We start from the raw sequence: 974,796 nt of genomic DNA, 5'->3' as shown, positions 1-974,796 counted from the left end.
TTCACTTTTTTGGGTTGCTATGATGTTTTCTTTCCTTTTTTGTTTACCTTCATTATCTACCGTAATCTGGACGTGTTGAGTTGGTTTTTAAAAAAAATTCTTCTAATTAATGTGTGTGGATATTTCCAATTTCCCTTTCTAATTATTTGGAATATAATGTTCAAAATCTTAATAATGAAAGGAATGGGGCCAATATTCAGTCTACAGTGGTCAGTGTTTTTTTTAAATGCCAGCTGCTGCAGTGACATTACATCAGATGCTCAGCACATGTCCAGGTGCTGGCTGGGGCTGAATGTTTGGTTTCAGAGCACACTGCAGTGCTATCCAGTTAGCGGCGATTTTCAGGCTGCTAATAGCCAACTGGATACATTTAAGATGGTCTCTTTGCTGTCATAACTTTATCTGGTTATTTATCTTGTTAGTGGTCTGAATATTGCCACTAATCAGATAACCTCTGGTTCCACCGAAGCCTCACTCATGGACCATCATGACAGAGGCGTAGCTAGGTGGGGCCATGGGGGCATGGGCCCCCACAGATTTAGCCCTGGCCCCTCTGCTTTCACCTCCCTGCCGCCGACCCTCCCCCGCCACATTTGACCTCCCCCTCCCACCCCGCCACTAACCCTCTCCCGCCATCAGGTACCTTTGCTGGCGGGGGACCCCAACCCCCCACCAGCCGAAGTTCTCTTCATCACCGGTCTCCGGGACATTGCCGACCTGGATACTGTTTCTGACATGAGTCTTGATGTCCTGCACATGTGTAGGATGTCAGGACTCACATCAGAAACAGAATCCAGATCAGCGAATGTGCCGGACTCAAAGACCGGCACTGAAGGGGACTTCGGCTGATGGGGGTTAGGGACCCCCACCAGCAAAGGTACTTGGCAGTGGCGGGGGAGGGTTGGCGGTGGCGGTGGGACGGGTGTTGAAAGGGACGGGGAGGGGCGGCGGCGCCTGGTGGGGGGCTAAAATGTGCCCATTCACCTCTGGCTCTGGACCCCCCTCCCGCCGAAGTCTGGCTACGCCCCTGATCATGAGTACTGTTCCCACTAAGCTGAGCAGGAGTCCTCTAACTGCATTGCTGCCAGTGGGGGGAGGTGCTTCAATATAATATTTTCAGTCACTGATGGGCAGCAGGTTCCTTGGAGTCCTCTACGTAGAGACCCAAATCCTCCTGGGCAGATATACGCTTTTCGACTTGCTGTATGCAAACTGCCTGACCGGCCACAGCATCCTTTAGTTCTTCCATCGCAGTATGCAGCTTGGCCAGTTTATCATCAAGTGCTGCATGGAGACCTGCACGTTGTCCTTGTGCATGGGTGTCACAGACACGTCTGGTTATTGAGCTGCCATCTTGCGCACCATTTTCGCGGCCTTCTCCTTGCTGAAGTGATCTGATCTGACCAGCATACTAGGCACTAGGGAAACTCTGCACCTCCTCTCCAGTTCCAAAATGAGCCCCGAGAAAACAGAGTGTAAGTTCAGATAGATTTAGGGATCTATACCATTGCAAAGGTCTGCAATATAGGTTTTTTTTTCCAGCCAAGGGAGCAGAACTGGACTTACAGGCAGTGGCGTAGCTACGTGGGGCCACGGGGGCCTGGGCCCCCTTAGATTTGGCCCTGGACCCCCCTGTGCTGACAACCCTCTCGACCCCCCCTCCCGCCGCCAACCTGCCTTCGCCTACCTTTGCTGGCGGGGGACCCCAACCCCCACCAGCCGAGGTCCTCTTCTTCAGGCGCAGGGCTTCGTTCAGTTTTTGAGTCTGACGTCCTGCACGTACAACATGCAAGATGCCAGACTCAGAAACAGAACGAAGCCTTGCGCCGGAAGAAGAGGACCTCGGCAGGTAGGCAACGGCAGGTTGGTGGCGGGAGGGGGGGTCGAGAGGGTCGTTGGCACGGGGGGTCAAAGTTGTTGGTGGTGGTGGCGGCGGCGGCGGGGGAGGTCAGCAATGGTGGGGGGAGGGGCTAAAATGTGCCCCATCACCTCAGGCTCTGGACCCCCCTCCCGCCGATGTCTGGCTACGCCCCTGCTTACAGGCATCTGCTCAAGCTGCTACAATCATGTGACCCTCCCTCCCCCCAGTTCCCTGGAGTCCTACAGAGCTTGCCTGTCCCTCACTATTGAAAATGTGATAGTGAAACATCACCCCACCACTGGCAGGACTGTAGGTGGTGCACAGAGGGAACAGTGATCATTATACTGTCTGGATAATGCTGCAGCAGTCACAGGACATTGTTATTGGCAACTGAAGTAAATGGAAAAGATATAGTTTTGTTCCAATTTGATATATCTGCCGCCTTTGTACAGTTAAAACATTACAAATTAATTGACATGTTATCTGACTTAGGTTTTACGGTTCCGGTGCTCCGGTGGTTTCCTTCATTTTTATTAAATAGACGGTACTCGGTTATAAAGGATGGAGTGTGTTCAAGTTCGTGGAGTTATGCCGGGTTCACCTATATCTCCGCTTTTGTATAACTTATATATGAGTTCACCTGATAGTGTTAAACATGAGGATGGACTGAAACTATTATCGTAGGCAGATGGTGTCTTCATATTGGTTTCAAATGGATTATCTCAAGATAGTTTGTTTACTAAAATCAATTATTGTATGGAGGAAATTAAGTGCTGATCTCTGACTGTTAAGCTCAAACTAAACGCAGACAAGACAAAGATTTTATGGTTTAGTGTAAATGAGACTAATATTTCAAATTATGTCCCATGTATGGATGGATCCCAGTTGACTGTAGATCGTAAATCCCAAGTGTTAGGGGTTAACCTAGACTCTATGGATGCTCAGATTAAAAATCTGTCACAAAAGGTCTTTAAACTGAAACAGCTACGGCTGGTCCATTCTTATTTTTTCCTAAGCCATTTTGATCTTGTCACAACTGGACTACTGCAGTTCTCTGTATGTAGAAATTACAGAAAAACAACTGCAGAGGTTACAACTGATCCAGATTACAGTTGCTAGGCTTATTTTTCACAAAGCTAGGTATGACCATGTATCTCCTTTGCTGGGTGAACTGCATTGGCTACTGATAAGAATATTTTTAAAATATGTTGCTTTGTTTTCAAAGTTGAGCTTGTGCCCATCCGATTTAACTTCATTAGTCACACTATTGTATGATGGTAGAGCACAACGTACTTATGCTGTGAGTTCCTTCGTTTAGAGGCATCAAACTTCAAAGTTTTCAGGAAACGTCTGCAGTATTTTGATTGACTAAATATTGAATGCACTTCCTGTAGATATTAGGGCATCTTCACCCTATTTTTGTTTCCGGAAACAATTGAAGTCTCATTTATTTTTTAAAGTTATGAACTGTAGGAACTCCTGTCGTAATGTAGTTATTAGATAATTATTATATTTACCTATTATAGTTTTCTTTTGTTAACCCACTCTGAACCCAGTTTTAGAGAGAGTAGCGAGTTATGAGTGCCCATCATCTTCAACATCATATTCAGTGGCACAATCCGTCAAGTGTTGCTGGATATCCATCTTGCTGGCAGTTATCTGTTTAGCACTACCTGCCAAGCGGATTAGTGCATTTGACTATCGGCCCCAATATGTTTTCTCCTGCTTAGGTCCCGATGCACAAAGGCAGCCATATTCGTTAAAATTTAGCAAACCGCTAACAGCCAGAAATACACAAAGGGGATCGCATGAAAATCAGCTGCACGGATCCCCCTTTGTGCATCCTCGCTGCTTGCAAGTTCGAGCTATCAAATGGATTTGACACCATATAAGGAGTTTTTCCTTATATGGTGCCCCATCCAGTGCATCCCAGAATGCACTGTCAGGGCCTGGGCACCACCATTTTGTTCTGGGCTGGCCCGGGACAGGAGGGAGGAGTTGTTGTTCCTGCCCTCTTGCCTCCACCTTGTTGTAAAGGTACAGGGAGGGGTAGGGTGGGGGTCGGGCACGGAAGGGTGTGTGTGTGCATGCGCAGGGGAAGAAGTTCGATCTACTGGACCACCAGGGAAAATGTTTTTAAAAGGTTCTGGGTTTGGGGGTCATGGGGGGGGGGGGGGTGTGGTCCACTGAGGGAAATTTTTTAAAGGTTAGGGGGTCATGGGAGGGGAGGGGGCATGGTCCACAATCAATACTCCAAGGTCTCCTAAAGTACATGGGTGCAAAAAATTTGATAGCCTAGGAAATATTATCTGGGAGCAGACGTGATAATTCAGACCTAGGAAGTGCAGCAATCATTTCCTCCAAGGCACTGCAAATGGGGTAAAGCAGTACCACAACAGTGGAATGAAGACCCTAGGTACCAGAAGAGGTGAAAAGCAGACAGATTAGGAAGATTAGCATCTACTCACAAAGACACTAATTGCAGAGCAAGGCAGTAGGAAAGCAATTTATTTTATTTTATATATGTACATATTTATGTAGCACACCATCTAAAATGTGGCTATAAAGCTCATCTTTTATTCAAAATTTTGATCACGTGACTGCCCTGCTCCTCTTTATCAAGTTTCAAAATGGTTACTTGAAAGCGACTTTTATTTTCACATGCCTGTTGATTCAGGAGGTCTGTAATGTTGTGACATGGGTTCTTGGGCTTGGAACTGAATGCAGGTCGCCCCGCTCTTAATCTTCCTGTCCTTCCTTCTTCATTCTGGTCTTGTTTACATACTTGAAATTGCAATTATTGGTTACTATTGTATTGCATTGTATTTCCTGAGTAGTAATTTTTGATTGTAAGCCACTCTGATGTCCTGCTAACGGTGGTATATAAAGTTCATAATAAGCATAAATATGAATGCCCTCTGTGGATCACAGTTTCTACACATAATGAAATGAGTAGAGGAGCAGCCTAATGATTACAGCAGTGGGCTGAGAACCAGAGAAGCCAAGGTTCAAATCCCACTGCAACTCCTTGTGACCTTAGGCAAGTCACTTAACCCTCCATTGCTGTAAGTGCAAACATAAATTCTACAAAGAGGCACCTAAATATAGGCATGACAAAGAAGTAACTATATAATGGCATTGAGGCGTGCCTAAGCTGTAATAGAATAGTAATGCAAAGCCTTAGTCACAATGGTTTATGCCAGGTCAATGGCAGACATAAGCTGGCATACCTAAGGGGCAGCAGTGTAGCAAGGGTGGGGGGGGGTGGGGCGGTCCACCCCGGGTGCACACCGCTGGAGGGGTGCAGAGAGCAGCAGCCCGCCTGTCGGCTCCGCTGGTTCCCTGCTCCCTCTGCCCCAGAACAGGTTACTTCCTCTTCTGGGGCAGAGGGAGCAGGGAGCCAGCGGAGCCGAGATCCGCGCAGCTGCTCCCAGCAGCCAAGAATGCACTTTGGGGGTGTGTGTGTGTGGGGGGGGGGGGGGGGTGATGCGCTGGGGGGGTGTCATTGCGGCAGAAGGGGGGTCATGCTGTACCCTGGGGGGCTGCGCATCAGCAATCCACCCTGGGTGGCAGCCAACCTAGGATCGTCACTGCTAAGGGGCCCTTTTAAAAAGCAGCGGTAGAGCTACCCAAATCAACACCACTGCCCAGTTAGCGTGCCCACCCAGCAGTCATTTCAAAGTTGGTGTGCGCTGTTTCCTGTGGTAGAAAATATTTTTCTATTTTCTATCGCAGGGGGCATTCCCAGCAGTAATCAGCACCGCAACCACATTGGCGCTCGCTGCATGAGTATCGCACATGTAGTGCATGAGCCCATGCCCTATGCTGTCTATTAAAATGTTCATAAGTACATAAGTACATAAGTAGTGCCATACTGGGAAAGACCAAAGGTCCATCTAGCCCAGCATCCTGTCACCGACAGTGGCCAATCCAGGTCAAGGGCACCTGGCACGCTCCCCAAACGTAAAAACATTCCAGACAAGTTATACCTAAAAATGCGGAATTTTTCCAAGTCCATTTAATAGCGGTCTATGGACTTGTCCTTTAGGAATCTATCTAACCCCTTTTTAAACTCCGTCAAGCTAACCGCCCGTACCACGTTCTCTGGCAACGAATTCCAGAGTCTAATTACACGTTGGGTGAAGAAATATTTTCTCCGATTCGTTTTAAATTTACCACACTGTAGCTTCAACTCATGCCCTCTAGTCCTAGTATTTTTGGATAGCGTGAACAGTCGCTTCACATCCACCCGATCCATTCCACTCATTATTTTATACACTTCTATCATATCTCCCCTCAGCCGTCTCTTCTCCAAGCTGAAAAGCCCTAGCCTTCCATTACGTATTGTGCTGACATTGTAAGTAGTATATTATGCCATACTTTGCACTGTTATTTGAATATTTTTTCTGCTGTAATTGGCTATTGCTTATGTTTGATTTATTCCTACTGTGCATCGCCTTGAGTGAATTCTTTCAAAAAGACAGTAAATAAATCCTAATAAATAAATAAATAAATAGGTCAATGGGTCAGTAAGGGCTCAGGAAGTAAATAGCCATGCGCTGCTTTTCATTTTAGCGCATGGCCATTTACTGCCCCCATTAAAAAAAAGTCTTTTTTTTCCCAGCCAAGGTAAAAAAAATCACCCAGTCCGTACCAAAAACACGTCCACACTACCGCAGATCACTTTTTACTGTGGTTTAGTAAAAGGACTCCTAAGTGTGCTTCGCAATGCGGACATCTGATAGTATTGCTAGGTGGAACAGTCATGATCCGCCCACTGGCACAACCTATTTGCTCTTACACACCATGGGACTAGTACGCCAATTTTATAGAATGCGCCTAGCACATATGTGCGAGGAAACCAATTTGTGATGTCATTCTTGCACGTAAGTGCATATGTTCTATAAATTAGTATATGCAATTAGTGCCTAAAAATAGGTGCCCTGTACAGAATTGCCATTCACAGTGTGAGCTTCCAGGAAAAGGGAATATTCAGCGCTATTTAACCAGCCAAGAATGGCTCCTGGCTGGCTAAATAGTTCTTAACCGGCTAAATGCTAATATTTAGTACGCGATAGCCGGTTATATCCACTGAATATTGGCGCTTATCAGCTGTATTGTGCAATATACTCAGCTAGTCACAAATATTCAGCACTTTGCCGGCTAAGTTTAGCTGCCAAATCGGACCACCTAAATACGCAGTCCTATATTTGGCCGCTATAAACAACCAGCCAGTGCTGAATATTAACTTAGCTGGTTAAGTTTAAGTCGGCCAAAAAAAACACACCGATATTCAATGCTGGTCACCAGAAACAGTCCAGCATTAAATATCTGGCTCAGCGCCGATTGTGACGCTTAACCAGCCTACCTCCCGCTGGTTGAATATTGGCTAGCTAGTGTACTGAAAGTAACTCACCTTGAGCTACAACTGAAAAAGGTGTAAGCCAGATCCTAATGAATAAAAAATAAATAATTGCATATAATGCGAAGAAAAATTGAAACCAGACGCCCCAGTCCATCTTCTTTAATACCTAATAATCTCTTCTTTTAAATGGGTTCCCTGTTTTCAAACACGTGATATCGCTTTCGTCTTTAAGGGGTCCTTTTACTAAGCTGTGGTAAGCACTAACACGTGCTTTACCACAGGAAAAAAGGCCTTATCCCAGGATGTGCTCAGGCGTCCTGCAGTAATTTTGTGATTGGCATGTGCCTCCCATGCACTAAAAAGCTAGATTTTATGTTTTAGCGCTGGGGGTTGAAGAGTAGGTGTGTTCTGCGCTAATCGGTTAGCACAGCTACAATTGCCACATGATTAAAACATGGACGCTTATGGCCTAGAAAGCAGGTGGTGGTGGGGGCTCATGCGCTAATGGCCACAGGCTAATGGAAAAATTAATGCGTGACCTTTAATTCAAAAATAGAAAATGCGGCCATTTTACCCTTGCAGTAAATATGGCCTTACTACGTAGGAATGACCTGCATAAGGATGCTAGGGCTACCTTTTACTGCAGTTTGATAAAAGGGACCCTAAGGAGCCTGTGACCCACCATTCCCAACACTAGGACCGATCTCAGCAAAGGTCTATACATTAGCTGACCCCCAACATCATTTCCCACCAGAAACATGTCTGAAACTTCATGAACTTACCTCAACCTACATTACCCCAATTGCAAAGGACTCAAGAACAAAACCTATTATGGATCCAGCTTCTCCTTCATAGGCAGCCAACTCTGGAATGCCCTCCCCAGACCCATCCGATCAATCAGCGACTATCTACCCTTCCGGAAATCACTAAAAGCACATCTGTTCAAGCAAGCCTACCCAAATGAACCAATCTAATCCTAGGATCCCTTCTACCCTACATATATCTAGAAGACAATGACAATGACTCAGACTATGTCTCCCACCTAATTTCCCTATACATTTCCCTTGTCCCATCCCCCTCCCGCCCCCTATACCCCTCCTCCAATGCTCATCTCCCCTTGCTCATACCTCTCCTACTCCCTTCCCCCTTCCCCATCTTTACCTACCTATCTCTTTTATTATTCTGCTATAATTAACCTATATTTTCTCTATCAATACTCTGTAGTTCATATTATTATGTAAGCCGCATTGAACCTGCTTTAAGTGGGAAAGCGCGGGGTACAAATGCAATAATACATAAATAAATAAATGTCCAAAGGCACAGGGGTCATCAACAACTGCAGATTAGAGGACCACAGCAAATAAATGTTACTAAAGTTTTAAATAGAAAGGGACATCCTCATCGATAATCCAGTATATCAACATTGACACCTTAAATTGTATTGGGGTGTTTTTACTAAGCTGCGGGTAAAATGGCCCTCTGGTAGCAGCGGGGGCCATTATTCTCACGCACTAGGGTCTTTTTTATCATAGCGGGTAAAATGCCCCCCCCCCCAAATGGCCACACAGTAAGATAACCCTTACCGCATGGCCATGTGGCGGGCAGCACTTACCGCCACCCATTGAGGTGGCGGTAAAGGCTCCTGCTGTATCCCAATGATAACTGGGCCGGGCCCGGTGATACCTGATTACTATCAGGTTAGTGCTGTGAGGCACAAACAAAATTTCTGGACTGCTGGAAATGGCGTACGCTCCAGCCATAACTAATGTCAGCGGCTGCGTTGGGCTGTCAGTAGTTCCAGATTAGGAGCGGTAAGCCCACATTGAGCTTACCGCCGCTTCCCCCACAGTTCATGCAGCCAGCAAGCAGTCAAGTCATACTACAGAATTTGAATCATTTGGAAGACTTGCAGAAGACCTATTTAGACTAGTAGAAAGATAATCAAGGTTGCCCAAATCATCAAGGGTAACAAACCACATTTCATCATCATGGTTAGGAATCGTAGGATCATTCTTGTGAACAGGATATGAAGTTCAAAGAAAGAGTCGGAGGGAATAAAAGCATTAGGAGTAAAGGAGTATGCAGGCCCCTGCAAACACCCATAATATTTAAACAAATAGCGTGGTTGGTTGGACTGGGATGGCAGATCACCTGGGTCGTGTATAACCAAAGCTAGAAAGAGGCAGCAAAGACAAAGAATGGAGAAGGGTGTGCAGCAAAAGCTTTATTCTAGAGAAATCTCTAGGAATATCGGCATGGCAGTTTAAAAACCTGTTCTCCATGTATAAGCCAAAGCGTATCTAAATTTGTTTCTTGTTCCTTGGAAAATCCTGCCAGAAAGGCCTTGCTCTGCTCTTGAGACTTTACTGTAACCAGTCCCAAGTCGTGGTTCTCCTTGCCCACTGAGCACCAACTTGAAACCGATTTTTTGTCTTCTCATGTAGGCTAATTGTGCCGTTTCTGGGTATTATTTTTTTTGCTGCTAGTGAGTTGTTTTTATGTTTTTGTTTGGTTTTTAATGTTTAAATTGTTAGATAATGCTTATTTTGGTTTGAGTGTAAGTAATTTATTGTTTCATGGGTTAGTTGCAATTTACACAGAATTCATCATAGGAGGAATACAATGATTTTAATAAAGGTTATGTCCTCCCCTTCTTCTCTCAGGTTTAGCCTTATCCATAGTGGGAGGCATGGAAAGAGGGACCTCCTCCTCCTCCATGTAAACTTCTTTACTCCACCTATGCTCTGCCCAGTCTCCTCCTCTAAACATGTGAACACCTGGGCTGAATACAAGTATATACCAGGCACATAGCCAGACCTCAAATTTTGGGGGGAACCAGAGCACAAGGTGGGGGGGGGGGGGGAATGATGACAAATATTTGCCTCACTCTGCTACTGCTCTTTGTCCCCCTGCGACCCCCATATACCTGAACTGGTGAGGGTCCCTAACCCTGCCAGCAGAAGCGCGCCTCCTACTTGCATGTGCTACCTCTGTGCCAAGCCTTCCACCCCAGCGCATGCTCAGTTTCTGTCCCTGGTATATTGACTTATCAGTGCATACATGCGAGTGGGAGGTAATTTTATGAGGCATTTTAATGCCTGTATCTGCATATTCAGATGAAAAAAAATCAAAATCCTTTATAAAATTACCCCTCCCCATCATTTCTCCATGACATCCCCTTCAAATCATTCAAATCAATGATTCCCACTGCAGGCACAGGCAGCTCCTTGTGACTCTGGGCAAGTCACTTAACCCTCCATTGCCCCAGGTACAAATAAGTACCTAAGCCGCATTGAGCCTGCCATGAGTGGGAAAGCACGGGGTACAAAAAAAAAATCACTTTTTAAGTTCTGAAAGATTTACAGGAGCATCACTCATGTGATGTTTAATAGCTTGCATAGGTAAATGAAGAATTCTTTCTACATGTGAGTATTAGAAGTCAGTACTCTAAAGCTCTGAGCCTGAATTTGAGAGAGAGACTTGTGAGTAGGTAGGTAAAGGTAAAGGACACTTGCTAAAACTAAGGGCCACTTTTATCGAGCCACAATAGCGGCTCCCGGTGTGGTAATGCCAACAAAGCCCATCCACTTTGAATGGGCTCTATCGGCATTGCTGCACAAGAACGACTAGTGCAGCTTGATAAGAGGCCCTACATGCAATACTGATAAATTGGCATTCTTAAGTTATTCTTAACTGGTAATTCTGGCATTTATGTTGTAATCATATGAAGAAAACTGCGTCATGTAGGCCTCTTCCTGAGAGTTATTTAACTCAAAGCCTGTTATAAGAGCTTTAGCACTACATGTGCTAAAAACTTGCTGAAGCTTAGGTTCATAGGCAGTGCGTGTGTGAGAGACAGTGTATGTGGAAATATTGATTTAATCACCTGTAGTGAGGGTAAAATGAATAACCATTATTTTCAATAGGTAGGGGCAGTGCTTGGAGTGTAACAGGAATGTAAATAGCATCCAGATCAACATGAGACAGAACTAAGAAGTTTTGGAGACCATCACATTGCTATGAGCGTTAAGTGTGCTCACTGACACAAAACATACACCCTGGCCAGTGGTAGTTTTTAACCCATAAAAACTTCACAGTTTTGCACAATAAAACTCGCAGATACAGTTTAAGGAGCAGTGATTTTAACTAGACTGTGTGTTAATGTATTTTAACCAAGGTATAGAATTTAGTATTTTAGCTACAGGTCTTAAAATTTTAAAAGAAACAGGTGTGTCGGAAGTGAAGAATAACAGAGTTGGATATTTTTTTTTTCTAAAATGGAAAGCATTAATTACAATACTCACCTTAAGAGGTTCCAGAGGGCAAGCTGTAAAATACAGGGAAACAAGAAACAATGGGCCCAAGATTTAGTCCATGATGGTCAACGGTTTTAAACTGCTGACAACTACATGCAGAATTAAGCCCGGATATTGAATGCCGGGCCATGTCTGGCTCCTGACCCAGAGGTTGTGTAGGTGCTGGTCCATCTTCGACACCAGCATAGCTAAGCGGGCAAAAATAAGACTGCCTTTTTTGCAGTCCTAACTTCCTGCTTAAGTACTACTACTACTTATCATTTCTATAGCTCTACTAGACGTACGCAGCGCTGTACACTTGAACATGAAGAGACAGTCCCTCCTCGACAGAGCTTACAATCTAATGTATCAGCGTACCTGCCGTCTCTTCCCCTCCTCTGCCCACAGACCATCCTGGCACTAACTGCAGAGTGGTCAAAGGGAATATTCAGTGGCCCTGTGTGGTTAAGTGCCTCTGATTATGGGGGGAACAGAAGTGGGCGGGAGCCTCTTCTGCCCACTTAAGCCCTATTCAATATCAACCTCAATATATTTAAGGATAATAGAAATGTTTTTGTAAAATAAATTGAAAAGTGAATATTTGCAAACATATGTATCTGAAAAATATTTTCCTCTCATTGTTTGAAAGAAAACTAGATTTGTTGTCGTTGTCTGGAAATTGTTGTCATATAGTTGCAAGTGGCCAATTTTAAGAAGAGGGTTTAACTTACCTGAAAGACAAATTTGAATTGCATTACACTTATTCCACATTGTGATGATTTGCTAAGTATTAATATCTGCCCGCTTTGACAACATTTTTTCATCACCTTAATAAAGCTGTCTGAAGTTTTAAGAGAATATATGCTTATTTCTTTTAGTTACAAATTAGACTTGATATTTGAAATTCTAATTGTTTTCTCCCCACTTTTCCTCCCTACCTCTGGCCCGTGTAAGTAAAGGAACACAGTTGGGAAAAGGGCAAATGTGGATTATGAGTATCATCTGGGAAATGTAAGTACGGTACATTTGACCCTTTGGGACACTCATGGTTACTGGCAGGGGCGTTTCCTGCAGACGTTCTACATTAAGAGGTCCTTTTACAAAGGTGTGCTGAAAAATGGCTTGCGGTAGTGTAGGTGCGGGTTTTAGATGCGCTGATCCATTTTTTAGCGCGCCTGTAAAAAAGACCTTTTTTTGCCGAAAATGGACGTGCAGCAAAATCAAAATTGCCGCGTGTCTATTTTGGGTCTGAGACCTTACCACCAGCCATTGACCTAGCGGTAAAGAATCCAGGCGGTATTGACCTACAAGCATCAAATGCCACTTGGCGCTCATCTGTTATGCGCGCCAGAAAATAAAAAATATTTTTCAGACGCGCATAGTGGACGCATGTCAAAATTGAAATTACCGCAAGGACCACACGGTAACCAGGCGGTAACTCCAATTTGGCACGCATTTGGCACGCATAGGCGCCTACGCAGCTTAGTAAAAGGGCCCCTTAAAGCTTAAACCCTTTGAAAATTGACTCGCTAGCTTCCAATAAATGAGATGCGCTACTTGCGCCTTTTTGTGTACAGTGCTTCAGACATCAGCACATCACGCCCAGCAATAGGATGTCTGATCTTTTCCATTTCTCTGCTTAAAAAAAACAAATCTACATTTTGTTCCTTTGCCAGGTTTTCTCTGTTGGCTTTCAACCATTTTGTCCATGGCCCACTATTCTGTGCTGTAATTATCAATTGCTCATGTTTTGGTTTTATGTCAAACCCCCACCCCCCACTCCTTAATGATTCATGTCAGGTTTTGATCTACTTGTGGTTTCTGAAGTAACTCTCTAAAGGGCCCATGTACTAAGCTGCAATAAAAGGGGCCAGCCATTTTTGTCGGCCGCTGAGGCCCTTTTTAACACAGCAGTTAAATAGGCAGTAGGGAGTAGCGAGCCTAGAGATCTCCTCTGCTTTATTTAACAGATTGACGATAAATTTCCTTGAAAAAGCGTTACAAAGTGAAATGTGGCTCCACGTCGGGAATTATGATAAAGTTTTAGGTTTTAACCACGATGCACTAAATTACGGGTGATATGGAGGCATCACAGTCCGCGCATCTCGCCAATTGAGATAATCTAAGATAAGTAAACCACCAGTGAATATTTTCGATTATAGCACTTTGAGTCAGTCTCTTTAGGTGCGAATTTTGGAAGGAAGGAAGGGCGAGTGCTATGATGTTTGGCGGCTGTGTACCCTATCCAGAATATTTGGTTTAAAGGGCACAACAGTGTTACTGAGCACAGCAGATTAAAAAATAAAAAAATTGTATTAAAATAAGATTTGATCAGGTCATCTGGTGCAATAGAAAATTAGAAAATTACCAACACCAGTTCTACTTTTGGTACCCTTACAGAATTACTGAAAATCAAAAAAAGAAATAGCCACATGGTAAGATTGTACTTACCGTGTGGCCATGCGGGGTAGCACTTACTGCCACCCATTGAGGTGGTGGTATGGGCTCTCACATAACCTGACGGTACGCGGCCAGCGCATGGTGCTGCCCAATTACCACTTATATAAAGTACTCCTTACACCTTTAATATCTTAAACTTGTTTTTTATTTTATTACTTGTGCCTAATACCTCTACCCTCAAAACTCACATTCTCACATTGCGTTCACACATATCTCACAGTGTCTTTACATGTTCCCTTGTTAATTAATTAACCATTTAAGTTCTATATTCACTTTTCAATACAATACATTTACTATACAGCAGTTTCTCTGCCTTATTTCAGAACATTTTCAAATCAATGTCTTCCGATGTACTTCTGATATTCTTCTTAAGTCCCAGTTCAAATGTCTATCAATGTTTATACTGATTTACTCCGTTCAATTCCTTAAATGCAAAGCCCAAGTGTCTTTGTATTTCCAAATGGCTATGCTGGAATGCAATTAAACCTGTGATCCATGAGGAACCCCGCTGGGTGAGAAAGGCTAGTGAGGGACGCTAACCACCAACATTCACTCCTCATTGAAAAGACCTTTTCAAAGTCTTAAAGCCAGCTGATATTCTCCTTTTCTCCAGTTTCTCGTTTCTCTATGCGAGACCGCATTTAAATATGCAAGTCCACATTTCGGAAGTGTCCTTCATCAGGAGGAACTAGCACCCGATATCATCGGGATTTCTATCCAAGTCAGGGTATGTCTCCCTGCTTCAAAAAATGCTGTATACTGAAGCTCACCAAGTCGGAAGTTTCCCAAATACCACCAGGCAACACCCTGCAGAAATGCCGCCTGCCGGGGTGGAATTACCACTAGTGCCCACATTGAGCCAGCAGTAGTTCCAGATTACCACTGCTTTGTAAAAGGGCCCCTGTATCTGTGTGGTGGATTCTTGTTTACTCCTTCCATTCACTAGAATGCTTACCCAGTGGGGGCAGGAGCGAAGCCCACTCACGGCTGCTGCTGCTGCTGCTAACAGTTTTCTTTCCAAAATGGCTGCTGTGACGTTTTGCGGCAGCTTTGTGGTACAACCAAATGAAGGGCATCTGCATATTATTTTTGTTTGTTTTATGGGTGCCAGCCATATTTATCCAGCACCAGCATAGCTGAGCAGGCCGAGCAGACAAATATAGGACTGCTCAAAAACAGTCCTAAATGCATCCGTTTAGCTGTGTGGGTGCCAGCACGGAATATTTCCAGCATGTGCATAACTGCCGGCTCTTCCACAATCTCCCCCTTGTACTGCCCCTGATCTGCCAATTTTTGTAATGGTCGGTCAGAGCCAATATTAAGTGCTGTTGAATATTGGGGGTTGGGTGGCCATGAGTGATTTAAGCAGGCAGGATCCTCTCCTGCCTGCTTAAATCACTTTGAATATCGGGCAGAGTGTTGGATTAGAATACGTAGGGTGTAGTTTGTGTGGTTGTTGCATTGCATATCCCCACAACCTAGTTATTGTTGGTTTGGGTACATAAGAGTTCAGCAAGGTCTTCGACACAGTTCCACATGCATGACTTAACTGAGTGCCCTTGGTAAGAAACTAGTTAAGTAGGATATAGTAAAGAGCTGCACTAAATGTTCTACATTCAGAGGATAAGAGCATTAACAGTGGTGTGCCACAGGGAGCTGTCCTTGGTCCAGTTCTTTTTGACATTATTGTATGAGATGTTGAGAAAGGTTTGCCTCTGTGTGGATAATACTAAACAGGGCAGCTGAAAGACTGAAACGGGCCGGAGCAGGGCTGCTGCTGCCCCAACAATCATCGCCGCTGCCGCCCCCCCCCCCCCCCACGATCATCATTGCTGCCACCTCCTCACAATCGTCGCTGCATGCCACTACCCCCCCATAATCGTCGTCCGCTGCCACCCTCCTCCTGGATTACTGCCGCAACTCAAAATTTCAAATACCTTATCTAGTGGGGATCCTGAGGCCCCGCCAGCAGAAGGCTTCTTCCTCCAGCGCTGACTCTTCACTCTGCTGATTGCCTGCCGCTGAGGCTGCTTTTTCTCTCAGGGCATGCTTGGTTTCAACCAAGCATGTGTGCCTGAGAGGAAAAGCATCTGCTCAGCAAGCAATGGGCAGAAGAACAGCGCTGGAGGAAGTCCTGTAGTGTCTGCTCCTCCAGATCCTTCCTAGTCTCCAAGGGGGGGCCCGTTACCGGAGTTTTCTCTCTCTCCTGCTCCTGTCATTATCAGTACTAATTTGATGAAGCCTTTTCTTCTTCTTCTTTTTTTTAAGTAATAATAATAATAAAACTGTCAATAGCATTTTTCTACATGTTTTCCTGATCTTTCTAGTTTTTCATCATTGCTTTCTTTGATGAATATTGTCATTAGCCAGATAATTTCCAGGAATACCTATGCCCCGCCCACCTCACTCCAGCACTGTGCGGATAGTGCTAATCTGATCTGGAAGGATTTCAGCAGCACTGTCTGCATAGTGTGGATGAAAATCCATGGATAATGTCTACTAGCATAAATATCCAAATAACAGGCTGTTACATGTATAAGATACACCAGTTTTCAAAGCAAAACTTATGTATGTTTGCTTAGAAAATTACTTCAATAAATCTAATCACATGTAATAATTACGCCTGATATTTGCTGCAGGTTGTTTTGTCATGATAATACACATATATATGTTTTAAGATCTAAGGGCCCTGTTTACAAACATATGCTAGCGTTTTTAGTGCACGCTGAAAATTAGCATGCGCTAACCGTTTAGACGCCAATAGGAATATTATGGGCATCTTCATGGTTAGCACACACTAAAAACGCTAGCGTGCCTTTGTAAACAGGGCCCTAAATATATTGCATGGATGAAAACTACCTAAACTCTCTTCTCTGAATTGCCTTTCACAAATGCAAGGCATCCTTATTTTTTTTAGAACTGGTTTGTGAGGTCGGAGCTGGGAGGCTGCTTAGTACAGCAGTCCACTCGCTAAGGGGCCCTTTTACAAAGCCGTGGGAGGGCTAACGCACAGGTAGCGTGCACCAAATCAGCACTCCTGCCGGGGTAGCGCGTGCAGTGGCGTAGGAAGGGCGGGGCGGTGGGGGCGGTCCGTCCCAGGTGCACGCTGCTGGAGGGTGCAGAGAGCAGCCATGTGCCTGTTGGCTCTGCTGGTTCCCTGCTCCTTCTGCCCCAGAACAGGTTACTTCCTGTTCCGGGGCAGAGGGAGCAGGGAGCCAGTGGAGCCGACAGGCGCGCAGGTGCTCTCTGCACCCTCCAGCAGCCAAGAATGCACCCGGGGGGAGGGGGGGGGCTTGATGCGCTGGGGGGAGTGTCGTGCTGCACCCTGAGGGGACGGACGCTGCTGCACCTGGGGGTGGGGGGTGCGCAGCAGCAATCTGCCCCAGGTGGCAGCCGATCTAGGATCGCCACTGAGCACGTGCACCCAGCGGTACTTCTGAGTTTGGCATGCGCTGAATCCCACAGTAGAAAATATTTTTCTATTTTCTACCATTGGGGGCATTCCTGGTGGTAATGGTCAGCACAGCCATGTTGGCACACTGCATGATTACCGTGCAGATAGTGCGTGAGCACTTACCACTAAGTCAGGCGGTAAGGGTTCAAGCCATAAATAGGTACATGCTAGTTTTCATTTTTGCACACGCCCGTTGGCATTTTCCCAGCCACAGCGTGCCCAAAAGATGTGCCTACACTACTGCAGGCCACTTTTTACTGTAGCTTTGTAAAAGCGCTTTCCTTTTAATACAATAAATTAATCCAGGCAATTCTGACTCAAAAGGTTAAACTCAGATGATGCAGGAAAAACAACATGGGACAAGTGCTCAATAACTACATACATTCAGTAGTAGAATATGATAGTTCAATCACCTACAATCTCTTCTAGGTTTCCATAGGAACACTCTGCCTTGGTAGAGGTTCTCTGCATAACTCCTTTACAACTTTTCTCTCTCTCTGTACCCCACTCCCAGAGAGGAGCTACTTTTATAGTAAATCTCTTTCAGGAAGTTGGACTTTTTGAGCCTTCAGGTAAAAAGTCCTTAGTAGAGTGGTCTTTTCCCCAGTGGGAACGACACTACTGGAGATCTCTGCTTTGGCAATTCCTCTGGATTGGTGTTTCCACTGCTTCTTTACCTCTTTTGTGTTGGTGGACTGGTCTCCACCCCAGTTCCTCCTGGAACCAGTGCATCAGCTTTAAGAGGCTCTGTTGTTTCCATACTCCATATATCCAATGATTGTACTGGACAATGACAATACTATTCCCTTCAACCCTCAGGACGCTTGACTCATGCATGCCTCATTGACCACAATACAACCTTGTATTTGTTATCAACCGAATTGGCAAACGCCTTTACGGTACTATGTAAGCCACAATGAGCCTGCAAAGAGGTGGGAAAATGTGGGGTACAAATGTAACAAATAAATAAAATAAATAAATACTCCTTCTATTCTTCTGTGCACTGACTGGGCTAGCCAGTCACTTTCTCCTTTTACATTTAGTGGTGCAGTGGCCAGGGAGCAGAAGCCAAAGACAAGGCTACTCCTACTGGGTTTGGTATCTGTACAAACACAGTTTCTCTCCAAAGGATGCCTCCTCCTACCATTGTCAGTTACAGGGTAGAAGCAATGAGATATTTCCAAGTCAAAAGTTCAGCAGATTCTATCCCTGGTAGAGTCACTGGAGGTCTCTGCTCTTCAATAAACTTCATCCTTGAGAACTTATTGTACGTGTGATTGAGTGTTGGAAGACTCATCCATTTGCCTTGATTATGAAACACCTTCATCTACATGTGTGCATGTACATTTACTCTAGCTCTTGAACACGTGTAAGTGATTACTATATTCGAGGCATGCTCTTTTTTATGTGCACTAGTATTTTATAAGCACATTTCCTGACATAAAGGGAATTGTCGATACTAGTTGTTTAGCTCACTTAAAAATAAAAAAAGATTTGAACACGTTTCTGAAGCTCAGGTTTATTAACAATTACTAACCTTGTACACTTAGAGATCACCACCTCTTACTCCTTGAGAAACATGAAGTAGATTTCCCAACTAAGATCAGCTGGATGCTTCTAAATGACCTGGATGGGCCAATTTTGGAGACAGGATAGACCATTGGTTGACCCAGCATGGTACATTCCATGGGTTAGAATGACCAAATTTTGCAACCTGATAATCTATTGAAAGCCACTGACTGCAAAAAAATGTATGACTACTGTAGGTACCTGAGAATCCGATTTGGCAGTTCTTAAGGATCAGAGTTTGCTTGCTTCTCCCCAACAAAAAAATACCCCACAAAATAAATTTATCTATTTATTTAAATTCTTATACACTGCCTATATGGCTCATTATAATCGCTTGAAACAACTCACAATAACAGAATAATTAATTTAATAAGAGCTCATTTTATCCCACTCATCTTGTATCCTCCTTAATCGCAAAAACATCCAGCCCAACCCACAAAAAACAATAATATGACACTGCCAGAAGATGTGGTAACAGTGATTAGCATATCTGGGTTTTAAAAAGGTTTGGACCAGTTCCTGGAGGAAAACTCCATAGTTTGTTATTGAGATGGACATGGGGGAAGCCACTGCTTGCCCTTGGATTGGTAGCATGGAATATTGCTAATATTTGGGTTTCTGCCAGGCACTTGTGACCTGTTGGAAACAGGACACTGGACTGGATGGACCATTGGTCTGATGCAGTGTGGCTGTTCTCATGTTCTTATGATGGAGCAAAGAAATATGAAGTTGTGTTGTTTTCCATTCTGCATGTTTCCACTGGCTCTTGTCAGATTATCTGCAGCTATTTGTCAGCATATTTAATTTATGTAATGCTTCTTGAATGTAGTTTGGTTTGTTGTTGATTACTAAGGCAATAGTGCCTTTATTTGAAATGCCTCTTTAAATATGGATATGCCATCAATATTTATGTGTTGAAAAACAGTCATGTCCTACATCAAACTTTATGAACTATTGAATAAGTTGTACCTTTCAATATTAATTGTTTTTAAAAAATATAAATTATATATTGATTTAAATGTCCTGCAGCGGCTAAGAAAGCAAATAGAATGTTAGGTATCATTAGCAAGGGAATGGAAAACAAAAATGAGGACGTTATTATGCACCTTGAATATTGTGTTCAATTCTGGTCACCGCATCTCAAAAAAGAAATAGTGGAATTAGAAAAGGTGCCGAGAAGGGCGACAAAAATGATAAAGGAGATGGGATGACTTCCTTATGAGGAAAGGCTAAAGCGGCTGGGGCTCTTCAGCTTGGAGAAAAGATGGCTGAGGGGAGATATGATAGAGGTCTATAAAATAATGAGTGGAATGGAATGGGTAGACGTGAAGCGTCTGTTTACTCTTTGCAAGAATACTAGGAGTAGGGGGCATGCAATGAAGCTATAAAGTAGTAAGTTTAAAACAAATTGGAGAAAAAGTTTCTTCACTCAATGTGTATTTAGACTCTGGAATTTGTTGCCAGAGAATGTGGTAAAGGTGGTTAGATTAGCAGGGTTTAAAAAGGTTTGGATGGCTTCCTAAAGGAAAAGTCCATAGATTTGGGGAAAATCCACTGCTTATTTCTGGGATAAGCAGCAAAAGATGTTTTGTATTTTTGGGGGGGTTCTTGCCAAGTATTTGTGACCTGGATTGACCACTGTTGGAAACAGGATGCTGGGCTTGATGGCCTTTGGTCTGTCCTAATATGGCAATACTTTTTCATAAGATTTCAGCCCCTATTTACTAGCACTTAGCATGTGATGGCATTCTCATACATTATCTGCTGCAAACCCCATTTTATGATGCCATGAGCTTCTTGGCTGATAAACAAGTGATAGCACCATTAGTAAATAGGGGTCTTCATCTTTTTGTTGGAAAATGAAAGAAGATGTACTTTTCTTGCCATCAATATCTTTACTATCTAAAGATTGTATTCGTTTCTGCAAATTAAACAGGTAAGACTGACTTTTTTCATTGTTTTGATCAGGTACTTAAAAAGAAAGGTTCTGTTGTGAGCTGTCAGCATACATACAGAGTCCTACGTATCTTTATAATTGGAAAAAGTGGGATTTATGGTCAGTATAAATTAAGCACCAATTGTAACAGCAGCTCTTCAGGGTTTTTTTCTAATGAACCAGCTGTTCACCTTGCCATGTCAACCTTAGGTAAAATCTTACATTGCAGCCATTTGTAGCTCTGCATGATCAGATTTCACAAGTATGCAAACAGTGCCAGGGACTGTAATGTATCAATGTTTATAAGTAATCTCTGAAAAAAAATAAATAATAAGCCATGGTAAAAGACTGGAATTAAAATAACCAGCTTCATTGAAAAGCCTCATTTCTAGAAACAGTGTCCGTGGGGATGTATCCAAACTGTGACATTTGATAAACATCAGAACACATGTGTATCCAATTCCTCTATATCTATATTATTTCTTTATAATTTACTTTATAATTTACTTTTAATTTATGGGTTGCTTTTCTGATAATAGCTCCAGGTGCGGTACAAAATATTTTTTCCAGTGGGTATTGTCTTCATACCTAGCAGCCCTGAGTCTTGGCTTTCTCTGTCATATTTTTTTTAACCATTATTATTATGTTTATAACATTTTTCATCATTGGAACAAGGCGTGTGTATGTGTGGGGTAGGGATTTTTTTTTTGTTGTTGCTGCAAGAAAGAATATCTTCGGTTTCAGTTCTATGAAATGTCATTCCCAGCACTATCTGTTAAAAAGGAAAGTGAATTCTATAGACAGGGAAAGCAGTGGCGTAGCCAAGGGTGGGCCTGGGTGGGCCCAGGTCCACCCACTTTGGGCTCAGGCCCACCCAGTAGCAGCACACCTATGATGTGGGTGGCAGAGATCCCCAAGCCCCACCAGTCGAAAACTCCCAACAACTGTCTCTCCTGCATATCTTGCAGATCTTTGTCTGCAGCAAGTAGCGACTGATACATACTGCTCACACTGGCCCCACAGTCTTCCCTCTCATGCATTCCCACTTTCCCACTTATGCGGAAACAGGAAGTTCCATCAGAAGGAAAGCTGTGGAGACAACATGAGCAGTGTGTATTAGTTGCTGCCGGTGAAAATCTGGTATTTAAGTGGGTATGCGAGGGAGGGGGGATGTTTGAAAGACCATATGCATGCAGGCGAGAGAGGGAGAGACCAAATCACTTGTGGGACAAGGCGGAGTTCTTCTGCCCACCCATCTTGGGCCCAGGCCCACCCAAAATTGGGTGTCTGGCTACGCCCCCGAGGGAAAGATGCACTAGTCATGTCCACCACGGAAAAAAATGGAAGATCCACTTTAATTCATCTGGCTTATATTGTAGAACAGAGCTTCTTGAGCTACATTCTGGAGTATGTATAGCCTGTCAGTCTAGTTTTCATGCTATCTATAATGAATATGCATGAGAAAGATTTACAAGAATGAGATTGTATCAGATGCACATTTAATTCTTGTATATTTATTGCAGATATTGTGAAAACCAAATGGGTGGGGGTGGGGCTCCAGGACACTGCTGTACATTATCCCAAACTATTTTGTGTACATGTGAAAAGCAAGGTCACCTTTGCCACTGATGGTGCTGTACTTGATTGGGAACGATATTGCAATTGTACATATGTCAACTCGGTGAAATTTTCACTGTGTCTCTGCTAAATCTAGTGTGGTTCCATAATCCTTCAGGTTAGATTTTGCCAACCTAAATTTGTGCCATCATGAGAGTTTATAGTATATTGCACTTGCTACTAATAAAACAGGAATGAATTAACATGACACGAAGCTGAGTTGGCAGCACTAAGGACTTGGTCATAGTCCAAGGTCATCTAAGGAACGGTGTATAAACAGAAACAATTTTCTCTGTTTTAACTTGTTAAATTTCTGTTCCAAAGCATTTTGGTTTATATAATCAGATTACTTTCAATAAAAAAAAAATATCTGGACCAAAAATCCAAGAATTCTGTGAGATGAGAGTTCTGAAAGTTTCTAAACAGGATGTGATAGAAATATTTCTGCATTACTGGAGTTACCTGATTATTCTCTTTTCTGGGGCTATGCTTAAATTAGCAAGAGATAAGGAAATCCTTCCAGTCTTTCACTACAGAGCCTTTTTACTAAGCTGCAGTGTGGGTTTTACTGCTCATTAAATGTTAGTGTGGACCCACAGTAATATCCAAAGTGCATTAAACAGCTGCATGGTAAAAAGCCTACAGTAACTGCTTAATGCAGGAATAGGCAGTACATTGGTGTGACTTGGGCAATGCAGAGAAGTGGCTTGCTATGACAACTGGTGTGCAGGTCATTACCATGCACTAGCTGACGTGACTGCCGATACCGTGGTTACACTTACCACCACCTCAAGAAAAGGCGGTAGGTGCAGTTGTGCTATCAGCAGTCTAATAGCATGGCTGCTGTCATAAGAAGTTTCACATTGTGTGATTCCTACAACACCCAATAACACCCCCCCCCCAAAAAAAAAAAATCTCCAGTGCTTTTTCTGCCATCCCCAATGGCCCTGTGTCACCCCCTGGTACAAAAGCCCACCTCCCCAGGTTGAAACCCTAACTCCTGTCTAAAACCCTACACCTAAGCATGAGACTCCCCTCCAAAGCCCACGTCTCCCCCATCCTCAGTCTTCATTGGTATCTCAGTGGTGCCCTGGAGGGCTGTCCCCCTCCATTCCCATCCCATCGGCTCCAGGATGCAAAATGCTCACCATGGCCAGTAGCAATAGTCGTGCGATACTGGCACTAGGGGGTATCTTTTCATATAAGGAGAAACTATCCTTCTTTAGAAGGATGCCACTTAGCGGTAACACTGCAAGACCATTTTAGGGGTCATTGGTGCCATTTTGGAATTGAAGGGGCAGGAGCTGAGGGGTACCACGCCTGCTCTGTTCTACTAGAAGACTAGAGATTCCCCGGGGTTATGTCTTGGAGGATCTAAGAGCACTGGGAGGGTGGGGGGAAATTTGGCTTGGGGAAATGTGGGAGGAACTTTGTGCCAGGGGAGAAGTGTAAGAGGGATCAGATCAAGAGGGATGGTTTGGGGAGAATAGGATTGGGTCTGGGGGTTGGAATTGGCTCAAGGGGCCAGGTGGAATTCTGATCTTAAGGGGGGATTGAATCTGCAAGTGGCGATTGTCAAGGGGGGAGGGGGAACAGTAGAACCACTGTGAGTGTTAGTTGTAGTTACAAGTTTGTGTGTGGCACACGTTAATGACTGAATGCCCCCTCTCTATATACCCCTATGTATCTATGGGGTTAAGTAACATGGAATCTTGCCACTTTTTAGGACTCTGCCGAGTATTTGCGACCTGGATTGGTCACTGTTGGAAACAGGATACAGGGCTGGATGGACCCTTGGTCTGACCCAATACAACAATTCTTCTGTTCTTTTTTTTTTTATTCTTTATTTTCAATAAAGTCAATACAAAGCAACTCATGGCGCACTGTTATTTCTTCAGTGCTCACAAATGGCATCACATACAACATATAGAAATAGTTTTTCCCTGGAAAATATCCCCTTCCCTCCCAATACCAAATCTCTCTCTATATAAAAGGCAAAACCAACGTTCTATGAAGCCTCCAGCCGGAAGTGTGAAGGGGGCGAGATATTCGGTTTCCCTATGAGTGTCTGCCCCGCCCTCTCTGTAACACAGTCAGTGAAGGAAAACAGCAGAGCACGAAATCAAATCGCTGGCTCTGTAACAGTGAAGGACTCAGAGGGGGGAGGGGAGAGAGGCCAGAGGGCAGGGACACACACACTCCCACATGCACACAGAAGAAAACATTGCTAGCACCCGTTTCATTTGCATCAGAAACGGGGCTTTTTTACTGGTGTTTCTATAAAGCAAGCAAAATTAACACCTGATCTCAAAGTCTAGTCATCTCCAGACCAAGTAATCCAAGGCTGTCAAACTTTCTCAAACGTGGGTAGTTTTTTTTTTTTAATATATATATTTCAGGGCTGTGAGTTTAGATATACAGTAAACATACCACGATGTATATTATTAACACAACCAGTTTGCAGATCCTCAGCTTCTTTCCAAAGTGCTGCTAATGCTACTCTCACTGCAGTGCATGTATAAGTCACTAGATTATCATACTGGGGTAGATTTTAGGGGGACAATTAGCAAACTCAATTCCACTGTGCAGCCCAATATGTCATGTAAATCAGAACCTACCCTGTCCCAATAGATCTGTACCTTTGGCCACTCCCATCAAAGATGGTGGAATGAACCCAACATATTAAAATCCCTCCAGCATTCAGCACAAATATTTGGGCACATCTTATGTAATGTATCAGGGGTAAGATACCAGTGATAGAGTGATTTATAACCATTTTCCACCAATGAGGAAGCTATAGATATTTTCCTTATCCTCTCATATATCTTTTGCCGCTGATGCTCTATCAGTTGGAATCCCAAGTCTTTTCCCCAGTCCTTAATGTAAGTTGGCTTCTCTGATTATAGGGGCTAGCAATTTATACAGCTTTAATATCCTCCCCTTTAGCAATTTCTTTCTGGAGAGCGACCTCCAGAACAGTCATATTATTCTCAAGATCATTGTTAAACCGCTTCTGGCTTAAGAAATGTCAAATTTGAAGATACAAGTAAAAAGCTCTATGAGCAATCTGATAAATAAACTCCCCAAAGGAGAGTATCTGAGTATCTTCCCCCCTCCCCCCCCCCCCCCGTTCCAAACCTGACTCATTATAATATCCAAACGGAGGTCTGGATTCTGATACAAAATGAGTGCTTGTTAACTTTTATCACCTAAACCTGCCTTCAGGTACACTAAAAGCCCACTGTTCAGAACACAAGCTTTAATGATCGACGCACAAACTGATAGCAGACTTCAGGTGATTTGGCCCCTTATTATGGTTTAGGCCAACTCATTGGGGTCCTATCCAGCAATAAGAACTAGGTAGCAAAATGTGTCTTCCATCTCTTACACAAATCCTGATACAGATGCAGCAAACTGCCAGCATGTTTGTATATCATTTAAGAGACGAGCATAAACATTGAAATGTTTCATTCCGAGAAATCCTGTGAGGAAGCATCCTAGAGTTAAGAACCTTTTCTTATAGCTTTGCCTCTGAAGTGCTTTTTAAGGCTGCTGTGTATTTGCTATTCATATTTTAAATAAATATGGGACAAACAGATCTGGATCTAAAAGATTTATTGTAAAGGTAGTGAGAGCATGGATTGAGGTTCCTTTCTCAGCTGATATCCTTACACTAAGGGAAAGGGGACTTGATATAACAACTACATTCAAAGCGGTTTACATATATTCAGGTACTTATTTTGTACCAGGGGCAATGGAGGGTTAAGTGACTTGCCCAGAGTCACAAAGAGCTGCAGTGTGAATTGAACTCAGCTCCCCAGAATCAAAGTCCACTGCACTAACCACTAGGCTGCTTCTCCACTATACTATCTGTGTTCTCTTTTGTGTTAGTAAAGAGGCCCCATGGAGAATGCATTAAGGGGCCCTTTTACTAAAATGCACTAAAAGAAGGGCTTAGCATGTTTTAACGCGGGACATTTCCATGCACTAAGCCCATTTTTAATGTGGCAGTAAAATAAGGCTTTTTTTTTTTTCTTGCAGATCCTGCACAAATTTTCCCATTAGCGTGAAAGACCTGCAAAAATATGTAGGAGGTGCAAAGTGCTCCCACATTAACTCTGCATTAACCAGTTAGTGTGCGCTAATTGAAATGCAGTACCTGATTAACACAGACACGCCCATTCCCCACGCATGACACACAACCTTCCCAAAAATAATAGAAAAAATTGTGTGCAGAAAATGCAAAATGACTGCAAAACATTTTCACGTGTTTTGCGATAAGCATTTTCCTGTGCACTAACCCCCAAATTCTATACATGGTGCCTTATGTTTTGGCCGCATGGCCAAATTGCACACACAACTTAATTGATTTAACAAGCTAATCAGCGCTGATAATTGGTACTCAACAACCAATTAGCAGCACTAATTGGCTTTAATTAGAATTTACATGCATAACTTTCTAGGAGTATTCTATAACATGGTGCCTGTAAATTCTAATGTGCACAGTTGAAAAGGGGGTATGGCCATGGATGTGGAGTGGGCAGGTCATGGATGTTTCAAAAAACTATGTGCACAATAATAGAATACACCCAATCTGCGCCTAACTTAGGTGCAGGTATTTAGGCCTGGTTTTAGGTTAGCTTAAATGAGTGCTCCTAAATCTTAGGCACAAGAACGGCACGTGAGCATATTCTATAAACTATGCCTAACTTTAGGAGTAGTTTATAGAATCACGCTAACCATGTGGTTTTACAGTGCAAATTTTTAAGGCACCATTTATTGAACTTCTCCTTAAGCACATGTTAGGGCTTAACACCCTTTAGTAAAAGGGCCCCTAAACTGCCCTAGCACAGTAATGCATGTTAGTAAATCTAGCCCTTAGACTGTAAGCCCTCTTGGGCAGGAAAATAACTATAACACCTAAATTGTAACTTCCCTTGATTTCAGATGGGACAGTTGCTACCAATATTATATGCTCCAAATTACAGCACAAATGTGGTAGGGATGTCTGACTGCCTGATCATCAAAAAATGACACATTTCACGTGCTTCAAAGCACAGGAATGCACAGACAGACACTGAAAGAGTCTATTTATTAAGCTGCATTAGCTGTTCATGTGGCAGTTAGTGTGTACTAACAGGTGGCCAGAACATTTCCTGTTAACTTGGCACTGTGCATGGAATGGATAGAGAATGGGCAGGGATTACAGTTAATATGTAGATAAATACAGTGCATTAACTGTTAACGTGGCTAATAACACAACACAGTGAATGCCACCTGCATGACGCTATCCGCAATGCAGCTGATGCACAGTAAAAACATTTGCTCTGCATTCACTGTGAGTTAGTTTTGGCAATTAGTGGTGGCAACTGCAAAATGTTACTGCAGTTTAGGCCCCAAAATACACCAGGGGTATGCGTTCATTTTTCTTTCTTTCCTCTGTGCATGTGGAAAATGCATTTATGCAGATAGAGGAATGAAACGGAACTGAAACAAAGAAGTAGCCCAACCCCATTCCAGCGTGTGCATCTCTAAAGTACACCAGAAGAACGGATAGTCCATTTCTTACTGTATTTCTATGGGAAAATACAAAGAGGTTTGCAGCAATAAATGCCACTGATTACAAACGAAGCCTGTAGGTTGCCCCTGTGTGATTTAACTCAAGAGTTTTCTCAATTCTAGTCCTTATGACTACCAAATGGGTCCAATTTCAGGGTTTTCGCAACCTTCAAATTAAGCTAGCTTTTATAACAAATGTGTGTGGATATACTGTAGGTGGATTAATTGAAAGTCACACCCATTTGGAGGCCAGTGTAACTGGTTGGAGTCACAGTCGAGATAGCATTTATGAGCACCTCCTGGAATTCATATTAGCAGCAAATAAGACAATCATTGTGTAGTGATATCAGCAGCTGAGCCCGGCATGCAAACCAATCTTCTCATTTCTGTATAGTAGTGAGGTAGCTATAATGGGATTTTTAACCAATGAACTGCAGCGAGATTTTTGGAAAGCAGAAGAGCAGCAGTTTATATTCAAGAGCAGGCCTGGGCCTGGGTCAGAGTGCAGATCCTACGTGGATATCTGCCACTGACTGCGGCCATCATTGATTTTCAGCAATACTATCTGGATACTGCTGCTGAAAATCATTACAGACCGCCTCGGCACTATCTGGATAGTACTGGGCGGAGTAAAGAGGGAGCATGAAATTATCTAGGTAGTGGCACTGTTCAGCACTGTTATCAGGTAACAAAGGACTGAAAAATTGCCAGGCTATCCTGATGGCAGTCCGTGATTTATCCGAACATTCAGTGCAGCACCCAACACTGAATATGCGGGAATATTTTTAAATACTGTAGCTGGTGTTTAAATGATTTGCTGTCTGTGGAGATTAAATGTGACTTGTTGAGTGGAAAGGTACCAAAAATGAGGTTCCAAATAACAGAGATAAAGGCTATAAAAGTTTGGAGGGAAAACTTTCATTTTTGAAAGTTTTGTGCATTACAGGGTCAGTAGAATGGGACTATGTTTTTTTTCACAACTTTGATGTTTTCATGCTCTACAGCCTAAAATTTGCAGGTACCTACAATGGGGTATGCGATTTCTGGGGTTAATTACCTTTTTATTGATAAACGCTTCTCATTCTTTAAAGACGTAATTAGTCCGTACCTAAGGTTGAAATTTGGCAGGATTATGCAGCTGATATCTCTCTATCTTATGGTATAAATAAATCACATACCCCACTTTTGGTACCTTTTCGCTCAGCAAGCCACAATATTGACCTGTAAGGTTCTCCCCTCTAATAGATACAATGGAGGGGGGGGGGGGGGGTGGTGAAGGACAGAACTCTGAACAAAACAGATCCAATGTATTTTATAACTCTCTTGTGTTCCGCTATACAACAGGGGCTAAATTAGGATCATCTTGACAATTCGCAGGCTAGTAAATAGACATCAAGATCTGTGCTTCAAGACTTAGTCAATCCTTGAATAACTATATTCACAGTTGTACCACAGTTTTTCAAACAGAGGCTTTCTCCCAATTTTGCTTTAAGATTTTTGCTGCCTCCTATTTCCCTACATGGAAAATAAATCGTGTCTTTATGCTCACTTTCTTATTCATGAATGTCAGCTCAGCACAGAGTTTATAGGGATTATTTTGGTGAATATAGGCCTATTTTGAAACTGTGAGGCTCTCGCCCTAAGGTTCAGTAAATTGAGCATTGATTTTTAGGTGGCTCCATTTTCTGGTGCACTTCTCAGTCTACCCATCCCGTATAAAATGACCCTCCCAACAAACCACTAGAGTAACTAATTGCTACTGTTGCATGAATCAATGTCCCAATTCCCATTTAAAGAAAACCGGTGCCCTAGTCCTTCACTCCAGCCCATAGCATTCTTTTGAACTGTTGAGGGGTCGGGAGGGAAAGGTTCAGCTGCTGAGATGATCTTTTGTGTATGAAATGATGGTTCTATGAGATCAAATGGTCTTTTTTTGTACTGTTTGTGAATCTTTTCGCTCTGGTGTAAGAATGATATACGTCAGGTTCCTTTAGAGCAGTAGTTTGTAAGAACAACCATTCTTGTTTCCATTTCTAGCACCAAACAGCACCAGACTTTAAAGAATATTAAAAAAAAAAAAAAGATTAGTAAAGGACTGCATTTCAAGTTCTGAATTATGTTTGAAAAAAAATCAAAAAGGAAAAAAGGCACTCAAGATTTCAAAAACACTGTGTATGAATAAATCCTATATGTACTGTATGTGGTCGAAAATAAAAATGGAAGCTTTGAAATCAAGAGCAGAATTCAGTGTTTTTTTAAATTAAAACCTTGCTTTTCGCTTATTATTAAATGAGGTCTAATGCAGTAAGGAGGGCTCTTTTTACAAAGCAATGCTCCGATTAGCATTGAATGGGTTTCTTCCTATTCAGCACATGCCTTTCATAAAAGGAGTCCTTAGGTTGTTGAATATGGCTATTTCAACTAATGCATTTCCATAGGTGGCCATCTTGCTGCTATACAGGGTAAGGCAAAAAATAAAAAGGGTAACCCCCTAGAGGTTTTTTTGCTGTTTTCTCAACAAACACTTGGAATTTCAATGTGAAATTTTACAGCTTTATTTGTTGTTACTATCTACATTTATGTGTGAGTGGAATGAGATTATCTTTTAACATGGTGAAGTTATAGACTTTTAAGTTTTACCACCCAATGCATGTTCAAAAATGTTTGCAGTATAAAACTATCATTATTTGAAGAAGAAAAAAAAACACAGGGTACTAGCTTACTGTTAATGATGTCACAGTGATATAGACTTTTGTAAACAATAATTTGAATTTGATAATATGATAATTTACAGATCATTTTTTAAAAGCCTTTCAGATTGGAATAGCAATCATGGGCGAGGTGTCGGTAGCAGACAAACTGAGAATCCAGACACAGAGCAAAGGTAATAGTGGCAGCTTTTCATCTCAAGAACTGGAAGCTCAGCACTATGAAGAAAATTTGTCAGGGTGACTGCAAAATTCTGACACATTGTTAATTATATTGTTTGAAGATGCTATTTTACTATGTTTTAGCTTGAACATTTTTAATGCAGAAAAATCATTAGGTAGTAATGCTAAGATGTCAGTGACATGAACATAGTTTAAGATAATTAAATGTTGTTTAATAGTAATACATATGGGGCCTTATTCTATAAAGGTTATGCTCCTAAATTTATGTTCCTAAATTAGGAGCATAATCTATTTAGGAGAATAACCTTTATAGAATAAGGCCCCTGATGACTAAATAAGTATGTGAAATTTCTCAGTAAAATTCAAAGCGGTTGCAGAGAAAACTGCAAAAAACTATAAGGGGTTACTTTTTTTTGCCTCACCCTGTAGAATAATTTTGGTGGCACAGTTTGGTAACAAAGCTTCGTTTATGGTATACACTTTGGCAGAGTAAGACAACAATGAATGCCTTTACAAGTGAAGTACGTTCGGCTTGAATTCCATTTGGCTTGAAATCCTGGCTCACTCAGTAAGAGACTGCATCACATCAAGTAAAAAAAGAAGTTGTTCATTCGCCTTCCAGAAAGAAAATAAAAGCACAATATCTGTCTTCTCACTGAATAATCACGAGGCAGCCTCATTGCAAAACTGCATACTTACAGACAAATGCTTTAATAGTTGTAGTCAAGCATATGCTATGAACAAATAGTTGTTTATATCTCTAGTTACAGAATCTAGTGTTGCAGTGACTCTATAATGAGAATACTCATAACTGGGGGCATTCAGAGAGTGCAATGTATCCCTTGCAAGTTTCACTTTCAGGGGAGAGGGAGAAGACTGAAAACTGCAACGTTTATAATTATGCAATATGGAGCTCTTTGTCAGGTGTCATGGTGATAATGTGTTGTCTGTGACTTTTTCACGATGTCTGTGATTTAGCTGTCACTTGCAGTGAACCCCAAAGAGATTCTTGAAAGATTATAAGGGCAATTCTATAAAAGGTGTCACAAATTGGCATTTAGGTGCATTTATGCTAGGCCAGTGGTTCCAAAACTGTGTACCATGGCACCCTGGTGTGCCACAGTGAACTCACAGGGAGTTGTGGCTGGAGCTGGAGCTCAGGCTTTGGGCACTGGATCTCTTTAGCTGGTGGGGCTTGGGCATCCCAGCAAAGGTAGGACTTAACGCCATTGGGGATGAGGGGTGGGGGGAGACCTGAGAGGAAATGTGTAGCCTAGGGAGCATAGTTAACTGATAAAATTTGGGAACCACTGTACTAGGCATTAGTCTATAAAATTGGCAGTTACTACTACTACTACTTATCATTTCTATAGCGCTACTAGATGTACGCAGCACTGTACACTTGAACATAAAGAGACAGTCCCTGCTCGACAGAGCTTACAATATAATTAGGACAGACAAACAGGACAAACAAGAGATAAGGGAATATTAAGGTGAGGATGATAAAATAAGGGTTCTGAACAAGTTAGTCACATGGAGCCAGATTATATATATGGTACCCAAAAAATCCACACGGTAAAGATTTATTCCTAAACATATTCTATAAGCGGCACCTAGATTTAGGTGCGGCATATAGCATACGCTTAGGTAGAAATGCTAGTACCTAAAACTACGCGCATCCATTTAGGCCAATGAAAACGTGACCTAAATCCCTGTACATAGATTTACGCGCACTGGGCCATATTCTATAACTGCATGTGTAAATTTTGGAACACCCATGGAATGCTCATTTCCCCACCCATAGCCATGCCCCTTTTTCAACTGCACGCATTAGAAATTAGGTGCAGTTCATTACAGAATACGCTTAGCGAGTTGTGCATGTAAATTCTAATTATTGCCAATTGGTGCTCACTATTGCTTGTTAAGTGCTATCAATGCTGATTAGCTTGTTAAGCCAATTAAATTATGTACATTGTTATAGAGTATGCATCAGGGGCATAGCCAGACAACAGATTTTGGGTGGGCCTAGGCAAGAAGTGGGTGGGCATAGAGTCCTCCTCCCCCCACCACCAAAAAAATATCTCAGCTGGTGGGAAAACGCTTCTTTCCACCTTGGCAGTCTGAAGCAGGCATGCGCCGGAACTGAGCATGTGCAGGTGCTGGTATCGTGGAGAGTAGCGTTTTCGGTACCATCAGGGAAAAGTCTTTCGGAGCTTGGGATCCCCACCAGCTACCGCTAAACATGTTCTACTGTTGGGTGGGCTTCAACCGTAAGTGGGTGGGCCCTGGCTCACCCAGGCCCACCTGTAGCTACACCACTGGTACACATGGATTTTGGCTCGGATCTCTAGTTGCGAGATATAGAATCCGGTGAAAACTGCAAATGGGCTGTACCAGTGGGCAGAGCACAGACGTGTCATAGGTGTTCCATCTAGCAATGTGCACATGCTATAGAAAAGAATAAGATGTGTGCTTTGCAAGGCCACACTTATGAGCACTAACTATGCCTGCCATTGACACCATGGAGCCGGCTTTGTGGGTGCTGTGGGTGCTCGAGCACCCCCAATATTGAGAGAAATTCTGGTATGTGCCCGGGGGAGGGGTTACTGCCATTGGGCTTAGCACCCCCAATTATTCTGGGAAGTTGGATCCTAAGTTTCAAGACACTAAGGGCATCTTTTACAAATCTGTTCTACCGATTCTCGGTGTGGCAAATGAGAGGAAGCCCATTCAATTCCTATGGGCTTTCTCTCATTTGCCACATGGGAATCGCTAGTGCAGTTTTGTAAAACAAGCCCTAAAGCGGCTCTGTTATTGCTGATCTAATTAGGAGCACCTTAATGCCATTATAGTGCTAATTGCGCCTCTCTGTCTCACATACATTTAGGTGCCACCTTATAGAATTGTCCCCTATGTAAATACCCTCAAATGATGACTGAAAAATAAAATAAAGAGTACCTTTGTCAATATATAACAGTGATTTAGGTGCATATAATACAACCAGGCCCATTTTTTTTGTGATGGCTCAGAGTGCAATATGATGTATCAGTGTGTTTCACCTCTCTAGGATACTGTAATCATAGGTAAAATGACAGTCCTGCATTTTGAGCAGAATTCATTGCAAAAAGTTTTGAGAAGTTTTCCAGATCATTTTGAAACACCTGCAGCCTTGGTACAGTAGGTGAATATTAGATCAGAAAACCAGATTGTTCGGTTGTGCACACACCCTGCATTATAGGTTACTAGCCGTTGAGCCCGTAAAAACGGGCTAGTATAGGAAGGGGGGGGGGGTTGAAAGTCCCTTCCCGTCACCGCTGAAAGGTCCCCCCCGCCGCTGAGCTTGCCCCCTCCCCCCCGCCGCTGAGCTCGCCCCCTCCCCCCCGAGTCGCCGCCACCCCTCCATCCGGCCCGGGCCCTCGCTCCGCTATTGAAACAGCGAGGGAACGCAGCACACAGCTCTGCTCTGCTGAGCTGCTGTCGGCCTTTCTTCTTCTCTGCCTGTGTCCCGCGACTCCCGCCCTCGTGTGATGTAACGTCGTCGAGGGCGGGACACAGGCAGAGAAGAAGGAAGGACGGCAGCTCAGCAGAGCTGTGTGCTGCGTTCCCTCGCTGTTTCAATAGCGGAGCGAGGGCCCGGCCGGGTGGAGGGTGGGGGGAGCGTTAGCGACGGCAGTTTCGTCCCTCGCAAATGCGCTGTACAGACCCTCTCTGTTCCGCTCCCATCATCACGTATTGATGCGGGGATGGGGCAGAGAGGGTCTCTACTGCGCATTTGCAAGTGAGTACGACACTCGCCATTTATATGTTTGATGATATCTTTCATTACACAAGCATAAAAATAACCTCATGGCTATCGCAGTATGAGAATCCAAGGCATGTATGCCTCAAAACCTCATCTACTACAACATTTTTGCATTCTTTTTTTCTTAATTTAACATACACACTAGAATCACATTTTCACCAGAACCAATCTAGCTAATCAAACTCATGAATGAAAACGATGCTGTCAGTTTGAGTGCCCGTGGAAGGTTTAATCTAAACTGGCAGAAAAAAAGAAGCCAAACAGAGAGGGTAACCAGCATACATAGAAAGTATACACACAAAAAGGAGCAACACTGGGCCTTCAAGACTGAGACAACAGGAGTATTTTATTGATAAATGACCCGACACGAGCCGTGTTTCGTCGTTAAAGAACGCCTGCCTCAGGGGTCAGAGATTGGATGTAAATAATGTAAACAATGTATGAATCCAATACCTGTCAGCAACAGATTCGGCTTCCTTAGCATCATGCCGAAACACGGCTCGGGTCGGGTCATTTATCAATAAAATACTCCTGTTGTCTCAGCCTTGAAGGCCCAGTGTTGCTTCTTTTTGTTTGTAGAAAAAAGAATCTAAAATTCTACACAAAAGAGGGGCAGAAATCATGATGGATGAAGTGCCACCGCTTCCCTGTACAGCTCCATGAGTGTGCTGCAACTCCCTAATCACCTCTCCAGCAAGACAAAATCTAGTTTCCATGCTTTTTAAAATTATCTTTCTACTAAGGCTGAGATGGCATCTTGATGAAGCCCACAAATTCATTTGTATCTGGTTGTCTTCACCATCTCGGTCCATGCTAGCACTGTTCGGCTTCGAGTCTTGGGACAGAGAAGAACCAGCAGGATGGTGGGGAGCCACCTAGATATGTCTTCCTTTGTCATCAGGTAAATAGGGGAATGAAAGTCAGTCTATAGAGGCCTTTTGCTTTGGGGGCGGGGTGGGAGGGTGGTATACCTCAGGTCTAGCAAAATGCTGTAGGGGCTAATGGTGATGTGTTTCTGGAGGCAATGCTCTTTTAACAGAAGTCAGTATTTAACATAGTGTTTTCCAGGAGACAACTATCACGTTAAAACTATCCAGTAATGCATATTAAATGGGTAATATTAGTGCTTTTTGGCCTCTTAGTAAGTCATCTGTCCAGTGTTTCTGCAACAGAGCTATGGACTTCTGTCTGAAATGGACTAAAGTCCATACAAAGTGCAGCCAGCTTTACGCACCTGATGTTCTCAAGGACAAATTGGTAGCAGATGGCAACTCACATTGCTGTTCCTTGGAAGACTTGAGCTTAAGAGTGCCAAGTGCAAGCCTTTGCTGTTTGCGTGAAGATAACATTGAACGTGAGCACTGCCATTCAGTAGATATGCAAAGCTTGTAATACAGAGGTCTCAAAATGCTCTTGTCATGCTGCTGCCTGTTCTCAGGATCCATGATAGGGATGTGCACAAGGGAAAAAGAAATTCAGTTCATTTTCTGTTCATTTGGCCTTATTGAATTTTGCATATTGTTTCTGTTTGTTTCACAGAGAAATTAAAAAAAACGTTTTAAACATATGCTAAAATATTTTAACCTGTGCTAATCAATTAATGGGCACTAATTCGTTCATTGACACATGCTAATTTGATTTAGAACACTTATATTTAAGGAACACACTAATGAAGCAAATGTGCATTACCAAATTCACATCTCTAATTCATGATTTGGCTTTAGAGACTTTTTTCTGTTATGTTTTCAGGATTGTGTTTTTATTTGTGTTGCAAAAAATTAGTAAATCACTATGAAAATACTGTTGGCCCAATATTTAAGGGAAAGGGAAAAGGATTTGATTTACTGCCTTTCTGTGGTACAATCAAAGTGCTTTACATATATTATATTAATTTAACCGGGCAGGAAAGATTTCTGCCTGCTTAAATCACAGTGACCTGGCCAAACCCAGATATTCAAACAGCACTTACCTGGATAGTGCTGCTGCTGAATGTCTTGACAGATCATCATGGTACTATCTGGATAGGACCAGGGCAGTCCAGGAAGGGATGCTGGACGGAGCTCCGAATTTACCTGGGTTAACAGCAGTCCTAACTTTATCTGGGGGAGTTATTTGGGTAACTAGCACAATAACTTCCGGGAGCTGTGGAGTGCTGGGTTAGGCCTGGCATTGAATATCCGGGTCAAAGTCATTCCGCAGTAGTCAGCATCTCTAAAATCGCTAACCACCATTGGATGAATACCAGGGGTATGTTATTTTGCTCTCCCTTTTCAAATTGTTCCTAGCAAGGGATGGAAGGAAAGGTTATTAGCCTGGGGGTTGGAGGGAAAGGTGATGATCCTAGGAAGAGAGAGGAAGGTAGATGATGATGCCCAGGGCTTAGGAGCAGGAGCAAAGAAAAGATGATGGTATGATACAACAATGTGAATCCAATGCTAGGTTTGCTATGACAGATAAAAGGTGGGGAACTACTATCTTGGATAGCCAATTGCAGGTCAGCTTTACTTGGGGACAAACCAACTGAAGGTAGTTGGAATTCTCTGAGGAAAAGCAAGATACATTCATTTTCACATATGGGTGACAACAGCTGAAGGAGCCTAGCATGGGAATAGCTCTCCAGCTTTACAAAAACTTTTAAGTGTTCTACTCTGCATGCCTGCCCCTTCCTGCCTGCTGCTTTCATGCAGGACTTTACCCAATTTGCCATTTTCCCTTGGAACTGAAAGGATGCATTTTCCTCAGTGCTCTCCTCAGAACTCACAATTTGATCTCTTTTTTCTCCTTAGTTTCAAGATTTTTGCTGTGCGAGTCCGGTCACCATGTTGCGGTGTCTCGTTCCTCATTAACCGCCTTAGGTTTTTCAGGCATTTTTAAAGTTTATTTTCTTTTTGAGTGTCAACTCAGTTAAGGCCAAGGTAGGTCATGAACACCTGGTTGGGTTTATTTTTCAAAACTGAGTCATTTGATTTTGTTGCAGCTCAGTCGCATGGTCAAGACTGAATGAGCCCCAAGTGGAAAAATTAAGATGGGCTTATTATAACACCATCTCTGTCCAGCATCTCCTATCTGTGTCTCTCTCCCTCCCTGTGTCCAGCTTCTTCCCTCTTTTTTTCACCTTCCTCCTGCATCCTAACCCAGTGGTCAGCTTCTCTCCCTTTCACAGCCCTGCCATTCCACCCCATGACCAGCATCTCACCCTCTTCTACCCTGACCCCATCCTCCATGGTCTGGTATCTTTCCCTCCATTGGTTCAGCATCGCTCATCCTCTCTCCACACTGGTCTAGTCTCTCTGTCTCTCTTCCTCCACTCCCCCCCAGATCCAGAATCACCCCCCTCTCTCCCCCCCCCCCCCATTTAATCTCCCTCTTCCCAGGTCCAGCACCTCTCCCTCTCTTCCCTTCCATCCACATGGGTCTGACATCTTTCACTTCCTCTTCTCATCGTGGGTCCAACATCTCTGTGCCCCCCCAAACCCATATCAGCACTGGCAGCAGTGAAAGCAGGTAAACTTTGGCTGTTTTCATGGTTATATCTATATCTATCTATCTATCTATCTATCTATCTATCTATCTATCTATCTATCTATCTATCTATCTATCTATATACCTGCAATGCCTGGGGCCTGACCATGATTTCAATCATTGTAATCTGTGTTCACAGATGTCAAGGCTGCACTGGACACTGGGGACAAATTGACAGCAAAACTGTCTCAGCCACCCATGACTTTTAGCATCAATAGGGACCATTGAGATCAGTCATTATTTGATCCCCACCGAGGGACAAAAATGCCAGATGTCAGTTAGAGGCCAGGTTACACTGACATCGAGCCCCTACAGATTATGCTTCTTAGAACACCAAGGAACTAAGATCATTGGGGTCCTTGAAGGACCACTCCTCCTTCATGCTATCAGAGGGGGCATGACAGCTCTGTGGAGCTGAGACCTCACTTCTGATACACCCTAAGTGACTCAGGATGATGTGGCCACCCACCTTTGCAATGGCAGACTTTGAAGAGCAGCTCATTAGATCACATGGAGTGCTTCTTTTCACAATGAGAAGCTCAAGCTTCAATGGCATCAATGACGAGGTTCAAGGTAGTCCAGCTGATACTCAAGACCTATTCTTGCTTGATGGATACATATAAAGACCAGGGTTCAGAATCAGACAACCAAACTGATCTCCATCTCTAGTCCTTTAGGAGAAGAAACTTTCCCAATGTACCAAAAAGCCCCGGTGTCTCAACACCATTGACCCAGGCCTGAGCAGGAGATCAGTGATTTGAGACAGGCAGAGACTCAAATGTCTCCTGTTGAGAATTCTATCTCAGAGTACTCATGGTCTAAACAATCTATGATATTTTCAGTACACCATCAAGAACCTCTACATTGGAGATTGGCACCCACACACCTGCTTGACTACTAGCCTCAGACCTCAAGCGAAAAGTACAGAAGCCTACTGACATGCCATGCTGTGGAGAAACTCTCTTTGGAGACAAAGTGCAGGAGGCTGATACTTTCATCAGTAGGACGCTTTTAAGACTCTCCCCAGGGCCACTTCTGACCCAGTTTTCTCTTTTAAGAGGTTTTACAGTGGAGGGTAGCAAAGGTCCTCCTACTCCCACACCCTCCTGTTCCTCCCATACAAGACAGGGATCTTACTCCAGAACCAGGCAGCTGAGGGCCCAGAAGTCCCAGCCAGCTCCACAATCAAAACCAGGGATGGGGTTTTGATTGTCTCCAGCAGACCATAATTTCAATCCCTCTAGCCACCCTGGACAACCTTCTGATAGGAGATAGGCTGAATTTTTTTGCAGCAAGATGGCCCCTTATAATCTCAGGTCAGTGGGTTCTCAAATAGTTCAGGAGGGTTACCATCTGCAATTAGAGACCATTTCTCCAAATTGCTCATGAGAGCATCAAAATTAAGCTCTCAGCATCAGGAATTGCTTACCGATGAGCTCTCTTCCCTCTTGCAAGCACTGTTTCTTCTAAGCTGAGTGGGAGTCCTAACAGTGGGGTGGGGTGTGGAAGGGGTGCTGTTTCACTATCACATTTTCCATAGAGAGTTACAGGCAAGCTCTGAGCATTTTAGGGAACCTGCCTATCCTTAGCAATTGAAAATACAATTATTTTTAAAAAGTTTACTTGGGATTTTGCTCACACCTTTTTCAGTAGTAGTTCAAGGTGAGATACATTCAGGTACACTAGGTAGTCTGAAGCACTACCCCCCACTGGCAGTAATGCAGTTCCTGCTCAGCTTAGAGAAAACAATGCTGGCAAGCCAACATGTACAGTTCATTCCACCATAGGAAAGAGGGCACTACCAGTACTACATACTACCCTTTGATCTTGCATCAGCACCAAGAGTATTCAAAGTGTCTAATAGCCATTGCAGCACCTCTAGGAGTGCCCTTCTTGGAGGAAAGGCTGGTCAAAAGCCCATCAAAGAAAGGAGCAAAAGAATCAATGTATATGATCAGTTGGGTGCAGGAGCTGCTTCTCAGATTCTGTTGGCTTCCAGAAGAGTTTCCACTAGAAGGTCTTATGGATTTAAATGGAGGAGGTTTGCTGTCTCATGTGAGGGCAAAGCTGTTGACCTTTTTTCCAATCTTACACAGAAAGTGCTTGAATGCCTTCTACATCATTCAGAGTCAGGTCTCAAGACCACCTCTATTAGGGTTCATCTTAGTGCGATCAGTGCTTATCATCATGTAGAAGGTAAACTCATTTCTTCTCAGCTTTTAGTTGCTCACTTTATGAGAGGCTTGCCTCTACTGATGCCTCCCTTCAAGCTTCCTACAGACCTTGATGTTGTTTTAACCCAGCTGAGGAAAGCTCTTTTTGAGCCATATACCTGCCACCTGAAGTACCTGACCTAGAAGATCCTGTTATTGGTGGTGTTCAGGGCCGTGCCAACACAGTAAGCGGGGTAAGCACCACAGGTGGGCGCCGACATCTGGAGGGCGCCGCTGCGGTGCTTACCCTCGCCACTTACCCAGCTCCACGCCGCCATGGGGGCTTTAAATCTGTTATCTAAATTTACCGACATCGCAGCAGCTGAGCAGCGTCTGTGAAAGCGCTGCCGACGTCTTCAGCCTTCCCTTCGTGCTCGTTCGTTCCCTCAGTGTCCTGCTGGAGGTAAATTTAAATGAAAGATGGACATGGATGGGAGGTCCCAGGGAGAGGAGAAATTGCTGGAAATGGAGGGGAGGGAAGAGAGGAGAATTGCTGGATATGGATGGAGGAGGGAAGGGCAGAGAGGGACAAGGATGGACATGGATGGGAGGACAGGGCCCAGGGAGAGAGGAGAAATTGGAAATGGAGGGGAGGGGAGAGAGAAGAATTGCTGGATATGGATAGAGGAGGGAAGGGCAGAGGAGGAGATGCACATGGATTTAGGGGAGATGAGAAATTCTGGACACGGATGGAGGGGAGAGAGCTGAAATGCTGGACATGGATGGAGGGGAGGGAAGAGAGAGGAAGCACAGGAGATGCATATTTCGTGAACATGAAAGCACGAAAAGCTAAGTGGTTGTAAACCCTCTATTTCTTCAGCAATCCCACAAAGATGCACTCCATCTTTCAGCTCCTATTTCCTTTGCATCTTGTGCCACACGGGGGGGGGGGGGGGGCAACTGATAGTCTGCAGGGGGGCATCAGGGACCCTAGGCACGGCCCTGGTGGTGTTACTTCAGTCCACAGGGTCACCAAGCTCCAGACCCTAGTAGCTGATCCACCTTACATAAAATTTTCCAGCAACAGAGTGGTCTTATGCATGCATCCTAAGTAATTCCTAAGGTAGCATCAGATTGCCAGTCAATTGTTCTGCCAACATTTTCTCCAAAATTCATGACCACAAGGGTGAAAGCACAGTGCACACTTTGGATTGCATCTGGATCAGACTAAAGCCCATAGAAAGACTACCCAGCTTTATGTTTCTTTTGACCCAAATAGGATGAAGGCTGCCAATTGGCAAACACACTCTTTCAAACTGGCTTGCAACAGCATTTACTTTGCTTATGTCTGGCTCATAAAGTCAGAGCTATGGCAGCATTGGTAGCCCACTTGGGATCAGTTTCCAAGGAGAAAATCTGCAGAGACGCATGAGGGTGTCTGTCTACAATGTCACAACCCTTCATTGTTTAGAGCAGGACTCCTAACACTACAGTTGGTCTGGCCAGTCCATCCTTCAGAATAGAATCCAAGTTCATCCCTTATGCCTGATTAGCACATGGCCATTCATGGAAAAAAAAATAGAAAAAAAGGGCATTTTTAAGGCTATGGTAAAAATGGCCTTAGTGTGCAGAAAAGACCAATGAAGGGTGTGCAAAAGCCACTTTGAACTGCAGCTTAGTATAAGGATCCTTTTCTTTTGCTACAGAACACTTACAGTGGAGATTGGAAAGGGATTGAAAGGTGAAACTTATGCCTTTACTCCCAAAGGGGATTACAGTGTCTTTCTTGTGGTGTAACATGGGGAAGGAAGTAGTAAAAAAGAATATGGGGTTACCCCAGGATTACTCAAATTAATGCTATGGAATTAAGTTGTGCATCCTGTAGAGCTGAACAGGATAGGAGAGCTCAGGCTGAAAGAAGATATCCATTATACAGGGGACTGAATTTCCATACTCCACTACATAGTGTTTCATTCAGGTTGGGATTGTAGTGCTAATCACGATGCTGAACTTCAGTGAAAGGAGAAATATGGCTACTGTGTTAGACCAGTTACAGATCTAGAAATAAAGGTTAACAAACAAGATGTAGGTAACACCATTTATTGGACCAAGATCATACATTTGTGACCAGCTTTAGAAAGTTATACTCCCTGTTGTGAATGACCTTTTGAACAACTATAATTTTTACACTTCAGAAAAGAGAAATTGCTTACTGATAACAGTTTTTTCTTAGAGCATAGCATCTCAGGGAAGACATACAATCCTCCCCCTCCCCTTTTCGAGATGTGTTCTTTCATTATCTTGACTATATAAGAAACTACGTGATATAGCTATCAATGTGGGCTACCGTTAAGATGTGTTATTTTAGTACTCGCTCATGCTACTTGAGCACGACCAGTAAAAACTACTGGGATTACCAGTAAAATAACATGCCTTAAGGGTAGCCCACTTTGATAACTACGCCCTTAAGAATGGTTGGTCCAGCGGCCCTCTGCTATGTGCATGCAAATATGTGGCTAGAAATCTCTTGCTAATCCTCAGATAATATTTGATAATTCACAAGACCCATATGTGTGTTTCCACTGAGCTGCTATCCTCAGAGAGTAGATATTGCAGGTGAAGAATCTCCCTCAAACATAATGTCTAATTTCTGGTTCTTCACACTGAATATGCATGAGAAATTGCTACATACATCTGGTCTAGGAACCAGGTTAGTTTGCATACATTGGTTAATGGAAAATCAAACCAGTTAGGGGGGACAGATGCACACGAGTTGAAAATTACTCTGCTAAAGATCCTCATTAGCAATGGCAACAAAGCTGAAGAATGGAAGGATATTCGTAATGCGAGGAGAGGAAGAAAGGAGGAATGTGTAGAGGTCATGAAGAAAAAAAGCAGATGTGTTAAACAAATACTTATCTTCCATGTGCATGAGGAAGGGACTAGAGAAGACTACAGTAGCTGGAAGAGTATATATGATAGTTGGGGGATGCCAAACCATTCCTGAAAGAAAGGATTTGTATTGGAACTTGCAAAACTGAAAGGGACAAAGCCATAAGGCTATTAGAGGTCCATCCTACAAGTCTAAAATAGTTCAGAGAGGTTTTGAGGGTCTGCCAATAAATCTGTTTAACTGATCTTTAGAGACAGCAGTGGCTCCACAGGACTAGAAAAAGATGGATGCCATCTCTCATCAAAATGGTAACACAGATTATGGTTGGAAGCTATAGGCCACTTAGTCTAACCTCAATGATGGGAAAATTCATAGGGACTCCACAAAAATAATTTAAAAAAAGAATATTGAGATTTCTTAAATCCAGCAGGTCACAGAATCTGAGACGGCATGGCTTGAGCCAAAAGGGCAACGCATAAGTCTTAGGGGTCTTTTTATTAAAGTTTGCACTAATTGTCACGTGGCTAATAGGTATCAAATATGGTGTGCAGATAACTGTAGCAGATAATGAAGTGGGAAGATTAGATGAGTCTTAAGAACTGTCACTGCCATGAGATTCTATATTTCAACATTAAAGAAGCATTTCACTGTTCAAGATATAAAGAGAATTATGCAAAACTATCCTCGCTTTTCACTACCATAAATTACATCCACGGTTTCATTAGTGAGAAACAAGGAACGGTTTTGCTTAATTCTTTTCATATCTGAATACTGTCGAGGAAAAGCAGCACATGCTTCTTTTTTTTCCCATTGCAGAAGTCTATGCAAGCAAGTTCATAAAAATCACATTGATCATAATGCCCCATATTTTAAAGAAAAAGATCCCAAATTGTCTGATAGCGCCACATTGTTTTTTCTTAAATAAAATTATATACATTGGTTTTGGTCATGAGCAAGTCCATGGGCAAAGATAGCACAGCCACAAGTAATCCAAGTTTTTGTTTTAAAGAACTAATGAATTTTTTTTTTAATATTTGTTTTATCTTCATTCCCCAGCAAGAGATAATAAAATCTATTCGATATACAAAATAAGCTGATGGCAACACAATGCAAAAACAAAAATATCTTAATATGGTAAGTGCAAGAAAAACAGCTTTGAGAAAAAGCTTGATTGCAATAAACTACAGTATTCATTTATCATATGAAATACACGACTTGCATTAAAGTGTGCCTTCTGTTACATTTCTTGCTTTGCTTTTCATAGATGAGACACTTTGAACTATGTACATATATATCCAGTTTTAACACTTACAATGGAATAAAGGAGCATTCATGAATACGACAGAATTTGTTAGGTACAAGCTGTACTGCAGTACCGGCAATTAACGTGTCTGCTTTTGTTCTCCTTCAAGGGTTCACACATTTGGTATTGAGTACTAGCCTCATTTAGGTGACCAGCCACCTGATATGTGTCAACCAAGTTCCAAATACCCTTCCCCAATGACTTCTCACTGGATCCATATAGTATTGCCTCTCTCTGGCCTACGTGGCTCAACTGTCAGTTCGCCAAATGTCGAGAAAAACTGCTCCATCTCCTTCTGCAACATGTCGTTTCTCTTCTCTGCATCTTCTTTAGCCCGCTCTGCGTTCCTCATCTTGATTTCAACCATAGTAAATTTCTTCTTCTCTTGGTCCAGTTCCTCGTGTAGGGTCACCACTTCGGTCTCCAGAGCCAGGTTTCTCTGTTCTAAGCTATAGGGTTATTAAAAACACCAGCTCAGTAAACGGCAAATGAAAAGAAACTGTTCACGTGTCTTCATCATCATCTTTAAACAAATGCTTCTGACTTATTCTCATTTTTGAGCAAATAAGTTGCAATTTTATTTCCTCCTCACAATAACGCCAAGATTATTAAAATGGTGATGTTAAGGAAGGCATTATTCCTATCCTAAGGCCCATACATTTTAAAGGATGGGCAGGAATATTCACTTCACAGTAGAGAAATACAGTTGAGTTTACTTTATCAGAACTGAAAAATGTGTTGCCTCTTGGGTTATTCCTACAGGGAGAGAAATAAAATAACCCTCCCTGCTATGGTGGCCTATTTATTTATTAAAAATATTTGGAATCTACACCATTTACAATTCTGGGTGGAGAACAGAAACAAATATAAAACATAAAACAAATAGATAAATAGACAATCTTAACTTGGAAAAATCCACTGCTTTTTTCTAGGATAAGCAGCACAAAATCTATTTTACTCTTTTGCAAACTTGCCAGGTACTTGTGACCTGTATTGGCCACTGTTGCAATCAGGATACTGGGCTTGATGGACCTTGGGTCTGTCCCAGTATGGCAACGCTTATGTTCTTATGTTTTTAGGGGAGCGGGAGAGAGGTCTGATGCAGATTGGGGGGCAGGAAGTGCTACCAATGCGGTTCAGGAGAATGTGTGGCATAGGCTTATGTGGGTCCATGCTGATATTCTGAATATTGGTCAGGACCCACATAAATCCCAGAGGCTATCTTCAGTCTGGTCAGACCCCAATATTCAATGCAGGTTACCTGGACAGGGTCCAGCACTGAATATCTGGGGCTAATTTAGCTGGCGACATTCAACATTTAATCATTCAGTGGTAAGAATTCAGACGCTGATATTTTGCAGCATTATCCATATAAGTACTGGTCACTGAGGCCAGCCATAGATTTTCAGTGGCATAATCTGGATAATGATGTTGAAAATTATAATGACCACTCATGGCTATCTGGAGAGTGCTGGTGTGGTCCTGGGGCAGAGCTGGGAGAACCCAGTTAGCATTGCAATTTAGTCCACTAGGTAACTATCTGAATAAAGTTTTTATCTAGGTACTAATCCAGATACCCATTTGAATATCACCTGTAGAAGTGCCAGCAGTTGCTTTGTACCCACAAATTCACTGCTTGTATCTGGGCACACTTGGTGCTGAATATCTGAGCATAAAAATCCCACAGTGGCCGGCATTAGAAAAAAACAAAAAATTGATTGCTGTGGCTAATTATCAGGGGATCACTTACTAATGGGGTAATTCTATAATAGAGAGCCTACATTAAAGCACCAGATATACGCATACATCTTTAGAATACTGGCACATATACACATATATACCAATACACTGCCTAAGTGCTAATATATAACTAGGTGCACATTTCCAATACTGCATCATTTGTGTTACACGTCAGCAGTGTGTGTGGGCAGAGCATAAGTGGGGCTACAAAGTTATGTGTGTAAATTATAGAATTCTGAAAAGTACACACATATCTCTGTAATATAAGCACACACACTCTTTTGTAAGCTCTATCACTGGCAGAAGTGCTTGCCCCAGACAAATATGGGTATATATATATATAAAGGCTACAAGTTAATCACAATTAACGATGTGATTAATGCATTAAGCATTAAGAGTGGTTAAAAACAAAACAAAAAGCCTCCAAATGTATCTTCTGCTCTCTTCCACTCCCGAGTCCTGTCCTCAGCATGATCTATCATCTTTCCCTCCTATCAGGTTTCAACATCACCCCCTGCACATCAGCCTACCTTAAAAATGGTCTTCTGTTGGCCCCCAGCAGCGGCAGTGGTGCACATATACTGCCTGCGGTCTGCTCCAAAGCTTTCCCTCTGACCCATTCTGCCTCCTCTGATATCACTTCCTGTTTTTGCATGGGCAGGATGTGTCAGAGGGAAAGCTTCGGACCTGGACACAGGCAGTCACTGCGAGGGACCAACAGAAGACCACTTTGAAGGAAGACTGGGGGGAGAGGGGTATTGAGAGGGGGCAAATGCCAAACCCTGAGTGGGGGGAGTGGAGTGAGCTGCAGACTTGCAAGCAGAACTGGAGGGGTCAACAGTGGAAGCTATTGCAAAGCAGTAAGCTACAGCAGCCACGAAAAGAACCTTGTGTTGCTACTCATAAGGGTGAAGGGGAGGAGGGTGAGGTGCTGAACAATAGGTGAGAGGGAGAGAGAAAGAGACAATGGACCCAGGGAAAGAGGAAAGGGAAGGAAGGAAGAGAAAGGGAGATATGTTGGAATGGGGGGGGGGGGGGGGTTAGGAAGTGAGATTATCAGTCCTTTAGGGAAGGGAAGGGGGATGGGATTTGATATACCGCCTTTCTGCAGTTGCAGTCAAAGCGGTTTACATATTATATACAGGTTCTTATTTTGTACCTGGGGCAATGGAGGTTTAAGTGATTTGCCTAGAGTCACAAGGAGCTGCAGCGGGAAATCAATACATAGATAAATAAACAAATTTTAATTAGCGATTAATCGCAATTTAAAACTTTCAGCGGAATGCTGTCCAAATATATATATATATAGGGGCACAATTCTAGAATTACCCTATAAGAGGGTCATTCTATATAGGGGAACCTACCTTTTGGCACTTACAACATATTTATTTGGAACCCATTCCAAGGCCAGTCTTAGGCAGGGGTGAAAGGAGTGGTCACACAGGGCCCTGCGCCTCCAGGGGCCCTGTGGTGCTCCCTCCCGTTCCCCACCGTCGCCACAATCTGACTACTTGCATCCCCTCCCCCGAGCCGCACCTCCCGGCACCTACCCGAAACCACCCTAGTGGTCTAGAGGTGTCTTCGGGGTAGCAAAAATCCCATCTTTCCTGCCTGCTGCCGGTGCTGACCCCTCTGTAGCCGCATCACTCTTTAAAAATGGCTGCCAAGACTTCCAGCAGTGGCCTCACGAGACTTCCACTGAAGTCTTGTGAGGCCACTAGTGGAAGTCTCGGCAGCCATTTTAATGAAGATGCGGCAGTTACAGGATCCGCGCCAGCAGCGGGCAGGAAAGACTGGGGATCTTTCCTGCCCCAAAGACTCCACTAGACCACCAGAGTGGCTTTAGGTAGGTGCCGGAAGGTCACCCTGCGACTCAGAGCTGTGGGGAGGAGGTCCGGAACAGGTAGGTGGGTGGGGAGCATATTGTAAAAAAAAGAAAAATCAAGGTAATATCTGTTTGTAGGGGCTGGTTAAAGGGACAGGGGGGGAGGATACTGTAAAAAAAAAAAAATCAAGGTAATATCTGTGTCATTTGGAGTGGCTGGTTAAAGGGACACCCTAGTATTATTATATTCATGCAGAGATTTTTTTTAACCTGGTAAAGGACCACTAAACAGACATCATGTTATGAGAATTAGATGCTCAACATTCAGAGTTTCTATCTTTCTATTTACTTATTTATGGCACTTTATCCCACATTAAACATGAATTAGATTGAAACATGGGAGCATTTAAAATCTTTTTTTTTCTTGTGCCTACATCAAAAGTAAAAAAGGATGGCATGTGGGAACTTGCTCCTTTTGCTTTGTGGAATGCAGTGGTATATTATAAAAATGCACTTGTCTTTTTTAATTATTATTATTATTATTACTATTTCACAGAGAAGGTATTGATTAATGAGGGAAGGGTTTCCTTCATGCAGAACTGTCCAGAGTCAGTCTAAGGGCCCTGTTTACTAAGGCGTGTTAGTGTTTTTAATGCACCTACAATTAGTGTGCATGTAACCATGTAAGTGCCTAAAGGGATATTGTAGGCGCGAACACAGTTAACACGCGTTAAAAATGCTAACACGCCTATAACGCGGCTTCGTAAATAGGGCCCTAAATGTGCCAACATTGTCCAGTTCAGCAAGCTATTAGCAGCCAAGTTCATACAAAGTTAATTATGTTCACTGGAAAATAAATCTTTTGGCTCAGGCTGCTGGCTATCTGAATATTCAATCACTGTTTCATTATTGCTACCAAGTATTATATATTAAAGGGATTTGTTTTAATTCATTTATCCAGTCCTTACATGCACATGGTTTTGCTTTTTAAACCCAAAGGCTACCTAGGATAGCATTTTACATATTTGAAGTAGTTGTTCTGTACAAGTTTTGCTTGATTTGTCTTTATTTGAAATTTAAAAAATGTTTAAAACTAATCTTGTCAACAAGGGGTGGGGCTAGGTGGGACCGCCCACCGAACTGGTTTTCCTAGGGCCCCGCAATTGCTAAGACTGGCCCTCGCCCATTCTATAAAGAAAAGTATGCACCTACATTTCTTTATATAATACCCACCCATATTTATTTATTACGATTTATTTACCACCTTTTTGAAGGAATGCATTCAAAGCAGTGAACAGCAAGAATAAGTCAAACATAAGCAACAGAGAATTACAACAGTAAAAATATTCAAACAACAATACAAAGTTTGGCATAGTACACTACTTACAATGTCTAAACAATACACAATGAAACATTTTAATAGACAGCCTAGGGTATAAGCAAAGATGGAACATATAGATAGATAAGACAGAGTAACAGGAGAAGGGAATTAATTTAAGAAATTTGCACATGAGGTCAGAAAAGTGGTTGAATATTATCTTAGCTAGGGTAGGAGTAGATAAACGTGTCCTGCTGCAGTATGTGCAACCTGTGTCACTCCTTGTGTGTATGCGACTAGCAAGTTAGTTACTTCTTCCATTAAAGGTCTGGTAGAAGATCCAAGTTGTCACCTGCTTCCTGAAGTAGAGATACTACTAGAAGCAGTAGTGCAAGACTACCACTAGGGGTGCCATTTTGAAGGTGGTACTGGACAAGGCAGGAGCGACTGGGCATCGCTGCTGCCCGAAGAGCCCTTTGGACCATGAAGATCCCTTAAAGGACCCCCAGACCCTGGAAATCCCCCAGACCCTGGAAGACCCTCTGGAAGACCCCTCTAGATCCCGGAAGACCCCCACCCTGGACCACCAATGCAACCTTTCAGGTGGGGGAGTGGGAGTGGGGGGGGGGGGTTCAACTCTGGGGGGATGCTTGAGTGAGAGGGGGGCTGGAAGACTGTGAGGGACCCTCAGCTAGTGGCCCAGGTGCATTCAGCCACTATTTTGCAGCCTGATGCTCTCAGATGGTAAAAGAACTCTATTAGGATATTTGCATAGTAATGAGATGCAAAACATGCATTTTCATATTTTGCATCTCATTACTAACTAAGACATGACGACTTAAATATAGTCGCAGAATTTTTAGAAAAATAGTGTTAACCGCTGTTTAAGTCATGTTAAGGGCCAATTAATGCGACTTAAAGCCCTAATGCAGCTTGATGAATCCACCCTTACATATTTATGGGTCAACACAAGTATCAGTGACTAGAATACCAGTGTGCATGTTCTTTCTGCCAGCTTTAGGTGGCTCCTTATAGAAATACTTCCTAGATGCAGGCCACAGGCAGTCACATTCAAGAAGCCACAGAAATGGTCAGTAATGTGAGTTTCACCAAAAGCGTAATTTTCCCCATTTTTCTGTGCGGCATTTACTTATGTATAAACATGCAGTCTGTTATCTATTTTCCATAGATTTTGTATTGCATGTCGCAAAAGCGAGATCATACATGAGAAAGGCACATATCACAGGTAAACTTTTGCAAAAGGAATAGCACTCATAATTTAGCGTTTGTTGCATGTTACAGCTCTCTTGAAGCTTGATGCACCGCAGCACATCAGCTGTCACAGCCCCTCTTTTCTATTAATACCTCCTTGACTTTCTTTAAAATATCTATTTAATGTTCATCAGTCTCTTCTAATTGAAACATTTTAATTTACTGTAATTTAAAATGACATTGTATTCCACTTGCACCACATTAGTTCAAAGGTAGATAATTTAGAACCCCCCCCCCCCCCACACACACACACACACATACGATTGCAAGAGTTCATTATTAAAAATCATCCTTCTAAAACAATTAGAAATAATAAATAATGTAAGCCTCGAAATAAGTATAATGCAAAAACCAAGGTCAAATCCTTTTGCCTTTTCCTTTCAGTTCTTTCCATTCTGTGTTCTTGCTCATTCGCAGTGCTCAGGCAGCTGCTCAGTCTGAATGCTTGGCCAACAGCTGTGTTAAGCGGCAGAAGGAGATCGATCATTACAAAACCTTCTGCGCAAAGTGCACTGAAAATGATTTGATCCAAGCTTGTGATTTTCATACTCAATTACCAGTGGTCCCTTTTAGATTATTCAAACCTTCTGGATTCAAGGTGGTTCTACTGCTCTGTCAAACCTTCCCCGTTGTGAAAAACATCCACCATAATCTTATCCATGGCTTTTTTTTCAGCCAATACTACATAAGTACATAAGTATTGTCATACTGGGACAGACCAAAGGTCCATCAAGCCCAGCATCCTGTTTCCAACGGTGGTCAATCCAGGTCACAAATACCTGGCAAGATCCCCAAAAGGTACAAAACATTTTATACTGCTTATCCCGGAAATAGTGGATTTTCCCCAAGTTCAATTTAATAATGGTCTATGGACTTTTCCTTTAGGAAGCCGTCTTTTTTAAATTCTGCTAAGCTAACTGCCTTTACCACATTCTCTGGCAACAAATTCCAGAGTTTAATTACACGTTGAGTGAAGAAAAAGTTTCTCCGATTCATTTTAAATTTACTACTTTATAGCTTCATCGCATGTCCCCTTGTCCTACTATTTTTGGAAAGTGTAGACGCTTCACGTCTACCCGTTTAACTCCACTCATTATTTTATGGACCTCTTTCATACTATCAGGCTTATTTTTGAAAGAGAAGAACGCCCATCTTTCGACACAAATCGGGAGATGGGCCTCCTTCTCCCAGGGTCGCCCAAATCGGCATAATTGAAAGCCGATTTTGGGCGTCAACTGTTTTTCTTTGCGGGGATGACCAAAGTTCCTGGGGGCATGTCGGAGGCATAGCAAAAGCGGGACTGGGGCATGCTTAACAGATGGGTGTCCTCGGCCGATAATGGAAAAAGAAGGGCGTCCCTGACGAGCACTTGGCAGACTTTACTTGGTCCATTTTTTTTCACGACCAAGCCTCAAAAAGGTGCCCAAACTGACCAGATGACCACCGGAGGGAATTGGGGATCACCTCCGCTTACTCCCCCAGTGGTCACCAACCCCCTCCCAATCCTAAAAAAATTTTGCCAGCCTCTATGCCAGCCTCAAATGTCATAGCCAGCTCCGTGACAGCAGTACGCAGGTCCCTGGAGCAGTTTTAGTGGGTGCAGTGCACTTCAGCCACACACCCCCACCTGTTACACTTGTGGTGGTAAATGGGAACCCTTCAAAACCCACCCGAAACCCACTGTACCCACATGTAGATGCCCCCCTTCACCCCTTAGGGCTATGGTAGTGGTGTACAGTTGTGGGGAGTGGGATTTTTTTTGGGGGGTGGGGAGCAATTTGTGAAGTCCACTGCAGTGCACCCTAAGGTGCCCAGTTGGTGTCCTGGCATGTCAGGGGGACCAGTGCAGTACGAATGCTGACTCCTCCCATGATCAAATGGCTTGGATTTGGTCATTTCTGAGGTGGGTGTCCGTCTTTAAGGACGACCTAAGGACGACCATCTCTAAGGTTGACCTAAATGTTGGGATTTGGGCGTCCCCGACCGTATTATCGAAACAAAAGATGGACGCCCATCTTGTTTCGATAATACGGGTTTCCCTGCCCCTTCCCAAGGACGTCCTTAGAGATGGGCGCCCTTAGAGATGGTCGTCCCCGTTTGATTATGTCCCTCTATGGCACCTTTTTAAACTAATTCCAAAAAAATTCAACCTAGTCAATTAGATATCTCACTGTAAGGCCCAAATCAGTTATATAAAAGCCAGTCTGAACCTATGACCTTCCAGGTAGAGCTATTCTGGTTCACAGTGGCTGTGTGTAAACAGTACTACACTTCCTTAAAACGGTATAGGGCAGTGGTTCCCAAACCTAGCCCTGGATGCACCCCAGCCAGTTATGTTTTCAGTATATGCACAATGAATATTCATGAGGTAGATCTGCATGCAGTAGAGGAAGTGCATGCAAATCTCTCTCATGAATATTCATTGTGGGTATCCTGAAAACCTGACTGGCTGGGGTGCCACTGGGGATTTTTTCAAGATGGCATTTACCAGTCTCTGCTCAATAGGCTACAAACGCGTGTTGTGCATCTGGAAGATTTCGTCAATCCTGGCTCCAGGACCGGTTTGGGAACCACTGAGCTACCAGACAGCTCCTGGTCATCAGGGACAATCTGAACCAGTCCTGGTTTTACTTCCACTGCATGCAATGAGGGTAAAACCAAGACTGGCTCAGCCTGTCTCTGAACAGGCCTGTGTGTTTGTGTGTGGGGAGGGGGGGTTGGCGGTCCTGTCCCGGGCCTGGCCGTGTCTCTCGGTGGCCCTGCATCAGAGATACATTGACAATATTCGTAGGATGAGGATCACACCTATTTTGGTGATCTTTTAAACAGTGGCATTCCTAGCCTGGATGACACCCGGGGCGGATCGCTGATGCACCCCCCCCCCCCCGGGTGCAGTGCGCCCCCCCCTGCGAAATGACCCCCCCCCCCGGGTGCACGCCGCTGGGGGGGGGGGGGGGGTGCCGCGGCACGTGCCTGTCGGCTCCGAGTTCGCTAACTTCGTTCGTTCGCTGCAGCTCCCTCTGCCCCGGAACAGGAAGTAACCTGTTCCGGCGCAGAGGGAGCTGCGGCAAACGAGCGAAGTTAGCGAACTCGGAGCTGACAGGCGCGCGCCGCGGCACCCCCCAGCGGCGGGCACCCGGGGCGGACCACCCCCCCCTGGTACGCCACTGCTTTTAAAGGAGCTCTTAGTAGGCAGCCTTTGGAGTATTAAGCAGGCTCTGAGAAGGTGTGATCCTTGTCCTACGAATATTGTTACTGTGCCCCCGATACAGGCATTACACTTGCTGAAACTTGGTCGGGTGTACTGTTTTTAAGATCTGAACGATTGGACACTTTGACCCACACCATTACACAAAGGTTGCTTTTCAAATGAAAGTAGATTTTAACCGTGGCCACTAGTTGCTGTTCTGCTGCTCTTGCTTTCTGGTCTTGACTCCTGTTGTTGCCACCTGCTGCCTGGTGACAGATATCATACTCTGGTCTTCTTGAGTACTTAACAGAAGAGCCACTGATACTCTGCTAGCTATGCTAATATTTTATACATCAGATAATGCTTCTGATGACCATCATTTAAGTACTGAGTTAACTGCTTCCATACAGTGCTGTGTAATTTACTATACCTCTTTATCCTGGTCTCATACTCCATTTTTTGTTTTGCCATTTCCTGCTTCAGACTTGACACAAGGCTATGCAAGGCACTATGGCTGCTTGTGGCACTCACAACGAATGTATCACTGTTATCGCTGCTGCTTGTAGCTCGGCTACTGCGGCCTCCAGCACTTCTCCGATCATATTTACTCTCGTAGTCTCCGTGATGAGAAAGTTCCTCGTGAAGCGGCCCATCTAACATAGGGTCTTCAAAATTTCCCCCATAAAAGTCCTGTTCAGGGCAGGTTGTTGTAGAGGATCGGCAAGAGTTGGAATTCTCAGGGAGGGATATTTCACAAGAGGACGTGGACCAGGTTGCACTATCCACACTCTGCTTGTCATCAGAGTTCATCATGGAATACTGCTGGTGGACGTTGTCGTAAGTGGACAACCTCTGCTGTTGCTGGGATGAATCACCCGCCAAGTCCTTTTGTTTGCAGTCCCTCAATGTGACATACCCATTGGGCATCCAGCCCATATTTCGACCATTCAAAGTGGTGCTGAGTGCCTCGGTATTCATAGTGCCCATTCGTACAGCTCCATTTTGCACACTCTGAGTTCCCATCTTGGTTCCTGATCCCTTCATGGATGACGTTCTCCTGGCCTGCAGGGTTCCATTTGATAGTGGCTGGTTCTTTTCATGGCCATCAACAGAACTGCTAAAGGAGCCATTTGTGACAATGCCACTTCCCTTATTGAAGGCTGGATTCTTTTTCACCATGAGTGGAGGGCTCCTGGTAGCATCAAGTCTATGAATGCTGTTTCTTGGACTACTTGTTTTGCTTCCAATCATGCTGGTGGGGGAACCATTGTCCATGCTGCTCCTTTGAGGAGATTCAGGCTTTTCCCAAGAGCAACGTCTCACAGATGTCTCCTTGCTATTGTTGTTTTCTTTGTTCTGTAACTGGCCTATAATGAGTTTCTTCTGTATTTCAATGTTATTGTTGCAGGACTCCTGTCCATTTGGAAGTGGAATCTCTATGTCTTTGGGAAACAGTCTTCCATGTTCGCTGATCATCACGGACATTAACTGTTGGACCACTACTGTACCTACAAGATAAAAAAAAAATTAACTTGGTTAATGCTTTTTCCATGATCCAACTGTGTCTCTGCAGAACAGCCAAGTGATCTTAGATTCTATATAGCGCACCTAGAGATCTGCGCTGAAATCCAAGCAGATTCTATAACAACGCGCATAACTTAACAAGCTTAATAAGCTAATGAGCACTGATAACAGCTCTTTACAAGCAATAATGAGCAGTAATTGGCAATAATTCGCATTTACGCACACTGCTCACTAAGCATATTCTGTAACAAAGTGTGCCAAACTTCTAAGATGCGAAGGCAAAAAGGGACGTAATTATTGGAGGGGAAATGGGCGTGCTGAAATTTTTGTGTGAAGTTATAGAATATGGCCAGTGTGCGTAAATCTACATGATGGGATTTGTGCCATGTTTTCATTGGTGTAAATAGATGCACGTAGTTTTAGGCACTGAGATATCAACTCAGCGTGTTCTATATACCAATCCTAAATCTAGGTGCCGCTTACAGAATACACTTGGCATTGATTTTCACGCCATTTTTTTAGGCGCCATAAATAGAATCTCCCCCTATACGTTGCATATCCTATTTGATACCTATGGGCCACATGGCACTTAGGGAGGAGTTCTATAAATAGTGCTGAAAAAAAATTGGCGCTGAAAGCCCCCCACTTAAGCAGTATTCTATCGGCGCTTAAGCAGAGAGGTCACACGTAAATTTAGGCACCACCATTTGCACCACATTTTCGTTGGTGCAAATGCCCGTGCCTAGATTTACATGTGATGCACCCAAGCTCTGTAATTACGCATAGAACTCAAAATCACACCCCCTATCTGCCCTGAAATGCCCATGACCCTCCCATTTCTGCACCCCATTTTTGGACCGTTCCTAAATTTTAGGCATGGATCCTGTGCCTAAATTTACACGTGTTAGTCCCCAGTAAATCTAATTAGTGCCACTAATTGCTTGTTAAAAAGCCAATTATTGGCACTAATTGGCTCATTATTCAATTAAATTCACAAATTGGGAGTGCGCCCAAAATTACAAGGGGACGTTTTGGTGGCTTTTATAGAATCAGAAGTAAGTGCACACTAATGTCCATTAGTTCACTCTAACCTTTAGTAAAAGGGCACCTTAGAGAACTGTAATTTCTAGCTATGCTTTTAATGAATGCTGTAATGGTGCTCAGAATTATCACTATTATTTAAAAGCCTTAGAGGAAATAATTGTCTCCATAGCCAATAATCACTAGCCAATTTTCAAGCCACTAGGACAAATTCAGTACAGCATCTAATCAATGTGCCATTGGTTCATTTCAAAAGCAGCTGCTTAAATTCAAGTGTGTATTGCATCTCAAAAGTATGTTTTTCTGAACATTAATGATATATATATATATTTTTTAATTTCACTGAAATAGCTTCTCTTGCCCTACAATCAAAACATATTTTTTTTTGGTTTGTGCATTAGGAAGTCAGACTGAGATTATGCCATTTCCCACAGAGAAAATGTGGAATATATATTTTTTATTTGACATAAATAAATAATATGCACTTCAAATATATTTCAATTGCTTTTCATGTCCATTCCTTGAATTGTACTTATTATTTGTAACGATTCAGAAGTATGCCTGTAAGGACAAGCCTTTATAACTCGCCCAACTTCTCTTTCATTTTTTAAAAATGTAATTACTATTGGGTATATTTTCAGTAGAATATTGCATGCCAAATATGCATTTTATTCAACATCTTATTTAACGTTTAGGCCTACAATGATACCCAAACACACCTATAAGGTATGTTGCAAAACTAAGAGGCCCTTTTACTACAATGCACAATTAATGCATTGAAACAGCTAGACTGTGGTAGCACTGTTCCCTCTAAACTGAGCAGGTGTCCTCCTACTACATTGCTACCAGCTGGGGTTTTTGCTTCAATATTGTGTTTTCAATCTCTAGGGAAGGGCAGGTTCCCTGGAGTCCTGCAGAACGTGTCTGTCCATCACTATTGAAAATGTGATAGTAAAACAGCACCCCCCACTGGCAGGACTGTAAATGGAAGACTCCAGCTCAGCTTAGAGGGAAAAGTGTGCAATAGCCATTACTGTACTAACATAAAAATGTGTGCTAGTTCACATGCCAAATGCATAAGAGACAATTCTATAAGGGGACGCCTCCTTTTAGGTACCCAAATGCCATGTGGCAATACTTATGTACTTTTCTATACCAGCTTCTGGGCTCCCAGATTCCATTACAGAATAGTAGCAGAGGCTGGAACTGGCATGTCTAATGGCAAGGGCATGTGCAAGCTATTGAATTCTATAAACTGCACACCAAAGTAGCAGCCCCGCCCATGTCCCTCTCATACTCCACTCATGTGAACGTCCCTTTGCTTCAGTGCCTAGTGTTTTGCTTCTAGCACTGCGTGCCTAAGGTTAGCTGCAAACAGTTACTCCAGGTCAATGGCAGATGTAAATGTTCCTGCCTACGTGTTCCATCATATGCCTGTAACTTAAAGCAGTCTACACATGTTAAGGTGAGACACGCCCATGCCCCTCCCAGGCCCCACTCACATAAAGGCCCCCTTGCATCTACACGCTAATGCACGCATGCACTATTTTAAAGAATAAAGCATATTACCAAAGCGGGTAAGTGCTAATAATCTGAGCAACTACATGCAATGGCGTAGCAAGGGCGGGGAGGTAGGGGCGGTCCGCCCCAGGTGCATGCTGCTGGGGGGGGGAGGGGTGTCGGCTCCACTGGTTTCCTGCTCCCTCGGCCCGGAACAGGTTACTTTCTGTTCTGGGGCAGAGATAGCAGGGAACCAGCGGAACCAACACCCCCCCAGTGGCGTGCACACGGCAGGCAAGAATGCACTCGGGGGGGGGGGGGGGGGGCTTTGGGTGATGCGCCAAGGGGGGGGGGTTGATGCGCCGAGGTGGGATGTCATGCTGCATCGGGGGGGGGGGGGGGGGGGGGGTGCAGCGGCGAACTGCCCCGGGTGGCAGCCGCCCTCGCTACGCCACTGACTACATGTACACAGCTATAGAATGGTTCTTTTTTGTCAATAATGACCTGAAGTCAGACATCTGTTTCCCACTTATATTGGACAGAAAGGTTTTCATTGAGTCTCTGATATAATCATCATTTAAAGTGTGCTCACCCACTGCAAACACTGCCTCTCCACCATTATCACTGAAAGCAGACCACATGCATCTGCTTCTTGGCACGCTTTTTGGATAGATTTTTAAAGTGTGATGATTTGTCTTGCCCACACCACCAGAACAGAATTGACTCCAATGTTTTCTTTTTCCTTTTTTAGCCATATTGTAGTATAAATACAATTAGTTTGTGATCAGAGAAAACAGAATTTACTCGAACAGCTTCCTCCTCATACCATGACCAGAGGTAGCTCCTACACATAAAATAAGCCAAGTATCAACTACAAGGTACACATGTATTTAAAAATTCATTGTTCTGAACAGGCCAGTTCCAAGCCAGAAACTGCTCCATGTGACATGCCCTCTAGAGCTCTTACCCTACCCACTGCATCACAGCCAAGCAGGGAAAAGCAATGAACGATTTTGCAGCCCTTGCCTCCCTTGCACCGTGTGGCTGCACTGCTCACACTAGCTCACTATGGCCCTGGTACTGGCAGGAGGGTTACCGTAGTGGTGAGAGCACTGGGCTTCACTTCCAAAGGTGACTGGTTCAAATCCCACCACTGCTCCTTCTGATCTTGGGCGTCACTTAGGGGGTCCTTTTACTAAGGTGTGCTGAAAAATGGCTTGCGGTAGTGTAGGGTTTTCCATTTCTCAGCGCGCCTGTAATAAAAGGCCTTTTAAAATATTTGCCGAAAATGGACGTGCGGCAAAATGAAAATTTTCAAGCGTCCATTTCGGGTCTGTGACCTTACTGCCAGCCATTGGCCTAGCGGTGAAGTCTCACGTGGTAACCAGTCTGTAATGACCTACGTGTGCCAAATGCCACTTGGCGCGTGTCCAATACACGCATCCGAAAATAAAAATGATTTTCCGCCGTGTGTATCGGATGCGTGGCAAAAATGAAATTACCACAATAGCCATGTGGTAGCCGTTCGGTAACTCCATTTTGGCGTGCGTTGGGCTTGCGTAGACGCCTATGTGGCTTAGTAAAAGGGCCCCTTAACCCTCCATTGCTGCAGGTACAAATGTTAGATTGTGAGACCTCCAGGGACACCTTGAGCTCCTACTGAAAAAAAGGTTGAGCAAAATACAAATAATTAAAAGTACATAATACATATTTCAAAACAATACAGTAAAGCAGATATATTAACAACATTACCACGACGTGCACACTGCTTCAGAAATTCAGTGTTTATGCATAGTTTACAAACATATCCCCAAAATGTAGCATTTCTATGTGTGTTATGAAGATGTGTGTAGTTTCAGGCTGCTAAACATCCGCTTACCCAGCCAGAGCTGCAAAAGGCAAGTTAAATATTTTCATTTGTGTGAAAGGAGACTAGCCTTTGAAAATTTACTCTATGTATACTGGAAAAAATAATGTATTACTTAGCATCGGTTATCGCAGTATATCTTAAATGACAAATATTCTGTGACTAGAAATGCATTTACAAGTGGCATTCGGTGAGTATCTTATAGGTGTCTAGTGTCAATTACTCTGTAGCTGCATGTGTCTAATCGTTTTGATTATGTTTTATGTACATTTTTATGCATGTTGAACTTGTACACCACCTAGGTGTGTAAAGATGGGCAGTTTTATAAATCTTAATAAATGAAATGGGATGAAATGCAATATACTTTCCAGCATATTTCACCTGAAATGTTTGTATTTCACAGTGATTGATTAAAGATAATCTACTGCTGAGTTGCTGCCACTTCCATTTTGGCAGGGGAAATTTCTTTTATTTTGTCAAAACATTTCCTCTCTCTCCTGAAGATTTCTAAGCAATTTCATGGAAGACATCATTATCAGCTGTTTGAAATCATAGAGCACTAACACACAGCAGAACAGACTCGTCAAGAACTGGTTAGGCAGTACACACTGAATTTTCCTCATATTTCTTTCTTTTTTCTTTTCCAATGTAGGAAAATTCTACACAAAATGTTTTAGTCCACTGAAATGAAGTGAAATTCATATAAATTTAGGGGTCGATATTTGAAGCAATTTAACCAATCAGAAACAACTCCTGGCCAGCTAAATCGCTCATTCAAGGCTATCCACTGATATTTTATTTATAGCATTTGTATCCCACATTTTCCCACCCACTCGCAAGCTCAATGTGGCTTACATTGTTCCGTAATGGTGATCACCGATTCCGGAAGAGAGAAATACATAGTTAAGGTGGAGGAGACAGAGTGGATTAGGTATTCAGGTAAAGAAAGTTCATTTTCATAATAAGAAATAAAAGGTATTGGATAAACTTCATTCGTGATAAATTAGCTTGAACAATCAGGAATATTAAACTTCAAATCATGATAAATTAGTATGGACAATCAGGAAATAAAGAGTTACATTTTGTGTAGATCCGGTGTAAATTTTGTTAACTGGCATTTAGGATGGATTGTTTTGGTATGCTTTTTTGAATATGTTAGTTTTCAATAATTTAAGGAAATTAATTACGTCGTGGGTTGTTTTTATGGATTTTGGTAATTCATTCCATATTTGCACAGACTCTAACCATGGGGACCTGTGCTAGCGTCAGCGTGTTTTTGATACGCACTGAGGTCCCCTTTTACCGTTAAAAAGCTGTCTTTTTTTTTTTTTTTTGAAAAGAAATGTCTATACGGTAAGTGAACCACTTACCATGTGACCATTTCAGGAGGGGGAGCACTTACCACCACCCACTGAGGTAGCGGGAAGGGCTCCTGCGCTAACTCAGCGGTAACCGGGCAGCGTGCGGCACTGCTCGATTAATGCCGGGTAAACACCGGCACTACAAAAATAGAAAATATTTTTGTAGTGCCGAACATGGTGCGTGCTGTGGGTGGGAACTACTTTTGGGCTGCTGCGGTAACCTGGCAGTAGCTCCTATTTGGCACGTGGTAAACTCGCAGTGGGCTTACTGCTGCTTAGTAAAAGGGTCCCTTAACCACCTAAGTTTAGCAATTAAATTAGATTTGCATAAAAGTTAGTCCTATCTTTATGAGGTCTCACTTATTAGGTGAAGTGCTAAATATTGCACTTAACTGCATATGAGATCACTGGCCTCATAAACCTAGATGTTCAGTGCCAGTGACCCAGTATTGAACATCCGGAAATACAGCCAGTGGTGGCTAAAAACCTCTCACCATTTCTGACTACTGACCCCATAATCCTTGTTTTTTCAGTTCACTCATCTTATTATAATTTTCCTTTGAGCAGGGACATGTAACGTGTGTTAAAGTACATGGAGCTAAAAGAAGAAGAATGGAGGCAAATCTAAAAACATTATTGTAATGTACTGGATGTAGTACAACGGTAAAGAGCATCTTAATGAATGATCAAAGCTTAGATATCCTCTTGCTTCCAGGATTGTCATGGGATTCAGTCCTTGCCATGCATCTCTGGATGTAACATAAGAAATCATCCAGTGTATAATTAGACTTACTTTGTAACTGAAGGTATAGGATCAAAGCTCCAGCACCCTAGAGTTTAAAGACAGTAACCCCACCAATTAACAAATGACCTTGCACTTTGGTGCTCTCTGCTGATGAATCCAAAATATTATGTCCAGCGCTTCTAAATCATTACCACTAGATGTCACTGTTGCTTCTTAACATTACCATGGAGGCCATTATAGAAGCCTTGTGTAGTATCTACTTCACGTGTGCATTGACATTTACATGTGCGTACTGCACATTTGTAAATGGTGACCTCAGAATACTGCTATTTACATGTGTAGATTTCCTGGGCAGCCTAGATTCACAAGGATATATAACATTTCCCTGTTGGTGTTTGCACCTCCTGGGACTCTGGGAGGTATGATTGAAGTTCTGCAAAGTGAACATATCAGCCAGGGCTTGAGATGAGTAACTGAGGGGACAACTGTGTTTAGCCCCATGGTACTTTGCATAGATTTTATCAGTTGTTGATGTTTCATGTAACACTGACCACAACATTTGAAGTTATACACCAACTTTCAGCGTCAACTGCTGCCTGAACATTAGCTCTGAAAATCTGAGATAACAGGCAGAGCTGTGCTTATTATCTGAGTAACACTAATATTCAATGCCATTCCCCGGATAACCACACGGATAACTCAGGACAGCTTTTTTTCTGTCTTCAATTATCCGGATAGTTATCTGCATATCGGTGCTGCACTCAGACCACTCCAGTGTTACTCAGTGCCAGGGTGGTCTGTGAAGATTTTCAGTAGCATTATCAGATAGCGCCACCAAAAATCTGGGTACAGGTCAGGTCGGGACAACACCCACTATCATGAAAAAAAATACCACTGAAAATTGGGCTGTTATCTTTCAGGTCTTTGTCTTTTAATTGGTGGCACTTATATATACAGGGCTAGATTCAGTAAATGACACTCAAAAATCAATGCAAAAAAAAAAACTAGCGCTGAACAGCATTCTGTGAAGGGTGCCCTTTATATAATAGCACCTACTTTATTTATTTAGATTTTGCTCACACCTTTTTCAGTAGTAGCTCAAGGTGAGTTACATTCCGGTACACTGGATATTTCTCTGTCCCAGGAGGACTCACAATCTTGGTTTGTACCTAAGGCAATGGAAGGTTAAGTGACTTGCCCAAGATAACAAAGGAGCAGCAGTGGGATTTGAACCGGCCACCTCGGTTCTCTAACCACTAGGCCACTTCTCCACACCTAATGCTGGAATCCACATCTAATTTTAGGCATGAGTTTTTACACCAACTGAAACTAAGTGTAAACTCCAGCTCACAAGTTGGGTGTGGATCCCCCAAATTCTATAACGCTGCGTGTATTTTAAGGGAACGTCCCCCGACCTGCTCATGTCCCTCCCATCATTACATTCCCTTTTCAGATCTGTGTAGAAACACTTAAGCGCTATTCTATAACTGGGTGCATTAATTATAATTCCACGCGGATCTGGGCCATTTTGGCATCTTGCTTGACTTATAATGCTGTTCTGTGCATAGCACTGGGCGCCATATATAGAATTTCCTAGATAATTTATCTGAATTATGGCTGTAACATGTATAATTGCTGCGGATGTAGCAAAAATCAGCACTTTCATGTATAATCACTGGCATTTATACGCGGGACAGATGAGTGATGTCGCATTTTCTGCAAACGTAGGTTTTCGAAATCAATGCTCCTGCTGTACACTGCAGAAAATACACATCTGTTTGCCAGCGTCATGATACATATTTTACAAAAGGCTCCGCAGTGGGCAGATCCTTTTGCTAGATGTTAGGTAATAAATAGAAATAAAACAAAACATAGAAAAGAAAATAAGATGATACCTTTTTTACTGGACTAAATACATTTTTTGATTAGCTTTGGAACATAAACCTTCTTCTTCAGATCAGAAGTAAGCAAATATTGACAAATATCAGAATATATAAGTGAACACAAAAGCATTCCAATGACAGTCCCACAGGAAGAGGGTGGAGTGGGTTAGGTGAGAAACAGGGAGAGCTGGGTGGGTAAGAGACAGGGAGAGATGGAAGGCTGACAAGAGAGTGACAAAGTAGAATTGTATGGTTTATAATGGGCTAGAAAACCCACTTATATATTCTGATATTTGTAAACATTTGCTCAGTTCTGATCTGACGAAGAAGGGCTACCTTTGAAATCTAATCAAAAAATGTATTAAGTTAATCCAATAAAAAAGGTATCATCTTATTTTCTTTTCTATGTTTAACCACATTTAGGCTGTCCTAACTTTATGCACAACAGTTAACTGGGCACCAGTTTGAATATCAGCCCGTGCGCAGTTAACTTCTGAGTGACCACTGATATCCAGATATTCAATGCCGCGAGCCACTCATGCTCTGGCACTGAATATCTGGGAGTAGCTCCGATGCCGCATATCACAGCAGGCTGATTATCGGACCCTGTATTTATTTTATTAGAACATTTAGAACCATATCTACACGGCCCTTCGTGGGGCCGTCCTGTGAGGACGCCCTCATGAAAACTTGGGCGCCCTGTTCGATTATGCCCCTCTATGTCTTGTATTTAAATAACACGTTCTTTTGCTACGATACATTTAGAAAGTAGATTTTGCAGTTGTCATATGCTGTAATTGTCTATTGGTCATGTTTGATTTATTCTCATTGTACACCTCCTTGAGTGAATTCCTTCAAAAAGGCGGTAAATAAATCCTAATAAATAAATAAAATTATGTATTTTAGAGGTATGTAGTGACTTAGCACATGGATTTATATAATCTCCACGTTTGTAACGTATCAAGGTTGAATGTGATTTCAAACAGGAGTTAGTTCCGGTGAGTTTGACAGTGGATAGAGCTTATATTATAGTAAGACATCCAAGCAAGGAGTGCTTAGGTTTTGTACAGCTTCATGATACATTAGTTGAGTTACATGCAGTATTATTGATCCATGTGATAGGTATCAGCTTACACATAGGGGTCCTATTATGAAGCTGCGGCTTAAGGCGGCCTGCACTGGAACCAGCGTGCATGCCAAGGTCCCCTTTGATTCATGCCGAGGCCCCCTTTTATCTCAGCAAGTAAAAGGCAGGTCTTTGTTTGTTTCAAGAAATGGCTGTGTGGCAAGTGAATCACTTGCCGGACAGTCATTTGGGGGGGGGGGGGGGGGGTACTTACCGCCACTTACTGAGGTGGCGGTAAGGACTCCCGCACCAACCCAGCGGTAACCGGGCAGGATTACCACCAGGTACACACTGGTGCTACAAAAATGGAAATATTTTTTCAGCACTGGAAATGGTGCATGCTGGGGGAGGGAACTACCACTGGGTTGCTGCTGTAGCCCGGCATTACTTCCCATTTAGTGAGCGGTAAGCCCACGATGGGCTCAGGTCTGACAGGGGATGCGTACACCATGACACACCTATCTTAAATATGCTTCATAAAAGGGCCCCACAGTTATTTGTTTCAGAGTTTGATTCTACTTGCACTATTTTTTTTTCATGAAGGTATTCATTTGGAGAAGACTCAGCAGGTATTCTCCTTATTTATATACATTTTTTAGTCATTTTTTAACACAGTCACTTGTTACATTTTCCATATTTTAATTCACAGTTGATTTTACACTTTTCACTTTTATCACACATTCAAAAGTCTCTGCTTATTTTTTTTATCTTTCCATCTTTCCGTTTTCTGCATTAAAAAGGGGGCAGGTTTTTTATGCATTTGTCTATTTAGTAATGTTTATTTAGCAATATCATCATTTTACTTTATATTTTTACATTTGTGCATTTGTTAATTGTAATTTTATATGTTTTGATTTTAAGTTTACTCCTGATGAAGGCTGTTGAGCCGAAACACGACCTATGTTGAGTTCACTTGGCTGGGACTTGTTTATACTGGATGCAGAATAAACCCCAAAGGCAGTTTCATCTTGATGCTTCATTCTCTTCCACTCCTGTAATCCATTTGAAAAGCTTACACAACCTTGTAAGTTATATGTTAATTGTGGTAAGAAACAGGACCTAATCCTGGATAGCTCTGATAGGAAGACTAAGAAAGCAGTAGCCAGAAAGGAAAAGGAGAGTTCCCTGAAGCATTAAAAGGGAAACAAAGGTTCCTGAGAGCCATACCTTTAAGTACAGAGAGAGGGGAGAGCAAGACAGATGTAATGCAATAGGGCCGGAGTGCATAGGCGCCCCGTATAAGAGGCTTGGGGAGAGCCCAACCGACGCTGCCCCGCCCCCCCCTGCCGCACCTTTAAATATTATATTTTTGCTGGAGTCGCGGGCAGCGCCGGCATTGAAGGCATCAGCAGGCTCATCTCGGTTCCAGCAGCCTTCCCTCGCAAGTCGCATGATGGCTCCGCCCTCTTCTGACGTATTTCCTGTTTCTACGAGGGCAGAGCCATCATGCAACTTGCGAGGGAAGGCTGCTGGAACCGAGATGAGCCTGCTGATGCCTTCAATGCCGGCGCTGCCCGCGACTCCAGCAAAAATACATTTAAAGGTACGGGGGGGGGGGGGGGCAGGAAGGAAACGAGGGCTGCCTATCGGGGAGCGAGGGCAGACGGGAGAGGAGAGGAGGGTTGCTGCACATGGTGGAAGAAGGGGAGAGGAGAGGGCAGGGGAGAGGAGGGTTGCTGGACATGGGTGGATGGAAGGAAGGAAGGAAGGGGAGAGGAGGGTTGCTGCACATGGTGGAAGAAGGGGAGAGGAGAGGGCAGGGGAGAGGAGGGTTGCTGGACATGGGTGGATAGATGGAAGGAAGGGGAGAGGAGGGTTGCTGCACATGGTGGATGAAGGGGAGAGGAGAGGGCAGGGGAGAGGAAGGTTGCTGGACATGGTGGATGAAGGGGAGAGGAGAGGGCAGGGGAGAGGAGGGTTGCTGGACATGGGTGGATGGAGGGGAGGGGAGAGGAGAGTTGCTGCACATGGTGGATGAAGGGGAGAGGAGAGGGCAGGGGAGAGGAGGGTTGCTGGACATGGGTGGATGGAGGGCAGGGGGAGAGGAGGGTTGCTGCACATGGTGAATGAAGGGGAGAGGAGAGGGCAGGGGAGAGGAGAGTTGCTGGACATGGGTGGATGGAGGGGAGGGCAGGGGGAGAGGAGGGTTGCTGGACATGGAGGAGGAGGGAGGAGTGAGGAAGGAGATGAGATGACGGAAAAGGAAGAGAGTAGAAAAACTGCACATGGATGAAGAAAATAGGCAAAAGCTGGATCCACTGGACAGTCAAGTTTGCGGAGGACCCAGCTTTTACTTACGGATGTAGGACAAGAAATGAAGAAGAAAGGCGGAAAGTAAACAAATAAATGGAAAGGAAGCCCTGGAAACGGAGTTAAGAGAACAGATAGCAGCAGAATCGGATACTGGGCCAGCACAATCAGAAAAACAAAGTCACCAGACAACAAAGGTAGAAAAGATCATTTTATTTTCATTATAGTGTTTGGAATATGTCCACTTTGAGAATTAGGTGTTCAACATTAAAAGTTTATTTATTTATGACATTTTATCCCACATTAAACATGAATTAGGATGTTTTGTGGCTCTACATGAGAATTGTGAAATTATGATCCCTTGTTTCAATATTGTTGACGGTCTGCATTTTCCGTATGGGTGGTATATTGGTGTATTAGGTTCTGCCCAGTGTAATATTTATGGTACAGTAAGGTTCAGAGTGTGTTTTTGCACAAAGTTGTACACAGTGTTTTGCAGTTGAGCGATTGTGGTTAGTATATGCTTTGAGCAACCACTTTATTCTTCGACATATGATACATAACTAATATCTAAATTTAATAAAAGGTATTAATTGTGACATTTATTTTTATTTATTTTTTTTCTGTGTGTGATCAGACAATTATGGATTTAAGCTCCACCCCTGGTCCCACCCCTAACCCCGCCCACTTTAGCCTTCCCAAATAGTTGGGCCACCGACCGCCTATGCCGGAGTGGCCCATGGTATGTCAGGCTAAGCAAGCAATTCCCTTGGAAAGATATAATGTACTTTCTAGAGCCCCCAGAACAGGAGGGGTGGTTGGGAGGCGAGGATAGGGGAGGGCAGACTTATACGGTCTGTACCAGAGCCGCTGATGGGAGAGGGGGTGGTGGTTGGGAGGCGAGGATAGGGGAGGGCAGACTTATACGGTCTGTACCAGAGCCGCTGATGGGAGGTGGGACTGGTGGTTGGGAGGCGGGAAATACTGCTGGGCAGACTTATATGGTCTGTGCCCTGAAAAGGACAGGTACAAATTCAAGGTAAGGTATACACATATGAGTTGTCTTGGGCAGACTGGATGGACCATGCAGGTCTTTTTCTGCCGTCATCTACTATGTTACAATGCAGCTGTAGTGACACCCTGGTAGCAGTTTGAGTTAGAAGCAGCCCCTAAAAAGATGGAAATCCAATAGAGTTTCCTCAGTCCAGAGATCAGGACTCTGACTCAATAGATTTCCTAGAACAAGGCACTGACTGCCCTTATGGGACAAAGGTTTGTTTTAGAAAGGTTGAAGCTTTCTTTGAATATTTTTCTTTTGAATGCGCTTGTGAGCAGTGAGGGAGAGGGCTAGAAAAGAGTACAGCCTTTACTATCAAGGGGAAGGGGTCACTGCTTTGACAGGCTGCTGTGAGGCAGATAAAAAGGCAGTCAGTCTAAAGACTGCTGAGAAGAGAGGAATATTTAAAAGTCTTTTATTTTTTCTTTGTGGAATTATACAAGTTGCATATAGAACTGGAAAATTTAGTGATATAAAACTTTTGAACTGCTAAAAGCCTAATTAGGCTAAAGGGACAGCATTTGGCTGTCTTTGGGGAACTGATTCCTTTTCTCGGGAAAACAGGGCCAGTGTTAGGCATGCTGGGGCTAAGGGAAGAAATTTGTAAGGGGTTTCTTAATCTTTCAGGGCTATGCTGTCTTTAGTCTTAGACAGACTTGGGGCCTTCTGTCAAGGGGTCCAGGTCAGTAGCGTAGCCAGGAACTTTTTAAAGGGAGTGCATCTCCCACTCTCTCTACCCCCCATGTGCTGCCCCACATCTCCCTGCTCCCCCCCCCCTCACCTTATAATCATCTCGTCTTCACCCGGGTAACAGCAGTGGCACTCAGAGGCTGCCTGAGGCCTGCTCTGGGACTTCCTCCTTGAACTGTCTCGCCTATGAGTGCTGCTGCTGCACGGATGAAGCCGACAGCATTTTAAGGGGCGGGGTCAGGTCTGACAGGGGATGCGTATACCATGACACACCTACCTTAAATTCACCACTGGTCCAGGTCAAGTGCCCTGTTTACATCCCCCAAACCCAGCCCTGGGGAAAAGCACAGGATGGTGCATAGAGAAAGCCAGGAGCACAAAAGAAGATTCCGGTAAAATCTGGGTTGTATGGAGAAAAACAACTGCTGTGTTTAAATTCATTTACCCTTAACCTCTATCTTACAGGTTCTGTTCTCTTATGGGTTACTATGCTGTGCTAGATTCTCTCCCTCCCTCTGGCAGTTTCTTATTTCTTGTGTATTTTTCTAAGTTTCGTTTTATTAACTGTTTTTGTAAAGTGCCTTGATGTCAGTTTGTCAACTTGGCGGTATAACAAATGTTCACAATAAATAAATATATAAGTTGAGAGTAATGGAACTGAAGAACCTTTATAACAAAGATTTTCTTTTATGAATGACTAAAACCTGCACATTACCTTGTTGGAAATTTTTGATTGCAAAGGGGCTGCTATGGGACTCAGGCTATTGAATTTGAGTTGAAAGCCCTCCTATTGAGATGGGAAGAGGGCTAATGCTGTCACTGACCCAAGAATAAAGCCAGGAGCCACTGTAAACACAGTCTTCTGAGGGGTGCCTAGGAACAGGGCATAATATAGTGTACAAGGGTAAGGTTTACAGGCAATTTGTCAATTGTTTTCACAGTTAATCTAGGTAGGTAGGTATACCATTGCTTGTACAGTTACTTATCAGACCAGCATGGGTACAATCATAGGAGCCAACTTTTCAAAATTATTGGGGGTGCTAAGCCCAATGGAAATAACCCCTCCCTGGACACATACAAGGAATTTTCTCAATATTGGGGGTGCTCAAGCACCCACAGCACCCACAGAGTCGGCTCCAATGGGTGCAATGTCACTGAAAAATCAAGGGAATAGCTCTTACTAATAGCGTGCATACAACCACCTTCTGAAGGACTTCAGTGCTGCATGCATTTAACAGCAGTTTATCAAGAGCAGTAACGGTAGTGGCAGTGGCTTAAAACAGCTTCTGGAGCTCCAGTGGCAGTCAACAAAGTTTGCAATGTAACCTGAATGCTCAGGTAAATTCTGGAGACAGTAGCAGGACACAGGGCATGAATGACCCCATTGTTTACTGGACCACAGTGGACTCTTGGCATGAGATAGTCTGGCACTTTTTATCTTCTTTATGTTGGATACTAGAAAGTTATGAATAATAGTCTAGTGCAATACACAACACCTGCTCTCATCTTAGAAACCTGAGACAGCATAAGAATGAAATATTATTTGCATGGTTCTGTGCCAGTTTTCTAGATTGGCTGTAAACAGCAAATGTGACGATATCTGTTGTTATGGACAATTGTGGTGCAGGCAGGAGAGGTAAACCGTAAGACAGCTATTTATGCCATATGGCTCAGATTTCCTGCCATAGGAGAATAGTGGACAGTCTTCTATTGGTGTTCTCTGATTGTGTGTCTTGCTGTGCAAAGAGAAGCAGGAACAGTGTCCTGCCTTGGGAAAAGAAACAGGTACCAAAAGCAACACTTGGGAAAGTGATGAACTGGACAAGACACTGCAATGGTACATTCTCGCCTTTCCCCATTTAGGAAGGATGCCAGCAATGCGAAATGCCATGAAAGAGGAATACAATGGCATGCACAGTGCATTTCTGTTTCCTGCACTGCTGCTAAAGCAACCCATGTAAAAACATTTCAATATTTCCCCCAAAGGTTAACAATGTGGGAACCCATTTTAGAAATTAAACACCACTGTGAAAGAGGATCTTGCTGTCTCTGTGGCTATGTACATTGAAAGTCACAGCTTACCTAACTTGTACATTTGAGTATGACCTCAGAAATAGTAGGAACAACCAAATTGATAAGTTATCCATTTAAATTAAGTTGGTATTTTCAGTGTGAATACGTGAAACACATAGCACCACTGAATATCAGTATAACTTTTAACGGATAAGCTACCCATTAAAAGATGTGCTTTGGCTGCCCTGCTGACCATTGACCTCAGTATAAAAGACAACAGATAAAGACCAAAATAATCCATTCAGTCTACCCAATTATGTGATTAAGGTTCTGACTGTTATTATATGCAGGCTGTAAACTTAAATGAAGGCATGGAGACAAAATCAGTGCTTTATGCAGCTTACTCCATGGCTTTACCTGTCATCCTCTTGTCATTAGGAAAGTGGCGGAGTAGCCTAATGATTAGTACAGCAGCCTGAAAACCAGGGGAACCATGTTCAATTCCCACACTACAACTCCTTGTGACTCTGGGCAAGTAATTTAATCCTCCATTGCCCTGGGTACAAAATAAGTACCTGTATGTATTATGTAAACCACTTTGATTCTAACCACTGAAAGGCAGTATATCAAATCCCATCCCCTTTGTACTTTACTTTACCAGGTGCTTATTTTCTGCTCACACCTCGAGATGTTTGTGCAGCGCTGCGTATGCCTTGTAGCGCTATAGAAATGCTAAATAGTAGTAGTAGTAGTAGGTTCAGAGCGGATTACAGAGCAAAGAGAATCAACAAGATTACATTGGGAAGACAAGTTTCATAGCAGATTATAGAGCAGATTAGTAGGTAGATAAGTCAGTCTAATGCACAGAAAGGGACTTCAGTTTTAAGTTAGACGTATTAAAAATGTCATGTTGGGGAACCAGATGTACGAGGAATTTGGTAAGACGTATTTCTAGAATACAAAATTGAGTGTAGCAGTTGAGCATTGGTTTCGGTACAGCATTACAGAATTTGGTGGCTTGGTAGGAGAATAGGCAGGAGAAAAGTCTCTTGAGTCAAAATTCTTTTAAGGAAGGGAAAGCCAATTTTGGAGAGTTTTTTGTCTCGTAGTTTAAGTGCACAGTTGTGATTAGAGAGAACATGTATTGAGGAGCTCAGCATTGAAAGATTTCAAAGACAAAACAACAGAGTTTAAAGATGATTCTGGCCTCTACCGGTAGGCAGTGTAGCTGGGCGTACAAGTGAGAAACCCTGTCGGATTTTTTCAGACCATAGATTAGTCTTATGGCTGTGTTTGTGTTGTCTGTAGTTTGTGTATTAGAGTTTAAGGGCAGTTTAAGAAGATTATATTGCAGTAGTCTAGTCTACAATTAGAGCCTGTACCACAAGCCTGAAGTGTTTTTGTGTAAAATATTTCCGTATTTGTCTGAAGTTATGCACTTGGAAGAAGCAAGACTTGACTGTCCTATTCACCTGTGGTTCCCTGGAAAAGTTTTGGTCTATTGTAATGCCCAGGATTTTGAGGGAGGGTTCTAGTTTGTATGGTAAACCATTCACTACGAAGGAACTGTTTTGTTCTATGGTTGTGTTATGGCCTGTCAGTAGGAATTTTGTTTTATCACAGTTTAGTTTTAATTGGTTCATTGCCATCCAGTTTGTGATTAGGGTGATACAGTCCTCTAAGTGTTGTTTTACTGAGTGAATGTCATCTTTTGTTGGAATTAGTATGGTGAAGTTGTCAGCCTATATAAATGCTCTGAAGCCCATAGCTTCAAGGGCGTATCCCAGGGAGGCCATAAGGATGCTGAATAGAATGCGGACCATCTTTCTGAGTATGTTCCAATCATCCTAATGAGGTAAGATCTGCTTGTTAGGAAGCAGCAAAGCCAATTTAGTGCATGTCCTGTTCAGGATCGTCAGGAGTAATTTGTGATCTACCATATCGAAGGCGCTTGAGAGGTCGAACTGCATGATGACTGCTTTCTTCCCCTTGGCTCTAAGGGTGTTTATGTTATGTATCAGAGCACATAGAGTGGTCTCAGTGCTGAAACTTGCTCTATTTATTTTAATTGCTGCACATATTACTCAAATGTACAATTTGCTCAAGTGATTCTATCTCTTCCATAAGTGTAATCTAGTCATCCATCACCCTTTCTGGGAAAAGGTATTTCCTGATAGTGTTGCTGAATCTGCCTTCTTGTAGTTTCATTTCATGTCCGTTAATTCACCAATGTCCTTTTCTTTTGAGAAGATCTGTTCCTTCCGTATTCATGCCTTTTACATTTTTAAATGTCTGTATCATCTCTTATATTTTATTTATTTATTTATTGCATTTGTATCCCACATTTTCCCACCTTTTTGCGGGCTCAGTGTGGCTTACAATATGATATGAATAATGGAAATACAATTTGTTACAACTTGGTTATGGATTACATTGTGCAGAGTTATGCGAGACAATCGAAGTATCGTTGAGGAATATAACAATGGAACACAAACCTTGAAACATAGGAAGGAGACAATGGGAAGCTTAAAGGGCAATATTAAGACACGAAGACATATGGTATACATATTTCTGTGAGTGAAGGTATGAGTGATGTGAGATTATGACTTCCCTCCTCCTGAATACACAAATCCTCAAGCCTCATATATTTCTTTTTTCTTGCAGATCCTGTATCATTTTGATTGCCTTTCTCTTAACCACCTTTAACCTCCTTATATCCTTATTGAGATAAGGCCTTTAGAACTGAACATAGTATTCTGTGTGAGGCCTCCCCAACGATTTGTTCAAGGGCAGTATTACCTCCTTTTTTCAACTGGTTCTGCTTCTCTCAGTCCAGTATCCCTCTGACGTAGCCAACATCCTATCACATTGCTTAGCTTCCTTGGGATCATCAGACACCATTATCCTGGGGTCTGTCTCAGCCTCTCCCTCCTCCATCATCTCCTTTGGATTTTGGAATGTCATCATTCTGAATTTCTTTGTATTCAATCTTGTCAACTATTTGACCAGTCCTCAAGATTCCTTAGGTCATTTTTCTTTCTGTCTGCATTCTCAGAGATATCCTCTCTGTTGCAGATCTTAATATCATCACATAAAGTTTAAAGCAGTGACTGTTATATTTAAGGCGTTGCTTTTGTAGCTCCCAGCTGTTTTGAAGACAAAACTGATAAGGGATGAAACTACACAAGACATTGAGATCCTCCCAGTATTTCCTCTTGTAACCATGAAATATCTCTCAAGTGAAGTACTCTGATACTTAGAAAATGACATTTTCTAGTTAAGCCCCTGATCTAAGGAAAAAAAGCTCCCATTCCCCTAGATTGCTCCCAAAAAGGGAAAATCAAAAAGAAAAATAGAATATGGAAAAAAGAGCATATGACAAAAAATGGAATATATACAGTTGACACTAGTTAGAAAAGATATGCGATTAAAGAAAAAACTGTTATAGTACAAGTGTATAATGTGAGAATTTGGAGTAAAATGTCATGTGTTTCCTAAGAACTTAACTCAGAAAACAAAGAAAAAATGTTTTCAGGTGAGCTGAAAGCATAATGACAACTAGTGAAGCAAAAGGCTTCATGGGCGCAAAAGCTTATTAATTATCTTGTTTAGAAGACATATCACGTAGAAGATGCACATTAAGAAATAATGAGAGCAATACATGGCCAGAAGGAACAGGAGCGAGGTTTCTATTTAATAATGGCATCCTACAAAGAGGACAGGGATTGCTGGACCCCCCCCCCCCCCCACACACACAAACAACCCCACCACTCCTCAAAATGCATCCACTCCTAGGAACTACCAGCCATAGGTGCCTCCCACTGCAAAGAATTCTATGAGCCATGCTCTGCATGCTTTCCCTGTTTGTTTTTGATGTAAATCAAGGGGATGGAGAAGGGGTTCATGGACTTTCTGTGGTAGAGCCAAAGCAGTTTACATATTCAATGCAGATACTTTCTCTGTCCCTACTGGGTTCACAATCTTTCCTGAATTTCTCCTCATTCCTGTAAAACATCTCATAAAACACCTGAAAGCACTACCTTATATCCGCATCCATCTGACACATCTTTCCCGCTTGATCTCTGACTTTCAATATTTTTGAGTCTTCCAGCTCTTCCTTCTTCAGTTTATTTGCCAATAATGTACTGGCCTTATTACCCTCCTTGAAAAATCTTTGCTTCACTAGCTCTAGTGAATGTTCTGTTTGTTAAGCTTCCAACATCAATAATTTTCTCCTTACCTGCTGAAGGTCCTGCAACACCCTGTCTGAAAAGATAGATTTGTGCTCCATCTCTAGCCATTTCAATTTTGCCCTCAACAACACTTCCTCCTTCAGTCTTTCTCTCTTCAAGTTACTGGCTCTCAATGAATTTACCCATTATGTAGGTATTTGACACCATATATTTTCTAGAGTGTACAAACCAGCTATTAAACAGGCAGGCATTTCTACACAGTTCTACCCAAAGCTTTCCTTCCCACAATTCTCCACAGGAAGCCATTAAGAACAGAGTCCGTATTTGCTTCCATTTTGAAAATGGAACCCAACACACCAGGACAACTGCAACCTGAAACCAATGGCATATAGGGATGCTGTGTTAATTTTACTATTTCAAACGTTTTAGTGAGATTATTGCTAACTTACCTTCCATGATGGTCAAAGGATCTTCCACTTTTGGCCGCAGGATGTTGGGACCAAATACAGTAGCCAGGTTTTGCACGCTCATTTTGTTTACTCCTGAATAAGACTGTACTTCATCTAAGAACCTATAATGCACACAGCACAAACAATTAGTATAGCACATGGGAATAAAGGTTGTATGATACCAGATGAAACAAAGTCATATTTCACAATGAACAGGATGAAGCCACACCCAGGACAGATCATTGTGCATAAGGAGATTGCCAAGGGGAACCACATGAACTGGTGGAAGTAAGAGAGAGGCCCATCTGAAACATGCAGGCTTGGAAGTGACCTTGCGGTGGTGAAGATAGTTCTAAGGGAATCCATCAAGTGTGACCCAGGGGGTCTTATGGAAAGGTTAGAAATAAACTGGGCAATATTCAAAACGATTACAACAGACCAGGGGCGTATCTGAAAGTCGGCGGTAGCGGGGGCCGGAGCCAGAGAGAAGGGGCACATTATAGCCCCCCCGCCACTTCCGACCCCTCCCCGGCCACCATTGCAGACCCTCCCTGCCACCGTCACCTACTTTTGCTGGCGGGGGGACCCCAACCCCCGCCAGCCGAGGTCCGCTTCCTCCTGCCTCTGCCTCCTGCCTCCAGATTCTGTTTCTGTGAGTCTGACGTCCTGCACGTACAACGTGCAGCGACGTCAGACTCCGAAAGTGGATTGAGGTAGCAGCGTCAGCTTCTTTGAACAGCACGGAGTGACGGAGCCTAGGACGAAGAACTTAAAAGCAGCAGGAGGAAGCGGACCTCGGCTGGCGGGGGTTGGGATCCCCCGCCAGCAAAGGTACCCACGGCAATGGCGGGGGAGGGTTGGCGGTGGTAGGCGGGTCCAGGGCGAAATCTGCGGGGGCCCAGGTCCCTGTGGCCCCACGCAGATACGCCCCTGCAACAGACAGGAGAGGCTACTGCTTGCTTAAATCAGTTGTCTATAGGTAACCGCTGATACTCATCGGTGCCTAACCAGTTATCTGAATATTTGCGGTTAGAGCCTGTGCCGAAACCAGCTAACTTATGGGTAATCTGGGGGCGGAGTTGGCAATTATGTGGTTAAGTGCTGATATTCAGTCCTGGACTGCATAAGATAGCCACTTAAATTGAGCTGCATAACTAGCATTTCTATCTTTAAGAGGTTCAGCTGATATGGTCAAGGGCTGACTATTGCATTTAACCGTATATGCTTTAGCAACCAACCTACAACTGGATATTCAATGCTGGTGCCTGAACATGGCCTGGCATTGAATATCCAGGAATATCATCAGTCTTCAAACCTGCACCAAGTCATATCACATAATCTGACTCCTGTATAGCGCAGTTTAACATCCTGAAGATATTGTTCCCTATCAGGCATATTTTCGAAAGAGAAGGGCGCCCATCTTTCGACACAAATCGCAAGATGGGCGTCCTTCTCCCAGGGTCGCCCAAATTGGCTTAATCGAAAGCCGATTTTGGGTTTCCTCAACTGCTTTCCGTCACGGGGACGACCAAAGTTCACGGGGGTGTGTTGGAAGAATAGCGAAGGCGGGACTCAGGCATGCTTAACACATGGGCGTCCTCGGCCGATAACGGAAAAAAGAAGGGCGTCCCTGACGAGCACTTGGCTGACTTTACTTGGTCCATTTTTTCTTGCGACCAAGCCATGAAAAGGTGCCTGAACTGACCAGATGATCACCAGAGGGAATCGGGGATGACCTCCCCTTACTCCCCCAGTGGTCACTAACCCCCTTCCCCCCCTAAAAAAACCTTTAAAAATATTTTTTGCCAGCCTTGTACTTTTATGCCAGTCAAAAGTTTTATAACAGGTTGTTTATGTGCATATTTGTGCACATACAAAATAATGTTACACAACTACCCCTAAGTGTAAATGGAAAGTCAGAAATTAAGATGGGTATTGGGGGTGGAGCTAGTTGAACTCAGCCCCTCCAAGTAAAAAGGCATTTCACCACCTCTGGGCCAAAAAGGAAAAATATGCGCATTACCCATTTATCACCTCTTAACAACAGTTTTAATGTGTAAACTTACGTCTGTGAATGTCAACATGCCTTTCATACTTGCCTCCAAGGCTGAAGATTGGCATCTGGGATGACTGTGTGTCATGATGTGGCCACAATCTGTCAACCTAAGACAGGAGACCTGAACTAGAGCTTCCTGCAGAGCAGTTCAGACCACAGTGTGATCCTGGTCCCTACATTTATTGGAAAACCTGGGCTTTGATTCTATAAGAGGACTTCAGATTCTGAAAGTGTTTAGCTGTACAGAAATATGATGTGCATTATTTTGGAAGACCCCCTACCTACATATGTACATCAACAGATTGTAGTTGGCTGGTGGCAGGCTCTTCACTTGTTTCACTAATTCCTTCACTCCCTATAGGAAAAAAAATATAAACCAATAAAAATATATGAGTAACACAAGTAAATAGAATTTGAAAAAAGTAACTTTAAATCTTGTTTGCCATTTATTATTGACTACTCATGGTTTTTGACAGATCATGAGAGTGGGTAAATATAAATATAGCTCCAGTTTATTACCAGTTTGGGTACTGTACAGTTAAATGGTGCTAAACTTGTTAGTTTTGACTTTGAGCTCTTTATTGGGCAGTCCTGATGGTTCTTCTGCTCGGAAGGTTGATCTTTATAGACATAACCAAGGATCAGAAAGATTCATGTCACAGCTTTCAGAGGTACACGGGTCAATAATATAAAGGTCTTATATGTTTACCAATGACTGGTAAACTTGCATCTGCTGGCTTACAGTTTTCAATGTCTTTATCCAGATAGTGCCAGTGAAAATCTCTCAAACTGCTTCAGCACTATCAAGGTTAGGAGTGTGGGCTATACGCAGAGAAGGCAATTCAATAAAAACTGGCCCATCCATTTAGGGGCACCATGCTGAACACTAGGGGCCAATTCAGTAACAGCATCTGGGTGCCAAGATGCTGTTATAGAAAACTAGTGTAGATGGGGTATGGGCGCATCCAAGTTTAGGTGTGACTATTTACACCATATTGATGACAGGTGCAAATGAATCAAGTGTTGCACACAACTGACCGTATTCTTTAAATTAAGTGCATCACGAAGACACACCCATGGCCCGCTCATGCTCCGCCCACATATAGGCCCCCCAGCAGTTATGTGCCATGGGCCAGATTCTTTACAAGACACCTACAAAATCTGCGCAGTCAACATTTGTGGCTAAGTGTATTCTATAAGCGGCACCTAGATGTAGGTGCAGTATGTAGAATATGCTTAGTTGATATCCCAAGCCTAAAACTACATGCCTCCATTTACACCAATGAAAATGTGGCGTAAATCCCAGCGCATAGATTTACGTGCACTGGGCTATATTCTGTAACTATGCATGTAAATTTAGGAGCGCCCACGAAATGTCCATTTCCCCACCCCTTTTGAAATATGCACATTAAAATTTAGGCGCAGTTAATTGCAGAATACGTTTAGCAAGTTGTGCGTGTAAATTCTAATTACTGGCATTTAGTGCTCATTATTGCTTGTTAGGTGCTGTTATTAACGGTGATTAGCTTGATAAGCCAATTAAATTATGTGCGTTGTTAGGGAATACGCTTAGATTTCAGCGCAGAATGCTAGGCACGCTATATAGAATCCAGCTAATATTACTTAGGCACTGCTTTCTAGAATTGTACCTATTGCACATTCACACATAATTACCAATTAGTGACACCTATGATATGTGTAACTGGCATCAATTTATAGAATCTGGTCCATAGTGGTGGTAATATTTAGCTGCTCTGGCTGTAAATTCTACAGTGCGCACTAATGCTAATGTTTTTTTTAAAAATCATTTAAGTTTGCTTTGCATGAGGAGAAATGGTCTTCACTTGTATCTTATTTCAAAACTCATACAAGACACCACAGACTTTCTGAATAAATTGAAAAATATCAAGCAACTACCACCTAACACCCTTCTGGTCACAATGGATGTAGAATCACTATACAGCAACATTCCACATGCGGATGGCATAGCTGCATGTGGAAGACTCCTAAAAAAATCCACACTGGACCATCAATACTCACCAGAAACTATTACAAAATTAATCAAATTCATCTTAACTCACAACTACTTCCACTTTAACAATGATATCTATCTGCAAATAATGGGCACTGCGATGGGCACCAGGACAGCACCCCAATATGCCAACCTTTTTATGGCTGAGCTGGAAGAGACATTTCTGAATACACACCAGACCAAACCTCTAAAATACTACCGGTACATCGATGACATTTTTATGATTTGGACGGAGGGTGAAGAAACTCTGAAACAATTTTATTCTGCATTCAATACATACCATCCTACAATCAGATTCAAAATTGACTACTCCCCAGAAAAAGTCAATTTTTTGGACACCATGGTCTCAATCAGTGATGGCTGTATACAAACATCTGTATACAAGAAACCCACAGACAGATGTAGCTTTCTCCACAACTCCAGCTTCCATCCTTCACATACAAAAAGATCCATCATTTACAGCCAAGCCACAAGATACCACCGTATCTGCTCTGACCCAGGGGACAGAGACAGACACCTTAAAACCCTGACTGAATCCTTCAAACAGAAGGGCTACAACCCCAAAATAATCTCCAAGAATATTGCCTCCTCCCTCAAAACACCCAGGGAGAATCTGCTACAGTACAAAAAGAAAAAAATCCACAGATAGAATCCCGCTTGTAGTGACATACAATCCAGAGCTGGAAAAACTGAGGAAAATCATAAGAGATCTACAACCTATACTCCAGGAGGATGAATTACTGAAAGAGATATTCCCATCCCCACCAGTACTGGCCTTCCGACAGCCACCCAATTTAAAACACAAGCTAATCAGAAGTAAACTTCCTTCACAGACTGAAAAGGAACAGAAGGGCACACTTTCCTGTAATTTATCCAGTTGCAAACTATGCCAAAATATTTCACAGGACCCCAAAGTCATCCACAAAGGAAAGATATTCAACATAAAGGGATCTTTCACTTGCTCATCTTCCAATGTGGTATATATCATTCAGTGTAAAAAATGTAATGAAGGATGCTATATTGGAGAAACAGGCCAGATGCTTAAGACAAGATTCAATTTACATAGACATCATATAAACAATACTGGTGCCAGCAGGGTTCCCACGCCTGTTGGGCAACATTTTACAGGACCAGGACACTGCACCAGTGACTTCACAGTGAGAATCCTGAAAGGTAACTTTAAAACCATACAAGAACGTAAGACCTTTGAAGTCAGAATGATTGAATATTTTAACACTCAACAGAAAGGACTTAACAAGGACCTGGGGTTCCTAGCCCATTATAAACCATAAAGCTGTATGTCTCTGTTGATCACCCTCCCCTCTCCTATCCACACCCATCCTGTTAGAATATCAATGATATGCTTTGATGTCCCCATGCATACTTCCTACCCACCCCCATCCTCCCACCCTGTCAGACTGTCATAGCAATGCTTGAATGTTTTCACTTATATACACTGTCAGCTAGGACATTTGCTTATTTCCGATCTGACGAAGAAGGGCAACCTTCGAAACCTAATCAAGAAATGTATTAAGTTATGTCCAATAAAAAAGGTATCATCTTATTTTCTTTTCCATGTTTTATTTTGTTTGATTTCTATTGATAACCTTAAGAGTGGACTAACACGGCTACCACACTCCTCTACTTAAAACTCCTAATGTAACACGCTGTGCTAAGTATCACTAGCCGCTGCTCATTAGATGTATATGGCATTTTAATGTAATGGGGTTTTTTTTCTCTTTCTTTCTTATCAACTTTGTACAACCGTTTATGATTCCTGTTGCATAGTTGTTGCTTCTTGCTTGTATTGTATTGAAAACCAATAAAAATATAAAAACTAGAGAATAATGGCAGGTACGCATTGTCCTTAGGACTGACTTTTAAAAATGTCCTTGAACGTCTTTTGTTAAATTTTAGGAGCATGAATACGTATTTTGAACCACAGCATTTAGAGGAATTGATGGTGAGGACCTCGGCTGGTAGGGGTTGGGGGTCCCCTGCCAGCAAAGGTAGGCGACAGCGGGGGCGGGTTGGCGGCGGGAGAGGGGGACGAGAGGGTCGTTGGCAGGGGGGGCAGGGTCAAAGTTGTTGGTGGTGGCGGCCGGCAATGGTGGGGGAGGGGGGGCGGCGGCTTCAGGGGGGGGGCTAAAATGTGCCCCCTCACCTCGGGCTCTGGACCCCCCCCTCCCACTGAAGTCTGGCTACGCCCCTGTTATAGACTATTATATGTTATTCACATATCTCCAGCATTTAGGTACAAGCATTTACAACAGGGTGCTTGCACCAACATAGGGGGTCCTTTTACAAAGCAGTGGTAAGCCCAACACGGGCTTACAGCTTGATAAAAGGGAAGTACTGCTGGGTTCCCACCCCCAGCGGTAGTTCCCACCCCCAGTGCGCGTGCACTGGTGTGCATCCGGCAGTAATCAGTCAGTGTCGCATGCTGCCCGGTTACCGCTGGGTTAGCGCGGGAGCCTTTACTTCCACTTGAATGGGTGGCAGTAAGTGCTTCCCCCCCCCCCCCCCCCCCCCCCCCCCCCCCCCCCCCCCCCCCCCCGAAATGGCTATGCAGCAAGTGCTTCACTTGCCACACAGCCATTTCCTGAAAACAAGGAAGACCTGCCTTTTACTCGCTGTGGAAAAAGGGGGCCCTCAGCGCACGTCAAAAACATGCTCCAAAGCCAACACAGGCCCTCTTTTGCAGCAGCTTCATAAAAGGGACCTTATATGCCTTTATTTCACTTGTGATGCGAATATTCTATATTGGAAACTAGTCACCCTTTTTCTTTTATAGAATAGATACCACAAAAACGCTTAGAATACGCTTACCCAGAAATGTTTACCATGCAGATTTTTTAGGTGTCTTATACCAGTGGCGTAGCTACATGGAGTCTCGGGGGGCTGGGCCCCCGTTGATTTGGCCCTGGACCCCCCTGCCGACGACCCTCTCGACCCCCCTCCCGCCACCAACCCTCCCCCGCCGCCGCTGTTGCCATCGGCTACCTTTGCTGGCGGGGGACCCCAACCCCCATCAGCCGAGGTCCTCTTCTTACGGCACAAGGCTTTGTTCTGTTTCTGTGAGTCTGACGTCCTCAGACTCACAGAAACAGAAAGAAGCCTTGCGCCGGAAGAAGAGGACCTCAGCTGGCAGGGGTTGAACAGCGCTGAACACCTGACACAGAGAGACAGTCCCTGTCAGCTTACAATCTAAAAATACAGACAGACAAGACAATTAAGGGCGAGGAAAGTACTGGGTGAGAAGGAACAAGGATAGGGGAATTGAGTAGTGGTTAGGAGCCAAAAGCAGTGGTGAAAAGGTGGGTTTTCAGCATAGATTTGAAAACAGGTAGAGATGGAACTAGACGTACAGGCTCAGGAAGTTAATCAGTTAATTAATCAGTTAATAGGTACAGTAATGATAAAAGAACATCAACTAAGGACAAGTTCCTATGAATTGAAGATATTTTTGAAATTAAAAAAGTTCCTAAAATATAAATAATTTCTTATCAATTGAAGTTCTAATGGTAAGGAAATCCAACATGATACTGCCTTAGAAGAAATAGAAGTAGACAATCTACTTAAATCTAACATTACATACCGATGGAAAATGTTGTAGACATGGGGCTCATTTTCAAAGCACTTAGACATTTTTACAAGATAGTATGGGGCCTCACCATGCAATATCCTGAAAATAAGAGTCCCAAGCTTAAACGCACCCTCAACTTCACCGGCAGCCAGTGCAAATCAAACAAATATGGTGCTACAGAATCAAATCGATTCAGAGACTAAATCAGTCTAGCCGTTGTATTCTGTATTATCTGTAGACTATGCAATGAAGCTTTGGTACAAACTGAAAAAAACACTGCTTTAATAATCGATCCTAGAAAGGATTAAAGATTGAACCACTAATCTAAAGGTGAAGGTGGTAAAATATTTCTTGATTTACCGCAACTTTTTCAACAAGAAAAAAAGACTTATTAACGATTAAGTTGATATGAGATTGCATATTAAGCATGTTATCTAGTTCTACGCCAAGTACCCTTGTTGACATATCAAAATGAAAACAATCTGTCCAAATATTAAATTGTAGACAATTAAAAGGATGATCCACAGACCCCTGCCAGAAGAGAACCTGAGTAAACATAGAAACACAATTTTAAAATTAAAGTTATCCAAAACCCATATCACCCATGTGAAAAAGTAACTGCCCCCTAAACTTAATAACCAGCTGTACCACCTTTAGCAGCAATAACTGCAAACACACATTTGCTCAAATTTGATATCAGTCTCTCACATCACTTTTGACTACTACTTATCATTTCTAAAGCACTACTAGACGTACGCAGCGCTGTACACTTGAACATGAAGAGACAGTCCCTGCTCAACAGAGCTTATAATCTAATTAGGACAAATAGGACAAACAAGAGATGAAGGAATATTAAAGAGATGATGATAACTTAAGGGCTCTGAACAAGTGAATAAGGGTTAGGAGTTAAAAGCAGCATCAAAAAGGTGGGCTTTTAGCTTAGATTTGAAGACGGTCAGAGATGGAGCTTGACGTACCGGCTCAGGAAGTCTATTCCAGGCATACAGTGGGGGAAATAAGTATTTGATCCCTTGCTGATTTTGTAAGTTTGCCCACTGACAAAGACATGAGCAGCCCATAATTGAAGGGTAGGTTATTGGTAACAGTGAGAGATAGCACATCACAAATTAAATCCGGAAAATCACATTGTGGAAAGTATATGAATTTATTTGCATTCTGCAGAGGGAAATAAGTATTTGATCCCCCACCAACCAGTAAGAGATCTGGCCCCTACAGACCAGGTAGATGCTCCAAATCAACTCGTTACCTGCATGACAGACAGCTGTCGGCAATGGTCACCTGTATGAAAGACACCTGTCCACAGACTCAGTGAATCAGTCAGACTCTAACCTCTACAAAATGGCCAAGAGCAAGGAGCTGTCTAAGGATGTCAGGGACAAGATCATACACCTGCACAAGGCTGGAATGGGCTACAAAACCATCAGTAAGACGCTGGGCGAGAAGGAGACAACTGTTGGTGCCATAGTAAGAAAATGGAAGAAGTACAAAATGACTGTCAATCGACAAAGATCTGGGGCTCCACGCAAAATCTCACCTCGTGGGGTATCCTTGATCATGAGGAAGGTTAGAAATCAGCCTACAACTACAAGGGGGGAACTTGTCAATGATCTCAAGGCAGCTGGGACCACTGTCACCACGAAAACCATTGGTAACACATTACGACATAACGGATTGCAATCCTGCAGTGCCCGCAAGGTCCCCCTGCTCCGGAAGGCACATGTGACGGCCCGTCTGAAGTTTGCCAGTGAACACCTGGATGATGCCGAGAGTGATTGGGAGAAGGTGCTGTGGTCAGATGAGACAAAAATTGAGCTCTTTGGCATGAACTCAACTCGCCGTGTTTGGAGGAAGAGAAATGCTGCCTATGACCCAAAGAACACCGTCCCCACTGTCAAGCATGGAGGTGAAAATGTTATGTTTTGGGGGTGTTTCTCTGCTAAGGGCACAGGACTACTTCACCGCATCAATGGGAGAATGGATGGGGCCATGTACCGTACAATTCTGAGTGACAACCTCCTTCCCTCCGCCAGGGCCTTAAAAATGGGTCGTGGCTGGGTCTTCCAGCACGACAATGACCCAAAACATACAGCCAAGGCAACAAAGGAGTGGCTCAGGAAGAAGCACATTAGGGTCATGGAGTGGCCTAGCCAGTCACCAGACCTTAATCCCATTGAAAACTTATGGAGGGAGCTGAAGCTGCGAGTTGCCAAGCGACAGCCCAGAACTCTTAATGATTTAGAGATGATCTGCAAAGAGGAGTGGACCAAAATTCCTCCTGACATGTGTGCAAACCTCATCATCAACTACAGAAGACGTCTGACCGCTGTGCTTGCCAACAAGGGTTTTGCCACCAAGTATTAGGTCTTGTTTGCCAGAGGGATTAAATACTTATTTCCCTCTGCAGAATGCAAATAAATTCATATACTTTCCACAATGTGATTTTCCGGATTTAATTTGTGATGTGCTATCTCTCACTGTTACCAATAACCTACCCTTCAATTATGGGCTGCTCATGTCTTTGTCAGTGGGCAAACTTACAAAATCAGCAAGGGATCAAATACTTATTTCCCCCACTGTATGGTGCAGCAAGATAAAAGGAACGGAGTCTGGAGTTAGCAGTGGAGGAGAAGGGTGCAGATAAGAGAGATTTACCCTGTGAACGGAGTTCCCGGGGAGGAATGTAGGGAGAGATGAGAGTGGAGAGGTACTGAGGAGCTGCAGAGTGAATGCACTTATAAGTCAATAAGAGGAGTTTGAACTGTATGCTTCAGAGAGCACTTGTCCTGCTAAATTCCCTTGTAACAAATCCATTTTTTACCTCGTTAATTCTTTCTAAGAAATTGCACATTCCAGCCACCCAGCTCTGAACTACTTGCATCTGTTTAACTATTTTCCCACCTCTGCAATAAAGCTGCCTTTCTTCAGATTTCTATCTCCAACCACTGATACAGCTCTCAGAATCACAGGGTCTCTGTTGCCTTGGGGCAATACCTCTGAACATCTGACTGTGAGTGAACTATCTATATTTATTCAATAAAGAAAATTTCAGAAAATAAAGAGGCTTCAGGTGTGTGCTGGTATGCCGAGGTTATACATCAGGACATTAAGGCTTTACAAATATTAAGTGTTAAAAGGCCTTGACACCATTAGCGTGGGAGCCCTTACCGATACCTATTTACTAGGCAGTAAGGGATCTCATGCTAACCATGCGCTAATCAGTTAGTGCGCGGTGATGCAGCTATGCTGACTGGCACTGGGCACACCTATTCTCTGCCCTCAAGAATGCACCCAGCACTAAAAAATATTTTCTATTTTGTAGCACATGAGTAGCACACACCAAACCCAAAACTACCGTGGGACGCCTGAGCCCGCCCTAAAGTGGTGGATTTTAACCTGTGGTTAGTGCTTACCGCAGCTTAGTAAAAGGGTCCCCCTATGACTGTAATAAAGATATTGTAAAGAAATGTCACCTTTCACTTTGCTCACTATCAAAAATATCCAGAATTAAACATGAGCATGAAAACAACATGCAGCACGCGATCACAAATACTTACAGACTCCTCTTCCTTGCTCAGTACTTTGGCACAAGAGAGAAACTCTTCATACTTGGCATAAGGGATAACAGGCTCAGGTAGTTCTCTTAAATACAGCTTCAGGAGAGATGTGACAGTGTGTACATCGGTATTGCTGTGGGGGATGAGGGGAGAGGGAAAGAGAAAACAAACATTCCTGTGAATGAAGCTCAAGTAACTTTCTCTCCAAATTTCATTCATTTCGGGACTTGTTTACCAACGTGTGATATATGCAGTGTACAAATTAGTGTGTGCTGGTACCATGCAGACACGACAGGGTGCACTGATCAAAGCACTAACCACATGCCCTGTCACAGGGTGAGAAATGGGTGGGGTATGGGCAGAGGATGGGCATGGATTGCACATTTAGTGCCAGTACTTTAACATGTGCTAAATTGCACAGCTGCTGGTAGCTTGGGGGGGGGGGGGGGGGGGGGGAGGGGAGGGGAGTGGGACTTAATAACTCCTCAATAGGAGGAATTAACTGCACCTGTGCAACTGGTGGACAAGAACCACAGCCTCAAACTCATTGGTCAACTTCCCTCCCCTCCTGCCTCCCCAAGTCAGCATCTCCACCCCCTCCCAAGGGGAACCAAGAAATCCCCCTCCCACCTCACAGCACCAACCCCTAGCAGCAGTCTCTCAGTACTACTACTAGGAATAACAGCTGCCATTTCAAATCTGGCCCAGCCTCGGGGCAAGAGTGTTTGGGGATTGCGGCTGTCTCACCAGTAACCCACCAGGGAAAGCTATGGTACATGTCGGAGAGGTGAACGGAGTAGGATGGAGGAGGGAGTCGGATTTCACTTAGGAGCAGAGGGCATGATACTGATAGTGATTGGGAGTTGGGGGTGATGCCTGTTGATGCTGATCATAGGGGTGGGGTTGGAGTGGAATACTGCTTGGGGATCGTATTTATTTTCACACATGGGATTGTAGTAACTGCATTGGCAAACAGTGTGGATACACTTACTGCACTATCTACTGATGAACTTATCATTTGGTAGATGTTTGCCCTGTGCGGTAGCTACAGAGCAGATGTTGGCTACCCCCAAAAGTTACCACACGGCAAAACTTAATCATCGTAAACAGGCTCTTAAATTAAGAAGGCACATGGAAAGTAACTCGATAAAGTGCTCGTTAACAGTTATGCACCGATTCTGTGTGTAACTCATTAGAACAATTGCAAAACTCCACCTAAGTGCTATTCTGTACATAGTGTGGGCTCAATAATCAGCGTTGGGGCCACTGACAGCCGCGGGTTGAACTGACCCCAGATATTTATTTATTTATTTATTTGCTGCATTTCTATCCCACATTTTCCCACCTCTTTGCAGGCTCAATGTGGCTTACATTATGCCACAATGACAGTCGTCTTTAACGGTATGAGAAGAACAGAGTATTGTTACAATTAAGGTACATAAGATATCAAGAAAATAAAGTAAAGAAATAATCAATAGCTATCAGATATGCAAAATGTATGATAAAGTATAACATTAAATAATAACAGTATGATTAAAGTAACCAAATTGAAGGGTTTAATGTTAATTAGTTCTAATGCAGATGTAATAGTGAGTCTTTTATGAAGGATTCGTATTGTAAGTCTCGTTGAATAATTTAGTTTTCAGTGACCTCCGGAAGGCTGTCAGATCGTGAGTTGTTTTTAAGGCATTCGGTAGTGCATTCCAACGTTGTGTGCAGATGTAGGAGAAGCTGGATGCATATAATGATTTGTATTTAAGTGTCTTATAGTTAGGGTAATGAAGGTTTAAGAAAGTACGTGAAGAACTTTTTGTGTTTCTTGCTGGTAGGTCAATAAGGTCTGACATATAAATTGGGGCCTCTCCGTGGATGATTTTATGAGTCAGGGTGCAGATTTTGAATGTAATTCAGTCTGTTAGTGGGAGCCACTGTAATTGTTTTCTAAGGGGTTGGTGCTTTCATATTTTGCTTTTCCAAATATGAGTCTGGCTGCAGTATTTTGGGCTGTCTGGAGTCTCTTAATAATTTGGGCTTTACATCCTACATAAATGGAGTTGCAATAGTCCAAATGACTCAAAACAAGTGATTGCACCAAATTACGGAATACCTCCCCTTGGGAAGAAAGGTTTCACTCTTTTTAGTTTCCACATAGCATGGAACATGGATATTCAATGCCAGGGCAGGTGCAACTACCAGCATTGAATATCCGAGTCTCGGTGGTCACCTGGAAAATAACTGGGTGTTGGCCGATATTCAGACCAGTGCTCAGTTAACTTGAGCACATAAAGTTAGGACAGCCTTTTTGCTGTCCTAACTTTATGCAGTTACTTAGCCGGCTGGCGGACTGAAAATCACTGCTAACCAACTAAGTACAAGCTTCACCCACGCTCTGCCTCCAGCCTGCCCCTAACCTAATCGGTTAGGACATGGCAGTTACTGGAGATATTCAATAGCACTAACCAGTTAACTGCCGCTGAATATCAGATGTTCAGTTGCTCAGTGAGAGCCTCTTCTGCCCGGGTTAAACCCTTTTGAATATCGGGTAGAGTGTATTTTACAGATGGATGTACACATAGGCAGAATGTGGGCAGGATTCACACACACATAACTTATAGAATATTATAAATTACGTATGTATCACTGGAACTTAAGTTTTATTTATTTATTTACACAGGTTTGATATACTGCTAAGGCCAGGGCATTGAAATAAAAACAGTTTACATAAAAGCATTCTACACTTCCATTTCTTGGTTGGTCCTGTTGTGCACCTGATGGCAACTTATTGCAAATGCTTTTTGAATGCACTTATATACACAATTATTGGACTCAAATATGGAGAAGGATCACCACAATTTTGTCCATCACACCCCCCACAGATCTTAAATTTGATGTGATAATCCTCAGTTTTTCCTCCCTGTGGCCTCCTGCTTGAAGATCAACATCACAATCTGTTCGATATTATGATGGCGCTTGCTATTCACTTAATAGTACTATATTGGGGGGGGGGAAAAACTCCCTCATTTAAATTTTCATGAATGGTGGAGTCATCTTTGTGCCATAAAACGTTACGAACAAAATGCAGCTTTCAAATCTCACCACCTCTCCAGCTTTAAAAAAACTTCGGCTCCTTTTGATACTTACAATACAACATTTTAATACATTACGAATATTATTGCATCTTCACATGTTAATTTAACTCTATGCAATGTACTTGATGCTATCTGTTATTTGTTAAACATTATCATATATTGCCATATTTGCCATTTCTGTCACTTGGCCATTTTGTCATTTTGAAAATTAACCCCTTCTATTTACTAAGCTACGCTAGCGGCTATATGTGCAGTCATACTGACACAGCCCATTTACTTTGAAAGGGCTGTGTCGGCATTGCCTCACGGCAGCTGCTAGCACAGGTTAGTAAACAGGAGGGTTAATAAAAAGATTTGTGGGGGAAAAAAAGCACATACAAGCTTAGACAGAGTAAAACAGATAAAAAGTTTAGAAAGTGGGAAGATAAAGGACAAATGGAGTAACAGGGCTGGTACTCTATGGTGCCTGAGAAATGTATGGTCAGGATATGTACTTGTGCCTAAGTTATAGGTGTGTATTTTGCTGTTACACTAGTATTCTATAAATAAACCTTTTACAGTTAAAACGTGTTACTGATGATGTGGACAAATTTGTAACTGTAATGAAACATTGCAATTTCACCTGATTGTTAAATAAAGCCACATTGAACTGAAACTTGTTTTTGTATAATTGTGGGATACAAGAACAAACAAACAAACAAATAAATAAAGGCAAGAAGGCAGCTACATCCCTTTGTACAATAGGCTTTTACCAGGTGCTCAGTTATAAAATTCCCCACAGAGGGTAATTCAATACCTGTGGGCCTATTTTTAAGTGACATAAGATGCTTCATTGGAGCCTACTCTAGTATATAGGAAAACAGGTGCCTACTTTCTTTAACAGAATATTAGTTTAGTAGTGCAAATCCACATGTATATTTTAGACTGACCAATAAATACTCGCATCTGGATTGCTACAAAACCCATATAAGTTATACTGTTTTTTAATTTACAGAATCTGCACTTCAACACATTTAGACACTATTTTACAGAAGAGTGTATGGCCAGATGATTAGCATATGTGTCAGTATTCTGGTCACTTACATACATTCTTGTATCCTAAAATAGGTACTACTACTACTATAAATCATTTCTATAGCACTACCAGTCGTACGCAGTGCTTCACAATAGAACATGAAGTAAAGACAGTCCCTACTGTCTTCTATAGAATTTACCCCCTTATGGTCTGATTCATAAAATTTCCCTCCCTTCGCCCACCTGCAAAGCCACAGAATGGGAGAAAAGCCTTAGTGGATTAGACCCAAAATGTAGACAAAACCAGAGTCCCAGCTTTATGCACAACAACTTCACTGCCAGCAAGTGTTGTTGTGCTGGTGAACCATTGCTGTTCTAACTTTCATCTGAAGAAATTCCAAATCCTATACTTAAAAATATATATAAATATAGGCCAGAAAAGATCATTTGGGAATTTACTCTTCTAAAAGATGATGAATCTCTCCCTCTCTCTTTTCTTTTACCCAACAACTTAAACTGACTGCATGCTCTGTCTGCAATTCTAGATCCTACCGCTAGATGGCAAAACTGCACAACAAGTGCAGCATCTATAAAACAAATGTTCCAATGTCTGTACAATAAGGACAATGTTTTGAATATAAGTGAAATCCCTCTGTGGCAATGGCAATTTCATAGTGATATATTTAGATGTCAGACTCCTTCTTGCATATCAAAGAATTGCTTGTAACAAAAAAAGATCAGATAATATTTTCAGCGCTCTGTCAAGTTTGGTCTTCCTGGGCCTTGTGATTTTGTCTTAATTTTTCAATTAGTCATAAAAAGAAATAGGCTATTGAAAAGTGATTGACTATCATAAGACTTTGGTACTCCAATCCTCTGTTAAGTTTGACTTGTGGTGCAAATAGTTTGTTCTGTTTTCTGTTTTTCCATTCTAGACTTTAGCTTGATGTATTTAATGTTGCTCAGACGGACCTACTTAGAAACATAGAAACATGATGGCAGATAAGAGCCAAATGGCCCATCCAGTCTGCTCATTCACAGCAACCACTATCTCCTCCTTTCCTTAAGAGATCTCAGGTGCCTGTCCCACGCTTTCTTAAATTCAGACACAGTCCTCATCTCCACCACCTCCACCGGGAGGCGATTCCATGCGTCCACCACCCTTTCCATAAAAAAGTACATTAAGTATTGCCATACTGGGACAGACCACAGGTCCATCAAGCCCAGCATCCTGTTTCCAACAGTGGCCAATTCAGGTCACAAATATCTGGCAAGTATTTCCTTAGATTCCTCCTGAGCCCTATAGCCTCTCAACTTCATCCTGTGCCCTCTCATTCCTAGGGTTACCATATTTGGTCCCCCCCAAAAAAGAGGACACATGCCCCACCCCCTTTCACACCACCCCGCCACTTTTCACACCCTCGCCCCACCCCCTTTCACACCCTCGCTCCACCCCGTCACACCTCGCACCCTACCCCTCCCCGTCACCCCCCCTTCCCTTACCTTACTCTACTGCCCTGGTGGTCTAGTGACCTCTTCGGGGCAGGAAAGAGCCCCTCTTTGCTGCCCGGAGTGCTGCCCTGCATCCTGTTGCCGATCTCGGCGCCGATTCAAAATGGCCACCGAGAGTTGAAGTCTCGCGAGGTCGCTTCAACTCTCGGCGGCCATTTTGAATCAGCGCCGAGATCAGCAACAGGATGCAGGGCAGCACTCTGGACAGGAAAGAGGGGGCTCTTTCCTGCCCCGAAGGCGGAAGAGGTCACTAGACCACCAGGGCAGTAGAGTAGTAAGTAAGGGGAGGGCCGGGAGGCTAGCACAGGATGGCCCGCCCACCCGCTTGTCCAGAAATCCGGACAAACGGGCAGATTGGCAAAACCCGCCCGGTTGCACGGACATGTCCTCAAAAAGAGGACATGTCTGTGTAAATCCAGACATATGGTAACCCCACTCATTCCAGAGTTTGCCTTCATTTGAAAAAGGTTCACCTCCTGTACATTAATGCCGTGGAGGTATTTAAATGTCTCTATCACATCCCCTTCTCTCCCGCCTTTCTTAGGTATACATATTGAGTGCCCCTTTTACAAAGGCGTGCTAGTGTTTTTAGTGCACACTACAAATAAGTGTGCATTAATTATTGCAAAATACCCCTTTATGAAAGAGACCAGGGATGGCCCAAGGCAAGATGCCGCCCCCCCTCAGGGCCGAGATGCCGCTCTCCCCAGGGGCCAAGATGCTGCTCCCTCCTGGGCCGAGATGCTGCCCCCTTCCTTCCTCCACCCTCTTCATGGCGTTTACCTTGTTGTTTTGTCATGTTGCAAAAGCCGGCGGCAGCAGCGATTCCCATACACTGCCCTGCTCATGGCACCTGCCTTTTCCCTTTATTGTGGCCGCCTCTGACGAAACAGCTTTTGGAATGTGATGGAACAACAGGTAAACACCAAAGATGGGGTGGAGGAAGGAAGGGGGAGATGCTGCTCCCTGAAAAGTGCCACCTGAGGTCCCCGCCTCAGGTGTCCTAATGGTCGGGCCAACCCCTGCCACCGATCAATTTTGTAGTTGCCCTCTGGGCCGACTCCATCCTGTTTATATCTTTTCGTAGATGTGGTCTCCAGTATTGCACACAGTATTCTAAATGGGGCCTCACCAGAGACTTATACAAGGACACTATCACCTCTTTTTTCCTGCTGGCCTTTCCTCTCCCTATGCAACCAAGCAATCTTCTGGCTTTGACCGTCACCTTTTCTACCTGTTTGGCTACCTTGAGATCATCAGACACAATCACCTCTTCTTTCGTACAAAGAAGTACTTCGGCCCCTATACTAAACTCTATCTTTCCCTTGGAGTTTTGCCGTTTTGAAGAATGTTTAGTCCAAAGGAATTTCACTCAGATTCTATACTGAGAATGTATGAAATAACTTTCCAAAATATGAGAATACATAATACAATCAAAGGGTAGATCATCATAACTTACAGCAATTTTCAGTGATAACATCACAAAAGACATCACAAAAGTTTCAACTCCTCCACATCAAAGCCTCACATTTAGAAAATAGGCCTCAATATAAACTGCAACTTATGATTCGAGCAGAGTTCAATTCCCACTGCTGCACCTTGTAATCCTGGGCAAGTCACTTAACCCTTCCTTGTCTCAGGTGCACATTTAAATTTTAAGCCATCCATGGACAAGGAAATATATATACTGTACCTGAATGGGAAAATTAGCACATGGCCACTAGTATGGAAAATAGAAAAATTGGCCATTTTTCCCTGGTGGTAAAAAGGGCCTTAGTGAAAGGGAATGACCCGCGTAAGGATGCCATTAAGCAGTTTGGTAAAAGGGTCCCTTCATTTCCTGGATGGATGAGTAGAATTAACAGTGCCTGATTTCCAAAATTGAAGAGTAGCTAGATTCAGGGTTTGGGAGATATCATTGTAAATATTTAAATAAACTGTATCATCTTGTGGTTTCACACTGCCTAGAGAAATATCATTACCCACTCGTACCCTAGGTGAGATAATATTAAACCATCTCTGACCTCATGTGCAACTTTCTTTAATCGCCTTACTTTCTAACTATTCTTACTCTCTTACCCATCTATATGTTCCATCTTTGCTTATACCCTACACTGTCAATTAAAATGTTCTATTACATATTGTGTTGACAATGTAAGTAATATACTATGCCACACTTTGTATTGTTATTTAAAGCAGGAAGCCGACAAAAGAATCGGTTGGACCGCTAGATGACCGAGGAGTAAAAGGGGCGATCAGGGAAGACAAAGCCATAGCGGAGAGATTAGATGAATTCTTTGCTTCGGTCTTCACTGAAGAAGATTTGGGTGGGATACCGGTGCCAGAAATGATATTCGAAGCTGACGAGTCGGAGAAACAATGATTTCTCTGTAAATCTGGAGGATGTAATGGGGCAGCTCTATAAACAGAACAGTAGCAAATCTCCTGGACCGGATGGTATTCATCCCAGAGTACTGATAGAACTGAAAAATGAGCTTGCAGAGCTATTGTTAGTAATATGTCATTTATCCATAAAATTGAGTGTGGTACTGGAAGATTGGAGGGTGGCCAATGTAACGCCGATTTTTAAAAAAGGTTCCAGAGGAGATCCTGGAAATTATAGAACGGTGAGTCTGACGTCGGTGCCGGGCAAAATGGTACAGACTATTATTAAGAACAAAATTACAGAGCATATTCAAAAGCATGGCTTAATGAGACAAAGTCAACATGGATTTAGTAAGGGAAATCTTGCCTCATCAATCTACTACATTTCTTTGAAGGGGTGAACAAACATGTGGATAAAGGTGAGCTGGTTGATATTGTGTATTTGGATTTTCAGAAGACGTTTGACAAAGTACCTCATGAAAGACTCCAGAGGAAATTGGAGAGTCATGGGATAGGAGGTAGTGTTCTATTGTGGAGTAAAAACTGGTTAAAAGATAGAAAACAGAGAATAAGGTTAAATGGTCAGTATTCTCAATGGAGAAGGGTAGTTAGTGGGGTTCCTCAGGGGTCTGTGCTAGGACCGCTGCTTTTTAACATATTTATAAATGACCTAGAGATGGGAGTAACTAGTGAGGTAATTAAATTTGCTGATGACACAAAGTTATTCAAAGTTGTTAAATTGTGGGAGGATTGTGAAAAATTACAAGAGGACCTTACTAGACTGGGAGACTGGGCGTCTAAATAGCAGATGACGTTTAATGTGAGCAAGTGCAAAATGATGCATGTGGGAAAGAGGAACCCGAATTATAGCTACGTCATGCAAGGTTCCACGTTAGGAGTCACGGACCAAGAAAGGGATCTAGGTGTCGTTGTTGATATATATTGAAACTTTCTGCTCAGTGTGCTGCTGCGGCTAAGAAAGCAAATAGAATGTTAGGTATTATTAGGAAAGGAACGGAAAACAAAAATGAGGATGTTATAATGCCTTTGTATCGCTCCATGGTGCGACTGTACCTCGAATATTGTGTTCAATTCTGGTCGCCTCATCTCAAAAAAGATATAGTGTTATTAGAAAAGGTGCAGAGAAGGGCGACAAAAATGATAAAGGGGATGGGACGACTTCCCTATGAGGAAAGGCTAAAGCGGCTAGGGCTCTTCAGCTTGGAGAAAAGGCGGCTGAGGGGAGATATGGTACAGGTCTATAAAATAATGAGTGAAGTTGAACGGGTAGATGTGAAGCGTCTGTTTACGCTTTCCAAAAATACTAGGACTAGGGGGCATGCAATGAAGCTACAATGTAGTAAATTTAAAACAAATCGTAGAAATTTTTTCTTCACTCAACGTGTAATTAAACTCTGGAATTCGTTGCCAGAGAATGTGGTAAAGGTGGTTAGCTTAGCGGGGTTTAAAAAAGGTTTGCATGGCTTCCTAAAGGAAAAGTCCATAGACCATTATTAAATGGGGAAAATCCACCATTTTGGGGATCAGCAGTATAAAATGTTTTGTACTTTTTTGGGATCTTGCTGGGTATTTGTGACCTGGATTGGCCACTGTTGGAAACAGGATGCTGGGCTTGATGGACCTTTGATTTTTCCCAGTATGGCAATACTTATGTACTTATATTTGAATATTTTTACTGCTGTAATTGCATATTGCTCATGTTTGATCTATTGTTACATACACCGCCTTGAGTGAATTCCTTCAAAAAGGCAGTAAATAAATAAATAAATAAATAAATACATAAATTTTCCTAGAAAAGGCATTGTGGAAGTCTCAGGGGCAGCTGATCATTTTTCTGAACTTAACTTTAGCTTGGAACAATAGAGTTTTTTTTCCCCCCTTCTGCTCTCTGGTTCCTGGTAGTAAAAAGACATATTTTTCCTTTGCTGCTTTCACTGTTGTAGGCTTCCTGCCCTTCACCCCTCCTGCTAGCTCTGACAGTGACCTCTGAGAAATGAGTTCTGCAAATACTATATAAATCCAATAACGGGACTAGCTTGTTTACTTGTTCAAGTATAAATTAATTTAGAAACATACAAGTAGCCAATAGCTTGGAAAATAGTGCGGGGCACCAGTCTTGTGTCATTCAAGGACCAGCACTGTAATTTAACAAATCTTCTCAAATCCTAATTTGGGTAAAAGGGTCAATTTAGCTTCATAACCCATTTTCATGTTAGTAATAACATCAGAGCCTGGAGAATGCTTCCCCACCCCCCTTCGTTCTGAAATTAATTCATGAGAAACCCCAGCTGGACACCAATTAGCCTGATTTACTGACTTTAGGATTATGCTGAGTTAAAATCTTGCTTCTCCTTGTGTGGATAATTGCCAAACCAAGTGTAAAAATCAGGCTGTCTTTTGAAAGGATTTATCCTTTAAGAAAGATTCACTTGGGTACTGTTAGATGTAGAAAGGGAAAAGCAGAAATAAAAGCCATATCATGACTTAGATTTCAAACAGTGAATATTGTGGGTTAGGATTAGGAGCCCTGCAAACTCACCAAAACTAAAAAGATATATAATAGGGTAGTGTATTTGGCTTGCTTTATGTAACAGTCAGGCTTATTTTCGAAAGTGATCGCCGAAATGGCTGGCGATCTCTCAAAAGCGGCGAAATCTGTATAATCGAAAGCGGCTTTTTTTTACACCATTGCCGCTTTCCTGTCGCCGCGCCGGCGAAAGTTCAAGGGGGTGTGTCGGCAGCGTAGCGAAGGCGGGACATGGGCGGGCATGGGCGTAGCTACCAGATGGCCGGATTTCGCGGATAATGGAAAAAAAAGCGGCGTTAAGCAGTATTTCACTGGGTTTACTTGGTCCTTTTATTTTCACAACTAAGCCTCATAAATGTGCCCTAAATGACCAGATGACCACCGGAGGGAATGGGGGATGATCTCCCCGTAGTCCCCCAGTGGCCAACAACCCCCTCCCATACTAAAAAAGTAAACATTAAAACCTTTTTTTTACCAGCCTGTATGCCAGCCTCAAATGTCATACCCAGCTCTCTGACAGCAGTATGCAAGTCCCTGGAGCAGTTTTTAATGGGTGCAGTGCACTTCTGGCAGGCAGACCCAGGCCCATCCCACCCCTACCTGTTACACTTGCGGTGGTAAGTGTTGAGCCCTCCAAACCCCCCCAAAACCCACTGTACCCACAAGTAGGTGCCCCCCTTCGCCCATAAGGGCTATGGTAGTGGTGTAGAGTTGAGGGGAGTGGGTTTTGGGGGGGATTTGGGGGGCTCAGCACCCAAGGTAAGGGAGCTATGCACCTGGGAGGTATTTGTATATTTTTTGTAAATTTTTAGAAGTGCCCCCTAGGGTGCCCGGTTGGTGTCCTGGCATGTCAGGGGGACCAGTGAACTACAAATGCTGGCTCCTCCCACGATCAAATTACTACTACTACTACTTATCATTTCTATAGCGCTACCGGACGTATGCAGCGCTTCACACTTGAACATGGAGAGACAGTCCCTGCTCGATAGAGCTTACAATCTAATTAATGCCTTGGATTTCGCTGGGTTTGAGATCGCCGGCATTTTTTTCCATTATCGCTGAAAAACAAAACTGGCGATCTCAAACCCAGTGAACTCTAGCATTTGGCCGGGCTAAACCGTATGATCGAAAAAAAAGATGGCCAGCCATTTTTTTCGATAATACGGTTCCAGCCAGCTGTTGCGCCGCCACCAAAATAGATCGCCGGCGATCTATTTTGCCGGGGAAGTTCGATTATGCCCCTCAGTATTATCTACAAATTATGTGCTGGCAAAATCAAATATTTTTAATCATCCTCATACCTGAAATATTTTCTCTAACAAGATTATCAATGTCACAATTGATTAGCTCTTGATTAGTAGGATTATAGATTGATAAAAAAACAAATCAGTACAGCTCATATTGAATGTCACTAAAATTTTGGAAATTATAAGTTATAGTCAAAAAGGTTTTAATAAAGTTTATTAACCATAAATATCAAAAATGAAAAAAGCCACCATAATCATGAAACACAAATTCTCATATAACCCTATTTTTGCCTGGATAGCTCAGGTGGGTTACATTTAGTAAAATTTAATAATCTATAGGTAGGTCAGGGGTAGGACCTGCTTATGCTGGGAGGCTATTGGCAGACAAAATCCACTCTCTTTTCAGCCATTCTCAAAGTCTGTCCAGGCCAGAATTTGCATTCTGAACCAAAGGGTTTACTAAAAATAAAGGTCTAAGCAAAAACATATAATATCTCTACAACTACAATCAGGGCCACTGAGAGATATAGCCGGGCTCGGGACAGAACCAAACTGCCCCTCTCACCCACTTGCACCACCCCGCACTTACACCGCTGCTCCCACCCATCCACCCCTTACCTTTCTTTCTTTGCCTCCGGGGGTGGGGGAGGGGGAGGGGAGCCCGGCACTGGCAAGCCGCTTCCTGTGTGCCTGGTCCCACAGTCTGTCCTCTCCTGCTCCTGTCCATGCTGAGAGTCAGGACTCAGATGACTGCATTAACATGATATGCTAGTGCAATCATTCGGGTCCTGGGAAGAACATAGGAGCAGGGGAGGACAGACCTGGAAGCAGGCAGCAAGAAGCTTGCCGGGGCCGGGCCTGGGGAATTTTCCCCCCTGCCCTCCCTCTCGGCAGCCCTGACTACAATATTTACAAGCGAATTTATTTTCCAACACTTACAGTTTCTTATATGCTTTTTTTTAGAGTTCTCTGTGTTTGAAGGAACATCAAAAAGTCCTTAGTTGCAGGTATCCTAATCTGGGAAACTTATGTGTAAGTTTCTTTATAACAGTAGATTCTGGGAACTCCTCCCCATGCCCTCCTACTTCTCAATGTTGGATCTTATGTACCTTCTCATTGTCTTTCCTCTGCAGGATGTGGTGGTGGACTTCTTCCCATTTCCAGCCTATACCTAAGGACTAGTTCAGCAGCTTTCCTTTCTCTGTCACTGCCTTCCACCACTTGCTTCTCCAGGTGCAGTGTGTGTGTTATCCAGAGGACCTCCTCCCTTTACTTTGTGGTACAGTGTCAGTGGCCCATAGGAGCCGACTCTGTGGGTGCTTGTGCATCCCCAATATTGAAAGAATTCCTTGTATGTGTCTGGGGAGGGGTTATTTCCATTTGGCTTAGCACCCCCCAATAATTTTGAAATGTTGGCTCTTATGCAATGGCCAAGGAGCAAGAGAAAGAAATTCAGACTGGGCTGGGTATTTAGACCAGACACAGTTTCCCTCCCAGATACCTCTTCTCCCTCCATTACCTTGCTGTTATGGAGAGACCTCCCTTTTTCTAGAAGCTGTGTGGGTATTTGTTTTTTTTTTTTTTTTAATTAGGAAAAAACTTAGATTGTGAGACCTCTATGCACATGAAGTCAGAGAGGTGCATGAATATGATCTCAGCCAGGATAGGAGTGGATAGGCACATCTTGTTACAATATTTGCAGCCAGTGTTAGTCTTTGTCTGTGTATATCTAGCTAGTTAATTACTTTTTCCATTGAAGGTTTGGGAGACCAGTTTCCTGAAGTCATGGGTTGAGTGAGGCCTTTCAGGGAGTGCATTCCAGAATGTGGGGGCTACACTAGAGAAGGCTTATTTGTGAGTATCACATTGTATGATATTCTTTGGAGAGGGTGTGGTTAGGGATATTCCTTGGAAGGACCTTAGCAAGTTCAAGTGCAGTACTGCAGAGGAGCCACTAGAGGTCTCTGTGACCTTCAGTGGAGAAAAACCCTAAAGATGTCAACTATCTGCCCGATATTCAGCCCATGGTGGTAATCGGTATCTGAGCTGCTCACAGCCACGGGCTGAACTGACCCCGGATATTCAATATTGGAGCAAGTGCAGCTCCTGGCATTGAATATCTGGGTCTCAGCGGTCACTTCAATATTCAGATTGGTGCCCATTTAACTTCACTGCATAAGCGCATAAGTTAGGACAGGCCTTTTTTCTGTCCTAACATTATGCAGTTTTTAGCAGGTTAGCAAGTTGAAAATCACCGCTAACCAGTTAAGTATGCGCTTTGCCCATGCCCTAACTGGTTAGTGGGCATATTTAGCAGCACTATCCAGTTAGGTGCCACTGAATATTGTGTGCTGGATCCGTAGAAAATCAGAACAGACTTTTTCACCTACATTCTGCAAATGTTCCCAAGTATCCTCTATTACACAGGCTGACATGATGAAGAAATATTTTGTTGAAGTTCTACATTTAGCACTCTGTTTTCTTGATGCGCTGCCTGCATTGTGGCCTTTAATACTCAATCTCAGTCACCAGGGTCAGATTAAAGCATAGGCAAACTAGGCATATGCCTAGGGCCCCAAAACTTCAGGAGATTCAGTGTGATGCCCTAATCCAGCCCTGTTGTAAAACTCACGAATGCAACCTCATGTAGACTAAGTTCAACCTCATGTAAACTAAGGTGTCCTTTTACAGAGCTACGGCAAAAGGGGGCTTGCACTGGCATTAGCGTTTGTTTTTGATGCATGCTGAGGCCCCCTGTTACCACAGCAGGTAAAAGGCAATGGCCACGTGGCTAGTGAACCACTGGCCATGCGGCCATTTCGGGGAGGGGGGGGCACTTACCACCACTCATTCACGTAGTGTTAAGGGCTCCCACGCTAACAAGGTGGCAACTGGCCAGCGTGCAGCACTGCTTGATTACCATTGGATACACACCGGCACTACAAAAATGGAACCATTTTTGCAGTGCCAGAAATAGCGCGTGCTGGGGGAATGAAGTACCACCAGGCTGCTGCAGTAAAAGGCTCCTAAGTTATGTACACATTTGATGTCGTCACATTTTAGCAAAGCTGATGGCCTGACACACCAATGTGACCTCTTCAAAATTCACTTATTGACGAGGTCACTTTGCAGCTTTGGGCCGTCAGTGTTATTATGATGTGGTATCTTCAAGAATGCGCATAACTTCCCTATGCTTTGAGGAATTCTGCAGATACGGTTGGCATGGCTAAACAGGAGGGGAGTTTTGGATTTTGTCTGCTCAGTTGGAGGGATGCTACAGATTTGGCCTGTGTGTGGCCCGAGAAAGGAGTTGCTGGCTTGGGCTTGCATGTGGTTGAAGGAGAGGCGAGTCACAGGCTTAGCCTGCCTGTGGCAGAAGGAGAGGGGAGCTGTACCTGGATGAAGATTTGGGAACCAAATCAGAGCCAAAGGAAGGAGAAGGAGCTGGGAGGTAAGGAGGAGGTTGAGCCTTGGGCATAGAGAAAGAGAGAGAAAGAGAGGGAGAGAGAGAGAAAGCTGGGGAGATTAAGAGTGAAATGCAGTGGGAGGAGGAGTAAGTCTGGAGGGGAGCAAGAGAAATTTGGAAGTTGAAGAGGGAAAGGAGCAAACAAAAGTGAGCTGGAGGGCGGTTTTAGTCTGGGAAAGAAAGTTTGAGTCTGGGCAGGGCTGCAGAATCTTGAAAGGAGAACCTGAGTCTGGGTTGGGAGCAAAAGTCATCTGGAAGGGGTACTAAGCCTTGGACAGGGGCAAGAGTAAACTGGAGGGGATACTAAGCTGAAAGGGAGTCAAGCACAAGTAACTGAAGTGGTGGGGGTAGAAACAGTGAACTGGGGGATCAAGTCCAGTGTTCTCTCAAGGACCTTTTGAATAGGTGCACCTTCCAACTAACTTCCTCCCCGTGGTCCAGCATCTTCCCCTTTCTTCTATTCTGCCCCCATCTGCAGGCCAGCAACTCTCTCTCCCCTCACCCTCTGATTGCGATCCTGCATCACCCCTTCTCTCTCAACCCCTCCTCCTGATCTACCTTAAAACTTATATTTACTTCTTGAGGTCACCAGTAGTAGTAGCAATTCACAAATGCTGCCCATGGCTGACCTCTGGAGCCTTCCCTCTGGTGCACTTTCCTGTTTCTGCATGGCAGGATGAAGCAAAGGGAAATTTCTAGGGTCAGCCACAGTCAGCATGTGTGAATCATGATCACTGCTTGTGACCTATAGAAGTAAAGACAAATTTTAAGGTAGATGGAGGGGGAGCCTTGAGAGAGAGGGAGAGATAATGAAGCATGTGAGAGGGGATGGGAATGAAGGGAGAGATGCTGGATCATGGGCAGGGGGAAAGGAGGAGAGGCAAGTGGAGGGATAGATGCTGGACCTGGGGGCAGAGGGGAGGTAGAGAGATACTGGCCAATGAGAGGAAGGGAATAGAAAGGGAGAAATGTTGGACTATTTGAGGGGTGGGGGGAGGAAAGGACATCAGGGAAGAGAGAGGAGAGATGATATCTGTGGGGGGTGGGAACGGGATGGAGTGGGGGAGGGTAAGTCAGTGGTGAAATAATGAGAAGAGTGAAGGAAGAAATGAGGGGGGATAAGGACATAGAGGGCCAATGCGGAACACTTGGGGAGATAGGGACATAGAAGAGCCATGCTGGATATGTGTGTGTGTGTGGGGGGGGGGGGGGGGGGGGGGGACACAGAGAGGCCATCTTCAACATGTGAGGACAGGGACCTAGAGGAGAAGTGCTTGGACAGAGGGGGAGGGATATGCTTGAACAGAAGGGAGAAACTGAATGGGGAAAGAATAGGGCCACAGAGAGGGGAGATGCTGCACAAAGTGGATAGGGACACAGAGGAAAGATGGATAGTGGGCCTGAAGACAAGAAGACCCTGGCAAGAGAGCTAGAGAAGACGGAGGAAAGGAGAAACCAGAGAGATGGGGTACCAAGACGAGTAGAAAAATAAAATTGCCAGACAGCAAAGGTAGAATAATCATTTAGATTTTCTGTTTATGGATTAAACTATATCAGTTTTTGGAATGCACATCTGCCAGAGCTCACGTCTTCAATCTCACTCATTGTGGTGTTAAATATTACTCTTTGGGATGGGACACCCTTACTGTCTCTGCAATAGCTACCTTCCTTGCTCCCTGATTCAACAGCTCTGGAGGTGCCCACCTCATGCAGAGTTTGAGTTCACATGATGATGTTATGTTTTGGTGGTGGTGGTGGGGGCAGCTCTATGGAGCTGTGGTGGGGCAGGGAAGGGGTCCCATTGTACTTGTTTGCCTAGGGTCCACCGAAGGGTTAATCTTGCCCTGTCAGTCACTGATAGTGATGGCAGCAATGGCAGCTCTCACTTTGTCCCAGGAAATACTATGCAGGTAGACTGAAGAATTGTCCTGGTGGGGCTAAGGTCACTGGTTCTTCCCTAGTTGGCCGGTTTAAACGGGGATTTGGAACTGACAAAGAACCACACATCCAGATCAATTCCAGTTCCTTTTACTTTCTGTTGTTTTGCAGAGTTTATATTGTGTATGTGTCTCTCCAATGGTATAAGTAACAGAAAATGCACTCATATGTATTAGACTACTGGTTTCTCACTGTTTTTCAAAATATATTTATCCTCTGGTGCAGTAATAGGAAATTGCCATGGCAACAATGGAAAAAGTGTTGCTATTAATTAAAAAAAATAAAGAGGGGCATTTTCGATGTGTCTAAATCCGATTTTGAAGATAAAACAACAAAGCAGACCTTGTAAAAAAAAACAACACAGTTTTTATTAATAGATTAAAAGCTCCAGAAATTTAACATAAAATGCCCGACATGGCCATGTTTTGCCAGTAAAAAATGCCTGAATCAGGGGCAATGGGTCACCAGCTGATATAAAATTACAAAAATAGCCTGGCTGGTGTAACTGTTAAACAGAGCATGCTAGATTCTGGGATCAGTCTCTCACAAAAATGATGTGATTGCAGTGAAAGCCTCTCATAAAAACGCACTGCAATCATCCCCCATTCTCTCCGGTGGTCATCTGGTCAGTTCGGGCACCTTTTCGAGGCTTGGTCATGAAAAAAATTGGACCAAGTAAAGTTGGCCAAATGCTCATCAGGAACGCCCTTCTTTTTTCCATTATCGGCCAAGGATGCCCATCTCTTAACCACGCCCCCATCCCGCCTTCGGTACACTGCCGACATGGCCCCGTGAACTTTGGTCACCCCGCGACGGAAAGCAGTTGAGGACGCCCAAAATCTGCTTTCGATTTTGCAGATTTGGGTGACCTTGAGAGAAGGACGCCCATCTCCCGATTTGTGTCAGAAGATGGGCGTCCTTCTCTTTCGATTATGCCGTTAGTGATCTAAGAATGCAGGTAGGGGTAAAGGGAATAACTAAAGCATTAAGGTATGGAGGGGCACCCAGTCTAAAGACTTTGAATGTGAGAAGTAGGACTTTGAATATAATCTGCTGTTCCTCTGCAAGCCAATGGTGTTTTTGAAGCAGAGGAGTCACATGATCTGATTGATGGGCACGGCTAATGAAATGTATGGCTGTGTTCTGTAGTGTTTGTAGCCATTTCAGGGTGGATTTTTGAAGACCCAAATAGATTATGTTGCAATAATCAATACAAGACATAAGAAGGGAGAGTGTCAAGGACTGGAATGAATCAAGATCAAAATAGTTCCGAACTGAATGGAGTTGTCTGAGAATAAAATATCCCACCTTGCACAGGGAAGTCACTTGTGGCAGAAAAGAGAGCTGATAATCTAGGGTGACCCCAAGATATAGGAATGAGTCAACTGGACTAATTTTGGTACCGAATAGGTAAAGGGTCAGAAGATGGAGAGGACTGACGGTTAGTAAGACAACAAATGACATTCAGGATTAAGGGGCCCTTTTACTAAGCTGTGTAAGCGTCTACACACGCCCAGTGCACAGCAAAACGGAGTCACTGGCTACCACGTGGCTCTTGCAGTAATTTCATTTTTGGCGCGCATCCGATATGCGTGCCTGAAAAATATTTTGGACACACGTATTGGGCACACTAAGTAGCATTTGACGCTCGTAGGTCATTACCACCCGGTTACCACGTGAAACTTTATCAGTAGGTCAATGGCTGGCGGTAAGGTCTCAGACCCAAAATGGACGCGCAGCAATTTTCATTTTGCCGCACGTCCATTTTCGGCAAAAATAAAAAAAGGCATTTTTTGCAAGTACGCTGAAAAATTATTCTGTGTGCGCCCAAAACACACGTCTACAGTACCACAGGCCATTTTTCAGCGCACCTTAGTAAAAGGACCCCTAAGTGACGTAACTGTAGCCACTGGGCAACAGAATTATGCTTGTAAGCGAGAAATGTCTGAATTTTCTGGATCTGTGTAATAAAGTAGTAGAATAACATCCGCATAGAAGTGAAAAGAAATGGCAAAGCTTTGAATTAAAGTGGCTAAAGGACAAAGACAGAGATTAAATGAAGCTATGGAAAGGACTTTTTTTTTTCTTTTGAAAATGAGCTCCAAAACCAATTACCAGCTGTCATAATCAACATATTCATTTTGAAATTTTAGAGTAAAGCAAAACTGTGCTTGGGAAGAATTCATGAGTGTTCTAGTTAACTGTGGAGTCTTTTATTATGCTTGTCACATGTCTATTAAACCGAGGTGGACAAGTTGGTGAAGCTTCAAGGTGAGTGCCTCCGGTTTTGCTTCACTCAACAGTGAAAACTGACACAGTCTGAATGTGGAGAAAGCCTTTACAACTGTCAGGGGACTTCTAGGATGTATAAAAATGTTGCTGCTCTAGGAATATACATTGTAAAGCACTTATTTAACATCCACTTTCAGCAATACTGCTCGGTTCTCCGTCAGGTTTGAAGTATTACCATATGGCAGTGGAGCAGACTGGAAAGGTGAAGGATTCACTTTGGATCCCTATGGACCAATAGTGCCGCAGTCACATAAAAGGCAAAGCAGAAAAATATGAGAGCATAAAAATGTAGAAAACAGCCTCTCGGGTTATATGCAAACAGCCTGCATTAGTACAAAATTCACCAACTGCCCCATTTTCAAATATGTACTGTCACTTTAAAAATCATCTCAGCAAATCTAGTTGCACAGATTTACACCTGCTAATAAGTACACGTTGCTTTTCCAAGAAAATATATGCATGCAGACTTTGGAAAATTGAAAACTATGCCTTCCAGTGAAAGTCTGTCCTCAATGTCATCTTCTTCTTACTAGATAAAAGGGGTCAATGCCACAACTTGGTATCAAAAGATGAAGGGCACCACAATGGTGCGTGATTAGCATGAATTCTATAACAGCACTTAGGCACATTTGAGCCATCATAGAATACTAGCGTAAAAACCCTTTGGTGCCTGTAACCCAATCATCCTTTTTGTCCTTCACAGAGCTTATTGGACACTTTTTAAATTAGCTAAAGTAACTAGATCAACGCTTCCTCCAATATGTTGGTCTTGATCTGTTCCTGCTGGAAACGTGCAACATCTTCTTTCTGAATGTTCTTATGTCCACACCTACTGGACTCAAATTTGGAGAAAATAACTGCAATCTTCCCTCTCAGCCTCCCTGAGGATCTGTCATATGATGTGATCATTCTTTGTTCGCCAACTTGTAAACTTTTAATTGAAGAACAACATCACAGACTCTTTTAACACTGTGATGGCCCTTGCCACTCACCTTACAATATTTCACTGGAAAAACAATTCCCAATGAAATATTCGTGAATGGTTCAGCCACCTTTGCACCATTAGAAAATTTGAAGAAACTGCAGCATTCAAATCCCGCCAACTTTCCAGCTTGAAAAAAAACATGGGCACCTTTTGAAGACTATATTACAGCAGCGTCTCATTAAACTAACATCAATGTTACCATATCTGCCTATCTGTAATACGTTTGGTACTTTTTCTGTTCACAAGTTATAGATTCTATGTTAGTAGGTTTGTAATTTGTTTTTCTTTTTTGAAAACAATAAAAATGACTTAGAAAAATAATCTGGACCACCTCTGCTTTGTGTTGCTGCTTGTGTTGTGTCCGCAGAGTGTTTTGCTTCTGTTTTTGTCACTTCAAATATAGGTGTACCCACTTAGGCCAGGTCAATGGGTGGTGTGAGTTGGCTCCACACAACACACATAGCTGATAGTATTCAATAAGTTGAATGTGTTGCATGATGACACATGCATGGCCTGCCCATGTGTATATTTCCCTTGCAGTGACGTACTAGAGCATGTAGGTGCTACCTTACAGAATAGTGCCTAGTGTAAATACACACAGAACTGCAAATTATTGGCACCTCTGACATGTGTAAGTGGTACGTAAATTGCCCCAAAAGCTGTGTTTATGTTTATTAAGTGGCCATTTTACCAAACGGCAATAAAAGGTGGCCTGCGGTGTCGTCAATGCACCGGTTTGCTGCACGCCAAGGCCTTTTTTCAATAGCACCGGTAAATGGCCGTGCGGTAAGCAAAATATCGCCACGTGGCCATTTACAGTTAAGGGCTTCGGTGGTAACTGGGCAGCATGCGGTGCTGCTGAATTACCGTTGTGCACACCCCTGGTGCTAGAAAATAAAAATGTTTTTTCTAGTACCGGAAGTGGCATACAGCAAAGGCAGGATTACCGCCGGGCTCCAGGGTAACCTGGCACTAGACCCGATTTGCCGTGCGCCAAGCCCGCACTACCCGTTCCGCCCTTTAGTAAAAGGGCCCCTAAAAGATTTGCTATACTGCTTAGCTAAAGAAAGAAAAAGAATGACATATTTTCCATATGAAAGGCATTCTCACCAACAAAAAATATAAAGGAAAGACAGATGAATAACCAAAGTTAAGTATAACTCAATAAACAAATATATCCTCAAATATATTCCAGACTTCTGGAGCAGAAAGGCCACAGGCCATCATAAAGAAATATGTTTTAAGCTATATCTTAATTTTTTTCAGGTATATTTTTCATACTTAAATGCAATGAAATAGGTAATCTATTCCAAATGGCTAGTGCCCCCCCCCCCAAAAAAAAAATCAGTCTCTCATCTTATGCTCAACCGTGCCCTTGAGACATGGGGATTCACCATTCTATTACTAACATGAATCGTTACATTCTATAAAGTTGGTTGACCAGATTTCCTACTAGTGCGCAAATTTGGGCTCACAAGTTATAGAAAAGTGCCAGTTGTGTGCCTAAGGGGTCCTTTTACTAAGTGGCCTATGCTAATTTGGATGCGTGAAATTGGCACATGCTGGGCCATTTTTAACAGCGGCTGGGAAAAAGGCCTTTTTTAATGGGGCAGTAAATGGCTGTGTGCTAATATGAAACGTAACGTGTAGCTATTTACTGCCTGAGCCCTTAACGCCACCTATTTACTTGGTGGAAAGGTCTCATGAGCTACTTGTGTAGTAATCAGTGCACGCCAGTGTGGCCTCACTGCCAATTACCACTGGGAACACTCCCCACAGTAGACAACAGAAAATTATTTTCTAGCACAGGAAACAGCACACTCCAACTTCAAAATTACTGCCGGGCCCTTGCACTATGCCGGCGGTAGTGTCAATTTGGGGCATGCTACCCATGCCTTGTAGCGCTATAGAAATGATAAATAGTAGTAGTAGTAGTTAGCCCTACTGCAACTTAGTAAAAGGGCCCCTTAATCGTTAAATTAGGCACCCATTGGCTTTAAGTACCAATGATAGCCCTTAAGTGGTGTTAATTGATGCTAATTGGTCCTAAGTTGTGGAACTGCACTTAGGTGCTAGTCTAGAAAAAATGTTGTGTTTTTTTTTGCTGAAGTGCACTAATGGATTTAGCGCATGCTAATGATTAGCATGGTTTACGGTTTATTACATTTAATATACCGCTCTTCATAAGTAACAGCAGAGTGGTGCACAACGTTCCAATAACATCAGAAAAAGGAAATGAACTGCTATAATGAAAGGAAAGATAACAACAACAAAAAGAACTAGGAGAATGAAATGTACAGTAAAATTATATATCAAAGGCAGACGAGAATAGATGTGTCTTTAGACCTCCTTTGAATTTGGGATAGGACAATTCCAGTCGCAAATCTTTGGGGAAGGAATTCCAAAGGAAAGTTGCCAAGTATAAAAAGGTAAGGATCTAGTAGACTTGAGATGTGCCGAGGAGAGAGAAAGGAGGCAGAGGCAACAATAATCAAGCTACCATAAAATGTGGACTGCAGTATAGGATATAATGTGAGATAAAAGGTATAGAGGGGAACCAGAGTGGAGAGTCTTGTGATAAGTAGAACAACCACAAGAAAGTGGAGGAACATCAATCTCTATGACCATAGTACAATAAACGAAGGAGAAGGGTGAAGAGATGGCACTTCCAAAAACCACAAATGAAGACGTGTCAGTCCAATTCAATAGTGTGTACTGACCAAGATCAGATTTTAAAAAGTGAAAATAAATGTTTCTAGGAGCTTGAGTATCATCTACATGTATATTAAAATCCCCAAGAATAATCAAATTTGAAAAATGGACTAGTAACTCAGCAATTAATTCATAGATGTTAATCCAAACTAAAGCTGTCAAACTCAAAGAGTAAATTAAAAGGAAGTTCCACAACGAGGTTTTTAGTAAATTCAATAGCAACTCCTTCACATCTATTTTTTTCTGAATGTGTAAATGCAATAATGTCATAATTCACAGGCAAGCACTGATATAAATAAAATTCTTCTCCTGCTTTTAGCCATGTCTCTGTACAAGAAGTAATCATAGATCTAGCATCATTAATCAAGTCTGAAAGAACTCCTGTTTTATTATGCACTGACCGACAGTTTAGTGAAAGAAACTGTACTGAGCAATTAGTTGGATCTAGGGTGTTTAGAGATGTGCTTATTGGTACCACATAAAAAAAAGAACCAGTTCACTTCTATGAGGAACAAACAAAACACAAAAAGTGGGGATGACCTGAGACAGGATGATAAAGCCACAACTTTTATTCAAAATGGTGGTTGACAAGTACAAAGCAAGAACTATGGTGGACTCTACACAGGCCATGTTTCGGCGGTAAAACCTTCCTCAGGGGTCTTCAAAAAATTAATAGTACAAAAAAACTTGCACACATGGTTTAAACCAGGACATAGATTTTTATGACTTTTTCTCTAATTAGAGCTCATGGTAAATTTCCCTTCCAATATTTTCAATGGCGATGAATAAACACAGAAACATCCTACCCAAGGACATACAGTTCATGAAAAACTGAGACGAAGAACGCAAAAACACACTAAACAAAACAGCACCACACAAAACAAAAACAAGAATTAAAAAACAACTACGTCCCTGGTTTAATGAAGAGCTACTGTAAATGAAAGAACTATGGAGGAAGCTTGAAAGAACATGGGCTAAAAACAAAACAGACACAAACAAAACCATATGGAGAAAAGCTATAAGAACATATACAAACAAAATAAAGAAAGCTAAAGCAGAATATTACAGCACATATGGTAACCCAAAACAGGCTGTTACGAAAAAAAAATACTCAAACTCGGAGGGAGTGGCCAAAGGTGGCGCCGACACGCTGAGAGGAGTGAGGCTGCTCGGAATAGTTTGCTGAAGTTTCCTAGACTTTGATTCCTGTTTGCCATTATGCCGCATACTAAAAGAAAGGGGATATCCCCTTTTGCAGGAAACCGGCAAAAGAATCGGTTGGGCCGCTGGATGACCGAGAGGTAAAAGGGGCAATCAAGGAAGATAAAGACGTAGCAGAGAGATTGAATGAATATTTTGCTTCGGTCTTCACCGAGGAAGATTTGGGTGGGATACCGGTGTTGGAAATGGTATTTCAAGCGGACGAGTCGGAGAAACTTACTGACTTCACGGTATACCTGGAGGACGTAATGGGGCAGTTCAGCAAACTGAACAGTAGCAAATCTCCTGGACCGGATGGTATTCATCCTAGAGTACTGATAGAACCGAAAAATGAGCTTGCGGAGCTACTGTTAGTGATATGCAATTTATCCTTAAAATCGAGTGTGGTACCGGAAGATTGGAGGGTGGCCAATGTAACGTCGATTTTTTAAAAAGGTTCCAGGGGAGATCCGGGAAATTATAGACCAGTGAGTCTGACGTCGGTGGTAGAGGCTATTATCAAAAACAAAATTACAGAGCACATCCGAGGACATGGATTACTGAGACCAAGTCAGCACGGCTTTTGTGTGGGGAAATCTTGCCTGACCAATTTACTTCAATTCTTTGAAGGAGTAAGCAAACATGTGGACAAAGGGGAGCCAGTTCATATTGTGTATCTGGATTTTCAAAAGGCGTTTGACAAGGTACCTCATGAAAGGCTACAGAGGAAATTGGAGGGCCATGGGATAGAAGGAAAAGTCCTATTGTGGATTAAAAACTGGTTGAAGGATAGGAAACAGAGAGTGGGGTTAAATGGGCAGTATTCACAATGGAGAAGGGTAGTTAGTGGGGTTCCTCAGGGGTCCGTGCTAGGACCGCTGCTTTTTAATATATTTATAAATGATTTAGAGATGGGAGTAACTAGCGAGGTAATTAAATTTGCTGATGACACAAAGTTATTCAAAGTCGTTAAATCGCGACAGGATTGTGAAAAATTACAGAAGGACCTTATGAGACTGGGCGGCTAAATAGCAGATGACGTTTAATGTGAGCAAGTGCAAGGTGATGCATGTGGGAAAAAAGAACCCAAATTATAGCTACGTCATGCAAGGTTCCACGTTAGGAGTTACGGACCAAGAAAGGGATCTGGGTGTCGTCGTCGATAATACACTGAAACCTTCTGCTCAGTGTGCGGCTGTGGCTAGGAAAGCAAATAGAATGTTGGGTATTATTAGGAAAGGTATGGAAAACAGGTGTGAGGATGTTATAATGCCGTTGTATCGCTCCATGGTGCGACCGCACCTTGAGTATTGTGTTCAATTCTGGTTGCCGCATCTCAAGAAAGATATAGTAGAATTGGAAAAGGTGCAGCAAAGGGCGACTAAAATAATAGCGGGGATGGGACGACTTCCCTATGAAGAAAGACTAAGGAGGCTAGGACTTTTCAGCTTGGAGAAGAGACGGCTGAGGGGAGACATGATAGAGGTATATAAAATAATGAGTGGAGTGGAACAGGTGGATGTGAAGTGTCTGTTCACGCTTTCCAAAAATACTAGGACTAGGGGGCATGCGATGAAACTACAGTGTAGTAAATTTAAAACAAATCGGAGAAAAGTTTTCTTCACCCAACGCGTAATTAAACTCTGGAATTCGTTGCCGGAGAATGTGGTGAAGGCAGTTAGCTTGGCAAAGTTTTAAAAGGGGTTAGACGGTTTCCTAAAGGACAGGTCAATAAACCACTACTAAATGGACTTGGAAAAAATCCACAATTCCAGGAATAACATGTATAGAATGTTTGTACGTTTGGGAAGCTTGCCAGGTGCCCTTGGCCTGGATTGGCCGCTGTCATGGACAAGATGCTGGGCTCGATGGACCCTTGGTCTTTCCCACTGTGGCATTACTTACATACCTGTCCTTGCCTCTTGCCTGAAACAGGAAACCCTTGATAGCTTCACTCTCTGGTGGCCACAGAATAAAACCGGAGCAAGTTCTGCTTTGTGCACCGAGGGAGGAACCTCGACGCCTTTGGAACATGAAACAACGCTCTCTCCTCTGGAAGCTGAGATACCACCATGCACCGCCGTGTCGTGGGAAGAGAAGGTGGGCCCCAAGAACGCGGAAGACGCTTGTATTGGGGCCTGTGGTAATGGCTTTTCATCGGAGCGATTAACGGCGGTACCTGAGATCGTGGACAAGAAGGAATCATTGAACCCTCCCGTGGTGGTTACGCTGGATACCCTCTGGCAGGCAACTGAGAGATTGAATTCCTCGATTACAAAGTCAACTCAGGAAACAACGAATCTGGTTTCAACGGTGGAACAGCTCTCCAAGTCGATGGACAAATTAAAGCAGGACTTTAATGATCAGGTACAAAAATATCAAACTGATGTTTGAAGTGGAGGAGTGGCCTAGTGGTTAGGGTGGTGGACTTTGGTCCTGGGGAACTGAGGAACTGAGTTTGATTCCCACTTCAGGCACAGGCAGCTCCTTGTGACTCTGGGCAAGTCACTTAACCCTCCATTGCCCCATGTAAGCCACATTGAGCCTGCCATGAGTGGGAAAGCGCAGGGTACAAATGTAACAAAAAAAAAAAAAACATTAAGGACAATATGTCAGCTGTTATGAAAGACAATTTGGTTATACATCAGAAAATAGAACAAATTGAAAATTATAATAGACATCTGAATATGAGGATACTAAATTTCCAAAGGCCTGTTGGAGTCCTTCCCTTAGAATTATTAAAAAAAATACCTAATTGAAAATTTAAAGATTTCTGCTCAAAATATTCCTCCTATAAATAAGATATATTTTCTTCTTGTGAAGAAGAAGAAGAAGCAGCAGCAGCAGCAAGGAGGGGGGGGGGGGGGGGGGGGGGGGGGGGTCTCATGAGGATATGGAACAGGCCCAGGAAGAGGAGAAATTTGATGACTTAAGAGACATTTCTTTGATTTGGAGGACTCATTATCAGAAGTAACAAAAAGGGCTACACTATTGGTCTAATTTGTATTTGAGCAGGATTTCAACGCCATTCTGAAGTTGTATTTTAAGAATGCACATCAAGATAGGGAAATATCCAAGATGGCGTTTTGGAGCGGAAGTGTGCTCTGAGAGCTCCGCAAACTCAAGTGTTATTCTGGCGGAATAGAGCGTCCCCTTGGCGAGCTTTTGTGAGTAATGGGGAAAAGAAAGGGAAAGGTCGTAACCCCAGCCTCCTCGGGACCGACTGGGATCCCCACTACACGCCAGCTCACCTTAGAGGCATGCGGAGTCCGAGCGCCGGTAGCTGCAATGTCTACCTCAGAGAACGCACAGACATCAGCGAACAGCAGTAGTGAGGGAGTGACTCTCAGCCCTCCCTCACGGGGCACGACCCCGCTGCAACCCGGAAGCAATGACGAGATAGTGAGTGAACGACTGGAGAAGTCCGAAGTGGGCTTAGATCTGCAGCCGTTCCGAGGAGGCCCCCTCGCTGATTCCTTCGCTGGAGCAATATCAATTGGGCAAACGACGACCACCTCGACGCCCATTCGACCCAATGAAGTATCTTCCGGAGGTACTTGTGGTATGGTAAGGCCCAAAACTGTTACAATGGAGAATCTCTGGGATGCCATACAGGGGATTAACTCCTCCCTGGGAATAATTTCTGAATCTCTCCGCGGAGAGATTGTAGAGCTTAAACATGATTTCCAACATTTATCTAGCGAGACGGAGAGATATAAAAATGACATAAAAGTTTGTGAAACTGAGATAAAATCTACTAAGGACTTGACTACTTTACTAATTAAGGAAAAAACTATGACTGCAAGGAAAATGGAGTTTTTCAAAAACCAGCTTAGGAAAAATAACTTGTGTTTCTTGAACTTTCCATTATCACCTTATATTTCCGCTACTGAGTTATTAAAGAAATATTTTACTGAAATTCTGGGACTTAAGATTGAAAATCATCCACCAGTGATGAAGACCTTTTATATAAAAGGGAAAAAGTGGACATCTAACTAAACATCCACCTACAGACACTAATCTTACTGATTTCCTTGAGACATCTGTTGAAAAAGAATGAGCTACTTTGCTTGTCTCTTTTGCTTTTGAACTGGATAAAATAAATGTTCTATGTCTATACTTTAGACATATAAACAAAGTGTTCTTGGGAGAAAAGATTAACATTTTTCCAGATTTATCCAGGGAAACCCAATTAAGAAGGAAGGAAGGAACTCCTGGCTTTTAAGCCACGAGTCCTGGCCCTTGCGGCTTCCTTCTTTATAAACTTTCCCTGTAGATGCATTATTTCCTATGAGTCTAATAATTATTTCTTTACAGATCCCAAGAAACTTCAAGAATTTTTAGTTCATAGGGAGAATATGAGAAGATCCCCAGTATCAGCAGACCAGAATAATACTGCTGACTGATTGCAGCATTGCTAATACCTCTGCTCTAATAATAATGTTAATTTTCTGTTTTTTGATTAGAATTATCCTGATTCTTGGATCAAAATTGTGGACTGAGAAATAGTTGAAATTGCAATTGTTTTTTATTTTTATTTTTCCTTATGTTTAAGTTTCAAATATTCCTGATAATGTTTGTATATGAATGTTAAAAAATTAAATACTAATGAAGAGAATTAAACAGAAAAAAGAATGCACATCAAAAGTTCTGTGGCCAAAAATTATGGATATTTCCAGACGTTACTAGATCTACTTAAGATAAATGGAAAAGTTTTCTAGATATGAGAGAAGAAATAAAGTCTTTTGGGGGCTACTTTCTTTCTAGCTTATCCCTGTAAATGTATAGTGAGATATTTGGGAGTTAAATATGTTTTCTTTGTACCGGATCAGCTTAGAGCTTTCATAGACCTGAAAAGGGTAGCAGGGTAATAACATCTGTTTATTAGGCTGTATATGGAATAGAAGTGGGTGGGCACGGGCCTTACTTGTTAACTTTATACCACTGTGATTTCCTTGATTTAAGCCACTCTCCCAATATTGGTGGTCTAAGGAAGGGATAAATACGAAGTTACAGTGTTTCAAAAAAACCCTTTTCCTTCTTGTTTTGCTCTGTATAGGAGAATATATTTGTTTTGTATTTTCCCCCGAGTCACATGTAACAAGTTTATTACTTGTGTAATAGAAATAAAGAATAAAAAAAAAAAATACTCAAACTCATGAACAAACTACTGAAAATCCAGGACGTACTGGCATCAACTGAAACACCAACAACTACAGACAAGTTTGCACAATATTTAAAATAAAGAATAAACACAAGATCAAAACTGGCGAAATCACAAACATTCATCAATCACAGATTTCCTACAAGAATGTGAAACCAAAAAAACCCACATCATGGCAGACAGAACCTGGTCCTCCTTCAAATCACCCAAACCAAACACAGTTAAGACGCTACTGACAAAGTACAAACATGCTTACTGTCTGCTAGACAAATGTCCCAACCATATGATGAGAGACCCACCGGACTGATTCACTGAATGCTTCACCACACACATCACATACATGTTTTCAAAAGATCAATTCACAAATGACAAAGGCGAGATCATACTCACCCCAATCCCCAAAAACACAACAAGCAAGATCAGCGATATAACAAACTACAGACCAGTGGCTTCAATACCACTTATGGCCAACAGTTGACTTCGAGCCTGCCATCAGAATGAAAGGCTCGTTAACCTGTGGCATCACCTGCCTGATAGACTCTTAGTCAGATGGGGAGAGAGTCCACCTGCTTCCTGGTTCATCATCATCAGTTCCTGTTCTGCCTACGGATCCAGTGTTCGTGAGTGATATCATCTTTCTGGATGTACAGTTATCTCCTTAGTGCCTGTAAGTGCTTGGGGGTTAGGCATCCTATCTTAGTTCCTTTGACAGGTACTTGTGACCCTTTAACATCATTCTGAATGATTTTGCATAACTCATTGTCTTTGATTACAGAGTGAGAGATTGTTTGCAAGATATCCAGAGTGCTAAGATAAATTATACCTCTCACCCACTGCTAGGGTGGTCCCCTGGTAATATGCACTTTGTCCCCAAAGTTTTGTACCTGTCAACCACCATTTTGAATAAAAGTTTTGTCTTTATCATCCTAGCTCATCTGCACGTTTTGTGTTTCATAGTGGTACCACATGCATAAATCTACTCGCACACAAGACGGGTAGTTGTCTGAAGGTCCATGCCTGCCAGTGAAACGGTGCTTTAATCATGCAAAAGGCTTAGAAAACTACCCCCTGTGAAGGGTACTTTTTAAAACAGCTTCCTAGCTTGTTTGGCAGATATGCACATAAGGTTTGTCTATTGTATTTTTAAAAAGGAAACAATAAGCATAGAAACCATTTTACAATTACCTCATACAGACTCTTGCAATGGACTCCACTGGGATTAATTGGACATAATTTACTTATTTAGAACCTGATGCTCAGTGTTACGTAATCAGATGTGACATGCTCCTACATGGATAAGTAGCGCTGACCAGGGACGTATCTAGACTTCGCCGATAGGGGGGTCCAGAGCTGAGGTGAGGGGGCACATTTTAGCCCCCCCCCCGGCGGCGCCACCGCCATTGCCGCCACCCCCGCCGCCACCAGAACCACCTCCAACAACTGTAGCCCGCCCGCCGACCCTCTCCACCGCCGAAGACCCTCTCAACCCCCCACCCGCTGTCGCCTACCTTTGCTGGCGGGGGACCCCAACCCCCGCCAGCCGGTCATCATCCTTCGTTCGTTTGGGTTTCTTCTTTCTGAGTCTGACTCTGACATCCGACGTCAGACTCACAGAAACAGAACGAAGATTTCTGTGAGTCTGACGTCCTGCACATTGTGTACGTGCAGGACGTCAAAGTCAGACTCAGACTCAGAAAGAAGAAACCCAAACGAACGAAGGAAGACGACTTTGGCTGGGGGGGGTGTTGGGGTCCCCCGCCAGCAAAGGACGTTGATGGCAGGTTGGCGGCGGGAAGGGGATTGCGAGGGCCGTCGGTAGGGGGTCCAGGGCCAAATCTATGGGGGCCCTGGCCCCCGTGGCCCCATAGCAGATATGCCCCTAGCGCTGACTGGGTCCTACTCAGATTTTCAGTGGCACTTACCCAGATAGTGCTGCTGAAAATTTGGTCAGACTGCCTCAGCACTATCCAGGTCCGTTTACCTGGTAACTATCCAGATAAAATTAGGAGAGCAAAAAGGCTCCCTACTTTTATCTGGCTAATTTTATGGGTTACTAGTCTGAATATAGCTGACACTCGGATAAGCAATATCAGTATCCGGGTACAGCCTGGCACCAAATATCAAACATATAAACGGCAAGTGGCCGACTCACCTGCAAATGCGCAGTAGAAACTTCCCTCTCTGTCCCGCCCTCACGTCAAGACATAATGACGTCAGAGGGCGGAACAGAGAGGGAAATGGAGTCGGAGTCACTGTTGGACGCTGCCACCTGGAAACGAACATTGCGCGCACCAACCTCCACCCTCCCCCCCATCCTCGCCGTCGCTCCCGCCCTCCTCCACATCGGGCCCCTGCACTGACCGGACAGCGCCTCTCACCTCCGTGTGCAAGCGCTGCAGGCAGCAGCAGAGCGATCTGCTGCTGCCTGCAGCACTTTCACACGGAGGTGAGAGGCGTTGTCAGGTTACTGCAGGGGGCCCAACATGGAGGGGGGAGGGAGCGGCGGCGAGGAGGGTAGCTGAAAATCTCGCCCGTTTTTACGGGCTTAACGGCTAGTCAAACATATAAATGGCAAGTGACTGACTCACCTGCAAATGCGCAGTAGAGACTTCCCTCTCTGTCCCGCCCTCGCGTCAAGACGTGATGACGTCAGAGCGCGGAACAGAGAGGGAAACGGAGTCGGACTGTCAGACACTGCCGCTGGAGCCTGGAAACGAACATCGCGCGCACCTGCCTCCACCCTCCCCGCCGCTGCTCCCGCCCCCCTCCGTATCGGGCCCCCTGCACTGACTGACCTGACAGCGCCTCTCACCTCCGTGTGGAAGCGCTGCAGGCAGCAGCAGAGCGATCTGCTGCTGCCTGCAGCACTTTCACACGGAGGTGAGAGGCGTTGTCAGGTTACTGCAGGGGGCCCAACATGGAGGGGGGAGGGAGCGGCGGCGAGGAGGGTAGCTGGAAATCTTGCCTGTTTTAACAGGCTTAACGTCTAGTTTGGGTATAAAAAGCCTGCGGTGGTCAGTATTTCAAAAAAACACCACTTCAGAATGAATACTGACATGTCAGGGGTTAATTTTTGAAAGCCAGTATTTCATGTACAGAAATATTCTCTCCTGATCTACATATAAACTGATATGCATTCAGCCTGCATTTAAGTTTACCTGAGAGGTGGGCAACCACGGTGCCTGAGGACCACAACTCAGTTGGGTTTTCAAGGTTTCCACAATGAATATTCATAAGATTGATTTGCATATACTGCTTCCATTGTTTGCAGCTAGATCTCATTCATATTCATTGTGGAAATCTTGAAAACTCGACTGGTGGTTGCCCACCATTGGTTTACCTAAACTGAGTGGAGACATGCCTGAAGACACAAATACTTTATAAAACAAACACAGATTTGTGTAAATTAAGCTGGGAAGTACGTGCATGCCACAGATGAGGTGTAGCTATATATGAACACATTCCCTGGGGTAATTTTCAGTGGAAGTATGTGCATATATTTTTCTGAAAATTTGCTGCTACCTGCAAAGTGAAGAGTAATAAGTGTGCTAAACTATTTATGTGAATGCACAGTAATAAAATTACTCCTAAAAAATGTATTTCCCTCCTCAAAAAGGAATATATAATCTCATTCGATGGCACTGTAAATTTTGGCAGGGAAGTCCATAACACTGTGTGTTTATCAGTTATGATAAACTAGTGTTTTCAGTGAGCCTGTTGTGCCTGGGATTCTGGATGTTGAGTTGTTAGGTTTTTTTGTATTGTAATTACTTGCTATATGTTATACTTTTCTTTATGTTTATTATGTATGTAATATTGTTCTCCACCCAGGATAAGGGTGGACTCTAAATAATAAGCATCTTTCTACTGGTTGTTCATGGTTAGAGAGAAAGAAGTAAAATATCCTGACTCAGAGATGTGTCCATAAACTGCATGACTTCAGCATTGGCTTCGATGCTTACTGGAGGGTATCTGAAGAGTAATCAAATTAGTCACTCTAAAATTATTCAGTCAAGCTTGTTGGGTTAAAGTCTGTTGAGACAGAAATAAAAGTCCAAATTGCAAGAAACATGTTCTGACACTATCCTACCTAACTGCAGTTTATGTATTTCCTTCACTGGCAAGTATGGTCTTTGGAGTCCTGAAAAACTTGTCTGGCCTTTCTATTCAACCATCTATCCATCTGCATGTATCCAAATCTATCACCTCTGTTCTGTCTATTCATATGCACTTATCCAATTATTCACCTACCATACATGCAAAATTATCTGGGTTCAAATCCTACTTCTCACTCTGAGACATTTTGTGACCTTGAACAAGTCAATTCAGCCTCCAGTGCCTCAGATTCACCCACCTTGACATCCCATTTGCAAAGAAAATAACTCATATGCCAGATTATGGAATTTGCCTGGGGCTCAGATTTGAAAAAGGCAAGTAACATATCCAAACTCAAATCCATTTGTATTTGTCAAGCCTTAATCTGCCGGAACAGAACAAAATTGAGTTCCAGCACCTCTTTAAAAACCGGAAATGACATTGGAGTTGATTCCACTGGCTGAAGACCCTGGGGACTGAATCTAGCATGCCAGTAGGGATCACTACTGCCTGAAGACACTGAACAGTCAACTCTGATATGCAAATGAGGACTATTAGGCCCTGCTGAGAAAGACCAAAGTGATAAAACTTTCAATCCTTCCTCCTGACCTCAACTACACTATTGTGCAGACTTAAGAGAGAGAGAGAGAGAGACAGAAAGAAAGAACGAGTGAGCAAGCATGGAGATAATGGGCGTAGTTTGACAGTTTCATTTGGGGGGGGGGGGGCAAAGGGTGGGGCGTGTCTCTCTCCCGCCGTTGCCCCCCACCTCCCGGAGTCCTCCAGTGGTGCCCGGTATCACCCTCCCCCATCTTCCAATCTCTAAAACCACCAGCAGCCTCAGCGAAAGAAGCACGCACGCTGCTTTAGAACTGCCCTGGAGGCCCTTCTCTCTCCTACAACTTCCTGCCTGCATGGGAACAGGAAGTTGAAGTAGAAAGAAAGGCTTCCAGGGGCAGGTCTAAAGCAGCGTGCGTGCTGCTTTCTCACAGAGGCTGCTGGCGGCTCGAGGATTGGAGGATGGGGTGGCAGCTCGTTTGCGGGGGGGGGGGGGGGCTCCCCCCCCCCCAAACTACACCCATGAGATAGATGATTAGGGGAAGAGGGGTGGCAGGAATGAAAAGCATTACTGAATGGGAGAGAAGAGTCTAAGGGTAAGTGATTCGTAGGGGGAAAATCATGGGGTGACTGACTGATGGAGGGGAAAGAACATGGGAGTGACTGATTAATGAAAAGATCGTAGGGGGTAAGTGATAGGGAAGAGCAGGGTTGGGGAAAGAAATAGCATGCGGTAAGTGATTGGTTGGAAATAATTGGTTGAGGTTGAAATCATTGAGAAGAGCACGGAGATGAGTGACTGAGGGGAGAGACAGCATGTGGGACAGCAAGTGAGGAGAAAAGGGGGAAATGAGTGGACAGAAAGAATGGAGATGAGTGAGTAAATGTGGGGGAGATCTAGGGGCACTTTTACAAAGCCGCATAAGCGTCTACGCGCCCCCAACGTGCGACAAAAAAGTTATCGTACGGCTCCCGCGTAGCTCTTGCGGTAATTTCCTTCTTGCTACGTGTCTGATACGCACGGCCGAAAAATAATTTTTATTTTATTTCGCGCGTATCGGACGCGCACCAAGTGGCGGATCCAGCGTGCACGTGGGAAACAGCCAGTTTCTTTTCTCCCCTGCTCCCTTGCATTCGTGGCGGAGCACCACTCGCACCAACCGCGTTTTTGGGCGCTCCTTCTCTCTCCAGCCCCAGGACTTGCTCCGGCCCCGAAACGGGACCCAAAACCGCTGGAGCAAGCCTGGGGCAGCCCAGAAAACGCTGGCCACCAATAAAAAAGCTCCCGGATGGGCCAAAAACGGCCCAAAAAGGGTCCTAAAAAAAACTGGGGCACATCAAACAGAGCCCCAGGGAGCCCAATGGACCCCAAAGCAAGCCCCGGATAATGGCCACCATGACCACCCCGGAGCCCAGGTAAGTACCTTTAAAGGGGACACACATTAATTTTTTAAAATTTTATACCCTATTTACAAAAGCAACAATATAGTCAACCAAGGGGGAATTTTGTGTGTGTTTGGTCTGTTTTTTTTATGGGGTATAGTATATTTATTCAACATTTTACCTGTCAAATGATGGCTTCTCTCCACAGTCAAAGGCATCCTGTAACTCCTTAACAAGGTTAGCCTGGCCTGGGAGTCTAAAGAGCCCCTCTTCCTTCAATCCGTGCTGTCTGATAAAATCCACACACTGTTCCACCAACATGGGCGCCAGACGCTCACCATATCTCTTTTCATACCGAACTGTGTCTTCCAGCTTCTGGCCAAAAATACCTGTGTGGGTCACAAATAAAAAAAAACAGCAGGATTAAAAAAAAATAATAAACACACACACACACTTTTATCCCCAAATTCTATAAAAGGTGCTTAAAATTGCATGTGCAAATTTGTGCACACGCCCAATTTGTGAACGCAATTTAGTTAAATAATAAGCAAATTAGCACCAATACTTGGGCCCTAACAATTATTGGCACTAATTGGCATTAATTAAAATTTGCATGTGCATTTTTAGGTGCTGGGATCCACGTATTAATTTTCTGTGCAGCTCAAAAAAAAGGGGCATGGCCATGGGAAGGTCATGGGTGGATTATGGGCATTCCCACAATTTTTGTGTACTGTTATAGAATAAAGGGGATCCGCGCCTAATTTCCCCTTCACTAAATTCATGTTGGCTTTCTCTCTTTAATCTATGCTCTTGAATATTATCACAAAACGTCTACCCACCTACATGGGCTTACCCTGCGGCCACTTAGAGGATCTATCCCTAGCACAGCTCAGGTTCACCTGCACCTGCTGCTTGTACTCTACACTAGCACCCTCCTCCCACCGACTGGGTCACAACCACCTCTGTGCTAGTCTACCGTTCCCAAATTATCCTAAGTGATTTCTAGGTTACTGAGCCCACACTCTCAGTGGTTCCACAGTTCCCAAACAGCATTCACAGACCCAACAAACAAACCGCCAGGATTCTTTATTAGTCCAGAAAAGCAGAGCGAACAAACAACTGTGTTTATTCTCAGAACTTGAAACAGTGGACAAAAGATGTGCAAAAGTAACTGAAAATGGATTAATTAGAAAACTAACTAAACATTTGCATACTGACTAAACAGTGCCTGGGAAGATCAGGACATATAATTCACTGAGCCTCAGCAAAGAGATCTATCTCTCTTTCTTCCTGGCTAAGACTGAAGGCAAAATCAGTATACTCTAAAGGAAATGAGCTCCTGGGCCAATCAGAGCCCAGTCAACAACATTTGAAAGTATACTGCTGCTTACTTCCTGCTTGTGTTAAAGAAAAAGAACATTCAGTTCCCTATAACAGCTGTACAGCAAAGAAACACCACCTGCTGGCCAAATAGGAGAAATACACTTCAGGACATAATTAAAATAGGAAAATATCTAATATATTTTACAGACTTAAAACACACTGTTTCTTCACAAATATGCTCTGTAATTTTGTTCTTTATAATAGCCTCTACCATTTTGCCTGGCACTGACCACAGGCTCACCGCTCTATAGTTACCAGATCATCTCTGGAACCTTTTTTTTAAAAATCGGCGTTACATTGGCCACCCTCCAATCTTCCAGTACCATGATTGATTTTAAATATAAATTACATTTACTAACAATAGTTCTGCAAGTTCATTTTTCAATTCTATCAGTACTCGGGGATGAATACCATCCGGTCTAGGCAATTTGCTGCTCTTCCATTTGTCAAATTGCGCCGTTACATTTTCCAGGTTTAAAGAGATTTCATTCAGTTTCTCTGACTTGTCAGCTTTGAATATCTTTTCTGGCACCGGTAACTCTCTCAAATCTTTCTTGGTGAAGAGTGAAGCAAAGAATTAATTTAATCTCTCCATTATGGCTTTGTCTTCCCTGAGTGCCCCTTTTACCCCTCGGTCATCTAGCGATCCAACTGTAGTATAACTAAATAAGTAAATAAATAAATTGTTTTAAATATCAGGTCTTAGGTAAACTAGGTCTACAGCACAGCGGCATACCTACCTTATATGGCACCTGGGGCGGATCACATCCCCCCAGGCAGCATGCATCCCACCCCTCCTCCAAGCAGGGGGGTGCATGGAGCAGATGCACGGCTGTCGGCTCTACTGGTCCTCTGTCCCCTCTGATGCCAGCTTCCTGTTCCAGGGCAGAGGACCAGTAGAGCCGACAGCCGTGCACCCGGTCACGTACCCCCTTGTTGCCAGCACCTGGGGAAGACCACCCCCACCGCCCTGCCCTAGGTACGCTATAGCTATAGCAGCAGCTTCATGGGGGGGGGGGGGGGGGAGAGGGAGAGGTGCCAGCAGTGAGCAGGCTACAGTCAAGCAAAACAGTAGAACCTGACTGCCAGACAAATTCAGAGAATCATCAGCACGTATTTGCACTACATAGGAAGTGGATAATTTTGAAATACACAATTTACCCAGATACCCTCATTCCCCCAGATTCTACATATGGCACTTTGAGTTGCGTGTGCAAATTTGAATATGCGTTCAATTTGCATGTGCAACTTAATTGAATAACAAGCCAATTGGCATTGATAATTGGGCAACAAGCAATTATTGGCACTAATTGTAATAATTAGAATTTACACGTGCATCTTTTTAGGTGTATTCTATAAAGAGGTGCATATAAATTCTAGTTTTTCAGTGCTGGGGGAGTGTTTGAGGGCGGAGAGTAGGCATGCCCAGCACTAATCAGTTAGTGCAGCTGCATCGCCACATGCTGATTAGCGTGTGGTTAGCATGGGAGCCCTTACCACCCAGTAAGAAGTGGAGGAGTAGCCTAGTGGTTAGTGCAGTGGACTTTGATCCTGGGGAACTGGGTTCAATTCCCACTGCAGCTCCTTGTAACTCTGGGCAAGTCACTTAACCCTCCATTGGCCCTGGTACAAAACAAGTACCTGAATTATGTAAACCGCTTTGAATGTAATTGCAAAAACCTCAGAAAGGCAGTATATCAAGTCCCATTTCCCTTTCCCCCTTCCCATAAATAGGTGTCGGTAAGGGCCCCTGCACTAATGGTCATACGCTAGTTGGGAAATTAGCACATACCTATTAATGGGGGAAACAGGAAATGTGGTCATTTTACAGCCATGCTAAAAATGGCCTCTGTGCATGAGAAAGCCCCTCATGACTGATACTGCAGGCCAATTTTTAGTGCAGTTTAGTAAAAGGGTCCCTTAATTCCTTAATATTTTGTTTCATGTATAGTCTATTTTATGTATTTAAAATGATATTTTTGAAAAATAAAACAGAAAATGAAACAAAGCTGGCACCAGATCTCCCCCCCCCCCCCCCAACACGTGCTTCTAATTTGCCTGGGCTTCTCCTTCCCCTTATCCCTCTCCTCACATCTTACCCCATAGCTAAGAGGCTGAAATCAGGCAAAAGCAATCCTCAGTTGATGCTAAACTGCAAAATGATGCCAGCTTTAAGTCACCTGGAATCATACTGGCATTCTGCACCAGCAGCGAGCCAAGTAGAGGCTGAACACAAAGATCCCATGTGGAGAATAACAAAAGAGGACAGAGTGGGAGAAGAAAGAAGACTCAGCAGACAATGGGACTTGTGAAGAAACAATACTTTATTGTTACAAAAAGTCCTTGAGCTGTGCAAAGCACTCTTATTAATGAAGAGTGTTTTACACAGCTCAAGGACTTTTTGTAACAATAAAGTATTGTTTCTTCACAAATTCCATCCTCTGCTGAGTCTCCTTCCCTCTCCCACTCTCTCCTCTTATATTGCACCAGCAGGCCAGGCGTTATTGGGCATTTTTCTTGTCCCATTTTGATTTGACACCTGCTTGCCAAGATGTAAGAGGTGGCCTGGATGATGACAGGGACAAGCCCGGATGGCTTTATTTTCACTTAGGGGGCAGAGTCTTGCCATTAAACCAAATGGAAGAAATAACTAAAGAAACTGGTGAGGGGAGGAAGGGGCCTAGGCTGATGTCAGTTTTTAATTCCCCCCCCCCCCTTTGATTTTTCTTTAATTTCACTTTAAACAGAAGCACATCCCTAATATCATATTATGTCATGTCCCCTACCTCAACACAAGCGGCGTCCTCGGGCTGCGCAGGGTCCCGTTGACACGCACACTTGACTTGTACAGCCCTGAGCCGTGTGTGTGTGGTTCTTCTCTGGCTGCAGGCTCCTTGATTGCTTTGTTTCCATGCACCTGGGTCTGCTCTTGGTCTGCCTGGCTTCCCTTGCTTCTCTCCTATTGGTCTTCCGGTTCCTCCTTCCCCTGCTCTTGTCCTATGGCTGTGCCCCTTCTCCCTCCTGCCAGCACTTTATCAGTTGAGCTCTCCCTAGACTCCTTGCTTTGGCTTCTACTTTGGTAGGTGTTACTTGCTCAGTAGTGTGCTTCTCCTCTACTTTGTTCTTCGTTGCTGACTCTGCCTGTACCTGGATTACTCTTGTGTCTGCTGCCTGCCTACTGACCTTGCCTGTACCTGGATTACTCTTGTGTCTGCTGCCTGCCTATTGACCTTGCCTGTACCTGGATTACTCTTGTGTTTGCTGCCTGCCTACTGATTCTGCCTGTACCTGGATTACTCTTGTGTCTGCTGCCTGCCTACTGATCTTGCCTGTACCTGGATTACTCTCGTACCTGCTGCCTGCCTACTGACTCTGCCTGTACCTGGATCACTCTCTTGCCTGCTGCCTTGTCTGGTCATCACGTTCATCACCCCGCTTCCTGCTCCAATCTCGTACGCCCTGTAGGCCGCCTGCACCTAGGGGCTCAACCTCTGGGGAACGGCGGTCAGCGCAGGTGAAACCCGGGGTTGTCCGGCCGCCAAGCAGAACCTGGTCCAAAAACCGGGCTCGGCAGCGCTCTACTTGGTACAAGAACTCACAGGTCTGACATATTATTCATATTGGGCCCTTTTACAAATCTACAGTAAAAATTGGCCTTACCGTGCCCTTATGCAGGTCTTTCCCACGTGCTAAGGCCATTTTACTGCAACTATAAAACACCGATTTTCTATTTATTGCATTAATGGCCAGCTGTATTGGCTCTGACATTATGGAACAGATTACCTCTTGATACCAGATTGAATTGTCTTTTAATAAGTTCATGTGCAATCTAAAAGCTTATTACTTTAGTCAGATGGCCTAGTTTGTGGGTGGGCTGCAGCATTGCCTTGCATTATTAATGTTTTACCTTCTTTCCTTTTGTTTAGGAATTATGAAATTGCAATGTTAGTTCCTTTTGTTTTGTCTCTGCATGTCAATTGTTCTTACCTGGATAAGACTATTTTGAATTTTATGCTTTCTGCTCTAGATTACAGGCATTTTAGGCATATGATAAAGACATACCTGTTTAGGAAATTTGTGTTAAACTCTATAGATTGACGATTATTGGTTGTTTATTACTTGTCACTGATTGTCACTGATTTTTATGAACATTTTAAAGGGAATTTTTATTTTTGTGCTAATAATGTAAGGTTGTTATTCTCTGGTAATTTCCAGATCTATCTTTTGTAATCCACATAGAACCATAAGGTATAGCAGACTATAAAATATTGGGTTATGTTATGTTATGTTACTTGTCCTCTTGTCCTTATTTTAGCAGTTTCATTCTGAATCCCCTAATTATAATTTTTAAGCCACCTAGATTTCTCTAGCTATTTGTTGTACTTATGGAAGTTCTGGTGGCTTCGCTGTCTGACCTTTTCAATGTTTCTTTAGAGTCTGCGGTGGTCCCAGAGGACTGGAGAAGGGCGAATGTGGTTTCTTTCCACAAAAGTAGAAGTAAGAAGGAGAGTGGGAACTACAGGCCTGTTAGTCTGACCTCTGTGGTGAGTAAATTAATGTGGAAATGCTTCTAAAGCAGAGGATTGTGAGGTTCATGGAAACAAATGGATTGCAGGACCTGAGGCAGCATGGGTTCACTAGAGGCAGGTCTTGTCAGATGAATCTAATTTCTTTGACTGAATTACCAAACAGTTAGATTTAGGGGGAGCACTAGATGTGGTGTACTTAGATTTTAGCAAAGCATTTGACACAGCTCTGCATCAATGACTGATAAATAAACTGAGCACCCTCTGTATATGCCAGAGGTTTTCAACCCGGTCCTCGGGGCACACCTAGCCAGTCAGGGTTTTCAGGATATCCCCATTGAATTTACCCGACAGCATTGAGATAACTGCGCCTTTATATATATATATTTTTTTATATATACTTTTACAATATAAGTACTGGATAACATTGATGCCAGATTTGGATTACATTCATGCGAGTTATTGAAGCCATTGAAGCATTTGAAATATTAGAAGCTAATGTGTTTAGCAATTATAGGCACCATTTGTATTTAGTATTTGAATAAGAGTTAGCATTTCGCTATTAAATTTCTAAGATACAAATTTGATATATGAATGAAGAGCATAACAGCGAGTGTATGTTTGTACGTGTGAGTATACCTATATATGAGGACATGGATAGTTTCAGGGTGTCTTTACTAAGGCTTGCTGGTGTTTTTAGCGTGCAGTAAATATTAAAGATGCCTATCTATTTCTATGGGTGTCTTTAGCGTTTAGCATGCGCCTATTTTTAGCTCACGCTAAAAACTACAGAACGCCTTAGTAAAAGACCCCCTTCAGTTTGTTACACCCCGCCCAGCGCATCCGAGGATACACTGGGCAGGGCTGGGTGCCGCCATTTTGCGGCGTCGCAGGAAGAGGAGGGAGGCAGGCTATCCTTCCTCCTCCAACACACAAGGTAGGGGGGACTGGACTACCAGGGACCCACCGGATCTCCAGCCCTCCCTGAACCTGGGGGGAGATCATTGGGGGGGGGGGGAACAGAGGTCCAGCAGACCTCCAGCCCCCCTGTCACTGGGGGGGGGGGGGGGGTGGTCACCCACCTGGGGGGGATCGTCAGGGGGACCGGAGGTCCACCGGACATCCAGTCCCCGTTGCTTGGGGCAGGGGTAGTTGGGGCCTGGTGGTCCCATGGACCTCCAGCCCCTGTGTTTGACAGGTTAGGGCTTTTGACAGCCCAGACCTGTCAAACATGCTCAGCCACAATTCTCCCGCACTTCTACCCCATGATCAGAGATAATTGTGTGCTTAAATTTGCATGCAATTATCTCTGATCATCAGTACGGTAAAGCCCCGTGCTGTTTCAGCACTATTTTAGAGCGCTGTTTGGACCAGCGCGGGGCTTTTGATCATCTATTTGTAAGTTGGTTCACTCCACAGACTTTAGATACCAACCAAGGTGCTCAGTGGTGGAACTCACTGCCCATGGCAATCAAGGGTCAGCCTGGTATTTCACAAAAGACTAAAAACTTTCCTCTTTGAGAGGTTTCTACCCATTGATGGAGTGTTTTAGATTATTAAAGGCCATCAATAGTTTATTATTTAGTTCTTATTTGTGCTACTCTGCTGTTACTTGCTATTTTGTTTATGGTATTGTAAATCTTGCCCAGGGCCGGCCCAAGGCAAGATGCCACCTAAGGTGGAGTTTGCATACCGCCCCCCCTGGTATTTTACCTGGTCATGGCGACATTCCAAGCCCGGCAGCGATTCCCATACACTGCCCTGCCGCTGCCGGCACCCGTCTCTTCCCTTTACTGCGGCTGCCTCAGCGAAACAGGAAGTTAATTTAGGCAGCCACAGTAAAGGGAAGAGGTGGGTGCCGGCGGAAGCAGGACAACTTATAGGAATCGCTGCTGCTGCTGCCAGGCTTGGAAAGTTGCCCTGACCAGGTAAAACACCGTGAAGCCACCCCCCCCCCCTCGAGATGCTGCTGCTAAAGCGTGCCACCTGAGGCCCCCGTCTCAGGTGGCCTAATGGTCAGGCTGCCCCTGACCTTGCCTGTCATTTTATTTATTGTAAGCCACATTGAACTGAAGTATGTTCGGGATAATGTGGGGTATAAACGTCAAAATAAATAAATAAATAAATAAATAAATAAATAAAATTGACCCTAATTTGCAGTTTCTCTCCCTTTGCTTTACTTATGTATCATTTCGATAGTTGGAGATTTGGGTTTTTTTTTTCATTTTCTTTTCTCCGTTTTGTTTTTGCTATTCTTGTGTTTTTGTTTTAAAGGCAGGATATAGAGTATAGGAAAATTAGGTTCTTACCTTGGTAATTTTCTTTCCTTTAGTCATAACAGATGAAGCCATTACGTATGGGTTATGTCCATCAACCAGCAGGGGAGATAGAGAGCACTCAAACTTTCACAGTGCCCTCTTGGCCAGCTAGCTCCACTGCCTCTTCAGTATTTGAAGCTTCCAAAGCAGTATGGCAAACCGCAATGGGAATCACAAGAGCTTTCCTCACAGCGAACGATGGCCCATCACAAGGGCATGAACTCATAAAGGAGGGAATGCACATCCTCCTGGAGGGAATAAACTCATCCTCCTTATTGTATAAGTGGAGGGGAACACACGTGCCTCCTGGAGGGAATCACACATCCTCCCAACACACTGGAGGGAATGAACTCATCCTCCTATTTATAGAACTGGAGGGGAACACACGCGCCTCCTGGAGAGAATCAACACATCCTCCAAATAAAAACATGCTGGAGGGAATGAACACATCCCCCTAAATTTAAACTGAACATGAATCCTGAAGATTGTTTTCCAACTTTCTCCCAAGGAAGGAACTTCAGGAAATTAGAACAGAACCTGAAAAACAGATTCACAGCATACAGACAATCATACAGGGAGGGCTCATGGCTTCATCTGCTATGACTAAAGGAAAGAAAATTACCAAGGTAAGAACCTAATTTTCCCTTCCTTGTCATCAAGCAGATGAAGCCATTACGTATGGGATGTAACAAAGCAATCCCTAGATAGGGTGGGAACAAGCCACACCACGCGCTAGCACTTGTGCACCAAAACGCGCATCCCTCCTGGCAGCCACATCCAGCCTGTAATGTCGGGCAAAGGAGAGCTTAAAAGCCCATGTTGTTGCACTGCATATCTCTTGAAGAGAGAGTGCTCCAGTTTCAGCCCAAGAGGAAGAAATCGCTCTAGTAGAATGTGCCTTAAAGGCTACAGGCGGAACCCTGCCGGCCAGCAGATAAGCTGAAAAGATAGTTTCTTTGAGCCAGCGGGCAATAGTGGCTTTAGACGCTGGAGACCTTCTGCGAGAACCGGATAGCAAAACAAACAGATGATCAGAAGTCCTGAAAGAGTTAGTAACTCGCAGATACTGCAGCAGAGTCCTGCGCACATCCAAAAGGTGCCGCTGCCCAAAAGATTCTGGAAACTCTTCCTCTGAAAAAGAGGGCAAGCATATAGGCTGGTTTAGGTGAAAGGCTGAAACCACCTTAGGCATAAAGGAAGGCACGGTCCGAACCGTGACTCCGGACTCTGAAAATTGCAGAAATGGGTCTCTACAGGACAGCGCCTGGAGCTCTGACACCCGTCTCGCCGAGGTAATGGCCACCAGAAAAACTGCCTTCAGTGTCAAATCTTTCTCCGATGCTCGCCGAAGCGGCTCAAATGGAGATGCCTGCAGGGTTTTCAAAAGTAGACCCAGGTTCCAAGCTGGACAGGGTGCTCACACTGGAGGTCGGAGAAGAAGCACCCCTCTAAGAAACCGTGCCACATCTGGGTGAGCAGCCAAAGACACGCCTTCCACCTTACCACGAAGGGAGGCCAACGCTGCCACCTGCACCCGCGGGGAATTATAGGCCAAGCCTTTTTGTACACCTTCCTGCAAAAAGTCCAGAATTGGCGAGACAGGAGCCCGCATTGGAGCAATGGCTCTGGAAGCACACCATGACTCAAACAGGCACCAAATCCTGGCATAAGCCACGGAAGTGGACCGCTTGCGGGCTTGCAGGAGAGTGGAAATAACTTTATTGGAAAAACCTTTATCCCTCAATTGCGCCCTCTCAATAGCCATGCCGTAAGACCAAAGCGGCCGGCGTCCTCCATGGCTACCGGTCCCTGAGTCAACAGGTTCGGTACCAGAGGTAACGGCAGAGGAACCTCCAGGAGCATCTGTCGGAGGTCTGCATACCAAGGTCTCCTTGGCCAATCCGGGGCGATGAGGACCACTTCTCCTGGATGCAGCCGAATCCGCAAGAGCAGGCGCCCTATCAAGGGCCATGGGGGAAACACATAAAGTAGACCCGGAGGCCAGGGTTGAGCCAAGGCATCCAACCCCGCCGAGCTAGGATCTCTCCGTCTGCTGAAGAAGCACGAGACTTTGGTATTGGCACTTGTCGCCATTAGATCCATCACGGGCTTGCTCCATTTGGCACAGATCTGCAGGAATACTTCATCTGCCAGATTCCATTCTGCTGGATCGATCTGATGCCTGCTCAGATAATCGGCCTGCATATTGCTCTGACCTGCAATATGAGCTGCCGACAGACACTGAAGATGCAGCTCGGCCCAGTGGCAAATCAGTTCGGCCTGCGCGGCTAGTGCTCTGCACCTTGTTCCGCCTTGTCGATTTATATAGGCCACCGTTGTCGTGTTGTCCGACATCACTCTGACAGCCAATCCTTCCAAGGTCACTTGAAAGGCCAGAAGCGCCTGAAACACCGCTTTCAACTCTAGGCGGTTGATGGACCACTCCGACTCCTCAGGTGTCCATAGACCCTGGGCATGCTTCCCCTTGCAATGTGCACCCCAGCCCTTCAGGCTGGCATCTGTTACTACTAGGCACCAAACGGAGAGCGTCAGCGGCATTCCTCGCCGCAGCATGCTGTCCGAGAGCCACCACTCCATGCTGAGTCGGGCCGCAGGGAGCCAAGTAAGTCTGCATTGGTAATCCTGAGAAATAGGAGACCATCTCCGGAGTAGGGAATACTGTAGAGGTCTCAGGTGCGCTCTCGCCCAGGGTACCACTTCCATCGTGGCTGTCATCGATCCCAGCAGCTGGACAATGTCCCAAGCTCGCGGGCGGGGCATCCTCAGGAGCAGACGGACCTGATTCTGAAGCTTGCACTGCCTTAGCTCGGGTAGGAACACATAGCCCGAGACTGTGTCGAACCTGGCCCCCCAAAATTCTAGAGATTGTGAAGGGGTCAGGTGACTTTTGGCCATATTGACGACCCAGCCTAGAGATTGCAGTACTGAGACCACTCTGGCTGTAGCTTGTAAGCTCTCTGTTGCAGAGTCTGCTCTGATGAGCCAGTCGTCTAGGTACGGGTGAACCCTGATACCCTCTCGCCTGAGAAAAGCAGCTACTACCACCATTACCTTCGAAAAGGTTCGGGGAGCTGTGGCGAGGCCAAAAGGCAAGGCCCTGAACTGGAAATGCTTTCCCAACACCGCAAACCTCAGAAACTTCTGGTGCGGGGGCCAAATCGGTATGTGCAAGTAAGCTTCTTTCAGGTCTAGAGACATGAGAAACTCTCCTGGCTGTACCGCCACAATGACGGAGCGCAGGGATTCCATGTGGAAATGCCGCACTCTCAGGGACTTGTTCACTTCTTTTAAGTCCAGAATAGGGCGAAAGGACCCACCTTTTCGCGGCACCACAAAGTAGATGGAGTATCGGCCGCAGCCTTGCTCGGCGGGAGGCACCGGGGTCACTGCCCCTAACTGAATCAGACCTTGTAAAGTCTCCTCCACCGCCGCCCGTTTGACGGCAGAACCGCATCGGGACTCCACAAACACGTCTCTTACTGGGGCGTTGAATTCTATTCTGTATCCATCTCTGATCAGGTCCAGAACCCACTGATCTGAGGAAATCTTGGCCCACTCCTCGACAAAGAGGGAAAGCCGTCCTCCGATGACAGGCATCGAGGAGAGGGCCGGCGCACCATCATTGAGAGGGTCGCCCCTGAACTCCTGGTCTTGAGCCACCGGCTGCGGAACGCTTGTCCGAGCGAAAGGAGTTCCTCTGCTGACCACGGGCACGTGAAGTGAACCCAGCAGAACGCCCCGGGCGGTACCTTCTAGCTTCACGGAAGCGAGGACTGTACGAGGAGTGGATCGCCTGGCCCTTAGAGGAAGGCCTCTGCCTATCTTCGGGCAAGCGCTGGGGTTTTGGATCACCCAGGCCTTTCACAATTTTCTCCAACTCCTCACCAAATAGGAGAAGTCCTTCAAAAGGCAACTTCACCAACCTTTGCTTAGAGGCCATGTCCGCTGCCCAGTGTCGTAGCCACAGACGACGGCGAGCCGCCACTGCTACTGCCATTTGTTTAGCCGAAGCTCTGACAAGGTCATAAAGGGCATCAGCCAGAAAGGACAAGGCCACCTCCATCCGCGGAGCCACATCCAAGAAGGGCTCCGCTCCATCTCCGGGCTGAGCCACTGCCTGTTGCAGCCAAGCTAGGCAGGCTCTAACAGCATAACAGCTGCAAGCAGACGCCCGAACAGTGAGACCTGCAATTTCAAAGGACCGTTTCAATGCTGTTTCCAGCCTATGGTCTTGAACATCCTTCAGGGCAACACCTCCTTCAACAGGGAGGGTAGTTCTCTTTGTCACCGCAGTGACTAGGGCATCCACTGTAGGCATTTGAAAACGAGCCAAATGTCCCTCACGCAGAGGGTATAACTGCCCCATAGCCCTGGAAACTCTTAAAGGTCCCTCGGGGTCAGCCCACTGAGCCGAAACAAGCTCTAGGATGGAGTCATGCAAAGGGAAGGCCCGAGCAGCTTTCTTGGTACTAGCCATCCTGGGATTACCCGAGGAGGCCATGCCACTGTCAGGATCTTCTATCGAGAGGGCCTGCAGGGTATCTGAAATAAGCGCTGGCAGCTCATCACGGTGGAAAATCCTCACCGCGGAGGGATCATACAGATCCTGTGGTAAATCCGCACCTGACTCTGGTTCCTCAGACCAAGAACGTCTGTCAGAGTTCTCCGAATCCTCACACCCCGACCACGGGGGGGAAAAAGGTGCACCACAATCTGAAGGGGAATTAACCCTTCTGCGCTTATCTTTAGGCCAAGCATCCGGGAAAAAAACCTCACTGGGCAGTTCCAGGCCAGAATCCATCGGGGGGGGGGGGGGGGGGGGCAATCAGAGGAGCCTCAGGCGACCCCTGAGGAAGGGCTCTTTTCATCATGTATGCTTTATGCAGCAAAAGCACAAAATCCGGGGAGAAAATCTCACCCTGGGCACCCAAATCCTGTCCGGTGCTAGCCACTCCTGAAATAACCTCATCTCGAGGTGCCCCACCCGGCTCAGGTCTCTCCGTGTCCACAGAGGCCGCGCCATGCGGTGTAAGCAAAATGGCGCCCGCTGCCAGCTCAGAGCGGGAAGAAACATCGCTCGCCATGCTTGGGCCGGCTCCTACGCCAGTACAGCACGATTTACAGAGCCCTGCTGCCGATTTGCGCTTGCCACAAGTGGAACAGTGCTTTACATTGTCCGCAGCCATCGCCAAAAAACGGCGGTAAAATCCAAAATGGCGGTTACGCGCCAAAATCGCCCCGATCGCGGGCCCACCCCGGAGGAGTTGGAAAACACTCTTACCTCAAAGGATCTAGTGTACAACTACGATCCTGCTGAAAATCAGGTCAAAAACCTCTGATCCAGCGTCTCTGTGTTTAAAAACGCGACGCGACTTTTTTTTTTTTAAGCTGTGAGGAAAGCAGAGGTATTGAAGACTCCGGAGGCTCAGATGAGTGGGAAAGGCAGGGAAAGGGCGAACCTATATGCCTGCATCCACTGTTGGTGGGTAAGGACAGGGAAAGCAAGGCAATATGTCCACATCCACAGAGGTATGGGTAAGGCAGGGAAAGGGCTAACCTATGTGCCTTTAAAGTGAAGCTGCTATAGCCTCCAACACCCCGGTTAACAACTGGCAAGCCAGGAACCACCTCCCGGCAGATTTTTCTGGAGCTCGAACAAGCTGCAGCCACCCTGCTAGGGGAGATAGAGAATACTAAAGAGGCAGTGGAGCTAGCTGGCCAAGAGGGCACTGTGAAAGTTTGAGTGCTCTCTATCTCCCCTGCTGGTTGATGGACATAACTCATACGTAATGGCTTCATCTGCTTCATGACAAGGAAATTAAATTAAACATTAAGCACATAAGCACCGCCATACTGGGAAAAGACCAAGGGTCCATCAAGCCCAGCATCCTGTCTCCGACAGCGGCCAATCCAGGCTTCAAGAACCCGGCAACCCCCCCCCCCCCCCCCCAAAAAAAAAAAAAAATAATAATAATTTTTTAATAACGTTCAATGGACTTTTCCTTCAGGAATCTGTCCAAATCCCCCTTAAACTCCGTAAGGCCAACCTCCATTCTTTGAAATTAAGATGCAATGTTCTGGCATTGTAAATCATTTTTTTTTTACTTTATTTTTATTTCAACATTTTTGTGTATTCTCACTAATACAAGTGAGGCTTCCAGTAAATTTTAACGGGCATAGCACTTTCCATATCTGATCATAGAAACAGAGAAACATGTAGACAGATAAAGACCATATGGGCTATCCAGTCTCCCATCCATACCATCTACTCTCCCTATCACTCCCTCAGAGATCCTATGTACTTGTTTCAAGCTCTCTTAAATTCAGACATTGTTTTCTTCTTCTTCAGTTCCACCAGGAGGCTGTTTCACAAATTCACCATCCTTTCCATTGAGAAGAATTTCCTTCAACCTTTATTCTATGCCTCCATTGACTGTTTCCCAGTGGGGAAGGGGATGGATTACAATCAAAGCTGTTTACATGTTATATACAGGTACTTATTTTGTACCTGGGGCAATGGAAGGTTAAGTGACTTGCCCAAAGCAACAAAAAGCTGCAGCTGGAAGTGAACCTGGTTCCCCTGGTTTGCAGGTCACTGCACTAACCATTAGGCTACTCCTCCAGTTACTGAATAAGAAAAAGGAACATTGGTGACTAAAGCCTCAAAAACTTAAAATTAAAAAAAGGCCTCACACACTACACATCAAGGACTAGATTCTATATATCAAGTCTAAAAAAATGACACTGAAAGCGAATGCTACATACCTGTAGAAGGTATTCTCCGAGGACAGCAGGCTGATTGTTCTCACTGATGGGTGACGTCCACGGCAGCCCCTCCAATCGGAAACTTCACTAGCAAAGTCCTTTGCTAGCCCTCGCGCGCCCGCGCGCACCGCGCATGCGCGGCCGTCTTCCCGCCCGAAACCGGCTCGAGCCGGCCAGTCCAGTATGTAGCAAGACAATACACTTCAAGGGAAGACACAACTCCAAAGGGGAGGCGGGCGGGTTTGTGAGAACAATCAGCCTGCTGTCCTCGGAGAATACCTTCTACAGGTATGTAGCATTCGCTTTCTCCGAGGACAAGCAGGCTGCTTGTTCTCACTGATGGGGTATCCCTAGCCCCCAGGCTCACTCAAAACAACAACCATGGTCAATTGGGCCTCGCAACGGCGAGGACATAACTGAGATTGACCTAAAAAATTTACCAACTAACTGAGAGTGTAGCCTGGAACAGAACAAACAGGGCCCTCGGGGGGTGGAGTTGGATCCTAAAGCCCAAACAGGTTCTGAAGAACTGACTGCCCGAACCGACTGTCGCGTCGGGTATCCTGCTGCAGGCAGTAATGAGATGTGAATGTGTGGACAGATGACCACGTCGCAGCTTTGCAAATTTCCTCCATGGTGGCTGACTTCAAGTGGGCTACCGACGCTGCCATGGCTCTAACATTATGAGCCGTGACATGACCCTCAAGAGCCAGCCCAGCCTGGGCGTAAGTGAAGGAAATGCAATCTGCTAGCCAATTGGATATGGTGCGTTTCCCTACAGCCACTCCCCTCTTGTTGGGATCAAAAGAAACAAACAATTGGGCGGACTGTCTGTGGGGCTGTGTCCGCTCCAGATAGAAGGCCAATGCTCTCTTGCAGTCCAATGTGTGCAGCTGACGTTCAGCAGGGCAGGAATGAGGACGGGGAAAGAATGTTGGCAAGACAATTGACTGGTTCAGATGGAACTCCGACACAACCTTTGGCAGAAACTTAGGGTGAGTGCGGAGGACTACTCTGTTGTGATGAAATTTGGTGTAAGGGGCCTGGGCTACCAGGGCCTGAAGCTCACTGACTCTACGAGCCGAGGTAACTGCCACCAAGAAAATGACCTTCCAGGTCAAGTACTTCGGATGGCAGGAATTCAGTGGCTCGAAAGGAGGTTTCATCAGCTGGGTGAGAACGACATTGAGATCCCATGACACTGTAGGAGGCTTGACAGGGGGCTTTGACAAAAGCAAACCTCTCATGAAGCGAACAACTAAAGGCTGTCCTGAGATCGGCTTACCTTCCACTTGGTAATGGTATGCACTGATTGCACTAAGGTGAACCCTTACGGAGTTGGTCTTCAGACCAGACTCCGACAAGTGGAGAAGGTATTCAAGCAGGGTCTGTGTAGGACAAGAGCGAGGATCTAGGGCCTTGCTGTCACACCAGACGGCAAACCTCCTCCAATGAAAGAAGTAACTTCTCTTAGTGGAGTCTTTCCTGGAAGCAAGCAAGATGCGGGAGACACCCTCTGGCAGACCCAAAGAGGCAAAGTCTACGCCCTCAACATCCAGGCCGTGAGAGCCAGGGACTGGAGGTTGGGATGCAGCAGAGCCCCTTCGTCCTGCGTGATGAGGGTCGGAAAACACTCCAATCTCCACGGTTCTTCGGAGGATAACTCCAGAAGAAGAGGGAACCAGATCTGACGCGGCCAAAAGGGAGCAATCAGAATCATGGTGCCTCGGTCTTGCTTGAGTTTCAACAAAGTCTTCCCCACCAGAGGAATGGGAGGATAAGCATACAGCAGACCTTCCCCCCAATCCAGGAGGAAGGCATCCGACGCCAGTCTGCCGTGGGCCTGAAGCCTGGAACAGAACTGAGGGACCTTGTGGTTCACTTGAGATGCGAAGAGATCCACCAGGGGGGTGCCCCACGCCCGGAAGATCTGTCGCACCACACGGGAATTGAGCGACCACTCGTGAGGTTGCATAATCCTGCTCAACCTGTCGGCCAGACTGTTGTTTACGCCTGCCAGATATGTGGCTTGGAGCACCATGCCTTGACGGCGAGCCCAGAGCCACATGCTGACGGCTTCCTGACACAGGGGGCGAGATCCGGTGCCCCCCTGCTTGTTGACATAGTACATGGCAACCTGATTGTCTGTCTGAATTTGGATAATTTGGTGGGACAGCCGATCTCTGAAAGCCTTCAGAGCGTTCCAGATCGCTCGCAACTCCAGAAGATTGATCTGTAGATCGCTTTCTTGGAGGGACCACCTTCCTTGGGTGTGAAGCCCATCGACATGAGCTCCCCATCCCAGGAGAGACGCATCCGTGGTCAGCACTTTTTGAGGCTGAGGAATTTGGAAGGGACGTCCCAGAGTCAAATTGGAGCAAATCGTCCACCAATACAGGGATTCGAGAAAACTCGTGGACAGGTGGATCACGTCCTCTAGACCCCCGGCGGCCTGATACCACTGGGAGGCTAGGGTCCATTGAGCAGATCTCATGTGAAGGCGGGCCATGGGAGTCACATGAACTGTGGAAGCCATGTGGCCCAGCAATCTCAACATCTGCCGAGCTGTGATCTGCTGGGACGCTCGCACCCGCGAGACGAGGGACAACAAGTTGTTGGCCCTCGCCTCTGGGAGATAGGCGCGAGCCGTCCGAGAATCCAGCAGGGCTCCGATGAATTCGAGTTTCTGCACTGGGAGAAGATGGGACTTTGGGTAATTTATCACAAACCCCAGTAGCTCCAGGAGGCGAATAGTCATCTGCATGGACTGCAGGGCTCCTGCCTCGGATGTGTTCTTCACCAGCCAATCGTCGAGATATGGGAACACGTGCACCCCCAGCCTGCGAAGCGCCGCTGCTACCACAGCTAGGCACTTTGTGAACACCCTGGGCGCAGAGGCGAGCCCAAAGGGTAGCACACAGTACTGGAAGTGGCGTGCGCCCAGCTGAAATCGCAGATACTGTCTGTGAGCTGGCCGTATCGGGATGTGTGTGTAGGCATCCTTCAAGACCAGAGAGCATAGCCAATCGTTTTGCTGAATCATGGGGAGAAGGGTGCCCAGGGAAAGCATCCTGAACTTTTCTTTTACGAGATATTTGTTCAGGGCCCTTAGGTCTAGGATGGGACGCATCCCCCCTGTTTTCTTTTCCACAAGGAAGTACCTGGAATAGAACCCCAGCCCTTCTTGCCCGGATGGCACGGGCTCGACCGCATTGGCGCTGAGAAGGGCGGAGAGTTCCTCTGCAAGTACCTGCTTGTGCTGGAAGCTGTAGGACTGAGCTCCCGGTGGACAATTTGGAGGTTGAGAGGCCAAATTGAGGGTGTATCCTTGCCGGACTATTTGGAGAACCCACTGATCGGAGGTTATAAGAGGCCACCTTTGGTGAAAAGCTTTCAACCTCCCTCCGACAGGCAGGTCGCCCGGCACTGACACTTGGATGTCGGCTATGCTCTGCTGGAGCCAGTCAAAAGCTCGCCCCTTGCTTTTGCTGGGGAGCCGCGGGGCCTTGCTGATTCGCACGCTGCTGGCGAGAGCGAGCGCGCTGGGGCTTAGCCTGGGCCGCAGGCTGTCGGGAAGGAGGATTGTACCTACGCTTGCCAGAAGTATAGGGAACAGTCTTCCTTCCCCCGAAAAATCGTCTACCTGTAGAGGTAGAAGCTGAAGGCTGCCGGCGGGCGAACTTGTCGAATGCGGTGTCCCGCTGGTGGAGAGACTCTACCACCTGCTCGACTTTTTCGCCAAAAATGTTATCCGCACGGCAAGGCAAGTCCGTAATCCGCTGCTGGACTCTATTCTCCAGGTCGGCGGCACGCAGCCATGAGAGCCTGCGCATCACCACACCTTGAGCAGCGGCCCTGGACGCAACATCAAAAGTGTCATAAACTCCTCTGGCCAGGAATTTTCTGCACGCCTTCAGCTGCCTGACCACCTCCTGAAAAGGCTTGGCTTGCTCAGGGGGAAGAGCATCAACCAAGCCCGCCAACTGCCGCACATTATTCCGCATGTGTATGCTCGTGTAGAGCTGGTAAGACTGGATCTTGGACACGAGCATAGAGGAATGGTAGGCCTTCCTCCCAAAGGAGTCTAAGGTTCTAGCGTCCTTGCCCGGGGGCGCCGAAGCATGTTCCCTAGAACTCTTAGCCTTCTTTAGGGCCAAATCCACAACTCCAGAGTCATGAGGCAACTGAGTGCGCATCAGCTCTGGGTCCCCATGGATCCGGTACTGGGACTCGATCTTCTTGGGAATGTGGGGATTAGTTAATGGTTTGGTCCAGTTCGCAAGCAATGTCTTCTTCAGGACATGGTGCAAGGGAACAGTGGACGCTTCCTTAGGTGGAGAAGGATAGTCCAGGAGCTCAAACATTTCAGCCCTGGGCTCGTCCTCCACAACCACCGGGAAGGGGATGGCCGTAGACATCTCCCGGACAAAGGAGGCAAAAGACAGACTCTCGGGAGGAGAAAGCTGTCTCTCAGGAGAGGGAGTGGGATCAGACGGAAGACCCCCAGACTCCTCGTCAGAGAAATATCTGGGATCTTCCTCTTCCTCCCACGAGGCCTCACCCTCGGTGTCAGACACAAGTTCACGGACCTGTGTCTGCAACCTCGCCCTGCTCGACTCCGTGGAACCCCGTCCACGATGGGGGCGTCGAGAGGTAGACTCCCTCGCCCGCATCGGCGAAGCTCCCTCCGCCGACGTAGTCGGGGAGCCTTCCTGGGAGGTGGCCGCGGTCGGTACCGCACGCGGTACCGACGTCGGGGACCTCAACCTGGGCGATGGGCCAGCCGGCGCCACGCTCGACGGTACCGGTGGCGCAAGCACCGCCGGTACCGGAGGGGTAGGGCGCAACAGCTCTCCCAGAATCTCTGGGAGAACGGCCCGGAGGCTCTCGTTTAGAGCGGCTGCAGAGAAAGGCTGAGAGGTCGATGCAGGCGTCGACGTCAGTACCTGTTCCGGGCGTGGAGGCTGTTCCGGGCTGTCCAGAGCGGAGCGCATCGACACCTCCTGAACAGAGGGTGAGCGGTCCTCTCGGTGCCGATGCCTGCTGGGTGCCGAATCCCTCGGCGACCCAGAGCTCTCGGTGCCGACACGGGGAGGAGACCGGTGTCGATGCTTCTTCGATTTCTTCCGAAGCATGTCACCGGAGCTCCCCGGCACCGACGAGGAGGACGTCGAATCCACCCGTCGCTTCCTCGGGGCCGAGACTGAAGAAGGTCGATCTCGGGGGGGCTGTACCGCAGGAGCCCTCAGGGTAGGCGGAGACCCACCCGAGGGCTCACCGCCACCAGCAGGGGAATGGACAGCCCTCACCTGCACTCCACCCGATGCACCACCGTCCGACGACATCAGCAGACGAGGTCCTGGTACCACCGACGTCGATGCAGCTATCCGATGTCTCGGCGCCGATGCAGAGGCCCGATGCCTCGATGCACTCGATGCAGGGGCGGCCGAGGAAGATGGTCTGGACGCTGACGACGTCGATGCACTCGAAGATCCCGGTGCCGATGCCGACGAAGAGCCCGAGAACAACACGTTCCACTGGGCTAGTCTCGCTACCTGAGTCCGCCTTTGAAGCAGGGAACACAGACTGCAGTTCTGAGGGCGGTGCTCGGCCCCCAGACACTGAAGACACGACGAGTGTCGATCAGTGAGCGAGATAACCCGGGCGCACTGGGTGCACTTCTTGAAGCCGCTGGAAGGCTTCGATGTCATGGGCGGAAAAATCACGCCGGCGAAATCAAAAGCCGAAATGGCGAAATTCGAAGCACCAAATTTAGAGGGAGAAAAAATCTCGACCGAGGCCGAAAAAAGGCCTACCCCGACGACGAAAGAAAACTTACCGGGGCAAAAAAGCTGGAAGTACGGGGAGGATTTACACGAAACCCGGCGGGGGGTTTCCGGAGCACTTCCCGACTAGGACAAAGCTTTCCCGAAGGAAAAAAACACGTTCAAACAAATTGGACGCGCGAGGTCGACTTTCCGGGGCTCGACACGGCGAAAACACGACCGTACCGAGTGCGGACAAAAGAAGACTGGCCGGCTCGAGCCGGTTTCGGGCGGGAAGACGGCCGCGCATGCGCGGTGCGCGCGGGCGCGCGAGGGCTAGCAAAGGACTTTGCTAGTGAAGTTTCCGATTGGAGGGGCTGCCGTGGACGTCACCCATCAGTGAGAACAAGCAGCCTGCTTGTCCTCGGAGAAAATAAATACGCCTAGGCGTATTCTATAAAGTATAACTAAATTTAGGCGTACTTTATAGAATACGCCTAAATTTCTGCACGGATTACAGAATACACCAAGCGCACATCTGTGTGCCTAAATTTAGTTGCGGGCAGTTATGTCAACTAAAACTTGGTACAAATGCCGACACCTAATTTAGGCACGGACCAGGTGTATAACAACACAGATAGATTTTAGAAATGCCCACGACCCGCCCTTTCCACACCCATGTCCATGCCTCCTTTTCAACTATGCAACTTGGAATTTACACGCATCACATTACAGAATACGCTTAGACAGTTGTATGTGTAAATTCTAATGACTGCCAATTAGTGCCAATAATTGCTTGTTAATTCACAATTATCAGCACTGATGGGCTTGTTAACTAAGTAAGTTGCATACACAAATCCTGAACACAACCAGATTTGCGAGGACAACTTAAGTCATGCTATATAGAATCTGGGAGAAAGTCTTCTATTGAGGTGCACTGGGCCTGAGTGATCACGTTCCCTCTGTCATTCCATACCGACAAATAATTTCTTGAGCCACTGTGTGAAATATTAACATAAATAGCATTGGAAAACACAAGAACTGCACACACATCAACAACAACAAGCCAGGAAGAAAATAAAATGTTATGAGCAGTTTTCAAACATGGTTGCGCAGCTGTACAGTGCACAGTGTTTCTGCCTGAGAACGTCACCCGAGTTCTCAGAGGAAAGGTACACGCATGTCTTCCCTTTCAATACAGTCCTGGGGAAAAAGTACCCTCAGAGGCCTGCACCTGCGTTTTGTGTGGGTACTTGTTGGTTGAAATGGTAAAACTATGCATGCCATTGCTTTGCCTGACCTACCCCCGCCACTGGCAATGCCTCTGCACCAGTGGCGTAGCTACGTGGGGCCACAGGGGCCTGGGCCCCCGTAGATTTGGCCCTGGACCCCCCTGCCGACGACCCTCTTGACCCCCCTCCCGACGCCAACCCCTACCTTTGCTGGCGGGGGAGCCCAGCTCCCGCCAGCCAAGGTCCTCTTTTTCCGGCGCAAGAATGTGCAGGATGTCAGACTCACAGAAACAGAACGAAGCCTTGCGCCGGAAGAAGAGGACCTCGGCTGGCAGGGGTTGGGGTCCCCCGCCAGCAAAGGTAGGCAACGGCGGATTGGCGGTGGGAGGGGGGGTTGAGAGGGTCGTTGGCGGGGGGGGGGGGTCAAAGTTGGTGGCGGCGGCAGCGGGGTCGGCAATGGCGGGGGGGGGGGGGGTCGGCGGCGCTGGGGGGGCTAAAATGTGCCCCCTCACCTCGGGCTCTGGACCCCCCTCCCACCGAAGTCTGGTACGGCCCTGCTCTGCACAATACATATAAACACGGGAGGGAAAGGAAAGTACACTTTAAGCTATAGGGGGTTGGTGGGGGGAGGCAATTTTCAAAGCTCACTTTCTTTAGTTATTTTCCTCAGTGAAAAGCGTTTGAGAATTGCTTTGCCCACATTTAGGGATTCTTTTAAAAATACAAAGAATGATACGTACCTTTGCGAAAACTAAAACATCTTTTAATTCTTCTGTAGGCAACTTTAGGTGTCAGGGGGGCAGATGCCAGCGCGCTTGTGCTGCGGACCACAGCATGTCTGTCTTCGGGCATTATACAAACCGAAGCCCCTCATTAAAGCACAGCTGCAAACTTAAGACACTCATTCAGAGACAAATTCTTCTTTTTGGCTTTATTTTGAATGATCTGGTCTGTTTTCTTGCCACTCTTCTGTCTACGATCACAGATTTTTGTTGCCCAGTGCACAGCAAAAAGATTTTTTTCTCTCCTTCTTTCTGATTTGCAGGAATGAGAGCACCGGCTACTGACAAATGTCACAACAAGGGAATTGCAAGGAAAGGTCACATATCTTCCACTCTCAGCTGGATACTGAGAAGCCACATTCCTCCCAAAAAGACCAGAATGACAGGAAAGCAATGGTAGGGAAGTCTCCACAGAGTATGCCAGAATAATTTGTGCTGTCTTCTTTGACCACAGTTAAAAAGAAACAAAAATGTTATCCTTCCTTCCCATAGAACTAATTCACCTTAACATATCTTGATTTTGCTGTGTTTGGGGTTTTTTTTGTTTGTTTGTCTCTTCCTAAATTTTCTTCATTCTTCTCCTGTGAGAGGGGAGTGACATATAGGCATGCAGCGACAGACTTCTAGGAAAATGCTCGGATTCTGCCGACGACCACATCTTCTGAGAAGCGATTTCTCTCTCCCTCTTTTCCTAATGGAAGTTTGCAAGTGTGTCTTCCCTCCCTCGCTGCAGGTGAAGCCCTTTAATGCTTAACGCAGCAGAACAATGCGAGGGAGAGAAATGTATGAAAACACCAGCAGCGGTTCACTCTTATGGCTTACAAAAAAAAAACAGTCAGGGGTGACTTCAAGAAGCCGTCATGTGCAGCAGCTTAAAACCCAAGGCTCTTACGTGAAATGCCAATTCAGCTCCACTCCCCTCCCCTCATTATGCTCCTGGTCCTGTATATGTGTGTGTGTGGTTTATATAATGGGGTTTTGTTTGTGTGTGTGTGTATGTGGCCTCAGGTTTTCATTTGGTCAGAGTGAACGTTTCAACCTTTCTTTCAAAAATAAAGAAGGAGAATAACAGTTTTCCTTTTCTGTCCTATCACCTCATGTGTAAACAAGAGTCAAGGATCAAAAGTGACTTTTGCTAAAGAATATTCTCAGTAGCTCTCTTATTCTTTAGCTAGAAAACAATCTTGTTCAGAGCACCATAACCTACCCCCAGCATGAGTGAACAAACATCAGATTAATCGTCTGGTTAATGATTCATAGAGCTGCCTATTTCTGGACCAAAGCTGGCATGCCGTTCCTGCTGGACACATTGCAAGCATCAGGGGCTGAGCAGGGCTAGTTCATCTGCACCACTATACTGGGAGAAGCAGAATAACTTTTTGATTGGAGGGGCCACAGAAACCTATTGTAGGACCCATACCCAAGACCCCGAGTTGATGTTATTGTATTGAGTAAAATGGTGTGGCAATTTTCCCTGTGGCCCACCATATTCTGCCTCCTAATCACCATACAATGGTATACTTTTGAAATACGCATAAATCATAGTTAAGCTCTGGAACTCTTTGCCGGAGCAAGTGGTAAAAAGAGTTAATGTAGCTGGGTTTAAAATAAGGTTTGGACAAATTCTTGGAGAAAAAGTCCATAAACATTGGAAGGAAGTAGTATGGAAACTTGCCACTTTTTGGGACTTTACCAGGTACTTGTAAACTGGACTGACAACAGTTGGAAACAGGATACTGGGTTAGATGGACCCTTGAAGGGGCATAATCGAAAGGGGTGGCCACGTTTTCCTGAGGACGTCCTCGCAGGACGTCCCGGCGAAGGGGTGGGGAAACCCATATTATCGAAACAAGATGGGCGTCTATCTTTTGTTTCGATAATACGGTCGGGGATGCCCAAATCTCCACATTTAGGTCGACCTTAGAGATGGTCGTCCCTGGTTTTTGGCGATAATGAAAACCAAGGACACCCATCTCAGAAATGACCAAATCCAAGCCCTTTGGTCGTGGAAGGAGCCAGCATTCGTAGTGCACTGGTCCCCCTGACATGCCAAGACACCAACGAGGCACCCTAGGGGGCACTGCAGTGGACTTCAGAAATTGCTACCAGGTGCATAGCTCCCTTACCTTGTGTGCTGAGCCCCCCAAACCCACTCCCCACAACTGTACACCACTACCATAGCCCTTATGGGTGAAGGGGGGCATCTACATGTGGGTACAGTGGGTTTCTGGTGGGTTTTGGAGGGCTCACATTTACTACCACAAGTGTAACAGGTGGGAAGGGGGAGGGATAGGCCTGGGTCCGCCTGCCTGAAGTGCACTGCACCCACTAAAACTGCTCCAGGGACCTGCATACTGCTGTCATGGAGCTGGGTATGATATTTGAGACTGGCATAGAGGCTGGAAAAAAATATTTAGAACATTTTTGTTTAGGGTGGGAGGGGGTTAGTGACCACTGGGGGAGTAAGGGGAGGTCATCCCCGATTCCCTCCAGTGGTCATCTGGTCATTTAGGGCACATTTTTGTGGCTTGGCTGTAAGAAAAAGAAAAAAAGGACCAGATAAAGTTGTCCAAGTGTTCGTCAGGTACGCCCTTCTTTTTTCCATTATGGGTCAAGGACGCCCATGTGTTAGGCACGCCCCAGTCCCGCCTTCGCTACACCTCCAACATGCCACTGTGAACTTTGGTCGTCCCCATGACGGAAAGCAGTTGAGGATGCCCAAAATCGGCCAATTTGGGCAACCCTGTGAGAAGGATGCCCATCTTGTGATTTGTGTCGAAAGATGGGCGCCCTTCTCTTTCGAAAATAAGCCTGTTCGTCTGACTCAGTAGGGCAACTCTTATGTTTTTATGTTCTAAAATGAAAGGAAAGGAAAATTTAGGGAGGGTAGCTGACTAGTACCAACTCATTTCTCCTGGGCCATTCAACCTGGTCTTCTGAACTTTATCCAGGTTAGACAACCACTCACTTATGGAGTTCACCAAACTATGAGTGGTTTCTGACATTTACTGAGCTGGAAGATTACAGTTTAGACATGCAGTCAACTAAATTGTTTCAGTAGATCATGATTTGGGTTGAGTCACTGATCAGATGGGCCAGGGGCCAGTTCAAGACTGATTTGGACTGGAACCTGAACAGGTTTAATACATTGGCTAGCAATGGGAGGAGGTAAGGCTGTTAAAAGTAAGCTAGCCTGGTTCATGCACCTCCCACTGCAATCTACAGTTACTGGAGAGTCATGGTAACTGAGGTACAGGTGCTATACTAGTTATAAATCATGATCCTACAGCCAGAGGTTTATTTGGTGGGGAGGGGAGAATGGGCATCACAGTGTTACATCCACTTATGTTGGTAAGCTTCTCCAAGTTATCAATGGGCTTCTGTTAAGATGTGTTATTTTACTGTTTACTCCAGTTATTCGTAGTTAGGCCTTATGGAATAAAATGGGGCCTGTACTAAAACATCATCAGTTAGTGGTAAAATAATGTCTTAGAGGCGAAGTTATCAAAGTGGGCTACCGTTAAGATGTGTTATTTTATTTTACTGTTAACCCCAGTTATTAGTAACTAGACATCATTGCACAAATTGGGACCTGTGCTAAAATAGCATGAGTTAGGAGGAAAGTTATCCAGGAGGGCTACTGTTAAGATGGGTTATTTTACCGTAAGTTCGGTTATTTTAGCACAGGTCCCATTTTATGCAATGAGACTTACGGGGAAAGTTATCAATCTGAATTACTGATACGTTTATCACAAATCAGGTCCTCTGTGCTAAAAATAACCCGGCTTAACAATAGCCCATGTTGATAACTTCTCTTAGTAGCCAATACACAAAAGTCATAATAAAGAACCGTGCAGCTCATACAAATGAGCTGCACGCAATTTCAGCAAGCAGCTCGGTAGGGAAAGGGCCTAGCGCATGCATAGAACAGTCACTCGCTAAGCGGCACATGCGTAGAACAGTCACTCACTAAGCATCGATGCTATGTGCATGCCCAGTGCTGCGTGTGTTTTGGACGTGCCTCCACAGCATTCCACAGTTTCACACGGCTTTCATACAAGCACAGTTTCTTTTGTAGAGTTCCACGCCAACTTTCATACCCCGGGGGTTTATATGTTCGTGTATGAAAGCCGTGTGTAGCTTTTTTCCTAACTTCAGATGCATGGACATACCTTTACAATGTGCTTCAGCCTTTTTCTTTTGTTGCAAGACAACTTCTTCACACTGCTGTTAAGTACGGGACATACTATTAAACTATGACAGCAGACTGCTCTCCCGAGAAGCCACCGTCATAACTCCAGACCTCCCGTAAAATTTTGCTCTTTAAAGGTATGCACTTCTTTCTGTGCATCATTCAGAGATGGATGTGTATTGCTTATGATGCTCATTTTAATACAAATCAGCTCATTGAAATATATTTGCATAGGATTTTCATTGGTTGCTAACGCAAATGGTAAAAAACATTCAGAACCCCTTTGTGCATTACTCGCTGAAAACTGTGAATGCTAAACTAGCTAGAACGAGTCTAAATCGGACGTTGCTAACATGGTAAGTTTTGTGGATCAGGCCCTTAGTTTCATGGAAAGCAATGAGCACTAATGCTCATAGTCTGAGTAAAAAGATTCAAGATTTGCAACCCTGGATGTCTGAGGAAAATTTGGATATTATTGCTATTACAGAGACATGGGTCAATGATTCCCATGAATGGGATGCAAACATAGCGGGCTATAATCTTTTTAGGAAGGATAGGGAGGGCCGAAGAGGTGGAGCAGTGGTACTGTATGTGAAAAACAGTATCAGAGCAGCAGAAATGAAGGGAACCTGGGGAAAAGAAGAAGCTATATGGATCATCCTGGAAAGAGAAGATGGAACTTGCATCTATCTACATGGATATTATTTACAGACCTCCAGCACAAATGGAGAAGCTGGACAAAGATCTGATAGAAGATATTCATAAGCTTGGTATGAAATAGGGAGGTGCTATTGCTGGGAGATTTGAACTTGCCTAATATGGTTTGCAACATCCCATCGGCAGAATTGGAGAAAAGCAGAGAGATCATGGATGCCTGTGAAAGTGCCTTGCTCAGACAAATGGTGACAGAATCCATGAGGGAAGGGTTGACACTGGATCTAGTGCTCACACACGGAGGAAATGTTTCCAATGTCTAGGTGGGTGCCCACCTAGGTAATAGTGATCATCGTAAGATATGTTTCATATAAGAGTGACAGCAGAGTGCAGACGCGCAAAACTCAAAGTACTGGATATCAGACGTACTGATTTTGGTAAAACGGGGGAATACCTGAAGAAGGAGCTGATGGCATGGGTAGGCATAGGTGAAGTGGAAATGAAGTGGTCCAACCTGAAAGCTGCTTTAAATATGGCAGCTGATCTTTACACAAGGAAAGTAAACAAAAACAAGAGAAACAGGAAGCCTATATGGTTCTCTAAACAAGTGGCTGAAAAAAATAAGGGCAAAAGAAGCTTCGTTCCAGAAATATAGAAGGAAACAAGAGGATCATGGAAAAGATTACCATATTAAACTTAAAGAAGCGAAGAGGGAAATACGGCTAGTGAAAGCTCAGGCAGAAGAAAAAATGGCTAAAGATGTAAAGAGATGTGACACGTGTAGGCCTACAAGTTGTTATGATGCCTTTCAAATGCGAAAGACTGTATAAAAGTTTTTTTCAAAATTTGAAACTGAGATTGTATTTTGCACAAAATACGGACAATCATGTGGATTTTAACCAGGGCAATGCACTGCGGGGTTATCTTTACCTGTGGGTGTGCTGAATACTGCGGGAAGTAAGCAAGAAGTGTTTTTTTCAGATCAGGAGCAGGTATCTACTCCACAATGTCCTTCTTTTTTACTTGTTAAACCATCCGAGGTCACTCTGGATAATCTGTGGGCTGTGACTGCAACCCTGGGTAAGTCTTTGCACCCCCAGGTTCAAAAATTGGAGCAAGGATAATTCTCTTTAGAGGGAAGACTTGACACTGTTGACTCTGAGGTTAAGAAATTTGAAAGAGCGGGTTGACAAGCAGGAGAAAGATTTGGATAATGTCCAGAAGACTCAGGCTATTATAATAAAGGATGTAATTGACTTCCGTAGGAAGGCTGAATCATTTGAGAACTCTGTTAGAGCTAATAATTTGCGTTTCTTAAACTTTCCTAGGGTTTTCTCTGTTACCCCTAGAGAAATGCTTAAAAGATATAGTAAAGACGTTTTTGGAGTATTCCTCCATTCTCCCAAATTTATTACCTCCCACCAAAATCTGTGGAGGGTCAGCAAAATTTGGAACAAGATAGCCCACCTTGGGGATGTCTCAGCTATTTTGGAGTCCTGGGACACTGATGCTGCGACAGCTTCGACTTTGCTTGCTACTGTTGTTCTTGCACCAGATAAATACTGGTTGATGAAAATGTTCTTTAAAAATAGAGCTAAAGCTTTTTTGGGCTTTAAAATTCAGATTTTTCCAGATGTATCAAGAGACACTCAGAAGCGATGTCACCAGTTTCTATTGCTTAAACCAGGTGTACTTCAAATTGGTGCTATGTTTTATTTGAGTTATCCATGTAAATGTGTAGTTAGGTATCAGTCTGTAAAGTATGTATTCTATGAACCTTCTCACTTTGTGATATGGCTCTGATTTGAATAATGGAATTCTGTTGCATGTCAGGTGTAAATTTTCTTCTATACTTTTCTTTGTAAAATTGTTCCACCTTATGTAGTCTTGGATCCAGTAATGTGGACTTGAGTGTTGCTTCCTTATTTATTAACCTGTAAAGTTTGTTTTTTTAATATTAATTGGGTAGTCACACTTTTCTGTGCAAGTTACCTACTTGTAAAATAAATAATAAATAAAAGACTTGAAGCGGTTCAAAGAAAAGCAATGAAGATGGTATGGGGCTTGCACAGCAAGACGTACGAGGAGAGACTTGATGACCTGAACACGTATACCCTGGAGGAAAGGAGAAACAGAGGTGATATGATACAGACGTTCAAATATTTGAAAGGTATTAATCTGCAAACGAACCTGTTCTGGAGACAGGAAGATGGTAGAACTAGAGGGCATGATTTGAAATTGAAAGGGGGCAGACTCAGGAATAATGTCTGGAAGTATTTTTTCAGAGAGGATGGTAGATACCTGGAATGCCCTCCCATGGGAGGTGTTGGAGATGAAAACGATAACGGAATACAAAAATGCATGGGATAAACACAAAGGAATTCTGTTTAGAAGGAATGGATCCAAAGAAGCTTAGTGGAGATTAGGTGTCAACACTGGTAATTGGGGAGCAAAGCCAGTGCTACTACTACTACTACTTATCATTTCTATAGCGCTAGGCAGGACAGACTTTTACGGTCTCTGCCCTGATCGTGGCCAGGCAGTTTCAGCTTCAGAAATTTTAGAACAAGGACAGTGCCGGGCAGATTTCCAAGGTCTATGCCCTGAAAATGGCAAGGACAAATCAAGATCAGGTATACATATGAAGTATCACATCATACATTACGTAATGAGTTTATCTTGTTGGGCAGACTGGATGGACCATAAAGGTCTTTATCTGCTGTCATCTACAATGTTTCTAATAAGCCAGGTTAGCAGTAAAAAAACATGTTTTAACAGTAGCCCAATTGATAACTTCCCCATTTAGAAGAGTAGGGTATAAATTTAAAACGGAAATTATAATTGCTCTTATTAAAATTAAAAATATTTCTGTCTTGCCTGTCATTACAGTTGAGTTTCAAATTCATATACATAAAAACATAAAAGAAATATATATATAACACAAATATAAGGGCATAAATAGGAATTGTTTTGTATGTTTTTGGATTGTTTGGATTATTTGAAGTATTTGTTGGATGATGGACAAATGTTAAAATTCAGTTTTTGTGCACATAGTTTTGAAATTACGTTTGGAGTTTGGACTTATACGTTTGGACGTTTGGAGAGACTTATAACATTGTGTACATTATTTTGAGTTTGGAATTAATTTTTCTGTCCCATCAGATTTGCCATAACTAAAGCAAGTGATACTACTACATCTTCATAATGTGCAACGATGGTGGGTTCTAATCTCTCCTCTGCTTTGGAAGGTTGGTAGGTCTAAGCACATTACACAATATATATTTGTATCTTTATAATGTTTTAATTGATTTACTTGACATAGAAGGTCCTATAACATATGGTGTTGTTATAACAGGAATAGAACATTGTATTTTATTAAAGAAACCCCATTGCATTCTGGATCATAAAGACCACAGCATGCATTCAAATAGTGTTTTTATCCATCACTGCAGTGCACCAGCAAACCTGGCACAGTGCCACGCTCCCTGTACTAAGCCGATCTGTCACGGTTTATTGTACTAGTCAGCTGAGGCATCGATGCAGAATTTAACTGAGTGTTGCACTCTAGTGCATCAGACTGGGCTGGACTGGTTACTCACAGTCTGGTAGTGTGTCAGAGACCATTTGAGTTACAACATATCATCAGCTAATAATAATCTCAAAGGAAAACTCAGATTTGTGACCCAGCAGAAGTTATTGATTGTTTACGTGCAGTAAAAAGCAGTTGACACTTTTGACATCGGAGGGTAATTTTTATAAAGTATTTTCCATGTGCAAAGCATGTTTCACAAGTGGAAAATGACTATTATAAAAGTGTGCAAGGGCACATGTATGTAGAAAGTAGGAACGCAGAAACAGGGCACCTGATTTTTGAAAATCTTTATTGCATTCTTTGAAGTTGTTATTGTGGATCATAGGGGTAATGTTTTATTCTGTTAGGTACTGTACTTGTGTTCTGTAGATATATTGTAATCTGCCTTGAACTGAAAGGTACAGTGAAATATAAATGGCCTTGTTAAATTAAACATATGCATAGGCATTCCAAGACCAACGAATCCTGTACTTGTGCCCAAATGTAAATACTTTTTCTTATAAAGGTTATTCAAAAATGTTGAAGCAATTTATTACCCAAAATAATTTAAAAGGGTGTAAAGAGGAGGAACTTGCATATAGAAGGTTAAGTCTATGAACTGGACTGCCTGCTTAGGCTAAATTTCCTTAGTTAAATATAACCTCAAAAGTATGCAATTGTGCAGTCACTATAACCACACACACAAACTTTTATAAGAGAACTATTTGAATTTGGACACATGTACAGGATTCATTGGCCAGTGGATAATTTATAATCCTATTTTGGAGTATTGTTTGTTGGTAGGCATTCCCAGAGGCATAGTCTGGGCAGAACAGCTGCAGAGCTGTGCTGTACATAGAGGAGAGTTCAGATGTGCTTTTCAGCAGGTGGGAATTTGAGTGAGAGCACAGTGTGCTCCTGGTGATAGTACTGAGAGCCTAATTTAAAGATACATAGGTGCCTATCCAGCTTATTTTCGAAGGAGAAGGGTGCCCATCTTTGACACAAATCGGGAGATAGGCGCCCTTCTCGCAAGGCCGCCCAAATCGGCATAATCGAAAGCCGATTTTTTTGACACCCTCGACGGCTTTCTGTCGCGGGGACGACCAAAGTTCACGGGGGCGTGTCGGCAGGGTAGCGAAGGCGGGACTGGGGAGTGATTAGGAGATGGGCGTCCTCAGCCGATAATGGAAAAAAGAAGGGCGTCCCTGACGAGCACTTGGCTGACTTTACTTGGTCCATTTTTTTTCATGACCAAGCCGTGAAAAGATGCCCGAACTGAGCAGACGACTACTGGAGGAATCGGGGATGACCTCCCCTTACTCCCCCAGTGGTCACTAACTCCCTCCCACCATAAAAAAACAGGTTAAAAATACTTTTTTTCCAGCCTCTATGCCAGCCTCAAATGCCATACTCAGGTCCATCACAGCAGTATATCGGTCACTGGAGCAGTTGTAGTGGGTGCAGTGTACTTCAGGCAGGCGGACCTGGGGGGGGGGGGGAGTTTGGGGGGCTCAGCACACAAGGTAAGGGAGCTATGAACCTGGGAGCAATTTCTGAAGTCCACTGCTGTGCCCCCTAGGGTGCCCGGTTGGTGTCCTGGCATGTGAGGGGGACCAGTGCACTACAAATGCTGGCTCCTCCCATGACCAAATGGCTTGGATTTGGCCGTTTTTGAGATCGACATCCTTAGTTTCCATTACTGGCGAAAACCAAGGTCGGCCATCTCTAAGGTCGACCCAAATGTTGAGATTTGGCCGTCCCCGACTGTATTATCAAAACGAAAGATGGCCGCCCATCTTGTTTCGATAATAGAGCAGGGACGCCCCTTTATGGGGCCGTCCTTAGAGATGGGCGCCCCCTTTTGATTATGCCCCTCTATATTGCCTTTTTAAAATAAAACGTCTAAAGCACTCGAACCATATCATAATTCCAAAACAAATCTGTGCTTTAAAAAAAAAAAAAAAAACACTTCCCAAACGTACAAACATTCTATACGTGTTATTCCTGGAACTGTGGATTTTTCCCAAGTCCATTTAGTAGTGGACTCCCCTCCCCCGCATAGCCACTTGGTAAGAATAATCTTACTGCATGGCCATGTCTTTTTTTAGGGGCTTTTTTACCTGCTGCATTAAAAAGGGCCCTGGCGCGAGGCAAAAACGGCCCCAACTGCTACCGCTGGGCCCTTTTTTACCGCATCATGGTAAAAGGACACCTAAGTGAAGTTGCTGCATTTATTTGGCATGACTCACTGCCTCTTATATGATGGTCCCACCACACTACAAAAATCATTTATAAGAATTATCATTATTATGACGTTTTTTTTAACTGCACAGGTGTTTTGGAACTATTATATGGCTGGAGTGCTTTAGAAGTTTTTGAGATACTTAAGTCTTCATTTCCTTTAAGGCAAGCGATATATGTCTTTTTATATAATAGTCGCCTTTTTGAAAATGTTTAAAGGTACCCTGTTCTAACATTATTCCAAGCTGTGTAAGGAGTGGCCTAGTGGTTAGTGTGGTGGACTTTGGTCCTGGGTTCAATTCCCACTGTAGGTACAGGCAGCTCCTTGTGACTCTGGGCAAGTCACTTAACCCTCCATTGCCCCAGGTACAAATAAGTACCTGTATATAATATGTAAGCCGCATTGAACCTGCTATGAGTGGGAAAGCGTGGGGTACAAATGTAAAAAAAAAAAAACTTCTGCACTGAGGGTAGTGAAGAGGCAGAACTTTTTAAATTTTGAACACAGAGATGACTTAGAAGATAAATCGGGCAATTCATAGTCTCATGATCAGCTATCTTGCCTTCGGTGAAACTGTGCTATGTTGTATTTAGAATCAACTAGTGCAGAAGAAGTGACTTATCTTGTTCAGGTGTAAAATGGCCCAGTAAATTTCCAAGGTCACTAGCTCAGACACTATGAAAATGTGCAGCCACTGAGCAAGTAATTCTACAAGATGGCACTTAGAATTAGACACTTGGAGGGCATCTACTTTCCTTTATCGAATACTAGCAGGGTAGATAATGGCTTAGGCGCAAGTACTTACCCCAGGATGTAAGTGTGTATGCTTATGTTCCGGTGATACGTGCGTATTCTGTAAGTTACACTGCCCGGCTGCAAATCACATGCTATTGAAGATATGTGAGTAGTTACAGAACGCAGAGGCAGAATACTCTACATGCTAGCATTCCAAACACTTGCTTCCGGATTCAATATAGCGTGCCTAGAGAATCCATGCCAAAATCCAGGCAGATTCTATAACAACATGTACAACTTAATTGGCTTAACAAGCTAATTAGCGCTGATAATAGCACTTAACAAGCAATAATGAGCACTAAAAATGATGTATGATAAGATTTACAAAATCTTATACAGTCACATGTAGTGGGGTGGAGGACTAGCCTAATGGTTAGAGCAGCCGACAGCCTTGGCAAGTCATTTAAGTCTCTATTGCCTTGGGATGGCCAGGGGTGGCTCTGGCAATCCCATCCCACTTAGATACAAGAAAACAGTCAAATGTTCGGAATCCGAAGGAAAACAGACTTCCAGGTTCCACCAAAAGGTACCAAGTGAAATGCAAAGAAACAAGAGCCTGTGGTCTGCCTGTTCTTTAAATCTCTGTTGGGGAACAGAGGCAGCTCTCGGGACTACGTAGTCCCGAGCTGCCTCTGTTCCCCAACAGAGATTTAAAGAATAGGCGTGGAGGAGTGGCCTAGTGGTTAGGGTGGTGGACTTTGGTCCTGAGGAACTAAGTTCGATTCCCAGCACAGGCAGCTCCTTGTGACTCTGGGCAAGTCACTTAACCCTCCATTGCCTGCCATGAGTGGAAAAGCGTGGGGTACAAATGTAACAAAAATAAAATATTTGACTGTTTTCTTGTTTCTACAACCTTATAACACAAACATCAACCCATTATATCACAAGACTCCTGAGGCAGGCACCTCGGTGCCGAAACACAGCTGTGTCGAGTCATTTTGTTTTTTCAATAAAGATTAGAAACTTTGCATACGTCACCCTCGTTGTTTGGAGACAGCCAGCTCACTCTACTCTTGCTTTATACTTGATTGACTTCTGTAGAAGTTCGGTGCACCTCCACCCTTTCCGGTGGGCCTTGACTTGCTAAAAGTAAACTAACTCATCTTAATGGTAGCCCATGTTACTAACTTCCTCCCTAAGGTGGCAAGAGGTGTAATGGTCAGACTTACATTGGCCACTTGGCCTTTATCTGCTGTTAATTATTATGTCAGCTTGTTATATAGTAAAAATGAGTGACACGCGTACGCCTTCTAAAAGCTCTGTCAGCTTGGCTCTGGCAATCCGATGCCTTCCTCTGAAATATCATCTACTATTCTACTTGTTTTTATGTTTCTCATTTCTTACTTCTGTGCTTTCTTTCCTATTATAACACTGGCATTCCTTTCGATCTGCTTTTACTATGTAAACTGCCTTGCTATGTTTACTGGTAAAGGTGGTACAATAAATTTTAATAAAGCATAAACCATAAGGATGGCATAAAGCATGCGAGCAAGGTACTTGTGTATATTTTATATTCGATTTTCCAGTATACAGTACCTGTGGACACAGGCAGAATGCATTTTGCCTACTCAACCTAAAGTATATGCGAGTACCTGCAAAATTTAGCCTGGTAAAAATCCACTAGGCTGGACAGAGTTAATTTAGATGGGTTAACCTTTGTTTTATGCACATGCAAGATACTTATTAAGTCTTTGAAAATGTACTCCAAAATGGAAATCCTTAGTATAATTCCTTGTTTCTTTGGCATCATTTCTGAGTCTCATACCTGAGTGTACATTACTTTTCTTTCATAAGTAAGCTGAATGGACTTCACTGACTCATCAAGCCCAAATGTCTATTAATGACTTAACAGCTATCTTAAAAGAGAAAGAAAGACGCCCTTCTCCCCAACGAACATACATTACCTGACTCTTCTTCCCCCTTTTCCTCTCTAAGTTCCCCCAACTGCACCTACCATACATGTACCTCATGCTACTACAATATCACTTTGTATTCATTCATACCATGTATTTGTTCAAACCGTAATCGGTAACGCCGTTAACGGTTATATGTAAGCCACATTGAGCCTGCAAAAGGTGGGAAAATGTGGAATACAAATGTAACAAATAATAATAATAATAATAATAATAACTTGGGCCCTGATGCTCAAAACTCCAGTGCTGTTCTGAATAGCGCCGTAACAATACCGCCGTAACAGCGCAGAAAAACAATGTCCTATTGCTCAACACTAATGAGATGCAAATATAGGCGCGCTCATAGCATTGAGCACTAGGGAGTTCAGCGGGAGGTTTGTGCTTTGGCGCAGGAGGATTATGCTTAGCACACGTGCAGAAGAGTTCCATGGTAAGCTCGACTCCTGTGCGCATGTGCCTGGTAAAACCCGAATGTGAAGCACACATTGGCATCTGTTTTCTGCGGCCTAAATATAAGCATTTACATGTTTATATTTAGATGCTTATATTTAGATGCAGGAAACAGAAGCCAATCTGTGCTTTCCCTTGGGCCTACTGTTTCTCATGACCAGCACATGGGCTTCCTTCTGAATCCAAAAGCAATCAAAACCAGCAGATTTTGTAGAAAGAATCATGAGAGAAGCATGAGAATCATGAGAAATCCTCTTTTCCAACATCCTAACGCCTGCTCTGACCCGGCGTTATTTTTTGCAGTGGTAAGGCAATTTTGTTTCGGGTGATCTTTTCTGAGCACTGGGGAGGAATACAAAATTACCTCATTAACATGAGTTTGATTACATTAGCATGCTATTTGCACTGTTCGTCTGCGTGCTCGTTTGTTCCCATGCTGTGAGCCTCAGAATATTCTGTGCAGGTAAATGCGGGAACTAGTATGGTGCTAATGGCCTCTAGCCCCCTTGTTAGCATCAGGGCAGCGGCGTACCGAGAGCGGGGCAGTGGGGTGGTTGCTGCAGGGGGGTGCAGTGGCTGTCGGCTCCACCGGTTCCGTGCTCTCTCTGAAGTTACTTCCTGTTCTGAGGCAGAGGGAGCAGGGAACTGGCGGAGCCGACAGCAGCACCACAGGAGGTAAGAGCAATGCACCCGGGGGGGGGGGGGGGGTGCGGGTTGAGATGATGCGCCAGGGAAGACGACGAAGGATGCGGCACCCGGGGAGGACGCTGCACCAGGGTGTCATTATGCTCATATTAGCCCTCTCCTCAAGTCACTTCACTGGCTTCCTATTCGTTTCCGCATACAGTTCAAACTCCTCTTATTGACCTATAAGTGCATTCACTCTGCAGCTCCTCAGTACCTCTCCACTCTCATCTCTCCCTACATTCTTCCTCAGGAACTCCTTTCACTGGGTAAATCTCTCTTATCTGCACCCTTCTCCTCCACTGCTAACTCCAGACTCCGTTCCTTTTATCTTGCTGCACCATATGCCTGGAATAGACTTCTTCATCTGGTACGTCAAGCTCCATCTCTGGCCGTCTTCAAATCTAAGTTAAAAGCCCACCTTTTTGATGCTGCTTTTAACTCCTAACCCTTATTTTATCATCCTCACTTTAATATTCCCTTATCTTTTGTTTGTCCTGTTTGTCTGTCCTAATTAGATTGTAAGCTCTGTTGAGCAGGGACTATCTCTTCATATTCAAGTGTACAGCGCTGCGTACGTCTAGTAGCACTATAGAAATGATAAGTAGCAGTAGTAGCAGTATCCAGGGGGGACGACAATGCTGCACCCCATGGGTGGGACGACACTGCATCTGGGGGGGGGGGGGGGGGGCACAGCGGCAATCCGCCCCGTGTGGCAGTCAACCAAGGAACACCACTACATCATGGCCTTGGTGCCTGCTTAATCAATTCTGCAGCACAGTGAAAAGCAAAGAGATTTTCTTCCTCTCTCCATCTACTATGATCAGTAGAAGCGCCTGAAACAGCATTTTTCCTTACAGCTCACCAATACCAGGGCTGATATGACCTTGGATTATAAATAAGCTTTAAAAGAGCAATCCATGATCTTGGTTTTTCACCCCCATGCTTAATACGGTCATAGATATTTAGCGGAGAGCAAAGGGATAAGGGACGAAAGTTCAAAATTCACTCTCATTCCTAAAGGTATTTTAGCTATTTAAGAAATGTAAACTGAATTTTATGGTCCAGGAATTATGGTCTGTAAACATTCTACCTAATGAGCCATGAGTCCTTTTGTTTTTTTTGGCAGTGGTAGCATTTTTCTACACAGTCTCACCCAGTGACTGGGGGACAGTGATCTGCAGACTAGAATTCAAAAGTGGCGAGAGTGGGGGAGTGTTGCAATTAGTATAAAATGAATTGATTCATCTTTAGTGGCCCAATTAATTCCTGCTTTGATTCTGCTCCCAGGACTCACTTGGAGCCATTCTGTTTGCTTGCCGCAGTGACGAACTGTGGTCATGTGGTTAGGCTCATTCTTGCACTGCGCTTTAAGTGGAATAACTTCATCCATTCTTCAGCACTACCCTGGAAGAGGCAACGAGATGACAGGACTCTGCACTGAAGAAGCCCGATATTGTGGTCAAACCATCAAAAAAAACAATCTGCAAAAGATGGAGTCTCCCAAACTAATTTTTGGACTTAGGCTGCAGTATAAGCCCTGGGGTTCGTCTGCACTGATGCCAAGGATCAAAGACCAGCAAAGAAGGTACAGGGGACTCACTTAAAAAGGTTTCGCCATGGCTTCTTTGATGACCTTTATTTCTACAGTGTCTAAGAATTTAATCAAACTGACATCCTCTGAGACATTAGCTTTTGGTCCCAGAGGTGAAAGTGTTATTTAAGCATGGCAATTCAAGTTGTCATTTGCTAATTAAGTAAGTCAAATGCAATTACAAGGGAGAGGCGAACACATTAGGATTTAAAAAATACACCCCCCCCCCCAAAAAAAAAAAAAAAAACAAAATTTCAGCCAGTGTTGGGCTGCGCAGTGACTGCCTGACACCGGTGCTCAGATCGAATAATCAATGCTGGCCGGCACTGAATATCTGGATTCACTTTTGACTGCAGCAACTTAACTTGGTTAAGCTGATATTTAGTACTAGCTGCTTAAGTGCTTAGCGGTCAAAGATAGGCCTGATATTTATGTGGTCTATTTTAACCGTTAAACATAGTCTGTTTGGTGATGAATATCCACACCTAACTGGCTATATTGCGGGATACAGCCCGTTACCCCAGCATTCTGTGCCAAAATCCAAGCGGGTTCTATAACAATGCACATAACTTAATTGGCTTAACAAGTCAATCAGCATTGCTAACAGCACATAACAAGCAATAATTAGAATTTATGCGAACAACTCCGTAAGCATATTCTGTAACACACTGCACCTACATTTTAATGCGTGCTGGCAAAAATGACGTGGTTATGGGTGGGGAAATGGACATTTCATGGCCGTTCCAAAATTTAAGCGTGTTGTTATAGAATATGGCCATCTGCACCTCAATCTACACGCCGGGATTTACTTCATGTTTTTGTTGGTGTAAATGGATGCATGTAGTTTTAGGCGCTAGGAGATCGACTAAGTGTATTCTATGTACCGTGCCTAAACCTAGGCACCGCTTATAGCACACGCTTAGGCAGAAATGTTTTTTAAGCGCCATATATAGAATCTAGCCCTTAGCTGCTAGCCGTTAACCTCGAATATTCAGTGGAGATAACCGGTTATCTCCCACTGCATATCAGTGGTTAGGCACTAAAATGTTATTTAGCTGGCCAGAAGCCATTCCTGGCTGGTTAAATAGTTTAGAATATTTGCCAGATAAAAAACTTGATTGGTATAATGAAATCTCTTTAGCCAACCCTGGAGCCATAGATGTGACTTTTTGTAGAAATGCACACTTTCCACAGAACTGAACTCACCTCCACCAAAGGGTGCCCATATCACTCTGCGAATCGATTTCACCCAGTCCTCCATATCATTCTGCGTGCTGGCCATAAGAAGATACGTCTCATGATTAGCTGTCATTCGCTCCCGATCGCCTCCTGTGGAAAGAAGATCATAGAAATAGGAATACAGCTTCTGCACGCTGACCCTCCCTTTGCCCTTCCAGTGGTAAGAGGCGAATAAATGTTTTAAGTCTCACGCTCATTAACCAAGGAAGTGACAGCTCCACAATGGTCCTGAAGCATGCTGATAGTATCTAACTCTGCAATCTCTCTCCATCAGCCAGAATTGAAGAGCGGGTAAGCAGATTCACAGTCTGATTACAAAATACAATTATGCTCCCAGAAGGACGCAAGCCAAGGAAAGTCATCAGCAAAGAGTTCCAGTTGGCATACACTAACACCAAGTCAGATGGAGACACTTCACAGGTCATTCCAGGATCCATTTTTCACAACAGAGGATGAAGGATGAATGAAAACAAATTTCACTGAATAGTAAATTATACTGATGTGTTTTCTCTAAAGTGTCATTTATCTTATTAATTTGTGCTTCATAGAAGACAGTACAAGCATTTATCACATGCCCAGTTATTTTCATAACCCACTAGGAAGTTGCTGGTCTGTAAGCCCTGAACAGTAAGTTTTACTTATATCATCAGACTATCTGTGCTTTACTACTACTACTACTATTTAGCATTTCTATAGCGTTACAAGGCATATGCAGCGCTGCACAAACATAGAAGAAAGACAGTCCCTGCTCAAAGAGCTTACAATCTAATAGACAAAAAATAAATAAAGTAAGCAAATCAAATCAATTAATGTGAACGGGAAGGAAGAGAGGAGGGTAGGTGGAGGCGAGTGGTTACAAGTGGTTACGAGTCAAAAGCAATGTTAAAGAGGTGGGCTTTCAGTCTAGATTTAAAGGTGGCCAAGGATGGGGCAAGACGTAGGGGCTCAGGAAGTTTATTTCAGGCGTAGGGTGCAGCGAGACAGAAGGCGCGAAGTCTGGAGTTGGCAGTAGTGGAGAAGGGAACAGATAAGAAGGATTTATCCATGGAGCGGAGTGCACGGGAAGGGGTGTAGGGAAGGACGAGTGTGGAGAGATACTGGGGAGCTTTGGAAGATGAATTAAAAAAAAAGTTTGGATAAGTTTCATGAGGATAGGTCTTTTAATTACTAGTCAGGTATTCTATGTCTGGGAGAAAGGACCATTAGGATCTGCTTGCAAGTGACCTAGCCTGGGCATTGTCACAGACTTCTAGGCTCACGGGACTAATGATTCAATCCAGCATAGCACATCTTATGTTCTTAGGGAGCTCATTTGCTAAATAGAAAAAAAGCACAATAGCCCAGCTATTATTTTTATAAAATACTGTGCAGCAGCAACTGACAGAACATTTTTCATATAGCTACAGTTTTTCAAATGGCAGGAATTGTGAACTGTGGACATTAACGTTGGAAGGATCAGCAGTAAAATCTGTATGAGGAAAAGGAAGCGCCAACTGAAACCAACAGAAGGGCATACGTTTGTAGTCTATCGTTTTTTAAAATGTTATTTAAAACCTTTATGATGACCATTTATAATAGATAGTGCTCAGGGTCAGGGCCAGTGGAACGCAGTAAGGGGGTCTTTTACTAAAGCTCAACTCCAGCTATCTGCAGCAGGGTCCGTTTTACTCCTATGGGCCATGCTGCAGATAACTGGAGCTAAGCTTTAGTAAAAGACCTCCTAAGTGAGGTAAGTGTGGCAGAGCAGTGATGGTATGGGATGCCGCACTTACCTTGAATAGGGTGTCTTTTACTAAGATGCGCTAGTGTTTTATCCATGCTAAAAATCAGTTGGCGTTAATGCTGAGACGCCCATTGGAATATAATGGGTGTCTCAGCGTTTAGCACCAGCTGATTTTTAGCGCAAGCTAAAAATGCTAGTGCACCTTAGTAAAAGACATCCTTACTGTGGTGTCAGAGCCACGTTTCAGCACTACATGTCCCACCCTTTTTGACAGGAAGTCGTCAGTGGGGGTGGGATGTAACAGTGCTGGAGTGCGTACCTGTGGAGAAAGGCCTTATGACAGCATGGCAGTGATGATGGTGAGCCTGGGGGAGGGGGGAGGTAGCCGCAGCAGCATTGTGGTGGAGAACTCAGAGGGAGAGGCGGCACCAGCCTAACGCCATCCCTGCTCAGAGCATAGCATAACAATCTTTCCAACTGAAATTGAACTCTGAAAAAACACACAGCCTTGTTTTATCATCTCAATACAATAAGCTCACCCCCACAAACATAAACATCCCAGACCATACCCTCCCTATCTCAGACAACTTAAAAATACTCGGCATCATAATCGACCACAACCTTACTCTTGAAAGCCAAGTAAACTCCACAACAAAGAAAATGTTCCATTCAATGTGAAAACTTAAACACCTAAAACCCTTCTTCCCGAGAGAAACATTTTGTAAATTAATACAATCAATGGTATTAAGCCATGCAGATTACTGTAACGGAATCTACAAGGGATGCAAAGATCAACTCACAAAGAAACTCCAGCCAGCCCACAATACAGCATCCAGGCTAATATTCGGTAAGACGCGATTTGAAAGTGCCAGACCCCTCCGAGAAAAACTGCACTGGCTCCATATTAAGGAACGCATTACCTTCAAAATCTGTACCCTGATCCACAAAATTATCTACGGCGTAGTCCCAGGATACATGATAGACCTCATAGACCTGCCAAATAAGAACAGTTCTGGATTATCTCCAACATATCTAAACCTCTAATTCCAGGAATAACATGTATAGAATGTTTGTACGTTTGGGAAGCTTGCCAGGTGCCCTTGGCCTGGATTGGCCGCTGTCGTGGACAGGATGCTGGGCTCGATGGACCCTTGGTATTTTCCCAGTGTGGCATTACTTATGTACTTAAGTACTCCATTATCCATACTGCAAAGGTCTCAAATACAAAACAACCTATGCATCCAGCTCCTCCTATTTAGGTACAAAAGGAGTGAAAACAATGTACGACCATCTAAACTTCAGGAAATCACTAAACACTTACATATTCAAAAGGGCATACACTATTGACCCAACATAGATGCCAACGCCCTGCAACGCAGCAAATCCAGCGATCGTATTGGACACTATTTAATCTTCCCTCTCTCTGATCCCCTTATGCCTGAAAGAAATGGACCCTTTATTCAACCACAATATCACCTTGTATTTGTTTCTCTACCGTTCTTGCAAACGCCTACGGTACTATGTAAGCCACATTGAGCCTGCAAATAGGTGGGAAAATGTGGGATACAAATGTAACAAATAAATAAATAAAATAAATCACATCAATAAAATATAATGATGCACATTCAGCTAACATAAAAAGCCATCCTATAGATGCTGATATACTAACTCAGGGGATTTCTGACACATTAATGGCTTCCTTCATCACAAAGTTCCTAACCATACAAATAAGCTGGATACCACAATTGCATGCAAAATTTTGCTCATGGAACTGCAGAAAAAAAAAAAAAAGATAACTGTCTCACTGAAGTGCAGTTACCCTTTTTATGAAAACAGATTTACAAAATCTTTTTCCAGGACTCATTTTGACAAAATTTATAATTAATGAGTTGCTTTTGCTTCACAGCTTTCGTGCATGGCAGTCTACCTACAAAATTTACTACTGAGAAAGAATATTTTTGTAAAGGGAGCAATGCACAAAAGTGCAAGGAAAACCTTGAAAATTGCCTTTTTGCATGTTTCAGGGCATTTTGATCAACTTTTCACACATTGTCCCATTTTTTCAAAATGATCTGCATATCTGTACATCAGCCCTCATAAAATCTAACCACAGTCAGTCAGTGTGTCACTATACATCTGTATCCGATGTTGTTTGTAGTTAAGCCAATACATTATTATTAATATAAATAAACATGGGTCATACGTAATCAGAAGAATGTAACATTTAAAATCCACTTGTTCAAAGACCTCACCTAACCCAGTTACTCAGCAAATGACCTGCATCAACTGCACACCTCCTAATTTCAATGATCATGCACATTGGATCCGACTCTGTGGGTGCTGTGGGTGCTTGAGCACCCCCAATATTAAGAAAGTTCCTTGTATGTGTCCAGGGAGGGATTGTTTTCATTGGGTTTAGCACCCCCAATAATTTTGAAAAGTTGGTTCCTATGATCATGCATATCCAAATTTCACATCTTGCATAATTCTGCACAAGTTGACCACACCTAGGGGCCCCCGCACTAAAGCTAGCAGATTTTAACAGACAATCGTCCGCATTAAGTGTCAGGTGGCTCATAAATATAAAATAGAACATGCAGCATTTAGTTCAGGATTCTATATAGTGTGCTTAGACTTAGGCACCAAAAGTTCTACTCGGGCTAATGAGGGATATAAATGTCATAAATAAAAAAATATAAAAAACCCAGAATTCCAGACATACTCAAGATGCCATCTAGAAACATTATGATATCTGCTTCCGAATCGCTCCTAACATTCTAGTTGCTTTTTCTGGCTGCTGCGACACACTGAGTCAAGGATTTTCAATGTATTGACCACCATCATGCCTAAATCCTTTTCCTTGGTGAACACTGTGTTAAATATAGTTTGGGTGATTTTCCATGTATGTATCATTTTGTACTTATTCATATTACATTTTATCTCTCCTGTGGATGTCCAATCTCCTGGACTTGTGTGGCTTCAAGTGAAGCTTCAAGTTTATTTGATACTAGTAGAAAAGGCCCGTTTCAGACACAAATGAAACAGGCGCTAGCAAGGTTTTCCTCGGAGTGTGCATGTTTGAGAGAGTGTGTGTGAGAGTGACTGTGTGTGAGAGAGAGAGAGAGAGTGAATTTGCAAGTGTGTGTCTGTGAGAGAGAGTGTGTGTGCCTGGGGCCCCTTCCTCCCACCCAGTTCCAGTGTCACCCCTTCCTCCGTGTTCCAGGGTCGTCGTCCCCCCTCCCTCCTCCCTCCCCCCCAGTTCCAGACCCCCTCCATCTGAATTCCAGATCCCCCCTCTGAGTTTCAGACCCCTCCCTCCCGCTCTCCGAGTTCCAGACCCCACCTCCCTCCCTCCGATTTGCAGACACCCTCCCTCTGATTTCCAGACCCCCCCCCCTCTCAGAGTTCCTGAACCCTGGAGCCCCCTACCACGATCCTCTCGAGCCCCCCTTCCTGCCGCCATCCCTCCCCCGCCGCCATCGTCGATTCTGGCTGGGTCCGCCCCGTTTTGTGCTGATTCGCTGCTCCCTGCATCGCAGCTCCTCCCCTCTCCCTTCTACTGGCCAATCTGATGTTTCTTCTCTTTTGTCTACTCCCTCTGCTCCTTTCCTATTGGCCACTGATGATATCTGATCCTTCGTTGCTTCTTGTCTGGGGCGTTCGGTGAGCGTGGCAGGTTCGGGAGGGCGGCAGCCAGTCTCAAGCCTTTTTGGGGGGTTTTTTTTGTGCGCATGCCAGTTCGTGGGATTCGATCAGCTGTGTGGGGTTTTTTTTCTCACCCGGGCTCACGTCATAATGCGGCCACTGACGCCAGTCTGATCTACGGAGCCTAGCAGACCAACTCCGAGGGAGCCACGGTCCCAGGCAGCAAGACAGAACGTTGGAGGTGAGAATTATTATATAGGATATCACTTATGAATACATGGGCCAATATTCAAAATCATTTACGCCTTTACCACCTCATTCTATAACTCCATGCCTAAAGATAGGTCCCAATTGTGCATGCAAGTTATAGATTACTAGCACTTACTCGTGTATAGGGCTGGATTTTTTAAATGGTGCCGGAAAAAATCAGCTCTGAGCCCTATTCTATAAAGGGCGCTCTGGGATAAGCAGCCATTCCCAACCCAATCCTCAAGGCACACCTAGTCCCATTGGTTTTTCAGGATATCCACAATGAATATGCACTAGATAGATTTGCATGCACTGCTTCAGTTGCATGCAAATCTAACTCATGAATATTCATTGTGGATATCCTGAAAAAACGATAGGACTACGGGCCACATTCTGTAAATGGCGTCTAAAACCTGGACACATCCAGTTCTGTACCTGGTGCTATTTTATATAACGCACCTAAAGCTAGGTGCATTATATAGAATAGCGCATAGGATCAGAGAACACATCTACATTTAGGCGCGGCAATTTACGCCATTGAAAACCTGGTATAAATACCCACACATAATGTAGGTGTGTTCCCTGAATTCTATATCCACGTGCGTAAATTTGAGTAAGGCCCTGACACGCCCACACTGCTCCTACAGCCGTGCCCCCTTTTCAGCCATGCACGTTGGAATTTACATGTGCCTCTCTTTAGCATACGCCTAAAAAGAAGCATGCATTAATTCCAATTATTGTCAATCAGTGATGAGCATTGGTTGTCATCAGCCAATTATTATCACTGATTGGCTCATTACTCAATTGAGTAGTGTGCATAAATTGGCCAGGCGTACATTTTCATGCGTGCTACTCGCCATACCTTATATAGAATCTAGCCCTATGTGTGCCCCGAGGACTGGTTAGGAATGGCTGGAATAGCATCTAGTAGGGATTTGTGCTCCCAACTTGGGGCGTAAGGACTTATACCAACTGGAACCTGGTGTAAATCTTGGAGCACAAGTTGGGCACGGATCCCTAGAATTCTGTAACACTGTGCACATCTTTCTTAAAACACCCCTGACCCACCCATGCCCATGCCACCCCATGGGCATGCCTCCTCTTGGTTTGCACGCGAGACATGTCCCCCTCCCATGGTCATGCCCCCTTCTGGTTTGTGTGCAGGACAATTTGGGCACAGATCTTTACGGAATCACACATGAACAGATCCATGTGCAAATCCTGATTAGTGCAATTAACGTTAATAATTGCTCGCTAACAGCCAAATATTGTATGTTAACAGATCATTGTCTAATTAATTTGCACATATATCTCAGGATTGTGTGGAAATGTGGGCACCATTTATAGAAGCTGAGGGATATTGAGCATATACATGTCAGTGTTAGGTGCTATTCTTTAACTTGTGCATTTAAGTTGTTTGGGGGTGACTTCTGGAAATTGCGCCCAAAAATCGGCACTGAAAAAAACCTGCTTAAGTGCTATTCTATAAGCTGTGTCTAAAGTTAGGTGGGGTTTATAGAATAGTGCTTAAGCACAGGGATCATGCATAAATTTAGGCACATCCATTTTCACCAATGAAAACGTAGTGCAAATGCCCCTGCCTAAATTTACGCCTCCCAAAACGTTCATGACCCTCCCATTTCTGCGCCCCCTTTTCTGGTACACATGTAAAATTTAGGTGCGGATCACGTGCCTAAATTTACAAGCGCATGTGTTAATTGGTTTCAATCAGTGTCAATAATTGCTTGTCAAAAAGCCAACTGTTGGTGGTAATTAGCTCATTATTCAATTAAACTGCACATTTTGGAACGCCCATGAAACGCCCATTTCTCCACATTAAAATGTAGGCGCAGTTCACTATAGAATACGCTTAGTGAGTTGTTTGTGTAAATTCTAATTATTACCAGTTAGTGTTCATTATTGCTTGTTAAGTGCTGTTATCAACGCTGATTAGCTTGTTAAGCCAATTAAGTTACGCGCTTTGTTATAGAATATGTCTGGATTTTGGCACGGATCTCTCAGCACACTATATAGAATCCTGGGGTAAATGCTTATGCACAACTTTCCTTGTGGTTATGGACTATCCATTCATGCCACACTCCTCATGCTATTTTCCTTATTGCCTGATTTAGGCTTACTGGCTCTCAGCTTGCGGAGAATGACCATGGAAGATGTTGGGTATGAAACAAGGCAGGCATGACTTGGTGGTACCACTGCAGAATGTTGCCCATCTCCCCACATACCCAACAGCGAAAAGAGTACAGTGCTTTAGCTGCCTTTACAAGACAGGTGTTTACCCAAGAAGTGTTGTCAATAAAGCTGATTATACCATGATGGTGTACTTCTGATTGGGATCCATTTCCTCTGATCCACACTACCAAAATAAAGACTAGGAAGTTATTCTTTTATTTATTTTTCCGTTCTTAGCTCAACCTTGTACGATTGCTCAGGGCCAATTGTAGCAAAGCTAAAAACAAGTCAGCCCGAAACAGAATGTAAAAATCACTGAAACATCACATGCTATTCTTATGAATTATTGGTTTTGGTTGAACAGTGTTCCAAAGCCTGTGCAGCAATGCTCTGCTCTGCCACTCTAACGTGCTCCATCAAGAACAACATTGGCACACACTGCGAAGGTAGCCCGCTATAAGGCACTTCCAGCCAAAGAAGGTGAAGAGAAAAAGTGGCCTCCTGATCAGATTAATCTCTCTCCACAGGCTCTAATCTGGTTTTCTGCTGTCACTCAAGACATTTAACCCCACTGCATCCAATTCTACATGCAGATATCTCCCAGGAAAACCAAAAATACACAGAGAATTATACTGTGCACATTACTCAAATCTTTAATAAGGGAAAGGCAACAGTGCTGAACTGAGATACTTTCTTACACTACTGTAAAATGTGATCCATTTTGTTAGGTCTGGGGGAATTTCTGCCAAGCCACGCCAGTTCATCGACCTGGAACTCCTTTGAACTTGCATCAGATTTCAAGGTTATTAAAATTTGATGTACTTCCTATTACAAAAATGTCTAAGCCAAGGGTTCTTAACCCAGTCCTCCAGACACACCCAGCCAGTCTGGTTTTCAAGATTACTACAGTGAATATCCATGAGGTACAGTTGCATGCCCTACCTATTTTATATGCAAATTTATCTCATACATATTCATTGTGGGTATCCTGCATATCTGACTGGCTAGGTGTGTCCTGACGACTGGGTTGAGAACCCCTGGTCTAAGCAGTTTACATTATATTTATCTATATTAACATAGAATAAAACAGAGAAAAATAAAATTACGTGGAGGGGCATTTTCGATATGACATCTAAGTCCAACTTTGGACGTTTTGCAAAAAACGTCCGAAATCTGAATAGGAAAGAAGGACATTTTCAAAAAAGAAAAATGTCTATCTTTTGTTCAGTAGTAGTTTTCGAAAATACTGTTTTCAACAAGCTTTTGTGATTTGGAAGTTTTGTTTTTTGGTCCATTTTCAAACAAAAAACATCCAAGTGAAAAACGCACAAAATCAAGCCATTGGGATGTAGGAGGAGCCAGCATTTATAGTAGACTGGTCCCCCAGACATCCCAGGAAAGCAATAGGGCACCCTAGGGAGCAATGCAGTAGACTTCATAAAATGCACCCAGGTACACATCTCACCACTGCTCCCTTATCTTGTCTGCTGAGCCCCCCAAAACCCACTACCTCCAACTGTACACCACTACCATAGCCCTTATGGGTGAAGGGGGCACCTATATGTGGGTACAATGAATTTCTGGTGAGTTTTGGAGGACTCACAGTTTCCTCCACAGTAGGGAGAGGAATGGGCCTGGGTCCACCTATCTGCAGTGCACTGCACCCACCACTAGACTATTCCAGGGACCTGCATTCTGTTCTAATAGACATGAGTATAACATCTGAGGTTGGCATAGAGGCTGGCAAGTAATGTTTTTAATCACATTTTTGGGGGGTGGGAGGGAGTTAGTGACTACTGGGGGAGTAAGGGGAAGTCATGCCTGATTCCCGCCAGTGGTCATTTAGTGCACTTTTTTCTGCTTATTCGTTATAAAAAAAACAGGTCCAGCTCAAAATGTCTTAGTGTTAGTCTTGGACGGTTCTGTTCCATAATGGCTGAAAAATGTTCAAGTGTTAGGAACGCCCAAATCCCGCCCTTAACACACCCCCTTGTGATTTGAATGCACTTCTGACAGACTTCATAGAAAAATGTCTAAAAATTGGTTTTGAAAGTACCAATTTGGAAGTTTCAGTGAGAAAAATGTCCAAATGCAGATTTATGCCACTTTTTGGATGTTTTTCTCTTTTGAAAATGAGCCCAATTATATCTTAATAGTAGAAGAAAAGTGAAAAGATCATAGGTGAACACTGAAATACTACATTCCAGAACCTGATTCAATTCATTTAGCTTTCTTTTCTTCATTGCAGCTAAAGTGGAAGCAAAATGCTCCACTTGCCCTGACCTGGTACCTTCGTCTTCAGAAAATGACCACTGCATAGTTTACTCATCTAATGGTTAAAGAAGCATAAACAGAGAGAAGTGCACTGCACGGCGCCTGCCACCAGAATGACAGCACCTCTGTTGATATGAAGCTTAATCCTTTAATTTTGATAGGTCTTTGTTATTACTATCAGTGTCACCCCTTCACTAACAGACTAAGGTGAACATGTGCAGTAAGTACAAAGGCACCTGGCATCCTTAACTAAGGCAGCTTCTGAGTATGGGTCCTGTTGTCCCCATGATGGGAGCTGTCAGCCAGGATGGGCTGCAGGTGAACAGAGCAAATCACTCCAGGGACCTCTGGCTACTACAGAGGGAAAAAATATGTTTAGTCCAGCTGATCTCAGCGATTTCATTGAACATGAATAAAGAAAGATTAATGGTCCCTGATTTGTTTACCCAGTACTGCCACATAACCTCTGAGCAGGAGGAGGAATTGTGTATTTACAGGAATTTGGAGCCTGCCCTAAGGTTTCTACTGGAATTGTCATTCCTGCTTTTCCCAAGGAGCAACTCCCTGGGGACACAGATTAAATTCTTAGCATAGAGGTAGATCCCAAATGGGAGCTCAGACGTAGACTGATTTTTGCTATGATCAGCATCTGTTTTACGAATCTGCTAATCATATCACCACCCCCTTTTGTTCTAAAATTCAGGATTTACCAGAGGCTGCTCAAAAAAAAAAAAAAAAAAAAACCCTCTCCCAAGGATTTAATGAGCAAAAATGGCATGAGGTATTGGGGCAGTGCACAAACTGGTTAACGGGAATCCTCTGGTGGAGCATTGCCACTGTACCACCTATATCAGGCCTCAAAATATTGGGGGTGTTCGAGCACTCACAGAGTCAGTGCCTATGACCCAGGGATCTGTATTGGGACCAGACTTGTTTAACTTGCTGATTAAGAACTTAACATAAACAGATAAAAATTTAATCTGGATAAGTACCAAATGATGCACCAGGGAAACAGCGGAATGTTAGCCTGATACGGTAGTTACAACCTTTCTCTTTGGTTGCTGAATATGAAATCTTATGCTAATTCTTTCAAACTAGCCTGCACTCAGTACAAAATCCTAATAGGAAAATGCATACACATATAGAATTTTACTGTACCAAGAGGTCGAGAAGACCCAATCACTGCTCCCCAATCGGGCATTCACTTACCAGCTTTAAAAAAAGGGATATTTAATTTCAGTGACAGAAAATGGCCCAGCATTGAATAACCAGTTTCAACGCCAGCAGCGAACATTAACAGCACTGCCTGCCACCAGCTGAATATTGGGGGGGGGGGGGGGGGGGGGATCCTAGGTGGAAGTATAGAAGCAACTGATGCTACAGTGGATCCATCACATGGCGGTAGAAATTTAAAGAAAACATTTGCTCACATGCTGCCTATAGGCCATTTCTAGTATCACTTCAAAATTCATAGGACTTAATGCATGGAATAAAAATATATGCAAATAGGCCAGGACACCATGGCTCAAGCTATTGAGGTCTGGCACAGTTAGGTTTCAGGATGAGCATAATGCCCTATGGTCCAGTATTCTGCAGAAGAGACACGATCAATTGTGGAGAGGGAAGGAAGGTGCTAGTCAGTAGGTATGTGCACAGGGTAAAAGGTTCTGTCTCTTTTGCCTTTTCCCACAATTTCTGGATTATTTTTTTTTTGGTTCATTTCACACAAAGTTTTGCAGTGTGCATTAAAATTTCTCAGACTTACCTCCTAGCATTTATGCACGTTGTTATAGAATAGCGCGGATACACATCTAATTTATACGCATACATTTGCACCACATTTCATTTAATGCAAATGGCGGTGCCTAAAGTTAGGCGTGAGTCCCGGGCGTAAGAGCTAGTCTATAAACTGTGCCTAACTTTAAGCATGGCTTATAGAATAATGCTTTTGTGGGGGCTGATTTTTTTGGCACCATTTATAGAATTCACCCCTTAGGGGGCAATTCCATAACTGGGTTCCACCACTAAGGCACCCTGAGGATGCATGGTAAAACCCTATTCTGTAATGTGTTATCAAAATCTCAGAACCTAACAAAAAGATCCCTATCCAGACACTTGGCCTTGCAGTTACACATGCAAAACAGAGAGCCCCTCTTCAAATGCAAGCAAAAATTAATTAACCTGAAATCCCAAGAAGCCAGACTCTGTATGCAGCACAATACTAGGAAAACAGAAAGAAACACCTTTCCTTCTGTACAGTGCAAAATAGACAGTAGATGAAAATTCTCAAACTGGATGTATTCCAAACACTTAAATAAAATTATTTTTTTCTATCTTTGTTGACTGGTGACTTTTATTTTTCTGATCATGTTGGTCACAGTCTCTGGTTCTGCTGCTCTCTATCTGTTCTCTTAACTCCATTTATTTCTTTATTCTCCTCCTTACTTCTCCACTTCCTGCCCTATGTCCATAAGTAAAAGCTGGGTCCTCCGCGGACTGGACTGGAGGAGGTATAGAGTGGATCCAGCTTTTGCCTATTTTTTTCAATCCATGTGCAGTTTTTTCCCTCTCTTCTGTTTTCCCTCTCCATCCATGTGCATCTCCTCCCTCTTTTTCCTTCCATTCCCCTTCATCCATTTGCATCTCCTTCCTCTCTCTTCCTCCCCTTCTTCCATGTCCAGCATTTCTCTTCTCTCTCCCCTCCATCCATGTCCAGCATTTCTCCTTTCTCTCCCCTCCCCTCCATGTCTAGCATTTATTCTCTCTCCCCCCTCCCCTCCATGTCTGGCATTTCTCCTCTCTTCACTCCCCTTCCCTCCATCCATGTCCAGCATTTCTCCTCTTTTCCCTCCCCCTCCATGCCCAGCATTTCTCCTCTCTCTCCTCCCCTCCATACATGCCCAGCACTTCTTCTTTCTCCTCTCTCCTCTCCCCTTCTATCCATCCATGTCCAGCACATCTCCCCTCTATGTCCAGCGTTGCCTGCTCTTCCCTCCCCTCCTCTCTATTCATGTTCAGAATTTCTCTTTTCTCCTCTCCCCTCCATCCATGTCTAGCACTTCTACTTGATCCCTTTCCCTCCCTCCATCCATGTCAAGCATTTCTCCTCTCTTCCCTCTCTCCCACCTACCCATCCAACCTCACCCATTTTCTCTATTTTCTCACCTCCCTCAGTCCAACATTGCCCCCAGTCAGTATTTCTCTTTGAACTTTTCTGTCTCTCCTGCTGCCTGTCAGTCCAACATCGCCCCCCCCCCCAGTATTTCTCTTTGAACCTTCTTCCCTCTCCTGCTGAATATCAGTCCAACATCCCTCCCCCTATCCCGTCCAGTATTTCTCTTGAAACCTTTCTCCTTTTCCTGCTGTCTGCCTCTGAGAGCCCAGACCAACGCCAGTAATCAGGCAGTACTAGGCCCAGCACCAGTGCTAACTTCAGCAGTGAGAAGCCTTCACGTCCAGCTGCCCACGCGCTCTGGAGAGCCCTATAGGTTCTGCCTTCATTGTCACGTATGTGTCAGAGGGGCGGTACCAACAGGGCCTCCAGGAACGGATAGGTTTGAAGGCTCTTCACTGCTAAAGTTGGCACTGGTGCTGGGCCTAGTACTGTCTGATAACTAACGGTGGCCTGGACTCTCAGAGGCAGGCAGCGGGAGGGAAACACGATCAGCCTTACAGCGACGCCAACTGAGGAGCAGGTAAAAAAGGTGCCGGCATGCTGTACTGGTGTGTACCAGCACAAAAATAGTCCTGTTTTTATTCCATAATACTGCTTAAAAAGAAGTGTTGAGGTGGTTTTCATCATCTGTGAGGTAAGCACAATTTCACCCTGAAGCTTTCCTCCCTAGCTCGGACCTAAACTGAAAATGGGCAGTAAGGTGTTTCAAAGCATAGGGCCTGAAACTGTAAATAGTCTATTTCTGATAGTTTGGAAAAGTTTCTCCTACTGGAAAGGGATTACTAAGAGCTGCTGCGAGGAGGACCGTGGAGTCTAAGTAGGAACATCAGGGACCAGATGGCCCAAAAGATATGTAGACCACCTGTAGTAAGAACCTTTTGAGTAAGATACAATATCTTAAAAGTAATCCGAGAACCAAGAGGAAGCCAGTGTGCCTCTCGAAGTAGTGGTGTCACATGGTCAAATCTGGATATGTTCTGCTGCTGAATATCCTCAGCATGTGGTTTATCGATGAATAACGGCTAAAAATGACTCATTTTTAGCCATTCATCAATAAACCACTTGTTTTGGAACTACATTTATCTATCCCCGTTTTGTGGGCTGCTGAATATCCTGGCAGGACCCACTCAGTGCTGGTTAACTGGGTAGCAGCTCCTCCCCACCACACCACTTACAGGTTAACTAGCACTGAAGACTCAATTCTGTACTTCTATAACTCCCACTGACTGCCTTAGACCTGGCACTGAACATTCAGGTACAACTTTAAATGCCACTGTCAGCATTTTAAAGCAATGCCTGCTGTGAAGGTTAAGTATTGAGAGACAGGGATGGATCATTTTTACCCTTTTAGCTTTCTGAGGAGCGGCACTGGATGTCATCTCTCTTTCTTTGCTGTGTCTATGCTACTCAAGCTTAGTCTGGCAATTTGCGAGACCAGAATGACCACCAAGGATCAGAAAGTACGCACTTGTTACTTCCGAAATGAGCATAATAATCACCTTTTAGAAAATACAGGGATTCAGAACCATGAAAAAACATTTTTTTGTAGTAAAAGATTTGTAATCATGAACAGCATACGTAGTATAAATGGAAGGAGACTAAACCTTTCCTTCAAGGTAAAGTCAAGAAAAGTAAAAGTTGTTTGCTCTATTAGATGTGAGCCAATTGATAGTGGAGGAGTGGCCTAGTGGTTAGGGTGGTGGACTTTGGTCCTGAGGAGCTGAGTTCAATTCCCACTTCAGGCACAGGCAGCTCCTTGTGACTCTGGGCAAGTCACTTAACCCTCCATTGCCCCATGTAAGCTGCATTGAGCCTGCCATGAGTGGGAAAGTGCAGGGTACAAATGTAACAAAAATAAAATTATACATCTGGCTATCAGAAGACATTTGACAAAGACCCTCATGAGAGACTCCACAAAACTGAAAAAGTCATGGCATAGGAGGAAATGCCCTGTTGTGGACCGGTAACTGGTTACAGGAGAGGAAATGGAGTAGGACTAAATGGTCAGTTTTCTCAATGGACAGACGTAAATATTGGAGTGACCCAGGGCATAGGAGCCAACTTTTCAAAATGATTGGGGGTGCTGAACACAATATTCTCTCTCCACCTGTCACAACAAAAAAGAAACTTTTAGATTGCATTCAAAGATAACATAAGACTCCATTTCCCGAAATTTAGCTTGCACACCATTCTCGAGACATTACTATACCATCAAAGCACTGCCCCCTGCATGTTTTGAAGTCCAACCCACACCTTTTTAAGACATCTTTATACCATACACAAACTTGAGCACAAACACACTCAGAACCGTTACCATATCATAATAGAACTAACTCCCAGGGCATGAAGAGCTACAACCTCATGTGTGAAAACGCAGGCACTGTAGATACTATACTGGGCCTTGAAACACTACCTAGTGAAAAAAACAAAACAAGATCTCTATGCAGATACCACATGCCAGCAGAATACCGCTCCGTGGTCACACGAGAAAAACACATGATGACACAACAAATGTATCACTTGGGACCAGAGATCAATATAAAGGCAAAAAAACTGAAATGAAAACCTCAAGAAGTGAGACTCGGCATACAACAATGCTAGAGAAATTGAAACTAAAATGCAAAATTTCAGAAATGTGCATTTCCAAAAACCGATGTATTCCAATTAATAAATTCAGAATAAAATACTTTGTTCTACCTTTATTGTCTGAACATTTTATTTTTCTGTTCTCTTTGGTCCCGGTGTTCCTTTTCTGCATCTGTTTTTTTTCTTGTCTTTGGTGTGGTCAGTCCATTTGACATTTCTTCTCGCTCCATGTCCATCATCTTCCTCCTGCATCCTTATCCATCCTAACATCTTCCCTCTGAGACTTAGCCGGTTATCTTTAAACCAGCCAAATAATAAACAGGATATTCAATGCCGATAACCGGAAATGGCCTGGCACTGAATATCCATACTCAGCACTGACCGGGGGAGTTAGCCGGTCTAACTCCCATGGTCTGTATATCGGCCCCTACATCTTTTGCCTTTATTTTCTCAGCTACTTGTTTGGAGAATTATATCAGTTTCCTTTTGCTCTTGCTTTTATTTACTTCCCTGTCGTCATTCTTATTGGTCTTTTCAGCTTGGTCCACTATCTTTTCACATTCTTTATCTCCTCCCATCCCATTAGCTCTTTCTTCAGGTACGTCCCCATTTTAGGAAGGTCAGTATGTGTGAAATCCAGTACTTGAGTTTTGTATGCCTGCGCTCTGCTTTAGCTCCTACGTCAAACCACACTGTGTGATGATATGTTACAAGAGGGGCTCTTACAGGCAGCATCCAGAGGCATAGCCAGACCTCGATTGGGGGGGGGGGGCACCTGAGCCCAAAGTAGGGGGGCCATTTTGCCCCACCTCCCCACTGCTTTCCATCCCTGCTGCAACCCCACATACCTGGGCTGGTGGGGGTCCCCAAACCCCGCCAGCAGCAGTCTTCCTGTGATGATATACTGTGCCACACTGCCTGCCCTGATTTCCTGCTCTAGCACGCATGCTGGCTTTTAGTGAACTTGAGCATGCAGGAAGCTTGCACAGTGGTGAATATTGCTGCAGGGAAGCTACTGCTGGCAGGGCTTGGGGACCCTCGCCAACCAAACCGGCAGACTTTGGGAGCCTGAACCCAAATTGGGGGGGGGGGGGGGGGTCCAGGTTCCCAAGGCCCCCCATGGCTATGCCACCGGCAGCATCTACCGTAATTCCCTGAAGTACTAACAATAATATCATCTGTAGAGAGCGTAGGGTCCCTCTAAGGGGTGAAAGTAGTGATGCCTTGGGATTTTGCAAAAAACAGTGGTTCCCAACTAGTGTGTTAGGAGACAGTGGTGTGTTACCAAAAATTTGACAGCAAACTTGTGCTTTCTTTAACAACCATACGCACCATGTTCATTTCTGTTGTCGTGTATCCCTATTATACCTGTATGTACTCCACCTTGATGGATTTTTTTCTTTGGGTGGTTAATCAAATGTAATAAACCTGAACCACAGCAGGTTCAAGAGAGTTGATAACTAAGACGTCAGGTTTTTTAAATCACCATAACTGGTCCTTACTTTTGTCACCAGCCCCAACTGGAATTGCTGCAGGCCTCAAGTCCACCCCCCCCTTTCCTCCTAGTAATCATCACCATTGCTTCTGTATTTCCCTTGTAATATCATTAGAAGCAATGAAATGATATACAAGGGGTTTTGTTTTTAATTGTTCAGCAGTAAATTGTAGTGTTCAGTGTGTCACTCAGGTGAAGCAATGTCTGTCAGGTGTGTCACAACAGAAGAAAGGTTGAGAACCATTGTACTAAAATAATCTACTCTTACTTAGCTATCCTGCTTATTTTCGAACGAGAAGGGCGGCCATCTTCCGATACAAATCGGGAGATGGCCGACCTTCTCCTAATGCCGGCCAAATCGGTATAATCGAAAGCCGATTTTGGCCGGCTTCAACTGCTTTCAGTCGCGGGGCCGGCAAAAGTTCAAGGGGGCGTGGCAGCAGTGTACTGAAGGCGGGATGGGGCGTGGTTAAGAGATGGCCGGCCTTGGCCAATAATGGAAAAAAAAGGCCAGCCCTGATGAGCATTTGGCCGACTTTACTTGGTCCCTTTTTGTTCACGACCAAGCCTCGAAAAGGTGCCCGAACTGACCAGATGACCACTGGAGGGAATCGGGGATCACCTCCCCTTACTCCCCCAGCGGTCACCAACCCCCTCCCATCAAAAAAAAAAATTAATAAACATTTTTTTGCCAGCCTCAAATGTCATACCCAGCTCCATCACAGCAGTATGCAGGTCCATGGAGCAGTTTTTAGTGGGTACTGCAGTGCACTTCAGGCAGGTGGACCCAGGCCCATCCCTCCCACCTGTTACACTTGTGGTGGTAAATGGGAGCCCTCCAAAACCCACCTGAAACCCACTGTACCCACATGTAGGTGCCCCCCGTTACCCTTTAAGTGTATGGTAGTGTTGTACAGTTGTGGGTAGTGGGTTTTGGGGGGGGGGGGGTTGGGGGGCTCAGCACCCAAGGTAAGGGAGCTATGCACCTGGGATCAATATGTGAAGTCCACTGCAGTGCTCCCTAGGGTGCCCGGTTGGTGTCCTGGCATGTGAGGGGGACCAGTGCCCTACAAATGCTGGCTCCTCCCACGACCAAACGGCTTGGATTTGGCCGGGTTTGAGATGGTCGGCATTAGTTTCCATTATCGGCAAAAACCAATGGCGGCCATCTCTAACACCGGCAATCTCTAAGGGTGGCCCAAATGTTGAGATTTGGCCGGCCCCGACTGTATTATCGAAACGAAAGATGGCCGGCCATGTTGTTTCGATAATACGGTCGGGTACGCCGCTTGACAAGGTCGCCCTTATAGCTGGCCGGCCCGTTCGATTATGATCCTCCATGTCATCCCTAGTCACTAAGGTGACAAGTGTTGCAATGAGAGGAGGAGACATGTTTTGGAGGGAACTTCCCTGGAGTATAAAACCCTGAGCACAACTCAAATTCTTGTCTTTGGCTCCTTGCCACTGCATGTGAGGAGAGGGCAAGCCAGCCTAAAGACTCCAGCCATCTAAGCAACAAGAAAGAGACAGCTGACTATCCTAGTCAGCACAGCCTGTAAGAAGTCTAGGTACACTTGTAGTGACAGTAGCCGCTTAAGATCTGTGCTGTGAAGGGGACCAGTGAGAATGGGGAACCTGCTGCATCCACTCCTAGAGCTAAGAGGTAAACGAGTAGCTGGACATAGTTGTTTATTTCCATCAGAGTGACCAGGACCATCTGACATCTATACAGGTTCCTGGAACAGCTCCTGAGGCTGCGGAAACTAATTTAGAGCAACAATCTTCCTGGTGCCTATTACCCATCCCACCAGTTCCAAGCTACAAAAAAACAGATTTGGAGTCTCAGAATCCCTGAGTCTCTCAGCACATCAAACAACAGAGACTGTTAAGTGTCTATCGTCTTTGATACTATTTATACTATCTGCTATACTTGTACTAAGGAGAGTAAATTGAGGATACTCACATATTCTCAGAAAAAGTAGAGGAAACACAGAAGATAAGATGTTATAAAATTGTTCTGCTTACTGCTTCTACTATTGTGAGTGTCCCAGTTATTTGCTAATAAAATACTTTTATTTAGTTATTTTATTTATAACATTTATATCCCACAATATTCCCGCCCATGGGCAGGCTCAATGTGGCGTACAATAGTTAATAAACAAACCATAATACAATAACATAAAGTACAGTAGACAAGGGCCACAGGAGGGAGAAAGAGATGACTGACAAGGGAAAGGAAGAGAGGGTGTGTGATAGGGTATCACGGAGTGATCTGTGGGCTAAAAGGCTGTGGCTCCTGCAGGACTCGTGGTAAACGCTCTGCCAAAAAGGAAGGTCTTGAGACGCTTCTTAAAGGTCGGGTGATCTGAAGTGAATTTGATCTCACGAGGCAGCCCGTTCCACAGTTGAGTGCCGAGATAAGGAAAAGAGGAGCCATAGATGGCCTTATATTTGAGGCCACGGGGAGCAGGGTAATGGAGAGTAAGGTACGAGCAGGCCGTGCTTCGGGAGTTCCTGGGCAGTAGGTTAACAAGAGGGTCCATGTAGGAAGGGGCTTCTTTTAAGTAAACAAGTTAGTTAAGAACACCAATACAGGAGTGACCTGGCTCATTGACTGTATGGGGAGTAGCATAGACAGGGCCGGTCTTAGGCAGGGGCGAGAGGAGCGGTCGCACAGGGCCCCGCGCCTCCAGGGGCCCCGTGGCGCTCCCTCCTGCTCCCCACCACTGCCGCGATCTGACTCCTTGCTTCCCCTTCCCCGAGCTGCAGGGTGCCCTCCCAGCACATACCCGAGGCCGCCCTGGTGGTGTAGTGGAGTCTTCAGGGCAGGAAAGATCTTCAGTCTTTCCTGCCCGCTGCCGGCGCTGATGCCTTGTTGCCGCATCGCTCTTTAAAAATGGCTGCTGAGACTGTTGGCTCAGGCAGCCATGTGAATATTCAATTACTGCTTCATTATTGCTACCAAGTATTACATATTAAGCGGATTTGTTTTAATTAATTTATCTAGTCCTTACATGCACATGCTTTTTAAACCCAAAGGTTTCCTATGCTAGCATTGTGCATATTTGAATTAGTTTTTCTGTAGAAGTTTTTGCTTGATTTGTCTTTATTTGAAATTTAAAAAAAATGTTTAAAATGTGTCTTGTCAATAAGGGGTGGAGCTAGGTGGGGTGGGGCTAGGTGGGGGCAGGGCTAGGTAGGGCGGGGCCCACCTAACTGGTCTGCACAGGGCCCTGCAATTGCTAAGAACGGCCCTGAACGTAGAGTAGTTGCCTGCTGCCTCCCGGTCTTTACTAGTCCTGGCCCTGGTCCCTAACAAACAAATTAGTTATGTGAGTGGTCCCCCCAAATAGTCTCTGGGCATAACCATGGGATCCACCTTACACATGGAACATTTACTCAGTATATTTACTATAAGACTGAAGAGGATATAAAACAAGATGATGTTCTCTTTGCCTGATACAATATATTCTCGGCAGTGAACGGATGCTATCATTTCTTGGTGTTGAAGCATAAGATAATCAACAGAGCTAGGGTTATCAGAAGAAAACAGTCAGGGAGGATCCATGGGAAATTCAATTCTGAAATGACTAGGAGGGTGGGGGGGTTCTTTAATTAGATATATCTGAGGTATTACAAATCAGTACTAAGTGAGGTATTGTCACTTGCTCAAGATTACAAGTAGCTGCAGTGAGGTTTGTATCAGGTTCCTCTTGTTCTCAGCCCACTTCTCTAACCACTAGGCTACTCCTTCACATGTAAATGCTAGTGCCTAGTTTACAGAATCGCTCCGTTATTGTCTAGTCTCTGACACTTATATTCATGTCTACTGAATAACTGTTGGCAAATTATGAGACTATTATACAGGCATGCTTGAAAAACAATTATTTATCCACAGAATGAAATAAAATTAAGGGTCATGGTCACAGTTTAAATACAAGAATTAATGAGTATTGTAGCTATTACATATTACCTTACCATAGTCCCATCCCAAAAGGTCGTTTTCTTGGACAGAAGAAAATAATGTTTAACTACTGTGCTGTTTAGAACTTATTATCCAAACCCTGGTAAATCACATGAGGATTCAGGTGAATGAGCACAGACTGCCCTCCTAGTGAGAAAAGTCCTATTCCATGCTTAGTTCTAAGGGGAATGATGAAAAAAATATAGCTGACTTATCTTCAGTGTCCCTCCACAAAGTGTAACTTACTGCCTGATTCTCTAAGCTGTGGTAAGTTTATGTTTTAACACAAAAAAGCCACATGTTATTCACTGCATATCTAATTTTCTTCTATGCAGTTATTCACTAATAAGGTGTGTTTTCTACATTAGGGAGCCCTCTTACTAAGCTGTGTTAGGCACTAATGCATGTCCTAATGCAGCAAAAAATGGAGTACTGTGGGATGTATTCAGATGTCCTAAAGCAATGTTTCCCAAATCCAATCCTGGAGTACCCCTTGCCAGTCAGGTTTTCAGGATATCCACAATGAATATGTATGAAAGAGATTTGGCAGTGGCGTACCAAGGACGGGGCGGGGGGGGGGGGGGGGGGCGGTCCGCCCCGTGTGCACACTGCTGGAGGGGTGCAGAGAGCAGCCATGCGGCTGCTCCCAGCAAGTAAGAATGCACCCGGGGGGGGGGGGGGGGGGGGGGGGGGGGGGGGGGGGGGGGGGGGGGGGGGGGGGGGGGGGGGGGGGGGGGGGGGGTTGATGCGCCGGGGGGGGGGGGGGGTCGTGCTGCACCTGGGGGGGGAGGTGCGCAGCAGCGATCCGCCCCAGGTGGCAACCGACCAAGGATTGTCACTGAGATTTGGCATATAATGGAGGCAGTGTATGCAAATCAGGTTCATGCATATTCATTGTAGATATCCTGAAAACCTAACTGGCAAGGGGTATTCCAGGACTGGTCTTGGGAAACACTGTCCTACAGTAACTTGGAAATCTGCGTGCTACAAAATTTTTCTAATTTTGTTTTTGGGGTGTGTGTCATGGGAGGAGAATGGACATTCCTTCGCTGACCAGTTAGCACATCTACATTACCATGCTAACTGGTTAGTGAGCAGATAACACGGGAGTCCTTACCATCTACAAAATGAGGGGTGGTAAGCGCTCACTTGGTAATTTTAAAAAATGGCCTCACACTAATGGCAAAAAAATAGAAAAAAGCCATTTTTCACAGCCATAGTAAAAATGGCCTTAGCGTGCAGGAAAGACCTGTGTAACGCTGCGCTAAGGCCTATTTTTACCGCAGCTTAGTAAAAGGCCCCCTAAGGTCTCTAAGTTGCATATTCAAAAATCACTGCAGTTAAAAATCTGGATTCAAATGAAACAGTAAAGAAGTGTATTAAAATAGAATTCAATTTTATCTCCGAGACCCTCTGTTTTTGTTCTGTAAACTCATTCACCAGCCTCCACCCCCACCCACATATGAACCTGTGGGAAAAATAGTGGTCTGGCTGTGGCTCACTAAGGGGCCCTTTACTAAGCTGCAGTAAAAAGCGGCCTGTGGTAGTGTAGGCGCGTGTACTGGGCGCTCTTTGAGCCAGTTTTTACAGCATCTACAAAAAAAATTAATTTTTTTAATGGGACGGGAAAAGGGCCTGCGGTAAAAATGAAACCAGTGTGTGCCCAAAACCGGCCTGACCCCTTAACACTACCCATTGACTAGCGGTAAAGGCTCACGCACTACACGTGCGGTGACCATTTGGCGCAGGCCGAGTGCCGATTACTGCTGGAACTGGCGCGCGTAGGAAGAAATAATTAGTCCAAGCGTTACGGGCATGTGTCAAATCTGAAACTACCGCCAGGAAGGCATGCTGGCCTGGTGGCAGTCTCTCATTTGGGCACGCGCTACACGTGCGTAGAGCCTACCGCGGCTTAGTAAAGAGGCACCTAGATGCCCACGAGTAATTTTCAGATCTATCAGCCCCAGGCCCAACCGCCCTCCCTGATATGCTGACACAGAGACTAACATACTACAGCAGGACCTGTTTATCCCTAGCTAAGATAATGTTCAAGCACCTTTCTGACCTCATGTGCATTGTTCTTTAAACTAGTCCCTTATTTTCTTACTCCTGTTACTCTCTCTTATCTAGCTACAGGTATATGTTCTATCTTTGCTTATACCCTATGCTGTCTATTTTATTGTGTATTGTGTTGGCATTATAATGTAGCAGACTATGATATACTTTGTACTGTTATTTGAATATTTTTACTGCTGTAATCGTCTATTGCTTATGCTTGACTTATTCTTGCTGCACACCGCCTTGAATGAATTCCTTAAAAAAGGTGGTAAATAAATCCTAATAAATAAATAAAAATAGTATCATAGGCCAATTTGGTTTATGTAAGATTGCGCACATCAAGTAATGCCTTCCTAGAAAGCTGGCCTTGTGTCTCAAGCACGAGGCTTCACACTAGATGCTTGGCAGGCAGCAAGAGCCCTGGGAAAGCAGTGGCACATGAGTTCACATTTTCCTTTCCCTTCTGCATTTCTTTGCTTATCACTTTCTTTCTGGCAGCTCTGTGGAATATATACAGTTCATGCCTTCTTAGATTGGTTTTCTTCCTAGAGGCTTAATGGCAAGCCGAGGGGAGGGAGGAAGTCGACAGAGGGGTTGAGAATACAACCCTAAACGAGTTTTTTTGTTTTTTTTTACAGAGGTCAAGAAACAAGCTGCAGGCCACAATTATTTTTACTGGAATCACCAGAAATATTTCTGACTAGTTTTCTAGCTTAGAAGCACAAATTCAACTAAACAATTCCTTATTTAAGAACTGTAAAGTAGGAGTTGCAGTCCTAGAAACATCCAGCAGGCTTCACTGTGAATCTTTAGTGTCTGTAATGTTAGAAACAGATGCATGTTGTATCAACCAGGTAACTGAAACCGAAATTCTGTTTGCTAGACAAGAAAGTTTCATGAGAAATTATAGGGCCCAAGACATGGGTGTTTCTACAGTAAGTTAGCCTTCTTTTCTGGTAGCTGGTGGGGTACTTAGAAAGAACACCCATATTTTCTGATGCAGTGGTTGAATCAGCATGCTAATTAGTCAGATTTTACTTCACTAACTGTAGCCCATTTGCAAATGCAAACATCAAACACCATTCCATCAGAGATCTATTTGCCAGACTTTACAATCATATTTGAAGGACAACTTGGGAAAAAAAAAAGGTGACTGAAGTACACGAAAAGGAACCCAGAAAATAAGAAACGGAGAGAAAAATAGAAATACATTTTCTTGCTGTTTCCTACTTAAGTTCACAATAAGAAGAGGAGACCAATAAAGAAATCTAGGACCATAGTACACAGCTGATGCATAGTGGTATAAGTTCAGATTCTAGGCCACCAAGCAAAAATGTCAGAGGGTCCTGGAAAAGAGGAGCAGGACTCACTTTCCACTGTATTGATAGTGGGGTGGAGGGGTCCCCTCATTTCAAATCCTCTGGTAGGATCTGAGCATATTAATGATACATGGCAATAAGCACATTAACGATAGGGCTCTGACTTCACTGTAAGCTTCACAGAAACTCTCAGTTAGATATATATAAGTACATAAGCATTGCCATGCTGGGCCAGACCAAGGGTCCATCGAGCCCAGCACCCTGTCACCGACAAGTGGCCAAAAGAACAAGCAATTTGTCCCGCCCATCCTAGAAATAGTGTATTATTCCCTTGTCCATCCAGTAACATTTTATGGCCTTTTCCTCCAGGAAGCTGTCCAACCTTTTTTTGAAGTTAACCGCCTAACCACTTTTTCCGGCAGCGAATTCCAGAATTTAACTACGCGTTGAGTGAACAAAAATTTCCTCCGATTCGTTTTAAATTTACCACACTGCAGCTTCATCGCATGCCCCCTCGTCCTAGTGTTTTTGGAAAGCATAAACAGATGCTCCACATATATGTTACATGAAAGTAATTTCATAACATGGCATCTAGGTTAATATGGCAGGATGACATGTATTGCTAGCCTATGTTGTAAAATGCTAGAATAGAAATTGCACATAGATTGAAGGCACAGACATTATGCCTGCATGACAGCAAGTGTAACTGTTTAAAATATACATATAAATCATGACTCCGCTCATGTTTTGACCAAACTCCACCCCTATTGTACAACTTGCATGCTGGTTTTTAGGTGTGACATAAACATATATATCAGCATTTTCCCCAAATTCTTTAAGCGATAAAAATCTGCACGTGCAGTGAGCCAATTAGCACCAATAATTGATGGGCCCTTTTACTAAGCAGTGGTAGAGCTAACATGTGGGAGGTGTGCGCCAAATCGACCCTACGGCCCGAGTAGCGCGGGCACCCTGAAGTAGTTTCAAACTTGGTACGTGCTGTTTCCTGCAGTAGAAAATATTGTTATATTTTTTTACTGCAGAGGGTGATCGGAAGTGTGGCCACATTGGCATGTGCTGCCTGATTACCACACGAGTAATGCTTCAGTCCTTACCACTAGGTCACTGGGTGGCGGTAAGTGTTCAGGCAGTAAATAGCCGTGCACTACTTTTAATTTTAGCGCATTTACTGCCCCCATTAATAAAAAAAAATCCCTTTTCCCAGCCATGGTAAAAACTGGCCTATTGAATGCCAATTTCACACATCCAAACTACCGCAGGCCACTTTTTCCGCTGCTTACTAAAAGGGTCCCTGAGATTTTAACAAGCAATTATTGGTGCAAACTGGATTTAATTAAAAATTACTTGCATAAATTTAGGCGCGGAATCTGCGTGCAAATTTTATATGTGGGTCCAAAATGTGGGTGTGGCCACAGCAAGGGCATTCTTTGAATTTCTGACCATTCTTATAGAATAATTGGGATCCGCGCTGGGATATACTCTATGGCTTCGTTGGTATAAATGGTCGTACCTAAATGTAGTCGTGGTTCCCGGCACTAAGCGTTATTCTGTAAACGGCGCCTAACTTTAAGTGCTATTTGTAGAACAGTGCTAAGCACTATTTTTTTGGTACCAATTTTTGTCTGTGCCATTTATAGAATTTAGTCCTTTATATGCAAAAATGGGGTTGTAACATTCTCATTTAGCACCACAGCTGCCTTCAGAGTTAATAAAAAGAAAAAAAAAACCCACTTGCAGCACCGTGTGGCCACAAAGCGAAGTAGCAAGCCTGTGTTTTCAAAACAACAACCTGTGTGGTGAGTGGAGAGCATGACGCCTGCTGTTCTCCTTTGCTACCTATCAGAAAGTGTGTCTCCAGCTTGATTTTGAAATTTGGGAAGCCAGATCGAACTTACATGTTATCATTTCCATGCTTTTATTGAATTTCATTATAATAAACAAATAAAATTACAAGGGCACATACGTACAATGCCAAACACAGTGACTCACTGTGAGATAACAATTTCAGATACTGTGAGTGAGGGGAAGGCTTGGTCTCTTCATAAAAGACAGACAGTAGGTTCTGGAAGGGTCAAAAGGAACACTTTATTTCTGTAGAAAAGGAAAAAAATCACACAGGCTTGTTTTTTTACACAGGCTCTGCACTCCCAACAAAACCTCTCAAGTCCAATCCTTGTACTCCAGAAGATTTCACACTTCACCAGTTTTCCCTCATGCATCAGGGCCCTGTAGCTTGTCCCAGACTCAGCTCTCATAGGTTAAACAGTCACTTTTCTTAGTTTCTTGAATTTCTCCTACCTTACTGATACCTCTTCCTTGCAAAAACTAAGGGTAGCAATGTCCACTGAAGGCCATTCCACTTCCCCAGGCCATCCCCAGGTACTACAGCCAACAGAACATGCTGGAAGGATCCTTACCCTCAGGATCTTGCCTTCCACAGACCTTGCCTGGGAAGCAGGGTTGCCAGGTAGAAATTTTTTTTCCAGCCCAATCCGGGCCAGAAACCAGCCCAAAACCCGCCCAAACACAAACCCCGCCCCTGACACCCCCACCCCCGCGTCACCGGCCCCGCCCCCGCCGTCACCGGCCCCGCCTCCCACGTCATCGGGCCCGCCTCCCCGTCATCAGCCCCGCCTCCCACGTCATTGGGCCCGCCTCCCCGTCATCAGCCCCGCCTCCCCGTCATCGGCCCTGCCTCCCACGTCATCGGCCCCGCCTCCCACGTCATCGGCCCCGCCCAAAACGTCACTAACCCCGCCCAAAAACGTCACTAACCCCGCCCCCCGCGGCCGAAAAAAATCAAAAAGCCGCCCAAAAAGCCGCCCGGAAGCCTAAAAAACCGCCCAAAAAACCGCAACCCGCCGCGGGCAAAAATTTCCCGCGGCGGGTCGCGGAAAACCGCCCAATTGGGCGGTAAAACCGCCCACCTGGCAACACTGCTGGGAAGTCTCTTGCTTTGGGACCTCCCTGAACTGTTCTGGTTCAGGGAATTTAACCTCCTCTGTGCCTGAGCCCCTGCGCATGGCAGGTTTAGCGCCACCTGCTGTAAGGCTGAACAATAAGCTCACTGAGGGAGTGTTTGTAGGGACACCTGCCTCTATGTCATTCAGTCCCTCACACCTTACTTTGCAGAAGTATGATGTACTATTTAAAGCTATCGCTTTCCAAACACTAGAGATGCAATGAATCCTGTTTCTTTTCTCTACTGCTGCTTTGTAATAAAAGTATCACAAATCATATTCCACCACCCATTTATCTTGATCATATCTATCAACTCCAGTATTGCCGTATTAATAATTTTCACTGCCAAGGAGAGCATGGTATCTAATAACATCTTTTCTACTGCTGATAAATTAGCTTCCATTACAAGTGATTTCCATATATGTTTTTTCTCCTCATTGCAGTGTAATATGGAACACTAGGAAAAAAGGCCCGTTCCTCTGCGCAATGAAACGGGCGCTAGCAAGGTTCTATAATGGTAGGGGCCCCCTCCCTCCGTCCCTCCGAGCTGCTTGCCTGCCTCCGTGTGACTGTCGGACGTTGTTCGTGGTTCGCTCTGTGTGGGGAGGGTTTTTTTTGTTTTTTTGCTGCGCCTCCGTGCCTGTGCTGTTTCCGTTTCGGCCCTCGAGTGTCATTGCTCCGCCCTCGACGTCATCACGTTTTGACGCGAGGGCGGTGCAGACACTCAGGGGCACACCGGATATCTCGGGCGCCTCAACTTCCGTGGAGGCTTCATTAGAACGTTGGGGTTGCCTTTTATATAGAGAGATCTTTTGTCCCATACCTGTTGCCAGTGGATTTGTAATAATGAACAGCAAAACAACATGTGTGAAAGCATGCCTTGTTCCATATTACAAACTCAGCATGCCTTGTAATTCTTTGAAAGGTGGTAGCCCCTTTGTGAGGTTTCTCTGTGTGCTACAGACAAACATGGTATAAGTTAAGGCAGCAGGTAACATAGATCTCACTATCTTGGGCCAAAACACAGACCAAGATCTCCTCTCTAACAGTAATTCCAAGCCCTTCTCCTAGACCAGTGGTTCTAAAACCCGGTCCTGGAGACACCCCAGCCAGTAAGGTTTTTAATGATATCCACAATGACTATTCATGAGAGAGATTTGCATGCAGTGGAGGCAGTGCATGAAAATCCCTCTTATGAATATTCAATGTGGACATCCTGAAAACCTGACTAGCTGGGGTGACTCCAGGACCAGGTTTGGGAACCACTGTCCTAGTCTATCTTTACCCCCAATCGCTAGGGTTTAGCTGTAGGTTATAAATACTGGCAAACTTTCAAAGAACCCCCCTGTTTACTAAGCTGTGCTAGCAGCTACTGCGTGGCAATGCCAATACAGCCCACTCAAAGTGAAAGGGCTGTGTTGGCATCCTCTGAGGAGGGAACTCTTTCCCTCACTTCTATTAGTTACCGGTGCCTGAGATTTAAATGAGGGTCTGAATATCATAAACATGAAACAAACATCTCATGCTTTTAAACGCTACCTAATGATTCCTATGCAGAAGTTGCTTCTAATGGGCTCTTACCACTTTTACCACTGGTTACTCATTTTATAGAAACTGGTTTGCTTGGTCTATTTTTATTCAAACTCCCAGCTTCAACTGTCTAATTATTACAGGCTGGGCATTACTACTTGTAATATAACCTCAGGAAACAGTAGTACACTCCGCAGGCTGTGCAGTTTTCTTTTGAATTAGCAGGAAAAAAAAGATACCCACAAAGTGATGCCCCAAAGGCTCTCAGCAATTCCCACTCCAGTGGTAAATTAAATTACAGTTCAAAAGCCACAAACAAAACAAACAGAGCACTTCAGTGGAAAGATTAAAGATAAGAGCATGTTTCCCCCCAATGTGTTAAAAAGTGAGAAAGCACACAGGTAGAACCACGCCTTAAAGTTTCACACCTTCCACACTATCTCAAGGTCTTATGCACACATGAGTTTTTATGCTTGTAAGGGAAGTCATTTACTCAGAGGAAGCATCTTTTAGTCACATTCACTGCACAAACCCAAGTTAATCACAAAATCTTATTAAAGATAATCATTTCCATAATCCCCATTGTGAATCATCGTCCTAATCACATCAACATTTCGCAAGTATCATGTCAATACATTATATTGAAGATGTTGCATCTGAAGATTATCATCATGGCCCCCTACCCTATCCTCTCAGTATTCTGTAGCAGCTGATGGGTAAATTTGAGACAGGGGAGAAAATTCTACAGAACGTCTGAAATCCTGTGAAAATTCATGGGTAAAACTACATAAATTTGCATATGTGACTCGCTGAGTGAAAAGATACCAAAAGTGGGGTATGTGACTTATTTACATCAAAAGATAGAGGAATATCAACTGCATAATCCTGCCAAATTTGAGCCTCAGGTATGGACTTATTACATCTTTAAAAAATGAGAAATGTTTATCAATGAAAAGGTAATTAACCCCAGAAATCACATACCCCACTGTAGGTACCTGCAGATTTTATGCTGCAGAACATGAAAAACATCAAAGTTGTGAAAAGAAAATAGCATAGTCTCATTCTACTGATGCTACAGTACATAAAACTTTCAAAAATGAAATTTTCCCCTCTAAACTTTTACAGCCTTTCCGGATGATATTTGAAACTATTTAACCAGATGCTAGGAATTATTAGGAAAGGGATTGTGACAGGTTGCATATTACTAACAGATGATCAGCAATTTCATGCTTGAGTTCTTTGGGTAGTGGATTTTGGGGGACTCAGCAGACAAGATAAGGGAGCAACGGTGAGATGTGTACCTGGGAGCATTTATTTGAAGTCCACTGCAGTGCCTCCTAGGGTTCCCCATTGCTCTCCTGGGGTGTCTGGGGAACCAGCCTACTAAAAATGCTGGCCCCTCCTACATCCCAATGGCTTGATTTTCTACATTTTTCACTTGGACTTTTTTTTTTCCCAAAAATAGTCCCAAAGGAGGAAAAAAAAACTGTACAAAGCGCAAACCCTTGTTCGATTCCCTAACGTACTCGGGAAAATTTAAATGAAGACAGACTATAACCATACCTTATATCGCTTTATTACACTATAGTTACCAATAAGAATGTATTCATCCAATGTCCTCCTATAAAACTGTAACTGTTGTTCCATTAATGTTGTAAATTGCACTGAACCCTAAACAGGGGATATCAACGGAATATAAGACATAAACTGAATTGCACTGAACTGACCAGGAATGGCTCCTGGCTGGTTAAATAGCCTTAACCTGGCTAAGCAATAATATTCAGCTTGAGATAGCTGCTTATCTCGGCTGAATATTAACGCTTAGTAGCTAGCCCGGTCACCAGATATGTTACACAACATAGCCAGTTAGCACCAATATTCATTGGCTGACCGGCTAAGTTTAGTGGTCAGATAGACCCACGTAAATAACAGGCCTATCTCTGGCACTATAACTTTTCGGCAGCCCAAAACACCAGGAAATTCAATGCCAGTCATGGGATACAGCCCCGGCATTGAATTTCTAGGTTCACCATCAGTATCAGCCCCTTTAGCTCTGCTATTTGTAACTCCACTTTTGGTACCTTTTTGCTCAGTGGGTCACATACAGTGGGGGAAATAAGTATTTGATCCCTTGCTGATTTTGTAAGTTTGCCCACTGACAAAGACATGAGCAGCCCATAATTGAAGGGTAGGTTATTGGTAACAGTGAGAGATAGCACATCACAAATTAAATCCGGAAAATCACATTGTGGAAAGTATATGAATTTATTTGCATTCTGCAGAGGGAAATAAGTATTTAATCCCTCTGGCAAACAAGACCTAATACTTGGTGGCAAAACCCTTGTTGGCAAGCACAGCGGTCAGACGTCTTCTGTAGTTGATGATGAGGTTTGCACACATGTCAGGAGGAATTTTGGTCCACTCCTCTTTGCAGATCATCTCTAAATCATTAAGAGTTCTGGGCTGTCGCTTGGCAACTCGCATCTTCAGCTCCCTCCATAAGTTTTCAATGGGATTAAGGTCTGGTGACTGGCTAGGCCACTCCATGACCCTAATGTGCTTCTTCCTGAGCCACTCCTTTGTTGCCTTGGCTGTATGTTTTGGGTCATTGTCGTGCTGGAAGACCCAGCCACGACCCATTTTTAAGGCCCTGGCGGAGGGAAGGAGGTTGTCACTCAGAATTGTACGGTACATGGCCCCATCCATTCTCCCATTGATGCGGTGAAGTAGTCCTGTGCCCTTAGCAGAGAAACACCCCCAAAACATAACATTTCCACCTCCATGCTTGACAGTGGGGACGGTGTTCTTTGGGTCATAGGCAGCATTTCTCTTCCTCCAAACACGGCGAGTTGAGTTCATGCCAAAGAGCTCAATTTTTGTCTCATCTGACCACAGCACCTTCTCCCAATCACTCTCGGCATCATCCAGGTGTTCACTGGCAAACTTCAGACAGGCCGTCACATGTGCCTTCCGGAGCAGGGGGACCTTGCGGGCACTGCAGGATTGCAATCCGTTATGTCGTAATGTGTTACCAATGGTTTTCGTGGTGACAGTGGTCCCAGCTGCCTTGAGATCATTGACAAGTTCCCCCCTTGTAGTTGTAGGCTGATTTCTAACCTTCCTCATGATCAAGGATACCCCACGAGGTGAGATTTTGCGTGGAGCCCCAGATCTTTGTCGATTGACAGTCATTTTGTACTTCTTCCATTTTCTTACTATGGCACCAACAGTTGTCTCCTTCTCGCCCAGCGTCTTACTGATGGTTTTGTAGCCCATTCCAGCCTTGTGCAGGTGTATGATCTTGTCCCTGACATCCTTAGACAGCTCCTTGCTCTTGGCCATTTTGTAGAGGTTAGAGTCTGACTGATTCACTGAGTCTGTGGACAGGTGTCTTTCATACAGGTGACCATTGCCGACAGCTGTCTGTCATGCAGGTAACGAGTTGATTTGGAGCATCTACCTGGTCTGTAGGGGCCAGATCTCTTACTGGTTGGTGGGGGATCAAATACTTATTTCCCTCTGCAGAATGCAAATAAATTCATATACTTTCCACAATGTGATTTTCCGGATTTAATTTGTAATGTGCTATCTCTCACTGTTACCAATAACCTACCCTTCAATTATGGGCTGCTCATGTCTTTGTCAGTGGGCAAACTTACAAAATCAGCAAGGGATCAAATACTTATTTCCCCCACTGTATAGGGACTCATTTTCAAATTTAAAAAATAAAAGCCCAAAAAATGTGATAAGGTGGCAGAAGGATGTTTTTCTCTCAAAAACGTCCAAGCTACGATTTTGACATCCCGGTTTTAGAAGCTTTGCTCCACAGTTCATCCAAATGTCAAGTGGGTGTGTTTTGGGTGGGACATGGACAGCACTAAAAGATACACCTTTTCTGCAATAATGCAACAAAATGAAAACGTCTAGGGCCAAAATTAAGATGTTTTTGGCTAGACCTTTTCCAATCACTACTAAGTGACCAAAATGTACCCTAAATTACCCTTGGAGAGATTAGGACATAACTCCCCCTTACTCCCCCAGTGGTTACAGACCCCCTCCCACCCCCTAAGATGTGACAGCAACAGTACATACCAGGCTCTATGACAGTTTCAGATATGATGGCCAATTTTATTAGAGCAGCAAGCAGGTCCCTGGAGTAGCCTAGTGGTCTGTGCAGGTGTAACCCCAGCCTACTATGCTGGGTTAGGGGGCTCAAGAGACTGGTAATCACTTAGGTCCCAGTCCCATCTGGTCATCTACTCAGGAACCACACAACAATTAGAGGATTTAGAATAACTGGAATATTTATTGAACTGAATAACTGATGATTTCACTGCATGGATCTTAATACAGTCCATGTTTAACTCATGATTGCTTTTGAATATGGTCATAAGCAATGGTCTTCTCTGGATTAACACATGTGCAAAACCGTTATGCCTGCTCTGTGGCCTGATTAAATGCCAGAGCAGATTAACACTCCCAATATACTTCAATACCATATGGGCTAGACAAAATGTATTTAATCAAATATGTTTCCTTTTGTTGTGCACTTCTGATTCTGTTTTTTAAGATTCTCTCCTTCATCTCAGTCCTTCTTCTTCTGTCATATATTTTCTCACAACCTTCCCACCTGTGTCTCTCCCACCCATGATGTCCCCTGATCATCTCCTTCCTCTTTCCCATTGTCTGCCCTCTTCCTCCTCTCCCTGTGATGTCTGTGCAGCAGCAGCATGGTGCTGGCTGAAAATCATTGTCCTTGCAGTTTACCATGTGAACCCAGAGATAAAGAGGTAGATGCACTAAACGTTTTTCATCGTTAAATGAGCCCTCAGGGAAGAATTTCCTATCCTTTCCATGCACTTAAGCCTATTTTCCGACGACAGTAGCAGCTAACGAAAACGGAATGGAGATGAGCAATTAGTGTGAAAACCCCATTGAAACGACATGCACTAACCTTTTCCGATTGCCTTTACGCAGGAAAAAGGCAGGAAAACTAACGAGAGGTCTGGACCTCTCGTTAGGACAGCTCTGTGCCAGGAAAAAGTGTTAAGTGAAAAAATAAACAAACTTTGAGCCAATCCCAGCGCATTAGCAGAGCTAAAAGCGCTGTGATTGGTCCAAAGGACCTCAGAAAACACATAAAAAAATAAAAATAAAAAAAGGATCGGGAGGGGGCAAGGGCGCTCATCAGGAGCGTCCTGTACGGACGGCCTTGCCCCCCCCCCGCTGCTCCCCACTATAGAAGCCCCTGCCCCCCTCCCTTCCTCACTACTCTCACCTCAGCTCCGCCTCCCAACATCCTCCGTCCGTGCCCCGCCCCCTTTTGGGGTCGTCGCCACCATTCCCCTCCTCCATCGGGCCCCCCTCCCTCTTACCGGGCCCGTGCAGCGCCTCTCTCCTCTGTCCGAAGGCGCTGCACGGGCAAGAAGAAAGCTGAATCAGCTGATGCCTGCCTTCGCGATGGCGCGTCTTTCTCCTGCTGCGCCCGCCCCTGTCTGACGTCAGTAACCTACGTAGGTTACCGACGTCAGAAAGGGGCGGGCCCAGCAGGAGAAAGACGCGCCATCGAAGCTGGGCAAAGGCAAGCATCAGGCTTTCTTCTTGCCCGTGCAGCGCCTTCGGACAGAGGAGAGAGGCGCTGCACGGGCAAGAAGAAAGCCTGATGCTTGCCTTTGCCCAGCTTCGATGGCGCGTCTTTCTCCTGCTGGGCCCGCCCCTTTCTGACGTCGGTACCCTACGTAGGTTACTGACGTCAGACAGGGGCGGGCGCAGCAGGAGAAAGACAGAGGAGAGAGGCGCTGCACGGGCCCGGTAAGAGGGAGGGGGGCCCGATGGAGGAGGGGAATGGCGGCGACGACCCCAAAAGGGGGCGGGGCACAGGACGGAGGATGTCGGGAGGCGGAGCTGAGGTGAGAGTAGTGAGGAAGGGAGGGGGGCAGGGGCTGCTTGAATTTTGCTTTTTCGGGGTGGGGGGAGCGGCGGAAAGTGGGGAGCAGCGGGGGGGGGGGGGGGCAAGGCCGTCCGTACAGGACGCTCCTGATGAGCGCCCTTGCCCCCTCCCGATCCTTTTTTTATTTTGATTTTGATTTGGGAGCCATGTGCTTGTGATTTGACTGTGTTTTGACTGTTTGTGGCATGCGCAGAGCTCTGCGCATGATTTGGGGGCCGATTAACGATGTGTATTGTGATTCTTTGATACATTGTACGTTTCAAAACCGATCTCAGCATGTGTGACTTTTTTTTTTGGTGCATTTTTCGTTATTTTAAAATCGTTAGGGACTTTAACGATTTAGATTTTTTTACGTTTGGTTGCTGCATCTGCCTCAAAGTCACCTCTGCCCAGCTCACAGACAGTAAACACAACCATGTGGCTGACTGAAAGTAACTGCTGGTTTGTGGTGGCAGAGAAAATGGCACCAGGAGAGTGGATGGGCCACTAGTTTTCTGTGAAATTGTGGCAAGGTCAAAGATTGTGTGGCACTTGTGACTGCAGAATTGCAGCTAAGGCCCTCCCTGACTTTTATGGACAGACTGTGGCTAATTTGGAAAACAGGAGCAAAAGCTTGTGGTAATGGGAGGAAGACTGAGGAAATGTGAAGCTTTTGCCCGGGTCCCCCAGTCTGAAGGCAGCTGATTTGGCCCTTATTAAAAATACTCATTTGCTGTATTTGTAAGCTAAAGAAGCTTGAAATGCCACTTGTTAATTTTCCTAAATCTGATATTCTATCCCCAGTGGACAGGTTTAAAAAGTATGTTATGAATGGAATAAATTTTCCTGTAGTGGCCATGTCTCCCACTTCTCCAGTATATTATTTGGCTCTTCCCCCCTCCCCCATACCAGGCTGAGGGGTCAAGAAGGGTGAAGTACACAAGACATTTCCTCTGAGCCTCAGTATTATTGAACTACTTGATATTTCTCAATAGGAGGAAGTGGTAACTGCTCCACTGGTGATGACTTTTATCCTGGAGCCTGACAGGGACTGGGTTGTGAAAACATAAGAACATAAGAATAGCCATACTGGGTCAGACTAATGGTCCATTTAGCCCAGTATCCTGCTTCCAACAGTGGCCAATCCAGATCACAAGTACCTGGTAGAAACCCAAATAGTAGCAACATTCCATGCTACCAATCCCAGGAAAAGCAGTGGCTGAACCATGTCTGTCTCAATAGCACACTATGGACTTTTCTTCCAGGAACTTGTCCAAACCTTTTTAAAATCCAGATACACTACCCTCTTGATAGCCTCCTCTCTCTTTATCTTTCATAACAGAGATTTTCTTTTATATAGTTAGAAAGGTTGGAATTTTCCAAATCTATGCAGAACAACTGAGAGGAAGTGTGAGGCTTTTCCTGTGATTGCTGCAGAAGGTCATTGTTTTAGGGGTTCATTTTTTTATTTTTAAAGAATTTCCTTCCAAAACTTTGATCAGGTATTTGGGGACATGTTTCCCTCTTTGGACCCCTCCCAAATAAACACATTTGTGAAAGAATGGGGGATACATAAGCTTTTAATACCTCTGCATAAGTGGCTTCACATTTGTGACTGCACATTTGGCACTGTTGTTGCTGCCAACCCTTTTGTTAGGTGTGTTTTGTCTATTGGGGAGGTTCAATCTGTCTGTCCATCTGCACACATAGACACAGACACACATATGAACCCATACACCACAAATATATGCACAGACACATAAAGGCACAGACATGTGACGATACATATGCATAAGGCGAAGCCCCGGGATACATGACAGACTTAATCGACCTACCAACTAGAAACACATCCGAATCAACACGAATGTACCTAAATCTGCACTACCCAAGCTGCAAAGGACTCAAATACAAATCAACTTACGCTTCCAGTCTCTCCTACATAAGCACACAACTGTGGAACGCATTACTAAAAGCCTTGAAAACTACGTACGACCACCTAAACTTCCGGAAAAAAACTAAAAACTAACCTGTTTAAAAAGGCATACCCTACCAATCCAACATAAATGCCTGATCTCTGTAACACAACAAAAATAAAGTACGTAATGGACATAACACAACTCTTCCGTTGTACGATTCCCTAATGTGGCCGTGCCACATGAACTTTATCTTACCACAACATCACTTTGTATTTGTTTACGCCGGAGTCTCCAAACGCCTCTCCGGTACTATGTAAGCCACCTTGAGTCTACAAATAGGTGGGAAAATGTGGGATACAAATGCAACAAATAATACACTGAAAGGTGTCAGGCAAGTTTCCACCAGGACGGTTCCCGCCAGACAGTTCCCACCCACCAATTTCCCTCCTCAAGACAATTCCCACCTAGGACAATTCCCACTTAAGGGGGACAATTCCCACCAAGGACTCCCCCCCCCCAGTCATTTTCCACCACCCCTAGCCTTTTTTTTTTTACCGACCGTAGCTTCTTTCTTGTATTAGGTCTGGAACAAGGAAGTTGAGCAGCATACGGATGTACACAGAGGACGTGGAGGGTCATAATCGAACACGAACGCCTATCTCCATGGGCGTCTATGTCCGAAAACGGGTACGTGAAGAGGCGGGACAGACCGTATTTTCGAAAAAATGGACGTTTTTCAGCTGGGCGTTTGTTTTTTTTAGCGATAATGAAAACTAAAAACGCCCAGCTCAAAAACGTCCTAATCCGAGCCATTTGGTCATGGGAGGGGCCACGATTCGTAGTACACTCGCCCCCCTGACATGCCAGGACACCAATTGGGCACCCTAGAGGTCAGTGCGGTGGACTTCAGACAACGCTCCCACATGCATAGCTCCCTTACCACGGGTGCTGAGCACCCAACCCCCCTCCCCTAAAACCCACTACCCACAAATGTACAACACTACCATAGCTCTTAGGGGTGAAGGGGGTACCTACATGTGGGTACAGTGGGTTTTGCAGACCTCCCATTTACCAGCACAAATGTTACAGGTAGGGGGGGATGGGCCTGGGTCCGCATGGCTGAAGTGCCCTGCGGTACCCACTAAAAGTGCTCCAGGGACCTGCATACACGCAGGCCTCTAGGACTGGTTGCTGCTATATAACATTGGCACACCAGTTGACACCTGAAGACTAATCTCTCCGAAAATGTCCTTTATTGGAATAAGCACGCTTACTCACAGTTAACTGCAAATCAGAGGTTGTGCCCCACAGGCAACGAGTCTCCCTGGTACTGAGATGAGCAGTAGGTCAGAGCTGGCAGAATGCTGTACAATGCCCTCTTTCAGCCACATTCAAGGTAAGAACTAAGTTCTGTAACGTGGCTAACACGTGAAAGGGATCTAAAACTGGTTTACAAAAATGGTCACTACCTCATGGAGTACCGGAAACAAAACAGGGCACACTCTGACCCAGTAATCAGAGGGAAAAGCACCATGAGAGTAGAGCCTACCAACTACCAACATCGTGAGCATTTGCCACAAGCTAGTGGAATCACGGAGCCCAATACCCTACACCCACCACAATGCATTGCTGATGTGACTCTGCAGTGCGCATAACAGAAAAGGTGTCACACTCACCCGAGAGCCACATCAGGGAAAGGCTGTCACAGGATAGAACACATTCTGCAGTCATAGAGGTGGATACGGCATTTGAGGCTGGCATAGAGGCTGGGAAAAAAGTTTTTAAAGTGGTTTTTTTTTTTGGTGGGAGGGGGGTTAGTGACCACTGGGGGAATCCGGGGAGGTCATGCCCGATTCCCTCCAGTGGTCATCTGGTCAGTTGGGGCACTTTTTTGGGACCTGTTCGTGAAAAAAGAGGGTCCAAAAAAAGTGACCCAAAATCGCCTTTTTTTTTTTCGATTATCAGCTAAAGACGCCCATCTCTCCTCGGCCGATAACCACGCCCCAGTTCCACCTTCACCACGCCTCCAACACGCCCCCATCACTATTCACCCTCCTCCATTGAGAACAATGGCCATTTAACCCTACCCTCTTTTTTCTGTCCAATAACCAATTCCTAATCCACAGAAGGACATTACCTCCCATCCCAGGACTTTAATTTTCTCAGGAATCTCTCATGAATAACTTTGTCAAAAGCTTTCTGAAAATCTGAATATCAGGCTCATTATATTTATCAATTTACAATATACAGTTGTAATACACTTGTTAAAGAATAAGGGAATATCTCAAAGAAATATTTACAATATTTACAATAACCAAAAAAAAAAAAAGGAAAATATATAATAGGCATCCCCTGTTAGTCATCAAAATGAAATGAAACCATGACACAAATCAAGGAAATGACCACAACCAAAAGTACAGAATAAACTATAGAAACCTTCAGGTCTCTTAATCACCTGAACTCTCCAAATTCTCTCAGTGACTCTGTCCAGATCTGTATTAATTTTAATAGCCAAAAACATGGGTAAGTGCTGAGATTTAAAGAAAATATTTATTTATTTATTTATTTATTTATTACATTTGTATCCCACATTTTCCCACCTATTTGCAGGCTCCATGTGGCTTACATAATACTGTAGAGGTGATCGCCAGTACCGGTTTGAACGAATACAGAGCGAGGTTGTGATAGAGTAAAGGTCAATGTGTGATAGACACATTGGAAATCGTAAGGAGGAAGAGTTAAATTATTTCCAGTTCTAGCTTTGGTTTCGACATGCCGCCGGGTTAAGGCATTTAAGTTGGATTGCTAGGGTATGCCTTATTGAACAACTTAGTTTTTAGTAGTTTCCAGAAGTTTAGGTGGTCATATGTTGTTTTCAAGGCACTTGGTAATGCGTTCCATAGTTGTGTGCTTATATAGGAGAAGCCGGACGCATAGGTTGATTTATATTTGAATCCTTTGCAGCTTGGGTGATGGAGATTTAGATATGTTCTTGTTGATCTAAATGTGTTTCTGGTTGGTAGGTCTATGAGGTCAGTCATGTATCCCGGGGCTTCTCCGTAGATGATTTTGTGAACCAGGGTGCAGATTTTAAACACAATACGTTCTTTGATTGGGAGCCAGTGTAGTTTTTCTTGTAGTGGTTTGGCGCTTTCAAATCTCGTTTTTCCATATATAAGCCTGGCTGCTGTGTTTTGTGCTGTCTGGAGTTTCTTTATGATTTGTTCTTTGCATCCCACATAGATTCCATTGCAGTAGTCCAAATGGCTTAGTACCATGGATTGTACCAAGTTACGGAATATTTCCCTCGGGAAAAAAGGTTTCACTCATTTGAGCTTCCACATTGAGTGGAACATTGTCTTTGTTGTAGCTCTAATTAGCTATAGGTATTATCTGTGCTATTGTCACAAAGTGTATCATAAATGATTTTAACAAGAGGCCTCATCAGTCTAGGATACCAACTCAGTGGACACACCTAACAAGGCTTATATCATGGGCCAACCACTGCCTCCAAAAAACCTACAGAGTGAGATAACCAAATCAATCTGTAGTAAAAAAACAGAGGGTGGTATCGTAGCACATAAATGATCAATTGACTATAAGCACAGAGAATATAACTTAAGTTAAGTCAAATCAATGTAAAATAGTGTATCAGAAGAGTAAGGCCGAAATATTTAAGAGAGAGAGGACTGAATGTAGAAAACTTGTTGTGGAACAGAAACCAAAGAGTACAAAAAAAAGAAGGAAATACTTAGCTTTAAACCCGGGAAGAAAAATGATTCACATCCGAGAGGCGCCTCTAAAAATACTAAGGTATCAGCCGCAAGAAACTTCAGTCTAAAGTAGAATTCCCACTGTTTCTGCATATCCTCTCCTGAAGAAGTAACGAAACAGTGGGAATTCTATGACTGTCGAGAGAGATTCTAAGAGATTGAGAGAGACTGTTTATGAGAAAGATTACGTGGGTCTTTATTCAGTTTAATAATGCAATTGGAAATGGTCTGTTTTTACCACTTCTGGTTTTCTGGCTGCACTTTTTTTGAGTTTTTTAATTTTTATTTTGTGATTTAGTGGGTCATTTGGATAGAAGAGCTCAGCTTTTAGTTGTTTTTCATTTTTATTTAGAGCAATCTATGGGCTCCTTTTACAAAGTGGTGCTACTGATTAGCACACGTTGAATGCGAAGAAGCCCATGGGAACTGAATGTGCTTCTTCGCATTCAGCGCTCTCCTAATCGATAGCGCCACTTTGTAGGAGGAGTCCTATGTTTTTATTACAGTGAAACCTCGGTTTTTGTTGACGTCGGTTTTCGTCGGTTTCGGTTTTCGTTGATTTTTTCGACTACAAATTTGTCTCGGTTTTCATCGGTTGCCTCGGATTTCATCGAAAAAGAAGGACGTCCATCTCCCAATTTGTATCAGAAGATGGACGTCCTTCTCCCGATTTTGGGCGTCCTCATTAATTGCCTCGGTTTTCGTCAGTTTCGGATTTCGCTGATTGTTTTCGGACGGATTATCGACGGAAACCAAGGTTTCACTGTATTTGCTTTCTGTTTGTGTAAGAAGAAGTACAGATAAGCTTGAATTAAGGCTTGGGTGTCATTTGTTACTGCTTTCACGTGGATGCTGCCATCTGTATGTTGTTCTGAAATACTGCTGGGTGAGTTTGAAACTTTTTGTACTTTTAATCATGTCTTAAGTTGCTTCTTAACTCGACTACTTTTGTACATTTATATTATTAAAGAGCTTGTATTTTATGTTTTATTTTAATTTTTTATATTTCCCCAACAATTTTGTATGTGATTGAGGAAACTTTCATGAGTATGAGTCTTTTTACAAACGTTTGTTAAATTTTATTTGTACACTCCTCCTTTAATTATTATTTGAGTTTTACTTAATATTGTTTATATATTACAATTGTTACAATTGCCCCTGACGCAGCCCTTTACTAGGGTGAAATATATAGTCCATGTCATTCTACTGAAATTACCCTTATCAGCTGCTAGACAGGTTAAGAAACATACTTTGAACTGACTGTATGCAAATACCAGAAGTCTATAAAATAAGATGCAAAAGTCAGCATACGTGTCATTAAATGAAGATAAAAGACCATAATAATAGGCGTCTCTGAGATCTGGTGGAAACAGGATAACCAGTGAGCCATTGCGATGTCAAGGCACATCAAATTGGTGGAGAGGCAGCATTAAATGTTAGAGATGGCTCAGAGTCAAGCAGGAAAAAAGTCTTCCAGAAAACAAAATATACTGGAATCATGAATAGAAATCTCATGCGTCACTGGGAAAAGTACAGTGATGAAGATATACTACCATACATTTGGCCAGGAAGAAGCAATAAACAATGAACTGTTGGCACAAATTACAAAATAAATAAATATGGCAACCCAATAATAATGGGGAATGTCAATTATTCCAGTATGGATTGGATAAATGTCTCATCAGACATTCCTGGGAAGTAAAGTTTGCTGATGCCATAATGACTGTTTCACAGAGCAGCTGGTCCAGGAATAGACAAGAGGGGGAATTACTCTAGTTCTAATCCTCACTGCAGGATCCAGTATGAGAGGCATCTGTGGTAGGGCCATTTGGCAGAAGTGATCATAACATAATTACATTAAATATAGTCACTGAGGAATGTACAAGAAGAACCATTGCAGTAGCATTTATCTGTAAAAGGGGAGATGAGAAACAGAGAAGAGTAGGGATAAAAAAAACCCTTAAATGAGTAGTTGCAAGGTTAAAAATTAGCATGGGGCATAGATACCTTTGTGGAACCGAAGAAACATGTCTCCGCAGAAGTGTTACCCAGAAATGGCACTCGCCATTACGGCAAATGCAAGCCACATTGAGCCTGCAAACCGGTGGGAAAATGTGGGCTACAAATAAATAAATAAATAAAAAGTATATATCGTAAGGCAAAACAGTGAAGATGATTCAGAAAGTGGACGACTCGCCAGATAAAAATAACTGTTTATTGAGTGATGAACAAGACTCCGACACAGCTGTGTTTCAGCCTTTAAGGCCTGCATCAGGAGTCTATTTGCAAAACAACATAAAGAATAAATAAATAACATAAAAATACAAACAAAAGTCAATAAATATAAAAATAAATTATTAAAACAAAATGTTGTGTCAAAATTTTTATTTTAATAATTTATTTTTATATTTATATCGACTTTTGATTGTATTTTTATGTTACTCATTTATTTATTCTGTATGCTATTAACCACGTGGACAAGGATGACTATGTAGATACCTGGATATGGTGTATCCAGATTTTCAGAAGGTGTTTGCCAAAGTCCCTCATAAGAAACTTGACAGAAAAATTTAAGATAGCATTTATTCTCCTAATTCCAACCCCAACACAAAGAGAAATATGTGCTAAAGACTGTGTTACAGCTTTCTGTTGTCATTGGTCCATTTCTCCGATGAGAATAATGTCTCCACAATATGTCTTCCTTTCATAAGCCAATGATGAGTCTTTCAAGCACAGCTGAGGATATTGTCCCACCTTTTGTCTCTTGTCTATTGTCATTGGGCTTCTTAGGTCATGTCTGACACATGCTCCAGCTCATCATAGATGCCATTTGTATGCCTGAAGACTATTTTTATAATAAGACACCTAGATGAAAAGTCCACAAAGACACATATTTTATGCCTATTTTCTAAACACTCCATCAAAAAAGCTGCAACGGAGATTAATGGTAAATTTTGTACAAATGGGTAATTTTTCATGTGGCCATTGTATTTTATACATGCGACATGGGGGGGGGGGGGGGTCTGTGGGTCTTTATAAAATAGGTTTATACATCAACCTTTAGTAACACACAAACGTATACCTGCTCCAAAAAAGGTGGAAATGTCTGTCTATACACTGTGTGTATGTATGAGTATTTTATAAATACTACTACTACTACTACTACTACTACTACAAATCATTTCTATATGGATAGACTTCCATATTTTATATTATACTCCAGCCCAGCTCCACACAAACCATGTCCATGGGAGTACCTACAAGTAGATCAAATAGATGTAGGCACAATCTTACAGTACACATTTTTTTTTACCTCTGTGTAACTGCACCCAAATTTTTAACATGCTTTACACATGAAAAATGGAAGTTATAGAATTGCACCCGGGTGTACACCCAGAAAAAGTAGGCCCACCACATGATGTGCCTACTGTCACATGATCTGTGTACGGGTCTTTCCTGAAGCACAGTTTGGGCAGAGCTGAGGCAAAACTGTGAAGCGTATATTTCATAAGATATTTGGACATGCATAGCAGGACTGCTGGGGGGGGGGGGGGGGGGGGGGGGGGCAAGATTCCCCAGGCCCAGCCTCCAAGGGGAGCCTGACACCAGAAGGTTCTGCTCCCTTGGTCTGTCTCTCTTCTGCACCTGTGTGTTGGGACAGGGGTGGGGTGGGGGGTTGGCAACGGTGGAGAGCGGTTGCAGCAGCCCAAGTGTGTGAGTGTGTGTGGGGGGGGGGGGGGGGGGGGGGGGCGAGGCAGCTGCAGCGACTCTGCCCTTCTCTATATGTGTGTTTTAGGCTATCCTGATTTTATTTGACATCCCTTTCCATTTTCTTGAATGTTGTAGGTATGTTGTAAATTGCCAAGATCTTTGTAAGCCAGGAGGTATAACAAATTTGAATAAACTATAAACTACCCAGGATCACTTTACAAGCTTCTTTTTTTTTTTTATAGATGACTATGGAGCTCATTTTCAAAAGAGAAAAATGGCTAAAAAGTGGCATAAAGCAGCATGTGGACGTTTTTCTCACAAAAACGTCCAAATCGGTATTTTCAAACCTATTTTTCACACGTTTTTCTACGCTGTTCGTCTGCAGTGCTTCCAAATCTTAAGGGAGTGTGTTAAGTGTGGGATCTGGGCATTTGTCAGCCATAATGGAACAAAATAAAAACGTTAGACGTCATATTGAAAATGCCCCACTATGCTGAGGTAAATGGAAAGTGTTTTGGCAGAGTTTTAAAAGGGTTTGGACGGTTTCCTAAAGGACAAGTCCATAGACTGCTACTAAATGGACTTGGGAAAAATCCACAATTTCGGGAATAACATGTATAGAATGTTTGTTCGTTTGGGAAGCTGCCAGGTGCCCTTGACCTGGATTGGCTGCTGTTAGGGACAGGATGCTGGGCTTGATGGGCCTTTGGTCTTTTCCCAGTATGGCATTACTTATGTACTTATATGGAGTTTTGATACTTGGCACCCTGAAGCAGAGCCAGCGCTCGATACATGATCGCATTGGTGCTTGCTCTGTACATAGTTCTTCACATTCTTCATTTTCAAAAACAAAGCATTTGAATTACACGGACCGGATGACAATAGCTACAGATGGCGATTCCATTCTGAAAATTACACATATAGGAATTTGTCAGCTTCGGTTTTTATTGTCCTATTTTTCACAATAATGTTTGTTAATTTACTATATTCATAATTCAGAGAAAGTGTTTTTTGGTTTGATAGTTAGATATTTTTGCACCTTTTTTTGGGGGGGGGGGGGGGTATGGGGGTGTTGGTCATATTTGCCTTTACAAAATAGGCTTCTCTTTGGATTTTTCATACAGGTGGCTTATTATAAAATTAGCCTACTAAGGAAACATTCTATGAAGGTTCTTTTTCTAAATTGCAGTAATCACTAACGCATGCTTACCACAGTTAAAAATGCCTTACAGTGGAGTGTGCTCAAGCATCCCACTGTAATCTTAAGATCAGCATACGCTAAAAAAAATAAAATGTATTCTTTAGCGCTGGGGGTAGAGAGTGGACGTGTTGTGTACTAATCGCTTAGTGCAGTTACATTGCTGTGTGCTAAATGATTAGCTTGTGGTTAACACATGAGCCTTTACCACCTAGAAAATAGGTGGCGGTGGGGGATAACGCACTAATGGCCACACACTAATGGGAAAATTAATGAATGGCCATAAATGCTGGAATTAGAGAAATCAGCCCATTTTAAACCTGTGGTAAAAATGGCTTTAGCGCACGGGAATGACCCATGTAAGGATGCTCTACTATGGCCACTTTTTACTGCAGCTTAGTCAAAGGGCCCCTTGGTGTCTTCAGTGAGGTGCGCCAATGTCACCCGAAGAGCACTAATTCTATAATGATATCTTCCCACCAAGATGCCGTTATAATATACAAGTGTAAACCTGAATTGGTGTGCCAAAATGTAGGTGTGACCATTTACACAAGCTGTATGGCAGACATAAATGGGCGCTCCTAAGTGTACCATGCAAAGTGCGTCACATATTACTTTATGAGTTACATGTGTAAGTTGGAGACACACCCAGAGCCTGCCCAGGGGTGACCCAAGGCAAGATGCCACCTGAGGCAGGGCTGAGATACAGTGTTCCCCCGCCCCTCCCGGGCCATAGTCTGGCATTGCCCCACCCCCTTCCTTCCTCCACCCCTTTCCCTGAGTTTACCTTCTTTGTCCATTTTCCAAAAGGTGGCAGTGGCAGCGATTTCCATGCACTGCTCTGCCGTCAGCACCGGCCTCTTCTCTATTGTGGCCCACCTCTGAGGAAACAGGAAGTGGCATCAGAGAGGAGGGCCACAGTAAAGAGAAATAGCCGGTTCCTGGTGGCAGGGCAGTGCATGGGAATTGCTGCCGCTGACGCCTTTTGGAAAATGGACAAGGAAGGTAAACTTGGAGGAAGGAAGGGGGAGATGCTGCTCTTGGAAGAGTGCTGCCTTAGGTGGCCTAATAGTAGGGCTGCCACTGAGCCTGCCCATGTGCTGCCCGCATACATGCCCTTTGCAGCTATGAGCTATAGCAGTTACAGAATAGTGCCTAGTGTGCACTTGCTTGTGTACCTGCTCATTTTTGTGCATCTGACACACATAAGTTTCATGTAAGTGTTGACGCCAAGTGATAGAATTGGCCTGCCTACGTCTTGGGTAATTCCAGAGAAGAATGTGCCACTGCATTTAGGGCATATAAATAATTGATTCTGATAGCTTTGAGAAGCTGCCTGGAGGAGTAGCCTATTGGTTAGTGCAGCAAACTTTGATCCTGGGGAGCCGGGTTTGATTCCCAGTACAGTTTCTTGTGACCCTGGGCAAATCAGTTAACCCAAAAAGTGGAGAGAACACCAGAGTCCCACAGGGTAGACAAAGTGAAAAAGAAGGAGTGGAAACTGGATCAGGCTCTTCAAAACAGACTCAGGACTCTCAATATTTTGGCACACAGGTGCCTGCCTCAGAAGTCTTGATGTGTATATGTGACAATCACATCTATCCTTGGCTATATGTTTTGCAAAATGAACATAAGCTGGTCTTTAAAAAGCCAAGGATAGATGTGATTGTCAAATATATGCATCAAGACTCCCGAGGCAGGCAAGTGTGTGCCAAAACATGGTACCGTGTCGAGTCAGCTTAAATGAAGGTCGTTAATTTCACATTGAGAGTCCTGAGTCTGTTTTGAAGAGCCTGATTCAGTTCCCACTCCTTGTTTTTGGCCAAGTCACTTAACCCTCTATTTTCCTCCATTTTTCTAGGTACAAATCCTGTATATCCTTTGTAAACCGCTTTGAGGGGCCCTTTTACAAAGGTGCACTGAAAAATGGCCTGCGGTAGTGTAGATGCATGTTTTGGGCGCGCACAGAATCATTTTTCAGCGCCCCTATAAAAAATGCCTTTTTAAATTTTTGCCGAAAATGGATGTGTGGCAAAATGAAAATTGCCGCACGTCTCACGCGGTAACTGGACAGTAATGGTCTACGCACGTAAAATGCCGATTACTGCCTGTGCGCCAGAAAATACAAATATTTTCTGGAACGCGTACCAGATGCGTCAAAAATGAAATTACCGCAAGGGCCATGTGGTAGCCGGGCAGTAACTCAAAACTGACATGCATTGGGCGCGCATAGGCGGCTACATGGCTTAGTAAAAGGGCCCCTGAATGTAGTTGCAAAAAAAAAAAAAAAAATCCCACACAGAAAGGCAGTATATCAAGTCCCATGCCCTTTCCAAGTTAGAGTATTTTGTAACTGAATTTGCCTCAGCTATTTTTTTTATATTTTCTGAAGTGCTTTATATTAGGTTTTGTTTTTCTTTTTTTTTTTTCATTCTATCACTTTGCCATTAATCTCTCTGGTACATGGCATGACCAGGCGGAGAAGATGTTCCTGTCTAAAGAACAACCCCCATGCAGTAAGAAAACTATTTTCACAGTATTTCTTCAGCAAAAAAGCAATAAATCTAACAGACAGACCAGATGAGCTTGAATTTGATTTCTACATTAGATGTTGCCAGCCTAGAAGCTATATTCTATTAGTCATCTATAAGGAACCGTTGCTGAACTGTAAGAAATCAACTTAAGAATACAGCAAGCTAGAAGTTAAATAATATTTAAGGGATGACTCACCCGCACACACTTTCCTGCTGGGTAACAACTTATTTATGGGAACTGCTGATTAACTGACAGCAGGACACATGGAGTGAGCTGACAGTGCATGAGCCTGATGAAATGATTATAACAAATTCACTTAAGGGGAAGTTATCAAGGTGTGGTAAAAAGGGTGCTTTTACTGCAACTTGACTTACCACTGGAGTCACCAACCTGTGGTATCTCAGCACCGCAGATTGCTGACTCCTGTGGTAAATAAATAATGCTACTTGCGAGCCGCCTTGCAAGCAGCATTATTCCAGCGGTCGGGAGCAACAGACCTCAAAGCTGTGGCCCAATGCTCTCAGACAACATCTTAAGGGGGCCACTGTACCTTCCCCCACCACCAATTAAGACCCCAACCCCCCCAATCAAGATCCTACTCCCCCAAAGGACTCCCTTCCAATACCCCTACTGGCCTACTGGCATGTTTCTGGTGGTCTGGTGGGTTCCTGGGCAGGAGTGATCTCCAGACAGTCCTACCCTTGCCAATATGATACCTCTAGCAGCAGTACCATAATTGGAGATCGCTCGTGCCTACAGACTCGACCACCATAAAGTTGCTCGTAGACCCACAGGGGTCAGTGTGTATGGGGGTGTCCTTTGGGGGGGGTGGACCTTCTAATTGTGGAGGTGGGGGTCTTGATCTGTGGGGTCGGAATGGTGACTGGAGGGAGGGGGAGGGGGAGAATCTCTGACAGAAGCTTTAAGATGTGGCCTAGGAGCATCAGGCTACGGTTTTAATGGTTATTTTACCAGCTATAACGCAGTTTGCACTGTGTACCTTGTGTTCATCTCAAGCCATAATGTTGAATTTAAATAGTAATGAGCTGCTTTACATGTATCTGCATGTTTTGCATTTCATTACTGTATTCCCTGTTACTGTTTAGCCCACGGTGACTTAAATAGTGCTGTTAGGGCAAGACAACCTGTGTTATTGCCCTTTATGTGAAGTAAAACGGCAAATAAAATAGGTCATTGCCTTAATGCAGCTTGATAACACTTACTTCCCCCCCCCCCCCCCCCTTATTCTATTACAGATTTAGGTACACAGTAAAAAAAATTGTACTTTGTATTATTTATGGGACTGTTCATTTTGTTTATCCATTTAAAATAGTTTTTGTTTCAATAGCAATGCTGGGAATAGGGCTCATTCTGTTGCAGCGTGTTGCATGCATAAAAGGTGACTTTAAAATGGAAAATGTGTATGTACTTTCTGTTTTTAAAATCAACACTTTTAAATGTATATTGGTTGAATTCACTTGTGTGGCCTGTTCTAAAGCTGCCTCCATAATTTTTGCATTCAATTTTGTGAACAAAATTTGCTTACAGTAATGAGGGAAGTTATCAACGTAGGCCTTAACGGCAGCCCATATTGATATTGTCCCCTTAAAAGTTTTATGCCATATAAACATGACAACACTTGAACACTACAAACCCACACTGCTTTGACGATCATAATATACTGAGTCCCAAATAAATCTGGGAATCAGAAGTAGTCATTTGAGCTACCTTTGGATAAATATCAATGCATAAATAATTATATGAGGTTTTTTTTCCCTAAAGCCTAGCTCATGTTATCTGCAGCAGGGCCCATTTTATTCCTATGGGCCCTGCTGCAGATAACTTGAGCTAAGCTTTAATAAAAGACCCCTTGAGAGTTTAAGGGTTTTTTTCAGTATGAGAAAACCACATATAGAGGTAGATCTGTACGAAAAGACTACAATGTTCACCTGTACTGTAAGTAAATGGGGGGGGGGGGGGGGGGGGGGGGGAGAGGGTGTCAGAGAACTCTCAGATGAAGCTCCTCTGAAAATAAATACTGAAAATACCTTATTAGCCTCCAAATCCTATAAATAGTGCCTAATGTTAGGTATGCAAATGAGTGCACAGTTATAGAATAGGATCAGTTATATGTATAACATAGTTAATTGGTATTAAATTGGCACTTAATTGGCCATAAGTACAATAATTGGCATTAACATGCACTATTTGGCATTAATTAGCAGTTTACACTCTTATTCTATAAACTGAGTGCCTAACTTCTCTTGCCTGCAAATTCAAAGGGATTTGTGACCATGGGAGGGACATGGGCAGATTTATTTATTTCCAAACTCTTGATATCCCGCAAATTAAGCCTATACAGGCAACTAAGCAGTTTACAATAGTTAAAAACAAGTTCTTTCTGTGATTGCTGGTGGGGGAAAGAGGGAAAAGGTAGAAGATAGAGAAAGTCTATGAAACAGATGAAAGGGCATTAGAGAAAAGGAAGGTTTTTAGAAGAGCTTTAAATGATGGAAGCGACTTACCACCTCTGAGCGATGGAGGGAGATCATTCCATGATCTGGGGCCTAAATAGCTATCACGAGAAAGCTGTTGGTGAAGGGACACAGAGCAAATTGCCTGAAGACGATCAGAGGGTACAAGAAGGAGAGTAAGGGATCAAGAATCTGTGCAAGTATGCCGGAGCAGAGGGGTTTTGACTTTTACAGGTCAAAATAAGAAGTTTATATCTGATGCGATAAGAAACTGGGAGCAAGTATTCAAGATGAAGGAGAGGGGTAACTCGGTCAAAACAGTGGGCAGAATCAATAAGTTTTACAAAGTTAGATTGTATCAGTTGAGCTCTTTAAGAGAACGAAGTGGAAGACTGGCATATAAGGAACTGAAGTAATCGAGCCTAGAAATCACCAACGCAAGAATAAGAGAACGGATAGATGTTGGGGACTGAAAAGGCTGAACTGAACAGATACATGCAATTGCAAACAAAATTAGGATTTAGTTACACTATCAATCTGATTTTTGGAATAAAAAATTACGCCTAAAATTGTAGACAAGTGGAACATTATCCAAGGTAGGTGGAAGGGGAACTGGTGAATTCTGATTAGAAAATACAGTTGTTTCACATTTTGTATTGTTTAAAAAGTCTGTTATCCTTTAGCCAAGTTGACACAGCGGCAAGACAAGAATTTAAGGTTGCTGGAACTGAAGATGAGGACCCTAGGACACAGAAGAGAATCTGTATACCGGCTGCATAACAATATGGTTGGCAATCTTGCTCCAGAACGAGAATCAAAAGGGGAGATAAGAAAATGTTGAAGAGGATAGATGAGAGAATAGAACCTTGACATACCCGGAGAGAACAGGATAGACTGAGGAGAAAGAACCAGAGTGACTACGTTAATAACTGTGATTTGATACGTAGCTCTGAAACCAAGAGTGAACTGAGCCTGAGATCCCAATAGAGGAAAGATGATTTAAGAGAAGGTAATGATCAACTAAATCAAATGCCAAGGAGCGATCAAGAGATACCACAATAACAGTGCTGTGTTGGTCTAAAGATACCCGAATATTATAATAAAGTGACAAGAAGAGTTTCAGTACTGTGAAAAGTGCGAAAACCAGATTGAAATGGATGAAGGACATTGGTTTATTCCAGAAAATAAGTCAATTGATGCAACACTAGTTTACCTACAATTTTTCAAAAAAATGGAAGATTAGAAATGGGGCAGAAATTAAATGCTTGAGAAGGATCTAAGCGGGAATTCTTAAGAAGTGGAGTGACTAAAGCATGCTTCAAAACAGATGGTACTATACCTGTGGAAAGAGAGGAATGAATTAAAGGGAGAAGAAAAGGGAGAAGTGGTTGAGAAAGTCACTTAACTAAGTGAGCAGGACAGGGGTCAGCAGAAGAGGAGGTAGGATTGCGAGAGAGAATTGCTTTGTGAACCACAGTGGCTGGAGGTACGTTAAAAGCTGACCATGTAGACACTGATGTTGAAGATGTCTGAGAGAGAGATGTGGAAGTAGATAGAGGCTGAATTGAGTGAAGAGCGTAGTAACAGAATCTTGTCCTGTCAACTATCAGCTACAGCGGCGAGGTAGAGTATTTGTCATTGTAGAATGACAGAGGAGCATCAGGAGGAGAGATCTTGTTGAAAATGCAAAACGGAGCCTAAGGCCGATTAGCCGCTTGGGCAATACGTTTACCATAATAGGTGTGTTTGGCATTTTTAATGACAAGACAGGATTAACAAAGGTGCTGACGATATACCAAAAGAAGAGGTTGCCGGTAAATACAGCTGGCGGGGGAAACTTACCGAGTCACAAACAGCACAAAGAGGATGGCATGTAAATGAGATGCATGGAAATCCTTTTGTGCATCGGTTGCAGTTTGCGATTTGAAGCTGCTGTCAATGCAATTGACACTACTAGATCACCATGGAGTTTTTTGAGTTTGTGTGTGTGTGTGTGTGTGGGGGGGGGCTCGAGAGGGGGTCCACTGGAGTTCAGCGGATCCTCTTAAGCCCCCCCCCCATGCAACTCAAAAAATTCCATCGCTGTCTAGTGAACCTCCTCCAAACACTGGACCGCCTCCCAGCACCCTGCCCCACCTCGGTGGGCCCCAAGCTGGACTAGGTCAAACACCTCTGGTGGCTACAAATAGCCCTGGTGGTCTAATGATATTCCCCTCTACCACCCTAGTACCTTTCTCCTACCTTTATAGGAGGCAGGACGACTGCCTCCTCCCTCCTGCCTCTGCCTGCTTCCAAAATAGCAAGCAGACTGCTTCCCATAAGGACAGGTCCAGATCTGCCATAAAATTTTGTTTTTTAAAGGTAAGTGCTCAGGTCTGTGCATTGCTCAGAATGCTCATTTTAATACTAATGAGCTCGTAATGCATTTGCATAGGGTTGTTGGTAGCTGCTATGGGGAATGGTAAAAAGGATGCAAAACCTCTTTGTGCATTGGACGCTACATAATATTTGCTTTAGACAGGCTACAGGCTGTCTAACGCAAATGTTGCAAGCACGGTAAGTTTTGTGCATCAGGCCCAGAGTTATAGAATACAGTGATATCTCGGTTTTCGTCGATAATCCGTCCGAAAAGAATCAGCGAAATCTGAAACCAACGAAAACCAAGGCAACTTCTTCATCTGCCGTCTGTTGCACTTCTAGGTGAAGGTCTTGCAGCTCTTCAGTGGTGAGTTCTTCACTGTGGTCATCCACCAACTCTTCCACATCCTCACCACTCACCACTCATCTCCAAACCCAAATCACGTGGGCACACCAATGAAATCCGAGGCAACCGATGAAATCCAAGACAAATGTTTCGCGGAAAAAAATCAATGAAAAACGAAACCGATGATAACCGAAGTCAACGAAAACCGAGGTACCACTGGTACTTCCATTTTTGCACCTGACAGTAGTTAGGCATGAGCATTTACAACAGTCTTTTTCAAGATAAATACTTGTACCTAAAGTTAGGTGAAAAAAATGACTTAAGCTAGTATTTTATAAAAACAGTTCCGTGCTTATTTATTTGGATTTATTTACCGCCTTTTTGAAGGACTTCACCCAAGGTGGTATACAGTTTAGTGTGCATCTATTTACTGAATTAACTCCTAGATGTTTAAAAATGTGCTGCTTTATTCCTGTGTTTTCCTCAGGGAAAGAACCCAGCCGCCTCCTAAGGGGAGGCTGGGCACAACCGGGCCGATGGCCAGCGACTTTAAGGAAAGGGAGGGGGCGGGGAGAGGAGGACCCAGGGAAGAAGGAGAGGAACCAGTTAGGCAAAGGGTTAAGGCAAGGAAAGGGGGGGTGAGGGGAGGGAAGACAATAAAAGGAAAGGAAGAAAGAGGAAACGCCCTCTCAAACCCCAGACGGCCAGGTGTAAGCAGCGCGGTCCCATCCCGCCCGCCCAGTAATAGGGGCCAACTTGTCGCAGCAGGCGTTAAGAGGAGAGGTAGACGCAATAACGACGGGGGGTACACAGCAACTTTGCAGTAACACTACTAAATGAGATGCTGAGAGCGGGGGCAGAAAGACCTCCTACAAACTGATAAGCATAAGCAACAGTAAGGCTGCAGAGGGCAGCAGGAAAATGTGAACAGCGTGTCTCCTGGCTTAGGCGGCCAGGGGGCCAGAACGCAGTTTTTTGATATTAGGGAGGGGCATCCTTAAGCGGGATGCTCCAGGATTATACGGGTGAGGGTAATTGGCACAGGGAACCCACAGGCTGCTTGTGCGGCAACCTGGGGGGCATACTAAGCATTCGGGAGGTTCAAAACTGTGTACCCCAAGTTATTAACAGATGATAATATGTATTTAAGTGTGTGTAACGTTAATTATGTTATGACGTATGTTGTGTTTGGAATTATAAGCTGAACGTTCCTGGCTGCGGCCAAAATAAAAATCCAACTTTCTTCAAGATGCTTGCAGCGTGGTGTTTTGCAGGGAAAGGGAGCAAGTGCCAAGTGCACGAGTTGTGCTTTACATTCTGGGCAAGCTTTTTATCTGCTTTGATAAACAGTTTTGTTCTCTCTTTTTGTCTTTTGTACGGGATGCGGTTTTTGTGTTGTAGCTGTCAATGCCCTATAAACAGACAGATCTCTGCCGCTTGGCAGTGAAGCACCTACACATTTCAGCTGTGTTTTCCATGCAGAGCCAGGCTCTAAGCTCCATTAATTCTGTTGTTTGGGAGCCTGCTGCCATAGGAAGGTCAAAACTGTTGATTCAACAGGGTAGCAGCTGTTCTGCTCACACTCCTGCTGCTGGCCTGAGTAAGCAGTCACCCACACAAAGAACAATAGATGCTGGATAATGAGGTTTTAACTAGCAGTAACTTTATCAACAGGAGCAAAGACTAACAAGAAACATACTTTTTTTCTGTATCAGGAGCAAAAAGGAGAAGTTTTGCTCTTGACTATGGCACTTGGGGTTGTGCGGTTGAATACATTAGAAGCATTACTCCTCATTAAATGGGATTCCGTAAATGACATGTGTTCAGCTGGCAAACAGGTCCAAAGTACTCCAATCTCAAGAACTGCTTAGGGACAAGCAAAACAGTACTCAAAGCCCCTGACTGATAATTAACATGTTTATTAACAGCATGGGAATTAAAATACAGTATACTGGGAGCCATGCAATGCAAACCAACAGCCTCAATGGTAAACAGCAATCATTCCACTGCCCTGGGCTGCTTCCTTTGCTCTCAGCTATATCAGCTTACATGCAGCCTTTTTAATCCTGTGTTGAGTAGCTGACACCAAAGCATGGTCTTTTACAGATTACCCTGGAGGAATGTGCTCCTGTGTTTGTGTCTACCTTGCAGTGTTTTAGCACCAGGGCTATCATGGAGAAGGTTTGGCACTGCATGTCTGGAGAAAAGTATAGCACAGAGAGCAGAGCACAGATGAAAGGAAAAGGGAGATCATAATCAGTGTACATACCATTAGTTAAGTAGTGCATTTGTTGCTTCAAAGAGTCTAATAGATGTAAAGTTCTGGGACCTTGATAGAGCACTCAGGACAAAAGTGCAAAAATTAAACACAATGGGATAGTTCAGCACTTCTGGCACGATTTCTCATTCAATAAGATGGATTCAACCTTTTTAACCTTTTTCAAATCAATTCTGTCTAAGAAATCTCTATTGAAAATAAATAAGTTAAAAAAAAGTGTGAGCTAGATCACGTCTGAATGAACTTTCTTCATGAGTTTTTGACTCTGCTTTGTTCAATCAGCTGTGTGACACACCAAAAGCTGTGTTAGCTGATTAGCTCCAACACAATTTCTAATCAATATAGTTATTTTTTGGTTGCCTCCCGTTTCCTGCAGTGAATAACCTTGAATTAAATAGCATGGCTTTCCACTGATTTTATTTTTCAAGACGCTGCTTTCCATTCAAGAGCGTTGATACCTGTCTAGGGCGATGGGAAGGAAGAAATGATGGATGGTTCTCAGAGGCTGAAACTCCACAGCAGAGATGTGACAACGTATCTAGGGTTAATCCAAGCGCAGTTGTTGAGATTCACTTTGAAAATACCTGCAGTGGATTTCTGTGATTTGATTCTGACTGGATTCATCATAGGGAGGAAATGGGTGTGTGTATGTTTATACAACAACAACAACAACAACACAATGCTGCTTACTTGTAACAGATATTTTCTGTAGACAGCAGGACTGATAAAAGCACACAACTGGGTAATGTCATGTGATGGTGCTGGGACAGAACTGCTTTCCCAGAGCTCAGAATTTAAGTGTAAAGTTCTGAGCATGCATGGTCCTTCCCATATGTAGTGCTTAACATAGGCAACCGAGACCCCTCGGACCTAGGGCATTCGTTACATTGTATAATAATAACTTGAGACGCATGGTAATTTCTTAACATGGCACAACTTGGCCGCAGCTTTATTTTAAATCCAAACAATTTTATAAACATAAACCCTCAGATATACCCAAGCCAACCAGCTCGCGGCTTAGTAGCCAACCCAGTCCACCGTCACAGCAAGACTGACCAATCGTAAACAGAGCTCCCCGCTGTGCAGCAAGGGATCTCAACCGTAAGCGCAGATATCCCAGCTGTCTAGCTTACACCATCAGGCTTGGGTACCCTGCCAAAGCTGCGACAAATATATAGAGTACAAATTCATATTCACTCGGGGAGGGGGGGCGGGTGCTGGCTGGTGCCCGGACGCCGAAGAGGCCGTCCGAGCTCAGCCCAGGGGTTTTAAACCCCCCCCCTTTGTCCCAGCCCCTCTCAGCGGGGAGCATCTGTGAGGCGGGGTCCTGACCTCCTCCCCTCGCTCGCTCCCCGCTGCTTCGGGCAGGCAGGCCCATCGGTGCACGGCGCCATGTTAATATCGGCTCCGTGCACCGGGGGCACTGCGTCTTGCTTTTCTTCAGCTCCTTAGTTATTTCCAAAGCACAAAAGATTCAGGCAACTCTTGAGGTGGTAGGAGGGACTGTGTGCCTGATCAACTCTTCTGTCCAGCGAAAACATCTGCTACAGGTGAACAACATTGCTTTTTCCATTGACAAGCAGGACTGAGCCAGGCACACAAGTGGGTGACTCCCAAGCTTACGGTTACTCGGTCTTAAATTGTCTTAGGGGTCCTTTTACTAAGCACCTAGCATGGATTTTATTACGCGCTAAACATTAGTGCAATTTTCTTAAAGATGAAACAGTTAAATACATTGCACCTTCAGATCTTAAAGGCCTGACTGGTTTGTAAATTTTCAAGACAGTTGACAAATAAAGTGGTGCATTTTTTGATGAGTGACTTGTGTATTTAAAGCAAGACTTTGAAGCTGATCCTTGATTCTATCGATAACCAGTGTAGGTTAACTAATATTAGTATGACATGTTGGAAATGAGGAGACCCTGCCAGTTCACATTCTAAACAATTTGAACCAATTTTATACTTGATGCAGGAAGGCCAAGGTAAAATGAACTGCAATAATGTAGTTTTCAAAGGACAGTGCTTCTTGTTTTCTCCAGAAGAATTAAGGCCTACAAGTCTAATTGAGGCCCAGATGCACTAAACTGTAACGACCCTTTAACGAAGAAATTTTCAACCGTAGCATGCATTAAAGGCCATTTTCTGATGACACTGGCAGCTAACGAAAACGGAATGCAAACGAGTAACTACCATTGTAATGTGGACAATTCGGGATGCACTAACCATACCGATGATTGCACCGAATCATTTACCGCGATATATTTAACGTGAGGTCAGAGCTGTTGTTAAGGCCTGAGCTGTCAGACACACCGCTACTCCCCGCTTCCCCCTGCAGCATAAAAATCCAAGCAGGCATGTTTGAAAATATAAGTGAGATTAAATAACCAACACAAACACGTGGCTCCCCGCTTCCCCCTGCATAAAATAGAAAATCAAACAAAAATCAAAAAAGGATCAGGAGGGGGCAAAGGCGCTTGTCAAGAGCGTCCTGTATGGACGGCCTTGCCCGCCCCCCCCCCCCCGCTGCTCCCCGCTTCTCCCTGCATTAAAAAAAAATCAAAATTTTAGCAGCCCTGACCCCCCTCCCTTCCTCTCTACTTTCTCCCACAGCTCCGCCTCCCACCATCCTCCGCCCCCATGCCCCGCCTCCCTGAGGTCGTCACCGCCACTCCCCCCCCCTCCGCCTTACCGGGCCCGCGCAGTGCCTCTCACCTCTGTGTGAAGGCGCTGCATGGGCAAGAAGAACATCTGATTGCCGCCGACGTTACTTATGTCAGACGAGGGCGGGCCCAGGTCAGGAAAGCAGAGACATCCTGAAGACTCAGCGGCGATCAGATGTTCTTCTTGCCCGTGCAGCGCCTTCACACAGAGGTCAGGGATGCTAAAATTTTGATTTTTCATGCAGGGGAAAGCGGGGAGCAGCGGGGACCTCGGGCGGGGGGGGGAGGCAAGGCCGTCCATACAGGGGGAAGCGGGGAGCCACGTGTTTGTGTTGTTTTTTTTTGTTGTTGTTGTTTTGACGTTTGTGCTATGCGCAGAGCAGCCAGCATAACGCTTGGTTGCTCTGCGCATGCTTTAGGGGCCGATTACCGACGGGGATTACACCAGTTTAACGAATCTTTAATGCATTGTACTTTACAATACTGCACGGAACATGTGCGACTTGTTTTTTGGTGCATTCTTCGTTTTTTCAAATTCGTTAAGGACTTTTACGTTTTAGATTCTTTTACGTTTGGTTGATGCATCTGGGCCTGAGTCACTAGAAGCTTGCCATTCAGGTACAAAAAGACATGCAGCCATAGGAGCCAACTTTTCAAAATGATTGGGGGTGCTGAAAATTTATTATTTTTTTTTTACAGGTGGTGCATTCCCCCCTCTCCCCTCCCCCTCCCACCCCTCTCTCCCCTTCCCCTTTCTTCCCCCTCCTCTCCCCCCATCCCCCACTCCCCCTCCAACTTCAGAATTACCGCCAGGCACCTGCGCTACCCCAGCAGTAGTGATGATTTGGCACGCAATACCCACGTGTTAGCTCTACTGCTGTTTAGTAAAAGGGCCCCTTAAGTGCTGTCTCATAAAATTGCACACAAAAGTACCCTTTAAAGCACCACTTAAACGTGCAAGATGTGCATAACTACACACACCCATTTTTATAATTGCCCTGAATGTGTCTGGGACAGTTTTTTTTCTTCCTATTAGTTTTTAGCTCTGGGGCAAGCTTCTTTTCAAATTCACTTTTTGATTGCCTTAGCAATGCTGTTTCTATTTTTTTGTTTTCATTTGGGTCCACTTTCTATTGTTTGAAAAATATTCTTTTTGGTTATAATAGACTCTTTCACCTCATCTATTATCCATCCCAGCAACCATTTGGCCTTCCTTCAGCCTTTTTCAATGCACTGATATTTTGGGCCTGGGCTTCCCAGATGATATTTTTAAACAATATTGAAAACTGGTATAAACTCCTAACCTTTTGCAGCTGTTCCTTTTTAGGTGGTTTTATTTTTGTTCTATTTCATTCAGTTGTTAAGTCAAATTTGATCACATAATGACCACTTTTGTACCTCGTCCTCTCTGGCTCGCTCTCAGTCTCTGCCCTTCAATCAATGTGATCCGGGCCACCGGTAAGCACACCACACAGCTGCCTTCATGCTCCCGAGCTCTCCCTCTGCTGCCTGCAGCATCCCGCGATTCCCGCCTATGCGGGACAGGAAACTGCTGCACACTTGGGCCCAGAAGTTGAAACAATGAAGCTGTGCAGGGCAGGCCATGGCAGGGAGCATGCAGGGACTGGAGCGGGAGCCGGCCCGGGACTCGGGAGGGACAGGACAGGAGGACCGAGGACATGATGCACTCACGCACAGTGCCACTGGCCCACCCCACCACTGACTAAGTTCAAGCTTCTTCGGCGACGGCGGCTCTGCTCCGGTACCGGAAGCTCCTCTGTGCTCTGCCTCTCTGTTGCAGCATGATGCCAGAAACTGAACAGAGGAGAGCCAGAGGGAAAGCTTCCGATGGCGACAGCGAAGGCAGTGTCTGCACACGGAGACAGAGTCAGTCTGGAACATTGAAGGAGCCAGGTAGGAGGCGGAGCGAGCGGCGGACGGACAGCACAGCGGTGCAGCAGGGCAAGGAGTCAGGAGTCGAGACGGACGATGCAGAGAGGGAGCGGTCACGTCGTTACGTGCCACTGCCAAATTATTGGCGGTGCTTGAGCACCCACATCACCCACGGAGTCGGCACCTATGCATGCAGCTGCCACCATGAGACACTTGGAGAACACCCTGGGGGCTGACAAAAGACAAAGGGAAGGACTTTGTACTGGAAATGGTTGGATTGAAGGGTAAACCTGAGGTACTTCTTGTATAAAGGGTGAATTGGAATATAAGCATATGTATTTTTAGTTTCCAGTGTACACATCCAATCTCCTTTATTTATTATTTATTTTATTTATTGGGATTTATTAACCACCTTTATTAAGAGATCCACCCAAGGTGGTGTACAGTAGGTACAGTTTAACATACAACTTACAATTTTGTTAACAGCATAACAATAGTAAAATGAACAAGTGAAGATATAGACAGAATGAAAAGAGGAAAACTTAAATGCAGGAAATTGAAACCTAATAATAGGACTTCCATGAAACAGGGTCAGAAATATACACATTTAATAGCACTGAAATTCAAATAACAGAGATATAATACGATATTCAATCACTATTATGCTTACATCTGATAAGCACACAATTAGAACATTCAAATAACATTGCTATGATACTAATACATTTTTACAATACAGTTTACCATATAGCTGAGGGACCAAGTGCAGATATTAGATGGGGACAAGAAGCGTGGTACAGAGTCAGTTGGGAAAAATAAATGGGTGGCTAAACTACAGGCAAATTCTTTGTACAGTTAATCAAGATATAATGAACTGGTCTAAGTTGCAATGTGTGTAGCAAGCTAGTCCAGGTGCAGAGTACTGTATAGTCAGTCACCATATGTATTAAAGTCTTGGAGCCAGGCTTTTACCTGCTTCCTGAAGTAGAGGTAGTCTTGAGTTATATGCAGACTCTCTGGGAGTAAATTCCAGGGCATGGGGGCTACTCCTGAGAAGGCTCGCAGGCGGGTATCACATCGTACAATTTCCTTTGATGAGGGGACAAATAGTGATGCTCCCCAAGAGGATCTTAGAGGTCTCAAAGGTGTGTAAAGAGCTAACTTATTCTTTAAGTATTCTGGCCCATTTTGTCTGAGGGCCTTGAAAATCAAACATAGAGTTTTAAATTTAACCCTGTAAGGCACTGATAGCCAGTGTAGTTTTTGCAGGAAGGGTGTGATGTGGTCACGCCATTTGCAGCCTTCTATCAGTTGTGCTGCAGCATTCTGAATTAGTTGGAGCTGATACAAACTTTTTTTGGTTTGACCAGTGTACAGTGTACAGTAATGATGTTATCATGGCATGGACCACTGCAGTCAGACTCATCTTTTCAATATATGGAGAGAGACTGGAAGAATGGAGGAGATGGTGGTCATTTTGAATTTATCTATCTTTGAGAAGAAAATGGTTGAGGCCTCTGAGATCTAGAATACAGCATATGCCTCCTGTCTTTTTTGAAATGATGAAAGTATTTGTGTAGAAACCTTGATTTTTCTCCTGTGGTGGGAGAGGTTCTATGGCGTTGGCTTGGAGAAGAAGGCTGACTTCCTCTTGCTGCAAACTGAAATAGCTGATACGAGGTTTGGTCAGTGGTAGAGGATGATCTGGGGAATGACCAGTGAATCTGAGATATCTCTCCTGTATTATAGAAAGAACCCATGCGTCTCTCCTAATTTCCTGAATTCTGCCTCACCCCCAACCCCTCAATAGGTAGGCCAGGATAAATGTTTTGTAAGACTGGAGGTCTGTAGTGTAGTCAGAAGAAATGCTGCTGCTTAGATTGAGAAGAAGAGACTTACTTAGTGAATCCTCTCTCTTTAAATTGGCTTAGGGGTATCAGAACATTGAACCTGTTGAGATTTTGTTAATAAAATCTTGTGTGGTAATAATAGTCATTTCAGTACTGATTGAAAGAGTGTATCTAGCAGAGGTGGTTGATGTTTAGGGCTGAACTGCCAATAGATGCTGAAGAGTTGGCAATGATCTTTAATCGCAAGTCTCCTTTACTTTCTCTCTGAATAGCAAGTAGTCTCCAGTAAAAGGAGCATCTGTTAATTTAGAGTGGCCATCTTCACACAGTCTGGATGCCTGCAGCCATGTCATGTGTTGACTGCAACTGCAGAAGCAATGGCTCTGGCCAAGGTAAGCTAGCTGACCTTGAGCTTGCATAGAAAGAGAAGGTGACAAAACTTGCACCTTGTGAAAGATCGCATGCATGAACTGTACCAAATAGAGCTGATGAGCAGCCGTACTGGTTGTCCAAAATTATCCAGCAATTGAGAGTCTTTCCTCAGAGGAGTATTAGAGAAATTTCTGTATTTCTTAGCTTTTCTTATAGCTTCTACCACTACTGAAGAGTGAGATACATGGACCTTGTTATTTTATTATTTAGTTTAAAATTTATATCCTGCTTGAGTTGGTTGGACTTAGTATTTTATATCCAACCTTTTGCAAACTGGCTGAATTGAAAGTGGATTCTGTCATTTACAGAACTGTTGGTCCTTGAGCGTGCCTTGATACTGCTACTGTTGTCTTAGGGGCTTCTAGATATTTTAGAAGATCAAAGACATCTGATCCTGTTTTAATTTCCTGTTGAAGGTAGAAAGGAACTTCCTTAGCCATTTTGATAAACTTTGGACAGCAAATGTGCTCATGTAGAGACTCATTCCTCGATGGAGGAGGTTAAGGGTCAGATGGAGACAGTTCCTGGTGAACCCTTTTCCTTATTATCTAGAGAGGGTGGTTGGATATCAAACAGATCTGGATGCCCTTTCCATTTTATGGAAATGAGTCTGAAGGGGAAGGAGGAAGCAAATGAATAGGGTCATGCTGAGTCTGACGTGGACAGTAAGGAAACAATAGGATCTGAGTGTGTGGGTCGCTGAGCAGAAGTAAGACCAGAGGAGTGAGAAGCTCCTTAAATCATGGTGGTGAAGGAACATTAGCCCCCTGGTTCTATAAAAGTCACCAAAAACTGCTTGTGCAAATATAGGCTTGCCCTTGATTTGCTTGCACAATTTAATAGAATTACAAGCCAATTAGTGCCAATAATTGGCTTTTTAACAAGCAATTATTGACACTAATTAGATTTAATTGGGAATTACGTGTATACAGTTAGGTGCAGGATCTGCACCTAAAATTTATGCACGGCCTTAAAAAGGGGGTGTGGAAACAGGAGGGTCATGGTTATTTCGGGGCGCATTGGGGTCATGGTTTTGAGTTACATGCGTAATTATTGAATAAAGGTGTGCCATGTGTTAATTTAGGCGCGGGCATTTGCACCACATTTTTGTTAGTGCACTTAGAGGCACCTAAATTTTGAATTTAGTATTTATTAAGTTTATAACTATAATTTACAAGTGTACACTTGCTTAAGAAACACAGAGGTATATATAACAATAATAAGAAAAAAGTCAGTTAAACAAAAACAGTTAAACCCCTTCTTAGACCACAAATAAGAGGAGACATAGCAATGAATAATTAGGAGATAACAATAAAGAAAACATTGCTAAGGTAAGGCCCTAAATTGAGTTAGAAATCCACATTTCTATCTAAATGCCATCAGATTGCACACTACTACTGGTGATGTTTTCAACATCCACCAATGACCTTAGGTGTTGAGGTTCCCAAAAAACATACTTCACTCCTAAATAGTGAATTAAACATTTACAGAGATATGCCAAAAGAAACAAATCACCTAACTCTCGAGTTTCTGTTCGCATTTCCAGAAAAAATTTTCTCCTATCCTGAGTAGACTTAGCTACATCAGGATAGATCCAAACCATCTGCCCGCAGAACAACGCCTGCGAATTTCAAAAATATAACCGCAATACAGCGTTAAAATCTTGTTAAAAAACAAAAGATGCCAAAAGTGTCCCTCGATCAGTCACCTCAGAGAGAGAAAACTCTAAATAGCTGACAAATTATTAATGTCCACACCTTCTTGTTGAAGTGGATCTGGAACCACAGGGACATCCCCCGTTTGTCTCACTACAGGAGGAATATAATAAACCTTATTCAAAGGTGGAATAGCAGTTGAGGAATATTTCAAGATTTCCGTAAGGTATTTTTAAAGAGAATTCTATAGGGGATAATCTTGGAGATCTCGGAAAATTCAAAACCCGAAGATTTAACCTCCTGTTAAAATTTTCAACCTGTTCCAGTTTCCTATATATAAACAAATTATCCTTAATCACTGAAGCAACAGATGCTTTAGGTTCTATAATGTCTCCTTCAGTCTGCTGAACTGATTTCAAATGTTCCTGCTTATTTGATTCCAAAGAAGTCGAAACATCATCTACTTTGCTCACCAATAACACGGTCACTGAGTGCCTTAAGGGTTTTCCAAATGCTATCCAGGGTCACCACCAACTCTCTCGAGGAAGCTAGATCCAAATTCGCTCCCTGTTCATGCAGTTCGGCATTCACCTCATCTGGCCTAGCACCTAAATTTACAGGCAACCTCTCCGCTTAAGTGATATTCTATAAACCATGCCGGACTTTAGGCGTGGCTTATAGAATACTGCTTAAGCTGGTTTTTTTACATCAATTTTTTTGGTACCATTGATATAATCTAGCCCTGGATGTATTCATAAAATATCCCTAAACAAAAAATGGGAGGAAGATTCATGTGCAGCCTGGTCATATTAGGCACTAGCAGTTGTACTAGGTCTATGGATGCGGGTGTGGAAATGTAAGCCTTGCCGATGCCAGGTTACACTAGTATTCTGTAATGGAATCTGAGTGCCCAGAAGACGTTATAGAATAGGCTCTCACTGTGTGGCACTGGGGTACCTAAGTGCCCCCATCTTAGGGTTACCATATGGCTCCAGAAAAAGGAGGACGGATTGAGCCAGCCGGGTTTTACTTCCATTGCTTTCCATTGAAAGCAATGGAAGTAAAACCCGGCTGGGTCAATTACTTCCATTGAAAGCAATGGAAGTAAAACCCGGCTGGCTCAATCCGTCCTCCTTTTTCTGGAGCCATATGGTAACCCTACCCCATCTTGACTGTAGGAGTATCTGTGCTTTTATAGCAGTTGGACTAGAGTTGATACATGCAGTCTCCTCAGAATTTTCCAGGTTCTTTAACAGTGACTGTGCTGTGAATCTGGAAACCTCAAGGTCAACTAGACTCAGCCATTTGGTAAACACAGCGATGAAACCAGGGAGAATAGCGGCAGTGGCCACTAGACAACCAGAGCCCCATGGGGGCTGCAGTGTGCGGCGGTGGGCAACCAGGCAGAGCCTCTGGGCCTCCTAGAGCCTCAGGGCCCTCGGGCACTGCCCAGTTGCCAGAATGGTCAGTCCGCCCCTGACTAGACTTTTTGAGGTCAATTCAAGAAAGGTCACCTAAAGGTAGGCAACTACATTTCATGTGCTAAGGGCGAATTCTATAACAACAATTAAGAATGTAATTGCCACTATAGAAGATTAGTGTAAATCAGCATTTACTCACCAATATTTAGGCACGACCACTTTTGCCATGTCTATGGCAGGTATAAATGCACACACCTAAATATGGCACCTTGCGTGCATAACTGATAGCATTACAGTACATTACAATACACTCTGTTCTTGTATTCCGCTAATAGCCAATGCGTTCAAAGCAGATCACAAACAAGAAAAACTAGACAAAACACCTAGGACCATATAAAATCTTTAAAAACTTCTGCAATCCAGGTTACATCAGTTTAGAAGTGACATATTCATTAAAAAAAAAGAGTAGTTTTTAAAATCATTTTCCTAAATAGCATAAAATGATACTCTGTTCTTAAAATCTCTGTACTAGAATAGTTGCAACAACCATGCCCTTGCCCCTTCCCCTTTCACATGAATGCCCCCTGTCTAGTCATGTGCTAGACAATTTATGCACATACGTTATAGAACAGTCATAACTTGCTTATGCACATAACTGCAAATTAGTGCCAATTAGTGCTAGTTAATGCCAATTAATGATAGTGATCAGCAATTAAATGCCAGTCCAGGGCCAATTAAGTGATTAAGTTACAAATGTAGGTGGTACTATTCTATAGTTATGCACACAATTACACACATAACTGGTGCGCTATTTATAGAATTAGAGTGTTGGCATCACTGCCCCCAGAGATTGATGGTTTCACCATGAAAGATTCTTGACTGCTCTGTGCAGAAGTAGATGCCTTCTGTGCAGAAGAGTTCTTGCAAGGTTTTTCTAGAAGGAACGGAGGAGTAGCCTAATGGTTAATGCAGCAGGCTTTGAGCCTAGCAACCTGCGTTTGATTCTCACTACAGCTCTTTGTAACCTTGAGCAAATCACTTAATCCTCCATTGCCTCAGGTACAAAAACATAGATTATGAGCCCTCTAGGGACAGAGAAAGTACCTGTAAGTGTTCAGCACTGCATACACCTAGTAGTGAAATGATTAGTAGTTAAGGATCTTTTTCTGAGCTTCATAATGCTCACACAAGACAATATGATCCCTCCATGCTTGTGAAAACATTCAAGCATAAGCCTTACATTTTTCTGTGGTCAGGACTCAGGCATAAGAGGCATTGAAATTGTGGATTTTTCTGCCACACTTTGGACATACATGAAAACTGGACTTTGGAGATGTACAGGGGCAGTTTTGAAAGTACATCCAAGTCAGAATAAAGATGTCCAGCTCATAATGTCCAAAACAGATGTCCACCTCATGTATTTTCCAACAGGATGAGATGAGTGTCTGTGTGCTGAGGACGCCCAGCATGAACAGCCATTTTGCAAACTGGAACGTCCAACATATGACCAGCAAAAAAGCAGGGACAACAACATCTGACTGGCAGCGTTCTTAGAAGAATGGCCACATGGACATCACTGCAGAGCAGAGGGGCAGCCTAGTGCAGTGGACTTTTAGTCAAGGGACCCAGATTCAGATCCCACTTTAACTCTTATTTTGTAATTGTGAGCCCTCTAGGAAAAGACAAATACCTTCTGTACCTGAATGTACACCACTTCAGGCTTGACATATATTTACATACAGTAGATATTTTCCTATTTCTGGAGGGCTCACAATAATAATAATAATAATAATAATAATAATAAAAAAAATTGAAGTAAGATTTGAACCTGGTTCCCTTGGTTTAAAGACCACTGCATTAACTATTAGGCTATCCCTCAAACTTGGCTCCTACATTGCTAAGAATGTCTATAATACCTGAAACTGTCATACAGCTTGGCAGTTGGCATCCACTTTTGGTTTCACTTTCAAGGGAGAACAAGAGGGACAGCAACCACTGGGGAATTAAGTAGGCGTCTTGCTTTAATCCCTCCAGTGGTCAGCTGCTGAACCAGAGCACCTATTTGTACCTTGGACATGACTGAATCAGGTCTAACTTAGGACATCCTTATTCTTAGATGTTTCATCCTGTTAGATAATCGCTGCTGTACATCCTGATTTTGGACCTTCTCTAGTCCCATCCAAAACATGCCCACTTGGTATTTACTGCAGTGTTGGATTCCCCTTTTCTGCCTTTGCAATATAGGGATTTGGACATTTCAAGTACATAGATATCCATTTCTGCATTTTGAGACAACCATATGCTTCAAAAATAAGCACTAACTGCACGTTAAAATAGCCAGTGTAGTAAAAGTCTAGCACAAACTGTTTAACATGCGATGGAGTGGGGACTAGGCAGATTATGGGTGGAGATTGGGTATGAGCTGAACATTGTAGTAGGTGCAGATTGACCCACCCGGTACATCTCATGATTCACCACATGGGGCCAGGTGCTGCCATTTTTGAAGATGGTGGTGCCAGAGGCAGGAGCAAGTGGGAATCACTCCTCCCTCATTTAAGGTAAGAGATCTGGGGGAGCCTGGGTAAGGAGCAGGTGGGGGTTCCCACTAGACACCAGAGAGGATTTTTTTAAAGTTATGTCGGGTTGGGGGTGGAAGAGGGTGGGTGCCAGTAGACACATCAAGGAATTTTTTGGATGTGGGGGTAGGGAGAGAGGGAGAGCAACTTGACTACACGGGATATATTTTTTTAAATGTTGGGGGTTAGGCGGGGTGGGGTGCAGGAGGAAGATTGTGGGGCTCCTACAACTCTTGGGACAGATGCAGCCCACCAGACTTTATTTTTGAATGTCATCCTTCCTATCAGTGCCTGAGCCAATCACCACTCAGGCTCTGATAGGAAGGGTGACATTTAGCAAAGAGCTGCAGATTACTGCAGCAATTTTAATGTGGCAGTAATTGGCATGCTCATTGCTTATAGCATGCTTCAGTATTTTTGGAGCACTAATCTTGTGGTAGAGCGCTGGCTCTACTGTGAGACTTTCTGCATTGGCCCCTCTGTTTTTCATGTGTGGCAAGAAGACTTGACCCAAATTTTCTGAAAGATGAAGATTTGTGTTTCTGCAACAATATCAGTGGACTGTTTGAGACTCTAGGCACTGAGTATGACCCACAAGAATGGCACATATTCATCAATATATCCATGGTAAGCTTCAAGGCTGTCTTGTAACATAATGGAAAATGTTTCCATCAATACCAATTGGGAATGTTGGTCACGTGATAGAGATATATGAAAAGATGGCACTTTTCTTGAAATCCATACAGTACGACAAGCAGAACTGGAACATATGTGATGACCTGAAAGTTGTTGCACTTCTTCTTGGTTTGCAACTCTAATACACTAAGTACTGTTGTTTCATTTGAGAGTGGGACAGTATATGTGAGTGTTATAGTATTTTAAATAAAACAAACATTAGACCAAAACACTTAAAAAAGCGGCCATTTGCCCATGTTTTGCAAATCTAAAAGAGTATACATTTCATCGCATACCACCCCCTTAAAAACATTAATATGAATATCAAAAACATATTTGTGGATTTAAACAAAAAGGTATAATATCAAAATCATAAGACTATCATGATATAACCAAACGTATGCATAATAAATATCACATTAAAAGCTAAACAGATTTGCAAATGATTAAAAGCATAAAATAAGTGTCCTTAGAGAAACAGTCTAAAAGCTAGTGCAATTATAGTACCAAGACAACCCATACATTTACTACATCACGTAGATGTAAGGCAGTACAGGGAAAAAGGGAGGGGGGGAGAAAGAGAAGAAGGGAGAGAAGAAAAAGGGAAGGAGAAAGAAAGAGAGAAAGAAAGAGGGAATGAGTGGGAGGTACAAAGAGGAGGAACATAAAGGAAGAAAAAAAAGAAGAAAGAAATAGGGAAGCGGGAAAAGGAAGGGGGAAGAACAGGAGAGAGGAAAAGGAGGAGGGAAAGGAAAGAGAAGAGGAGGAAGAAGGGAGGACAAGGAAAAAGAGGAAAGGATAAGAGGGAGGAGAAAGAGGAGGCCTTCAAGATGTTTAGGTATTTCTATGTCAGTAATAACAGCTAGCAGTTGTATAACTCAGTGTTTCCAAGCTTCTTCAAGTTAAGTAACCCCTAAGTTGAATAAATTTCAACGGAGTACCCCCAAAATTCTGAGCAGCAGAGATTTCAAAATGAAGGTTTTGGGGCTCATTTAAAAAAAAACAAAAAACAAATGTGCACAAAATGACACAAGGGGCAGATGGCAAAAACATTTAAACCATATTAAAAAAAAAACATATAGGTCCAATATTTGCCCAGAAAAAAGTGTTTTGACAGTGGCCATTTCAGGGGCATGTTGTGGACATGAGATGGGCGGTGTTTCATGATGTATGGGGGGGGGGGGGGGGGGGGGGAGGTTTGCGATAACAGATAGCAAAATGACTTCCTTGTGCTGGAAAGAAAAACATTGTGAATTAGAGCTGCTTTAAAAGCGACTAACTCAAGACCAAACTTGTCTTTGGACCCATTTGTGATTTTGCTGAGTTGCAGAGAGGAGAGATGGAATTGTGTTTGTGGAAAAGAGTGGAGAGTTGCTAAGTGGTCTGTTACCTTTATTTATTTGCTCCTGTCTGAACCTTTTGACCCTCACACTTTTGACACTCACACAGTCAGACTTGACATTTTGGGTGGGCCCAGAGCTAATATGGATGGGCACTATGTATACAGATATGAGCCTCTTCCCTGGGCTCACTGATCTCATCTCATGGTTTCCAGTATCATCTTTATGCTGATGACACCCAGCTATATCTCTCCACACCAGACATCACCGCGGAGACCCAGGCCAAGGTATCGGCTTGCTTATCTGACATTGCTGCATGGATGTCCAACCGCCACCTGAAACTGAACATGTCCAAGACCGAGCTTATCGTCTTTCCATCAAAACCCACTTCTCCTCTTCCTCCACTCTCTATCTCAGTTGATGGCACCCTCATCCTCCCCGTCTCATCTGCCCGCAACCTCGGAGTCATCTTCGACTCCTCCCTCTCCTTCTCTGCGCATATCCAGCAGATAGCCAAGACCTGTCGCTTCTTTCTCTTTAACATCAGCAAAATTCCCCTTTCCTCTCTGAGCACACCACCCGTACTCTTGTCCACGCTGTCATTACCTCTCGCCTTGACTACTGCAACCTACTCCTTACTGGCCTCCCACTTAGCCATCTATCCCCCCTTCAATCTGTTCAGAACTCTGCTGCACGTCTTATATTCTGCCTGAACCGATATACTCATATCACCCCTCTTCTCAGGTCACTTCACTGGCTTCCAATCAGATACCGCATACAGTTCAAGCTTCTCCTTCTTACCTACAAATGCACTCAATCTGCAGCCTCTCATTACCTCTCTACCCTCATTTCCCCTTACGTTCCCGCCCGTAACCTCCGCTCACAGGACAAATCCCTCCTCTCAGTACCCTTCTCCACCACCGCCAACTCCAGACTCCGCTCATTCTGCCTCGCCTCACCCTATGCTTGGAATAAACTTCCTGAGCCCTTACGCCAAGCCCCCTCCCTACCCATCTTCAAATCCTTGCTCAAAGCCCACCTCTTCAATGTTGCTTTCGGCACCTAACCTTTATACCTTTCAGGAAATCTAGACTGCCCCTATTTGACTGACTGTACATTTGTCCTTTAGATTGTAAGCTCCTTTGAGCAGGGACTGACCTTCTATGTTAAATTGTACAGCGCTGCGTAACCCTAGTAGCGCTTTAGAAATGTCAAGTAGTAGTAGTAGTAATGTTTCTTGGGATACTACAAAATAATGCCTTAGGATGCACTTGCTGATGGATTTCTAAGTAGTCTGCCCAACAGCTGCCCTGGATCAGCATAAACCAAATACATACTTAATGGAAAAAACAATATTTTTAAATATAATTACATTATCCCATATCTTAAAATTGACCAGACATGTCTACCACAGTGGCAAACCTCTCAACACACATGACAGGATCTTGCAATAATAATTACACAGGAAAAATGTATTTCTAATTCTGGCAGCACCTCGATAATAGCAATAGAAAATCCGTTTACTGCCAGGTACTTTGTGAAGTAACACTAAATCCTGCAAAGAATTTTCTTAGAGCCTATGTTTCAAACCTTAACATCAATTCTGAACACGAATACCAATAAAAGTAATTTCATAAAGGCAGCAGTGAATATACATAACAGCAATGCACATCCCATTGGAAAAGTCAGACACATAGATCCCTATACAAACCACTTGCCAGCAGAATCTCTCACCTTGTTCACATACCAACTCTCATCAATTACAGAATACAGCACAAAAAATTAGAAATTGTCCTGTAGCCTGGCATCAGCCCTTCTCTGTCCTTCAGCCCAGCATCAGCTTTTCCCTTCCTTACCCCTCCATCCACCCCTGTAGCCCAGTATCAGCCCTTCCCTTCTCTACTTTACTCCCCCCCCCCCCCCCCATCTATCCCCGTAGTCTGGTATCAGCCCTTTCCTTCTCCACCATCCATCCCATAGCTAGGCATCAGCCTTACCCTACCCTACCCCTCCCTGTAGCCTAGTGTTAGCCCTATCCTACTCCCTACCAATCCCTCCACAGTCTGGCATCTCCTACCCCCACCAAGAAGCACACCAGCATTAAATATAAGACTTTTTTTTTTTAATGTCCCAGGCACTGCAGAACCCAGCTTCACCCAGAAACCTCCCTACATTAAATTTAACAAAGTGCAAGCATTTATTCCCACAAAGTTTCTTTGGTTCACTTCTTTTCCTTCATGAACCAAAGAAGTTATTATATGCTAATAACTATATCAGTAACATTGATAGGATGGACTGTCAGACAATGAGCACATGGGCAAAAACAGGGCTCTCATTCTTGACATCAGGTCTATGAAAGAAGATTGTTTACTAATTACAGGGATGACTATTAGTCCCACCTCTGGTTTAGTCTGTGCTTTCTATAACTCTGTGAGTATCTCAATGTGACTTGCCAAACTTATGCATGCTTCACAAGACAATTCGCTAAACTCCACAATATAGCTGGCAATTTTAAATTCCTCTTAAAGTAATTTTTTATAGGAACCTCAGTGGTGGTACTTGACAATCAACTTCATCCACCAACTTCTTCATCAGCTCCTCAAAGGACTGTCAAGTACTACTGCTGAGGATCCTATAAAAAATTACTTTAAGAGGAATTTAATATTGCCAGCTCTATTGTGGTGTTTAGAGAACATACCTTATTTTTGACCACAATACACTTCATTGCTAGTTTGTGATTTCACAAGACAATTCAGCACTTGCTCAGTCCTGAAGGAACTAATTGATTTAACTTGGAAGACAGGGCATAATCTATAAAACTAGTTTGAATTTTCAATGGGAGTTGAACACAGACCCCAGACTCTATATAGGTCATTCAAATTTGGGCACGCAGGGCAGATGTGCATGCAAATTAATTAGGTGTCAACAATCAATTGTTAAATGGTAATAATTTGTATTTACACATGCATTTGTATGCATGCCATTCTATAACAGTGCGTGCCTAAATTGTCTCACGTGCAACCCAAAAGGGGCATGGCCATGGGAGAACATAACATAAGAACATAAGAGTATCCATACTGGGTCAGACCAATGGTCCATCTAGCCCAGTATCCTGTTTTCCAAATAGTGGCCAAGCCAGGTCACAAGTACCTGGCAGAAACCCAGATCCTGCCAACACTCCATACTACAAATCTCAGGGCAAGCAGTTGCTTCCCATGTCTGCCTCAATAGCAGACTATGGACTTTTCCTCCAGGAATTTGTCCAAACCTTTTTTAAACCCAGATACGCTAACCGCTGTTATTACATTCTCCGGCAAACAGTTTCACAGCTTAACTATTCGTTGAGGGAGGGGCATGGATGGGTCAGAGGCATTCCTAAAATTTAGGCACAGTGTTATAGGACTGGCCTAGTGGTTAGGGTGGTGGACTTTGGTCCTGGGAAACTGAGGAACTGAGTTCGATTCCCAGCACAGGCAGCTCCTTGTGACTCTGGGCAAGTCACTTAACCCTCCACTGCCCGCCGCATTGAGCCTGCCATGAGTGGGAAAGCGTGGGGTACAAATATAATAAAAAAAATAAAATACTAGGGTTAGGTGCCCAACTTGCATGCCAGGATTTATATCAGGTTTGAGCAGGCGTAAGTTCTTGTGCCCAAAGTTGGGTGAAAGAATCTGTACTAAGCACTATTCTATGAAGGATGCTCAGTCTGGGTTCCCTTTATGGAATAGTGCTTAACACTGATTTTTCCAGGTGCCTAAATTTGAGTGCCATTTACTGAATCTGACTCAGACGCAGATACACAAAAATTACTGGGCTAGCGCCGTGTGTTTTTGACCGGCTCCAGCCAGTTTACCGACCACAGTATTAAGCAGGTGATGCACAAAGGAGTTCTGCGGGTTGTTTTCCATTTGCGGTGGCAGCCAACGGGAATCACATGCAAATGCATGCAAATGAGCTGATTAATATTTAGATGTGCATTCTGTGGGATGCACAGCCATTTACGAGCAATGCACAGCAAAGTCTGCCTACCTTTAACGAGCAACATTTGCTGGGAAGTCTGGAGCAGTCGTAAGCAGTGTTCTTCACTTTTGTGCAGCCGGGTTCTATTTTGCAGCTTCACACAGCACAGCCAACTCTCGTGTTGATATATCCAGATCAACTACAGCCCTTGCTGAAGTCTGTCAGCGCCTCTCCAGATGCCCTTGCCTCCCCAGATATAAGCTCCCTATAAAATCAGTCTTTTTCAATAGAATTTTTTTAAAATGGTGCCGTTGGTCACACTCCTCCCTCTTTCTTCTGCAGGCTCGTGTGACATCTTGTCCAGAAGGACCGCCGCTGGTGGCTGATGTTTGGAAAAAAAGCTACATACGGCTTTCATACAAGCAGATTGTATGCGTATATGAAAGCCGTAGCAGGAGCTGCTCTTAGCATGTGCAGAGCAGCCACGCTTAGCGATTGGCTGTTCTGCACATGCTTAGCTGACTGATTGGCTTCCCTCCTACTGAGCTGCTCGCTGTTTTTGCATGCAGCAGCTCATTTGCATGCGATTTGCTTTATGAATCGCGCGGTATTTCCAACTCGTTAATTTTTACCGAAGTGGAAATACCAGGCGGTTCTTTCCTGGGACCTTTGTGCATCTCCTCCTCAGAACGGATATAGCACTAGTTACACCTTGCTGAACACTGCACTAAAACCATGCTTATATCCCTTTGGATGACTCCAAATGCAAAATACAATGTTACTATTCAGTCAATATGCCAACATTTCAAAATGTTTGGGGGTGCCCAGCATAATACAAATGATCTCTCCCTGGACACAATGAAAGAGCTTGCTCAATATTATGGGTGCTCAGCACCCACTGGCACCCCCCTTTCCCTGTCTGGCAATAGCCAATTATGTAAGGTTTCTGAGCCTTGTTCCATTCCTTGGTTTCATTTGTTTGTAAGCCATGTGGCGTTCTGAATGCATGGTGACCAAAACTGCCCTGTTTTGTGTTCCCACAGCTATTCAGCATTAAAGGGGAAATCCAATAGACTTGCCTGGTGTGAACAGATAAATCCAGGTGGAAAGTGACAGGGCGCCAATATTCAGAGATGAGACTTATTAGAGCACTTGAAAATAAAATGTCATAGTAATCAAATCATCCAAATTCTTCTGTGGTGACCTTATGCAGAATGCACCATAAGCAAACGTCTGATAACACTACACCCAGGCACATACCACTGCTACAGATGCTTCTGCAGAGCTCAAATCAAAGCTTCTATTGACTCCTTCACTCTGCAGTATTTCACACAGGGATCGATAGAATTATTTTTAGAACAGTGATTACGTCTTTATTTGACACAGTACCGGATTTCTGGCTTGTTGAAAACTTATACGCTTCATAGAATACTTATTACCAGACAGTAAGAGAATCCAATAGTTTACTTCATGTTCATTAAGCAAAATTAAAAAGCTTGATAGATCAACTGGATATAACATTGACATTCCCCGTGCCATGGATTTTTAGAGGGTAATTCTTGTATGAAAGACCATCTAATTTGTGTGGCAGTGATCCTCTAATTCTATAAGACTTCTGCGCTGAAATTTCCAACTAGTGCGCGGGTCTGCACAAGCAAAGTTATAGAATAAGGTCAGTTGCGCATGTAACTTCAGTCAATAATTGCCTCTAGACTCCAAAATATTCTCCCTATTATTATTCATAAAGATCAAAATGGATTTACTCCCCAACGTCTCCCAAATGATAATTCTCGACTTTTTTGGAATATCTTGTCAAATGCTCATCATTTTGATGACTCTTTAATTACAGTCTCCTTAGAAGCAGAAAAAGCATTTGACAGAATTGAGTGACAGTATCTGTTTTATACCATGAGATGGTTTGGTATTGGTGAAAGATTTATAAACATGGTTAATATTCTTTATGATAATCCACTGGCTACTATAGTGGTCAATGGCAATGTATCTAAACCATTTCCCCTAAAAAGGGGAACCAAACAAGGTTCTCTCTCTCACCACTTCTTTTAAAATAAATAAATAAATAAATAAATTTTGGGTGCATGTATTGGTATTGATGAATTTAAACTATCATTATATGCTGACGATATCCTTCTGTATACAACATTAAAATCCCTACCTACTCTTCTCACTTCTATAGAATCCTTCTCTTTACTGCCTGGTTATAATATAAACTGGAATAAATCAGCGGTTTTGTCCTTATCTCCTTCTGTTCAGAAGCATCATATTTCTTCCTTTCCTTTTAAATGGGAGCCTAATAGGATAAAATATCTGGGAATTTGGTATGATAAAACTGTAGATCACTCTTTACAATTAAATTCTGAAGTTCTACTATCTATAGTAGACTCTATCCTAGATAGATGGAATCCATTATATCTTTCATGGTGGGGTAGGGCTGAGGCAATAAAATTGGTTCTTACTCCAAAACATAATTTCAGCATGGTACCTTTTCCATTCCCTTCTTCGCTATATAAGAAAATAGAAAGTAAAATTTCTGGGGTTTTATGGCAGCGTAAACCCCCTAGAATTGCTCTTTAAAAACTTGAATTGTATAAGTCTAATGGTGGTATCAACTTCCCAGATTTTAAATCTTATCTGGCATTCAGATTGTCACAGGCTATATATTGGTTTCATGAGGATAATCATTATAATCTCCCTAGATGGCTTGACTTTGAGAAGCATTTAAGTTCCCCTTTTCCTCTTCATCTTCTTCCGTCGATGGATGCATTTCCATATCCCACTGGTATGCGTTTAATTAAAGCTACTGCAAAGCTCATCACCACTATGAGAAAAATATTTAAAATGTATGTTCCTTTTTCTGATATTAGTATTTGGTTTGATTCATCCATTAAATTAAGTAATTCTACTTTAAACTGGCCACTGTGGCAGGAAAAAGGTATATGGTTATCATCTTAAATTACTGTATGTAATGATGTGACTTCTGCTGAATCTGCTTGTCTACAATGTAATTTAACTACATTTGATGCTGATTCTTGGCTTTCCCTCTCTAATGTCTATCAAAATTTGTTGCAAACCACGGTGGTCAGTCAGATGCTGCTAATCTTACTACCTTTTGTCGTACTATGCTAATGGATAATAGGAAAGCATCGAGAATATACAAATGTATACATGACTCTTTCACAAACCCATGTCTTGACCTACAACATAGATGGGAGTTGGAATTGTTCTGTCATTATCAAATTGATTGGCCAACCTTTTGGTCTAAATCCAATAGACTCACTTCCTCTGCTGGTATAACACAATCATCATTTTTTGTTCTTCATAGAGCTTATTGGACGCCTTTCAAAGTGTCTAAACTAACTAAATCAAATATCTCCTCCAAAATGTTGGTCTTGTTCTGCTCCTGTTGGTCACCTGAAGCATCTACCCTTTGAATGTTCCCATGTGTCCACCTACTGGAAATTAATATGGAAAAGAATATGTTCAATAATTCCCTTCTCCTCGCCTGTTGGTTTGACATATGATGTGATAATACTTAATTCTTCAACCCCTAAACTTACACTTGAGGATCAATATCAAAAACTTTTTGTTACGATTCTGCCCATGGTTCAGGCTCTCAGTCATCTCGCCACCTGGTGGCTGCATTGAACTGGCTGGTTATTGTCACCCTTTCCAGATTTCAGGCCAGTCCGGTCCGGATCTTCCAGACTGCCAGACTTGCTCTGTTTGTTTGAACCTGCACAGCACCCATAGTTGCCTGGTGATTGCTGCAGCTCAGCTTCAGCTGCTGCTGGGCTTATTAGTCAGTTGGAAGTTCTCTGCCTTTGCATTGCCTAAGGCCCTGAGGTTTGTTGGGGTGCTGTTTGCAGTTCTGCTCAGTCTGGTTTCTAGCCTTGATTCTAGTCTGTTTTAGTTAGTCTGTGGGTAGCTAGATTAGGTTGTTTGTTTGCTAGTCCTGTCTCTGGGTTCTAGTTTTGTGTCTAGTCCTTGTCTGTTTGTGTCTTTAGTGGCTTTTCTGCAGCTTTCAGTTCTGTGTCTTGTTTTTCAGTTTTGTTCCCTGTTTTAGTGGCTGCTTGCAGCTTTCAGTCTTGTCCTTTAGCTTTTCCCTTCCTTGCCCTGCGGTCCCTGTTTATTCCTTTCCCCTCTGACCCTCAGTCCCTGTGCAGTCTTGTTGGGATCCTGTTCCGGCCCTGTCCTATAACTCCTGCCAGCCACTCGCAGCCAGGGGCTCAACTCTTGGTGAAAGGTGGCCATGTGCAGGTGAAGCCTCACTGTTTTTCAGGGTTGTGCCTTGCCTCTGGTGTGGGGTGGTTTTGCCTGCCGCTGCCACTCCTCGGCAGTTGTCCAAGGGCTCACATACCCAGTTCCTGCTTGGGAAACGTGACACTTTTTGATATAATGATGGCTCTAGCCAGTGGCGTAGGAAGGGGGGGCGGGGGGCGGTCCGCCCCGGGTTCACGCGCTGGGGGGGTGTCGGCTCGCTGGTTCCCTGCTCTTTCTGCCCCGGAACAGGTTACTTCCTGTTCTGGGGCAGAGAAAGCAGGGAAGCAGCAGAGCCGACGCAGCTCCCAGTGACGTGCACTGGGGGCGGATCGGCCCTCCCGCCTGCCTGCCGCTGAAAGGTAGGGTGCGTTTCGAGGGGGGGGTGCGCCGTGCCCTGCACCCGGGGGGGGGGGGTGCGCAGCGGCGACCCGCCCCGGGTGTCAGGCACCCTCGCTGGGGCACTGGCTCTAGCCACTCATCTTATAGTATTTCATTGGAAAAATAATTTGCATTTGAACTTTTGTGAATGGTGGAGTCATCTTTGTACTATTAGAAACTATGAAGAATCTGTAGCTTTTAAATTTCATCAATTGCCTACTTTTAAGAAGCATTGGGCTCCTTTTGATCATTACATCAAAACATCAGCTTCTCCTAGAGATTAGATTTTTATATTTATACTTATCAATAGAAATCAAACAAAATAAAACATGGAAAAGAAAATAAGATGATACCTTTTTTATTGGACATAACTTAATACATTTCTTGATTAGCTTTCGAAGGTTGCCCTTCTTCGTCAGATCGGAAATAGCACATTTGCTTATTTCCGATCTGACGAAGAAGGGCAATCTTCGAAAGCTAATCAAGAAATGTATTATGTCCAATAAAAAAGGTATCATCTTATTTTCTTTTCCATGTTTTATTTTGTTTGATTTCTATTGATAACCTTAAAAGTGGACTAACACGGCTACCACACTCCTATATTTATACTTAAATTGTCACATTTATCTCTATGTAATGCATTTGGTTTTGTTGTTGTATGTTATATTGGTTTAAATTTTCTTGAAAACGCAATAAAAATGATTAAAAAAAATAATTGGCTCTTAATTGGAGTTAACAGGCAATGATTAGCCACAGTTGGCCTTAATTGATACCAATTAGCAGTTGTACACATAATCAAATATGTGACATGATACAGACGTTCAAATATTTGAAAGGTATTAATCCGCAAACAAACCTTTTCTGGAGACGGGCAGGCGGTAGAACTAAAGGACATGAATTGAGGTTGAAGGAGGCAGACTCAGGAAGTATTCTTTCAAGGAAAGGGTGTTAGATACATGGAATGCCCCCCCGCGAGAGGTGGTGGACATGAAAATGGTAACGGAAGTCAAACATGCGTGGATAAACATAAAGGAATCCTGTTTAGAAGGAATGGATCCACAGAATTGTAACGGAGATTGGGTGGCAATGCCAATAACTGGGAAGCAAAACCAGTGCTGAGCAGACTTCTATGGTCTACGCCCTGAACGTAACAATAGATATGGATGGGCTTGAGTGTAAATTTTAAGGGGCTTTGACATTATTTTCAGAACTTTTAGTACAAGAAGAGTGCTGGGCAGCCTTTAACGGTCTGTGCCCTGAGAATGGCAAGGACAAATCAAACTCGGGTATACATATAAAGTATCACATACCATGTAAAATGAGTTTATCTTGTTGGGAAGACTGGATAGACCGTTCAGGTCTTTATCTGCCGTAATTTACTATGTTACTACAACTGCTTGCTATTCTATAAGTTGTGCACTGTAATTCCAGTTACACAACTTCAAGGGGGCTGTGGACCTGGGAGAAGTGAGGATGAGTCAGGGCACGTCAGGCAGTTACACTCATGCTGTCATTTACACGTCTAACTGCCTACAGTTAGGTGTGAGCATTTACACCAGCAGTCTTACACTAGTATTCCATCACAGTAGTTGCACACAAGACTGCCAGATTCTATATGGTGCCTAAAAAATCCGCACGGAAAACATTTCCGGATAAGCATATTCTATAAGTGGCACCTAGATTTAGGCGCAGTATATAGAATATACTCAGTCAATATCCCAGCGCCTAAAACTATGCACCCCCATTTACACCAACGAAAGTGTGGTGTAAATCCCAGTGTGTCGATTTAGGTGCAGAGGGCCATATTCTATAATTATGTGTGTAAATTTCAGAACACCCACGAAATGCCCATTTTTCCATCCATAACCAGGCCTCTTTTTGCCTGCACACATTAGAAGTTAGGCGAGTTGTGCAATTCTAATTATTGCCAATTAGTGCTCATTATTGCTTAAGCTTGTTAAACCAATTAAGTTATGCGCATTGTTATAGAATATGCCTGGATTTCAGCGCAGATCTCTAGGCGCGCTATATAGAATTTGGGGGTTAGTGCGCATCATCCTGGTGCCTAAATTTCAGCAACCTTTTGAGAATTTACCCTGTAAAGTGTAAGCAACACTAATTTTTCAAGGGAAAGTACATGAGTAGTTTTCCTTTGAGAATCAATCCATGGAATATACACATTCATATGTACACTTGCTGTTTAGTACACAAATTCTCCCAATTCATTGTACACACATAAGTGTGCATTTTATCCCTACTTAATCTCTACACACTACTAACTGTATCTGATATTCTGTAATGTCATAACAAAACTATGAAAACCACATTGAGCCTGCAAATAGGTGGGATAATGTGGGATACAAATGCAATAAATAAAGTACTCAACGTATACTACAGATATATCAGGAATATCATTAGCACTTATATTTCTTAAACCTACGCATCCGGCTTCTCCTACATAAGCGCACAACTATGGAATGGCCTCCCAAAAGCTGTGGAAACAATACATGACCACCTGAACTTCAGGAAACTTCAGGAAACCACTAAAAACCAACCTCTTCAAAAAGGCCTACCCCAACGATCTTACGTAAACCTCTTCACCCAGAAACACAGCATGCCTAATGATCGTACTGGACAACACACAACCTTCATCCCTTCTGACCCTCCACATATACCTCATTCGATCACTATACAACCTTGTATTTGCTATCAACCGACTGGGCAAACGCCTTGACGGTACTATGTAAGCCACACTGAGCCTGCAAATAGATGGGAAAATGTGGGATACAAATGCAACAAATAAATAAAATAAACAGTTTATATGTGAATCTTCTTCACCTCTTACATTATATTTAAGGCACTATGAAAAACACTCTTCTTTAGCAAGTGTTAAACTCAATATCGAGTCGGGGACCAATGAATCCGACATGATTCATGTTTCGCCAACGCTGTCTCAGGCTATATCCCCTCTAAAGTTAGCGCCAGCAACCGCAAATTAACCCCCTTGTTTTCTAAGCTGCGCAGAAATGCCAACACAGCCCATTCAAAGTGAATGGGCTGTATCTGCATTAGCACATGGCAGCCGCTAGCGCAGCTTAGTAAACGGAAGGGGTGGGGGGGGGGGGTAAGTTTGTTTTCCTAGTTGTTTGCTGGCCAGGGACCAAAAAAATGTGGATGCATCAAGTCCTTAATCTTTGCACTTCCTGCTTATATTAAGGTGATTGTTTTAGCAGTACTATTCACCTTTTAGATGTGCATAAACCAACATTTAGATGTTTATATATTGCATAAATGTCTAACTCCCAGTTTTACAAAGCTGGGATACAAATTAAAACTGAAAACATGATTATGGCAAGTGAGTGGTTGGTCTGAGTGTCTTTTGGGTGGGATTGTGAGTGTGGCCAAAAAAATGTGTATTCCACATTTCAGAAAGAGAATGCATATCTACATCCAAAAAGGTCAGCACAGTGAATTTACACCTGTTTCTCAGGATGTCTAGGGGAACCAAGCTCAAAGGTTCGAACTACAATGAAATTCTTCCGAGACATCAATCTCATCATATATCCAATGAAATCAAAACAGTCTGAGTACATACATAGTAATAATTTCATCATCAATGTTTTTTAACGATTCCCCATCAATAAAAAAAAATTATTGAATTGAAAAAAAAAACTCTTCCGAGAACCTAGTGCAGAAAAATTGCCGCAGCATGCTGCAGAGCAATGAGCATGCAAATTAATGCCACATTAAAACGGCATCAGTAATTTGTTGCTCAGCGCTCTGTGCTAAATTTCCTGTCAAGTGTCAGAGCGGTGATTGGCTCAGGCACTCACAGGAAAGTTGACAACATGCTGCAGTTCTCTTCTGACCCCCCATGCTTAAAAAAAGGCCTGGTGGTCTAGTTGAATCCTGGGTCAGGCCCAGCCCACCTAGTGGCCTTCTTGACTAGCCAGGCCAGCCCTAGCCCTCCAAAGCCCCACCTAGTGGCCTAGTGATGCTGAACCCACCCTCTGACCCCCATACCTTGAAAGAAGCAGGAGCGATGCCCGTTCATTCCTGCTTCTCTGGGCCTCCAACTTTCATATGGTAGATAGTCCCCACCCAGCACATCCCAGGATGCAATGCACTGGGCAGGGCAATAATATGCATGTTAACATGTTGCTATACTCCTTTTAGCAACAGCATTAGTTTTGATCATCGGTCCCTAAGTTTCAGCAAGATCCTCATTTTGTGCATTGCTCCACTGCAGCGATTGGTAGGGGGACACCCCTATAATCATCCAGGGGTTCCTGTCCCCCCTTAATGTGAAACTGGTAAGGGATATTGGACTGTGGGGTTGATGCAGAAATCCATGCAGTAGAGCCGGTTTAATGTGTGTCTTCCACCACAAAATTAACAAGAAAAACATATTGTGGTATGCAATAAGCAATGAGCGTGCAAGTTACTGCCATATTAAAAACACATTCTCATTGCAAAATGTCACCCTTCCTGTCAGTGCATGAGCAGTGACTAGCTCATGCACTGACAGGAAGGGTGAATTTAAACAAACAAAAAACCAAGCCGTTGAGTCTGCAGCTTTTTGCACTAGCCCCTGTAGTAATCCCTGGTAGTCTAGCAGCACCCCTCTGTCCCTCCAACCCAACCCTCCTGCCCCTGATATTTAAAAAACTTTCCCTGGTGCCTAGTGCACCTACCGTGACCCAGTTCACCGGTCCCAAACCCCTGACCCCCTCTAATGCATACGAGGCAGGAATGATGCCCACTTGCCAGGCCTGATCCTGTGCGGTGCATCATTATGATGCACCAGGTGGGGTCAGTCTGCCATATAAGGGAATCTTTCCCTTATTTGATAGTGTGAATGGAGACTACAAAATAAGGGAAAAATTCACTTATATGACAGAATGACCCTGTCCATTGCATCTCAGGAACTGGGTCAGGCGCTACCATTATGAATGACAGTGGAACTGGAGGCAGAAGCAAATGGGCATCACTCCTGTCTCCTTTCAAGATATGTAAGGGGGAGGGGGGCAGGGTGTGTAGGGTCATGGGGGGGGGGGGGGGGGTTGCCCTAAATACCAAGGAAATTTTGATTTTAATTAAGGTCCCTGTTTACTAAGCAGCATTATAAGCCTGTTAACGTATTTAATGCACATTAACCATGTACGTGTGCTAATCATATACATGCCTACAATATTCCTTTAGGCGCCTAATGGTTAGTGTGCACGCTAAGTGTAGGCATGCTAAATACACTAACACACCTTAGTAAACAGGGCCCTAAGTCGTGAAAGAGGGGTCAGGTCAGGGGAGTGTGGCAAAGAGGTTGAGTCAGAAGGAGGGAAGGGAGATGCTAGACTACCAGGGATATGTTGTGGGGGGGGGGGGGGGGTGGGATCGAGGAGGGGGGGGGTGGTGGTGGTGGTGGATATTAGCTTTTCTTTGGAAACACAGAAAAGCAGAAGCGTCTTCCAAAAAGCCAAACAAAACAAACAACACAAAAAAGGGTGGGGGTAGACCAATGTTGTTCCAACAAAGGATATTTATTAACAATCAACTCTGTACAATATCTAAAATGACTCAACGCAGTCCTGCATTTTGGCACAACAAGCGCCTGCCTCAGGAGTCAAATGAATTCAGTCAAAGTTGATAGTCGCAATCAGCACAACAAGGCATACAAGAACCAAAAATATATCACAAGAACACAGAGAGAAAAAAATCTGAACAACCATAAGGTGCTTACTGAGGAGCGTCTAAACGATGAAGGTGACATAATTTCAAGTTTGTTGATGTGGACAGAATGGTCGGACATTAAAGTAGGGCAAATCCTCACAAATGTAGATAAGTATTGAGGAAAGTTACCATACAAAATTTTGAACACAGAACAAAAAATCTTTAAATTTATTCTAGTGGCCACAGATAGCCAATGGAGTTCTCATAGTAAAAGAGCAACCCTATCATTTTTAGCTTTATATAATACTAGTAACAAAGGCCTGTTTCTGACACAAATGAAACGGGTGCTAACAAGGTTTTCCCCAGAGTGTGTATGTTTGAGAGAGTGTGTGTGAGAGCGACTGTTAGAGAGAGAGTGAATGTGCGAGTGTGTGTGTGTGACAGAGAGAGAGAGAGAGTGAGACTGGTTGTGAGTGTGTCTGTGAGAGAGAGTGTGTGTGAGAATGAGAGTGTGTGCGACTGCGCATCTGAGACACAGTGAGTGTGAGAGAAAGTGTGTTTCACACAGATATAGTGTGTGTGAGACAGAGTGTGAGAGTATGTGTGCGATACACAGACTCTCTGTGAGCAGCCACCCATGTCCAGCGACCCTCCTCTCTCCCCTGCCCCCCTCCAGCCACCCATGTCCAGCGACCCTCCTCTCCCCCTGCCCCCCTCCAGCCACCATGTCCAGCGACTCTCCTCTCTCCCCTGCCCCCCTCCAGCCACCCATGTCCAGCGACGCTCCTTTCTCCCCTGCCCCCCCTCCAGCCACCCAGGTTGTCCAGCGAATGCTTCGGGGCAGGCAGGAAAGATCCCCAGTCTTGCCTGCCCGCTGCCGGCGCTGACTCTCCCCCATTGCCAGATCGCTCTTCAAAATGGCCGCCGAGACTTCTACTAGACCACCAAGGGAGGCATTAAAGTAGGCCCAGAGAGGGCCCACTAAGACTTGTGGGAGTGGAATGGGGGGCGGGGCATCCAACCTTGTATCCCCATTACTGCGAAATAAAACCAATTGCGGTCCCTGCTCCCACAGCACTATTGCATAATGTACTATCATTAATGCAGTAGTACTGTAAGCTATAAAAACAAAACTTTCTACATTACTGTGGCAATTCCCATGGTAACGTGGTATTGCCATGGCAGCCATTACCATGTCACTCTCTACCTGGGAATAGCAGCTGAATATTAGGCCTGTCCATTTCTCCATGCGTCTTGGTACAGGCTCTACTTTGGAAGATCCTCTTCTAAAATACTAGTGGAACTTGACATGTCCCGACCTGGATGTCTCTATTCTAATTTGTTTGTCCTTTCTAAAATGCTGCTCTAAGAGGACAAACAAATCAGAATAGAGACATCCAGGTCGGGACATGTCAAGTTCCACTAGTGTCATTATTGCAGTATTTCTGCTTGAAGAATTGGATGCAATCTACATTGAGGCTGCAAGTGATTTTATAACAAGTGAGCACTTCTAAACAAATAGAATACCCTATAAACAAGACAGGTTTGTGCAAGGATCGGAAACAGTGATTCAGGATGTGTTTCGCAGAAATATTTATCAGCTCAAATGCAGAATTTAATCATATACTATACTTCAAAATCACAAGAAAAGTGCAAGTGAAGAGACAGTTAAGGTTAATTTAAAAAGTAAAAAATAAAAAATGCTTGCTTTTGGACACTGCCATTAAAGTCAACCAGGCTCTAAATTCAAAAAAAGATCACCCAGCCATCTCTTGGTAAGTCAATACATGAAGCACTTTTAAATAAAACAGAACAATGGAGACGAGAATGAAAAATAAAAAACAAATCAGAGTGGCAATGCAATGACCATGTTCTTGAAAAAAAATTCACTTTTGAGCACTTTCTTTGTTGTTTCTGCTACAGTAAATTCAGTTTTCAGATGACTGTCAGGATCCTTACCAGGAGGGCAGATGGAAACCCCCAAACACGCCAGAACAGAGAAAACAAATCAAATCAAACACAATTTTACCTGGCATATTCTTCCCTGGAAAATGAATCATTCCACAGCAAGCCTTGCCCCGAGCTGGTCCTTTAACTCATGTTCTTTAGGAGGATGAGAATAAAAATATGCCCCATGTCCATGATTTTGTTTCCTTCACCTCCACTGTCTGGCTTTTGGCTGTGCAGGACTAATGACTGCACACAATAGCTCCCCAAACCCCCCTTAACAAATGTTTACATGACTGAGCCTACAGACATTGATTGCAGGATAAGGTCACACCCACCAGCCCCTAACAAAAACAAAAAGGCTGAACAGTGAAGAGATCACACTCTCTCTTTGAGAGACAGACTTTGAAGTACCTCAGTGCTCTTTGGCTGCAGCTCCTTGCCTTTAAATGTCAGCCTTAATGCATCACCTTCTTTCCCAGCCTTTGTGGGACCTCTGCAGATGGTAATTTAAATGCGCCACTTGGGCACCTTCTGTTTCTGATACAGAGATGATCAGTGATCGGCTGCCAACCAGGCTAACACTCATCTGCCAAAGATATTTTGGAAGATCTGGCTAAAAATACAAGAAAAAACAATTCTGAAGGAAAACTAACAATCTCTTGGGCTGATGATCAGAAGCAAACGCGGGCACTGGAGCCTATTAGCGCCATACTAGCGCCCATGTTTGCTACCACCCCATGATCAGAGCCCCCGAGCGTGTGAAACAACACTGTTGTGGGCTCTGACTGCAAGTAGCACACAAATGCATGTTAAACAGGGCTCCTAGCTCAAGTATCGTGTAAATGCATGCTAAACATATTCCTCCCCAATGATCGGCGAGCAGCACGCCAAACACTGGAGCGCTGCAGGTGGCAAACCCTACGCCAGCTCGGAGCTGGTGTTAGGCTTTGCAGAACATTGGGGAGGAATGGAGAGCCCTGTCCAGCATGCATTTGCATGCTAGCAGGCCCCCTGTCCCATTCCCCCCTGCAGGAGCCCTGAGCCCCCATCCCAAGCTGGCAATACAGGGGCTAGAGGTCTGGCAGACCTCCAGTTTCCCCAACATAAGCCGGCAACACAGGGTCTAGAGGCCCAGCAGACCAGACCCCCGACACAATTTAACCCACCCCCCCCCCAAATGCCCTGGTAGTCCAGTGGCACCAAACTCAAGCACCCCCCAAAACTTGATGGTCTAGTGGCCCACACCCAGTACCTTAACGGTGGAGAAGGGATGTAATAGTGCACTCCCTCCTCTTCCAGCACCGCCTGGAAAGTAGTGGCGCCTAGCCCTGCCCAGTGCATCCTAGAATACTACTACACTCCCTCCTCCACTGTTAAGGTACCAGGGGCGGGCTGCTAGGCCACCAGGTTTTCTTAGGGGTGGGGGTGCTCGAGTTTGTGGCCACTGGAACACCAAGGCTTTTTTTTGGGGGGGGTGAAATTGTGTCGGGGGGGTCAGGGGGACTGGAGGTCCACCGGACCTCCAGTCCCCATGTCACCAGCTTGGGGTGGGGGTTCAGGGGGGCACTAGGCCACAAGGGCCTTGTAGTTGCAGGGAGGTCTGGGGGTCCCAGGGACCTCCAGACACTGTGTTTGACAGGTCTGGGCTTTTGACATCCAGACCTGTCAAACAAATGCAGGCTCAGGCAGGGGCGTATCTGCGTGGGGCCACAGGGGCCTGGGCCCCCGCAAATTTCGCCCTGGCCCCCCTCCCCGCCGTCAACCCTCCCCCGCTGCTTACTTTTGCTGGCGGGGGGCCCCAACCCCCGCCAGCCGAGGTCCGACCCGCAATCTCCATATTTCGTCTTCCTCCGTGGCCATGTGCTTCAAGGAAGTAACGCTGCAGTGCTGATTGGTTGAATCCAGTTCGGCGTCTGACGTCGCTGCGACGTCAGACGCCGAACTGGATTCAACCAATCAGCACTGCAGCGTTACTTCCTTGAAGCACATGGCCACGGAGGAAGACGAAATATGGAGATTGCGGGTCGGACCTCGGCTGGCGGGGGTTGGGGCCCCCCGCCAGCAAAAGTAAGCAGCGGGGGAGGGTTGACGGCGGGGAGGGGGTGGAGAGAGGCGGCGGCGGCGGCGGGGGGGGAGGGAGGCAAAAATGTGCCCCCCCTCTCTGGCTCTGGCCCCCCCTACCGCCGGATTCCAGATACGCCCCTGGGCTCAGGCACAATCCTCCTGCACTTTACCCTATGATCAGAGATAATAGCGTGCATAAATATGCACGCTATTATCTCTGATGATAGGGGCAGTAAAGCCCCGAGATGTTGGAATAGCGTGGGGCTTTTGATCATCTGCCCATCTGGCTGGTGATTTATTTTGCACGAATACAGAAGATAGAAACGTTGACTTTTCCACTTCTTGCAAGGGAAGTATCTCTATTTTACTGCACCTTAGGACAAACTCAGATTGGTCTTGAACTAGCTCGCTTTTTTTTTTCCATTGTATCTTTATTGGATACATCACCAGACAGAAACAGCCTCAAAGAAAATATTGATTCAGTTTGGCAGTAATTTCCTGAAAATTGAAAATTCACTTATGCATATATTTCTAGATTATAGGCCAAAATACCAACACAACGAAAATGGAAACTGTCACAATTTTCTTCTTATGAAAAAAAAAAAACTAATATTGCGAATGTGAGGAACAAACAAACTCCATTGATTCATAATTTTGAAAAAATGGAGGAAAAAGACCTCAGCTAGATGACATCAGGAATACCAGTTTCCTTGTGTACACAGCTCACAGTGTCGATCATTGGTCAAAAAACCTCCTTTAAAGTCCAAAAGTTAGTCATCATTGTTTCCTTCACAATCAAGTTTATCTTTGTGTGCAATTCCCTTCAGCATACTCAAATATTTTTACTGTTGTTTTGGTATTTTGCTTATTAAATGGTATTTCTCTATATTTGAATTTAGTAACCATTAAGGAAAAATCCCTTTCACACTAAAACAGTGATTTCATCCAAACTATATTGTGGATTTATTATTATTATTATTTTCTTGTAAGTGCTCTGCTTTCAGGACCAGCCCAAAGACATACCCCCCCCCCCCCCCCATCTAAGCATGTTCCTACCTTAATAATATTCTCTGCCCACTGATACCAGTTCTGTCCTATAAGTGTTCAGTTCAGAGCCAATGTTTACAGTTGCCCCCCTCTCACCAATACACACTACATTACAAAGGCCCTGCAGTTTTATTTGACCTTCCAGCTCCTCCAGTGCCCCCCTCTTGGCTGGCACCTAGGAGCTATATGAAACTGAGGAGTAGCCTAATGGTTAGTGCAATGGCCTGAGAACCATTTTGATTGTAAGCACAGAAAGGTGGTGTATCAAATTCTATCTCCCCCCCCCACCCCCACCCTTCCATACACAGTGACTGATACTTTTTAATATAGTCAAAAGTTATTTATGATGCCCAACTTATGATGGGTTGAAAGGATATATAAAATTAAAATAGAAATCTTTCTGGAGAATACAACATTTGCATATCTATAAGGATGCTACTAAGGTGAGGTATATTTACCACAAGGCATGTTTAAAGTAACTCAGGCTACATAATAATGAGATGCAAAGCAGGCAAAATATCTCATTATAATGTAAATTGAATAATGCAGCTAAGAGACTACTGCCAAGGGGTTGCAGTTGCTCTCAGCGCCAGCAGAGACAAGAGAGACTGGGGATCTTTCCTGCCTTATACCCTTAAACCACAACTGATTGCTTGAGATAGGCCTGGGGAAGCGGCTTGAAAACCTAAATGTGTCTTTGGGGGCCTGAGGGCGGTTGGGAGTATGTTTGGGGGGCAGTCTTTGCTGGGGGAGGTGGACCCAGGAACCCTGGACCAGGCTTCTAGTTTACCATTTGGCCCCTTTAAGAGTGGCTTCCTGGGATCACTGGGCTGTGTGTTCGTGGCTGATGCTCCCAGGGAGCAGAATAATGCAGCTTGAGAGGCTGATCTCAGGTTGTGTTATTCCTATACCATGGGAGTCACAATCCTGAAGGTTACCGACTCTTGTAGTAACGTAAGCTGTGGCAAAGAGGTCCTTATATGGCAGGCTGACTCCCAGGGTAATATTGTGAGGCTACCACTAGTATTTGTGGGTATCATTTTGAACAAAGCGCCGACAGGGACAGGAGAGAGTGGCAGTCGCTATTGTCTCATGACCCCTGGACTACCAATGATTACTTAAGGTAAGCCCAGGGGGCCTATGGGGGTGTAGGTGGCTTTGGGGTGGGGGGAGACCTATTGGGTGGGACAAGGGCTTAAACATTTGAGGACTTATATGTCTGAGAGGTTAGGAGTATCAGGGGAGATTCTTTGCTGTGGAGGGGGGATCCCTGCACTGTGCGACTTGACAGCACTGGCCTCTTTAAGATTTTCTCTGGGAGTATTGGGCCACATGTTAGCAACTTGCTGCTCCGGGGCAGGAAGAACAATGCCAGCATTGGGAAGTTCAATGCAATCAGTTTTATTTGATTCACAAATAATGAGGTTTTTTGCATGCATTTGCATGTTTTGCATCTCATTATTGTGTAGCCCACAGTAACTTATTGTGCACTGCATTAAAATAACACACATTTTTGCCATTTAACATGCATGAAGGGGCAAAAACTGGACAGGGGCAACTGCATGCTGGACAGGGCTCACCATTCCTCCCTAATGATCTGCAAAGTCTAACGCCAGCTCAGAGCTGCGACCCAATCTTTGGCGCACTGGACGCTGATCATTGGGGATGAATGCGTTAAGCGCTGATTAGCATGCATCTGCAAGCTAATTGCGCTAAGAGCCCTCGAGTGCGTTGTTTCAGGCGCTCGAGGGCTGTGATCATGGGTCAGCAGCAAACTCCGACGCTAGTATGGCGTTAACAGCCTCTAGCGCCGGAGTTTGCTTTTGATCATGAGGGCCTTAGGCAATGGAGGGTTAAATGACTTGCCCAAGATCAAGATCACAAAGAGCAACAGTGGGATTTGAACTGGCCACCTCTAGACTGCAAGACCGGTGCTCTAACCACTAGACCACTCCTCCACGCCACTTGAGTTATGTGCTCATGTGTAAATGTAAGCACGGGCATTTGCACCACGTTTTTACCGCTACAAGTGGCGGAGCCTAAATTTACGTGCGACCTGTCTGCTTAAGTGTTTATTCTACAAACCGTGCCGAAGTTTAGGTGCAGCTTATAGAATAGCGCTTAAGCGAGTTTTTTGGGTGCTGATTTTACAAGCGCCATATATAGAATCTAGCCCAGGATGATTTCGTAAAAGAACCCCTCAGTCAAGCCATAGGGTACTAAAGCAGATTTTTAAAACTCATAACAAAATGTCAGCTTTCTGAGGGCAAGAAAAGGGACATGAAGCATTTATTGAGATGAAAACTGCATGTGAAATACTATTTAATGTGACAAGCACAGAAGTACATTAGTGATGCAGAGTTGAGAATAAAGTCACAGCTTTACTATACGGAGGAGAGAGAGGTAGATATTTGGTCCTTACATGCAGCGATAGGCTATGATTTTTTTTTACTTTGGCTTCTGTCTTTCACCTTTCTGACAAATTTCAAGAAAAATGATTAATTTTGGCAAAATCGGAAGCGAGTTGTGGAAGACCAGAGGTTCTAAGCAAATCACAGAACAGAGTACAATTCAGTGCGCAAGATATCAAATGTCAGCACGCTGCAGGGAGAGTGAGTAGCATCTGCCAAAGGCCAGTGACATGATCAATATAATGTAATTAGGTTTTAGGCTGCTAAAAATAAAAGTCCCATTAAAACTGGTTGTGAACATTAAATACAAATTATTTTTTCCAAGAAAAACTTGCAGTGTGAAAATTAACATTTTATATCTTTGCCTCCATATCCTTGTCTGTTTAAGTTGTAGAGTTTTAAATAAACAAACCTTTTAAGGCAACAGTGCATGATTGTGGGCACTAATTGGCTTGTTAGCCTATTAAATTGCGTACGCAAATCGGGGCTGCACCTAAATTTGTACATGCAATTTTTGGCACCCTTTATAGAACATAAGAGCATAAGAACATAAGAGTAGCCATACTGAATCAGACCAATGGTCCATCTAGCCCAGTATCCTGTTTTCCAAACAGTGGCCAAGCCAGGTCACAAGTACCTGGCAGAAACACAAATTGTGGCAACACTCCATACTACAAATCCCAGGGCAAGCAGTTGCTTCCCATGTCTGTCTCAATAGCAGACTATGGACTTTTCCTCCAGGAATTTGTCCAAACCTTTTTTAAACCCAGATACGCTAACCGCTGTTACCAAATCCTCCGGCAAAGAGTTTCAGAGCTTAACTATTTAAGTGAAAAAATATTTCCTCCTATTTGTTTTAAAAGTATTTCTATGTAACTTCCTCAAGTGTCCCCTATGTTAGTTTTGCCACTTGCATGCTCTAAGTATGTGGTGTTTGTTTTTTTACATTTTTTTGGGAGTGAGTGTGACAGGAGCGGAGAATGGGTATGGAAGTGCTAAGCAGCTGGAGCACTGATGTGACTTGGGGCCCTATTTACTAAGGTGCATTAATGTTTTTAGCACACCTACCCTTAGTGTGCGAGCTAACCATGTAGGCACCTATAGGAATATTGTAGGCATGTACGTGGTTAATGCGCATACATGGTTAATGCGTGTTAAAAACATTAACACGGCTATAATGCTGCTTAGTAAACAGGGCCCTTGGCATGCTAAATGGTTAGCGCATCCATAAAGCAGGAGCCCTTAGCAACTCTTAAAGAGGCGGCCAACCGCTAATGCTAACATTAGCACCCGGCCTGAAATGAATAGGAAAAAACCCTTTTGACAGACGTACTAGAAATGGGCTTAACGTATGGGAAAGGCCCACATAAGGATGTGCTATGCCCATTTCTTAGTGCAGTTTAGTAAAAGGACCCCTGAGCTAACTGGATACGTTATGGGCTCCTGAACTAAGGGGTTGTGCTGTGCTGTTGTAGGTGCATGTATTGGATGCGCGCAACTCCATTTTTCAGCGCACCTGCAAAAAAGGCCTTTTTTTCTGGCCGAAAATGGATGTGTGGCAAAAAGAAAAATTGGCGCCCATCCATTTTGGGACTGAGACCTTACTGCCACCCATTGACTTAGCGGTAAGGTCTCACGCATTGAACAGGCGGTAATCTTCAGCGTGGGTACAATGCAAATTACTGCCCGGTTAGCGCCATGTGACAGAAAATAAAAAATATTTTCTGCCGAGCGTATCTGACATGCGTGAAAAAATGGAATTACTGTCCGGGGCTCACGGTAGCCGGGCAGTAGTTTCAAATTGACGAGCGTTGGATGCACGTAGGCACCAATGCGCCTTGGTAGAAGGGCCCCTATGAAAGGACGGTTTACCTCATCAGTGCCTGAGGAAAAAGGAGGAATCATTACCAGGTTCTAAATGACCGAGATTTAATTGGTTTGAAATTATTTTGTGTGCACATGGTGGAAAAGAAAAAAACAATGGAAAAAAAATCAGAAACTGCATGGTCTTGCATTTAATGTGCCAGTCATTCATGTGCTCTGAACTACATAATCAAAATCAGTTTATATAACCTGTGTATTAGAGTGGCATAGAAGTGAATCTCTTTCTTGTAGCAATGTGCCGGTTATAACAGTATGGTGGCCACACATGCAGTGCTACTTTTCTTATCAAATTTGGCGGGGAGGAGTGGACTGGATGCTTGACAGCTAGACTCCAGCATGAAGCAGACAGTCCAAGCTTTGCGCCACTGATTTCAGAGGGATGGATGGACAGGAGAGAGAGAGAGCCAGAAAAAACAATGGCAGTAATGATAAGAGTTTAATGTGCATTCATCTGTGAATGCTTCTAGTACTAAGTGGAGAGCATGGAACCACCAGAGGCAGAGCAGGATCACTTGCCAATGATCTCACACACCATCTAAAAACATACAAAGAAACAAGCCACGTATATACATGCATTAAAATATGTGGCATGTTCCAAAAATGGCTGCTTTCTGATTTTGTGTTTTGTTATTTCCCCCCCCCCCCCTCCGTTTCTCATAATCATTTTACATTATGACTTTCTCTTCTCTATCCCTTCCCACTTTTCTCTGACTTCTTTCATTTTCCTTCAGCTGTCAGACTCAGAAACATAACGAAGGAAGAAGAGAACCTCGGCTGGCGGGGGTTGGGGTCCCTCGCCAGCAAAGGTAGGTGACGACGGCAGGGGAGGGTTGGCGGTGGAGGGGGGGGGGGTCGAGAGGGTCGTTAGCAGGGGGGGGGTCAAAGTTGGCGGTGGTGGTGGCGGCGGTGGGGGGTGTCAACAATGGCGGAGAGGGGGTGTCAGCAATGGTGGGGGGGGGGGGCTAAAATGTGCCCCCTCACCTCGGGATCTGGACCCCCCTCCCGCTGAAGTCTGGCTACGCCCCTGTGTCATGCCAATTTCATTTTATTCAGGTTTGTTTTGTTTTTGTTTGCACTTTTTCATTTATCAAGAAGAAATAACATGCACAAACATGGAATAATGTACATTTTGTGTTAGTGCATAGTAGGTCACTTCAGCATGTGCTAAAGCAAAAGTGAATAAAAAAGTATGATTTGGTAAAGCCCTTGCATATTTTTTGTGTGTGCCCTTTCAGGGGTAGAACTGCCCTGGAGGCAGCATAAGGGACACAAATCCTGGGATTATTCTAGCTGGATTCTGCTGGGGAGGTGCCATAGATTATTTAAGGTCCCAATTTTGGAGGGAAAGTGTCTTTTTCTCCTTTTTTCTGCTTCCCAAGAAGCAGGCTGAGCTCTGGAGGGTGGAGAGTTTTAGGTCCTCCAAAGGGTGGACCCCTTAGTAACTACTTCAGTCAAAGGGAAAAAAAAAACAGAGTTTACCCTGAGCAGTGACCAGGTCAGAGGAAGATCTCCTAGTGAAGGGGAGTCTGTGGGTGCCAGCCTGGCCAGAAGGATCCAGGGCAAATGAGAGAGACTAGTGGTGTTTCCCCAGGAATCAATCCTGCTGCTCAATATGCAGGGAAGAGCCAGTGGCATGGAAAAGGAGCTAAACTGGCAGGTGGAACCCATTTGGAGCTAACACAGCTGTGGGCTGGGAAGAGAGAGATTCTATGGTGACCAAGAAAAAGAGAAGTGTTAAGTGTATGGAGAGAGCATGTGTGCAGAAGACTGTGGAAAGAAAATTCTTAGGGGAAAACAGACAGTTTACCTAAACCTCTTGCTGAACTGTAAATACTGGTGAAATTTTCTTTGAAGGGACTATATACAAAATGTTTGCAAGTGGTTGCTCGGAATTTGTTCAGTAAAGGGGAGTTTAGTTACACAACAGCGTGTGCTCTGGATTTATTTCCAAGTGTCCCATCACCGAGAAGAGGATTTCCCAGAAGTGTGCATCGAGTGAATGGTTGTGTTTGGCCTTATGAACCAACCCCCCCCCCCCCCCCCCCCCCCCCCCCACTCATGCCCTCTGGACCCATCAAAAATACAAACTGTTTATGTAACCCTGGAATCCGCTTCAGCCCACAGGGGGTTCCATTAAAAAAGAAGGAAATTGAACTGCAATGAAAATATTTTCCCTGCATAATACATTACATCAGTGGCGTAGCCAGAAGGCAATTTTTGGGTGGGCCAACAGGTTGGATGGGTGGGCACTAGAGAAAAACCTGCCACCTGATGCACCCATGCTCTGTCCTTGCCCCACCCCTACCTCACTCCCTATAACTTCAATGAGGGTAGCAGTGCAGGCTTTTGCAGGCTTTAGTGGCCGCAGGCCACATTGAGGGCTAAGGGAAGTACAAGAGGCTGCACTCTTTATCCTCCATTGAGCCACAGTCCCCTAACGCACATATGCTTACCCCAAATATTCTGCATCCATAGAACCTTTGGCCCTCCCACAACAGTGGATGCAGAGCACAGCTAAGACATTTCCCCATAAAACTCACCAAACAAACATTTTTATCTCAATAACGGGCATTTGGTAAACTAATATAAAAATACAGAAAATAAAACGTCACCCAGAACCTAGAGCAAATCTATCATGTCATCACTAACATCCAAACCAAGCATCCTATCTATGATATTTTAAGGCCCTAAATATCGATACATCTATCGAGAAAACTGAATAAGCCAAATTACTACAGAATACTACATAGAAAATTCATGCTAACAGAATACCTTGGTCACACACATAGAACACAAATACCAGATACAGAATAACTAACCATAAACATAAATTAAATCAAAACCCCGAGAAGCCAGACCTTGCATGTAGTACAACACTAGAGAAATAGAAAGAGATGCACTTCTTCCTACACTGTGCATAATATAATGATAGCACATGCCAGGGATGGTGTTAGGGAGGTAAAACTAGAGCAACTGCCCTTGGCCCCCTAGCCAGAGAAAGCCATAAGCATGCTGTAAGCTGAAGAAGGTGCAGCCTGGTAGTAAACTTTGGGGTCTCCTCCCAAATTTCTGTCCTGCGCCCCAGCCATGTCTAAAACCGTCTCTGGCAGGATGCCCATTTCAAATCTGATGTATTCTAAGCACAAAACAGAAACATAAAATTAATTTTTCTATCTTTTGTTATCTGATCATTTTATTTTTCAAATCACATTGGTTCCAGGCTCTGGTTTCTGCTTCTCTCTGTCTTCTCTTAACTTGCTTTCCAACGTCTCCTGTCCATTTGACATTTCTTCTCTCCATGTCCACTATCCATCTTCTTCCATCTCTGTCTGTCTTCTTCTATGTTCAGCATCTCTCTCTGTGTCCTTACATTTCCCTGTTCAGCTTCTCTCCTTTCTTCCTCCCCAATGCCAATGCGACTCTCTCCTCTCTGGCACCACCCCATCCAGCTTCTCTCCCTTCAACTCTCCCCCCTCTTTTCCAGGATCTGGCTTGCTTGCTTGCCTGCCTGCCTGCCCTCCTTCTGTGGGTTCAGTATTTGATCCCCTCTTCCTTCATCCCCTTGGTCTGGCATCTCTTTCCCATCCCTTTCCTTCCCTCCCCCTTCCTCCAGAACCAGTATCTCTCTCTCTCTTTCCTCCAGTCTTCCTCTTTCTTCTCCCTCAAGTCTAGTACCTCTCTCTCTTCCCTACAGCCCTCTTCTCTCACAACTCCAGCACACCTCTCCCTTCCCTGCAGCCCCACCTGCTCCCCACGTCCAACAAATCTTTCTCTTCCCTGCAGCCCCTCTTCCCTCAAGTCCAGCACTCCTCTCCCTTCCCTGCAGCCCCCCCATCCTCCTCCAAGTCCAGCACACCTTTCCCTTCCTTGCAGCCCCCTTCCTCTCACAAGTCTAGCACACCTCTCCCTTCCCTTCAGCCCCCTTCCTCCTCCGTCCAGCACACCTTTCCCTTCCTTGCAGCCCTCTCTTCCCTCAAGTCCAGCACACCTCTCCCTTCCCTGCAGCCCTCATCCTCCTTCAAGTCCAGCACACTTTCCCCTTCCCTGCAGCCCCCTCCTCCCACAAGTCCAGTACACCTCTCCCATCCCTGCAGCCCCCCGTGCAGCCCCATCCTCCTTCAAGTCCAGCACACTTTTCCCTTCCCTGCAGCCCCCTATCCTCTTCCAAGTCCAGCACATTTCCCTTCCCTACAGCCCCCTCCTCCCACAAGTCCAGCACACCTCTCCCTTCCCTGCATCCCCCATCCTCCTCCAAGTCCAGCACACCTCTCCCTTACCTGCAGCCCCCCCCATCCTCCTTCAAGTCCTGCAGCCCCACCTGCTCCCCACAAGTCCAACAAATCTTTCCCTTCCCTGCAGCCCCCTCTTCCCTCAAGTCCACCTCTCCCTTCCCTGCAGCCCCCCCCCATCCTCCTCCAAGTCCAGCACGTCTTTCCCTTCCCTGCAGCCCCCTCCTCCCACAAGTCCAGTACACCTCTCCCTTCCCTGCAGCCCCCCATCCTCCTCCAAGTCCAGCACATCTTCCGTTCCCTGCAGCCCCCTCCTCCCACAAGTCCAGCACACCTCTCCCTTCCCTGCAGCCCCCCTCCTCCCACTCCAGTGTCTCTCTGCCTTCCCCAAATCCAGCATCCCTTGCTGCCTTTCCTCCAACAGGTCCGGGATCACTGCTGCTTTCTTCTGCTTTCCCCGCTGCCGTTGCAGTGCTTGCAGCTTCCATTTTCAGGCTGTCCACGATTCACACAGGTACTCCGGGAGCCTTCCCTCTGTTGCGTCTGGCCCTCTCTGATGCAACTTCTTGTTTATGCAATGCCCAGACGCGGCAGAGGAAAGGCCCTGGAGTGCCTTTGTGAATCACGGACATCCCAAAAATGTAAACTGCAAGCACTGCAACAGAGGTGGTGGGGGAAGAATAAGAAACTGGTAGTGATCCCAGACCTGCAGGAGGGAAGGCAGCAAGTGATACTGGGTTGTGGGTGGCCGGGGTGCACCACCTCTGGGTGAGACTCAGGCAAAGGTTGTGCACCCCGTGGCTACACCCTTGCTTTACATTATTTTACATAGTATTTATTGTATTGTGCTAATACCTACATTTACATTATGTCTCTTATATTCCGCTTTACCATGAGGTTCAAGGTAGATTACAAGCAGAGAACTAGAACCATATGGGGCTTATTTTCAAAACAGAAAAAGTCTCAAAACGGCATAAAGTGGCACTTGGACATTTGTTTTCAGAAAAACTTCCAAATCGTGATTTTCAAAACTCAGATTTGAGACTTTTTCTCTGCAGTGCATCTAAATCACAAGGGATGCTGGATTTGTGCATTCCCAAAACTTGGACATTTTTCTGCCTTAATGGGACAAAGCAAATATGTTCAGGGCTAAGTTAGATGTTTTAGTCTAGACCTAAGACACAAAAAGGTCCCTAAATGATGAGATGACCACTGGAGAAATTAATCAATAATGGCAACAGTGTTTTCCGACTCAACATTTAAACAGAACCTCAGCGCTGCACCTTGCCAATGATTTTACAGATGCAAGGATTTCTTGCACCCACCTCGTCATCAGTTCTCAAGTAGTTCAATTCAAAATCTATTAAAAACTTCACTCTACTTTACTACGGGTGGCCCACTAGCTTATCGAGAGATTCTTAAAGGAGCTACATGCAGGAGCTAAGCTGGCACTATTGATATTTTGAGGGGATGGCCCTTGAGACAGCCCTGGGGGGTGGAACATGATTGTGTAAGACGACATATCCCCCATCTGACAAACGCTCTGCTTCAAGATAAGTTGAATTAATGTGTACAGTTTAGAACATTTGAAAATTTAAAACTTGTGGTGGAAAGTGTGAGCCCTTGAAAACCCACCAAAAACCTAATGTACCTATAGGTGACAATATGTACCATTTAACCAGCTCCTGGCCGGTTAATGTTACTTAACCGGCTATCCGGTAATATTCAGTGGGAGATCACTGCAATTGGTTCAGAGGATGGTGGCAGCCAGGACATGGTAAGCAGAAGCCCAAACCCCTAAAACACATACATGAGCCTGCAATAGTGTGTCTAAACTAGGGCAGTACATTACAGTTAACTCTGCGATTAATACATTAAATCATTGATCGCAATTAAAAAAATGAATCACAATTAAAAATACTAATCACATTGCAGTGTCTCCTGTCTCTCCAAACATCTCTTCTGCTCTCTTCCACTTCCAGCCCCTGTACTTCATGCAATTCAACATCTTTCCCCCCATCTGTGATTCAACATCACCTCCCCCATGACAGTTTACCTTAAAGGTAGCCTTCCTTTGATCCTCGCCAGCGGCAGCGATGCACATATGCTGTCTGCTGCCTGGTCTGAAGCTTTCCCTCTGACCTGTCCGCCAAGGCAGAAACAAGAAGTTATGTCAGAGGAGGCGGGATGGGCCAGAGGGAAAGCTTCGGAGTAGGCCACAGGCAGCTTATGTGCAACGTTAACACTCCCAGGGCCAGGACCAGCAGAAGACCACCTTTAAGGTAGGCCAACAGACCCGATCTCATGCATTAGCATCCTCCCCCGCCCCCTATAATCTGGTACCTCTCTTCTTCTTCTACTACAAGTTCTTCTTGAAATGATCTATGCAGTACCGGCATCCTCAGCAATAGCAGGCTGCTTCAGCCAATCTCAGGGGCTTTCCTTCAGCTGAGTCCCACCCTTGCTGAAGGAAGGCCCCCCGGGATTGGCTGAAGCAGCCTGCTATAATTGCTGAGGGTGCTGGTGGCCCTGCAGATCTTGGCAAGAACAACTTAAGAGGAGAGGAGAGGTACAGGATTGCGGGTGGTGTGGAGAGGACAAAGAGGGAGAGAGATGCTGCATCGTTGGGGAGGGGGGGGCGGGGGTAAGGCCAGACAAGTGCTGCTTTTGTAATGTGTTGCCATCCAGGTCAGTGCCTAGTGCTACTGTCCAGTCCAAACATTGTCCATTGATACCGACCAGTATGACTTTATAGTCAGTTAAACCTCCTCCTCCTCCTCGAGTAGAGAACTTTACCACTAGATCTCAGTTCTTAGGCAAATCTTCTTTATTGCAATTCTCTCAATACACAAAGAAAATCCAATATACACCATTCATTTGCCTGTAAGAACTGCCTATTGCAACATGGAGTCCGTACCCAGCCACTTCAGAGGCACAGAGCGGACCAGATCTCAGCACTGCTGAGAGGCAGTGGCGTACCAAGGGGGGGGGGGCGGTGGGGGTGGTCCGCCCCGGGTGCACGCCGCTGGGGGGGGTGCCGAGCGCCTGTCTGCTCCACTCGTTCCGTGCTCCCTCTGCCCCGGAACAGGTTATTTCCTGTTCCGGGGCAGAGGGAGCATGGAACGAACGAAGCAGACAGGTGCGCGGCACCCCCCCAGCAGGTAAAAATGCACCCGGGGGGGGGGGTGTCCTTTCATTGGGGGGAAGTGTGTCCTTTCACCGGGGGGAGGTGGCCTTTCGCTGGGGGTGGGGGGGTCGCGCTGCACCCGGGGGGGGGGGGGGGTGGCATCGGCGATCCGCCCCAGGTGTCAGCCACCCTAGGAACGCCACTGCTGAGAGGCAAAGCTGTAAACTCAAAGAGGGAGAAACAAGGGGAAATGGCGTTTACAGCAACCTAAGGGAGAAGCCTCTTGGGAAGGGCCTTGCTCTAAGGAAAGAGCCTAAAGGAAAGAGAGCTCTGTGAGAGAGCTAGGAAAACATTGAGGAAAAGATCTTTGGGGAAGATAATAGACCCCAAGGAAGAAAGAGCGATAATGGATCTGGGAGGAGAGGGAGGGAAGTTTGAGAAAGGGAGAGATGTTGGATCTGGTGGTGAGAAGGAGGGAGATTATGAGTTGTTTAGCGAAGGGAAGGAAGATGGGTTTTGATATTCTGCCTTTTTGTGGTTACAATCAAAGCGGTTTACATATTATATACAGGTATTTATTTTGTACCTGTGGCAATGGAGGGTTGTGTCTTGCCCAGAGTCACAAGGAGTTGCAGTGGGAAATAAGTAATAAATAAAATATCTTTAATTTGTAATTAATTATGATAAAAAAAATTTATGATGTGATTAATTGCAATCACAAATTTTAATCGAAATGCAGACCTAGAAACACAAGCGTGAGGATAATATAACTGGGACCGTCAACCAGTAAAAAAGCTGTTGTACTAGAACTGTGTTAATGGAACAACAGTAAAATGACAAAACAGGGAAGAATAAGCTGTGGAAGGGACCATGAAAAAAGCTGCTTAACTCTTATCTGTGGCCTCTCCTCCATCGACAAAGAATCCATGGAACATGCCATGCTCCCTCTCTGGCTGTTTCTTAAGCAGCTTCATTCCTTGCAGCTTTATTCAGTTTAAATTTGCAGTTCATGAATTAATTGCGTGTACTATGTAAACCCGCTTGGCTTATGCCTAGTTACTAAGGTGCACCCACTCTTTAGCATGCTTTAATAGAGTTAACATACGTTATTTGCCTGCAGGTCCCATGTTATGCAATAGAATCTAGTTACTAATCATACATATTAACAGCATTAGCACAAACTAACATGGCAGCACCTCGTTAGTAACTCTGCCTTTGAGTTCTTTCCAAAATGCCTCTTTCCAAAAATACTAGGACTAGGGGGCACGCAATGAAGCTACAAAGTAGCAATTTTAAAACAAATTGGAGAAAAGATTTCTTTACTTAATGTGCAATTAAACTCTGAAATTCGTTGCCAGAGAACGTAGTAAAAGCAGTTAGCTTAGCGGGGTTTAAAAAAGGTTTAGATAGCTTCCTAAAAGAAAAGTCTATAAGCCAATATTAAGATAGACTTGGGGAAAATCCACGGCTTATTTCTAGGATAAGCAGCATAAAATGTATTGTACTGTTTTGGGATCTTGCCAGAAACTTGTACCCTGCATTGGCCACTGTTGGAAACAGGATGCTAGGCTTGATGGACCTTCAGTTTGTTCCAGTATGGCAACACTCATGTTATTATTTACTTGTTTTTGTCTGTGTGTCTTGACTAATCTGAACTCCAAGAAGCAGAAACCATTCTATGATGTGATTCTGGAGGAGTGGAGTGGCTTAGTGGTTAGGGTGGTGGACTTTGGTCCTGAGGAACTGAGTTCGATTCCCACTTCAGGCACAGGCAGCTCCTTGTGACTCTGGGCAAGTCACTTAACCCACCATTGCCCCATGTAAGCCGCATTGAGCCTGCCATGAGTGGGAAAGCGCGGGGTACAAATGTAACAAAAAAAACAAAACAAAAAAAAAAGCACTGTGCATGCCTGATATCACTATACTAATGATAATAAGGTACAATTCTTAAGACAAAACGAAAGACAGGGCGGGGAACAATACACAGCAGAAGTGCAAAGATGTGAGGTCATCTGGCACGTTGGGATGAGTATAATCCAGTGGTTCCCATACCTGGTCCTGGAGGCACCCCAGCCAGTCAGGTTTTCAGGATACCCACAATGAATATTCATGAGAGAGATTTCTATGCACTACCTCCACTGCATTCATATCTCTCTCATGAATATTCATTGTGTGTATCCTGAAAACCTGACTGGCTGGCTGGGTGGGGTGCCTCCAGCACCAGGTTTGGGAACCACTGGGATAATCCAAAAACACACAGGGGAGGAAAGACTGAATCATACTTGGAAATGAAAGACAGGGAGAAAATGATCAAAGAGCAGGTTCTGTCATGGTAATTGCCCCCTACTTTCTACTTTAAGTTCTTTTAGATTTTGACATATAATTGTTGTTATGTGTGATCGCCCAGTGGCTTTATTTCCTACCTTGGAGACTATCATTTAAGTATGCACTTGCATATTTCTTACAAAGTTCTTTTGGTAGCATAAATTTGAATCTCTCTTGTTTATCTGCCAGAATCTGAAATACTGAATCAAAGACTGCAACATGTACATATTTCTTTCCAAGTACTATACAATTAATTTGTTCCACAGTTTCCAATGCCAAGGGTCCTGAATGAAGGGAACAATTCAGGGCTTTCCCAAACATTTACAATGCTGCCGAAAAGTTATTAACTCATCCCCAGTTCTTCAAAAGCAGCAAGAATTCAAATGTTACATAAGTACATAAGTATTGCCATACTGGAACAGACTGAAGGTCCATCAAGCCCAGCATCCTGTTTCCAACAGTGGTCAATCCAGGTCACAAGTGCCTGGCAAGATCCCAAAACAGTACAATACATTTTATGCTGCTTATTCTAGAAATAAGCAGTGGATTTTCCCCGTCCATTTTAATAATGGTCTATGGACTTTTCCTTTAGGAAGCCATCCAAACCTTTTTTATATCCCGCTAAGCTAACTGCTTTTATTATTATTATTAGCATTTGTATAGCGCTACCAGAAGCAAGCAGCGCTGAACACCTGACAAAGAGAGACAGTCCCTGGTCAATAGAGCTTACAATCTAAAAATACAGACAGACCAGATAATTAAGGCGAGGAAAGTACTGGGTGAGAAGGAACAAGGGGAGGGCAATTGAGTAGTGGCTAGGAGCCAAAAGCAGTGGTGAAAAGGTGGGTTTTCAGCATAGACTTGAAAACAGGCAGAGATGGAGTCAGACACACAGGCTCAGGAAATCTATTCCAGGCATAAGGTGCCGCGAGGGAAAAGGAACAAAGTCTGGAGTTAGCAGTGGAGGAGAAGGGGGATGACAAGAGAGATTTGTCCAGTGAGCGGAATTCACGGGGAGGAATGTAGGGAGAGATGAGAGTGGAGAGGTAATGGGGGGCTGCAGAATGGATGCATTTAAAGGTCAGTAAGAGAAGTTTGAACTGTATGCGGAAGCAGACAGGGAGCCAGTGAAGTGACTTGAGGAGTGGGGCTAGTGTGGATATAACGATTTTGGCGGAAAATAAGTCGTGCTGCAGAATTTTGGACAGACTGGAGAGGAGAGAGATGGCTGAGTGGAAGACCAATGAGAAGCAAATTGCAATAAACCAAGCGAGAGGTGACAAGGGTTTGGTTAAGGGTTCTGGTAGAGTATTCAGAAAAGAAGGGGCGAATTTTGCTAATGTTGTCGATAAAGAAACGACAGGTTTTGGCAATCTGTTGAATATGCGCAGAGAAGAGGAGAGAGGAATCAAAGATGTTACCAGCCGAGGAGACAGGGAGGATGTGAGAGCCATTAACAGAGATAGAGAATGGGGGAAGAGGGGAGGTGGGTTTAGGGGGAAAAATGAGAAGTTCAGTTTTAGTCATGTTTAGCTTCAGATGGCGTTGAGACATCCAAGCAGCAATGTCAGACAAGCAGGATGAAATTTTGTCCTGGATTACGGTTGAGATTTCAGGGGTGGAGATGTAGATCTGCATAAAGATGGTATTGAAAGCCATGGGATGAAATTAGGGTACATGAAATTTTACTACATTCTCTGGCAACGAATTCCAAAGTTTAATTACACATTGAGTGAAGAAATATTTTCTCTGATTCGTTTTAAATTTACTACTTTCTAGCTTCATTGCATGCCCCCTAGTCCTAGTATTTTTGGAAAGAGTAAACAAGCGATTCACATCTACTTGTTCCACTCCACTCATTATTTTATAGAGCTCTATCATATCTCCCATCAGACATCTTTTCTCCAAGCTGAAGAGCCCTAGCCACTTTAGCCTTTCCTCATAGGGAAGTCGTCCTATCCCTTTTATCATTTTCGTTGCCCTTCTCTGTTCCTTTTCTAATTCCACTATATGTTAACAGATGACTTAATCCTCACTTTCTCCATTTGCATCAACCTGTGATATGAACTGGTTCATCAAGTAATCTCACTAAACTGGGAAAAATAAAACCTAGCTGAAAAGTGCTATATAACACTGGAACATCCTCCTGTTTATCAAATTACAGGTCTAGAACATTGTCAATAAGTCTGATAAAAATGTTCAACAGTTTTATCTTATAGTCTTCAGTAGGTGTGAGCGTGTTTATGTTCATTAGATTCTTTATATCCTACTTTTCTGTGGTACAACCAAAGCAGTTATGTGTACTCCACCATCTCCCCCTCCCCCAAACACACATTCCTGTCTCTGAGGGGCTGATGTTTAAAAGTTGTCATTAATAGCAATGGCTGAACTTACGTTACCAAAGGAGGAATAGGGATCATGCTCAAAGGAAATCACATGCAAATGAGATGTATGGAAAGTCTGCATGAAGTTCAGTAGGGAAAGCGCCTGGCACATGTGCAGAACATTTTCGGTAAGCATTGATGTTCTGTACATGCCCAGGCCAGAGGAATGGGGGGGGGGGGGGGGGGGAGAACGAGTGCAGTAGATGTGCTCCCTTACAAGGGGAAAAAAGTGGAAGTAAAATGAATACAAAACAAGACAAAATAAAACCAGAATCTGACTTTGAAAAATGGCAACAACTGCTCTTTGAACCCTGCTGTAAAGGCGTATGTCTTAGACACCAGCAGAAGGAGTGGTGAAAGTAGCAGGACTCTTCCACAAATTACCAGAAGGACGAGAGATGTAATGAACCAAATCTTTATTCTTCAAAACCCGACACAGTACAGTGTTTTGGCGTAAAGCCTACATTAGGGGTCTGTACATAGAATCACGGTGAGAACTGGGTTTCAGGGTACTTATTCCTGCATGTTGCATTGCATGTCCTCTTGGATCTCGTCTTTTTATAGACTGTTATCCTGATACTCAATTCCCCATCAGTGATTGTATGTACAGACCCCTGATGTAGGCTTTATGCCAAAACACAGTATTGTACAGGGGTGTAGCCAGACTTCGGCGGGAGGGGGGTCCAGAGCCCAAGGTGAGGGGCACAATTTAGCCCCCCCCCCACGGCGCCGCAGACCACCCCGCCCCCCCATTGCCGCCAGCCATTGTTGACCCCCCTCCTCGATGACCCGCTTGACCCCCCCCTGCCGACGAACCGCTTGACCCCCCCCCTCCCGCCGCCAACCCGCCTACCTTTGCTGGCGGGGGACCCCAACCGAGGTCCTCCTCGCAAAAGGCTTCCTATTCCTTCTGTTTCTGACGTCCGATGTCAGAGGCTTTGTTCTCTGAGTCTGACGTCCTGCACGACGTCAGAAACAGAAGGAATAGAAAGCCTTTTGCAAGGAGGACCTCGGCTGGCGGGGGGGTTGGGGTCCCCCGCCAGCAAAGGTAGGCGGGTTGGCGGCGGGAGGGGGGGTCAAGCGGGTCGTCGGCAGGGGGGTCCAGGGCCCGATCTACGGGGGCCCAGGCCCCGCGTAGCTACGCCACTGGTGTTGGGTCTTGAAGAATAAAGATTTAGTTCATTACATCTCTCATCCTTCTGGTATTTTGTAGAAATCCTGCTACCTTCACTACTCCTTCTGCTGGTTTCCTTCTACGTAGTGACACACGGTCCTCCGCTTATGCGGTGTCCCATGTATGTCCTAGGCAGACATCAAATGTGCACGTTCATGGACAATTTTTGTTAGTTACTTGTTTTTTTTCCTTGCCTTTTTATTGTTTCTTTTATTGCTATATTTTGTGAATGGCAAGTAGAATTTTCTTTTTACATTTTTAAGGTTACACTACTGTTCTGGGTGGAGCACACACGTATATAATGCACGCATATGAGAAGTGCAGACCGCTGAGAAGCTGCCCTTTCACATGCAACGCCACCTTGGACCTGCCGGAAAAATTTTTAACATTACAGTTAGGCACTCCTTTCTGAGCATTGCATGGGAACATCTGTGAATCGCATGGAGTTGTCATTTTAATACTAATCAGCTCATTTTAATACATTTCCATCTAGTTTTTGAGCACTACTGTCGCAAATGGTAAAAGCAGAGCTGAAAACCTTTGAGCATTAGCGCATAATGACATACACGCAAAACCAAGAGCGGTCAAAATGGAACATTACCGCCAGGGCCACGCGGCAGCCGGATGGTAACTCCAAACTGATGCACGTTGGGTATGCATAGGCGCCTATGTGGGTTAGCAAAATGGCCCCCAAGGCTACAAAACTCATGAGTACCAAGCTAGTATTCTATAAAGGTATATTTGCACACTATCCCCCGGATTCTGTATAGCGCAACTTATTCTATAAAGTATGCGTACTTTACAGAATACGCCTAGGTGCATATTCTTTCGGCGCCAATAGAATCTAGTCCTATGGGCCAGATCCAGAAATGGTGATCAGAAATGGGCTCTGGGAAAAATCCACACCAAGCACTATTCTGTTAAAAGCACACTGGGCTGAGTGTCCTTTAAAGTAGGGTATCCCAAGTGTGGTCCTGGAGTACCCCTTGCCAGTCAGGTTTTCAGGATATCCACAATAAATATGCACAAAAGAGATTTGAATATAATGGAGGCAGTGTATGCAATTCAGGTTCATTCATATTCATTGTGGATATCCTGAAAACCTGACTGGCAAGGGGTACTCCAGGATTGGACTTGGGAAACACTGGTTTATAGATTGTCACTTAGTGAAGATTCTCACGCCGAACGTTGGATGCTGAAACCTGGTGTAAATCATGTCTCATATGTTGGGTGCACAACCCCGGTATTCTATAGACTGCACCTAAATTTTTGGAACACTCCTCGCCTGCCCATGCCCTTTACATGGCCACTAACCACAAATATTCAGCGGAGATAACTGGCTTTCTGTTGCTGAATATTAGCGGTTAGGCAGCTAAATTATATTTAACCATCAGGAGCCATTCCTGACCAGCTAAATAGCACTGATTATCGACCAGAATGTGTATTGGCAGCATATGCACTGGAAGATCCATTTTACAAAGAAAGACTGTCATTTGGGATTTTGTTGCTTTCACATACAGTGGTGGAAATAAGTATTTGATCCCTTGCTGATTTTGTAAGTTTGCCCACTGACAAAGACATGAGCAGCCCATAATTGAAGGGTAGGTTATTGGTAACAGTGAGAGATAGCACATCACAAATTAAATCCGGAAAATCACATTGTGGAAAGTATATGAATTTATTTGCATTCTGCAGAGGGAAATAAGTATTTAATCCCTCTGGCAAACAAGACCTAATACTTGGTGGCAAAACCCTTGTTGGCAAGCACAGCGGTCAGACGTCTTCTGTAGTTGATGATGAGGTTTGCACACATGTCAGGAGGAATTTTGGTCCACTCCTCTTTGCAGATCATCTCTAAATCATTAAGAGTTCTGGGCTGTCGCTTGGCAACTCGCAGCTTCAGCTCCCTCCATAAGTTTTCAATGGGATTAAGGTCTGGTGACTGGCTAGGCCACTCCATGACCCTAATGTGCTTCTTCCTGAGCCACTCCTTTGTTGCCTTGGCTGTATGTTTTGGGTCATTGTCGTGCTGGAAGACCCAGCCACGACCCATTTTTAAGGCCCTGGCGGAGGGAAGGAGGTTGTCACTCAGAATTGTACGGTACATGGCCCCATCCATTCTCCCATTGATGCGGTGAAGTAGTCCTGTGCCCTTAGCAGAGAAACACCCCCAAAACATAACATTTCCACCTCCATGCTTGACAGTGGGGACGGTGTTCTTTGGGTCATAGGCAGCATTTCTCTTCCTCCAAACACGGCGAGTTGAGTTCATGCCAAAGAGCTCAATTTTTGTCTCATCTGACCACAGCACCTTCTCCCAATCACTCTCGGCATCATCCAGGTGTTCACTGGCAAACTTCAGACGGGCCGTCACATGTGCCTTCCGGAGCAGGGGGACCTTGCAGGCACTGCAGGATTGCAATCCGTTATGTCGTAATGTGTTACCAATGGTTTTCGTGGTGACAGTGGTCCCAGCTGCCTTGAGATCATTGACAAGTTCCCCCCTTGTAGTTGTAGGCTGATTTCTAACCTTCCTCATGATCAAGGATACCCCACGAGGTGAGATTTTGCGTGGAGCCCCAGATCTTTGTCGATTGACAGTCATTTTGTACTTCTTCCATTTTCTTACTATGGCACCAACAGTTGTCTCCTTCTCGCCCAGCGTCTTACTGATGGTTTTGTAGCCCATTCCAGCCTTCTGCAGGTGTATGATCTTGTCCCTGACATCCTTAGACAGCTCCTTGCTCTTGGCCATTTTGTAGAGGTTAGAGTCTGACTGATTCACTGAGTCTGTGGACAGGTGTCTTTCATACAGGTGACCATTGCCGACAGCTGTCTGTCATGCAGGTAACGAGTTGATTTGGAGCATCTACCTGGTCTGTAGGGGCCAGATCTCTTACTGGTTGGTGGGGGATCAAATACTTATTTCCCTCTGCAGAATGCAAATAAATTCATATACTTTCCACAATGTGATTTTCCGGATTTAATTTGTGATGTGCTATCTCTCACTGTTACCAATAACCTACCCTTCAATTATGGGCTGCTCATGTCTTTGTCAGTGGGCAAACTTACAAAATCAGCAAGGGATCAAATACTTATTTCCACCACTGTAATGGTATGAGCTAAATCCAAATACAAAGAAATAAAAATAAGCTATGATATTTAGTGTCCCCACTTAAATGTGTAAGTGGCAGATTTTGTAAAACTGTACATATGTGAGAAAACAATTAAGGAGCCAAGCTTCAAAACTCAAAGTTTTGGCATTTCAAGATGAGTTTCAATCCCCCAAAGGGGATGCCAGGGGTTAAGCATGACTTGAAGCAGGTACAAATGCTGATGTGGAAATTTTGCACAGTATTCATGCTCTGCTGTTGTAAAATATGGAATAGGTGCATATTTTAAAGAACCACCCAAACCAAGCCCATGCTGCCACTTCTGCATCCAAGTAACACCTTGGAGGAGTGGCCTACTGGAGTGGAGGTGTGGCCTAATGGTTAGTGCAGTGGGTTTTGACCCTGAGCAAGTCACCTAACCCTCCACTGCCCCAGGTACAAATAACTTTAGATTATGAGCTCATTAGGGACAGAAAAATACCTGCAAAAATAGTATATGTAAACCACTTTGACTGTATCTATAGAATGACGATATATCAAGTGTGCAATAAACATCAATGTACGTTCCAAGTTACAAGTTGTAAATCAGCTTTTTACACATGTACTGGATGCCCAACCTTCTAAAATCACATCTTCCTTTGAAAAGCTCAGCAAACTCCTGCCAGATAGTGATGAAAAGCTGTCTTACTTCCCACTTGACATTCCTACCAAGCATCAGCTAGACTCCACGCTTCAGCTGATGAGCTTTTTCAGAGGCTGCCAATGCGATGACAATACAAAAAAGAGATTACAGCATTGTTGATGGCAGCTAAACATGATACGGCTTACCAGATCTCTTATGGACTGACAAATCTAGGTTATCATGTGCATCGACCATACAGAATTGGACCCTTCTACTTTTCCCATTCTTGATATGTGGCGAAACACCAACAGGTTGATATTTTAAAGCAAATATGCAGTTGGTGGTACTATCAAGTACATAACTGCTTTTTTTGTTGAAATCTATGGCAGACGAATGAATAACTGTGCCTAAATCACAACAGTAAGAAAATTATATGTTTTTAAAAAGGGGCGTGATGTGGTGTGGGCCTAAGACACTGGTTAAAAGTTATTCATTCAATTCAGTTGCTGAATGGATAATGTATACATTTAAGAACGGTATGCACAATAGCAGCTATAACTTTAAAGGATAAAGCTATATGTAGACTTTGAGTGGCAGCATTCCTACATTTACCACCGATTAAAATCGTTAGAACTTTAAAAAGGTTTCTTATCTATTTACAGTTATGCGCTCTGCCCAATATTTACCTCCAGCCTCCTTGCTAATGTGTTTAGCAGCCAGGGTTTTGAGCTTAACAAACATTAGATCCTTGACGTTGATATGCAGTTCCTCTGTCTTCCTGAAAATCTTGAGAAACTCAGTGAAACAACCTGATATAATCTGAGACCTACAGAGGTACATAAACAATTGTGGAAATTGTAAATTTTTTTTGTTCCAAAGTAGATAAAACTTAAAGCTATATATATATTTTTTTTCCTTAGGAAACTTTCTGAACATGGCATAGGATTAAAACAAACTTTATGTAAGAGTTTGGAGCATTCAGCTGGAAAAAACTATTTGGTATTTAATACACTTATTAAATTCTGCAGTGTTTGAATACTTTAACAGGGCAATATGATAGATCTTGAGGAGAACAATCAAGCTTAGGGTTCATAATCAATCAATGCAAACTGACACTATTGCAAAGTCCACAGATCAGTTCCACAGCCTATAGAATTACCTAATTGAATATTCATTGTGCACAGACAGCAAACCAGACCTGTTGATGAAACTAAGGACTGAACTTCTTTACGAAGCTTCCTAATATCTCGCCTTACAAGCACAAACTTCACACAGAACACAGGTACCATACAGACCTACAACAAAAGAATTGGTATCAGAAGGCATAGCTGGACCATGTTGCACCCATTGGAGGCTCTCAAGTCAATCCAATGTAGGGAAGGGGAGGAAGGCGATGAGAAACCACAGAGCTACACAAACTAGGATTTGTTCCAAACACCAAAAAAGAAAACTTCACCAAGGTACTTCAATCCAGTCCTGTCTCAGTGTCTTGTCTCTTGTCTTGTCTGGTCCTGTTCGGTCTTGTCTAGATCCAGTTCTTGCCCTGCCTTGTCTTGAGCCAGTTCTAGCTTCATTTCTTTATCTTGCTTTGTCCCGTCTGGGTCCAGTTCTAGCCCTGTTGCCTTTCTTTACCTTGCCTTGTCTGGATCCGGTTCCTGTCTTGTCTGTCTTGCCTTGCCCTATCCAGTTCCATTTCTTGTCTTGTCCTGTCTTGCTCTTCTCCTGTCTGTCTCACCTGCCTTGGTCCCAGCCCTGCATCACTTTTTAACTATGCCATCTGGCGTTTGGCCTTCCTTCCTTCCTTCCTACTTTTTTAATACATGGAATATATCTGGTCTGGGTTTCCAGGATGGTATTTTTGAATAGCATCCATGCCTGATGCAAATTTTTGACCTTTGCAGTTTTTTTTTTACCATTCTCATTTTATCATACTCTCCTTTTTGAAAGTTAATGCAAATGAATTGGATTTCCTGTAAGTACTTACTCCAGAGATTATATCAAATCTGATCATGTTATGATCACTGTTATTAAGTGGCCCCAGCACCATTGCCTCCTGCATCAGATCATACGCTCCACTAAGAATTAGGTCTAGAATTGTTCCCTCTCTTTTTGGTTCTTGAGCCAGTTGCTCCATAAAGCAGTCCTTAATTTCTTCAAGAAGTTTTACCTCCCTAGCATGCCCTGATGTTACATTTGCCCAGCCAGTACCTGGGTAATTGAAATCACCCATTATCAGTGCGTTACCCAGTTTGTTAGCCTCCCTAATTTCTGATAAAAGGTCTGCTTTCTATTTTCTGAAAGATGCTCTTTTGTCTTTCAGAAAGGAGATCCTGTGGTCAGTCAGAATCATTTTGAAAGATAGTACCAGTGGGGCAGGAGAAAGTGGGGACTGCTTCCAGTCTAGGATTATCAGGGTAAGACTGTCAATGGTGCCAGGGTAATGAGGAATTTCTGAAAGTGTAGATACTTTTGCAGAGAGAATGAAAGATTAACCTTCAAGATGGTAAGTTTTTTTTTTTTTACATTTATGTACAGATAGGAATGTAGGGGAAGTCTGAAGATGCTAAGTTGCCCATAGACCACTGGGGAAGATTTACAAGGAATAGAAGGCATTTAAAAGGACTGTAGCCTCTTCAAAAGATGATGACCTTGAAACAATGGTTGCCACTGTTTGTTGCTGTGGCCAGGAATGCCACTGTGATTCTTGAGTACCACAGTATAAGAAATCCTTGCCTCTTAGACTCTCTCTAGACTAGGGGCCTACCTACTGTAATCAAATTGTAACTTGCCTTGGGCATGGGTTTGGAAAAGCAAGTAATTAAAAAAAAAAACAATCAAAAGAACCTGGAGGATTTTTCTTAAGTCAATTGTCCTCCTTTCAGTGAGTGGGATAGAAAAATATTAGAGGAAAGCCAGAAATCACCCTGGGTAGTTGTAAAAGAAGAATCAGAAAGAGCTGAAAGTTAAAAAAAAAAAAAAAAGTTGTTGTGTCAAGAATAAGAGAAAAAGGGTGGGGGGGGGGGGGGGGTAAAAAAAGAAAAGAAAAAGGTTGGAATGGTGTTTGCATCTGGCATCTCAGGTGGCAAGTGTCATGTGGAAGATCCCTGGTTTGATCCTCAACTCAAGCTTTCTATTCCACAGGTTGGCTGAAGAGGCAGTGTGATGTTTCCCAGGGGAGGGAGTCACAATCATTACTTAACAGTGACACCTAAAGGCAATTCTATAAAGGGTGCCTATATTTAGGAACCTATTCTATGAAGAAAAGTAGGTGTCAATTTTCCTTTATAGAATACCAGTGTAACCAGGTGTATGCATGCATATATGTTTAGATGTCAGCGCTTATGGCAGCCATAGAGCTAGTGTAAATGGTTATTCCTAGATTTGGGAGATATAGGGGACATTTTACAAAGCTGCAGAAGGGCTAATGCGTGGGTAGCATGCACCAAATTGGCACTACCGCCGGGGTAGCTCGTGCACCCTGCGGTAATTCCAAGTTTGGCTCGCGATGAATCCCACAGTAGAAAATATTTTTTCTATTTTTTACCATAGGGGGCGTTCCTGGTGGTAATTGGCAGTGCAGCCACGTTGGCATGCACTGCGTGGTTACCACATTGGTAGCGTGTGAGTTCTTACTGCTAAGTCAATAGCTGGCGGCAAGGGCTCAGGCCGCAAATCGGCGCATGCTGGTTTTAATTTTTACACACACTCATTTTCCGGCCCATTAATAAAAATAGCCTTTTTCCCAGCCGCGGTAAAAAAGTAGCCCAACGTGTGCCCAAAAGATGTGCCCTCACTACTGCAGGCCACTTTTTACTGCAGCTTTGTAAAAGGACCCCATAGTATTCTATAAATGACATGCAAAAGTGCCAACCCCACCCATGCTCTGCCCAGACTTCGTCTACCTGCAATGTACATGCAATAGAAGATATATACGTACTTAGGGAGTCTTTTACAAAACATTGGTAAGACGAACGCGGGATTACCAAGCACTAAATTGGGACTACCGCTGGCCCAACGAGGCCACTGGCAGTAGCTCTGCCCCGAGCATGCACCATTTCCAGGTAAAAAAGAAACCCCCTGGCAATGGCTTCCGCAGCGGTAACCTGGTGGTAATCGGATATTACCGCGCGTCGCCTGGTTACTGCTGTGTTACAGTGGGAGCCCTTATCGTCACCTCAATGGGTAGCGGTAAGGGTTCCCCGCTGCATGGCCTCACGGTAAGAGTTCTCTTACTGCATGGCCATGTTTGTCTGGGGGCTTTTTATCTGCTGCGGTAAAAAAAACAACTGGTGTGCAGGAAAAACAGCCCCCCACTGCTAGAGCAGGGCCCTTTTTCCCACAGCTTGATAAAAGGACCCCTTACAGAATATTGTGTAGCTGGATTGTTATTTATGCGCTTATGTGTTCACATACATGCAGTAATGACTAGTCTACCAGCATTCACGTGTGTACTTGCCACTCCTTATAGAATTACCTCCTTGGGGTCCAAATTCAGGACTCATGATGGGAGGATGTCTCAAGGATGAAGTATCCTTGCGACATGGCCTCTGCCCAGTACCGTTACTGCATTGATCATAGTAGGAAAATTGGGGCAGAGAAGATATAAAAATAGGGGAAACATCTCTTTCAAATGCTGTGCATCACTGATGAAATGGTGAAAATGCAGCTAATGCAATTTCAGCAGGATGTCATGAGTTTAGCATGTTAACATGGGGAAGATGGGAAAGCAGTATGGATGACTCATTACCTCGGCACTGGATGACTGCTAAATGTGAAAAGACCACATCACCATGTGGTTGGCTGAACAAGCATCTACAGTCATGTAGTTTCCTGCTACAGGACACAAAGCTTTCTATTGATCCTAGGAAAAACTAGGCAGCTTAGAACAGGAATTTCCAAGGGCCAAAGTATTTGAGCTGCATTACAGCCAGCCCAGAGGGATTTTCATTGTATTTCTGGGTAGAGGATTCAGAATGAAATCATTAAGTTAATTTTGGAAAAACAGAAGTGTTCTAGTAGGATGAAATTACGAAGCCACTATGATACAAAGCCCCTTAAGTTTGTGATGTACTCTGGATGTGTTCCATCAGATGCATGTGTCACTTATTTTTCTGTTTTTAGATTTAACACAGGTTTGCTGGACAGTTTCTATGACTTTAAACAGGATGCTGATTAACAACAATGAACAACTGCCTTGGTGCAGTTCTTAAAAAATGCAGAACAAATTTGCAGGGCATGTTTAAAGTAAAATGGTATCCTAATCCTTGACCTAGATCTGTTTTAAAAATTTGACATTGTTCCTGGTCATAATGATTGCTATCATTTTTGTTAACCACTGAAAATGGAACATAATTTATGATTTCTTTATTTATAATCCTTCTGGACCAAGGCGGAATATAGCATTTACATATATAATCACATCAACATACATTAAAAGTAGTCAATAACAAACAAAACATAATCAATATAACAATCATCCTTAAATCATAAATCTTATATTTTGTACCTTCCTTTTTCAGCTTTTTTTTAAAGGCTATCCCTCATAGTCCTATAATACTGCTTCAAACACCTTCACAAATAAAAAATAAATAAATTCAGTGTCTTTTAAAATTTAACTGTATTCAACACCAATTTTATCTGCTTAGGGCAGCTATTGGAAAACTACTTTTCTTAGTATCTTCAAAATGAAATATCAAAATCAGAATAGTAAGGAGACACACTCCCGTCTGATTATAATGATCAGCTTCTGCTATACATCTGCAAAACTGATTGCAAATAGACACATCTTTTAAAAAATATCATATGTAATGAAAGCAATACCTAAAAAATAATTCTCTCTTGAATAAGAAGCCAATGTAATTAAAAAAAAATATTTTCTTTATTAGCTTCTTGCCAAATACATATGCTGAAATCTTGGACAACCTGTAAGAAGTTCTCTGCTGTGATCCTTGTTGGCAAAGCGGTATATCAAATTTCGAATAAACTGAACAAACTAAACAATCCCTTGCCAGTTTGGTTTGTTGGAGGGGCAAAAACCACTAGGGGAGTAAGGGAGCAACCTCCCTGAGGGCTTCTTTTACAAGCCACGCTAGCGATCCCTGAGCAGCAAATGAGAGGAAGCCCATCCGAGACAGCATGGTTGGACGTTTCTTACCCTAAGTTAATGATTTATCCATAATTAGAGAACTTAAGAAACTTTCTAGGGGAGCGCTAAAATCCTGTATCTCAGAGTGGCCACCAATTGCAGCGCATTTATTTCCTGGTTTTGAACCGTTTCACCCTTTTGGCTATCAGCTTCTCAGTTTGGGGGTAAATTGGCCTGGGCCTGCAAATGCAGTGTTATCACAGCATTACACGGCCAGGGTTTCCTTATGTTTCAAACTACTCTGAAAGTTTTATTTTAATATCTGCTTAATTTTTTACCTCAGTTTATTTTCTTGGAAATATCATTATATGTTGCCTTGTATAGTACAGTTAACAGATATATGCTAGTAAAGTTGACTGCTGCTGAACACTGTCTGTTCTCTGGAGAATTCTGTGGTGCAAGGTGAGCCTTTCATAGGTTTTGGGGAGTAACTGTCTCTTTTTATACAAACCATCCACACTTTAGGTGGAAGAAGTTCCAGAATCCTGTTTCCAGATACTGAAGGGCTCAGCCCATGTAAAACTTCAGAAGCCTGAAGGTATAAGGAGCCTGTTTCCTGCAAGGCATAAGCAGCTGCAGGACAGATAGGGAAGAGCCCTGGTTACAATAACAATAAACAAAACAATTCAGCAATTAAATTATCTGTGATTCACAGCTGTTAGGACCACACTGAAAGGGACCAGATCCCTGGCATTCACCAATGCTCCTAGAGGGCCTTTTTCCTTAAGAATGTCAAACATATAAGAGCCAATTTTCAAAAGATTTAACTAGCTAACACCCTTAGAGGCAGATGCAGCAACCAAACGTAAAAAAATCAAAATCGTTAAAGTCCCTAACGATTTTTAAAAAACGAAGAATGCACCAAAAAAAAAAGTCACACATGCTCAGATCGGTATTCAAACGTACAATGTATCAAAGAATCACAATACACATCGGTAATCGGCCCCTAAATCATGCGCAGAGCAGCCAAGCGTTTTGCTGGCTGCTCTGCGCATGCTGCAAACGTAAAAACAAACAAAAAAAAAAGCCACAACACATACACGTGGCTACCCGGTCAGCAAAATCCAAAAACAAAGGATCGGGAGGGGGCAAGGGCGCTCATCAGGAGCGTCCTGTATGGACGGCCTTGCCCCCCCCCCACTTTCCGCCGCTCCCCCCCCCCCCCCCCGAAAAAGCAAAATGCTAGCTGGCTGCCCCGGTCCCCCTCCCTTCCTGTTCCTGTGTTCTGCAGAGCTAACTCCGCCTCCTGTCATTCTTTCGCACCGTGCCCCGCCCCCGCTGCCCCCCCTGAGGTCGACTACACCGCTCCCCCCCTCCACCGAGACCCCCCTCCCTATTAACGACCCGAGCAGCGCCTCTCACCTCTTTCAGAAGCGCTGCACGGGCAGGAAGATCTATTGTGTTGGTTGTAGAGTCTCCATGACGTCTCTTCTTCCCTGGCCCAGGCCCCGCCTCCTTCTGACGTACAAAAATAAATTACCAGGAACCTCAAAAAAAGGGGCACAGTTCCTTTAATCATACATCTTTATAAAATAATCTTCAAAAAGACCCGACACAGGCCGTGTTTCGGCGCACAGCACCTGCGTCAAGGGTCACAGAAGTAGCAGGAACAGTGTGCAGCGATGTAGGTTAACTCAACAGAACTATTGATAGTTGTGTGCTGCAACAATATCTATTCCTTGTGAAGATACACATCTCCGCACATAATACAGTGAGAACGCGCTCCTACAGTTTTGAATTTGATTAAAGAATTCTGTAGTCTTATGTAATTGAGGTTGGGGCCTACTACACTGAAAATGTTATATCTAATGTTGTGATATCTTATTTGTCTAACCGTGGGTATACTAAGTAGGTGTTGCTGACTTGATCTAAGAGTTTGTTGAGGAGAATAGGAGACTAATATACATGATAAGAAAAGGGGAAGATTAGATTGAAGAGTTTTGAAAACCAGAAGTAATAGCTTGTAGGATATGCGATGTGTGAGCAATAACCAATGTGCCTCACGAAGAAGTGGTATCACATGATCATATTTTCTAGCACCTTTGATGAGTTTAGTAGCTACGTTTTGGATCAACTGAAGACATTAGATGTCTGAAACCTTGAGACCCTGATAAAGGGCACTACAATAGTCAATGTTACTAATGTTGAAGGCATGGACCAGTGTTTCAAGAGCAACCTGGTGAAAAAAGTGTCTCATAGACCTAATTTGTCTTAGTTTCCAAAAGCAGCACTGAATCACTGATGAAATTAGTGCCTGAAAGTTGTCATCCAGTATGCAGACCAAAGGTATAGTGTTACCTTGAATAAGTAGAGGTGTAAGAGGGATAGTAGCAGGGCTTTTTTTGAGGGGGTACTTGGGGGTAATGAGTACCGGCACCTTTTCCATTGTCTGCTAAAAATGACCCATGGTCCCCAAGTTTTAATGAAAGAGCTCACGCTCTACACAACAATTCTGCCTTGTCATAGATTCTGTGACCGGTTGCAGAGGGCTTGGCTATTGTGGGGTGGGTCCCTCAGTGATCACCCCACCCCTGAAGGGTGGCCTGGCATTTGAGAACCGGCACCTTTTTTGCTAGAAAAACGCACTGGGTAGTAGTACCTTGTTCTGAAAGTATGAGTGCCTTACATTTCACGGGATTCAGAATCATTTTATTGCTGGATAGCCAGGATGCTATTAAATCTAGCTTGATATTGAGGGCTTGTATTTCTGATAAATTAATTGGATCTAGGAAGGTCCTGAGATTGTATAAGAGTTAAAAGGGGCACCAGGAATATACCGAACAGGATTGAATGAATAGCCCTAGAGCTGCTGTAATGTCTGAATCTACATTTTGGAAATTCCTGCATAAATTATAGCACTTTTAATCTTTTATGTGCATACTTGTATGCTCTGCCCAAACTCCGCCCAGGTGTACAGAGACCAGCACAATGCACATCTTAATGCAACAACATGTACTTCTGTGCAGTCGGTGTTTTATAAGAGGTCATTTATATGCATATGTGCACGAATAACTTTACAGAATTACCTCCAAAATCGGAGCAATACTTATAAGAGATTAAAACTTCACATTTGGAAAAACTATCATGCATATTTCCAATGGGAATTTATTACTTGTAGCAGGTGCAAGATTTTCTATTGCACTATTAATGTATGCACTACTGTACAGTGACTATCTGTGACCCCCATTTCAAATTACACCCCTCATTTCAGTATCTTAAACCATATCCTACATGGCCCTCAAAAGACTAGTACAAAGAAAACCTCTTCAACAAACAATATACCAAGAAGAAATAAAGTAGACCTATATTATAAACAGAAAAGTCATTTCACAAGGGGAGACATTGCAACTTTTTCTTTCATTTGACCCTATTATGGAATTCAAGCATATTACTGTATATTGGAAAAGAAATAGAAAAAGACCAAATGCAATTTATGAGAACACATTTTATACATCAGGACAGCTGATCAATATTTTATAGGAAAAAGTATGAGAACATACACAGACTTCTCTACTAAACTGCACAGAAGTCCAAAAAGAAAATACCATCTCATTTCATGCCACTCATTTTAAAAATCAGTTCGCTCCAGAAAACAAAAGGGCATGTTCAAAGTTATGTCACATAAAACGCAGCTCGCATCAAAACAGAATGGATTTTATAGGACTAGATTCTATATATGGTGCCGAGAAAATACGCTTAACGCTGTTCTATAAACCTCATCTAAAGTTAGGCACGGTTTATAAAATACATGTAGCACCCTTTCCTGCGACTAAATTTAGTCGTGGCCATTTACGCCAACTAAAACCTGGTGTAAAAGCATATGACTAATTTAGGCGTGGATCGGGCATATTCTATAACACAGTGTGTAAATTTTAGGAATGCCTATATCCTGCCCATGCCCCTCACATAGTCACGCCCCTTTTGAGATCTGCATGGTCCAATTTACATGCATCACTTTACAGAATACGCTTAGAGGGGCATAATCGAACGAAAACGTCTATCTCCATGGGCGCTTATCTCCGAGATCGGGTCCGTGAAGGGGCGGACCGAACCGTATTTTCGCAAAACAATAGACGTCCATGTTTTATTCGACAATGTGTGAGCTGGGCGTTTTTGTTTTTCAGCGATAATGGAAAATGAAAGCGCCCAGCTCAAAAATGAATAAATCCAAGGCATTTGTTCGTGGGAGGGGCCAGGATTCGTAGTACACTGGTCCCCCTCACATGCCAGGACACCAACCGGGCACCCTAGGGGGCACTTTTACAAAAACAAAAAAAAAGGTAAAAGAGCTCCCAGGTGCATAGCACCCTTCCCTTGTGTGTTGAGCCCCCCAAATCCCCCTCAAAACCCACTGCCCACAAGTCTACACCATTACTATAGCCCTAAGGGGTGAAGGGGGGCACCTACATGTGGGTACAGTGGGTTTGGGGGGGTTGGACGACTAAGCATTAAGCAGCACAATTGTAACAGGTAGGGGGGGGATGGGCCTGGGTCCACCTGCCTGACGTCCACTGCACCAGGGACCTGCATACTGCTGCCTGGGAGGAGGGTATGACATTTGAGGGTGAAAATAAAAAGTTGTGAAACATCATTTTTTTGTGGTGGGAGGGGGTTAGTGACCACTGGGGGAGTCAGGGGAGGTCATCCCCGACTCCCTCTGGTGGTAATCTGGTCATTTAGGGCACTTTTTGGGGCCTTATTCGTGAAAAAACAGGGTCCAGGAAAAGTGCCCTAAATTCTACCTACAAACGCATACTTATTTTCCATTATCGGCGAAAGGCGCCCATCTCTGTTCAGGTGATAACCACGCCCCAGTTCCGCCTTCACCACGCCTCTGACACGCCCCCGTCAACTTTGTCCGCATCCGCGATGGAGTGCAGTTGAAAACTTCCAAGTTCGGCTTTCGATTATACCGCTTTATTCGTTTTTGTGAGATAAACGTCCATCTCCCGATTTAGGTCGGAACTTGGGCGTTTTTCTCATTCGATTATAAGCAGGTTAGTGAGCTATGTGCATAAATCCTAATTAGTGCCAGTTGATAACTGTTAACATCCAATTATCGGCACTGATTGGCTTGATACCCAATTAAGTTCCACGCAAAAATCAGCTATATGTGCTGATTTGTGTGTGGAACTTTAGTCGCTGTTTAGAGAACCTGAGGGAAAGTGTCCCTAAATAGCCTATTACTCGGTGTTCACATTTATGTGCCTGTGGTGTGTGTAAATGTATAGCGTACCAACACTTTCACGGGTAAGTGTATACTTACATGTGTAAGTGGCAGCAAAGCGGTAAAGGTGTGTAAATGAAAGGGGGCGGAGCATGAGAGGGGCATGGGCGGTGCTGCCACTTATATGCACAACTTATAGAATACTGGAAGTTGCACGCCATTGTTGCATTTATGCCCGCAGTTACCCTAGGTCAATGGTTTGTGTTACTGAGGACATGTAAATTTAAGGGTTATGCTAGAATCCTATAACAATCTAATAAGGCTGCCATTTTGCTTTATCCATAATATGGTAGTATTTGGGTGGGTGGACTACTACGGCTTTTCGTTTCTACTGTGCTAATAGAGTATGCAGTGCTGTACACGCTATCCCCCAGATTCTATATATTGTGCATAGTGTTCAATGTCGAAATCCAAGCCTATTCTATAACAACGTTTGTAACTTAATTGGCTTAACAAGGTAACAGCACTTAACAAGCAATAATGAGCACTAATTGGCAATCACTAGAATTTATGCGCATAACTCGCTAAGTGTATTCTGTAACGCAGAACGCCTAAGTTCTAATGCACGCAGCCAAAAAGGGGCATGGTTATAGGAGTGGAAATGGGCATTTCGTGGGCATTCCAAAATGTATGTGCACTGTTATAGAATATGGCCCTCTGTGCCTAAATCTACTGCCAGTATTTATGCTAAGTAAAACATGGCCTATATACCGTGCAGAAATATAAGCCCATTTTATAAAATTTAGACGTAGTTTAAGAATACATCCTGTGTGCCTAAATCTACACATTGGTCATGTGGGTTTTTCTGAGCACTACATTTAAAAAAAAAAAAAAAAAAAAATATATATATATATATATATATATATATATTTAAATAAATAACCTGAGTCTTTTATATTTTATTTGTACTCTTGTATCTCAGGATTGGATACAGCTTTGTATTATATTTAATCCCAATTGGTAGAATAAATCTACATGCTGAGATTTACACCAGGTTTTCATTGGCGTAAATGGAAGCATGCAGATTTTGGCACTGAAATATCAACTAAGCATATTCTATAATCGATGCCATATATAGAAACTCCTCCTAAGCGTAATATTGTGTGTGCAAGTTTATAGGATTAGGGGGTATAGGTCAACAGTAGATGAGTCTGTAAAAAAATAAAAAGGTAGATTATTGGTAAAAAAAAAATCCATTTTCTTATGTTAGACTTCTCCCGTCCTGTGTCTAAGATTTCCCTCTTGAATACAACCCTTAGGGAGGGGAAGTTATCAACATGAGCTACTGTTAAAATGGGTTATTTTACCACAAGTTGAGCTATTTTAGCTCAGGGTTTCATTAAAGCTTTGGAGATCTACTGGACACAACACTGATCAAAGCCCTCATTGATCTTACATTATTCATCATCCCATGTAAAAAAAAAAAGGTCACAGGAAATCCAAATGTGAGCACTAAGTTTTAACTATCATGGCTTCTGAGTTAGTTCAGGAAAGTGACAGAAGGAATATTTAGGGTTACCATATTCACAGAAACAAAAGAAAGAGGACACAAAAAGATAAAAGTGATTGCTACCTTTGCTAAATAAATATTTAATCATAGCAAATGTTTAAATGGCTTTTAGACAATTTATGAACACACATCAAACAGTGACTGACTTACAGTACAGCAGTAAACAATCTTTTCAAAAACTTCCAGATTTAAGTTTGACTGAGTCTGAGCCCAAGCCACTTGTCAAAAGAGTGGATATTCTTCAACAACTTTAGCTGGCTTCTGAGATACACGAGAAAGTCTTTACATATGCTTAAAGTTGTGCTGCATGAATAAAATTCCTTTTACATGACAGATTCAACCAGCAGGGAAACAGAGAGATCAGCAATGCCTTTCTCTTTAACACCCCCATGTGTCCAGACTGACTAATAGGCCAGAGATGGTTTATCTCATTACTAGCCATTAAGCCCGTTAAAACGGGCGAGATTTCCAGCTACCCTCCTCGCCGCCACTCCCGCCCCCCTCCGTGCTGGGCCCCCTGCACTGACCTGACAGTGCCTCTCACCTCCGTGTGAAAGCGCTGCAGGCAGCAGATCGCTCTGCTGCTGCCTGCAGCGCTTCCACACGAAGGTGAGAGGCGCTGTCAGGTCAGTGCAGGGGGCCCGATATGGAGGGGGGCGGGAGCGGTGGCGGGGATGTGGGGAGGGTGGAGGATGGTGCGCACGATGTTCGTTTCCAGGCTCCAGCGGCAGCGTCCGACAGTGACTCCGACTCCGTTTCCCTCTCTGTTCCGCCCTCTGACGTCATCATGTCTTGACGCGAGGGCAGGACAGAGAGGGAAGTCTCTACTGCGCATTTGCAGGTGAGTTGGTCACTTGCCATTTATATGTTTGATGTGGGTAGGTGTGTTGGTCACAGGCACATAAAAAAAAAGAGGACATTTTCCTAAAAAATTAAAAAACCTGGACTAGGACATATCTGAAGAAGTCAGAGGACATATGGTAACCCTGGCGAATGTTATTCCTTTAGGTAGGATCAGTTCATTTCTTCCCAGGCAGCATGCAAGATCTGTCTACAGCTGCCTACAGCATGCAATCTAAACAAACAGGAGCACAGACAGAACTATCTTTTAGTAATAATCGTCTTTATTAAAGCTTCAATATCCAGCAAAAACATGGGGGAGACGTGTAGAAAAATATGAAATGGGAGGGAAATGTGCAATATGTTCTTGAACAGAATTTTTCTGTATCCTCCCACACACGATTCTGAGAATGAGCACTTGTTGGAAGCTAGCATGTTTTCCATACGTTTTCATGAATAAATCAGTTATTTAACATCCAAAATACCATTCTTCGTATGAAAGGAATACAAGACTGACTAAGCCAGGAGCAACATTCCCAGAAAGTGAAAATCTACTGAAATATTTTCAAATGCTCTAGCAAGTTGCAGAGGCTTGGGAATGCATGACAGGCCTGCATGGCATTCCCATCAAGCGTACTGATAACCTGTAAACAAGGGTGAGAAATATACAGGGAGTAACATGCTTCTATGTACAATGCAGAACAAGTAAAATATAGTATACTAGTAAAAAAAAAAAAACCCGTTTCTGATGCAAATGAAATGGGGGCTAGCAAGGTTTTCTTCAGAGTGTGCATGTGGGAGTGTGTGTGTCCCTGCCCTCTCTCCCTCCCCCTCCCCCCTCCAAGTCCAGTCCTTCAGTGTTGTTTCCTGCTGTTCTGTGTTTTTGTTACAGAGAGAGTGAGGGCATCTCTCTCCCCTCCCCCCTCTGAGTCCTTCACAGTTTAGTGGGATTTCCTGCTGTGCTGTTTTCCTTCACTCATGGGGAAACCGGATATCTCTGGCGCTTCACACTTCCGGCTGGAGGCTTCAGTGGTGCCTTTTATATATAGAGATTTTGTGTTCTGCCCTATGTCTTCAGCTCTCATTTTCTGCCACATCTGTGTTGACCCTGGCTCTTACCTGTAGGACCTACTACTACTACTAATAGCATTTGTATAGCACCACCAGACGCACGCAGCGCTGAACACTTGACACAGAGAGACAGTCCCTGCTCAAAGAACTTACAATCTAGGTAGAACAGACAGACAAGACATAGAAGGGGCAAGGGAATTAATGGGTAAAGAGGAGGATGGCAAATGAGTAGTGGTTAGGAGCCAAAGGCAGTAATGAAAAGGTGGGGTTTCAGGATAGATTAAAAAACAGGAAGAGATGGAGCTAGACGTATGGGTTCGGGAAGACGGTTCCAGGCATAAGGTGCTGTGAGACAAAAGGAACGAAGTCTGGAGTTAGCGGTGGAGGAGAAGGGGGGCGACAAGAGAGATTTGTTCAGAGAGCGGAGTTCACAGGGAGGAATGTGGGGAGAAACAAGAGAGGAGAGGTAATGAGGGGTCATAGAGTGGATGCATTTAAAGGTCGGTAAGAGGAGTTTGAACTGTATATGGAAGTAGACAAGGAGCCAGTGAAGTGGGCTAGTGTGGGTATAACGATTCTGGCGGAAAATAAGTCGTCCTGCAGAATTCTGGACAGATTGGAGAGGAGAGAGATGATTGAGTGGAAGATCAGTGAGAAGTAAATTACAATAGTCCAAGCGAGAAGTAACAAGGGTGTGGATAAGGGTTTTGGTGGTGTGTTCAGAAAGGAAGGGGCGAATTTTGCTAATGTTGAAGATAAAGAAGCGACAGTTTTGGTGATTTGTTGAATATGATCAGAGAAGGAGAGAGAGGAATCGAAGATGATTCCAAGGTTGCGAGCCGAGGAGACAGAGAGGATATGAGAGCCATTAACAGAGATAGAGAAAGGAGGAATAGGGGAGGTGGGTTTAGGGGGAAAATTGAGAAGTTCAGTTTTAGCCATGTTTAATTTGAGATGGCGTTGAGACATCCAGACAGCAATGTCAGACAAGCAGGCAGAGATTTTGTCCTGAATTAAGGTGGAGATTTCAGGGGTGGAGATGTAGATTTGAGAGTCATCAGCGTAAAGATGGCAGTGAAAGCCATGGGAAGCGATTAAGGCACCGAGAGAAGAGGTATAGATGGAGGACCTCATAGAAATGTGTAAGTGTCCCCTCCCCCCCCCCCCCCCCCCCCCCCCCCCCCCCCCCCCCCCCCCCCCCCCCCCCCCCCCCACCAGGCTCCAAGGAAAGCATTAATACGTTTTGATGTCTTTCTGAATGCTCAGTTTCCTTTAAACAATCAAACAGGAATTAAAAAAAAAGATTTTCCCTATCTGAATATCATATGTAAGGCAGATGAGAGGTCTTCAGGAACAGGAACAATTGGTAGGAGACATGTAAGAAGACTTCAAGTGGGACAGATTGAAACCAGTGTGTGAGTGTGTGTATGTGTGTGAGAGAGAGGGAGGGAGGATGGAAGGTTTTCCTTAACTGTCATTAACAATTGATTAAATGCACTCAGCCCGATATTGAAAATGATTTATCCAGACAGCAGCAGCTCCTATCCAAATAACTGCCCTATCCAAGTGCTATCTGAATTTTTAGTGGCACTATATGGAAGAGGGCAATTAAGAGCATAACTTACAAAGGGGTGTGTGGACAGGTTGTGGGTTATAGAACACTAGCATTTATACGCCTAATTACCTAAGGTTAGGTGTGAGCACTTACATCAGTTATCGAGCTGGCATACAATTGCTATTATAGAATTTGCACTTAGCATGCATCGTCCCTGCGCTTAACTTTATGCAATCTATACAGAATTACCCCCTTTGGGCCATATTCTATAAAGGGTATGCTCCCATATTTATGCTTCTAAATTTACACTCCTAAATTTATGAGCATAATTTATGCTCCTAAATGTATGCTAAATCTATGAGCATATAGGCCCTAAATTAGGAGCATATATTTAGCAGCATAGATTATGCTTGTAATTTAGGAGCGTAAATTTAACAGCATAAATTTAGGAGCATAACTTTTATAGAATAAGGCCATTTGAGGGGGATTCTATATAAGGCACGTAAAAAATCTGAGCAGAAAAAAGCATTTTTGCCTCAGCGTATTCTTTTTTTTTATTAAGCTTTCAGAAATTAAATCAAGAATATTCTTGATACAGAAAAGATACAGAGAGAATTAGTAATATTAAACATCATATTGCTCAAATTTATAACAGATAATATATAATCTATCCGATCTCTAGTCCACAATTGAGAGAGAGAATAAGGTACAATTCTAAGAAATATAATTTTCACTAACTTAGGTTAAGCAAATAGAAGAGATACTCGGACAATTAAATTAATTACGGAATAGACGAAGATTTTACTACTGGTTGCTTAATTGGAGTTACAACAGTCTTTGAATCTAAAAAGGAAATTGTGTGTAGGATCATGGAAAACATATTTAACTGAATTTACTTTCAGTACACATTTGCAGGGGAAATTCAGCCAAAAATAGACCACCGATTTGTAAAACACGAGGGCGAAGTTTAAGAAAAAGTTGTCGTCGCTTTTGGGTTACTCTCTTATGAGTCATAAAAAGTTCTTCTCTATGCCAAAAAAATTGTTTTAGTATCCAGTCTCGGTCAGGTTGTAATACAAAAGTTACTATTAAAGTTGCTGGTTTAATACCCAACTCATCCTCTTCAAGCATTTGTGTAAGGTTTAAAACATCAAAACAAACATCAGCTCCTTCAGTTATAGGTTGATTTGTATCTTTCTTTTTATATGTAGATAAATAATATATCTTAGAGACTGCAGGATAGGCTTGTTCCAGAATCTTCAGTATCTCTAATAGGTATTTTTTTTAAAGGTAATAAGAGCAGCAATAGAAGGCATTTTAGGAAAATGTATCAGGCGCAAAGTTTTAGCTCTTTGTTGATTTTCCTAATTTTCAACCTTATATTGTAGCTGCATATTTTCTTTAATCAAATTCACGTGGGTTTGTTGGAAATTACCTATATTACTAGTATTAGTTTCAATATTTGTTTTCCATTTCTATTATTTTTGTTTCCAGCATAGAGATTTTTTCGGAGGAAATCTTAGTATGCTGAATCGCAGATATCAGTTTCTGAGAAAATGAAGTTTCCAACCCCAAAAGTGATTCCCAAATAGTATCCAGGGTGATAGTTAGTGGTTTTGTAGACAAGGAAGACTTACTGAAAAGAAGCAAATTCAGGCAATGTTCCATCCGAAGAGTGTTTCTTCACTGCAACTCTAGAGTCTAGCAAAACGCTGGCTTTGTCCTGCACCTCCGCTTCCTGAGTTGAACAAGCCGGCGAATCTGTGCCACGACCTGACCCCGCCATAGGAAGCACTCCCTGGACGTCAATGCGAGGGGCCTCCAGAGCACATTGTGGATCTGTCGCTGGCATGAGCGGAGGGCTCCGTTTGTCAGGGCTCAAAGAGATTTCGGCCTCAAGCTGAATGGGCGGATTACCTCCCACCGCTCCCCCCAGCAGCGAGGATTCCAAGCCCGAAGAGCGTCGAGTGCAACGAAGCGGACTATTGGTCCCACCACAGGTATCGCAGGTGTTGTGGGGCCAACACGCTGCTTACCCCTCCTTTTAGGCATAAGACCGGGAAAGTTAAAGCAAGTAAATAAGTGAAGGTAGGAAAGAGAACTGCTTTCCTACCTTCACCTTCACAGCGCCATCTTGTTCTCTCCCAAAGCTTTTAATTTTAAGCGTATTCTATAAATGGCACCTAGATTTAGGTGCGGTATTTAGAATACGATTAATTGATATCCCAGTGCCTAAGAGCTACACACATTCATTTATACCAACGAAAACATTGCGTAAATCTCGGCGCATAGATCTAGGCTCAGGGGGCCATATTAAATAACTACATGCATAAGCTAGGGAATGCCCATGAAATGCACATAACCACCCTGTTTTTTATTTGCACACGTTAGAAGTTAGGTGCAGTGCATTACAGAATACGCTTAGCGAGTTGTGGGCATAAATTGTAATTATTGCAATTAGTGCTCATTATTGTTTAAGTGCTGTTATTAATGCTAATAGCTTGTTAAGCTAATTAAGTTATACATGTCGTTATAGAATCCACCAGGATTTCAGCGCAGATCTCTCAGGGGTTTGTGGGTAATTGTATAAGGAGCCACTTTGATTTAGGTAGCAAGTTTGTGCTTAAATGCCAGTATTTAAGGCCATCACATAGCTTGATAACTTTGCCCCTTTATTTGATGTTCAGTCTGTAATGTCTTACTGAATTTGTTCTTATTCTTGACTGATAATTGTTTAGTTGAAGTACTTTTGTATTCTTGATAATAGAATTGATCTGCATGTCCTTGATCTGATACAAATTAATTTAATAATGTTCTTTGCAGTGACACGACCTGAGTATTTCTGTGCTCTAATTTTTCTTTTCCTTTCCTCAGATGAGTGGAGAATTGTGATAGGAAGCTACTGGAGTGATGTACATAGATGAATTACTGACCTTATTCTCAAGAATGTAGGCACTCGCAGGTATCTTATTACAGTGGTCAGTGGAATGTCAGAAATGTCACGTTCCAGCTAGCAGTCATATCTTTGAGTCATTGTTATAACGTGTGCTGTGCTTGTATTTTCCAGAACAGCTGGCATGCTTTATTTTGGTGATAAAAATGGGCCCAAATCCACAGGCACCTGTAGGCCAGGGCCTCTCCATGCCTGTCTTAAATGGAGAAACCTATACACAAGCAAATTGATTGAAAGAGTCCATCAGTGAGTGTAAACAAACCTTGCCTTGTTCAAAGTCATTTTGCTGCTTGGATTCTCCACAGTCAATGGCAAGAAAAAACAATGATATGCACCAGTAATGAAAGTCAATGTTATTTTGCTTGCTGTAGTACATCAAAGATATTACAGCAACAGATCTGCAACTGTTGTGGGTGTTTTATCCATTCGATTAATGCAGAGGAAATGTCATTACAGAAATCCATTGCAGTTAGCTATCCCTACTGAGTGGAGTTAACTGTGCCACATTATCTGCTGTGTTAGCAGTTAATGAGCAGTAACTACCCCATGTCAACTACCAGCACATGTTCTCTCTGTTTCATGACGTAGCAGATAAGAAACATTTAGGTGTAATTCTATAACTGTAAGTCTATATACAGGTACCCATAATGCACGTGACTAGCACATGTACTATAAAAGAAGGTAATATGTAATTTATCTGTAAAATCCAGCATGATAATGGAAGATTGGAGAGTGGTCAGTGTAACGGCAATTTTTAAGAAGGGTTCCAGAGGTAATCCAGGAAATTATAGACCGGTGAACTTGACATCTACCTATCTATCCATCCATCCACATCCATCTATCTCAGTCTTGATTAATGAGATGAAGAGGGGCATTTTCGAAAGGGACGTCTAAGTTGCGATTTGGACGTCCTTGCAAAACGGTGAAATCCAGGGGTGGGAAAACCTGTATTTTCGAAACAAGATGGACGTCCATCTTTTGTTTTGAAAATATCGTAGATTTGGTCATCCCTAGAATGGACGCTTCTGACTTTTGGCGATTTTCGAAACCAAAGACGTCCATGTCAAAAATGGCTAAATGCAAGCCATTTGGTCATAGGAGGAACCAGCATTTCTGATGCACTGGTCCCCCTGACATGCCAGGACAACAACCGAGCACTCTAGGGGGCATTGCAGTGGACTTCATAAATTGCTCCCAGGTACATAGCTCCCTTACCTTGTGTGCAGAGCCCCCCAAAACCCACTACCCACAACTGTACACCACTACCATAGCCCTTACAGGTGAAGGGGGGCACCTAGATGTGGGTACAGTGGGTTTTTGGAGGGCTCGCTGTTTCCTCCACAATTGTAACAGGTGGGGGGGGGGGGCTGGGTCCACCTGTCTGAAGTGCACTGCAGTACCCACTAAAACTGCTCCAGGGACCTGCATGTGCTGTCACGAACCTGAGTATGACATCTGAGGCAGGCATAGAGGCTGGCATGACATATTTTGAAAGATGTTTTTTGAAGGTGGGAGGGGGCTAGTGACCAGTGGGGGAGTAATGGGAGGTCATCCCCGATTCTCTCCGGTGGTCATGTGGTCATTTTGGGCACCTTCTTGTGCCTTTTAAAATTTAACCCATAGGGTTACATTAAGAACTGGTTAAAAGATAGAAAATAGAGAGTAGGGTTAAATGGTCAGTATTCTCAATGGAGAAGGGTTGATAGTGGGTTCCGCAGAGGTCTGTGCTGGGACTGCTGCTTTTTAACATATTTACAAATGATTTAGAGATGGCAATAACTAGTGAGGTAATTACATTTGCTGACGACACAAAGTTATTTAAAGTTGTTAAATCGCAAGAGGATTGTGAAAAATTGCAAGAGACTGGGGGCTAGATGCACTAAAGTCCTCGGAAGAGCCGTTCCCTTACCGATTCCATAGCGAGTCAGTAGGGAACGGCCATACATCAAGGAAATGGAATGCAAATGAGCTGCCCGTTATAGCTCACTTGCATTCTCTATTTCCTCGGAAAACAGTCGGCCGGTCGAGCACGCGCAGAGCAGCCAAGCGTTATGCTGGCTGCTCTGCGCATGCCAAGGATGTCCTTTATGGACGTCCTTCACTTTAAAAAAAAAAGGACGTCTCACTTCTTAATTTTTACTCTCGCTCTTCTGTTTTAAATCTTCCTTTGAGACATTTTCCCCTTCCTCATCGGCAGCTGAAGAGAGAGCTAATGGACGATTGTGAGGCCCCCCCCCCATGGCCTCTCAGCCAATCACAGCGCGTTTAGCTGACACCAGTCAGAGCTAAACACGCTGTGATTGGCTGAGAGAGACCTGGAGGAAGGGCATAATCGAGCACCCTTAAAGAAAAGCCCGTCCTACTCGTAAGGGATGTCCTTCTAAAGTGCCTAACATGGACGTCCTTCACTAAACCAAAAAAGGACGTCCCCGACGAGCAGGACGGTCTTTTCTTCAAGGGTGCTTGATTATGCCCCTCCTCCAGGTCTCTCTCAGCCAATCACAGCGCGTTTAGCTCTCACTGGTGTCAGCTAAACGTGCTGTGATTGGCTGGGAGGCCGTGGGGGGGGGGGGGGCTCATAATCATCCATTAGCCCTCTCTTCAGCTGCCGATGAGGAAGGGAAAAATGTCTCAAAAGAAGATTTAAAACAAAAGAGCGAGAGTAAAAATTAAGAAGTACGACGTCCTTTTTTGTTGTTGTTGTTGTTTTGAGTGAAGGACGTCCAAAAAGGACATCTTTTTGGAGTGGGTTTTTATTATTAAACGTGAAGGATATACAAAAAGAACATCTCTGGAGTGGGCATTTTTTTTTTAACAGGCGAAGGACGTCCAAAAAGGACGTCCCTGACGACATTATTTTTTCTTCCGATTCTTTCCTTTGCCCCAATGAGAGGTGTAGACCTCCTGTTAGGTTTTCCACGGTAAGGGGATCGGAAAACGGTAGTGCATCTCATTATAATAGCCTTACAACAGTAGTGCAGCTCATTATAATAGCCTTTGGATCATCTGCATTCCGTTTTCGTTAGCTGCTACCGTGATCGGAAAATGGCTCGAAGAAGCCTTTAGTACATGCCACGGTTTACTACTTGCTCGTTAATGGCTCATTAAAAGCTCGTTAAGTTTAGTGCATCTGGCCCTGGGAGATCGGGCTTCCAAATGGCAGATGAAATTTAATGTGAGCAAGTGCATATGGGAAAGAAGAACCCAAACTATAACTACGTGATACAAGCATTAGGAGTCACTGTCCAGGAGAAGGATCTAAGTGTCATTATTGATGATATGTTGAAACCTTCTGCTCAGTGTGCAGTGGCATCTAAGAAAGCAAATAGAATTATTAGTCCCAGTCTGAATCTGATGTCAATGGAGTGAGACCGTATATGAAGAGTATTCCCTTAACAAAGCTGTCAACGTGAAACAGGCTCCTGTCGGGACCATGAGTATACCTGGGACTCAGTACAGATAAGTGACACAGATTTATCCTCAATACTGTTGATTGAATATATGACCGCAGTCAGTTTGGGTAACGCACAATATTGAGAGATATGTGCCTGACACTGTGAGGACTGTGGCCACATAAAGCTGGAAGACACTGAATCGCTTCCTGCATCGAAGAGAAATTAAAGCACTAGTGCTGTAGCTATGGCAAGCGATTAAGCCTCTAGTGCACACTAAAACAAATAAAGAAACAAAGAAAGTGGAGGAAAACAAAAGAAAGATAAAAGTAAAATAAGAATTAGGTGTAAAGCACTGCACACTTTTGCACGTTAAAATTGCACTGTGGAAGGCCTGGGGCAGTCGATGATTATAAATAGTCACGAAGTACAGGCCCGCCTTTTGGTGATAAAAAGTTGCCTAAGTGACCGTATGAAACTTCCCCATCACAAATTAGCAATTAGAAGCACGGAGTACCACAAGTTCTACCACTAGTTGGTTGTATTTCTAAGATAAGCAGCATAAAATCTGTTTTACTGTTTTGGGATCTTGCCAGGTACTTGTGGCCGGCATTGGTCAGTGCTGGAAATAGGATACTGGGCTTGATGGACCTTCGGTCTGTTCCAGTATGGCAATGCATCTGTTCTTATGTAGGTGCCTAGTTTAATGAGGTATATATACACCTATGCGCTTGGACATGAGCACCTATGCCAGCCACAGAATTGGTGTAAATGGTTTCACCTACAATAATAAACATATAACTAACAGTGTTCTGTATGTTACACTGCAAATGTGTGCTCAGATGCTGCCCTAGTGTATATCCATCTGTAAACTACAGGCTATCACAGAAATGCACATACCCCCCCCCCCCCCCCCCCCCCCCCCCCTAATTCTATAAAGTTGGGCATCCAACTTTACACTCAGTCTAGATTCTATATATGGTGCCAATATAATCAGTACTGAAAAAAAGCACTGTTCTATAAGCAGTGCTTAAAGTTAGGCGTGGTTTATAAAATAGTGCTTATTCCTGGGAATCAAGCCTAACTTTAGGCGCAGCCAGTTGCAGCAACTGAAATGTGGTGCAAATATACACACCTACATTAAGCACATATCCCTGTTATCTATAAAAATGTGCATTAATTTTAGAAATGTCCCCATTCTGCCCCTTTTTCAAATTGCACATTAAATTTAGGCGTGAATTCTATGCCTAATTTACGTGGCAAACCTCAGTTAGGTTTAATTAATGCCAATTATTGCTTGTTAAAAAGCCAATTATTGGCCTTATTTAATGAAATTGCACGTGCAAATTGGGCATGCACACAAATTTGATTGCACAATTTTTGGTGACTTTTACAGAATGGGTCAGTTGTGCCTATAACTTAATTCAATAATTTGCTGTGATTGGAGTTAACAGTCAAATATAGGCACCAATGAGCAGTTATGAGCATAGCTGCCCTTAGTCACTATTCTATAATTTGCATGTTCATATTCCAGTGTCTGCAACTTCAAGGGGGACTGGCCATGGGAGGAGAATGGGCAGTCTGGGGTGTGTCAGGCAGTTAGGCACACATCTTATAGAATACTATCATTAAAGCGCCTAAATGCGTACAGTGTTTGTAACTCAAATCCCTGGAAACCAAATATATACTATAAAACTTTGTGCAGTGAATATGCTCAAAATTCAATGTGACTCAAGTGAAATTCACAAATATACTCACCATTTCTTATCATTGCACTTCCTCATTCATTTAAGGCTACAGTTACCCTGGGTTTATATTTAGGTTGGATGACTGTTGAATCCCATATTAAAGTTTTTGTGATTATAAATGCCTACAATGAGATGTGATCACTTACACCAGTCCTTGTGCTGGCGCCAGTGCTAGCACCTAACATTAGTCAAATCAGCTGTCTCTTCTCCAAGCAGAAAAGTACTAGCCTCATTGGCCTTTCCTCATAGGGAGATTATCCCATCCTTTTATCATTTTTGTCACCCTTCTCTGTACCTTTCCTAATGCAGATTTATGCTAGTATTCTGTAATAGAAGTTTATGGTTTATTAAATTCGACATATCGCCTTTGGTAACAACATCAAGGCACTTTACAATAAAAAAAATATAATAAACAGAGAGAGGAAAGAAATTAGAATGCCAAGCATTATTTCTTTAGAAAGGAGACCTGGAACAAAAGGAAAGGAGAGAGCAAGATATGCGGTGGGATCTTAGTGTGCCGTGGGAGGCTGTCAAAAACCCTGCATAAGCCATATTATAATGATATATTTTCAGAGCCATTCTAAACTTGGGATACGAGGTCTCAATGTGCAGATCCCTGGGTAGGGAATTCCAAAGGGATGGTGTCAAAAAGAAAAAGGCAGATTGTTTATGTGGACTGCCATTATAGAATTTGCATTCAGTGGGCATCATCCTGATGCTTAAACTTTAGTAAGAGTCTGCCGAAGCACAGCAACACTGAAATCCCACAAAGACAGACAAACAAGGACAGTGGGAAGTAGACCAGGCTGCCTAGGAACAACGCGGAGATTTCTAATGCTGATAAAACATTTATTTCAAAGACGACACAGACCTGTGTTTCGATGGTGAGCCTGCTTCAGGAGTCTTCATGTAATATCTGCAAAACACAAATTGGTGATTGTTAGTTGGTACAATTGGTAAAACAATGGTCTTGAAAAAGACCTTTGTAGGGAAAATGCGATTGCAGTAACAACTCGCTATCCATGTTACTGCAATTGTGCTTTCCCTACAAAGGTCTTTTTCAAGACCATTGTTTTACCAATTGTACCAACTAACAATCACCAATTTGTGTTTTACAGATATTATATGAAGACTCCTGAAGCAGGCTCACCGTCAAAACAAAGGTCTGTGTCGAGTCTCTGACATAAATGTTTTATCAGCATTAGAAATCGTCGCGTTGGTCCTTGGCAGCCTGGTCTACTTCCCACTATCCTTGTTTGCCTAAACTTCAGTGCCATTTATTGCATTTACCTCATAGTTACAGAATAGCGGTAGGTAGCTGTTATGACTGGAGAAATGTGAGCCCTTGTGCCCCGACTGAGCACGGCTAGGATGGAGTGACACTGCACTCGGTCAGGCAGCCAGACAACCCCTAGCTTCATCTGGGGAGCGACCGCCGTTCCCTGGGAGTTGAGCCCCCAGGTTCGGGCAGCCACCAGGACTTCTGGAACCGGCGGGGTTGCACGACCACTGACCAGACAGGCAGGCAAACAGACACAGTCCAAAAGCCAGGTAAATCCGTAGGGCAAACAGTAGTAAAAAACAGTCCAAGGTCAAGGAAGGCAGCAAACAAGCGAGGTTTGGGAAACAAGCCGAGGTATGGAACACTGGAACTGAGGGCAAGGAGCACCGGCGTGGACCTCAAACACAATTGAGGCCGAAGCAACGAAGGATTGGAGGCAGGGCTTTAAATAGTGTAGGAATCAGTCTCAAACATGTGCAGCTGATCCAAGATGGCTGCCCCCATCAGCAGAGTAGCACAACGCCCAAATATGGGCTTCCTTCCTGTTCTCTTATACAAGATGGCTGCCCCCTCCTGAGCTAGCCAAGATGGCTGCTATCCTTGCTCCAAGCCGGATGACGGCTGCCGGACTAGGAAACCGAAACATGGCTGATTCCCCTGAGTCAACCAAGATGGCCGTGGTCTTGATCCAAGCTAGATGACAGCTGCCAGACTTAGGAAACAGAAACTGAAACAGACTTTCCTAAGCCTGATCCTCAGCCCTTTCTGAGGAACCCGTGGCCCGAGCCAGTATGGAGGAGCGCCGAACAGGTGAGGAATGTGACAGTAGCATATATGTACATTATGATACTAATTCTATAACTGAGAACCTCCATTTAGACGTCCTGAACTTGCGCATAGGAACTTAGGGGCCATTTTACAAAGCAGCGGTAAGCCTACCGTGGGCTTCCTGCTCGCTCTTCTGGGACTACCACCGGCCCAATGCGGTAGTCCCGCCCTGAGCGTTTGCCATTTCTGAAGGAAAAAGAAACCCCCCGGAAATGGCTTGCGCAGTGTTAACCCGGCTGTAATCGGGCATTGCCACATGCTGCCCGGTTACCGCTGGGTTAGCGTGGGAGCCCTTGTCACCATCTCAGTGGGTGGCGGTAAGGGTTCCCCATCGCATGGCCAAATAAAACAGCGAAGATGACCAGAAAAAGAAACAAGGAAAAAAGCAAAAAATAACGAATAAAAAAATATAATAAAAATAGAAAAAAATAATAAGAAAAGTCAAAATGACACCAATAATATAAAAACTGAAAAATATTTATTAACCATAAACATCATACAAAAAGGTGTATGATGTTGTTTATGGTTAATAAATATGTTTCAGTTTTTATATTATTGGTGTCGTTTTGACTTTTCTTATTATTTTTTTCTATTATTATATTTTTTTATTCTTTATTTTTTGCTTTTTTCCTTGTTTCTTTTTCTGGTCATCTTCGCTGTTTTATCCATTGTTGTATTTTTGCGAAGACTGGTTTCTGTTTTTTCTGCACTATGAGGACATATGTGCATATATGTCATTATTCTTCACATTTTTGCAGGTAATACATGCATAAATGTCGGCATCAAGTTTGCACTTTATATATGTACACATGTTTGTATATGCCAGTTTGCAAAACATTTATGACCGTAACTGGTGAATAATTGTTAGTGTCTACTTTATAGAACTACCCTGTAAATTCTAAGGCACTGTGTTAACTCTATGTGCGTTAATTGTTGTGATAGAAACTATTTGCAGTTCAGTAAATAGGCCCCGTGACAGTCTTTTACAAGTGTTCTTTATCTTACTTATTCCTTCCTCACCTCTGTTCTATGGTGAGCAGTAGCATAAGTAGCTACATGTGGGCCTGGGTTGGCAGAACCAACCCACTTTGGGTTCGGATACATTCTGCCACAGTGCACATCCTCAGTGTATCTGGCAAGGATCCCAAGCCCCACCAGCTGAAGACATCCTCTATCCAAAGCCCCGGACCTTGGAGAAATCAGTGATGTGTTTCCATCCATCTATATCTGCACCCTCCCCTCCCCCCATGCATGGACGTATGCTGACAACTTCCCTAGTGTTCATTTGGCTTGTGTATGTTCCAGTGGAGGACATCTTCAGCCGTCAGGGTTTGGGAATCATTGTCAGCCAAGGTATTTTTAACACAGTATAGAGATGGGAAGGAAATGTATGGGCTCACGAAGTTCATCCCTAGGAGCATCCAGAAATTAATCTCTGGCTACATTACTGATCTCTGATCTCTTTGCTGTAACGATAAACACATTAGAGACTGTATACTTACATAAACTGACACTGGTTCTTGTACTAATAGATACTGTGTGTTTCAAATTGGGCAGCTTTCTCTTTAATACAGAGGCTATAACAGGTGATTTATACTTCCTATATAGTGTTACAAAGCCCCTAGTCCTTAACACTTCAGGGATAGTTAAGGACTCTCCTTCCTTTGGGTTAGGAGCCAAGAGTCTAGTTCTTAGCCCTTCAGAACTAGGAATAATACCTCGCCTCTAACATTAAAAAAACATTTAAAAAAAACCAGAATCAAAACTATAACAGCATCAGTAGTCAATATTCCCAGGAGCTTAAGCAGTCAGGGTGAATTCACACACAGGTAAACCTGATGCTTCCATAAGTTTAGTACTACTGCTGTGAGTCAAGATAATGTCTTTATTATCCAGTACCTTCTAAGCCTCCTTCTGGCAGAGAAGGAACTGGAAAACACCATGCTAGAGATCCTTGCTTATGCAAATTAGCTAAGTCTCTCTCATAGACTGCAGACCTGTTATGCAAATTAGTTTCCTCTAGCAGTCTGAGGGTTTTCTCTTTCCAGCTGTCCTTAAACAATATTGAAAAACAAAACTGGCTCATTTTAAGCAAGCACTAGGAGCTCTAATCTAATAGCCTCCTCACTCTGGAAAGCACCTGAGTCAACATAATTTTACAGTCCTATCATCCACCCCCGCTGTTTAACTTAAAATAAAAACAAAACATCAGAACAATAATGTCCAGGTTTCCAGTTCCCAAGTATCGGTAAGTACCTCTCCCCCCCCATACCCCCAGTTCTCCATTGTTCATCCAGCTTCATCCCCCTCCCCCAGTTCTCCATTTTCCTACTTCAGTCCCCATTCAAGTGCTTTCTTTGTAGTGAATGCCTCGGGTCATTCTCTCTTTCCAGAGCACATGACTGTGGCTTCTTACCTTCTACTGATAGGGAGCTCTCTTTAAGGGTTTCTAGACTCAAACCCCTTCCCTCTCATTCAGTCTCCACCTCTCTGTGAGCTTGACTCATATTCCTCCCATATTAAGATAATTGGCATTGTTCCTCCCCTGGCTTTTCTAATATGGGCATAGTTTCCTGTGGGGCTGCAGGCTTCCCTGTCACCTACTCTGGCCCTCCCCTTTCTGAGCTCTAGAAGCTCCCTACTTTAGTGCAGGTTTCCTGGGAGTTGTAGTTTCTTTTCCACTTTTCTTCTTAGAGTTTCCCTTTAAAGGAGGGAAACTTTATTTAAAGCTTTATTTAAAGAACCAGATAGAGTTCTGCAGCTCACATCCACTATAGACTGCTGCCACGAACTACCCTGGATCTGTCCATCCCTAAGCTAGCAGTTAGGGTCCTGAAGCTCCCCTTTATGACTCTTTCCTGATAGGACAGACTCTGTTCTTCTCACAGTAGACATGAAACTGTGCAAGAGAAGAAAATCTCCTGTTTCCCATGCTTTTACTACTATCATAATTACATAGGTTGAAAGCTGATGATCATAGATCCTCGACTTTACATGGGAATCCCACTAAGGACAAAAGTTATATTGGCAAACCTACCAGTTTCTCATAGGTACATGTTGCTATTTCTTTCTGTACTGGCTCTGGACTTTGCTCCGTAACATATGTGGGGTATCAGTCTCTGTCTCCTGGAGAGATCCAGGCCAGCACAAAAGGATGTAGCAATATGTTTTAATCACATAAGAGAATTTGACATCAGGTGCAATTCACGTATACGCAGAAATGTTTGTCCTCAACCACATTCAACATAGAACACCACAGCTGATTTAATTTAACTTTATATAAGATTTATAGTCCAGCTCTTCTGATTTACAGTCATTGCAAAGTGGATTACAGCATTTTGTTCAGTCCTACACAATAAACACTTCATCTTCAATGTCACCATCACATTTCTCCTCCTCTGTCCCCCCTCTTTAGTATTAAAATTCCAACACACAGCGGATTGTAGTATACCATTCAATTCTGCACAATAAGATAATAGGATAAGCTTTAATATTTAAAGCAGCTCTTCCTCAGTAATTCTTCTTCCCTAATCATAATGGAATGACAACAACCTGAAATGCTAAAGACTAACTCTGGGATGCAAAATAACTGCTTATTTATTTAAAAGCATTTCTATCCTGCATTATCTAAAAGTCTAAGTGGCTTACTTACCAGCACACATACACAAACACTGAATTAAAACAGAAATGCTTAGAATCACACATGCAATAGGTAGCCTATTTATTTTTCATTCTTACTCAGGGCAATAAACATTTCACACTGCAAAGGTTCATTTGGAAAGTGGTTGTAGTATTCCTCAGCATGGTAACAGCTGGCACCATGCATACTTTGGACTGGCTGAATAGATGGATCAAGTATGGGGAAAAGCATGTTTACAAAAAACCCTTGGGCAAGTCACGTGTTCAGACACAATGAAACAGAGGCGGACTGAGGGTGGTCTGGGCCCCCCGCCCGGCCGCTAACTGACACCCCCTGCCACTGCAGCCGACGCCCCTGCTGCCCCGGTTCTACCTGAGGGGTCCTGGTGGTTTAGTGGCCTCTGCAGGGAACATGTTCTTTTGTGCTTGCTGCACTGCTGCTATTTCCCTGCCTGCTGGTGCCGCTGTGTTTTCAAAATGGCGGCTGAGATTTCCCACGGTAGTCTCGCGGGTCTCAACAATCTTGTGAGACTTCCACAGGGAGTCTCGGCCACCATTTTTAAAATATGATGGTGCCGGGTGGGGGGAAATAGTGACAGCACAGCAGGCCGGGCAGGAAAGAACATGTTCCACCCTTGCAGAGCAACACTGGGCCTTCAAGACTGAGACAACAGGAGTATTTTATTTATAAATGACCCGACACGAGCCGTGTTTCAGCGTTAAAGAACGCCTGCCTCAGGGGTCTAACAATAAAACATATAAAAACATATAAATCACCATAAAAAAATAAACAAATTAAAAAAAAAATTGTTTTTATGTTTTACAATTTATTATTTATTATTTTTTATGGTGATTTATATGTTTTATTGTTAGACCCCTGAGGCAAGCATTCTTTAACGCCGAAACACGGCTTGTGTCGGGTCATTTATCAATAAAATACTCCTGTTGTCTCAGTCTTGAAGGCCCAGTGTTGCTCCTTTTTGTTTGTATACTTTCTATGTATGCTGGTTACCCTCTCTGTTTGGCTTCCATCCCTGCAGAGGTCACTAGATCACCAGTGGCACACCTTTAAAGGTAGGACCAGGGATGGCTGTAGTGTGTGCTGGGCATCCAGACAGAGCCTCTGGGACCCCTAAAGCCTCCGGACCCTCGGGCACTGCCCGGTTGCCAGAATGGTCAGACCGCCCTTGCAATGAAAACTGTTACACAGGGATCATGTAAAAAGAATGGGTTGCCATTTGAAGTCAGTGCCGCTCACTGACAATAGTGCACACTATCGGGAAAGAGTGCACGCTCTGTGCCAAAAGGGTGCACTGTAAGAAAAGTACACACTATCTTTCTAATTCTATAAACTTACATGCATATTTTTACCATCGCATGCAAAGCTGTTTGTGCGAGTTGTAGAATAGTGAGGGGTAATTAGTGCCAATTAGCACCAACACCAATTATAGCCGACTGGTTAATGCCAATTAGCAGTTGGTTATATTAATTGGCTGATAATTGGCATTAACCCAATTATTGGCTATAATTGGTGCTAACTGGCACTAATAGCAGTTATGTGCATAAATGCCCTTAGTTGGGATTCTGAAAATGGCACACACATAATCCATAGGGTGAACGGGGGAGTGGAGCTAGGACGGTCATGGGCAGGTCAGTGGTATGCCAAGCCCTAATGGGCGTAGGTTTAGCTTATATTGGATACACTGCTGTTTAACAATGACGCCAATACTATTAGTTATGCATCAGATAGCAGTGAAGTGTGAGCATTTACACTGGCCTTTCAGCTAGCACCTAAAATTAGGCACCTCCAGCGGTCTTACCCTCTATTCTATAATGCAATTATATGCAGACAGCACACTTCATCCCAGCACCTGTAGAAAATTACCCCCTATGTACACATAAGAGTCGCATTATTAATGACATTTATTTAGAAAAGAAAAACAGAAAAAAACCCAACATGAACATTTTCTGGCTGACCGTCTATATCATACAATGATAACAAGTCTAGTCCAGCCCATCTTTAAAAAGCATATTTCCCCCCAAAACTGCCCAGGGCTGCAGACAGTGGCAAATAAATAGTTAAAATGATTAGCCCACATGAGTAAGAAGATATGGGGTTATGAGATTTTTTTTTTCTTTGTCTAGCTTTCATCGGTTTGACTTTTGTCAGTGCTCATATGATTGAATTTCTGTGAGCTTGCTATGAATGCAGAATGTGATTCAACAAGAAATCACAGCTTTTTGCAACTGAGAGTCCATTGACTAACTCATTAGTGTGTCGATCCTAGTGTTGTTGTGCTGCACAGACTTTGGGATGAAGGTATGAGTACTTGCCCAGTCAACAACATTCATTTTCAGTTTATGGTCAGTCTCCTAACACTAAAATTCATCATTTTAGCCTTCCAATATGTCTCTAACCTGGGTGGGGGAGGGTGTCTTTCAATTTATGAGTATTTATAGCCCACATTTTACAGCCAAGTCATTTCAAAGTGGCTTATATGATAGTATTGTACAACACAACCAACCACCAAGGTGGAGAAACAGGATCTGCTATGATCAGAACAAAGTAAAAAAAAAAAGTAGTGGGGGGAGTAGCGTGATCAACACGACTCTTCCAAAAATCCCAGGCGACGTAATGATGGAATAAAGGTCATAATATTGTGAAATTTATACATAAGATGGCTTGTATATGCGCGTCTTATATAATATTATGAGAATTATACAGAAGATGGTGTGAGTCTGTGTGTTTTATCTAGTGCTAAGAGAGGATGTAGAAAGGATGTGAGAGGGAAGTGTGTGAGGAGGCACGTTAATTAATAGAGGGAGCGGAGATTAGGAGCAAATTGGTTAACCATTTTCTATCAGATATTTTGTATACAGGTGAGCCTTCAGAAGTTTTTGGAATGATAGTCAGGCAACCATCTTACATCTGTTGGAAGCACGTTCCAGATTTTGGTGGCCAGGAAGGGGAAATTTATGCTGAAAATGGAATTTAGGTTATTCCTCTGCAGTTGGGGAGATGGAGAAGGACAAAGTTCCTGGTGTCCTTCAGTGCGTTTTTTAGTGGGAGATCAATGCACTTAAGACTTAAATTTCACTTTCCAGGTCAGTATCTGGTAATTTCTCTTGACTTGTGCAAGTATTGCGTTTTGTCTCCCTGGACATGAGTGCCAACCAAATTATTGAATCATTGCAAGAACTAGAAGAAAAATCCCCCCCAATATTTCACAGAATTATAAATCCCATCTGAATATTTACATATCCCCACGTTTTTCTCCACTTTATGGGGCTCATTTTATAAATTTTTTCAAAGTAACTTTAAAACAATACAGGCACGTAAGACCTTTAAAGTCAGAATGATTGAATATTTTGACACCCAACAGACAGGACTTAAGAAGAATCTGGGTTTTCTAGCCCATTATAAACCATAAAATTGTATTTCTCTGTTTACCACCCTCCTCTCACCTACCCACATCCATCCTGTTAGAATATCAATGAAATGCTTTCATGTTCCCATGCATACCTCCTATCCACCCCCATCCTCCCACCCTGTCAGACTGTCAAAGTAATGCTTGGATGTCTCACTCATATATACTATCTGCTACCACATTTGCTTATTTCCAATCTGACGAAGAAGGGCAACCTTCGAAAGCTAATCAAGAAATATATTAAGTTATGGCCAATAAAAAAGGTATCATCTTATTTTCTTTTCCATGCTTTATTTTGTTTGATTTCTATTGATAACCTTTCAAAGTAAAGAAAGGTAGCATAGGTATATATGGGTCATGTTTATTAAAGTGTGTAAACATTTGCACTTATAAACCTAAAATGCAAAACTTAAGGTGCAATAAGTGGAAAGTCTGGCAATAACTACTGCAGGGGGAATGGGCAGCACCTGCCCTTCATTTACCACAGAGGGTTGAAACATACCGCACAGGCCCACATTACATGCCTTGGCTGATAGCATGTATGCTTCTGCCTACCTGCCTATGGAGAGCTTCATTGGCTGCAGCACTGTCTAAAGGAAGACCAAAAAAAACAAACAAACCCCCAAACAAACAAAAAAATCATTCCAAGATTCTCCCAGAACAATCCCTTCATCTGACCTTCCCGTATGATTCCAATTCCAAATAATCCTCATCCCCCATATGATACAACCTCCCCTGGTAGGTCCTCCCCAGTTAGCACCCTCTCCAGATGCAACTGTTCCCACAATCAAGCTACTCCAGGACAGTAACTCTCCTCCTCAATCAAGCTCCACAAGATGAGCCCCTCCCTCTAAAATATTATCCCCAGGATTACTCTTCCCCAACAGGGCATTCCCCCAAGCTCAAGCCCCATAGAGAAAAACAAACAAACCCTTGTGCAGAAGCATCCCCTAACACCACAACCGAACCCCACCCCCTCCCTTTGGGACTCACCCAGAAGCTTCCCTGGTAGTCTAGTGGAGCAGGGCTGGCACGATCCTCCTCTGCTTCTGCCATGCTAGCTACTGGGGTTCAAAACAGTGATTATGACTCCTAGTGGAAGTTTCATGGTATTACTGCTAGGGGTCATCTTGTCATCCTGCCATATAAGGGCAATCGGTAGACTCATGCTTAGTGTAGCTTAGTAAACCTACACCTATACAGTGGGGGAAATAAGTATTTGATCCCTTGCTGATTTTGTAAGTTTGCCCACTGACAAAGACATGAGCAGCCCATAATTGAAGGGTAGGTTATTGGTAACAGTGAGAGATAGCACATCACAAATTAAATCCGGAAAATCACATTGTGGAAAGTATATGAATTTATTTGCATTCTGCAGAGGGAAATAAGTATTTGATCCCCCACCAACCAGTAAGAGATCTGGCCCCTACAGACCAGGTAGATGCTCCAAATCAACTCGTTACCTGCATGACAGACAGCTGTCGGCAATGGTCACCTGTATGAAAGACACCTGTCCACAGACTCAGTGAATCAGTCAGACTCTAACCTCTACAAAATGGCCAAGAGCAAGGAGCTGTCTAAGGATGTCAGGGACAAGATCATACACCTGCACAAGGCTGGAATGGGCTACAAAACCATCAGTAAGACGCTGGGCGAGAAGGAGACAACTGTTGGTGCCATAGTAAGAAAATGGAAGAAGTACAAAATGACTGTCAATCGACAAAGATCTGGGGCTCCACGCAAAATCTCACCTCGTGGGGTATCCTTGATCATGAGGAAGGTTAGAAATCAGCCTACAACTACAAGGGGGGAACTTGTCAATGATCTCAAGGCAGCTGGGACCACTGTCACCACGAAAACCATTGGTAACACATTACGACATAACGGATTGCAATCCTGCAGTGCCCGCAAGGTCCCCCTGCTCCGGAAGGCACATGTGACGGCCCGTCTGAAGTTTGCCAGTGAACACCTGGATGATGCCGAGAGTGATTGGGAGAAGGTGCTGTGGTCAGATGAGACAAAAATTGAGCTCTTTGGCATGAACTCAACTCGCCGTGTTTGGAGGAAGAGAAATGCTGCCTATGACCCAAAGAACACCGTCCCCACTGTCAAGCATGGAGGTGGAAATGTTATGTTTTGGGGGTGTTTCTCTGCTAAGGGCACAGGACTACTTCACCGCATCAATGGGAGAATGGATGGGGCCATGTACCGTACAATTCTGAGTGACAACCTCCTTCCCTCCGCCAGGGCCTTAAAAATGGGTCGTGGCTGGGTCTTCCAGCACGACAATGACCCAAAACATACAGCCAAGGCAACAAAGGAGTGGCTCAGGAAGAAGCACATTAGGGTCATGGAGTGGCCTAGCCAGTCACCAGACCTTAATCCCATTGAAAACTTATGGAGGGAGCTGAAGCTGCGAGTTGCCAAGCGACAGCCCAGAACTCTTAATGATTTAGAGATGATCTGCAAAGAGGAGTGGACCAAAATTCCTCCTGACATGTGTGCAAACCTCATCATCAACTACAGAAGACGTCTGACCGCTGTGCTTGCCAACAAGGGTTTTGCCACCAAGTATTAGGTCTTGTTTGCCAGAGGGATCAAATACTTATTTCCCTCTGCAGAATGCAAATAAATTCATATACTTTCCACAATGTGATTTTCCGGATTTAATTTGTGATGTGCTATCTCTCACTGTTACCAATAACCTACCCTTCAATTATGGGCTGCTCATGTCTTTGTCAGTGGGCAAACTTACAAAATCAGCAAGGGATCAAATACTTATTTCCCCCACTGTATGTTTTCATAAAATAGGCACCCACAACTGAACTGACTTCACTACCTCAATAGTGTGCAAATTCTCATTCAAATGTACACCTACTTACTCTGTGTACATGCGCTTTGTATATAAAGTACATGTGTATATTGCAGCTCTGCCCCTGCTGTGGCCAAAATATGTCCCAGGGATGCCTATGCTCACAGCAAGTATAAGTATGTGCTGTCTTGTCAGAACATGTACTGAGATGCAGATCGTTGACTTAGCAATTGAAAAACATATTTTGCATATGGAAAGTGCTTTATATAATTACCCGCTGTCCCCTGGATTCTATATATTGCACCAAGATTTCCATGTGGAAATCAAACTGTATTCCATAACAATGTGCATAACCTAATTGGTTAACGAGCCAATCAGTGCTGATAATTGCCACGTAATAAGAAATTACTGACACTACTTATATGTAGGTTTTGAGGGTCCCTCCACCGTTTTGTGGTTACACCTTATCTATTATCAAATTCTGTACCTCCCATTGTCTCAGGTATCCACTATGCACTGTAAGCTCTTTGAGTTAGGGACATACTGCACTTGAATTCTTATCCCCACTGTACAGCAGTACATACATCCACTAGCACTATACAGATAAGTAGTATTATCATTTTTCACATCTTTTTTCACCCATTCAAATTCAATGGAACTAACATTACATTATGTTGTTCGTATCTCTTCCCTTCTGCATTCAACAATATCACTATCAAGACAAAAATGTCTTAAATCCCAGTGCATGGGACACAGCAGCTGGGTAATTTATGTTGTAATTTATTTTCTATCCAAATCAATTTGTATATAATATGTGATCTGCTCTTAAAGATTTTTCTCACAGCTATATCCTGGGAAATGTCAGTGCCTGTACAGTCAAATTTATGCTTCTTTTGGGAATATTAAGAGAACTTCACATGACAGCTGTTACTTTGTGAAGTGGTGCGAGTTAGAAGGATGTCTGAGATTACATATATATCTTTCAGAAACTTAAACACTGCTAAGGTAATATGGTCCAGTTCTGGTACAAGCAGGAAGATCACATTATCCATGCGGGGAGCACGCAAACCATTGTTCCCTCTAAGCTGAGCAGGAGTCCTCCACCTACAGTCCTGCCAGCGGGTGGTGCTGTTTTACTATCACATTTTCAATAGTAAGGGATAGGCAAGCTCTGAAGAACTCCAGGGAACCTGCCTATCATTAGTGATTGAAAAAACAATATGGAAGCACCACCCCCTACTGGCAGCAATGTAGTTGGAGGACTCCTGCTCAGCATAAGAGGGGGCAGTGATGCAAACCCTCTAATACGTTTCCTCCCCTAGCGTGTGCCCAAGTTATAGAATAGTGTCAGTTAGGCGTGTCACTTAATTTAATAGCTGTTAACTGGCATTAGCCACTAATTATTGGCTGTAATTAGTGCTAATTGGCAACAACACTTACACACATAACTGTCTTTAGGATTCGAGACATTACGTGCGCAAAATCCATAGCATGCAACTGTGAGGAGGCGTGGACCTGGAAGGGGCATGGGAGGTGCAGGAGAATGCCCAGCACTTACACACACACACACACACACATGTTCAACAGTTACAACAGTTAGGCTCAAACATTTGCACCAGTCTTTGAACTAGCATAAATGCTTCAGCCTATAGATAGGCACGTAACTGAACTTATGCGCTTAATTGACGATATAGAATTTGTGCTTAGTGCACATCATTCTGGCACCTAACTTTAAAGAACATTTTGAGAATTACCCCCTTTATGATGTCAGTCTGTAATCTAAAAACTGAAAACTATTGGAAAATGGGTTCTTCCCTCTCTTCTCTCTCAACTGGTACCAGAACGAGAAGACCATTCACAGAGCCTCAGAAAATCAAAAGGTGTCCTGAGGTCAAGACACTCTAGCAGATCTATTTTCATTCTCTTTGTTCAATTACATGTAACCCATCTGATGAAGCTACAGAGCTGAGAGCTCTACCTCTCTGAGAAATGTGGACACCATGTAGGGAAGGATGCTTTAAGCTGATGTATATTTTGGTTTTAGCCATCTTCCACCACCATTTCATTTCAACTCAGGAGAAATATAAAAGGAAGTGAAAGATTATGGAAGTTAGAGTGGCTTTCGGCTACTACCAGCACACTGTCAAGGTTTGAGAAAATATTTTCATAATGGAATGCAAAAATAGACCTACAAATGAAATGAATTGAAACTGTGAGCAGATAAATTTTGCTGCAATGTTGACTCGAAATCAATGTCAGTAGATGTACTGTGAACATAATTAAAATGCAGAAGTAATGATCCAAAGCATCTAGCCTTCCTCTGTCTCCCAGCTGTAGAAAATACTACTTAATAATGTCTCATAGTTAGAGAATAATTCTCCTGACTTTGGATGCACAGCATGGAAGTTTTGTATGATATTTGGCAGAATGTATTTTAAAAAGGACTCAAGAAGATAAACGAACATAAAGTTAAAGTTAGATAACAAAAAAGTGCCTCTTGTTTATTGAGGTTCTTTAAAGCTTTCTGTGGTCTGCATATCTTCAGAAGAAATGTGGAGTTTCAGAAGGAAGAGGAATGCACCCATTGACAGACTATGGTCTTTCTGTCTAATTTCAATAAACAAAAATATTGGGAAAATGTTTGTGAGAAAAATATTTTTCAAATTCTCTAATCAGCAATTAAAAATCCATTGACATACAGTATGTTGCTCATTTGATTTTCTCACCATTCATTTGAAAGTTGTTTAAAATCAGTTTCAAAAGTGTTTCATGATAAATGAAGACAATAGCTTTTGCAAGTAAAAAAATGGTTTTACTTTGGTTTCCAAGTTCAGCTCACAAGAAAGTTACGAGAGTTATATTGAAACTTTACATAAATCTTTTTACCAAAAAACCCAGGAGGGAAACGAAATCTGAGTTATCAAGTTAAGCTGAAATGTTCACAGGCTACCTCATACCAAACATACAATTGAATTTGACAGAACCAATTTAAAACACCCTGTTGGAAGTCAGAATAATAATATTTGGATCACATTGTTAAGAATGTGCTCTTTGGCTTTCTCTAAGTACGAATTTCAACGTTCTGAAAAAATGTCTGCATGGTACATCATGCTACCTGTTGAAAATCGTAACTTAGAGTTAAACAGAAGCATGCTCATAAGTTTAGAAAGGTTGGTGCACATTAGTGAATCTGTCCCTTATAAATCTTACAATAAACAACCTTATAAAGTAACTTTTTCAATCAGGCAGTACTTTTGGGAAATGTGGAAGAAGGTGGTTATTCAACCCAGTCACTTTAGGCCTTATTCTATAAAGGTTATGCTCCTAAAATTACGCTTCTAAAATTTATGCTTCTAAATTAGCAGCATACTCTATGTTCCAAAATAGATTATGCTTTCAAAATTAGTGCAATGCCCACCTGAAAAAAGTACCCTGGGTTTTTTGCAGCTATCCATACAGTATAAAAATTGACCCTATTTATATTTACATTTCTCTTATATTACAGATTGTGATCTGGCTTCCCTCCTCTCAGGTGTCCTCTGTGAAACTGGCAAACTACAAAATCTTTTTCGAAAGGCAGTTAAAACATTTAGGGGCTCTTTTACAGAGCGGCGGTAAGACCCGATGCGGCCGCTGGCAGTAGTCCTGTCCTGAGCACATGCCATTTCCGAGGGAAAAAGAAAACCCTCAGGAATGGCTTGCCCGGCAGTAATCAGACATGGCCGCGTGCTGTCCGGATACTGCTGGGTTAGCACAGGGGCCCTTATCAGCACCTCAATGGGTGGCAGTAAGAGCTCCCTGTGACATGGTCATGCGGTAAAGAGTTCTCTTACCAAATGGGCATGTGTGCCTGGGGGTCTTTTTACCCGCTGCTCTAAAAGGACCCCTTATTTTTAAATCAATTATTGTAAATTTTATACTTAAGTTAGGTCCCTGTTTACAATGGTGTGCTAGTGTTTTTAGCGCATGCTAAAAATTTAGGGCCCTGCTTACTAAGGTGCATTAGCATTTTTCACACGCCTACAATTAGTGCGTGCGTTAACTGTGCAGGCGCCTATAGGGATATTGTAGGTGCATTCACAGTTAACGCACGTAGATAGTTAATGTGCGTTAAAGATGCTAACGCGCCTATAACGCTGCTTAGTAAACAGGGCCCTTAGTGTGTGCAAACCATGTACTTGCCATAGGAATATTATGGCATCTACATGGTTAGCGCATGCTAAAAACGCTAGCGCACCTTTGTAGACTGGGCCCCTAGTTTGATAAGGAAGATCGTTGTAAATTCCGTTGAATGTGAAGTTTTCTTTTATTTGTAATCTGCCATGCATTCTTAAGGTTAAAGGCCGAATTTTAGCTGTACAATACGATACGAATACAATACTTCAGGCACCAACTCAGTGTCAGTTGGATGCAACTTTCACTCACTATCAGGGGGAGTTGAAGTCAGCTGTTGTGCTAGAATTTAAAGATCCTGCTGGCACTCTTCTAAATCAGTGTTCCCCCCAAGTCAGTCCTGCAGAACCCCTTGCCAGTCAGGTTTTCAGGATATCCACAATGAATATGCATGAACTTGATTTGCATACACTGCAAATATAGTAGTATATGCAAATATAGTGGAGGAGTGGCCTAGTGGTTAGGGTGGTGGACTTTGGTCCTGAGAAACTGAGTTCAATTCCCACTTCAGGCACAGGCAGCTCCTTGTGACTCTAGGCAAGTCACTTAACCCTCCATTGCCCCATGTAAGCCGCATTGAGCCTGCCATGAGTGGGAAAAGCGCGGGGTACAAATGTAACAAACAAAAAAAATATAGTAGTATATGCAAATCTCTTTTATGCATAAAGGGGTACTCCAGGACCGGCCTTGGGAAACACTGTTCTAAATCACATAAATCTCCTCTCTTCAATCTACTGCCATTCTGGAAAAAGGATAATTTGCATGAAGTCAGCTTGTAGTATCTTATGCTCATAATTACGCATGAAGGTATGAACAAAACTTATTCCAAAACAAACTGCAAAATGTTTTATGCAACTTAAGTGCTGAATATTACTGAACCAGCCTACGGATGAACATGATAAGAAGACAGCATTTTGCCACTATAATTTTAAAATTTTACATCAGATATGTGGCACATCATGTAACTAATGATAATTCATTACATATCAAAGGAAAATGCTTTCTTTAGTAATCAGGGGGCCCTTTTACTAAGCAGCAGTAAGCACTAATGCATGCTTACCACGTGCTAAAAGGCACACTCAGGCATTCTGTGGTAGTTCCGGGATCAGCACGCCAGGGGCGTAGCTACGTGGGGGCATGGGCCCCCATGGATTTGGCCCTGGCCCCCCGCTGCCAACCCCTTCAACCCCCCCTCCTGCCGCTAACCCTCCCCTGCCGCAGGACGTCAGACTCACAGAAACAGAAGCCTGCCCTTGCAGATCAGCAACGCGGCAACGCCGGAGAAGAGGACTTCGGCTGGCAGGGATTGGGGACCCCTGCCAGCAAAGGTACCTGATGGCGGGGGAGGGCTGGGGACCCCTGCCAGCAAAGGTAACTGATGGCGGGGGAGGGTTGGTGGCGGCGGGAAGAGGGGGTCGAAAGGGTTGGCGCTGGGGGGGGGGTCAAAGGTGGTGGTGGCGGCGGGGAGGTCAAAAATGGTGGTGGGGGGTAAAAATATTGGGGGGAGGGGTCATTGGTGCCAGGGGGGCTAAAATGTACCCCCTCACCTCAGGCTCTAGACCCCCCTCCCGCCGAAGTCTGGCTACGCCCCTGCAGCACGCCCTACCCACGCACAAATTTTAAAAAACCTTTTTTACAGCAGTGTAGTGTTTGGAAGCGGAGAGTAGGTGTGTCCTGTACTAATCAGGTAGATTGCAGCATGCTGCCCAATTAGCATGGGGTTCATGCGTGATCCGTTACTGCCTTCTAAATAGGTTGCAGTAAGAGCTCACATGCTAATGGCCACTCGCTAACTGGGAAATTAGTGTGTGGCCATCAATGGGGAAATAGAAATTGCTAAAAGTGGCCTCGTGCATGAGAAAGCCCCGAGCTACTGATATCACAGGCCACTTTTTAGTGCAGCTTAGTAAGAGGACCTCTAGATATTAGAAGTCATAATTTAACTGCTACTTAACTACATGCAATGATATCAATCCTTACTTGCTCTCCAATTATTATTCATGTTTTGTCAGACTGAATTAAAAATATCTTTAATGAGTACTGTGCAAATGAAAATCTACAAGAAAAGCATTTACTTAGTCTACAAGTCTGAATTATGAAAGCTTTTCATTAGGTTACAGGTTTGGGCTCATCACATTGCTAAAAGGACAACAGAGATGGGATATGATAGAAGTTCATAAAATTGTGAGTAGGGAGGAATTGTTAAATTTGGAACAACTGTTTAGCCTTTCAAACAGTACAAAGAGAAGAGGACACTCCATGAAACTAATGACCAGCAGACTGAAAACAAATTGTGCAAAGTTTTATCACGCACCGCATAATGAAGCTCTGGATTCTGCTGCTGGAGAATGTGGTCTAGGTGATTAACTTATAGGGTTCAAAAGAGGTTTGGACAAGTTTGTGAAGGACAAAATTTATAATCCTTATTAGCCAGGTAGACTTGGGACAACCATTATCCCTGGAAATGAGCTATAAGAAATAGACCTTTTTGTGTGTGGGGGGTGGGTGGGGGGGGGGGTAGAATCTGCCAGGTACTTATGATTCAGACCAGCCACTGTTGGAGACAGGGTGCTGGGCTCGATGGACATTGGACCTTGGTCTGACTGAGTAGGGCTTTTCTTATGTTCTTATGAGAGATTCATCAGCAGGGGTTGAGTTCAGGGATTCAAAATGACTTTTTCAAGGATCAGACAAAGGCTGTCTACTTGACTGTTTCCTTTGAGGCTGTCCATGAACAGAATCTGTCAGGCATGCAGTGTTCCTCAGATGTGGTCAAGGCTCTGACCACCAGCCTATGCCTAACATAAGACAAATTTGATCTGAAGTCTCCAAGGATGAAATGCTATTTAACGTCAAAGTATTGTGCTAGTAAAATATCAATTGAAGTTCCATTTAAAAATAGCCATGTGGCACCATAAGCTTAGAATTATCACTTTAAAAATCAGTACACAGCTGTTCTGGTTAATCAGATTTTGAAGCCCTGGGAATTCATTTCTATAATCACCATAACACAGTTGGCTTCACTTTGGAAGAAAATCAATGCATTTATACACAGCTCTAAACTCAATGATTTTAAAATGCTCCTCTCAGTTCAGTTTTTTTTTTTGTTTTAATTTTATTTTTCAAAATTAACACTTAAAACAACATTACCACATATTGCTAGGAAATAACTCTGAGAATTACATGTATATATTAAAAGAAACAAAAAAAAAATACACTAATAATCCTAGAAAATTGAACTCACCAAAAGAAGAAGAGGAGATGCAAAGGAAAGCTAAAACTTCTGAAATAAGCAAAAAAAAAAAAAAAAAAGCTATGGTGGATGCCCCTCACAAAAATATAAGCCAGCAAAGTCCAACCCCCTCCATCGATCATGAATATTACTGGAGCGTATTTACTCTTTAGAACCTATATATATATATATCTTCAGTTGTTCCACAACCAAAAAAAAGAAATGACAAACCCCATTTTCATTAACAATATATTCAGCAGGAGATGTAAAAAAAAAAAAAAAGGTATCTCCCAGAGTCAAAACATGATATTTAAGGTCCAGAAAAACCTCAATGATTATCCTGAATAGCTCTAAAAGCCTGGGAAAGCCCTGACTTTTTATCATTATTGAACAGAGTACTTAATGGTGAAATAAAAAAGGATTTAAGAACCCAGTTTAAATCATACTTCAAAGCAAAAGAGACCAATAATGCAGCTCTCATAATTGGCTCAGCAGATGTCTCCAATACTGCACTCAGTTTATAGGTCAGGTCTCCTTCTTGAACCTCCACTTCAGAATGAGCCCTCCTACTAGAAGGAAAATAATAAGCAGAATGTATAGGAGGAATAATTTCAGAAGGATATTTTAGAACTTCCAAGAAATATATATATTTTTTGTAAATCTAAAGACAAATAGGAAAATGTGCAAACCTCAGGTTCCTCCTCCTAATTGAATTTTCAAGATTTTCATTTTTTATTTCTAAGGAAAATGTCCTTCACCAGGGCAGTATTCAAAGATTCTTTGTTTGCTTCATAACTCTGTAGTGATTCTTCTTGCTTTTGGAGACCTATATTGTGAACCAAAAATGTCATTGTGGTCCCTTTGGTAAAACCACATAATTGATGAACATGGCCAGTTAAAGAAGCCTCCATCCTTGATATCAATGCCCAAACTTGCCCCAGAGTCATATCAGGTGGAGAAGATGGCAATGGGCTTGCCTTCAACTAAAGGTTACTGACAGGGGAATAGATAGATTATCCCTGTTTTTCAGCTTCCCCTCTCTCATAGTAACCTCAGCACTAACCCCTACTTGGCTCCCAGTCTGCCCACTGGTTACTGGCAAGAGCAGTCTTTCCACTCTGCTTGGGGAATCAATCCCATCAATTCATGGTTTGCAGTTTGGACTTGTATCTCTAATTGTTTGCTTTAATAGAATTGATTAAAACCTCATGTTTTGTTTCTGGTGACCTTAGTTATATACCCCCTAATATTCAAAAGCATTTAACCATCCAGGATCGGCACCTGGCTGGTTAAATGCCCCATAACTGATTATCCAGCGATATTCAGTGGGGGATTGCCAGCTATCTCTTACTGAATAGCACCGGTTCGTGGCTAGCAGATATCTGGTTATATTGGGTGACATAACTGGCTATCTGCCAATTTTCAGCTCCACTTTAGCAGCTATATTTGGCCACGTGAATAAGTGGGATATCTTTGACCAGTTAGAAGATAATTGGCTAAGTTTGAATGTCAACATAGCCAGTTATCTTCTAATCAGCCAAAAATAAACCGGATATTCAATGCTGGTCAATGGAAATGGCTAACTCCTGTGGTCTAAATATCAGCCCCATGGTCTTTTACTCAGAAAATGAGAAACAAAGGACTCTATCTCCATTGTCCACCAAGACATCAAGTAACTCCAAAAGCTTTCACGGATCTAGGAAGGTCAATGTCTTATCTGGTCTTAATCTCAGTTTCTAATGGTATAGGCAGTAATTCTATTAACTAGAACCTCAATCTAGGCATGCCAATACCTTGCGATTAACTCCAACTCTATAATGGTATCTTGTTGCCATGATTCCACTACAGAATACTGGTGTAAATCAGCATTGGTGCACTCATGTTTAGGCATGTCTTGTTATGCCAAATAGTTTAGAGCAGCAGGTGCTATCTTAGGCCATTCAGTATCAAAAGCAGGTGCTTGCCTCTATTAGTTCTTATTTCCAGCAACTATGACACTCAGAGTGAATTCTCCAAATTACTCTGAAAATCAGTTACGTCAAGTTGAGCAGGACTTCTTCTGTGACAATAACTCGCCTCAGCTCTTAGAACCTTTTGACTTTCATATTCATTAAGGAGAACAAAAAACATATTTTGTTAGAGTTCTTTGGGCTATGCAAATTAGATTCCTATTACAGACTTCCATATTTCCACTGTAACAAGGTCTGAGTGTTTCTCTTCTTAGCATTCCTCAAACATTTAACAAAAAGACTGGCTCCTATTCTGTAAGAACTGGGAGCTCCAGTCTAACAGCTTCCACACATGGGATATGACCAGACTCAACATGACCTTACCCTGACTATCCTCCACCTGGCTGTTTAACTCAGTTCACAGAAAAAAATGCACGAAAACATCGTCTATTTTCCAAGTACCTTGCTCCTTCTTTGTCTGTCCTTAAATCTGTTTCTTATGGGCATTCAGAGCATCTCAAGGGACTGCGGCACCCTGAGCCAACTTTTGCATTGGCACCCCCCTCAGCAATCTGGTATCTCTCTCCTCCTTTCTCATCTGTGATCAAGTATCCCCCATCTCCTGCTGGACCAGGTGAGGTCTGGCATCTATCCCACTAGGAATTTGAAGGTAGACCAGACTGGGACTTTGGCACCCTGGTGCCCTGAGCCAGTGCCTCACCTGGTCCATAGGTTGATCCGGCCCTGTGGACATTCCAGGTTGGAGCCTCACAGGCCATCTACTCTCTCTCATCTCCAGGATGTAGACTTTTCTTTTTTCTCCCCTGCCTTCCTAGAAATCTCTGTCTCTTAGGAGATATTTTAAGGAACCATAGGGTTTCAGCTCCTCCCTTCTCTTTAGTTCCTAGCCTATCCATGGGCATGTCTCATTACACTCCCAATTAGGATAACTGGCTTTCTCCTCCCAGCCTCTCCTAATATAGGTACAGTTGAAGGCTTGCTTGGGGAACAACTCCCATTTATCCTTAGCTTGGGCTGGAACTTTCCTAGCTGGCCCTCCCCTTTCTGGGCTCAGGAAGTTTTCTGCTCTAGCCCAGGCTTACTGAGAGTTTTAGTTTTCCTCCCCTTTCTTTTCTTAAAAGGAAACCATAATTGCTTTTTAACTTTAGCAAGCAATTTGGGTTCTATAACTCTCCCCTATGGTACCCTCATGACAGGGCACAACCTGAACCTTTCATTGATGTTAAAGTTATGCCCATGGATGTTTCATGCATGCTTTCCCTTGGAATCCTGATGTAGCCTTCCTGCTATCGTCTGTCCATTGGCTTATTTTCTCCCCTCTTTTGGCTCTCTAAAGTTTTATAAAACTGAGCATAGAGTCAAGGCCTCTCTCTAATTTTTTCTACCTGGATGGGCAAATCAATCTTTATTTGCTGCCATTTACTATGCTAAGATACCTCTACCTGCCCTTACCCTTGTGCTTTGTGTCTACCCTAAAGTCTCTCATGGCTTTGATTGCCACTACCTTTACCAATAGATTATTCCAGGACTCTATCAAACTCTCAACTTGAGATCTTGATCTCTTATCTTTAAATTTCCTTTTCCACAAAAAAAATCTTCCCATCCATTACTAAATGTTTTTGTCAAGTCCTCCCTATACCTTCTTTACAACAACAACTACAGTCTGAAAGTAGTAAATCTCTCCTAGTAGGTTTGTGTTCTAGGACTTGAATCAATTTTAAACACAATACCTAAAGTGTGGCCTAAAATGTGATTTGCACAAGAGTACTATTATTTCCTTGTTGCTGCTGCCACCGCTGACTCTAGTTACTGTATCTATTAAAGCATGTTGTTAACTTTCCCCATTCCTTTATTTGACTCAGGGTCAAATTTATGCACCAGCAAAACAAAAATATTTTCAGGGGTGGCATTCCAGCCATCATTTCTGCTCAGTGTGCAGCAGCAGCTATGAAAGCAAATAGAATGTTAGGTATTATTAAGAAAGGAATGGAAAACAAAAATGAGAATGTTATAATGCCTTTGTATTGCTCCATGGTACGACCGAACCTCAAATACTGTGTGCAATTCTGGTCACTGTATCTCAAAAAAGTTATAGTAGAATCAGAAAAGGTACAGAGAAGGGTGACAAAAATGATAAGGGGGATGAGATGACTTCCCTATGAGGAAAGGTTAAAGCGGCTAGGGCTCTTCAGCTTGGAGAAAAGATGACTGAAGGAATGCTGATTGGAATGGAAAGGGCAGATTGAACCATTTGTTTACTCTTTCCAAAAATACTAGGAATAGGGGGCGTGCAATGAAATAAATTAAACAAAAAAATCAGAGAAAATATTTCTTCACTCAACATGTAATTAAATTCTGGAATTTGTTGCCAGAGAATGTGGTAAAAGCAGTTAGCTTAGCAGGGTTTAAAAAAGGTTTAGATACCTTCCTACAAGAAAAGTGCATAAGCCATTATTAAGATGGACTTGTGGAAAATCCACTGCTTATTCCTAGGATAAGCAGCATAAAATGTATTGTACTGTTTTGGGATCTTGCCAGGTACTTGTAAACTGGATTGGCCACTGTTGGAAACAGGATGCTGGGCTTGATGGACCTTCGATCTGTCCCAGTATAGCAGTGCTTATGTTCTTATGTAAGACTAGGGACGCACAATTTGTTAGCACATATTCAGTTCACTAACGTACCTTAAAACTTTTAGCACACACACAATCGCTTTAATGTGCATTAACCTAAGAACTAATGAATGTGCAATGATTTGTGTACATTACAAAATTCTAAAGCATGTTTAAAAATTACAAAGCATGAACACAGGTTAAAAAAAAAAACCAAGAAATAATTTATACGGAGAAGACAAAGCTACTTGCTTCAGCTAGCCCTGCTCTGACTGGCTGCCTGGAGGTCAGCTAAGGTGACTACAGTTTCCAGTTCTTGCATCTAAATTGCACAATTTAAAACTTTTCAGTACTAATGCTTGTTTTGCAAACTGTTGACCCATTCTTCCATTTTATTTCAAGATTCCTTAAATATAAACCTATGCATAGAAATATATCAATATACATATGTCTCCTAATTCTATAAACAACACTGAAAGTTGTGTGCACAAATTTGGGTGCATGTTCAATTTGCATGTGCAATTTAATTCAATAACAAGCTAATTAGCACCAATATTTGGCTTTTTAACAAGCAATTATTGGCACTAATTAGATTTAATTAGGTTTTACGTGCATAAGGTGCGGGATCTGCGAATAAAATGTATATGCGATATGAAAAAGGGGTACAAAAATGGGCGGGTCATGGGCATAATTGGGGCGTTTCTAAAATTTACATGCATTTTTGTAGAATGAGGGGGGATATACACTTAATTAGGCACATACATTTTCACCACATTTCAGCTGGTGCAAATGACCACGCCTAAAGTTAGGTGTGATTCCCGGGCATAAGTGCTAGTCTATAAACTGTGCCTAAGTGTGGCTTATAGAATAATGCTTTTTTTCGTCGCACTATATAGAATGTAGCCCATAAGTGACGATGAACCACCACTATAGATCATACCATTCTGCAAATTTTTAAAGAAAATATAGGTTATAAAATATTTACACAAACATCGGAACCTTTGGATAGCTCACCAAAATGACTGGCAGTCAACTGCATGAATCAAGGAAGGAACCACTTCATAAGAGATAAAATTCAGATTTTCAATTGCTTTCAGGCTGGCAGAGACACTTGATAAACGTTCTGTTGCCCACAAAAGCAGCTCTTATGCAGAAATCCAATGAAAACATCAAGCAGTGACACTATCATGACTCCTCCTACCCCACACCCACAGCACTAGGAGAGACAAGTATACTTTCAAACCATGGGGCGGAAAACATCACTCCATGCAGATCTGGCGTGCTGCCCGCTGATCAACAGGGAGGAATATGTTTAGCATGCATTTGCATGCTACTTGCAGTGAGAACCCTGTTTAGTCAGAACCCACGAGCGTGTTGTTTCACGTGCTCGGGGGCTCTGATCATGGGGTGGTAGCAAACGCAGGTGCTAGTATGGCACTAATAGCCTCCAGCGCCCGCATTTACCTCTGATCATCGGCCTATGGCTGCACAAGTGCCGATTAGCACGGGATTATTTGCAGCACACTTAATCACAAAATCATAATAATAATAGTAACAAAACTTATAACCCTCTCAGGCCTTGCAGTTCAGAGCGGTTCACAAAATAAGAAAACAGGTCAAAACCGGGAATTACAGTATAAATGTAACAGAATATCATAATAATTAAAAATCTTTACAAATAATCAAAATTAAGAGGAAGATAAAACTTATTTTCTAAATAAGTGTTTTAACGTTTATTCTAAATACCCTAATAACCATTAAAATATCTTTCCCAAACTTATTTTATTTATTTATTTATTTATGTATTTATTTCTTTGTAGCATTTGTATCCCACACTTTCCCACCATTTGCAGGCTCAATGTGGCTTACATTGGCCGTAATGGCTGTTGCCATTTCTGGGTAACAGAATTACAAATGGTATTGTGTTAAGGTGCATACATACATGATAATATACAGATCATAATATATGTCTATTGTTCATGTTTGATTTATTCTTACTGTACACCTCGAGTGAATTCCTTCAAAAAGGCAGTAAATAAAACCTAATAAATAAATAACATAACAAGCACTTACCACCAGACTCAGATCCCAGATACAAGTAATTATTCAATTAGGCACTAACAATCAATTATTGGTGTTAATTGGCACTAATTGGGATTTAGGTGCGCATCTGCCCTATTCTGTAACATGTGTTCCTAACGCAGATCAGGGGCATTCACAGAAATTAGGCACATGTTATAGAATACTTGGCTTTGTAGGGAGGATTTAAACCAATTTAGCACAGATCCTAATTGCACCTAACGTTTGGGCAGCGTTCACTGGATCTAGCCCCTAACATGTGCTTTCCCACACAGTAACTACTACTACTACTTATCATTTCTATAGCGCTACAAGGCACACGTAGCGCTGCTCACCATACACAAAAAAGACAGTCCCTGCTCAAGGAGCTTACAATCTAGATAAGACAGGCAAAAATGTAACTACAAAAATGCTGCAAAGCGTCTTAATTCAGTTGTATGCGTGGTAAATTGCCAGATTCTATATATTACACCTAGCATTCTGCGCCAAAAACTAAGCGTATTCCATAACAACGCACGTAACTTAATTGGCTTAACAAGCTAATCAGCGTTTTTAACAGCACTTAACAAGCAAGAATGAGCACTAATTGGCAATAATTAGAATTTATGATCATAACTCGCTAAGCATATTATGTAATGAACTACGCCTAAATTCTAAAGCTTGCAGTTCAACAGGGGTATTTTGTGGGGCGTTCCCAAATTTACACACGTTGCTATAAAATATGGCCCAGTCCACATAAGTCTACACACAAGGATTTGCGCCATGTTTTCATTGGTGAAAATGGAGGCGCATAGTTTTAGGCGCTGGGACATCCACTAAGCGTATTCTATTACCGCTTAGGCAAAAATAATTTCTGTGTGGATTTTCCAGGCACCATATACAGAATCTTCTCCTAAGCGCTTAGGTCCCCCAGAGTTTGTCCAAATGTTTGTCTCAAGAGCTTTGATCTCATATCACTTTGGACCTGTTTTGTTCTATTATTGTGTGAGGGGCACCAATGATCTGCTCTGCCTTATGTAGGCAACAGGTTTGCACACAAAGAAAACCTGATTCTATATGGAAAACTACACAAAAACACCAAAGCAGAACAAAAAACACATAAGGAAGCAACAGCCGCAGAAAGGAAAAAAACAACATTACTTTGAGCTCTCACCTTGCGCTGACAGTTACGACTGGGGGGGGGGGGGGGACTTGCAGCCCACCGAGCGGCTCAGCCTCAGCTGTTGTGTCCGCTCTGCATCTGTTCGCAGGATAGGTTTGCTCACTGCCGTTTCTCCCATGACGCTCTCACCCAGGAATGGCAAAAAAACATCTCCACTTAGCAGCATCAGCCGAGCACTAGCTGCTGTTCCACTCAGGTATGGAATGTTGACTTTTAACAAGGTCAGAGCAAGGTAATTTAAAGGTAAAGAGAGAGAGAGTGAGAAATGAATCCCTACACTCCAGATAGCAGCTCCTTTACCAGAAGTACTCAGTTTTGTAAACTGCAGTTTAAACAATGGGAGGTCTAAAAAAAGGACACTCCAGCTGATGAAAAAAAACATGACACAGAGCCAATTTGCAATAACCAAAAACCTCCCCGGACAACCAGTGAGAGAAACGTAACTGTTGCTTATGCCAGCAATCCCATCACCACCATCAATATATAGTGATAGATTCTCTTTAATTATTATAAGTCAGCCGTTTTCTTCCCCCTCCCCTCAACAAGACCGTAAGATTTACGCTCCCCTCAGCCCAAATAATCATCTTGAGAAATGCTTCTGAGTTGTTGTTTTTTTTCTTGAGAAGGCTGTAAGAAAAAAAGGCCAAATGTAATGGTTTAGGAAAAAAGGATTTTTTTTTTTGAGAGTGACTGTTTAAAGCAAATTATTAGATGACACATAAGGAAGTATTCATGATCTATCAAGAGACAGCTGCCTCTGAGTGAAACATTTATCATGTAAATGGATGCATTTTTATGCATTTTAATTACACCATGCTAGTTTGATTAAATACTTTGCCTTGATTAGCTAACCTCCCCCCCCCCCCCCCAACCACCCACCTTCTGGGATTTCTTGTAAAGAGAGATTTTTTTTTCCTCCTCTTCCACATTCCAGCAGGGTCTCTTGCATATACACAGTGCAACAGCTTCCCAGGGTTCAACAAGAGGCAGAATGTGGACATGAACTAAAAATAGTGCCTCTTTCACTGAAGTGATTGCCTTGGTGGCCTTAATATTAATTGTGGAACATGTCCTCGGGTAGGTTCAGTTAAGCATTAGTAACATAAAACACTCAGCGTAAACAGTCTTTCAGCAAGCCCATGTAATTTTAAAGAAGAAAAATAAATACTGTAAAATCTAGACTTTGGGAAAGCAGAATGAGGAAGTCATTTGCCAAAATCTTGGAAAAATGAAAAAAATAAAAGAATATCTCACACTGTGACCGCAAAGTAGATTCTCCGAGGACAAGCAGGCTGCTTGTTCTCACATGTGGGTCGACGTCCGCATCGGCCCGGGAATCGGACGGCAATTTTGCAAGCAAAATATAAAAATCTTTCCGGAGTCTTCTGGTGTGTGAGCAGCGCGCACCGTGCATGCGCGGCCGTCTTCCCACCCGTCGCGTGAGCATTCCCGCTCAGTTATTTTTTCTCTGCAGTGAGCTGCGGTCAAGTTTTCCCCACTCCTCTCAGGCCCGGGAAAGAGTTTTCTGCGTTGACTTTTGTCTTTTTGTCTTTTTGTCTTTTTTCTTTCTTTTTTGTTTACTTTTTTGCCCCTATTTAAGTTTCCTTTGTTTTTCGATGCCGCACGGTCGGGTTGCTCCCTTCTTTTCGTGCCCTTTTTTCTTTTAACAGGCACAATCGCGTCTTTTGATTTCGCCGAAGTCGTTTTTTCTTCCATGTCATCGAAGACATCCAGCGGCTTCAAACGTTGTACTCGGTGCAACCGGACTATCTCGGGTACCGATACCCACGCTTGGTGTATCCAGTGCATTGGGCCCAACCACAGCCAAGTCACTTGTAATCTGTGTCCTCGCATGAAGAAACGGACCCAAATGTCTCGAGAGGCCCAACGAGAGAAGCTTTTTGGGGCTCAGTCCGGTCCTTCGACGTCGACATCGGTGCCGAGGTCGGCGGCATTGACATCGACATCAAGGGACGCATCGACGTCGGGAGCGAAGGTAATGGCTGCAGAACGACCAACTCGTGCTGGGAGCAGTGAGGCATCGAGTGGGTCGCCACCTGTCTCGAGGCCTCCTGTTATGCAGGCCCCCCAGGACCGACCTTCGTTGGACCCGGCCCCGAGGAGACGTGAGGATTCCACGTCTTCCTCATTGGTACCAAGGAGTCTCGATGACAGGCATCGAGCGAAGGCGAAGAAGCACAGTCATCGTTCTCCTTCGACACACGGTGCCGGGAGCTCCGGGGCGTTGAGGGATTCGGCACCCGAGAAGCGTTGGTGCCGAGAGGATCGCTCCCTCTCTATTCAGGAGGTGCCGATGCGTCGGTCTAGCAGCCCGGTACCTGCTCCCGAGCCTCAGCAGATTCTGCCACCAGCTTCTTTACCCCCCCCCTTACCGACCCCGCAGCCTTGTCCAACGGCGTGATCCCGAAAAGAACTGAATCCCAATATCGGATCCACGGGGAACCTGGATTGATGAAGTCTCAGCTACCTCACAATTCCATGGTGGTGGACTCTGCTTTCAAAATAAATAAATAAAAAGGGCCAAGAGTACTAGGGACTATGCCTCGGCGCCCCCAGGCAGAGAATCTAGAACCTTGAGTGCTGAAAAAGCACTATTCTATAAACTACGCTTAAAGTTAGTCATGGTTTATAGAATAGACACCTGGGAATCATGGCTAACTTTAGACACGGGCACAGAAGAGAGGGGCAGCATACAAGCATACAACACAAACACAAAAAAGCAACACTGGGCCTTCAAGAAAGAGATAACAGCCATCCTTTATTGTGACAAAGACCCGACACAGGCCGTGTTTCAGCGCACAAGCACCTGCCTCAGGGGTCAGGCTGGTGGGGTTCCCAAGCCCTGCCAGCTGAAGATCTCCTCCTCTCGCGACCAGATCTCTTTCCAAGAGACTTGGCTGCAGCAGGAGGAGGCCATCAGCTGATGGTGCTTGGGGATTTTCATCAGCACAGGTACATATATTTTGTATTGGGAGGAGGGAGGGATGGAGAGAAAATTTCATGCTCACTCATTTTATGTTCAAGCCCAACCCCAACCACAATTAACCATCTGGCTATGCCTTGTGAAACAAGAGTTATGCCCTAGCAGAATGAATCTTTGAACAGGGCACTGAGTTAACTGACTGTCAAACTGAAGAGATGGATGTTGGATGTCTGAATGGATGGGTGTTGAATTTCAGGGAAAAGATGAATAATGAGCATCCCTGTGAATGATGTTGAGCTGTGAGTGTAAAGTTGGATGCTGGACTTCAAGGTAAAAGAAGGATGTGTGTTCTAGGGGTGGAGCGGTAGAGAGAGAAGCTGTGGACTGCTTTGCTCCTAAGCCCAAGATACAGATTTCTGCACTGCAGGATGGGATGCAAAGAATATCCAAAAGACAAGGGGGCTGTGGTTATGAGCAAGAAGTAAATAGGAACAACAAACATAGCTGGAAACATCTATATGCGAATGCCAGAAGCCTATGAAATAAGATAGGAGAGTTAGAATATATTGCACTAAATGAAAAATTAGATATAATAGGCATCTCTGAGACCTGGTGGAAGGAGGATAACCAGTGGGATACTGTCATACCGGGGTACAAATTATATCGTAGTGATCGGGTGGATCGAATTAGTGGAGGGGTAGCATTGTATGTTAAGGAGGGCCTTGAATCAAATACAATGAAAATTCTGCAGGAAACAAAACACATCTTGGAATCCCTATGGATTGAAATTCCATGTGTAAAGGGGAAAAGAATATTGATAGGAGTGTACTACCATCCACCTGGCCAGGACGAACAGACAGATGAAGATATGTTATCAGAAATTAGGGAGGCTAACAAACTGGAGAACACAATAATATTGGGTGATTTCAATTACCCCGATATTGACTGGGTAAATGTAACATCGGGGCATGCTAGGGAGGAAAACTTCCGTGACGAAATCAAGGATTGCTTTATAGAGCAGCTGGTACAGGAGCCAACAAGAGGAAGAAAAATTCTAGACCTAGTCCTTAGTTGAGTGCATGATCTGGTGCAGGAGGTAATGGTGATGGGGCCGCTTGATAACAGTGATCATACTATGTTCACATTTGATATCGGCTTTGGAGTAAATACAGGTAGAAAAACAAATACGTTCGCATTTAACTTTCAAAAAGGAGACAATGATAAAATGAGAAGAACGGTGGAAAAAATGTACAGGAGAAAATTTTACATCAGGCATTGATTCTGTTCAAAAATACCATCTTGGAAACCCAGGCCAAATATATTCCATGTATTAAAAAAGGAGGAAGGAAGACCAAACCACAGCCAGCATGGTTAAAAAGTGAGGTGAAGGAAGCTATTAGAGCTAAAAGAAAATCCCTCAGAAAATGGAAGAAGGAACCGACTGATTATAATAAAAAAACAGTATAAGGAATGTCAAGTCAAATGCAAAGCGCTGATAAGATTGTGTTGGAGGCAAAAACACATGGAGGGGCATTTTCGAACACGGACGCCCATCTCTAAGGGTACCCATCTCTGAAGACGTCCCCGCGAAGGGGCGGGGCATCTCGTATTTTCAAAACAAGATGGGCGTCCATCTTTCGTTTCGGTAATACGGTCGGGGACACCCAAATCTCAACATTTAGGTCGACCTTAGAGATGGACGACCTCAATTTTCGCCGATAATGGAAACTGAGGACGCCCATCTCAAAAACGACCAAATGCAAGCCCTTTGGTCATGGGAGGAGCCAGCACTGGTCCCCCTCACATGCCAGGACACCAACCGGGCACCCTAGGGGGCACAGTAGTGGACTTCACAAATTGCTCCCAGGTGCATAGCTCCCTTACTTTGGGTGCTGAGCCCCCCAAGCGCCCCAAAACCCATTCTCCACAACTGTACACCACTACCATAGCCCTAAGGGGTGAAGGGGGGCACCTACATGTGGGTACAGTGGGTTTTGGGTGGGTTTTGGAGGGCTCACACTTACCACCAAAAGTGTAGCAGGTAGGGGGGGATGGGCCTGGGTCCGCCTGCCTAAAGTGCACTGCACCCACTAAAAACTGCTCCAGGGACCTGCATACTGCTGTGATGGAGCTGGTTATGACATTTGAGACTGGCATAGAGGCTGGAAAAAATGTTTTTTAATTTTTTTTTAGGGGGGAGGTTGCTGACCACTGGGGGAGTAAGGGGAGGTCGATCCCCGATTCCCTCTGGTGGTCATCTGGTCAGTTTGGCCACCTTTTCAAGGCTTTGTCATGAAAAAAATTGGACCAAGTAAAGTTGGCCAAATGCTCGTCAGGGACGCCTTTCTTTTTTCCATTATCGGCCGAGGACGCCCATCTCTTAACCATGCCTCCGTCCCGCCTTCGGTACACTGCCGACACGCCCCCGTGAACTTTGGTCGTCCCCGCAACAACTGGAAGATATAATGGCACAATTTGACAAACTGAAGAGCAGCAAATCGACTGGACCAGATGGTATTCATCCCACAGTACTGATAGAATTGAAAAAGAAACTTGCAGAACTATTGTTAGTAATATGTAATTTATCTTTAAAATCAAGCATGGTACCGGAAGATTGGAGGGTGACCAATGTAACACCGATTTTTTTGAAAGAGGTGATCTGGGAAATTATAGACCAGTGAGTCTGACATCGGTGCTGAGCAAAATGGTAGAGACTGCTATAAAGAACAAAATTACACAGCATATTTAAAAGCATGGATTAATTAGACAAAGTCAACATGGATTTAGTGAATGGAAATCTTGCCTCACAAATCTATTACATTTCTTTGAAGGGGTGAACAAACATGTGGATAAAGGTGAGCCGGTTGATATTGTGTATCTGGATTTTCAGAAGGCGTTTGACAAAGTACCTCATGAAAGACTCCAAAGGCAATTGGAGAATCATGGGATAGGAGGTAGTGTACTATTATGGATTAAAAACTGGTTAAAATATAGAAAACAGAGAGTATTTATTTATTTATTTATTACCTTTGTATCCTGCACTTTCTCACTCATCGCAGGCTCAATGCAGTTTACATAGTAACAAGAGAATACAATCTGTAGTATCAGAATCAACAAAGGAGGTATGTGGTAGGACAAATGAACAAGGGGTAAATGGGATAAAAGAGGTATGAGAGAAAGGATAGGGATAGGTAAGTACGGTTAAATGGTCAGTATTCTCAATGGAGAAGGGTAGATAGTGGGGTACCCCAGGGGTCTGTGCTGGGACCGCTGCTTTTTAACATATTTACAAATGATCTAGAGATGGGAGTAACTAATGAGGTAATTAAATTTGCTGATGACACAAAATTATTCAAAGTTGTTATATCGCAACAGGATTGTGAAAAATTACAAGAGGACCTTACAAGACTGGGAGACTGGGCGTCTAAATGGTGGATGATGTTTAATGTGAGCAAGTGCAAAGTGATGCATGTGGAAAAGAGGAACCCCAACAATAGCTGCGTAATGCAAGGTTCCACATTAGGAGTCACCGACCAGGAAACGGATCTTGGCGTCGTAGTTGAAGATACGTTGAAACCCTCTGCTCAGTGTGCAGTGGTAGCTAGCAAAGCAAATAGAATGTTAGGTATTATTAGGAAAGGAATGGAAAACAAAAATGAGGATGTTATAATGCCTTTGTATCGCTCCGTGGTGTGACCGCACCTCGAATATTGTGTGCAATTCTGGTCATCATATCTCACAAAAGATATAGTTGAATTAGCAAAGGTACAGAGAAGGGTGACAAAAAAGATAAAGGGGATGGGATGACTTCCCTATGAGGAAATGCTAAAGCACCTAGGGCTCTTCAGCTTGGAGAAGAGATGGCTGAGGGGAGATATAATAGAGGTCTATAAAATAATGAGTGGAGTGGAATGGAACGGATAGATGTGAATCACTTCTTTACTCTTTCCAAAAATACTAGGACTAGGGGGCACGCAATGAAGCTACAAAGTAGTAAATTTGAATCAGAGAAAATATTTCTTCACTCAAAGTGTAATTTAACTCTGGAATTCTTTGCCAGAGAATGTATTAAAAGCAGTTAGCATAGCGAGGTTTTAAAAAGGTTTGGATAGCTTTCTAAAAGAAAAGTAAATAAGCCATTATTAAAATGACTTGGGGAAACTCTACTGTTTATTTCTAGGATAAGCAGCACAAAATTTATTGTACCATTTTGGGATTTTGCCAGGTATTAGTGACCTGAATCGGCCACTGTTGGAAACAGGATGCTGGGCTTGATGGACCTTTGGTCTGTCCCAGTATGGCAATACTTATTTACTTATGTAGGTTATACCTTAGTCTGAAGCCTGAACCTGATAGATCTCCCAGTGACTAGAGAAAATGGGTCACATGTGTATATTTATTTATTTATTTATTTATTAGGATTTATTTACCGCCTTTTTGAAGCAATTCACTCAAGGCGGTGTACAGTAAGAATAGATCAAACGAGCAATAGGCAATTACAGTAGTAAAAATATTCAAACAACAATACAAAGTATGGCATGGTATACTACTTGCAATGACAACACAATATGTACTGAACATTATAATTGGTAGTGAAGGGTAAGGCAAAGTTGTAACATATAGATGAGTAAGAAAGTAGGAAAAATTAGAAAGTAAGGTGATTGATTTGGAGAAAGTTGCATGTAAGGTCAGAGAAATGGTTAAATATTATCTCAGCTAGGGTAGGAGTGGATAAGCATGTCCTGCTGCAGTATGTGCAGCCCGAGTCAATCCTTGTGTGTGTGTGTCATATTGTCTTTATTGAAACTTGCAACAAGACAAACCAAGCATACAAACAAGCGATAAAACAAGCAATAAAACCCGCTAACTAATACATAAATAAAACCTTACTGGCCAATACCCCCGCCCCTCAACAAACCCTCCCACTCAGGGAGGCTGAAACGAAAAACCCCTCCAATGCCTTGCCCACTGTAGTCCAGAACAATGCTCCTTCTCCCTCACTGCCAGCTGCTGGACAAAATGTACCACATCCCCTGCCACCTCCTGTACAGACAGCCACTTCCGATATAATGAAGCTTGGCAGCGTGCCTGCCACAGGAAGTAACAAAGGGCTGCAGCGATGATATACAGTGTCTCCCTACACCACCCCTTTCCTTTTGGAAACCCTCCATAGGCCCATTCTGCATAAGATAGCTGGTGGAAGAAAGGAATCCCTAATTGGCGGGCTACTGCCTGACAGACTTGTTGATTGAACGGGCACTTGAGGAGGAAGTGGTCCATTGTTTCATCCTCCGTCACGCACTCCCCCCTCGGGCACTTACGATCATTGCTGTTTCTATTTTTCATGTTAGCTCGAACATAAAGCCGGCTGTGGAAAGTCAGCCAGGCCATGTCCGCAATCTTCCAGGGGAGGCGTGATGAATTGAGGAAAGCCAGACCTTCCTCCTGTAGTGGACCTGGGCAGTCCCTCAAGGCTAGACGTGTTGAAAAGTGTGTCTGAATAATGCGGTGTTGTAGCTGCCTCCTGTCCTCCTTCTGGATTTCCTGTACTGTGATACCCCATCTCTTCACCAATCTCAACAGAGGTGAGATGTACTGTGGCAAGTATCCCGCCTTCCCTCGCAGGGGCATTGCCTGACCTCCCCTCACCCAATCCCTCAAGTACCGCTGAAGCCAGGAGGCCATGCAGTCTGCCCAAGCCGGCCTCCCTTCCCGCAAGACCCCTCCCAGATTTTGTTGGAAAAAGAAACAACTAAAATGTACCACAGGGTTGACCATTCCCAACCCCCCCTCCCTTTTGGGCAAATAGGTCACCTCCCTCCGGATAATATTCATCCTGTTCCCCCATAGCTGTTGGAAAAACAAGCTGTATACTCTGGCATGTAACGATATAGGCAGTAAACAGACCTTGGATATGAACAGGAGAAGGGGTATCAGATAGGTCTTAATGACATGCAGTTTTTCCACAAACCGCAACTTATATGATTTCCACTGGGCCACCCTTTCCTCGACTCTCCCCAGCCCCTTCTCCCAGTTGATCGTATCATAGTCCTGTCTGCCTACCCAGAGACCCAGGATCCGTACTTCATCCCTTGCTACTGGGTACTGACTGGGAAGTTTGAAAGCTGGTCTGCCCTGTCCTACCCAAATTGCGGAGCTCTTATCCTGGTTTATCTGGGCCCCCGCAGCCTGTGTGTATTCTGCCATCCAGGTCTGAACTCGCTCGGCTTCCTCCTTGCTACTGATTACTACTGTGACATCATCTGCGTAGGCGACACATCGCCATGTGTGTGAACCCAAAGAGATGCCCTCTAGTTGACCGCTAAACCCTCCACTCAACCTTCTGAGGAAAGGATCTAAGGAAAGGACGTACAGCAAGGGGCTGAGGGGACACCCCTGCCGTACCCCTGACCTCACTGCAAAGCTCTTGCCCACCCAACCATTTATTAGAGTGCTACTCCTTGCATTGCGATACAAAGTCTGGATCCACCCTATAAACTGGTCGGGTATCCCATAGCACCGAAGCACTAGCCATAGGTACTCCTGGGACACCCTGTCAAAAGCCTTAGACTGATCAAGGGTCAGCAAATACTTTCCCTTTGTCCCACCTTGACTCCTTTCCACTATTTCACGGATGGTACAAACTGCTTCCACTGCCCCTTTCCCCTTCACCGAGCAAAACTGTGCTGAGGACAAGAGACCACCCACTGCCCCAGCCAGGCGGTTGTAAATAATCCTGGCCATTATTTTCCTATCTACATTCAGAAGACTTATGGGTCTCCAGTTCTCGATAAGTTCCAGATTTCCCTTCTTTGCGAGGAGAACCAAAATAGAACACTGCTGTGAAGGGGCCAAACGCCCGTTCTGCAAACAATTATTAAAAATTGCAGCTAACACTGGAATCAGGACCACACGGAATTTTTTGTAGAACTCTGGGGTCAGCCCATCGGGACCCGGAGTTGTACGTGCTGATAGCGTATCAATAGCATCATCTACCTCTCCTGTGGTAATGGGCCTAAGCAGTTGTTCCATCTCCCCCTCCGAAACCTTTTCCAAGCCTGGGGCACTCTGCACGTATGATAGCATGAAGTTAGAAACCAAGCTCTCTTTCCCCCACAATTGGGTGTAAAACCGAATGACCCTGGCCTCGATTGAACGTTGGTTCGTCAATCGCTGCCCTGCTTCATCTCTCATAGCATAAATGACCTTGTGTCCTACTGCTACCTTGCAATTCTGGAAAGGATCCGGGGAATACCGATGCCCATATTCCCTTTCCAGAAGCAAAGCAGCGTATCGATCATATTGCAACAGCCTCAACTGGGCCTGCAAAGCTTCTATCTCTCCCTTCTCTAGATGGTTGGAGACCGCGTGGTCCAATTGCTTACGAAGACGACAGCACTGTGCCTGTAACCCCAGACTCTGCTTCCTGGCTAGGGACCGGAAAAGGGCCTTGACTCGCCCCTTTACCATGTCCCACCAGGCTCCCTTATCATCCATCACCTCCCATAGTGTTTCTTGGTCTGCTAAAAAACCCTCAAATATTTGTCTGTTTTCCTCTACTTCTAATAACTTTGCACTCAGTTTCCAAAATCCTGGGCCTTTCTGCGCCCCTTCGCATATTGTTAAGACTGTGGAAACTAAGGCATGATCTGAATATTCCGTCCATCTATTCGGCTGCCCCTGAAACTTAGCCAACCCGCCTACAAAGAGCCAGTCAATACGGCTCTCCGTGTCTCCCCTTCTAAAAGTGAACCCCTTCCCTCCCGCCACCTCCAGTCTTGCCTGTTTTACAATTGCTGCCAGCTGGAGGCTGTCATAACCCACCTGACGCCTGGACCCCTTTCTATCTGCTTGCTGTAAGACCATATTAAAGTCTCCTCCAAATACCACCAATTTGCTTGTATATAAATACGGTTTCACCCGGAGCAACAGCTGCTTGCGTTCCCAACTAATCTGGGGCCCATAAAAGTTAATGATTCGCACTGCTACCCCTCTAATGAAAACGTCTAAGACAACACACCTCCCTATCTCCACCTCTATTTCCCTCGTAATCTCCACTTCTCGGGTGGCAAAAAGAATAGCCACCCCTGCGCATCTTTCTTTGGCCAGAGACCAGAATGAGGGCCCCCCTTTCCAATCTCTCTTGGCCCGGTGCAGGAGCTGCAAAGAATCCAAATGAGTCTCCTGCAACAGGATGCAGTCTACCTTGCACTGGGTCAAATCGCTAAAGGCGACAAATCTAGTTCTCTCTGCCTTTATGCTGGCTACATTCAGAGTTGCAAAGATTAAGGACAAGGCAGCCATGGTTTATTTCTTAAATTTCTTACCCCTCCTCATCTCTTCACCGCAATCCCTCTTCACAGATATTCCTGCCCCCATCATTTCTTCAGGATCCTCTATAATTTCTTCTAATTCCAAATCCTCCCACTCTGAGTCATCTTCCCCGGCTTTCTTTCTACCCTTTTTTTTCTTGGTTTCCTCTGGACCAGCCCTTTCCCCTTTCATCCCTTCCTTACCCTCCTCTATTTCCTGCATGAGGCCCTTCGTTAAACTAGTAGGATGTGATGTTAGACTTGGGGGTAACACTGCTGGCTCCTCTCTGTTAAGTCTTTCAGATGATTCATTCCTCGCTCCCCTCCCCTCCCTCCTCTTCTCCTCCAAAACCTCCCTTTGGGGTGGATTCATCTCAAGATCACCCTCTCCTTCACCTGAAACACTGCATATCGATTACTCTGGCTCTTCTCCAGAATATCTGTTCTCCCCGCTCGGGCTAGCCCCCTCCCCTCCTTCCTCTGACCCCCCTTCCCTCCATGTTTCCCTACCAGGGTCCATGCTTCCCCTTCTTCTCCCCCCTTCTCCCCACCTCCTTCTTCCATCCTTTCACAAATACCCCTTCTTTGAATGTGATCCAAACCTGATGCCCTTTTCTCCCCCTTTCCCTTTCCCTTAGTGCCTGCCTCTGTATGAATACCGGTATTTGATTTATCCATTAATCCCTTTAATGCTTCCCACTTCTGTCCTTGTATCCTTGTAGTTTCTGCTTGTGCCCCTTCCTCCCCCCTCCTCTCTCCCTCTACCTGATTGTGCGATGCTTGTGGGCACTTGCTAAAAGGGTGCCCCAAGCCTCCACACAGGTTACAGCGTATGGTAGTGCAGTCGCTGGTGTCATGATCTGCACTACCACATCGCGAGCACTTTAACACTGTACACGACATGCTTAAGTGACGGAAAGATCCGCACCTGTAGCACTGTCTGGGTTGTCCTGCATAAAAGCATTGAATTCGATCCCTTCCAATGTATGCGGCTGAAGGTATATGTTGGGTGACATAGCCTGCCTGTTTTAATTTTACAAGGGCACTCCACCCCCCCGCCCACACACGACTCTGGTCTGGTATTTTGCTTAATGGGGTCCTAATTTCGGCATACCGTCCCAACCAGTATGACAGGTCTGCAGCCATAAGAGACTCATTACGTACCAAAATGGTAATCTGGACTGCGTCCTGTCTACTGATGGGGACAGCCTTAAAATCCACCCATCTACCCTGATGCTGCACCTCTGTGTACTTTTCCCAAAACAGGTCCAAACCTCGCCCTGTTAAGAAACTAATATCATATTCAGGGATTCCCACAGGGTGTATGCATGCATACAAATCTTCAGGGATAAAGCCAAGGGAGAATACCATTCTTAAAACAACCTCTCTAGGTGGTGCTACCCCTGTGCCCACCCAACGCAGCTGGACAACATTTCGACGTTTTGGGGTAACACCGCTCCCGGGACCCCGCAACGGACCAGAAAATGGATTTCCCCTTGTCTCCATGTCTGACTCCTGCCTCCCCTCCTCCTTCCCTGTCTCTGCCCCTCCTCCCCGTACTACTGCTGCAAAGGATAAAGGGGCTGATACCAGTATGCTCCCCCCTTCCCCACTCCCTTCCTGCCTTCCTCCCCTCCCCCTCTCTTCCCCTCCCTCCTCTCCCATGTCCACTAACCCCACTATGTTCAGTTCACTTGTGCTGTTTCTGTCTCTTCCCCCTCTGCAATATTCTACTTCCAGTCCTTTGCCAGTTGCTGCTGTTCCCAACCAGCACTCGTTCCCTTGCTCTGCAACTGTCCCACTCAGACCAGGTCTGGGATCTGTCTCCTCTTGTAGCTGACACTCTCCTCCATGCACTTTCTCTGTTTCTGACACTGTCATACTCAGTCTGAGTCTTGGCTCCGCCTCCTGGTGCAGCTGACACTCTCCTTCATGTACTCTCTCTGTATCTGGCACTGTCTTACTCAGTCTGGGTCTTGGCTCTGCCTCCTGGTGCAGCTGACACTCTCCTCCATGCACTGTCTTACTGGGTCTGGGACTTGGCTCCGCCCCCTGGTGCAACTGACACTCTCCTTCATGTACTCTCTCTGTATCTGGCACTGTCTTACTCAGTCTGGGTCTTGGCTCCACCTCCTGGTGCAGCTGACACTCTCCTCCATGCCCTGTCTTACTCGATCTGGGTCTTGGCTCCGCCTCCTGGTGCAGCTGACACTCTCCACAATTCTCTCTCTCCTTTCTGGGACTCCTGCTTTGATGGGCATGAGTTTCTGAGAAGCTCCCTTCTGCTCTTTCTTCTTGTTTCTGAGTGGCAGAATCTATTGGGAGCCCCTGCCTGTCACTGAGCTTCCCCCATGATGTCATCAGCACTTCTGATTGAGATTGGATGGCAGCTCTTGGACAGCCCTGCTCAGAGGTCTGCCCTATCAATTCTGTCCATGAGTGACTGTGGTGTTCCCACGATGTTCCCGCCCTCTGTCCACCATATTTGCTCTCAGCTTCTTCCATCTCTTGTAGTACTCCACTACTCCATTCCTGTACTTTCCCATCCTCTTTAGTCTCTGTCTCCATCTGCAAAACCCCTTGTTTTTGCTCTACTTTCCCTCCCGTTGTTCCTGGTAACTTCTGTACTTGCTCAGTGTGTAGTGATTCTTCTCCTACCTCAGCATTCAAACTGTTCTGATTCTCCTCAGCATTCAAACTGTTCTGATTCTCCAGGCTGTCTTTCTTCTCTGTCTCTCCCAGCAAACCTGAGCTCTTCTCTGTGGGTTCGGCTATGCCCTGCCAGCTCTCTAAGTATAAGGGACGTTTTTAAATTTTTTTCAGTTTCATAGCTCTTTTGTGTTCCAAACTTGCCAGGCTCTCTTGCTGCATGCAGTGCTGGAGCCCCTCCTTATCCACAGTACCTGCCACAACTGGACTAGGAGCCTCTGTTCTACAAGGCTGGTAAGTGGATGGAGCACCTAGCTCTTGGGAATCCTGTAGGAAATAAAATACTGGTGATAACTGGGAATTATTTGTGTCAGTCTTGTCTTTTCCTCCTTCTGGCTGCTGCTGTTTCTCTTCCCCTGCTGTCCCTTCCAGCATAGCCTCTGGGGTGTCTGGAACCACGGAGTCCTGTGTGTCTCTGGGTTCTGCTTCCTGCTGGATCTGGGACTGCGTCTGGGTCTGCTGCATGCGTTCCCTGTTCAGGAAAACCTCACGAAGGGGATTATCTCTGCAGTTCTTTAGTTTTTGCAGCTGCCTTTGTTTTGCTGTAAGCCGCTTCTGGAGTGCTTCAACTCCCTTAACATACTTGTCTCGTGGGCCAGTGGAAGCCAGGTTACACATAGTTTTTGCTAGCTTCAGCCGCTTCCTCAGTACCTCTATTTCACCTTCTACTCGATTCATTTTCTTCACTGATCTAATTACCTCTTCAGGAGTCATATGCTGGGCCTCTTTCTTCTGCCAGGCCCTAGGCCTGGATTCCTTCTCCTCCTCTTCTTCCTCACTAACGTCCTCTTCAGACTCTCCGCTATTCTCTTCCACCACCTCTCCTCTGATACTGGATGCAGAGAACCCTGCTCTGGAACCCGGGCCCTGCCTTCTTGCCCCCTGTTCTTCACCCAGCTTAGGAATGTTATGGCCAGGACTTACAGTCAGGGTGAGCTGGCTCCTCAGCAAGCGCTGCTGGGCTCTGGTCCTTCCTCCGTCCACAGGCCTGGGCTCTCCTGGTTCTCCTGGTTGCATGCTTGGGGCTTGGGTGGAGGAAGCCTCCCCTTCATAGTGTTTCTCAGCTCCAAGTGTGCTAGGCCTTTCAGCCTGGGGCCCTCCTGCAGGGGGGCCCCCTCCCCTCTGCATTGTTCAGCAGCCACAGGGTACAGCAGCTCTCCTTTCAGCACCTCTTCACCACAGGGCTGTACTCTGTGTGTGTGTGTGTGTGTGTGTGTGTGTATGTGAGTGAGACTAACAAGTTAGTTACTTCTTCCATTAAAGGCTTGGTAGGAGAGCCGAGCTTTCACCTGCTTCCTGAAGTAGAGGTAGTCTTGTGTTAAGTGGAGCCTTTCAGGAATTTACATTCCAGAGTGTGGGGGCTACTCCGGAGAAGGCTCGCTTGCGGGTATCACATCGTGTAATGTCTTTTGGAGAGGGTGTAGTTAGTGAAAGTCCTTGGGAGGACCTTAGTGTCCTTGGCAGTGTGTGGAGGATCATCCTATTCTTCAGATACTCGAGGCCATTTCCTTTCAGGGCCTTGAAGATCAAACATAGAGTTTTAAATTTAGCCCTGTATTGTACTGGTAGCCAATGAAGTTTTTGCAAAAATAGAAATATCATAGAGGCCATGAAAAGGTGCAAACCATATATATTTCTAGCTTTTTATTTTAATACTAGTAAAAAAGGCCCGTTTTGGTATGAAATGAAACGGGCACTAGCAAGGTTATCCCTCTTTCCCTCCCTCTTTCCCTCTGTCCCCTCCAAGTCCCACGGCCCCCTGCCCTTTCTTCCCTTCCGATTTCCAGGCCCTCCCTCCATCTCTTTCTCTCCCTCCCTCTCTCTCTCTCTCCCTCTCTCTCCTTCCCTCTGTCCCTCCCCCCGAGTTCCAGTCCCCCCTCCTCTCTGTCTCACAGACCCGTCCTTGCGATGCCTCCACCCGCGGCCCTCCCCCCCCAACACTGGCCCCGCCCATCCCCCTACGTGCACGTCACCCTCGCCAAAATCGCCAACCCCCCTCTGCTACACTCCCCCCCTCTTACTGGGGTCCCGGCGGCAGCAATGAAGAGCCTCGCGAGTCTGCTGCCTTCCCTTCTCTTTGCTCTCAGCTCTGACTCTGGTCCTGCCCTCATTTCCTGTTTCCGCAAGGGCGGGACCAGAGTCAGAGCTGAGAGAGAAGGGAAGGCAGCAGACTCACGAGGCTCTTCACTGCTGCCGCCGGGACCCCGGTAAGAGGGGAGGGTAGCAGAGGGGGGTTGGCAATTTTGGAGGAGGGGGGCGACGTGCACATAGGGACGTCTCTGCCCGCTCCCGCTGTTCTTCAACGCACCTCTCTCACTGGGATTGTACCCCCTGCTGACGTCAGGCAAGCAGGGTTCTACTGCTGGCCAGTGATGTCAGCAGGTACGATCCCAGTGAGATACTTTAGAACGTTCACATAGCAAATTATTATATTAGATAGCTATTTTGCTTTTCTTGAGCTGGGAGCAGACTTATCAGTTGCAAGACAGCTATAAATGAGTTTTTTTCTGAAAGTTACCCTTCTAAGGTTGTGGTTTGACATTTGGCCTATGCTAACTTGTGATAAGTTGCAGGACAGCAACTAAGAGCCAGAGACTCTTATGACTAAGGGCACATGCATTATCCAGATAAACAATTAGAAGGAGAAGTAAGTGGGTGTGGGTAAAATTGTAGCCTTAGCAAGAGGGTGGGGGCAGTAACATGGTAACTTTAACCATTATCAAATGAAAAGACATGCTTATGTGCATGACAGGCCCTAACTGTCAATTTGAGGGAATAAATGATAGAATTTGATGGAACGTGCTGGAACAGAATGTTCTGGAAAGATGCATATTCATTAGGTAGGAAGGTAATTATAATTAAGATAATGAAGAAAAGAAGAAAAAAGTATTTAAGTGGAAACAGAACTGAGGATGGCGAGCCTCAATGTGCCTACACTAGCAGGTGGACATATTGACAGCTCCCAGGGAAAACTCTGTTTTTATTTGCTACTGTCACATCTGTGGTCGTGACCCCTCTCAGGCTTACCTTATTTCTGGCGGTCAGCTTCTAAGCTGGCTTCTGTCTGGTCTTTCTGAGTTAGTTCTGTCTCTGTCTCTGTGTGTTAGCTGCTTCCAGCATGGCTCTGATTACTCTACTATACTGCATCTGTGTGTGTTAAGCATCTCTGTGCTTCAGTATGCTTTCTGCCTGTGTTTTGGTTTGTGTTCCTCTTGCCCTCTGGTGGACACACCTGGTGGCTGCATTGGACTATCTGTGTGCTGTTTCCCATTCCAGACTTCAGCCCAGTCCAATCCGGATCTTCCGGCCTGCCAGACTTGCTTGTCTTGTTTGAGCCTGCACAGCACCCGTAGCTGCCTGGTGATTGCTGCAGCTGTATCTCAGCTGCTGCTGGGCTTATTAGCCATTTGGAAACTCTCTGCTTTGCCTTTGCATCGCCTAAGGCCCTGGTATGTTGGGGTGCTGCTGCACTTCTGCCTAGTCCAGATTATAGTCTGTATTCTTGCCTGATTCTAGTTTAGTCTTTGTGTAGCTTCTTGTACTGTATTGCTTGTTTCCCAGTCTTGTTTCTTGTTGCATGTCTTTGTCTAGTTCTTGGTTGCCTGTGAGTCTTGTTCAGTGGCTGCCTGGCAGCTTTCAGTTCAGTCTCCTGTCTATCAGTGTTTCTTCCCAGTTTCAGTGGCTGCTTGCAGCTTTCAGTTCTGTCCCTTGTCTGTCTGAGAGTCCTAGTCTAGTATTCTGCCTAGCCTCCCTGTGTGTTCTAGTCCCTGTGTGTATCCTGCTGGTATCCAGTTCCGGCCCTGTCCGGTAAGTCCTGCCGGCCACCTGCACTCAGGGGCTCAACTCCTGAGGAACGGTGGTCAAGTGCAGGTGAAGTCTAGCTGGCCCTGTCAGAGTTCTGCCTTATCCCTGTGTGGGGTGGTTTTGCCTACCACTGCTGCTCCTCAGCAGTGGCCCAAGGGCTCACGATCCTAGTTCCTGCTTTTGGAAAACGTGATGGCTACATATTATACTGTATTGGGAGTTTATTTGTTACTATTTCAATAATTACTGATTTGCTTCTTTGACAATTTGAATAAACATTTATTATGTCTAATACTTACAGTGGGGGAAATAAGTATTTGATCCCTTGCTGATTTTGTAAGTTTGCCCACTGACAAAGACATGAGCAGCCCATAATTGAAGGGTAGGTTATTGGTAACAGTGAGAGATAGCACATCACAAATTAAATCCGGAAAATCACATTGTGGAAAGTATATGAATTTATTTGCATTCTGCAGAGGGAAATAAGTATTTGATCCCCCACCAACCAGTAAGAGATCTGGCCCCTACAGACCAGGTAGATGCTCCAAATCAACTCGTTACCTGCATGACAGACAGCTGTCGGCAATGGTCACCTGTATGAAAGACACCTGTCCACAGACTCAGTGAATCAGTCAGACTCTAACCTCTACAAAATGGCCAAGAGCAAGGAGCTGTCTAAGGATGTCAGGGACAAGATCATACACCTGCACAAGGCTGGAATGGGCTACAAAACCATCAGTAAGACGCTGGGCGAGAAGGAGACAACTGTTGGTGCCATAGTAAGAAAATGGAAGAAGTACAAAATGACTGTCAATCGACAAAGATCTGGGGCTCCACGCAAAATCTCACCTCGTGGGGTATCCTTGATCATGAGGAAGGTTAGAAATCAGCCTACAACTACAAGGGGGGAACTTGTCAATGATCTCAAGGCAGCTGGGACCACTGTCACCACGAAAACCATTGGTAACACATTACGACATAACGGATTGCAATCCTGCAGTGCCCGCAAGGTCCCCCTGCTCCGGAAGGCACATGTGACGGCCCATCTGAAGTTTGCCAGTGAACACCTGGATGATGCCGAGAGTGATTGGGAGAAGGTGCTGTGGTCAGATGAGACAAAAATTGAGCTCTTTGGCATGAACTCAACTCGCCGTGTTTGGAGGAAGAGAAATGCTGCCTATGACCCAAAGAACACCGTCCCCACTGTCAAGCATGGAGGTGGAAATGTTATGTTTTGGGGGTGTTTCTCTGCTAAGGGCACAGGACTACTTCACCGCATCAATGGGAGAATGGATGGGGCCATGTACCGTACAATTCTGAGTGACAACCTCCTTCCCTCCGCCAGGGCCTTAAAAATGGGTCGTGGCTGGGTCTTCCAGCACGACAATGACCCAAAACATACAGCCAAGGCAACAAAGGAGTGGCTCAGGAAGAAGCACATTAGGGTCATGGAGTGGCCTAGCCAGTCACCAGACCTTAATCCCATTGAAAACTTATGGAGGGAGCTGAAGCTGCGAGTTGCCAAGCGACAGCCCAGAACTCTTAATGATTTAGAGATGATCTGCAAAGAGGAGTGGACCAAAATTCCTCCTGACATGTGTGCAAACCTCATCATCAACTACAGAAGACGTCTGACCGCTGTGCTTGCCAACAAGGGTTTTGCCACCAAGTATTAGGTCTTGTTTGCCAGAGGGATCAAATACTTATTTCCCTCTGCAGAATGCAAATAAATTCATATACTTTCCACAATGTGATTTTCCGGATTTAATTTGTGATGTGCTATCTCTCACTGTTACCAATAACCTACCCTTCAATTATGGGCTGCTCATGTCTTTGTCAGTGGGCAAACTTACAAAATCAGCAAGGGATCAAATACTTATTTCCCCCACTGTATTTAGTAGCCAGAGTTTTCTTGCCTGGGGTTCTGCCTGGGGGGCAAGACCATGGTGCGACCGCACCTCGAATATTGTGTTCAATTCTGGTCGCCGCATCTCAAAAAAGATATAGTGGAATTAGGAAAGGTGCAGAGAAGGGTGACGAAAATGATAAAGGGGATGGGATGACTTCCCTATGAGGAAAGGCTAAAGCGGCTAGGGCTCTTCAGCTTGGAGAAAAGGCGGCTGAGGGGAGATATAATACAGGTCTATAAAAGAATGAGTGGAGTGGAACGGGTAGATGTGAAGCGTCTGTTTACACTTTCCAAAAATACTAGGCCTAGGGGGCATGTGATGAAGCTACAATGTAGTAAATTTAAAACAAATCGGAGAAAGTTTTTCTTCACTCAGTGTGTAATTAAACTCTGGAATTTGTTGCCAGAGAATGTGGTAAAGGAGGTTAGCTTAGCGGAGTTTAAAAAAGGTTTGGGTGGCTTCCTAAAGAAAAAGTCCATAGACGGGGAAATTTCCACTATTTCTGGGATAAGCAGTATAGAATGGTTTGTACATTTTTGGGATCTTGCCAACTATTTGTGACTTGGATTGGCCACTGTTGGAAACAGGATGCTGGGCTTGATGGACCTTTGGTCTTTCCCAGTATGGCATAGTTTGAAATGTCTATATGCGAATGCTAGGAGCCTAAGAAATAAGATGGGGGAGTTGGAATATATTGCACTAAATGAAAAATTAGATATAATAGGCATCTCTGAGACCTGGTGGAAGGAGGATAACCAGTGGGACACTGTCATACCGGGGTACAAATTATATCGTAGTGATAGGGTGAATCGGATTGGTGGAGGGGTAGCATTGTATATTAATGAGAGCCTTGAATCAAATAGATTGAAAATTCTGCAGGAAACAAAACACTCCTTGGAATCACTGTGGATTGAAATTCCATGTGCAAAGGGGAAAAGGATAGTGATAGGAGTGTACTACCGTCCGCCTGGCCAGGACGAACAGACGGATGCGGAAATGTTAAAGGAAATCAGGGACGCAAACAAACTGGGCAACACAATAATAATGGGGGATTTCAATTACCCGCATATAGACTGGGTTAATGTAACATCTGTACACGCAAGGGACATAAGATTTCTTGATGAAATCAAGGACAGCTTCATGGAACAGCTAGTTCAGGAGCCGACAAGAGAAGGAAAAATACTAGACTTAGTCCTTAGTGGTGCTCATGATCTAGTGCAGGGGGTAACGATACGAGGGCCGCTTGATAACAGTGATCATAATATGATCGGTTTTGATATTGGCATTGAAGGAAGTGAAACTAGGAAATCAAGTACGCTAGCGTTTAACTATAGAAAAGGTGATTACGACAAAATGAGAAAAATGGTGAAAAAAAGACTGAAAGGAGCAGCTCGCAGAGTAAAAAACTTGCATCAGGCGTGGATGCTGTTTAAAAACACCATCCTGGAGGTTCAGGACAAATATATTCCACGTATTAGAAAAAAGGGAAAAAAGACTAAACGTCAGCCGGCGTGGCTAAACAGTAAGATAAAGGAAATCATTAGAGCCAAAAAACAATCCTTCAGAAAGTGGAGAAGAGAACCAACTGAAAGTAACAGGATAGATCATAAGGAATGCCAAGCCAAATGCAAAGCGGAGATAAGGAGGGCAAAAAAGGACTTTGAGAAGAAATTAGCGTTGGAAGCAAAAATACATAGTAAAAATTTTTTTAGATACATTAAAAGCAGGAAACCGGCCAAAGAGTCGGTTGGGCCGCTGGACGAAAATGGTGTTAAAGGGGCAATCAAGGAGGACAAAGCCGTAGCGGAGAAATTAAATGAATTCTTTGCTTCGGTCTTCACCGAGGAGGATTTGGGGGGGACACCGGTGCCGGAAAGAATATTTGAAGCGGGGGAGTCGGAGAAACTAAACAAATTCTCTGTAACCTTGGAGGATGTAATGGGTCAGTTCAGCAAGCTGAAGAGTAGTAAATCACCGGGACCTGATGGTATTCATCCCAGAGTATTAATAGAACTAAAAAATGAACTTGCGGAGCTACTGTTAGAAATATGCAATCTGTCCCTAAAATCGAGTGTAGTACCGGAAGACTGGAGGGTAGCCAATGTTACTCCGATTTTTAAGAAGGGTTCCAGAGGAGATCCGGGAAATTATAGACCGGTGAGTCTGACGTCGGTGCCGGGCAAGATGGTGGAGGCTATTATTAAGAATAAAATTGCACAGCATATACAAAAACATGGACTGATGAGACAAAGTCAGCACGGATTTAGTGAAGGGAAGTCTTGCCTCACCAATCTAATGCATTTTTTTGAGGGGGTAAGCAAACATGTGGACAATGGGGAGCCGGTTGATATTGTATATCTGGATTTTCAGAAGGCGTTTGACAAAGTGCCGCACGAAAGACTCCTGAAGAAATTGCAGAGTCATGGAATCGGAGGTAGGGTATTATTATGGATTAAGAACTGGTTGAAAGATAGGAAGCAGAGAGTAGGATTGCGTGGCCAGTATTCTCAGTGGAGGAGGGTAGTTAGTGGGGTCCCGCAGGGGTCTGTGCTGGGTCCGTTGCTTTTTAATGTATTTATAAATGACCTAGAGATGGGAATAACTAGTGAGGTAATTAAATTCGCCGATGACACAAAATTATTCAGGGTCGTCAAGTCGCAGGAGGAATGTGAACGATTACAGGAGGACCTTGCGAGACTGGGAGAATGGGCGTGCAAGTGGCAGATGAAGTTCAATGTTGACAAGTGCAAAGTGATGCATGTGGGTAAGAGGAACCCGAATTATAGCTACGTCTTGCAAGGTTCCGCGTTAGGAGTTACGGATCAAGAAAGGGATCTGGGTGTCGTCGTCGATGATACGCTGAAACCTTCTGCTCAGTGTGCTGCTGCGGCTAGGAAAGCGAATAGAATGTTGGGTGTTATTAGGAAGGGTATGGAGTCCAAGTGTGCGGATGTTATAATGCCGTTGTATCGCTCCATGGTGCGACCGCACCTGGAGTATTGTGTTCAGTACTGGTCTCCGTATCTCAAAAAAGATATAGTAGAATTGGAAAAGGTACAGCGAAGGGCGACGAAAATGATAGTGGGGATGGGACGACTTTCCTATGAAGAGAGGCTGAGAAGGCTAGGGCTTTTCAGCTTGGAGAAGAGACGGCTGAGGGGAGATATGATAGAAGTGTATAAAATAATGAGTGGAATGGATCGGGTGGATGTGAAGCGACTGTTCACGCTATCCAAAAATACTAGGACTAGAGGGCATGAGTTGAAGCTACAGTGAGGTAAATTTAAAACGAATCGGAGAAAATTTTTCTTCACCCAACGTGTAATTAGACTCTGGAATTCGTTGCCGGAGAACGTGGTACGGGCGGTTAGCTTGACGGAGTTTAAAAAGGGGTTAGATAGATTCCTAAAGGACAAGTCCATAGACCGCTATTAAATGGACTTGGAAAAATTCCGCATTTTTAGGTATAACTTGTCTGGAATGTTTTTACGTTTGGGGAGCGTGCCAGGTGCCCTTGACCTGGATTGGCCACTGTCGGTGACAGGATGCTGGGCTAGATGGACCTTTGGTCTTTCCCAGTATGGCACTACTTATGTACTTATGTACTTATGTAATACTTATGTACTTATAAACCTGCACAAAGAGATTCAGAGGCAGGCCCATGCCATGCTAGGGTGATTTCTCCCATGTTACTCTCCTGCCAAGCTGTAATGAGTAGGTGTGAGGGTTTTTATTTTTGGAACCAATTACTCTTTTTCAGTTTGTGCTTTTACCCATTGCTTTTGATACAAATGAAGACCACTTTCAGTGCAGAGACACTTTAAAGGCTGAAGTTGGAAAATGTTTGATTTGAAAGAGGTTGTATCAATGTTGAATTATGTCCTTCCTGGGGACACCCTAACACATCTCGACTTGGGTTCTGTATACGTTTCTTGCCAAAACATAAAGAGACAAAACAGAGATTTCCTTTTGACTGAAGCATTTCTTTATGATTGGGAAAAAAAAAGCAAAATAGATAAATTAACCACCATGAAAGAACTGCAAAGTGTTTTTGTCATCCTGATTGGTTAGTTAGCTGCTCAGTTTCGTTCAGGCAGGTGAACAGACTGCCAAATCCTTCCCATAATTCACCAGAGGGCAAGTCAGCTGACTCTGAGCCCTGGGTTGTCCATCTGTTAATGTTCTCCTATGTGAAGGAAGAATCGCAGTTTAAAACAAAGAAGCCCTTGGAAGATACACTTCAGAGCCAACTGTTCACAAACAGCAACTGAATGATTCTAGCACCATTTTGTCTTCCCCTCCCATTTCCTTTCTCCTTAGTATTCCTGCCTTTCAAACTCTATTGACTCAATCTCATTTGCTGTTAGCTTAAAATACCCCAACCTTTGCTCTGGGCAAAAAGAAATAAAGGTAAAAGAATTAAAAGTTCTCCCAAATCAGATTAGTCAGCTCCTTTGGTAGAAGTTATCATTAAAAAAAAAGTCATACATATCCTCTATACAGATAGTCACCACCTAGGGAGATAAATAACAGAGAAAATTAAATAGCAGAGACACATTCTCTGGAAAGAGGATGCAGGCAAGGTTTGTCCTTGTACTTCAATAGAATGAATATATCATACTTTTATACCTGATTTGATTTGACTTGATTTCTTTTTTAATAGGGAGGTTTGTTTTGAAGTTCTTTATATTTTCTGGTGTTTCTGAGCATCTTGGATTGCTGTTCCCAGTACAGGCACTAGGATAGGTTTCTGGTCAGTAGTCAGCACCGTACCTTCTCACATGGGATAACTTTTTGGGATGTATCTCTGCAATATACAGGATTTCTTATGTATAAATGAAACTTGGATGGTCGAAGGAGAGATTTTATCAGCTACTCAATTAATGTCCGGATGGATATGTTTGCATTAATAAGCTCTGTGATTTTCGTAGAGGGGGAGGGTTGTTTTTTGTCTGTCATTCTTCATTTCTCTTGAGTAGAGTCATGTGTGATGTGGTAGCCATGTAAGTCCACTTTTAAAGATAATACATAGAAATAAAACAAAGCATAGAAAAAAAATAAGATGATGCCATTTTTTATTGGACTAACAATACATTTTCTGATTAGCTTTCGAAAGCTAATCAAAAAATGTATTGTTAGTCCAATAAACAAGGTATCATCTTATTTTCTTTTCTATGTTTTTTAAATTTCTATTTATCACCTCTTTCATTTCTCTGAAATGCAGATTAAGGATCTCTCACCTATTGAATGTATACTAGTTAGATCTAAAGAACTTCCTGGATTAGGTGTTCTTATTGTGTTATGCTTTTTTAAAAATTTGTTATTGTAAACCACTTTAAAACTTGTGTGTAAGGCAGTATATCAGATTATTAAATCAAATCAAGAAGCTGTGTGGATGGATTTCACCAGAGCTAAATGCACTGTTGGTGAAAATATTTCTATTGCAGAGTTAAATTTGAATAAAGAATGTTCTTAGTATACGAGTCCAGACTTTTTACCCTTAAAGTACACACCAATTGAGGCATGACGTATATCTTGTTCTAAAACAAGAAAATGTTCAATTCTCCATGTCTTTGAGAAGATAAAGGGAGTGGGAAGCAACACTGAATTTGCATTAGGTAAATTCAGTTAATCTATTCTGAAGCCAGCATTTAAATAAGAATCCAAATTGTTCAGTAGATGCTTGTGGTCTGGTCCTTCCTCTGACTAAAAGGGCACACTGTGAGTCAACCAGGAAGTCTGCTTTTTTTTTCCCCTTGCTCCAAAACTGTGGAATGATCCGCCCCCACATATCAGGTCAGAACTCTCTTCTACTAAATTTAAGTCCCACCTAACAACTCATTATTTTTAATTGGCATTTGGATATTCTCTTCCTACAGCTGACTAAGGCATTGGGGTCTGCAAACAGGGACAATAGGTGTATACCTTTGAGTGATTGACTCATTCTCTAGTAAGTGTGATGTATTTGATCACTATCTTATTGACTACAGTGTTCCTACTCTGTTAATTTTATTTGACATTTATGGTTTTATTGCAAACCTCTGTGATCTGTTATTCCAGAAATGGCAGTATATCAAGCATGAAACTCAACAGAAACAGAAACATCCAATGAAAACCTGCAATTTAGAAATGTGTAATATATTATTTTTTTCTAAAATAACTCAATAACAAATATTGGAAGCTATGATCTCTCTTATGATGCCATCAAAAACAATTTATACAGTTGTTTCACTGTACATTAGCTTCTAGAGGATAATTCTATAGCAAGATAAGAGAACATGCAGGAGTCCATTTTAACCTAGTCTATAAAGAAAAGTAGGTGTCTGCTTTCCATACAGAATATAGTGCAAGTGGCAGAAAATGCACTTACATTAAGGTGTGATCATTTATATGACCCTGGTATAAATGCCAACACATAGATGTTAGCCAGAATGCACACAAATGATAGTGTTCTATAATTTGCATGCACATTTGCATACTCTGACCATGCTCTGCCCAAACTCCACCCATGTTCACGCCCAGAAGCAAAGTATGCACCATAAAAACACAACACCTAAGTTTCTACATGTCATTATTCTACAAGAGGTTACTTACACGAGTAAATAACTAGAATGCAGCAGTTCTTCATAGAATTACCTCCTTGATAGCTTCAAGTGTCCCCTTTTTTGTTATCTCACCAAAATCAGGTTGTACAAAGGCAAATATTATAGTCTGTTGCCAAGAGTTTTCAGCATGCTGCAGAAATTTGGCCTATATATTTTCCAGAGCAGGAATTATTGCTATGCAGGTGTAAAGTATTAAGCTTGCCTGTTTTTAATCACCTGTGCACTCCCCACTGGTTTTATCCTGGTTCCACCTCATTTGCCATTTTTTTAATCAACATTAATTCTTGACTTACTGATGCTGTCGGAATAATTATATTGTTACACATGAACATAAAACAAGTATTTAAGTGAGCAACGTTTTTAACCTACTATTGTGTTCTCGGCATTCACCCTGCCTGGGTGATTTTTGAAATTTAGCCAAAAAAGGTAGCAACAGTTGCTGTTATATATACCAAAACCTGCAATTAGGGATCACATGTTGTCACAGGCTTTGAAGCTGCAGTGAAAAGCAAGAGTTTCAGAAAACCTCATGGCCCTGTGACTAACTCTTAAATGTTTTTAGGGGTCCACTCTCATGCATGCACAGAATTTGCTCTAGAGAATGATTTAACTGTGATGCTCCACAACGTTGGTGAAAATTTCCATGGAGAGTCCCAAAAATATTATTATGCTGTGACATTCAGCATCTACCTGGCTGTGCTCAGTGAAAAGTGAGGGAAAAGAAGTTGTGTAGATTCCTTTGATTAACATGAAATACAAGATGAATTTCACTTTACTCCCCAGAGAAAAGGTACATTTATCTAATCACAAGCATCTGCTTCACCCAAAAGGTTTGTCCACAACCTTAAACTGATTCCTGTAACTTAGCAATGAGATTCACTGCAAACTGTCACGAAAAATTACGAGCTGTAAATATTGGGGTAAATTCAAAAAATGGCGCCAAAATTTAGAAGCCAGCACGAAGTGCAGTAAGTGTGAATTCTACAACAGCAGTTCTGCGTGGAGCCTGCTGCTTTAGAAGGCTAGTGGAAGTCCACGTTTTTCCACCTAACTTTAGATGCAGCATTTATGTCAGTTCAAATGCTCGCACCTAAGTACTGGCAGTTAGGCGCATAAATGACAGTGTTCTATAACTTTGCGCCTAATTCTCCACACCAGAAATTTCAGCAGGAATCCAGGTCCAAGTATCAGCCTGCCTGTCTAACATTGCTGCCTGGATGTCTCACTGCCATCTGAAACTAAATATGGCCAAGACTGAGCTTCTTACTTTTCCCCCTAAACCCACCTCTCTTCTTCCCCCGTTCTCTATTTCTGTGGATAACACTCATCCTCCCTGACTCATCAGCTCGTAACCTTGGGGTCATCTTTGACTCCTCTCTTTCTCTTTCTCCACACATATTCAACAGACTGCTAAAACCTACTACTACTACTATTTAGCATTTCTATAGCGCTACAAGGCGTACGCAGCGCTGCACAAACATAGAAGAAAGACAGTCCCTGCTCAAAGAGCTTACAATCTAATAGACAAGAAATAAAGTAAGCAAATCAAATCAATTAATGTGTACAGGAAGGAGGAGAGGAGGGTAGGTGGAGGCGAGTGGTTACAAGTGATTATGAGTCAAAAGCTATGTTAAAGAGGTGGGCTTTCAGTCTAGATTTAAAGGTGGCCAAGGATGGGGCAAGACGTAGGGGCTCAGGAAGTTTATTCCAGGCGTAGGGTGCAGCGAGACAGAAGGCGCGAAGTCTAGAGTTGGCAGTAGTGGAGAAGGGAACAGATAAGAAGGATTTATCCATGGAGCGGAGTGCATGGGAAGGGGTGTAGGGAAGAACGAATGTGGAGAGATACTGGGGAGCAGCAGAGTGAGTACATTTTTAGGTTAGTAGAAGACGCTTGAACAGGATGCGAAAATGGATAGGGAGCCAGTGAAGCGACTTGAGGAGAGGGGTAGTATGAGTAAAGCGACCCTGGTGGAAGACGAGACGGGCAGCAGAGTTTTGAACCAATTGGAGAGGGGAGAGGTGACTAAGTGGGAGGCCAGCAAGAAGCAGATTGCAGTAGTCTAAACGAGAGGTGACAAGGGTGTGGACGAGGGTTTTGGTAGAGTGCTCAGAAAGAAAGGGGCGGATTTTACGGATGTTGTAAAGAAAGAAACGACAGGTCTTGGCGATCTGCTGGATATGAGCAGAGAAGGAGAGAGAAGAGTCAAAGATGACCCCAAGGTTTCGAGCTGAGGAGACAGGGAGAATGAGAGAGCCATCAACAGAAATAGAAAACGGGGGGAGCGGGGAGGTGGGTTTGGGGGGAAAAATGAGAAGCTCGGTTTTGGTCATTTCTTTATCTAGTGGACGAGTAGCCTAGTGGTTAGTGCAGTGGATTTTGATCCTGGGGAATTGGGTTTGATTCCCACTGTAGCTCCTTGTGACTCTGGGTAAGTCACTTAACCCTCCATTGCCCCAGGTACAAATAAGTACCTGTATACACTATGCTATGTAAACCACTTTGAATGTAGTTGCAAACACCACAGAAAGGCGGTATATCAAGACCCATTCCTTTTCCCTATAACATCTCAAAATTTCGTCCTTTCCTTTCTGAGCACACTACCAAAACCCTTATCCACACTCCTATCAGCGTTAGTTTAGACTACTGCAACTTGCTTCTCACAGGTCTCCCACCAAGACATCTCTGTCCCCTTCAATCTCTTCAAAATTCTGCTGCACTGCTTATATTCTACCAGTGTCGCTATGCTTATATTAGCCCTCTCCTTAAGCCACTTCATTGGCTCCCTATCCATTTCCACATCCAGTTCAAACTCCTCTTATTGACTTGCAAGTGAATTCACTCTGCATCTCCTCAGTACCTTTCAGTACCACCCTTATCTCTCCCTACACTCCTCTCTGAGAACTCCTTCATTAGGTAAATCTCTCTTATCTGTACCCTTGTCCTGAACTGCCAACTCTAGACTCCGTTCCTTTTATCTTGCTGCACCTTACGCCTGGAATAGACTTCCTGAGCCAGTACGTCAAGCTCCACCTCTGGCCATCTTCAAATCTAAAAAAAAAGCCCACCTTTTTGAGGCTACTTTTAACTTCTAACCCCTATTCACTTGTTCAGTACCCATGTCTGTTTTATCATTCCTACCTTAAGTAATTCCCTTAGCCCTTATTTATTTATTGGGATTTATTAACCACCTTTTGGTGAACCACATTCACCAAAGGCGGTATACAGCAGGTACAGTTTAACATAAAACTTACAATTTTGTTAACAGCATAACAACAGTAAAATGACCAAATATAAAAATAAATGAGGTAAACTTGAAAACAGCAAATTGTCGAGCCTTGGTACAAAGATAGTCAAAGGAGCGTTGTCTTCGCTGGGGCATGAAAAAACATTTTGGCCTTGCTTAGATTGTAGGCTCTGTCGAGCAGGGTCTGTCTCTTACATGATCAAATGTACAGCGCTTTGTATGTCTAGTAGCGCTATAGAAATGATAAGTAGTAGTAGTAGCAGTAATTGCTTGACACATCCCTGAGCCTCCCATGCTCCTCCCAGGTCCACATCCCGTTTGGAGTTGGATACCATAGAAACGAGGTGCTCGGTTTATAGAATAAGAGCATAAAACAGTTACACACGCGAAACTACAAATTATTGCCAATTATTGCTTGTTAAGGCCAATTATTGACACTTAACAATTAAGTACCAATTTAGCACTGATTAGCAAATTAAGGAGCCTTTTACTAAGCCACGGTAAAAAGTGGCCTATGCTAGTTTTGGTGTGTGAAATTGGTGTGCACTGAGCCGCTTTTTACTGCAGCGGGAAAAAGGACTTTTTCAAATGGGGAAGTAAATGTCCAAGTGCTAATATTAAAATTAGTGTGCGGCCATTTACTGCCTGAGTTCTACTTATTTAGTAGGGAGGAGATGCAGGAGAAATGTTTTTTTTTTTGTTTTTAATAGCATTGGATGGTAGAACAAACCGTTGAACAATAATGCACCCTTCTGATGACACAGGAAAAAAAGAAATCAAAATTTCAGTTTTTTCCTTGTTATCTGAGGCATGGGTATAGTTTGTCTGCTTACTTTGGAGTGTAGGGAAGGGTAAGGAATTCATATTGACAGTGGGGGGGGGGGGGGGGGGGGAGCGGGATCAATGCAGGATTAGCACTTGCAACATTTAGTTTGTACCTGCAAATCTCTCTCATGACTATTCATTGTGACTATCCTAAAAAACAGTCTGCTAGAGGTTACCCCAGGACAGGGTTGGGAGCTACTGACTTAGATGGAAGATTTGTAATTGACAGGGGCACTTCATAGAGGGTTGGTGTACAAAAGGCAGCGGTGGTGGTGACCTGGGGGGGGGGGCTGTCTCTCGAAGGCCCTGGGTCTGCCCACCATCATGTAAAATTCTGGCATTTGCTGCCTGTTGTTTTCCACAGCAGAGCAGACCCTTCACACTTTCTCCTCTTTTGCAACAATGCCTCCTCCCCCTTCCCAAGAAGACTCACTGATTCTCTCCAAAGACCCTCACCCTGTGTAGAGCTCAGTTTCCTCCACAGCCCCTGCAGCTCAGCCCCTCCCTTCCTGTGACTACTAGCGCCTTCCCATTGGCTGGATTCTACCACAGCCTCTGCACTGGAAAGGGGGAGCAGTATGGGCTAAACTCTGAAAAATATCCACACACTTAGCCATCCTTCTGGCTCTGATGGGCCAATGATCAGAAGCAAACGCAGGCGTTTGAGGCTATTAGCACCATACTAACGCTTGCATTTGTTACTGCCCCATGATCAGAGCCCCTGAGTGCGTGAAATAACATGCTCACAGGCTCTGACCACAACTATCATGCAAATGCATGCTAAACAGGGCTCTTAATGCAAGTAGCATGCAATATTCCTCGTCAATGATCAGCAGGCAACACGCCAAACATTGGTGCGCTGTCCGCAGCAAACCGCCATTCTCAGAGCTGGCATTAGGGTTTGTAGGCCCCCAATTCCTCCTAATACAGTCCCCCTCCCCCGATGGAGCAGGAACCCCGACCCCCCAACCCCAAGCCAGCAACATGGGGCCTGGGGCTTCACATTATATAAGGGAGTTTCTCCCTTAGACCTCCAGCCCCCCTGTTGCTGGCTTGGGGTGGGGGTTTGGTGGGGGCACTAGGCCACCAGGGCTTTGCTGTTTGGGGTCTGGTGGTTCCACAGACCTTCAGCCCCTGTGTTTGACAGGTCTGGGCAGACCTGTCAAACAATTGCGGGAGGATATGCTCAGGCTCAATCCTCCCGCACTTTACCCTATGATCAGAGATAATAGAGTGCATAAATTTGCATGCTATTATCTCTGATCATAGGGGCGGTAAAGCCCCATGCTGTTCCAATGCTATTTTTAGAGCACCGTTTGGAACAGCACAGGGCTTTCAATCATCTGGGCATGTGACAGGTAATGTACAAAGCTTTAGAATGCTGAAAAAATCCAGACAATTGGCAATAATAGCCTCCTGAATCCTGAGCACATCTGACAGGGCCCAAAGGCATGTGCCTAGTTTCCCTATGCCTTAATCCGGCTCTGATTCCGCCTTTAACTGCAGCTACAAAGTGAGTCACTTCAAATTAGAAGGGAACAACATTAACAGTATTAACAACAATAGATCCAATACTAAGCTCAACAGAGATATTACAAAACTTAAAACAGTGGAAACAAATAAGTTTTTAAAACTTTACAAAACTGTAAATATGAGGCTATCTGACGAATATTGACCAGCACGCTGTTCCAAATTTTAGCGCTTTGATACACAAAAGACCGTTCCCAGACCGACTTTATTTTAACATTTTTCAATAAAGGATAATCAAAAGTTCATCTAGATCTACTCAGAGATGATTGTACAGGTGGAATAGATAGAAGTTGGGTCACATTTTGCGAACCAAAACCATAAAAACTCTTATATACCAAGCAAGCTACCTTTTTATTTATTTTTACTTATAAACAACTTACAAGCATGGTTGCTATCCAAAAATGTTATACAAAAGCTAGCCTGCATTATGTGGGAAAGCGCGGGGTACAAATGTAATAATAATAATAAAATAATCTAACATGTACATACAACAAAAGCCAAAGAACAGAATATATGAGGAAAAATGTTTTGTTCCTATTATAGCAGACCCGATGTCTGGAAAGGAGTGGAATCAGAGCCGCTCTACTCGCTGCCTGTCCTGGGGCTACTAAATGCATGTTCATTTCTGCTTCTGTTTTAAAGTAATAAAGATGCCGAAGCTTGCTGGCCCCATGTAACCATTATGTTATGTTTCTTTTTATTACCCTTGTCTTTTCCCTGCTAGTTTCATTACTCATGCTGGGCCTATTAGTGCCCTGTGGTGTACCTCTGGGTATGCTTTTTGTTCTCCTCTGGATTCTTTATTGGAGGCAATTGATGTTACAGATTCCTTGGAAACATCCAAGACGGAGCAAGCCATTTAAAATGGCAGTGGATGTAGTTTTTCTAGGCTTTTTTCCAACATTTCATTCAAGATCTGATTCACATGCGCACATACAATGGCAACTTGAAACAGATTCACAACCCAAGAGAAAATTATGGACTCTTTCCTTTGACAGGCTCTTTGGCACACAGAGGCCGGCACTCAAATGTTATCTGCAGTTAGTAAGTGCTTTGTTTCACATAGTTTGGCAAGGAAGAAACAATTTAGTTTTATGAAAACAGTGCCTGGGCTCATAGATCCGAGGTGATAGGTGAGATGTTTGCTCAATTTCGGAGATGCACAGGGAGAAAAAAATGCTTCCTGGTGATTTACACCATGGAAATATGTGCCATTTTGACACTGCTTTAATAGCTAGGCTACTTTGGGGTGCTTCTACGAAGGATGTTTTGCACTTATCATGCTTTCACAGCAAATATTAACATGTGATAATTGCAAAGGCTGTGGGGTAACTGTGGGGCCCTTTTTCTAAGGTGTGTAGGTGCCTACTCATGTCTAACACGTGTCAAATTGGAACTACCGCCCGGCTACCGCATGCCGTGGGAGGTAATTCCATTTTTGACACGCGTACAAAACACAGTCAAAAATATTTTCTATTTTCTATCGTGTGGCACTTACCCGGTGGTAAGCACCAGTTTATGCGCGTTGACGTTTACTGCCCGGTTAGCATGTGAGACCTTACTGCCAAGTCAATGGGTGGGTGGTAAGGACTCATGTCAAAAATGGATGTGCGGTTTTAATTTTGCCGCAAGTCCATTTTCGGCCACACACAAAAAAAGGCCTTTTTCCCAGGCGCACTGAAAAATGGGCCTGTGCGCGTCCAAAACATATGCCTACACCAGCGCAAGCCATTTTTCGATGCGCCTTAGTAAAAGGGCCCCTGTGTGTTGGGGGTGGGGGGGCATGTTCCCTCTGTGCTTACCAAACTGAGAGTTTCTCCACTGCACATGAACACTATTAACAATTAACCTGGATACATTTTCCAACTTCTTCAAGAGGAAGGGGTAAATGCACTCACTCTAACCACTCAAGTGACAGTGTAAGGTAAGTACTGTGTGCTAGCTGCTATGTGCTGTTCATAACCTGCCCAGTTACTGTCCCCAACATAGAATGCAGTTACCTAACACTGCGTGCAGTTAACACACAAATTAGCACATGCTGTCATGTCAATGTGCTATCAACTACTGAACTCATGAGGAAACAGAGCGTGTTAATTAATAAATTGATTGCTTTTAATGCACTTTAGCAAAAGGGCTTCTGAGATGCTCAATTGCTATATTCACTCATGGGACCTAATATTATTTTAAAAATTTTAGCTCACGCCTCTTTTTCAGCAGTAGGTCAAGGCAACTTGCATTCAGGTACACTAGGGGCCTAATATTCAAAGGGGTTTAACCGGGCAAGAGAGACCAGGTAGTGCCACTGAATATCTCCATTAACTGACCATTCCAAAACTGGCTAGATTAGTGGCGATCTGGGGTCAGAGTTTGGGCGGAACCACAATGTAGCTGGTTAGCGGTGATATTCAGTCCAGGGACAGGGAACTGTAACTCACCTTTAGCTGCTACTGAAAAAAGTGTGAGCAAAATCCAAATAAACAAATAATAGGCTAAGCAGGAGGTTATATATATGGCACCTGAAAATCCCCACGGAATAAAATTACGCCTAGGCGTATTCTCTAAAGTGCTCCTATATTTTATAGAATAGGCTTAAATTTCCACATGGTATTTAGAAAACGCCAAGCATCTCTCCACACGATCAAATTTAGTTGCGGCCATTTATGCCAAGTTAAACCTGGTGTAAATGCCGGTGCCTAAATTATGTGCGGAGCAGGTTTATTCTATAACCATGTGCATAGTTTTTCAAAACGCTCATTTCCCTGACCATAGCCATGCCCCTTTTTGGATGCGCGCATTCGAATTTAGGTGCAGTGAGTTACTGAATTTGCTTAGCAAGCTATGCACATAAGTTCTAAGTATCGTCAATTAGGGCTGTGTTGTCATTGTCATGTGGCGGCTGCTAGCATGGCTTTGTAAGCAGGGGCCTACGTTTGTACCTAAGACAATGGAAGTTAAGTGACTTGTCCAAGTTGTAGTGGGATTTGAACCCTGGCTTAGCTGATTGTCACCCTGCTGCTCTAGCTAACATAGATAATGCATATTCTAAACATGTTTTGGTAGCTCAATCATAAACTAGAGGCCAGCAGATCATAAACCTGGTGATCATTTGGCAACCTACCAAAAATTGTGACAGATAAATCATTTTACGGTTGCCAGTAACAACAGGATTTCTGTTACAGTGCTACTGAACACTACTGTTCCCATGGCAACTGGAAGATGCTGGACTGGGGTGGGGAAGAGGGTGGGGGACTAGGGCTGACCAGAAGCCAAGTGTTAAATTACCTGGACATAATACTGCAAATCTTATTCTGTTTAATATGTTGTATTAGTTTGGTGCATTGTTTTGATTTTTTTTTTGGCACATAATTCGAGTGTGAATATTTCAATCAGTAACAGAGATACTGGCAGGGGTGGGGAGATAGGTAGCTAGAGCAGCTGCACCAGAGCGACACAGTGGCAAGGATGTAAAAAGAAGTGAAGCGGTGCAAAGAAAAGCTACGAGAATGGTATGGGATTTGCGTTACAAGACATATGAGGAGAGACTTGCTGAACTAAACATGTATACTCTGGAGGAAAGGAGAAACAGGGGTGATTTGATACAGACGTTCAAATATTTGAAATGTATTAATCCGCAAACGAACCTTTTCCGGAGATGGGAAGGTGGTAGAACAAGAGGACATGAAATGAGATTGAAGGGGGGCAGACTCAAGAAAAATGTCAGGAAGTATTTTTTCACAGAGAGAGTAGTGGATGCTTGGAATGCCCTCCCGCGGGAGGTGGTGGAAATGAAAACGGTAACGGAATTCAAACATGCGTGGGATAAGCATAAAGGAATCCTGTGCCGAAGGAATGGATCCTCAGGAACTTAGTCAAGATCGGGAAGCGGGGCTGGTGGTTGGGAGGCGGGGATAGTGCTGGGCAGACTTATACGGTCTGTGCCCTGAAGAGCACAGATACAAATCAAAGTAGGGTATACACAAAAAGCAGCAAATATGAGTTATCTTGTTGGGCAGACTGGATGGACCGTGCAGGTGTTTTTCTGCCGTCATCTACTATGTTACTATGTTCCATTCTGTGTTCAGAAGTGACCCGCTGTCCATTTACTGCTGATGTAGGTGTCCTCTCACCCCCCAAGGATTTTAACTTGCCTCACCATGTCCTACCACACCCCATCCAACCTCACCTTAGTCTCGCCACAATTGACCCTCCCCAAACATCTGAGTCACTGACCGCCTATGACGAAAACAATAATGAAAGGCACCATCCTCTACCAAGTTCTGTAATTTGAAAAAAAGGAAATTCCACAGAAAACATAGGAAAAATCAAAAGGAGCAGAAAGAATTTGCTATATGACCCAGTGCCACTGTTATTGGCACCAGAGCAGCAGCCCCAGCCAGACCAGCTTGCATGTGTTGTGTCCAGGATAAGATTTGGAGACAGGGGTGGGAGGAGAAAGAGAAGATAGCAGAAGCTGGATGAGAGTTGGTGGGGGGGGGGGGGGGGGGGAGGAACAGAACAGAGCAGAAGATGGATGACAGTTGGGAGGAGGGGAACAGCAGAAGATGGGTAGGACTTGGGGAGGGGGGGGAGGAGAAAGGAAACACAGCAGAAGATGGATGAGTGTCAGGGAAGGTCTACGTTGGTGGGAGCTTGATATTGGTAGGATGGTGGGACTCACTGACTCTTTGACTGGACCCTTTGTGAAGTACCTGGGTGCTTCAGACCTCAACTTTCCAGCCCAATGCTCCTGGGATTTTAGAATAACGCTGCTTATCAGATTGTTCACAAGCAGTGTTATTTATATACCGCTAATTGCTGATTCCTTTAGTAAATTATGGTGAGGTAAAAGCCTGACTTTTACTCCATTTTGATAACTTCTCCTCTAAGGGCCCTGTTTACTAGTGGCGGTATAGGTGCATTAACATTTTTAAGGCATGTTAACTATGTACGCATGTTAACTATGTACGTGCCTACAATATCCCTATAGGTGCCTACATGGTTAGCACATGCACAAAGTGTAGGCACACTAAAAACACTAACGCACCGTAGTAAACAGGGCCCTAAGTCTCCACTGGATTTGCATAGATTAACAAGTAGCCCACGTGTCCCTCCAAGGATAACTTTTAAAATAAAGATGGGTGAAGCTCTTCATAAAGGCAGTTAATAAATCCCAATAAATAAATAAAATCTGACAATATATTCAAGCACTGTATAGCCACTGAAAAAATTCCAAGCATATCCCACCCAGATGGAGAAATCTTATCAATATTTCATTGCCTTATCTGCTCAGTTAATTAAAACTCTTTCCCCCCGCTGGTATACAGCAGCATTGGGCTCTCTGGAACAGATGTTAGTAGATTTGTCAGTGCTGCCGGACTGATGATCATTCCAACTGTGTTTTCCTCTGAGGAATATTTGGTTTACATTTTTCGTGACCTCTATTTTGAGAGTAGTAAATCATGTTACCTTTGTGTTGGCTGCATTATAAGAGGAGCATTAGCCAATTTTCTTGGTCAAAGTCATTATTTTTTCAACCAGAAGCTGTCACTGCCACGTGTGTAGTGATTTGTACATTTTAAACAAGCACTTCATAGTATATGTTTAAAAAGTTTCTCGTTTTGATTGTTTTAAGTGAATTAATTTAGCAGTAATTCTTTTTGCTATCTTCAGCTCATGAGCAGGGTTGCCACTTAAAATGACTGCAAATAATTTACAAAAATATGCTTCAGGATACAGTATCATAATTTCCTTTCCCTGATTAGGGCTCTTCAGTTTGGAAAAGAGACAGATGAGGGGAGATATGATTTGAGGTGTACAAAATCTTGTGTGGTGTAGAATGAATAGAAGTAAATCGATTTTTTACTCATTCCAAAAGTACAAAGACTAGGGGTCACTTGAGGAAGCTACATAGAAACACTTTTAAAACAAATAGGAGGAAATATTTTTTCACTCAACGAATAGTTAAACCCTGAAACTCTTTGCCGGAGGATGTAGTAACAGCAGTTAGCATATCTGGGTTTAAAAAAGGTTTGGACAAATTCCTGGAGGAAAAGTCCATAGTCTGCTATTGAGACAGACATGGGAAGCAACTGCTTGCCCTGGGATTTGTAGTATGGAGTGTTGCCATGATTTGGGTTTCTGCTAGGTACTTGTGACCTGGCTTGGCCACTGTTTGAAAAACAGGATACTGGGCTAAATGGACCATTGGTCTGACCTAGTATTGCTACTCTTATGTTCTTATGGAATCTAATAACATGAACCTCTACATCTTCCAGTCTGATTCATCAGTATAGTTAGGGGTCTTTTTACTAAGCCTAATTGACATGATAAAGTGTCACACATGAGTGTTTCCATATATGTGCACTAACTGTACAATAATTATTTTTTTGTATTTTTAGGGGGCATGTCTGGGGCAGAGAATGGGTATTCTTGTGCTAGCCAGTTAATGCATCTAGCACACAGATTCATTCATTTAAGTATTTCTATATTGCTTAGACCTAAGTGGTTTACAGTTTCATTTTACAGGTACTGGGTCTGTCCCTAATGGGCTTCCAGTCTAAGTAGTACATTGTACTACTATTGTATCTGGGGCAACAGAGGGTTAAGTGACTTGCCTAGGGTTACACGGAGCTGCAGAGGAAATTGAACCTGGTTCCCCAGGATCTCAACCCACTGCTAACCATCAAGCAGGAATTGAACCCAGCTCCCCAGGTCTGCAACCTGCTACACTAGCCATTAGGCCATTCCTGCACTCCAGGATAACATAGGAGCCTTTATGCCTACAAAACAGGTGGCAGTAAGTACTCTCATGATAATTTTTAAACGTGGTCATGCACTAATGGCAATATTAGCATATGGTCATTAATGAAATAAATAGAAAATTGGGGTTTTTATGGCTGCAGTAAAAATGGCCTTAAAGCATGGGAATGGCCCACTGAAAGGCCCGCTAAGGCCATTTATTATTGCAGCTTAGTAAAAGGACCCCTTAGTTTCCTTGCACAGAAGAGTTCCCATAGACTGATTCACATGTTGAAGAAGATGTTGCTGAAATCCATTGAGGCAACTCATGTGGGCAAGAACTGCATAGCTATAGTATGAGCAAAGGTGAGACACAGTAATATAGAACATGATGCCAAACACTGTCTGCAATTTATTTTGTTCATTTACTGAGCTCATGAAAGGACATCTGCTTCGGCCCATGCCAGACATACAACATGTCAAATGGCTGAATATGGAGTCCTTTTACAGAGCTGTGGTAAAAAAAACTGGCCCTTTCCCACAGTGGCATAGCCATACCTGACTTTTTGGGTGGGCCCAGAGCTAATATACTGCAAAATAATGTCTTAGAATGCACTTCATGATGGATTTCTCTGCCCAACAGCTGCCCTGCATCAACATAAACCACATATATACTTAAGGAAAAAAACAACAATATTTTTATCCCATATCTTAAACTTGACCAGACATAAGTCTACTATAATGGCAAACATCTCAACAGACGTGACAGGATCCTGCAATATAATTACTGCAATGGCATATATCCTTCAAGCTTTATGACAAATGTAAATGCCTGATTAGGCAAAACAGGCAATGTTAGCCTTTGTCTATTCTTCTACACATCAAAAATCACATGAAGCAAAGCCCCAGATTTCTCACTGATGAAATAAGAAAAATCCTACTGTCAACATCGAGATTTTTTCCCACCTACAGTGGAATATGTAGCATACAGAACATAGTTAGAAGGTTCTTCTTACAACTTTCCATAGGAAAAATGTATTCAAATTCTAGTAGCACCTCAATAATAGCAATACAAAATCCCTTCACTGCCAAGTACTTTGTGAAGTAACACTAAATCCTGCAAAGAAGTTTCTTAGAGTCTGTATCGCAAACCTTAACATCAATTCTGAACACGAACACCAATGACAGTACCTTTAAAAAGACAGCAGTGAATATACACAGCAGCAATACGCATCCCATTGGAAAAGCCAGACAAGTCAGATTCAGAGATCCCCACACAAATCACATGCTAGCAGAATCTCTCATCTGCTTGGTCACATGCAGAATACAGACGAACCCTCATCAATTACAGAATAAAGGACCAAAAATTAGAAATTGTACTGTAGCTCAGCATTAGCCCTTCCCTTCTCTATCCCCCATTCATCTCTGTGGCCCAGCATCAGCCCTTCCCTTCCCTACCCCTATTTATCCTTCCCCTCCCTATCTCCCATCCATCCTTCCCTTCCCTACCCCCATCTCTCCCTGTAGCCTGGCATCAGCCCTTCCCTACCCCCCATCCCTCCACGTAGCCCGGCATCAGCCGTTCACTACCCCCCCATCCATCCTTGTAACCCGGCATCAGCCCTTCCCTACCACCCCCCCCCCCCCCCATCCATCCCCTTAGCCCAGCATCAGGTGGGAGAGAGGTAATTTTGAGCAGATTCTTAATTATAAGGAACAAAACTGGATTTTCAAACTTAATTCAGTCGAGCCTAGTGGGCTGAATAGAGAAATAGAATGGATGTCTCTAATTTGACAATTTCCTATGATTGGTTGGTGGGGCCATGTGACCTCGGTTATAAAAACTGTTAGTTAGACACAGCGGGCCGTCTTGGTAGAAAGAGTAAAGAACTAAGTACTCACTTTTGACACGTAAAGGTAACAGACTATTAAGTGGATTTGTAATGAACGACGTGACTTGTCTTAATTTTTTTACTGATCTATTTTTTCTTCTTAGGGGCATACCTTGATAAAGATGAGATTTTATTTATTTATTTATTTGCTGCATTTGTATCCCACATTTTCCCACCTATTTGCAGGCTCAATGTGTCTTACATTATGCCGTGATGGCGATCGCCATTTCCGGATTAAGATATACAAAGTGGTATTGCATTAAGGTTCATAAATGATAAAATAGATTACAGAGTGGTATTCTACAGATAGCGAAACATGTGTCAGTATACAGCCCCGAAATCTAACCTGACAAGATTAAAGATATTTAAATGATCAGTCAGAAGATAAGTAAAGGATTTTCCTATATATGAATACATATCTAAAGAATATTTATACAAAAAATAAGAAATGTTTAAAAGGTATTCATTATTGTGACCGATGATGAGAAAGTTGGGAAATATTCACCGTATGAAAAAGTGATAACGGTGTACCGCCAATAAATGGAGTACCACTCTGATGGTCTGAAGATACCTTTTTTTGTATTTGCACTAGTTATAATAGTAATCAAATATATATTGCTTGTGTATGAGTATACATTGTAGTGATTACTGAATAGATATTTAAAGTGGGCAATTGATTGTACATTTGCTAATGTTGCCATTTTCAAAAATTGCATGTGAGTGTTTACCACCACTAGTTTGTAGGGTTATCCATGCTCTAACCAGTTAGCGTGTGGTAATGTAGATGTGGTTAGTGCAGGAATGCTCACTCTCTGCCCCCGACATGCCCCCTCAACCTCCCCCCCCCCAAAAAAAAAACCCAAAATAAATTTAGCACATGGATATTGCACGAAAATGTAAAAATAAACATGTGACGCTTCCGGAGTACCTAGCAGAAACCCAAATACTGGTAAGATTCAATGCTACCAATCCCAGGGCAAGCAGTGGCTTCCCCATGTCCATCTCAATAGCAGACTATGGACTTTTCCTCCAGGAACTTTTCCAAACCTTTCTTAAACCCGGATACAGTAATTGCTGTTACCACATCCTCCGGCAATGAGTTCCAGAGCTTAACTATTCTTTGACTGAAAAAAGTATTTTCTCCTATTTGTTTTAAAAGTATTTTCATGTGATTTCATTGAGTGTCCTCTGGTCTTTGTACTTTCTGAGAAAGTAAAAAATCGATTCCTTTCTACTCGTTCTACACTACTCACCACCACCACCCTTTAATGAAGTCTAAGGTGGGCTGTGGGGATGGATGGCATTGACACATACTGGTCAGCACAGCAGTGTTGTGGCTCTGCATGGAAACATATAAATGACCTAGAGATGGGAATAACTAGTGAGGTAATTAAATTCGCCGATGACACAAAATTATTCAGGGTCGTCAAGTCGCAGGAGGAATGTGAACGATTACAGGAGGACCTTGCGAGACTGGGAGAATGGGCGTGCAAGTGGCAGATGAAGTTCAATGTTGACAAGTGCAAAGTGATGCATGTGGGTAAGAGGAACCCGAATTATAGCTACGTCTTGCAAGGTTCCGCGTTAGGAGTTACGGATCAAGAAAGGGATCTGGGTGTCGTCGTCGATGATACGCTGAAACCTTCTGCTCAGTGTGCTGCTGCGGCTAGGAAAGCGAATAGAATGTTGGGTGTTATTAAGAAGGGTATGGAGTCCAGGTGTGCGGATGTTATAATGCCGTTGTATCGCTCCATGGTGCGACCGCACCTGGAGTATTGTGTTCAGTACTGGTCTCCGTATCTCAAAAAAGATATAGTAGAATTGGAAAAGGTACAGTGAAGGGCGACGAAAATGATAGTGGGGATGGGACGACTTTCCTATGAAGAGAGGCTGAGAAGGCTAGGGCTTTTCAGCTTGGAGAAGAGACGGCTGAGGGGAGATATGATAGAAGTGTATAAAATAATGAGTGGAATGGATCGGGTGGATGTGAAGCGACTGTTCACGCTATCCAAAAATACTAGGACTAGAGGGCATGAGTTGAAGCTACAGTGTGGTAAATTTAAAACGAATCGGAGAAAATTTTTCTTCACCCAACGTGTAATTAGACTCTGGAATTCATTGCCGGAGAACGTGGTACGGGCGGTTAGCTTGACGGAGTTTAAAAAGGGGTTAGATAGATTCCTAAAGGACAAGTCCATAGACCGCTATTAAATGGACTGGAAAAATTCCTCATTTTTAGGTATAACTTGTCTGGAATGTTTTTACGTTTGGGGAGCGTGCCAGGTGCCCTTGACCTGGATTGGCCACTGTCGGTGACAGGATGCTGGGCTAGATGGACCTTTGGTCTTTCCCAGTATGGCACTACTTATGTACTTATGTACTTATATATTTGGCAGCTCTCCTTCAGATCACTAGGATCTAAAGTGGTCCAAATTTAAAAATGAATGAAGACCACTGCTTTAGAATGTCCTGTGTTACTCCATTTTTGTTGCATTAGGCACATGTTAGTGTGTCACGCAGCTTAGTAAAACCATGGCTGCTTAGAGAGGAAGGGGCGGGGGAACAAAATTCCCCAAGCCCAGCCTCCAAGGGGGGCCTGGTGCTGGCAAGGCTTCCACAGGCAGGCAGAAGGTTCTGCTCCCTCGGTCTGTCTCTCTCCCGCTCCTGTGTGTCGGGACCCAGGTGATTGAGCTAACACAATAAAGCTGGTTAAGGCACACAGAAGCAGGATAGCGACAGACCAAGGGAGGAGCAGATACAGGAAGGTAAGGGGGCAGGGGGTGGCAGCGGCCCTGTCCTGGGCCCGGCGCTGTCTCTCGGTGACCCTGAGTAAAACATGGAATACCTGTCTTCCAGTTTTTGAACAGCCACATCAAAGAGATGATAAAAGAATTCAGTATTGAATTTTTCTTTTTCATCAATTATTGGTTCATCACCTCCCTTATAACTGAACTGATGCTTTTACTGTTGATGATTTCCGACTGGAAACAATGCAGGAATTTGAAATTCTTGCAGAACTTTGCCTCACTGATGGTGGTTCTTGAAATATTTTAGTCACTTTATTGATCTTCACAAGAAGTTGATGCCGAATGATAAGTGAAACAATGAATGGATAGAAATACAGCTGTCTGCCAAGCTGCTTGCCTCAGATGTTGCTGCACTGTCAGTTGTAGTATCTCCTAGTTCAAGTACTGCTTCATGAATTTCAGGCAGCTGATAGCATAAAGTCTTTGTACTGTCAACTCTACACTCCCAGTGAGTTTCTGAGAGCAGATTAACTGCCATTTTGCAGTGTTCCTTTAAAACATTCTAACGCAGCCTTTAAGAAAAGAAGTAACTAACATGCTAGCCACACGCACATATGGTGTGACACTGAGTGCACATACTGTAGCAGGACTTGATACCACACACACACCCACACACACCCACCCCCACCTGTAGCAGGATTTGTTTATCCACTCCTATCATAGCTGATATTATATTCATGCACCTTTCTGACTTGGGGTGCAACTTTCTTTTAATCAGTCCCTCTTATTTTCTAACTCCTGTTACTCTATTTATCCATCTATATGTTACATCTTTGCTTACACCCTATGCTAGCAAAATGTTTCATTGTGTATTGTGCTGAGATTTTAATGTACTATACTATGCCATACTTTGCATTCTTATTTTAATATTTTTACTGCTATAATTGTCTATTGCCTATGTTTGACTTATTCTTGCTGTATATTGCCTTGAGTGAATTCCTTCAAAAACGCTGTAAATAAGTCCTAATAAATAAAATAAATAAAGTGCTGTACTTGACTCCAACAAGCTGTGAAAAAGCTTCTGCATTGACTCCAAATGGTTTTGCATGCATTCATGGTCCCACAGATCACTACTCCCTCTTGGCTTTTAATCTCCGTCTCTTTCTTCCCTCCATTTTGCCTTCCCCATTCCACCTAAATACCTCTCGCCTTCGACGCCTTCGTGCCCACACCTCTCCTACTCTACTCCGCTCTCTTTTACTCCTTCTCTTACTCTCAGCTGATGACATCAATCCCAATCCTGGCCCTCCTCACCAACTATTATCCAAACTCTACAGATCTCACCGTGACCTCTCTAACCTCATCTCTATTCCTCTACTCCCCTCCTCTTTTCTGCCCTTCTCTTGCGCCCTATGGAATGCCCGTTCTATCTGTAACAAACTTCCCTATATCCAGGACCTCTTTATCTCACGTCACCTCCATCTGCTCGCCATAACAGAAACCTGGCTCTGCCCTGATGACTCTGCTTCAGTCGCAGCCCTGTGTCATGGCGGTTATCTATTTTCACATACTTCTCGCCCTGCTGGCCGTGGGGGCGGTGTTGGACTACTTCTCTCTCCCTCCTCCAGATTTCAACCCCTTCTTCCACCTCAATCTCACTGTTTTTCCTCCTTTGAAGTCCACTCTATCCGCCTTTTCTCTCCTCTGCCTCTTCGAATAGCGGTCATTTATCGTCCCCCTCATAAGTCCCTTTCATCCTTTCTCAGTGACTTTGACGCCTGGCTTGCCTTCTTCCATGATCCTTCCTCCCCCTCTCTCATCCTTGGTGACTTTAATATTCCTGCTAATGATCCTTCCAACTCTTATATTTCCAAGTTACTCACTTTAACGTCCTCCTTTAATCTCCAACTATGCTCCACCTTCCCCACTCATCAAAATGGTCACTGTCTTGATCTCATCTTCTCCTCCAACTGTTCACCTTCTAGTTTCCTTGCCTCTGATCTTCCCTCCTCTGATCATCATCTTATAACTTTCACACTTAAATCTCCTCCCTCCCAGTCCCGTCCTATCTTATCTAATTTATCTAGGAATCTTCACGATATTGACCCTTCATCTCTATCCTCCCATGTTTCAAACCTCCTCTCTACTGTGGCACCATCCACGTCTGTCAATGAGGCTGTTTCTTCTTACAACAATACTCTATCCTCTGCCTTAGACACTCTTGCACCTTTGATGACCCTCCCTGTAAGGCGTACAAAACCCCAACCTTGGCTGACTTCTAATATCCGCTACCTATGTTCCTGTACCCGCTCCGCCGAACGCCTCTGGCGGAAATCTCGGGCCCTTGCTGATTTCTTACACTTTAAGTTCATGCTGACCTCCTTCCAATCTGCTCTTTTACGTGCCAAACAGGATTATTATATCCAACTGACCAACTCTCTTGGCTCTAATCCTCGACTTCTCTTCACCACATTGAACTCTCTCCTCAAGGTGCCCCCTCCCCCAACTCCCCCTTCATTATCTCCTCAGACCCTTGCTGAATTCTTTCACAACAAGGTTCAAAAGATAAACCTTGCTTTCTCTACCTCACCACCTCTCCCTCCACTAGTCCGTTCCCCTCTCTCTCCTTCCCCTCATTCCCTTTCCTCCTTTCCTGAAGTTACTATTGAGGAAACTACACTTCTCCTTTCTTCCTCAAAATGTACCACCTGTTCCTCTGATCCCATTCCCACCCACCTTCTTAATGCCATCTCTCCTGCTCTTATTCCTTTTATCTGTCACATTCTCAACCTCTCACTTTCCACTGCGACTGTCCCTGCTGCCTTTAAACATGCTGTGGTCACACCTCTCCTTAAGAAGCCTTCACTCGACCCTACTTGTCCCTCTAATTACCGACCCATCTCCCTCCTTCCTTTTCTCTCCAAATTACTTGAGCATGCTGTTCACCGCCGCTGCCTTGATTTTCTTTCCTTACATGCTATTCTTGACCCACTACAATCTGGTTTTCGCCCTCTCCACTCAACTGAAACTGCGCTTACTAAAGTCTCCAATGACCTATTACTGGCTAAATCCAGAGGTCAATATTCCATCCTCATTCTTCTTGATCTTTCCGCTGCTTTTGACACTGTCGATCACAGCTTACTTCTCGATGCCCTGTCCTCACTTGGATTCCAGGGCTCTGTCCTTTCCTGGTTCTCTTCCTACCTCTCCCTCCGCACCTTTAGTGTTCACTCTGGTGGCTCCTCTTCTACTTCTATCCCTCTGCCTGTCGGCGTACCTCAGGGTTCTGTTCTTGGTCCCCTCCTCTTTTCTATCTACACTTCTTCCCTTGGCTCATTAATCTCATCCCATGGCTTTTCCTACCATCTCTATGCTGATGACTCCCAAATCTACCTTTCTACCCCTGATATCTCACCTTGCATCCAAACCAAAGTTTCAGCGTGCTTGTCTGACATTGCTGTCTGGATGTCTCAACGCCACCTGAAATTAAATATGACCAAAACCGAGCTTCTCATTTTCCCCCCCAAACCCACCTCCCCGCTCCCCCCGTTTTCTATTTCTGTTGATGGCTCTCTTATTCTCCCTGTCTCCTCAGCTCGAAACCTTGGGGTCATCTTTGACTCTTCTCTCTCCTTCTCTGCTCATATCCAGCAGATTGCCAAGACCTGTCGTTTCTTTCTTTACAACATCCATAAAATCCGCTCCTTTCTTTCCGAGCACTCTACCAAAATCCTCATCCACACCCTTGTCACCTCTCGTTTAGACTACTGCAATCTGCTTCTTGCTGGCCTCCCACTTAGTCACCTCTCCCCTCTCCAGTCGGTTCAAAACTCTGCTGCCCGTCTCATCTTCCACCAGGGTCGCTTTACTCATACTACCCCTCTCCTCAAGACCCTTCACTGGCTCCCTATCCGTTTTTGCATCCTGTTCAAACTTCTTCTACTAACCTATAAATGTACTCACTCTGCTGCTCCCCAGTATCTCTCCACACTCGTCCATCCCTACACCCCTTCCCGTGCACTCCGCTCCATGGATAAATCCTTCTTATCTGTTCCCTTCTCCACTACTGCCAACTCCAGACTTTGCGCCTTCTGTCTCGCTGCACCCTACACCTGGAATAAACTTCCTGAGCCCCTACGTCTTGCCCCATCCTTGGCCACCTTTAAATCTAGACTGAAAGCCCACCTCTTTAACATAGCTTTTGACTCGTAACCACTTGTAACCAATCGCCTCCACCTTCCCTCCTCTCTTCCTTCCCGTTCACATTAATTGATTTGATTTGCTTACTTTATTTATTTTTTGTCTATTAGATTGTAAGCTCTTTGAGCAGGGACTGTCTTTCTTCTATGTTTGTGCAGCGCTGCGTATGCCTTGTAGCGCTATAGAAATGCTAAATAGTAGTAAATAGTAGTAGTAATTTAGGCACGGTTATTTATGGAATACACAGTGATTTCCACGCATAAATTGTAATTATTGCCAGTTAGTGCTCATTATTGCTTGTTAAGTGCTGTTAAAAACACTGAATATCTTGTTATGCCAATTAAGTTACGCTCATATCTCTGCGTAGAACCTAGGTGCCATATATAGAATCCAAGGGATTGTGTCAGAAGAGTTCAAGCTTACTCTCATTCCCATTGGCTCTCCCAGCCCCCCCAAGATACTCTCCCAGGAGCCCTTTCCTGGGCCTACGGGATGCAATAGGTAGTCTAGAGGTCACAAGGCAGGAGTGGTCCATGGTCTAAGCAGGTCCCAGCTGAATACTAAGCAAGACCCACATATGCTCAGGTGATCAAAACTTGCCCAGTCAGACCTGGATATTCAATGCAGGTTCCTGGACATGGCCCGGCATCAAATATCCAGGCCAAATTTAGCCCATGGCTGTCAAGGCTTAAAAAACTGCTGACCACTAACATGGAAATATTGACCAGTCAGTATTTATCTTGTTTTCATGCCACAGGCACTATTGCTGAGTACCTTTTCCAATGGAATCAAATAAGCACGTTTATGTCATTTAGGAGTTACCAGTGTAGAGAATGCACAAAAATGGAGTGGTGGATACAAGATAAGCCAGGGGAGGGCTGAGAGAGGACCAGAAGCAGTAGTGTTTATCCCAATGCTTATCCACAAACACCTATTTTAATTTTGTTGCATTGAGGGTTTTTATTTTTATCCAGGGCTTTTTTTGAGGGGGCACTTGGTGGTACTGAGTACTGGCACCTTTTCCATTGTCTGCTAAAATTGACCCATGGTCTTCATATTTTAATGAAAGAATTCAGGCCCTACACACCAATTCTTCCTTGTCATAGATTCTGTGACTGGTTGCAGGGGGCCTGGCTATTGTGGGGTGGGTCCCTCAGTGTTCACTCCACCCCTGAAGAGGGGCCTGGCATTTGAGTTCGACATCTTTTTCACTAAAAACAAAATGCAAGGTTTTTTTTATCAGTGTTTATTGGTTAAGACATAAAATCAGAAGCCATCATTATATACCACTATTTCGTCTCTGAGAAAAGTTGAGCATTTTGGATATTCACTATCTTCCGGTGTTTTTGGAGTGGGGGGGGGGGAACAGTCAGCTGAACATACTGGTTCATTAAACTGTCAGTGTCAGAAGCCAATATAGTTAGAGCAATTTGCACAACAATTTGGATAATGCGTGCATGGGAGTAATTAAGACTGCAGAGCAGTAAAGGAGCCATATGCTTCAATGTGTACTGTGAACAGAATCAGTTTAAGTCCTCATGTTGTGATTATGTTCCCTGTTATAATTTGAAAGAGTTATAGCTCACTATGGAATGATAAGGATTGCTGTAGTTTTATTACTATCTGAAATGCCCACAGATTTTATGGAGAATAGTCCCACATATCCTGCACAAGTCTGTCATTTCTCAGAGAAAAATGGGCATTCAGTTTAAATACATTTGTAAAACAGTGTATGTGGCCATTCTATTGGGCCTGATTTACCATCATCCATCTTTCTGAGCCTACACTTGGGTTTTGCTGAATGCCCACTGCCATAAAATGTTATTTATTTATTTTGGGGAGGGGATTAATTGGTATAGATGATTGCGTTCCAAGACGTATGAAGAGAGACTTGCTGACCTGAACACGTATACTCTGGAGGAAGGGAGGAACAGGGGTGATATGATACAGACGTTCAAATATTTGAAAGGTATTAATCCGCAAACAAATCTCTTCCAGAGATGGGAAGGCGGTAGAACGAGAGGACATGAAATGAGATTGAAGGGGGGCAGACTCAGGAAAGATGTCAGGAAGTATTTTTTCACAGAGAGAGTGGTGGATGCTTGGAATGCCCTCCCGCAGGAGGTGGTGGAGATGAAAACGGTAATGGAATTCAAACATGCGTGGGATATGCATAAAGGAATCCTGTGCAGAAGGAATGGATCCTCAGAAGCTTAGCCGAAATTGGGTGGCGAAGCAGGTGAGGGGAAGAGGGGTTGGTGGTTGGGAGGCGAGGATACTGGAGGGCAGACTTATACGGTCTGTGCCAGAGTCGGTGATGGGAGGCGGGACTGGTGGTTGGGAGGCGGGAAATACTGCTGGGCAGACTTGTACGGTCTGTGCCCTGAATAAGGCAGGTACAAATCAAGGTAAGGTATACACATATGAGTTATCTTGTTGGGCAGACTGGATGGACCGTGCAGGTCTTTTTCTGCCGTCATCTACTATGTTACTATGTTATATCTTTTAGCACAATTTGGAATACGAACTTCATGAGATGGTCTCTGCATCAGCCCAAACTATCGCACAAACGGAATATTCACACCCTTCCCCCTCACACCCACACTCATTCAACTTTCATTTGGCTGGAATTCTCCAGGTCATATAGATTTTTAACTCACATAAGTTTTTGGGTTTCCCTGTTTGGTGCTCAGTGACCATTCCTTTCAGTGGGTGGAAAGTCTTGGAACTGTGCTGTGTCACCATTTCATTGTTTCCACTCTATCCTATTCCATTTGTGTGCAATGTGAGAAAAAAATGTACCAGAACAGATCATCAGAGTGTAGCACTTTGCAGATCTGGGGAACTGGGTTCGATTCCAGCTGCTGTCTGACAATCGGCAGTGGGTTGAGATCCTGGGGAACCAGGTTCAATTCCTTCTGTAGCTCTGTGTGGCCCTGGGCAAATCACATAGCCCTCCATTGTCCCAGGTACAATGTATAACTTAGATAGTGAACCCATTAGGGACTGTGAAAAGAACCTATAATAGAAATTGTAAACTATATAATCACCTCAGGGATCGCTTGTGGTATATCAAGTGCTGAAAAAAAAATCTTCAAGGATCCAGTTTCAGCAATCTTCCTTGATGCTTAGGGAGATTATTTACCAAATTGTATGAGGGGGAGCTGAATCCAGGAGCTGGTCAGAATATGTCCATCGCCTGCTGGAGATAGAGATATACCAACGTTCAGAGGGGCTGGTTGTCCAATACTACTCACTGAAGTCAGTGATCTCTATCTCCACCTGCTGGTAGATGGATACAACCCACCAGCTGATGGATTCATCTACTGCTTGCGCTAAGGAAGGGTCATTTACTAATAGCTGGTGTGCTTTAAATGCGTTAGCTCGTGCTATTTGCTGCAGGTTCTTTAGCAATATACCCCCAGATTCTATATAAGGAGTGACAAGTAGTGCATGTTAAACTGTACATGCGGCCAATTTACATGCACTACTTAATTGGGTAATGAGCCAGTTACTGATGGCTCATTGGCCGGTAAATTATCACCACTAATTGACAATAATTGGAATTTACAGGCGCTTCTTTTTAGGTCTATTTATTCTAAAAACAAGCACACGTAAATTCCAACATATGTAGCTGAAAAGGAGGCGTGGCCATGGGAGGAGTGTGGACATGTTGGGGGTGTCAATCACATTTACACGTGTTGTTATAGAATTCGGGGGAATGCATGTACATTCAGGCACAGGCATTTACACCAGGTTTTCAGTGGCATAAATGTACGCGCGTTCCCACAGCCTATATGCTATTCTATAAACCGCATGTTACTGCAGACACAGTTTATAGAATAGCGCTAGGTACGTTATTCCAACATGCTTACATTCTGGATGCCATATACGGAATCTGGCCCATAATGGGTGTTTTAGTGTGGGTTTTAACAGAAGTTAACAGGCAAGGTTATGTGGAAGTAGGAAAACTATGTGAACAGTTAACATATATTAACTGCTGTGTTAAACCCCATTAGGGGAGCAGGGAATTGGTGCAGGCTGCACCTTGCAGCTGATGCAGGTGTCATTAGCTGCTAAGAATGTGAACATTGCTGGCCATGCTGTTAATTCACACACGTGACAACTACCTTTGTTACACATCTATTTTCCTCCAAGTGTTGGGAATGCCTCCAATTCTTAACACAGAAGTTTTGCCCTAGGTGTGCATTAATTTTGGCTGTTAGCATCTGTTATGTGCAAAACCTTTTTTTTTTTTTGCACACATGTGGATTTCTGAAATACCAGTTTCAGTCACTCGATCTTCCTGGAGGTTTCCGACTCTCTGTCAGTACTAACATCAGGAACCTGTTGTGGACTGCATGCTGCACAGTGGTTCAAACAGTGGGCTGAAAACCAAGGAGGCCAGGGTTCAGATTCCTCTGCTACTCCTTGCACTGTTGGGCAAGTCACTTAGGGAGCAAGTCTCTATGTGGATGTCTTTAAATAGGCACCCCGATACCCTGCGGTGAGATGCCCAGATTCCACTATAGAATAGTAACATAACCCAGTATCAGTACACCTACTATTTACACATCCGCAGCTACACCAGCCATAGACCTGGCACAACTGCAATCGAATATGTGCGGAAGGGATGTACGTAACATACAGTATTTTGTAAATTATGCTCGTGAGCGGGAGCTCCATCTATGCTCCATCCATGCATATGCCCCTTGCACTATACCACATATAAATGCCATTACAGAATAGCGCTTAGGCGCCATCCTTGCACGTTCACGGCTAAGTGTGCACTTTACATGTGTAAGTGGTAACATTCTGTACAGTTACACACAAGGAATGCATAAATGCAGCACCCAGTTAGAGAATTGCTCTTTTAATCCTCCATTTCTTCACATACAAACTTAGATTATGAGCCTTCAGGGACAGAAAATACCCTGGATGTGTCTCTTAACCTTCTAAAAATTTTAATATATAAATTTTTTAAATAAAAGAAAATACCCTGCACGATATTCATCTGGTAGCAGTCAGCGTTTTTTTAAATGCTCATCATCACCAGCTAAACTAGCCCTGAATATTCAGTGCTGTCATTGGTACTGAATATTTGAGGCTAATTGTACCAGTGCTGGCCACCAGAGCTTAAGCAGGTATGGGCCGATATTCAACCAGGGCCCACGTAAGACAATTATGCGGGTCCCAGCTGAATATCAGCTGGGACCTACATAGCAAATGTGCAACGGCCCTCTCCTCTGATCCCAATTCCCACTCCCTCCTCTCAAGCAACTCCAAGCCCCCCGACCCACCCCTTCCACCACTCCAAAATGCAGATTGGCCCCTCCCCCAGCCTGCCTGCAATTCCTGGTGGTCCAGTGGAGCAGTGGGGGAAGAAGTGAAATCCATTTGCTCCTGCCCATAGTGCTGCCTTTCCAAAATGGCTGCCGCGACCTCTTGTGGCAGCCTCACGGTACTACCGGTTAAGTGCTGCTGAATATTGGCGGTTGGGTAGTCACAAGCAGGTAGAAGCTGCTTTGAATATCAGGCAGACCTACTATGACTGGCCTTGAGCTACTATTTATTTTATTTATTTATTATTCAGCATTTGAACCCCCATATTTTCCAAACTAGTAGTCGGTTCAATGTAGCTAACAGATAGCTTAGGTTATGACTCATGACAAGATTACATATATGTGTTGGTCGGTGCTCTCCTTGAATAGTGTTGAGGTGTTCAGGTATCATGGTGTGTTGGCTGGTGGTTGACTGACTTTGAGGGTTTGGCGAGATACGATTTTTTGAAGAAATGTTCTTTGAGGTGTTTTCGGAATGTGAGGTAATGATTCAAGTGTTTGATTTCTTTCAGTAGTGTGTTCCACTGTTTGGTGCAAACATATGAGTAGCTGGTTTCGTATGTTGATTTATATTTTAGTCCTAGACATCTGGGAATTGTAGGGTGTATTTGTGATTGCATTGTGTAGTGGAAGTTCTATTAGGTTTCTCATGTATTCTGGTGCGAGGCCAAAGATTGTCCTGTGGGCCACGGAACATATTTTGAAGGATATACGTGATTTGATTGGTAGCCAGTGGAGGTCTTGTAGTAGTGGTACTGCGCTCTTGAATCGATGTTTTCTGAATATTAGTCTGGCTGCTGTGTTTTGTGCACTTTGAAGCCTCTTTAGTGCTTATTCCCTACAGCTGGTGTATATTCCGTTGCAGTAGTCTGCATGGGCAAGGACCATGGATTGGACTAGAGTGTGGAATGTTTTTGTTGGAAGTAGTTTTTGATTCGTTTCAGTTTCCACATTCTGTGGAATATGTTCTTCGTGCTGTTGGAAATCTGGGTATTGAATGTTAGGCTGTGGTATATGGTGATTCCAAGGATTTTTAGTTTGTTTGATGTTGATAGGTCTATTCCCATGATGTTGATCTTAATGAATTGTTCAGTGTTGCATGGTGATGTTATTATTAGGCTGTGTGTTTTTTCCCTGTTCAGTTTTAGCTTGAAAGCCAATGCCCACAGTCCCATGGCGTTGAAGCCTTTCTTGATCTTGGTTGTGATTTCGGACAGGTTCTTTTTGAAAGGGATGAAGATGGACATGTACGTCATCAGCATATATGAAGGGGTTGAAGCCTTGTCTGGATAGTGATCGGGCAAGGAGGACCATCATTAAATTGAATAGGAATGGAGAGAGTTGAGAGCCTTGGGGGACCCTACATTCTGCTTTCCATGGAGGAGAGGTTGTGGAGTTCATCATTACTTGGTATGTTCTAGATAATAGAAACCCAGTGAACCATTCAAGCACCTTCCCTATAATGCCGATTTTTTCGAGAATTCTTCGTAGTATTTGGTGGTCGACCACGTCAAATGCACTTGACATGTCGAACTGAAGTAGTAGTATGTTATTTCTGTTTGAAATGTCTTTTTTAAAGTTACCAGTAATTTGATCAAAACCATTTCTGTGCTGTGTTAATGGCGGAAACCGGATTGGGATTTGTGTAGTATGGAGAATTTGTTGATGTATTCAGCCAGTTGTTTGGCTACTAATCCTTCCATTACTTTTGTTATTAGTGGTATGGATGCTACTGGTCTGTAATTTGAGGTATCTTTCGTGGTTTTCTTAATGTCTTTTCGGATGGGTGTGAGTGTTATGTTACCTTTTTGCATTGGAAAAAGGCCTTCTTGTAGCATGAAGTTCAGGTGTGAGGTGAGTTGGCTAACGAATTGGTTTAGAACTGTTTCCATGACATGGTTGGAGCATGTGTCCAGCATGCAGTAAGTGGAGGCAAATTTTTTTACTGCTTGTGCTACTGTCTCTTGCGTGGGTTTTGCGAAGATTGTCCATGTTCTATATGCTGGTGCTTCCTTTGGAGGGTAGTTGAGTTTGTCTATTAAGACTTCTAAGTTGATGTCGTTGTGATGGAGGCGTTTTCTTAGTTTGAGGATCTTTTTTCGAAGTATCTTGCCAGTTCATTTGCTGTTGGGGGGGGGGGGGGGTCTTCATTTGCTGTTGTCAGTGGTTTGGTGTTTAGTAGACTGTTTGTAGAGTTTCTTTGAGTCTTTCAAGTCTGATCCTACTTGTTCTATATAGAATTTCCTTTCGGCTTTTCTTATTTTGATTTTGAATTTGTTTTGTGCTTCCCTCCTTTTGGTTGTTCTCTTTGGTTTTGTTTTGTGTTCATGATCATTCTTGTCTTCTGCATTGGGCTTTTAATTTTTGTAGCTCTTTCTTGTAGCAGGGGGCTCTTTTGTGTCTTTGACTGCTTTTTGTCTTCATGGGGTCTATTTCGTTTAGTATGGTGATGCATCTTATATCCCATTCTGTTAGGAATTCCTCTGAGTGGGTGTTTGGTGACCACTGGTTTTCATATAGAGGTCCAGAATTTGGTTGTGTCGACCTTTCCATGGGATTTGTGTGCTGTAGGTTTTGATGACATCTTGGTTCCATGTTTTTTTCCAGTAAACGGTCATGTTCAGTTTGAAGTGGTCTGACCAAGGAGATTCTGTCCAGGTTTGGTTTTGTAGTTTGAAGTCATTATCTGCTGTGAATCTATGTGCTACTAGGTCTAGTGTATGGCCTTTGTAATGGATTTTAGTTACTGGTGGTCATTTCAGGTCCCAGAGTTGGAGGAATTCAGTGCATTCTCTGGTGCTGTCTATGGTTTGGTCTTCTAGGTGTAGACTGGTGTCTCCAATTATCAGCACTTTAGAATTAGCTACACATGCATTTAAGCCAAGAGGTTTGATTGGGCCATTTTCCAGTTTCCAGGGAGTCTGTAGACTATGGTGCAGCATACATGTTGTGTAGAGATTTGGCACTGATTCTGATTGAGGCAATTTCCAGTTGCGGTGTATTGGATTCTGCTACTGGTTCCACTGTAAAAAAAGGATCTGTAGATCAGACCAATGCCCCTGCCTCTTTTCCCATTTCTGGACCAGTGTAGAAAATTGTAGCCTCAGGGGCATAGGTCCAGAATAATTGGGTATTCTCTGTTATGGATCCATGTTTCATTTAGGATTACTAAGCAGAGGTCTTCATATAGGATCCAGTCTTGTATTGTTTCTGTTTTGTTTACCGTTGATCTATTTTTGATGTATCTCATTGGTATTGGTAGGTAGTTGTCTGCTGTAGTTTTGGTTGTGGTTATTTTCCTCAGTTGGCATTCTTGTGGGCTCCTGGTTTTATCAAGTGCCTTCCTGGGTTTTGATAAAGATGTGTCTTGGTGGGGTGATTTCCATTTTTCAGGCTGATCTACTTGACTGTTAGAGGGTTTCTTGGGGAGAGGTTATTTTTTGCTGGGTAGGTTGGTTTGTGAAGTATTGGTATTCTGTTTATTTCCTCTTGTGTTAGGGCTCCTTTGGTGAGTAATAGTTTCAGAGTTGCTAACTTTATAAGGAGTTTTGTGGTAAGCATTTTACACTAGTTAGTGTAGGAAAGAAGTAGATGGTCTCCTTGGTTCACTCTCTCTCTTTTTTTTTTTTTGAGTGAGGTTTGTCTTTAATAGTTAGTATTTAGTTTATTTGTGTGCGGAGAAGAATATACTTTCTTCTGTTCTCCTTCGTTGCTGGGGATAAGATGCTGTAGTCTCCTGCTCAGTTCAGCTGCTCAGTTTGTAATTTAGTTCACTGTTTGCAGTGGAAGAATTCTTTTCTGGGTCCAATGTCCGGTGTTGGCATGGGGAGAGAAGGCAGTGTGCAGAATCTCTGCATGTCCAGTCCATTTCTGAAACCTCTCTATATGGGAACAGTCACCTAGTCAATTGCGAGGCAGGTGGTTTCCATGCAGCAGAAGCTGTAGTCAGCATGCGGTCACCCTAATCTGCAACCACTGCAGGCTATTTCCTCATTGTGGCCAGTGCTTGGAGTGAGTGTGGCCTTTGGGGTTGGATCTTTTTCCCTTCTGGTTCGCTTTGACCGCCGTTGTGTCTATGGCTGGTTCCTCTCAGGCACGGGCGAGTGCTCCTCAGTGACTCCTCACCACGCACTCAGTGCTCGGTGTGATTGAGGATATAGGCATGGGTCTGGTAGGGTTTTGCCTTCTGCCAGTCCTGATCAGCTGTGGCAGCATCCAGATGACCCTCCTTAATTGTGGTGTGGACGGTTCCGTAACTTGCCCGACCTTGTAGGTCGCTCACCTCCTTTGTGGATCCCGTTGCCTTGTGGTTGTCATGCTCAGGTGCAGGCTGGGCACTCATGATGCCCTTTGCTCTCAGGGGCTTCTTCAGTTGTGGGGGCGATGGTTGGGTGCCTCTGACCAACCACTTCCCATTCAGGTCAGTAGGGCTCTTTCAGCCTCGTCCGTTAGTTTCAGTCAGGTGCAGGTCAGCGTGGTCTCTGGGGGGGGGGGCACCCCGGTGTCTCCCATTTGGCAGGCTTCACAACGCTGAAACCACTGTCTTCGGAGCTTTCAGCTGTTCTGGTGCCGTTCGTGGAACAAACGGGTGGCTGAGGTGGTTGCACCTGGGACCAGGGAAGGCTCCACTCAGCTGGGAAAGCCCGGTTGTGCAACAGAGCTCTTGCAGGCGCATCTTACTCAGGTGCCATCTTCATAAGGTGTGAGCTAATTTCAAAATCCCTAAATCCAGATCCCTGTAGCAGTATGCATTTGTAGAGACAGGATTGGATTCTATCACAGCATTCCAGCATCTCATATAATAGGCTTATGCTTTATTTAACAGTGAGCTGGTAGGCAAGAAGGTATATGGTATAGTGCCATAGCAGATGAGGAGGGTAAATCTCTCTTATCTGTACCCTTCTCCTCCACTGCCAACTCCACATTCCGTTCCTTTTATCTTGCTGCACCATATGCCTGGAATAGACTTCCTGGAATCAAGGGCATAGCCAGACCTTGGCAGAGGGGGGGATCAAAAGTGGCGGGGCAGGGTCGGCGGCGAGAGGGGGGGGGGGTTGAAAGTGGCAGGGGCCAGGGTTAAATCTGTGGGGGCCCATGCCCCCGTGGCTCCACCTAGCTATGCCCCTGCCTGGAATAGAAGCCAAGCTCAATCTCTGGCTGTCTTCAAATCTAGGTGAAAAGCCCACCTTTTTGAGGCTGCTTTTAACTCCTAACTCCTATCCACTTGTTTAGAACCTATGTCTGTTTTATCATTTCCACCTTAAGTAATTCCGTTATCCCTTATTTGTCCCTTTTGTCCTGATTAGATTATAAGCTCTGTCCAGCAGGGACTGTCTCTTCATGCTCAAGTGTACAGTGCTGCTTACATCTAGTAGCGCTATAGAAATGATAAGTAGTATTAGTAGTGGTAATGTTACATGGTAAAAATATCTTCGTTTCTGGTCTGAGGTGATTATGCTTTTATCCCTTCTTTTTTACAGGCACTATCCTGTTAGAAATATCCAATGACTTGACAAGAATGGATAGATAAGAAACGTTTTTTTTAACCTTAAAAAAAATTCAGTGCAAAGTTTCTTTTAAAAACTGCCACAGACACAGTTCCTGTGATACATATGAGTTATCTTGTTGGGCAGACTAGATGGACCGTGCAGGTCTTTCTCTGCCGTCATCTACTATGTTACATGTCTCATATCTAAAGTTAATTTCTGTCAAAACCCATTAAGAAAACTGGTCTCAAACAAGAGGTACAGGCATGGCAGTCCCTAGAAAATTAGAAACCTACTTAGCCATACAACCACCGTTCCAAAAACTAGAGACAAATGATTGTAGCTCAGGCAGATAATTGCTGTTTCTCCTGATGTGACCCGAAGGAAGCCTGATTAAGCTGAAACTGGAAAGCAATCCATCTGCCATCCCCCAGCTGGAAGTTTCAACTGAAGTTCAGTGAACTGGTATAAAAACAGCAACACAACATATTTTACAAGAAGAATTCTGTTTCTGTAATTGTGACCCCTGTTAACAAACTGCCTCACCACAAAGGAAATGAATAATGTTTACATCCTTATCACAGGAAAAATCTAAGCAAAAACAAACATTTGCTCCCTCACCACCATTTTCCCACATAGGAGTTAGATGATTTGTTGACCCTAACAGAGATGAAAGATACTGTGCCACATAGGGTTCTGGGAAAAGTGGGACTGAACCGCTATGCTCAAATGTTATGTTTAAGAAAGGGTGTGACTTGTGCATGAAGACTCTCTCAGGTATCTGGCAAACTGCAAGGAACAAATCAGATCAAGGTCACTGTTGGAAACAGGATACTGGACTAGATGGACCAGTGGTCTGACCCAGTATGGCTACTCTTATGTTCTAATTTGCAACCACCATACTGCCTTGAAAAGCCAGAACACAGTACCTCAAATTTTTGTCAAAACTAAGCTAACTTGCCAGATGTCCTGTAGTTACAGGCAGGGGCGTAGCTACGGGGGCCACGGGGGCCTGGGCCCCCACAAATTATGTCCTGGCCCCTGGTTTAGCTGGCGGGGGTCCCCAACCCCCACCAGCCGAAGCCTTCTTTAGCACCATCTCTGGCGCAGCCGCGTTCCTGCCCTGCTCTTCTTGCTCCTCATGTCCTGTGTACGCTGACGCTCCTCAGTTTCACGTAAAGGCGCGTCAGCGTGCACAGGACAGGAGAAGCAAGAAGAGCAGGGCAGGAACGCGGCTACGCCGGAGATGGTGCTAAAGAAGGCTTTGGCTGGCGGGGGTTGGGGACCCCCGCCAGCAAAGGTATTTGCAAGGCGAGGGGGGTGTGAGGAGGCGATGGGGGTGCGAGAAGGCACGAAGTGGTGGGGGGGGGGAGGTGAGGTGAAGCGAGGCATGGTGGGGGGGTGGGGGTGGCGGCGGGCGGCACTCAAAATGTGCCCCCAACCTCGGGCTCTGGCCCCCTCCCACCGTAAGGTCTGGCTACGCCCCTGGTTACAGGTGCAGAGAAGGGCGACGAAAGTGATTAAGGGGATGGGACGACTTTCCTATGAGGAAAGGCTAAAGCAGCTAGGGCCCTTCAGCTAGGAGAAAAGACATCTGAGGGGAGATTTGATAGAGGTCTATAAAATAATGAGTAGAGTGGAACGGGTAGACGTGAAGCGTCTGTTTACACTTTCCAAAAATACTAGGACTAGGGGGCATGCGATGAAGCTACAAAGTAGTAAATTTAAAATGAATCAGAGAAAATTTTTCTTCACTCAATGTGTAATTCAACTCCGGAATTCGTTGCCAGAAAATGTGGTAAAGGCAGTTAGCTTAGCAGAGTTTAAAAAAGGTTTGGACGGCTTCCTAAAGGAAAAGTCCGTAGTCCATTATTAAATTGGACTTGGTGAAAATATTTCTGGGATAAGCAGCATAAAATGTTTTGTACTTTTTTGGGGGATCTTGCCAGGTATTTGTGACCTGAATTGGCCACTGTTGGAAACAGCATACTAGGCTTGATGGACCTTTGGTCTGTAGCAGTATGGCAATACTTATGTACTGTGTGTTCCTTAAGGAAGCCATTTAATATTTGTATGCATTTTCAAAGTCCAATACTCAGTCTGGCTGATATTCAGTCCACAGGAGGCAGGCCAGGTAAGTCCCAAGATTGGTGCTGAGGCTGATATTCAATAACATACCATTTCCGGTGACCAGCATTGAATATTCATTTGTTTTTTTGGCCGATTTAAACTTAACCAGCCAAGTCAATATTCATCACTGACCAATTAAGTTTATAATGGTCAAAAATAGGCCTGCTTTTTGGGCAGCTTGATTTAGCCATCAAACAGCCTGCAATGTGCTGAATATTCGTGGGTAGCTGGTTATATCTTCGCGATATAGGCGGTTAGCCGCTAAGCACTAATATTCAGCAGAGATAACCGCTAACTCACATTGAATATTAGTGTTTAGCTGGTTAAGTACTCTTTAACTGGCCAGGAATCGTTTCTGGCTGGTTAAATAGCGCTGAATATTGGCCAGAGTATCACTTGATAAATGGGAGATATGTTAAGCCAGAACACAGTACTGCTTTAGTTTTGGTTTAGATTCAGTTGTTTGGACTTTTCTCATATTTACATTCTCAACAGTTACTGTGTTTTGGCTTTTCAAATCAGCATAGTACCATGGTCTCTGATGATCCAAGATCTCAAAAGGCAAACAGATACAGCTCTAAGCAGTACATGCACTGGATGCCATTCACATGCACTAGATCTTTCCGGAAGCTGTGCTGGTTACTCATCATACTATACACTCTCCTGGGAGCCAGTGATTATCTAATTCCTTGGCTTTTCAGATTGTTGAAAATGCCATCTTTCAAACAAGACATTAAAATGAAGCCATGGCTATTTTGTAGATCAAAATTCTGTCGACATGTCACAGGGATAGAGATATTAAACTTCATATTAAGGTTGAATTCCTACAGAGTTGGTACAATCCTGTCTGCTGGAGTTCCTTTTAGAAAATCTCTGACCTTCACCTTCTTTATTAATGCCGCATGATGCTTTGAAAAGGCATTGTAAAAATGAGTGAAATGATGATAATTCTATTCACCAGTTCTGAGATTCACTCTTTGTAAAACAGTCCTGCTCTCCCACAGAAAAATTATGTAGGATTTTAGGTTTTTTTTTCCTATTATGAATTCCTGTTCAAAAGTATTAACCCCCAAATTCTGTATAGTGCGACTAGAGTTGTGTGCGCAAATCTGGGTGTACCCGTATGGCCGGATTTAGGCATATTCTGTAAACTGCGCCTCCTTGTGATTTGAATGCACTTCTGATGGACTTCATAGAAAAACATCTAAAAATTGGTTTTGAAAATACCAATTTGGATGTTTTTATGAGAAACACATCCAAATGCAGATCTAGGCCACTTTTTGGATGTTTTTTTTCTTTTGAAAATGAGCCCCAAAGTGAATCAGGTGAATTTGTGAAGCTGCTAAGATTAATTAATTGAGCCTGCAAATTGAGCTGAGAAGAGACAGAGTGACAAGGGAAGGCAATTAAAAAGAAAGTAGTTAAAGAAAGGTGATAAAATAAAAAAAATAAAAAGAACCAAAGGATGCTGCACCTGTATTGGGAAGGAATAGCCTAGAAGCATACAAATTTAGCGATATAACCTGAGAGTTCTAAAGAAAGTAGAATAGGCCTGCATCTCAGCACTGCTGAGAGACAAAGCTAAGCCTGGAGCAAACAATGTTAAGGACCCCCCCCCCCCCCCCTTCCATCTCCTCCCCTGGTCCTCTACTGTCCTGGAGCCATTGGCAGTGTTCTATAACTCCAAGTGCAATTTTTTGGAATGCCCCTGCCTCGCACTTAGACCCACCCCCTTTTGCATTGCTTGCTAAGGGATTTAGGCACACAGTTGACCCAAGGATATAATCTCATAGGGGTTGATATTCATCGCTATTTAACTGGGTAGGAGATGCTTCCTGTTAAATAATGCTGACAGGGTCTCCAGCTAATATTCAGTGGATATTAGGATATTAGCACACCACCACAGCACTATCTGGTTACTGCCAGGGTAGTCCAGAGATGGAAACTGGGTGGTCCCAGAAGTTATCTTGCTATCGCCAATATTCAGTGTCGGTAGGATCACATATAAAGCAGTCCTAATTCACCTGGATAGCTATGAGTACCACCATTTCCGGTGCCTGTCAAAAAGCAGCAGAGGTAGCCGGATATGGGCAAGCCCAAAATATTGGGTCCTAAATCTTCCCAGAGCAGTCGGCATTTCCAAAACGCTGGCCATTGCAGGCTGATTATTGATGGACAATTTCTAACATTCTCAGAGGGCACAGCTTGTCTCTGATGGCCATCTGGTGTCCAGTTTCAGGAGTCCTACAGGATGCAATAGTGTTTTACTTTTAGAACCTCTTATGGAGGAGTAGCCTAGTGGTTAGTGCAACAAACTTTGATCCTAGGGCACTGGGTTTGATTCCCACTACAGCTCCTTGTTACCCTGGGCAAGTCACTTAACCCTCCATTGCTTCAGGTACAAAATGAGCAATGAGTATGTAAACTGCATTGATTGTAACCACAGAAAGGTGACACATCAAGTCTCATCCCCTTATAAGGTACATGAGTTTAAAAGTTCTGTCATATGTTGCACCTATTTCTGCAAGCAGTGAAACAGGGTCACAAGCAACATGCATACAGTTGAAAATGCAATTCTATATGTACCTCTATTCTCAGGGCCGGTCTTAAGCCGAGGCGGCCGCATAGGGCCCCGCGCTTAGGGGGGCCCCGCATGGTGCGCCTCAGTCAGCCTCTTCCCAGCCGCAAGGATCTTCATTTTCCTTTTAACTTTACCCTCTGTCGCCGCCTCGCCAGAATCCGAGCGTCACTGAAAGCGCTCCTCCTCTCCCGAGTCCCCCCGACGTCTCTAGCAGAACGCAGCAGAAGAACTGGAGCTCTTCCTGATTCATTCATTCTCAGTGTCCCGCCCTCGAGGGGGGACGAATCAGGAAGAGCTCCAGTTCTGCTGCTGCGTTCTGCTAGAGAGTGGGACTCGGGAGAGGAGGAGCGCTTTTAGTGACGCTTGGATTCCGGCGATGGAGGCGGGTAAAATTAAAAAAAAAAAACGAAGAGCCATCCTTGGTTAGGGGGTGAAAAAGAGGGCGCCAGAGCGGCCAGGCAGTTAAACGTGGGAGCGGGAGGGTAAGGGAGAGAGGACCTGGACATGGATGGCAGGGCTCAGGGAGAGAGGGTAATGGCTGGATAGTGATGATGAATGGAGGGGGCAGGGGACAGGAGCATGGATGGGAGGGGGCTCAGGGAGAGATGGGAATGGCTGGATAGGGATGATGAATGGAGGGGGCAGGGGAGAGACGCATGGATGGGAAGGGGCTCAGGGAGAGAGGGGAATTGCTGGATAGGGATGATGAATGGAGGGGGCAGGGGAGAGGAGCATGGATGGGAGGGCAGGGCTCAGGGAGAGAGGAGAAATTGCTGGACATGGAGGGCAGGGGAGAGAGGAGAAATGTTGGGAAGGAAAGACAAAGGAAGGAGATGCACATGGATGGAGGGGAAGGGATAGAGGAGAAATGCTGGACATGGATGTAGGGGAGGGGAGGAAAGTAGATGCACATGGAAGGAGAGGAGTGAGAAGAAATACTGGATATGCACGGAGGGGAAATTGCTGAATTTAAGGACTGGATCGGAACACTTTGAAGGCAGATGCTGAAACTGGAGAAAGGATAGGAACAGGGCTACAGATGGTAGACAGGACACATAAGGACACAGGAGGATAGTGGACATGGTGAGAGAAAAAATATCACATGGAAAGAAGACACTGCATAAAACAGAAGACACTGGGAACAAAGCGAATAGAAAAAAAAACAAATGATCAGACAACAAAGGTAGAAAAAAGTATTTTATTCAGAATGTATTAATTGGAATATGTCAGCTTTTGGAAATGTGCATCTGTGATATTTTGCATGTAAGTTTCAATTTTTCTAGTATTGCTGCATGCTGAGTCTGACTTCTTGAGGTAACTTTCCAGTTTATTTTGCCTTCATATCTGTTGTGTCATGTGTTTTTCATGCGTGATCAAGGTGCAGTATCCTGCTAGCATGTAGCATTTGCAGCCCTTTTTGTTTTGTTTTTTTCACGAGGTAGTGTATTGGTGTTTTAGAGCCTGGTGTAATTACAGTGCTGTCTTTCCACGCATAAGGTTGTAGCTCGTCCTGTCCTTGGAATTAGTGCTGTTATGATTTGGTAAGATTATGAGTGTGTTTTTTGCAAAAGTTTGTGTATAGTGTTTTGCAGTGGAGAGATTGTGTGTCCGCACCTCTGACCCCCCCCCCCCCCCCCCCCCCCCCCGGGGTTATGAGAATTGGAACTACTAATTGTAGTGGACTTGAACTGAATAATTTCTGGGGGGGTTTCATGATAGCATTGTGCTTATTATTTCAATCAGTTTTTCTGTACACGTTTAGCTTGGGCTGGGGGCGGGGCTAGGATGGGGCCCCACCAAATTGGTTTGCATAGGGCCCCGCACTTGCTAAGACCGGCCCTGTCTATTCTCCCCTGACCCTAATGCATCCTCCATAATGCTTTTTCAATCCAGCTAATGTAGGCATGTTGTGAAAGCCTGCATTGGCTTTTAGCCACTCTGAACAGGACAATTTTCACCTAGGGGTAACTTGCTGGGCAGCTTGTCACTAGTTACACAGCAGTTCACAGCCAGCAGAAGCCTCCAAAAAAATATGAAACTTCTAAAAGGAAGTGACCTCATGATAATTCTGGGAAATGTAGTGCTTGAGAGTCCTTAAATTGATAGGAAGTGCGCTGATATTGGAGAAGGGCAGGCTAGGAAATGTAGTAAGGAAGCAGCTGGGGTTCAGAACACAGCTGGTGGCAAATGAGCACCTGGAATGAATTGGGAAACTGCTGGAGAATGAAAGATCCTGATTAGAAGCCATAGTGAAACATCCACCACATGGATTAAAATGCTTGATTGGGAAGTGTGTGCTGGGGAAAAACAGGCAAGATGGAAGAACTAAATTGATTGCCTTTAGAACTATACCCTGGATTAAAGTTTTACCAGAGGGATAAGGTTTGGATTATGCAGACAAACCAAGCACTGCATGCTAGTTGCAGACACTGTATGACATATTAAAGCTCATAGTCTATAGTATTTATTAGGATTTATTTTTGAAGGAATTCACTCAAGGTAATGTATGGCAAGAATAAGTCAAACATAAGCAAAAGATAACTACAGCAGTATGATGGGTCAGACTAGCTGAGAGTGGGAACTTTATTTGCAGCCTGGGATTTCTTTTTTTATTTTATTTAATCTTTTAAAATCTTACAATCAAGTAAAACTTGTACAGGAAATTAAATTATCCAATGAAATTCAAAACAAGAAAAATTATACCAAACAAAAAATAAAGTTAGGTAGTTAACTCAAGTCCACCATTTAGGGATCCAAGACTACATAAGTGGAATTATAATGACAAAAGCAAACGATAATATTAACTAGTCCCAACAATTCTTTTGGCTACTAAAAAGTCAGTGAGATGAGGAGGTTCAAAGAATACATATTTTACTGATTGGTAATGGACTACACATTTACACAGGAACCGTAAGTAAAAAGTAGCACCAATCTGAAGGACACCCGGTTTAAGTAATAGAAACTGGCAACGTCTCTTCTGGGTTTCTTTTGATACATCTGGAAAAACTTGAATTTTAAATCCAAGGAAAGTCTTATCTTTATATTTAAAGTACATTTTCAACAACCATTCTTTATCTGGTGCCAAAGCAACCGTAGCCAACAAGGTCGATGCTATTGCTGATTCAGAATCTGAGGACTCTAAAACAGCCGACGCATCTAAAGGGAAATGATTTTGTTCTCCTTAAACTCACTACATCTTTAATCATAGTAGTTTGATTTTTTTGTACAATTCTTTCTCCTGTTTCTCCACTCTTTCAGTCAATTTTTTTTTAAATATCAGAGTCAAATGTTTCCAGTCTCTTCTTAAGAGATGCAGTTTCCTGCTGTAATGTTTGAATCTGGGGACATAAAGCTTTACCCAGATTAACAATTAGAGCCCATAAATTGTCAAGGGTTGGTTTCTCAAATCGAAAAGTAGGTATATGTGGAGTCTATACCTGATGGACTGATGAAACAGAAGAACTAAGCACACCAACTGTAGTCAAAGAATCTCCCACAGGGACAGATGAACCCACAGCAGCCGCTTGGGAGTCCAGAAGAACTGATACGCCATAGTCCTACTACTACTACTACTACTTAACATTTCTAGAGTGCTACTAGGGTTACGCAGCACTGTACAGTTTAACAAAGATGGACAGTCCCTGCTCAAAGGAGCTTACAATCTAAAGGACTTAATGTCAAGTTGGGGCAGTCTAGATTTCCTGAATAGAGGTATGGTGGTTAGGTGCTGAAGGCGACATTGAAGAGGTGGGCTTTGAGCAAGGATTTGAAGATGGGCAGGGAGGGGGCCTGGCGAATGGGCTCAGGGAGTTTATTCCAAGCATGGGGTGAGGCGAGGCAGAAAGGGCGGAGCCTGGAGTTGGCGGTGGTGGAGAAGAGTACTGAAAGGAGGGATTTGTCTTGAGAGCAGAGGTTACAGGTAGGAACGCAGGGGGAGATGAGGGTAGATGAGGTAGGGAGGGGCTGCAGATCGAGTGCACTGGATGCAATTGTTGTGCCTCACGTCTTTCCACAATTGCTGCACATCCTGGTTCCAGGAGGGAAGACGCCGTCAGTGGAGAGCTGGTGCTCTGTGGCTGCGAGGTAGGCACTCTGGTTGGGGCTCAGAGTAACATCAAACCCTAGTGTCGAACCAGGGTCTCCATTCACCGCGGTCAAAGCAAGCAGGCAGCTCTCTGACCCAGGCGGTTTCAGCTGTCTGCAGAAATGAGTCAAGGACACCAGCCATAGGCACAGCAGGCTGCTGGGAGGCAGCAAGAGCATCTGTGCTTTGGCATTCTACGGAACAGTTGCAGGATAAAGCAGAGAGAGCACTCACGTCAGGTTCATGATGCCATCTTGGATCTCCTTCAGCCTGAAATTTCCTTTGGATTAAGGAACCCTTTTTATTAAGCTGTGCTAAGTAGAGGGTGACCAAGTATGTGCTTATGCTAGTTCAAATCTCAAAATTGCCGCTGGGACCTCCCACAACAGTCTTTTGAGGCTGCCATGGAAAGTCCTGGCGTTAGCTAAGGAATCAGCAGGGGCAAGAGTGACTGAGGATCACTCTTGCCCAGAAGAGGCCACTAGACCACCATGGCATTAAAAGATAGGCCCAGGGAGGGCCTTTGGGTGGTCAGGTGACCAAGGGGTGGGGGGGGGGGTGGTGGAAAGAGTGATCATGGGGAGGGGGTGGGGAGAGTTTCAGCCAAAAATGCACTGGCATTTCAGTCGAACCCAGATTTCGAGCTGTTTCATTGCTGAATCTGAAACATAAACTTGGTCAGCCCTAAGGTGGACTTAGTGCACCTACAAATGCTTACTGGTAATTTACCTGTTGCACATGGCACTTGCACAGTAAAAATATTTTTTCACTTATTTGTAGGAAGGGGCATGGCATGGGCAGATAATGGTGTAGAAGGGTATTAATGCAGGGCTAATGCAGGAGATCTTAGGGCCTTCTTAGTAGGAGATGGTAAGTGCTCCTGTGTTAATATTTTGAGATGGCTGCACTAGGCCAGAAATGCAGTAAATAGAAAAAAGCCCTTTTTGACCACTGCACTAGAAATAGGCTTAGCGCACGGGAAAGTCCTGCATTTAGACTTTACTAGTGCAGCGTAGTAAAAGGGCCCCTAAATTGTGCAAGGGGGCTGTATATTCACTAGGAAAATTACTGATTAGAATTCCAGGGTGAAACATCCACATAATTCTGAAAATAAAGCATATTAAAAATATACCAATGTTCTGCCTCATCTATAAAAGAGGGAAGGCACTGCTGAGTTTCCAATCATGAGGGACCAGCCCTTGACATTATTTTGTTTCCTGCTAAATCCATTTGAAAATTATCCTCCTTATGTCCGAAGTACCATTTGTACTTCACAAACCAAAGCTGATGAGGAGATTACCATCACTGTAAAGTTTCCATAGAATTCAATGCAATGATGTAACCATAAGAGTCTAATTTGTTTTATTTAGGATAACTCTTTTTTTTATTTTTGTCTCTGGAAAATGCTCTCATTTGTCTGCATTAGACATCCTAAGTGACTGTGCTACATTAAAAAGCTGGCTCCTAGTGCACACTGCCATTTCCGAGTCTAATTACAAAAAACAACAGGGTTTACTAACCAGCATCATCCTTAATTCTTTATAGCAGCCTACGTTTAGATTCTATTAATGTTTCTTAGCCAGACAGGAGAATGAGCCTTGACACTAGCATTGAATTAAGCAGAGATAAGTGAATTCAACAGCCTCATCTTTCCAGAGCATTTTGCTTTTTTGACCAATCTGTCTAGGAAACTCATAAAAAGTCATATCTCTCCTAAGTAAATACATACCATATATATTTGAATATAAACCAAGGTTTGTGGGTCAAAATGGGGATCTCGGTTTATTAGAACTGGAAGGTTGTAGTGGGATGTAAGCTGTGATGTTAATGTTAATATTGAAGTCCCCCCCCACAAATGACTGGTGGTACTGTCCTCCACACCCTCCCCCTGACTGGCATTGAGCTTACCGTTCTGGTACTCAATGAAGCTGACACCAATGCTCTGTGTTGGGCTGGTGCGGGGCCTTGAGCATGCACAGATACGCAAGGTCCCACACAGTGGCGTTCCTGGCCTGGATGGCACCCGGGGCGGAGCGCCGATGCGCCCCCCGGGTGCAGCGTGCCTCCCCCCCGCTAAATGACACCTTCGCCCCCCCTCCGGCGAAATGACACCCCCCCCGGGTGCACACAGCTGGGGGGGGGGGGTGCCGCGGCGCGCACCTGCTCCGAGTTCACTAAACTTCGCTTCACTGCAGCCGCCTCTGCCCCGGAACAGAATGTAACCTGTTCCGGGGCAGAGGGAGCTGCAGCGAACGAGCGACGAAGTTTAGCGAACTCGGAGCAGGCGCGCGCCGAGGCACCCCCCCAGCAGCGTGCACCCGGGGCAGACCGCCCCCACCGCCCCCCCCTTGGTACGCCACTGGTCCCACATCAGCCCAGCACAAAACATTGATGTCAGCTTCAAGTAGCACCAGAATGGTAATAAGCTCAATGCTGGTCAGGGGGAGGGAGACAGTAGTGCCGGTCGTGGGGCGGGGGGGGGGGGGGGCGAGGACAGAATTGCCAGTCATCTGGAAGAGGGGGAGGACAGAAGCAGCAGCTAAAGGAGGTAGGACCTGCAAATAAAATTCTATAACCACGGGGGGGGGGGGGGGGGGGCTGGGGGGAGGCAGAGCAGAGCAAAGAATGCCGGTAACTGTGGGAAATGGAAAGAGTGTGCAGTAAGAAATGCCCATCATTGGGGGTGGGAAGAAGTTACCTTATATTTGAATATAACCCCCCCCCCTCGGTTTCTATTCGAGTTGTTTGACCCCTTTTTTTGGGCGGGGGGGGAGGGCTGCTATCTAGGTTTAAATTCTAGTATATACGATACCATTGGTAGTTAATGCAGCCTCATACATTCATGCATGCAGGAATGAGCAACAGATAGTGACCTACAGAGCCAATGTAAAGATGATACAAAATCTTTTAAAACACTCCAATTCCAGAAGAACTGATGGATAATAGGAAAGAAAATCTCTAACTGAAGGGGAAAATTTTTATATTTTCAGCAATTGCAACAGCAATATGGAGTTCCTCCTGCAGATGGATTCTCATGCCGTTGCATCATTATCGTCAGACATTCCCTGCCGAATCTTTAGCAGAGGATGCGGATGAGATGCTGGAGGAGACCATTTTGTTGAATGTTGATTCCACTTCTTGTGTTTCTTTTTATTATAAGGTGTTGTGGGCGGACCTACCCCTGTTGAACTTTCAAAAAGGGGCTGCAGCCTGGACAGCAGAGCTGGGAGCCACGATTGAGAAGGAAGTACTGAAGAAACTCATTTGTAAACCTTTAATTAAGCTTACCTCTATGGTGCATTGAGACCTACAATATAAATTTTTGTTTCGTGCCTACATTTCACCAAAAAGAGCCCTGGTATTCTATAACACAGGGCCTAAATATTTGGAATGCCCCTGATCTGCCCATGCCCCTCCCATGTCCACACCCTCCTTTTGGGTTGCGTGTGAGATACTTTGATTGCACAGGGTTATAGAATAGTGTGTAGGCAGATGCTTGTGTAAATCCAAATTAGTGCCAATTATGTGCCAATAAACTCCAATTAACACCAATAATTGGTTATCAGTACCTAATTAACTATGCAACTTTGGGTGATCAATATACTGTAGAATCCAAGGGATAGTGTGCACTGTTTAAAAAGAATGAGCAGTTGTAACAACAGAATGAAAAATAAAAGAACTAAAATTTTTAAAAAAGGGACATGAACATTTTCTGGCTGCCCATCCCTACTTTCTCATTATTGACCCTCTTTTCCTCTATCATTCTAAACTGATTGAGAAAGCGGTTTTTACTCAGCTCTCTGACTTTGTAGATTAATCCAACAGTTTCCATCCACACCAATCAGGATTTGGTCATAGCACTGAAACTGCTATCACTGTCTTTTGTAGCAAACAAATGTCATCATTTTCTGGATGCTGGCCATGCATCCTTTGTTGTTCCTCTGGACTACTCATTAGCTTTTGATATTCTGGACCACACCTTGCTTTTGCATTGCTTGAGCATAGTTTAGGTGGCTAGGTGTTAAATTGGTTAATCTTTCACAAGTATAAACATTTATAACTTGCTCTATCCCAAATGGAATTGGTTCAAGCATTCCTCAGGGTTCCATACCGGCTTCATTGATTTTAATATATTTCTCTCTTCTCTCTTACTACCATGGTCCAGTGGGTTATAGCCACACAGGCCCATCTTCTCCTAACCTCATACTGCTGATGCAGTGTCATCTTGGCTTTATGATCACTGTTTTAGACTAAATCTGGTCACGTGTATAGCTGTTTGGGTTGCAGGAAGATCATCTTGTCCAAAGACTTCTCCCTTCTTTCTGGGTTCTCCTGTCACTCTCACAGATTCTCTCCTTCACCCGGGAGTTTTCCTTGACTCTTGATTATGTTTTGTGGTGCACGTTTCAGCCACTATGCAGCCATTATTCAACCTTTGGCAAATTCATTCAGTGAATTACATGGATGTGCAGGTCCATATACTGTAATTCATGCCCCTTATTTTTTCGTGTCTTGACTACTGCAATTCTGTTTACTTTGCTATCAGGACCTCAGGCTTAAAGTATTTTCATGTAGTTCAAAATGCTGTTAACACTGTTATCAGACTCCTATGTAACATGACAGAGAGGGGCATTTTGCTCAAAACATCCAGAATCCAAATAGCGAATATAGTGATTTTCAAAACATCAAAACGCCTATCTTTTTTTTTTTAATGACCACTTGCTAGATGTTTTTTGTGCTCTATGCATTTATGTTTTTGGTCCATTTTTAGAAAATAAAAACCCCGTACAAGTGAAAAACATACAAAATCAAGCCATTGGGATGTAGGAGGAGCCAGCCTTCTTAGTAGAACAGCCACACAGACATCACATCAGAGCAGTGGGGCACCCTAGGGGGCGCTGTGGACTTTAAACAAAAGCTCCCAGGTACATAACTCATCATTACTCCCTTATATTGTACGGGGAGCCCTCCAAAAGTCACCAAAACCTATTGTACCTAACTATACACCACTACTAGTGGCTGCAGGTGTGGATACATTAGGTTTTTGTGGGGCTGACACTTTCCACCACAAGTGTAACAGAGTGGATGATGGGCCCGAGTCCTCTTCTCCACAGTGCACTGCACTGACCACTAGGGGACTCCAGGGATCACATTGCTGCTCTAATAGGACTGGGAATAACATGTGAAGCTGTCATAGAAGCTGATTTGTACTGTTTCTTTTATATCTTTGGGGAGGGGGGTGGGAGGGAGTCAGTGACCACTGGGGGAGTAAGGGGGGATCATTCCTTTATTTCTCCAGTGATCATTTAGGGCACTATTTGTGGCTTAGTTGTTATTAAAACAGGTCTAACTCAAAACATCTTAGTTTTAGTCCTGAACATTTTGGTTTTGTTGCATTATGGTTGAAAAACATCCAAGTCCAACATCCAACACCCTAGTCCTGCCCCCAACATACCCCCTTGTGATTTGGATGCACTGCAGATGAAACGCATAATCACCTGCAAAATAGGTTTCAAAATAGTGATTTGAAAGTCTTGCCAAGCAAAACGTCCAAATGCTGCTTTATGCCACTTGTTTTTCTCTTTTGAAAATAAGCCCCATGATATGACATGTAAAAAAACCACAATTATATCATAAACATTGGCTGCTTGTACTATACCAGGTTCAGTTTAAGGTCCTTCTGCTCGCATATAAAGTGTTCTCCACTGGACTTCCTCTTTGCATGTCTGCACTGTTATCTCCTTAAGCCCCCTCCCATGCGCTCTGATCTCAACTGAAGAATTTATACCACCAGCTTCCCAGTCTAGATTGGATTCTACCTGCTGTTTTGCCTTTTTCTACATGGCTCCGTCCTTTTGGAACTTGCTGTCCAGCTCTATCCATGGTAAGTCATTCTATAAAAGGTTTAAAACTGCTATCTATACTCATTTGTTTGCATCCACTTTTGGTGGTGCAGGAAGTTTGGGCCATCCGGATTGTTGGCAGGTAGAGGATAGGCACTGTGTCCCATCCACATCTGTATTACTTAACTGCTTGTTGGTCTGTCTCTTTATTTTTTTATTGACTGGAGTTCCTCTGTTTTCCATCTTTTTAATATTTATTTATTTATTAGGATGTAGTTACCACCTTCTTGAAGAAATTCACCCAAGGCGGTGTACAGCAAGAATAAGTCAAACATAGGCAACAGACAATTACAGCAGTAAAAATATTCAAATAACAATACATATTATGACATAGTATGCTACTTACAATGTCATCACAATACACAATAAAACATCTTAATAGACAGAATAGGGTGTAAGCAAAGGAGGAACATATAAAGGACATTAAAAAAAAAACTTCTTAAGTCCAAAAAAAAAAATCAAACAAAAAAATCCCTGGCCTGCTCATAATGTCCAAAAAAAAAAATGTCCATTTCTCAGCTATAATCAAACAGGAAAAACATCTAGATTTTCTGTTTGATTATGGCTGTGAGATGGATGTTTTTAAACTGAAAACATCCAGAATGAATAGCCATTTTCCAAAGTGAAATGTTCAACATCATTTTCAAAAACATGGCCACACAGATATTCCTGCAGTGCAGAGGAGTAGCCTAGTGGTTGGTGCAGTGGATTATACAGCAAGGGATTGAAACCCCGCTATAACTCTTTTTCGGTAAATGTGATCCCTCCAGCATCTGAAAAATATCTACTGTATCTGAATGTACGCAATTTCAATAGCATTCAGACTTACAGGTATCATATATTTAGGTACAGTAAGTATTCTGTTTCTGGAAGGCTTGGAATTATATTAGGTTACTTCGGTATTGGTGGAAACATACTTAATTGGATCAATGGTTTCCTAACCACTAGAACGTACCAAGTGAAATCAAACTCAAACATCTCATCACCGTGGAAAGCCGACTGCGGAGTACCTCAAGGATCACTACTATCACCGACCCTCTTCAACGTAATGATGACACCACTAGCCAAGTCCTTATCCAACCAAGGCCTCAACCCATTCAGCTATGCAGATGATGTCACAATATACATACCTTACAAACATGACCTGACAGAAATTACCAACGAAATCAAACTCAGCCTAAATATCATGAACTCATGGGCGCACGCATTTCAATTAAAACTCAATACAGATAAAACACACTGCCTCATCCTCTCATCCCAATACAATACGAACAAACCCACAAATATAAACACCCCAGACTACACCCTCCCTATCTCAGACCGCCTGAAAATCCTCGGCGTTACTATCGACCGCAACCTTACACTTGAGAGCCAAGTTAAATCTACAAGTAAGAAAATGTTCCACTCAATGTGGAAACTCAAACGCGTGAAACCATTCTTTCCAAGGGAAACATTTCGCAGCCTGATACAATCAATGGTACTAAGTCATGCAGATTACTGCAATGGAATTTACACGGATGCAAAGAACAACTCATAAAGAAACTTCAGATGGCTCAAAATACAGCAGCCAGGCTTATATTTGGAAAAGCGCGATTCAAAAGTGCCAAACCACTCAGAGAAAAATTACACTGGCTATCAATCAAAGAACGTATTGCTTTCAAAATCTGCACCAAGCTTGGTCCATAAAATCATCTACGGCGAAGCCCCTGGATACATGACAGACCTCATAGAGCTACCAACAAGAAACACAATCAGATCAACACGAACATACCTAAATCTCCACTACCCAAGCTGCAAAGGACTCATACAAATCAGCCTATGCATCCAGTTTCTCCTATATAAGCATACAACTGTGGAACGCACTACCAAAAGCCGTGAAAACAATGTACGGCCACCTGAACTTCCGGAAATCACTAAAAATCAACCTGTTCAAAAAGGCATACCCAATCTACCCAACCTAAGTGCCTAAACTTTGCAACAAAATGAAACCAAAGCTCGTAATAGACTCTACACAACTCTTCCTCTCTACGATTCCCATTGTGTCTATAACACATGAACCTTATTAGACCACAACAACTCTCTGTATCTATTTCTCTACCGGAGATGGCGAACGCCTCTACGGTATAATGTAAGCCACATTGAGCCTGCAAATAGGTGGGAAAATGTGGGATACAAATGTAACAAATAAATAAATAAAATAAATAAACAACAACATGAAAAAGAGTTGAAGCAGAACTTGATCCTGGATCCCTTGGTTTACAGTCTACTACACTAACCACTAGGCTACTCCGCTGACCTTTTTTGCTGCTTTGTTCAGATGGGCTATAATACGTACAGCTGACATAGAGCCTGGTTTTCCTTTCCAGTTTCACTTTCAGAGGAGAAAGAGGGGGACAGCACCCTCTGGGTGGGGGGGGGGGGGGGGGTCAGCTGCTTAATTAGAGGGCCCATTTGTAACTTGGACGTGACTGAAACAAGTCTAGAGAAAAATATCCTTCTCTTTATACATGGATGTTTTTTCCTGTTTGAAAATCCCTGTTGGACGTCCTACCTTTTGGCTCTCCCTAGTTCCACCCAAAACACACCCAGAACACGCTTCCTTGCAATTTGGATGAACTGCAGTGTGAAACGTCCAAATTCTGACTTTCCAAAATCAGGATTTGGACATTTTTAACAGATGGATTTTTTTTTTTAGGTATTTTAAGATGTCCATCTGCTTTTGAAAATAAGCACCATAAACAGATAGAAAATAAGGGGACTAACTTAAAGAAAACTGCACATAAAATCAGAAAAGGTACATGAATATTAGAATAGATAAGCAAATGTTGCTACAGTATGTGCAGCCGGTGTTAGTCCTTGTGCTCATGTAATATTGTAAACAGCTTTGATGTCTCTACTGCAAAAGGTGGTATAGCAAATAACTACTAAACATAGACACTGTCAGAGTAGCTGAAAAAGATACCATTTTTAGCAGGGGTGCATGCATGGGCATGTTTGGGGCTTCAATGAATGGGATTTGGGGAGATATGATAGATCTCCAAACAAACTTAATTCATATTCCACTGATTAAGTCACAAAAGGGTAGAGTATTAGACCTATGGTTAAGTAGGCATCTCATAAATGCTAGAGCAGTATGGTCCAAAACAGCTATGATTACTGATTTAATAGTGCAGCAGGTTTTTCTACATTGTTTTTTTTACTGAATCTTGGCTTAACATTAATGGCCCAGTCACTCTTACTGAATTATACCTAAGGCAGCTAGTACAGAGTGTTTGTTATTTAAATCAGGGTTAGCAAAGACCCTCACAGTCTTACTAATTTATACGGTGCCAAGAAATGATAAAGTGATTCTCCCAGAGCTGGCATAATTAATAGCAAGAGTCTGTGCAGAGTTTAAAGCTATATTGTTGTTGGGAGATTCTGATGGCTTCTCATGTACCTTAACAACGTTGGAATTTTCACAGTATGTGAAGTTAGCTGTGCATGATAAAGAGGTTACACTGGATCTTGTTTTCTTACAATGTTCTTATGATCGTGAATTGCACCTGTCAGGATTTAAAGTGAGTCCTGTGAGTTGGCTCGAACACTTTTTAAAATGTCTTTTCTTTTAAGAAGGTCACTACAAAAGCCATAATGTCATAATGTCACTACAAAAGCCATCACCCGTAACTGTCTTGTCTGTCTGTATTATTTAGATTGTAAGCTCTTATGAGCAGGGACTGTCTCTGTGTCAGATGTTCAGTGCTGCGTGCGTCTGGTAGCGCTATACAAATGCTAATAATAATAATAATGTGAAAAGCGTTTTAGGAAGGATCTTATAGATACACGGCTAATGGAGGTTCTGGACAAGGGATCTCTCCCTATTATGAATGGCCCTGTGGAGGACCAGGTTGTGGTATGGGAAGTTTTCATAGGTAAAATATTGGACACCACTGTACCAAAAATATGGGTTTGATTAGATCCCATAAATAAACTATGAGGCTTATTAATAAACTTAAACAGCTACAAGAGGTGCATAACAGACTTGTAAAATTATGGTGGGAATCTCAAGTGGATCTTGACAAAGAGGCCTATTAGGACCGGATAAAATTCTAAAATCAGAACATGTGATTTTAAAAAGATTACTTTGCTAGAAAGATCATACCAGCTAAAGAAACTTAGGGTTCCTTTTACAAAGCTTCACTACCATTAGTGGCACGTTGAATGCGAAGAAGCCCATAGGAATAGAATGGGCTTCTTAGCATTTAGCATATCACTAATCGGTACTGCAGCTTTGTAAAAGGAACCCTTAGAAAGCTATTTCAAATAATGGAATCTCTTAGATCACCTTCAAGTGCTCAAGAATAGACTAAGGTTTGTGTTCCGAATGACTTCATTATAAACGCCTAAGTGGCTGATTATTTTAGAACCAATCAATTCATTCTTTCTTAGTTGTTGACAGTTTAGACTCATCTGTGTTAGTAGAAGGTAGTGTGTCATTGTAAAATACATAGAGGATCCCTATCTATCAAAAGGAGGAATCCGACTTTCACACTTCAGAAAAGGTACGGAGGGGTTGTAATCTGCACACAGCAGCATGCAAAACCCTAAACAAAGGCATGCAGGGCTGCTTCATATACTTTTTCGAGTGTGTCTTATTATTTTATTACCTCTCCTTGCTCTTGTCTAATTTTACTGGGTTTATTTTCATACATTTTTATATTTTATATGATTTCTTTAGTTTTTACATATTATATGGTTTTGTATGGTTCAAATTGCATATTAATGTTGATGTATATATTTAGTACTTATTTATTATGTTTATATATTTCATTATTTATGTTCAAAAGGACTCCTGATGAAAGGCATAGGCTGAAACATGGACCATGTTGAGTCCATCTTCAAGCAAATATCAGCTTTTATTGTATTGATGCAATAGTTTTAAACAAGTGACCATATTTATGCTTAATAAAGACTTGTGCTTTTTACCTGGCCTATGACATTGGTCATTCCTACTTCTTGTTTTGGCTTGCTTGCTTTCCTGTGGGATTGTTTGGTTTACCATTTTTGTTGGACTGGCTAAATTAGACCACATATTCAATGCTGGGCTTTATGCAGATCTCTGGAACTTATGCAGACACATGCAGACCCATGCTGATGTTCAGCAGGGACCCGCATAAGAGGATCAGTCATTTTCTACCCCCTCCAATAATGAAACCCTCTATTGGACCTCTGCCAACTCATCCCAGCCCCTCTTCAAGAATGGATGCCCTTCCTTAACCCACCCCATAGCAGATCCCACCTCCTTTTGGCATCCCCCCTGAGAACAGATCCCTTCTCCCAAGCCGCCCCCTCATCCTTCCACCTCTAGGTCAACCCATAGGCCAATCTTAGCTCCTTGTGGTCTAGTGGGGTAGGTGAGAAAACAGCATTTGCTCCTGCCCCTCTGGATCCAGCTGTAAAATGGCCACCATGACCTCTAATAGTAGTACCGTGAGACTCTCTATCTATATAACTATATATATAGGTAGTTATAGTTATAATTTTTTTTAACCATAATGTTTTATTAATTTTGTCGAATAGAGTCACCAGCAGCTAGATAACAACATCAGATACATAAAACCAAAGTCAGCATATCAAATACAAATAATACGAAAGAGAGGATACACGTCATCCAGCCAAAAATAATACATAAGTTACATAGTAATGACATAAGTACATAAGTACATAAGTAATGCCATACTGGGAAAAGACCAAGAGTCCATCGAGCCCAGCATCCTGTCCACGACAGCGGCCAATCCAGGCCAAGGGCACCTGGCAAGCTTCCCAAACGTACAAACATTCTATACATGTTATTCCTGGAATTTTGGATTTTTCCAAGTCCGTTTAGTAGCGGTTTATGGACTTGTCCTTTAGGAAACCGTCCAACCCCTTTTTAAACTCTGCTAAGCTAACCGCCTTCACCACTTTCTCCGGCAACGAATTCCAGAGTTTAATTACACGTTGGGTGAAGAAAACTTTTCTCCGATTTGTTTTAAATTTACTACACTGTAGTTTCATAGCATGCCCCCTAGTCCTAGTATTTTTGGAAAGCATGAACAGACGCTTCACATCCACCTGTTCCACTCCACTCATTATTTTATATACCTCTATCATGTCTCCCCTCAGTCGTCTCTTCTCCAAGCTGTATAGCCCTAGCCTCCTTAGTCTTTCTTCATAGGGAAGTCGTCCCATCCCCGCTATCATTTTAGTCGCCCTTCGCTGCACCTTTTCCAATTCTACTATATCTTTCTTGAGATGCGGCGACCAGAATTGAACACAATACTCAAGGTGCGGTCGCACCATGGAGCGATACAACGGCATTATAATATACTCACACCTGTTTTCCATACCTTTCCTAATAATACCCAACATTCTATTCGCTTTCTTAGCCGCAGCAGCACACTGAGCAGAAGGTTTCAGTGTGTTATCGACGACGACGACACCCAGATCCCTTTCTTGGTCCGTAACTCCTAACGTGGAACCTTGCATGACGTAGCTATAATTCGGGTTCTTTTTTCCCACAGGCATCCCAAATGTGCGAGACCCCTCCTTGTATCACTTCCATGCCCATTCACCTACCCCCAAACAACTCTCTGAGTTCCCAAAGAATCCTAAACCAAAACCCTGTTGCAAAGAGCAGTGAAACCCATATAAACCGCATCATCAACAAAAAATTACACTGCTGTTGACCCCTCCCCTCCTCTCCCCCTCCTGCCCTCCAGTCCCCAAAACCCCACCCATTATACTGGTGGGTGTAGTGCTGTCCACAAATTCTTACCAAAAAAGCAGAATAAAAAAAAAAAAAAAAAAGAGAATTAAGAGATACCAAAAAAAACCCCCAAAGTAGACAACCTAGAGGCTCTAGAGCAACACCCATTGCCAATAGTAACCTCTGTCCCCATCCAGTACCCCCCTAGGCTTACGTAAGTAGCTCACATGGAACTCCCTCAAAACTCCATTCCACCCCACTTCTGGTGATAGTCAAGACCCTTCCCCTTCAATTCCTTAGTGATCTTATCACAAAGTCTAAGGTTCCGAAAGGGCCGGGCCTCCAACCTCCTTCCAAGCTCTTGCTATCCCCATTTTAGCTGCCAAGATTGAGGTGGGCCAACCCTGCTGGAAGGCCAGCATCAGGAGAGCAATGAGGGATCAAGCCCAACAGACATACCAATTTCTCTTGCGACCAATCCTCCCCTATCCATTGCTTGACCCAATGCCACACCTCCCACCAATAAGCCTGCACCACTGAGCAGTCCCACCATAAATGCTCCAGGGTGTCCCGTTGCCCACACTGCTTCCAACACGGTCCTAATACATCACTCCAGTGCACTCTCCCTTGGAAAGTATCCAATATGCCCTATGGAGAATCTGAAATTCCAACTGATTATATTTGGTGACTGCTGTGCATTTGTGTGCGTACCAGTACATGACTCGCCAGTCCTCATCTTCCAAAGGGATCACCACCCAGGCAGCCCACTTAAGTTGCAACTCCAGCTCCCCAATCAAAGAGAGCTGGGACAACAATGAATACAAATGAGACAGCAAGCTCCTAAAATGCACAGGTTTAAACAACTCTGTTTCCACTACTTCTGGGTCCCGAAATCTGTGCATCCGTCCCTGGGAGGTGATCCCCCCCATCCAAAAATATTTTCAAAAAGGGGATTCAATACACCAGAAGATCCTGCAATTGACCATAGCCACCAGAATTCCCTGGGAAAAGAGATCTCTACAAAACACCATATTACCCTCCTCCAAATGCCTGCAGATGGGAGCAAAATAAGATGTGGACCATGGCTACTAATCTTTGAGCAAACTATACGGGTGAATACCCCCCCCCCCCCCTTCACACCTGAAGCCAATATCTCACTCTACACCAAACGTCCACCAGGGATGCTAGAAACATGTCTCACACCTAAGAACTCCTCCTCCAATCGTTCCCCTGCTCCTCGCCCTCCGCTATCAAAAATAGAGTAGGGCATGATAACGGTCTTTTCCAATGGGACCCACTGAACTGAAAAATGTTCATAATAATGTTCCTGTAAATCTTTTGAGGCGGCATGGGCATAATTATATATATATAAGAAATCATATTAATTGTTAATTCTGTTAAAAAATCTGGGGTTTAAAAGCTTGGTGTTTGAATTCAACTTTTTCACCCTGCAAGTGAAGGAATGCCAGCTGGATTTAATTACTTAGAAAGTCTAGCTTTGGCTAAGCTAAAGGTTAGAAAGGTCAGAGACAGAAACTTTCTTTGACCCCTTGTGAGTGATGGATTGCTAATGCTAGCACATATGTATACTATTATAAACAAGGCATGAGCCAGACATACTGTAGTTTAAAAGTAGGCTGAATGCTGTTTAAATAATACTAGATATTTTTGATATGTAGATTTTGTTATAAGGAATTCTGATTTCTGTTTATTTTAGAATATGTCTTATAAGGATGCTTATTTTAGAATATGTTTTATTCTGTGTAGAATGTTTGTTCAACTCTTTGCCTTACGTTCTGAGTAGGACTGCAGTGAAAAGGTCAGCATATGGTTTGACTTAGCCACAGTCCTAGCTAGTTCAGTGTGTGAAGCTAATAGGTGAAAGAGGTCAGAGAAGTCAACTCTCTTCTCCTTGATTGATTAGCTAAGTATAGGAATGGTCCTGAAAGTAATAACAGACTATATCTGTATGCTATTAAGTAAGACTGGCCCTTGACCCCTTAATGAATGCCAGAGTTCAGTTAGCAGTTAGTATGAAGTTGACTAGGAATATGAGAATGTCCCTTAGCCCCTAAATGAACTCAGTTTAAGCTATAGCTGAGAAATTAATCATAATGAAAATGTAAGAGATGGGAGCCAGAATGTCTAGTGTGAGAGGCCCCAGGTCATAGGTCAGTTTAGGATATGTCTGGAACCTATGTAACTGATATTTTGAACATATGTATAGAGATGATTGGTTGAGACAAGGTAATTAATCTATTCTTTACCATCTGGAGAATAAGGGGGGCTAGGAGGGAGATAGAACGGTATATAGGTGGGAGCAGAAGCAGCTTACGTCAGAAGGAACAGACAAAAGAGAAGAGAGCTGAAGGAAGACAGACAGCAGAAGAAGAGAAGGAGCTGAGACAGAAGCCACAAAGACTCAGAGAGAGAGAGAGAAAGAGAAGAAGAGACTTAATGCTGATGTCCTACTTTGTTTGCTGGCAAATAAAGAAGATTTCTCCCTCATTCTGGTGTGTGCTGTTTGACTCCTGAAGTACCACAGATTCTGCTAACAATAGGGGTAATTCATGCATCAATTCCTGCAACACTTTCAGTACTGATGCCTGATAATATATCCTCAAACTGGGCATCCCTACGTCTCCCTAATCTCTGGGATATTGCAATAGGGACCACCTCACCTTAGGTCTCTGTGAACCCCAAACAACAGAACACAGCATCCGATCTCATTGATAAAATTGCTTTCCAGATATCCCGAGAGGCAAGTGGGCAAACAAAAATAAAAATGTCTGTAAAATCATCATCTTTATAGTCGCCACACAGCCCCACTAAGTCAACCAGCGAGATTTCCAGACTTCCAAATCTTGTTGGATCTGTTTGGTGAGGCAGTCATAATTCAAATGGTATAGATCGTAGCATTTATTAGACAACATAATACCTTGATAGCAAAACCCCCTGTCCGCTACCTTAAATGGGAAAGTTAAGAAAGTCTGAAGAAGACATATGAAACAGCAAGTACTCCGTCTTATAGATATTAGTCTTAAATCCAGAGTTGCTACCAAACTGTTCAAGAGCATACAACAGGTGGGGCAAAGAATGTTGATGATCTGCCATAAAAATAAGAGTGTCAAATGTATATAACAAGATTTTATGTGGGCCCCCCTTACCCTTATTGGTGCAGTGGCAGATGACTGTCTAATATAAGCAGCAAAAGGCTCTATAGATATCGCGAACAGTAGGGTGGACAGAGAGGGACCACACCCAAGTTCCATAATTACCTCCCAACCCCAACTGGTAAGACCACATTATAGTTATAATTATATAGTTTTAAATATATATAGTTACACAGATATACATACATTTTATCATTGGCTTATTTTCTGTCCTTTTAGCCTTTGTTGTACATCTCTGTCACTCGGTTGAAAAGTTATGTAGTACAAGGAATCTAGCATTTAAAACTGAGAGCAAGGTCAGTCCTCCTACAGAATCCTCCTCTTCTTCCTTTCTACATTGTAGCACTATTATACATCATTCAGAGGTGTAGTGCAGTGAGGTATCTGCATGTATTAGGAAGTTTCTGGCAGTTTAATTATTGTGCATTGATTCAAATTTGTGCAACAGAAGCAATTAGTAAGTACCATTTAAAATTACATAAAGTATTATATATTTATTCTGGATGATGGATGGCACAATTTAGTGACTGTTTTGGGGAAAGGAAGATACACTGTCTCATTGACTGATTCAGTGTTGTAGCCACTGGCACAGTGACAGGCAGTGGGTAGGAGCAGTCCACTTGTACATATATTAAAGAAAGAAATTGTTCCTCTAGTCATACACTTTCAGATCATGCTACCACAGCCTACCTGCTCTGTGTCTTTTGTTGTCAATTGCGTAAGTGTTGGATGACCCAGGTCACTGACTAACTGACTGGTATAGCTTTTTCTTTTCCCCTTCCTCTTTTACTGAAGCATACTGATACCATGGTTAGAGTGAATTAGGCAATACACCCTGAAGTAGATGACATGCGATAGATTATAGTTCATTTAGCACTTTATATACTGCCTTCTTTCACAACAAATCAAAGTGGTATACATAAAATAATAGTTAAAAGTCATACACAAAGAAAGGAATGCCATAAAAACAAAAGCAAAGCTGCCATAAAAGCAGAAAAATCTAAGTAAGAAAAAAAAAAAGAAAAAAAGGAGAACAGAAGGTATGTGCTGCCCAACAGGTTGCTAGGCCAGTGAGGCACCTGGGAATGAAAAACTAAATAGATGGGATTTTAAGCCAACCCTGAATTTCTTTTTTTAAATAAGATTGTTCCATTCAGAGAGAGAGAGAGAGAGGAACAGTACAGAAGAAGGCTGAACATCTAGTAGCCTCTAAAAGAGAACAGAAAACAGGAGGAATACTAAGATGAATGTAGAGATCAAGAGGGGACCTAGGGAGAAATAAGGGAAGTTGGATGTGAAGGGGATGAATGTGGAGGATCTTATGAATAATCATCAAAATCTTGTGTTGGATTCTGTATTGTATTGGTAGCCAATGATGCTTTATGAAAAGTGGAGTGACATGATCATGTACACATGTTTGAGAAAGAAGGCAGACGGTTATATTCTGGATTGACTGTACTCTTTTTAAGACTACAGAAGGAAGACCTGAATAGATACCATTACAATAATCCAATTTGCAAGTAATCAAAGAATAAGGTAAGATAGTACATGCAGAATCATCAAGGTAAGTTCAAACTGAACATATATGATGAACAGCAAGAAAACTCGATGAACCACAGATGGGATATGTGCCTGAATAGAAAGATGAGAGTCTATAATGACCCCTAGATACCTGAATAACTCTACAAGAGCTACTGGACAGCTTCATAAGATGGAGCAATTGAAGACTCAAGGAACGTCTTGTGATCCATAATGCCATGGACTTTGATATATTTAGTAATAAATAATGCAAAGACAACCAATTATCAAAGACAACTAGACAGCATTGCAAAGTTAACAGATCTAGGATGTTGACAGATCTAGGTCTTGCACAGTAACTAAAAGTATATCATCTGTGTAAATTTAAGTTGTAATAGCGTGTTGCTGGATCAGCAGAGCAAGAGGGCTAAGGAAAATATTAAATAGAAGAGATGCAAGAACTGATCCCTGTAGTACACCACATGAGAAGAAAACAAGGGAGGAACATGAGGAAGAAGTTACTACTGTGAACATACGATCTGATAAATAGGAAGTAAACCATTGCTTCACAGTCCTGGAAATGTCGATTTCAGAGAGTCTACAGAGAAGAAATGAATGTTCCACAAGATCAAAGGCAGTGGTTAAGTCTAAGGATACTGAAAGAACAAACTTGCCATGATCAAATGCAATATGAAGATCATTTAACAGGGAGGTCATTATAGTCTCTGATGAATATTAGTAACTTCAGCATATTGGTGAAGCTGAGAGAAGACTACCTTTTCAACTAGTTTGGATAAAAACAAGAGATTAGAAATCGGTCTAGAGTTTTCAATTGAAGCATCATCTAGAGACTGAAGTTTCAAGGCTGGATAGACAACAGCTGTTTTCCAATGGCATTAGCACACCAAGGGGTGAATTCTATATATGATGCTGAAAAAAGGGCTATTCTATATGCCGTGCTTAAATTTGTGTGTGAAATTTAATTAAATAATAAGCCAATTAACACAAGTAAATGCCTTTTTAACAAGCAATTATTGGTAATGATTAGATGTAATCGTAACTTATGTGCATAAATTTAGGTGTGAGTTAAAAAAAAAAAGGAGTGCAGGAATAGGAGGGTCATGGGCGGAATGGAGGCATTCCGAGCATTTATGCACGTTTTTATAGAACAGTATTTCTGAAGTCCAGTCCTGGAATACCCATTGCCAGACAGGTTTTTTGGATATCCACAATGAATATTCATGAACTTGATTTGCATACACTGCCTCCATTATATGCAAATCTCTTTCATGCATATTCATTGTGGATATTCTGAAAATCTGACTGGCAAGGGATACTCCAGGACTGGTCTTGGGAAACACTGTTATAGAATACAGGGGATACACACCCAATTTATGTGTGTACATTTGCACTACTTTTCAGTTGGTGCAAAGGGCTGCACCTAAAGTTAGGCACGAGTCATGAGCATAGCAGTATTCTATAAACCGTGCACAGCTTATAGAATAGCGCTTTTTTCAGTGCCATATATAGAATTCACCCCTTAATGTGGGGGTTAATGCATGTTAAAAACATGTTAACACTTAGTAAATATGATCCCTCATTAAACTCTAACATGGGATGTTATATTAACAGATGGACGGAGTGGGAAGGGTGACACAAATTGTAATATATGTTACCATAACATATGTTCATGGCAAGGTAGACTTTATGGATGAATTTGGACTATACCCTCAGAGGAGTAGTTTCAACATTAACAAGCGGTAACGTGAGTTAATGGCTACACCCCCTTTAACTAGAAAACATTACAAAGGAAAGGTTTTGCTGCTAATGCATGTTAAATGTTACCATTAAGACACATTAATTGAAAAACAACCTTGCTACACTTTAGTAAATAGACCCCTGAGTGAACGAATAATGAACTGGTTATTTGATATTTCCCACATTGGGCCACTTACATTTGAAACCAGAGTTAGAACTGACAAGCTAAACATTTCTAATTCTCACATTCCACTTCTTTGCTTCTATGAGCTCTCTGTATCTTATTTGTCACAAAACAAGCAGCAAAATGCAGCATCTTGGGTAAAGCTAACAGTGCCTCAGCTCTTCAAAGAATCAATACCAAATTATGAGTTAAAAGGGCTGAGTCAAACACCTGTTCGATGTGCTTAATGGCAACAATGAGAGACATCTCTGTTCAGAAATTAGAGGGCAGGATCAAATTTCCGCAGATCAATCACATCATCACCGGGGAAAATTCACTAGTAATTACCCAAGTTTTGCTTTTATGGGGTCCCACATCCTTTAGTGCTGTGCTCACACAGTACATAGAAACTAGGGAAGCTTTTCACACCAACACTTTCTACAGATGAAGTTAAATGTAGTCGTCCTTTTAGGGAAGGCCCGTGCTTTGTCTCAGTAAACTTCAATTAAAAACACAGAAAATTAAAAATTGACTCAGTGCCTGTGGCAAGACGTTTTTTTTCCCCCGAAGAGACTTAAGTATTCTGTTGTATTACTTCTGATTTGTTTTTCTTCATTCATAAACATTACTTTAACTGCCATGAAATGTCTTTATTTTTAAAGCACACAAGCTGGCTAAATCCGTAACACTCATAACTACAATTGACAAAATTGTGCTTAATCATTATGTTGTGCTTAAATGAATACAATTATAAACTCGTAAGAAGTCAGGCATGCTGTAACAATTCAGTGACTTCACAAATGGAAACCTGACCAATAGTCTCTGTTCTAAATTTAAGTGTTTCAGCTATGTGGAATAGTGCGCTATAACTACGGCAAGAAATTAGCAATTATTTGTTTTTGGGGTTTTTTTATTAGAAAAAGCTTGAAATCATGGTATTCATACAGAATTATAAACCATAAGCCTGATTATTTTGAGCAGAATCAGGTTGTTGGACAGTATATAGATGTACATTTGATGGCAAAAGAGTGTAGTCAATATGATTTTAAGTGGGATGTTTACTAAGCTGTGGTCTGTAGCTAGCACAGGTTTTACTGCATGATATATATTTTATTTATTTATTTAGATTTTGCTCACAGCTTTTTCAGTAGTAGCTCAAGGTGGGTTACATTCAGGTACACTGGAAATTTCTCTGTCCCAGGAAGGCTCACAATTTAAGTTTGTACCTGAGGCAATGGAGGGTTAAGTGACTTGCCCAAGATCACAAGGAGCAGCAGCAGGATTTGAACCGGCCATCTCTGGATTGCAAGACCGGTGCTCTAACCGTAGTCATTACTATGGACCTGTGTCAATGGCTACCACACTTTAAAACTACTCAGCAGGGTAAAACTCCCATGCTAATTGCTTGGTGTGAGTAGGGGCAGGTCATGGGCAGAGAAGTGTGGCCGCTGGTCAGCACAGAGAGCTGGTGTGTAGGATGGTAGCATGGTCATGTTGTGCTGGCAAAAACCTCTGGTCCCCCCCTCCTCCCATCAACATCCCTCCTGGCAGAACCCCACTATTCAATCCCTCTGATCAATAACCTCCCCTCCAACACAAGGCCCCCTGAAATTAACTCCCCCCCCCCCCCCATTTTTAATATATTAAAAAAATATTTTTACTGCTGTAATTATCTATTGCTCATGTTTGATCTATTCTAACTGTACACCGCCTTGAGTGAATTCCTTCAAAAAGGCGGTAAATAAATCCTAATAAATAAATAATAAATTTAACTCCCACTTGTGATCAGATGCCCCTCACATTTAACACACCTCTAAGATCAGCTCCACTTACAAATCTGCAAAAGGAGCAAATCCCTTAAGACAAAGTCTCCCCCATACCCCAACACTCCTAGCAATCACCTAGGGTCTTCTCTGGAACTCTGAGCCAGGGTGGAAGTGGTCCCTCTTTGCTTTTACTCTGGCACTGGACCAAGTTCAAAATGGAACCCATGACCCCCTAGGGATGGTCTTGCGGTATTACCGCTAAGGGTCAATCAGCCATATTAAGTGTGGAGTGAGACTGCTCAGTCTGGCATACTAGACTACAAGAGAAGTCCCCAGCAGTGTTTTCCAGGGCATTGGGGTATGGTGAGGTTTTGGCTCAGGGGAGGGCCTGTGGTGGAGTTTTGACCTTGAGGGAGCTTCACTGTGGAGGAAGTGGCATTGGTCGGGAGACTGAGACATGGTTCCTTTCTAGGGGCACTAGAGTTGGAGATGGTTCTTGATTTGGGGAGAAAAAATTGAGAGGTTCTCTTGGGGAGTGCTGTGGTGGTGGTGGTGGGAGGGGGCATGGTGTGTTGCTATGGCACTTTCCCTTGTAGGGTTTGCATCAAAGCCTGCATTATATGAACTGGTAGATAGCACAGGTGCATCATGCTATCTGTTGGGGCATGTAATATGAGGCCTATGTAATAAATTTCTATCTTGTGTGGTACACACAGAGCAGATACTGGGTATACCCTCTGCATTTACTACGCAGGTTTTCATGTACAAATTTTCAGACGGTGTGGTAAGTGCAAAAACTTACTTGACTTTAGTAAACAGGGTCCATTCCCCCCTAATTCTATAATCCTGCATGCACATTTTCACACACAGCAGGCAAAATTGCACTCACGGTTTATAGAATACTACCAGTAATGGATGTAACTTAATTGTTAAATTATGCACTAATTGAAGTTAATCAATAATTGTCTATAATTGTTCAATTTTCTCTCCATTTAATCAGAAATTTTGTTGACACTTCCTGTTATATTTTCCAACAAAAGCATATTCCTAATGTTTCATAATTCTTTATACTAAGCATTTTTCCCTTATAGAGTGCATAACTTGGTATCCTGTTTTTGAGTCAACTCATTGCTTCTACGCCCATAGAGTTACCTTGCCTCTGAATGTACTCATTATTTTTTCCATTTGAAGTATTGCATGAAATTATACAGGATAATTGGTCCTTTTCTTTTCTGAATAAACAACTGAAGTATTGGGTGTTTTGTTGTGAGGTGGTTGGCCCAATATCTTAATTTCTTCCAATGCCTCATGAAGCTTATCAGTGTAATTGGCTGCAGTGAGTGAGCACCAGCATAGAAGGAATATAGACAGTTTAATGTTGAGGGGGTGGATTTGGCTATCAGGGGTGCTGTAACTGGAAGGAGGTATCAGATCAGTAGGGGATTCCAACCAGCAGGGGTGAAGGAGCAGGCTGGAAATTGGAACTCGGGGAGGGGGGGGGATCGAGAAGGGGGACTGGACATTGAGTAAGGGGATCAGGAGGCCACTGGAATGCACTGCTGTAGCAGTTCTCAGGTCTGCAACCAAATTCTTTGAGGCTGCAATGAATGCAACCAAGTTATCAGCAGTCATGACAACACATGGTACTGGCCTGCACACTATCTGTCACTGACGCCACATCCCTGCTCCACCCGTCACGCCCCCTCACCGTGTTAAGCACCTAGTGTGGATTTTTGCTGCACTGGCTGTTTTAACATACATTGGAGCAGAGGTTTTCAACCCAGTCCGCGGGACACACCCAGCTAGTTGAGGTTTTCAGGATATCTCCGTTGAATTCAATGTGACCCTTAAGTAACTACTTGAATATATTTATTTTCCCTTTATATCAAGAAGCATTTAATAAACCATTTCAAAACATATATTGCCTAATGGTTTTTCTGCATCCATCCTTTCCTCTATCACTCTTCCAATCCACTCTCTCCTTTCACTCATATACCATATATTCTTCTATTACATTCCACCCATCGGGGCCCAAAGTGCCCAGGATCAAAACTCCTTATCTTATTATCTGAGCAGGGGATTCTGCTCGAAATCCAAAGTTCTATATAAGTCCAGATTAATACTCGGTACACACTGTCCTCTTCTTTGATGTATCTTCTTTTCTGTATATTACCTCCGATCTTGTGTCAACAAATCTTCAATTCGTGCTAGTGCTCGCTGAAAATGTTCTCTTTCATTCCCGTGTCACTCCAGACCCTGAACATCTCAATGTCTAGTTTATGGGCTTCGCATCACCAACTTTCAATCACCAACTTAACCTCAGTTGGTCTGCTTAATGAACAGCACCAAACAGCATCAAACCCTGCGCAATCGATGTGTTTCACCCAGTGGCGTCTTCAGGGGTTTAACTATAAGGAAACAGACACTGAATTCAAGGGGGATATCTTGAAAACCCCGACTGACTGAGTGTGCCCTGAGAAATGGATTGAAAACCCCTGCATGAGAGGTTAGCACGGGTGCAAGATAGCATCTATCAAAGTAAAACCTGTGCTAGCTGAATGCAGCTTAGAAAATGGGCCTCAGAGCCTCAGGCAACAAAAGCAAGAGAGATGGCTACAACTTTGGGATGTGAGGAATCAATTACATCTAGCTTAATTTTTTTGTTTACAGCTTTTTTTTCTTTTGTGTTCACTTGCAGTGGTTATATACATTTCGGGTCTCCATTTAGATTTTATGATTTGCAATTAAAAAACGCATTTTTGTTAGTGAAATCATATCAGAAGATTCAAAGAATCACACGCGCCAAAGGCATAGCGCTTGAAAGTGAAATTAGATGGTAAGCTCTGTCGAGCAGGGACTGTCGCTTCATGTTCAAGTGTACAGCACTGCGTACATCTAGTAGTGCTATAGAAATGATAATTAGTAGTAGTAAGTTTTCAAAATTATAAAGAAAATTAGAAGATCATTCGCTTCAATCTAGAATCCATTAGCTGCTGCACATGAGACAATATTCTCTGCTTAATAAGATTTGGTTACAGCAAAGTGAATTATTCCCTGTGAAATAAAGCCCCCCCCCCCCCCCCCCCACCCCTGTAGGTTCCCAGGACATCTAACAAGTAAAATTTATGAATTCATACAAAAGGAGTTGAATGAAAATAATTCTAGAACCACTAATTAATATGGCCAAAGGCAAGGCAAGTGGAAAAGCAGCTCCTCTGGTATTCAGTCACACTGCTCAGCTCATTTGGATTATTTACTACACTTGCATTGAATGACCTAACACCGGTACTAATCATAGCAAATTGAGTGACTGAGTGTGAAAGAATACAAAATAACGTACCAGAAAGAGAATGCTGATTGAAAAATGGCTGGCTTGAGCAGCAATGCACAGAAGGGAAAGGAGCACAGGAACTGGAGTACTTTGCCTGTGGTTACTACAAAGCAGGAAGAACAACTACAGTATAGTCTAACGGTTAGAGCAGGAGTATCCAACCTCGGCCCTTGCCAGGTCAGGTTTTCAGGATTTCCCCAATGAATATGTAAAAGATCTATGTGCAGTGGCGTTCCTAGGGGGGGGGGGGGGGGCGTGGGTGCGGTCCGCCCTGGGTGCATGCCACTGGGGGGGGGGCAGGTTACTTCCTGTTCCGGGGCAGAGGAAGCATGGAACGAGCGAAGCCGTCAGGCGCGCGGCACCCCCCCCCCCCCCAGCAGGCAAAAATGAACCTGGGGGGTGTCTTTTCACCGGGGGGAGATGTCGTTTCACTGGGGGGGGGGGCGCTGCACCCGGGGGTGGGCGCATCGGAAATCCGCCCCGGGTGTCAGCCGCCCTAGGAACGCCACTGTCTATGTGCATACAATTGAGGCAGTGCATGTATTCGTTGGGGAAATTCTGAAAGCCCGACTGGATTGTGGCCCTAGAGGACCGTGGACAGCCCTGGGTTAGAGTAATAAAAGGCATAGCATAAAGAGGTGGTTTGTAATAAAATTTAATAGCCAGAGTTTCAAAAAGACATATCCTTATGGCAGGCATCACGCTGTGGAAAAGTTTCCTAGCCAAGAATTATCAGTGATACTATATAGATGGTGCTGGGATGGAGCCTAGTTTGTCCTCCGACTCTGTGGATAGCTGGTGATATTTAGCCACAGTCTGTGTAGCTAAGTGATTTTAGTTAAGATAGCGAAAGGCTGTCCTGACTTAAATCACTTAGCTACATGGGTAGTGGCAGAATTGGTAGAGCTGGAAGCAGTCAGTGGTCTCAAATTATATTCTTTGCTTCTACAGATAATGGCTCTGAATATACATAAACATGACTGCCATTATAAAAAAAACAATTATGGAGTTTACATATTGACCCCCAAGAACTTCCTGCATGTCTTTCAGTACTCTTTATTCGTAAGAAATTCAGAACTAGAGGAATGTGTCTTTATACTCCATAATAGCTGTTTATATATGGCAGTGGCATACCGAGGGCGGGGCGGTGGGGGCTGTCCGCCCCGGGTGCACACTGCTGGAGGGGTGCAGAGAGCAGCCGCACGTTTGTCGGCTCCATTGGTTCCCTGCTCCCTCTGCTCCGGAACAGGTTACTTCCTGTTCCAGGGCAGAAGGAGCCAGCAGAGCCGAAAGCTGCGCGGCTGCTCCCAGCAGCTAAGAATGCACCTGGGGGAGGGGTTGATGTGCCGGAGGGGTGTCCTGCTGCACCCTGGGGGTAAGGACGCCGCTGCACCCGGGGAGGGGGTGTGCGCAGCGGCGATCCTACCCGGGTGGCAGCTGACCTAGGATCGTCACTGATATATGGGGGATGAGTACATTGTGACAGTGGGCTGACGACATAATTGCATATCAATAAGCTACTTCAGAAAAGTAATGAAGTTGCATTCACCCATCTTGGGGTGAATTCTATATATTACTACTACTACTACTACTACTTAACATTTCTAAAGCGCTACTAGGGTTACGCAGCGCTGTACAATTTAACATTGTAATGGGTCCCTTGGTTGTACTGCTGGTATGAAGTCTAGTTAGGGTCTTTTCTTGTCTTTGGGTAGGCTGCTGAATAACCGGCCTCAGAAAACACACAACAACAAAAAAAATCTTACTGCAATCCCAATCCCACAATCCGGTCTTGGATTTCAGTTTTGCTTATCAGGGCAGCTCTCTCGGTAAAAGAAAGAATCAAATAAAGTATAAAGCAATCAAGGTTAATCACAATTCCATTTAATCTTTAGGTGACACCCTTGGAGCAAGCAATACCTTTACACCAGTAATTCTATGGTAACATGGAGGGGCATAATCGAACGGGGCCGGCCATCTCCGGGGGCGGCTCCGTAAAGGGGTGGAGCCAACCGTATTATTGAGAAAGATGGCCGGCCATCTTTTCTTTCGATAATATGGTCGGGGCCAGCCAAATCTCAACATTTAGGTCAAATGTTGAGATTGCCGAATTTAGATATCGCCGGATTTAGAGATGGCCGGCTTCGGTTTTCGGCCATAATGGAAACCGGGCCCGGCCATCTCAAACCCGGCCAAATGCAAGCCCTTTGGTCGTGGGAGGAGCCAGCATTTGTAGTGCACTGGTCCCCCCTGACATGCCAGGACACCAACCAGGCACCCTAGGGGGGACTGCAGTGGACTTCAAAAATTGCTCCCAGGTGCATAGCTCCCTTACCTTGTGTGCTGAACCCCCCAAATCCCCCCCAAAACCCACTCCCCACAACTCTACACCACTACCATAGCCCTTAGAGATGAAGGGGGGCACCTACATGTGGGTACAGTGGGTTTTTTTGGGGGGGGGGTTTGGAGGGCTCAACATTTACCACCACAAGTGTAACAGGTGGGGGGGGGGCCTGAGTCCACCTGCCTGAAGAGCACTGCTTCCACTAAAAACTGCTCCAGGGACCTGCATACTGCTGTCAGGGAGCTGGGTATGACATTTGAGGCTGACATAGAGGCTGGCAAAAAAATAATTTTTTGTTTTTTATTTTTGGGTGGGAGGGGGTTGGTGACCACTGGGGGAGTAAGGGGAGGTGATCCCTGATTCTCTCCGGTGGTCATCTGGTCAGGTGGGGCACCTTTTTGAGGCTTGGTCCTGAAAAAAAAGGGACCAAGTGAAGCAGGCCAAATGCTCATCAGGGCCGGCTTTGTTTTTTTCCATTATCGGGCGAAGCCGGCAATCTCGTAACCACGCCCACGTCCCGCCCCGTCTCGCCTTCACTACCCTGCTGACACGCTCCCTTGAACTTTCGCCAGCTCTGCAACAGAAAGCAGTTGGAGCCGGCCAAAATCGGCTTTCAATTATACCGATTTGGTTGGATTCAGGAGATGGCCGGCCATTTCCCGATTTGTGTCGGAAGATGGCCGGCGATCTTCATCGAAAATAAGCAGGATAGTAACTTCGTAAATGACAGCAGATAAAGACCTGAACAGTTCATCCAGTCTGCTCAACAAGATAAACTCATTTTACATGGTATGTGATACTTTATATGTATACCCGAGTTTGATTTCTCCCTGCCTTTCTCAGGGCACAGACCGTAAAAGTCTGCCCATCATTGTTCCTGTACTAAAAGTTCTGAAGCTAAAGTCGAAGCCCCTTAAAATTTACATTCTAGCCCATCCCTATCTATTCAGTGGTGGAAACAGTTCTCCAGTAATACACAGTACTTGACTGTTTGTTCTTTCACCATCCGAAGAAAGAAAGGAAGGAACACTTCCCCCTTCATGAGCCGATGAACAGAAGCAAATGCAGGCACTAGAGGCTGTTAGCGCCATACTAGCACCTGCGTTTGCTACGCCCCCATGATCAGAGCCCCTGAGTGTATGAAACAACGTGCTTGTGGGCTCTGAACGTGCCTAGCGTGCCTCCCACAACAGGATCGCCACTGCTGTCCTCTGCCACAACTCCACATAGCTTCGCTGGCTGGGGTCCCCAGGCCCCACCAGTAGAAGCCTTTCTTTAGTTCTGTTCTTCACTCCACCGCATTGCCTACCCTGCAGCTGTTTTTCCCCTTACGTCTCACATGCTCGGTTTTGATGAAATTGAGCATGCGCAACGTGAGGAGAAAAGCAGCCGCAGAGGCAGGGCGGGCAATGCGGTGGAGTGAAGAACAGCACTGAAGGAAGGCTTCTGGTAGGACCTGGGGACCGGTATGTGGAGTTGTGGCAGAGGGCAGCAGTAGCAATCCCGGGGTGGGCGGCATCAAACCGGGGGGCAGCAGTGGTGATCTCGGGGGAAGGGGGCGGCAGCGGCGGCCCTGCCCCGGCCCCGGCTCAGTCTCTCGGCAGCCCTGCACTAAACTACTGATGGGAGGTACAGGCATCCCAATTGTACGTGCAGAAAGTAAACTGGGAAACTTACAGGCATACTTTGCAAAAATGGTGACAACCAACCAAGAGTTAAAAGAAGATAGAATAGAATATATGACCTATCAGGGAACCATATTTTGCAGATCTCAACAAATCCCACTGCTGTTCCATGTGATCTTGGGCAAGTCACTTAACCCTCCATTGCCTCAGGTACCAATACGCTGAAATCTTCTGCCCAGTGTGCGGCAGTGGCCAAAAAAGCTAACAGGATGCTAGGAATTATTAGGAAAGGGATGCAAAATAAGATCAAGAATATTATAATGCCTCTGTATCACTCCATGTGCGACCTCACCTTGAATATTGCATTCAATTCTGGTTGCCATATCTCAAAAAAGAAATAGCAGAATTAGAAAAGGTTCAAAATGATAAAGGGGATGGAACTCATTCTGTATGAGGAAAGGCTAAAGAGGTTAGGGCTCTTCAGCTCGGAAAACAGTCAGATTGAGGGTCTATAAAATCCTGAGTGGTGTAGAATGGGTAAAAGTGAAACAATTTTTCATTCTTTCAAAAGTACAACTACTAGGGGACACTCAATGAAATTACATGAAATACATTTAAAAGAAATTGGAGGAAATAGTTTTTCATGCATGAATAGTTAAGCTCTGGCACTTGCTGCCAGAGGATGTGGTAACAGCAGTTAAGGTATCTGGGTTTAAAAAAGGTTTGGGATAAGTTACTGGAGGAAAAGTTCATAGTCCACTATTGAGATAAACATGGGGGAAGCCACTGCTTGCCCTGGGTTTGGTAACATGGAATGTTGCTGCTATTTCAATTTCTGCTAGGTACTTGTGACCTGGATTGGCCAACGTTGAAAGCAGGATACTGGGCTAGATGGACCATTGGTGTGACTCAGTGTGGCTATTCTTAGATTGTGAGCCCTCTAGGGACAGGGAAATACCCAATGTACTTGAATGTAACTCACCTTGAGCTACTACTGAAAAGGTGTGAGAAAAATCCAAAATAAGTGAGATAAAGGAAAGTATTTCCTATCAGTCCTGCTGGCTTCCTTGCCTTTGCTGAATGGGTGTGCCCAATGCTAACTGGCCCTGCTTGAGCCAGCCCATGAGTTGGGAGTTTATTTGCTGTGTTTCTGGAGTAGTCCAGCACCAGGTCATTACCTTCCTATCAGTGACTGGATTTCTGTTCTGTGTTTCGGATTCTAGCTAGCTTATTTCCAGCTTCTGGCTAACCATGCTCCTAATATTCCCAAATACCTTGTCTTGTGCCTCATGCCCTATGAATTCATGCTTTCTGTGAGTAAGTGAGTGAGTGAGGTGAATTTGCCCACTGCATCAAATTTATTTTATTTTTTTTATTTGGATTTTGCTCACACCTTTTTCAGTAGTAGCTCAAGGTAAACTACAGTCAGTAACACTAGGAGCCCAACGTTCAGCGTTATTTAACTGGCCAGGAATGGCTCCTGGTTGGTTAAATACCACATAGCGTGAGACAGCTGGTTATCTCCACTGAATATTAGTGCTTGGCGCATACCCCCAGATTCTATACTGCGCGCCTAGAGATCCGTGCCGAAATCCAAACGGATGTTATAACAGCATGCGTAACTTAATTGGCTTAACAAGCTAAATCAGTGTTGATAACAGACAGGGCCACCGAGAGACTAGGCCGGGCCCGGGTCAAGGCCGCCCCACCTCCGCCCCCTGTCGCTCCGCCCTCGTCTGATGTAACTTCTGGTTTCCACAAGGGCGGGACACAGGGAGGGAAGGCCCGAAGGGAGGCAATCTGTGACTGCTGCTTCGAATGCAGGGGGCCCAGAGCCGAGGAGGCAGGTAGGTGAGACTGTGGACTGCAGCAGCAGGGGGAGCGACGGGGGCGGCAGCGGCAGGGGGAGCGACGGGGGGCGGAGGCGGGGCAGCCTTGCCCTGGGCCCGGCCTAGTCTCTCGGCAGCCCTGTCTGACCCCGGCACCGGGCCCTCCTTGGAGGCCCGGGCCCATTGAATTTTGCCCCCCCCCCTGCCCCACCTCTCGGCGGCCCTGATAACAGAACTTAACAAGCAATAATGAATACTAATTGGAATTTACGCGCACAACTCATTAAGTGTAACACACTGCACCTAAGTTCTAATGTGTGCAGACAAAAATGGGAGTGGTTATGGGAGTTTCATGGGCATTCTAAAATTTACAAGGGCGGGAAGGCCCGAAGGGAGGCAATCTGTGACTGCTGCTTCGAATGCAGGGGGCCCGGAGCCGAGGAGGCAGTAGGTGAGACTGTGGACTGCAGCAGCAGGGGGAGCGACGGGGGCGGCAGCGGCAGGGGGAGCGACGGGGGGCGGAGGCGGGGCAGCCTTGCCCTGGGCCCGGCCTAGTCTCTCGGCAGCCCTGTCTGACCCCGGCACCGGGCCCTCCTTGGAGGCCCGGGCCCATTGAATTTTGCCCCCCCCTGCCCCCCCTCTCGGCGGCCCTGATAACAGAACTTAACAAGCAATAATGAATACTAATTGGAATTTACGCGCACAACTCATTAAGTGTAACACACTGCACCTAAGTTCTAATGTGTGCAGACAAAAATGGGAGTGGTTATGGGAGTTTCATGGGCATTCTAAAATTTACATGCATAGCTATAGCATATGGCCCTCTGTGCCTAAATCTACGTGCCAGGATTTATGCCATGTTTTTATTGGTGTAAATGGATGCATGTAAATTTAGGGGCTACGATTGCTGCCTAAGCATTTTCTGTATACTGTGCCTAAATCTAGGCGCAGCTTATACAATACGCTTAGGTGGAAATGTTTTCCATGCAGATTTTTCAGGCGCCATACATAGAATCCTCCCCATAGTGGCTAACCAGCTATATCGCAAGATATAGATGACTATCTGTGAACACTCAAGTACAGGCTGGCTAAGTTTAGCAGGCAACTCGGACTGCGCTGAATATTCAAATTGCCGGTTAAGTTAGAGCCAGCCAAAAAAAAACCCGGAAATGGCCTGGCATTAAATACCTGGGTTCAGCGACAGCAGCTAACCACACTGCCTGCCACCGGCTGAATATCAGGGGGTAGGTATTTCTCTGTTGGGCTCATAATCTATTTTTGTACCTGAGGCAACGCAGGTTAAGTGACTTGACCAAGATCACAAGAAGCAGCAGTGAGATTTGAACCATGCACCACTGGATATCAAGCCCAGTGCTCTACATAAGCTACTCACCCACACAAAAATCAGTGTACCCTGGACCTGCTGTGATGTTTAAGACTAAGTGACGTAAGCTTGCCTTGAAGTAGCTTTGTGGATTGAGCTTTGTTTTTTTCTCCAAGGAGATCCTTACCAGTGACTGCCTATACCCTGGCCAGTGTTACCTTACAAGAGGATTGAATAAAGGCAGAAGCAGGAGTAACTGTGATTTCAGAACATTAATGACATCCATACCAACTGTGTGGACCCACCAAATAACAATACAAAATGCTACGTATTTTGAAAAAAAAATGTTTATATACGTTAGAAGCTGACCAAGAGTACCTCATACTGACTGATTCTAGAATCTTTGGATACACTGCATTTCCAAATGGAATTGTGAGTGAGTTTATATAATGCTGCCAGTTCCCCTTAAGGATACTCCCCCACAGTTTCAGAACCACCTTAAAACTCATAGTCCTGACCAAGGGGGGAAGTGGCACAGGAGGGATGGAGCCCAGAAGGTATGGTCCAGGAAGTATAAAAGCTCAGGCATAGCTAGGTTAAGAAGGTCCAGAGGAAACCAGTGATACCTGACTGCCACGCCTCCACTACGTATCAAAGTGTCAAGTTCAACTTCAAACCTTGCAAAGCAATATTTTTGACCCGGCCAGACACAGGCCAGCTAAGTTGACTGCTAAAGATTGTACTGGTACTCTGGGGAGCCAGACCAGAGCCCAGCAGTGTATGCCACCTTGCTGAGAGACCATAATACATGCCCCGTAGTCCTTATATCCAAGGACTGGGTTTATGTTCACTTTTCTTCCCTCACCTGCGAATTGAACAGGACCCCTTCCTGACACTTAAAATAAATATTAGTTTGTTCACCCTAACCTGCTGTGTGGCTCCGGTTTATCCTGACTCCAGGGCCCACCCTCATTCACATTGCCACAGGAATATAATTTAACCTTTTGAATGTGTCATAGAATTGTTGTATATCTGTGATGTAATGACAATGTGGTGCTGCATAGCTCTAACTCTGAATTTCTTGACTTTTGCACTTCTGTCTTTGACCTGTGCTGTATGTATAATATATCCACAAATATAATTAATGAATACTGCTTTGTTACATGCATTACACTCTCATTGATTAAAATAAATCGAACTGGCACATTTGTACTGAGGCGCCAGGGATAACATGAAAAGCTTTTTCAAGATAAAATAAAGGCGTGCATGTTTTCTTGCTTCAGAATCTTTTCTTGTGGCAGATCTTTTATTTTATGAAGACATAAAAGAGTTATTGACTCTGCAATAAGGAGAATCCAAATGCCTGTATGTTATTGTCCTTGATCATATATTGTGATGAAATAATGCCTACAAGGAGCGAAAAGAACTGAGAGCAGTGTAATGCTGAGCTAGGAAAGGAAGACCTCAGTTGAATTACCCTGAGCCACTGGTGACAGTCACCTAAGGTAACTGTAATCTTCAAATTCTGAGTAAAGGATTTGCTAAGCTTTCTTTCCTGAGCAACAACAAATGTTTATAAAAATGTATGAAAAGTACATATTGCTGAAATTAGGATATCCACCCCACGCTGAAAAGTACAGGCAGTGGCGTAGCTAGGTGGGCCGCCAGGGGAGCAGCCATTCCCCCAAACGGAGTTCTGCCGGTGCCTATTTTTTTCTCATCGTGTTGCATTAAAAATGTGAGCCGGCGCCCTGCTCTCGCGCTGCTTTCGCTCCCCCCGCGCCGTCAACCTGGCTCCGCTTCTGAGTACTGGGCCAATATTTTAAAGGGGTTATGTGTTGGCTGGCAGGTGGCTATTCATAACTCTCCTACACATATATTTAACAAATTATGGGGCCTTTTACAGACCAGCGGTAAGCCCAACGCCAGCTTACCGCTCACTCTTTCGGGACTGCCACTGGCCCAACACAGCTGCCAGGGGTAGTCCTGCCCTGAGCATGAGCCATTTCCGTGGGAAAAAGAAAACCCCCGAAAATGGTTTCCGCGGTGGTAACCTGGCAGTAATCGGGCATCACCGCGCACTGCTCGGTTACCGCCGGGTTAACACAGGAGTCATTATGGCCACCTCAATGGGTGGTGGTAAGGGCTCCCTGTTGCATGGCCATGTGTGCTGGGAGCTTTTTTACTTGCTGTGGTAAAAAGGGCCCTGGTACGCAGGAAAAACGGCCCCCACCCCCAGCGCAGGGCCCTTTTTCCCGCAGCTTGGTAAAAGGGCTCTTATATGGATAATGGCGGACCATTTATACTGCTAAATGGTCAGATGCTGTCACTTAGGGTTACCATATGGCTCCAGAAAAAGGAGGACAGATTGAGCAAGTCTGGGTTTTACTTCCATTGCTTTCAATCACTGCTACTATCACTGCATTTGGGGGCCGGGGTAGGGAAGCAATAGAGGAATCACTTAAAATTCACTGCCGTATACATATCTTCAGCAATGCTACCTACATAGATAAAGTGCTGAATATATGTATTAAATGCCCCATTATTCACCCCATTATTTAAGGGGCCAATATTTAATAGCACATATTCAGTTAGCAGACACTGCTAGCTCGGTATGTGCTGGCGAGAGGCAGTAACCAGATAGTACTGCTGAATATGTCATCTGACCACCTTGGTACTATTCGAACAGTGTTGGGGTAGTCTGTGAGTGGAGAATGGCTGAAGCTTGTGGTTATCCGGCTAGTGGTCATATTCAAGCCAGTAACTGGATCAAGTTAGGACAGCAAAAGGGCTGAGTTTATCCAGTTTGCTATCTGGCTAGCAGTATGAATATACAGTAGCTGCTTACCAGATGGCACTTCTGGGATGGCATTATACCAGATATTCAGTGGTATCAAGGTTTCATTTTCACCGCAGCAGCCAGAGTGTTACATAAGCAATGAATGCCATGGTTATTTCCTTCCTAAAAGAAGCCACCACCATTTCTAATCCCCTTTCTCATTCTCCTGTCCACCTATTCAACTTCAGGGTCTCAAGCAGGTAGGGCTAGAGAGTATTGATGAAGACTAGTTTGGTAAGGGATAATGTTGTCTCTTCCTACCAGGCTGGTATTTGGAATCTTTGGTAATGTATTAGGAGTCTGGGGGAAGTTTCTATTTTTTGATTGATCAGGGGCAGGAAGGGCACCAGGGTAGGAGTACTGCGTTGCTAGATCAAGGTAGAAGAAGTGGGTAGGAAGGTATTTATATAATTTTGTGCATTGTGCCAAGCACTACACCTTCCTAGCGTTCTTGCACTATGCATATAATTAATTTCCCTCCCGAAATTCATCTAATGAGTACCTAATTATTTGATATTCTGAAAATACCTTAAAGCCTCTCTGTTTAAGAAATTTCTCACAGATGATCATAATTAATTTAAACCCCTAATTGTACAATTATTCAATTTCTCAGTTCCATTGTAATAGTTATTATACATGGATGACTATAAAGTGTTACCTTTTTACATCTAGCATTCATTTTCATATTACATATTGTAATTACTCAATCCTCATTAATTTTTTTTATTACTACTTAATGTATACTACCTGGCATCACTTTTTATATTGCTAACCACAATAAGTTGTTAGCCACATTGAACCTGAACTATTGGGATAATGTGGGATATAAATGAAAAGAATAAATGAAACAAATAAATAAATAAATAAATAAATTTACTACATCAGTAGCACATATTTTTAGCACTGTTTTAATACATAGGATCATTTTTAAAAACACTTCTGCGAGCTAAACCGGAGATCCAAGATGGCGGCGCCCTGTTAAGACGCTGTGCCTCGCGTTCCTCTGAAAACAAAATGCCTAAACGTAGAGGAAGAGTAGCGGTTAGAGCCTCCCCGCTTCCTTCCCATTACCTGGTCCTATCGATCGTTTTTTGCGACCACAGGGAGTTGGTCAAAACGGCGGAATGCCTCCAGTAGGGAACGCCGGCGAAAGGGAGAATTCGGCTTCCCCTGGTTTTGACATCACTTTGAGCCCCGCCGCACGCACTCCTCCTCCCCAACCGATTGGCGCCAGTTCCTTCCTTTCAGAATCGACAGGGTCGCCCCAAGTGGGATTTACGGGCCCAGAAGAGCGTCGGCAGGAGGTTCTTGTTACAGCAGAGGAAGGAATGGAGGGCATTTTGCCCATAGAATCGCCACGGAATGAGGGTCGAGAAACTGAGGGAATGGGCGAGATTCGTGGGCATTCTTCTGAAAGGTATGAACTTCCAACAGCATTAGTGGTCAAACCAAGAGAAGTAACACTGGATGCATTATGGGACTTGGTTTCAACCCTGGGACAAACTTTTATAGCACAGATTAATGAAGTTAAACCGAGAGTAAATTCTTTGGAAAATGATTTACAAAAAAAAGAGGAAGAAATCAAGGCTTTGAATGACAAAATTGAAAATATCGATCAAAGAATTGTGAATTGTGAAACAATGCAACCAACAATGATAAAAGATTTGACAAGCCTCAGGCAGAGAATGGAGATATTTGATAATTACACTAAAAACCACAACCTGAGATTTGTTAACTTTCCAAGAGTGTTAAATGTTGCTCCTCTTGAGATGTTGAAACGTTACCTACGTGATGTTTTGAATATACCTGACCAGAATCTGCCACCATTCTCACAAGCATATTATATACCAGGGAAGGACTTAAATCCAATAACTGAAAATCCAATAGATGTTTCTCTCATGCTTGAGACTTCTGATGCTGAGCTGGCAACTGCAGCCACTTTAGTGGTTACGGTTGCATTATTACCGGACAAAAATTGGATATTCCGTTTGTTTTTCCGGAACAAAGATAAACCATTTTTAGGTTTTAAGATATTGCTTTTTCCCGACGTCTCTAAGGAGACAAGACGACGGAGGAAACAATTTTTGATCCTTAAGCCTGAAGTTTTGCACTTGGGAGGTACCTTTTTTTTAAGATACCCCTGCAAGTGCATAATAAGACTTGGGGAAAAGAAATATATATTTACAGAACCTGCCCATGTGTCGGCGCTTATAGCCTCAGTGAAAAATGGAAAAGCGTCATAGATAAACAAGAAACTAACTTCACTTAACAGAGTTGTTTAATCCTGAATATTTTTCCTTTATATATTATTCTCCATATTTTCTGAATTCTTGGATCTCATTTTATGGACTTGAGTGTTAATTTTTCCTAAATGAATGTATTTCAATTCCTTTTTGTTTTATAAGTAATCTCCTAAGTAACAAACACTTTTCCATGCAAGATGTTTCTTGTATATTTCTAAATGAATAATTAATAAAAAATAAAAAATAAAAAAAAAACACTTCTGCTTCTGTTCAGGGACCTTTAGAGCACAGCATGAACATCTGTTTGGCATCATTTTCAAAAATATGGCCACAAAAACATCCCTGCAGAGTAGTCTAGTGGTTAGTGCCGTGGACTGTAAACCAAGGGATACAGGTTCCAACCCCACTATAACTCCTTTTTGGTAAATGTGATCCCTCCAGGACTTGAAAAATACCTACTGTACCTAAATGTATACTACTTTAATAGCTTTCAGGCTTGCAGATATTAGCCTACTGGTTAGTGCAGTGGACTTTGATCCTGGAGAACTGAGTTCAGTTCTCATTACAGTTCCTTGTGACTCCGGGCAACTCACTTAACCCTCCATTGTCCCAGGTATATATATAATATGTAAACTGCTTTGAATGTAGTTGCAAAAACCACAGAAAGGTGGTATATCAAGTCTTTTTTCCCTTTCCCTGTATTTAGGTACAGTATGTATTTTCCTTTTCTGGAAAGCTCAGAATTATTTAAAAAAAAAAAAAGTTGAAGTGGGATTTGAATCTGGGTCTCTTGGATCACAGTCCACTGCACTAACCATTAGGCTGCTCCTCTGACCTGTTTGCAGGTTTATTCAGAATGGCTATAATACCTGCAGCTGACATAGGACCTGATTTTCCTTTCCAGCTTCACTTTCAGGGAAGAGGAAGTGGGGCAGCAACCACTAGGGGGGGTTATGGAGGGGTCATGCCTTAATCCTTCCTGTGGTCAGCTCCTCAATTAGAGCAACATTTTATAACTTGGACATGACTGAAACTGGTCTAGATAAAAATGTCCTTCTTTTTTTTAGACATGGATGTTTCTTCCCATTCGAAAATCCCTGTTGCGTGTCCTACTTTTGCACCCTCCCTAGTCCAACCCAAAACACACCCACAAGATGACCCCTTGCTATTTGGATGAACTGCAGTGTGAAACATCCAAATTCTGACTTTCCGAAATTAAGATTTAGACATTTTTAGCAGGTGGACCTTTTTAAAGGCATTTTAAGGTGTCCATCCGCTTTGAAAATGAGCACCATATTGTACTATGCAATGCTGTTTGTTATTGTGTCTGATCACTATGAATAAAATCAAATTTAAAAAACAGTGAATTGCGTTATAAGGAAATGCAATCTGCAATTTATGGATAGCTGAGGCTTATTTCACATTCTCATTCCTTGCATGTGATATACTACTACTACTACTTATCATTTCTATAGCGCTACTAGACGTACGCAGCACTGTATAGTAAAACTATTTACTGTAGGTTTCTTACATGAACCAAGAGATCAGACTAAATAAGGGTCACAAATCACTGCCACAGAATTCAAGTCTGTTAGCCAACAAGCTTGATTTTCAAATAGTCCTCTTTCATTTTTATGCCTAGGAAGACTTGTAAGAAAGCAAGTCCTTCTGTGCTTAGGGCTGTGTTTCTCATGTATTTCACAACGGGATGAAGTGAGCATGGGCGCTTGGTATAAGAGGCTTGGGGAGCCTGATGGGTTGGTGTGGGGCCATACGAGCATAAAAAAGGGAAACACCACTAAAATTCCCCTTCAGCTTCCAGCACCTATCTGACCCCTTCTCCCATCTAATCCTACCGTTGGACCCCTTTTCCTACCATCCTACATATGGTAAAATTATGTATCATACCTGATAATTTTCTTTCCATTAATCATAGCTGATCAATCCATAGACTGGTAGGTTGTGTCCATCTACCAGCAGGTGGAGATAGAGAGCAAACTTTTGCCTCCCTATATGTGGTCATGTGCTGCCGGAAACTCCTCAGTATGTCGATATCAAAGCTCCATCCGCAGGACTCAGCACTTAGAGAATTACACCCACAAAGGGACACTCTGCCCAGCTCACCACCGCCGAAACGGGGGAGGGGAATTAACCCAGCTCATCCCCACACAAGTGGGGGAGGGGAATCCGTCCAGCTCATCCCTGCGGAGCGGGGGAGGGACACCACCCCGCCGATGCGGGGGGATCTGGCTTATCCTGCAACCGCAACCGCGGGAGGAGCTGACTGACCCTAACACCGCCGAAGCGGGAGGGGTACAAAGCTGCCCTACAGCCGCACGAAGCGGGAGGGAGTGCCGGCAGAATTTAAGTCTCAATCCAGCCCCGTAAAACGGAGGGGAGAGGAATGCAGCAGCTCACTGTAACACAAACTCGTCTCAACTCTTGAAGGATCCAAGTGAAAAACCTTGAACACGAAGTCCTCCTGAAGTAACTGAAGACTAAACTTGAACCTAAAATTCAACCAGAATATAAACAGTACAGATATCTGGGAGGGGCTATGGATTGATCAGCTATGATTAATGGAAAGAAAATTATCAGGTATGATACATAATTTTACCTTCCATATCATCAAGCTGATCAATCCATAGACTGGTGGGATGTACCGAAGCAGTACTCACCCAGGGCGGGACATTGAAATCCCTGACCGCAACACTGAAGCTCCAAACCGGGCCTCCGCCCGAGCAGCCAACGTCAAGCGGTAATGCTTGGAGAATGTATGGGCCGATGCCCAAGTTGCCGCCTTGCATATCTCTTCCAAGGAGACGGACCCGGCCTCTGCCATCGAGGCCGCCTGAGCTCTTGTGGAGTGAGCCTTCAGCTGGATAGGTGGCACCTTCCCCGCGGCCACATAAGCCGCTGCAATGGCTTCCTTGACCCATCTTGCCTCTGTAGGCTTAGCAGCCTGCAGACCCTTACGAGGACCTGCAAACAGGACAAACAGATGATCCGATTTCCGGAAATCATTGGTCACTTCCAAGTATCTGATGATGACACGTCTCACATCCAGATATTTGAGAGCAGAGTATTCCTCTGGGTAGTCCTCCCTACAAAAGGAAGGGAGACAGAGCTGCTGATTCACATGGAAGCGAGAAACAATCTTGGGCAGGAAGGAAGGCACTGTGCAAATAGTCACTCCTGCCTCAGTGAACTGCAGAAAAGGCTCTCGACATGAGAGTGCCTGGAGCTCGGAAACTCTTCTGGCTGAAGTGATAGCCACCAAAAAGACTGCTTTCAACGTCAGGTCTTTCAGAGATGCCCTCGACAAGGGTTCAAAAGGCGGCTTCTGCAATGCTCTTAGCACCAGGTTGAGATTCCACGCAGGCACCACTGAGTGCAGAGGAGGGCGCAGGTGATTAACTCCCTTGAGAAAGCGCACCACATCTGGCTGCGAAGCCAGGGAAGCACCCTTCAGGCGGCCCCTGAAGCAAGCCAGAGCCGCTACCTGGACTTTAAGGGAACTGAGCGACAGGCCTTTCTCCAGACCTTCTTGCAGGAACGCCAGCACTGAAGAAATTGGAGCAGTGAAGGGAGAAAGTGAGCCTGCTTCACACCACGCTGCAAAGGTACGCCAAACCCTGGCGTAAGCAGTAGAAGTAGAGCGCTTCCTCGCTCTCAACATAGTGGCGATGACCTTGTCTGAGAAGCCCTTCTTTCTCAGACGCTGCCGCTCAATAGCCAGGCCGTAAGACCAAAGGGGGAGGGATCCTCCATCACCACGGGACCCTGATGTAACAGGCCCTGCTCCACTGGCAGCCGCAGAGGATCGTCGACTGAGAGCCTGATCAAGTCCGCATACCAGGGACGTCTGGGCCAATCCGGACCCACCAGGATTATCCGGCCTGGATGCTTTGCCACCCGGTCTAGCACCCTGCCCAACATGGGCCAGGGCGGGAACACATAGAGAAGCTCTTGTGTCGGCCACTGTTGGAGAAGAGCATCTACTCCCAGGGATCGAGGGTCCCGTCCTCTGCTGAAAAAGCGCGGCACTTGGCAATTGGCCGATGACGCCATCAGATCTAGGCTCGGCTGGCCCCAGCGCTTCGTGATGTCCAAGAACGCCTGAGCAGATAGCTGCCACTCTCCGGGCTCCAAGGTATGGCGACTGAGAAAGTCCGCCTTGACATTCATGACTCCGGCAATGTGGGCCGCTGACAGCTGTTCCAGGTTCGCTTCCGCCCACTGACATAGATTCATGGCCTCCTTGGCTAGAGGGGCGCTCTTGGTACCTCCCTGGCGGTTGACATAGGCCACAGCCGTGGCATTGTCCGACAGGACCCGTACTGGCTTCAACGCCAGTACCGGGATGAACTCCAAAAGCGCCAACCGAATGGCTCTGAGTTCTAGGAGGTTGATAGACCACTTTGCCTCTGCAGGAGACCAGAGCCCCTGCGCTGTCCTTCCCAAGCAGTGGGCTCCCCAGCCCGACAAAGATGCGTCCGTCGTGACAACAATCCACTCCGGGGTCACCAGAGGCATTCCTGCAGACAACTTGTCTGTCTGCGTCCACCAGCTCAGCGCCTTGCGCACTGCTGGGTCCAAGGGAAGGCGCACAGCATAATCCTCCGACATCGGAGTCCAGCGCTGCAGCAGAGAGTGTTGTAGTGGTCTCATATGAGCCCTGGCCCAGGGCACTACTTCCATCGTGGCCGTCATAGAGCCCAACAGCTGCACATAGTCCCAAGCCCGAAGAGGAGAGGCTACTAGGAACTGGTCCACCTGAGCCTGAAGCTTGACAATCCGATTGTCTGGCAGGAACACTCTGCCCACTTGGGTGTCGAATCGAACTCCCAGATACTCCAGGGACTGAGTTGGGCGCAGCTGGCTTTTCTCCCAGTTGATGATCCACCCCAGGGAGCTCAAAAGAGCAACCACCCGGTTCACAGCTTTGCCGCACTCTGCATAAGAGGGGGCTCGGATCAACCAGTCGTCCAGATAAGGATGGACTTGTACTCCTTCCTTCCTCAGGAAGGCCGCGATGACCACCATTACTTTGGAGAAGGTCCGCGGAGCAGTAGCCAACCCGAACGGGAGGGCTCTGAACTGGAAGTGTCGGCCCAGGACTGCAAAACGCAGAAAGCGTTGATGGGGAGGCCAGATGGGAATATGCAAGTACGCTTCCTTGATGTCCAAGGATGCCAGGTACTCCCCTGCCTTCACTGCCACTATAACAGAGTGGAGAGTCTCCATGCGAAAGTGCCGAACTTTCAAGGCCCGATTGACCCCTTTGAGGTCGAGGATAGGCCGTACAGAACCTCCTTTCTTTGGTACCACAAAGTAAATGGAGTAACGCCCCTTGCCAAGCTGACTTTCTGGCACCGGAACGACCGCACCCAGGCGGATCAGATTGTCCAAGGTCTGCTGCACTGCCACAGCTTTGACCGGAGACTTGCAGGGAGAGAGTACAAACCCGTCTCTTAAGGGTCGGCAGAACTCTAGCTTGTAGCCGTCTCTGATGACTTCCAGCACCCAAGCGTCTGAAGTTATTGTGGTCCACTCGCCCAGGAACGAGGACAGCCATCCTCCAACCTGCACTGGGGCGTGGACCAAGGCCCCGTCATTGGGTACGAGACCCTGGGGGAGGACCGGAGGGAGCACCTCCGGGACGGCGGTCTCTGCGAAAGGAATGGTGCTTGGGGGAGAAGTTCCTCTTGAAGGAAGAGGGGGCAGAGGAGCCCGACCTGCCCGGGCGGCACCAACGGGCTTCCTGAAACCATCCTCTGGAGGTACCGGGGCGAGTACTAGCCCGAACCCTGACCTCTGGTAACTTCTTGCCCTTAGACGTGCCGAGATCGGTCACGATTTTGTCCAGCTCGACCCCAAAGAGCAGCTTGCCTTTAAAAGGCAATCTAGCCAGGCGGGATTTAGAGGCGTGGTCAGCCGACCAATGCTTCAGCCAAAGCCACCGCCGCGCAGAGACTGTCTGAGCCATGCCTTTAGCTGAGGCCCTCAAGACATCATACAGCAAGTCTGCCAAATAGGCTAAGCCCGATTCCAGGGCCGGCCAATCAGCCCTCAAGGAATGATCCGAGGGGGAGGCCCGCTGCACCATAGTCAGGCACGCCCTGGCCACATAGGAGCCGCAAACTGAGGCCTGCAAACTTAAAGCAGCCGCCTCAAAGGACGACCTTAAGGCCGCCTCCAATCTTCTGTCTTGGGCGTCCTTTAGGGCCGTGCCACCTTCCACCGGCAACGCCGTTTTCTTAGTCACCGCAGTGATTAAAGAATCCACGGTAGGCCACAGATAGGCCTCACGTTCACTTTCAGGCAAAGGATAGAGGCGGGACATAGTCCTAGCCACTTTCAGGCTCGCTTCCGGGACATCCCATTGAGCCGAAATTAAGGTGTGCATGGCATCATGCACGTGGAAGGTTCTAGGCGGGCGCTTCGTCCCCAGCATAATGGCAGAGCCAACAGGGGCTGAGGGAGAGACGTCCTCCGGAGAGGAAATCTTCAAAATGCCCATGGCCTGCACTAACAGGTTGGGCAAATCCTCTGAGCTAAAGAGCCGCGCTGCAGAGGGGTCATCCGCTCCATCCGAGCGGGGATCCGTCTCCTCCAAGGAATCCGCAAAGGACCGTTGGGAGAACTCAGATACGCTGCCCTCATCTACATCGGAGGAGACAAAGTCCTCCAAGGCCTGGGAATCAACCCGAGGGCGTTTACCTCCGGGGGCCTCAACCTGTTTACCAGACGAGGGAGCAGGGGCAGCGTTTTGCATAAGGAAGGCCTGATGCAGCAGCAAAACAAACTCGGGGGAGAAACCCCCCAGACTGTGCACTTCCGCAGCCTGGGCTACAGCCCTAGACGCACCCTCAACCGGCGCTCGCAAGAGCGGGGGAGAGACATGCTGCGCATCTAAGATGGCGTCCGGCGCGACACTCCGCGAAGGAGCCGCGCGGGAAGAACGGCGCTTAACTTTAGCCGCTTTTGTGCCGTCGCCCAAATTAAGGGCGTTCATGGCATTAATGTCTCCTACCTCAAGGGCGGCCCAAGAAGAAGCCGTCCGAGCCGCGTGGCCGGCCAAGAGGGCGGAGGTGAGCAGCGGGGGATGAGCGTTTATGGCGGGAAAAACCGCCACGCCGGAAGGACCGGGACACTCATCGGTCACGAAACTGTCACCCAACAAGGGCGAATCAGGCTTTAAGACCCCCCGCATCCCCTCTAGAAGCGCCCAAGCGATCCGGGGAGCGACTCTTTGCGCCCTCGCCCTCCGACGCCATATGCCACGTGGAGATCAATCGGGGAACCCCCTGCCCGCTATAAAAAGGTAAAAATTACCTGCTTTCCGCTCCGAGCTGTAACGACCTGGTGTCCCAGTGAGTAGCTGCAATAAACGTTTAAATAAACGTCGAAATAAACGCCTTTAAGGACGTTCAAAATTTTTTATTTTTTTTTTAACGGAGCCAGCGGGAGGGGGGAGAAAAGGAGGGACCTGGCGCCACCAGGTTTGCACTTGCTCAAGAAGAGCCCTCAACCCCAGGCACTCAACAAGACCTAAAAATTAGGCTTGGAGGCCTAGCCAGAGCTGCTGCTGTGTGTGACCACCACCTGCTGAGATAGAGAACATACTGAGGAGTTTCCGGCAGCACATGACCACATATAGGGAGGCAAAAGTTTGCTCTCTATCTCCACCTGCTGGTAGATGGACACAACCCACCAGTCTATGGATTGATCAGCTTGATGATATGGAAATATATTTCCCTCATAGCAGCAGAACCTGTCTGATATAGGAAATACTTGCTCTCCAACTCCTATGGAGTGTGATGACCAGAGCTGCTGTAGGTGAGCCAGAGTTGTGGGAACCAATAACAAGGTCCTGCTGCTATGAGGGACATTTTTATATGTGGGATGGTAGGAAAAAGGGTCCGTTGGTAGGATTAGATGGGAGAAAGGGTCAGATAGGTGCTGGGAGGTGGAGTCTGTAGGCTGATATGGGGCTGATGCTGGAGCTACCACAGGAAGAAACAACTGAGGCTGGGGATGAGAGAAGGGGGCTGACACATAGTGGGGGGAGAGGTGAAGGAAGAGGGCTGATGCTGGGAATAAGCAGGGGAAAGGGTATATTTGGATTGGGGCTGGGAGAAGGGAGCAGGGGGCTTGGAGAAAGGCTCTGATGCTGTGTCTGGGGAAAAGGGAGCTGATACTGAGAATAACATATGGACATGGGTCTGATGCTGGGGTCTTGAGCTGGCAAGGGGATAAGCGTGGAAAAAGAAGGGCTCTAATGGTGGACCTGGGTGAAAAGGACTAGGGATAAGAGAAAGGTTCTAAAGTTGTGCCTGGGAGCTGATAGAAGAGCAAGTGAGAGAAGGGGGCTATGGCTTAGGGTTGAGTCAGGTCCTGGGGATGGGAAGAGGCAGAGGGAGGGGGAAGAGAGAGAGAGTAGAGTGGACCAGAGAGAAGGAGTGAGAGTAGAAGGAGGGAAGGGGTCAGTGTGTCTGATGAAAGAAGGCGAGCAGGGCTTATAGTGCCTAGAGGGGTGGAAATGGTGAGAGTGGTGAAAAAGGATCAGAGTGAAGGAAGGGGGGATACAAAATAGAAGAGTAGGAGAAGGGGTGAGAAAAAAGAAGCGCACCTGGAGGGAGGAAGGGATGAATAAATATTTGAGAGGACCTGAAAAATGGTTGAGAGGCAATGTAAAGGGACAGATCTATGAAGGGGGTGAGAGAAGGAGATGGAAAACTGGATAAAAGAAATGAGAAAGATGCCAGTAGGGTTTTTGCGACATGTAAGGTTGGTGAGGGAATGAGACTTGGAGGAAGATGAATGAGGGCTAAGGAAAGGTTGAGAGTGGAAGATGGAGAGCTCATAGGTAAGATGTGAAAAGACAGAAACTGAGATCTAAAGGTTGAGAAAAGGGGAGAATGAAGAGTAAAACTAGCTGTGAGTGGAGATGTAGAGAAGAAAGATATAGAAAAAACAATGAAATAGAATAATCAAATGTCAGAGACAGATATAGAGAGGGAAAAAGGAGAAGAAAGAAAACATGAAAATGAGACCCACTGGAAAAGAACTTAGAAGATCAGTACAAGGAAATTGGAAAGGAGAGATTGAGATCAACCAGATAAATAAAATAAAACAAAGGTAGAGCATATTTTCTTTTTAGTTAAGAGCCTGGAATATGTCAGATTTTGCGGGTTTGCCATGTGCGGAGGCCTCTTTGACCACAGCCAGTAAAAGGTGTTTTTTATCCGGAAGGAAATGTCTGCGTGCGCAGCCATTTCTTGGGTGGTAAGGGCTCTGGTGGTAGACCAGTGGTAACCGGACAGCACTGAGTACCACCAGGCATACCCCCTGCACTAGAAAGTGCAAAAGCATTTTCTAGCACCGTAATTGTTGCGTACTGGAGGCCAATTTGGCATGCGGCAGTAAGGTCATAAAAGGGCCCCTTTAGTATTTTACACAGTACAGAAGGAAATATGTTTGTTTCTCTGATGTTGCGCTGCTTGACTTCTCCAGATTCCTTTTTCTAATCTGTGAACCTTATTCCCTATTTGAGGATCTGTCTGTATTCTGCTGGTGTGACATGTGAGATAGTCTGCTTGTGTTTAGTTTCCGTGTAGGGTCTGTGGCAGTCTGGCTTGTTCTGTTTTTCCAGTGGGACCTATATTGGTGTTCCTGGATGCTGCATTTTATGGGTAAGGTTGTTGATGTATGAGTCCTAGACATTAGTGCTCTTTTAGTATGACAGATTTGCTATGTATGTCTGGAATATGTTTTTGGTAGGGTTTGTGTTACTTCCAAATTATTTGCTAGTGGAGAGTTTGAATTTCTGTTATTGGGGTAACTCAGAATTTGTATATGATGTACATTGTATTTCACCTATAAAGGTATAATTAAGCATTTCTTTACTTGTGCATGCTTTACAGATCAATATAAAATAAAGTTTAAAGACTTTTGAAAGCTCAGACATGTTTACCCTGTCCTTAGAGAGGTTAGGGAGTCCAAGATGTCAAACTTTTTTCTCTGGCTAGCTGTCTGAGACATATTAATGATTGGTTTAAGGGTACTACTTCTTTTTTTTCGAGTACAGTTACAGAATGGAGTCTCTTGGAGCCCCATCATTTTAGTTTTTGGCTTCATGCACCCTCTTTAGTAGACACCACCTGCTTCTGATCCTATTCTAGACCCACTTAGGCACGTGTGGCAATGGCTGAGCAAATTATTTTCACCTGAATCCAACCATTTCTACTTTTTTGTCACTTTCAGGTAATTTAACTTTCACCGTGGGAAGTTCCCATATTTTCTTCAATGGAGGAACCTTGGACTTATTTATATCTTTGATGTTGTGAGGGACAGTGTGGTACACTGCACCCTTTTGCTGACCTACATGCTGACTATGGGCTTCCTTCAACAGATCAATTTGCCTATTTGCAACTTCAACATTATATAGCAGCTCTCCCAATAGCCTCTTTGACCACTGTGGTTTGGGAGACTTTAGTGGAAACTCATGGTCTGGATGCTCAGTCAGTTGTACCTCTCAAATATTATCATGGCCATCTTCGGAAAAACCTGCCTTGTTTTATAAGAAAATAACAGAAAAGTAGTCACAAGACTTGGCTCTCCCATTGCAGGACACTCAATTGAAATCTTGCTTATTAAATGTATACAAATTCACAACTTGTGTAGATTATTGGGACTTGAAATGTAAGTTTATCATGTGACTGTACATTTCACCTCATAGAGCATTTTGTGCAATATTGAGACCAATGGATGACTGTTCTAAGTGTGCAGGGCCAGGTGCACACTTAAGCCACATGTTCTGGTTGTGCCTGACTATATCCAGATTTTGGAGACAGCTTTGTGCACATGTGTCACAATTTTGGCACCTGAATTGGTCACCCAGGCCTCTTTTATTGTTTGACTCATTTCATTTGCGAGGAAGAGTGCTGGCTGCGATGAAAGACTCAAGTGAGCAGTTATTGTGGGGAAGTAGATTAATACTAAAAGTGTGGCTTTTTCTGACCCCTCCAACTGCACAGCGTCCATGATTACTCTGAATGCACTTGAAGGTAAAGACATTGGAGACTTGACTTCTGCTTGAGGTGATAAATACCTTTGATTATGGACTCCCTTTTGGGGTACTCTGACACCACTGGCCAGGAGCTGTATATTGAATGGCTAAATCACCAGTATTGTGATTATTTATTTAGATTTTGCTCACACCTTTTCCAGTAGTAGCTCAAGGTAAGTTACATTCAGGTACTCTGGATATTTCTCTGTCCCAGGAGGGCTCACAATCTAAGTTTGTACCTGAGGCAATGGAGGGTTAAGTGACTTGCCCAAGATCGCAAGGAGCAGTGGTGGGATTTGAACTGTCCACCTCTGGATTGCAAGACCAGTGCTCTAACCACTAGGCCACTCCTCCACTCCACTGTTTATTAGGGTTTATTGTGGAGGTGGTAGGAGGGGGGGGGTTGATATTGGAGAGAAAATAATGTTTCTTTTGACTATATGTGGTTGTCGATATTTTATGTTATCAAGGTGGCTTCTTGTTCCAAGAATAAACAAATATTAAAAAAAATAAAATAAAGTTTGTTGGTGGAGCTGAATTCCATGTTGATACAAATTGGTTTATCTGTTATGTAAAGTTCTGTGAAATAAGTCATAGGTGGGACAGTGGCAAATTATGGTCCGTGATTTACGTACTTCTATGTATATTATGCATGTTAGTTGTTATCCACTTTGAACTTTGGAAATAGAGGGCTATAAATTGTTTAAATAAATAAATCAAATGAGCATAAGGCAAGGTTCATGTCCCTTTTAAAAATTGTCTACTCTAGTCACATCATTGGAAGGGTTTGTCTCTGCCCATCCCGCCACACCACTGCACGCCACACCACACCACACCCACCCCTTCAGCTTCCCCAGACAAGTGAGTCACTGACTGCCTATGGCAGTGAGTGTGCCTGCATTTCACTGCATATCAACAAGGAAAATTCCAAGCTAACAGCTTGGATCCAGAGAATCTCAGCCATTTAATGCTCAATGTCTAACTTACTTTTTTTTTAAATTTGGACTAATTGATAGATCACACTTTTTCTTTAAATTTGTTCTACAGTTTAGGAGGCAGCTGTGGCCAGCTGGCATATGATTCCCTCATTAGGACTAGGAGGCATAAGCCAAAACACTGGAAAAAACCTAGAAGACACTTATCTGAACAATACTGTTAACCAAAACATTGCGTAAATTAGAGACATTACAGGCTGATTGTTTTAATATGTATAGAGAGTAAAATAAAAGTACAACGTGCAGTTTACAATGAGACACCATGCAGACCATTTTATAATATGATTTGTTTCTAAACTCACTGGTCATGGGAACAACTTACTGTCCTTATGAATGGACAGTAAGAATAAAGAAATATTTTGTTTAGGATACATGCAAGTGGTTTAAGGAAGAGTTCTAATAGCCATAGTGATGCTGGAGAGACTAAAGTCTTAGTAGGTTGTGACACCTTCTGAAGGACCAAGAAAAGATGTTGTAATGCTTGGGCTTTTGAGACCCCACCAGAGCATAGGCACAGGTTGGTCTGGAGGGGAACAGGCCCCTCCAACACCCCTGCTCCACCCCTCACTGTAGCAAGAGTACAACCATAGTGGTCGGGATCTCCAGACCCTGCCAGCTGAATTTCTTAGGAGCCTCTCTCTCTGGCTACCACCTTTGCCACTGCATTAAAACTTCAAAGCCAGCACTTTTCTGTTCATGATGTCACAAGATCATGTATGCAACATGCAGCCCCTGAGGTTGCAATGCACATGCAGTGTTGGCTGCACATCGGAGAATAAGATAGGGCGGTGAAAAGTGGAATGGTAGACTCTCACTTCTGTTATCAGGAGATGCTATGGCTGAATGACATTTGCTGATGGGAGAGACTTAGGTATTTTAACCCTGCCCCTCCCCCCCACAAAAAAAACAACCTGAGGTCTGGATAGACTACTGGACCACACAGATCTCACCTTCACATTTATTTATTGATTTATTTTGCCGTACTTGTATCCCACATTTTCCCACCCATTTGCAGGCTCAATGTGGCTTACAATAATATGTCATAATATCAATTAACATTAGTAGTAAGAAACTCAGTATATTGTTACAATAAAGATGCGAAGAATAATAAGTAAATTAAGGTAAATAAATAAGTAACACATAACATAAAAGTGAGATGAGGGTAAGTAAATAAATAATACATAACATATGAGTGAGATCAGGATGAGATATAATGATCAATAATGATATTGTGATTGAGGTAATCAAATTAAAAGGAGATCAGTATTGGTTGATTCAGGTGTAGTTTATGAGTGAAGTCATTGTGAAGGGTTTTTATTGTAAGTCTTTTTGAACAAGTTCGTCTTCAGTAACTTCCGGAAGGTTGTCAAATCATGTGTTGTTTTTATGGTATTCGGTAATTCATTCCATATTTGCGTGCAGAGGTAGGAGAAGCTAGATGCATGTATCGATTTATATTTAAGTCCTCTACAATTGGGGTAGTGGAGATTTAAGAAAGTGCGTGATTAACTTTTTGTATTTCTGGCTGGTAAGTCTATTAGGTCCGACATATATGATGGGGCCTCTCCATGAATGACCTTGTGAACCGAGGTACAGACCTTGAATGCACATGAGAAGTGTGAATGGATAAGCCTCCAACGTTCATAAGGTACATCATGGGGGTCAATGTGCTGATACCAGAGGAATATTATTTATTTGTAGCATTTGTATCCCACATTTTCCCACCTATTTGTGGTCCTATCAGGTAATATTGTTTTATACTTCTAGTATTGACAGATTTTTAAAAGTTATACACTCTGGGTGGACATACTGTCTTTAATTTTTCTATGTATTCCCGCGCACCCTGGCCTGACCACAAAACTCTGCCATATCTAAATAGCCAGAAATACTAGCATAGTTTCTCTCTAAACATCCAGCCTTCTAACAATTTGATGCTATTTTGTAAATGTGCATATCTTACACAGCGTCTAATGTACAGTTGGGCATACACAGAGACAGAGTTTGAGCAAAGCACGGGTGAGACACACACCTAATCATGTAACATATAGACTAATATAGAGGTGTGAACACATACACATGTATATAACAATAATTTGAGTATTTACTATTTTGTAAATATGCGCATGACTTCCATAGCACATAATTTGCAGGTGTCATTCACATGGGCGGAGCACTCATAAGAACATAAGTGTTTGCCATACTGGGACAGACAGAAGGTCCATCAAGCCCAGTATCCTGTTTCCAACAGTGGCTAACCCAGGTCACAAGTACCTGGCAACATCCCAAAACAGTAGAATACATTTTATGGTGTTTATCCTAGAAATAAGCAGTGGATTTTCCCCAAGTCCATCTTAATAATGGCTTATGGACTTTTCTTTTAGGAAGCTATCAAAACCTTTTTTAGACCACGCTAAGCCAACTGCTTTTACCACATTCTCTGGCAATGAATTCCAGAGTTTAATTACACATTGAGTGAAGAAATATTTTCTCCGATTTATTTTAAATTTACTACTTTGTAGCTTCATTCTGTGTCCCCAAGTCCCAGTATTTTTGGAGAGAGTAAACAAGTGATTCATGTCTACCTGTTCCACTACATTCATTATTTTATAGACCTCTATCATATCTCCCCTCAGCCATCTCTTCTCCAAGCTGAAAAGCCCTAGCCACTTTAGCCTTTCCTCATAGGGAAGTCATCCCATCCCTTTTATCATTTTTGTCACCCTTCTCTGTTCCTTTTCTAATTCCACTATATCTTTTTTTGAGATGCAGTGACCAGAATTGAACACAATATTTAAGGTGCAGTCGCACCATGGAGAGACACAAAGGCATTATAATGTCCTCATTTTTATTTTCCATTCTTTTCCTAAAAATACCTAACATTCTTTTGCTTTCTTAGCCGCCGCCACATACTGAGCAGATGTTTTCAACATATCATCAACGATAACATCTAGATCCCTTTCCTGGTCAGTGACTCCTAATATGAAACCTTGCATTACGTAGCTATAATTTGGGTTCCTCCTTCCCACATGCATCATTTTGCACTTGCTCACATTAAACATCATCTGCCACTTAGATGCCCAGTCTCCCAGTCTCGTAAGGTCCTCTTGTAATTTTTCAAAATCCTCTCGCGATTTAATAACTTTGAATAACTTTGTGTCGTCAGCAAATGTAATTACGTCACTAGTTATTCCCATCTCTAGGTCATTTATAAATATGTTAAAAAGAAGTGGTCCCAGCACAGACACCTGTGGAACCCCACTATCTACCCTTCTCCATTGAGAATACGGACCACTCTTTAGAGAGTAGTAGCTTTGCACAGATTATCCCAGCACCTAACAGGGCGCCATTAATTCAATCTAGCCCAGAGCGACTAATAAGCAGTGTGGAGGGCAGTAAATCAAGCTCAAAACATTTATGCCTTAAAATATTAACCTTCATACTTTCCTTACTGAGAGACATTTTAATTTACTTTAGATTATATTCCACACCAAATAGCAACATGATTCATTTTTAGGGAGGAGTGGCCTAATGGTTAGTGCAGTGGGATGCAGACCTGGGGAACCGGGTTCAATTCCTACTGCTGCCTAACGGTCAGCAGTGGGTTAAGATCCTGGGGAACCAGGTTCAATTCTCTCTGCAGCTCCATGTAACCCTGGGCAAGTCATCTAGCCCTCCGTTGCCCCAGGTACAATATACTTAGATTGTGAGCCCATATGGGACAGTGTAAGTACCTGAATAATTATAAGATGTAAACCGTTCTGATTTGCTATGCAAGAAGTGACGGTATAGAAAATAAATAAATGATAATAAATGATAATGATGTTATATACAATTAATTGCATGTTTAGAATTCTAGAGAAATGGGTCTATCAAATTCACATGATAATTGTTCCCTTACTCTTATTTCTCAATAACAATTAGATTAATCTGTGATAGGTATTCTTCTGCATGTTATAGATATGGGGGTAAATTCTATAAACTGCGCCTAAAAATCAGTGCTGAAAATGAAATAGGCTTAGCGCAATTCTATAATGAGTATGCATTCCTTTATAGAATCGCGCTTATCACTAAGCTGTGCCTAACTGAAAGTGGCTGCAATTAGGCCTGCTATAAGCAGACTTATATACTGGCGCCTAAGTTAGGCGCACTTAGGCATGATTCTGTATCAGCGTGCATAAAATCTGGGAATGATCCCGATAATGCCCCTAAACATGCCCCTAAATTTTTATGGGTCCCTTTTACAAAGGCACGTAAGGGCCTACACACATCCTGTACATGCCAAATCAGCATTACCGCCCAACTACCGCATGCCCTGGGAGGAAATTCTGAATTTGGTGCATGCCAAGAAGACATGGTAGAAAATATTTTCTATTTTCAACCGCATGGTGCTTACCTGGTAGTAGACGGCAGTGTGTGCGTGATACATGCCTACCGCCTGGGTAGCATGTGAGACCTTACCACTAAGTCAATGGGTGGTGGTAAGGTCTCAGGCCAAAAATGAACACATGCTGTTTTTTATTTTGTCACATGTCCATTTCCGGCCCATTAAAAAAGGCCCTTTTGTCCAGGATGCGATAAAAACTGGCCCAGCGCATACAAAAGACGCGCTCGCACTGCCACAGGCCACTTTTTGCCGCGGCTTAGTAAAAGGGCCCCTATATGTGATAGCATTTAGGCGCATTCCATTATAGAATCAGATATGTGCATAAATCCTAATTATTACCAATTAGTACTGATAATTGGTTGTTAATTGCCAATTATTGGTGCTGATTGGCTTGTTCAATCAAGTTGTGCGCATAATTTGACCATGTGGCCAAATTAGTGCACACAACTTTAGGCACCATATATAGAATTTGGAGAATAGTATATATATATATTTAATTAAATTTAGTTCCAAGAAAGTTAAATGAAGACAAGCATTTTGTTTTTCAACCATCTTCTATGCAAAGGCAGGGTACATGGACTATATTAAAAGGAAAACAATAGAACAATTGTGACAAAACAATTACATTGCATTAGGGCAGTTCCATAAAAATATAATTGAGAGGGTACAATAAAGCTATTAACATCAAAGTCTTTCAGCCAGTATACAGAAAACACATTTTGTAATAATATTTACAGGGCTGAATCCAAATGTTGGGTTTCAGCACATATGGTCCACATATGGTCTGTCTAGCAGAAAAGTTTAAATCAGCTAATCCAATTGCTTAATTTGATATGTTCTAGAGCATAAATCTCATCTACAGTATGCATATTTGTCAAAACATTCCACAGTTTGAGCCCAGCTCTGTAAAAAGTGAGGATTAAGACAAGCATCTTCCTTGAAATCAGCTGTAGAGCTTGCTCATGCAGTAAAATGTGTTTATTGGGCTTTATAAAAAAATCAAAATAATTCATTTCATTCTTTTGTCAATGAGAAACATCAAAGCACATATATACAGCAATGATATGAACAAGCAAAGGAATCAATAGTCTTGTGCAAGGATGCAACAAATAGGCTCCCATTAATCAAATTAAACATCAGAAGCCTCAGAAGCCACAACATTATTCATTAACAAGGTGGAAGCTGCTGACCCTGCTCCTGCAGACATAGGGGCTCTTTAACTGGGGCAAGATGCACTAAACTTAACAAGCCAGCAATGTGGTTTTTAAACTAGGGTTTAGCAAGCAAGTAGTAAACCGGGACATGCACAAAAGGGTTCTCCGAGCCATTTTCCTGTCACGATAGCAGCTAACGAAAACGGAATGTAAAGCTATTATAATAAGCTAGTTACTATTATAATGTACATGCAATGCGATGCACTGCCATTTCCGACCCCATGCACAAAAGCAATCCCTACCTTTACAGTGGAAATTTTAAAGGGAGGTCTGGACCTGCCGGTTCTTCATTATCGCAAGTAGGAGAAGGAGAGAAACAAGGCAGGGAAGATGGAGCAGAAATGAAAAAAGTACACCGGCTTACACGCAGCTTCTTTGCATGTATGAAAGCCGTCTATTAAAGCCGTGTCATGATTCTTTTCTCAAATGACATTTTACTGGCAAGAAATTGGAGAGGGGCAGTAAAAGCAGTGCTTTTTTTATAGAAAAAAGGTGCCGGTACTCATTATGGGTGGGGTCACCACATATGGCCCCACCCCTATGATAGCCACACCCACATTAGCCACACCCCTTATACCAGCTATGGCGCATATAAACAGACATCATTGAAAATATTATACTAGTATACGAGAAAAAAATAACGTGATTTCTTTCATTAGAAATAATTTCTGTAAGCTGTTACAGCTCCAGTATACCCAGTGAAAAACAAGACAGCAGATGTAAATTCTCAAATTGGACATATTTCAAACACTAAAATTTAAATAATTTTTTTTACCTTTGTTGTCTGGTGACTTTGTTTTTCTATGCATATTGGTCCCAGTCTCTGATTCTGCTGCTCTCTATCTATTCCCTTAACTCCTTTTCCAGAGCTTCCTTTCCATTTATTTATTTACTTTCCTCCTTTCTTCTTCATTTCTTGCCATACATCCATAAGTAAAAGCTGTGTCCTCCTCCATGGAATTGACTGGAGAAATATAATGTGGATCCAGCTTTTGCCTATTTTCTCCTCTCTTCCCTTTCCCTCATCTCCATCCATGTGCATCTTCTTTTTTCTTTCCACCCCTCCATCCATGTCCAGCACTTCTCCTCTCTCCCCTGCCCTCTCCTCCCATCTATGTCCAGCGATTCTCCTCTCTCCCCTACCCTCCATGTCCAGCAATTCTCCTCTCTTCCCTGACCTCCCCTCCCCTCCCAGTACAGTGATTCTCCTCTCTCCCCTGCCCTCCCCTCCCATGATGTCCAGCGATTCTTCTCTCTCCCCTGCCCTCCCCTCCCTGCCTTATTTTGAGTTAGTCTTCACTGGACCAAACTTGCTTTTATTGTGCCATCTGGTTAGGCAGTGTCTTAAAAGGTAGTGGAGGATAAAGGATATATTTTTTGTACATTTTTGAGTCACACATTATCTCAAGCAAACTTAGGTTCAATGTGGCTTAGTTACATTTGAAAATACAGTAAGACAGAATAATAGAATTCAGTTATATCATGGGAGCAAGTACATGGATATGTCAAACATTTAGCAAAGATGAGATTATTACCACCACATATATCCAGCTGGGCATTTAAAAGTCTGCCCTTTAATGTGTAGAACAAATTAGTACTGTAACCTATGGAACCAATACTTCTCTGTGAGGTGAGAGGGAAGGTCAGGAGAGAAGATCAGGAGATGAAAGGGAACAGAGCGAAGGAGGTGAGAGGGGAAAGTCAGCAGAGAAGAAGTTAGATGAGGAGGTGTGAGGGGACAGAGAGAGATCAGAAATTGGTCAGGAGGTGAGATCAGAGGAAGAGTGGGCACTGCAGCAGGGAGAGGTCAGGAGGTGGAAGATCAGGAGAGAAGAAGTTGGGGGAAATGCAGGGCTCCATGGACGCCCCGGGGCGTATCTGAACTCCAGCGCGGCGTATCTGAACTCCAGCGGTAGAGGGGGCCAGAGCCAGAGGGAGGGGGCACATTTTAGTCCCCCCCCCCACCGACCCCCCCCTGCCATTGCTAGCCCCCCCCTCGCCATTGCCAGACCCCCCCTCGCCACCAACGACTCTCTCCACCCCCCCTACCGACGCCAACCCTCCCCCGCTGCCGTTGCTTCCCTTTGCTGGCGGGGGACCCCAACCCCCGCCACTCGAGGTCCGCTTCCACCTGCCACTGCCTTTAAAATATTTCTTCATCAGACTCCGAACTGGATTCAACAGCTTTCAACAGCAGCACGGCCACGGAGGACGAAGAAGAACTTTAAAGACCTTGGGTTGGGGTCCCCCGCCAGCTGAAGAAATATTTTTAAAGGCAGCGGCAGGTGGAAGTGGACCTCGACTGGCGGGGGTTGGGGTACCCCGCCAGCAAAGGTAAGCAACGGCAGCGGGGGAGGGTTGACGGCGGTAGGGGGGTCCAGGGCGAAATCTGCGGGGGCCCAGGCCCCTGTGGCCCCACGCAGATACGCCCCTGGGACGCCCTGATCTCTATGCTGCCCATGCAATGGGCCCCTTTGAGCTCCAACTAGCACCAAGGATTGCACAATCCAGAACGCACCACCCTCAGTACCAGCAGCATCTGGCAACGGAGCGTGCATCAGCCAGGGTGGCATGACTGCAAACACGTCAGGTGTGAGAATGGCACCAGATGCAAATGTCTCATCTAGATCACTTAGGAGCAAGAGCCAGTGTGTCCCACACCAAAGCAGTGCCCATAGGCCTGAATAGAGTGCTCTGCTGGGAGCAGCTGCAGAGGACCTGCAGCCTCTATCAAGTAGACCAATATTGCAGCATCTGCAGAAGCAGCTGGTTGCCTGCAAGTGTCCGACAGCAGTGACAGCACCATAGAGGAGGGTTTGAACACTCCCTCACATCCTGGGTGATGTGGACCAGCACCTGGAGCCAGAGGGAGAGAGATCAGAAGTTGGTCAGGAGGGGAGATCAGTGGAAGAGTGGGCAGCAGGGAGAGGACAGGAGGTGAGGCTCCTCGTCGACTTCTAATGAGTAAATGCAACCTCCTATTAAAAAGAAAAAAAAAAAAAAAGCAGCATCCTGCCAGCAAAGACTCACCCAAGTCACCAAGGGGCTTTCCAGAGCTGCAGGAGCTCTGAGATAGTGACATCCATCGTGTCCGGGGAGAGAGGAGCACAATTCTTCTTCCAGTTCCAGCAAAGAAACTTGTAGCTCAGCGCGCAAACAGATAACCTATGGCAGAAGCGCGGGACCGTGGCTCTCTGCCTGCCGCTACTGCTTCCTGTGCCAACCCGGAAGTTAACCTCGCACAAGAAGCAGTAGCGGCAGGCAGAGAGCCGCGGTCCCGCGCTTCTGCCATGCTTGTTTATTAGCGCAGAGCAAGCAAAGTAGAACAGGAGGGATATTGTGCTGCAAGGTGGGTGAATGAAAGGGGCAGAAAGAGATGGGATAAGACAGGATGGGAGAGGCAGTGGGGTCCGAGAAAGATTGCGGATGCGGGACAGAGGAACTGCAGGACTCGCCGGGAGGGAGGGGTCGCCAGAAGGGGGGGGGGGCAAATAAAAAGGTGCCGGTACTCCGTACCGTTGCGTACCAGCACAAAAAAAGCACTGAGTAAAAGTAAAGCATAAAAGTAATGGTGACTTACCAAAAATGCAAGGAAAACAAGGGTCAACCAGCCTCTGCTGGGAAACAGCATCCCCCCATGCTTAGTAACACAACAGAGAGGGCCTAAACCAATTGGACACTGTCCGCCTGGAATGTCCCACCCACTCACTACTGGAGGGGGACACCAGGAAGTTTGGATCCAATCAGCTCACAGCACTAGAGTGATGTCATCATGGAAGCCCTGCAGGTAGGAGGTGTTGGGTCAGTAGACAGCCAATGAGATCCCATCTTCAGGGAGATGGGCGTTCCAGGATATCAGCCGGCCAATAGAAGGAAGCAGAAGGCACAGCTGGGGGTGGAACCAAGCCCTGATGCTGATTCCTCAGCAGTGTTGCCAGGTGGGCGGTTTTACCGCCCAATTGGGCGGTTTTCCGCGACCCGCCGCGGGAAATTTTTGCCCGCGGCGGGTTGCGGTTTTTGGGCGGCTTTTTTGGGTTTCTGTTGCGGTTTTCGGGGCGGCTTTTTGCCTTTTTCGGCCGCGGGGGGGCGGGGTTAGTGACGTTTTTTTGGGCGGGTTAGTGACGTTTTGGGTGGGCCGATGACGTGGGAGGCGGGGCCGATGACGTGGGAGGCGGGGCCGATGACGGGGAGGCGGGGCTGATGACGGGGAGCGGGGCCGATGACGGGGGGGCGGGGCCGGTGACGTGGGAGGCGGGGCCGGTGACGGCGGGGGCGGGGCCGGTGACGGCGGGGGCGGGGGGTGATGACGCGGGGGTGGGGGTGGTCAGGGGCGGGGTTTGTGTTTGGGCGGGTTTTGGGCTGGTTTTTGGGCTGGATTGGGCTAGAAAAAAATTTTCCACCTGGCAACCCTGTTCCTCAGAGCCCAGAGCCGAGAGCAGCAGCAGGGAGCCCCAACACAGGTCTGTCCTTCCAAAAAAAAACAAAACAACGCGCTTTTGTGCTTGCAAAAAAAAAAAAGGGCTACATCTACTGCTTTCATACACACAGCTTGTCTGTGTGTATAAGAACTGTCTGTAGCATGCGCAGAGCAGCCACGCATAGCGATTGACTGTTCTGTGCATGCTCAGCTCACTGACTGCCTTCCCCCATGTCACATGCAAATTAGTTGGATCGCAAAAGTAACGAGCAGCTCATTTGCATGTGATTCTCTTTGTGAATCCTTCTGTGTTTCTAAATCGGTAAATTTTTACCAATTTGGAAATTCTTAACGGGACCTTTGTGCATCTGGTGCTAAGCTGTGTTAGGTGCTAACACATACCTAAGGCAACAAAAATGGCCTAATAAAGAACACATTAAAGTGTTCTGAATTAATTTACCATCTGTGCACAATAAGCATATGCCGCCCGATACTTAAAGCTGTTTAACCAGCCATGAACGGCTCCTGGCTGGTTAAATGGCACTTAACCGGCTATTTCCCACTGAATTTTGCCTGTTAACACTTACCCATGGATTCCATATTGCGCGCCTAGAGTTACCCGTGATTCCACGTTTAAATCTAGGCCTATTTTATAACTACGTTTGTAGATTAACGTGAGTAGATTGTTTTAACAAGATGTTAAGCGCTGTTAACAGCGCTTAACAAGCAATAACGAGCACTAAGAAGCAAAAATTAGAATTTATGTGCTTACACTGCAAAGCGTATTCTCTAATGTACTGCTCCTAAATTCTAATGCGCACAGGTAAAAAGGGGCGTGCTTAGGGGCATGGAAATGGGCATTTTGTGGGCGTTCCAAAATCTACGTGCGTTGTTAAAAAAAATATGGGCCAGTATATGTAAATCTACACACAGGGATTTACACCAGCTTTTCACTAGCATAAATGGACGCGCGTAAATACAGTCGCATAAATTACGCCTAAGCATATTCTAAACACCGCACATAATTTAGAATATGCTTAGGCATAATTGCCTAGCGTGCTCTAATTTTAGGCACCATATATAGAATTGGGCGATTAGTGGATAACCGGTTATATCGCATGATATAACTGGCTATCTGCAGATATTCAGTGCATCACCGGCTAAGTTTGGTGGCCAAATTAGGCCACTGAAATAGCTAGAATATGTTTGGCCAGTTAAATTTAAACTAGCCAAAAAAACACTCGGATATTCAATGCCGGTCACCGGAAACACCCCCGGCATTGAATATCTGAGCTCAGTGCCGAACGCAAGAGGTAGCCCATGTTATTTTTACAATTTTTTTTTTGGAGGGGTGTTTAGGTGTGGAGAGTGTACATGTCTGCGCTAACCAACTAGTAGGTTTTAACATAACCATATGCTAACTGGTTAACCCAGATTTAATGCTCCCAACTATAACTGTTTTCAATGGCCATGTGCTAATCCTAACATTAATGCACATAAACTATAGTTTAAGCTCCAATATTTAACATAAGTCAGTAACTGAGTACACCTTGTGGTAATGCTTATGTATACATGCAATTTGATTCTTATATTTTGAAGACCTCAGTCAAATGGAGTTGTAGAGCATTTGTGGGCGTTCCAAAATCTACGCGCCTTGTTATAAAATATGGGCCAGTGCATGTAAATCTACGTGCAGAGATTTACACCAGTTTTTCATTGGCATAAATGGACGTGCGTAGATTAAGTTGCATGAACTACCCCTAAGCGTATTCTAACTACTTTGTGTAAATTTACGCACGGTATTTAGTATGTGCTTAGGGGTAATTATCTAGTGCGTGTTAATTTTAATTTTGCACTGCTTGAGCAAACAAAAGCTCCACAACTCCATTTGACTGAGGTCTTCAACGTATAAGAATCAAATTTCATGTATACATAAGCATTACCACAAGGTGTACTTAGCATTAATGCACAGCCATATATCCAACAAATGCAAATACAAAAAAATTAAAAAATGTAAAAAAATCCCTTTTTGATGGAAAGTCCTGCCTATAGATTTGCTAAGTCCATTCTAAGTGCAGCTTTGTGAAAGGTTCCCATATTTACTAGAGATGTGAATTTGTTTAAAATGACATGCTGTTTTCTGCAACTGTCGTTGATAGTGTTCGCTCTTTTGAAAGAGTGAATTCTCTTTCAAAAGAGCACACACTTTTCACCAAGAGTGCACATGGCTCCTGTAACTAAACAATTAAAGAAAACAAAAGATACCATAAACTACATGGGAAATGACAAAACAGAATATGCACTGCTTGAATTAACAAAATGTATCAAACACGTAGCATAATCCCGAAATAACTCACTATCCAGCTTATAATCGAAATAGAAAAACGCCTATATTGTGACCCAAATCGGGAGATAGACGTTTATCTCACAAAAACGAATAAAGCGGTATAATCGAAAGCCGAATTTGGACGTTTTCAACTGCACTCCGTCGCGGATGCGGACAAAGTTGACGGGGGCGTGTTGAAGGAGTGGTGAAGGCAGAACTGGGGCGTGGTTATCGGGCGATCAGAGATGGGCGCCTTTCGCCGATAATGGAAAAAAAATATGCGTTTTTAGCAAGAATTTAGGGCACTTTTCCTGGACCCTGTTTTTCCATGAATAAGGCCCCAAAAAGTGCCCTAAATGACCAGATGACCACTGGAGGGAATCGGGGATGACCTCCCCTGACTCCCCCAGTGGTCACAAACCCCCTCCCACCACAAAATATGCCGTTTCACAACTTTTTATTTTCACCCTCAAATGTCATACCCACCTCCCTGGCAACAGTATGCAGGTCCCTGGAGCAGTTGTTAGGGGGTGCAGTGGACGTCAGACAGGTGGACCCAGGCCCATCCCCCCTACCTGTTACAATTGTGCTGCTTAATGCTTATTAGTCGTCCAACCCCCCCAAACCCACTGTACCCACATGTAGGTGCCCCCCTTCACCCCTTAGGGCTATAGTAATGGTGTAGACTTGTGGGCAGTGGGTTTTGAGGGGGATTTGGGGGGCTCAACACACAAGGGAAGGGTGCTATGCACCTGGGAGCTCTTTTACCTTTTTTTTTGTTTTTGTAAAAGTGCCCCCTAGGGTGCCCGGTTGGTGTCCTGGCATGTGAGGGGGACCAGTGCACTACGACTCCTGGCCCCTCCCACGAACAATGCCTTGGATTTATTCGTTTTTGAGCTGGGCGCTTTCATTTTCCATTATCACTGAAAAACAAAAATGCCCAGCTCACAAATTATCGAATAAAACATAGACGTCTATTTTTTTCGAAAATATGGTTCAGTCCACCCCTTCACGGACCCGTTCTCGGAGATAAACGCCCATCGAGATAGACGTTTTCGTTCAATTATGCCCCTCCATATATCAAAAATACAAAATCTAATATCAGTACTGTACCACCACAACAAATACTGGATCCCATCTGCTACCTCTCCACAAAATCAGGCCTGCAAAATTAAATTTGTCTTTAGCATCTTCTTAAATTGCGGCAAAGTTGAACAACATCTAAGATGCCGAGGAAGCTTATTCCACACGGTAGTCCTGCTACAGAAAAAGCACAGGTTGTTGTTACTATATAATGAATATCATTAGGTGTTTGCACCACTAGGTATCTTTCACTTTCTGATCATAAGTTGCATAAAGGAACAGACCACTGTAATGCCTGACTCGAATATTGAGGAGCTATCATACGTAGTGCTTGATAAATCAAGGTCAACATTTTATAGTGAATATAATACTGCACTGGCAGCCAATGAAGACTCTTCAACTCTGGCATGACGTGTTCAAATTTTGAAGCCCCCATAATTAACCATTGGACTACCTGCAACATCCTACACTGAACAGGCGCTAGAACAGCAGATCCGTGTCTAAGACACTACTAAGACTGTACATGTCATGACCTGGACATATCCGAGTTCGATTTTCTATCTAAAATGGGCCTTCATATCTGACAGTTTTTGTGAAACATAATTTTTCGTACTTGTCCTGCAAAAAGCATAGTGAGTTCAATGCTTTTAAACAGAGCTTCATGTCCTTTCCTTTCATGTCTTTGAAAGTCAGCCAGCCTACACTGAAAGTTTACTGACAGCTTGAAAACTAAATAAGATGCCAAGAAGTGAAGATTAGTGATGTTGAGTGGTAATGTCAAGGACCTTATTTGTGGCATCCTGCAGCTTGAGGGAAAGCCAAATTATTATGATCAAATAAGGGTCAACTGCAGCATAATAACGTTTGGCATATCCTTCCTTTTTATATTCTTCTCTTCAGTGCATAAACTATCCTTCAAACCAAGGATCTCATAACCTCTCTACCTATTCTAAATAATCACACACATGCCTTCAGGAGTAATCATCAGCTGAGAAGGTAACTTAATCCATATAATTATGAAGATCACTGGACTTCTGCCAGCTCTAACTGATAAACTGTAGGCAAGGCCACTGAGGGGGGGCAGAATTCCCCAGGTTCGGGCCTCCAAGGGGGGCCGGGCGCTGGGGTCTCTCTTTCCCCTGCTCCTGACTGGACCCAAGTGATCGCGTCCCGACAGGAGCAGGAGAGAGGAGACTCCGGCGCTGGGCCCCCCTTGGAAGCTGGGGAGGACCCGGAGGAGCATTCACTGCAGGTCTTTCTCCAGTGCTGATCTTCTGCCCGTCGCTTGCTGAGTGACTACTTTTCCTCTCAGGCACGCATGCTTTGTTTTGAAACCAAGCATGCCCTGAGAGAAAAAGCAGCTGCAGGGGCAAGCAATCAGCAGAGTGAAGAGTCAGCACTGGAGGAAAACGTCTTCTGCTGGCGGGGCCTCTGGATCCCCGCCAGCCAAGGTATTTGTAATTTTGAATTGCGGCAGCAATCCGGGGGGGGGGGGGGGGGGGGGTGACAGCAGCAACAATCGTGGTGGGGGGCGGCAGCGGCCAATGATTGGGGATGGCAGCGGTGATGATCATGGGGCGCCGGCGGCCCTGCTCTGGGCCCGGTGGCGGCAGCCCTGCCCCGGGCCTAGTTCAGTCTCTCAGCAGCCCTGACTGTACTGTAGGTATCTCCATGTTCCATGGAGCAACGGTTTTTCCATAGTATTAAAGTATTCACATGCCCACTTTACTTCTTGGAAGTTCCATACTAGGGGGTTTAGTATCTGATAAGTCATTGAGGAGAAGGGATAGCAGATGAGATTGTTCTTTCACCTGATATTTTCTGGAAGACCAATTATTTTTCCCAGGGGAATGCATTAGAACATTTTTTCATTTCATTTTGTTTTTCATATGTTTTCCTTTTTACCTTTATTTTCTTTTATGATGTGTTTTGTTTCAGAAATTTTCTTCATTATTAGCCTGTAAGAATTGGATATACCAGTGGTTCTCAAACTTCTTTGGTTCACGGCACCCTTACTATCTGCTATTTTTTGTGGCACCCCTCACCTAGCCACATAGGTCTCCACCCCCGCCACATAGATCTCCCTTTCCCTGCAGCCCCCTCCTCTTACTCAGCACATCTCTCCTCCTTGAAAGTTCAGCACACCTCTCCATTCCCTGTAGCTCCCCCTCCCAGAAAGTCCAACACATCTCTCCCTTCCCTGCAGACACCCTCCTCCCATAAGTCCAGCACATCTCTTGATTCCCTGCAGCCCCCTCCTCCCAAAGTGCAGCAACCTCTGCATTCCCCAAATCCAGCATTGCTCGCTACATTCCTTCCCGCAGGTCAAGGATTGCTGCTGCTTACTTCTTCTTCCCCTGCCGCCGCTGCAGTGCATGCAGCTTACATTTTCAGGCCGTCCGCGATTCACATAGGCACTGCGGGGACTTCCCTCTGCCGCATCCTGCCCTCTCTGATGCATCTTCCTGCCGTCAGGCCGGACGAGGCAGAGGGAAGTCCCCGCAGTGCCTGTATGAATCACGGACGGCCCAAAAATATAAGCTGCAAGCACTACATTACGGTGGGGGAACAAGGAGGAAGTGACAGATTCCGGATCTGCGGGAGGGGAAAGTAGGGAGCGATGCTGGATTGTGGATGGCTGGGGGGTCGCCATCTCGGTTTGGGTGGCGTCGGGAGGGAAGTCAGGATTTGACGCGGCACTCCTGACGGTTCGCTGCGGTGCACCAGAGTGCCACAGCTCCCAGTTTTGGAAACGCTGGGATATGCATTTTTGATGACTATGAACCCCCCCACCCCTACCCCTCCAAAATCTGGGATTTTTCTATCATTCTGTTTAGACAACAATATGAAACAACAGAGATCACTGACATTCCTTATGTCATTTCAAATGAACGCACATCCCTAATTTCTGCAGCTGGAGCAACAATTTTTTTAAATTCTAGTAGGCTGCTGTAATGTCATCCATTCTCATCCCTCCCTTCCTCACCTCGTTATATTGGTTAAAGTCATGTTAAAATGCTATAGAAAGCTTATCATATCTGTATCCAGAGACTTTGTGGTTTACAAGCTCATGTACTGTGATATCTCAGAAATAAGTTTTAACACCGGTCCAAATAAAGTTATTACAATTGACAATTTGTTTTTCTCCAGGACCAGTACAGCTGAAAGCCTGAGTAATGATGCCTATTAGAACAGCATGTGGCTAGTTTCAAATTCCACTCTCATCTAGGAAAAAATGTGAGTCCACTGCAGTGTTCGGTGGCTAAAATTGGGTTTTCTCACAGTTTTATTGAAAGTGCAATTAATTAGAACAGTGTATTCCCTCAGGCTTTTACTCATTAGAAATTTTAGGGGCCTTTTTACTAAACAGTATTATAATCTGGGCTTAGTGTGTTTTAATGTTGGACTTTCCCGCATGCTAAGCCTAGATTCAGTGCAGCACTTTTAAAAAACATCTTTCATTTGTTTCTTGCAGGCCATCTGTTAATGTTGTTATTAGCGTGCGGTATCTGAAAAATGTTAACATGGGAGAACTGTGTGCTCCTGCATTAAGGACTCCTTTTACAAAGCTGCGATACCGATTAGAGGCAGGGCACGCTAAATGTGATATGTCCATTTTATTCCCATGGGCTTCTTTACATTCAGTGTGTCGCTAATCGGTAGCACAGCTTTGTAAACGGAGCCCTAAGTCTGCATTATTTCACATACCACTAATAAAAAAGGTTTACATAAAATTCATAACTAAAAATGGGGATTAAAGGGGAAACACAAATGGGGCTGAAATTACAATTTTTTAAAACATAAGGGAAAAAGAAAAGAGGGAGATTAAGAGGGTCTTTTACTAAGGCACGCTCACGTTTTTGGCGTGCGCCAAAATTGTTGGGCACGCTAAACTTTAGAGAAGCCAATGCATTCCTATGGGCGTCTCTAAAGTTTAGCACACCCACAATTTTAGCGTGCATTAAAAACGTGAGTTGCACCTTAGTAAAAGATGCCCTAAGTGCTCTAAATCATAGGAGGAGGGAAGGGTTCAAAATCGAAGTAGAAAAGACACATGGAGGGGCATTTTTGATATGACGTCTAAATCCGATTTTGGATGTTTTGCAAAAAAGCATCTAAAAATCCAGTAGCGAACATGGCCATTTTCAAACCAGAAAACTGCCCAACTTTTTGTTTCAAAAATGGCCATTTTGTAGAGACTTTTGTGCTCAGTGTGTCTATCTTTTAGGATCATTTTCTGAAAAATAACATCCAAGGGAAAAACACACTAAAACAAGCTGTTGGCATGTATGTGGGGCCACACAGACATCCCATCAGAACAGTGGGGCACCCTAGAAGGCACTGCAGTAGACTTCACAGAAATGGTCCCAGGAACACATCTTATACCCCCTTATATTGTATGGGGATCCCTCCACCAAAAGCCTAGTGTATCCAACTGTACACCACTACAATAGCCCTTATGGGAGCAGGTGTCACCTATATAATAGTTACAGTTATATTTATTTGATATACCGCTTGGCTTAAAACAATAAGAACACAGTGGTGCACAATAATAAATCACTAACATCATGACAGGAAAGCACACTGTCTCAAGAACAATCTCTCAATAAAATAACAATAATAATACGTCAATAATATGTAAGTACAATAGGTATTTAGTGGTTTTTGAAGGGCTCACATATTCCACCACAAGTATACAGTTAGAGTGGGATGTGGGCCTGGGTCACCTTCTCTACAGACTGACCACTAGGCTACTCCAGGGACTTGATTGCTGCTCTAACAAGAATGGCTACCATACCTGAAGCTGTTATAGAGCCTGGTATGTACTGTCACTGTCACTTCTTGGGGGGGGGGGGGGGGGGGGGGGAGGAAGGGGGGTTTATGACCATTAGCGGACTAAGAGGGTTTATGCCTTAATCCCTCCAGTGGTCATTTGGTAATTTAGAACACCTTTTGGTCACTTAGTCATGATTGAAATAGGTCTAGCCAAAAACGTCTTAATGTTGTCCCTAGACATTTTCATTTTTTTCCATTGTTATAGAAAAACATCTATCTTTTGGTGCTGCCCATGCCCAGGTCCCACCCAAATCATGCCCACAACATGCCCCCTTGAAATCTGGACAAACTGTGGAGCAAAATGTCTAAAACTGGGGAGGATAAGGCCATAGTGGAGAGACTGAATTAATTCTTTGCTTTGGTCTTTACGGAAGAAGATGTAAAAGATCTACCTGTACAACATCTAATCCCTGTTAGGATCCAGTATACAAGTTATTAAGAGGGTAGAAGGAGACACTGGTTCAATAGATTTCTCCAGGAATTCTGTTAGTCTCAAACTATCCAAGAGTAAAAAAGAGAGGGTTCCAAGTACACAGAAAAAAAACAGAGCAAGCCTAAAAGCACAAACGGACCTTCAGGAACAGGATAAAGAGAAACTTTATTGCAAAGATCCGAAATGAGCCGTGTTTCAGCAACCAAGCGAATGCGTCAGGGGGTCGCAAAAAAGTCCTATATTAGAAATTCTTACAATGATACCACTGTTGGAGCTTCAAATTGAATCCTAGGTTCTCCATTTAAGATGGAATGGCACTGCCTTAAAGGTCACACAAGCATTAAAAAATCCCACCAAAAATCTGGGATTAAAAAACCAAGAGGGTTATCTTACTGAAGTGGCAAGGGATCTTTCTGGTGCTTTCTGGTAAGGGATTCATTTTCTAAAGAGAAATATATCTCAAAAATGGAATAAAATGGCATTGGAAGTTTTTCTCCAAAAAACATCCAAATCACGATTTTCGAAATTTGGATTTCAGACATTTTTCTCTGCACTGCGTCCAAATCATAAATGGACATGCTGGGGGTGGGATTTGGTCGTTCCCAAAACTTGGACATTTTTCTTCAATAATGAAACAAAGCAAAAATGTCTAGGGCTAAAACTTAGATGTTTTGGTCTCAATCACACCTAAGTCACAATAAGGTGCCCTAAATGGTGAGTTGACCACTAGACTGATTAGGGAATGACCCCCTCTTCCTATACCCCAAAGATGTGAAAGAAAAAGTACATACACAGCTTCAGATGTTATGGCCAGTCCTATGACAGCAGCAAGCAGGTCCCTGGAGTAGCCTAGTGGTCGATGCAGTGGACTATAGAGAAGGGGACCCCCAGTCCCATATCCCACTGTAACTGGTACACTTGCGGTGGAAAGTGTAAGCCTCCAAAACTCACCAATACCTACTGTACCTACATTCATAAAGGCTGTTAATAAATAAATAAATAAACAAATAAATAAATAAATATAGGTGATACCTGCAGGCAGAAGGGCTATTGTAGTGGAGGAGCAGCCTAGTGGTTAGGGTGGTGAACTTTGGTCCTGAGGAACTGAGTTCAATTCCTACTTCAGGCACAGGCAGCTCCTTGTGACTCTGGGCAAGTCACTTAACTCTCCATTGCCCCATGTAAGCTGCATTGAGCCTGCCATGAGTGGGAAAGCGCAGGGTACAACTGTAACAAAAAATATACTGTTGGGAACAGTAGGATTTTGGTGGGTTTTGGAGGCTTCACTATACAATAAAAGGAGGCAATGGTGAGATGTGTATCTGGGACCTTTATGTGAAGTCCACTGTAGTGCTCTGCTGGGATGTCTGCATGGCCTCCCCTACATTCCAATGGCTTGTTTTTGTGCATTTTTCCAATGGACCTTTTTTTAATCCAAAAATAGATGCACTGAACACAAGAATGTGTAGCAGATGGCCATTTTTGAAACAAAATGTTGGACAATTTTCTGGTGTGAAAATGGCTGTTTGCTACTGGATTTTTGGATGTTTTAACATCCAAAACCGGATTTAGACATATCAAAAATGCTGCTCCATGTGTGTCCCAAGGACTTGGTTGAGAACCCCTGCTCTAGGCAATGAGAGAATAAGAAATAGCCCACTCGGGCAGTCCAGGCTTGAGGAATAAAAATAATAAAAAGTTTAACTGCAGCAGTATGATGAGAAACACATTTATGGGAACAAAAACATCATAAAAGCTGGCATGGCCACATCTTGGATCTAATCTGCATCAGTGGTATCATGTTTGTTATTCAAGAGATCTCTAAAGTGTGAACTCTTTCTGCCTGGTCTCTTAGGGGTCCTTTTACCAAGCTGCGGTAAAAAGGACCCCGCGGTGGTGGCGGGGATCGTTTATGCTGCACACCAGGGCCCTTTTTACTGCAGTGGGTAAAAACCCCCTAAAAAAACACAGGACCATGCAATAAGATTAGTCTTAACATGCGGCCATGCGGATAGAGCACTTACCGCCACCCATTGTGGTGGCGGTAAGGGCTCCCCACTGTAACCTGGTGGAAATCGATTACCGTCATGCTAGAAATTATGGAATTAGCACCGGAAATGGCATGCACTCAAGGAGGAACTACCGCCACTGGCCGTGTTGGGCATCATTAGTTCTGGGTTGCGCGGCAAGTCCATTGCAACATGACAGCCCTTTAGTAAAAGGACCCCTTAATGATCACAATACAGTAACAGTATAAATTGGAGAAGACATTTTGGCTCTGCTGTGAACTAGTCCTGAAAGAATCTTGTTTTAACTCCGGAGACACAAAATATGTTCTCTATTATTCTCTTAAGTCCTCCTGGGTACCTCAGATTTCTCCAGATTTGCCTGCAAAATACTGACACAAAATTCAAACTTGCCAGTGTTAGTACCTTAGACAGGCACAAGCAATGTCTCATTTATTTGATGTTTAGGAAATAAGCCAAACTCTCTACATAGAGCAAATCTTCTAGTGAAGGTGAAGTCAAAAATATGGTCATTGTTCTCTTCTCCAAAACAGCTTTTCTGAAAACACACAATAGGAATTCCTTCTATCAAAAATAACCAAGATCCCTCAGTCTGTGTGATTGGGATGCACCTTGGGGTCAGGCCCTATCACTTCAGCACCTGTCAAGACCTCAGTAATGTAGTCTGATTTTGCTGACCTACAAATGTGATGGGTATTATACATTGTACATTTGCCATACTAACACCACCTCATCTTATTAAAGTGTGTGTGACAGTGACTAGGGTTTTGTCACACACACTTAAGGGTCCTTTTACTAAAGTGTGCTAATGGATTTAGAGCACGTTAATGATAAGCCCGTGCTAAATGATAAGATGCCCATTATGTTCCTATGGGTATCTTATAATTTAGTGTGTGCTAATCATTAACGCACAATAAATCTGTTAGCACACCTTAGTGAAATAACCCCTTAGTTTCATCTTTATAATCACAGAGAACTAGGAATCTTGATTGTGACTCTTCAACTCTCTCCATTTTTCAAAAGGTCATCTTACCACCATTTTTCTGCTACCTTTTACTCCAATCATTTAAATTCGCTCACTAACTTCTCATATACTGTGCATCTACTACTACTTATCATTTCTATAGTGCTACTAGACTTACGCAGTGCTATATGCTTGAACATGAGGAGACAGTCTCTGCTCGACGAGCTTATGATGATCTAATTAGGACAAATAAGGAAAATACTTAAGGTGGGAATGACAAAACTGACTTGGGTACTGAACAAGTGAATAGGGGTTAGAAGTTAAACAGTGGCGTACCGAGGGAGGGGCAGTGGCGGGCGGTCTGCCCCGAGTGTATGCTGCAGGAGGGGTGCAGGGAGCAGCCACATGGCTGTCAACTCCACCTGTTCCCTGCTCCCTCTGCTGTTACTTCCTGTTCCAGGGCAGAGGGAGCAGGGAACAGTCGCGTGGCTGCTCCCAGCACCCCTGCAGGTAAGAAGAATGCACCCGGGGGGCTTGGAGGTGATGCACCGGGGGGACGCTGCACCTGAGGGGTGTCATGCTTCTCCCAGAGGGGATGGATGGGGCTGTACCCGGGGGTGGGAGGTGCACAGCGGCGAACCACCCTGGGTAGCAGCCAACCAAGGAATGCCACTGGAGTTAAAAGTAGCCTCAAAAAAGTAGGCTTTTGGCCAAGTGTGAATCTAGGTAGCCACAGTCTGCAGCTCCAGAGTTTAGCTCTTACTACCTTCTTTCCTGAAGTTCATCTCCTCTGAGTGTATATTTTTCTCAGTACATTTTGCTCCCTGTGATAATTTAAACACTCAGGAAGAGTTTTTTTGTTGTTGTTCTCACGTGCAGTTCTTTCACTTCACTTCACTGTCTCTTGGTTTCTTTTTAGTAACATCACATTTATAACATCAACACTGTCTTTAGTGCAATGGTATATGATACTTGTATAAGATTATTCTTGTATAACTTTACAGGTTATTTGGCAACTTTAAAGGGTATTGAAAATTCAGGTGCTAATATTTCACATTTACAAGATCTTAATATAGGGTATTCAGAATGAGACTGCATTGTCAATCATAATGTAATTCTGGAAGAAGCTCATTTTTTTTTAAAGGAAGTCTATGAAATGCACACACAAACAGATCTTGATAATGCATATCTGAAAACTGATCTTTGCCTCATCTCTGATCACAGAAAAATGCTAACCAACATACTCTTCACTGCCCACGCCACCACAGATTTCTGGGATAGTCTAAAGGAAACTGCTATCTGCAAAGTTTCAAAAGTGACTGTAGAAAGCCGAAGAATTCACAAATGTATGCTCATTAATTTACGCACAAGCAATCTGCTATATATGCACTGCAGAAGAGAACCAAGTCCAAATTACACAGCCACATCCATTTTGTAAACATAGTAAGAGTTTTCCAGGCAGAATTTCAGTCTTTTTCAGTGTATGTATTATTTGATATGTAGATGAGAGAGACAGACAGACAGAGAGACAGAGAGAGAGAATAAGAAAGTAATGTTCTGAAAAAACTATACATTATTTTTATGGAATCTTGAATCAAAGTATGTCAGACCAATAGGTGATTAAAACAATCCGTATATCAAACAATACATTCCTTCAAACCTCAAAACTGTAAGGTCTCACAAATATCTTTTGCTGAATTCCCTGAATTTCTGTAAGCTTCTTTCAGTGAACTCCATTCCTGAAAATTTCCTAGCCATCCACGTCTGAATGCACATGAAAAGCACAACGGAACTTTCAGCTCTACTGTGCGTGTGAGCCAGAAATCAAATAAAAACATTGACACCCACGAGGGATTACCATGGGGGCATCAAACTACTCACCTCAGTGTCTCCGCAGGAAACAGCAGCGCTCTACACTCCTGTCTTAACAAATACCCAGTGCATCATTAAGCTTGCATAAAAGCAGCTTTGGATCACACTGAAGTGAGTCGTTGGCGTAATAAACTGTCCACGGTGCAGCAAAAAGGCTTTTTGGAAAGGTCTGATAAATAGAAATCCCAGAGTGCCAGGCAATGGCACTTCCATGAGTTAGTGTGTTAACAGGAGGCCTCTGTGAAGATCAGGGGTTCACCATTGTTATCCAGGTAAGGGCTGATCTCATAAAACCAACTGTCACTACTTCTGTAGCTCAGTTGAACAGAAGCTGCAGAGGGCACACTTTACACGTGGAAGAAAAACCTGAAGTAGGAACGGGCTACCAGTAACTGCATGAGTATGATTACTTCAGCAAGCTGAGGATGCTACTAATAACAGTAATGCTTTGTAATATTCAGAACCTTGCTGGTGTGTCTGTCTGAGAGAAAATCAATTATATCTGTCAGTCTATACACAGAACTGATATGTTGTTTTCCAAAATATACCATAAAACATATACCCCTAATTCTATAAACTTGTACACTCAGTTTTAGAACAGTGTCATTCAACACACATCTTAATTTAATAATTGACTTTAACAGCCAATTATTGGTGCTAATTGGAATTAATTAGCAGTCACCTGTGTAACTGCTATTGTGCCTGCAAAATCCATGCGCAGCTGTAAGGGGGTGTGGACCTGTGAGGGGCAGGTGTGGGGCATTTTTGTACCTGCCACTGAACTGACATAAGTGCTGGTGTGTAAATGTGGACTTATGCTAGCATTCTGTAATGGCAATTACACACACAGCTGACGATGTGGAATTTGGGTACAGTGCACATCATCCCGGCATTTAATGTTAGGTTCATTCTCTCTTTCATCAAAGACAGCCTATAGGAAGCTGTCCACTTTCAAAGTTCCTTCCATTCCTGATCTAAACAAAACCATCACAAGCACTAACTGACCCATTGCCTTCTTCTTTGATTGAAACATTTCTTCCCATGTTTCTACCCTTTACACATTTCATGATAAGCACAACACTTTCCACAGGTCACCTACCGTCAGAATTAAAATTGCCAACAGTGCATCCTAAGATCAAAGATCCAAAAGGACCAGTTGCAGCCCATCAAACTATCGACCAGTAGCTAATCTCTCATTTATGACTAAAATTATTAACAATATACAGTGAGGGAAATAAGTATTTGATCCCTTGCTGATTTTGTAAGTTTGCCCACTGACAAAGACATGAGCAGCCCATAATTGAAGGGTAGGTTATTGGTAACAGTGAGAGATAGCACATCACAAATTAAATCCGGAAAATCACATTGTGGAAAGTATATGAATTTATTTGCATTCTGCAGAGGGAAATAAGTATTTAATCCCTCTGGCAAACAAGACCTAATACTTGGTGGCAAAACCCTTGTTGGCAAGCACAGCGGTCAGACGTCTTCTGTAGTTGATGATGAGGTTTGCACACATGTCAGGAGGAATTTTGGTCCACTCCTCTTTGCAGATCATCTCTAAATCATTAAGAGTTCTGGGCTGTCGCTTGGCAACTCGCAGCTTCAGCTCCCTCCATAAGTTTTCAATGGGATTAAGGTCTGGTGACTGGCTAGGCCACTCCATGACCCTAATGTGCTTCTTCCTGAGCCACTCCTTTGTTGCCTTGGCTGTATGTTTTGGGTCATTGTCGTGCTGGAAGACCCAGCCACGACCCATTTTTAAGGCCCTGGCGGAGGGAAGGAGGTTGTCACTCAGAATTGTACGGTACATGGCCCCATCCATTCTCCCATTGATGCGGTGAAGTAGTCCTGTGCCCTTAGCAGAGAAACACCCCCAAAACATAACATTTCCACCTCCATGCTTGACAGTGGGGACGGTGTTCTTTGGGTCATAGGCAGCATTTCTCTTCCTCCAAACACGGCGAGTTGAGTTCATGCCAAAGAGCTCAATTTTTGTCTCATCTGACCACAGCACCTTCTCCCAATCACTCTCGGCATCATCCAGGTGTTCACTGGCAAACTTCAGACGGGCCGTCACATGTGCCTTCCGGAGCAGGGGGACCTTGCGGGCACTGCAGGATTGCAATCCGTTATGTCATAATGTGTTACCAATGGTTTTCGTGGTGACAGTGGTCCCAGCTGCCTTGAGATCATTGACAAGTTCCCCCCTTGTAGTTGTAGGCTGATTTCTAACCTTCCTCATGATCAAGGATACCCCACGAGGTGAGATTTTGCGTGGAGCCCCAGATCTTTGTCGATTGACAGTCATTTTGTACTTCTTCCATTTTCTTACTATGGCACCAACAGTTGTCTCCTTCTCGCCCAGCGTCTTACTGATGGTTTTGTAGCCCATTCCAGCCTTGTGCAGGTGTATGATCTTGTCCCTGACATCCTTAGACAGCTCCTTGCTCTTGGCTATTTTGTAGAGGTTAGAGTCTGACTGATTCACTGAGTCTGTGGACAGGTGTCTTTCATACAGGTGACCATTGCCGACAGCTGTCTGTCATGCAGGTAACGAGTTGATTTGGAGCATCTACCTGGTCTGTAGGGGCCAGATCTCTTACTGGTTGGTGGGGGATCAAATACTTATTTCCCTCTGCAGAATGCAAATAAATTCATATACTTTCCACAATGTGATTTTCCGGATTTAATTTGTGATGTGCTATCTCTCACTGTTACCAATAACCTACCCTTCAATTATGGGCTGCTCATGTCTTTGTCAGTGGGCAAACTTACAAAATCAGCAAGGGATCAAATACTTATTTCCCCCACTGTATTACATCGACAGCTTTCAGACTTCATAGCCAGTACAAATGTACTGCATCCAAACCAAACAGGTTTCCGCAGTCATCACAGTACCAAGACCGCACTTCTAGGTATCACTACACTGGTCCGTACACACTTGGATAAATCCAAGAATGTTATTCTATTATCTTTGGACCTCACAGCCACGTTTGACCTCATAGATCACCTTACCTTACTCATTCCGCAAACAAACCTTTTCCAGAGATGGGAAGGTGGTAGAACGAGAGGGCATGAAATGAGATTGAAGGGGGGCAGACTCAAGAAGAATGTCAGGAAGTATTTTTTCATGGAGAGGGTGGTGGATGCTTGGAATGCCCTCCCGCAGGAAGTAGTGGAGATGAAAACGGTAACGGAATTCAAACATGCATGGGAAAAACATAAAGGAATCCTGTGCAGAAGGAAGGGATCCTCAGGAGCTTAGCCTAGAATGGGTGGCAGAGCTGGTGGTTGGGAGGCGGGGCTAGTGCTGGGCAGACTTATACGGTCTGTGCCAGGGCTGGTGGTTGGGCGGCGGGGATAGTGCTGGGCAGACTTATACGGTCTGTGTCAGAGCCGGTGGTGGGAGGCAGGGATAGTGCTGGGCAGACTTATATGGTTTGTGCTAGAGCTGGTGGTGGGAGGCGGGACTGGTAGTTGGGAGGCGAGGATAGTGCTGGGCAGACTTATACAGTCTGTGCCAGAGCTGGTGGTGGGAGGCGGGGTTGGTGGTTGGGAGGCGGGGATAGGGCTGGCCAGACTTATACGGTCTGTGCCCTGAAGAGGACAGTACAAATAAAAAAGTAGCACATATGAATTTATGTTCTTGGGCAGACTGGATGGACCGTGCAGGTCTTTTTCTGCCGTCATCTACTATGTTACTATTCAATTACAGGAGATAGGGATTAGTCGGGTTGTCTTATACTGGTTTACATCCTATTTGAATAATAGAAAATACATAGTAAAATTGGATGATTATACCTCTAACTGATTTTCAATTCCTTCAGAAGTAGCTCCAGGCTCAATACTCTCTCTGATTCTGTTTAATATCTTTATGGCACCCCTGCTTACATTAACACAAAGTTTAGCTCTTACCACATTCGTATATGCAGATGGCATTCAAATTCTCGACACTCTAGATACTCTACAACATAATGAACTATCTGAGCTTAACACAAAACTTCAGCGTATTGTAACCTAAGAATAAACTAGCTCTGAACCCACTAAAATCAAAAATGATCCCTTTCCTTAGCCGAGGTCAAAATATTCTTCCTCTTCCAATATTTCTAGATGGGATTTCTATTCCCATAGTGCATTCCTTTCATATTCTCAGAGTACTTCTGAATAACAATTTCTCATTTCACTCACAGATTTCAACAGTCGTACAACACTCCTTTCATAGACTTAGATTAATACAATCCATCCATTCGTTAATTTATCCCTCTGCATTAAACACTTCTATACATTCACTAGTCATAAGCCAATTAGATCACTGTAATCACTTTACATGGGCTTAGATGTTAATGACCGCCAGCAACTACAAATTGATGAAAACACAGCCATTGAGATTATAAATGGGCTTAAAAATTTGATCATGTTACACCTCAGTTGATAAAAGCTCACTGGTTACCAATTACACACCGCATAACATACAAAATTCTACTATTAGTTTTCAAAAGAGTGACCAAAATGATAAAGGGGTTGGAACTCCTTTCATATGAGGAAATGCTAAAGAGGTTAGAGCTGAGGGGGAATATGATTGAAGTCTACAAAATCCTGAGTGGTGTAGAACAGGTAAAAGTGAATCACTCTTTCAAAAACCAATGTTAGTAGCAGTGTGCAGTTAATGTGCAGTTAAGGGGGGCAGACTCAAGAAAAATGTCAGGAAGTATTTTTTCACGGAGAGAGTGGTGGATGCTTGGAATGCCCTCCCGCGGGAGGTGGTGGAGATGAAAATAGTAACGGAATTCAAACATGTGTGGGATAAACATAAAGGAATCCTGTTCAGAAGGAAGGGATCCTCAGAAGCTTAGCCGAGATTGAGTGGCGGAACCGGTGGTGGGAGGAGGGGCTGGTGGTTGGGAGGCGGGGCTAGTGCTGGGCAGACTTCTACGGTCTGTGCCCTGAAAATAACAGATACAAATCAAGGTAAGGTATACACAAAAAGTAGCACATATGAGTTTATCTTGTTGGGCAGACTAGATGGACCGTGAAGGTCTTTTTCTGCCATCATCTACTATGTTACCAAGTTATCAAGTCTCTGAATTCTATTTTGTTTTGCCCCAGGTACAAACAAGTGCCTGTATATACTATGTAAACCACTTTGAATGTAGTTGCAAAAACCACAGAAAGGTGGTATATCAAGTCCCATTTCCATTCCCTTTCCCCTTAATAAACCAGTGGCGTAGTCAAGGGTGGATCTGGGTGGGCCCAGGCCAGTGGTGTGCTGGGAAATTTTTAACAACAGGCTCTCTCTCCGGGTGAAGCCAGCCCTGCAATTTGGGGGGGGGGGGCACATTCCTCTCTCTCCCACCCCCATGCGGGCACAATAGGCATACCTTTGCTGGCAGGGATGCTGAGCCCCACCAACCAAATAAATGGACTGCTGCCTCTCCCCACTGCTTGTTTCTGACTCTGAGCAGCATACTGGGACTTCTCGCAAATATTCAGTACAACCCCAGTGCTTCTTTGGGCAATCTTTAAAGTATTTTTCATTTGAAAACTATTTTAAGGACTACAGCTAACAAGCACCCACTGATTTGCACCTTTGGGTTTAAAAAGCAAAACCATGTGCATGTAAGCTCTGGATAAACAAATTAAAACAATCAAAGTTTAAATCAAATGCCCATAATATGTAATACATGGTGTAGCAATAATGAAACTGTTAAAGTAGCTACTTTAACAACCGGCTCCCAAAATTCTTTGAAAACTAACAACCGGCTCCCGCAAGCCAGTGCGAGCCGGCTCTAGCACACCACTGGCCCAGGCCCACCCACTTTGGGCTCAGGCCCATCCACTTTGGGCTCAGGCCCACCTAGTAACTGCACACCTATGATGTGGCTGGCAGGGATACCCAAGCCCCACCAGCTGAAAACTCCACAACTGTCCCTTCTGCAAACCTTGTAAATAGAAGATCTTCACCTGCAGCAAGCAGCGACTGATACATACTGTTCGCACTGGCCCCACAGCTTTCCCTCTGATGTATTCCTGCCCGTGTGGAAACAGGAAGCTGCATCAGAGGGAAGGCTGTGGGGCCAACATGAGCAGTGTGTATTAGTTGCTGCTCGCTGCTGGTGAAAATCTGCTATTTAAAAGGTATGCGGGGGATGGAGATGTTTGACAGCCCATATGGCATGCAGGCGAGAGAGGAAGAGACCAAGTCACTTGTGGGACAGGGCAGAGTTCTTTTGCTCATCCATCTTGGGCCCAGGCCCACCCAAAATTGGATGTCTGGCTACGCCCCTGTTAAACAGTGGGAGGTTGCACAGCCAAAAAATGTTCAATTAATCTTCATTTTAAAAGGCATTTTTGTAATTTCCATGTCATTTGTGTGTGGGGTTTTTTAATGTACAAATTGATTGTACACACATTAATTCTTAGTTGTACATGTGCATATGCCATGTGCATGCACAAACATTTTTTAGGTACCCAAATGAATGCACCCCCCCCCCCCCCAATAAAGAGGTCCCATGGCATAAAATAGGACCTGTAATACAATAAGTATAGAAGCATGTCACAGAAGAGTGTGCACACTTTACCAGATAGTGCGTACACTATTAGGAAACAGTGCAAATTCTTCATGAATAGTGCACAGTATTTAGAAAGTGTGCCCGCTTTTGCCAAAGGAGCATGCACTCTTAAAAACATTGCTCCTGTGACTTCATAATGATTACAAAATAAACCCTAATAAAACAAACATTCCTGGAAATGACACAGGAAACAACTCAGAACAAAACTTGTCTGGCTGCATATCCATATTCCCCACTCTGTCCTCACTGTGTGCTGCTTTTTGGTATTTTACTCCTGCTAGTGTCCCGGAAACAAATCTGCCCAGACCCTCACTTGTCCCTGGACTTTGCCATTGCCTGCTGATTTGGATTTGGGTCCATGCCTGGTACTTCTTCTGCCACCAGACATTCAGTATCTATTCCTTCCCCGTGGGAGCATCTTGGCCTGTTCTGAAGTCCTGGAAGCTTCTGGGCATCAAAGGGCTCAAACCAAAGAGAAAGGAGGCTGTCGATGGTGAAGAAGCATCACTGGTCTCTGGTGTTCAAGAGTGGAACTGGACATGACATCTGAGGACCATCATGGGGCCAGGAGAAGCCACACTCTCACAAACCCCTCTCATATATAACATAAACAAACAATCGCAATATATACATCCTAAATACCTAATGGTTAGAGAAATAGGCTGGGAACCAGAGAAGCCAGGGTTCAAATCCTGCTGCTCCCTCTTTTTGATCTTGGGCAAGTCATTTAACCCTTCATTGCCTTCGGTACAAACTAAGGGTCTGATATATAAAATAAATGGCCAATAGAGGACAGTGCCACTGAAAATACCCAGTTAGCACCCAAACCGAACCAGGTATCTTGTAGGCATTTTAGGGGCAAGCCAGCTAAGATAACCACATAAATGAACAATATAAAATGCAGTCCAGTCTTTATACAGGTCACGTGCTGAATATTGTACTTAACTGGCTGTGTTTTCACTGCCTCCATATACCCGGAGATTTGAGCCCAGACATGGCCCAGCATTGAATTTCCAGGGATAATGCCAGTGGCGGTCAGCAAAACACTGACCACTGCTGGCTGAACATCGGTCCCTTAGATTATAAGCCCTCTGGGGACAGGAAAAAGCCTGCTGTATCTGAAAGTAACTCACCTTGAGTACCACTGAATGGTATGAGCCAAATCCAAATCGCTATAACTAGCTTGAACTGTGAGAGAAAGGGAACACGGTTTGATAAACTTGCTTAACATCCATTGTTTGTTTCCATATTTTATGGCACAAAAATGCCGTTTCAACAAAAGAACATAACAAAATCAACAAAATCAATTTCAGCACTCAGTTCCTGTTGGGCTTGAGAATAAAATATACTGACAATGTAACTTGCTCCAACTCCTCTGTCTGCCAGATTCTTTGTACATCAGAGAGTAGTTTCCAGCATGCAGGCAGAAGAAGGAGAAAGCAGCCTTTCAAACAAGAAACTGATTTCTGAGGAGAACCCTGGAGCACTGTCAGTCACTCAGACTTTATTTCCGTGGTAAGCCTTCCCTGAGCTCCAGCGATCCTGCTGCCATTACTGTTGACGCTTGTTTAAATTTGAAGTGAGCCAGCAGCATAGGCGGTCAGTGGCCCAACTGTTTGGGGAGGCTAAAGGGGGTGGGGTTTGGGGTGGGGCTTACATCCATAATTGTCTGACAACACACAGAAAAAAAATAAGTAAAAATAAAAGTCACAATTAACACCTTTTATTAAATGTAGATATTAGATATGTATCATATGTCAAAAAAGTGGTTGCTCAAAGCATATACTAACCACAATCGCTCAACTGCAAAACACTATGCACAAATTTGTGCAAAAACACACTCAGAACCTTACTGTACCATAAATATTACACTTGGCAGACCCTAATACACCAATATACCACCCATACGGACATCACAGACCGTCAACAATATGAAACAAGGGATCATATCACAATTCTCATGTACAGCCACAAAACATCTTTTTAGGGTGGATAGTATTCACAATGAGTTCCTTTTATTAACGACCAGATAGAGATAAGAGTTTTCAAATTTCAATTTTGGCACAGTATAAGTCATCACAAGAACAAAATATAAGAAAACCAACGGACTGCATTAGGGCCTTATAGCCCATTTAGTTATGTTTAATCAAAAGAGATCTGCATGAAACAAAATATTTATTTTTTTATTTTGACTTATAATATAAAACCTGCCTCAGAGTCAGCACCTCTCCTGAAATCCAAGTGCGGCGTGCCGCAGTTTAGGTCTGGGTATACTAGTATTCAAGCTCAGACAGCCACACTGGGTGGATAGTATTCACAACAATGATCTCCTTTTATTAACGACCAGATAGAGATAGATTGATATTGATAAGTTTTCAAGTTTCAATTTTGGCACAGTATACTGTCAGTTATTATCACAAACAAAATAAAAGAAAACCAATGGACCGCAGTAGGGGCTTATAGCCCATTTAGTTATGTTTAAACAAAAGAGATTCTTTTGTCTAAACATAACTAAATGGGTTGAGATCTGACTTAAAACCTGCCTCAGAGTCAGCAGTACTACTACTACTACGACTTAACATTTCTAGAGCGCTACTAGGGATACGCAGCGCTGTACAATTTAACAAAGAGAGACAGTCCCTGCTCAAAGAGCTTACAATCTAATAGACAAGTGAACGGTCAGTCTGATAGTGGCAGTCAAATTGGGGCAGTCTGGATTCACTGAACGGTAAGGGTTAGGTGCCGAACGCAGCAGTACACCTACCTCTTCTGAACGCTGCGTGCCACAATTTCATTTGAATTTATCATGGGCTTCTATCATCGAAGGAAGTGGGAACCCTTCGCCAGCCTTGCCTTCCCTACTCAGTGACGGCCCCGCCTGTGTGTTCCCGACTTTGCAAAACAGGAAATTGCATCATGACGGGAGACCTCGTAGGGAAGGCTGACTGGCTCCCTCCGCACCTTTAGTGTTCACTCTGGTGGATCCTCTTCTACTTCTATCCCTCTGCCTGTCGGCGTACCTCAGGGTTCTGTTCTTGGTCCCCTCCTCTTTTCTATCTACACTTCTTCCCTTGGTTCATTAATCTCATCCCATGGCTTTTCCTACCATCTCTATGCTGATGACTCCCAAATCTACCTTTCTACCCCTGATATCTCACCTTGCATCCAAACCAAAGTTTCAGCGTGCTTGTCTGACATTGCTGTCTGGATGTCTCAATGCCACCTGAAATTAAATATGACCAAAACCGAGCTTCTCATTTCCCCCCCCCCCCCCCAAATCCACCTCCCCGCTCCCCCCGTTTTCTATTTCTGTTGATGGCTCTCTCATTCTCCCTGTCTCCTCAGCTCGAAACCTTGGGGTCATCTTTGACTCTTCTCTCTCCTTCTCTGCTCATATCCAGCAGATTGCCAAGACCTGTCGTTTCTTTCTTTACAACATCCGTAAAATCCGCCCCTTTCTTTCCGAGCACTCTACCAAAACCCTCATCCACACCCTTGTCACCTCTCGTTTAGACTACTGCAATCTGCTTCTTGCTGGCCTCCCACTTAGTCACCTCTCCCCTCTCCAGTCGGTTCAAAACTCTGCTGCCCGTCTCGTCTTCCGCCAGGGTCGCTTTACTCATACTACCCCTCTCCTCAAGACCCTTCACTGGCTCCCTATCCGTTTTCGCATCCTGTTCAAACTTCTTCTACTAACCAATAAATGTACTCACTCTGCAGCTCCCCAGTATCTCTCCACATTTGTCCTTCCCTACACCCCTTCCCGTGCACTCCGCTCCATGGATAAATCCTTCTTACTGTATCTGTTCCCTTCTCCACTACTGCCAACTCCAGACTTCGCGCCGTCTGTCTCGCTGCACCCTACGCCTGGAATAAACTTCCTGAGCCCCTACGTCTTGCCCCATCCTTGGCCACCTTTAAATCTAGACTGAAAGCCCACCTCTTTAACATTGCTTTTGACTCGTAACCACTCGCCTCCACCTACCCTCCTCTCTTCCTTCCCGTCCACATTAATTGATTTGATTTGCTTACTTTATTTATTTTTTTGTCTATTAGATTGTAAGCTCTTTGAGCAGGGACTGTCTTTCTTCTATGTTTGTGCAGCGCTGCGTATGCCTTGTAGTGCTATAGAAATGCTAAATAGTAGTAGTAGTAGTAGTAGAGGTGCTGAAGGAAGCAGATGATCAGTGCAAATCGACGATCGCTATTCGCTACTGTAACGATTAAGGTGGGACTTGGGAACACTCATGAGGACTCGATCATGCCGGCAGCAGCCCAGCCCTGAAGGCTGAAGTGAATGAGGCGCGCAGGAGAGTGAAAGGAGAAACGGGGCACAGACAGCACTGCAAATAAGAGAGAGGAGTCGGGACTGGTTGGAAAACGGAGAAGAATAAAGTCAGAGAAACTGCTGATCCATCCTGCTTCTGTTTGTTGAGAACTTGTGGCTGTCGGCTGGGGAGGCTTAGCCTCCCCAAGCCTCTTATACTCGGCGCCTATGGCCAGCAGTGATTGGATAACATCACTGGTAGCCGCACCATTAGTGAGACCACCACTGGGATCACACTAATATTTGTCATCCAGGGACTTGCTCTACCTTGGCTTGCCCATTCCCATGGTAAGCCTTCCTTGAGCTCCAGCAATCCTGCTGCCATTATTGCTGTCATCTGTTTAAATTTGAACTGAACCGGCAGTGATTGGAGTACATCACTGGCAGACATTTCAATAGCGAGACCACTGCTGGGGTGTCGTGCCTCAGGCATCGTGTCTGTCACGGTTGTCGCCATGTCCTTATATTCAGACCTACTGTTTCTCTGTATCTAGCTCTGTGACCTCTCCAGTCTGCCTTTTTTCCTATTGTTGTTCTTCCTGTAAGCCAAGCCTCGCTTTGGTCTCCCTGCTTCTGCTTCATTTCCTACTTGTGACATCATCAGTCTACTCCTTTATAAGGACCCAAGGAGCTTTCCTACGTGGCCTTTGCAAGAGGTCTCTTAATCTTGTGTTACCTGTTTAGATCATATCCCTGCTTGGCTTTGTTCCTGAAGGTCTGTTCTGTGTTTCCCAGAGTCTTGTGTTTCAATGCTTTTCTTTGTTTCTGTGAATTTGCTTTTAAATCTTGTTTCCTGAAAGCCTGGCTGTAGAGCCACACCCTGCCCTTGGTGTCTGTATCTGTTTGATTCTACCCTTGGCTCCTGCTTTTTTAGTCTAACCCTGCTTTTGACTCTTGCTATAGTTAAGCTCTGTGTTTAAGCCAACCTCTGTGTTTAGCCAAGCTCTGTTTCTGTATTCCCTGTTCTGTTTCCTGTGTGTATGTTTCTTGTCTGTTTATTCTGAGTCTGTAGAAGCCAGCATTGTCCCTAATTATCTCACTGCTATGCAGGTGTGTCTGCTGCCCCTCAATCTGCCTGGCCTTTCCCTTCCAGCTGTGGATGCTGGTAAGCACTTTGCTTCTTTGTCTTCCCTTAGTCTGCTTAATCCTTTGCCTGCTATGTTTGCTTCCTGGCTCTTGAGCTCTGTTTCTGCTAAGTTCTGTTCCTGTTGTATGTTTGAGCCAGGTTCTGCTCCTGCTCTATGTTTGAGCTAATTCTGTCCCAGTTCCCTGCTAAGCCAAGTCCCTTTCGGTATCCTGTTCCAGCCAAGCCAAGTCAAGTCCCTTTCAGTATCCTGTTCCAGCCAAGCCCATTCCAGAATCCTGTTCCAGTCAAGCCTGTTTGAGAATTCTGAATCCTGTTCCTGCCTTGTGTATTGTCTTGCTTCTGTTATTCTGTTGCCTAGCTCCTGCCCTGTCTTGCCTGTCTAGTTGTGCTTTGTTTAGTCTCTTTCAGTCTAGTCCTGTCTGGATCCAGTTCTTGCCTTGTCCTTGTCTTGCCCTGTTCTGAACCCAGTTTTAATCTACTTCCGTGTGTTGCCTTGTCTTGCATTTCTGGGTCCCAGTCCCAGTTTTAATCCAGTTCTGAGTCTTGCCTTGTCCTGTCTGGGTTCCAGTTCTGGCCCTTGCCTTCTTTTCCTTGCCTCATCTGGATCCGGTTCTTGTGTTGTCCATTGTGTTTAGTTACCTCTGTCCTGCCTTGTTAAGTCTGTTAGTTTATCCTAGTCCAGTCTGTTCTGATTCCTGCCTGTGCCAGCCCAGGTGATTTGTCTGCCAAAGCTCCGGCTTTGGTCCAAGGGCTCACTATTCCTGACAGTTGTGACAGAGTCGACGGGATGTGCCAAAGGGACGCACCTCTTTGTGTGCTTCTTCTTGCACCATCAGGCGTGGTCTCAGGCAAGGACTTTATACTTAATTTCAACCTTATCTTAAGGTTCAAATATTGTTAATCTTATATAATGTTTCTAATGTCTAATCTAGCTAATTGTTTGTCTATACTGCTTTTAGTTCCTTGGCTTTTGGCTTCCAAACTGTCGTTTTAGAAGACAATTATGTCAATTATGACAATTATGGAGGAGTGGCCTAGTGGTTAGGGTGGTGGACTTTGGTCCTGAGGAACTGAGTTCGATTCCCACGTCAGGCACAGGCAGCTCCTTGTGACTCCGGGCAAGTCACTTAACCCTCCATTGCCGCATTGAGCCTGCCATGAGTGGGAAAACGCGGGGTACAAATGTAACAAAAAGCAATTATAACATACTGTTAATTATACCTTATAAGCAACAGTTAAAACTTAATGCTTTAAAGACAAGAAATTTAAATCATCAATCTAACAGCAATGACTATCTTCATAAACGCTTTACTTATCCAACTCATGCATACCAATCCTCACAACACAGGCTTAAAGATCCACATCCTAAACATCATCTAATTAAAATACAATGATGCAGTCTGTAGCAAGGATATAACAAAAGAGAGGGAATGAAGTACAAACTAAAGTCCAAACAAAAAAAAACAGCACCACAGGCTAAATAAAGTCCAAACAAAAAAAACAGCACCACGGGCCCGTGACGAGTCTTTTTGTCAAGGCTCATTCATTAAAGAACTGTGCTCCATTTTTAATGGCCCGTGGTGCTGTTTTTTTGTTGTTTGCAGTCTGTAGCAAGCCCATTCATTCATTCATTCCAATACCTATAGATTATGTAAATTCTAGATCCATTGTGAATAAATCTAAGCTCATAAGGGGAATGGATCAAGGATGAACAATTTGGTCTAGTCATGATTACCAAAACTTGGTTATGTTCAAATAACGATCCTATCATTAAAGACATATGTCAACCAGGTTATAAGATCCTCAATCTCTGTAGACTCAATAAGAGAGGTGGTGGCTTATCAATAAAATACAAATCATTCATCAACTTAGAGTTACTCTTTAGTAACACCTCCTCAAAGTTTGAAATACTTGCTAACAATGTCACTAACTACTTTATCAGAACAACTTTGTATTTGCCTATTTTATTGTCCATCTAGAAACTGGTATCTGGCAGAGGATAACCTTTTTGATTTTATTTCAAATATCAGTGTCAACCATCGTAATATCCTTCTATTAGGAGATATTAACCTGCACTTAGATAGCCTAGCAAACCTCAACACAAAGAACCTTTTGAATTTCTTATCCTCCTGGAATTTCTTACACCCACACACCTCTGTCTCTCATTTGAAAGGTCACCTTCTTGATCTTTTTGCTTATAGATTTACCAACTCATTAGTCTTAGCCATATCTGATACTTCATGGGAGCCAACCCTATGGTCAGATCATTACAAATTAGAATTCACTTTAAATTGGCTAGAATCATTCAAAGACACTCACCCCCAAGTCCACGCTCCCTCTTTTAAGTCTAGAGAAGATTGAAATTGATGACTTCTGATCAAACATACAAGATACTGAACTCATATCCATGTCTAATTCATTAACATTCATAAAAGATTGGGATGTATTAAGTAAATCAATGCTAGACTCCGTGGCACCAGTAAAAATTAGATCTAAATCAAAAAAAGAGCCAATCCATCTGGTTCAATAAAGACATCCTATGCATCAAATGAAAATGTAGGCAGCTTGAAAGAAAATGGCAAAAATCCCAAACTGAAGAAAATAAATTACATTGCAAATCAGCTCTATAAATACATAGTTAAGAAAGACTGAAATAAACTACTATGGAAATCTAATATCAGCTGATTCTTTCAATACCAAATGTATTTTCAATATAGTCAACACCCTCTTAGACACCCAAGCTATTATAACCTCCAACGAATCTGATCCATGAAAACCTTTCTATTCAAATATTCATCTTCTAACTGTGTACTGGATTCCTGCCCTGTTTTTATATTAAAAGCTGCACCTGACCTGTTTATAGAATCCTCTTTTGCTATCCTTAGGTCATTTCCCTGCAGAAAAAGGGTCCATAATGTTAACCCCCATTCCTAAAACTTTCCTGGCAAAAATAAACAAATTACAGGCCAGTGGCCTCCATCCCTTTACTAGTAAAGGTGATTGAGGGCATGGTCACTCACCAATTTATGGATTATCTATCCTCCTCTTCCCCTCTTCATCATACACAATTTGACTTCAGTCCTAACTACATTATCTGCTAACTTCAGGAAAGAAATTAGCCTAGGCAGGAAAATCATCCTTATGCAATTTGATATGCCACGTACATTCGATGTGGTAGACTCCTTAGGTATAGGAGGGTAATGGACACCTTAGGTATAGGAGGGTCTGTCCTAAATTGGTTCTGAGGATTTAAAAAATCTATATCCTATCAAGTCAAATCTCCTAATTCCATGTTCCACCAATGGGCTCCAGACTGTGGAATCCCACAGGGATCCCCCCTTTTACCCATCTTATTCAGTATTATGATGTCCCCCTTAGGAAAGGTGCTCAATGCCCATGGTTATAATAATTTTATTTATGCAGATGAAGTAACCCTCTACATCCCTTTCAAAGATTCTATTGAAGAAGTGCTGTCTTTTATCAAATTTGGTCTAGAACTGTTGGAGAATTTGGCCTCCACCTTTAAACTAAAATTGAATACAGAGGAAGCAAAATTTCTGTTATTATCTGACCCTCACCATGTTATAAACTGTCAAAACTTCACAACTGATAATATAACTTATCCATTGGAGTCCCAACTAAAGATACTTGTTATAATAATTGATTCCTACATGTTATTTGATATCCAAGTACAAGCAGTCATCACAAAAACCTTTAAAGCAATGTGGAAACCAAAAAGAATCAGGCATCTCTTCCCTAATGATATGTTTAGAATCTTAGTACAAATATTAATATTACCACACTTCAATTACTGCAATTCCATGTATGCTGGCTGTAAGGAATCTTCCTTGAAAAAACGACAGACAGCTCAAAATACAGCAGCCATATTAGTCTACAAGGCTACGAGATTTGAAAGTGCAGCCCCTTTGCTTATAAAGTTACACTGGTTCACAATCAAAGCCAGAATAACCTTCAAACTATGTACATTTGTTTTCAAAACTCTATATGGCTTAACCCTTGATTATATGCAACCTTTAACTAATCTCCCCCTTTGCAACGCTCTCTCTCCCTGGTTCAAGAGATTATCTAAACCCCCACTATCCCTATTGCAAAAATGTGGTCTACAAGTCAATGTACATGTCAGGATTCCCTTACCTCTGTACCAAATGGTGGAATTTCCTCCCGAAATTCATCAGATGGGAGCCTAATTATTTGATATTCTGGAAATACCTTAAAGCCTCTCTGTTCAAGCAATTTCTCACAGATGATCATAATTAATTTAAACCTCTAATTGTACAATTATTCCCATTTCTCAGTTCCATTGTAATTGTTATTATACATGGATTACTACAAGTTGTTAACATTTGCATCTAGCATTCATTTCCATACTACATATTGTAATACACAATACTCATTTACTCTCTTATTACTTAATGTATACTATCCCGCATCACTTTTTGTACTGTTAATTACAATAAGTTGTTAGCCACATTGAACCTGATCTATTGGGATAATGTGGGATATAAATGAAATATACAAATAAATAAAACTTTTCCCACAACTTTAATCTTCTACTGTAATTCCAAAACATGAGTTATATCCTAGAAATCTTCCTCTATAGTTGATGCTATATTCAGTCTTCAAATTAAGGATTTTGACTTCGGTTCTGACATCTTTGATATAAGTGTCACAATTGCTTAAGTATTAAAAGAACCCCAGCCAGGTAACATTTGGAAGTTCTAAAGCCAATACATGCTGAGCTTGTGAAAAATTTATAAGCGTAAGCTATTCAGCCTTTGCTGTAGTTTCTAAATTCTCAACCTTCCTTTATAAAAACTGAATTTGTAGACACCTGATCCTCAATCTCCATAAACTTTGCAGCATGTCCTTTCAAACTTACAGCCTTATTGAAAGCTGTGGTACTAACATCTTTAAACAAACACTAACATCTTTAAACAAAGCAATTAAAAGCAATATTTCTGATGAAGCTGCAAAAGCACTTCTGCCTTCTTCCCTCTCAACAGCAGCCACTATGAATCCCAGGAAAACTACACTGGCTCCTTAGTCTGCAGACATAAGAATTGCCCGTACTGCAGCCTGGATGGGGATCACAGGGACCACATACAGAGGGGCACGCAATCAAGACTCTGCCACTCAGCAGCTCCCTGTGGCAGGCACTCCTCTAGATAGTGCTTTTCTTTCTAGGAAAAAAGCGCTGGTACTCACTTTAGGGGGTGGGTTGACTTCTGTGAGTCCATCCCCACAGTAGTCATATCTCATGCAATCAATCATATATCATGCAGAATGGCAGGTCTGCAAATATTACAGCAGTCCAAAGACTTCTAAATTATGCTACTACTACTACTACTATTTAGCATTTCTATACCGCTACAGCTCTAGGTCAGTCAGAGATCTCTAGTGGCCAGAGCAGGATTAACCTTTTGGTGAGCCCTAGGCAAACATGTTGGGCTTCCCATATCAATATAGTACATTTTAAAACTCTCACAAATAGGGCCCTGCATTGGTTCTGTCTGCTTCTGGATTTCTGCTGCCAAGAGGAATGGGGAGAATAGACAGAACGTTGTGGGCAGCGGTGGTTCTGGCCCACATATCCCCACGTCTTACTTATCAGGGCAAAACTCTTCCTAGGGAGTCATTGAACTGCCACATTTGACAAGGCCTCTCCTAATCATTTAGGCCCTGCATGCCTAGTTTGCCTATCCCTTAATCCTGCCCTGCTAGAGACTGTACTAAAGTACTGGACTTTGACTTGTGAATTCCTCTACAATTTTGAGAAAGAAAGCAGGGCTCTCCTGACCAGTGAAGTAATATATGGTGGAGACCATTTTTGGAGAGAAACTGTAATTGGTATAAAACCCTAGCCCTGTTTGAATTCCTTGTCTTTGGCTCCTGCTTCCCCAGCCCTCCTGCCACAGAGTGAAGAGAAGGTCTCTGATACCTCAGCCATTCTACCAGGCTCTGTAGGGAATAAAGGAATTTGACTAGCCCAACTACAGTGCCATAAAGAGTAAAGAAGTGGTGTGAGGTAACAGGGAAGCTGAGGCTTCTGCACTAACTTGGAGGTATAAGCTGGAATAAGGAACTAGCCCACAACTATTTCTAATTTCTATTTCTATTTCTAATTTGGAATTCATTGCCGGAAAATGTGGTGAAGGCGGTTAGCTTAGCAGAGTTTAAAAAGGGATTGGACAGTTTCCTAAAGGACAAGTCCATAAACCGCTACTAAACGGACTTGGAAAAATCCAAAATCCTAGGAATAACATGTATAGAATGTTTGTACGTTTGGGAAGCTTGCCAGGTGCCCTTGGCCTGGATTGGCCGCTGTCGTGGACAAGATGCTGGGCTCGATGGACCCTTGGTCTTTTCCCAGTATGGCATTACTTATGTACTTACGTACTTATGAGCGGAATAGTTGGAGAATCAAGAGGAACAACAGGTGATCTTGGTTCTGAGAAGCAGGAGGAGGCACAGAGGACATCCCTGGGATCTACAAAGAGGATGTTCCCGTCTGAATATAAACCAGCATCTAAGAGGTGTATAGCAGATCAGAGAAAAATGAGTCTTTTGGAGGAAAATAAGTCTTTTGGGACTGGAGAATCCTGGAAGAAATAAGTGACTTTGGAGGGAAGCTATCAACATGAGCTAGCATTAGGGCATGTTATTCTACTGTTACCCTGGGTTGTTAGTAATTAGGACTCGTTACATAAAATAGCACCTGTGGTAAAACAGCACCAGTTGTGACAGAATAACTCTTCTTATTGGTAGCCCACGTTAGCAAGAATTACTTTACTGTTAACCCAGGTTATCAGTTACCAGGTCTCATTGAATAAAATGGGACCTGTACTATAATAGCACAAGTTAATGGTAAAATAACCCATCTTAACAGTAGAACACTTTGGTAACTTCCCCCTAAGTGTTTTTTCTTATTTCTGTTCTCTGACTGTATTATTGTTATTTTTGAGAATTTTGCCCCTTTTACTTAAAGACCGTTTTAAGTAAGCCCTTTTGGCATTGAACACCAGTTCTAGCCTGAGCTGAGTTAATGAGTGCTAGTGGAGAATGGAGAGTGTGGATTGTTTGCCAATGTCATCCTCCCCCCCAATAAAGACTGGATCCACCAACAAAAAATTAATACAGTATATCCTAAGTAAAATAACCATCCCAGGACTGATCTGGGCAAGAAGGGGTTTCATTGGGAAAATAGCACACAAAGAAACTACATGTCACCTGAATACCTCACCTTAGTCAAATATATAAAACATGGATAGAGCCTCGCCAAATACAAAATACGTGACCACAAATTAGAAATAGAAATATGCAGAGAAAAAGTGAACTGGAAACCCAAAGAAGCCCCACTCATATTCAGCATCTCCTCTCTCTCTTACCTTCCTTTATCCCATCCATATCCAGCAACTCCGTTCTCTCTTCTCTTCTCTTTCTTCTCCCTTCCCTTTCTTCTCTCTTCCCTTCTCCTATCCATATCCAGCATCTCCCCTTTCTCTTCCTTTCCCCTCATCCATGTCCAGTATTTTCATTCCCCCACCCGTATCTAGCATTTCCCCTCTCTCTTTCCTTCCCCTATCCATATCCAGCATCTCCCATCTCTCTTCCCTTCCCCCACCCATATCCAGAATCTTCCCTCTCTCTTCCTTTCCCCTCATCCATGTCCAGTATTTCCCCTTTCTCTTTCATTCCCTTTCTCTATTCATGGCCAGAATCTCCCTCTCTTCTCTTCTCCATTCATTTCCAGGATTTCCCACCCTAATCCACATTTGAGATTACTCAATACTTTTACAAATAACTGTTCGGAGTTTAGGGGTAATGTTGGTTTCAACTCTGAATGGTGAGTCTCAGATTCGGCATATCACTTCTGTGTCTTCTATTAAGTTACATCTTTTTCCAGATTTGCTTTTACTTTTCTATAGATGAATTTACAAAAACTGGCTCATGCTTTGATTTTCTCTTACATTACTACGATGTTTTGTATTCAAGCATCACAAAGAACTGATTATTTCATTGCAGTTAATTCAAAATATGGCAGCAAGACTCATCTTACTCCACTGCTGATATCCTTACATGGGTTACCCAAATACCCATTAAAGCTTGCACTGAATTTAAAATTCTATGCTTTGTTTTGAAAATGTTAAATGGTATGAACCCAGGCTATTTCATTAGCTTGGCATGCTTATGATCTTGGAGTAGAACTGGTATGCTGCTTCATTCTAACAAACTGGATTTATCCTTAGTTTTCATATTTATTTATTATCTTCTCAATTATTTATAGCTGTAGCACCAAATTTATGGAATTCTCTTCTGGTTGAATTAAGGCATGAACAAAATTATATGCATTTTCATAAACTGTTAAAATATGATTAGTCCAAAGAATGTATTTTGATTTCTGTAATCTTGATAATTTTGAGTATTTTATGTTCTTTTTAAGTTATGTTGAATGATTCTTAAAATTTTACTTACCATTGAGCTTTTGGAAGGGGAGGGGAGAAGGGGACTGGGGTGGGGGTGTTCAGAGGGGAGAAGGGGACTGGGGTGGGGGTCTCAGAGGGGAAAAGGGGAGGGGAGAAGGGGACTGGGGTGGGGTCTCAGAGGGGAGAAAGGAAGGGGAGGGGAGAAGGGGACTGGGATGGGGGTGTTCAGAGGAGAGAAGGGGACTGGGGTGGGGGTCTCAGACAGGGGAGGGGAGAAGGGGACTGGGGTGGGGGTGTTCAGAGGGGAGAAGGGGACTGGGGTGGGGGTCTCAGAGGGGAAAAGGGGAGGGGAGAAGGGGACTGGGGTGGGGGTCTCAGACAGGGGAGGGGAGAAGGGGACTGTGGTGGGGGTCTCAGACAGGAGAAGGGGACTGGGGTGGGGGTGTTCAGAGGGGAGAAGGGGGCTGGAACTGGGGGCTGAAAAAAGGGGCAGAGAGAGAGGGGACAGATCCTAGATGGAAGGGGGAGCGAGAGGGAGGGCAGACCCTGGATGGATGGGAGAGGGAGGGCAAATGGTGGATTGAAGGGGCAGAGAGAAAGGGCAGGCAGTGGATGGAAGGGACGGCAGAGAGGGCAGACACTGGATGGCAGAGAGAGAGAGAGAGAGTGAAGACAGATGCTGGATGGAAGGAAGACGGTGAAAAGAAGATGAGGAAAGCAGAAACCAGAGACAACAAACTGTAAATAAAATATATTTTTCTATTTTTTTTGCTTTAGGATAAAGTATTGTAGATGTGTTAAATGTTTATAATAGAACATGTAAATAAGGTAATCTTTTTATTGGACTAATTTTAATACATTTTGACTAACTTTCGGAGAACAAAACCCCCTTCCTCAGGTCAGGATAGGATACTGTAACAGCACTATACTGTACTGACCCGAGGACGGAGGTTTTGGCCTCTGAAAGCTAAATGTATTAGTCCAATAAAATGGTATTATTTTACTTTCTATATTTGTTTTATTTCTATTTGTTAATTTGTAAAGTGGTGATTGGTTCTTGTTAGGTTTTATTTTTCAAATTTACATCTGCTGTCTTTATATTTTGCACAGTACTAGGGGACAGTTTCTGTTTCTGTGGTGTTGCATTGTATGCAGAGTCTGGCATTGGGGGTTCAGTTTAATTTTTGTCTAAATAGAAAGTTTATGATTACTTATTCTATAGTGGATTAGGGTGTATCTGTGTTTGTGAAAAAGACATGGCTTTCAGTTGGCATTGACTGTGCAGGATCTACGATCTGTACTATTCTGTCTGGTTTCGTTTTACAATAGGTGAATTGATGTTCTAGTGCTCACTGTAGTGTTTAAGATGCTTTCCTTTTCCTTGTGTGACTCGTAGAAATGACTGCTTATGGAATGGTAGAATTGCTCTATAGGTCCTGAGTGTTTTGTATTCTCGGCATGCCTAGTACTGGATTTGGGGGGGGGGGGGGTGTTAAAAAATGACCGGCCCCGGGTGTCAACTACCCTAGGTACGCCACTGCCTTATTCTTCCCTTCACACCTACCAGCCCATCATAACCTTTCTCTCTCTTACCTTTTCCCCCCATATCCAACATTTCCACCTTTCTTCCCTTTCCCCATCCACGTCTAGCATCTCTCCTCTGTCTTTGCTCCCCCCCAATCCATATCAAACATCTCTCTTCTCTCTTCCTTCCTCCTTCCATGTCAGGCATCTTCTCATTTCTTATCCATCCAGCATCTCCCTCTCTCTTTCCTTTCACTGTGACCAGTAACACTCCTCTTTCACTTCCTGCCCTCTGCCAAGTAGAATCTCTTCCTCTCTTACCTTCTCCCTTCACTGTCCAACATCTCCCCCCTTCCCTTCCACTCTTCCCTCCATTTTCAGACTCTCCTTGTCTCTTCCTTTCCAGCATCTCCAGCTCATTTTCCGCCTCACTTCTCCCTCTATTCCCTTCCCCCTCATTTAGTTTCTTCCCTCACTTCCCTTTCCTGCACTGTTTTTGCCACTGCCACCATCTTTCTGGGTCTGCAACAGGAATAAAAGGAAAGAGCAGCATGGGGACTTGGAGCCTTTGCATACACTCAGAGTCTGTCAGTACTGCCCCCTCTGATGCAGACTTCTTATGTCAGAGGAGGTGAAATAGGAAAATGCTGCTCTGGCACACAGGCCCCAAGACCCTAAGCTGCTCTTTACTTTTATTTCTGAGGGTTCTCAGTTGTGTTTGACAGGCTGAAAAAATGATGGTACTGTACTTGGCCATTTTTTGTTTGAAAATGGACCAAAAAACAAAACGTCCAAATCACAAAACCTTGTTGAAAACAGTATTTTCAAAAACAAAAGATAGATGTTTTTCTTTTTTTGAAAACAACCTTCTTTCCTATTCAGATTTTGGAAGTTTTTTTTGCAAAACGTCCAAAGTCGGACTTAGACGTCATATGTGAAAAACACGACGAAAAAGATGTTCTACACCATGTGGAAACTTAAAAGAGTAAAACCTTTCTTCCCAATATACATCTTCTGTACCCTGGTACAGTCAATGGTAATAAGCCATCTGGACTACTGCAATGCACTATATGCCGGGTGCAAAGAACAGACAATCAAAAAACTTCAAACTGCCCAGAATACAGCCGCCAGACTCATATTTGGAAAAGCCAAATATGAAAGCGCAAAACCACTAAGAGAGAAACTTCACTGGCTTCCACTGAAGGAACACATTATGTTCAAGATCTGCACGATGGTACACAAAATTATTCATGCAGATGCCCCAATCTACATGCTAAACCTTGTAGACCTACCTCCCAGAAACGCCACAAGATCATCCCGTAAATTCCTCAACCTGCGCTACCCCAGCTGCAAAGGACTTAAATACAAGATGATGCACGCCACTACCTTCTCTTACAAGAGCACGCAGATATGGAATGCATTACCTACAGACCTGAAATCAATCAAAGAAACATCTATCTTTCGAAAATCTCTGAAAACATTCTTCTTCAACAAGGCCTACAATGAGAACTTATAACCCCACTAAGTCCACTCAACTATGAGCGCACACCTCCTATAATTACCCTAACAACTCTCTTCCCTCTTCCCTCACCCCTTCCTAAGCGCTACACACTACTAATTGTATCCGATATCCTGTTATGACAATGTTATCAAATCTATGTAAGCTACATTGAGCCTGCAAATAGGTGGGGGAATGTGGGATACAAATGCAATAAATAATAATAATAATAATAATAATAATAATAAATAATATCGAAAATGCCCCTCCACGTATCCACTGAGGGAAATTAATTATGGGGCTTGGAACTTAAGCCTATTGTGATTTGACAATATGAGAACCCATCATAATGTTAAGTAATACTATACTAATATCTATTAGTTCCAGCCTTAAATGAAAAAAGGCTGGAATTAATAGATATTTGTGATCTAATTGGCAAATCCTTGAACTTCTTGCAAGTTTATTGGGCTAGTTTGCAAACTATATTTATAAAGCAAGATGCCAAAATGTACTTACCTTGGATATCAAATGTAATGGGGGGAGGGGGGCTGATCTGGTAGACCACATTAATAGGAGTTCCTTGCATTTGGATGGAAGTCTAAAACGGAGATTTAGAAGGGGCTTATACTCCTCCTCCACAGAAGGATGAAAAAAAGGAAGATACCATTGGATGAGATTTTGACCCCTACAAAATAAAGGAGGAGTCAGGGAAACTAAGCTACAGCTTAATTAAGTGTGCTGCTGGGTTCTTCAGAAAGATCCTACTTGGGGAAGGAGAGGATCAACTGCAGAGTTCCAGTCCCAGAAGGGCGGGGTGGTGAAACTAAAGAGAGTGGAATTACAGTTGTATGACTCAGTGGATAAAGGGGTAGGACCCAAGACCTGGATGAATCTATGCTACTCTTGCCCATAAGGGGTCAGATGTGACTTGTACTAAGAGCTGAATGCATCGCTAAATGATAGGGGAGGGGGTCATTCCCTTTGGTTGTGCATAAAAAGGGAGGTGAAAGGGTCTCTGTAGGTTCCTGCTACTGCAGGACCGGCTTTGTCACTAGGCAGATAAGGTGTCTGCCTAGGGAGGCAGAATTAGGGAAGTAAGGGTGTGACTCTAATGCATATGAGACCATCCCTTGCCAGGCCTGCTGCTGGTGCTCCCCACCACCTCCCACACCATTCCTGAGCTTACAGGCTCATGCTTAAGCACTGCCTTATTTCACTGCCCTCTGAAGAAGACTTCCTGTCAGAGGGGTTCAGAACATGGCAGCACTTTAGTGCAGACCTACAGTTAAAGGGACCGTGTAATAGAAAATCTTCTTTAAGCTTGGGGATGGTGTGAGAGGAGTTAGGGGGCAGCAACAGCAGCCTAGAAGCAGGGAAGCAAGAGGGTAATAGATGCTGGGTGGAGGGTAGGGAAGGGGAGATATGATGCTGGCCAACTGAGTGGGGGGTTGGCGTTAGAGAGGGGAGGGGAGATGCTGGCAACCTGAGGGCCCAGGGAGAGGAATGAGATGGTAGGTTGTAGGGCATTGAGCTTCCCCTGGGGGGGGGGGGAGGGGAGGTTATAACTGAGAGTTTGCCTAGGGCATCCAATACCCTTGGACTGGTCCTGAGCTACTGAACTGCACTGAGACGGAGTTTCTGAGAGGTAACAAAACTACCAACACTGGTCCACAAAAGAGTGCCAAGAGAAGACAGAGAGGAGGGCTCTGCACCCTCTACAGCACCACTCTGTTGGAGGAAACCCACTGAGACCATCTGAACAGAACATCTGAACAGTGAGCAATCTGGTAACTTTTTGTCACATTTTCTCCTTATGGAATGTATATTTGATTGTTTTTATATGCTTGCTGTTTATACATTTTTTTCCACAGGTGTTTTTATAAACTGTTCCTGGATTCCCTTGTTTTCCTGCCTGCATTGGAGGGTTGATCAGGTCTATACAGGCCTGGAGCTAAGTGAGAGAGTTGTCTTTGATCCCATTGGGGACTCTCTATGTGCTGTGAATTAGGGAGAAGAAAAAAATGAGAAGTGCCTGTATGCAGACCACAGATCCAGAGAATTATATACTTATCATTTATCGTTTATTCATTTTACTATACCGTTTCAAATTGTGGTTACAAAACAAAAACGGTTTACATGTTGATATAAAATCAAAATAAAAACTAACATAAAAGAACTCCATCGAATTTATAGGAAAGCAAACTAAAACAACCATTCTTACAAAGATAGAAGACACCAATTCTTACTGAACAGTCAGTCATTCATAACAAATACATGGATAACATATAGTTGTTCTGCATGTTCAATGCTACCTGCCTAATATTGTCTTTTATCACAGATTATTTTCAAACGTATCCTGGAATAAATATGTTTTCAAAAATTTTCGAAATTGAATGTAGGACTCTTCCAGTCTAAGATATTTTGGGAGACAATTCCAAAGAGAGGGGGCCAGAAAAAAGAAAGCTGAGTTTCTAGTAGACTCCCATCTAGCCTTCTGTGGTGATGGGATAATCAATCGGTTGTCTGTAAGTGAACTAAGGGTTCGCCTAGGCGAATATGGCAGGATAAGATTTGATAGATAAGATGGAATTAATAAATATAGTGCTTTATGAGTTCGTGTAAGGATTTTACATTTTATTCTGGCTTCTACTGGAAGTCAGTGAAGTTGGAGCAAAAGTGGCCTCAGGGGTTACTTGTGGCACCACTTAACAGAGGAGCAACTACATTTTTTAAATTATTTAATATTTTTACCTAGGAATCATTTTCTATATTTAGAAATAATTTGTGGTTTTTATAAATGAACAATACTTTCTTTAGTAGTGTCACCAGCCATGTTAAAAAAAAAAAGTTAAGCAAAATGTGTGTTCCATAGCATTCTTTAAATTCAGAAAAAGACTGCATGCAGATGTTATTAAGTCCACTCATGCAAGCTGGAAGACACTTGCAACTCTTGCCGTGATAAACTGTTGAGATCCACTTCACCACAGACAAAGCCTCTCTTTCTAATAAATGTTACACTCCCATCTCTCTCTTTTTCTCAGAGACAATATGCCAGAGGATCAAAGGATAAATGAGCACTGTCAGTAGCAGATCATTGTCCTTCCTGCTGTATCTCTCCTCTGAAGACAGCAGATTTTAGACACATTGCCAATTTCTCCCACCAAGGTCAAGGATAATAATGTGCTCTGTGCTTTGGCGTCCAAGTCACGCCAAATGGTAGCAGATGGCATCTTCCCCACAGACCCTGCTGTCGTTGTTCTACGGTCAGCAAATTGAACAGATCACCCTCAGTGGGAAAAAAACTTTTTTTTCTCTTTGGTAACCGTGGGTCTTTAGGACCTGAAACCATATTTTCCGTAATTATTTCTGAAAGAAAGCTTTAAAAGCAGAGTTTTGCTTGGGGATTAGAAACAACTTGTTCCGTTGTAGCTTACTATTAAATAGAACAAGTTCGGGGGAGGGGGGGAAACTCAGGCTTTGCAGTTTAAACAAACTGTTAATCTCTTTCACCCATTCAGAGGGCAATTCTATAAAGAGGCATCTAGATTTAGTCATCTACAGGGTGTCCAGTGGAGTCTATTCTAAAAAATAAAGTAGACACCTATCCCCCGATATTCAGCCGGCAGTGGGCAGCGTTTTTTAAAATGCTGACCTTCACCGATTAAATTAGCCCCCAGTATTCAGTGCCAGGCTAAGTCCGGGCACCAGCACTGAATATTGGGGGCTAAATGTGGGCGGACAGGCTGCCGGAGCTTATGCAAGCCCAGCCAGTATTTAGCCGGGGCCTGCATTAGACATTTGTCCAAGTGCTGGCTGCATATCAGACTGGTACCCACATAACTCTAAAATTTGTTTTTACATTGCCCCCTTCTTTCATTCACACCCTCCCCCCAGCCCGTACCAGGTTTAACCCCCCCCCCCCCCCCCACAACATCACCACCCAACCCCAACCCCTCACTACATCTGTCTCTAATATATTGTGCTTTCCCATTTAGTTTTTTTCTCCATTTCTTTACTTTCTGCCTTTGACCACTCAAATTTCACCCTCTTTCTCAGCCTCCAGTTAGACATTTGAGCCTTCTTTTTATTTTTCATTGCCTATCAACTTTCCATCTCTTTCTCTCACCCCTTAGCTCTTCCATTTCCTGTCTCACCACTTCTCTGGCATTTATCTTTCATCTACTCCCCATTACCACATTTCCGTCCTCCATACTCTCTATCCTCCTCTCACTCATCTTGACATCCCCCATTATTTTTCTCACTTGGTTTCACCATTTCCAACTAGGCCATTAGACCTGGACCTTGAAAAGAAAAGGAGTCTCTGCTTTTCTGTATTGGTGGCTTCAGATAAATGGGGCTGATATTCAGTACGCTGGAAGAAGGCCGGCTACATCTCACAGTCGGTGCTGAGTTCAGAAATTCAATGCCGGGTCATTTTTGGTGACTGCAATTGAATATCCCTTTTTTTTTTTTTGGCTGCTATAAACTTAACTGGCTAAGTTAATATTCAGCGCTGGCCAGTTAAGTTTATATCGGCCAAAGATAGGCCTGCTATTTACACGATACGATATGGCTGCTTAACTTAGCTGGCGAAGTGCTGAACATTTGCACCTAGCTGGCTATATTTCGTGATATAGCCAGTTAGCCGCTATTTGCTGACCGCAAATATTCAGTGGGAGATAGCTGGCTGTCCCCCACTGAATATTCGCCAAGAGCCGCTTAAAGTGCTATTTAACAGCCAGGAGCCATTCCTGGCCAATTAAATAGTACTGAATATTGGCCAGAATGTGCTTTCAGCATATTAAAGGACTCTGGGGTCTCCTAATGCACTGGCCTGGGCCTCTGTGATTATCTGAAAGGTCTTGCGAGTGACCCATCTGTGTGGCTCCAATGCACCTGCTCAAGGCAGGGCTGACCCTTTGATGGGCTCTAGGCAAACCAGTATATTGGGCTACTCATTATAATATAAATACATGTAGAAACTCCCATAAGTGGGATCCTGCATGGTTCTGACTGCAGAGGAAAACTGGCAGAGGCAGAGGATAAGAAGTGCTTTTCAGAGACTCCTCCCGTCAGCTGGAGTACAATACACAGAGCATGAGCAGAACAAGATAGACTTCTGCAGGCAGTGATGTCTCTGGTTCCCTTCAAGATCTCCCCTCCCCCACACTCTCTCCAGTTCTTCTCTGTACTAGCAGCTGTCTAACCAGGGCAAAATTCTGCCTTGGGGGTCTGGGGAATCATTGACTTCAAACAGAAAAAAAGCACAACTGGACCTTCAAGACAGCGTTCTACAGGAGTCACTGCATTCTTTGGTGAGCAACTACATTTTAAACCTAAAATCCGCACCTATGGAGCTCCCTACCTTGACATTGTACTTGGACCCCTGAAGCAGGCGTTGTGCACGCCGAAATACGGCCCGTGCCGAGTCATATATCTATGAAGGACTCCTGCTGTCCCAGTCTTGAAGGCCCAGTTGTGCTTTTTTTCTGTTTGCTATTTTGTGTATACTGTTTTACCCTCTCTGGTTGCCTTGAATCATTGACTTCAACATTTGGGTGCAAGGACCATGTCTGGTTTGCCTTTGCTTACTCCTGTCCTGCACCTGTTTGTCAGTGGGGAAAGCTGAGTTCCCATATGACTTGATGTATGTCAGCCTCCAGAAATTAGAATGTCTATTTAAGATACCACTAATGAGTTATCTAGAATCGTTCTTTAAATAGATATGAACACACCATAAGATCATCATGGAGATAGTGAACAGCTTTTGAAGGTTTAACATGAAATATGTGAAAGCTGACAAGCTTTAGGGGAACTAGATCAATTAAGCTGAGTGTTGTGAGACATCTGCATATTATATCCACCTGCACATGGCAGGGGGGAGGCAAGCTTATTTGTGGTGGACAAATACATCTACTGAAATTGTAGCCAAACTCTGATCAATGTTTTGTCTTTATACAGGAGGCAGAGCCTTAAACTAGCTTGATAAAGCATATTGGGTTAGGTTCTATATATGGTGCCAGAAAAATCCCCATGGTAAAAAAATATACCTAGGCATATTCTCTAAAGTATGCTTACATTTTGCAGAATTAGGCTTAAATTTCCACACGGTATATAGAATATGCCGAGCGCCTTTCCACATGACCAAATTTGGTCGCATCCATTTAGGCCTTGTTTTGCATGGCATAAATCCCAACACCTATATTAGGCTCAGAACAGGTGTATTCTATAATAATGCACATAGATTTTAGAAACACACATGCTCCGCCTATTCCCCGCCTATAAACACACCTTCATTTCAACTGTGCGACTTGGAATTTCTGTGCACCACGTTACAGAATACACATAGCGAGTTGTGCACATAAATCTTAGTGAATGCCAATTAGTGCTGATTATTGCTTGTTAACATCCAATTAACAGCGCTGATTAGCTAGTTAACCAATTAAATTAAATGCAGTATTGTAGAATACGCTTTGATTTCTGTGCAGAAATTAAGGTGCGATATATAAAATTTTTTTGTGTGTGTGTGTGGGGGGGTTTGCCCAATAAATGCAGAACTGAGCAAAAACATTTTCAGAACAAAACCAGTATGTTTATAAGATCTAAAAGAAATATAATTATATAAACAAACACCTATATCTATATACATCTATATTTACAGATAAATAAGAGAGAAATATACATACTGTATCTACGCATTTATACATTTTCATTGTAAAATAAATGTTCTTTTATTATACAAGCGTGGGCTTCATAGACTAGAGAAAAATGTGCTATCACTGTGAATTTCTTGATTATTGCACATCTCCCTTCTCAACAGGGAGTTCATTCCAGCCTCTCTGTTAACTAACACTCTTGCATATAGTTCCCACGGCTTCAAAGGGTGAGCTCTTTGTTATCCACTGCTGATCGGCTGTCAGCCCAGTGTGCAGAAACCAAAGCTAGTATTCTTTAATTCTTAACATCAGTTTCCTATGTCAAGCATTTGATGAAAAATAAGAAATTCCCTACCTGCTCTTCTGAGTCAGGTTTTTATAAATGAAGAGATGGAAATAAATAAAAGACCGAGGATATCCAAGTCGACTTCAAATCCTAACATCATTGCTATTATGGAATGAACTCTGCAATTTCCGTCCATATTATGATGCCTGGCAGATCCTAATGCCTGAATAACCACAAAGCAACTTGACATGTACCAATAAAGTTAGGAAGTACATATTCCAGTACTAGACCTTCTTCGCCTTATGAGTCACACTTGTCTCATTTCCTCCTATCCTCATACCTTGAGAACATAAGAAATGCCATCTTGGGAAGAATTTTGTTTCTGATAGTGCCCAGTCACTTGCTGACCCTAAAATTATAAGTTTTATGTTAAATTGTACATGCTGTACACTGCCTTGGGTGAATCTCTTCATAAAGGCAGTTAATAAATCCCAATAAATAAATAAATACATACATACATACATACATACATACACACATAACAGGAAAGTGCTTTCCATATTGCTTGTTCTCAGAAGTTAGTGGTGGAGGCACCCAAATCTTTCTGCATTATAATAATCAGAACTGAAAATGGCCTTCTGCCTCTCTGGATAAAAGTACCTGTGATGTTTCACAGCATACATGCTTTTGCCTAATCCTTTCTCTTTCAGCCTTCCCCCCTCCCAACTCTTCCACCAGAGAATCACCCTCCCTTCTAGACTCATCCAGTCCTCCGGATAGCTGTGTTCCTCCTGCAGACTGACCTCCCCCCCCCCCCGACTCATCTGCTTTTTCTTACCCTTCTCTAAAATCGTCCACTCTTACATTCTCATACTGTCTAGATTCATCCTTTTCCCTCATCCCACACCCCCTAGTTTGAGTTCCCCATATTCACCCTCTCTCTCAACTACTGCAACAGGTGCATTCCTCTCTCTTAACACATCTTTCTCCAAAGATTATCTTGGTACCCCTTGCATCTCATGCCCCAGATTCAACCATTCATTTACTCTCCCCCATTGAGGCTACTCACCCCTACTCTACCACTTCTTAAATTCATCCCCTTTCTTTTCACTGATACTCTCCTGTTCATAGTCTGCTCCTCCCAGACTCAATCATGTGGAGGGGCACAATCGAAAGGGACGCCCAAGTTTTCCTGAGGATTTCCTCGCAGGACGTCCCAGCGAAGGGGCGGGGAAACCCGTATTATCAAAACAAGATGGGCGTCCTTCTTTCATTTGGATAATACGGTCGGGGACGCCCAAATCTTGACATTTAGGTTGTCCCTAGAGATGGTCGTCCTTAGACTTGGTCGTTTCTGATTTTCGGTGATAATGGAAACTAAGGACGCCCATCTCAGAAATGACCAAATGCAAGCCCTTTGGTCATGGGAGGAGCCAACATTCATAGTGCACTGGTCCCCCTGACATACCAGGACACCAACCGGGCACCCTAGGGGGCACTGCAGTGGACTTCATAAAAAGCTCCCAGGTGCATAGCTCCCTTACCTTGTGTGCTGAGCCCCTCCAAAACCCACTACCCACAACTATACACCACTACCATAGCCCGTATGGGTGAAGGGGGGCACCTAGGTGTGGGTACAGTGGGTTTCTGGTGGGTTTTGCAGGGCTCACATTTACCACCACAAACGTAACAGGTAGGGGAGGGATGGGCCTGCCTGCGTCCGCCTGCCTGAAGTGCACTGCACCCACTAAAACTGCTCCAGGGACCTGCAAACTGGCTGGCATAGAGGCTGGCACAAAATATTTTTGAAGTTGTTTTTTGAGGGTGAGAGGGGTTTAGTGAGCACTGGGGGAGTAAGGGGAGGTGATCCCCGATTCCATCCGGTGGTCATGTGGTCAATTCGGCACCTTTTTGTGCCTTGGTCGTAAGAAAAACTGGACCAGGTAAAGTCATCCAAATGCTCATCAGGGACGCCCTTTTTTTCCACTATGGGTCGAGGATGCCATGTGTTAGGCATGCCCAAGTCCTACCTTCGCTACGCCTACAACACGCCCCCGGGAACTTTGGTCATCCCCGCGATGGAAAGCAGTTGGGGGCGCCAAAAATCGGCTTTTGATTATGCCGATTTGGGCGACCCTGTGAGAAGGACGCCCATCTTCCGATTTGTGTCAAAAGATGGTTGTCCTTCTCTTTCGAAAATAAGCCTGTTAGTCATTTACCCAGACTGACCCTCCTTACTGCTGAGATCCTTTTCAAAGAGGGCCCTCAGTAACAACCAGAGAGGGCCGTGTCTTCTCTCTCCTAGGCCCTGCAGACAACACTTACTTGCTGGGTGCAGCAAGGAGGTTTGATAAGAAGAGACAGTATGATGTCACAAGGCTGAAGCCGGTCTTCACCCACTCCACCCAAGAAGGTTTTAATTCTTCCCAATGCAGCTGCTGCCATCTGGGTACACCCAAACAATGAAACTGATAGGGTGACAAGTTCCACCTAGTGGCTTCAGCCCACATAATGGGGTCAGATGGGCTCATGCCATCTCCTGTTATCAACCTCCTTTGGGGTGCAGGGTGTTTTGCTTGACGGGTTTCTACAGGAAGTCCTGGCAGTGATGAACAACTTCTCTGAGTCTTCCACCTCCAGGCTGCTGCACCAAGGTCACTTCTGAAACGTTACATCAACGGCAGCTTCCACAGTTGTGCTGCTGACAAATCTCATTTGGCAAAGAAAGACCAAGCTTATCCATACCAGTGCTGGCCAGACAGCATACACTGTAAGTTTGTTCCTCAAATAATGGAAGGTATAAGTGACTTGCCCAAAATCACAAGGAACTACAAAGGGATTTGAAGCGGGCTTCCCTGACTTTCAGTCTATTATTGTAACCATTAAGCTACTTCTCCTGCTGCCAGCCTGTAGTGAAGTGAGGTGGGCGGGAATTGAGTGTGGCACATTCAGCATGGAGGATGGACAGAGTGGAGAATGAAGGGAAGAGGGAAAGAAGAAAGGAGGTTGTTAGGAATTTCTTGCACTATGGAAAGCAGTTTGCTACAATTTGCAGTTTGACAGCCAAGCTAGCCATTCCATTTGATCCCTCCCTCCCATCCCCAGTCCCTGCGCTGGAACTGGAGTCAAGTGGCAGGCTGGCTCTGGTGACTCATCCCAGTGAGTGGCTCTTTGCTGTTGCCATGCATGTATTTGTCCATTTAGATGGGCATCTTCAGTTGTAGCCCTATGTCCAACTCTTCCTCTTCTTCAGTAGCAAATAGGACATTAGTACTAATCAAGAATTTTAACATTCCTGCATGCACTTTCAGCAATCCAGCTGCTACACTTTGCAGTCTATCAGATGTAGAGGCAACTAAAGGTTCTGCCAATGCAGCAGGAGCATAACGTTCAGCACTCTACTTGAATAAAGCAGTTCTGACCTTACCAACAGCTTCCAGAAAACAGGGAGAATCTTCCTTCCTCATTGATAGGGAAGGAAGATCCTTCACTTGGAGGGAAAACACCACTAGTAGAAATACCCAATCTGGGGGAGGGTCATTGTCTTTGGTTTCTGATTCCCAGCCAGAGCACCTCAACTCAAGGGGATCAGGGCGTGTCAGAAGCCCTTGCCATATCCCACCATCTATGCAAGGGAGCCAAAATAACTCTTGTCCTCCAAGATGCAGCATCTTCTAATCTACCTGGCAAAAAGATCTTTCACTACTCCAGTTTCCGATAGGGATGCACATTTTTTAAACAACATAGGAAATGTCAACGAGATATCTCCTATCTTTTCATGTCATTGGCAAATGAAAAACAAGCAAATGAAACACCCAATTTGTTTTTCTTGTGCCATCAACTGTGGTCACCCTTCCAATAAAGAAAGCACTCTCTCAAAAGAGAGCACACTTTTTTGAAAGAGTGTACACTATTTGCAAAGAGTGTGTGCTGTTTCAGAAGAGTGTGTGGTCTTTCTGAAAGAGTGCACATTTTTAATGTCATTGCTCCCGTGATCACAGAATGGGGGGGGGGGGGGGGGGAGCAAACTTTCCCTGAAATGACATGGAAAATGACACAAAATTGAATTTTTTTTTGGTGGAGCCAGGAGTGGCAATCAGCCATAGAGCTGCTACGCTGTTCAAGGGGACACAGGAATATGGAATCTATCTCCCAACCAGTAAGCCTCTCTACACCCCAGACATCCCTCTGAGATGAGCCAGCTTTATTCAAAGGACTGCAAATAAGAAAGGAGAAGTAGGAAGAAGAATCTCAATGATTTGTGTTATATTTTGGAGTTTAAATTAAATCCTTCACACTGTGAAGCACAGTTTACTACGTGGACCGATTTATTAACGGATTGAAGATTGCTGCATGTGTAGATTCTGTGCCAACCAACCTCCTAGCTTTGGTAATCCTGGGGCTGCTCTCAGAACAGCCCAAGAAAAAAAATATCTGTGCAGCCCACCTCATGCTCATACCTAATCTAAAGTTACACAGGACTATGACCAAACCTCATAGGGGCATCTCTATTTTGAATTCATGTATTTGGACTGGTAAAGAGAAATACGAAAATTCATATTTGCACAATCAGACATCATGGCTGTTACTCCCTCTTTGCCTGGCCCCCCTTTTTTTTGGACTGTGACAAATCAGTTGGCATTCCAACTTTGCTTTCAAAACAGCTACAGCATATAGCTCAGGATGCTCTTCTTCCCTGGGTCTGGCTGTTCCTAAATCTCTCATGGACCACAACAAGTAATCTTCAGAACTGCTAAACATAGAGGATCTTGATGAAGTTAATGCCTGAAAGAAGCAGCATGCAATCAGCACTAAAGGCAAAGTCGGAGGGCCAGGTAGAAAGAGAGAGAAAGCACAGACCACGGAGGGGGTTGGGGGGGGGGGGGGGGGGGGGGGGGCAAGGGTTCTGGAATGTTAAGTTATGCCAGTTCTTGTATTCTGCCTATACCTATTCAGTTTAAGAACGGATTACAGTAATCAAGAGCTGGACCAATCTATCCAGGAGCTACAAGTAGTTAAAATAAACTAGTAACATATACTAAGCAGTGGATAAACCTGCCTTGCAGAATAAAAGAGCTTTTAAATGTTTTCTAAATTGAAGATGATGAGTACAAGTCCTCAAAAACAATAGAAGCTGACTCCACAAATTAACTAACTGGCATTGAATAGATAGTGTAAGATGCTTAATTGATTTTAAATTCTTAAACATTGGAAATTTTAGCTGAAAAAGATTATGACTACTATATCTGGAAGAAGACCCTTGTAACAAGGATACTAGACTCAGCATATAGTCTGGAATGTCCCCAGTAAGAATTTTGAAGGTGGTAATACCTAATTTAAACTTAATTCTCTCAGCAACAGGTAACCAATGAAGCTTGGAATAATAAGATTGAAGTGACTCAAATCGAGATAATCCAAAAATCAATCTAACAGAATTTTGAACCAATTGTAAGCGGTGGATAAGTGATTTTAAACAGATAGCCAACACAAGATTGCAGTAATCCAATTTAGGAAGAATTAAAGACTGAACCAAAATCCTGTAAGTTGCTAAGTTGAAATATTTTCTAAAACTCCTCAACTTCTCAGCATTATAAGAGTGTCTAATGATGAGTATGACACTGCAGAGACAATAAATGGTCCACCTCCACCCCCAGAATATTTGAATGAAGATCCAGAGAAAGCTGACTACCATCTAGGGATATAGACTCAACATATCTTGGATTTGATTTAGAGCCCAGCCATAAAAACTTGTTTAATTTGAGTCTATGAAATGCAATACAGTTATCTATCATATGAATACAAGTTCTAATATGAGATAGCATATCAGACCACAGTTGAGAGACAGGAAGAATCATAGTTATGTCATCTGCATATATAAAATGTTTATCTTAGCTTGGTCAAGAATAACACCCAGGGACTGCATTAATAGGCTGAAAAGAGAGGGGGCGAGTGGGAAGCCTTGGGGAACCAACGTGAAGGACTCCATCTTTCAGAAAAAAAAAACATCCTTCTTTACAATGTAATGACAATTTGTCAAGAAACCATTAAACCAGGATGCCAAAATGGTTCAGAATCTAGGTCATTAGTTCAAAATCAATTAGGTTAAGTTGGATAACAATAGCGCATTGACCTTTGCAGAAAGATTTATTTTGGGGGGTGGGGAGAGAGAATGAAGGCTGGGGGGTAGGGTTGAGGGTTCAGGAGCACAGGAAGATTTGCTGTGAGAAAGAGGGCAGAGAGAGAGAGTGGGGGGGGGGGGGGGGAGATGTGTTTGAGAGCAACAGATGCTGGAAATAGGGGATGGAAAAAACAAGGGAGATAGTGATCATGGAATGGAGGGGAGGGGAAGGGAGAAATGATGATCATGGAGGGAGGGGAGGGAAGAGACATTGCCCATGAAGGGGAAGGGACAGGAAGACAAGACAGACAGGAGGAGATGGTGCCCATGGAGTGGGAGGGGAAGGGGAGGGGTGAGCAGAGAGACAGGAGGAGACGGTGCCTATGGAGGGGAAGGGGAGGGGAGGGGAAAGAGACAAGGAGAGATGGTGCCCATTGAGGGGAAGAGGAGGGGAGGAGTGTGGTGTTGAGAGAGACAGGATGAGTGGTGTGCCCATGGAGGGGAAGGGGAAGGGAGGGGAAAGAGGCAGGCGGAGATGGTGCCCAGGGAAGGGAAGAGTACTCAGGAGATGGGGGAAGGGTAGGAAAGAGATGGAAACTAGACAGATTTGAAAAGGAGGAAGAAAAATGGATGCAAGCTGAATATGAAAGATGGATGTAGAGCAGGATGAGAAAGAGGAGAAAGAAAAAAAAAGCAAAAGAAATAGTAAATAGGCAGGAGGTCCTGAAAGCAGAGTTTAGAGCAGAGGGAAGCAGAACCAGAGACAGGGAGTGAGATGATTGGAAAGATAAAAATCACCTGACAACAAGGTAAGATAAATGATTTTATTTTAGTTTAGTAATTGAAATATGTCAGTTTTGAGAATTTACATTTGCTATCTACATATTGCACTGTACAGGAGGAAATGAGAAGGGGACACTTTATGTGATTAATCGTGTGATTAAAATTTTTTATTGATATACAGCCCTAATTTTTATTATTATTTTAAATGTTGTTTGTTTCAGTGATTATGCATATAATAATTGTGATCCATTAAGAATTGTTGAGATTGAGTGGCATATAACGTTATACATAAATAAATAAATAATAAATAAATAAATAAACTCCTCCTCAACCACCACCACCCACTCCAGGGTACAGCCAGGTTTTTAAGACTTTCCAAAATCTCTTATAATGGCCAATCAAACAGAGTTCAGTGGCAATTTACTCCATTTCATGGGAGCTACCAAAGAGAATGCTCTCTGTCTCTCTCAAACAAGTCTCCAATGTGGCACACAGATGTGATATCTAGTAAGGTCTCTTGGCTAGAACAGTGGACATACTTGGGTATGGCAAACCCCTAAAAAGTCACAGACTTGCTTAAGAAGTTCCCCCCCAAATAACCAGTTTTAAAAGGCTTGCTTCTCTGTGTCATTAATATGGAACTATGACATTAACTTTTATAACCCTCTGAAGTATTTGGCTATATCATGAGCGAGTGCTCAAGCATCAAAGAATATATGGACAAGCAGATTTTGAGGCAGCACAAGAGGTAATTAGGGTATCCAGGGCCTGAGTAATTTGATTGGATAACAATCAGGGTACTTTGCATGCTTTACAATCTCATTATTAAGCAATGCATATTCCCTTATAATAACATGCATTGATGAAATAATATACACTTTTGCTATTGATGCACATTAAAAGGAATGGAGGAGTAGCCTAGTGGTTGGTGCAGGCCTTGATCTTGGTAAGCTGGGTTCAATTCCCACTCTAGCTCCCTGTGATTCTGGGCAAGTCACTTAATCCTCCATTACCCCAGGTACAAAATAAGTACCTGTATATCATTATTTATTTATTCATACTCATATCCCCCAATTATCCAAAAATGAGTTTCAGTTCAATTTGGCTTACATTTAACAGCTGTTAGAGATTACATTGATTCAATTACACTTGCAAGGTTGTACGATGCTGTGTTTTACAGTGTTTGGCAAGATAACTATTAGTGCGTATGGAATAATCATTGGGTTTCTTGAGAAGATATGTCTTAGCATATTTTATTAGTCAGACAAATGTGAATAATGAGTTTGGCCGGATGCCAAATACGAATAATGGGCATTGAGCTTTAACATAAATAATAAAAGAAGCAACATGAGATCAGGTGTTTATTTCAGTAGGATTTAGCAGAGTAGAACCCTGAATTATTCGTATTCAAATTTAAGTGGAGTGGAGGAGTGGCATAGTGGTTAGAGCACCAGTCTTGCAATCCAGAGGTGGCTGGTTCAAATCCTAGTACTTAAGCCTTGTGATCTTGGGCAAGTCACTTAACCCTCCATTTTCTCAGGTACAAACTTAGATTGTAAGCCCTTCTGGGACAGAGACATATTCAGAATACCTGAATATAACTCACCTTGAGCTACTACTGAGAAAAGTGTGGGCAAAATCTAAATATATAAACCATTTTGACTGTAACCACAGAAAGGCAGTATATCAAGTCTCATCCCCTTTCCTTCTTCTTAAAAGGCATATATGTGCATTATTCCCTTAACACAGATTAGTAAAGTGGTGCCTAGAGGGCATCTACGTAGACTCAATTCTATAAAGAGAAGTAGATGCCTACTTTCTTTAATGGAATACTAATGTATCCAGGTATCTATGCACGTATGTGGTTAGAAAAAGCACACCTCATCCACAGAGCTGGAGCAGAGACATGACCAGCAGCCTATTTTGGGGGGACCCCAGGGTGAACTTGGGCGCCACCATTCCTCTTTGCTCTCTCTCCTCTCCCCCAGTTAAAAAGTTTAGCTGTGCAGGTGGGGATGCTCAAGCATGCGTGAGGAGTGCCAGCACTGGTGGCTGGCCTAACTTCCTCATACCATGGGGAAATTTGGGCTGCTGAACTCTTCGGCTGCCGGGAATTTGGGTATCCCTGCCAGCCATTCAGGGTATTGTAGTTTGGTGGGGTGGGGGGAACTGAGCTCAAATTGGGGGGGGGGGGGGCAAGGCACCATCCCTTGTGGCTATGCCACTGAGCTGGGGTAAATGCTCACTCGTAGATTCCAGAGATATACGAATAACTTACAGTATTCTGTGAGTTATGTGCATAAGTGTAAGTCCCACCCATATTCCACCCAGACTCCACCCACGTGAATGCCACCCACCTGTAAAATATGTGCTATTCAAGTTACAGGTGTGCATTTACAAAGTAGTTTGTTGCCGGATTTTTGTCATTTATATACACATATACCCACCTATATGCGGATAAGCTAGTGAAACACATGCATATTTATTTATTTATTTTTATTTTGTTTCATTTGTATCCCACATTTTCCCACCTATTTGCAGGCTCAATGTGGCTTACATAGTACCGGAGAGGCGTTTCCAGACTCCGGTGTAAACAAATACAATGTGATGTTGTGGTAAGATAGAGTTCATGTGGCACAGTCACATTATCATGCAAATCTTGGCACCTTCTTTATAAAATTACTCCCTCTATGTCAAAGTAATCTAATCAAATGTGTATGTTCTTCCTAATAGCTAGATCAGTGGGCTGAGAACCAGGAAGCTAGAGTTCAAATTTCACTACTGTTCCCTGTGATCTTGGGCAAGTCACTTAAACTTACTGTCCCTGAATGCACCATGCTGTGAGCTACTTACTGAAAAGGCTAAGCTAAACCCAAAATGCCCCTTAATTACTGATCAATAGGCTTTCAGTACAATACAGTTAACAGATTAATTATTGCAGGAGTCATGGATTTTACAGATCTCTGGACAAAAACACAGAACAAGTCAATGACAAATTCAATTTCATTCAAAACTTCAATATATATAATATCCTGTCTCCTACCTTTCCTGCGGCTTATGTAAATGAAGAGAAGTAGAGCTAAAAAACTGCTATGGGTTGCAATTAAGCTGGATATTAAAGTTTAAGTAAAGGCATGCCCTATTCTTACTTCCATATCAATAACTAGAAAGCTTTGGAGCTCACGTTGTTGCAATATAGCTGGACAAAATAATATTCTGGGATCGATATGAAGATGGTATTAGTGGGTGTCATATGCACACTGAATTTATTAAGACATACAGAAAACGCTGCATAGCAATTCATGTTTAGTATAATAACTAGACAAAGAACGATTTTCGTTGTGGAATAAACTGTACTATTGCAAATGTTGAGACTAATTTCTAAAAGGACATTTTTGATATTCAGCTATCATAAGGGATGTTTTTATGGCCTGTCCTTGCCCTGGTTCCTGTTTGTGCAGTAGCAATGAAAGGATTAAGTGAATTCTTTTATTGACAGCCTTACCTCTACAAGTGTAATTTTAGTCAGTTTTCTCTGAAAGAATAATTTTCTTTTTTTTGTTTGTTATTAAGGGGTCCTTTTACTAAGCTGCGGCAAAAGGGGGCTCGTTTTTGATGCCCGCTGAGGCCCCCTTTTATCGCAGTGGGTAAAGGGCTGTTTTTTTTTTTTTTTTAAAGAAATGGCCATATAGCAAGTGAAACACTTGCTGCACAGACATTCAGGGGGAGGGGAAGAGTACCTACTGCCAACCATTGAGGTGGCAGTAACGGCTCCTGTGCTAACCCAGCAGTAACCAGGCAGCACTGGGCACTGCCAGGCACTACAAAAATTAAAATATTTTTATAGCGCCAGAAATGGCGTGCGCTGGGGTTGGGAACTACTGCTGGGCTGCTGCGGTAGCCCAGTGGTACTTCCGGTTTAGGGAGCGTTAAGCCCATGTTGGGTTTAACACCGCTTAAGACCCCCCCTTAATTTGTATGCATTTTCAATTCCACAAAAGCACATTCTTTCATGGTGACAAGACTTCAACAAAAATAGTTATAGGTTCTCAAGCAGATCACAAAAATGCATCCAAAGGATAGTTGTTCCAAAACTCATAGGGCCGATATTTGGTTGATTTTTTTAGATTGTAAGCTCTTTTGAGCAGGGACTGTCTCCCTTTACGTTGGATGTTCAGCGCTGCGTGCGTCTGGTAGCGCTATACAAATAATAATAATAATAATAATAATAATAATAATGGTGCTCAGCATTTTGCTGACTACCACCGGTGCTAAATCCGAAAATTCAATACTGGGCCATGTCCGGGCACCGCACTGAATTTCCAGGTTTGTGGAACCAGCTAACATATTCAGAACTTAACCAGCTATGGGTTAAAACATAAAGAAAGGATTGACTTTTATGCGGCTACCCTGGCCAGTTAAGCTCTCAGTATCAGAACTTAATTGACCAAATTCCAACTTTGCCCCCAGAATGCCTCCCCCCCTCAAAAAAGAGCTATTTTTCAGTTTGGCTCTAACTGGTTATTTTCATCAGCTCTAGTTGCTAAAGTGCTGCTGAAAATTAGCGGTTAGCTCTGAACAGGCAATTTAACTGGCCAGGAGCCATTTCAGGTTGGTTAAATCCTGTTGAATATCAATCCTCATATTTGTTTTACTCATGTGAAGTCATAAAACAATAAGGCAGGCGATCTGTCAAATCCAACATGGAGGATAAAAACAGGGAGGCAGATCTAAAAAGCACAGGCTTTTATTCAGTAAAGAGGCTCCCATATTAATAATCATCTGTGCCAGACATAGGTAGAACTAACTAAAAGCAAACATACAAAGATTTATACATTTACAAACATAAGAAGCATCTTAAAATGTACATAAAAGGGCAGATAAAACGTGGAGGAACTCAAACTGAAACCAATTTATACAACACAAGTTCTTATGTTAAAGGAAATAAATAATAATAACATAAAAACAACTGTCTGAAAACACATATCTCAGTGACATACCATCAAAAAAAGAATGGGGGAAGGGAGACAGAGAGGCTTATCCAGCTGGTGTAAACAGCACATGCCACCTAGTCTGGTCCAGAAAGTAAAATGATATAAGCACTGTCTAGTAAAAAAGGAGAATGTCCCTATTTTTAAAAAACACATAACTGCTCAAACCTGGGAACCTTTTACTGAATAAAAGACTGTGCTTTTTACAAGATCTGCCTCCTTGTTTTTATCTTACTCATGTGAAGGGCAATTCTATAACACGGTGCCCAAGGGGATGCACCCCTTTGCATGTGTAAATGCAGAAATATTAGCTCCTGTGTGCATAAGTGGCAGAAGTGCTATTCTGTTAGGGCATGTGTACGAGGCATAGCATGCAAATGCAAGAGCAGTATACACATGGCAAATGGTTTGCCTCCCAGTATTTGCATCACTCTGAGGTCCTTTTACAAAGGCATGTAGGCACCTACGTGCATCCAACATGTGTCAAATTGGCACTACTACCTGGCTACCGCATGTCTTGGGCAGTAATTCCATTTTTGGCATGTGTCCAAAACATACGATAGAAAATATTTTTGACTCAAGGCCCTCCACCAATTCGATCCACCCTATCACTACAATATAATTTGTACTCTGGTATGACAGTGTCCCATTGGTTATCTTCCTTCCACCAGTGCAATATATTCTAACTCTCCCACCTCATTTTTTAGGCTTCTGGCATTCGCATATAGACATTTCAAACTATGGGGGGTCTTTTATTAAAGCTTAGCTCAAGTTATCTGCAGCAGGACCCATTTTATTCCTATGGGCCCTACTGCAGATAACTCAAGCTAAGCTTTAGTAAAAGAACTCATAGAAGGTTGCAAGCGATGTGACCACATCACAACATTTTTGCAAAAACTTCATTGGCTACCATTACAATACCGGGCTAAATTTAAAACTCTATGTCTGATCTTCAAGGCCCTGAAAGGAAATGGTCCCGAGTTTCTGAAGAATAGGATGATCCCCCACACACCACCAAGGACACTAAGGTCCTCCCAAGGACTTTCACTAACTACATCCTCTCCAAAAGACATTACACGATGTGATACCTGCAAGCGAGCCTTCTCCGGAGTAATCCCCACACTCTGGAATGCATTGCCTGAAAGGCTCCGCTTAACACGACTACCTCTACTTCAGGAAGCAGGTGAAAGCTTGGCTCTTCAACCAAGCCTTTAATGGAAGAAGTAACTAACTTGTTAGTCTCACTCACACACACAAGGATTGACTCGGGCTGCACATACTGCAGCGGGACATGTTTATCCACTCCTACCCTAGCTGAGATAATATTTAACCATCTCTTTGACCTCACGTGCAACTTTCTTCAAATCAATCGCCTTATTTTCTAATTCTTCCTACTTTCTTACTCATCTATATGTTACAACTTTGCCTTATCCCACACTACCAATTATAATGTTCTAGTACATATTGTGTTGTCATTTCAAGTAGTATACTATGCTATACTTTGTATTGTTGTTCAAATATTTTTACTGCTCTAATTGCCTACTGCTCATGTTTGATCTATTCTTACTGTACACCGCCTTGAGTGAATTCCTTCAAAAAGGTGGTAAAAAAATTCTAATAAATAAATAAATCTTGCAGAGCAGCTGACAGTGATCATTTGAAATCTTTTGTCTGCTTTTTATTTAAAGCCAACTGGTCTACTATGGTCTCTATTGCAACCTTGCTATCTTCCCTGTTTTGGTGATATCTTTGAAAGATACCTAGTTCCGATCCATGTGCTTTTGAATGATGGTCGGCCTTCCCCCAGTTTCTAGTTTAAAAGCTGATCCATCTCCTTTTTAAATGCTGATGCCAGCAGCCTGGTCTCACCCTAGGTAAGGTGGAGTCCATCTTTCTGGAATAGACTCCCCCCTCCCCAGAATGTTGCCCAATTCCTTACAAATCTAAAACCCTCCTTCCTGCACCATCACCTCATCCACGCATCAAGACTCCGGAACTCTGCCTGTCTCATGAGCCCTATGCGTGGAATGGGGAGCACTTCTGAAAATGCTACCCTAGAGGTTCTGGATTTGAGTTTTCTACCTGAGAGCCTAAATTTGGTTTCCAGAAACTCCCTCCCACATTTTCCTATGTCATTGGTACCCACATGTACCAAGACAGCTGGCTCCTCCCCAGCATTTTCTAAAATCCAACTTGGTGACGCATGAGGGTGCAGCTCAGAGAAGTGGCACTCTAGAAGTGAGGACAGACAAGGAGGTCTGATCCTGGTGGAGTTTGCTTGTGTCAACCAACGCTACAAGCACAGCCTTGGATTATGCAGCCCGAAGGGACGGGTATGTACAGGAGGACCTGTAAATATATACATACTGTAAGAATATAAATTGCATTTGAAAAGATATACCATAGCCCTAGGATTGCTCAGGATTTACAGTTTGTTTCTGGTATCAAGTTGGATTACAAACTGTCTGTTTTGTTGAAAGAAGATTTGAACTGTCTGTTGCAGGATTTACAGTAAAGTTAGATGTGTTTTTGAAAGAGTCTCAACCGGTAAAGAGATCAGAGTGTAAAAGATCCTAAAGTCCATCTTTAGGCTATGGCCTTCCGGATTTTTTATCCAGCCTCAGCCTGCGCCCAAGCATGAATAAAAGAAAAACTGAGTGGTGTGTGAGAAGTGTGGAAAGTGTATGTTTGTGGCCTGGGTCTAGAAGGACCCTGTCAAATGGAACTGAGCTACTTGGTGAGACCTGGGTACAATAATAAGGCATCCCTATACAGTGGGGGAAATAAGTATTTGATCCCTTGCTGATTTTGTAAGTTTGCCCACTGACAAGACATGAGCAGCCCATAATTGAAGGGTAGGGTATGGGTAACAGTGAGAGATAGCACATCACAAATTAAATCCGGAAAATCACATTGTGGAAAGTATATGAATTTATTTGCATTCTGCAGAGGGAAATAAGTATTTGATCCCCCACCAACAGTAAGAGATCTGGCCCCTACAGACCAGGTAGATGCTCCAAATCAACTCGTTACCTGCATGACAGACAGCTGTCGGCAATGGTCCCCTGTATGAAAGACACCAGTCCACAGACTCAGTGAATCAGTTCAGACTCTAACCTCTACAAAATGGCCAAGAGCAAGGAGCTGTCTAAGGATGTCAGGGACAAGATCCTACACTGCACAAGGCTGGATATGGGCTACAAAACCATCAGTAAGACGCTGGGCGAGAAGGAGGACAACTGTTGGTGCCATAGTAAGAAATGGAAAGAAGTACAAAATGACTGTCAATCGACAAAGATCTGGGGCTCCACGCAAATCTCACCTCGTGGGGTATCCTTGATCATGAGGAAGGTTAGAAATCAGCCTACAACTACAAGGGGGGAACTTGTCAGTGATCTCAAGGCAGCTGGGACCACTGTCACCACGAAAACCATTGGTAACACATTACGACATAATGGATTGCAATCCTGCAGTGCCCGCAAGGTCCCCCTGCTCCGGAAGGCACATGTGACGGCCCGTCTGAAGTTTGCCAGTGAACACCTGGATGATGCCGAGAGTGATTGGGAGAAGGTGCTGTGGTCAGATGAGACAAAACTTGAGCTCTTTGGCATGAACTCAACTCGCCGTGTTTGGAGGAAGAGAAATGCTGCCTATGACCCCAAAGAACACCGTCCCCACTGTCAAGCATGGAGGTGGAAATGTTATGTTTTGGGGGTGTTTCTCTGCTAAGGGCACAGGACTACTTCACCGCATCAATGGGAGAATGGATGGGGCCATGTACCGTACAATTCTGAGTGACAACCTCCTTCCCTCCGCCAGGGCCTTAAAAATGGGTCGTGGCTGGGTCTTCCAGCACGACAATGACCCAAAAGCATACAGCCAAGGCAACAAAGGAGTGGCTCAGGAAGAAGCACATTAGGGTCATGGAGTGGCCTAGCCAGTCACCAGACCTTAATCCCATTGAAAACTTATGGAGGGAGCTGAAGCTGCGAGTTGCCAAGCGACAGCCCAGAACTCTTAATGATTTAGAGATGATCTGCAAAGAGGAGTGGACCAAAATTCCTCCTGACATGTGTGCAAACCTCATCATCAACTACAGAAGACGTCTGACCGCTGTGCTTGCCAACAAGGGTTTTGCCACCAAGTATTAGGTCTTGTTTGCCAGAGGGATTAAATACTTATTTCCCTCTGCAGAATGCAAATAAATTCATATACTTTCCACAATGTGATTTTCCGGATTTAATTTGTGATGTGCTATCTCTCACTGTTACCAATAACCTACCCTTCAATATGGGCTGCTCATGTCTTTGTCAGTGGGCAAAACTTACAAAATCAGCAAGGGATCAAATACTTATTTCCCCCACTGTATCTTATATTCATGATACTAGACAAAAATATAGGCATGTGCTTTTCTCCAAAACAAAATAGGACATTCCTAGTTTCTTCCAAAAATGAAATGAAAGGATAATAAGAAAGTGAACAGTTTCTATTATTTTTATTTTCAAAATAAACCAGGCCCGCCTCCAGTCCTAGGCCCTTAACAAATTCCTCCAACCTCCCATGACTGTAAGCTGTTTTTTTTTAAAACCCTCCCATGTATGTGGTCAGTGTCCTCTGGTTCAAGAACTTGTGGCCAGCTCCCACTGAGTCTTCCCACTCCATGCCGAACCCCATCTGTATGTCTTCATGAGAAAACCCCTGGTTACACTTCTCCCACCAATCCCATTTTCAAAATGGCTGTGACTCAATGGAACAAACGACAGTGGGAAGGTGGAGATGGCTTGAGAAGAACCAGGGACGCAGGTGGGTCATAAATGACTACAACACTTTATTTCTTATGCTTGCAATAATATGCAATACCCGCATTGGCACCATGTTTTGGCACTGAGTGCCTGCCTCAGGGGTCAAAATGTCAATATGTCCAAGAACGGTGTTAGAAGACCCTTGTAGATGCATAGTGTCTACACTACAGTTTGCCACAGATGCGTCGCATCTACAAAGGACTTTTTAAAGACCAATTACACGTTTATTATAGCGACGATTCATTTAAGCGATTTCCTATCGCTATATTCTAACACCGTTCTTGGACATATTGACATTTTGACCCCTGAGGCAGGCATTCAGTGCTGAAACATGGAGCCGTGTCGAGTATTGCATGTTATGCAAGTATAAGAAATAAAGTATTTTAGTCATTTATGACCCACCTGCGTCCCCGGCTCTTCTCAAGCCATCTCCACCTTCCCACTGTCGTGCAATGTTCCATGTGGGATCATTTTTGGTTTTCTTCTTCTCTCTTTTGACTGAATGGGAACAGTAATATTGTGAGTCTGTGCTTTACGTGAAAATGGTACTGGCCTCTTGGCCATTTTCTGGTAAGTAAATGCTGACAACTTTGAGCTGAACAGCACCATTTTTAAAAATAGGATCAGCAGGGCAATTACTAGGAGCCAGCTCTGTGCGTGCTGTGGGTGGCTTGAGCATCCCCCATATTGAACAATTTCCCTTGACTGTGTCCAAGAAGAAGTAATTTCTGTTGGGTTAGCACCCCTGATAGTTTTTTAAAAGTTGTCTCCTGTAGTAGAGATGACCCTTGTCCCTGAAGAAATGCAGATGGCATAAAAGTCAGAAACCTTGAGAGGTTTCTTGTTTAAATTTGTTGTTAAGGCCCAGGCCCATCATTTCAATTTATTTATTTTTTAAATTTAGTTTTGACCTAATGAAACAAAATGAAATAAATGCCATACTTGGTCAAAAGGTCTATCAACCCAGGGCCGCAGCATGTCTATGCCTCTTCTTCTGCCGGGGAGGTTAGATCCCAGCACACTGGAGAAATTCCATTTGTCACTGTGGGGTTTTTCACTAATTTTATTGTTGCAGGGGTTGGGGCCCCGCAACACCAATTTTGTTGCTGCCGCTACCCGTGCCACTACTACCACTCTCTTCACCACCCTGCTCACTTCTAGGTGACAGATCCTGACTTTCTTTCCCATCATCCTATTGTTTCCAGTTCCCAGCTCCTGACTTGATATGTAGCCACAGGATTGTGTGTGCACCTAGGGAAACGAACAATAGATAGATAGGGGTATGTACCACCTCATGGGAGGGACACACTCTAAAAGGTAAGAAAATTTTCCTTTAATTGAATGAGCCAAATGGCTCAATGACAGTACTGAGTTTTCTGCTTTATTTATTTCTGTTCCTCAGGTTGGCCTGTGTTCAGAGTGCTGCGGAGGCAGCACTCACAGCCCCAAAGAATGCAGTGCTGGCCATTTCTCTGTGGCACTGGTGTATGTAGGCTGGGCTCTCTGGACCCTACCTGAGAGCTGTTGCTGTGATTACTGGGCTAAGAGTGAGGAAACATGTAAATAGTAAGAGAAAACACACCAGGTTAGGGCAGGGGTGGACACCACGGTCCTCAAGGGCCACAACCCAGTTGGGTTTTCAAGATTTCCGCAATGAATATGCATGGGATTGATGTGCATGTACCGTTTCCATTGTATGAAACTAGAAATCATGCATATTCATTGTGGAAATCTTGAAACCTGATTGGGTTGTGGCCCTCGAGGACAGTGGTTGCCCACCCCTGGTTTAGGGCATCCTAACCCAGTAGATGCTAGTTCTTATTGACCAGGAACCCGAAAGATGCCAGAAAATGAACCAAGTCACAAATCAATAAATGAATAAAAACTCCTTTGGTAATAAAATGGTTAAAAAACAAAACAAACAAATTACACTTGTACAGAAAGGTTTTTTTCCCCCAACTTTCTACTAGTTACATGAACGATCACTACATTTAATTTTGTAAACTGTTTTAATTCTCCTGAGATAAATCAGACAGAATAAGGGTGACTGTACTTTCACACCGAATCACCCCATCCCTTAGTGAAAAAAACAATAAAAATGAGCTTCCGTCATGCAAGCAATGCTGAACGGCTCCACACAGGGATCAGATCATCTGAATGGACTTCGCACCACATAACAAGCAGGAAACTGATGGATGATCCTAAAATCCAATAAGTGAGAAATCGGTTCAATTAGGGCAGACTTCTTGCCAGCTCAGGTGTCACACGTGCAATTAATCCGGCTGGCAGCATCAGAAATGTCCCTGGGGCTTAAGTGCTCCTCCGGACTAATGAAGAAGCACTGCTAGCTGTCATCCAAAACACGCACAGCATCCGTCTTGGTGACAGCAGCAATTAAATCCACCGTGGGGTCCTAGGTTCAAATGTAACGGCTCAGAAAGCAGCAGCCAAGGGTTGTGTATGAGACTTCCGGAAGGTCAGGGCTTTGTCCCCAGTCTTAGCAGTGAGGTGCTGAGAGAATAAGGGGAGGGAGAAGGATAGGTCTTTGCCTTTTCAGAACATGTCTTTTCTCACTCCTTTTAGCAGCAAATTTAGAATGGGTAAATTTTCAGTGGTGGCAGCGAGCATTTTGCTGACCGCTGCTGGCGTTATTCTCGGATATTCAAAGCCGGACCATGTCCGGGCTTCGACACTCTGAATATCCGGTCTATGCGGTGCTGGCTAACACATGGCCGGTTATCGATATTCAGTTTAATAGACAATGGATTGCTGCATACAGATAGGACTGTGGTTTATGTGGTTAATCTGGCCACTTAAGAGTTCAATATGGCACTGACTCTGCCACTAGAATGCCACCAAATAGCTGGTTTTCACATGGGCATTAACTGCTAATTTTCAGCAGTGATAACTGGTTAATTGCCACTGAAAATTGTGGATGGAAAGGAAATGGGATGGGATCTGATATACTGCCTTTCTATGGTTACAATCAAAGTGATTTACCATATTATATGCAGGTAATTATTTTATACCTGGGGCAATGAAGGGTTAAGTGACTTGCTCCAGAGTCACAAGGAGCTGCAGTGTCACCAGACATAGCCCCGGTATTACATTTCTGGGTTCACAGCCAACTGTGGGAGCAGCAGGGGCTCCTTCCACAGTCTCAAAATGGCCCCTTACTGTCCAGTGGTAGGGGACGGTGTTGAAAAAAGCCCAGAGACTCACAAACATGATATTGAATGAAACATGGAAGGCAGCACAAGGATAGATTCACGTCAACTGTGCTGCTCTTCAAGCAAAATATCTCGATAGGTCCAGAGCTGCCATTACCGGTCAAAGGGTGAGTAACTCACTTGTGACCCCCACCTGACACAATCCAAGAAAAGCTACAGAGCATGTTTCTCATGACAGAACCCCCCGCCCCCATATACAATGGCTTCATCTATCACTGCCAGCTTCAGAAACTCTTCTTTCAAAGGACAATGTCGAGAGGCTCTTTAAGAAAACTGTTTGAAAAACCCATGGTTCTCTAAATGCGTACCATACCTGAATATACACCGCTTTGTTAGCTTTCAGGCTTGCAGGCAGTATATAAGAAATGAAACAAACAAATAAAATGCTGTCATTTCTCATCCTTTCCAGATTGCTTTAAAAGTTCTAGTTGTTCTTTTCCCTATAGAATATATGCGGATACGAAGGTTTGAAGGGGTTATAGCCTTGGCGTGCCGTACTGCAATGCGTGACATTTGTTTAGAGTTCACCCATTGAGAAATTTCACCTCTCTCCCCCACCACCCTCTCATCTCGCTTTCACTGGCACACTTGCAGGCCCACAGCCATTCCCAGGCTGCCCCTAACCACCTCTTCAGATTTCTGCCTTTCATTCAGTAGACCCTCTCCATACTATTATCACACTCATCCGCAATTAATTGCTTCCTATCTCTTTTATGCAGGACATGAAAAGGAGTCAGAAATGTCTTTTCTCACACACAGCCTAATGAATGTCTAAGGATTCAGTTAAAAAATCTGCATATAGAAATGATTATTATTGTTGTTTTTGTACATAAAGACAAATGCAAAAACAAAACAAGAAATAAAAAATGTCAGCCCTGTCATCTATGGAAATTTATGTTTTTATACAGTAACAGCTCTCCACTTACATTCTGGAAATAATTTACATGCATTACTAAACATAAAAAGATCTTACTGCTGCCCACAGATGTGAGATTCAAGAATTAGGATTGTTAGCTGAATGGTGTTAGGAATTTACATAAAATGACCTACTACAATTGTCTTACATTTTTAATGCACTGCATAGGGAAGAAGCACAAGGCTGAAAGGGCACTTTCAATGCTAAATCATTTAAATGTTGCAAACTTGTCCTTTATTACTTTGGAAAGCTGCTTAAAATAGGATGATGGAAGCATAGTAAATAATATATGGGGGTCTTTTTTTTCCCCAGAATGGACAAAGATTCATCATCTTTTACTTCATGAACATTTAAGGGGGAAGTTATCAAGGTACGGTATCAAAGTGGAGATCACTTCTGCCCACGGGACCCACTAGACAGCCATGTACTGTCTGGTAGACCCCGGGGTGGGGTGGAGGGAGTCCTTTCAGGGGGGGTGGTGGTAGGGGAGCTTATGTACAAGGGGAAGATGGAGAGCAGGAGGCTTGCATGCAGAGGGCTGCAGATTGGGGTGTAGGGATCATGATCAGTAGGCGGGGTGATTGTTGGGGTAGGCAGATGTAGCACTGTGGACCCTGATAGATGTATATTTTGCATCTCATTACTATGTACTGCAAGGTGACTTATTTAGCGCTGCATTAAGGCAAGAAACCCAGCTTTAGAGCCCTTTAAGACACATTAAGGGGCTAGCAATGTGGGTTATTGATCTAACACTGCTTAATAACTTCTCCCTTAATCCTGATTTTACAAACCTGAGTTATGGACACGTAAAAGCAGGGCTTTTTTGAGGGGGTACTTTGGGGTACTGAGTACCGGCACCTTTTCCATTGTCTGTTAAAATTGATTCATGGACCCCAAGTTTTAATGATAGCTCAGGCTCTACATACCAATTCTGTCTTGTCATAGATTCTGTGACTGGTTGCAGGGGGCCTGGCTATTATGGGGTGGGTCTCTCAGTGATCACCTCAATCCTGAAGGGTGGCCTAGCATTTGAGTACGGCACCTTTTTTGCTAGAAAGTTACACACTGCGTAAAACTGAAGATATCCATATGGGAAGGGGTCATTGTTTGGGGCGGGACCAGAGCATGACTAGGGTGGGACCAGGGCAGGACAAAAACATGGTTGTCCATTCCTCATTTCAGAAGGGGTACCCTTGACCGTCAACATCAAAACTGAGAGTTATAACTTTTCTCTGGATCATCCAGGGTGTCAAGAAGCACAGTAGGCAGCTGTGATGGCTAGTGCCACGGTGTTGGTATTGTGCACTAACTGTCAGAATATCAGTAAATGCAGAAGTGGTTACTGGCCCCACCACAGCAGACCATTGACATCCCCCAATCCCCTTGATCATAGCTTCAGTCCCATCCTATTAAGCCCACCCCAATATCACCCAACAAGAACTTCTCTCTGTCACAAATCCCTACCCAAGTAGGCCAAACTGATCCTCCTTCACCCCCCTAAGACCCTAAGAGGCTCATTTTCAAAGCACTTAGCCTCCCAAGTTCCATAGAAACCTATGGAACTTAGCCTCCCAAAGTGCTTTGAAAATATGCCTCTAAGCCACTCCTGGGGACTCAAACAGGGGTCCTCCTTGGTGGCATACTCCTGCCTCATGTAGATCCAGATATAACATTGTGTGCATTGACCCCTAGTGGTATTCTTGCAGTACTACCGCTACAAGACAACCTTCAAATAAGCTGTGATGGAGGGGTGCAGGGGTACTGGAGGTGATGCTGTGGGTAACCAGTGTTTGGCACCACAACCTCTGAGGTGTAAAATCCCCACTTAGATATGGCAGTGCTTCACTTGTCATGTCTATATAGTGAGGTAATTGGTGTCTATTTTCTCGCCGTCTCCATTTTCTGAAATGAGTGCTCCCGGTGGACATTGCTGCAGGCATTTATTTTAGAAGAGGATCTACATCAGCAGACCCTTTTCTAAAATGCTTGTCTAACTGTAGTTCTCCCGATCTGGATGTCTTTAATCAGGGCAGGAAAGGTACTTATTTTTGCCTGTACTATAAAGCCACAGAGATTCCTATGCATCTTCATGAAATACTAGCACATATCCTGTAGACATTGTTATTATAGTGAAGGTGCGGACTTACACCTGCTAGACAGCAGTATAGATGTATGCACCCATAATGGACCAAATTCTATATATAGTGCCCAAAAATCAGTTCTGAAAAAAAAATGCACTAAGCGTTAGTCTATAACAGCACTGAAAGTTATGGTACCGTTTATAGAATGCGCTTTCCCCAGGATTCTATATTGTGCGACTTAAGTTGCACATGCAAATCCAGTCGTATTCTGGATTTGCGCACATAATTGGACCTCTAACAAGCAATTATTGACACTAATTGGAAATAATTAGAATTTATGTGCAGAACTGTAAAAGCATATTTTATGACGTGATGTGCATAAATTCTTACGTTGCATAGTTGAAAAGGGGGCATGGAAATGAGCGTGGAATGGGTGGGTCATGGACATTTCTAAAATCTATGCACACGGTATAGAATACACCCAGTCTGCCACCTAATTAGGCAATTGGGATTTACACCAAATTTATTTGATGTAACTGCCATGACTAAATTTAGTCGTGCCTACAGATGCTCGGCATATTCCATAATCCGCATGGAAATTTAGGCTTATTCTATAAAGTACGCCTAAATTTAGTATTTTTTTCAGCGTGGATTTTTCAGGCACCATATATATAGAATCTAGCCCTTATTGCCTAACTTTAGACATAAATTCTAGGAATGTCACTGATCCATCCATGGTCATATCCTCTTTTTGAACCACACAGAAAATGCATGTGCGGATCCGCGTGACTAAAAATGCATGCATAAATTTCAATTAAGGCCAATTAGTACTAATAACTGATTATTAGCACCCAATTATCGATGCTAATTGGCTCATTAATCGATTAGATTGTGAGTGCAGATTGGGTGCACGCCCAAATTTGCACATGCTATTTTAAGTAACATTTATAGAATTTCTGGGAATATGTGTGTAAATCACAATTCTGCCAAGCTCCACTGTACAAGTACACACGTGCTTGCATCACATGCACTTTTTGGCATGATCTAATTTTATTAGAGTCCATTGCACTAAATTTACAGTCATCCAACTCTATTGCCTACTTCACTATCCACCTTATAATTGAAAGAGAAAAACGCCTAGATTTCGACCCAAATCGGGAGATAGACGTTTATCTCACAAAAACGAATAAATCGGTATAATGGAAAGCCGATTTTGGACATTTTCAACTGCACTCCATCGCGGAAGCGTACAAAGTTGACGGGGGCGTGTCGGAGGGCGTGGTGAAGGTGGAACTGGGGCGTGGTTATCGGCCGAGGAGAGATTGGGCGCCTTTCGCTGATAATGAAAAAAGTATGCGTTTGTAGCTAGAATTTAGGGCACTTTTCCTGGACCCTGTTTTTTCACGAATAAGGCCCCAAAAAGTGCCCTAAATGACCAGATTACCACCAGAGGTAATTGGGGATGACCTCCCCTGACTCCCCCAGTGGTCACTAACCCCCCTCCCACCACAAAACATGATGTTTCACAACTTTTTATTTTCACCCTCAAATGTCATACCCACCTCCCTGGCAGCAGTATGCAGGTCCCTGGACCAGTTGTTAGGGGGTGCAGTGGACTTCAGGCAGGTGGACCCAGGCCCACCCCCCCCTACCTGTTACAATTGTGCTGCTTAATGCTTAGTCGTCCAACCCCCCCAAACCCACTGTACCCACATGTAGGTGCCCCCCTTCACCCTTTAGGGCTATAGTAATGGTGTAGACTTGTGGGCAGTGGGTTTTGAGCGGGATTTGGGGGGCTCACACACAAGGGAAGGGTGCTATGCACCTGGGAGCTCTTTTACCTTTTTTTTGTTTTTGTAAAAGTGCCCCCTAGGGTGCTCGGTTGGTGTCCTGGCATGTGAGGGGGTCCAGTGCACTACGAATCCTGGCCCTTCCCACGAACAAATGCCTTGGATTTATTCGTTTTTGAGCTGGGCGCTTTCATTTTCCATTATCACTGAAAAACAAAAACGCCCAGCTCACAAATTGTCGAATAAAACATGGACGTCTATTTTTTTTCGAAAATACGGTTCGGTCCGCCCCTTCACGGACCCGTTCTCGGAGATAAACGCCCATGGAGATAGACGTTTTCATTCAATTATGCCCCTCCACGACTACCATAACCAAGTTATATATATGAAGAAACTGAAAAGTCTTCAGTCTAGCAATATATTAACAAATCGAACATGCATGCAGCGTGTACCATAAAGTTAAATTTCCAAAGCATTTCCATAGCTTGCAGATAAACCCAAGTAAAACTGGGCTCCTTTGGGTCCCTAAACACAATGTCAAAATCCTTTTAGGGAGTAATAAACTCCCCCTTAAATTACAGGTCTTGAACACTGGGAGAAAGATGGACTCATTGCTTACATTGATCACCCAGATCCAAGAACCCTCAGGAGCTGCCTCTATCATCTGCAACAATTACGTTGTCTCCATTCATTGAGAAGTCAAGTCTTGTCACAGTGGTTCATACCATGATAATATCAAGGCCAGGGATGGATCCCCACATGGGCCTAGTGGGCCCAGGCCCAGGGGCCCAATGGTCTGGGGGAGGGGCCCTTCTCATTATCATGTCAACTGAAAATGAACTTACTAAACAGTTAGATGAGTTTTCACAGAGAAAAGCAAGGCAACACCTCTGTGAAAATACTGTATTGTAGACCCTATGTTAGTGTGATAGACCTACTAGTAATCTGCTAGACAGCAATTAATAATTACATGTACAACAGCCACTGAGTTAGATCCTTGATTTATACACATACTTGTTTAATTTTAAAACACAACTTGATGTTATGCGCGTACTTGTATAACTTGCATAAGATCATAAGTGTGACAGACTAAAGGTCCATCGAGCCCAGCATCCTGTTTCTAACAGTGGCCAATCCAGGTCACAAGTACCTGGCAAGATCCCAAAACAATACAATACATTTTATGCTGCTTATCCTTGAAATAAGCAGTGGATTTTCCTCAAGTCCATCTTAGTAATGGCTTATGGATTTTTCTTTTAGGAAGGTATACAACTTTTTTAAAACCTCACTAAGCTAACTGCTTTTACCATATTCTCTGACAATGAATTTAGAGTTTAATTAATTGTGGAATGAAAAAATATTTTCTCCGATTTATATTAAATTTACTACTTTGTTGCTTCATTGCATGCCCCCTACTCCTAGTATTTTGGAAAGAGTAAACAAGCGATTCATGTCTACCCGTCCACTCCACTCATTATTTTATAGACCTCCATCATATCTCCCCTCAGCCATCTTTTCTCCAAGCAGAAGAGCCCTAGACGCTTTAGCCGTTCCTCACAGGGAAGTCATCCCCATTCCCTTTATCATTTTCATCGCCCTTCTCTCTACCTTTTTTAATTCCACTCACATCTTGTTTGATATGCGGTGACCAGAATTGCACATAGCATTTGAGATGCGGTCGCACCATGGAGCAATACAAAGCAGGCATTATAACTTCCTCATTTTTGTTTTCCACTCCTTTCCTAATAATATCTAACATTCTATTTGTTTCTTAGCCGCCGCTGCACACTGAGCAGAGGATTTTAACGTATCATCAACGATGACACCTAGATCCCTTTCATAGTCGGTGACTCCTAATGTGGAACCTTGCATCATGTAGCTATATTTTGGGTTCCTCTTTCCCACATGCATGATGGCAGATAAAGACCTGAATGGTCCATTCAGTCTGCCCAATAAGATAAACTCACAGCATAAGGTATGATGTGATACTACATATGTATACTTGATCTTGATTAGCCCTTGCCATTTTCATGGTACAGACTGTAGAAATCTGCCCAGCAATAGCTTTTTTCTCCAACTACTGAAGCTGTCATCGAAGTCCCACTCCAGCCCATCCAAATCTGTCCAGCCACGATCAGGGCACAGACTGTAGAAGTCTGCCCAGCACTAGCTTTGCTTCTTAATTACTGAGGTTGCCATCTAAATACCGCTAAGCTTGTTTGGTTCCATGCCTTCCATACAGGATTTCTTTCTGTTTATTACTCACACATAAATCCAGGCCGGGTTCCATTTGGGACACCCAGAACCAGGGTCTTCACAAATAATAAAGGCAACCTCTTACCTTGAAAGTCTTCTATTTCTTCTCATGCAACCAATAGGTATGTACTTGTTAACACCAGCTACAAACCTCAGAGCTAGGGCCACTCCTTGCTTCCCTGGGACTCCCTCATAGATACTGCAGCCCAGCCAGCACCCTTGGAGGATTACTTCACTCAGGATCTCCTTCCAGGAGACAGCTTGCTTCGAGGCCTCCTCCCTGGGTATTCTTGACTTGTGGTCTCCCTGATCTGTTCTGCCCCAAGATATTTAACCACCTCCCTGCTTGAATATCGCCCCTCTGACTCAGCAGATTATTGCCACCTGACTTAAGGTGGTTCAACTTCAACCTTAGTGAGGGAAACATGCCACTATACCACTCACTCCCTCACAATACTTTAATGTGTGTTATGTTGATATTTTAAGTAGTATACAATTCTAGAGTGTATACATAGTAACATAGTAACATAGTAGATGACGGCAGAAAAAGACCTGCACGATCCATCCAGCCTGCCCAAGAAGATAAATTCATATGTGCTACTTTTTTATTTGTACTGTCCTCTTCAGGGCACAGACTGTATAAGTCTGGCCAGCCCTATCCCCGCCTCCCAACCACCAACCCCGCCTCCCACCACCAGCTCTGGCACAGACTGTATAAGTCTGCCCAGCACTATCCTCGCCTCCCAACTACCAGTCCCGCCTCCCACCACCAGCTCTGGCACAGACCGTATAAGTCTGCCCAGCACTATCCCTGCCTCCCACCACCGGCTCTGGCACAGACCGTATAAGTCTGCCCAGCACTATCCCTGCCGCCCAACCACCAGCCCCGGCACAGACCGTATAAGTCTGCCCAGCACTAGTCCCGCCTCCCAACCACCAGCCCCGGCACAGACCGCATAAGTCTGCCCAGCACTAGCCCCGCCTCTCAAACACCAGCTCTGCCACCCATTCTAGGCTAAGCTCCTGAGGATCCCTTTCTTCTGCACAGGATTCCTTTCTGTTTATCCCACGCATGTTTGAATTCTGTTACCGTTTTCATCTCTACCACCTCCCGCGGGAGGGCATTCCAAGCATCCACCATACCATTTTGTGAATGTATTTTGGCCTATGTCCAGGTTATTCTTGCTGTATTTTGTGCACTGCCTGCTAAGGATGTTCAGGGAAACTATTTTCAGTTAGTTGTTGGGCCAGTTTCTAACTTTTCAAACATTCCACACATTTGTTTAATAAAAACAATACGTGCATTAGACATTTTTGATATGCATTAATTGCCAACACTGTAATTTGTAGGTTAGTGTTTGTTAAGTTGATTTAGGGGCTCATTTTTGAAACAGAAAAACATCCAAAAAAGGGCACAAAGTGGCAGACGGATCTTTTTCTTGCAAAAACAGACAAATGGTTATTTGTGAAACACATTTTTAAGATGTTTTTCTATGCAGGTCATCTGCAGTGCATCCAAATCACAAGGGGGCATGTCAGGGGCATGTTGAGGGCAGTATTTGGGTATTCCCACAACTTGGACGTTTTTCTGCCATAATGGAACAAAGAAAAAATATCCAGGGCTAAAAATTGGATGTTTTGGTCTGGACCTGTTTCAATAACGACTACGTCATAAAAAGGTGCCTCAAATAACCAGATAACCATTGCAGGGATTAAGGCATGAACACCTCCCTTACTCACCCAGTGGTCACTGACCCCCTCCCACCACCCCCCAAAGTTGTGAAAGGAGCAGTACATACCAGCTTCTATGACAGCATCAGATGTTATGGCCAAGCCTATTAGAGCAGCAAGCAGGGCCCTGGAGTAGCCTAGTGGTCGATGCAGTGCACTGTACAGAAGTGAACCCAGGCCCATATCCCACTGTAACTGGCACAAAACATCTCGGAAACAGCCATTTTCAAAACAAAAATATAGACCTTTTTCAGGTTCGAAATGGCCATGTTCACAACATGATTTTTGGACGTTTTCAGCAACCCTGCAACACTTCACTATTAAAGATTGTATTGGACATTAATGAACTCTTTTACCTCAACCCAACTTGATTGAATCTTATCTTCCCTATCCCAATACAGCATTTTGTACCTATCCCGTACCGGATTTGGCAAATGCCTTCACGGTATTATGTAAGCCACATTGAGCCTGCAAATATGTGGGAAAATGTGGGATACAAATGTAACAAATAATAATAAAATGTCTAAAGTTGGATTCAGACATCATATTGAAAATGCCCCTCTACATGGTACACTACGCTAACAAACCGAATGTATTCTAATGAATACAAAGCTCTACCCCTTCATACTGAAAGAAAGTGACCAAAAACGGTATTGCCTTGTTGTTGTATTATAGAAACTCTAAAGTTCTCTTTATAGCCATATCGCTGGATTGGAGTTAGCTCTGCTCTGAGGTGCTGAACTCAGAATTCCATTCCATGTTATTAATTGCTTTTCCAATAATCCTAATAGCATTGAAAATTATTTTTGGTACGTATTATGAGAAACATATGTAATCACTGGAAAAATCCCTTCTTCATTTTGTGCACTGCCCCAGAGGATGTGACCCGACCGCAAGGTGCTGTCACTTCTTCTATGACTTACATCCCAGACGAATTGAATAAAGATTATTTGTGACAGCAGAATAGGCAGGTAGTTTTAAAGGAACGGAGGGAACTGGTTGAATGCTAAGAGAGGCAAAGCCCTATTATAGGAATCTAGGGACCTACAGAAGATGTGACTCTCAGAGTGAAGCCTTTTGTGGGGGTACCAGAGCTCCCAAAGTACCCTGATGCATTATGATCCACTGTGATGCATTATGGCACCAGAATACTGATTTCAATGGGTAGAATTAGGAAATACATCCCAAAGCAGTGTGGTAGTAGTAAGTTCAAAATTAGGACTGAAGTGTCCTCTAAGTCTCCCTTCTAGAACTGGGTAATTGTCTGCTCTGCGGTATTGTGATACGTACAGGACAGCAGTATGACTATTGCACTGCTTGACCTCATGAACCTATCTGTGCGTCAAGTTTCTGAACAGCGACTTTTCAGTGATATTCTCTTTCCTGTTTCAGTAATTGAGATTGCTTGGGGTTTTTTTCCCCTATAATATACAGTTTGGTATTAATTAACCTAGGTTTAAATAAGGCTTCAGGGCACTAAAAGTTGAGAATGAGACAACTGTGCAAACTCAGTGCTTATTTCTCAGGGTCAGAATGTGTTTAAGGAATCCTGCTTTCTGTCCCTGCATGTGGTGCTGCTGCATACTGCAAGGTGGATGGGTCAGGCACGGGGCTGCTGCCCATCTGTGGCCTTTCTGTCCTGGTAGCATTTTTCATACAGTACTGTATGATTAAGAGGATGACGGCGTTCACTTGTGACTGTGGAAGGACTCCCAGATCTACCTGTCTACACCAGACATTTCACCAACAATCCAGTCCCAAATTTTAGTTTCCTGTCCAACAATGCCACCTGGATGCCCCACCACCAGCTTAAAATGAACATGATCAAGATAGAACTTCTTATCTTTTCCCTCAGGCTCACTCCTACTACTACTTAACATTTCTAGAGCGCTACTAGGGTTACGCAGCGCTGTACAATTTAACAAAGAGAGACAGTCCCTGCTCAAAGAGCTTACAATCTAATAGGCAAGAGTGAGACAAATATAGGACAATCAAGCCATTGTGACATCACTGATGAGGTTGGCTCTTAGGCAACCCCCCACTTCCCTCTTATTCAGTCTCTGTGGATGGCACACTCATCCTCCCAGTCCCTTTATTCCATAACCGTGGGGTCACCTTTAATGCCCTAATCACCTTTTAGAATGTCATTGGTTTCTCTTTAATAGAGCTGTATCCCTGTCCTTCCTTTCTTCCTGATGATGCTATGAAAACTCATCCACTCTTGCTTAGACTATTGTAATTTGCCTTTCGTAAGGGAAGTTCTATAACTGGGCACCCACATTTACAAGCTATTTGAGTGTGTAAATGTACAGAATGTTAGCACTTTCATGGGTAAGTGTATACTTATGAATATAAGAGGTAGCAGGGAGACAGGCACCATTCTGTAACAGTGCACATAAGTGGCACAGCATTTAAATGCAAAGGAGAATTCCTATGGGCAGGGCACGGAAGGGGCTGCTAACTAAGTATGCAACTTACAGAATAGTGTCACGCATGTTCCTGCTGCATTTACGCAACTGAAATTAAGTCATATCTATGGCTGATATAGCTGTGGTCACGTACATCTAGGCATGACGATGCCGAGTTACAAGAATGTTGTATAATGGAATCCAGGTGCCCAGATGCCATCATAGAATAGGTTCTCACCACTCAGCATTGGGATACCTAAAAGGAGGTGCCCACTTACAGAATTGTTTCCCAAGAGTCTCCCACTGAACCATCATTCTCTACTATAGTCTATCCAAAATTCAGCTGCATGACATATCGTTCCACAGTGTTACTATTACCATGTAACCCCTTTTCTCATTTCACTACATTGGATCCCATCAACTTCCACATGCAGTTCAAGTTTCTCTTGCTCACCTACATATGCATTCACTTTGCAGATCCTCATTATCTTCTTTCTCAAGTTACCTTTCCTTGGGAACTCTCCGATCAATATTCAACCAGCAGCGCTGAGTGTTTTTTAAAACACTGAGGCCCCAATGCACAAAGGCATCCTGCTCTCCTGCCTCTATCTTCTAAAGGTACAGGGAGGGGGGCAGGAGGGGATCAGGATTGGGAGGGAGGGGTGTTGGTGTCCAATGGACCACCAGGGAAATTTTTAAAAATTAGGGGGGTATGGGAGCTTGCGATGGGGCTCGGCGGGGGGGGGGGGGGGGGGGGGGGGGGGTCTGCTTGTGCTTCTGTCCTCTCTGACAGCTTCAGAGCAGCCGTAAAATTTGCTGCTTAAATTATGGCTGTTCTGAAGCTGTGCATCCCCCCAGAATACACATTAGAATACTAATGAGCTCACTGTAATACATTTGCATGGAGTTCTTGGTGGTTGTTAATGGAACTCATTAGAGCCACGGAAAACCCCTTTGTACATTACAGAGCGTATTCAAAATTATGGATTAATGAGACAAAGACAACATGCATTTAGTGAAGGGAAATCTTGCCTCACCAATCTATTACATTTCTTTGAAGCAGGGGCATAGCCACGGGTGGGCCTGGGCCCACCCAATTTGGGGTCAGGCCCGCCTAGCAGCAGTGTTCCTGCACAGCGATTCCGGTCGCAGGCTCGGCTCGCAGCGATTCCCACATGCTGCGAGCTACAGGAACACTGCTGCTGGGCGGGCCTGCAAGGAGGGTGAGGGAAGATGGGGTGAAAGTTGCTGCACGGGGGAAGGGATGATAGGGAAAAAATGTTGCATGGGGGAGGGAAGACGGGGGACAGCTGCTGCACAGGGGGGAGGGAAGATGGAAGGAAAATGTTTCACTCAATGTGGAAACTTAAACGTGTGAAACCATTCTTCCCAAGGAAAATATTCTGCAACTTGATACAATCAATGGTACTAAGCCATGTAGACTACTGCAACAGAATCTATGCGGGTTGCAAAGAACAAATTATAAAGAAACTTCAGACTGCCCAAAACAGCAGCAGCAGTGGTGGCCACAGCAGAGGGGTATTAGGTGGGAGTGGGGAGAGTCTGGTGCACTGACAGCCTGGTGCGGCAGTGGCAGTGGGGGTGTCTGGTGGGGAGGGGGAGAGGGCTTTGGTGTTGGGGGCTGAAAAGTACACTGGATGGAGAGGGGGGAACAGACGCTGGATGGAGAGGAGTGGAGAGAGAGAACAGATTCTGGATGGATGGAAGAGAGGAAAAATGGGACAGCTGCTGGATGGAGGGGAGGGGGAGGACAGATGCTGGATGAGAAGGAGAGAGGAGACAGATATCAGATGGAAAAAGGGAGAGAGGGGACAGACACTGGATGAGGGGGAGAGAGGGGATAGATACCAGATTGAAGGGAGAGAGAGGATGCAGATGTTGGATGGAACTAGGGAGAGAGAGGGGTCTGAGTGGATGGAAATGAGGAGAGAGAGGGGCCAGAGTGGATGGAAGTGAGGAGAGAGAGGGGGGGCTAGATGCTGCATGGAGGAGGGAGAAAAAGAGGAGAGAGTCTGGATGGAAGTGAGGAGAGAGAAGGGTCAGATGCTGGATGGAAAGGGGGAGAGAGAGAGGGGGCAGACATTTGGTAGAAAGGGGGAGAAAGGGGGTAGACGCTGGATGGAAAGGAGGGAGAGAGGGGGCAGATGGTGGATGGAAAGGAGGGAGAGAGGGGGGCAGATGGTGGATGGAAAAGGGTGAGAGAGGGGTCAGACGTTGGATAGAAAGGGCAAAGGGGGGAGAGAGGAGCAGACGCTGGTGAGAGTTAAGAAGAATCATAGAGGAAAGAAGAAACAAGAGAATGGGACCAACACAACTAGAAAAAGTAAATGGCCAGACAACAAAGGTAGGAAAAATGAATTTTAATTTTAGTTTAGAATAAAGTAGTGTGGTAGCTGTGTTAATAAATACAGAAAATGGAAATAAGGTGATATCTTTATTGGACTAATTTTAATACATGTTTGACTAATATTTGGAGATTCAACCCTCCTTTCTTATGTCAGAACAGAATACCTTAACAGCAGTATACTGTCCTAACCTGAGGAAAGAGATTTTTGCCTCTGAGACCTAATTGAAAAATGTATTTAGTCCAATAAAATAGTATCATCATATTTTCCATTTTTTGTTTTATTTGTATTTGTTAACTTATAGTAATTGAAATATGCTAGTTTTTGAAATTTGCATCTGCGGGTGGGGGAATAGTGGCAGTGCAGTGGACAGGAAAGAACCGGGATGGTGGGGGGCGTCAGCTGCGGTGCTAGGGGGGCGGCGGGCGGCGGTACGGGGGAGCATCAGACAGAGGCCGGGCAGGGAGCCCAGACCACTCTCAGTCCACCCCTGATGGGATGCCTCAGCGTCCCCCACAGCAGCTTAGTAAAAGGACCCCATAGTGTGAACTTTACATCATGTGAACCTTTCCATTTGCTCTCAGGCAGGTGTATATGTCCATGCCTGTATTCAAGGTACAATTTCTGCCACATGTGTTAGAATGTAGAAAGAAACACAAGTGTCTAAATGGTTTTTATTCAATAGTGCCTAAGTAGGGATCTGCTCGGTCCCTTCACCTAGGGGCCATGTTATATAATTACTCTCTTTGATCACTACCTGCATACTGACAACATGGGAGCTGATGTTACCTGTATTTTTTTCATCTTAAATGTACTGAATAAAAATCTTTAGAACAGTAGGGTTGGTGTCTAGTTTTAAAAGAACCAAGGCAACAGCTGAATGCTACAAGGGGAGAGGTCTACTTAGGAACGGATAGGCGTATGGAAGGATTGAATTCCTCTCAGGGCAAGGCAGCAGAGTAAAACCAATTATATATCCAGACCCTTACCTTCATCTATAGATACATATATTTAGCAAAGTTGTGTGTCGAGCTGCAATTTCTCCTGTCTCTGACTAGAACACACTGAACAAAAGTGATTTTCTTCCCACTATCAATTGCTTCTGTTTCATGATCCTTGCAAGTGCACAAGTGGCAGGTTACCTTTTCTGCTTTGTGTAAAGCCAGTACCACTGACATTTCTACTCTGTCTCCTGTTGTGGGCATTTTGTTTGTTTGGCACATGAAGGTCCCCCACAGATCTCACCCTTCCTTTTCAAACTCGGGAAAAATCTATTATCCCCCTTCACCAAGCTCTGTGCTTTTGTTCAGTCCCTCTACTCCAATCATATTAAATACAGAAGGTGCTTTTATATGCCGGTTTATATTCTTAGCTATATGTCTCATATTTTTCTGTTCCAGCTCTATTTAGCACAACTTCAAACACTTCACATTTCTAGGGTATTCTTCACAATTTCTCAGAATATTTATTTGAAAGACATCCATAATATCTCATTGGACATCCAAAATCACTCATTTCTTCATCAGTTGTCAAGGTACAAAAAGTTTTTTTTTAAATATAAGAACATAAGAGTAGCAATACTAGGTCAGACCAATGGTCCATCTAGCCCAGTATCCTGTTTTCCAAACAGTGGCCAAGCCAGGTCACAAGTACCCGGCATAAACCCAAATCATGGCAACACTCCATGCTACAAATCCCAGGGCAAGCAGTTGCTTCTCATGTCTGTCTCAATAGCAGACTATGGACTTTTCCTCCAGGGATTTGTCCAAACCTTTTTTAAACCCAGATACGCTAACCGCTGTTACAACCTCCTCCGGCAGAGTTCCAGAGCTTCAGAGCTTAACTATTTGTTGAGTGAAAAAATATTTCCTCCTATTTGTTTTAAAAGTATTTCTATGTAACTTCCTCGAGTGTCCCCTAGTCTTAGTACTTTTGGAATGAGTAAAAAATTGATTTACTTCTACTCAATCATATCTCCCCTCATCCGTCTCTTTTCCAAGCTGAAGAGCCCTAACCTCTTTAGCCTTTCCTCATATGAGAGGCGTTCCATTCTCTTTATCATTTTAGTCGCTCTTCATTGAACCTTTTTTAATTCCACTATATCTTTTTTGAGATATGGTGACCGGAACTAAACACAATACTAATAATTCCTAGCATCCTGTTTGCTTTTTTGGCCACTGCCACACACTGAGCAGAAGATTTCAGCATATTATCTACAATGACACCTAGATCTTTTTCTTGAGCGCTGACCCCCAAGGTGGACCCTAGCATCAGGTAACTATGATTCGAATTATTCTTTCCAATGTGCATCACTTTGCATTTGTCCACATTAAATTTCATCTGCCATGTGGATGCCCAGCCTTCCAATTTCCTAAGGTCTTCCTGCAATATTTCACAGTTTTGTATCATCTGCAAAGTTTATTATAAAATATGCTTTATGCTTTGCACTTATCATTTCAACTATTGCAGGACAAGGACGCCACCACCAACATGTGGCATGTTTCATAAATGCTGCCTCAGGGTGTGGTCCGGCAAAACTTAGAATCCATTAACTGCATGCATCGCATCGGTGCCTGTTTCATTGAACTTGTGCTAAATAGAACTTGAACATACAAATTTGAGACATATTATATAACTGGGAATGTGTTGATGTTCTAAGTGTCCTTGCTATCATACAATGTTGACCTTACAATTGGTTTATACTCCTAGACAAGTCATCAGGAAAAATAATTTATTTTATACATATAACAGCAGCACAACAGCAACAATTCTCTGAAATGTAACAGCATTCACCAGATAATGTCATATATAGGAATGAAACCTACCATACCCATAAGAATATAAGAATAGCCATACTGGGTCCTAAATTAAAGGAAAAGCAAAGAAGGTAACATGACCGTGACCACCCCCCCCCCCCAAGCAGGACCTCTAGCAGGTACATATTCAAATATTGCAGTCAACATTTTTGTAAAATGGTCATCATGGTATTTAATTATGTTTAGGCCAATATTCAAAAGCACTTATCTCAATAAAAGAACCTCTTATCTGGACAAATTCTGCTGACCAACATACTATCTGAGTGGTGACTCTAAAAATCTTTACAGGCCACCCCTTCACTATCTAGACAATGCCAGGATGGAACAAAGACAGAGCCAGGGCAGTTCCGGAATTATCCAGACAGTGACAACATTCTGCCTGCTATCCAGATCGTTTAGGGCAGATAGAAGGCTGTCCTAAGTTATCCGGATAACAGATTAAATATTGTCATTATTCAGATAAGCTCCAGCGCTTGCTGCCTTATTCAGATAATTAGCACTAACCACTACCCATTTAGTGGCACTGAATATCTGGATATATTTTTGATCAATGCAGCTGGCATCAGCGGCTGAATATTGACCTGATTATGTATATTCAGAACTGCTGTCCGGAGAGCAAGAGGTGCTGAATATATGTGGAGAGCAATGGCCACCAGCAGCTCTAGAGATAGTGGTGAGATCCAGCCACTATTCATGCAGTGATGGGGTTTAAGTTAGACAGCCTTTTTGCTCCATTCTGGCACTATCTGGATAGTAGAAACACAAGAGAGGCAGAAGATCTGCGATGCAAGCACAGCAGAACAAAGGGCAGACCAACAAATGTAAAAAATATTGACAAGGACTTTAACTCAACCAATATACACTTAGCCTGACGTGGCCATGTTTCAACAAAAGACTGCATCAGAGGCAAAACTAGAGAGGTAAAAACCAAAAGCACACTTCTCTCTGGAGGACTTGCTGCAAGGTTAATTCAGTCTGAGTGTTACTCTAGAGAGACGCATGCTTTTGGTTTTTACCTCTTTAGTTTTGCATATGACAAGAGAGTTATATATGCTCCTAACTTCTGCCAAACTTAGAAGCCATGAAGGGCAATTCTATAAACTTGCACTTAAAATAGGCTCAGCAAGGCCAGTGTACAAACCCCACCCAATAAAAGATGTGAAATTCCTTTAGGTTGCATCCCTTGAACATGCCACAACCAGACTCTTGCCTCTAAAACACTGGTGGCCCTCTCAGATGTACCAGTGTTTCCTAATGACACGTTGAATCTTGCCAGCAATGTGTGAGAACAACAGGGTGCATACTACATCTGGTGCAAATTTATCAGTTTTGGCTGAAAGGAGTTCACTCCTAAGTTTAGATTTTGCTTTCTGATATCCCTCCTATATGCATCTATCTGGATATCCTCTCTTGGTACATCTCTCTGTCATAATGCCCACTTGGGGGGAGATTCTATATGCAGTGCCTAAAACGTTGGTGTGGAAATCAATGCCAACTAAGCATAGTCTATAAGCGGCACCTAGATTTAGGTGTGGCTTAGTTGATATCCCAGTGCCTAAAACTATGCGCCTCCATTTACACCAACAAGAACGTGGTGTAAATCTCAGCATGTAGATTTAGGCACACTGGGCCATATTCTATAACTGTGAGTGTAAATTTCATCACACCCCACGAAACACCCATTTCCCCACCCACAACGATGCCCATTTTTGTCTGTGTGTGTTAAAGGAAGTTAGGCGCCCTGATTACATAATACGCTTAGCGAGTTGTGCATGTAAATTCTGATTATTGCCAATTAGTGCTCATTATTACTTGTTAAGAGCTGTTATCAACACTGATTAGCTTCTCAAGCCAATTAAATTACGTGCATTGTTATAGAATACGCTTGGATTTCAGCGCGGATTTCTAGGTGCGCTATATAGAATCCAGGGGTTGATGTTCAAAATCTTCATGTTCTGAACAGGTCTTTTTCAATCTTAAAAACTGACGCGTTAAATTATGTTTCAAAGATGGATTATGAAAACTAGTATGGTATAAAAAGGCATTCCTTGCAGAAGGTTTACGGTATAGGGTTGTACTAAAACCATATCTGTCTTTCCTGATAAGCAAATCTAAAAAACTAATTTCATTTTCATCATGTTGGAGTTTAAAAGACATATGCGGGTCTCTGTTATTGAGCCACTTGAAGAAAGTCTCCAAACAATAGTTTGGTCACCCCGCCATAATATAAATATGTCATCGATATATTGTCTATAAAAGACAGTATTGGATGTAAAAAGGTTTTCCAGCAAATGAGTCCATTCAAAATTATCTACATATAAATTAGCTACGTCCAGGGCCATGGCCACTCCCATAGCAGTACCATGCATTTGTAAATAAAATTTGCCCTGAAATGAGAAATAGTCTTTTGTTAAAGCTATTGTAGCCAATATGAGAATAAACCAAGTAAGAATCCTACGGTTACTCATCTGGTCTCTGAGAACTTCTTCAATGAGATTCAAAGCCTCTACTTGAGGGATGTTAGGGGAGAAAGTGTCAATATCAAGAATCACCATCAAAATGCCAGTTAGATCTCTGTTAAAATCTTCTAATAAATTAATCATGTGTCCAGAATCTCTCAGGTACGAGCTGATCATAGGGACAAAGGGCCTGAAAAAGAAATCTAAAAATGCAGACAGTGGTTGTAGCACAGAGCCCTTGCCGGACTCAATTAGCCTAACAGGTGGTTTTCTGGAAGATTTGTGTAGCTTGGGCAATGTATAAATGATGGGTACAACTGGATGTTTTATGATCAAAAAATCATTCTCTTTGGAAGTGAGAATCCCTCTGTCAGTCACTAACAGCGCCATTTCTTCAATGTCTTTTGGAGTTGTGCGGTAGGATCAGAATTCAAAAGTGCATAATATTTCCTATCTCCCAGTTGTCATCTATCTCTAGGATGTGGTCTTCCCTATTCTGGACTACAATTCCACCTCCATTTTCAGCAGGCTTGATAACAATAGATAGATCATTTGCCAAACAATGTTCAGCTGCTTCTTCTGTTTTAGGGACCCTTTTACTAAGCCGCATAAGCGTCTATGCGCACCCAATGTGTGCCAAAATACTTACCACCTGGATATTGCGTGGCTCTTGTGGTAATTTCATTTTTGACGTGCGTCCGAAAAATAATTTTTATTTTCGGACATGCATATTGGATGCGTGCCAAGTGGCATTTGACGTGCATAGGTCATTACCGCCCAGTTACCATATGAGACTTTACCGTTAGGTCAATGGCTGGCGGTAAGGTTTTGGACCCAAAATGGACGTGCAGTACCTACATGTGGGTACAGTGGATTTGTGGTGGGTTTTGAAGGGCTCACATTTACCAACACAAGTGTAACAGGTAGGGGGGGGGGGATGGGCCTGGGTCCGCCTGCCTGAAGTGCACTGCACCCACTAAAAGTTCTCGAGGGACCTGCACACTGCTGTCAGGGAGCTGGTATGACATTTGAGGCTGGCATAGAGGCTGGAAAATATTTTTTAAGTTTCTTTTTAGGGTGGGAGGGGGTTAGTGACCACTTGAGGAGTAAGGGGAGGTCATCCTCAATTCCCTCCGGTGGTCATCTGGTCAGTTTGGGCACCTTTTTGAGGCTTGGTCGTAAGAAAAAATGGACCAAGTAAAGTTGTCCAAGTGCTCGTCGGGATGCCTTTCTTTTTCCATTATCGGCTGAGGACGCCCATGTGTTAAGCATGCCCCAGTCTCGCCTTCACTATGCTTCCGACACGCTCCCGTGAACTTTGGTCATCCCCGTGACAGAAAGCAGTTGAGGACACCCCAAATCGGCTTTCGATTATGCTGATTTGGGCGACCCTGGGAGAAGGAAGCCCATCTTCCGATTTGTGTCAAAAGATGGGCGCCCTTCTCTTTCGAAAATAAGCCGGTCACTGATATATATGTTCTGCTTCCAGGGTTTGTTCTTTTACTACTACTACTTATCATTTCTATAGCGCTACCGGATGTACGCAGTGCTTCACACTTGAACATGGAGAGACAGTCCCTGCTCAATAGAGCTTACAATCTAGTTATGACAGACAGATAGGACAAGTAAGGGATAAGGGTTAGGACAGACAGGACATATCAGGGATAGGGGACAGTTGAAGGTTTAGGTTTAGGAGTTAAAAGCAGCATCGAAGAGGTGGGTTTTTAGCCTAGATTTGAAGATGGCCAGAGATGAGGCTTGGCATACCGGCTCAGGAAGTTTATTCCAGGCATACGGTGCAGCAAGATAGAAGGAAAGGAGTCTGGAGTTAGCGGTGGAGGAGAAGGGTGCAGATAAGAGAGATTTGCCCAGTGAGCGCACGAGTCATGTTACTATATATAATCAGGGATTCAAAAAATTTTTTTGAAATGGCTCAAAGTTTGTTTTAAATTTCGTATCACTTTTATATTATGCTTATTATGTAAAACCTGTATCTAAAGCATATTTTTTCTTTGTTAATAGTTGGATGTGCATTGAGTATGGGCTGATATCTATATCTATATATAGATATAAATACATACAGTGGGGGAAATAAGTATTTGATCCCTTGCTGATTTTGTAAGTTTGCCCACTGACAAAGACATGAGCAGCCCATAATTGAAGGGTAGGTTATTGGTAACAGTGAGAGATAGCACATCACAAATTAAATCCGGAAAATCACATTGTGGAAAGTATATGAATTTATTTGCATTCTGCAGAGGGAAATAAGTATTTGATCCCCCACCAACCAGTAAGAGATCTGGCCCCTACAGACCAGGTAGATGCTCCAAATCAACTCGTTACCTGCATGACAGACAGCTGTCGGCAATGGTCACCTGTATGAAAGACACCTGTCCACAGACTCAGTGAATCAGTCAGACTCTAACCTCTACAAAATGGCCAAGAGCAAGGAGCTGTCTAAGGATGTCAGGGACAAGATCATACACCTGCACAAGGCTGGAATGGGCTACAAAACCATCAGTAAGACGCTGGGCAAGAAGGAGACAACTGTTGGTGCCATAGTAAGAAAATGGAAGAAGTACAAAATGACTGTCAATCGACAAAGATCTGGGGCTCCACGCAAAATCTCACCTCGTGGGGTATCCTTGATCATGAGGAAGGTTAGAAATCAGCCTACAACTACAAGGGGGGAACTTGTCAATGATCTCAAGGCAGCTGGGACCACTGTCACCACGAAAACCATTGGTAACACATTACGACATAACGGATTGCAATCCTGCAGTGCCCGCAAGGTCCCCCTGCTCCGGAAGGCACATGTGACGGCCCGTCTGAAGTTTGCCAGTGAACACCTGGATGATGCCGAGAGTGATTGGGAGAAGGTGCTGTGGTCAGATGAGACAAAAATTGAGCTCTTTGGCATGAACTCAACTCACCGTGTTTGGAGGAAGAGAAATGCTGCCTATGACCCAAAGAACACCGTCCCCACTGTCAAGCATGGAGGTGGAAATGTTATGTTTTGGGGGTGTTTCTCTGCTAAGGGCACAGGACTACTTCACCGCATCAATGGGAGAATGGATGGGGCCATGTACCGTACAATTCTGAGTGACAACCTCCTTCCCTCCGCCAGGGCCTTAAAAATGGGTCGTGGCTGGGTCTTCCAGCACGACAATGACCCAAAACATACAGCCAAGGCAACAAAGGAGTGGCTCAGGAAGAAGCACATTAGGGTCATGGAGTGGCCTAGCCAGTCACCAGACCTTAATCCCATTGAAAACTTATGGAGGGAGCTGAAGCTGCGAGTTGCCAAGCGACAGCCCAGAACTCTTAATGATTTAGAGATGATCTGCAAAGAGGAGTGGACCAAAATTCCTCCTGACATGTGTGCAAACCTCATCATCAACTACAGAAGACGTATGACCGCTGTGCTTGCCAACAAGGGTTTTGCCACCAAGTATTAGGTCTTGTTTGCCAGAGGGATCAAATACTTATTTCCCTCTGCAGAATGCAAATAAATTCATATACTTTCCACAATGTGATTTTCCGGATTTAATTTGTGATGTGCTATCTCTCACTGTTACCAATAACCTACCCTTCAATTATGGGCTGCTCATGTCTTTGTCAGTGGGCAAACTTACAAAATCAGCAAGGGATCAAATACTTATTTCCCCCACTGTAGTTTTAAGTCCTTTAAAGTTTTTGTATCCTTCTAATAGCTTGTTTTATGCTAATATTACCTTTTCTTTCATGTGTTTTAATTGAATCAGCAAATTGTATTGTAATGATCCTGTGAGATGTAAATACTTCTATGTAGGGCCGCCAAGAGACAAAGCAGGACCAAGGGCAAGCAATCTTAACCCCCGCCCTCCACACCCCATATCATAAATCAAAAGTGAAACTTTTAATAATATTTATAATTTTATATATTGTAATAATTATATAGAATACTTAGAGACAGGCTATTGACATGTAAAGATAGGCCGTAGTTGTATTCTAGTGGAGGAGTGCTTTGCAAGCTTTTTTGTTTTTATGACAGTGTCAAAGTTAATTCAACCTCAATGGCACTCCAATTTTCTCTAATAACTTTCAAGTTTGATACTACGTTCCAAATGTTTTTTTTATTTCTTTGCTTGTGACACTCAACTTGCTCAGTGTGTTCCGAGAATTGGTTCCAGCAAGTTTTCCTATTTAAATTCATATTACCACCAAACACATTTAATAATCTGGTCATCTTGGCTACTAATTACCCATTGGCAGCAGTAAAATAGTATCCCAGGCCAGTTCCAGTGAGGCACAGATGCTTTCTGCTGAAACTTCAGCTGAGACACCATATCAGAAATGGGGGAATCTATCTGCTCTATACGGAAACAAAAATTTGACATAACAATAAAATAACAAGGTACTAGCAAAGCAATTATTGCTGCTTTCCCTGGAGTGCAATCATGTAGTTTATTATATGCCCAGGAAAATTGCTGTAAAAATTGATAAAACATAATTTTTCTGGAAAAAGGGAAATCACACAGGAGCCCCCTGTAGTTTCCCACTCCACTGAGATGAGAGCAGCATATGGGCTGAAGAATCCCCCAGGTGCCAATTAGCCATGTACTCAATGACGTTAAAAAAGAATATCCCAATCCAACCCATCAGTCAGTCAGCCTCCAACCAAAGTAATTTTATCTATCAAACGTAACCTTGACCCTACCACAGCGTCTGCAGTGCTCCCCCTTGGACTGGTTGTCTGTTTTCTCTCCTGCTGCTGTTGTGGTCGCGCTGTGTGCTGGCCGGGACCAGGTTATCGCCGTTAATGCATTAACTTTCTGAGTCTTCTATGCCACCATAGATCCTTCCCACTGTGGTGCAGGTGGAAACAGGAAGAAGCCAGAGTCAGTAGAAGGAGGCGAGGCACAATAAATGAGGAAGGAAGAAAGATATATGTGACGCGTGTGGGAAAGAGGAACCAAAACTGTAGCTATGTGATGCAAGGTTCCATATTAGGAGTCACTGACCAGGAAAGGGATCTAGGTGTCATCGTTGATCATACATTGAAACCCTCTGCTCAGTGTGTGACGGCACTAGGAAAGCAAATAGAATGTTAGGTATTATTAGGAAAGGAATAGAAAATACCGTGTGCAATTCTGTTCACCGCATCTCCAAAAAGATATAGTGGAATTAGAAAAGGTACAGAGAACGGCGATGAAAATGATATAGGGGATGGGATGATTTCCCTATGACTAAAGGCTAAAGCAGCTAGAGCTCTTCAGCTTGGAGAAAAGATAGCTGAGGGGAGATATTATAAAGGTCTATAAATAATGCCAAATATACTAGGACTAGGGGACACGCTATGAAGCTACAAAGTAGTAAATTCAAAACAAATCAGAGAAAATATTTCTTCACTCAATGTGTAATTAAACTCTGGAATTCATTACCAGAGAATGTAGTAAAAGCAGTTAGCTTAGTAGGGTTTAAAATCTTTTGGATGACTTCCTGAATGAAAAGTCCATAAGCCATTATTAAGATGGACTTGGGGAAAATCCACTGCTTATTTCTAGAATAAGCAGCATAAAATTTATTGTACTGTTTTGGGATCTTGCCATGTACTTGTAACCTGGATTGTCCACTGTGGAAACAATATGCTGGCCTTGATGGACCTTCGGTCTGTCCCAGTATGGCAACATTTATGTTCTTAAGGACTTGCAGCGGCAGAGAAGACAACATATTAAAGCGATCACCCATGAGCAGGAGATCAATGAATGCAGCTTTTTTCTGCCAAAGCCTTGCCAGCAGCAGAACCGGGCCCCTCCTTGGAGGCCAAGCCTCGGGAATTTTGCCTCCCCCCCTTGCTCCTCCCTCTCGGTGGCCCTGCTTCTATGTCACATATGTCTGGTTATGTATTCACTGGGTTTTATATTTATGACATCCATAGCAGTTTAACGACCGCACATATATTTGGTTTCAATCAATTTCCAGATGTAATTTTGTTGATAGAGTAAACGTTGTTATTGTTTACAATTTATCTTTTGTTGCTTGTCATATTATATAGTTAGCATTTTATTCTCTGGCCTATTACTTTTATTGTGAATGTGTTTTTCGTTTATTTCACATCAGTTTGGTTTAGGATATATGGATATATAGTTACATGCTTTTATATTTACATGCTTTTATTCACCCATTGTTTTATTTGTTTTTAAATTATTTTTAATTTGGTGTTTATTTGCTGCATGTATTTATTTACTTATACTTTCTATTTATTGAGATTTTGTCATTCTTTTGTGTACAGTGCTTCTTACCCCTGAAGCAGGCGGTTTTATCCGCCAAAACACGGTCCCGTGTCGGGTCCCTTCTTGGTGCTTACTGATTAAAAGTGTGTTTTCATCTACCCGCTGACTGGAAGTTATTATGTCATCCCTTACTCCTTGTATATTGTGAACTCCTTGTAGGGGATTTTTTCCTGTCTTTGGTTATTGTGGATTTAAAATAGGTGCCAATTGTGCACATTCATTATAGAATAAAAGTACTTAAATGTGTAATTGGAGCATTAATTTTCAATTACATGCATAAGTGCTAGGCTCTATTTTGTAATATACACATCAATATCACTTAGCACATAAGTGCAAGGGGGCATAAACATGGGAGGAGTATGGGGGGTCATTGGCGTGTCTCTGAGATATAAAAAATACAGAAGAAACCTGTCCTCGCAAAAAGCAATGGCAGTCAAAAACAGCGAAGATGACACAAAAAAAGGGAGAGGAAAAAAAAGAAAAAAGGAGAAAAGAAGAATTATATATTTAAAAAATATATATATATGTGATTTAAAAAATATATATATATTTTTTAAATATATAATTCTTCTTTTCTCCTTTTTTCTTTTTTTTCCTCTCCCTTTTTTTGTGTCTCTGAGATACACATATAACTTATAGAATACTACAAGTTATGCACACTTACTCCCTAATTCTATAAAAAGTGCTAAAAAATGCACATGCAAATTTAAGCACATGCCCAATTTGCACCCACATTAATGCACCCAGATTAATGCATGCTAAATACCATGCAGCCCATTGTTTACCTATGGGCTGCATGGCACTGAACACACAATAATTTGTTAACGCATGCTAAATTTGTTAGTGCACCTTAGTAAAGGCTTCCTATTAACGCTTGCATAACATTCAAAATATGCACAATAGTCTGCAGAATCATCTACGGACTTGCACCAGATTACATGACGGAATTTATCGATCTACCAATAAGAAACGTGACAAGAACAGCAAGAACCTACCTAACCCTTCACTACCCCAATTGCAAAGGTATAAAATACAAATCTTCACATGCTGCCAGCCTCTCGTTTATAGGCACACAACTTTGGAACTCACTACCCAAAGAACTGAAACTCACAGAAAACTACCTACAATTCAGAAAAAAAATTGAAAACACATCTTTTCAAGAAGTCTTTCCCCCCTGGATCTGCATAATCCCACATCACCATATATCACAAAAAATTCAGAAATGGAAAAACAATAATATTAACCTCTCTCACAATATGCTAATATATCAACTTAAGCGTTTATTGTACTTCTGTATTATGTACTAGACTTCTACAAATCTAAATTTTGTAATCAATATGTAAGCCACATTGAACCTGCCATACGGTGGGAAAATGTGGGATACAAATGCAATAAGTAAATAAGTAAATAACTAAATAAAAGGACCTGTCTGTGAGTTGAGCAATAATTTTCCACAAGCATGGCCCAGCACTTGTGTGTGCTAGTAATAACTAGGAAAGAAAGAAAAACACAACAAGGCAGCTATTAAATTAACACCTGCACATACACTGAATGTTATTCACATGGTTCTGTGATTGAAAAGTATTTAACTACATTAGTCTGTGTGCAATCCAAAAGCCAGTTCATGGTTAATCAATATCCATCAGCAGCCTTCTCCAGACTAAAGTCAAACTAGCCATTAATTGCAGGTGATAACAGTGGGAAAGATACACAAAGTCTGCATGGGAAGTTCTTACCTGGAACGACTTCAAAAAGAAATTTTCCTGGACTTTCTTCATTGCAGGGATGCTCAACAACTCTGTTTCCAGGCAGGAAAATAGTGCCCTAAATACATTGAAGAATAAAAGATCAATTAATTTCTGCAAAAGTTAAATGTTAATGCACCAGCCTAGACGAAATAGGTACTTCATTAGTCATTATCACATTGTCATTATTGAACGCTTTTCATTACCCTTGATTTTAGCACCTGAAATGTATTGATTACTGATTTTATTCTAATTTACTGTGTTCTCTATATACTCTGATTGGAACATTCTTCTGTATTTCTTATTCCGAAAATGGCGATCGCCACTAAGGTATTTGTAAGCCACATTGAGCCTGCAAAGAGGTGGGAAAATGTGGGAATATAAATGCAGAAAATAAATAAATAAAATAAAATTAGCACTGTATGTACTAAGGCCCTCGCAGATGAAGGTAATTTTAGAGCACTTTAAGGGCCTGACTTACCAAGCATTGTTCCCATAGATATGAAGTTAGACAAAAGCCTTAGGGGATCTTTTGCTAAGCTGTGCTAGTAAACGGGCTTAGCGCGTCCTAACAATGGGACTTTGCCCTGCAGTTGGCGTGCACTTCTGTCAGCGCACTAGCTGAATAGTGCTTCCATGCCCCTTCCCCACCCATGCCACACCCCCTCCAAAAAATAAATAGAAGAAAAACAAATACCACATGGTTAACATGCAGAAAAGAGACAATGATCCGCGGTAAACATTTTTTAGTGTTAGAGCTTAGCCCATCTTAGTAAATGAGCCCCTTAGCAATTTAGGCCATAAATTTAACTTCTGTAAAGGGACTATGTAAACTGCTATTATGCCAGTCCTATATTCTAGATGCCCCATTATAGAATTATCTTCTTAACGCAGGAATTAATGCACTTTAATAGCTCAAGCCTGCCTTAACCATTCTAAGTTTACTAGGTTATTAAAAAGACTTTCTATCTCGCCTATCAAACAAGTGGCTTTACACTTAGGGCCAGATTCTGTAAATGGCACTGAAAATTCAGTATCAATAAAATTCGTGCTCAATACTATTCTATAAAGGGCGCTCAACTTTGGGCACTGAAATTGGCATTTGACTTTGGGCATGAGGAATTACACCAGTTGAAACGTGGTATAAATCCTGGTACCCAAACATGGCGCGGATCCTCGCTATTCTGCAACACTGTGCGCATCTTTTGTGAACACCCCTGACCCACCCCAGGGTCCCGCCCCCCTTTTGAGTCATGTGTGATCCAACTTAGATGCCCATCGCTACAGAATAGTGCGTATCCAGATTGGCACCCAAATTATAATTAGTGCCAATTAAGTGCTTGTTAGCTCCAATAATTAAATTATTGGAGCCCATTAACTAATTATTTTGGTCAATAATTTGGGTTCTGTGCCCAATTTTGGGTGCCCAAATTTTGGCAACCTTTATAGAATCTGGGGGAATGCACATGCTAATTCCCACATTAACTGCGCCAAATGGAATGAGGTGGGGCATGAGTGGTGAATTAGCATGTATTGACTGCTACTGCTACTGCAGCAGCAGCAGCAGATAACACAGATTGCTTAATGGCATTAAGATGGCATTAAGTGCATTAACAGTATGGGAATGTTGGAGCCTTCAATATGCCCTCAGTAGTGAATGCAGAAGGTCTGCAGTAACTCTGTGTTCAATTTTGCAACTAATGCTCATAATTTGAAATCTTTATCTCATTGTATTAAGGAAGATTCCAGAGCTGAAGGGGTCCCAAATTGTGAACTAAGAGAGAAGGATGTTGTGTTCTATTCCCATTTGGGAGGTGTTAGGTATAAAAAGCAGTCCTGGGGTGTCGAGCAGCTGCTTCCCAGAAGGGAAGAAAATTTGCCTCCTTCCAAATTTGGAGAGCAGTAAAGAAAGAGAAACTGTGGTGGCTGCAGCTTGAAGTATGTACTTAGATGAAAATCACAGATATTTTTTTATTATTCCTTTGTATTTTCCCTCTTCCTCCCACCTCCTCAGTTTTGAATTTATATATCTATTGTGATTTAATTACCATCTTTTTGAATAGAGAGGTGTGGTAGCCGTGTTAGTCCACTTTTAAAGGTAATCAATAGAAATAAAACAAAATAAAACATGGAAAAAAATAAGATGATACCTTTTTTATTGGACATAACTTAATACATTTCTTGATTAGCTTTCAAAGGTTGATTATCATTTTGAAGAAATTCTCCCAAGGTGATGCAGAGCAAGAATAAGCAGAACATAGGCAATAAGCAATTACAGCAGTAAAAATATTCAAATAACATTACATGTTACCCCCCCCCCCCCCCCGATTCTATATATACTGCCCATATTTGGGCACAGAGCCAAGATGCACCCACAAATGAGTTAATGAGCTATTAATTTTCAATTAATTGAGGTTAATGATTTATTGAAGTTAATTGGTATCTGCCTGCGTGCTATTCTATAACACCAGATGCCTAAATCTCATAGCGTGCAAATTACAAGGGGGCGTGGTCATGGGAGGGGCATGGGTAGGTCAGGGCTATTGTGAAAATTTGTACGGTGTTATGAGTTGGACGCTGGCTTTTATACTAGGTTTCAGCTGGCATAAATGCTAGCACCCAAATTTGGGTGTGGGAGTCAGCACTGTGTGCTATTATATAAAGGGAGCTCAGCTGGGAACACCAGTTATAGCATTGGGCTAAGCTAGTGCTTATAATTTTACGGTGCTAATCTTTTAGCACCATTTACTGAGAGGCCCTTTTACTAAGCAGTGGTAGGCTTTACCACATGCCAATCTGGAGCTACCGCCTGCCCAACACGGGTGCCAGCAGTAATTCCACCCTCAACATGTGGCATTTCCGGCACTCAACAGGTGCTAACCTGGTGGTAATCGGGCAGTGCCACATACTACCTGGTTACCTCCAGGTTAGCACTGGAGCTCTTACCCCATCTCAGTGGGTAACACTAAGCGCTCTCTCCACGCATGGCCATGCGATAAGTGAAATCTTACCACATGGCCATTTCTTTTTTCAACTGTTTTACTCACTGCAGTAAAAAAAGGCCTCAGCATGTGGGACAAATGGCCCCTGATGCTAGTGCAGGGCCTAGTGGTTAGTGTGGTGGACTTTGGTCCTGGGGAACTGGGTTCAATTCCCACTGCAGGCACAGGCAGCTCCTTGTGACTCTGGGCAAGTCACTTAACCCTCCATTGCCCCAGGTACAAGTAAGTACCTGTATATAATATGTAAGCCGCATTGAACCTGCTATGAGTGGGAAAGTGCGGGGTACAAATGTAACAAAAAAAAAAACTTAGTAAAAGGGCCCCTGAATGTGGCCCTATGGTACAGTTTCCTACTAACAATGTCAATACAATACTCAATAAGACATCTTAATAGATAGCAAAAAGGACACATGGAGGTAGAACATGTAGATAGATAAGACAGAATAACAAGAGTTAGAAAAGAAGGGTGATTAATGCAGGAAATTATCATTGTGACCTACCATTAAGACATGTTACTTTACTGTTAACTTCAGTTATTAGTAACTAGATCTCATTGCATAAAATGGGATCTGTGCTAAATTAGGATGTTAGTGGTAAAATAGCACATCCTAATGATATCTCAATGTTGATAATCTCCCCCCCCCCCCCCTTACTTAAGGAAAAATTGCATATGGAGTGAGAAAAAGCATATGATAATATTTCAGTGAGAGTAAGAGTAGATAATCGGGTCCTGCATCAGTATGTGCAGCTGGTGTTAGTCCTAGTGTAAGTGAATAGCTAGTTCCTTTAAAGGCTTGGGAGAACAGCCAAGCTTTCACTTGCCAGGAAATTGTTCTGGCTTGGAAGAGAAACCTGGACTGTGGACTACTCTTTGAAGTGGACTGAGAAGTGTGAGTGACCTCTTGAGGCCAAGCCTCCCAGCTATTTCTCAAGAGCATCTCAAGTACCTGTATACAGGCACTGCAGCTGGTGACTTTTTGGCTGGAGCCTCTGAAGGTGAACCCCATAACCTCTTCCTGATATAGTGTTTCATCTCAAAAGAGAGGTTGTATACTTTTTTTTCTGTTTGTTTTCATCCTTCCCTTATAACTTTATAAACTGCTCCCTTATAACCAGTAGGAAAGACAACTTTTTGAAATGCCACAGGTGCATGTGTGTGTGTGTGTGTGTGTGTGTGAGAGAGAGAGAGAGAGAGAAAATGCAGTGCAGGCAACCATCTTAAAAAAAAATCCTTCTTAGCACATAAATGTAGGTGATCTTTAGAGTGACACTGAAATGTACAATACAGTGGAAGTCATCATGCAATCTATCCAAAGACACCCTGATATAGCAACATACAACACCACTGCATTGACATTAGAGCAAATACAGCTGGGATATTAAAGTAATTTAGTTGGCACCAAGAACACTCAAAAAGCAAGACCCTATTTTTCTGATAGTCTATGGGTATAGAATTTTCTTAGGGGCCCTTTTATTAAACTGTGTTAGGTTGTAATGCACACCTAATATAGTTAAAAATGGTATACCGTGGGATGCGGCATCCTGTGGTAACTGCCAAATTAGCATGTACTATGGGCGCTAAAATATATTTTATTTTTTGGGGGGAGGGGTTGTGTCAGGGGTGGAGAATGGGTGTTCCTGCTAATAGAGGAAATGGAAAACGTGGTCATACAGTGGGGGAAATAAGTATTTGATCCCTTGCTGATTTTGTAAGTGTGCCCACTGACAAAGACATGAGCAGCCCATAATTGAAGGGTAGGTTATTGGTAACAGTGAGAGATAGCACATCACAAATTAAATCCGGAAAATCACATTGTGGAAAGTATATGAATTTATTTGCATTCTGCAGAGGGAAATAAGTATTTGATCCCCCACCAACCAGTAAGAGATCTGGCCCCTACAGACCAGGTAGATGCTCCAAATCAACTCGTTACCTGCATGACAGACAGCTGTCGGCAATGGTCACCTGTATGAAAGACACCTGTCCACAGACTCAGTGAATCAGTCAGACTCTAACCTCTACAAAATGGCCAAGAGCAAGGAGCTGTCTAAGGATGTCAGGGACAAGATCATACACCTGCACAAGGCTGGAATGGGCTACAAAACCATCAGTAAGACGCTGGGCGAGAAGGAGACAACTGTTGGTGCCATAGTAAGAAAATGGAAGAAGTACAAAATGACTGTCAATCGACAAAGATCTGGGGCTCCACGCAAAATCTCACCTCGTGGGGTATCCTTGATCATGAGGAAGGTTAGAAATCAGCCTACAACTACAAGGGGGGAACTTGTCAATGATCTCAAGGCAGCTGGGACCACTGTCACCACGAAAACCATTGGTAACACATTACGACATAACGGATTGCAATCCTGCAGTGCCCGCAAGGTCCCCCTGCTCCGGAAGGCACATGTGACGGCCCGTCTGAAGTTTGCCAGTGAACACCTGGATGATGCCGAGAGTGATTGGGAGAAGGTGCTGTGGTCAGATGAGACAAAAATTGAGCTCTTTGGCATGAACTCAACTCGCCGTGTTTGGAGGAAGAGAAATGCTGCCTATGACCCAAAGAACACCGTCCCCACTGTCAAGCATGGAGGTGGAAATGTTATGTTTTGGGGGTGTTTCTCTGCTAAGGGCACAGGACTACTTCACCGCATCAATGGGAGAATGGATGGGGCCATGTACCGTACAATTCTGAGTGACAACCTCCTTCCCTCCGCCAGGGCCTTAAAAATGGGTCGTGGCTGGGTCTTCCAGCACGACAATGACCCAAAACATACAGCCAAGGCAACAAAGGAGTGGCTCAGGAAGAAGCACATTAGGGTCATGGAGTGGCCTAGCCAGTCACCAGACCTTAATCCCATTGAAAACTTATGGAGGGAGCTGAAGCTGCGAGTTGCCAAGCGACAGCCCAGAACTCTTAATGATTTAGAGATGATCTGCAAAGAGGAGTGGACCAAAATTCCTCCTGACATGTGTGCAAACCTCATCATCAACTACAGAAGACGTCTGACCGCTGTGCTTGCCAACAAGGGTTTTGCCACCAAGTATTAGGTCTTGTTTGCCAGAGGGATCAAATACTTATTTCCCTCTGCAGAATGCAAATAAATTCATATACTTTCCACAATGTGATTTTCCGGATTTAATTTGTGATGTGCTATCTCTCACTGTTACCAATAACCTACCCTTCAATTATGGGCTGCTCATGTCTTTGTCAGTGGGCACACTTACAAAATCAGCAAGGGATCAAATACTTATTTCCCCCACTGTATTATAGCCTTTCTAAAAGTGGCCTCAGTGCATGGGAAAGCCTTGCACTAGTGAAAGCGTAGGCCACTTTTTAGCACAGCTTAGTAAAAGGGCCCCGTGATAGTCTATTTAAGACAAGAATTAGAAAGTTTATAATAAATACTCAAATGGCTGGAAGAGAGCAGATGAAAGGAAAATAAGCTTAAAATGACGTGTCGTATACTGTACGTTCAACATGACTACTGAGCTTTTAACACTGGATGAATGTGGACTGGGACAGACAGTGTGCTTGTATTAGAAATTTGCAATTAAATCGTGTAATGTAAAATTTGTTCTTCACTGTAACATGAGTAAGATTTGAAGGAAATTCAATAGAGTCTGACATCATTAACTATAAATAATGAGATAGCTGTTTTCAATAGCTAATTAGTAAATAGAAAGATGCTGCTTTCAGGCACACTAGATTTTCACTTTGCAGGAAGCAGTATATGCAAATAATTTACATTCAGACATACTGCAATTTTGCCAGAAAGAACAGTTCTCTAAAGGGCATCTACGTTTAGGCACCAACCCCTGGATTCTATATAAGGCATGGCGAGTAGCGCACGTTACATAGACACACCCCCAATTTACATGTTCTACTTGAGTAATGAGCCAATCAGTGATGATTCATAACAGGTACATAAGAATAGTATAGGACATATTAAAACATTCAATATTATTAAAGTAAATTAAAGTATCCAGATTGGAGAAGTCAATGTTGGCTTGATCTGATACATGTTAGATTTCAAGTCTTTTGTGAAGTATTCGTGTTATAAGTCTTTTCGAATAGGTTGGTTTTCAGAAGTTTCCAGAAAGTTAATAGGCCGTATGTTATCTTTATAGCATTTGGTAGCGCGTTCCACAGCTGCGTGCAGATGTAGGGAAAGCTGGACGCATATATCGATTTGTATTTGAGTCTTCTGCATTTAGGATAGTGGAGGACGTATGTGCAGGACGTCAGACTCACAGAAACAGAATGAAGCCTTACGCCGGAAAAACAGCAAAGGTAGGCGACGGCGGGGGAGGTTGGCGGTGGGAGGGGGGGTTGAGAGGGTTGTTGGGGGTCCAGGGACAAATCTACAGGGGCCCAGGCCCCCGTGGCCCCACATAGCTATGCCACTGGCATAAATGATAACATTCTATCATTTATACATACTGTCCATGCTTTGCCCATAGGTATACTCACTGACAAAGTGTGTGCCATCAGGTTGTGTACTTTTCTGCTCATCAGTATGCAATAACAGGTCACTTATGCACCTAAGTAGCCACTTAAATGCATAAATAACTAGACTACCAGCATTTATGCCAAGAGTGGACTGACAGTGATCTGGGCCCCCAGGCACCTAGACTCATGGGCTCATAACCACCTATCAAAATGGTTAAACTAGAAGGAAGCTAGAAGAGAATAGGCCCCCTACTGCTGTGGGCCCTCAGGCATTGCCCTATTGTCCTAGTGGTCAGTCCACCCCTGGTTTATGCATGTTCCTGCCACCTACAACTAGGCACATCCTTACGGAATTAGTGCTAAGCTCCTAATAATTTTCCTTACCTTCAATCTACCTCATTGACACCCATTTTTTAGTCTCCTAAATTGATATTTTGAGAATAAATTTTGGTACTCATCCTAATATATTTTTAGAGGCCAGTTTAGGAGCATAGAGGGGTTGATATTCAGTCCGAGGTGCTCAGTTAGCTCAGCATATAAAGTTAGGGAATTTTCATCTGCTCGACAGCATATGTAAATTAGAATTAGAATATTTATTTATACACCACCTTTATCCAAGGTGGAAATACTAAAAACATACATAATAAAAACACAAAGACACATTCAGATAATGAAAACCCATAGTAGCAGCAAAATATCAGCTGAAGATAGGACCTGAAGTGGTGAATGGAATTCGCTCGGAGGAGGGGAAGGTGAGTAGTGGAGTGCCTCAGGGATCGGTGCTGGGACCGATTCTGTTCAATATATTTGTGAGTGACATTGCCGAAGGGTTAGAAGGTAAAGTTTGCCTTTTTGTGGACGACACTAAGATTTGTAACAGAGTGGACACTGGGGAGGGAGTGGAAAACATGAAAAAGGATCTGCGGAAACTAGAAGAATGGTCTAAGGTTTGGCAATTAAAATTCAATGCGAAGAAATGCAAAGTGATGCACTTAGGGAGTAGAAATCCACGGGAGAAGTATGTGTTAGGCGGGGAGAGTCTGATAGTTACGGATGGGGAGAGGGATCTTGGGGCAGTGGTGTGCTGGAGCGGGCTCTCACAGGCTCGCGAGAGCCATTTGTTAAGTTTTTAAGAATTTTGGGAGCCGGTTGTTAAAGTAGGCCTCCCCATGGCTACTTTAACAACTGACTCCCAAAATGTGGGCTTGGGCCCCCTCCTGAATTCTCTTTTACTTTGCTGGCAGTGATGCTGGCCCCACTAGCCAAGTAAATAGACTGCTGCTGCTCCCTGCTCCTTGTTTCTGACTCTGAGCATCAGGCTGGGACTTTTCATGCAAGCGCAAGAAGGTTCCATCATGCTGCTCAGAGCCAGAAAAAAGCAGCAGAGAATGGTGGCAGTCCATTTATTGGCTGGTGGGGCTCGGCAAAGGTATGCCTAGCATGCCCGCACAAGGAAGGGGAGAGAGAGGCATGTATTACCCCCCCCCCCCCAAAAAAAAAAAAAAATTTCAGGGCCGGCTATGCCTGGAGAGAGAGCCCGTTGTTAAAAATTTACCAGCACACCCCTGTCTTGGGGTGATAGTATCGGAGGATCTGAAGGCAACGAAACAGTGTGACAAGGCAGTGGCCGTAGCCAGAAGGTTGCTAGGCTGTATAGAGAGAGGTGTGACCAGCAGAAGAAAAGAGGTGTTGATGCCCCTGTATAAGTCGTTGGTGAGGCCCCACCTGGAGTATTGTGTTCAGTTCTGGAGGCCGTACCTTGCTAAGGATGTAAAAAAAATGGAAGCGGTGCAAAGAAAAGCTACGAGAATGGTATGGGATTTGCGTTACAAGATGTATGAGGAGAGACATGCAGACTTGAACATGTATACCCTGGAGGAAAGGAGAAACAGGGGTGATATGATACAGACGTTCAAATATTTGAAAGGTATTAATCCACAAACGAATCTTTTCCGGAGATGGGAGGGCGGTAGAATGAGAGGGCATGATATGAGAATGAAGGGGGGCAGACTCAAGAAAAATGTCAGGAAGTATTTTTTCACGGAGAGAGTGGTAGATACTTGGAATGCCCTCCCACGGGAGGTGGTGGAGATGAAAACGGTAGCGGAATTCAAGCATGCGTGAGATAAACATAAAGGAATCCTGTGCAGAAGGAATGGATCCTCAGAAGCTTAGCCGAGATTGGGAGGCGGGGCTGGTGTTTGGGTGGTGGGGCTAGTTCGGGGCAAGACTTCTACGGTCTGTGTCCTGAAAATGGCAGATACAAATCAAGATAAGGTATACACAAGAAGTAGCACATATGAGTTTATCTTGTTGGGCAGACTAGATGGACCGTGCAGGTCTTTTTCTGCCATCATCTACTATGTTACTATGTAGAAGTGACTTCATGAGCACAGAGCAGAACAAAATCAAGAGGGCACAAACAATTCCAAACAAAATAAATAATCCCTCAATGTCCTCTTGAAATACACAAGCCTGTGTTCAGCCTTTAAAAGTAAAGGCAGCTTATTCCACTCTATTGATGCAATAACAGAAAAAGCTCCAGTTCTGGTTAGATCCAAATGAAAATGTTGTAAAGCAGGTACTACAAGGTCCTACTGATCCTGTGGTCACAATGCAAGCACTGGCATATACCAAGTCACAGCTTGTTTCAAGTAAGCTGAAGAGTCCTGGTACAGTGCATGGTGAGTACAATGACAATTTATACAGAAGATGGTACTCGAGGGCAGCCATTTCAAATGTTTAAGATGAGTAATCATATCCTCTGTTCTAGACAGTCCAAACAACAATCTTACTGTGGAAATTTGTGCCAAATTTTCAAGTAAATGCATAAATTAAGCTATTTTATAATCTATGTGCATACTTGTGAACACTACCCATGTACAAGTATACCAGCAACATATATACCATCATAAAAACACATGTAATTTTACAAGAGTCAGAATTTTAGAAGAGGCCATAAGAGGCCAAATACCCATGAGAAAAACTTTATCCCCCATATGTGGACATTAAGTAATGGCAATAAATGTAAGCATGAATGCTAATGACCTTTAATATAGACTGTTCTCTACATAATACAGTAACAGGGGCGGACTGACCATTCGGGTAACCGGGCAGTGCCTGAGGGACCAGGGGTTCTACTCGGTTGCCTGCCATCGCTGCAGCACAATGCAGCCCTCCCCGGTCCTATCTTGAAGGGCCTGGTGGTCTAGACCGTTCACTTGTCTATTAGATTGTAAGCTCTTTGAGCAGGGACTGTCTCTCTTTGTTAAATTGTACAGCGCTGCGTAACCCTAGTAGTGCTCTAGAAATGTTAAGTAGTAGTAGTGGCCTCTACAGAGCCAGGAAAGAATCCTACTCTTCCCTGCCTGCTGCCATTACTCTGCTGCCGAGACTTCTGTGAGACTACTGAGACCCACAAGACTACCTCAGTAAGACTCAGCAGCCATTTTGAAAAACACAGTGGTGCTTCTGCCGGCCGGGTACAGTACCAATAGGAGGCAAGAAAGAGTGTGGTTCTCTCCTGCCCCTGAAGAAGCCTCTACACCACCAGGCACTTCAAGGTAGGACCGGGGAGGGCTGCAAAGGTGAGGGAGGAGAGCAGTGGGGGGGAGGGCAGGCAGTGGCCATGGGGACCCAATGACCTTTACTACCCAGGAGCCCCGACTACTACCCCTGTATAGTAACATTGCAGAAGAGAGCAGATAAGGATTCTGCCCAGTAAGGTTTCAAGTTTATAAGTGCTGCTCTGTAGGAGTCTTCCCTATATCAACATTCAGAACAGCACACACTCTGAAACCACAACACCCCTCAGGGGTAATTTTAATAAAAAAAAATGTTATGCCAATATGGTCTATGCATGTAAAAAGCCTTTTATAAAATATTGACTGATTTAAATGCACATTCCTTTTTTAAAAAGATGCATACTTTGCTGGGATGTGTAAGCAGCTGTGGTATCCGGGTGGATTATGGCAGAATTTGCAAGGAAATACTATAATCAACACACATGATTGCAAACATTTACCCTGTTCCTGACCTCTAAAGCAGGTGTAAATGTCTGCATGCAAAGCATGATTTTTGCCATGTATGCTAGTATTTTATAGAGACATATAGGCCTATGTTTTAGTCCTCTTCTTCCTAAATATTATCTTTTTATTATACCTGTAGCCATTGGGGACTATTTCAAAATAAAAATGCTGTATTGTCATTTCAAGTTTCAAGTTTATTTCAGACTTAATATACCACTTATGAGAAACTATCAAGGCGGTTTACAAAAATTATAATGAGAGAAGGAAAAGAAAGGAACTTTAATAATACAGAAAATATTAAAAACCATAAAAACAGAGGATACTCTTCAGTAAATCATGCCAAGCAGCTCAAATTAAATGTTCTACTGTTGCTGGTCACTTATGCATCTGTCATTTTAGCGTGCGACAGTTAAGCATGCATCACTTGAGCAACTCTCAGGGGCATTTTCGAAAGAGAAGGGCGCCCATCTTCTGACACAAATCGGGAGATGGGCGTCCTTCTCTCAGGGTCACCGAAATCGGCATAATCAAAAGCCAATTTTGGGTATCCTCCACTGCTTTCCGTCGCGGGGATGACTGAAGTCCCTGGGGGCGTGTTGGCAGTGTACCAAAGGCGGGAAGGGGGCGTGCTTAACAGATGGGCATCCTCGGCCGATAATGGACAAAAGAAGGGCGTCCCTGACGAGCATTTGGCCAACTTTACTTGGTCCCTTTTTTTCATGACCAAGCCTCGAAAAGGTGCCCGAACTGACCAGATGACCACCAGAGGGAATTGGGGATGACCTCCCCTTACTCCCCCCAGTGGTCACCAACCCCCTCCCACCCCCCCCCCAAAAAAAAAATTAAAAAGCATTTTTTGCCAACCTCTATGCCAGCCTCAAATGTCATACCCAGCTCCCTGACAGCAGTATGCAGGTCCCTGGAGCAGTTTTAGTGGGTGCAGTGCACTTCAGGCAGGCGGACCCAGGCCCATCCCCCTCCCACCTGTTACACTTGTGGTGGTAAATGTGAGCCCTCCAAAACCCACCACAAACCCACTGTACCCATATGTAGGTGCCCCCCTTCACCCATAAGTGCTATGGTAATGTTGTACAGTTGTGGGGAGTGGGTTTTGAGGGGTTTGGGGGGGGGGGGCTCAGCACACAAGGGAAGGGAGCTATGGACTTGAGAGCAATTTAGGAAGTCCACTGCAGTGCCCCCTAGGGTGCCCAGTTGGTGTCTGGCATGTTAGGGGGACCAGTGCAGTATGAATGTTGGCTCCTCCCATGACCAAATGGCTTGCATTTGGTCGTTTCTGAGATGGACGTCCTCGGTTTCCATTATCGGCGAAAACCGAGGTCGCCCATCTCTAAGGTCGGCGATCTCAACATTTAGGTCAACCATCTCTAAGGTCAACCTAAATGTTGAGATTTGGGCGTCCCCGACCGTATTATTGAAACGAAAGATGGATGCCCATCTTGTTTCGATAATACAGGTTTCCCCGCCCCTTTGTGGCACCGTTCTTAGAGATGGGCACCCTTAGAGATGGTCGTCCCCGTTCGATTATGCCCCTCTATGTCATTTTAGCGTATGTCGGTTGAGCGTGGTGTCACTTGAGTAACTCTGTCATTTATTTGACATGTGTTATTTTCCTTCCAGTCCTGCATCTGTGCTGAAAACCTTTGCTGTTTATAGAATGGAAGTTTACAAGTCATTGAAAAGAAGGGATAAAATCTATCTAAATAGCTATTCTTATTGTTTTTCCAAGAACAAAACAATAAACTGGAAATGTGATCAACAACCTTGTAATGGGAGTTTAACCACTTCTATTGATTACAGAGTGACAGTGTTCCCCCTAGGCGCATGATCAGTTTTGGAGCCCATATCTTGCTACGGACATAAAAAAAACAACAAAAAAACTTAAAGCGGTTAAGAGAAAAGCAATTAAAATGGTATGGGGTGGGTTTGTGTCACAAGTTGTATAAGGAGAGACTTGAAGACCTGACGATGTATAACCTGAAAGAAAGGAGAGACAGGGTTATATGATACAGACATTCAAATATTTGCAGTGGTATACCAAGGGGGGGAGGCGGTGGGGGGGGGGGGGTCCGCCCCGGGTGCACGCCGCTGGGGGGGTGCCACGGCGCGCGCCTGTGGGCTCCAACTTTGCTCGTTCGCTGCAGCTCCCTCTGCCCCGGAACAGGTTACTTTCTGTTCCAGGGCAGAGGGAGCTGCAGCGAATGAGTGAAGTTCGCGAAGTCGAGCCCACAGGCGTGCGCCGCAGCACCCCCCCAGCAGCGTGCACCCGGGGGGGGGGTGTCATTTCGCCGGTGGGGGGGATGGAAGGTGTAATTTCGCAGGCGGGGGGGGGGGGGGGCCCATCTGCGATCCGCCCCGGTTGCCATCCACGCTAGGAACGCCACTGAATATTTGAAAGGTATTAATAAACAAACAAACCTTTTCCAGAGATGGGAAGGTGGTAGAACAAGAGGACATGAATTTAGATTGCAGGGGGATGACTCAGGAATAACATCAGGAAATACTTTTTCATGGAAGATGCTTGGAATGCTCTCTTGCGGGAGGTGGTGATGAAAATGGTAGCAGAATCCATAAATGTAGGCGATAAACACAAAGGAATCCTATATGGAAGGCTCGGAACCAAACAAGCTTAGTGATACTTAGATCGTAATGCCTGTAATTGGGAAGCAAAGCCAGTGCCGGGCAGTCTTCTACGGTCTGTGCCATGAAAATCACAAGGACAAATCAAGTATACATATGTAGTATCACATCATACCTTATGTTATGAGTTTATCTTGTTGGGCAGACTGGATGGACCATACAGGTCTTTATCTGCCATCATCTACTATGTTACTATGATCAGTTCTGCAATGGCATTGATTAGTGAAGAAGCACTCACGTCTGCTCTACTGAAAACATCAATGGCGTGTAGAATTTAGCGTGCTCGAAAACACGCAAATGGTTATGTGTCTGAACCGATCTCTGCTGCTGACTTGCAGCTTCCTGTAAAATATTAAACTGCTGTTTATTCGGGCAGCATTGTGCATTTTGTTCTTCATTGTGAAAATATTGGTCTATTTGCCGTTAATCCAAATATAAAACCCATCATAATATAAGCTAGCGATTCTATGTTGGATCTTTTAAGTTCTGCCAGAGTCTGGATGTATGATGGAGCATTTAAGGCAGTTCCCACATTATTCTGCCAGCTGTTCACTATCCATGCTGTTTGTAGTGCAGATGTTTCACCATCCTGCCTGATAAATATCAGTCTACGCATTGTCGGTTGTTTGCGATTCTTTTAAGTGTGTGCAAGTTTGGTGTGTGATATCTGTGACCTCTGCTAAGTTTCACAGGTTTACAGTATGCAGTAAATTAGACACACGCTTAACTGATATGCATTTAATGGATACAGGTGCTGAAGTGATATGCGCTCAAGTGGCACTCCCATAAAGGGTACGGTTGTTTAAGTATCACTCAATTAAATGTCACACTTTAAAATGTCTGCACCTTGAGTATTGCATTCCGTTCTGGTTGTCATATCTCAAAAAAGATATAGCAGAATTAGAAAAGGTTCTAAGAAGAGTGACCAAAATGATAAAGGTGATGAAACTCCTCTCATATGAGGAAAGGCAAAAGAGGTTAGGGCTCTTCAGCTTGGAAAAGAGACGGATGAGGGGAGATATGATTCAGGTCTACAAAATCGTGAGTGGTTTAGAACGAGTAGAAGTAAATCGAGTTTTTACTTGTTCCAAAAGTACAAAGACTAGGGGACACTCGAGGAAGTTACACGGAAATACTTTTAAATAGGAGGAAATATTTTTTTCACTCAACGAATAGTTAAGCTCTGGAACTCTTTGCCGGAGGATGTGGTAATAGTGGTTAGCGTATCGGGGTTTAAAAAAGGTTTGGATAAATTCCTGGAGGAAAGGTCCATAGTCTGCTATTGAGACAGACATGGGAAGCAACTGCTTGCTCTGGGATTTGTAGTATGGAGTGTTACCATGATTTGGGTTTCTGGCAAGTAATTGTGACCTGGCTTGGCCACTGATTGGAAAACAGGATACTGGGCTAGATGGGTCATTAGTCTGACCCAGTAAGGCTACTCTTATGTTCTTAAGAGTCAGACAATCATGTACTACTTCCCAAGTGGACTATTTTTTTTTTTTTTAAATCCATACTGGTGAAAACATGCTGCAGAAAGTGAAATGGCCTACACTGCCTCAGACAATTGGTTATGTTGTGTTAGTGTCCCCAAAATAGGCTACCTCAAGGGATCCACAGGAGTCCTACTGCTGATCCATTTCATGGTGTTGACCGAACAATATTGCTAAAGTTTGTAGCATGGAAAATGTCAAAATACATCAACAGGGGAAAAGAGTGGTCTGCAGTGAAGCTGAGATGTGAGATGCATTGAGGGAGGCTAATGATTCTTTGTGTGTGGAGTGCTAATTCCAAAGAGATTTCTCAAATAATTTGGCAGCACAAACCCAAAATCCCTGCAAAGGTTTTGAACTGGTGGCAAAGCATCATAAATCTTGTCACAACGTCCTCCGGCTTTGGTTTCATTAGCAGTAGAAAAGAGGCCATAGTTGAAAAGTTTTCTTTTCCCGACAGCAGAGCAAAAAGAACAGTAATAATTTTGTAAAATAAAAGGTTCCATTTAGAACTTCTGGAAATCAGACATTTATTACCACTTAGACAAAGATGGTTATCAGGGCATGTTTATTGGATCAATACCTCTCATGATGTAGCCCAATAAAGCATCCTTGAATGGGGAATAAAACACTTTTAAACAGAATCATTCATTAGTTCCTATACCCATTAGTCACACAGCCAATAAAAATAAGGGCTTTGAAAGGCATAAAACATGACTGTACGGTTATCTGAACAATCTGTTGAATTTAAGCTTGTTCTGCTCTACTATTTCCAAGAAGGGAAAATCTCCTACTAAACTCTTTTATTTGGTCAGCTATTTAAGAATTTGTATACAAACCTAAACATTCTAAATGCAGATCCAGCTCAAATTCTATCCACCTCAACCAAATTCTACAAAATCAGAAGAGCATATGAAAGGCCTCTTAGTTTGCCTTATAAATTATTCTGCATGCTTTGCAAATTATATAACCAGAAGCACCAGTATTGGAAGGAGAATGAAGAAGAAAGCATCCTCCCCAGATTGACACCAGTGATGCCGGGGGGGGGGGGGGGAATATTTCCCAGGCCCAACCTCCAAGGGGGGCCCGGCACTGGCAAAGATTCGAGGGAGGAGCAGAAGCTTCTTCCTGCCTGCCTACATCCGGGTCTCTCTCCTGCTCCTGTGTGCCAAGACCCGGATGATTGCGTGAACACGATAACCCGGGTCCCAGCACACAGGAGAAGGAGATGACAGAATGAGAGAGGAGCAGTGGTGCAGGCACAGGAAGGCAAGGGGGTGGGGCGGGTGCCTGAGTGGGGGTGTGCCCCAAATGGTGGATGGCCGGAATGTGGCGAGGCAGCAGCCCAGATGGGGGGGGGGGGGGGGGCAGTCTTGCCCTGGGTCCAGCTGTGTCTCTTTGCAGCCCTGCTTGGCCCCCAGTAGATCAGTGATTCTCAGGGCACACCCAACCTGTTGGGTTTCAGAGAAGGGGAGAAGGAAAAGGAGTTTGGATCTTGTTTATGCCCTTTCAGAAGTAGCTCAAGGTGAGTTACATTTATGTACAGTGGGTATTGTCCTCTCCTTGAAAGGTTTATAATCTAAGTTTGAACCTGAGGCAATGGAGGGTTCAGCAATCAGTCCAAGGTCAACAAGGAGCCACACAGTGGGATTTGACTCCTTGGCTATCAGCCTGCTGATCTAACCTTTAGGTTACTCCTCCATTCCCTTGGTATGCAAATCTATCCCATTGTAGAAATCCTGAAAACATGACTGACTGGGTATACTCCAAGGTCTGAGTTTAGAAAAACTGCCTTAGATCCTGCAGATACGAAAAGGAGGAAAGGCACCAAACTATGTGGTACCCCATCATCATTTTATCAGCTAGGAAAAGGATTGGGCACTATCAAACATATAAACAGCGAGTGACCGTACTCACTCGCAAATGCGCAGTAGAGACTTCCCTCTCTGCCCCGCCCCCGCTTCAATACGTGATGATGGGGGCAGGACAGAGAAGGAAGTCTCTACTGGCATGCTGCAGACGTCGGAACCGCTCCCCCCTCCCCGGAGTCGCCGCCGCCCCTCCATCTGGCCCGAGCACTGTGAACTTACATCAGCACGCAGCAGCAGGCACATCAGCAAAGCTGCCGTCGGGCTTCCTTTTCTGCCTTTGTCCCGCCCTCGCCGACGTTACGTCACACGAGGGCGGGACACAGGCAGAGAAGGAAGCCCACCCCAATGGCAGCTTTGCTGATGTGCCTGCTGCTGCGTGCTGATGTAAGTTTACAGTGCTGCTCGGGCCGGGTGGAGGGGCAGTGGCTGCGGCGACTCCGGGGGGGGGGGCTCGGAACCCCCCCCCCCCATTCCAAAAGTAGCCAGTTTTCACGGGCTCAACGGCTAGTACAAACATAATCAATGCCACACTGGGTCAGACTGAAGATCCATCAAGCCCAGTATCCTGTTTCTAACAGTGGCCAATCTATCACAATTATCTGGCAAGATCTGAAAAGAGTAAAAACAGATTTTTTTTTTTGCTGCTTATCCCAGGAATACTAAAAAATGTATAGATGGGAGAAAGTCACTACGAACACTTGTAAATTGCAAAGGTGGAGTCTCATATCACTTAGCACAAATTCTCATATCACTCCCATAGAGGGGCATAATCGACCAGAAACGCCTATCTCCATGGGCGTTTATCTCCGAGAACGGGTCCGTGAAGGGGCGGAGTGAACCGTATTTTCAAAAAAAATAGACGCCCATGTGTTATTCGCCAAGGTGTGAGCTGGGCGTTTTTGCTTTTCAGCGATAATGGAAAATGAAATCGCCCAGCTCAAAAAACGAATAAATCCAAGGCATTTGTTCGTGGGAGGGGCCAGGATTCATAGTGCACTGGTCCCCCTCACATGCCAGGACACCAACCGGGCACCCTAGGGGGCACTTTTACAAAAACAAAAAAAAAGGTAAAAGAGCTCCCAGGTGCATAGCACCCTTCCCTTGGGTGTTGAGCCCCCCAAATCCCCCTCAAAACCTACTGCCCACAAGTTTACACCATTACTATAGCCCTAAGAGGTGAAGGGGGGGCACCTACATGTGGGTACAGTGAGTTTGGGGGGGTTGGACGACTAAGCATTAAGCAGCACAATTGTAACAGGTAGGGGGGGGATGGGCCTGGGTCCACCTGCCTGACGTCCACTGCACCCCCTAACAACTGCTCCAGGGACCTGCATACTGCTGCTTGGGAGGAGGGTATGACATTTGAGGGTGAAAGTAAAAAGTTGTGAAACATCATTTTTTTGTGGTGGGAGGGGGTTAGTGACCACTGGGGGAGTCAGGGGAGGTCATCCCCGACTCCCTCTGGGGGTCATCTGGTCATTTAGGGCACTTTTTGGGGCCTTATTCGTGAAAAAACAGGGTCCAGGAAAAGTGCCCTAAATTCTAGCTACAAACGTATCCATTATCGGCGAAAGGCGCCCATCTCTGTTCGGGTGATAACCACGCCCCAGTTCCGCCTTCACCACGCCTCCGACACGCCCCCGTCAACTTTGTCCGCATCCGCGACGGAGTGCAGTTGAAAGCGTCCAAAGTTCGGCTTTCGATTATACCGCTTTATTTGTTTTTGTGAGAAAAACGCCCATCTCCCGATTTAGGTCGGCTCTTGGGCGTTTTTCTCTTTCGATTATAAGCAGGATAGTGATTCTAAGCTCGTGCATCAATCATTGACTGTAAACCACCTCCACCCTATTGTTGCAGTTACAATTCATTTAATAACCTGTGCTCTCACAACATCTCATAAAAAAATATATTCCAAAGACATTTAGCTTGAAGAGCCGGTATGCTCAACAATCCAAACTGGTGTGTGTATATGCCCTGACAGGTGCCTGTTTCGCCACGCTTCTTCTAGGGGGATCTCACACCGTTTAGCCTACCAAAATAAATCACATATGAGTCAAAGGAACATTTTCACACCCAACTACAAGTGTTCTAACATCATTATTACTAAATAACCAGGACTTCCTATTGTGTGTCTGAATGCAGCTTCTTTGCTATCAATACAAAATGGCGATCGTGTTCTCTTATAGCCGACTAATGGTGGGAAACTACTGGCAGTCACTTCCGTAACCGCTAATGGGAACTACAAGTGTTACATAAAACAACCCAACTGCAACAGAGTATTGAGACCCCTTGGTTCCACCGTATCCAGCTGGTGTATCCAAAAGGTCTCACGTTGCAGCAACTTCCTATTGAAGTCGCCTCCTCTAGCTGACGGATCAACTCGTTCTATTACCTTGAATTTCAAGTCTTCAAAAAGATGATTTTTGGCCACACAATGTTGTACTAAAGGGGCTCCAAAATTGCGTGCACTTATCCTAGACTTATGCTCTATCATTCTAGCATAAATTGACCGCACAGATTTGCCGATATAGAGCATACCACACGGGCATTTGATGTAATACACTATCCCGCGGGTACGGCATGTTGAATACCTTTGGCGAGCCGAGCAGCCTGCCAGAAAAAACAGGACACTTTATGTGTGGAAGATCCCAACATGTGAGATCACAGAAGAAGGGGGTGATTTTACACATGATGGTAAAATCTATAAGCTAAAAAGTTATTCAACATGCTGTACCCGCGGGATAGTGTATTACATTTTGTATTGATAGCAAAGAAGCTGCGATCAGACACAATAGTAAGTCCTGGTTATTTAGTAATAATGATGTTAGAACACTTGTAGTTGGGTGTGAAAATGTTCCTTTGATGATATTCTAGTAATTTATGCTCTTAAATGGCCATTCATGCATGTAAATGAACTCTTACAGAATACCGAGTAGCAGAAAAGTATGGGGCATGATTTGATGGTGTGGCCATTCACCTGGCAGAGTTTGGAAGAAGAATGGAAGGAGTTCACAGTCAATGTTCCTTCTAAGCTAAGCAGGAGTCCTCTATCTACAGTCCTGCCTGTGTGTAGCGCTGTTTCACTATCACATTTTCAATAGTAAGGGACAGGCAAGCTCTGCAGGACTCCAGGGAACCTGCCCGTCCCTAGAGACTGAAAATACAACATTGAAGCACCACCCCCTACTGGTAACAAACACCTGCTCAGCTTAGAGGGAACAGTGTTCACAGGTATGTACATACCTTATTACTACTACTACTACTACTACTACTACTATTTAGCATTTCTATAGGGCTACAAGGCATACGCAGCGCTGCACAAACATAGAAGAAAGATGGTCCCTGCTCAAAGAGCTTACAATCTAATAGACAAAAAATAAAGTAAGCAAATCAAATCAATTAATGTGTACAGGAAGGAGGAGAGGAGGGTAGGTGGAGGTGAGTGGTTACAAGTGGTTATGAGTCAAAAGCAATGTTAAAGAGGTGGGCTTTCAGTCTAGATTTAAAGGTGGCCAAGAAACCTTATAGAATTCTAAACATCTGGGTGCACACATTTACCTCTCATTCTATGCCTCCTCAAACTATAACAGGTCACCTAAATTTAAATGCCTATCCTGCTTATTTTCGAAACAGAAGGGTGGCCATCTTCCGACACAAATCGGGAGATGGCCGGCCTTCTCCTAAGCCCGGCCAAATCGGTATAATCGAAAACCGATTTTGGCCGGCTTCAACTGCTTTCCGTCGCAGGGCCGGCCAAAGTTCAAGGGGGCGGGTCAGCAGTGTACCGAAGGTGGGACGGGGCGTGGTTACGATAATGGAAAAAAGAAGGCCGGCTCTGACGAGCATTTGGCCGACTTCACTTGGTCCTTTTTTGTTCACGACCAAGCCTTGAAAAGGTGCCCGAACTGACCAGATGGCCACCATAGGGAATCGGGGATCATCTCCCCTTACTCCCCAAGTGGTCACCAACCCCCTCCCACCCAAAAAAAAATGTAAAAACATTTTTTTGCCAGCCTCTATGCCAGCCTCAAATGTCATACCCAGCTCCATCACAGCACTATGCAGGTCCCTGGAGCAGTTTTAGTGGGTACTGCAGTGCACTTCAGGCAGGCAGACCCAGGCCCATCCCCCACTACCTGTTACACTTGTGGTGGTAAATGGGAGCCCACCAAAACCCACCTGAAACCCACTGTACCCACATGTAGGTGCCTCCCTTCATCCCTAAGGGCTATGGTAGTGGTGTACAGTTGTGGGGAGTGGGTGTTGGGGGGGTTTGGGGGGCTCAGCACCCAAGGTAAGGGAGCTATGCACCTGGGAGCAATTTGTGAAGTCCACTGCAGTGCCTCCTAGGGTGCCCGGTTGGTTTCCTGGCATGTGAGGAGGACCAGTGCAGTACAAATGCTGGCTCCTCCCATGACCAAATGGCTTGGATTTGACCGGGTTTGAGATGGCTGCCATTAGTTTCCATTATCGGCGAAAACCAATGGCGGCGATCTCTAATGTCGGCAATCTCTAAGGCCGGCCCAAATGTTGAGATTTGGCCGGCCCCGACCGTATTATCGAAATGATAGATGGCCGGCCATCTTGTTTCGATAATACGGTCGGGTATGCCGCTTTACCGGGCCGTCATTAGAGATGGCCGCCCTTATAGATGGCCGGCCCCGTTAGATTATGCCCCTCCACAGGTGCTTAAATTTATAGAACACTGGCATTCACATAGGTAAATGTAAACCTACCCCTTAAGTCTATAAAAGTCACCAAAAATTGTGTGTGCAAATTTGGGCATGTCTTCAATTTGTACACCCAATTTAATTGAATAACGAGCTTAGTGCCCATAATTGGCTTTTTAACATGCATTTATTGGCACTAATTAGATTCTATTGGCATTTATACATGAAACTTTAGGTGTGGGATCTGCGCCTGAAAAGTTATGCGTGATCTGAAAAAGGAGGCGCAAAAATGGGTGGGTCATTAGCGTAACGGGGGCATTCCTAAAATTAACGCATGTTGTTACAGAATAACAAGGATACGCACCTAATGTACGTTTGCACCACTTTAGGCTCTTATAGGTAGGCGCTCTTTTATAAACAGCACCTAACTAAGGAGCCCTTTTACTAAGCTGTGTAAGGCTCTAAGCACGCCCAATGTGCGCCAAAATGGAGTTACTGCTACCATGTAGCTCTTGCAGTAATTTCATTTTTGGCATGTGTCTGATATGCGCAGCTGAAAGATAATTTTTATTTTCGGATGCACGTATAGGACACGCGCCAAGTGGCATTTGGTACGTGTAGATCATTACCGCCCGGTTACCGCTTGAGACTTTACCGCTAGGTCAATGGCTGGCGGTAAGGTTGCAGACCCAAAATGACACATGGCAATTTTTATTTTGCCGCACGTCCATTTTCTACAGGCGTGCTGAAAAATGGATCGGTGCACACCCAAAACGCGCGTCTACACTACCGCAAGCCATTTTTCAGAGCACCTTAGTAAAAGGACCCCTACAAGCACTGCTTAAATAGCGCTTTTCTTGGTACCAATTTTTTTGACACCATATATAGCATCTATCCCTTAATGCACATAAATGATTGCTCATGCCTAAGCCCTATATGCACTTATTTATTTATTATTTATTTATTTCAGATCATTTATACCCCGCCTTTTGCCGCAGTGTTGCAGCCCCAAAGCGGCTTACAATGAACTAGTTAAAATAAATACATTAAAATAAATACAGTGCAGTTACATTTCATCAGGAAGGGCGGGAGGACAAGGCAAGAAGGGAAAGGCAAAGAGAAACAGCAGAAGTCCAAGCGGGCCAAGAGGGATGATGGAAGACCAGGCTGACGTGAATAAGTCCTGCAAAGTGATCCCCAAATGAAGCACTGAAGAGCCAGCAACAGCATACAGAGGCCGGACGAAGCCGAAGGCAGGCATCCTCTGAAACAAGATGGCGGACAAACGGTCATCCTCCGCAGCCCCAACCATCAGGACTCTCCGAGCCAGGAACCTCCTCCACTGTGACTCCATCTGGCTGGCCAAAGAGGAAGAGCCGGGGAAGACCAGAAGATCGCGAAGGCATCAGCGAAGATCCGTGATGGAGAAGAGGACGAGCTGGGGGAAGGCAGCAGCACAGTATCCTGCAGGCAGCTGTCGAGCGGCAGCAACGGGAGCACAAGCAGAGCAGAGCATGCCAGGCAGACCCACAGAGGAAACCGGCAGTGCGGAAGAGGCGAGAGGAGCTTGAAGACCAAAATCACTGGCCCAATCGCGCACCCTGCACCGACCCGACAACCGCTCCGTCAGGCAGGCCTCACGCTGGCACCAGGACAGCAGGACGGAAGACAGACAGCCAAATCCAAAGTTGCGTAAGCCAAAATAGGCAGCAGAAGGAGCCCAGGAATTACATGGACTCTCAGGATCAAAATCGGGCCAGTGCTCAGCCAGACAACGGGCAAGCTCCAAGATGGGATCAGGAGCTGATGGATCGTCTGCCCGGTAGTCGGCATAGCATGTAAATTCGAGTGGCATTCGCATGGGAGGAATGGGCGGGGCACAGGTGTGGGTCAGTATTTACACAGATAACTTTCAGAATACTGTAAATGTTGAATGTATGTGTTAACATTTATAAAAGCCATATAGCTGTCATAAATGTGCTCACCTACATTTAAATGCTTAAGTGTGCTTGTAGAGTAGGTTTAGTGCCCACATTATTAGGGTGCTTAATCGTTGATTCCTTATAGGCTGGTGAGGGTGACTGAACCCTAATGCACACAGGCTTTCAGTCATTTACACTAGTAATCTATAATGAAAAGTAGCTGACTTCTACAAAATCAGAAAAGCATATGAAAGGCTTACCGCTCGCTAAAAGGGAAATACTGCCAGGCTACCACAGTAGCCCGGCGGTAGTTCCCACACCCAGCGCACATCATATCCGGTGCTACAAGAATATTTTGTAGCGCAGGTGTGTACCCGGCGGTAACTAGGCAGTGCCATGCACTGTCTGGTTACCACCGGTTTAGCATGGGACCCTTACCGCCACCTCAATGGGTAGCGGTAAGTGTTTCCTCCCAAAATGGCCGTGCAGCAAATGATTCACTTGCCCCACACAGCCATTTCCTGAAAAAAACAAAGACCTGCCTTTTACCCGCTGTGGTAAAAGGAGGCCTCGTTGCATGTCAAAAACACATGCCGATGCCAGCGCAGGCCCCCTTTTGCCGCAGCTTCGTAAAAGGGGCCCTTAGTTTGCCTTACAAATTATTTTGCATGCTTTGCGAATGATATAATCAGGTGCACCAGTATTGGATGGAGGGAGAAGAAGAAAGCATCCTCCCCCACCTTGGCCCCCATTAGATCAGTTATTCTCAGGGCACACCCAACCTGTTGGGTTTCAGAAATAGCTCAAGGTGACTTACATTTGGGTACAGTGGGTATTGTCCTTTCCTTGAAAGGCTTACAATCTAACCCCCCACCTCCTGTTTACTAACCCACTCTAGAGGCTACAGCACAGATATGCCAACACAGCCAATTCAAATAGGCACCTTAACAAGTCCCTACAGTAGGTGCTCCAGGTTGAGTGGAAGAGTAGCCTAGTGGTTAGTGCAGTGAACTTTGATCCTGGGGAACTGGGTTCAATTCCCACTGCAGCTCCTTGTGACTCTGGGCAAGTCACTTAAACCTCCATTGCCCCAGGTATGAATAAGTACGTGTTTATACTATGTAAACCGCTTTGAATGTAGTTACAAAAAATACCCACAGAAAGGCAGTATATCAAGCCCCATTCCCTTCCCCCTTTATACACATCAGCGGTATTCTATAACACGGTCATAAATTTCCAGAATGCCACTGGCTCATCCATACCCCTCTAATGGCCTCACCACCTTTTGGGTTGCATACTATCCATCCTGATATTCGAAACCATTTAATTGGCAAGGATCAGCACCTGGATGTTAAATGCCTCATAATCGGCTACCCGGCGATATTCAGCAGGGGATGGCTGGCTATCTCCTGCAGAATATCGCTGGATAGTGGCTAGCAGATAGACAGTTATATCGGGCAATATAACTGGCTATCCGCCGATTTTCAGCCAAACTTTAGTAGATATATTTAGTTGTCTACATACATGGGATATCTTTGGCTAGTTTGAACATAACTGGTTAAATCTGAATACCGACTTTGTTGGTTATGTTCAAACTGGCCAAAAATTAATGGATATTCAGTGCCAGTCACTGGAAACAGCACAGCTCTGAGTATCTGACTTTAGCGCTGATGCGGACTTACTTAGCTGGGCTGGCTCCTGTGGTCTGAATATCGGTCCCTATGGGAATAGGGCATGTAGTTTTATAGAACAGTGGATAGCAAGATGCATGTGCAAATCCAAATTGCTGCCCATTAACAATAATTGATTGTTAGTGCCGAATTATTGACATTAATTGGCTCACTACCCAATTTAGTTGCGTATGTATCTCAGGATTGTGCCCAAATCTGGGCATGCAAATTTGAAAGCTCTTTATAGAATCCATTTGGGTCCAAAGAGCACAGCAGCCATCTTTAATTGCTCCTGCCCCATCGGATCCCTATTCCAAAATGACACATGGTTCTGCTCTGCTCTCTATTCTAATTACACTTTTATTGCTCATACTATATGCAAGCAACAAACCAAGTAGGGTGGTGCAACGGACCTCCTAATAAATCACCAGAAGGGATCCAGAAAACCAGAGAAGTAGTTTTTATAACAATGCACATTACTTAATTGTTTAACTAGCTCATCAGTGCTGTCAATTGGAAATACAAAACAACTTACGCAGCCGGCTTCTCCTACATAAGCGCACAACTATGGAATGGGCTCCCAAAAGCTGTGAAAACAATCCACGACCACTTGAACTTCAGGAAATCACTAAAAACCAAACTCTTCAAAAAGGCCTACCCCAATGACCCCATGTAACCCTCTTCACCTACCAACACAACATGACTATGATCGAACAGGAAAACACGCAATCTTCATCCACTCTGACCCTCCACTTATACCTCATACGATCACTATACAACTTTGTATTTGTTATCCACCGACTGGGCAAACGCCTCTGACGGTACTATGTAAGTCACATTGAGCCTGCAAATAGGTGGGGAAATGTGGGGTACAAATGCAACAAATAAATAAATAAATGTTAACAAGCAATCATCAGCACTAATTGTCATTAGTTAAGATTTACACACAGAACACTCTAAGGGCCCTGTTTACTAAGCCATGCTAAGGCTCGTGTTAGCATTTTTAGCACACGCTAAACGCTAAGTCACTCATAGAAACATATGAGCAACTCCAGCATTTAACGCGTGCTAATTTTAGCATGTGCTAAAAACGCTAGTGCACCTTAGTAGACAGGGCCCTAAGTAACACGGTGCACCTAAATTCTAAGTCGCATAGTTGAAAAGCGGGCATTGCCATGGATGGGGGAGGGGGCATTTCTAAAATCTATGCGCATTGTTATAGAATACACCCGCTCTGTGCCTAATTTAGGCATTGGGATTTACGCCAAGTAAAACGTGGTGTAAATGGCAGTGACTAAATTTGGTCATGTGAAGAGGTGCTTGGAGGAATTCTATAAACCAAGTGGAAATCTAAGTCTATTCTATAAAATGTAGGCATACTTTAGAGAATATGCCTAGGAATATTTTTTCCCCACTTGCTGTATATAGAATCTAGCTCTAATTGTATAGCGACATTTGGGTGCCAAGATTCCATTATAAAATACTAGCATTAATTGGCATCAATGTGCCTACAATTAGTTGCATCCACTTATGCCATATCAGTAGCAGGCATACATGCATGCACCTAAACGCGACACTTTAGTTTGCAACTTGCAGTAGTCTGTAAGCTACGTGCACAAGAGGGAGACTCACATATGCCCCACCCATGCTCATCCATGCATGTGCTCCCTTGCCTTTATGCACTAATGCCTGGATTCTATATATGGCGCCCACAGTTTGGCATCAATCCAAGATTTGTTTCCCTCTTCTTCCAGGGTAAGACTGAAGCAACATCCAGCCACTGCTGGGTAATTTTCAAAACTCCAGGCCAATCAGAGCCCAGAACAGTCAAGTTTCAAATAAAAACTGGTTATATGACTACATGTGTGCCAAATAAAAGAAAGAGAAGTCAGTCCTCTGTAATAGCTTTAAGCTGGCCAAACAGAAGAAGTACACTTCAGACATATTTAAGACAGGAAAATATCCAATACATTTTACAGGCTTAAAACACACTGTTTCTTCACACATGCATCTACGTATTGTCCAGTCTCTTCACTTCTCAATATTAGTTTTACACACATATACTGTATGTCTTGTTCAGCTTCCTTGCTCCAATACTTTGGGCTATAATCCCCAAAAGTTTACTTTCTCTTATTGATTTTGCTATGATCCCTGTGATACTATGGGTGTAATTTTCAAAGAACTTAGGGGCCTTTTACATAGGCACGCTAGAATTTTTAGCACGCGCTAAAAATAGGCACACGCTAAATGCTAAAGATGCCTATAGGAATACATTAGCGTCTTTAGCATTTAACGCGCGTCTATTTTTATTGTGTGCTAAAAACGCCAGCGTGCCTAAGTAAAAGACACCCTTAGACTTACAAAGTTCCATAAGTAACTATATAACTTTGTAAGTCTAATTGCTTTGAAAATACACCTCTTTTTCTAATAGATTCCTCTTTTTAATATATTCTGGTACACTTTTTGGTCTTCTCTTTGGATTCTTTTCTTACTTGGCATTTATTTTTAAAATGATTTCATAATATTATATATATCTTCTCATATATAATGGTTTTTAATATATATATTCTTTATATGTACTCTTTTTAATTATTTGGCTAATATTATATATACTTATTCATATGTAATGGTTTTTATATGCATTGGTTTTAATACATTTTTAGACTCCTGAAGCAGGCAGTCACACCAAAACATGGCTCCACGTCAAGTTTAAGTGATGATTTTGACCAATACATACTTCTGATGCAACTCATCTATGCCTAATTGTGTTTATTGTGGGAAGACCCATTGCTAACCCTACTTCCCTTCGTTTCCCTAGCACCTAAATGGATACACACAGTTACAGAATTTCCCCCTTGGACTTGCACATGCATATGAAGAATGCAGAAAAAACCCCCACACAAACAGATCAAGTTGTCTATTTGAATGAGGCATGGTAAAGGAAGAACCACAAAGAAATATGAAAACACATTACATGGTTAGGGAACAAGAGCAAAGTGATTTTGTGTCACAGTGTTTAGATGCACTTACAAAACATTAAGATACTTGAGTGATTACACGTTACATTGGACCTTTCTCTTTCAGCTCTGAGCATTGCCTTGCATTCTACTTTAATTTAATTTAACATAGAACTTATATTCCATCTTTCCTAGCATGTCAGTTAAATGCAAATTACAATAAAAAAGAGGTAATATAAATCATAAAATATACATTAGAACTGTTACAAAGCAGCAGTGACATCAATTGAAAATATATTAACATGCTGTTTTCATTTCCAGAAAATAAGAAACCTAACAAAATCACAAGGAAAATGCAGTCACGGCCAAAAATAATTTTGGATGAAAAGATCAGTGGGAGTTACAAAATATGCTGTCAAATATAGATTACTGCACCCATAGCAATAAATCCTGGAGGAAGAAGATTATGTCATTAAAAATATTTCAGTCACTTGAGGAATTTTAATGGCTCTTGTGCTTTCATGTCAATGAGGTCCCTTTTTGCTTTCAGATTCACAGTTGGAGAGGAGGAGTAGTTGAATGGTTAGTGCAGTGGCCTGAGAACCAGGGGAACTGGGTTTAATTTTCAGTGCAACTCCTTGTGAGGCTGGGCAAATCACTTAACCCTCCATTGCCCCAGGTACAAAATAACTACCTATATGTAAACCACTTTGATTGTAACCACAGAAAGGCAGTATATCAAATCTCATCCTCTTTCCCTAGATAAAGGCATATAATAAAAGAGCCCTTTTACTAACCACATTAAGTACTATTTATTTAGATTTTGCTCACACCTTTTTCAATAGTAGCTGAAATGGAGTTACATTCAGGTACTCTGGATATTTCTCTGTCCCAGGAGGGCTCACAATCTAAGTTTGTATGTGAGACAATGAATGGTTAAGTGACTTGTCCAAGATCACAAGGAACAGCAGTGGGATTTGAACCAGCCACCATCTGGATTGCAAGACCAGTGCTCTAACCACTAGGCCACTCCTCCACTATCAAGTACATAGAAGAAAAAAGGCTTGCCATGAAATGCGTTAAAGCATTTTGTGGTAATTATTTTTAAGACCCCCCTTTTACTAAGGCGCGATCACGTTTTTAGCATGCATTAAAATTGGGCGCGTGCTAAACGTTAGAGATGCCAATGCATTCCTATGGGTGTTTCTAACATTTAGCGAGCACCCAATTTTAACACACGCTAAAAACGTGAACATGCCTTAGTAAAAGACCCCCTACATTTTTAGGGGGGGCAAAGAGTTTCACGAGCAGAGAATAGCTGTGGAAGCATTATCTAGTAACCATTTTTGCATTAGTGTGTGCTAACTGGTTAATGCTGAGTTAACGTGGGAGCACTTAGCACTTCCTAAATGAGAAGAGGTAAGTGCTACAATGTTCATATTTTTGAAGATCTCATGTGCTAATTGAAAAATTAATGTTGGACCTGCAAAAATAAAAAAGGTGCTATTCTAGGGACACTTTAGAAATGGACTTAATACACAGGATAGCCCATTTCTTTGTGCATTTTAGTAAAAGGATCCCAAAATGCACAATCTGATTATTTAAACAAACAGGGGCCCTTTTATAAAGGATCATAAGGGCCTACGCACCAAATCGGCATTACCATCTGGTTATCGCATGCCCCAGGCAGTAATTCTGAATTTGGCGTGTGCCGAAAAGACGTGGTAGAAAATATTTTCTACCGTGTGGCACTTACCCGATGGTAGACGGCAGTTGTCGTGCGCTACATGCCTACCGCCAGGGTAGCGCGTGAGACTTTACTGCTAAGTCAATGGGTGGTGGTAAGGTCTCAGGTCGAAAACGGATACGCGCTGGTTTTTATTTTGCTGCACGTCCATTTTACAGCCCCTTAAAAAGGCCGTTTTTTTCCAGAATGCGGTAAAAACTGACCCAACACACACACATAAGACACACTCGCACTGCCGCAGGCCAGTTTTTGTCGTGACTTAGTCAAAGGGCCCCTTAGCTACACAGAGACAACAAATACTTTCAGAAAACACTGGAACACTCCATTAATCCCAGTCACATCATTTTACCACAAACCGTCTCCTCGCTTTAAGAGGCCCTTTTACTAAGCCATGGTAAAAAGTGGCCTGTGATAGTGTAGGTGCATGTTTTGGGTGTGTGCTGGGCCAGTTTTTACCACATCTGCAAAAAATGGCTTTTTTTAATGAGACAGGAAAAAGGCATGCGGTAAAACTACACCTAAAACCGGCCTGAGCCCCTAACACCACCCATTGATCTAGCAGTAAAGGCTCACATGCTACATAAGTACATAAGTATTGCCATACTGGGAAAGACCAAAAGTCCATCAAGCCCAGCATCCTGTTTCCAACAGTGGCCAATCCAGGTCACAAATACCTGGCAAGATCCCAAAAAAGTACAACACATTTTATACTGCTTATCCCAGAAATAGTGGATTTTCCCCAAGTTCATTTAATAATGGTCTATGGACTTTTCCTTTAGGAAGCCGTCCAAACCTTTTTTAAACTCTGCTAAGCTAACCGCCTTTACCACATTCTCTGGCAACAAATTCCAGAGTTTAATTACACATTGAGTGAAGAACAATTTTCTCACATTCATTTTAAATTTACTACATTGTAGCTTCATCGCTTGCCCCCTAGTCCTAGCATTTTTGGAAAGCGTAAACAGACGCTTCACATCTACCTGTTCCACTCCACTCATTATTTTATAGGCCTCTATCATATCTCCCCTCAGCCACGTTTTCTCCAAGCTGAAGAGCCCTAGCCACTTTAGCCTTTCCTCATAGGGAAGTCGTCACATCCCCTTTATCATTTTCGCCACCCTTCTCTGCACGCTACAGGCGCGATGACCAGTCGGCACCTGCCAACTGCCGATTACTGCTGGAAACGCCGCGCATGGGAGGAAATAAATAAATAAATCATCCAGGCATTATGGGCGACGGCAAATCTGAAATTACTGCCAGGGGGTATGCTAGCCTGGTGGTAGTCTCATTTTGGTGAATGCTGCACGAACGTAGAGCCTTTGTAAAATGACCCCTACATGAATATCAAAGAAGCATGTCACTTCTTCAAGATATCAATCTCTAGAGTACAACATTGGGTCTAGTAACTAAGAGAAATGATAAATAGTAGTAATAGTACTAGTGGTCTAGATGAATCTCAATTGGCAGAAGATTCCATATTTGATGTATTTTCTTTGATTTTCTGCCTTTAAGAAACAATATACATCAAAGAGATTATAATGGAAAAGACACAGGAAAGCAAACTAAGACTAAGTTGCTCATTTTCAAAGCACATAGACTTAGAAAATTACATGGTAACCTATGTAACTTTGTAAGTCTATGTGCTTTGAAAATGAGCCTCTATGTGTTATTTGATTGTTGTATGTGATCACATACTGTTCTTATTTGATGTACTTTATTATGTGTGTTGTTTTGGACTCCGCTCTGGATAAGTGCGGAATAAAAATGTTAAACACATGAAATGAAATGAGAAAATGAAAAGAACACGCAAAACTCATCAGCAATCCCTTGCATTTTCACAAACTTAGGAGGCCCTTTTACAAAGTGGCAGCAGAGATACACCAAATCAATACCACCCAGTTAGCGCACCCCACCGGGTGGGAATTTTGAAGTTGGCGCACGCTGTCTCGCACAGTAGAAAATATTGTTGTATTTTCTACCGCGGGGGAACATTCCTGGCTGTAATCAGCAGCGCAGCCACATTGGCGCGCACTGCATGAGTACCGTGCATTTAGTCTGCGAGCCCTTACCACTAGGTCAATGGGTGGCAGTAAGGGCTCAAGCAGTAAATAGCCACACACTTAATTCTAGCACACAGCCATTTACTGCGCCCATTAAAAAAAAAAAAAGCCTTTTTCCCAGCTGCAGTAAAAAATGGCCCAGTGTGTGCCAAAAACATGCACCCACACTACCGCAGGCCACTTTTTACCATGGCTAAGTAAAAGGATCCCTTAGCTTACGTAGACTCTGGGGTCTACTACTACTAATAATAATTTCTATAGCGCTACTAGATGTACGCAGCGCTTTACACATTATATGCAGGTACTTGAATCACACTATTTTATTAGCAAGGTAGAGCTTTACATTCCTTGTTGTACAGGGGCTGATTGATAAGTTAATGATTCCTTCAGCAAGAGATTGCTACATGGAAGAAGACTCTTTGAGGAAAAGCTTGTTTGCAGAAAAATTCCTGTAATTCCTTATTTGTTTTATTTTCAGGACCGATGTTTTAGGTTCATTATTAAACTCTGTGGGAGCAATATTCAAAGTGATTTGAGTGGGCCGGAGACTCTCCTGTCTGGTTAAATGGCCTGTTGACAGCCAATGACCGACATACAGCAGCATTAAAACGGGGAGTGCCACTGAATATCACATCTGACTGGGCTGGTCAGGAGCAGGACAGCAGGCAGCGCTGGGGAGGAGCTAAAAAACTGTCTAAAATTCACCCGCTTATCTTATGCAGGTTCTGGCTGAATATTGGGCCAGGACCTGCATTAAAAAAAAAAAGTATTTTCTCCCATTCCACCCCCTCCCCTGATGGGCTGCGGTGGCAACAGCACCCCCCCCCCTACAAAAGCCCCCTCCCATCTCCACCCCCCCTTCTTCTGCTTAGGATAGGACCCCTGGTGCCTATCTGACCTCCCTTGTGGTACAGGGTGTCGGAGGCAGGAGAGAACCTCCTGCCCCTAGTGGCAGCTTTTTCAAAATGTCTGCTGGGACATCTCAGTTCTATATCTTGACCGGGAGGTGGAAAGTGGGGATGGAAAGGGGCTGCTGCCACTGCCATCCACCCTGCCCCCCACACATGGGGGGGGGGGGGGGGGACAGGGGAGTAGAAGGAGGAAAATACCTTTTTTTAATGCAGGCCCCAGCCAATATTCAGTCAGAGCCCAAAGAAGCTCTGTCAGCCAGCCAGCCCTAATTTAGTTCCCAATATTTAGTGCCAGTGCCCAGACATGGCCTGACACTGAATTTTTCTTGTTACATTTGTACCCTGCACTTTCCCACTCATAGCAGGTTCAATGTGGCTTACATATTATATATAGGTACTTATTTGTACCTGGGGCAATGGAGGGTTAAGCAACTTGCCCAGAGTCAGAAGGAGCTGCCTGTGCCTGCAGTGGGAATTGAACCCAATTCCCCAGGACCAAAGTCCACCACACTAACCACTAGGCCACTCCTCCGGCTAAACTAGCTGGTGATGATAGGCGTTTAAAAACATGCTTACTGCCACTGATTGAAAATTGGGGGAGTGTATATTGTACACGTTTCTATATTTTATAATTCCTGTATTTTTTTTATTATGAATTTATGTATTATTTTTATACTTTTTATAACAGGCCTTGGATTTTACAGGGTTAAGTGGAATATGAAAGCCAGGTTAAATTAAAGACCTGCACAAAAAGTACAGCCTTTAATATTTTGAGACACCAGGGCTAATTAGTTTCCTTGCTAAACAATAAGAGAAGAGCATTCAAAAATTGGGGACCAAAAATACTGAAAGTTTGCCATCTAATTGTCACCAAACTAACTTCTGATGGGGGAGGTAACTGCAACAAATCCACCTGAGATGACCAGATACCTGGCTTATATGGCACCAAAACTTGTGCTAGATAGAATGCCTATATATTAACATTTATGGATATGACTTAGATGTCATATTGCAAATGCCCCTCCACATCAGCTAGATCCAGGGGCCTATTATTTGTTAGGCTGAAGAGGATGAGAGTGATTTACTTGGAATACTGCAGAATGTTGCAGTCAAATCTATGGATCAAACACAAGATTTGAAATCTGCTGCGTACGACTAGTAGCGCTATAGAAGTGATTTATAGTAGTAGTAGTAGTAGTAGTAGTAGTAATTGTTGCTTCCAGAGGAAGCCAGTGATATTTCAGCAAAGAAATTACATGATCATATTTTCACTTCCTATCCAATGATTTGACTGCAACATTCTGCAGTAATCCAAGTAAATCACTCTCATCCTCTTCAGCCTAACAAATAATAGGCCCCTGGATCTAGCTGATGTGGAGGGGCATTTGCAATATGACATCTAAGTCCAATTTAGGATGCTTAGCTCAAAAAGTCCAGTATCCAATTAGCAAATATAGCCATTTTTGAAACAGCAAAATGTCTTTTTTTTTTTTTTCCAAAAATGGCCACATTCTAGATGTTTTTGTGCCCTGTGCATTTATCATTTTGGTCCATTTTTGAAAAAAAAAAAAAAAAAAGCCGTCGTGCAAAACGCGCAAACTCAAGCCATTGGGATATAGGAGGAGCCAGCATTCCTAGTAGACTGGCCACACAGACATCCCGGGAGAGCATTGGGGCAACCTAGGGGCATTGCTATGGGCTCCATATAAAAGCTGCCAGGTACACTTCTCACCATTGCTCCCTTACTTTGTCTGCTAAGCCCTCCAAAACCTATCGTCCCGAACTGTACACCACTACAATAGCCCTTATGGGTGAAGCGGTCACCTATATGTGGGTAGAGTAAGTTTTCGGTGAGTTTTGGAGGCCTGACACATTCCACCATAAGTGTAACAGTTAGAGTGGGATATGGGCCTTGGTCCCCTTTTCCACAGTGCACTGCACTGACCATTAGGCTATTCCAGGGACCTGCTTGCTACTCTAATGGGACCGGCCTAACTTTGGGTGTAAGCACTTGTGCCTGCCAAAAGTACTACTACTACTACTTGACATTTCTAAAGCACTACTAGGGTTACGCAGCGCTGTACAATTTAACATAGAAGGACAGTCCCTGCTCAAGGAGCTTACAATCTAAAGGACAAATGTACAGTCAGTCAAATAGGGGCAGTCAAATTGGGGCAGTCTAGTTTTCCTGAAAGGTATAAAGGTTAGGTGCCGAAAGCAATTAACATTGAAGCTGGTGTAAATGATCATGCCCAACTGATGGCAGTTAGGCGTGCAAATGCAGATATTCTATAACACCGTGTCTAATTTCTAGGAATGCCCCTGTCTTCTCCATGCCCCTTCCATGGCCACAGCTCCTTTGGAGTTGTGTGCTATGAAATTTAGACACGCATGTTATGGTAGGGTGTAGCACCAAAGGAAGTGGAAAACACAACTTCAAGAGATCAATCCGAGACACCAGGGCGAGATGCTCCAGAAAACAAACTTTATTTGGACCCTACACGGTCCGTGTTTTGGCTTTTAAAAAAGCCTTCATCAGGGGTCTATAAAATAACATATATATATACAGTGGGGGAAATAAGTACTTGATCCCTTGCTGATTTTGTAAGTTTGCCCACTGACAAAGACATGAGCAGCCCATAATTGAAGGGTAGGTTATTGGTAACAGTGAGAGATAGCACATCACAAATTAAATCCGGAAAATCACATTGTGGAAAGTATATGAATTTATTTGCATTCTGCAGAGGGAAATAAGTATTTAATCCCTCTGGCAAACAAGACCTAATACTTGGTGGCAAAACCCTTGTTGGCAAGCACAGCGGTCAGACGTCTTCTGTAGTTGATGATGAGGTTTGCACACATGTCAGGAGGAATTTTGGTCCACTCCTCTTTGCAGATCATCTCTAAATCATTAAGAGTTCTGGGCTGTCGCTTGGCAACTCGCAGCTTCAGCTCCCTCCATAAGTTTTCAATGGGATTAAGGTCTGGTGACTGGCTAGGCCACTCCATGACCCTAATGTGCTTCTTCCTGAGCCACTCCTTTGTTGCCTTGGCTGTATGTTTTGGGTCATTGTCGTGCTGGAAGACCCAGCCACGACCCATTTTTAAGGCCCTGGCGGAGGGAAGGAGGTTGTCACTCAGAATTGTACGGTACATGGCCCCATCCATTCTCCCATTGATGCGGTGAAGTAGTCCTGTGCCCTTAGCAGAGAAACACCCCCAAAACATAACATTTCCACCTCCATGCTTGACAGTGGGGACGGTGTTCTTTGGGTCATAGGCAGCATTTCTCTTCCTCCAAACACGGCGAGTTGAGTTCATGCCAAAGAGCTCAATTTTTGTCTCATCTGACCACAGCACCTTCTCCCAATCACTCTCGGCATCATCCAGGTGTTCACTGGCAAACTTCAGACGGGCCGTCACATGTGCCTTCCGGAGCAGGGGGACCTTGCGGGCACTGCAGGATTGCAATCCGTTATGTCGTAATGTGTTACCAATGGTTTTCGTGGTGACAGTGGTCCCAGCTGCCTTGAGATCATTGACAAGTTCCCCCCTTGTAGTTGTAGGCTGATTTCTAACCTTCCTCATGATCAAGGATACCCCACGAGGTGAGATTTTGCGTGGAGCCCCAGATCTTTGTCGATTGACAGTCATTTTGTACTTCTTCCATTTTCTTACTATGGCACCAACAGTTGTCTCCTTCTCGCCCAGCGTCTTACTGATGGTTTTGTAGCCCATTCCAGCCTTGTGCAGGTGTATGATCTTGTCCCTGACATCCTTAGACAGCTCCTTGCTCTTGGCCATTTTGTAGAGGTTAGAGTCTGACTGATTCACTGAGTCTGTGGACAGGTGTCTTTCATACAGGTGACCATTGCCGACAGCTGTCTGTCATGCAGGTAACGAGTTGATTTGGAGCATCTACCTGGTCTGTAGGGGCCAGATCTCTTACTGGTTGGTGGGGGATCAAATACTTATTTCCCTCTGCAGAATGCAAATAAATTCATATACTTTCCACAATGTGATTTTCCGGATTTAATTTGTGATGTGCTATCTCTCACTGTTACCAATAACCTACCCTTCAATTATGGGCTGCTCATGTCTTTGTCAGTGGGCAAACTTACAAAATCAGCAAGGGATCAAATACTTATTTCCCCCACTGTATATATATATATATAATTAAATTAAAATCAGACAAAATATATAACAACAAATATAAAAACACACAATATATTAGATTAGTTAATAAATTAAATATAATCCATTAACTAAATATTTTTTGAAAAATTAAAACATTAAATATTAATTAAATTAGTAAAGATTCTATTAATATATCATCAGACAATTTTTGTGGAAACTGCGAACCCCATCTGTTTCTGCGGATGGTAGGGTGTAGGGCAGATCCGTGCATAATTCCTAATTACTGCCAATTAAGTGCTTGCTAGCTCCAAAAATTGATTGTTAGCACCTAATTAATTAGTTAACATGTGAATCTGGGATCTGTGCCCTAATCTGGGTGGCCTATACAGAATCTGGGGGATGGCACACAATTGTAAGGGGGTGTTAACAGGGGAGGAGCATGGGTGCACCATGGATGCTCCATCCAGTTTTGCATGCACATGGCAAGGTGCCCTTAAGCACATCCACTTCATCTGCCACTAACATGGCGAAAGTGACTGCGCCTACTATTATGCACAGCAAAGTGAATTTCTGCTACCATTCTATAATGGCCTAGGCACACCCCGAATCCATTATCGAATGGCGCTAAGCATACCCCCTTGTGATGCCTAAAATTAGGTACCTGGTCAAATGAGGTCCGTTAGATTTTTTTGTCTATTAGATTGTAAGCTCTTTGAGCAGGGACTGTCTTTCTTCTATGTTTGTACAGCGCTGCGTACGCCTTGTAGCGCTATAGAAATGCTAAATGCTAGTAGTTATAATAGTTTCATCATTAAAGACCCGTCAAAATAGTTTAGTGGCATAAGAATCCCGTTAAAATCGATTGCAATAAAAAGATTATAAGTTTTGAGATTCCGTCAAAATGGGTGGTGGCATATGTGGTTGGATACATAATGGTTCCATGTCAAAATAGTTTTTTTTTTAGATTAGTTTATTTGAACTTGGTTTATCTGATTTGTTTTGTCAAGGTTTAATTTGTGGAAGGGACTATTTTGTCTAGGTCTGTTTTGTTGTTGGTTGTTTTGTAAGGGTTTTTTTTAGGGTTTTTTTTTTTTGTTATGGTCTGTTTTGTTTTTAGTCTGTTTTGGTGGGGAGGTTTTGTCGGGTTTTTTTTGTCTGGTATATTATGTCGTCGGGGTGCCCTAAAATTAGGCGCCGCTTTACAGAATTGCCATCATGGTTAATAGTGGCAGCAAAAGGCCAAGTCAGCGTAGACAGTCTGCACAACTGCGCGTCCTCCATTTTGGTAGAGGAGTATATAATCAGTGATGTTTATTGTATCGATTGAAGCCGATGTTGGCTTTTTCGGAATTTCGTAATGTTGTACAAAGTATGGTTTATATCAAAGGTGGACTATTGTAATTCTCTGTACTTGGGGGTATCTAGTGCTAGATTTTAAGCATTGCAGGTTGTGCAGAATGGCGCCAAGAGGGTAACTGTGGGAGTATAAAGTGGGATTGTGTTACTCCCAATCTGAAGAAGCTACATTGGTTGCTTGTGGGATTTAGGATTCAGTTCAAAGTCTTATATTTGCTTCATCAGACTGTTTATGGGAATGTTCTGTGGTATTTGCATTCTGTGGTAAACTTATTTGCATCTGCTAGGGGATTTGAGATCTGATTCTGTGAAGAAGTTAACAACTGACTACACATTATGCTCTTAGGAGGGCTGCAGCTTTTTCAGTTGCAGGCCCAGTTTTGTGGAAGGCTCTGCCTGGCTATTGGCACCTTTATGCGAATGCAGGACAATTCAAGAAACTCTTGAAAACTAATTTCTTTGCTCAGGCTTTTTTAATGTGTTGCAGTCAGAGTCTAGCAGCTATTAGTTGTTATTTTTGGGGAGATCTTTGTGGAATAATGATGTAATTGTTGTTTCTATGTTTTTGATTTTATTATTATGCTGTTACATTTAAGTGGGGTATGTTTTATAAACAAATAAATACATTTATTAAAATCATTTATGAACTCTCTTTTTTACCCTGTCTTTCTAAATTATCACTCTAAGGGGTCCTTTTACTAAGGTGCGTTGGAAAAATGGCCTGCGCTGTTGTAGATGCGTATATTGGATGTGCGGAGGTCCATTCTTCAGCGCTCCTGCAAAAAGGGCTTGTTGGGGGGGCCGAAAATGGACATGCGGCAAAATGAAAATTGGCGCGCGTCCATTTTGGGCCTGAGACCTTACCGCCACCCATTCACTTAGCAGTAAGGTCTCATGTGTTAACCAGGCAGTAATCATCAGCACACATACAATGTTGATTACTGCCCTGTTAGGGCCGGGCACTGGAAAATAAAATATATTTTCTGGCGTGCATACTGGATGCACATAAAGAATGAAATTACCGCCCAGGCCACGTGGTAGCCGGGTAGTAGTTCTGAATTTGCATGCGTTGGGTGCGCATAGGTGCCTACTCGGCTTAGTAAAATGGCCCCTAAATGGCTCACAGATAAAAACACAACAACAACACAGCTAAAGTCAAAGAAACACCTCCTAACCAATAGCATAATATCAGTCCCATATAAACATCTGCAAAGTGAAAAGCCACATATTCCCACGCTCAACCCAGCACCACTTTCTGCACTAATTTCGAAAGAGAACAAACCCACCTGTAACCATGAGCAGGACAGGAAGGATCACAACACAGCACAAGTGTTCCTGTTGCGATCAATCAATTGACGTTCTATCACTTTAAAGCATGATTTTGGCGTGTTTTGGATTGTATTTTATATTTTTTACCAAATCAATGTGTGGTACATCACATGACCTTTCATCTCCAATCCAGTTTTATGCTCACATTTTTACATATTAACAAATTTAAAAAAAACGCTTTTGCTACAGAACCTTCAAGACAAATATAACAGAATGAATTAACTCACATTTGAAGAGGGAATTTAAAAGAAAAACAAAATAAACAAAGCAAAACCTTTTCAGGTGTGTGTGTGGGGGGGGGGGGGGGGGGGGGGATAATGATTTGCAACTGTGTGCCTGTCTGTGGTGAACATGCAATTAAAAATGATGAGTGTACCTTGCTCTGCATTAGAACACTGGCTGGGGAGATAGGTGCTGTCTTCAGAAAGAGATATCACAGCTGCAATTACCAAGATTTTTACAATCCTGCTGGAAACATGATAGGATACTAGGCAAAGGCAGGGCTTTTGTTTCCTTGGTCCTGGGTGTCTGTGGCAACTTGTCTTCATTTCTAAGCTCAAAGAAATAAAGCTGTCAATCTACAGATCCTGTTCTATTACCACAAATATTAATTTACCCAATATTTGAAATACTACCTTTTTTTCTTTTCCAAATGCCTGAAATATGTATATAACATAGCATTTGAATATGGTGGAGGTAATGGGCATGCGGCTCTCTCACATGCATATTCATGAGCAATATCCTGTCATTCTGGAGAACTGATCTTGGACAAGCCTGATCTACAGGAAAAGAAAGGGAAAGGGGGCCTTGATATACCACCTTTCTGAGGTTTTTGCAGCTACATTCAAAGTGGTTTACATATATTCAGGTACTTATTTTGTACAAGGAGCAATGGAGGGTTATGTGATTTGCCCAGAGTCACAAGGAGCTGCAGTAGGAATTGAACTCAGTTACCCCAGGATCAAAGCCCACTGCACTAACCACTAGGCTACTCCTAAAAGGTGATGTCATAAGGGCAACAAACCTTTCTGTGAGGACAGTAAATAAAAGTAAGAGAAAAAAAAAAGAGGCTGCTAAGGTTTTTGGAAGAAGTATCTGAAAAGGTTGGGGGAAAGAGATTAGCATTCAGAAACTACATGAGATCACAGAAACAAGAAGACAGAAAGCAATTTCTAAAAAAATTAAGAGATGCTTTGCAAATAGTCAGGATGGAGGACAAGACTTTTAAAAAAAGATTTATTGATATGCAGGGCCGCCAAGAGGGGGGGGGGGGGGGGGGGGGGTGGAGGGGCAAAATTCCCCAGGCCCAGCTTCCAAGGGGGACCCAGTGACGGGATCTTTCTCCTGCTCCTGACGGGAGCCAGGTGATCGCGTTCTGTCAGGATCAGGAGAGAGAAAACTCTGGCATCAGTCACCCCTTGGAGGCTGGGGAGGAGCAGACCCAGCAGGGCTTCGGGCCAGGGCCTCTGGTTTGGCTGGCGGGGGTCCCCCCCAGGCCCCGCCAGCAGAAGAGGTCTTCCTCCAGTTCTGCTCTTCACTCTGCCACATTGCCTGCCAAGTGGCTGCTTTTCCTCTCAGGTCGTGCATTCTTGGTTTTGAAACTGAGCATGTGCGACATGAGAGAAAAAGCAGCCGCAGGGGCAGGGCGGGCAATGCGACGAAGTGAAGAGCAGCGCTGGAGGAAGACTTCTTCTGCTGGTGGGGCCTCGGGATCCCTGCCAGCCAAGGTATTTGGAGTTGCGGTGGGGGGCGGCAGGCGATCCTGGGGTGGGGGGCAGCGGCCCTGCCCTGGGCCTGGCTCAGTCACTCGGCAGCCCTGTTGATACATTAGTGATAGTAGAGAGTTGAAAAGTGGTACTGTGACTTAGATGAAGGGGAGGAATACGTAGAGGCTCATGAGGAAGTAGTGGGATTGTATAACAGTTCCATGCTCGCTAAGGAGTAGGACCACAGAAAATGAACACATACAAGAATAGACCTCAAGCACATTTCAGAAGATTCTGTTTGTAAGATGCTAGATCTAATGTGGAATAAAGAGGAGGCTGGTAATGACAGACCAATTAATCTCACCTCACTGTTCTGTAAACTAATGGACTTGATACTAAAATAGAGGGTAGCCCAATTTCTATAATTCAATAGATTACAGTATCTGAGATAGCATGGTTATCAGAATGGTATTGTCAAGCAAACCTAGTCAATTTCTTAGACTGAGTAACCAGAGTTGGAGTAGAGGAGAGTGCTAAATGCAAAGCCTTTGACACAGTTCCAGACAGGCAACTCCAAAACAAACTGAGCACCTTGGAGGCTAGGTTTGCTTGACAATACCATTCTGATAACCATGCTATCTCAGATACTGTAATCTATTGGAGCAGGGGCGTAGCCAGACAACAGATTTTGGGTGGGCCTAGGCAAGAAGTGGGTGGGCATCAAGTGTTCTCCCCCCCCCCCCCCCCACACACACACACCAAAAAAATATCTCAGCTGGTGGGAAAATGCTTCTTTCCACCTTGGCAGTCTGCAGCAAGCATGCACTGAAAACTGAGCATGCGCAGGTGCCAGTATCATGGAGAGTAGCGTTTTCATTACCATCAGGGGGAAGTCTTCAGCTGGTGGAGCTTGGGATCCCCACCAGCTACCACTAAACGTGTGCTACTGTTGGGTGGGCCTGAACCCTAAGTGGGTGGACCCTGGCCCACCCAGGCCCACCTATGGCTACGCCACTGCCTTGGAGTGAGCTCTAAAGTGACTGACTGTAAGAAACGAGAAATGGTCGTAGTAAATGGACGAGAAATGGTCGTAGTAAATGGAGCTCACCCCAAGGAAAGGGGTGCTTACAGTGCCACAAGGATGTCTTTGTCTGGTTCGTTTATATTTTTTATAAATGGCATTGGGAAGGGGCTTTTGGCATAGGTTTGCTATTTTTGTACATGATACCAAAATCTGCAATAGGGTAGACATCCTGAAAGGGACAGATAACTTGAGGCGGGATCTTGCCAAGCTTAAGAAATGGTCTAGAATTTGGAAGCTAACATTTAATGCTATCAAATACAGAGTCATGCATATGAGCTGCCAAAAGCAACGGGAGGGTACAGTATAGGGAATTAAATTCTTCTGTGCAGGATCTTGGAGGTGATCATATCTGATCATCTTAAGGTGGCCAAATTATTACCTGGTAAAACCAGAATGACGCTTGGGTGCATTAGGAGAGGAAAGGGCAGCAGGAAAAAGGAGGTGATAGTACCTCTGCATAAGTCTCTGAGATCTGATTTAGAGTACTGTGCAATTTTAGAGACCACACCTTCCAGAAGACATAAACCAGATGAAGTCAGTCTAGACAGCATCTACCCAAATGGTCAATTTTAAAGCATATGGAGAAAGGCTTAAACATTCCCACTGCGACCCTGGAAGGGAGACAGGAAAAAGGAAATATACTAGTGACATTCAAATATGGGAGTCAGACTTTTCATTGGAAAGGTGGCTCCAGAAAAGGGAATCATATGGAGAAGATGCAAAGGGATAGACTCAGGAGTAATTTAAGGACATGGTAGTCAAGAAAGCATGGGAGAGACACCAAAGATCTCTGAGAGACAAAGGGAGATAACAGAGGTTGGACTTTTTGATTGGGCAGACTGGATAGCATATGTGAAAGGTGATTGTATAAACTGGGTCCATTACATATGAATACTAGCTCTTATATGTGTATATGTGTACATACCCGTGTAACTGTTGTTCTGCCAATTCCTGCTTAACTTACATGGTGGGATCAATATTCAAAGCTAATCTCCTAATAGAAAAGTCCATAAGCCATTATTAAGATGGACTTTGGGAAAATCTACTGCTTATTTCTAGGAAAAGCAGCATAAAATGAGTTTAATATGTTAAATATACCCGATTTGTATTGTGAATTGAATACTCTATTAGCCACATTGAACCCAATTTCATTGGGAAAATGTGGGATTTAAATGAAATGAAATAAAATTAAATACAGAAAGGAAGAAAATCTGTTTTACTGTTTTGGGATCTTGCCAGGTACTCGCTACCTAGATTGGCCACTGTTGGAAACAGGATACTGGGCTTGATGGACCTTCAGTCTGTCCCACTATAGCAATGCTTATGTTCTTATGTTTTTTATTAGCCATGGAAATCAAATGGCTAAATTGACAGGACTAAATATAACATCTGCTTAGGGGTGGGTAGACTGCATCTTCACTTTTGCCCATAGCCACCAAGTTAAACAGCCATATTTTATCCATATCAAGGCTGAACATTTACAGACTAGTGGTGCTGCACACCAGAAAACACACAACTCACTCTGAAAGTTGGCCCCTTATGTTCTTATATGCATTTTTATAGAGCTGTTCTAATGATCGGTAGATAAGACAGAAGCCTCAATAGTTACTGTTGCTATTCAACCTATTTCAAATATTTGCTAGGTTTACCTTTTTCATCTGTATAATTTTTAAAGGCTACAATTCTTCAGTTTGGAAGTTGGACTGTATGAGGTAGATATTCAAAAGCAAGTTACACAGCCAGGAGGGGGCTTGTGAGGGGCTACCAAGGGATGTTCAGTGGCACTTAACTGGTTAGTGTTACTACATCCTCTAACCACTTATGCCAAAACTGGCTAGTTTGTAGGCAGTCTGGGGGTGGAGCAGAAACATAGCTGGTTAGCAGTGATTTTTAGTTCTCTAATTGGCTGAGCAACTGAATAAATTTAGGATAGAAAAAAGGCTGCCCTAACTTTATGTGGGGAGTTAACTGAGCACCAGTCTGAATACTGTTCGGTGCCCGGTTCACTTCCAGATTCTGGCCTAAAGTGCTGCTGTTTCCCTAACCCCACCCCTCCTGGAAGTACTCAAGCCCCCATTCTGAATCCCTTCCCTCCCTCTTCCCCGGAAGCACATAGGCCCCCTTCTGATCCCCATCCCTAAATCCCAACCCCCCTCATGGCAAAAAGAGTCACCAAGCTCAGTGTCCACCCGTCCCACCCCCGTAGGCCCCCACACCCAGGCCTACCTTGAAGAGTTCTGATGGTCCATTGGGGTTCTAAGGGCAGGAGCAATGCCCACTCACTCCTGCCTATGGTGGCTACCTCCCTAAAATGGCTGCCACAATTTGTGGGAAGGGTGGGGGTGAGCTTAATCAGACCTTTTTGCCTTCTGGAGGGGGGATGGGAAGGAGGGAGGAAGAGGTCTTGTGTGCTCCTGGGGGATGGGAGAGAGGGAGGGGGAATTGGAAGGTGAAGCTTGTGTGCTACTGGGGGGGGGGGGGGGAGGAAGGAAGGGAGAGGGGATCTGGGGGAGGCTTGTGTGCTCCTGGGGAGGGGGCTGGAAGGGGGAAGGAGGAAAGGAATTCATATAGCAGGAAAGGGAAGGAGAATTGGTGGAGCACAAGCTCCAACTATAATTAGCCCTGGCTATTCAATGCCAGTGCTCAGACATGGTCCAACATTGAATAAAAGGTGCTAATTCTGCCCTTGATGGTGAATGTTTTAGAAAACGCTGACCACCATGGGCCAAATATCAACCAGTAAGTTTTTTTGCTTATCTAAGATAAATCCAGGGCTTTTTTTGAGGGGGTACTTGGGGGTACTGAGTACCGGCACCTTTTCCATTGTCTGCTAAAATCGACCCATGAACCCCAAGTTTTAATGAAAGAACTCAGGCTCTACACACCAATTCTGCCTTGTCATAGATTCTGTAACTGGTTGCAGGGGGCCTGGCTATTGTGGGGTGGGTCCCTCAGTGATCACCCCACCCCTGAAGGGTGGCCTGGCATTTGATTACGGCACCTTTTTTGCTAGAAAAACGCACTGGATAAATCTCATAAAGGAAAGCAGAATTTGATGCATAAAACTCTACTAAATGAAACTGAGACAAACAAACAGCAAAACTAGATTTTTTTTTTTTTAAGAGGACCTTTGGTTTATCAGGCATGTATGTCATACTGAAGTGCTCAGCATAACTACATTGAGGAGGTCTTTTACTAAAGCTTAGCTTGAGTTATCTGCAGCAGGGCCCATTTTATTCCTATGGGCCTTGCTGCAGATAACTCGAGCTAAGCTTTAGTAAAAGACCCCCTCCGAGTGTATAACAAAAAGTCTCAATTTGTGGAAGACTGTGCACCAGGAACTCTGTCTTGTCTTCCCGGCAGTCCACAATACACTCTTGGGATCAAGGAGACCACAATCATGGAATACCTTTTGGATTAGGTGGCTGCCAGGTGTGCAACATCTGGAAAAATCCCCACATTTACAAAGGGACTAAGAAAACCACTGCATGAACAAAGGTTCCCAGGCTTATATTTTATCAAGTTTGCTTTTTTGAAATGCATTCTTTTACGCATGTTCACACATGTTCAGAGGCCAACGCTAAAGCTTATTAGTAATACAGAATGCTGGAGAAGTAATCAGGTTAAAATCCCAAGAAAGAAAGAAACCTAAATATTATGAGCACATCTGGAGGATGTAAACTCAATCCGTGCCACAGCTCAAGCCAAATAATGGTGCAGTGCATCATTTTGAGTCAATTGGACTATCGTAGCGTTGTATATTTAGGATGTTCAAAACAACTTTTAAAAAGGCTTGAAACTATTCAAAACACGGCACTTCATTTAATTTTTTCACGAAAGAAATTTGATAGTTTGTCTCAATACTATATCAAGCTGCACTGGTTGGTGCCAGAATTATGTTTAAATTGTTGTGTTTTCTTTATAAAACCTTAAATGGCATGGTTACATTTTACTTCTATGAACATTTCAAGTTAGCAATAAATAACAGGGACTCTTGGAAGGGGCATGGTCATTTTTTTCCCTTCCCCCTCTCCTAGAGGTATAAAAAGGCTGAAAAATCTTTGAATATTTGCTTTCCTTCCAAGCAGGTAGGTTTGGTATTTTGCCATAATATCAAAACACATTTATTTAGGAAGTATGTATTGAACGTGTTCACGAGTACCTGAAGATTAGGATACATTGATTATTTAAATCAAATCCTCTGTTTGCTACTTTTATTGTTATTTTAACTGTTATTATTGTAATTCCTGGAAACTGTCCAGTATCCTACCACGTAAACCACTCTGAACTGGAAGGCTAGTGCGGGTAATAAGTTCTGCTGGTTTTATTATTAGTATCATTATTATTATAATATTTAACCTCAGATGGGTCAATTTTAGCACAGCAGTACAGAGTGTTTATCTCTAGACTGGGTCATTGCAAAAAAAAAAAAAAAGAAAGGATGCCACGGTGTGGACCTGTGGCATAGCCATGGGGGGGGGGGGGGGTGAGGGCCTGGGCCCCCAAATTGGATTCAGGCCCCCTAAGGTCTGCTGGTTTGGCTGGTGGGGGTCCCTAAGCCCTGCCAGAAGAAGCCTTCTTCTAGCACTGTTTGCCATCGCACTGTCTGCCCTGCTTCACCCCCTCCCCCTCCCCGTGTGCATGCTTGGTTTTAGTGAAATTGAGCATGCACAAGGCTTCGCACATGCTCAATTTCATCAAAACCAAGCATGTGCGCCACGGGGGAAGCACGGCAGGCAGCGTGGCAGTGAACAGAGCTGGAGGAAGGCTTCTATTGTCAGGGCTTGGGGACCCCTGCCAGCCCAGGTACGTGGTGTTGCAGTGGGGGCAGGCAAAATGTGCCCCCACATGGCTCTGTGGACCCCGGTTTGGCTGGCAGGAGTCCCTAACCCCCGCCAGCTGAAGCGTTTGTCCCGCGCATCTCACAGAATTGCCTACCCTGCTCTTCTCAGTCGTGCTATGCATACTTGTTTTAGTGAAACTGAGCACGCGTGACACTTTGCACATGCTCCGTTTCATTCAAATGAGTGTGTATGGCGCGACTGAGAACAGAGCAGAGCAGGCAATACGAGACCAGCACAGGAGAAATACTTCAGCTGGCGAGGTTGGGGACCCCCCCACCGGCCAAGGTACCATTATGTGGCAGCAGCGGTGGCAGGGGAGGGGTGGTGGCAGTGGGGACGGTGGTGGTGGGCCAAAATGTGCTTCCCCCCCACTTTGGGGTCTGGCCCTTTCTCCCGCCGAGGTCTGGCTATGCACCTGCTTGGAACACCCCTAAATTAGCCAGTTTCATTTGGACACTAAGAGGGAGATTCTATATATGATGCCTAAAAAGATCAGCGCTGAAATCAGTACCGACTAAGCATATTCTATAATCGGTGCCTAGATTTAGGCACCGATTATAGAATAATCTTAGTTGATATCTCAGCGTCTAAATCGATGCGCATCCATTTACACCAACGAAAATGTGGTGTAAATCCCAGCATGTAGATTTACATGTACCGGGCCATATTCTATAACCCACTAAATCAATCGTGGTGTGGAAATATGAAACAATCAACCAAATACTCAAAACAATCCACGTATTCAAAAATGACTTACTTGAAGGAAAAAGGCCTCAAAGAGCTCCAAGAGCAATCTTAATCTAATGGAGCTACAACAGACCTATACGGTCTTCTCTTCATCATAGGCCAAAAAACCTTTAAGTGCCACAGATTTAAACTTCTTACAAAGTCTATGGTCGAAGGTTATAAAGTGACTAGCATGTTTTTCTTAATAATAATGTAGGTCGCTACTAAACAATATCCAATATACACAATTACACTTATCTTTTTAGAAATGGTGCATAATGGAATTTTGTTGCCCGTTCTGGTATTACGCTATGTAGTCCTTCGCTTCCTGTTCTCGAGAGCTGTGTGTGTGTCCCATTTATTGCCCTGGCACTGAGACCCTGAAGAAGCAGCGAAACGCTGGCCACCGTCGGCTCGGAACAGGAAGCGAAGGACTACACAGCGTAATACCAGAACGGGCAACAAAATTCCATTATGCACCATTTCTAAAAAGATAAGTGTAATTGTGTATATTGGATATCGCTTAGTAGCGACCTACATTATTATTAAGAAAAACATGCAAGTTACTTTATAACCTTCGACCATAGACTTTGTAAGAAGGTTAAATCTGTGGCACTTAAAGGTTTGTTGGCCATGATGAAGAGAAGACCGTATAGGTCTGTTGTAGCTCCATTAGATTAAGATTGATCTTGGAGCTCTTTGAGGCCTTTTTCCTTCAAATAAGCCATATTCTTTAACTACATGCATAAATTGTGTTTCAAACTCCTTACATTGCATACATTTCAGAACACCCATGAAATGACCATTTCTCCACCCATAACCACGCCCCTTTTGACTGCGCACATTAGAAGTTCAGTGCATTCAGTTACAGAATATGCTTATTGAATTGTGCACGTAAATTCTAATCGGTGCCAATTAGTGCTCATTATTGCTTGTTAAGTGTTGGTATCAGCGCTCATTAGCTCGTTAAGCTTGTTAAGTTACATGCGGTGTTATAGAATCTGTTCCAATTTTGGCACAGATCTGTAGGCACGCTATATTATTTTCAGCAGTGCTAACCAGTTAAGTGCCACTGAAAATTAGCGGATAACCACAAACAAATGATTTAATCAGTCAGTGGGTGGTTAAATCATTTTAAATATTGACCAGATTGTTTTTATTATTGATTATTGCTGGTTCATATTTTCTCTGTTTTTATTTATCATAAATACTATCAGTATACACAACAGAATAAACCAGGTGCAAAAAACTATTAAACCTAAAATGTACTTTTTACTTCATGGGTTGGGGGGTCTCTAATATGTCACAGCTTAGGGGCACAATAAATCTAGTCCTGTTTACAGCAATAAAATATACATTAGCAACAGACAGAGAACAAGAACAGAAATGTATAGTTTCAAAAATAATATAGAATCCCATACTTGATATCTTTTAAAATCTAAACGCAATTTAAGCAAAATGTAAGGAGTTTGAAACACAATGAGAAGTGCTTCTATTGTTCCTAGTATTTAAGTATTTGGCAACATCTTTGAAAATGCACAAAAGAGACAGGATTTCTAAAGAGAGAAAAATCAAAACAGACACTTCCATGGACCACAACAACAGTGAACCAGGGCAGTGGTCTTGCACAATGCAGCTCCCACTGAGTAATTTTTTTAATTGCTTTGCACTCACCTCAGATGGCCTTTATCGGACTGAGGAAAAATGATGCACTGGGCCTTTTTTTAAGGGTCACACTCCTCTGCAACTGAGCACAGCCACTAATTGCCTGTACTTCTAATTACATTCTTTACAGGATACAATTATTGTCAGAGATGAAAGCAGGTGACTTGCTTATAAAATGTCATGAAATGCCATCGTTACAAGGTCATATTCTCTTCCTCCGCCAGGTGTGGAATTGTCTGGAAGCAATTGTTGCAGAAGTAGGAGACTAATTAAAAGAGCTGTGATGTGCTGACTAATTGATGATAATTGTAAGTCTGATACATATTCGTGACTGAATTTGATTGATCATGGATCTATCATGGCAGCCTTCAATGGGAGGCTTTGGCAAACAGTTTAATTTATCACATTGAGATGATTTTTGCATAAATATTTTAAGATGGAAGGCATAATAAATCTGTCTATAGTATACACACAGCAAGGCTGCCAAAACCTGCCACCTGTTCAATGATTTAATGATCTGTTTTGTGCTTAACACAAATCCTTATTAGATTAATATTTTCATTTAGCTTGGTTTTCCCTTGTCGTCAGGACACAGAAATGTAGCCATATTGAGACTAATGCAGTGATATTTTGATGGCAAAAGTAATCCTGGGGTATCTTATCTTTTAAGCAAGGGTCTGAGAGGGAAAATAGGGGAGGAGTGGCCTAGTGGTTAGGGTGGTGGACTCTGGTCCTGGGGAACTGAGTTCAATTCCCACTTCAGGCACAGGCAGCTCCTTGTGACTCTGGGAAAGTCACTTAACCCTCCATTGCCCCAGGTACAAATAAGTACCTGTATATGTAAGCCACATTGAGCCTGCCATGAGTGGGAAGCGCGGGGTACAAATGTAACAAAAAAAAAGGGCAGTCACACATTCTATGTCCCTGAGGCCATGTTGCCTGGGAGGAAAGATGTCTTCCAAGGCCCTCCTCTATGGAATTTACACCAAATGCTATCCAAAGCATGCCAATAAAGGAAATGCCCATCCAAACTGGTAACTAACACCAAATGTAGATTTAACAGATGAATTTTTGGGTCTCCAATCCAACTGCATACACAGTTCATCAGGTAACCTCCAAACGGCCCAGAAAAAGAACCTCAGAATAAGGTACACAGAGTAGATCCAGTAGAGTCCTGGGATCTTTCTATGCTTCTTTCCTTTCCTAGGAAATATTCACTCAGTAGTGATCAATGGCAGCGAACCTCAAGGCTCCTGTAGACCTGTCGGCCTCTGTCTTATGTCATCATACTCCTAGCCTTCTCTTCTCAAATCATGCTCCTCTCTTCCTTATGTCTCCTTGAACCATTTGCTGCAAGACAAATCCAACTCCCATGACATATACCTCTTCAAACTCTAGGCCAAATAAGAGGATTTCAACTGAATTATTCTAACAAGCTTAAGATGCAAGTAAACAATTAAGACAAGTACATATAGACAGGAGCAAGAGGCTGTAGCAGGACCTACCACTGACATATTAGCAGACTGCAATCATTCTATAAGGCAGAAATTCGTTTCAGTTAAAAGGAACTGAGTTGAAAGTGAAGACTTGAGCAAATCCAGTTTACGCAGTTAAAGTAGAGTGCAAGATGGCATAATAGGCCAAAAAGCAATGGTGTTCACAATCATACAAGCAGTGTTAGCTGTTTGTTCTTAGGACAGTCTAAGTACGTGCTGCAGGACCTCAAAAAGCTTCATCTATATTTGCAGTAAGGAGTCCCAGCGCCTATTTCTGATTCAAGCCTAGAGTGATATAATTGGGATAGTCTAAGAGATCCCTCACTGTCAGTGGGAGTTCCTGTCCTATGGTTGGAGGAAACTATATAACACCCTAGAGAAAAGAAAAGGAGATCTGCTTCCTAAAGGTTAAGGGGAAAATCCACTGCTTATTTCTGGGATAAGCAGCATAAAATGTATTGTACTTTTTTGGGATCTTGCCAGGTATTTGTGATCTGGATTGGCCATTGTTGGAAACAGGACGCTGGGCTTGATGGACCTTTGGCCTGTCCCAGTATGGCAATACTTCTGTACTTACCACACACAGATCAAAGATACTGCTTGCTGATGTTGATATCCTCAAAAACTATACTAGCAGTTCCGTAGTGTCTATATTAAATAGGGGGAAATGTCTCAACTGCTGTGGCAAAAAATCTCAATCATTGATTGTACGCAGAAAAAAGTCATCATAGACTGAAAAAACCCCATCTCTCTATATAAAAGGCAACCCCAACGTTCTGAAGCTTCCACGGAAGTTGAGGCGCCCAAGATATCCGGTGTGCCCTGGAGTGTCTGCACCGCCCTCGCGTCAAAACGTCATGACGTCGAGGGCGGAGCTATGACACTCGAGGGCCGAAACGGAAACGCCAGCGAACAAGGCAAGTAGCTTGGAGGGACGGAGGGAGGGGTCCCCTTACTAGCGCCCGTTTCATTCCGCTCAGAAACGGGCATTTTTTCCTAGTAGATTATATTTTCTTTATTGTTTTATTTCTTTTAGATCTGTTCATGCATCTCATCCTCATATGTCAAAATCTTTTATAGAATCAAAAGATTAGATGAATATGTAAACTTACTTTCTATTGTGAACTCCAGCTCGTGTGTTGATTCCAACGGTCCCATTTCGCTATGCTTCTTCAGGGAACCATACCGCAAGACATCTATTATTAACTGATGATGCTGGAGAATTCATGGGGCGGGGTGAGATGTGACAGAGATGTAGCAGGGTGTGGTAGGGGGGCGGGGCATGTGTCCTCATTTGGGGGGGAGCAAATATAGTAAACCTAAGCACAGGTAAATGACAGTATTCTGTAAGTAGCATGTGTAAGTGGCTGCCCCACCCATGCCCCTCCTGTGCTGCACCCATGTGAACACCCCCTTCCATTCTTATGTACTCCAGTACAGTATGCAGTACATTACAGCTGAAACTTAATGCAGAAAAAAACCCAATGTCTAATACTCACCTCTCAACATAACACGAACAAATTCACCACCATTAACACACCAAAACTGAATCTTCCAATTTCGGACACCTTAAAAATTCTCGGAGTCACCATTGATCGACACCTAACACTTGAGAGTCACGCGAAAAACACAACCAAGAAGATGTTCCACTCAATGTGGAAATTAAAAAGAGTAAGACCTTTCTTCCCCAGGAATGTCTTCCGTAACCTGGTACAATCAATGGTACTCAGTCATTTAGACTACTGTAACGCACTCTATGCTGGCTGCAAAGAACAAATAATCAAGAAACTTCAGACAGCCCAGAACACAGCAGCTAGACTCATATTCGGTAAAACAAAATATGAAAGTGCTAAACCCCTACGAGAAAAGCTACACTGGCTCCCTCTTAAAGAACGCATTACGTTCAAAATATGTACCCTAGTTCACAAAATCATTCACGGAGATGCCCCAGCCTACATGTCAGACCTGATAGACTTACCACCCAGGAATGCTAAAAAATCATCCCGCACATTCCTCAATCTTCATTTCCCCAACTGCAAAGGTCTAAAATACAAACTAATGCATGCGTCAACCTTCTCCTACTTGAGCACACAATTCTGGAACGCGCTACCGCGCAACTTAAAAACGATCCACGAACTAACTAACTTCCGCAAACTACTGAAGACACATCTCTTTAACAAGGCATACTGCACAGAGTAACAAATGTGAACCACTCCACAGAAATGTCTCATAACATTTGCTTGTTATACTAATATCATGCTTTTTCACTATCATGTTACCCCAAATCTTCTGTAATACTAAATGTTTATTTCTTATACTTCTCCACCATTCATGATGTATTGTAAGCCACATTGAGCCTGCAAAGAGGTGGGAAAATGTGGGATACAAATGCAATAAATAAATAGATAAATAAATAAATAAATAAATAAATAAATATAGTGCTTATTCCCCTGCTGCCACATATGAACTTAAGTGGTACATAAATGCAGGTGCCCCGTAATAGAACTGCCCTTCACGTGCATGAATTATTTTCATTAGCACATGGCCATGGTAACAGGTAATGTGGTGGCTTGAGCATGCGTTAATTGAAATATTATGTGTGTAGTGTGGAAAGGGCCAGGGAATTAGCATGGAATGGTATAGACTGCACCTCGCAGTTAATGCACAGTAACGTGCTGTGCATTAACTCTTCCCACTGCAGGTTAATGCAGATCACTTAACCCCACTCAGTAGGTGGCATTAATTACATCAGTGTTATCTATCATATGTTCAGTGCACGCTATCCAGCTTATTTTCGAAAGAGAAAGACGCCCATATTTCGACCCAAATCGGGAGATGGGCGTCCGCTTCCCGTGGGCACCCAAATTGGTATAATCGAAACCCGATTTTTGGCGTCCTCAACTGCAGTCCGTCGAACAAAGATCACGGGGGCATGTCAGAGGCGTGGCGAAGGCGGGACTGGGGTGTGGTTATCGGCCGAGGAGAGATGGATGTCTTTAGCTGATAATCGAAACAAGAAGGGCGTTTTTGACGAGAATTTGGTCCGTTTTATTTGGACCCTTTTTTTCAGGTCCAAGTCCCAAAAAAGTGCCCCAACTGACCAGATGACCACCGGAGGGAATCGGGGATCACCTCCCCTGACTTCTCCAGTGGTCACTAACCTCCTCCCACCAAAAAACACCCACTTTACAAACTTTTTTTCCCAGCCTGTATGCCAGCCTCAAATACCGTACCCACCTCCATGACAGCAGAATGTGTTCTATCCTCTGACAGCCTTTCCCTGGTTCTGATGTGGGTCTCGGGTGAGTGTGACACCTTTTCTTTTAAGGGCACTGCAGAGTCACATCAGCAATACATTGTGGTGGGTGTAGGGTATTGGGCTCCATGATTCCACTAGCTTGTGTTAAATGCTTATGATGTTGGTAGTTGGTAGGGTCTACTCCCATGGTGCTTTTCCCTCTGCTTACTGGGTCAGAGTGTGCCCTGTTTTGTTTCCAGTAGTCCATGAGGTAGTGGCCATTTGTGTAAGACACTTTTAGATCCCTTTCATGTGTTAGCCACGTTACAGCACTTAGTTCTTACCTTGAATGTTGCTGAAAGAGGGCATTGTACACCATTCTGCCAGCTCGGACCTACTGCTAATCTCAATACCAAGAAGACTCGTTGCCAGTGGGGCACAACCTCTGATCTGCAGTTAACTGTGAGTAAACATGCTTATTCAAATAAAGGACGTTTTCAGTGAGATTAGTCTTCAGGTGTGAACTGCTGTGCCAAGGTTATACACTAGCAACAAGTCCTGTCCCTGGAGCACTTTTATTGGGTACTGCAGTGCACTTCAGGCAGGCAGACCCATCCTCATCCCCCCCCCCCCACCCGTAACACTTGCGGTGGTAAATGGGAGGCCTCTAAAACCCACTGTACCCACATGTAGTTGCCCCCTTCACCCCTAAGAGCTATGGTAGTGTTGTACATTTGTCCCTCCCATGACCAAATGGCTTGGATTAGGACGTTTCTGAGCTGGGCGTTTTTAGTTTCCATTATCGCTTAAAAAAACATGCCCATCTCAGAAAGGACCAAATCCATGGCATTTGGTCCATCCAAACCGTATTTTCGAAACGAAAGATGGACGCCCATCTTTTTTGAAAATACGGTCTGTCTCGCCTCTTCACATACCCGTTTTCGGACATAGACGCCCATGGAGATGGGCGTTCGCATTCAATTATGCCCCTCCACATGTTTTTTCTCTGGGTTGACTATACCTGAAGATACTGGACACACTCCAAACTTTTACCTCAGAGGCCTTGCAGCACATTAAATATGTTACTGCAGTTCAGAAAAAAGGGCATTTCATGTAGCAAAATTCTTCAAATTATTTTTCTCCTGGGATTTCTTGCACTGAAGTCCTGGTAGGAATATAATATGCACTATTGCACTGTCTTGCACATAGTTCATCCCATTTCTTGCTTTGATATATTACTCTTAGACTTTTATGTAGATAGATACAACTGGTGATTGGGGGCTGTCCCTCCTGATTGGGGGGGGGGTCCCTCTTAGCAATTATTCCTCTACTAGGCTCTCAAGCCCACAGTCATTGCTCATTCTGTCCTCTTACCCCCCACCCCAGCTCCAACATTTCTCATTGGCCACAATGGGAAAGAAAGCCAGCAGATCAATATCACAACAAAAAGATTTTATTGCAGATCGTTTGCCTTGTTGTTTTTTGGGACCCTCATTGGCCACAATGTCTCTTCTGTTTCTCTCCCTACCCTTCCTTCCAGCGTCTTCCCTCTTTCTGATCTCAGCGAGGATCCCCCCCTTTCTCCCCATCCTTATCACCAGCAGCTTCTTTCTTTCTCCAGCCCTTCTCCATCTCCCCTCCTTCTCTCCCCACTCTCTCTATTTTACCTCCTACCTCCCACTCCTCCTTCCACCAGATCTTCGTTTCTTGGCCACTGCTGTTTCTCCTGTTGAGCAGCAGTGGCTGCTACAAAAAAAAAGAGCTAACAAACAAAAAAATGGTAAAAAAGCAAGCGCGGCACTGCAGGCAGCCTTCAGGCATTGGCTGTTAGCTCTGCAGCCGCTCCTCTGTCCTCTCACGTCACTGCCCCTGGAGCAGGAAGTTGAGATCGACGTCCTGCTATGCTGCACTCCTCCGGGGACAGTGAGAGGAGAGAGGAGCGGCTGCAGAGCCGACTACTAATGCCTGAAGGCTGCCTGTGGTGCCACGCTTGCTTCTTAAAACTGTTTTTTGTTTGTTAGTTTTTTTGTTTTTTTTTAGTGGCCGCTGCTGCTCAACAGGAGAAGCAGCAGTGGCCGGAAATGGGAGCTAGCGCCACGTGTTTCCGCGGGAGACTTTCACGCTTTGGCAGGAGTGCGGGAGATGACCCACCAAAGCGGGAGTCTCCCGCTGAATGCGGGAGACTTGGCAGGTCTGAGGACACATAACACAACTTCATAAAAGGGCCCTGATGTACTTTACTCAAATTAACCTGCACTTATACTGTATACATTACTGCACAATAACTCATTAATGCACATTATTAAATACGACCCTGAGTTTCGACAGGGAACACAAATATCAGAAAGAAAACACAACACATACAAAACTTCTAGGGCAGCGTTTCCCAAACTGTGTACTGCAGCACTCTGGTGCGCCACAGCAAACCTCCCGCCCAAACCGCTGCTACAGACAGCAGCGGCAGAAAAATAACAAATAAAAAGCAAGCGCAGGGCTGCAGCAGCCTTCAAGCATCTGCTTTCTGTTCTGCTGGTCCTCTGCCCCCCAAACTGGAAGTTGACCTCAGCGGGGGCACAGGACTGACCAGCAGAGCCGGCAGCGTATGTCTGAAGGCTGCTGCGGCCCCGCGCTTATTATTATTATTTTTTTGTCACGGCCACTGGGGACAGGGAGCAGACACGTTCAGGATTCACAGAGGCAACTGCCAAAGAGGTTGAATGAAAACAGGAAACAGGATGAAGTCAAAAAGTTGAAGCCAATAGGTCAGTCTCTGTTTCTCTTCCCATTCAAAACAAAGCAAGCAAACCTATGAGCTGCTGCATCCAAGCTGTCATTCTTTATTGTTGGTAGCAGTGGCGTTCCTAGGGGGGCTGACACCCGGGGTGGATCGCCGATGCGCCCCGCCCCCCGGGTACAGCGCCCCCCCAGGAACAGCACGATGCCCCCCCCCCCGGCAAAAGAACCCCTGATCCCCCAGTGAAAGAACCCCCCCGGGTGCACGCCGCTGGGGGGGGTGCCGCGCGCCTGCCGGCTCTTCATTTTCATGCTCCCTCTGTCCTGGAACAGGAAGTAACCTGTTCCGGGGCAGAGGGAGCATGAAAACGAAGAGCTGACAGGTGCACGGCACCCCCCCCAGCGGCGTGCACCCGGGGTGGACCGACCCCATCGCCCCCCCTTGGTATGCCACTGGTTGGTAGCACTTTTTATTTAATCTCACATATTTTCAGAGTGTTTTTTCTAGCGAAACAAGGTGCCGGTACTCAAACGCCAGGCCACCCTTCAGGGGTGGGGTGATCATTGAGGGACCCACCCCACAGTAGCCAGGCCCCCTGCAACCAGTAACAGTATCAATGACAAGGCAGAATTGGAGTGTACGGCTTGAGCGCTTTCGTTAAAGCTTGGGGACCAGGGATCAATTTTAGCAGACAGTAGAAAAGCTGCCGGTACTCAGTACCCCCAAGTACCCCCTCAAAAAAAGCCCTGCATATTTTTAAACATGCTGGCTTGTGCAGCATACAGATGTACAAAGAGGAAGTAAAATAACAGAATAACTTTTCATAGGTAGTATAGTAATTTGTTATAAATTGTAATCAGTGTCATTTGGAGGGGCTGCTTATAGGGACACCCTAGCACTGTTATATTTGTGCACAGAAAAAGATGGAGACCTGTATGGACGTGGGGGAGATGCAGAAACCTGTGTGGCCAGGGAGGGGTGAAGATCGTGGGGGGGGGGGGGGGGGGGGGGAGAAGAGTGCTGCAAAACATTGCTCGGACACAAAGGGTGCTGTGAACTGAAAACGTTTGGGAACCACCGTTCTAGGGGATTCCTCAGGACATGTGAAATATGCTACCCAATAGGATAACAACCATCTAGCTGACAGACACAAATAAAAGACGGATTTAAGGTAACTAGGTAGAAATAATGTAACTCCTTGAAAAAAGGATAAAGCTATGCTTGGCAGAACAAGAGTTAATAATGCTATTTCTGCATTCATAAACGCTGAACATCTGTTACAGTGGGCAAACCGCATGAAGAAGCACAAGTGGGATTTTTTTTCTTTGCATTTCCTGACAATGGTTTAAAAAAACAACCTCCAGAGAAGAAATTAATGCATAGTTTAATAGATGTCACCATGTAGCAGTACCATAACAAGCAGTATCTTGTAGACATATTTATATTCCCATTCACCAGCCTTAGCACTGTTACTGGAAAGAATTCATCCATTAAGTATAGAACCTTTAATTGCACTTGCTGATTGACTGATGTCTAACATAGCTGGATGAGCCTGGGCAACTACAGACTAATACTGATATTTACAAGCGGCTTAGCCATTCTTTTTGGCAAAACCTGTGGATGCTCTGAATTAGGAAGCCATAAATATTGACTGTCAGAGCATACTGGTGGGATACTGCATTAAGACAGCAGTGCTACCTTGAAAAGCAAGAACTGTAAGCAGCTCACGCAGATCACAAGCACAGAGGGGGAGATTCTGTATATGGCACTTAAAAAATCCACGCAGAAAATATTTCCGCCTAAGTATATTCTATAAGCGGCACCTACATTTAGGTGCAGTATATAGAATACGCTTTGTCAATATCCTAGCGCCTAAAACTGCACACATCCATTTACACCAACGAAAATGTGGCATAAACCCTGGATTTAGTTGCAGAGGGCCATAATCTATAAAAACGCACATAAATTTTGGAATGCACATGAAATGCCCATTTCCCCGCCTATAACCATGCCCCTTTTGCCTGCATGCATTAAAATTTAGGCGCACTGCGTTACAGAATACACTTAGGAAGCTGTGCGTGTAAATTCTAATTATTGCCAATTAGTGCTCATTATTGCTTGTTAAGTGCTGATAACAATGCTGATTGGCTTATTAAGACAATTAACTTACATATGTTGCTATAGAATACACTTGAATGTAAGCGCGGAACGCTAGGCGCGCTATATAGAATCCAGGGGAGAATGCATGCCTTTCAACCTGAGGTTCTGCGATTTCCAATGACTAGCTGAGCTTCTTCTTGAATTCCTTGAGCTTTTGCAAAACCAAAAGGTTAAAAAAAGAGCGTACTGCAGTTTGGGCTCAGAAAGGCTGTGCCTGCAAGTATCTCTTTTGATGGAGAAATACTATGGGGGTCCTTTACTACAGGGATATTCCTAGGTGGGGCCATGGGGGCATGGGCCCCTGCAGATTTACAGCTGGCCCCCCTGCTTTCACCCCCCCCCCCGCCACTGACCCTCCCCCACCACATTCGACCCCCCCCCTCCTGCCACCAACCCTCCCCCGCCGCTGCCATCAGGTACCTTTGCTGGCGTGGGTCCCCAACCCCCACCAGCCGAAGTCTTCTTCAGCGCCGGTCTCCGGCGCGTTGCTGATCTGGATTCTGTTTCTGTGAGTCCTGATGTCCTTCACGTAGGGACGTGCAGGACGTCAGGACTCACAGAAACAGAATCCAGATCAGCGAACGCGCCAGACTCGGAGACCGGCGCTGAAGGGGACTTTGGCTGCCGGGGGTTGGGGACCCCCGCCAGCAAAGGTACCTGGTAGTGGCGAGGGGAGAATTGGTGGCAACAGCAGGGGGGGGGGTCGAGGGGGACAAGAAGGGGTGGCGGTGGGGGGGTCAAAGGTGACGGGGGGGGGGGGTTGGTGGCGCCAGGGGGGCTAAAATGTGCCCCTCACCTCGGGCTCTGGACCCCCCTCCTGTCGAAGTCTGGCTATGCCCCTGCTTTACTAACAGCTAGAATGCCACTAACTGCGACAGGGCTCACAGGATTAAAACCGGCTGTGGCAGAGAGCAGGTGCTAAAGCCATTAAGACACAGTAATGATTAGTATATAACTCTCTATGTTGGGCTCTTCCCTTGTCAAGCACTAATGCTGGCCAAGATGACACTCCGGACAGGAACGTCAATAGCATCCTTCTCCTGAGGACATGGCAGTGAAAGCAACTAGATGGAAACAACTGGAATTTGTGTGAAGGTCTTCTAATTTGCTATTTAATTTTTTTTATATATTTAAATATGCATTCTAGTTTGCTCTCTACCTCCCATGTTCCCTAGCTGGTTATAGATGACTGTTCTTCTTTAAAGCTGCAATAAACATGGTTCAAACCTTCAGAAAAGGGACATGTTAGTTACGTCGGGGACAGGAGGGGCCTCTGATTCAGCTGATGGATGATCCATTTCAAGGCTTAATATGCCTCAGGTTGCTGTCATTGGGAAATAAAACCTCGGGATCTGGGGCTATATAATACTCCCAATTGGGGAAAAGATAGAAAACAGACAAAAAATATGGAGATAAAAGCAATAAAATTACTGTACTGATGTAGAAAACACGAACAATTTAAAAACCCCTTTTTACAAGAGCAGTACTTTTTACTTGTCAATTTTACTGCAGAGTTCTGCTAATCATAGGGGCCCTTTTGCTAAACCACAGAAACATTTGCAGCTACCGCAGCTTTGTTAAGAGGTAGACAGCTGCAAATTTAACACGCCAACATCATGCACTATACAGGTCCCACTTAAAACTGCCCTTTAGTGCACGGTAATCACTGTGCAGTTACAGTTGGGGCACTTAGCATACCCACACCCACTCTCCACCCATGCCACACCCCTCACACAAAAAGCACCTAGTGCGGTTTAGCATGTGGTAAGTACTAAATTATCTAAAAGGCCCTTAACATCATTGTGCACTAGCAGTTACATAACGTATTTAATGCAGTTTAGTACACGGGGCCCCATAATGATCCTGGTAGGTTTTGTTAAGAGCAATGTGAAATGTTCTAGCAATGCATCTTCAATGGAGCATATTTATGCTATTGGTCCAATAAAAAGGAATCAGAACTGCCTTTTTTAGTGAAATCAAAAGTAAAACATGGTGATTGCTGTACCTCCAGCACATTTATTTATTTAGATTTTGCTCACACCTTTTTCAGTAGTAGCTCAAGGTGAGTTATATTCAGGTACACTGGATATTTCTCTGTCCCAGGAGGCCTCACAATCTAAGTTTGTACCTGAGGCAATGGAGGGTTAAGTGACTTGCCCAAGATCACAAGGAGCAGCAGTGTACTCCTCCACTCCCGTTAATTCAGCTTGTTCGCTTGCTGTTTTTTTTTATTAATCAATAAAAAATATTTAAGAATAATTTTGTGGATCCAGTCCAGATTAGGAATATGACTTTAGCTTGCATTTATTTATTTATTGTAAAATTTATATACCTCACTTCCATACTGGGACAGACCAAAAGGTCCATCAAGCCCAGTATCCTGTTTCCAACAGTGGCCAATCCAGGTCACAAATACCTGGCAAGATCCCAAAAAAGTACAAAACATTTTATACTGCTTATCCCAGAAATAGTGGATTTTCCCCCAAGTCCATTTAATAATGGTCTATGGGCTTCTCCTTTAGGAAGCCGTCCAAACCTGTTTAAAACTCCGCTAAGCTAACCGCCTTTACCACATTCTCTGGCAACGAATTCCAGAGTTTAATTACACTTTGAGTAAAGAAACATTTTCTCTGATTTGTTTTAAATTTACTACTTTGCAGCTTCATCACAGCCCCCTAATCCTAGTATTTTTGGAAAGCGTAAACAGACACTTCACATCTACCCGTTCAACTCCACTCATTATTTTATAGGCCTCTATCATATCTCCCCTCAGCCACCTTCTCTCCAAGCTGAAGAGCCCTAGCTGCTTTATCCTTTCCTCATAGGGAAGTTGTCCCATCCCTTTTATCATTTTTGTCGCCTTTCTCTGCATCTTTTCTAATTCCACTATATCTTTTTTGAGATGTGACAACCAGAATTGAACACAATATTCGAGGTAAGGTCGCACCATGGAGCAATACAAAGGCATTATAATGTCCTCATTTTTGTTTTCTATTCCTTTCCTAATAATACCTAACATTCTATTTGCTTTCTTAGCCGCAGCAGCACACTGAGCAGAAGGTTTCAACGTATCATCAACGACGACACCTAGATCCCTTTCTTGTTCTGTGACTCCTAACGTGGAACCTTGCATGACGTAGCAATTATTCGGGTTTCTCTTTCCCACATGCATCGCTTTGCACTTGCTCACATTAAACGTCATCTGCCATTTAGACGCCCAGTCTCCCAGTCTTGTAAGGTCCTTTTGTAATTTTTCACAATCCTCCCGCGATTTAATTGAATAACTTTGTGTTGTCAGCAAATTTAATTACCTCACTAGTTACTCCCATCTCTAGGTCATTTATAAATATGTTAAAAAGCAGCTGTCCCAGCACAGACCCCTGGGGAACCCCACTAACTACCCTACTCCATTGAGAATACTGACCATTTAACCCTACTCTTTGTTTTCTATCTTGTAACCAGTTTTTAATCCACAATAGAACACTACCTGCTATCTTACTACCTCCTATCCCATGACCCCATAGTATTAGGTGGTTCACAAAATTAACATATATAATAAAAATAAGTTACATAAAACTAAAATATAACAGGCAAAAATATTAAACTCTTATCTTTCAGCAAAAGGCTTGTTGGAACATCAGGGCCTTTAGTGGTTTCCAGAAATGCAACTAGCTCTTCATACTACGTAATTTCTCAGGGAGTGCCCTTTCAACATACGCTCTCTTAAATCAGTATTCCTCTAATCGAATATGTCTGAATGAGGGAATATCCAACAGAAAATTATTTTCTGCTGATCGTAATGCACGAGATGGACAATAGATTCTCAAACTTGTTGCCAACTTCACAGGAACCTCAATATTCAGGGCCTTGTAAATCAAAGTCAAAATCTTAAATTGTATGCGCCATTTCACTGGTAGCCAATGTAGTGATTGTAATAGTGGAGAAATATAATCAATTCTCATAACAGTAGACAAGATTGGAATAGCAGTCAATTGTAGGGATTTCAATACATTATTTGGAACTCCCCAAAACAATGAATTACAGTAGTCAAAGAATGGCATTATAAGGACCTGTACAATATGCCTAAAATTAGATTCAGTTAACAAGTTTTTTAATCTTCTTAATACCATTATTTTGTAAAAGATGTTCTTGACCAATAATCTAAGATGAAGTTTCAGGGGTCTTTTACTTAGGCACGCTGGCGTTTTTAGCGTGCTCTAAAAATAGGTGTTCGCTAAATGCTAAAGACACCCATAGGAATACATTGGCGTCTTTAGCGTTTAATGAGTACCTATTTTTAGCATGTGCTAAAACCCTTAAATACTTAATTTCTCTAACCAGTTGAATTACTGAATCTCATATCCTCATTTCTCTGGGATAAACCATACCAGTTTGATCTCACAAAATTATAACCTCATTATTTGACATATTTAATTTCAGCCTATTTGCTGACATCCAGCTTTAATTGTTGAAAAAGACAGAGTTTCAAAAAAAATCCTATGATTCTTCAACAGATCTTTTAATAGGTAAAAACCTGTTTATCATCCACATAGATAATTTCCCTATGCTTTTCCCTGTCCCATCCCCCTCCTGCCCCCTCTACCCCTCCTCCAATGCTCGTCTACCCCTTGCTCATACTTCTCCTACTCCCTTCACCCTTCCCCATCTTTACCTACCTATCTCTTTTACTATTCTGCTATTATTAACCTATATTTTATCTATCAATACTCTGTAATCCATATTATTATGTAAGCCGCATTGAACCTGCTGTAAGTGGGAAAGCGTGGGGTACAAATATAATAAAAAATAAATAAATAAATAAATAAATAGAGCCTATAGGAAACTCCCAAACTAACTAAAAGCTTACAAAGAGAAATCAAATAGATATTAAAAAGAATTGGGCGCATCTTAGGGGCCTAGGGATCCTTTTACTAAGCTGTGGGAAAAAGGGCCGTGCACTAATGTCAGGGGCCATTATACCACAGTGGGTAAAATGCTCCCCAGAAAATGGCCACGCGATAAGATAACCCTTACCGCATGGCCATGTGGTGGGGAGCACTGACCGCCACCCACTGAGGTGGCAGTAAGGGCTTCTGCAGTAACTGAGCAGTGCACAGCGATGCCCAATTACCGCTGGGTTAGCGCCATGCTACAGAAAAAAAATTCCCGAGATGGTGCACCCTGAATCCGGAAGTACCACCTAGTTACTAAAATGCAGTGAGTTTTTGCACGTTAGTTGCAAAACCTGAAGTGCAGCAAGTACAAAGCCTCTGCAGTAAATGTTGGGGGAGGGGGGTAGCATCTGCCCTGCATCTACCACACTGGCAGACACCTAAAGGGCAATTCTATATCTGCGCACATGTGAGTTACATGCACCATACATGCGTAAGTGCCAAGTTAATTTGCATTTATATGCATATCAAGCACTACATGCTATTGTATAACTTAGCACATAGACACATTGGAGAATAACTGCAAGGGGGTGTATACTTGGAGACAGCATGAGAGGTCATGGACATGTCTCTATGTCATGCAGACAAGTTATAGAAAAAAATTTGGATCCAGGAACACTTACGTGTGAACATTTACACCTGCCATTCACGTGGCTTAACTGTTTTTGAGGCCAACTTACACTAGGATTCCCAGAAATGCTAAAAGATCTGCCCGCACATTTCTTAATCTACACTTCCCCAGCTGTAAAGGATTAAAATACAAACTAACACATGCATCCAGCTTTTCCTACATGAGCACGCAGCTGTGGAATGCACTACCAACTAACTTAAAAACAATTAACGAAATAACTAACTTTCGCAAATCTCTGAAAACCTATCTGTTCAACAAGGCCTACCACGAGAATCCATAGCTTAATTATAACAGTCACTACTCTTCCCTCACTCTGAATATCTTCTTTCTATTACGGTCTGCTTAACTCTTTTTTGTCATCCTTGATCTATTTGGTTTTTTTTTTTAACTTTATTTATACTTTTAATTACAATTTACAAGAATTACCTTGTTTTAGAAAAACAGGTGAAAAAAATAAAGAAATTATAAACATTCATGTTCATATCAGCTTACAACATTTTCATAAAACTTAAACAAGAAGAAATTTTTTTACTTTAGAATGTTTTTTCAAATAATTATATTAACCTTCCTTAGACCTCAAATAGGAGTGGAGAGAAAAGAGTTAGGGAAGTATTATAGGAATTTAATCAAATTAAACTAAAAAAAAAAAACTGCCTTTCCAGAGTCAATTTATTTCACTTTTTTCAATTCCAAAAACACTTTCAGTTGTTCCGGTGAAAAGAAAGTGTACTTTGTTTGACCCAGTTTTACTACACACTTGCATGGATATGCCAAAAAAAAGGTGGCACCAATGTCTATAGTCATTTGTTTCAATGCGAGAAACTGTTTCCTTTTTTGTTGAGTCGATTTAGTGACGTCTGGGTAAATCCAAACCTTAGAGCCATGGAAATGAGCTTTTAGATTTTTAAAATATAGTCTTAAAATAGTATTGTAATCTTGCTCAAAAACCATTGCAGCAATCACAGTAGCTCTGTGTAGTATTATATCTGAGGATTCCAAAATGTCTGAGATATTTTGTAAATCAGGAGTATCTTTTCCAGGGCCTTGCGCTCCGTCTCTGGATTTAGGAATAAAGTAAATTTTATTTAATGGGGGTATTGCCTTCCTTGATCTATTTGTAACACCAATTGTATCTTTTACCCTGTAATGGCGATGCCATAACAGATCTTTGTAAGCCACATTGAGCCTGCAAATAGGTGGGAAAATGTGGGATACAAGTGCAATAAATAAATATAGTGGCATCTTGGTATATAGATACTGTAAAAGAACTGGCACTCAGCACAAGGCATTGATATGCTTACCTCGAGGCACCCAGTTATAGAACTACACCCTTAGTGCATGGGCCTGCAGAGCAGGGGCATTGGTGTTATCTGCCAATGTATTTATCACAGCCCCATAGCTAGAAAATCAAACCCACCTGATCCCCCTAGGAGCATCCTAACCCCTCTGATCTTTCCCCCTGGGTCACATCAGCAGCACAAACTCTCTGATCACCCATTGAGTCACATCAGCAGTTTGACCCTAATTTAGCAGCTTGACCCCTAGTGATAATATTGAGGCTACTGCTAGGGATCATAAGAACATAAGTATTGCCATACTGGGACAGATCGAAGGTTCATCAAGCTCAGTATCCTGTTTCCAGAAGTGGCCAATCCAGGTCACAAGTACCTGGCAAGATCCCAAAACAATAAAACAAATTTTATGTTGCTAATCCTAGAAATAAGCAGTGGATTTTTCCAAGTCCATCTCAATAATGGCTTATGGACTTTTCTTTTAGGAAATTATCCAAACCTTTTTAAAACCCTGCTAAGCTAACTGCTTTTAACACATCCTCTGGCAACGAATTCCAGAGTTTAATTACAAGTTGAGTGAAGAAATACTTTCTCCGGTTTGTTTTAAATTTACTACTTTGTAGCTTTATCGTGTGCCCCCTAGTCCTAGTATTTTTGGAAAGAGTAAACAAGCGATTCACTTCTACCCATTCCACTCCACTCAGTATTTTATAGACCTCTATCATATCTCCCCTCAGCTGTCTTTTCTCCAAGCTGAAGAGCCCTATCCACTTTAGTCTTTCCTCATTAGGAAGTCGTCCCATCCCCTTTATCATTTTTGTCATAGCCACTGTTATCAATCCAGGCAGCAGTGGGGGTATGTACATTGGGGAATTTCTCTTCTCCCTCCATTATATCACCATGGAAACCCCTGGTAAGTGCCACAAGGGGTTGGAGGGTTGGCAGCCTTTTTTGGGATAGTAGGAAGGAGTTTGCTGATATGAGTCAAGGGAAGATTGTAAAGTGGGGAGATATTGATGTAACTAGGAGGGAAGGTCAAAGAGGTTGGGATGCAGCTAGTGGGGTTGGGTTGGTTGAATGTTCTAATTTATACAGCCATGTTAACTGCTGTTGATACAGCAGCTCTAGCAGTTCCATTTACCAGCACACTTGTAACAGGTAGGGGGGGGGGGGATGGGCCTGGGTCCACCTGCATGAAGTCCACTGCACCCACTAACAACTGCTCCAGGGACTTGCATACTGCTGTGATGGAACTGGGTATGACATTTGAGTCTGGCATACAGGCTGAAAAAAAAGTTTTTAAAGTTCTTTTTTTTGGGTGGGAGGGGGTTAATGACCACTAGGGGAGTCAGGGGAGGTCATCCCCGATTCCCTCCGGTGGTCATCTTGGCAGTTGGGGCACTTTTTGGGGACTTGTTAATGAAAAAAAAAGGGTCCAAAAAAAGTGACCCAAATTCTCGCTTCTGGCGCCCTTCTTTTTTCCATTATCGGCTGAGCGCGCCCATCTCTCCTCGGCTGATAAACACGCCCCAGACCCGCCTTCACCATGCCTCCAACACGCCCCCATCAACTTTGTTCGTTCCCGCGACAGACTACAGTTGGAGGCGCCCAAAATCGGCTTTCGAATTATACCGATCTGGGCGCCCATGAGAGAAAGGCGCCCATCTCCCGATTTGGGTCGAAATATGGGCATCTTTCTCTTTCGAAAATAAGCCTGATAGTGTCTCTAGTGTGCCCTAGTAAACAGGGCCCTAAGAACATTAATTTAATTTATTTATTTATTGGAGATTTATTAACCGCCTTTATAAAGAGATTCACCCAAGAAGGTGTACAGCAGCTCCAGTTTAACATAAAACTTACAATTTTGTTAACAGCATAACAATGGTAAAATAACCAAGAATAAACATAAATACAGTAAGGGCTCTGATTACTAAGGTGCACTAGTGTTTTTAGCTCGTGCACAAAATTAGCATTCGCTGTGTAGGCGCCCATAGGAATATTGTGGACGCCTACACAGTTAGCCTGTGCTAATGGTTAGCAAGCGCTAAAAGTACTAATGCATCTCTAGCGCAGCTTAGTAAACGAGAACAGCAAATTGAAACCTAATAAGAGGACTACCATGAAACAGTATAAAAAATATACACATTTAACAGCTCTGGAATTCAAATACCAGAGATATAATACAATGTTAGCATAATACTAATGATATACCTAATAAGTAAAGAAATGTACTGGCTATAAAGCAAAATGCATGGCAGCATTACAATGTGTCAGAATTTTAAAAATCCCTCTATATATTATGAAAATAAAATAGCAGAGGAAGGAAATAGAAAATAATCCCTTTCAAGGTAAGAATCATTTTACCAACATTGTTTGGCTTTTAATAGCTAGCAGTACATCTTTAAATTATTAATATGACCTCAAACAAGTCTTCATCATTGACACACAGACAATGTATCCATATAAATGATCTTGTACAATACAAGCCGCAAGGGTGGCAGAGGAAAGTAGCTTCTCCAATCAAACACTCTTTAAAATGGGAAGTCTCTGAATAAGAGTTTTGCAGGGTAGATACACTAGAACAGAATATTTCTTTAGGAGGCAGCATCCTCTATTAAAGCATATATGTCAGTTTCCCAGAGCTGGCCTGGTTAATTAACTTGACGGGTAAGGTGTCTGTAAATATTTTTGTTCCATTTTGTGGGTAGGAAGTTAAGGGGCCCTTTTACAAAGGCACATAAGGGCCTATGTGTTTGCAGTGTGCCCCAAATCGGTATTACAGCCCGGCTACCGCGTGCCACGGGTGGTAATTCTGAATTTGGATGTCCGAAAACATGCAGTAGAAAATGTTTTCTTTCTATCACGTGGTGCTTACCCGTCAGTAAACGGCAGTGGATACGTGCTGCATGCCTACTACCTGGGTAGCGCGTGAGACCTTACTGTTCAGTCTGAAAACGGACATGCGCTGGTTTTTATTTTGCCGCACATTCATTTTCCGACTCCTTTAAAAAAGGCCATTTTCCCAGGATGCGGCAGAAAGCTTGCCCAGCACATACCCAAAAGATGTGCTCGCACTGCTCGCTTTTTGCTGTGGCTTAGTAAAAGGGTCTCTAAATGATTACAGATCATGTGGCAGCATAGTAGAGAGGCTCAAGTGTACAGACTGGGCAATGCTATTGGTCTTATTCTGTTTACATGCTCAGTATATTTCTAAGTCAGCCATGAAGGGTGGTGTGTGCAGGGCCCAAGGAGGTTAGATTCAGAACAGGAGATGGCATGAGCCTTTTTGGGCTGAAGCCAGTAGGCAGAGCTTGCCGGCATTTTCATTCGCTCAAAACAATAGCGAACGCTACTGAAAACAATAGCAAAATATTATTAGAAATAATGGATGCCTATGCCTAGTCCATCTGTAAAAAGTCAAAGGTGTTCCAGTTGGATAGGCAGCGCCATAAAAGGTGGAGGATAAAGATTTTTGATAGCTTTTTATTTATTTGAAAGTTTCTTATATCTAGATGTATATCATGAAACAAAATTGAATAAAACAGCTTAAAAACAGCAGTAATAAGTACATAAGTACATAAGTACATAAGTAGTGCCATACTGGGAAAGACCAAAGGTCCATCTAGCCCAGCATCCTATCACCGACAGTGGCCAATCCAGGTCAAGGGCACCTGGCACGCTCCCTAAACGTAAAAACATTCCAGACAAGTTATACCTAAAAATGCGGAATTTTTCCAAGTCCATTTAATAGCGGTCTATGGACTTGTCCTTTAGGAATCTATCTAACCCCTTTTTAAACTCCGTCAAGCTAACCGCCCGTACCACGTTCTCCGGCAACGAATTCCAGAGTCTAATTACACATTGGGTGAAGAAAAATTTTCTCCGATTCGTTTTAAATTTACCACACTGTAGCTTCAACTCATGCCCTCTAGTCCTAGTATTTTTGGATAGCGTGAACAGTCGCTTCACATCCACCCGATCCATTCCACTCATTATTTTATACACTTCTATCATATCTCCCCTCAGCCGTCTCTTCTCCAAGCTGAAAAGCCCTAGCCTTCTCAGCCTCTCTTCATAGGAAAGTCGTCCCATCCCCACTATCATTTTCGTCGCCCTTCGCTGTACCTTTTCCAATTCTACTATATCTTTTTTGAGATACGGAGACCAGTACTGAACACAATACTCCAGGTGCGGTCGCACCATGGAGCGATACAACGGCATTATAACATCCGCACACCTGGACTCCATACCCTTCCTAATAACACCCAACATTCTATTCGCTTTCCTAGCCGCAGCAGCACACTGAGCAGAAGGTTTCAGCATATCATCGACGACGACACCCAGATCCCTTTCTTGATCCGTAACTCCTAATGTGGAACCTTGCAAGACGTAGCTATAATTCGGGTTCCTCTTACCCACATGCATCACTTTGCACTTGTCAACATTGAACTTCATCTGCCACTTGCACGCCCATTCTCCCAGTCTCGCAAGGTCCTCCTGTAATCGTTCACATTCCTCCTGCGACTTGACGACCCTGAATAATTTTGTGTCATCGGCGAATTTAATTACCTCACTAGTTATTCCCATCTCTAGGTCATTTATAAATACATTAAAAAGCAACGGACCCAGCACAGACCCCTGCGGGACCCCACTAACTACCCTCCTCCACTGAGAATACTGGCCACGCAATCCTACTCTCTGCTTCCTATCTTTCAACCAGTTCTTAATCCATAATAGTACCCTACCTCCGATTCCATGACTCTGCAATTTCTTCAGGAGTCTTTCGTGCGGCACTTTGTCAAACGCCTTCTGAAAATCCAGATATACAATATCAACCGGCTCCCCATTGTCCACATGTTTGCTTACCCCCTCAAAAAAATGCATTAGATTGGTGAGGCAAGACTTCCCTTCACTAAATCCGTGCTGACTTTGTCTCATCAGTCCATGTTTTTGTATATGCTCTGCAATTTTATTCTTAATAATAGCCTCCACCATCTTGCCCGGCACCGACGTCAGACTCACCGGTCTATAATTTCCCGGATCTCCTCTGGAACCCTTCTTAAAAATCGGAGTAACATTGGCTACCCTCCAGTCTTCCGGTATTACACTCGATTTTAGGGACAGATTGCATATTTCTAACAGTAGCTCCGCAAGTTCATTTTTTAGTTCTATTAATACTCTGGGATGAATACCATCAGGTCCCGGTGATTTACTACTCTTCAGCTTGCTGAACTGACCCATTACATCCTCCAAGGTTACAGAGAATTTGTTTAGTTTCTCCGACTCCCCCGCTTCAAATATTCTTTCCGGCACCGGAATACATGGACAAATTTAAGTGAGAATATCCTGTTTCCTGATGGCTTCATCGTGACAGTTGTTGCCTTAAGTATATATAAGTACATAAGTATATAATTGTTGCCATACTGGGACAGACCGAAAGTCCATCAAGCCCAGTATCCTGTTTCCAAGAGTGGCCAATCCAGGTCACAAGTACCTGGCAAGATCCCAAAACAGTACAATACATTTTATGCTGCTTATCCCAGAAATAAGCAGTGGATTTTCCCAAGTCCATTTTAATAATAGCTTATGGACTTTTCTTTTAGGAAGCTATCCAAACCATTTTAACTACTTTTACCACATTCTCTGGCAACAAATTCCAGAGTTTAATTACAAGCTGAGTGAAGAAATATTTTCTCCGATTAGTTTTAAATTTACTACTTTGTAGCTTCATCACATGCCCCCCAGTCCTAGTATTTTTGGAAAGAATAAACAAGTGTTCCATTCCACTCATTATTTTATAGACTTCTATCATATCTCCCCTCAGTTGTCTTTTCTCCAAGCTGAAGAGCCCAAGCCATTTCAATCTTTCCTCATAGGGAAGTCGTCCCATCCCCTTTATCATTTTCGATGCCCTTCTCTGTACCTTTTCTAATACCACTATATCTTTTTTGAGATGCGGAGACCAGAATTACACACAGTATTCAATGTGCAGTCGCACCATGGAGTGATACAGAGGCATTATTACATCCTCGTTTTTTTTTCCATTCCTTTCCTAATAATACCTAATATTCTATTTGCTTTCTTTGCCGCTGCAGCACACTGAGCAGAGGATTTCAAAGTATCGTCAACGAGGACTTCCAGATCCTTTTCCTGGTCGGTGACTTCTAACGTGGAACCTTGCATCACGTAGTTGTTCAGTTTCCTCTTTCCCACATGCACCACTTTGCACTCGCTCACATTAAACATCATATGGCATTTGGATGCCCAGTCTCCCAGTCTCATAAGGTCGTCTTGCAATTTTTCACAATCCTCTTGCGATTTAACAACTTTGAATAATTTTGTGTTCTCGGCAAATGCCTTGGGAAGCCTAGTGTTATAAAGATGGAATATATTGAAATTGCATAAAATTAAACTCTCCTTTCATTGGGGCACATTGAATCACATCTTTACCTCATCTCTTTTGTAGAAGTTTACATTTTAGATACACAAATGGATTATTCTGTCTGAGCATGTTTCAGGGATAAGTCAAAATAATTAAAAAATATATATTTTCTTTCATACAGATTGCTCATTTGTTTAAACATAACTAAATGGGCTATAAACCCCTAATGTAGTCCATTGGCTTTCATATATTTTGTTCTAGTGCTAAAACTGAACACTCTTTATCACTATCGGGTCGATAATAAAAGGAGCTCATTGTGAACACTATCCACCCTAAAAAGGTTTTTTTTGTGGCTGTACATGAAGAATTGTGATATTGCATAAATAAGTGTGTGTTTGTGTTCCTAGTCATGCATCCAAAGTTTATATAATCCTTTTAAGAAAGCCAGTTAATCTTTTAATTTATTAGTAGAGCATAACCACAAAGGCATGTGTGGTCACATTTTCAATATGGTAATACTAGAGCCCAGCTATGGAACAGGTTATTTGAGATAGTCTCCACTGGACCAAACTTGATTTACTTGTGCCATCACCATCCAGTTGGAAGGCAGTGTTTTAAAAGCTGGAGGATAAAGGATTTGCTTGTTTTTAATTTGACATTTATATCCCACATTATCCCAAGCAAACTCGGGTTCAATGTGGCTTACATTTGGAAATACAGTGAGACAGAATAATAGAATTCAGGAACATCATGGGAGAAAGTCAATGGATGTGTCTGAAACATTTAACAAAGTTGAGATTGACATATATACCCAACTGGGCATTTGAAATCTGTCCTTTAATAATGCCACATGTTCAGAAATCATAGCCATAAGTATAGACAGTTATTGAAACATTATCACATGCGCACATCAAAACAGGCATTCATACACATATTACAAAAGTAAACATCTTCTACAACATAATACAGTTGACAGAGGGGCATTTTCAATATAACATTTAAGTCCATTTTTGGACATTTTATCCAAAACCTGAATAGGAAAGAAGGTCATTTAAGAAAAAAAAGGTCTTTAAAAAAAAAAATACTGTTTTGAACAAGGTTTTGTGATTTGGATGTTTTGTTTTTTGGTCTATTTCAAAAACAAATAATGAACAGGTGCAAAGCGTAGAGATTCATGCCATTAGGATGTAGGAGGAGCCAGCATTTTTAGTAGACTGGTCCCCCAGATATCCCAGGAGAGCAATGGGACACCCTAGAGGGCACTTCTTTGTGCTTCATAAAAATGCTCCCAGGTATACATCTCACCTTTGCTCCCTTATCTTGTCCCATGAGCACTCCAAAACCTGCTGCCCCCCACTGTACACCACTCCAATAGCCCTTATGGGTGAAGGGGGCACCTATATGTGGGTACAGTAGGGTTTTGGTGACCTTGGGAGGGGTCACAGTTTCCACCACAAGTGTGACAGGTAGAAGGAGAAAGGGGCCTGGGTCCCCCACTGTGTACTGCATTGACCACTACATTTCTCCAGGGACATAAATGCTGCTCTAATAGACCTGACTTTAACATCTGTAGCTGTCATAGAAGCTGGTAAATCATTTGTATTCAGATTTTTGGGGGTGGGAGGGCTCAGTGACTGGGGGGGGGGGGGTCTTGGGGGTCACCTCTGATTCCCTCCAGTGGTCATCTGGTCATTAGGGCACCTTTTTGTGCCTTATTCATTCTGAAAACAGGTCTAGGTCAAAATGTCTTGGTTTTAGTCCTGGACGTTTTTATTTTGTACAATGCCCAAGTGTTAGGCACATCCTAATCCTACTTTCAAAACGCCCGACACACCCCTCTGTGATTTGAATGCACTTCTGATGGATTTCATAGAAAAATGTCTAAAAATATTTTTTGAAAATACTGATTTGGATATTTTTCTGTGAAAAATGTCCAAATGCTATTTTATGCCACTTTTTAGGCATTTTTCTCTTTCAAAAATAAGCCCCAAAGATTTTAAAAAATGCCTTTCACAACCAGACTTGAAGAAAAACTAAATATTTACAACAGAACTAGACAATGTTGGCACATTTAGACTGACTCTGGACAGAACTTCTGCATGAAGGAAGCTCTTCCTGCATTATTCAATACCTCTCTTTGAAACAGTAGTAATAAAAAAAATCAACTGCATCTTTATAATATACCAGCTGCATTCCACAAAACAAAAGGAGCAAGTTCCCACATACTATCTTTTTCTTTTGATGTATGCACAGGAAAAAAAAAGTTGTTAAATGTTCCCAGGTTTCATCCTAATTCATGTTTAAAAAAACCTTTGTACTTATAAATAGAAACTCTGAATGTTGAGCACCTGATTCTCATAACATGATGTATGTTTTTGTGGCCCCTTTACTATGTGAAAACATCTCTGCATGAATACAGGGATCCCTATAACCAACCCCTCCAAACAAATTAGTACTCTAACCGATGAAAGGTTATTCCGTTGTGACACTTCATCTGTGTACATCTACATGCTGTATAAACTGGCATGTTTGAAAATATAAGTGAGCTCAAATAAAATTGCTATCAACAGTAAACAATTACAATGTGGTTGCAGCAGCTGATACGTTTGTTTGCTTTGTTTTGGGTGTACAGATATGGTGGTTGCATGGGGGAAGGGGAGATAGCTTCAGTTTTTTGACATCATGCCATCTCTTGTTCTCAATCTAACCTCCTTGGCACAGCCAGATTAAGCATAGTCATGCTTAAACTTTTAATGTACACAAGTTTAGGGTGGGCCCTGTCATATATGCTCAGGAGGGGCTAAGCATTGCTAAATCTCTAGATTTTTTTCAGGATTCTACAGATTAATAAATTAATTGCCTCACAGTGAGAAGGATAGCATAGTGTCTGTATATATTTCAGAGCTTAGCCCTTTACAGGTCTCCAATCCTTCCCCCATCCAGTGCAGACACTGTGGTAGGATCTAGCCAATGGAAAGGCTTTCTAATCACAGGAAGGGAGGGCTAGGCTGCAAGTGCTGTGAGGGAAGGGGAGACTTACCTTTCCAGGAGGCCTTGGAGAGAGCCAGTGAAGCCAGTGAGTAGCTTGGAAAGGGGGTTGTTGAGAAGGGATATTAATGTAAAAGAAATGGGAGAAAATTTGAGGAGGCTGCTGCTGCAGGTTGAGAACAAGAGATGGTATCAAATGGAAAAACTTTACATGATCGGGGCATAGCCAGACACCCAATTTTGGTTGGGCCTGAGCCCAAAGTGAGTGGGCTATCTCTTTCTCCCTTCCCCCACAGGCATTCCAGCATTTCTCAACTCCATGCCCCCCCCCCCAACCCCTCCGTACCTTTTACATCTTTCTGTTGTTCACTGGCAGTGAGCAGTGACTCATACTCATTGCTTATGCTGGCACCAAGCCTTCCCTCTGATACAGAACTAGGTCAGAGGGAAAGCTCAGGGCCAGCACAAGTGGCAGGTATGAGTTGCTGCTCACTGCCAGTGAAGAACTGAAAGATTTAAAATATATGGGGGAGGGTGGAGTTGAGAAACACTGGAATGCTTGGGGGAGGGGAGGGCGAGATGCGAGGAGTCATCAGCTGATAGGACTTGGGGAGCCTCACCAGCCACAACAGAGATGTGCCACCGTAGGGTGGGTATGAGCCCAAAGTGGGTGGCCCTGTGCCTAACCAGGCCCACCTGTGGCTACGTCAATGTACATGATACTGGAAAGAGATGTTGAGCTTGGGAGGCAGGAGGAGGGCACTGACTGAAACAGCACATGATCACAGTCCCAGAAGAGAGAGTGTATGCATGTCTGTCTTAAAAGTGTGTGTGTTTTCTATCCGTGCCAATTTTTTTTTCGGTGCCAAATACAGAATCTGGCTCTATGCCCTTATGTGCACCCTTATAGAATAGTGCTTAGGTGTTTTGCTACCCCCTGTGCATATAAGTATACACTTACCCATGACAATGACAGGTAGTATTCTGTGCACTTACGAGCCCCAAGTGCCATGGAAACGTAGATGTCCTATTACAGAATTGTCCTTTATAAGCTTTCACGATGTACCCCAACCCTTATTGCAAAGGCCCACACATAGCCAGTGAATATCAACCAATCCTAAAACAATTCAACTGCATTGTGTCTAGTGTCAATATCACGTGGATTTATAAAATGAAAGAAAGCAGGACGAGGTTCCAAGATGGCGCTCTGACCGGACGCACCTGAGTTTGCTGCTGAGGTCCTCTGTAGTTCTTTCTGCTGTTTTCGCTGTTTCCGAGTCCTCCTCGATGGGGAAACGGAGGGGGAAAGTTAGGGAGCATTCCTCGGCTCCTGGGATGTCCTTGGCGTTGCGGCAGACGACCCTGCAATTTCCAAAGCAGCAACCGGGACCTCGGGGAACTTCGACCCCCTCTGCCGCTCTCGACGCATCGGCGTCGATTGAGAGCGCTAACGGGGCTTCCCTGAGCCCTGTAGAGCGCATTGCTCCGCCTCAACCCGGAAGGGAATTGCCGATAGCCCAAGCAGGGAGGGAGAATGAAGGCGTTCAACCCAACCTGCTCGAGGGAAGGACTGCGGCGATAGAAAATGGTCCCCAACCGAAAGAAATCCTTTTTCAATCTGCTTTACAGGTACTTCCTTTGGAAATTGTTTCTAAATTATCTGAAGTTGGTGCTCAAATTCAATCCCCTCCAGGAATTTCTGGCGTGACAAGACCTGTAATTGTGACATTAGAATCACTATGGGATATGGTACATAATATTCAAATCTCCATGCAACCTACATTAAAAGAAAATACTGACAATATAAGAACCATTTCTGAAGCTGCGTTACTCCAAGCACAGGTATCTGCGCAGCATGCCTTGAAATTGGAAAATTTGAATACTAAATTACAAGAAATGGGAACTTTAGAGACTGCTTTGGTTAAGGACAATGTTTTTCTTCATAAACGAACAGAATATTTGGAGAATCAGATTCGGAGACTTAATCTTAGGTTTCTAAATTTTCCTAAGTCTCCTCTGATTTCACCTGTTGAAATGATTAAGAAATATATGGTGGACATTCTTGGAATGGACAAGGATTCATTGCCCCCCATAACACGGGCCTATTACATCTGGAACCCACAGGGGGGCGAAGGAAACCTCCCAATGGTGGGGGATGGAATGAATTTAACTTCATTCCTCGAGAGTTCACTGGAGATTATTACCCAGAGGACTACTATTCTTGTTACTTTTGTCTTGGAACCTGACCGCAATGCAATACTAAGACTTTCCTTAAGACACTTAGAAAACCTGTTTATGGGATCAAAGGTTCGTGTTTTTCCTGACCTCTCAAGGCCCACTCAAGCTAGGCGCAAGGCCTTTTTGGAACAGCGTCCTAGAGCGTTGGCATTGGGAATAAACTTTGTATTACGATTTCCTTGTATATGTAACTTAATGCTTGAGGGCAAACAGTTTCAATTTGCTGACCCTAAACAGTTAAAAGAATTTCTTGATGCTAGAGTAGATATGAATGTGGTGTGCCCTCCATAAAATGCAGGCTGGGATCAGTAACCCTAAGGTAGCAACTGGTGGGGATTAATTGTTTTCTGTTACTTATACTTATATTACTTGATTCTTGGAACCAAATGTTTCTTTATTTGTGGACGAACAGGCTTTAAATGTAATTCCCTGTTTTAATTTTTTTTCCTGTTGTAAATGCCTATTGCATATTCATAATTTGTTGTGAAATAATGATTTATACCAATAAATAAAATAATTAAAAAAAAAAAAAAATGAAAGAAAGCAGCAGTTTTTCCGTGCCTTATAACTTTCCTTAGCAAGCCTGCAAAAATCTGCTTTCTGTCTCTCCAACCGTAACAAATTGTTTGATTACTCAGAGCCTTTTTGATTCTGTGCTTAAGGAGGTAAAAAAAAAAAAACAACAACCTTCAACAAATCAGCATGAATTATTTGACAGAATTAAAATTAAACCAGGTAATTTAATCCCTGCATCTCTTACAGGGCATAACTTTGCTAAGACTACACTGCTGCATTGTTAACCTGACTTCAATTTTAAATTAGTAACATAGTGGTCGATATTCAAAACGATTAAGCAGGCAGGAAAGGGCCCTGGCCACTTAAATCACTCAGAGTCAGCTATCCACCGAAATTCAGCAGCACTTAACCATGCTGTGCTCCTGAATATCAACACTAACTGGCCATTTTGGAACTAGGCCACACAGGGGTGTTATGGGGGCAGACTCAGAGGGGAGCCGGCAGGTGCCAGTGCCCATATAGCTAATCAGGCATATAGGGAAAGGGGACTTGATATACCACCTTTCTGAGGTTTTAGCAACTACATTCGAAGCGGTTTACATATATTCAGGTACTTGTTTTGTACCAGGGGCAATGGAGGGTTAAGTGACTTGCCCAGAGTCACAAGGAGCTGCAGTGCGAATCAAACTCAGTTCCCCAGGATCAAAAACCACTGCACTAACCACTACGCTACTCCTCCACACAAAAAGCAGTCCTATCTATGCTTGCTTAGCTATGCAGGTGCTGGCACTGAATATTGGCTGGCACCTATGTAACTTCCAGATACCAGCCTGAAGCAGCTATAGTCTTCCCTCCCTCCTGAACTGTACCCCTGAAAATCAATAGGCCCCCCTCCTTCCCTTCTAGCCCCCTCAAAGATCATCAGATCCAAGCCCTCCTGATCTTCTCCCTAAAGATCCATAGCCCCCTCCTTGACAACCCCTTCAGTTCCGATCCCCCTCCACTTCACCCTCTGAAAGGAACTAGATGCCCCATCAAGAACTCCCACCCCTCATAGGATCCCCAGATCTACCTTTAAAATCCCTGGTGGTCTAGAAGTGCAAAGGGCAGAAACAATGCCCATGTGCATCTGTTGCATGTGGCTCTGGCTTCAAAATGGTCACCATGATCTTTAGCAGCAGTCTCGCAGTACTAGTGCTAGCACTGTGAGACTGACATTAGACATCATGGCGGCGATTTTGAGACCAGAGCTACAAGGGATAGGACGCAATGTTCTGTTGTGGATTAGGAATTGTTTGCTGGACAGAAAACAGAGGGAAGGGTTAAATGGCTATTTTTCTCTGTGGGGGAGTGTAAATAGTGAAATGCTGCACTAGTACTGGTGCTATTGTCTCCTCTACTTTTTAATATTTATCTTAGCCCATTGGCCACTCTTATAAGGATTACAGCATTCGGTTTTTTCCCTATGCTGATATTTTGTTAATTTTCCCTGCTTCTCCTATTTCCCCAGATCTTACTCCTTTGCAAGGCTGTTTAGACATGCTTGCAGAATGGCTGGTGAGACATAAACTTTTATTAAACTCAGCCAAAACACTAACATTACTACTACTACTACTTAGCATTTCTATAGTGCTGCCAGGGTTACGCAGCGCTGTACAAGTTTAGACAAGGGGAATGACAGTCCCTGCTCAAGAGAGCTTACAATCTAAAGGTCTTGGATTATCTTGTAAGCCGCGTTGAACTTGAGCTTTCTTGGGAAAATGCAGGGTAGAAATGTCATAATAAATAAATAAATAAATAAATAACAGGCTTTCACCCTACTGTCACTCCCATTCTATTCAATAGGTCTATCCCAACTGTGACATCCTTTTATTATCTCAGTATTATATTTGATTCAAAATTCACTTTTGCTCCCCAAATCACTCAGTTGGTGAAAATCGGCTTTTATACTCTCAGACAGCTAAGATCTATTAGGAGCTACAAAGATGTGAACTCATTATGTACAGTGACTCATGTTTTTCTGGTTTCATGTATAGATTACTGTAACATGGTCTACTGTGGCTTGTCCAAATCCTTATGATAAAGATTACAGACCCTTCAGAACTCCATAATATGACTGCTCCTTGGAGCACGCCAGTATGATCATGTCACTCTGCTTCTGATTAAGCTTCACTGGCTTCCTATTTCATATCAATCTATTTTCAAACCACTCTGCCTTACACATAAAGCATTACACCTGAGCTCACCCACAAATCTTTCATCTCTGGTTATTCCGCACACTCCTAGCCATTCTCTCAGATCTTTGGATGCTAATTGTCTTGTACTTCCTTCACCCCGTGCTGCCCATTATGAATCTACATGGTTCTCCATTTTTTTCTTCCTTGCTCCCAAATCCTGGAATGGCCTCCCACCATCAATTAGAGCTGAGCCCACCTTTTCCAAATTTAAAACCCTGCTCAAGACTCATTTTTTTTTCAGTTAGCCTTTGCTGTTACCATTCCATCACCTTGAACAGTTTGATATACTGTTCTGTATACTTGCAGCCCTGGGTTCCGTTTTCACAAAGTCTGGTTCTACAAGTACCACCCTCCCTAAAGATTTGCGGCCTTCTTTCATGTGATTGTTTACTATCCTATTGACAATGGCATTCCTTTTCTTTTAATGTTTGATTATAATTTTGTTAACTGCTTCGACCAACTTTTGTTGTATTGGAGGTATATCAAATTTTAAATAAACTATAAACTATTTAGCATATTTATAATGATCTGGAAATTGGAGCAACAAGTGATGTGATTAAATTTGCAGTTGGCACAAAACTATTCAAGGCTGGTAAAACACATGTGGACTGTGAAAAATTGCTGGAAGACCTTAGGAAACTGGAACACTGGGCAGCCAAATGGCAGATGAAATTTAATTGGGACAAATGCAAAGTGATGCACATTGGGAAGAATAATCCGAATCGTAGTTAACTGATGCTAGGGTCCACATTAGGAGTCAGCACTCAAGAAAAACATCTAGGTGTCATTGTAGAAAATAAGATGAAATTTTCTACCCAGTGTGTGGTGGTGGCCAAAAGAGCAAACAGAATGCTAGCAATTATTAGGAAAAGAAGTGTTGCCACGATTTGGGTTTCTGCCAGGTACTTGTGATCTGGTTTGGCCACTGTTTGGAAAACAGAATACTGGGCTAGATGGACCATTGGTCTGACCCAGTATGGCTACCCTTTTGTTGTTATGTAAATAAGACCAAGAATACTATAATGCCTCTGTATCATTCCATGGTGCGACCTCACCTTGAGTATTGCGTTCAGGTCTGGTTGCCGTATTATAAAAGGTTCAAAGAAGAGCGACCAAAATGTTAAAGGGGATGGAACTCCTCTCATATGAAGAAAGACTAAAGAGGTTAGGGCTCTTCAGCTTGGAAAAGAGACAGCTGAGGGGAGACATGATTGAGGTCTATAAATCCTGAGTGGTGTAGACTGAGTAGAAGTGAATCAATTTTTTACTCTTTCAACAAGTACAAAGACTGGGGGACACTCAAGAAAGTTACATAGAAATTGTTTGAAAACAAACAGTAGGAAATATTTTTTCATTAAGCTCTAGAACTCTGTGGAGGAAATGGTAATAGTGGTTATATATCTGGGTTTAAAAAATGTTTGGACAAGGTCCTGAAGGAAAAGTCTATAGTCTGCTATTGAGACAGACAGGTGGGAAGCCACTGCTTGCCCTGGGATTGGTAGCATGGAATGTTGCTACTAATTGGGTTTCTGCCAGGTACTTGTGACCTGGATTGGCCAGGTCTAGATGACCAATCAGGTCACAAGTACCTGGTCAATCAGGTCACAAACAGGATACTGGGCTAGATGGACCATTGGACTGACCCAGTATAGTTGTTCTTATGTTCTTAAGGAGCAGGAGCGAGTGAGCATTGCTTCTGCTCATTGGATTCCTAGGAGTCTTACAGGTAGGCCTTGGGGGGGGGGGGGGGGGGCTACAGGGGGTCAGGAGTGGGTTCTTGCTGGAGCATCTAGTTCCCCTCAGGGGAGAAGGGGGATCAGAATTGTGGAATTTGGGAAGGAGGGAGCTGTGGATTCCTGTGGAGGGTTCGGAAAGAAGGTGTCTATTGACCTTCAGGGGGGTCAGGAGGGGGCTTCTTGATCCTTTGGGAGGTTAGGAGTAAGATGGAATATCAGAATTGTGGGGTGTGGGTGGAAGGACCTGCTTTCTTTATGCAGGTCCAAGATGATATTCAGCCAGGGCCTGCATAAGTGGCTCGGTAGCAAGAAGTTTGTGTAAGGCTAAGCGATCAGATCATGTCACGCCACTTCTTTTTCATTTGCACTGGTTGCTCATAAAATATAGATGGCTCAAAATTCTTTACCTAACTCATAAAGCACTTCATCTTGGATCTCCTTCTTATCTTTCCTATTCCACTATCCCCTATACTCCTTCACGTAAACTACTCTCCCTGGACGCCAACAGACTTCTTCTTTCCTCACCTAGAATGGCTCACTATCAGGCTCATTTTCGAAAGAGAAGGATGCCCATCGTTCGACAAAATCGGAAGATGGGTGTCCTCACAGGGATGCCCAAATCGGCATAATCAAAAGCCAATTTTGGGCATCCCCAACTGCTTTCCGTCGCAGGGATGACCAAAGTTCACAGGGGCATGTCAGAGGTGTAGCGAAGGTGGGACTTGGGCATGCCTAACACATGGGCGTCCTCGACCCATAATGGAAAAAAAAAGGGCGTCCCTGACGAGCACTTGGACGACTTTACCTGGTCCTGTTTTTCTTACAACCAAGCCACAAAAAGGTGCCCGAAATGACCAGATGACTACCGGAGAGAATCGGGAATGACCTCCCCTTACTCCCCCCAGTGGTCACTAACCCCCCTCCCACCCTCAAAAAAACTGTTTAAAAATATTTTGTGCCAGCCTCTATACCAGCCTCAACTGTCATACTCAGGCCCATCACAGCAGTATGCAGGTCCCTGGAGCAGTTTTAGTGGGTGCAGTGCACTTCAGGCAGGCGGGCCTAGGCCCATCCCCCCCCCCCACACACCTGTTACACATGTGGTGGTAAATGTGAGCCCTCCAAAACCCACCGGAAACTCACTGTACCCACATCTAGATGCCCCCCTTCACCCGTAAGGGCTATGGTAGTGGTGTACAGTTGTGGATAGTGGGTTTTGAGGGGGTGTCAGAGCTGAGGTCTGTGCATCAGTCCGGGAGCAGAGAGGATTAATAGTAACAAAGTAAGTGACAGCAGATAAAGACCTGAACAGTCCATCCAGTCTGCTCAATAGTCACACTTATTCTCAATTCATGATTAAATCAACAATGAATGTGATATTATATACTTAATTATGGTCTTTCTTTGCTGTTTCTGGGACATAGACCATAGATGTCCACCCGGCCCTATCCTTATGTTTCAACTGCTGGAGTTGCCGTCGAAGACCACTCCAGCCTATTCGTCTTCTCATTTGCGGGACACAGACCGTAAAAGTCTGTCCAGCACTGTCCTCATGTTCCAGCCTCTGAAGCTGCTGTCTAAGCCCTTTCCAGCTCATCCTAAACCAGATTGCCATATATGAGACACAGACCATACAAGTCTGCCCGGTATAGGCCCTGATTCATCAAAGACGGAGTAGTCATCTAAGTGTCACTTGACACATCCACACACGTGCAGCCATTTAAGTTTAGGTTTTTTATAACTTCCATTTTCTAATTAGAGATCCTCTGTGTTCATCCCGCGCCTTTTTGAATTCCGTCACCATTTGTGTCTCTACCACCTCCTTAATGGAAGACTTTCTGCATCTGTGCTGTTAAAGCAAGGAGGAGGAGGAGAAGGAGACAGCACTCAAAGAATTTGGTGCTGGTAGGTGAGAGGCTGGTGCAAGTGCAATTTACATTTCCACAGGAACCCCGCAAGAATTGTTTCTGACACCATGGTAACCCACCAGGAACTGCTTCTGTTCCCAGGGGAACCCTGCAGAACTGTTTCTGTTCCCAGGGGAACCCCGCAGAACTGCTTCCATCCCTGCAGGAACCTCACAGAACTACTTCCATCCCTGCGGAAACCCTGCAGGTTCTGTGGGATTCCCACAAACCCCGTTCCCGTTTAGGTCTCTGTTTTGAACAAGCGTTTGGAACTTCAGTGGGGGCTTCCAGACTTTTCTGGCTCTGCTTGGACTCAGTAGTTAGCATGTGTGCAGCATACTGTTTATCTGACCTATGTGTGTGATGTACCTGTCCTACACAGTCTAGGTATGATTGGTCTGTACCTTTCCTTTATTTTAATTGGCGTTCCTTTCTTCCTTTCCCTGTTTTACAATTTTTTTTATTGTAAGCCGCTATGGTCTGAGTATGTAATAGCAGGTAATCAAATATTTTAATAAACATAAACATAACTTTGCCCGTGGTGTAAGCGTTTAAAAAAAAACACTGACCGCTGCTAGCTGAATATTGACAGGATAATAACATAGGCAGTTTTCAAAGGGATTTCTAGAGGTAAACAGGCATTTACTTGCAAAATAAAAACCTTTGAGAATTGTTTCTACTTCATCCTCAACTCTGTTTCCATGAGATGAAAGTATATACACAGTCCATATATTGAACAAGAGAAAATAAGTTTCATTTCGAGAGAAAGGAGAAAGTTAATGTGTTCCACAGCTTAGGTCATAAAAAATATCCTTCATTATCTGCTCATTTGCATGCAGTTCACTACTATATGAACACCCAAACAAGCCCTGCAAAGGGAGTGAACCACACACATTTGTATGCAATGGCCAGACCAAATAGCTAATGTCGTCTGGATGCTTGAAGGGTGCCAGAACTGGTAAACTCACAAGTATATTTTCACAGCATTGAATCTTGACATTAAAATATACAAATATATATGTTCTATTGATGCTCTTTTTTATACACAGTTTGCATTATTGGGCATACAGGACTTTTTTTTAAGATTAGGAAATGATAGTTTTCATAAGCGTTCAAATCTTTTCTAATTAATAAAGCGACCGATATCTACCAATGCACTATGTAAAAATGATCCCAGTTACTGAACAGAAATTCAGTTTCTAATTCCTCCTTCCCAAACACACACAAGCATGCACTAAATCTGAAAACAAAGATAAAGATGCTTTTTGCATTGATTATCCACTCAAACAAGAGAAAAAGTAAACTGAAGAAGATTAGATAACCATCTGTATGTCTGCTTTCCTGACTGAACACAAATTAAACCTTCTATAACCTCTGAATAACAAAGCAAAGGGGAGATGACTGGGGAGATCTTTAGTAACAGAATATTAGCCTCAACGACAGCTTCATGAAAACTCAATAATTTGGAAGCCTAGTTATATGTAATTTTTTTTCCTTGTTTCATATCCATCCAAAAGGGATTTCAAGATATTGAATAGCGTTATTGAAATGGTGTGAATGTTAGAGGGAAGGTGCAGTGCAGTAATTCAGTGTGAGAATAAATAGGCCAGTACTAATAATAGGAACAGGCGACCACCAGCACAGGATAGATAAAAAGTTCAAACTTTATTATGAAACTGCAACATTTGGAGATGAAAAATAATAGTTGTGCGATGTGGCCACATTTTGCCTTCACAAGGCCTGTGTCAGGGGTACACTGCCAAATGAATACAATCATCACATATGAATATAAAATCTCTGTCTTTGGCTTTCCTGAGCTCTCTCCAGCCTCTGACCCCTAGTCACTGAGGAGTCCTTTTGCTAAGGTGCGCTGAGAAATGGCCTGCGGTAGTGCAGGCACGGGTTTTGGGCGCACACAGATCCATTTTTCACCGCGCATGCAAAAAATGGCTTTTTAACATTTTCGTTGAAAATGGATGTGTGGCAAAATAAAAATTGCCACACATCCATTTTGGGTCTGAGACCTTACTGCCAGCCATTGACTTATCGGTAAGGTCTCTCGCGTTAACCATGCGGTAATCACCTACACGCGTTAAGTCGGATTTACCGCCCAATTTTCGCCACGCACCAGAAAATAAAATATATTTTCTGGCATGCGTAGTGGACAAGCATAAAAATTGAAATTCGCGCACAGGCCATGCAGTAACTGGGCAGTAACTTCGAATTGGCGTGCGTTGGGTGCACGTAGGCACCTACGTGGCTTAGTAAAAGGGCCCCTAAGAGAGAACCTTCAAGCCTATGCCTTACTCTTATAGAATAGAAATTATCACTCTAATTCTATATATAGGGAAGATTCTATATATGGTGCCTAAAATATCCATGGGGAAAACATTTCCACCTAAGTGTGTTCTATAAGCGATGCCTAGATTTAGGCGCGGTGTATAGAATACGCTTAGTTGATATCCCAGCTCCTAAAACTATGCACACCCATTTTCACCAATGAAAACATGGCGTAAATCCTGGCATGAAGAATTAGGCGTGCAAGGGGCCGTATTTTATAACTACATGCGTAAATCTTAGAACACCAATGAAGCGCCCACTTCCTTGCCCATAACCATGCCCCTTTTTGCCTGCACACATTAGAAGTTAGGTGCACTGCATTACAGAATATGCTTAGTGAGTTTTGCGTGTAAATTATAATTATTGCTCATTATTTCTTGTTAAGTGCTGTTAACAATGCTGATTGGCTTATTAAGCCAATTAAGTTACGTGCATTGTTACAGAATATGCTTGGATTTCGGTGCAGATCTCTGTGCATGCTATATAGAATCTGGGAGATAGCGTTCAAAATTGTGCGTACAAATTTGGGTATGCGCCCAATTTGTGCACACAATTTAATTACTTAACGAGCAATTAGCACTGATAATTGGATGCTAACAATCAATTATTGGCACTAACTGGCAATAATTGGAATTTATACAAGCATCTGTATATTCACTATTCTATAAAGATGTGCACATAAATTTTTCCGCACAGATCCTAAAAGGGAGCTTGGCCATGAGAGGGGCAATGGCAGGTCAGGAGTGTTTTTAGGATTTGCACTCAGTGTAACAGAATTTGAGGGATCTACTACTACTACAAATCATTTGTATAACGCTACTAGACGTACGCAGCGCTGTAAGATCTGTGCTAATCTAGACACAGGGATTTACTCTAGGGTTGAATTGGTGTAAATCCTCACACCCCAAATTAGATGCAGATCCTGGCACTAAGTGCTATTCTATAAACAGCACTCAGCCTAAATGGACTGGCACTGTGCTACCCAAGCCAGTATATCAAAGTCAAGAAATACCCAGAGTGTACAAGTATCAGAAAGCCACTTAAGCATCTGCCCTATTGGTTGGAAGAGGGTACTGGGAACTTGCACCAACCCTCTTGTGATAAGAACATAAGAATAGCCATACTGGGTCAGTCCAATGGTCCATCTAGTCCAGTGTCCTGTTTTCAACAGTGGCCAATCCAGGGCACAAGTACCTGGCAGAAACCTCAAAAATGGCAACACTCCATGCTACCAAACCCAGAGCAAGCAGTAGTTCCCCCATGTCTGTCTCAATAGACTATGGACTTTTCCTCCTGAAACTTGTCCAAACCTTTTTAAAACCCAGATAAGCTAACCGCTGTTACTATATCCTCTGACAAAGAGTTCCAGAACTTAACTATTATAATGTAAAGTAGAGCCACAGAGTTTGATGAGGGAAACTCTCCATTACTTTTAACACATAAGAAAGAGTGAAATTTACAACGCTCTGCAAACCCCCAGTGCACTGTGATAGTGCATCATTTAGTTCTGGTATCAGCTATCTCCCCACTGGCATGAACATTGTAAAGGTGTACTCACAGATTACATTTTATCAGACAGTATTTTCTTGTCTCTGAACAGCAAGTGATCCATCAATATCCACTTCAATCCATGTAGGGCAAGAAGGACTGCCAACTTTCAGTCTGATAGATCAGCAACGAACATGAATAAGTACACATTCCATGAAATTCTGTCTGAGTTATGTAGCGGAGGTATGTGCTTTAGGGTCTTATTTATTAAGATGTCTCCATTCTTCAGTTTCTTTGCAGTCCAGCACAAGTTTGGCCAGTCCCCACTGTGTGTGATGCCCTCTCAAACCCAGTGTACATATATCCCTTCAGCTAGAAGTATGCTCCATTTAGGCACGTCAAAGGCACCATTGATTGACAGATGCATATGTGCAATAGGCGCATTCTATAAGGTAGTGCCTGTGTTATACCAGCCAATATTCAAAACCATTTAACTGGCCAGGAATGGTTAAATGGTACTTAGCTGGCTATCCGGCGATATTCAGCAAAATTTGCAGTGGGTCTATCTTTGGTTGCTATGGACTTAGCCAGCCAGTGCTGAATATCAACTTGGCTAATTATGCTCTTAGTGGCCAAAAATAAATCAGATATTGAATGCCGGTCACTAGAAACAGCCCAGCATTTAATATCTGGGCTCAGAGCTGACTGCGGGAGGTAGCCCAGCTACCTCCTGTGGTCTGAATATTAGACCCAAAGGGGGAGATTCTTTACATGCACCTGGAAAATCCATATGGAAATCATTTTCGCCTAAGTATATAGAATATGCGCATCCATTTTACACCAACGAAAATGTGGCATAAATCCCTGCGCCGGACAAGGCCATATTCTATAACATGCGTAAATTTGGGAACGCCCACAAAATGTCCATTTCCCCACCTATAACCACTCCCCTTTTTGTCTGTGCATGATAGAAGTTAGATGCAGTGCGTTACAGAATACACTTAGCAAGTTATGCACGTAAATTCTAATTATTGACAATTAGTGCTCATTACTTTTTGGCAAGTGCTGTTAACAACGCTGATTGACTTGTTAAGTCAATTAAGTTATATGCATTGTTACGGAATACACTTAGATTTAGGTGTGGAACCCTAGGTGTAATAAATAGAATCTGGCAGATAGTGTCTAACTACAAGGAGGACATGTACATGAGCAGAGCATGGGCAGGGCATGGGTATGTCTTCCAGTTACAGATTCTAAATAGGTTGCCTAAAGTTGGACACCCAGATATGGGCATGGATCCCAGACGCACGCATAAACTAATAAGTCAGTTAGGCACTGACACTCAATTTTTGGAGTAATTTGCACTTAGTTGGCAGTAATTAGAAATTATGCACGCATCTGCCCTACGTCCTATTCTATAACTTTTCCACTCTTGGAGTTTGAATCAGATTTTGTGATGTCTGCTTGTGTGTAGTTTTCTGGTTTAGGAGGAGTTTTGATTGGTTTATTATTTGGCATTATTTTATGTACGTTTTTATGTAAACCACCTAGTGAATAAATATTTTAAGTGAATAAAAAAATAAATAATATGAATGTCTACATGTCATAGCGCACAACTCAAAAGGAGGCATGGCCATGGGAAGGGCATGGGCGGGTCAGGGGCGCTCCCAGAAATTAGGCACGATTTTATAGAATAATTGGATTTATGTAAATTATTGAATTTCCGTAAATTATTGACCAATTTATTCAAGAAAGCTTACCATAATAACGCACCGTGTCAATTAACAAGATGTACACTGGACTTTCACAATATCTAATTCTTTATTTCCTATCGCTCATACTAATTTTGAAGTTTAATGTTCATGATTGTTTCAAACTAAGTTATCCCGATTTTTATTGTAAGGTGAACTTTCCTTCCTGAATACTTACTCCATTCTGTCTCCTATACCTTAACTATGTATTTCTTTTTTCCGGAACTGGTAATCACCCTTACGGAACTATGTAAGCCATATTGAGCCTGCAAATAGGTGGGAAAATGTGGGATACAAATGTTGTAAATAAATAAATAAGGATTTACACCAGGTTTCAGCAGGTCTAAGTCCTTATGCCCAAAGTTGGCTGCTGGAATATGCACTAAGTGCTATTCTATAAAGGTTGTTTAGCGCTAAGCACCCTTTATATAATTGGATGCCATTTATTGAATCTGGCCCCTAGTTTATAGAATCCTATAAGTTTCATATGTCACTGGTGTATTTAGGCACATCACGTTATGTCTGCCATTTACATGCACCTAAACATGGACCAGTATTCTATAATGGAATCTTGATGCCAAGATGTCATTATAGAATCGATGCTCTGCGAATGACAATGGGGCACCTAAACTGAAGCATCAATTTATAGAATCACCCCGTCATTGCCTAAATGTAAGCGCTATTTGCACACTACAATAATGCAATACTAGCACTTACACAAGTGAATGTAGATTTCTGTTTGTGTTAGCTGAGTGCTCAGTGCTGTTCTTCAATTTCGGCACACAATTCACTTTCCCCTGGATTCTATAAAGGTCCTCTAAATTTGAGTGCTCAAAATTGGGTGTGGATCCCAGATCGGCACCCAAAATAATTTAGTTAATGGCAGGGGCGTAGCCACGGGTGGGCCTGGGTGGGCCCAGGCCCACTCACTTAAGCCCAGGGCCCACCCAGGAATGGTGCACCCCGAGTCGAGCCGGTCTTAGGGTGGTGCGGGTGACAGGGCCTCGTTCTCTAAGAGGCCCCGCGTGACGCGCCTCCTTCTCTCCCTCGGCCCGACCGGCAGCCCTCCTCCGCTCCTCCTTCTCCATTCCATTCCATCCCCCCCCACGCAAGAGCGTTGAACCTGTCCTTTTTCTTTTCAGTAGCAGCGAGCATCGTCAAGACACTGCTTCAAGTTCTCCCTTTCCTCTTCACACAGTGTCGGTCCCGCCTTTACGATGACGTATTTCCTGTTTCCGCGAAGGCGGGTCCGACACTGTATGAAGAGGAAAGGGAGAACTTGAAGCTGGCGAACTTGCAGTTCCTTCACGTCGCTCGCTGCTACTGAAAGAAAAAGGGCAGGTTCAGCACACTCGTGTGCATGCGGGGGGGGGGGGGGGGGGGGGGATGGATGGAGAGGATTCGGGCTGTTGGGGAGCTGAGGGAGGGCAGGGAGAATCACTGGCCATGGATGGGAGGGGAGGGGAGAACGGAGAGGACTCAGAGGGCTGTTGGGGAGCTGAGGGAGGGCAGGGAGAATCACTGGCCATGGATGGGAGGGGAGGGGGGAATGGAGAGGACTCGGAGGGCTGTTGGGGAGCTGAGGGAGGGCAGGGAGAATCACTGGCCATGGATGGGATGGGAGGGGAGGGGAGGGGAGGGGGGAACGGAGAGGACTCAGAGAGCTGTTGGGGAGCTGAGGGAGGGCAGGGAGAATCACTGGCCATGGATGGGAGGGGAGGGGGAACGGAGAGGACTCGGAGGGCTGTTGGGGAGCTGAGGGAGGGAAGGGAGAATGGCTGGCCATGGATGGGATGGGAGGGCAGGGAGAGGGAGAGGGGAGCTGAGGGAGGGCAGGGAGAATCGCTGGCCATCACGGCAGGGGGAGGAAGAGGGAGAGAACAGATCGCTGGACATGAAGAGGAGAGCGGGGTGGGGAGAGAACGGATCGCTGGAGGGGAGGGGAGACAGGAAATTGCTGGACATGGATGAGAAGAGGGGAGGGCAGGGGGAGAGAACATAAGGACACAGGAGGATGGTGGACATGGTGAGTGAAAAAATATCAAATAAAAAGAAGACACTCCATAAAACAGAAGCCACTGGGACCAAAGCAAATAGAAAAACTAAATGATCAGACAACAAAGGTAGAAAACATTTTTTTAATTCAGAATTTTTTAATTGGAATATGTCAGCTTTTGGAAATGTGCATCTGTGATATTTTGCATGTAAGTTTCAATTTTTCTAGTATTGCTGCATGCTGAGTCTGACTTCTTGAGGTAACTTTCCAGTTCAGAAATTTGCCTTCATATTACTACTACTACTACTATTTAACATTTCTAGAGCGCTACACTGTTGTGTCATGTGTTTTTCATGTGTGATCAAGGTGCAGTATTCTGCTAGCGTGTAGTATTTGCAGCCTTTTTTGTTTTGTTTTGTTTTTTGTTTCACTAGGTTGTGTACTGGTGTTTTAGAGCCCGGTGTAATTATAGTGCTGCCTTTCCACGCATAAGGTTGTAGCTCGTCCTGCCCTTGGAATTAGTGCTGTTATGGTTTGGTAAGGTTATGAGTGTGTTTTTTGCACAAGATTGTGTATAGTGTTTTGCAGTGGAGAGATTGTGCGTTGGCCTTACTGAGGTGGCACCAAAACATCAGAAATGGTGTAGAGCCTAAATCATGACATGCTACCTCTTGAAGGATCGTTATAAAATATGATCGTTAATAAAAGGAGCTCATTGTGAACACTATCCACCCTAAAAAGGTGTTTAGTGGCTCTACATGAGAATTGTGATATGATCCCTTGTTTCATATTGTTGACGGTCTGCATTTTCCGTATGGGTGGTATATTGGTGTATTAGGTTCTGCCCAGTGTAATATTTATGATACAGTAAGGTTCTGAGTGTGTTTTTGCACAAATTTGTGCATAGTGTTTTGCAGTTGAGCGATTGTGGTTAGTATATGCTTTGAGCAACCACTTTATTCTTTGACATATGACACATATCTAATATCTAAAATTCTTTAACATTTGATACATATCTAATATCTAAATTTAATTAAAGGTATTAATTGTCAATGGGGTGGAGCTAGGGAGAGGTGCCAGACCAGGGACTGGAGGCGGGGAAGAGAGAAAAGTGGTGGACCGATTGGTATTAATTGCCTTTGGAGAAAGTCTTCAGCTAACAGAACTTGAGGATCCTCATTAGCTAAAGTATTTATATTTTGAGGTGGAGGTTTGGCGGGGCAGAGATAATTTTGTGCCCACCCACTTTAGGCTCAGGCCCACCCAAAATGGGCTGTCTGGCTACGCCACTAGTTAATGGGCTCCAATGATTTTTTTTAACTCTTGCTTATTGACACCAAAAGGGAATATACACACATAAGTTGTAAGGCTTCAGTTAAAAACAACAAATTAAATCTGGTACAACTGATGTATAGTTCAACAATGTCACTAGTTTTTCAAAGAAAGTTAACATACCCCTAACCTTGAGCCCTCCAAATCCCCACCAATCCCTCTTCCCCTTCAAGAGTTTAAGATCCTGCTACACGCCGTTGGAGTGAGTGAGTCCCGGAATGGGGCCCAGATCTTGCAGTAAGTGTCCCCCCTCCTTGAGGCCAAGTCCGATAAACTTTCATCATACATATGTACACCTCCAAATCCACATTCCATTGCTGAGTCATGAAGGAATAGTCGTACTCCCTAATAGTTTCCCTGAGATTTGAGTGAAAATGCTTTAGAGGAATAGCCAACTGTGCATCTAATTCCAACATTAAGTTAAAACATTTCCAGGACTCTAATGTCAGTGAGGCTATTGGCAGAGATTGAATATGGTGTTGTAATTGTAAATATGCAAACACATCTTTCTGATCCAAACAAAATTCTTCACAGAGGACTGCAACTGTTTTTATGGTTCCATTTTCTGACAGTACATGACATAGGTAATGAATACCATGAGTAGCCCAATGTTGGAAAACCGGAGAAGAGCCGCCCAAGTGGTTGAGTTCTACGAACTGGTACTTGGAGCCAATATGCAAAATGTTGAGGCCCCAATAATTGTTTCTTTGTGCAGGTACAGGAAAAAATTGAGTGGAGTGAAACCAATCCAAAAGGTGGCACAGGCAACTAGCTACTGAAAAAGGTTTTATATCTAAAAGGCCAAATCCTCTTTTATTTCGAGGAAGTATCACCCTTGACAATGACATTCGGGCGCACTTCCCCTGGAACAAGCAAGTAGACAAGCTCTTATGCAACCACCTCTCATCTCTGTGGTTTAAAAAAGGGGCAAAGTTTGAAAAATATATATCTACTTGGGAAAGAGAATCATATTATATAGAGCTATGCGACCCATTAAAGAAAGAGGTAAAGATTGCCACCCCTGAAGCAGGGGCGTAGCTACGGGTGGGCCTGGGTGGGCCCAGGCCCACCCAATCTCGGCCTGGGCCCGCCCAGTCTTTTGGGACCCTCACCTACCATGACGACGATGACGACTTCGTTTTTTTTTGCCCGCAGCGGCCAGCGGACGTAAAAGCAGCAAGTAGCGAGCCAGTCTCGACTCCGCGTCCTTCGCTTCCTGCCCTCTCAGCGTCCCGCCCGCCTGAAAGGAAATGACATCAGAGGAAGGCGGGACGGCACAGAGAGAGGGCAGGAAGCGAAGGACGGAGTCGAGACTGGCTCGCTGCTTGCTGCTTTTACGCTGCAACTTCGGGAGAGGAAGTGAGCCAGCCAGAAAGAAGCGATTTGCTTTCCACTCCTCTGCGCAGCCATCGCCGTCCGCTCAAAACACAGGGCAAGCAAACCTGTGAGCTGCAGCATCCACGTTGTCGTTCTTTTGAGGGGGGGGGGGCAGGGGAGATGCCAGATAGAATGGGGAAGGGGATTGAAATAAACAGGATGGGCAGGGGAGAGATGAGAATTGCCAGACAACAGGGATTGATGGAGGGGGTAAGGCAGAGAGGAAATTGGCTGGAGATGGATGGATGGAGGAGAGGGCAGGGGAGAATGGAGAGTTGCTGGATGGAGCAGAGGGCAGGGGAAGGAGGAGAATTCCTGGACATGGATGGATGGAGGGAAAAGGGGAGAGAGGAAATTTGCTGGGTATGGTTGGATGGAGGAGAGGGCAGGGGAGAATGGAGAGTTGCTGGACGGAACGGAGGGCAGGGGAAGGAGGAGAATTGCTGGACATGGCTAGATGGAGGGAAAAGAGGAGAGAGGAAATTGGCTGGAGATGGATGGATGGAGGGGAGGGCAGAGGAGAGAGGAGAATTGCTGGACGGAGCAGAGGGCAGGGGAAGGAGGAGAATTGCTGGGCATGGATGGATGGAGGGGAAAGGGGAGAGAGGAAATTTGCTGGGTATGGATGGATGGAGGGGAGGAGAGAGGAGAATTGCTGAACATGGATGGATGAATGCAGGGGACAGAGGACATTTGCTGGATATGGGTGGATGGAGGAGAGAGCAGGGGAGAATGGAGAGTTGCTGGATGGATGGAGGGAAGGGAGAGAAGTCAGGGAGGAGATGCACATGGATGGAGTGGAGGGCAGGGAAGAGAAGGAAAAATGTTGGACAAGGATGGAGGGGAGGGAAGACAGAGGAAGTAGAAGCACATGGATGGAGGGAAGTAAGGAGAAATGCTGGATATGGATGGAGGGAAAAACTGCTGAGTTTAAGGGCTGGTTTGGAACACGTTGAGGACAGATACTGAAACTCGATTAAGGTTAGGGACAGGGCTACAGATGGTAGACAGGACACATAGGACACAGGAGGATGGTGGACATGGTGAGAGAAAAAATATCAGATGGAAAGAAGACACTGCATGAAACAGAAGACACTTGAACCAAAGCAAATAGATCAGACAACAAAGGTAGAAAAAAGTATTTTATTCAGAATTTATTAATTGGAATAGGTCAGCTTTTGGAAATGTACATCTGTGATATTTTGCATGTAAGTTTCAATTTTTCTGGTATTGCTGCATGCTGAGTCTGACTTCTTGAGTTAACTTTCCAGTTCAGTATTTTGCCTTCATATTTTTTGATTTCTAGTTCCTTGTGTCATGTCTGTTGTGTCATGTGTTTTTCATGTGTGATCAAGGTGCAGTATTCTGATAGCGTGTAGTATTTGCAGCCCTTTTTGTTTTGCTTTTTTTTTTCACGAGGTAGTGTATTGGTGTTTTAGAGCCTAGTGTCATTACAGTTCTGCCTTTTCAAGCATAAGGTTGTAGCTCGTCCTGTCCTTGGAATTAGTGCTGTTATGGTTTAGTAAGGATATGAGTGTGTTTTTGCACAAGTTTGTGTATAGCATTTTGCAGTGGAGAGATTGTGGGATAATGTAATTATATTTAAAAATATCAATTTTTCCATTAAGTATGTATGTGGTTATATTGATGCAGGGCAGCTGTTGGGCATCAAGTGAATTCTAAGGCATTATTTTGTAGGATCCCAAGAGACGCTACTCAAACTTATTTAGACAGTGCGTGCCCACCCATATTAGCTCTGGGCCCACCCAAAATCTCAGGTCTGGCTACGCCACTGCCCTGAAGCTTCTCTCCCAAGCAAATCTTCAGATGTCCCATATTTACAGAATAAAGCTGGGCTAAATCAGACAGTATATATATTCCCAGGTACATGACGGAATTTAGTGCCCACCGAAGTGGAAAGGGACCCTCCCAGGCATCTTTTATCTTAGATTGGACCGGCAGAGCCATGGATTTCTGCACGTTCAAGCAACATCTGGAAAAAAAAAACTATATTCATCAATAACATTTAGCAAGTGAGGTAAAAGCCTGTTGTGGCTGAGTAAGAGTCAAAAGCAGGTCATTTGCAAAAGCTAAAACCTTCACCGAGAGGCTAGGTAAAGATACCCCAGAAATATCAGAATCTAGCTGAATCGTTCACAGTAAGGGTTCAAGGTATAATAAGAATAAGAGGGGCGAGAGAGGACAACCCTGTCTGGTGCCCACTCAAACCTCAAAGAGAGAAGACCAAACCTCATTGACTAGCAACCATGCTGTTGGTCCCCAGAAAAGTGTTTCAATTGCCTTTAAAAACCATCCCCCCAAACCCACATAAGCTAAGACCTGAAATAAATAGTCCCAATGGACCCTATTAAACATTTTCTCAGCGTCTAGGCTAACCAAAAGCATTTGATCTTTGGTACAGTGAGTGTGGGCAATGGAGAGGAGAACTCTGCGTACATTTAAAATAGAATGGCGGCCGCACACGAAGCCCACTTGGTGGTCTCCTATTAGTGTTGGAATGTGAGGGGCTAAACGATTGGCTAGTACTTGTGCTAAGATCTTGAGATCGACATTTAATAATGAAATCGGCCTGTAAGATTCCAGGCAATCTCGTGGCTTGCCAGGTTTAGAATTAGGGTGATGAGGGCCTCATTTTCATGAGGAGAGAAAAAAAAGCCCGCTCTATTAATTGGCCCCAACGATTTAATTATTGGAGCTAACAAGCACGTCATTGGTACTAATTATGATTTGGGTGCCAATCTTGCCATGAGCTATTCTGTAACAATGGGCACCTAAATTGGATTGTGTGCAACTCAAAAGGGGATGTGGCCATGGGATGGACATGGGTGGGCCAGGGGAGCTCACAAAAGATGTGCGCACTGTTACAGAATAGCAGGGATTCACGCCTAATTTGTGCACCAGGATTTACACCAGGTTTCAGCTGGCATTAGTCCTTATGCTGAAAGTTGAGCACCAAATTCGGCACTCAATGCTGTTCTATGAAGAATGGTCATCTGAGAGCAACCTGTACAGAATAGCATTGAATGCCGAATTTTATCGGCGCCAAATATTTGACATCATTTATAGAATCTGGCCCTTTGTGCTCAATTAAAGCCAAACCATCAATAGAGATTTTTATCTTTGAGTCCTAAGCCATTTGACTGCACTGCAGAAATTTACATTTTTCAGGCTTAAGCTTCAGCCAATGAAGCTTAACCCTGAAATTGAATTGACTAAGGAGTATTGGAAAAACTTCCAAAAGTTTCCAAATTAAATCTTTCCCCCTTAATAGCTATGAAGGAATATTTAGTTATATTTTGGTAGAGTTCACTAGAAACTGTTAAAAGCAGTAATGGTATTCTATTTTGCTTCCAAATTTCAACTGTGCAATTCAGGAAGTAGCTGAATCACTCATTTTTACACAGGCGTTTGGAGTCGGGATGTAGGATGCTGCTCACTGTACAATGTTAGTTGCTATGTTTATTTTTGAACATGTACTGTCTCAGTGCTAATGATTATGTACATTCCTGTGTTGTACATTGCCTATGGTGGTTGGATAGAGCGGCTTATAAATATTTTAAGTAAATTTATCTTTACAGTCCCAGTTCTGTTAACTGCTTTTAAATGAATCTTTCTCCTTTAATATTCAATTAGTTCCTGTCAAAATCCACACGTATTCCTCAAAGAATCTTGCAGCACCTCCCTGTCTTCAGCTGGGGTGTAGCCGGACTTCAATGGGAGGAGGGTCCAGAGCCCGAGGTGAGGAGGCTAATTTTAGCCCCCCCCTCGGCACTGCCGACCCCCTGCCGCCAACACCACCACCAACTTTGACCCCCCCCCCCCGCCGACGATACTCTTGACCCTCCATCCTGCCACCAACCTTCCCCCGCCGCCACCGTCGCCTACCTTTGCTGGCGGGGGACCCCAACCCCCGCCAGCCGAGGTCCTCTTCTTCCCGCGCAAGGCTTCGTTCTGATTGTTTCTGACATCCTGCACGTTGTATGTACAGGACATCAGACTCACAGAAACAGAACGAAGCCTTGCAAGGCTTCGTTCTGTTTCTGTGAATCTGACGTCCTGCACATACAACGTGCAGGACATCAGAAACAGTCAGAATGAAGCCTTGCGCGGGAAGAAGAGGACCTCGGCTGGCGGGGGTTGGGGTCCCCTGCCAGCAAATGTAGGCGACGGTGGGTCGGCAGCGGGAGGGGGGTCGAGAGGGTCGTCGGCAGGGGGGTCCAGGCCCAAACCTACGGGGGCCCAGGCCCCTGTGGCCCCACATGGCTACGCCACTGGTCTTCAGTTGCTCTTCGCTAAGGGGAATTGCTGGTCAGCCTCTCGCTTTCTTCAGGCAAACATTCCATATTGGACTCCATGACAATGTCGCCCCCCACTCTGCTGAGGAAGTTACCTCAGTCCTATTTTACCCTATTTTTATCACTTATGGCCGAGTTACCTCAGACTGTGAACCTTCTCAGAAGCAGAGAGGGAGAAGAGACACTAGCCACCTCTGAACCAGGAATAACATATTCAGGGAAAACAGGAGAGGAATAATTCAGGGCCCTGTTTCTAATCCGCGCTAGTAAAACAGTTTAATGATAGAAATGACACTTCATGTAAAGTGCAAATGTTGGAATTTATTGCACTAAATTCAGTAAAAGCTTTTAAATAAGGTAATAACCATCAAATTTAAAATACAAATATGACTAATTAAATGTTTTTTTCCATTAAAAACAATTTAAAATGCTATTATGAATAACTGTTTCTCATTTTCTAACCTAAAACTGGATCCAGTTGAATGTAAACTGCTACTCAATGTACATCATATTTGGATAATGAACAAAAACATCAATTTCAGATAATTATTTAATAACAAATTCCTAATAAACTGTAATTCAAGATAAAATATAGAACAAATATTCTTTGTGTAATGTAGTCTATCTTTCTTTCAGGCTCCCTTCAGGACCAGTGCCAAGAAATTCTGCCAGGTAAGTATGTGTAATATGTTATATGTAACTCAGCGTTTCCAATGCAGACTTACAGCACGCTAATCTGAATGCAGGTGCCGGTGGTAGTTCCTGCCCTAGCATGCACCATTTGCCGCACTATAGAAAACAGCGAAATATTTTCCAACATGGCACTAACCTGGCAGTAATCGGGTAGTGCTGCACGCTACCCACTTACAGCCGGGTTAGCGTGGGAGCCCTTACCGCCACCTCAATGGGTGGCAGTAAGTGCTCCCCCTCCCCCCCTGCATGGCCACAAGGTAAGTGACATCTTACCGCATAGCCATGCTATTGTTTGGCCTTTTTACCCACTATGGTAAAAAGGGCCGCCGAATGCAGCAAAAAGGGCCCCCACCACTAGTGCAGGGACTTTTTTACTGCAGCTTGGTAACAGGAACCCTCAGAGGGGCAAAATCAATTGCGGACGCCCATATCCATTGGCAACAATCTCCGAGGACGGGTATGCGAAGGGGCGGGACAGACCGTATTTTCAAAAAAGATGGGCGTCCATCTTTTGTTTCGATAATACGGTTGGTGCCGGGCAAATGCATCGGATTTGGGCGGATTTGAGCTGGGCGGTATTGGTTTTCAGCGATAATGGAAACCGAAGCCGCCCAGCTCAAAAATGAAAAACTCCAAGGCATTTGGTTGTGGGAGGGGCCAGGATTCGTAGTGCACTGGTCCCCCTCACATGCCAGGACACCAACCGAGCACCCTAGGGGGCACCTGTAAAAAGTTTTAAAAAAGTTAAAATACCTCCCAGGTGCATAGCTCCCTTACCTTGGGTGCTGAACCTCCCAAATTCCCCCCCAAACCCACTCCCCACAACTCTACACCATTAGCATAGCACTTATGGGTGAAGGGGGGCACCTAGATGTGGGTACAGTGGGTTTTGGGGGCGGTTTGGAGGGCTCCTATTTACCAGCACAAGTGTAACAGGTAGGGGGGAATGGGCCTGGGTCCACCTGCCTGAAGTCCACTGCACCCACTAACAACTTCTCCAGGGACCTGCATACTGCTGTGATGGAGCTGGGTATGACATTTGAGTTTGGCATACAGGCTGGAAAAAAAAGTTTTTAAAGTTCTTTTTTTTTTGGTGGGAGGGGGTTAGTGACCATTGGGGGAGTCAGGGGAGGTCATCTCCGATTCCCTCCAGTGGTCATCTGGGCAGTTGGGGCACTTTTTGGGGACTTGTTTGTGAAAAAATAGGATAAAAAAAAAGTGGCCCAAATTCTCGCTTCTGCCACCCTTCTTTTTTCCATTATCGGCCGAGCACACCCATCTCTTCTTGGCTGATAAACACGCCCCAGTCCCGCCTTCACCGCGCCTCTGACACGCCCCCTTCAACTTTGTTCGTTCCCATGACAGACTGCAGTTGGAGGCGCCCAAAATCGGCTTTCGATTATAACGATTTGGGCGCCCATGAGAGAAAGGCGCCATCTCCCGATTTGGGTCGAAATATGGGCGTCTTTCTCTTTCGAAAATAAGCTGGTCAGTCTCTTAATAGTGTTTAAATGTCTTCTTTCTTTACTACTACTACTTATCATTTCTATAGCGCTACAAGGCATATGCAGCGCTGTACACCATACACAAACAAGACAGTCCCTGAAGAGCTTACAATCTAGATAAGACAGGTAGACAGACAGAACAATTAAGGGAAAGGGAAAGAGAATAAAGAGGATGATAAAAGGACAGGGCAAGTGAGTAGTGGTTAGGAGTCAAAAGCAGTGGTAAAGAGGTGGGCTTTAAGTTTACTTATCTGTTCTTCCAGCTCTCTTGGGGCCTCTTTCATCAAGCCGCAGTAGCGATTCCTGTGCGGTAAATAAGAGGAACGCCCCCATTCAATTCCTATGGGCTTCCTTTCATTTGCCACACGAGAATCGCTAGTGCGGCTTTTTAAAAGAGGCCCTTGGGTTCTTCACTTCATCTATCTTGTATATTCATCTGCATCTTCACCCCGGTTAAACTATCTTTAAGTAAAATAAATGGAAAGAGTCTGTTTCCCTATATGAGTGCAACTCTGGATTGTGTTCCCCGACTTTACCAGGATACCTAACAACTGTAACATTTCACTAAATTAAAAAAAAAATGTAAATAAGCAATTTGTCTCTGTCTGAAGTTTCTAACTGTGTTTGTTCACTTTCCCTAAAACTATCTAACAGGAGAGTTCTGTTCTTCACTGCTGTGTTTCTTCAGCTGCCACACATATGCAGTTTCTTTCAGCACTTTCAGCAGGAAAATTAATTTACTAAAGAGTACTGGGAAATCTTCTAAAAGTTTCCAAATTAAATCTTTCCCCCTTAATAGCTATGAAGGAATATTTAGTTATATTTTGGTAGAGCTCACCAGAAACTATTAAAAGCAGTAATGGTATTCTATTTTGCTTCCAAATTTCAATTGTGCAATTCAGGAAGTAGCTGAATCACTCATTCTTACACAGGCATTTGGAGTCAGGATGTAGGATGCTGCTCACTGTACAATGTTAGTTGCTATGTTTGTTTTTGAATATGTACTGTCTGTCTTAATGCTAATGATTATGTATGTTCCTGTGTTGTACACCACCTACTGTGATTGGATAGAGCGGATTATAAATATTCTAAATAAATAAATACATTTATCTTTACAGTCTGAGTTCTGTTAACTGCTTTTAAAATTAATCTTTCTCCTTTAATACTCAATTAGTTTCTCTGGTTCATTCCTAAAGTTTCCTTACAATTTAATTTTATGCCAGTAAAGTTTCCCTTTATAACACAAAGCAAACCCTTGCTCGAATTCTAAGAATATCCATTAAATTTTAAGAGTTCCCGCAGCAAAAGTTTAATGTTGAACTTTTTCCTTTTTAAATAAACTATATTTTACTATATTCACTTTCTATCTTTTCAAATACTTCACACTCGTCAAATTCTTTATTATTCCGGTCAAAATCCAAACTTATTCCTCACAAGAATCTTTTCACTCACACACAGACTATGCAGCACCTCCTCACTCTGCAGTGTCTTCAGTTGTTCTTCCCTAAGGGGACCTTTTTACTAAAGGGTTGCAGCGTGGCAACCTGGAACTACCGCTGGCCCAACATGGGTGCCAGTAGTAGTTCCTTCCCCAGCATGCGCCATTTCCGGCGCTAGCAAATTTTTCTATAAAATAATATCAATGGGGGTTACCTGGCAGTAATCGAGCAGTGCCACATGCTGCCCAGTTACCACCGGGTTAGCTTGAGAGCCCTTTCTGCCCTCTCAATGGGTGGCAGTAAGGGCTCCCTCCAAAATGGCCTTGTGGCAAATCCGAACTTACCGCGGAGCCATTTTATTTTTCGGGCTTTTTATCTGCTGTAGTAAAAGGGGCCCTGGCATGTGGCAAAAATGCCTGCCACTCTTAGCACAGGGCCCCTTTTACTGCAACTTAGTAAAAGGACCCCTAAGGGCTGTTTTTTGCCAGGTTCCTTTCAGGATTTCTGCAGCCAATCAGCACTCAGCTTGCAAACAGCTCTAAACACCATTACATTGCACCACACTAATTATTATTAAAATTCATATTTCTAAATTTTATATTTTTCTTGCAAAGCATTCAAGTATACTGGCATCAAAACTCAAACTTTTTACTTAGTTTTCTTTTGACTCTAACTATTTCCTGCAATTTCTAAGTTTCTGCAACATTTTTTCAAAGCTGCAAACATATAACACATCTCAAGAGACTCCCAGCATCCTTATTAGCCACTTAAAACCTTTTAAACTTACAAAAAATGTATTTTTATATTTCTAAATAAGGAGCTGGTCTGTGCCAGTCTCCGTTATTGCTATGGAATATGCACAAACGTTTGCGCCATTTTTGGGCCGATTATGGACTTGAAGCCCCCTAACACTCCCATCATTCTCTGGTTCTTCTAAAACTACATGTCATCATGCATGCACAAATGCGTAATTGTGCAATTCACACCACCACCACCACGGTTCTAACATTGCCACTCTTTTCCTGGGTTTTCTTTCCTCCATGGCCACCAAAATAAAAACATTGCCCAAGACTCAAAAAACATTTTTAAGAGCTTCCGGGGTTCCTGGCTGCCTCCCAGTGCTACACATATATGGCTGATCTCATTGATGATGTCATAATACACTGCATCATTGCACATGCATGTGGATGATGTCACCAGCCTGCCCCCAGCCCAAGACCAAGCCAGGGACTTTTCTGATGCCCTTTCACAGCTGTCTGCAGTCAAAATTGGCCGAGATATCCGCTGGTAACCCCCCTCCCCCCCGCCGTGACAGTCCAGAAAAATTGTAGCTCAACCCCGCAGCAGCAGCAGCAGGATGCCTCCCAATTCCCTCTCACATCGGGGGCACCTACCCAAGTACCATTTAATATACTTTTTTTGTATTTCTAACCTCTGGTTACAACAACTTTTCCCAATGGGGCAAGAAAAGTATTAAACACTAGAGAAGAGAGTACTGACCCCTGAGAAGCATTCCATATCAGATTCTTTGGTGAGGTTAATTCACTTCCCATGCTACTACCAGAGTACATTCAGAAAGAACGATTGTGATCATTCCCCAGACTCACCATCTTTACACTTCAAAGGCTATGGCAATAAATTATTATTGTGTATCAAAAGCTGAAGTAGAATTTAAAAGCACTAATTCTGAGTCATAAGTACATAAGTATTGCCATACTGGGAAAGACCAAAGGCCCATCGAGCCCAGCAACCTGTTTCCAACAGTAGCCAATCCAGGTCACAAATACCCGGCAAGATTCCAAAAATGTACAAAACATTTTATGCTGCTTATCCCAGAAATAGTGGATTTTCCCCAAGTCCACTTAATAATGGTCTATGGACTTTTCCTTTAGGAAGCTGTCCAAACCTTTTTAAAACTCCGCTAAGCTAACCACCTTTACCACGTTCTCTGGCAACAAATTCCAGAGAATGTGGTAAAAGCAGAATGTCTTATGCTATCAGTTGAACTTAATAAAGCTGTTTCAGTCCTATGATTTCTACTGAAACCAAATTGAAATAGATTTAAAAGATCCCCTTCTTTCCCCAAAACAGAAAAACAAAATTGGTAAACTAGTAAAACACCACACATTTCACCAAATGTCCAAAGAAAAAGGCAAATTAGACCCTGGGTGGTAATTATTTTCCAATATTGTAGTCAAAGCTGCCTTTTGCAGAACTGATGCAATGACAGCCTGTTTCAACAATATAACCAACACTCCCTCAGACAGGAATTAACAGAGGTTACCAGGGCTAGAGCACTCATGTAAAATTATTTTAATCCAAGCAGGAGGAAAGGTCAGGTTCATTTGTCCCAATCATCTTCCCAAAGCAGTCCCAGACACTTCCTCTAAAGAAACAAAAGATCTTGTCTGGGACAACAAATCTACCCCATCCCCAATGTGGTAGCTCCAAATGCAAACCTTGCGGTAATTATTTCTGTTGAATCATTTCTCTTGTCAGTTGTGCCTAGATAATTAAACCAACTAACCTAGGGGTCCTTTTACCAAGCTGTGGTAGCATTTTTAGCTTACGGTAGAAATCAGCTGGCGATAAATGCTGAGACGCCCATAGGAATATAAAGGGCGTTTCGGCGTTTTCCGCCAGCAGATTTGTACCGCGAGCGAAAAACATTACCTCAGCTTATTAAAAGACCCCCCTAAAGAATTCTCATTTCCACCAACATCACGTATGCCCTTCAAAGTGCTGGGGTACAGGGAATTTGCATCTTGACCAACATCAAATACATCCTTCAAACTGTTGGCACTTGCCAAATGAGGTATGGCCACAATTATTTGCTCAAAAGACGTTGGAAAAGTGTCTGCAGATAATATAACTAGAGGCTTTCTACTCTTTCCTCACTAACATTAATTGAGCTCCCAACAACAGAAAAAAAAATCCCTCTAGTGAGATTATCTGTTAGATCCAACTGCTGCACACACACACTTGCTTTTCCCTAATAGCATTCCTCTGATAATTGTCATTAAACTTACAAGCCTTTCCATTTTCTATCGAGGACCATTTTTCCACCTCCATCCTGGAGTTGCTGTCATTTAAGCACTCATCAATTTTCATTAAACCAGCGAAATGAGCAGACAAAACACATACAGCGTACGCCAACTGTCATGTCAGCTCCGACTGAAGACGAAAAGCCACAAATGCTCTCTCGTACTTTTTGTCGCCACTGTGTTTCATGCAAATATGCTGCCGAGGAACACCATAGGAATCAAGGGGGAAGGGAAAAACAGAAATCTATATTTATTGGTGGAAATCATGCATTCATAATTAGACGGCAGAAGAACAAAATAATATACAGGAGTTTAGGAAGAACACCACTTATGGTAAATAATAAAAAGCAGACAACTCAAATCCGTTTGCACATTTAATATTGCCCTCACTCCCTTAGGCATAGTTCTATATAGCAATGGGTACCATTTTCCTCACAAACACCACATTTCAGTATTCAACATCTAAGAAGCATTATTCTCCACTAAATTTATCCTAGGATTGCATGCACAGATAACAAGTAAACCTTACTAATTAAATAAAAAGATTCAATTGATCACGTATTTAACAAGTCTGGCCTTGAATTCCAGAATAGCCATAATAAAGGATTAGTTCTAAAATAACATGACTTAAGAACATAAGAATAGCCATATTGGGTCAGACCCATGGTCCATCTAGCCCAGTGTCCTGCATCCAACAGTGGCGAATCCAGGTCACAAGTACCTGCCAGAAACCCAATTAGTAGCAACAATTCATGATACCAGTCTCAGGGCAAGCAGTGGCTTCCCCCATGTCCATCTCAACAACAGACCATGGACTCTTTTTTGAACCCAGATACGCTACCAGCTGTTACCACATCTTCCGGCAGCGAGTTCCAGAGCGTAACTATTCTTTGAGTGAAAAAAAAGATTTCCTGCTATTTGTTTAAAAAGTATTTCCATGTAATTTCATTGAGTGTCCCCTGGTCTTTGTACTTTTAGAATGACTACAAAATCGATTCACTTCTATCTGTTCTACACCACTCAGGACTTTAGAGACCTCAATCATATCCCCCTCAGCCGTCTGTTTTCCCAAGCTGAAGAGCCCTAACCTCTTTAGACTTTCCTCATTTGGGAGGAGTTTCATCCCTTTTATCACTTTGGTTACTCTTCTTTGAACCTTTTCTAATTCCACTATATTTTTTTGAGATTTGACGACCAGAATTGAACGCAATACTCAAGGTGAGGTCATACCATGGAGCAATACAGAGGCATTATAATATTTGTATGCAGAGGTATTATAATGTTCTTTACAAAGGCAATATAATAATGTTAACTACAGATAATTTTCCAATTTAACAAAACCAAAAGTCAGAAATAACACCTGATTTAATACAGTTAAATATTGTCTGAGAAAACAAGTACATTAAAAGATATTTTCTTTACATTTTCAAGACTGTTTTCTAGGTGCTTTATAACTGTCTGTGCTTTTTCCTCATGTTCTGTCATCAAGAAGGTGCAGCAGAGCATGCAGCTTGCTGACAGGCTTTGAAAGTGCTTTCAGCATAGCAGGAGAAGGAAAAAAATTATCTCTTAGAGGCCCGTTTACTAAGCCTACGTGTGCCCAATGTATGCCAAATTGGAGTTACCACCCAGTTACTGCATGGCCCTTGCGGTAATTTCAATTTTGCTGCACGTCCGCTACTCTCGTCTGAAAAATATCTTTTATTTTCTGATGCACAGCAGCTACATGTGTCAAGTGGAATTTGACATGTGCAGACCATTACCACCCGGTTACTCCATGAGACCTTACAGTTAGGTCAATGGCTTGTGGTAAGGTGTGAAACCCAAAATGGAAGTGCGACAATTTTCATTTTCCCGAACGTCCGTTTTCGCCAAAAATAATAAAAAGGCATTTTTTGTAGGGGCGCTAAAAAATAACTCTGCGCATGCCCAAAACATGCGTCTACACTACCGCAGACCATTTTTCAGTGCACCTTAGTAAAAGCACCCCTTAGCAAATTTAAGGGCCCTTTTACTAAGCTGTGTTAGGCGGTAATGTGCAACCAATGCGGTTTATAATGGTGTTATCGTGGGACGTCCTTTAAGTGCCCTGTAGTAACTGGCAAATGTATGCACACTAATCGTGCACTAAGGGCCTCTTTTATCAAGCCGCACTAGCGGTTCCTGCGCAGTTTGAAGAATAAGCGGCTGTCCTATCCTGGGTAGGCCATTAGGTGTTGCTGTTCCCATAGGAATGGGGGGAAGTGCTTATGCTTAGGATGCGTCACTAGAGGAAGTCAGTAGGGGAAGGTCCAGGTGGAGGTCGCTAGGACCTGGGAGAGTCCTGGGTTGGAAACAGGTGAGGGTTGTTATGGGCTGGGTCCTGCCTGGAATTAGGGGGAAGAGCCTAAAGGTGTGTAGAAGCTAGTCACTCATTTTATACCTGCCTGAGTTTGGAAAAGAGAAGAGAAAGGAACTGGAGAGCTGGCAGCTGAGGAAAGAGGATTCCCTGAAGGTACTGGCTGGGCTCTAGAGAGACTGTTGTGTTAATCTGTTGTATATAGAACTATGTAAGAAGACCAAGAAACTAGCAGCCAGGGGCTGGAGGACAGAAGGCTGTTAGCGCTGAGCCCAGGTGTCTATGGGGGTGAGGCTTAGTGGGAAGATCTGTGAAAGTGATTGAAGCTTGTGATAATGTTTTAAGCTAGAAGAAGGAAAGTGTTTTAAGATGGAAAAAGTGTGCCCCAGGGGGCTGGAATAAAGAGCTGATTGCTGAATATGCTGTATTGGACTTGAGTAATTTGCATCTAATCTGCATATTCCCTGGAGCTCACCCTGAGTGAAAAAGGGGCCCAGGATCTTGAGGTTGGAGTGTTCAGGATACTGGGAAGAGACCAGCTGGAGGCCTGCTTGGGAGCAAGAGGCCAGTGAGGCCTGCTGGAGAGCAGGTGGAGAAGCCTTGTCTTCACAGCGGCAATGCCAATTCAAAGTAAAAGGGCTTTGCTGTCATTACCACAATGGGAGCCACTAGCATGGCTTAATAAAAGAGGCTCTAAAAAATATTCTTTTTGTTAGGGGGAGTGTCAGGGAGCAGAGAGTGGATGTTCCTGGGCTAAACAAGAACTCCTCTCTCCTTAAATTGGTTGTAAATTAATTTGCATATTGTATTTGAAATCTCTTGTTTGATTTTTAAATCTCTTTATGAATTGGTATTATTAGGATTTTAGATAGTCCTAATTATATACTTGCTGTACATGAGATTCATGGACTGAAACTTTAGCTTTCTATCTTTACAGGGACTTCGACAAAGGACACAGATTGAATTATCTTTCCCCTTTCAAGGGACTAGGGTTTGGAATGGTCTTCCAAGAGAGATTATAGAATTTGGACCCTGTTTATTAAGGTGTGCCAGCAATTTTAGCACATGCCAGTGCTAGAGATACCCATATATTCCTATGGGTGTCTCTAGTGTTAGTGCGCACTAAAAATGATACCAGTGTTACAAAAATAGAAAATATTTTTGTAGTGCCAGAAATGACATGTGCTGGAGGTGGTAAGAACCACTGGGCTCCTCTGGTAGTCCAGCGGTAGTTCCATATTGGGGTGCGGCAAGCCTATTGCTGCTTGCCAACCCTTTAATGAAAGGGCCCCCCTGCTAAAAGGCATAGTTATCAACATGGGCTACTGTTAAGACATGTTATTCTATCATGAACTCTTGCTGTATTAGCACAGGTCCCATTTTATGTAAGGAGTCCTAGTTGATAATAACTGAGGTTAACAGTAAAGTAACAAATCTTAACGGTAACCTCCAAGGATAACTCTCACCCTAAGGTTGTTTTCCATTCTGTGACTATGGGAGAAACCTTGATGAATGATCCCCCTTAGGGATAATTCTTGCACGTATGTGCATAAATGACCAGTTATAAGTACGTGTGCTAATAAAGTAAAAACAAAAACGGCAAGGATTTACAAAAAATGTATTCAACCACGACTAAAGTGTAATTCCACCAAACTGCTTACATCAAAATTACTTGGCTTAGTCTCATGATCTTCAATATGTGGTAGAAAAAGGCTCAGAGCAATGCTGACTGCCCGTAATTCAGCAGTGGGCTTGTGTCTGTTTCGCCTCTCTACACATTGGGTGGCAGTTCCTATTGGCACAGTGTGCTTTGAAGTGGCGGCTGTTGAGGAAGCTTTTCAAGTGAAATGGAGGGCTCCGTTGAGCATCTTGCCCTTTCAGCTAAGTGCCACTGGTTTTTATTTTGTATGCTGCTACATTATATATTAAATGAACTTCAATTTTTTGTGGACAAATTACGCAAGAATTTAAAATTGAAATAATGTGGAGGCTTTTCTAATGATGGCAGATTAAGCTGGTTGCTTTCTTGCCAAATTTTGGACAGCCAGCATTACTCTGCGGTCTTTTCCTACCTCACATTTTATTCATTGAAGATTGTGAAACTGAGACAAGTAATTTTGATGCCAGCACAGGCCTCCTTTTGCCGCAGCTTAGTAAAAGGACCCCTTGGGATGGACAGCCCAAAAAGTTTTGCTTTGCTTCATTGTTTTTTGCTAGACTTTATTTTCATTTAAGGAGCAAATGCACTGTTTGCAAAAAGGGTGAACTATTCTCACAAGTGTGCACTATTTGCAAAGGGCCTAATTCTATAGATGGCGTCTGAAAAATCAACGCTGAAAAACCATGCGCTTAGAGTTATTCTATAAACTATGCCTAAAGTTAGGTGCACTTTATAGAATATGCACATGTGCCATTCTTGTGTCTAAAGTTTAGGCACACCCATTTAGGCCACCTAAAACCAGGCCTAAATACCTGCGCCTAAGTTAGGCTCAGATCGGGTGTATTCCATAACAATGCATATATAGTTTTTTAAAACACCCACAACCTGCCCATTCCGTGCCCATGCTCTCTTTTCAACTGCACGCATTAGAATTTACGTGTACTGCGTTATAGAATATGCCTATAAGGTTGTACGTGTCAATTCTAAATAAAGCCAATTAATGTCGCTAATGGGTTAAGTACCAATTATTGGCGCTGATTGGCTTGTTAATCAATTAAGTTGTATGCGCAATTGAGGCACCATATATGCATGATGGTTCACACATATCATCATGGTTCACTGATGCATATAATATCAGTAAATAGTGCACCCTCTTTGCAAATAGAGTCAACTATTAACAGTGAAGAACCCCCCTCCCCCCCCCCACAAAATGTTGTGTTTATTCTCCAACACCCCCCCCCCTCCACACACACACACACACACATACTGTTGTGTTTATTCTCCTCATATTTGTTTGTTAACAATGACAAGCAACATGGGCTATGTAGTTGACATTTCCTATACTGTTGTAAAAGACAGCCCAGGCCCTATTGATCACTGTAGCTCTTTGGTTTAGCCTCTCAACAATATTGTATCAGAAGGATGCTTCACCCTGGGCCCCCCTGGCCAGTAACTTCCCCAGCTAACATACAGGTATTCTAATGAAAATGAGATTGCCTCTTCCAGCTTGTCTGTCTTTCTACTAAGTGGATGCTTCCCTAAGGCTTTCGATCAGGAACTTTCACATCCAGCACATTGCTGTCCTGTCAGCTTCCCAAGAACACTGACAGTTTATTAATTCTTCAGTACAATCTGTAGCAGCTTTCTTTCTACCTCCTTTCCTGGTTTTTGCATTCCTGATCACTAAGCCAATGCATCCATCCTTGAGTGCAGGCAGTATTGCTGTTGACACCTACATGAACTGTTCTCTGCTGGATGAACTGAAGTCTATGTTCCCACTGACTGTAAATTTAGCTGATATAGTACCCAGCTTTACAAAAGGTGATAAGATCAAATATGATAGCTACAGGGGACTCAGCCTCTGGAAAAGTGCTTGCTGAAATAATCAAGGCTGCTTACAGCCAATGCGGGAAGCCACTACCCAAGAGCAGCAATGTAATTTTTAGAATTAATAAATTTGATTACTGTCTCCTTTGCTGAGAGAGTTACATTGGCTACCATTTCATATGGTTGTATTATTTTTAAAGATTTGGTACAGTCTGACATCAGAGCAGGTTCTTCACTTGGGGCCCCTTTTACCAAGCTGCGGTAAAAAGGGTGCCTGAGGAGCATCAGCACGTGCTTTTGGCGCGTGCTGAGGCCCGCTTTTACCACAGTGGATGAAAGGCTGTTTAAAAAAAAAAGAAAATGGCCCTATGCTAATCACAGAGCTTGGTGCGCAGCCATTTCCGGGGGAAGCCCTGATCGCTACTTATTTAGGTAATGGTAAGGGCTCCTGTGCTAACTTGGTAGTAACTGGGCAACACATAGCATTGCCCAATTACCACCAGATAAGCCCCGGTGCTACAAAAATACAAAATATTTTTGTGGCGCTTGAAATGGCGCTCAGCAAGCCGAATGGCACGTGGCAAGTCCTTTGTAAAAGGGCCTCTTGGTTTCTTATTCAAGCAGACTAAGTGCTACGCGATCGTTACATTGGAGATATGATAGAGGTCTATAAGATGGAATAGAATGGGTCGATGTGGAGCGTCTATTTACGCTTTCTAAAAATACTAGGACAAGGGGGGATGTGATGAAGCTGCAGTGTGGTAAATTTAAAACGAATCAGAAGAAATGTTTCTTCACTCAACGCTTTGTTAAACTCTGGAATTCGCTGCCGGAAAAGGTGGTTAAGGCAGTTAACTTAGCGGACTTCAAAAAAGGGTTGGACGGCTTCCTGGAGGAAAAAGCCATAGAATGTTATTGAATGGACGAGGGAATAATGCAGTATTTCTAGGGTGGACGTGACAAATTGCTTGTTCTTTTGGCTGCTGTCAGTGACAGGGTGCTGGGCTCAAGCAGAGGTCATATTAAAGAGACTTATTTTGAGCCTTCTGAAATCCTCTCTTCACCTCCGTGGACAAGGGTCCAGCGGGGATCTAGAGAGGGGAAATTAAAACAGTCCCAGCATGGTGATGCTTATGTACTTATGGATGGATCTTTTAAGGGAGTTAGATTTAAAGAGGTTTTGCAAAATTCTTTTCCTTATCAAGCTGTTGAAGTGTGGAATACTTTGCTGTCTATTATAAATTTGAAGAGATTTGAAAGCATTCCTTTTTAAAAAGTATGTTTATTTGGGTGCTTGAACAGTTACATTGGTTTATAGTTGTACTTTAGTTAGTTACTCATTTTAGATTGTAAGCCGCTTTGGATCTTTATAGGGAATAAGCAGGTTAAAAGTGTCATTTTAGATTAGATTAGATCAAATCTTTTCTGCTGGCAAATATTAAAAGAGGATAAGATGCAGACAAAGAACCATTGTAATATTCATTAACTTCAAAAGCGTCTTCAGCAACATCCATAGAGAATCTGTGTGGAAAGCACTTTGGGTGATTAGAATCCCACAGAGATCAGTGAGTCCAAATTATTTCTGCCTTCTATGATGGTACAGCTTGCAGAGTAAAACTACAAGTGAAAGATCCAACAACTTCATTGTTCAAACAGGTGTAAAACAAAAATGTGTGCTGTTGGCACTGCTATTCAATGCGGTCATCAATTGGGTGATGAAGCAAGACTTGACTGGGCATGTGGCCATGGAATGTGGTGCAGACAGCCTGACATTTACCGATGCAGAATATGCAGATAAAATTGTTTTCATGGAAAAATCAGAATCCAAAGCCCAAGAGCTTCTAGATGTAATCCTGTTTAGAAGGAACGGATCCACAGAAGCTTAGCGGAGATTGGGTGGCAACACCGGTAATTGGGAAGCAAAGCCAGTGCTGGGCAGACTTTTACGGTTTGTGCCCTGAAAAGACAAATCAAGGTCAGGTATACATAATTATCACATACCATGTGTAATGAGGTTATCATGTTGGGCAGACTGGATGGACCGTATAGACCGTATAGACAGAACAGAAGCTGGACTTGGATCTGGGTGCTCTCAGATAAGATTATTTTCTGATTCCCCCCACCTTATATTTGTGGCTCTGGACAACTCTCTCCCCCCCAATCCTAGTCTGTCACTGTATTTCTATTATACCAGGAAAAAAAAACCAACCCTATTTTTAACTGCTCAGCTAAACTTGTGATCTCATAATCTGTGTTTCCTAACTAACTGCTTAGTGGCTATTTCTAATTGATATCTGTACTCTATGTAACTGATTTTAAAACTGCTTATTGGCTATTTGTATTTGATAGTTGATAATCTAGGAACTGGATTTAACAAGTGCTTTAAAATCGGTAGTAGTTTCTCTTGTATTTTCTTTTCCCCTCTGCTTCCATTCTGTGTGAAACTCCTCCCCTCCCCCATCTGCTTTTGTTGTAAGGTAATTGCATAGCACAGGTGGAGCTTTTCTCTCCATGTGGTTTTTGTCTCTACACAGAACAGAAGCTGGACTTGGATCTGGGTGCTCTCAGATAAGATTATTTTCTGATTCCCCCCACCTTACACTTGTGGCTTTGGGCATTTCAATGCTGTTCTAGAGATAGGTTACAGCAAACACATTCCATAGGTCTTATGCTTAAGCCCACCCACCCCAAGACTGACACTTCCTATATAGCTTTACCAAATATACTACATATCATAAATTAACCCCACCCTAATTACAACTACATCATAGTACACCTGTTCATACCCATTTCAACAAATCAAGATGACTTTTATTCTCTGTAATAATTGTGCTGCTTTAGTTTCAAGACCAAGCTTCTGGAGACTTAAAGCTTGTCCTATCTGTCTTCAGCTTGCTAGTTTAAAACAGGAGCTCAGCAAAGTAAAGCAGGAATTGAATGCACTTAAAGTAACTTCTAGGAATGCACAAAATCATACTGCACAGAATCATACCAAATTCTCACCACTGCCTCAAAGGATAATACCACCTAAGAATAGATGGTTCACAGTAGGCTCAGGCAGGCTTCGTTATGTGACACAGAAGCATCCGCCCTCACAAGTTTTGCCCCTACAGAATTCTTTTGCTCCACTACAGCACTGTGATGCTCCTGAAAATAAAACTGAGGCGGAAGAGAAAGAAAAAGCAAAGAAGGTGGAACAAAAAGATATGAAGGTACCCAAAGAGAAAAGACACCCCCAAATCACTAAAACCAAAACACATACTTGGAATTGTAGATGGAAAGTGTTGACCACAAATGCTCACAGTCTAAGCAAATAAGTTCATGACCTTCATGCCCTAATCTTGGAGGCAGACTTGGACATAGTTGCAATCACAGAGACATGGCTCAATGGTTCCCATGAATGGGATGCAAACATACCAGGTTATAATCTTTTTAGGAAGGATAGAGAGGGGTGTAAAGGTGGAGGAGTAGCTCTGTATGTGAGAAATGATATCACAGCTACTGAAATGACAGGGAACTGGGGAAAGGAAGAAGCGATATGGATCACCTTAAAAAGAGAGGATAAAACCTCTGTCCATGTGGATGTTGTCTACAGACCTCCGACACAATTGGAGGACCTAGATAAAGATCTGATCGCTGATATTCAAAAGTTGGGGAAGAAAAGAGAGGTGCTGTTGTTGGGAGATTTCAATCTGCCGGACGTAGATTGGACGGTTCCGTCTGCGAAATCGGAAAGAAGTAGAGAGATCGTGGATGCTTTTCAAAGTGCTTTGCTCAGACAAATGGTGTCAGAACCCACGAGGGAGGGAGCGACGCTAGATCTGGTACTCACAAATGGGGATAATGTGTCAAAGAAAGGAGAAACAGGGGTGATATGATACAGACATTCAAATATTTGAAAGGTATTAATCCGCAAACGAACCTTTTCCGGAGATGGGAAGGTGGTAGAATGAGAGGACATGAAATGAGATTGAAGGGGGGCAGACTCAAGAAAAATGTCAGGAAGTATTTTTTCACGGAGAGAGTAGTGGATGCTTGGAATGCCCTCCCGCGGGAGGTGGTGGAAATGAAAACGGTAACGGAATTCAAACATGCGTGGGATAAGCATAAAGGAATCCTGTGCCGAAGGAATGGATCCTCAGGAGCTTAGTCAAGATCAGGAGGCAGGGCTGGTGGTTGGGAGGCGGGGATAGGGCTGGGCAGACTTATACGGTCTGTACCAGAGCCGGTGGTGGGAAGCGGGACTGGTGGTTGGGAGGCGGGGATAGTGCTGGACAGACTTGTACGGTCTGTGCCAGAGCCGGTGGTTGGGAGGCAGGGCTGGTGGTGGGGAGGTGAGGATAGTGCTGGGCAGACTTATACGGTCTGTGCCTGTGCCAGAGCCGGTGATTGGGAGGTGGGGCTGGTGGTTGGGAGGCGGGGATAGTGCGGGGCAGACTTATACGGTCTGTGCCCTGAAGAGCACAGGTACAAATCAAGGTAAGGTATACACATATGAGTTTATCTTGTTGGGCAGACTGGATGGACCGTGCAGGTCTTTTTCTGCCGTCATCTACTGTGTTACTATCCAGCTTATAATCGAAAGTAATCGCCGGCTATTTCCCGACACAAATCGGGATATGGCCGGCGATTTCGCAAAAGCGGCGAAAAGCGTATAATCAAAAGCTACATTTGTGATAGCTTCGCCACTTTCCCTTCGCCGCGCCGGCGAAAGTTCAAAGGGGCGTGTTGGCGGTGAAGCGAAGGCGGGACATGGGCAGGCTTGGGCGTGGCTACCAGATGGCCGGCTTTCGCGGATAATGGAAAAATAAATCACGGCGATAAGCAGTATTTCGCCGGGTTTACTTGGTCCTTTTATTTTCACGACCAAGCCTCAAAAAGGTGCCCCAACTGACCAGATGACCACCGGAGAGAATGGGGGATGACCTCCCCTTACTCCCCCAGTGGTCGCCAACCCCCTCCCACACTAAAAGTATTAAAATACAAACCTTTTTTGCCAGCCTGTATGCCAGTCTCAAATGGCATACCCAGCACCCTGACAGCAGTATGCAGGTCCCTGGAACAGTTGTTGTTGGTTGCAGTGGACTGCAGAAAGGCAGAGCCAGGCCCATCCCCCCCCACCTGTTCCACTTGTGGTGGGTACTGTTGAGCCCTCCCAAACCCCCCAAAACCCACTGTACCCACATGTAGGTGCCCCCCTTCAGCCCTTAGGGCTAGGGTAATGGTGCACACTTGTGAGCAGTGGGTTTTGGAGGGGATTTAGGGGACTCAGCACACAAGGGAAGGGTGCTATGCACCTGGAAGCTAATTTGGTTGTTTATAAAAGATGTTTGAAGTGCCCCCTAGGGTGCCCGGTTGGTGTCCTGGCATGTGAGGGGGACCATTGCACTACAAATGCTGACTCCTCCCACGGCCAAATGCCTTGGATTTCGCCGGGTTTGAGATCGCCGGCAGTTTTTTCCATTATCGCGGAAAAACAAGAGTGGCGATCTCAAACCCGGCGAAATCCAAGGCATTTCGCCGGCCCACACCGTATTATCGAAAAAAAAGATGGCCGGCCATCTTTTTTGAAAATACGGTTCCGGCCGGCTGTTGCGCCGCTGCCAAAATAGATCGCCGGCGACCTATTTCACCGGCGACGTTCGATTATTCCCCTCTATGTTACTATGACCTTTATCTGCCATCATCTACTATGTTACTATGAAAAAAACAAGAAAATTGGGGTTTCAAATAAGAGCACAGAAAACCAAACACTTCTTTAAATGGAAGAATCAGAATCCAAGGCCCAAGAGCTGCCAGGAAAAAGCAGGAAAATTGGGGTTTCAAATAAAAGCAGAGAAAACCTTGACATCATACAGTTTTTAACTGGGCCTGCTTGTCTATGGCCAGCCAATAAACCAGGTGAAGAAATTTAAATATCCAGGATCAGTGATTTCAGCGTTGAAAGTTGCAGCAAGAATTGATAGCACCCAAATGACCTTCACTAATCTAAAATAGTGACTGTGGAAGACAGTGTTATGCTATAGAGCAAGATGAGCAGCCTTTAAGGAGCAGCAGAGTAGCCTAGGGGTTAGTGCAGTGGACCTTGAGCCTCGGGAACTGGGTTCAATTCCCACTGCAGCTCCTTGTGACTCTGAGCAAGTTACTTAACTCTCCATTGCTACAATTATTTATTTATTTATGTATTTATTGCATTTGTATCCCACATTTTCCCATCTCTTTGCAGGCTCAATGTGGCTTACAATACATCATGAATAGTGGAAATAAGAAGAGAATAGACATTTGGTATTACAGAAGGCTTTTGGGTTACATGATAATGAAAAACATGATAGTAACATAACAAGAGAACATTTTAAGACAGTTTGGGATACATTTGGGGGAGTTCACGTGTTAATCTTTGTGGTATGTCCTGTTAAAGAGATGGGTCTTCAGTAGGTTGCGAAAGTTGGTTAGATCATAGATCGTTTTTAGGTTGCGCGGCAGCGCATTCCAGATTTGTGTGCTCATATATGAAAAGGTTGATGCATCCATTAGTTTGTATTTTAGACCTTTACAGTTGGGGAAATGAAGATTAAGGAATGTGTGAGATGAGTTTTTAGCATTCCTGGGTGGTAAGTCTATCAAGTCTGACATGTAGGCTGCGCCTTCGCCGTGAATGATTTTGTGAACTAGGGTACATATTTTGAACGTGATGCGTTCTTTGAGTGGGAGCCAGTGTAACTTTTCTCGTAGGGGTTTAGCACTTTCATATTTTGATTTTCCGAATATGAGTCTGGCTGCTGTATTCTGGGCTGTCTGGAGTTTTTTGAGTATTTGCTCTTTGCAGCTAGCGTAGAGTGCATTACAATAGTCTAGGTGACTGAGTACCAATGATTGTATCAGGTTACGGAAGACAGTCCTTGGGAAGTATTGTCTTACTCTTTTTAATTTCCACATTGAGTGGAACATCTTTTTGGTTGTGTTTTGCGTGACTCTCAAGCATTAGGTGTCAGTCAATGGTAACTCTAAGAATTTTTAGGGCATCCGAAATTGGTAGATTCAGTTTTGGTGTGTTGATGGTGATGAATTTGTTTGTATTATGTTGAGAGGTGAGTATTAGACATTGGGTTTTTTCTGCATTAAGTTTCAGCTGAAATGCATCTGCCCATGAATGCCTGATGTGTAGACTTTGGTTGATTTCGTTGGAGATTTCCTTTAAATCTTGTTTAAATGGGATGTAGATCGTTACGTCATCAGCGTATATGTATGGGTTGAGGTTTTGATTTGATAGTAGTTTGGCCAAGGGTATCATCATTAGGTTAAATAAGATCGGTGAGAGGGGGGATCCCTGTGGAACTCCGCATTCAGGTGTCCATGTGGCTGATGTACTCGAATTTGATGTCACTTGATATGATCGTGTGGTTAGGAACCCTTTGAACCAGTTGAGAACATTGCCTCCGATTCCGAAGTACTCGAGGATATGTAGTAGAATTTCATGATCAACCATGTCAAAGGCGCTAGACATGTCGAATTGTAGAAGTAGTATGTTCTTGCTGGTTGCAATCATTTGTTTGAATTTAGTCATGAGCATGACCAGTACTGTTTCGGTACTCTGATTAGAACGAAATCCTGACTGGGAGTCATGTAGTATTGCGAACTTGTTTAGATAGTTTGTGAGTTGTTTAGTCACCATCCCTTCTGTTATTTTGGTTATTAAGGGAATGGATGCTACTGGTCTATAGTTGGTTAGTTCACTAGCATTTTTCTTAGCATCTTTGGGTATGGGGGTGAGTAGAATGTTTCCTTTCTCCTTCGAGAAGATTCCATTACAAATAAATACCCCACATATACTACATAAATGACTTTGAATGTAGCTGCAAAAAGCATAGAAAAGTGGTATATCAAGTCCCCTTTCCCTTAATTCCACAGTCATGCCAGACCTTCTTTATGCATCAGAAACATGGCTGTTGCTAGCTGAGGACTTGCACAAGCTGGAAGACAATTACACCTCCGGTGGTTTGGCCATGTCTGCAGAATGGATGCATTGCAGCTACCAAGATGGTCATTCCAATGGCATTGACCACCTGGCTGGAAGGTTGTAAAAAGTGCTACAATAAAGACCTAGCATAGGCAAATCAAGGCTGAAGCAAAAGAGCTCCACCTCCGCATGAATGATTTTATTGTAGCTGTTCAGGACTGATTGTATTGGAAGAGATGCTCTATCGATGCTCTTGCCATGGCTGCCACAGCACTACTTTAGCAACTAAGGTTTTGCCCTTCTGGGGCTAGAGCGTTAACTTGACTAGACTTGATTTTCCCTTGTGTTCCTTGCTCTGCCCATGTGTTCCTTGCATTTTTCCTGTTCAGTTCTCCTACCTATCCTGCCTTTTATACAAACAGACTTTTTAACAGCTTTTCAGCTTGGCTCCAGATGCTCAGTTATCTTCACTGATGTTCTGAACTCTACCCTGCTTGCTTACTACGTCTTCAAGATTGCCCAACAGTCACATTCATTATCAATTCAAAATTAAATCAACAATGAACGTGATATTATATACTTGGTCTTTCTTTGGTGTTTCTGGGACATAGACCGTACAAGTCCACCTGGCTCTGTCCTTATGTTCCAACTACTGGAGTTGCCGTCAAAGCCCACTCCAACCTATCCTAATCCATCTTGTCATTTGCGGGACACAGACGGCAAAAGTCTTCCCAGCACTGTCCTCACATTCCAAATTACTGGAGTTTCTGTCGAAGCTCTGTACAGCCCATCCTAAACCCGATTGCTATATGCAGAACTCAGACCGTACAAGCCAGTCCATCATCGGCCTTAGCTGATACGGCAACTGTTGCCATCTGAGCACCACTTCACATGCAAACACATATGCAACCCTTTAAGTTTTGTTTTTTTATACCATTCATTTTCTAATTAGAGATCCACAAGTATTCAGCTGTTGTGTAATCAGCGGGTACATGCCCAGCACATCATAATATGTATTGCAGAGAAAAAGATTAAAGGGCAAAAGAATTTTCAGAATGCTCCAGGGTAGTCCTCAGATAGGAAGCAGTGCACTGGAAATGGAAGTAAATATGGAAAATATGACTAATCATCACAATGTCCCATTTTCTTTCAGTTTTGTTCAAATATGTCTCATTGCTTGTATTGCTCATTGTTCACTATTTCTTTCTTATGCATATAGATCAGCATTTTGAAGAGTTTAGGAACTCTAATATTTTGATATTTAGGGAGAATTATTATTAAGGATTTTTTTATATTAGTATAGTAGTTTGTTGTACGTTGATGAAATTTTGCTGCATGAAGATGATACAAATCACAAGACTAATGGATGGATTGAAATGATATTTATGCAAAGCCCAGAAAGATCAGTAGATCTGAATCACAAAGGTTAGACTATTCCATCAGATGTGTGTTTTCCTAGTAACGTATTTACAAAATAGTTTCACTGATATAGCATTAATTAATTTCAGACCTGCAATGTCACAATGCTATTTATTTATTTAAGAAATTTATATCCCAACATTATCTCAAACAAACTTGAGTTCAATGTGGCTTACAATGCACAAGTAAAATGATATATACTATAAGAATGGTTACAGCAATTCAGTTACCTAGAATACTGTATATGAACATGGAGGAGAAAAGAAAACTGTTCATTAGAATTAAGAGCAGGAAGAGATTATGCTTACTCAGGAATTTAGAAGATACAATTTATATTAAAAAAATCAACATGTCGAGTGTGGGTCAGGAGTGAGGTTCAAGAATGGTTTAATCAAAATTAAATTTAAATTGTTTGTATCAGCCAAGTTGTACTTAATTACTTTCCTGCACTGGAATTGTTCTATGATTTGGTTAGTGGATTGGAAATTCATAGCATAATAGTAACATAGTAAATGACGGCAGATAAAGACCTGAATGGTCCATCCAGTCTGCCCAACAAGATAAACTCATTTTACATGGTATGTAATACTTTATTTGTATACTCGAGTTTGATTTGTCCCTGCCTTTCTCAGGGCACAGACCGTAAAAGTCTGCCCAGCACTGTTCTTGTACTAAAAGTTCTGAAGCTAATGTCGAAGCCCCTTAAAATTTACACTCCAGCCCATCCATATCTATTCAGTCACGATCAGGGCACAGACCGTAGAAGTCCGCTGTACACCAGTTTTATTTTCCAAATACCAACGTCGCCACCCAATCTCCGCTAAGTTTCCATAGATCCATTCCTTCTAAACAGAATTCCTTTGTGTTTATCCCACGCATGTTTGAATTCCATTACCGTTTTCATCTCCACCACCTCCCGCGGGAGGGCATTCCACGTATCTACCACCCTCTCCGTGAAAAAATATTTCCTGACATTACAATAGTATTATATGAAAGGTAGGAATAGGGGTCCAGATACAATGCAGTAGTATTTAGGACTTTTTTTAATTGTTTTGTTTTTCTTTTTTTAATTTTGCAGGTCCCATGCTAATTTTTTCCATTAGCACATGGGACTTGCAAAAAATTATGTGGGTGAACTTACCATCTCATTTTTAGGAAATGCTAAGTGCTCCTGCATTGTTAACTTACCCAGTTAGCATGTGCTAATGCAAATGCGCTAGCTGGTTAACACTTCCATGCCCATTCTCCACTTACGACATGCCCCCTCTAAAAAATATTTTACAACATAGTTAATGCTAACAGGCAAAATACTGCAAAATGCTTTCATACATTTTGTGGTAGCCTGTTTTTCATGTGCTAAGTGTGTTTTAGAGCTTAACACTATTTAGTAAAAGGGCCCCTTAATTTACTCATTACTAAAGATTATGCTTTTTGAGGGGCTATTTGCTACCACTGTTATCATAGGCTGTCTGTCACAGGACCCATTTTATTCCATGCAATAAACGATTCTCTTACAGTATTGGTTAGTCTACAACAGAGGTTCTCAACCCAGTCCTCTGGATACACCTAGCCAGTCAGATTTTCAGGGCACCCTCAATGAATATGCATGAGAGAGATTTGTATAAAAATGGTGGTAGTTCAGGCAAAGGTTATCTCATGCATATTCATTGCGGATATCCTGAAAACCTGACTGGCTAGGTGTTTTCCTGAGGACTGGGTTGAGAACCTCTGTTCTAGAATCAGATTTTTAACAACTTAACATCTTTTACTGAATGGCTTGGAACATTGTACCCTGAGTATCTTCTTATTTAGATTGATTTACAAAATATAAATAAGTTAGAGGGACAGATGCAGTCAGAATAGGTTAATTGTGAGAGGATTTGACAGCATTCCGTACAATGGTGGAATCAAATTATTTCAACTACTAATAATTCTCCTGTGGTGATTCTCTTTGTTGTGGTTTCTTCAGCTTGGTATTTATTGAGAAAACATTATTTTAACACCCCCTTTCATTTGTTGTGGCTATACCTACAATAATGACCCTCTAGTAGACTTGCAAACTCATGGCTGACAAGTTTTAGTAAATGAGTTCAGTGGAAGATGTTACACCTAAACCAACCCTATGGGGCCCTTTTACTAAGCTGTGTGGGTGCCTACGCACATCCTAAGTGCATCAGTTTTGAACTACCACCCGGCTACCATGTGGCCCAGGCAGTAATTTCATTTTTTATGCGCATCCACTAAGTGCACCGGAAATTTTACCGCCCGGTTAACACGCGAGACCTTACCGCTAGGTCAATGGATGGCAGTAAGGTCTCAGGCCCAAAATGGACGCAAACCAAATTTTATTTTGCCGCACATCCATTATTGGCCTCAAAATAAGGCTTTTTTTGCAGGTGCGCCGAAAAATGGACCTGCGCACGTCCAATACACATGTCTACACCAGCGCAGGCCATTTTTTGGCGCATCTTAGTAAAAGGACCCTTATGAGATCAAAGGCAAATATGTCATCTACAACACAGTGGGGATGATTTTATAAATGATTTTCATGTGCATATGCCAGTACACACGTGTAAAATGTCACTTGTAAAATTACCCCTCCCCCACATACCAGGTACATGTAGTGATAAGAACACACATACTTGGGTGTAGGCATGTCTGGGGCAGATTTTGGGCAGAACGTGGGGAGAATTATGATTGAAACATGTTCTTTAGAAAGTACAGAATAATATAACTCTAGCTCTACCAACCTCTAACAGGGCATTTATTTATGTAAAAATATCTACATTCCACCGATCGCTGTCAGTTTTCAGAGGACCATCACAAAAAATAAAAACATATATCCCAAACAAAATGCACAGTATGACTATTTCAACAAACTTAACTATACGGACATACCCTGGAATGTTTCAATAATCCCAGTCACATCAATGTGCTACAAACTGTCTCCTTGGCATAAATGCATACCAAAGAAGAATGCCATTTCTTCAAGAAAATTCAAGATATCATCTCTTTCTAACCAAATTTCAGTTCACAAAGCCTTCCATATATGATTTATTTTATTTGGTATTTCACCTTTAAGAAACAAGATACTGTACATGCAAAAAAGACACATGTATGCAATAGCATAAAATTAATAATTTAGATGAAACCTATAATCAATCCTTTCCATTTTCACTTTGATCCTTTGAGCTCTAGCACAAGACTGTTTATAGGGGAATTTACTGAGCTGCATTAAAATACTGTATTTTATTGCAGTGAACTTTATCTCAAGGTCACTAACCTGAAATACTGAAATTAAATTTTGCTTTGCTGCAGTCGGGAACATTGTGCATTTTTGGCCATAGTAATGCAAAGACATCAGGCTACAAGTCAGACCTGATATCTTACAATATGTAAGCTGCATTGGGAAAGTGCGGGGTACAAATGTAACAAAATAAATAAATACATTTTTGGATTTAGTGTGCTCCTTTTTCAGTAGTAGCTCAATGCAAGTTATATTCAGGTAGATTAAGTATTTCCCTGTCCCCAGAGGGCTTACAATCTAAGGGGCCCTTTTACAAAGGTGCATAAGGACCTACGCACGTGCAGTGCACATCAAATTGGCATTATAACCTGGCTAGCGCCTGCGCCTGATGGTAATCCCAAGTTTGACGTGCGTCGAAAACCCATGGTAGAAAATAATTTTCTATTTTCTACTGCGGGGGCATTGTTGGTGGTAATTGGCAGTTGGCATGCGCTGGACAGTACTGTGCGGGTAACGCGTGAGTGTTTACTACCAAGTCAATGGGTGGTGAAAGGGGTCAGGCTGTAAATAGACGAACGCTGGTTTTAATTTTGACACACATCCATTTCCCAGCAGGGAAAAAACCCCTTTTTTCCAGATGTGGTGGAGAAATGGTCCAGTGCACATCCAATACACACACACACAGTACTGCAGGCCACTTTTTGGTGTGCTTTTGTAAAAGGCCACTAAGGCTCTACCTGAGACATGGGAGAGTTAAGTGACTTGCCCAAGATCACAAGGAGCTGCAGTGAGATTTGAACCCTAGCTTCTCTGGTTCTTAACCCACTGTTTTAACCATTTCACTGTTCCTCCACTAGACCTCTACAGAACTATTCCGCTTACCTCCCACTGACGCTTCTTCAAAAGACTTTCCAATTCCTCTTATATATCCTTTCCTATCCCCCGATGCCCCTTCTTAAACGACCTTCTACCCCTTCAAAAGACCCTCAAATTCCCCTCTCCCCGGATTCCCCCCACACACACAGTATCTACTGTGGGCTCCCTGGTGGCTACTCAAGGGGCAAGAGTGATCCAGATTCAAAATGGTGGCCAAAGCCCCCTAGCAGTAGCCTCATGATACTATCAGTGGGAAGTCAAGCTATGGAATGAGGGAGCCCTTGAATGAGGTCAAAGACAAATATGTTACCTGCAGCACAACGGGGAAAATTGAGTAAAGTCTTTTGTTGCATATACCAAATTCTATAAATAGTGCTCAAAAAATTATGTGCTAAATTATATGCTCAAAACTCCGGCGCTGTTCCTAACAGTGTTGGAAAAATACCAGCTGACCAGCGCAGCAAAGGAACTCCCTAATGCTCGATGCTAATGAGATGCAAATTTAGGTGCACTCATAGCATTGAGCATTAGGGACTCATGCGGGAGGATTGTGCCTGGCACATTCGCTCAAGAGTTATGCATTAAGCAGAGCTCTTGAGCGCATGCCCAGAAGCCAGAGGGGAAGGAGAGAAGGAGGAGGAAGAGCTACTGTTTGCTGGTAAGTGCAGCTGAACAAATGAACCTCTGCATTTCTTTGTTTTTATGAGACTAAGAATTGCACCCATGTGGCTCTCTCCTTTAATTGCAACACAATACTTACTGATGGTTTTTCTTGGATTGGTGGTTGTATGTACCTTTTTTTTCCCTGCTGTGGCCACACCGGTCTCCATCACACAAATATGAAAATACTGGTGTTAGGTTCCCGGTGTTAAGGGTGTCCTTGTAGAGGGCATCAGAGCATCAGAGGAAATATCAAATTGCCTAATTTAAATGGTATCAGCATGCTATTTGCGGTATCCATTGGCATGCTCGTTTTTTCCCATGCTAGAGCTGTCTGTGCATTTGCGGTAGCAAATGTAGGTGCTAATCCTGCGTTAATGGCCTTTAGTGCCCGCATTTGCTTCTGAGCATTGGGGCCTAAGTGCTTTTCTATCAACGGTGTTGAAAGTTAGGCCCAGTTTACAGAATAAATTTACCCCTGGGATTCTATATAGTGTCTTGAGTTGTGCACTCAAATCCAGGCACACTCTGGATTTGTGCGCACAACTTAATTAGCTTAACAAGGCAATCAGCGACAATAATTGAACTTTACAAACAATTATTGATACTTTTTGGCATTAATTAGAACTTACATGCACAAAGGTCTAAGCATAGTGATGCGCGTAGATTCTAAGATGCGGATCTGAAAATGGGGTATGGCCAGGGGTATTCCTAGGGTTTCTGCGCACTGTTATAGAATATGCCCATTATTTAGGTGTCGACATTTACACCATGTTTTCATTGGTGTAAATGGCTGCAACTCAATATAATTCGCAGAACACGGCTGTTGGGTGTATTCTACATACTACACACTTAGATTTAGGAATATTCTATAAACCTAAATTTAGACGCGATTCATAGAATACACCTAGGTGTATTTTTTTTCAATGCCAATTTTTTAGGCATGATATATAGAATCTAGTCCTTGGAACCTAACTTTAGACGTGAAGATTTACAATGAGTAAACCCTGGTATAAATCCTCATGTCTAAATCAGGCACAGATCCCCCTTATTCTATAACAGTGTGTATAAATTCCAGGAATGCTCCAGTGGCCACGTCCCATTTTTGGAGCAGCTCATAAATTCCATGTGACTAAAAATGTACGTGTAAATTTAAATTACGGCCAATTAATGCTGATAATTATCAGCATCCAATTATTGGTACAAAGTGGTTCGTTATTTAATGAAATTAAACGTGCAAATTGGGTATGTGCCTACATTTGTGCACACAATTTTAAGTGCCATTTATAGAATTTCAGGATGTATGAGTGTACAATGCCTACAAGTAGAAGCAATGGTAAGGACATATGTACTTGTACTGACTGAGCAATCTCATTAATTTGGCTGATTGTCACCTGTCTGAGGTCTTTTCAATCCTTTCATTATTTTTTCGCTATCTTGCAATCTGTTTGATCAGACCCGCTGATTTTGCTCTTGTACTAACTGACAAATAGGTGATGTAAACGTATGTGGAAGAGTGGCCTAGTGGTTAGTGTAGTGGACTCTGATCCTGGGGAACTGAATTTGATTTCCACTACTGCTCCTTGTGACTCTGGGCAAGTCACTTAACCCTCCATTGCCCCTGGTACAAAATAAGTACCCGAATATATGTGAACTGCTTTGAATGTAGTTGCAAAAACCTCGGAAAGGCAGTATACCAAGTCTCATTTCCCTTTCCCTTTATAACTGATTTATATAGGGTTTGTGCCACTATGAAAGAAAGCTTAAAATAAGCACTTACTTGACCTTCCAACCTAGATAACCTGTTTTATAATTACTCGCCATGTGTTTGAACACCAGCAGCCCAACGCTCAGGACATATGAGGTCACAGCCCATTCCGATTACTAATCATAAACTATCCTTATAAGTCCCAACCAAAATGAAAACTGTAATTGTAAGACATCATTATAAGTTTCAACCGAACTGTAAAATGTAAACCAATACTGGAACTGTTAACCTGAATGTAATTTGTAAGCCTCTTTAAACCAAAACTTGTTTTTAGATAACAGTGGGATACAAAAGTGCATTAATAAATACATAAAACTGGTCTCATTTTGGATTAACATTGCACTATAGTGATTATTTATTTCCAAATAAGCCATTAGTGTAGCAATCTCTATAAGTACATAAGAGTTGCCATACTGGGACAGACCGAAGGTCCATCAAGCCTGTTTCCAACAGTGGCCAATCCAGGTTACAAGTACCTGGCAAGATCCCAAAACAGTACAATACATTTTATGCTGCTTATCCCAGAAATAAGCAGTGGATTTTCCCAAGTCCATTTTAATAATGGCTTATGGACTTTTCTTTTAGAAAGCTATCCAAACCTTTTTTAAACTCTGCTAAGCTAACTGCTTTTACCACATTCTCTGGCAACGAATTCCAGAGTTTAATTACATGTTGATTGAAGAAATATTTTCTCTGATTCTTTTAAAATTGACTACTTTGTAGCTTCATTGCATGCCCCCTAGTCCTAGTATTTTTGGAAAGAGTAAACCAGCGATTCATGTCTACCCGTTCCACTCCACTCATTATTTTATAGAACTCTATCAGGTCTCCCCTTAGCCGTCTTTTCTCCAAGCTGAAGAGCCCAAGCCATTTCATCCTTTCCTCATAGGGAAGTCATCCCACCCCCTTTATCATTTTTGTTGCCCTTTTCTGTACCTTTTCTAATTCCACTATATCTTTTTTGAGATGCAGTGACCAGAATTGCACACAGTATTCAAGGTCAATATTCAGCCAGTGATAGTTGGGCACTTGGCATTGTCTATCTGGGTCCGCGGCTGCACCCAGATGTTATATGGTCGTTTTCAGTGCCATACTTGCCCACCTAACCAGGCAAAGTTAGGACTGACTTAGTCCAACTTGCCGGTAAGATATGCTGGCACCGGTACTAAATATCGCGGTGAATATATAACTTCCCAGACTGCCCCAACTCTGCTCCTGGACCACCCCTGCACTATCCAGTCAGTGTCGTGGGGTCAGAGCTGATATTCAGAACCATTGCCTGCTTAAGCGCCACTGAAAATTGCCAGCTGGCCAGCTCAACATGGTTAAAGTAGGCAGGAGCCTCTACTACTTGCTTAAACCATGATGACTATCATAGTTTGCATTTTTTTAAGATGGTCAGAAACTAAGAGGAACACCAGAAAATCTGACTTGAAAGTTTCAACAACTGTATTTTATTTTCGATTTTCTTCTGGTTGCTGGTCCCAAGCACATAAGGTTTGTACTCTACGTCAGAACATACAATCTGTCTTCTGGATCTTATGCATGTAAACTAGAAGTGCGGCTTATATCCAGGACCATGCAGTTTTATTACTACCGAGAAGCACGAGAATTGTAACAAATCTAGCAGCAGATATACAGCCTGCCTGAAGCTGCAGTTTCAGTTCATTTGTCACAGCTTCTCCACACCTCACCTTAGCACATATGAATCTCAAGCGAGGACAAACTAAATCAAAAAAGGATCAGATTTAAGAGAACATTCCACAAAGCCTGCATTGTTAAAACAGCACATCTTTTCCTAGTGTTATCACTTCCTACAAATTTTAGAAGGGAACAACATTTGGCAAGGATAAACTTATGCAAGACAGTATTGCATGAATTTTGCCTGCATAGGCCAAGCATTAAGAATGGACAAAGTCCCCTGCAGGGCTTCTTTGCAGAAGTTTATCCCTGCCAAATGTTTGCTGTTTAGTTTTAACTCTTCTAGAGCTACCAGTGAATTACAAAAACTTATTTCAGGTCATTCCAATGAACTGAAAGGTTGATCTAAGACTAACTTTTCTAGAATATTCCAGAGCAGAAACAAAATCTAACTAAAGACATGTTGTGTATTGATGACATGCTTCTTATCTATAACCCATGAAAAATGTGCCCTGCTGTTCCAGTGGCCTAGCGGCCCTGAACCTTCAAGTTAAAAGAATGCAACCCCACTGAAAGTCCCACTTCTGTCTGAAGCATACCCCGAAGAAAGCCACAGCACGATGGTTGAAACATCAGTTCCACTTACTCAGATGCGGTTAAACCTAGACAACTGCAAAAATCATGAAGCTCCATCGTCTGCTGGGCATACACCAAAGTATTAACCCCCCAGATCTCCCCCTAGCTCTCAACTTACTGCTAGTTGTTGAAAGCCAGAGAGAGACACAGAAGCAATCCCCATCTGCCTCTGATTTAAAATGAATCAGAGAAAATATTTCTTCACTAAACATGTAATTAAACTCTGGAATTCTTTGCCAGAGAATGTAGTAAAAGCAGTTAGCTTAGCGGGGTTTAAAAAAAGGTTTGGCTAGCTTCCTAAAAGAAAAGTCCATAAGCCCATAAGCCATTATTAAAATGGACTTGGGGGAAAATCCACTGCTTATTTCTAGGATAAGCAACATAAAAAGTACTGTTTTGGAATCTTGCCAGGTACTTGTAACCTGGATTGGCCACTGTTGGAAATAAGATACTGGCTTGATGGACCTTCAGTTTGTCCCAGTATGGAAATATGTTCTTATTTTAAAAAATGACATCTGCTGACACTTAGCAGTACCCCTCAGTAATATGTGTCTATTTTGTTTTCTGAAAATGGATAGGCACAGCCTTGTGTGAGTGCCCATTTTTTTTTCCAAACATGTATAATAATAAAACGCACCCTCAACGTTCTGAGGACAACGTTCTGTGAAGCCGTGAAGCCCTGAAGCCCTGAAGCCTTGAAGCCTTGAAGCCTTGAAGCCATCTGACGTCACTCCCAGGCTGAAGGGTTCGTGGATTCGTGGTGTGAAGCCTTCAAGCCAGCCAGCCGTCTCTGCCCCGCCCTCGCCTCAAACCAAACAAATCCGGAAGCGAAGCGTCAGGGAAGGAGGCGGCGCTCCCGACGTCTAGCCTTCCCTTCGCTGTGTTCCGTTTTGAAGGCGGAACACAGCGAAGGGAAAGCTAGACGTCGGGAGCGCCGCCTCCTTCCCTGATGCTTCGCTGCACGAACCGCCACGGAGGTAAAGTTAAAACGAAGAAGAAAAAAAAAAAGGGATGCATGGATGCGAACGGGAGGGGGGGGATGCATGGATGCGAAGGGGGGGGGCATGGATGCGAAGTGGGGGGGAGAAGAGGGCGGGCCAGGCTGGGACATGGGAGAGAGAGGAGCATGGATGCGAGGGGGGGGGGGTCATGGAAGGGAGAGAGGGGACTTGCTGGAAAAGGATGAATGGAGGCGGCAGGGAACAGAGGAGCATGGATGGGCATGGATTGGGAGGGCAGGGCTCAGGGAGAGAGGGGAATTACTGGAAATGGATGAATGGAGGGGGCAGGGGACAGAGGAGCATGGATGGGCATGGATTGGGAGGGCAGGACTAAGGGAGAGAGGGAATTTGCTGGATAGGGATGAATAGAGGGGACAGATGGGCATGGATGGATATGGATTGCAGGGCAGGCCTCAGGTAGAGAGGGCAATTGCTGGATAGGGAAAAATGGAGGGGCCAGGTGACAGAGGAGCATGGATTGGAAGGGCAGGACTCAGGGAGAGGGGAATTGCTGGATAGGGATGAATGGAGGGGACAGATGGGCATGGATGGATATGGATTGCAGGGCAGGCCTCAGGCAGAGAGGGGAAATGCTGGATAGGGAAAAATGGAGGGGCCAGGTGACAGGAGCATGGATGGGCATGGATTGGAAGGGCAGGACTCAGGGAGAGGGGAATTGCTGGATAGGGATGAATGGAGGGGACAGATGGGCATGGATGGATATGGATTGCAGGGCAGGCCTCAGGCAGAGAGGGGAAATGCTGGATAGGGAAAAATGGAGGGGCCAGGTGACAGAGGAGCATGGATGGGCATGGATTGGAAGAGCAGGACTCAGGGAGAGGGGAATTGCTGGATAGGGATGAATGGAGGGGACAGATGGGCATGGATGGATATGGATTGCAGGGCAGGCCTCAGGCAGAGAGGGGAAATGCTGGATAGGAATGAATGGAGGGGGCAGGTGACAGAGAAACATGGATGGCCATGGATTGGGAGGGCAGGGCTCAGGGAGAGAGGGGAAATGCTGGAAAAGGATGAATGGAGGGGGCAGGGGACAGATGGCCATGGATTGGGAGGGCACGGCTCACACTCTCTCTCTCATATACAATGTCTTTCTGACTCTCACTCTCACACACTCTGTCTCACACTGTATCACATTCACTCTCTATGTGCCACACAGTCACTCACACACTCGCTTGGTCTCATACACACACTCTCACACTGTGTCTCACATACACACTTGCACACACACTCATTCTCACACACACACTCTCTCACAAACACACTCACACCCAGACTCACTCTCTCTCTCACACACTCACACTTTCACTCTGACTCTCAAACAGTCACTCTCACATACACTCTCCCAAACATACACACTCCAAGGAAAACCTTGCTAGCGCCCGTTTCATTTGTGTCAGAAACGGGCCTTTTTTACTAGTGTATAATAAGCTGCTGTGCAGTAGCTTGTTAATGTGTTGCTTAAATAAACTTTTGTAAAACAATGAAGTTGGTATTGGAAAAGATTTAACTGGAGAGGCTCCTGCCTAGATAAATGCCTCTGAGCTGACCGGCCACTGATATTCAGCAGCATTTAATCAGGTAGTGCTGCTGAATATCTCCACTAACTGGCCATTCTCTAACCAGCTAGTTTAGGGACTGTCCGGTGGCAGAGCTTCAGTGCAGCCATCACTTAGGGGTCTTTTCACAAGGGCAGGAGGGCTAATGTACGGATAGTGCATGCCCAATCGGCACTACCGCCAGGGTAGTGCGTGCACCCAGCGGTAATTTCGATTTTTGCGCGCATCTAATCCTGTGGTAGAAAATAATTTTCTATTTTCTACTGCGGGGGCATAACCATTGGCGCATGCTGCATGGTTACCACATGGGTAGCGTGTGAGCCCTCACTGCTAGGTCAATGGGTGGTGGTAAGGGCTCAGGCCATAAATAGGAGCATGCTAGTTTTAATATTAGTGCAGGCCCATTTCCCGGCCCATTAAAAAATTGCCTTTTTCCCAGCTGCGGTAAAAAATGGCCTAGCGCATGCCTATAAGATGAGCCCATACTACCACTTTTTACCGCGGCTTTGTAAAAGGGCCCCTTAGCCATTTGGCAGCAATATTCAGTCCACTAAGGGCCTTATTCTATAATGGTTATGCTCCTAAATTTACGCTCCTAAAATTTATGCTCCTACATTTATGCTCCTAAATTATAAGCATAATCTATTTTTAGAGGATAGAATATGCTCGTAGTTTAGGAGCATAAATTTAGAAGCATAAATTTTGGGAGCGTAAATTTAGGAACATAAACGTTATAGTTTAAGGATCTAATTGGCTAAGTAAGCACATAAAATTAGGTCAGAAAAAAGGCTGTTCAAAATTTATGCACCAAGTTAACCGGGCACCAGACTGAATATCGGCCAATATCCGATTAACTTCTGGGTCAGCGTACACAGCCGGATATTCAATGCTGGGAAACTTGTATGCCCCTGTACTGAAGATCCAGGGCTAGTTCAGTCCGTGACTGGGAGTGGCTTATACACCATTTACCACTGCAGGCTGAATATTACCCCCTATAGTTAGTTGTCTGTTTGGCGTGGATTCTCAATCTTCATACTAGGAGGCAGATATACTAAAATGCAAAGCGCCTTCATGTGGGAACTCATAGCGTGTTTGTGCATTCTGCGCTCATCGCTGCTCATATCTATGTGAAGCACACATTTTTGGCTTTTACTTCTCACTACGGTGCTTCAGTCTTCCAGTGTGAATAAATGCACCCTGAACATAGGAATAATCTTATTGGTACTCTGTTTTAGAAATTCAGAGCTGTGCATTTACAAAGCAATTGAAAATTAAGTTCACTATCGTAGACTTCAGGGAAGTACATCCCAGTCACAGCAACGAAGTTTTCCCACAACTATAGAGGTAATGTCCCTCAATGATGTACAGTAGTACTTCAGGAGAGACCACCATTGGAGAAAAGTACACACTAATTTAGTTTTCATGCCCCTGCAATTTTTGACCTCACTACTGAATCCACTCCAATTATTTTTACTGCAGTATGCTGCAAAATCAGTTCATAAAACACAGCTCATTGGGGAAATTGGCACATCTGGATGTGATGTTCAAGCTGGATCCGGCTTGCCTAAAGCACGCATCCAAGGAAATTTAGAATCTCTTGATAAAATTAAGACAATTAGATGGTTAATATCACATATGCTGTTCTTTGCCTTTTGAACATCTGAGGTCTAATTTAAACCTGGAATAATGTCTGAACTTTGTATCTGATGTTTTAATAATCATTCTACAAGCTACTCAGGAAATCAACTTGACTAAAGGCATCTACTTAATATGAGATTTATATTCTCAAAGTTTTTCTTAGGTAGTTCTATGAAAAAGGCACTTATAGACATTTGGTACAACGGATCACTCTCTTGCTTTCTTGACTTATTCCAGCTCTTACATAAGAACATAAGAATAGCCATACTGGGTCAGACCAATGGTCCATCTAGCCCAGTATCCTGCTTCCAATAGTGGCCAATCCAGGGCACAAATAACTGGCAGAAACCCAAATAGTAGCAAAGTCCCAAGCTACCAGTGCCAGGACATTCAGTGGCTTCCCTATGTCTGTCTCAATAGCAGAACCTAGACTTTTCCTCCAGGAACTTGTCCAAACTTTTTCTAAACCCAGATACACTAACTACTGTTATCACATCCTCTGGTAATGAGTTCCAGAGCTTAACTATTTGTTGAATAAAACAAATATGTCCTCCTATTTGTTTTAAAAGTATTTCCATGTAACTTCATTGAGTGTCCCCTAGTCTTTGTACTTTTTGAAAGAGTAAAAAATCGATTCACTTCTACACCACTCAGAATTTTGTAGACCTCAATCATATCTCCCCTTAGTCATCTCTTTTCCCAGATGAAGAGCCCTAACCTCTTTAGCATTTCCTTATATAGGAGGAGTTCCATCCCCTTTATCATTTTGGTTACTCTTCTTTGAACCTTTTTATAATTCCACTATATCTTTTTTGAGATATGGCAACCAGAACTGAATGCAGTACTCAAGGTGAAGTTACACCATGGAGCAGTACAGAGGCATTATATTATTCTTGGTCTTATTTACCATCTCTTTCCTAATAATTCCTAGCATTCTGTTTGCTTTTTTAGCTGCTGCTACACAATGGGCACAAGATTTCATCAAGTAACAACTACAACTATAACCACAACCACAACTAACGTGCCACTGTTTGGATACTTGGGCCTAGTAAATGCCAGATCAGCCAATAAAAAATTTCCTTGAATCCATGATAAGGAAGGCAAAGACAGACTTTGAAAAGAAGATTTTGTTGCAGGCAAAAACACATACTAAAAACGTTTTTAGGTATATTAGAATCAAGAAGCTGGTACAAGAATCAGTTGGCCGTCTAGATGACCGAGGGGTAAAAGGGGCACTCAGAGAAGACGAGACCATAGTAGAAAGAATATATGATTTCTTTGCTTTGGTCTTCATCGAGGAAGAAGGGGGGAAATACCAGTGCCAGAAATGGTACTCAGTTCTGATGAGTCAGAGAAATTGAAACAAATCTCTGTAAACCTGGAAGATGTAATGGGGCAATTTGATAAATTAAAGAGTAGCAAATTGTTTGGACTGGATAGTATATATCCCAGAGTACTGACAGAAATGAAGAGTGGTGTGGTAGCCGTGTTAGTCCACTTTTAAAGGTAATCAATAGAAATAAAACAAAATAAAACATGGAAAAGAAAATAAGATGATACCTTTTTTATTGGACATAACTTAATACATTTCTTGATTAGCTTTCGAAGGCTGCCCTTCCGATCTGACGAAGAAGGGCAACCTTCGAAAGCTAATCAAGAAAATATTAAGTTATGACCAATAAAAAAGGGTATCATCTTATTTTCTTTTCCATGTTTTATTTTGTTTTATTTCTATTGATTACTGATGGAAATGAAAAATGAACTTCCGGAGCTATTGTTAGTAATATGTAATTTATCTTTAAAATAAAGCATGGTACTGGAAGATTGGAAGGTGGTCAATGTAATGCCAATTTTTAAAAAGGGTTCCAGAGATGATCTGGGAAATTATAGACCAGTGAACCTGACGTTGGTGCCAGGCAAAATGGTAGACACCATTATAGACAACAAAATTACTGAGCATATATATATAGGCATGGATTAATGAGACAAAACCAACATGGATTTAGTCAAGGGAAATCTTGCCTCACCAATCTACTACATTTCCTTGAAGCGAGTGAATAAACATGTGGCTAATGATGAGAAGGTCAAGATTGTGTAATCTGGATTTTAAAAAAGGCCTTGATAAAGTATCTCAAGAATAACTTGAGAAAATTAGAAAGTCAAGGGATAGGAAGTAATGTCCTATTGTAGATTAAGAACTGGTTAAAAGAAAACAGAGAGTAGGGTTAAATGGTCAGAATTCTCCATGGAGGATAGATAGTGGGGTTCCCCTGGGACTGCTGCTTTTTAACATATTTCTAAATGATCCAGAGATGGGAATAACTAGTAAGGTAATTCAATTTGCTGATGACACAACGTTATTCAAAGTTGTTAAATCACAAAAGGATTGTGAAAAATTGAAAGACCTTACGAGACTGGGAGAATGGGCATCAAAATAGCAGATGACATTTAATGTGAGAAAGTGCAAAGTGATGCATGTAGGAAAGAGGAACCCAAACTATAGCTAGATGATGCAAAGTTCCACATTAGGAGTCACCACTCAGGAAAAGGATCTAGGTGTCACTGTTGATGATACATTGACACTCTTCTCAGTGGCAGCTGCAGCTAAGAAAGCAAGTAGAATGTTTGGAATTACTAAGAAAGTAATGGAAAACAAAAATGAGAATATAATAATGCCTTTGTATCACTCCATAGTGTGACCTCACCTTGAATACTGTGTGCAATTCTGGTCACCACATCTCAAAAAAGAAATAGCGGAATTAGAAAAGATACAGAATAGGGCAACAAAAATGATTAGTGGGGGATGGGATGATTTCCTTATGAGGAAAGATTAAAGAGGCTAGGGCCCTTAAGATTGGAGAAAAGACAGCTAAGGAAAGATAAGACAGAGGTCTATAAAATACTGAATAGAGTGGAACAGGTAAACGTGAATGGCTTGTTTAATCTTTCCAAAAATACAAGGACTAGAGGGTACAAAATGAAACTACTAAGTAGTAAATTTGAAACAAATTGGAGAAAATATTTCTTCACTCAACATGTAATTTAACACTTGAATTTGTTACCAGAGAATTTGGTAAAAGCAGTTAGCTTAGCAGGGTTTAAAAAAGGTTTGAATAATTTCCTAAAAGAAAAGTTCATAAGCCATTATTAAGAAAGACTTGCGAAAATCCACTGCTTATTTCTAGGGTAAGCAGCATAAAATCTGTTTTACTCTTTTCGGATCTTGCCAGGTACTTGGACATGGATTGGCCACTGTTGGAAACACAATACTGGGCTTGATGAACCTATGGTCTGCCCCAGTATGGCAAAACTTATGTTCTTATTTTTCACACTTTGTATGTATCCCTAAAAGATCAACTTCCTTCTTATGCTCATGACGCATTAGCAGTCTGATTCATATAGATAAAGCTATAATGATTATAAGGAATAACAGGGGTAACTGGTATGGGAACCTATGTTTCAAATATATTACCTCAAACCCCAAATATTAACAGTTGGCCGCAGCTTTATTAGATATGAAAATTAAAGAAGACGATTCTCAAGATGGCGTCCGTGAGAGGAGGTGCTGCGTGAGCGCTCCTGTGTTCCACCGCGAATCGCAAGGCGGTCTTTCTTATCCCTTGATATGGGGAAGAGAAAGGGAAAGACCAGGGCTAAAGCCTCCTCGAGCCCCGGAGGTGTTCCTGTTTTGCGACAGACGACGTTGGAGACCTTTTGTGCTCAGGCGCACGGAACACACTTACCGACCCTGGTTGGGCCTCCAAGCCAACTCAGAGACCTTAGCTTAGAGACGGCATCTTTGAGTCCGCCTCTACGAATGGCTCCATCAAGACCCGGTGAAGGATTAATGCCAGCTCGAGAGTCACTCTCGGAAGTGATAGTGAATACAGGAGGCCCTGCTGGTTTTTCTACGCCAGAAGACTTACCATCGGGAAGAAGTTTGAGTGAGGTTGTTTCCTCACCTTCCCCTATTCTGGCAACCTCAGCGGTGAATCTTGGTGGACAGATAAGACCAGCTGTTGTTACATTAGAGACCCTGTGGGATGCAATTCAGGCGTAAAACTCGACATTGCTACAATCTTCAAACTCGTTTAAGGCGGAGATAGCAGAAGTTAAACAGCAACATCGAGATTTGAGTGAGAAGGTGGAAAATCAAGAGAAAAAGAGTGAGTTAAATGAACTTGAGACTAAAAAATTACAAAGTTGTATGGCGACAGTTGTTGTTGAAAAGGATAGGGTGTGAAATAAAGTTGAATATCTTGAAAATCAATTAAGACAAAATAACCTAAGATTCTTGAACTTTCCAAAGTCACCTTTGATACCTGCAACAGAGATGCTGCGAAAATATTTTTCAGAAGTCTTAGGCATTTCTACAGATCTGTTTCCTCCTATTGTGAAAGCGTATTATATTACAGGTTTAAAACTACCATCTACGCCTTTAAATCCCGATCAAAATTTAACTGAATTACTGGAAACCTCATTGGAAGTGATCACTGAACGTACAACATTATTAGTTACTTTCGCCTTCGAGACTGATAGAAATAATATACTGAGGCTATACTTTAGACATATTTCACAGTAATTTCTCGGCTCAAGGATTCAGGTTTACCCTGACTTGAGTAGATCTACAGAGAGAAGGAGGAAGGAATTTCTAGGATTACGGTCACGGATCCTGGCTTTAGGGCGCACTTTTACTTTGAAATTCTCATGTAGATGTTTAATTACTTTGAATTCTGTTCACTATCCAGCTTATTTTCGAAAGAGAAAGACACCCATATTTTGACCCAAATCAGGAGATGGGCGTCTTTCTCCCGTGTGCGACCAAATCGGTATAATCGAAAGCCGATTTTGGTCGTCTTCAACTGCACTCCATCTCAGGAATGAACAAAGTTGACGGGGGCATGTCGGAGGTGTGGCGAAGGCGGGACTGGGGCGTGGTTATCGGCCGAGGAGAGATGGGCGTCTTTAGCTGATAATCGAAACAAGAAGGGCATTTTGGATGAGAATTTGGTCCGCTTTATCTGGACCCTTTTTTTCAGGTCCAAGTCCCAAAAAAGTGCCCCAACTGACCAGATGACCACCGGAGGGAATCGAGGATCACCTCCCCTGACTCCCCCAGTGGTCACTAACCCCCTCCCACAAAAAAAAACCCACTTTAAAAACTTTTTTCCAGCCTCTATGCCAGCCTCAAATGCCGTACCCATCTCCATGACAGTAGAATGTGTTCTATCCTGTGACAGCCTTTCCCTGGTTCTGATGTGGCTCTCGGGTGAGTGTGACACCCTTTCTGTTATGCGCACTGCAGAGTCACATCAGCAAAGCATTGTGGTGGGTGTAGGGTATTGGGCTCCATGATTCCAGTAGCTTGTGTTAAATGCTGACGATGTTGGTAGTTGGTAGGCTCTACTCCCATGGTGCTTTCCCCCCTGCTTACTGGGTCAGAGTGTGCCCTGTTTTGTTTCCGGTAGTCCATGAGGTAGTGGCCATTTTTGTAACACAGTTTTAGATCCCTTTCATGTGTTACCCACGTTAGAGAACTTAGTTCTTCCCTTGAATGTTGCTGAAAGAGGGCATTGTACAGCATTCTGCCAGCTCTGACCTACTGCTAATCTCAGTACCAGGAAGACTCTTTGCCAGTGGGGCACAACCTCTGATCTGAGGTTAACTGTGAGTAAACGTGCTTATTCAAATAAAGGACTTTTTCAAAGAGATTAGTCTTCAGGTGTCAACTGGTGTGCCAAGGTTATACAGCAGCAACAAGTCCTAGAGGCCTGAGTGTATGCAGGTCCCTGGAGCACTTTTAGTGGGTACCGCAGTGCACTTCAGGCAGGCGGACCCAGGCCCATCCCCCCTACCTGTAACACTTGTGCTGGTAAATGGAAGGCCTCCAAAACCCACTGTACCCACATGTAGGTGCCCCCTTCACCCCTAAGAGCTATGGTAGTGTTGTACATTTGTGGGTAGTGGGTTTTGGGGGAGTGGGGTTGGGGGCTCAGCACCCATGGTAAGGGAGCTAATAATGTGGGAGCGTTTTCTGAAGTCCACCGCACTGACCTCTAGGGTGTCCAGTTGGTGTCCTGGCATGTCAGGGGGGCGAGTGTACTACGAATCCTGGCCCCTCCCACGACCAAATGGCTTAGATTAGGACGTTTCTGAGCTGGGCGTATTTATTTTCCATTATCGCTAAAAACAAACAAATGCCCAGCTCACAAACGACTAAATCCATGGCATTTTGGTCTGTACAAACCGTATTGTCGAAACGAAAGATGGACGCCCATTTTTTTTCGAAAATACGGTCTGTCCCACCCCTTCACGTACCCATTCTCAGACATAGACGCCCATGGAGATGGGCGTTTGCGTTCGATTATGCCCCTCCACGTATTCATTGATCCTGTTAAATTGCTACAGTTTATTACTGTTAAAGAAAGTGGTAATGTTGAAGTAACCTTGAATGCTCCTACAGGTAGCTGAAACCGCTGGGCAGGATGTGTGCTCTAACCTCTCTTCTGTTAATTAACAGGATATATATATTTTTTCTTACTTGTTATTTTCCTTATATCTTGATGCAATAGAGGACAAATTGTAAAAAAAAAAATTATTTCCATTTATATATTTGATATAAGTATTTTTCTTCTTTTTCCTTGCATTTACTTTATGTAAATGTATAACTGAAACTTAATAAAGAGAAATTAAAAAAAGAAAATCAAAGAAAACTCCCAATACAGCCCAAGCTAACTGAATACAGCAAACCACATCCAAATTTCCCAAGAATAAGGGCAAATTCAGCTGTCATATGAACATGTATGTTACTTCCCTGCTGTTCATCATTAGGTCCTGGTAAAACCTGTTGACCCATGCCATAGTCAACGCCATGTTACTAGCTGTGAAGTACATATATCCGACTTGAACCCCTGACCAGCCAAAGCCCTGTGAAGGACATATCCTGACAACAGCCACTAGGACCAGGGACATACCAGCCCCTTTTAAAAATAGCAAAATTGGCTTGGGCAACTGTTGCAACAACAAAACCAGAACTGAACCAGACCCTCGACTCCACCAATACAGTTGCAATCCCAAACCTGGGTGGGAGGGATGGTGCACCAACAACTAAAGGGGAGAACGAAATGGAATCCAAACCCCACCCGATCTCCTATAAAAATCTCTTTATCCTTCCACAGCCCCTACTGCCCCTTTCATGCTCCCTCAGAACAGCCCATCAATCGGGTCCCAGTAAATGTAACTTTTTACAGTTTAAAACAAACCATTCTCAACATCTGCACCCCCCTTCCACAACAGCAGCCCTGAATTCCCACATCACATATATAGCAGGTGAGAGGATTAATTTTCCATTGGAACCCCCCCCCCCTCCCCCGCCACACACATACACATTCGGGTCATTTGTCCAGCTGTTTCTTTCATTTTGGTGAGAATAGGCCTGCAGCCTATCATGCATACTCATTTCAGCATGTACAACTACAAGGCATGATCTTTGAACTAAGATCTAAGACGGGCTGTGAGACAAAAACATGAAATGGTGTTCTCTTATTTATTATTATTATTTTTTTATTTAATTAATCCCTTGGGCTATATGTTCCTTAAAAATATGAATGCCATATTTTTGCTCAACAATTTTTGAAGCTCAAAATGTACTTTTTGGCCCACATGATAAAAACAATATAGATTAGATAGTATGTGACAGGTTTAAAATCCTGTTTGATGATGAGAGCCAGTACCTGCAACATTATCCACCCTTTTATGCTGAAACATGCCAGGACTGAAGAGCAAGAAATGAATTTGTATTATATTGGCTTGCTGGCCTTTGCTTCTCTCTTTTCTCTGATTCGCCTTTATCTACCAGCAAAGCAATATGGGAAGAATCTGTGTCATAAAAAGTAGATTTGTAGGCAGGAAGAGATGGCATTGCCAAGTGGCCTCTACCCTGATCGCTCTTCATCCCTCTTTTATCAGTTTCACGGACAGGATGCTTCATTTCATGATTCTTGCCAGGGAATAAAGTGTCACCAGTAGAATAACGATAGCATAACACCTTTTCTTTTGCAGTGCTGTTTGCTTTTCTGACAATTAACCTCATGATCCCATTTACTTTTGGAAACAGAAACTAATAGGTATGGGAAGGGTTTTCAAACCTTGTTACGGCTAAGGAGCTGAGATAAATCCTAACCGTCACTATGCCGCCCCACACTGCTAAGTAGATTCAAGATGTCGCTACCCTGTACAATACATGTAAAAGTATACAAGGTAGTGGGGACGGAGGAAGGCTAGACAACACTCAGGAACAATACAGTTAAAAATGAAAATTGAATGCTTAAAATATGTACAAAAAATGACATAAAATAATTGCTCCAAAATAAATCAGTGTTCTAAACTCTGTGCCTTCGAGTCTTGTACATTAGTCAGTGTATATTACTGAACTTTTAGTGTGTTTTGAACACTGATTTATTTTATTGTATGTTATTTTATAAATGCTTTTTTTGGAGTAATTATTTTATGTCATTTGTTGCACATATTTTAAGCAACTAAATTTTAATTTTTAACTGGATTGTGCCTGAGTGTTGTCTAGCCTTCCTCTGTTCCCACTGCCTTGTATACTTTTGCTTGTTCCATGGGACTTTTTTTGTTCTGTTACCTTTTGGTTTCAATACATGTAAAACCCATGTGAACTCTCTGTTGTGTAGAACACAGACACAAACACTCCAAGTACTTATCACCTGGGCAGGAATCGGATGCTGAAGACATGTATGAGAAACAAACAGGTCATAAATACATTGATAAGCCATTATGACATCATAATGGATACGTCTGTGTTTCTTTTCCAAACAAGATCCAATCTGGATCCATTTTAGACCACACACTGCTCTGCTCTGCCAGGCTTCTGCTTGTGTATTTCTGATTTTCAGAACACGTGCCAATGTCTGCCAGGTGACCTCAATCAACGTCAGAAACTACAACCTCAGGCAGAAAAATGAATATGTTTTAAAAATTGTGCTATGTTATTTTTTGATCAGGTTTATATGGCCTTTGACTTGGGTCTGCGCTGTACATTTGTAATGCTTCTTCACTGAGGATTTGTGCATGAGGAACAGCCTTTTTGATTTTTGAGCTTTTTAGTAATGTTTTAGAAAATGCAAAGTCCACAGTGCACATGATTTGCATGTAACTTGAAGAAAGAAAAGTTTCATTTGAAAACTGAACGTAGCAATCAAAAATTTTAGGATTTGTAACTTTTCTAGATAAATGTATAAAGCCTTATTTACTAATGTAGGTTGTGATTTTAATGCATAGTAATTAACACAAGCCCTATTATTCCCAATGGGAGCTAGGTACTAAATATGAGGCCTTTTTACTAAAATGCATTTGAAAATTGTCTTGGCGTGTGTTCTTGTGTGTTAAGCCCATTTTCAACGCTACTGCATAATAGGATTTTTTCCTTTTATATTTTTGCAGGTCCCACGCTAATTTTCCATTTAGTGCACAAGACCTGCAAAAAAATTAACATGGGAACATTTACTCCCTCCTATTTAGGAGGCAGTAAGTGCTCCCGTGTTATCTCCATGTTAACCAGTTAGCGTGTGCTAATCAGAATGCACTAGCTGGTTAAAGCAGACATGCCCATATCCTTGCTCATAGCGCACTACTTTCCAATATTTTCATCAACCCACACTTATCATGTGGAAAATGAACAATACTGCAAAATGCTTTAACACTATTTGCGGTAAGCATTTTCCTGTTCGCTAAGCATGCGGTAGGGCTTAACAGCCTTTAGTAAAAGGGCCCCTTGCTTGTAACTCACATAAGCGCACATTAATGAGAACTGACACGGGTTAGCTCATTAACATGCTTGTTGAATGAGATCCTCAGTTTCCGAATTGATCAATATGGGACAAATTTTCAGATGAATGCCTAACCAGCATTCTGCATACCGACTGTGTAGCCTGCGTGAAATCAGTGCCTCTAAAACCCTGTGTCTGAATGTCAGTGTGTTGCACAGTGCAGAGTTCATGCACACTCTTAGGCCATATAATTGTAAAGTTGACGTGGAGGGGCATAATCGAACGCGAACGCCTATCTCCATGGGCATCTATGTCCAAAAACGGGTATGTGAAGAGGCGGGACAGACCGTATTTTAAAAAAAAATTGACGTTTTTCAGCTGGGCGTTTGTTTTTTTTAGCGATAATGGAAACTAAAAACGCCCAGCTCAAAAATGTCCTAATCCAAGCCATTTGGTCGTGGGAGGGGCCACGATTCGTAGTACACTCGCCCCCCTGACATGCCAGGACACCAACTAGGCACCCTAGAAGTCAGTGCAGTGGACTTCAGACAACGCTCTCACATGCATAGCTCCCTTACCACGGGTGCTGAGCACCCAACCCCCCTCCCCCAAAACCCACTACCCACAAATGTACAACACTACCATAGCTCTTAGGGGTGAAGGGGGCACCTACATGTGGGTACAGTGGGTTTTGGAGGCCTCCCATTTACCAGCACAAGTGTTACAGGTAGGGGAGATGGGCCTGGGTCCACCTGGCTGAAGTGCACTGCGGTACCCACTAAAAGTGCTCCAGGGACCTGCATACACGCAGGCCTCTAGGACTTGTTGCTGCTATATAACATTGGCACACCAGTTGACACCTGAAGACTAATCTCTCCGAAAACGTCCTTTATTGGAATAAGCATGCTTACTCACAATTAACTGCAGGTCAGAGGTTGTGCCCCACTGGCAACGAGTCTCCCTGGTACTGAGATGAGCAGTAGGTCCGAGCTGGCAGAATGCTGTACAATGCCCTCTTTCAGCCACATTCAAGGTAAGAACTAAGTTCTGTAACGTGGCTAACACGTGAAAGGGATCTAAAACTGGCTTACAAAAATGGTCACTACCTCATGGACTACCGGAAACAAAACAGGGCACACTCTGACCCAGTAAGCAGGGGGAAAAGCACCATGGGAGTAGAGCCTACCAACTACCAACATCGTGAGCATTTGCCACAAGCTACTGGAATCACGGAGCCCAATACTCTACACCCACCACAATGCATTGCTGATGTGACTCTGCAGTGCGCATAACAGAAAAGGTGTCACACTCACCCGAGAGCCACATCAGAACCAGGGAAAGGCTGTCACAGGATAGAACAGATTCTGCTGTCATGGAGGTGGGTATGGCATTTGAGGCTGGCATACAGGCTGGAAAAAAAGTTTTTAAAGTGGGTTTTTTTTGGTGGGAGGGGGTTAGTGACCACTGGGGGAGTCAGGGGAGGTCATCCCCGATTCCCTCCAGTGGTCATCTGGTCAGCTGGGGCACTTTTTTGGGACCTGTTCGTGAAAAAAAAGGGTCCAAAAAAAGTGACCCAAAATCGCGGTAAAAACGCCTTTTTTCGATTATCAGCTAAAGACGCCCATCTCTCCTCGACCGATAACCACGCCCCAGTTCTGCCTTCACCACGCCTCCAACACGCCCCCGTCAACTTTACCCGTTTCCGCAACGGATTGCAGTTGGAAATGCCCAAAATTGGCTTTCGATTATACCGATTTGGGCGCCCACGGGAGAAAGACGCCCATCTCTCGATTTGGGTCGCAATATAGGCGTTTTTCTCTTTCAATTATAAGCAGGATATTTACTTACCAATTTGCACTGTGCACATCTGATTTGACAGTTTCCTCCTGCTCAAGCAGAGTCAGGGCTGGAATTTGGTGCCCTAAGTCTTTGTTAGTCAGTCCCAGGAGAGATTTACCTCCAGTTGTGTACACTCTCCCTCAACATTCCTAGGACTGGATTCACTAAATGTGACCCAGAAGCCATTAAGATCCGCAGGAGGAATCAATTCTATAAAGGTCACTTAGCGCTAAGCGACCTTTATAGAAGAGTGCTTAGAGACGATTCCTGCGCCCAGCTTTGGGTACGAGGACTTATGCCTGCTGAAGCCTGGTGTCAGTCCTTGCACTTAACTGATGGCAGTTAGATGCACAAAATCAAGTTTTCTAAAACATTGTGCCATGGCCATGCCCCCTTTTCAGTTGCGTGCAATGAAATTTAGGTATGGATGTTACAGAATAGTGCACAAATCCAAATTGGTGCCAGTTAACTCCAATTAATCCTAATACTTGATAGCTGGTACCTAATGGACTAATTAGTTTGTACACTCATCTAAGATCAGAGCACAAAGTTAAGCAACCAACTTTCGGTGACCCATATATAATCTGGGGGCTAATCTGCTCATAGAGCTCATAGACCTCCCAACCAGAAACGCAGTCAGATCTACACGAACATACTTAAATCTCCACTACCCAAATTGCAAAGGACTCAAATATAAATCAAGCTATGCATCCAGCTTCTCCTACATAAGTACACAATTGTGGAATGCACTACCAAAAGCTTTGAAAACCATCCTAAGTTCCGGAAATCACTAAAGACCCACCTGTTCGAAAAGGCATACCCCTCTGACCCAACTTAAGTGCCTAAACCCCTGCAACACAACGTAACCAAACCTCATAACGAACACTATATATCTCTCTTTCTCTACTATTCCTAATTGCGTCTGTAACTATGAACCTATTAGTCTATAACATCACTATGTATTTGTTTCTCAACCGGAGTTAGCGAACGCCTTCACGGTACTATATAAGCCACATTGAGCCTGCAAATAGGTGGGAAAATGTGGGATACAAATGTAACAAATAAATAAATAAATTGTAATAATGGTTCTGGCCTCTAGGGGGCAATGCACCAGAGTTCCATCCAGAACTCTGCAATCACAAGCCCTGAAAGGAGTGACTAGGTCCTTCCCTTAAGTAAGATCATGGCTCCTTCCCCCAGGGTCTACTACTACTACTAATCATTTCTATAGCACTATTAGACATATGCAGTACTGTACACATTATATGCAGGTACTTTCTCTGTCCCTAGAGGACTCACAATCTGTTTTTGTACCTGAGGCAATAGAGGGTTAAGTGACTTACCCAAGGTCACAAGGAGCTGCAGTGGGAATCAAACCCAGGTTGCCAGGATCAAAGGCTGCTGCACTAACCATTAGGCCACTCCTCACTCAGGGTCTTTAAACATATGTCTCTGCAGTTCCAGCTCACCCAACAGATGGGACACTCACCTTATGGACTGGACAGGTGCAAAGTTTCCCTGAATGTGCATAGTTTCAGTTATGCCTTTGGAATGAACCCGGAACCTCTATGTTATTAAATTATGAAGCAAAACAACACAAAAGGGGAACAACCAAGGAATATCATTTTTGTAGATCCCTATGGACAGTATGTTTTTTTCAGTTGATCTTTATGACATTTTTGAAATTTAAAGAAGTCTTTATTAAACAGTTTGAGACAACAAAATAGATCAGATACAAGTCATTAAACTGAAAATAAACAGCACAAGAAATCCCAAAAGGGAACAAGTCACAACAGCAGGTATCCAAACACAACCTAGAAACTTCCATGTAGTATAATTTTTAACGAACAGAAACACAACCCCCTCCCCCCAAAAATAAAAAATATATAAATAAATAATAATCACCCCCATCACAGTACCCCTTAAGCTTCCACAAACAGCAATTAAAATGAACATTTTGAAGTAAAAGGTTCCCAAACCTCCTCCCACTTAGACAAAGTGTTACCACTAAGAGCCCTCAGTCTCTCCATTCTTTGTGACATTTTTAACAAATATACCTTGGTTAGCACTCCTTTGGTCATTCCCCTTTTCATGTTGTTTTTCCTTATTTAGTTTGCAAAGGGGTTACTTGGGCTTTTTTGTTGTTTTGCTTAATTATGCACATTCTTTCACCACCCACATATGTTCAACCTGTGCTACATTCTTTAAACAGGTTGGTTTCAGATGGGTTAGCCCTGATTTTATGTGTGTAAAAAGGCGTATGTTTGAAAATTCACCCATTATAAATCGTGATGCAGCATTTCTGTAATGCTTTCTGTTAATTGCTTTGAGTTGCCCAGAGAAAGTAACCTATAAATGGTTGGATCATTTAGCTATAATTTATTTCTGTATAACGTCCATTTATTATGGCACATTCACATAAACTCCTAGTGGTTACATTCTCAAAAAACAGAAATGCATTCCACACATAAAACAAAACACTCAGGAAAACAAACATTACAAGACTAAAACATTTCCAGCTTTCAAGTTTAACACCCTCTGTATTTCTCTGCTCATAACCCTAGAAATCATAATTGAAGCATGAACTTTCAAGGAACAGACTCCACTTCATTATGTTTATAGTTTATTAAAACTTACTATACCGCCCAAGCTGACTCACATATCTGGGCGGTTTCCAATCTAAAAACAAAAATTAAGGGGTCTTTTTACAAAGGCGCGTTGAAAATTGGATTGCGGTAGTGTAGACGCGGGTTTTGGGTGTGCGCTGATCCATTTTTTAGCGCTCCTGTAAAAAAGGTTTCTTTTTTTTTTCCTGAAAACGGACGTGCGTAAAAATCAAAATTGCCGCGCGTCCATTTTGGGTCTGAGACCTTACCGCCAGCCTTAGACCTAGCATGTCAAATGTGTAGCAGCTGAAAAGTATGAACAGCAGCCTGTTTAGCTACTATTCATACTTTTGAACCAGCTGCTACACATTTGGAGAAAACTCAGAGTGATTTAGCTTAATATATGCACAGCAAGTGACATCAATATTCTCATCCATACAACATAGGAAGACTCATGAGGCAGGCCGATGGGCCGAAACACGGCCATGCAGAGTCGTTGTGTTGACCATAGAATCGTTGCTGTTGACCAATAAATCTTCTATACCATAGACAGCATCATCGTAACATAGTAAATGAGAGCAGATAAAGACCTGCACAGTCCATCCACCCTGCCCAATAAAGTGGAATAAAATACACATACTTGATCCTGATCTGCCTTTGCCATTTTCAGGACACAGACAGTAGAAGTCCTTTCTTCAACTTTTGGAATTGCAGTCGAAGCCCACCCCAGTCCATCCTGATCTGCCTTTGCAGTTTTTGAGACACAAATCGTAGACATGTGCCCAGAAGTGGCCTTATTTCCCAACTACTGCAGTTGCTGTCAAAGTCCACTCCAGCCTGTCCTGATTTGCCTTTTCAATTTTCGGGACACAGACCGCAGACGTCTGCCTGGCACCGACCTTACTTCCCAACTAGTGGAGTAATCATCCAAGCACCACTCCTGCCCATCAAAACACATCATCAGCCATGATGTCATTTTTGTTTTGATTCTATTCTCTTTCTATTTAGGGATCCTCTGTGTTTATCCCACACATTTTTGAATTCTGTCACTGCTTTTGCCTGGTTATTCCAGGCATCCACGTTGTCTCCATGAAAAAGTACTTCCTGATGTTACTCCTAAGTCTACCATCCTGCAACCTCAGTTCATGTCCTACAGCTTCCCCATCTCTGGAAAATATTTGTTTGTATATATATACAGTGCAGTCCATTTAAGTGCATGTTGGATAAGCGCATGCTCTGTTTAGCTGCATGCCATACTTCGGTCCCATTTTTGGCGCCATCAATTTCTATGGGGACAAACTTTGGTTTAGCGCACCACTGATAAGTGAAAGATACTACATGGTTTAAGACCACTCCTCTACAGGAAAGACTCCGCATAAGCGCACGCATGGAATATGGAAGCCGATTGGCACGTGACAAAGGGGTGATAAATTTGAAATCTCATTGGTTAACTGCCACAGGCAGAATAAGCAAAAGAAAGTTGTTAGAGTGTACACTGGAGTCGTCGTCATCATCACGCAACTGTAAGACTTTAACACTGGCTGAATGACTAGAAGCACTTAAAAAATTAGAAAACAAACAAAGTCAAGCATCTATTACTAAAGAATATGGTGTCAATCCCAGTCAAATTTCACGTATATTGAAGCAGAAAGATTAGCTTCTGGAAGACCAGCAAAACAATACAAATCCACAACGGAAACGGGCGGGAAAAGCTGAGGATGTAGACGTTGCTCTTCTTCAGTGGTTTTCTCAAGTCAGGAGCAGACAGTTTCCTGTCAGTGGTCCACTGCTTATGGAGAAAGCTAATCAGCTAGCTGAAAGCCTTGGACTAACTGAATTCAAAGCCACTGTTAGATGGTTGGAAAGATGGAAGGAGAGGAACAACACAAAATTCAAGAAACAGCATGATGAAAAACAAGACGCTGATGACTTTGGTGCTGAAAATTGGGTTGTTTCAGTTCTTCCTACCATCTTGAATGAGTTTGCACCTCATGACATTTTCAATGCTGACGAAAATGGTCTCTACTGGCGAGCTATTCCTGATGGAACACTTGCATTCAAACAAGCAAAACTACAAGAAGTAAAACGTTGAAGGACCGACTGATGATCCTCCTTTGCTGCAATATGGATGGGAGCGAGAAGTTGGAACCACTTGTCATTGGAAAGAGGAAACAGCCCCGTTGCTTTAAGAATGTCATACGAGGCTAACGCAAATTCATGGATGACTGGAGAAATTTGGAAGCAGTTGCTAAAGAAGTTAGACACTAGAATGCAGGCACAAAAGTGTCAGATTTTGTTACTTTGTGATAATTGTGCTGAACACAGTGATGATGTCAGGCTGTCTAACGTCAAGGTGGTCTTCCTGCCACCAAACACTACCTCTCTGATCCAACCTATGGATCAGGGCATAATAGCCAATTTCAAACAACATTATCGGGCTCTTGTGCTACGTCATCTGATGAGCGTTATGGATGACCAGACTGGCAAGGATAAACATGCTGTTGAACTGGCTCATAATCTATCACTGTTGGATTCCCTACATATGCAGAAAGAAGCCTAGAATCATGTTACACAGGCAACCATTGTGAACTGCTACAAGCGGGCAAGCTTTGTTAAGGATGTGAAGTGGGATGAAACAGATACAGCTGTTGCAAACGCATCAGATGAACCAGCTATTAACATCCCAGCCGGTGTTACTGAAGAGGAGTTTCATCACTACGTAGCTGTTGATTAAGATCTACAAACAGCTGACGACAGCACTGATGTCGAGATATGCGCCTACACGCAGGCAATGGCTGATGATGAAACAGATGATGAAATGAGCAGCAAAGCACATGCTGATGAAATTCAACAACCTCCTGTCACTTTTGCAAGAGCGCTGGAGAGTCTCAACACCATGCGGGCCTATCTGGAGGCCACTGGATTTTAGTGCTATGACAGTTTTTACCGTCTGGCAGACGCAGTCTATGGAACTCACAGACACAATAGTGTACAGAGGACTATGACTGATTACTTCAAGTAAGCCTAACGTCAGTTAACGGAGACTGTATAACGTCAGTTAACAGAGACTGTATACTGTACGTATAATAATAAACAGTACTGTACATATGTTTATCAGATGTCAAGCTTCTTTGGATCACAACAGTTAAGTGCACGCTCCGGTTAACTGCATGTATTTCTTTGTTCCCAGACCCTTGCACTTAAGCGGATTGCACTGTATATATATATATATATATATATGTGTGTGTGTGTGTGTGTGTCTAAAATGTATTGAAATAAAAGAAAGACTACTTACACTACTTAATGAGATGCAAATCATGTCTCAAGCAGTCAAACCTGCTGAGTGCTTAGCATAAACACGTATTCAATAGGCCAATGTGCCTATCTGTATACAATGAACCAACATACCTAACTACTGTCACTTGCAGTTAAAAACAAATAGTGAAATTGCTTCATCTGTGACACAAAAAACAGAAATGAATTAAAAGAATAAAAACATCTGTTATGAGAAAATGACAAAAATAGCACATAAACATGGAAATTACTTAGCAAACTGAAAAAACAATCTGAAATATACAGAAGTTGTAAAAGTAAGTAGAAATGGCCCAAGCAATATCCTACAGAACTCAAAAGGTAGCACGTCAATTGGCATCTCAATGTATCATATCACTGCGGGATAGCTGTTACGTCGTCAAAGGTATGAGAATGCTGCTTTTTTTCAGCAACCATTAGCAGATTTGATAGTAAAATATGACATGGAACACCCTAAAATTCAATCTAAAAGTCTGTTAAAAAACGTACCAGAAGTAATGAATGTGCCTTGCAAGTAGAACATCAAAGTGCATGAATGAAGCAAAAATGCTACACACGCTCTGTCTTCAAACAGTACATCATGCAAGAGACTGAGTAGCATTTAAAGCTTTATTCATTCATTTAAGAATTTATATACTACTTAGACCAAAGCGGTTTACAGCTTTCATTTTACAGGTACTTTGTCCTGGTGGGCTCGCAGTCTAAGTAGTACATTGTACTATTGCTGTACTTGGTGCAACGGAGGGCTAAGTGACTTGCTCAGGGTCACACGGAGCTGCAAAGGGAAATGAACCTGGTTCCAGTAGCGTAGCAGGGGGGGCTGCCACCCGGGGTGGGGCAGTTCGCCGTTGCACCCCCCCCCCCCCCCCCCCCCCGGGTGCAGCACGATGCACCCCCCCCCCCCCCGACGACCAGCTCCCGCACCCTACCTTTAAAAAGAATACCGGGAGTCACGCCTGCCCTGCACATACAAGAAATGTGGACCGTCGGCTCTTCTCTCGCTCTGTCTGTCCTGCCCTTGCGGAAATAGGAAGTTGCGTCAGCAGAGGGTGGGACAGACAGAGCGAGGGAAGAGCCGACGGTCCATATTTCTTGTACGTGCAGGGCAGGTGCGACTCCCGATATTCTTTTTAAAGGTGGGGGGGGGGGGGGTGTCGATTCGCCGAGGGGGGGAGGAGCTGGCAGGGAGCACCCCCCCCCCCCGAGCTGACACCCAGGGCGGACCGCCCCTCCTGCCCCCCCTTGCTACGCCACTGCCTGGTTCCCCAGGATCTCAACCTACTGCTGACCATCAGGCAGCAGAAGGAATAAAACTCAGTTCTCCAGGTCCACAACCCGCTGTGCTAACCATATTAGTACAGTGCATGAATGCCAAGTGTAATGGTCTGTGATCAATAATAGCATACATGGGTGAAAAAACAGTGTAAATCGCCACCCAAACATAGCAGTTAGCACCTAAGTGAAAGCCAGCTATTTCGGTGGCATTTTGGGGGCGGAGTCGGCACTTGGTCAGTTAAGCGCCGATTCATGGCACTTAACTGGCCAGGGTAACTGCATAAATGGGACACATAAAACACAGCCCTGTCTTTAAGGGGCAACCCATGGATGTTTAAGTTCTGAATATCAACTCAAGCAGCCATGTGTTAGTCAGTGCCGCATAAACTGAATATTCAATGTTGAAGCCCGGACATTGAATGTCCAGGAATAACACTGACGGCGATCAATAAAATGCTTACCGCCACCGGCTGAATATTGACTCTTATATTTCTTCTTCTAAGATTCTGTCAAATAATGACAATGAGAAGGTTGGTCAGCTGGTGGACGGGACAAATATGGATTTATCAGCTTCTTTGACATCTCAAGATATTATCTCTTACAGAGTAGCTCAGAGATAAAATTTCTGTGCTTAACTTGTTCTTTCAGAATAAAGATGCATTATTTTGTAATCAGAAAATTATTCTCTTCCCAGATGTTTCCAGAGCCACCCAGATGCATAGGAGATCATTTTTTTTTTAATCTCTGAAGACAAGAGTGGTAGAACTGGGAGCAACGTTTTTTTAATGATTTCCTTGTAAATGTGTAATTTCTTATCAAGGGAAGAGGTCATTTTTTTTTTTCAATCTTGTGCAGTTGGATTCCTTTCTTTTAGGAAAGTGATAATGTTTGGAGAATGAGATTGGAGGTACATTTTTGTTTGAGTGGGGATTAGAAAACGTTTTGTACCCTTGATTATTATAGCATTTTTTCCCCTTTAATGTGACGTCTTCCTTCCATGATGTGGACTAAATATGTTGTATTTCATTTGGAAATTCTTGTTTGACGTTCTTTATTGCCTATTGAATGTTTTCTGTACAATGTCTGAATAAAGTGGGGAAACAAATAAATAAATAATAAACATCATTGCATGATTCACATAGGGAAAACAGACCTATCATTCTAGAACAGTGTAATTTAGAAACTCATACGTAATCCTTCATTTACTGTGTGATACTGTTTCTTTATCTTCCGTGTTCTCAAATTCATGAAGCAATGGTATTATAAGCATCTGAATGCTCTTGTACCTTTTGCATATAAAATTTGACATACCACCTATAATTTTTCCCCTCCTTCCATCCCCATTCACCTCATTATGCTTCCACCACATGTTAGATGGAAGAAAGTTGAACAATGATTGTTAATCACTCCATCTATATTCATTCCCATTCTGTATCTTTTTATGGTAGAAACCTTTGCCTTTCTAATCATTTAACTTTGGTACTGCAGTTTGGAGAGTTATGTTTCACATTTTGCTGTAATTTGTGTATTTGGTGCTTTGCCCTTTAGGTCTGCTGAGAAGTAGAGCAGCTTTTCTGTTTCCCCACGATTCCCATATACATAAATCATATTGCAAATGCCATGTTCCAATGTCCTGTGCATAGAAATACAGAACAGGATGACAGATTCTAGGCTGCACATTTTTCTTATTCCTGTACAAGACACTGTCTTTAATCTCTGTCTGTGCTCTCTCTCTCTCTCTCTTTCTATCACTCCCTCCCCTCCTCCCACAACTCACAACGATCTGTGTTATACGGATGTTCAAATACTTGTTTCATTTTGTTTTATTTATTTGAAAAAAATGTTTTAATAAAAGTAAAAAAAAGTTGCTCAACAGCGAACATTTACAAACTGAAGCCCCTCCCCTGGCTTCCTCCCACCCCATTCCAGCTTACGTCATCTGTTGAGTCTGTAAATGAGGCAGGAATATTTTGGGAAGCAGCTATATACAGTCATAACTATAAACAAGTAAAGGACTGAGGACCAGTACATTTGTTTTTGAAAAAGCTAATTTCTTACAGCAGAATTCTACTGATAAACCAGACGCTGTATTTTTTCACATTGGGGAACAGAAAGGTTGAGTACTAGTAAGTTTCTTAAGCCCATAGGGTTGTTTTATAATCTTTCTATATAGAATCCTGAGCATCAATTAATTTGCCAAGGTTTTCAAATTTATTTAATGGCCCAGACCCATGCTGAGTCAGACCAAGGTCCATTGAGCCCAGTATCCTGTCTCTGACAATGGCCAGCCTGAATCACAAAAATCCAGTAGGTCTCAAAGTTACATTATTTCCAGGAATAAACAGTGACTTTCTTACGTCTATCTGGCTAATAATTTTTTGTGGACTTTACTTCTAGGAACTTGTGCAAACCATGGCTGGTACAAGAGTACTGGATGCCCTAAGCAAACTTTCAATCTTATGCTCCCTGCCTCCCCCAAATTAACTTTCATACCTCTAACCTACCTCCTCTCACAAGACATCATGATTTTGCATATTAAACTTTGTGATATATGTGTGTGTGTGTTTGTGTTATCACACATACAAATAATGAGGACAATTTCCAGAAGTTGTTTACCTAAGTATATGAGTTATTTGAAAATTGCCCATCCTTTCTGCAAATTAAAGTACACATTGATGGTTCTTTGAGTTTGTGTGGCAATCTCTTATTTTGCTTTGAGTGGAGGAGTGGCCTAGTTAGTTTATCGGGCTTTGATCCTGGCGACCTGAGTTTGACTCCCACTACAGCTCCTTGTGACCTTGGGTAAGTCGCTTAGCTCTCCATTGCCCCAGGTACAAAAATTTAGGGGTCCTTATACTAAGGTGTGGCAAAAAGTGGCCCGCAGTAGTGTGGGCACATGTATTTGGTGTGCACGGGGCCAGTTTTTACCACATCTGGGGAAAAGGGCTTTTTTTTTTCAATGGGCTACGTTAAAACTGAAATCAGCACGCGCCTATTTATGGCCTGAGCCCTTAATGCCGCCCATTGATCTAGTAGTAAGGGCTCATGCGTTACACGTACGGTGACTGGTCGGCATGCACCAACTGCTGATTAATGCTGGAAATGCCACATGCAGTAAGAAATTAAAAATAATTTGTCATGGTCTTATGGGCGCACAATAAATCCAAAATTATTGACAGGGGGCACGCTGGCCTGGTGGTAGTCTTGTTTTGGTGCATGCTGTATGCACGTAGAGCCTACCACACTTTTGTAAAAGACCCCTTTAGATTGTGAGCCTTCTAGAAACAGAAAGTACCTGCATATAATATGTACAGCACTACATATGTCTAGCAGTAAATACATTTTCTCTAGCGAAAAAGGTGCCGATACTTAAATGCCAGGCCACCCTTCAGGGTTGGGGTGATCACTGAGGGACACACCCCACTATAGCCAGGCACCCTGCAACTAGTCACAGAATCTATGACAAGGCAGAATGTGTGCGTAGAGCCTGAGATCTTTCATTAAAACTTGGGGACCATGGGTCAGTTTTAGCAGACAATGGAAAAGGTGCCGGTACTCAGTACCCCCAAGTACCCCCTCAAACAAAGCCCTGCTGGCAGTGCTATAGAAATGATTAGTAGTAGTAGTTTGACTACAGTTGCCTTTGGTGCCCCTCCAGAAGCTGCTGCCCTAGGTAATTGCCTAGTCATGCATAACACGTGCCAGCCCTCGTCCAAACCTCTTTTTGAACCCTTCTATATTAGTCCCCTTGACAATATTCTCCAGCAACAGATCCCACAGCTTCAAAACAATGTTGCTGTCCTCAGTGTAAGATGAACCTAGGGATATGCTTGGCTTTATTTGGTGGGGACAGGAAGCTAGGGATGCTTTTTGTAAAACAAAACTGAACACAATTACATTCATTTTTCTCTTTTAAAAAGAAAAAAAAAAGACAAAAAGGACATTTTCTCTTCAACAAAAGTATATCTCTGTTTTGCAGTTCCCATGCTTTCTTGAATTCCATTACTGATTTTGTTCTTATCATATCCACCAGGAGGCTGTTCCATGCAGCAACAATCCAGTAGACCAGGGGTCCTCAACCCAGCCTTCACAATACACTCAACCAGTCTGATTTTCAGGATATCCACAATCCTCTATATAGGTTGCACACGGAATTTACTGGAATTTGCATGCGGATCTGAGATCCATGTGCAACTTAATAAGCAAACTGGCACTAATTGCTACTTAAATGGTGGTAATTGGTGTTGAATTAATGTTGCATGTTGATCTCCCTGGTACGTTATTCCATAACTTGGCACGTAACTTTGCCATGCACAAGCAAAATGGGGACAAGACCATAGGAGGGGCATGGGTGGATCTTGGGCATTCCTAAAAGTTAAGCACCGAGTTATGGAAAAGTGCCAATTAAGGCCTAACTTTGGACACCAGGTTTACACCTGTTCCTATCAGGCATTAGTCCGGAGCCCAAAGTCAGACATAATCCCCCAAATTCTATATATGGTGCCTTAAGTTGTGCATGATAATTTACCCGCATGGCCAATCAGTGCTGATAATTGCTACTTAACAACCAATTAGTGGCGCTAATTGGCTTTATTTAGAATATACATACACAACTTTCTAGGTGTATTCTAATTGGCATTGCACATAAATTCCAATGTGCGCAGTCAAAAAGAGGGCATGGCCATGGGCATGGAATGGGCGGGTTGTGGACATTTCAAAAAACTATACACACCGGATCCACGCCTAACTTAGGTGTAGGTATTTAGGCCTGGTTTTAGTTGGCCTAAATGGGTGCACTTAAATTTTAGTCACAAGAAAGGCACATGTATATATTCTATAAACTAGGCCTAGCTTTAGGACTAGTTTATAGAATCACGCAAACTGCGTAGTTTTTTTGAGCCAATTTTTAAGGCGCCATTTATATAATTTGGCCCAATCTGCATGCTATGCTGGTCACGCACCTTTATAGAATAGGGCCTTACTGCTGTTCTTTTCAGTGCCTAACTTTTGGCTCTATTCATACAATTTTTCCCAATGAATATACATTCGATAAATTTGCATCCACTGGAGGTAATGCAAGGAAATCTCTATCATTGTGAATGTCATTAAATTACTCCTAAGTTTGACTCTTTGTTTTATTGTTTGTTTGTTGTTGTTAAACGTCTGCATTTTGTTCATTATTTATATTTCTTTGAAGTTTTTGAATTAAGAGGTCCATGTCCTAAGCTATGAGTAGGTTCACAAATGGGAAGAATGGGCAGAAACACCTAATAGTGTGTGTAGAACTATATTTGAGAATATCTGTGCATGTTATTTGGTCTTTTTGCAAACCTGTTTATGGAAGTGATGCAAATCAGTGAAATATTATGCAAATGAACTCATTAACAATTTCACTATAGCTAACTTATGCTCACAAAAGCGTATGATTGCATAATTTCCTGTGAAAGCTATGTCTTCCTGATATGTAGTTAAATTTGTTTCTTTCCCAAAAATGTCAATTTCTCATGAGAGGTTTTGCCAGAAAATATCATGGGAATCACTTGTGTAACATCATGAGAATTTCACCAGCAGTTTGTGCTGTTTTGAATTCTCAGTGCTGTGCACAGTTCATTCAGTAGCAGTCTTTAGAGAGTGACACAGGGACAAGGATTCATCCTCATTTCCTCCCTGCAACCAAAAACTTTTCCTGTCCCCACCCCATCCCCTCACCATCCCCACATTCTCCATCCCCATATTCTCCATCCCCATCCCCTCACCATCCCCACAGTCAATTTTCTTCCCTGCATCTCCCTCTTCAAAGATGAAAGGATGATTTTATGCATTTTCAGCTCCCTCTCTGCACCCATAATCCATACACCTATTTGAGCCCCCCCCCCCCAACTCCATCTATTTTTTTTCCAGCCCGTGTTCCCTATACAAACCAACCATCTTTTTTCCAGCCCCTCTTCCTCCCTCCTCCGGACATGTCTAGCCAGTCAGGTTTTCAGGATATCCACAATGAACATGCACGTGATAGATTTGTATGCACTATCTTCACTGTATGCAAATTTATCTCATGCTCATTGTAGGTATCCTGAAAACCTATCTGGTTAGGTGTGTCCCGAGGACTGGGTTAAGAACCCCTGCTGTAGAGAATCCAGGATCTCCCTACTTCTAGATGACACATGTCAAAATAAAATATTCCCAATTAACTAAATCCTATAGATCTCACAATATCTCAAATTCCTTATGGCACAAATCCAAACACACCCTATAAAACTTCCATCTAGTCCACTCAGCTGAGATTCATCATCCAGTTAAAAGGTATGGAGGTCTTTTGGCTAAACTGTGCTAAAAGGGGCCATGCACGATGATTAGTGTTCCCTGCACACTGAGGCCACTTTTCTATTAACAGCCAGGGGCTAATTTCCAAATTAGAGTGTGGCCATTAGCGCGCCTACTCTCTACCCCCAAACATGCTAGAGAAGTGAGCGCAGGTACCTGAACTACCGCAGGGCGCTTGACTGCACCATGCAGTTGTGCATTTTGGCGTGCAGGAAGCATATGGTAGTTAAAGGACCCCATCAATAGGTAAATTAATGATCTAAAATACATAGTATGGTAAATAATCCACTGCTGCAAGTGCTACACATGTGAGGATACACTATAACCCCCCTATGGGTTTGAGGGGAGTAGATGAAGGAATAATTTGTTTATTAACTGAAATTAACTTCAAGCAAAAAAAAAAAAATCAAGAATTACATTTCCTGCAATAGAGTAGTGAAATCTCAGAAGGAATGCCTGAGAAGTTTCAGACCAGAGTGATACTTCTACTGGTGGAATATGCAAGTTCCTGACTTTCACTCATAAGTTAAAATTACATCTTACTATTACAACACAAATAAATATGTAGTAATACAACTAAAAAGCTGAACGAGAGAGAGAGAGAGAGAGAGAGAGAGAGAGAAGAGAGTGGATTCACTGAGAATGTAGATTCTCACCCTGACCAATAAGTGTAGGATTGAAACCCTTGACAGCCACATTTCAGGTTCAAAGAAAAAAAAAAAATATATGGTATGAAAGAGAACTTTCATTTTTCTCTGAAATGTTCTATTTGGCTTTTGGCCTTGTGGCTGAGGACGGAGTTCATTCCAGCTAAAGAATAATCCCTTCCTCCGCCCCCAGACTCAGGGGGAATGGGTTCATTTTTCTACACAAACTGAATGTTCAGTAGCCAAACCAGGTATCGCCATTCCAGACAGGTAATATAGAAGCCTGAAAAATGTGTTGTTCTCTGCACCTCTGAGGAGGACTTTGTCTTCTCTCTTGCATATGTTCCAAGAACACTCAAGCATATATTAGATATTTTATGTGGGTCTCTGATTATGGCTGACTGTAATTCTTTTTGTTCTTGCACAGTACTGCAATCTTGCTACTTTCCAGCTGCAGTGTTATCAGTCATCTCAACTAACTTTTTTTCTTTTTTTTCAATACGGAACAGATTAATAGAGTATTACAAAAAAAAAAATATGGAAACCCTGTAAAAATATGCCTAATAGATATTCCATTTTTCTCTAAAGCAAATGATGCAGTATTTCAGAAAGTGTTGTGAATGAAAAAGTGAAGGAGTTGGTAGCACTGATATCCAGTCTTATCCTAATAGAGCCAGCGCCTCTGTTTTTCTATATTAGACATCTAAAATAAGATCTACTGGAACAGAAATGCCACTCCATCACATCTTAATGATTTGGGGCTGAGTCCCCAAGGAAGTGCACCAGAATTTACTTTTTAAAATTAAACGTGGTTTCTACTCAGAATATGCACTGACATACTTGTTACTTTTTTACTTCTCATATATTTATCGGGTTCGATATTCAGCTGGCAGTGATCGATGTTTTGCCGACTGCTGCTGCTGCTGTTAAACCCAGAAATTCAATGCTGGGTCATATCCGAGCACCGGCACTAAATTTCTGGGTTTGTAGAGCTGGCTAACACATAGCTGATTTAGGGACCCTTTTACTAAGCATCTAGGCGCCTACACGCGCCTGACGTGCGTCAATTTGGAATTACCGCCTGGCTACCAAGTGGCCCGGGCAGTAATTTCATTTTTTACGTGCGTCCACTACGCGTGTCGTAAAATATTTTTTATTTTCCGGCGCTCGGGTGGTAATCGGCATTGGAACGCGAGTTGACCATTACTGCCCAGTTAACACATGAGACCTTACCGCTAAGTGAATGGGTGGTGTTAAGGTCTCAGACCCAAAATGGACGCATGCCAATTTTCATTTTGCCGCACATCCATTTTCGCCCCCTCCCCCCCACAAGGCATTTTTTTTACAGGTGCACTGAAAAATGGATCTGCGTGCATCCAAAACACATGCCTATACTAGCACAGGCCACTTTTCAGCACACTTTAGTAAAAAGGAACCCTTAATCTATATTCAGCAATTAAGTGGCTAGGGGCTCATTTTCAAAGCACTTAGACTTACAAAGTTCCATAGGTTCCATAGGTTACTATGGAACTTTGTAAGTCTAAGTGCTTTGAAAATATGCCTCCACGGGTTACTGCACAAAGATAGGATTGACTTTTATGCAGTCCTATTTAAGCAGTTAACCTGGGAGGCTAAGCTCCAAATATCAGCACTTAACTGTGCTGACTGTGCCCCTGGAATGCCCACAAAACAGCCAGTTTTCAGTTTCGCCACTAAGCAGCTACGTATTTTCAATGGCATTAACCAGTTAAGTGCCACTGAAAATTATCAGCCCTCAACAGGCAATTTAACTGGCCAGGAGTTATATCTGGCTGGGTAAATTGCTTTGAATATCGACCCCCATCGTTACTTAAGGAACAAATTAAGGAGACCTTTTAATAAAGGGCATTAAGGACTAAGGGGTCCTTTTACTAAGCTGCGGTAAAGGGGAGTCTGTGTTACCATCAGCATGTGCTTTTGACGCATGATGAGGCCCCCTTTTACAGTAGTGAGTAAAAGGCTGTCCATTTTTTGGGAAAAAGAAATGGCCGTGCAGTAAGTGAACTACTTACCACATGGCCATTTTGGTGGGGATCCCTTACTGCCACCCATTGAGATGGTGGTAAGTGCCCCTGCACTAACCCAGCGGTAACCACTGATTAAGTTCTAGTGCTACAAAAATAGGACATTTTTATAGTGCCGGAAAAGGCATGCACTAGGGGTGGGAACTACCAGTTCCGGATTGGCACATGGCAAGCGCGTGATGGACTTGCCATTGCTTAGTAAAAGGGCCTCTAAGTTCAGTAACTAGCAGCCAAATTTGGGTGCTGAAAAAAATGTGTGCTGACCATTATTCTATAAAGGACTCTCTGAGATGAATGCTGTTGATAGAAGAAGCGAGTAGTGCCAGGATCCATGCCCACAGGACGAAAGAAAGCAGGGGACATTTATATGTATTGGCATTTTGCAAAGCACAACCAACTCAGAAAATGAACATCAAAGTCTGTATGACAGATATAGACCGCCATTTCTAAGCCTGTTCTAAGATACATGTGAGATGGCCTTCCGGCCTAAACATCCATTTTACAAATTGAAATGTCCAGACTATGAACAGTGCAAAACAAGGGACGTGGGCATCTTTGTGGCAGCAGAGAAACATCTGTATTATAAAATGACCACACAACCATTCAAGTGGAGGAACAGCCTAATAGAGCAGCTAGGTGAGAACCAGAGGTCACAGGTTCACATCCTACTGTAGCTGGTTGCAATTTTCTTTTTTTAACTGTGAACCCTCCAGGGACATAAGAATGCATACCATGAGTTCCTTTACTCCATCCAGTGAAGAACTGCTCAATCAGAGCACCTTATTATCATCTGCATGTGCTAAGTACTAGGTATGAATACAGATGTGTTCTCTTTTCGACTTGGATGTCCCTTCCACATCTGAAATCAGAGTTGGACATTGATATTTTAGTCCCTCCCTAGTTCTGCCCAGACCACACCCCCTTGCCATAGGGACATCCAGCAGTTTTAGACATCTATATCCTGGTTTAATAAATTCAGAATCTGGACATCCATGCCATATGGATGTCTAAGTGCTGGTTTTCAGACATCCAAAATATGGAGCTTCTAAAATAAGGGCCTTACTCTCTTGATATCAAGCTAATGGTTAATCAAGGTCCTCAAATGGCTTGCATTAAAACAAACCATAAAGGGGTCCTTTTACTAAAGGACATTAAGCCCTAACATGTGCTTAGCATGCAGGATAAAGCTTACTGCAAAAAGCATTTTATGGTAATTTGTCGTTTCCCGTGCGTTTAACAAATGTTACTTCTTTTTCACAAATATTTTTCAATGTGATGTGCCATGGACAGGAAATGTGTTTGAGAGCGTTATTCAGGTAGTACTTTTTTTTATTTGTTTCAGGCGCTATGTCATAATTAGTGTGCACTTTTCTGAAAGAGTGTGCACTATTGGAAAAATGTATGCACTGCTTGCGAAGAGTGTGCACTCTTTCCTAATTAGTGCATGTGTGCACAAATATTGGGAAAGAGCACACGAATATTGCACGCTTGTGTGCACTATTAGGAAAGAGCAGCACAATTTTCTGAAAGAGTGTGCAGTCTTCCAAAAGAATGTGCACTCTTTCCCAATAATACACACTCTTTGCCAACAGTGCACTTTGTTCCAGAAGAGTGTGCACTATTTATGACATGGGTAAAAATCAAAATGACAGGGTTTTCCTGTCATTTCAGGCATAAAAATGATACAAAACCTGAGAAATGTTGTTTCATACAAATTCACATTCCTAGTGAATTGTGCTGGATCTCCTTATGTATAGATCTCGGTATGTTGGCCATGTCTTCTCTAGGTTGAGTTCTTTGAACTTATTCAGAACTGACACTTCATGATGTGAAGTAGATTTACTGACTTTGCAAAATATTTATGTTCCATGATTTGTTTCATTTCATAGCTCTATTGCTTTGACAAATATTAATTTTCATGATTTCCCCATGCAAGCACGAGCTCCAGATATCAAGAATGTATGTGGAATACATTTTTAATCAGGTTTATTCTTGTAGGATTATAAATTATTGACAGCAATAGGCCAGTATAAAGTATTGTGTTTATTGACACAGACTCCACTGTAATTTCCAAAGGTCTGCAGAAAATGTTTATAGGTTCCTTGAGATGCTGGAAATGCTTTAGTTAAGACTGAACTCGGGAAAATGTAGAATTAATATTTACATTAAAAAGAACTTTCAAGAGCTCAGTTCCTGCAAATTTACAAATTAGAAAAATGTTATTTGCTAGCTTCAGAAAAGATAAGAAATCACATCCTATACCAAATCAAATTCAGCTCAGAAGCTCTCTAGCTCAAGAAATCCTTGTGACTCCATGAAATGCACTTGTAGGGGGTAACTTTATACAGGACATTAGGCAATTCTATAACTGGGTGCAACAAATTTGAGGTCCTGCTTACAAAGGAATGCTAGCGATTTTAGCGTGCACTAAAAATTAGCATGTGCTAACCATATAGATGCCCATAGGAATATCATGGGCATCTATATGGTTAGCGAACACTAAAAACACTAGCATGTCTTTGTAAACTGGACCCTTGGTGTCCAGATACAGCATGATGAGCATTAATTCTATAATGCCCAGATTCCCTTATAGAATACTAGCGTACGTTGCATCTACATGTCTACATTCAGGTGTGCCTACTTATGCCATGTCAATAGCAGGTGTAAATGTGGTACTTAGGGCCGGATTCAGTACATGGCGTCTAAAATCTAGGCATGTTGGAAAAAAAGCACTTAGTGCTATTCTATAAACTGCACGTAGAGTTAGGCGCAGTTTATAGAATAGCACATAGCCCGGGGAACGCGCCTACATTTAGGCATGGCCATTGACACCACTAAAAACCTGGTGTAAATACCCACGTCTAACTGTAGGCACGTTCCCCGAAAATCTATAACAATGCACATAGTTTTGAGTAATGCCCCTGACATGCCCTCAGTCCTCCCATGGCTGCGCCCCCTTTTTCAGCTACATGCGTTCGAATGTATGCCTGCCTCTTTTTAGAATATGCCTAAAAAGAAGCATGCAGGAATTCCAATTATTGCCAATTAGTGCTGATAATTGGTTGTTATCGGTCAATTATTATCACTGATTGGCTCATTATCACTGATTGTCTCAAGGACATTCCAGCAGAGCTGGCGCTGAAAAGAACATAGAGGGAATGTCCTTGAGACAGCTCGCTTTCGAGCGAAACGTGCATGTCGGGCAATAGAACCCCTGGGTCCGACTGAACAACTTTCTAAAAAAGATAAGTTCAATAACTGAATAAGTTTTTTCTAAAAAAGAGAGTAATACGTTTAAGTGAACCTATGAAGATGTAGATGTTATATACATCGCCATAAAAAAACTCTTGTAGTGTTGGTGGTGAACATCACTGAGGTCACTGGGAATCCTATGTAAAGTATAACTAAAGTGAATGATAAGCTAAAGAAATTGATTGGGATATATATGAACACGGTTAATGGAATTTTGACTGGATACCAAGAAGCTTCATATTGGATATTTATATGGTTCCAGATTAAATATTGTGAGTTTTGCCTTTAGCTTAGTTTTGGGCCATATATTTCTATGGGCATCTCTAGCATTTAGCATGTGCTAATCATTAGCATGCATTAAAAACACTAGCGCACCTTTGTAAAAGATACCCCAAATGAACTGAAAACCAACCAAAATGTTTTGTCCTGTGCACACCCCTGGTGCAACATATGTGCCCCTGTATCTTTTCCGTCTCGATGCCCTGTTATAAAATGACTCCCTTAAAGATCACTCTCCAGACTCATTTAATACATTATCAGCTTCGTTGCAATACACATAAACCTCATTTTCCCTTTCCAGATCAACAGGGATACATGCCTGAAATCACCAACATCTGCAACTGGGTGACAGAAAAACGCTGAGCATCCTCCTGCTGCGATCTCAGCTCCAATTAAGAGCGAAAAAGCTAAAATGCTCAACAACGCTTCACTCACCATAATATCTTATTTAAACATGCTGAAAGCCATTAATGTGGCTCAACACCATAGGTTTGAAAGGGAACATTTAACATGCTCAAATCGCAGCTGTGAAATCCAGAAATGCCCATAGCACAGAAATGAAGTAGTTTACTTCTGCAAACTTAAAAAGAAATAAAAACCTAACTAGACAAAAATAAAGTCGCTTTGAAAGGCACTGGTTGTCATATCTACAGCCGTGAAAACAATTTGGGTATCTATTAGGCATGTGCATTCACTATTATTTATTCAAGTATTTGATATACCGCTATATCAGAGTCTGATCGAAGCGGTTAACAGGTAATTTTCTTTGTCCCTAGTGGGCTCACAATCTAAGCTTTTTAAGTAGAGAGGTGTGGTAGCTGTGTTAGTCCACTTTTAAAGGTAATCAATAGAAATAAAACAAAATAAAACATGGAAAAGAAAATAAGATGATACCTTTTTATTGGACATAACTTAATACATTTCTTGATAGCACGGCGCCGCCACAGCAGCCCAGTGGTACTTCTCACCCCTAGCGTGTCGTCATATCCACGCTACAAAAATACATCTATTTTTGTAGCACTGGAGTGTACCACGCAGTAATTGGGCAGTGCCACACACTGCCCAGTTACTGCTGGGTTAGTGCGGGAGCCCTTACCGCCACCTCAATGGGTGGCAGTAAGGGCTCTCCCCCCCCCCCCAAATGGCCACACAGCAAGTGCGACCATTTCCTGCATGAAAGAGAGCCTTCCCTTTTACCTGCAAAGGTAAAAGGGGGCCTCAGTGCACATGAGAAACACATGCCAAAACCAGCGCAGGCCCCCTTTTGCCGCAGCTTGGTAAAAGGGGCCCTTAGAACTTGGTGATGTTAGCAGTAATGTAATCTAGATGGGAGCAGAATATACTCATGGGCGGAACTTAGGAGTGTCATGGGTGTGTTGCCAAGTGATGTGCACAACTTATAGAATACTAACAGTGCACACATTGCATGGCACGCTTAAGCACGCCCACTTATGTCAGCCATTAATCTTTTGTAAGCAAACATGCCTAACTTTTGGCATTCAATGCAGTTTTTGTACTACTAGTCTATAACAGTTTAGGCCTGCCCTTGAGACAAGATTCTATATATGGCACCTGAAAATTATATGCAGAAAAAAAGTACACCTAGGCATATTGTGTAAAGTGCACCTAAATTTTATAGACTAGGCTTAAATTTCTACACGATATATAGAGTAATGCTGAGCGTCTCTGCACGAGATCAAACATAGTTGTGGCCATTTACGCCATGTTTGACTTGGTATAAATCCCAATGCCTAAATTAGGCACAGAGTGGGTATATTCTATAACAACATGTATAGATTGTAGAAACGCCCATACCCCACCCATGGCCATGCTCCCTTTTCAACTATGCAACTTAGAATTTATGCACACCATGTTACAGAATATGCTTAGTGAGTTGTGAGCGTAAATCTTAAATAATGCCAATTCATGCTGATAATTGCTTGTTAACATCCAATTAACAGCACTAATTAGCTAGTTAACCAATTAAGTTACACACATTGTTATAGAATACGCTTCAATTTCTGTACAGAAAGTAATGTGCCATATATAGAATCCCGGGGTATATACTTGGAACTAATCATGCCCCTTTGTGGCACCTAAAATGAGGAACCAGTTTATAGACTTATATCGCCTAAGCCCTTACACAGAATAGCTACTGAAATATGTTCTATTTATTTATTTTATTAAAAACAATTATAACCCGCTCCATGTACCATTCTAAGTAGTTTACAATATAACAAGCACAATCATATCAACAAAATAACTAAAACAAACATATCAGTAATACACAAAGAATAAAATTATTACAAATAAAAAAGAAAAATCAACAACCATCAAAAGCCTGCTGAAAAAAGGCCTTTAGCTGTTTCCTAAAAGAAAGTACTAACTGACCATGATGCAGTTGTCTTTCCCACAGTTTAGGAGCTGCAGCCATAAAGATCTTTTCCCTGTAAGTGTCCAGTCTCATTTGCTGAAAAGATGGAACCTCAGGTAAATTCTGATTGTGGGATCTCATTGGAGTGCAGGAGTAGCCTAATAGTTAGTGCAGTAGGCCTTGAGCCTAGCAAATTGGGTTCTATTCCCAGTGCAGCGCCTTCTAAACTTGGGCAAGTCACTTAACCCTCCACTGTCCCAGGTACAAAAACTTAGATTGGGAGTCCTCTGGGGACAGAGAAAGTACCTGCATATGACATGTACAGTACTGTATATGTCTAGTAGTGCTATAAAAATGATTAATAGTAGTATAGAGCCTTGTTGGATATTGTGCATCAAATTTCCTCACCAATCCCCACCACAGATTTAGTCCAAAACTGCAGAATTTTCCATTTTAAACAGATTTTATCCATTTGTTTTTAATGGCCAGGCAGCTAAAGAAGGGTTCTGCTTGTGAGCTATGAGGCAAATCTCCCTATGAAAATTGTTAGCTTTTAAGTATGTAATAATTAAAATTGAAATTTTATTTTCTGCCAGAGCTTTGGTGTGGTATAGTGTATTTCTCATTGTCAGGGGCTGGGCCGGCCACTCTTCTGCAAAACGTAGAGATAAGCTAAACAATAGTCATAGGAGTACAGAGATGGGACCAAGATGAATATCCCAGAGCAACCTGAGATAAAAAATGTAGGGAATTTAGTATCGTGACATATTTGCCATTCAAACAGCTCAGTTTGGTACAACAGACACCATCATCAGTATAGAGCTCTGTTTGTTGTGCCAGTAACATGTTCAAAGATACCTGTGTGGTTTACCCTCTGTGTCTTATAATTTAATGTTAATTTTACTCTGTGTTGGTGTTTAAATTGAATCTGACTCTGAAACTTAGGTTCTCTCTTATAGATGTTTCTATTTTGCCTGCCCTCCTCTCTCAAATCCTTGTTTTTTTATATTATTTATTTTATTTTTTATTTTAGTGCATTTCTATCCCACATTTTCCCACAAGCGCAGGCACAATGTGGCATACAGTAGCTCAAGAAAAGTTATTATAAACCACTTGGTTCTATTACTGCCATGCAGTATAACAAATTCAGATGAAACTTGAACCCACTTGAGCCCAGAGCACAAACTTAGGAGTTGAGCCCAGCGGCTACCAGGTGCCCTGAATTTCTTTCTGCTTCAATGACATCATTCAGCTTTGCCAACAAGGCCCCTTGTTGCTCTGGGATCCTGACTAACCTCCCTGTCTCCTCTTAAAACCGGCCCTGTCCATAGTGCTAGAATGGTCACAGGGCAACTGTCAGTAAAGGCTGGCCGCCTGGCCAACATATACTGCCCTGCTGATTTAAAATGAAGCTGTAGGTAGTCACAAGTGAGCATGAAAGAATGAGTACACAGCATGCCTGCATCTATAGATAAATTAGATTTTGCCATCTGATTGTAAATATCTTCTTGATATTGGCTCCTTTCCTAAATTATTGGGAGAATAGTACAGGCCTTGCATATATTAGTCATGCTAACTGCAATTCTAATCACTGAGGTATATTGAATTTACAAGCTGGTTCAATGTTAAAGAATCCTATTAGTCTGATTTAGAACAGCTTTCACAGAATAGCAGTTATTCACTCTATCCATTACCAGACTTTAAGACAAACCTCATTCCCCACATCTCCTGAGCCTACTGACAAAGCACCTGAACGGCTCTGCTCAAAAGAGAGATACCTCTTAGTATATACAAAGTCCTCCGTTTGTCTTACAATTAAAGGAAGCCTCTGTTTAGAGGACAGCTGCGTTCATTAAAAAGAAAAGGAAGCTCTTGGTATTTTCTCACCCTGAAATTCATTCGATTTAGATTTTAGATGTACTACCTGCCTTTTTTCCCAATTCAAAACTTGAGCTGAGATATATTCAGGTACAAAACTTATTTCTTTGTCCAAGTTGATTTATGACCTAAGTTAAATGGTGAAGTGTCTTGCCCAAGGTCACAATAGAGAGTCAGGAGGAGAAGCGGGATTGGAATTCTGTTTCCCTGCTCTGAATCCCGCTACACTGTCCTCTAGGCTTCCAATACCTTCTAACAGTGCCAGAAATCTCAGTATTGCAGAAAAAGTTCTTTTGCAGTTAAATCAATTTCTGGCACTGTTAAGTATACTAGACAACACTGATAGCCTGCTGCTCCTCTTGTCTCATATATTGTCCTTGTCTGCTTCCTCCATTCCCTCCTTAAAATCATTTGCCCCTTCACTTTCCTCATTGCCCTCTGCAGCTTCTCTTTATCCCTCTCTTTGGTCTTCTTTCTCCACCAACCCACAGCTTTACAGTCTGGAGCATCTCTGTCTATCCCCCTGCCTTCCCTGCATCTCAAAGTGCATACAACCTCCTTCGCTATTGCTTGCCCTCCCTCCCCTTGCTTGTATGTCCTGTCATTCTCCTTCAGAGAGAGGAGATTTCTAAAAATAGGGATTGTGACTATAACAAAAGTGCGCATCTTCCGTTCCCTAGAAGGGTGAAATGCTATCCCTGCTACCTGAAAATTTTAATATGAACACAGCTGAGAATTCTGGGCGCTAATCTCCACATGCAATATTAATCTGTTCATCTATAGTTACTACTACTACTACTATTTAGCATTTCTATAGCGCTACAAGGCGTACGCAGCGCTGCACAAACATAGAAGAAAGACAGTCCCTGCTCAAAGAGCTTACAATCTAATAGACAAGAAATAAAGTAAGCAAATCAAATCAATTAATGTGCACAGGAAGGAGGAGAGGAGGGTAGGTGGAGGCGAGTGGTTACAAGTGGCTACGAGTCAAAAGTTTTAAAGGTGATCATGAAACATACAAAACTTCCCTAGGAAACAGACTGGAGAAGGGCCCAGGTGATATTGTATAGCATTCAAAGTCTCCATTTGACATATTATTGTATAAAATATGTAAAAAGCCATTTTTGTTCAGAATATATGTCACTATTTGAAATCAACTGGGATGTCAAATATGCATTTTATGCAAATAGATAGCTTGACCCATAGTAAATATATTCACAGCCCACATGCCACCAGTGTGTTGTGAAGAGAAAAGCCTTACATTGTATAGACAATTCATTCCTTGCATTCCTTTCGGAATAGCTGACTGGAAATAAATCTACAAGACCCTATGGGGGTAAAGGATGTATTTTAATGATTATGGCTGCTGTACAACTGTTTTGTGAGATGTATTCGTGGCAGCTGTGCCAGTCATATCTTGCTAAACTACATTGGTTACCCATAGCTGAAAGAATTAGGTTTAAAGCCGCCTACCTAGTCTTTCAAATTCTACAAGGTGTTACCTTTGAATTGTTGATTAATATTTCATCTGTTTGTATCGTTTATTCCAACAGACTGAAAGAACAACTGATCTTAGCCCCACTGTTCTATAAGGGAATCCGATTTCAGAAAATCTTCAGCTCGCTCTTCCCTGTATTAGGAGTCTCTTTATGGAAGTCATTCCTTCTGGCCACTAGATCAGAGATTAGGGCCCCTTTTACAAAGCCGTGTTAGGCACTACACGCACCCAATATGCGCCAAAATGAACTTTCCACCCGACTACTGCATGCCTCTTGCGGCAATTTCATTTTTGGCGCGCGTCCGCTATGCACATCTGGAAAATATTTTTAAATCTTTGGCCGTGCGTAGCGGACGCGCTAAGTGGCATCTGACACACGTAGGTTCTTACCGCGCAGATTTCTTACCGCTAGGTCTATGGCTGGCGTTAAGGTCAGACACCCAAAATGGACACGTGGCAATTTTGATTTTCCACGCGTCCATTTTTGGCAAAAAGTTTTAAAAAGGCGTTTTTTGGTACGTGCGCTGAAAAATATTTCTGCGCGCGCCCAAAACCCATGACTACAGTATCGCAAGCCCAGGCGGTAAATAAATCCTAATAAATAAATAAGCTACCACCACTTCTTCATGTCCGTTGACTATCAAACAAGACACCTTTACTACTCTCACACTCTCTAGTGTTATATAACACTGTATTCAAACAATGTCCTTCCTATAATATTGTACCAACCTTTGTCCCACTTATGGCATAAACTGCACTGAACCCTGAACAGGGGATATTAAGGGTATATAAGATCTGAATTGAATTGAATTAAGGATTACAGAGAAAACAACCATGAGCAGTTAAGTGGCTAATATAAGCACAGGTAGTGGTCTCAGTGTAGTTGGCAATGGATAATGACTCATTCACATCACTGTGTAGATGGCACTAATTACCAGTAAATGATATTCTTATACTAAACTGCATAAAACAAGTTAAGTACAATTCTATAACATAGACATTAACATGTGCACACTTAGGCATGCAGATACCACCCATGTGTGATTCTGTAAATACCTGCTTAACCTATTTAGCACCTATTTACAAGGGGGCATTCACAGGGGAGGAAAATGGGCAGGACTCCCACTTACACACATAACTTACAGAGGGGCCCATGCAAAAAACCTTGCAGTACAGCTGGCTCCTCAGCATGCAACTGTACTGCGAAATTAGCACTCCAAAAATACTGTGGCATGCTATAACCACTGTACAGGCAAATTACTATGGTGACCGGCTCAGGTACTGGCAGGAATGGTGACATTTAAAAAAAAAAAATACAAGCCGGTGAGCAAAAAAGCATGCCATCAGCAATTTGAATCAACCCCATGAATTGATGCCCCAACAATCATCCCCTCCCCCTCCACACACACTGAAAAAATATCACTCATGTCCAGTGGCAAACACACCCCTGACATGACTGAACGCTCTCCCCCCCCTGCCCATCTGACCCAACCCAACCCCCAAACAACATACCTGGTGTCTAATGACACCCCTCCCTCCAACCCACCTTCTGATCTAAACTGAGTTGACTGAAAAAAAAAATACCAGGTATCTACTGAGATTCCTACACCCCCTCCTTGACTAATGCTCGCCCCCACAACCTGTATCTTAAAAGAGGCAAGAGTAATGCCTACTCACTCCTGCTTCAATGCTGCCATCTTCAAAAATGGTGGTACTCAGCTCTGCACAGTACATCCCAGGGTACACCAGGAGGGCCAGTCTGCCTTATGAAGGAAAAATTCCAGGATGCACCATGCATTTTTGAAAATGGTGGAATCAGAGTCAGGGGTGAGTACGTAGACATCATTCCTGCCTCATTTAAGGTATGGGGTCTGGGAGGGCCCGGGCAAGGGGTCAGGGGTCCCACTAGAAACCAAGGACTTTTTGCTTCAATCAGGTTGAGAGGTAGAAGGGAGGCAGGGGTGCCACTAGACACTAAGGATGTTTTTTTCAAGGGGACGGGGGCTGGACATGTTGGGAGCAGGGGTGCTGCTATACACCAGGAATGTTTTTTGGGGGATCAGGTCAGCAAAGGAGGCAAGCCACTAAACTACTAGGGAATTCTTTTTTCTTTTTCTGGGGCAGGGGAGGGGAGGGGAGGGAGTGGGCCACTAGACTACCAGAGACCATTGAAAATATGATTAAAGTCTACAAAATCCTGAGTGGTTTAGAACAAGTAGAAGTGAATCGATTTTCTACTCTTTCAGAAAGTACAAAGAGTAGGGGACACTCAATGAAGTTACATGGAAATACTTTTAAAACAAATAGGAGTCTGTTATTGAGATGGACATGGGGGAAGCCACTACTTGCCCTGGGATTTGTAGTATGAAATGTTGCTACTATTTGGGTTTCTACCAGGTACTTGTGACCTGGCTTGGCCACTGTTGGAAGCAGGATACTGGGCTAGATGGAGAATTGGTTTGACCCAGTATGGCTATTCTTATGTTCTTATCTGGGGCAGGGTGGTTGGGTTGGGGGGAGATGGCGATATAGTGCTAGACACCTACTTCTCTGAACCAAGTGTTCTATGCTGCCCTGGACCTGACACAATGTTTCCTGTGTTGTCCACGCATCAAAAACTTTATTTTCTTGTGTGGCCACGGTAATAACTGTGCTATCATATGTTTTAATGTGGCATTGTCATAGTTTTCACACGAGTTAACACCTGGACTGAAACCTTTCTGCATTGTTCGATGAATTACTTTCACACTGAGCCCAGGTTAGCCTTGCAGTAGCTTTCTACATCAGCCCCAGAATATGGTAAGCTATGTGTGTCGCTGTAACATTTAAGATGCTCACAATTATACCAGCTCTATGGCTGGCGTAATTGTGGGCACCTAAATTTTAAGTGTGCCAATACCGAGTTACATTAGCATTCTGGAACCTAGGCAACTAGGTTCCATTATAGAACAGGCTCCCAACACGTGCCCTCAGAGCACCCAAATGGAAATGCCCTGGTATAGAATTTCCTCCTTAATGCGTGAATTACCATACAGCGTTAGTAACTGTTAACTATGGTGGCTTGACAGGGCACATTCTAATTCACACATTAGAGGGGCAATTCTACAAGGAGAGCACCAAAGTTTGGGCACCAAGAACATGTGTAAACCTATGCGCAGAAGTGCACATGCATGTTTGAATGCCAGTATTCTGGCTCTGGGCTATTCTGTAAAGCGGTATCTAAATGTGATGATATGTAGTTTGCAGGTTGGTGTTCTCATGGGTGGAGTTTGGGTGCAGCATGGGCAGGCCACACATTTACACACAAAGGGGCTCTTTTACTAAGCCGTGTAGGTGCCTACGTGTGCCTAACACATGCTAATTCTGAACTATCGCCCGGCTACCGGGTGGCCCGGGCGGTAATTTCATTTTTTTACTCACACCCACTACATGCGCTGGAAAATTTCTGGCACACGGTGCTAACCAGGCAGTAATCGGCATTGTACACACCAGGGGCATAGCCAGACTTCGGCGGGAGGGGGGTCCAGAGCCCGAGATGAGGGGGCACATTTTAGCCGCCCCCCCCGCCACCGCCGCCACCCCTGCCCCCGCCACCAACAACTTTGACCCCCCCCCCACCGACGACCCTCTCAACCCACCTCCCACTGACAATCCTCCCCCTTTGATGGCGGGGGACCCCAACCCCCGCCAAAGTCCTATTCTTCCGGCGCAAGGACGTCAGACTCATAGAAACAGAACAAAGCCTTGCGCTGGAAGAAGAGGACCTTAGCTGGCGGGGGTTGGGGTCCCCCGCCAGCAAAGGTAGCGGACGGTGGTGGGGGAGGGTTGGCGGCGGGAGGGGGGTCGAGAGGGTCGTCGGCAGGGAGGTCCAGGGCCAAATCTATGTAGCTACGCCACTGGTACACACGCTGACGGTTACCATCCGGTTAATGTCTGACACTTTACCGCTAAGTCAATGGGTGGCGGTAAGGTGTCAGCCCAAAATGGACACACACCAATTTTCATTTTGCCGTATGTCCATTTTCAGCCAAAAAAAAATAAGGCCTTTTTTGCAGGAGTGCTGAAAAATGAACCTGCGAACGTCCAATACATGTGTCTACACCAGCGCAGGCCACCTTTCAGCGCACCTTAGTAAAAGGACCCCATATATTATATAGTCCTATAGCCTACATGTGTTCTTTAGTGTTCTAGGTGAGATTATTTACAGCAGCGCTATGGCTGGTGTGATTGTTTCTAGAATATGGTCATATTCTTGGCATGCTACATTGATAAAGAAGACTAAGTGCTTATTTTTCTTTAAAGAATAGGCTCCAGGTAGGTGCATTGTAGGTGCCTAAATGTTAGAAGCCCCTTTCTAGAATTACCCTGTAACTACTTAGCATAGAAAGAGATGGAGAACGGATGAGAAATGGGCAGACAGTAACTTACTACGTGCTGTTACCATGGCAGATAATGCAAATCGCTTCATCCCACCTCAGTAATGTGGCATTTAGTGCATCTGTATTAGTTTTGATGCATTTAACACATTGTATTTTTTTTCCTGAGTGTTAACTTTATAGGAAAATGCTAGATATGTCTTCATAGGCTTTGCAGTTACCATGCATTAATTTTTGCAACAAATGCATGATAATTGTAAATTGTTACTGCACTTTAGTAAAATGGCTCCTTAGTCTCATTAAGGGCACAACTGGCTTGATACCCATGTAACACAGTAACATAGTTAATGACTAAGATAAAGACAAGTATGGACCATGGAGGAGTAGCCTAGTGGTTAGTACAACAAACTCTGATCCTGGGGAACTGAGTTCAATTCCCACTGCAGCTCCTTGTGACTCTGGGCAAGTTACTTAACCCTCCATTGCCCCAGGTACAAAATAAGTATCTGAATAAATGTAAACCACTTTGAATGTAGTTGCAAAAAACCCTCAAAGGCAGTATATCAAGTCCCATTTCCCTTTCCCTCTCTACCAAGTAGGGTTGTAACTGTCACTACATGCAGGCTACCCCCTCTTTTAGTTAGGGTTGTTTGCAGGTTACACCTCTCCTCTCCCCTCCCCCCAACCTCTGCATTTACCTCATGCCTTTATGGATTCTGTTAGTTTTTGTCCCCATTCTAAGCATCCACTACCCTCTAATCGAAGCATCCACTGCCTTCAAGTCGATTGATTTTGTATATATCCGCACTCTAGGGTATTATTTATCATTAAGACTGAATGTTTAATTCTATTCTATGATTTGATCCCTTGCTTTTCTCCAATACTTGAGAACTTTAGGAATGGTATGCTTGTAAATAGTTATACTTTTAACTGTGTGCATTTTACCCCTTTTTGCCACCCAAGTAAAGTAAATCCCTTTTGGTTGGAATCGCACCTTCTGGTCTGGACTGAAGTACTGGATGGAAGGAGTGTGTTGAATGAGTGGATTTACTGTGCCTTCCAGCTTACTGGCCACGACCCTGACCTCATAATGAACCTCTTTAAGGAACTCGCCTGATACTCTCAGGACAAGTAAGGATTACACATATTTTCCTCTTAACTTTTCATATATCCTGCTGTATCTTATAGCTGTCTGTATTCTTTAATGATCCACCTTGAACTGCTTTGGTCAAGTACACAATAAATAATCAATTTAAATTAAACTGATTATTCAAAAGCACCTATGTGGTCGGCATTGTTGACAACAGCACAAGTACTTTTAAAATACATTTCTGGAGGGTTGAATGGATCATTTTGGACATATACATCACTATGGAGCCCTTTTACAAAGGCATATAAGGGCCTATGCACATCCAGCATGCGCCAAATTGGCAATGCCACCCAACTACCATGTGCCCCAGGAGATAATTCCAAATTTGACGGGCGACAAAAACACGAGGTAGAAAATATTTTCTATTTTCTACCACGGGATACCTGCCCAGCGGTAAACGGCAATTGGCGCACGCTGCACGCTTACCACCCAGGTAGCATGTGAGACCTTACTGGTAGGTCAATGGGTGGCAGTAAGGTCTCAGGCCAAAAATGGACACACGCTGGTTTCAATTTTAGCACACGTCCATTTTCCAGCCCCTTAAGCAAAGGCCCCTTTTCCTAGACGCGGTAAAAAATATGGCCCGGCACATGCCCAAAAGACGTGCTCGCACTACCACAGGCCACATTTTACTGCAGCTTAATAAAAGGGCCCCTATGTCCTCTGGTTCTGTAGCTTCCCTATATTTGGAAAAGGTGTGTTTGATCATTAATACCTTTACAAGTATTTAAACATCTATATCATATGTTCCTTGTCTGTCATAAGAACATAAGTGTTGCCATACTGGGACAGACCAAAGGTCCATCAAGTGCAGTATCCTGTCTTCAGCAGTGGCCAATCCAGGTCACAAGTACGTGGAAAAATCCCAGAACAGTAAAACAGATTGTAAGCTGCTTATCCTACAAATAAGCTGTGGATTTTCCCAAGACCATCTTAGTAATGCCGTATGGACTTTTTTTTAAAGGAAATTAACCAAACCTTTTTTAAACCCTGCTAAGCTAACTGCTTTTACCACATTCACTGGCAACAAATTCCAGAGTTTAATTACACTTTGGGTGAAGAAATATTTTCTCTGATTTGTTTTAAATTTACTACTTGGTGGCTTCATTGCATGCCTCTGCAGTGGAGCAGTAGCCTAGTGGTTAGTACAATGGACTTTGATCCTGGGGAACTGGGTTCAACTCCCACTGCAGTTTCTTGTGACTTTGGGCAAGTCATTCAACCTTCCATTGCCCCATCTACAAATAACTACCCGTATATACTATGTAAACCACTTTGAATGTAGCTGCAAAAACTACAGAAAGGCAGTATATCAAGTCCCTTTCCCTCATCCTAGTAATTTTGGAAAGAGTAAAAAAGCGACTGACATCTACCCATTCCACTCCACTCCACTCAGTATTTTATAGACCTCTTATCACAGTTGCCCTCAGCCATCTCTTCTCCAAACTGAAGAGCCCTAGCCACTTTAGCCTTTCCACATTTTTGTCACCCTTCTCTGTACCTTTTCTAATTCAACTATATCTTTTTTGAGATACAGTAACCAGAACTGCATACAGTATTCGAGGTACAGTCACACCATAGAGTGATACAAAGACATTATAACATTCTCATTTTTGTTTTCCATTCTTTTCCTAATAATACTTAATATTCTATTTGCTTTCTTAGCCGCCGCTGCACATTGAGCAGAGGATTTCAACGTTTCATCAACGACAACTAGATCCATTTCCCACATGCACTTGCTCACATTAAACATTATCTGCCATTTGGATGCCCAGTCTTCCAATCTTGTAAGGTCCTCTTGCAATTTTTCACAATTCTGTTGTGACTTAACAACTTTGAATAACTTTGTGTCATCAGCAAATTTAATTACCTCACTAGTTATTCCCATCTTTAGATCATGTTTAAATATGTTAAAAAGCAGCAGCCCCAACGCAAACCCCTAGAGAACCCCACTATCTATCCTTCTCCATGGAGAATTCTGACCATTTAACCCTACTCCCTGTTTTCTATCTTTGGTATATATATTCAAATCTCATATGTCTTCTGGCATAGAGTCAATGCCATTTTGGTCACTTTTCTTTGAACTACTTTGTCCTGAAGCTGACAAGGAACCACTATACCTAAATACCATAGGCTCCCAGTTTGTAGCTTAAATCAAGAAAGGCAGGGAGGAATTCTATCCCCAAAATGCAAAGACATCATCAATATTTTGGTGGTTTGTGAATATAAACCACCCTTTTGCAAAAAATAAAAATAAAAAAATTCACAAGTTCAGCCATTTATTTATATATTTGCATTTATTTACACAACTTTATAATCACAAGGTGTGGTACAATAGAACACAACTTAATTCCTCCATACTGCCTTCAACTTCTAAAGTAATAAACAGATCAACTATCTTCAACCTCTACTGGAAAGCCAAGATTTCAGCAATCTCTGAAATGCAGGGTTTTTTTTGCAACATAGATAACTACACCTCATTGTGTATAGTTGTCTTCTTTCTATTGGCACTGGAACTTGTGTGGATGTTTTCTACACAACAATTTGCATGTACAGAAAACTTCTGCGTGAACACGACTGCTAACACTTGGAAAATAGTACAGGTGAGTATATATATTTTTTTGTTACATTTGTACCCTGCGCTTTCCCACCCCTGGCAGGCTCAATGCGGCTTACATGGGGCAATGGAGGGTTAAATGACTTGCCCAGAGTCACAAGGAGCTGCCTGTGCCTGAAGTGGGAATTGAACTCAGTTCCCCAGGACCAAAGTCTACCACCCTAACCACTAGGCCACTCCTGATGTTAAATGAGATGGACTCAGTCTATTTGTGGAATAAGCTCTCACAGTATATCTCCATGTGCAAAAGGGATTATTGTCGACTCCTGCAAGAGCTTATGTTCAACTGGAGTAAACTCATGATTGCCTTTTCTCTTATTGTCTCTACGTTACGCAGTTCACTGTCTGTTGAGGTCTCGCTGAAGAGGGATTGCTTACTATTTAGGAAAGGGACTAAGATCATGGGCGTAGTTTGACAGTTTCATTTAGGGGGGGGGGGCAAAGGGTGGGGCATGGCACATTAGTATATTTATTTGCATACATAAATCATACATATTCATTATCGTTATTCAAAACATACACACACAAGCCTAGAACACTGAATATGAAGCCAGCATATAGGGGACCACAAAAATACATTCAGACAAAAACTGAAATGGAGACACCCCCCCCCCCCCCCCCGCCCTCCCCTCCACCCAAGAAAATCAAACTCTACAAGATGGACAATACTGGTAAGACAGAACCAGAAATGTTTTTTCTCCTGTATGCTGCAAAATACAAAACTAAAAAATAAATAAATAAATGTACATTTCACAAAGTAGGCACATCTCAATCTTTTAAAAATATTAAATAAATATATATTTTTCTTTTCTACCTTTGTTGTCTGAGCACTTCTATTTTTCTGATTGGGCTGGTCCCACTCTCTTCCACTTTCCATGTGTCAGTCTTCTAAATTTATTCCAGGTTGGCTTTTCCATTTCTTCTCTCTCCTCTTGTTGTCTTCCTTTCCCATTCAATCACCAAGAAGTCCCACTCATCTGCTCTGTTCCCCTTCCCCCTACACCCCTAGTTACATCCATCTTCAGCTCCTTCTCCCTTCACCCACCCACACCCTCTAGTCCCATCTACCTTCTGCTCCCTCTCTCTCCCCAACACCCCCTAGTCCCATTCATCTTCTGCTCCCCTCTCTCTCACCCACCCCCCTAATCCCATCCATCTTCTGCTCTCTCTATCCCCACACCCCCTCATCCCATCCATCTTCTGCTCCTTCTCCATCTCTCTCTCTCTTACTCACCCCCCCCCCCCCCCCCGTGGTCTCATTTGTTTTTTTACCCTTCCCGGCCAGGCCCACCCGTCTCCCATCTCTTTCAATCTCCTTGGAGTCCGCCACCGCAACAGTACTGGAGTCTTCCAGTGGCGCCCTGTATCACCAATCCCCCGAGTCGCTGGCAGCCTCAGCAAAAGCAACGTGCACACTGCTTTAGACCTGCCCCCGGAAGCCTACGCAGGAACAGAAAGTTGAAGGAGAAAGAAAGGCTTCTGGGGGCAGGTCTAAAGCAGTGTGAGTGCAGCTTTCTCAGAGAGGCTGCCGGTAGCTCGGGGGATTGGAGAATGGTGTGTGGCAGCTCAGCTCATTTGTGGGGGCACTGCCACCCTCGCCCCCTCCAAACTACGCCCATGACTAAGATGTAGCTTTTTAGAAAACTTTATACAGCATAATGGCTGCTGGGGGCAAAGTGACTTGGTATTTTATCATGATTATTTTGTTGAGGGGGTTTGAGACATTCTGCTGGTATTTTATAAAGAGTGTTAAATAGATTGGATGTGTATGCTATTTTTGAATTGTTTTAATTTCTTTTGTTGAGCATTGCACATGACAAATTGGGGTAGGATCACTTAATAGATGTTTGGAGACTGAAGTGGTTCTGGATGATTGGAGAAGAGTGGATGTGACACCTCGTCACAAATGTAGGGACAGGGAAGAAGTGGGAAACTACAGGCTGGTAAGCCTCACTTCAGCAGTTGGAAAACTAATGGAGACACTGCTGAAGGAAAGGATAGTGAACTTCCTAGAAGCCAACAGGTTGCAAGATCTGAGATAACATGGTTTTATCAAAGAAAAATCATGCCAAATGAATCTGATTGACTTCTTTAACTGGGTGACCAGAGAACTGGGTAAAGGACATGCACCATACATAATCTACTTGGATTTCAGAACAGCCTTTTTTCACGGTTCCTCACAGGAGGCTCCTGAATAAGCTGAACGGGCTGAAATTAGGGCCCAGGGTGGTAAACTGGATAGGAAACTGGTTGATTGACAGATGACAAGAGGGGGGGTGAATAGAGTTTACTGAGATTGGTACTGGGACTGATTCTATATAGTATATTTGTGAGCAACTTTGCCGAAGGATTAGAAAGAAAAGTTTGTCTTTTGTGGATGACACAAAGATATCCAACACTACAGAGGGTGTAGAAAACACAAGAAGGGATCTACAAAAGTAGAAGAATGGTCTAAGGTCTGGCAGTTAAAATTTAATTAAAAAAAGCGTGATACATTTGGGGTTTAGAAATCCAAAGGAGAAGTACAAGATAGGGGGTGAGAGACTTAAAAGCACAGTTCAGGAGACAGACCTTGAGGTAATAGTGTCTGAGGATCACACGGTGGCAAACCAATGCAACAAGGTGGTAGCTAGCTGTAGTCAGGAGAATGCTGGGCTGCATAGAGAGAGAGGTATAACCAGCAGAAGAAAGGAGGTATTAGTGCCACTAGATACTGTGTTCTGTTATATAGCTATGGACATAAAAAGTCTTCAAGTGGTCCAGAGAAAAATGACAAAAATGGTATTGGATTTGCTCCAAAAGCCATATGAGAAAAGGCTTGAAGACCTTAATATATATAATTGTTTGGCCAAGTTCCTGGGATAAAAGTCTGTAGTCTGCTAGTGAAGCCACTGCTTGCCCTGAGATCAGTAGCATGGAATCTTGCTACTATTTAGAATTCTGACAGGTACTTGTGACCTGGATTGGCCACTGTGGAAGGATGATACTTGGCTAGATGGAACATCAGTCTGACCCAGTATGGCTATCCTTATGTCCTTATTTAGAGGAGATAAGAGATAGGGTACACATGATACAGATGTTTAAATACTTGTAAGGTATCAATCTACAAACACATCTTTTCCAGAGATGGGGAATTGGTAGAACTAGAGAACATGGATTGAGATTACAGGGTGGTAGATTTAGGAATAACGTCAGGAAGTACTTTTGTTAATGTTAATGTCATACTCCCCTGAACACCTTAACTAAGTTAGGAGTGGAATTTAATATAGACTAAAACCAGTTGACCAAACTGGGATCTTACAATGTCCAGCAAAAATTAGCATACGTGATAGCTAATTGGAAAGTACATATCTTCTAAACAAGTTTGTCTTCAACATTTTACGAAAAAGTAAATAATTAGATTGACATTTCAATAAAATTGGTCAAGAATTCCAGATTTGAGATGACTGGTAAGAGAATAAAACTGTAAAATATTTCTTAAAATGCAATCTTTAAAGGAGGAAGCAGATATATTAAATCTGCTGTGAGCATATTTTGAAAAATGTGTAGTAATCAAGGAAGCAAACAAAAAAGAAGCAAAAACTGGGCCTTCAGGATTGAGAAAAAATGCAGTCCTTTATTATCATAAATACCCGACACGGGCCGTGTTTCGGCGTACAAACGCCTGCATCAGGGGTCTAACATAAGGATACATAAAAAATAAATCAAAATAAAAACCATAAATTGGTTCAACAATATCAATAAACCATAATTGCACATCATTGTCATATCTTCAAGCCATATACATATACATTTATATCTACTGTACTATATATACACCACGCACAAAAATACGTATATATATAAAAGAAAACATTTAAAAGAACATTTAAAAACACATTGAACAACATTTGAAACAAACTTTTAAAAAATTGTTTTTGAAAAAAACTTTTAAAAAATGTGTATTCCTAGATGATATCTGTATATGCCCACCTATGTATATATCTCTATAAGCTCAAATGTCCATATACATATGTGCATGTACATACATATATATACACACCCAAATATGTATATTTTCTTAATTGAACCCTTACATATACATACAAGTCAATTCGCCCATATAGTCATATCAAGTCACATGTTTTTGAATGGAACATTGTCAGAGTCTACTAGACACTATAAAATCGCATATACTAAATGACCCTTTCTTACCAATAGACTCCTATCGGTCAGCTTGCAAACTGAAGCACAAAAGGTAAGTAAACCAATCGGGGTAAGAATCCTAATGTAAGAGAGCAAGAAAAAGGGTTGTGCATAATCAATCATCTGATAGTGGCCAAATTATAAACAATAGATTTTTCAAACAGAGAAAGTAACGCCCCCTGTCTCAAAAGGACTCCCTTATATCGTAAACAAGGAAAACACATAACTCGGCGCTAAACCCTCCAATACTTTATAAACCCAGACAACAAAGTTTATAAAGAAAACTCTAGCCTCTATCAGCAACCAATGGAGCTTTTCATAGCATATAGAAACTCTATCAAATTTACCCAAACCACATATAAGGCAAATTGAGGTATTCTGGAGAGCTCTAAACCATCTCAGTAAGGATTTTGTACAACCCAGAAATGTTACAATAATCAAGCTTTGTAAAAATTAATGCTTGCACTAACTGTTGAAATGATTCTGGGGTAAAATATTTATGAATTCTTCTCAAATTGTTCATAATCCAGAAATATTTCTTAACAAGGTTATTCACCTGAAATTCCCAAGACATGTTATGTTCCAGCCAAACTCCTACAATTTTCAATGACTTTTCTAATTTATAAGTTAAAAAACCATTCAATGTTAAACAAGATGGTTTTAATAAAATATCTTGATTATCAATCAAAAGAAATGTTGTTTTCTCACTATTGAGTTTGAGCTGATTTTCAAACATCCATGTAGATATCAAAGCCATATATTTTTGAATTTGTGGAATTACCATTACCACGTCAGAATCTATTTGAATCAATATGGTGATATCATCTGCATATATGTAGGCTTTATAGCCCGCAGCTTCCAACACATAGCCCAGAAATGCCTTAAGGATGTTAAACAAAACCAGGGGGGGGGGGGGGATCCATGCGGGACTCCACAAGTCACATTCCATCTTTCTGATAATTCTTTCTTCAACTTCACTGCATAAGATCATGTTACCGGAAACCCTTGGAACCAGTTCCAGACATTTCCTGTTATACCAATATTACTCAAAATGTTTAATAATAGAGTATGATCCACAAGGTTAAAATGCACTTGATAAATCAAGTTGCATTATAAATGCTTTTTTACCCACACTCAACAGAGTATAAATATCAGACACTAACGTACATGGAATTTCTCTGTAATAAAATTGGAACAAAATCCTGATTATGAATAGTGCAATATATTAAATTTATCCAGGTATAGTGTTAACTGAAGAGTAATTATAGCTTCCATAAGCTTAGCACATAAGGGGATAGAGGCAACTAGTCTATAACTACCAACTGATGCCTGAGATTCTAATCTATTTTTTTTAATAGGAGTTAGAATAATGTTACCCAAATAAGGAGGGAAGGAACCTTATGATAACAAATTTGATAACCATTCATGAATCTTAAGCTTAAATAATGAAGAAGCTGATTTCCTATAACTCAAGGGGCAAGAATCCAACTGACAATGTGATTTAGCAAACTTGTTGATCAATTGATTCATGTCTCTCCAACTAACTTCTTAAAAGTCGTGCCAAATCATGTCAACTGGGGCCTCATTGTTGCTAGAACTAAAGTTCAAAGTTTCTACTAACTGACTACTGATAAATTGTGACCTAACGTCCAAAATTTTTCCCTACAAAATTGAGCTAATTGCTCTACTGAAGAAACAAAATTGGAAGATGAACCAGTAATTTGTTTAACAACAAATAAACTATGAAGTAATGAAAAACGTTTTTTTAATACTTAAATTTGTCATGACCTATTAATTTTGAACAATAAGTCTTAGTTTGAGTTAATGATTTTTTTTATTATAAATTTACTGCTTGTCTCCAAGTAACTCTATCAGCACTTGACCCTGTTTTCCCCATTGTCTTTTCAATCTTTTACAAGTTTTCTTTAGAGATAAAAGTTCCAAATTAAACCATTTAGCTTTTTTTTATAATTGGACTTCTTTTTAGTCTGCTGAGGGGCTATATCATCTAATATATTCCTACACATTGTATCCCAATTAGTTAATTCACCTAATTCTACATAATTATTTGCATAGACCTTGGCATCAACTTTACCCCTAGTCATATAATATAATATAATATATTTTTAGCTTGGGGATTGTTTTGTAAGCTCTTTTTGGCACCAGTGCACCAAGGGAAGTATTTCGTACGCTGGTGCAATCATTGGATTACTGTAACTCCATTTTCGTAGGATGCAAGAAAAAACTATTAAGAAACTTCAGACTGCACAGAATACCACAGCTAGACTCATATTCGGTAAAGCGAAATATGAGAGCGCCAAACCCCTTAAAGAAAAATTGCATTGGCTTCCACTAAAGGATCGTATTGCCTTCAAAATTTGCACCTTGACCCATAAAATCATCCATGGAGAAGCTCCTTCATACATGTCAGACCTAATTGACTTACCGGCATGAAACATCAACAGTTCGTCGCGTACCTTCCTGAACCTCCACTACCCTAATTGTAGAGGACTCAAATACAAATCAATACATGCATCTACCTTCACATACCTCTGCACAAAAGCATGGAACAAACTACCAAACACTATAAAAATAACACGTAACTTAACAAACTTCAGGAAATTACTGAAAACACACTTGTTTGAAAACGCTTACAATAAGAATCCTCCTTAGAACTTGATTATTCTATATCTAAACCAACCATCAACTAATCCCTCTAAACTGATTATATTAGCCATATTATCATATTTTTTTTCTTTTTCATTATGTGTTATGTAAATTATTCCACAGACATATCTTCCTTAATTCTTACATAGTAATATGTTAATTTAGAACAAACCTCTTACTCTGTTCATAACTATATCTTTTGCAATATAATGTAAGCCACATTGAGCCTGCAAATAGGTGGGAAAATGTGGGGTACAAATGTAGCAAATAAATAAATAAATAAATAAATAAAATCCAATATTAATGGTCCAACCATAAAGATGGTAACCATTGGCTTATCTCAACCGTCAGTTAGTTACATTGGTGGTGTAAGCTGTTATAACCATTTGATGACCTTTAATGTGTGTAGGTTGAGATGGAGGTAAATGGTATCCCAATGATCAAAAGGTAGATACCTAGACCTTGCACATCATTAATATATGTTTTTTGTTTCCAGATGTAGATTTATATCACCAAGTAACATGGTGTTACGTAAGGTATCCGTATAACTAGCTACAAAATCATAGAAATCATCATGAGACTGTTTCCATTTTCCAGGGAAATTATAAAACAAAATGCACGTCAAAGAATCATTCAGTGTACAGTCCTCAATCCTACAGTCCAAAATATCCAAACCAGAAGAGATAAAAGAATCTAAAAGAGATAACATAAAAGTAGAATAGTATACTAATAGTATAGTATACTAATCCCAAACCTCCTCTTTTTTTTTTTTTTTTACTTTTCTTGCAACAGACAAAAATTTGTAGCCATCTGGGCAGATATCATTTCATAACGGATCATCATCAGACTTCAAACAGGACTCTGCACAAAATAACAGTGAAGGTTTTTCAACCGCAATCGAATCTCTAACAAAGGCAACCTTATTTCCTAATGATCTTATATTAATATAAAATTTGGAACCAGAATAAATGAGGATTCAACATAAGGTTCACAAGATATCCTTTTTAAAGACTTCCTAATATTTTGCAATGAATTTGACTTATATTTATGTGTATGATTATTTTCTACTGATGACCTGCTATTACTTCAATGCTGTGTTGCATATAATCCTCACATTTCAATAAGTATCTTGTCAACTGATTATTAGAATGAACAGAAGGAAGTAAGGTACTTCTATAAGAATGTGAAATACTCTCAATTGCAAATACAGGTCTATATAACGGCCCTAAGAGAAGTAGGAATGTAAAAAAAAAAGCTTTAAGTACCTCATCCTGAATTAAGATTAAAAACCTTAAAAAACTCATTATAAAATTAAGTACTATATGTGCAAGGTGCGTGCAAATGGACATGCAAAGGGGTAGGTCATGCCACTTTGGCGCGACGCCCCAGGAGTCAGTATCCCTAAATGCCATAGGTGAATGATGTCATCTGATAATGCCTTCTGGTCTTGGACATTGGCTCCTCCCACTTGCTGCACGTCTTGCTCAGGATGTTAAGTCAAAAAAGCACAGTTTACAAGTGCTTTGAACAATTCAGAATACTTGTGCAAGTATGGAGACAGGCTGTATGATAATACTCTTGCCTCAGGACTCAGTGTCTCTAAATGCTGTAGGCCACTGATGTCATCTGATAATGCTCCTCCCACTTGCTGCATGTCTTGCTCAGAATATTTTTCATAATATAGGCTGGTAGATGCCTGAAATGCCCTTCCGGGGGAGGTGAAGGAGAAGAAAATGGTGACAGAATTCGAAATCACATGGGATAAACACAAAGGATCCATATATGGAAAAAGAATGGAATCAAAACATAAGTTTGTCAGTGCTTAGATGGCAATTCTAGTAGTAGGGACGTTAGACCTGTACTGGGTGGACCTCTATGGTCTGTGTCCCAAATATGGCAAAACTGAGCAGACTTTTAAGGTCTGTGCCACCATAGTGGATGGGAAGGAGTAGGCTTTGATGTCAACTCCAGCAATTGGGAAGTAGGACCGATGCAGGGCAGACTTTTGCAATCTGTGACCTGAGGGTGGCAGGAACCGATCAAGAACAAGTGTGCGGGTAATTGTTTATATATATTTATGCACACTGTACAATAATATCAACTATACATTTATCCATATCTTGAATACATCAGAAATCAAGTTTAAGTAAAAGAAAAATGACCATTTATTTAACACAAAATATAAAGAGGAGTCAAATCAAGAAAATCACAACAAATGAAAAATTAAACTAATTAACTATGCATTTTTGTATCACATTACCCAAATTTTGAGTTTGCAGTATTGTTGGATTGGTCATTTATTCAAGTATTAACAATAAATGTGACTATCCAAAATTATAAAACTACTCTTCCATGATTGTGAGGCTGCCCTATTTGTTACACTGGACTGAGAGTCCCAGCTCATGCATCGGGTGGGAAGGCATTCACCCATGCAAAGTGGGGCTGCTGCCAAAAGCCTCTTAAAGTAATAGAGTGCTGGGCAGCGTCCATACCAGGCTCTGTCAGGATGACATCACCCATATGTATGGATACAACTGTCCTGCTTATCCTCAGAGAAATAATTGTTTAGCGCTGAACTGAAAACTGGCTATTTTGGGGGCAGAGTTGGCACTTGTTAAGTTCTGATAATCAAGTGAGCCGGTTGATATTGTGTATCTGGGTTTTCAAATGGCATTTGACAAAGTACCTCATGAAAGACTCCATAGAAAACTGGAGAGTCATTGGATAGGAGGTAGTGTCCTATTGTGGATTAAAAACTGGTTAAAAGATAGAAAACAGAGAGTAGGGTTAATGGTCAGTATTCTCAATGGAGAAGGGTAGATAGTGGGGTTTCCCAGGGGTCTATGCTGGAACCGCTTCTTTTTAACATATTTATAAATTATCTAGAGATGGGAGTAACTAGTGAAGTAATTAAATTTGTTGACGATACAAAGTTATTCAATGTTGATAAAAAAAGAGGATTGTGAAAAATTGCAAGAGGACTTTACGGGATTGGGAGACTGGGCATCCAAGTGGCAGATGACGTTTAATGTGAGCAAGTGCAAAGTGATGCATGTGAGAAAGAGTAACCCAAACCACAGCTATGTGATGCAAGGTTCCACATTAGGAGTCACCGCACAGGAAAAGGATCCAGGTGTCATTGTTGATGATACATTACAATCCTCTGCTCAGTGTGCAGTGGCGGCTAAGAAAGCAAATAGAATGTTAGGTATTATTAGGAAAAGAATGGAAAACAAAAATGAGGACATTATAATGCCTTTGTATCATTCTATGGTGCGACCGCACCTCGAATACTGAGTGCAATTCTGATTACCGCATCTCAAAAAAGTTATAGTGGAATTAGAAAAGGTATAGAGAAGGGCGACAAAAATGATAAGGGGGATGGAAGACTTGAGGAAAGGCTAAAGCGGCTAGGGCTCTTCAGCTTGGAGAAAAGACGGCTGAGAGGAGATATGAAAGAGGTCTATAAAATAATGAGTGGAGTGGAACGGATAGATGTGAATCGCTTGTTTACTCTTTCCAAAAATACTAGAACCAGGGGGCATGTAATGAAGCTACAAAGTAGTAAATTTAAAACAAATCAGAGAAAATATTTCTTCACTCAATGTGTAATTAAACTCTGGAATTTGTTGCCAGAGAATGTAGTGAAAGCAGTTAGCTTAGCCGGGTTTAAATGAAAAGTCCATATGCCATTAAGATGGACTTGAGAAAAATTCACTGCTTATTTCTATGATAAACAGCATAAACTGTATTGTACTGTTTCGGGATCTTGCCACGTAATTGTAACCTGGATTGGCCACTGTTGGAAACAGGATACTGGGCTTGATGGACCTTCGGTCTGTCCCAGTATGGCAACAGTTATGTTCTCAACCAGCCAGGTGAACCGCATAAATAGGACTGCATAAAAGTCAGTCCTATCTTTAGATGGTAACCCATAGCCAGTTAAGTGCTGAATGTCCCATTTAGCCAACTCTGCAAACCCAGAAATTCAATACTAGTGTCTGGACAGGGCCCAGCTCTGAATTTCCATGTTTAACGCTGGCAGCGGTCAGCAAAACACTGATTGCTGCCAGCTGAATATCGGGCCCTAAATTTTGAATTAAAAAGAAACTGAAATGACATTGTTGACATTTCCCATGTCAATTTCGAATGAATTCATGTTTCTAGTGTATGTGTTCTGGTGGACTTTGGTTGTCTTTTCTTTCCTCTGGTTTTATTTCTGTGTACTTTAGACTGGTATAACAAACGTCCTTTCTTATAGCCTCCTGCCAGTGATAAATTATGGATCCCATAGTCTCCTTGATTTAAGTCACAGGAATGTTAAATTGTAAATGTACTGTGTCCTTACAATCATTTGCTTAATGTATGAAGGTAAATGATTCGGTAATGCTGGAGACAGTCCCCATTAAAGAAAGACTAATATTTAATTCTGTCATTGTCTCTGATGTGTGACATTCAGCCATCAATTTAAGGTGAAGTCTGTTTTTTATACAGTGGTGCTTAATACTACTTTGAAACCACGGTACTCAAAAAATGACCTCACAGAGGAATTTCAAAGCCATTTCCCTGGGTAAAGCAGTTCTTTAAGGGCCTGCTACCACAATTACCTACCTGATCTTTGCTAAACTATTATGATACAGCCTATACAGGATAGTTTTATCATTTTTCATGTGTATGTGGCTACATATATGAACAAAAGGCCTTTTAGAAAATACCAACTGGCTTAATCGTGCACGCCTTGTCAAGCAGAGTGGAGGAGTAGCCCAGTGATTAGAGAAGGTAAGACCAGTTCGAATCCTTCTGCAGTTCCTTGGTGATCTTGGGCAAGTTACTTAACCCTCCATTGTGCTCAGTTTTGGTTTCCGGAAATTCAATGCCAGGTGGTATCCGGTGACCGGCATTGAATTTCCAGGGTTTTTTTGTCCGCTATGTACATAGCCAGTTAAGCAGATATTCATCAGATGATCAGCTGATGATAGACCTGCTATTTATGAGGATCTATCTAGCCAATAAATTTAGCTGGTCAGCCAGTGAATATTGGTGCTAACTGGCTATTTCACACAACATAGCCGATGTTATATCCAGTGCTAATATCCAGGCAAGAAGGAAGATCCGATAAATTAGGATTGCTGGAGTCCTTAGTGGAAACCAAAAGAATGATGTCAGCATAGATATAACAGCGCTCTAGGGATTCTTGGAAAAGGGAGGCAAGAGGACTAAGAAAAATGTTAAAGAACAAGGGGGAAAGCACCGAATCCTGGCGTACCCCACAGCACAAAGCCATAGTAGCTGAAGTGGCATCCTGAAGAACAACCCTAAAAGATCTATCGGAGATAAAAGAAGAAAACCAGGAGAAGACTGTACCATTTATACCCAGAGAAGAAACTCTGGACAGAGGAAGGTAGTGACTCACTAGATGAAAAGCAGCCGAGAGATCCAGGGACACCAGGAGGGAGTACATTACCCCAGTCGAGGGCAGAATAACAGTCATTCAGGAGAGAGACAATAACCATTTCAGCAGAATTTCCTTTACAGAACTCTGATTGCGAGGGGTGAAGGAAGTTGGAGGCCTCTAAATGTTGGGTGAACTGAAGAAAAACAAACCTTTCCAGCAGCTTGGCAAGGAGATTAGAGACAGGACAGAAATTTGAGAAAAGTGAGGAATTGAGGAATTAGTTCTTAAGAATGGATGTATCAGAGCTGACGTCCACTGTAAGGGGATTATACCAGAGGTCAAACTGTTGATCACCATAGAGCGAGCAAGAAGGCTTAGACCATGACAAGTAAGAGAAAGCCAGCTAGAGGGTATAGGATTTAATGCGCAGGTAGTCTTCTTGACCGATTGCAAGGTTTTGTCGAGAGAAGGCATCATGAATTGGGACCAGGTTATGGAAAGTGAAGTAGAGGGAAGAGAGGAAGAGGGACAGGAACAGAAGGGAGGGGAAAGAGGAGGAGACGAAATCAATGGGGAACTCAGGGGAGATAGCGGAGAAACAAGGGTTGGGGAGGAGGGAAGAGAAGTACATAAAGAGGAGACCTTAGAGACAAAGAAAGAAAGTAGAGGGGATAAAAGAAGAAGCAGGCAACGTCAAGAGTTCAGAGACCAAAGCAAAGATCTTCCTGGGGTGGTTGGGGACACTATTGATAAGATTGGTATAATATGTGTGGCAGGCATCTCTTAAGGTGGAACAGAGTTAACAGATGCCGGAAGGATTGAAGATCGGAGGGAGCCTTATGCTGCCACCAGCAACACTCAGCCCTATGGAGCTGCCTTCTTAGCAGCTGAAAATTGCCCTTAAGCCAAGGCTTCCTATGGGGAAAGAGGGCAACCATGTGGAATGGAATATAGAGCTCTAGTACCTCTACCAGTAAGAGGTATGTCACTTGGAAAGCTCTCACAGTTTCTAGAACCATGGCTGACCTTCCTGTCTGAGTGACAGTAGGAGCAGGAGACACTTCTTTAGAGAGAAACCTAAGGGACTATAAATACCAAGTCCTGGGGAGGGGGCGGGAGTCCTTCTCTCCTAGTCACTTCACCATTAAATAAGGGGGTAGGGTGACTGACTAATACAGTCACTACATGGGGAAGAGAATGAGTGAGGAAACTGTAGCAGAACCCAAATAGTTGCTACAGTGATTCCAGGCGGAACTGGAGAAGGGGCCAACACTGCCCTCATGGAAGGAATAAGAACAGAAGTAGAGGAGACATCTATCCAGTGAAGCACTGGGCCAGAGAACCCCAGTAGCCGAGTTCCCGTCAGGAAAGAGACCTTCCAAAAGGACTTTGTAACTACAGGCTCATTGAACCCAGCTCCCTGAGGAAGATGTATTACAAAATATGTGAAACAGAGAGAGAACAGCTGTAAAAGACTGTTGCAAAGAACCTCTACCCAGGAAGAATGGTCAAAAGAACTTCTACTAAAAGACTGTAAGTGTTGAATGTTACCTTTATTCTACTAATGACTGTAAATAGTTACTACTGAGAAGCTGTCCTATTTTTTGCCTACATCATCTAAGTTTAAGAACAACTTTTGGCCAGAACTACAACTTCTGGCCTGGACTGACTTATTGAATGAAAGGATAGTGCTGACTGAGTCAGCCTCCTAGTTTCTTGGTCCCGGCCATGACCTTGGAAACATACCCTAGAATTACTAATAGCCCACACTAATACTCACCAGACAAATGAGGGTTACACTCACTACACATGTAATTGTGCACGCATTTCCTCACACACATACACACACCCCACTTAAGCGTTCAGCAAAATGTGCCTTTATGCAACAGTGGCGTAGCCAGACTGCCAATTTTGGATGGGCCTGAACCTAAAGTGGGTGGGCACAAAATTTTCTCTCTATCCCCCTTCCCCAGCAAAATTTAGTCACACTAATCAGATGCATTTGTCACATAGGGGTAAAGTGCTGCTTTTCAGTGCATCAGGTTTCAGAAAATTTATTTAAAAGCCTAACACCCTTTTCAATGAGCTTTCAGAGGCCAAAACCTCCTGCCTCAGGTCAACATAACGCTGTTATGGTATCCTCTCCTGACCTAAGGAAGGAAGTATTGGTCTCTGAAACTTTATTAACACAGGTACCATATTACTTTATCCTAAATTAAAATAAAATTATTTTCTTTACCTTTCTTGTATGGCCATTTACTTTTTCTCATTGTGTTGCTCCCAGTCTCTAGATTCTGCTTTCCTTCGTCTTTCTCTTGCCAGGGTTTCCTGTCCATTCACCACCTATGGCTTTTCATCTTTTCCTCATCCTTGTTCTCCACATGCCCCTTCCTCTTATTCTCCAGTCTTTCCCTACTCTGTCCTCTCCCTCTTTCCATCCAGCAGCTCCCCTCTTTCTTTTGCATCCAGCGTCTCCTTTTTCTCCCTACCCTTCCATCCAGTGTCTTCCCTCTTTCTCTCCTCATCCTTCCACCCATCTACCCTCTCTCCTGATCCTTCCATCTAGTGTCTCTATCTCTCTACCCTTTTCTGTTCAGTCTCCCCTCTCTCTCTCTCTCCACATCCTTCCAGCCTCTCCCCTTTCTCTCTGCATCCTTTCATCCATCTTCCCTCTTTCTCTCCCTATCCTCCCATGTCCAGCGGCTCTCTCCCTTCCTCCTCTCCCTCCCATGTCCCAATGGCTCTCTCCCTTCCCTCCAGTCCCTTCTTCCTCTCTCTCCCATGTCCCAGCGGCTCTCATGCCATGCACATGCAGCTTTGCTCCTCCCCCTGCCGCGCTCATCCGGCCCTAAACAGGAAGTGCATCACAGAGGGCCAGATAGACGCGGCAGGGGGAGGAGCGTAGCTGCGTGTGCAATTGCATGGCAGCGCAGCACAGTGCAGCGCGACCGGCGAAGGAGGATTCTACTTGCAGGGAGGGACCGATGCAGCGGAGCTTCGGGAGAAGACAGGGCAGGAAGGAAGCGCTGCCTCCGTGGGACAAAAGGGATAGAGACAGCAATGCGGATGGGCGGGCCTGGAGGGAAAATGGGTGGACCTGGGCCCGTCCAGGCCCACCCGTGGCTAAGCCCCTGTTATGCAATGCTTAGAGCATGCACTTTTCAACTTGATATTTTTTTATAAAGGCTAAAGATATTTTTTCTTTATGCTAGTTGCAGAATTGGGCATGGAGACATTGCTGAAATTTCTTTCATCATCTTGTGAGAAAATCAATCTGGGAAATCTAATTAGAATCATTCATAGGGCTTTGTTCAAAAAGAACTACTTCCTGTTTCGTGCCTATGGGGGGGGGGGGGGGGGGGGAACTTTACTTGAATAAAATCCATGGAGTGTAATTCCAGAGCCCACTGTGTTACCAGCCTAAATGCAGACACTGGCAGACATAAGAAAAAAGTTTTCAGTTATAAGCATTTGCTGTTAAGCAATTACCCACTGTAATCTCTGCTTTTTGTATTCTGTTCAATTCTGTCAGTGTTTATCTTCTTTTATTATTTCTTTGTGAATAATAAAATATTGAACAGGTAGTAGTAGACCAAACTTAGCCATTTAATACTTTCATTTACAAAGAACACATTTGTCAGGTCTCCAAGCTCACAGAAGATATAAATCAGTTCACCCCATGGGCAGCATAAATATTTGTCAAGAAGCTCACCTTGTCCACACTGGCTTTTATTGAATAACTCCCAGCTCCAGAAGGCCAAGTTGAACTACTAAGGGAAATGAAGAGGGATCACATTTTCAAATGAACCTTTTTCTTCCCTCTTCCCCCAGTGCACTCCAATTTCTAATTTAGCTCAACCTTTAAATCTCTGTTAGAATCCACATCCAATAATCTGAAAGGAGCTTTCAAGGTCCAAGATAAGTAGTAGCACTGAGACAAGGCATGACATCTGGAAACTGCAAAAAGCACTCCAGACACATCAGCAGCCTCTCAGTCTGAGAGCCAGGGAGCTCATTAGTGTACTGTGGCTGTCAGAAGGCAAAAGCTCTGCAAAACTCTAAGCATTTTACAGCAAAAGCTTTTTATGTGTGTGCAAACTTTGGCCCCAAAACACATCTTCATCTATAGAAAACCTCGTGCCAATTACAAATCCCACTGCTTAATTGAATTGCACTAATTTTTGTATACTTGCAAAATCAATATAGAGGAAAATGAGTGTTTTTGACATCAGAGCCAGCTTTTCGCTGTCATCCTTTACAAAATCTGAAATTGGCATCCCCAAACCCTTCTTCAGTTGTGGTGGCAATGGCCATGGAACTCTATCTCCCAATGCCCAGCAAACTCCTTTCTCTCTGTCTGTGTGCTGTGCACACAACTTTATAGAATTAGGAGTTATGTGGCCAGTGCTGCTGAATATCATTATTGACTGCCCTGATGCTATCCAGATAGCACTGGGGGGTGGAGGCCGAGCAGGGCATTACCTAGATAGCATTAGATTTTAGAACCACCATCCAGAGACCTGTCTGGAACACCCCTTCTCAACCGTACCCAACATACGAAGCATGCAATTATATAAAATCCTACAGTTTTACCCATGGAAATGCATCGGAACATTGCTCACCCTGAAGCTGGAAAAGATAGCTGTTGGGAATAGCTATTTTTGAATTGGGTGCATGTCTCAAGCTGTACCTTGAAATAGGGAAATGAGCCCAAATAGTGAGATAAGAACAGAAAGTAACTTATGCAAATACTTTCTGAGGCATTTTCACAGTTATATATGACAGTAGGGTGTTTATTTTCATTGGAAGCAACATTTCCAAATGATTCAGGATGCCAAACACTACAAATTACCCCTCCTTACTAGGGTTGCCAATTTTTTGAAAGAGAAAAACCTAACACCTGCCTCATGGACCTTATCCTACCCCCTACCACCTCGTTCCCCTTCTCTATCCCCACCCACTGCAAACTAAATGTCAATAGTGTCACCAACGCAAAAGAAAAATCAGCCATTTGTTTGTCCTCCAGTCTCTATCCTACTTTCACCATAACAGAAATAGTGCAGGTCCAATCTATTAATATTTTACAAACTTTACATAGTAGAATTAGACTAATGCATATTGGAATTAGGGTTGCATCTCAATAAAATTTTTCAACCCAGCAATTAAACATTTTAATCTTGTGATTAATCATGCAATTAAAGGCAGGGCATGGCCAGCAGTCCATTGGGGAGCACAGGGATGGATGGAGGGGAACACACATTTCTTCTCCCTGACCCCACCCCCCCAATTAGATAGCATACCTTTGCTGGTACGGATGGCGAAGCCCTGCTAGTAGAAGAAATTCACAACCAAAGTGACTTCCTTCCTCCTTGTGCTACCTCAGGAGTGAGGAAATCAGCAGGGAGGGTTCCTCCAGCTGCTGATACTGGCACTCCCTGAGCATGCTCAGTTCATACACGAACTGAGCATGCTTGGGGAGTGCAAGCATTGGTGGCTGGAGGCACCCCACTGATTTACTCACTCCCGAGGCAGTATGAGGAATAAGGGTGACTCAGGCAGCAGATTTCTTCAGCTGTCAGGGCTTCAGCTACCCCACCAGCCACTGAACAGGTTCTGCAGCCCAAGTCTCCAAGGCCCTTACCCTTCCCTATGGCTATGCCACTGATTAAAGGCCCAACATCTTCCTTTCTCCCCTCCAGGTCCAACTTTCTCTCCCTTCCTCCCCTCTACCCCCAGGTCCATCTCTCGCAATCTCCCCCCTCCCCCGAGTCCAACACCTCTCTCTTTTTCTTCTTTTCCTCCTCCCTCTCCATCCCAGGTTCATTATCTTTCTCTCTCTCCCTCTTTCTGAGCCCAATATCTCTCCATCTCTCTTCTCCTTTCACTTCTCTTCCTCCAGCATATCTTCCTATTTTCTCCTTCCCCTCCACTGCACAGTCCAGCATCTCTTCCTCCCCTTTTGGCTCTGTGGTTCTCTCTCCCTCTCTGTGGTTCTCTCTCCCTTCCCCCCCCCCCCCCCCCCCCCCAGCCACCTGAGGTTTCTGCCTGCCACTGCCCACCTGCCAAGAGTTTCCTTTCAATTCCCTCCCTCCTCCCCTGTCCACATGGTCTGGCACCCCTCCCTCCCCTCCCCTCCACTCCTGGATCTCCGAGGGCTGACTTTTTCTCCTCTCCCGGCCCCTCCCCTTCCCTTCCACTCAGTTTTCTTTCAGTAAGTCTTTAGCCCTGCAGCCTCATTCCCCCAAAGCAACTCCAAATCCTTCCTACCCCCAAGGCCCTCCACTTCCTCCTCCATCCTCCCCCTCTGAAGCAGATATAAGTATCTTAAGCAGATCCCAGATATATATCGTCCAAGACCCACATACATTTCAGCAGCCAGTAGCAGTCCAGTCAGGCTTAGATCTTCAATGCTGGTGCCTGTGCATGGCCCAGAATTGACTATGAGGGGCTAATTTAGCTGGCGATGGCCAACATTTAATAAAATGACTGAATATTGACCAATAAATATTGGTTTCTCATTTCAGAAGGGGAATGCACTTTTATGTTCACAGAGAGAAACATTAGGATTTTCACCTGCTACCCAGGATATGTAGGTTTCAGCCAAGTGCTTGTGAGCAACGCTCCACTAGAGGGATTTCTTAATCCCCCAGCAGTTGATACCCCCCCCCACCCACACACACAAAAACACACACATGCAAAACTGGCAAGGAATATTGGACTCTGTGACAGCTTATGCAAAATAAACATTTATCTGACCAAAATTCAAAGCAAGACCTAGGGAAAAATTTCCCATGTTGTGTAGATGCTAAAAAAGTTTTATAATTGCATGGTTACAGAATTGATAATGACTGCATTACCATTCATTCTAAAGCAGTGTGCGGTCATGATTCCTGCATGAGTTTACACCTGTGCTGAAACCCTTTCTGTATTGCTCAGCCAGTAACTTTCACTTTAGACCATTTGGTTAGCCCAGAAGCAGAGCCAGGTTGAGGGCATGGTGGAAGCACAGAGCGAACTGACAATGGGCCTGCCGCATATTTTAAATGCGTGAAAAATAGGCACCATCAGGAGTCTGTTTGGGGGAGTGGTCGCTCCCCGGGTGACCCACCTAGCTAAGCCACTGAGTTAGCATCACAGGAGCTTTCTGCATTGACCCCTGAATATCTCCACTAACAAGTTAATTACTGGCTCTTACCAAACTCCACTGACAGACCACCATGGCACTAACCAAACAGAACCGCAGGAGCCCATATTTAGCAGCATACCTAATTAATTAACTCCAAGTATGATGGCTTCCCTGCTCAGTAATCTTTAAGCGAGCTGGAGCCTTTCCAGCCTGCTGAATATCGACCCCAAAATACCTGCAAGGAAATCACTTGGGGCAATATATAATTAGGGAACAAAATGGGCAGACAAGATAAGGCTATAGTACGAAAACTAGGGTTACCATATTTGGTCCCCCCCAAAAGAGGACACATGCCCCGCCCCTACCACACCCCACCCCGCCCCCTTTCACACTCCACCCCATCACATATCACCCCACCCCTTTCACACACCCCGCCCCCTGTCACACACCCCGCCCCCTGTCACACACCCCTAAGGGTGTCCTATCATCCCCTCCCCTTACCTTACTCTACTGCCCTGGTGGTCTAGTGACCTCTTCGGGGCATGAAAGAGCCCCCTCTTTCCTGCCCGGAGTGCTGCCCTGCATACTGTTCCCTTGCTGATGGTCCCGGCGCCGATTCAAAATGGCCACCAAGAGACTTAGATGTCTCGCGAGGGCAGCGTCAACTCTTGGTGGCCATTTTGAATTGGTGGCCATTTTGAATCGGCGCCAGGACAGTCAGCAAGGGAGCAGTAGAGTAAGGTATGGGGAGGGGACTAGGATAAGACACCATTAGGCCCGCCTGCCAGCCTGCCCTTTTGTCCAGAAATCTGGACAAACAGGCAGGCTGACAAAACCCGCCCAGTTGCCTGGCCATGTCCTCAAAAAGAGGACATGTCCGGGTAAAACCGGACATATGGTAATCCTAAGGAAAACCAAATTAATTATTTGCTTGAGTCTTCACCATTCATTGTACATGATGATTCTGAGGAACTGACTCATCCAAGGTAATTTTATATCAGTGCACCTTTATTTAGGAACCTGAAGGGATTATAACTCCCTTTCTTCGCCACCCCTCGCAGCGAGTTTACCCCTGCACATCTATGTCCATTTTCTCTTCTTTTCATTTTTCCTTCCCCACCTCATGTTCTTCCTTACTTTAATTTTAATTAAATTCTACTCATCTCTTAGATTTTATTAAATCCCCCATGCAACCTAATCTCACCTTTTGTTTCTACCGATTGCTCTAACCCTAATAAATTTTGATTTGTAAACCACTAGACATTTTATTATTTGCGGTATATTAAATAAAGCTGAACTGTGAACCGATGTGGTGCCTATTCTTTAAAGCAAAGTAGGCATCTACTCTCCTTTATAGAATACTAGCGTAACCAGGTATATGCAGTTAGGCGTAAGCACTCACGGCAGCCATACAGCTGGTATAACTGCTTTTGCCTAATGCCAGAGATATGCACATAACATTCTATCATTAATGTATATAAGTGTGAATCCTGTCCATGCTCTGCCCACCTTCCACCTATGAGCACACCCACCTGTAAAATATGCGCTATGGCAGATATGTGCATATTTACAGAATAGAACTTAAGTCTGATTTTCGGCATAAATACGCTTATGCAACGGTATTCTAAACATATTGCATCAAAATATAGGTGCCTTGATTATTGTATAATGCACAAATTTGAACTCGATTTATAAAACGTTGTACAAAAGAACATGTCCTGGCAAAAATTAGAGGGAACATTGATTGTGAATCTACTTACTGATCCCCCACAGGCTCTTATAATATCTTTCCCTGAAAAATTATGCTACCCTTGTGTTACATAATTATTACTTCTTGGTTTTCATTAGAAAATGTTCTCAAACCAAATTAAATTTCACACCAGCAAGGCCAAAGCAGAATAGGCTGAGAGAGAGAGAGAGAGACAGAGAACTAAGTTGTAGACCCATAAGACAAGTACTAATTAATTTTCGTTTGTATTTTCCTACTTTGTAATGAAGTACTCGTGTTTATTTTATTTTATTTTGCTGCATTTATATCCCACATTTTCCCACCTATTTGCAGGTTCAATGTGGCTTACAATATAATACCAAAAAGGTACCGTGTACATAAACTTTAACCAGAAATGTGCACCGTCTCCCTCCCCCCTCCACTGTGTGTCCCCTTCCATCCTGTGTCTCTTTGTTTCTCTCTCTCTTACTGTCCCTGGCATAGAGGCCGAGGGCCCATGTTGAGCATGCAGCAGAGAAGGTGAAAATGGTGAATAAGAATTAACTTCAACAAACCAAAGAACAGAATGGAAATAGTTGCTGTCTTTGGCTTCCATGTGCATGTCTGCCTGCCGCTCTGCCAGAAATGCCTCTCTCAAACAGGAAGTCCACATCAGAGGGGGTGGAGTCAGCAGCTGCATGCATAGAGGCTGAGGCCCTATATGATCAGTGTTGCCAGGTGGGCGGTTTTACCGCCCAATTGGGCGGTTTTCCGCGACCCGCCGCGGGAAACTTTTGCCCATGGTGGGTCGTGGTTTTTTGGGCTTCTTTTTTTTCTTTTCCGCGGTTTTCAGGCGGTTTTTTTGGCCGTGGGGGGCGTGGTTAGTGACATTTTGGGCGGGGTTAGTGATGTTCTGGGCGGGGCCGGTGACGGGGGAGGCGGGGCCGATGACGGTGGGGGCGGGGTTGATGACGGCGGGGGCGGGGTGATGACGCGGGGGTGTCAGGGGCGGGGTTTGAGTTTGGGCGGGTTTTGGGCTGTTTTTAGGCTGGATTGGGTGGGAAAAAAATTTTCCACCTGGCAACCCTGTATATGATCTGCAGCAGCAGCGGGGGTGAAAATGGTGAATGAGGATTAACATGCCAGAGAATGGAAAGATATCAGGTGATTGTATTTCACCTTGGCCTCATTTAGATTCTAATGTTTGCTGCTTAAGCGTTAGTAGTAATAACATATATAGGTTTCTCTGTGTATGCTGTGTACACCTAATCACACTGACCACCCTTCAACATCTTCTGTCCTTCTGTGACTGTTCTCTTGTGCTTGACTGCTTAAATATTTTAAATTTAAATGCTTTACTTTTTGTCTATTAGATTGTAAGCTCTTTGAGCAGGGACTGTCTTTCTTCTGTGTTTGTACAGCGCTGCGTACACTTTGTAGCGCTCTAGAAATGTTAAATAGTAGTAGTAGTAGTACACCAAAAACTAAGGAAGTCTCAGCATACTTGAATTCTCCATCTAATTCTCCATCTAATTTGCGAAAACATGTGGAGGTTAATACTGATAGCTGTACAAATCCATTTAAAACTTTCTACATCTGTTCAATTGAAGAAAATTGCGTAAACACGTGAAGCAGCATTCACTGATTAGTATGGGTTCAAAGTGTATATAGGGATGGATATTAGAGATTTATTTTTATAGTGACGTCTTAGTAATATTTTTGACTGTTTTTTTATTTTATATTTATTGAAATTTTAAACATAACATCCAAGCAATTTTGCACTCGAGCAAAGAAAGCAAGGATAATAATTAAAAAAAAAAGTTACAAAGAAAAAAACAGATTTGCAATTAGCGCATTTTTAAATAATAAGTAAAACCCTTAGACCCCAACAAGGAGTGAGCACAGAAACATCAGGAGGGATACAAATACAATGAAATATGCAGTAAAACAAGGTAAATGGAGCCAAGCATGATTCTATATATTTCCATACTAATCAGCGAGCATCCACGACTTGGTTTACATTCACTAATTGGACAGGAAATTTAGTATTTAGAAAAGTGTGATGTTTAGGGTCAAAGAAAATATCACATATTATTAAATCTCACTAAACACTTCACAGGAAACTGAAGAAAAATATTCTACCGTTCATTCATTGGAAGGAACTGCTTATGGCGTTCCCGTGTTTCTCTGCAAACATCCAGAAAACACTATATATTCTGGCCATAAATAATTCACATTTACGTTGAAAAAAGTAATGCTAGGAAACATGATTTCTATCTAGTTCAAATGCAAAGGTAGCCAGGAGAGTCACACAGTTGTCCACTTGTTCCAATGATTGTTCCTACTATTTATGGAAAATTCAAAAATCTCAAGTTAAATTTCCTCATATTAATTTCTATCTGTTCATACTTCCAATGTAATAACATGCAATCATGAATAACCTTATTTTGTACTGTTTGAATATCTTTCATGCTCTTCTCCATATTTTCCACACCATCTTTCTCTGTCATGGACTTTTTTTTTTTGTTACATTTGTACCCCATGCTTTCCCACTCATGGCAGGCTCAATGTGGCTTACATATTGTATACAGGTACTTATTTGTACCTGGGACAATAGAGGGTTAAGTGACTTGTCCAGAGTCACAAGGAGCTGCCTGTGCCTGAAGTGGGAATTGAACTCAGTTCCTCAGTTCCCCAGGACCAGAGTCCACCACCCTAACCACTAGGCCACTCCTCCACTCAAAGTCAAAGTTGTTAGTTCAGACTCTACTTGTCTCACATTTACATCCAGTTGGCTTGCCAAATTGTTTCCAGTGTGACTAGAGTTGATAGAACTCCTTGCATCGTTCCAACACTGAGAAAGTCATCCGATGCAATTCCTCCAGCGTCAGTGTGACTCAATGTCAGAGGTGAACTTCCAGCACCTGGAACTTTCTGAGATGTCTGTGTCCCATCCACCTTCTGAAGGTCCTGTCTGCATTCCAAGTCAGCAGGTGGCAAATTGTGTCATCATTGTCTGAGTACTTAAAGAGGGTACTGGAAGGCTTCCCTTCACCTTTCCCCTCTGCTTTCCCACCATGAAGACTCAACCCAAGGTAAGAAAGGTCAAAATAATCTTCAAGAGTAATCGGGAACAGGAAACCTCACGTCATGATTAGGCATCCATCTTGCTTGTTGGTATCAATGTTTGATTCAGACAGGCATATTTTTGACTGCTAAAGGGAAAATTTTTGAATTATGACAGTATTAACAGGTGAATTACGATTCTTCAGGCTATTGTGATCTGCTTTGAACCAATTATTTTTTAGCTAAGTGGAATATAAATGTGTTGTTAAATTAAAAATGAATAAATTAAATTTATTGTCTTAAACCTGCAGAACATAAATATTATATTGTTTCATTTTTTGGTAGCATATACTGTATATTCAGCAAAAATCCAAAAGTATGATAAAATTATTGCTTCACACAAGCGAAAGAGTGAAGCAGCAGAAGATGAATCTCAACCAGCGAAAGTGCAGTGAACAAGTGAAAGCAACTAATATTCTACAGGTTCAAAACCCATTTCACAGTCAGCTTAGGACAACTTAATCACTGAATACATCATGGACAATCTGTGACCATTCTCAATAACCGAGTCAGCACCATTTTGGAGACTGATCCATGAAATACTTCCAAATTGAACTCTGATGAGTAGAAAGACTGTGACATCAAAAATACATGAATTGGCATAAGAAATGCAGTTGAAGTTGACTGATACACTGAAGAAACAATGCTGGGTTGCAACAACTACTAATTGTTGGTCAGTGCACCTCAGGTCATATCACAGCAGTACAGTTCACTATATCTATGAAAAGACAATTGCAGCAAAAGGCTGAGGCATTAGCATGCAGGTGTTGGCTTTCACACATATGATGTACTTGATGTGCCGGGGGGGGGGGGGGGTGTCGTGCTGCACCCTGGGGGGACAGATGCCACTGCACCTGGGGAGGTTGCGCAGCGTCGATCCGCCCCGGGTGGGAGCCAACCTAGGATCGTCACTGGTAACCCCTGAGGTACTTTTATGTAAGTCTTTTCCTGCAAGTAAAGTAGAGTTTATCCACGAAAAAAGGTTCATAAAATTACCTTCTTAGTGCAAACTGCTATAGATTGCCACAATGAAAAATACATGCAAACTTTTCATGCTATGGACTTTGTGGAATTTTCAAAATAAAAGTACACACTGAGGGGCATTTTCGATAAAACGTCTTAAGTCCAATATTGGACGTTTTGCTGAAAACGTCCAAAAATCAGTTGTGAATATGGTCACTTTCACGCCTAAAAAATGTCTATCTGTTTAAATAATGGTCATTTCCTTAGATGTTTTTAGATTCTATATATGGTGCCTAAAAAAATCCACACTAACACTTCCGACTAAGCATATTCTATAAGTGACGCCTAGATTTAGGTGCAATATATAGAATATGCTTAGTAGATATCCCAGTATCTAAAACTACATGCCTCCATTTACACCAATGAAAACATGGCATAAATCCTGGCGCGTAGATTTAGGCGTAGTGGGCCAAATTCTGTAGCTATGTGCATAAATTTCAGAATGCCCATTTCCCCACCAATAACCACACCCCTTTTTGCCTGCGCACATTAGAAATTAGGTGCACCTCGTTACAGAATATACTTAGGGAATTGTGTGCATAAATTCTAATTATTGCCAATTAGTGCTCATTATTATTTATTAAGTTCTGTTATCAATGCTAATTAACTTGTTAAGCCAATTAAGTTGCACATGTTGTTATAGAATGTGCTTGGATTTCGGCACAAATCTCTAGGTGTACTATATAGAATCCAGGGGTTTGTGTCCAGTGCGCTTTTCTTTTGTGACCATTAAGAAAAACTTCTAAGTGAAAAATGCACAAAATCGAGCCATTGGGATGTAGGAGGAGCCAGCATTCTTAGTAGACATCCCAGTAGAGCAGTGGTGCACCCTAGGGAGCACCGCAGTGGACTTTACATAAAAGGTCCCAGGTAAATATTTCAGCATTACTTTTATGGGGGGCCCTCCCAAACCTACCTGTATTCAACTGTACACCGTTACAATAGCCCTTATGGCTACAGGTGTCACCTACATGTGGGTACAGTAGGTTTTTGGTGGAGTTTGGCTGACACTTTCCACCACAAGTGTAACAATCAGAGTGGATTATAGGCCTGAGTCCCCTTCTCCACAGTGCACTACACCGACCACTAGGCTACTTCAGGGTCCTGCTTGCTGTTCTAATAGGACTGGCCATAACATCCGAAGCTGTCATAGAGGCTGATATGCACTATTTCATTCACATCTTTGGAGAATGGGAAGGGGTCAGTGATCACTGGAGGAGTAAAGGAGGGTAAGGACATGAAATGAGATTGAAGGGGGGCAGACTCAAAAAAGATGTCAGGAAGTATTTTTTCACGGAGAGGGTGGTGGATGCTTGCAATGCCCTCCTGCGGGAGGTGGTGGAGATGAAAACAGTAACGGAATTCAAACATGCGTGGGATATGCATAAAGGAATCCTGTGCAGTAGGAATGGATCCTCAGAAGCTTAGCCAAAATTGGGTGGCAGAGCAGGTAGGGGAAGAGAGGTTGGTGGTTGGGAGGTGAGGATAGTGGAGGGCAGACTTATACGGTCTGTGCCAGAGCCGGTGATGGGAGGCGGGACTGGTGGTTGGGAGGCGGGAAATACTGCTGGGCAGACTTGTACGGTCTGTGCCCTGAAAAAGGCAGGTACAAATCAAGGTAAGGTATACACATATGAGTTTATCTTGTTGGGCAGACTGGATGGACCATTCAGGTCTTTTTCTGCCGTCATCTACTATGTTACTATGTTATTCCTCCAGTGGTCATCTAGTCACTTAGGGCACTTTTTTGTGGCTTAGTCATTATTAAAACAGGTCTAGACCAAAATGTCCAACTTTTAGAACTGGACATTTTTGATTTGTTCCATTATGGCAGAATAACGTCCAAGTGTTATGAACGCCACATTCTACCTTTAACACACCCTTGAAACGCCCCCTTGTGATTTGGACATACTGTTGATAAATTGCATAGAACAATGTCTACAAATGGGTTATGAAAATAGTGATTTGGATGTTTTGGGAAGAAAAATGTTCAAATGGCACTTTATGCTACTTTTTTAAAGACGATTTCTCTTTTGAAAATGAGCCCTACTGTGCACTTTCACTAAATACTTGAACACAATTACACGTGTTAGTTTGTTTACCTTCTTCGACTAAAACATATACATACTTTGCCATGCACCTCAATCAATTGGTGACCTTTCATCTGATAATTCATAAAACAGTATTATCTAAACTGGAGGAAATAGGTAACAGTGATAAAGTGGAGGGATGGTTTAGTGGCTTTCTTAAAATAGATCTATTGCTGTCTGTTGGGGAAACCAACTTTGCTTTTCTTGGGAATTAGACCAGGGAATCCCACAAGGTACCCCCACTTATCTCCAATTTTATAAGACCACTTCTGTTTCATTAGGACTCCCACATTTTTTGATATACAAATGATATTCTGCCAGATATTCAAAAGGGTTTAACTGGCAGGAGAGGCTTCTGCTTGGATAAACCTCGTTGAGCAACCTGGCACATGATATTCAGCAGCACTTAACCGGTTCGTTCCAGGGGTGTAGCCAGACTTCGACGGGAGGGGGGTCCAGAGCCCGAGGTGAGGGGGCACATTTTAGCCCCCCCTCTCCGGCGCTGCCGACCCCCCCTCCCCCGCCGCCTGCCGTCAAATTTCACCGCCGCCGCCGCCGCAACCCTCTCGACCCCCCCTTCCCACCGCCAACCCTCTCCCGTCGCGTACCTTTGCTGGCGGGGGACCCAAACCCCCGCCAGCTGAAGTCCTCTTCTCGGCCGCACGGTGTTGCTGACCCCCCCTTCCCGCCGCCAACCCTCTCCCGCTGCGTACCTTTGCTGGCGGGGGACCCCAACCCCCACCAGCCAAAGTCCTCTTCTCTGCCGCATGACATTGCTGAATGATGTGATCAAGTTTGAATCTGTTTCTGTGCGTGCGTCTGACGTCCTGCATGTACAACGTGCAGGACGTCAGACGCATGTACAGAAACTTGATCAGATCATTCAGCAAGCAACGCCACGAGAAGAGGACTCCGGGTGGTGGGGGTTGGGGTCCCCCACCAGCAAAGGTGCGCGACGGTGGTGGGGGAGGATTGGCGGCAGGAAGGGGGGTCGAGAGGATCGAGGCAGGGGGGTCCAGGGCCAAAACTACAGGGGCCCATGCCCCCGTGGCCCCATGATAGCTATGCCCCTGGTTTGTTCTGCTGAATATCGCCACTAATCAGCCATCTCCTATCCAGTTAGATTAGGGGCAGGCTGGGGGCACAGCATGGGCGGAGCACTTATGTATTAGCAATTTGCAGTCCACCAATCAGCTAAGTAACCACATAAAGTTACGAAATTAACTGGGCACCAGTCTGAATATTGGCCAGTGCCCGGTTAACTTCCGAGTGACCGCTGAGACCCAGATAATCAGTGCCAGGAACAATGCATTCCCTAGCATTATATATCCGGGCAGGGCCGACCCAAGGCAAGATACCACCTGAGGCGGAGATTCCATGCCCCCCCCCCCCCGGACCTTTTACCTGGTCACAGTGACTTTCCAAACTAGGCAGTGATTCCCATACGCTGCCCTGCCACTGCCAGCACCCACCTCTTCCCTTTACTACGGTTGCCTGAGTGAAACAGGAAGTTACTTCAGGCGGCCACACTAAAGGGAAGAGGCAGGTGCCGCCGGAGTCAGGGCAGCATATGGGAATCGTTTCCGCTGCCGGGTTTAGAAAGTCACTGTGACCAGTTAAAACCAGTTAGTGACCAGTTAGTGGCATGAAGCTGCCCTCTGAGATATCGCTCCTAAAGAATGCTACCTGAGGCCCCTGCTTCAGGTGGCCTAATGGTCAGGCCAACCCTGTATCCAGGGTCAGTTTAGCTCATGGCTTTGAATGTCTCAGATGCCATTTATCACTGCAGGCTCAATATCAGGCAGATTTTTAGTTTTCCCAATTAATTACTCATTGACAGTAGTATTCAAAAAAATGGATGAGGTTAGGAACTGGATGTGAATCAATGATCTAAAAATAAATCAAGAAAAATGAATATTCTTTGGTTGAGGGATCGCAATCGATCTAAACCTCAGGGTACCGTATAATTAGCAGGGCCTAATATGCAATTACAAGATAGGATAGAAATTTTACAGGTAATGGTGGACTCTGAATTGACTATGAATTTATATGCACATGTAATTGCTAGGAAGGTGTTATATAATTTGTGATTAATTCAGCATATAAACAATTTTTTACAATCAGATCATATCCATCTCGTAACACAAGCATTACTTCTATCTCATATGCACTATCAGGGAGACACATACAAAGGTTACTCGTGCTAATGTGACTGTGTGGTTTAGTTTCGAAAGAGAAGGACGTCCATCTTTCGACATAAATTGGAAGATGGACGTCCTTCTCCCAGGGACGTCCAAATCGGTATAATCGAAACCCGATTTAGGACATCTCCAACTGCACTCCGTCGCAAGGACGGCCAAAGTTCAAGGGGTCGTGTCACAGGCGTAGCGAAGGCGGGACTTGGGCGTGACTAACACTTGAACGTCCTTGAATCATAATCGAAAAAAAACAAGGATGTCCCTGATGAACACTTGGACGTTTTCACCCGGACCTGTTTTTCTTACGACTAAGGCACAAAAAGGTGCCCGAAATGACCACATGACCACCGGAGAGAATCGGGGATGACCTCCAGTTACCCGCCCAGAGATCACTAACCCCCTCCCACCCTCAAGAAACATGTTTCAAAATATGTCATGCCAGCCTCAGATGTCATATTCAGGTCCGTGACAGCGCATTCGGGTCCCTGGAGCAGTTTTAGTGGGTACTGCAGTGCACTTCAGACAAACGGACCCAGCCCCATCCCCCCCCACACCTGTTACATTTGTGGAGGAAACAGCAAGCCCTCCAAAACCCACTGTACCCACATCCAGGTGCCCCCCTTCACCCTTAAGGGCTATGGTAGTGGTGTAACGTTGTAGGTAGTGGGTTTTGGGGGGCTCAGCACACAAGGTAAGGGAGCTATGTACCTGGGAGCAATTTATGAAGTCCACTGCAGTGCCCCCTAGGGTGCCCAGTTGGTGTCCTGACATGTCAGGGGGACCAGTGCACTACAAATGCTAGCTCCTCCCACAACCAAATGGCTTGCATTTGGTCATTTTTGACATGGACATCTTTGGTTTCGAAAATCATCGAAAGTCAGAAACGTCCATGTCTAGGGATGTCCAAATCTAGGGACCCAATTTAAGGATTTGGACATCCCTGATGATATTTTCAAAACGAAAGATGGAAGTCCATCTTGTTTTGATAATACGGGTTTCCCTGCCCCTGGATTTGGCCATTTTGCAAGGACGTCCAAATTGCAACTTGGACGTCCCTTTGGAAAATGCCTCTCCACGTCTCTTAGGGCCCTGTTTACTAAGCAGCATTATAGGCACGTTAACATTTTTAACACACGTTAACCATGTACGTGCCTACAATATCCCTATAGGTGCCTACATGGTTAGCGCGCGCTCTAAGTGTAGGAGCGCTAAAAACACTAACGCACCTTAGTAAACTGGGCCCTTAATCTTTGTGCTCTAGAAATGTAATCCAGTTATAAATTCCTACTGCAGAAATTATTTGATTCCAGGAGAAATATAGAAAAACTTTGAGTTGAATGTTATCACTGCAATGTAAATCTCTAGAAATAACTATTAGGTCTTTATTGTCACAGAGAATTTCCCATTCCCGCTATTTTCCATATTGGGTTCAATGGGTGTACAAATGAGATCAAAATGCAAAATACAATACAAGTTTGCACTACACATATAAATGAAAAATGTTCATCGGCATACATAATAAAATACATAATAAAATCAGTAATTATGATCTCTTAAACAAAAAAGGTTTAACCTTTTTTTGAAATTTCAAATAACTGTTCTAATCTTAAAGAAAGAGGAAAAGAATTCCAAAGAGACATATCACTAAATTAAGAATAAAGTCTTTGCCATGGTAAAAAGGCATACATTTCTGAGAGGAGGATGAAGAATTTATTTATCATGCAAGCAAGATGGAAATCTATGTAAAGTATGTTTATCAATAATTCAGAAGTAATACCATAGAGAATCTGATAAAACAAACAGGCCACTTTGAACACAACTAGTTCATTAACTGGAAGCCAATGGAGTTCAGCGATATTTAAAATAGTTAAAAATTAACCAGGCAATGGTGTTTTGAATAAGTTGGAGCTTTCTTAAATATTTAGAGGAATTTAGCTTTGGATACAAACTTGTTACTATATTTTTTCTAGAATAGGCTTGATCTGAAATAAGATTATTATTAATTTATATCCTCCAATTTCCATCTTTATTAGGGCTTATAAGATGCCTTACATTTGAATGTCCACTTTATAGATTCTGGAGACATTTCCTTACCAGATCTTAAGCTACATGACTGCCAGGTTGTCCTGCATGAAAGTGTGGATTAATAAGGATTATCACACATCATGGTGATCTTTGAAAAATGTGCCTGGCTGGGTGCCTGGGATTAAGCTATTCCCTGAAAGCAGGTAAATTTGTCAAGCCTTTTCATTTGTGGCACATACTGTAAGAATATGAACTCCAGCCCCCAAATACTTCAAAATAAATGAAGAAGAAAATTCAGCACTCACTCCCTTGGTCGGTAATCATAGTCTGGCTATGTTTCCAATTGCTCTTCAGTTATGTGGTTGGTGACAGAAAAGCGCTTGATTTGGCTTGTTATACAATGGATAATTCTGTAGTTAAACCCTTTGAGTCTCAGATGTGTGAATTTCAGACAACCAAGCACACATGGGGGCCAATGTCTTAACATGAAGGAATGTTTATTAAAGTGCATTAAGCAATTAGCAATAACATGGCATCAATCTTTTATGTACAGTCTCCATGTGCAAGTGTAGTGAACTCTCAGGTGAGAACTCCAATTTACAGTCCCAGAAATTCTTCTTCCAGAATCTCATTATGACTCCAATAGGTTTCTTCACCTCTACTGCGTGCACTGTTATAAAATTGCCCACTACATAGATAAGTTACCTGTGTAAAGTTAGGCCTGCTATTTCTGTACTCTTAACGTATACAGATATGTAACATGTATAGGAGTTTGGAAAGAATGCTTAATCCCTTGAGGTAGTGCCCCTGATGAAGCTCAGCAGAAATGCTAAACGATGGCCACCACGTGGAATTAAGTTATAGGGGTGCTCTTACTGATATTTTATACACAAGAGTAGTTTGGGTAAAATAGATAGGAGTGGAGGAGTGGCCTAGTGCCGCCCATGGAGGCATAGTTTCAAAGCACTTAAGGGTCTTTTAACTAAAGGGTTGGCGCATGACAACTGGCTTGCCATGTTCCAATGCAGAACTACCACTGGGCTACCGCAGGAGGAGAACGGCAGTAGTTCCCACCCCAGCACGCGCCACTTTCGGTCCTATAAAAATATCTTCTACTTTCACAATGGTAATTGGGCAGCACCTCACACTGCCTGGTTACCACCAGGATAGAGTGGGAGCCCCTACTGCAATCTCAATGTGTGGCGGTAAGGGCTTCCCCCACAAAAGGTCATGCGCTAAATGGTTCACTTACCGCACATTTCTTTTGGACAAAAAAGACAGCCTTTTAACCGCTGTGGTAAAAGGGGGCCTCAGTATGCACCGAAAAAAATGTACCGATGCTAGCGCAGGCCCCCTTTCACCACAGCTTAGTAAAAGGACCCCTTATATTCACAAAGTTCCATTTTCAAAAGAAACGTTTAAGTTGGAATTTGGACGTCTTTGTAGAACGTCCAAATTCAAGGTGGGGAAAAGGTCATTTTCAAAAATGATGGATGTCCATCTGTTTTCGAAAATACCATGGACGTCCTTGGATTTGAACGTCTTTGATTTTTGGCGATTTTCGAACGCAAAGACGTCCAAATCTAAAACGTCCAAAGTCGAGTCGTGTAGACATGGGAGGAGCCAGCATTTGTAGTACACTGGTCCCCCTGACATGCCAGGACAGCAATAGGGCACCCTAGGGGGCACTGCAGTGGACTTTATAAAATGCTCCCAGGTACACAGCTCCTTTACCTTGTGTGTTAAGCCCCCCAAAACCCACTACCCCCAACTGTACACCAAGGGGCACCTATATGTGGGTACAGAGGGTTTCTGGTGGGTTTTGGAGGGCTCACTCTTTCCTCCACAAATGTAACAGGTAGGAGGGGTATGGTTCTGGATCCACCTGTTTGAAGTGCACTGCACCTACTACTAAAATACTGCAGGGACCTGCATACGCTGAGTATTGACCTGAGTATGACATCAGAGGCTGGCAAGTAATATTTTTAATTATGTTTTTTGAGGGTGGGAAGAGGTTAGTGACCACTGGGGGAGTAACGGAAGGTCATCCCCGATTCACTCCAGTGGTCAGCTTGTCATTTGGGGCACCTTTTTGTGCCTTATTTGTAATAAAAAGAGGTCCGGGTGAAAACATCCAAGTTTTAGTCATGGAGTCTTTGCTTTTTTCCATTATGGCTCAAAGATGTCCAAGTTTTAGGAATGCCCAAGTCGAACATGCCTCCGATATGCCCCCTTGAGATTTGGACATCCTTGCAACAGACTTCTGACAAAGACATCCAAAATCGGGTTTTGATTATATCGATTTGGACGTCTCTGTGAGAAGGACGTCCAAGTTTTGATTTATGTCACTTTTTGGATGTCCATGTCTTTCGAAAATGAGCCTGATAGTAACCTATAGAACTTTGTAAGTCTAAGTGCTTTGAAAATGAGCACCATAGTATCTTTAGGCCCCTTTTACCAAGCTGTGGCAAAAGGGAGCCGGCGCTGGCATTGGCGAGTGTTTTACATGCCTGCCATGGCCCCCTTTTTTTCCTCAGCCGGGTAAAAGGAAAGTCTCGACTTCCTTCATGAAATGGCCATGCGTCAAATAAAGCACTTGCCGCATGGCCATATTGGGGGGAGCCCTTACCGCCACCCATTGAGGTGGCGGTAACGGCTCCCGCGTTAACTTGGCAGTAACCGGGCAGCACGTGACACTGCCCGATTAACACCAGGTACACTCCGGAATTACAAAAATAAATTAATTTTTGTAGCGCCGGAAATGACAGGGCACTAGGGGTGGGAAGTACCGCTGGGCTGCTGTGTCCTGTGTAGTGAGCGGTAAGTTCGCATTGGGCTTACCGCCCCGCTGCTCAGTAAAAGGAACCCTTTGTTTCCTTGTGACCTTCAATAAAAAATATTTTTTTAAAAACCACTTGTGCGGTTAGCACCTGATGCTGATCACACAAGTGCTTTAAAACACCAACCCAAGAAGTTGTTGCAGGAGCAGCAGTGAGATACACACTCATTCATGTCTCAGAAAAACTCTTCCCTTTGGAATGTATATTAATCTAGAAGTTCCAGCATGATCTAGAGGAGGCTGCTTTCCAGAACATGCATGTGTACATATCCACGGGCTATATATGCATGAACCCAAAAACTGTTCCTGTAAGAGTCAGGGCTGGCTCTGCCCCCCAGTTTTCTGACCCTGCTGTCCTATGAAAGTTTTTACGCAATATGAGATCCCACAATGAATCTCTGGATATAGCCCTCTATCCCTCATAGGCTGTTCCTGCTAAGTGACTAGATGTTATCCCTGAATATATGCTGTGGATAGGACACCAAAGAAAAACAAATTATTAGGAACACACACATAGTAGTAAAGCCTTCTTCAAAAAGCAGCATCTTTGTATCAAAAGCATATCCTTCTTATATTTGCACATCACATTAATCTCAGAAAAGTAAAAAAGCATTCATTTCTATCACAAATAAAGGAGAGCCTGGAACCAGTGACAGCTGAACAACAGCTGTATTACAAAGCTTCCCTTGTTGATCTGATGGGCTGTCCACTCTCTGGCTGGATGTTTGACCTTCAAAACTGGCACAAAACTGGATTTCCAATAAACAGGAGGGCTGAAGGGCATTTGAGGAAAAAGAAGTCAAGAACAGAAAAGGAAAGGTCATGACAGAGAATGTCTTAGCGGACAAATCTTGAAGTAAAGAGGTTTAGTAAGTACTGTATAATCTAAGCTTGGAAGAATCAGCATTAGAGTTTTCATATTTAATTTAAGTGGGTTTCTCACATGCCTGTCAATCTATGTAATAAGCAATAGCAGTATCGTTTCATGTCTCTTGGATAGTGTGAACCAAACATTTAATCTAAAGAATAATAATGGCCCCAAGCACAGTGTTCATGTGTGCTGCCAATAACACAACACGCAACAAGCTGAATTCTGAGGGGACTTAATCCGCAGAAATTCAAAACTTAGAAGAATCACCAGCACAATGTTAATGATTGATTTTGACAAATAGAAATGATCAAATCCTACATTTTTAAAAGGCATTTCAGAAGTGTTATCTCAAGAAAAGCAAATAAACCCCTGCACGCCAGTTTTAAGACCAGTCCCTGCTAGGAATCATGCATTATACCAGCAGCTTCCTTACAGTCTGGCATCTCTTTTCGGAGGTTCTGATTCACTCACACAGAAAAGGAGGGAGTGGAGGAGTGGCCTAGTGGTTAGGGTGGTGGACTTGGGTCCTGAGGAACTGAGTTTAATTCCCACTTCAGGCACAGGCAGCTCCTTGTGACTCTCTGCACAAGTCACCTAACCCTCCATTGCCCCATGTAAGCCACATTGAGCCTGCCCTGAGTGGGAAAGCGCGGGGTACAAATGTAACAAAAAAAAATATTCACATTTCTGTGGTTACAATTAAAGTGGTTTACACATTATATACAGGTACTTAGGAGTCCTTTTACTAAGGTGTGCTAAAAAATGGCCTGCGGTAGTGTAAGCACGTGTTTTGGATGCACATAGATCCATTTTCAGCGCACCTGTAAAAATGCTTTTTTAAAAAATGTTGACCGAAAATGGATGTGCAGCAAAATGAAAATTGACGTGCGTCCATTTTGAGTCTGAAACCTTACTGCCACCCATTGACTTAGCGGTAAGGTCTCACATGTTAACTGGGTGGTAATGGTCTATGCACATCAAATGCTGTTTACTGCCCAGTAATGACGTGTGCCAGAAAATAAAAATTATTTTCTGGCGCATAGTGTACAAGCGCCAACATGAAATTACAGCCCGGGCCACGTGGTAGCTCAGAATTAGCCTGCGTTGGGCATGCGTAGGTGCTTACGCGGCTTAGTAAAAGGGCCCTTTGTTTTGTACCTAGTCAATGGAGGGTTAAATGATTTGCCCAGGGTCACAAGGAGCTGCAGTGGGAATTGAACCCACTTTTACAAATTCTCAGGTAGCTGCACTAGCCATTAGGCTACTCCTCCACTATCATGGTATTGTCAGAACCTGGAACTGGTTGCAGGAAGACCACAAAGCATGTTTACACTAGGCCATGATACTGAAGAAAGGGCATGAAGTCAACAAAATGCTTGCCCAGGTTTCACTCATCAAAATGACACAATTATATATATCATAGATAGATAGATAGATAGATAGATAGATAGATAGATAGATAGATAGATAGATAGATAGATAGATAGATAGATAGATAGATAGATAGATAGATAGATACAGTGGGGGAAATAAGTATTTGATCCCTTGCTGATTTTGTAAGTTTGCCCACTGACAAAGACATGAGCAGCCCATAATTGAAGGGTAGGTTATTGGTAACAGTGAGAGATAGCACATCACAAATTAAATCCGGAAAATCACATTGTGGAAAGTATATGAATTTATTTGCATTCTGCAGAGGGAAATAAGTATTTGATCCCCCACCAACCAGTAAGAGATCTGGCCCCTACAGACCAGGTAGATGCTCCAAATCAACTCGTTACCTGCATGACAGACAGCTGTCGGCAATGGTCACCTGTATGAAAGACACCTGTCCACAGACTCAGTGAATCAGTCAGACTCTAACCTCTACAAAATGGCCAAGAGCAAGGAGCTGTCTAAGGATGTCAGGGACAAGATCATACACCTGCACAAGGCTGGAATGGGCTACAAAACCATCAGTAAGACGCTGGGCGAGAAGGAGACAACTGTTGGTGCCATAGTAAGAAAATGGAAGAAGTACAAAATGACTGTCAATCGACAAAGATCTGGGGCTCCACGCAAAATCTCACCTCGTGGGGTATCCTTGATCATGAGGAAGGTTAGAAATCAGCCTACAACTACAAGGGGGGAACTTGTCAATGATCTCAAGGCAGCTGGGACCACTGTCACCACGAAAACCATTGGTAACACATTACGACATAACGGATTGCAATCCTGCAGTGCCCGCAAGGTCCCCCTGCTCCGGAAGGCACATGTGACGGCCCGTCTGAAGTTTGCCAGTGAACACCTGGATGATGCCGAGAGTGATTGGGAGAAGGTGCTGTGGTCAGATGAGACAAAAATTGAGCTCTTTGGCATGAACTCAACTCGCCGTGTTTGGAGGAAGAGAAATGCTGCCTATGACCCAAAGAACACCGTCCCCACTGTCAAGCATGGAGGTGGAAATGTTATGTTTTGGGGGTGTTTCTCTGCTAAGGGCACAGGACTACTTCACCGCATCAATGGGAGAATGGATGGGGCCATGTACCGTACAATTCTGAGTGACAACCTCCTTCCCTCCGCCAGGGCCTTAAAAATGGGTCGTGGCTGGGTCTTCCAGCACGACAATGACCCAAAACATACAGCCAAGGCAACAAAGGAGTGGCTCAGGAAGAAGCACATTAGGGTCATGGAGTGGCCTAGCCAGTCACCAGACCTTAATCCCATTGAAAACTTATGGAGGGAGCTGAAGCTGCGAGTTGCCAAGCGACAGCCCAGAACTCTTAATGATTTCGAGATGATCTGCAAAGAGGAGTGGACCAAAATTCCTCCTGACATGTGTGCAAACCTCATCATCAACTACAGAAGACGTCTGACCGCTGTGCTTGCCAACAAGGGTTTTGCCACCAAGTATTAGGTCTTGTTTGCCAGAGGGATTAAATACTTATTTCCCTCTGCAGAATGCAAATAAATTCATATACTTTCCACAATGTGATTTTCCGGATTTAATTTGTGATGTGCTATCTCTCACTGTTACCAATAACCTACCCTTCAATTATGGGCTGCTCATGTCTTTGTCAGTGGGCAAACTTACAAAATCAGCAAGGGATCAAATACTTATTTCCCCCACTGTAGATAGATATGCTCCAGACTATTTAAGGGGTCCTTTTACTAAATTGTGTTAAGGGTTAATGCATGCTTAATGTGGGGAAAAAAAGTTTTAGTGCAAAATATGTTAAAGTGTTTTGTGATAATTTGCCTGTCAGCGCAAACTAATCACAGCTATTTTAAAAAATTATTTTTGGGAGGGGGCATGTCATAGGCAGGGTATGGGTGTGGAAGTGTTTTCTGGCTAGCACGTTCACATTAGCGCGTGCAAACCAGATAAAGTAGAGACAATACGGGAGCAATTAGCGCCTTCCAAATAGGAGGTGGTAAGTGATGTTGCATTAATATTTTGCTTTGCAGGTATTGTGTGCTAATGGAAAAATTATCGAGGGACTTGCAAAAAAAGAAAAAAAGCCCAGTGTTAGGGACACAGTAGAAATCAGCTTAATGTTTAGGAAAGCCATGGGTTAAAACACCACTAAGCCCATTTCTTAGCGCATCTTAGTAAAAGGTGCCCTTAAGTGACTAAACCCAACAAGACAAAAATGGGGAAGGTTTAGCATCTCCAAACCACTACTATAAAAGTCTTTAGGACTGAAATAACTCTGTTATACCCAAAGGATCAAAGAGAAATAGAACTCTAACTGCAAAAAAAGCAAGTTAATTGGAAAGAAATCACATTATTTGCTAATTTTTCATAGAGCCATAGAAAAATAAACTATCTCTGTCGAGGATTATTCAAATAAGGGTACTACAAAAGAAAAGAGAGCAGCATATAGGAAAGCATCCAGAGATCAGACTTGAATTTGCAGTGACCTAAAACACATTGAACCCAAGTTTGCTTGGAATAATGTGGGATATAAATGTATCCTCCACCTTTTAAGGCACTGCCTATCCAACTGGATGGTGATGGCACAAGGAAAGCAAAAGTTTGGTCCAGTGAAGACTACCTCAAAATAACCTGTTCCTTTTCTGGGCTCTAGTATAACCATATTGTAAATGCGACCATACCATGCCTCTATGGTTATGTTCCATTAATAAGTTTCTTGGAAGGATTATATAACTTTTGGATGCATGACTAGGAACACAAACATATTTATTCACTATCACAGTTCCTCATGTACAGCCACAAAACAACCTTTTAGGGTGGAGAATGTTCACAATGAGTTCCTTTTATTATCGACCAGATAGAAGAGAGTTTTCATTTTTGGCACAGTATAAGTCAGCATAAAAACAAAATGTAAGAAACCCAATGAACTTCATTAGGGGCTTATAGCCCATTTAGGGGTCTTTTACTAAAGATTAGCTTGAGTTATCTGCAGCAGGGTCCATAGGAATAAAATGGGAACTGCTGCAGATAAATCGAGCCAACCTTTAGTAAAAGACCCCCTTAGTTATGTTTAAGAAATGAGAGATCTGCATAAAACAAAATATTTATTTTCATTTTGACATAAAACCAGTTGTCCCTGAAACATGCTCAAAACAGAATAATCCATTTGTGTATCTAAAATGTAAACTTCTACAAAACAGATGAAGTGAGGATGTGATTCATGAGCCCCAATGAAAGGAGAGTTCAATTTTACTTCCATTTAATTTTAATATATTCCATCTTTATAAACCAGGCTTCCCAAGGCAGATTACAACAGTTAAGATGAATCCATCATTAAACAGGAAATCCTCACTGAAATCTGGCCATATATTACTGTATTGTATGGAACAGTGTAGAAAAATTACTACTACTACTACTACTATTTAGCATTTCTATAGCGCTACAAGGCGTACACAGTGCTGCACAAACATAGAAGAAAGACAGTCCCTGCTCAAAGAGCTTACAATCTAATAGACAAAAAATAAAGTAAGCAAATCAAATCAATTAATGTGTACAGGAAGGAGGAGAGGAGGGTAGGTGGAGCACAAAATACAGAGTTTATAACTGCTGTTTCTACCAGCTACAATAGGGGTACTTTTACTAAGGTGTACTGAAAAATGGCTTGCGGTAGTATAGGCGCGGGTTTTGGGTGCGCGCCGATCCATTTTTCAGCACGCCTGTAAAAAAGGCCCTTTTTAATTTTTGCTGAAAGTGTACTTGTGGCAAAATCAAAATTGCCGCGCGTCCATTTTGGGTCTGAGACCTTACCGCCAGCCACTGACCTAGCAGTAAAGACTCACGCGGTAACCGGGCAGTAATGGCCTATGCGAATCAAGTGCCACTTGGCGCATGTCTGATACGCGCATCTGAAAATATTTTTCAGACGCACGTATCGGACGCACACCAAAAATGAAATTATCACAAGATCCACATGGTAGCTGTGCGGTAACTCCATTTTGCTGCACATTGGATGTGCATAGATGCTTACGGAGCTTATTAAAGGGCCCCATAGTTTTTAAGCTGTTTTAGTGATATTCAATTTTTATTTCTTATATTTATATCTACATATGGGAAACTTTCAAATAAATTAAAAAGGTGTCAAATATGTAACAAAAAAAATCTTTTGCCTTCCATCTTTTAAGGCACTGCCTTTCCAACTGGAATAGCTTTAGACTCTTTACTGATGGACCACACATGGACAGTCCATTATTTCTAATACTCTTTTGCTATAGTGTTTGCTATTGTTTGGGGTGAGCGAAAATGGCAGCAATCTCCACCTACTGCCAACAAGCTCCCACTACATCATCAATAAATCGCCACCAACACAAAACATGTTTAAAGAGGGGCAATTTATAGATGATTTGATTTTCCAAATTAGCCATAAATAAATTAGCCACTGAAGGGGTAAACAAAGCCCCCATTGCAATACCAGACAATTGTAGATACAAATCTCCATTAAACATGGTATGTTGAAAACCAAATTGATTGAACATAAACATTGTATTAATGCTGGGAAATTTGCATGCCTTTGATGAAACGTGTGACTTTACAACATTCATTTGAACAACTGCGTTGCATGGCCATCGAACAATTGGTTGATAATAGAAGCAGGGGGGATATTTTCTCGCCGTCTCCATCAAAAAGAGCAAAAATGGATATACATGTTACAAACTGTGACTCTGAAGGGACTGAATGGCCCATTGGAATGGGAAGTGTTTTATTGAATTAAAGCGGGCTTTATTCATATTTTGCTATGAGCAGTATTTCATTGGTCCGTGATTGTCTCTTCATTGACATCATTTTTGGGGTGGCTCCCTCTGAGAACATTTATTCTGGCTGTCACCATTTTGTTGCCAAATTGAAAGACTGAAAAGTTTTTTTCTGGTGGGATTCCTCTTGAGGCAGAAGCGAAACAAGGGGGCCCCTTCTTGAGGAATTGCATTGTGTTACAGTTGATCTGCTTTTGGAGCTTCAACTGGCTGGATATTTTGTAGAAGCCCATTTGTTGTGGTGAGCACTCGGGTGGATAAACTTTTTTTTCTGTGCACATGTAATACTGTATATATATTTTTCAGTATTATGATATGACATTAACCCTGTAGATTATTGCTAAGTATTTTCCTCTGTTTTTTGGCTGCAATGGTTTTTTCTCCATGTAGGAGTTGTTTTCCTTTGCAGTTTGTTTCAGAGGATAATTGAAACCTGTGATAAGAGCTATTTAAGTGGAGGATCATCTTTGTAGGCGCCCCTGGATGTTGAGGTTTCCTTTCTCTAATGTATATGCTATAGTTAATCTCTTGGGTTAAAGTTATGATTTAGGGCAAATTTTTTAGTATTGGTTTCATGTTATTTTTGCTCTCCAGTATTTTTTTGGGATCTGTATTCATCCAATTTTTCAAGATGGAAGGGGGGAATATCCAGTAGATCATGTGCTGTTGATCTAAGGAGCCTCGTAGGTTTGAGGCAATAGCCACAGGATAATTTCTGTTAATAATCTAGGAGTTAATCTGTCTAATTGATTGGTAAGGAAATCATTCCTAATATTGAAGAATTGAAGGAGAATCAGAGGAGTCAGCCTTCAGGTTGGTAGTGCAGAGTCTGATATTGTGGCAACTAGATTACTGCAATATAATTTAATTAGGCTGCAGAAAGTTTTTACTAGAAAAGACTACATACAATAGAAAATACAACAGCTTAACTAATATCTTCTATTCACATAGGCGAGAAGGTCTCTCCTTTGCTGATAAAGCTACATTGACTGCCAGTAGAGGCTCGTATCCAGTTCAAGTTGTGTACAATGATTTTTAATATTTTATATGGAAAAGATCCTCCTTATATGTTGGATTTAATAGGTTTTCCTAGGTATCTAGAAATTCTTTATTATTGCAATATGCGAGCCCAAGAGGTGTTTTGTTTCAAAACAATATTTTTATTTATTCATTTATATTTTGCTCACACCTTTTCAGTAGTAGCTCAAGGTGAGTTATATTCAGGTACACTAGGTATATTCCACCAGTTTTACATTTTTAGCAGCGCATATTTGGAATGCTTTATCAGCTCATGCTAGATGTTATACTAGTTACCTCTTGTTTTGGAAACTTTTGAAGGTGTTTCTTTTTAGAAAATAATTATTATGTTGATTATTATTTTAATATTAATTTTTTTGTAATTATTCAGGACTGCCTGGATCTCTGAAGTTTGTGATCCACAAAGATATGGAATACAAGAATATTTTGTATTGTATTGTGATTAAGGTTGAACTGAGTATGCTAAATGACTGATAGCTACAGAAATATAGCATGATGGTACAAATTATGGTTCTAAGTGGTCCTGCCCTGAGGTCCTACTCATTTTGACATGCAGTCACCATTCTCTACTACTACTTAACATTTCTAGAGCGCTACTAGGGTTACGCAGCGCTGTACAATTTAACAAAGAGAGACAGTCCCTGCTCAAAGAGCTTACAATCTAATAGACAATTCTCTGCAATGAAAGGCATGTTAATTGTGAATCACAGTACACGTAAGTAAAGGCTTAGTTGCCACTGGACAAGGATGTGTGTAAAATCATATGCAGTTGTCTGAATCAGCCTTATGAGTAATTTTGCAGCCATCCGTTAGATTTTCTTCCCAAAAAAGAGGAAGCTGACACTGAAGCCTGGGAGCTGGGGTCAGTATGCTGTGATTGGAACCAGATCTAGTCTCATGAGGTTGTTTAGCTGAAGAGCCTAATGGCATTTATAGTTTATTTTAGAAAAATTAGACTGTAGCATCCAGCCACATGGTAACTACTTCTAAGAAGGATTGCAATTAATGAAATTTTTAAAAGGGGGGATTAAACATTATGTCCTCCCTTTGACTCGTTCTGATGTATCTGAATAGATCAAAGGTTTCCTCAGCTGTCCAGGATTTCTTATTTATTTAGGGGGCCCTCTTACTAAGCTGCGGTAAAAGGGGCCCTGCATTAGTAGCAGTGTGTGTTTTTTTTTACCAGAAACAGAGTCCCTTTTTACCGCGGTGGGTAAAAAGGTGGAAAAAAGAAATGGCCGTGCGATCAGTTTGCACTTGCCGCATGGCCATTTGGGGGGAAGCACTTACCGCCACCCATTGAGGTGGTGGTAAGGTCTCCCACACTAACCTGGCGATAACTGGGCAGCCATTACCACCGAGTAACTGCTGTGGTAAAAAATACGGAACAATTTTCCATAGAGCCAGAAATGGCACATAGTGGGGGTGGAACTACCGCCGGCACCCGTGCTGGGCCGGCGGTAGTTCTGGGTTGCCACGTGGCAACCCTTTAGTAAAAGGGCCCCTTAGCTAGAGGACATTTTAAATGAACCTTGGGCGCAGGTCACCCTAAAGGCCCAGCAGTTACCGCTATTTGCTTTCACAAGGAAAAGAAAAGGGGTCAATAATGGCACAGTGGATTTAGTTACATCAGTGACTCCCAAACTGTCCTGGTGACTGTTTACAGCATCTCCACAATGAAGATGTAGTTCCTCTCTCTGGCACTCATCTGTTACCAGGGCTATATTGACTATTTGCAAACCATGACATGGATCCTCCAACATGGGGAAGGAGTCTATTTTCAGGGTTTAAGGCATATGACTGAACAACCCAAGGAAACACTGCACCTAGAGCCTGGTGTTCCAAAATTAAAGCCTTTACTGGGAAAATGTCTTCAGAGTGAAACAGTACAGTACAGTCATTGTCGTTTTACAGTTCAAACTCCTCTTATTGACCTACTAGTAAAAAAGCCCCGTTTCTGATGCAAATGAAACGGGGGCTAGCAATGTTTTCTTCTGTGTGCATGTGGGAGTGTGTGTGTCCCTGCCCTCTGGCCTCTCTCCCCTCCCCCCTCTGAGTCCTTCACTGTTACAGAGCCAGCGATTTGATTTCGTGCTCTGCTGTTTTCCTTCACTGACTGTGTTACAGAGAGGGCGGGGCAGATACTCATAGGGAAACCGGATATCTCGCCCCCTTCACACTTCCGGCTGGAGGCTTCATAGAACGTTGGTGTTGCTTTTTATAGAGAGAGATAAGTGCATTCACTCTGCAGCTCTTCAGTACCTCGCCACTCTCATCTCTCCCTACATTCCTCTCCAGGAACTCCGTTCACTGGGTAAATCTCTCTTATCTGCACCCTGCTCCTCCACTGCTAACTCCAGACTCTGTTCCTTTTATCTTGCTGCACCATATGCCTGGATTAGACTTCCTGAGCCGGTACATCTCTGGCCATCTTCAAATCTAAGCTAAAAGGCCACCTTTTTGATGCTGCTTTTAACTCCTAACCCTTATTCACTTGTTCAGAACCCTTATTTTATCATCCTCACTTTAATATTCCCTTATCTCTTGTTTGTCCTGTTTGTCTGTTCTAATTAGATTGTAAGCTCTGTTGAGCAGGGACTGTCTCTTCATGTTCAAATGTACAGCACTGCGTACGTCTAGTAGCGCTATAGAAATGATAAGTAGTACATAAGTAATGCCATACTGGGAAAAGACCAAAGGCCCATCAAGCCCAGCATCCTGTCCCCGACAGTGGCCAATCCAGGTCAAGGGCACCTGGCAGCTTCCCAAACATACAAACATTCTATACATGTTATTCCCAAAATTGTAGATTTTTCCCAAATCCATTTAGTAGCAGTCTATGGACTTGTCCTTTAGGAAACGGTCCAAACCCTTTTTAAACTCTGCCAAGCTAACCGCCTTCACCACGTTCTCCGGCAACGAATTCCAGAGTTTAATTACTCGTTGGGTGAAGAAAAACTTTCTCCTATTTGTTTTAAATGTACTACACTGAAGTTTCATCGCATGCCCCCTAGTCCTACTATTTTTGGAAAGCGTGAACAGACACTTCACATCCACCTGTTCCACTCCACTCATTATTTTATATACCTCTATCATGTCTCCCCTCAGCCGTCTCTTCTCTAAGTTGAATAGCCCTAGCCTCCTTAGTCTTTCTTCATAGGGAAGTCGTCCCATCCCCACTATCATTTTTGTCGCCCTTTGCTGCACCTTTTCCAATTCCATTATTTCTTTCTTGAGATGCGGCGACCAGAATTGGACACAATACTCAAGGTGCGGTCGCACCATGGAACGATACAACGGCATTATAACATCCTCACACCTGTTTTCCGTATCTTTCCTAATAATACCCAACATTTTATTCGCTTTCCTAGCCGCAGCAGAACACTGAGCAGAAGGTTTCAGTGTATTATCGACGACAACACCCAGATCCCTTTCTTGGTCCGTAACTCCTAACGTGGAACCTTGCATGACGTAGCTATAATTTGGGTTCTTTTTTCCCATATGCATCACCTTGCACTTGCTCACATTAAACGTCATCTGCCATTTAGCCGCCCAGTCTCCCAGTCTCGTAAGGTCCTTCTGTAATTTTTCACAATCCTCTCGTGAATTAACGACTTTGAATAACTTTGTGTCATCAGCAAATGTAATTACCTCGCTAGTTACTCCCATCTCTAAATCATTTATAAATATATTAAAGAGCAGCGGTCCTAGCACTGACCCCTGAGGAACCCCACTAACTACCCTTCTCCATTGTGAATACTGCCCATTTAACCCCACTCTCTGTTTTCTATCCTTCAACCAGTTTTTAATCCACAATAAGACATTTCCTCCTATCCCATGATCCTCCAATTTCCTCTGTAGTCTTTCACGAGGAACCTTCAAACGCTTTTTGAAAATCCAGATACACAATATCAACCGGCTCCCCTTTGTCTACATGTTTGTTTACTCCTTCAAAGAGTTGAAGTAAATTGGTCAGGCAAGAATTCCCCACACTAAAGCCGTGTTACAAAGCAAAATACTGATTCCTGATCCTTGCTTGCCCGCAAATTTAGGATGCCTGTGGACCAGTTCTGGGTTCTCTGACTTCCCTTCTACTTGTTTCTTCAAATGCTTGAATCCCTTCTCTTTACTTCTTTCTCCTTTGGATTACTGGACAAAGCACCATGAGGACATCTCTCTCCCTTTATCTCCTTTTCTACCATCTACATCAGGGGTTTTCAGGATATCCACATGGAATATGCATGAGACAGTTTTGCATACAGTGAAGGTAGTGCATGCAAATTTTTTTCTCATGCACGTTCATTGTGGGTATTCTGAAAACCTGGCTGGCTACCTGTGTCCCAAGGAGCGGGCTGGCTGGATATCTTTGGCTAGGCATCTGACATAGGCTTCTCACTACTGCTGCAAAAATCTACTGAAAGACAGAACAAGGTCATTTTCCATATGAAAGACAGAGCCAGAGGAGAGGTTTACTCCATCTGAGCAGAGCTGCTCTCTATTAATGGATTGGCCAGGAACAGCTACTTTTAATGAATGCTTGAAAAACTACCAGAGAGACTTTACTATCTAACCCTCTGTGTCCACTGCAGGATCTCAAAGACAGGAGGCCTGCTTCTTCCCTCCCTATCTCTCTTCTCAGTCTGATGAAACTGGAAACAGGACTGCAAGCTACTCTCTCTCCATTTCACCAGCCCCAAGCCTCTAATCAGAATATTCTCAGACTTTTTCTGAACAATGCCCTGGGTTATTCCTAGAGAGAAGTTTGAGAAATGGCTCAATCCATGCGCTGCACAGACATCCATATGATGCTCTTTATAAGAAAGAGCACAGACCTTAACAAAGAGGCCCATAGGCCTCTTACATATGCATGAAATACATCTGCTTATACTGGGTCTCCAATCTATGCAAAAGTATTTCATTCAAGGATAGACTGGAAATAGGTTTGGAGGCCATTACTTTATATCAGGGGTTCTCAATCTAGTCCTTGGAACACACCCAGCCATTCAGATTTTCAGGATACCCACAATGAATATGCATGAGATAGATTTGCTTACAATGAAAGCAGTGCATGCAATTTTTTCTCTTGCATACTCATTGTGGGTACCTGAAGACCAGAGTAGTTTGGTATGTCCTGAGGACTGGGTTGAGGACCCCTGGTCTCTATGCACCAGGTGGCATTGGTGACTTAAGGAGCAAGGTCATGCCCCCTGAGGGAATATATTTAGCGGCAAGCTAGACCAAGAGGTTGTTCTTGTAACTGAAAGGCTGCTGAGCAACCACTGCCAAGGAACTAGTGTCTACAGTTTGGCAGACACTGCTTCTGTACTCCAAATTCCTAGGCTTTTGCACTCCAGATTTTGAAGTTCCTCTGCTTCTGCTTGCTCACTTTCAACACTTCAGCCTGTGCTGATCCTATGCCCTGGCTTCTGTGGCAGTGTGAGGTACCATAGTGCATGCAGACTTGGGCTCATAGGTCCCAAACGCTTCCTGTTTTAATTCTGAATCTTGCATTTCTGGGGTTCTAGGTTGGCTGAGAAGATGCTGGATGGGAGATGCTGGGAGATATGACAATCTGGACAGGGGGAAATGAGGAGATGCTGGGATTGCTGAGGAGAGGGGAAGATATGGGGATATGGGGGAGCAGAGGAGAAGTGGGTGGTAGGAACGGGGGTGAAGGGGAAATGCGAAGGGGAGGAGGACAGGAAAGAGAGAGATTTTGTAAAATTGCCCCTGTAGTGTATGGGAACCTTGCCAGGGTTAAACAGAAAGTATAGGATATGGCATATTCTATTTGCAAATAAAAAGTTAGAAAGAAGTAAGAATTATAATTTTGTATTGGTTTTGTATAATATTTTTGTATTGAGTGTTTTAATACTGCAAATATTTTATTGTATGTCACACAGACTGCCTTTGACTAGATTTGAAGGTTCTAAATATTATAAATAAATAAATAGATGCTGAGGGCTATTTCTGGGGAAGGGAAAGATGGAACATTCTGTGGGAAGAGAGAAGGGCAATGCTTTGTGGAAAGACAGAGAGGGCAGATGCAGAGAAAGTAAATGGGGCTCAAGGGTGGAGCAGGCTTGGAATCCAAGAAGATGCTGAGTGGGAGTGAGCTGGGGCTGACCCTGGTAACAAAGGGGTTATGCACTAACTAGAGGTAACCCAAGGAGTTATATAAAGAAATAGAGTGGAATGTGCTGCAGTCTTTAGTTGCCACTAGAGTGCATTGTTACTGCTTGAGATCAAAATAACCCATGATGTTATTATGTCTGCAGTTCACGTTTGCATAAATCGATGGCGTTTTCTGTCAGTTGGGACACTACAGCACTAATACAAAGTAAGTTTCCCATCACCGAGTGCCAATTCAAGTTTGTTAATATATATGTTTTGTAGTTAAGAACAATTAAAAGATCTTTTGAGGCTACTTCTAGTTTGTAAGTCGGTTTTCTAAGAGAAATGATGTTTTAGGTTGGAGATGTAAGAAGACTCCTTTTCCTCTGAGGAAGCCAACATGGATCTGTGTCGGGACAGTTGATATTGAGTTGAAAGAGTTCCATGGAGGCTTTTTGAATGATTATCCACCTCACTAATAGGAATCTGCATGAACAGTTTTTGAAAGCTAAGTACAGTATTTCAAAATATTTATATTTATGGCTATTTTGAATTATTGCAGTAGTTGTGTGATGATGGTGGATTTGTTTTGCCTCCATGTGTAGTTTTAACCTTGCCCAATCATAGGCACAATTTGCTGAGCACATCACAAAATGAGATAAGAAGAGTTGTTTTGGTATATTTACATTAAAAAATTGTTTTGAAGACTTTTTTGATATATAAATAGGATATGTATTAACCTGACCGATTTATATATCGTAAGTTGATTTATATTGGGTCTAGTTTTGTAATTATTTGTACTCCCTGATATTGATATTTATTTGGTACTAACTAGAGATAATCAACCTCTGGATAGAGATTTGCATAAACCCCAGTTGGAAAGCACTGTAACAATGTAATTTAAAAAAAATACATTGGCCTGATATTTAAAGTGATTTAACCAATCAGGAGACTCTCCTGCCTGATTAAACCACTTGTGCCTGCCTATCTGCTGATATTCAGCAGCACTTAATTGAACAGTGCCACTGAATATCAGCTCTAATCACCCCTGCACTCTCCGGCTAGTGCTGGGGTGGTCTGTGGGTGGAGCTTAAAGCAGAACCTGGGAAGAGCCGGTACTTAACCGGTTAGAGGCAACATTCATATCACTAACAGGTTAAGTAAGGAGCTCAAGTTAGTACAGCAAAGAGCCTGTCCTAACTAGCTGCTGAGCTAACCAGGCAGCAATCTGAATATTGGCTGGTGTCTAGTTAAATTCAGGTAACAGCATCTGGGTTTCTGGTGCCCCCTCCCTCTCCATCAATCCAGATCACCCCTTCTTCCCAATCCCATTGACAGAAAACTCTGGACCAGGATGCCTACCCCAGTAGGCCACCTGTCAGACCTACTTTGTATATCCCTAGTGATCTGGGGGCAGGGGATCCTATGGGCAGGAACGATGCCCACTCCTTCCTGTCACAGCTCCTTTCTCAAAATGGCTGCCGCAGCCTCTAGCAGCAATCTCACTAGTACTGCGATACTGCCACTAGAGGTCGTGGCAGCCCTTTTGAGAAAGGAGCTGTGACAGGCAGAAGTGACTGAGCATCCCTCTTGCCCACCTATACGATCCCCCATCCCCAGATCACCAGGGATATACAAGTTAGGTCTGGGAGGCCTACAGGGGTAAGGGGTGGGGGACCGGTCTGGAGCTGTCTGTCATTGGGGTGGGAGAGGGGATTCAGATCACAAAGGAGGGAGGTGGGAATTAGAAGGGATGAGGGATCCTGTTTCAATTATGTGTGTCCTAGCCAATTTTCAGCCAGTGCTTACATACATAATTGTCTTATGTGGGTCTTGGCCCATGGCTATATAACTGCCGATACCAGCATAAGCTGTAGCAGTCATAGCATGCCAGCACTGCCCTGAATATTCAATGCTGCTGCTGCTTGGACAACACCAAATATCCAGGGTTAATTCTGCTTGCAGCAGACAGCATTAAAAAAAAAACAAATCTTAACTATTGCTGGCACACAAAAATTATCTTAAATTGCTAAATAATAGCACTATAATAATGGAAAACAAACAAACCATGTGCTCAAAACACTGCACTGATCACTCAGATTGTAGGTCATCAGATTCCATACAATCCTTGCAACACAATAAGGCCTTAGAACAAGAATATCAGTGGCATTGTAATAAACCAAATTTACTGATTACATTGCTTCTTTTAGTCACCAAACAACAAATTAAACACATTTAAAACATTGAAGCAATTTTTTTTTTAATTTTTAGATTGCATCACTGAAGTCAAAAGAGAGCATAATACAACATAACCTTCACATCCTGTTATTAGACCTAGGCTGGAAGACGTTGAGTCTGATATGCAAAGCAGGCATTTCACTGGTACATGCTGTGCATGCAGTGATCAGGTTCTATGTGTACCATGTGTACTTTATGGCTTTCACTTCTTGTTTCTGAATGAATGCACTCCTGCACCCATGGTATCACTGTACATCCTGCTAGAGCTGGAGGGGCTGCTAGATTTACACTTACAAAGATAAACCAGCTCTGTTTAAAAAATATTCCTAACAGCTAATGTGACAAAGAGAGGCAAAGGGGCACCTCGTTCAAGAAAAAGGAGCTGGGATTAGGTCCACCTGTATTTAGCATTTCTCCAAAGACATGACATAGGATAGGACAAAACCTTTACTGCAGGTGTCCCCAAATCCAGTCCTTGAGGTACATAACCCAGTCTGTTTTTCAGGATTTCCAGTGAATATGTATGAGATCTATTTGCATTCACTGCTTCCATTACATGCAAATAGATCTCATTCATATTCATTTTGGAAATCCTGAAAAACAGACTGGGTTGTGGACCTTCAGGACTAGATTTGAGGACCCCTGCTTTACTCCTATAGACTCCGTAGGCCCGATACCCAGCAGTGGTGTATTTAGGGTAGGTGCGTTGCACCCTCTGTCAGACCCAGCCCCCCCTTAAAATCCTCTCTTTGTCTTCACCCAGGCAGTGGCAGCAGCACTCATAGGCTGCCTGCGGCCTGCTCTGGGATTTCCTCCCTAAACTGTCTCGCCCCTCAGGGACAGTTCAGGTAGTAAGTCCTGGAGCAGGCCGCGGACAGCCTATAAGTGCCGTTGCCACTGCCGCTGCTGGGTGAAGACAAAGAGAGGATTTTAAGGTGGGGTGGTGGTGGCAGCGGGAGGCATGTTGGTGCAAGGGGGGGTGGCACAGGGGCGGAGGGGAGATGCAACCCCTGTAAAAAAAATTCCTGGCTACACTAATGCTACCCAGCTAAGTGGCACTTTAGAGGCACAAAACCAGATAGTGCCACTGAAAATTTGGGCAGACCACCATGGCATTATCTGGTTAGTACTGAGGTATTACAGAGGCAGAGTTTGGGCAGAACAGGGAGTTACCTGGGCACCGCTGATATACAGCAGTAATGCCCGGATAACTATGTGGTTAACCTAGGACAGCAAAAAAGCCATAGAACATTGGCTGTGCTCAGGTAACTCCTGGCAGCTGCCTTGTAGCTGGACGTTCTGTGCCAATAACTCAGATAGGTGGCAGCACTGAATATCGGGGTCTAATTTAGGCACCGGTATTAAGCATTTAAAAAAATGCTGACTGCCACCAGCTGTCTATCACTACCCATAGGACTACTTTTAGTAAATGGTGGCCAAATTTAGGCGCCGAAAATAATGAGCACTGAGCGCTATTCTGTAAACCATGCTCTGAGTTGGGCGCCATTCATAGAACAGTGCCCAGCACCAGGATCTGCACCCAACCTTGGGCGCAATAATTTACACCAACTGAAACCTGAGGTAAATCCTCACTCATAAATTAGGTGTGGATTACAGAACGACATGGGGACAAAGTTTGTCCCTATCTCTGCCCTGTCCCCGTCCAGTCCCTGCGAGCTCTGTCCCTGTTCCCCCTCTGCTCCCACAGGCTCTGTCTCCATCCCCGCCCCATTCCTGTAGGCTCTGTTCCCGTCCCCACCCCATCCCCGCAGGCCCTGTCCTCATCTGCACACGCCTCAAACACTTATGGTTTTATATTTAAATCTTTTTATTAAAGTATAAAAAAGAACAGTATTCTGTACAACTGTTGTTTATAAATCATAACTAGGGAGATTGCATGATGGTGTGAGCAGAGCGGACTTGCATCTGCTGGGCTCCAGAGGCTGCTACACCCAATTACTTGGGAAACCTCACTGTTTTGATGATACAACCAAGTAAAGCGAAAAGGTGATTGCTGTATGGACAAGTTTCTTACCTCTCCTGGCCAAATTATGTCATCTAAAGGAGTTCAGAGGGAAAAGGCGTAGTACCATGGAGAGGACAAAATGGTGGACCTGGTTGGATCCACATCACAGGAATTTACAGTAGCACAACTAACCCAACTTACCACAGTGGTCATTCAAGCACTGGAAGCCAGGTAGGACAAACTGAATAAGTGCAGACTTTTGAGTCGTGTTTTATAGAACTGAGCCATGGCACTGATGAACTGGAGCAGCATGTGTCTGATACTGAGGACTCCTCAGGTGCCACAGGGCCAGAGTTGGAAGCTTTAAAGGCCCAGGTGAAAGAACAAGTGTTTAAGCAGGACGACCTGGAAAACAGGTCCTGCGTCTAGTGGGGTTGCCTGAAACTTTGGCAGATAGAAAGTTACCCCACATGCTGGAACAGTGGCTGGCATCTTTTCTTCCGTCCCTTAATAGTGGAGATCCTCTTTGAGTGGTCAGACCAGACCCCATGAGGTCATAGCGAAACTCTTAAACTATGTGCACAAAATGAAGTTACTCAGATACTACAGGCAAAACCGGGAGAAGATACAGTATGAGGGAGAGGCTATACTACTTTTTCAAGATGATTCCCCTGCTCTGTTAGAACAATGGAGGCCGTTCACTAAGCTCTGCAACAGCCTCCATAACTACGGGATTCACGTTATTTATTTATTTAAAATTTTTTATAGCATTTATAACTAGGTGTACTCAGAAATTTTTTAAGTATTTACCAATGGGGACACGCGTGCATTTCTGAGCACCATTTATAGAATCCAGGGGATAGTGTATTTCCTTGAAGACATTTCAAATTGTCTATGTATATATACACCCACTCATACAGAAAGAGAGAGCGAGAGCATAGAGCAATCTGCTAGACAGAGGTGTAGTTGTGACTTGTCTGTGGTTTCCCTGAACACAATATATGACACACATTTTTGTAAAGTAAAAGCAATTCAACCCGCATGAAAGGAAAAAGCCAAGGAATTTTCAGTAAATCTAAAATTAAGCCCTTTGATTCAAGCACTCATCAGTCTCTAGCAGTTTATCCAGAAAACAATGCCTGAACAAAGAACAGCCAAGTCACTTTTAAAAAGGAGAAAATTCTTTATCTCTGATGCCACAGCATATGCAGTACATGGATGGTGGAGTTCTTTCCACTGTTTTTTTTTTAATGACACATTCATGGTTTGTGGTCAGATATAGTGGCCAAGAAAGCAGAAAATAAATTACCAAAAGAGGGTGACATTAGATAACAATGAATTCACTGTGCAGGATGAAAGTCCAAGTGGCATTTACATTCACTTTAGAATCTTATGTGTGATTACATGAAAGCTATCTGCGGGCTGAAGCATGTGTGTGGGGCTGAGGCAGATGTGCAAGCTGCTGTTTACCAGAGAAATGAATGACTGAGCAGCGCATTAAAGCAGAACACTCACATCCTGATTTCTCTCAACAGGTGCCTTTAAAGTATTCCCTGAAGGTAAGCAAAGTGCTACAGTGCTAGACAGCCTTTAGAATGAGCTGGTGGAGAAAACCAAGCTAACAACTTGCTGAATGCCAGAAAAAGAATCTATAAACTTTGCACAAATATATGCTCACTTGTGTTTTTGGACTTCCCTCAATCTTCAGAAATGCCAAGTTACCCAGTTCCAGGCTGGAGATTTGGGGACAGTTCTGGATTTCTGACTGCCCTAATCTGCTGTATTGTGGAATTTACAGCACTGAGGTCAATGGGCAGGATCAAGCACTACAAATCCCATACTGCTTTGGGGTTTAAGTTCAAAACCAGGACTGTCCCGACATCTCCAGCCTGGAACTGGATAACTTGGTATCCCTGTCTCTTTAATCCCATAATGATAAGCAGGTGAGCAGATAGGTGACATTATACAATAAACCTTCAAAAGAACATATTTTATTCATCCAAGAGTTACCTAGCCCTTCCTCCACTGCATTCCTCCTGTTTTCCCCCACTCACCAAGGGTTTCGTTTCATCTTCATCTTTGAAGTAGTAGAGCTGGTCACTCTTGAGGACGAACCAGCGCGTATGCCAGGTCTTGACGAAGCCTCCTTGCTTCCGCAGCCACCCGCATTTAATGGCATTTTGTCGTCCCTGGCCTGACTGGGGACCGTCCATGGAGTCATTGTAATCATCCATTAAGAGACTGATAGACTTTCCTATTTGAAAAAAAAAAAAAGAATGAAAGAAAAAAACCCCGTGTTATTTGAAATCTGAGGGTATTTTTGTCTGATGACGCCCTGCCATGTCTCTGTAGCAGAGAGCACTGTACAACTGAACAAAGTTAAATGTGAAATAACAAAGGCGTTCAGCAAGTGTCCTGATGCATTCTTCAAACCTATCCTCCTGCCTCTGCCAGTCAGTAGGGAGCTAACCTAGTTCTCAAAGTATCATTAAATGGTAAGTTCTGCTGTATGGAGATGAGGATGAGAAAATGAAAGGACTTTTCAAGTGCAATGGAACAAATTCCCAGGGTCTCTCTTCTTTATCTAGGCATTATCTGTACCACTCTACAGTACACGGCACACTAACTCAACCATTTCCAAAGCCATTACTTCGGACGCTCTGTGAAGTGAAGACATTGTTTTTTATTTGAACTTTTATCAGACTGGAAGGGTACTCAGGAGGTTTCACTTATAGGTAATTGGTTAACATATCACAAGACACACAGCAGTTGGTTTCTAGATCAAACTGTTACCTAAGGCATATGGCTACAAGGACGATAATTCTCTTGGTTCCCAAAGGAAAAATGGCTTGTGTGTGTGCATACAGAGATACCCACAGAGGTGAAGGGGGGGAGGGGAGGGCTCAGATGAATACAGTAATTATCAGAGGGGGAAGAGATGTTGTACTTATTTTGCCACTACTGTGTTATGTATGTATACACATGGGGCTAGCTGTACCAAAGGGTTTTTACATATTTAGTTAGAAGAAGGTCAAAGGAAAACCAGACACCCGTTGAGCTCAAACTCCTTCTGATTAGTTTACAATTCTGTCTACATCAGAGGGTTTCAACCCTGTCCTGAAATACCCCCTAGCCAATCAGATTTTCAGGATACTCACAATGAATATGCATGAGATAGATTTGCATACAATGAAAACAGGGCTGGTGTACGAGCATTAGCTGCTCTAGGCAAAACCTCAGCTTTGCCTCGCCAATTAACTCTCCAGTCACTAGCCCCTCTGCCCCCATTATTTTGATAATTAAGGGGATGATATTCAAAGCGATTTAACCAGACAGAAATGGCTCTTGGCTAGTTAAATCGCTGGATTGGAGCTATCCGCTAATATCCACTGGCACTTAACTGGTTAGTGTTGCAGAATATCACCACAGACTGCTAAAGTGAAAACTGGCTATTTTCTGGGCAGTCCAGATGCGGAGTCGGTACTTATACAGTTAAGTGACAATATTCAGCACTTAAGTTAAGCAGCATAGTGGACTGCATTTAACTCAGTCCTACCTTTATGCAGTGTTGCTTAGGTGGTTAAGTACTGGACATCACACTTAACGGCAAATGAGACGGCCAGCTGCAGAAACCTGAATATTCAATGCCAGTGCCCAGACATGTCCCAGCAGTGAATATCTGGGAATAACGCCGCTGATGGTTAAAAATAAATGCTCTTGCATTAATGTTACAATTCAATTCACTGAATGGGAAGTCTAATTTGATTGGTTAAAATCTTTAGTGTCCATTTAAACCATGGACGCCATTTTATAGAAAATCCATGCTCGTAGGATTGAACAGTTTCGGGTCAGTAGTAAGAAAAATGTATTCTATTGAGCGATATGAAGATAAAGACCATGAGTATGTAGTCAAGCGAATATACAGTTAACAATTTGCACAATATTTATTTATTTATTTTCTAGGGTACTGAAAATGCAGCATAAATGAACACGCTCCTGACAAAGCAAAGGTGAAACAGCCGTGCTGTAGAGCGGGTTAAAACTGCCTCAGATAAGTACCTGGAAACCTTTTGAAACAAGCGGTTTCTTCTTTTAAAGAAAACATTTAACAAAATAAAAAAATATTAAAAATTGATCATAGAAAATCACGTGTTATTAAAAATTGGAGGTTTTTTTTTTAGGACTAATGACAAAGCAGGGTGGGCCATTAGTCCAAATTTGATTTTAGATGTGACCCATGCCACTGAAGTCCTTTTCCTCCTGTTAATCTTTAAAGCAATTTGACTGCAACTTGCTTAATTGATTTAGTAAAAAAAAAAATGCTCACCACCACTGGCTGAAAATCTACTTCCTAAACTCAGCAAACATGATAAACCCAACACATAGTAACATAGTAGATGACGGCAGAAAAAGACCTGCACGGTCCATCCAGTCTGCCCAACAAGATAAACTCATATGTGCCACTTTTTGTGTATACCTTACCTTGATTTTTATCTGTCATTTTCAGGGCACAGACCGTATAAGTCTGCCCAGCACTATCCCCGCCCCCAACCACCAGCCCTGCCTCCCACCACCTGTTCTGGCACAGATCGTATAAGTCTGCCCAGCACTATCCTCGCCTCCCAAACACCACCGGTTCTGGCACAGACTGTATAAGTCTGCCCAGCACTATCCCCGCCCCCCAACCACCAGCCCCGCCTCCCACCACCGATTCTGGCACAGACTGTATAAGTCTGCCCAGCACTATCCCCGCCTCCCACACAACCCTTTCCATAACAATCGTGCACAACACAGACATCATACCTCTTTTTTGTATATATTAACATAATGAGGACAATTTCCAAAAGCCTTTTATTCAGGTAAATGGCTGTTTGATCATTTTTTGTTGTTGTTGTTGTTACATTTGTACCCCACGCATTCCCACTCATGGCAGGCTCAATGCGGCTTACATGGGGCAATGGAGGGTTAAGTGACTTGCCCAGAGTCACAAGAAGCTGCCTGTGCCTGGAGTGGGAATCGAACTCAGTTCCTCAGTTCCCCAGGACCAAAGTCCACCACCCTAACCACTAGGCCCACCCTCCTTGTGGGTATAAGTACACGTCGCGTCGCGTTGTGTGGTTGTCAGGACTGAGTGTTTCACTTTGACTTCACATGGTCTTCCTGCTCCTTCTCCCCCCCCCCCCCCCAAGTTGCCACCTAATGGTTAAGCTAGCCCTGTAAGAAAACAGCAGATGCACAATAGAAACAGGCTATGCCAGTAACCAGGAACCATAAGGCCCACCCAGTCTGTCCATCCTCATCACCCTGCTCAGCACTACTATCCCTTCCCTTCCCACAGCCCCAGAGAAACTTTCTGCTTGGCCTGACAAAAAAAAACTGACAGAGAAGGAAGCAGCAGGTAAGAAGTGCTGCTCATCTCCTCACTCTGCTAACTGGAGGACAACGCACAAAGGTTTGGGTAGAAAAGAGAAACCTCTGTGGGCAGTTTGGGCTCTCCTACACCCCCACTTCTTTCAGCCAACAGTTGAGTTACTAAGGCAAAAATATGCCTTGGGAGCAATTGACTTACACATCTGAGACCCCCACCCCCCAGCACAATAAACATTTGATCCCTTGGCAAATGCCTAGATTGCCTATGCCTTAATCATGGTGTACCCTTTCCTCCCAATTCACTCTCTCTCTCTCTCTCTCTCTCTCTCTCTCTCTCTTTTTCTCACACACACCCATTCTAATGCTCTCTCTCCTTTCCTCTTTCCACACCTGACCCTATTCTGTTTCTCCCCCTGCCAGCCCTATTGTCCTTTCCCTTGGATAAGGTTATACCCTCCCACTCTCACAAGACATTACTAGAGCAAGAACTGGCTCTGTCCTCTCCCTGTATGTCTTACACAGGCTTGCCTCCTTTGCCCAATGTTGAGAGGTAGGAGAGAGATTTGTTCTGAACATACTAGACTGGAGACTAAAACTGTGGAACTTCAGACAAATGATACCTTGACATCGGGAGCGAAGACTACTGTTTAACACCCCTGGAATGTTGTCCCTGATACATTCCCTGAGTCATGTGGGAAATCCTGTGTGCACAAGAAGCTATCATATGTGGTCAATATGTATACCTGCACATTTACATTTTAAACAATGAATACTGTGAAAGAAAAAGGAATACATTGATCCCTGAACATTTGCACTGCCTTACTTGTCTTGCAAAGACAGATTACAAATACTGCCATTGACAAAGTCAAGGAACATTTGTTTTTGATGTAAGGTTTGCATTTTTCTGCTCTTTTCATGTTTGCTTAGTGGCCTTGTTAATACCGTATTTGTTTTAATAAACGTATTATTGTGTTGTACCTAGGATCAGGGGCGTACCCAGACCTCGACGGGAGGGGGGCCAGAGGCCAAGGTGGGGGGGGGGCACATATTGGCCTGCCTCCCCGCCGCTGCCCTGCTGCCGCTTCCCCCCCCCCCCCCCCACCGCCACTGCTAAGATACCTTGGCTGACAGGGGTCAATTTCATTAAAATGAGTGTCCACAGCGACTGAAAACAGGACAGGGCGACAGGCAATGTGAGACCAGTGTGGGACAAATGCTTTAGCTGGCGGGGGTTGGGGACAACCACCAGCCAAACCGGGGGCCCCAGAGCAAATCTGGGGGTCCAGGCCCCTGTGCCCCCCGGAGCTATGCCACTGCCTAGGATGAATAGTGGTTCTCCCCAACAAGTTGTGCCTCTCTCTCTATCTTTCCAGCTTAAAGTATATGTGGGGCTCCAGAGCATCATGGGGGCAAAATTCAGATGATTTTATTGGAGCCTTGTTAATCAACCAATTATATGGATTGTACTAAACTGGTGGTTTTAACAAGGCACCAGATAAACATCTGATTATCATTCCTACCGGCACCCCCTCCCCTCTCCAAGCCATGTACTTTAAATCTAGAATGAGTGAGACAGCCTTAGGCACAGCATAAGGCATTCCCACTACTTTTCCTGGTATAATTAGCTATCAAACTCATTCTGCAACACTGGAAAGATCATCCTGTATTGTATTTTAATGAATGGTGGAATTTAGTTTGTGTTACTTCCAAATATGAACGGGCTGCTGCTGTACATCATAATCGCCTACCATTTTGGAACAAAAAATGGACTTCTTCATTGAACTTTGTGGAAGCTTTATCTGCTTAATAATTATTAGAGTTAAGATGCTACAAAATGTTTCTATTTTTCTGTTCTCTTGTTCTGTTTTAGTCATTCATTCTAGTTATTGTAAACCCCCCTAGTGGTGGAGCGGGTAATTACAATATGTAAAGAAATAAATATATAGGAGTGTCAAGGTTTCAAATAGGGTTCCCAAATAAACTGCACCAGGGGCGTAGTTACGGGTGGGCCTGGGTGGGCCCAGGCCCACCCAATCTCGGCTCAGGCCCATCCATACAGCCGGCAGCTCTCCAGTCCTCCTCCTCCTCGAGTCCTGATACGGAAGTTGTAGGCAGGTCCGTCATTGTAGCGGTTGCGCTGCAGCTGCAGCCTGCACGTCATAGTTCAGTGCCTTCCTCGCTCCCCGTCCGGTTCTGTGCTGCTTTGCCTTGCTCTTTGTTCCCCGCCCCCAGTGCGTGCGCATCACAGCGCCGAAGTTGAGCTGAACGGGAAATGTTCTGTGCCGGCTCAGGCTGCTGTCAGTGTCGCTGTTGCCCCCCCCCCCCCCAGGCCTATTCAGCACTCCCCTGCAGCCCCACACCATGGAGCGGAGCACACAGCACAGCGAGTGCTGAGCTCTCTGCACCACCTGCCCACCACTGAAGCCCAGCTGCACAGGTAAAAAAACTTTTAACGTGTACTGAAGTCAGTGTAATGCTGGCTGGTGGTGCTGGTGAGCTTCTTGGTGGGGGTGGAATCCAGGAAAATAATGTGGAAGGGCAGGAAGAAAAAAAATGGAGAATAGAGGAGGAATATGGAAAGGCAGGCAGAAAGAAGAGACAAGTAGAAAAAGGAAAGAAGCAGGAGAAGTGAGCAGAGAGAAGGAAAAAGAGAAAGTATTAAAGTAGCCACTCTCAAGGAAATAGAGAGAGAGAGAACTAAAACAGAAAAGAAGACACTAGAAAGATAAAAGCAATACTAGAGAATGAGGAACAAAAGACCCAGAGCCAGAAACGAAGCCAGGGACAACAAAGAACTTAAACTATTTTATATCTGATAGCTATGAAGCCCAGTTTTACACAGGGCAGTAAGCTGGAAAAGAATAGTCACTGGTCATGATTGGTAAACAAAACTGCACGCCCAAGAAGAGCCAAGCAAGAAACCAAGCTCTAAAATGTTTTGGGGGCTTTTTAGGTAGTTTTTAACATGGAATAATTCCTCCCTCAATCACACCTTCATACCCCATGTCCAAGTAAGAAATTACCCAAGGGTGACTCGGAGGAGGTGTAAATGCAGACAGGGAAATATTTTGAACTATATGGTTAGTTCCATTGCAAAACAGGAAACACGTGTAGTTTTAACTTTTGCCCAAACCATGCCTAGAGCATGCTTCTTCAAATCTGTTCAGGAAGGGCTGATGGCAGTTTACGGGGATGGATGGGGGGGAAGGGAAAAGCTGATGCTGGGCTATGGTTGGGGGGGGGGGTAGGGAAGAGAAAAGCTGATGCTGGGCTATAGTTGGGGGGGTAGGGAAGGGAAAAGCTGATGACGGGCTATAGGGATGGATAGGAGGGGGTTTAGGGAAGGGCTGATAGGTTACAGGACAATTTCTAATTTTTGGTCCTTTATTCTGTAATTGTTGAGGGTTGGTCTGTGTTCTTCATTTGACTGAGTATGCTGGTATGTGGTTTGTGTGGGGATCTATGAGTGACTTGTCTGACTTTTCCAATGGAATGCATAGTGCTGTTGTGTATATTCACTGCTGCCTTTGTAAAGGTATTGTTATTGGAACTGGTGTTAAAGTTTGCAAAGTTTGGAGTATATATTGCTGTAATTATATTGCAGAATCATGTCATGTGCGTTGAGATATTTGCCATTATAGTAGACTTACTAAATGTAGCTATATTTAAAAATATTTATTTTTCCATTAAGTATGTATATGGTTTATATTGATGCAGGGCAGCTGTTGGGCAGATTACTTAGAAATTCATCATGAAGTTCATTCTAAGGCATTATTTTGTAGTATCCCAAGAAACACTTCTCATACCAATATATACAGTGCCCACCCATATTAGCCCTGGGCCCACCCAAAATGTCAGGTCTGGCTACGCCATTGAACTGCACACAACCAAGGGATTTGACAAGAAAAATATTAAATATTTTATTAAATGGTAAAGTAAATAGAAACACTTGGACATATTCCTTAAGGTTGGTACCAACTGTTAAAAGTTTGTTAGTGTTAAATAAAAATAGTGCAAGATGGTAAATACTTTGCAATAAGTTACAAACGCAATAAGATGTTCAAAACTACAATTACAGTTAAGACCCTGGCCCCACTTCTGCAATAACATAAAACATCCCAAACATGTACACAACCTCAATTACTGTACTCAGATCTGAGATATATATATATATTTTTTCAATTTGTATGCACACAATAATGTTACCGGTGTATCAAATCTTCGCTAGCATCGCTGCTCTCTTGCATTGGGTACCTTGATCTTCTCCACATCCACGTCTCCTCAGTTGGCGAGGTCAGCTCACCGGCTCAGGAACTCCAGGATACCTACTTCTCTGACTCAAAGAACTAAAAAAATGAAAATCCTGACTCACTGTGCTCATTGTGTGTGCTACCCTCAATCAGTATTTTCTTTGGCAAGGGACCTTGTGGGCTAACTAAATTCAAATAAAAAGATAAGCAAGGGAAATTCCTATCTAGCCCTCCCAAAACATGACCCCTTTTGTTTTATTTTGTTATACACCCTCTACTCACACTGATGGACTGATAAACTAAACCTCCTAAAGGCAGTCCCTTAACTGCAGGCACTCACAGGGCTCAAGGTTTAGGCTGGGCAACTCCTTCCCCAGGGCAGGCTCGCTTATGTGTGGAGACTCGAACCAGCAGGCTTCTGTGCTGGGTCCTCCTGAGGCAGACACTCACTTTCGCAGACACTCTAAAAACATTTCTTTTGGCGTCTGGGCACTCACTGCAGGGGGGGGGGGGGGTCTTTCTCTCTCTCTCTTTGTGGGGCTTCTTCTCTTTCCGGATAGGCCTTTACAGGACAGGCAGTCACATGGCTGACTTTCTCCTCTCTGGACAGGCAAGCACACACACACACAGAGGGATGCGCTAGGTGGACTTCTCTGGGATTCAGGGCCCTTGCCACGCTGCTCTCTCTTCAGCTCTGCACTACTCCCAACATGTCCTTGCTCCCCAGTATGGTCCCTCTTCCTCCTCTGCTTCTCTCTCTGCCTGAGGAGTGGCCTCTATGGCTACTGCTACAGCTTCTCTTCTTGGTCCCAGCTCACCTGTTCCTCTGCAACTCGGCTCCTCTTCTGCCCCTGGCTCACTCTAGACCCCCTTCGCCTCCTCCTCTGTTCCTGTCTGCCTTGGTGCCCGGCCCCTTACAGAACTCACCAGTTCTGTCTCTTCATCTGGGGCTCATCAGTGGGCCCTTCTCTTCAAGCCAGCAGCACACTCCTGCTTGGGTTTGATCTTCTTCTCCTCCAGCCTGCAGCTGCCTCTTCTTGCCTGAGCTTGTCCTTCTCTGTCCCTGCTTGCAGCACACTCCTGCCTGGATCTGATCTTCTCCTCTCCCTCAGAGCATGCTTGCAACCTCCTCCTCACTTTGCCTGGGCTTCCCTTTCTCCTTTCCAGGTTGCCTAACCTGCTGGGCTTGCTATTCTTTTTCCTGCTGTTCCACCCCTCCTGTCCCCTGGATTGGCTTTAAATTTGTGCCAATCTATGGGCCAGGCTGACTCCTGCCACCTCATTGGTCCAAATTCATGCCCTTTAGCAGATCCTGGCTCCTATTGGCCACCTTCCACACTGCCCCTCAGGCTCCCAGCTCTCCCTGGGGCCTCAAACAGCCAATCAGGAGCCTTGTAACAGACCTCACTGCTGCACATCCCCCCACAGCAAACTCATAAAATTTGAGCACACCTCTGGCCAGTGTTGCCAGGTGGGCGGTTTTCCACAACCCGCCGCGGGAGATTTTTGCCCGCGGCGGGTTGCGTTTTTTGGGGCTTCTTTTGTGTCTTTCGGCGGTTTTTTAGGTGTTTTTTTCGGCCGCGGGGGGCGGGGTTAGTGACGTTTTGGGCGGGGTTAGTGACATTTTGGGCGCGGCCGATGACGGGGGAGGCGAGGCCAACGACGGGGGAGGCGGGGTTGATGACGGCGGAGGAGGGGGTGATGACGGCGGGGGCGGGGGTGATGACGCGGGGGTGGGGGTGTCAGGGGCGGGGTTTGAGTTTGGGCGGGTTTTGGGCTGGATTTGGGCTCCTTTGGGTGGGAAAAAAATTTTCCACCTGGCAACCCTGCCTCTGGCATCTATGAACACCTGAGTTCTTAGTTTTATAACAGTGCTGGAGCATTTTAAACACTTTAAACATTTTAACTAAAAGGTGTCAGTGCTGCTTCTGGGTTGCCCTGAGCCCTCTGTACCTCCATGTCCTCTGCAAGATGACCCCCTTCTCTAGATAAGGGGGGGGGGGGCAAGGTAAAAAACTTATTTTTTTCTATATTTACATTATAAATACTGGAAAACATCAATAATGATATTTGGACACTGGAATGAGTGAGAGCCAGACAATTTACCTGGCAGAATCTATATTGATCTGGCTTACAATAAAATGATACTACTAGTATGAAGAGAAATATATCACCCTCGAGTTGCCAGGGCCAAAGAAGACTCAATGCTGATCTCCAACCCAGAGGAGACCCCATGCTGCCCCCTCCTCCTTCACTTTCCTATTCTCATGATTTCCAGAACTGTGCTAAAGAGTTTTGAGAAAGATGTGCCAATTTTGTTAAAGTCACAAAAAAATAATGACTTCTGAGGTACTAAAATTGCTCGCCTGCCTCTGGGTCCCATGGGATCTATGGGTATGATAATCAGAAGATGTATCCAGTGCTTCCTATAATAAAAGAAGTATCATTTCATTCTACAGATTTTGTTTCATTTTAATAACAAGAAAGAATGATAGGACAGTGGAGTTTGAGAAAGAGATATGCCACAAGCTGATGGGATGTGTTGTGAGAGAATGTTGGCACAAGGTGGGAGAGGGTCACAGAGAGCAAAAGAGAGAAACTAATGGCATAAAGTATGGGGAGAGGATTGAGAAAAGAGTGGGAGAGTGAGAGGGAAAGGTTTGACAGACAGACAATGGTGAAATAAGGTGGGGGGGGGGGGGGAGCAGAGAGACTGAGACAGAGCGAGACTGGTGTCATAAAGTAAGGGAGGTGTAAGAAGAGAGTATTATGTCATAGGCACATGCCGACCAGTAGTGCTATGGCTCCACAGGGGAAGATATTTATTGGTCTCTTTCAGCCTTTTGTAACCAAAACTGCCCCCCTTAAACATTAGTAAAGACCCTTGGTGCACACCAGTGGCGTAGCTACGGGTGGGCTGGGACCCTCCCACTTAGGGCTCAGGCCCACCTAACAGTAGCATACATTTAGCGGTAGCTGGTGGGGATCCCAAGCTCTGCCTGCTGAAACTTCCCCCTGATGGTAACGAAAACGCTACTCTCCACGTTACCAGTACCTGCGCATGCTCAGTTTTCAGTGCATGCCTGCTGCAGATTGCCAAGGTGGAAAGAAGCGTTTTTCCACCAGCTGAGATAATTGTTTTGGTGGGGGGGAGGGGAGAGAAAACAGTGCCCACCTACTTCTTGCCTAGGCCCACCCAAAATCTGTTGTCTGGCTATGCCCCTGGTGCACACATTGAACATAGACTCACACAAGTCTCATCACAATTTGACAACACAGTAGGTCCAGCTTTCCAACAGAAAACTGACACGACCCACACGATTAGTGTGCGTAGATGGCAAAACTAATGCAGAACACTTTAGTACATCCTGCATTAGGCCATTTCTCCTAGTGCAGCTTCCCAAAAGGACCCCTTAATGTTACTTGGCTCTTTTCTCTTCCTACCACTTACTTCTTATGACTGCTAGTGGTTGCATATTCTAATTTTATTTTGTAATAATCGTAGATTTTGTAACCTAAGGCCTCATTGATTTTTTTTTTCTTTCTCTCCCCGATTTCTTGATTGTGAACTGCTGAGACATGTCAATGATTTGGGGAGGAAGAAAAGTTTTCATGCAAAATGGCAAATGGATACAAATGGAAACCGGTCTCAAAGAATTTGTGCCACACAATCTACCCCAGCTGCTGCAGGAAACTGGAGTCTTAATGATAAAGTATGCAGCAACGATCCAATATACTTCTCCCCACAAGGAAGAATTCAACAGAGCAACATTTCTATCATTGACTCTGACTCTTTTTTTCAATGTCTATAAAACCCAAGCTTCTCTTTTATGAACATCATTCAAGGGAGATACCTGTCATTCTTTTCAATAGCTGCAAAATGTTCCTTAATTCCATCAGTCAATCATTTAGATGTTCCTCCCAACTTTACCTTTTGTTCCATTTATAATTAGACATTTGAATGACATGTTTACAATAGTGATGTTTTAAAATACAGAATTATGCTATGTGAATGATAGTGTTATCCTGTTGTGACAGGATGCCACTCGCAATCTTCTCCTCCATCGCTAGCTCCAGACTCAGTGCCTTTTGTCTTGCCGCACCTTATGCCTGGAATGGGCTTCCTGAGCCATTACGACTAGCTCCATCCCTGGCCGCCTTCAAATCCCGGCTTAAGGCCTACCTGTTTGATGCTGCTTTTGACTCCTAACTTGTCACTCGTAACCTTTATCTTATCCTCCTCTCTTCAATAGTCCCTTCCCTATGTGTCCTTCTGTCTGTCTTATCCTTATCCTTATTGGTCCTGTCTGTCTGTCCTGATTTAGATTGTAAGCTCTTTTGAGCAGGGACTGTCTTTTCTTCATGTTCATTTGTGAAGTGCTACGTACGACTGGTAGCGCTATAGAAATGATTTATAGTAGTAGTATTCGCTATTCACTTTGATTTGATAGACCTGTGTGTGAGTGAGTGCTCACAGACTCCAGTACCACTCTTACAGGAAGGCCACAGAGAAGGAAGAAACAGGGCCAGTGAACTGACTCACTGGTCAATGCTGACTGCCCCAACTGGGCATAGGTTATAGCAAAGGTCTAGAGATAGGGAGAGCTGCCCTCTTTCTGTCACCCATTGCAAAGATGATATGACCCCCATTTTGGGTTCTGACAAGCAGTTTGGGAACCACTGTATTAAATGTTCTTATGGGGGATATTCGGACCCCCAAAACTACATATCTTATGGAAAACCCACCCCAGTAAATCTCTATATATAAAAGGCACCTCCAACGTTCTATGAAGCCTCCAACCGGAACTTTGAAGTGAGCGAGATATCCGGTTTGCCCAAGAGTGTGTGCCCCGCCCTCGCGTCACAACGTGATGATGACGAGGGCGGAGCAAACACATTCCACGAAACGCCATCTCCCCCTGCCCCTTGCCGGCCATTTTTCACATGCACACCGCATTGCGGAGCGCCAACGACAGCAGCGGACGGGTCCCTGGAGGGGGGTTGGGGGACAGCTGGATCCCTGGCCATGGGTGGCTGCAGGGGGGGCCGGGGGATGGAGCGACAGCAGCGGACAGGTGCCTGCCTGCAGGGGGGTTGGGGACAGCTGGATCCCTGGCCATGGGTGGCTGCAGGGGGGGCCGGGGGATGGAGCGCCAGCGACAGCAGCGGACAGGTGCCTGCCTGGAGGGAAGTTGGGGGACAGCTGGGTCCCTGGCCATGGGTGCCTGCAGGGGGGGCCGGGGAACAGGACGGTCGCTGGACACAAAAACCTTGCTAGCGCCCGTTTCATCTCTCAAAGAAACGGGCCTTTTTTTGCTAGTGTTGAAATATTTCTAGCTTGAAAAAGAAGAGTATTTATTCAAATTTTCCAATTAAAATAAGAATATTAGCATGAAGAAAATAGTTTAAAGCTAATATAAATGGAAATTATTAATGATATGATAATATGTACAGTTTGATGTTCACAGAAAATTACATACAAGCGGTGACAGTTCCCATTATACCTGAAGTCAATTGGAGCTGGCAGGGCAGCGGGTGTTTCTCAGCCGAACAAAAGTCCTGTCTGAAGGAGAATGCCCTTTTAGCTGCAATCATCACAAATCAGCTTTGAAGTGACATGGTTTCCACATGCATATCGTCCGCACTTCTTGCATTGTTTTCTATACTCGTGGCCCCACTGCTCTGAGGCAGAGAGTGCACATTCCCTGGTCCAGGCAGATGCTTCATGTGGTGCTGATTGAGGCAGCACTGCCTCTCTGAAGACATATTCTGATGCTGCCATCGCAGCTGTCCTTAAAACTGCTGCTGCCATCTCAAAGGAGTATTACAGGGGTGGGCAACCAGGGTCCTAGAGGGCTACAACCCAGTCAGGTTTTCAAGATTTCCACCATGAATATGCATGAGGTCTACTGGCATATAATGGAAGCAGTACATGCAAATCAACTGCATGCATATTCATGGTGGAAGTCTTGAAAACCTGACTGGGTCGTGGCCCTCAAGGACCATGGTTGCTCACCCCTGGTATATAACATGGTGGTTGGCCAGCCAAACAAAACAGTTATGACAGCAATACCCAAGAGGTTTCATCAACAACCTTTATATTTGTTTATATAATCTGTAAGTTGTTTGGTTACTATGCTTTCCATCAGTTTGACTACCAACGGGATCAATGCTACTGGACGGTAGTTAGTGATTTCATTTGGGTTTTTTTTAGGTGTCTTTTGGTATTGGGTTGAGTAGGATATTGCCATTTTCCTTGGGGAAGAGACCCTGCTGAAGCATGTAATTTAGGTGGGATGTGAGGTCTGCTATGAAGCGGTCAGGGGCGGATTTCATTAGGTAGCTGGGACAGGTATCTAGTTTGCAGTGAGTGTTGGAGAACCTGCTAATCACCTGTGCGACTGTTTCAACGGTAAGGGGGGGGGGGGGGGGCGAAGTTTAACCAAGTCCGGTCAGCCGGGTATTCTCCAGTAGTTGGATCCAACTTGTTAAGGAAGGTTTTGATGTCCGTATTGTCCTGAGGTAGTGTGCTGCATAGGTTTACAATTTTTTCATTGAAATACTTAGCAAGTTTGTCTGTATTCGTTGTAGTGACCAAGTTGATGTTTAGGAGTTTGTTCACAAGTTGGTATAGTTTCTTTGTGTCTTTGTAATCTGTCCCTATTTTAGTTTTGTAGTATGATCTTTTTGTCTTATTGCGTATTTGTATTTTCTTTGTATTTGTTTCCATGTGTTGAGTGTATGTTCATCTTTTGTTTTTTTTGGTTGTTCTGCACCTTACTTCTGCCCTGGTACTATCTCTATAGGCAAGGTACTGCAGAGGCGGAGGACCGTGTGTCACTACGTGAAGATATGCCAGCAGAGTGAAGGTAGCAGGGCTGTTCCACAAAAAAAACAGCAGACACAAGTTCTAATGGTCAAAGTCTTTATTCTGCTTGCTTCCATAGGATTGTCATCTTTTTAGAGACGGTTATTTTGCCCCTATTTTCATCAGTGACTTTACATACAGACCCCTGATGCAGGTTTTTCGCCGAAACACAGTACTATGTCGGGTTTTGAAGAATAAAGATTTTGACCATTAGAACTTGTGCCCACTGTTTTTTTGTGGAACAGCCCTGCTACCTTCACTACTCCCTCTGCTGGACTATCTCTATAGGGCCAGATTCTATATATGGCACCATAAAAAACTGGTGCCGAAAAAAACACTTAGTGGCATTCTATAGTTTATAGAATATGTATAGCAGCTGTCCCATAACTAAAATTTAGGTGAAGCCATTTACACCAACTAAAACCTGGTGCAAATGCCCACATTTTTTATTGGTGAAGATCAGGCACATTCTGTAATAGTGTGCATAGTTTTTAGAATGTCCACAACCCGCCCGTGCCCCTCCCATGACCACACCCCTTTTGTGAGCCAGGCATTAGGATTTACACGGACCACTTTACAGAATACACTTAGAAAGTTGAGCATGTAAATTCTAATTAGTGTCGATAATGACTTGATATTGGCCAATTATCAGCGCTGATTAGCTTGTTAAGCAAATCGGCTATGTATGCAGATTTGCGTGCACAACTTTTGTCGCCATTTATTGAATCTGAGGGATAGCGCTGTGGCAGTTAGAGAGGTTTTCAGCAGCACTACCCGGATAGTGCACTGGAGATCTACAAATAAGGGACTTGTATATTGAGCAGTGACGGCTCAATGTATAAGACCTTCTAAATACTGAGCTGATCGAATCGAGATTTGCTCAGGACCATCGATAACTATTTCCTTAGGGCTATGTTTCTTCTAAATTTTTAGATTGGATTTTAACATAATTGCTTTAGACCCTGATAAATAGAATGAGACTTTCATGAAATTATAGCAGTGACTGGCAGTGGTACATAGACCTCAGGCTGTGTGTTAATTCATGCCAAGGAAGCACGTGTGTAGGCTAATTTCATGAGAGGGCGCGTATGTCAGTGTTCCATAAAAACACCTACTTCATGTCCATATTAAATTTCTTTTTCTTTTTGGTATAATTTGGTTTACTTAAATTGTACTCTAGTGCTGAACTTATTTGTGGTTCATATTATAAAGCATAGGCATCTGTGTGCCCTTTTACTAAATGGGCTTCTTAGTATTTTTTTTAACATAAGAACATAAGTGTTGCCATACTGGCACAGACCGAAGATCCATCAAACCCTGCATCCCGTTAGTTACAAGTACCTGGCAAGATCCCAAAACAGTACAATAAATTTTAGCTTGTGTTAATTCTGTTAGCACACGCTAAGCTCTAGTAAAAGGGTCCCTACGTGCCTTTATACAATAGGATCATACAATGAACCTCAGTCTTGCACAAATTAATACCTGCTCTGAAGATGTTTGGTAGATAATTCAGTGCTATTGAACCGGGCAGAGGAAGCTCCTATCAGGTTGAATAGTGCTGACCAGACATTATATTAATTGGCACTTAACCAGATAGTGCTGCAGAACATTATGTCTGACTCCCTAGAGGGTCTGGGGGTGGAGTCAGTGGTGGACACAGAGGACAGAAGGCACCACCAGTATTCAGTGTTGGACCACATAAAAAAGCAATCCTAACTATGCTCGACACTGAATATCCACATCTAGTTCAGCCCACAGCCATCAGCGCATTTAAGAAAAATGCTGTTGCATGCTGAATGTCATGTGTTTGCATTCTAGGCATGAGGTTTATAAAATAAGCGTGTACATTGCAACTCCTCCCTGCTCTACCAAATCTAGGCCATAGAAACTCCTCTATGGAGAAGCAGCAGGCCATGAACCAGAGAGACCAGGATTCAAATCCCACTGCTGACACTTAAGTCTCCATTACCTCAGGTACAAACTTAGATTGTAAGCCCACTGGGGACAGGGAAATACTTACTGTACCCTAATAAGTACATAAGTAATGCCACACTGGGAAAAGACCAAGGGTCCATCGAGCCCAGCATCCTGTCCACGACAGCGGCCAATCCAGGCCAAGGGCACCTGGCGAGCATCACAAACGTACAAACATTCTATACATGTTATTCCTGGAATTGTGGATTTTTCCCAAGTCCATTTAGTAGTGGTTTATGGACTTGTCCTTTCGGAAACCGTCTAACCCCTTTTTTAAACTCTGCCAAGCTAACTACCACTGGACCTCTGTACAGCGAGAGGTAGAGTTAATAAATGGTGCCCAAAGTTAGGCGCCAGGACGAGCCACATGGAGCCAGTGATCTTACCAGAGCATCCTTTATAGAATACTAGCTTAGCCTGCATTTCACGCCTAATTTTGGGTGCAAGCATTTACACCTGACAAAGGCTGGTATAAATACTCGTACCCAACTGATGGCAGTTGGCGTGCAAATACAGGTATTCTATAACATTGCACCTAAATTCTGGGGATGCCCTTGACCTGCCCATGCCTCTCCCATGGTCACACCCTCTTTGATTATTGTCACCTAATTAGCTAATTTGTTTATGCATGGATAGTTTATCTGCGCCCAACTTTGGATGATCTGTACAAAATCCAGCAGTGAACGTATGAGATCTGGTCAGCTTGCTTACTTAATATGCACATATTGGACCTTGCAGTAATAACAGACCTTTTCAGTGTGTGAAATATGCAGTACTTGTGGAAATGGCTTTATAAAATTATCTCTATAGTGTGTTACAACTGCTATTTTGAATTTTTACCACTTTATCTGACTGATTTTACAACAGGGCACCTAACTTTGGCCTCCAAAAATGCATCTATTTTAAGCCTATTTTACACAGGCAACATGGTGGGCACCTATAGCCCTTTATAATAAGCTCCCCAAACCAGCCTCAATAGCATGCACATGCTGACACACATGTTTACACCTCTGCATTGTATTAAACAGATGTATACTGTACATTTCAATGTGCACATTATTTGCATTACATTTGGCAGTGAAGAGCCTTTTTGGTCCACCCCTATTTTATTTTTCTGCTCTGCTGAAACCACACCCTTAGAAATGTCTATACACCTATTACATAAAGGAAGGTGTACACTTTCAATGTGCATGTATGCAGTCACACAATTTTATGAAAGCCCTTTTCTACAAGTAAAACAGACTTTATTGGTGGAAAAAAAAACTTTACAGAGCAGATTTATTAGTGTTCTAGGACTCAGCGTATTTGTAGAGATCCTTAGGGTTCTGCTTCATTAAGGATTGCAGAGACCTCTAGTGGTTCCACTGGAGTACTGGATTTTGACTTGTAAATAACTTCACAGCTTCTAGAAACTTGTAAAATTACCCCGGCCCTTGGGGCAACTTCTGTTTTTCATCCACAGCTTCTAAAAACTTGTAAAATTACCCCCCCCCCCCCCCACCAAAAAAAAAAAAAAAACCTTGGGGCAATTTTTGTTTTGTGTAATGCTTGGATTTGATGGTGTAAATTAAATTTTTTATGAACCCTCCAAACTGAGACATTTCTTAGACTCAAAGAAGCAACTGATTCAAACACCTACCCCATTTTATGAAAAGAAGATTATTTTGTTGAGCTTTTCTTCTGGTATACCTTTCTGGATTCATGATCCTCTTGTAACTTGTAACTATAGCCTAACACAGCACATTGATTATGTTATGTTATGATTGTGGGGGGTTTGTTTACAACATAACACAAAAATCTTCACCACCATAATCACACCATACTGTTCCCTTCCGGTCTCACAAAATTTGAAAATTCTTGGAGTCACCATTGATCGAAATCTCACTCTTGATACCCACGTGAAAAATACAACGAAAAGATGTTCTACACCATGTGGAAACTTAAAAGAGTAAAACCTTTCTTCTCGAGACACATCTTCTGTACCCTGGTACAATCAATGGTAATAAGTAATCTGGACTACTGCAATGCACTGTATGCCGGGTGCAAAGAACAAACAATCAAAACACTCCAAACTGCCCAGAATACGGCCGCCAGACTCATATTTGGAAAAACTAAATATGAAAGCGCAAAACCCCTAAGAGAGAAACTCCACTGGCTCCCACTTAAGGAACGCATTGCGTTCAAGATCTGCACGATTGTACACAAAATCATTCATGCAGACGCCCCAATCTACATGCTAAACCTCGTGGATCTACCTCCCAGAAATGCCACAAGATCATCCCGCAAATTTCTCAATCTGCACTACCCCAGCTGCAAAAGACTTAAATACAAGCAGTTGCATGCCACTACCTTCTCTTACATGAGCACGCAGTTATGGAATGCATTACCTACAGACTTGAAAGGAATCAACGAAACAACTATCTTTCGAAAATCGCTGAAAACATTCTTCTTCAACAAGGCCTACAATTGAGAGCATATAGCCTCACTAAGTCATTTCACCAACCACTCAAGTATGAATGCCCACCTTCTATAACTACCCTAATTACTCTCCTCACTCTTCTCTCTTCCCTTCCTTGATCACTACACATTACTAACTGTATCTGATATCATGAAATGACAATGTTAACAAATCTATGTAAGCCACATTGAGCCTGCAAATAGGTGGGGGAATTTGGGATACAAATGTAATAAATAAATAAAGTGCAGTAAGAGAGTGTAATGCATACCGATCACTAAACCTGCAGAAATAAAGACACTTTGAATTGTGCTACTTGTCCCCTCCCCCCATACACACATATTCCACTTTTACCCCCCCCCCCAGAGCGATACCCCTGTTACCTTCTCATTCCCTCCCCCAATCAGATCCTCCCACCCCACCCCCAATCTGATACCCCAATCACCTGATCATACCTCCCAATCCAATACCCCCACCCCTCGAAATTCCCTGATAAACTTTGCCCACAAAGCAAAGCCCCATCCTCATGTTCACAATTGAACCCTCCCCACATTCCTCATCACTCCCAGGATTTATCCCTGATAGTACAGTGGGCCAGGGTGGGGGTAGTTCCCCTTCACTCCTGCTCTGCCCAGCTCTGGGCTTCAAAATGGCACCCATGGCTCCTAGCACTAGGCTCACAGTACTACCACTAGGGGTCTGCCTTCCATATAAAGGTAAATTGTCCTTACATGGAAGGCTGATCCCTAGTGAGAGTACCGTGAGACTGCCACTGGGAGTTATTGGACACCATTTTGGCATCCAGAGCCAGATGGAGCAGGAACAGAAGGGGATTGCTCTCACTCAGGAACACTACACCACCAGGGATCACCTCTGGTAAGTTCTGAGGATGATGGGGAGGATCCAGAGAGATGTAGAGAGGATTGAGTTGTGCATGTGTGGGAAGGCCTTTGCTTTGAGGGAGGATTTTATTGGAGGATTTAGATCGGAGAGGTAGGGGGATCGGAGGAGTATGAGGTGATCAGTGGGTGGATTGGAGCAGAGAGGTATGAGATTGGGGAAAGGCGAATCGGATCAGGGTATATCGAGAGACCTTGCTGTCAGGGCTGGTGGCTACACTACCATACTGCCAGTAATACAGCTACACTTAATGCCTCATTGTGAGATGGTGGCGCACACAGCCGCCCTTTTGGCAGTCACAGCAATGTGTAGTACTGCACCACATGCTAGCTCTTGCCGACAGTCACTCCTCTGCTCCACCCCTGTCACGCCCACTCACTGCCCCTACTTGCATTAAGCAGGGGGGATTTTACCATGTTGGTATGTTAACCTGCTTTAGATGCTTGTGCAGGTCAGTGCAAACATCTAAAGCACAGTAGCTGTTTAACTCAGATTAGAAAAAAAAAATTTAAACCCCTTTTTTATGTGCTTTTCAAAATCATGGATTCTTGTTGATTATAATTTCAAATTTCAATTCAAATAAAAACTTGATAAACCACCTCTCACAAGTCCAGGGTGGTGTACAATATAAAATAACAAGAATAGAAAAGAATGCCATTAGTTATAAGAAAGTGACATGCACCTCATTCACAGATCACATCAAACAAATCCATATAACCACCATCAGATCATCAAAGTTACCTAGAGATAGGTCAGCCTCCCACCCCAAACGCTTGCAAAATAAAAAAGGGATTTTAATTTAGCTTTAAATAGCTTCAACAGGTTTCCATCCATAGTGAGCTAAGCAATTGGGTCCAAAGATAAGGATCGCTCCAAAAATTATACACTTCCACAAGTGATAGAAAGGTGGGCTTGTGTACTAGGGAGTACCAGTAAGGAAGAACGGGCAGAATGTAATGTCTACTGTGGGAGATAGTGTTGGATAATGGGAACCAAATAAGTCTTCTCACCACCATAAACCACTTTATCTGTTTGATTTGGTCCTCACTTGGAACTGTCTTTCATGAAGTGAGTTATAAGTAACTAAATAAATATTCTTTGATTCACTCTAAATACAGTACATGTGGGAAAAACATTTCTGCAACCATGTTGGTTTATACTTAAAACTCAAATGGAATTAGTGCTTTTACAGAATTGTAGTCAATATCAAGGCTATGTAATACCCACAGTGTAAAGTTTGTAAAATATAGGCTCCCTTTGATTTGACACTTTTAAATCTGAACAGTGAAATACAAACATTGACTGAAAATCTACAAAGGACTCAATCACTTCAACTGGATGTTTTTACAGCTGTTCCAATATCCAGGCTGCAAAATGTAATTACAAGAAAATCAGTGGGACGGCTCAAGGAGGAAGTTATTCCAGTGTCTTTAACACCTCTCACAAACCAGAGGGAAAACGTACAACCATGCCAGAAGATCAAAAGTTTCCGAAATGCCCTTGCCTTGCCTGAAATTGTCTCCTATCATGTGGAGAGCCCAGAAGGACTCTTGAGTACAGTGTCTCCATTTTTTTTGTCTTGAGTACATTGCTTGGCTTCAATGCTCATTGGAGAGAAATGGAAAACCAAAAGCTGAGAGCAGACATAAGGCCCGCTATCAAAAGACGGCAACGATGCAATAGGAGTATCAAAGCCAAGATTCCTCCAGGTTCTGACAGCAATTGTTTTGGTTTTAAAGGAAAAGGAGCGATAATGAAAGATCAGCTCTGCGTGTATATGCGTGAATGTGTCAGTTTTTATTTGCAATTCATGAGAGAACAAAGCCAGAGAGCACCGTCTAAGAAAGGGAAAGCGACAAGGATACCATGCAGCTGACCTTTTGTGTCTTGCACAGTAGGTTAAGGTCATCAAGAGATAGAAAAATATCTGCTGTATGTGAATGTACACTGTTTTGATTGTTTTCAGGCTAGCAGGAAGTATAAAGGAAATTAAATAAATAAGTATTTCACTAACAACGAATTCCAGCAGCATTTAGTGATTTATTTATTGTATTTGTATCCCACATTTTCCCACCTATTTGCAGGCTCAATGTGGCTTACATAGTTTTATTAACGTTGTCATTCCAGGATATCAGATACAGTTAGTATTGTGCAGAGATTAAGTAGGGAAGAGAGAAGAAGGAAGGGAGTGATTAGGGTAGTTATAGAAGGTGGGCTTTCATAACTGCGTAGGTTGGTGAGGTGGATTAGTCAGGTGAGGGGACAGTTCAGTTTCACGAGTTAAAAAAAAAGCCTAAAAATTTACGTTTGCTACTTTTCATCCACTCACATATTACCAACTGTGAAAAATGGTTTCAGAGATACAAACTGACTCACAATTTGGGCCAGCCAAGCAAACCAAAGATTATCCAAAACTTTTATGAGGTCTTTTACTAAAGATCAGCACCATGTTATCCGCCACAGAGCCCATTTCATTCTTACATTTTTTTGGAGGGGTGGGGGCTGTATGTCCAATGTGTCCTTCTGTTCCTCTTTCAAAGATGAGGTAGCATCACTCCTGCTGTACTGCATCTTACATTGATCTGAACAAATGCTAATATCCCCCCCGTTTACTAAGCCGTACTAGCGGCTACCGTGTGCTGTCACTCTGAATGGGCTGTGCTGGCATTGCCGCATGCCAGCCGCTAGAATGGCTTAGTAAACAGGGGGGGGGGGGGAATAGTGAGCTATACAGCTTGGAGGAGTGGCCTAGTGGTTAGAGCACCTGTCTTGACATCCAGAAGAGGCTGGTTCAAATCCCACTGCTGCTCCTCGTGATCTTGGGCAAGTCACTCAACCCTCCATCACCCCAGGTACAAAATTAGGTTGTGAGTCCTTCATAGACAGAGAAATACTCAATGTGCCTGACTGTAGCTCACCTTGAGCTACTACTGAATAAGGTGAGAGCAAAATCTAAATAAATATTCAAAGTTCAAATTTAACAAATTATAACCTCGTGAAAAGCAAACTGTTTCAAAATTAACGTGCAGTCAAAAGATTTTAGAAGAACTCGAGACTCTGAAAACTGTGCCATCTTTCTGGAAAATATCATTTATCTGGAAAATAGCTGTGCAGTAATATTATTTTTAAAGGCATTGTTCAGTAATGGTTGGAGCACTGCAAGTAATGTCAGTTCACTTTCTTTTTTAACAAATTATTTATTTATTATATTTTACATAATTCACAAGTTAACCACTTGCGACAGAAACACGGATTCAATATGACAAAAAAAAGGGGGGGGGGAATAAGCAATATAACAAAGTAATTATTAAGCATCATTCTTAAACCATATAGGTATTGGGGGGGCAGGAATGTAAGGAGATACTCTAGGAAAAGATAAGAAAAAAATGACATACAAATGAGCGTTAAGGCTTTAACATGTACACAAATCCCATCAATCCTTTCAAGCTTGAATCTTATAAGAGGTTAAACTGTTCCCATTGTGACCTTAAGTCCAAAAAAGCCCATAATGCTCTGCTTCATAATACACATACAGTATTTGACACCCAAATATTTAATAAGGCATTTATAAGGATGGCCCAAAAGAAATGTTACTCCCAAAGGCAGAACTTCCCGTCTTAAGGCCAAAAATACTTTTCTTGAGTCGATCTTGTAACGTCAGGATATATCCACACTTTTTTCCCCACATAACAATGGCTGAGAATTATAAAAAAATACAGTTTCATAACAGCATTTAAATCTTTTTCAAAAAGAACGAGGCCACTAGAGTACGTCTCTCAGAATCCTCAGACAGAGAAGTTTCCAACACAACTGAAATATCCTAAGGGTCAGATCTTGCTTCCTGAACTCCTTTCTTAGAGGAAATATAATAAACTTTATTTAAAAGTGGTATAGCTATACAGGAAACTCAAGACCTCAATCAAGTACTTCTTAAAGGCATATGTGGGAGAAATCTCCAGAGATACAGAAAAATTAAGAAAATATAGACTTAATCTTCTATTAAAATTTTCATTCAACTCAATTTTCCTAAATAAATGTATTTTATCTTATGTAAAGTTGCATCAGTTCACTTTCAAGTGGTTTAATATTTCTCTAGGTGTGAAGATCTTTTCTTAAGAAGTTAGGGCGAAGATTAAATGAGTAGGGTAGCAAATAACACCTAACCTATATCTCTATTCAAATTTTACCCAACAGGTGTCATACCTGATTACAACGTGCAAGGCCTCAAATGTGTATGTATAAGTCTGTACCAAAAAAGAAAATGCCAGGCTGGTTCAGAGTTCACTTTTTTTGCTTTGTTTCTTAAGAAGCAGTGGAGTAGCCAGACTTGACATTTTGGGTGGGCCCAGAGTTAATATGGGTGGGCACTATGTATATAGGTATGAGTAGTGTTTCTCGGGATATTACAAAATAAGGCCTTAGAATGCACTTGATGATGGATTTCTAAGTAGTCTGCCTAACAGTTGCATCAGTGTAAACCACATACATAACAGAAAAAACAATATTTTTAAATATAATGTCATTTTCCCATATCTTAAAATTGACCAGACACAAGTCTACTACAGTGGCAAACCTCTTAACACACGACAGGATCTTGCAATATAAATACACAGGAAAGATGTATTCAAATTCTGGTAGCACCTCAATACTAGCAATACAAAATCCCTTAACTGTCAGGTACTTTGTGAAGTAACACTAAATCCTGCAAAGAAACTTCCTAGAGCCTATGTTGCAAATCTCAAAACCAATTCTGAACACGAATACCAATAACAGTACTTTTATAAAGGCAGTAGTGCATATACACAACAGCAACACACTTCCCATTGGAAAAGTCAGACAAGCAGTGGCGTTCCTGGGGGGGCTGGCACCCGGGTGCAGCGCCCCCCCCCCCCCGATGCAGCGCGGACCCCCCCCCTGGCGAAAGGACACCCCCGCGAAGGAACCCCCCCGCCGGGTGCACGCCGCTGGGGGGGGGGGTGCCGCGCACGCCTGCCCTCCGTTGGTCCATGCTTCTTCTCTGCCCCGGAACAGAAAGTAACCTGTTCCGGGGCAGAGAAGAAGCATGGACCAACGGAGGACAGGCGCGCGCGGCACCCCCCCCAGCGGCGTGCACCCGGGGCGGACCGCCCCCATCGCCCCCCTTAGGAACGCCACTGCAGACAAGTCAGACTCATACAACCTGACACAAACTACATGCAAGCAGAATCTCTCACCTTGATCACATGCAGAGCACATACCAACTCTCATCAATTACAGAATAGAGGACCAAACATTAGCAATTGTCCTGTATCCTGCCATCAGTCCCTCCCTGCCCTTCAGCCTGGCATCAGCTTTTCCCTTCCATACCCCACCATCCATCTCCATAGCCCAGCATCAGCCCTTCCTTTCTCTACCTTACCCTCTTCCCCATTTATCCCCATTTATCCCCGTAGCACGGTATCATCCTTTCCCTTCACAATCATTCATCCCATAGATAAGCCCTACCCTAGCCCCCCACCCCTCCCTTTAGCCTAGCATCACCCTTGTCCTACCCCCTAACCATCCTCCCATGGTCTGGTATCTCTTCCCCCCACCATGAAGGACACCAGCATTAAATATAAGACTTTTTTTTAATGTCCTGAGCACTGCAGAGCCCACCTCCACCCAGAAACCTGCCTATATTTAAAACTTTTTTTTAAAATTTTAACCCGGACACTACAGAGAACATCCCCCCAAAACCCACCAAGGCATCAACAAGAAAAATATAAAACCTTTTTTAGATTGTAACCTAAGCATTATAAAAATTTATTGTTGGTGGGCTTCTGTGTGGGGGTGGGCTCTTCACTGCCTAGTGAAAAAAGGTATATTTAATTATTAAATATACCTTTTTTTTACCTAGGCAGTGAAGAGAACACCCCCACCCACAATTGCACTGTACACGATGTTAAACTTTCAAAAAAAATATTTATTTTACCTGACCTGGGCAGCTGGGCTTCGGTGGTGGTGGCAGATAGTGGTGCAAACTCAGAGTGCAATCATTGTGCTGTGCTCCGCTCCATGTGTGCTGTTGTGGGGCCACGGGGGAATGCTGAGGCCTGGGTGGAATGAACAAAATAAGGCTGATCTTCATTAAGAGCAGGGCAGAGTGGAGGAACCGCAACCGCGACGGTAGCCCGGAATCCACAAAATAAGGCTGATCTTCAAGCAGGGCAGAGTGGAGGAACCGCAACCGCGACGGTAGCCCGGAATCAACAAAATAAGGGTGATCTTCAAGTAGGGCAGAGTGGAGGAACCGGAACCACGACCGCAACGGTAGCCCGCCCCGGAATCAACAAAATAAGGCTGATCGTTCAGAAACAGGGCAGAGTGGAGGAACCGCACCCGCGACGGTAGCCGGCACAGTTTCCCCTCCCATGCAGCACTGCGTCGCTGTCACGCATGAGGGGGAGAAGCAAAGCAGCAGAGTTCTTCAGATTAAAACTGGATGTGGACTCAGGAAGTGAGCAACAGAGTAGCGGCGCCAGCATGTAACTAATGGCTGCACTAAAAATAAAATTAGGCAGAGGAGGACCGGACAGCTGCCGGCTGCTTGGGTGAGCCTGAGCCGAAATCGGGTGGACCTGGGCCCACACAGGCCCACCCCTAGCTATGCCCCTGTTAAGAAGTAGCAGTAGAAGTCCATAGAGGCAGTAGGAGCAAACTTAGGACTGCCTTTGCTTTAGTAAATATGACAGCAGATAAAGACCTGAACTGTCCATCCAGTCTGCCCAACAGCCACACTCATTATCAAGTCATGATTAAACCAGCAATGAATGTGGTATAAAATACTCTCTCTTTGACATTTCTGGGACATGTCCTTAGTTTCCAACTACTGAAGTTGCCGTCGAAGTCCACTTCAGCCTATCCAAATCCGTCTTGTCAATTGCAAGACACAGACCATAAAAGTCTGCCTGGCACTGCCCTCACATTCCAAATTACTGGAGTTTGTCAAAGCCCTCTCTCAAGGCCATTTTAAACTAGATTGCCATATATGTGACCCAGACCGTACAAACCTGCCCAGCATAGTTCTTCACAGCCAGAGTTGCCATCTAAAGTGCCACTCAACATGCAAACACACATGCCACCATTTAAGTTTTGTTTTGCTTTATACTATTCATCTTCTAATTAGAGATTCTCTGTGTTCATCCCACGTCTTTTTGAATTTCCTCACCATTTATTTTCTCCACCACCTCCAACTACCCTCTCCATGAAAAAGAATTTCCTGATATTACTCCTACCACCCCGCAACCTCAATTCATGTCTTCTAGTTCTACTATTTTCCCTTCTCTGGAAAATATATGTTTCTATATTAATACCTTTCTAGTATTTAAATATCTGTATGTATCTGCTTTGTCAGTGATGGGCACTTCTGCTTCTCAGATACTTTGAATCAAAGAAGTTTAATAAGACAGGGGATGGCATGAAATCAAAAAGTTGAAGGCATCTCCCCCATGTAGCCGCCATATTGGTGTACCCTAAACAATCAGCATATGGATGTACATAGAGGAATCATCAGAACTGTAGCCCACAGAATGGGCCTGATAGGCTCATGCCATCTCCTGTCTTATAAAACCTCCTTGCTTTGAAGAAGCCTGGAATGTATTAAATATTTTTGCATGTGGTACCATCAGTCCAATCAGATATAATCTCATGCACATTCATTTTGGATATCCTCAGGACAGTGGGCTGAGAACCAGGGAAGCCAAGGTTCCAACCCTGCTTCTGCCATGGACATGACTTGTGACCTTGGGCAAGTTACTTTATCTGCCATTGCCTCAAGCACCCACTTGGATTATAAGCTCTACATGGCAGGAGTATGTGGAGTGGCATTTTAGAAGTGACATCCAACTCAGAATATGGACGTCCAAGTCAGAACGTCACAAATGGATGTCTATCTCATATGTACCTTAGAAAAGGTCTACAATACATGTGAAATGGACGGCCATGTACTGGAAACATCCAGCATGAACATCCATTTTATAAACTGAAATGTCCATATTATGAACTGGGAAAACAAAGGACATGGACCTCTGTGTGGCAGCACAGGAACATCCATCTTCTAAAATGGCCACACAGATGACTCCTCAGAGTAGGGGGGTAGCCTACTGATTAGAGCAGTGGGCTGACACTCAGGGAACACAGGTTCAAATCCCATTTCAGCTGTTTGTGATTTTTTTTTTTTTAATTGTGAGCGCTCCAGGAACAATCTTTCAGTGTTTCATTATGGTAATGAGTCAATTCCAATTGTTTGAAAACTGAGAAATTTGGGTATGTTGCTTGATGATGATTTGACAATGAAAGGAAAGGGAAATGGGACTTGATATACTGCCTTTCTTTGGTTTTTGCAACTACATTCAAAGCAGTTTACATATTATATACAGGTACTTATTTGTACCTAGGGCAATGGAGGGTTAAGTCAGGGCCGCCGAGAGACTGGGCTGGGCCCAGGGCAAGGCCGCCCCCCCTGAGGTCGTCATCACCGCAGCCCCCCCTCTACATCCGCCCCCCCCTCCATCCACCACCAGGCTGGGCCCCCTGAATTCAAATCACAGTGCCTCACCTCGCTCCGTGTGAAAGCGCAGCAGCGGCAGACTGCAGATCGCCTCCCTTCGGGCCTTCTCTCCCTGTGTCCCGCCCTCTTCTTACGTAACTTCCGTGAGGGTGGGATACAGGGAGGGAAGGCCTGAAGGGAGGCGATTTGCAGACTGCCGCTGCTGCGTTTTCACACGGAGTGAAGTGGTGAGGTGCTGTGATTTGAATTCAGGGGGCCCGGCCCGGTGGCAGACAGTCGACAGAGTCGAGGGTGGGCAGGTGGGACTGCGGCACCGGGCCTCCCTTGGAGGCCCGGGGAATTTTGTCCCCCCTGCCCCCCCCCCTCTCAGTGGCCCTGGGTTAAGTGATTTGCCCAGAGTCACAAGGCGCTGCAGTGGGAATCAAACCCAGCTTCCCAGGATCAAGGTTCACTGCACTGACCACTAGGCTACTCCTCCACATTTACTTAAGATTATCAGAGATGTTTATTTTAAATTGTGGTTGGTAAGACGATTGAAGAATTTATTGAAACCACTGAATTTTAGAGTGATTGTACAGAGTTTAATTACTCCATGTTTTGAATATGCAAATGTATTGTTACTGGGGATTCAGAGGACTCAGATGAAAGCTTTGCAAACAAGCAAATTCAGTGGCCAGGGTCTTAACTTGTATTGCTAAGTTTGAGCATATTACTCCAGTATTGAAAAGCTTGAACTGGCTGCCTATCAAGTATAGAATCCAATTTAAAGTTGCTTGTTTGAGTTTTAAGATTTTAACGCAACAAGTATCAGAGATATTAACAACAGGGATTCATATATATCAGCCAATCAACCACTGAGATCAGCAACTCAGAAATGACTAGATATCCCATCCTATCATGTGATACTTTCTGATGAGTATAGAAATAAGATTTTTTTTTATATTGCAGGTCCAGTTTATTGGACTAAGTTGCCATTGTGATTAAGGAATATTATGGATTTCAAGGAATTCAAAAAAGAGCTTAAGACATTGTCATCATTTATGCAGGTGTACAGGTGGGGGTGATCAATGATGATTTAAGATCTGTATTAGGATTTTGACTCCTGAGTTAATTTGTGCTGTTGTTCATATATTCAGTTTTGTTTTGTTTTTAATTACATATGTGATTATGTAATCCACTGAGAACTATGGATTGAGTGGTATAAAACTTTTATAAATAAATAAAACACTGAGCACCACCGGCTGAATATGAACCCCCGCGAGTACAAGAGAGAAAGGGTGTGAAAACTGCTACTCCTACTGTTTCCCTCCTATAGTGGCTGCAAGCAGTGGGCAGGGTGGGAGCTGTAGGGGGGGGGGGCATGTCAAACAGGGCCTGATCTCAGCTTCGAATGCTCATGATAGATGGTAAATACAATTTGAGAATAAATACAAATAATCCTTAGTTATCCAGCTGCTCAGAAGAAGCAATGAAAAGGGAAATTATTTGGTTGCTGATGTGGGTTCTGTCATTTTGACAGTGTTCCTAGTGGTGCTTTTTACCCAGTCCGAACATCTGGTTCACAGAGCTTCAGAACAGCTGCTCATAATCTGTATCCTTAGCTAATCAAGACATTTAGAACTGCCAACGAAAGCAAAGAAAAATATATATATACTTCTATTAGCCTTGCACCACCATTGAAAACATGAGCATCAAAATTTTACTGTCATTTTTGGAACACATGGGTGATAATTTCTTACCATATCCCTTCTGTGCAGAGTCATGCCTTTTTTGCAGTGGAGAGCACAGATTCTCTGCATTTACATTTCTGGTTCAGTAATACTCCATATAGCATCTCTACATCGCTATCAGCTGCTACGTTATACTGTCTTATTACACCCAAACACATGAGTTCTGTGGAGGCCACAAACACATGCCTCTTCCTGCCACTTTCTCTGAAATCTTTCGCCACATTGCTGGAACGTGATCCGCATGTTAATTCTCTGCAGAGGACGCAGTGCTAGAAGTTCTCAGAAACAGATGTTGTCATCCATCTGTATTTGCCAGTAAATACCAAATTATATTTGCATTTCACATGTGATTATTGCCCAAGCACATTAGAATTATCATGGAACTTCTGGATGAATTCATTTTTCGCATCACTGTGAAAAGATAAACTACGAGTAGCTCTACATTCAAAAGCATTTTGTCTATATAATAAAAGAGCAATTCCATAAGACGTGGCTAAAAATAGGCACCCAGAGGTGCCTAGGAGGAGCTTATTTCATAAAGGAACATAAGCTAGTTTCTCTGTAGAACACTAGCCTAAGTGATGAAATAGGCACCTAGAATTTAGGCATGAGTTTATACACTAGCCATAGAGCTGGTTTAAATGTTGACACCTAAATGTCGATATACATGCATAATTTACAATATTCTCTAAGCTATGCATGTAACTGGTAATCCCACTCATACTCAACCCACCGTAATGAACGGTCTGGAAGAGAAGTGTATATTTACTACGCAGACTAGGCATAGGGGAAATTTTAGTCTTTTATGCATGAATGTGCTCACGTATGTACATAAATGCTATTTTTCTCAACATTTATGTGCATAATAAGTGCATAACTGTTAGTGCGTATGATATAGAATTGCTCCCTTATAAGGACTGTATCCACTCCCCCCCCCCCCCCCCCAATTTTCAAAAGAACTAAACAGTTATTGCTTCCGAATACTCTTACAGACCACCTCAGTACTATCCAGATAGTGCCAGGGGTGGACTGACCATTTGGGCAACCAGGCAGTGGCCTGGGGCCCAGAGGATCTTCCCAGATGTACGGTGTACTACTGGTGTGATCTAGCAGCGGCAGGGGCAGCAGGGGGGTGTCAGGCACTGGCCGGTCAAGGGGCCCAGACCATCCTCTGTCCGCCCCTGAATACTGTTGCTGAATACTCATACAAACCGCCTCAGAACGATCCCCATAGTGCTGCTGAATAATCTTACAGATTGCCTTGGTATTATCCTGAAAATGCTTCTGAATACTCTTACAAACCACCTCAGTATTATACAGATAGTGCTGCTGAATCATACCTTACTAATATACCAGAATTCCTTGAAGGCAGTGGCGTAGCTATGTGGGGCCATGGGGGCCTGGGCCCCCATAGATTTGGCCCTGGATCCCCCTGCCGACGACCCTCTCGACTCCCCCTCCCGCCGCCAACCCTCCCCCCCCCTGCTGCCTACCTTTGCTGACTGGGGAACCCAACCCCCGCCAGCCGAGGTCCTGCACGTTTGTTCTGTTTCTGTGAGTATGACGTCAGACTCACAGAAACAGAACAAAGCCTTGTGCCGGAAGAAGAGGACCTCGGCTGGTGGGGGTTGGGGTCCCCCGCCAGCAAATGTAGGCGACGGCGGGGGAGGGTTGGCGGCGGGAGAGGAGGTTGAGAGAGTCGTCGGCAGGGGGGGGGTCAAAGTTGTTGTTGGTGGTGGCGGGGATGGCGGAGGGGGGGTCAGCAACGGCGGGGGGGGGGACAGTGGCAGGGGGCTAAAATGTGCCCCCTCGCCTCGCACTCTAGACCCCCCTCCCGCTGAAGTCTGGCTACGTCCCTGCTTGAAGGTAAATTCCTTGAAGGTATTAAAAACCTGTGAAGAAACAGATGATATAGGGCAAGATTTAATAAATGGTGTCCAAAGTTAGGTGCTGGGATGATCTGCACTGAGCTAGTATTTTGTGAACAGAGCACTGCGCAGAGCATCCTTTATAAAATACTAGCTTAGCATGCATTTCCCCCTGGATTCTATATAACGCGCCTAGAGTTCTGCGCTGAACTCCAAGCGTGTCTTATAACAAGGTGCGTAACTTAATTGGCTTAATAAGCTAATTAGCCTTGATAACAGCACTTAACAAGCAATAATGAGCACTAGTTACCAATTTAGAATTTAACCAACTCACTAAGCATATTCTGTAACACAGTGCACCTAACTTCTTACTATGCACAGGCAAAAGGGGGTGTGGTTATAGGCGGGGAAATGGGCATTTCATGGGCATGCCAAAATTTATACACGCAGTTATAGAATATGGTCCTTTGCAAATACATCTACACATTGGGATTTACGCCATGTTTTCATTGGTATAAATGGAGGCATGTGGAATTAGGAGCTATGATTTCCGCCTAAACGTATTCTATATACCGTGCCTAAATCTAGGCTTGCGTTATAGAATAGACTTAGGTGGAAATGTTTTCCCCATGGATTTTGTGGGCGGCATATATAGAATCACCCTTTTCCCCCAGATTCTATATAGTGCGCCTAGAGATCTGTGCTGAAATCCAGGCGGATTCTATAACAGCGCACGTAACTTAAGTGGCTTAACAAGCTAATTAGCGTTGATAACAGTACTTAACAATCAATAATGAACACTAGTTAGCAATAATTAGAATTTATGTGCACAACTCACTAAGCGTATTTTGTAACGCACTGCGCCTAACTTCTAATATGCACAAAAAGGGGTGTGGTTATGGGTGGGTAAATGGCATTTTGTGGGCGAGCCTACATTTACGTTCATAGTTACAGAATATGGCCACCTGCACCTAAATCTATGCGTCGGGATTTAAGCCGCATTTCATCGGTGTAAATGGATGTGCGTAGTTTTAGGCGGTGGGATATCAACTAAGTGTATTCTATATACAATGCCTAAATCTAGACATCACCTATAGAATAAGCTTAGGAGAAAATGTTTTCCATGCAGATATTTTAGGCATATGTATAGACTACCAGTGCACCACACTAAGGTAAAGGAGGGGAGGGGAGGATAGGAAGCCCAACTGTCCGTCCGCCCACCAGCCTGCCCATTCGTTCGCAAATCCGGAAAAACAGGCAGGCTGGCAAAATTCGCCCAGTTGCCCGGCAATGTCCTCAAAAAGAGGCCATATCTGGGTAAAACCGGAGATATGGTAACCCTAGAATGGAGGAGTGGCCTAGTGGTTAGAGCACTGGTCTTGCAATCCAGAGGTGGCTGGTTCAAATCCCACTGCTGCTCTTTGTGATCTTGGGCAAATCATTTAACCCTCCATTGCCTCAAGTACAAACTTAGATTGTGAGTCCTCCTGGGACAGAGAAATATCCAGTGTACCTGAATGTAAGTCATCTTGAGCTACTACTGAAAAAGGTGTGAGCAAAATCTAAATAAATAAAATAGATGTAACCAAGGCAGTATGTGTTAATTATTGCTAGCCACAGCCATCGCACCTGAGCAAAAACATCAGCCCACTGTCTGGCTGACACTGACTGGCGCCTGGTTTAGAAAAGTTTGCTTCCCCAGACATCAAAACCTGGCAATGTTTCTGCTTTGCAAGTCTTGCTTTCAGTTCCTATAGGTCTTGTTGTCTATTGTAATGATGACCAGAGGTAGCTGGGCTGGAGCTTGAACTCGGCTGGGACTGAGCAACTTGGCTGGAACTGAAACTTGACTTGGACTCAGCATCTTGGCTGGAACTGGAACTCGGCTTAGGCGCAGCATCTAGGCTAGAACTGTGACTCGGTCTGGACTCAGCATCTTGGCTGGAGCTGGAACTCGGCTGGGACTCAGCATCTTGGACGGAACTACAACTCAGAGTGGGCTCATCTTGGCTGGAACTCAAACTCGGAGTGGACCCAGCATCATCTTGGCTGGAACTCAAACTCAGAGTGGACTCAGCATCAAATGGGCTGGAACTCAAACTCGAAGTGGACTCAGCATCGTCTTGGCTGGACTTCAAACTCGGAGTGGACTCAGCCACATCTTGGCTGGAACTCAGAATAGAAGCTAAACTGGGCCTCTAAAAATGCAGCAGGCGAGCCAAAAACTCGGGACTTCTCAGACATCTTCTTTCAACGGTAGCTTCTGGAGTATCTCGCAAACCTGGATCAGAAATAAGTAGATTACGGTACTTGAAGAGCGAAGTCTTAGGATCAATGGCGGAAACTGGGTTTCTCCGGAAACCAAGCCCCCCCCCCCCCCCCGAGGCGTTCCCTCTCAGCAGCAGCTTCAAGAGTATCTTTCAAGGCCGGATCAGAACAAAGTCTATCACGGTAATTCTGGAGCGTTATCCCACAATAAAGGTCAGAAACTGAGGCGAGACCGGGATCCGAACTGGAACTAGGAGCTGCCCTCGGCCAGAATCCCGGAGTGCCAACAAAGGAAAAAGTCATAGGCCGGAGACCCAGCAGGTAGGGTGATCGTGCCGAGCTCATGGCCTTTGCATTCTGTCACGTTTTCCAGGCAGGAACTAGGTTTGTGAGTCAGATAGGAACAGCAAGACTTCACCTGCACTAGCCGCCCTTCCCCAGGAGTTGAGCCCCTGGCTGCAGGCGGCTGACAGGATTTACAGGACAGGACAGGAACTGGAAGCTGCAAGCAGCCACTAAAACAGGGAACAAACACTGACAAACACGAGACAGAACTGAAAGCTGCCAGGCAACCACTTAACAAGAAACACAGACAAACAGAAACTAAACACAAAAGACAAACAAGGAACAAGACTAGGAAACAAAAAAACCCCAAGCCAAACTACACACAGACTAACTAGCATCAGACAAGGAACTAGAATAAAAACCAAGCTAGGCAGAAGTGCAACAAGCACCAACAAACCAGGGCCTTAGGCGATGCAAAGGCAAAGCAGAGAGTTTCCAAATGGCTAATAAGCCCAGCAGCAGCTGAGATTTAGCTGCAGCAATCACCAGGCAGCTACGGGTGCTGTGCAGGCTCAAACAAGATAAGCAAGTCTGGCAGGCCGGAAGATCCGGACTAGACTGGGCTGAAGTCTGGAATGGGAAACAGCACACAGACAATCCAATGCAGCCACCAGGCCTGGCCACCAGGGGGCGAGATGACTGCGAGCCTGAAACCAGGGCACGACCGTGACAACACTACACTATTCATTTGGTAATGATATGCAATGACAAATGGAAAAACATGACTGTTCACCACTGATATTGTGTACTATTTGGAAAATAGTGTGGTCTATGTGGAAAGAGAATGCACTAGCTCAGAAAGAGTGTACACTTATTCCCCAAAGTGGAACCACCACACATGCAGGAGCCATTGTGCATACACAAACTAATGTACAGATATGCACCCTACCAGGGAAAGAGTATGCTCTTTTCTGAAATAAGCATCCTCTTTCGACATAGTTAGGGTTACCATATGGCTCCAGAAAAAGGAGGACAGATTGAGCCAGCCGGGTTTTACTTCCATTGCTTTGAAAGCAATGGAAGTAAAACCCGGCTGGCTCAATTACTTCCATTGAAAGCAACTGCTTTCCATTGAAAGCAATGGAAGTAAAACCCGGCTGGCTCAATCCGTCCTCCTTTTTCTGGAGCCATATGGTAACCCTACACATAGTGCACACACACTATTACCAGAAACTAGCAAAAAAACAAAAAGGCCAGAGAAGCTCAAGTAAAACAACAATTCTGATAAATGACAGTGGAAATGACACAAAACCAAACATTTTCTGGCTGCCCATCCCTAATGTATACCTGCAGGCTACAAGAGCCCAGCTTCATGTGATGTCTGTACTTCAAACCAGCACACTGCAGAGAGTGAATAGCTATAAAGAATCTCTTTTCAAGGCAGAGGATCTACCAGAGCTGCTAATACTGTTACTACAAAAGAGTCTGTAAGTCTTGAATTCTACTGTTTCTACTAATGAATGTCAATAGTTATAAGGAAAAGTTTCATGTTTTGTTTGCCTCATCCAAGTTAAGCAAACCTTTGGTTGCAGTTTTGCAACTACTGGACTGCACTATTTGGACGAGAGGAGTGGGCTGAATAAGGGAGATCTGTGGTGCCTTCTGGCCTCCCAGCTTGCTGGTCCCAGCCCTAGCCTCATAAACGGTCCTAATAAATATTCAAGGTAATCCATCTTGATGCTACTAGGCAAGCAGGGGTTAGATATGTACGGGAGAGGCTGGTGGGACAAGTGTTCAGGTGCTGGATGGTGAGGGTTCAGTGGGTGTGCTACTATTGGTCTGTGTAGGTGGCTCATAGTGGGTATATAGAGGTGATAAAGTAAGTGGGTCTGAGATACATTCTTCCTCCAATGCATTCTCCATGGCCCTTCCTTCTTTCGTTTCTCCTGCCCACTTTACCATGTTCAGTATCCAAGTTACTGATATTCAGTGGCAGTTAATTGGACAGAGCTGCTGAATATTGACAGTTTCTGCTGTAATACTGCTTGGTTATGCCAGGATGATTGATGGGCAGAGCAGGGGCGTAGCCAGACTTCAGCGGGGGGGGGGGGGGTCAGAGCCCAAGGTGAGGGGGCATATTTTAGCCCCCCCCGGCACCGCTGCCCCTCCCCGTCCCTTTTGACCCCCCTCCTCCCGCCGCCGCCAACCCACCACCGCCAGGTACCTTTGCTGGCGGGGGTCCCCAACTCCCGCCAGCTGAAGTCCCCTCCGAGTCCGGCGCGTTCGCTGATCTAGATTCTTTTTCTGTGAGTCCTGATGTCATGCACGTTCCAGATCAGCAACGCGCCTTAGACCGGTGCTGAAGAGGACTTCGGCTGGCGGGTGTTGGGGACCCCCACCAGCAAAGATACCTGACGGCAGCGGTAAGGAAGGGTTGGTGGCGATGGGGGTCGAATGTGGCGGGGGAGGGTCAGTGGCAGGGGGGTGAAAGCAGGGGGGTTAGGGCTAAATCTGTGATGGCCCATGCCCCCGTGGCCCCACCTAGCTACGCCCCTGGGGTAGAGTTGGGGAGAAGCCTGAAATTCAGCGAATTGATATTGATATTGCATTGATAAGCACAAGAGGCAGACTGCTGGTGCCCACATAATTTCCAAATTCATGACTGATCCTATATTTTCAATGCCGATGCCCAAACACGGCTTGGCATTGAATATCCAGGCTTAATTCTGCCCACAGCTGTCAGTGGCTTTAAAACCACTGTACACTGAAAGTATCAGGCTTGAAGTCTTTATATATCAGGAAATGTTTCATTGTCAACAAATTAACCCTTAAGAGCACAAATCACGCTCTTCTAATAAAAAAAAATCATTATCAAGGCCTGACTACAATGCTGTCAGCTGAATCTCATCAGCACTCCATGTCGGTGCCTTGACAGTCAATTGCAAGTTGCCAAGGCAACCTGTGGCCAGCCACAGGACGCCAGAGACAGACTGCAGAGAACTCCGCACTCTCTAACATCAGTCTCTACTTCTGGATATTGTCTCTTTACCAAGCGTATGTTCTTTTCCTGAGGAAAATTTATTTTTTAGGGATTTCAAGTTACATCACTAGGAGTAGCCTAGTGGTTAACGTAGTGGACTTTGATCCTGGGGAACTGGGTTCAATTCCTCCTTGTGACTCTGGGCAAGTCCCTTAACCCTCCTTTGCCACAGGTACAAATATGTACAAATAAACAGCTTTGATTGTAGTTGCAAAAACCACAGAAAGGTGGTGTATCAAGTCCCATTCCCTTTCAGTAATAGCTCAAGGTACGTTACATTCAGGTAGACTAGGTATTTCCCTGTCCCCTGAAAGATCACAGTGTAGGCAATGGATGGTTGAGTGACTTGGCCAATATCACAAAAAGAGTTAGTGTGATGTGAACCATGGATGCCATAGTTCTCAGCAATCCACTACATATATTGAAACCTGGGGAAAAAAGAACCTCAGATATTGCCCAGTGATATATCTGCCACTTATGTTATGGCTACTTTAGTCACTCCAGGCTTCAACTCAATCATCTGTCCAACTATATATTTTTTATTTTTTATTTTAAACACACTCTCTATTGATTCAATTGAATCATCGGTGGGGTAACACTGTTAGCAGCAGCCTCGCAATTGCAATTAATGAAGCTCCCCTGAAGAAGCAGGGTCTAGCGAAACAAGTGCCTGCTAGGATTTCAAGTTTCAGATAAGTGAACAAGCTATGTTCATTCTCACGTTGCTGTTTTAAATATAAAAATTCAAAAATAAGTATTAAACATTGAAAAGATGATTGAATCAATAGAGATATATGGGGGGGGGGGGGGGGGGGGGGGGGGAGGAGGGTTTGGACCGATGAACGAGTTGAAGCCCGGAGTAACTAAAGTGACCATAACATAAGTGGTGGATATATCACTGGCCAATATCTGAGATCCTATCCTCCACCCCCCTTTCCTGGTGTCAATATATGTAGTAGATTTGTAAGGTTCTTTACATGGTGGAGTTCACATTTATGGCCAAATGATCGAAATCCCAGCACTGTTTTAACAGTGCTCTAAAAATAGTGCTGGAACAGCACGGGGCTTTACCACACCACTATGATCAGAGATAACAGCATGCAAATTTATGCGTGCTATTATCTCTGATTATAGGGTAAACTGCAGGAGGATTGTGCCTGAGCGCAATCCTCTCACACTTGTTTGACAGGTCCAGGCTGTCAAAAGCCTAGACCTGTCAAATACGGGCTGGAGGTCCGTGGGACCACCAGACTCTAAACAGCAAGGCCCTGGTGGCCTAGTGCCCCCACCAAACCCCCACCCCAAGCCAGCGACACGGGGGCTGGAGGTCCAGTGGATCTCCAGCCCCCCTATCCCCCCTATCCCCCCTGCACCCCCCAAAAAAATCCCCGGTCTCCTAGTGGGCCATATACCAAGTCCTTCCCCAAACCTGGTAGTCTAGCAGCCCTCTTCCCTGCCCCCCAAACCTTTGTTGGAGGAGGGAGTATTTCACTCCCTCCTCTTCCAGCACCACCTTGAAAATGGTGGCACCCAGCCCTGCCTACTGCATCCCTTATATGGTGTGAAGCCCCGCCTAGTACTGGGCAGGGCTGGGCACCACTGGAAGAGGAGGGGAGTGTACTACTCTCTCTTCCAACAAAGGTACATGGGGGGCCAGGGAAGAGGACCGCTGGATCAACAGGTTGGGGGAGGTTGGTTTGCAGCACACTGGGCCACCAGGGCTTTGAATGGGGGGTGCAAGGAGGGTTAGGGGGACTGGAGATCCACCATATCTCCAGCCCCCCTGTGAACTTGTCAGGGGGGTCAAGGGAACTGGAGGACCGCTGGACCTCCAGCTCCCGTGTCGCTGGCTTGGGGTGGAGGTTCGGTGGAGGCACTGGGCCACCAGGGCCTTGCTGATTGGGGTCTAGTTGTCCCATGGACCTCCAGCCCGTGTTTGACAGGTCTGGGCTTTTGACAGCCCGGACCTGTCAAACAAGTGCGGGAGGATTTTGCCTGCACTTTACCCTATGATCCTGTCGGGGGGGGGGGGGGGCACCTATGTGGGGGGTTATATTGAGGGGAATGAGGGGCCTGCTAGTATGAAAATGCATGCTGGACAGGGCTCACCATTCCTCCCCAAATGTCTGCAAACCCTACCACCAGCTCCAAGCTGATGTAGGGTTTGCTGCGGACCACGCACCAATGTTTGGCGCGCTGCCCACTGATCACTGGGGAAGAATATGTTTAGCATGCATTTGTATGCTACTTGTGGTTAGAGCCCATGAGCGTATTGTTTCATGCGCTCAGGGGCTCTGATCATGTGGCGGTAGCAAACGCATGGCGTTAATAGCCTCTAGCGCCTGCTTTTGCTTCTGATTATCGGTCCATCAGTTTGTTAAGATTTCCCTATTTATCAGACCATTGTTTCAACCATCAGTCAGCTGCTCCACTCTGTACTAACTATCATACAGGCAGGAATGCATTATTATTCAAACTGCATTCATTCAGCGAAAATAGCCCTAGTATTGCCGGAAGGACAATGCATTGTACATATCAAAGGCCAGATATGCTCAAAAATATTGTTAGCTTCAAGGGAGTAAACAGCAAATGTTATTGATGACTGATGCCTTTAAACAGTTGTTAAATTTAATGTTCTATCCACTTGCTTCCCCTCCCAAAAACTATAGCAAGCAGCTTAAAAAGGTATTCAAATTGTCCAACTGCCACACCATGCTATCAGTGCCACGTGTATTCATAAGCCCACCTCCTAGCAGGGGTGTAGCCACAGGCTGGCCTGGACGGGCCCAGGCCCAGCCAATTTCCCTCCAGGCCCGCCCATCCAACATCCTGCTGCTGTCGCTGCCTTTTCTCCCGCGGCTCTGCCGGGTCCAGGAAGCAGTGTTCAGCAGCGTTGCCTGCCTGCCTTTTAAAATAATTCGTCTCCCCAGGCTCCGCTGCATTTACTTCTTCGCCCATCGCAAAGCTCCACTCCCCTTTGCTGCGTCCATCTGGCCCTACGTATCCACTACAGAAAGTGGATCAGAGAGGGCCGGATGGACGCGGCAAAGGGAAGCGGAGCTGCCTGTGCGAATGGCAGTGCTTTGCGACGGGTGAAGAAGTAAATGCAGCGGAGCCTGGGGACACGAATTATTTTAAAAGACAGGCAGGCACACAGGCAACGCTGCTGAATGCTGCTTCCCGCCACGCTGGTGACTGGCGCAGGGATGAGACTTCTCAAGCCTTGGGGGCCTCCAGAAGATTCTTCAGCTGGCAGGGCCCGAAGATCCCCGCCAGCCCAGATATTTATCTTTACGGGAGGGGGATGGACGGAGAGGAAATATGTGGGTCATGCCCACCCAGTCCACCCCCAGGCCCACCCAAACATTGAGGTCTGGCTAGCCTCGCATCACCATATGCCTGGAACAGACTTCCCGAGCCCATAAGCCATGCGCCCTCCCTGCCCATTTTCAAGTCCTTACTCAAAGCCCATCTCTTCTCCCTTGCTTTTGGCGCCTAACCACCTTCCCAATTCATGATACCTACACTGACTACATAGTTTGTAACCTTTAGATTGTAAGCTCTCTTGAGCAGGGACTGTCCTTCCCCATGTTAAACTTGTACAGCGCTGCGTAACCCTGGCAGCGCTATAGAAATGCTAAGTAGTAGTACGCTACTGCCTCCTAGGACTGCTTCATTCAGCAATAGATTATCTGCTGATGCTCTTCCAGAAGCTTCCTGAACAGAAAATATTTGGCAGCAGTAATTTCAGTTTGGATAGCTGTCCTCAACCACAAAGGGATAAATTCAAGTTGTGGCCGATACATGATTTGCTTAGGTGAATTATTTTCCCTTAAGTCATAGGAAATTAAATCTCTGGAGAAAGACAAGTGTTCTTTCCAATTTGTATAAGATATATAGAAATAAAAGTCAATAAAGAAGTTGAAGGCATTCAGTTGTTATTGAATTAACTTTAAACATTTGTAAAAAGAGCAGGTGAAAAGCATATTTGTACAGTGCTCTCAGATTAAGGTTTATGATTTGTATTGTAAACCGCACTGAACCCGCTATGGGGATATTAGCGGTATATAAGAATAAACTTGACTTGACTTTTATGCTAACAGTTTAAGAATTATGCTCCTTTACTCCGATTAAGACAACACGAGTTAAAATGATGATGTCTTAAGATACAAATACAGGAAAGGTCAGATTATTACTCAAGAGCTAGTCATGATGGTGAAGGTTTGCCTGTGCTCTGCAACTATGACCAACCTGAGGTATTCCTTTTAATGTGCAAAATGCTCCAAACCTCAATGATATTTTTTCCAGTAGGAGATAAATTTTTATTTAGTAAATCCCTTACTCACACTAGTAATTGTTAGCTCTGAGGCATGCTTGGAACCCTGCTCTTGTTATTCAATAGTAGTGAAGTTTGTGTATTTTATTATTATTACTAGTAAAAAAGGCCAGTTTCTGGAACGAATGAAATGGGCGCTAGCAAGGTTTTCCTGGGAGTGTGTATGTTTGAGAGAGAGAGCCAGAGCGAATGTGCGGGTGTGTGACAGAGTGAGACTGTCTGTGTGACAGTGTGTGTGTGTGTGTGAGAATGAGAGTGTGTGACAGGGCCCCCTCCCCTGTTCCTAATGCCCCTCACCCCGTTCCCTCTCCTCCTTTTCCTCCTCCTTCCCACACTTTGGGTTCCTTAAGGCTTTCAAAAGTCTATGTACCCCCTTGGCCCTAACGCCCAGTATCCGGATACCCCAACGCTTTCCTCCTCACCCCTCCCCCAAGATGTAATACTTTCACGTACTTCATTTTTTTTGAAAAAGTGTCCTATCTACCCTGTGTACAAATGCCCAGCATTCAGATTGTGTTCCTCTCGTAAATTTTCATTTCTTTCATTCATTCAGAACTCCCCCCCCCCCCCCCCCGAACACTTTTGGTTCCTTCAGTCTTTTAAAACTCTCCTATGTACCCTGTGTGCTAATGGCCAGCATTCAGATTGTTCCCAAATGTTCAAGTCTTTCAGTGGTTCAGAACTCCCCCCCTCCCCCCATTTAACACTTTCGGTTCCTTCAGTCTTTTAAAACTCTCCTATCAATCCTGTGTCCTAATGGCCAGCACTCAGATTGTTTTGCTTTGCCAAATTGTCTGTCACTGATGTCACTGAGGTCAGAGCATGCCTGCCTAGCAGACCACTTCCAGCAGGCACGGTCCCAAGCACATCCTGTTGGAGGTGAGAATTATTATATAGGATTACTACATATGCTATTAGTAATTGTATTGTACTTTTTGGCAAATGTTTTTTGTTAGCCAAATCAAACCCAAACTTGTCTGGGATAATGTGGGATATAAATGTTAGAAATAAATAAATGATTTATATAGGTATCAAAAGGTTGCTGCTGAATGAAGAGACTGGTCAAAGATGGACTATGTTGAAACAATACATAGATTGCCCTTTCAATTGCCAACTTCAGGATACACATGTACATTTTTGTACCATTTTGGTCTTATGTTTTGCAAGTTTTGTTGGAGTCTATATAAAAACCTTGACTAAAGTCTTGGAACTAAAACAAAAGATCTAGTCATGAAGGGAAGTGGGATTTGATATACTGCCTTTCTGAGGTTTTTGCAACTACATTCAAAGCGGTTTACATATATTCAGGTACTTATTTTGTACCAGGGGCAATGAAGGGTTAAGTGACTTGCCCAGAATCACAAGAAGCTGCCGTGGAAATTAAACCCAATTCCTCTGGTTCTCAGTCCACTGCATTATTGGGCTTGTCCAGGATGTAATAACAAGGTGGAATACACCAACTCTCTACTCTGATTTGGTATGTTCCTGTGGCAAGGACATACAGGACTAGTGAGAGTCTTGCAAGTATCCATACACTCCTTTGGTCACTATTCTGTAATACGATAAAATGGCATCCTCTAATGTTATATAGACCTTCACAGATAATATTGATAACAACTGAACTGTACAAGTTTCAGCACACAATTGAGTGAGCTGCAAGGCAAGCAGTCCCTATTGGATTGAATGTGGTATGAATGGAATGTATGAGATGGTGAGGAATGGTTGGAATAATTTTTAAAGCTTTATATTTTGATGTTGTTTACAATAAAATAGATTTATATGATATTTGAAGATCATAGTAGTTACTTGAGTTTGTAATTATATTGTAACTAGATTGAAATTAGGATACTCAGACGTTGATATATTAAATAACTATTGAGTGCATATTCGTTAGAGAAATCCAGAAAATCCGACTGGGTTGCAGCCCTCGAGGACCAAGGTTGCCCACCCCTGATATAGCAGAATTGGAGAACCAAGGTGCCATTATAGAACAGACTCTCATTGAATGGTATCAGGATGTATTAAAGGTGGCACCCACTTACACAATTGCCTCTCATCTGGATAGTGTTTAGGTGGGGCAAAGACGGAAAATGGTGTCACTATACATACAGTTAAGAAGTTTAATTTAGGCCGACAGAAAGGCTGTCGGTTACACTGCTTAGCTCTATGAATAGAGGCTGAATATTAATTAATTAATTAATTTATTTAGATGTAGATCACACTTTTTTCAGCAATAGCTCAGGGCAAGTTACATTCAGCAGTCATATGTATATTCAGCACCATTGCCTATCCAAATAGTTCCAGTTCAGTCTTTTGCCTTGGAGTGTCTATTACTGATCTGTAGCCCCATTTGAGCATCTTATCTGTGTTTGATGTGTATTACCAAGGTGCAGAATTCTGTCAGCATAGGGGTAGGCAACCTTTAATCACAGAGGGCTGCGTGAATGCCAGTACTATCCCTAGTGGGCCTGCACACAGAAAATAAACAAGAGTATTATATAATTCACTTCCAATAAAACACAATATTATGAATGAATGAATGAATGAACGTAAATTGTTACCAGAATGGTCTGTTACCCTTTACTTCTGTCTTTCCAAACAGTTGCTAACATTGTCAAACAAGTCTTGTCCATTGTTGTACCCTTCAACAGTTCCACCGACAATAAAACTTTGGTTAATGACATTTGTGCGGGCCATTTTCTGTGTATATTTCCCATGGTCTCGCATGTTGATTCTATGTAAAGATCCATAGTAGTCCCATTTGTTTTATTTTATTACTAAGTGGTGTATTGGATGTTTTAGGGCCCGGTGTAATTTTTAGAGTGTTGTCTTTCCCTGGATAAAACTGCTGCTCCTTGAATCCTAGGAGTTAGTGCTGTTATAGTATAGTAAGTTTCTGAGTGTGTTTTTGCACACTCTTGCTTTTGCAGGTCGTCTCCTGCGCTCCCTCCGAGGAACCGGGATCTCTCACTGAGCAGCTTCACTTTCCATCTGCAGCAGGAGATGCCTTAATAAAATGTCATCTTCTGTGATAAGAACTGTGGGACTCGTCCCGCAGGAGATGACGTTTTATTAAGGCATCTCCTGCTGCTGCTGGAAGAGGAAGGGGAAATGACTGCTGGTACTGTAGGCCACCATTGGGGTGTGACAAGGGTGGAGCTATGGGCGGGCTGGGGACGTGCCCTAAATCTCCCACTGAAAAAGCTGGGCCCCACTGCTTCCAGCAAAAGTAAAAAGCTGACATAAAGGTATGGAGCTGCTGTCTGATGGCTCTGCTGGTCCCGCCCCCTTGTGACATGGGCTTCCTGTTTCTTAGGAGCAGAACCATCAAAGCCATCATCAGCGTGGCCTAAGCAATGGCTCCATGCATTCCTACTGGATTTTATTTTTTTTTGGCAGGAAGTGAATTTGTTGGCAGGGGGCTAATGAATTTGTGCAGCTTAAAGTGGCCATGTATTGACCTGTACATGTTGAAATACAAGTGATTCTATTTCCCAGCTCAATGTAGCCCATAAAAAGTGGAGGCACAGGGTCCGTAGGCCCACAGGTACATAGTACTCACAGATATTGCACCTGGGTGGCCTGTTTAGGAAATTTCTCCATGTAGTAGCACTATAAACAAATATTAAAAAGTCTGCCAGTACAAGCCAGCTCTTGCTAAGCCTAGTAAAATCTTTGAACTGTTGATTATACGTCACATTTACTATGTAGAATGCAATGTAAAAAAAAAAAACAGCAGAGAAATCCGGAGACTAAAATATTTATCTTTAGATTACTTTGTTCAGTAAAAATCCAAGACCAGTTAGCCATTTAAGCCGCCGCAGCATTTTAGGTAAATGTTTTTCCTTGTACTGTCTGAGCCACACATTTTAGCCATGAATGTACAGTGGAAGAGAGCCAAATTCTAATTGCAGGCTTCCAGAGAAGTCTTTACCATGTCAAGCGTCAGACAGGAATATGAAAATGAAATGAAAAATATACACAGGTAGGTAATCTGTGCAAATGTCAATGTGGCATTTAAGAGCATTAGCAGGCCTGACTGTGTACTTTACCCCATCACATTACTTTCTTCTTATCTCCCATTTCTAAACATTCCAGCTGCAAATGGCTCTCTTGTCCTTTTCCCTCAATTCTAATGGTTAAATAACTTACCTTGTTCACACCCAGGTTTAAATGTTCACGGCTTATCCCTAGTATTTTACAATGACACACATGGGGCAATTCTATAAACTTGCACCTCAGTTTAGGCACGCCAATACCATGCGCATAGCATAAATTATATGCCAGCATCTTGGCAACAAGACTCTGATATAGAATGCTAGTGTATGTCACCTTTGGTGTGCTCATAGTTAGGCACATTCTCCTATGGCATGTCAACAGCAGGCGTACGTTGATGCCCGAAGTGATGCATCTAATTTATAGTGAAGGACACAGGAGCCGACTCTGTGGGTGCTTGAGCACCCCCAATATTATTGAGAAAATTCCTTGTATGTGTCCAGGGAAAGGTTATTTCCACTGGGCTTAGCACCCTCAATAATTATGAAAGGTTGGCTCCTATGGTGGAGGAGTAGCCTAATCAGTGGCGTTCCTTGGTTGGCTGCCACCCAGGGCGGTCGCCACTGCACCCCCCCCCCCCACAAGTACAGGGTCGTCTGTCCCCATCCCCCCCATGGGTGCAGTATGACCCCCCTGGCACATCACTTCCAAGCCAAAAACAAATGGAATGAATGAAGATTTGGCTCATTTCAGGGGGCCATAGTCCTTTTAAGGGTCCTTTTACTAAGCTGCAGGAAAAAGGGCCCTGCGGTAGTGGTGGGAGCTGTTCTTCCCATGCGCCAGGGCCTTTTTTACCACAGTGGGTAGAAAGCCACGTGGCCATGCAGCGGTGAGCACTTACTGCCACCCATTGAGCTGGCAGTAAGGACTCCAGGGGTAACCCAGCACACCCTTCAGCCAGAACTACCGCCGACGGCCGCAATGGGCTTACCAACACTATGTAAAAGGGCCCCTTCATTTGTTTAGGGCCAAATAAACCAAAAGCAGCCTCATTCGTTGCATTTTATCATTAGCTTTAAAATGAATGTACACTCCCTTATAAATATACACAAACACATAGATAGATAGATAGATAGATAGATAGATAGATAGATAGATAGATAGATAGATAGATAGATAGATAGATAGATAGATAGATAGTTACAGAGTGAGGCAAACAAGTAATCCCCTAGTTTTTTGCTGTTTTCTCAGCAACCACTTCAAAGTTTAATGTGAAATATTACAGCTTTATTTGTTGTTGTGATCTATGTTAATGATGTCACAGTGATATAGATATTTTTCTAGGGAGCAATATTGGACGCCTATCACAAGATCCACCCAAAGCTGCAAACAATCATTGAACTCAAGGAAACGCTGCAGATGATCTGGGACAGCCTGCCACAGGGACTGATTGACACAATGCCTGTGCTTTCTCCATTTGTTTTGCCCAATTTTTACTCAAATCTTAGGCTTGGCCCTTAAATTTAATACCTAACGAGAGAGGATGGACACGTTGAGCATTCACAGTGACTGCAACATTCTGACACATTGTTAATTGTATCGTTTGATTGACATTTTACTGTGTTTTAGCACAAACATTTTTAATGCGCAAAAATCACTAGGTAGTAACACTAAGATGACAGTAACATCAATATTGTATTTTTATTTTTATTTATTTTATTTATTGCATTTGTATCCCACATTTTCCAACCTCTTTGCAGGCTCAATGTGGCTTACAATCATCAGGAATGGTGGAAATATATTAGAAATAGACATTTAGTGTTACAGAAGGATCTTGGGCAACAAGATAATGATGATATAGTTTAAGACAATTAAATGCTGTTTAATAGTAATACTAAGGGCCCTGTTTACTAAGCTGCATTATAGGCACGTTAGTGTCTTAACCATGTATGCGTGTTAATGGTGTACATGCCTACAATATCCATGTAGGCACCTACACAGTTAACATGTGCGCTAATTGTAGGCGTGTTAAAAATGCTAACACACCTTAGTAAACAAGGCCCTAAGTATGATGACTAAATAAGTATGTAAAACTTCTCATTGAAATTCAAAGCGGTTGCGGAGAAAACAGCAAAAAAACTTCTAGGGGTCTTTTTTTTTTTTGTCTCGCTATCCATCTATATAAGAGAGAGAAAGGGGGAGTAAAGAATTGATTAGTCAAATCAAAACTGTATTTCTAAATGCTACTTTATCATATTATATTATTATATTTTTCTGGATTAAATCAGAAAGATAATTTTTCCAGCATCTCCCTTTGACTATGTAACAAAATTTCAATGGTTCATTGACCATGCTTTTGCATTATATGTCCAAGAAAAATCCAAAGATATAAGTTTTAAAAATGCTCCTTTCATGCTGTTTCCAAATGACTGATAGTCACAGGTTAATGCATCTGACCCTCCTACATGTTCCTTGACAAAATAATATCCCCTTCAAAGAGATTAATGGAAAACACAAAAGAAAAGAATATGTGCCCCTGAGCGAAAGGGACAACCAGGAAATTGAAGATGAATGAACATGACAAGACATATGAAGAATGCTATTCTTTCTTTAGAACACCAGCGCCAGTTCCAGAAGTGAAGCATAGCTATTCCTTAGAAGATAAAGTAAACACGGTTTCACCTAAATCACTGTAGTATGTTAAACCCAAGTGGCAAGCCCTCATATATATCAGCTTTCACAAAGTACTGGTGAAAGGGCTGTTCACAGCCCTCATTGGTTGCAAAGTTTCCAGGCTATTAAAGGTTTGTACCAGTTTTGTTCCAATATGGAAAATGTTAAACGTTTTGCCCCAGTCCATTTTCTTATTGAAAATATTGAAGCAGTTATTGTACAGGAACAAAACCTTGAATCATCTGTTCCTTTCTGTAGTCTACTATAAACTGCAACTGCACAGATCTGACATTGATCATGTAAGGAAGCTGCAAAGCTTTGAAGAGAGGAAAGAACGCCAGGCAGGAAGATGGCAATCAAAACAGCATAGTTTTTATTTACAAAGAACAAATTTGTTCAATATATATCTGCACTAGGCTGATAAATTATTGCTCTTTATATATGCATTACCTTGATATATAAAAGCGAATCTTTACCCAAGGACAACTCTTAACAAGCACTGCACTGTTTCATATTACATGCACAATACAGACCTTGGCACTGGCAGTATTAATGAGTTTCATTTTCTCAATGGGTTTATTCACTACAACAATCCTTGCAGCTTTTCATCAAATACAAAGCGTACTCTATTCATTTACTGGTAGCATTTTATTCTGTGATACGCAATGCACAGGTTTACTCCATTCATCCCCAGGGGCACTGGCCTGAGAGAGGTTGAACTCATTAGAACTGAAGAGCTGGCCAGTAGTGTCTGGATAGTCAACCAACAACAAGGAAGGCCAGACCAGATGTTCTGGGCTACAGAAGGCATGGGTGACCTTTGAAATATTATGCCAGGAAATAGCAGAATTGTATTAGAGTTGTGATTACCTAATGGGAGGAAAGAGGATAGGGCCCCTAACAGTAATACTATCAATTATAAAACCTGGATAAATGCAGAAGGGAAAGATGACTGCAGTTCCAGCTCACTAAACTTGCACACCTGCATTCTCTTATATTGTAACCACTGAGACTCCAAATCACTCTGATAAGGTGACCCACCATCCCATAGGCTGGTCAAAGTTGTACCAAAATCCACATACTCTGATTTGCAGAATATCATCCAGAGGTCTAATCCAATGATGTGGAGCTGCTACAGCAATGCTCTTTCCTCCATAAACTGAAGGTGCCAGCCTTTCAATGATGGACTAGATAATAAATCTCTCTGGACTGAATACAGATTTCCCAACGGGGTATACAGCAAGTCAGAAAGATGGCAGGGGATCCAGCTGCACAGAGAGAGAGGGGACTTGGAGGGCAAGATGGTGCCCTAGAGACAAGACATTCTAGTCACTCCTCCACTTACCACAAATATGCCTAAGAAACATAGGAATTACACAATAGTCAATCCCAGTATGGCAGTGGCGTTCCTAGGGTGGCTGACACCCGGGGCGGATCGCCGATGCCCCCCCCACCCCGGGTGCAGCACGACCCCCCCCCCCCCGGCAAAAGGACCCCCCCCCCCGGGGTGCATTTTTACCTGCTGGGAGGGTGCCGCGCGCCTCTCGGCTTCGATCGTTCCATGCTCCCTCTGCCCCGGAACAGGAAGTAACCTGTTCCGAGGTAGAGGGAGCACGGAATGAGCGGAGCCGACAGGCGTGCGGCACCCCCTCAGCAGCGTGCACCCGGGGCGGACCGCCCCCCCCCCCTTGGTACGCCACCGCAGTATGGTTATATAGGGTATTCAGTAAAGGATTCCACACTCCAAAATCTGTTAAGTGACTTCAAAGATTTAAAGAAGGGAAACTGACTATAGAGTTCCTCAATAAGAGGTTGTAGGGACTTTCATTAAAGTTTTCCATACTCGTTTTTGAACTTTTAATTTAATACACTTTTTGTTAAATCTCTTTATAATAAAATTGGAAGGGTTTCAGAAATAAGGAGATTTGATAATGTATAGAGCATGATAATGAGCCTTTTGTTACGGCTAATAAACTAATAAACAGGTTCGGCTGAAGGATCAGCCTATACTGAACTCTCCTTGTGTTTCCCTTCTTTACATCATTGAGGTCACTTAACAGATTTTGGAGTGTGGAATCCTTTACTGAATACCCTATACAACCATACTGGATTGACTATTGTGTAATTGTTATAGACTAGCAGTCTTATTTTCGAAAGTGATGGGAGCCCACATTTCGACCCAAATCGGAAGATGGGCGCCCATCTCGCAAAGGCGCCCAAATCGGTATAATCGAAAGCCGATTTTAGGCGTCTTCAACTGCAATCTGTCGCGGAAATGGGCAAAGTTGACGGGGCGTGTCGGAGGCATGGTGAAGGCGGGACTAGGGCATGTTTATCGTCCGAGGAGAGATGGGCGCCTTCGGCCGATAATGGAAAAAAGAACAGCGTTTTTAGCGAGAAGTTGGGTCACTTTTTCTGGACCCTTTTTTCTCACTAACAAGCCCCCCAAAAAAGTGTCCCAACTGCCCAGATGACCACCCCTGACTCCCCCAGTGGTCACTAACCCCCTCCCACCAAAAAAAAAAAAACAACTTTAACAACTTTTTTTTCCAGCCTGTATGCCAGCCTCAAATGTCATATCCAGCTCCATCACAGCAGTATGCAGGCCCTGGAGCAGTTGTTAGTGGGTACAGTGGACTTCACCCAGGTGGACCCAGGCCCATCGCCCCCTACCTGTTACACTTGTGGTGGTAAATGGGAGCCCTCCAAACCGCCCCTAAAACACCAGTGTACCCACATCTAGGTGCCCCCTTCATTATGGCAATGGTGTAGATTTGTGGGCAGTGGGTTTTGGGGGGGATTTGAGGGGCTCAGCACCCAAAGGAAGGGAGCTATGGACTTGGGAGGTATTTAACTTTTTTTTTAATTGTTACAAGTGCCCCCTAGGGTGCCCGGTTGGTGTCCTGGCATGTGAGGGGGACCAGTGCACTACGAATCCTGGCCCCTCCCACGACCCAGTGCCTTGGATTTGTTCATTTTTGAGCTGGGCACCTTTGGTTTCCATTATCGCTGAAAAACGAAACCGCCCAGCTCAAATCCGCACACATCCGATGCATTTGCCCGGCACAAACCGTATTATTGAAAAAAAAGATAGGCGCCCATTTCTTTTGAAAATACGGTCTGTCCTGCCCCTTCACGTACCCGTTCTCGGACATAGACGCCCATGGAGATGGGCGTTCGCGTTCAATTATGCCCCTCTAAGTGTTTCTTCCTTGGGATTTATTATTGACAGTGAATAAGAAACACAGGACCCAGCTCTGTGGGTGCTTGAGCACCCCCAATATTGAACAAACTCCTTGATTGTGTCCAGGAAGACATAATTTCCACTGGGTTTAGCACCTCCAATAATTTTGAAAAGTTGGCTCCTATGCTAAGAATCACTGTGGAAAGGTTGTTCCAGCAGCTTCGATGGCAGCTTCTTCCACACCAAGATTGATTCAGACAAAACTGGAGGGTTTCACAACAGTGTCATCGCCTGGGGATTTGCTGCAGGCACAGCGAGTAGAAGCATCTGCTTCTCTGCCTCTGAATAGCAGCGTTTCGCTGTCCCCCGAGGAGCAGGAACCGCCAAAGTATCCAGCAACACAGAGACAGAGGATTGAACAGGGATCTGTGCTGACTTCTGAAGCATTAATCTCAGCAGGTTTCTCCCTGGCTGCTGATCCTCCTGCTGAAGCTGCTATTTGTCATCAGAGTTGCCAGATTAAACCAGATGAAGCCCGCCCAAAATTTCACACCCCCGCCCCCACCGTCATCAAACCCGCCCCTGCCGTCATCAGCTCCACCCCCGCCGTCATCAACCGCGTCTCCGCCATCATCAACCTCGCCCCTCCGCCATTAACCCCGCCCCAGCATCACTAACCACGCCCCCAACGTCACTAACCACGCCCCCGCGGGGCGAAAAACTGCAGATGGCGAAAAAAAACCCTGCCCGGCCAAATAAAAGCCGCCCAAAAAACCGCAACCTGCAGCGGGCAAAAATTTCCCGCAGCGGGTCGCAGAAAGCCGCCCAATTGGGCGGGAAAACCGCCCATCTGGCAACCTTGTTTGTCATCCTAGCAGCTTGGGTGAAACAGGAAGTAAGACCAGCAAGGGTATGAGTATTCCATTGGCTGTTACAACAAGGGAGGAGGGAGTGTCTGCGAGTGCAGTGAGGGCTCCAGTATCTGGTATGACTACCTTTGCACCAGTAAGACCTGAAGTATTTTCATTTGAAGGAATTTGGAAAACCATAGTGCTGTTGGGACAATCTCTGTCTGCCCAGATGAATGCAGACGCAGCTAGACTGGGTGCTTTGGAATAGCATGTGGATTCTCGGGAGTCACAATTACTACTGGTGCAAAACTCTATTCAGGGAATGGATACTGAATTAAAATCTGCAGTCTCGTTAGTAACCTCATTGGTGAAGGGAGCTGCTAATACGGACTTTAAAGTTGAAAATTTAGAAAGCTCTATTCAAAGGAGAAATCTTCGTCTTATTAACTTTCCAAAAATACCTGGTATCTCCCCTGAATAAATGTTTAGACATATGTAGGAAGTATTAAAAGTGCCTTCACAATCATAGCCAACGAATCTTTACAGTTTTCACCTTCTCTCCTTTAAAAAAAAAAAGAAAGGTGGAGGTGGAATTGATCAGCTATCTCCTATATTGCAGGACAGTTTAGATTTAACTGCCTTTTTGGAGTCAAAGGAGGGGGTAGCTATTCCTTCTACAGTTTTGGTTACAATGATTCTGAACCAGGGGCATAGCCAGACCTTGCAGTGGGAGGGGGCCAGAGTCCGAGGTGGGATGGCACAGTTTAATCTGCTGCCCCGCTGCCTCGCCCCCCCTGCCGCCTCGCCGCTCCCCCTCACCTCCTCGTCGCTCCCCCTCACCACCCCGTCGCTCCCCCCAAAAATGCAAATACCTTTCCTGGCAGGGGTCCCCAACCCCTGCCAGCTGAAGCTTTCTTCAGCGCCGATCTCCGGCGCAGCTGCGATCGCTGCTCTACTCTTTCTTCTTGCTGACGTCCTGTGTATGCTCCATTACGTGAAACTGAGCATGCTCAGTTTCACTTAAAGGAACGTGCAAGATGTCAGGAGGAAGAAAGAGTACAGGGCAGGAACACGGCGCGCCAGAGACCGGCGTTGAAGAAGGCTTCGGCTGGTGGGGTTGGGGCCCCCTGCCAGCAAAACCAGGGGCCCGGATGAAATTTGCGGGGCCCCAGGCTCCTGTGGCCCCACCTAGCTACGTCCCTGTTCTGGACTATGATAGAGATTGGCTTTTGAAATTATACTTTAAATATCGTCTTTCCACTTTTTGTTCGTTAAAAGTACAGGTATTTCCTGTTGTTGCTAAAGCAACTCAAAAACATAGGAAACAATTTCTTTTGATGCGTGCCAGAGTTTTGGCTTTGGCAGGTTTGTTTTGCAAGTGTACTGTGAAATATCAGTCTCATTTTTATACTTTTTTGATCTGTCTCAGTTAACTTTGTTTTTGAGTAATAAGGTTGCTGTTACTGGTCAGGGTCCTCCTTCGGTTGTGCAGAATAAACAACCTTGATTTGTATCAGCTTTTTTCACTAAAGAAATATTTATAACTTACCTCTAGGGAAATTTGCTTTGATATTGTTATATAAATGTCTTCTTTTTCGATTAACTCTTGCTCTCCTTTATATATTGAGGCCTTTTTTTTTTGTCTAAGTATACATGTTACCTGATATGATTTCTATGTACTATGTTGTTTTCTTATCTTAGACCAATTTTCTATGCAAGTTTTCCTTGCTTGGATGTATTAAAATCTTTAAAATAAATATTAAGAAAGATAGCAGGGATCCAACCATGTGTAAACTCACTAAGGTAAATATTTTAAACCAGTCCCTCTAATCTACTGGTAACCAGTGAAGTCTTATCAATGAAGGGGAAATATATTCGGTACTTCCTAGACTCTGGGGCACTTTTACTAAGCTTTGTTAAGCATTTGGGGGCAGATTTTATATTTGGCGCCAAGAAAATCGGCACAGAAGAAAAACTTGGCTACACTTAGTCTATAAACCACGCCGAAAGGTAGGTGCGGTTTATAGAATATCCATAATGCTGTCCAAATGACTAAAATATAGATGCAGTCATTTATGCCCCTAACTTTAAGCGCAGAATGGGTTATTCTGTTACACTGCACATAAATATTAGGAATGCCCATGACCCATCCATGCTCCTTCCATGGTTACACCCCCTTTTGAAGTCCGCACTGTAGAACTTCCGCGGACTACGTTATGGAATACGCTTAGCGAGTAGTGGGTGTAAATTCTAATTAGTGCCAATAATTGCTTGTTAACATTCAATTATCAGCACTGATTAGCTCGTTACTCAATTAAGTTATGCACTTAAATCGGCTATGAGTGCTGATTTCCACACGTAACTCTAGGCGCCATATATAGAATCCAGGGATTGACACGTGCTTTACCATAGAAACACAGAAACATAAAAACATGACAACAGATAACGGCCAAATGACCCATCTAGTCTGCCCTTCCTCAGTAGCCACTATCTCCTCCTTTTCCTACGGGATCCCATTTGCCTGTCCCATGGTTTCTTAAATTCTGACACAGTCCTCATCTCCACGACCTCCACCGGAAGGCCATTCCATGCATCCATCACCCTTTCCATGAAAGAGTATTTCCTTAGGTTCCTCATAAGCCTATTTTCTCTTAACTTCATCCTATGCACTCTTATTCAAGAGTTTTCCTTCATTTGAAAAAGGTGCATCTCCTGTACATTAACACCACTGAGGTATTAAAACGTCTCTCTCATAGCCCCTCTCTCCTGCCTATCTTCCAGTGTATACATGTTGAGGTAATGAGCCTGTCCCTATATGTTCTATGACAGAGACCACTTACCAATTTTGTAGCCGCCCTCTGGACCATCTCCATCCTGTGTATATCTTTCTGTAGGTGCGGTCTCCAGAAATGCATGCAGTATTCCAAATGGGGCCTCACCAGAAACTTATACAAGGACATTATCACCTCTTTTTTCCTGCTGGTCATCCCTCTCCTTATGCACCCAAGCATCCTTCTGGCTTTGACCGTCAACTTTTCTACCTGTTTGGCCACCTTAAGGTGTACAGCGCTGCGTAACCCTAGTAGCGCTTTAGAAATGTCAAGTAGTAGTAGTAGTAAGGTCGTCAGACACAATCACCCCCAAGTCCTACTCTTCTTTCATACATAGAAGCACTTCACCCCCTATATTGTACCATGTCCTTGGATTCTTGTAACCCAAGTGCATGACCTGCATTTCTAAGCATTAAATTTTAGTTGCCAATTATCAGACCATTCTTCAAGCTCGCTATATCCTTCCTCATGCCCTCTGGTTTGGTATCATCCACAAAGAGACAATCCTTACCATACAGTCCTTCCGTAATATCACACACAATTGTTAAAATGAAAGGACCAACCTCTGCAGTACACCACTGATAACATCCATTTCCTCAGAGCAAGCTCCATTTACCACTACCCTCTGTCTCCTCCTATTTAACCATTTTCTAATCCAGTCAGTCACAATAGGCATATTTTCAAAGCACTTAACCTTCCAAAGTTCCATAGAAACCTATGGAACTTTGGAAGGCTAAGTGCTTTGAAAATATGCCTCAAATTTAGGTCCCATACTGGGACACTCAGTTTATTAATCAGTCGCCTGTGTGGAACCATGTCAAAGCTTTGCTAAAATCCAAGTACACCACATATATCGCCTCTCCCACATCCAACTGTTTGGTCAGCTGTAGTGAAGCTGTGCTGCCTCGGGTCTTGCAGTCCATTAGATTCAAGAACCTTACAATCCTCCACTTTAGAAGCGTTTCCACTAGTTTATTCACCATCGAGGTCAGACTGACAGGTTTGTCATTTTCAAGCTCCTCTTTGCTTTCGTTCTTGTGCAGAGGGACCACACCCAACCTTCTCCAATCCTCTGGGACCATTCCAGACTCTAAGGAAGCATTGAAGAGGTCGGAAAGTGGAGCCGCCAGAACATCTCTGAGTTCCTTGAGTACCCTCAGATATATCCCATCAGGGCCCATTGGTTTGTCTACTTCTGTGGCGTACCAAGGGGGAGGCGGTGGGGGCGGTCCGCCCCGGGTGCACACCGCTGGGGGTGCCGCGACGCGCGCCTGTCAGCTGAGTCCGAGTTCGCTAACTTCGTTCGTTCGCTGCAGCTCCCTCATCCCCGGAACATGTTATTTCCTGTTTCGGGGCAGAGGGAGCTGCAGCGAATGAACGAACAAAGTTAACGAAGTTAGCGAACTCGGACTCAGCCGACAGGCGCGCGCCGCGGCACCCCCCCTAGCGGCGTGCACCCGTGGGGGGTGTCATTTCACCGGGGGGAGGTGTCATTTCATAGGGGGGCCGTGCTGCACCCAGGGGGGGGGGGGGGGGGCGCATCGGTGATCCGCCCCGGGTGTCATGCAGGCTAGGAACGCCACTGGTCTACTTTTAGTTTAGCTAGTTCCTCAAGATCACAGTCTTCTGAGAATCGGTCCTGGTCTACCATGCATCCATCTCCATTTGCCTTTGTTTTCTGTGGTCCTACTCCTGGCCTTTCATCCGTGAACACAGAACAGAAATAATTGTTAAGCAGTTCAGCTTTAACCGTATCAGCTTCTACATATTCCTCCTCCTCAGCTTTGAGCATCATGATGCTATTATGGCACTTCTTCCTGTTACTTACAGTACATATCTGAAAAATGTATTGCCCCCCAATTTCACCATGTCGGCTATCCTTTCTTCCATTTGCCTCTTTGCTTTCCTGACAGCTTTTCCAGCTTCTCCTCGCTTTTCCAGATATTTTTGCCTGTCTTCCTCTTTCTGAGTCCTCTTGTATTGTACGAAGGTTAATCTTTTTTCCCTTACCTTTTCAGTTACTACGTTTGTGCTGTCTTCTTTTCCTCTTACTTTTATGTAATATTCTAACATAAAGGTTTGTCACCTTTAAAATGTCTCCTTTCAGTTTTGCCCACTGCTGTTCAACTTCCTTCAGCAGTTCCCATCCAACTAACTCTTGCTTGAGAAATTCCTCCATCTCTGCAAAGTTAGTTCTTTTGAAATCTAGGACCTTCAATCTCAAATAAGCCCTCTCCTCCTTTGTCTTAATATCGAACCACACCATTTGGTGATCACTAGATGCCAAATGATCTCCCACCGTAACATCAGAAACATTGTCCCCGTTTGTAAGAACTAGGTCTAGAACAGCTCCATCCTGCATCACCCACTGCTGAAACAATTCTTCCTGTAGAGAATCCAAGATCCCTTTGCTTCTAGTCGACCCTGCAGCAGGCACACCCCAATCAACGTCCAGCATATTAAAATCAAATAACAGTAGTACTTCCCCTTTGCTAGATATCTTGTAGATGTCTTCAATTAAGTCTGTGTCTATTTCTTCTGTGAAGGTGACCATGCAGTAACTGCTGCCAAAGATCCACTTTAAGTGGCTTTGCTGTATTATTGCAGTTAGCACATGGTAGACAATGCATTGTGCATTTTCTGAGGATGCATGTTATGGACAGAGTACAGGCATGGAAGGTGTTTTCTGGTGAGTGCCCTGCAAATACTGCATGCTGACTAATTCACAGATAAATAGGCACTAAGAGCTGCCACACTAATGCCAAACATGTTAATGCAGCCTTTAACAGAGGACCTATAAAGACAAAAGCTGGGAATGCCCCCAATAGTTGCCATGTTATATTTGCAGTTACCATGTGGTAAGTCCCATGTTTAGCCAGGTAAGTGCAGATTTTACTGCAATTTTAGTAAAAGGAGTCCATGGTTGTTTAATCAATACTTTGCTGAGTTTCAGGTGAACTGATTAAGTTGGAATATTGGTAGGTTTATTTTGGTTATTCAGATGATTATTTTATTTGTAATTTTTTAGATATTTTAATGATTTTTTTATATAATTGTAATAATTTGTGAATGTATGTCTTTTGATGTATATGTGACATGTAAGCTGTTTTGTATATCCTGGTGATTGAAAAGTTGGGTTATAAATTTGGAAATTAAATTAAATTAAGATATTAAATAATGTTGGTGGTAAAACTGAACTCTGCGATACTCCACAATCCATATTCTGCGATTCTGAGTAAACTTCACCCAGGATCACTTATTGCTCCTAGCCATACAAAAATAACTAAAACACCTTAAAATTATACCTGTAATCCCAATTTTCTTCAACCAGGCTTTCAAGAGGCCATTCAATATCAAATGCTACTTAAGATCCAAGCCAGGAGTCAGGGAGACAATAGCGGCATCATTGGCCAGGAGGCACCAGCTCTCACATCAGCTCCAGAAGGAGATGGGCACCCCATGCTTATCCCACATGATAGACTAATATGCTAGGTCCTTTATCCAACACACCATATACTTCATGAAATAATGCCACCAACAGAGCTTTTGTACTACAAATGTAATGGATATCCAACTGATATTTGCTCAGTAGTGAGCATGCACCCGAAATGTATTCTACCAGTTTCCCCACAACTTTCTGCATTATTTTTGCCATTTAATTCACTATCAGCGGCATAATCGAAAGAGAAGGACGCTCATCTTCTGACACAAATCGGGAGGTGGGCATCCTTCTCTCAGGGTCGCCCATATCGGCATAATGGAAAGCCAATTTTGGGCGTCCTCAACTGCTTTCCGTCGTGGGGATGACCAAAGTTCAAGGGGGCCTGTCGGCAGTGTACCAAAGGCGGGGCGGGGTGTGGTTAAGAGATGGGCGTCCTCGGCCGATAATGGAAAAAAGAAGGGTGTCCCTGATGAGCATTTGGCCGACTTTACTTGGTCCAATTTTTTTCACGACCAAGCTTGAAAAGGTGCCCGAACTGACCAGATGACCACCGGAGGGAATTGGGGATGACCTCCCCTTACTCCCCCAGTGGTCACCAACCCCCTCCCACCCTAAAAAAATTAAAAAAACATTTTCCACCTCTATGCCAGCCTCAAATGTCATACCCAGCTCCATCACAGCAGTAGCAAGTCCCTGGAGCAGTTTTTAGTGGGTGCAGTGCTCTTCAGGCAGGCAGACCCAGGCCCATCCCCCCCTACCTGTTACACTTGTGGTGGTAAATGTGACCCTCCAAAACCCACTGTACCCACATCTAAGTGCCCCTTCACCCCTTAGGGCTATGGTAGTGGTGTACAGTTATGGGGAGTGGGGGTTTTTTTTGAGGGGGGGGGGGGTTGGGGGACTCAGCACCAAAGGAAAGGAGCTATGCATCTGGGAGCAATTTGTGAAGTCCACTGCAGTGCCCCCTAAGGTGCCCGGTTGATGTCCTGGCATGTGAGGGGGATCAGTGCACTAAGAATGCTGGCTCCTTTTTGGTCGTTTTTGAGATTGGCATCCTTGGTTTCCATTATCGGCGAAAACTGAGGTCGCCCATCTCTAAGGTCGATCATCTCAACATTTAGGTCGACCATCTCTTAGGTCGACCTAAATGTTGAGATTTGGGCGTCCCCGACCGTATTATCAAAACAAAAGATGGATGCCCATCTTGTTTCGAAAATACGGGATGCCCTGCCCCTTCGCGGGGACGTCCTCAGAGATGAGCGCCCTTAGAGATGGGCGTCCCCATTGAAAATGACCCTCCACTAGTCTCTAATTTCTCAGGACAGCTAAATCCAATCCAAGCTTTTTCAGAAAAGGCATAGCTGAAGTTTGCTTTAGTGATTTTGTTTAAGCACTTTCATTCTAGGAGGTACTGACAATCTCAGCTGAAACTGGTATAAGAATCCTTTCAGGACCCTCAATATCCCAGTATGCTTCTGGATTCAGGACCATCCCCAACTTAGGGGGAGGAGGTTTTCAAGATGCAGTAAAAGAAGAGCTTTTATTGTACTTCAAATGACCATGGGAATCACCAACCTGCAGTATCTCAGTACCACAGGTTGCTGACTCCTATGACAAATGAATAACGCTGTTTGAGAGCCACCTCACAAGCAGTGTTATTTCAGTAGCCTTGGAGAATCAAGTCTTGAAGCCATGGCTCAGTGTTCAGTTAGTACACAAGTAGAAGATCTAGGTATTATGATAGACAAAATGCTGAAATCTTCTGCCCAGTCTGTGGTGGCAGTCAAAAAGTAAACAGGATGCTAGGAATTAGTAGGAAAGGGATAGAAAATAAGACAAAGAACATCATAATGCCTCTTTATCACTCCACTGTGTGCAATTCTGATCTCCGTATTTTAAAAGAGAAATAGAAAAGGTTCAAAGAAGGACAACCGAAATGATTAAGGGCATGCAACTTCTCTCATATGAAGAAAAACTTAAGAGGTTATGACTCTTCAGCTTGGAAAAGAAATGGCTGAGGGGGGATATGATAGAGGTCTACAAAGTATTTAGTAGTGTAGAACAGGTAAACGTAAATCGATTTTTTTTACTCTTTCAAAAAGTACAAAGACTAAGGAACACTCAAGGAAGTTAAACTGTACCTAATGTACACTGCCTTGGGTGAATCTCTTCATAAAGGCGGTTAATAAATCCCAGTAAATAAGTTACATGGTACTACTTTTAAAGTGAATAGGAGAAAATATTTTTTCACTCAAAGAATAGTTATGTTGTGGAACTCATTACCAGAGGATGTGGTATCAGCGGTTATTGTATCTGGGTTTGGTTTGGACATGTTTCTGGAGGAAACGTCCATAGTCTGCTATTGAGATAGACATGGGGAAAGCCAGTACTTGTCTCTAGGATCAGTAGCATGAATCTTGCTACTATTTGGGATTCTGTCAGGTACATGTGACCTGAATTGGCCACTGCTGGAAGCAGGATACTTGGCTAGATGAACCACTGATCTGACCCAGTATGTCTACTCTTAAAAAAAGAAAATCTCCACCTAATCTTCAATCCTCCACCACCTTGACTTTCACCCAGCCCCCCAATCCTTAAATCCCCACCCTAGACCCCCCCTCAAAGGCCCCTCATGCTGCTACCACTAGTGGATCATGTTTCTGTAAAATAGGAACTGGACTGCCCCTCTACATATAGATGGAGCAGTGATAAGGTGGGCATGGGGAAAAATGTACTTCCCACCCCCTCATAGATACGGCAGCAGCTTTCTAAAACTACTACTACTTAACATTTCTAGCGCGCTACTAGGGTTACGCAGCGCTGTACAAATTAAGTGCTGCTCCCTCAGTAAAGGCAGCCCCCATCCTGATGCGAATAACCCAACTCCTCTCCCTGACAGCACACCTGAAATTAAAACCCCCAGATGTTTAAAGGATGCCGTTTAGATGTGTGAATGTTTCTAAAATAACAATCATAAGCATCCACGTCAACTTTATGGGTTTAGGATAGGCACCTTTTTGAACTTCTCCCTAAGGTTTCCTGTTACAGAATATCCTTCAAATTCCTTGTGACTCATCAGGACTGGATGATTTTATAGTAGAATTTTATCAAACCTTTAATAGCAAATTGACTACCAAACTTAAACAACCACATCAATATCTCATTTCACTCAGTAAAGCCTGCAGTACCTTTGCTGAGGCCATTGTTGTACTACTAAGGAAGACAGGTACTTAATCAAAATTACAGGCCTCTCATTAATTAATTAACATGGCCTGTATAATTTATGCTAAGATACTGTTCCAAAGATTAAGCAAAGTGATCAGGAGGATTAAAATATATGAATTAGTCAAGTTTTTTTAAAGGGTCATTACTCCACAGATAATGCAGGGCTGCTATGAAATATCTTACAGAAAGTAAAAGAGGTATAGATTTCAGCCGCAGCCAATTTGATTAGATTCAGTAAAGGTTTTCCATCAGGTAAAATGATAGAATATTTATTTTGTGCAAATGATACATAACACCCTTTGGAGCCACAAGAGTGAAGTTATTGATCAATAATATTATTTTAAATGTTTTTATTCTAAGTAGAGGGACTAGAAAGATCTCCTTTATGCCTCTTGAACAGAAACGACAAAATAAGTTCATGGGCTTAGTGTTAATGGCACTGAATGCAAGTAAATTATTAACCCAAGTGACTTCATTATCTCTTGGCCATCTCCACTTTTTGCTATTTCTGTTACTGAATGTAAATGATCCATCCATGTGCATGTTATATTGACTCAAATTAGATATTTTCCATTTCTGGGGGGGGAGGCAGAGCCTGGCGAGTAGCCTGAGAAGACGCACGGAGTGAGAGCTCTCTCCCTGCAGCAAAGGTTTACCTGATTATTTTTACTTCTTCAAATCTTCTGGATTGCTCCAACATCTTGCCTGAGGGTAAGCCTGAGCTAAGCATGCCCGACAGAATGGTGGCGAAATCTGCTGAATCGCATCTTGAAATATTAGTGCAAGAAATGCATTCTCTTAAAGACATCATTTATTTATTTATTTTATTTATTTGTTACATTTGTATCCCACATTTTCCCACCTATTTGTAGGCTCAAGGTGGCTTACATAGTACCGGAGAGGTGTTTGCAGACTCCGGGGTAAACAAATACAAAGTGATGTTGTGGTAAGATAAAGTTCATGTGGCACAGCCACATTAGGGAATCGTACAACAGAAGAGTTATGTTATGTCCATTACGTACTTTAGTTTTGTTGTGTTGCAGAGATCAGGCATTTATGTTGGATTGGTAGGGTATGCCTTTTTAAACAGGTTAGTTTTAGTTTTTTCCTGAAGTGTAGGTGGCCATACGTAGCTTTCAAGGCTTTTAGTAATGCGTTCCACAGTTGTGTGCTTATGTAGGAGAAACTGGATGCGTAAGTTGATTTGTATTTGACTCCTTTGCAGCTTGGGTAGTGCAGATTTAGGTAAGTTCGTGTTGATTCGGATGTGTTTCATGATGGAACAAGTAGATGCGACAAAGAGAGTTCATTCAGAACTTGAATCTTTCAACTCTCAGGGGTCCTTTTACTAAGCAGCAGTAGGGCTAACACGCAGGTAGTGAGCAGAAAACTGGTACTACCACAGGGGTTGTGCAGGTGCCCTGCGGTAATTTTGAAATTGGCACACGCTGTTTCCTATGATAGAAAATAATTTTCTATTTTCTACCGCGGGGGGCGTTCTTGGCAGTAATCCGCAGCATGGCCACATTGGCATGTGCTGCCTGATTACTGCATGAGTAGCACATGAGCCCTTACTACTAGTTGAATGGGTGGTAGTAAGGGCTCAGCCAGTAGATAGCTGTGTGCTACTTTTAATGTTAGAGCACGGTCATTTACTACCCTGTTTTAAAAAATGCCTTTTTTTTCCCAGTCACGGTAAAGAATGGTCCAGCGCGCACCAAAAACACACGCCCACACAACCGCAGGCTACTTTTTGCCGTGGCTTAGTAAAAGAACCCCTCAATTAACTGATGCTTGACATAGACAATCTTGAACAACAATCATGTGACATTTCAACTGAATTGCAAAGACTTGATATACATGATTGGGAGATTTTACAAGTAAAAAGAGATTTTATGGACCTTTCAAATTGAAATAGGCATAATAACATACACATATTAGATCTGCTGGACGTACGGTCCTCGTCGCTTTTTTTATGGAGCAACTATCAAAACTATTAGAACTTAAACTCAAGGCTCATTTAGATTTCAAACGGGCCCATTGTGTTCCCTCAAGGCCTACCCCTTCAGCGAACATCCAAGGCCAACTGTGGCAAAACTGTTAAGATTTCAGCAGGCTTTTCAGATTCTTAACACTGCAAAAGAGCATCCTCATCTATTATATCAAGGTTGACGCATCTTAAAATGGGCCAGTGCGTGTAAATCTATGTGCAGGGATTTACACCAGCTTTTCATTGGCATAAATGAACGCGCGTAGATTTAGTCGCATGAATGCCTAAGTGTATTCTAAATACCACATGTAGATCTACTTGTGGGTATTTAGAATACGCTTGGGCGCAACTGCCTAACGCGGGTTAATTTTAGGCACCATATATAGAATCGGGCCCTTAGCACCTTTAAAATAGATGGCAGTAAGGACTCCCATGGTAATGGCCATGCGCTAATTTGCAAATTAGTCTGTGGCCATTACAGAAAAAGATACAAATGAAGCCATTTTTCCACCATGCTAAAAGTGGCTGCAGCATGTGGGAAACCCATGCACTAACATTTTTCAGCGCAACTTAGTAAAAGGGCCCCTTAATAATTAATGCTAATTTGTTTGATGGAAGGCGCTTAACTCATCCTACTCATAGAGAATATATGTATTTTTCGTCCCAAAACAAAATGCACACTAGAAATGATTTTCTTATATCATCCCATATTTCTTCCAATATATGCCAACCCTTTATCCATTCCACAATAATTTCTGATCATGCAACAATCTCTCTTCACTTAAAGTTAGATAATCATCCTCAATCTAAAAATAATTCATGGAGTTTAATAATTGCATCCTAGATGAACAAAACTAAGGGATCCTTTACTAAGGTGCACTAACGGATTTAGTGCACGCTAACAATTAGCACATGCTAAATGATAATATTCCTAAAGGAATATAATGGGCATCTTAGCATCTAGTGAAAGCTAAATCCGTTATCGCGCCTTAGTAAAAGGACCCCTTAGTTAACAAAATCACCAATTTCAATTCTGAGTTTTTTTAAATAGCACCCCTGATATAACCCCACCTACTCTATAGGAGGCTTATAAAGCCGTCCTTCATGGAGAAATAATTAATATAATGGCTTGGAAACATAAGCAGGCTTTTAAAAAAAGATTCTGAATTACAACAAGAAATTCAAACTCTCCATGCCAAAAATATTCAAACTTCAGACAATATAATCTATTATAACCTTCTCAAATGCAAGTATGAATATAATTCTATTTTATCAGCTAAAGCTATGAATGATTTCTTTATTCATTCATCTGGTCAGTATTTAGGAACTAATAAAATGGGCTGATTACTAGCTAAACCCCCCCCCCCCCCCCCCCCCCCCCCGTTTACAAAGCCACACTAGCGGCTGCTGTGCAGTAGTGCTGACACAGACCATTCAAAGTGAATGGGCTGTGTCGGTATTACCGCACAGGCAGCTGCTAGCATGGCTTTGTAAACAGGGGCCTAAGTTTCTCAATGGTAAAAAATCTAGGGAACACATTTCTGCATTACATAATGAGAAGGGCAATGTAATTACTGATACAAAGGAAATGGCTTCCTTATTTGAACAATTCTACTCCAAATTATTTCAATCCAAACTTATCTTGACTATTCAACAAACGAATCCCTTTCTTGATAATATACATCACGTTTCATTTTCTCAATAATTTCAGGACAAATTAGATCTACCTATAACATAAAGAGTTACGTGGAGGGGCATAATTGAACGGGGCGCCCAAGTTTTCCTGAGGCTGTCCTCGCAGGACGGCTCCGTGAAGGGGCGGGGAAACCCGTATTATCAAAACAAGATGGGCGTCCATCTTTCATTTCAATAATACGGTCGGGGATGCCCAAATCTCACCATTTAGGTCGACCTTAGAGATAGTCATCTTTAGGTCGTCCTTAAAGATGGTCGTCCTTGGTTTTCGGCGATAATGGAAACCGAGGACACCCATCTCAGAGACGACCAAATCCAAGACATTTGGTCATGGGAGGAGCCAACATTTGTAGTGCACTGGTCCCCCTCACATGCCAGGACACCAACCGGGCTCCCTAGGGGGCACTGCAGTGGACTTCACAAATTGCTCCCAGGTGCATAGCTCCCTTACCTTGTGTGATGAGCCCCCCAACCCCCCCCCAAAAAAAACCCACTCTCCACAACTGTACACCACTACTATAGCCCTAAGGGGTGAAGGGGGGCACCTACATGTAGGTACAGTGGGTTTCTGGTGGGTTTTGAAGGGCTCACATTTACCACCACAAGTGTAACAGGTAGGGGGGATGGGCCTGGGTCCGCCTGCCTGAAGTGCACTGCACCCACTAAAACTGCTCCAGGGACCTGCATACTGCTGTCATGGAGCTAGGTATGACATTTGAGGCTGGCATAGAGGCTGGCAAAAAAAAGAAAATTTAAGTTTTTTTTAGGGTGGGAGGGGGTTGGTGACCACTGGGGGAGTAAGGGGAGGTCATCCCCGATTCCCTCCGGTGATCATCTGGTCAGTTCGGGCACCTTTTTGAGGCTTGGTCGCAAGAAAAAATGGACCAAGTAAAGTCGCCCAAGTGCTCGTCAGGGACGCCCTTCTTTTTTCCATTATCGGCAGAGGATGCCCATCTCTTAAGCATGCCCCAGTCCCGCCTTCGCTACACTGCCGACACGCCCTGTGAACTTTGAAAGCAGTTGAGGACAACCAAAATTGGCTTTCGATTATGCCAATTTGAGTGACCCTGAGAGAAGGACGCCCATCTCCCGATTTGTGTTGGAAGATGGGCGCCCTTCTCCTTCAAAAATAAGCCTAATGCTATTTCATCTCTTGCAAGTAACAAGACCCCAGGCCCTAATAGTCTAACTATGTTTATATTTATTCAAGTATTTGATATACTGTTATACCAGAGTCTGATCAAAGTAGTTAACATAACAAAAGGTTTTAAAAACAATTGAAAAAAATGTCAGTCCTTGATAGGAAAGAAGACATATTTACAACCTAGGAGGGAAAGAAATGAAGGTTCAGAAAAGAGTAGAGACAATTAGATATGGGCTGACTATTCCCTAGAGAGTTCTTTAAAAAATGTGGTTGTCAATTAGCACCACATCTATTAAATTATTTTAACTTCATTAAAGAACACCCAGAACAGCAATGTATATAAGAACATACGAACAGTCATACTGGGTCAGACTAATGGTCTATTTAGCCCAGTATCCTGCTTCCAACAGTGGCCAATCCAGGTCACGAGTGCCTGCCAAGAACCCAATTAGTAGCAACATTCCATGCTACCAATCCCAGGGCAAGCAGTGGCTTCCCCGTGTCTATCTCAATAACAGACTATGGACTTTTTCGCCAGGAACTTGTCCAAACCTTTTTTAAACCCAGATATGCTAACCGCAGTTACCACATCCTCCGGCAATGAGATCTAGAGCTTAACTATTCTTTGATTAAAAAATTATAGACCAGTGGCAAGCATACCATGGCTTGCTAAACTTATTGAATCTGTTGTGAATACTCAATTTTGTGACTATTTGAGCAAATTTGACATTCTTCATAATTTACAACATGGTTTCAGACCACTACATAGTACTGAAACTTTGTTGCAGGAAATGGCAACTGAAATCAGACTGGCTGTTAGTAAGGGAAAGCAAATGATTTTGCTACAATTCAATACATCAGCCAACTTTGATGTGGTGAACCATGAACAACTGGTGATTAGGGAAAGGGAAATGGGACTTGATATACCGCCTTTCTGAGGTTTTTGCAACTACATTCAAAGCAGTTTACATATATTCAGGTACTTATTTTGTACCAGGGGCAATGGAGGGTTAAGTGACTTGCCCAGAGTCACAAGGAGCTGCAGTGGGAATTGAACTCAGTTCCCCAGGATCAAAGTCCACTGCACTAACCACTAGGCTACTCCTCCACTCCATACTGGAGTGGGTGGTACTGTTTTGAAATGGTTTTGAGAGTTTTTACAGAGGAGAATATATAGTGTAAGAAAGGATTGTAAGGTATCCTTGCAGTGGAATGCAGATTGCGGAGTTCCTCAAGGGTCACCGTTGTGACCTTCCTTGTTCAACATCTATTTAAGTGTGATGGGAACAGTGCTGTCCCATGAGTATTGGTCTATTCATATGCAGATGATATTTTTCTTCTGTGTGAAGCTCGAGAAAAGTTTGAAGACACTATCCACCTTATAATTGAAAGAGAAAAACGCCTAGATTTCGACCCAAATCGGGAGATAAACGTTTATCTCACAAAAACGAATAAATCAGTATAATGGAAAGCTGATTTTGGACGTTTTCAACTGCACTCCATCGCGGAAGCGTACAAAGTTGACGGGAGTGTGTCGGAGGCGTGGCGAAGGTGGAACTGGGGCGTGGTTATCGGCCGAGGAGAGATGGGCGCCTTTCGCCGATAATGGGAAAAAAGTATGCGTTTGTAGCTAGAATTTAGGGCACTTTTCCTGGACCCTGTTTTTTCACGAATAAGGCCCCAAAAAGTGCCCTAAATGACCAGATTACCACCAGAGGGAATCGGGGATGACCTCCCCTGACTCCCCCAGTGGTCACTAACCCCCTCCCACCACAAAACATGATGTTTCACAACTTTTTATGTTCACCCTCAAATGTCATACCCACCTCCCTGGCAGCAGTATGCAGGTCCCTGGAGCAGTTGTTAGGGGGTGCAGTGGACTTCAGGCAGGTGGACCCAGGCCCATCCCCCCCTACCTGTTACAATTGTGCTGCTTAATGCTTAGTCATCCAACCCCCCCCCCCCAAACCCACTGTACCCACATGTAGGTGCCCCCCTTCACCCCTTAGGGCTATAGTAATGGTGTAGACTTGTGGGCAGTGGGTTTTGAGGGGGATTTGGGGGGGCTCAACACACAAGGGAAGGGTGCTATGCACCTGGGAGCTCTTTTACCTTTTTTTTTGTTTTTGTAAAAGTGCCCCCTAGGGTGCCCGGTTGGTGTCCTGGCATGTGAGGGGGACCAGTGCACTACGAATCCTGGCCCCTCCCACGAACAAATGCCTTGGATTTATTCGTTTTTGAGCTGGGCGCTTTCATTTTCCATTATCACTGAAAAACAAAAACGCCCAGCTCACAAATTGGCGAATAAAACATGGACGTCTATTTTTTTTGAAAATACGGTTCAGTCCGCCCCTTCACGGACCCGTTCTCGGAGATAAACGCCCATGGAGATAGATGGTTTCATTCAATTATGCCCCTCTATGACTTTCTTTATGGAAATTGAATAGACTAAAGACTAAGGTTGTTTGGTTTGGAGATTATGAGACACTGACAGCTAAGTGTTTAGAATTGGGTACAGGTGAGAAACTAATGACTGAGGACCACTCAAAAGTGTCAGGAGTTATAATTGATTAAGGCTTAACTTTTGAATTACATGTGAAGGCTTTATCTAACAAAATATTTTCTGATTACGACAGCTGAGAGCAATTAGATCTAAATTACACCTAGATAACTTTATAACAGTGGCACAGGCAATCCTGATTCCATACTTAGATTATTATAACTCGCTATTTGGAGGTCTTAATAAAAATCTGTTAACTTCAATTTCTGCAGGATACAGCAGCAAGATTGATTTACAGCCTGGAAAAGTATGAAAGAGCTTCCCAACTGTTGAAGGAACTACATTGGCTTCCTGTATCTTCAAGACTGTTTAAGCAAGCGTGTATGATGTACAAAATGCTGTACAGTGATGGATCTGGTAGACTGATTAATTATTTGGATTTCTTATCATCTTTTTCCTCAGGTAGATCGGAATGCTGTTTGAAATTAAACTATCCGTCTTTTAAGGGTGTTCAGAAGAAAACCATGCTAAAGCATCCCTTGTTACACCAGGGAATTAGGCTTTGGAACAGACTGACTTTAGAAATTCAGAGAATAACACAATATTATTCCTTCAGGAAAGCGTTAAAGTCTTTTTTTGTTTCATGAGAAAGGTGTTTTGTAGTTTCAATGTGCTTGATGAGAAAGATGCTTTTTAGTTTCAATGTATTAGATATACAAATGTAATTAATGTTTTAGATGTGCAATTCATGTGACAGATGGGGTTATTTTTAACGTTCAATATATCAGATATGCAATTGTAAATTCTCCTGAAGAAGGACTTATTGTTTGTAATCCACTTAGAATCTCTTTTTAAACTGAGCAGAATATATTTGAATCATATAGCATAGCATAGCATAGCTTAGTGACATCACTCCAGATATCAGCTCAAATTTGATCTTGTTATGATCACTGTTTCTCAGCAGATCCAACACCATTATCTCTCGTTCTATGCCCTGCATTCTACTAAGGACTAGATCTAAAATAATTTCCCCTCTTGTCGGTTCTTGGACCAGTTGTTCCAAGAAGCAGGCATTTATTATGTCTAGGAATTTTACCTCCCTTGTGCTCCCTGATGTAACATTTATCCAGTCAATATTGGGGTAATTGAAATCAGCAAACCAACAAGAGAAGCAGGAAACAAAATCAGAATATCCAAAACTCAAAATGTCCACAAACATTGTACAAGTCAGGTCACCAAAGAAGTCCATCACATCAAAATAAGTGGAGAAAAAAGACCTCAGAGTGCCTTGAGAAAATCCAAAGGACAACACTCAACTGCCAACCATGATGGGTCTGAAAAAGGTTTCACTTACCAAACAACGATAATAAAGTCTTCTCTGGTAAACACCAAACTTGGAATATAAGGAACAGTTCAATATCCAATAAAGATAGAAAAATTCAAAACATTTAACTTAACTGAATTATCGAATCAAACTTTCAAAAAGGCACTCGAACTTGCTCCAAAAGGTCCTAACAATTCTTGTGCATAATCTCTCGACAGGGTGCCCTATTTTGCCTACAGGCTGCATCAGAAGAAGAGCCTTTGTTCCAGGAACACAACAGTTTCAAGCAGGGTGGCAGGGATCACACTGCCTCCATTATATGCAAATAACTCAAGCTAAGCTTTAGTAAAACACCCCCTAAATGTCTTAATCATATTTTTTGGTGGAATACGGTTTGCCTGTACACACAATCCCCCCCAGTTTACTAAGCCGCGCTAGTGTCGCTACATTCTAATGCTGACACAGCCTATTCAAAGTGAATGGGCTGTGTTGGAATTTATTTATTTATTTATTAAGATTTATTTACTACCTTTTTGAAGGAATTCACTCAAGGCGGTGTACAGTAAGAATAGATCAAACATGAGCAATAGGCAATTACAACAGTAAAGATATTCAAATAACAATACAAAGTATGGCATGGTATACTACTTACATTGTCAACGCAATACTTAATAGAATTAATGCACAGCAGCTGCTAACGCGGCTTAGTACAGGGCAGAATATGAGCTATAGCAGCAGAAAAACAAAATCCCATAAGATTCTTCAACTTCTTTGTGACCTAGTAGATACCTTTTTACAATCTGATTCTAAGGATAGTGATTCAGATCGTTAATTCAACTCCTCCAATAATTGTTGTTATATAGGTTGTCATTTATTACATTAAACCCATATATTGATATAAGCACATCTTGCCAAATTACATGTATTCTGGATACAACAATTTTAAATTAAAAAAAAATTATTGAATAAAAAAAAAAGATCTTTCCATTCATAATCTGTAAAACAGTATTACAATGTGTTTTGTTTTTTTCTTTGCATGTCTGATTTGTTTTAACCTATTGGTCCAAATCAGAATATCTCTTCCTTAATATTCATTGTACAAAGATTATTTTAGATCCTTACTCAGAAAGTATCATAGGTATTATAAAAAAACAATATTGATTAATATGGGAAATATTGAAAGGTTTCTTCGAGAGGTTGTCATTATACGTTTCTCAGTAGGGAAGACCTCAAGTTATTAAAAGGCTAGTAAACCACAAAGCCACCCAGTATAAAAAATTTATAAACTAAAACTGAAAATAACTTTAAGAGCTGGTTAGGGGGCTCATTCTCAAAAGAGAAAAACATCCAAAAAGTGGCATGAACTTATGAACATTTTTCTCAAAACAAACGTCCAAATCACTATATTCAAAACCCATTTTTAGATGTTTTTCTATCCTGTTTGTCAGCAGTGCATCCAAACCACAAGGGGATGTGTTGAAGGTGGAATCTCGGTGTTCCTAACAGATTTTTTTTGCCATAATGGAGCAAAGCAAAAACATCCAAGGCTAAAACCTGGGCATTTTGGGCTAGACCTGTTTTAATAACCACTAAGTCACAAAAAAGTGACCCAAATGGCCACTGCAGGATTATGACATGACCCCCTTACTCCCCCAGTGGTCACTGACCCCCTCCCACCCTTCAAAAATGTGAATGAAACAGTACATATCATCCTCTATGACAGCTTCAGATGTTATGGCCAGTCCTATTAGAGCAGTGGTCGGTGGAGTGCACTGTGGAGAAGGGCACCCAAGGCCCATAATCCACTCTAACTGTTCCACTTGTGGTGAAAAGTGTCACCCCTCCAACCCACCAAAAACCTATTGTACCCACATATAGGTGACACCTGCTGCTGTTGTAGTGGTGTATAATTGGGTACAGTACCTTTTTGGTGGATTTTGGAGATCTCACCATACAATATAAAGAGGTAAGGATGAGATGCACACCTGGGACCTTTTATGTGAAGTCCACTGCAGTGCCCCTTAGGGTGCCTCACTGCTCTGCTGGGATGTCCGTGAGGCCTGTCAACTAAGAATGCTGGTTTCTCCTATATCCCAATAGCCTGATTTTGCGCATTTTTCACGTGGACTTTTTTTTTTTCAAAAAGGGTCCAAAAAGATAGAGGTACTAAGCACAGAACATCTAGAAAAACATCTAGCAAATGGCCATTTTCAATAAAAAAAAAAGATAAGTCATTTTTCAGATTCAAAAATGGCCATGCTCGCTACTGGAGTTTTGGATGTTTTCCACAAAAGTCAGATTTGGACACCATATCAAAAATGCCCCTCCACATCTCTGCTAAATTTACTAAAGGTGTTACTAGATGACTGCATATTTACATGCATTCATGTGCATTTTATGCCACAGGTCCTATTTTTATACAATGGGACCTATTTAGTAAAAATTTCATAAGCAAATTTGGCTGGTCATGAAAGGGTGTTTGCAGGAGGGGCTCCTGTTGAACCAGTGAAGGCTGATTTTTAGCATCTGCTGGCTAGGTTTGGCTGGACAACTCCAGCTGCAAAAATAGCAGATTCAGTTAGTCAGATTATAAAATTCAAGGCCAGAAATTTTTAGCTGAACTAACCAATTATATTTGGCTACATTTAGCTAGTTTTCATATACGCTTTTAATGGGTCTTTAGCAATGTACTCCCTATGGCCTGATTACCAAAGACTGCAGACTTTCTGAGTTCATTCGGAAAAAATAACCTCCATGCACAGTCGTCCAGAAACTTAATATGATAAAACAGAAAAGTTGGGTCAACTTCCAAAATGTTCCTGCATGTCACAATGCCTAAAAATTTACTGTAGAGGGAACAAAGTAATCCCCAATGGTTGGAGATAAAATGAGAACGTTTATCTCATTCTGTAGTATATTACAGGGAAGTTTAGCATTACTATTAACCCACAGAGCATTGAAAAACTGAATAATTCACGGAGAACTAAATGGAACGATAACCCGAATGTTCCTATGGTTTATCACAACTTGGTCTCTCTCAGTCAGCTCTTTTGGATAGCAACTCAACAGTCGTTCCTCCTCTCCCCAACATGAAGCAGGACACTGGTGCATTATTTACATGCTTTATTGACAGTTTCATGGGGATGCTTCGCCATGGGTGAAAAACACATAGTTTATGCAACTTAATCCAAAACAAAAATTTCAAAAGGGCAATGCAAATTCCCCTAATCACAGCTGTTCCATCTCAGTTACTTCAAGAAAGATATTAAAGTGGGCTCTCTTGGCCTACAGGTAGATAATCCCATTTCCCCAGCTCAAGGAAATATTGTGATCTCTATATGTCTATGAGAGGATAAGACATGACCTTGTCCAGTAGTGCACACTAGGATCCCAGACAGGTTGCTAAAGATTCCTCTGCACATTACCCATTTACCTCCTCTAGTGCCTAATTGTAAAGGCCAATTGCATGCTAAAATTAGAGAATATCAGCACTTACACAAATGAAAGTACACTGACACGTATAAGTGCTAATTGGGCACTAAGTGGTATTCTAGAACTGACACGTACAACCGCTTAGGGCCAGATTCAGTAACTGGCATTCAAATTTAAGGTGCCGAGAAAAATATGAGTTGTGTTATTCTATAAAGGGTGCACCGAGCTGAGCTCCTGTTACAGAATTGCGCTTAGAGCAGATTTCCATGCCCAACTTTGGGTGTGAGGACTTACACCTGCTGAAACCTTGTGTAAATCCTGGTGAGCAAGTTGGACACAAAACCCTGGTATTCTATAACACAGGGCCTAAATATTTGGAATGCTCCATGCCCGCCCAACATTTTGGTTGTGCAGCATTATGGAATAATGCTTAGGCAGATGCACGTGTAAATCCAAATTAGTGCCAATTAAGTCCAGATGCCAGAGTTCGCCGGGTTTGAGATGGCTGCTTTTGTTTTTCAGCGATAATAGAAACAAAAAGTGGCCATCTCAACCCCGGCTAAATCCAAGGCATTTGGTCATGGGAGGAGCCAGCATTTGTAGTGCACTGGTCCCCCTGACATGCCAGGACACCAACCGGGCACCCTAGGGGGCATGTCTAAAAATTAAAAAAATACAAATACAAATAGCTCCTAGGTGCATAGCTCCCTTACCTTGGGTGCTGAGCCCCCCCCCCAAATCCCCCCAAAACCCACTCCCCACAGCTCTACACCATTACCATAGCCCTTATGGGTGAAGGGGTCACCTACATGTGGGTAGAGTGGGCTTTGGGGGGGGTTTGGAGGGCTCAACACTTACCACCACAAGTGTAACAGGTAGGGGGGGATGGGCCTGGGTCCGCCTGCTTGAAGTCCACTGCAACCAACTAAAACTGTTCCAGGGACCTGCATATTGCTGTCAGGGAGCTGGGTATGACATTTGAGGCTGGCATACACACTGGCAAAAAAGGTTTTTATTTTTATTTTTTTTAGTGTGGGAGGGGGTTGGTGACCACTGGGGAAGTACGGGGAGATCATCCCCCATTCCCTCCAGTGGTCATCTGGTGAGCTGGGGCACCTTTTTGAGGCTTGGTCATGAAAATAAAAGGACCAAGAAAAACCGGCAAAATACTCATTAACGCCACTTTTGTTTTTTCCATTATGCGCTGAAGCCGGCCATCTGGTAGCCACGCCCATGCCCGCCCATGTCCCGCCTTCGCTATGCCACCGACACGCCCCCTTGAACTTTCGCTGGCTCAGTGATGGGAAAGCAGCAAAGGTGTCAAAAAAGCACCTTATGATTATAACGATTTCGCCGCTTTTGAGAGATCGCCGGCCATCTCCCGATTTATGTCGGAAGATGGCCGGCGATCACTTTCAAAAATGAGCTGGCTAGGTACTATTTTATTTATTTATTTATTTATTAGGATTTATTTACCGCTTTTTTTAAGGAATTCGCTCAAGGCAATGTACAGTAAGAATAAATTAAACATGAGCAATAGGCAATTACAGCAGTAAACATATTCAAATAATAATACAAAGTATGGCATAGTATACTACTTACAATGTCAACACAATATGTAATAGAACATTTTAATTGACAGTGAAAGGTATAAGTAAACATGGAACATATAGATAGGTAAGAGGAGTTAGAAAATAAGGTGACTAATTTAAAGAACGGTGCACATGAGGTCAGAGAGATAGTTAAATATTATTCCAGCTAGGATAGGAGTGAAAAATATGTCCTGCTGAAGTATGTGCAGCCCATGTCACTCCTTGTGTGTGTGTGTGTGTGTGTGTGTGTGTGTGTGTGTGTGTGTGTGTGTGTGTGTGTGTGTGTGTGTGTGTGTGTGTGTGAGACTAGTAAGTTAGTTGCTTCTTCCATTAAAGGCCTTGTTGAAAAGCCAAGTTTATTCAAAATATGTTTGGGGGAACGACTGCTCCCTTGCACCCTACCTAGCTATGCCTCTGGGGTGGGGGGAGAGAGTAAACAAGGGGCAAAGTGAAGGAGCTTGTTCGACTTGAACAAGAACTAACTGTTGATATAAATATCTACAAATTCTGATCTCAAAAAAAAAAAGAAAGGAGAAAAAAAAGCAGTAAGGCATTGTAAACAGCAGTCCTGGTAAGTACAATTTTTAGTTGAATTGTTAGTTAAACTATGTTGTGCTGTTATGCTCTGTAAAGCAAAACTCTATTCAAAAAGTTACTGTGAAGTGAATAAAATACATGAGCGTACACACAAAAACGTAAGGTATAGACTGCAAGTCTGTATCCTACGGCGCATTCAATTCCTTTCATTACAGAGAAGATAAGTTTGCAAATAAGCTGTTTGCAAAAAAAAAAAACATATGACCACAAATCCAGGATATTCACAGACTGGGGGATCATGATGGTGATTTACAACACCATTACAGAAAGAAGCTTGTCAACCTTTTACCACAATACTGCTTATGCTTCATAAATCTTGCAATATTGTGCACATCATTTAATGCTTGAAAGAGAAATCACCTTGCCTATCCTACAGCGATAAAATGAAGAGAAACTTTTTATATTGTATTGCTTTATAAAGTACTGATGCGCGATAATTCATAAAGGAAAACTTTTAAGATGGCAAGCAAACCAAAAAGATGAACTTAATCAGAAAAGGCCACCATGAGCTTGATTCTCTTATTAGGGATGCATTATAATGGTGAAGAGGGTCATTTTAGAAAATTTGCACAGCTTTTGCAGGTATAAATAGCAATGTTTACAAAATGAATGTGCCCTTTGGTGGCGTTGTTGTTCAAGGAATAACGTGACTTACAGTGTTGTTCAATTTGCAAACAGCCTGATATTGAAAGTGATTTAAGCAGGCAAGAGATGCTCTTGCCTGCTTAAATAGTGCGCAGCAGGCCAGCTGACAATACTGAGCGACGTAATATTGGCACTAAGCAGCCATTTTGAAAGTGGGCGGGAGAGGGGCACTACAGGATACAGAGCTGGGAGTAAATCAGGTTCGAGCAATGTTCAATGATGATGCCCATGTAACTAACCGGGCATGTAGAACCACATAAATATCAGTCCTAACTTTGCCCAGTTAGCTATGCAGGTGCCAGTACTGAATATCAGCTGGCACCCATGTATCTATGGAGATGCAACCTGAAATGGATCCCCACCGTCCTACAACAAGGTCTGCCCCCTTGCTCATGTCTGATCCTTCCTCCTCCCCCCCCCCCCCCCCCAGGCTTCTCCCAAGTCCAAATAGACTCCCTCCCTCCCCCCAGGCCTACCTTAGCAGGCAAGATTGTCTAGTAGTGGTTAGGGCACAAGCAAACTGCAATCATTCATGCCCCTCATGACTCCTGATTGAAAATGAAAATGGCCACCATGACCTCTAGTGCCAATCTTACATTACTACCATTAGGGGGTCAGCCTCTAGCAGTAGTACCATGAGGCTACCAGTAGAGGTCAGAGTGGCAATTTTCAATCAGGATCCGCAAGGGACAGGAGCGATTGGGTTTTGCACCTGCCACTCACCACCACTAGACCAACAAGCCTGTTGATAGGCCCAGGGGGAGGGGCAGCAAGAAGGATCAGACATAGTTGAGGGGGATGGGAGAGAGGATTGAACATAGAGGAGTAGGAGAGCATATGGAGTCCTCTGCAGGTCCCAGCTGATATTCAGATCGGTGCCCAGTTAGCTCTGTCCATAAGGTTAGGACAGCTGTTTTTCTGTCCTAACTTTATGTAGTTACTTAGAGGGGCATAATCGAATGGCGCCAGCCATCTATATGTCCGGCACAGTAAAGTGGCGCTCCGACCATATTATCAAAATAAGATAGCTGGCTATCTTTCGTTTCGATAATATGGTTGGAGCCGGCCAAATCTCAGCATTTGGGCAGGCTTTAGAGATGGCCGGCATTGGTTTCCGGCGAGAATGGAAACTAATGCCGGCGATCTCAAACCCGGCCAAATCCAAGGTATTTGTTCGTAGGAGGAGCCAGCATTTGTAGTGCACTGGTCCCCCTCACATGCCAGGACACCAACCGGGCACTGCAATGGACTTCAAAAATTGCTCCCAGGTTCATAGCTCCCATACCTTTGGGTGCTGAGCCCCCCAATCCCCCCCAAAACCCACTCTCCACAACTCTACACCACTACCATAGCCCTAAGAGGTGAAGGGGGGCACCGACATGTGGGTACAGTGGGTTTTGGGGGGGTTGGAGGGCTCCCATTTACCACCACAAGTGTAACAGGTAAGGGGGGGTGTTCAGTATTTCTTCTGCAGATGCCTATGAGATGCTTTGTTTGTTCAGTATTCTTTGGTGAACACCATGGTGACCCCTGAGGCAGGCATTTTCAGTATGACGAAACACGGACTGTGTCGGGACCCTCTGTCCAAGCAGCAAATAAAGCGTCTTTCAAGCATTATCTCCTGTGTTGGATTGTCCTTTGGCCAGCCTCTACTTCTTTATGGTTGTACTCTCTACGTAGAGGGTTTTCCTGCTTCCTGTACATTCCTGTTTGACACGCACTCAAATTTATTTTGTTTTTTTTGCTTGGAGGGGCGAGTGTGGTGGTGGAGAGTGGGCATTTCTGAACTAATCAGCTACCACATCCACGTTAGTCTGATTAGTGCAGGATTACCACGAAAGCCCTTAATACCTACAAAATAGGTGTCAGTAAACGCTACTGTGGTAAGCTCTTTTAATTGTCGCTCCCTATGGTGACATTGGAACATGGCCATTAAAAGAAAAAATGGAAAATCGGCCATTTTACTGCTGTGGTAAAAATGGCTTTAGCGTATGGGAGAAACCCATGTAAGGGAATGCTAAGGCAATTTTCTACCACAGCTTAGTAAAAGAACCCCTAAGTTATTGTCTTATATGTAATGATCTTATTACCACATTTATTTATTAGGATTTATTTGTCGCTTTTTTGAAGGAATTCACTCAAGGTGGTGTACAGCAAAAATAGATCAAACATAAGCAATAGGCAGTTATAGCAGGAAAAATATTCAACTAACAATACAAAGTATGGCACAGTATACTACTTACAATGTCAACACTATACATAATAAAACATTATAATTGATAGTGAAGGGTAAGGCAACGTTGTAACATATAGATGGGTAAGAAAGTAGGAAGAGTTAGAAAGTAAGGTGACTGATCTGAAGAAAGTTGCACATCAGATTAGAGAGATGGTTAAATATTATCTCAGCTAGAGTAGGAATGGAAAAACATGTCCCGCTGCAGTATGTGCAGCCCGAGTCACTCCTTGTGTCTGTGAATGAGTCTAACAAGTATAGAGGGAACAGTAGCTAGTATTCGATAAAGAAAAGTAGGCTCCTACTTTTTTGTATAGTATAGGCTCCTATCAGGTGCCCTCTGGATGCCTATACATAGCCAACAAGAATTAGACTCCATCTGTTACACCAGTGAGGTAATGGTTATCACAGCTGTGCACTAAGTTACCATACACTAATTCACATGGAGGGACATTTTCAATATGACATCTAAGTCTGATTTTGGACATTATGCACAGAATGTCCAAAATCCAAATAGGAAAGAGTCATTTTCAAAAAAGAAAAACTATCTTTCCCCCCCCCCCCCCCCCCCAAAAAAAAAAAGTACTGTATCAAACAAGGTTTTGTGCTTAGGACTTCCTTTTTTTTTGGTCCATTAAAAAAATAAAATAAAATAAACAAGTCAATAGTTACAGGTTCATGTCATTGGGATGTAGGAGGGGCCAGCATTTGTCCCCCAGATATCCCAAGAAAGCACATAACTAGGAAAGTGTAAGATGCAATTTGAGGAAAAAGTATAATTGTCAGAGAAAGATTTTGCAGTCTTCTGTCTTTATGAAGCTGCATTAGCAATTAGCGCAGCAAATTGCACGCACTAGCAGCCCTGCCACTGTGTTAACACAGCACATCAACTGTTATCATACACTAACAGCCACTGTTAACGGTTAGTGCAGAAGGGGAGCCATAGAACTATATATTACAGTAAGGTCCAGATTTAGTAACTGGTGTCTAAAACGTAGGTACGTTGGAATAAACTGCACAGTGCTATTCTATAAACCACATATACAGTAAGACGCGGTTTATAGAAAAGCACATAGGCCAGGGGAATGCACATACAGTTAGGCATGGATATTTACTCCACTGAAAACCTCCACCTAAATGTACACAAGTTCCCCTAAAATTTTATAACAACACGCGTAAATGTGATGACAACCCCAAAATGCCTACACTTCTCCCATGGCTGCACCCCTTGTTCAGCTATGCACATTGACATTTATGTGTGCCTCTTTTTAGAATGTGCCTAAAAAGAACTGGGTGTAAATTCCAATTATTGCCAATTAGTGAAGATAATTGGTTGTTATTGGTTAATTACCATCACTAATTGGCTCACTACTCAATTGAGTGGCGCGCGTAAATGGGCCGTGCACACAATTTAATACATTTGCCGCACCTTATATAGAATCCTGCCTTTAATGGGGAATTAGTTCCCACACGTTAACTGATATCATAATCCTGTACAGTTAAGGCCACCGCTAAATGGGTGAAGGTACTGTAACTGCACTGCATTGTCTCTAATGTAGTTGCTGCGTGGTATGCCATTTTCTTCATGTTAACTGAATGTGGGAATGTCCCCAACATTTAATACTCAGGCTTTGCAGTTACTGCCAGGGTATGGACTCAGAGACGGTGTCGTTAAAAATGTACCGACTCTGACTCCAGCTTCAAAGTAAAAAACATTATAATATATGGTAAAGTTATCATTCTAAACTTATTTTTTTTTGTTCCAGTTCATTGTTCGAACTTCATTTAAATATATTTTGTAGTCTATTAGTCCTCATATTGTAATAAAGAAACATCTTATGTTTCTGCAATTAATCAAATTTCTTTTAGGTTTATTATACATGAGGGCTCATTTTCAAAACAGAAAAACATCCAAAAAGCAGCACATAATGGCATTTAGACATTTTTTTTTCATAAAACGTCCCTATCACTATTTTCAAAACCTATTTTAAGATGCTTTCTTATGCTGTTTGTCTGAAGTGCTTCCAAATCACAATCACAAGTGTGTCAGGGGCTTGTTGCAGACGGGATTTGGATGTTTCTAACACTTGGATGTTTTTCTGCCATAATGGAACAAAGCAAAAATATCCAGGGCTCAAACCTAGACGTTTTGGGCTAGACCTGTTTTAATAACAACTAAGTCACAAAGATGTGCCCCAAATGACCACTGGAGGAATTAAGGCATTACCCCCCTTATTCCCCCATTGGTCACTGACCTCCTCCTATCCACCCCCAAACAAGTAAAAGAAAGAGTACATACAAGGCTCTATGACAACTTCAGATGTTATGGCCAGTCCTGTTAGAGCAGCAAGCAGGTCCCTGGAGTAGCCTAGTGGTCAATGCATTGCACTGTAGAGAAGGAGTCCCAGGCCTATATTCCGCTCTGGTACACTTATGATGGAAAGTGTGAGTCCTTCAAAACCCACCAAAAACCTACTGTACCAACATATAATGACACTTGCAGATGTAAGGGTTAGTATAGTAGTGTTCAGTTGGGTACAGTAGGTTTTTGATGGGTTTTGGATGGCTCACTATACAATATAAGGGGGAACAGTGAGATATGTACCTCGGACCTTTTATGGGAAGTTCACTGTAGTGCCCCCTAGGGTGCTCCAGTGCCCTGGATATCTGTGTGGCCAGTCTACTAAGAATGACGACTCCGCGTACATCCCAATGGCTTGATTTTGTATGTTTTTCACTAGGACTTTTTTTTTGTTTTCAAAAATAGTCCAAAAAGATAGATGCACCGAGCACAACAACATCTAGCAAACAACCATTAAAAAAAAAAATGATAGATATTTTTCAGGTTCGAAAATGGCCATGTTTGCTACTCGATTTTTTGAAGTGTTCTGCAAAATGTACAAAGTCAGATTTAGACATCATATCAAAAATGCCCCTCATGGTATGAATTGGAGTAGGAGTTGGATTTGAAGGTTTGGTGTACCGACTCCACAGCCCTGGTCACTACACTTTAATGTTGTCAGTTACCAGGTGGTAACTGTAAAATCTTCCTGTACTTCAGTACACAGAGCCCTTTGTCTGTATTCCTAAGCTTCACTTAAAAAAAATGCTCATGACTGATAGAATTCTAATTAATAAATTGTGCTGCTCTTATCATTCTGAGGTTCTATATTCAGAAAGCTCTTCCAGGTATTGGTAAAAGCCAACTCCTGCACCTTGATAAGCAAGAATCAATTCCTCTGTGTACCTTCGCATGACCGTATTCTTTGCTAAAGTTAACAATATCCTGGAGCTAATCTGTTCAACAGGAATTTGTAGCCAGACTAAAACAGAGTTGTCGTCATAATTGTTTGGTTTAGGAAAGATAGAATGTGTTCAGTTTTATATGCCCCTGTACTCATTTCCACAGGCACATTTCACAGTGACGAGTTTAGAAAACTAATGTTAATTGACATTCTCACTGTTAGATTTCATAAAACCAGGGATCCAGCTATCAAAATATTTTTTTAAAATTGTGTTTATTAAAGATAATTCAATTGCAATAGATCTGAACAAAACATACAATAAAATGTATTTTTGCAGGGTTGGTGCAGGATTGTTAGGTATGCTAGCAGGAGCATTTTTGAAAGAGAAGGGCGCCCATCTTCCGAAACAAATCGGAAGATGGGCGCCCTTCTCTGAAGGTCGCCCAAATCGGCAAAATCGAAAGCCTATTTTGGGCATCTTCAACTGCAGTCTGTCGCGGGGATGACCAAAGTTCATGGGGGCGTGTTGGAAGCGTAGCGAAGGCAGGACTAGGGCGTGCTTAAGAGATGGGCATCCTCGGCCGATAATGGAAAAAAGAAAGGCGAACCTGAGAGCATTTGGTTGACTTTACTTGGTCCATTTTTTTTCAGGACCAAGCCTCAAAAAGGTGCCCAAACTGACCAGATGACCACCGGAGGGAATCAGGGATGACCTCCCCTTACACCCCCAGTGGACACCAACCCCCTCCCACCCTTAAAATTTTTTTTTTTTTTTTTGCCAGCCACTATGCCAGCCTCAAATGTCATACTCAGGTCCATCGCAGCAGTATGCAAGTCCCTGGAGCAGTTTTAGTGGGTGCAGTGCACTTCAGACAGGCGGACCCAGGCCCATCTCCTCCTACCTGTTACACTTGTGCTGGTAAATGTGAGCCTTTCAAAACCCACCCAAAACCCACTGTACCCACATCTAAGTGCCCCCCTTCACCCGTAAGGGCTATGGTAGTGATGTACAGTTGTGGGGAGTGGGTTTTTTTGGGGGGGGTTGGAGGGCTCAGCACCGAAGATAAGGGAGCTATGCACCTGGGAGCAATTTGTGAAGTCCACTGCAGTGCCCCCTAGGGTGCCCGGTTGGTGTCCTGGCATGTGAGGGGGACCAGTGCACTACGAATGCTGGCTCCTCCCACGTCCAAATGCCTTGGATTTGGTCATTTTTGAGATGGGCGTCCTCGGTTTCCATTATCACCAAAAACCGGGGACGACCATCTCGAAGGTCGACCTAAATGTTGAGATTTGGGCGTCCCCGACCATATTATCAAAATGAAAGATGGACGCCCATCTTGTTTCGATAATACGGGTTTCCCCACCCCTTTGCAGGGACGTCCTTAGAGATGGGTGCCCTTAGAGATGGTCGTCCCGTTCAATTATGCCCCTCTAGGTGAATCTTCTGTCTTGCATCCTCCTCAATTAACATCAAGGCCCCTAGGCAACCCCCCTAAGATTATAATATACTCAACAAGCATGATCACTTCAATGCCATACCTCCCTGAACAAGTTTTGGCTTAGGTGGTGAGAGGGCATATTCAGTGACACTATCCGGTTAATTGCCACTGAATACTCCCGGATAGCCTGAACAGGCAATTTAACTGAGTAGAAGCCTCTCCTGCCTGCTTAAATCACTTTGAATTTCAACTACATCGTCTTGAGGACCCTTTTCACAAACAGATTTAAAAGCCATTTCAGTTCATCTTCAATCAGGGATACACATGGAGCGTAATTTTATTTTATAAAAAGTTGCAACCTATTTTATAAAGATACTGGTGCCTATATGTCTATAAAACACTAGCTCAAATCCTGAAAAAATAGTGTCTACACTTAGGTAACTTGTACAATAGTGGAATAACTAATATTCTTCACCATGAGGAATCAATATAGTCTAATCAGAACAAAATTACTGATTAGTTGGAGAGGAAAAGGCATATTTAAGCAGGTAGAACTCTCTTGACAGTCTTGCCCAACCTGACAGCTGAGTAGTCCTGCGAGGGTCCCACATGTCCCTTTCATGCCTATGCCCCTTGTTGACACCCCATTTGAACAGACAGCAATGGATTTCGTGGGACTACTGGAGCGCACCACTAAGGGCCATAAGTATATTCTGGTTATTTTGGATTACGCCACCCGCTATCCAGAAACCATTGACAGCAGAACATGAAAATCACCACAGTGGCTAATGCATTGTGGGAAGTCTTTTCCCGGATGGGAATCCCAGCAGAAATATTGAGTGACCAAGGTATTACCTTTATGTCCAGAATTATGAAGCAAGTCTGTGCCTTGCTCAAGGTAAAAACTTTGTAGATGTCAGTATACCATCCAGAGACAGACGGTCTGGTGGAACGCTTCAACAAAACATTAAAACTGATGCTGAGAAAATTTGTGGCCAAAGATGGGAAGAACTGGGATTCCTTACTCCCATACATACTGTTCTGTATCCAGGAGGTGCCCCAGAGAGTTTGACAGGATTCTCTCCATTTGAACTGTTATATGGCAGAAAGCCTAGAGGAATCCTGGATATGGTCTGGGAAGTTTGGGAAGAGGAACCCAGCCTGGGGAGGAACCTGGCTGAATATGTGCTCACCATGCGGCGAGACTAAAGAAAGCCGGTGATGCTGCCAAGCTTTGCCTGGAAAAGGCTCAAGTGGGGCAAGCCCAAGCTTATAACCAGAAGACCCTTCTGCAAACTTTCCAGCTGGGGAACAGAGTCCTTCTCCCCCCTTCTAAAAGCAAGCTGTTAAGCAAGTGGCAAGGTCCTTACAAAGTCGTGGAAAAGACAGGACCTGTCAACTATAAGTGGCACCTGACAAGAGGGACAAGGCAAAGATTTTTTACATCAACTTAATGATGATGGCAGCCCTAGTGCAAGGAGATGACTTTGGCACAGAGATCCTCATAGACTCCGAACCCATGCAAATTCCATTTGACAACCAGCTCTGTGACTCACAGAAGGCCCACCTGAAGCAATTGGTCCACCAAAATGAAGATGTGTTTTCTGAAGTACCAGATCAGACCCACCTTGCTACTCATGACATTATTTCGAACTGGGAGTAGCGGGTCAGCAGTGTCCCTATCTAATCCCAGAAGCCCGACAGCAAGCAGTGGCGAAGTAAGTCACAGAGATGCCGAGACTGGTAGTTATCAAAGAGTCCACCAGAAATCGGGCAGTTCCCATCGTACTGATACCAAAAGTGGATGGAAGTATTTTATATTGATTTCAAGAAAGTGAATGCTGTCTCCCATCATACTGGTACCAAAACTGGATGGAAATATTTTGTATTGATTTCAGAAAAGTGAATGCTGTCTCCAAGTTAGAGGCCTATCCAATGCCGAGGTCCAATTCATTCCAACCCTAGGCCTGGCCAAGGCATATTGGCAGGTACCTCTCACCCCAGATGCCAAGAAGAAGACAGCCTTTTCAACACCCCAAGAGCTGTTCCAGTTCACGGTACTCCTGTTTAGCCTCCATGGAGCTCCAGCTACCTTTTAGTGCCTTGTGGACTGCCTATGCAGACCCCATTGTGACTATGCAGCTGCCTACTTGAACGGCATTGTTATCTACAGTACAGATGGGAGAACCCATCTTATCAAAGTAGAAGCAGTACTGGATAGTCTACAAACTGCTGGATTAACAGCAAATTCCAAGAAGTGTTAGGGACTATCTAGGGTACTTGGTCAGGAAAGGACAGGTGAGACCCCAGATCTGAAAGGTAGAGGCGATCATCCAGGTGTCAGTCCCTCAGACAAAGAAGCAAGTACAAGCCTTCCTTGGGATCATGGGGTATTATCGCCAGTTTATTCCTCAATTTGCTGAGAAAACAGAGCTGCTAACCTGCCTCCTGCAAAAGAAGGCTCCTGAGAAGGTGCACGGGACCGAAGAGTTGGATGTGGCCTTCCAAACTCTAAATAAGGCTATCTGCTCAGAGCCAGTGCTAGTCAGCCTGAATTTTGACCGGCCCTTTATTGTCCAGACAGATGTGTCAGAGGTTGGGCTTGGGGCTGCTGTGGCCCAGGAAATGAATGGAGAAGACCACCTAGTGGCGTACATTAGCCAAAAGTTGTTCCCAAGGGAAATCAACTATGTGCTGATTGAGAAGAAGGCTCTCACAGTCAAATGGACCCTGGAGACATTCCAGTATTATCTTCTGGGCTGTGATTTCATGTTGGTCACTTATCATCAATCTCTGCAGTGGATGGCCTGCCATAAAGATTCAAATGCACATGTAATGTGATGGTTTCTCAGCCTTCAACCCTTCAAGTATTAGGTACAACACCAGGCAGGCCAAGAACATGTGAATGCGGACTTTTTGTCCTGGAAGATGGACCCCAATATGGTAGGCACTCAACCGGGTACTGTTGAACTGAGGGGGAGGGTATGTGATGGGATTTATAGGACATTGCCCCTCACCCTTAAGAAAAGTCCTTTAAGTAGCCTGGGCCACCTTAAAAGCACAGGTCCTGCCCGAGTAGGGAGTAAGCCATGAGGGGCGGAGTCACTACTTGGAAGTTTAAAATGCAGGGCCAAGCAGAAGTTAAGGAGGCCCAAGGAGGAAGGAACTGAAGTCCAAGCCTAAGCCCTTACTGAATACGTATAGTTGCTGTGACCCGGCTGAGGTAAGCCATTGCTAATACTGAACTAAATATTGCATGTTTGTTTTGAGGTCTGGCTGAAGCCAGATCTGTACCTCTGAGAGAAGACAAGAACTAAAAGGCTGAATTTGGGGCATAGAAACCCTGGCAGTCACAAACTATGTTAGGACTACTGCTCAGTAGCGTTCCTAGGGGGGCTGACACCCGGGGCGGATCGCCGATGCGCTCTGCCCCCCAGGTGCAGTGCCCCCCCCAGATGCAGCGCAACCCCCCCCCCCCCCCGGCGAAAGGACACCCCCCCCGGGGTGCATGCCGCTGGGGGGGTGCCGCGCGCCTGTCCTTCATTCGTTCCATGCTCCCTCTGCCCCGGAACAACCTGTTCCGGGGCAGAGGGAGCATGGAACAAATGAAGGATGGACAGGCGCGCGCGCGCAGCACCCCCCCCCCAGCACCGTGCACCTGGGGCGGACCGCACCCACCGCCCCCCCCCCCAGGAACGCCACTGCTACTGCTAGAGGCCTGCTTGATAACTGTGTTTCCTGAACCACAGAGGTTTACCCACACTATGTCCTGGGTCCTGTGAAGGAACAGGCCTGGGGAGTTCTGTAAAAAAAAAAAACTTATTATATGTCCATCCCGTTTGTCCGGCTGCGTTGTTTCACAGGCTGATTCCCAACCCTTGCTCGGAGTCTCACATTGAGAAAATATTTCTTCTTGAAAAGGGAGGTGAATTCGTGGAACAGCCTCCCAGTGGAGGTGACAAAGATGAAAGCTATAAATTCAAGAAAGCATTGGAGAAGTACATAGGATCTCTAAGAGAGAGGAAGAGATAGTAGATACAATGGATGGGCAGAATTGATAAGCCATATTGTCTTAATCTGCCTTCATTTTTCAATGTTTCTGTCTGCCACGTTAATATTTACTATGCAATGACAACCTCCACATTAACTATAAGGAGCCCCCCTGCCTAGTGCATTTTCCCTTCTGTGTTAGCTGTTTAACATGGGAATTATCATGTGCTCACTGTTAAAGTGCTGCTAATAGTTAGCTTGTACTAATTCCTGCAATGAACAGCTGATGCAAGTATTGTAGTAAATATCCCCTCAGTGAAGTAAATTGTTAGAATTCAACTACTGATATAATTGACCTATTTGGTATGCCTACCGTTTGCCTATTTTTGCCGTATATGTTATGCAATATTTCTTTATTTCTGTAATTATTATTAGGATTTATTTACTGCATTTTTGAAGAAATTCACCCAAATATGACCTACTTCCTTCACTGCCAAACCCCTCCCCCCCCATAAACAAACCCAGATCCAATCCACAACTACTACTTGAAAAAAAAATACTCTCCGCAATTGTTTTAATATTGTTCTGGGTTGTTTGCCTCAGAAACTTCTGTTGAGACTCACAAGATTAAACATCTAAAGCCAAGACTGATAATGCCAGGACTGAAGGCAACGGTCTCTTGTGCAGGATGTGACCTTTTTCTGAATTCTTGTTCCAATGATGTGATAATGCTGAAATGTTAGTGCCCTTTGTAAGACAGGACTTGGGGAGGTTTTTTTTTTTTTTCCAGGCCTATTGTTAGCTGCTCTTTTTCCCCACTTCCCATTAGCCCTGTTTCTCCCATAGCCCCAGCTAATAAGAACACTGTCACTACCACTGCATGATTATGAAGATTCATTTTAATCGTGCAGTTCATAAAGTTAATTGCTTTGCCTGCATGGTTAGAGTCTGCTTAATGGGCTACTTCATATTCTCATTCTGTGTCAGGGAAAAAAAAAACCCGTTTGGAATCAAATTCTTTGACAATTTTTAAACTTTCTGCCTAGGTAAAAAGCCAACAGATGCCTAATTTTCAGTGGGGAAGCAAGTGTGTTCTTTCCCTGAAAACTGCCATGGTACAAAATACCAGCAGGTAAAATTTCTGTGTGTAGGGGGGGGGGGGGGGAGGAGGAAACGGTATGTAGATTTGAAAATGCGAGCTCAACATCATCTCCCTAATTCTATATATATAATGCTCAAAATTTGGGCGTGTCCAAATTGTGCATGCAATTTAATTGCTTAGGGGGTCTTTTACTAAGCCATGGTAGCATTTTTAACTCACGGTAGAAATCAGGTGGCGGTAAATGCCGAGCATCTCAGCATTTATCACCAGCTGATTTCGACTGCGAACTAAAAGAACCCCTAAATGAGCCAATTAGCGCCAATAATTGAGTGCTAACAATCAATTATTGAAGCTAATTGGAATTTATATGCACATCATTATAGCCACTGTTCTATGAAGATGTGCATGTAAAGTTTTCTGTGCTGCCCTGAAAAGAGGGGTGTGACCATTGAAGGGGCACGGGCAGGTCGGGACATTTCTAGGATTTCCGCGCAGTGCTATAGAATTTGGGGAAACTGTGCCTAATTTAAACATGGGGATTTACACCAGGGTTGAGTTGGTTGGATGAAGCACTTCTTTCTAAACAGTGCCCAACTTGGAGCACTGTTTATAGAACAAAACATTTGGGCACCATTTACAGATCTGAGTCCCATATGTTCCAATCATATTTAATTTAATTTGTTCATTACTTGTCTGCCTAACCATGTATAAGTTCAAAATGGAGTATAACAATAAGATCATACGTACACACATTCTATAACAAAGAAAATCAAGTACCAATCCCCCAATATTCAGCCAGCAGTGATCAGTGTTTTTTAAGCGCTGACTGTGGCTGGCTAAATTAGCCCCGGATATTTAATGCTGTGCTATGTCTGAGCATCGGCACTGAATATCCAGGGTCATGAGGGCATGTATTGGCCACTAGCTTTTATGAAGGTTCTGGCCGATATTCAGCTAGGACCCACATACTTCAGTTATGCAGGTCCCAGCTGAATATTAGGGATTTAGGGGGTGATCTCCCCTAATCCCTGTAGTGGAGTGCTGCTCAGTAGGAGTACTTTTCTGAAACCTGGACATCCTAGGTAGCAGGGTATCAATCTCGACAATATTTTATTGACATAGACTTGCATTCCTCTTTTGAAATGGGGAATACAAAACATAGAACAGGAGAAGTTCTCTACGATGATGAATCACAGAAGGCAAAAGTAGAAACTAAAAGATGATTCACCACTGGAGACGTGAGTCCAACAGTCTTTATTATATCAATGATAACAACCCGACACAGGCCGTGTTTCGACGCTAAAAAAAGCGTCTGCATCAGGGGTCAATAAATACACCAAGTAGTGAATGCAAAACGAGGAGTCCTACTTGTATGTGTGTTGTCAATTCACTGATCACGTAGCACTAATCAGAAAATGCTGGACGCAAACTATCAGACCTGTGTCGGGTCGTTATCATTGATATAATAAAGACTGTTGGACTCACGTCTCCAGTGGTGAATCGTCTTTTAGTCTCTACTTTTGCCTTCTCTGAAATGGGGAATACACCTTTAGTTTTTAGGCTTACTTTAGTCCCGCCCAAAAAAAGGCCCATTAAAGAATAGGGGGCTGATAGTCACATCATGAATGGGAACCTGGTTAACTCCCGCAGTCGGCAGTCAGCCTGGATATTCAATGCCGGGTCGTTTCTGGTGACCGGCATTGAATACCGGCTTAGACTTAACTGGCTAACTTAATATTAAAAGATAGCCAGCCAAAGATGATCTAGCTATTTATGCGGCCCAATATGGCCACTTACAATAGCCAGCTATGCGCTGAATATTCGGGGATAGCCAGCTATATCGCACGATATAGCCCATTATCTCCTAGCCGCTAACCAGAAATATTCAGTGCATGATAGCCAGATATCCCCCACTGAATATCACCAGATAGCCGGTTATGTGCCATTTAACTGACCAGGTGCCATTCCTAGGCCGGTTAAATGGTCTTGAATATAGGGCGGTAGGTTTCTAACGGGAGACACCCACTTACAGAATTGCCCCTGAAACTATTTGCACCGAACCCCAAAAGTAAGGCTTAGCCAAAGCTCCAAATTTCCAATTAGACAGACATGGGGGAAGCTACTGCTGCCCTGGGATTGGTAGCATGGAATGTTGCTACTAACTGGATTTCTGCCAGGAACTTGTGACCTGGATTGCCCACTGTAGGAAAGAGGATACTGGCCTAGATGGTCCATTGGTCTGACCCAGTATGGCTATTCACGTTCTTATCTCTGAAAAAGTTGCTCACAACAAGTGCATGGAGCACCTGCTCTCAAAGTGGCTAAAAGTGTGTGTGTTGTGAAGCAGGTTGTGCCCTTCTAGGAGGGCCACTTTTAGACAACCAGTTTCCTCGTTGTTGCTTTGTATTCTCCCTAAGCAACTGCTAATCAAAACAGTGTCTCTCCTTATAGGAAGGTTACACTTCTGTTCCTATTTTAATGCACCTTATCTTTATATGGCATCTCCTCCCCCCTCCCCCCACCATCACCACACACACACACACACATACACATTAACTTTGTAATGAATATTAAATGCATCTCAACATCTGAGCCATATTTTCAAGACCAAATGAAATTCTACAGATACTCTGCTCAGTTCTACTTATGATCCACCACAAGCGAATATATCCTCATTCCTGAACCCCTGTACCCTCCATTTCCATCCCCCCCTCCCATGGCTCTTTGGGGAACAGGCTACATGAGTGCTTTTCAGCCATGTTTGTGACACATTAAGGTGTCTGCAATGCAGGCCAGCTTATACACACCCTGCTCTTATGAGGCAGGAGCATGTCCCAGTTCGTGTTTCATCTGTCCAGGTTCAGATGAAGATGGTAGTTGGAATGTGACTGCCTATTGAGAAAGAGTTAATGAGAGTCATGCATATTGTAATGAACCTGATGATGGATTACATGATTAACCGAAAGGCTTGTCTAGAAAGGCCCATAAAAGGATATTTAAGTGACATTTTTGAGATATGCAGGGCTTCCATGTCACATATTTTTAAATATAAGATGTGATATTTTTTATTCGCTGATGTCTGTGGACAATTTCTGGCCATAAATTGTGCTGAACCCTCATTGTGGGAGCATGGAATTCATGGTGCCAGTAAGCTTAATTTAACAAATTTAAAATATTCACAATAAAGTTGTTTTTGTCTACATGTGTAAGGGCCCACAGCCTTACTAGATTACTAATAGCTATTATAAGCCTTTTCTTTTAAAGGGAAGGATGGTACAGTCCAATGTATTCCTGAAGTAGGTGTGACTATGGGATTTACCACTATTTAATTTTATATTTGGGTTCAGCTCAGGTCTTTACAACGGTAGTACAAGGTGAGTTACATTCAGGAGCAGAAGGTATCGACTGGTGCAGTGGATCCCCTGGTGGACTTTGGTCTGTGTAGCCCCAGAGCCTACAGGCAGGGCTGATGTTATTCAGGGGCCCAGGGCAGAAACTGGAGAGGGGGCCCACTTCTTCAGCTTTTTTGTAGTGCCGGTGCTTACTCAGTGGTAATCAGACAGCGCCACAAGCTGCCTGGTTACCATTGAGTTAATGCGGGAGCCCTAACCACCACTGCAATGGGTGGCGGTAAGGGCTCCTCCCCCTCCCCCAAAACAAATGGCTGCACGGCAAGTGGTTCACTTACCACACAGCCTTTTCTTTTCCTGCAAAAAAGACAGCCTTTTTTGTTTTACCTGCTGCGGTAAAAGGGGGCCTCAGTGTGCATGAAAAACACGCGCTGATGCTAGCGCAGGCCCGTTTGTACTGCAGCTTGGTAGAAGGACCCCTTAGACTGTTAGCGCTGAATAATCACGCTTAATCGGCTAAGTCATGCAACATAGCCTGTTAGTGCTGCTTGCCGCTAAGTGCTAATATTCAGCAGAAATAATCGGCTATCTTGCACTGAATATTAGAGCTTAACCAGCTAAGCACTATTTAACCAGTCAGGGGCCGTTCCTGACCGGTTAAATCAGTGGCGTAGCCACAGGTGGGCCTGGGTGGGCCTGGATGGGCCAGGGCCCACCCACTTTGGACTCAGGCCCACCCAAAATTGTTACACTCTTGCTATGACTGGTGGGGATCTCCAAATCTTGCCAGCTGAAGATTTTCTTTACTTGGGCAGCCAGCGCTCTTCCAAATGTCAGCCAGCAGCTCTTGTCTCGAGCTGACGCTGAGACCAGCCCTTCTACACATGCTCAGTGTTTGCATATGCAAAAGCACTGAGCATGCATGGCCTGCCGGCAGCAGCATCAGTTTGAGGCAAGTGCTGCCAGCTGCTGGAGGAGGAGGAGGAAATCTTCAGCTGACAGGGTTTGGGGATCCCCGGCAGCTCAAACATTTAATATTTGGGGTTTGTGGGCAGGTAGGGGTGGAGAGAGGAGCAAACTGGAGGAGGGCCAAATTCCATGCCCACCCACCTTGGGCTCAGGCCCACCCAAAATTGACCATCTGGCTACGCCCCTGGGTTAAATAGTGCTGAATATTGGGCCCAGGGAGTTGGAGAATCTTAGGGAGGCCTGTGTGATGGAGAAATATTGGGTAGGTTCTCACTACACGCACACAAAGAGATTTATTGGCAATTATATTAGAAATTGAACATCATAAAGTACTGCATAGGAGGGTAATCTTTGTTTGTTTGATTTGATTCAATTAGTTGGGACCTGCAGATGAGATATTTGACACAGCATATATATTGTAGAGGATAAATAGCAACATGAAAATATTGATGGAAACTGCATTAAAATGTGTTAGGTCTGTCCATGCTAGAGAAGTTGGTGGCAACAAGGAGCAGTCTGCATTGTGAGTGCTGTGTTCATTGTAATGTTGCAGGTGTTTATTGTATTAGAGGGTGGGGGGAACTGTTGAAATAAAGGTAAAGTTTAGAAAAACAAATAGGAGAAAATATTTTTTCACTCAACATATAGTTAAGCTCTGGAACTCACTGCTGGAACAAGTGGTAAAAGCAGTTAATGTAGCTGGGTTTTAAAAAGGTTTGGACAAATTCCTGGAGGAAAAGTCCATAAGCTGTTATTAAGGTAGACCTGGGGGGAAGCCACTGTTTATCCCTGAGGTTAATTAACGTGGAATCTTGCTTCTTTCTGGAACTCTTGCTAAGGATGTAAAAAAAATGGAAGCGGTGCAAAGAAAAGCTACGAGAATGGTATGGGATTTGCGTTACAAGACGTATGAGGAGAGACTTGCGGACCTGAACCTGTATACCCTGGAGGAATGGAGAAACAGGGGTGATATGATACAAACGTTCAAATATTTGAAAGGTATTAATCCGCAAACGAACCTTTTCCGGAGATGGGAGGGCGGTAGAACGAGAGGGCATGATATGAGAGTTAAAGGGGGCAGACTCAAGAAAAATGTCAGGAAGTATTTTTTCACGGAGAGAGTGGTAGATACTTGGAATGCCCTCCCGCGGGAGGTGGTGGAGATGAAAACGGTAACGGAATTCAAGCATGCGTGGGATAAACATAAAGGAATCCTGTGCAGAAGGAATGGATCCTCAGAAGCTTAGCCGAGATTGGGAGGCGGGGCTGGTGTTTGGGTGGTGGGGCTAGTTCTGGGCAAGACTTCTACGGTCTGTGTCCTGAAAATGGCAGATACAAATCAAGGTAAGGTATACACAAGAAGTAGCACATATGAGTTTATCTTGTTGGGCAGACTAGATGGACCGTGCAGGTCTTTTTCTGCCGTCATCTACTACGTTACTATATGTTACTTGTGACCCAGACTGCCTCTCTTCGAAACAGGATACTGGGCTAGGAGGTCTGCAATTCTTATGTTCTTTGGCAATGGTAAGCTTTTAAAAAAATACAGACCGTCACCAGCCGAATATTGACCAGTTTGTTATAAAACAGCGTCTAATATTTTGCCCAAAATTGTCATCAGCCTCATCGGTCTCTATCACCCCTAAGGACTCATTTTACAAAGCTAGCATTACATTGGCCACCCTCCAGTCCACAGAATAATAGAGAACCCTGAATGTGCCAACTGGTCTTTTCCTACTGCCATTATTTTAGGTCCACAGGTAAACAGCGGATTTCTGGAACTGCTATGTAAACATGTATACAGAGTACACACATAAATACTGCTGTTTACACGGAGAGATCTACACCACGCAGAGAGTTCAAGGGGGCCTGGTCTGAACATGGCTTGTGTGGGACTCAACTCTACGCATGTAGTTCCCATTTTACAAACAGAATACATGTGTATGAGGATGAATTTCCACATTGTGTTTTACATCAACTCAAAAGAACACCTGCTGGATATTCAAAACCATTTAACCGGCCAAGATCGGCACCTGGCCAGTTAAATGCTCCATAACCGCTTATCCACGAAAATTCATGGTTAGTGGCTAGTGGATAGCCGGATATAACTGGCTATCTGCCGATTTTCAGTGCAGGTTTGGTGGCCATATTTGGCTGCATGAATACCAAGCCTATCTTGGGCCGATTAAAACTTAAACGGTCAGCGCTGAATATCAGCTTGGCTGGTTAAGTTTGAACCAACCAAAAATAAACCATGTTCAAATCATTCCAGTCAACGGAAATGGCCCAGCATTGGATATCCAGGTTCAGTGCCTACCATGGGAGTTAGCCGAACTAACTCCCACGGTCTGAATATCGGGCCCCTAGGTTTTAAAATAGTGTTTGTTTTGGCTAGGGCTTTTCATGAGGGATTAAGGAAGTCATTCTGCTTAATTCCACATAGTTTATTTCAGCATCCAAAACGAAACCAAGTTGAAACTGTAGGCCTCACTACTTGACGGCACTTCCACTTGTAGGTTTGTAAAAACGGGGCAGCTACAAACAGAAGTGGCATCACTTACATGTGGAAGCTGTTGGGTTGGGTTCATGCCATGCAGTTTTTCAACATGTAAATTTGTAAAATGACTACCTACCACTGCAGATGACAGAAAATTAATGTACACTAAACTGAACACGTCCCAATGTGAGCATCTCAAATCCAATTTCTACATTCTATGTAAAGGGGGCTCCACACTTCATAAGTTTAATAAGTGCTCTCTAACACAGAACTGCACGACAGAATATCTGTACTCCAGATCTGTTTCTGGCTCATGGTGTGTCATGACCCAGGCTGAGTGAGCAGAGACAAGGGGTATAAATAACGCCGGGTTATTCATGAACCCAGCACTGCGCTTGTTATGTACACAGACTGATAATTCCAGCAGAAGTCGAGTGTATAAGATAAATGATGCTTCTCAGACAGCATATATTTGTCTGCTATCTAGCACCTGGCACCAACGCTACGTCCTAGGCTGAATGCATAACACAGAAGTGGCAGTCGTTGAGATGTCAGCATCGTACTCAAACAAACTGTGAGTCTGCAGTACATTAGTACATTCAGGCAGCTGCACAGTGACCCTGATGTCTGAGATAGCATTAGAGACTTGAAATTCTACATGTGTGTCCATAAACATGCATCAGCAGCAGGTATGAGCAGTTTCGGGAGGCTAACCATGCCCAAAGCCTGGCACAAAGGAGGTGCATCCATCTAGCTGCCAGCCACAAACAAGGTACAAACAAGTAACCAGTTGCAGACAAGAGCTCCCAGGAGGTGGGAGCTTTCACCCTGTTCCCAATGCTGGCTAGTAGAGGTGTTGGTATCTCTGTATTCTCTTTTCTAAATAGAGATTTTGTGCACTGTATAATCACCACAGCAAGGGAAGCTGGCCTGTGGATTTTGAAAATAGCCCAGACGAGGCTTGCAGTATGAGAGGGGTTAGAAGGAAGGGAGCCCAGGGAATGTAACTGGTCCCCCAGACTGGATATTGCTGCACATAGATCTGTGATACAGAGAGTGACAATGAGAAAGTGAGAGGAAATCAAGAGTGATGGAAATGAAGAAAGAAGCAGCATGGAAGGGCAAATATTTATTTATTTACTTATTTAAAACTTGGGGCTCCTTTTACTAAGTGGCAGTAAGCCCAATGCGGGCTTACCGCTCGCTATTTAGGAAGTACCGCCGGACTAATGCAGCAGCCCAGCGGTACTTCCCCCCCCCCCCCCATGCTACACAAATGGGTGGCGGTAAGGGCTCCCCGTCGAAATGGCCACGCGGCAAGTGTTTTACTAGTCACCTGCAACAACAAGTGAAGAGTCCAGTATAAATACGTAATCAGATAATCAATAGGATGTATTCAAAATTCCAATCTTCCTTTATTTTCAAACATGCTCTTCTTTTTATGTAACAAACAATTGTTGAGCACTTAGCTATGGCTTGTCACCTGGTCATTTCCTGAAGGAAAGCGAGACAGGCCCTTTTACCAGCTGCAGTAAAAGGGGGCCTCGGTGCGCATGTAAAACATGCGCCAACGCCAACGCAGGCCCCTTTTTGCCGCAGCTTGGTAAAAAGGGGCCTTGATTATGTGCCTTTTGATCATGATCTCCCCTGATTTTCAAAAGGATTTAACCAGCCAGGAATGGCACCTGGCCGGTTAAATACCCCATAACCTGCTGTCCATGAATTTTCAGCAGGACATGGCCAGCCATGACCCACTGATAACTCATGGCTAGCGGCTATCTGGTTATATGGCGTGATATAACTAGCTATCTGCCCATTTTCAGTGTGAGTTTGGCAGCCATGTTTGGCCACATGAATACCTGGAATAGCTTTGGTCAGTTAAAACTTAACCTGCCAGCGCTGAATATTGGCTTGGTCAGTTAAGTTTGAACTGGCCAAAAATAAACTGGATATTCAATGCCACTCACTGGAAAAGGGCCAGCATCGAATATCCAGGCTCAGTGCCAACTGCAGGAATTAACCGTGCTAACTCCTGCGGTCTGAATATTGGGCCCAATGCCGGGTCGTTTCCAGTAACCAGCATTGAATATCCAGGTTATTAAAATGGAGTGGAGGAGTGGCCTATGGGAGTGGAGGAGTGGCCTAATGGTTAGAGCACTAGTCTTGACCTCTAGAGATGGCCAGTTCAAATCCCACCATTGCTCCTTTTGATCTTGGGCAAATCACTTAACCCTACAATACCACAGGTACAAAATTAGATTGTGAGCCCTCCAGGGACAGAAAAAATGCCTGGTATACCTGAATGTAACTCATCTTGAGCTACTACTGAAAAGGAGTGACCAAAATCCAAATTAATAATTTTTAGCCAGTTTAAAGTTAGCCGGCTAGGTTGATATTAGAAGATAGCCAGTTACCTTTAAACAGGCTAAAGATAGATCAGTTATTTAAGTGGCCCAATGTAGCCGCTTAAAATAGCTGGATATGGAATGAATATTCGGGGATAGCTGGCTATATTGTGCAATATAGCCAGTTATCTCCAAGGACCTAACCGGGAATATTCATTGGGGGATAACCGGCTATCCCCTGCTGAATATCGCCAGATAGCCAGTTAAGTGCCACCACTTAGGCGGAAATGTTTATCGCGCGGATGTTTTAGGCGCCATATATAGAATCTGGCCCATGGTGACATGGAGAGGCATTTTCGAAAGAAACATCTAAATCAGAATTTGGACGTTTTACAAAGATGTCCAAATTCCGAACAGGAAAGAAGGTCATTTTCAAAAAAGATGGACGTCCATCTTTTTTATTCGAAAATAGCATGGACGTCCTGTGATTTGGATGTCTTTATTTTTTGGCCATTTTTGAGAAAAAAAAAACGTCCAAATGTAAAATGTCCAAAATCAAGCCATTGGGACATAGGAGGAGCCAGCATTTTTAGTAGACTGGTCCCACTGACATCACAGGAACGCAATAGGGCACCTTTAAGGGTTACTACAGTGAACTTCATAAAATGCTCCCAGGTACACATCTGACCATTGCTGCCTTATCTTGTCTGCTGAGCCCCCCAAAACCCACCCAAAACCCACTACCCCTGTCTGTACACCACTAAGCCCTTATGGGTGAAGGGGGCACCTATATGTGGGTACATTGGGTTTCTGGTGAGTTTTGGAGGACTCGCAGTTTCCTCCACAATTGTAACAGGTAGGGAGAAGTAGGAGGCTGGGTTCACCTGTCTGCAGTGCACTGCACCCACTACTAGACTACTCCAGGGACCTGCATGCTGCTGTAATGGACCTGGGTATGGCATCTGAGGCTAGCATAGAGGCTGGCAAGTAATGTTCTTCAACACACGTTTTGTGGGTGGGTGGGGGTTAGTGACCACTGGGGGAGTAAGGGGAGGTCATCCCTGATTCCCTCCAGTGGTCATCTGGTCATTTGGGGCACCTTTTTGTGCCTTATTTGTAATAAAAACAGGTCTAGCTCAAAACGTCAAAGTTTTAGTGCTGGACATTTTTGCTTTGTTCCATTATGGCTGAAAGACGTCCAAGTCTTAGGAACGCCCAAGTCCCGCCTTGAACACACTCCTGGTACGCCCCCTTGAGATTTGGACATCCTTCTGACGGACTTCGGAGAAAGACGTCCAAAATGAGGTTTCGATTATACCGATTTGGACATTTCTGTGAAACGGACGTCCAAATGCTGACATGTCACTTTTTGGACGCCCATCTCTTTCAAAAATGAGCCTGAATGTCATTGTTGATGGTAGTTAAAACGATTATATTGGAACATCCAGTGATGAATATCTTTTTAAAAGGAGTCAGCTTTATTGTTGTTTATAAGATGATGTTTTATAAGGTTTGTATTTGTTTGTTTTTTTTTGTTGATTTAATGTGAATGTTTTAATTGTAAGCTGCCTAGAACATTATGGATTGTGTGGGTAATAAATATTTAAATAAATAAGCATGTAATTGCACAATAGCAGCCAAGTGCACTACTGCCATTTACAAGCACATGATGGCAAGACAGGTTTACGCACAGGAGGGGAAGGCCTTCAAATTTACACATGTAACTTATAGACTGCAGTACTTAGGTGTTAACATTTACACTAGCTGGCGTAAGTGCTTGTATCTAAGCGCATTCAAATGCATATATCCAGTTACACTAGGATTTTTAAAGGAAAGAATATGCTGATGTTCCTTGATGCTTAGTATAGAGTGAGAAGAATTGAACTTAACCTTTTCCCTGAATAAGAAAAATGAAACCTGGCTATGTTGGCAGAGGTTCTGACTGTTTTTGAAATTTGAAGCTAAGTAGCTTTATTTTTTTTCCTGCAATGTTATTTAAACAAAAAATTCTTGAAAAATTATTTTGGATCAATGACGATCCACACTTGGCTGCTTAAGATAAGTTGATTCTGCAGTACCTGTGTTGATATATTTGAAGATCCATATTATCAAAATCATATGTTTGCAAATTAGTTAAAGATATGTGAGTTGTGTATGCTGCTGGGAATAATTTGGGGCATGTTTTAAGGTCCCTGAACCTCAAAAAATTTTGTCCTATCTATTTCCTTTATAGAATTCACCATCTCTGGGAAAAGGTGACTAAAGCAGCAGATTCAAAATGTTGAGAATGGCCAATTTGTCGTGTCAAGGGTTTCTAAGCAGTCTGAAAAAGTTACTAATTTGAACTAATGTAACTTTTTCCGGTCGATATTCAAAGCAATTTAGCAGGCTGCTGACCGGTTAAATGGCTTGGTCAGGGCTAGCCGCTAATTTTCAGCAGCATTTGACCAGCTAAGTCCTGCTGAAATTCACAGTTAGCGCCTAACTCAAAGCTGGCTATGTTGGGGGAGTTCTGGCAGCTGGGACCACAAAAAAGTCTATCATGTTTTCATGCAGTACCCAATGGCCACTCGAGTACTGAATATCGACTTAAGTGCTTATTTTCAAAAGAGAAGGACGCCCATCTTTTGACAGAAATCACAAGATGGGCGTCCTTCTCAAAGGGTCGCCCAAATCGGTATAATCGAAAGGTGATTTTGGGCGTCCCCAACTGCTTTCCATCACGGAGATGACCAAAGTTCCCAGGGGCATGTCGGAGGCGTAGCGAAGGCGGGACTGGGGCGTACTTAACACATGGGCGTCCTCGACCCATAATCGAAAAAAGAAGGGCATCCCTGATGAGCATTTGGACGACTTTACTTGGTCCTTTTTTTGTTACGACCAAGCCACGAAAAAGGTGCCCAAACTAACCACATGACCACCGGAGGGAATCGGGGATGACCTCCCCTTACTCCCCCAGTGGTCACTAACACCACCCCCACCCTCAAAAAACAACTTTAAAAATATTTTTTGCCAGCCTCAAATGTCATACTCAGGTCTATCGCAGCAGTATGCAGGTCCCTGGAGCAGTTTTAGTGGATGCAGTGCACTTCATACAGGTGAACTCAGGACCATCCCCCCCACCTGTTACACTTGTGGTGGTAAATGTGAGCCCTTCAAAACTCACCAGAAACCCACTGTACCCACATCTAGGTGCCCCCCTTCATCCATAAGGGCTATGGTAGTGGTGTACAGTTGTGGGTAGTGAGTTATGGGGGGCTCAGCACACACGGTAAGGGAGCTATGTACCTGGGAGCATTTTATGAAGTCCACTGCAGTGTCCCCTAGGGTGCCTGGTTGGTGTCCTGGCATGTCAGGGGGACCAGTGCACTATGAATGCTGGCTCCTCCCATGACCAAAGGGCTTGGATTTGGTCATTTCTGAGATGGGTGTTCTCAGTTTCCATTATCGTCGAAAATCAGAAACGACCAAGTCTAAGGACGACCATCTCTAAGGCTGACCTAAATTTCCAGATTTGGGCATCCTCAACCGTATTATCGAAACGAAAGATGGGCGTCCATCTTGTTTCGATAATATGGGTTTCCCCGCCCCTTCACGTTCTCAGAAAAACTTGGGCACCCCTTTTGATTATGCCCCTCCACGTGTTTGCCGGCTTAAAAATAACCAGATATTCAAAGCCAAAGCCCAGACAGTGCCTGGCTTTGAATATCCAGGAATAACTCTGTTGGCGGTGGGCAAAATGCTCAGTGCTGCTGGTTGACTGTCAGGCCCTTTATTCACATAAAAGGATGGGGTTTCAACTGTTTTATTACAAATTGTTTGCTCTAACAGAACTCATTGAAATCTTGATTTTTGTTTCTGGTGACTTTACTCACCTTTTCCCAGAGATGACCATATTGGCCCAGATTCTATATATGGTGCTTTAAATATCCATGTGGAAAACAATTCCGGCTAAGCATATTCTATACATTCAGGCAAAGTATACAGAATATGTTTAGTTGATATCCTAGCGCCTAAATCTACATGCCTCCATTTACACCAATTAAAATATGATGTAAATCCTGCTGCGTAGATTTAGGCACAGAGGGCCATATTCTATAATAATGGGTGTAAAGTTTGGAATGCCCCCAAAAAACCCATTTCCCCACCCATTGCCATGACCCTTTTAAACTGCACAATTTAGAATTTAGGCACACTACGTTACTGAATACACTTAGCCAGTTATGCGCATAAATTCTAATTATTGCCAATTAGCGCTCATCAATGCTTGTTAAGTGCTGTTATCAATGCTGATTAGCTTTTCAAGCCAATTAAGTTACGTGCATTGTTATGAAATACACTTATTTGACGCTGAATGCTAGGCGCGCAATATGGAATCCGGCAGACTATGGGCTGGATTCAGTAAATAGTGCTCAAAATTCAGCAATGAAAACAATCGGCACTCAACAGTATACTATAACAGGTGTTCTGGAATTGGTGCCTTTATGGAACAGCATGTAGCGCTGGGATCCACGCTCAGCTTTGGGGGCAATGAATTACACCAACTGAAACCAGGTGTCAATCCTGGCACACAAGCTGAGTGCAGATCTGCACTATTCTATAACACTGCACACATTTTAAGGGTATACCCCTAACCCACCATGCCCCTCCCATGGCTAAGCCCCCTTCGAAGATCCACACAGAAACACTTAGGCGCTGTTCTATGAATGGGCAAGTAAGTCTGTTTCCATGAGGATCTGTGCAGAAACAGGAAGCGGCATCAAAGGGCGTATCACAGGGAAGTCCCCCGAAGCCCTGAAGCAGCCTGTTTTAATCGCTGCTAGTATTGCCACCTGCACGCAATCAAGTCAATTTGGAGAATGGACCGCGGGGAGAGGGAATTAAGAGGGTTAGACAATCACTGGCTCTGGGGTGAGGGGAAGGAATAGACAGGGAGAGGTGCTGCTGGACCAGGGAGAGGGGGTGGAAGTGACAGTCAGGGGGAGATGCTGCTGGACCTGGGAAGGGGGAGGGTGGAAGGTACATAGAGGGAGAGGTACTGCTGGATCCAGGGAGAGAGGTGAAAATGATGGAAAGGAAGAGGTGCTGCTGGACCCAGGAAGGGGAGAAGGAGGTAGAAGGGACAGATAGGAAGAGGTGCTGGTGGACCTGGGATAGGGAGAAAGGGATAGACAGGGAGAGATACTGCTCTAACCGTGGAGGGGAAGGAGGAAGGAATGGACAGATGGAAAGGAAGAAGTGTTGCTGGACCCAAGGGGGGAGAACAAAGAAAGGAGGATGGGATAAACAGGGAGAGGTGCTTCTGGACCCAGTGGGGGGAGGAGGAGGAATGGATGGACAGGGATAGGAGCTGGAGCCAGGGCAAGGGAGATGAAGAGAAGCTGGACCAGCAGTGGGGGAGTGGATGGGGGAGAGGGAGAGATGCTGGATGGGAGAGAACTGGATCGGGGGGGAAATGCTGGTCTATGAGGGGGTAAACAGGAAGACATACTGGCCCCAGTGGGGGTGAGAGGAAGGGAAGAGGGGAGTGATACAGGATACAGAGAAGAGATGCTTGACATGGAGGGAGCATAGAGGCAGTGCTGGACGAAGAGGGAGTAGGAACACAGGAAGAATTCTGGACATATGGGGGAGATAGCGGCACAGAGGGACAATGCTGATCTCAGGGGGAGGGATAGGGACAAAGGGGCAAATGCTGGACAGAGCAAGATAGGGACACAGATGGAAGATGCTGAATATAGGGGGAGGCTAGGGACAGGGACACAGAGTAGAGATGGAACAGGGACACAGAGGAGAGATGCTAGACATGGGGAGAGAAAGATAGGGACAGGGATACAGAGGAGAGGCTGGATGGATAGGGAAGCAGATGGAAGATGGATGGTGAACAAGAAGAGAGAAGAAATATTTTAATAGACAGGAGACCCTAGAAAGAGTGAAAAAACAAAGAAAAGCAGGAAAGAGACACTGAGATTGAAGCAAATGATAAAGTACTCAGACCTCCTAATGTATTAATTTGGAATACATCAGCTGTGGGAGGTGTGCATCTCTGATATCTTGTATTTCAGTTTCTGTTTCTCTAGTTTTGTAAGTGGGTGTGTAGTACTGCTTACCTGCAGATTTATGCTGACCTTTCTTTCTAACGTCAGACTATTATGGACTCAGGATCTGCCACAGCCCTGCCCGGGCCCCATCCATATTAGCCTCCCCAAACAGCAGAACTACCGACCGCCTATGCAATTATTGGTCTTCAATCTGACTCTTTGGAATGGGCCAACCTTGGCATCTCTATACTCTTTCCTCCCTTCCCTTCTCAAGCAGCTTCCTCCCCTCCCTCCCCCCCCCTCCAGCCCTGTTGCTTCCAGCTAAAAAAATAAAAAATAAACAGTATGAGTGTTCAGCTGCTATCTAGGCTGCACAGTTGATGGCTCTGCCGATCCGGCCTCTTCTGACATGGGCCTCCTATTTTTAAAGTGCAGAACCAGCAGAGCCATCAGCATCGTGACCTAGACAATGGCTCCACACCTTTATACTGCATTTGTTTCAGGAAACAGTTTGATTGGCAGGTGGCTAAGGAAGCTATACTGGCGGCCTTGGAGGGGGGGGGGGGGGGAGAGAGAGAAGCCATCCATAAAAGTTTGCCTAGGGCACCATAGGTGGTTATAGCAGTCCTGGGGGTAAGAGTAAACAGAAGAATATGCAAAAACCTGTTGCATCACTACCCAGTGCAGTACTATCAATGTTCTTGTGGAGCCCTAAGGAAATAGTCTTTACTAGAGCTGGCTTCTGGCTACACCCCAAACACAGTGTTACCATTCCAAAGACAGTCCATCACAGGCTTGCTTTCAGCCTGCACACCCGACATATGAGTCTTAAAGGTAATTGCAGAAACTTCCTACCTTGATTGTCTTTCCCACATAGACTCTAGAGATGTAAGCTTGAGGGCCACTCTGCTTCCCTGAACCTCCCCCAGGTACAACAACCCAGCCATCTTCTTGGGGGGATTCCTTCTCTCACAGTCTTCCTCCAGGAGACCTCTATGTTTGGGGCCTTGCTCCTGGAGACCTCTTGCCTCAGGGCCTCTCTGAACTACTCTTTCTCGCGGCATTTAACCACCTCCCTGCCTGAGTCCCACCTCTCTGGCTCAGTCTCTGGCTCCATGAGCTAGCGCCACCTGCAATATCAATGAGGGAGTGTTCTGAGGGAAGTCTGCCACTATACCACTCACTCCCTCACAAACGCCAAGGGCAGTAATTTAAAAGATGCCATCACTACCACTGCTGACAATTGGACTTGCATGACAGTACTGCAAATTATACCAAACATCACATGACGTGGCACATACAAATCAAAGAGCTGGATAATATTTGAACCCATGTGAAAATTTTGGTATTATCTTCAAAGAGATAATACTAAATAAGCAGTCTTCTTCAGAAAGGGGAATGTTTTACATCCATATAATACCTTCTCTCACATCAGTGGTGAAGATTGGCTCTGAAAGACATCAGCTTGAACATTTCTGCCAAAGCCTAAAATAAAAATAACCAGCTCAATGACCAAAACCACTCTCTGCTCACTTTTAACCTAGGTCTAAGTTTGACAATGCTTGCAGAATCTTTCTACAATAACAGAGAAACATATGAACTAATATTTAAACACCACAGTCAGGATTTAAATTAATCACAGATATTCAGCACCACTATTCAGATTTCGTGAGGTGCTAAATATATAGGCAGAGTGAGCTGCATTATTGCTATCTAAATAACGGTGATATTCAAGTCCACCATCTGAGCTAGTTATCTGTATAAATGCAAGAAGGTCTTTTTGCTGCCTAAAATTTATCTAAAAAGCGGACAATATCACCACTGTCCAGCCAGTCCCAGAAATGCCCACATTTCACCTGAGCATTATAAGAGCAGTTCAATAAACCATGTGCTAAAACTGATGCATGTGTTACGCATGAAAATGTTTAGAGCACTAGCACTTATGAATGTCTGTGCACACAGACCTGTGTAAACGCTAAATTGCGATCTGTTAAGGTTTTGTATCGAAATAATCCATGGTATACTGAATCGTTAGCTCTTCAGAAAAGGACTTGTAGAAGAATTGAAAGGCAGTGGAGAAAGACTAGGGAAGAGTCTTACTATAATCTTTCTTTGGCGTGAAAATATCAGGAATTATAAAGGAACAGTTTCGTTGGCCGTTATTTTTTATGATTTACAGGTACAGCAGGCAGGAAATTCTTCTAAAGAGTTATTTTCAATTTTTAACAAAATAAGAACCCTGTTTAATAAGGTGCACTAGCGGTTTTAGCGCACGCTGAAAATTAGCGTGTGCTAACACCCATAGGAATATATGGGTGTCTCTAGCATTAGCGTACGCTAAAAATGCTAGTGCGCCTACAGCACGGCTTAGTAAACAGAGTCCTCACTGATGTACATACTGCTAGCTTTTCATCTCAAGATATACAATCATCTGTGGATAGCTTAGCTCTTTCAGTCTAAAGTGCAGAAAATTAGGCAGAGCTTTCATACTGGGCCTGATGCATGTTTAAGTTTTAGTTCTGGAGTTTTTGGAACTCTTGATGAAGTCCCTGCAGGTAGATCTTGGATTTCTTTCTCTATTACCTCAAATATAAGTCAATTCATGCATCTAGCTTCTCCTATATCTGCATGCAACTTTGGAATGCATTACCAATTTTCTATAAAAGCAACGCACAATTTGGTAGCCTTCCGGAAACTATTAAAGACTAACCTATTCAAAGAGACTTATCATTTGGACCCGTCTCAATGAACTATCATCACAACTTTACCAGAGCAAGCTAACATTGAACACTTTTTATTTGTTTACTTTAATGTCATTGATATCATTGAATGTTATACTTTATCCTTGTTCTCAAATATCGGAAATGAATGTATATCTACTCATACCACATTCTCTGTACCTTAAACACAATAATATTCTGTATTTACTACTACTACTACTACTATTTAGCATTTCTATAGCGCTACAAGGCATACGCAGCGCTGCACAAACATAGAAGAAAGACAGTCCCTGCTCAAAGAGCTTACAATCTAATAGACAAAAAATAAATAAAGTAAGCACATCAAATCAATTAATGTGATCGGGAAGGAAGAGAGGAGGGTAGGTGGAGGCGAGTGGTTACGAGTCAAAAGCAATGTTAAAGAGGTGGGCTTTCAGTCTAGATTTAAAGGTGGCCAAGGATGGGGCAAGACGTAGGGGCTCAGGAAGTTTATTCCAGGCGTAGGGTGCAGCGAGACAGAAGGCGCGAAGTCTGGAGTTGGCAGTAGTGGAGAAGGGAACAGATAAGAAGGATTTATCCATGGAGCGGAGTGCACGGGAAGGGGTGTAGGGAAGGACGAGTGTGGAGAGATACTGGGGAGCAGCAGAGTGAATACATTTATAGGTTAGTAGAAGAAGTTTGAACAGGATGCGAAAACGGATAGGGAGCCAGTGAAGGGTCTTGAGGAGAGGGGTAGTATGAGTAAAGCGACCCTGGCGGAAGATGAGACGGGCAGCAGAGTTTTGAACCGACTGGAGAGGGGAGAGGTGACTAAGTGGGAGGCCAGCAAGAAGCAGATTGCAGTAGTCTAAACGAGAGGTGACAAGGGTGTGGATGAGGGTTTTGGTAGAGTGCTTGGAAAGAAAGGGGCGGATTTTACGGATGTTGTAAAGAAAGAAACGACAGGTCTTGGCGGTCTGCTGGATATGAGCAGAGAAGGAGAGAGAAGAGTCAAAGATGACCCCAAGGTTTCGAGCTGAGGAGACAGGGAGAATGAGAGAGCCATCAACAGAAATAGAAAACGGGGGGAGCGGGGAGGTGGGTTTGGGGGGGAAAATGAGAAGCTCGGTTTTGGTCATATTTAATTTCAAGTGGCGTTGAGAGATCCAGGCAGCAATGTCAGACAAGCACGCTGAAACTTTGGTTTGGATGCAAGGTGAGATATCAGGGGTAGAAAGGTAGATTTGGGAGTCATCAGCATAGAGGTGGTAGGAAAAGCCATGGGATGAGATTAATGAACCAAGGGAAGAAGTGTAGATAGAAAAGAGGAGGGGACCAAGAACAGAACCCTGAGGTACGCCGACAGGCAGAGGGATAGAGGTAGAAGAGGATCCACCAGAGTGAACACTAAAGGTGCGGAGGGAGAGGTAGGAAGAGAACCAGGAAAGGACAGAGTCCTGGAATCCAAGTGAGGACAGGGTATCGAGAAGTATGCTGTGATCGACAGTGTCAAAAGCAGCGGAAAGATCAAGAAGAATGAGGATGGAATATTGACCTCTGGATTTAGCCAGTAATAGGTCATTGGAGACTTTACTAAGCGCAGTTTCGGTTGAGTGGAGAGGGCGATAATGGCGATCGCCATTGCGGCATGATGTAAGCCACATTGAGCCTGCAAAGAGGTGGTAAAATGTGGGATACAAATGCAGCAAAATAAATAAAATAAATAAATAAATATTATTTCTATAGAGGTTGTTACAAAATTTCTAAATAATCTTTCTAGGAAATTTTGCAATTTAGATCATTGTCCATCATACCTGTTGAAATCAGTTCTCTTGAACTTGGTAATTTCGTTAACTGAGTTAATGAGACCATTTTGTGGGGAGGAAATTTACCCTGACTCTATTTCTGGTATTGTTCTTAATCGTATTCCGAAGTCTACTAATACAGACGTATCTATCGTGAATAATTATCGACCTGTTGCGGACATTCCATGGGTTGCCAAACTCTTGGAATTCCTGGTATATCGACGATTTCATGAATTCATTTTTTCTAATGGTTGTTTCCACTTTACACAACATGGTTTCCATCCTTTACACAGCACCGAGACTTTGCTTCTTTTTTTGACAGTAGAGGTGAAGGACATTTTGAGCAACAGAGATCAAGCCGATTTGTTGCAGTTCAAAGTTTCCACAGCCTTTGATGCAATTGACCACTCTTTATTGCTTCATAGGCTTGCAGAACTGGGTATTGGTGGAAAAGTGTTAAAATGGTTTACAGAATTTTTTTGGTTGATAAGAATGGTGCTTTTTATAATCCCTGGCTGCCTGGTTGTGGTGTCCCTCAGGGGTCACCGTTGTCCCCTTTGTTATTTAATGTTTATATGAGGCCACTTGGTACCTGGATATCTTCTCTCAAAAATCAAATATTAACTTATGTGGATGATATATTTTACTTTGTCCTGCATTACATACTTCTGAGCAGACTTTATCAATGTTATCAGAAAACATTTATTTGATTCCTGGGCTAGTGCAAACTTATTAGAGTTGAATAGACAAAAACTAGTATTGTTTGGTTTGAGGACTATGATTCTCTGCCTCAAAAATCTTTACAATTAGTTACAGGTGAAATTTTGCAGATAACAAAAAAGTCTCAAGCATAATTTTAGATTCAAGCTTATCCTTTGATAATCATATTGCTGCTTTGGTTTTAAAAAATCTATTTTCAATTATGAGCAATTCGGTTCAGTTTAAGCATGGAAAGTTTTTGAAGTATTACTTAGGATGTCCTTTTACCATATACTGATTATTGCAACTCTTTATATGGGGGTTTAACATCAAAGTTATTACGAAGATTACAGCTGCTTCAGAATACGGCTGCTAGATTGATTCTGAGACTCAATAAATTTCAAAGAGCGACTTCTCTTTTCAAAAGGTTGCACTGGCTTCCTGTCCACTTGTTTATTAAGTTTAAAATAGCCTGTATGGTTTTTAAAACTTTGCTGGGACAAAATTCAGTCTATCTAAATATTTGACCTTATTGCCTGCTGGACAAGCTTCTTGTTCTATACATTCTAATGCTTTGTTGTTTCCTAATTTCTGTGGAGTTAGGTTTAAACGCTATCTAAAAAATTCTTTTCAGTATGTAACGGTAAAAATTTGGAATAATATTCCATATCAGGTTAGATCTATTTGGTTTTATTTGTCTTTTAGAAAAGAGTTGAGGGGGCGTGTCAAGATGGCGACCTGAGCGTTTGTGTTGATCGCTCGTGTCGGATCTGCTGGCGATTCCTTACCTTTTTGATCTTCAAAATGCCTCATACAAAAAGAAAGGGGATAGTGAAAGGCCAAACGCCAGTGGCCCGAACTTCCTCCCCATCTCAGCAGACGATAGAGCGATTCACCACGCTCATTCCAACAATAAAGGCGTCCGATTCCGAGTTGAGGACTGAAGGAGGAGCCTTGGTCCTCTCGGACCTAGAAACATCTTTATCGCCGCCAAATAATCGACCTCCATGTCCAGCGTTTCAAGAACAGAGTGCGGAGATTCAGACCCATACGGAAGTCGTTCAGGGTCAAATCTCTCATGGCGTCGACTCGATCCAGAACGCTGAGGGAACAACATTGGAAGGAAATCCTCCCATGGAGATTACTCTTCAAGCGATTTGGGAGGCATTGCAAGGATTGAATCAGTCTGTTTTGAACTCAGCTCGGGAGACCTCTCGGCTAGTGAGTAAGATTGATTCATTAACATGTTCTTTTGAAAAGACCAAGCAGGAATCAGGGTTGCAAATGCAACAAATTCAACAAGAAGTTAAAACCTTAAAAACAATAACTGAATCTTTGACTGTAGATAAAATTACCATACATAAGAAAATAGAACAATTTGAAAACTTTAATAGACGACTGAATTTGAGACTGTTAAATTTCCCCTGGTTAAAAAACATGAGTTCTACCGAAATGTTTAAAAAATATTTACAAGATGTTTTGCTGTTTCCGGCTTCAGCTATACCCCCTTTAAATAAAACGTATTATTTACCGATACCTGTGCAAGCTGAACCTGGGGATAGCGATGATAGATTGGATCACCTGAAGAGACTACCACTAGATCAACATACTACACAAGAACCTTTAGATATTTCTTTGATATTGGAAACATCATTTTCTGAAATAGAACAGCGCAGAACTCTTTTGGTGTCTTTCGTTTTCGAGCAGGACTTAAATTCAGTATTGAAGTTATATTTTAGAAATTCTTTGAAAATTTTTTGTGGTCAGAGGATTTGGGTATATCCTGATGTCTGTAAAACAACTCAAGATAGGAGGAAAAAATTCCTGGCTTTTCGAGAGGAAACCCGAGCTTTGGGGGCAACATTTTTGCTTGCATATCCTTGTAAATGCCTGATTAAATATATGGGTATAAAATATATATTTTATGACCCAGAACATCTTAAAGCTTTTTTAGAAATGAAAAAGCTAACTGTTAAACCTAAAGAGTAATAAGAATGTTATTATACTGATTATTAGAGATTTAATGGGAATGTTAGGTTAGGCCATATACAGCATTGTTTTGTTTTGTTTTTTTTTCTTCTTGGATCTCCTATTGTCCTGATCACTCCCCCTCTTTAGTATAATTCTGGTTGTGGTCTAAAGAATTGTATAATTTGATATATGAAAATTTTGTATATGAAGATTTCATTAGTAATATGTATTCAAAGATATGCAATGTGTTACAGAAACATGTTAATCGTGTAAAAATATATGAAAAGTTAAATAAAAAAATAAAAAAAAAAAAAGAAAAGAGTTGAAGGTTTTATGGTTCTCAAATATAGGTTCAGTTTAAATTAAATTGTATTGTTATTGATTTATAATTCCATCTGATTAAGACGTTTCTTTTCTTGTATTCCAGAATGAATCCTATGGAGATATAGCGGAATATAAGTTATGAATGGAATGGAATTTTGCAAATAGCCACTTTACTTACATAGGGTTTATTTGCAAGAGGGTGTACACAGGGGCAGGGCATAGACAGAGTTTGCAATTAGATGCATATCTTAAAGAATGCTATATAATACTAATATTTTATAATGGAACCTAGGCTCCTACTGCTGACAGTGCGATTAGAGACGTCCCTACCACTTTTTAAGAAACAACGGAAAGCTTATCTTTTATCCCCTAGTGGCAAGCCCTGGTGGTCTAGTGGGATTCCTTCTCTCCATTCCCCCCATAGCCCTCCACATATAAACATTGGAGGCAGGAGGACCACCTGCCTCTGGCCAGGCCAGAACAAAATGACGGCACCCAGTCCCTGCCTGGTGCTATGGGTCTCGGTGGCAGTGGGCTACCAAAGAACATAATTTTCTCCAAGAAATATCCATTATCAGCTCCTGGCCCTGCCCCCTTCGTATATATAAAACTGCAGCTGAAATGAACCCAAATAATTTGCCATGGGTTGCATCAGGGTTGTGGGGAGGGGTTCTTTATTTGCAGGGTGTCTACCTTATTGCACATTTTGGTATTATCTTCAGAGAGATAAACTTTTTCCCACCAGCCCTTCCACAATATCGCTTGTAAAAATGTTGAAAAGAACCAGATCAAAGACGAATCCCTGTGGCATATCACCTTTTTCCTCAGAGTGAACTCCATTTACCACTCTCTGTTGTCACCCCACCTTCTAACCCAGTCACTTTAAGACCAATACAAATGGCTCAAATACAGCAAAGCGTTGTTGGACTGCTTTGGAACCATGTACCATTCATTATGATTCACACATGATAATTTTACAAATGAGATTTAATAAATTATGATAAAGTATTTCAGAATGCCAGGTGACCTGTAAATACCCTGACATCATCTTGCTCACTTTACAGACACAAGCAGAGAAGGAAGTATGATTGGTACATAGGCTAGTACTCTACAACTTCCATCAGCAGTGGATTTTATTATATTGAGAAACGTTTTTTGTCTGTTTTGTTAAGAATCTGGTCCTTATGCCCTGAAGCTATGATTTGGAGATCATGAAACACTGGCCATTGTTGAAGGACCTAAGACTCAGAAGATGAGCTTTCTCTGCAGATTAGATAGATAGATAGATAGATAGATAGATAGATAGATAGATAGATAGATAGATAGATAGATAGATAGATAGATAGATAGAAGTGTAAAAATTTTCAGAGTGGTGGTGGAAGTTATGTTTTCTAAGGAGGTTTTTTATGCCTATGATTGGAACAGATAAGCATAATGAAGGCTTACAATTCCTCTGAAGCTTTTACCTCCTTGAACAAAACCTTTTATATTTCCTTTTCACATTAATAGGTATTCAAGCTACAGAACATTAGAATTATATAGATTATTATTCCCCCAGTCCTCTATTGTTTGAGAGTTTATACTACCCTGAATATAGTACATATTAAACAGTTGTAAGGGTCCTTCGTAGTTCCTGTGCCATCTATTTGGATCAATGTTTTCACACTAGAAATCTCTTGAGTGAATATTTAGACTCAGCTATTAAAGTTTCTTTTAAACACTGATCAATGCTATACCCGAATATTCAGTGCTGGCTGGTATCTGGAAATAGGTACTGAATATCCGATATTCCACTGAGGTCTGCCATTATTTGGATAACAGAGATATTCAATGCCGATATGCAGATAATTACCTGGATCACTTAGAACAGCTTTTCTGTTGTCCTAATTTACACAGGTATCTGGATATTAGCTCTGAGTATTGCGGCCTCTGCCTACTCCAGATAATCCCAGGGTGGTCTGCAATGATTTTCAGCAACATTATGCATATGCCTCCAGATTCTATATAGCGTGCCTAGAGATCTACACTAAAATCCAAGCATATTCTATAACAACGCACGTAACGTAAGTTGCTTAACAAACTAATCAGCGTTGATAACAGCTCTTAACAAGCAATAATGAGCACTAATTGGCAATAATTAGAATTTACATGCACAACAAGCTAAGTGCATTCTGTAATGAACTGCGCCTAAATTCTAATGCATACAGTTCAATAGGGGTGTGGTTATGGGCAGGGAAATGGGCATTTCATGGGCATTCTGAAATTTACATACATAGTTATAGAATAATGCCCAGTATGCCTAAATCTACGTGCTGGGATGTACACCACATTTTCATTGGTGTAAACGGAGGTACGTAGTTTTAGGCGCTAAGATATCAACTAAGCATATTCTAAATACCGCACCTAAATCTAGGCACCACTTATAGAATACACTTAGTTGGAAACTGATTTCTACGCCGATTGTTTTTTTAGGCACCATAAATAGAAGCTCCCCCCATACTCCCTAATTCTATAAACTTGTGTGCTCAAATTTACAACTAGTGCAGAAATTTGCATGTGCAAGTCATTGGCTATAATTGGCACCAATTAAGTGTTCCCCGCATAACTGCCCTTAGTCATTATTCTTTAAGTTATAGACTCAAATTCCAGAATGCACAACTTCAAAGTGGTGTGGACCTGGGAGTAGCATGGGCTGGTCAGGGGCATGTCAAGCGGTTATGTATGTGAGTTCTAGAATGCTATCATTTATGCACCTAACTATGCTATGCTCAGTTAGGCCTGAGCATTTACACCAGCCATGGAGCTAGCTTAAGTGCTCGTGACTAAAGTTAAGTGTGTAAATGTAGACATATACTACTATTCCATAGTGGCAATTGTGAATTTGCACCTAGATGTTGGCAACCTTTTGAGAGTTTAATAATGCCACAGAAAATGACTGATTGGCCCTAGTCAGCGGCATTTATCCAATTTGCAGGCTCTGCTACACAAATGACTTCTTTTAAATATTGTGTCACTCATCATCAACCCATATTTGGAATAAATGTGTGCAGCATACAAATATTGACTATGCCATATGTCTAACCTAAAAAAGGGTGTCACCATGTTTAACAATAACTTATACAGGCTGATGCTCAGAACTCCAACGGTAAAGCCAACAGTGCAGAACCCATACCGCCGGAACAGCACAGAAAACTAGCTCGCCAATGCTCAAAGGAAATGGTATTCAAATTATATGCACGCTGTAAAAGCAAAAGCAAGGGGGGAACATGCTTGGTGCATGCGAAGAAGAGTTTTGTGGTAAGATGTTGTGTGCATGAAGCAGGCAAACCTGAAAGCAAAACGCACATTAGCGCCTGTTTCTGTGCCTTTAAGTATAAGCTTTTCAATTTTTTTTATTTGGAAAGCTTATATTTAAGTGCAGGAAAGAGGCGCCAATGTGTACTTTCACATTCAGGTTTGCTCAGGCTCGCCCACATTTATTGCTTAGTACTGGCGCTTACAGGCTTCCAAAGGCTTTCTTCCACTTCCAAAAGAAATTAAAACCATCAGATTTTAAAGAAAAAATCATGAGAAATCCTCACTTCAAACACCCTAATGATTGCTCCAAGCTGGTGTTGGGTTTTCAGCTGTAAGGGTGTTTTTTTTTTTATTTTGCTCACACCTTTTTCAGTAGTAGCTCAAGGTGAGTTACATTCAGGTACACTGGATATTTCTCTGTCCTAGGAGGACTCACAATCTAAGTTTGTACCTGAGGCAATGCACGGTTAAGTGACTTGCCCAAGATCACAAGGAGCAGCAGTGGGATTTGAACTGGCCACCTCTGGATTGCAAGACTGGTGCTCTAACCACTAGGCCACTCCTTTGTTTTGTGTGATGATCTTTGTACATTGGGAGGGAATAGGAAATGACCTCATTAACATCCATTTGACTACATTTGCATGCTATTTGCGCTAATCTTTGACGCACATATTGTCTCCCGTGCTAGACCCCTCTGAGCATTCTGTGCTCACTAATGCAGGTGCTAGTCGCCTCTAGTGCTGGCGTTACGTTTTGAGCATCGGCCCAATAGTGCACAGATGTCCTGTAAACTGAGGTGGAAAAATGTGAAACTACAATTAAGAGCTTATTTACTGAGCTGCATTCGCTGCTTATCAAGGGAATTACCAGGCACTATTAATTAGTGTGGTTAATGCAGTGTTTTAACAGCATGTGGTAAATCCCATGTTAAACTGCTAATGCAGAAGGGCACCTGGAGTGGGAAAGATTGCACCTTACTGTTAACACTGAAGTCAGTAGCGTGAGATAACATTTTTCTCCATGTTGTTAACTGCATAGAAAAATGCTAGGAATACCCCACAACAGTGTTAACTGTTTGTAGTAACCAAGCATTAATTTTTGCAATTATCACACTGCAAAACCTTAGCTCAATTTAGTAATTTGCTTTGGTTCGGGATTATTAGACCCGACAGACAGACGATGGCTTGGTTCATACTGTGGGGGAAGAAAAGCAGAGTTTGTCATGCTGCGCAGTTAAAACTGAAGAATGCGCTGTCTACCCGAGAGTATATCGCTTTTACCCGGGTTGCTGATCCGGTTTAGCGGGGCGGCTAAGTTCATTACTTGTTCTATTTTTTTTTCAGGCCCTGGTTATCACCTCCCAACCCACTGATAGGCTCGGAGCCTTTTTATTTAACAACGAAACCATAACCTGCAATGAACATTATATAACTCTTCTCCTCTCGATTCTATTATTTGTCTGTAACACATACATCTCATTCTCTACCACATCACTCTGTATCTGTTTCATCACCGGAGGCGGCTTATGCCTCATGGTGCTATGTAAGCCACATTGAGCCTGCAAATAGGTGGGAAAATGTGGGGTACAAATGCAACAAATAAATAAAATAATTAAAGCCCTTAATACAGTATGGGGGGAATTCAGTAAATGACAGCCAAGTTTAGGCACCGGAAAGATCCGTGCTAAACTAGTCTTCCATTAAGGGAGCTCCGTGGTGAGCACACTTTAGAGAATTTTAGCTTAGTGCAGATTTTGCCCCTAACTTTGGGTGCCAGCATTTGCCCCTGCCAAAACCTGGTATAAATGCTGGTGCATAATTTTTAAGTAGTCAGTATATAACTTATTGAGAGTGGGAGCCTCAATGTTACAGATTCACTCAAACGCTCAACACTCATACAGCTACAAAGCACCCGTACTGCCTTGTGGAGCGGACAACGTTCGGCGTCCAGGTCCACACCCTGATTCAGCTGGGGCTTAATGCCTAGCGAAACATGGTCCATGTAGGTAGCTGATCTGGATATCAGATATAAGCTAAGATGACTTTAATATTTAATCCAAATAAGTTTGCTACTAAAAGCACTTGGTTACAATGATAAAATATTTACTTAAAAACGTGATAAAAGAATTGTGATCGATGAGGAGGGAGGCGAGTCATGAGCAGATTGCTCATGTGAAAAGAGTCACCGCTGAAGTCATGGGTACTTTGCAGCTGTATGGGTGTTGAGCATTTGAATGAATCGGTACCTAATTATTGACAGCTGAATACACAAGTGACAGTATTCTATAACATTGTGCCTAACTATGGAATGCACTACCAAAAGCCACAAAAACAATACACGACATAACTAATTTCCGAAAATTACTAAAAACCAACCTGTTCAATAAAGCATACCATAATGATCCATCCTAAATACTAGACAACAAAACTCATACCAGAACTGGGCAAAACGGAACTTTCTATTCTTGAATGCCTAAATTACTCTGTCACGATTGAACTTTAACGCATTACCATTTTATTTCTCATCACAAAAATGAATTCTTTTTACTTGATTGCCTAATCTACACTCTGTCATCTATGAACCTTAATGCAATATAACACTGTATTTCTCATTCCGGAAATGGCGATCGCCATTACGGAACAATGTAAGCCACATTGAGCCTGCAAATAGGTGGGAAAATGTGGGATACAAATGCAACAAATAATAATAATAACTTCTAGGAATGCCCCTGATCTGAACAAGCCCCTCCTGTGGCCACGCCCCTTTTGAGTCACATGCTATATAATGTAGGCATGGATGTTATAGAACAGCTCCTAGGGCACATGCATGTGCACATTCATTTATGTCAATTATTGATTGTTGACACCTCATTAACTCATTCATTTGAGTGTGCATCTGCCCTAGGCACCTAAATTTGGGCACTCAACCTCAGGCAACCTATATATGGGTTCACTGAAACCTGAATGTACTTAAATACAGACGAAAACAGAAGGACATGTGATTAGTGGAAGACTTTGATGTGACAACAGTAAAGAGAATCAATTGATGACAGCTTAGGCAGTATGTTCAAATGTGTTCACCTGTTCATCTACTTGGGCACTGGTTGGAAAAAAACAGCCTTGCAAGAAGATTTACTTAAAAATCAATTGGGTCAGCTTGCAATGGTCAGAAATTAGAACTCCGGAATATGATCCCTCAACATCTCAGACTGGTACAAACATCTGTTCAAATTGCATGCCTATACCTGATTTCCTTTTTCAACCAAGTTGGATGTAAGACAGGATCGCGAAGCATATCTCCATTGTACTTCCCCCTCCTCCCCTCCCCCCTCCCCCCAGAAGTGTAGCCAGGTTTTGACATCTGGGGGAGCAGACCTTTTGTAAAAAATGTGCCGGTACAAAGCTGCAGACCCAATTTGCATAGGTGCCATTTCATTCAAAATCCATTTGGGGGAGCGGCTGCTCCCCTTGCACCCCACCTAGCTATGCCTCTGCTCCCCCCACCCCATGTCCTATCATACTTTGTAGTTCTAAGCTCTGTCCCCCCACTGATACTGTTGTCTGCACATTTCCCTTAAACCATTTTTAAAGTGTAAGCTGCTCAGACATATTTATTAATGGGCGGGATAGTTCTTTAATAAACTTGGATATCTTACCCTGCAAACTGACACGCTGAAGAAATATGAAGATGTGATTGCTCCCATTCATCAAATGCATTCAATTTAGGAATTAATGGGGAAGGTATTTTAGAAAAAGACTGAGTATTCCTCTTGTTTATGTAACAATCATTTTGCGGGTTTTTTAAAAAAGTTTTTACTGGAAAAATCCCACAGTGAAGCAGTTGTTTAACATACGGCTTTCACCGTTCCGAATAGTCAACAGAGTTTAAGAGCTATTTAGGCCCTGGAAGTTGGGTTAGAGGAAAGATTTGCTCTAAGGGAAAGACAGCTTAAGCAGAAAATTAATTATACTCAGAGGGTTAGAGAAGAGGTTTAAACAGTCTGAAAAAATTACATCAGATGGATCAACAACTGGGCAAGGACAGTGTAATTCCATAAAGTGCATGCCTACATTCATACACCGATTATGAGTGTAAATAATTAGAATAATGGCACCTAGGTGCATAAATACCAGAATTCTGTCTACACGCTATTCTGTAACCAGTGTGGGCTGGGCTTGCACTTATGCTCACAACTTATAGAACAATATGAGATCTTTATTAAGGGGTCCTTTTACTAAGCCGCAGTAAAAAGTGGCCTGTGGTAGTGTAGCATAGGCGTAGTTTGACTGTTTCATTTGGGGGGGCAAAGGATGGGCGGAGCATATTAGTATATTAGGTGCTGCGTTCGGCACCTAACCCTTACCGTTCAGTGAATGCAGACTGCCTCAATTTGACTGCCCCTATCGGACCGACCGTTCACTTGTCTATTAGATTGTAAGCTCTTTGAGCAGGGACTGTCTCTCTTTGTTAAATTGTACAGCGCTGCGTAACCCTAGTAGCACTCTAGAAATGTTAAGTAGTAGTAGTAGTAGTATTACTACTACTACTACTACTATTTAGCATTTCTATAGCGCTACAAGGCATACGCAGCGCTGCACAAACATAGAAGAAAGATAGTCCCTGCTCAAAGAGCTTACAATCTAATAGACAAAAAATAAATAAAGTAAGCAAATTAAATCAATTAATGTGAATGGGAAGGAAGAGAGGAGGGTAGGTGGAGGCGAGTGGTTACAAGTGGTTACGAGTCAAAAGCAATGTTAAAGAGGTGGGCTTTCAGTCTAGATTTAAAGGTGGCCAAGGATGGGGCAAGACGTAGGGGCTCAGGAAGTTTATTCCAGGCGTAGGGTGCAGCGAGACAGAAGGCGCGAAGTCTGGAGTTGGCAGTAGTGGAGAAGGGAACAGATAAGAAGGATTTATCCATGGAGCGGAGTGCACGGGAAGGGGTGTAGGGAAGGACGAGTGTGGAGAGATACTGGGGAGCAGCAGAGTGAATACATTTATAGGTTAGTAGAAGAAGTTTGAACAGGATGCGAAAATGGATAGGGAGCCAGTGAAGGGTCTTGAGGAGAGGGGTAGTATGAGTAAAGCGACCCTGGCGGAAGATGAGACGGGCAGCAGAGTTTTGAACCGACTGGAGAGGGGAAAGGTGACTAAGTGGGAGGCCAGCAAGAAGCAGATTGCAGTAGTCTAAACGAGAGGTGACAAGGGTGTGGATGAGGGTTTTGGTAGAGTGCTCGGAAAAAAAGGGGCGGATTTTACGGATGTTGTAAAGAAAGAAACGACAGGTCTTGGCGGTCTGCTGGATATGAGCAGAGAAGGAGAGAGAAGAGTCAAAGATGACCCCAAGGTTTCGAGCTGAGGAGACAGGGAGAATGAGAGAGCCATCAACAGAAATAGAAAACGGGGGAAGCGGGGAGGTGGGTTTGGGGGGGAAAATGAGAAGCTCGGTTTTGGTCATATTTAATTTCAGGTGGCGTTGAGACATCCAGGCAGCAATGTCAGACAAGCACGCTGAAACTTTGGTTTGGATGCAAGGTGAGATATCAGGGGTAGAAAGGTAGATTTGGGAGTCATCAGCATAGAAATGGTAGGAAAAGCCATGGGATGAGATTAATGAACCAAGGGAAGAAGTGTAGATAGAAAAGAGGAGGGGACCAAGAACAGAACCCTGAGGTACGCCGACAGGCAGAGGGATAGAAGTAGAAGAGGATCCACCAGAGTGAACACTAAAGGTGCGGAGGGAGAGGTAGGAAGAGAACCAGGAAAGGACAGAGCCCTGGAATCCAAGTGAGGACAGGGTATCGAGAAGTATGCTGTGATCGACAGTGTCAAAAGCAGCGGAAAGATCAAGAAGAATGATATACATATGCAAACGAATATGCTAATATGGAGGAAGGAATTGAAATTTACAAAAATATCACAGATGCACATTTCAAAAAGCTGACATATTTCAATTAATAAATTCTGAATAAAATAATTTTATCTACCTTTGTTGTCTGATCATTTAGTTTTTCTATTCGCTTTGATCCCAGAGTCTTCTGTTTTATGCAGTGTCTTCTTTCCAGTAGGCTTCCCTCTGCTCCCCACCCTCCCAGTCCCATCCATCTCTTGCTCTGCGGGAACAGGAACTTGAAGAGAAAGCTTCAGGGCAGAGCCGAAGGCAGCATGTACATCGCTACCGCTGCCAGGAACACAGAAAAACTGAAGAAGCATGCTTGCTGCCTGCACCAGAGGGAGGGAGGAAGAGAGGGGGTAGACGGACACGCTCATCTCCGTCCGCTTCGGTTCCCTGCCCTCTCTGTCTGCGTCCCGCCCGAAAGGAAATGACATCAGAGGAAGGCGGGACGCAGACAGAGTGGGCAGGGAAGCGAAGCGGACGGAGACGAGCGCATGCCTGCTTGTTTTTTTTTTAAACTACTGGTGTGGCGGCGCCAGTCTCACGTTGTCGTCGTTTGGGGGGGCATTGCCCCCCCTCGCCCCCCAGTCTACGCCCATGTAGTGTAGATGTATGTATTGGGCGCGCGCTGGCCCAGTTTTTACCGTATCTATAAAAATGGCTTTTTTAATGGGATAGGAAAAGGGCCTGTGCTAAAAATGAAACCAATGCATGTCCAAAATCACCCTGAGCCCTTAATGCCATCCTTTGATCTAGTGGTAAAGGCTCATATGGTACACGCACAGTGACCAGTCTGCGCACGCCAAGTGCTGATTACCACCGGAACTGGCATGCGTAGGAGGAAATAAATATTTCATCCACGCTTTATGGGCATGCACGAAATCTGAAATTACCGCCAGGAGGGCTCATTTCGGTGCGTGCTACATGTGCGTAGAGCCTACCGCGGCTTAGTAAAAGGGCCCCTAAAACATTTATATTGCACTCAAGTCATGGTTCTTAGTGGATTACAAACCTAACTGGCAAAAGAAAACTACATACTAACAGAAAATCAATCAATTCAGAATATTAACCATTTCACTTCTTACCCCAGCTCACAGAGTTTTAAGCTCTTGATTAAACTCTTTAAAATCTTTAATATTCCTCAATCTAAGGGGAATCTGGGGAATTCTATGATTGGCGCCAGTGGCGTAGCTAGGGGGCACCAGGGGAGTGGCCACTCCCCCAAATGGAGTTCTGCCGGCATCAGCACCTATTTTTTTCTCAACGTGTTGCATTGAAAATGTGCGCCGGCAGAAGTCCGCTCCTGCACTGCTTTTGCTTCCCCCGTGCCATCAACCTGACTACGCTTCTGATTGGCGCCTAACGTTAGGCACTGATTCTATGCCCACATTTCCAATGGATGCAAGGGGCTGAAATGGTGGATCAGTGGAAAAATACACTTATACGCCCAGTTATAAGATAGTGCCTAAGTGCAACTGGAAAAGGGGCATTCCCATAGGAGGGGAATGGGCAGGACAGGAGCATTCTGAAAAATCATGCACAGTATTATAGAATACCACGGATGCAAACCCTACTTTTGTGCCAGGATTTACACCTGCTTTCAAATGGTGTAAGTCCTCACACCCAAAGTTGGGTGTGAAAATCGGTGACTAATGATATTCTATAAAGAGCACTCATCGCCGGGCACCAATTTTTTCCCGTGCCCATATTTGGGTGCCATTTACCAAATCCAGCCCTATGTGTGTACCTCCAGCATTTAGGTGCACACACTTACATTGGTTCTACGACTGGCATACATGCTCACACCCAACTTCATATGCACACATGTACCCAATTACACTAGTGTTCTATAAAGGAAAATTAGTTCCTACTTTCCTTTAGAATTCCTCTCATAATACTTATAAAACAGACGGAAGAAATATTTTTGCACTCAAAGAATAGCTAAGCTCTGGAACTCTTTGCCGGAGGATGTCGAAACATTGGTTAGCGTATCGGAGTTTAAAAAAAGGTTTGGACAAGTTCCTAGAGGAAAAGTCCGTAGTCTGTTATTGAGATGGACATGGGAGAAGCCACTGTTTGCCCCAGGGTTGGTAGCATGAAGTGTTGCTACTAACTGGGTTTCTGCCAGGTACTTGAGGCCTGGATTGGCCACTGTTGGAAGCAGGATAGTAGGCTAGATGGACCATTGGTCTCGCCCAGTATTGCTATATTTTGGTAGCACGTATTTTTAACACATGCAAATACACAATTTTATAAAACATATGTAAGTCACTTATAAAATTATCCCCAATGTGAACAGTTTAAAAACTGTCCCCTTAAACCTATTAACTTTTTCTACTTTTTTATGTACATTTTTTTTTACTAATTCTTGGTATAGAATTCCCCATCCCCCCATCTTCTGCTACCAAAATATTGCTTGGAGTACATAGCTGGTCAATACTGTGTATCTGGATTTTCAAAAGGCATTTGACAAAGTAGCTCATGAAAGGCCCCAGAGGAAATTGGAAAGTCATAGGATAGGAGGTAGTGTACTATTGTGGATTAAAAATTGGTTAAAAGATAGAAAACAGAGAGTAGGGTTAAATGGTCAGTATCCTCAATGGAGAAGGGTAGTTATTGGGGTTCCGCAGGGGTCTGTGCTGGGACCACTGCTTTGTAATATATTTATAAATGGTCTAGACATGGGAGTAACTAATGAGGTAATTAAATTTGCTAACGACACAAAGTTATTCAAAGTTGTTAAATTGCAAGAGGATTGTGAAAAATTATAAGAGGACCTTATGAGACTGGGAGACTGGGCATCCAAATGGCAGATGACGTTTAATGTGAGCAAGTGCAAAGTGATGCATGTGGGAAAGAGGAACCCGAATTATAGCTACTGTTTTTAATTACCCTTCTCTAGACCCCCGCAGGACCCTTGCCCACAGAGGTGGAGAGAGGGTTTCAGAAGGCTCATAATAAGTCTCCTAAATATGACCTCTGTTTTCTGGCTCCTAATTTCCAAGGACATCCTAGGGCATCTATTCTCCCACATGATGTACTAGAGTTTAAAAGATAGTCTATTTATGTGATATAAGGTGTGAAATGAAACAGAGAAATTAACACAGAGACTGGAGAATAGTGAGATAGAATTTTACTTGTGTGTCTGTGAAACAGTTTAAAGAGAAGAAATTGAAACAGAGACTGAAGCAGTTTAGTGAAACTGATTCTCACCCAAATCAGGACTTCAAGTTGGTACAGACATCAGACAGATTCTGGGTTCAACCGGCCAGAGCTTCGCCGTTCGAAGATTACTTGGGGAAAAATGTTCCAACGATAGCTCTGATGCCCACTTCTTATATAGTATTTGGTCCCCATACAAATCTATGGAGAGGGATTTTTTTTTCTTAACCACAGGTCAGGTGTCCACCTGTTTCTTAATCTTTTTCCTGTCTTGCAACTAACTCCTAATATGGCCAACTCCTAATATGGACTGTTCCTAATCTTGTGCAACCATCTCTTCTAAGATGAAGAGATCAGTTCCATATCTTGTGACTCTGGCTGCCATTTTAACTGCAACAGACTCCATGTTCTGAACCAAACTTTTTAGGATTTTAGCCATCAATTCCTTGATCTTGGCTTTTGCACTGCTTTTGAATGTCACACTAAATTCTAATAAGGCTTATCAAGCAGCCCTGCTTCTGCAGGTGCTCAGCAACAAGGCCATCATCAGATTTTTAGGCCTAGTCAGTGCCTTTTAGCAGTTTAAGCTGTTTAAGGTATGTAAATTGACCCACCACTATTCCAGTGGATGGATCCCAAGCTGGGACACATATTAACTTGCTGGAAATGCAAGTCCTTGCTCAGCCAGTCATAGATTTTTAAACCTAGCTGGTATTTTTACAGCCTGAGTCCTAAAATCTGGCATTCCACCCTTCCGGTGGGCATCCAGTGAGGGCCTCTTGCTATACTATAATTATACACTACGTAACGCAAGGTTCCACATTAGGAGTCACTGACCAGGAAAGGGATCTAGGTGTCATCGTTGATGATATGTTGAAACCCTCTGCTCAGTGTGTGGCAGCAGCTAAGAAACCAAATAGAATGTTAGGTATTAATAGGAAAGGAATGGAAAACAAAAATGAGGATGTTATAATGCCTTTGTATCGCTCCATGGTGCGCCCACACCTTGAGTATTGTGTGCAATTTTGGTCACCGTATCTCAAAAAAGATGTAGTGAAATTAGAAAAGGTACAGAGAGGGGTGACAAAAATGATAAAGGAGATGGGACAACTTCCCTTTGAGGAAAAGCTAAAGTGGCTAGGGCTCTTCAGCTTGGAGAAAAGACGGCTGAGTGGAGATATTAGATTGTAAGCTCTGTCGAGCACGGACTGTCTCTTCATGTTCAAGTGTACAGCGCTGCGTATGTCTAGTAGCACTTTAGAAATGATAAGTAGTAGATATGATAGAGGTCTATAAAATCATGGGTGTAGCCAGACACCCAATTTTGGATGGGCCTGGGCCCAAGATGGGTGGGCAGAAGAGCCCCACCCCATCCCACAGGTGATTTGGTCTCTGCTTCTCTCGCCTGCATGCCATATGGTCTCTCAAATATCCATCCTCTCCTGCACACCTTTTAACTAGCAGATTTTCACCAGCAGTAAGCAGCAACTAATACACACTACTCATGTTGGCCCCACATCCTTCCCACTGATTCAGCTTCCTGTTTCTGCATAGGCAGGAATACGTCAGAGGGGAAGGCTTTGGGGCTGGTGTAAGCAGTATGTATCAGTTGCTGCTTCCTGCAGGCGAAGATCTGCTATTTATAAGGTATGCAGGAAAGACAGTTGTTGGGAGTTTTCAGCTTGGGAATCTCTGCCAGCCACATCAAAGGTGTGCTGCTACTGGTGGGCCTGAGCTCAAAGTGGGTGGGCCTGGGCCCAACCAAGCCCACCCTTAGCTACGCCACTGTATAAAATAATGAGTGGAGTGGAGTGGAACAGGTAGATGTGAAGCATCTGTTTACTCTTTCCAAAAATACTAGGACTAGGGGGCATTCGGAGAAAAATTTTTCTTCACTCAATGTGTAATGAAACCCTGGAATTTGTTGCCAGAGAATGTAGTAAAAGCAGTTAGCTTAGCAGCGGGGTTTAAAAAAGGTTTGGATAACTACCCAAAAGAAAAGTACATAAGCCATTATTAAAATGACTTGGGAAAAATCCAGTTTATTTCTAAGATAAGCAGCATAAAATGTATTGTACTGTTTTGAGATCTTGCCGGGTACTTGTGACCTGGATTGGCCACTGTTGGAAACAGGATACTGGGCTTGATGGACCTTCAGTCTGTCCTAGTATGGCAATACTTAGGTGATCACTGGAAGTAGTTGGAATATAAGAAGAGTGTTGAGTGGATTTCTACTGCCTATGTACCAGAAACGGCAAAGAAAGACCAGGAACAAGCATTTTACACCACATTCATTGTTGGTATAATCATGAATTGATAATGAGTGTGAATGTTGGGTAGACCGGATGCACTGTTCAGGTCGTTATCTGCCGTCATCTACTCTATTGCTATGTTATATATTAATTATATGTTATATATTAATTATATGATATGTATGTTTCTGCTTTACATCCATTAAATGATTATTTTGGTTGGGTCTGATGGTGGCAGAGCCAAGTTGAACAATTGAGCACTCTTTGTCAGCGGATACCATGGGACCAGCTGTCAGCATCCTTTGCTAGAAAATCAGCACAAGGTTGGGGGAGGGGGGAGCAGTGGTAAAGGGGTTTAATAATGATTCCACTAAAACCCCAGTTCAGACCAGGGGTTCTCAACCCAGTCCTTGGGACACACCCAGCCGGTCAAATTTTCAGGATACCACAATGAATACACATGAGACAGATGTGCATAAAATGGGGGCAGTGCATACAAATTTATCACATGCATATTCATTGTGGATATCTTTAAACCAGACTGGCTTGGTGCGTGCCAAGGAACGGGATTAGAACCCCTGGGTTCAGATAATTAACCACCAGTTTAAGATAAAACATTAAAATGTTTGCTGTGCTCTTTGCTCAATATCATCCTAAGTCCAGATAAAATATCTGTTCAGTTGTCCGCTGCAGTATTTATTGGGTCCCCTAATTCAAACCATAGAAAAAAAAATCATAGAATGCACTTAACTGTTGCACAGCTAACTCTGAGGTCGACAACAGCACCAGTGCAACATGAATATATTGTCATCTCCACATATCCAGTCCTGTTCATCATTTGAAACATTTTAATCCACTTCCCAAATGCTGAAAGTATTTGCCTTGTGACCTCACAGCTCTACTGTTCAGTGCCGTGACATTATCTACTTATCAAATAGTTACTAATTTAGAGCAATCCACTAATCTGACTGGACTACAGTAGCTGACTGTGCATTGAATCTTCTGGTGTATAACTAAGACCTGACTGTATGAGCAATGTTCATGCTCTGGTAGCCTTCATGTTTTTCCAAGGCTAAAATCTGACTAATTTCCTGATGACTAGTTTTCCTTTACTCAAAAACCATATGTGCAACGTATTAAGGAAAGAAGTAAAAACTGTGACTATACAGGCAGCATTTCATAGCATAGTTCAAACGGAACCCTATTGAATACAACTTTACCCTTATTGGACCAAGGTCAGGACATGTGTTACATCCCTATTACCACTATTAATCATTTCTATCATATTACTAGATTACACAGTGCTGTACTATAAAGGTGTATCAAATTTCAAAATAAGTTCACTGCTATTTAGGGGTCCTTTTACTGAGCTGCAGTAAAAAGTGGCCTTAGTGTGCCACACACACTAAGGCCATTTTTACTGCAGGGGTAAAATGACCGATTTTCGATTTTTCCTATTAATGGCCATGCACTACTGTTGCCATTAGAGTGCGGTCATTAGAAAGAATGACCATGTGAGCACTGACCGCCACCTATTTTGTAGGCGGAAAGGAATCATGAGGTAATCCTGCGCTAACCAGTTAGTAGTGCAGGAGCATCCACTCTGCACCCCCCCCCCCTCCAAAAAATATGTTAAAATGTTTTTTAGCTTGCAGTTAGCATGCACCAGTTTGAAACTTACCGCAAGACACCTAAGCACATCCTGTGGTAAGTCATTTTAAACTACGGTAAGCAGGGGCGTAGCCAGACTTCGGCAGGAGGGGGGTCCAGAGCCCGAGATGAGGGGGCACATTTTAGCCCCCCAAGCTCTGCCAACCCCCCTGCCATTTTTGACCTCCCCACCACCAGCACCACCTTTCACCCCCCCCAACGCCAACCCTTTCGACCCCCTCTTCCCACCACCACCATCCCTCCCCCACCGTCGGATACCTTTGCTGGCGGAGGTCCCCAACCCCCGCCAGCCGAAGTCCTCTTCTCCAGTGCTGCTGTGATGCTGATCTGCAAGGGCAGGCTTCTGTTTCTGTGAGTCAGCCTGCCCTTGCAGATCAGCAATGCAGCCGCGCAGGCTTCTGTTTCTGTGAGTCTGTGAGAAACAGAAGCCTGCTCTTGCAGATCAACAATGCGGCCGCGCAGGCTTCTGTTTCTGTGAGTCTGTGAGAAACAGAAGCCTGCAGCAATGCGGCCATGCAGGCTTCTGTTTCTGTGAGTCTGATGTCCTGCACATATGTGCAGGACGTCAGACTCACAGAAATAGAAGCCTGCCTTTGCAGATCAGCAATGCGGCCGTGCCAGAGAAGAGGACTTCCGCTGGCGGGGGTTGGTGATCCCTGCCAGCAAAGGTACCCGACGGCGGCGGTGGCGGGGGAGGGTTGGCGGCGGGAGGGGAAGTCGAAGGGGTTGGCAGCGGGAGGCCAGAGCCAAATCTATAGGGGCCCATGCCCCCGTGGCCCCACGTAGCTACGCCCCTGACAGTAAGTGCCCCTTAGATCCTTTTGAGATCGTGGGACTTGTAGATGCTAAATTTATAACAGGTTGCCTGGTTTGGGAGGCCAAGTAGGCAATAAGGGGCTCTTTTACTAAGGCGCATAGGCACCTACACACATCCGTGCGTCAACTGAAACTGCTGCCCAGCTACTGCATGTCCCGGGTGGAAATTCTATTTTTTATGCGCGTCTGATATGGCGCATTGGAAAATATTTTTTATCTTCTACCGTACGGCGCTAACTGGGCAGTAATCAGCAGTGTACGTGCACTGACAATTACCGCCCGGTTAGCGCATGAGACCTTATCGCTAAGTCAATGGGTGGCGGTAAGATCTCGGGCCCCAAATGGACATGTGCCAATTTTTATTTTGACGCACGTCCATTTTTGGACCCCCCAAAAAAAGGCTTTTTTACAAGCATGCTGGCAAATTGACCTGTGCACATTCCAAAATACGCGCCTACACCAGAGCGGGCCATTTTTCAACGCGCCTTAGTAATAGGACCCCTTAGTTACATAAGTACATAAGTAATGCCACACTGGGAAAAGACCAAGGGTCCATCGAGCCCAACATCCTACCCACGACAGCAGAGGGCACCTGGCAAACTTCTCAAACGTACAAACATTCTATACATGTTATTCCTGGAATTGTAGATTTTTCCCAAGTCCATTTAGTAGTGGTTTATGGACTTGTCCTTTAGGAAACCGTCTAACCCCTTTTTAAACTCTGCCAAGCTAACCGCCTTCACCACGTTCTCCGGCAACGAATTCCAGAGTTTAATTACGCGTTGGGTGAAGAAACATTTTCTCCGATTTGTTTTAAATTTACTACACTGTAGTTTCATCGCATGCCCCCTAGTCCTAGTATTTTTGGAAAGCGTTTACAGACGCTTCACATCCACCTGATCCACTCCACTCATTATTTTATATACCTCTATCATGTCTCCCCTCAGCTGTCTCTTCTCCAAGCTGAAAAGCCCTAGCCTCCTTAGTCTTTCTTCATAGGGAAGTCGTCCCATCCCCGCTATCATTTTAGTCGCCCTTCGCTGCACCTTTTCCAGTTCCACTATATCTTGCTTGAGATGCAGCGAACAGAATTGAACACAATACTCAAGGTGCAGTCGCACCATGGAGTGATATAACGGCATTATAACATCCTCACACCTGTTTTCCATACCTTTCCTAATAATACCCAACATTCTATTCGCTTTCCAAGCCGCAGCAGCACACTGAGCAGAAGGTTTCAGTGTATTATCGATGACGACACCCAGATCCCTTTCTTGGTCCGTAACTCCTAACGTGGAACCTTGCATGACGTAGCTATAATTCGGGTTCTTTTTTCCCACATGCATCACCTTGCACTTGCTCACATTAAACGTCATCTGCCATTTAGCCGCCCAGTCTCCCAGTCTCGTAAGGTCCTTCTATAATTTTTCACAATCCTGTCGCGAGTTAACGACTTTGAATAGCTTTGTGTCATCAGCAAATTTAATTACTTCGCTAGTTACTCCCATCTCTAAATCATTTATAAATATATTAAAAAGCAGCGGTCGTAGCACAGACCCCTGAGGAACCCCACTAACTACCCTTCTCCATTGTGAATACTGCCCATTTAACCCCACTCTCTGTTTCCTATCCTTCAACCAGTTTTTAATCCACAATAGGACTTTTCCACCTATCCTATGACCCTCCAATTTCCTCTGTAGCCTTTCATGAGGTACCTTGTCAAACGCCTTTTGAAAATCCAGATACACAATATCAACCGGCTCCCCTTTATCCAGCTATTTCACAAAGAGACATATGTGCATCTGTTGTCTTTATATAATTGCTCCAGAAAACCTGTAGAAATCACAGGTGCATCTACATGTGATGTAAATGTGTGCAGCTGAAGCATGCGCTTTCACCCAGATAACCGTGCCCAAATTTTGGCATGATCCAGAGATGCGTGCACACACACACTCTCTCTCTCTCTCTCTCTCTCTCTCTCTCTCCCATGCTCCCCTCCCAGGGGGATTTCCAATGCCCCGTCTAATGTACCCCCAGCCTTTACCCAATCTCCCTCTCATGTACCCCTCAGCCTTCACTCAGTCTGTTTCTCTCTCATGTAGCCTACTCCCCCAGATTCTTTCCCCTCACCTATCTTCAGCTGTAGATTCTTGCCGCAGGATCCCTACCCTCCAGGTAACCACCACACGGTAGAAAATAGAAAATATTTTCTATCGCATATTTTCAGCGCGCAGCAAATTCAGAATTACCATCCGGGGCACGTGGTAGCCAGGTGGTAATGTCGATTTGGTGTGCACTGTACACTCATAGGCCCTTATACACCTTTATAAAAGGGCCCCTCAATGAACCATCAGAGTCTATTTTCAGTTGCAAAACAAAGCTTGATATTTAAAATCATGATGTCCACTTATAATTTTTTTATAGAATTGTCATAGGTGCTCATGATGGAAATATTAATTATCAAAATCGGGGAGGGGACAGCCGACGGATCAGGGACCTGAAAGTTGAGGGGAGGGGCATAAGGCTGAAGGTCCACCTTGGACACCCAATACTCTTATAACGGCCCTGGTCACAACTCAAAAGTGCTACGAACAGATCAGTTTTCAGGTTATTCCTAAGCCAAAGACAGATCTGCATACAGTGGAGGAAGTATGACTGCAGATCTATCTCATGTATATTCATTACACAGATTATTATGGGTTACAAACTTTTCAATCGTCAACAAATATTCATAAATTTCTACCTATGTTTTTATGATTCTCAAATGTTAATTATATTTATTCCAACCTACATAATTTGCATCTAATCATTAACATATCACTACAAAAATACACAATATCCACCACACATTGCTACTGAATTACTGATGAATGTTTCTTGCTTGTCCCTTTTCACCAACAAGGGCAGAGGATATCAAATCAGTATAAAGTATTTGGACTTTGAGAAGATTAGCTGGACTCCAGCAGAGTATTGTGATGAGATAAGTAGATTTTTTTAATATTATTGTATTGTGGGAGTGAATATTGTGTATTTTTGTAGTGATATGTTAATGATTATACACAAATTACTTAGGTTGGAATGAATATTTGTAATTAAATTTTGAGAGGTTGCGAGTCATTAAAACATAGGTAGAGATGAATACTAATGAGGGATATCCTGAAAACCTGTCCTGTTTGTGAGCCTCGAGGATGGTAGTTGTGCTCCTCTGCTCCAGAACAGTGGTTCCTAAACCCATCCTAGAGGACCTACCAATTATCTGAGTTGTCACAATATAAATAAAGAATATTTATGAGATAGAGTTTCATGCACTGCCTCCATTGGCTGCATATTTCATTCATGAATATTAATTGTAGATATCCTGAAAACCTGACTGACTTGGGGTCTCCTAATACAGGTTAGGTGGCATTGGAGCCTTAACCTCAAGGTACTGCAGATATCAAGGCCTAATACACTACAGTTTATTTTATTTAAATATAGAACTAATGTTAAAGAAATGAGAATCTTCTTTGTCTGTTGATATGTAAATTGTGATGTTAAATTTTCAGAACATATACATTTGAAGGCTGGTCAATATTCAGCCAGTGGTAGCTGACCTCTAGCTAGAGCTTGCAGCCTCTAGGAGCAGGATCAAGTGGGGATCATTCCTGCCTGAAAGACACCCCCCGGACCACCAGGAACAATAAGTAGTTCCCAAGGAGAAGGGCTGTTCTGCGGAGGGAGGGGTCCATTTAGCGGTGCCTTTCTCGGGGGAGGGGGCATCTTGGGGAGGTTTGGAAGGTCGTAATTGGTGTTGGGGGGGGGGGGTTGTGGGAAGGAAAGAATTGCCTGCGACATCGCTGGATGCTACCCAGAAGCTATGCGGGTGCCGGCCAGCATTCAGTGCCAACACCCGCATAGATAAGTAAAAAAATTTAGGACTGTTATTTATGCAGTTCTAATTGGTCACTTAGCTATGCAGGCGCCGGCACTGAATAATACCAGCACCTGTATAAGCTCCCGGCTCCACCTCCGGAACGCCCTTCTCCTGCCTACTTTTAAAATGGTCAGTCAGAACCAATATTCAGTAGCACTGCCTGGTTAGGTACCGCTGAATATTGGCAGTCAGCCCGCTCAGCACCATTTAAGAGGGCAGCAGCCTCTCCATTTAAATCACTCAATATCAGACAGGAGGTGTTTTGTAATGTACAGCCTTGCATTTTTGTGATACATGTCAAATCATTTTTAATTATTGAAGTTTAAATTTAAGATATGGATTAATAAAATATCTGGAGACAGTAAATTGGGCTGAAGAGGAGGTGTAGTGATAGACACTGAAGTTGCAAGTAACCTTCTCATGGTCTGCGTTACTCTTTTGTTAATCTAAGTGGAGTTGGAAAGGTTTATATCACACTAGGATTAATGGCTAGAGCAGCGGGCTGGAAACAGAAGGTCCAGAGTTCAAATCCCACATCAGCTCCTTGTGGCCTTGGGCAAGTCACTTGACCCTCCATGCCTCAGGAGAAGACAATGGCAAACCACTCCAGTATCATGCCAAGAAGATCACGGGGAGGGGGGATCCCGGCCCCTCACTGTGTGGTCACCAAGACTTAACTCTGACTCAAGGACACATCTGGATTGGGATACAGCAATCGGGCCAATTCTTGTGAAGATAAGCAGTAGGTAGTACTAGGAGCACAAGGATGTCTTTTATCAGCTACCAGAAACTGACAGTTGGAGGTGTCCCTATTCTCTAGACATTTTACCAGTATTATATAGGGCAGAGTCAATCAGGTTTTCAGGATATACACAATGAATATGCATGAGAGAGATTTGCATGCACTGCCTCCTTGATATGCAAATCTATTTCCAGCATATCCACTCTGGATATCTTGAAAACCTGAATGACATCGGTGTGCCCCAAGGACTGGGTTGAGAAGCACTGACCTAGAGAATTATTTCAGCATCCACTATTCTGGATTCTAGATTTCCTCCATTGCATGGCATTGACTTGCAGTTCTGACTTGCTTAATCGAAGCAGAACTATGAGTCTATCTATACCAGAGGTTCTCCTGCCTGTCCTGGGGCACTGCCAACCAGCTGGGTTTTCAGGATACCTCTAATGAATGTACATGAGAGAGATTTGCATATAATTGAGGTGACAGGCATGCAAATCTGTCTTGTGCATATTCATTAGGGCAATAGTTCCCAAACCTGTCCAAGGGGCTCCCCTGCCAGTCAGGTTTTCAGAGAATATTCAAAATCCACCTTTTTACCAAGGTTTTTGTTTCTCACAGTAACTGACACCCACCCCCTCCCTCTATTCCTTTTCTTTCTTCTTCTCTTTCTCCCTTTCCCCTCTTCTGCCTTTCTTCCCCCCCCCCCCCCCCCCCCCCCCCCTTCTCGTTTTGTAACCTCATTGAAACCTTTTCTGGGCATGATAAATAGAATGTAAATAAATAAGTAAATAGATCTCTCTCATGAATATTCATTCTGTATATCCTGAAAACCCAACTGGTTTGTGGTCCCCAGGACAGGTTTGAGAACCACTGATGTGTACTGCAGGGTAACACTGTCACCTGGGATGGGTTGCCAAGTGGCTCCTGATTTTCAGGACTACCCCCCACTGCCTGTATGGAACCTATAGTCTGGGTTGGGTTTTTTTTTTTTTCCCTAAGGAAATCAGTAGGAACAGCAGAAGTACAAAGACCCTGCAATAAGTGGAACTAAACCAGGACTCAGGTTCACAACCTGCGGACTGGATCAACCTGTCCTGGAAAAAAATAAAAGCCTGAGCTAGTTGGCAACTCCGTTTTCTGGGAAGTCTCCAGACAGCTAATTCATCACCCCCCGTGAAACGAACGACTATTAGCAACAGCAGCTGCCGGTTAGACCAGCAATATCATAAAGGTACACACTTGCCTTTGCCTAGCATAACACATGGAATGTGGTACCTTAGCATCATTCCAGAGGCTTTCATAACAGCAATAATAGGCATCGACAAATCACGGTTATCAAAAACAAAATAAAATCCCCAACTGCATCCAGCTGTGATGCTTGAAACCGACTGACAAGTACGAGCAAGCACAAGGCAGATTGTGCCAGACTACAGGTAGACAGCTTCTTCCAACCCACCGAACTGCCAGGCTGCTCTCTCCCTGGAAGACTGGTGAAAAGCCTCTGGCCAGAAGTAAAAAGCCAATAGAGAGAGGTCACATCAACAGCCCCATCTGCCTTTCCCAGATACAGCAGCCAATCCTTCCTCCTCTTGGAGTTTCTATCCTCATTTCACGTCACCAGGCTACCTCTAGTAGTTTATTTGGGATGTAAAGTTACAGTTCACGCCAGGGGTGGCATCGAGGCTTCAGTTGTACTCTCTTCTAAATACTGTCTCTCAACTTCCAGGAGGGAGAGAATCGGCCGGGAGAGAGCCCCTTCTCACTTAAGCCTGTCTAATCAATAGATCTGGAAGCCCGTGCACAGTTTTACAGCTCAAATTCTCCTGCAGCCGTCAGTGGAATCTCTCTGGTTTGTTATCCCAATTTCCAATGAAAAAAAAAATGATAGTAATAAGGTGTTTCCCGCCCCCAGTGCTACAATGCTGTCTTTTTCAGTGCAAGAGATCGAACTGCAAAGAATCCCACACACACACTTACAGGTAATAAGCCATCTCCATAAGTGCACTGGAACTGGGTCAGTGTCATTTTTGGTTCCCCATTTACCAGACACTTCAGAGAGAGAGAGAGAGAGAGAGAGAGAGAGAGAGTCACATCTCCCTCCGGCTCATTAAAGGACGACAGCAAAACAAGGAGAGATTCAAAGAGCAGCAGAGACTCACGATTTGCCGATTTCTTTCCCCCGATCGCGTTGGAAGGAAGGAGAAACAGTGTCCCGGCGGTGACACCGTCAAATCGTAAGCATCTGTCCGAAGGATGTCTAGGCATTGAGAGCTCTCTTCGCCGATCCACCCTAGGCTGAACTAATGTGCACTTTTCAAAGTGCCGGCACGGGGAAAGGGAGGGAGGACAGGCGGCGGAGGAGGAGCAGCAGCAGCAGCGGCGGCTACATGTCCCTGGTTACACGCACAGCGGCGCTGGCTCAGGCGTTTAATCTTCCTACATGACAGACGGGCTCTCAAGCGTGCATGTGCCATGTGCTGCGCGCGTTCGGCTTCGCTGGCTTCGATCCCTCCGTGGTGTCAGCTGAGGCGGGGAGAGAGAAGGCCCCGCATTCCTGAGCCCTTGGCACAGCTCAGGCTGACGATCGGAGCAGGGAGCTGTTAAAGAAACTCCTCTTCCTAACTTTTCTTCTTAGATCTACTAGGTTATCAATAGAAATCAAACAAAATAAAACATGGAAAAGAAAATAAGATGATACCTTTTTTATTGGACATAACAATACATTTCTTGATTAGCTTTCGAAGGTTGCCCTTTTTGGTCAGATCGGAAATAAGCAAATGTGGTAGCAGATAGTATATATAAGTGAAACATCCAAGCATTACTTTGACAGTCTGACAGGGTGGGGGTGGGTAGGAGGTATGCATGGGGACATCAATGAAATGGGAATATCAATGAAATGCTTTGATGTCCCCATGCATACCTCCTACCCACCCCCACCCTGTCAGACTGTCAAAGTAATGCTTGGATGTTTCACTTATATATACTATCTGCTACCACATTTGCTTATTTCCGATCTGAGGAAGAAGGGCAACCTTTGAAAGCTAATCAAGAAATGTATTAAGTTATGTCCAATAAAAAAGGTATCATCTTATTTTCTTTTCCATGTTTTATTTTGTTTGATTTCTATTGATAACCTTTAAGAGTGGACTAACACAGCTACCACACCTCTCTACTTTAGATCTAAGTACAAATAAATTATACTTAGCACGAAGAATGATACTACTAACTCGTGGAGCTCAATCTGCGAAAGGGAGTCTGCCAGTGGTGTGCCACTAGGTTCAGTGCTAGGGCAGGTCCTCTTCGGGATCATTAGAGGACACTTTGGCAAAAGGTAACAAAGGAAGGTGTTTTCTGCTTGAGGGAGTTTCAAGATGTGCCTTCTAGAAGGAAGAAAGGAAAGGGGGAATTATGATACAAGCATCCAGACATCTACAGGGCTTCAACAAAGTACCAGAAGGCAGAATTTTCCCAGGAGCAGAATTCCCAATAGGTAAACTAGAAAATAGGCTGCCCTGCTGACTGGAACCCCTTACAGTCTCTGCTTCTGAAGGAGCCCTGCCACTGACATATCATTGTGGAAGGGTTTCTAGTTAGCTGGCTACGCCAGCTGAGACCCTATCCATGCACCATGCTACAATTTGGGAGGTGCTGTGGAGCTGCCTAAGGGAGGTGGGGGAGGAATAAATCTGCCACTGCACTTAACATAGAAGAAAACTTCAAGGACAAAATTAATTTGTATTTATTTCCCTGCCTTTTAGAAGAAATTCACCCAAGGCAGTATACAAGAAAATCAATGTGGACATAGGCAATAGACAATAAATAACAGCAAATATTACAGTGTTGACACAATACATGTTAAAACAACTTAATAGACAGCATAAGGCAGAGCTTCCCAAGCTGTGGTTGGGACCCCAAATGGGGTCACAAAACCTGCCTCTGGGTCACAACATAGGTGGGATCGTTATTCTGCATCTCCAGGGGGTCACACAGTTATTTGGTGGCAGTCACTGGGTCAGGACCACAACAAGGGTGTAAGTGAAGGTGGAGCATATAGACAGATAAGGTAGAGTAACAGGAGTTAGAGAATAACGCATATTAACTTAAAGAAAGTTGAATGTGGAGCCATAAAGGTGCATGAAAATGATCTCAACTAGGGTAGAAGTGGTTAAACAAGTCCTGCTATAGTACTGTATTTGCATCTGGTGTTAGTCCTTGTGTTTGTGCCTCTTCAATCTGTTCAAAATTCTGCTGCACATTTAATATTTCGCCAAAGTCGCTATGCCCATATCAGCCCTCTTCTGAAATCACTTCACTGGCTCCCTATCTGTTTCCGTATACAATTCAAGCTCCTCTTATTGACCTGTAAGTGCAATCACTCTGCTGCCCCTCACTACCTCTCCACCCTCATCTCTCCCTATACTCCTTCCCAGGAACTCCGTTCACTAGGCAAATCTCTCCTAATTGTACCCTTCTCCTCCATCGCTAACTCCAGACTCCGTTCCTTCTATCTCGCCACACCTTATGCCTGGAATAGACTTCCTGAGCCATTACATCAAGCTCCATCCCTGGCCACCTTCAAATCTGGGCTAAAGGCCTACCTGTTTGATGCTGCTTTTGATTCCTAACTTGTCACTTGCTCGTGCCTTTATCTTGTCTTCCTCTTCAATAATCCCCTTTCCCTATGTGTCCTATCTGACTGTCCTACCCTTATCCCTTATTTGTCTTGTCTGTCTGTCCTGATTTAGATTGTAAGCTGTTATGAGCAGGGACTGTCTTTTCTTCATGTTCAATTGTGAAGAGCTGCGTACAACTGGTAGTGCTATAGAAATGATTTGTAGTAGTAGTAGTTTGTGTCTGATTAGCAAGTTGGTTGATTCTTCCAATACAGGCTTAGGAGAAGAGCTGAGCTTTCATCTGCTTCCTGAAGTAAAGATAGTCTTGCGTTAAGTAAAGCCTTTCAAGGAGTGCATTCCAGAGTGTGGCGGTTACTCTAGAGAAGGCTCGCTGGCAGGTATTTATTTATTTATTTTATTTATTTGCATTTGTATCCCACATTTTCCCACCTATTTGCGGGCTCAGTGTGGCTTACAATACTTTGAGAATGATGGAAGTACAATTGGTTACAGTACGATTATGGATTACATTATGATGAGTTATAGAAGACAGAGTAAATACAGGATATCATTTGGGAATAGAATACAATAAAAGGTATCACATCGCGTGATGTCCTTTGGAGAGGATGTGGTTAGGGATACTCCTTGAGAAGACCTTAGTGACCTTAGAGGTGTGTAGAGAGAGATCTTGTTTTTCAAGTATTCTGGCCCATTTCTTTTAAGGGCCTTGAAGGTACATAAGTACATAAGTGTTGCCATTCTGGGATAGACTGAAGGTCCATCAAGCCCATATCCTGTTTCCAACAGTGGCCAATCTAGATCACAAGTACCTGGCAAGATCCCAGAACAGTAGGTTTTATGCTGCTTATCCTAGAAATAAGCAGTGGATTTTCCCAAGTCCATTTTAATAATGGCTTGTGAATTTTTCTTTTAGGAAGCTAGCCAAACCTTTTTTAAACCCTGCTAAGCTAACTGCTTTTACCACATTCTCTGTTAACATAGAGTTTTAAATTTGGCTTGGTATTGTACTGGTAGCCAGTGAAGTTTTTGCAGAAATGGTGTGATGTGAGCACATCACTTACAATGTTCTATCAGTCTTGCTGCAGCATTCTGAATCAATTAGACTGGTGCAACCCTTTGTACTCAGACCAGGGTCAGTGGCGTAGCTAGGTGGGGCACCAAGGAAGCGGCTGCTCCCCCAAAGAGAGTTCTGCTGGTGCCAGCACCTATTTTTTTCGTTGTGTAGCACTGAAAATGTGCACCAGCAGAAGTCCGCTCTCGCTTCCTCTGCGCCGTCAACCTGGCTATGCTTCTGACCAGGGTAGAGTATATTAAAGAGAATGAAACTCAAACAAATGTGAGAAATGATTTTTCACTAGGATGGTTGTGAACACCTGGAAATTACTTTCTGTGAAGGTTATAGGAGCCGAAGCAGTGGGAGGGTTCAAGCATGCATGGGACAGACACAGGACCAGCCCTACCACCAGTCAAACTAGGCATCCACCCAGGGTGGCAGAATTCTGGGATGGGGGTGGAAGCACAGTGCCAGCAAAGGCTAGCAAGACAAGTAAGAGAGCAGCAGCACAGAGGTGGAACTTTGAGTACTCATGCACATATAAGGTTCGCCACATCCTGCCCCCCTCCGACGGGAAGTTTGCATTGGAGGCAACAGGATGCTACAGGCCTGGAGTGTATGTGGGTACTCAGTGGACCTACACCACATTTTCTATTTGAGACAAAGACAGTAGTAGAATACTGGTGGCTGCAGTGACAATGGCAGCAGGGGGAATGGAAGGGAGAAAGATAGATGCTGAACATGGTAAGAGGAGGAAAGGAGAGATGCTAGATACCTGGGGGGGGGGGGGGGGGGGGGGGGGAGAGATACTAGAAATCCTGAGAGATGCCAGGTTATGCTTCTATTCTATAATGGAACCTCCCAGGGCACCTCCATTTAGACACACCAAGGCTACACGAAAGGTGTATATTCTATAATGAAACCTAGACTGCTAAGTTCCATTATAAAATGCAAGCATAACCCAGTATCAACACCCACAGTTACACCAGCCGTAGAGCTGGCCGAAGTGCAGGCACCTAAGTATGGCAGCAGTGCTTGTAACTTGCAGTACTCTATAGGGCTCATTTTCAAAAAAGAAAAACATCTAAAAAGTGGCATAAAGCAGCATTTGGCCGTTTTTCTCACCAAAACATCCAAATCGGTATTTTCAAAACCCATTTCCAGACGTTTTTCATCTGCAGTGCATCCAGATCTCACAGGAGCACGCCGGAGGGCAGGATTTGGGCATTCCTAAGACTTGGATGTTTTTCGGCCATAGTGGAACAAAACAAAAACATCCAGGACTAAAACGTTTTGGTCTAGACCTGTTTTAATAATGACTACCCCATAAAAAGTATCCTAAATGACCAGATGACCACTGGAAGAATAAAGAAACAATACATCCCAGCCTCTATGGCAGCTTCAGATGTTATGGCCAGTCCTATTAAAGCAAGAAATACTAAATACCCACAATAAACTGGAGAGGTACAAAAACTCTAACAAACAGCAAAAACCCACCCAGAAGCATAAATGAACTGATCAAAAAGAAAATCTAACTTTAAGAAAATGTTTTGTGAATAGTGGAAATTCTTCAGTAAGGAATCACCCAAGCCCAGGGGCTTAACATGAAATTCCCTCAATAATATACCATTGAATGTGCTCTGCTTACATCACAGAATAGCCTAGATAGATACTACAGGTCCAAATAAAAATCCTTTATTAACTGACCCAACATAGTTGTGTTTTGGAACAATGTCTGCATCAGGGGTCCTAATAATTATAGGACCCCTGATGCAGACATTGTGCCAAAACACAGCTATGTTGTGTCAGTTAATAAAGGGCTTTTTTTTTTTTTTTTACATGTGGTATGGTCTTCATTTTTGGTAGCCTCTGCTATTTCTGGGTTCAATGCCTTAATTTGAGCTCCATTTGGTCCTAAGCGCATAAATGGCAGCCCCTCCTGTGTCCCACCCATGCTTACGTCTTCCTTGTAAATACACACTATGCACAGTGCTAGAATTCCAAACATTACACGTAAAACACAGGTAAATGTGGCCTCATTTATAGACTTAACCTTCACATAAACAGAACAGAATCCTGACCTTACTTGAGAGGGTGCTATATTAATATTCTGAAATGCTTAGGGGCCCTTGCAGTAAAGGGTTGCCACATGGCAATGGACTTGTTGAGCAGCAACCCAGAACTACTGCTGGGTTAGTGTGGGAGCCCTTACTGTCACCTCAATGGGTGGCGGTAAGCAGGGCCGCCGAGAGGAGGGGGCGGGGGGGGGCAAAATTCCCCGGGCCTCCAAGGGGAGCCCGCCCCTGGGGTCAGGCCGCCGACGCTGCAGTCCTCGGTCTCACCTGCCTGCCATTGGCTCCGCCGAAAGCCCCCCTCCATCTGCCACCGGGTCCCCTGCATTCAAATCAGCAGCGCCTCACCTCCGTATGAAAGCAGCAGATCGCCTCCCTTCGAGCCCTCCCTGTGTCCCGCCCTCACAGAAACTGGAAGTTACATCAGACGAGGGCAGGACACAGTGAGGGAAGGCCCGAAGGGAGGCGATCTGCTGCTTTCATATGGAGGTGAGGCGCTGCCGATTTGAATGCAGGGGTCCCGGTGGCGGACGGAGGGGGACTGGGGTGAACGGGTGGAGTCTCGGACTGCGGCGCCAGCGGCCTGAGAGCATGGGAGGCAGCAGTGGGGGGGGGGGGGGGTGGCCTTGCCCCGGGCCCAGCTTAGGCTCTCGGCGGCCCTGGCGGTAAGTGCCTCCCACCCCCCGAAATGGCTGCGTAGCAAGTGTGAACTTAGCAGTTGGCCACTTCTTTTTTTTTTGGCCCTTTTACCCACTTCATTAAAAGGGGCCCTGGCACGTGGCAAAAATGGCTACTTCTGCTAGTACAGGGCACCTTTTACTGCAGCTTAGTCAAAGGGCCCCTTCATATTTAGACTCGTCTATTCATAGACTGTATACTGTGGACAGTGTTTCAAAAAAATCTGCCCTGATACTAAACCCTGCTAATCAAATAGCTGCTCTGAAAAGAGATGGAAAATGATGGGTACATCCAGTGGCGTAGCTAAGGGTGGGCCTAGGCCCACCCATTCTCGCCTCAGGTCCACCCAGTCAGTAGCCCATGAGGTCCCCAAAACTCTTCAGTGGTGATGCCTCACTACTCTCTCTCCCTCTTCTCCACTCATGGCCTGGAAGCTGCCCGTCTCTCTGTGGACCCCCCCTCCCCCCCCGTCTACCTCAGAGTTACTGCCGACGGCAATTCCTATAGGCATCATGCGCTGCTTCTCTCTATCATGTCCTGCCCTCAATGATGTCACTTCTTGTTTCTTTGGTGAGAACATTGTAGAGAGAAGCCTGCAGGGCCAGCGTAGGTTACCTTTAGGAATTGTGGCAGGTAACATCTCTGAGGTAGGACCAGGGGATGGGGTTCAGAGAGAAACAGGCAGACATCGGGTCATTAGAAACACTATATTGTATGTATGTACAGGGGTAGGGGTGGGGGTGGGGAGGGCCCACCCAGGTTAACTCTGGGCCAACCCAAAATGGCAGGTCTGCCTAAGCCCCAGGGTACATCTATTGAGTGGGAGGACTATTGACATGGTTTCAGGGCTACCAAAATACACACATTTAACATGATGCAAATCTATCATGAATATTTATTGCAGTTGTCCTGAAAACCAGATTGGTTGGGCTTTACAAGTCCCAGATTTGAGAACTCACTGATCTACAAGCCATTTGGGGATATGTGGTCAGTTCTAATTTCTTCAACTTAAAAATCAATGCATTTTGTTCAGTATTGTCTTTTTTTTTCCCAAATTTTATAGAAACATTTATGGATCTCTGAGTAGTTGTTATATTTTCTAGCTCATAAGCAAAATACATATAAGATGTTTCATTGCCCATTTGTGTCTTGCTAGGTTACTGGCTGGCAGGGTTTTTCAGAGAATCACAAAGGCCTGATGCAGTGCAATTTAGGAGGCCCCAGAGTTCTGAAACTCATAATTAAAAAAAAAAAAAAAACCAGATATAGAAGCAGATGGGGCAGAGTTTTTACTGTAGAAGTGTGCAATCTTATTTAAAAGTAAGGAGAAATCCAGTAGCCAAATTAATTTGATGTTCAGTTTTTAAAAAATATTAAACAAATAAACATTTTTCCCAAACAGAGGCCCTCTTTCTGTGTGAGGCCTGGGCCAAATGACTCTGCTGGTCCTCCCTTTGATAGGCCCTACTGACTGGTGGTTGGCATGTATGTGTGATAAAATTGGGCAGGATGGGTGGGGAAATTGCTAGGATGGAGAGGTAATTGTAGGAATTTGTAGAGCCCTACAGAGCCAAGCAGAAAGGAATGCTGGTGTTTCTGAAGCCTCAGTGGTGGGATGGAGAGGCTCCTTATGCCCCTCAGGGTTGGCCACAGAAATAGGCAAGCTTACTTTACTCTAACCTGGGTAAAGAATAGATAACAGTGTTAATGTATAATACATGTATTCATGTTCATATAGTAATATAGTTATTTTCTCAGACATCCTCGTACCCTGTACTTCCCAAAGCCATCCTGGTGACTCCATAATCAGTTGGATTTTCTGATTATCCACACTGAATATGTATAAGATTGGTTTGCATACACAAGGTCTCCAAATCAGGGCCGTAGAAAGGTATGTGCAGTCAGTGCAGCTGAACAAGGTGCAAAGACTGTGCCGTATCCATTGCCTCTCCTTAGCAGTGGGCAGAATGGGAATGCTAGGGGGCACACTGCATAGGAAGCACTTCTGGCTTGGGATGTTCCTGCTCCAAATGTAGACACCTTTATTTCATGCATATTTATTGTGAGTATCTTGAAAACCTAGCGCTGCCTACGTCTAGTAGTGCTATAGAAATGATAAACACTGGTTTGGCGTGGAGGAGTGGCCTAGTGGTTAGGGTGGTGGACCTTGGTCCTGGGGAACTGAGTTCAATTCCTGCCACAGGCAGCTCCTTGTGACTCTGGGCAAGTCACTTAACCCTCCATTGCCCCATGTAAGCCACATTGAGCTTGCCTTGAGTGGGAAAGCACAGGGTACAAATGTAACAAAAAAAAAAAATAATAATAAGTAATAGTAATAGGATCAGCAAGATTGATGTACAAAGTCCTGCTCTAACCTTATTAAACTTTCCAGTCAATGAGTGTCTGTGATGCCACTGTACTGGCCAGTGGAATTTTCCATGGGTGCATGCAATTTTGCTTCTGATGCAAATGAGCGCCCTACAAAAACTGCATATACTGTTTAGCTGTGGGAACCAGCAAAAAAAGAAAGAGGTGCCATCATTTTATTTTTCTTTTTTTGAGAAAACTGGCCTTAGTATACTTTTTTAAACACTGGTTTTTGGAAAATTGCAACGAGGTGCTGTGCCAGATATTGCATTACAATAAAATTTTTGCATGTAGTGGACTTGCATGCAAAATCTTAGTTACTCTTGAAGTGCAAAATTTGCAAAACAAACTTATGCAACTGGGGATTTGTGTGCATAAACATGTGAAATTCTGAAATTTTGTGGGGGTTGTGTGTTTTTGCATGTGAAGTTTCATTTGAAGAAGTCTACAAACTAGAAACCCGCAGTTGTGCATCCCTTGTGCATGTAAACGTTGGGCGCACCAATACCCAGTTACAACTGGTATTCTATATTTATTTTATTTATTCATTCTTGTATCCCACAGTTATCCGAAAGCAGGTTTCGGTTCAAAGTGGCTTACAGTTTACATTTAGGTGAAATTACATTAGTGCTTTACATTTATTGCATAGGGAATAATGGAATATGGGTGCTCAAAGGCCATTACAGAAGAAGTTCCCACAGTGCCACACTGGTGCTCCTAAATGAAGGTGCCCACTTATAGAATTGCCCCCTTAACATTTATGTGTCGTTGTGATTTCAATGGATCTTTGGGCGATGGTCAGAAAACATCCCAATGCCAAGAAGAAATAAAAAAAAGTATTTCTGGGTAAAAGATCTGGTAAGTTCTATTAAGCTGACAATGCACATAAAATGAGGAGCTGCTGCTTTCAGAAAAGCAGATATGCTCCAGTTCAAGCTATGTATCAGAATCTGGCCTGGCATAGGCATCCCAGGCAACCGCTTCAGATGCCGAATTCTGAAGGCACCAATGAGGTACATTCAGTAAACAGCACTGATATACAGCTGGTGTAACTGTGGGTGCTGATACTGGGTTATGCTTGCATTGTATAATGAAACCTAGCGGTCTAGGTTCCATTGCAGAATAAACACCTTTCGTGTGGCCTCGGTGTGTCTAAACGGAAGTGCCCTGGGAGGTTCCATTATAGAATAGAAGCATAACCTGGCATCTCTCAGGATTTCTAGTATCTCTCCCCCCTCCCCTCAGGTATCTAGCATTCTTGAGCATCTACATCAGCCAAAAGCAGTTAAATTCAAGTATTCTATAAAACCGCACCTAAATGCTGAGAATAATCCTGACCCGCCAATGCCCCGCCCATGGAAACACCTCCTTAGGAGATGTGTGCTCTAGAAATTAGGCACACTGAGGCTGATATTCAGACCACAGGAGGCAGCCTGGTTAACTCCCGCGGTCGCTGGTGAGACTGGATATTCAATTGGTAACTGAGGTTACCTTTGTCCTCAAAACCCGATTTTGGACGTCTCCAACTGCAGTCTGTCGCAAGGACGGCCAAAGTTCAAGGGGGCGTGTTGGAGGTGTAGCGAAGGCGAGACTTGGGCGTGCCTAACACTTGGATGTCTTTGACCCATAATCGAAAAAACAAAGACGTCCCTGACGAACACTTGGACGTTTTCACCCAGACATGTTTTTATTACGAATAAGGCACAAAAAGGTGCCCAAAATGACCAGATGACCCCGGAGGGAATCGGGGCTGACCTCCCGTTACTCCCCCAGTGGTCACTAACCCCCTCCCACCCTCAAAAAACATCTTTAAAAATATGTTGTGCCAGCCTCTGCCAGCCTCAGATGTCATACTCAGGTCCATGACAGCGCATGCAGGTCCCTGGAGCAGTTTTAGTGGGTGCAGTGCACTTCAGACAGGCGAACCCAGCCCCATCCCCCCCACCTGTTATGTTTGTGGAGGAATCAGCGAGCCCTCCAAAACCCACCAGAAACCCACTGCATCCACATCTAGGTACCCCCTTCACCCATAAGGGCTATGGTAGTGGTGTACAGTTGGGGGTAGTGGGTTTGGGGGGGCTCAGCACACAAGGTAAGAGAGCTAAGTACCTGGGAGCAATTTATGAAGTCCACTGCAGTGCCCCCTAGGGTGCCCGGTTGGTGTCCTGGCATGTCAGGGGGACCAGTGCACTACAAATGCTGGCTCCTCCCATGACCAAATGGTTTGCATTTGGCCGCTTTTGACATGGATGTCTTTGGTTTCGAAAATCGCTGAAAGTCAGAAATGTCCATATCTAGGGAAGTCCAAATCTAGGGACCGCCAAATTTAAGGATTTGGACATCTCTGATGGTATTTTCGAAACGAAAGATAGACATCCATCTTTTTTCGAAAATACGGGTTTCCCCGCCCCTGGATTTCGCTGTTTTCCAAGGATGTCCCTTTCGAAAATGCCCCTCCACATCAACTGAATAAGAGATAGCCAGTCACACAAACCCGGATATTCTGTGCCAGTAGCCGGACATGGTATGGCATTAAATATCTGAGCATAATGCCACCAGCACCCATGAAAACACTGACCACCACCAGCTGAATATTTACCCCACCAATTGTATAGCTCACCATTTCCTAAAGTCCTTGTAAAAATAAGAGTCAATTAACCATTTCAGGCTTCAGCTATGTTCTTTGGTCAGCTATCGTAAGTCCAGTGAGTGAAAATGCCCTTTCAGCTGAGGTACTGGTTGCTGGAACAGCTAAAAGATACTTTGCAAACTGACTTAGTTTAGGCCAAAGCACTTCCTTGCTCTGCCAAAATGACAAAACATTCTCACAAGTTTCTGAGTTTGTTAAATAGCTGTTCTTCCAAATCATTGTGCTGATATTTGAAGGTAATACTGTTTTAACACTCCCCATTCTTGTGGTAAATCCATGATCACTATTACAGGTATCGCAGTAATACCATGCAGCTCATCCCCATGGGAATTACCATGGTTACCACTTTCCACTACTGTGTCACACTCTATATATGTTATATGAATGTTCTACTGTGCTGTTTTAATGAGCATATTTCTGGTACGGTATCATGTTATTGCTATTATTAGGATTTAAGTTCCCTAGCTCCATGTTTACCTCATTGTTTTAACTGTGTTTTATGCTGACATTTGGTTACTTTACTATTGTTATGCTATTCATACAGTGTAAGCTGTTTATTTCAAGATATACCTTTTGTACACTGCCTTGGGTGAGTCTCTTCATAAAAGCAGCTAATAAATCCAAATTTGTATTTATTTATTTATTAGGATTGATTTACCACCTCTTTGAAGAAATTCATTCAAGCTGGTGCACAAGATCAATCTGGGCATAGGGAATAGACAATTTCAGCAGTAAAAAATATTCAAATGACGGTCATATTATGCTATAGTATGGGAATCCTGTTTAGAAGGAATGGATCCATGGAATCTTAGCGGAGATTAGGTGGCGACGCCGGTAATTGGGAAGCAAAATCGGTGCTGGGCAGATTTCTACGGTCTACGCCCTGATCATGACTGAATAGATATGGATGGGCTGGAGTGTAAAGTTTAAGGGTTTTCGACGTTAGCTTCAGAACTTAGTACAAGAACAGTGCTGAGCAGACTTCTACGGTCTGAGAATGGCAAAGACAAACCAAACTCGGATATAAAGTATCACATACCATGTAAAATGAGTTTATCTTGTTGAGCAGACTGGATGGACCGTACAGGTCTTTATCTGCCGTCATTTACTATGTTACTTACAATGTTGGCACAATACACAATAAACATCTTAATACATAGCATAGGGTGGAAGCAAAGAGGGAGCATATAGACAGATAAGATAGTGTAAGAAGAGTTACATAAAAAATAAAGGGACTAGCTTAAAGAAAGTTGACTGTGGAGTCATAAAGGTGCATGAAAATGATCTCAGCTAGGATTAGAGTGGATAAGCAAATTCTGCTTACAGTACTGTCGTCTTGAATGGATATGCAACTTCACCATGGATCAGATGCACTGGTGGATTTTTAGCCTATTATGCCCTGGGACAAAATGCTTTGTACTTCCCCCCTAAGACCCTTGGTTGGTCTGTAAGAAGGAACATTCAAAATCCAAAGGTCATAACTGCTGCAAAGAGCTTTGCAGACTGAATGCACCTTTGGCTTTGGCAAAAGCTTTGAAATTCCATGTAGCACATTTCCAGTACTGTGAAAAGTAAGAAAAGGTCATTTTCGTATTTGCATATCATTATATCCAAAACATCATGCAGATGAATCTTCTGAAACAATAGTCAGATTATTCAGAAATTCTAAAATGCAAACATGGCAACTGGTTGGCCCAGGGATACAACAAAGGGACACATTATAAAGTCTTTCACCTATCGAGCAAAATGTTAAAATCAGAATGCAAAAGCAAAAAAAAAAAATGAATGCAAATGATTTTGCTTTATTTATAGATGAAGCCTTTTAAATAGATATAACCCTATCTCGCCCAGTGACAGCAGGCTGGCATGGGACAGCTTATGCTGGGAAGCCACTGTCAAAAACATCCACACACTTCTCACTCTCCTTTGAAATGATAAGTCACTCCAGAATGTAAATCCTGAACCAAAAAAGGTTTCCTTAAATTTGGATTCTTCAAGCAGAAACAGGGGGCCATTCATAGCACCAAATATATACAGACAGAGGCAAAGTAGAAAAATTGTTTCCAATACTTCCAGTCTCTAATAAGTCCCCATATAAACACACACATTTGGAATGCAGTGCTTCATAAAAGCAGAACTGGTAATATTTAGCACTCTGCAATTACTACCAATCAAAACCATTTCAAAATCATAAGAGCAGGGCTTAATTTGGGTGGGGGTGGGGGGGGGGGGGAACAGCTTGGAACGCAACTCCGGCTCTTCTTTTCAAACTCTAGAGCACCCGGAATGTTCTGTTTCAGTCCCTCCCTCCAGGCAGCCTACAAGTAACAGAAGGTTAGGGGGTGAGCCTGAAGCCAAGCAGAGAACAGTCACTCCGCTCCCTAATCCAGCTCCTCTTCTCCTGATGCTGTTTTTGGCCCCTGGCCCTCCCACTCCCCTTCCCTGTCGCCCCAGTTCCACTTCCTTTTTGTCTACAAATTAAGCCCTGGTAAGAGGTTCAATTCACCTAAAATCTCTTTGAACTTAGATAGATGTAGAAAGCTTTTTTTTTTTTTTTTAATGTTTAGGCACTATGACAAATACATAGCCATACAATGCCATTTCCACATTGCATAAGTCAGTCAATGCTATTACTACTGTTAGTCATAGAAATAGTTCTAGCAACCCTTTGCAGTGTGGTACAGAAATGCATTTCATTTCATCCAGTCATTGAATAATTTATAAATCACACTCCTGCACTTAGAAAAATGATGCCCACCCAAAGTGGTGACTTACCCACATAAGTGCCCTTAAAGAATATTGCTTGGCACCATGATTTATGGCGCTAAATTACTGAATTGCCCCCATAAATACACAAATTTATCACATACACAGCAGACACATGAGAGGTAATCTCAGCTTTCTGGAGCTTACAGTCTAGTCAAGACAGACAAATAAAGAACCTTGGGTTAAAATCAAGAAGGCTTAACAAGATATAACTGAGGATAGGGGCTACTTAATTAACTTTAAAGTCTCCGCCCCCCAAGAAAAACAGGAAGTTGGAGGGGGTCTATCTATATGGCCCTAAGTTAGATCCTGAGGAAACTTTCTTGTACCTAAAGTGTCCCAATGTGGGAAAATATCTGGCTTTCATTTGATGTTAATAGATTTATGTTACTGACATGATAACATTTTATTCTATCCCAGCACAACATGCAGCAAAGAGGAAAGAGAATCTTTAACTCTCTGAACAGAATTTCCTTCATAGTATTCTAAGAATAATTTCCAAAGCCAATATTGTGGGTAAACTGACTGTCGGAAAATCGCCCTCCTTCAGTTTGGCAAAAAGTAGTCAGGTCGTTCCACATCTAGTGTACTCTGGCTGCAGTTAGGCCAGGCCTTTCTGGCAGTGCATTTTGGGCAGGACTGGAAAATAGTGTGTGCAGATTTGCAAGCCTAGGAGAATTATTTTCCACATAAAAAATTTACCCACATAAAAAAGCAGGTGTGGGAAATTTCAAAGTGAAACCACCCACGTGTTTTCCTTTTGAATCTTTATTTAAAACCTCTGGGTAGAAAAGTCACCATGGTTTGAAAAGTGCCCTCGATGGGGTAATCTTATAAAGCTTTGTCCATGTAGAAAGCATGTTTTACATATGGAAAAGGTTTTTTTTTTTAAATGTTGCAAGATATACACCATACCAAGTAGGTGCACTGAAAGACTGTGCCTCCATTTAAGTGATCTGCAAATAGACATTCTTGGGGGCAGAGCTGTGATACGTTTTTATTTTATTTTTTTTCTGATTGATGTATTATTGAAAATTCAATAAAAATATTTTTAAAAAGCTGTGATACGTTGTATATTTTATGGTTAAAACAACTTTTATTGTGTGTCAGCAAAAATTCAGTACATCAAAAAGTAACAAAAGAGCTAACAGTACATGGAACAACAAAACAGAACAGGACAAAAGTATGTACTCATTTATGATAACCCCCCCCCCCCCTACCCACAACCTCCACCCCCTCAAAAGATCCAATATAAACACAAGGTTGGGACAAATGTTAACCATTCAAAATACTGCTCCTAGCTATGGAGTCACCCGACTTGGCATCATTGTGCTTGTCAAAAAAATAATAGTTGATTGGAACAAATTTTCAATAAACAATTTAATATAAATAATGAAGTGCATTTTTGATATGACATCAAAGTCAGACTTTGGATGTTTTGCACTAAACGTCCCAAACCCAAATAGGAAATATAGCCATTTTTGAAACATCAAAATGTCTTTTTTTTTTAATGGCCACACGCTAGATGGTTTTGTGCTCTGTGCATTTATGTTTTTGGTCCATTTTCAAAAAAACAAAACAAAACAAAACAAAACAAAAAATCATCCAAGTGCAAAATGCACAAAATCAAGATGGGATATAGAAGAAGCCAGCATTTTTAGTAGACTGGCCACACAGACATCCCAGGAGAGCAACGGGGCACCCTAGGGGGCACTGCTATGGACTTCATATAAAAGCTCCCAGGTACACATTTCACCAATGCTCCCATATCATGTCTGCTAAGCCCTCCAAAACCCACCCAAAACCCTCTGCCCCCAACTGTACACCACCAAATAGCCCTTATGGGTGAAGGGTGTCACCTATATGTGGGTACAGTAGGTTTTTACTCAGTTTTGGAGGGCTCACACTTACCACCACAAGTGTGACAGGGAGAATGAGATATGGGCCTCAGTCCCCTTCTCTACAGTCTACGGCACTGACCATTTCACTACTCCAGAAACCTGCTTGCTGCTATAATAGAACTGGCTATAACATTTGAGGCTGTCATAGAGGCTGGTAAGTACTGTTTTTATTCACATCTTTGGGAGGTGGGAGGGGGTCAGTGACCACTGGGGGAGTAAGGCGACATCATCCCTGATTCCCTCCAGTGGTTATCTAGGGCACCTTTTTGTGCCTTATTCATTCTAAAAATGGGTCTAGATCAAAATGTTGAAGTTTCCGTCCTACACGTTTTGTTCCATATTGGCTATAAAATGTCCAAGTGTTAGGAACGCCCTAAGCCCACCCCAAACCCTCCCGCAAAATGCCCGACACTCCCCCGAGGACGAATTGCATAGATAAATGTCTGCAAAACTGGTTTCAAAAATACCAATTTGGACGTTTTGAGAAGAAATACATCCAAATGCTATTTTCTCTTTTGACAATGAGCCCCAGTGTGTATGCTCAGAAAATTCCAAAGTACCCGATATTAGTGCAATGAGTGGGCAACTGCTTTTCAATCATTGCACACTTTTATCTTGCTCAAGCCCTTAATAAGCCAAATAATATTTGATACTTATCTTAAAGCACTTGATGTTATTCTGCACAGAAATCATACTTTCAACTAGAAATAGATGCCACTCATTACTTGTGTAGTCCCAAGTTGTGAATCACTATTGGCTCCATTTATGACCCCTACATGGATCCATGTTTCAGAAAATGCTTCTTCAGAAGGTTTTTATATCAATCTGCATTCATAATTTCTGGCAGGGTTCACATCGGGAACTCTATACCATCTTTGTAATAATGCAAGGAAACCTTTCAGGCTAGCTATGTATATCCAAACATATGTTACAAGACAAATGCACCCTATTTTTTTTTACAGCAAATTATCCCTCCAACATTGGGTAATAATCAAGCTGTGACTAGCTGCAACTCATTGGAAGAATGAGTTCTTAAATGATATGCCCCTCCCCCCCCACACACAAACACAGACACACCCCTTTATGCATACTTTTTGTTATCATAGGGGCCCTTTTACTAAGCCACATAGGTGATAATGCATGCCCAATGTGTGTCAATTCGGAACTACCGCCTGGCCCAGGCGGTAATTTCTTTTTTTACGCGCACTCACTATGCGTGGTGCTAACCGGGCAGTAATTGGCATTTGAGGGGCATAATCGAACTGCGCCAGCCAAATAGATGGCCGGCCATCTTCACGGCCGGCTCTGCAAGGGGGCGGAGCCAACCATATTTTTGAAATACGTTTGGGGCCAGCTAAATCGATCGCCGGGTGTAGAGCAGATGGCCGGCTTTGTTTTTCAGCCATAATGGAAACCAGGCCCAGCCATCTCAAACCTGGCGAAATGCAAGGCATTTGGTCATGGGAGGAGCCAGAATTTGTAGTGCACTGGCCCCCCTCACATGCCAGGACACCAACCGGGCACCCTAGGGGGCACTTCTAGAAATAAAAAACAAAATAATAAAAGTAGCTCCCAGGTGCATAGCTCCCTTACCTTGGGTACTGAGCCCCTCAAATCCCACTCCCCACAACTGTACACCACTACCATAGCCCTTAGGGATGAAGGGGGGCACCTACATGTGGGTACAGTGGGTTTTGGGGAGGGTTGCAGGGCTCCCATTTACCACCACAAGTGGAACAGGTAGGGGGGGGATGGGCCTGGGTCCACCTGCCTGAAGTGCACTGCACCCACTAAAAACTGCTCCAGGGACCTGCATACTGCTGTCAGGGAGCTGGGTATGACATTTCAGGCTGGCATAGAGGCTGGCAAAAAGGGTTTTTTTGTTTTTGGGGGTGGGGGGTGGGAGGGGGTTGGTGACCATTGGGGGAGTAAGGGAAGGTGATCCCCGATTCCCTCCAGTGGTCATTTGGTCAGTTGGGGCTCCTTTTTGCAGTTTGTTCATGAAAAAAAGGGACCAAGTAAAGCCGGGAAAATGCTGTCAAGCCTAGTTTTTATTTTCCATTATCGGGCGAAGCCAACCATCTTGTGAGCACGCCCCCATCCTGCCTTCACTACCCTACCGACACGCCCCCTTGAAGTTTCGCCAGCTCCGCGACGGAAAGCAGTTGAACCCAGCCAAAATCAACTTTCGATTATACTGATTTGACCAGTTTCAGGAGATCGTGGCCATCTCCCGATTTGTGTCAGAAGATGGCCGGGGATCTCTTTCAAAAATGAGTTGGCTTGTATAAACACTGACAATGACCACCCGGTTAACGCATGAGACCTTACCGCTACGTAAATGAGTGGGGGTAAGGTCTCAGTCCCAAAATGGATATGCGCCAATTTTCATTTTGCCGCACGTCTATCTTTGGCCCCCAAAAAAGGCCTTTTTTGCAGGTGCACTGAAAAAATGGACCTGCGCGCATCCAATACGCCTACACCAGCGCAGGCCACTTTTCGGCACACCTTAGTAAAAGGACCCCATAATGTGCTACAATAGCATCTTAATTCACAAATCTTTACTTGTTAAAAATAAAATGAGCTAGCAGTTAACAACAGCAAGATATTTAAACTGGTTGCATTTTTAACATATGTCCTAACTATCATTATTGTGTCAAGGCATACTGTTTAAACTGCATACAGTATATCAGACACTCTAATCTTTAAAACAAAACAAAAAAAAGGGAAAAAAAAATTCATTTCAGTGGCTTAGTAGGTGCTTTGAGTACAGAGCACAGGTTTTAAAATATATCCTGTAGCAGAAAGAATGACCTAACCTTATTTCACCGTATGAGTGTTGCTAATAACAGTTCTCTAGCAATAAATTACAGCAAATTATCCAGGCTGGGCTCAGTACAGGCTGCGTCGTCTCAATTTACCTCTTAGCAATAGACTAAAAAATATTTGCAATATGCTCTGTAATGGGATTCTATTAAAAAGAAAACAAAAACAACCACAAGCCCATTCGCATTTTTCAAATGAAATGATGAGGGAGTGTGAGTTTTCTATCTTATCTCCCTAATGAGTCTGACGTATTGACACATGTGTGCAACAAACCATTAAATAAAGCATATGCATGAGTTATTTCCATTCTACTTGCAAGTAAGTTCTTCTGCTGTGTCCTCTTCCACCTAACCCTTTCCCCCCCCCCTCCTCCTCCTCCTCCTCCTCCCTTCACACACTTCTACATCTTTATGGTGGAACAAGGATGAGTTAGGTCCTATCGGAAGGTTTAATGGCAAACAAATTGAACCAGATGTACAGTTCCAAGAATTCTTCCCTTCCTTGGAAGTAAAAGGTGTGTGCAGAATCTAGGAGCTGGGGAAAGGGTGGTGAACGGAAATGCTACCATCAATTAAGAGGGAAAGTTATCAAGCTGCATTAGGACAATAACCTGTGTTATTTGCCCCTTAACACAACTTAAAGGGCACTAATGCAGGTGTCTTGCCCTAACAAAGCGATTCTAAGGTCACTGTGGGGTGCACAGTAATGAGATGCAAAACATGAAAATGCTGTAACATGTTTGCGGTGAACACCGGGTGCACATCACAAGTTGCATTATAGCTCTAAAATGATGGTAAGATATCTTAGCCACCCTGGAGCTTTGGACTGCCAAGCCCCTGTCCCATGCGCCTGACTGTTATCTCCAGAGCTGTCCTTCAATCCTGACCCCCTCCCCCCCCCTTGAAAAAGAGCCACCCTCATGCAAACCCCCCTGAACAAAAGACTCCCCTGAAGAAGAAGAGCCCCTCTTTCCATAAGCCCACCTCCTTAATCAAACCCTACCCAAATGTTTCTCCCTACCCCCATGATTATACCTTAATTCCCTGCCACAAAGAGGGCCATTTTGAAAGATAGCACCATAAGGGCAGGAGTGACTTGGGATCACTCCTGCCTGGGGACCACTCTATCACCTGGGAATTAAAGAAAGGCCATGGAGATGAGGTGGGATCTTTTGAGGAGTGTGGGGGAGTCTTTGCAGAGGGGGGCTCTTCTCTGGGGTGGGCTTTTCTACAGGGAGTCTGGATTGGGGGTTCTTCTTCTAGGGGGGTCTTGTTCAGGGGGACTCTTATTTGGGGGCTCTGAATTGGGAGGTGGGTTTTGCTTGGAGGGGATCAGAGGGGGGCGCTAGAGGTCACAACTGAGATCATCAGGCCACAGCTTGGCAACCTAATTCTCCAGGCTGCTAGAATAACGCTGTTTGTAGGATGGTTCACCAAGCAGTGTTATTCATTGACCACGGTAGTCACCTACTTGTGGGAGTGTTATACTACAGGTTGGTGACTTCCATGGTAAATCAAGATGCAGTAAAAGCTCATCTTTTACTGCACCTTGATAACTTCCCCTCTAAATTACATTTTTAATCCTGATTATTTTTTTCAAAAATGTGAGAAAACTGTCAGCATTGAAGGAGGCATTCCCAATAAGTCATGTTGCATACAGTGAGGATTGATTTAGTGGCCCTTTTACTAAGTCGCTTAAGGCACCTACACGCACCCATCGTGTGTCAATTTGGAGTTACCACCTGGCTACCTTGTGGCCCTTGCGATTTCATTTTTGACACGTATCTGCTATGCGTGCCAGAAAATAATTTTTATTTTCTAGCGCGCTGCAGAAACCAGGCAGTAATCATCATTCTATGTGTATAGATGATTACCACATGGTTAATGTGTGAGACCTTACTGCTAAGTCAATGGCTGGCGGTGAGGTCTCAGACCCACAATGGACGCGCGCCAATTTTTATTTTGCCGCACAGCCATTTTCGGCAAAACTTTTTAAAAGGTCTTTTTTACAAGCGTGCTGAAAAATGGATCCGCACGCGCCCAAAACACACACCTACACTAGCACAGCCCATTTTTCAGCACACCGTAGTAAAAGGGCCCCTAAGTCATTATCCCCCAGACTCCATATAGTACTATTACTACTACTATTTATCATTTCTATAGCGCTACAAGGCATACGCAGCGCTGTACACCATACACAAAGACAATCCCTGCTCAAAGAGCTTACAATCTAGATAAGACAGTACACAGACAGAACAATTAAGGGTAAGGGAATAAAGAGGTGAGGATGAAGGACAGGGCAAGTAAGTTAGGAGTCAAAAGCAGTGGTAAAGAGGTGGGTTTTGAGTTTGGACTTGAAAATGGCCAAAGACGGGGCTAGATGTTCAGGCTCAGGAAGTCTATTCCAGGTGTGAGGTGCAGCGAGATAAAAGGAACAGAGTCTTGAATTAGCAGTAGAGGAGAAAGGGACAGATAAGAGAGATTTATCTACAGAACGGAGTACCCGAGGGGCGGGGTGTAGGGAGAGACAAGAGTGGAGAGGTACTGGGGAGCAGCAGAGTGAATGCACTTATAGGTCAATAGGAGAAGTTTGAATTGAATACGGAAACGGATAGGGAGCCAGTGAAGTGACTTAAGGAGAGGGCTAATGTGGGCATAGCGACTTTGGCAGAAACGGTTTCCATCTTCAGAGGTAATTTAATAGGTTAATTGGCTCTTAATTGGTGCTAAGGATCAATCAATAGACCTTAACAAATGTTAATTGGAGTCAATTAGTAGTTATGCACAGAAATGCTTTGCACCCTATTCTAGAACGCCTGCACCTAATTTCCATGGCGTTCATCCTGGCACATAACTCTGGCCAACCTTTTCTGATTTCTCCCTATGTCCACTAATTACCAATGACCTTTCATAATGTTGTTATTTTTTGAACTAAAGGGGCATCAATACCAGCTATATTAATGTACTAACTATGCAAACGTGATATCTAATGGGCTGAGAGCAGATCCAACAAATCATCAGTACTGTATTGCATCCCATTTTTGTGCACACACCATTAGTTGTCTGCTGGTTTTTGTTTTTTTTTGCAAACGATGCTCAGTGTGCTGTTGAAATTTATATTCATGCTTCTGAAAATGGCTAGACTCCTCTGCTATATTCTGAACGTGGGAAATGGGAAACATTGCACAGCACATTCTCTTCCTGAAAATGCACACCTTCACACACGGCCAAAGAGACCTGTAAGGAAAGACATTAAAGCAGTAGTTCCCAAACCTGGTCCTGGAGGCACCCCAGCCAGTTAGGTTTTCAGGATACCCACAATGAATATTCATGAGAGAGATCTGCATGCGCTGCCTCCATTGCATGGAAATCTATCTCATGAATATTCATTGTGGATATCCTGACTGGCTGGGGTGCCTCCAGGACCAGGTTTGGGAACCACTGCATTAAAGTGACATGCATGTTGAGAATCCTGAGACCTTGTTCTCCCTCTAAAAAGAACATATTAAAATCGGTAGCCTCATACAAAGCATGTTTAGGAGGGTAGTGAGGGTTTAGCTGGGTATTACAGTAATATAAAAATAATAAAATAATAAAGTGCCACAGCTCCGTTTTCTTATTCATGTCACAGAGAAGCATATCAGATCATTAATAGCTCTAGGGATAAAATGTACTTCAAGGCCAGCTGGGGTCACACCAGGAATAATCAGGATGCTGCTAGTAAACTCCAAACAGCCCAAAGTGAAACACAATTGAATAATAGGATGCAAATCACGTTGTCCATTCCTGTTATGCATCTACATAATACTAACATCACATGGAAATGAATTGTTCCCAGTTCAGGGCTGAAACAATATTTCCAGCAAAACTTGTCAACCTTAGCAAATAAGTGCCTGTATATAATATATAAACTGTTTTCACTGAAAAGCGGTGTATCAAATCCCATCCCTATCCCCTTTTCCTAAAAAAAAAATAATAATAATGAATTCCTATGTTTGAAAAAAAAGTACAGTTCAGAGATTGCATGATCTAGGACACAACTCACTCCTCACCCCCTTTCCCAACCAGTTAGATATGTGGGGACATCCCTAATGAACATCCATGAGATCCATTTGCATACCAAGGAGGCAGTGCATACAAATTCCTATCACGAATATGCATTAGGGATACTGTGAAACCTCAGGACCGCTTTGAGCACCACTGACTTGAGCAAAAGTGAGTAAACCCCTTTCACAAAGAATTTTGACTGGAAGCCACCCAAAATCATCAGGTTCATTGTAATATCTACAAGCATGTTATCCACTTTCAGAGGTACAAAATCACTCGCCCGGTTTCTCTAGCATCTGGAGCATGCAGTGAGCGGGGTATCAACTTGAGCTGTGGCTAAGAAATCAAAATCACTTGACTGCATTGCTTCCTTTTAATATGGTTAAAGACATATAGCCCAATTCCATAAGAATCAATGAGGCAACAGGGATACAGAAGTGTCAAAAACATTCTTCTTTCAAGTTCATAAGTATTTGGTAATGATTGTCTATCATAGCTGGCATCTGATTGTTCCTTATATGCCTATCTGTTCTGTTTGCTCATTCAACAATCATGGCGTAGTTTTTCCCATTCTGGAATATGCATGCCTGGAACCAAGTAGACATTCGCCCCTGCATTCTGGGGTCCTTTTACCAAGCTGCGGGGAAAAGATCCCTGCAGTAGTGGAAGGGGCCATTTTTCCCATGCACCAGGGCCCTTTTTAGCGCAGTGAGTATAAAAGCCCACAGACACACATGGCCATGCGGTAAGAGAACTCTTGCCGCATAGCCATGCGGTGGGGAGCCCTTACCGCCACCCACTGAGGTGGCGATAAGGGCGCCCACGCAAACCCAGCGGTAACCGGGCAGCGCATGGTGATGCTCGATTACTGCCAGGTTATTGCCATGCAAGCCATTTCTGGAGGATTTCTTTTTCCCATGGAAATGGTGCGCATTTGAGGCGGGAGTACCGCCAGTGGCAGTGTTGGGCCTGCAGTAGTCCCGGAAGAGCGAGCGGGCTTACCACCGCTATGTAAAAGGGCCCCTCTATATATAGTACCCAGATTTCAGCACCTAAATTTGTGCCCGATCCAAGGCTACACAAGAAACGTAATTGGCTAACGAGCTGTTAACAAGCAATAATTGGCTGCTAACAATTATTGATGTTAATTGGCACCAATTAGGATTTGCGTGCACATCTGACTGTGCGCTATTCTATAATGCATGGCACACAAATCCCATTGGGCACAACTCAAAAAGGGGCGTGACTATGGGAGAGGCATGGGCATGTAAGGAGCATTCCAAAAAGTTGCACGCGTTGTTGCAGAATACTGGGTCTTCATGCCCAGCTGGGGCACCAGCACCTACAACAGGTTTCAGTAGGCGTAAGTCTGGTGCCCAAAGTTAGTTCACAGCAATTCTATAAAGGGTTGCGCTCTTTACAGAATCACACTTAGTGCCGATCTTTTCTGGCAGCCATTTTTTGAGTGTGATTTATAGAATTTGGCCTTCTGCCTTCTTTTGCCTGGTGCCAGCACTTTGGTACTCTTTGCCTTTAAACATACAGGGAGGATTATCGTTTAAAGCCTTTAAAGTATCTTTAAAAACTCATTTTTTTTTCAAAGACCTTCATGGAGATGGGCCTGAAGCATTAGGGTCAAGGATGCGACATGGCCTGTTTTAGTTTTAGGTACAAAATAAGTACCTGTATATAATACGTAAACCGTTTTGATTGTAACCACAGAAAGGCGGTATATCAAATCCCATCCCCTTTACTTTTCCTATCTACTCTCTGTTATGAATGGATGTCTCTTTCCTATATTTTATTAAGCTCTTTTCTTTATATATTTCTATATTTTTATTAAATTGTGAATAGCTCTGTGAGAAGATGGCTGTATAGAAAATAAATAAAATAACAGAGATGGTATGCAAGTATTATAAAATTGTTTCTTGTGCACTGAATTTATGAAATAATAATGAAAGAAATTCATGAGAATATAAGAATTGTCATACTGGGTCAGACCAAAGGTCCATCTAGGCCAGTGCCCTGCTTCTAACAGGGGCCAGTCCAAGTCAGAAATACCTGGCAGAAACCGGAAAGGTAAATAAACTCCATGCTGCTTGATCCCTGGGATAAGCCATGGATTTCCCCAAGTTTACTTTAATAACAGTTTATGGACTTTCCCACTAGGAACTTGTCCAACCTTTTTTTTAAATGTTGCTACACTAACTGCTTCTTACTACATCCTTTGTAAACAAATTCCAGAGCTTAATTATGCACTGAGTGAAAAAAATGGTTTTGCCAATGTGTTTTATACTACCAATTTCTATAGCCCTGCTAGATGTGTGCAGTGCTGTACACATTATAGGCAGGTACCTTTTCTGTCCCTAGAGGGCTCACAATCTAAGTTTTTGTACCTGGGGTAATGGAGGGTTGGGTGACTTGCCCAAGGTCATGAGGAGCTGCAGTGGGAACTGAACTCTGGTTGCCAGGATCAAAGGCTGCTGTACTAACCATTAGGCCACTCTTCCCCTTTTAAATGTACTGCTTAGTAAATTCATAGGAAGTTGCTTTTTTGAAGGAGTAAACTATTGATACATGTTTACTCATTACATTCCTCCCTTGATTTTATAAACTGCTAAATAATATCTCTCCTTAGCCATGTCTTCTTCAAGCTGAAGAGCCCTACTGTTTATTGCCTTTCCTCATAAAGGAATTGTTCTTTCCCCTTTATCTCGCCCTTTTCTATACCTCTTCTAATTCTGCTATATTAGAACTGCACACATTACTCAAGATGTGGTACACCATGGAGCGATATAGAAGCATTATGATATGATTTGGTTTATTCTATATTCCTTTCCTAATAATTCCTAACATTCTATTTGCTTTTTTGGCTGCCACTGCAGAGGATTTCAGCACATTGTCCAAGATGATGCCTATATACTTTTCTTATGTAGTGATTCCAAACATGGATCAGAGCATACTGCAACCATAGTATGGGTTGTTCTTCCCTCTGTGCATCACTTTGCACTTGTCAGTATTAAATTTGGTCTGTCATTTGGATGTCAATTTTTTCAGTTTTGCAAGGTCCACCTGAAATTTTTCACAATCCACTTGTGATTTAACAATTTTGAAAAATGTGGTGTCATCTGCAAACGTGTTCCCATTTCCAAATCATTTATAAATATGTCAGAAAGCACATTTCTGGGACATTCCTTCACCTTTCTCCCTTAAGAAAATTGAGTTACAGTCCAAAAGAAGGCCGATTTGCACTCAGAACTTAATTGGTTAACAAGCCAATCAGTGCTGATAATTGGACGTTAACAAGAAATTATCAGCACTAAATTGGGACTAATTAGGATTTATGCACAAAGGCAGCTATAGATCATGGTGAGGAATTATGATGCCCTGGAGAGCTGTGCATGTGTCCCATCTTTAGCCCGAGACCCTGAAGAAGCAGCGAAACGCTGGCCAACGTCGGCTCGGAGCAGGAAGTGAAGGACTACACAGCGCAATACCTGAATGAACAGCATAATCCATTATGCAGCACTTTTAAAAAGATAAGTGTAATAGTGTATAATGGAGATGGTTTAGTATTGGTCTATACCTACAGTACAATTAAGAAAAAAAAGCAAGACGCTCTATAATTTTTGACCACAGATATTTTAGAAAGTTAAGCCTTGTGGTATTATAGGGCTTTTTGGCCTATGATGAAGAGAAGACCTTTTAGGTCTGTTTAAGCTCCGTGAGATTAATATTGATCTTGGAGCTCTTTGAGGCCTTTTTCCTTTAAACTAAGTCATTTTTTGAAGACGTGGATTTTTTGAGTGTTTGTTTCAAAGCTCACTACTACTACTACTACTACTACTACTTAACATTTCTAGAGCGCTACTAGGGTTACGCAGCGCTGTACAAATTAACGAATAAGGACGGTCCCTGCTCAGAAGAGCTTACAATCTAAAGGACGAAATGTCAAGTTGGGGTATATGAGATTTCCTGAGAAGAGATGTAGTGATTAGGTGCCGAAGGCGACATTGAAGAGGTGGGCTTTGAGCAATGATTTGAAGATGGGTAGGGAGGGGTCCCGGCGTATGGGCTCGGGGAGTTTGTTCCAAGCATGGGGAGAGGCGAGGCAGAAGGGGCGAAGCCTAGAGTTGGCGGTGGTGGAGAAGGGTACTGAAAGGAGGGATTTGTCTTGAGAGCGGAGGTTACGGGTAGGGACGTAAGGGGAGATGAGGGTAGAGAGGTAAGGAGGGGCTGCAGATTGAGTGCATTTGTAGGTGAGTAGCAGAAGCTTGAACTGTATTCGGTATCTGATTGGAAGCCAGTGAAGTGACTTGAGGAGAGGGGTGATATGAGTATATCGGTTAAGGCGGAAGATAAGACGTGCGGCAGAGTTCTGAATGGACTGAAGGGGGGATAGATGGCTAAGTGGGAGGCCGGTGAGGAGTAGTTTGCAGTAGTCAAGGCGAGAGGTAATGAGAAAGTGGATGAGAGTTCGGGTGGTGTGCTCGGAGAGGAAGGGGCGAATTTTGCTAATGTTATAGAGAAAGAAGCGACAGGTCTTGGCTATCTGCTGGATATGCGCAGAGAAGGAGAGAGAGGAGTCGAAGATGACACCGAGGTTGCGGGCAGATGAGACGGGGATGATGAGGGTGTTATCAACTGAGATAGAGAGTGAAGGGAGAGGAGAAGTGGGTTTGGGTGGGAAAACAATAAGTTCAGTCTTGGCCATGTTCAGTTTCAGGTGGCGGTTGGACATCCAGGCAGCAATGTCGGATAAGCAGGCCGATACCTTGGCCTGGGTTTCCGCAGTGATTTCTGGTGTGGAGAGATAAAGCTGGGTGTCGTCAGCATAAAGATGATAGTGGAAACCATGAGAAGAGATCAGGGAGCCTAAGGAAGAGGTGTAGATTGAAAAAAGAAGGGGCCCAAGGACAGATCCCTGAGGAACTCCAACAGAGAGCGGGATAGGGGAGGAGGACGAACCATGAGAGTGTACTCTGAAGGTACGATGGGAGAGATAAGAGGAGAACCAGGAGAGGACAGAGCCCTGGAACCTAAAGGAGGACAGTGTGTCAAGAAGTAGGTTGTGATTGACAGTGTCAAAAGCGGCGGATAGGTCGAGGAGGATGAGGATGGAGTAGTGACCTTTGGATTTGGCGAGGAACAGGTTATTGCAGACCTTAGATAGTGCCGTTTCTGTCGAGTGTAGGGGGCGAAAGCCGGATTGAAGTGGATCGAGGATGGCATGAGTGGAGAGAAAATCAATGCAGCGGCTGTGGATGGCGCGTTCAAGTATCTTGGAGAGGAAGGGTAGGAGGGAAATGGGGCGGTAGTTGGAGGGACAGGTAGGGTCAAGTGATGGTTTTTTGAGGAGTGGTGTGACCACAGCATGCTTGAAGGTGTCCGGGACAGTTGCAGTGGAGAGAGAGAGGTTGAGGATATGACAGATGGTGGGGGTGATAGTAGGAGTGATGGTGATAAGTAGGTTGGTGGGGATGGGGTCTGAGGAACAGGTGGTGGATTTCGAGATGGAGAGGAGATGGGCGGTTTCCTCTTCGGTGATAGCAGGAAAAGAGGAGAAGGAGGCCTGGGTAGGTTGGTTGAGAGAGTGGGTTATAGGATGAAGAGGAGGAGAAGGTTTGGTGGTGAATTCGAGGTTGATCTTCTGGACCTTGTCATGGAAGTAGTCGGCCAGAGATTGAGGAGAGAGTGAGGGGGGGGTGGGAGCGGAGGGCACTTTGAGGAGGGAGTTGAGGGTGGCGAAGAGACGACGTGGGTTAGAGCTGAGGGAATTAGTCAGTTGGGTGTAATAGTCCTGTTTAGCGAGGAATAGGGAGGATTGGAAGGAGGATAGCATGAATTTGAAGTGAATGAAGTCAGTATGGGCGCGAGATTTCCTCCAGAGGCGTTCAGCTAAGCGGGCGCAGGAGCGAAGGTAACGGGTGCAAGGGGTCAGCCAGGGCTGGGGATTGGTACGCCTTGTGGGACGGGAGATGGACGGTGCAAGGGTGTCTAGGGCAGAGGAGAGAGTGGCATTGTAAGTGGAGACAGCTATGTCGACAGATTTGGAGGACATGATGGAAGGGAGGAGATCAGAGATACTAGAGGATAAGGTGGGGGGGTCAACAGCCTGGAGATTTCTGGACGTAGTAGTTAGTGTTGGGCGAGATTGAGGGGGAGGGTGCTGAAGTGTGAATGTGATTAGGTGATGGTCAGAGATAGGAAGAGCTGAAACGTAGAAATTGGAGGGTGAGCAAGTAGAAGAGAGGACGAGATCAAGACAGTGGCCAGATTTGTGAGTAGGGGTGGTGGGGCTCAGTTGGAGGTTGAAGGAGGAGGTAAGAGTGAGGAACTGAGAAACATACGAATCGGATGGGTTATCAGTGTGAATGTTGAAGTCACCAAGAATAAGGGATGGGGATGAGGGCTCAAGAAAAACGGAGAGCCAGGCATCGAAGTCAGTAAGGAAGGAAGGGAGGGATTTATCAGGGGGGCGGTAGATGACTGCAACTCTGAGTGGCAGTGGGTGGAATAGACGGATGAAGTGAACTTCAAAGGATGAGAAGCAGTGAGACTGAGGTAGGTGGAGAGGTTGAAAATTGCAGGAGGGCGAAAGTAGTAGCCCGACGCCGCCAGATTCTATATAAGGTGCCTAAAAAATCCACGTGGTAAACATTTCTGCCTAAGCATATTCTGACCTTCTGGAGTTTTTCCCCAATCTTACACAAGCTCTCATTCACATAGCAAAGGCCAAGAAAGGAATTATCCTTCACTGATGACTCATATCCTGTGACTGATCCAAAATTTATTTATTTACAATTTATTTACAAAAATGTATAATCCGCCCATCCAAAAATCCGGGCAGAGTACAACAAAATAAACTTAAAGCACATAAAACACCACCAATACACTCAATAAACATAAACAGAGCCTTAATCTTGATCCACAAAGTTATCAAACACATTAGTAAATGAAAGAGAAATGAATTTTTTTGAGTGGGGTAGTGTCTTTCACTATAAACTACTGAATTCTTTTCCCCAACCTAAATCTTCTTTGAAAAATTCCCAGTGATTCCATTCCCAGACTGAAAGGCACTTCCTTCTGAATATAAAGAGGACCAATGGTGATAAAATAGTTAAAGCCCCTTTGGGCCTACATTGGGCCTATTTTATAAAGAAAAGGAGACACCTACCTGTCTTTATGAAATACTAGAGCTGGTGTAAATGTCCATGCCAATATGTGTCAAGTATGCACGCAAATGATAGCATTTTAGAATCTATCCCCCAAATTTTATAAACGGTGCCTTAAGTTGTGCGCAAGAATTTGGCTATATGGCCAAATTGTGCACAGAACTTAACTGATTAACAAGCCAATCAGCACCAATAATTGGTAGTTAACAACCAATTAGCAGCACTAATTGGCTTTAATTAGAATTTACATGCACAGCATTCTAGGTGTATTGTATAATGCGGTGCGTGCAAATTCTAATGCATGCAGCTAAAAAGGGGGCTTGGGAAAGGGATTGGAATGGCAGGTTGTGGGCAAATACACCCGATTTGCGCCTAACTTAGGCGCAGGTATTTAAAGCGTAGTTTTAGGTGGTCTAAATGGGTGCGCCTAAATCTTAGTCGCAAGAACAGCACATGCACATATTCTATAAACTATGCCCAACTTTAGGTGTAGTTTATAGAACTGTGTTGTTTTTCAATGGTGAGGTTTCAGGTACCATTTATAGAATTTGGCCCTATCTGTATATTGGGCCACATTCTATAAATAGTGCTGAAAATTCAGTGTAGATCAAATTTGACGCTGAATGCTATTCTATAAAGGGCACTTTGGGATGAGCACTCTTTATAGAATAGTGTTGAGCACAGAATTTGGTGCCTAGCTGAAACCTGGTGTAAATCCCGGAGCACAAATTGGGCATCAATCCCCATTATTCTGTAACACTGCGTGCATCTTTCGTGAATGCCCCTGACCTGCCCATGCCCCTCCTTCAGTCACATCCCTTTTTGAGTTGTGCACAATACAATTTAGTCACCCATTGATAAAGAATCTCTATATAATTGGTCACTCTGCTTCCATGGATGGCTGGCTGGCTGGCTGGGTTCGTAACAGCATGCAAATGAGCTAACGTCAGCTCGCCTCCAGCGTTCCCTTCCCTCTCAGTGTCCTGCCCTCGTGGAAAGATGAAATGACGTTAGAGGAGGGCGCGACACAGAGTGGGAAGGCAAGGGAAGGCTGGAGGCAACGCGAACTGAGCCTGCCACCGCTGCGATCTGAGGTAACATGAACAGCTTAAAGGCAGGGTGGCAGGAAGGAGAAGAGGGCAGGGGAGGGGTGGGGGGAATCGCTGGACATGGATGGGATGGGAGGGGAGAATCGTGGAACATGGATGGGAGGGCAGGGCAGAGGAGAATCGCTGGACATGGATGGGATGGGATGGGATGGGAGGGGAGATTCTCTGGCCATAGAGGGGAGGGCAGAATCGCAGGGGAGGGCAGGGCAGAGGAGAATCGCTGGACATGGATTGAAGGGGAGGGGAGAGCAGGGCAGAGGAGAATCACTGGACATGGATGAGAGGGGAGAATCGCTGGACACAGAGGGGAGGGCAGGGGAGAGAGGAGAAATCGCTTAGATGAGAGCCTTCCTAGGGCCTGTTTCATTTTTCATGAAACGGGCTTTGTTGCTTGTAGCCAAATAAATGCCTAAATCGTAATTAGTGCCAATTAAGGGTCCTTTTACCAAGCTGCAGTAAAAGGGGAGGCGCGCACGCGGCACTGCCCAATTACTGCTGGTTAAACACAGCGGTAATCAGAAGTGGTGTGTGTTGCCCAGTTACCGCCGGGATAGCACAGGAGCACTTAGTGCCACATCAATTAGCAAGCAGTAATACTGTGTTGCACTTGCCGCTGCTTCATAAAAGACCACCTAAATGCTTGTTAGCTCCAATAATTAAATCACTGGTGCCCATTAACTAAATATTTTGGGCACCAATCTAGGATCCGTGCCAATTTGGGTGAATCCAGGGACTGTGCACCTCACCCATGTCCCACCCAAACTCTGCTCCGTACATGCCCACTGGCAAAGTACATTCCATCATTTCAAAGCATGTACTTTTACGTCAGTTGTGTAAGAGGTCATTTATGTGTATATATGTCAACAACCACATGTAAATGACTAAAATACCCTAAAGTGGGTACATACTTTATCACTTACAGTACACACCCTCATATAAAAGTACCCTGAAAATGTATGAGCTAGAAGACAAAGCATACAAATGAATAAATTACGTTTATTCAAAATCTGATATACTACCCATGAGAGTAACCTTCTGAGTAGTTTACAATTCAATATGAATATAAAAAATAGAACACTTTAGTAATAATAGAAAAGAAATCAAAAAGATAACTGCCAAAAACACATAAAACAACATGTAATTATATGGTTGTAATATTGTTGTTGTCTTTTATCTGGATATTATTACTTTTTTTATTTTATTGTTATTTTGGATCCCCTTTCGAAGTAAATCAAAATACTGAATATCAAATGCTGTATGATCAGGGTAAAACCAATATGTAACATGTAAACTAGGTTTTGGAAGAAGGAGTTCTGTACTTCTTACAGACCTTTTCCATCTGTTCTCACTTTTCTTCTTTAGTCATCTTTCTTTCTTTCTATTCTGTTCTATTCTCTACATTTGTTAGTCACCCACTTCCTACAAAAGGTTCTAAGGGTCCCTTTTATTAAAGCTTAGTGGGCACTAAATTCTAAGAAGCCCATAGGTATATACCCCCTAACGCTATAAAAGCTACCAAAAATTGCATGTGCGATTTAATTAAATAACACGCTAATTAGCACCAATAATTGGCTTTTAACAAGCAATTATTGGCACTGATTAGATTTAATTGGAATATATGTGTGTAAATTTAGGCGTGAGATCCGCACCTAAATTTTACATGTGAGTTGAAAAAGGGGGTACAGAAATGCGAGGGTCATTGGCGGAATGGTGGCGTCCCTTACATTTACATGTGTTGTTATAGAATAACAAGGATACATTTGCACCATATTTCACTTGGTGTAGACGGTTGTGCCTAAAGATAGGTGTGATTCCTGGGCACAAGGGCTATTCTAGAAACTGTGCCTAACTTTAAGAGTGGCTTATAAAATAGCAATTTGGTGCCGTATATATAGAATTCACCCCATAATGGACTTCTTAGCACTTAGCACACACTAATAATGTCCATTAGCGTACGGTAAGCTTGTGATAAACTTTAGTAAAAGGGCCTTTAAGTGACTTACAATATAATATTTAAAAAGAGGCTGGAACTTTCGCCAGAAAGTTAGGAATAAACTACATGAGAAATGAAACAAATAACTCCAAATTCAAATTCCAGATTTGAAAACTGCTTTGCAAAATGAAACATTATCTATGCTCTACGAAAAGCAAAATAAGAAGGGTGAAGCCTAATCCTCAGTGGGAGACTATTCTAAAATTTAATCACTTGAAAGAGAAAAGAGGTTGTCGGAGACCCGTTTAAATCTAATCCATCTCAGGTATCCCATGGTAGTTTTGGCATCTGTGAACAATTCCAACGTGCTGAAAAACACTTTTTATATTTTAGCGCTGGGACGTGTTTGGGGGCAGAAAGTAAGTGTGCCCAGTGCTAATTGGTTAGCGCAGTAAACTGGAAAATGCAGCTGTTTTACAGCCATGCTAAAAGTGGCCTCAGCACATGCTAGTCATAACGCAGGCCACATTTTCATGCAGCTTTGTAAAAGGGCCCCTTAATGAATAGCACCAGTGAAATCATTAGCCAATACGTATGTGCAGCATCACTACCCATACGAACGGCGACACTAATTATACAGATCAACTTAAACACCCCACTTATTTATTTATAAGGATTTATTTACTGCCTTTTTTCAAGGAATTCACTCAAGGCGGTGTACAGCAAAAATAAGTCAAACATAAGAAATAGACAATTACAGCAGTAAAAATATTCAAACAACAAAACAAAGTATGGCATATTATATTACTTACAATGTCAACACAATACACAATAAAACATTTTAATAGAGAGCATAAGATGTAAGCAAAGATGGAACATATAGATAGGTAAGATGGAGTAAGAACATAAGGGAATTAATTTAAGACAACTGCACATGAGGTCAGAAAGTTGCTTGAATATTATCTTAGCACCACCATCCAAATAGCATTTTACACACACTGTAACTTAAACCAATTCTTCATATCTTCTTTATCTGTATAAAGAATTTGTCTTGAGTTTAGCCATCCATCTACTTATCTCAATGATTCTGTACCATGCATCTTGTCCCATCTATATATCTGCAGCTGGCCCCTCAACTACATGGTAAGCTGTATTGTAGAAAAGCATTAGCATCAGATCTATGTTATTTGAATGTACTAATTTGTGCTTATTAGGTGTTTCATTAGTATTATGCTGACATCGTTTTATATCTCTGTTATTTGAATTTCAGTGCTATTAAATGTGCACATTTCTGAAATTATTTCATGTTAATACTATTATTAGGTTTTAATCTGCTGTTCTCAAGTTTACCTCATTCTATAACATGAGAGCTACATCCTCTTGCACGCTCTAAACATTCACTTACTGGTGCACGACTGACTATAGAAGAATGGCAGCTGAAAGAGGAACCCTACCTAATAATAACAGCAGCGAGTCATATCATCATTTTGGAATCTACCACAACAGCACATCCACACCTCCCCACCTTATGAGCTCCTGAGACACCATGACCTCTCCTCACCATCAGTGGCTTCTACCCTCAGGGAGGACTCTGTTCTGAAGTCTTTAACAGAGCACATTTAAGACTGACAAAGAGCGCTAAATTAGCTCCAAAAGCTATCACCATGATATGGCTCACATGGATTTGCTTAGCCTTTTTGAGCACGTCAGGCAGTAACCTACCAGATAACTTAATGCCTAATCCTATCCCCATAATCTATAAGTGCATTCACTCTGCAGCTCCTCAGGACCTCTCCACTCTCATCTCTCCCTACATTCCTCCCCGGGAACTCCGTTCACTGGGTAAATCTCTCTTATCTGCACCCTTCTCCTCCACTGCTAACTCCAGACTCTGTTCCTTTTATCTTGCTGCACCATATTCCTGGAATAGACTTCCTGAGCCGGTACGTCAAGCTCCATCTCTGGCCATCTTCAAATCTAAGCTAAAAGCCCACCTTTTTGATGCTGCTTTTAACTCTTAACCCTTATTCACTTGTTCAGAACCCTTATTTTATCATCCTCACATTAATATTCCCTTATCTCCTGTTTGTCCTGTTTGTCTGTCCTAATTAGATTGTAAGCTCTGTCGAGCATGGACTGTCTCTTCATGTTCAAGTGTATAGCGCTGTGTATGTCTAGTAGCGCTATAGAAATGATAAGTAGTAGTAGTAGTATAATCTACAATCCGTCTAGAAAACACTGTTCTAAGAAACACCCTAGCTGTAATGTCAGATACCTGCTAGACAATGTCAATATATACCATCAGAATACTACTATGATTGTTATCTTTTGAAATTACCCAAACAAGTCTTCCCTTTAGAACACAAGTCTCAACTCACTCCTGTCCCCGTCATTTATATCAGCACCAGGTCTGTGGGGAACACGGCTCTCTTACTCAGGGATCTGAGCTTTCTGTTTATCTTAGAGATATGGCTCACAGAAACTGATAGTCTGATACTGCCTCACATCTATCCACCTGGTTATGGTATTCTTCACTCTCTAAGACAGGGTAAAAAAGGCGGTGGACTTGTTCTTATATTTAAGAGTTTTCTCCACGTGTCTAGTTAGTTCTGGGGTTTTCCCTGAACTGGAATATATGCTGTGCAAATTCTGCAATGATTCAAAAGAGGCAAATCAAATCACCCTACTCCTCATTTACTGTCCTCTGGGAGCTTGGTCCAAGGCAGAACAATGACTTGTAGAGATTACTTCCTCTGTCATGTCCCAATTTTCTAGGATTATCTTCCTGGGAGAGACTTAAACCTACACTTTGAAAATGATGCGGACACCAATGTCCACAACTTAAAATCATTCCTGAAGGACTGTGAACTAACTCTATTCTCCGAGGGTGCAACTCAAGAAAAAGGTCATATGTTAGACTTCATGACTTCCTATCCTAATAGCTTGATGAGCTCATTCAAATGGAAGCCAGTACCATGGTCTGACCACTTCCAACTGGATTTCACCATTGATATCTGTATGTCAAGCTTAACCAGGCACAAGTCATCCAAAGTCATCTCCACCAGAGGTAAAATCAATGAGGTCACTTTCTGGTCTGAGTTAACAGATTCCCTCACTACCTCATCTCCTACACATGGTTCGATCAAATCCCACTGGAATACCAAGGTGAAAATCATACTAGACAAAATTGCTCCACTTACCACTAAAAAGGTCAAAACATCCAGAAATTCACCATGGATTACAGAGGAACTATCCAGCCTAAAAAGGGAATGTCAACACCTTGAAAAGCAATGGAGAAAGAACAAAGATACTAATGATAAATCCAAATTGAAGTCAGCCTTCCGATGCTACAAAAAGAAGGTAGCTGATTCAAAACTTCAGTATTATAGCAGCCTAATGGGTCAAGATGATCTTGACAAAAAAAAGCTTAACTCCTTAGTTAAAAAAAACTAGCTTCCACTAATAAGGATGAATACTCACAGAAAACATGTTTCACCACCCAAGACCTAGCTGATCATTTCACAAATAAGATCCTCCAACTTAGGTCTAGTGCAACCCATAGTTCAGCCTCAATCGCTGGAGATCCTATAATCCAAGGACTCAAAACTGACCAAATCTTTTCAACTACTAACAGTTGAGGATGTAAGATCACTGCTGTTGAAATGCTCCCAAGCCAACTGCTCCCTGAATTAATGCCCAAAATACCTACTCAAATCAATCCCTATGGAAGCAGTAAACTGGTTACTCGATGATCTCAATCAGTTGTTTTAAATCTGGCTCTCTTCCTCCTGATATGGGCAAAATTGTTCTCACTCCGCTGTTGAAGGGATCTGGGCTAGATGTAGCATTGCCTGCAAACTACCATCCAGTGGCAAGTATACCTGTTTTTACTAAAGTATTAGAAATCTACATCAGTAAACAACTCTCTTTATATATGGAAAAAATTTCAATATTACACTGGTCACAATTTGGCTTCAGATCATCACTTAGTATGGAAACATTGCTGCTGGTTCTGACTGCATATGTCAAACAACACCCATGCCAAGGCAACCAAGTAATCCTTCTCCAATTCAATACATCGGTGGTGTTCGATGCAGTTGACCACACATTGCTACTCAAATGCCTGGACCAGAAAGGAATAAAAGGGACTGTGATCAAATGATTTGGTGAATTCCTTTCAAATCGAAGCTATTATGTCAAGCAAAACAACCAGCTTTCCAACTACTGGTCTCCTAACTTTGGGGTCCCCCCTTTCACCTATCCTGTTCAATCTCCTTATGTCATCCCTTGCCTCAATACACTTGGGTCTTAATGAACTACTATTATCCTATGCAGATGACATCCTGCTTCTCTTACCAGTGATAGCATCAAACAAAGATACAATTTAATCTGTAGCGAATGGCATGACTGCTGTTAGCACCTGGTCTTTGACCAATAAACTAAAATTGAATGCACAAAAAACCAAGGTCCTGTGGTTCCGAAATCAGGGAGTTGAGATCCCATCATCAATATCTTTGTCCAATGGTCAAAGCTTTACAGTCGAGTCTGAAACCAGAGTACTAGGGGTCTTGCTTGATTCTTCACTCACCTTCTCTTCCCATATTAACCAGCTATGGAAGAAAACTATTCAAAATGAGACAGCTATGTCTAGTCAGATCATTCTTCGACAAAAACGCCTTTGCACTACTAGTCCAAATGTTAGTCCTACCTTACTTGGACTACTGTAACATTCTACTTCTTGGTATTAAGTGTCATTAACAGAAAAAACTGCAAATCATACAGAATACAGATACTAGACTAATATATGGACTGAATAGATGCACTAGTGTTTCTGTTTCAACTCATCTTAACAAACTGCACTGGCTTCCCATAGCAGAAAGACAAAGGTTCAAAGCTGCTTGTTTAGTTTTTCAAATCTTACAGGGTTTCACCTCTGAACTGCTGACTAAGACCACTTTGCTATGTTTGGTCCAGTCCAACAGACTGAAAGAACAACTGATGCTAGCATCACGGTTTCGAAAGACAATTAGAAATCAGAAGATTTTCAGCTTTCTATTCCATGTACTTGGAGTTAAAATATGGAACTCTCTACCTATTGCCTTCAGAACAGAAAACAGCTACCTGAACTTCAGGAAGAGGCTAAAAACCTCTCTCTCTTCCCAGACTGCTTCATAACAATCCATTGACCATTATCCTTTCCTATAATGTTTTTGGTATCATGCATTACACCTTTGGTCTCTAATTGATGTCATACCTCACGCTAACATTATCGGCTTTAGTCTCACCTAGAATGTACACCGCACTGAACCTTGGAAAGGGGATATTAGCGGTATACAAGAATTGATTTGATTTGATTTATTCTATTTATGTTTGTTTGGTCATTTTACTATTGCTATGATGTTAACAAAATTGTACGTTTTATGCTAAACTGTACCTGTGTATACTGCCTTGAGTGAATTTTTTCATAAAGGTGGTTAATAAATCCCAATCAGTCAATCAATCAATCAATAAAATATAGTCAATGGCACTGAATATATATGCAGATCTCAGACTATGGCTGGCTCTACAGACAGCAGCAGCATTCAGCCGCTATCTGGGGGATTCTATATATGGTGACTAAAGTTGCACGCACAAATCAGTGCACATTGCCAATTTGCTTGCATAATATAATTGATTAATGAGTCAATCAGTGCTGATAATTAGCTGCTAACAACTAATTATCGGCGTTAACTGGCCTTAATTCAGATTTACAGACAGATCATATTCTATAATGCTCTGCGCGTAAATCCTATAGCACGTAAATTGAAGGGGGTATTGTGTCCAATTCTGGTCGCCGCATCTCAAAAAAGATATAAAGGAATTAGAAAAGGTGCAGAGAAGGGCAATGAAAATGATAAAGGGAATGGAATGACTTCCCTATGAGGAAAGGCTGAGAAGGTTAGGGCTCTTCAGCTTGGAGAAAAGGGTGCTGAGGGGTGATATGATAGAAGTCTACAAGATAAGGAGCGGAGTAGAGCGGACAGATGTGAAGTGTTGGTTTACACTTTTAAACAACAACAAAACCAGGGGACACAAGATGAAGCTAGAATATGGTAGATTTAAAACAAATAGGAGAAAGTTTTTCTTTACTCAGCGTGTAGTTAGACTCTGGAACTCGTTGCCGGAGAATGTAGTGACAGCAGCTGGTCTTACGGAATTTAAAGGGGGTTTGGACAGATTCCTGAGGGAAAAGTCCATTGAACATTATTTTTTTTTTTTTTTTTGGGGGGGGGGTTGCCGGGTTTTTGAAGCCTGGATTGGCCGCTGTCGGAGACAGGATGCTGGGCTTGATGGACCCTTGGTCTTTTCCCAGTATGGCGGTACTTATGTACTTATGGGGGTGTGGCCAGGGGCATTTCAGGGACTTTCCCAGAATTTACTCACATTGTTACAGAATAGACCCCATTAGCGCCTAAGTTAGGCATCTGCATTCACGCCTGCTGAAAGCAGGCGTAATTGCTGGAGCCTTAACTTAGGCATTATGCATTTACTGCTGATTTTATATATCACGCCTAGCATTGCACGTCTAAATCTAAGCATATTCCATAACAATGCGCTTAACTTAATTGGCTTTAAAAGCCAATAAAGAGCACTAATTGGCAATAGTTAGAATTTACACACATAGTTCACTAAGCATATTCTGTAATGCAATGCACCTAAATTCTAATGTGCGCAGGTAAAAGGGGGCGTGGTTATTGGCAGAGAACTGGACATTTTGTGGGTGCTCCCAAATCTACATGCATTGTTAGAGAATGTGGCCCAGTCCACGTAAATCTATGTGCAGGGATTTATGCAACATTTGCATTGGTGTAAATGGATGTGCATAGTTTTAGGTGCTGGGATATCAACTAAGCATGTTCTATATACTGTGCCTAAATCTTACAGAATACACTTAAGCAAAAATGATTTCCGCATGGATTTTCCAGGTGCCATATATAGAATCTCCTCCTTAATGCTGTTTTATAAAATGTGTGGATCCTTTATAGAATAGCAGATTCTTTACACAATAATGCTCAGTGCTTAAATTTTTCTGCGCCAATTTTTTGGCGCCATTTATAGAATCTAGTCCTACATGTTTAGCTATAGGCCATGCTGCTGTCCTAAAAAAAAGCCACTCAGCTACACAACGGGTGACTGAATATTGCTGGCTAGCCATAGAGTCAGGCAGAATGTCCACGCTCCGCTATCTAGATAATGCCAGGGTAACCTGAAAGAATTTTTAGTGGCGCTAACCATCCATTTAGGACTAGATTCTATATATCATGCCTAAAAAATTGGTGATGAAAAAATACACCTAGGCATACTCTACAAAGTACGCCTAAACTTCCGCACAGTTTATAGAATACACCGAACGCCCATCCAGGCAACTAAATTTAGTTGCAAGCAGTTATGCCAAGTAAAACTTGATGTAAATGCAGACGCCTAAATCAGGCATGGACCAGGTGTATTTCATAACCACGAGCACAGATTTTACAAACACTCACACCCCACCCATTCCATGCCCATGCCATGCCTCCTTTTCAACTATCTTGCTTATTTTCGAAGTAGAAGGGCGCCCATCTTCTGACACAAATCAGGAGATGGGCGTCCTTCTCCTAAGGGCACCCAAATCGGCATAATCGAAAGCCAATTTTGGCCGTCCTCAACTGCTTTCCATCGCAGGGACGACCAAAGTTCAAGGGGGCATGTCGGCAGTGTACTGAAGGCGGGGCGGGGGAGTGGTTAAGAGATGGGCGTCCTCTGCCTATAATGGAAAAAAGAAGGGCGTCCCTGACAAGCATTTGGCCAACTTTACTTGGTCCCTTTTTGTTCACGACCAAGCCTCGAAAAGGTGCCTGAACTGACCAGATGTCCACCGGAGGGAATTGGGGATCACCTCTCCTTACTCCCCCAGTGGTCACCAACCCTCTCCCACCCAAAAAAAATTAAAACAATTTTTTTCCAGCCTCTATGCCAGTCTCAAATGTCATACCAAGCTCCATCACAGCAGTATGCAGGTCCCTGGAGCAGTTTTTAGTGGGTACTGCAGTGCACTTCAGGCAGGTGGACCCAGGCCCACCCCCCTACCTGTTACACTTGTGGCGGTAAATGGGAGCCCTCCAAAACCCACCCAAAACCCACTGTACCCACATCTAGGTGACCCCCATTACCCTTTAAGGGCTATGGTAGTGTTGTACAGTTGTGGGTAGTGGGTTTTGGGGGGCTCAGCGCCCAAGGTAAGGGAGCTATGCACCTGGGATCAATTTGTGAAGTCCACTGCAGTGCCCCCTAGTGTGCCTGGTTGGTGTCTTGGCATATGAGAGGGGACCAGTGCACTACGAATGCTGGCTCCTTCCATGACCAAAATGGCTTGGATTTGGTCTTTTTTTGAGATGGCCGTCCTCGGTTTCCATTATCGGCCAAAACCGAGGTCGGCCATCTCTAAGGTCGACCTAAATATCAAGATAGTCATCCTAATGTTCAGATTTGGGTATCCCCGACCGTATTACCGAAACGAAAGATGGACGCCCATCTTGTTTCGATAATACGGGATGCCCAGCCCCTTCACCGGGGCGCCCTTAAAGATGGGCACCCAGTTCAATTATGCCCCTCCATCTGACTTAGAATTTATGTGCATCACGTTACAGAATACACTTAGACAGTTGTGTGTGTAAATTCTAATTAATGCCAATTAGTGTCAATAATTGCTTATTAATTGGAATTATCAGCACTGATTGGCTGGTTAACTAATTACATACAGAATATGACCGGATTTGTGTGGGTAACTTAAGTCAAGCTATATAGAATCCAGGGGAAGTAACATAGTAGATGACGGCAGATAAAGACCTGTATGGCCATCCAGTCTGCCCAACAAGATAAAGAGTGACACTGAATTTTTTTTTTGTTGAGCACTCAGTTTTTATTGTACACATGAAAGAAACAAAACAGGTATATATAAAAAAAACTTCCATCAATACAACAAGAAATCAAAAACCCTGTAGTAACACAACATGCAATCCCTGAAACTTTAGAGGGTAGAGTGGGGTGGTAAAGGGCTTTTGATGGGTACTATTTTAGAAGATTAGGATGTGGAAGAGAGGGGATGGAGGCTTGGATGATGTGGCTTGTTCAAAAAGCACAAATGGGTTATCCATTAATTTTTAGCTTTTTCGGGAAGGGCAAAACATTCTGCTCTGATCATACATTCAGAAAGCAGGTCGTTCCAAAGTTGCAGCCCAATGATTGAAAATGCCTGTTCTTGCATCATTTTCTTTCAAATGTAAGAAATAGCTGGAATTTCCAATAATTCAGCCTGATTTGGAGAGTGTGGGATGGTTTGTATGCACAAAAATACTTCGGTGTAAGCCCAGGACTGCCGAAACTGCTTTTCCCTTCACACAAGACATCCCCACCTGTGATAACTTCCAAACTTAAAGCAGACCAAGGCACACTATTCTTGCAATGCAGTTTAAACAGTGTGCCGGAAAGCTTAGTGAAGACTTGCTGTATTGTATAAACAAGGGGATGTAATTAAGGACAATTACAAATTACTCTCATAAGAACACGCCTGGGAAGCGAGGGAAAAAAAACTTCCTACAAGCATAATGTTGCTGTAATTATAGAGAAATGATTTCCCTAGGTGAGGAACGCAAAGAGATTTTGGCAAGAGGATCCTTTAGGTAGAGTGCTTTGAAAACTCTTAGTCTTGATTCACAAAATCTACTGTGCAATGCGAGCGTTGAGTGCTAACTGCTCATTTATTTACAGCTAAAGAGAAAAGGCGTCAGATGGTTCTCGAGAGAAAAACGTTTCAAGTGTGAAAGCTCTTTTTATAACCAGACGACGCTGGCAAGTTTGCATTTTGCCAAACCAGGGGTGGAAGAAGACCAAGTCCAAATGATCCAGCCCAACAAATGAGCAGGAGCTTAAAATCAAGTTTATTAGGACCCCGACACTTAATTTTAAGCTCCTACTCATTTGTTGGGCTGGATCATTTGGACTTCGTCTTCTTCCACCCCTGGTTTGGCTTGCTTGTGGACCTCCTTTTTTTCCAAGTTTGCAGTTCGAACAGATACTATTACTTAAGTTTGGCGACTAATCTGATCCCTATGACCCCCAGACAAAACTGGCATTCAGCTGCTGCCTTCCTGGACTGTACCGAGTAGGTCTCCTACCTGTCAGAATCATAAACAGTGCTCCAGTAGTTTCACCTACCGTTCCACGCGCAGGGCTGATCTCTGCACAGAGATGATCCCCAACTGCAAACTCCAGGGCCAACACTCAGAAAAGAAAATCCCTCAAGTTAAGCGAGAACAGAAGAAGGACTTCTGCAAACCTGAAGGCTTCGCAGAGCAGAAGCACAGCAGTGCCTAAAAATAAGCTGTCACTGCAGCAAATGTTGGGGCTTTTTTTTTCTCCTCCACCCTTGAATGCTCAGACCATCTGCACACTCGTGGTCCCTCTGGGACTCTCGGGTACCAAAATACAGAGCTCCCGGGTATTACCACAGGCACTTCAGATTCATGCAGTGGCACAAAAAAAAATAGTCCGAGAAATCAGCAAAAGTGATTGTAAGTGAACGTGTAAATATCCAGTCGAAGAGGCTGGGATACAGTGGTGAGGCCAGCCCTCAGACACAGATCAGGGTTTCAGATTTCACTGGCAACTGGCAGCTCGTAGCATCTGAAGCAACAAGAGTCGCGGAAGAAAGAACTCACTTGTCAGACTCCTGAGTGCATGGGAGACTTGCAAAATCGCCCGTATGCACCTCAGTCTGTTTACAATCTGTACTGAGGGCCAAGATTAAGGTTTACTACTAACATGCTTTTTTTTATTTTTGCAAAAGATGTGCATACAATTTCTCTGCAAAACACACCTGCTACTTTGGGGAAAGTTTTTATTTCTTTGTTTTATAACTCTTTTGAAAAGCAAGAATATACTGCCCATTTTACAAGCAACCGATGGGGGGGGGGGGGGGGGGGGGGGGGCAGAACCAACATGTTCTCATTCTGGTCCCGCATTGAAGTGCAAATTTGCACTGAGTACCTGGCCACAATTAACATGGGAGTACTTTGGAGGAAATTCTAAATACGACATCATAACAATTGGCACCGTAAAACCATGTGGTTAGCATGATTCTATAAACTACGCCTAAACTTAGGCATAATTTATAGAATACTCTCACGTGCCATCCTTGTGCTTAAAATTTAGGCACAGCCATTTAGGCCACCTAAAACCAGGCCTAAATGCCTGCACCTGTTAGGTTCAGATCGGGTGTATTCCATAATAGTACGCATGGTTTTTTCAACTGCCTACAATCCACCCATTCGACGGCTTTGGCCACACCCCCTTTCTGACTTCACGATAGAATGTATGTGCACCGTGTTATAGAATACGCCTAGAAAGTTGTGCATGTAAATTATAATGAAAGCCAATTAATGCTGCTAATTGGTTAAGTACTAATTGTTGGCACTGATTGACTTGTTAATTGTTATGCGCAGTTTGGCTGTGCGGCCAAATTAGTGTGCACAACTTAAGGTGCCATGTATAGAATTTGGGGGTTACTGCCTCCTGTTAGTGCTCCCGCATTAACTGTGCATTAGCCAATTAGCACACTAAGTGTAGCAAGGTAGCTAACGATTGTGTACTAGCAGTTACTTCACAGTTTACCATGTGTTACATGTTTAATGCACTTTACTAAAAGGGCACCTTAGTGCAAAGGGGGTACACATGGATGAGGCTTGAGCAGGGCATGGGTGGGTCCCATATTTACCTCACTCCCTGCTGGTCCAGTGAGGCAACATACAGTACTTGTATAGCTAATCAGGTAAAGTTAGGACAGTCCTACATGCCAGGTTAACTATATTGCTGGCACCAGGGCCGCCGAGAGGGAGGGCAGGGGAGGGACAAAATTCCCCAGGGTCCGGGCCTCCAGGGGGGGCCTGGCACCGGGGTCAGGCCACCAGCGCTGCAGTTCTCGGTCTCACCTGCCTGCTTCCTCGGCTCCGGGCCCCCTGCATTTGAAGCAGCAGTCACAGATCGCCTCCCTTCGGGCCTTCCCTCCCTGTGTCCCGCCCTCCTGGAAACTGGAAGTTACATCAGACGAGGGCGGGACACAGGGAGGGAAGGCCAGAAGAGAGGCGATCTGCGACTGACACCTTGAATGCAGAGGGCCCGAAGCCGTGGAAGCAGGCAGGTGAGACCTCGGACTGCAGCGGCGGGGGGCAGAGGTGGCAGGGGGAGTGACGGGGGGCGGCAGCGGCAGGGGGCAGAGGGGGGGCGGCCTTGTCCCCGGCCTGGCCTAGTCTCTCGGCGGCCCTGGCTGGCACCTGTATAAACTCTCAGATTTGCCCCCTGTAACGTCCCTGACCTGCCCACTCAGGACATGGCCAATGAATGCCGATATTCGGCAACACTGTCAGGTTAAGTGCCCCTATGTATCAGCAGCTAGGCAGGCATTCTCTTACCTCTGTACCAAATGATGGAATTCCCTCCCGAAATTCATCAGATGGGACCCTGATTATTTGATATTCTGGAAATACCTTAAAGCCTCTCTGTTTAAGCAATTTTTCATGGGTGATCATAATTAATTTAAACCCCTAACTGTACAATTATTCAATTTCTCCTTTCCATTCTAGTTATTTTATATAGATGACTATAAATTGTTACCTGTTTGCGTCTAGCATTAGTTTCCATATTACATATTGTGCTTACTCAGTCCTCATTAATTTTGTTAATACTACTTAATGTATACTATCTTGCATCACTTTTTGTACTGTTAATTACAATAAGTTATTAGCCACATTGAACCTGATCTATTGGGATAATGTGGGATATAAATGAAATAAATTAATTAAATTAAATAAATTTACATGAGCAGGAGGCACTCCTGTCCATTTAAATCACTTTGAAAATCAACCTGAAAGATCTTCAGTTATTCCTCCTCAATTGGTTCTCCAAATACTCCTCTTTATGGTGTAGAAAATCGTTATCTCTAGTTAAAGTCATGTTACCCTCCTATAGTACAAGCACCTAAGTTTCAAGGGCTTCAGATCCAGTGATCTGCTCTCCCATCTTTGTGCCTGATCTCTTGAAACCTGGGAAATCACATTCACATCCACAAATTTGCTGACCATCATAGAAAGAGATGAATTCACCTGGTATCTGAGTTCCATCAGTATCATCACTGCTCTTCACCACTGTGGTTCACATTTCCAGATGCTGAATGATGCCTGTCCTACACTGCTGAATGCCAAAAGCATGCACAACCAAAGCCGGATCGGCCACGGCACTAAGACCAGACTGATAGGCATTCATCACTGAGGTCTGTCCGAGATCCATGAGGCAACATAGCCGCCGAGGGGGGGCAGGGGGGGACAAAATTCCCCGGACCCGGGCCTCCAAGGGGGGCCCGGCGACGCAGTCCCACCCACCCTCCGTTGTCAACCGCCTGCCACCGGGCCGGGCCCCCTGCATTGAAATCACAGTACCTCTCACCTCCGTGTAAAAGCGCTGCAGGCAGCAGGGCAAAAGATCGCCTCCCTGTGTCCCGCCCTCGTCTGACGTAACTTCTGCAAGGGCGGGACACAAGGAGGGAAGGAGGGTCGATGGGAGGCGATCTGCTGCCCTGCTGCCTGCAGCACTTTCACACGGAGGTGAAAGGTGCTGTGATTTCAATGCAGGGGGCTTGGCCCAGTGGCGGATGGAGGGGGTGGGTGGAGGGGGGAACCGGCGACAACCTCGGGAGGTGGAGGGGGGAGCGGCAGCGGCGACCTTGGGGGGGTGGGGCCCCGGGAGCAGCCTTGCCCCAGGCCCGGCCCAGTCTCTCGGCAGCCCTGTGAGGAAAACCTTGGCTTTCCCCTTCCATTTCCCCATGTGAACAGGGTCAGAGCCAGCCAAAAGAGCAGTTACTTCAAAGCACAAACAGAGCTCACATCCAGATATCTCTGGTCTATAGTCAGGTGTAAGTTTGCTATGGAAATTGGAGTAAGTTAGGCACTTTCTTAAGTGCTTCCAACCTACCTTGCTCACTTGTATTCACTAATGATCTCTAATTCTGTCAAGCAAGTTTACTTCCCTACGACATGGATGACAGCTTACATTTATCCCAAACTTAAGATCCAAAACTGGGCCCTACTGCTGCCTCCAATTTTCATCCAATTGCCCAGTTACCCTTCCAATCTAAAGTGACAGAAAAAAATGTTCTCAACCAGCCTGAAGACTACCTTGACAAGACAAAAATACTTCATCCAAACAGACAGGCTTTAGGGAAAGCCATTGCATGAAAACCTTACTCATAACTCACTACTCATATTCTTCTGAATCTATGTCAGGACAAAATGGTCATTCTCATCTCACTAGACCTTTCCACTCACTGCCTTTGACCTGATTCACCACAATCTACTCCTTGTCAGGCTCTGTTCCATAGCCATTATAGACAAAACCAAATCCTATAAATGTCATCCAAAGATGCCTGCTGAAATTTGTGCACACTGCTACTTGGTGCACACAAGTGAATTAGTTAATAAGCCAATCAGCCTGATAATTGACCCCTACTAGCAATTTAGAACACCATAAACAGCAAACAAGGATATACAAAAAATAGAATGAAAATCTAGCTATACTCAATATCCACAAATATTTGATGTATGTATTTTTAAATAGAGGAAAAGCCTCAAAATCTAGAGGAACACTCTATCGTTGATGATATCAGCATAAGGAGGTCCTCTAAATCATCATAGGCAAAAACCTCTTCTAAATATGGCTAATATGCTCAAAATACTTTTCATAAAAATACCGTGTGAAAATTCACTAATCGGTTGCTTATCTTTTTATACAACAGTCAACAGACACCATCCATGGCCCAACTCCGGCCAAAGTTCCCGAACTTACAGAGCTCAAAAGCACTTCTTCATCTCTTACAAGGCGAGATCTCTATCTGGACTCCTTTGCCAAATGATCGCAAAATGGCTACGGTCTTTTATATGTTGACGTCAGACGCCTCCACTAAACTCCACCCCTAAAAATCTTCGGGAGGACTGCACTGATGTATGTTTTCTTTTCTTTTCAGATCTTTTCAGTCAAACACCACGGACCTTGAGGCAGTATTTCGAAACTCTGGCCGGAGTTGGGCCGTGGATGGTGTCTGTTGACTGTTGTATAAAAAGATAAGTAACCGATTAGTGAATTTTCACACGGTATTTTTATGAAAAGTATTTTGAGCATATTAGCCATATTTAGAAGAGGTTTTTGCCTATGATGATTTAGAGGACCTCCTTAAGCTGATATCCCCTACAAGCAATTATCAGCACTAATTGGACTTTATGCACATATCCCCCTATGCATATTCTAGAAAGTAATGCACTAGTTTTCCAATTAACCACAAAAGGCTAACAATGACAAGGCATGTCCAAAATGTATATGCATTATTATAGAATCACACATGATTACACAGAAAATGACCGTACATATATTGACACATACATTGTTCAGAGCTTAAGCCCGATTCTATACAATGTGCGTTTCAGCATGGTTTTCCCCACACCTTCATTGCTGGTTAGATAAGTGTTTTAAATGTGCTCAGACCATACCGTTTACACCCATTATATCCCCAAGAGGAATATGTGGTGGTGTCACAATGGAACCATCATTGCACATATGATGTTCCACCTCCTAATATTTGTGTATGTACATACAGCTGAGCCCAAGTAGATCTTAATCACTGGTGTATGCGTATATCTATAATACATATGTATAGGTCATAAACTACTCACATTAAATACTGTTAGACTTGAGCTCAAACCTCCGCCCATAAATTATGGTGCATTCCATATTACCATCTGATACATGGATAATAAAACATACAATTCAACATTTGTTTGAACCTAAAGGAGGTATATGTTAATTCATGACACCCTGATCTCACTTCCCCCACATATCTTACATAAACCAACCCACAATGCGATATACACACATATTCACATAATTATTTCACTTCCCTTGGGGTATATTGTGCTCGTGCTTGTGCTTCATTAAAATCACATATCATTCATCCATTCCAATCTTGCCATCATAATAACTGCTCCCTTTAACTCTGGCCGAGTTTCAAAAGTCTTCATCAGAAAGGGAAAAATACTAATCCTTTAAACCAATTTACAGGCATCATAAATCCCCCGGGTGGGATCGCCTGTGGAACCCTTCCTCACTCCACTGAGAGCTATTGCACCTTTGTAAACAGGGCCCAAAGCTTGTTATCTTGATATATCTTATTTTCAGGGATGAGCAATGGCTCTCCCAAAACGACCTGGCTAATAATCTTTTGTGGACATTTCCTCCTGGAACTTGTTCAAACCTCTTTTGAATCTCACTGTGTTTTTCACCTTGACTACAGCTTCTATCAACAGGTTCCACAACTTAAATTATGTGTTCAAAATTTATAAAACCTACAATGTGTTTTCATGGATCTATGTCGGTGATATGTGTCTCCATCATTTATTCTAGCTGAAAAAACTAAGTGCTCTGAATATAATGCGTTTTTTAAATGCATGGTAGAAGGAAGATTAAGCATAAGAATGTTTGTGAAATTACAAAAAAATATATAAAAATATGAGCAATATAATGAAACTACTTCGATAGTAAAATAAGTAAAACAAGTAAAAACTTAAAAATTGGATTGATGAGAATTGTGGTGTCACCTCTAGAAGCATGCTTGGCTCATAAAAAGCTCCTAGCCAATTAAGAGTTGTGCCCGTTGATCTGATGGATCCTATTATGACCTGCTGATCATTGTTTTGACCTGTGTGTATATATCGATTTAAAAGTAAGCAGAGAAGCTGAGCATATTAAGAACAAATTCTTTAAGGCTTGGCATCTAAATCTCATAGCACATATCTGAAAAAGGGGCGTGACCAGGGTGTGTGTCAGGGCATTCCAAAACGTTGCACTGGATTTACAGAAGTCACCCAAGTGTGCCTAAATTGGATGCCGACATTTACACCTGCGTTTAGCAGGTGTAAGTACAGCACCCAGATGTTAGGTGCTGGATCCACACTGAACGCTATTCTATAAAGGGTGTGCTTCCTATATAGAATAGCGCATAGCACTCAATTTTTTCACTCCATTTATTGAATTCCCTCCACTATGTGTCCACATGTTAGGGATGGTGGCGGCTGTGAGATGGGCTCAGGACTCGGATGTTTAGGATCATCAACTGTCTGGCTTTTTTCAGAATTGAGCTGAATTTTACATTAATGACTAGAAGGTCAAAGGATGAATAATATGTCTGGACATTTTCCTGAGTCCTGAGTTTAAAACTTCCATTTGCACTTTTCCTTTCTTCCTCTCCCTCCTCCCATGTGAGTGAGCCTTTCCTGCCTGCTTCCATTCAGCAGAGACTGTTGTTAGGATCCAGCCAATGGGAAGGCAGTGGGAGTGGAGCACTATTACTACTACTAATCATTTGTATAGCACTACTAGACGTATGCAGCGCTGTACACATTATATACAGGTACTTTCTCTGTCCCTCGGGGGCTCACAATCTAAGTTTTTTGTACCTAGGGCAATGGAGGGTTAAGTGACTTGCCCAAGGTCACAAGGAGCTCCAGTGGGAATCAAACCCAGGTTGAAAGGCTCAAAGCCTGCTGCACTAACCACTAGGCTACTCCTCCGCACTAGAAAGCAGCTGTAGTCACAGGATGGGCAAGAGGTGATCTAGAGGAAGTTTGTATGCTGCAGAAGTGAAGTTTCTTCATGTACTGGGGTAGGGGAGGATGGAAGAGAAACCAACTCTTCAAAAAATACCCCAGTAAATTTCTTAAGAAAAGCAGTTCCAACAGCTGTAGCATACATACACTGATCCGCTGTGACACTGTGATTAAGGAATTGGACCTTTCTAATTGTGTTGCCCTCTCATCTCCTGTCCTAATCATAGACTCACAAAGAGCACACTCAAGCAAGCATGCACACATACCAACACGCATACACACATGCAAACACATTCCCAGACATACAAAAATGTACACACACATCTCTCCTCCCTCTTACAAATGCATTTACATGCAGAGGGGTTGGAAAAGATTCTATGAGTCATGCTCTGCAGGCTTTTCCCACTTGTTCAGAATCACGGAGTGAGACGAATTTGGATGAGATGATTGAGGGCTGAGATTGCACAATCTCCAGCTTAACTGTTAGGTCAGTTTCAAACTTAAAATCTTCCCCATGTTATTGTAAGGAACTTGTTGAGAGTAAATGGACTCTGAGGAAACGTGAGAAAAAAGGGTGAAAGACCTGTAATGAGAATGATAGGGAGAAATATCATCGTTGTTAAAAGCATATGGTGAGTTGGTAGATATTCAGAAAAGCAGCATTATACACACAGCATTTATCTTTCATTAACTCATTTGCATGAGCTTTTTCCTGTTATGAGTGAACTTACTGAGTTAATTACTGAGAAGACAGCTGCTGCTGCTACCTCAGCTCAAATGTTTGCATTGTATTTTGAATGTAAAGTCCACAATTTTGGCTCAGCTACAGGATGTAGCTTATTTTGTCCATTAGATTGTAAGCTCCTTTGAGCAGAGACTGCCCTTCTTTGTTAAACTGTACAGCGCTGCATAACCCTTGTAGCGCTTTAGAAGTGTTAAGTAGTAGTAGTAGTAGTCTGCTTTTCATGAAATTTCTGATGAGAACATTGAAAAACGTGTTCATGAAATTAATGCTATCACTTTATTTTATGACTCATGCCTAGTAGGGTGTCTAAAATTGATACTGATTTAGCAGGGGTGATTTGGCAAATTATTCTGAGTTGAATGCCCCTTAATCTAACAAAAACAAACATTTGCCCATTATTGAACAACATAAATTTATATCTAGAAAATATTAATGCATATAGACCTATTTCTAGCATTACCTTATTAGGAAAAATGATCAAATCAGCTGTGTTACATAAGCTAGGTGAGCTTGTTGGTGATTTGATGGATAAACAACAACTTGGCTTTGCTGGTTACCATGTTAAACACTATTCATAAAAGTTTGGAACAACCCAATACTGCTTACCTTTTGGTAGTCTTGGACTTAACATGTACATTTGACGCCATTGGCATGCTATTTTGCTTATTCAGTTGAACGGGTTTGGTATTTGGTCTACTGTGCTACCCTGGTTTTAGTCTTATCATACAGGGCATAACAACAGGTTAGGAAGGTGTTGGATGTTTCTACTTGGTATGGTGTTTCTCATGGTGTTCCACAGGGGTTGACACTACCCGTTCTTTTACTTCATTTGTATTTTCAGCCTCTGTGTGAAATTATAACAATGTTCAGATCAATTTTGGGGTCAGTTTTAATTTATACACTGAAAAATATGATTTATGCACCTTTTTATGTCTCTATAGGTGTTGAAGTTTCTCCCATTCAGTCCTGTTTTGTTGCAGTTCAGACTTGGTTAAGAAGGAATAAGCTTGTCGTCAATTTGAAAAAGAGTGAGGCCTTAATTTCCAGAGGACATTTTCCCAGCTGGGTCTCTGCTATCATGCTAGATGGAGGGCAAATACTTTGGTATAATTTTGGATCTACATCTAATATTTTTATTTCATATTTGACATCTTATTCATCTGGGGCTTTCACCAGATGCGGATTTCACCTTGGCTTAGGCCATATCTGTCTTTGGATGGTTTTGTATAGTTTTTCAATGTATACTATTTCCTTGTATTGATTATTGTAATATTATATTCTTGGGACTGGCCCAGCATCTACATTGAAAGCACTGCAAAGTTTGCAAAATGCAACAGCTCAACTTATTTTTATTATTTCTCATACTGCCTATATTACTCCTTGTGTAATTCAGTTGCGTAGGCTTCCGGTGACCTATTATGTCAAATTTAAGCTGATGATGCTGATATTTAAACCTTTGCACAGATGTCTTATTTGTTTTCATTATTGCTTCCTTATAGCTCTGATCGCCCAGTTAGAGCATGCATATATAATGATTGTGTAATTCCTTCCACGTTGTGTCTGCAGCATACTTGTGACAGGATGTTTGCAGTAGCAGCTGTTGTTCTTTGGAATTTGCTATCTGGTGAAGTTAGAGAAATTCATGGGCTTTTTCATTATCATGGAAGAATGAAGACTTTCTTATGTGAACAGGTTTTTAATGTTGTTATACGATGTGATTTACTTTGGTGTGTTTTATCGGGTTTTACTGTATTATATTTTATTGAAAATGTTCCACAGAGATCAGCACTGCCCACCCTTTATTTTTACTGTATCTATTTTATTAGCTTAGTTACTGCTTTTATCTCTTTTTATAATGTTCTTGTCTATGGTGTTTTATTTCTGTTTATGTGTCATGTTTTTATGACATATATATTTGTTGTAACCACAGGCAATCTAAAAGTATTTTTAAAAATAAAACAATAAATAGCAGCATTAACCACTGGATGGCTAGACTTTCTTCATGTTTTTAATAAACATCTAAAAAGTGATTGAGTTTGAATAAAAATAAGTCTGTAGCACTTCAAACACATGACCAATTAAATGAAGAACATTAAAATGGATTGTTTTTCCATTACTCTGTCTGAAAATTGCAGTTCTTTAGGCATATTTGACATTTTCAAAAATACGTGTGCTATTTTAAGCTCCTTGACTATCCGCACACAATAGCAGTGCAAAGCACATGGGCATTTTCAACATGTATACTCTGCACCATGTTCAATCTATTGGTATTTCTGATACAGTGTTGGACTGGTTCTCCTCATATCTGGAAAATCACTGTTACTCAGTGCTCTATGAAAACTCTCTTTCTGCCCCTTTCAGCCCTAGCTCAGACATACTGCAAGAGTCTATTTTGTCCCCAACATTATTTAACATTTTCTTGGCTCCTCTGTTGACCCTAGTACAATCCCTTGGCAATACCCGCATATGTATATGTTGATGAAATCCAAGTGCTTATCCCTTTAGATACTTGTTCTCCCATAGAAATTTCTACTGTCAATCACAAACTCGTTCAGATTTCAGACTGGCTCAAAGAACACAGATTAGCTCTCAATCCAACTAAGTCTAAAACCATATTCTTTCAACATAATCTGGGTCCTACTCTATTCACACTAATTTTCATTGCTAACATTCTTGTGCCTAGGGTTGACACTGTGGAATACTTGTAAACTTATCATTTCTCCCACAAATCTTTCAGGTCATTAGACACTCTTTTTACAAAATGAGACTTATTCATTCTATCTGCTCTCTGATTCTCCCAACAGCACTGAATATACTGGTTCATTCATTCATTAGTCATCTCTCAACTAGATTACTGTAACTCCCTCTGCACAGGCCTTCGGGTCAAAGATATTCACTGCCTACAGAATATTCAAAACACTGATTGCTATCCGTTTAATTTCTAACTCACACAAATCTGATCATATCATCCCATATCTAACAGAAGCTCATTGACTCCCTGTCACCCATTGTATTACCTATAAAATATTACTGCTTGTTTTTAAAACTTTCCAAGCTGGACAACCCCTTTATCTCTTCCATCACTTTATTCCTTACTGCCCAGTATGAACACAAAGATCTGCACAATACAATCATTTAGTAGCACCCAGTCACTGAGAAATAACCCAAGTGACTAGACATGCTATTTTTATCATGCAAGGGTCCCAACTTTGGAATTTGCCCATCTCTCTTCATCTACAGATATCACTTGAGAAATTTAAAACAAACCTAAAGATCCATCTTTTCAGTGATGCATACCATTAATGTTTATCTGCATTCCTAGTGGTTTCCCAGTAGAATCTCGAAGATACCTGTGGCAATCCCTCTTGTTCCCCCCTCCCCCTACCCCTCTATCCTTGTGTCTAAACCTAATTTCTCTACTTTCTTGCCTCTCCTTTTATTTTAGATTGTAAGCCTTCCAGAAGGCCTTCCAAAGGGTGGGATAGTAAATGAATAATAATCTTGAAACTTGAAGATGATTTTATAACTCTACACATGCTTAAATAGAACACTCATAGTTTCATGTGTGGGTACCAGCAAATTTTCAAAGCAAAATTATGCTCATATCACTCCAAAATCACTCCAAAGTATTTGCATAAATATATTTACACCTGATCTTTGGCACTCATAAAGCTCCCTGCTTAAATTATGTACATACCCCTACAGGGCTACTTCTTTACTGGCAGTGAATATAGACTGCATAAGTGGAGGAGAAGCCTAGTGGTTACTGCAGTGGACTCTGATCCTGGAGGAACTGGGTTTGATTCCCACTGCAGCTCCTTGTGACTCTGAGCAAGTCATTTAACCTTCCATTGTCCCAGATACAAAATAAGTACCTGCATATAATATGTAAACCACTTTGAATGTAGTTGGAAAAACCACAGAAAGGCAGTATATAATTCCCTTTCCCCCCTTTAAAAAAAAATTTCTCCCGAAGATTAGCTAACATTTTTTACTATTATTGAACACCTTGTGGAAAGAATTATGAATAAGTGAAGACTGAGTTGTTCACTGTCATGTCAAAGGCCTCCCTGAAGCAGTGATGGTGAAACATGGTCCACGTCGGCAGTGTTGTTCAAAGCATTAGGTCAAAGTATTTAAAAATAAACGTTGCCATACTGGGACAGACCGAAAGTCCATCAAGCCCAGCATCCTGTTTCTACTAGTAGCAAACCCAGGTTACAAGTACCTGGCAAGATTCCAAAACAGTACAATACATTTTATGCTGCTTATCCCAGAAATAAGAAGTGGATTTTCACAAGTCCATTTTAATAATGGCTTATGGACTTTTCTCTTAGGAAGTTATCCAGACGTTTTTAAGTAAAGGTAAAAAATAATTTATATTTTAATATTTAAGTAAAAGTACAATGAAGTGCACATTCAAAAATTTACTTAAGTAAAAGTAAAAAAGTTACTACCTAATATAGTAAGTACTTTTTGAGTAAAAAATAAAAGTACTGTAACTACAATGAATGCAACTATTGCATTCATTGTAGTTACAGTACTTTTATTTTTTAAAGGGGGGAACATTTTTAGCCCAACAATTGTATTCCTCTACAATTCAATCTACTTTGCTTTTAGTACAGCTAAATTTTGAAAATGACTGTCACTCAAGCGAATGAACTTGTGAGTCTTTAACCCACCATATCTAAAAAGGTGTTCAACAACTGCCCTATCAGGAAGTGGATTGTTCAGTCCAGGGGCAGTGACGTAAGAGATGGGAGGAGCCTGCAGAGCCAGCAGCCAATGCTTCGAGGCTGCCTGCGGTGCCGCGTTTTTTTTAAAACATTTTTTCTCGTCGGGTTAGCGTTGGCGCTCAGCTCAGTCAGCTGAGCGCTTCTTTTTTTTGTAGCGCCGGCCCTGCTGCTCATCAGGAAAAGCAGCAGTGGCCGGCAATGGGAGCTGGGGCTGGTGGGCCTGAATTGGGAGAGGGAAAATGGATGGCAGGATGGGGAGAAAGAGGGAAAATGGAAGGATGGGGAGAGAAAGAGGGAAAACAGATGGGAGGATGGCAGAGAAAGAGGGAAAACGGAAGGATGGGGAGAGAAAGAGGGAAGACGCTGGATGGAAGGGTAGGGAGAAAGAGGTGACACGATGGAAGGATGCAGAAAGAAAGAGGGGAGACTATTGGAAGGATGGGGAGAGAGAGGGGAGACACTGGAAGGGTGGGGAGAGAAAGAGGAGAGCTGCTGCATGGAAAGGGGGAGTAGTGAAAGATTGGAGAATAAGAGGAAGGGACATGGGGAGAACAAGGGTGAGAAAAAGATGAAAAGCCATAAGTAGATGAAGGAAATTAAAGAATGGATAGTAAGAATGAATTAAATCTGGACACAGAGAGAGGCAGAAAAATATTGAAGAAAGCAAAGAAAAAGGAGAGAAAAATGACAAATGGCCAGGAAACCCTGGCAGAAGAGTTAAGCGAAAACGAAGGAAAGCAGAATCTAGAGACTGGGAGCAACACAATGAGAAAAAGTAAATGGCCATACAACAAAGGTAAAGAAAATAATTTTATTTTTAATTTAGGATAAAGTAATATGGTGTTAATAAAGTTTCAGAGACCAATACTTCCTTCCTTAGGTCAGGAGAGGATACCGTAACAGCATTATACTGACCTGAGGCAGGAGGTTTTGGCCTCTGAAAGCTCACTGAAAAGGATTAGGCTATTAAATAAATTGTCTGAAATCGGATGCACTGAAAAGCAGCACTTTACCCTGTGTGACAAATGCATCTGAGTGTGACTAAATTTTGCTTGGAGGGGGGGGGGGGGGGTAGAGAGAAAATTTTGTGCCCACCCACTTTGGGTTCAGGCCCACCCAAAATTGGAAGTCTGGCTACGCCACTGTTGCAAAGTCAGGATTTCAAGCACATGGATGTCAATTTGGTCATTTTGAGGCGTACATATGCTTTGAAAATAAGCTCCATGGTGTCTATTTCTAATGAGCAACATATATATTTAAACATTTGTTTTTTCAACTACTGTCAATATTTTATCTGTGGGGTTATTTTGTTTCTTACATTTGTGTGCAATTTCACCTGAATTTATTTTATTATCCCAAATACTGTGCTTCCCTACTTACAAGTTATTCATATAAGTGCTGCCACACAAATAACAAGTCTAAACTTTATATGGATAAGAGATATTCAGTGTGCGTATTATAATAAGTGCTTCCCATTGAATATACAAATATAACTTTATATGGTGTGACAAGCTAGCAGGCGCTGCTTGTCAGGGCAGTAAAGAAGGATCAAGCATAGTGAAATATTACTCACCTTAGAGTCTAGCAGATGGTAGGAATGGTTCCTTAAGTCTGGGAGAAGTACATTTCCCAGAAGACACTGACAGGGGGATGATCAAAGGCAAACACAGATGCTTGAGGCCATTACCAGTCCACATTTGCCTATGCCCCAGGATCAGAGCCGGTGAGTGCATGTAACAACAAGCTCGCTGGCTCTGAATGCTAATAGCATGCAAATGCTTGCTAAATAAGGACATTAGCATTCTCCCCAATGCTCAGTGGGCAGTGTGCCAAACAAGGGTGCTGCTCCCATGACAAACCATATGCCAGCTTGAAGCTGGCATTAGGGTTTGCCAGGGCATTGGGAAGGAATGAGGAGACCCTATCCAGAATGCATTTGCATGTTTGGGTTCCCCCACTCACCAGACACAAAGGGGGTAGAGGTCAGGTGGACCTCCAGCTCCCCTGACACCACCCAACACCCCCCGACACAAAAGGGCTGGAGGTCCAGGGTTGGCGGGGCCTGTTTGGGTTGGTTTGACAGGTCTGGACTTTTTGTTTTTTTGACAGCCCAGACCAGTCAAACAACATCTGCAGGAGTTTCCTACAGAGTTTCTTCATGTGTAGTAGTTTGTCATTAAACCAGGGACATGGTTGTTTTGTGATTTTTGTTTTTGTTTTGAGTGGTGCTATTTTGTTTAGTGTGTTTTCACTTGTTTCGTCCCAGTTTCTCCTGAAGTGTTTATCCTTGGGGGGTATATCATTGAGTTCATTTTTTGTTGTTGTCCAGAATGTGTGGTTGTCTACTTTTCCTCTAGTTGTTAATGTGTGTTGGGTTCTTGGCTCTCTTTGCTTGCCATTTTCTTTCCATTGTAGTGTGAGAGTGAGCTTGCTATGGTCTGACTATGGTACCTCTTCCCATGTGTGGTTTGTGAATATATGGTTTTTACTTATTGAGAATCTGTGGGCTAGTGTATCTAATTGGTGTCCTTTTGTATGCGATGAGACTCCTTGTGCTGTTATGAAGTTCCATTGATTTATGAAGTTCATTAGTGTTCAGGTGCTTGCGTCATTTTGTTTTTCTAGGTGCAGGTTTATGTCGCCTTTTAGTAGGACATTTGGGTGATTGGTGCAGATGTTTGATACGAAGTCCGTGAAATCATCTTGGGCATTTGTCCAGCTTCCTGGAGGGTGGTAGAATAATGTGATGCATAGTTTGTCAGTTAGTGTTTTGTCAGTGATTTTGCATGCCAGGATCTCGATTGTTGAGGATGTGTGTTTAGCGACAGGTTCTGCTGTGAAGGACCATTTGTATATTATTGCAATGCCTTCTCCCCTTCTTTTGGTTCTGTTAATATGTATTATTTTGTATTCTGGTGGGCATAGGTCTAGTAGTGCAGGGTCATCTTCAAGGTGCAGCCATGTTTCAGTTATGAGCAGTAGTCCGAGTTGTTCAGTTTCTATCCAGGTCTCATAGTAGTGTTGTCTTATTTACTGCCAATCTCACATTTATGTAACCTATTTGTATTGAGGCATATGTGTTGTGTTTAATGTTGATGTTTTTAACAGTTTGCAGTTGTCCGTGTGGTCTGCTTGTTTTGCAGTTGTGGCTTTGTTGGGTGTTGTTCATGTTTGGTTTCATGTTGCTGGTTGTTTGTTTGGCCCACTGCATTGTTGTTTAGGTGGTGATTGGGCTCTTCCAGTTGTTGGAGTGGGTGTCTTCTTCCTGTGATGCGTACTAGTATTTTGTTCCATTTGGTTGGAGTTGTTGCTGGTATCCCCATTATCCACAATGTTATTGTACAGCAGAAGATCCATGCCCTTAGGCTGGTCATTTTGGGGGTTACTTCTAACTTGGGGGTGTTTGTGTGTGAATATGTGTGTGTTTGGGCAATGAGGTATTTGTGTTTGTGTGTTGCATGGGGCTGTTTTTTTTTTTTTCTTTTACCTTGGCTGGGGGTTTGCCTGCATCAGTGGGAATGATCTGATAGAAGAGAGGTAGTGAAAAATGTCCTTTAGTAACAGTCACATCTAAAAGATAAATGAGCAGTGGAAGTTCTTGCGCAGAGAGTGGAGGATGCTGCGGCTAATTGTGTCATGCTACTAGCTTTGATCATAGGGGCATTATTTCCCCGTGCTGTTCCGTGCTAATTTTACAGCATTGTTCGGAACATCGCAGGGAATTTGATCATCGACCGATGAGACTTTCAGCTCAGGGGAGCTGAGCTATGCCTTAGACAGGTGTGCCAATTAGCACCTGGCACAGCTGGGAGTAATCAGCAGCAGTGCAGGCTGCCAGAGTAAGAACATTAAAACAGCTGCTGTTCTGGCAGAGAGCTAGAGAGCAAGGGAGAGAAAACAGAAAAGCCTTGGGACAATGCTGAGGTGCCCCCTACTTGAGCTGCAGGAAGGAGGAAAAGCCCCAGTGGCGTAGCGGGGGCAGCTGCCACCCGAGGCGGATCGCCGCTGCACCCCCCCCCCCCCCCGGGTGCAGACCAACACGGCACCCCCCCCCCCCGCGCAGCGCCACCCCATTGACACAGTCCCCACCTGCCTATGGCACACCCCCCACCGGCATGGACCCCCCCCCCTGACACGGTCCCCACCTGCCTACGAGCTCCATCCATCTGCAGTGCTGCTATAAAGAAGAAATCGCTTCGTCGGCCCTTCCCTCACTCACTGTGTCCCGCCCTCTGACATAACTTCCTATTTCCTCAAGGGCGGGACAGAGTGAGTGAGGGAAGGGCCGACGAAGCAATTTCTTCTTTACAGCAGCGCTGCAGATGGATGGAGCTCGTAGGCAGGTGGGGACCGTGTCGGGGGGTCCACGCCTGTGGGGGGGGGTTCCATCTTCTGCAGATGGACGGAGCTCGTAGGCAGGTGGGGACTGTGTCAGGGGGGAGGCGCTACACCGGGGGGATGTGGATGGATGCACCCCCCCCCCCACCCGTTGACACCCGGGGCGGACCGCCCCCACCGCCCCACCCTTGCTACGCCACTGGAAAGCCCCGTATGGAAAGTTATTAGGGAGAGGTGCTCCCTAGAGAAGTTAAGCAGTTGATCTTCCGTACTCATGTGCAGAGCCTCCAAGTTACCCAGTTGAAGGAGGGAGATTTTAGACCAGTCCTGGATTTCTGACCACCCCATCCTGGTGCATAATAGGACCTCCAGCACTGATTTGAATGGGTAGAATCAGGGACTACAAATCCCACACTGCTTTGGGATACAAGTCAGAATGATTAAATATTTTGACACCCACCAGACAGGACTTAACAAAGATCTGGGTTTTCTAGCCCATTATAAACCATAAAATTCTTCTGCTTTGTCACCCTCTTATCACCATGCATATCTCCCTGTCCCTGTCCCACCCGACTCTCCCTGTCTCTCATCTAATCCACCCCATCCTCACCCTGTCAGACTGTCACTTAAATGCTTTGATGTGTCACTTATATATACTGTCATCTATCAACATTTGCTTATTTCTGATCTGACGAGGAAGGGCTACCTTCGAAAGCTAATCAAAAAATGTATTGTTAGACCAATAAAAAAGATATCATCTTATTTTCTTTACTTTGTTTTATTTTATTCTATTTCTGTTGATTACCTTTAAAAGTGGACTAACAAGGCTATCACATTTCTCTATTTTTTTTTTATTTATTTAGATTTTGCTCACACCTTTTTCAGTAGTAGCTCAAGGTGAGTTACATTCAGGTACTCTGGATATTTCTCTGTCCCAGGAGGGCTCACAATCTAAGTTTGTACCTGAGGCAATAGAGGGTTAGGTGACTTGCCCAGGATCACAAGGAGCAGCAGTGGGATTTGACCTGGCCACCTCTGGATTGCAAGACCAGTGCTCTAACCACTAGGCCACTCCTCCAGGACTGGCCAAAAAGTCTCCCTCCTGGAGCTGGGTAACTTGGTAGCTCTGCATGTGTCTCTTAGCTGGCAGATGGGGCAGTTATGGCCAGTGCAGGAGACAACTGCCTCCACTGAGTAACTGAGGGATTCACAGGAGGGGAGGGCAGGGTTTCCAGGTTTGTACCCAAAGGCAGGATAGGAATTCCTCTGGAGCACAGGGAGAAGGAAGCAAGAGAATCTATGTTCCAAGTGCTGCTACTCTGAGAAGATGGGAAAGGTCACTGAGTATCCAGTACTGACAAGGAAGAGTCTTGTGTGCTGAAGTTGGGGGAAGGGCTACACTGTTCTGTGCCAGAAGACAAGCCCAGAAGGGTATAATGACTAGGATTTCTCCTGGGTTGAAAAAATGGTATGGTAAGATTTAGACGGCTCTAACCAGAATGGGCAATATAGTCCAGAACGGATCCCAGACAGGAGTGGAAAACAGTAGAAAAGGAAAAATCTATGGGGCTGATATTCAGATTGCGGGAGTTAGACCGGCTAACTCCTGTAGTCAACGCTTAGCCTGGATATTCAATGTCAGGCCATTTCCGGTGACCAGCATTGAATATCCAGTTAATTTTTGGCCGGCTCAAAGATACCTGGCTAATTAATATTCAGATTTAGCTGGTTATCTTTAAACTGGCCAAAGATATCCCACCTTTTCACGCGGCCAAATATGGCCGCTAAACCAGTTTTTAAAATAGGCGGATAGCCGGTTATATCGGGCAATATAACCGGCTATCTGCTAGCCACTAATTGGAGATGATAGTCAGTGGAGGATAGCCAGTTATCTCCTGCTGAATATCGGTGGATAGCCAGTTAAGCACTATTTAACTGGTCAGCAGCCGTTCTGACCAGTTAAATAGAGCTGAATATCTGGTGGAATATATTCAGTGTTTTAAGAATATCCCCACTGCATCTCCTTGTGACTCTAGGCAGCTACTTAACCCTCCTATACCCCAGATACAAAATAAATACCTCTATATAACATGGAAACCGTGTTGAATGTAACCACAGAAAGGCAGTATTTCAAATCCCACCCCCTTTTCCATTGCTTTAAGTTATGTAGAGTAAAACCTGGCCTGGATTAGAGTAGAACTGGGTAAGTCAGCTCCCTCTGAAAAGAGTTTGGTAAAAAAAAAAGAGAGAGGGACTGCAAAGAGAGTGGAAGAGGAGGGTTATACCTGTGAACCCTTAGAGTAGTTAAGGAAATTGGTGAAATGCAAGTATGTGAGATAAAGCTTGTTTCCTTTTTTTTCTTTTTTTGGGTAAACTGAAGAAAAGCATATTGTGTTTTTTAAATTTGCAAGTTAAAGCCTTTAGGAGCATCTTATAACTGAAAAGTCTGAAGCCAAGGGAATACGTTCTCTGAAGCTGGGGTAGTCTAGATTTTCACAGCCAGTGGGTGACATCGTGACAGACTCCCAAACTCAAGTGAGCATGTGAGCACCCCCTTGTCACAATGATTAT

The 974,796-nt window shown here is 43.4% G+C and overlaps 1 protein-coding gene and 1 long non-coding RNA gene across 5 annotated transcripts; one reads left to right on the top strand and one right to left on the bottom strand.

Moving 5' to 3' along the window:
- Positions 1-42,568: 42,568 nt before the first annotated feature.
- On the bottom strand, positions 42,569-955,137 carry ARHGAP24 (Rho GTPase activating protein 24). 4 transcript variants are annotated; one of them, XM_030190600.1, is made up of 10 exons: positions 954,920-955,137; positions 776,077-776,276; positions 541,579-541,666; positions 162,658-162,780; positions 122,743-122,950; positions 86,974-87,106; positions 78,062-78,135; positions 75,725-75,846; positions 54,456-55,533; positions 42,569-45,129 (listed from the first exon to the last, which is right to left on the bottom strand). In XM_030190600.1, exons 2-10 carry the CDS (start codon positions 776,254-776,256, stop codon positions 44,886-44,888), a joined length of 2,250 nt encoding a protein of 749 aa, XP_030046460.1. In that variant the 5' UTR covers positions 776,257-776,276; positions 954,920-955,137; the 3' UTR covers positions 42,569-44,885. The 4 variants fall into 4 exon arrangements, with proteins under 4 accessions (XP_030046460.1, XP_030046463.1, XP_030046461.1 ...); XM_030190603.1 differs by lacking the exons at positions 541,579-541,666; positions 776,077-776,276; positions 954,920-955,137 and adding an exon at positions 325,163-325,449; XM_030190601.1 differs by lacking the exons at positions 541,579-541,666; positions 776,077-776,276; positions 954,920-955,137 and adding an exon at positions 249,213-249,230.
- Positions 897,554-920,490, top strand: LOC115461061. Its single transcript, XR_003940658.1, has 3 exons — positions 897,554-897,632; positions 918,348-918,353; positions 920,476-920,490. It is a non-coding gene; the product is annotated as an uncharacterized LOC115461061 (long non-coding RNA).
- Positions 955,138-974,796: the final 19,659 nt, after the last annotated feature.

This window comes from Microcaecilia unicolor, chromosome 2 (assembly GCF_901765095.1).
Source record: "Microcaecilia unicolor chromosome 2, aMicUni1.1, whole genome shotgun sequence".
Taxonomy (NCBI): Eukaryota; Metazoa; Chordata; class Amphibia; order Gymnophiona; family Siphonopidae; genus Microcaecilia; species Microcaecilia unicolor.
Note: the sequence above shows the minus strand (reverse complement) of the source record. Positions and strands in the feature narration are given on the sequence as shown.

What these genes read in the sequence shown, in the direction of transcription:
- ARHGAP24 (XM_030190600.1), bottom strand. Translation starts at nt 776,256, where the DNA reads ATGGATGATTACAATGACTCCATGGACGGTCCCCAGTCAGGCCAGGGA. An exon ending in TGAGCAAGGAAGAGGAGTCT is followed by an intron (nt 78,136 to 86,973) that starts GTAAGTATTTGT and finishes TTTTTCCTATAG; the next exon opens with GGAGTGAAGGAATTAGTGAA. An exon ending in TCCTTTGACCATCATGGAAG is followed by an intron (nt 55,534 to 75,724) that starts GTAAGTTAGCAA and finishes TTTATCTTGTAG; the next exon opens with GTACAGTAGTGGTCCAACAG.